This window comes from Lacerta agilis, chromosome 14, assembly GCF_009819535.1.
Source record: "Lacerta agilis isolate rLacAgi1 chromosome 14, rLacAgi1.pri, whole genome shotgun sequence".
In the NCBI taxonomy this organism is placed as follows: Eukaryota; Metazoa; Chordata; class Lepidosauria; order Squamata; family Lacertidae; genus Lacerta; species Lacerta agilis.
Genome location: NC_046325.1, coordinates 29,917,486 through 31,070,918, shown reverse-complemented (window position 1 = coordinate 31,070,918; position 1,153,433 = coordinate 29,917,486). Strand labels below are relative to the sequence as shown.

The 1,153,433-nt window shown below is 45.3% G+C and overlaps 16 protein-coding genes, 1 long non-coding RNA gene and 2 pseudogenes across 34 annotated transcripts; 10 read left to right on the top strand and 9 right to left on the bottom strand.

The window, feature by feature from the left end:
- The first annotated feature begins 42,568 nt into the window (after positions 1–42,568).
- On the top strand, positions 42,569–72,654 carry SP6 (Sp6 transcription factor). 2 transcript variants are annotated; one of them, XM_033170423.1, is made up of 3 exons: positions 42,569–42,714; positions 42,976–43,106; positions 70,146–72,654. In XM_033170423.1, exon 3 carries the CDS (start codon positions 70,182–70,184, stop codon positions 71,283–71,285), a length of 1,104 nt encoding a protein of 367 aa, XP_033026314.1. In that variant the 5' UTR covers positions 42,569–42,714; positions 42,976–43,106; positions 70,146–70,181; the 3' UTR covers positions 71,286–72,654. The 2 variants fall into 2 exon arrangements, with proteins under 2 accessions (XP_033026314.1, XP_033026312.1); XM_033170421.1 differs by lacking the exon at positions 42,569–42,714 and having other exon boundaries at positions 42,924–43,106.
- A 23,125-nt stretch (positions 72,655–95,779) lies between these two features.
- SCRN2 (secernin 2) lies at positions 95,780–105,997 on the top strand. Its single transcript, XM_033169605.1, has 8 exons — positions 95,780–95,901; positions 97,146–97,324; positions 98,583–98,764; positions 99,956–100,155; positions 100,775–100,990; positions 102,604–102,769; positions 103,930–104,110; positions 105,375–105,997. Exons 2-8 carry the CDS (start codon positions 97,151–97,153, stop codon positions 105,534–105,536), a joined length of 1,281 nt encoding a protein of 426 aa, XP_033025496.1. The 5' UTR covers positions 95,780–95,901; positions 97,146–97,150; the 3' UTR covers positions 105,537–105,997.
- A 788-nt stretch (positions 105,998–106,785) lies between these two features.
- LRRC46 (leucine rich repeat containing 46) lies at positions 106,786–112,929 on the bottom strand. The gene is made up of 8 exons (XM_033169606.1): positions 112,710–112,929; positions 111,645–111,723; positions 111,417–111,525; positions 110,850–110,896; positions 109,722–109,831; positions 108,922–108,991; positions 108,267–108,427; positions 106,786–107,250 (listed from the first exon to the last, which is right to left on the bottom strand). Exons 1-8 carry the CDS (start codon positions 112,720–112,722, stop codon positions 106,865–106,867), a joined length of 975 nt encoding a protein of 324 aa, XP_033025497.1. The 5' UTR covers positions 112,723–112,929; the 3' UTR covers positions 106,786–106,864.
- A 650-nt stretch (positions 112,930–113,579) lies between these two features.
- MRPL10 (mitochondrial ribosomal protein L10) lies at positions 113,580–123,396 on the top strand. The gene is made up of 5 exons (XM_033170286.1): positions 113,580–113,780; positions 115,956–116,125; positions 119,121–119,285; positions 120,059–120,203; positions 122,781–123,396. The coding sequence occupies exons 1-5, from the start codon at positions 113,738–113,740 to the stop codon at positions 123,026–123,028; spliced, it is 771 nt and encodes a 256-aa protein (XP_033026177.1). The 5' UTR covers positions 113,580–113,737; the 3' UTR covers positions 123,029–123,396.
- Positions 123,397–128,325: 4,929 nt separating this feature from the next.
- On the top strand, positions 128,326–160,838 carry OSBPL7 (oxysterol binding protein like 7). Of its 3 annotated transcripts, none has more exons than XM_033169437.1 (23): positions 128,326–128,591; positions 136,913–137,129; positions 137,469–137,591; positions 138,031–138,084; positions 138,233–138,346; positions 139,798–139,929; positions 141,000–141,126; positions 141,979–142,082; positions 142,809–142,901; positions 143,454–143,583; positions 144,103–144,251; positions 146,822–146,917; positions 147,870–148,001; positions 150,112–150,205; positions 152,102–152,415; positions 153,399–153,536; positions 154,970–155,033; positions 155,865–155,943; positions 156,042–156,186; positions 157,355–157,499; positions 158,713–158,839; positions 159,147–159,269; positions 159,776–160,838. In XM_033169437.1, the coding sequence occupies exons 2-23, from the start codon at positions 137,031–137,033 to the stop codon at positions 159,882–159,884; spliced, it is 2,691 nt and encodes an 896-aa protein (XP_033025328.1). In that variant the 5' UTR covers positions 128,326–128,591; positions 136,913–137,030; the 3' UTR covers positions 159,885–160,838. The 3 variants fall into 3 exon arrangements, with proteins under 3 accessions (XP_033025328.1, XP_033025326.1, XP_033025327.1); XM_033169435.1 differs by lacking the exon at positions 128,326–128,591 and adding an exon at positions 128,764–128,805; XM_033169436.1 differs by lacking the exon at positions 128,326–128,591 and adding an exon at positions 128,880–128,970.
- Positions 160,839–166,625: 5,787 nt separating this feature from the next.
- On the bottom strand, positions 166,626–214,358 carry TBX21 (T-box transcription factor 21). Its single transcript, XM_033170854.1, has 6 exons — positions 213,721–214,358; positions 174,237–174,391; positions 169,451–169,572; positions 169,161–169,319; positions 167,717–167,778; positions 166,626–167,311 (listed from the first exon to the last, which is right to left on the bottom strand). The coding sequence occupies exons 1-6, from the start codon at positions 214,347–214,349 to the stop codon at positions 166,645–166,647; spliced, it is 1,794 nt and encodes a 597-aa protein (XP_033026745.1). The 5' UTR covers positions 214,350–214,358; the 3' UTR covers positions 166,626–166,644.
- A 29,918-nt stretch (positions 214,359–244,276) lies between these two features.
- LOC117058093 lies at positions 244,277–244,596 on the bottom strand (annotated as a pseudogene).
- A 40,811-nt stretch (positions 244,597–285,407) lies between these two features.
- TBKBP1 (TBK1 binding protein 1) lies at positions 285,408–326,274 on the bottom strand. The gene is given in 15 exon segments (XM_033169443.1): positions 285,408–286,390; positions 288,625–288,905; positions 288,908–289,008; positions 289,010–289,067; positions 289,070–289,132; positions 289,135–289,161; positions 289,164–289,346; positions 290,149–290,267; positions 311,452–311,513; positions 314,423–314,586; positions 314,589–314,618; positions 318,933–319,074; positions 321,147–321,251; positions 324,332–324,454; positions 326,000–326,274. Coding segments are annotated over 15 exon segments (1,809 nt in total). The 5' UTR covers positions 326,222–326,274; the 3' UTR covers positions 285,408–286,261.
- Positions 326,275–352,262: 25,988 nt separating this feature from the next.
- Positions 352,263–384,334, bottom strand: KPNB1 (karyopherin subunit beta 1). The gene is given in 23 exon segments (XM_033169441.1): positions 352,263–353,089; positions 354,464–354,625; positions 355,423–355,537; positions 356,324–356,429; positions 356,519–356,662; positions 357,362–357,469; positions 359,447–359,529; positions 362,226–362,370; positions 363,465–363,536; positions 364,028–364,175; positions 366,189–366,319; positions 366,712–366,903; positions 367,754–367,978; positions 369,054–369,155; positions 370,307–370,417; positions 370,532–370,621; positions 373,170–373,229; positions 374,806–374,958; positions 375,621–375,821; positions 376,189–376,371; positions 382,341–382,355; positions 382,357–382,400; positions 383,982–384,334. Coding segments are annotated over 23 exon segments (2,631 nt in total). The 5' UTR covers positions 384,022–384,334; the 3' UTR covers positions 352,263–353,088.
- Positions 384,335–391,248: 6,914 nt separating this feature from the next.
- On the bottom strand, positions 391,249–466,591 carry NPEPPS (aminopeptidase puromycin sensitive). Its single transcript, XM_033169588.1, is given in 25 exon segments — positions 391,249–392,784; positions 394,408–394,455; positions 394,553–394,579; positions 394,581–394,673; positions 394,675–394,713; positions 396,478–396,585; positions 397,912–397,968; positions 398,349–398,491; positions 398,922–399,141; positions 402,468–402,602; positions 404,149–404,288; positions 406,884–406,947; positions 410,338–410,447; positions 413,801–413,861; positions 415,377–415,481; positions 415,738–415,902; positions 419,218–419,332; positions 423,151–423,184; positions 423,290–423,386; positions 424,762–424,962; positions 426,608–426,715; positions 428,055–428,176; positions 431,246–431,323; positions 453,663–453,747; positions 465,875–466,591. Coding segments are annotated over 25 exon segments (3,210 nt in total). The 5' UTR covers positions 466,577–466,591; the 3' UTR covers positions 391,249–392,631.
- A 5,071-nt stretch (positions 466,592–471,662) lies between these two features.
- Positions 471,663–479,206, top strand: LOC117057948 (annotated as a pseudogene).
- Positions 479,207–487,966: 8,760 nt separating this feature from the next.
- On the top strand, positions 487,967–497,919 carry MRPL45 (mitochondrial ribosomal protein L45). Its single transcript, XM_033170353.1, has 8 exons — positions 487,967–488,051; positions 491,018–491,219; positions 491,818–491,935; positions 494,001–494,099; positions 494,758–494,806; positions 495,415–495,564; positions 495,676–495,849; positions 497,509–497,919. Exons 1-8 carry the CDS (start codon positions 487,974–487,976, stop codon positions 497,608–497,610), a joined length of 972 nt encoding a protein of 323 aa, XP_033026244.1. The 5' UTR covers positions 487,967–487,973; the 3' UTR covers positions 497,611–497,919.
- A 2,966-nt stretch (positions 497,920–500,885) lies between these two features.
- GPR179 (G protein-coupled receptor 179) lies at positions 500,886–542,885 on the bottom strand. The gene is made up of 12 exons (XM_033170017.1): positions 541,859–542,885; positions 532,370–532,478; positions 522,427–522,529; positions 520,299–520,510; positions 519,308–519,376; positions 517,090–517,199; positions 515,268–515,506; positions 513,425–513,563; positions 511,085–511,190; positions 509,920–510,066; positions 506,777–508,437; positions 500,886–506,743 (listed from the first exon to the last, which is right to left on the bottom strand). Exons 1-12 carry the CDS (start codon positions 542,758–542,760, stop codon positions 502,783–502,785), a joined length of 7,758 nt encoding a protein of 2,585 aa, XP_033025908.1. The 5' UTR covers positions 542,761–542,885; the 3' UTR covers positions 500,886–502,782.
- Positions 542,886–554,685: 11,800 nt separating this feature from the next.
- Positions 554,686–580,961, top strand: SOCS7 (suppressor of cytokine signaling 7). Of its 2 annotated transcripts, XM_033169495.1 has the most exons (10): positions 554,686–555,987; positions 562,066–562,130; positions 564,349–564,453; positions 567,380–567,484; positions 572,355–572,485; positions 574,196–574,364; positions 574,649–574,777; positions 576,297–576,432; positions 579,107–579,266; positions 580,646–580,961. In XM_033169495.1, the coding sequence occupies exons 1-9, from the start codon at positions 554,918–554,920 to the stop codon at positions 579,225–579,227; spliced, it is 2,031 nt and encodes a 676-aa protein (XP_033025386.1). In that variant the 5' UTR covers positions 554,686–554,917; the 3' UTR covers positions 579,228–579,266; positions 580,646–580,961. The 2 variants fall into 2 exon arrangements, with proteins under 2 accessions (XP_033025386.1, XP_033025387.1); XM_033169496.1 differs by lacking the exon at positions 567,380–567,484 and having other exon boundaries at positions 554,688–555,987.
- Positions 580,962–609,001: 28,040 nt separating this feature from the next.
- ARHGAP23 (Rho GTPase activating protein 23) lies at positions 609,002–777,193 on the top strand. 3 transcript variants are annotated; one of them, XM_033170558.1, is made up of 25 exons: positions 684,351–685,008; positions 685,097–685,099; positions 710,943–711,122; positions 721,393–721,417; positions 724,224–724,316; positions 725,380–725,458; positions 729,565–729,619; positions 733,851–735,453; positions 738,788–738,943; positions 742,006–742,117; positions 743,196–743,253; positions 744,108–744,245; positions 746,341–746,643; positions 747,751–747,812; positions 749,458–749,585; positions 751,043–751,161; positions 752,974–753,129; positions 753,748–753,826; positions 755,793–755,866; positions 758,487–758,576; positions 759,869–759,994; positions 761,584–761,625; positions 762,925–763,018; positions 770,009–770,040; positions 770,955–777,193. In XM_033170558.1, exons 1-25 carry the CDS (start codon positions 684,688–684,690, stop codon positions 772,134–772,136), a joined length of 5,310 nt encoding a protein of 1,769 aa, XP_033026449.1. In that variant the 5' UTR covers positions 684,351–684,687; the 3' UTR covers positions 772,137–777,193. The 3 variants fall into 3 exon arrangements, with proteins under 3 accessions (XP_033026447.1, XP_033026449.1, XP_033026448.1); XM_033170556.1 differs by lacking the exons at positions 684,351–685,008; positions 685,097–685,099 and adding an exon at positions 609,002–609,025; XM_033170557.1 differs by lacking the exons at positions 684,351–685,008; positions 685,097–685,099; positions 710,943–711,122; ... (1 more) ...; positions 724,224–724,316; positions 725,380–725,458 and adding an exon at positions 727,392–727,474.
- LOC117059069 lies at positions 609,382–625,770 on the top strand. The gene is made up of 2 exons (XR_004427890.1): positions 609,382–609,646; positions 625,533–625,770. It is a non-coding gene; the product is annotated as an uncharacterized LOC117059069 (long non-coding RNA).
- A 6,927-nt stretch (positions 777,194–784,120) lies between the features above and the next one.
- On the bottom strand, positions 784,121–1,092,880 carry SRCIN1 (SRC kinase signaling inhibitor 1). Of its 12 annotated transcripts, none has more exons than XM_033169394.1 (22): positions 1,092,785–1,092,880; positions 1,041,990–1,042,200; positions 931,438–931,721; positions 844,785–844,976; positions 835,557–835,749; positions 832,627–832,825; positions 829,919–830,012; positions 828,096–828,925; positions 824,920–825,012; positions 823,728–823,771; positions 821,995–822,173; positions 819,562–819,737; positions 812,988–813,118; positions 808,972–809,119; positions 808,023–808,332; positions 805,685–805,943; positions 805,162–805,316; positions 804,063–804,215; positions 800,232–800,339; positions 796,944–798,188; positions 790,746–790,886; positions 784,121–785,230 (listed from the first exon to the last, which is right to left on the bottom strand). In XM_033169394.1, the coding sequence occupies exons 3-22, from the start codon at positions 931,696–931,698 to the stop codon at positions 785,096–785,098; spliced, it is 5,046 nt and encodes a 1,681-aa protein (XP_033025285.1). In that variant the 5' UTR covers positions 931,699–931,721; positions 1,041,990–1,042,200; positions 1,092,785–1,092,880; the 3' UTR covers positions 784,121–785,095. The 12 variants fall into 12 exon arrangements, with proteins under 12 accessions (XP_033025285.1, XP_033025284.1, XP_033025281.1 ...); XM_033169393.1 differs by lacking the exons at positions 1,041,990–1,042,200; positions 1,092,785–1,092,880 and adding exons at positions 993,999–994,061; positions 1,037,070–1,037,451; XM_033169390.1 differs by lacking the exons at positions 1,041,990–1,042,200; positions 1,092,785–1,092,880 and adding exons at positions 993,999–994,061; positions 1,037,103–1,037,451.
- LOC117058308 (cold-inducible RNA-binding protein-like) lies at positions 892,431–895,517 on the top strand. The gene is made up of 2 exons (XM_033169403.1): positions 892,431–893,033; positions 894,996–895,517. Exon 1 carries the CDS (start codon positions 892,524–892,526, stop codon positions 892,968–892,970), a length of 447 nt encoding a protein of 148 aa, XP_033025294.1. The 5' UTR covers positions 892,431–892,523; the 3' UTR covers positions 892,971–893,033; positions 894,996–895,517.
- Positions 1,092,881–1,131,337: 38,457 nt separating the features above from the next.
- Positions 1,131,338–1,133,821, bottom strand: EPOP (elongin BC and polycomb repressive complex 2 associated protein). Its single transcript, XM_033169440.1, has one exon. It carries the CDS (start codon positions 1,133,762–1,133,764, stop codon positions 1,131,875–1,131,877), a length of 1,890 nt encoding a protein of 629 aa, XP_033025331.1. The 5' UTR covers positions 1,133,765–1,133,821; the 3' UTR covers positions 1,131,338–1,131,874.
- Between the last annotated feature and the right edge of the window lie 19,612 nt (positions 1,133,822–1,153,433).

The window sequence follows — 1,153,433 nt, the reverse complement described above, 5'->3', positions numbered from 1 at the left end:
TAATCCACTTTAGTTGCAAAAACCTAAAGTGATGGTATGTGCTTGAATCCCTCCTGAAAAATAGTGACAGTCTGAAGGCATCCCTACTTTGTCTCAAGTTAATTGCATGAGCCCAGGTTTTAGCATTACAAGAGAGGGGATCTCATATTCCATAAAGTGCCTGCTATTTCTATATCCTTATACACTTTCCCCCCTTCTGTTTCTTCTTAAGCTTTAAAGGGGAGGTGCTGCGACCCCTTGATTATTCTGGTTGCTCTTTTCTGTGTCTTTCACACTAATTTGATTTGATTAATATTTATATTCCGCTTTTCCAACAACAAATGTTGAGCTCAAAGCGGCTCATAAAAATCACAATAGCATTAAAAACAACAAGAAACATTGCAATTTCTGCTGATTAAGTTTTGATTCCCACCATGTTCTGTTACATTGTGTTAGTGTGCATGTTGGGAACCTGTGTTATGTGTAGCCATTTGCACCATGTAGCAACTTATGTTCTAGCTTTGAGCTGTATCTTTGTGATTCGCATATTAGCTATATTTCGGCCCCAATGGGGGCGGCAACTTGCAAAACCATCAGTTTCATAAAGTACCAGGTTATCATAACTTCTGCATTAGAAGCACACTCAAGGATTTACAGGGGTACACATTATCACATTTATTGTGGCCCTTTGGGCCACTACCACAAGACCAAAGGGACATGGTTGTTATGACCTTTGCTTCCTGATTTAGGAGCTGAGACTAGGTGGAAAAAGAAATGCTGATTTATTTTAAATTTTATTTATTGCATTGTGGAGCGCTTCTGATCCTTTATATTCTGAATTTGCTAACACATTAAAGTCTAGTTAGATGGCTTTCCACAGGTTTAGGGTTGGGAAAAGTAAGTGCTCCACTGAACTGAAATTTCAGCCCTCACGACATAGGAAAACAGCCAAGTAAACAGCTATGTTGGTGGAGGAGGGTCAAGATATTAACCGATATGCATGAAATTTAATATATAGCTATATAATCCCTAGTATAGTAAGATAAGACCTTTGGAGCAGGCGTTTAAAAAAAGTTTTTTATGAACCGCCCTAGTAGGGCAGTGATTGTTCCTTGATAATTTGTCACCCCCTCCATTATGGAACCTGGGGCGGATCGCCCCCTATGCCCCCCTTGCTACCCCCTGTCCCTCGGCCAATAAAGCAAGATGAGCCCCGCAACCCTAGAGTCATCCGCGACTGGACCTAATGGTCAGGGGCCCCTTTACCTTTTTATGTGCACAAAAGGACTAGTTAAAGGGTGTTTATCAGCAGCTATCCTCTTTAAACAAATTAGGTTGTGGTTATATTTCCACTAGGATTGTCAGGGTCCAGAATGGCTGAGCCAGGGGAGATTGGCGCTTAAGTACTTGGCTGACAGACTTCGGTTCCCAGCCTCTGTTAGTGATTGCTGAGACAAATTTGCCAAATTCCTTTAATCCTTTTCTAGCTCAGATAATTCTTATTGCTTCTAAAACTTGCACTGAGTTTCATGAACGATTCCCAAATGCTCTTGCATTGTTTTGGCAAAATCCCATTTCCAGCTTCACCTAGCCTTTGACCAAGAGCTAAAAGATTATATCCTTCCATTGGAGAGATGGTAAACCCCTTATGAGATCTGTTATTAAAACCCACAAACAGGCACCGGAAATGCCAATAAAAATCTCAGAAGATGCATTAAGTTTGACTTCAAAAGTGTGAATAAAAAATCTAAAACCGCAGCTCCAAAGTTACTCATGGGATCTAAGCAGATACTTTCTTTAGGATAGAAAGAGCTAAGGACAGAACATATAATAACTGAGGATTTGAATGATTCACAAAATTTAAATTTGTTTGCTTGTTCAGTGATCTCTGATATTAGATCTAGTGTTGTTTTAAAGCACAGGTGAGGACTATCATATGATTTCCAGTGGTGGTTGCCAGTCCACACCAAGATTTTGTGGCACCCAAACCCTCTTTTCAATATAGGCAACACAAATGATTTAAGAATTCTGTCTTCTCCCTACACTCCCCACTGCAACTGACAGACTTCAAATATGCTTTGTGACAGTATCTTGCAGTTATCATTTAGCAGTGTAGGCTTGCCAGACAACAGAGGGTGATTATGGATGACCTGTTTACTGAGCATTCATCCTCATTTGTTTGCACACAATTTGGGCGCAGGTTATACCTGCCAGCTGACTCCATTGAAAAACTTTGTGTGCGGAGTGAGAAGATCACCATGTACTGAGCATTCATTCTGATTTATCTGCATAGAGGTTATTTAATGTTATCACTTGTAGCCATTCCATGGCTTTTTGGGGGGGGGGGAGGCAGGCAAGAGCACTAAATCCACTTTAATCATGCCGTCTAAATGTGCTGGTATAGTACTGAATCATATCCACAATATAGCAAAAGTCTGGAAGCAGTCATAGAAGCTCTCTGCACCAGTACTTGTGCTCAGTGGTGATTACTGGGCCACAGTGATGCTCTGATGTGCATGTTGTGCCATGTTTACTTGTGGTTGCAACAAAGGCAACACAGCATTGGAGTTCTCTCTCCTTTAGTACTTTTTCTGGTAAGTAATACAGACGCCATAGGCCTAGTTCTCACATGACATGCATGTTCAGCACTCGATAACTGCCACATTTGGTGATAACATTCATGTGCAAATGTGCTGTCAAGAACAACCTTTTCACCTGGTGCACGGTTTTTCAGTGGAGACAGCTAGCACATTCAGTCACCAGTTATCTAATGTAAAGAAATCATGCATGTGTACAGCAGATAAGTGGTACTCTGGTCCATCCCCATCCCCCAACACATTTTTGGTGCTTGTTAGGCAACTTTAAAAACACTCATCCCGTAATTGTGACCTCTGGGCAAAACGTAAGTTAGTGCTGCCTCTGTTCCCCATCTTCTTCCAAATAGTGCATGCTAGATAGCACAGAAGTCAAGTTGCTAAATCACATGGAGGATTTGTGGCTTTCATTCAGCATACTTTAGAGGGTTTTTTTTTAGGCATTAGCATACAGGTTGAGACATTTAGGCACCCTGCTGTCCCTGCTGCCCAGTGGTGACACTGGTCTGCACAGAGTACCATCTCAAGCCCTATGCTGGCAGCGTGCAATGTTTATCATTTGGCATGCTGCTGATTCCTCTGCCTTCCATAACATTCTGCACAACTAAGAGCTAACTATGAGATATAATGAAGGCAAATGTATCTTTATATGCACATGGAACAGGAAAGACGAGGGGCTTCTGCTTGCTCTGTGGTTATACTGAGAACTAAAGACGGTGCTTTCTATTAATGCTTTTTGTATAAATGCCACCTGGCATGGGAGGAGTTCAAAGGACTCTCAAGCTATTTTAATTTAGTACAATGGGCCTTTATAGATGAGGAAATTGCGTTATAGGGGGAGCAGTAAGTGAGTTGCCTAAAGAGCCATCTTAGTGTAAGGTTACCAGATGTCCTCACAAGACTATCTTAAGCATATGCGGTGCCGGGATGCAAAAATCCCCCCCCCCAGGTTGCCCAGTCCCAGGTGTGCAGGAGGGCAGAGCTGGCCAGCTGCCTCAGCGTCTTGCTAGCTCGGTCGCCCCCAAACTCGCAGCGCAGAGCCGCCCACAGCAGAAGTGCCTACTGCGGCGCTCCGACCGACGGGTGGGCTCTTCCCCGGATTCAACTGTCTGACCCCGGACTCTTAGCCTGGCGCCCCTGAGAGCCCAGCGTCTGGATGCCCCGCACCCCTAGCTCCTATGGGTAAGATGGTTCTGCATCCCTGTTTCCCAGGGACAGTCCCTGAATTTACAAATCTATCCCCTGACAAAATCCATCTATTTAGTAGGAAGTTGAAAAGTGTCCCCGGATTCATTGAAAAAAATCTGGTAACCTTATCTTAGTGTCTCAAGACTCCTCGTCTTTCCTGCTGCAACAATTAAACTGGAATTCTAAACATGGTTACCCATAGAGCTAACTTCTGAGTAGATACGCATGTAGATATGCATGCACTGTCAGACTTAATCTCCCAGATGTGGGAATGGAAACCTGGTGTCCCAGCCCAGTATTTCTGTTCCTGCCTACTTCTTGTGGGAGTGTATTTCATAGTTTAACAGCGTTCTGAGTGGCATATATTTGTATGTTGCCTTTCCACCAAATCTGTGTACATTTACCCACCTTCCCCCTTTTATATGTACAACAGTCCTGTGAGGTTGACTTGGCTAAGTTAATATATGTACTTAAGTTGCAGTTCTTGTCAACAGATTGCAGGGGTAGGTGGATGCAGGGGGTCAAATCCACAAACAGTGTCTCAGGCCCAATAAATCCCTACACTCCAGTCTTTTTCCTTTACTCCAATGATATTTTAAAGCCACTGCTGTTAAGGGTCCAGTGATGTCAATATGAAGCATTACCAGCTCTCTTGAACCGCTGAATCTTACTCTGCTGCGTTTCAACCATATACAGAAGCCATTTTCAGCCACCTGCTGCTGAGGCAATGTGATACACATGAGTTTCTTTCTTCTAATGCTTTATGAATAATATTTGTCTTCACTGCATTACCTACCATCTTTCATCCCTTCAGGCAGTAAACTACTGTAGATTAGAGCTGAGGTTGCTCCCTGTAGCTTTTGAATTCCATTCACCACCTCCTCCTCTGCCTGTAATTTACATTTCTTTTCACTGGTTTCATCTAATGGGCTACAAATTATTTATTCCCTTGCTAAGGTTTTCTAAAGGATGCTCCTAACAATTAAGATGCACAAGATATGCTTGCAAGAATTGTGCTAACAGTGACAATGGTATTGTAGGGTTCTATGTAAAAGAGCTTTACAGATGGAATAATGCAAAAACTGTAAGATGGTTTATGTTTTGTCTTTTAAAAATGGAAATGGCAGAGTCTCTGGACTCCTCTTAAACCCAGCATAGGTTTTGCAAAAGCTAAGTATCAAAGGTAACCAGCAGGTTTTCAAGAGCTGAGCTGCCAGATCAAACTCTTTACTAAATTAGGGCTGCCATACATCCGGATTTTCCCAGACATTGGGATTGCAAAGGCGGAATTGACGTTGGGGGGCAATTTCTGATAGGTGACACTTTGTCCTGGATCCTAGGCTAAGGTTACCAGACGTCCCCATTTCCCGGGGACAGTCCCCGGATTTACCAATCAGTCCCCTGACAAAATCCATTGAAGTTGAAAAGTGCCCCCGGATTCATTGAAAAAAATCTGGTAACCTTATCTAGGCAAATCAATTGAAAAATCACATTTTTTGGCATTTTTGTTTTTAAAAAAGCAGCTTAATAATTTCAGTGGTTTCCTTTAAAAAGCTCAAAATTGTTGAGAACTTATTGGGGAAAATTATCTGCTTTACTGCTGCTCAGCATTTAACAGCAGTTCATCCTGCTAGGTACTTTTATATTTCCTCCACTCGGGAAGTAAACAGCAAATGTTAGAACTGACAAATACATAAATACACCTCAAACTATTTTTCAGCCTTAAAATACGATAATGAAGGAGGTCTTTTTTTTACTTTGCCTTTACATGATTCAGGGATTAAATCTGAGTAAATGCAAAGTTTATAACATGATTCATAGGGTAGAATCTCCTGGTTAGCAAAAGTAGCTCCAGCCCTACCTCTCTTATAATTTTTAACAGGTATGGCATTGATTCTGCTGACTGGGGTCTCACTGCTGGGCACCTAAAACCCCATTTCCTTGGAGCTAAACAGAATACAAGTGAAGAAAGCTCTCTGCAGTATCAGCTGGTCCTACGAACACAGGCAGCTGCCAGAGAACCATTTCTCATGGTGTGGGCGTGTGTGAAAGTCAGTTCCTGTGTGTGTGTTGTACTATAGTACTAGACGTCTACCTGACAGTTGATCTCGGATGTGTATCCAAATTAGCAAGCTGGCATAGCATCCATCTGGAAGCATCTTAAAATTACGTAGACTCTGGATTGAGTGGTCTTACAGTATGTGCACGCAGAAGTGGTTTTAGGGTTGTGTGACTGGTTCCGTCACACTGGGTGCCACACTGCAGGGGGCACCACAACAGTGTTGTAGAACGGAGTAAAGGAGGCAAGGGGATTCTGAATTTAGCACTGCACCGCTGAATTTCATTGCGCCGCTGAAATTGAGAGCGTAAAGGTCTGCCACTGGTGCAAACAGGAGCCTCTTCAGATGGCAATGCTATTTACATCACCTACTTCAAAAAGTGGTAAAACCCCTGTTGCATTTGGGAGCCCTCCTGCTCATTCTGCTGAGCAGGGCCCTGAACATCTACCCCAAATTCCTGGCCTGGTGATGGCACCACTACCCGCATCTCTATCATTATTATTCTTACTTGTGATCCTCCATTTTTCAATGAGATATATAAATTTATTTTTGCATAAATGGATCCACAGCTTAATAGAAAACCTACCTTAGACTGTATACTCACCCTAAAATATAACTTTCTCCATACTCTTAACAAACAATACCCACATGTGGCACAAATGACTTGAGAGAAGCTCAGAAGGGCTTGAACAAGGGACTTGTCCACATTTGAGCATTATTTAGCAATTAATCCATATTTTCCCCATCCACAATTTGAATTAGATCGGAGGAGTTCACACCCTCACGAATCTGAATTTGTATCTGAGAAGCAACATTGGTCTTTCCGGTGTTCCCTTTTTGCATTATGCCTGCCTGCTATTTTGCAATAGCAGTACTGACAGGGCATGCATGCATATAGCTGCCCATGCACCCTTTAAAAAAACAACCCTCCCAAAAAGTGTGCAAAGCAGCTTCTGCAGTTTTTGCAAATCTAAGGGATCAAAAGAAAAATAAACAAAAGGCTGAACTCGCCTATCTTTACTAGCACGGTGGAAAAGATGAAATCTGTGCATGTGTAACAGTTACCTTGCATGTACACACCTCAGCTTTACTGTGGCTTAAATTTTCAAATCAGATGGAACAACAGTATTTCTCAATAAATGTTCCTCCCCTGCCATAAGAGTGACAAAAATTGTACCCCTCCTTGCTTCAATTACTGGCAAAAAGGAAAAAAAGCTCCCATTGGTGCCTAACCCCTACCACAGCACTGATGGAAATCTAAAAGGGACAAGTCTCATGTATCTAAGCTCACTGGAGGAGTGGTACGACACATCTAGTAGTTAGTGTAGGACTAGGACCCAGAACCAGGGTTCAGTCCCCATTCTATCATTAAGTTCACTGGGTGACCTAGGGATGCCTATTGCAAAAACTGAAAATCTTGACAAAATAGTTGTTGAACCAAAGTAAAATCGCCAAAATGGCACTGCCGACATGGGTTGCCATACATCTGGATTTGCTGGACACATTGCCAATTTCCACTGCTTCCGACAGCGGTATTCCATGTGTGTCTGGGAAATTCCGGACGTATGGCAATCCCAGCTTGGACCAGTCACTCAACCTAATCTACCAAACGGCTTGTTGTGAGGATAAGATGGGGAATGGGAGAACTACGTATGCTTTCCTTGGAGAAAAGGTGGGGTATAAATGTATAATAAATGAGTGTGATAAGTAGGATTCCTAAAGTATGAATGGACGTCATGTGGTTTCCATGCTTGTCTTTGGTCCTCTAACCCTTTTGTGAATTGGGATTCTCTTCATGTGCTTCTTTGCTTCCAGCATTCTTTTTCATCCTCCCATAACATTCCCTGGGTTACCTCTGTCACCAAGAGAGCTAGAAGCTTATGCTTAAAAAAAGAAAGAATTGAAATTCTTAAATTTTGACTAAAAGTTTGCATATTTTAATTTATTTTACTTTTTGTTCCATCATTTGTTCCAAGGAAGAAACCCTGGTACAGACAATAGATTTGGGGGTTCCACTCTGGCGCAAACGAAGGCTCCCACCTGGGACACAGTCCAATTCTTTTATATATATATATGACTTTGGTTTGTGGGATCACTCTCTTTGTCTCTGTTAAATATCAGTTGTATCTTCATTAGAAAGGAGGAATGTCTCCACTCCTGTGAAACGGAAGCCAGTGCAACAGCCATCTTGCTGGGGGGTTAGCTTTGGCTTTGAAAAAGAAGGGGATGGCTGGCTTTGAGTTTTATTTCATTTTCTTGCTTTCTTTTTTGGTGGGTGACACATACATTCAAGCACTGGAGAAGGTGAGTGCAAAATGGCAAAAGAACAAACAAAAATACGTATTGGGTGGGGGTTTTAGTGATATGCCTTTCAGTTAAGTTTGCCTTTGCTCATCTTATTTTACAGCCTATTTTACTGTCCAGTTCTTGACAAAGTACATATTGCACGTAATTACATGTGAGAAAAGATGAAAAGTCATTTATGGAGGGAATGATGTTCAACAGAAAAATGGCTACAGGCTGGTACTTAACCCTTTCCTTGCCCAATCACTTCTCTGCTTCAGTTCCCCCGCACATGCCTCCCCTTCATCGTTTATGGTGTCCAGATGCAAATCAATCCCTAGATTGGATTGAGTGAGCGAGTGTGCAAGTTTTTGTAGGAGAGAGCCAAGTTCCTGGCTGCCCTATGCAAGGGATAGCAGAGAATTCTGTCGAAATGGGAAACAGTCCCAGAAACTGCATCAGTTTGTGTGTTCATTCACAAGCACCATCGGAAATCAGGCAGACAAATACGATCAGTATTCACTGGTGCCATTCCCCCACATCCCAAGCCTCAATTCATTGTCATTATTTTTTCTAACTACATGATTGATGACAACCTCCCTCCATTGAAATGAATGGTGTGGAATCACCCAACAATAATGTAATTAATTATGTTATTACATTAGGCCACAGCAAACAGCAATCCAAATAACATTGCTTTTGGAGAACCTGAATTGTAGCAGAATGGAAATAGTGCTGCATGAGACAGGAAGCAAAATGGAAATTATGCCTTTTTAGATCCCGTGGAATAGCACGCTGGAGGTCTCCTACTATGTGTCTCCAAAAGCGTGGAACCAGCTCAGTGCTCTCTAATACTTTACATTGTCAGACGTGGCTGTGGATGTGCTAGATCGATGCCTTGCATCAATCAGGAAATGATGTTAGCTATGTAAAAACACGCTGATTCCCAGACCGCCCGTGGGCCGGATTGAGAAGGCGATTGGACCGCATCCGGCCCCCGGGCCTTAGGTTGCCTACCCCTGGTATAAATGCATTTTAAAGGTTTTTATGGGTTTGTTTGTTGGCTTTAGTGTTTCTACCATGTTGCAAGTCTCTTGTGTCACTTTTGTGAGTAAAGCAACTTAAAATCACAATCAGCATCATAGTAGCAAAGGGGACACCTTCCTGTCTCATTTATAGAGCTCTTCCTTCCACTCTGAGTAAATGATGACTTCAAGTGTTGCAGCTGTTAGGTGGCCTGGCAAGTTCTGGAGGAAGGACAGCAGGCCTGACAGGTTTGGGGAGAAAGGAGAGTTGGGAATAGAACAGACTATGTAGAGTGAATCTGATGTGAGTATGTATGTGTTTCTCACTGTCTGACTCCACTGGGAGGGGACAAGAGGAGGGGGGGGTAGAATACAACCACTGTATGTCATCAGAATGATTCATTGACCTAGCCCTGGCCAGAGAGTCCAAGGCAGGGCCCATACAGAGCTTGTCTGAGGCCCAGGGCGGGAGTCCTCAGTCAGCTGGCAGCCACAGAGTGTACTCGGCATGACAGCGTAAGTCCGGCAGGCCCCTGGCAGACCCTCCCCCCAGCCATCTTACACCTCCAGGGCCCACAATAGCAGCCCTTTGATCATGTGCAGTGTGTGTCTGCCTGGCTACCAAGAGGCCACAGCCAGATACCTGGAGTGGAATACTATTTTAGCATATAAAGGCTTAGCACTCGAAGCTAGGAACTGGCCATGGAATAGGTGTGATATCGATAAGAGAGAATGTCAGGGACTCTAGGACTTGAATTAAGAACCTTGTTGGAATTAGACTGGGACCTAGCCTAGTGAGGTGTCTGCGCTCAAGCCTTTAAGCCTCCTTAGGAATAGGTCTGTGCAATATTAGCCCTTGTGATTGGTGAGCTATTTCTGGTATAAACACTGGGAATCTGGATCTGGGTTTAGTGTGGCCACGTGAATATTCCCCCCCCCTCACAAAAGGACCATCTTCTGTAAAGTAGGATTGGTGGCTACGCTTTGTGTGTCACTTTAGCTCCCAGCAAGTGACCTTGAGCTGAACAAGTCATTCTCTCAGCTTAAATTCAGGCACAGCTACCCAGAGCCAAAACTTGGACCTAACATTAAGCATCAATGCAGCTGATGTAAAAAAAAGAAGAAGTAGTCCTGGCTAAATTTCTGCCTCTCATATGGCACAGGGGTGAGCTTCTAAGTGGAAATGAGCTAGCCATCCTTACATAACTCTGCCCAGTTGAAAAATATAACTGGGAGGAGCAAATAAATGTGCTCAAAGCCCACTTTTAATGGGTCTCATTACACTGCCATTCTAAGGGGAAAGCTGATCTCCTTATCTGAATTGTAAAAAAAAAAACCACATCAGGCACTGCTAATGGTTTCTTCGAAGAATTAGAAAGTGGCTTGCAAGCCTCATTTTAAAGGCCTTATAACCTACTGGAGGTGTAATTTTCGGAGAGCTAATCCTACTCTGGTGGTGTCATTCTCGCCCCAGGTGGTTGTGACGTTTGCTTCTGTTGGCTCATTCCAAATTCTGCTCCCTTTGATCCTGGCCCATGAAACAAACCTGTTTTGCCATTTATTTTTAGGAGGGCAAGGCCCCGTGTTTCCCTTTGCATCTTACATACATAAATATGTAAGAGGCCAATGCACCCAGGCAAACCAGGATGGATGTGCAGAAGATTTGTTTTAAATATCTCTGTATCATACCCTCCAAACTCTTAAGAGGGGAGGACACTGGTACATTTTTTTGTGTGTTCAGTGAACTACACATGTGTGTGTTTGTGTGTGTGTTGTGCATGTGTGTGGTGTGTGTGTGTGTGGTGTGTGTGTGTGTTTCAGACAGAAAAAAGCCAGCCACATCCCTGTGACCAGTGGCTAGCTCAGTTAAAGAGCTTTTGCTTTAATACAGGAAGGGGAACTTTTTCTGTCAAGGGGCATGGTCCTTAAGGAGTAATGGCGGTGGTGGTAGGGGGCTCAATGCCAACAGTGGTGGGAACATTCTCTATCTGTCTCCACCCCACTTATATATTCTCTCTCTCTCTCTCTCTCTCTCTCTCTCCCCCCACCCCCCTTCTCCTTGCTCTCTTTCTGCCATCCCCTTACTCTTTCCCTCTCTTTCTCACTTCCTGTGTCTGCGTTAGCGAGTTTAATGGAAGAGACCATGGGTCTGGTTGCGCACACACAGCTACTGGCACAACAGATGACAGTTATCAAATAGTAATGGAGGACAATGGGAGGTGTCACCTGGGGAAAAGGTATAAATTTACACTGGAGAGTCAGTCACCTGTGCCAAATCCTGCCAGCCTGGTCCAAGACATTTTGGAAAATACAAACGGCACCCTCTCCCACCAGTTAACCTGTGGGACAATCCACTGTGAAATTCTCCTGCACAAGCCTCATTAAAATAAAAGAGAGCTACACGAAGGTATGACTGTACAATTGTGTGGCATCTGTTGATTTCGGTGGGGCTTCTGTAGAAGTTGCAAGTGACTTGTGTCCCAAAGGTCAGATCTCTCATTCTGTTACCTTCAGTGGTTTCCAAATACAGTGGTACCTCGACTTACGAGCAACTTGACTTCCGTATTTTTCGACTTCCGAATTTTTTCCCCGTTCCGAGATGGCGCCTTCGACTTACGAAGATTTCGATTTACGAGCGCGCCTTCGGAATGGATTAATTTCGTAAGTCGAGGTACCACTGTATCTCTTACCTTTTCTGATGAAGTACAATCACATTTGCACCTTGAGCCATGTGTGCACAGAGCAATCCTTGTTGATCCCACTTTCTTTTCCATTTGCCAGCTGAATAAGTGACAGGACCAGAACAGACTGCAGGGCTTGGGCATACTAAACGTGCCCCTTTCAAAAGTCAAGTTCAGGAGTAGCCTTACATGACAAATTTTTGGACATGAAGGCTTTGTTTGCAAAATATTGTGTGACTGTTTCATGTTAGTGCACTGAAATGATGTCCCACAAAAGATGAAACTTAGGGCATGTGCTAGCTAGAAACTCACGTTTCTGTTAAACTATCACAATTTTTGTGTGTCTTCAAATCATGAAAATTTTCCCTCAATAGGTTCTAAATTTGGTCAAACAGGTTCTCCCCTCCCTAGATGACAATACATGTTTTCTGATTAAGATAGGGAGGGAAAGGAAGCGGGTATAATTAAAAATCAGACATGAATTATTCAGGGTCTGTCAACTACTTTAAAAAATGTTAGGAGAGGCCGGGTTTTTCTTAAAGGTCAGATCCCAGAGCCTTTTTGGAACCTCAGCGATTATAAATGCTATACAATTTTAGCAGAGATGAACTGGCAAAAGCCATAATAAAACAGGGCAAGATGGAAGGGGAAAGCACACAAACCAACTCTGAAGTTATTAAAGAATATGATACAAAATCATATGTAGGCTTCAGTTAAAGACCAGGGCAGCTTAACAACAAGGGCAAATGAGGAGGGATGTTTGCTACACTGACAACCCCCCGGTTTAAAACCTTTTTTTATTTTTAATGTCCTTGATGACTGAAATGCTACCTGTGCCACAAATTCACTGTGTGACCTTAGGCAAGACACCACCCTTCCCCAATTCATTTGCATCATAGGTCTAAAAATAATAATAATACCTTACAAAGTTGTAAGGATTACTGAGACAATAAGTGTGAAGTGATGTGAATGTTAGATAAATACTCAATGTTATTATTGAAGCTTAGCTTACATTTATCTGTTACCTCACTTTGTCTTCACAGCAGTCTGGATGGCTGGGTGTTGTGGCTTTTTTGAGAATGAAGATAATGCTGGCGGAGTTGAGCACAGACAAATGGGACGTAACTAAAGAGATGTTCACCTGCCCAATGGTTTGTCTTCCTATGGTGATGCTCTTGCACAGCTTCCATTTATTTAAAAGAAGCTTGTGCAGAAGAGAGAGAGAGAGAGAGAGAGAGAGAGAGAGAGAGAGAGAGAAACCACATGTTAATGTGCTTGAAATATATTTCCTCCTCAGGCACCAAAACTGCTTTGACTTAAGTCTTAGACTACCTTTAAAGCACATCTGTTCCTTCAAAGAATTCTGGGCACTGTAGTTTGTTAAGGATTGCTGAGAATTGTAACTCTGTAAGGGGTAAACCACAACACCCAGGATTATTTGAGGAAAAGAATGTGCTTCAAATGTACCTTAAATGTGTAGCGTATACAGGGCCTCAGCAGGGTTCTCTAGGCCCCCAAACCAACCTGGCTGTTGCAGCATGCCCATAAGTGCTCATATTGGACAACTAACCAAACGGCGAGAGTCAGACCCTTTTAGCTTCTGTTGAGCCTTTGCTGGTCAACCTCCATGTCTCCCTCCTGCATGGAGCCCCTTCACAATACATCCAGGCTGCAGGGCAAACACACACATGGCGCTCCATGGCTGACCTGCTTTCCTGACAAACAACAATTTGTTTTATGACAGAAGAGGAAATTGCCGTCAGTTTCACAAGAGCCAGCTCGAGTTTGTTTGATGTGCTCTGCCCTGCGGGAATAGGAGATCTCCCTCTCCCTCTCCCTCTCTCTTTCCCTCCCTTTCCTTCTTCTCTGCCCCCTTTTTTCTAATTACTGTTTGAGAAGCAGCTGCATGGAAGCAGTCCTGGGAGAGGAGGAGCTGAAGAGGGGGAAGAAAGCCAGACTGGCACCCAGGATCCCTGAGAAGTTTCACTTACAGACCTTAAACTATTTCCAAGCAGAGTTGTGGTGGCTCCGGCTGGTAGTGCGTGTTGAGGAAGAATTAGATTTCAAGAGCAAGCCTGACTCCATCAACTGCTTTTTGTGGCAGATCTGTTCTCTTTAGGGATGATCTGCTTCCTCATTGTTTCGGCTGCTACTGGTTTTTAAGCTTACCAGTTTTGCTGATGGCCTTTCTTGTCAGTGTTCGCAAGAAACACTGCCAGGGTATATCCTGCTGTCAGCATTGCCATCTGAACTCTTAAGTGGGGTAAATGCTGGAAATTTGGGAGTTAAAATGCTCAAGCTGAGCTGACAAGTTCAAATTATTATGTGCATTTGGGCATACATCTTTTATTCTGTTGTTTGTTGCTGTGCCTCATTGGTCTAAAGTCTCCAAGTCCTCCAAGTCGTAACATATGGCCCCTCCTGTTCCTGGGTCCTGTGGTGGGTTTTCCCCAAGCTTCTTCCCCTCAGATTCTTGATTCCTTTACCCTGTTTCTCATCCATTCCACTGCTCTTAGCTCAGTGACTCCTTACTGAAACTCGTTCGTAACCAGAGGTACCACTGTAGTCCTTGGCTGTATACATATTGTTGTTGTTCAGTCGTTCAGTCGTGTCCGACTCTTCGTGACCCCATGGACCAGAGTACGCCAGGCACGCCTATCCTTCACTGCCTCTCGCAGTTTGGCCAAACTCATGTTAGTAGCTTCAAGAACACTGTCCAACCATCTCATCCTCTGTCGTCCCCTTCTCCTTGTGCCCTCCATCTTTCCCAACATCAGGGTCTTTTCTAGGGAGTCTTCTCTTCTCATGAGGTGGCCAAAGTACTGGAGCCTCAACTTCAGGATCTGTCCTTCTAGTGAGCACTCAGGGCTGATTTCTTTGAGAATGGATAGGTTTGATCTTCTTGCAGTCCATGGGACTCTCAAGAGTCTCCTCCAGCACCATAATTCAAAAGCATCAATTCTACGGCGATCAGCCTTCTTTATGGTCCAGCTCTCACTTCCGTACATTACTACTGGGAAAACCATAGCTTTAACTATACGGACCTTTGTCGGCAAGGTGATGTCTTTGCTTTTTAAGATGCTGTCTAGGTTTGTCATTGCTTTTCTCCCAAGAAGCAGGCGTCTTCTGATTTCATGACTGCTGTCACCATCTGCAGTGATCATGGAACCCAAGACAGTGAAATCTCTCACTGCCTCCATTTCTTCCCCTTCTATTTGCCAGGAGGTGATGGGACCAGTGGCCATGATCTTAGTTTTTTTGATGTTGAGCTTCAGACCATATTTTGCGCTCTCTTCTTTCACCCTCATTAAAAGGTTCTTCAATTCTTCCTCACTTTCTGCCATCAAGGTAGTATCATCAGCATATCTGAGGTTGTTGATATTTTTTCCGGCAATCTTAATTCCGGTTGGGGATTCATCCAGTCCAGCCTTTCGCATGATGTATTCTGCATATAAGTTAAATAAGCAGGGAGACAATATACAGCCTTGTCGTACTCCTTTCCCAATTTTGAACCAATCAGTTGTTCCATATCCAGTTCTAACTGTAGCTTCTTGTCCCACATAGAGATTTCTCAGGAGGCAAATGAGGTGATCCGGCACTCCCATTTCTTTAAGAACTTGCCATAGTTTGCTGTGGTCGACACAGTCAAATGCTTTTGCATAATCAATGAAGCAGAAGTAGATGTTTTTCTGGAACTCTCTGGCTTTCTCCATAATCCAGCGCATGTTTGCAATTTGGTCTCTGGTTCCTCTGCCCCTTCGAAATCCAGCTTGCACTTCTGGGAGTTCTCGGTCCACATACTGCTTAAGCCTGCCTTGTAGAATTTTAAGCATAACCTTGCTAGCATGTGAAATGAGTGCAATTGTGCGGTAGTTGGAGCATTCTTTGGCACTGCCCTTCTTTGGGATTGGGATGTAGACTGATCTTCTCCAATCCTCTGGCCACTGCTGAGTTTTCCAAACTTGCTGGCATATTGAGTGCAGCACCTTAACAGCATCCTCTTTTAAAATTTTAAATAGTTCAGCTGGAATATCATCACTTCCACTGGCCTTGTTGTTAGCAAGGCTTTCTAAGGCCCATTTGACTTCACTCTCCAAGATGTCTGGCTCAAGGTCAGCAACCACATTTCCTGGGGTGTATGAGACCTCCATATCTTTCTGGTATAATTCCTCTGTGTATTCTTGCCTGTATACATACATATTACCAGCTTTAAAACACAGGCTATTATTTTTCTCAATTCAGCTCAAAGCTGGTTTGAGGAGAAATGCATCTAAACCCAGTATTTCATAAGAAACAACAGGATAGATTGTGTGACTAATATTGCTTCCCAAAACTAGCAGTGGGAGTGCATTGGATGCAGAGTGTAAACAGGAGTATATACACAGCCTCTATCCTCTGCTGGAGCAACTTACTGTGAAAGTATATTTCTGCAGTGTATTGAAATGAGCTGGATAGCAGAGGCTGAAATCTGTGTGTCTGTGTCTCGTGGTTGGGTAATCTTGCTTCTACAGTAGGTGGTATTAGGAACTAGATTGAATTTACATTTACTTGTGACCTATATCTCAGGAAGTACATGTTACACAAGAAACGTGGTGTTCCCAGCCATGTCTCCTTGTAACCAGAGGTGCTGCTGTCAGATTTGAAGTGCAGGAGATCGTAATGACAGTCGCAATAGCCATGCCCCCAAGGAGATTAAGATATACACATCTACAGTGCACGCAGAATACCTGTTTTATTAGGATCAGCTGACGGTCATAGAACAGCGAGCATGCTGGACTCTGGTTGGGGAAACCTGGGTTCAGATCTCCTGAACAGCCATGCAATTCACAGGGTGACTTCAGGCCATTCACTTCCCAAGCCTAACCTATCTGTCAAAGGGATCGTGAGCCAGACCAGACCTGCCCTCTACCCCCACCCCAAGCTTACAATGCCGCCATAAACTGGCTCCAGCAGATGTTGTAATCGCTCCTTGCTATGAAAAAAGCCCCAGAGCTTTGCTCTCCTGTCTTCCTGCCCCAGTATAGCACGGCTTCTAACATAAAGAAGATGTTTGCAGGGGAGCAGCCACAAGCCCATGAGATGGGATGCCTAATGGTTTGCCAGCTTCTGTCCTGCAGATTTTCTCCTGCTTGGTCAGTTTCTCTTCGATGCATCATCAATGGTAGTAGCAGGGAACGGGTGAGAACAGGGTGGTGCTGAAGAGGATATGTTTGCTGGTGTGGTGTGGGAGAGCTGTTTAAGTCAGAGGGAGGACTTGGAGACCATCCACAAAGTATTTTTTCTATATAAAAAAACCAAAAATGCATTACTGTACTCTTCTGCTGGCACATACTCATTTCCTTTTAGAGGAAAAGCTACCTCTCCTTCCTTTTGGAGAAGCAGTAGTGTTACTGTGGGTGCATGGTTTGGGGGGGGCAGATGTCCAGGGTGCCACTCATCAGAATGAGCTGGAGGGTCCTAAAAATGCAGCAGGGCTATCTAGCTGCATTTGGAAGTAAGTACATAGTCATTTAAAGAGGGGAGAGGTCTTCAGACCATTAAGTCCAGAATGTAAAATTATCTAACTGTACCACTGCACCACCACCAGTAGCAGCAAAAGTACAGATCATTTTCTGCTAAGAGTTGTATCCCTTTCAGGGTACATGTAAAAGGGGTGCGGGAGAGAAACAGAGATTTTTAACAAAGAAATACTGGAACGGGAAGCATTGAGAAGCCCTCCTCCATCCAGTTTTCCTATTTATATTAAAGTCTCCACAGCTACACTTTGGAAAAGATGTAAATGTCATGGTAAACTATATGTGAGCATTAGTAAGCATTTTTTTTTTGCTATAAAGTAGCTGAATCTATGGAATTCAAGCTTTCCAAAACAATATTGTAAACCAAGCACAGCTATCCTTTGAAATTCGCACTTATCAGAATATTGCAATGCAGTTCTTCAACCAGTGTTTACAAAAAGTGCATGTATTACGGGAGAGTATACTACCTAGATAAAAATCTAGATAGCCATTGATTGATTGATTGCATTTATATACCACCCTATACTTGAAGGTCTCAGGGCAGTTCATAGGGAAGTTAAAATAGCGTACAAAAATGCATTAAATTAGGAGAAATTGTTTGCAAAAATTCACACAGTCAGTCAAAACTTCATATAAAATGTGTTTCTTGGGATAAATTTGCAGTAAAATGCAGAATGGCTGCCACTTTGGATGCAAAGTAGTAGACACATAAGCCATTTCCCCATTTCTTCCCCGGAAAATGCAACACAGAGAGGAATGGATCTGTGTAACCTGCTTGGCGCATTGTACCGTTTATTATTATTATTCACATTTCTATACTGTACTTCATCTGAAATTCACAGGGCAGTTTATAATATAAATACACAAAAATATATAGCATGATAACAATAACAATAACAAAAACTCCACCACCACACACACAGTTTAAAAGGCTAGACTGTAGATTGCTTAATAAGCCAAAGGTCTGGGAGAAATGTTTTTGCCTGATGTCTCAAGATACGTAATGAAGGTGCCAGGTGAGCCTCCCTGGGGAGAACAAGTGGGGAGCCACTGCAGAAAAGTCCCGTTCTTGTGTTGCCACCCTTATAGTATTCTCCATCTCGTTTCAGGGATAGTCACGGCTGAGTTCTTTATACTTTTTTGGTCCTGGTGAGCAACCTGGCTACTGAATTCTCCACCAACTGAAGTTTCTGAACCATCTTCAGAGGCAGTTGTTTCTCTAAAGCACTGCAGGACCAGGCATTGGATTCCCCCACCCCACCCTATGCAAATAGGAGACCAAAGAGGCTGGTTTTGGGGTCAAAACAGGCCACAACGGTATTGAATACAGATGAAAGAGGTTGGGCTTGGGCTTGGGCTTGGGCATGGGGCAATCAAAATACTTCCAGCCCACCCATCGGAAGTGACGCATGGTCAATCCAGACGGGTTCCAACGCTTATATCCAATAGGGTGACCCCCGCAGGGACCGCCATCTGGGGGAGCGCCTTTGGCCCTGGCCCCCCTGGGTACATGGACATGGCCACTCCCCCCGGATCCCTTTAACGGGATACCCCAGCATTTGGAGGGGCAGGCGGAGACTACAACCTCCCCTCCATCCAAAGCAAAGGACTGCTCCAATGCCCAACCAGTTGCGACAATTGCTATGATGTAGGCAAAACCACTGGATCAGTGTCAATTAGCCCGGTGGGCAAATTCCTACCCAGCCCTGCTGTAGCCACTGCAAAGTCATTGACTATAAACTTAAACCAAGGGTGGGTGGGCAGGGGAAAAACCTGGTGAAAGAACAAACAGGTAGTAACCCTAGTGTGGGCTGCTTAAATGGGCAAGGGGTGGATCCAAGGGAAGCCTACCTGCTCTGTCAGCTCCGCCCCCTAGCACAGCCCAAGTCGCCAGCCTGCATCCCCATTAGCCAAAGCTGGGTGCAGGCCAGGATCCAGTTCCTATCAGGAAGGGCACCACTGCTCCAGTTCCCTCACCAGGGCCCCGGTGAAGCCTTTGCCATCCTGCAATGCCGCGGCACCAAAAGTGGTGAGCGGACTTGCAGTAATTTGACCTATAGGTTACCAGAGCAGAGACAACAGAAGTTAGGCTATCCCTGTCCAGATAGTGATAATTTAACCATCAATTAAAGCATTGGCTGATTTATGTGCTGATTAAATCAGCTGCTGCCAACCTAGCAGTTCGAACGCACATCAAAGTGCAAGTAGATAAATAGGTACTGCTCTGGCAGGAAGGTAAACAGCGTTTCCTTGCGCTGCTCTGGTTCGCCAGAAGCGGCTTAGTCATGCTGGCCACATGTCCTGGAAGCTGTACGCCGGCTCCCTCGGCCAGTAAAGCGAGATGAGCGCTGCAACCCCAGAGTCGTCCGTGACTGGGTCAGGGGTTCCTTTACCTTTGTTTATTAAAGCTTGTAGCCTTAATGCCTTTTGTCAAGGGTTAATGGCTCTGCTTCACCTTTGCACACTGTGTGGCAGTGCAGAAGGGCCAAATGGAAGCATCTCTCAGTTTCTACACTGTATTTTGTGACGTAGCCTTTCTGCCTTGCTGGGTGAAGCATACAGGGCTATGTAGGATCATTGAAACGGGTCCTTTGTTTGGAGACAGAAGTTGCTATGGCAGCAAAACCCTTTGCAGAACCATCTCATTCTGGAATCCCTCTGACCTTGACCTGAACTCATTGCCATTTTTGCTCTGTCACACAAGCGTGCCCTGCTCCAAAAGGAACAAGGCATGAGCAAACCAGCTCATCTCCGCAGCCATCTCTTTTACACTGCTCCACCCAGTTCTGTGGGTGAGGAACTCCATAAATGAGTGATTTATAGATGGGCTTGGCTTAACTAAAATATACACACATACAAGCAAAAAGCAATTAATTGAGGCTCTGCTTGGTATCTAACAGCTAGACACCCATATTTGAGCTAGTAGTGGTGGCCTCACAGTTGAATTTCAGTCAGCAAGCTGTGCATTTTCTACACTAAAATAATTAAAATTCTGAATCCAGGTGATCTAAGTCTAGTACTGTACCGAGGAACGCTAAGCTCGGCTATCTTTCTGAGATGGGCATAATTTCTCTTATTTTATTTACTAATTTATAGCAAATAGTTACAAACCGCCGACTCAAACAAAATATCAAGGCAGTGTGCAGCAATGTATACAAATAGAATAAGACATGAAAATGCCATCGAAATAATCATTAAATGGCCAGCTTTTCTTGCAGGGGCAGGGGGGAATTATACAACTGAATAGGCCTATGGCATGGCATAAAAAGCTCTTCAAGAGACAAATGAAATTTAGCTGTGACCAGTGCTTTTTCTGGGGGGACGCAGGGGGAACGCATACCCCTAAACATTTTGTGAATCTCAGTTTGGCCTCACTGAGGGGCAGTATTTCAATATGAGTAGGAAAATGAGAGTACCCCTAAATATTTTTTTATTAGGAAAAAAAAAAGCACTGGCAGCGAGGATATATGCCAAATCGCTGCTGGAAGAGAATTCCACAGGATCTGACCAGCAACATTAAGTCTACTTCTAGTTAAGGCCTGCCAGATCTCTTGTCACACAGGGGACAACTAACAGCACTCCTGGATAACCTACCTTTGCATATTAATACAAGAACTTTAAAACTGGCCAGGTAGCTTATAGGCAGCTGGTGCTGAAGTTTTGGCAGAACTTTCACATGCTGTCAGCTGTCTACATACGGTACTTTATTCAACAACTTAAACTATTTTGCATAAGTAATTCTTCATTTAATAGTCATGGCGGCAAGGATCAAAGAGCTATGTAGGACACTGAAGCTCCACCCCCAACCACACCTCTGAGTTCGCTTTCAATCATTTATTTGCAGCCATAAGGCCTAGAAACTTGCTTTTAATTGTTTTCAAATCAAAATGGAGATGGCTAGAAAGCAGAATTCTGCACTCAGTACCACAAGTTCATCTGTACACCTTCAGAATTTGACATACACAGAGCTCTGATTAATCCACCTATCACTACCACCAAAGGGAAAGCTATGATCCCATCAGCTCCTCACTGACCAGGGAAAGGTAATCTGTAGGCCTACAGACATAGCTGGATTCCCATCAGCTCCAGGCAGCAGAGATTAGGGATGATGGGAGATGTGGTCAACAACATCTGGAGGGTCACAGGTTACCCCACCCCTGCCACAGACCAACCACAACATATGCCACAAACGGAGCAGAAGATCTGACTCTTCCCTCCGTTCAGAAGGCTGCATTCCAGCCTACTGTGAAGTCTACCCTCCTTCCAGGCAAGTAAGAGGCATTATCACAGTTCAATAACACTTTCCAGTCTGGCACAAGCTCTTGAACAGGGTGTGCAGCAGGGCTAGTGAGGGGTGTGACCTAAAAAGAGGGAGTGTGGCCTGGGGAGGATGTGTGATCCCAGGAGAGTCCCAAGGACCAAATAGAGCCACATTCACCCCCTGGCCCAAAGTTCCACCCTCCTGATTTAAACCCTCCATGCCATCAGGAGCCAGCTCAGCTGCTGTTCACTTTTAAGAAATATTCAGGCGATTACAAATTGTGTGAATCACTTCATGTCTGATTTGTCAGCTCAGTTTTGGCCCTGGGTCCATTCACGATAAAGAGACCAGCCAAGTCTGCGAGGGGAAATAATGTGGAAAAGATTCTTGCACACACACCCATTCAACCTATAAAATGGAACCATCTGGGCTTTCCTGCCTCTGGCCAGACAGACACCTGTGTGAGAGTGTGGGCCTGGGCTTACTAGTTCCTAACTGGCCAGGTTTAATGGACTACTGTTCGCTGGGTTGGAAACTGAAGAGAGATGGAGGCAGAGGTTATTATTTTTTAATCAAAACCACATGCAGGTTTTAACACTTATAAAATCCAGATATTAATCTACAGTGATTGTTTCACAATTTCCCGTGATTCATGAAGCCCTGCTATTTCTCTCATCAGATGTGTGGAGTTGCGGGAAATGTTTTTGAAAGAGCACCTGCAATTCCTGACACCATCCTTCGGCTAATGTTAATTAGCATGGAGAAGAGTTGAAGTATTGCCAGAAGCTCTGGACCTTGCCTAGCTTGTATTAAGAAAGGCTCAGACAGCTGTGCACAGACCTAGCAGCTCAGTTCCCGCAATGCATATCTCAAGGAATTTGCAAGCAAGCTAAAGCAGTGGTGGGGAGCCTATGGCCCTCCATAGGACTCCAGCTCCCATCAACCCCATTTAGCATGATCAATGGTCAGGAATTGTGGGAGCTGTAGTTCAGCAACATTCAAAGGGCCACAGGTTCCCCGTTCCTGAGCTACAGCATTGCAAGAAGCTCTCTGCTTTGTAGCTCAGCTGTTGTTGCAAAGGCTATCTGAATGTCTGCCTCCAAGGTCAGAGGCGGTATTCTTCAGAATGCCAGTTGCTGGAAACTGCAGGAGGGAATAGGAGATCTCCCTCTCCCTCTCCCTCTCCCTCTCTCTTTCCCTCTCCTTTCTTCTCTGCCCCTTTTTTCTAATTACTGTTTGAGAAGCAGCTGCATGGAAGCAGTCCTGGGAGAGGAGGAGCTGAAGAGGGGAAGAAAGCAGGCTTTTGTGCTCAGATCCTGCTGCCCAGATTCATCTGGTTGGTCTCAGCGAGAACAGGATGCTTGACTAGGTGGGCCGTTGGCCTGATTCTTATGTTCTTATGAATCATCAGTAACAGTGTTTTGGCAGGGCTGGCCCAATACATTTTGCTGCCTGAGGCAAAGGACAAGATGGTGCATCTCCCATTCCACACCTAAAGCCGACCAGCCAGGCAGCTGAATAATAGTAATGAAACTATGTCCCCTGCAAGCTAGATTGGGGACACAGGGCAGGCTGCATGGTGCACCCTGCTTACTGGGCAGCTGCCTCACCTTCCTTAATGGCAGAGCCGGTCCTGTGTTTAGGAAATCTCAGTTAACACAGCAACCATTTCAGATTTTTTTAAAAAAGTAGAGTGGAGCAGAAGGAAGCTACATGATAGAAAGTAGGAACCAGGCGTGACAGAGAAGTAAATCTGGATTTTTAAACTGGTGATTTAACGATTTGGCAGATTTGCCTTTTGCAGCGCAGTTACCTAGTGAAGGAAAAAAGAGGGCAGGCGGGGGTGTGTGTGAGAGAACAAATTACAGATCCCTGGGAGGAAGGAAGCAAAGTCTTAAGGCAGCGGAGGAGGAGGAGGAAGAAGGGATTTGAGGTAGGGGTGGGAGATACAGACGCGAGTCTATGTGTCTGAGCCACAGAGATGCTTTTGAGCCACCTGGAAGGGCGGCTTCTGAACTGCAGACATCAAAACCCACCGACGGACGCACTGTCTCCGGGACCGAAAGCCTTAGCCGGGTGCTGAGTGTAGGTCTTTCCTGCCATCAGGCAAACAAGCTTGCAGGGGGAGGGAGTTTGGATTTAAAAAAAAAAAAAGGCCTGGGGAGATCAAGGAAAATAAGGAAGAGAGTAGACCAGAAAGTCCAGGCCTCACAGGGCATTTCTTTAAACATGCTATGAAAATTAGATGAAAAACTAACTCAAAGGAGATGGGGGAGGCAAGGTGGAGTCAGAATCAAAGTGGGGGAGTTGTTTCAAGCTGGTGATGGTGACTTTCCTAGCTGACGAACAATTTTTGATGTAAGAAAAGTGAACTGTCCCTGGTAGCAGATACCCTAAGCCCCCCCTCCCCCGCCCCAAAATAGAGAGAGTGGAAAGACCTCTGCACTTTTTCCTGGCCTGTTCTGACCCACAGACAAGTTATTTTTTGTTTCTTTATAGAAACATAACATGGATGCATTTATTTAAATGACTTCTGGGTGTGTACACAACACCAGTTTAAGGTGGATTTGATGCGTCCTCGTGTGAGCATATTTTTTCACTGTGTCCGCACAACATTGTCCCATCGTCCAAGTGGCAGCCCACACTTTATTCCCATTTAATTCTGATTTGCCCAATCCACAGATAACACAGTAAGGGGGGGATGTGACCTAAAATCGCACATTAACTAGGTGTGGATGCACTAGAGTGCATTGGGTAGGGGGGCTATTTCCCCCCAATGTACTTGGTGACGCTTTGCTGGGTGCTGTCCATCGCAACATATACCCTACTTCCATTTGCTCAACACCTGAATGCAAACTAACAATTTTGTTGCCCATAGGGAAAGATACAGATTGCCTATTTCCACCAGTGGTTGCTGAAGGCACATTTGTATGGTTTTTGTAATTTTTAAAACAGCTGTTTGGTGTGGAACTTCTGTTGCACACAATGGCTGTAATAAAAATAAATATTAAATAGCCCAAAGCATGTATGGGGGTAGTGGGGGAAACCAAAAGAAGACAAACTGTCTCCACACCCCTCTCCTCCAAATTGCTCTTCCCATCCTGCCTTGGCCATGTGAGCTTGTGTGTGCGCATTTGAAATGTACTGTTTAGGTCCTTCTTCAAAATCACTGTGGCTTTCTGTGTTGGGCGGATGCGTAGAGATCAGAGGAACCTGTGTCTCCACCTGTCCAGCTGTTCTTTGCTCTGGCAAGGCACTCCTTTGTGGGCTGCTAGCTGTTTAGCTGATGGGGCCAAGCACAACGCACAAATATGTTTTCAGTTTTGAAACTGCTGTTTTGCGCAAATTTGGTTAAAAAAAATCTATTGCAAAAAGTAAAAACTGGCCATTTTGCCCACTGTGAAACATGTTTGAAGCTTTGGCTTTGGTAAAGCTTCATTATTGCACTAATGCATTGATATTTTTTTAAGGCGTATGTGGATAGGTAGACACCTGGGCACAAGCCCACAGTGGATCTCAGGTGTCTGGAATGTCAGACAGATGGGGAAGTATTAATGGAGGAGACAACACCACACACTGCTTGCTGGCATAGACAGGAAACATTGAGATAGTTTTAAACGGAAAGCACTCACAGTTGGTTAAAGCATGAGGCTGATAATGCCAAGGTTGCAGGTTCAATCCCCGTATGGCTCAGCTGCATATTCCTTCATTGAAGGGGGTTGGACTAGATGATCCTCTGGGTCCCTTCCAACTCTACAATTTTATGATTCTGTGTGCGGACAAAAGGTGTACAGGAAAATTGGGCCTGTAAAACGCACTTGCACAAAGCCTCTATTACTCATACACACCCAGGTTAAAATACTGCAGAATGGCTAACAGGTAAAAATAAATAACTGGACATGAACCCCATAGAATAGAATAGAATTTTATTTACGGCCATAGGCCCATACAAATCAAAAAACACATAGAAAACAGTTTGTGCAAGTGGGAACAACAGCTGCTAAAACCCCACAGTAACAATAAAATACAAAAAATAGAATGGCAAACTAAGCCTTAGCTAGCTTGTAGTGCTCCTTGGCGTCGCTTTTGGGTAAGGACAGCGACCAGGAACCTTGCCACTTTCAGGGTCGTATGAGCGTCCTTATCCTGCAAGATTTGGGCAAGGTGGAATTCTGGTGGGGTGCCCTCTAATTTCTGTATGATTGATCCCAGCAAATTTGCCCGTGGCACGTTGAACAAGGGGCAAGCGAACATAATGTGCTGGAGAGACTCCAGTGTCTCCTTATGACATTCGCACATGGCGGAGGCTTGGCCCTTTGAGAATCTATGTCTCAGGACATTGGGGGGAAACATTGAACCTCGCTTTGGTGAAGGCCAGTCTATGGACAACAGTCGAAAGGGAGGAGAGGTATGATGGAACGCAGTAAGTTAAGGTGATACCAATGTTCTGGGGTGAACAAACACCTCCCCCAGCATATAATTTCGCTGTAGATCGATGACATGAACCCCACATAAAACAGAAGCAGAAGGAGGAAACAACGGCAGGTTTACAATTGTATAGAAAGTCAGCATTTAAAAAGCTTTGGCAAGTAAAAAGGCCCTACCTTGGTATGAAAGAGACTCCCGCACCCTTGGGTAGGACCCAGTGGTACTAACACCTGCCCTGGTATCTGTAGGCTGCCATTTTAATTCCCCACAATACTGCTGATAACAGGGCATTGTGGGAAACTCAAGTGGCCAATGGCTGCTCTCACCATCACTGCCAAGTAAACCCACCCACTTAAGAAGGCGACTGCTAAAGGGCATTTATGCCTAAGGTTCCCTCAGCCAGTGGAGCCCTCCATAATCCCCTGTCTCCATGGAAGACATTTCAGAATTGGGATACCACAACTGGAAAAGCCCTGTTTTAAAGGCGGTGCTGGTGGGGACCCAAAGAACGACTTGTAAGAATCATTTTAGTGTCCCAGCAGATTCATGTGAGAGAAGGTGGTCTTTAAGGTCCTATAATTAGAAGGGAATATACTGATGTTGTTGTTGTTTAATTTCAGTTTATTACCTGCCCTTCACCCCAAGATCCCATGGCAGCTTACAATTTGAAACCACCTGACCACCTGCACCCATCCACCAGCCACCAGCCAGCCAAATCACCTGGAGTCACCTGGGCTCACCTCCAAGCATGTGTTCCAGGGACAAATGAAATAATTAAATCTTTCATGTGTAGATTTCCCCCACCCCCTCACCCGTGAGTAACTACGGAGAGTCCTCACAGATGACGTATTAGGGGAAAGGGCTTCAAGGACAGTCAGTTGGCTTCCGAGGGGTTTCTCTGCAGATATGAGCCCTGGCATCACTCTTCCTTAATAAATTAAGAACTGCTCTGCCCAGATGTGCCCGTGCAATCCAGGCCACTCTGCGCCACAAGCAGAGAGAGCAGGTGCTCTGTAGGAAAAGTGCCTGCAGAACACAATAGCTCCAGGTGACTCGGGAAAGTGAGTGAACCAAATCACGCACTTCATGAGTCAGGTAGGAAACATTCGAGTGTTATGAAGTGATATTATACTGCATTGCACACTGGTTTTCCAAGTCCAAAACTGTCTGCTCTTGACGGGTAGCAGCTGAGTCTCTTCAAGATCTACGCCTTTAAACACTCAGCTGTGGTACCATTTGCCTGACTAAACAGAGGAGGAGGAAATTCCCTCCCTGGCCCCAAATTTAGGCATCATACAAACTCAGGTATAAATTGTACCAGGTTATCCTAAAAGAATATTTGCTATGGGCTGTTTCCAAGTGCATGCCACCCTGTATACTATCTCTAACTATGGCATTCCCTCCTATATCCTAGAGAGAGGGGAAACCCATAAAATCTTATGTGGGGTACGCTTTCTGTTCTCTGTTCAGCTGCAATAAGAGGGAAATGAAAGCAGTTGTGAGGATTTTCCACTTTGGGTGTCAAAATAACTTGGTCCAGCCTTGCTTAGGGGCCGAACGGTACATTACACACAGATTAATAACTATAGACCCAGTAGGTTTTTTTTACCAGATTGTAAATTTGCTTTTTAATAGACAACTGAGAATGCAGAATTGGGGTGGGGGGGTGCCCTTACTCCTTTTCCCACATGCCACTGTCCTGTTGCAAAAACCCCATGGCCGTTTTCCTCATCTAGTGTTTTTGAGACAAAGAATAATTGGGCCAACATTTACTTGCTTGCTTGTTTATTATTATAAAAACTTACATACTATGTAACAAAAAAATACATAATAAAACCAAATCCACTAAATACATTAAACAGCTATCAAAAATACCAGCCTCATAAATAATAATCCAGAATCAACAAAAATAGCAACTCATAAAACTCTCGAAGCCAGGTGAATTAAAAGGGAATCACCCGAACATATCTGCAATGATAACATTTCTTTAGCTGTAGTTAGAGGATATCCCCCTGGGGTGTTGTGAGGTGTGTCCCAGAGGCACGGGCCTATTCCCAGATCTGCTCTTTCCCCGCTTTTGAAACTAAACAACAACAACTTTGCCAATAGGGTGAATGGTCATACTACAAAGTGCAACCCCAGCTAGCCACCATTTTAATTATCCCAGAGGCACTTGTTTTAGTTTTATTATGTACAAAAGCAAATGTAAAGTGAGATCTCAGCTTGCTCAGAGGCTTAGTGAGGGCAGCAGGCCAGGCAGAGTGGCATCATTATTTCCTCGCCACAGCCTCACTCAGGAAAACACACACAATATCTGAATACTGTTGACAGAGAACAGAACCGGAGAAGGGAAGCTAGACTGCAGCAGGCAGAAGGATTGTTGCACAGTAGCTTCTGAGCAGGGGCAGTCTATTTGAGCAGTGAGAACATGGAATTACAGCCAATTCAAGAGCCACAACCAATTTTAACCTGCTCTTGGGCAGTGCAGGTCCCGTGGCAAAAAGGAGCATAAAAGAGGGAGCTGTCTCTGAGCATAAGAACTTCTAGTTGTTGCAACTGCTCACAGCCTCCTGTGTGATTCTCTTAGGAATGCTTACAACATTTCCGTAAGGTAGGCCACTGTCATTGAATATTCACAGGCAAAACTGAACACACAGCAACAGAAATCCCCCCCCCATGCTGCTCCCTGAAAAGCTGGCTCTTAATTTAAAACTCATATTTCAGATTATGAAAATCCAACTTTTGGATGCACAAAGTGGGGTTTCCCCAGCTAATTCTGCAAAATGTCAGGCCTCTTTCCAAAATCTATTTAGCCTCTAGTGCAAATCTAGTATCTTTCATCTCTCTAACATCTCCCCACCCCCACCCCACTCTACCCTCTTCCTCCTGAATCCACTCCTCATCAGGCTATCTTCCTTTCCACCCCACCACCCTTTCCCTCTTTGTCGCCATCCAACAAGCGGAACTCTCTTCCTAAGTGCATGGAAAGGATTGGCGGCAACTGCCTCTCTCCTTGTAATTTATGCAAATGGCCTCTATAATTAGCAGTAATTTCAAGGCACAGCTCGGTGCTTCAGACGCTCCTCAGCGAGGAAATGCCCCAACGGTAATTCTACGGCATTAATTATTTACTCCACCTGTGTGGTCTCGGCACTAGCTAGGCCTGTGAGCAAAGATACGAACGGCTCTCTTCCGGGAGATGATCCTGAGCTGGGGGCAAGCCCCTACCTGTCCCCAGGGAACCATGGCCTTGGGAAAGGGAAGGGGGGGGGTACTGCAGGCAGATGCTCCTGATAAAAAAGTTCCATGAGTTTCACAGTAGGGCCTCAGGGCAAAAAAATAATATTTGGGATGGGATTTGTAGATTTACGGGATAAAGCGTCATCCTCGCTCCCTGCTCCCCCCCCCGCCCCCGGAAGGATGCTTCCTGTGGAACCTACTTTTCAGTCTATAGCTATTTAATATTGATCATACTCTCAAGGATTGATCCTGTATACTCGCTATATTCCTGGCCATTGGACATGCTGGCTGGGGCTAATACAGGGTTGCCATACGTCTGGGAATTCCCAGTCAGATCTGGAATATAGCAGTTGGCAGCAGTGTCTGGGCGGAAATCGGTTTTAGAAATTGTCCAGGAAAATCCAGATGTATGGCAGCCTACTCATGTTGGCAGTGGCGTTTTTGCCGATTTCCCTTAAAAATAGCTCAAAACGTCATTTTTTGCAATTTTGCCAAAGAAGCTCAACAACTTTGGGCAGAACTAAAAAAAAAGAGCTAAACAACTTTGCCAAAAAAAAACTCAACAATTTTCACTGTTTGAAATCTGTCAACCCCAGCAGCTGATGACTGATCCATTGGATTTAGGAAGTGTAGAAGTTTTGAAGTGACTTTTATTGAATCAAGAAACATGGATAAGGATGACAGCTGTCTCGTGGATAATAATGGCATTGAAATTAATTGGGCGGGCAGGGGAAGTTTAATTACAAAAGTAAAAAAATGGTGCACAAGTTCATAATTCTAGCTTTGAATTCTGAAGTTTTGACCGATTTTGAATGGGTGCAATATTTTGTTTCAACTGCACATATGTAATTCAAACCTCAAATGAAAGCAAGAGCCATAAATATTTGCAACAACATGATAACAGCCGCCATCAGTGGAAGCACTAATGGCCCTCAATCAAATGGGGTGTATCTTCACATTCACTGTGCAAAGCAAGAGAGAGGCTGGGTACACACTCCTGTTTATTCTGTATCCTGTCGAAACAAAATAAAAATAAAAAAATTCCTTCCAGTAGCACCTTAGAGACCAACTAAGTTTGTTCTTGGTATGAGCTTTCGTGTGCATTTTTTATTTTTTTTTATTTGTTTCGACTATGGCAGACCAACACGGCTGCCTACCTGTAACAAGAACTACCTGCATCCAGTGTTCTCCCATGGGAAGTGGTGTACTCATGTTGTAAACCTCAGTCCAAATATGTCCTGTCACCTCTTATGAAATACTGTATTTTGATGTGTTTTTCCTCAAATGGGCTTTGAACTGAATTGAGAAATGAACAGCCTGTAATGCATACATATCCACAGACTCCCATCAAGCAGGTGGTTTTTCAGCACCAGTTCTTAAAATCTCTGGCTGTAAAGGTAAAGGTAAAAATACCCCTGACCGTTAGGTCCAGTCGCGGACGACTCTGGGGTTGTGGGGCTCATCTCACTTTATTGGACGAGGGAGCCGGCGTACAGCTTCTGGGTCATGTGGCCGGCATGACTAAGCCGCTTCTGGCAAACCAGAGCAACACACGAAAACGCCGTTTACCTTCCCACCGGAGCGGTACCTATTTATCTACTTGCACTTTGACGTGCTTTCGAACTGCTAGGTTGGCAGGAGCAGGGACCGAACAACGGGATCTCACGCCGTTGTGGGGATTTGAACAGCCGACCTTCCGATCGGCAAGCCCTAGGCTCTGTGGTTTAAACTTTAGACCACAGCACCACCTGCGTCCCGCCTAAAGAGTTCATCAGCATTCTTCAAAGCACTCTTATACCACTTCAACAGTTGTGGTGAATCCTGGGAACTGCTCCATCCTTTGGGGGATGTCATGATGGCTAAAGTGCTTCCATGTATGGTATGAACGTGACCTCAATCTCAGTGTGGTGCAGTTGTGCTTCAAGACCCAGGGAGACCCAGATGAGTTATGAAGTTTACTGTCTGACCATATTGAACACAAACCTACAGCACAAGATGATTGTGAGGATAAAATGTTGTCTGTATGTGTAAGAACCATGTATGCGACTCTGAAGTATTTGGACGAAAGGTGCGGTAAAAACGCATATTTTCTTGTGTGCATTTAAAGCACTGGAATGCTGCAGCCCGAAAGGACAGTGAAAGATACTCGGAGTCCAGTGTGACTTTCTTGCTCTTTATTCAGCTCATAGTAGTGAGGAATGCAGTTTCCCCAAAACGTTTGCTTATATACACTATTTACACAATGGGCCCCACGTGATTGGCTAATTCCGGGATACTCCTGTATGCCAATCAGAGTGCGGATTCACTTCCACCTGGAGCTGGATTGGGTGTGAAAGATACTCGGAGTCCAGTGTGATTTTCATGCTCTTTATTCAGCTCATAGTAGTGAGGAATGTATTTTCCCCAAAACGTTTGCTTTATATACACTATTTACACAATGGGCCCCACGTGATTGGCTAATTCCGGGATACTCCTGTATGCCAATCAGAGTGCGGATTCACTTCCACCTGGAGCTGGATTGGGTGGCTCCTGCAGACCAATCAGACTGCTGCAATCTCAATCCTATTGTTCTGGACCAGTCAGACTGCTGCAATCTCAATCCTATTGTTCTGAGACCAGTCAGACTGCTGCAATCTCAATCCTATTGTTCTAGGACCAATCAGACTGCTGCAGTTTGGATCCTATTCAACTCAGTACATAACACCCCTCCCCTCTAAGTTCCAGTCCTGCCTGGGAGGTTGCATCCATAGTCCTCAAGGTACGCTGGCCGCCTACGTGTGCGTTGCGGCCTGGGCTGTTCCCTGGTCAGGGGTTCTGGTTCAGGCTCGTGTTCCAAGGCTGCTGGTTGTGATGGGGCTGTTTGGTCTGGCGCAACCAGCTCGCTCTGTCGTGCCTCTGGTTCCGGTGCCCTTTTGGCCTCACGGGTCCTCTCAGTATTTACTGATTCTGCCCCCCTGCCGGCCCCTCCTGCTCTACGGGTCTCAATGCCCCACTGTTCCCTTGGGACTCCTCTGACCTGTCCTCCTCCTGGTTTTCTCCGGAATCGTCGCCGTAGCTGGTCGCAGTGGCGGCGCCAGCATTGCCCCCCTCTGTTAGCACCTCGTATGACACGGGGCCCGTCACCCTGGTGACTGTGGCGGGTACCCATGCTGGGCCTGCCCCAAAATTCTTTGCGTACACTGGATCCTGGGCCACAAAGGTCCGGGGGTTCCTGCCTTCCCCCACCACTACCTCATCCTGAGCTCTGTCAGGGTGGAGGCGGTCCAGTCTGATTGCGAGCGCCCCCATTAGTAGTTCAGCGGGGCTCCGGCCAGTCGTTGAGCTGGGGGTGCTGTGCTGTGCTAGAAGGAATGTGGCAAGGCGGTACCCAGTCCCCTTGCGTCATGCGGCGTAGGGTGTCCTTGGTGGTCCGCACCATGCGCTCTGCTTGGCCATTGGTGGCAGGTGGAATGGTGCTGAGCGGATGTGGCGGATGGCATTCTGCGCTGTGAAGGTCTGGAATTCTTCTGACGTAAATGCGGTTCCGTTGTCTGAGACAAGAGTGTCAGGGAGTCCATGGGTTGCAAACAGCCTGCGTAGTACCCGGATGGCTGCGGACGTAGAAGTGGATGGTACCAGTGCGACTTCCAGCCATTTGGTGTAGGAGTCCACCACTATGAAGAATGTTTTCCCCTGGAAGGGGCCCGCAAAGTCCATGTGCAGGCGTGACCATGGTGCTCGGCGGACTCCCAGGACTGCACTGGGGACCTTGGGGGATCTGGGCGGGATTCTTGGCAGGCCTGGCAGTGTTTGACCCAGGTCTCTATCTCTCCGTCAATCCCTGGCCACCATACATAACTCCTGGCGAGGGCCTTCATTCTCACTACCCCTGGGTGTGTCTCGTGTAGGGCTGCAAGGACCCTTTTGCGAAGGGGCTCAGGAACGACGACCCTGCTTCCCCATAACAGGCACCCCTTGTGGGCCGACAGTTCATGTTTACGGGTTGTGTAGCCAGCGAATTCTGGCCCGGGGCTGCTGCTGGGCCATCCCCTCCACACCCAGTCCAGGACCCGGGAGATGACCCTATCTTTCTTGGAATGGTGTGCAACTTCTTGTGCCTGAATAGGGCGGTCGGGAAGCAGCTCCAGGCTCATAACCTCTTGTGCGGGTGCTGGGTCGGGGCCTTTCTGGTAGTGGTAGCCTGCTGAGGGCGTCTGCGTGGCCCATCGCTTTCCCAGGGCGGTGAATCAGTGCATACTGGTAGCCAGCAAGGAAATTGACCACCTGAGGACGCGAGGAGACAGCACTTGGGGGGTCTGCTTTTCGGGGGCGAACAAACCAAGCAACGGCTTGTGATCAGTCACCACGGTAAAGGGCCGCCCGTACAAGAAATCGTGGAATTTTTTTACTCCCTTCACGATTGCCAGACCTTCCTTGTCGATTTGCGAGTAGTTCCGCTCAGCTGTGGTGAGTGTCTGGGAAAAGTATGCCACTGGCACCTCTCTTCCATCTGGGAGTTGGTGTCCAAGGGCAGCACCGATGCCGTAGGGTGAGGCGTCACATGCTAACACCACCGGCAGCCTCTCGTCGAAGTGTGCCAAGACCGAGTTTGAGACGAGCAAGTCCTTGACTGCCTGGAATGCGGCCTCCTGGCGCTGGCCCCACACCCAAGGGGCCCGCTTGTCCAGGAGTCTGTGTAGGGGCTCTGCTACTGCTGCCTTATGGGGAAGGAAGGCATGGTAAAGTTCAATAGCCCCAAGAAGGCCTGAAGTTCAGTCTTGCCCTTGGGCGCTGGGGCATCACAAATGGCCCGTACCTTGTCCCCAGTCGGGTGGACCCCTTCTGCATCCACCATAAATCCCAGAAAGTCCACTGAGGCACTCCCAGTAGACACTTTTCCCGCTTCACCTTGAGACCCGCTGTCTGGAAACGGTGCAGCAGAACGGTGCGAAGGCGATCCTCAAACTCCTCTGCCGTGGGCCCGGCAATCAACACATCATCGAAGAAGGGGGTGACGCCAGGAATCCCTTTAAGAGAGAGTCCATTAGATTCTGGAATATGCCTGGTGCCACGCTGACACCGAATTGCAGCCGCTTTACCTTGAACGCTCCCCTGTGTGTCACAATTGTCTGTGCCTCTGCTGTGGCTTCATCTACTGGCAGCTGTTGATAGGCTTGGGCCACAGCTTGCCAAAAAATTTTGACCCAGCCAGGGTGGCGAGGACATGGCTGACCACTGGCACTGGGTATGCGTGGGCCGTGAGGGCCTTGTTTATGGTACATTTGTAGTCTGCGCAGATGCGGACCGAACCATTAGGCTTGACGGGTGTGACGATCGGGGTTTCCCAGGTGGCATTAGGCACAGGCTCCAGCACTCCTTGCTCCACGAGCCGGTCCAATTCCTCGTCTATACGGGGTTTCAGGGCGAACGGGACCCGGCGGGCCTTGAGCCGGACAGGTCGTACTGCGGGGTCCAGCTGTAGGGCAATGGGGGGGCCCGTATACTGTCCCAATTTCCCATCGAAAACTGCCGGAAACTCCTTGCATATGGCGTCCACATCCACTGTAAGCTAGTGCGGTTCACCCCAGTGACGGCTAGCCCCAGTGGTCCAAACCATGCCAATCCCAGTAAGCTAACGTAGGAGCCCTTGACACGAGCAGTCCAGTTGCCGCGTCCGCCCTCGATATTGCACCCTGAAGGTCCCCACCCCCATTGTGGGGACCTTACGTTTCTGGAAGTCCGGAGGGTGAAGGGGCTGGATGAGTTTGGGACCCCACTAGGGCCACAGTTTCCTTAAAGTCCGTGCCGAGATTATGGATAGGGTTGAACCTGTGTCCAGCTCCATGCGGCACGGGGCCCCCTCTATCTGTACCTCTACATAAATTTTCTCTATGTTGGGGTGGGGCAACTGGTATACCTGGTAGTCCGTGGTCTCCGTCGAGTTGCCTTGGTGCGTTGGGCCCCGGGACCTGGGGCTTGGGGTGGTCATCTGATGCCTGGCGGCGGATGGGCCGAGCCCCGACACACCCGGGCGATGTGGCCTGATTTTCTGCACTGCCTGCACTCGGCATTGCGGAAACGGCAGGTTCCTCTCGTGATTCTCCCCGCAGCTTGCGCAGTTCCCTCCTTCTGGTCGAGGCAGCTGTGGTGTGTGCACGGCTTGAGTGCGCCGCTGTACTCTGTGCACCTCCTCCCTGTCTGATCCTGAATCGTCGATGAGGTCCTCGTGGTGGACCCTTGGTTGGGACGGCACGCTCGGCCGTGCCTCTTGCATCGACCTCTCGGCGGCTTCTGTTGCCAGGGCCTCCTCCAGAGCGACCTGGAATGTTAGGTCCTTCTTGGCATAGAGGCGTCGTTGCAGCTTCTCATCCCTCAGGCCACCGACGAGGCGGTCACGCAGCATGTTCTCCAACTCTGAGAAGTTGCAGAACCGAGCGGCTTGGCGGAGGGAGGTCACAAACCCCGTTATGGTTTCCCCAGGGGCTTGCCGCTTTGCATAGAAGGCATTTCGACGAGCCACCACCGAGGGCTGTGGCGAGAAGTGCCCCTTCAGCCGTTCCACTATTGTTTTGTAAGGAACGGTAGCGACATCATCAGGCGCAAGGAGAGCCCGGGCGATTTCAAATGTCTCCTCTCCGCAGACGCTGAAGAATATCGCCCTCTTCTTGGCATCGTTGGTGACCCCTTTAGCTTCTAGAAGAAAGGTGAAACGGGTGGCGTATCCTTCCCAGTCTCCTGATGCTGGGTTGAATGGCGAGAAGCTGCTGTCCGTTGCCATCTTGAGTTCCTTGGGACCCGGAGCTGAAGCCTGGATACACGGTGCGAGGCAGCTGTGCGGCAGGTGGCGTTGCTGCGGTGCTGTGTGTGGCAGTCAGCTCAGCGGGATCCCATCCTCGTCGCCAGTGAAAGATACTCGGAGTCCAGTGTGATTTTCATGCTCTTTATTCAGCTCATAGTAGTGAGGAATGTATTTTCCCCAAAACGTTTGCTTTATATACACTATTTACACAATGGGCCCCACGTGATTGGCTAATTCCGGGATACTCCTGTATGCCAATCAGAGTGCGGATTCACTTCCACCTGGAGCTGGATTGGGTGGCTCCTGCAGACCAATCAGACTGCTGCAATCTCAATCCTATTGTTCTGGGACCAGTCAGACTGCTGCAATCTCAATCCTATTGTTCTGAGACCAGTCAGACTGCTGCAATCTCAATCCTATTGTTCTAGGACCAATCAGACTGCTGCAGTTTGGATCCTATTCAACTCAGTACATAACAGGGTGGCTCCTGCAGACCAATCAGACTGCTGCAATCTCAATCCTATTGTTCTGGGACCAGTCAGACTGCTGCAATCTCAATCCTATTGAGGACCAATCAGACTGCTGCAGTTTGGATCCTATTCAGCTCAGTACATAACAGACAGAATGCACTCCTTGCTAGTGGTTCTCCAATGTGAAGGACAAACCTAGCCAAGGTTGGGTTTTGGTGCAGTCTTGTATCCAGCTGGGGTGCTTCTATGCAGAGGTTTATTAAGGAATCCATGTAGCTCATGCATATCTGCTTAAATTCCACTGCAGGGGGCACCAGGAACTCTGGAATTTTAGCATGCTGCATTCAGAATACTGTTTTGCCATCCTTGTATTACTATTTTCAACCTGATCTTCATAATCATCCTGTAGAATAGGTCACTGGGGATGCAGGTGGCGCTGTGGTCTAAACCACAGAGCCTAGGGCTTGCTGATCAGAAGGTCAGCGGTTCGAATCCCCACAACAGGGTGAGCTCCCATTGCTCGGCCCCTGCTCCTGCCAACCTAGCAGTTGAAAAGCATGAAGTGCAAGTAGATAAATAGGTACCACTCCAGCGGGAAGGTAAACAGCGTTTGCGTCCACTGCTCTGGTTCACCAGAAGCGGCTTAGTCATGCTGGCCACATGACCTGGAAGCTGTACGCCAGCTCCCTCGGCCAGTAAAGCGAGATGAGCACCGCAACCCCAGAGTTGTCTGTCATTGGACCTAACAGTCAGGGGTCCTTTACCTTTACCTAGTCCCATTTCATTGAAGGTCAGCTGAATCCTGGAGTGAGTAACTTGCTCAAGGTCACCCAGACAGGACCTCAGTCACATCCAACTCTACAATTCTGTGATTCCTAACCGAGGCATGACTTTTAAGTTAGAGTTTCTGATGTCTGAGTCCCAGTGCTTTGGATCTGGGGGGGGGGGTGGTTGAGGACAATCTCTGCTCAACACTGCATCTTTGAAGATGGGAGAGAAGCTGGTTTTGCATCGTGCTCTCTAGAGGGTAGATTGTGGAAAGCTGGATATTTGGCTGGTGGAATTCACTTTTCTGAAGGAGTCTGGAGACTATCGTTGCAACACCTTCAGCAAGCTTAATCTCAGCAGAGCGGGCTCAGATTATGTGTCTTTGCATGCAGAGGGTCCCAGTTTCACTCCCTGTTGTGTGCAGGGAAGGGTTGTTCTGCCTGAAAAACATCAGAATACTGCTGCCAGTCTGTACAGACCTGGAGTGGAGAACCAATGGCCCTCCAGAAATTGCTGGACTACAGTTTCCATCATCCTTGGCTACTGGACATACTGGCTGGAGCTGGGGGGAGTTGGATTTCAAAAAACATCTGGAGGATGCAAGTTCACTATCCCTGGTGTAGACAATACTGAGCTGGTTCGTCCAATGGTCTGGCTCAATATAAGGCAACTTTCTCTGTTCCTGTTTAATCCATTGAAAATTGGGCCCTTCAGGCAACCAAAGACCAGTTGGATGTGTGCATGTAGCTGTTGTGCTGACAGTCCAACTTCCCCAATTAAAGGAAAAACCGGTTGTACTCCGAGAAGACCTTTGGGTGTGCATCAAATGCCCATAGTTTTGGTGTGCGTGATGTTCCCTCTGACTACTTTTAAGAGGCACACTGCTGTAGAATGTGTTTCAAGAAACCAAAAGCGTTCTTTCTTGTATGGATGCCAAAGCCCGGAGATTTCAGCATGGAGAATGCACATTCAAAGCCAACCTGAAATCTCCTCAACCTCACTGTCTTTGCAGCAAGCGGTGTTGGTGGTCACCAGGTGGCGCTCTTGCCAATGCAACTAAGAACAGTTTCACAAGTTACGCAAAAGGCCAAAGCTGTGCACATTCAGGCAACTGTGCTACACAAGGGAGGCACATTTGGAATTAGATCGAATCCAATATTTTCAGCTTCCATTGTGAAAAAGTTTCTAGTCCTTATGGCCGTGAACGTAATCATGGGGGCAACGCCTTTGAAGTGGGAAAGGGCTGGCCACAAGTTGTATAACTTTAGCTGTAATAAACTGAACAAAAAACAGACACACAGTGGATGTGGATGCAAGTGTAGTTAATCTGTCTACAGGATTCTGTTAGGATTCTGTTTTCTTGGCGCAGCGTGTGTATGTGGAATCCACATCCCTGACTAAAGGCACCTTTTCCTCACTCTTCAGCTATTTGTGTGCATGGATGAATACTGTGCTGAAGGTGTAGAGATATTAAAAAAATAAAACACCACCTGAAGTTCATGAAGGAAGAGAGATTTACATCAATATCTGAAGCATCATTCACTTTTTATGTCACCTGTGAGCATTAAGTGCACGACTGGTCTTCCAGTTTCCACTGTTAACCACATGTCCCTATATATTCCAGACAAAGGGGTTTGTGGCTATCGTTTATTTGCTACAGGAAGCACCTTGCAAACAGAGATCATGTGACCCAGTTGGCGCGGCAGTGGCAGCATCAAAGCATCACAGGTGGTAATTAGAATGATTTTTCAACTCGCTGATGAAAAACACCCATCATTTAAATTAAATATAATATGGGATAATGTAAGCTTTAGGCGAGGGTCTGAAATGTGCAGCCCTATCCTTTGCATGCTTATTCAGGAGGAAATCTTGCTTGGTTCTGCGAGACTTACTTCCATACAAGTGTACATAGGATTGTAGCCTTGGTATATATTCTGCTAGGTGGTGGGTGTGTTTTTAAATCTAAGTTTATTGGTCTATAACAGGGTTGGGGTACTGTGATACAAATCAGCATGGCCAAAAGTCAAGGTGGTGAAAGTTATACATTCAGCAGTGCCTGTTGCTCCAATGATTTCCCTGGTGTATAATATGTTGTTGTTGTTGTTGTTGTTGTTGACATGTCATTTCAAAACAGTAATCTGTCCCAAATATTAGGAGACTGGGTATAAATTGGAATAAACAAGTGCATAAATATGCAACTGAAGGGACAGGAAGGCCATCAGAGCAAAACTAGGCCACCTACCACCAGATCCCCCGCACATTAAATCGCAAAATTCAGATTACAGCGTGACATTGGCAGAACAAAGGAGGGAATCAAATGCTTGACCTCAAAAATGCTCTCCTCACTCACCCCTCCTTGCTGCTCACGTTATTTAATTTTTAATTTGCTTGCCACCTTTCCACTTTACTGTTCTTAGGGCAGTTTACAACAAAATATGCAGCAAAGTAACATGGTCACCCTAGAACAACTTGAGCAATATTCAAATTCAAAATACAATTAAAATCCAGAATATAACTAATAATATGTGACACAATTAAAAATGAATTTCACATATAACATTATGAAATAATATAATATCAGCAAATGACAATAGAATAAAATCACCCCATCAGTTATGATAAACCTCAGCAATGCATTAGAAACAACCAAGAAAAATGGGTTATCCAGACTAGGGATGGGGGAAGAATTTCATTCAGTTTGCTTTTATAGGCAAATCTGTCAAATGAACACTTTCTAAAACAATCTGAGAACTGAAACACAGCCAGGCTTTGAAATTTGCAATTATCCAAATTTTGTGGTGTAGTTCTGCAACCAACAAAATGTTTACAAAAATGCATATATTATGAGAAAGTGTGCATAAAATAGTGCATTTATTAGTGAGAATAGCATACAAAATGCATTAGATTAAGTTGTACATCAGTCACAGCTGCGTACAAAAATACGTTTTATTAGGAGAAAATCACACTAACATGCTGGTGATTCTTTTTTTAATTGCAAATTGCTGTAAACTAAATTTAGATTGAAAAATGAGAAACAGAGAACCAACGTCGATAGATTGTTTGATCCCTAATCCAGACCAAATTAGCTACACTCGGGGTCCTTTTAAATCTATGCAAAAAGATTAGTCAAACTAACTCCCATCTGGATCCAACCCAGGAGTAGCAAAAAGATTTATTGAGCTAACTTCCAGCCGGGCGTGCAATACCATCCTTAAAAAATGAATAAAAACGAATGCCTACACCCGAAGATGAACTCTGTGTAACCTAAAAGCTTACACTCCCAGCATTCTCCATCGTAATCTATGGCCCAATAAAGTAGCATCCCATGTCTTGCTCAGCACAGCCGACAATGCCATTTAATGCACATGAATGAGCAAAGCCCTGGGTTGAGAGGACAGGGGGGAAAACATTCCTTCACCATGAATTGATTCCCATGTAACCTTTTTGTGACCTTCAGCAGAGGGTCAGTTGGTTGGGTGGCTTTTTGAATGTTTATTTTGCTTCAGGGTTTTTTTCTCTTTGGTCATTGCGGAATGATGATTGCCCTCTAATCCTTTTAATGTAACCAGCCAACCTGTCTTCAATAGAAACTGCCTGAATTAATGTCGTCATTTCTTTCTACTTCAGCTTCAGCCTCTCTAAGGCTTACCGGTATTTTCTTCAGTCCCCAATGCCTGAAATAAAGAACAAAAATCCGTATTAATTTGGTATTGTTTCTATTATTACTATTTATCATTTATCTAATTCCCATCAGTGCATGACATACAGGACCAGAAACGTTGCTGGGTTAAGTTTGTGTGTTGCAGGGAAAACAACAAAAGTCTTGCTGTACCTGGAAGACTAATGTGTTTATTACAGTGTAAGCTTTTGTGGAAACATGAAGTGTAATCCTCAGTTGCAGGTACATGCACATGGGAGGGGGGTGGATTTTTTAGCGCGGGCATCAGAGGGAAATGAAATGTAAGAAATAAGAGTCAGTTACAGTTCAGTTACAGCGAGATGTATGCAAAATAAGTACAGTGGCCCTTTGCAAGAGCAGTGATAGGTGATAAATCTATCAGCTTGGCAACATGAGTTAATGAAGGTCTGTAATGGTACAGGAAACAGTAGCAGCCCATATTGGGGGGGGAGCAGAAGTGGCATGAGGCTGGGTTAGGGCAGGATGATAAGTGAGTTGAGAGGCAGTGTCAGGAGGGGAGCTTAATAGCTCCCCCTCTCAATGGGCTGGAGCAGTCAGGAAACTGTTGTCTTTATCCAGCCCTAAATGATTAGAACTGAACTGTTTTGATGAATTGAAATTCTGGCGCTGTGGTCTAAACCACAGAGCCTAGGGCTTGCCGATCAGAAGGCCAGCGGTTCGAATCCCCGCGACAGGGTGAGCTCCCGTTGTTTGGTCCCAGCTCCTGCCAACCTAGCAGTTTGAAAACACGCCAAGTACAAGTAGATAAATAGGTACCACTCCGGCAGGAAGGTAAACGGCGTTTCTGGTTCGCCAGAAGCGGCTTAGTCATGCTGGCCACATGACCCAGAAGCTGTCTGCGGTCAAACGTCGGCTCCCTCGGCCAGTAAAGTGAGATGAGCACTGCAACCCCAGAGTCGTCCGCGACTGGACCTAATGGTCAGGGGTCCCTTTACCTTTACCTTACTTTCCTGTTAAGAGCCTCCCTTTGATGTTTGTTTGTGCATATATAGCCACAGTAATTCAGTAGCAGTGTGCTGCTGATACATTGAAATGGTCTCCTATTAGGAATCAGGGTTCAAAACTGGGTTTCTTTATATCCAGTCCTAATCTGTTAGCTATTGTGTTTCAGCACCTGCTTCGGAGGCGAGGACTCGAACCAAGTGATTCAAGCCACAAGAATAGAGTTTCGACTAAACATCAGGAAGAACTTTCTGATTGTAAGAGCTGTTCAACAGTGGAACACACTTCCACAGAAGCGGTGGACTCTCCTTCCTTGGGGATTTTTAATAAGAGGTTGGATGGCCATCTGTCATGTATTTTAGTTGAGATTCTGGTATTGCAAGGGATTAGACTAGATGACCCTCAGCGTCCTAACTTTACAATTCTTTGATTCTGTAAGAGAGAACCATTAATCACGTGCAGAGTGCAACCTCTAGGTAACTGGGTCTGCATCCAGTCCATACATATCTGAGGTTTGGGAGCAGAGATGCGGAAAGCGGTTGACTTCTAGGTACGCATTATTCTCAGTATCTCTGGTTTTTTAACCACTGTTTTAAATAAAATGAAGCAAATCCAAGCGCTCCAGTGTGAACTTCTCATTCTGTACTGCAGAACAAAAACAACAGCAACCAAACATGTCACCGCAGTTAATGAACTGAATTTTCGAAGGAAGCAGAGGAAAGAGACCACAGCTTTCTGCCTCTAATTATCCTGTTTGTGCACCAGAAAAAAGTGGGTTCTAGCCCACTCAAGTTGCAACAGGTAACATGTTGATGTGTATATTCCCATCTCACATATGTAATACATATCTCTTTATGTGCATACGTACTGTCTTTTACAAAGGAGACCCACTGCCAAGGCATGTCCATGACTGAAAGGGTTAAAGTCAGCAGGTAGTGGGTGGGGCTGAGAGGTGGGGTTTGGCTGTATCCTGACTCCTTCCCTGCTGTGCTTGAAGCAGTCACTCCTGGAGTCCCACTTGCATATACCTGCCTAACTTGCCTCTGACACATTCCCTCTCAGTGCTCTACCGGGACTGCCTCACTTCATTGGATTCTGGATTTTGCTTTGGAGACAGCAACACAATTTGCCTGACAAGCCAATGTGGAAAGACCTGCTGGAGGATCGCTGCTCCTACCAGTCACTCTAAACAAGTATGTAACTAAACTTTTTTTTTATTTTCTCTCTCTCTTTCTCTCTGTGCTTTTTGTTTCGGAAGACAGCTCTTCCCAAGCAGATGCTAAAGTCACAGGTGGGCCAAGGGTGCCATAAAGTGACCCAAACTTGGGTCATCTTGTACCGATAATGACAGGTGGATAAAATGGTAAATAAATGTTCTCTAACCACCGCCACCCACCCCATAAAAAGGTAAAGGTAAAGGACCCCTGGACGGTTAAGTCCAGTCAAAGGCTGGGAGACATAATTCATTGAAGCATTGTAATAAGATCTGCCACATACTTAAACGTCCAACTTGGTGGTCCATATCCTGTCATTTAATTCTGTACTAAGGAAGCCCTCCTGCTAGCGATGCTGTGAATTAGGCAAACCTTTTTAACCATTTTTTAAAAGCAGTTTATAATTTAGTTAGCTGTACTTTTGTTTAGTGGGGCATTCAAAGTAATGTAGCTGAGCTTGCGACCCTGTGCGCACTTAGGAAAAAGTCCAGTGGAACTCAGGGAGAATGTATTTCCAAGTAAGCATGCAAAATATCAAGTTGCAAAAATACCCTTTTAAAATAATGGACCGAAAGACTGTTGAAAAGCTGGTTTAGTGCAATTACACAACTTTAGGAAATGAATAAAATACAATCACATTTTTGACACATTTCAAAATGAGTTTTTTTAAAAAGCATGCTAGTTTAAAGAAATTATAAGGGTGTGTGTGTGTGTGTGTGTGTGTGTATGAATTACAACCAATGCAGATGAAAACAAGGATATATAACTTACTAAATGATATAGGAAGCTGGTTTTTATTTTTAAAAAATCACCATTTTATAAAAAAGTTAGATTTCTCACACTTCAAACCCAGAAAAGGTCTGGGTGGCATGTCTCATTTGTGTTGGTTTGATCTGGATATCAAAAGATGCAGCTCTCATATTTTGAAATTAATCCCATTTTAAAAAGTATCTTTAATGTGGAAAAACAGGATCAACCCAACTAGGTGTTTCCTGGAGAAACAAAACAAAAACCATAGCCTTGAAAAAGAATGATCACATTTCAAAATTAATTTTCTCATTATATTGTGGGGTAGAGGAATGTATATCTGCAAAGACATTAGGAAGTCAGTCCAAGATGAGCACAGCCTCTTCCCCCTCCCCCACAAGAAGTGCATTTTAAATACTTTACAAAAATATTATAAATGAAAGGACTGAATGCAGTCTTATGGAGAGTGGCTTGTTTCCTTGCAATCAGGAGTCAACATTTAAAATTAGATATGAATTTGGGGTTTTACTGAAGTCTTGATTTAAGTCCATGGCATGGTTCAATCGTTTCAAGATGTTTCATAGGAAGCAACTTATAAATGGAATTAAGTAAGAGATAGATAGATAGATAGATAGATAGAGATAGATAGATAGATAGATAGATAGATATGTCATGGTTTATTCCAGCCTTGCACCACCCATATATTGTCGCCTACAACTTGCATGGAGTTTTCTGCTGCTGCCTTGATCATAAACACATTTCTTTGGGAACAAGCACCAGTTCCTTGCACCAATGAGTTACCGTAATAAAATTTTAAAGTAAAAACAATAAAATGGGCATTGGTAACCATGCACATGCACAGCCACCTGTCCCCCGGCTATAATTTAAAAGGAAGAAGATGAAAGGGTGCTGACTCTGGAACAGTTTGCCACTATCGCCTTCATCTACCATTCTCTGAGTAGTCATGTGGGCTGTTTGTGTGCTGGGCTTCAGGGCCCCAGACATTGGCCTTGAGGTCCAGCAAATGTGCTGGCTGGTGCTGATGAGTGGTAATCCAAAACATCTGAAGGGCACCTGGTTAGTAGAGGCTGGTTTTCTTATAAGAATCTCAGGGCCTCTTTACACTAAGCTTACCAGATTTTTTCAATGAATCCGGGGACACTTTTCAACTTCAATTTATTTTGTGTGGGGACTGATTTGTAAATCCGGGGACTGTCCCCGGGAAACGAGGACGTCTGGTAACCTTACTTTACACACTACATTTTTGGGTATATGTATTAAAGAGTATACCAAAAAATGTGAACGTGACATATTTCTGAAAACACGTCTCATGCAGGTACATTCAGAGTGTGGGGATTTGCTGCAGTGCTCTGTTGAGTGTGCACACAGTGGCAAGCCTGGGTTGCCTATTGTGTCCTCTGTGAAATGCTCCTTAAGCGTGGGCACCACAAATGCCTTGTCTGAGAAAGGCAGTGTATGCATAGAGTTCTACTGATCCTGAACGTAACTTGTGGCAGCTCCATGCTTTTCTTGTGGGACCCCGTCACTGTAGAGAAGAAGACGTGCAGGTGAAAATTGGGGGAGAGATGAGAAACACAGAGGTGTATCCTACCATTGAGGGTTCGGTCTCAGGGGCCAGCCCAACTCAGTCGTATATCTTGTGTTCTCAGGAACAGCTGGATCAAGGTGGTGCCAGCAGTCTGTTGACTGAATGCCTTCGCGTTGCCCACGAACCAAATTAGGCACAGTTAACTTTTTCTCATTCTCACTACTGTGCTCGTGCGCAGCTCTCATTTATCTCAACGATGCTGGCACTGGAGAAAATTTTCCCAGTGAACTGTATCCCATAGCTCATATCAGATCTGTGTGTTCCACCCTGCTGCCCTTAATGGAGAACATCATCTGCCACCTGAAGCAACCACATCACTCTGCCTCGTGTTAGGGCCGCCTGTGTGAACAAGGGAACCAGGACTGCTGTGTTGTAACCAGAGAGTTGTTTCAATTTTTTAGGTTGCGAAAGAATGCCTGTAAAATAGTTTTGTGCTTCATGAACATGGCCAATGCGCACCTGCAATTCTCTAGTCAGGTATTTCTGGGGAGGTGAGACTGGCTATAGCTATCTAATTCCTGGATACCTGACTGGTAGCCACAAGCACAGAATTGCTCCCATGTGATAGGGGAAGACATAACTCCCGAGGTAGATTTAACGGATGTATATTGGATGGTGGCCTACCCCTTTTTTATTTTTCTCCTCTCCCTCTCCCTCTCCCTCTCCCTCCCTCTCTTTTAATTTACACCAGTTCTCACAAACAGAACCAGTACAGTACATGTGCTAGTTTTGCCCTACTTACACAGAGGTAAATTTCCATGCATAGGAAAGGCTACCATTTGTAATAAGCTTTAATAAGAATTAATAAATTACAGTAGGGTTCAAGGTGCATTGTTGACATCAACCCCAATAGACCGTATGACATAACCTGTAAAGGAGGCCAGAAGTGTTCTTCAGTATTGCAGTTGGGGTGTGTGTGTCTTCACAAATGTGATGCAGGAGAAATTCAGTTTGGTTTGCCTTTTAATGCGAACCTACCTAATTTGTGCTTTCTGAAATAATATGCAATCTAAAACACAGTTTTTCTTAGACATTTGCACTTCTCGGGATTTTGTGGTGCACCACATCAACCAAAAACATTTGTACAAATAGTGTGCATTAAGGGAAAGTATGCAAAAAAGCACATTTTTTTTGCATGCTTTCCCCTAATACAAACTTAATGAAAATAACATGAATGCACTTTATGTTATGGTAAATTGCTTGCAAGAATGTGTCTAGTTTGCAGAATGGCATACAAAAATAATTCATTAGGAGAAGTGGGCACTAAAATGATGACAAATTTTCGTGGGGACTTAAAACCCCCACCTCAAATTGATGCAGAAATGTGGTGACCTGAATTATGGACTGGAAAAATTAGAAACGGAGAGAAACAAAAATGGCCAGATTCCTCTATCCCTTGCAAGAGGCTGGGGGAAGAGTGACTCGTGAAAGGCCCCCTAAGTCCCATCTGAACTAGATTGTTGGACTACTACACCAACTCCGAAATGTATGAATGTGTTCTTGAAACATATACTTATAACAAGTTTAGAGGTGCTACTCAGACTGCCCACTGCACTGATGGCAAAAAGCACACCCATGTTGCCCTCCTGTGTAACAGAAAAGACCTACATTTTCCAGAAGTACTATAGGAAGCAATATAATACAGAGGGACCAAATATCTGTAGGTTTGTCATCTGCCAAGCTGCCATCTCGTTGAGCCATTTCCGCAAACGGGATACTTTCATTAAGTTTAGCCATTTTTACCCACCCCCCCCTAATATACCTTTTCCTCCCACAATGCCATGGCTCACAAAAAAGCAAAAAAAAAAAACAAAAAAAAAACACCCAAACAGCTGAACACACACAGGCTCTGTTTCAGTTGAAGATACTACAGTTTGAAACCAGACTACATTCCCATTGAACCCAATGGGAGCTAAGGACTCTTCCGGGTTGCTGCTAATTTTAGGTGGGATTCAACAAATTCAGGTTATGCAATTTCAGATGACTGCAAAATATTGCATGACAAACCCACTTCCACGAAAGATTGGCCTTTTTGAGATAAAAGGATAGGAAAATGCATCGGTGAGCTAACACTTGCCTTGACACAACATCATCTGTCCTCTCCACAAACTCATCAATAAATAGCCGATGTTGTCTAACCGCTCTGCAAACAAACAGGGATGAATGTTTAGTAAGCAGGTCATCTGGAAGTGACCTAAGTGAAGGCAGTGCCTACCTTGATTTCAACCTTCAAGAAGGTTTTTGTATATCCAATCCATTATTATGGTGGTGCTGGTTGTGGTGAGACATGGGGAATTAATTGGAAGACCATAACTATCCCTTCTGTGGGCACATGGTGAAGGGACTTGGTGTCTGCATTGTCCGGCAGAATAAAATGTGGCCATGCAATGAGCGGAAAGGAACTAGGTATATGCTGAAGCAATCACATATATCGTTTGCCACGTGGCCAGAGTGAGTGTGTGGGAAGGACATAAAACCATTATCGCTCAACCCATATTCCCCCAATTAAAAATGGTTGAGCAATCTAATGATCTGTGTTGGATGATCATAACAACAGGCTCTACAGAGCTCTACTTTCTCTACTAGAAACCTATTCTAGTTCCCAAGACTTATCTAAGACACTTTGGTGCAGGGCCGGATTTAGGTTTGATGAGGCCCTAAGCTACTGAAGGTAATGGGGCCCTTTCTTTATATGTCCAGCTGTCCTTTGTCAACAACAAATTGTTGCTGTTTTTTGTGTTGAATATATGCTATATGGTATTTATGGACCTAATAGGTCCATACACAACACAAAACACTGTTGCTGTATGTAGGTTTTATTTCTTGTTTTTTTTATCCTATATTTTGGAAATGTACATTAAATTTTGGGGGTTGAGGGCCCTAAGCTTATACATAAATCCGGCACTGCTTTGGTGCCAGAGCTACAAAATCCAAATGGCATCACCCTTTCTCTAACACAGGGCACAGATTCTATTCTATTCTATTCTATTCTATTCTATTCTATTCTTCTATTCTATTCTATTCTATTCCCAAACCCTGATTTGTTTTCTTTTGATGGTTGCCTGTTTTCTCTGGCTAGTCACTAATTTTGGGTGGGATGAAATCATATGCCAGCAATTCCATGTTGCACAATTATAGTTAATTGGGTTAATCTTGCAAATGTACTTCCTCAAAAGATCGGAATTTTTGTAGTTAGGAAAGTGACAGGAAAATGCACTAGAAAGTGTAGGACAACGCTTGCTTTGATGCAACATCATCAAACCGCCCAATGAATGCTTAGTAAACAAGTCATCTGGAAGCACCCTTGGTCACCATTGTCAAATGATAGGTGCATGTTAGATGTGCTTCTGCAAGTGTCTACGGACAATTTATCTTTCAGTTAGAGACTGTGGCTAAGTTTCTAATTCAAGCACATTTTCTCAATTAGTGTTATGAACAGATTTAGACTGAGGTTTATTTTAACAGACTAGAGCAAGACTTTAATGTGCTTAATTAATAGATGAAATATACATGAAAGTTGCAAAACCACAGGTGCAGTCTTAAAGGATCCTGATGATGGGACACTTTCTCTTTTAAATATGCTACTGTAACAACTTAATGAGCAAAACATACCACTATTTGCTTATTGTCATCCCTACTAATTAATTGAGAGTGCAAAATTGAACCTGCCATTAAGGCTTCAGACCACACTGATCAGTTTGATTCTAGCCCTGATTCAAAAAATAAAACAAAGCCTGTTTTTTTTACTAATATATGTTAGTCCCATAGAAGTTTGTCAGTGGCAAGGTATCAGAGAGGCTAGGTAACAAATAATGATGAATGAGAGCAAAATAAGTTACAAGAACTTAAATTTTGTTGTTGGGTATGAAGATGGGAGAGGAACAAAGCTTAAGTAAAGGTTTTGCTTAAGAGATTGACTTTGAGGGGATAATGTGAAAGGAGGAGAGAGGTATCACCATGCTAATCAGGGACAGGGGGTGCTCCAGAGGTCATTGGACTCTAACTCCCATCAGCCCCAGCCAGCATGGCCACTGTTCAGGGATGATGGGAGTTGTAGCTAGGCAAATACTTGAGGTCCACAGTTCCCAAGCCCTGATATAAGTGTTCTGGGAGAAAATTCTTGGACTGAAGGGCAGGAATAGTGAATGGGCAGAGCTAGTAAAGAGAGCACATGACAGCTGAGGGTGGTAGATCTGGAATAATGGAGGTCATGAGCAGGGATATATTGGGAATAAGGTTAGAAAAACAGGGCAGGCCATAAACACCTTTAGAGGAAAGGTATGGATTTGTGCTAAATGCAGGAGGGGATGGGAAGCCCATAGCAGGGATTTGAAGAGGCCATCATGCAGGTGAAGGAAGAGAGACCAGTGGCCCTTCAGATGTTGTTGGACCACCATCTCGCACTAGTCCCAGATAGCATGGGCAAAGACCCAGCTGATGGGAACTGTAGTCCAACAACACCTGTTAGGTCAGAGCTTCCCCATCACTGATATGACAGAGAGAGGGGTGAATTGTGGGCCAGTAGGATTCTAGGCTGAGGCAGAAACTGAAGGATTGCAAGGAGCAGCCAGGAAGAAGAAAACTGTAGTAACCAAGTTGGGTGTTAAGGAGGTGGCTATAAAAGGCCCTGTTCTTGCATTGATAAAGGAAGAGGTAGATAGTGACATTCTGTCAGTAGAAAAATAAAGAGAAGTGGAAGGCTTGGGAAGAAAGATGAGAACTTCATATTGGGTTGGACCCAGGCTAAGTTGGTTGTATTTAGTTTCCATCAAAATCCATGGGATTTGTAAAGTTTGTAAAGACAAATTGCTCCCATTGATTTTAGTGGAAATGAGTGCAGTTAGTGTAGGGTCCTTCCCAACGAGTGTTTCTTGTGGGGTTGGTGCTCCTAACACATGCGAGCTCCTCCTCCCCCAATATCCACATAATGTCATTGTCATAAAAATGCCAGCCCATATCCCTGCCCCCAATTTAATTCAGATTTATCTCTTCTGGGGGAAATCCAATACATTAAAACAAAACACCTATGGTCAGGTGCCCATTTCCACTGTCTCAGTAACCCAGTTATGATATGAAGCCTTAATCTGGAAGCACCTAAGTATGGATCATTGCAATTCATTAAGGACCATGCCTAAACCACTTACATATGAATGTGTTTCATGCCACTCCTTGTTTAAATGTGCTTTCATGCCTGCCATGTGCACAGTGTCAGCAAGCACCCGATGCACCTCCACCCAGGCCATGGATGTCTGGCCTGCTAACACTGAATGCATATGGACTAGCGCAAGTGAGACATGCATGCTAAGGAGATGGGAGTGGCATGAAATGCTTACACAGGTGAATGTTTTATCTGTAAACATGTTTAATTCGAGCCTGAGGTTGTGGGGAAGGTGCCGTAGCTCAGTGGTAGACTATCTGATTTACATGCAGAAGATCCCATGTTCAGTCCTTGGCATCTCCAGGTTGGGGCTGGGGGAGAACCGTGTCTGAAATCATTGTCAGTGAGAAAAGACCGTACTGAGTACTGACCTAGATGGGCCAACAGTGTGTCTTGGTCTAAGGCAGCTTCCTGTTTTCCTATGATAAGACATCAAGGATAAAATATCAGAAAGGAAGATGGAGGGGAGAGAGGGAGGAAGGTACACCTGGGCAGACAGGCATAGCAGAGGACCCACAGAAAGCAGCAGCTGCAAGGGGTGGGATCTGGGATCAGAACCATGGTGTACAAGGAGGGTGTTAACCCTTTCCTTCCATACTGTGTTCCCAATGAAACACACACACACGCCCAAAAGCTGTTATTTGCATTGAGAGGGAATATATTGGTACCAATGGAAGCTTCTATCCCAATGGAAATAGCAGCTTTGAGGGTCTGGGTGTGTCAGGACTGTGGTGAGGGAAAGATTCAATTCCCTCCATCCTCAGCCTGATCTGGCTACCCCTAATTACTATTTACCTTGTGTGTGTGTGTGTGTGTGTGTGTGTGCGCGCACACACACACACACACACACACATAAGTAAACCACATGTTAACCATTAAATATACTCTGGCTCTGTTAGAGTATAAATGGTATTGCAAACTTAGTGCAGCCTTCCCTTGGCTGATGCTCTCCAGATATGGTCAACTTCAACTCCTAGTAGCCCCAGCCAGATGACCAATGGTTAAGGATGCTGGGAGCTGTAGTCCATGTATGGCCTAGGACAGTGATGGCCAAACTTGGCCCTCCAGCAACTCCCATCATCCCAGACCACTGGTCCTGTTAGCTAGGGATGATAGGAGTTGTATCTCAAAACAGCTGGAGGGCCAAGTTTGACCATCACTGGACTAGGACATACGGTAAGTACCCAACTGTTGGCCCCTCAGATGTTGTTGGACTACATCTCCCATCAGCCCCAGGCAGCCCAGCCAAAGATCACGGATGATGGAAGTAGAAGTCCATTAACATCTAGATTCTAGAGGGCCACGGGTTCCGTATCACTGGCTTCCCTGTTATATTCAAGCATGTACCTATTTAATGAGAGTAAAAGAAGAATGCCAAGAAAGTGGAGTACAAATGTGACAGAAAATATGTAGACTGAAGCCATAAACTTTTACAATGGATTGCGCTTGTAAAACACAATGATCCAAATAACCAAAACAAAAACATAAAATCTGTTAGTCACATCAGCTACGTGGCTATTTGGAAGAAATAGTCTTTCTTTGCAAATATGTGTTCCTGTATGAACCTCACTTTATATTTCAGAGGTTAAACACTTGTGTCCTTCAGGTATACCCTGAGCAATTCGTTTTAAAATTTAATATAGCTGAGCCACAATAATAATTTAAAATTGTTATTACAGTTCAAGAACCCTTTTAAGATGCTAAGAAACCTCACCTGCACTCTTTTTTTGCACTCAAAAAAGCATAAACAACCAAAGATGCAAAATGATTCATGACATGTGTTGATCTTTAATTCTAGTTTAAATCCATACCATCACCACTGTCTATCAGATGCAACAAAATTTGTGCTTCTATACCAACTTAATTATCATGACTTCCATCCAAGAATTCTGGGAATTGTAGTTTGGTGAAGATGCTTAAAATTCTATGTTAAGTGACCCCTAGCTTCCATTGCAAAACAACAGTCTCCAGAGTTCACTGGGGAGAAGGATAATTGTTAATCCCGTTCCAGTCCATATGCCTTAATTAGAGACCTCAGTTTCTGCTACATCACACTTCTGGTAACGTAAACTGGCGATTTGAAAAGGAGTTTGTTTGTTTGTTTGTTTGTTTGTTTTTGCTGCCACGCATTTCGTTCTTTTAAAAATGCACAAACGTATTAATAAGTGTCATATGTTTTATTTGCTGCTTTGGGTGCATGTGGGTGCCTCTGAAGAAAGGTGGTGCTTCTGTTTTGAGAACATTGCTGGATTAGAGTGCTATGGGGTTGTTCAAGAGTTGTGGGCACCTATTGCCTTGTAACATGAAAGGAGACAAATGACCCTCCCCCTTCCTCTCCTTTTGGACTTTCAAAATGTGTAAATCTTCAAGTAGAATCCGCATGTACACTTTACCACAAAATAATTTAATCCAATTAAAGATACCATCAAGACTACACTTTAATCTCTGCTGTGGAGCTCAATTTGAACTGAGCATTTAGTGGCCTGCACATGAGGTTTAGCACATTTAGGATGAATGTGCTTTTTAGATTTTTATCGTCTCTTCATCCTGAATGCTCAGAGCAAGTAATCACACTGTTAAAGTGCAACCAATTACTATGCAAGGCAATTAAATAATACTTGCGTTTTTACCTTTCTAGTGTTTTAGGAACATAAGAAACTCCCTAGACCATTGGTCCATCTAACTCAATACTGTATTGTCTATACAGACAGGCACCTGCTTGGTAAGATTTCAGGCAGGGAATGTTCCCAGCTCTAGCTGTGAAAGCTGGGGATTGAACCTAGGTGACATCCACACCCATACATTTAAAGTGCACAGCTTCCACTAAAAAAATTCTGGGAGCTGTGCTACAATTCCCAGCACCCTTAACAAACTAGAGTTCCCAGGATTCTCTGGTGGAAGCCATGTGCTTCAAATGAATGGTGTGGATATGTCCCTGGAACTTCTTATGGAGTGTGTCAGAGACCTGGAGAAACTTGACTTCCCTTTGCTGGAGGAGGTCAGAAAGTCTGCTTTACAGAGGACAGCCATCACATTTCTGTGTGAAGGCATTTTAATAGATGTCCAGTCCAAATCCAGTTTAAGACAAAGAACCCTAAGTTCTGAGACCTGCAGGCTTTTGAAGTCACTTGCCAGCAGATAGAACTCAAATATGGCCCTATGAGCAAGGACAGCATTTGGTGCCCCCCTCAAATATTTCTTGCTTTCACAATAATTCCTTTTGGTACAGAAGATTTTTTAAATGGATTTTCTCAGTAGGCACCTTATAAACATAGGTGTTGTTGTTGTTGTTGTTGTTTGCTCCCCACCCCCAAGTTTGGCGTCCTGTGGGAGGGAATGGCCGAAACCTCTGAAATCTGGCGCCTGTATATGCTAAACTTTTGATGCAGCACATCTGAATAACATTATTTTCCTCAAATATTTCTAGGCACAATAGTTTGTTAACGGATACTGGGAATTGTAATTTTATTGAGGAGTAAACAATCTTTTGTTTTTTAATCAGAGACTGGGAAGCCTGTGGCCCTTCAGATGTTGTTGGACTCCAGTTTCCATCAGGAACCACCAGCATGGTCTATGGACAGGGATGATGGGAGTTGTAGTCTAATAAAATCTGGAGGGCCATGGATTCCCCATCCTTTTTAGAGGGTGTGTTCATATTTCAAATCAAGACAGTTTTTCTGGGTCATGTGGCCAGCATGACTAAGCTGCTTCTGGCGCAACGCTTTGTAGTTGTTGTTTAGTTGTTTAGTCATGTCCAACTCTTCGTGACCCCATGGACCAGAGCACGCCAGGCACTCCTGTCTTCCACTGCCTCTCGCAGTTTGGTCAGACTCATGCTGGTAGCTTCGAGAACACTGTCCAACCATCTCGTCTTCTGTCCCCTTCTCCTTGTGCCCTCCATCTTTCCCAACATCAGGGTCTTTTCCAGGGAGTCTTCTCTTCTCATGAGGTGGCCAAAGTACTGGAGCCTCAGCTTCAGGATCTGCCCTTCCAGTGAGCACTCAGGGCTGATTTCCTTCAGAATGGATAGGTTTTATCTTCTTGCAATCCATGGGAATTTTACGCTGATAGAGCAGCCACCAAGAAAGCCTCTCCAGAGGTCTTCATCATTTTAGACTCACCTTAAGGTCACAACAGGATATAGATGAGGATTTGGGGAATTTTATCGCACCCTGGCTTGGAGGCTCTGGGCAGGTTGCAACATAGATTCGAAACAAACATAAACTCCCAGAATAGAACACATGAAACACAGCAATAAAAGCCTACACAATGTAAGATTTAAATAGCCCAACAAGCCAACCCCAATCATGTCTTATGTAGAATCTCTTTGATCTTAAACGAAAAGGAAAGAAAAATAAAGTACCCATGCTAAACTTTAGGGTTTTGATGGGTAATATATTTTAACTATATGATGTGACTACAGCAATTTAAAATTTATTTAATGATCACAGCATGGTAAGAATCATATACATCTTGAGTGAAACTCGGTTATTACTGCATCGGTGTTTATACATCAGTGGATTGCATTTTCCCACCAGCCAGGCACAGCAGTTTTGCAAATTTCAAATCAGGCATGTGTATATTTATCTGCCGGTGATCAGTCTGCTTTGTATTTGTTTTAAAGCAATATTTTATACCGCACTTTTCTCCTTCAAATGAAGATGCCCAAAGTGCCTATCTGTGAATAAAAGAGTTTAGAAACAAAAATACGTGCGCAAAAAAAAACATTATAAGAAAAGCCCACATCAAACGGAATCAAGGCAGCTGTAAAACTGGAAAAATTAATAAAACCAACCAAGAGCCCGCCTAACATAAAAATCAAAGCACAGACTTTGGGAAGTTTGGAGCTGCAAATTCAGCTGTCGCAGGAGACAGTGGTGGAGGACTGGCAGACTGCAATGCTCCTGGACTAGAGCACTCATTCCTGTTGCATCTGTCATTATAATGGCTGTGATCACAACAGTCCCACGTCTGGGGTGTGTACCTGTGCACATTCGTAGCCTTTTCACACAAGACTTGAAGCCTAGCAATATTAAATATAAACATCTACAATGGAAATAATTCTCGTTTGCATATCAAATGCCTTCCTCATACTTTCTCTCCCGCTTCAACATTAATCAGACATTTGCAGAAACAGCATGAAAGGTGATCAGAGGCGGCGGTGTACACCTCATCCACGAAACACCCTTGCATATTACCTAATAGCAATTCCCAGTTGACTCACTTGTGCAAGCTCTTTATAGTGCTATTGGAAGATCAAAGATGAGTTATGCTATCCCTTCACTGGCTTGTGCATGTGAATCAAAGGGAATTGCCTACAAGATGAGAGATGAAGGCTCTTTGTGGTTGCACCTAACATTCTTCTGCACGGCAATTAAAAGAAAAGATCATAGTCTAAGTTGAGGGTGATCTCACAAATGACTAAAAACTATAAATCCTGGTAGTTAAAGATATTGGGGAGGGGGCGGCGAGAAATATATTAAAACAAAGGAGGTGTTTCTTTAAATATAAACCATCCTATATTTGATGAAGGAGGGTGTATGCTTATTTTGGAACAAGCCAAATGAGAAAGTCGCTTCTTAGAATCTGAGGCAAAGAATCCCCTAAGAATTATTGGCATATGTAGGGTTGCCACTTCTGGGAATTCCCTGACATGTCCTCTTTTGGCAGCCCTACATGCCCACCCAGGGGGAATTTTATATTTTAAAGCAAATGTCCTGGATTTGGGTTTTTTTTAATTGTGTGTGGGCAGGCGGTTTTGGTTCAGGTTTGGGCTCTGGCGTGGGCAGCTCAGGCTCGGCGGGGGCGGAAGCTCAACAATTTTTTGTGTCCAGACTTTTACCTCTTGAAATATGGCAGCCCTAATATGAGCCTCAAACTATTACTAAGATTATTTGAATCCTCTGCTCAGATTACAGCATAAACAGGTCTAGCCCTACAAAACACAGCTGTCAACTTTCCCTTTTTTTGTGGGAAATTCTCTTATTCCAGCGCCATTTCCCATTGCAAAAAAAAGGGAAAGTTGACAGCTATGGCCGTTTCCCAATGCAAAAAAAGGAAGGTTGACAGCTCTGCTACAAAAGCATCTTGCCATTATATGTGGTTGCACAACATTATGCATATATTCTAGCTGTCAGGGGTGTACCCAGGATCAAAACTAGGGGGGGGGGGCGCAAGCCATGGTCGTTCAGGTTGTGGCATTTCAGCACGGAAAGGCGAATGAAACCAAAATTTTAGGAAAATTATATATAATTATAGCAGTGCTTTATTACGGTAGTTGTTACAATTATTTGCTTGATTTTTTAAAAAAATTTTATTGTAGTTACATGTCTTATACCAGGGGTGGCCAACTCCCAAGAGACTGTGATCTACTTTCAGAATTAAAATCTGGCAGTGATCTACCTCCATTTTTTTGGGCTTCAGCTCAAAGTTGTTGACCTATTTTGGGGGTTGGGAATGCCCCGTTTTTTAGGGGTTCGGTTCGTTTTTAGTTGTTGAGCTTTTTTTTAGGGACTAGACCTTCTGAAATAATTGATTTAAAAAAACTCAGCAAGACAGAAGACTGCCTGCTTTGTAAAGTGTGACAACCTTTGAGGTACAAAACACCCAGACAAGGAAAACCAACTCAGCTAACTAGTTTATACAGATCTGAGGAGCCAGTTGATGCGTGCTAGGCCTTCGATTTCACATATGGCGCCCAAACAACTGTACCCACACCCACTACCTCCAAAGTAAACCAAAAAGCTAAAAGCAAATGCAGTAGCAAACCTCAGAACTGAACTTAAAACAAAAGCTGTATTCCAACTTAAAACAAAAGCTGTATGTTTAGCCTGGAGAAGAGAAGGTTAAGGGGTGATATGATAGCCATGTTCAAATATATAAAAGGATGTCATATAGAGGAGGGTGAAAGGTTGTTTTCTGCTGCTCCAGAGAAGCAGACACGGGGCAATGGATTCAAACTACAAGAAAGAAGATTCCACCTAAACATTATGAAGAACTTCCTGACAGTGAGAGCTGTTCAGCAGTGGAATTTGCTACCAAGGAGTGTGGTGGAGTCTCCTTCTTTGGAGGTCTTGAAGCAGAGGCTTGACAGCCATCTGTCAGGAATGCTTTGATGGTGTTTCCTGCTTGGCAGGGGGTTGGACTGGATGGCCCTTGTGGTCTCTTCCAACTCTATGATTCTATGATTCCCCTGCAACTGCACAAGCAAACCACCTAGAAATCAAACCTTGCTGCAAAACAATGCCACCCCCAATGGAGGCTGGAACCTGCCCCACAAAAGGAACCTGGGACAAGCTGAAGCACCAATGGCTCAATTACCTTCTTTGATAACATAAAATGCACAATGATTATTTTTAAAAAATATTTATTCCTTTTAATTAATTTTCTAAGCAGTAGCACTGGAAACTTTAGCAAGAGCAATGTCCCCCCAGAAGGCAGAGGAAAATGACAACCCAACCAGTGCCTGTCTCCTGACCCCTCTGGCTTCAGTTTTAAAATGCAAATGCAATAGCAAACCTCAGAACTGAACTTAAAACAAAAGCTGTATTCCCCTGCAACTGCACAACCAAAGCTGCACACAAGCTCAATTACCCTCTTTGATAACTTAAAATGCACAATGATTATTTTTTAAAAAAATATTATTCCTTTTAATTAATTTTCTTAGCAGTAGCACTGGAAACTTTAGCAAGAGCACACTAAATCCTGAATTATTTGATTACTGACCACGTTATGTAAACAGCAAACAAAAACAGCTTCAAAAAACGGAAACACTTCTCCCCCCCCCCAACAGAAAGCCCCAAATGGCTGAAAAACTCAGTTTCCCAGGATCCTCAGTCCCCACAAAGGAACTACTCGCCATGCAAGGGAACTCAGTTTCCCAAGCTCCCTTGCAACGATGAATCCCAGAAAATTCAGAAACTGTTCCTCTCTTTCCAGCACAATGTAGCGTGGATACAAAAAGCAGGCAGACGAGGAAGGATGAGAACCCAGGCTAAGACCATGGTCAGCCCTCGGATTCGCCCCCTGACATTGCCCAAGTCTCAGCCTGCATCCCCATTTGACCAAGCAGGATGCAGGCTAGGATCCGGTCTTTGATAGGCATGCCAGCTCTTTGTCGGCATGAGGGAGGGGGAAACAGCCGGCGCAAAACACACACACACAGTGGCCAGCTGTGTGTTGGCAATAGGCAAGAGCTCAATTGTTATTGAGATTTTGGGAGGGGGAGAAAGTCCTTGAGCTTTTTTTAGGAGGAGAGCTTTTTTTCCCTTTTAGGCTGCTGATAACCATTTATTTTTTTATTATTTTGCTTCTGGGGGGCAGCTGCCCCCGCCCCCCCCAGGTACGCCCATGTGTCCAACTGTTCCACTAGGAACAGTCTCTTACATCCCCTGAACAAATAAATGCTGATAGTAGATGTTACTGAACACGTTTCAACCACAGCTAGTAGAACCAGATCCATTATGGGATTAAGCATTTGCTTAAACATTCCTTATTTCTTATCACAGAGCACTGATACGATCTGCTTATGAATTCACATCTTCAAAAAGCAAGAATGGGAAGGCAAGTTGTTGCGCGACAGATGAAAAGGGCAGGCAGGAAGCAGTCTTTGTTGCTTCTAGATGGGAAACTTGTACTGCAAATGGCTCCATTTGCACTTCTAGCAAGTTAACTTCCACCCATTCTCATTTTTCGGTCATAATATTAATTGCTACTCTGTGATTTGTTGTCCACGCTAGGGATGTGCAAATTGGTCCATTTCAGTATTGCACAGTTTCTCACTTGCCCAATGAGTTTTTTATTTATCAGATTTTCCATGGTAAGGCTGGCATTTTGATGATGCCATGTGGTGTGGATGCAGCAAAACAAACAAACAAACAAAAAAACCCAACGAAACAAAACCCTATGGCTTTGAGCAGCAGAAATTCTAGTGTAAACTCTCATATGGGAGTACCCATAATGTGTAATATTTGTATGCACATGCGTATACATGTGGTGGAGAGAATGAGCCATGGTTTCAGGATAAACCATTGAATAAGTGGGGTTCAAAATGCCTACTGTGGCCCACTCATTTAGTTTATGCAGAAATACTAGCTGCTACTTCTCCTTTGTCAAAATGTTGGATGACCTGGTTATAAAAAGAAGCCCCTTTGGTTTTAAGAGGCCTTTTGCCCATGCCCCTAAAAGTACCGGTATTTCTGTCCAAGCACTTGGATGGTTCTACAGTTGGTCTGGCCCTGAACGTAAGGACAGGGAGCTTATTTTTACATATTTATTTTATGTTGTTTAATATCTTCTGTTAAAGCTAAAAACCGTTTGCAAAACAGGTATTACACACACACAGCATGATTAACTTAAGACACTAGCATTAAAATAACATTATAAATCAAAAGCAAGCAATCACTCCTGCAGTTTGCAACACTCCAGTGCCCCCTCCAAAGGCATGCTATTAGAATTGTGCAAATAATAGTGGCTGCAAGCGTTCCCCTACTGTGTAGGCACCAGTTCTCCATGGCTCATTTTTAAAGTATGTGTTGCCCTGGTGGCAGTCTTGCAGTGCCACCACATACTATAAGGTAAAAGGTAAAGGACTCCTGGACGGTTAAGTCCAGTCAAAGGCGACTATGGGGTTGCAGCGCTCATCTTGCTTTCAGGCCAAGGGAGCTGGCACTTGTCCATAGACAGCTTTCCGGGTCATGTGGCCAGCATGACTGAACCGCTTCTGGCGCAACAGAAACCAGAGCGCACGGAAACGCCGTTTACCTTCCCGCCACAGCAGTACCTATTTATCTACTTGCACTGGTGTGCTTTCGAACTGCTAGGTAGGCAGAAGCTGGGACAGAGCAGCAGGAGCTCACCCCATTGTGTGGATTCGAACCACCAACCTTCTGATCGGCAAGCCCAAGAGGCTCAGTGGTTTAGACCGCAGCTGTACTATAAATGAGAATGGACCCATAGAGTCACAAATGGGACTGAAAACTCCATTTAGTTAGAACAACCTAACCTCTCCTATTGATCCTGGCTTTCTGGCCCACATCCCCATCTTGGTATTAGTCCCTGTTCCGGTGCCTCAAGCCATATTCTACCATCACAGGTGCTGCCACCAGAATGCCACCACCACCATCTCAGGCTGTGTTTACATTACCATGTACTCAGGCTCCAGCATGTTCCCACTTTGAAGCCAAGTACGCATGACGTCAGCCACAATTCGTAGGTGTCCTGTAGGCTGTAGCTTATTGAGAAATATTCCTGTTTGATTCCTCAAGTCAGCTTGCATCCCATTAGAAAATGGGAGCTTAGGGTAAAGCTGAGGTGTGTACATTTCAGGTAGCCATTATGGATGCACCACTTCAGCGAAGCAGGGTTTGGAAACAAATCAGGTAATGGGTTTAACGCGACGTCCCCACTCCCTCTCTGTGTGCAGTGACATGAAATGCAGCAGAGGGGGGAAACAACCTTGCTGTATTTCAAGCCGCTAATGTGTACATAACCTTAGATACAGTGCAGCATATTTTCAGGAGATCTGAGTCCTGTGAAAACAGGGCAAGAGAGCCCTAGAGGAACAGGGGCCATCAGCCAAAGGGCGTGTGTATCTGAATCTAAAGGAGATGGCAATCACGGATGGTTCACATGATTTTAATACTCCGCAGCCATACCTGCTTAATAGGTTTAGCATTTGCCCATCATCTTTCTTCATTGCTGCGGTGTCCTAAGGTGATAGATAGCAGTTTAAAGCATGCCTTGTATGTGAGGAACGAGGAGGGAGGGAGAGGGAGGTGTCAAGGTGTTGATGGTTATGCTGTCAGAGGCAGTATGAAAAATTTGCACTAAAATGCTGATGAATTTACGAGGATTTTGTAGAGGTGTGTGTGTGTGTGTGTGTTTTGGCAAGTTGTTGTCAAAAAGGGAGAACTTAATTTTAGATTGGAAAAATGAAAGCCTGGGAGAAGCTAAATTGGTAGATCCTTCCATTCCTACCTACCGGGCTCCTGCCAACTCTATGGTACTACTGAATATCCCCCACCCCCACCCCCGATATCTCCCATTGGATCCTGATCTATCTTCTGTCAGCCTCTGTTGTGGTTATGCTTCTAGAGTAAGCTTTTGAATTTGGGTATTATGCATAGATCTTGTATGTCTCTTGCTAGCAAGAGGTACTGAGCCAGATAATTGGTACCGTGTTGCTTCCAAACTACTGTACCATAGTCATGTCTGCAGTATGAAGATTAAGCAGTGGCTATGCTTTCAAGTTTTTTTAAAAAAATAAAAACAAAAAATCCATTCTGTATATGTGAGAAACAGTGTGCACTCTTAGGGAAGTTGTGCCTCTGTAATATCAGTCACTACATAAGTTTTGATGCCAAGTGTACTTTCTTATGAATGGGAAGTACATTCCATAAATCCACTAATTGCCACCAGCCTGGGCTTAATCCTGTGATTTCCATGCACCTCAACACACCAATCCATAGCATGGATCCAAGCTGTTTAGCAGAGTCTGGCAGATCCTAGACCAAAGGAGCCTTTTAAAAGGATTGTGAGAACTTATAGGCAAAGTGTGATCTGCATGTGACCCATTAGGTTCCCCAGGTGAATGAAGGCAGATACCAGTGTTGCTTCCAGATGATCTCTTTGCAGATGTTGTGCAAGCAACTCATTTTTCCTGACAGATTTGCGCAAACCTTTTCAGGGAGATTAAGTGACTATATGTTCAATAGGTCTTACTCCTGTGTAAGTGTGTTTGGGATTGTGGCCTAAGGCTAACCAAACGGGTGCTTTCAGCAATCTTCCCTGTGCCTCCAATTCAGATGTTACACCGCTTGCAGAACTTGCACAAGCCGTTATTTACCGTAGTGGGAGGGAGGGTGTTAGCCGAGCCAACTGTGATAACATCTACAGTGCCTCATAGTGAAAGAGAGTGAAGAGGGACTTGAATGATTTTTCCTTTTGTTTGACTGGGAACTTGATGCATCCAATTGTATAGATTAATAATTGGCTGGGGCTTAAAGATCAAGGATGGATAATTATTTCTGTCTCACAGACTTGAGCCACACTCCACGTTTGCCACAATAGACTGAGCAGGGCACCATATGACCCTGGAAGGGTAGCTAAGGTCACCAATTGTGTACATTTGTGTACATGTGTATCTAGTGGGTATATGGCTCAGGGTTCACTGGGCCAGTCACAGCCTCTCAGCCTAACCTACTTCACAGGGTTTTTGAGAACACAAAATGAAGAGGGTAGAACTATGTATACCACCTTGAGCTCCTTGGAGGAAAGGTGGTATCTAAGTGTCATTGTCATCATCATCATATATTATTTATTATTTGTACCCCACCCACCTGACTGGGTTGCCTCAGCCACTCTGGGCGGCTTCCAACAGAATATAAAAACACAGAAAAACATCAAACGTTAAAAACTTCCCTATGCAGGCAGGGCTGCCTTCAGATATCTTCTAAATGTCATATAGCTGTTTATCTCCTTGACATCTGATGGGGGGGGCATTCCACAAGGCGGATGCCACTACCAAGAAGGCCCTCTGCCTGGTTCCCTGTAACTTCACGTCTTGCAGTGAGGAAACTGCCAGAACTGGACCTCGGAGCTGGACCTCAGTATCCAGGCTGAACGATGGGGGTAGAAATGCTCCTTCAGGTATACAGGGGGCTGAGACAGGTCAGTTTCACAGGCCAGGGCAGAAGCAGATTTAGGGCAGTGTAACCAGTTCCCCCGCACTAGGCACCAAGCTGTGGGGGTTGCCTCAGGGCCCCACAACTTTGATGTGGTGCGCATGCAGAACAGAAGCTTAGTGCCAGGGAGCGCCAAATTTTGGCCTTGCGCAGGGTGCTGTTCCAATTTGAGAGACCAAAGTCCGTCCCTGCCCAGGGTGGGGTTTTCCCTCCTCTCATTGCACCATTTCCATAGAACTGGGGAGTGAGTCACACTGCCACACAGCACAACATGGAATTCTGGGATACTCCATCAACTTTGATGCGATCTGTCTCTTCGGATCCGTGCAGCAGCAGGGGTGATTAGAATCTACAACTGTGAGCCCACTCCTTTTCCTCATCTGCTCCTTTTCTTTTTCTTTTTCCCGACTGCATCCTTGCCCTCTTTAAAATCATTCCTCTAGAGAAGCTGGGAAAGGGGAAATCCTAATTGATCTCATTTTTGGACTCTACCACGTTTCCCTTTCTGTATGCAGATACATTTAGCTGCACAGGATGCAAAATTACTGAACTTGGCAGGTTTGTGTGTAGTAGGATTCCCTCAAGATCTCGCACATTTCAGTGGGAATTTTGCACAATGGGACAACTTGGGGGGAAGGTGCCCCGTGAACCAGGCCCCCTTTCTACACATTCCCCCCCCCAAAAAATTAATGGCTCTTAAAATCTTCTGCCTAGGTTAGTTGTGATGTGCTGGTAAGCGATGCAAATGTGGTTAGCCTCTTAGACCTCTAAGCTAGCATGTGTTGTTGGTGCTCTAGGTTAAGCGCAATTGCAGATTTTGGCACAGGGAATTCCTCAAACATGACCCACTTAGGTGCATATGGTAGTCACCTTTACGATGGTGACGTTCATGTTATTTGACTGCCTACACGGCATAAAGCGTTATTTATTTGAGTTGTATTTCCGCGTCCTTCCTCCCAAAGCAGCCCAAGGCATCAGATACAACAATGATGAAACATTAAAAACACAGCAACTGAAAGCATTTTTAAAGGTTGATGTTTTAAAGGGGTTTGTTTTTTTTGTAAAACAATTAAAAACATTTTCAACCAGTGATTTCAGGGTTGCCAGGAGCAGTGTCTTTCAGCCATCAGATGGCTGGGGAAACAGGAATATTTTTTAACTTCTCCTGAAAATGAGCAATGAGGGAGACAGATGTGCCTCATTAGGGACAGCAGACCACGAATGGGGAGAAGCCACTGAAAATACAACCAGCAACCAGGCAGCCCCCAGTGGCTGACTACTAACAAGACTTCACTTGCCTATCATAGGGTCCAAGATGGTTGTTACTGGGGAAGGTGCTATTTTAGGTGCCATTTACGGTTAATATGCTAGTACTAACACCATGAGTTGAGCCTGATAGCTGCCAGTGGAGTGTTTTCAAGACCAGTGACACATGGTCCAATCTGACTGACCCCACCGGCAGCCCAGCAGCTACAAGGGCAGCCCCACATACAGTGCATTGCAGTAGTCCAGATGGGAGGTCACCAAAGCATGGACAGATGAAGCCAGGCTATCCCAATAGGGGAATGGCCATTGGTGGTGAACCAGCCTAAGCTGGGCATAAGCACTTATAGCACACAAAAGCCGCCAGAGTATACTCCCAGAACATGAAGCTGTCCTTCAAAAGGAGTATAAGCTCTCCCAGGGCAGGTAATACACCTAATTACCAGAAATGGAAACGACTTTGGCCTTCTTGTTCACAAGTAATGGCCTGAATGGATGTGTCTGCAAAGCAAAATGGCCCTCGTGTGAGAGACCCCAGGGAATCTCCTAGCTTTCCCCACTTTGAATTGTAGTTTTCCCCGTCACTCCTCTTCTTAATTTAGGTTTGTTACCATTCACATTACATTACAATTCACTCTGGCTCAAGTACACTCTCGCCGCTGCTATTTGAAATCACGTGCGGAGGACAACCTTGGCCACGATCCATATCTATCCTGCAGTTGCTTGAGAAATGCTGCTCTTTGATGCAGTTCCCCTCAAAGCAGCTTCCACCCGATTTGAAAACGTAAGCCACTTTGCGGTTAAGCCGAGGCATGTGCATTTGAGGCAGCCGTTGCACATGCGCAAATGGCAGCGCATGGGCAGAAGACAGCTTCATGAACAGGAGTTTGAGGATGGCTGCAGGCACAGGGAAACCAAATAGGCAATTGTTGTTGTTGTTCAGTTGTTCAGTCGTGTCCGACTCTTCGTGACCCCATGGACCAGAGCACGCCAGGCACGCCTATCCTTCACTGCCTCCCGCAGTTTGGCCAAACTCATGCTAGTCACTTCGAGAACACTGTCCAACCATCTCATCCTCTGTCGTCCCCTTCTCCTTGTGCCCTCCATCTTTCCCAACATCAGGGTCTTTTCTAGGGAGTCTTCTGTTCTCATGAGGTGGCCAAAGTACTGGAGCCTCAACTTCAGGATCTGTCTTCTTTATGGCCCAGCTCTCTTTACCAGGTACTAGTAGGCAATTAGTACCTGGTAAAGACATTTCCATCTCCTCTCTGATGTGTACATAGGGTTGTTGCAAATATGACTTGAAACACAGCATGCGGGTGGTGGAATGACCTCCTTGTGATTTATGCTGCTAATGCCTACATAGCCTCGAAGTGACTTTTAAGAAGTGATTTAAGAATGCACTTAGACTAGCAGCATTCCTTCTTTATAAAAAGCAGCCCTGAGCTCCTAGCCTGTATCAGGAAGGGCTTTAACCCTTTCCATTTTTTTCCACTAGAAAATCTCCCCAGAATTTGCTATTTGCCCCTATTCCCCCCCCCCCAGTTGAGCCCATTCAGAGGAGCAGTTGCAGTGAGAAATGGCAGGGGGGAATTATTAAAGCTCCCCCCCCCCCGGAGCATGCTGTGGTCCCAATCCATGCTAGAATCCACTACAGCTGCTTTTTGCAGATCAAGGTATATGGTCAGTCTAAATGTGCTTAATAGTCTTCTCCAATTTGACACGGCTGAGATAGTGATTTGAGCAAGCCTACATAGTGAAGGTGCTCTTCGTTCACATTTTACATTAAAACATTTTTTTTTTAAATGCCACACTAATGTGAATATGGTAAACATTGCTTGGGAAAACAGATATTCTTAGTAGAGATATGGAACTGACTGGGCTTCCCTGCTGAAAGTACACTTGGTGGCAAATATGGATTTGTCGCTGAATAATAAACAAGTGAGGCCTGCAACAAAATGTTGCAGCATGGAGCATTTCATCCAGGATTGTAGCCAGCCATGACCACTTCCAGGATGTTCTGTTCAATATCCCTTGTCCTGGGTTTTTGGGGTATTCCTTCCAACTGTTGGACAGCATTCTGTGGCTGCTGAGTCACTGGACTGTTTTGGAAGCTATTTTCCCTAAAGATTTGTTTGTTTTTCACAAACCTTGGGGTTTCCCTACACCAGCTGATACCTTTCTCTTGTGCATAGAAAGAAATTGGATGTTGAGCTATTTTTGAGTGGGGAAAATAGGCAAAAACAACACTGCTGACACGGGCTGCCATATGACTGGATTTCCCCAGATATTTTGCTGGTTCCTCACTCCTGGAATACAAAGCGGTCTAGCTATATGGGAAATTGAACTTGGATCGCCTCTACACCATTAAGATTGTCATTTTCCGGCAGGGCTGCTTTATGCCACACAGAAATTCAGCAATTGAAACTTTTCCCAGCATGACAATGCAGTGATGGCAAAACTTTCACTTGTGAAAACCTGAGGAACAGGCAATAATATGAAATAAAGTACTGTCTTATGGAGAGCTGCCGATCTTGAAATGGGTAGAGGGCCTCTGGAAGAAATTGGGGGGGGGTGTTAACAAATGTTCCATGTTTATTTATAGAACTAAGCATCTCTATTCTACGGAGAAATAAATTGTCAGGAAACCGCCCTCGCCAGAGCTGGAAGCGGTGCCGGGGCTTTTTCAGTATCGGGAACCCCCGCTGAGCAGCTCGTCATCTTCCCCCAGTGGAGGAAGCGATCACTCTTCCAGTGGGGAGGGGGGGATGGAGGCAGAAAGTGGGAGCAGGGGCTGTGGCAGGGATGGAGAGCCTCTGCGCCAAGAGGGGGAGAGGGACCCTTTCAGTCGCCCCGTTTTAGCAGGGAGGAAGGACGTAGAGGGGGGAGGCGGGGGTTCAGGATCCCGCGCCTTTTATGTTGGGCAAAAAACCGGAAAGGGACATGCCCGGACTCTGCAGAGGGATGAGCTGGACGTCTTTATTTTAGCTCCACTGTAAATATCTGCACAATAAAGAACTTAGTGTTTAGAAGTTCTGTGTTTGCCTGATTTCTCATGAGCAACCACTGAAACTCCTTACATAAATGTTCAGAAACAATATGTATTTCCTGACATCCATAAACACCCGTAAATAAAAATATAGCTTGGCACGTCTGTAGCTTTTTCACCCTTAGTGTGTTGGGTATCGCAATGGTTTGTGGACTCTTAAAGCACCTCTTCGTTTTTCTTAGCTTCGCTTGGCAGGCCTCAGATCCTTATTTTCTTCCCCATAAGAGTGGGAGGAAACAGACGGTGCATTTTTATGCTTTGTAAAGTACTCAGCAAACCCTCTTCCCTTCGATGGGACAAGGCAAGAGTTGTGCCATCACAGCTAAGTCGGCTGCAGATCAGATGGTATAATTACTGTTATCTGCCTTGCAGAAGCCGACGATTAGAGGGTCTGTCTCTAAGAAAGGCTTTTGAAGAAAAAGGAGAATAAGCTATATTTAAATCTCTTCCCCACCCCATACCCTCACCACAACAACCTCTACCACAGTGTTGTTGTTTTTTTAAAAAAGAAGAACCTAACGTGTCTATACTACACTCCAGACGTCCTTTTTATTGTGCATTCATGATGATTTGCACTCACGATGGTAGCAGTTACATACTATCCAGTTTCCAACAGTGTTTGTGCATGCAAACGTTTCAGGGAAGATATGACGCTTTGTTTCCGATTGATGCATGTCATGTAGCTTTCTGCTGAAATCCTGTAACTTTTCAAACCACAAATGTTCCCAGGTTGCATTGAGGGGTAGGTTGTCCCACTTTTGCAAGAGTGTCCCCTCCAGGCAGCAAGAACGTGGGGAAGCATCACATTACAACTAATAAAGCAGGACAGTGTGTGGAAGGTGCAGTATTAATGCACCACAAATCCACTATTATTGTGTCAATGACACGTTGCAAAACTAACTAACTAACTAACATAAACCAGTCAGGAAGGGCCTGTAAACAGCGGCTTTCAAACTAGGCTTCTGAGATCTCTGAGGTTTCTCAGAAAATCGTCAGGGGGTTCTCAGTGAAAGGATCATGTGATCCATTTGGGAACAATGTCCTAAAGCATTTTAGAGAAGTCATTTTTCACAAGAAATTCTACCATAGCTTTGTTGTCAAAAAAGTTGTTCCCTTGGGATTTGGGGGGAGGGGATTTCCCAATAAATGCTGGTTGGCATCCCGTCTCCTTGGTTTTACCCAGCACCAGCTAACCAGTATGAAATGGGGGGACTTGGGGCTTATCCACACTTAACTTTCCTACACTCTTTCCGGGCACAGTCTGTGATTCAATGCTCTGTGTCCGAGTACCTGCACAATTTTCTTTTGCTCCAGAGCTTTCCCTGTGAAAACTCACTCTTTGAATGCTTAGTCAGAAAAAATGTCAGTACACAAAAAACCTGAATTGATGTTTGCTCCGATTCAGCTTTAAAGAGTGTGTTTTTGCTGGGGGAACTTGTGGCTGGGGACACGCTTGGACACGATGCGTTAAAGCACAGACCTCTGCCTGGAAGGAGCAGAGCGAAGGGTAAGTGTGGATAAAGTCCTCAGAAGGCGTAGGCGTTTGCATGTAAATGTGAACCTTCCTAACTCAGACTTTTTAAAACAATATGCAAACCAAAACTTGGATAAAGTGTAAACAGAAACACCTATATTAGTGAAGGTAACCTACAAAAATGCACTGTATTGGGGAAACCCAGTTTGCAAAAAAAAAATGTGTATGTGCCAGCGATAAATCACATGGAGTAAGTGAAGTTAACTTTTTGTTAGACGAAAGAGGATCTGCTCAAGAGTGCCAGCTCTTCTTCAGTAGGTCTTGCCCCTGAGGCAGTTGCAGAGACTGAAGGTCCCTGCCTTCCCACAGCTGCCTAAGTCTCCTTCTCCCCATGGTCCGCCCTAAGCAATCTGAGACTATGCTGGTGCATCCATTTTCTTGCTCCTCTTGCTTCATACTTCTTCTGGTCCTGGGAGACGTGGGGGGAGGGGAGCATGCCGCAGTAGCTTCATCCCTTCCTCTTGCCCTCCCTCATCCCACTTTCCTGCTTCAGCTTCTGCCTCAAATTCTGGACTTCTCCCTGCCACAGACCCTCCCTGCTCACTAAAGCCTGTTGCCTCTTCAGCTTCTGACACCTCCTCCTCCCAGTCTTCTCCCTCTTACCATTTTTTGTCATCCCAGCACCACTCCCTGAGCTTTGAGCCTTCTTCCTTCCCTTGGCGGTTCTCCAGCTTGTGCTTCCCAGCATTCTTCTGCGTCCAGCCAGTCCACGACAGTACGTTAGGCAGAACTGCATAGAAAAATGAGTATATTAGGATAATTCCACACTAAAATGCTGGTGAATTCTCATAAGAACTTGAAAAAAAAGCAAACTGGTGTGGAAATGCGGAGAACTGAACTTAAGATGGGGAAAGTGATAAACCAAAATCGACAGATTGCCTGTCCCTTAGAGGGAGGGTTACGCTTTCTGTGCTGTTGTTTGCTGTTGTCTCATAACCATTTCTCTCTCTTTCTTCCTCCCTCTTTCCTGTCCAGGTGTGTCTGAGAACCTACCCACCGAGGAGTTCTGCAATGCTCACAGCCGTCTGTGGTTCTCTTGGCAACCAGTGTTCGGAGACACCCCGTTCCTCTCCAACCCACGTAGAGCTGCAGCCTCTGCAGACCTTCCAGCCCCACACCAGCCCAGATAGCGGGGGAGATTTCCCGTCCCCTCTGCAACCCACGGAGCTTCAGCACCTGCCTTTGGCTGGGCCCGACGCAGAGTATTCTAGCAATGCTGGTTACGAGCTGCATGGGGCTTCAAGGTTAGACCTGGACAGCGAAAGCCAGCTGGCCCCTGGCCCGTACTCTAAGCTCCTACAGGCAGCTCCAGATATGGCTCACCACTATGAACCTTGGTTCAGGCCTACCCATCCGAGCAGCGGCGCTGACGATGGCGGCATCAATCCATGGTGGGATCTCCATGCCGGATCCAGCTGGATGGAGCTTCAGAGTGGTCTCCAGCCGCCAGGCCACACAGGCGGACTTCAGCCAGGGCTGGGTGGCTATGGCACGGCAGAACATCAGCTCTGTGGCCCACCTCACCACCTGTTGCCTTCAGGGCCACACTTCATGGGCCAGGAAGTGATCAAGTCCCTGGATTCTACTCAGGAGCCCCACCCGATGGAGCAGGCTGGGGATGGTAGCGGTAGGCCAAAGAGCTCGAGGCGCTCAGTAACCCGGAGTTCTGGCCAAACCGCCTGCCGGTGCCCTAATTGCCAGGAGGCTGAAAGGGTGGGCCAGTGCCCTGACAACTCCAAGAAGAAGCACCTCCACAACTGCCACATCCCTGGCTGTGGCAAGGCCTATGCCAAGACATCCCACCTGAAGGCCCACCTGAGGTGGCACAGTGGCGACCGCCCCTTTGTCTGCAATTGGCTGTTTTGTGGGAAGCGCTTCACCCGCTCTGATGAGCTGCAGAGGCACCTTCAGACCCACACGGGAACCAAAAAATTCACCTGCCCTGTTTGCAACCGGGTCTTCATGAGAAGTGACCACTTGAGCAAGCACATGAAGACGCATGAAGGCGCTAAGGAGGAAGGAGAAGGAGAGGCCAAAGCTGGGACAGAGCCTGCCGCAAAAGTCAAACGGGAACCTGACGGAAGCTCTTCGAGTGCTGCTTCCCAACCCAACTGAGTCTTTCTTCCTCGCCGAGGATGTCCCCTCTCCATCTCTCCACAACGGTGCCTCCTGGCCTACTGACTTGTCCTCCTTGCTCAAGGCTCTGGGATCACACGACACCCTCTAAGCCTGAACTTTATTCTGTCCTTGGAAGGAGAAGTTATTTATTCCCTAGGAGGAAAGGACGATGTTGTTGGGACACACTGGGAAGGGCCACGCCCTTGAGCAGCTTTCGGCTGGGTGTGTTGAATATGTGTTTGGGGAGTATGGGAGGGATATTTTTGAAGGATGGTCTTTGAGGTGGGTTGGGCTAAGTGGAATCTTCGGGGCAGATATAAATGGAGGGATATGGGCCTTACCTGTCTCCATCTTGAATGATGGGTTTCTTGTCTCTATTATACACAGGGAACACACAAGTGTGTTAACAGTTATGGTGGAATGACATTCTTTAGTTTAAGCTTGTAGAGATTTAGGGGGTTGGATCCACTATTCAACTCCCACCCACCCCAGGTCTCTGATTTAGTAGGTAACAAGGCTACCCTAGTTTTGTAGGCAAAATAGCTACCACACCTCCATTTCTTTTTTTGGAAGGATAATGGGCAGAATTGTTGGCTTGTGTCTTAGATTGCTACCTTGCTCTGTTCCCAAAGCCTCTAAGGCCCTCAACCTTATCCTTAACTATGGGTGTTTTCACAAGTGGCTCTGAAAGTACATTTTAGTTCCCCTTGTGGTACTTTATAGCCCTTGTAACCTAATAAATCATGCACTACAGATTTATTTTAAATTTTTCTTAAGGACCAGGCTGAAATGTGAGTTTATACGCATATTCAGCACTTTCTTTAAATCACCTGTGAAAGGATATAGTCTCCAAAACTGTGTTTATACCCTTAACTAGCTTCCAGGCTCTCTCCCAATAGACATTCCTGATCTTAAAATGCTAGGAGCAGGAGACTGCTCCTGTAATGTGAATCTTCCTAAGGTGTTTGTAACATCACAGGAGTGTGATAAATATTTAAAAACAATCTCTTAAGGAGTTGCAAAATCCAAATTGAACGCAGACATATCAGCTGCTTCCATACTAGGTGTTTAGTGTGGAATAATGCCCTGTTCATTCACATTTGGGGTGTGTGTGTCCAATACAGCATTGTTATCCATTTATAATCTTCCCTGTGTTTCTTCTGTCTTTTCTTACCGTAGAAAATCTATCATTTTCTTAGAAGGACAGAAGACTGTAGATGCCCTTAGAATTACCCTTCCATCTTTTTTAGAAGTGTTGTGTCGACATGGACAGTGATGTATCCAGCAGGTGAACAAGTCTGGGTTTGATAACCCTTTTTAAGTGAGCTGTTAATTAGTGAAAATACACACACACACACACACACACACACACACACACACACATTTTAAAAAATGAGCCAAATGCTGCTTAAAGTGCCATAGCACTATAAGACTGTCATGCTAATAAAAAATACTAAGAAGAAAGCTGTTTCATTTTAGAAATGCACACCCTCCCTCCTAATTCAATGCTTCCAAACTACATTTCTGATCCAGTTTTTTTTTAAATATTAAAATATTAGTGACATACTGCTTAAATTAGTGTGTTGGAGTGCTATAACACTATAATGCTATTTAAAAAGGGGGGAACCTTTCTGGTCATTGCCATTTTAGCAAAGTGGCTTCCTTGATGAATATACAGATAAAGTTCAGTGTCCTCAGGAGCATGGAAAATCTATAGCAATTTTGCTTGAAGCTTACAGTGGAAGAGCAATGACTTATTAGTGCTAGGAACTTCCAGAAGCAGTCACACAGTTAATTATATGGAGCTACATTGCTGTCCTGTTCAACAATAAGGAAGTTTCTAGTCCTCATTGTTGTAAAGCAGAGCTTAAAAGCATCTCAGTGGCCCATACCAAGAGCACTATGGGAGTACTGAAAAGCTGAACTATACCCACATTGTTGTTTGTGCAGTGGAATAGTCCTTAGTGGTTGAGGTGTAGGGAGAACACACATAATGGCCTTGTTTACATGTAATGCTAAGCTAAACAGTGGCTAAGCACAGATGCGCAGTTGTGCTGGTGCACAGTTAGAAAATCAGAGTGTTGTGCTCCTCCCCTGCTCCTGCTGTGCCACTGGGAGCTAAGTCATGGTTTGGCTAGTTGTTACATGTGAACACAAGTACATGGTTTGTTTCCCTAAACAAACCATGCACAGTAAACATTGGTTACAGCTTGTGAGTTGTTTGGAGGGGAAGGGAGAAAAGCTCGTTCATGCTAAGCCTTAGTTTGTCGTATTGTATGTGAAAACCAGGCCAATGAGCATATTACTACACTGATATTGTGTACTTGCTGTACGTACATGGATTGCATTGGATGGATTAGTGGCATGGATCTTTCCCTTCACTCGGCTCAAAATTCTCAAGTGGTTTGAAAACAGAAATTTTGGGTAAGAAATTATGCCTCAATCACTGATGCACAGAACTTACCTGTGATTAAAAAACAACAACCCATGTCTTAAAATTATCCTTGTGCTGAAGCATATGGATCTGACTATAGGTGAGCTCTCTCTGTTGATGTTTCAGACACAACATTTTTAGCTGTGTTTCAGGAGTGCATCAGGTTATTGCATATGTAATCCCTGTTAAAAAAAATAATACCACACACCAGACCTAAAATGTTGCACAGTGAAGCAATTGTATGCATTTTCACTTTGTTTGTTAAAATAGCTGTATGTAGGGTTCCTGCTCACAAGGAACTAAATTTGAAGGAAAGGGTTCAAATTCAAAATACACAATTAATTGTATTCTATTTGTACCAAATGGGAGGTGTTCTGAGATTCTTTTTTCTGCAGCACAAAATGTATTGCATTCTTTGTCTACATCCTTAGCCCACTGAGGCACCTGCTACACTAATCTCTCAGTCACCACACAAATTTCAATGAAATGCAGTTTTGCAAAAATGTTAAATTTGATGGATGGGATTTTTAAAAGCCAGTTTCGGAAGGGTGGTCTTTAAAAACACACACACACACACACAAACCTCCGTATAGATTTTTCTTGATATATAGTATTTGGAGACAGTCATGTAAACTAGCACATTGCCAAAATTCAGTCTTTTGGTTGTATCTAATCTTTCTTTGGCCACCTCATGAGAAGAGAAGACTCCTTAGAAAAGACCCTGATGTTGGGAAAGATGGAGGGCACAAGGAGAAGGGGACGACAGAGGACAAGATGGTTGGACAGTGTTCTCGAAGCGACTAGCATGAGTTTGGCCAAACTACGGGAGGCAGTGAAAGATAGGCGTGCTCTGGTGTGCTCTGGTCCATGGGGTCACGAAGAGTCGGACACGACTGAACGACTGAACAACAACAACAACAATCTTAGTCATAGAGTAGACACATTGAAGTCAATCATTTTAATTTCAATGAGTCTACTTTGAGTACAACTTATCTGGCTACAACCCTTTGTATGCTCCTCCCAAAAGTCCAACTGCATCCCAATATAATAATACAGCATTCTGCTAACTATATTCCAAATAGCAGAATTCAGACTTGAGAAGTTTTGCAGGCCAATCAGATTTAGGAGAACTGACTAGAGACTCTTTCCCACCCAATCTCCAATTTGTTCTAGCTCTTCAAAGCATCTCCCCACACCCCACAATCTTAGCATTTTTCTTCCTCATTAATGACCCCACCTGGAAAGTTCAACCATGTTGCCTCCTGCCCAGTAGGGGTTTCTCCCTTGCTCTTTTTGTCTTGTGGCAATGTCCTTGGCTCCACCTGCCCTTTTCCCCAATATGCAGCATGAACATTGCTCTATAATGGCATAAGGGAGGATGTTTGGAGAGGGAGAAATTGTGTGGGATCTCGTGCAGCCTCACAGCAAGAAGGTGTCCAGACATGTCCAGGCCAGAAAAGGAGAGAGGAAAAGAATATATAACAACAATTGCTTGGGAAACGCTTGTTAAAAACATAACTCTGCCCCAAGGAAGAATCCTTTTTACACACACACACACACACACACACACACACAAACGGGGAAGGGAATAGCTAATGGCCCTGCTCTCTTAATGTGCTCTCCCTGCCCCCTAGCCTAGCAACAAAGGCCCTTCCAGTGATTACCTTATGTTTTTTTTTACAAGCTTGGATTGGCTTCAGCTTTAAACTAAATCTGGGCATGGTATGGACTAGGTATGGATCCTGAATTTTTTTATTTTTATTTTTTTTGCATTGGGTTCTTCTGAAAACCCTTATTCTTCTCATTAGTTAGGCCTGGGTTTCCCAAACTTGGGTCTTCAGCTGGTTTTGGACTGCAACTCCCGTCATTCCTAGCTAGCAGGACCAGTGGTCAGGGATGATGGGAAATGTACTAAAAAAAAACACTGCTGGCGTCTTAAGTTTGGGAAACTCAAGAGGTGGCAACAGATCCCCAAATTCAGGATGCTGGGCAGTAGTTAATGTGTTTGTGTACTTATTCAAAGCTTTATTTTCATTCGGAAAACAGAGTGAACAACTAGGGTTAAAATCTATCTGCAACCTATCATGCTTTCACCTGGAAATCCTTCCCTCGGATCATGTGTATTTGCGGAGGTTGTATAGTGAGGGAGAATCAGTAAGTTGGCTGAAAACAAGTTTGAGGACTTTACAGTCCCAGCTGATCCCTGTTCTAAATGCTGGTAACCAGACTGTGGTAACTCAGTGGTGATAAAAATGTTTGTAGGCAGGTTATGCTTAGTCATGGTGAGAGGGGGGGGGGACACTATGAGTATTGTTATCTTTCCTGTCACCTTTTACATTTCTGAGGCATTTGAAGAAAGCTAAGCCCTGGTGAGCTGAGCCATGACTTGAGTTTGCAGCATGATTTCCAGGACAATTTACCCAGATATTATTAAGTCCCAGTTGTTGGTGCTTCCTGCCCACGAGGGTGGCCAAATGTCCTGTTATATAGGGGAAACCCCTCTCTTTGAAGGGCTGTCCATTCCAAGTACAGTCTAAAGATTTAAAAAACCCCAAAAAAGGAGGAATAGTTCAGACAGTAGAGGACAAGACTCTTAATCTCAGGGTCGTGGGTTCGAGCCCCATGTTGGGCAAAATAGTCCAGTGCTGCAGGGTATGGGACTAGATTATTCCTTCCAGCTGTACAATTCTATAATTCTATGAAAGGAAACCTACAGGAGCCTGAAAGCTGCCCATCCACGGTTAACACCTGGGCAGCAGGCACACACACATGGCATGTAATCACAGGATCCCCCACTATGGTGAGAAGTATTGTATTTCTATTTAAATTATAGTTGTCATTTCTAAATGTGTGTGTGTGTGTGTGTGTAAAGGAGCATGAGTGATTTTTATGCAAATCTGCACCCTTTCTTCTCCTCTTTTTTGTTCTTTTGGCGATGCTCATGCAGTCACTCTCCTGCCCATGGGTATTCAGCATGCCTTCAAAACCGAACTAGTGCACTGGACACTCGCAATCCACATGGAAACAGCAGCATCCAGAGTGACCGCTGGCTAACAATGGTACCCAATCCCCATGTGCAGACTCTCTCTCCTTTTCCTATTTCTTGTGACCTTTGCTAAGGGAACTGCTTTTGGTGTAGGAGAACGGCACAAGGCCAAAAGTGCGGTGTCAAAATAGCCTTGGGCCCCAGAAAACAGCCATGACCCAAATTGTCCAAGACGAGGTACGTGTGTGTGTGTGTGTGTGCAACGTACCTGAAGATTTGCACGTAAATCTTGACAAACTTAGCGATGTGGATAAGCTCAGTAGCCCAAACCTTCCAGAGAGGCTGAGGATTAAATGCGAACGCGGGTGGCGTCGGCGTACCTGAGCAGGAGAAGACAACTTAGCCAGCCCCAAATTAGTAGGCCGACATTTCCCTTCTGGGCGCAAAGGAGGAGATCCCACAAAGCAGCTGGCTCGTGGCTGGATCTGCCGTGTGCGTTTCGTGCAACACGCTGTCCATTGAGCGATTGCCAAATGCCGAAGACACCTGCTGCTTTCCCACACCCACTTCTCTCTCTCTCGCCCGCCACTCTCTTCGCCTCGGGGGAAAGCTCAGGCAGGGGGAGGCGGGAGCAGTTCCCAGAAGCCAGAGAAGCAGGCCGAGCCAGGATTCCAAAGAGATGGCCCAATTGTGTGGGGCAGAGAAGAGGGTGTGTTGTACACCTGTCTCCTTTGCAACCTAGGCCTTATACATTTCGATTTGATTTGATTTGCACTTCTCTCGTGGGCCTGTGTTGTGCATTCTGGCTGCTGTTGCGTGTGATTTTAGCTGAAATCTTAACTTCTTCTTTTTTAAAAAATACAGAACTGTCATCGCTTGTCAGGAAAATCCCCTCTCAACTTCTCCCCACGGTATTTTTAGGGTGTTAATCAGAGTTGGAAGGTAACACAACCTAGTCCAATCCCCTGAAATGCAGGAATCTTTTGCCCAACATGGGGCTCAAACTCACGACCCTGAGATTAAACGTCTCATTCCCTACCTACTGAACTTTCCCAGCTGGCTCTCCTCTGATGGAGGAGGCAGATCTGAATGTATGGAGCCAAGTGAGGAAGCAGGTTGATCTCTTGCTTTCTTCACCCTCCCCACCCGAAAACCCTATTTTAAAAATGAAACGGCTTGTGTTTTGTATTGAGAATTATTGCAATTACTTTCCTACCCCACCCTAGCCCGAGATCGGTAAAGCCCTTGAGCAAATAATAACAAGAACTGGATTTCCCCGCTAGCTGAAGTGTAATGAAATTAAAAGGAAGGGATTTTTAGGGAGGGAAGTAAATACGAAACAAGCAGGGTGAAAGGGTTATATATCTCAGCCTGGAGTCTTGAACCTCAAAACTCAGGTTTCTGTTCATAGCTGGAGGTAAACTGGTGGTCATGTTTCCAACTTTGCTGACTTTTGCTGACTGCTCGAGACCCTCGGTCGGTTCTGGGGTCCCTCCAGGATTAGGGACCCTGAAGTGTAAGCTTCATTAGTTTCATAGCAGATCTGCCTCTGCTTCTAGCCCAGATTACTGAGCTGCTGCAATTGCCTTGGCATAGTATGTGGTTACAGGCAAAGACATTCAGGTGCCCTCCCTGGCTTTATTGGACAGAAACAGACAGCTGGGTTAAATTTCCTCACATCCTTCAGTTCCTTATGCTAGGACTTTATTTTTAAAAAAAGGAAAATCCATCCTGTCTGCCTCACAAATCCTGTTTCTTAATCCTAAATGTGTGAGATCAGTATGTGGTTACTTGGTGGTGAAAGAAAAGGCACTTTGCGCATGCTCAGAGGCGTTTTTCTTATAACTGGCATTCCTTATTTTGAGTATTCGTGCTAAAAGTAGATTCCAGGGCTCAGCCTTGGCACAAGTGAAGCCCTTTCTATTCCCCAAGAAGAACTCTACACCTGCCAACCTATCACACGTATTAGGGTTTTCTGCCTTCCACCTCCTCTTGCTTTTTCATTCTGGATTTGGCCAGTGAGACAAGGAGACAAAGAAGCCGTCAGCTACTTTTGCTTACTGGACTGAGAGACTCGAAGCCTGACACTTTAAAATTTACAAAGTTCTGTTTCCTTCGCTTTTTCCATTTGACAAACAAACAAAAATCAGCCAAGCCGTCTGAAAATCTTGTGACTCTGGGAAGCTTACCCTCTCACATCATTTCACACAGTTTGCGGGAAGAGCAGAGGTCTGGAAATTCTACAATAAAAGATATTTTGGGAGCTGGCCTAGTACCTTTTCCCTGAACCCCCTGCCAGCAGAGGTACTAAAGATTTGCAAAAGGAAGCAATAAATCTCACTCTGCTTTTTTGCTGGTCAATTTCCTTTAGTAGAAACATTCCCGTGCAATTTTCACATTTTTCTTCACAGCCATGAGGACTGGAAACTTGTTTCAATTTGAAAGGCGGGGGAAACAGAAAGATTAACAAATTCAGATGGCAATCCCTGCTAGGAAGTCATTCCCACTGAAATAAATAACAATTGTTCTGGAATTGTTGTGCTTACATAATTGAGCTATCCGTCTCAATTTTGCCATCAGTTAGAATTTTCCATGACAGCTTGAGACTCCTTAGTGGCTTCTTACCCTTATGATCCCAGAAGGAAACATATAGAATGGCTCATTTCCAAAGGCTATTGAGTAACTGGTTTTGTAGGTAGCCACAGAACCTTTCACTCTCCCCCTTCCACCATGACTCTGTGAGAAATTGTAGCTGAGGGGCAAAAGGAAGCTGCTGGGGGAGATCTGAAAAACCCCTTTATTGACTGAGGAGAATGAAGGGCTTTTTTAGAAAAATCCTGAAATCTCCCTTCACCTAGACTGTTAGTGTGGGGCTAAGTACGTATTATGGTTGATTGGTTTGAGATGTGTGTAGCAATTATTTTATCAACGGGGGGAAACGCAGGGACAAGAAACAAACAAACATGGCACAAAAGGAAGTCTGGATGATTGCCCTAGGTGCACCAGAATGCCCCAAATTTGGCCTAATACCTTTTGCCACACTCTGCGTCGAGTGGGCAAGTTACTAGAGAGCTGGGGAGCTTAGAAGCACCCATATGTCCTGCTACATTATGGGATCAGTAGTGGAGCAAACTGTTTTGCAGGACCTCGTTCTCTTCCCCCATCCCCAAGTGTGCTAAAGTAGAGCAGCTATGGCATTATTATGACAATACCAGAATATTCTGTTTTTACGTTTGGAATATCATTGAGGGTTAGTTGTTGTTCCAAATAAAAAATAAAGGCTGAGCACACACCAAACATTGAAATTGCATGGCTGCGCCCTGCCTCACCCTACAAAGAACATTGGGAAATGTAGTTTGTTAAGGGGGGGGGTTGCAGCTTTTTGAGGGATAAGCTACAGTTCCCAGGATTCTTTGGGGTGGAGAGTTGTGTGCTTTAATGAAATGGTGCGTACATGGCCTAAAAGTCTCCGGGTTAGCATAATAATAATAATAATAATAATAATAATAATAATAATAATAATAATTTATTATTTGTACCCTGCCCATCTGGCTGGGTCTCCCCAGAACTCCAGCCGTTGCTTTGGTAACAACGATCCCCTCCCTGACCTGTTCCAGCCCAGCTTTTGTTTCTTTCTTGACTTGGCCAGGAGGCAGAAGGCATGTGTTTGTGGGGAGGCAGAGGAGAGAGAGGTATGTAACATCAGGTAATCAAGCTGTGCCATTAAGTCATAATTAGAGGATGTCTTTTTAATGAGGGCTAGCGATTGCCTTTTAAAAAAAATATCAAAAGCTGTAAACTCTCAGGATGTACAGCTCTGGGACGGTTGCTATAGCAACCACCAAATCCTCCCTCACCTGTCCCAGGCATCCCAGGCCTCTTGTATGTCTTGACTTGACTGAACCTGGAAGAGGAGTGCAGTAGAAAAATGTAATATTAATAAATCTTCCTTGGCAAATGTGTGTGTGGATGCATGTTAGAACTGCATAGAACTGCTTCTTTTCTCGTTAATGGGATATTCCCAGTAAACCAGGAGCCTTTCGGCTGGTTCCTGTGAGTTTAATAATGGATTTGGAATTCATGGTGGGGGGTACTTTAAAAAAAATGGGACTTCTTACTTTCTAGGGGTTTGTAGCTGCTCCCCAGGGAGTGGGGTGGGATGTGCTGCTTAAAGAACAAGAGGAAAAGCTGGAAGTGTATTAGATTGGTTTTTTTAGGAATATGTTTGGAGTGCTAGAGACACTCCATGAAATATTCCATACTTTTAAAGGCCTTTTTAGACACCTAGTCCCTCCCAAACATCTCTGTAGCTTGTAACTCAGGTGAAGGGGGCAGTGGACATCTCCCCCCCCATTAATCCATCCTTAGCTTAACAACCTTAACTATTCTCACATTATGTAGGCTGATAGAGTATTAATTTTATTAAATAGTGGGTGCACATAGCAGACGACACAGTGATTCTTCAAGCAGCTCTGTTTATTCTCAGGATGGAACAGAACTGGACTGAAGGGCTCAGCAGCCTGCTTATATAGAACTCAGCTACAAGCAACAGTAACAACTTTCTGTAGTTACCCAATCCCTGAATGTCACTTTCAATCCCTCATTTGCATGTGCGGACCTGAGTGAAAACTGCAGCAGAATGAACTACATACACACACCCCTAGTGGCCTAGGTTGAGAACTTCAATACATAACAAATTTAAACAGGGCAAAAAAAAATTCTGATGCAGTCTGGGTGGGAGTGTCTTGTAGTTGTGCATTTTAGAGTAAGGGAGCTGAAAACCAGAGTGAGACGTGTTCCTGTCATGAAGCTAGCACAGTTGGTAGCTTCTGGATGCCATTAAGGCTAGCAGAGAGAAAATACAGACAGAACTGACCTTTGGCAGCATATCTCATTCATTTCAATTAGGTTTGTGCAGGATAACTTTATGGTAGATTATGCCTCCTATTCATTAATGGGTACAGAACGCTGGATTGCGGTGGTTTTGTCTCAGGCACCAATATGACTTGGGATAGTTGATCTTCCTCCTCTCAGTAGCAAATACATGTAGAATTTAAATGGAGTTTCACACCAGTTCAATACTTCGTAGATATTTCTAAATCCAGGTTCCTGTTTGGGTGATGGAAGTTTCTGTATACAGCAAGTTCAAAATCTGAGCATTGGAATGGAAATTGCGTGGACAGGCGGAGTCCCCCAAACCGCAGGCGACCCCTGAGCTGAATAATGACACTAGACAACATGCTATGGGATTAAAATTGGCCACAACTTTATTAAGATTCAGATGTAGGGAGACCTTGGCTCAGGCATTGGGCATTTATCCTTCCCAGTCCCCAGTGGGGGATCTGGGAGACTTCAGGGTTATCCAGAATGTGTGGGGATTGGGCTGGCTCTGGAGAACATATGTTCAAGCAGAGAGCCCCCACCCCCACCCTTGTTCACTGCCGCTGGAGAGGGAGAGCAATGACAACCTCTCGGCGTTTGGCCAATGCCTCCCCCCAAGACCCCTTTGACGGGGAACACTGGTATCGCCGCCGCAAAGGGGGCATGGGTCACCGCCTCACGCTGAGACTGAAAGATGTGAAATGTTGGCTTACTTTCACCTGGGTGTACTGTTGTTCCTGGTGATGGCAAAAAGCAACACATGATCTGCCACTCTGTTTGATTTCTCTCTTCTCCTTCAGCGCCCCCTCTCCCAATCCCTTCATTCTTCTTCCAATACGGTTTATTACACATTGGGGAATATGCTCTAGGATTTGTCTAGCTGTGAAGTAAATTGGGGTGAAGACTTGTGGGGTTCTGCATTTTGTACCCTAATAAAAGAGTGTGTTTTCTACCCTACTTCTGTCTGTCTGCTTCAGCAGAAGGGCAGCAAACTGGGAGTATGTGGGCAAAGGGGGAACAGGCAGCGGTGAGTTTAGCCTTTTCCATTGCAAATGCCTAAAAAGAGGTACTAGGAGGCAAGCAAGCTAAGCTCGATATCACGCCCTCTGAATTAGTAGTGCTACTTTCCTAATACCCAGTGTGGAGGGTCTGTCTAGGGCTGTTGTTGTTGTTTAGTTGTTTAGTCATGTCTGGCTCTTTGTGACCCCATGGACCAGAGCACGCCAGGCACTCCTGTCTTCCACTGCCTCCTGCAGTTTGGTCAAACTCATGTTAGTAGCTTCAAGAACACTGTCCAACCATCTCGTCCTCTGTCGTCCCCTTCTCCTTGTGCCCTCAAACTTTCCCAACATCAGGGTCTTTTTCCAGGGAGTCTTCTCTTCTCATGAGGTGGCAAAGGGTAACTAACACACTTGCCTTTTTATCAGTCCTTTGATGGAAGTCACAGGGCTCAAACAACGATGGATAACAGCTCACCAAGTCCCTAAAGCTTTGATACCTAAAACCATCACCACTTATTGGTACCCTGAAACCATCTCCAAAATAATATATCTCTAAAATATAATATATAAAACCAAAAAGAAGGTGTAGAAACCTTGAAACCCATTGCTGCTTGCTGACATTATTAACAAACATAAGTTAATTTACTTGCACAAGAGTAGGGTACATGCAAGGAGCTCTGCCTGGAAACTTCAGTTCTTACAAAACCTTGCTTGATTTTTATCCTAATTTGCTAATAACGTTGTTAAAGAAACCACAATGAAGACATACAGTGCTTTTACAACACGCTGCATTAAAAGGCAACCCACAAGGTATTAGGCACTTGAGAGAAGGGAAACAATGCTTGGTGGATTAAGAAGAGAAGCCAGGATTAGGGAGCGCGGGGGGGGGGGGTAAAATTCAGTTCAGATTTGGAGACAAATCTATAAAATTTTCAATTTACAAAACAAAACACAAACTGAAACACAGCCATCCTTTGTATTTGCACTACTACGAATTTTGCTGTGCTATTCTTCAGCTGAGCACTGTGTACAAAAATGTACACTGTAGGATAAAGTATGCAGGGAAATGCATATATTCATAAAAATAGCATACGAAATACATTATATTTGGGGAATGTGCATACAAAAATGTGTACCTTAGGAGAAATTTGCGCTAAAATGCTGGCAGTTTTTTTTATGTCTATAAAAAGAGAAGCAAATTGATGTGCAGAAAATATTGGAAAAATCAGAAACTCTGGGGGGGGGGGAGAGAGAGAGGTTCGCCCATCCCTAATAAGGATGCAGAAGACATATGTTAGGAACTGATTATCGCCCAGATATTGTTGGGTGACATCTCCCATCATCCCCCAGTCATCGGCCATGCTGGCTGGGGCTGTTGGGAGTTGGAGTTGAACCACATTGGAAGGACCACAGATTCCTTAGCCCTAACGCCTGTTCCATGACGCTAAGTCTCAGGTGTCTGGTGACCAGTAACTAATTTATGGAAGTGCTGCCACAAATGGTGATAGTGACCTCTAGTTTATACGGCTTTAAAGCAGGGATTGGTCAAATTTATAGCAGCCTTCTCTAACCTGGTGCCTTCCAGATGTTCTTTGACTCCAACTCCCATGAGCCCCAGCCATCCTGGCCAATGGTCAAAGGATGATGGGAGTTGTATTCAGGAAGGCATCAGGCTGGGGAAGGCTGTCATAGAGAATATTATAGCCATCTCCTGGTTTTAGAAGCACCATGCATTGGAATATCCGTTACTAGGAGACAATGGCGGTTGTCGTTTATTGCTGTCATTGTCTTGCTTGTGGGTTTCCCACGGCCATCTGGTTGACCACTGTGGGGATCACAGAATTGTAGAGTCGGAAGGGACCACGAGGGTCATCTAGTCCAACCCCCTGCAATTCAGGAATATTTTGCCCAACATGGGGCTCGAACCCACAACCCTGAGATTAAGAGTCTCGTGTTCTACCAAATGAGCTATCCTTTGGACAGAGGATGCTGGACTAGATGGGCCTTTGGACAGATCCAGCTGGGCTGTTATTCAGTGGGCAGGGTGAGGTAAATGGAGAGCATTCTGCACATGCTAAGAAGTGTTCTCATCTGGATTCAGTGGGGAAATGGAAGGGTTGTTTGTGTGTTACTCTGCTGCCTCCCTCAAAAGCTGCTTGTTTGCCTGCCTTCTTATTGCTTTGAGGATCTCGGGAGCTACGGGCCACTCCAAGCTCTGATGCCTCACATCCCTTTGCAAGAGTAGACATGGCAGAACAGCTCCCGGCCATTTTCCCGTGGCCACCTTTTACGTGATTTATCATCCATGTTGACAGGAGGGAGGGAATCGCTCAGCCATGTGGAACTGGTCTGGTTTCATACCACCGTGGCAGCACATGACAAGCCAGAGCTTCTGATGTATGGGATGCTCTGAATCAAAAACTTTTTTAAAAAAAAAAGTTAATTGATACAGAAGAAAACTCTTTCATAGCTGGAAGGAGAATCAGTGCTGGGAAAACTGAATCTAGCTCAGACCCCCACCCCTTGGCCCTGGAGACTGATGGTGGATGGTGCTAGGGGTCTAGCAAGAAAAGTTCTGGGATTGACCCTGACCCTCTATTAATCTTGAAATGGTCTGGGGGTGGCCCTAGGAATCCTGCTTCCTTCACAGAGGGTTTTTTTTTTAAAAAAAATGTTTGTGTTTGTGTGGGTGTCTTTTTTTAGGGGAAAGCGCTGGTAAAACAACAACAACAACAACTACTACTACTACTACTACTACTACTACTACTACTACTACTTGTATACCACCAGTGTGGTGTAGTGGTTAAGAGCGGTAGACTCGTAATCTGGTGAACCGGGTTCGCATCCCCGCTCCTCCACATGCAGCTGCTGGGTGACCTTGGGCTAGTCACACTTCTCTGAAGTCTCTCAGCCCCACTCACCCCACAGAGTGTTTGTTGTGGGGGAGGAAGGGAAAGGAGAATGTTAGCCGCTTTGAGACTCCTTCGGGTAGTGAAAAGCGGGATATCAAATCCAAACTCCTCCTCCTCCTCTTCTTCTTCTTCTTCTTCTTCTTCTTCTTCTTCTTCTTCTTCTTCTTCTTCTTCATGTGTAGATCCCAGGGCGGTTCACAGCATAAAAATACAAGATAAAAGCACAAGATACATAATAAAAACAAGAACAAAAATGAAAAGATAACCCCTCTCCCTGCATGGCGTTCCTGTCACTTGCAATGAGTTCTTGGCTATAGCTCACAACAGCCAGCCTTGTTGGGCTTCGCCAGTAGATCAGGGCGATGGATCGTCTCGTTTGGCATCCTGTTCTCACAAGGGCCAGCAAGACCTCTGTGAGAAGCCCGCAAGCAGGCCTCAAGCTCAACAGCCCTCTCCCCTCCTTCAGCCCATGATGCTCCTAGCTCTGATCCCAGACCCCAGTGACTGCTTTGAAGACCAAACTAAGGGGGATGTTCAGTCCTGCTCAGAATAGACCCACTGAAGTCAATGATAAGCGCCGCAACCCCATAGTCACCTTTGACTGGACTTAACCGTCCAGGGGTCCTTTACCTTTTTACCTACTTAGTTGAACACAACACTAAATTTGAAAACAGTGCGATTTGGTCCATGCTGTTTCAACTTCTAGTTCTCCTTCTCTCTCTCTCTCTCTCTCTCTCTCTCTCTCTCTCTCTCTCTCTCATTATATTTTGAATTGGTTATTTGACAGGCAGCAGCCTCTTACGGGTTAATTGGTAGTGGAATTAGGCTTCGAGAAGACTTTTGAGTTCACTCATTTTACTGGGTGATCTCAGGCCATTGTCTAATGTGCTTCTAAGTGCTGTGGTGAGGGTTAAGCAAGAGGTAGCTAAGCCTGACCTGAACTCCTTGGAAGAAGGATGGAATAAACATTGGGTAGATAGCAGGACATTCTGGGGCCAAATCTGAAACCAGGACGGACAGCTTCTGTAAATCCAGGACTGTCCCTGGAAAATAGCAGCACTTGGGGGGGGGGTCTGTTAAGGTGGCTGGAAACAGCAGCTCTGTGAGGGGAAAACTGCCCTTCCCAGAATCCTTTGGGGGAAGTCATGGGCTTTAAATGTGTCCTGAATACCCTTTAAATGTCTAGTGTGGATCTGCCCACAAAAAACCCCTTTGCAACACATTTCAGGGATAACATTACCATATGGAGTGTCTTGTGTCTAAGCTCCCTTGGGAATTATCTACTCCCCGTCCCTTTCCGAGCAATGTGTCACACACACTGTTTGAAGAGCACCTGGAGATAGAATCTCCATTACCCAATGTATTTGTGGAAGATATTCTCTTCTCCCTCCCTCCCCCCCACCTCACCTCAGCTTATTATTTCAAAATATAAGCGGGGAGGGATGGGAGTTACTCCCTTGAACAGCCGGTCGGACAGGACCAAAGTACTTCCGACCGATCCAGAACCTACGGTCGGCCTGCATTTTTCATCTCAGGTTTTCTGTCACCTCCACGGTGGGAAAAGGGGTACAGGGCGGGGGAGAGAGTGTGTAAAAAAAAAACGACTCTAAAATTGAAATGAAAAGGATCTCCCATCCCCACCCAAAAAATTTCTCAAACACCTGCTCCCAAATCAAATCGTTCTCCTCCAGAATAAATGAAGCAAACTTTGCAAACTTTAATGTGCGTAAAGCTTTAATGCATTAAAAATGTGCGTTTAAAAATAATAATAATTGATCCATACAGTGTTTAAATTATGGAGCGAAAGGAAGAGTGGCCCTTAATAAAATCTACAAGCTCGATTCCCCACAAATTTCAACTCAATGATGCCAAATGAAGGCTTAGCCACACTTCCGTTTGCAGTCAATCCCTCTTCCTATGCAGCTCTGAAAATTATAATAGGAGTCTCCTAACAACTCTCAGTACCATTTAACAAACTACAGCTCCCAGGGTCACGTGTCCAAGAGGTGTTTATTTTTTGTCCCACCGCTTTTCCCGGTAAAACCCTTCTTAATCTTAATACAAGATTTGGATAGAGAGATAAAAGCAGACCCTCCAATTGTCCCTATTTTCCAGGGACGTCCCTGATTTAGAGAAGCCGTCACGGTTTCTGATTTGATCCCAGAATGTCCCACTTTTCCTTAGTACGTCCCTATTTTCGTTGAAGAAATGTTGGAGGGTATGGAGTTATCTCCCCCCCCCCCCCGAGCTGTCTGAAGGCAATCCTATGTAGGGAAGGGTTGTTGTTGTTTTTTAAAGAAAGATTTATGTTTTATTATGTTTTTATCTATGTTGGAAGCTGCCCAGAGTGGCTGAGGCAACCCAGTCAGATGTGTAGTGTATAAATAGAAAATGATCGTTATGGAATATAGGACATCCCTATTTCCATCGGAGAAATGTCGGAGGGTATGTAAAAGGCCTTTTCCAAAGTATCACACACCACTTTGGAATTCAACATGAAGGGCAGAACTTTCTTAAAGGGTGAAGTTCCAACTCCTGGAGCAGGAGAAGGCGGAGTCTCCGGAGCATAGCTCAGAAAGCTCAAACTGGATTGAGATCCAGGCTGAACCAACCGGTTGCAGAGGAGGAAAACCTATGGGTGACGCAACAGGGTGTAACATCCATATAAATAATGCCTGGGGTACAAATCGGAGGAGGCCACCGGACCAGCAACTCCAACTCTGTAAGGGAGTGCATCTTGTTATCTGTATCGTACTTTCTCCACCCTTGTCCTCTTTTTTTTTTTTTTTAAATCAAGTAGACACTTTCACTTACCGGTACTCCAAAGAACTTGCTCAGGCTTGATTTAAGTGGGTGCAAAAATCGGAGCCAGATCTAAAGGAGGGTGTCACAGTCACAGGCCAATTGGGAAATGGGTGTGTACCCAAAAAGGGAGAATCACTTGCACCCACCTGGCAGCGCTCAGAGTGTGTGTGAAGCGTAAACATGGGACTTAAGATGCCTTGGAACCAAAGGCCTGGTTATCATCCCTGAGTAAGGTAAAGGTAAAGGTACCCCTGATCATTAGGTCCAGTCGCGGACGACTCTGGGGTTGCGCTGCTCATCTCGCTCTATAGGCCAAGGGATAATATAATAATAATAATAATTTATTATTTGTACCCCGCCCATCTGGCTGGGTCTCCCCAGCCACTCTGGGCGGCTTCCACCAAACATTAAAATACATTTAAAATATCACAGTTTAAAAACTTCCCTAAACAGGGAGCCAGCGTTCGTCCGCAGACAGCTTCCGGGTCATGTGACCAGCATGACTAAGCTGCTTCTGGCGATCCAGAGCAGCGCACGGAAATGCCGTTTACCTTCCCGCCGGAGTGGTACCCATTTATCTACTTGCACTTGATGTGCTTTTGAGCTGCTAGGTGGGCAGGAGCTGGGACTGCACAATGGAAGCTCACCCTGTCACGGGGATTTGAACCTCTGACCTTCTGATTGGCAAGCCCTAGGCTCTGTGGTTTACACCACAGCGCCACCCGCCTCCCTGAGTACTTGCACTCTTAATGGTTTTTGCAAGACATCTGTCAAATCATCTTCTTCCTGGGTTTTACCTGGGCTTCTTGCAACTTTTTTCTTTAAGGCCACAGTAAATCCATTTTCTTTTTAAAGAACAGAACAGTAGTTCAGTCTCCCCAATTGTAGATTGCTGTGGCGCTTCTCTTCCATCTTTGTTTTAAAAAAGGCATGGTTTTCAGGTGTGCAAAGATGTTTTGGTTCAGTTGGCCTATTGCCACGCATGTACAGTTTGGCACATCCTCACTACAGCCTTTCTTGACAATAACATTTTTAAAATCTGACTTTTAATTGCCCCTTTTGCCTATTTTTTTTTAAAAATAAGTATTTATGCAGTAGTACTTAAATGAAAAAGTGCTTCACACAAATTTTTTAATTGATTTTAAAATGCTCCATTTCCAGTCTTTCCAAACAGCTCCATTTTTCAAATAACCCCATCCCCAACATTCTGCTTTTTAATAAGTAATTGCAGAATGGTGCTGACGTTTTTTAGTCTTTTAGTGTGACTTTTATAAAAATGATTTTTAAATTATTTTAGCGGTAGTATTAATTTGAGAATTGCGTAGTAATTAATTTGAGAACTGTGTCCAGTTCTGGGCACCACTGTTCAAGAAGGATACTGACAAGCTGGAACGTGTCCAGAGGAGGGCAACCAAAATGGTCAAAGGCCTGGAAACGATGACTTATGAGGAACGGCTTAGGGAGCTGGGTATGTTTAGCCTGGAGAAGAGAAGGTTAAGGGGTTATATGATAGCCATGTTCAAATATATAAAAGGATGTCATATAGAAGAGGGAGAAAGGTTGTTTTCTGCTGCTCCAGAGAAGTGGACACGAAGCAATGGATTCAAACTACAAGAAAAAGGATTCCACCTAAACATTAGGAAGAACTTCCTGACAGTAAGAGCTGTTCGACAGTGGAATTTGCTTCCAAGGAGTGTGGTGGAGTCTCCTTCTTTGGAGGTCTTTAACCCGGAGGCTTGACAGGCATCTGTCAGGAATGCTTTGATGGTGTTTCCTGCTTGGCAGGGGGTTGGACTGGATGGCCCTTGTGGTCTCTTCCAACTCTATGATTCTATGATTCTATGTGTACTGAGTACCCCCCATTTGTGTGAAAGCTGGCAAGGCTGCTTGATAAGATTGCATAATCTGTGAGTTGCTGTTACTGACGGCATGTTTCTGTTGTTCTTTGTAATGTTTTGAAAAAACATAACAAAACATTAAATAACAGCCACAGACTTGTGTGTGTGTGGGGGGGGAGTGTTAGAAAAGTCACAAGGAAATCCACTGAATATTTTGGGATGAATTAAAGGTGAATGGGAAAATGCATAAACACCACACAGGCAAATCAGGATGAATGCACTTTGTTGTAGAACTGCCCTGTAAACAAACCAGAACAAATGCTGAATAAGGACTGGACCTAGTCTAACCACTGCATAAGCTCTGTGCAAGCAAATCAGGATAAACATGGAATAAACAGGTCATCTGCAGGCACCCTTGGATTTTGCACCTTGAGCATCAAAAGGTCTTGCTGCTGCCCTGTCAAAGAGTCCTAGGGATGGAGCAGAGGAGATTTGGGAGGGTCAAGGACAGATTAAAAAGGAGAAGCAAGCCTCAAGGGAGAGTTTAGAGAAGCATGTCATGAACTAAAATGACCTGTTTATTCAGCATTCATCCTGATTTTTTGCACAAAGTTTGTGGGGAGATTAGATGGTGCTGACTATTAACTGAGTGTCCAGTCTTATTTGTTTGTGTTGTGTATACGGTGTCAAGCAATTGTGATCCCACACGCTTTCCAGTTCATCACTCTCCTTATCACAAAAAGCCAGCAACTTTAATTCTGCGGTCGAAATGTGTTGGTATGTGATTGAATCCCACCCAAAAACAGCAAGAAACTGGAAGGGGCCTAAGGCAGAGCTTGGACTGAGACGTTTTCCTGTCTGATGCAGATAACAAGATGGCATCCCCCTTCCATTCCGGAAGCTGACCAAATTCCAACACTGGTGATGGGATAGGATAGCACACCTCACGGCAGACAGGTAGGTCATGTGGCAAACACAAAAACTCATGCCACCGTACCCCATCTTCTGCTGCCTGAGGCAGCCACCTCCCTCTGCCTAATGGTAGTGCCAACCCTCCATGAAGCGTGTGGGCTTGCCAGACATGGAGCACAATCTGCTGGGAAATTATGCCCCATTGAAATGAATGGGAAAGCACATGAGGGCAGACAGAGGCTAAAGACAGGAAAGCAGTAGCAGACAAGAAGGAACTGTAAACGTTTGACCAGCTGGGCTGAGTCCCTTCTTCCAACTCAAGCAGATAACAGATTTAGGGCAGCGCAACTGGTTCCCCTACACTGGGCGCTGTGCCGAGTCGGGGGCACAGCAGGGCATTGCACAGAACATTAGGTGAGAAGCTGGGAGAGCCAAATTTTGCCCTTCCCAAGGGTGCCAATTTGAAACAGCATGGAGATGAAGAGCCATCAAATACCATCTTATGTGGCCTTGATTTTATCTGAAGCTGGCAGACTCCTGTTTCCAGAAGGTTGAGGCCCCCGACCTCCAAGGTCAACAACTTCTGGCTGCATTATAGTCAGAGCTAAGAAAGCTGGATTGCCAGGTGTAAGGACGTTCAGTGGTTGTTCATGAAGAATCAGCCAAACGCAGAACTTCTAAACTAAGTTCTTTATTGTGCACCTTATTTACAGTGGAGCAAAAGATTCAACGTCCATCTCCTCACTCTGCAGTGTCCAGGAATGAGCTCTTCCTGTTCTTTGTCCAGCAAAAGAGGCGCGGGATTCTCAACCCCCGCCTTCCCCCTCTACGTCCTTCCTGTCTGCTCCCTCGGAGCATGGGAACCTGACCTCGTTCCCTGCTATTCCCACAGTGCTGAGGCTCTGCAATCCTCTCAGAGCCCCCGCACCGCCTTCCTGCCTCTAACTCCCCCTCCCCGCTGGAGGAATGGTCGCTTCCGGTGCTGTCGGGGGGGGGGGGGAGGACGAACTGGTGATCAGCTTAGGAGGTTCTCTATACTTTAAACGCTCCCACGACCCTACCAGCCGCGGGGAGGGGGGTTTCCTGACACCAGGCAATTTCTCGGGGGCTCGCCAAGGCCTGTTTCTCAACTGTGAGCAGCCTGTTTTCATCCAAGCTGGTCATATTATGTACCTTGTAACATTAAGGATGTGGTTCCTGTTTGCTTGTTTTCCTCTCCCCTCCCCATCCCTTTTTTCTTTTGTGCCCTAACCTTTTAGACTGTAAGCCTGAGGGAAGAGATGGTGTTGTTTTTATTTATTTCTGCAAGCGAAGAATTGGTGTGTGTGTGGAATATTTAATAAAAATAAAAATGATAGTAAAGCCTCCTGTATACAGTGGTACCTCAGGTTACATATGCTTCAGGTTACAGATGCTTCAGGTTACATACTCTGCTAACCCAGAAAGAATGCTTCAGGTTAAGAACTTTGCTTCAGGATCATAGCTGTCAAGTCTCCCTTTTTTTTCGTGAAACTCCCTTATTCCAAGCCTTTTCCCACTGCTATCCCTGATTTTTTATATCCCTTAAATTTCCCTTATTTCAAAGGGAATATTCCTCTCCCCAGGCACGTCTGTACCCTGTGGTGTCAGTGGCACAGGGAACCAGGACCGGGCGGCAAGCTGAGTGTCTGGGAAGGAGAGTTGGAGTCTGGGGTGAGCAGAGCTTCTCCTCCTCTGCAATCCTAGAGTGCCACCGAGGGAGGAGGAGGAGCCGGAGGAGGAGGAGGAGAGTCCACCACCCACCCACCTCCCTGCCCGCGCAGCTGGAGGACCATGCTAGGGAAAGAGGCCACGCTTCCCAAACTTCCTGCCCCACGTTCCTCAACATCTGGCTGCTGAGCGTGCGCCAAGTGTGAGGAGCAAGGAGAGAGCCGGGTCAGAGACCCTTAAAAGTTCTCCTGGATCTGAAAGCGAGCTATCGTGCAGCGCAGGAGAAAAACACCGAGAGGTGGGCTCCGTGGGTTGCCTGTGAAGCCGCCTGGAACTTTAACTCCCACCCCACCTGCACGCACCTCTTTCTCGCTCCATCGCCCCCCATCATCTTCGCAGGGCAGGGACAGCAAGAGCTGCGTGGCTCGTCTGGGGAAGGAGAGGGGGGGCAAAGCAGGCAGGGACAGGAGGAGACGGCGAGGGAGGCTTTTTTATGGGAGTGATGTAGAGAGCTTTTTCTCCTTCCTCCGGTGGATCTCTAACCCCCCCCCCCCCAGCACCTCTTTCTCTAGAAAAATAGCACTGGGAGGACATTAAGCATCATATTGTTTGGTCTACGTAGTAGGCAGAAGACCAGAGGCCTGTCTTAAAAGTAGTGGTGAGGGACTTTGTTGTCCCAGAGTGGTTGCAACTCAATGTTCTTCCCTGAGGGGTTGTCCACACTGGAGTTTAATGGGAATTTAAGGTTGCTTATGTCTCTGTTTATTTAGCAATGCCCTCAGGATGCCCTTCCCTACTCAGCCCCTATCTCACACATTCTCACTTGTAAATCGGGTTTTCCCAATCTGAGAATAAACCTAAAAGGGGGAACAGTGTGTGTGTTGCCAAACCAGTCAGGGCCGAAGGGATTGGGATGGTTCTAACAAGAGGAGAGAGGTGAGAAGCCGGTTGCAAATTATGGTCCGTCCATCCCCATCCTGCTTTATAGTGTAGAGGTCACTTATCCCATAAGAAAGAATCTTTTGGGAATGGCACATGCAGAGAGAGAGGAGCGAAATCCATCCATCCATTTGTCAAAAAATAGCAGATCAAGAATAAATATTTGCTTTCCTTTTTATTGTATTGCCATCTGCCAGCCATTCCTTGAAACTACAGGCTGGGATTTAATCAGTGCCAGATTTATGTATAGGCCAAGTAGGCTGAAGCCTAGGGCCTCTAAATCTAGGGGCCTCGCCAGCCTGCCCGCTCTCCAGTGCTGCAGTCTCCCCTCTCCCAAAATTGTAAACCCAAGACTTCATGCAAGGGCAGGGCAACTCAGGCCCAGCAACTATTAGACTCAGGGCTACCCAGTGGGGCCCAATTTGAAGCAGTGGGGCACAACTTGATTTTTTTTTTTGTAGGGCCCCAGTTCACACCCAAAGTCTGCAAAATCTTATAGATATAAATAAAATCCATCTAGATTGCTTGCTCCAATTGCCTTAAGGTCAGCCCTGATCAGACTGTGTAGGGGTTGGACTGACAAGCCCTACACCTTCTAGGTCCCTGATGTCATTCAGACTCAAGGACTTGTGGTGGAAATAAAGGGGGGCACTTATTGGAAATCATTTTTGTCACCTCTTCCCCCCAAACCCTGAGACAATGAGCCCAGTTACCTTTTATTCACTTTATTCAAAGTTGTTTTCCTTCATTTGCAAGGAACCATACAAAACAAAGTGGCACTAATAAAAAAACATTCCAGTGTGGCAACAGAAAGCCAACTCAAAATGCTTCTGCAGTTGATCAAAACCAGCAATATCAAGTTGTAGGAAAACTGGTGCTATTAACAGTAATCCTTCTGGTTGGTTAATTGGTTTGGCAACTTCCAGGCACATGATGTGTGATGCTAATTATTTCCCCCAGCTGATCAGAGGCAGCTACCGGAGAGCTATGAGATTCAGGTGAGGGTGTGGGTCAGATGACTTGTCAATCCCAGCAGGTATATAAAAGGACGAGCTATGAGATTCAGGTGAGGGTGTGGGTCAGATGACTTGTCAATCCCAGCAGGTATATAAGAGGACGACCCGGCCTGCCCAGGCCCATTAGCTAAAGTAGTGCTTCAGGTTAAGAACAGTTTCAGGTTAAGAATGGACCTCCGGAACAAATTAAGTACGTAACCAGAGGTACCACTGTATTTAATAGTTGTGGAAAAGAGGGCCTCCCAGCAGGTGAATTTCAGCAGATGTAGTTTGCATGAGAAGCTGTCAGATCCCTTCCTGGCCTGGCTCCAGGGATGGCAAACTACACCTGCTGAAACTCCCTCTTGTACACACCTATTAAAGGCCCAGGAGCCTAATAATAATAATAATAATAATAATAATAATAATAATAATAATAATAATAATAAATATCCTTCCTGAAGCTGGGCATCTTTAGTGTACAAGACCACAATGGGTTCAGCGCCAGATTACCAAATAGGCAGAGTAGGCTTTTATGGGCCCTGCAACAACGGATCAAAATAATATTGATTTGATCTTGAAATTACAATCAAGCTGTGTTTGTGGGAGGGCGTGTGTGCTATTGGTTTGTTTGTTTTTGTTTTACTATGTATTTTTTATTCTCATTCTGTATTTTCCTGTTGTGAAAAGCCATGGGCTCTTCAGATGAAGAGTGGTAGACACATTTAACAAAACAACAACAATGGGGGTTCATTGGGAGAATTTCCTGCCTCGTGAGAAGGAGCTATTTGGAATTTCCACCTCGGGGGGCCCCAAACACCTTAAGCCGGGCCAGGTTTGCGTCTGCGAACGCTTGGGAAACTTTTTTTTTGTGTTTTACTTCGCTTTGTCCACTCTTAAGAGAAACCTGCGTGTTCCATTGGGCTCGGTACGTGATCAAAGGGCGCCCTCTCGTGTCCCTCTGCGGCAACGACAGCATCACACACACACACAACCCCCCCCCCAAGCCCCACACACGTTTTCTTTAATAAATCATCCAGGCAGCTCCAAACTTAAGCCGGTCCTAGCGCCGCCGGTTCTCCAGTGCCGTCTTAAGCTTTGCAAAGTTTGACCCCGGTTTGGTGCAGACGGCGGACTCGTCTCCTCCCTAAACGCAACAGATCCGGAAGTCGCGGCGGGGGGAAGGTTAACCGGGGCTCCTGCCTCCTGCATCAGAAGCCCGTAAGAGCCGTGGGGGATTTGGGGCTGGGCTGGTGGGAGGGAGTGCAAGCACAAGAAAGATATTTTATCAAGGGCTATAGTATAACTCAGCAGGCCCTGGGCAAAGCAGAAGGGGGGAACAGCTGCAAGCGTAATAGCAAATAGTAAACGGACCAGCATGGTGAATCGGCTCGATTGCAGCAGCAGCAGGAGGAGGAGTGAGCGAGACGTTTCAAAAAGGGATAAATTGCGAAGGGCCTACGAGAGTTAAGGAAAAGTGCAATAGTCACCGCCAAGCCCTGGGCGCTGCAGGGATTGGGCTAGGTAGGGCGATCTTTGTAAAGTATCCTTGAGCAGGGACCCCACCCCGCAAGTCCTGCTAGGATAGACATGGGTGAGTCGGGGGGTGGATAATACAGTAGTAATAATAATAATAATTAATAATAATAATTAATAATAATAAATTTATTATTTGCACCCCACCCTATGTTGGGAGGCTTCCAACATAGACAGAAGCATTATAAAACATTAAAAACTGCACCGTGGCACATGCCCTCATATTGTGCTTGACATGAAAAAGTTACACGGTGCAAGGTTCTCTGCCATGCATAGCACACACTGGAGAGGGAGCTGGGCTTTAAATATTGCCCCCCCCAAAAGGCTTGTGAAAAGTTTGGGCCCTGCAAAGGGGAGGGAGAACATTAGGAAGCAGTGGGGGCCAGGGCTTTTTTCAGCCAGAACTCACTGGAACTGAGTTCTGGTGCTTCTCAGGTGGGCACCATTGCCATTAAGAGAGAACGAGGGAGGCATTCATAATGAGTTCCAGCACCTATTTTCATACAGGTGTTTGTAGGAGTAAAATATAAGCATTTCAGGGAGCCTGCTGTCCCTGTTTGTGAGGGCCATCTTTGCATACCTTTAGCTGATAAGGCTATGATCCTAACCCCACTTGCTAGCGAGTAGGTTGCACTGAATTCAACAGGGCTTTGTTTTGAGTACAGGTAGGTAACTGGAACTATGGAAGGCACCACATTGAGCCGCATGTTATCTGGAGAAGTGTGCATGCACACGAAAGCTCATACCGAGAACAAACTTAGTTGGTCTCTAAGGTGCTACTGGAAGGATTTTTTGTTGTTGTTGTTTTGAGTAGGTATGCTTAGCACTGCATTGCACAGTAGCTTCAAATAAAGTGGAAGTGAAGAGAATCTCATCCAAAGCTTGGCAGGAGTGGAAACTACAATCTTCAGCTGTTGTCTTGTTTGTAGATAGAATGGCTGATCCTTGTCCCCGTGGACCCTCCTCCTGCGACTGCTTCGTCTCTCTTCCCCCGGCCTCTGCAGCCAGAGAGGTCATATTTGGCAAGAATTCTGACCGGCCGAGGGATGAAGTCCAAGAGGTAGTCTATTTCCCAGCTGGAAGCCATGCCAAGGGGTCAAAGGTCCAGGTGAGCAGGCAGTACAGGAGCATGGAGGTGCATTTATGGGAGAGGGCCATGTTCTAGAAAGCAGTGGGGAGTTAGATCTCCAAAATATCTATTGCTGCAGTCTATCAGGGCACACAAACAACCCCCAATTACTGGCATATACAGTCTCTTAAGAACAGAGTACTTTCCAAACAGTGACCAGGTTTGCAGGTAAGTGGTAAGCCAAACAATGGTTTATCAAACACTGGTTTAGCATACTGGTCCTCAAACTTTTTTCTCTGGGCCACACTTTCAGAATAAAATTTTTGCTCATGCCACACCAAAATTTTGTGGATAATTGGAAAACAAAAAGATCACAGCTAGGATTGTCATCAGTATGACCTGATGCTTTTTGTTCTCATTTTGAAAATATATCCATATTCTGCAAATAAAAATAATTGCTTTACACTACACTGAAAGGTTTAAATGTTTGATTGTCCTTGAATCTTCCTGCCACACTTGTCGTTATCTCCTGGCACATCAGTGTGGCATGCCATACTTGTTTAGAACTGCCAGTTTAGCATGGAACATATGGAGTCCATGGTCACTTTGCTTCTACTGCTTTGCTGTGCCTATGGTTTGGCCTAACATGCCGTCTGAACCTGGGCTCATGGTTTGTCTTGCTCCAGACAAACCACGAACTGCAGCCAAGGTTTGTTCTTGTTTGCATCCCATGGTCTGCCTGCAGGAGACAAACCATGAGCCCAGGTTTGGGCAGCATGCTAAGCCAAACCATGGATTAGCTCTCTGCAAATCAGCTGGACCAGAGAAGGAGCAAAGCAGCCATGATCTTCCCTCGAGTAGCCTGCACACTCTGCATTATGTGAGAATTGAGCCACTTAATGCACTGCCAGCCCTGCCCTTCTGGAGTCCTGTGTTCCATTCTGGGTACTACATTTTAAGAAATACGTCGGGAAATTGGAGTACTGTATGTATAGAGGATGGCAAGTTACGTTCACATTAGCACCTTGGAGCTCAGTGAAGTTGTGCCGCCCACCCCCTCATTTAAAAGCTCTTTTCCCCATAGCTGTTCACATCAGCACAGCTTCATTAGTGTCAGATTCATTTCAGTAGGGTGCTGATGGAGAGGGGATATCTTCACCCTATGCAAAGATGAATTAGGAATGGCTTGAGAAGCAACGCATTGAACAGGGAAGCGTATCACTCTTGTGAGCAAAACCACAAAAATAATGAAAGCACCAGTGTGGACATTCGTTTCAAAGGCTGCCTTTCCCCCCAGTGCACATATATTGAAGTGGACCAGGTTGAGAAGACCCATGCGGTCATCCTCAGCCGACCAGCCTGGCTCTGGGGAGCTGAGATGGGGGCCAACGAGCATGGGGTCTGCATCGGCAATGAAGGGGTGTGGACCAAGGAGCCCGTGGCAGTGGAGGAAGCCTTGCTGGGCATGGATCTGGTCAGGTAAGAGGCGACATGTTGTGCGGCTGTGAATCACCATCAGCTTGTGACGAAGTTGTATTATCTGCTCCTCTGTAATTGCACAGCTGGCCATGAGCGTAGCCAGGATTTTTATTAGTGGGGCAAGCTTTCATTAGGAGGTCAGAACTTTTTATTGATTAAGGGGGACAGCTGCCCCCCCTTGGCTACGCCCATGCCGCTGGTCCACATGGAAGCGGAGATACTGTGCATATTTCTGGACAAAGATGTCTGGCCTCAGTTCTTGCATCTGTATAATGGGAATGACAGTGAACACCCTCTCGACAATTGTTCTGAGAACCAGTGAGCTAAGAAGAGTTACAGCACTATAGTTGTTCATAATAGTGCCTTGGGAACTCTATGGTTCACCTCCTTCAGCCCTTCGTTGATGCAGGAAAACAGCATCCTTGGTAGGTTTGAAAACCTCCAGCGAAGGAGAGTCCACATTCCAAGGCAGTCTGTTCCACGATTAAACAGCTGGAATCATCAGGAAGTTCTCCCTAATGTTTAATAAGAAAGCTTTTTCTTGTAATTTAAGCCATTGGTTCAGGTTCTGCCTTGTGGAACTGCAGAAAACAAATTGCTTCATCATCTACCGTATAGGACAGCCCATCAAATATTTGAAGGTGGCTATCATATGCCCCCCCTTTAATCTTTCCCCCCAGACTATATAAGAATCACAATAGCAAACGGTTGTAATTGGTGCCCTTTAAACCTGGTTCTCCCACAGTATTGGCAGATACTGGAAACTTGTTTATTTCTGAAGCCTTTTTAGTCCTGTTCAGTTACTTCAAAATTCCCGACAGGATGAACAAAAGAGAGTCAAACACTGTCTGACTTTTTAATAGTGATCAGTCACGGTTTGCAAATGATCTTACTTAAAAATCCCTGGTTCGCCTAAAACCCTCTTTAAAAACTATATTGAGAAAATATATTGCTTTTTAAAGAATACTGTAATAAGTTCAGTGCATCAATTAGGGCAGAGGTGGTAAACCTGAGGGCTTTGAGCTGTTGCTGGACTACAACTCCCATCATCCCTGACCAGTGACTATGTTGGCTGGGGCTCATGGGAAGTGGAGTCAACGACGACTACAGAGCCACTGGTCATCCATCCCTGAATAAGGTAGTTCACAGCCAGATTTGCAGAGGTAGTAATGACTAAATAATGTATTTCAGGCTCGGTTTGGAGCGGAGCAACAGTGCCCAGGAAGCAGTCCAGGTTATAACAGCCCTCCTGGAACGTTATGGCCAAGGGGGCAGTTGCAAGGAGGAGCCGACCCCTTTCATTTACCATAACACCTTCCTTCTTGCGGATCGCACTGAAGCCTGGATCGTAGAAACAGCCGGGCGGTTTTGGGCGGCTCAGAGGATTCGAGGTGGGTGCATTGCAGAAAGAGATGATAGGACACCTTAGATCTTAACGGATACACAGAAATATCTGGCGTTGCTCTTTAGCGAATGGTCCAGGCTTCTGTTTGCTTCCTTTGCCGAGATTCCTAGTTCAGATTCTGCGCTGAGAAATGTTCAGTTCTGAACCCTGCATGTGGTTAGAAGGGGTGTCTCCACCCCCATCGTCCAGCCTGGACATGGAGGTCCAGCTCCGAGGGCCTTCTGGCGGTTCCCTCACTGCGAGAAGTGAGGTTACAGGGAACCAGGCAGAGGGCCTTCTCCGTAGTGGCACCCGCCCTGTGAAACTCCCTCCCATCCAGTGTCAAGGAAATAAAAAACTGTCATGACTTTTAGAAGACATCTGAAGGCAGCTCTGTTTAGGGAAGTTTTTAATGTTTGATGTTTTATCGTGTTTTTAATATTCTGTTGGGAACGTTAAGCTAGGACATTGGATCTCCTCTGAGGAAAAAGGAGGTATATAAATAAACAAATAAAAACCTCGGGCTGTTGAGATGTATTATGGGATTGTATTCCAGATTGGCTGAGCCCTTTTCAAACTTCCCACTGGTTGAGCAGGATCTCTTTGTCTCTCCTTCCACCCTGCAGAAGGTGCCCGGAACATTTCCAACCAGCTGAGCATTGGTACCGACATTACCTCTGAGCATGCGGGCCTCAGGCAACATGCCCGGGAGCAGGGATGGTGGAGTGGCCAAGGGGCGTTCAGCTTCCTGGAGGTGTTCTCTCTCACCCACCAGCCTGTGCGCATGGAGGCGGCCAAAGCTCGCTATTGTGCTGGCCAGCAGCTGTTGCGGCAACATTCAGGTGTGTATCCAAAATACGTAGAGGTGTTGTAGGGTTTTGGGAGCTTGTCTTTTTGTTTTGTTTTGGTTTGAAAAGACTTTTATTTGATTTTACAAATGCAAAGTTATATAAAAGAATCCAAATATATATCCATATACAGAGATTCCTCCAAATCTTGGAACTCCCCCTCCCAATCCCCTCTATGGGGTCCCATTTTAACATTTAATACTACATATTCTTCAATACGCCAACTTTTATATCGGGCATCCCCAACCTGCAGCCCTCCAGATGTTTTGGCCTACAACTCCCATGATCCCTAGCTAACAGGGCCAGTGGTCAGGGATGATGGGAATTGTAGTCCAAAACATCTGGAGGGCCAAAGGTTGGGGGTGCCTGTTTTATATCAATCCGTATTATCCATGGTAATTGTTACGCTACAAGTGAAATCGAAATCCTGCTAGTGTTTCCATCTGCTTACAGTGGTCTCCTAAATAACTTATTTTTTTTCCTGTTCTTTTGTAAAGTTTTTGTACTCTTGGTTTCTGAGTTTTCCAGTCAGCTTTGCCATCTCGGCATAGCCCATCAGCTTGGTTTGCCACTCCTCTCTGGTAGGGACTTTGTCTTCTTTCCATTTCTGGGCTAGGAACATCCGGGCGGCTGTTGTTCCATACATGAAAGGTCTTTTCAGTTCCTTTGGAATGTCGGTACCTGTAATTCCTAATAGAAAAGCTTCTGGTTTCTAAACAAAGGTTATTTTTTTTTTCCATTTCATTTTATCTCATCTCCCAGAAAGCTTTTATTATTATTGGCTTTGTTTTGTGGAGGGAAGCGAGTTGCAAAGGCGTCCCTTGGAGCCCCTTAATGTTGGTTCAGACAGTCAGAAGCGCAGCCCAGCTGGTCACGTGACCCCACTGGGGTGGCAGCTGGAAATGCCAACATCCTCCTGGTTGCCTAGCAAGCATCACTCAAGGGGGACCCAGAGAACTTTAAATTATGGGGCTGCAAACCAAATGCTATGTAACAGATCTATTTAAAAGATGTGGTTTTGGATGTAGGCCGGAAGATCTATGCGGTAGTAATGGGTAGATCTCTCTCTAATGCTGACACCGGATTGCGAGATTGGTTACCTTGAGACTCCTGGCTCTTTTGTTTCTACCCATTTTGTTTGGTGCGGTGGTTAGGCGTTGCATTTGGGCGTAGGGGGACCCACCTATCAGCTGATGCAGAGAAAGTGCTTATGAGCACATGCATAATGGTTCCCTTTGCCCTTACCACTTGGCAACCTCACCTAGTCCTTCTGCATGTCGGTTTGGGTGGGGCAGAAATTAGTCAAGAGGAAGTGACTCTTGGATAAGTAATAAGGACATTTTGGTGCCCGATTCAGAAAGTCCAAATGGGTGACCGTTTTCCAACAGGGCTCGTGCGGGAGACTTCCCCGGTGGATTGTGCCCAGTTGGTCTGCCTGCCTCCCACTTTGCCTCTCTTGAGGCGGTTCCCCAAATCTGCCCCTTTGCCTGGGCTCCATAGTAGAGCAAAGCCTCCGTCGGGTATTTGTGAATTCTGACACCTTGACTGGTTTGCCCGCTCTTCTGGTATCGGTACAGTTTCCCCTCTTCCTCTTTACCGATGTGTAGGGCAGATCACCGCAGAGACCATTATGACCATCTTGAGTGACAAGGCCAGCGGGATCTGCGTTGATTCGGAAGGTTTCTGCACCACGGGAAGCATGGTGTCCGTCCTGCCGCAGGATCCCCATCTGCCTTGCATCCACTTCTTCACGGCCACGCCAGACCCTTCCAGGTAAGCCGAAAGCTCTTGCTTCGTTAAAATTGGCAAGTGCACATGCCAAGTTGAGAAGAGCCCTGCTGGCCAACCAGAATAGCTTGTGGAAGTGCATTTGTTATTTCAGGTGAATTCCTTATTCCCCAATAATTTGTGGGAATGGGAAAGCGTTTTATGTGAACAAAATAACTGCGCCTTTTACAGTTACTGAAGACCAGTCTCCAACCAATATATAATCTATGGAATGGGATAAGTACGACATACAGTAATCTGAAATTACCTTTCTTGTAAAACCTTGTTTTCTTCCACCAGCCTCCACCTTGAGATAATTATAATGGTAATGGTTGTGTGAAACTTCATCCTGTCAGTATTTTATGCTTCATTTAATAGGTTTCCTTTTCTGCAGGACTTTCCAAAATATGCTTTTTTTCAGAAATGCTGTTTTGTTTTTGTTTTTTTGCCCCCTAACAAAAGTCTAGGTGATACTGAAATTAAACGATGGATAAAAGGAGCACAGTTGTACCTCGGCTCCTGAATGCCTTGGGAGTTGAACGTTCCAGCTTCCAAACGATCGAAAACCAGAAGTGTTTTCCAGTTTTCGGACATTCTTTCGGAAGCCGAACATCCAGCGGGGCTTCCGATTGGCTGCAGGAGCTTCCTGCAGCCAATCGTAAGCCGCGCTTTGGAAGTCGAATGTTTCGGAACTCGGAACGGAATTCCGGAACATATTCTGTTCAACGTCTGAGGTACGACTGTATTAAAAAAATCTTTACATTTCAAATTAAGTAAAATGGCAGTAAATGTGTGGAGACTCTTCTCAGGGCATGAGTGCAATAACCCTCTCCATCAGGTGCTCCCCAGCAACTGTGAATCAACAACCATGCTTCCTCTAAAACCTGGAGGTTTGCATGCAGCCATCCTAGCTAGTAGCCACTGGCAGCCTAATCCTGCATGACATTGTCTAACCGTATTTTAAAATTTGTCCAAGTTGGTGGTCACCACTTTGAGCTTCAGAAAAGCAGCACATTGCATTTTTGTTTTAATTGTTTTTAGGTTGTTGTTTTTAAAATATAAATCATGTTGTCATGTTCATATCTTCCCTCTGTGTTTTAGAGGAACTGTTTGATTAAGAGTGGATGGTACATTGTCCAAATCCTCTCTTCTCTCCTGCTCGGCAGGTCGATCTTCAAACCCTTCATCTTCGTTCCCAACGTCACTTTCTTTCACCAAGTGCAATCGCCGACCTTTGGCGACAAAGACCCCGTCAGGGAGATGCCCAGGTTTCAGAGGCGAGTGGACCGACGGCACAATCTCTACAGGGAACACCAGTTAGTCCTGGACACCATGGACCGCAATGAGGTGAAGCCCTGAAGAACCACTTGCAGTTACTGTAGATCGGGGCTGGAGAACTTATACCGACTCCAGATGCTGTTGGACTACAACTCCACTAATCTCTGGCCCTTTCACCCATGTTCTCATTCTGAACTCTTTCCTCTAGCCCCAGCTCCTTGTCACCTGATATTTCCCAAACTGACTTGGTTCTACTTTCCATGTTCTCTGAATTCCGCTCGTTGGCTGCCTTTATTTCTAGCTCTCTCTTTCTGTCCTCCTTTCAGTCACTTCCTTTCGTTTTTATTAAAAGTTTTTTGGGTTACAAAAGTACATAACAGTCATACCTTGGATCCCGAACGCCTTGGTACTCAGACATTTTGGCTCCCGAACGCCACAAACCCGGAAGTGACTGTTCCGGTTTGCAAATGTTCTTTGGAACCTGAATGTCTGATGGGGCTTCCCTGGCTTCCGACTGGTTGCAGGAGCTTCCTGCAGGCCAATCGGAAGCCACGTTTTGGATTCTGGATGTTTTAGACTTCTGGAATGGATTCCTTTTGACTTCCGAGGTACGACTGTACATCATCTCTGTTTTCAGATCATAAAGTCCTTTCTACAGAACGCCTCTAATCACTTTCCACCTGCTTTTCCCCGTTTCTGTTGCTCTTTGTCTTCCCCTCTTTACCACCCAGCCAGGGTTTAAACAGCCCTGACTCAGGATGTGGCCCCAACCAGTTGTAGCCCCAATGCATTACCCCAGCTTTTCATGAAACCTTGTGGGTGAGCGAACTGGCTTCCAAGTCCGCCCTCCCACCCCTGGATGACATCAACCATGGGTATTGAGGGGCGGCATCTGCCATGCCAGGGATGGGTGACAAGTTATGGCAACACCCTAGGTAAAGGTAAAGGGACCCCTGACCGTTAGGTCCAGTCACGGACGACTCTGGGGTTGCGGCGCTCATCTCACTTTATTGGCCGAGGGAACCGGCTTACAGCTTCTGGGTCATGTGGCCAGCATGACTATGCCGCTTCTGGCAAACCAGAGCAGCGCACGGAAATGCCATTTACCTTCCCACCGGAGCGGTACCTATTTATCTACTTGCACTTTGACATGCTTTTGAACTGCTAGGTTGGCAGGAGCAGGGACCGAGCAACAGGAGCTCACCCCGTCGCGGGGATTCAAACTGCTGACTTTCTGATCGGCAAGCCCTAGGCTCTGTGGTTTAACCCACAGCGCCACCTGCTAAGGTCCCCATAATTAATGCCCCATTCTTTCTCTCCCCCCCCCCCCCAGCATGAGCGCCAGAGACTCCAAGAGATTATGCGAAAATTTCAGCGGCAAGCACTGGAAGCCATGAAGAACCTGCTGGCAGGCTCCTTCACTCTGAAACCCCAGGAGCTGGCTGACCTCTTCTATGACTGTGTGGTCACAGAACTCACGTTATATAAACAGTAAGATCCCTATCGGGGCAGAGAGATTGAGGTTCGTTCCCGAGACCACTGAGAGTTCCATGTGTGAAACAAACCCTACTTGGATTATATGATACGATGATAATGCACCTTTAAAACAAAAACAAAAAAACCTTAAAATTGTGGAGTTGGTCTATGAAGCCTTCAGAATTCATTGTTGCTGCAAGAGTGAAGACCACGGACATGGTTGTGGCTTTGAAAAGTTCGTGAAGGCTGGTGGTTCTGAAATGTGGAGCAGCCTCTGCATCTTAAGGGCTACAGACAAACAAGGGAAAGGGGTAGCACTTTAGTGCACTTCTGGAATCTCAAACTGGCTACTGTCAGAAGCAATGAAGTGGAGCGAGATAAGACATTTGGAATTGTTTGGCCTAAGCGGTTGGGGACGCGTTAGATAGATCTCAGTCTGCAAGATAGATGGGTCTCCATTTTAGTTTTATCACTGGTTTGGAGGGAGGGACCGAGAAAAATAATCTGGGAGAAGGGCTGTTCCCCCCCTAAAAACAGAGAAACGGTCCTCCGAATTTTAACATCTGCCTGAGATACCCCAAACATTTTTTCTTAAAACGACCCGAGATTCCAGCAAATGCTACCAGTGTATTATTGTAGACACAGCACTACAGAATAACCTGTGAGATGTATATTCCTCTCTTCTATTACGGATGCTGCAGTCCTGATTTTTTTTCAAGCTCTTTATCCTCAGCCTTACCACTGTTCTCAGTTGCTGAGATGATTTGGGATGGAGCCGCCTTCTAAAAAAAATAACCCGTCCCAAACCTCTCAGAGGTTTGATGGTGCAAATCTGTGATTAATCTGAACCTGCATATAGCACATATACACTGGGGAGATGACGCAAATTGCCTTTAAAAGGCATATGCAAGGTTTCAGGCCTGCATCGTTATTTTGTTCCCTTGCCGAGTTTTAGGCAGCTCCAAACTCCTAACAAGGAATTCTGAGCAGACTCATAACTCTGTGCTTCCCAGGAATAGTTTTCACAGGTAAGCCGGTTTTCATCAAGTAGGTCAGAATTTCAACAGGCACAAAAAAAGCCTTCCTGCATGTCCTTAGGAAGGAGCAAACCCCATTGGCCTGAGTAACCCTGCAACTGGCTTCGCCTCTTGCACCCTTCACTTAGGGGAAGTACTGCCTACAAGTTTTAGCAGAGGGCCTTTGTCAGTTTTCTGCCTCCTTGCCATGCCCCTCCACACTTGAAAGATGGGTAACGACCCATCTGCCGATTAGATTCAAGGAAGTATTGCATTTCTTTGACAGAATAAAGCAGATATTAAAAACGAAAAGCAAAAATGATGCACTAAATCATTTCTTTACTCCTTTGCTTGCGGTTTTCATTACACCAGACCCCTCTCCCTTTGAAGTTTTCAGCTGTGTTGGACTTGAGCCGCCGGCCTTCCCCTTTGAGGCTCTTGGCCCCTTTTTGGGTGTTGGATTTGCCGTTTTCGAAAGGTTGGGAGGAGGGTGGTGGTGGTGGGGATCGCTTTGGAGCACGCTCCCCTCTGGGGCTGCGGATATTGGTTCCGGTTCACCGAATGGCCAAGGCGTCCTCTCAGTTGTGTTGAACACCAGCTCTCTCAGGTTCTGCATCTGCCTCAGCTCCTCCAAGCGGTCTTCGTATTCCCCCGCTTCCTCCTCCCTCCGCTGGGCTGAGTGGGCTCTAAGCTCCTCACGGAGGTTGGCAAAGAAGTCTGCCAAACGAAGAGGATATACGTAAAAAAAAAAAAAAGCAGGCTTGCACTAGATAAACGCCTCCCCGCCAATTCCTTTTCCTACTGTCCATTCTCAGCAAATGCGCAACGGGAATCTATGACTTCCCAGGGGATTTTTCTTTTTTTAAGGGCAACAGTGTGTGCACCCTTGGCCAAAATAATGTGAATTATTTGCAATGACATGGAGTCTGCCTCATCTGGAAGGCACTTGCTCAAGAGGCGCGGGGAGCTCTGCGTCAGCAGCTGCCGCCTCTAGAATGGGCACAGAGTGTTCCTTTACGTGGGGATGACTAGTGGAATCCCACAAGTTTTTGACTAGTGTGCGTCACTCAAACGACTGCCCTTTTGGCCTCGGAACCAGCTCAGGCAGGAAGTTGGAGAGTCGCTCAAATTTCCTGTACTTAATTATCCCAGGAATATGAGGCAGCTGCTCTGCTGAAGCTATGGAGTGCTGGGTCTGGTCAGTCCATAAATGGGAAGACCCTCTGGGAATGCTATGTAGAGTTCCATAACAGAGACAAGTGACATACTGTGTATAAATGTAATGACTGTGATAAACTTTGCTGTGATAAACTTGCACATAGCATCTTATTTATTAGATTTATATACAGACCGCCAAAAATCTCAGGGCGGTTCACAAGATGAAAACATTTTATTTATTCACCAGATTAAAACATTTATTTTGTTGAAACCAGCGAAACAATAGCCCCCCCCCTTCCCCTCCCACAAACACATTTAAAAGGCTGTAGAATATTAAACAGCCAAAGGCCTGGGAGAAGAGGAACGTTTTCGCCTGGCGCCTGAAGTTCGGTAATGAATGTGCCAGGCCAGCCTCCCTGGGGAGAGCATTCCACAAACGGGGAGCCACTGCGGAAAAGGCCTGTTCTCGTGTTGCCACCCTCCAGGCCTCACGTGGAAGAGGCAGCACACAAAAGAAGGTCCTCGGTCCCCGATGTTCCTAACACCTAGAACCTGGCCTGGAATTTTGGGGGTACCTTTTTCTACGCTCAGAGGTATAGCAAGATCAGACCAATCCTCGTCGCTGTCTTCTGAACTGTCCTCCTCCTCTTCTTCACTTTGGACGGTGTCTTTCTGATTAGGAACACCCTGCGTATCCAGTTCTTTCAGACGGGGCAGAGCTGCCAACACGCGCTCCCTTGGGATGGCCAGAAGGAAGCAAGAGTTCTTAAGCTGGGGGGTCAAACAAAACAACTCCCATCTTCAAAGCCCATGGCAGCCCCCTAGTGAGGTGGGAACAGTTGCTAAAGGAGAGGCAAGCGTAATAGATGCACCCATTTCTTTGGCACTTGAATGAAGAACCGGACACAGGCCTCCCCCCCCCAAAGAACTGCTAGAGGCCATGCTGCTGTTGCTTAGAAAGCCCTGCCACCACTTCCCACATCTCCCATCAATTCTGATCCTTCCCTTGACTTTTTCCTATGGTATTGTGCATGCAAACCTCCATCCCTGCAGGACGCCCAATGTGAGGGCAACAGACAGGCAGGCCCCAGAGATGGGGCAGGTATGCCAACACGGGGAACCGGATTGGGGGGGGTTGCACTCTTCATCCCTCACCTGTAAATTCTACATGGGTATGCATAAAGCTATTGGGTGGGATATGCAGGAGCGTGGATCAATCCTTGGCTTTACCTGTAGCTCTTCTGCTTAGTGCATTCGTTTCCTGTCAGGTCAAGGATCACGAGGCTCTGGGGCAGCTCATCTGTACAGAAAGTTAGGCAGAATCAGGGAAGCTGATGGGAATAAATGCAAACTGGATACAGGATGCAGGGCTGGCTCATTCAAGTCTAGCACATGAAGCAAAAAAATGGGGGATGAGCTCCTTTTTTACATGGGGCAGCTGCCCTTCTGGTACAGTCAAACCTTGGTTCTCGAACGGCTTAGTTTGACGAACAAATTGGCTCCCGAACACCAAAAACCCAGAAGTAAGTATTCCGGGTTTTGAACATTTTTTGGAGGCCAAACATCCAACGCGGCTTCCGCTTGAGTGCAGGAAGCACCTGCAGCCAATTTGAAGCCACGCCTTGGTTTCTGAACGTTCAGAGAGATGAGTGGACTTCTGGAACGGATTAAATTTGAGAACCAAGGTACCACTGTACTACCTTCTGAGTCTAAAACAAGGGTGGCAAACAGATCTGATCTGTCAACCCAGTGGGAAATTCACCTGCACGAGAGAATTTGAGTTGGCAGGGGTACTGGATTTGATGAGGGGTTTTGTTTTGTTTTGTTTTGTTATTTATGCACAGAGTACTCCTAGCCCAGTGTTTTATTAGTCAAATTGGCTGGATAAGCAGCTGGCCAGTTTGATTTAGTCTTAATACCCATCAGAGTAGACGGATGGGTGAGTTGTTTTCCACAATGGAGCCCAGGAGACTTGATAGTCCACAAGAGAGTATGGCAGGTGGTGAAGCTGAGTGTAGGAAAAGTTGTACCTGTGTCCAGTGTTTCAATGCGGTTCTGTGAGAGATCCAGAAACTGCAGCTTCGGGAGAGTATTCAGGTTCTCCACTTGGCTAATGCGGTTCCCAGCTAATGTCAGAAAACTGCAGTTGCATGAGAACACAATAGGAGGAGCTGGTGAGATCCAGGAGACCAAAGATGACTGCACACTGAAACCATGATTTACTTCTCACTGGGCAGCAGGAAAGAGTTGTGACGCAACTCTCAAAGCCAGATGCTGTCAGCACTCTTTCCCCTTCACTCTCCTTTATTCCCTGCATTGGTTTAAAATTAGCAATGCACTTCTGCTCCTCACAATTAAAACTCCCTGTACCTTTGTTCCTGATGATGGAAGCATAAAAATATCCCCTCCACAACGAAAACCAGCACACCAGAGAGAAGGCCTTTAGCCTATATTCTCTACACGGTGGGAATAATGCCCCTTGCCTTTCTGGCCAGGTCCATGTCATACATTTAAAGAACATTTAATGCATATTTTCGAGAAGCTAAGTGCTTTAAATGTGCATTGAATGTTATTTAAATAGGAAGGAGAACTGTATTTCCCATGATTCTTTGGGGGAAGTCATGTGCTTTAAATGAGCTTTGGGTGTACTTCAAGAACAGTGTGGGTCCTCTAACTCATATTTTGGTTGGCCGCCTTGTTTCCTCCGAATCTGCTCCCAGTTGTCTTCTGCCATGATCCTCCCTATGCATCACAGCCTTCCCTGCTCTGTTCATTGAACTACTTCCTATTCCTCCTTCAGGACCCACTACTTGAACAAAATATTGACTCCCCAGTTGGCTTGATTAAGAAGCGGTTGAAATTCTCTAACTTCCACACAAAATGTCTTTTTAGAGGTAGGGAGGTAGATAGATAGATAGATAGATAGATAGATAGATAGATAGATAGATAGATGGATAGATACAGTAGATACAGACGTACCTTGGAAGTCAAACTTCCAAAATGTTCGACTTTCAAGGTGCGGCTTCTGATTGGCTGCAGGAGCGTTCTGCAGCCAATCGGAAGCCACAGAAGCCACACCGGATGTTCGGCTTCTGAAAATCATTCAAAAACCGGAACAATCACTGTATAATGTTGGGAAAACAAGTAATATCACTTACGTCAAGTTTGGAAAGCAGCTCAAGTTCTCAATTTTCTCTATTTGGTTCTAAAATGAAATTAACATTAATCAGCTTCAGGACCTCTGAATAATGGAGCCCATGAATGCACACACAAGCAATTTTTTCTGCCTGTGTTCTTGGTTCAGTACAGTGGTGCCTCGCTAGACGAAAATAATTCGTTCTGCGAGTGCTGTCGTATAGCGAATTTTTCGTCTTGCGAAGCACCAACGAGAGAATAGCGGTTTGACGAAAAAAAGAAAAAAAAATCGGAAATTTTTTCGTCTTGCGAGGCAAGCCCATTGAAAAATTCGTCTTGCGAGACAGCCTTCCGCTAGCGAATGCCTTTCGTCTAGCGAGTTTTTCGTCTAGCGAGGCATTCGTCTAGCGGGGTACCACTGTACTGCTTCAACACACAACCAAACTTTTTCACGATGTCCTTGAACTTGGGGCCGATACCTTTCTCTTGGGATGCTTCTACCCTAACTGACCAGGCTTTGACAGGGCCCCATCTTTTCCAGAGAATGTTGTTGTATCATGGCAGTGAACAGTGTGGTGACTTTTTTTTACCTGTTGCAGGTAAAGGCTGTGGACCTGCTCTAAACCTTGCAGATTTGCGATGCAGCTAATTCTCTCTCTGTCTAGCCGGAGGGTATGAAGAGAAGTCAAGGCTTGGGATCTAAAAGGAAGAGAAGTTTATCAGAAATCAGCACCACATCTCCTCTCCTTCCAAACCTGAATATTATCACCATCTGAATGAAAGCTCGATGCCAGCTTAAACATCCATAAGATACTCACATACTCTCCGGGGACTCTTTCTCCACTGGAATGTTGAGGTTCCTCTGAGCAATGAGGGATTTCGTCATACTCACTCCTCCTATGGGGTGATAACTCCTGTGAGTTATCTGAAAGCAAAACCACTGGAATCCCCTTTAGATCGCAAAGCCTGGTGATATTTAGCTAACAATTCACTTGAAGCGCCATATTAGACCAAGGGTAGTAATAAAAAAATAAGCATGTCTTCTAAAGGCTCGAATCGCTTCCTATTCATTGACTTCATGATGCTCTAGGGTTGCCCTATTTTGAAGAGCAAAAGAGAGGACACATCTGCCAACTTCTACATTTAACTATAGCTCGCTATGATGACTACCCATTAAAAAGAGGACGTGTCCTGAAAAAAGAGGACATATCACAACCCTATGCAGGGATGGGCAGAGCATAATTTGTAGTTCAGTGTTGGGACTAGTCCTTTTTTAATGGATCACATGGCACCTGCAGGTTGCTGGGATTCTGCTAAGGAAGCTTACGTAAGTGGACTTTGATGTGATCCATCAAGGCTCTGACTACATTCATATGGACTACATTAAGGAAGAGACTGAGTGCATATTTGCATATTCAGATGATTAACATTGATTAGTTATGCTTGCGTATTCTCATTTTAAAAAGAACCAGAAAAACTGACATCAGCAAACCCCTCCATTGGTTGGCAAGACTGAACAACCACCTTCTTTTCTCCTCTGAACAAAGGATCCTGAAGCTGAGGCTCCAGTACTTTGGCCACCTCATGAGAAGAGAAGACTCCCTGGAAAAGACCCTGATGTTGGGAAAGATGGAGGGCACAAGGAGAAGGGGACAACAGAGGACGAGATGGTTGGACAGTGTTCTCTAAGCTACCAACATGAGTTTGACCAAACTGCAGGAGACAGTGGAAGACAGGAGTGCCTGGCGTGCTCTGGTCCATGGGGTCACGAAGAGTCGGACACGACTAAACGACTAAACAACAACAAAATGTACCTGTACATATAACACAGAGAGAACCAGCCCCACTTAAGGGTTAAGGCACCTTCAGACACGATTGCTCACCTCCTGACATCATTGATGGAAAGGGTCACCAGTCGGGATACCTTGACCACACCACTCCCAGCAACGCAACAGCCCTATCTATGCTGAGTGTGAGGCACCCTGGGAATTTGTGGTGCTGTGCGGCGGGGAGGAGGAGGGGAAGGGAACCTGAAGCAGCTACAGTTTGGAAATCTCCACAGCAACTGTTCGGAACTAGTGTCAAGGTCGTCCCCTGGGAGCGGGGAGGGGAGAAATGGCCTTAGCAGCAGCAACAGCAGCTTGGAGGTTGCCTAGCAACGGGTGGGAAGTCGCGGGATCTCCTTAGCAACAGGCAGAGTGGGTGTTTGTGGGATTCCCCTTAGGAAGGCGTGGAAGGCTTCCGTGGTCTTCCCTTCAAAGTGGCCGTGCGGCAACTGCGGGATGGGAGAGAGGAGGGTGATTTGTGGGGATGGCGCAGTGGCCTTTAGGGCAAGAGCTTGCAGCAGGATTCTGCCTAGCCAGGAGAGTGCATGCACTGGGGTATCTTTCTCCTGAGGGATGTTAGGCGGCTTGCGGGGCATTATTTGCAAAACCTCAAAGGCTTGAGAAGGGGGTCTTCCGAGTTGCACCATGAGGAGAGGGGGAACCCCGATCCGAAGGAGGCCTTAAGCAACACCTGGAGTGGGGGCGTCTTGAGGAAGGGTCTCAGCTGCAGAGAGAGACGATGAGGGGGTCTCGATGAGATTTTTTTTTTTTAAAAAAAGAAGCAACAGCTTGGCGCGTTTAAGTGGGTTGATGGAGGAGGTCGTGAAGTCTTTCCTTAGCAACAACAAGGGAGGGCTGCTGGGAAACAAAAGCCTCCGCCTTTCCCTTCTATGAAACAATTGTGAAGCAGAAGGAGAGCGCGCTTAACCCGTTGCTAATACCCAGGAGGTTTCTTTTTATTTGTCAGGCTTCATAAGGGGAAAAAAGGGTTCCTTCTCCTTTAAACCTCCCCACCGCCCACCCAAGGAGGAGCCATGCTTCCCATCCCATAATGCTCGGCTTCTGTTCGCCGCACACCCCTCAAGATGGCTGCTGTTACTCGCTGGTGCAAAAGGTTTTGCAAAACCGGTAAGGGCAAGATCGATGTTAGGGAAGTTTTTGTCTCCTGTAGTTCCTGATTGCTAATAACTGCCCCTTTCACGCGTTTCATTTTCTTCCCTTCCACCAGCCTCGTGGGGATCCAGTGCCCTACATCTCGCCCTGTTGAAATCCAGAATCTTAATAATTTTCTTCCCACCCCACCATCCGAGATCCAGCATGTGGCATTTCTGGGGTTGTCTTTTTTTTTAATTGGACAGACTCTGTGAGCTGCATCCGTTCTTTAAACCCGTGCAGCGCTCGAAGGACTCTTGTGGGGAGAGCTAGGCTCAAAGTTCCCAGAAATTCGGGTCTCGACCCCAACCCAGCCTGGCCTTTCCACAAATGTGTGATCGAATTTGTTGTGGCAAGGGAAATTACCCAATCTGGCACTGAAGTGCAAGTGAAGTTGGTGGGCGTGCAGATTGCGCTATAATAGAATTATAGAACTGGAAGGGACCACCAGGGTCATCTAGTCCAACGATGCAGGAATCTTTGGCAGAAAATAAATTTATTTCGGTCTCTTAAAATGCATAATCTGTCATTTGTCATCCTTGTGAAATGTCATATTGGCCATTGGAATGTTTGTTGAATATGGTAACAATCTGGAGAAAATCTACCTGTACAGTGGTACCTCTGGTTACGTACTTAATTCGTTCCGGAGGTCCGTTCTTAACCTGAAACTGTTCTTAACCTGAAGCACCAACTTTAGCTAATGGGACCTCCCGCTGCGCCGCCAGAGCACGATTTCTGTTCTTATCCTGAAGCAAAGTTCTTAACCTGAAGCGTTATTTCTGGGTTAGTGGAGTCTGTAACCTGAAGTGTCCGTAACCTGAAGCATCTGTAACCCGAGGTACCACTGTAATGGGTTTCCTGCTGAGGCACCCAAAATGCAAACCGTCTATAAAAATATGAATGGGAAGCAGTCCTAAATTCTTTGTGCCTCTGATGCCATAACAGCAAAAATAATATTCCTTCCCACTTTGTTCCTTGCTATTAATTATATACTCAGAATTTACATTTACTGTATTTTTCTGAGTATAAGACGAGCTTTTTTGACCCAAAAATGAGGTTCAAAATTTAGGGTCGCCTTATACACGGGTAGTGCTGGGGTGACGGGCCAATCGCCACTTAAAATCTCGGGCTTGGGCTTCATTCCGGCTGGTGAGCGATTTTCGGCATTGGCCACTTGATTGTTGGGGGGGAATGCTGAAAATCGCTCACCTGCCGGAACGCAGCACACAACCACTTGCATCTCAGAAACAACCCATCAGTTGCCTGATCGCCGCCAGCAGCCGCCAATCACACTCCCGCTTGCTGCGACATGGGCAGCTTTCTATTGGCTGCCGCAGCGGCAATTGGGAGGGCTAATGGTGGCGATCGGGCAGCTGATAGGTGGTTTCTGAAACGCAAGTGGTTGTTTGCTGCGTTCTGGCGGGTGAGCGATTTTCGGCATTCCCCCCAAATAATCCCCCCCAAAGCTCAATCCCCCCTTTTTTCTAAATTTTGAGGCCCCCAAAATAGGCGTCGTCTTATACATGGGGCTTCTTATAGACGGAAAAGTACCGTACTTCCCTAGTACCATTAGGAATAGGCTGTACTGTTGTCCCTCCAGGCCATTAACATTTGGTAAAAAAAAAAACCCCACTCAAGTTGTGTTAAGAATTCCTGTGTGCATACACATTCAAAATTCTCCTTTTGAACCTGTTTCAGCTCATCTCTTGACGCTGAGTTAACAGAGCTGCATGCAATACTAACTGTAGGCACGCTATAAATATGTAGAACAGCATTAGGATGCTTCTTTGTGCCTTTAATTTTTCCCGCCTTCTGCTGTAATCTGTAATTTAGCTGGCTTGGGATGAGTCACAAAGCTTTCTACTCTGTCAGTATCTGTTAATGTTGCTGCCTGTTTCTGGAGCACCAGTTTGGGATGTGTAGATTAGTATGTGGAGTGGCAACACCTGAGGAAGTGAGAGTGGCTGTCTTTTTCATCCTTTGGAACACTAGGGTTGTATGCTTCCCCTTAGCTCAGTTTTTTATGGTTGGAAAGGATGGGATTACACAGCATGAATGCCCACAGGATGTCCTACATTTGGGGGTTGTGTCATTTGGGGGTTGGGGGGGGGGCCTAGCCATTCTGATTGTTCTGCTTTTCTATTGCTCCAGACTGGCTGCCCACCCTTCAGCTTATTCGCCATGGCTCCAAAGCCGTCACTCGCCATTGGAGACCTATGCATTTTGTTCGTCAGAAGCTGATGGAGGTGACAAAATACATCCCACCAAAGCCTTTGATCCCGGAGACTTGCATCAAACCCCAAGTGAAACAAGTTGAAGAGGTAACAACATAACACACCCTTCTGCGCTGATTGTTACTGTCTAAACCCTATGGTGTAGAGCAGTGTTTTTCAACCACTGTTCCGCGGCACACTAGTGTGCCGCGAGATGTTGCCTGGTGTGCCATGGGAAAAATTGAAAAATTACTTTATATATAGTCAATATAGGCACAGAGTTAAATTTTTTAACATTTTTTAACATTTTCTAATGGTGGTGTGCCTCGTGATTTTTTTCATGAAACAAGTGTGCCTTTGCCCAAAAAAGGTTGAAAAACACTGGTGTAGAGCCCTCAAAATCATAGGGTAGGCTCTCCGCCCTTCTTTATCCACGTTTTTTGCCAATTGCAGCAGGGCTGTTATGAACTCTGAATGCAAATGGTGTCTGGTGTTCTGCTCTTTTCCTGAACCTTCACTGTATTCCTTTCAGTTCCTGCTGCAAACATTATTATATAGGCAAGCCTATCCCACCTGTTGAACCACAGCGCCTAGGGCTTGCTGATCAGAAGGTCGGCGGTTTGAATCCCCACGACGGGGTGAGCTCCCGTTGCTCGGTCCCGGCTCCTGCCCACCTAGCAGTTCGAAAGCATGTCAAAGTGCAAGTAGATAAATAGGTACCGCTCCGGCGGGAAGGTAAACGGCGTTTCCGTGCACTGCTCTGGTTCGCCAGAAGCGGCTTAGTCATGCTGGCCACATGACACCGGAAGCTGTACGCCGGCTCCCTCGGCCAGTAAAGCGAGATGAGTGCCGTAATCCCAGAGTTGTCCGCGACTGGACCTAACGGTCAGGGGTCCCTTTACCCCTGGACCTTACCCCACCTACTCTGACGTTTAGAAAGTTTTAGGCAATTTTATTTGTTGTAGTGTACTTTGCCGTGGTTTTAACGTTCTGTATGTTTTAAATTACGGTTGTAAACTTTTGGTGATAATTTTATTGCTTTATCTGTAAACTGCTTTGAGGTTTTTCTACAATATAGCGCTCTCTCTCTCTCTCTCTCTCTCTCTCTCTCTCTCTGTGTGTGTGCGCGCGCACACACACACACACATACAGTGGTACCTTGGAAGTCCTGCAGCCAATCGGAAGCTGCAGAAGTCACGTCAAATGTTTGGGTTCCAAAGAATGTTCGCAAACTGAGCACTCACTTCTGGGTTTGTGGTGTTCGGGAGCCAGAACATTTGACTCGCAAGGAGTTTGGGATCCAAGGTACGAGTGTTTGTCTGTGTGTGTGTGTGTGTGTGTGTGTGTACACACACACACACACACACACACAGAGAGAGAGAGAGAGAGAGAGAGATTTTGAGTCCAATTCCAGTGTGCTTTTTAACCTAAAAGCCCCCAAAGAACTTGATTCAGGAACTGCATCTTCAGTCATGTTCCACCATGATATTTATGTCACCTGAGAAAACTCTGATTATTGTCATGTGTGGCTCGTAGACCCACAACCTTCTATGTAGTGAGAAGTTCTTGTCTGAGACAGCTTTTCTAGCTAGCACCCAGGTCTTAAGCATCCATCATTCTTCTACGCTGTTTAGTTTCGTTAGATTAGAATTTGGTGCTTAGTTTTTTTCTTTTAAAACTAGTTTTTTCATGTTTTGCATGTATACAAACTGTTTTTTCCCTTCATGGTTTTATACCTACCAGAGCCTTATGGAATAGAGGTGTAGTATAGAAATTTTAGATAAAAACATTGTCGCCATGTCAAGAAGCATTATTGGTATCTACTGCACTAACTAAAGAACTGTTTCCTGCAGGAGATTCACCAGAATCGGAGCCTGATAATTTTTCAGAAGTGTTGTAACAACTGCCTTGTTTCCATTGCCTTTGGTGCTTCACTACGGGGTGCAGACTTCAGAATCTCAGCTTTCATATATTTTAAAACAAATTTTCAGCTCTTGTGACAGTGAAGATAGGATTGACATTGTGTGGCCGATGCCTGGAAACGTAGAAGACAGAAATGCTCTGTTCTGCCAAGTCCTCCTCCTCAGTCCTTTCCTCCCTTGTGAAAGATGACTTGGTTTTGCAGAATCATTGGCAAGCCTTGTAACTTTGGCTCTTAACTGTTTGCCCCAAGTGAAGGATTGGAGGTACACAAAACAGGTCACTGAATTTTTGTTCTGGAAAACGAAGTCCTTGAAAAAGGACTCATTTGCAGAGAATCCTCTTAAGGGCTTGAATTGAAGGAGCTACTTAGAGTAATGCAAGGGTGTCTTATTACCTAATGGAATTCACTCTACTATGACAAACAACTTTTGAAACTTTCCTCATTGCTATGTGATACAGGGAAGGCTGCTAATCACTCTAAAGTTGGTTTCTGTAACACAAATATATATTTTATAAGAGTTTGCAATATAGAAGTAAATAAATAATAATGAGTGATAATCACTATAGCAGGTTTTGCACATGTTGCCTGTGTAGCCTGGATATAGCTCAGTTGGTTAAGAGTGTGGTGCTGATAACGCCAAGGTTGCAGGTTCGATCCCCATCTGGGGCAACTTCATATTCCTGCATTGCAAGGGGTTGGACTAGATGACCCTCAGGTTCCCTTCCAACTCTGTGATTCTTTGGAGTCACAGGGATAAACCTTCATAGCACGAAAACTTTCTAACGGAGTTCAGGCTTGAATGAAAACATTTTATTTGGTTTCAATGCTTCACTAGGTATGCATAGAGCATGGAAATACCCTGTTCCCTGGGCAGGGTAGGTAGATCTAAATCAGTTGCTTAAATCATCGGGAGCACAATGTCAATTTAAACCACTGATTTAAACCAAGTTTCATCTAATTCATTTGTTTTCTGAACAAGCATGCATACTGCTTGCCATTGCTTTTCAATCTGCAACTGAACAGAACCTTTATGTTACCTACAGAAATAACTCAAAACCTCTGCACTCTGCCTGCCTTTCGCAGCACAGAATTTACATCTGTGTAGTTTTCGACAGCTTTGTGGGGTTTCACTCTTTTCAAATCTAATGGCAGCAAACGAAATTTTCTCCCCTTCCCCAGGAAAATGGCTACGTGAAGCTGTTGCGTCGAGATATCAAACAAGCATTCCACGAGAGTAAAATGATTGCTATCTGCCAGTACAACCAAGTTCCTGCAAATGACATGGTACTCATGGGGCATCGACTGCGGAAGTACAACATCCATGTCAAATACTTCCCCAATGAGGTAACAGTTACATGCAAACAGTTCTTTTAGGAATAGAGAGAGCAACGTGCCTTAGAGCATGTTGCCTCATTTTCCCCCCAAGCAATTTTCCATATCCTGTGAAAACAAAACTTAATCAGAGCTAAGCTTTGACATGCAACTCTGCTGTATTGGATATATAAAATGCTGCACGAGGTGCCAGTATTCATCGATATCTTCATGGACTTTGTATCCGGGCAGAAGATAAACAGAACCTGATTTTGCTTAGGCATTTCATTAGAAAGCACCAATTTCCAGCAAGTTTGGCGTGTGAAATTTTGAGACCCTTTTGGAGACATCTGCTCAGAGACAACAACATCTAAGCAATTTTGAGTGAAGCAAAAAAATTTATTTGGCTGGCAAAATTTCCTAGAGGGCCTTCTCGTCCTTTGCCCAATGTATAGCAGCAATTTATCAAATGGCAATTAGAGTTTGACCAGTCCGCTGGCTCAGTCCAGTCCTACAGCATACTAGCCCAGCTACTTCTCCCAGTCCTCTGTAGTTTATGCCCCTTATCCCCCATCACTAGATCCAGCCTTTCCTTAAACTGAATGTTGCCTTATAGCTAGTGGTGCCAGACCGCAACCTGGAGACCCTTCATGGTCCTTTAAAAGTTCCAATGCGGTAAGAGAGGTTGTAGTTACAGCATCACTTACCTCTTATTTCCTGACTTGTAAATCAAAACTGGAGTCCTGCCCCGGTTTAGCAGGTATTTTTCTCCATGTTTAATTGGTTCTTTACTTCCACCTTTCCAGGTCATGATACCCTTTCTTTTGGAATCCAAATATAAGAATCTCCTCCCTCTCTTTGTGGGGCGCAACCTCCTACTGATGAGTCCGGAAACGAGGGCACAGGAAATGCTGCGAGTCCTGAGGGGTGTGCCACAGATCAATCTCCTAGGTAAATGTTGAAAGCTGGATAGCTAAATTCTGTGTATCAGTGGATTCAGAAATGAGGATCAGGTCGAGTTGAGGCATGCTGGAATGCAGATTTCCATCTAAATATTGAGGCAGTACTTGATTCACAACTCTTGTTGATTTAGCAAGCATGGAAGCATCCCTGTGGAATTTTATTATCAATTAAAACAGACTTCACAGGCTGGTAAATAGAGAGGCAAAGTGTTAGATACAGCCTAATGCTCATCTCTGTAGTACAGCTTCCTAAAAGATTACATCACATGGTGACTGTTGTAATATTATTAAATAGTTTTAAACATCAAAGTGAATACAAAAGGCAGTTGTGGTGCATTCCCTATTCAAAAGGCTTATCTTTGGCAATCGTAGCCGAGTAAGATTGTCTTCCATGAACACGGTTTTAACAGTGAGTCTGTAAGTGACCGTGGAGGCCAATTCTGGATCCACACATCCTTTCACAGTGGGGATATAGGTTTCCACGCAGGAGTTGATCACGGTGAGGATTTGCCAAGTGTGCCTTCCTCTTAGCACATTTCTCCCTTTCGTCCTGAGTTCGAGTGTCTTCATAGCCCATGACACCTTTGGTAAAGGCTGTTCTCCAATTGGAGCACTCGCAGGCCAGTGTTTCCCAGTTGTCGGGGTTTATACTACTTTTTTTTAAAAAAAGATTTGCCTTGAGAGAGTCTTTAAACCTCTTCTGTTGACCACCACCATTACACTTTCCATTTTTAAGTTCAGAATAGAGTATATCATCTATATTCAGCTAATAAGATAGGAGTTGGGGGAAGAAATCAAGTGAGGGATGCCAACAACAAGAAGCTTGGATGGCAGAGGGGTGAGTCAGGCAGCAATGAAGGAAAGGCTCTTGATAACAGAGAGGAAACCAGTGAACATAGAGCTACAGGGAGAGGCCATAGAATGGTCTGAAGACACACAATGCAGATTCCTTACCAAAGCTAAGGGAACCTGGCCCTGCAAATTGCATGGATGTGAGACCACTTGGGAAACATGCAAAGTTCTTTGGAAAGAAGAGGTGAGTAAAAACTGAGACTCGGGTGCATGAACTTGAATGCCCCGTGCTAACCCAGCTGTGTCTTCCTGGGTACCAAGACTCAGCACACCATTATTCCAGGTTAGTCCATGAATTTCAGTGCACCTCCTTTGAGTAGGACGTCATTGGATACAACCCTATGTCTCCTTTTAAAAATGATTGCCATTAAAAAAAAGCACCTTATTAGATCTACAACCAGTAGTATAAAGTTTCAATTTGGCAACCCTCTTCCAAATAACTTTTTTTTTAGTTTTTTATTTATACTTTTCAAATTTATACATTTCATTAGATTTACAATCAACTGAACATTTCAAAATTTGAGTTCCTTCCCCCACTTTCTGCGGTTCCTTAAATTTATTTTTTTAATACCTTCTGCATATCCAAGTTCATTTAACTTGCTCATTTAATTATCTACTGTAAATATATACTCTTACGAAACTGCAGGTTATTACAATAATCCTGCTAATGTTTTTATCTGTTTACAATTTTTCTGTAAATAGTCAATAAACCATTTCCATTCTTTTATAAAAAGTTTGTTATCTTGATTTCTTATTCTTCCGGTAAGTTTCGCCATTTCTGCATATTCCGTAAGTTTTTTTATCCATCCTTCCTTTACTGGGACTTCTGCTTCTTTCCACTTTTGGACATAAATTTCTATACAATTTAGGTAGTTCTGTCCCCATAATTCCCAAAAGAAAAGCTTCTGGGGTTTTTTTTAAATAAAAGTTATTTTGAACATCCTTTTCAATTCGTTATATATCATTTCCCAGTAAGCTTTAACCTTACTACAAGACCACCACATATGATAAAAAGAACCTCTTTCTCTTTACATTTCCAACATTTGTTTGATTTAGATTTATACATATTTGCCAGTTTACTTGGTGTTAGATACAAACGATATACTGTATCATTTTCATATACTGTACTTTTCCGTCTATAAGACTCCCCCATGTATTAGACGCCCCCTCTTTTGGGGGGCTCACATTTAAGAAAATGGGGGGAGTGGGACAGAGTTGTTGAGCTTTTTTGGGGGGTTACCCTGGGTTGTTGAGCTTTCTTTAGGGGGAGATTGCCGAAAATCGCTCACCCGTCTGCATTGCAAAATCCGACTCTCATCTGTTCCCTCGCCCGCAGAAGCTGACAATCGCCCGCCCTATTGCCGCAGCGTCAGCCAATCCACACCACCCATTGACGCAGCACCCAATAACACGCACAATAGCTGCTGATGGCCGCGGCAGCAACCAATCAAACATCCACCCTATGGCACTACCCATGTATAAGACAACCCCCTTTTTCTATCATGATTTTTACAGAAAAATACCGTAGTCTTATACACGGAAAAGTATGGTAATTTCCCCTTAAACTATAACATGCTGTAAATTTTATATCCATGTTCCAGAATCGTTCCCCAGCTTCCATATCTATATTATGACCAATATCTGTCATCACTGTTTTTTATTTTTAGTACTTCTGAATGTTACTGATGGTGCCTTTTTTTCCTCATCCTTCCAGGAGCTTGTGTTGACAACACCATCCTAAGCAAACAAGGTTTCACAAACTATGCCAAACTGCCGTCCATGGTGACTGCGCAAGGGGAGGTCGTTGGTGCGCTCTCTGTCATGACATCCCAGACTAGCACACTTCTACAACGCGGCCCTGTTCACTTGACTTCCTTGCTGGACCAGTATGTCAAACAGCAGAACTGTGAATCAGTTGAAGCAAAGGAGACAGGGACTCTGGACAAGTCAGAAGCCCTTTGATGAATGTTTTTCCCATTTCTGCTTCAGGCACAACTTGTCATCTGTTTGTTGCATGTTTGTATCCTGGGTGGGGCAAAGTTGGATGGCTGAATTCTGTACATCAAGTGGATTTGGACATGAGGACCAGATCATGAACGAGGACGAGGTATATGCTGGAATGCAGATTTCCTTCTGGATATTGAGGCAGTACTTGATTCACAACTCTTGTTGATTTAGCAAGCAAGAAAGCATCCCGATGGAAGTTTATTATCGATTGAAACAAGGCTTCACAGGCTGATAAATAGAGAGGCAAAGTGTTAAATGCAGCCTAATGTTCATCTCTGTGGTACAGCTTCCTAAAAAAATTATGTCACGTGCTCACTGCTGTAATATTAAATATTTTTAAGCATCCTGCTGTGTTGCTCTGTTGGGCTACAAATGGGATGAAGGTAGGCAGTGCACTGAATATAATCTGTGAAACCAAATAGGAGTTCTGTGAACTCAATGCATGCACATTTTATTAATAGGGTGTAATTCTAGTAAGTTGCTTTTGAGGCACTCCAAAGTGGGTGAAAATGTTCACTTGCTCTTCCAGCAAGGATACCCCTTAATGGTTAAAAGAAATGCTCGCTTACATGATGTAGTTGTTTTGTTTTGGGAGGGGGAATGGGTGATAATGAACTGATATTTATGTAATGTATTGTGTAATACTGGCCTTTCCGGGATAGAATCCAGGGCAGTTTACAAAAACTGAAACAGCAAAAACAAGATACAAAAACATGAAATATGACTAAATAGATAGCAGACACATGATATAACAATAAAGTGCTAGAAGGGGGGGGGGGAGGATTTTTGCCAGGCACCAGTATCCAGCAAGCCACCTTTGGGGTAGTATCCCACAACTGGATCCGATCTCTAGAACAGTGATGGCTAACCTGTGCCCTGCAGGCAGTATTTCACCTCCAATGGGTGTTTCGTGGACTCTCACGAGCCCCACAAAACTTGCCATTAAAAAAAAAACCTTAAAAAAAAATAACTGGTTTTTGTAGCCTCCAAACTTATTCCCTTAAAAAAAGATTTTTTGATTGTTTCTCCCACTGTGATGCCAAATGTCCCCAATGCCATTTTTTTTTTTTAATGTTAACTAACATCTGCTTTGGCACTTAGGCCATGCCCATTTGGTCACGTGGCTCCCAGAGGGTTGGTCATGGGTCATTGTGGCCCACAATCCCCAAAAGTTTATGCACCCCCATTCTTGAGAATGAGTCGTACTTCAGATGAAACATGGAATTGGAGATTGGGGTTGGCAGATGACCTTAGTCATCTAGTTAAGTCTATAGGCAGCATGTTGTGGAATGTGTTGCTCCGTCAGGTGCTTGAATCTCAAGTGGTTTGGGGCTTTGAAAGCAGGCAGCAACACTTTGGATTGGGCTCTTTGACTGCCAGACTGCTATATTATTATTATTATTATTATTATTATTATTATTATTATTATTATTATTAATTTCTACCCTACCCATCTGGCTGGGTTTTCCCAGCCACTCTGGGCAGCTTCCAACAAAAGATTAAAAATACATTAAAACATCAGTCATTAAAAACTTCCCAAAACAGGGCTGCCTTCAGATGTCTTCTAAATGTCAGATAGTTGTTTAGTTCTTTGACATCTGATGGGAGGGAGTTCCACAGGGTGGGCACCACTACCGAGAAGGCCCTCTGCCTGGTTCCCTGTAATTTCGCTTCTCGCAGTGAGGGAACCGCCAGAAGGCCCTCTGCGTTGGACCTCAGTGTCCGGGCAGAATGATGGGGGTAGAGATGCTCCTTCAGGTATACTGCTCAACAGCTCATGATTTCATAGAATCATAGAATTGTAGAGATTTAACAAAAGCATTGTCTGCACACTTTCAAGCCTATTGTCATAGCAGTAAAGGGTAGGAACTTGCTTTTAAAAAAATAATGTGCTGAGTGAAAACAGAATTGGAGGCTGTTGAATGGGATGTGGACCTTTTGCCATGATTTTGAGGTTTCTGGCCTTTGTGCATCTTTGCTGTGTTTCCATTTGAGCCTTTTGTGTCCTACCAGGAATGTATGGTTAAACAAGTCCAACCCTCTTTTTTCCTATTGCATTCCTCCAACTTACCACTGAATGACCTGACGTTTCTAGAATCTCTCTGGCCCCAGCATGAGTCAGAAATGCATTATGTGTGATAACAAACAGCTGTTCCTGAAAAGACAAAAATTGCTTTCCCCGCTGGTGGTCTGCCAAGTAACCAGTGAAAAGGCAATAGGCATGACAGAGCAAGTAGCAGTTCATTGCCCTAGGAACTCTTAATTTGTGGGGAAGGGTATGAGACTTCTGTAGTTGCCAGGCTTCTTTAATGGGGAGCCTTGACAGCTAGAGCAGGTTTGAAACAGGTTAAGATTTGTGGCATAATTAGACATTGGGGAGTGATTCATCTATGTTGTGGCTGGTTGTATCTGTTAAGCTTGTTTAGGAAAGGCATTTGGCGACATCCCCCCGCCCTCCAATTGAGCACCTGCATATGTAGAGAGAGATAAAGAGATTTGTAGGCATTTTGAACTGAATACCATTTCTCCAGAATCCAAAATACGCTTGGGCAGGTTGAGATTACTCAGTGGAGAATGTACCAACATCTTCCTGTTTTTCAAAGCCTCAAGCAGGATAACAATTGTAACTCTGTTGAACACTGTAAAAATGCTATTGAAATAGATTTAGAAATAGTGTTATTTCATCTCAGATTAAGCACTGACAATCCTTCAGAATTAGGCACTGGGAGGCAGATGTGCTTGTTGCACCAAATGAACAGTAAGTACTCACGAGAGTCGGCTACATCATCGGCTGTGGAGGTTTTCCAAATACTAACCTCCAAAACATAAGTTTCATTCCAAAGAATACACATCAGAGTGCACATAATTATGCTGCAATGGGATATCAAACTGCAAGAGTGTGTCCAGAATGTCAAACCTTGGTGTATGGTAGAAAAGTGGTGACATCTAATCTTGGGACAGAAACACTTAGCCTAGCCAAAATAGGTGAAGAGTCAATGATAGCTAATCTGGACCACAAAAGTCAGGAAATGTAAATAAAGGTAAAATGGAAAGATCCTGCAGACATAATTTATGTAGGCAAAAGCAGGCAGTTCCTGGGTGCTCTCACACTCAAGTACAGGGTGGGCCTCAAGGACCTAAAACACCTGGAGGACCACATAACTATTGGCCATACTGCCTGGGATTGAAGCAAGTTGAGTCCAGCATCAACTGGAGGCCCAATGGTTCCACATCCCTGTTCTATGTAACAAAGAAAAGGAATCCAGATGTAAGTTGTTCAGGCTGGCTTTGCTTTCAATGAGTACCTTTGAAGGAACACCCAAGGCTTCATAAACCATGGTTTATGGTGACATGGATAAGCAACTCCCAGCCCCCCCAATTGCATGCTGGAATGCACTAAGCCAGAGTTCCCCATAATGTCTGAACCTGCCAGCTATGGCTTATTGTTGATCAACAAATCAGGAAAATAAGCCAGGAGGACATCCTTAAACGGGACTGAATTTTGAGACACAGTTGTAGGGCTAGGGACAAAACCTGCCCCTGGTCTCAGACTAGCATGAACAAAGCCAAAGAGCAGGTTTAGCTTGCATCTTGGGAAATCCAGTTGATATGTATCCAGCTGATATGGTACATTGCTTTTAGGCACACAAACCATTATTGATGTTGCTAGGAGAGCCAAGAATGGTTTGGAAAGGCAGCTGATAAGCACTCAAAAAGTAAATAAAATATAAAACCAGTGGGCACGGTCTTGTAAACAATTGTCTTGCACAAACCTTACATGAGTAGGAGAAATGCACTGATACCCATCATGTTAACAGGGCCTGCTCAGGAGAACTTGCCGGATGATGTGAACAATTAGCACAGCCTAGGAAGCTGCATTATAGGAAGTCGGAGCATTGGTTCATCTAGTCCAGGATTCCTCAAACTTGGCCCTCCAGATGTTTTGAGGCTACAATCCCCATCATCCCTGATGACTGGTCCTGCTAGCTGGGGATCATGGGAGTTGTAGGCCAAAAACATCTGGAGGGCTGAGGTTGAGGAACCCTGATATATGTGATGGTTTCAATGGTGATGGATGTGGTTATTGTTTAGAGACGCTTCGTAGGAAGTGACTCATAGATGGAATAAAATAAACAAATGACTACTAGCCTCTTCTTTCTCTTTAACAGCTTGTTTTTGTTGTAACCGACAGTCCTTTTGTGGTACTTTAAAGGCGGACAGATACATTGCATGGCACAAGCTATTGTGACCCAACCTGTTTTGTCGCACACAAACACGACTAAATAAATAAAAAAAAAAAACTGTGAGTAAATGCAAGAGGCATAAGCCTTTTATATATTTCAGGGACATTTGGTCTCGCTGTTAATCCCTTGCACCCGAGAGATGTATATCCCTGTGAACTGAAGATCATCATTCCATGCACCTGATGACCGGGCCTCACAAAAGCATACATTACAACAAATCCATTCTTTAAGGTGCCGTTTGGCGCTTCTCTGTACTTGCACTGTTTGCTCCAGATAGGATCTGATCCCCCAAGCCTCTTTCAGAAGCATCGGTAATTATTTAAGTAGGGATTTTCGGATTATATATATGGCCAGGGTTGAAAATGAAAGCAGTTTGCAGAGTATTTAACAGGAATAATTGCACACATGCAATCCAGGAGAAACTTAGGACTTCTGGCGGGGGGGGGGGGAGAATTTTTCCATAAATACAAATATAGAGATTTTAAAAACCACTCAGGGGGGCACCCTACACTTGGCAGCTCCGTAGGTACTGAGCATGCTTAGTGAAAGAAGAACATTTAAGGAAGGGGGTGGAACAATCAACGGAGTATCGTGGAAAAAGGATCATTGGTTCTGACCAGTAAGCTGTTCCACAGTGGAAAGGACTCCCTCGGGAGGTTGTGGACTCTCCTTCATTGGAAGTTTTAAAACATGAGTTTGGATGGCCATCTGTCATGGATGCTTTGGTTGAGATGCCTGCACTGCAGAGGGTTGGACTGGATGTCCCCCAGGGTCCCTTCCAATTCTACCATTCTGATTCTGTGGTTGGGCCATGTGCACAAGAGCACTCCCATTAGGACCTGAGGATAGGCTACTGCAACATTTTGTTGCAGCGGACAGAACTTACTGCCGTCACATCCCTCACTCTCCGCTTGGCGCGGCTCCGCCCTGATGCTGCTGCAAACAGACCTCCATTCCCAGTCGGGCAGATTTCCAAAGGAGAACTTCTCCCGTCGAGGGGCAACCCTGCACGGAGACAGAAGACCAGCCGGCTTCCACCCGGTCCTCCAAGAGGCAGGGCGGCAGAGGCGAGCCAAGCGCAGCAAAGCTGCAAAAGGTGGATTAACTAAAGAGCACCACCAGCGAGAGGGCTGGCTGCTAGCGATTTAGCTTGGCAGCTGCTTCCTGATTCCGGTTTGCAGCAGCAGCAGCAGCAACAAACAGCCGTTGCTGCAGGAATTGGAAAACGGAGAGTCCAGAGAGACGGGAGGCGAAAGCAAGCAAGCATCGTGCAGGTAGGCGGGTGATCAATAAAACCATCACTCTCTCCCCACCCTCTGCATCCCACTCTTGCCGTGGGGAGGGGAAGGGGGCACCTCCTTTGCACCGTGTGTAGTTGGGAGGGCAGGTGCCTCATCCTAGGAAGGAGGGCGGGTTGTTTGGGACTTTGCCCTGTGGACTGGACAGATGGGGAGTGGAAGTAGAGCCAGCCTGCTCTTTCTATTTTTGGTAAGGCAAATGTTGCAGCCTGGCGAAGCGGGGCGAGGGATTTCCTGGGGCTGAGTGGGGCTGGAGGGTAACGCGGGGTGGAAGAGTCAGGGAAAGCGCGACGCCCAGGAATTTTGTTCCCCCATCTTCAGAGGGGAGGACTGTGGACCTACGGCCGAGAAAGAGGTCAGGAAATTCCCTAGTGGGGAGGGAAATAGGAGTGTTTTTTTTTTGTTCTGTTTTCATGGACAGAAAAAAAAGCCTGATGGGAATGTGGTCCAGGGAACGCATTGGGAAGGGGAGGGGGCTGCTGTTTTTGGTTCTTGTTTTTATTATGCATTTTGCGTGGTTTTATCTTGTATTTTTTTATGCTGTGAACTGCCCTGAGAGCTGCGGAGGAAGGGCTGTCTACAGATTTAATAAATAATATTAGTAATAGGTCTGGGAACTGTGGGATTTGGAAGGGATGTGATGGTTGCCCGGAAGGGGGGGGGAAGTAAAGGCATTTGGGGAAGTGGGGTTTAAGGGACGGGTGACAGATTGGCCCACAGGGAAAGTTTGTCCCCATTTCAAAGACATGTGGGGAGGAAAAAGGGGGATTTTGGTTTCTAGGAGGGATTATATGGATTTTGACATCTATTATGCCTCGATAAAGAATCCAAAGGCTGGGGAATGTTGGTCTCTGGCTGAGAGAGTCATGGGCATGATTTTTCTCCATGGCAAAGGTATAGGAATGCTTGAAGATTTGACTTGGGGAAGGGCCCCTGGGGGAACTGAGAGACTGTCAGGGGGAAGTTGGGAGGGTCAGGTGAACTGTGCTCCACAGCATCAATAGATAGTGGATTATTCCACAGCACAGAGAAAAATGTGAAGGGGAAGTGGGAGGGAAGAATTAATTGGAAAACTAACAGCTTGGTACAAAAGCAAGGGGGGGGGGCGCAAAAGAAAAAGAAAAAGCCTAGAAATGCAGTCCTGGAAATAAACGTACCCAGAGGTTACTGAAGGGCTGGTTTGCATGTGTGTGTGTGTGCACTGTATGTTGATTACTGTACACATTGATGTTCTCACTTGATGATTGCAACATCCAGCAATGGCTTGGGTCCACATTCATGCCATAGGTCTAGTGCAGGGGTCAGCAAACTTTTTCAGCAGGGGGCCGGTACACTGTCCTTCAGACCTTGTGGGGGGCCAGACTATATTTTTTGGGGGGGGGAAATGAACGAATTCCTATGCCCCACAAATAATCCAGAGATGCATTTTAAATAAAAGGACACATTCTACTCATGTAAAAACACGCTGATTCCCAGACCGTCCATGGGCCGGATTTAGAAGGCAATCCGGCCCCTGGGCCTTAGTTTGCCTACACATGGTCTAGTGCACTATGACACCACTTTAGGCAGCCATGGCCTTCCCACAAAGAATTATGGGAGCTGTAGTCCATTAAGGGTGCTGAGACTCACAGAGCTACAATTCTCAGAGTGGCTTAACAATCAAATCGCTTTCCCCAGGAAACTCTGAGAATTGTAGCTATGGGAGAATAGGGGTCTCCTGGCAACTTTCAGCACCCATAATTTTTTTGGGGAAAGCCATGGCTGTTTAAAGTAGCATCATAGTGCATCTGGTGTGCCTGCGCCACAGCATGGGCCTTCGCACGCCAAATTTTTGTATTGCCTCCGACACAACTGTTTGTGCTGGAGTAGCTCATTCAACATCAGCAATGAATTACAGAGCAATCAAACGTTGTGCGAGGCTGCTTTCAAGGACCCAAAAAAAAGCATTGCATTTGGGTGGTCGTTGGATAACCTGAAATTTCTGTCTGTGGGGTAAGATCTGTGGTGATGCATTCACACATCCACACACCAATCATCTCTTGATGTTGCTGTCATCAGGTGATGCACATGCACATGTGTAAACCAGCTTTTATTTCCTTGCTGCACTAGTTACAGTAGAGTGTTCAAATATTCCAAGATGCCTCTCCAACCTTTGGAAGGAAATTCCTCCTTCTATTGCTGGAGTTTACAGTTTGATAATTCTTCCAAACAGATGCGACTTACAACAAAATGTCACTGTGTAGTCCCCCCCCCCAGCTCTCCAGCCAACAATTCCTTCTAAACAAGACATTCCACTATATCTGCTCCCCTCCCTATTCTGCCCCCCCTCTTCTTTCTGCACATGTGTGTACACACACACAAACCATCCCTTCTGAATGAACTCTAAGCTTGGTAAACCCAGTTCCTTCAGCCTTTCTTCATACACTTTGCCATTTAGGCCCCTTCTCTTCTTCGTAGCTCTTTCTCTTTTCTTGACTCCTTTCCAACGTTGCCAATGTCACTCCTGAGCAGTGGTACTCAGAACTGAATGTGCTATTATTCCAAATGGAGCCTTGCCAGTTACCAAGTACAGCGATTCTATTAACTTCCCAAGAATTTAGAACTATGCTTTTGTTGCTACAGCCTAAAACGTCATTGGGCATTTTTTTACGGTGTACCATCAGAATCGGGGGCGGGTAACCACCAGACCTCCGGTTCCCGTTTACAGCTCCAATGTGGTGTTTTTAGGGTCAGCCTTTGTGTCTAGAGAAGGAAACTAAGGTGATGAACAGCTGAGGCCTTGAAAACAAAAAGTAACCCTGCTGTGTTTCCTCCATCTCCACTTCTGGCACTAATTGACAGCATAATCTTACTCAGAAATAAGTTCTATTGAATTCAGTGAGGCTTACTCACAGGTAAATGGGGTTAGACTATACCATTAAAGCACATTCAAAGCGTATTTCCCGCCCCTCAAGGAATTCTGGGCACTGTAGTTTGTAGGTTTGCTGGGACTTGTAACCCTGTGAGGGGTAAACTACAATGCCCAGAATTATTTGAGGAAAATAACATGCTTTAAAGGTGTAGTGTGTTTACACAGCCTTACTTTGGAACCTCGGGAAACCACTTATTTAGTTACGGGAAAAGTTCATGTTTGTTTTAGTTAAGTCATGTGCAAATCAGCATTTAAGAAATGTAAAATATTACCCGTGGAATTTTAATTGTAGCTGTTGTTGCAGCTGCTGCAAATGCCCTCAGTATAAGAGGTGCTGTCATCCCATTATCCTTTATTAATATCCTGGCTTTTTCAGTTCCTCCCTTGGTTTCACTTTGGTGTCACCTGCTTGCTAAAAGCTCTGTCATGTTGTCTAACTGGGCCATTTAAGTGCAGCTCGTGAGTGACACAGGTGCCCTTTCTCTGAAGAACCAGACCTATTGCTGGGAGTTAGATCTGTCAGTGGCTGTTGGCTGTACCTATTTATAATACTTTTATGCCTCCTTTCTGGAACCCACCAAGGCAATGTCCAGAAAATCAGAAGATGAGAACAACATAGTAAGAAACATGAGAATACAATACTATTTAAAGATGTGCAACGCAACCCTAACCATGGCTGCTCTACATCTATGTCCAATGGGGCTTACTCCCAGGAAAGTAGGGTTAGGATTACAGCCTTGAAAGGCCAAATTCATCACCCTAGAGCCTAAACAAACAAAATAAACGAAAGCCCCAGAGTCAGGAAGCAGGGTTCGTTGGATTATATGAGCAAACAGGGCATAGCTACCTTACCCTAACCCTACATCACAGGGAGGTTGTGGGGATAATATGTAGGGCGGTAATCCACCTTGAGCTTTCGGGAAGAAACAAATAAATAAATGGTCTTTGCGCGGGCCTTATAAGACCTTCCTTACGTTCTCTGTGTCAGCGGCATGTCACCCTGCTATATCCAGTTGCAACTCCACACACCTTTTTTTATATGCCTGCCTGTAACAAGAAGCTGTTGTTTATTAAGCCGAAACCTATTTTTAACACCCAAGGCAGGTGATGCGATGTGAGTGGTTGGAACTGACAGATGGCAGGCCGCTTGGAAGCCTTTAAAAAGCAGCTGTCCCCTGAATAGGGCTTCCCCAATGCAGGTCCTTGGCACTCTACATAGCTTTCTGGTTGTTATTTGTGCAGGTTCCAAAAACCTGAGTCCTGTCATATATATTTGTTGCACTCTTTCTGGCTGCTCCGTCATAGCTATGCTGTAGTAAAAGGGGCCGGGGGTCCTTTTTCCCCTCAGCGTCAGCTAGTGGCCCAACTGTGTCTCTTATCTTAACAGGGATAGCCTAACTTCTGTCGTCTATGTTCTGGTAACCTCTAGGTTAGATTACGGCAATGTTTTATACGTGGGTCTGCCTCTGAAGACTCTTTGGAAACTTTGGCTGGTGCAGAATTCAGCAGCCAAGTTTCTCACCCCCGGGGCCAGACAGTTTGATCATATAACACCAATCCTGGCCTGACTGCATGGGCTGCCAATTCATTTCTGCTGGTTTTGACCTATAAAAACCTTAAATAGCTCAGGATCGCAATGCCTCAAGGAGCGCCTCAGACTCTGTAATTATCATCTGAGGCCCTTCTTCATTCCCCCCATGCGAGATGTCCAGTGGGTGGCAACACAAGACTGGACCTTTTCTTTGGTGGCTCCCTGATTCTGGAATGCTCTTCCCGGGGAGACTTTCCTGGCACCATCGTTATATATCTTTAGGTGCCAGGCAAAAACTTGCCTTTCTAACCAGGCCTTTTGGCCTTCACTGTCTGTGGCCTTTCAGAAGTAGGTGGGATATTTTTAATGTATTTTCCTTTGCTGCTTGGTTTTCATGTATCTATGTGGGTTTTTCTGATTTTTGTTTGATTGGTTGTCATTCGCTTTGGGCTGCCTTGAACAAGATAAAGCGATTAACAAATATAATAAACAATAATAATAATTCAGAGGACTGTCAGGTATAAGAAGAGAGAATCTTAAGAATACAGAGCCGGGGTCCGTTCCATTAGGGATGAGAAACCCCAGGCTCTGTGCGTTTGTGTTTGTGTAATGTGGCCCTTCAGGCCTCTTCACCTGGCCCTTGGGATTCTGCCCAGGCCATGCCCCCTTTCCCCAGCCACGCCCCTCCCCACCCTTCCATTATCCTTTTGCCTGGCTGGAATAAATAATAATAATAATAATAATAATAATAATAATAATAATAATAATAATAATAATTTATTATTTATACCCCGCCCATCTGGCTGGGTTTCCCCAGCCACACTGGGCAGCTTCCAACAAAATATTAAAATACAACAGTCTGTTAAACATTAAAAGCTTCCTTAAACAGGGCTGCCTTCAGATGTCTTCTAAAAGTCTGGTAGTTGTTTCTCTCTTTGACATCTGGTGGGAGGGCGTTCCACAGGGCGGTGCCACTACCGAGAAGGCCCTCTGCCTGGTTCCCTGTAACTTGGCTTCTGCCAGAAGGCCCTTGGCGCTGGAACTCAGCATCCGGGCAGAACGATGGGGGGTGGAGACACTCCTTCAGGTATACTGGACCGAAGCCGTTTAGGGCTTTAAAGGTCAGCACCAACACTTTGAATTGTGCTCGTAAACGTGCTGGGAGGGAATGTGTTCATGAATTGTGAAGGTGCCTCTGGCTTGTTTGAATGGAGGTGCATTATAGCAACCTCTGACTTTTGCATGCCTGGAATGTAGCCAGTCCCCAGAAAGGTAGAAATTAAATCCCTTGTTCCATTTACATTTGCTCTCCTGTCCTCACCCAACCACAGACACGTGGCCTTTTGGAGATTGCCCATGAGGTGTGTGGCTCTCAGACCAAAGAACGTTTTCCATCCCTGGGTTAGAACTTGAACAGCACACAGAACACCTTGTCAGCTTTCTCCACTACAGTGGGACAGATTTATTTCTATACCTGTGCCTGTGCATGCATATTAGCATATGCAAATGTTATGTAAATCAGGGGCCCCCCTTTAGTCCTCTTCAGGTAGTGTTGTGAGGAGCCGCTCTCTTTCATACCGAGGAAACCTCAGATTTTTTGCTATGTGAGAGACTCATTTCTCCATGCAAACACAATTACGCAAATCAGTGCAGCATGTTTGCAAACGGGCTTCGTTTTGCATTGACTCTGCTCAGCGTGTTCAGCTCCAGATTGTTGCTGAGAGTGGGGCGTTTTTTTGGTTTTTTTCAGCAGCTGCTAAATTTGGAGGTTTGGGGCGAGGCACAGTATATAGGCTATAGTGACAGAAGGAGAAGGAAAAATGGGTGAGTGGCAGCTGTGTTTATGTGGCTGCAGACTGGGGGGACGGGGCACAGCAGAGGAATATGACCGGCTACAAGGGAGGATAACTTTTGGCGGGGAGTTGGAAGGGGAGGGAACTTCTTCCCTAACACCTCGTTTTATTTGGTTATTTATTTGGTTATTAAATTTCTATCCTGGCCTTCCTCCCCAAGGAGCCCAGTCTGGCAAACAATAAAACAGCAAAATGCAATGAATGTATGCGGGTCAGGATTGGTTTAACTAGGTGGGATGTGGAGGGGAGATTAATAATAATAATAATATCCCGCTCATCTGGCTGGGTTTCCCCAGCCACTCTGGGCAGCTCTCAACACAATATTAAAAACATGATAAAACATCCAACATTAAAAGCTTCCCTAAACAGGACTGCCTTCAGAAGTCTTCTAAAAGTCAGGTAGTTGTTTACGAAACCCATTTATTGAGTCAAGTTCACAGCAGTGGTTATGTTTTGAACTGTGAGTTTCCTGGTCCACAGCTCAGTCTCTTAAGCCATTATGCTAGCTCTCATGTATGGCACTTTCCCCTTGCAGCTCATCTCAGTCCAGCGAACACAATCGGTGTATTAAAAACTGTTTTTTGTAGGCATGGATTTGCTGCTCAAGAGTGTATCCAGCTACCCAGATATACACATTTAGGCTCCCCTTAGAGATCCCCATTGGCTGGCCCAGGTCACATCCACACCACATATGGCTTACCGCATACCGCAAATACTGTACTGTATATTCTGGCGTATAAGACTACTTTTTAATCCAGGAAAATCTTCTCAAAAGTCGGGGGTCGTCTTATACGCCGGGTGGAGAATCTGTGGTCGAGTATATCTCAAACTCTATATTTTAACTGGAAAAGTTGGGGGTCGTCTTATACGCCCAGTTGTCTTATACGCCAGAATATACGGTAATCCAGGGAGCTTTAGTTTTTTAAGGGTGCTCCCAGAATTCTTTGAGGGAAGCCTGTGCCTTAAGTATGCTCTAAACCAAGGAAGGTCCAACATCTCAGAACAAGTGGGCCGCAAGAGTACTTTGACACAGAACCCGGTCTGAGCGAGTGACGTAAGGCAGCCATCTTGCACACATTTCTTTTTCTTGCAAGTATTTCCCATTGAATTTGGTGGGGCTTGCATCTAGTTAGACTTGCCTAGGAGCAGGCTGTAAAGGGAGAACCTGTTTGCCAAGGGAGGAGAGATGGAAAATAGGTGTAGGTGAGCATTTTATCCAAAGCAGCAGCTGCAGCCACTAGAAGAGTCTTGTGGAACAAGCAGGTGAGATTGATAAAAGGGTTAGCTGCAGAGATGACGTTCTGGAAGCCAGGCTCATCATGGAAAGGAGGTGTCATCCAGGCAATGGGAGGACTGTGGAAATCAGTCACAGCAATGGATTATAACCTCTCTCCTTTAAAATATATTTCTCCCCTCCATCCTTCTCCTTTCCTGGGTGTGTCTTGGTCTAAAGGGTTTGTTTGCTAAATCCTGCAACTAGGGGAGGAGGAAGAGTGAATTTCTGCTTAATTATTGTTTGCTGATGTTTTGAGAGTTCATTTTATTGCGTCCTATTCCAAGAGATTATTGAATATTACTTTATTTGATAGAAGTCATTTCGTTTTAAAGCTATGCTTTATTGTGGCTTTTTGTATTATAAGGTTCTTTGTTGTGCATTTTGTTGCAGCAAACCACCTTGTGTATAGTAATAGAGAAAGGCAGTATACAAATTAAAAGTGAAATGAAATGAAGGGGAGAAAGTTCACATTTTGCAACCAATCAAACATAGAAATACAGAAATGAAAGAAAATCCAAACTCACGTTTTGTTTCCCAAAATGAAAGAACGACCAGTTGTTTGGAAATGTAATCGTTCGTTGTCTTCCTTTCATCCTAAAATGATGGTTGTTTTGTTGGTCTTGCTTTTTTAAAGCTTTCCTCTGTGGAAAGCCCCGATTCTCTCTGCTTCTCCTTGTGCTGAACTGTAATAAGGGTGTTGAGTCTTGTTCTTTGGTCTCTTCCCAGCTGCCCTTCTGAATGTGATGCTCAGTAAAGGAGGGCAAGGTTCTGACCGACAGCGGCATCTCTGACCCTTCCTTGGCATCCAGAGGGGGCATTGGCCAAGGAGACGGACTGCACAGGAATGGGTAGCCATGAGAAGGACCCATCTTCTCCCAAGAGGGCTCCGCCCCCCTCTCGCTCCAACAGCACTGTGTCTTCCAAGCACAGCATTGCACGGCAGGTGAGATGTCTCCCCTCTGATCAAGAGAGGGTAGCCTGTGGCCCTCCAGGTGGTGTTGGGTCTCCCAACACCCATTGTCCCTATCCATTGGTCATACTGGCTGGGCTGCCAGCCACTCCTGGAGGAACCGCATAAACAGTCTACACGCATTCCAGAGGTTGGTGGGAGGGGCTTTCAGGTCAGAGGGTGTGGCCTAAAGGTTAACCAATGGGTGTGTCCTTTAATCAAGCCTTTGGACTGCAGTGCAAAACTTCAACCAGTTTTCCCTCTGGGAGAACACCCCTACCCTTCTTTCTAACATTATTTTTTAAAAAAATAAAAATAAAAATAAAATTCTAGGGTTCTGAAAGCTGGGAGGTGGTGGATGAGCTGCGGATGCAGAGCGGGGCCATTCAGGAGCCAGAGAGGCAGGAGGGCTACCTGTTGAAGAAGCGAAAATGGCCCCTGAAGGGCTGGCACAAGGTGAGAGATTTGAGGGCCCCGTGTGTGTGTGTGTTGGGAATTGCTGGTCGTGGGTGCGGTTGGTACTCCTGTTCTAGTGTGTTTTCAGACTTCCTGTGGTTCTAAACTGTGATCCCTTCCAGGCCTTTGGAATGTAGGTTCAATCAACCCAGGACCAGAGTGGATCCCTCGCAGCTTCCAGTGCTGTAGGGAAACCATTGTGTCCAACTAACTCATCCCACATTCACAATAAATCACGCAAACCCCGTAAGATTCATTCCTGTGTAGGCCACTTCTTCTGCTCAATTTCCTGTTACTACCATGGTTCTCCGGACTGGGGCAAAGGGTATACAGTATATGTGAAAAGGGTGGATATTTTTGTTGTGCCTTGGATATTTTTTGACCACACGGTTATTTGTGACTTCTTCCTTTTCTTTCTCCCCTTCTCTCTTCCTCAAAGCGCTATTTTGTTTTGGAAGATGGGATTTTGAAATACGCCACCACACGCCAAGATGTGAGTACAGGGTAGGGAGCCTGGGGTGCCTGGGTTTCAGTTAACAGCAGAAGTGGCCAAAGGGGGACGTCAGAGATCAATGAGATTCGTAGGGCAGAGCACAAAGGGAGGGTCAGTATTCATTTCACCATTTCACCCTCCCTCCCAGGTCTTGAAGGGGAAGCTTCACGGCTCTGTTGACGTCCGCCTGTCTGTCATGTCGGTCAACAAGAAGGCGCAGCGCGTAGATCTGGACACAGAAGAGAACATATATCATCTCAAGGTAAGGCGTGCAAAAGAGGAACCTCATGCAGGTTGCGGGGTTGTGGTTGTGGTAGCAGGGCAGGATGGGACAGAAAAGCATAAGCAACTGAAATGGGGAAAAGGCGAAAGATGTATACAATCTGAAGAGAAACCAGATGGAAAACTGGAGAAGGAAGACTGGGTGAGTGAATGGGAAAGGTCAAATGCCAACCCATCATTTAGCCTTGAGGAGGTTGTTGGGCCTCGATTTCCCCAATCCAGGAAATGGGAGCATTAGCCTGAGGATGGGAAAGCTGAAAATCCTGATCTGGCAAATGACACCTGAAAGGAAGTTTCAGTTTGCTTGCCTCCTTTTCTGGATGAACAAAGGTTTACTGGGAAACAAGATAACAGTACGCAGCACACTAATGTGTACAGTGGTACCTTGGAAGTTGAATGGAATCTGTTCCAGAACGACTTCCAAAACATTTGGAAACCAAGGTGCAGCTTCTGATTGGCTTCAGGAAGCTCGTGCAGCCAATTGGAAGCCACATAATCCGCATAGGATGTTCAGATTCCAAAGAACGTTCGGAAACCAGAACACTTACTTCTGGGTTTGCGGCATTCAGGAGCCAAAACGTTTGACTTGGAAGGCGTTTGGGATCCAAATACGACTATACCTGGGAATTGTTTGATAGGCACCTTGGAGCAGCCAGGGTTGGAAAGCTCTGCATTTATGTAACTGCCTATGTAGTTTTCTGGGTCAGGGTATGGTGTAAAAAAGAGTTGGCTTGTCCTGTTTGTTTGGCTCGCACTGTTGATCTGGGTTCAAATCCAAGCTAATGCATGAACACCAGGGCCCATATCCAGGAGGATTCTGTGGGCATGTAGAGTGTGGGGAAAGGTTTGTCCCCAGCTATGGCAAACCAAGCTAGGTGGACATCCTTTGCATTCACTGCATTTAGCTTTCAGCTGCTTTCCTGGCAGTTCCTAAAACATGCAGGAAGCTGAACATGGTATATATATATCAGTGGTGTCATCAGATTGGTTTGCTACAAACTTGGAGTCCTCACTTGTGGACTTTAACGATGCTTTGACTGTGAAATTGTGGATTCTGTGGTCTGGGTGGGACAATGCCGACAAGGTCTTTTATCCATGTTTGCCTTTAAAAAGAAAAAGGGGGAATGCTTTAATTATTACACTACATAATTCTTTGTTATATTGAAAAAATGTTATGTATTTAAAAGCCTAATAAAAAGATCTGAAAAGAAAGCATAGCATCTTTAATGTGCAGGAGAACTACCATCTTGCTCTCTCTTCTCAATAATGAAAACAGAGAATCCAATGGCTGTAAAATAAATTAATCTCCACGGTTTAGGTTGAGGATCAGCTCTTGGGTTCAGATTTCAGACATCAGTGTAAATCTCTACTTGGACAGGTATCTTAATTCCCCCGCCCAGCTTTGTGCTCCTAACGGTTCATTCCTTCCAGATTAAATCCCAGGAACTCTTCAATAACTGGGTGGCCAAGCTCTGCTCACACCGCCAAGTGCAGAAGTTGGATGCCTCCCAAAGGCAGTACCTGACAAGTAGCCATGGTGGAAGAGCCTCGCATCCTACACAGGTGAGTTGGTGGGAGGGGTGGGGGTGGGGGGAAGAACTTTTTTGTGTTGCGCAAGATGGATGGGCAGGGACATGCACATGGAATGATAGTGGGGTGAATGGACAGAGGACTCCAGTGTCCCTCCTTAGTTCTTTCCCCCTAGTCATATGCAGGAAGAAGAGACTTGGGGCCTGGACTCCAGATGCCTTCTTTATTGCACATTCATGACGGTTTGTGCACACGATGGTATCAGCGGGGTTACATGTAGATCCTGCTTTCAATGCTGTTTGTACCTGCAACAGTTTTGGGGCAGACACACCACTTCATTTCCAATCGGTGTACGTCTCGTAACTTCCTGCTGAAATCCTGTCGTTTTTCATATGAAAGGAATGTTACAGGAGTCCTTTTTTGTGCTACTTTTGTTGTGCTACAGTTCAAGGGGTGCCCACTGGAGGGCAATAATGCTGTATCATTCTGGAAGGATGCACTATTTTTGCATCAGTGGCATGTTGCTGAATAGACCTGCAAAAAAACCAAAACCTAAACCAGTCTGGAGGAGCCCTTACATAGCTCTGGCAGGAAAGAGTTGCTTTAAAGGCCAAACTTAAGCTTTGGTGGTTCCCGTGGAAATGTTAAGTACATCCAGCAAATACATTTGTAACGTTCAGCTGCGCCGGCTGCATGTATAACTGAATTTGTACATCTCCAGATGTTGTTGTACATCTCCAGCTTCCAATCCTAGCTAGCCATACTGGTTGAGGCTTATGGGAGTTGAGAGTCCAATAAAAGGTTATAGGTTCCCTACGCCTAGGATGACTAGTATACTAAAGAGCTGCGAGTTCTCCAACACCAGTTTACGTGGCTTTGTAAAAGAGTTTAAAGTACTGGCACTTAGCTGGTTTCACCTAGTGGATTTATAGAGAAAAGGGGTGTTGAAATCCTAAAATGACTTTTCCTCTGCTGTTCAGAGAGCTTCCTGGTGAACAAGAGGCTAAAAGCTCACAGCTGTGACCTGCAAAATAGACACGCCTCCCACAATCCTTTGCTCTTAGCTTCTGTTCTGCCCACATCTTCTTGCCTCCTTCCTTCAGGCCTGCAGCTCACGGCACCGCATTCTGATGTCTGAGAGTGCCCCTGCCTTGTCTTCCCTGGCTGGCCCTCGAGACAAGCTGAATTCTTGGCTGAGCGACAGCAAAGGCCTGGACAGGTGCTCAGCAGGTGAGATGGGATCTTCTTACCGCTTGCCTAGAACAAATGCCCTTTCGCCTTCCACCATTCCCAGCTCCCTCTCCTCCGCTCTTCCAAGCCAGAACTCTTTCTGAAGCACTGTCACTTCTTGACGTCTGCATTTGCTGCTGCCGGTGAACCCTTTCCTATTCCATTGATCTCTTTCTCTCTCTCTCCTTCTAGCACCTTTCCAGTAAGAAGGCTTTTCCCTGGGGAGGGTCAGCAGATCAGAAGTGGGCTAAGTAGTTGGAGCGGGGGCGGGAATTAGTGGCTGTTATAAGCCAGCCTTTAGAACAGGCATAGGCAAACTCCAGCCCTCCAGATGTTTGGGACTACAGTTCCCATCATCCCTAGCTAACAGGACCAGTGGTCAGGGATGCATAGCTGTCAACTTTCCCCCTTTTTAAAGGGAAATTCCCTTATTCCGAATAGGATTCCTCGCAAGGAAAGGGAAAAGTTGACAGCTATGGGGATGATGGGAATTGTAGTCCCAAACATCTGGAGGGCCGGAGTTTGCCCATGCCTGCTTTAGAATGAAGGGGAATGAAGGGGCTGCCTGTGGGTCAGAGAGGCTGTGCATGCTATAGTTCTTTGTGGGAATTTAGCTTCCAAACTATGCTTGAAGTGCAAGCTGTCCACCCCATGCCCCGCTGCCATGATATAGTACACGCTCTCTTCCAAATGCTCACCGACCAAAGAACCGATGTACACGTCAGACAGGAAGTTCCGCCTCCTCACTTCCTAGTCTGTTTCTGCCATGTTAAATTTGCAGACATCGCCCATGCAAGCTCTTTCCGAGTGCAAAATTTCACACGCATGACGTTTGGTTTCTTTTTCCCTCAGAACTCTCTGAATGTCAGGGGAAACTACAAGAGCTCAACCGGATGCTGCAGAGTTTGGAGACCCTGCACCGCATTCCATCTGCTCCCCTCATCTCCAATAGTCAGGTATGTAGAGCGGCGATGGCAACAGTTCATCCTCACCCGAGGCCCTTCTTCGTGTGCCTCCTTCACGAGAGGTCCGGGGGGTGGCAGCATGAGAACGGGCCTTTTCTGCAGTGGCTCCCCACTTGTGGAATGCTCTCCCCAGGGAGGCTCGCCTGGCGCCTTCCTTACATATCTTTAGGCGCCAGGCAAAAACATTCCACTTCTCCCAGGCCTTCGGCTATTTAAACAATCTATGGCCTTTTAAACTGTGTGCGTTTTTTTAATTGCTTCTGTTTGTTACCATATTGTGCATTTTTGTGTTTTTATATTGTAAGCCGTACTGTGGAATAATAGAATTCTAGATTCTGTTATTTGTGTTGTTGTTTTTGTTTTGATTATATATTTTGTGGTTTTATATCTTGATTTTGTTCTGTGAACTGCCCTGAGTCCTCCAGGTATAGGGCAGAATAATAATAATAATAATAATAATAATAATAATAATAATAATAATAGAATCCCAAAGATTGTCTAGCCCAACCCCCTGCAATGCAGTTGCCACTGGCTCTGGAGTTGCTTCCTTGCCATTTTTGTAATGTACCAACCATGGGCTTACAACGGATTTGCATGCTTATGTACCCACATAAACATCTGCCAAATCGAGGAATTCCCACTTTGAGTTCTCTGACTCTGAATAAACTTTCGATGGTAGCTGTGGCAGAAGACTTTTTCTTGATTTTTTTTTAACAGACCTCAGCAGGCACGGAGAGACCCAGGAAAGGGAAGAGATCCACCCGCATCTGGTGCACTCAGAGTTTTGCAAAAGACGACACGATAGGCAGGGTGAGCTGGCTTGGGACTGGGGGTGTCTGCTCTGATACGGCAGTGATGGCCAAACTTGGCCCTCCAGCTGTTTTGGGACTACAATTCCCATCATCCCTGACCACTGGTCATGTTAGCTAGGGATGATGGGAGTTGTAGTCCCCAAACAGCGGGAGGGCCAAATTTGGCCATCACTGTGATATGGGGTGTGTGTGTCAAGCTTAGAAAGTGGAGGGTGGCATTTTGCATTGTCTTGCTGTTATTGAGAGAGCAATGCTTTTCTGGGACAGAGGAGAAAGGCCTTTGGAGCAGTACTTTTTTTCTTAAAAAAAATATGTTTAGGGGTACTCTCATTTTGACTCAAGAAAATCACCATTTTATAGTTCAAATCGGGGAAAATAAATACAGTAGATGGACAAAAGTACAAAGATTTACAAAATGTTTAGGGTTATGCGTAACCCTGCATTCCCCCAGAAAAAAAGCACTGCTTTTAAGTAATATGGAAGGGGAGAGGGTATGATTGGGGAAATGCTCTACTGGGTGTCTAAACCAGAAGTGTTTTGTCACCTGCAGGTGGGGCGTCTGCATGGCTCTGTGCCCAACCTTTCGAGATACTTGGAATCCTGTCAGAACCAAGCCATCTTTAGCCTCCCTCCGGAATACAGCCAGCTGCAGAGAAGTTTCTGGATTTTAGCTCAGAAAGGTCAGCCTGTGGCAGGTGTTGGCTATTGTTGTTCGCAGCGCTCAGGAATGACAGTCCTACTTTACCTGTATTGGTTATTTTTGTTGTGGGTGGAGAGGGATGTGCTGATTTCGAAGGTCGACAGAGAGCAGGAGCATAAGAGAGATTGGAAGGAAAGATTGTTTTATGGGCTTGTTCCTTTTTTGGGGGGGGAGTTAATTCCCCCCATTTCCACAGCCTATTCTTTGCCGTGATAAATGACAGTGCTGAGACTGGAGCAACCCAGATTCTGTACAGAGGAAAGCTGGATTTTGTGTCCTGCATAAAATCGCAGAAATTCGCTCCACTTCTTGAGTTTTCATTGGGTGTTACGTACATTTGTTTTCAAACTGGTCAAGGTGGCCTTAAGGGCTAGAAACTTGAGCTTCTTCCTTTAAAAACAAAAGTTGGTAATTCCAAGGATTCCGGAGTCCTTGCCGAATGCCCAGTTCCTTACGAATGATGGAGTCTGTTTTGGCATATACTTTCCTCCTTCACCAGTTCATGGCTCCCTCAGCAGCGTGCTGGCCGTGCTGACAACGGAGCGAGACCGTCTCCAAGAACTGCAGCGGACGCTTGATCTGCAACGCTCCACTATGTCTTCCGCGCAGGGTGGTCGTGGGGGTGGCATCGGCATGGCAGCAGCTGGGGTAAGGCTCCTCCACTGTACTCTGGCAGGCTTGCCAATTGCTGGTTTTAAAACTTTGCTGGTACAGTGGTACCTTGGTCCTCAAACTTAATCCATCCCAGAAGTCTGTTCCAAAACCAAAGCATTCCAAAATCAAGGCGCTCTTTCCCATAGAAACAGATTAATCCGTTCCAGACTTTTAAAAACAACCCCTAAAACAGCAATTTAACATGAATTTTACTATCTAACAAGACCATTGATCCATAAAAGGAAAACAATAAATAATGTACTGAAGTCACACGATCAATCAGTCAATCAATCAATCAGTAGCTGAACTGGATTCCACACAGTCACACACAAAAGAGCCACAAAAACGCAAAATAAATAGCAAAAACAGACAGACCTTAGCGTAACACTCAGATCGGCTCAAATCCGGAAAAAGTTCGCAATTAATTCCAGGTTTGCAGTTCACTTAATTCCAGGTTTGCAGTGTTTGGGTTCCAAGTTGTTTGAGTACCAAGGCGTTTGAGAACCAAGGTACCACTGTATAGAATTATTACTCTCTTTAAAAAACCCAGCAACAGCCAAGAAGGGACCATATGCAGAATGCTGTAGCATTGGCACAGTGTAGCTTAATCGGTGTATATATGTGACTGAGTGGCTGATTCAAGTCACATGAACTTGGGTGGGCAGGTAATTTCAGGCAGGTAAAGGCAGTCTGGAGGGAAAGGAGGGGGGAAGCTGAAGCTGACCAAGTAACAGAAGGGGGGGGGGGACTCACTGCAAGCAATCTTCCCCTTCTCTAGTAGCCAGTTGTGTGGGGACAGTGCCAGATTTACGTATAAGCTAAACAAGCTATCGGGACTATCAGGATGCAGGTGGCGCTGTGGTCTAAACCACAGAGTCTAGGGCTTGCCGATCAAAAGGTCGGTGGTTTGAATCCCCATGACGGGATGAGCTCCCGTTGCTTGGTCCCTGCTCCTGCCAACCTAGCGGTTCGAAAGCACGTCAAAGTTCAAGTAGATAAATAGGTACCGCTCCGGCGGGAAGGTAAACGGCGTTTCCGTGCGCTGCTCTGGTTCGCCAAAAGCGGCTTAGTCATGCTGGCCACATGACCCGGAAGCTGTCTGCGGACAAACGCCGGCTCCCCGGCCTATAGAGCGTGGAACCCCAGAGTTGTTCGCGACTGGACCTAATGGTCAGGGGTACCTTTACCTTTAAACGAGCTATAGCTTAGGGCCCCACTCTCTTGGGGGGGATTTAAAAGGGGGAAACTGGATGTACATTTCCAAAATAGAAGATAAAAAACAATTGAAACAAAACCTACATACAGCAACAGTGTTTTGTGTTGTGTGGGCTCCATGTTGTAAGTAATGGGCCTAGCCTGCTCCCTAAAATAGCACTGGTTTGCTCATTCCTATATATAGGGTGCCTACATTCTGCATGGAGTGGTTGCATGGCAACATGTGCAAATGGCTTTAGATACCTATTAGGTCAGGCATCGGCAAACTCGGCCCTCCAGATGTTTTGGGACTACAGTTCCCATCATCCCTGACCACTGGTTCTGTTAGCTAGGGATGATGGGAGTTGTAGTCCCAAAACACCTGGAGGGCCGAGTTTGCCTATGCCTGTATTAGGTCCATATAGCATATATTCAACACAAAGAACAGCGACAGTTTATAGCTGGACATATAGAGGGCCCCATTACCTTCAGTAGCTTAGGGCCTCATCAAACCGAAATCCAGCCCTGGGTTGGGAGGAAGAGATGGGGGAAGAAAGAGGGGGACCACACTGACTAGCTCTGCCCCCACTTCCTCAGGTGGCTTTGGGCACACACACACACACACCCAGCCCCTCTGGGGGAATGCAAACCTTGACCAAAAGAAGTTTTCCATCTTTGATTTAAGTACCGGTATATGCCCAAGTCATAGAGAATATGGGGCTCCACAGATGTCTGTTTTTGGTTGTGCATTCATGATAGATTTGGGCTCACGGTGGTATTGGGGCAGGTATAAACGGTCCCGTTTTCAATGCTCCTGCAAAAGTGTTGGGGCAGGCATACTGCTTTTGTTTCCAATCGGTGCCTGCCAAAGCCCTGTCAAATAGTGCACCACAAACACACCACTTTATTTATTTATTTTTTACCTCGCTTTTGTTGCGCTATATTGCAAGAGGGCCCTTCCAAATGACAATGATGCGGTAAAATCCGCGGCCCCCAAATGCATCAGTGGAGCCTCTATAAGCCCCACCCCTGTTCTACCTTCTTCCAGGTCCAAGAAGACCCACGCATCGGCGATTGCACGTCAGTTAGACGCACCTAAAATGGTCGCCACCTGTAGATAATAGATAATAATTTACTATTATTGCATCAGTGACGTGTTGCAGGATACACCTAAAAAACAAACAACAACAACAACAAAACCCAGTCCGGAAGCGTCCCGTATCTTTCTGGTGGTTTTGAGCGCCAGTACCTCATGTTTGAGAAATTTAAGCATTGCCTGGTCTGTGATGCTCTACATGGCAATTTCTTTATCTACATTCTGCGGCCCTCTCTAAATTCCTCCTTTCCCCCCCCTCCTGGCTTCTCTGCAGACACTGGACAATATGGAATGTATCCGCCGTTTCCATTCTCTCTCCATCTCCTCGGACACAACCCTGGACTCCTTTGCCTCATTCAACCCTGATGAGGTAAGCTGTCCTTTTTTTTACAGCAGAGAAAACATGTGCCGCTACATGCTAGCTGGGGCTGATAGGAGTCGTAGTCCAAAATGACTGGAGGGCACCAGGTTGGCAAGGGCTGCTGCAGGCTCTTAACCTGATCGGAGAATATTGCAGAGAGCTCCAGTTAAACCCAGAGATGGACCAAGCAGCCTGATTCCATCCTGTTTGAGTTTCACTGGTGCTCGGTCATAGATATGTTCCGTCCTGTTGTGTGCAACTTTTTGGAAAGAAAAAAAAGCCTGTGTTTAAATTGTATGCAATTCGTGTGCGGTTCAGCCCTTGGAGTCCAATTTGGAAGCAAGTTCAGGAGTGTTGGATTGGGCTGATCCACTGCAAAATAAACAGACCGAACAAACTCCTGAGTCCCTAAGGCAGGCTGATCCCTTCAAAACCACTAAAAGCCATTACGTACACAGGTTGTGACTCTGGCCATTAGGTTGGATGTTAGATTTTTTAAAAGGACTATAGAGAGATTCATGGAAGGTGAAGTTCATCCACAGCTAGGTAGCCAGAGGTGCTCTACTTTCAGGTTAAGGGATGTGGGTGGCGCTGTGGTCTAAACCACCGAGCCTCTTGGGCTTGCTGATCAGAAAGTTGGCAGTTCGAACCCCTGTGACAGGTTGCGCTCTCGTTGCTCTGTCCCAGCTCCTGCCAACCTAGCAGTTCAAAAGCACACCAGTGCAAGTAGGTAAATAGGTACTGCTGTGGTGGGAAGGTAAACGTTTCCATGCGCTCTGGTTTCCGTCATGGTGTCCCGTTGTGCCAGAAGGGGTTTAGTCATGCTGGCCACATGACCCGGAAAGCTGTCTGTGGACAAACGCCGGCTCCCTTGGCCTGAAAGCGAGATGAGTGCTGCAACCCCATAGTCGCCTTTGACTGGATCTCTTGGCAACGTTTGTTTTATTTCTCTGCCCTCTAGCCGGATGCCCTGTTGGTTAAAGGTCAGGAGCAGCAGCTCTCCAATCGCAGCATCGTGTCTCTCTCTGACTCGCACACGGAGTTCTTCGATGCCTGCGAGGTTTTCCTGTCGGCCAGCTCATCTGAGAACGAGGTTAGTGGATGTAGCCATGGGGGGGGGGGGGGAGTCTTTAAAACAGGAATGGAGAATCTGCTACAGCTTCCATCATCTGGAGGTACACGGGTTCCCCATGTAAATAAACAAAATGATTGTGGTAATTGAGAGCAAATGGTAAAAAACCAGCATTTATGGTGACACACATCAACAGGTGAAATTATAGCTGATCCCAGCATAATCTTCCCTGCTGCAGATTAATTGCAAGGTGTTCTTACAAGCCGTTAGGAGAGAGTGGTTGTTTCAGTAGAAAACCCACCCTTTAGCCCTCAATCAGAGCAAATGTCAGTTCGGGGTTTCCACAGATGGACGTTCGCTCTGGTTGAGCACCAAAGAGCGGGTTTTTGCAGGGAAAGCTCGTGAGCATAAATAATGCTAGGACACAGAGCTTTAAAGGGCAGGCTGCACCTGGAAAAAGTGACGGAAAGGTAAGTGTGATTAAGGCCAGCGTCTCTACCTGCTGATGCCTGAAAAAATAACCAGGACTTCCAGCTTCCTGCTGTGGGAAATGGCTGCCTCCCACAATAATTTGGATTTTAATTTGGTTTTTTTGTTTGTGGTTTTTTCTTGATTTGGATTATGGTTGGATTTGATTTGTTACTAATTAGATGTTTTTAATGGAAAACTAATAAAAAAAGAAAAAATAACCAGCAACCACAAGCAAATGCACAATAATGCTGCACAATTAACTTCCTGCACAACTGAGCTCACATTCTTATAAACAATTGTTGGTGAGTGGTTCATTTTTTTAAAGATAGGCCTTTGCAGAATTTATTTTTTAAAAAGCAGTGGGAATGGTAAATAAATCGGATTTAGATTTTAATCCAGCTTTTCAGGGTATGATCTTGTGTCACACGCTCCATATCCTATCCGTGTAAGCTTTATTTTTTTAAAAAAAAACAAATAGAATTACATTTTTGTTGCTGTTTCTTCACTGTCGTCTTTTTTTCTCTCTCTCTCATCCTTTTGTGAATTAGCCAGCAGCAAAGCCACTCCCCCCCGCCTAGCAGCTGCTGTCCCCCCCCATCCCACCCCCCAGTGGCCTATTCCTATCCCAGCTCCTCATATACATCTGCCCAGATCTTTTATGTCCAGTCTCTTTCTCTTCGCTTCCTCTTCGTAATAGAAGTTCCAGGCTTAGCCCAATTCTACAATGTGTTCTCTTAGGCCTCTCCTCCTCCTGCTTTTCTACCACCTTTTCTCTTTCGGACACAACTCTAGGTGCCTGCTTCAAATTGAGAGACTCAGAAGCACTATGGTATTGAATTTCACAATCCCCTACTTGCATGCCGCTCTTCCCACGAGTCTTGAAGGTATCTGAGGAGATGGCTGGGCTTTTCCAACTTGCTATTCCTTTGATGTCCAAGGCCTCAACTGGTGGCTTCTTCTTTTGATTGCTTCGAAGATTTCTGTGTCTCACAGTCCTTACCGCAGTCTCTGCAGTGTGGACCTGGAGAATCCTGTGAAACTTTTCTCTCTCCTTTGTCCTCTTTCTCTCCTCCTATCCTACACTTCATAGGAGAAGCAGCCTCTGCTTCCCATATATCCTCTCTGGCTTCCAGGTTCAGTCATTTTGCTGGGGATGAATTCCAGGGCCTAATTGCCTCTGCTCCATTTTCGCTATAGGGCCAAGAGTACATAAGGCTCAGGGACTTCCCAGCAGCCTCTTCCTTTAAAGTGAGGAACCTTTGTTCCTCCAGGTGTTGCTGAACTACAATTCCCATCAGAGATGATGGGAGTTGTAGTTCAGCAACATCTGGAGGGACAAAGGCTCACCACTCCTGCTTTGAAACTTGATTGGGAAGGAGAATGGAGATTGCGCTGACTAAATTTGTGCTGTCAGTCCACCCTGACGCCATTTTCCAGAAGCATCCCTGTTGGATTTTTGCTGGGCTTTTTTATCTAAGATCCGCATCTGTCCACCTTGCCCACACAGGAAAGTTGCATTGGATTCCATGCCCCTTGCCTAAACTGAGTACATGCCCCTTCCATTTAAACTCAACACAGCCACCTCCACCTCCCCGTCATTCCTCTTTCCTGGCAAACCCACCACTTCCCTTGGCCTGTGTAACCTCTGTTGCTCCTCCAGGCCACAGATGACGAGTCCTGCATCAGCGAGGTGACTAACAGCATCTTGGAGGAAGCCACAGACATAGCGGGAGGACCAGGGCGTTGTCACAAAGGTACTTGTTCCAGGGTGTGTGTGCTTGCAGAGGAGGAGCTGCAGAACAGAGCCGTGACTAGGGGAGGGGATAAATCAGAGGGCAGGGAACCTGTGGACTACAACTCCCATCATCCTTGACAAATGTCCTTGCTTGTTGGGGCTGATGGGAGTTGTAGGCAAACAGCATCTGGAGGGCATTAAAGAACAATGAGCTGGAGGTAATCCATCCTTTTTATAAATGTCGCCTGCCGTCCCCGAGTATATGCCAACCTCCAAGAATAAGTTATACAAAATAGTAATAGTACAAGAGTTGGAATAGGCACCGGGGGAGGGGGGAACCATTCACATAACAAGTGATTGACATTTTGGATTTTACTTCCCCAGGGGTATGGGGCTGTCAAGAGCAACATTCCTAGGGGATAACTGGGAGCAGGGGGGAGCTGATGCTAGAATTGGGTGGAGCCAGAGCTGAAAGTGGGTGGGACCCCTTTTATGCCCCAGCCCCAGCCGCAGCCCCAGCCGCAGCCCCATTTCTTGCTTTCTTTTTCTCAGCCACCGTTTTCTCTCTTCCTCCCTCTTCCTCCACACCCCGTGGGCTGCTAAGGGTGGGTGGGGAGAGCACACGGATCCCTCTTGCCTGAGGTCTGATCTGGTCACTAGCAGAGCGGCCTCCCCCCGCTTCTTTTCCCATCGCTCCACCCATTTTGGCTCTCCCTTCTCTTCCCAGCACCCTAATTTGTCCCCATCTTGCCTTCCTCCTTCCGTGGCAAGCTCCTTCCCACTGTCATGAAGCGAGTCAGGGGGCTGTAAGCGTCCCACTCCTGCACTGTCACAAGGTGTGGCGTTAAATGCTAGGTTAGATGGCTTTAAAAGTGAAAGAACAAACCCCTGGAGAGGGTGTGTGTCTGTCCAGATGTCAAAGAGAACAGCTCCCAGACTTTTAGAAGACATCTGAAGGCAGCCCTGTTTATGGAAGCTTTTAATGTTTGATGGATTACTGTATTTTAATATTTTGTTGGAAGCCTCCCAGAGTGGCTGGGGAAGCCCAGCCAGATGGGGAGGGCATAAATAAATTATTATTTATTTTATTTATTTATTAATCATCCCTAACTGTTATCCACTCAGTGGAGCTTCCATATTCAGAGCCACTATACTTCTGAATATCAGAAGCTGGCATTCAGCACAGCAAGGAAAAAGTATTGCACCCTTAGCCTTCCTGTGACCTTCATAGAAGCATCTGACTGACCACTGCTGGAAACAAAATGCTAGACATTTAACATTTTTTTAAAAAAATTATTTTATTTTAGCAGGAACATCTAGTTCAATAATATAACAGTAAAGAAAGACAATGCAATTGAATTAGAATTAAAATTAAACACACACAAATACAAATTTGGGTCATGTAGTTCACAAGGGTTCTTTGTGTGTCCTTATGGAAGTTGTATATAAATTGGGCTGTGTTCGGCTTCTTTGCGGGGCGTGGGGAAGGGGGCTCAGAGTTTAGGGCTGTGCAACTTGTAACACGGAAGCCTCATACCCCCACGTCATGGGCAAACTAGACAGAGAAGGAACATCTAAGGTCCCTGCCTGGAGGAGACTGATTTCTGGCTCCTAATCTCAAATGCGCAGGAAGGGGTGGAAGAAGTACCGCGATGAGTCAGACGAGGAGGAGGCAAGCTCTTTGTCACGAATCACTGCAGAGACAAAACGGGGTTTTTGAATTCAGGTTTACAATTCAGGGTGTTTCCTGGCTCTAAGGAGATGAAATGTCCTGAAGCAGGGGTTTCATACTCCGAAAAGCAACAAGAGTAAATACGTTTCTTCAGCCATCACCGGATCTTGCCTCTCAGTTTCACAGCCAAGCGTAGGGTCTCTTTTAAGACCTGACAGGAGCTGCTTCTGTCCCTCCCTACAGGCCCAGGCGCCATGCCCTGTGTTGGGGACACCTCTGAGATGAGCCTCAGCCTGCCAGTGCCTCTCCCTTTGTACCTCCCTGGGCCGGGCCCCGGGATCATCCGACGGAACTGCCTCCCGGCCTCCCACGTCCACGCCAGCGACGTCAGCGTCTGGAACATCCTCCGCAACAACATCGGCAAGGATCTCTCCAAGGTCTCCATGCCGGTTCAGCTGAACGAGCCCCTCAACACGCTGCAGCGCCTCTGCGAAGAGCTTGAGTACAGTGCCCTGCTGGATGCGGCCAGCCGCAACCTGGACCCCTGTGAAAGACTGGTATTTGCCTCGCCCTCTTTATTGCCTTACCCAGGACGCCATCTTGGAACAGGGGTTGCGTTGGTCAGGCGAGAAGGTCATCTGTGTATATCCCTTGGGTGACCAGCTCTTGGGGGGGGGGGAGAGAGTTGGAGGTCACATTCCAGGCAGGCCAAATATAAAACGCTTCAAGGCAGGTGCAAATCAGGGGCAGCGACAGGTGTGGCCCTGGGAGAGTCCTGAGGGCCAGATCGAAGGCCTGCATTTGGCCTCTGGGCCTGAGGTTCTTTCATCTCTTTGGCCTGAATCTTATTACTTGACCTGAGATTGAACCCACCCCCTTTGGAAAGATAAAGTCTGCAGTGAGATTGGCAGAACATCGTCGTCCTTTCCCTTTTTGTGTGTGTGGGGGGGGCAATGACTTGCTATTTTTATTATTTTAAAATAATTTATTTATTTATTTATTTAGACAAAGTAATAATCATAAATAAATAGAATAAAAAACGTGCACCCTACCACTGAGACCATTCCATTGTAACTATCCAACCTCCCAAAATCTCAACACCTCTTGCAATGGTTTGACCCCTTTCATATGTAACAGTACAAATCCTACAAACACCTTCCACATCTCGAAATAATGTCTCCTGCATATTCCCCGTCTTGAATTAATGGCACATGTTAATGTGTCATTAATAGCTATATCCCACACCACTTTATGCCATTCTTCCATTTTATATTCTGCTTGCCCCTTCCTAAGCTTTCATAATTCGTGCAGCTGCTGATAAATTTGTGAGCAAGTTCCTTCATAAGCCTGCGAACCTTCCATCCTAGCATAAATTGATAGTAATGCTACTACCTCTGGACTTTCGGTCACCTTTAACCCAGTGGTCGTCCTTTCCCTTGGCCTTTACAATCACAGTATTTTCTCAGCTGGTTATGTGTTGTTGTGTCTGCCTCCCCACCTTTCTCAGCCTCTAATGTTTATCTCCCTTCCCTTCACATAGGTCTGCATGGCTGCCTTCGCTGTATCGGCTTATGCCTCAACGTATTACCGTGCCGGCAGCAAGCCGTTCAACCCTGTGCTTGGAGAAACATATGAGTGCATCCGGCCAGACAAGGGCTTTCGTTTCGTAAGTGAACAGGTAAGGAGCTGGAGAGAGCAGAGGGAGGGGGGCAGGCAGTCAGGGCAGTCGAGAAAGAGGGGAGCACTCATCTGCCGAGCAATATGGCAGGTGCCTCAGGCTTACAGGTCCAGAGGGGTTGGGCGAGTGTTTCTCATGGAGTAGCGAAAGGGGTCAGGACTTTGCTTTTTTAGGAGAGGATGAATGGTGCTGAGGGGCATGGGTGGGACAAAATAAATTAAGGCTCATCCACAGGGAAAACCCGCCGAATCAGAGCAAATGTCAATCAGGTTTTCTCCAGGTTGACGCTTGCGCCAATTTAGCGCCGAAGAATGTGTTTTCCAAGGGAAAGCGGTGGGGGGAAAGGTGAAACCGCTCGGACCCATGTCTAGATTGAAGGAACAAGAAAGTGGGAAAATGGATCAGACCCGTGATTTCTAGACATGGGGCAAGCGGAAGCGTGGACCCGAGCCCTTTGTCTCCCGGCTCTGACTCAGAACGGAAGGCTTGGGGCTCCGTCTTGGGCTTGAGGGCATTCCCTTCCCTCAGAGGTCCTCAGTGGACAGTGCTGCCTAGTAGGCAGAGGCCAAGGAGAAAGAAGGATGAGGGCAGAAAATGCCACTTGGAATAATCATGGCACCATGTGGGGTGCCGTGTTATTTCTGTTCTCGACACCAAACTGGGATGTGATCTTTTATGTTGAGGATATTTTGTGAGCATCTTTGATAGCCACTTGGGGCTATCAAGAGTTGAAATAAAACCTGCAAAGAGATTGTGGTTTCCATCGTCAGCAGTTCACTGGGCCCAGGATTTTTCAATTGAACTTTTATTTGCCAGGCACTTCCTTCAAGGAACATACAAGTGCCCACCCTGTTTTTATCCTCAAAAGAATCCCGTGAGGTAACTTAGGCCAAGTGTTTAGGCCCACCTAAGACCTAAGGCTGCATACATATTACCAGCTTAAAACGCAGCTAGTTTTTTCTTTCTTCCTCAATTTGTATCTACGCTGGTTTGGGGACGGGGGGCGCGAACGCATCCTAGCACAGAATTTCCTCAGAAACTCCAGGATAGATATGGATTGTGGCTATCATCGTGTGTACAGTCCTTCTTAAGCCTGCGATGCGAGCACATTGGATGCAGAGTATGCAGGTGTGGGTGCACAAATTAAATCTGTTACTGTGCGCAGAATGCGGTCCCTGGATCTGGATGTTTAATGTGCAATCCAGAGAACATTTGCATTCTTTAAATCCTGTTAAACCACAACCCCCAATTTAAGAGTGCAGTCATGACCTGAATTTCTGCCGATTTCTCTGAAATTTAAGTGGGCAGAAAGAAAGAAAAAACAGCTCCTTTTTTTTAAAAAAATGGCACACTTTTTGAAGGTGTCCACCCCTGAAACGCTGATGGCTTATTGATCTTCCTTCTGCGCCCCTCCCCCCCGCCCTAAACTGCAGGTCTGCCACCATCCTCCTGTTTCGGCTTGCCACGCAGAGTCTGACAACTTCGTATTCTGGCAAGGTGAGGCTTCAAGGTAAAAGCAAATACATGCCTGGAAGGAGTGTGCAGGGGGAAAGAAAATAGCACCCAGGAGCTCTCTTTGGGGGCGAGGGGGGGAAAGTGTGTGCTTTGTTTCTTGGGTCAAAAAGACCGTTCCAGGTTGTCGACAAGAGTTCTGTCCCAAATCAGATTTTAAAACATTTTGGGGGTCAGCTCTTGAACATGAAAAGGAAATAAGAAGAAAGAGTGTTTTCTGAGCATGTGTCCCTCCCTCACCAATAAACAAAGGCAGGTGTGGGGAACCCGTGACCCTCCATAATTTGCTGAACTACATCTTGGCCCTGCTTACTAGCGGATTATGGCTGTTGTAGTTCAGGAAGATCTGGAGGGCTGAAGGTTCCCCACACATGGACTCAAGCAAAAACCTCTTTGCATTTGACAATAGGAGGCCAGGATGGGCTCTGTCTGTAGAGACAACTTGCAGGTACCATTGGCCATAGCATTGGATTTTTTTGTCTTTCTTTCTTTCTTTCTTTCTACATCTTCCTTAGAACAGTGTTTCCCAAACTTGGGTGTCCATCTGTTTTCGGACTACAACTCCCATCATCCATAGCTAGCAGGACCAGTGGTCAGGGATGATGGGAACTGTAGTTCAAAAAAAGCTGGAGACCCAAGTTTGGGAAACACTATCCTAGAAGAATGCCTTTAGAGTAGGCTCATAATCTGTGCTGCAGTCACCACCCCACTTCACAATTTGGTTTACCTCCAAAAGACATAGTTAGTGTGACCTCACTTTTCATATTTCACTCTCTCTCTCTCTACCCCCCCCCCCCAATATTTTGTTTTGCTTAGACATGAAGTGGAAAAATAAATTCTGGGGCAAATCCTTGGAGATAATCCCCGTGGGTACAGTGAACGTCCAGCTTCCCAGGTGAGTTGCCCGTCCTGTTTCCTGCCCCTTTGATCCTTGGTGGATTATCCAACCACCTCCAGACCCTGGATCGCCCTCTTTCTTTCTCCCAACAAAAGGTTTGGGGATCACTACGAATGGAACAAGGTGACTTCCTGCATCCACAATATCTTGAGTGGGCAGCGCTGGATCGAGCACTACGGCGAGGTGCTGATCCGGAACACAAGAGACAGCACTTACCACTGCAAGATCACCTTCTGTAAAGTAAGTTCTGACCCGGGGCTGTTTTGTCTGGGTTCTTCCATCACCCCCCCTGCTCCTTCTGATCTGTGCTTGCCCCTTCCTCTGGTGCCTTCAAATCCTGCTTCTCTTGGCTCTGAACCCAGCCTCTGGCATCTGAAATTGAACATTCAAAGCTGTGTTATACTGAGTCAGGCACACTTGCCCATCCTAGCTCAGTCTTGTCTACATTTGCACTGGCAATGACTTCATGGGGTTTGGGGCGGGGGTCTTTCTCAGCCGAACCAGGATTGAACATAGGACCCTCTGATTGCAATGTAGGTGCTCTGCCACGGAGCTACGGCCCTGCCCTCTGGTGCCTCTCCCTCTTTCCTGGCACATCTTGTGGTACCTGGGTTCTTCCCCTTGAACTGCCTCAACCCTGCCACAATGTCTTCATTCTGCCCTTTATCTTTTTTGAGCTTTCAGTCTCTTTCCCCCTTCTCTCCTCGCCCCCCCCCCCGGCTGTTACTGGAGATTCTTCACTCTGCAGCAGCATTCAGAGATCACTTTAAACCTTGGTTAACCTTAACCATGGTTTAAAGATGAACAGGCAGCATGATGGTGCATATGGCAAAGGTAACAGCTGCTTCACTCCTTCTGCTGCCGTGCTGCTGAGATTTAACCTATGGTTTGGCTTAGCATTAGGTTTGAACCGGGGCTTCTGGTTTGTTTCCTCCAAACAAACCGTGAGCAGTAAACTAAATAAGAAAACCTTGGTTGTTTGAAGAGAAACAAACCATAAGCCCAGGTTTGTAAGTGATGCTAATCCAAACCATAGCTTGGCTCTTGGCACTGCAGAAGCAAGGACGGAGCAAAGTGGGCGCAATTTGCATCTATGCATCAGCATGTTCCACCTTTAAACCATGGTTAAGCTTAACTATGGTTTAAAGTGACATGCAAACCCTGGCCTGTCTCACTCTAACCATCCTGAGATTCCCCTCCCCGCTCTGGAGCCCTTTTAATTCTTACGCTAACACCTGACCCCCCAAATTGATTCCCCCCCCTTTTTACTCCCAGGTTTCTCCCTGCCCTCCCACCCTTCAATCTCTCCTTCCATCCCTATTCATCCCACCCTGTTCCTGCCTGCATTGACACCTGATTGTATGGAGCCATCCTCCCTGCTCTAACCGCACCCTCCCCTCTCTGGCAGGCGCGGTACTGGGGTTCCGGGGTGAACGAGGTGCAGGGCGCCATTTTCAGCCATAGCGGCAAGGTTATCCACCGGCTCTTCGGGAAGTGGCACGACGGGTTGTATCGCGGCGTGGCCCCTGTCGGCAAGTGCATCTGGAGGCCCAGTAAGGAACTGCTTGCACCGGGGCAATGGGGGAATTGGCAGTTACTGGTGCTCCTGTAGGTCTTGCCCCACAATGGTTTATGAGTCCGTTCTGAAATGCTACAGTTCCATAGTTCTTTGTGGAAACTCGTGGAACCTGGATTTCTGATGCGGGTGGTGTTTGGTCTTAGCTCGAAACCAGAGATCAAATTATCAAATTTCTAGCTGTTATTGTTGAACCTCGGAAGTACATGTAAATTTGGCTTCTAAAGGTGTGGAAGCTGTGGGAGGGATTGTTGCTGGGCAGGGTCCAAGTAGTCAAAGGCTCCCCTACCATGAAGCAGACATCTTTGGCAACATAATTTGAGGGCCCTTAAGGGTAGCCAGCTGATCTGACCCATGGAGCACAAATCACTAAGGAAGCCCTATTGAAAGGAATGGAAACTGTGCAAGAGCCACCATCAAATGGATCCTTATCGTGTATAGCATTCTTCCATGCATCTGTGAATCTGTCCATCTTTTCCTGAACCACTTTTGCAGTCTGGTGATATCCTGGAATCTGAGGAGGCAAGGAAAGTAATAGACTTTGTTTGGGGACCTTTCCTTTGAGAGAGAGAGAGAGAGAGAGAGAGAGTTCTCAGTTCCTTAACACCCTCATCTCATAAGAACTGCATAGGAATAAATGAATAGCATTTATTGCATTGGTCCATAACAGAAAGGAACTGCAAGAAAGAAGTCTTCCTGTTCTTCTGGGAAGCATAGAATCCTTTGTGACATCAGCAGCCGTTGTCCTAATCTCCTCCCTCATCTCAGACCTATTTGCTTGTCTAGCAACCAGCATACCCCATTCTAAGGAAACGGGAAAGGTTGCTTTGCTTAATGTGCCTGGAAGGTTCAAGGATGAACGTGGGAACATAAGTATGCAACAGACCGGGGCAGCTATTGTCTGGAAACACAACTGTGTGATAGTGCATGACTTTGAGAACGTGGGATACAACCTCTGAGGCAGTCAGAAAATAAAAGCAGATTCTGTTCAACTAACTCTGGGCCACAAAGCAAACAATAGTGAAAACGGCACTTATTCTGGCAAGAAGCACCTTCTTTGTGGCAGGCCTATGTATATTCAGCAGTCTGAGAGATTTAGCTAGGATCAACCTGTCAGAGTAAGTGGGTGGTGGGCACCTGATCTTCTGAAATCTTTCTCTCTCTGCCTTTGTCTCCCCTGCCACTTCCAGACCCCATGCCTCGAGACTTCGAGAAGAACTATGGTTTCACTCAGTTTGCCTTGGAGCTCAACGAGTTAACGCCGGAGCTCAAGCGCCTCCTTCCCTCCACAGATACACGCCTGAGGCCTGACCAAAGGTGAGGGCAGGAAAGCCGTTGGGGACTGGCTTTTCCTCTTTTGTTTCGGATAGCCTACTTTTCGGCTGGTAAGGTGTTCAAGACCGCTTCCGTTCATAGAAATCCCAGTTTTTGCAGCATCCGTGCTAAAGCTGATATACACAAAAATTATGGAAATCAGCGAACATAAAAACGCAAGGCCACCGTAAGCTTTCCTGCATATCCTGGCTGCCGTTTACGCCCCATAGATGTGCACACACAAGTTTTTGATATGAAAAGAAAATGAATACGACTGGGTTTGGCGCCCTTCTCCTCCCCACTTCTCCAGGTACCTAGAAGAGGGAAATGTGCAGGCTGCAGAGTCACAGAAGCGGCGAATCGAACAGTTGCAGCGAGACCGGCGTCGGGTGATGGAAGATAACAACATTCTTCATCAGGCGCGCTTCTTCAGGTACTTACTTCCTCCCTTGCTTCCTGTTGTTTCTTCCTCCTTGGAGCCTATGGCCAAGTTTTTACATAAACGCTAACCCATGGTTCATGCAAGCTGTGGTTTATTGAGCAAACCAGGGAATTAACCATGGTTGCTTAAGCAAAGTGTGTCCTGTTGCGAGGAGGTGGAACTCAAGTCTCCTTGCCATTTATAGAAGCAGAGCAGAGGGTGCAAAATTAAAAAATAAACATGTAGTCTTCCTTGATTTGCATCTATATACAGGTTGCGGGATTCATCCTTTTTTGGTACATGATTATTACTTATTTTTGTAAGCATATAGAACTAAACACACACACACCATAGGTTGCATCCCATCAACATCCTAGTTCCCTGCTTCTGAGGGGTGAATCAAAACATGTCCTGCTTTTGAAACATGAATTGGTAGTGGCTCCAGATTCATCTCCCCTCGCCAAACCGTTAACCCTGACTGCTAATGGGCCCCTTTTCTTCTTCCTTCTTCCTGGCAGGCGGCAAGTGGATGCAAATGGCAAAGAATCCTGGTTAACCAACAGCAGCTACTGGAAGCTGAGGGCGGAGCCTGGCTTCAGCAATATGGACAGCGCCGTCTTGTGGTAGCAGTTAGCAACCGCGGGAGCCTGCCCGCCATCTCCCAAAGCAGGGGAGGGGGGGTAGGAGACCAGCCAGCAAGGACCCCCTGCTAGATAAGCACAAAGGTGATCAAGGCATGCAATCCTGGGATTACCAGCACCTCTTGAAGCGGAGGGACGCCTTTCGGTGTTGCGCCATGCACTTCCAAAGCAGCCCTACCCCCCTCGCACACTTGAGGGAGGCGACTGTGGTCCATCTCACCTCCTCAAAACTGCTGCCTGCTGGCTAGGCAGACCTTGGTGTGGAGCCTTGGGTTGCTGCGGATGCCGACAGGAAGCACTTTAACACCCGCCGAGCCGCAAATCGGCTCCGGGGCAGAAGCAGCGGGGCCAGCAAGACTGGCCCCCCCCCCAAGCAACTTGAAAATGGGAAACCGCTCTTTAAATTTTCGAAGGCTGCCTTTTGCTCAGATAACAGCGGCAAATATATGCTCCTGCGTGGAGTGGTTGTTTGCACAGTGAAGCCTGGATACTGGACGTTTTGGGTCCTTCTGACTACCTAGCAATTCCCTTCTGGGGGGTGGCTGGTCGTGCCCTCCCTCCCCTCCTGTTTTTTTGGTTGTTTTCAAGTCGCTCCTGGTGGTTGTTCTGAAGTAAATCCTGGCCTAGGTTAGGAATTCCTGCTCCGGGAGCAGATTATAATATGTGACGCTGTGGTAGCCCTCTGAGGCAACTCTTTCTCCCCGCAAGGCGGCTGTAGGACGGGAATTGGGTTAATGTTGTTCTGAGCCAGAGATGCCTGGTATGGCGGAGACTCCAGGACTTTTTCCCATGCCTTAAGGAAGTCCTCTGAGTTCTGGGCCGCTGTTGGGGCTTATAGCATTGAATCAGGACATTGTGTGTATGTGTGTTTTGTTTCCCTTCATCACCCCATCTCTGGTATCTCCTTCCCTATTTGCTAGGATTGTAAGCCGTTCTCCTCCCCCCCCCCCATCCTTCAGCATTTGAAGCAATAATTTAAAAAATAGGGAGTGGGGAAACACTGGCACCCGCACAATCCTTTGCAGAAATTTGTACCTCAGCATCGGGTCAGGGTCTATCAGAACTTGTGATATTCAAAGCTGCCTCGATTATGATTGAATGTAGAGGGGTGTGTGTATCATGGAAGCAAAACACATATTTTGATCTCTTTCTCAGCTGTGACAAGAGGAATATAGACTATCCTGAGGCTGGGGCCCTGTTTTGAAGGGAAGGAAGGAAGGAGGAAGTAATGGCTGAATCTAGAGCAGGCCCACACAAGTTGTGGCCCACCAAGCCAATGCAGACCAGCGAGTGCTTGACAGTCCCCGCTATTGTTGCATTTCTAGGTTTATTGAACCCCTGAGGGGTTGCAGTACACATGGTTAATTTGGCTTGGTAGGTTACAAGGTGTTGCAGGCTCGGTCCAATGGCTCCGTTCACACCTAGGTTTCCAATTTTATGGTTTTTGTTTCTGGTTTCATCCCCCACCCAGTTTTCAAACTGTTTGGGGAAGTACCCTAACTGGAAAATGCTGCATGTCTTTATAAAGTTCAGGCACAAGTATGAGACCATCATGCAGAACTCCTGGGACCATCTTCCATGCTCCTATATCCTGCAAACCTGTCTGAGCTTTCCCAGCGTTACAAAAACGAGCATCTACTGCCGAAGTGGAGAAATGCAACATGTGAAGCAGCCCTCAGTTCTCTGAATTCCAAATCTGGATGCAGGGCAGCCTAGGGACATCACAGCTTTATATATATTTTAGCGTCGACTCGAAAGTTCACCATTGTGCTGCCCAACTCACCCCTGAGGTGGTCAAGAACCTTTTCCAGCTCTTTTCTTGTTTACTGGTCCAGCCTAACCATTTACATGGGTCTGAAGTGGGTGGCATCATTAACTGAATGTCTACAAAGCACTTTGGTTCCCTTCCTTGCTGGGAGAGGGTGGGGTCTGCACACTGTTGGAAACTGAGCCTCACTTTTCAGTTTTGATCTTCTATTTTAATTTTAAGAGATACTTCCTGAAAGGGTTTTGATAATCGCTGCATAGGAGGGGGAGCTTTAATTTATTCTTTTATTTGCTCCTCCCCCTCTGCCCCTTCCTGAAGATTTCTTGCCCAACAGATCCAGATTCGTGTCCTGTCTTGTTGTCTGCCCCTTCTTTCTGTGTGCTGGTTGTCTTTAATGTCTCGTCTGGCCCACAAAGCAGGTCGGCCTGCTCTTCGTTCACCTCACCTGGCTGGTCCAGTGATGAGCCGCCGTTCCGTCTTCTGCGTCCATGTTGACTGGCCTCTGTTCTGTCTTTGTGTTGTGGCTTGAACACTCCATGGCGTGTCCAATAATAAAAACAAAGATTTCAGAAAAGTTCCAACGTGTGGCGACCATTTTGTTCATCCGCCTCAGCTGGCAAGCATGTGTTTTCTCCTCTTGGTGATCAACTGCTTGTCCCTCACCATCAATAACTGAATAGTAGTTTAAAAAAAACCAAAAACATACCACCATTTGTATGCCCTTTTTGACTCCTCAGTGTGTATAGTATGTATTATCCCCCTAAAAGCAACTCAGGAATAGGAGCCATTTTTTTTAATTGTGCCCATATTGCAGGTAGCAGGAAGATGTCACCTCATAAACCGATGGTTGTGGAAAGTTTCAAAAGGGTGAATCGCTGCCAAAGATACTGTGCTACAGTGGCAGTTTAAGATCATTTTGACAGATGTGTGTTACTGCAGCCACCAGCCCTGCCATGGTGCAGAAAAGCCAGAGGAAGTACTTAACTACATTGGCTCTCAGTACATTTCCCAGCACAATTTAACGTGTTGGTGCTGACCTTTAAAGCCCTAAACGACCTCAGCCCAATATACCTGAAGGAGCTTCTCCACCCCCATTGTTCTGCCCAGACACAGAGCTCCAGCTCTGAGGTCCTTCTGGTGGTTCCCTCGCTGCGAGAAGTGAAGCTACAGGGAACCAGGCAGAGGGCCTTCTTGGTAGTGGCACCTGCCCTGTGAAAAGCCCTCCCATCCGATGTCAAGGAAATAAAGAAAACTATCTGACATTTAGAAGACATCTGAAGGCAGCCCTGTTTAGGGAAGATGTTAATGTTTGATGTTTTATCATGTTTTTAATATTCTGTTGGGAGCCATCCAGAGTGGCTGGGGAGGCCTGGCCAGATGGGTGGGGTATAAATAATAAATAATGTTATACTAATAATAATAGTAAGGGCCATGCCTACACCATACCTTTATAGCAGTATGATACCATTTTAAACAGTCATAGTTTACCCCAAAGAATCCTGGGAAATTTAAGAGTTGTTAGAAGACCCCTATTCCCCTCAGAGAGCTGCAATTCCCAACAATTTTCAGCATCCTCTACAAACTACACTTCCCAAGATTATTTGGGGGGGGGCATTAGCTTCTGCTATGTTGCAAGGAATGCTGGAGCACACGACTTCGGCCCATGAGGTGAATCCACTTGGGGGGCAGAAGCAACAATGGCTTGGTCTGGACATGAGCCTGCCAGTGGGGACTGAGGCATAAGGACAACTCGGCACAGATAACTTAACGTTTCTTTTCCTGTAGACAAGTAAACAATAATGCTTGGCGTCCTAACCATGACCCACCGTGAGGTACATCAATACTATCTTCCAAACTACAGATGGGGCTACTGTCTTAAAGTAATAGGTACCTTACTTCCTGATCCAGGCGGAAGAAATTTGACAGGGCAGACTGCATTTGGCATGTGGAGAGACACCCAAAGAACTAACAGCTTTACAGTTTATTTAAAGAAATTCTGAAGCCAAAACGAAAACTCAACAGGCAGCCTGTACACTGCTTTCAATAAATATTTGCAAATGTCAAGAATTTTTGTTGTCTTGAAAAATAAAATAAAAAAGAGAGAACCTCAAAACACCACAAAGACCGTTGTGTCTTTTACATCTACATAATTTTTTTAAGAGTGTAAACAGTTAGGAGAGCTGAGCCTAACTCCCCCCCTCCGCCTCCAAGAAACTCAGCCGGATTTGCCGAGCCACGGGGAACGCTTAAAAGGGGAGAGTGTGTCCCATTTGATTGTCTAGCATAATTAAAATTCACTTCACCAAATGACCATCAAGTCTTTCCAGGATTATAAAATACCACCAAGATTTGAGGGAGGGAAGGGGGAGAGGAAATCTTTTTAGAGGAGGAGGTGGAAGTATAAAAATACAACCTATGTCTTTGCCTCCTGCTTTCCATAAAACTAATTACGGAGGGCTTTAAATACGATCACTTTGGGCACAATCCACTGTAGGCCTGCCCCACTGAAATGTATGGTATCTCTTGTTTATTTCTAGGGAGGCATGCATGTGAAGACGCCCCGATGACTTGCCCCTTTATTTGCAATTGCCTTCTGCTTTGGGGATCTTGCCAAATCAAAAGCGTGTGCTCTGCGGCACACACAGCTAAACAGTGAGGCACAGTGCTACAAAAATTAGCCAAGGGGCTTTCTGTAGGGATAACCCCCTATGGCTCTGCACAAGAGAGCTTGCTTCCCCCCCCCCCCACTTCACCTCTCCAATCTCTCAGCGTAGGCGTCTCCACATCTGGCACAAGAGGGCTACCTGAGAAATCTGTCCCTTTATACCCAGAGATGAGGAAGCCTCTGGCCCTTCAGGTGTTGCCGGACTCCCAGCAGCCCCAGCCCCAGCCCCAGCCCCAGCCCCAGCGGCCAGGGAGGGTGGGACTTGTAGTCAAGCAATATCTGGAGGTCCATAACTTTGCCATCCCTGCTGGTTCCATTTACTAATTTGGGGCACTGGCCTTCATTGAGGGCTCATGGCTGTTGTCTGGCATGTAGGAAGCGGGGGGGGGGGGGAAGAGAAAGGCAGGCAAATATTTGTGCTGCATAAATCTCACCTAAGGCCTGTTCTGTTGCTGCTTTTGATGGGTGGCAGCTGTTCACAGCACTGGCGCTTCCTGTATTGCCCAGGTATTTCAGGTCTGACACTATTTGAAGAGAGTCCATATTGCAGGGCTATCCCCACCCTCACCCTGATGGGTTTTTTTTTTGATCCCCAGGAATCTTTCCACATGTTCTTGGACCTTGAAATCCCAAGAGATGGAGGAGGGTGTTTCAGCCTAAAGGCAGTGCTGGGAGATGCCCATCTGAGAATATGCTGGTTAGTTAGCAGGGCTTTTTTCCAGAACTCAGGTGGGCACCATTTCCATTATTACAAGAGAATGAGGGAGGTGTTCATGGTGAGTTCTGGCAGCTCTTTTTCAAGAAAAATAACACTGGTTTGCAGAAATGGGTGGTTTGCATTATCACATGTTTTCAAACCACTGGCTAGGCTGGGATGAGGAACTCCAGAACTGGCATTAACCTCTGGCTTGTTTACATGTTCTAGGACAAAACTGAGAATGGGAAGACAGTCAGCACCCTCTTGTCAAACCCAGGGAGCTTAAAACAGGGTATTTATCTCAGATGTGTGAAATTCAGAGTTTACTTGAGAAATGGCGACCCACGAAGGGCCCAAGAGCATTTGTAAGGGAGCATGGCTGTGACATCCCACGATTTCTGGCTGAAGTGAACGCAGGCTGCTGCCTCAGGGGTAGCAGTTCTCTTGCCCCAAACTACATATCATCACCTATAATAATAATTGCACATGACTCCAGAGCGAGAATATGGGAATGCCTACTTAAATGCACATTCACATACTCATTACATTGAATACAATGTGGTGTGGTCAGACATAATTAGAACTCAAATGTGCATTCTGGCCTGTGTTGAATTGCATCTGACTCAAGCTCGAGGTTCCCAGTCCCTCTCTGGAGTGGGCCAAAAGATGCTGGTTTTGAAAATGAAGTCTCAGAACTGCAATGAGTTTCAAGGGCAGAATTTTTCTCAAGCGAATTTTCCCGATTGCTAGCTGCTCCCCACCCAGGAATCCCAAATAGGCATGCTGTTGGGTTTAGGGCTGGGCAAACCAGAGTATGAACGTAATCATCTCAATCTAGATCTCATTTCATGCGATGTCAATGCATGAATAGGTGTACAGGAGGAGATATGCCCTCAAAATGTACACTGGAACACCTACCCCATTTTAATCAATGCACTGCAGCGCGACGATCTCATACAGACACGCATCTGGCGTTTTTTTCCCCCCCAGTGGTTCCCAAATGAGCAAGTGAGGAGTACAATGAAGCCTGCTTCTGTACGCAGATCTCCTTGGCTGGATCAGGGTTGACTTTAACCCGACACGCACCTTGTGGCTTTAAAAGCCCCCCCCCCCCAAAGTTGGATTTTATTTCTGAATTTCTCCCTGTGCTTTGAATCTCTTAAGAAATTTTGCTTTCCGTTCTCCCCAGTGACACATCCCCAAAACTAAACGTGGGTGGGAGCGGAGACAGGAAGCTGCCCTGGCGAGCGCAGGCTGAGCTGCTGCACAAATGAGTGAAAGCTCTTTGTGTCTCAACGTAAGCCCAAGATCTGAACTCGCCGCCACCATGTGGACATCTGTCCGCAAAGGGGAGCGCATGTTTTAACACCAGCAGGCGAGCACCTGGAAGTGGCTGAAGAGGGGCGGAGGGGGGAGGTACAACTACATACAGCTTCATTTATGCCATCGTCATTATTTCCGGCAGTGCCCATAAAGGTGCGAAACTTTTCCCCAAACCAACAAGGGGGACTGTCCATTTTCCAGGTTACCCCTGATATGAATGGAGGAGAGAGCTGGATGGTGAGAAGGCTCCCACCCCATGTTTCCCTTACAGGTTTCTGTCCCGCCACCCCCCTTCAGTTGCCATAGAAGCCATAATAGCCCCCATCCCCTCCTTCTTTGTCATAGAGCTCCCCGTTGCGGATGGGCGGGGAGCTCTCGGCGCTGGAGACGTAGGGGGACACGCGGCGGCGCTTGCACTCGGCTTCGTACAGCCCGGAGTCCGAGGAATCGGCTGACTTCACAGAGCCGGGCTCGGCCCAGCCTTCGCTGTCCTTCCCTTTCTCGTCGGCGGAGGGCACCGCCTGCAAGTCCCTCATGGGCCGGAACCAGCTCAAGGCCCCTGGGGTGGGCTTGGGGTGGTGATACTGAGGTGGGGAGCTCCAGGTGGCAGGGGGCCCGAAGGGATGCTCCTGGTAATAGGGCAAGGAGGGGTGCGGAGCCGCCTGTAGGGCAAAGGGCTTCATCCCGTACGGCATGAATTTGTTCCCTCTGAAGTCGCCCTCGTAGGTGCCGTATTCCAGAGGGGCAGAAGGGGGCTGCTGGGAAGCGAAATACCAGTGGTGGGTCTCCTTGGGCGGCAGAGGCAAAGGGGCCCGCTCCCGGTTGTAGAAGCGGCTCTGAGGGAGCGTGTACTGATCGTGCAAGAAGGGCTGGAAGCGGCTGCTCGTGAGGAGCTGCTGGCAGCTGGCAGCACCGGGCGGAGATGGAGTTGTGCGGTCTCCCTCGCTCGTGGTGTACATCCTGGAGGACGGGAAATGGACAGGGCGAAACGGGAAGTTAATGTCTTAAACGGCACGGCACACCGCCTTCAAAACCACTTCAAACCACAGCTTCTGCTTCTTGGCTTTGCTTGTCTTCATTTGCAGGCCACGGTTTGTCGTTACGGAATCGCGCCAAACCATAGTTAAAGCTTCCTTTAGAGCCATGGTTTGGTGTGCTATCTGAACTGATCTATTGTATGAAATTCTTCCCCTCCCCCCAAGGTGCTAGAAGTAAAAAACCTAGAACGTAAGCATTTTTGCAGGATTCTGATGCAGAGTTTTCAATTGAAATTGGGACGTTGTCACAGTAGTCTCCCCCCTGGGGCCACTGTGTACTACAAAGGGCAAGCCAAATTGACATTGGGCAAGTAGAAGAGAGACTTACGAATCAAAGTTGTCCCGGAAGCCTTTAGCAAAAGGATTGTGGTCTATCTTCAGCTGGGTGATCTAAGCGAAAACAAAGAAGAAAGCTATTGTTCTGAAGTTCAGTACCAGAAAAACAGATGTACCTCATTGCACCCCATATACTTCCATATTCCTTCATAGCCTTTTATCTGCTTCCATTCCTCTACCTCCTTTATTCCTGCCACCAAATCCCATCATGATGGGATTCGGGTACCAATGTAGTGAATGAAAGCACATTTCTTCACATTTTGTAGCTGCTGCACAGAAATCCACTGTGTCGGGTGTGGGAGTGTGTAACGCATTTATAATCCCGCCTGTGCCTTCCATGTTCCCCAACCCATTTTGCTCACAAGCACAACTTTCTGCCATTGAAGATCTCTAAACAAGAGAGCGTCTGTAAACCAAGGAATCACTTTTGGATGTCATGCTAAATTAACCATGGTTTACAGTTGGCTTGTTTCCAACAAACCATGGTCAACATTAAGCATACCTTGCCAGCTTGGATTATTATTGTTATTTATGGTTATTCCCTATTAAATTTCTATCTCACTGTCCATCTCAAAGAAGCCCAGGATGGCAAATGTCAAAATGTTAAAACATAAAATAAAACATTCATTTATTTTGACTGCATCAGACCAACACAGCTACCTACCTGAACTTAAAACATGCTGTTTTAGATAACACTACAAAGCTGTGGTTAAGTAAAAGAGAAAGGCAGATTTGGGTGTGGTTGGTGGGCAGCACACAAGCGTGAGGCTTGCTGTGGCTTGTTATCATCACACTAAACTATGGTTTGAACTCTCCCACTTCTTGTTTATGAAGTTACAAGCACCATAGCTTTTAGTATCTTTATAAAGCTATGTTAAACATTTGGTGCCAGTCAACAGCATCACTGCCTACGGAGGTGGTAGAATCTGTCTTCTGTGAGCTTTTACGGACTATCAGATTATGTGTAATAAGCACACAAGTTGTTACTCTGTTGTTGAGGAGGACATCACCCCTCAATTAAGAAAAAATGTCTTTTTGCCAGGAACGTTTTGCCACAGGCAGCAAGTTATTTTCATCCTAGTTAGCAAGCCTACCATGATAAGTTTATATGGCTACACAAATATCATAGGTATCTATTAGCTAGTGCATTATATAAACTTGTGGCAAGCAACACAGCTCTTCTTCCTCCTCTACACTCTCACACTCTCGCTTACGCTCAGAAGCACTCGAGTTTCAAATACTTTCGACATGTTCTCAGGTTACACCAATGCTGAAAAATGAAAAACCTGCACTTGCAGATTCCAAGTGAATGCATAGCTCAGTTCACAACATTCTGCACAGACCAGTATGACCCTCTTTCCCAGACCCGACCCGACCCCTTCTATCCCATCTGTCATCCAAACGTTGAGCAGTTGCAACCGAGATTGCAAACTCACGTCAGCATTCTGGTACGCTGTAACGGCAATGAACTGAGTCTCGGGGAAGGTGAAGGTCTGGCTACAGATGGAAGGGTGTACTTTGTCCACCTCGCCGTCCTTGGCCTCGGTGACATGTAGGCGGGGCTGGTACTTGTGCAAGGACTGTAGCACGATCATCTGCCGGACAAACAGGACAAGGCACAAGATCCATGAATAACGTTTTGCCAGTATAGTCCATGACATTAACTCTCATGGTTTGTTTGTTTGTTTGTTTGTGGGAGAAAACTGATTTGGGAAGCCACCATTACCTGTGTGACATTATTGGATGCTCCTTTGTTATTGGTGAGCTTCAGCTTCCCAAAGGAGATCTCCTGCCGCATCCAGTGGGCTCCGGTGTTGGGAGAATCCGGGTGCATGTACGTCCGATTCCCTGCCGGAAAGACGTGGTTTCTAGTAAGCATCACTCAGCCTTATTGCCTAGGCCCAGAGTGCCCTAGTATTGGTCTACACAACAAACATTTAAACCGCTTCAAAATCACTCTAGCTGGATTGTCCTACAAAGAACCCTAAGGAATTGCTGGACAGTGGGACTGCGGAGAGCTCTTCCTTAGATCCAACAATAATGCCAAGGGTTTCTTGTTGGAAGTCGTGATAAATAAGCAGTGTTGAAAATTGTTTTAGAGCTTGTAGTGTAGCACAGAGAAGCCAGGCCTGGTGTTAAGCACACTGGGGTGCACACACCTGGCTGAACTGACACCTTGCCCACCTAGGGTAATAGGATGGGTGCCAGCTGGCGGCTCAGCTCCTGTCCAGTTATGGTACTGCAGGTGGGTAAGTCTATGATCGTGAAAGAGAGGCTGGCAGCTGTAGCAAGATAGGAGTGGGCATGTAGCAACAGCAGTAACTGAGGACAGTCATTGCTGCAGGTTTCATTTACCCCCCCCCCCCGGCATTATGGAGCCAGGCCCAATAGGAAGCAAATTGATGACCTTGTCCAACATAAGATCACAACTGCGACTATCATTTCAGATTCCCGTTGCAGGTGGAAGAGGCAAGAATCACAGCAACCTTTAAATGCCTGCTGTTGGACAAATGGAAGATTAAACATAAGTCGCTGCGTAGAATTTAGAGGAGGGTCAGTGGGTGAATCCCTCAAAATATAGAGCAAAATGCATGCATTGATCCCAGCAAACCAAGATGGTGTAAGGAATGTACAACATAAAAAGAAAAAAAAATTGTGTGTACTTTGAAAGGGTTTAATGATTCACATGGACTGATCTGTAAAATAAATTTACTGAAAGTGAATTATAATATTTCATTTGGTTATTTGTTCACTCTGTGTGTTTGTGTGTGTTTCTTCTTAAACTTACACATCCTGCCCCTTATGTGCAGATAACTTCAAGGACTGTTAACATTATAAAACATTCAAACAATAAATGCTCAAGAAACTGAATTAAAAATGGCAGAGTTAATACATTGCAGCAGGTTAAAACCCATGTTCAGCTAATATTTAAAAAGCCCAGGGGAAACAAAAGAAGGCCTTTGCTTGGCACGCAAATGACATGGGTGTACAACGTCAGGCAAGTTTCCCTGGAGAGAGCATGTAGTTACATTCTTGAGCTTTAAAAAGAAAGGTGCCAGCATTCAACAGAGTCATGTACTCTGCCCTGGATGCTCACCAGTTAATACTAAATGCATGGGGTGCAGACTAGTGGTTTAGGTAGTAGCAAAGGAAATGCACAACGTTATCAAAACGTTGGTTCTGTGCAGAGCACCGTGCTGTAACAATGAAGCGATGCAGTTTCTTCTCTGGACCACCAGATGGGGCTGCAGCTCCTGAGAATGGGGAGGTGGGGGGCGCTGCAGAGCAAACAGGGCAAAGGCAGCAACTACTCAACTTCAAAAAAAAATGTGCTGTGATTTCATTTCCAAAATTATTTTAGATTTAAATAAACTTCTTTTTTTAAGTTAAAACTGTTGTGATGCCTTTGTTCAAAAGTTCTCTGCGAATGTTCTAAACTGCCCTGGGTATGCAAGACTTGAGGACTATAAAAGTTCAAATAAATTTATATAAAAGGGAATCCACATTAGGGGAAAATAAAAGTCTCCCCACCCACCCACCGCCCAGCAAATTCATGCTTAGGAGAAAAGGGGTGGGGAGAAACTTCAGAACTTTCCCTTGCCAAATTCATTTAGGGTCTAATCGAAAACTGCCACCAAGAACGAAGGGCTGAATTTGGGCTCCCGCCGAGAAAGATCTTAAAATAACCCAGCTAGATTAGAGCAATTTCCCATATTCAAAATTCTTCAAATTTTCTCATGGTTAGAACTTTCATATACGACTTTTTGGAGGAGAGTCATTACGTTGAATTCGGCGCAAGATTCACACGTGAAGTAGAAGTAAATGCAAGAAAGCCCACAAGAATTTGCAGAGTGCTTTTCCTGCAAAACCTAGATGGATGTTGCTTCTCTGTCTGGCTCATTTCCGCACAGCCTAGCACAGGGGTCTGCAACCTTTAAGACCAAAAGAGCCACTTGGACCCGTTTCCAAAGGGGAAAAAAAAACTGGGAGCCGCAAAACCATTGCGACATTTAAAACAAATATAACACTGCATTTTATTTTTAAAAATCCGATTTAAATTTAAAAAATCCGATTTAAATTTAAAAAAAATCCATTAAAAAAAATCATTCATTTTTATCCACCCTGGGGACCACTACCAGGTCACAGCCTGATCCAAGGTGGGTTGCAACAGCTTACAAATATTTGATTTGTTGTTGTTGTTGTTGTTTTTTTTTTAAAAAAAGAGTCCTCAACTGCACACTTGTATTAAATGTTTGTCCCATGTCTTATTGAAGACTGCTGGCTTTTACAATAATCTTAGTGTCTTTTACCCTTAATATTCCAGACCAGAGGCTATGCTCACCTCTTCCAACCTCCTCTCTTGCTAAATAAAGCACAGAATTGCACCAGAGAAGCCTGTGATGTTTGTGCTGACTTGCATACAGGTGGCTGTAGTAGTTCGTAGTGTTCAAACCTTTCTAGGGGAGTTCCCTGCCCCCTTAATGACAATGGCAATAGATTTTGCACATGAACACAGATCCAAGTTAGGACTCCTCTCTTCCACGCCAACAGGTGCTTTGTCAAGGCTCCCCTAACACACACTCAGGACAGAGGAAAAACTGCAAAACGTCCTGGCCTTGCTCCGGGGCGGAGAGAGACGTCTGAGGCTGCGAGCGGAACCAGGAGTGAAGGAGGCAGCGGCAGGGAAACAGGCGCCGCTTCCTCAACCATTTTTAAAAAGAGGGCTTCCCCCCTCGCCCGCCACCCGCCGCCCCTGGCCCAGCCCGCAGCTGCCTACCTCGTCGTCGCTTCGACGCAGCAGCCAGCAGCCTTCCGAGAGGAACCGCGGCCAGCCCTCCCCCGCGGTCCCACGACCCAGCCGAGGAGTCCTGGCCTCCAGTGCCCATGCGGGGACGCGTCTGAAGGCCCCCTTCCTGCCCCCATCCCGTCCCGACTCCCAGCTGTCTCTGGATGCCGCGGGGTCCCACATACCCGCCGATCCTGGAGCTCCCCTGTCCGCCCCAAGGCCGCCTCCCATGCTAGGAAGACTCCCGGAGCTGGGCAGGGTTGGTCCCGCCAGGCAGGCTCGGGGGGCGGCCTCTCCCATGGGCACCTGCTTCGGAGGCGGAGGCGGGGTCTTCAAAGTTCCCCCTCCCGCTCGCCCAGCTCCATCTCTTCCCGAAGGAGTGTGCGCGCCTCAGGCGCACTCCCCGCCAGAGCCCTCGGCTGAGCTGCGCCACCTCTACTGCGTCCCCACCGCCTCCGAGCCCCGCTGCCCCGCTGTTCAAGGCCAGGTGATCCTGGGTACGCCCCTGAGCAGCGCCCTCAGCCTCCGGAGGGCGGGCCGCCGGCCAGCTGGAGGGCGGTCGCTGCCAGCTGGAGAAGTGGGCGGGCGTATCCGTGCCGGAGCCGCGGCAGCCGTGTAAAAGAGCCGCATGCGGCTCCGGAGCCGCAGGTTGCTGACCCCCGGCCTAGCAGGATAAGGCCCTGAAGAATTTAACCGTTGTTGTTGTTGGGGGCAACATTTAGCTGGTATTTGTGTCATCATAGAATCAGAGAATTGTAGAGTTGAAAGAGACCGTGACAGGTAATCTATTCCATTCTCCTGCAATGCAGGAATCTTTTGCCCAACATGGGGCTCGAACCCACGACTCTGAGATGAAGAGTCTCATGCTCTGCCAACTGAGCTACCGAGGCAGATTATTCTTGTATTTCTATTATTTAGGCTGGATTGTTAGTGAAGCGTTCCGCCTTAGTGTGTATTTGTTAATATGAGCTCTTCAACTGCCAATCTAATTTTTTAATGACTATGTAAATGCTGTTATGTTTTGCAACGGTTGGTTTTCTTGAAATGGCACTATGTTTTAGAGCCAGTGTGACATAATGGTTAGAGCACTGTACCAGGACCTGGGAGAGCACTGAGCCATGAAGCTCACTGGGTGACCTTGGGCCAGTCACTGCCTCTCAGCCTAACCTACCTCACAGGGTTGTTGTAAGGCTGAAATGGGGGGCGGGGAGAACCATATACACCACCTTGAGATCCTTGGAATATAAATGTGGTGTATAAGTGTAACAAACAAATGAATAAAAATATTTTTTATTATGCAAACTTTCCTGATGTGAGCTGCTTTTTGAGAATGGTTTGCCATGGGAAAACATAAAGAAACTAGCCATGATGAAGGAATGAAGGGGGAACAAAGGAAATGTGTTCTGTAGCAATGTTCTTCCTCAGATGACCTTGGACTACAATTCCCATCGCCCCTCTCCCCTGACTGACCTGGCTGGGCATGATGGGAACTGTAGTCCAACAACATAGGAAGACCTAAGTTGAAAGAACACTTGTCAATAGGAAGTGGTCACAAAAACTGCAGAAAAAGATTTCAAGCACTGGGGAATTCAAAAGTTTGCCGCTGTTCTGTGACATTTTGGTTAGGCCTATAATAAAGCCATGGCCCAACTGTGGATTTTGTAGATTCCCTACCCATGGGCTAATATGTCTAACACTGTACTGGAAGGTAATTCCTCGTTCATACCTGGCATGTTTCCTTCTGCTTTGCCGCACTGCACCCATTTCCCGCCTTGGTATCGCCAGTGGTGTTGATCCACTAACACAATGTCCACAAAGATGCTGTAATGGGCGACAGGGTCCAGTCCAGAGATGTTGAAGCTCAGAAATGGGAACATCCTCCTAAACGGTGTTGCGGAAGGAAGGGGAGAGAAAAAAACACAACCATTTGTAAAACAGAAATAAAATAGCCCCACGTTGCTGGGTTGGTTGTTTTGAGGTTAAGGCACAATAAAGTTTTCAAAATGAATGTACTAACACCAGTTGTTAAGAGCCGCTGCCCTGAATTCAAACTGCAGTCCCTACGAAATTATTCAAACTGGAATAACCACATAAACACTGCCTCAGAGCAAAAAAAAAGTCTGTGAAACCCCAGCCTTCTGCCTCCAGACTGTGACCAGCCAGAAGCTCAAAGAGCATGATGGAGATAATAAACCAAAGATTGTAATCTTCAGCATCTCAGTCATATTGTACTTCTGAACATCAAACTTTCATCTTTAGCTAGTTGGGTGAACGGGCGCTGCTAGAGCTATCTCTCCTGCATTCGCCTGAAAACCCTGTCCTAAAAAGCTTACACCATCACGTCTAACTTTGAGACAATGAACTCCAACCCATTAATTTACATGAAGTGGAAAGAAAAAGCTACAAGTGTTCGGCTCGATTCCATGAGCTCAGATATTCGGAACAAGAAGACTGGGCTTGCCCACACCTCCATGTGTCTCACGCCTAAAATCAAAGAATCGTACAGTTGGAAGGGACCCCAAGGGTCCTCTAGTCCAACCCCCTGCAGAGATTTCTGCTTCACCCACACTTTCTAGGCACAGGTACGAACAGTTTTCCCTGTGCCTCACTCGTTTCCCAGGGAAAACCAGCTCTTTAGTGCTAAATCGGAGCAAACGTCAATCCAGAGAAAACTTCAATTGTTTGTTTGCTCCAATTGAGCACTAAAGAGCAGGTTTTGTTTGGGGGGGGGGAAACATGGAAGCAGTGGGACAAGAGGAATTGTGGGAAAACCCTTACACCACTTAGGCTGCAATCCCATACCTACTTAACAAGAAGCCATCGGCATTCATCTCAGTGAGACTTACTCCTGAGTAGACATGCATGGGATTGCACTGTTATAACCTCTCCCATGATTTATCTAGGCTTGATAGTCTATGCAGGAGAAGGCAGAGGGCCTTACCTTCCAAACACAGAAAGGAAGAACTCCTTGGGAGGAAGAACGGTGGATGTGGAGGAGGTAACTAAGGTTTACATTCACTTTAGGTTCAAAGCATAGTTCCCCTCCCCAAAAGAATCCAGGAAGCTGCAGTTTGCTAAGAGTGCTGGGAACTGTTGCCCTGTAAACTATCGTTCTCAGGATCCTCTAAGGCGAAACCAGGACTGTTAAAATGTACAAATGTGGTTTAAATGTGTGGTGCGGACATAACCTACGTTGCCTTGTTTGGATTCCATTGTTCCACCGGATAATTTGAGGGTGGGTGTGGGACATCAAGATTATTTCTTTCCTCACAACAGCCCTGTGAGCAAGTGATCTCTGTGTGATAATTCAAGCAAATGGCAATACATTTTTTTATCAGCTGCTTCCTTGGAATCGTCTGGAGGAGGCCATAAAACCCCCCAGGAGCCTTTGTGGCTCAAAGCTTAAGCACAGAAGCGGAGCCTAAATGCTTATCCCACAGAGGACTGTTGTAGGAATGGGGGGGGGGGGCAGCCTGGGTTCCTATGCTGCATGGAAGAAGCCCTTTGACTCCTTATCTCTTCCCACAGGAGATAATCCAGTCTGTATTCCAGTTGGATTCATCAATTACTGCACCCAGCCCTAATAGTTCAGTGCTATGATCTACTTTCCAGCGGTCAATATATTTCCAGGACATTCCCCGCGCACACACACCCCCAGCAGAACAGCTCCATCCAAATGACACTCGCTCTCATCTTTTCGTTCTTCAAGCTAAGCGGCTGAAGTGACGGGGACAGATGCAAAAACAGCTCTGTTTCCTTCTTATCCCCCCCCCTCCTGACCTTTACCAAATTCTCTACCTTGCCACTTCCCTCTTGCCCCCGGCCCCCACCCAATCCCTCTACCTCACTCCCCCCCTCCCCTCCATGAGCTTCTCCTGCCACATTTCCGGTTCCGAAATAGACACAGCTTCTATTTTCAGAGAAAGCGAGAAGGGGACAGAAACAGAGAAAGACTTAGGACGGATGGCCAGAAAAGGGGGGGGGGACAGAGAGAGGGGGGGAGAGAGAAACACCAAGAACTCATGGGTGGCTGTGAGAAACTTATTCACATAGCATGTCTAAAACCCTTTGGATACATGAGGTGGAAAATTTGCATGACATTAGGGGTGGCCATATTTCAAAAAATGAAAACCGGGGCACCCCCGAAAGTTGCTGAGCTGCTTTTTTTCCTTTTAGGAAACCACCAAAAGCTCCGCCTTTGAAATCCAGGTAATGTTTGGGGAAATCCGGATATATGGCAGTCCTAAATGACATTCCACCCCACTCCCTGCCATGTAACATACAGAGATGCACACACAGTCCAAGCCACAAAGAGTTTGAAGGCAGCCCTGTATAGTTTTTAATGTTTGATGTCTCATTGTGTTTTTATATTCTGTTGGAAGTCGCCCAGAGTGGCTGGGGCGACCCAGTCAGATGGGCAGCATAATTAATTAATTAATTAATTAATTAAATAAGCAGGAAGAGCCCAAAACACAGCAATAGAAAGCACCTGGGCTTCCCCCAACTGGGAACTGTAGTTTGCTGAGGGTGCTGGGAACTGTAGCTCTGTGAGGGAGTAAACTACAGTTCCCACGATTCTTTTGAGGGGGAGCAATGTGCTTTAAGTGTGCTTTACATTTATGGCGTGTATCTAACTCCCGTCTAAACAGTCCGCCACTCCCTAGAAGTTTATTAGGCTGATAGTTCTAGACTCATGGGAGTCAATGGACATGACTAACGTAGGTCCATTGGTTTCAGTGGGTATACCCTTGAGTAGAACTTACTTATATACAACCCAGCTTTTCATTCCTAACACACTGACTGCAGACATTATGTAACAGCCCCACTGAACTGGAGCTTCATTGCAATGGTTTGTGCCAGTGAATTGGGTCAGGCTTATGCAAATCCCACCCTTTTGGGTGACTAAAATCTGCCCACGGGGGAAGGCGCCTCACTCTGTTCCAGCTTATTAAAAAAAATACCACGGCAGTGTACCATAAAATCATTAACGCATCATAAAGTTATAAAAGCGTAGAATACAGAACCAAGCCACCAACACTGTATCAAATTAATTATTTTAAAATGGGCAGTGAAACAAAAAAAAAAACATCTATGGGGGGGGGGAGAAAATGGGAAGTCAAACTTGGCCACAGCCTTCCCAAACTGTGGTGCATTTCTGTTTAAATGACACTCACCCTTTATAAATTTTCACCCACACCTATACATTAGCATATGCTAATATGATGCAAATCTTGGCCACTATTTAGTTATTAAATTTAATAAAATGCATGCGCCGCTTGATTGCGAGAAAACCTCCAAGCCGTTTACAAAAATATAAAACATTGAAATTGTCAGTTAAAAAAAAGAAACCAATTGAAAAAGCTGGTATTTACAAATATTCAAAAGATTATTGACATCAACAGCAGCTAAAAGGAAATAAAACACATGTAACTTCTACATGTCCGGCTGGGCTTCCTGAAACAAAAATGTTTTTAGCAGAATTTGCCAGATATCAGCATGTGCTTTCCCTCTTATTTGGCGGTTCAAATATTTCCCCCCTCCCCCGCCCCAATCTAACACTATCCATAAGTAAGGTTGGGATGGAAGGAGAATGTACAATGTATTTTGCTGCTGATAAATTGGGGGGTGGGGTGGGGGAGAGGAACTGGAGTAATGAAATATAAATGATGAGGATTTTCCCTCCTGCTACAGCAAGTTTTTTTTTAAAGTTTAGATATATACAGTATACTAAAAATATGAAGTTTCATATATGACTAAAACATAAATTATTAGGAAAGATTAGTCATAGATTTGCAGTCATCGTGCTTAGGCACAAGAGGCAGGTTTGGAATGTCCATGAATCATCTCTTAATGCCAAACCAAAACACCTTCCAGTCGCCTCTGTAAGCCCCCAAACCAGTCCGAAAAATGGCAGACCATTTCTGGTATGTGTATATTTAATGCGGATCACTGAGTATGAGCTAAGGAAAAAATGAACAGCCTGGTTAATAGCCCCTCCACATCCACCCCCCCCCCCAATTCACCCACACTCAAATACAAATAGATTTTGCCATTTTAATAAGGTGGTGGGTGGCATTTTCCGCTCTACCTTGCGGTCAACACTACTGCGTAGGACCATGCTAGGTGGGCTCCATCAAGAGAGGTGGGGGCAGTCTTGACTTGCCCCACATTCAGTACAGCACCCACAATCTTCCCCAAAATTAAAATGAGTAGCAGTTTCGCCGCGGTGCAAATTTCCTGATCCTGCTCAATGCTTTAGCACTGAATGCTCTCAGGAGAAATTCCCTGGAAGAGGTGCTGCAACGTGGTATTATCTAGCACCAATATAACTCACACTTGAGTGTAAGTGGACAGAGTAGCTTGCCCTGGTTCCTATGCAAACAAGCAGTGGCTCTTTTAGGCGATTTTAGATTGGAGGGCAGGGGAGGAGATGCAGGGCTTAGGTATGACCTGAGATCTGTGAAAACCAGGTGCCCCAGCATAGCTGAGTGGACATTTCCAGCACTAAGAAAAGCCACAACCCACAGGATCTTGTGGCACCTTAAAGACAAACCCCAATTTCTCTGAACATGTGGGGAAATAGTATCTTTGATATAGCAATGTCTGAGCATCTCACCACACACAAGAAGGCAATTAAAGGCACAACAAATAGAGATACCTTCCAAGAAAGGTGGGCCCCTTTCTTTAGCTATAAAAGGCAAAGGTACCGATGACTGTTAGGTCCAGTCGTGGGCGACTCTGGGGTTGTGGCGCTCATCTCGCTTTACTGGCCGAGGGAGCTGGCGTACAGCTTCCAGGTCATGTGGCCAGCATGACTAAGCTGCTTCTGGCAAACCAGAGCAGCGCACGGATATGCCATTTACCTTCCCGCCAGAGTGGTACCTATTTATCTACTTGCACTTTGACGTGCTTTCGAACTGCTAGGTGGGCAGGAGCTGGGACCGAGCAACAGCTCACCCCATCACGGGGATTCGAACCACCAACCTTCTGATCCCTTATCCCTTCTGATCGGCAATCCCTAGGCTCAGTGGTTTAGACCACAGCACCACCACCCCCATCCCTTCTTTAACTATGCTAATGAAATAGCTAATGGTCTTTAGCTACGCTAATGACCAAAATCAAGACTTTCTTATATCAGCTGCCCAATATTCTCAGTGGAGGGGTTCCATTAAGTAATCTGTTTGAATTTTGACTGTGTAAGTGCATGTCTAGAGACAATGGAAAAAACAAACACTGCTGGGTAAGGGTTTAATGGTTATTGTGTTTGTATTTGTTTAAAAACCCGTACAATTTTTTGACATGTGCTTGTGCGGACTAAAAGACCTAACAGACCGTTGCCATTTTGCGAGTGGGATTCATTCACATACCGGCCGATTCAGGTTCTGCAATGACAGTCAATTTGGTGCTCCTGCACAACAAATCAGTATCAAAACCTGGACTTTTTGCAACAAGGAAAGTGAGGGGAACATGCAGCAGAAAGCGTGGGACATTTGCTTGACTCAACATCACACAACGTCCCTGCAAACCAATCAGAATGAACACTCAATAAACTGGTCCTTTGGAAGCGCCCTGATATGCTGCAAGACTCTTTGTTGTTCAAAATATACTTTCACCTGATGGTTCAGACTTTGCTCGCTGCCTCAAGAAAATGCACTCACATGCTACACAACATTTATTACGTTTTATTTAACACTCACACCCACGAGAAACAGAAACACTTGAAAGAAAGAAAATTGACATTCCTCCAAGGCTACCTATTGTGCAGATTCAATGGGTGCCTAATTTCTAAAATCAAGTGGTTCGGCTCTCCCTAGGACACCATTCTCCCTAATCCCAGATATGCAGATGGGCTTGATTCAACAAGGGCTCTGGGACAACCCGGAAACTTGTTTTCAGAGTCAGGGCTTAGGCCTGGTGTACATGTAGCCGTAACAAAAATGCGTCCCTGAGCATGTGCAGAGAGTGCATGACTCAACCGTTTACTTAGTAAATTACCATAAAGGCAAATGGCTATTTAAAAAAAAAAAAACCACCAGGGCTGGAAGAATCACACTTAATTAAACAAATTAAAGTTTTAATTGCAGGCTGACATGCTTGCCCTGTTTTTTTGGGGGGGAGGGGGTGCCGTGATGATGGCAAACATGTCCCAAGGCATGTTATGAATGCACAGACACTTTGCTTTAAGTCAGGGGTGTCCAAACTTTTTTTCAAAGAGGGCCAGATTTGATGAAGTGAACATGCGTGAGGGCCTGACGTTTTGGGATTGACGTTGTTGACCTTCTTTTAGGATTTTACACCAGGAAATAAACTGCTACAGGGGCAGGATTAAACCTACCGGCGGGCTGGATTAGGCCCCCGGGCCGGACATTAAACATTAAAAGAAAATTCCTTTTAAAACACACACCACCCCCAAAACTGATCATAAGCATTCCCCCCTACAATTCTGAGTCTACATAGTTTCCAATCACCATATAACACGATGGGGAGATCTTATCCATTTTTGCATTCAGAATCAGACACAGGATCCACATCAGCTACTCCTGAAGGTTGCACGTTTTGAAATGGGAAAGGGGTAAAACTTCTAAAGAGCAAACTAATTTCATGGAAACAAGTGAAGCTTCCTTCTTCCCAGCTGATGCACAACCAATTCTCCTTTCCCTCTTCCCTTGCAGACAAACAAAAAAACACACACACACCTGCCCCCCAGCTGGGAGCATCTCTATGCAAAAAGAAGTAATCCACTCTTCAATGGTCTCCCCAGGGAAGGCTAGGTCAATATTTTAATACTATTAAACTGTACATTTAAATCCCAAGAGGAAACAGCCCATACCGGAGGCAGGATTGCAGGTCCTGCTGGGCTGCAGAAAGGAAGAGTAAGTCTTGCTGTTTCTGATTTACCATTTTCTGACCGGTTCCCTCAGCCTGACAAACAAACGCTGTGTGCCTGGCCCATTAAGCCCCATTCAAAAGTCACAGGAATGTACTAATACGCTACTGAGATAAAGAAAAACGCAAGAGACCACCTGAAGAAGAATATAAAATTATATCTGAGTATACGCAGCATTCATTTTCAGTGTTTAAACATATCACTAAGGTATCAGAAGGGACGTGGGTGGCACTGTGGGTTAAACCACAGAGCCTAGGGCTTGCCGATCAGAAGGTCGGCGGTTCGAATCCCTGCGATGGGGTGCCTGTTGTTTAGTCCCTGCTGCTGCCAACCTAGCAGTTCGAAAGCACATCAAAGTGCAAGTAGATAAATAGGTACCGCTCCGGTGGGAAGGTAAATGGCGTTTCCGTGTGCTGCTCTGGTTTGCCAGAAGCGGCTTAGTCATGCTGGCCACATGAGCCAGAAGCTGTACGCCTGCTCCCTCGGCCAACCCCAGAGTCGTCTGCGGCTGGACCTAATGGTCAGGGGTCCCTTTAAGGTATCAGAAGCTCAAAGGGAGGAGCTGCAAAGAAACACACTTCTCTGTCTCCCGTCATCCAGGAGCCCAAGGCTCCTGGGAGTTTCCTCCTGGTCTCAGGAGAAAATAGTGGATGGGGTTAAGCTGATCTCCCTCTTCCATCAACCAGAGAGAGCGTAGATGCAGGGAGTTTACTTTGCTATTAGGAAATAAAGCTTAAAGAAAATTTTGCTTTTCTTCCTCTTCCCTTCCAACCCGTGTTCCTTTTGTGACATGTCTCTTAGACTGCAAGCCCTGAGGGCAGGAACTGTCTTGATATCAGCTATCGTAAGTTGTTCTGAGAACCATTTTTCCAGCCAAAAAGCAGGGTAAATGACAAATACTTTAAATAAATAAATCCAGAGATTTTGGTTCAAGGTCAGATTTGAGTTCCAGCCCCTAAGAAAACAAAAATAAAACAAAAACCCACAGGTTTTTTCTCTTGTCTCCACCTACTCCAGTGATAGGATTACCCCCATCATGTATGAGTTCTGACTGAAGTTCTGCAATTAGAGATGCTGAGGTCCAACCCAGGTAGGTGAAATCACAGTCAGAGATTTTTTGCACATCTAAAAAATACATTGAGGGCGCACCCTCATCAGTCATGCAAGTCAGCAGAAAAGTTAAAAAATAGAAAAGTCTAAGAGGTTTCAATTACAAGTATTTAAGTGATTTGTTTTAATAAAAAGATTTTAAGGATCACAAATAAAGGTAAAAGGTAAAGGCCCCTGGATGGTTAAGACCAGTCAAAGGAGACTATGGGGTTGCGGTGCTCATCTTGCTTTCAGGCCGAGGGAGCTGGTGTTTGTCCACAGACAGCTTTCCGGGTCACGTGGCCAGCATGACTAAACCGCTACTGGCGCAACGGGACACCATGACGGAAACCAGAACGCACGGAAACACTGTTTACCTTCCTGCTGCAGCGGTACCTAGTTATCTACTTGCACTGGCGTGCTTTTGAACTGTTAGGTTGGCAGGAGCTGGGACAGAGCAATGGGAGCTCACCCCATTGCACGGATTCGAACCGCCAACCTTCTGATCGGCAAGCCCAAGAGGCTCAGTCATTTAGACCACAGCGCCACCCGCATCCCCAGATCGCAAATACCTTGTCAACAGCTAGGCTAGAAGGCAAGAACCAGAGCAACACATACCCTGTTTTCTGCCGATCTTGGAAGTCACATCCCAGATGCCTTTTTATCTGATTCCAGAGGTGTGTGGGTTGCTTGTGGTTCTGCAGCGGGGGGGGGGGGGGAGGAACCTGCACTTGCTCAGAGGCACCTCATATTTTCCTGATGGAACAAAGCCCTGACATGCAAAGCAAGTTCCAGGGTAGAACCATAGTCCAAATTATAGCTTTGTGGCAGGGACCATTTTGCCCTTGCAGATTAAAAAGGGACAAGGAGCATTGGGGACCACTCATGGGTGTATATCTAAATAGGGGGTTGATTCTGTTCAGAATGTCTGCCTCCATATTGCAAGCCCTTGAATTTATGGAAGAAGCCTATGTTGGCCCTGAAAATCTGGTGCGCTGTGCCATCAAATCGGCACCAGCAGGAATTTCAGTACATAATCGTCAACCCCTTAGCACCACGTACTGGTTTTATCCTTAGAGATTGACAGCTGGAAGGTGCGGGGGTGGAGAGGAAATTAATACATGGCCAAGAATCACATATTCTCTATCTGCCGAGTCATATTTTCCATGGACCTTGCACGGGTCAGAGGACAACTGCTCAGCCAGTCTCCCAAAAGCAGGGAAATTTTCTGTAAGGCTGCATTTTTCGCAAGTGGAGTCTCATTATCCATACATCCCCTCTTCCTATGGTCTCCGAAGAGTAAGGATGCTCAGTCAATGGCTTTTGGCTTTAGCCCAGAACTCTCAGCCTCTCCCTCCCATTGTACAGAAAAGTGGCTAGGGCAGAATTAACATGTTGAGATAGTGATGGTCATAGATGGACAACCAGCTGCAATAATAACAACAACAATGGTCTAGTTTACCAGGCTGCTGTGAGGTGAAAACTGCACAAATAAAGCCATGTTTTTTTTACCACTACTGCTAGTACTACTAAAGTTATTAATAATACTGTTTTAGCCGTATCAGATTCTTACAAGAAAAAAGGCCTTCAGGACACATCAAGGGTTATATAGAAAATAAACGGATTGTGCATTTACAGGTTGGAAAACGCCGTATTTTCAAAGAGGAGAATGGAAAGCAGAGGCTGCTGTGGTTTGTAACTTTGACAAGGTTTTTGTTTCGCAATTTGACAGGTCAAAACTACATGAAAGTTACACCTAACCCAACTTTAGTTCTTCTCTTTTGATTACTTGGTGATGAGGTGATTTGTTGACGAGACATGGTGATGGGAGCGAGGCTATTCATGTGATTACTCAGTGAGCAGAAAAAGCACTCTCCGCATGCTCAGGGGCACACTCCTATTCCTTCATATTGAGACTGATTAAGTCCTGTTTTGGGGGGGGTCAATATATCTCTGACATTTTGAGACCCTATTCCCCCCACCCCAGATCATACCAAACAGAATGGTAGAGGGGGAAATATCAGGATGGGGCGGTTGTCCTTTCCAAAACGGCAAATCATATCTATAAATGTGCTCTGTTCCACCTACTAAAAATAATGTTGCCTCTGAAAAACGTACTAAACAGTTAAGAGTGAAGAGAAATGTTAATTAGGAATATGACTTTGCAGCCTGCTGGTTTGGATTCATCGCCTAAGAGGAAGGACCTTACAGCCAGGAACTCGCAGCTCATTATGAATAGACCTCCTGGGTTTTAAGTTACACATTTAAAGTGGAACTGGTGTTAAAGGGACAAAACTCCCTTGGTCTTCTAGGAGACATCCAACTAGAATGAAGATTCATTTGCCAATCATTCCATAGTTATGAAGCAAAACTGACAATAACTGCAAGAATGCACCTCACGTTTATAGTTGGGTCCCCCCCCCAATGTAAACATTATAAAATAACAATAATAAAATGAAAAATAATGTTTTCTCCCACCCCACCTCTAGCAACCTGACAGAAGAATAGTACAGCTGTATCGCATAGTACTGGTCTCACTGGGGAAGATGACCCGCCCTCAGAGTGTTTTCCCTTGGTTCTCGAATTTAATCCGCTCCGGGAGCCCGTTCAACTCCCAAAACGGTTCGAGAACCAAGGTGCGACTTCTGATTGGCTGCAGGAAGCTCCTGCAGCCAATCAGAAGCCGCGCCAGACGTTCGGCTTCCGGAAGATGTTCAAAAACCAGAACAATCACTTCTTGTTTTCGATCGTTCAGGAGGCAAAACGTTCGAGTTTAAAGGCGTTTACATCAGCACTTGTCTAGAGACTGTTTCAAACCTGTAAGGTCGCTTCCAGATGACCTATTTATTGAGCATTCATCCTGATTCGTTTGCAGGGAGATTAGATGGTGTTGCCTATTTAATGAGCATTGATTCTGATTTGTTTGTGGAGAAGTTAGGTGATGTTGGGTCAAGGCAAGTGTTATTTCATGCTTTTCAGGAAATTTCCCACCTCACTTTACCGGTCACAAAAAAAAGCCCATTCACTTGGGGAAGCAGGTTAGTTGTGCAAGACCTCCCAATCAACTATAGTTGTGCAGCTTGAATTTGCCAGAAGGTGACTGAATCCCACCCAAAAATTGGAAGCAGAATGGGAAGTGCCCTAAATTTCCAGCTGTTTTTGCAAAATGGAAATAGCGAAAGGGAAGGGAAGGGAAACATAAATCATTAGTCTTGCAGCTGATGTGTCTGAAACCTTTATTTCCTCCTCCCTTTTGGACTTTGAGGGTTCTGCTGCTGCTGTTGTTGTTGTTGTTGTTGTTGTTGTTGTTGTTGTTGTTTTATGTAGGTACGTATTGGAATAGCTCTATCAATACTCCTGCTGCTAAACAAATGAATAAATGAGCACAAGAAAAGGACCAAGGATTGGCACAAAGCTTTCTAACTAACCAATTCAGTCTGGTCAGCTTGGAGGGACCTCAAAGGAGCTGCTTCAGACAGGAAGTATGCATATATATAAAAAGAACAGGAGGTTGCCAGCATACGAACGGAAATGTATGTTGTCTTCTCAAGTTTCCCAAACCATCACTGTGAGCTATCGGGGATGTTTTAAATGTAACCACAGCCCGGGTAAGAATGTGGGGGGGGAGGATTAGCGCAGGCTTCTGAGATTCACAAGCTTCTGTATCCACCAATAAAGGAATGTTTATCTTATCAATCACCTGCCTTTTTGAAAAGAATCTGGTTAAGTCTGCAAACTACAATTGCAGAATTGTGTTTAAATGTTTGTATAGTTTTTATACATTTAATTATTTTATATATCAGACTTTTTAACAGCTATTGTCCTTGGTTTATGGTTGTAACCATTTTATAACCGGATATTGGTTTAATGTGTGTTTTACTTTTGTAAACCGCTTTGTGATTTATTCGTTTTTTTTAAAAAAATGTAAGCAGTATAGAAATAGTATCAGAATAAAATAAAATCAACAGATATTTTATTATTGTAAACCTGCCCTTGGGTCTTGTGGTGAAGGGCAGATAAGCTATCTAATAAAAAAATGAATGAATGAATGCTACAGTCAAACTGATTTCCAATCCCAGATGGGAATCTTTGGTCATCTGCCAGGATCTCGGCACCTAGCAGGCCTCACTGCTGATGACTGTCCTGGCCCTCCAATTCCAGCTTGGCCCTCTGAATATCGTTCTGGCATCTTAATTTTCTAAGATGCCCCGGACATAGCATCCTTCTAGGGAGCTACAGGAAACGTCAGTTTGATGCAGCCACTCATCCGCCAGGTAAGTCGAAAGGGATCCTGGGACTGAGGGGGTGGCACACTTTGCTCAAGACCCCATCGAACCTGGCGACAGTCTTGGCTGGGGTGGGTGAGCAATGGGGGCCAAGACTTAGAAAAAGAGGAAACTGAGATCTTGCCATCTATGTTTTGTTTTGTTTTAAGACATAACCTGAACTGACCTCTCCTGGTTTGTTTACTAAATTATGTAAAAGAGCTGCTCTCAGAGAGGCAACAGGAAACAGGTTTGATACTATTAGTAGCAGCTAGAGTGGCATTTGTCAGGTGTTGGGACGCAGGTGTTGGACAACAGCCAGACAAGATGTGAAGTGGGAAATCTGCGATTGGTTCAAAGCATCTGCAATTGCTCTCAATTTTGCTTTGCGGGGGCGAGAGGCGGCTGCTTAACCTTTTCCCCATCCCATTTCCCTGACTTAAATTCCCCACCCCAACATAGCTGCTATTAGCCATGGAAGGTTCCCATGGGGGTGGGGGAATTTTAAGTCAGAAAAACAAAGGTTAAACTTGTGCCGTCACCCCCCCCCCATTGCAGCCCCACCTTACCCCGATCCAGTATAAAGTCTGATTTGACCCTCAGGGACTCACATGGAGCAAGAACTATTGGATAAGTTTTGGGAAGTTATCTCTACGGCTATATATAATAGTACAGTATATAAGGACGGATTTCCAAGGGAAAATAAGAGAATGTTCAATGGTTTTGAAGTATGGGTCCACATGTCAAAAATCCGTCCTTAAGGGACACTTTAAGAAGTCATTCACAAAACAGTTAAAGTAATAAAAGGAAATATTTAAACACATTTCTTTTAGAAAGGAAATACAAGTGGCAGGGGCCATAGCTCACTGGTAAAGCTCAAGCTTTGCCTTTGAAGGCCCCAAATTCCATCCCTGGCACATCCACTTTGAAAGATTAGCAAGTGCTGTGAAAAATTCAGCTTGAGATCCAAGAAAGCTCCAGTCAGTCACATAAACCATGGTTTGCATACAAACCGGCACATAGTTGACACGCACATTTCATCCCAGTTCAGTTTATTGGCGCAAACAAAGTGTGAAACGGAATATCAAACTTATAAAGCGAAAACAAACCAGGTAGTAAACAAATACAAACTAACGAGACCCACAAAAACAAAGAACACTCCCAACTAAATGACACTCAGCAACTAATATCCATTATTACGATCTACAGCACGGGTTCCCAAACTAAGGCCCGGGGGGCCGGATGCGGCCCAATCGCCTTCTAAATCCGGCCTGCGGAAGGTCTGGGAATCAGCATGTTTTTAAATGAGTAGAATGTGTCCTTTTATTTAAAATGCATTTCTGAGTTATTTGTGGGGGCTGCCTGGTGTTTTTACATGAGTAGAATGTGTGCTTTTATTTAAAATGCATCTCTGGGTTATTTGTGGGGCATAGGAATTTGTTCAGTTTTCCCCCCCCAAAATATAGTCCGGCCCCCCACAAGGTCTGAGGGATAGTGGACCGGCCCCCTGCTGAAAAAGTTTGCTGACCTCTGATCTACAGCATGTGGCTTTGCAGCCGCTAAGCAGTTCAAAACTGGTTTGCAATCCTGGTTTGGCGGGCAAGTGCCAACCTTAGTTAATTACCTGGATTCCTGAGCACTGTTATCTGCTGCTCAACCTGTACTGTTACTTACTTCCAAGTAAAAGCCTCTGTCTGCATGTGTTGGGTGGGAGCCAGGACACATGCAAGGATTGCGGTGGGGAGAATCAAGTTTTATAGACTGAACTTTTCAGAAGGGGAGCCAAAACCTATCCCCTCTCCTCATCGTCGCACCACAGCAAAACAACAAAAAGAACTAAACAGGGCGTGTGGTGGGCTGCTGACTTCCTGAGCCAACGTTGCCGGGGGAACGTGATACGGGCCACAATAACCACTCAGAGCCGACGAGCTTCTCAACCCCAGTACCTCCAATCCCACCTTCGCCCCTGTTGCAAACGCAGAACTCTGCAGGTGTTCTTACATCTAGTCACTTCTACTGTAGAGCATATTCTCTGTATTTTAACATTGCATCACAATGCCACTAAACTGGTTGCTGGCATGCTCATCTTGCAGACAGAGGAACTGAGGGTGACAGACTACCTTTTGCCCATGGCTACACACAAGCCCTAAGTCACAACTGTGGTCTCTAGACCAGTGGTTTTCTACCAGGGTGCCGTGGCACCCTGGGGTGCCTTGAATGATGGTCAGGGGTGCTACAGGCAACACTGGACTCTGTCCCTCTTTCCTTCCCTCCCTCTGATGCCCTCTCACGTCTCTGCCTCCCGAAGGCTTGCACAGCTGTTCACTGCAGCAGCCCTGGCTACAAGCTCCCCAGGCGAATGGTGCCTCTGGGGCTGGCCAGGGGGTGCTTCCCAGGCCCCTGTGGGGCATTGTGAGGAGGAACCCATCTTTGGGGCAGCAGAGCAGCTCAGAGACCAGCGGTGGAAGCAGCGGCTGCCCAGAGGACTCCCAGAGGGGAGGAGGTTGAGGGAACACTTCACAAGGGAAGGTGTTCAAAAAAGGGTGAGAGGCTGCCAGCTCTGCAGGCAAGGGGTGATGTATCTGGCCTCCTGAGCCCCACAGGGGTGCCGCAGAAAGAATGTAGTTGGTCAAGGGAGCCATGGACTCAAAAAGGTTGAAAACCTCCACTCTAGACCAAGCTCCTACCACAAATGAGGTGGATTTACCATCAAGCCAGGATCTTATAACAAGGTCCTTCGTCACATTCTCCTATCCCATCCGCACAGAACACCACTAGTAATCACATACAACTCCCAAGTTAAAACAGTACAACGCATCATCAGAGATCTACAACCTCTCCTAGACAATGACAGTTCTCTTTCTCAAGCTCTGGGAGGAATACCTTTCACCGCCTACAGACAGCCACCCAATCTTAAACAACTCCTCACCCACAATAATAAAACAACAGGACTCAACATGGACACTGGTACCAGAGCCTGCAATGAACCCAGATGCCAACTTTGCTGGTACATACACCCAGACAACACCATTACTGCCCCCAACAACATCAAATATACCATCAACAGGACTATTTAATTGCTCATCTTCTAACATTGTGTATGCAATCAAATGCCAACAGTGCCCTTCAGCTCTCTATATTGGACGAACAGGCCAAACCCTACGCCAAAGGATAAATGGACATGAATCTGATATCAGGAATCACAAGACAGAGAAACCAGTAGGAGAACACTTCAATCTCCCAGGACATTCTATACAAGATCTCAAAGTAGCTGTCTTACTACAAAGGAATTTCAAAAATAGACTGGAAAGAGAAGTTGCTGAATTGCAACTCATTACCAAACTCAAAACCACAGAGAGACCTGGTCTGAACAAAGACATTGGATTCTTATCTCATTATACATGACACCACTATCTTTAGCCATCTCACCCCTTGCCTTTTCTTGTAAGACCAATTGCAGTTGTTAACAGTCGTCAACAGGATTTCCACGCCTATCAGCCAATCACCCATTCCCACCACCCTTCTGAGTAATACCCCTCCCCACTCTCTCACTATATATAAGGGTCTGGTGACTTCTGTTTCAGTGTATCTGAAGAAGTGTGCATGCACACAAAAGCTCATACCAAGAACGAACTTAGTTGGTCTCTAAGGTGCTACTGGAAGGATTTTTTTTTGTTTTTTGTTTTGACTATGGCAGACCAAAACGGCTACCTACCTGTAACTGGCACAGATGCAGTGTTAATGTACACTGCCACGGCACACCAAAAGCAGGAAAGTTCACGTTTATTTTATCTGCATTAAAAGTATCCACTTCACAGGCCTTTCTGTGGAAGAAGCTCACTGCCCAATATATGCCCACTTGTTCCACATTTGATGCACGTTACTAGCTGTTCCATTGGTTAAATCTGAAAATATTTCATCGTTGGGGGAAAAAATCTTTTATTAAAATGCATCCACTGATTTAGACAGCCCCCCACCCACCCACAAATCCTAAACTAAGGCTTAGTTATTAATCTACAGGCGCAGAACATCAGGCCTGGGTGTCAACTGTGGCCTTCTGGGCCTCTCGGCCTGGCTCTCACAGACCTTTCATTGTCCCTGGTCTGTGACCTCCTCGAGTGCTTTTGCCTGGTTGGAACAACTTTGAACTGCAATCATGCCTCTTACTTTCCTGAATGAAGGATGGAGAGATGTGCTAATAGCCAACAGGAATGTGCAGAAAGGTGTGAGGAGGTCCTAGGCATATTCTCTGGTGGGCTCCTTCCAATGTTGGTGGGGCCTGTGTCATGTTACCTAGCAGCAACAGAAGGTGGTTGGTTGTGAGCCTGCAATTTAAATTCCCCACAATCTCCCTGACATAGCATCATTCTGGGGCATCATGGGAAATCTTAAACGAAGGCTCACTGACCCAGCTGTGCAGCACAGGGACCCCAGGGAGATGTGCGCAGAAACCTCTGACGTTTGACAGGGTGAATGTGGCCTAGAGTACAATGGGAAGGGTCAAATCCAATCTTCTGCCCGTGTCTGCTCTTGTCCCACCCATGTGGTCTGTCTGTGGTGCCACCCACTAGCAGCATGCGATCTCCCACTCCCCAGAATGCTGCTCATGGCGAGGAGAGATGTGGCACTTGTGCTGAGAGAAAGTTCAAAGGAGGCAAAATTTTGTCGGAATGAAACTGCCTTAGCACAACACACAGAGAGGCCTTTGGAGAGTCTCTCGATACGAGAAACTTCTGAAGTTGATTGGCAGCCACCTAGAAAACCTCTCTCTCTGGTCCCAATTTGGGACATAGTTTCCTTAACTGTATGTGCAAACACTCCCAGACTGCTTTTTACAAAATTGAAATAGTCAAAAAAACTATGGAACTATATCATCTTCATGTAGTTTGGCCCTATGTCCAAGAGTCTGGACACTGTTGGGTCTTCCCAAGCCCCCAAGAATGGACTTATCTGTCCGTTTCAGCGTTTCTCATCTTGGTAATCTTAAGTTCAATTATTCACATTTCCACAAGAGTATGCAGGGTGTTTTTTTTTAATAAAAAGAAAATCCTCACGAACATTTATCATTCTAGTTCAAATTTCTTCTAAGTGACATGTTTTTATATGCAGTTTAGACCAATATACACATTTTTGGCAAGCATTTCCCGCAATGTATTTATGCATGTGTTAGTTTCACTGACACACTGCGCCTAATACATGCATTTTTGTACACATTATTTGGTTGGAGAATTGTATCCCAGAATTCACAGTAGTGTGATTTTCAAAGGGGAGCCGTGTTCATGTGTTGGTTCGAGAAGTGCAAATTAGATAATTTCTCATTGCAATGCAAACAAAAATAATATACCGTACTTCTCCTAACCCTACACCCCCTAACCTGAAACCGTACCTCCTGCTCATATTTTCTACCTGTCTACGATAAAACAAAAAGAGTAGAGTGGGGTGTTTTAGAATTTAACTCTCAACGCTAACCTTCTGTTCTTGAGTTTTATGCCACAAAACCTCAAAAGTTTGGCAGAACTGAAGGCACAAACCTCACGGCAACAAATCAAACACTGTATTATCAACAAAGAGGTAAAACCATTTCTTCAAACACTTCGTTCAACTCCCTACCTGCACCTTCAGAGATTTTACATATACAAGTACACACACACATACCCCACAGCTACACACACACACACACACACACACACCCCACACCACACAGCTAGCAGCAGACTTGGGCAGAGTGCTGTCCTCTCGCAACACAGCCTCATATAAGTTTAACAACTATCTGATTCAATCTGCATACATTTCAATACAAGTAAAGACAATATTTCTGAAGAAAAACTAATACAAGTGGTACCTTGGTTCTCAAACCTAATCAATTCCAGAAGTCCGTTCCAAAACCAATGCATTCCAAAACCAAGGCGCGCTTTCCCATAGAAAGTAATGCAAAACAGATTAATCCGTTCCAGACTTTTAAAAACAGTCCCTAAATCAGCAATTTAACATGAATTTTACTATCTAACGAGGCCACTGATCCATAAAATGAAAGCAATAAACAATGTACTGCAGTCACACAATCAATCATTCAGTAGCTGAACTGGGTTCCACACACTCACAAAAACAAAACAAAAAAGAACAGCAAAAATAAAACAAAAAACGCAAAATAATCAGCAAAAACAGGCAGACCTCAGCGTAACACTCGAAAAGGAAGTGCGGCACTCAAATCGGAAGCGTAACACTCAAAATGGAGCACGTTCGGCTTCCAGAAAAAGTTGGCAAACCGGAACACTTACTTCTGGGTTTGCAGTGTTTGAGTTCCAAGTTGTTTGAGTACCAAGGCATTTTGTATTTTTTAACTGCCTTCCATGAGGCCAAGTAGGGATTTGAACCTGGGTCCAGAGTCCACTGCCCCCCCCCACATCCTGTCCTAGTCTGTCACACTAACCACTACACTGTGCTGGCTGGAGCTGATTTTAAAAAAAAAGTTAGGTATATTTGTTCGCTCCCTGAACAATGGGCAAGCATCCTGCCATTGCTACTGCAGATGTGCACAATGATATTGCCTCCAAATTGTCAAGTCAAGTCATGGTTCAGGAATGGGACCAGGCTTCCTGGGCAACAGAGATGCTTTTGGGATGCTCCTGCATCTTATCATTTGAAACATGGATTACATCTGGTGCCTTCTTGGACACATGCCCTAGTCTTTAACTACTATCAAACTCCCCAACTATCTCACATCCTCTAAGATACAAATGGAATTGAAAGGTGATTTCAACACTTTGGGGAATATGGTGGGTACATTTTGCTATGTTCTGTCCACACGAATGGACCCGAGATAGCCCGTGGGAAGAAGAAGAAGAGTTTGGATTTGATATCCCGCTTTATCACTACCTGAAGGAGTCTCAAAGCGGCTAACATTCTCCTTTCCCTCCCTCCCCCACAACAAACACTCTGAGGTGAGTGGGGCTGAGAGACTTCAGAGAAGTGTGACTAGCCCAAGGTCACCCAGCAGCTGCATGTGCAGGAGCGGAGATGCGAACCCGGTTCACCAGATTATGAGTCTACCGCTCTTAACCACTACACCACACTGGAAGGGACAAAATGTCTACATGTGCAATTTTTAAAAGTAACTTTTTTTGTTTCTCAGTTTTTTAAGATCAGTTTTTAAATCTGCATTATAGCACTTTTTTTTAATCTAGGTGCTACTGCACAATTTTGTTAATAATTTTTAAAGGCAATACAGTATAGAAAAATGTGTTTTAGCACTAATTAACAGATGGGGGAAATAAACACAATGCAAAAATGGTGCCAATGATAGGCTGGGTTAGTTCCCCGTCCCCCTAACTTAATGTTGAACTTTGTGCTAAAATGCTTTTGAAGTTTTAAGTGCTATTCTGCAAGCTTTTTAAGACAGTGTTGCATATATTGTGTATGAAGGTGTTTTACAGCAAAAAAAAATTAAAAAAAAGATCAATGGGGGACAAAATCATGCTAATAAATGGGTTTTGACAGGAAAGTCAATGGGGAAGTTTTGCCAAGGTATAGATGCATATGGACTCTCATCACTGCACATGTCAATATGTCTATATGTCTTAAAGGCAGAAGAACGGTTCTAAGGTGGTGGAGAATGCACTAGGTTTTGTTCTTTCTCATATAATTCTTTCTGGAACTTCTGCAAACAAAAATATTAAAGGAGCATGGGGAAACACAGGAGGATAACGATTTGTTGAGAGTAGTCTGTAGATGCCCCACTTGAAGGTTGTGGGTGAAGTGTGGCTCCTCTCCAGTGAAAAGGTAAAAAGGAAAGGACCCCTGGACAGTTAAGTCCAGTCAAAAGCGACTGTGGGGTTGCGGCGCTCATCTCGCTTTCAGGCCGAGGGAGCCAGCATTTGTCCACAGATAGCTTTCCGGGTCATGTGGCCAGCAGGACTAAACCGCTTCTGGCACAACGGAACATCTTGATGGAAACCAGAGCGCACGGAAACACTGTTTACCTTCCCACCGCAGCGGTACCTATTTATCTACTTGCACTGGCGTACTTTCGAACTGCTAGGTTGGCAGGAGCTGGGACAGAGCAACAGGAACTCACCCCGTCACGGGGATTCAAACCGCCGACTTTCCGATCAGCAAACCCAAGGGGCTCAGTGGTTTAGACCATAGCGCCACCCACGTCCCTCTCCAGTGAACACCCAGTGTGAAAACACCTTCTCCCTAATTGAGTTGAACACAAATTATTCTTCTCCCGTTTACCCCCACCTTCCCCTGCTGCCTCTCCAGTTTTGAAATGTGCTTTGTAAGCTCCTTGAGGCAGGGACCACAAGTTCCCCATCCCTGTGGTACAGCTTCCATGATGTCGGCTCCAGTATTCCCTTCCTTTACTTTTAAAAAGAATATAAAGTTCCTCCCTCCTCTGGCACAGCCCTGGTAGTGAAGGAGAGTCAAACCACACGGAGAAGCCCCGTTCCTCATCTTTCCCTCCAAAGGTTTGGAATTCCCCCCCCCCCCACATTCAAAGGAGGCCACTTAAAGAACATGCGTGTTGACAGCTTCCCCCCAGGGACTAAGCACTGGCACTGTGCACCAACAACAGGCCCTTGGAGAAAGGAAGGTTCAGTGGATAAAAAATTAACAGATATAAACACTCCCCGTGGGTGTGAGAAAGATGCAGCCGAGATTTGTGCGGAAGAGACATAATTTGAGTCTCGGGGAAGTGGCAGGCGGCAGGGCGGGGTGGAGAGGGAGACGCTTCAAGGAGGGCAACAGGGCAGCAAGCCCGCAACTGGCAACTTGCTCTGTGCTTATGGGGCAACTTGGAAATGTATCACGAGCCAGAAGCTTGCAGCTGATTCCCCCCCCAACAGGAATGAAGATTTATATCCCGCCTTTCTGGTACCATTGAGAGCACAGCTAAAATCTATCAAAGCCAACCATAAAATACAATTACCGGTAACAACAACAACAACAACAACAACAACAGATTATACAAACAGTGGAGGGATCTCAAATTTCAGTGGCACACCGTGTGAAGCTAAAATTCGGCACCACTTGGCCTCTCACGTTCTGTTCCACGGCCTTGTCATGGCGCCCACTGCAGCTACCGTAAAACCACCCCTGAGGGATACAGAGACGAGTACAATGGAAAAAAAAATAGAGGTATCAGATAAAAACTTAGCCGTTAAACCAAACGGTGCCATGTGGTGGTTAAGAATGTATGACATAAGACCAGGGAGACCAGGATTCAAATCTCCACTCGGCCATCGAGCGGCCAGTCACAGCCTCTCAGCTTAAATTTACCTCTAATGGTTGTTGTGGGGTTTACCGTATTTTTCCGTGTGTTAAGGTGACTTTTTTTGCTTATTTGTTTTTTTAGTCCAAAAGAGGGGGTCGCCTTATACACAGAAAAATATAGTAAATGGTGAATATGGTAAATACACAGGAGAAACAAGGAAGGGAAGAACCATGGAGAAAAAGGTGGGGACAGAAAGGCAATGAATGAATTAATACTAAACACCTGCCTAAAAAGAAAGGGTTTTGCAATGCAAAAAAACTACCGGTATACAAGGAGTGGTAAACTGAGCCTCTATTCAATAAAGAAAGCCTTTCTTTAGTCTCCATGAGTCCATAGTCAGGATGTAAGAATACTATCTCTGTAAGACCGTCGCCTGTATGCAGTATTATACACATACCATTTGCATGAACACAGAACATCCATTTGGATTTCTTTGAAATTGCATTAGTGTTGTGCTGTGTGCACAAGATATTGCCTGTATTGATGACAGTATCAACTGGTTTGCCTCGCCTGGCATCCCTCAGAGAACTCTGGGAACTGTTAAGTTTTGCTTCAGTATCACTGCAGCGGTTCTGCCCAGACTTTTCTGCAACCAGGAAATGAAATCAGAAAGAAAAAGAACCTTACCCTTAGACTCCAAGCGGATTAAGCTCATTGCATTTCATTGCCATAAGATGTGATGGCCACTAGCTTACGTGACTTTTAAAATGTCATTCAAAGACTGTATTCAATTTCCTGGGAAGGTACACCAAGTTTAGTGATGGGCTGATCATGATCCAGCTGCTCAGCCCTGATGATAGAGGACATCAGAGGGAGGTGCTACCAGGGGAGAAGGATGGGTGCAATACCCTGCCGGTTAATCAGTTCAGGTGTCTAGAAGTTTGTCCTACAGAGGAGCCCAAGTCGAAAATGAGGATGAAGGGTCAGTAAATGCACAAATGGTTTCCTCCACCTAAGGAATGCTTGCAGCATTGGAACAGAAAGCAGCCCTGAGTGTTTACTGAACTTACACCTTATATAACCAAAGAATGTCCATGTATATGCAAATATTCAGATATCTAATTCTTACAACAGTAAGTGAAGTGTCCCTCCTCAACAAGTTGGTTTTAATGGACTGGTTGTTTGGTACTGCCAACATCTCTACAAGCAAGGTTGATTAATGTAGCCTAATGAAGGTACCCAAGTATCAGATTCCCTAATAGATGAAACACACAAAGCTTTTGGTGGCTAGGAATGAGCAAACAAATTGAGGAAGTCATCAGGAACTGTATAGCTTATACTGTATGTGAAAAATCCCAGAAGACATTCGCCACAAGTCCAACAGCATATCCCAACAGTCCATGGGGAAAATTAACTCTAGACATAAGGAGACCTTAGATGTTGACCAGCCTGCAAAATAAGAGGTTTATCATCATGATGGGGGACTATTATTCCAAATGTCCAGATGTTTCATTTTCTGGCAAACCACTATAGACAACGTAATTCAATTGGTCTGCAGTCTTTACCAGAGAAGGCCTTCCCAAGAAATTAGTGACTGATAATGGGCGACAACTTACCTCATTTAAACTAGAACAATACTTCTACAGAAATTTTTAAAAATTACAAGACTGTTCCATCCAAGAGAGAATTGCTTAGTGGAAAGAATGAACAGATTACTAAATGAGAATTTGTAACTGACCATTTCACAACCCTCAAAAGAGGCAATCCTCAAAACTCTGTTTGCTTAGTAGTTACCAAAAGTTTAGTTTATCTAAGACAAGCCAAGGGAATGTGTGCATGATTTGGCTTTAATTCTGTCAGTGAAAGAAGCATTGTGGTCACCTGAGGAAGTCCCTATTGTGTGAGTCAGCATCCGTGTAAGCTTGAGGAACATCCCAGTTACAAGGAGGAGATAACACTCCAGCCTAATTAATTCCAGAACCAAGTACCACATCTGATGCAAGCAACACCATCAGCATGGTTTCTGATCTCCTATTGTGAGTCCCTGGTTCAGCCGGCAAGCCCATCCCACCTTAATTAAATTAAGTAGCCTTTTTGCATTTCCTGAGAAGCCCGAGCCTGCTGAATTCCCCTTACCTTGTTAAAAATACTTTTATGAACAGAGAAGTCTCTTTCGCTGGGCTTTCAACCTGTGGCATCATATCAAATTAAATCCATTCAGGATGTCTGAGGACCTCTCCACCTATGTATTTTGTTGTGCAATGTGTTACAATCTTATTTGCAAGCTTGGATCCTTTGTGGAAAAGCCTTTTCAGATTCAAGGTGAAGCTGTTTTGAGACATTTTTCTTATTACTGAATGTACCAGGCACCCCCAGTTGAGTTCATCTTTTCAACTAATTCCCCAAAATCAGGTTTTTTTTTGTGAGTACACTTCAAGTATTTTTCATAATGAAGCAACTCATCAATTCCTGCAAAGGTGTACGCTAGCAGATGTGATGTCATTACTTAACTATTCCCTATCCTGTTACATGAAAATGGCCTTTTGAATTGCTGAGAGGTTGGAAAGCAAACACCAAGCTTATCCAATGGCAACTCACAGGATTCATAAACTTTGTTGGACTGGTCATGTTGTGCGGATGTCTCGATTATCGTCTTGCAAAGCAACTACTCTATTCCAAATTTAAAAATTGAAAGTGTAATGCTAGTGGTCAACAAAAGAGGTTTAAAGCCTGTCTCAAGACAAATTCTAAAAAATGTAGTATAAACACCAACAATTGGGAAACACTTACCTGCGAGCACTCCAGTTGGACAACAGCCTTTACCAAAGGTGTCATAGGTTTTGAAGACACTCAGGACGAAAGGGAGAAATGTGCTAAAAGAAAGGCACACTTGGCAAATCCACGCCATGATCAACTCCCGCCCAGAAACCAATGTCCCCACTGTGGAAGGACATGTGGATCCAGAATTGGCCTCCACAGTCACTTATGGACTCATTGTTAAAACCGTGTTTATGGAAGACAATCTTACTTGGCTAGGAGTGATCGCCAAAGAAGAAGAAGGTATCCCTAATGATTCAGAGATAAGGTCAAGAAGAAACTACTCCAGCTTTCATCTCACAGATGAGGTTCAAGAAAGTGACGAGAAGCTCTCAATAAATACAAGAAGATAGATGACCAGTTGATTTTTGTCTCTGGCAACCCAAATACTAGGGGGGAAACTTCAGGATAAATCAACAAAAAGATTATAAGTCTTTTAACACCAATAAGACTTATGATCCCAATCCTGTTGCTATAAAAGGGAACAATGTGCTGTGTCCTGCAAGTTAATCACTTCTGTTGTCTGGAAGTTTGTCCTGAAGAGGAGCTGGTAGAAAAGGAGACTGCCTTAATGGAGAAAGGAAGGAAGGAATTTTCAATTAAAACTGCACATGATGTCTTGTATTTATGAGGAAGCTAAGATACAAAGGCAGGAAATGCTGCCTGAATAATCCTGGTCCTGTGTGGATATCGTGTAATTTCTGTTCCTGTACTAGTTTTTGAGACTGAGTGTGTATTTTGTTTTATTTCATATCAGTAACTGTTTGGGTTCATTGGAATGTAAGGCTGTTGCTGCTGTTTCATGTTTGTTTTACTGGACATCATTTAAGCTTATACGTTTCAATGACCGAATGTCACATCTACTATTTTTCATAGACTAGTGACTCATGAATAAATTTCCAGTTGTTGGTGTGAAACAAGAATGAAGTTATGAATCTCCATAGCTGTTTTGACCAAAACCTTATGTCCAATGCAACTATAAAAACACACAGGTGTAGGCTGTAGTCTATTGATAAATGCACTATTATTTGTTTGTTTGTTTATATCCTGCCTTTTCCCAACAGGGCTGAATGCTTTGTTTTTTGTTTTTTTGCCCTGGCCTTTGACATCTGAGATGTATATTTTTAGGACCAACACTACTTTTGCAAGTTGTTTAAAAGTAGTGATTTAAATTGTTGCAACCTGCCCTGAGACCTTAGGGTGAAGGGCAGGTACCATAATAAATTAAAAATTATTGTAGTTATCAACAGCAAGCTATTGCTTTTCTTTATTTATTCATTCAGAACATCAATCCTTCCTAGGCAGCTTCCAAGTAACATCAAAACGCATTAATTAAATCACGATATCAAAATATAACAAATAATTGGCATCCTTCCCACAGGGCAGCTGGTGGGAGATAACCTTGCAGAGGGGAAGAGAATAGTCTCCCTCTCTCTCCCTCCAGCTCTCCTGAAATCCTACCCAGAAGGCTGCTGGTGCAAGATGGCCTTGTCAGGGTGTGGGGAGGAGATAACCAGGCTGCAGCAGGGCCCTGAAATCAGTTTTCAAACTTCCCACAACAACTCATCCTGCCAAGGAAATTCTTACCCCACATGTGCCCATGTGGCAGAACTGGTGCTGCTACAGATGCTGTACGATACCTGCTTCGCCTTTGTAGAAAATTCAGCTGTTTGGTGTGGCAGTGCCTACACTGTGGGACTCCCTGTTTAGGGAAGTTTAGGGCAGCCCTGTTTAGGGAATTTTTAAGGTTTGATGTTTTAGCATGTTTTTAGTATTTTGTTGGGAGCTGCCCAGAGTGGCTGGAGAAACCAATCCAGATGGGTGGGGTATATTATTATTATTATTATTTCCTGCCTTCAACTGTGCTCTTTTTGGCACCTATTCATAATATTGTTTAGACAAGCCTAGCCGAACGCTTAAGCAATTTTAAAATCTGTGTTAGTATTTCAACTTTTGTGTGTTTTTAAGTGTGGCTGTGAGTCCCCGTCCCCCCCATTCTCCTGCTTTATCTGCTGTAAACCGATTAGAGGTTTCGCTTTGTTTTGTCAATCAAGCGGTGCATAAATTTAATGAACTAAACAAACAAACGTCTGCCGTGGACCTCCTGTGAAGAGGATTATGGAGCATACTTTCTTATTTCACATGTGCCAAGTCTCTTGGCCACCATTGCTGCCCTGTGTGAACTGAGGCCGGAGAAGGACCCACCCATCATATTCCCCTGTGCCTACACAACCTTGAAGAAGAGAAGTAGTGGTTAGACAAGCTATCTTTCAGGGAAGTGCAGCCCTTTGAGGAATCCCTAATAGGATTTGGAGGAGCACAGGCATTCAGCTGAACCATTGACAGCTCCTTGAGCAAGATATGCTGTTGTCATTGGGATGCCCATACAATTGCCCTTTCCATCAGACACACACACACACACACACACACACACACGGGGTGTGGGGAGGCCTGGGCATGCCTAGGCTGCTGTCTCATCTTTCTGTTGTCGCCTCTTGCCTGCTCAGAGAGGTGAACAGGCAATGGCAGCCAGGAGATGGCACACCAATGGTCAGGATACTCGACCCCCTACACACACACACACACACACACACACACACACACACACTGTGGCATGAGTCTCACAGAGCGCCCAGCAATGCTGACACCCCCCATGGCATCCCTGCCTAGAACACAATTTGACAACCTACAAACTAATAATGGCAAAGACTAAAATCAATGCAAAAATGTATCTGGTATGGAAGCAGTCACGCTTCTCCCCAATTTCTCTCCCCAGCAATTGCTCATAGCTGCTCAAGGAGGCCCTTTCCCACACCTTTAGGAACGGTGAAATCCCATTTTACAATTTGGTCGTTTTGTCCGTTTCCGCCTCCTTTATAGCAAAAGCCTATGTGAGCCACTGGACATGGTGAAGCTTAAAAATCTGAAATAAATTTGATCAATAAACAGACCGGTGCCGATCACAGGAATTCCAGTGGAAGGTATATTTTGCCTACCTGGTGAGTGACACTAAAAGCAGTTTTTTTCAAAAAGTGAACCATAGGTAAAGGTAAAGTGGTTTATGAATATTACGTGGCTCTTCCCAGATACAACATACCGTAGTTGTTCCTTCTTGGAACTGAAGGTTCCCTCCTCAACAGCCAACCCATTACTTTATTTTAATGCCTTTTTTAAACGTTTCTATCCCACCTTTTCTTCAAGGAACTCAGGCTGGCATGCATGGTTCTCCTCCCCCATTTTATCCTCACAGAAACCCTGTGAGGTGGGGCAGGCAGAGAGACTGTGACTGGGCCCAAGGCCACCTAGCGAACTTGATATCTGAGTGTGCATTCGAACCCTGATCTCCCACTGGGATCCCAAGAAAAAGAGGCAAAGTTTGGAGCGGCGCAAGCAGAAGTTTAGCTTCGGAACTGGCTGCGGACCATTTTATGTCAGCGCGGTTTCAGAATAGAATTATTCTCTCTCGTGTTGGTATCTCTTTCCTTCCCCCTTCCTATCCCTGATGGTGGTGGCGTGTCACTGAAGCGCCGGGAGCACAAGGAGGAGGGGACGGGGGTTTCTTTTTCTCCAGATTGCAAACCCTTGAAGGGTGTTCAGGAAATGAAGCGGCTTTAATGCATTTAGACTTTCAACACATTAGGAGCGGCTTGGTTACAGCATCAAAGTGACACTCTCTGTCTGGGGCTTGAGAGAAAGGAGAACAAGGAAGGATGAGAGAGAAAGAGAAAGAAGCAAGAAGCAAGGGGGAGAGATCAAGAGGCTGCCTTGTAAACAGTGTGAGAAAGAAACAAAGGTGTAGGGGTGTGTGTGTGTGTGTGTGTGTGAGAGAGAGAGAGAGAGAGAGAGAGAGAGAGAGAGAGAGATATAAAGTGAAAGGGTGGCATTTCACAGGCAAGAGCTGCCCCTTTTGCCCCATGTGCCATTCATAAATATTGCCTTTTTTGCACTTCAGAACAGGATTCCATGGAGATAAAGTCATTTATGTTGGACTAGATTATAATCGTTCCTCGGAAGTCAAACGGAATCCGTTCCAGAAGTCCGGTCAACTTCCAAAACATTCGGAAACCCAAGGCATCGCTTCCGATTGGCTGCAGGAAGCTCCTGCAGCCAATCGGAACTTGCAGAACCCACATCGGACGTTCGGGTTCCAAAGAACGTTCACAAACCGGAACACTCACTTCCGGGTCTGCGGCATTCGGGAGCCAAAACTTGTTCGACTTCCGAGGTACGACTGTACCTTCGAGGTCCCTCCCTCCTCCGTGGTTCTGTTATTCAAAGTGTTCCTGGTTAAAAGAGAGGGCGTGTGCACATGTAAGAAAGAAAGCCAAAGAAACAGAACGAAGAACCAGGTCCGAACTGCCTTGCTGGATCACACAAGAAACTCGTTTTGGCCCTGCATCCTGTTCCCCAATAGTAGACAGCCAAATGCCTCTGAAGGGAACAGCCCTCGCCTGGCAGCCGTGGACTCAGAGATATAGTGCTTGCCTGACATGGAGGTTCACTCCAGCTGTCACGCTAACAGATCTTGCAAGATCCATCCTCCATTGATTTCTCTACTCCTTTATTTTCTTTTTTTTTAAAGCTTCTGTGGATCTTGCAGCAGCAATGCATAGGGAGAAAGCACAAGAGGGAGAAAGAGAAGGTGAAAGAGCAGAAAAACAAGAACAGAGTTAGGAAGAGGGGGTGGGGAATAGCATGAGGACAAAGGAAGCAGACGGGGGGGGGGGGCAGAAAGGTGGGAGAGGATACATCGTCCAACCTGATTCTCTGTATCTTTATCCAGAAATACATGCCATTGAGTTCAAACGGGGGTTCACCCCACGTAAATGAGCACAGGAGTGGAACATAAGAAAATTGGTGTGGGGAACCTGTCGCCCTCCAACTGTTGCTCAACTACAACTCCCATCAGCCTCTGCAAACATGGCTAATGCCCAAAGGTGATGGGAGTTGTAGTTCAGCAACATCCAGGGAGGACACTCCCCACACCTGTTACAGAGGATGCTTTTTTAATGATGGATGAGATGCTCCTCTTCAGGGCCGGCCCAAGACTTTTTGGCAGCTGAGAAAGACCCCCAAATTGTGACCCCCCTCTCCACCAGGGAAGAAGGGGTGAGGGAAGATATACATCAGGAACGAGGGGTGGGGGAGAGAAAGCTACATTGGGAATCTTCTGCCCTAGTGGATCCTGTCACCTGAGGCCGTCACCTCACCTTGTTTCATGGGTGGGCCAGCCTTGCTTGCAAGCTTATTAATCTTATTTTGTTTCCAAGACATTAAAGGTCGGCTTATATGCACTCAAGCAGAAACAAGGGATGAAGGAATTCCTGGTTGCAGGGATTGCAAATTTGAATTCTTCCACATTGGGGGTGCTCCCTGCACACAGAAAAGTAGCATGTGAGGGAGAAGACCAGGATAAACCCTCCCATCCAGGTCATCTATACCTAGAGGTGATTTGTTTGCTTGCTCCCAATGACAGAACATTCAAACCACCACTGCAGCAAGAAGTGGTAACATCCAGGAAAAAGTATTACCACTTAATTCTGCTGAATGTTGACATTTTTATCTCTACCTCCGTCAAAGTCTACTACAGTGTTGGGGGCATACTGCCTCTATTCTCCCGCTTCCAAGGCTGTTGTACACACCATAACAGCTTTTTAAAAGTGCATAAAGGTAAAGGTAAAGGGCCCCCTGACCGTTAAGCCCAGTTGCGGACTACTCTGGAGTTGCGGCGCTCATCTCGCTTTACTGGCCGAGGGAGCCGGTGTACAGCTCCTCGGCCATGTGGTCAGCATGGCTAAGCTGCTTCTGGCAAACCAGAGCAGTGCACAGAAATGCCGTTTACCTTCCCGCCGGAGTGGTACCTATTTATCTACCTGCACTTTGACGTGCTTTCGAACTGCTAGGTTGGCCGGAGCAGGGACCAAACAACGGGAGCTCACCCCGTTGCGGGGATTCGAACCGCCGACCTTCTGATCAGCAAGTCCTAGGCTCTGTGGTTAAGACCACAGCACCACCCTTCCCCAAATAAATTTTGGAAATGTAGTTTCTTCCCCACACAGACCTACAATTCCCTTAATAAACTACAGCGTCTAAGATTCTTGGCGGGGGGGGGGGGAGGAGAGAGAGTCATGTGCTTTAAATGTATGGTGTGTATGTAGGTTCAACTCGGTCCGGTCCTACCATTTGGCAGGGGTTGCGGATGCCCAAGATGGCAGGTACCGGAGGCTAGGAAGCAGCAGAGAGCTGGTAGCTTGTCACCCTCAAATGCAAGGATGGTGCTGTCGGATTAACAGTGTTGAAGTAAAAGCCAGCTGCTTGCCCAGTCAATATCTGTATGGGGGTATCAAGAAAGGCAGCATCTTGTTCACCTTAGTCACAGTGATGGCCAAACTTGGCCATCCATCTGTTTTTGAACTACAACTCCCATCATCCCTAGCTAACAGGACCAGTGGTCAGGGATGATGGGAATTGTAGTCCCAAAACAGTTAGAGGGCTGGGTTTGGCCATCACTGTTAGCAGCAAAAGAGGCGTTGGCTTGGTTATTTGCTCCCACCTGGTCACCTCTTGCTTTCTGCCATGCTAGCAACGGGGAAAGATATATTTATTTCATAAAAATTTATATACTCTGCAACTGTAAGGGGGGGGGGGGAGAATCCCCAAGCCGGTGACAAAAACAACAAAGCAATGAAATTATAAGTAAAAACGATTATTTTAAACATTAAAAAAAAATTCAAAATCAATGGCAGGCTAAGAAGCGGGTAAAAACACAGGCCAACATACTACAGATCTGGATAGGATTGTCTATACAAAAATGTTTCTAGCAGGGGCTGAAAAGAGTTCTGTGAAGGTGTCTGCCTGATCTCAATCGGCAGGGAGTTCCAAAGTGCAGGTGCTGCCACAGTAAAAGATTTATTTCCTACAAATGCGGAACAAGTATTATGTGGCAATCGTTCTAACGGTGCGCCAGTTCTGATATGACAGAGGGAAACACTCAAGTCATTTGAGAAGGGATGTGGCGTGATGTCATGGAAGGGACTCGTGAATGGAAATAACTCAGCAATGTTTTAACAATGGAATTGGTGCCGTTTCACCAGCCCGTTTCATTTCTTAAAATTTCCTTTCCCTCCCCAAAAATATTAGCTTGAGGAAACCATAAAACAAGAAACCATAAAGTTTCAGAACGGTCATTACTGTACTGCACATGCGCACGACTCGAAAAATTAAGTATTTTTAAAAAACAGCTTAATCAATTTGAAAGGCTGCGTTTTGTATTTTCTGCAGAAACAGAGAAGCTGGCAGAGCTAATGGGCAACCAAGGTTAAGACTGCAATCCTATACATGCTTTCATGGGAGTAAGCTCAGTGAACGAAAAGGGACCTACATCTGAGTAGACATGAATCTATACCCTCCAACATTTCTCTGATAAAAAAGGGAAGTCCTATGCAATGATAGTATTTTTTATTTATTTATCCCCTGCCCATTTGTGCGGCTTCCAACATATATAAAAATATAATGAAACATTAAGCATTTTTAAACTTCCCTAAACGGGGTTGCCTCCAGATGCCTTCTAAAGGTTGCATAATTACTTATCCTCTTAGGTTGGGGGGGGGGGGTCGCATAACTCCATGCTCTCCAGCATTTCCCCATAGAAAACAGGGACATCCTACCATACCCTCCAACATTTCTCTAATGAAAATAGGGACGTGTTAAGGAAAAGCGGGATATTTTGGGATCAAACCAGAAACCGGGACAGCTTCTGTAAATCCGGGACTGTCCCTAGAAAATAGGGACACTTGGAGGGTCTGCCCTAAAAAAATACAGAAGATCAGCTTTCCTCTATATCAAAAACTTGTTAAAATGATGATGTGTAACCGGCCTCACGCCTATAGTTTTGAGAAAGGCAGATAAGAAATGTAAACAAGCAAACAGACAATAATATGATGGTGATTTAAATGTCACACACAGCCCACCACCTGAGTAACCAAATTATTAGGTGAAAGAGGGAGTGCTTAACTCTTTCTCTCTCTCTTTCTCTCTTTCTTTCTCTCTTTCTCTCTTTCTCTCTCTCCCCATCTTCACACTTCTCAAGCCCAGCCCCTACCATTAGACAGAATGGGACAGGCATCCGAAGCAACAGATGTTCTGTGTCATGAAAGGCCAGCAAACTGTTAGTTACTCAATTTTTTATTATTCTATTTTTACTGGCAGGGAAGCGGGGAGGTGCTTCTGTGATTTCCTGCCTCAGATGCCAAAATATATTGACTGGTCTTGGGGGTACTGCTCTGCACCTTGACTGGGCAAGGTGGTTTTCGGTGGTAGCCCCTTCTCCGGCAGCAAAATGTCTTATGGGCTGTACCTACCAAAACTTTCTGTCCATCGTGGAGAGGTTACTCTAAGAAGGTTTGTACATTTGATTAAAAAAACATTTCTAACCCCCTACTTCATGACAATGGGATACCAAGGCAGACTATAATCATAACTATTTAAAAATACATTTTATAAACCTAAAATACTATGCAATAAAGGAGCAGATAAAAATGGGGTTGCAGCAACTCTCGGGGGTAATTCTCACAAAACCTCAGGAGTGTAAGTGATTATTTATTATTATTAATTGTTGTTGTTGTTAAATCTGCCCTTCACTCTAAGTTCCTAGGATAGACTACAACAAATTAAAACACAAAGTGAGAAACAGTTTGAAACAAATTACCGTCCTAGAAATTAGGTGGGATTAAAATATGCATCTCAAGTATCAATGTGGTTTAACTATCAATATTGGTTTTATCATTCGGTCTTCCCAGGGAATTCTGGGAACTGGGAGTTCTGTGAGAGGAATAGGGGGGTCTCTCAGCACCATTGACAAACTACAGCTTCCATAATTATTTGGGGGAAGCCATGCCTCTTTAAAGTGGTACCACAGTGTTTAAAATGTATGGTGTGAATTTGGCCTCAGTCACAGGTGCCCCACATCATGTCTCTCTTTGTCCTCAATGAAGAAGTAAACCTGTGTCTGGACTATACCATTTCAGACTTCAAAGGTGGCGTCTCACCTCAAAATGTTCACTTCACACACAAATGTATTCTATGGGGAGAAGTGTTCTAGGGCCTTTTCGGTTGTGGCGCCTGCCCTGTGGAACCCCCTCCAATCAGATGTCAAAGAAATAAACAACTATCCTACGTTTAGAAGACATCTGAAGGCAGCCCCATTTAGGGAAGTTTTTAATGACTGATGTTTTAATGTATTTTTAATCTTTTGTTGGAAGCCACCCAAGAGTGGCTGGGGAAACCCAGCCAGATGGGCAGGGTATAAATAATAAAAATATTATTATTATTATTATTATTATTATTATTATTATTATTATTATTATTATTATTCTCCCAAACATGCTAGATTTCTACACGCAGGTACCGTAATTTTGGCTTTATATGTGCGTTTGTCATGTGAGCTCTCCACCTGGACCCTGAAAATGCGTCACTTAGAATTCTACCATTCTGTGATTCTATACCAGGGTTTCCCAAACTTTGGTCTGCAGTTGTTTTTGGACTACAGTTCCCATCATCCCTGACCACTGGTCCTGTCAGCTAGGGATGATGGGTGTTGTAGTTAAAAAAAAAAACAGCTGAAGACCCAAGTTTGGGAAACCTTGTTCTATACTGTCCTGATTTACCACCTCAGCGACAATAGGCCTAAGATTGCAAGTTCATTAGGACCAGGGACCTACCTATTTTTGCTGTATGTAAAGCACATATTTATCAAAACAACCACAATGAATAATTTAAAAAACCAGTTATTACATTTTGGATACAGAAGACGAGCATGCACCTTTCACCAAGGAAGCACACCTGTGAATTGGGGGGTGGGGGGATGTTATTTAAAAACCTTTGCAAGCAACAGATCAAAAAAGGATAGTGCCTGCATTTCTGATTATTTTTAAAGGGACACGTTTCGACTTTTCAGTCTTTGTCCGTTTGTGAATGCCTTTTGCACAAAATGTGAAGCGAGAGTCAGCCCCACAACTCAAAACTTGAATCTTTTTAGCCCTTTGCTCAACCGAAACTCAGGTTCCATGTGACCCTATTGCAGGGAGTGTGGCTTTAAAAGGCCTGACATTCAGTAGGCTGGAAGAGGAGGAGAGGATTTTGGTGTCTGCTGCAGCCTGTGTGGCTGTGACCCATATCATCTACTGCCTGGGGACCTTGCCTATCTATGAACCTTCACAGCCTTTCAATTCTTTTTTCCTAATCCTCTCTCTCTCTCTCTCTCTCTCTCTCTCTCTCTCTGACTGAAAGCAATCCCTTCCACAAACAAGGGTGTTAGTGGGTGTCTGTGGACAGCTCAGTGGAAGGGTGGAAAGAACAGCTCTTCTCTGCACCCGCATCCCGCCTGCAAATCGCCCCCCCCCCAGTTTGCAACAGGGGGAAACTCTGGCGATTTGTTTTTATGGCACTGCCCCCCTCCCTCCACTATAGAGCTGGTGCCTGGGGATTTCCAGCTTGGTTGAAAATGCCTAATCACCTTACCAGCATATCCACAGATATACTGAAAAGAGGAAAGTGTAAAATAAAAGGAGGTTGGGGGGGGGGAGGAAGTTGTGGAGCCACAATGGTGGTTAATAAAGAGGATTCACAGACCTGACAGTGAACAGCCTGGAGGAGAAATGAGGAAAGGTGAGAGATTCTAAGTGTGTGTGTGTGTGTGTGTGTGTGTGTGTGCTTTTCTGCTTAATTTGTAGAAAAAGGGCACTCTGTATCTAGATACATCAACACTCTCAACATCTGGGAGCCCTTCCCTACAAACCTTATACACCTGTACCTGCTCAGACGCACTTAATTCTTGCCTTTTTACGTCCATAGATTAAGACATTGAAAACCAAGGGCGAGGGGACAAATCAGTTTAGTTTCCAATTTCCATGTGAACCTGCCTAATTCGCCCTTTCTAAACCAGTTTGCAAACAGAAATGCAACCATCTTTCAAAGAGCTGGCTTCTCCAAATCTTTCTCCTGCTCAAAATGCTTTTTATTAAACGTGAAAATTAGGGGGAAAGAAGGCACAGAAATGTCCGTGAAAATGCACCTCGCTTTAAAAAGAAAAAAACAAGTTGCAAACTGTTGCAGAAACTAAACTGAAATAAGACTGGGGAAATGAGAAATGCAGAGAAACCAAAATTGACAGATTCAGCCATCCTTGTTGAAAACAGATGCAAAGTTTGAACTCTGGAACAAATCAAGTTAATTTCTCCCGCCGCCCCCCCCCCCCCGCCCTCTCTGTGTGTAACAGAGTGAGCACAGAGAAAATAGTCACAAACACACTAATTTCCTTTATTAACATGAGAGCTAAAAATTTTACCATGTTCTGTCTGCATCTTGCAAAGCCAGATGGTGTATTCACACATGACATTCAGTTTGCCCTTTGCATTTCCTAGTTCTGAAATGGGGATGGGGCTCTCTTAAGATCCATATTGGCTAGTAGCACACATCTATCCAGGTTTTAAAAAGGCTCTCTTGCATGGATAAATCACTGCCCACAAACACCCTAAGAGTTGTTACGATATTTTTTGTGCCAAGTGAGGAAAACAGAAGTCTGAAAAATGCAAAATAGGATTTGATGACTTATAGACCTGGGCCAACTCTGCCCACTCACATACCAACCCTCTCTGTCCTTTTCATGCTTGCTTGAAATATCTACATGCCACATAAGCTACACTGAGCTCTTTGGATGAAGGGCAGGTTATAAACCTCACAACAGAGGCAGATTTAGGGGAGCGCCACTGGTTCACCTGCACTGGGCACAGAGCCAAGGCGGCACCACAAACAGTGACTTAGAGGTGGCAGGTGGTGGTTGGTGCACAATTTTTGCACTGCATTTATTTTGAAAGCCCGAAGTCCCCCATTGCTCGCAAAGAACACCTTGGGATCAGTTTACCTGCAAGGTTGCTTTACCTCATATTTGCCCACTTAATCACTTCAATCTGTGGAACTGGCACTGTTACAGGTGCCAGATAATACTAGTTCTGCATTTGCAAGAAATTAATCTTTGGAACTCCCTGTGCATTGACATCAGGAAGGCACCTTCAATGTACTGTTTTTGGTGCCCGCTGAAAGCATTTTTGTTCAGGCTGGCAAGCCTATCCAGACATGCGTTTCAATCTGGTTTTTTAGTTTATTACCGATTTTACTTTTTAAAATATTAATTTAAATAGGTGTTTTTAATGGCTTTTGACTGATAATTTTAAGTGTTTTGTTCTTTTCTTAAACCATTTTGAGGTTTTATTACCATCAAATGGCACATAAATCATGAGAAATAAAAATAAATAACTTGAACAAATTGCACACAGCAATGAGCAACCTAGTCTCTTTCTTCCTTCTCTTCAGATTAGGCCGGGGATGGGTAACTGGCAGACTATAGTCCAGATGGGTCCATGTCATGCCTCTGTCAAATTATAGTCAAGTTTTCACTTTCAGAACAAAAGCTTTCCTTCCGAGCTGTAGAAAATAGAGACATTCAGTATTCTAACGTTACAATTCTTCTTCAGATTTTGTATGTAATATAGGCCTCTGTATTTACAATGCTGTGCGTGACCTCAGTGGCTGCGTAAAAGGGATACAATCCTGGCTTGACAACACTTTTAAAGGGGCTTGGTCATTCATAAGCGTAACAGTTTCAGGAGTAACATTTGTTAGTGTGCACACATGTGTCCAGTGCAGGTTGTATGGAAAGTTGCCTCTAAAAACACAGGCACTAACCATATCTGGCCTAGCATGTTTTCATAAGCGGCACTAAAAACATATTTTGAGAACCCTATCAAAATAGAGCCATCAACTCATTAAAGAATTTTCAATCACCTGCCTTATAGCAGTGAGTCTGTACATGTATACTGTGTACATGTATACTCAGACATAAGCCTCACAGAGTTACCGGTAAATGGAACTTACTCTCAGGTAAGTGTGTGTACAATCCTATGCACATCTAATTGAATCTCGTGAGGACTTACTTCTGAGTAGGCACAGGTTTGCATTGTTACAAACTGATTATATTTATGTCCATATTACCAGGCTCTTGTTTAAAAATAATAATAATATTGAAGGAAGCACAGGATACCTCAAAATTAAAAAAAAACAAGTTGCTATATTGTTAATATGTTAATTCCCCCTTATGGTAACATACCAGAGCCAAAACAGCCTTACAAATAAACACATAAACAAATGTACCTTTAAGACTTAACCACACCCTTGAAATTGGCCTCCACTTTTTGTTAAAAGGGAGAAATGACACCTGAAAGGCAGAGAAGTCCATAACTCAGACTTTTCTATCAGAATCAACTACTTAAAAACCTTGGTGAATTAATCTACCAGTTAATCTACCGGTAATCAAAAATTGCATCCTGATGTTGGGAGGACTAGAGAGCACAAGAAAGTCATTAAAAAACCAAGACACAAGCTCAACTTGTGTGTTGTTTTTTTAAAGGCCTAAAACATGAAAGGAGAACTAGATTCAGCAGAGAACTAAATTTTCACTGAACTAGAACCTACCGTACTCTTCTCTTTTCAGGTCCCTTTTACACCATTTTAAAATTATTTAAAAACACATTATGCCAACACTGCCGTGCCTCAACCATATTCTCCAAACATATTGCAAAGTTTAAGTAGCAGCGTTTTAAGTCAAAGCTGGCTCTACCATTAGGCAGAGGGAGGCGGATGCCTCAGTTCGTAAATGCTGAAGTGCAGGGGAAAGCCACAGTGAGTTGTCTGGAGATATGAAATGTGTAATATAGCACGTAGCCTGCTTTCTTCAGGCACAAGGAGAACACTGTCCCATCATCACCAGTGTTAAAAGATTCAGTTACCAGTCAGGTAGGTTTCGATGGGCGCTGCCATCTTGCAAAATACCTTAGGCCAGCCCTGTCACTAGTCACAGCACTGGAGTACAACTGGCCCGCATTTGCTTCTTCACAAATTTGGACTCAAATGCAATCCCAGTAGCCCAGCGACACTTTTGGCCTTCTGTTTGTTTTTTGCTCTTACCTCTTATGTGGGACAACCAGCTCCAAGTTATTAAGAGACGAAGCTCACTTTCACTTCACTGCCATCACACCCACGACTCGCATTCTCCATGCTGCCCCTCAGCCATGTGAACGTGAGCAGGAGAGAAGGCCGAGGGCCGGGTGCTTCCTGTCCCACCACTAAGAAACACGGATTTCCCATTCGCACGTTAGGAATGAGGCATTCCAGAGCGAGGCCTGTGACAGTCAGGGAGTGTTTATACAATTAAGGTTCCCCCCCACACACACACACAAAGAATCCTGGGAACTGTAGTTCATTAGGGGTGCTGGGGGTTGTAGCTCTGATGCTTGGTGAACCTGGCAAATTTAAGGAACGGGTGAATTGCGTTTTAATCGGCTTTTGGTTTTCGATTAATTTGTTCCTTTGCTGCTTTATACTGTAGTTTCGTGTGTGCGCGCGCTTTTGTGAACGCGGCTGCCGTATAAAGGTAAGAAAATAAAAGCAAAACAATGCGCGCTGCTAACAGTTCCTCGAGCGTACCTCCTCCAGCCGCGCGCCCTTAGGCGCTTCTCCCTCCCTCCCTGGCAAGACTTTGGGGTTGTTTATGTCCTCCGCGGCGCAGTCCAAAAGCCAACAACCGGTCTCCCAGCGGACATATTTGCCCCAATTACGCGCCTACCCCGAAAATATTCCCTTGCCAACCTCTCCAAGATCCTCTTCCCGGCGCGCTCCAGAAGTTCTTGGCGCGCAACGGGATCCCTCGGTGCTTCCCACCTCTCCTTATATTGGGATCCCGCTTCTCTTGCGCTCCGATCCGCACATTCCTTCTCTCTCTCTCTCTCTCTCCACTAAAATCCCTGCCTCCGTCCCGCTTCCCGCTGGCCAGCCCACCCCGCGCCACCTCGTGCGCCCTCCTGGCTGATCCCGCGTTGCTGCTCACCTGCCCTGTTTCGTGATGATCATTTCCGTCTGGTGCTTGTGGAACTTGGCCCAGAGAGGATAGTTGTTGAGCACTACCTGGATCTTCCCGGAGACTTGGTAGCCCGGCACTTGGTAGAGAGGCCCGCGCGGGAACATGTGCTGGACGGCGGCCGAGTAGCAGCCTTCTCCCCCGGGCGCGCTGGGATACAGGTCCCCGGCGCTTGAGTAGATCTCGGCCGCGGACACCGAGAAGCTGGGGTTCCCCGCAGGGGCAGCCGAAGAAGGAGCAGGAACCGGGGGAGGAGGAGGAGGAGGTCTGTAAGAGGAGCAGTTGTTCACGGCCGGCCCTAGAAACCTGCCCGATGAGGATGGGCTGCTCACCCCAAAGCCGCCGCCGCCTCCTCCCTGCACCATCTGTGCGCCGTAGGTCAGCCCTAAGTTGCAGCCACCTTCTTGCATGTGGGGCTCCGGGTAGTAGAAGCGCTCCTGGGGGACGCCGATCTTCAGCTCGGCGGGGTCTTTGGTCGCCGCTCCCTGGAGGTCTGGCGGCTCCTTGGCGAAACTTTGGCTCTCTGCCCCGTTCAGCATGGTGAGGGCAGCGGCGGTCGGATTGGCGGTTCCTCCGGCGAGGGAATCCAAAGCGCCCATTGAAGAAAGGCTGGCGGGGTGGGGTAGGGTGGGGGCAGCAGGAGGGAGTTGGCAGCAGGGGGGGTGGGAAAGAGGAGGAGGGCTGAGGAGGAGAAGGTAGGTAGGTAGGTAGGTAGGGAAGGGTGGGGGGAGTTCCGAGGGTTGGCTTGAAACCCTCAAAGGCTCATCGTGGCTGGGAAAGGGGACACCCAGTGGTGTCCCCTACCCGAGACCAGCCTAGTCCGTTTTATCAACAGCAATCTGGTCAGTTTCCTTACTTGGCAGGACGAGGCTGGTCAATTTCGCTCCTCATCCTTCTTTAGCAGCCGAGCTTTCTCCTGCATCAGAAAACATCGCCAGAAGTTTTGGTTGTTGTTTATATTCGCAAGATGCGGATGCGGCAGCTGATGGGTCAAGATCACAGCTGCTTAACTCCGGGTTTCTTCTCTACTTTTCTTTCCTGAGGATCTCAAGAGGGGGGGGGGTGTTATTTTTTTCCCTTCTACTTTATTCTCTTCTTTGCTACTCTGCCCAGCCCATCCTCGCCGCCACCGAAAACTGCTCTCTCGACCTGCCTCCTGTTAAAAGAACAGCGTTCGAGCTCTCGTGTCGGCTTCGCTTCCATTGGCTGAGCGGAGTTTCCAAGACACGCCCACCTCCGCTGCTCTTTCCCCTTCAACGCTGCAAGTGGCAGGTTCTCCCAAAGTGATATATTATTATTATTATTATTATTATTATTATTATTATTATTATTTCCAACATGCCAGTTGTATTCTTGTTTTTTTGCCTAATTTTATCCCAGAATAATAAATAAATTTATATATGGTTGTTACTATTTTGGACAGAATATTCCTCCATTCAAATATAAGGGGTGTTTTTTTGGTGTTTCTTCTGAAACTCTAAAAATTATATTTTAAAAATGAATTAAAACCAACTGCCTGAGTAAAACTCTGTGGTGTCAGGGTGATTGACATGCTTATACAGTATTCTTTTGTCAGGTTCAGATGTTATATGAACTCCTAGTTCCCACTTCAGAGGTTGAGCATGCACAATCAACCCTGCAAGTTGATTATAAGATTCCAAAAAAAACCAAAACAAAACAGGGAGCTGCTTCCACTTGAGTGGGAACCCTGAAAAGGCAGGGTTCCTGACCATGTGAAGAGAGCCGTCTTTGTGAACAGTTCTCGTTGGATACCCCCACCCCACCCTCATTGCTGCTCTAGGCTCCTTTGGGAAGAAAGGAGTGGTATAAATGTAATAAGATAAAACATGAAATATTAAGAGGGTTTTGTTTTTGGTACATCCCAGTCACTGCTTTAAAACACATGGGTGCAATCTTTGGCCCTCCTGATTTTGTTGGACTGCAGCTCTCATCATCTCTGACCATTGTCTGTGCTTGTAAAGCCTGGGAGCTGGAGTCCATCAACATCTGGAAGACCAAAGGTTTCCTTGCCTTCACAAAATAATAGAATCATAGAGTTGGAAGGGACTTTGTGGAATCGTTTAGTCCAAACCCTGCAATGCAGGAATGTGCACCCATATGAGGATCAAAACCTTGGCATTATCAGCACCACATTGCAACCAACTGAGCTAACCAGTAAGCCTTGATTTAAGACTTTCATAACCTCATTTCCTCCGAGGAAGTTCTTTCCCCCCAGCTTTATCCTCCAATCAACCATGCGAAGTAGGTTAGGTTGAGAGACAGGTGGCTTGCTTAAAGCCGTTGCTAGCAATTGTAAGGATCATGGGTGTTGTAGTCTACCAACATCAGCAGGGTCACAGGTTTCCCCACTTCTGCTTTAAATAATGGGCCTGGAAATTAAGATTTACAATCTTGATTACCGGTAATTAACAGGGGAGACAGAGGCCTCATACAACACTACCAGGAGTGATTTGAACATAAATGTGATTATATTGACACCTGGGTTTGAGATACTGATCTTAAAATTCATTGACAAGTGCCCTTTTAGAAAGAGTTCACTGCTTTAATATGAAGGAGATCTATTTAAATCAATCCATTTGGGGGATCTTTCTTTCTTTCTTTCTTTCTTTCTCTCTCAGCAGAACCGAAACAATTAAAGTGGCAGTAGGTACTTCTGAATTTGAATTAGCCTGTAAACATTCTCAGTTGCACCCAGTTAAGTTAACTCTTGAGTAGACCCAATGAAATCAATGAACCCAAGTTTGTCATGTCCATGAACTTCAATGAGTCTAATCTGAATACAACTCAATACTTCTTTGATGGTTTTTAGTACAGTGTATTGCCAATTATGGAACTGAATTTAAGAGACTGGGCCGGGGTGCATTGAGGAGTTGGGAGGAATGATCAGAGTTTAAACATTTTCCTGTACAAGCTGATGCTTAAACATCATTGCCCAGCATTTCACTTCAATATGCCTTAAAGCCAAATTGCAAAGAGAAAGTCACATCCCTGCTGCTCATATATTCTCCCACTCCATAACTGAACACTGGCATTTTTGCCAAGTATATGTGTATTTCTAACTCTAGCCGGGGAGTTGGAACAACTACATTGTCTCATTTTTATTCTTGTTCAGTCTAAAGCAAGCAGATCGTACTTAGGGCATATGATTTGAGATTTCTTACGACCAACTCTTGAAATCCGTTATCAATTCAATCTTATTGGGGTGGGTTGGGGGATATCCTCAGATGTCAACAGAATTAACCTCCAAGGAAATAAACTCAGAACTGAAGCCTTATACTGTATTTGCAAATGTCACAATATTAAAAAGCTCAGTTCCCTTCATTCTGGAGTGGCAGGCCACTTGCATTACTCAGAAGTAAGACAAAGCCACTTGGCACATGCTCGGAATTGTGCTGTTCTTTATTACTTCATATGTTCCAAGTTTTGGCCATGGCATTGAAATCGGGATCCCAATCTAAGCTTCTGTGAGCCAAGACTCGTATTCCCTTCATCCCTGCTTAAAATATTTGGGGATTACCCAGTGGCAAGAAAAAGGCGCCCTGCATACACTCAGAGGCACTGTCTGCTTCACTGTTACTTCACTTATTTTACAATACAGCTTCCCAGACAAAGCTAAATTTAAACCCAAACAGCCCAAAATTATTCCCCTTCACATCATATCAGTATCTGATAATGAAAAAGTGGTGACTAATTTACCGTATTTAGGGGACTTTTCCATTTGGAAACAAAAGCAGGTGGTGGACCAACATATACTTTTACATGGGTAGTTATTAACTAAGATCGCAAGGTTTAGATCACCCAGATTCCATTAGTTCCAGGTAAGACATATCATTATACAACTAACGGTTAAATAGTCTTGTTTACACGCAAAACCAAATTTCTGAAATATTAATTACAACTAATTATATATGTAACTTTATAAGCAATATTGCTGTTAATTTATGAAGATCCTCTTCTCATTCCTCTCTTAAAAATATATAGGACACAGATCTTAATTCACAAGAAAGGAGATTCCAGGTAAACATCAGGAAGAACTTTATTATTATTATTATTATTATTATTATTATTATTATTATTATTATTCTGAGGAAACTGATGGTGCTGGGGGAAGAGTGACAGACTGGGTTTTTGGGGCAGCAATCAAAGGTATTTTGGGAGGGTGTTATTCTGGCAGTTTTCACAAAGTCTTCCTAACAGTTTTGTGTTTAAGGTTAGATCAGGAAATTCCTGCAGACACCCAGAGCACCAGCAGGAAGGTCTGTCTGATGCTATGTAAACCAAGGGATGTGCTCCCCCTCTGTGAAGATGTGAGTAGGGCTGGTTTGATGGACCAGGTTGTCTCTCCAGGGGGGTTGTGTATTGTGCCATCAGACAGAGTTTAGCAGCCATCTCAGCCCATTCACAACTTTCATTGTTTGGAGGGGTTCCTTCTGTCTCTTCCTCCTGTATGCAAAAAAACCCTCTTCCGGCTTCCTGTAAGGTCCATTCTGCCACTGTAAGCTTCTAGGATTCCAGGAAAGGGGCAAAAATGACATAGGAAACAATAAAACAGAATAAAACAGCTGTCCATTCTAGGATTTTAGGGGAGCAAACACAACAGAAAGCAGAGATCTGTAAAATGCTTTCTAAGGGAGCCGATGGTGGTTTTATGAAACAGGTCCCTTTCTATATACAAACTCACTTTCTTCTGTCCTGCTACTCTCCCAAGCTCAGACAGGTTTGGAGAGCTTTGGAAAAACTGCAAGAACCTGCAACACCTTTTGACTGGAGGCAACAGTGGAATGAGTTTACATCTCGTGCACAAGGCGTATTTTACGGTTCTCGGAAGAAAGAAAAGAAAAAGCCAAACAAACCCTACTGTCAAATTCTGGCCTAAAATAATTGTATTCTATACTCTTTTCTAGCAGCATTCACTTCAGCGACAAGAGATGCACATCATATTGTCCAGACACAATGTTGCTGTTGTCTTTAAAATGCCAGGAATTCACCCTGAAGCCATTGTCTCCAACTAGTGACAGGCTAACTGCTAGCGGACAGGCATTTTAGAACTCAAAGCTTCCAATGTGGCTTAAACCCACGCAACATCTTTTTTTTTTTTTTATTGAGCTGGTCTTCGACCGTAATAAAATTTATTTCATTTCATTCATCTTTTTTAATTGAGCAATGTCTGGTCACCTCTAGGAACAGCAATATTTAAATTTTAGCATTGTAACATTTATGTGTACCCCTCTTGTTCGGTTCTGTATGACATGTTCTGCCTTCCATTGGAAAGTAATTTTGTGCTGCTCAAACGCTGGTCTTTGCTATTGAATTACTACATCATTATCCCTTCCTTTTATCTTCACAACAACCCTGTGAGGTGGGTTAAATGAAGAGCCAGCGACTGGCCCAAGGTCACCTCCTTCATGCTTCAGTTGGGGGGGTTGAACCAGGATTTCCCCTGTCCTCGCCTGACAATCTGCTAACCATTACGCCACAATAGCTCTGTGTTGGCAACTGGCAGAAGTTGACCCTCCATACAAACTCGTTTATACTTTCACTGGAGGGGTGGCTGTTTTAGTGCATTTCATCAAAAATAACAAAGGCTGCTTCCAATCCAGACCATCACTATCTTGTGAGTATGATTTAAAGTGTGCATAAACACGAAAGCTCATACCAAGAACAAACTTAGTTGGTCTGTAAGGTGCTACTGGAAGGAATTTGTTTTATTTTTTATTTTGTTTTGACTATGGCAGACCAACACGGCTACCTACCTGTAAATGGCTTAATTATGCAGTTTAGGTTGAGTGAATATAGTGGATTTGGCACACTAGCACAACAAACTCACAAAAGAAGAAGAAGAAGAAGAAGAAGAAGAAGAAGAAGAAGAAGAAGAAGAAGAAGAAGAAGAAGAAGAAATCCATGGACTTTTTGTGGTAAGAAAAATTATGGGAAAATGCACCGGAAAGTGGGTTAAAGGCAATGTTGGATATAATTTCATATAATTTCTGTGCAAACCAGAACGAATGCTCACTAAGCAGGTCTGCTGCAAGAGCCAGTGGAATCTTGAGGCACCTTAGAGCAGGGAATGGCAGATTTGTGAGTTCTGCTTTGTTTCTTTACTAGAACGCATAACTAACCCGAGTCTGGTGCAAAAGGCATGCAGCTTAAGAGTTAAAGCATTATTGTAGCCAATGAATTGTTTTGCATAGGACACAGCATCTAAATAAATAAATAAATAAAACCCCACATTTTTCCTTGATAGGACTCAAGTTAGCTTATGGATAAAACCAAGAATCACTAAAAACAGGGAAAAGATAATTTAAAAACAACTAAACATTAATAGAATTAAAACATCCGATGCAGTGCTTTCTACTCCACCAAAGCTTTCTGCAGGGGCAGCGAACCTGTGGCCCTCCAGATGTTAATTTATTTATTTCAGAACGTATAAACTGCTTCACCCTCTAGGAATACCCAAGCAGTGCATAGAGGGCGTATACAACTCTGATCATCCTTGACCGTTGGCTGAATCCGATGGGAGCTGGAATCCAACAAAATCCAGAAGGCCACACATTTTCCCCACCCCCACCCCTGGTTTATGCCATCATAAACATGCCAGTCTTTCAGGATTCCACATAAAGCCCTTGTTATTTCTGTAGAACTTGTGGCTGCTTTCTTTGCAGAATGTGGCCTCGCAGGCTCCTATTGGACGAGTGACTCTGACATCACTATGGATAAATGACATAGCTCCTCCTCCTTTCTTGTGCCTGTGCCACTTCTCACCAGCACCACACAACAATACTGCAGAATACTCTTAAAGTGTGCCACTGAAGTGCTCCACTTCCAGAACCAGCTGAAAATAGGGTGGCCACTGGGCGACACATGTAGTGTGACTTGGCAGCTATTTGTCTCAGGAGTTCAGCAGCAGGAAGTTACAGGACAGGCACTGGTTGGAAATGAAGCAGTGTGACTCCTCTGAAACACCTGCAGATGCAAACCAGTGCTGGATTTGGGGCGGGCGGGCAGTTCCCCTGCACCCCGAGGGGGCACCCCGAGACTCCAGTTGCTGCTTCCTCCTGTCTAGCACTATTGGGGGGCTCCTTCAGCCAGGACACTCTTCTGGACCAGGCGTAGGTGATGCTTGGGGGAACCGCAGGTGCTTCCATAGGCGAGGGAGGGACATTGGCATAGCCAAGGAGGGTGTAGTGTAGTAGGAGCGTGGGGTAGTGGTTAAGAGCAGTGGACTCGTAATCTGGTGAACCAGGTTCGATTCCCCGCTCCTCCTTATGCAGCTGCTGGGTGACCTTAGGCTAGTCACACTTCTCTGAAGTCTCTCAGCCTCACTCACCTCACAGAGTGTTTGTTGTGGGGGAGGAGGGGAAAGGAGATTGTTAGCCGCTTTGAGACTCCTTAGGGTAGTGATAAAGTGGGACATCCAAAGTCTTCTTCTTCTTCTTCTTCTTCTTCTTCTTCTTCTTCTTCTTCTTCTTCTTCTTCTTCTTCTTCTTCTTCTTCTTCTTCTTCCACCACCCCCTAGCAGAAGCCTGGCCTCCTAACAAAAGCCTGCCAACTGTAACGTCCTATTCTGGAGGGATTTTTACCTGTGATCTCCCAAAAAAACTCAACTAGTTTTTGGGTCTCCCCTAACAAAAATCCTGGCTACTCCCAAGCGTGAGGGGGAGCTAAGTGTCTGGCCCTCAGCAATGAGGAACTGTGGGGTTCGACCCACTCCCTGGGTGTGTTGGGCCTGGAGGGTCCCCTTGGCATCTCCTTGTCTGCCCTGGGTACACGGGGGTTGGAGAGGGCGGGTGGGTGGATCTCCTCCACCTCCTCTTCCCTGCCCCTCCAGCACTGCCTCCAAGTACATAGACCTCTTTGAACTTTTTCTACAGGGCCCAATGAGCCGTTGCAGCAGGGGGCGCCAAATCTGACCCTCCCTCAGGGCTCCTTATTACCAAAGTCTGCCCCTGGTGCAAATAACACTGGAGTACTTATACTTGACCCTGGTTTCAACACTGTTTGTATCTGCAGGTGTTTCAGGGTGGTCACACATCTTCAGTCGCAATCAGTGCCTGTCCTGTAACTTCCTTTCTGAGAATCCTGAAACTTTGTACGCTTCCAATGTTCCACCGCTGCTTTGCTCCCCACTTTTGTTGCGCCGCAGTGCAAGAGTTGCTCCCCCAGATGGCAATAATGTGGTAACATGAGTATCATAGAGCAGCTAATAAAACAGAAGGAAGTGTGTAGATGATCCAGTATAATTCGACCACCAGTGCATCATTATTGCTTCAATGCCATGCTGCAGAATAAACCTGCATCATAAAAATAAAATAAATAGAATGTGTACTGCGTTGTGCAGATAGATGCAAATCAAGAAATAATTTCTACAATTTCAACAGGACCATAGTGAAGGTGACTGTGGCCAGGTAATCTGCTGAGCCTGCTATCTGGCTTGCTAACTGTTGATGGGCAGCTTCCAGGATTAAGTCCAGCATCCTGTTCTCACATTGGCCCGTGGGAAGCCTGCAAAGAAGACCTGAGCACAACTGCGCTTTGCCTGCCTGCAGTTCCTTTTACTGTTCTGCATTGCTACAAAACACAGCCCTCATGTAGCCACTGATTGCCTAGTCTAGTTCTTCCTGAATTCGCCCGATCCTCTTTTAAAGCTCACCCAAGTCGATGGCCATCACTGCCTCCCCTCGGAGCGAGTTCCATAGTTTAGCTATGAGCCGAGTACTTCATTTTATCTCTCCTTAATCTTCTTCTCTCCCTTCTTAGGGTTCTGTATATTTAATCCCAGTTTGGGCAGTCCTTCGAATGGAGAACAGTCCTCTGTAAAGAAGGACACATGGCCACCCTTGCTGGGGGGAAAACAAAAAATAAATCACTGCCAAAGAGGCAAGTTTCCTCCCCTGCTTCTCTGCCATTTGAGGAACCTTTTGCAGAAAGTTTTTTTTTTCTACCTTAAAAAATATATTATTAGCAAATACAAATTTGTGGTTTTTTTTATTTAAATACAGTTGATCCTCAGCCCCCTCCATCTCCAGCATATACCTAAAACTGGCAGGTACTTTTCCATTTAAGATGAACCTGCAGTGGCCTCTCCTTCTAACAAGAGCCACAGGCAACTGAGGGTGACAGAGCTCAGCTGAAATCAGTGTCAAAGTGTACTTTAAAAAACCTGGATCTTTTGCAATCACTGACATTCCTGAAGTGTCCTTTTTTGTTTTAAGTCATTTTGGCGACTTGGACCTACTATGCAATACATGGGGAAAAGATGTGGCATTCTCAGCCTTCCCAAGTGAAGCTGGGGCTGTAACTCCCAAACTGTTTACTGCAAGAAATTATCTGAGGGAACTCTGAAAGGGCTCTCTCGCAAAAGGAGGCTGCCCATTGCATCTCTCCATGAGTCACTGCTGTGGCCTTGGTGCCATTCGATTAGCCTCCACTGGTTGGCCACGTCTCTCCATCAGGTGTTGCCTCCCATTCAGTTGCTCCCAGTGGCAAGAGAGGTATTGGAATAGCAGACCTTCAAGTGTGACCCCTTTGCCTCTCTGAATGAATCACTCTTTTCATTGGAGAGGCACTCTTAGGTTAGCAGCAGTTCATGCAGAAACACAGGGAACGAATTTCTTTGAAAGTGGGAATCCTTACTCTTCACAATTACACAGACCAAGGGCTCATCACACCTCAGTTCCCCATCCCTTCCCTCTACCACGCTGACTCTCTTGGAGAGTGTCTGGACACTTACTCTCAACAACAAAGTCTGCAAAAGGGTTCTGTGTAACACAGATGTTTGCTTCTCCAAAGGCAGGTTGGTTTCACAAAAAGATGTGTCTTGCTGACTTTCTGTTTATTGTCAGAAGATAATGTTCCCTCTATAATTCCCAGCCCAGCCCTTTGTGTTGGGAAGAATTTGTTCGTGAGAACTCATTAGGGAGAGAAGGGAAAGTGTTATAACGAGAAGCGGCCTCGATGTAAGAACCTGTTAATTCATTCTAGCTTTACTTTCTCCCCGGCAAAGGAAAATATAAATAAATGTAATGAATACCTTGTGTCATCAAGCCAGGAAGGGAAGAAAGTAAACCATAACATCCTTAGAGAAGAAATCCCCCTGCCTTCAGCCAACCTAAGTTAGCATGGTGACTGCACGTCTTGGATTTGTTCTCATAAGCAGAGCTAAAGAGTGCTCAGTTCGTCAAGGACATACAAATCTGCTTTTACTGAGTCAACCTTTCTCTCTTATTTTTATAATATTTTGATTAAATTTTCAACAAAAACAACAACAACAACAAATACAACAACAACCACAAACAAAGAAAAATATACACCAAAACAGTATCAAATCTATAAAATGGGATTCTCCGAATCCCGTGACTTCCCTCCCCTCCTCCCCTGGTTCCTTAAGTTTTTCCTTTTCAACTGCATATCATTTCTACTCCAAATTATTTTTTTTCTACCTCAAATTTCCTATACTATTTCTAAAATTACAAGTGTTCTTAAAATCCTGCCAGTGTATCAACCTGTTTACAATACTTTTGCAAGTACATAATAAACATTTCCCATTCTTTTTTTTAATTTCTTGTCATCTTGATTTCTGAGCTTTCCAGTTAAGTTTTGTCATTTCACCATAGTCCATTAACTTGGTTTGCCATCTTTGGGCTAACAGTATCCGGGCGGATACATAGCATACATAAACAATCTTTTCTGGTCTTTTGGAATCTCTGCTCCTACATTACCTAATAAAAAGGCTTCTGGTTTTTTGTTTTTTTTTAAACAAAGATTACTCTAAACCTTTTTTTCATTTCATTATAAATAAGCCTTTCTCAATATTGTCTACACTGACTGGCAGTAGCTCCCCAGGGTCTTGGCCACAGGTGTTTGCCGAGACTTAACTCGAGATGCTGAGGTTTGAACTTGGGACCTTTTTGCATGCATGTTGTACCACTGAGCTATGGAGTGATTGCCTTGCTTCTACTGTTTGCAGACCCTTTTGCACTGGTCTTTGGGAAGGAGGGACCCACAGCTAAATTGCAGCCTAATTCAAGATGGGGCATAATAGCAGAACTACCAGCAATTCAAATGTGTGTTTGTTTTTTTAAGGGGTCTCCCATTGCATGCTTGGTTTAAAGGTGAGTCCCATGTCTGAGAAGGTTGAACACTAGAGCAATATTCCTCCCCATCCACTCCTGATCAAACTGAACAATATGTTGTATGTCATATGTTGGTTGAAAAATCGTGCGTGATGGGCCAATGGCCGTAATAAATAATAAATATCTAAAAAAAACTGAACAATATGAAAGGGCAATATTTGGTGGTGGGCTTCCCAGAAGCATCTGGTTGGCCACTTAGAGGAATAAGCTGCTGGACTCAGTAAGTCTTTGGTCTCATCGACCAAGGTGCTCCTTGAGTCCTAATCCCATTTCCCCCGCAGTTGCTTGCAGTTCTTGGCTAACTTCACCAATATTTAATGGAAACACCTGCACCCTATTAAAAAATAATGAATCAACGTACTGGGAGAGTGGCCCACTCCAAGCCTTCTATGGTCTCATTGCGCTCTGGGAAGGAGACACATCCAAGTGAATTGTTTCTTCAAAGCCCTGTGGGCCCTGAAGCCACCTTCAGTATACAGAAAGTCTGTAGATATTGAAACAAGCAAGCACTCAACTCTACCCTGACTCATGTTGGCCATATAGCACTGGGACATACTGGGCCTCTGTGATGAAAGGGGACAAGTTTGGGGTCTTTTTTTTAGTTCAGGTGAGTGAGGGGGACATGAGGACAGGAGTGAGCCAGCAGTAAATTACACTGAGCGAGTTAATTCTTTATTAACTCTTTATTAACAAAATACCTGTCTGCTCCCGTCTCTTTGCTATCCCTCAAGCCCTCTGCTTCTAGCACAGGCACCCCCAAACTCTGGTCCTCCAGATGTTTGAGACTACAATTCCCATGATCCCTAGCTAACAGGAGCAGTGGTCAGGGATGATGGGAACTGTAGTCCAAAACATCTGGAGGGCCGAAGCTTGTCCCCTCCTCTGAGGTGTGGCCAGTGTCCCACCACCAGTTGCCGGGTTCAAAATCCTCTTCCTCTGCACCTTCCGGGGGGGGGGCTCTTGGTTGGGCGGATCCCACCACTCTTTCTCATCGAGCCAGTCCCTGACACAGAATTCCACCTCCCAGAAGGTTGACCAAGTCCCTTCCCTTCCAGTTTTTTGTTGGCATTTGAAAACAGTTTTACTCTGGGAGGTGTCCCATTGTATTTTCACTGTCATTTTTTAAAAATGTTCCTGGGGGAGAGAGGGAGAGAGAGATGAGAAATGAGAGATGATAAATGGATATTGCATTTCTCTGGTATACTGTTGCGTTTATTTTAATGGAAGCTGCTTTGGAGAATTAGTTTTTAATCCACAAATAAACTGAAACAAGTAAAACAAGAGATATAGGTCTGAGAGCTTCTTTGAACCACATTGTGTATCGACAGCAAGCGATACGAAGGCAAGGTTGAGCGAACTGGGGAAAGTGGGGGGAAGTTGTGGGCGTTTTCTTCTTATTCTCAATAAAGAACTTTGTTTCATTTTTGAAAACACCAAACAAACTATGACTAACCTGAGTCTCGGAGTGGAAATGGGCGGGGAGCCTACTACCCACATGGGAGCATTTGCATCAAACTTCACCTAATGCTTCTCATTTCTAAGCATACAGATGCATGAGAGCAGAAATCGTTCACTGGCGAAAGCTGCATCTGTAACAGCTGGCAACCCCCTTGGGAAATAACCAGTTCAATACCCACACTGAAATAGCTGCTGAGTCACTGCACATGTGTGCCTATGCGCACGCGCACACACACACACACAACTGGCCAGCCGGAAAGTTGCACATGCATGAAAGACAATTTGAGTTTGGTGAATTCGTTGTGGGTGCATTATTAGAGTCTAGCTACAAGGCTACAGAATGCCTTTCAGCTGAGATTTCACCAGAACTCAAGGGCACAATCCACTGGGAAGTTCTCTTGCACAAGCCCTACTGAGATGAATGGGGGCTGGGCAAGAGTGTGGCTGGAGCTCTGATAATCGGCTCTTTCTTGCTCCAATCTGCTCCCTGCAGCAGGGCTGGCTGGGTTTCCTATTCTTCTGGTCTGAGGCAGTAGATGCCTCTGAATACAAGCTGCCAGGGAAGAGTACTGTGGTACTCAGGTCCTGCTTGCAGCCTCCCTGCTGGCATCCAGTTGGCCAATCTTGGGAACAGGGTGCCAGATCCCAGCACACTTAACAAAGCACAGTTCCCAGGATTCTTTGAGATGAGGAAATGTGATTTAAATGCGCGGAGCATACACAGCTTAGATGGACTTTTGGAATCATAGAGTTGGAAGGGTGCCCCGAGGGTCATCTAGTCCAACCCCCTGCAATGCAGGAATCTCAACTAAAGCATCCATGGCAGATGGCCATCCGACCTCTGCTTAAAAACCGCCAAGGAAGGAGAGTCCACCACCTCTTGCAGGAGTCCATTCCATTGTCGAACAGCTCTTACTGTCAGAAAGTTCCTCCTGATGTTTAGTCGGAATCTCCTTTCTTGTAATTTGAAGCCATTGGTTCGTGCCCTACCCCCCCCCCCCCAGCAGGAGAAAACAAGCTGGCCCCACCCAGGAGGGCTTTTGTTTATGTTCTTATGTGGCTTGGTTCAATTACTTGATTCGATTGGAGCTATTTGCACTGCGCAGATTTTCCAGGAATCTGGTCCTGAAAAGAAGGACCCAAAATGCCTCATGGAAAAAAAATTAAAACGTGGAGCCAACAGAGAAAGCTGGCCAGCTTCCTTGTGTTTTCCTTGCATATGTGAGCATTGTGTGCAACATGTGATACAGCATGCGGGTAGACCTTCAGGAACTGCTTCCTCCCCCCTCTCCCCCCTCCCCAATCTACCCCCATCTGCTCAGCAGTATCGTGTTCAAGCTGCTTTCCACACTGCGGTGCCCCTCCCCGTGGACTTGCATTTCTGCCTGCAAAGAGTCATTGTGAATGCAGTGCAATCTATCCCTAAGCAAGGCAGCTGTTCTCCTGCAAGCAAATTTAACACAACACTGTCTCTCTGTACAAACACACACACACACACACACACACACACACACACCCTCTGCCTCAGCTCCACACATGCAAGTGAGTGCGCGCACACACACAAACAGAGGCGCGTGCAACGCCGCTTGGAAGAATCGTCCGTTAATTATAAGGTTAAGGAAATGACAAACTGTTACGTTTCAGGCCTGACATCTTGACTCAGCTTCAGTGTACGTCTGTTTGTCTGTGTGTGTGTGTGAATGCCACTTCCTGCAAGATGCTTGCCCCCAAGATATTGGCCGTTCTCCTGCCTTCGATGCAAGCTGTCACATCTCATCAGAAAGGACCACTCTTGGAGATGCAGGAGGTTTTCCGGGGCCTCCCTGCTTGCTAGTTGGAAGGTCTTGCCAAACAGAATTTCACCCAGACACTTCGAAAGGGGAGGCCAGGAAGGGCCCCGAAAGGCTATCAAATCCACCTGTGTACACTATCTCACACCAAGGATCTACCGCCCGTTAGTTATGTCTAAAAAAAACACTGCTCCCACTTGTGGCCCAGCACAGGTGGAACGAAGACAGAACCCAGGTGGTGAAAGGTTGGTGAAAGAGAAATCTGAGGGGATGGGGTGAAGCGAGGTAAAAGTTGTTTAAATTTGTATAAATTACAGGTGAAACTCGAAAAATTTGAATATCGTGGAAAAGTCCATTTACGTAAGCAATTGTTTTCATTAGCTACTAGAGTTTAATATATGAGATAGACTCATAACATGCAAAGCGAGATACCGTATGTCAAGCCTTTTTGCTTGTTATAATTGTGGTGATTATGGTGTACAGCTAATGAAAAACCCCAAGTTGAAATTGTTAATTTGGGGTTCTCATCAGCTGTACGGCATAATCATCACAATTATAACAAATAAAGGCTTGGCATATCTCGCTTTGCATGTCATGAGTCTATCTCATATATTAGTTTCACCTTTTAAGTTGAATTACTGAAAGAAATGAACCTTTCCACGATATTCTAATTTTTAAAAAGGCATCGGGTGTCAATCAGCCCAAGGCCTGGTTGAAGAGGAATGTTTTTGCCTGGCCCCTAAAGGTGTAGCATGAAGGCGCCAGGCGAACCTCTCTGGGGAAAGCATTTCACAAACGGAGAGCCACTGCAGAAGAGAAAGGTCAAGATCAGAACCTGTATTTTGTTGACTTGTCAGAACGCAAACCATGGCTTTCTGTCAAGTTTGGATAAACTTGTAAAATACTGGCAGGTGGATAACCCCACACTTCGGCCACAGCAGAACCTCAGAACCACCACATTCCCAGTGTGATTAAGCTGCTTGCTTAATCTTCTTTTGAAAACCATTTCTGTGCGGTATCAGTCTGGTTTATCAGATGCTTCTTTTCAAATGACCATTTTGCCCAACTGCCTTCAGCTTCAGCAGATGTACGGTGGTGGTGAAATGGCATCCCTTTTCGGCGAAGGTGACTCGTAGCTCTGTTCACTGAAAAGGCATACTTACCTGCTGTGGCCTGCATTGGAGCGGCAGTTCTCAATTCACCTGTCCACGCTTGTTATTTACGATACGATACAATAATCTTTATTGTCATTGTCCTATAAAGAACAACGAAATTGAAAAATCTACACCAGACATTTATAAGCCTACCTTGTGCCGAAATGTCTCTAGACATGCTCAGTTAGTACAGATCACACCCAATATTTTTGGAGTAAAAAAAAGGTAAAGGACCCCTAGACGGTTAAGTCCAATCAAAGGCAACTATGGGGTTGCGGCGCTCATCTCGCTTCAGGCTGAGGGAGTTGGTGTTTGTCCGCAGACAGCTTTCCGGATCATGTGGCCAGCACGACTAAACCGCTTCTGGTGCAACGTGACACTGTGACGGAAACCAGAGCACATGGAAATGCCGTTTACCTTCCTGCCACAGTGGTACCTATTTATCTACTTGCACTGACATGCTTTCAGAACTGCTAGGCTGGCAGGATCTGGGGCAGAGCAAGCGGAGCTCACTCCGTTGCAGGGATTCAAACCACCGACCTTCCAATCGGCAAGCCCAAGAGGCTCAGTGGTTTAGTGGTTTAGCGCCACCCACATCTATTATTTTTATTTTTGTTTTTGTTTTATTTTTGGAGTAAGTATAACTTGGGTGGTCATTTGTCCTTCCTTATGGTCCATTATATATCAGAGGACAGTCGTGTATTTGAAGGAGTCCTCTGTTGCAGGCATATCCAACTCCCAAGAGACTGCGACCTACTCCTAATATTTAAAAAACTGGCAGTGATCTACCCATTGACATTGGAGGGAGGAGGAGCGTGCGTGGGGTGGGTGGATTTCCCTGAGTTTTTGAGCTTTCTTGGGAAGGAGTTTTTTAGCCTTTCCCCCATAACTTTTTGTACACAATAAGGATCCCGTGATCTACCGGGATCAAATAGGGATCTACCGGTAGATCACGATCTACTGGTTGGACATCCCTGCTCTATTGGAAGGGCTGCCTGGTCTAAGGCCATTTTAAAGGTAGGGCACCTTCAGAAGGGAGAACACGCAGGGGGCTGGAAGTGGTCAATCCTCAGTGACCACCTGGACAGCAGATCGAGCAGGACTCCTGGTCACAGTCCTCTCCACTACGCTGAGATGTCTTGTTTTTTTTCTGTTGAAATTGTCACCATAATTTCTACATTTGCACATAGGCATATAAATTAAACCATGCTAATGATATGCAAATAGCCCCTGCCCTTTCATTTCTGTTGTCTCTGTTGGAAACCCAAATGGAACACTAATTTTAGCGTTGGAAGGGACCACAAGGATTCTAGTCCAACCCGCTGCAATGCAGGAATCTTTCACCCAACGCGGGGCTTGAACTCTGAGATTAAGAGTCTCATGCTCTACTAACTGAGCTTCTGGTAATAGAGGCAAAAGGCTGAGGGGGAGGCATGAGCTTCCCACATCAACTCTCTTTAGAAATTAAATGCTGCTGTCTTCCACCAGAGCCTTAAAAGTGGACTCTCTAGTATCCTAAACATCACTAAGTCAATATCCTTGCTCCGTGGAAGCCAGCGAGCATAAGGTGGTCATTATGCTGCCTTAAGATTGGAGAAATCTCTTGAGGTGAGGAGTATCTGAAAACATGCACTACTGCTGTGGTGCCACAAAGAAAATAAGTCATGGTTCTGTAATGAAAAAACCCAGCAGCTTGTGCATAGGTGTCCTTCCGATTTCTGCGTTTACTTAGGGGGCACCATGTTTCTAGTCCTCATTGCTTAAGACAAATCTGAAAGGGCTCCTGAGCCTTAAATTCTAGAGAGATACTGCTGTGAAACTGTACAGAAACACAAGGCTTTCTTCGGATAAATAAGAGTTCGTTCTGTGACAGGCAGGTCTCAAAACTTTCTCCAGACCTCCTTGCTTTGAAAGGAGAAGCTTCCTAAAGGAATTAACAGGCCCTGTTGAGCCAAGCGGGGAAGGTTTTGTTACACAGCACTGTGGTGGCTCAGAGAAGGGGGGCACAGCTGAATGAATATTGGCCCACATGCTGAGGGAGAAGTGAAGATCTAAGAACCTGTTCTGGGATATTAATCACTAGTTTTAGCTCCTTGTCAGCATCCTTTGGACGGAGAGGGCTACCAGGCAAGCACTCCTTAATCTTCTGGAAGGAAGTGAGCTCCAGTTACAGGAGCACAACCTGATCCTTGCCAGTGTAAACAGAGAGGAACAGGAAGGAAAGCCATTAGCATAGCTCAGTTAATGCCATCCAAAAACAGCTTGAAATTGGGGGGAGGAGAGAGAGAGAGAGGCAGGCAGACAGACAAACAGACAGAGAAGATTCCCAAGGGTTAATCCTTTTCCAGTCACATCTCTTCTCCAGTGTTGGACTTGAAGGGAGGACAGACAAGGTCAAATCCTACTTCAAGGGCAAGGAGGCCCCTCCATTTCTGGCTTGTCACCATCATACGCCACTAAGAGGTATACTGCCTTTGAATGTGGAGGCTCTATTGTGGCTCAGTTGTTGATGGACCTAACCTCCACTGATGATTTTGCCTAATCTCCCCACCCCACCCCCACACCTTTTTAAAGCTCTCTAAACTAGCAGCCCGTTGCCATTTTTTGGCCTGAATAAAACACACAATTTGATTGTGGGCATAATTGGCCTTTCCCAAATCAGCATATGGGTGATTTATTTACATGTATAGTAGAATTGTCCTGCAGACAATAATGACGGTAGGGTTGTGTGTGGCAGGGGGCCGGGGGACGGTGGCGGGATGGGCAGCAGAAGTGCTTCGAAAATCAAAATAATACCCAGCTTTACAATCCTGTCCAATCAGCCATATTAGTGTTTTCCCTCAGTTTCCCAGTCTCCCTTGAGACACTGACAAATGAAACCAGAAGCAGTAAGTACCTTTTACGGATTGTGTAAAGTTTGTGAAACAGCTGTAGAGTGATCTGCCTTCCTGACAGCTGCGCCGTAATCTAGCACTCTGGGCGGAAGGCACTCTGCAGATGCTCAGAGACATGCTGCCCCTGAGCAAAGCCCTGGTGGCTGAAACAGCCTTCAGGGCTGATATTTGAACCTTGAAGTAAATGCCACCCAAAGCTCCCAGCTCCTGGTTTTAAAATGCACAAGGTGCAATGATAAGCAAGAGATTGCAAGGGCGGGCAGCAGAGAGGTGGGGGAGGGGGAGGGAAGAAGAGCTGGAAACAAGATAGGAGAGCCCTGGGGCCAGAGTGGGGTGGGTGGGGGGCTGGCAAGGAAACATTGGAGAGGGATTTGAGGGAGGCACCCGTCTTGGAACGCTTCCAGTTCCAAGAGTTATAGTATGAAGAATATGTGTGACCAATTTGCCAAGTCCTTTCAGCTCAGGAGGGGAAGAACTGGAATGTCAGTTTCCTTGGAACTGCAGGAGAGGAATGCCGGCGGTGGGAGGCTGGGAAGCATGTACGGATTTCCAGGCTTCCAACGGACAGATGTGATTATTATTCCACATCTGGGGAAAGGACTATTTTACCCTCCAACACTAAGAACCCAGGGCCACCCAACCAAGTGGGAGATTCAGGACAGACAAGAGGAAGTATCCCTGCAGCGACATTGGCACACCAACTGAAGCAACTGTAGAAAAGAGACGGAGGCAAGTTCGCGGAGGATCAGGCGATCGGCGGCTACAAGCCCTGATGGTGGAACTGCGCTGCCAGGACCACAGAGCAACAGGCCTCTGAATATTAGGCCCTGAAGAATAACCACAAGTGGTGGGGCTATTGCCCCTCAGGCCCCACTGGTTAACTTCCTGTAGGCATCTGGTTGGCCACTGTGGGGAACAACAGGATGTTGGATGAGATGAGGCCATTGGTGTGATCTGAATGGGTTAACCCGTTGCAGTTAGGTCTGGGCAAGGTCCAGGTGACCATATTCATAAGTCGAAGGCGGCCTTTGACTCTTCTTGTTCGTGTTGCCTACCGTGATGGGCCTTGTGCTACGGACTCCTGCCATTTTGGACCACTCTGCTTTGTTTGGTTTTCCCTTTGCCTCACTATTGCAGGAAGGGAAGCAAAGGTCTTAACCTGAAGTGTTATTTCTGGGTTAGCGGAGTTTGTAACCTGAAGCATATGTAACCTGAAGCGTATGTAACCCGAGGTACCACTGTATTTTGAAGTATCACCTGAAGACCAGGGAAGGGATGCTTCAGACACCCAGAGTCTACATTTACCTCAGCACATCACCAATACTCTCTCTTCTTCTGTTGCCCATCTTCTTCATTCCTGGCCCAGTACTCCTCCTGCCCTCCCACCTTGCCTCTTCCCATCTCTTCCCCATCCTCTACCCTGTCCCTCCATCTCTGTGTCTTTTTTTGTGCACCAACCTCCTTCCCCTTCCTCACCCGCCCAAATTCCCTGATGCCCACATTCCAGAACGGAGGAAGAAGAAGGTGCAGGCAGATATCAGCATCTGACAAGACCATTAACCCCCCCCCCCTTTTTGGCTTTTTCTTTCTAAGAAGTTGTAACACATGTTATATTTACCAGTTCCCGCCCCTGCCCCCCCCACCTCTCCCTTAGCGGTCAGTACCCATCATTTCCTCGCCTTTTAATCCTTCTGATGAAAGGAGCAGCCCCTCTGGCCATCCGCCCCAAAGACTCTGCTTTCCAGAGTTACACTAAGTCGGGCCGACAGGGTTCGGAGTAACCCCACAAGCGGTTGGAAAGGGGGGAAAGCTTGTTTTCAGACACAATCTGGTTCCCTCTGAAACAAATCGTGGTGTACAGAATCCATGCAAGAGGTTAGAGGGAGAGGTGGAAAGGATGGCAGGCCGAAGAGGCCTCTCCACATGATGAAAACACAAGCCACCGTCTTCCCCTTTTAATTTGGATCCAAATGCAGGCCTGCAATTGTGGGAGGGGGCGGGGAGCAAGACAGCATCCTCAAGTGGCAGGTTGTGGGTGCTATTAAGAGCGGGGAGAGAGAAATATATATATATATATATATATATATATATATATATATATATATATATATATATATGGTTTTAGAGGGAGATTTGTGAGAATAGAGAATTGTGAGAAAATATTCTTGCAGCACCCCACACCAAATGAAGCCAAATCGCTACATCCTAGACAAACAAGTTCAATAGCAAAATGCGGGACGGTGTTCTCGACTTTATCATTCTCTTAATTCTAAAACTTGAATTTGTAGTTTTTGCCATTCTGCTCTCCGGGGTCTGCCTATTTCTGCTCATCTCTATTCTGCTCCAAGCCCCACCCCGCTTTCCTTACTTTAGTCTTGCAAATCAGATTTTAATCGGCAGGATTCTGCCACTTCTGTGGGCTTTATCCTAAGTGCATTGTTGCTCTTTCAAGGAGATTGTTTTCATGTGCTTTTGTCTGATTGACTGGGGCGCTTCCTGTGATGAGGTGAGGAGCGTCAGGTGTGAAATTGTGAAATTACGTTGCATTTCAAAGCTGCAGGTTGATCTTTATGTATATGATTTCCTTTTGTGCATTGTTTGGAGATGTTTAATGTTAAATTTCTGTTACTTAAAATGTGGAATTATTCTTATTTGGTTTTGGATGTGGGATTTGTCTTGCATTTTATTTTTTATTTTTTAATACTGACTCCCTTTTTCTTGGGATATGGAAACCCAATAAGATTTCCGTTGAGAAATGAAGCAGTACGTAAAACGTATAACTATCACCATGTATACACTTATTAACTGCAGAAAAATTTAAACAGTAGCAGTCTTCCCACAGACACACAGAAGCTTCTGACAAATAACCACCCTTCCTTGGTGGCCTGTTGGGGTTTCATGGGTGCCCTACATTTCCTGTGACGTGATCATAGTTTCTCTCAAGTGATACTCAATAGTTTCAGATGGAGGAGGAGAGGAGAGGAGAGGAGAGGAGGAGAGGAATATCAATTACCACACAAGCATAAAAACAAAAATGAGGTCCACCTGAATGGAAACCAAAACCCCAGCAGTAGCTATAATATTTAAGGATCCACTACCTTCCTGACCCCAACTTGCCCTGCATATAATCAAGGAAGGAAGGATGTTGGAAGGAGAAATTATAAATAGGAAGTTATCCCTTTCGAGGAAGGCAGACTAGTATCTGAAGAAGTGTGCATGCACACGAAATCTCATACCAAGAACAAACTTAGTTGGTCTCTAAGGTGCTACTGGAAGGATTTTTTTATTATTATTATTTTGTTTTGACTATGGCAGAGCAACACGGCTACCTACCTGTAACTAGTACTAAGTACTATTGCCCAGGTAGATGCAGTGCTCCGTTGGAGAAGCAAATAAAAATATTTCAATGTCAATTGATGAACACAGGGAGTAAATTTGAGGGGTGTGGCGTGAAATAAAGGATTGTTGTGATACCAAGGAAGTCTGTTTATTTCCTTTGCACCCCACCCCTTGGAGTGCAGATCTCTGGCCCCCTCTACTGGAAATGGTTGACCAGGTAAGGAAAGGTTCATTAGCAAAGATTCCTAAGCTATGGGGGCTCCAATAGGCCACTGCTGCTTCTCAACCTAAGAGAATCCACCAATAGGGCATTGACATTCTTCCTAGTTCCCTCTCAGTCCCATGGACAGGGTGGGTACAGTGTCGCAGTCTCCCATTTGCCTCCAAAGGCCCTCCTGCACATTGGACTTCTCAGCAGCTTCTAACTTGCCCCACCTACATTGTCTGCACTGTGCCTCTTGCTGTTTTTGCAGCCTTCAGATTACTGGAAGACTGGATTCTCAATCCAGGAAGTATAACCACGACACCCATTTTATTGTGGGTGGCGGTGGTATAGCTGGGACAGCTCATGACACTCTTAACCTCAGGGTTGTGGGTTTGAGCTCCATGTTGGGCAAAAGGTTCCTGCTAGATGGCCCTTGTGGTCCCTTCCAATTCTACCATTCTATGTTTCTATGACCCTATGGTAGTTGCAGTACTTTCAGGAGCATATTTTGGAAGTGCCCATGCCATCATGGATTCCAAGTCCCTTCCTTGAATATTCCTGATCCCTTTTTGCTTCTTCCATTTCAAAGATTCAAAAAGCCAGTGTGCTGGGCTAGTAGTGAGAGTAGTGGACTAGGATTTGGGGAGAGCCAGCCTAAGGTCCCCCTGCCCAGCCCCAAAGTTCATTGGGGATCTTGGACACGTCGCTATCTCCCAGCCTGGCCTACCTTGCAGGGGTTTTCTGGGGGAACGGGGGAGAAGAACCAGGAATATTGCCTTGAAATCAATGAAGGAAAGGCACAGCATAAAGTAAATCAACCATCCCTCTCTGTTAAAGCTGGCCATGGCCATAGGCTGCCATACCTTTATGTCATGGGCAAGCGGAGTGGTGGAGACACCAGCTAGGGAACCCCTAAGGGAGGACGGCTCAGAGCAAAGGAGCCAACTCCTAGGGGCTGTGGGGGCTTTGGGCCCCCCAATAAAATATTTGAAAGGGCTGGGCCCCCACAAAGTTGATGGCCATTGCCATTCAAATGGGAGTGTGTGTGTGTGTGTGTGTGTGTGTGTGTGTGTACCATGTCATGTGGTCAATTATGTGGGGTAGGGCTTACCTGGGCCCCCACAATATTTTATTCAAGTTGGGACCCCTGGATCAGAGCCTGGGGGTCAGTGGTAGTAGGATGGTGAGCAGTCAGAGAGAGAAGAGGGAGCAGGTGTTGGAAGCTGAAGAGGTAACAGGGTTTAGTCAGCAGGAAGAAGCTGTGGCAGAGAGTGGTTCAGAGGAGGAGGGGGGGGCAGGAGACAGTGATGAGGCGAAGAAGCTGGGGAGTCTCCACCTTCTGCTGCGACCAGCTCCCTCCACCCCATCCCAGAACACAGAGAGGAATGAAGAGGGCGAAGCAAAGAGAGACAAGAATCTAGAAAAGGAAATAAGAGAGATGACCAAGAAAGTGGAAGGAAATCAAGGCCGGGGTTAACAGGGGGAAGACAATGTGACTGCAGTCAGGCTTAGGTTCAGCAGGGCAGCCTTCACCAAATTGGTGCCCTCCAGCTGTTTGGGACGACAACCCCCCACCCCATCAGCCCAAGCCAACACAGCAAAGGCTGCAGTGTGTTTTAGGGACTAGGAAGTTGTGCCAAATACTTCACAGAAAAGAAGGGCTTTTGGGAGGTAGCCTCGTGGAAGTTTTCTGGAAAGCAGAGGGGAGGGGAGACCTGAAATCATTTGAAGAGTCCAGAGGCATTTGGGTGACTCACCCTCTTGAGCGTTACTTTAAGAGCATGGAATGGCTGTAGCTCAGTGGGTGAGAATCTGCCTTGCATCCAGAAGGTCCCAGGTTCAATCCCTGGCACCTTCAGGTAGGGCTGGGAGAGTAACTTGCCTGAAATGCTGGAGAGCTTCTGCCAGTCCATGTAGGCTAGGGGTAGGCAACCTATGGCCCGTGGGCCGGATGCGGCCCGATCGCCTTCTCAATCCGGCCCACAGACGGTCCAGGAATCAGTGTGTTTTTACATGAGTAGAATGTGTAATTTTATTTATAATGCAACTCTGGGTTATTTGTGGGGCCTGCCTGGTATTTCTACATGAGTAGAATGTGTGTTTTTATTTAAAATGCATCTCTGGGTTATTTGTGGGGCATAGGATTTCGTTCATTTCCCCCCCCACAAAAATATATGGCCCACCACATGGTCTGAGGGACGGTGGACTGGCCCACGGCTGAAAAAGGTTGCTGACCCCTGATGTAGACAATACTGAGCTAGATAGACCAATGGGTCTGACTCTGTATTAGACTCCTGTGTTCCTGAGTGCTTGGGCTGGGTGGCTTAGCTGAAGGCTAAGAAGCTACCAACATGAGTCTGACCAAACTGCGGGAGGCATTGGAAGACAGGAGTGCCTGGCGTGCTCTGGTCCATGGGGTCACGAAGAGTCGGACACAGCTAAATGACTAAACAACAACAACAAAGAAGGAATTTGGTTACATTGGTGAAGAAATCAGTACCTTGGAGAGCTCCTGTCAAGCACCAATGGAGAAATGTTAAGTTAATTTCATTGCTTCGCTCCACACATATTTCCTTCAGCTGTCACTTCTGTGTAGGAGACGACATGAGTGCTGTGGTCAGTTTTGCTCTGTGTGGAAGCAGCAAGGACACAGTGACACAGGAGCATATGTCGTGAGGCTCCTGCAAGGAAGACTGACACAGAAAGGAGAGGAAACTAGCAAGGCGACAGTCAGGAATGGTTTTGAACAGGCAAGCAGGTTTATGCAGGTCATTAAAGGTCATAGAAGCAAATTCTGTGGTGGCAGCGGGTGGGTGGGTGGGAATACACAGGAATCATTCTTCAAATTATGAATAGAAAACCTGAAGGAAAGCAGATATGGAGACCCAGCAAGGGAGGCAGGAAGGGAACCTTTTTAAACAGAGGGTTTCATTCCTATGGGAAGGAAATAGGCAGGGTTCACATGCCACTAGTCGTGGGTGGTGCCAGTGCAAAAAGTGGGTGGGGCTAAAGTAACAAAATGGGTGATGTACCTCTCTCTCCTTCATCCATCATTCTCTCTGCTTCTGTTGTTTCTGTTTCTGTATCTCTCTCTCTCTCTCTCTCTCTCACACACACACACACACACACAAAGATACATACATCTACCCACACAAACACACGCAAGCACCTCCTACTGTCTTCAGTCATGCCCCACCTCTCTCCCCAGGCCTGGGGAAGGATGCATGGAAGAAGGTGGAAGGCTTCATATGGCTCCCAGGTTGCAGGTAGTTTTATTTTTATCTATTTATTTTCTTATGTTTTTTTTAATCCTTCCCTTTTCCATTATGGAAGCCAAAGTGGTGGGCACATGGTGCCTGGGAAGTCACCCACCCAGGCACTGACGAGACCCAGGTGATCTTCAGAAAAGTGGTGGCCTCATATGTCTTCAGAACATATCCTGGGATTACTGAATAGAGTATCCAACTTGGGTCAGGGAGACCCAGATTTCAAATCCCTGCTTGGGTCATTCACTACCTCTAAGGCTGTGTAGACACTATACATTTGAAAGCACATTCAAAGCACATTCCTCCCTCCCCTCAAAGGATTCTGGCCACTGTAGTTTGTTAGCGGTTTTGCTGAGAAGTGTAACTCTGTAAGGGGTAAACTCCAGGGCCCATGATTCTTTGAGAAGGAAATTTTGCTTTGAATGTGCTTTAAAAGTACCGTTCAGTCTGTAAGGAGTGATAACCTTGTCTATTTCAGAAGAATCTGGTAGAGGTAAACTGAAATGAACCTAGTGTATTGCAGTACCTCCAGTTACATGGAGGAAGAGTAGACTAGAGATGTGATGAACAGAGGTGAATAGAAATGTCTACATCCTCTAAGGCCTACTATTCATGGAGATGATGATGATGATGAAGATGATGATGATGATGATAAATTTGATTCATTAACTACCCTTCACCCTAAGGTCCCAGGGTGTGTCACAATGATTTAAAATACAACATTAGAAAGAGACGAAAACAAAGTATACCCCCTCTGAGAAAATGTGGTCCTTAACAAAGTTCCCTTGCCCTGATCTGGCTGATGGTGCAAATCCTTCCCAAATCCCAAAGAGTATCAAAGTTCAGGAGCATAGCCTCTAGGAGTGATTATATATTGCCGGGCTAAGCACCCCAAAACAGAGATTTCCAGCATATGCCCTTTGTGGGTGTGATGGCATGCCAGACTTCATTGTAGAAATGCCACAATAACTTTAGGATTTGGGTTTGTTGTTGTTGTTTTTTTAAATATGTCTGGGTTTCTCTCCTCTCCTCTCCTCTCCTCTCCTCTCCTCTCCTCTCCTCTCCTCTCCTCTCCTCTCCTCTCCTCTCCTCTCCTCTTAAAAAAGAGAGTTATATAAGTCACTCTGTTCTCCCAGAGATGGGTTGGTTGGAAATGGAATAAATAGACTCCTCATTCGGTGAGTTGCCATCCAGAAACGGAAAGGATAAAAAGTGGTGGGGTGGGTGGGTGGCAGTTTGATAATTTCTGTCCCCTTGTCTTCATCAACACTGCAGCGAGATGCATCTGCAACGGTGCCGAGGAGTTTCCAGGTGACCTGGTGGACCACGTTCCCGAATCAGAACGCGACTTGGTGGCGCTGGGGAATTTCACGTCAGCGAGGAAGTTGGCGGATCAGTCCTGAGACAGCAAATTGCTCAACCAAGTCTGGGAGGGCTGTATTTTCCATATGAACGGATGTAGCAACACTGGATTAAAGAAGAAGAAGAATGATGATTAAAAATGAAAAGCACGCTTTGGCCTCGATTAATCAAACACGGCCTCTGCTTCTCTTGCACTTAGGCAGCGGTTCTCTTTGCCTTCAGTTGCTCTTCCATTTCCCATTCAATCAGAGAGCTACCTCTGGTCTCACAGGAGCCAGAATAATCTCTTGCCTTGTACTACCCAGTGACAAGTACCAGGGGATTTGGTTCAAAGGAAGTGAAACTGACCAACGAGAAACAGACTCATCTATTCAAATCTGATGCTACCCTCTGGTCCCTTTCAGTTTCCAAGACAAGCTCCCAAGTATACTTCTCTCCCAGGAGCTGGCACTTAAATAAAGAACAGGTGTAGGTACAGCTGCTGAAATTGCAAAGTTGCACTGGGCTGCTCCCAGGAGTGCCAACTTGAATAAAATTTTGTGGGGGCCCAGATAAGCCCCACCCAGCATAATCAATCACATGATGTGGTGCACACACACCATTTGAATGGCAGTGCCCATCAACTTTGGGGGGGCCAAATATTTAATGGGGGGTGAGGCCCCCTCAGCCCCTAGGAGTTGGCTTCTATAGCTGCTCCTGACCTAGAAGATGTTGTGCAGAAAGTCTGCTGGCTTAAGAACATGAGAAGATCTTCGCTGGATCTGACCAAAGGCCCATTTAGTCCAACAACCTTTTCTCAGAGTGGCTAAGCAGAGGCCCATAGGAAGCTTGCAAGCAGAAGGTGAGCACCCTCCGCACCTGTGACTCCTCGCTACTGCTATTCAGAGACATGCTGCCTCCCACAGCGGAGGGAGCACATAGCCATTGTGGATAGTAGCTACTGCCTAGTGTCACATGCTTTGCATTTTCTCCTGGGCCTATACGGTGGTCCAGGGAAAAATGAGAAGCTACATAGGTGCCTGGTGTCCTCACTAAGCCTCTGAGTATGTTGATGCACTAATTCCAGGAGCATCTATGGACAGGTACATGACCAGTCCAGCCCATTCCCTGACTGCTCGCGGCCTTCTATCGCCTCTTTCAGTTCAAACAATGGCAAGCCAGCGTTGTTTAGTGGTTAGAATGTTGGGCAATCAACTATATAGGTTGGAAATGTATTCAAGGTACGTACCAGTGCCTTGAAATAAAGGTGTAAACTGAAATAAATGCCTACCTGTGTCTCTCTGTGTGAGAGTCACAAAAGTGGGATCATAGTTGCCATCCAACACAAACTTACCTTGTTGTCGGTCCCACTGAAGTCAATGGGCTTTACTCCTGAGTAGATACACATCTGAGTAGATATGCGCTGCAAGGGGGCGGCCGAAGTGGCTCCAAAATACAGCTGCTAAGACTGAGCTATCTATGAACATCTACCTCAATTTAACAATACACTTTAAATGAATGAATGAATGAATGAATAACTTCAACTTTGACTTAACAATGCGCTATAAATAAAAGAAATATAAATAAAAGCTCTTCCTTCTTGCTGTTTTGTCGTGTGGGCAAGGCCGCACAATGGGCAGAGGGGAAATAACTCTGGCTCTTAATTAACAGCAAGAATTAATGGATGGGCACGCATTAATGCTATAAAAACTCAGTCCTATGCAGCTGGAGGAAGCAGGGTGGCAGGGATGGGAAGAGAAATGGATAAGCGTTTGGTGTTGTGTGAGAAAATTCAAAGTGACAAATGACGGCCCCTGTGCTTTAATTGATGTGACGCTGGGCTGACATGGAAACTTGGGGAGAAGGCGGAAGGGGGAGGGGGAGGGATGACTAATGTTCAAGTGGTGGTGGTGGGGAACCCAGTCCAATCCTATGTAAGAAATAGGTCAGGAGGAAGGAGATAAAAGCAGTTTTAATTTCAGCAGCTAGTTCAGTAACATTTCTCTCCCTCCCACTCGTAATGGCTTCCATCTCTCCCTTGCAAAATTCCATCACTTGCAAAAAAATTAAAACGCAAGTCCCACATGGCGGCAGCTGATCGGAAACACTGGCCAGTCCCTATGACAAGAGGTGAAATGGGGCAACCTAAGGGGGTTATCAGGACATGGGTGGCGCTGTGGTTTAAACCACAGCGCCGCTTGGACTTGCCGATCAGAAGGTCAGCGGTTTGAGGCCCCGCAACAGGGTGAGCTCCCATTGTTCAGTCCCAGCTCCTGCCAACCTAGCAGTTTGAAAGCACGCAGTGGTGCAAGTAGATAAATAGGTACCGCTCCAGCCAGAAGCAGCTTCGTCATGCTGGCCACATGACCCGGAAAAACTGTCTGCAGAAGCGGACAAATGCCGGCTCCCTCGGCCTGTAAAGCGAGATGAGCACCGCAACTCCAGAGTTGTTCACGACTGGACATTACTGTCAGGGGTCCCTTTACCTTTAAGGGGGTTATCAAATCTGGACACTCAGGTTTGTGAGATTCCCGGAGGGTGGTGAGGAGCTTCTTGGGTTAAAAATGCACCCATTAAATCAAAGTTTTTCAGCAGGGGGCCAGTCCATTGTCCCTCAGACCTTGTGGGGGGCAGGACTAAATTTGCAGGCGCTGGGCAGATCTTTGCACCCCGGCGGTGCATATGCTAAAAATAGCCCTGTGTCTCTTCAGAGATTCATTCTTTCTGCAAACCACTGCAACATATGTACCATACTCCAATACCATCTCCATCTGATGTCATGTGACATGTTCACACAGGCTTTGGGAAGAAATTGTTCAAGGTCCAAGGGCAATTTTTGACTGCCACTGTGCTTACAAACGTGTTGGTTTTTTTTTTTTTAAATTCCAGTTTGGTCGTCTTCTTGTTTTTTAATGTTTTGCTTAAATGGCATGTTAAATGAGGAACTTCTAACAAGTCTTTTGTAAACCATCCTGGAATCCTGATCAGATGATGAAAGGCGGTTCAAAAGTCAACGCATTTGGATCAGGATGTGCTTCTAGGGAAGTATGCATAGGATTGCAGGCAGCCTTACATGTGTGGCTGAATCTGGATGTTGTGTGTGTGTGTGTGTGTGTGTGTGTTTTAATTCATTTATTGAGCACAGAGATGTAACCCTCCTGATTGCGTTGCACTCATTTGATTGCCAGCAACCCTCCTAGCCTCAGAAGGGTCAGAAAAAGTTCAGACTAATCGAGATACCAACAGCTTATATTGACACATCTGGCTGCTGCAACCTGCCAGGCATGGACTATATTTAGAAAGAAAGTGGTGTGTGTGGGTGTGTGGGTGTGTGTACACACACACACACACACACACACACACACACAGAGTTATTTATTTAAAACCATGTTTTCCATTTTTCTTATCAGACTCAAAAGTAGCTGGCAAACATCTTTCAGAAAACAACTAAATAACTAACGAAGGGAAAGTTATGTTTAAATTAATGTAAATGGTCCCCTCCACCACTTTTATCCTTGCAACAACCCTGTGAGGTAGGTTCGGATGAAAGATGGCAGTTGGGCACAGGGTGGTAGCATTGGGTAAACTGAAGCAGAATAAATCCACTGCTAACGCGCTATTATTGTGACAAGAACATGTTGCGGAATGCACCCACAATAAAACACCAGTCTGGATGGTCCCTTTATATCTGATGAAGGTCACAACAAGGCCCTTATCACGATCTTAAATCTCCCTCCCTATTCTTGGGAACTTCCACATTCTTTTTTGTAACCAAAAAAAGGAGAGCACTATTTATTTTGTTTGAACAAAACGCACAAAGGTACTCGAATTAATGTTTTCCACAACATCAGCTTGGAAATCCACCCTACTGCCAAGCAACCAATGAGAACGAATGCTTTTCTTGGCCCGAAGTCTCATCAAATCTGCTACTTCTTACCAGATTTCCTAATCCCACCTCCACTAAGTGGACCTTTGCCAGCAGCTTTTGCATCCAGTTCGTTTTGGTCCTCCTCCTGTTTCTACTTGAAAGCTTTGTCTTCTTCATCTGTTTCCTTTGCTTTCTTCTTGGGATGTTTCAAAGGCTTCTTCTCACAACTGTCCCGTTCTGACATTTCTCCGCTGCCTGCTTGCTTCTCCCCTCGTCCCAACTTCCACATTCTTCATCAGGGCTTATTATGGCACGAGGTTCTATAATGACAGATATAATGAGGGCCACGCTAGGTGTGTCATGGTAGGATTACAAAATCAAGAACAGCTGCCGCTTCAAAACACGGTTCTGCGTTTAAAAATAGACAAATCCAGCTGCTGTGTTAATCCCACCGTGTTTGAGTGGGTTCACTTGTTTAAGGGTTATAGGGAAACACAATTTCGGAGGTTGCATCTCTTTGGAGAGCCAATCCTAACCTAAGCAGTGTTTTCAAACCTATTCTTTTCTCAGGAGCTCCAGGACCCCACAAGCTTGTTTCCTAAGGGCACGAGATTCTCACAGGTCAAGGAAGAGAAAATTCAGCCCAGGTGCCGATATAAGTGTATTAAATAGCTCTGAACACATACTGGGTTGTTGAAACATCAGGAAAGAATGTAGATCTACTCATGAATACACAGATATAACATACACTCGACTAGTAAATCATAATAATTTGGCATTTGTACAGAATTTCAAAGATTAGATTGATCTGAACGTGAATCTGCATTAAAATGCTGTATATATAGCTATCATCAGCTAAGAAAAATATTATGGCATAGGAATGATAACATAGATGAATAACAGTTTATGGGTGCAAGACTATAATGTTTAAGAGCATACACATTAGAAGGTTTACAGCACTTTCAAAGGAACTTAATTAGTTTGGCTAACCATTTTCATATACAGTTGTACCTTGTTTTTTGAACAGCTTAGTTCTCGAACATTTTGGCTCCCGAATGCCGCAAACCTGGAAGTGAGTGTTCCAGTTTGCAAACTATTTTTGGAAGCCGAATGTCCAACAGGGCTTCCGCGGCTTCCGATTGGCTGCAGGAACTCCGAAAAACAAAAACAAACAACAACTTCCGGCCTAACTTGAGAGCATAAAAATGAGGGTGGATTATATTGGAAGGTGAATGTCGGTGTGGATGAATGGCCTATGTTAGGGTTTGCTATCATCAGGCAGCTGCTAAGGCCGCTTAATATCTGGAGGGCCGAACAGCCTTAGTCACAGCTAGGGAGCCACAGCAGCAACTACCGCAGAGAAAACTAGCATCATCTACAGAGAACAGATGGATTCTATATGCACATTGAGCAAGTTTTGAGTAAAAAAAAAGTGACTATATACAAATATGTACACAGAGCCAAGGGTATGCTTTCCAATTCACAGAAGGCAAAAGGTGACGTAAAAAGGCAGCCATCCAACTAAGACGTTGGAGCAGGGGTCCAGGGACAGCTGCGAATATAACATTTTAAGTCCGTTTTAAGTGCATTATGCAAATGTGACACTAGATGGCGATGGTGAGCTTATGGCAAATTCAATACATTTTTCCAAACTTTTTTTTTTAAATAGCATTTTCACAGCGCTTTTTATACGGGTCTAGATTCCAGCCAGATTTTGAAATAAGTGAAGCAGAACACATCATCATTATCTAAAAAGCCTGGCTTTCCATTAAGTTCAGAGTCTAAACTTACTTGATTGTGACACTGGTTCCCATGAATTCTTTGGGGAAGGAATGTACTTTGGATGTGCATTTGATGTGCTTTAAATGCACGGCGTGGATCTGCCCTGTGTTCCACACATTGCTGTGGTTCTCATGGGCACATCTTGTTAGCCATGTGGAAGAAACCACCGCTGTCCTCCTCCCAGTGCCGCCCCCTCCCCATTCGCAAGCAACGTTTTACCACCCTCTTATAGAAATCAATCTCATTTCTGAACAGCTCTGCTGGCTCCCCAGTCGTGCTAATGCCCTGCCTGCCGATTGATATCCTCTCGACGAGCCCCACGTGTGATCTTGTCTCGGCATTTATGGCCAACAGAGACTGAGCAAAACAGACAGCAAGTGCCCGGCACTCAAACACATTTCACAACACTGGGATTTTGACACCTCTCCATTGACATGTTCTTTTTTGCCCAACTCCTCAGGTCCTTTGCCAGAGGTTTTGGATCCAGTATGTATTTCAGATTGGGAGGGTATGCTGTGAAATGTGCTCAGATGCACCAGGCTGGTTTCCGTGTGTTGGCTTTCAGAAAGCTGGGTAAACGATGCTGCTCTTTTCCCATTGAACTGCTTGGTTACAAGACAGGAAAGTTTCACTTGAGCCGGGGCTTAGTGTGTGTGTGGGGGTGTCAGCCAGATAGGAACCAGTTTTAATTTCCAAGGCTCAGCTATATGTGGGTTGAGGAAAGAGTGCCAATGGGCATGTGCAAAGCGCATTTGCTGCACCACTAAATAATCGCAACCAGCCCCTCCGTGTCTAGTCTAGGGTGAAGGGCTTCCAAGTTAGAGCTCATAGCTTTCTGAGCCCAGCACCTCTTTCTTTCTTTCTTTCTTTCTTTCTTTCTTTCTTTCTTTCTTTCTTTCTAAATCAGTCAATCAATTGGTAAGAAACAGCTTTTGATTTTAGCTGTTTCATTTCTTGGGAAGATGAGCAGTATCTGTTCGTGTTAATTCACTTCTTAAAGATGGCACTCCCATCCTCCTGCTGTAAAGTTTCATCTCTCAACTTTTGCCTTTTGTTTCTCTTTTGCTGATCAACCCCCATCCCACCCCCACCAAAGAGCTTAGCTTGCAAGAACAAAACAAACACTTTGCAAGATTGCCTTTCTCCAAGCCTGGTCTCACAGACAACAGACAAGGAGGCAAACACCCTATTTCTTAGCAATACCATTGCCCGGGGGGGGGGGGAATAAAATTTACATGTATGTACAGGGATTTTTGCATAGAAGCACCTGCCTCCAGACTGAAGTGATATACAGTGGAACCTCGGGTTACATACGCTTCAGGTCAGGTTACAGACACCGCTAACCCAGAAATAACGCTTCAGGTTAAGAACTTTGCTTCAGGATAAGAACAGAAATCGTGCTCTGGCGGCGCAACAGCAGAGGGAGGTCCCATTAGCTAAAGTGGTGCTTCAGGTTAAGAACAGTTTCAGGTTAAGAACGGACCTCCGGAACGAATTAAGTACGTAACCAGAGTTACCACTGTACTGTAATCCAGAAATTCTCCTCATAAGATAAAACTGAGTAGCAAGCACAACAGGTCATATGCTGTGACTTACGGGCTGACGCTACATTGCTTCCACTTGGAGTTAAAATAAAGACGCTGGACACCTCAATGTTGCATGCAGACCTGGGTTGTGTACTGTCTCTGAATGAGTTGCCCTCCCTCTGAAGGAGCAGATGCGTGGTCTGGGGGATGCTCTTAGATCCATCACTGTCACTAGAGGCCCAAGTGGCCTTAACCAAATCCAGATGTTTCTGGACAGTGCCTGATCCAAAATGCTCCTTGAGATGGATGACTTTTGCCCCGCTGGCCCATACGTTGGTCACCTTGCAATACGTCGTACGGGGTATTCCCTTGTGCCTGATGCAGAAGCTGCAGCTAGTGGAAAACGCAGCTGCTAGAGAAGGCTTAGTGGGGCTGAAAGATCTGTGCTGGCTGCCTATTAGCTGCTGAGCCAAGTTCAAGGTTTCGTTGTTGACATTTAAAGTCCTGAGCAATTTGGGATTGGGGTGCCTACCAGATACCTCCCTGGCTACAAAGCAAGCAGGCTGTTCCACACCAAGTGGATTGTCACTTGCTGGCAGTGCACAAGAGGGCCTTCATAGCGGTCACACAATAAAATGAAAGCACGATGACGGCGGTTTTAACACTCATGACTCCCCCCCCCCATAGAGTTCTGGGAGCGACAGTTTTTGTTAAAGATGCCGAGAATGCTGACAGTCCCTTCACAGAGCTACAATTCTCAGAGCTCCCTGTCAAGAGGGAGACCGGATCCTAGCCTGCACCCTGCTTGGTCAAATGGGGATGCAGGCTGAGACTTGGGCAGTGTCCGGGGGCGAATTCATCGTCGCAAGGGAGCTTGGCAAACTGAGTTCCCTTGCATGGTGAGTAGTTCCTTTAAACTGAGGATCCTGGGAAACTGAGTTTTTCAGCCATTTGGGGCTTTCTGTTTTGGGGGGTACGTTTTTCTGTTTTTTAAAGCTGTTTTTGTTTTTTGAAGCTGTTTTTGTTTTTGAACCTGAACAACCATGGCTTGCCCCCCCCCCAGTTTTGATCCTGGGTACGCCCCTGTATGAGTCCAATAGGTTTCTCTTTCGTTCCACCACTTTCCTGGAAAAACCCGTTGTTTACTGCATACCCTCTAACATTTCTCCAATGAAAATAGGGACATCCTAAGGAAAAGCAGGACATTCCAGGATCAAATCAGAAACTGGGACGGCTTCTGTAAATCCAGGACTGTCCCTGGAAAATAGGGACACTTGGAGGGTCTGTTACTGCTGAATTGGGGGGGGGGGGGAATCAATCAGCTTTTCTACAGATTGATGTCTGTTCCGGTTCAGTGGTAAGCAGTGGGTTTCGCCGGGAAAAGCAAAGCAAAACCTCTCAGACCCGCGCCTAGAAATTACGGGGCACTGGGGAGTGTGGATGAGCCCATAGTGTAGGCAAATTGAGGCTAGGCAACTGCTCAAAAGGCCATAGAGCAAACCCATGGCAAAGGTATCAGAACTTGGTTCAGTCAGTGTACCTCTCCGGCTCTTAGAGGGTGCTCTCTCTTCTCTTCTGAACTTTCGAGATTATATATAAAAAAAGTAAAAATCAAATTCTATATAGGCTAGGGTGAAGGAAAACAAGATCAGCAGCTGGTGTTTCTGGGTGCCAAAGGGCAGGAGCAGAGGGAGGGAGGGAAGGCTCCCTGCTGGAAAGGAGGCTGCCACAGATATTTCCATGCCACCCGCTGTTCCCGATTTCCATTTCCCATTGGCTTTGCTTCGTTTGCTTTCCTAGTCTTTCCCACCCTCCTCTCTCTCTCCCTCTGTCTGGTGCCAAAGGCCTTCAACCAGCAAAAGGAGATGCACATGCAAAAGAATCCCAAGGAGTCCGTCCAGACAAGCACCTCGGATTTGGCAGGCTGGGGGTGGGGGGGTGGGGTGGAAGGAGGCTGGCAGCAGCTGACATGGCGAGGGGGGCAGCTTGCGGGAGAGGCTGGATTGATAAACAAACACTCTTTGATGTTTGATACCGATGACCCTAAATTTAACCCCACTTACCGCTTTGGAAAATGTTACCCCCAACATAGATCAGCTCTGACAGCTGAGATCTACCCCCTTGGCTGGGTTTGATCAGGCATTGTCCATACCAGAGGAAGGGGGAGATAGATAGAGAGATGAGAGAGAGAGAGAAGGGGGAGTCTTGGGGGAAAGAGTCATGTATAGTAATGTCATGGGAAGTTCATTTCTGTCACCTCCTGACAGTGAGATCACTTGCCCTACGGCCCCTCCGTGCTCTCTGTGTCTTGGGTATTAACACACGCATACAAACAGACGATTTGAGGGGAGGGGGGGACCCAGCGCTCTATCCCCCCCCTCCGCTCCCCCAAAGCTGTGGCCTGTCATTTCCACCCCCCACCTTCCTCCTCAGCATCCCGAGATCCGCGAGAGACATGCCCACATGCCAGATCCATGCCTGTCTCCGCAGTTAATTTTAGGTCACCGGCCTTTGATCTCTGACGCACGTTGATATGTTTTCTGGGGAAGGAGCGAAATGTTGGCCACCGGGGGCCGAGGGAGCTTGGCACTGTGAAAGGGAACTCTTCTCACATTGGTGTCAGTGGCTGGGGGGCAGGGGAATGAAAAGACTGTTACAACTCCCCTGGCAATGGGGCACGGGGAAGAGAACTTGCTTCGCCTTTGCGACAAGTGCCTCCAAACTCTTCCCGCTGGTGGCTGCTCGGAAAATGAAAAGGCCAACACGACCATCTCCGCTTGACCGGGGGTCGGAAGGGAAAATCATAAAACCCTTAAAAGGGCTCCGGTTTGGCCTCTATAAAAGAACAGGTTTAGTGTGGCTAAGGAAATGTTCCTCAGGAACCTTGGTTTCCCTTCTCAGGTGTGCACCCTGAATTCAAAATGGCAGCAGGGAATCTGGTTGTAGGAAGAGGAGAGGGAAGAGGTTGTTTGTATATGGGCCCAGAAATCTAAGCAGGCTTATGTGGGAATCCATTATCAAGTCAGCATCACAGTCCAGCCGAGGCCCACACAACACATCTGACAGAGACCAGGAATGCTGCGAAACTCATTGCAGGGCTCCCTACGTCGTCTTCAGACCTGAAATTAACAGTCAACGTGTTTCCTCTTCCACAGTTATTTTTATTTTTTAAATGACACATGGTCCGGGATGGAGGCGGGAAACGCAGGAAAATAGCTCCCCCGTTGAAATCTGCCATCTGATCCACTGGCCTGTGCACAGGAGAGATGTGGATCCTGATGTTGGATGATGATGATGATGATGATGAGGATGATGATGATAATTTATTTATACCCTGCCCATCTGGCTGGTTTTCCCCAGCCACTCTGGGCGGCTCCCAATAGAATATTAAAAACACGATAAAACATCAAACATTAGAAACATCCCTAAACAGGGCTGCCTTCAGATGTCTTCTAAAAGTCAGATAATTGTTTATCTCCTTGACATCTGATGGGAGGGCGTTCCACAGGGTGGGCACCACTACCCAGAAGGCCTTTTGCCTGGTTCCCTGTAACCTTGCAGTGAGGGAACCGCCAGAAGGCCCTTGGTGCTGATGTCTTCTAAAAGTCAGATAATTGTTTATCTCCTTGACATCTGATGGGAGGGCGTTCCACAGGGTGGGCACCACTACCAAGAAGGCCTTTTGCCTGGTTCCCTGTAACCTTGCAGTGAGGGAACCGCCAGAAGGCCCTTGGTGCTGATGTCTTCTAAAAGTCAGATAATTGTTTATCTCCTTGACATCTGATGGGAGGGCGTTCCACAGGGTGGGCACCACTACCAAGAAGGCCTTTTGCCTGGTTCCCTGTAACCTTGCAGTGAGGGAACCGCCAGAAGGCCCTTGGTGCTGAACCTCAGTGTCCAGGCAGAACGATGGGGGTGGAGATGTTCTGTCAGGGGCTGAAGGGAGCTGAGCAACATCTGGAGGGCTACAGCTTCCTCATCCTAGTGGAAAGCTTTGACAGCAGGTGATTAACGGGTGGAAGAAGGGGCAATCATCTACTCCAGCCTTCGCCAACCTGCTCACCTTTGGTGCCCATCAGCCCCAACCAGTGCTGGCTGCATCTGATGGATAACACTCCAACATTACTCTGATGAATATTGCAACACATGTCTTTTGATGCGGCGGTCTCGCAGGAGCCAGCTGACACATGCAAGAGCATGGTACCACTGCAAGCCCCAGCATTGGGTCATCCACGGGACATTCCGGGATCCAATCAGAAGCCGGGATGGCTTCTGCAATTCTGGGAATGTCCCAGGGAAATAGGGATGGTTGGAGGTTTGGTGATGGGACTTGTAGCCCAACACATCCAAAGATCACTCAGGCATGTTGGGCTACCCAACCCACATACTGTACCATAGCCCATTCATTTCAAAGAGGCTTGCACAGAAGAACTTCCCAGTGGATTGTGCCTGAAGTTTGCATTTCGCTTTGTTTCCCCACTTCTCCTCGTTAGCTGGGTTTCTCCTCTTTTAAGTGGAGGGTTTTCTCTCCCCTCCCTGTCCCCCCCCCCCATCTCATTAGCCTATGCACTGTCTTCTCCCCTATCTCACATACAAAGCGAACCAATTTAGTGCTTTCTTGTGATAGATGAACCAGGGCTTTTCTCCTGGTCTCCCTCTAGCCTAGTGGCGCTCCAAGGATTTTTAGCGCTACCGTTGACTATGAACCATGTGATCCATTGTGACAGGGAGGGTGAGCTCCCACAGTGGATTTCGGCTGTGCCTCCCTCCTCCTCCTCCTCCTCTTCTGCCTCTACCCCCACCCCCCTGTCCCTGGAGGCTCATCGTCACCTAGAAGGTGATAATAGGAGAAACACGTTCCATTTTCTCACATTAAGAATGGGAAGGGTGACGAATAGGAACTGTGATCCTGTAAAAGAGAGAGAGAGAGAGATTCATATACGTAGCTCCTCCCCCACTTTGTGCTCCGAGGTTTATAATCCCAAGGGACGCCCAAATATAGAGCTGTGCCAGGGCTTTTTGTAGCGGAGCGTTTGAGATTGAAATCTGGGCACTGTTCAAACCAAAAAGGCAGAAAATAAAAACCAAGAGAAGGCAACTTTGCACAGAAGATACTGCAAAGAAGAAGAAGATAACATCTGAGGAACTCGTTCTTCTTACGCAGACTTGCTTGCAAAAATCCAAATTTATATTCCCCCATCAGAATTGTTTGTTACGGGTTTTCTTGTGGGTTGTGTTTTGTTTTGTTTTTTGCATTTCCATTTATGAATAGTGGTGGATTTAGGGCGTTTTGGTGTAGAAAGGTATATAAAAGAAATCAAAGCTACTTTTAACACAATTACCTTAAAAGTCATGCACAAAAGGTTGGTTTCAGTGCACCTCCACACCCTCCAACATTTCTCTGATGAAAATGGGGACATCTTATCCCATAGTAGTAATAATAATAATAATAATAATAATAATAATAATAATAATAATAATAATAATAATACTTTTGTTATTTAAACCCCATCCATCTCACCGGGTTGCCCCAACCATTCCGGGCAGTTTCCAACATATAAAAACAGTATTAAACATAAAAACTTCCCGCCAGGGCTGCCTTCAGATGTCTTCTAAAGGTTGTGTAGTTACTTATCTCCTTGGCTGGTATGTGTGTTTGTGTGTGTGTGTGTGTGTGTGTGTGTGTGTGTGTGTGAGTCGGTGGCATAACTCCACACCCTCCAACATTTCTCTGATGAAAATAGGAGACATTCCAATTGGAACTCCTAAGTTCCAAACAGTTCTAAGTTCAAAGAAGTTCAAAGTTTAAAAAGGTTCTAGAGACTCTGAAGCCGTGAGATAAAATCTCAGCAGTGAAGCTGGCCTTTATAGCAGAAGCTGGTGGCAGTAATGTGGAGGGAGCAACAGTCAAAGAGCATGAAGAATGATAGGAACATTAATTTTGCTGTGTTGAACGTAGGGTAGCCAGATGCAAAACTGGGTAGGGCTCCTGCACATTTAACAGCTGTGCAGAAGAGCATATTTCAGCAGAAACGACCTCTTTGACACAACAGGGGCAAGACAGCAAGATATTTTATTATTGTTCCATTTTGACTCCTCAGGGGAGATGTTTGTGGAATTGTTTCCTCGGGTGACAAAACTGCTCGGGTAGGCATTGTGCACCTGGACTTGGGGGTGCCATTTGCTGTTCTGCCTCAGCTATCACAATGTGTTGGGTGGGCCTCGTCTGCCCCATGCCACAGTGAAGCCGCAATTGTGAAGGTAAAAGTACGCTTCTGAGGGTCAGGGCATCACCTCCCCAGCTTCGTCAACTAATTAATCTTCTTCTTCTTCTTCTTCTTCTTCTTCTTCTTCTTCTTCTTCTTCTTTTTAAAAAGTATTTTAAAACTCTCAAACACAACCTGTTTCCATGCAGAATAAAAAAACCCCACACAAAATCTCCCACATGCAGACATTTGCATAATGCCTTCCAGTTTTTAAAAACGAACTAAATTCATGCCCCTCTGCAGGTCCCCCAAACTGGTTTCCCCCCCCCCTGCGCAACCTTTGAGACGAAAGAAAAGTTTATTCCTTTCTTCCAGTTCACATGACACAGCAGGTTAAGAGGTTGGTTTAAGCACTGCACATTTCAGGGTTGACTCATCCCTGCCTGCGTGCGGACAGGAAGCTGTGGGAGGGAGGGAAAGCGGTTTTGACTCCCTCAACAGGTGAGTGGAGCATTGTGAGAGAGCGAGAGCGATTTCTTTGCAGGGCTTTGAATCTGGTTTCCTATAAAAAGGGAAGCTTCCCTGAAGCGAAGGCAGCAAGGTGCGTTGGTCTGGGAGTCCCGTGACATAAGCCGCAGGCTCTCCCAAGGGTGCCTGTGGAGGTGGGTGGCGGGGGGGGGGGGAGAGATGCGGAGAGGAAGTCGACCGAAATGTGGTTCTGCGGATGTTTGCTCCTTTCAGCAAGGCAGGCAGAAAGACAAGTCACTGAAGGATTATGGGAGTACAGGGGGCCAAAGGAATCTTCCCGGGAACTTGGTTATTTTCCTTTCTGAGCTCTCTTACGTCTCCATTAATTACAGAAATTGTTTTCAGACTGAGGACCCTTCCTAAATTTATTATAAAAATGACTGCCTTAATAAATGTTGGAAGGTAACTTATACTGGTGTACCTTTAAAGCATTTAAAACATCCCCCCTCCAAATAACCCTGGGAACTGTAGTCTAGCCCTCACAGAACTACAATTCCCAACACACTTGGCAAACTACAGTTCCCATAATTATTTGGAGGGAGGTTTGAGATACATACTTTAAAAGTCTGCTACAGATGCGGCGTGAGTCAGAGCGCTGTCCCATCCATCTCAGTATTGTTTAATGCTTACACCAGGAGTAGCAACGTATAACTAAGCAAAGTTTTGCTGGAGGCTGCTTCAAACCTGAAGCAGGCCTGTTTTTCAGGGAAACTTATCTGCCATCGCTGCCACTTCTCACTGAGGAACTCACACCTCCTGCTCAGCTTCAGAGAAATACCATTGTTTCTCAGAACACTGCTTGAAAACCCTTATACTACATCATACTAATAATAGGCATGCATTTGGGTGGCCACATCTGTATTGGCAAATAAGAGGAAATGCACCAGAGGACACAGATTTGCATCTATGTGTACGAATTTAGAAACAATGACTACAATATAAATTGAATATAAGTGAAATACATCTTGCCATAGTGGGGAGGACTGTGCTTCTGCGATCCAATCTGCTCTGCACCTGCTCAGATTGCTGCCAAAGTGTGCACTGCAGATGGGCGACTTCAAGGCTCCTGAAGCAAGTCTCCCTACTTAGGGTTCTGGATCTTTAAACTGGACTTGGACTGAGCTGCCCTTTCAGTAAGTTACTTCCTCAAATACAGGATACCTTGCAGGCATGTGGTCCCTTTCCTGAAGCATTGCTATCCCTGGTTCTCCCCCCACCCATTCCTTGAAAGGCAGGGGAGGCAAAAGAAGGCCCAGTCCCCTTACCTGGTGACTTCCTTGGGCAGACCCTCCAAGTGTCCCTATTTTCCATGGACAGAAGCCATTCAAGTTTCTGATTTGATCCCTGAATGTTCTGCTTTTCCTTAACGGTAAAGGGACCCCTGATCATTAGGTCCAGTCGTGTCCGACTCTGGGGTTGCGGTGCTCATCTCGCGTTACTGGCCGAGGGAGCCGGCGTACAGCTTCCGGGTCATGTGGCCAGCATTACAAAGCCGCTTCTGGCGAACCAGAGCGGCACACGGAAACGCCGTTTACCTTCCCACCGGAGTGGTACCTATTTATCTACTTGCACTTTGACGTGCTTTTGAACTGCTAGGTGGGCAGGAGCTGGGACCGAGCAACAGGAGCTCATCCTGTCGTGGGGATTCGAACCGCCGACCTTCTGATCAGCAAGCCCTAGGCTCTGTGGTTTAACCCACAGCGCCACCCACGTCCCTTAGGATTTTCCAGTCCTTAGCTTTTCCTTAGGATGTTCATATTTTCAATGGAGAAATGTTGGAGGGTATGGAGTTATGCGACCCCCCTGAGCCAAAGAGATAAGTAACTATACAACCTTTAGAAGACATCTGGAGGCAGCCCTCTATAGGGAAGTTGTTTTAATGTTTTATTCGTGTGTGTGTGTGTGCGTGTGTGCGTGTGTGCTGGAAGCTTCCCAGAGTGGCTGGGGTAACCCAGTCAGGTGGGTGGGGTATAAATAATTGTTGAATTGGACATCTCTATTTTCATTGGAGAAATGTTGGAAGGCATGCTTAGGGATTGTTTTTAGAATATTGGGTAGGGGCATAAATTGGCTAAAATTTGGGTGAGCTAGGGGTTGTAGATTTCAGAAATGGGCCACCTATCTTCCCCCACTCCCACCCCACAATTACTTAGGCACTGAATGTGCCCCCAGTGTGGTCTCCTCTAGAAAAACTGCTTATTGAGCATTCCTCCTAGCTTTGCTTGCACAAACCTTTTGCAGAGAATATGCGCTCACCTGGGGCTCTGGGGGAGTGTTGTTTGCTGCACGGAGCGGCCCCCGATGGTCTTTGGGAGGCACCATCTTCTTAATGACAGATTCCGTTCATTTCAGTTTCTTATTTTTCTAGTCTTCAGTTTCCCACATTTCTGCATCTGCTAGAGATTATTATTTTGAAATTCCTCATTAAAACTCATCCAGTTTTAGTGGAAGTTCCTCTAAATGCACACATTTTTGTATGCAATACCGTCTGATTCACACATTTTTTGCAGGCAATTTCCCCCTGGCATAATGCATTTTCTTTTCACTGATATGCGTATTTAAATGCACACTTCCCCCCCCCCCAATTTTCACATTTTTGTTCACATTGTTTGGTTGGGGAGCTGCAACACAGATTTCAGAGAAGTGTGAATTTTGAATGACGGCTGTGCTCCCGGTTTGTGTATTGTTTCGGAAAGCGTGAGCTGGGTAAGTTTGCGTTAAAATCTCAACCATCTTGAATTTATCCCCCTTTCCAAATGCTAGGGTGTGTGTGTGGATGCCCAGTCCTTATTTAACTTTGTTCTGACTTGTTTGCTGGGAAGTCAATGACAATGAGGATTCATCCTGATTTGCTTGCAGGATGTTTGCAGGTCTTCCCACATTCATCTCACCCATGGTAGGGTATTTTCCCTTCACTATCCTAAGCACAAAAACTAAGGTTGGGGTGTTTTTTGTGTTTTTTTTTAAAGTGGATTTGTTGTGCTAGGATTAAATGCAAGGAAAGGAGGAGCAGGGAGAAAAGAAAAGCATGGATATTTCAGGAACAGAGAAAACACAGGCCAAGGGGTTATGATGGGCCTGTTACCTTTCTGGGAGGGGGCATAGGAGACCCTTATAAATGCACACAAAGCTTCCCATATTCTCTCTGTCCCCCCTTTCTTCCTTTTCTTTGCACTTCTCACCTCCACTGCTGCCACGTGGCAGGCGTTGGCCGGGCTCAATCGATACTGACGCCTCTGTGAACCTCGCCCACGATTGCCCACACTTGGGCTGGGCAGGCCAGAGTTCCCAGCGGTGCTCCACTAAGTGCTTCGCACTTCGCAGCCACAGATACTGAGGGTATTACTTCCAGGCCTGGGTTCAGCAGGAGGGCAAGTGGTGTTCTTGAGTCTCCCGTCAAACACCTCTGACATTTTGCTTGTTCATTTTCTGGCTCGCTCTCCCGCTTACCTTTCCACCGAGAAACTCTCTGGCTCCCACAGTTGCAATGCCGAAGCTGAGCATTGGAACATAACAAAGGAGGTCAGTGCTTCTTACGAAAGGACTTTTCGAGATGCGGTAGTGGTGGTGGTAATGCACACTAGCCACTAATTTGCCCAGAACCTAGGAGATACTCTGCCCTTTCTTTATAAGAGAATTGCTGTTTCTGAGTACTCCCCGCCCTGTATTTAAATTTTTTTTGGGGGGGGATTACCTGCAAAAACTGCGTGTGTCTCACCTGAAGAAGAAAAAAGCAAAAACAAAACAACCCACATTTATGCATAATTGCCTGATCAGGAATTATGCAGAGGAGGGAGAAAGGTTGTTTTCTGCTGCTCCAGAAAAGCGGACACGGGGCAATGGATTCAAACTACAAGAAAGAAGATTCCACCTAACAGTAAGAGCTGTTCGACAGTGGAATTTGCTGCCAAGGAGTGTGGTGGAGTCTCCTTCTTTGGAGGTCTTGAAACGGAGGCTTGACAGCCATCTGTCAGGAATGCTTTGATGGTGTTTCCTGCTTGGCAGGGGGTTGGACTGGATGGCCCTTGTGGTCTCTTCCAACTCTATGATTCTATGATACTATGGCAATATTTTGTAGGCATAATTTGGTTGGATAACTTAAAAGGTATAAAGTTTCTCATTTTTCAGGATAGAAGGAACTCTTCTTGGCTCCAGCCCTCTTGTGGTTAAGCATGGGATAAAGCTATGCCGGATCTCAGTCCTCCAACCTTTTGGAAGGAAATGAAGGCTAGATACCCATCAAACACAGCTGGGTCGTTCTTTTCCTCAATTTGGATTGAAGCAGATTGGTGGGGGGACACACACATCAAAGTGCAGTATGTCATAAGAACAGGTGTCCCTATTTTCCAGGGACAGTCCCAGATTTAAAGAAGCCGTCCTGGTTTCTGAATTGATCCTGGAATGTCCAGCTTTTCCTTAGGAGGACGTCCCTATTTTCATCGGAGAAATGTTGGAGAGTATGTAAGAAACAACAGGACAGATGTGGGTTGTGGCTAGTCTCATATGTACACCACTTCCCAAACCAAGAACACAGTATAATAATGAATGCTGAGAACTGACCCCAAACTGAAGTGCTTATACCTCCCAGCATAATTTAAATACTCCTTGCAAACCATTTCCAACCCTCCACACCTATCAAAGGTTAATTAGGTAACTTGACCATATAGCTATAATTTTCTTATGCACAGAGAGGAAGGGGAGGGGGAGAGAAGAGGCCAAATTATATTTGGGGTACAAAAGTGGTGGTTCCTGTGGAGACGTTTATTTTGTCCCTGCCTTGACATTATAAAATCATCTCACAAAAAAGGACAGGTGAAACCTCAGCGTTCAATTGTGGTTTGGGCTAAAGATCAGTCAAAAGATGGCGGCTTTCAGTTTTAACACACAGGAAGGTTGTAAACTAAAGGGAGGGTACATGAAACTCAGGCAGCGTACATCATTTACTCTGGCTCACAGCGATCCCACCAGTGGCTTTGGAAACCCTGTACACACAAGGTCACCCATGATGCAACAGAGCTGTCCTGTAACTCATTGAGAAATACTGCTGCTTGATGCGCTTTCTCTCAAACCATGTCTATGTACATCGCCTCATTCTCCTGATCTACTGATTTGGTTTTACCCTAGAGTTGCTGACTGCACCAGACATTTGGCCCGTCCGCCCCATACGCTTAAAGCACTCTTTTTTCTTGCCACTTTAACACTTGTAGCTTCCCATGTGAAGAATCATGGGAGTTGCAGTTTATCCCCTACAGAGCTGCAATTCTCCACATCCATAACAAACTACAGTTCCCAGGATTATTGCTGGGCAGGGAGAATGACTACTTAAAGTGGTATGATAACTGCTTTAAGTTTATCGTATGGGTGTAAACTGGGCTGGGGTGCTTCATACCTCTGTAGCTTGGACAAAGGAAAAGAGCCCTGGTGGGTCAGACCAAAAGTCTACCAGGTTTAGCAAGGTCGAGGTAAAAGTAAAGGTAAAGGACCCCTGAACGGTTAAGTCCAGTCAAAGGTGACTATGGGGTTGCGGTGCTCATCTCGCTTTCAGGCCGAGGGAGCCGGCGTTTGTCCACAGACAGCTTTCTGGGTCATGTGGCCAGCATGACTAAACGGCTTCTGGAGCAATGGGACACTGTGATGGAAACCACAGCACATGGAAGCGCCATTTACCTTCCCGCCACAGCGGGTACCTATTTATCTACTTGCACTGGCATGCTTTTGAACTGCTAGGTTGGCAGGAGCTGGGACAGAGCAACGGGAGCTCACCCCGTCGTGGGGATTTGAACCACTGATCTTCCAGTCAGCAACCCCAAGAGTCTCAGTGGTTTGCACCACAGCGCCACCCGCATCCCCACCAAATTTAGCATCTCCTTCCCAACAACTGCCAGCCAGATGCCTCTGGGAAGTCCACAAACGGTACAGCCCCATTGTGTGTCCTTCCTCTGAACATGGAAGTTCCCTATCAGCTTTTTAAGTTTTAAGTTTGAGCTGTTAAGACCTTTTTAACAAAATAAATAAATGCCAAGCTGTTAGTGTAGGATAAATTCATGCCTCCTGGGGTGTACACTGGGTGGTTTTATCCTCTTGGTTTTAATGTCCCAAACGGATATGAGTAATTGAGACTTTCAGAATTGCTTCCACTGCAATTTAAGTCACTTTTAGAGTCCTTTCACCTGTTATATTGTGTTTTCTAGTCATTTTTGGAAGCAGCTTTAAATGAATTTTACAGTATAAGGAAAAATGACGGGGGTATATATATATATGAAAAATAAAATAAAGGCATATTGTTGCACACCACACCAGTCACCGAGTGCTGTGAGATTCCAGGGGTCCCAGGGTCTGTATTTCCTTTTAGAAATGGGGCACAGCGGAGATTGTGATGCCTTTATGACAAATGGTTAATTTACACATACTGTATATATAACCTGAGCTTATGATGAAGGGGTTCACAGTATTACCGTAACACTCCAAAAGGGTCTAGTTTCTCCCATAGTCGCAGCCTTGGCTTCCAACAGAAATCAGCCATTGTGCTCTGACCCTCTCTCCAGCTTGCTGCCTTTACCAGCCTGCAGCCAATTTTCCTCTAGGCTAGTGGTTCCCAATTAGCTAAATACTGAGGACCCCTTATTTTTCAAAAGGCAAACCATGCGCACATGCGCAGAAGTGACGAATCGCGACCCACACGTGCGCAGACACGGCATTGCGGGTTGTGAACATGCCTCCTGCACGGATCACGTTTGCAACCTGAGCATCCACTGTACTAAAATTTTCACCATTGTCATATACAAGCAGCTAAACGTTGCAATATTCCGATATATTGGCTGAGATTATCGTGTGATATCGGCAGTGCCTTGAAATCAAATGCCCTGCTCTCCCTCACAATACATTGCTGCATATTGCTGGTGTCGTGGTGTGATTTCAAAACCGATTTTTGCCAACATAGTGAGAAACTGTACAGCGCTAAAACAGACTGTAACATTTGTGATTTTACCATGCAAAAATGACAAAAAATTAGTGGGGGGGGGAGGCAAGGGTTGAGGCCACGGACCCCCTGGGTATGTTCTGCGGACCCCTAATTGGGAACCTGCTTCTTGGGAGAAAAGCAATGACAAACCTAGACAGCATCTTAAAAAGCAAAGACATCACCTTGCCGACAAAGGTCCGTATAGTTAAAGCTATGGTTTTCCCAGTAGTAATGTACGGAAGTGAGAGCTGGAGCATCAAGAAGGCTGATCGCCAAAGAATTGATGCTTTTGAATTATGGTGCTGGAGGAGACTCTTGAGAGTCCCATGGACTGCAAGAAGATCAAACCTATCCATTCTCAAAGAAATCAGCCCTGAGTGCTCACTAGAAGGACAGATCCTGAAGTTAAGGCTCCAGTACTTTGGCCACCTCATGAGAAGAGAAGACTCCCTAGAAAAGACCCTGATGTTGGGAAAGATGGAGGGCACAAGGAGAAGGGGACGACAGAGGATGAGATGGTTGGACAGTGTTCTCGAAGCTACTAACATGAGTTTGGCCAAACTGCGAGAGGCAGTGAAGGATAGGCGTGCCTGGCGTGCTCTGGTCCATGGGCTCACGATGAGTCAGACACGACTGAACGACTGAACAACAACAACAACAATTGGGAACCACTGCTCTAGGTCACCTCACAGTCAACTCCCAGCTCTGCTTCAAACTCTAGCTTTGCCTTCTAACTAGCTATGAGTTGAGGGACAGGGCTCTGGCTTTGCTTTCTTAATGGCCCGTTACCTTTCCTTTGTTCTCTGAATGGCCCATCTCCCAGGAGTTCTCCTGAACGTGAGAAGCTGGGTCCAGAGATTAGGAGTCCTCCCTGCTGATGCACCTAGTGGCTCCATCCCCACTCATGCTCTTAGCATGCATGAGAAAGGACTGTTTTTATGTACAACACTTAGAAATTCAAATAATTAAGTGGCATATAAATGTCTTCAATAAACAACAACAAAAAGAGAGGGACTAACTTACACAGGTATGTGAAGCACATCGCTATGGGTTTTTTGAGGTCATGAAAGATGGTCAGTTAGATTCTGCAGGGTATACAGACCCCACCTTTTGGAAATGCTGGACCCTTTGGGTGGCATGCTGCTGAAGTGATGTCTTCAAAAGTATTTCCACACCACAAGGACTAGAAACTTGTTAAAAACAAGCCAAGTGCTGAAGCTTTGGGATTCCAACTTTGTAAGTACTCTGCATAATTCCCAAGGATTAATTTGTAAAGAGTTGTGTTGCGGCTCAAGCTTGCCTGGAAAACCATGGCCTTTAACCCAAGTTTGTGCATCAGGCAGCGACGTGAGAAATGCATTTTTATTTTATTTTTTTGGCAGCTTCTTCTTATATCTTCCTGAGGTTAAGCCCTGATGAGCATTTGGGTTAGAATCGGAGGAAAGAGTGCTTCTTGATGGTTTGGTTTGTTTATTAACTAATAGACTTGTGCACTTTAGGTTTGAAAGGGCTACTTTTTTTCACAGGATGAAGATGCACTTTTAAAGGTAGCCTAGAAGGAAGAAATCCAACCGGTATAGCATCCCTACTTTTCTATGCTGGGAAGAGCGGCACCTGTTGGATTTCCACGTAGCACAGATGACTGCTAAAGGCATAGAAAGCAGAGCACAGAAGGGAAGTGGCAACCTAAGCTCTGCATTTAAAGCCAGAGTGTACATCCATTGCTTGGGAAACTTGAGGTTTAACACCGGTTCTGAGTTTAAATGTTAGCAAATCATCAAAGGGAGGCAGGTTCCTTCCCCTCCCTGCACACTGCCTCCCTCATACTCCTCCTGGGTAAACGTCTTGACTCATACGCTTTGCCCTCGCTGGAAACCTTGCCCAGGCAAGTGAGTAATTGCAAGTCAAATCGCAACAACTGTGGTGGCTTTGAAGTATTATCATGTGATTTAGGAAAACAGAAGGGCCTTCTCATCATGAACCGGGGATGTGTTTACAAAAACCAGCTCCGCAGAGCAGGCTTGCTCAGCTCATGACCCAAATGCAGCTCGCACTCAGAGCCTTATATTGTGGCCTGACAGGTCCTTGAGAAGCTTAAGGTGTGACGGGGTCTCTCTGTCAAGCGCCTCTCATGGGCCTTCTCCAATGCTGGTGTGCTTACCTGATGGACCTACCTGGTGGCAGGAGCAGCCACTTCAATTCTCTGCAACACTGCTTTGTAGCAAAAGACCCACTGAACTTTGAATATCCATCAGATACAATAAAAAATAAAAAATGCTGCTCCTGCCATGGAGGAATCATATCCAGTTCAGTCACGCTTGCCTTAGTTTCAACCAGGCTGGACTGCTGAAATGATTTCTCTATTAGGCTGCCCTTGACGACAGTCTAGAAACTTCAGGTAGTGCAGAATGTGGATGCTAGGACATTACCGGTAGTTGATGCTTTACACACACACACACACACACACACACACACACACACACATCTCAGCAACTTTGTCCAGATTTTCAGTTTTGGGAATACTGCAACCCTATACCTGAGCCTTATGATCAGATCTGGAATCAGGTGGAACAACTTTTACATTTCTACAATAGGGTAGTTTCTTCACAAACTCTTTATCCTCCACCCAGGCAAGCAAGTGACATTAGCAGAGTTGAAGGACACAGTCCCAAAGCACTTGAGAAACAGGAGACAAGTCCTAGGGGCCAAGATCCCTTTGCCTCCCCTAAAATATTTTTTGGGGGCTGCCTACCCAAAGCTGATGGGCATTGCCATTCAAATGGAGTGTGTGGGGTGTGTGGTGCCATGTGATCTATTATGTAGTGTGGGGCTTACCTGCCCCCCATATTTTATTCAAGTTGGCACCCCTGACTTGAGGGGAGTGAGGAAGAGGTTTGGTGAGGGGTACGGCTTGGAGGGGGGGTGGCCTGGACAGAGTCTCCCACCCTGAGGTTTCTCACCTCTGGGTTATCAGATTGAGCTCTAAGTGTGTTTATTTTTAAAGGAAATTCTGTTGGAATCTAGACACATATAAAAAACGTTGTAGAAAGGCTTAAAAACATTTTTTTAAAAAAATATGTTGAATTTTCCATAGCTCAACATTGCCATCTAGTGTCACATTTGTATAATGCACTTTACAACACACTTAAAGTGTTTTATTTGCATCTGTATAGCTGAGTCCTCTGATACATTGTCATCATCCCATGGTGGACATCTTATTCACACACTTAATGCTGCTATGAGCCTAAACATTGCCTCTTGTACTTTCATGCACATTTCCTTTCAATGTGTTAAAACCTTCTGATCTGGAAGCCCTGTCTCCTACCCCAGTCCCCAGCCTCTGTTGACGCAGTGCCCTCCAGATTTTTTGGACTACAACTCCCATCACCCCTGGGCTGGCTGGGGCTAATGGGAGCTGTAGTCCAAAATGCCCAGAGAGCACCAGCTTGGTGAAGGCTGCCCTCTCCTTGCAGCCTCATGCAAATGAAGCTGAAAGTGCTTCTCGCTGTGGGTTCTTGTCTCTTTCTTAAAATGTAAAGATTGGGTTTTTCTGGCAAGGCTGAAAGGCTCGGTTATCTCCTTCACACCATCTGGCCAGGGCCTTGTGCTGGTTTGTTGCTCTGCAAGCCACAAAAGATCTTCAGAATCAAGATGAGCAAAGGTGGGGGAAATTAGAGGAGTGGGAAGTAGGACCACAAATAAGGCTGCATACACAATAGCAGCTTAAAATGCAGCAGGGTGAACTCGCATTTTTGCACTGCTGTACACAGTGTGGGCATGCCTTCACCCAATGTGGGTTATCAGTTTTGCTTCCCTGTGCCCGCAACACACCCCAAACTCCTATTCAGTGAAGCTGTCATCTGCACATGTGCAATGACTGTCTCAAATGTACACACCCCAGCTTAACCACTATTTATGTTTGGGAGCTTCAAGTGGAAGCTGGTTTGAGGCGAAAATGCATTCAAAGAGGAGTATTTCTCAATAAATGACAAGGTAGATATTATTGAGGCTACTGTTGGATGTCTGCAGCTTTAGAAACGGCAAACTCCAATGTGTACACAGCTTAAAAATTATGGGGAACCCTCATGAAGGTATCCCAAGGGGCAGACCGCATGTCAGACACAGATGCACATAATGAAGCTCCAGTGGTGCTAATGAAAAGCAGCCTTTAGAGGCTGAGAGTTTAAATGGAGCAATGGGATGGATTGGCTGAAGGACTCCTTAACCTTAAGCCGGGTTCTAAATACCTTACCCCAGTTTCGGTTGTTTCCCCTTTAACACATATTTGCATATGCATATTTGCATATGCTTTGGGTTGCCAACTTCTTTTCTGGGAGAAGCACCTGTGCCTTTAACGGGAAGGGGTACAACAGGTGCACTGGAGTCACTGAAACTGCAAATGTGGGCGACCGGGGGGGGGGGGGAGAAGAAACTGCAGCTGCTGAACTTCTGAATCATACAGCACAGGAGCCTCTGTCAGGGAAAGAAGTTGGCAACCCTCACTGTCATACTGATAAGGTGCCAGCGGCCCAAGCCTGTCTGAAAGCAGTGATCTCTGGCTTAGAAGCCTTCCCTCTTCTCCTGGGTCAGAGGAAGAGGAGCAGGGGGGTTGTGGAAGTTGTTCAGTGATCATGGAAAGTCACTCAGCTGCCCAAGCAACATGAAGATAGTTTGAAAGAAGGATTGAGGCATATACACCATTCCCATTTTTCCTGCCAGTTTTGCCAGGTTTTTTTGTATTTATTCAAAAAAACTGCCTAAGCTATTTAACCAGAGGGGTGTGTGTATATAGACTATAGGAAACAAAATCACTCCTAAACACTAGTAAAGGTAAAGGTAAAGGTACTCCTGACCATAAGGTCCAATCGCAGACGACTCTGGGGTTGTGGCGCTCATCTCGCTTTATTGGCCGAGGGAGCCAGCGTACAGCTTCCGGGTCATGTGGCCAGCATGACTAAGCCGCTTCTGGCGAACCAGAGCAGTGCGCGGAAACGCCGTTTACTTTCCCGCCGGAGTGGTACCTATTTATCTACTTGCACTTCGTGCAACACTATTAACTGCCTCCAATCTCAGATATCCCAGCTGAGACTAGAAATGCTGCTTCACAAATTATATGGCCACATCGCAACCCACTGACTTTGCCACCGAGACTCCGTTCAACAGGAAGCTGTGGCCTACCCCACTCTCAGTTATTATAGCACCTGCCTATGTGCTTCTAAATGCTTGTTGCATTCAGTGTTCGGTTATTGTTTTTTATATATGTAAGGGGCGGCTCAAGACATTTTGTTGTCTGAAGTGAAAGACAAAATGGCATCCTCGCCATCCCATGTACTGTACGAAAGCTGACTGGTTTGGCGGCTGGAACTTATTTCATCACTGGCAATGAGAGGGCATCCTTTGCCACACCTGAGGGCAGTAAGCTAGATACAGGTGTGCAGGGCAGGCTGTGCAACACACACACACACACACACACACACACACACACACACACACACGAGTTCTCCAACCAAGGGCAAGGCCCCTGCCAGCCTCTGCCACCTGAGGTCATTGTGTCACTCTGCCTAATAATAGGGCGGGCCCTGTGAGGTGTACACATTAAAAGTTCTTAGGTACAATAGAGCCACAATTAAGAGCTCTCAAGTTGGTTTTAATTGGAGGACTTAAAAAAAGTTATATATTTATTTATTATTACATTTATATTCCCCCCTTTTCTCCAAGGTGGCATACACGCTTCTTCCCCCTCTCCATTTGATCCTTACAGCAACCCTGTGAGGTAAATTAGTGCTGAAAGATAGTGACTGAACAGCTCAGATTTCAAGGGGATGTAAAAGTGCTTAACTTTTTCTGGATCAAGCACCTTGTGTGTACACCAGAAATTTAATGTGTGAAGTTTAGCTGCTTCCCCCATGAGTGAGCTACAAATGTTTCCGCAATCCCTTTTGTTAGCCACTGTTTCAGCCTCCATCATTGGGAATTGCCCTTTCTCTTTCTGAACCAATGCTATATGTCACATGTGTTGTAAGTTTTCTCAGAGTGAGACTTGTTCCCTGGCAAACAAGCAAGCAAGCAAGCAAACAAACATAGGTGCTTGAATTTTTCTTGCCATTAGCAAACCCAGGTGGTGTAAAGAATAGCACTGGTTTTGAACTGTGGGGACGAACTCAGAATTCTTATCTTAGTGAATACCAAAATGTCAGATGTATGTTGGAAATGTAAACATGCGAAAGGTACCTTTTTTCATATGTGGTGGTTGTGCCCAGCGGTAAGCGCTTTCTGGGATAAGATTTACAATGAGCTTAAGAAGGTAATGAAAGTTACCTTTTGTAAGAAACCAGAGGCATTTCTCCTGAGCATAACCAATGAAGAGATACCCAGTCAGGATAGAGTGTTTTTCATGTATGCCACAACAGCAGCTAGAATTTTATTGGCGAGAACATGGAAAGGTGAAGAGATACCAACGGTGGAGGAATGGCAGATGAAGATGATGGAATACATGGAACTCGCAGAACTGACCGTCAGAGTCCGGGACCAGAGGGAGGGGAAGGCGTCGCAGGAGTGGAAAAAATTTAAAGACTATTTAGTTAAATCAGTTAAACTGAATATTTGAGCAGAATTAGACAGAACATCGGCTTTGGTAGATATGTGTTAGATATGAATGGTAAGAGGAATTGTTGTTATGTGAAAGATGTATGTGTCAAAATATGTTAAGATAGGTTGTTAAGATAAGATACATAGTTATTGAGATATTTGACTAAGTAAAAGCTAAGTATATTAAAATTTGGGTAAAAGTGAATTGAACAATATATAAAGCTACCTTGAAGAAGTATATGTTTTTTGAAGACAGTGGAGGGAACGGGGGAAGTCCCCAAACAGAGAAGTTAGAAACAAGAAATATACAAAGAAAGATATTGGTTAAGGTTTGTATATGTTATTTTTAAGCTTTTATTGTTGTTATTGTTTTGAATGTTGATTATGTTTATTGTTGATTATGTTTAATGTTGATTGTGTTTTTATTGATGTCTATGTTATGTGTTGATGTTGTAATTTGTTTTCTTTTTCTTTTATTGGAAAATAATAAAATCTTATAAAAAAAAAAAAAAAGAATTCTTATCTTAGGCAAAATATCTCCGTCTCAACTCTCTCATAAGGTTTCTGTGAGGATAAAACAGGATATCACACCAGTTTTGTGTGAGCTTCGCTGGTTGTCAGTCTGCTTCTGGGCTCAGTTTAAGATTTAAAGCAGAGATACTGGGGTTACCATATTCCACAAACTGAAAATCTGGACAAATCCAGACATATATATTGAGCTTTTTCTTTTTTTCTTTTCTCAAACAAAGTTGTTGCCCTTTTTTGGGGAACATCCCCCCCCCAAATATTAAGTTTGGGGGCTTTTTTTTTTTAAAGATTTTAACCACCCTTGCCATACGTCCAGATTTTCCTGAACATTTTGCTGATTCTGCAAAAATCTCCCTGGACACCAAAATGCTGTCCAATTCCTGGAAAAATCCAGACATATGGCAGCCCTAGATACCCAACATGGTGCCCTTCACATCTCCCATCAGACCTAGCAGCATGGCTAGAAACCAGAAGTCACGTTTTTGTGGGCACCCTGTAACCCAGGGACCCCTAGACCTGGCGCCCATGTTGGGCATTGTAGTTCTGTGAAGTTAAACAAGGGATCTCAAACTGAGAATTCTTGATAGCGCAGAACTGGAAGGGAGAGAACGCGCCGGACATAAAAGAGTGGCAAATTAAATTACAGGAATACGCGGAGATGGCCCATCTGACCAACTCCTTAAGAGGAAACAACAGACAAGCCTTTGTGATAAAATGGGAGAAATATAGAAGGTATCTTCAAAGCATCAACAACGGTATAAAGTCTATGGCGGCCTTTGAGTGACTCTGGAGTTGTAATGGGAGTGTAATATATGATGTGGCTAAAAGTAGAAATTGAAATGTTCTAAAATGGAGGTAAAAGATAACATAGCAGTGTTGAGCACATTCATAATGAGGAAAAGACTGTTCATAGGGAAAGGATGGGAAGTTTAACTAAAGAGATTAATTTTTGTATGTTGCTGTTTTTTTCTTTCTTTCTTTTCTTTTTTTCCTTCTCTTTCCTCCCCCCCTTTTTTTTAGCTTTCATGTTATTTTATGTTGTTGTTTTCTTTCCTTCTTTCTTTTTTTCTTTTTTTCTTTCTTTCCTTCTTTCTCCTTTTTTCCCTTTTCTCATTTAGCATGTTTTTGTTAAAGGATAAAAAAAAGATAATACGTGTAGTTATATACTTCCATGGTATTACTATTGGTAGTATTTCTTTTCTATTATGGGGTGTAAGACGAAGTAAGGAAAAAGAGACAACCAAAAAGGGAATACTTTGATCCTACTATTTTATTAATTTATAGTGGAATCTAACCTGTAAAATATGTACAAATGGAAAGTACAAATGGAAAGTATGTACAGAATGTTTGAGATATTGGTGGATGTAAGAATTGAATTCAATAAAGTATTTATTTTTCAAAAAAAAAAAAAAGAGAGAGAGAGAATTCTCACATCACACAAACGACAGTTCCTATTAGTCTCTGGAGGAAACAGTGACAATAAAAATGATGATATAAGTTTGAAACTGGAAATGAAACATCACAACAACATGGTTGACGTTGATCCTCCTTGGAATGGAAAGCACGTTCAGGGGGACAAAGCTCCAACTGCAGTGGAGCCCTCTTGTAATAAATACGAATCTGCACCACCAACAGCAATTCTACCAGTTCTTCAGCAATACTCAATTCGTTTGCTTTGCTTCGGATAACCCTGAACCCCTTCAACTCCTCCTCGACAAGTAGTTTTCGTTTGAGTCAAATTGGGTCAGCGATGCTTAGCAACAATAAGAGAAGTCGAACAGCCGTGTCTTCGTGAAGAAGGTGTCACCGTCTTTACCCCAAAGAAGGAAGAGCTTATTAACACCTTCCCCACATTCTTAATAATGAAACAGGCCTCTGCACTGCCTGGGTTAGGGTGGTATGTTCCTCACCCACAGCGAGCATGAAGTATCAGCCACTAATTAAGTTCTAATTATCCCAGGCGAGTTGATTTCCATTAACACATCTGATTCACAAGCAGGTGTATGACGCCTTATTCTTAAAGAAGACTTCATTAGCGCTGCCCCGTACCTGTTTCCGGAAGCTTCCTGTGAGGTGGTAGGGGAAGCCATCTTGCTAATTTAACGACAGGCAGAGGCCTAAAACCAGCCAATTGTTTTTATACACTCCCTGCCCAACTTATTTCAGACATGTTCCTTCCAACTGTTATTCCCCCCCCCCCCATAAATATTTGGAGGCCTCCTTTTACTATACTGGAATTTTAGATAGTCAAATAACCTTGTGAATTCTGGCTCTTGGGGGGACTATCCAAATACCACAACCAGCATCAAGTGTTTATTAATAGCTAAGTGCCTGGTGCTATAAGCCTAGAAGGCAAAAATCCCCCTCTGCCCCCAGAAATGTGGCAGAAAGATATGCTTGACCTAGCACTGAGAAAGCGTGTGATGTTCTGCTGAAGTTTTTTAAACTTTCTGGAACCTGACAAAAGATACACCTTGGAAGAAACCGGCATTGGCATGCCGTTGAGGCACAAACGCCCCTTTAAAAACATTTGTTGTGTTTCTATATTGCAAACTGCTTCTCACGTTTACTTGGAAAGGCCATCACTAGTTGAGTCTGGGAAGGCATTATGGGCACTGTATAGCCTTTTTGTCTGCCTTGGGGAACATTACGCAGCCCTGTTGCAAAATGACCCAGTATCCTGACAGCAGCAATGGTTGAATCAGCTTGATCTCAGTTTTGTTTCAGATTTACTGTGGTAGTTTTCACACGCTGGTAATCTTAGAACAAAATGTTCAGTGTGTGTGTGTGTGTGCATTTGGGGTGGGGTAATAAGAAATAGGACAGTCTAAAAGGGGAAGCAAAGACTTTCAGCAGAACTAGGAATTCGGAGGGTAGATGAGATGATGTGATGCACCTCATTGGCTCCGATACGCTGCATTAGTTTTGTAATGTCTATGCGTGTTTTTATCATTATGAAAATAATAACAGATGCTATTTCTAAAACAGAAGAGATTGTGAGGAATTGTCCTGTTGTGTATAGCCAGTTATCAAGATTTGCGCAAATAGATACTGTCAGGGAAACCCCCTCCCCACGGCTGATAGCATCCCAGGATGGTTTGCAGTACAGAGAACCACCCCCTTTGTTCACCAGTTCGTCATCCCCCTCCTAAGGAGGAAGCGATCATTCCTCCAGTGGGGGAGGGGGAGTGGAGGCAGGAAGTCGGCGCAGGGGCTGTGAAGGGATCACAGAGCCTGAGCACCAAGGGGAAAGCGGGGAACAGGGACAGCTTCCGTGCCCAGAGTTCGCAGACAGGAAAGACGTGGAAGGGGGAGGCGGGGGTTTAGAATCCCGCGCCTTTTTTGCTGGACAAGAACTGGAAGGGTTCATTCCCGGACTCTGCAGAGGGATGAGATGGCCGTTTGAAACTTTTGCTCCACTGTAAATATCTGCACAATAAAGAACTTAGTTTTTAGAAGTTCCGCGTTCGGCTGATTTCTCATGAGCAACCACTGAACGTCATGACAGATACAAATGCAGACGTGTGACTTGAGCAACTTATTAACGTTGCTTGCAGTTTGGACTGTGATCAATTTATTATTGGAATTTACAATTAATTAATTAATTAATTAATTAATTATTGCTTTATTAATTGCCTTCTAAACCACCCGCCTGAAAGCAAAGTACATGTAAGATAATTTTAAAAAAAAGAAATACAACAAATACATTTGGCGCAATACTAAGACCCTAACAAGTGGGCACTTGTGGTGAGCAACCACGTTTATCCAGAACAAAATGCCTCCAATTGTTTCTGGAAAGTGCAGATAGTAGGCACCTCTATACCTTGTCAGAAATGCTATTCTACAGAACAGAGGCAGCCATGCTAAAAGCCCTGCTCCAAGCTGCTATAGAGTGGGCTTCTGAGATCTTTCAAACTTGCAAGAGAAACTCTCTTGCAGGCCACAACTACCTACTGGTCCTGAGCTGCAGAGAGATTTACATGTTAGTACTTATATCTTACAGTACCAACACCTTGAACATGGCCTGGAAAGCAGATTAGCAGTTGGTTCAAATCCGCAAGCAGGATGCTGGTGGTAGTTTGCCCCCACAAGCAACCTAGCTGCCACATTCTTCATCAGCTTTAGCTCCTGGACCAACCCCAAGTTAGCCCCATTTAGAGTACATTGCAGTATCTAATCATGAGGTCATTTAAGGAAATGCATACCCGCTCCCCACTCTTTCGCTGAGCTCAGTTGCTTTTTTCTCCCACGCTGCATATGGACCAGGGGAAAGTCGCTGCAAGAGTCCCTGCTTTGCATGCACAAAGTCCCAGTTCAATCCCAGCATCTCCAGGTAGGTGTGGGAATATCCCCTGCCTGAAACCCTGGAAAGCCGCAATCAGTGTTACCGGCATGGAACTAGATGGGACCAATGGTCTGACTTAATATAACTGGTGGATTCCTCAGGCCCAGTGAACCAAATCTGACCCTCCAAACAATATTTTGGCCTGAGAGTCCCCTCAGGTCGTATGCCATCTCCCAGCCACTCCCACCCTTCTCAAGACGGATGGATACCACCACCACCAACAGCAGCCCATTGTCCACAGCAGAACTTGCTTCTGAATAGAACCATGCGTGGGATTGTGCTGTTTCTTTCACTTTTCTTTTTGCAGTGTCTAAGCTGGTGACCCATCTGTGGAGAACTAGCCCAATGCCAGGTAGGGGTTAATTTTTTCTGACGTTAGAACCCTCAGGGGCGGGCTTAGCCTGGGTATAAAACACCCCTCCCAGTGGGCAGTGAGGCAGTTAAGTGCGGGGAGTTAGGGTTGGAGTTGAAGTGTGAGTCAAGAGATAGAGCTGGGAGTTTAGAGTCTTAGGTGGATGTTAGCAGAGAGGATAAAGAGATTGTGAAACGCGTTGTTATTGATATTTAGTTATTATTAGAGGTATTAGGCCGGTAATATTTAGAGGTATTAGGCCGGTATAGGACAAACTGTTTTAAGCTTATTGAACAACCTTTTATTTATCAGCAACCACAAGCTTTGTACGCAATAAACATCTTTTTAGTTCACAATATCCTCGTCTGTGGTGAATGAAGTAAGCAGGATCCAGCCAGTAGTCTGAAGGGCAGCTGGGGGACTGTTTGTCGTTGGTGCAGCACTCATAGACCGTAAAACGTCCGGTGGTGGGCTGTACAGGGCGAAGGGCCCGCGACATAAAGTGGTGGCAGCGTCGGGATAAAGATAGTCTTAAAGTGGTGGTCACATCAGGATCAAAGATAGATCTAAAGTGTTGGCAAAACGTGCCAAGGTACAAGAAATATGTAAGGGTGACGCATTGTGTGAAGTGTGAGGCTTAAAGAGGATTTAAGCAAACTTCAGTGAGACTCTACAATCTAGTCAGGAAGGGGGATCGCATACCCTGGAAAGGGCGTGGGGGGAGAAGGGGAATTCAGAGAGGAATTACCTGGCCCTAGGGTGGTAGGTGATAGCGCCTGAGACTGTGAGATTGTGAGAGAATTACAAAGATACTCTGCGTTTAAAACTATTTCAGGCAGGAAAGGTTTATAGTGAGAGGTCGGAAAGTACGCTGGACAAAGTGCACTGAGGTACCTTTGGGCGTGACTTTGGACCTAAACTGTGGAAACTAAGCTGAGAAATAGTTTAACTGAAACCTCCTTGATTTAAGTACATAAATTATACCACCAAATAAATAGAAATGCCACCTAGAAAGACTAAAACAGCTCTTAGGGACTCACAAGTAGAAAGCTCTGAAGAAGAAATGGGGTGTCCAGATGGAAGAAACCAGTACTGAAACGGTTAACAAAAATCCTGCTGGAGGGGAACGAGTTTTAAAGCTCAGAGGAATTTGAGAAATGGAAGCTAGAACAGATATAACTGAAGGAATAGAATGAGATTGCAAGCTGAGGAAAGAGAGAAAAAGTTCCAAGCTGAGGCAAAAGAGAGAGAACTGAAAGAGAAAGAAATGACCTTAGCTATTGAGAGAGAAAGAGAACGGGAGGAAAGAGAATATTTATTAGAAATGAAAAGACTTGAATTATCAGCTGTAGATAATAGAAACAACAACAATAGTTCCACACAAAATCCTAGCAGGGGGATTTAAAAAGATTCCCTGACTTCAGAGATAAAGACGATCCTGAAGCGTTCATCATTTCTTTGAGAGGGCTTGCGAAGATTTTGAAGTAAAAGATGAGGAGAAAATGCAAATACTGAGAGCGCGTATTAGTGGGACATTAACAGAGATTTATTCTCAAATGCCATCTGATCAATCTAAAGATTTTGAAGCATTTAAACAGTTGGTTTATGTTAGATTCGGAATTACTGCAGAACAACTGAGACAAAAGTTTAGAACAATAAAAAAGGTGCGTGAGGAAACATTCGCTCAATTAGGAGCTAAAACAACAAATTATTTAAACAAGTGGCTAGAACAGGAGGGTGCTGATTCTGTGGCGAAAATAAAGAGGTGATCGCATTGGAACAATTTTATGACACGATTAATAGTCATTTGAAGTATTTAATTAAAGAAAGACGCCCTAAAACCATCCTGGAAGCTGCTAATCTGGCAGATGAAATAAATGAAATCCGAGAACACGCTTATGATGCCCCAAAATATAAGGACAAACAGTGGGAAACAAATAAGTTTAAGAGAATGCAACAGCCCACAAAGTTTACCACAGAAACTGCCAAGAAAATTTTTCCCGCCAATGCAAATGTTCCCCATAACACGCCTATGACAACGGGGGGGACTGAGGGAAAAGTAAATAAATATAGTGAGGGTAAAAGGCCTGAATTAATCTGTTGGCAATGTGGAAAAAAAGGCCATAGACAACTGGACTGTAGAACTGAAATCAGAACTAGGAGTGCAAATACTATCCCTCAGAAGCAGACATATTGTGTCCAAACTGTGGAGACAGAGCCAACTGCCAACATGGTTGCCACGACAACCGAGGCCCAGTCAGAGGCTGATGAGTTACCAGTGGCCCAAGTTGTGAGGTGCTATATAATTCAACAAGATGACATGCTATTACACAAAACAGGAGAAGAAATTTGGGTGAATGGTAAACCATATAAAGGCTTAAAAGACACAGGGTCTCAGATTAGTATTGTACATCCTGATTTGTTAAAGCCAGAAGACTTTATTAAAGGCAAAACAATCAGTTTAAAGGAATATCAAAACAGCCAGAAATCTTGCCAGTCGCATTAGTTAATCTGACATATAAACAATGGTCTGGAAAATGGCAAGTAGCAGTTTCACCAGAAATCCCAGCTCCAATGTTAATCGGGTGGGATCTACTTGACCATGTACAGAGTGCATTTGTAATAACTAGGGCACAAAAACTGCGACAGTTACCTCAGGAGGAAAGGCCTGATACAATTGCTGAACTGACACAAGATACAAGTATAATGCCAGTTACAAATAGTCAAGCAGCTAGTTTTGCAGCCAAGCAGAAACTAGATACAGATTTACAGAAATATTTTCAAGCCACAGCCGTGAATACAGTATTAACCCCTGAAAGCCCGGAGCGGTTTATAGTCAACAATGGGTTGCTATACAGGGAGATTCTTTTAAAGCCTAATAGAGGGGGTAATGAGATCCACAGGCAACTGATAGTACCTACTGAATTCAGAACCAAGATAATACAACATGCACATGGCAGTATCTTTGGAGGTCACTTGGGAATCACCAGAACCAAACAAAGGGTGTCCCAAAATTTCTTTTGGCCTGGATGGGCAAGCAAATAAAGTTATTTTGTCGAACGTGCCATACTTGCCAATTACAAGGACATGGGCAAGATAAAACGAAAGCACAATTATGCCCCTTGCCTATAATTTCCCAACCCTTCCAACGCTTAGCAATAGATATTATTGGACGACTGCCAAAAGCCAGCGCAGGGGACATCATTATTTATTGACTATTGTGGATTTTGCGACTAGGTATCCGGAAGCGATTCCATTACGAAACATAGAGACTGAAACAGTGGCTTCAGCTCTAATAAGTTATATGTGTCGGCTAGGGTTTGCAGAACAGATCGTGACAGACCTTGGAGCCTCATTTACCTCTAAACTGATGCAGCGTTTGTGGGAGAGGTGTGGGATAAAATATCACCAGTACCGCTTATCACCCTCAGACGAACGGCTTGGCAGAACGTTTTAATGGAAGCCTGATAAGAATGCTGAGGGCATATGTAACGGAACATCCTCACGATTGGGATGACAATATACAAGCCTTATTATATGCTTATAGATCCATACCCCAGGAAAGCACGGGTTTTAGTCCCTTTGAATTATTGTTTGGGAGAAAAGTCAAGGGTCCCCTAGATTTATTAAGATTTAATTGGGAAGGACGGCCGGTTGGAGATTCGGAGAATGTAGTTGATTACCTATTTAAATTGCAAAACACTCTCAAACGATCACTAGAACTGGCAGGAGAACATTGCAAGGTTGCTCAGCACAAACAGAAAGTTTGGTATGACAAAAAGGCACGTGTGAGATCTTTTGAGCCAGGACAGGATATTTTATTAATCAGACCAGTAAAGGGAATAAGTTACAACTGACCTGGGAAGGTCCTTTTAAAATCATTTCAAAAATGAATGATGTAAACTATATAATTCAATACGGTGAAGGCAGGGGGTCGTGCATGTGAACATGATAAAGCCTTATTATAAAGCAGAAGGGTGGTCATTATTTGCTATTAAAGAAGATCCCCAAGACATGCCAATACCTTGTTGGGAAGGGAGAAGAAACCCTGTCCAATAACTGACATTAAGTTGGACCCCCAACTAACGCAGTCCCAACAAGAAGATGTAAAACAAATTTTGACACACTATGCACCCACGTTCAGCAATAAACCAGGTATTGCTAAAGGGGTAATGCATCAGATTGATACGGGCGATGCCAAACCCATTGCATTGGCTCCGTACAGGATTACAGGCCATTATATAAAGACTGTAACCGAGGAAGTTCAGGAGATGTTAAAGCAGGCATTATTGTTCCTTCGAGCAGTGCATGGGCAGCCCCTGTTCTTTTATTAGATAAGCCCGATGGAACTATAAGATTTTGTCTGGATTTTCGCCGTCTTAACCATGTGACAAAATCAGATGCCTATCCTATGCCTAGGCTCGACAATTTAATCGAGAAAATTGGAAGCTGTAAATACATATCTAGTTTGGACTTAACAAAAGGATACTATCAGATTCCAATGCACCCAAAGATAGGAAAAGACCGCTTTCAGAAGTCCTATCGGTTATATGAATTTACAGTCATGGCGTTCGGTCTAAAAAACGCACCAGCCACTTTCCAACGCCTCATGGATAAAGTTTTAAATGGGTTATATGACTTTACAATTGCGTATCTTGACGATATCGCCATATTTAGTAAAACTTGGGAGGATAAAGGGCACTTAAAAATAGTGCTACAAGAATCCAAGAGGCAGGCCTAACCATCAAGGCGGCAAAATGTCACATTGGGGGCAGTTCTATCAAATATTTGGGTCATATGATTGGGGATGGGCAGATTAAACCCTTATCTGCAAAAGTAGAAGCCATCGCGACCTGGCCGAAACCCACAACCAAGAAGAAAGTGAGGGCATTCTTGGGACTGGTGGGGTATTATCGTAAATTCATCCCCAAATTTAGTGAAATAGCTGCTCCTTTGTCTAGTCTGACAGGGAAAAAAATAACAGACCCATCACGTGGACAGCAGCCTGTCAAACTGCTTTTGACAAGCTGAAGAACGCACTGATATCCCAACCAATACTAGCTACACCTGATTTTGGCAAGCCATTTACGGTCTACACTGACGCGTCTAATGATGGACTTGGCGCTGTGTTATGCCAGCCGGGAGCTGAGGACGAACTACATCCGGTCGTCTACCTCAGCAAAAAGTTGTTGCCTCGGGAGAAACATCTGTCGACGATCGGAAAGAGTGTTGGCCATCATCTGGGCTCTGCAACGTTTAAAGCCGTATCTGTGGGGACGAACATTTGAACTTTGTACGGATCACTCACCGCTGATCTGGCTACGATCCATGAAGACCAACAGCAAGTTAATGAGGTGGGCATTAATCTTGCAAGACTTTGATTTCACCATCAAATCAGTAAAAGGAACCCTGAACATTGTGGCTGATGCGTTGTCTCGAAAACCAGGGAGCCACGGCTGATCCGAAGAAAAGACATCACCACAACGATATTGCATGTCACTGGTACTATGTAATATTGCATGTATATAATGTTCACAACCATATGTACTTTTACTGAAGATGTAACTGTTTATGTTATAGATAGGTAATATAGGTAAGAGTTATAAAATGTATTGTTTATGTTAATGTTAAAATGTTGTTTGTATCAGAGGGATACTTTGGCTAGTAACTCCTCTGATACAAACCTAAAAAGGAGGGAGGTATGTGGAGAACTAGCCCAATGCCAGGTAGGGTTAATTTTTTCTGACAGTTAGAACCCTCAGGGGCGGGCTTAGCCTGGGTATAAAACACCCCTCCCAGTGGGCAGTGAGGCAGTTAAGTGCGGGGAGTTAGGGTTGGAGTTGAAGTGTGAGTCAAGAGATAGAGCTGGGAGTTTAGAGTCTTAGGTGGATGTTAGCAGAGGGATAAAGAGATTGTGAAACGCGTTGTTATTGATATTTAGTTTATTATTAGAGGTATTAGGCCGGTAATATTTAGAGGTATTAGGCCGGTATAGGACAACTGTTTTAAGCTTATTGAACAACCTTATTTATCAGCAACCACAAGCTTTGTACGCAATAAACATCTTTTTAGTTCACAATATCCTCGTCTGTGGTGAATGAAGTAAGCAGGATCCAGCCAGTAGTCTGAAGGGCAGCTGGGGACTGTTTGTCGTGGTGCAGCACTCATAGACCGTAAAACGTCCGGGGGTGGGCTGTACAGGGCGAAGGGCTTTGTACAACAGCTTTGTACAATTGCTCTAGATCAGAGGTGGCCGCACTGTGATTAAAGACCAAACAGTCAAGACCAAAATAAGGGAGAGGCGGGGGAGAGAATTTCTTCCAAAGATGTGTCGTGAAGTTACGGCATTCATGAGCACATGATGTTCTAGTGAAGTCCCTAATTTAATTATCGTTGTGTGAAGATATTTTTTTTTTTTGCTGGCCTTGAATTGGCTGCAAGTTGGCTATAAATTTAAGTAAATAAAAGTAAATAAAAAATAAAATAAAAAATCACCCCCTCCCCATGCCATTTTCTGATTTTTATCAAAAAGTCTTCTTTTGAACTTTTAGAAAACAGTGCTTGAAACTAACAAGGAGGTTTTGTGGGTATAGTATTATTAACTTCCTAAACCTCAGAAGCGCTGCTTATTGTTGGGGCCCCATTTTGTTATCAGAGATGGTTACCTCAGAGATCAGAAGCCAAAGAAGACACTCCCCACATACGTGTTACAAACTCATGAGGAGAGAGGTGGTACTGTCACACGTCAAGAGGATATGGCTTCCTCAAGGAGTGGACCTGCTGAGCTATTAAGGACAGCAGACCGGGAGACAAATGGGCAAAACCACTGAGGTCACCTGTGAATATAGATGAGGGAAGAAATGTTAACACTTAAGATGAACCTGCCTGATTTGCACGTTCCAAAACAATACACTAGCCAAAACGCAACCATCCTTCAGAATTCACACTCTGAATTGTGCTTTCCAGCCAAATTGAGGTTTTTTTGCCCATCCCCACCTGTGCACAAGCCCCACTGAAAGAAAGAGGAAGCCAGAAGCTTTTTTCTTGCACAGATATTGTTCATTTCAATAAGACCTGTGCAGGAGAATTTCCCACAGGACTGTGACACTTATTAATGAGAGGGAGAGCGTGCTGCATGGATTTCCCATCACCAAAACGTCTTGGGCCAGTGGTGCTCTAGATTTGATATGTATTAGGTATCCCTGAGCATAACGGCAATACTCAGAGGACTGTCTTCTTCCACAGAAGACTGCATTCTTCACCTGAGCCACACCCCACCCGCTTCTGAAGTTAGGTGGGAGACAGGAACTTGTCAATGGTGGCACCCTGGGCGGGGAATGCTCTCCACAGTAGCACCCACAAATGACGGGGGTATCACCAAGCTTGCAGGAAGGTTGTACAAGTACAAAACGGTTGAGGGCAAAACAAGAAGTTGTTTGGGGAGAGATGGAAAAGGGGGAAAGGTGGTGGAATTGGGTGTGCTGCAAAAAGTGTGTATGGGGGGGGGGACACCTGAAACCTTGGAGACCTGCTGTTAGTGTTCTTCAGCCTTGCATCCTAGTATTGTCAGACTACAAGTCCCATCATCCCTGACTGGCTGTTGATGACGGAACTTGTAGTCCAACATCTGGGGACCCAAGGCTTAGGAACACTGGTGCAATAGACAAAACTGAGGTAGAATGACTAGTGGTGGTTTGACTTTATTGAAGCCAGCTTCCTATAGTCCACTGCCAACCCAAGAAACACACAGCCATGAATGAAAATGTTCACCAATTGGCAACTTTTATTGGAGTTATTCTGAATCACAGAGCACAGAGTCTCTTCAGAAGGAAAACACACACACACACACACACCAAAGAAAGGGATGGGAACAATACAGACAGCCAATCTCTCTCCCGAGGGTTTTCTAAGGGCCTTCCTTGCATCTTCACATTTGGGGCAATCAAGCTAGAGAGATGGGGGCTAGAGCAAAGATGTCTATTTTCTGACTAACAAGTGACATAACAAATAATGCATTTCTTCTAAGGAAAAAATTACTAAGGAGAAAGATGAGGGGGTCATAAGCTATAGCAATTGGGGAGCTTGTTCACAAGAGCATTTAACATGAATCAGTTACTCCTTAACACACTTACCCAACTTTATATTTGTTTTGTAAGCAGCATTATAAATAGTGGCAAGCAAAGGGCTACACTTTCAAAAGGCATTTGGAGTGGAGATTCTAATCTGTATTAGCAATTGGTATCTGTGTTAAATTGATATGGAACAAAAGACATAAAACAAACAAGTTGGCTGGAAGGACACTCGCATAAACATGCACTGTGAAGTGTGTGGAATGAGTCACCCATACTTTAACCATGCCCATTGTGAAAACAAGGAAGGTACTACAATGATATACGTTTAACAGGTCAACACATCATGCTAAGATGAAAACCTGCCCCAAAGATCAATCTAAGCACTGCTAAGACCTCCCTAGTCCAGGATCACTTCCACATGACCCGTTTCTTGAGCACTCTTCCTGATTTGTTTGCGCGAAGTTTGCAGGGAGGCTATAAGACGTAGCTGTTTATTGACCACTCATTTTGACCTGTTTGTAGGGCAGTTATATGACAGTGCATCAAGCAACTATTATCCCACACTTCTAACACATTTCCCCATCGCTTCACTTGAATTTGCAGGTCTGCAATTGAATCCCACTCAGAAAGTAGCAACCATCTGCAAGTATCCCTTACAGGAACACTTTTCTTTTTGGGGCGATGGGGACCAACAGTCCTCTCTCACTGTTTGTCCCCAAGGACGTGGTATTCGTGGTAAACCACTTCTGAAGTGATACTTCTGAACATGGAAGTATCGCTTACCTATCATGGCCAATAGTCACTGATAGATCTAACTTCCAGCTCATGCTACCAATTGTACAAACAGAACCAGGAGTTTATTTTGGTACCCTAGGGGGTATATGATGGTGGCCGTGTGACTACCACACCTCAACTGTGCATTTACAATGGTCTGTGGGAGATATTGTTAAACAGACTTGCAGAATGAACCATGGTGCATAACAATAGTGCCTAATAGAGAAACAGGAATACTCTGTCAGCCTCATGTTCATATTCTTTTAAAATCATCCCCGTGCATTTCTCAGAGGATCAGTAGGGTGGGGTGTTCATGGACACAATGAGAATGGATTTTCTTTGGCCTTACCTAAGGCTACTTAACGAGTCCATGGCAAATATGAGATTGAACTAAGGACCTTCTGGGTTGCAGTCCAGCAGCTTAGCCTCCACACTATGCTAACAGGCATGAAGGTTCTTGGTAGTGAATTACTTTTATATATTCATGGGCATTGCTGCACCCTTTTACCATTGCTGCTTGAGTTTTTTGCTTCCGTTTCGGGGTTTTTTTTTGTTTTTGTTTTTTAAAAAAAAACATTGTGAAGCTTTAGGGCAAAGGAAAATATCTGGGTAATATTTGAGCCCTTAGGATATGACAGGCTACAGAAAAGAAGAATTAAAAAATAACACCTTCCCATCACCCAACAGCTCCCTCTTTTTTTTTTTTTGCTTGATTATCATTCCTGCTTCTCATAAACTCTGAGGTAGATTTCACATACAGAAATGGAAGAAAAGTTACAAGTTGGAAGAGGTGCATTTTCAGCCTTGCTCCACAGAACGTAGCTCTCTTCCTACTCAGAAAATCCCCAATAATCAGTGATATAATGTGATTTGTGTGGATGAGTTGTTTCTTTCCGTGGCTAATTTTCAGGTTCTATGTTAAGGGAAGGTCCACACAACATGACTGTCAAGCAGAAGTCCCTTTAAAGACCCCCATTGGGTGAGTTGCACCTGTGAGAATACAATGGCCCACAACATTTCTCCATGCTGCCCAGAGCCTTTGTGAGTTGGGATCATTTGTAGAGGCATCAATAGTACTGCCTGAGCTTTGAACTGATCCGTTTTGTAGCAACAACTCAACCTCAAAAATTCCGTATGGAAGCTGTGATGGGTATAAGAGCCCTTCGTTGTGGGAGATGTATGACTAATAATAATAATAATAATAATAATAATAATAATAATATCCCACCCAACTAACTGGATTTCCCCAGCCACTCTGGGGGTTCCCAACAGAATATTAAAAACACAATAAAAACATGATTAAAAACTTCCCTAAATTGCAAACAGTATGGGCTTGCTCTGGCTGAAGCAGAGGCAGCCCACACCATGAGAACAGCGAGAGACTTGCCTCAGGTTGATTTGGGGCACCATTAAAGGGCAGTGGAGTGGGAGGCTGACAGACCTGGCTCACTGGAAGTTCTCCTGTGCAGGCATCATTGCAATGAATAGGAGGTACACCCCAAACGCCCCTCTGCACTGCTACTTACTAGAGGGAAGCATAAAAGGGTGCAGCCCCTGAGATTTTGAGGAGACTGAAGGGGGGGGGGAACAAAGGGTCTGAAGACTGTCCATGGGGTTCAGCTTCCAATTAAACACCTTTCGTAGAATTGCAGAATTGGGAGAGACCCGCGGATCATCAGGAATTTAGGAATACGCAGCTGTCCCGTACGGGGATCAAACCTACAACCTTGGCATCATCAGCACCAGACTCTAGCCAACTGAGCTTTCCCTTTATTTGGGACAGGCAGGAAATGATGGCCTGGGAATCAGACCAAGAACTTGGCTTGCAAGCGCAAAAGGATTGATATCCATGAATCCTAGTCAACAGTTGTTCTGTCTCCCCTCGCCCCTTTTACCGCATCTCAGGGGGGCAAGATTAGTTCTAGCTTCTGGGGGACCCTGTCCTGGGGTGGGAGGGGCAGAGGACAGTGCAGAGTGCAGGGTTGCACTGGTGTCCAAGAACACTGACTGCATTGACAAAGGAGGTGGGTATGTTCTCATTCAGCATGCGGCCTGACCATGTCGGAAGGCCATCTCCAAATGTTAACCAAAATGGTGTGGGTACATGCGGCAGGGAGAGGGGAACAGAAGGGAAGAAGAAGAAGAAGAAGAGTTTGGATTTGATATCCCGCTTTTCACTACCCGAAGGAGTCTCAAAGCGGCTAACATTCTCCTTTCCCTTCCTCCCCCACAACAAACACTCTGTGAGGTGAGTGGAGCTGAGAGACTTCAGAGAAGTATGACTAGCCCAAGGTCACCCAGCAGCTGCATGTGGAGGAGTGGAGACACGAACCCGGTTCCCCAGATAACGAGTCTACCGCTCTTAACCACTACACCACACTGGCTCTCAGGGAAGCACAGGGCAAAAAAATGGGCTTCCGTCTTCTCCTGCAGCCACCTACTTCCTCACTTGAAATCACCTGCCCACCCCTCTCTTGGCAGTGGCTTGGCAGCAACTCACCTTTGAATACATGGGTCTGTTGCCACCACATCTAGTTTACTGAAGAGGAGCTCAATAAAAGGATGGCTATAAGGCTGACACATGGGCTAGGGAGTCAATACTGGATGAAAGTGGTGGAGGAGGAATTGCCAATTGTGACAGATCATAGTGTGGACAGGGAAGAGGAAGAAGGGGGAAATGATATGTTTGTGATGGCCTGAAGTCTTTGAAAAAACAAGCTGGGGTGGATTGCTAATAGTTTTCTGGGAATAAGGAGAGAGAATAAAGGAGCTTTAAAAAACAACATGAACCTTTCTATTCTACAATTCATTTTAAAAAAATCTATTCTCCTCTTAGTTCCCACATGGATTGGACAGTGAGCCACAATGACCCATCCCTGTCTGCCACTGCGCATTCTGAGCCCTTGGGATAAGGCAGGCTATAAATCTCAGCACATACATTGGCTAGTAAAGAACGTGGTGATAGGAAGACAGTTGCCTCAAGAGAAGAAGTCCCATACAGATCTTTTTGTTTTGTTTTGTCTTACCAAAGCCTGATGCATGGACAGGCTGTTCAAGGAGACACTTCTTACAATACGGAGGCACCTTATGTCCAGAAGCGATAGAAGAACCGAAACATGCCAATTGTTTTAGATCAGTACAGAGAAAGATATGCTCAGTAAGGCGAGAGAGAGAGAGAGAGAGAGAGTGAGTGGATGTTAAAATATGAGAGGGTGTTTACATTTATGCAGTTGTCAAAAACAGTGTCAACATGCTGTCATTGCAGGAGAACAGTGACGCAGAATGTGGCAAGTACACTTCTTGTTATACTGGAACTAACTACCCAAAGCAAGGTGAGAAGTTGTTTCATGAGAAAGGTGGAAGAACAGTCGCCAAAAGAGAACACAGACAGTCACGTGGGGACGCTTTCTGGAGCTCGACTCAAGTCAGCAGTGCACATTTCCTCCAGTGCCAACTCACAAGAGACCAGCAAGGAGGAGGAGGAGGAGAGGAGCGGCTCCTTTTGTGGAAAAGACAAAGAAAGAAAAAAAACTTTCATGTGTTTTAATGTCCAGTGCAATAACATAAGAACATCCATGCTACACCTCTGGAAGTTGGCTCTATTTCTCAGCAGCATCGTTAAAGTGGGCTTTTAATGTAAAAGACCAAGACACTTGAACCAGCAGTTGGAGGCCAAGGCTTTCTGTGTCTGATAATTAATGGTCAACAAGGAGTGAGACCTGAACGTCCTCCTTAGTAGCAGAAAAGGCAGGGAGACTGGACCCACTTGGGACTTTCCTGCTCGCGGGAGGGGCACAAAAACGAAACCTTCCGATTTCTTTCACCTGAGTGCCAGGCTGTCACCTCAGCAAGTCAAAAGAGTTCCTCAGCCCATTTCCCCTGCCCACCCCAAAAACACACACACACACAACCCCGAGAGATTTCTCCTACCCTGAGATCTTCCAGAGACACCCAAACCAGAACCACGTAGATATAAAGAGTCATCCTCTGCCCTCGGTTCTGAGCGTTCAGATGGAGAGCGGCGGCGGCAGCATGCTCTGTCTGCTAAGCCTGGCCGAAGCGTATTTCTCGCCTCCTACCCCCACAACCTCCACGACTGGTTCAAGCATTGGAGAAATATTGCAGGCCCTACTCATCAAGAGCAGGAGGAAGAGGAAACCCACTTTAGAAACCAAGGCAGAGAAGAGGGAGAGGGAGAGGCAAAACTCTTCTTCCGGTTCAGTCTACTGGAGACTTGGAGGTATTTTAGAGCGAGCCCCTGTTGCACCACCAGTTTTCATGCAGCATCCAAGTCGGGTGGGTGGGAGGGGGGCCTGGGAGTGAGGTGGACGGGTCTCACTAAGGAAGCCGGAAGAGGAAGGGCGTGGCAGGTGTGCAGGCCTCAGATCTTACTGTTCTCCAGGTGTGAATCAATGTGTTTTATCAAAGCGTCATCTGGGTAACCGATGGGAAAGGCCACCTGGCAGAGAGGGCAGCTTCGGATGTCAGAGTCCACCGTCTCCATCAGCAACTAAAGGATACAGGTCAGGGAAGGAAGTAGATGAGAGAAGACATCATTTTTAAAACAAACAAATCTAGGAAAATTAATTGCTTGTTAAAAGTAGATCTCTAAAGTGTTCTGGAGGATAAAAAGCTGGATCCTTCTAAACATGTGCCTGATCAGCAGTGGCAGGGCTTGGCGATCACAAAGAGTGGAAGGGAAGCTGTTTCGTTGCAGAAACTGATTGGCTTCTGTCACAGAAAGGGGGGGGCAGCACGGCAGGGAAACTCTCTGGGAAACTCCCACAGGGGATGTACAGCTCAGTGAATGGTGATTTTTAGAATCCTCTGCACAGCCCAGTGGAAGTAAAAAACAACAACACAATAATATGGTAGCATCATATACTGCTTGCTATATTGACTGCAGGGATAAAACTGTAGACAACGTATTCATTTAAATGGTGTGTTTCTATATAGCAGCAACTACCTGTGAGTTTAGATCAAAAGTTTACATTTATGGATGACTGAGAACCAGAGCACCTGTACTCAAGACAAGTTGGGAATAAAAATACAGAATGAAAATACTTTTGGTAGGCAAACTGGCCTGGGGGCCGGATGGCCCAATCGCCTTCTAAATCCAGCCCATGGACGGTCCGGGAATCAGCATGTTTTTACATGAGTAGAATGTGTCCTTTTATTTAAAATGCATCTCTGGGTTATTTGTGGGGCATAGGAATTGTTCATCCCCCCCCAAATATAGTCCAGCCCCCGACAAGGTCTGAGGGATGGTGGACCTGACGGAAAAGTTTGCTTACCCCTGTCTTAACATTTCATTACTCCAGAAGACTTAGGATGCTCCAACACAAGGGCTTCTTTCACATTCCCCCTCTGGTATTTTCCAATTTGCTATTGGTTTTGCGTCTGTTAATTCTTAACGCAATTACAATGTAATATAATTTCCTTTAACGTGAAGCAACCACTTGTCCTCCACACCCACTGTTAAAATTAGGTGGTGCATGGCGGATGGGCCTCCAGTCAACCCCTTCCCTTCAATTAAAACAAAACAAAACAAAACAAAACAAAACAAAACTGGAAGACTTGCACACAACCTAGGCATCATATCATGCTCATTCCAACTGATGAAGAAAACGATTCATTGGCTCCTCTTCCAGGACCCAAAACCTCTTGATTCTTCCAGGCAACTGGATGACCTCTGCTGCCACTCCTCATAAGTGATGAAGTGCTGGAGAAACATCCCCAAAACTCCCCCCCCTACAGAATGGAATATTTAAACAAGGGGAGTGCTATAGTAGGGGTGGGGAACCTCTGTCCAGGAGCCAAATGTGGCCCTCCGGTTTTCTCCATATGGCCCTCAGAACTCTCCCTAATCATAAACCCCCACTCCACAGGCCACACGCCACACTAGCCCTGCACCCAATTGCAAAAGCTTTTGCTTGGCTGGAATGCTCTTGCGTCTCTGGATGGAGGATGAGAGGTATCTGGAATGTGCATGGAAACTACTCTCCTGTACAATGGCAGAATCTGCATCTGTTGCTCCGCCCACTTCTGCCTGTGCTCCGCCCACCCATCATGTGGTCTTCAGAAGGCTGTCCAGAATGGAATACTGAAAACGGCTCCCCACGCCTCTTGCTACAGAGCTGATGTGGATATACACTCAACCACACAAATAAACTAATGCCATTTATGATGTTGTTGTCATCAAAATACAATGCGTTGTATTTTCCCATTTAATCTGGATATATTCTTTCCGGGGAAATTCCAGTATGTTAAAGCACACACCCTGCTGCTATCACTCATTTGCGATATTTCATCAACCCATTTACAGTATTAAGCCCCCTTAATAGTACCATTTTAACCCCCAGAGCCATTTAAAAGCCAGTCCTCTTCCAGGGGACTCTGGGGACTGTAGTAGCTCTGTGAGGGGAATAGGGGGGGGTCCTAACAACTCTCAGCATCCTTAACAAACTATAGCTCCCGGGATTCTCTGTGGTGAGCTTTGACTGTTTAAAAAGTGATTCTGCTTTAAATGTATGGTGCAGGTGGGGACTCAAGTCTTTTGTCTGTGCCATTCAAATAGTCATTATAAAAACCCCTGAAAACCTTTTTTTCAAAACACAACAAAACAAAACTTAATTTATAAATAAAATAAGCAGTAAGAATATCTGTGTGGATGATCTTCCATGAGACCAGATAGTGCATTTGAACTGGAATGATGGAAGACAAACATCACTGGGTGCTGCTTACATTGATTGAAGGCCAGGACTGGGCATGCTCAGCCCTGGAGTACGAGGCATCAGTCCGGTGTGTGGAGGTGTCGGGGATAGGGAACCCTGCACAGAAGGAGGCGCAGCGGATGCCCCCCGCTTCAGGGCTGGGGGGACTTGGGAGGGCCCAGTCGTCTTCATCCGAGGACTGCTTCTCAAAGCGCAAGTGCTCCTCGAAGGCGTCTCTGGCGTAAACTTCGCCGTACGGACGGTGCTTTGGTAAGGTGGAAGCTTCCGGCTGCAGCCAGAGGGAGCGGTTTGCTGGTACATAGCCGCATCGCTCACCTCCGAGTAGCTCCGGCGACCCTGGAAGCTCGCCTTGATGTGGTGGCTCAAGGGTTTGGAGTAGCCCAGATCCATGATGCCTCTCGCCACCCGGCGACCTGTGCTGAGAGGTGATGGCGGGGGAGGAGCAATTTGGCCCGGCGAGCAGCGCTGCGGGGCAGGCGGCTGGGCGGGCAGCGGGGCAGGCGAACGGCGCTGCGAGGGGGGGACTGGCAAGGGGGCGGCGCGGGGAACGGCGCTGATGCGCAGGAGACTGGCAAGGGGGCGGCGCCGGCGACCGTCTCTGCAGGCCCGGAGACTGGCATTGAGGGACGGAAGATGATCTGCCTTGCTGCGCTGGAGACGAGCATTGAGGACCCGGAGATCGGCGCTGCTGAGCGGGGGAATGGCGCTGCGAATGGGGAGAGTGCCGCTGACCTGGAACAGAGCAGGAGCAAGTCAGAGAAGGATCCTGCTTTGACACGGAGAAGCAGTAGTTGCTCTGGGGCTGCACTTCCCCACTCCCCCAAATAGCTGTCTGCAAAACCAGCAACCAAACACCTCCAGCACCATTTCATGCCAGTAAGAGGTCACTTCAGAGCATAAGAAGAGTTGCTGGATCATGGCCAATGGTCCATCTGTTCTCACGGGGGCCAACCAGATGCCTGCGGGAAATCGGGAACCAGAACAGGAGCACAAGAGCATCCCTCCGTGGTTTCCAGTTCCAACTGCCTTCAACTATGGAGGTGGCGCACAGCCATCATTTGACTAGCGCTGCGCCAAGAAGTACTTATAATAATAATAATATATTATAATTTATTATTTAAACCCCACCCATCTGGTTGGGTTTCCCCAGCCACTCTGGGCGGCTCCCAACAGAATATTAAAAACACGATAATAACATGATTAAAACTCCCTAAATTGCAGACAGTATGGGCTTGCTCTGGCTGAAGCAGAGGCAGCCCACACCATGAGACAGCAGAGAGACTTGCCTCCGGTTGATTCGGGGCACCATTAAAGGGCAGCAGAGGGGGAGACTGACAGACCTGGCTCACTGGAAGTTCTCCTGTGCAGGGATCATTGCAATGAATAGGAGGTACACCCCAATGCCCCTCTGCACTGCTACTTACTAGAGGGAAGCAGAAGGGTCCAGCCCCTGAGACTTTGCGGAGACTGAAGGAGGGGGGGGACAAAGGGTCTGAAGACTGTCCATGGGGTTCAGCTCCCATGCCCCACTCACCACCATTGAGGGCCTGCTCTTGCACAAGCGTCCGGAGAATCTGGCTTTGGAGAGAACTCAGGTTCCTCAGGCGGCACAACTCCTCGGTCAGCTCCGTGTAGGCAAGGGCCAGGTTTACCCTGACAAAAGAAGGGAAAAGGGGGAAAGCCCTGAAGGCATATAAACGGCAGCCTCTGCAATAGGAGTCACTTTCTTTGGAGGGTGGGAGATGGGAGAGATTTACACAACCCCTTTGGAGGCAACCTTTGCCATCTGTTGTAATCTTCAGTGGGTCACCACCGGCAGAAAGTGAATGCAGAATAGCCACCCTTCCGAACCTTCCTCCTGCAAGCCAAGCTTCCGGATATGAACCACAGCAAAACAAATCTATCTAGCAGTGATCCGCTAAACTGGGAGCTGGGCCCATATTCAGGGCCAGCGCCAGTCTTCAGGGACCCCTCAGCATGCTGCTGTTGACCATCCTCTGCCAGTGCATGTATGCCCCCCCCACGACATAATGCTGCTGTTGCCATAGCAGTGGTAGCCACACCACTTACTGCACTCCTTGTCTGGCTCCTGAATGGCTGTTTCAGAGGCCAGGAAGGCAGGACAAGACATTCCAACTAACCTCCCCCCCCCCTCATTCAACCATGTAATTCTTTACCTACATTTTGCAGGGGCCATAGTGGTTTCCCACCTGCTTTGCATGCAAAAGGCACTGGATTTTAAGCTGCACCACCTTCAGGTAAATGGATCTCAGGCAACAGTATTGGGAAAGGCATCTGGCCTGCAGACCTTAGAAAGCAGCTGCCAGCCGGAAGGAGACAACATAGAGCTAAAAACTGGCTTGGGAAACCTATGGGCCTCCAGCTGTTGGGAGTCATCTCCTATCAGCTGGAGCCAGGAATGATGGAGTTGTAGTCAGCAACTTTTGAAAGGGCACAGTTTCCCCCCATGAAATAAATGGAGCAATAGCCGGTGACTCGGTAGAAATAATTTCACATGTTCAAAGGGGTATAGTCCACAAACAAGGTCATTATGTGGTTGCTTCCTACATCTGGGTTTCCCAAACTTGGGTCTCCAGCTGGTTTTGGACTACAATTCCTATCATCCCTGAACACTGGTCCTGCAAGCTAGGGATGATGGGAGCTGTAATCCAAAACCAGCCGGAGACCCAAATTTGGGAAACCCTGTTCTACATGAACATCAGCTTACAACCTTTATGTGGAAAGGAACCATGTTTTTGGCCCACCCACCTGGTTCCTTCCTCTATTAAACTACTGAATCAGTGTGGGAAGAAGCTGCAGGGAACATCATGCTCACTCCAAGGAGATGGAGGAGAGCTGCCACTGTATCTCTATTCAGGTGGTTTCCAACTCCCCACTCCCCGACCCGCTTGCCAGGCCATGATCTGATGGTAGGCTCACAGCACCAGTCATGGCCATAGGTACCAACTCCCGGGGCCCTGGGTGCTTGAGCACCCACAAAATTCCCCATGAAGGAGCCAGGCACCCACAAATTTCGGTGCCAGGGACATGCACACTGCATGGCACCCTCGGCCCCAGGCACCCACAGTTGCGGGCCAATTTAGCACTCCTAGTCATGGTCACAGCTTTATTCTCAATGCATGCTGTAAGGACGTTCAGTGGTTGCTCATGAGAACTCAGCCAAACGCAGAACTTCTAAAACTAAGTTCTTTATTGTGCAGATATTTACAGTGGAGCAAAAGTTCAAACGTCCATCTCATCCCTCTGCAGAGTCCAGGAATGAACCCTTCTGGTTCTTTGTCCAGCAAAAGAGGCGCGGGATCCTGAACCCCCGCCTCCCCCTTCCACGTCCTTCCTGTCTGCGAACTCGGAGCGGGGAAACTGTCCCTGTTCCCCGCTTCCCCCTTGGTGCTCAGGCTCTGCGATCTCTTCACAGCCCCTGCGCGACTTCCTGCCTCTAACTCCCCCTCCCCACTGGAGGAATGGTCGCTTGCTGAGGAGGGGGTCAAAAATCAAATCAAACTTTATTCACGTAGCCAACAGGCCATTGCGAGCCAAGTGTGCCAAGTACAGCTGAGGAGGGGGATGACGAACTAGTGAACAAAGGGGGTGGTTCCCTGTACTGCAGGCTCTCCCGGGATGCTACCTGTCGTGGGGAGGGGGGTTTCCTGACACATGCTTTGTAATCATTGGCAAGATATCCCAAATACACTTTTGATCCAAACTACAGGGTTGCATCCGAAGAATGGTGCACACAAGGAAAACAAACCAGAGGTCTGTGCAAATTTTGCACAGGTTCTCTAGTTGTTCATAAGCATTTGCTCCTGCGAAAGGTCACACAAGAAGAAGAAATTAATCTGACACTAATGAAGCCATACTGTTGTGAACAGCTAAAGGGGAAAGGACTGTGTAACACCATAGGAAAACCCAACTTTGCTGGGCTCCGAAACAGTAATGTGAAACACCCTGAGATCTTTTCGTTCAGCTTCTCTCCCCCAACCCTCACCCCTGGTTCTTTTTCACACATTTATTTAGAGCACATGTTGGCCCACCCACAGAGCCCTTGGACAATTCACACAGAATACAGTTAAACACACTAAAAACCAATCTAGTAATCTCCGGCTTATAAACCAGCACTAGCAGCATGGCAGCATTTAAACCCCTGCAGAAACACACAGTTCTAAAAGGCCAAGGACAATTAAACAGAAAGGTTTCCACCTGGCACAAAAAAAGAGAATCTTAACAAAGGCGCCTGGCATTTCATAATTAGGTTGCCACCACTGAAAACACCATATCCTTTGCGAGCGGTCAGTGTTATTCCCAGAGAATTCTCAGTCCCCAATTCTGAACTTCAGTCTAGCCAGAAATGAGGACCCTCAATCAGAGAATAGCTTCAGGTACGGCAGATAAAGAGAAGGCTGCAAAAGTCCAGCCCTACGATCACAATACTGTCTTGAACCATGAGATGTTGTGAAACACTTCCTCCCCTTAGGGGATGGCCCACTCACTGCCCATCAACGCCCTGACAAAACCATCAAGCCTTTAGAAAAGAATAAGAAGTCAAGTCTTGCCCTGAACTTCTATGTCACCTTGAAATAACATATTGAATACGCTTATGAGAATGGAGAACCTGTCTGATGAGGTTACCAAAAGCACGTCAGCACGTGGACATCTTGCGCAGAGAAAGCCATCGAGTTAAACTGAATGGCTCTGACAAGGGGGGGCGGGACATGGGAGATGGGGTGCACTTAACTGTACCAGACAGCTATCCCCTTTCCATGGATTTGTCGCCAATTGTCTCTTCAAGGCTCTTCAAAGGGGCAGGGGGAGGAATTATTCAATTCTGCCAAAAGAAAATTCAATTGTGTTCTCTTTTCTTTCTTCTCCCGAGTGAAGAGGGACAGTGAATTCCCCTTCGAGGGGTGCAGATGTTTCCCTTGACATTTGGAAGCTTGTGATAGGAGATGAAATGAAATGTCCCGAAAGATCTGGTTATGAATGACTGTCAGAGCCTGACAAGCAGCATGGAGCATGCGCACAGAGGATGTATCCTATTGCCAGAGAAGGTCTGTCTGTTCTAAGATGGTAAAGGGTCCCACCTAGAATCACCTCTGAGGCTACAATCCAAGATGCACTTTTAGAGCATCTAAAGATACCAAGACGGCCAGCTTTAAAGCTCACCACTCTTCCATCTCCTCGCAACCTGGATCTCCACGTTTTTATTTATATGCCACCTCCCACTCACACAATCGTGGGCTCATATGAGTCCAAAATAAATTACACATTTGTGGGGCAGCAGCATTGAAGCATTTGTTCAATGACGGTGGGAGTTTCCCTCCCTGAACTATTCTTTAACTGTTTTATTGGTGTGGGGTGTGTGTGTTTTTAAGAAAACATACTTTACTAGATCCCATATATACATATAAATAAAAAATCCACAATATAGCAAAATACATAAGAACAAGAAATACAGTGTAATTATATTTATACTTAGCTTTTCTGAATAGTAAAATGCTATTGTATTTGTCCCTACTTACACTATACCTCATAAACTCAATGAGTTTCCATTTATCTTTAGAATTTCATCTTTCTTGTCTGCCTTCTCTCTCTCTAATCAAGTCCGTAAGCTTATACCTTGAATGGCTGCCTTCCAAATTTTTGTTAAACATTCTTTCTTTTCTTTTTCTTTAAAAAAATTATTTTTATTCATTTTCCAAAAAAGAATACAAACAAAAACATTCTTTCACCGTGGGTGCTGACCTATTTTTCCCATTTTTGTTCAACGAGCATGCAAAAAGTTACTATTAATTCCCCATTAACTCTTTATGTTTTATTTCTGGGTCTAAATACAACAATAATCTATCAGGATATCCAACAGCAAAGTGCAAAATGTTATTAACAATATTATCTTTACTACCTTTCCCCGTAGGATTTTAATCAACGGACAGGCCCACCAAATATGTTCCAGATCTGCTAGTGAAAATCTGTTCAACATTGCCAACATGGACTGCCATTTTCCCAGATATTGCACCAATTTCTGCCCAGACAATGATGACGACTGTGGTATTCCTGATCATAGCTGTCAACTTTTCCCTTTTCTTGCAAGGAATCCTATTCGGAATAAGAGAATTTGCCTTTAAAAAAGGGAAAAGTTGACAGCTATGTTCCTGATATGTCAAGGAACGTCCAGACGTATGGCAACCCTAATATCTGCTTTCAAATGTCCACATCTCTTGACACTTTCTACCACAGATAATGTGAATTTTACTCAATCTTTGTAGAGTCATGTACCATTCATAGAGCAGTTCGTATTGATTTTTTTGTACGTTAACAAAAAGAGTTTGTGCTGATTCCCGAGTAAAATCAAATCCCCATTCTTGTTCAGAAATTGGTTTAAATTACATGCCTCTTAGACTATGACACGGTGACATAGTTTGAGGGTTTGAAGATGGTATCCTTTTCTTGTAACTGCAAAAACTTTCTTTTTATATATAAGGCATTAGTTAGCAACCAAACTGGGGCCTTGACTGGACTGAAAAGGGTTTGGGAAACAGATTTAGGGCAATAAATAGATGAGACAAAATGGAGGGGAAAATATGGCTCTTGGCCCTGGCAAAATCCATCTCTGCATATATTAGAGAAAATACCTTAAAAGTGGTTCACAGGTGGTACTGTATGCCAGTTCAGCTTGCCCATATATTGCCTATGGTCCAGTCATAAAACTGATGGAAACCAAGGGACTTGTTATCGCTTTTGATTGCATCATCGCAACAGGCATTTTCAGATTGATGGCATGGCTGTATCCAGAATGATTGAGAAGCCCATGGATTTATCACCCCAGTTGTGATTATTGTCCCTCTTTGAAGGTCTAAATGCAGACACAAAGACTAAGGAATTATTGTCTATTCTTTTAGTGTCCACTTTGTTATCTACAGCTCAAATCTGGAAGGTCTTACAAGGGCTTGTGGTACACAGATGTTTGGTGACTGGCCACCACTGAGAAAACAACTCATCACTTAAAAGTGATTTAAATAAATAAATAATAAATAAATAATACAGTATGGTGGCCATAAACAAATGAAACTCCCCAAAGCACCCTTGCAGCTATGGCGATCTAGAACAGTTTTCGCTTGAACTATATTCTTCCCTGGGAACGACTGTCTGTGATGGATAAAACAATTTCTGTGCTGTCCCCAGGACATTAAATGCTGGACGTTTGGATATTTTGTACGGATTGGCAAGAAGCAGTGCATTTTTCTGGGGGGATGCAGGGGTACACATACCTCTAAACATTTTATAGGCAGTATTTCAATATGAGTAGGAAAATGAGAGTACCCCTAAACATTTTTTAGGGGGGGAAACACTGGCAAGAAGCATTCGGATTTTGTGATTTGTAGATTCAACATTAATCCCAGTCACATGTTCTGCTGATCTGAACAGGGCCACTAAAGGTTCGATACATATTACAAAAAGTAAGGCTGATAAGGGGCAACACTGTCTTGTTCCTCTGCTTACCTGAAATTATTATTATTATTAGTAGTAGTAGTAGTCTACTTTTTAAGGGTTTAAAATAATTTAATTGTTTCTTCAATATTTTTAGATATTCTATGTTCTTTTTAAAATACATGCGGAATCAGGGCTTTTTTTCACTTGCTTTCCTGCTAGTGTACATGCTAACAGATTATCAGCTTTCCTTCCTTTCTCAACATTTTTTGAGTATAATTAAAGGCTTTTTTTCCTGCTTCATGAACATTTTGCAGTTCTAACATACCGGTATTTCTGTATTTCTCAAGTTCCGCATACTTACTATCTGACATCACAACCCCGTGTCGCTGTTGCAAATTTCTTATTTTCTCAAACAGCTATTTAATATAGTACGCTGTTTCTGCAAATAACCTGACATATTTATTAACAAACCTCGTACAAAAGCTTTTGCCACATTCCAAATTATATTCCAGTTTATTTCACTAGTGACATTATGGTGGGGGGGGGGGAAATCTTGCAGATTATTCTGTAGGCCCTATTGTCTGTACAATTCTCGAATCTTGGAATAAGAATATAGTTAATCTCCAACTCTGAGGGTTAAACACGCTGTTCTTTTCCCCCGTTAAACATCTTGGCACATCATCAGAAATGCCTTGAATTCCCATTTCTGATAGTAGCTCATCAGCTAATAAAGCAGATAAAGGAGAATTTCAAAAAGTAAATTTGTGTTTTTGCTTGGTTTGCTATTGAACATTGTGATTTTTTAAAAATTATATATGCATTTATAAAACGCCATGCATCGATCAGATGCAAAGTTTGGGATCTCCTTAAAGAAGCTTTGAGGTAGAGTACTTTCGGTGTTTCCAGTTTAACGTCTTATGTCCAATTTTGGGGTTATAATCCCATTAATGTCCCCTGCTCATAACACATTTCCTTCATAAAAGGCAATGGTTTCATCAAACAATTTATTATAGAGTCTTTGCTTCTCATTTAGGACTAGACTTTAATCGAAGTTGTTTTTTTTATAAAAAAAAAATCTAACATTAATCCTTTTAAAAGTAGCTACGGTATTATTATTAAATGATAGAAGCCTGTTTCTTTTTTATAGGTTTCTAGCCCTTATGGTCACAGAGGGGGGGGGGGGAGAAGCTTTCAACACTAGACTAGAGGCATATTTAGGGGTTGGAAGTGATGCAGCTGTGGTTTCATAGCTCCATCTGCAACCACCAGGAATCAGCCCTGAAGATTTATATATATATATATTGTGTGTGTGTGTGTGTGGTGTGTGTGTGGTCTTAGCTACAAGGTTGGTTAAACTAAAGTTCGCCTAGAAACTGACGAAACCACAGAGCCCCGATCCAGAGAGCCCATGGGCACAGAGAGGGCTGCTTGCCCAATGCTCAAGTACTCAGCCCACTTCACAGATGTTGCTCTCAGCAAACCTTACAAACAGCTCTGTTAAGAAGCCTGGTATTATTAATCCCCGTATTAAATGTTACAGGCGGGAGGAGGAGGCGGTGGAAAGATGTGAGATAACAGCTCACTTAAGGCCACTCAGCAAGTTCACGTGTGAAATGTGAGGTGAAGCTGGGGCTTCCTGCTTATATGGCTTGTGCCTTTAACCTCCCCACTAATACCAGCTCTTGATAAAAGCTCTGTGCAGCTCACAAAACAACGCACATGGAAACTGCATGGGGAAGGACATAGGGAATGTGTGGCTGCACGCAGTGCCAGATTTACGTATAAGCTAAACAAGCTATAGCTTAGGGCCCCAATCTCTTGGGGACCCCCAAAAAATGTAAAGGAAAAAAATGGATGTACATTTCCAAACATAGGAGAAAAAACAATTAAAACAAAACCTACATACAGCAAGTGTTTTGTGTTGTGTTGTGTAGACTCCTATGATGTAAGTAATGGGCCCGCCTGCTAGCCTGCTCCCTAAAATATCACTGTTTGCTCATTTCTATACATAGGGTGCCTACATTCTGCATGGACTGGTTGCATGTCAACGCGTACAAATGGCTTTAGATACCTACTAGGTCCATAAACTACCATATAGCATATGTTCAACACAAAAAAACAGCGACAATTTGTTGTTGACAAAGGACAGCTGGATATAAAGGGCCCCATTACCTTCAATAAGCAATCCTAAAGAGTTATAAATGAAGTGATTAAATCACACACACACAAACACAATGCAGGCAATGAATGGGATTGTTGCTTCAATAATTTTAAATACATGTGTTTGAAATAACATGAGGACGGGCCTTCTCTGCAGTGGCTCCCCGTCTGTGGAATGCTCTCCCCAGGGAAGTTCGCCTGGCACCTTCACTATGCACCTTTAGGTGTCAGGCAAAAACGTTCCTTTTCAACCAGGCCTTTGCCTGACTTGATCTACATCCTATACCCTTTTTAAAAAATGCTGGCTCTTTTGGGTTTTTTTTTTAATTGGGTTGTTGGTATAGGGCGGTATAGAAATTAAATAAATAAAATGCAACAAACAAACAAACATTTCCAGTTTATGCATTCCTCTTTCAGGGCTGCTATACAATAAATGGTGCCAAAGTGTGAGACATTCGCCAGTTTCAGCTTGATGGGACTTTTTTTTTTTTTTGGTAAATCAAAACCTTCTAAACTTTAAAAACATCAGTCTTTATTTTTTTAAATAATAATAATGTTCAAGCATTCTATTTTGAGGAATGTTTTTTCAGTGGTTTTTGCTTTTTTAAAAAAAAAGACTATTTTGTGCATTTTGCATTATTTCCATTAACCTGTTCTCAACAATTGCCCACACTCTCAAGAGGAGGTAGCACATATGTAAACAACAGGACCAGAAAAAGCCCCCAAAAGCAATGGTACTCATGGACCACGTAACCTCAGAATCTAGTAGCATGAGAGAATCTTACTTTTCAGGGTTTTTGTTTTCCAGAAACAGTTTCTAGACTATACGGCTCCACCGCGAGTCTAGGTAGGTTTATCCTAATCTGCAAAATGCCTTGCTGGCAGAAGTTGGATAACTGTGCCAAATTAAGCAAACATGGATAAAGTATATTTGCTGTGGGTTATTTATATACATGCAGGTCTCACAATGTGCAAACCACACACACACACACACACACACAAACACACAAAAACCATATACTTCACCCCAGTATATGCATTTTGCACCCATTAATTTGGCTGAAGAACTGCACTGCAAAATTCGGTGAATTCCCCATGGAAGGGGGGGGAAGCTCTGCACAGAAGTGAAAAATTTCAAAGGGTCGATGGCGGTGTTTCAGTGTGTTTGTGTATTGTATGGAAGAGTGCAAATTAAGCAAGCTTGCTTTTAGATACAAGCTGAACTGAATTTATCCCTACTGCTTGGTATTTTATACCGAGCATGTATATATTATATCTGTAAGATATAATATTTCAAGGCGTTCCCCCTTCTTTGCAAATGAAGGCTGAGCAAGATACTGTATTCCCCCCTCCCACCACCGCTTGGCACCTTCCTCAAGCCCCTCCACCCCACCCCACCAGCAGTGCAATGGAACACATGGTTCTCTGTGTGGTTTCTATGCGGCTGGGCGGGGGGGAGTCTAAATCTATAGCCATTGCGGGTGGAAGGAGCGAAGAGCGAGCCTCGTAAACAGGCCCGCGGCACAACCAAATGAGAAAAAGCACGAAACCACAGCATTATCTACCATCTCGGCGTGGCTCAGTGGGCAGGAGAGCAGAGCTGTGTGGGGAGAGGAAATGGCCAGGCAGAACTAACATACCACCCCTTAAAATAAATTTTAAAAAGTATACAAGAAAATGCACAGGGCAACCAGCCACAGATACTCCCACTGCTTCTTGTTTTATTTTAAAGATTGTCGGTGCTTGCTTACACGGGAGTGGGGATAGGGAAGGTGCTTTTTACCCGAAAAATAGACTAATGTACATTTAGAAGATGAGGAGCAGCAACACAAGAAAGTTTAGGACTGGTGATTTAGGGTAGCCAAAATGAGCACGTAATCTTGTCATCGGAGGTGGCACCTCAGAACTTCTTTCCAAAGCAAGACCTCAAGTCTGGGACATGTAGAGCAGAAATGAAACAATGCCTCTGAGCATGGGCAGAGGGCCTTTCCTTAGCCCCCTCACCCCACCCTAAGCAAGCACAGACTGCCTCAGTGCCAGTGGGGTGGGGTGCTTAGAATGCTGGGCTAAGACTGGGAAGACCAGAGTTCAAATCCCCACTCGGCCATGAGGCTAAAGGGATGGAGCAGTCTCCCTCGCAGGGTTGTTGTGAGGATAAAATGGAAGAGGGAGGAGATCTGTGTATAACACCTTGATCTCCTTGAAGGAACGGTGGGGTGTAAAGTGTGAAAAATTAAGAAACAAGCCATCTACCTTCTGTCTTGGGCACCTTGCCATCTGCCAAGCTGGCATTATGCGGAAGGCGGCTGTGAGCAGCTACGGGAAAGTCTCCCCACGCACTCTCAAGAGCAAACTCATATTTTTCGCATCTTCCAGGGCTAAGCTGCTGCTCTGGAAGGAAGTTCCGGTGAAGCCTCTATCGTAACAATAAGCTTGCAAGAACCTATTCTATCCTCCGACTTTCAGCAGCCAGGCTCCAGGAATCCAGTCAAAGCTTCACCACCCCTCCCCACCTCCCCAATTGCAACGGAAGGCAGATGAGATATTGCCCAGCAGCAGTTTATGTGGCCTTGTTGTATCTCACTTTCCACGAGAGGGCGAGGTCAGCAAAATGTGGTTGCAAAATTCAAACATGCTTCTATGGACGGAGCGGGGAGGAGGGAGGAGATGAAATCCAGAGGGGTAGACATTTTAGTCTGCTACAGCAAGAACACACAAAAATGTCCCCCGGCACCTTGAAGACTAACCCATTTGTTGCACTACAGGCTTCTGTGGAGTACAGTCCATGTTTGGCCCCAGAATTTCACCTCTCTGTAGTCTATATACATACTCAGGGTTTCCCAGCTGTTGTTTGGACTACAACCCATTATCCTGAGCTAGCAGGACCAGTGGTCAGGAATGATGGGGACTGTAGTCCGAAAGGAGCTGGAGACCCAAGTTTGGGAAACCCTGGAGTCACTGAAGGGCAATACTTCATGCATGTCGTGAATTTGCACCACAATAAATCTGCTAGTCTTTAAAGGTGCTGTAAGACTATTTTTTCTGTCCTCCTATGAAATAAAGGAGGCTCTTTTCAGCTTGAGTCAGACCAATCTATGCCAATAGGGAGGCTCCTTATGGCATCCCCAAAACAGAGGACAAAAGGGGCATACAGCTCTGCATAAAATTTGCACGTGCTGATCTCGCTATATGGTGTTTTTGTAAGGAGAAAAAATGTTGACGCGCTGAAGTTCGTGTCACAACCTCAAGCAGGGATGGAGAACCCGGGGCCCTTGAGATTATTGGAATCCATGTCTAGCCCAACAGTGTATGTTTGAGGGCCACAGGTTCCCCACCTTCAGTTTATTGTCCATGCATAGCCAGCATAGGAGGACTATGATGGGTTTGAGCGGTTGCCCTTCAACAGTGGACTCTAGTGCCCTTTGGACTATGAAACCCAAATGCCCATATGAGTCATGTTTCCTTTTCTGATAGTTCCGGGGGAATGTGTGAAGGGGGAATTTGCGTGCCCTTCAGAGAAAGCCATCGCAGGCGTCGGAAGGAGACAGATTTATCCCCATGGGGGGGGGGTCTCAAACCACCGCAAAATTCACCTGCGAAAGTCCCGCTGAAATTGACAGGTGGCTCTTGCACAGTCCCCACTCATTTCAGTGAGGCACCTGTGGGGGCTATTTACCAGCATATCATGCCCCACGGTGCTCAAGGGGCTGGTATAGAAGTTGTCTGGCCTTTCAGCCTCAGGAATGCACCATTTCACACTTCCAACATCATCACTATCGCTTCTGCTTTTGTTCTTTTTGCAATCGGCAGCGGTAGGGCTGTAGCTTTCGGTGGCAGAACATCGGCCTTGCATGCTGGAGAGCCCATGGTTCAGGCCCTGCCATGTCCAGGAAGGGTGGGGAAAGGACCCTGCCTGAACCCTGAGGAACTGCTGCCAGCCAGTGTAGATGTTAGCCGCTTTGAGACTCCTTAGGGTAGTGATAAAGCGGGATATCAAATCCAAATCTTCTTCTTCTACTACTAAGCTAAATGGGCCCATGGATCCGACTCAGCACAAGACAGCTTCCTCTGCTCCTAGTTCGGCTGCGCCTTTTAGAGTAAGTTGTCACAAGCTAGACGATAAAAATGTTAAAAACAAAGCAAGCAAGCGCATGATAAAAACGCAATCGGATTCACACACACACACACACACCGCCAAAGATGCAAAAGAGAGAAGAATTGTGACTCATTAGGCTTCCTGGAAAAGGGCAAAGCTGCTCAAAGAATCTTCTGGCATAAGATATATTGGGTTTTTTTCCCCCATTTTCTTTTCTGGATATGACAATCCAAGAGTTCTGGCTTTAATTTGTAAGCCCCTTCTCTTTTTAAACCTACTGCTACTCACCCTAAATCCTTGGGATGCTATAGGTTAAAAACTGAATAAACAAACTGCCACTCACTTTTCGACCATGCTTAGATGCCCATGCTGAGTTCCTGCTGCGAGCCTGAGCCGCCTTGTGCCAGGGTGGGAGGCCAGTTTGCCCCCCCCCCCTTACACTCTAGTGCATGAAAAAGCTAGTGGGCACTTTGCCAAAAGCTGGCACTGCTAGCATGACCCGAGATGAATTTCAGGTATTGGGATAAGCCTCTCCCTCTCCACCGTCCCCCTCCAGTTGGAGCTTTCGTTATCAAATAGAGGAGAAAGGAAAGGAAAGGGGGGGAGAGATAATGAACGAACGGAACGTGATTAAAAACTACAGTTCCCTCCGCCTTTCTGTGGCTAAGGTTTTGGGGAGAAGTGACTAGTTCAGGAAGTTTAAAAGGCCAAAGGAAAGGGAAAAAAACATTTTAGAATTTAATTGTGCGCTCCGTATTGCCAAGCAATGGAAAAGCAGAGTTTACAAAAAAACGGAACTGCATTTACAAGAAAGGCAATTACAAGAAAGCTGCAAGCGCTGGTCCCTCCTTCCTCTCAAGGACTGGCACTGCTGCCAATCTTACGATGCCTACATGGACTAAATAACGTGGGACATGCCATGTGCATTTGTCCACATCAAATTATGGGCAAATATCAGCTCATCTATGTGACCAAGAGTCCAGCGCTCCAGTCTCACATACCCCTTCCTTACTTTTTCTTTACTTGTGTGTGGTTAATGCCAGGGGGGGGGGAGGGAAACCCCTGAAATAACAATTCAATTGTCAGAAGTATAAATTGGGTGGAGGCATGGTTCTACGGATGGATGGAGATGAAAGACAAGTTTTGGAAGGAACGCAACTAAGTACTAAGCAGCTGCCCGACTTGCACGCTTGGAAATGAAAGGAAAGACCACAACTGCGCCCCGGAGGCCATTTGTAATAGGATGAACCGAAGAAAAGTTAACCGCAGCAGCTGCATGCTTGAGGAGCTGCAGTGCCTGAACCAGAGGCAGGCAGGTGGAAGAGACAGCAAAGTTTGCATGAAAATGGGCATTTGGAACACAGAGTTATAAATAGGAAGCCAGAATAAAGTACACAGAGGTCAAAACAGCATGTTCGGCTTGTTGATATTGGGACCTCCCTAGCAGCCTTCCTCCAGTACTGATGGCGTCATCAACTCCAGGGAGATTGATAGCAGACGTTGCCAGGCTTGGCCCTAACATTTGGCAAAGTGGGTAGGCCTCATCAGGCGGCAGATGCTCAGGGGCAGCACTGGAATTCCCTGGCTGTTCCCCGTGGCATGGAAAACAGATTCTGGGGCCATGTTCTGTTGATCCACTGTCTCAAAAGCAACCCTCTTCCTAGTGGACTTGCTAGGGTTGGACGACCAAACACAACTCTAGATAGACTACTGGGTTTTTTATACGTATACAACTGATGGATCTACTTCTTACAGCAATACAAAATTCAGCAAGTGACCTCATTTCCCCTAAGTTGCGCATGCATATATATATATATATATATATATAAACCCCGCAGCTGTCTTCTTTGTGCAAATCTCCATTAAGTCAATGGATCTCCAAACGGATTGCTCTTTCCTTTATTGTGAAAACAGAAACAAAGGGGAACAGAACCCTCTAGCTCCATCTGCACTCCAACACTTCCACATTAGCCCCTCCACACGGTGTCATTCTCTATCTGTCCGCAGCTCAGCTTTGCCTACTTGACTTCCGCCCTGCCCACCCCCCTTCCTGCTACACACAATGTGGCACATTTGATCTGGCTTTATGAAGAGCCATTGTCTTCTCTCCGTTTGCATGGCACACACAGTTGTCAAGGATCCTCTCGCACCTTGCGAGCGATCTGGACAAGGCCAAACCTGATGTGCCGGCAATCAATAAAAGCAAACAATAAAATGAAACCCCAGACACAAAACATGAAATGCAACTTGGCTCAAGCCAAGGCTGACAGGAGGATCCTTTTGGTTTTTTTTCCAGGTTCAAAGGGGGGAAGGAGGAAGAGACAATACCTATAACAATGTCAAATTCTCCCAGTATAAGTTAGGGAATCAGCTGCTGAGCTGAACTTAAAACTGGGCAAACTGAAAGCTGTCTTAAGACCGCTAAAAGTGATCCTGTGGCTCTCTTAGTGATCCACGGGATCAGAAGCTCTGAATTCTCCCGTCATGTGGCATGTGGCAGTTCCCAGGGAAAGGAATTTCATACTTATGATGCCCCCAATGTAGAAAGCCTTCCCCAGCAGGGAGGCTCATCCGGCACCTACACTGATGTCATTTCAGCACCAGGGAAAGACTGGTTATTTTATCAGGCCTTTCCATCTAAACTGCTTTTATCTTTATGGGTTTTTTCCCATTAATTTTCTTGGAAAACGACACTTTATGTTTGGTCAATGTTTTTACATTTTTCAATAAAGCTCGCCCCAAAAAACTTTTCAGATCCATGTTCTTACACTGCTCTTTTAAGACCCTGCTTTGATTTTGATGCTTTTTATTGAAAATTTTAATTTAATTTTGTAAACTGCCCTGGGGATTTCTCCACCAGTCAGTGGAGGAGCAGCTGCTCACTTGAGTGCTTACCCTCTTCCCTCCTCATTTTTTCCTTTTGTATCTTGCACAGGAGGCAACTCCTAGGGGCTGAGGGGTCTTTGGGGCCCCCAATAAAATATTTGAGGGGGCCGGACCCCACCAAAGTTGATGAGCATTGCCATTCGAACAGTGTGTGTGCAGCACATCATGCGATCGATTATATGGGTGGGACCTACCTAGCCCCCCCCTCCAATATTTTATTCAAGTTGGCACGTCTGGTATCTTGTATCCAGATTGCGAACTTGCAGGCAGAGACCAGCTCACCTTTTGCATTCATATACGATGCACAGAAATTTTGAGGTGCTTTATAAGTGTTAAGTGACAACAACAATAAATTCCTAAGATAAAATTAATTGCAACTGATCTGCGGTGCGGTTTCAGGTGCTCGCCAGTGGCACAAAAGAAAGAACAGGGGGAAATACTGAAGTCCTCGAACAAATGTTCTGCTCAGCTTCTTCTATATTTGGATGCAACTATAGTAAATGCACAGGGGAAAGGGGAAGTGGGCAAGCATTGTTTGGTCTGTGCACTTGCCATGTCTCTGAGATATCTGTCAGTCAAAGCACCTCTTCCCTGAAAAGTAGCATCTTTCACGGTGAAATGGGGCATATACAGATTTATCAGTATGCACTTGCCTGCTGATCTCTCTCTGTTTTCCTTCACAAGCTAAACCAAGAGTTTGGAAAGAACTGAGATTTCATTCAGGTGCCTTACAAAACAGCATCAGTAATGGAAGAAACGACATCTTGCAAAACCAGAACAGCAGTTTGCAGTGAGGCAAAGTTTTAAGACTTCTTAAGCCTCGGGTTTAATTAGAAGGGCCCATCGTTTTGAAGAAGGTTCTGGTAGTTGCCTCAAAATTATTCTAGCAAAGCACCAAACATCTGAGAATTCACTGCCTATTCTGGAACGGTTTAAACGAATTAAGATACTGCAGGGTGGGAGGAAACGGCAGATGAGCTTATATGATACCAAAAAGCGGTGAGAATTTCCCCAGCTTTACTGTTAGTCACTGGTGAATTCAACAATAAACTGGGGCTGGGGAGGGAGAAAGAGACCAATGCAACGATAGAGAGGTTTTATACAGGCACCAATGGTCGTATATAAAACCAAGGTGTTAACAGTGCGTGCCGTGTGTGGAAGTCCCCTGTTCAAATCTTTTTCAGCAGTGCACTGGGTGACAAATTGTTCTTCAGCTTCATTTGTGCCTTTTTCCTGGCACCCTCCCCCGCAAACAGAAAATCCTAATTAAGAACATAAGAATAGCTGCAGGATCAGGCCAAAGGCCCATCTGGTCCACCATCGTATTCCTACAGTGGCCAAACAGATGCCTATGGGAAGAATGCAAGCCAGGACTCGCACAACGGGACTCTCCTCACTGTAATCCCCGGCGACTGGCATTCACAGGCATCCCGCCTCTGAACACGGAGGCGGAGCGTGGCCATTGACAGAGTAGCCATTGACACAGCCTTATTCCCCAGGAATTTGTCTAATCCTCTTTTTAAAGCTGACGGGCATCACTACCTCTTGTGGGAGTGGATTCCAAAGATACAAAGGCAGCACTTACCCAAAACAACCAGCTAATTATATGCACTTTCTTACATTTATTAGACGTGGAATTTGACGCAGGCAAGGTAGGAGGGCCAGTATGAACAGAGGGCGCCAGTGTCTTCCCAACACCATCCCTTTCCCTTGCTCCCTCTTCTTCCTCCTTGCCCCTTCGGTCCTTTTTCACTATGTTCCTATTGCGGATTTACGTATAAGCTAAACAAGCTATATAGATTAGGGCCCCCCACTCTCTTGGGCACCCCCAAAAAATTAAAGGAAAAAAAAACTGGAAGTACATTTTCAAAAAAGATAAAAAATACAGCAACCAGTGGCAAATGGCTTTAGGTCCATAAATTACCATTAGCCATATTCAACACAAAAAAAACCAGTGGCAATTTGTTGTTGACAAAGGACAGCTGGACATATAAAGGGCCCCGTTACCTTCAGTAGGTGGGCCTCATCAAACCTACACCAGCCCTGGGCCTTCCCAATATCTCTCTCTCTCTCTCTCTCTCTCACACACACACACACCACACACACACACACAAGGTCCCCTGAGTCCTTGCCCTCTCACATCATTATAATAATGCCACCCTCATTACTACTCTGCAGCAAACAAAGCTGTCACTCTGGTTCTTGCCACATCTCTTTAGACTTGGTTCCTTTTCTGGGGAGAGGGAGAGAGAAGAAGTGCACTGACAAGGTGGACCCCCAACCTCCTCTCTCAAGGCACATCTTCTTAGCGATTTGCAGGGGGGGGTTGAGGTAAAAGCTACCTGGATATGCTCTTGAGCTGCTGCTATGTGAGGGGGACAGAGTCACGAATTTGAACCGGCAAGCTCAAAAACAGCGTTAGCAGCCCATTAATGCTCCTGGATGTCAAATGCTAACACACCAAGGGAACCTTAGGAGGGAGATGAACCACAACCTGCTGCTGCGAGACCCAGTAAAGGGAAATGACCGGAAGAGGGGAGAATAAAAAATGATTCTTAGCCACCAAACAATAGCCTTGGCTGAATTTCAGCTGAGTCAGGACGATGACTAAGCAGCTCTTGTTTTACAGAGAGGTGATCAGTGGAAGCATACACTTACTGTTCATTCAGAACCATCCGTCCCCTTTCTACTCTGTGCCTCCTTGCAGAGTTCAAACAGATCTATCGCTCAGAGGCCTCTTTTCTCACTCAGCACAAATAAAGAGCGGAGGTAGGTGAAACATCGGCTCCCTTTGACACATTTTTAATTCACACTTCACACCCCCTTTCTGCAACCCCTCTCCCCTCCTCCTTCCTCAAACCTCAATTAATTAAAAAGAACATGCAAATCGAAATGGCAGATATTTTTGTTTTTGTTTTTCAAGAAAGCAAAAGCCAAAACCCTCACATCTCCCAAACCTCTTCCACCACCAAAACGTTTGCCATGGGAGCTGCTAAAATTATACTGTACTTCATTAAAAAAACACAGGCTCTTCTGCCCTCTATGGGTTTCCATTTTGCATGGTTCTCTAGATCACAAAAGGGAGCATCTAATGCCAGGGGGTGCGGGGGGGGGCATTATTTCCAACAGTATTGCAACTTGTCCAGATTTATAGAGGGATTGCCCTGTGTTAGCCCATGCAACATTACCACGTGTTCTGTCTCCAGCACACTCTCACCACTGATGCCCAGTGCCCCATTCAACAGAGGAGAGGGATAATAAAAATTTATTATTTATATCCCGCCCATCTGGCTGGGTTTCCCAGCCACTCTGGACGGCTCCCAACAGAATATTAAAAACATGATAAAACATTGAACATTAAAAACTTCCCTATACAGGGCTGCTTTCAGATGTCTTCTAAAAAGCAGATAGTGGTTTATTTCCTTGATATCTGATGGGAGGGCTTCCACAGGCAGGCGCCACCACCGAGAAGGCCCTCTGCCTGGTTTCCTGTAACCTCACTTCTCACAGTGAGAAGGCCCTCGGAGCTGGACCCTCAGAAGGAAGGCCCTCAATACAGCAGGAAGGGTTTCCCATCTTTTGCACCAAGCATAGTAAGGCACATCACCATATAAAGAGAGCCTCCCCCTGTCAGACCATTAAATCCAGAGGCTATGGCCTGGAGAGCGGTCATTTTACATCCTCATTCCCTCCCCCCCCCCCATAACCAGCCCACCTGGGACCACTGCCATACACAAAAATCTTATTATGTATGAATTTATTCTCAGCCACCTTGGAGGCTTACTGTCAAGGCAGAAAGATAGGGGGGCGGATTCTAAATATATACATACTTGGGGTTGCGCCACTGCTTGCCAACACCCTTCCTCTCCCTTTATACGTTGCCAAAACAACAACAACCCTCAGACCTCACTATACCTCCCATTGGCCCACCTGGGCCACTCACCTGCCCACACCCCATCCTTTGGATCTCTCCCCCTCCTCTGGATGGCCCAGCAGCTTGTCAAACTATAGTTCACAGTGCCACCTGCCTGTGGCCAAGTGAACTGCAGCATGATGACATCCTTATGATTTTATATACAGTACTGTCTTGTTGTTGGCATCCATCTGGCTTGAGAGACAATGGAGTGCACCTCTGGGGGTGAAGTCGCGCCACTGCGTTAGCAGCACCAAAGTGACCGCCCTGGGCACAAGTGCATATGGAAGTCCTGGGCTGCCCAGACAAAAGACTCCCCTCTCGGCCTCACTGATCTGCCCAAAGGAAAGCAGAGCAATACGTTTGGCACCTGCTTGGCTGCAGGAGTTGCTGGAAGGAGGCGTACAAGATGCCATCCAACAGCTTAGGGACTCCAATCTGGATTTCTGTAGGCTTTACTTAGCCTTTTTGCTCCCAAAGATATCCTACAAGGCAGTGGAGGTTTAGAGGCTACCTTCCCAGTTTGATGAGCCCCATCTGCCCCTCACTTCCCTCTACAGCAAGTGCAGAAACCACCTTCCAGACCACTGGACCCACTATTGATCTCATCCGCTCAATGTATTTTCATGCAGGGGAAGCCACTAACTCACCAAGCAAGGGCTTGAAACCCATTGGCTACCCTCACCTGGTTTAGCCAGTCAGTCAAAGCTGTTTCCTGGGCTGGCTTCTGTGACATGCTGACAGCTTCTAGGAGCCACAAGGGAGAGCTGAGTGCAAGGTGAGGACCAATATACAATATTTCTAATATACAATATTAGAAACATATATTTGCACACATAAGCACACAGCTGGCTTCTTATTGAAAAGCTCTCTTGTGGCGAGGGGCAAGTAGGGCGGTCACTTACACATACTACCACTAAAACAAAACAGACTGCCAAAAAGACGACATAGTTTTGCGTTATAATTGCATGTGCTAATTTATAGCACAAACCACAACAAACGTAACCTGCTGAGTATCATAAATATAGTATCTTATTTGATGTCATTACCATCGAACAGGGTATGAAATTCAACTAAATGGGATGTAATAGTTCCATGAGATGATACAAGAAGCAATGGTATGTATGATACAAGAAGGAATGGTATGTATAATTTATTTGGGTATATTGCGTTTCTAAGATTGTTTCATGCAATATGTGTAAGATTACGGCTTTGCATTATTTTGTATTATTTAGATTCCATACTGCTGAAGAAGCCGAAGGGTGAAACAGGGAGAATATATTCCAGAAATCCTTGTTCCTTCTTGTATCATCTCATGGAACTATTATATCCCACGTATTTTGCTCATGTCTAGTATTCCTATGGATGGAACATTACTGAACTTTAGGAATATTATCACTCCTCCATGCATTGATTATTTTGGGCCTCTTTCTACACATGTGAAGCAGACCTGTATATATTTTATATTGTAATCCTGTTTAGCATTTAGTTGAATTTCATACCCCGTTCGATAATGACATAAAATAAGATACTATTTATGATACTCAGCAGGTTAGGTTTGTTTGTGGTTTGTGTTACCATTGTAACAATAGAGACAATTTATGGTACCCGAGTTAGGAGGAGAGCAGAGAATTGTAACAGATCCTTTACATCCCGGTCATCATCTGCTTGAATTACTTCCATCTGGACGTCGCTACAGGACTTCATATACAAAATCGGCCAGGCACAAGAATAGTTTTTTCCTTTGTGCCATTAAATTGTTAAATTCGTAGTTGTATAGCTGAAGGGGAGGTAAATTATGGGTGGGGTTCCTTTGCTTCTTTGTATTGTGAGAGAACAGTGTCTGTATGTTTACATTGCAATGTAGCCGAAACAAATTCCAAGTATGTTGGAAAATGTATTTGGCCAATAATAATTATTCCTATTCTTATTGTACGTAACCAAGGTTTTTTAGTGGTTGTGCTAATTTATACGCATAGAAGCGCATTTAGCAATCATTACTGCCATTTCAATTGAAATTCATACATCTCTCCATAGTGGGAAGGACTATGACCAGCTTTGTGGCTGCTCAGTTTGCTTTCCAGGTGCTAACTGTTGATGAGCAGGTTCAAGAAAGGTTAGCCGGGTCAGGTATTGGCTCCCAAGGTCCCAAGGCCTCACTGGGAAAGCGTCACAGAACAACTCACAAAGCAAAACAAATTCACCGCGAATGCACTATTATTGTGACCAGTGTGTTGCTGCAGCATACAGCTGCAACAGAATAGCTGTCTGGAGGGGGCCCAAGGAATTCAACCCCACCAAACTTAAAACACCCATTGATATGAATTGACACTTACTGGTCATCTCCAACTTTCTTCACCCATGCCATGTCCCTCTCCGACTGACTCGTTGCAAGGTCCTAGGAAACATTAAGACAAGCCCTGTTATAATAGGGCGGGAGAGTAGAAAGAAGCAAGCGCAACCTCACCGTAGCTGTCAACTTTTCCCTTTTTTTACAGAGAAATTCCCTTATTCCAAATAGGATTCCTCGCAAGAAAAGAGAAAAGCTGACAGCTATGAACCTCACACTTCCATAATACGAAAGCTCATACCAGGAACAAACTCAGTTGGTCTCTAAGGTGCTACTAGAAAGAACTTCCATAATAATAATCCGAACAGAGGAGCCCCTTGATTGGGAGATGCATTCTGCAACTGGAATATATTAGGCAAACTGTATTTATTTGTTAAAAGTCATCTTAATCTGGCCTGTTCTGTTCATCATAAGGCCCCAAAAAGCATCTCACAATAATAATGCAAAGACAAAACTGGCTTAGATGGCGATAAAAAAATTGCACTATAGGAAGTGTATAAAAGCAAGCAGAGCTAGACTGTGGGTTTTCAACCTACATGAGCCAGGATGCACTGAAAGGGTTTACTGACAGTTAAATCATGCAGTAGCCCAGGGTTTCACAAACTTGGGTCTATAGTTGTTTTGGACTACAACTCCCATCATCCTTCACTTGGTGGTCAGGGCTAATGGGAATTGTAGTCCGAAAATGGCTGGCTACCCCAGTTTGGGAAACCCTAGGTTACTGCATAATTTAACTGTCAGTAATCTTCTTCAGATTTTTCTAATCTAAATTTGTCCTTGGCCAGGGTGAAGCTATGGGCTTTCTGAATCCATACTCTCTGATCCCCTCATATTACATACAGTGTTGGTTTCATCTCGCTTTCTCAACAATCTGTCTTGTTCTTGTCACAGCAAACCACAGAAAGGTAGCTTGTGGCTCTCCAGATGTAGTTGAACTCCAAATCCCATCAGCCCCAACCAGCACAGCTATGGGTCAGGGACGCTGGGAGTTGTAGTCCAGCAACACTGCAGTGTATCATCTCCCACCATACATTCACTTGCAGATATCTCAAATAGACATACTATGCATCAGTTCTTGAGAAAATAGCAAAGCCTACTAAACGGAAGCAGCTGTACTTTTACCAGTCCACTTGTCTCGAATGAGAACTGTGCAGTCAATCCAGAAACCATATTATTTTAGCAACAGCAATAATTTTTATTAAATTTAACAACATCCTGCTTTCATGTTGGCACACGTATCTGCGTGAGTAGCAATATAAAACTGTCACTGATCTGTATTTCTGGACTCTGTAAAATGAAAGTCTATCTTATTACTATATAGCTCATTGTGTTTTGTAGTCAGGGCAACTGTTTTCATCTTGAAACCCAAACCCTGCATTCTCAGCAATATATTAAAATATACACCATATACTATGTTGCTGTGAACTGATCTTTATCACAAGATAGCTGCATATTAACTGAAAGGTAAGCTTCCGATGTCACAAGTCTCACAGCCCATGACAAAACCACACCTGTGCTAGGACTTAAACCAAGTCATCTGGTCTCAACGTTCCCACAGCACCTTGGAATCTGTGGTCCTACAAGGCCTTGAAAATTTCCCACAGAGATTTCACCCCTCACAATGCCACCGAGATTTTCCAGGAGCCCCAAACACCCAAGTTCAATCCAAAAGATGTTTAGAAACTGTACAGATCACACATTTAAAGCACATTTCTCCCTAAAGAACCCCAGGAACGTAGTTGATCCCTCAGAGCGACCATTGCTCAGAGCGACCATGCCTTAATATACTTCAGTTCCCAGGAGTCATTGAGGAGGGGAGGGAAACATGCTTTAAACATATGGTCTGTACACAAGCCTAGGCCTGTAGTATACATGCTCCCGTAGACTGTCCGTTTCTTAAAAGCTAGGTGCGCTATCAACCTCACCTCAGGAATTACAAGGTATGACCAGAAAGTTCGGTGAGTGGTCACAGAAATCAGACAGCGAGAAATATTCAAACATACATGCCTTACAGGCCTTCAAAGTAGCCCACCTCTGATACAATGCACCATTGACAATGTTCGTAGAACTGATGGAAACTTCTCAAGAAGTCCTCTTTTGTATGGTTTCAGTTCCTCGTCACAGCAGCTTGGACGTGTGAAATGTTGGAAAATCTGTGCCCTTTCGGTGCAGATTTCAGTTTTGGGAAAAAGAAAGAAATCGGTGGGGCCAGATCGGGAGAATATGGAGGGTGGGACAACTCAGTAACTCAGTAACCATTTAACGCGGAACATGCAATTCTTCTGCCATCATTCAGACGGACAAGAAGAAGAGTTTGGATTTGATATCCCGCTTTATCACTACCCGAAGGAGTCTCAAAGCGGCTAACATTCTCCTTTCCCCTCCTCCCCCACAACAAACACTCTGTGAGGTGAGTGAGGCTGAGAGACTTCAAAGAAGTGTGACTAGCTCAAAGTCACCCAGCAGCTGCATGTGGAGGAGCGGAGACGCGAACCCGGTTCACCAGATTACGAGTCTACCGTTCTTAACCACTACACCACACTGGCTCTCTGATCCCACATCAATAACTCACGAACTCTGTCAACATTTGCTGCCATTCTGCTCATTGGCGGTCTGCCAGACCAAGGTCATCTTCGATGGTTTGCTGCCCTTCACGGAAACGCTTAAACCACTCACACACTGTCTTTCGAGTTACAGCTTCATCTCCGCACACAACTGTGAGCATTTCGTGGGTATCCGATGCCGATTATATGTTCGAATATTTCTCGCTGTCCGATTTCTGGGACTGTTCACCGAACTTTACGGTCACACCTTGTATACTTCAAAATACGTTTCGTTCCTTAGTTTGCCACAGTCTCCCAGGTAGTAAGCAGCTCTGGAGCTGTGGAGACCATTCCAGAATTTGCAGCCTTTATATCCCCACCGCATTGCATTCTCCCAACCAGTTTTAAATTTACCTGAGCCCGCGTCTCTTGCAGCTGCTTCACCTCCGCCTGCAGCCTCTCGCACTCGGCCTTCAGCTGCTCTTCCCGGTGCTGCGAATTCTGGACTTCCTGCCTCGTCTCCTCCAGCTCCACTTCCAGCCTCTGCACCTCCAGCCCCTCCACCTGTTCGAGGCCCTGGGGCTCTGCCAGTTCATTGAGCAATCCAGTACTAGGAAACACGAGAGGCAGGCAAGGGTTGGGTGGGTGACATGGGAGGAAATAAGTTAACGGGGAAAGTGTAGCAGAGGGGTGGGCAGGCTTCTAGGGTGAAGCTACTGCCGTTTGGAAATTTCTCAATGCAAGTAGTAAGTAAATGCTATTATAGTGTGTGCACCCTGATACTCTCTCGTACCTGCCTCTTCAGAAGCCCAGCTGAGTGGCCACATCAAATGAACAGAAGTGGGCGACTGCTTTTTTAGGAGTGGTACCCCAGTTATGGAGCTGTGTTCATGAAAGGCCCTCTTAGTGCCATCTTTGTGCTTGTTAGGGTCAAGGGGAGACTTTTCTGTTCAGCTGGGGCTTTTAAAGAACTTAGATCACCTGTACACCGAGTATACCTGAAGGAGTGTCTCACCCTCATTGTTCAGCCCAGACAGGAGCTCCAGCTCTGAGGTCCTTCTGGCGGTTCCCTCACTGCGAGAAGAGAGGTTACAGGGAACCAGGCAGAGGGCCTTCTCGGTAGTGGCGCCTGCCTGTGCAACGCCCTCCCATCAGATGTCAAGGAAATAAACAACTTTCTGACTTTTAGAAGACATCTGAAGGCAGCCCTATTAGGGACATTTTAATGTTTGATGTTGTTGCATTATTTTATTATTATTATTATTATTATTATTATTATTATTATTCTGTTGGGAGCTGCCCAGAGTGGCTGGGGAAACCCAGCCAGATGCGCAAGGTATAAAATTATTATTATTATTATTATTATTATTATTATTATTATATCTGCATTTTAACTTTAGGGGTTGCAGTGAGGTTTGTCTTTGTTATATTTACGTAGCTTTTATTTTTATTTAATTTGTTTTTTCCCCTTTTTGACTTTATTTTAGGACACTCAGAGACGTTGGGCAGCAAACAAATGGCGCAAATGAATAAACAAACCTTAAATGAAAGCTGCAGCGTCGTAATTAATTTTAGTAGCAGGATATACAGGTAAAATCATCGTGTTATCCTTGCCCAATATTGTTACAATGAGGAAAAATGAGCTCATTTCCAGTTATGGACACTGGCCTGTTCATTCTTTTAAAGACATTGCTCCAAATGCATATTCTGGGATTGGGGTGGTCTTGCACAGACTATTTATTTGTATTTTTTTAAAAAATAAAGCTGTGCCATGCTGAGAAAAATGAGTCTGGCTTTGACCGTCCCTTGGAAAAAACGAATTTGGTGTTTAAACTGTTCGGCAATGGCTATAAAATCCCCACCACCACCACCTTAATGCCAAGAAGTCTAAGCTTACTGTAGGTGAGTGATATTTCCACATGGCTGTGAAGTGTCAAACTTAGCTGCCACAAGCAGCCATTTCGTTGACAATTCCTCACAGCTGGAGTTGCAAAAAGACTTGAGCAACATTAAAAAAAAAAAATTGACACGTGTTAAAATGTTCTGTGGCATCATATTCTTGAAAAACATCTCCCATAAAAAAACAGGCACTTGGCCATGAAGCTCACTGGGTAATGCTGGTAGCTAGTCCCTGCTATTCTATTCTGTCAGGAATGCTTTGATGGTGTTTCATGCTTGGGGGGGTTGGACTGGATGGCCCTTGTGGTCTCTTCCAACTCTATGATTCTATGCTTCTCAGCCTAACCTACCTCACAGGGTTGTTGTGAGGATTAACTGAGGAGGTGAAAAACCATGTATGTGACCTTGAACTCCTTGGAGAAAAAGGTGGAAAATAAATGTGATAAATAATACATCATAATAATAGATACATGCTAATATTCCAGGAGTTTGGATGGCTTATATCAACTTAAATGTTGATGTGCTGATGGTTATTGTATCTGCTGGTGGGTGTTTCTTCGTCTTACACTTCTTTCTCCTTCCTGCATTTTTCTTCTCTTTTTTGCTAAATTGTTGTTAATTTTTCACACACACCCAAAAAATAACTACCATACAACCTTGGCCCACCATGGGAAACTCATTTTAAAGCTCTGCTTAAGGAAAAAAAAGAAAAGAATAAAGTTTATCTTGAGAATACTTGGGGTCTAAAGTTTGCTCTGCAACCTTTTGAAAATGGACCCTATTGCATGTAGGGGGAAAGGGGGAAAACAAGAATCACAGTGCCATCTACTGGGTGGAAACAAAGCCCGTGCCTCAAAACAAATAAATCCACATTTACACACACACAGAGAGAGAGAGAGAGAAGATCGACAAACTAGATTATGCCGGCCTGATTAATTAGGTTCTTGCCTCTGGGTGTAAATGCATTGGCTTTTTTCCAGACCCCTGGAAATGTACCGCAGGACACTCTGGGACTAGCTAGTGCAGTCTGCAATTCATCCAGACAGTTTCCTTGATTAGAAATAGTTAATCAGTGGGGATCCAGTTTTATTGTGTGTTTACACCTACAAACGGACAATCCTAGCTCCTGATCCAGGAGGGGAACGTGTGCATAACAGTCACTGGCTCACACGATTCCCCATCCACCTTCATGGTAGCCCACCTTTCTTGAATATTTATTAATACTGACACTTAGCATTTATAAAGCACATTTTAAGTGTTCAAATACACTTGACGTATATTGTTTTGAAAGCAAAACCCTGTGTATGACTACTCAAAGCAAGTTCAATGGGATTTACTTCCAGGTAGGCATGTACATGACTATTCTTTACAGTATGAATCCTTGTATTCTTATTAAGACTCTTAGCTAAGCCAAGGAATATAAAATAATCAATTAAACCTGGGTCAATTTGCATAGGAGTAAAAACAGTCACCATGAGACAAAAAAAGTGCACTTATGCCGTTTTTAGACGATGCGATGTGTTAAGGGGCCAACGTCCCGATCATTTATTTGGACAATTTTATATCCTGCCTACTTACAAAGGAACCCAGGCAGCTAACAAACCAAAAAATAAAAAGGTCACCACACTGCCATAATAAATAATTCACAATACCTTGGGGCAGCAGTCTAAAAAATTAAAATACTTTAAAAATAAATTCAGCTAAAGGCCTTTTTTAAACAACCAGGATTTTACTAGCCTCCTAAAAATATCAAAGCAACAGGGCCTCGCAAGCCTCAATTAACAAGAGCATTTGGGCCTCTGTAGTTAAGGGCACCCTGTGATCAGCTGACTTCAGAGGTCAATGAAGACAAACCAGGCCACATCAAGCCCTCACATCCAAGCCTGCTCCTCGGTGTGAGCCAAAATAATAAAAAAAATTACTTCCAGTAACACCTTAGAGACCAACTAAGTTTGTTATTGGTATGAGCTTTCGTGTGCATTTTGCCACACTTCTTCAGATACCTGAAGAAGTATCTGAAGTATCTGAAGAAGTGTGCATGCACACGAAAGCTCATACCAATAACAAACTTAGTTGGTCTCTAAGGTGCTACTGGAAGGAATTTTTTTATTTGTTTCGACTATGGCAGACCAACATGGCTACCTACCTGTAACTAGAACCTCAGTTGTGAGCAACGCATTGGACCAGGTCTGCCCTCCATCCAGAACTTAACCACTAGCTTGGCTTCACCATGTTAACTGCCTCTGGTTCTCTTGAACTAGACTCCCCCCCCCCACAACTGCGGCCGGCCTCTTTTTGTCTAAGGCCTGATAGTCATAGACGAGCAAAATCGTAGCAAGAACATTTCCATCCACACCAAAGGGAGAAAAGGAACCCCTCTTTTAAGATGATGCTTCCTATCTGAAGGTTTGACAAATTGTTAACTGGCTGCCTCATTACTTGGGGGCACCCGTTTATTCAATTTAAACCGTTGCTGAACTGATGAATCAAACTGACTGTTCAATTAAACCAGGGGTAGCCAACATCACAATGTCCTTGGGACTACAACTCCATCATCTTTGACCACTGATTATGGTGGCTGGTGCCAATAGGAGTTGTACTTCTGGAAGACTCTCAGGCCTTAGTAACTCTGAGACAAGCTGCAGTTGAGTGGTTCAGTTCTGACAATGAAATTTATAAGCCTACCCTGAAAATAAAACCCTGTGACCTTAACTATGGCTTTTATTACCCATTTTGATATTAAAGCAGCTGCGGCCGAGAGAACAAAATTCAGCCTAAAGCAAGCTGGTCAATTCACGGCTGAGGTGAAATCGGAGTCCGAAACATCCCAAGTCCAAGATCTTATTAAGTATACACACCACATCATCAGCCTTCCTTCAGAGTTGAAGTTGCAACCCTCCCTCCCAATTCAGGCAATAAGTACACAAACGTCCTGTCAAATTTCAGAACTGGGAAGAGTACAGAGGTGACTACAAGGGATGGGGAATTGCCAGACTAGAATTACTATTAAAAAAAAAAAAATCACCATGGCTGCCATGAAGCGACAGATACTGGACTTCTTGATTTTGCAGCTGAGAGTTGAGATTCTGGAACGAGCTGCCATCTCTCTGCCTCAACTGCTGCTCTAAGCTTCGTATCCGATTCAGATGTGTCTCAACCAGAGCTCTCTGTAGAGGAACAAGGCCGGAACAGAGAAAGAGAAAAAGAAGAAGACAAAGACGACAAGAAGAAGAAGAAGGCGTCTTTAACTTTGGTGTGCGGAAGTCTTGACAATGAGCTGCCACTAAGCCAACTGATGAAAAAGATTAGACAGCTCCTGATTTTTAAGGCCAATTTCCCCATCCCCCTGGCTCTGAAATCTTCACACCCAATTCTGCTTTGATCGCCATCAGCTTCTCCTTCCTTTTGGCACCCTGAAACAACTAACTGGCTACTCCCACAGTGTTAGCTGATCAGATCAAAGCGGGAAAGAAACCCCCTATTCTACCTGCTTGCCTCTCTTTTCTTCTCCATTTATGCTGTTAAATGAGATTCACCTTTTTGTTTTACCATGACTCTAGTTCTCAAACCTCATTTTTCCTATTCTTCCTTCTCTTGCTCACTTTAAAAAGCCAAGATTCAATTTCCCCTCCCTATTCTGCTCTTTTGTCTTCTCACCTTTACCACTGTAGCAGAGCCTTTTAACGAGACACCTTCCTGGCTATTAGCCAAGAATGGCAAACATTGATTGGACTTCCTTATCCAGAGCAGTTTGCCTTGATCAATACACAATAGGACAAATAACACGGGATGGCTACCTCACCTACTAGTCAGCTTCCAGAAGTTAGATGATCGTGACCAGGAAGGGAAAATGTTATGTCCTTTGCAGGAGCACTTCAACAAATCACAAATTGCCGTGAGACTAAGGAAATTAGGTGTTTGGGGGTTTTGTGCTTGGAAGCAACAATAGCCAGAAGCTCGAGCACTGCATAAGGACTTACTTGCAGAAGCTGAAAATCTGATTTAGAAACTTACCGTATTTTTCTGTCTATAAGACGCCCCCATGTATAAGACGTCCCCTATTTGGGGGCAACAACCAATCACCAATCCACCCTCGGCACTATCCTTGTATAAGATGCCCCCTAATTTTGGACATTATTCTTTATGTCTTATACATGGAAAAATACGGTATATGCTTCTTTCAGGACAAATCTACTGCAAGGCCTGTAGCTCGGTGGCAGAGCATCTGCCTTGCAGGCAGAAGGTCGCAGGTTCAGCACCCAGCTTCTCCAAGTAGAGCTGAAAGAGACTCCTGATCTGGTACCCTGCAGCACCACTGCCAGTGTATGTAAAAGGTAAAGGACCCCTGGATGGTTAAGTCCAGTCAAAGGCGACTATGGGGTTGCGGTGCTCATCTCGCTTTCAGGTCGAAGGAGCTGGCATTTGTCCACAGACAGCTTTCCGGTCATGTAGCCAGCATAACTTAAGGTCGCTTCTGGTGTTAATGGGACACAGTGACAGAAGCCAGAGCACACGGAAACGCTGTTTACCTTCTCACCACAGCGGTACCTATTTATCTACTTGCACTGGCATGCTTTCGAACTGCTAGGTCGGCAGGAGCTGGGACAGAGCAACAGGAGCTCACTCCGTCGCAGGGATTTGAACCGCCGACCTTCCAATCGACAAGCCCAAGAGGCTCAGTGGTTTAGTGGTAGGCAACTTATCTTCCTAAATTCCCTGATCATTCCTGTCAAAAGACCATGCCTCTCCTAGAACTTCCCAGCAACCTCTGGCTGACTATAAGTGGAGCATCAGAGGCAAGCCCAAATGGGTGATTAATGTGACCCAAAGTCAACATTTTTATGATATTTTTCAGTCTTCTACACACTCCACTCCTAAGAATCATGGCAGATTGTTTTATGGGGGGGAGGGAAAACACAAATTAAAAAACTTATCATAAATCAGACAATGCAAAAGCCTTTCTTACTGCCCAAGAAACCTGCCACCTGATGCCGGAACAGGCGAAATGAGAAAAAGTTCCTTCTGGTCAGAAACTGAACTCGCTGTGTTGGACATTTTGCGGATTCTCCAAATCTTCGTTTCAAAACAGAAGTGTGCAGCAGCAAAGCTGTGCTGCAAGCCAGGACAGCTACAAAACAAGAGCCCCATCTCATTTTACAGACACGTCATGCAAACAGGTACATGCAAAGGAGGCTTACAGCATGCCTTGCATCTGGCCAGAATGCTAAATGAAACCCACCATCTGCCCCAGCTCCGACTCAAGGTCAGTCTTCTCCACACACAGCTTCTCATAGGCTTGGATCATCTCACCCAGCTGTTCTTCCCTCTCCTTGCTTTTCTGCAGCTGGTGGGCGGGGGGTGGAGGGGAAGAGAAAAGGCGGAAATCATGGCTCAGCAGCAGCAGCAAGCAACATCTGATCCTGGAACTGCCTGATCGCTAAGGGTGCAGACAAGACGACAGCACGCTCGTTGCCTTTTTAGATATTCATTACCATCTTCCGCCCAGATTAAGCTCACGGGGCAACCTGGCTCGGATCGGATCTGCACAGACCTGGCCTGCCAGCCCCAGGAATCAATCGTGAAACGAACTTTCCGAGAGCAAGGCTGCAATGCACAGAGCTGATAGGCTGGCCCTTGTGTCAATCATAAAGCCACATGCTCACACAGCCTTTCTCAGAGTAGATTGAAGTTTTTTTTTTAATGGCTATGGATGGGAGGCGGTGGGTGCCAAACCAACAGCTGTGCTGATAACTGTGTAGGTAGTTGAAAACAAAGCAAAGCAGGCAGCCCACCTGAAGCACGAGTCGGGGGGGGGCAATAAGCCACACTGAATTTAGAGCCAGGTACATGTGTCATTTGAGGAGCGTCCATCAAATATGAATGAGCTGTGTGCAGCTGCAAGCAATCCCTTTTCAGCCACTTTGCCCCGTCCTTCGTGTGAGTGGCTGAACAAGCCAGGATCCAAAAATTAACCCATTCTGTGAGCCTGTAAAATGGCAGGTAATTTGTAGTTTGCAAGCCATAGTTTCTGAGTTTGCACATAATGGGAAACTATGGCTAACAGCTGGGTCCTGGTTTGCTCGGTCTCTCATGCAAAGGGGGGGTGGGGGTGGAGGAAAGCTGCTGCAGAGAATCTCCATGCACGGAGCTCATGCATATTGTGGCTTATTAAGCAGGGACCTGATCGTGCAAACCAGGCCAGCCTCACCTAGTTTGAAGGTGTGCTTTGAGACATGTGAAACCCTATCTTCCTGCCTGTCCTTTGCTGCTAGGACCTGTTCTGTGCTATGGAATTTCTGGGAGTTGAAACAGTAAAGTGTGTTCTCTGCCTCCCCTTTGCGACAAAACTGCAGTGGAATTAAAGAGGTGCATTGGGCAAAGTGTGTCCACTCCCCCCATAAATAGGGAAATATGTAGTGTGAACTCCAGCAAACTCCTCCTCTGCGAAGCTTAGTGGAAACTCTTTATTCCAGAAACCAAAACAGTACAGGCCTAGTGATCCCAGAAGCTCTTCCCAGTACGTCTTGCTCCAAGAAGGCAGTTGTGAGGACTGAAAGGTCTCTGCCTTCCCACCACACTCTAAGGCTCGTCGCCTCTGGGGTCTTTCCCAAGTAGCACAACCCCCCACTGCTCTGCTCTGCTCCTTTCACTTCTCTGCATGTTCTGGAGAGGGGAGCTGGTCACAGCAGGAGAGGGAGACTCCCTCAATTCTTCAGCAGTCCGCTTCAGTTCTGTCTCCTGGCTCCCCTCCTCTCCTGCCTCTGAACCTGGTCTGCTCTCTGCCCCAGCTTCTTCCTGCTCACTAAACCCTGTTGCCCCTTCAGCTTCCAACACCACCTCCTCCTCCCAATATGCTCCCTCTGACCAATCACTGTCGTCCCACCACCAATCCCCTGGCTCTGAGTCTTCTTCCCCTGGGGGTTTTCCTAGCTGGTGTCTCCCACCACTCCTCTGCAGTGCAGGGAAGGGCAAGGGGGGGCGGGGTGCCACGGGCTGCAGGGCACCCTCCAGCGGGCCCAGCGCTGTCCCAAAAAAACAGCACTGGGTACACCACAGACATGGTGCATGCCAGCCTGCAGGGCACCCCGGCCACTGCATCCCTCCTGGCCACGATCAGGCCCAGCACTGCCGGAAAAATTAGTGTGGGGCACACCGCCAGTAGGGCACCTGGAAGGGACAACCAGGAGGGGAGTGGCTGGCGTGAGCTGGCCTGCAGGTTTCCGTCCCTAGTCCTGGGCACATTCCGGGCGGTGCATCCCACAATGCTTTTTCCAACAGCGTTGGGCTGGCGCATGCAAACTGCTTCCCTTCCGGGAGGTATGCATTTGCTCGGGTGGCATGCCCCGCCCACTTGGATGCCCCGCCTCCATGGTGTGGGGGGTGCGTGCCGTCAGGGGTTGCTATGTGGGCGCTCCTCTGCATCTAGCCAGTGACCAAAGCTGGCACACTTTGCACCACCATGTTTATGAAAGTAAGATTATTTGGGGAGGGGGGGTTCCCTGGCCACTACTGCTGCTGAATGGGCAGGGGTAGCAAACTGTCAAACACCAAAAAAGAAAAAAGAAAAAACCCTGCCCAAAATTTTGGATCCTTGCATTGGTATTATCCTCTTGGAATAAAGTAACTTCTTTGGAGAGACAGCCATTCCTGAAGTCTTCCCATTTGTGAGAACTTCAGGTGTTATCATCTGGAAAAGATTTTCTCAAACAGGATGCTATCTGGAAGCCTGTCATCAGCTGCATAGAGCGTTATCAATAATAATAATAATAATAATAATATAATAATAATAATAATAATAATAATAATATGGTTTTTGTAAGCCTTGGTGAGATGTACACTTTCCAAGTGTAATGATATTTGCCAGCTGCTTAGAGCATTCTTTAATAAGATTCATGTGCTATTATGGATCTCTGTAAACCCTGTTGAAATGTACACTTGAAATAAAACGTTGCCTCTTCTTATAAATACATTGTTGTCACTGCTGTATGCCTTTCAGTATTTTCTGCGGCTCTTAATATAGTACTGTGCCCTTGCCTGTGATTTTGTTGGGGTACCAAGCTGGCAAAAGCAATTTAATAACTAAATTTGCAGGCGCATGTTATTGAGCAATGTGCCGCGATCCACAAGGCAATTGTCCTGTAAAGGTAAAGGTAAAGGTAAAGGTACCCCTGACCGTTAGGTCCAGTCGCGGACAACTCTGGGGTTGCAGTGCTCATCTCACTTTACTGGCCGAGGGAGCCGGCGTACAGCTTCCGGGGCATGTGGCCAGCATGACTAAGCCACTTCTGGCAAACCAGAGCAGCACATGGAAACGCCTTACCTATTACAGACAATAGCACAAAAAGCCACGAGCCAAGATCGCGAAGTCGAGTACTTTCGCTCTTTAAAAGCTCCTTTCCAAGCATGTCGGGAAGCCCTGCTCACCTCACGCTGGAATTGATTCAGCTGCTGCTGGAGGTTGGCTTTCTCGCTTTTCAGAAGAGAGGCCTCCTTGGAGTCGTAGGCTGGGAAGATGCGCTCCTCTCCAAACTCGCTAATCAGGGGGAACTGCAGGCCAGGAGCACAAGGAGAAAAACACCAAGCATTTACTCTCTTAAAAAAAAAAAGAATATGCACATTGCAGAAATACTGGGGAAAGCAGGCAAAGTGAGGAACAATAATAAAGCAGTATGAAGCATTTAAAGTACAGCCGAACCTTGGAAGTCAAACAGAATCCGTTCCGGAAGTCCGTTCAACTTACCAAACATTGGAAAATCAAAGCGCAGCTTCTGATTGGCTGCAGGAAGCTCCTGCAGCCAATCGGAAGCCACGGAAGCCCTGTCAGACATTCGGCTTCCAAAAGAACGTTCGAAAACTTCCGATTTTTTTATCGTTCGGGAGCAAAAACGTTTGAGAACTAGGCTGTTTGAAAACCAAAGTATGACTGGATAGGTTTTATATAACACAGGTTAGTGTTAAAGACAAAGTGACGTGTAGTGGCACAACATTTCATGGGCCACAGCCCAAACCTCAGGCGCAATAGCAAAATTTAAAATATAAAACCAGCAATTGATTCAATATATATCTATATATAAACACACACAATATTATCCCATTCTCATACTCAGCTTCATGGCTGAGTGGGGATTTGAACCCTGGTCTCCCAGGTTCAAGCCTGACATACTAACCCCTACACCACACTGGTTCTCATAACAGGATGTGTTAATTTTATTTATTTATTCTATTCCTATCCCACCTTTCCTCCAATGAATTAGAAGCAGCATGCATGGCCTTCACCCCCTCCAATGTTAAATTTGTTTTAATATTTTTATGCTGCCTTTCTGCAATTACCTCCCCCCCCCAGCAATGTACAACAGTAAAAACATAAGGAACAACAGCACTACTAAAATAAATGAATCTAGATACCAAATTAAAAACAACACCTTTAAAAAAAGCATCTTCACAACTACCCTGTGAGATAAGATTTGGCTGTGGGCATGACTGATGCAAGGTCAACTCAAGAAGTTTCATGACCAAGGGAGGGATTTGAACTCAGATCTCTCTGGCTGTAATCCAACACTCTAACCACTGTGCCACACTGGTGCCTTGAAGAGAAGACTGATAAAAACAAGTAGGTGATGTACAATAACTATCAAAACCAGCCATAAAGGTGTTACTCATTTTTTTTTTAGCAGTGGGAAACCTTTACATGCCTACTCAGATGTAAGACTTCAGTGGGACTTGCTCCCGGGTACATGTTTACTGGATAGCAGTCTCGAAGTCCTTGATCATCAGTTTCAAACAAAATGCCCATCAAACATATTTAAACATGAAGTTGAGCAAAGACCAGACTTCCTTTGGCAGGGTATTCTGTAGTTTGGGGGCTGCTATTCAAAAGGCCCTGCTCCCCCTTAGTTCTCCCATTTTGAGCATCAAGAGCAGCAGTTCTCTGGAAAATTATAAAGGACTGGGAGCAGAGAAGGCTAATGTAATCTAATTTATTTATTTAAAATATCAGCCACTTGTGCTACCTACTGGGTTTGACCCATCAAACCATTAACAGATCACCAGGAAACCAAACAGGAGTAAAGGCATCTACAAACCACCACTCACCTTAATCTCATACATCTTCAGCTTCCGCTTGAGGCTGGCATTCTCCCGCTCCAGCCCTGTCAGGCGGTTCTTGATGTCATCGTAGGCCGTGATGAGAGCAAAATGAGAGGCAGAACACATCTCGCTGGAGAGGTCGGTATTGGGGCTGTCCAGCCAGTCATCATCCTGGACCAAAGCATCTTGGGTAAGGATGCTGATGTCATCTTCAAACATGGAGTCCATGGCACAATCTGGGACAGACGGGCGTTTAGCAGGAAACACCAGTGCCTGGCAAACTCCAGCTATGGGAGATGGCAAGAAACAGGAGTGAGACACAGCACAGCATGGCTCCTTTTTCCTCCCCTTTGTCTGGGAATTTTTTTTTTTATTTTTTTTTTAAATAGTTTGTAAGCCTGTGTCTTATTTTCATTTATGCACATTACATAGCATCTGCCAGTGGCATTGAGAGCTTGCTTTAATTGTTGTGAAGTGCTCTGGGGGGACAGTTTTCACCTGGAATACAGGAGGAAAAAGACAAATTATTATAATATACTATAATATAGATTTTGATCAGTTGTCTGCTATGCATTTGTACATCTCTCAAGATATCGCAACCAAATTGGTTCCTCAGAACAAGGAGCAGGCTTTTGGATACAATTGGAAGCCATTTTGAATCAATATGGCGGACTGAACCTTTCAAAAACGCACTGATTTCAACCACAGATTTCAAAACAGCACTGATTTGGTGGAAGAGGGCTTAGATTTCCCAAGCAACACCAGGTGAATGGCTGCTAGTAAATTAAATAAAACAAAACAAGAAAGAAAAAGAGTTTTCAGAATGGGTTTTAAGAATGGCGTTTGGTTTCCTGGATGGAGATGTGTGTGTGTGTGTGTGTAGCTTTGGCTTTTGCATGGCTGGAATGTAGCCTACTACACAAAGGTAAGTCACACCTATGGCTCCACCCCTTTTGCCTCTGGCCCCACCTACCTTAGGGATGTGGCCCCCAGAAGCTTGCTCCTGTGAAACTGTGGCCCTCAGGTTGAAAAGGATTCCCCACCCTTTCTTTAACAGCACCCCAACACCTAATACCCAAGGCAGCCATTTTGCCCCATTTCATGATGCAGCTGCCTCTGTACACTTCCTTATAGAAAGACACACACATATCCTTTCACCGTTTGTTTTGAGTGCCTTCCTGCTAAAGCGAAAAGGGAAATCTGTGACATAACCACTGAGTGAGACTTCTCAGCTATCAGACGTTGAGGGAGAAGGTGGATCAATCAACCCAACACACAGATGGCGAGCTCATACAACACAGAATTTAACAGTCATAGCCACAAACTGGGAAAACAAAACACCACGCAGACATGATTTAAAAAAAAAAGAGAGGAAAAAGCTCTCAACAGCAAAGAAAGGGAAATCTGGTATCAGATTTGGAAAAGGCACCAAATGCAGGAAAAAGGTGGGAGTCCAAATTGTGTTGCAGCAACTTGGACGGCATAACAGCGCATTTAAGGTGGATGGTGTGGGTGTATTTGTTAGAAAAATGAGGCTGCAGGCGCCATTCAGGGAAAAAACAGAAAAGGCTGGGGTATTTTTGCAACGAACAAATGAATGAATCTTCCGCCACATTTACAAGAACACCCCCTCGTCTGATAAGAAACAAAATCTGGAGTAGCTACCAGCTACTGGCTCTGTACTTACTACCAGTGCAGATAAGGAAGACAGAAAACTGCTGATACCAAATCAGGTCACCTAACCGTGCTGTTTATTTACAATGAATGACGTTGGCTCTCAAGGATTTCAAGCAGGGGTCTTTTGCTACCAAGAGATACTGGGGGCTGAACCTGGGATGACCTGCATCACTAAAGGCCAAAACAGAAGCATCTTTCTGTGCAGCTCTACATTCATAGAATCATAGAACTGTCGAATTGGAAGGGACCACGAGGATCATCCAGTCCAACCCCCTGCAATGCAGGAATCGTTTTTGCCCAACGTTGGGCTTGAACCCACAACCCTGAGATTATGAGTCTCATGCTCTACCAACTGAGCTATCCCGGTACATGCACATTTTGTGAGAGAGTATTTTTTTTAAAAAAAGTATTATTAAATTTTCTCCATAATGCAATACAAGACAAGCTAACCCACATGTAGAATAATAGAAAGGAAAAAAGAAGCCAAGAGATACGTAAAAGAATAAAATATTCTATCTCACAAGGGTACCTTAACTTTTGTCCCATACAGAAAAAGATGTACCCTCCCAGCTCTCACCTGGGAGCATCCCAGTCTCTTACCCTGGGAGATCTTCCCTTCTTTGTATCTCACACAAGGAAGATTATGATGATGATGATGATCATCATCATTTATTACTTATACCCTGCCCATCTGGCCAGGCCTCTCCAGCCACTCTGGGCGGCTCCCAACAGGATATTAAAAACCACAATAAAACATCAAACATTAAAAACATCCCTAAACAGGGTTGCCTTCAGATGTCTTCTAAAAAGCAGATAGTTGTTTATTTCCTTGACATCCTTGACCCAAACACAGTAAGAAAGAATACTAAGAGAAATAATAATGGAATACTGAGAGAGAAAGGCAATGATAACAAAGGAGAAAGTGAAAGACATAAAAGTGAAATTGTACTTCTTCACACCACTAAGCATAATTCACACCCGCAATAGGCAGTGTTGGCCATCAACTTAGAAGGCTTTAAAAAAGAGAAATGGATAAATTATTGGAAGATAGTGGTTGGGAAGCACAGGTGAAAAGAGTGCTGTTGCCCTCAGCTCCCTGGCTTGCAGGCTTCCCATCTGGTTGGCCACAGGGAGGAAAGGATGCTGAGCTACACGGGCCTTTGGCCTGGTCCCAGTAGGGCTCTTCTCACGCTCGCCAGTATTCCTGGCAATGGCTCTCTCCGGGTTCAGGCAGGGATCTTTGCCGTCTCTACCTGGAGGTATCAGGGATTGAACCCGGGGCCTTTCTCATGTGCTTGACTCTGGAGCTACAACCCATCCCCCCCCCAAAAAAGCTGAAAAAGACGTTCCCTTTCCAGAGACATTTTGACAAGGAAGCTTTTGCTACCTGGAAGCTTTGGGAGTGAGACGGACCATGTATGGTGTCGAAACAACTGAAAGCGGGGGCAGTTCAGGACTCCAGCATAGAGAGGGAGCGGTCAGAGCTGGCTAAATAGGGAGTTTACCGCAGATTTTTTGGGCAGGGCTCAGTCCGCAAATGTTGGCTGTAACAAGTGCCTCTGAGGACGTGCAGGGTTCTCATCCCTCGCCGGCCAATAAATGAAACCAACTCCCTTCTGAGCCAGAAGCCAGGCAGATGGGTGTCCCCTCTTGGTCTCCGACTGCTGAAGCAGTGGAACAAGCCAAGCACCTAGCTGGGTGGGTTGGCGGAAAGAGCTGTGGGCGCAAATAAGGGGCAGCAGCGAAGGCCTCAAATGCAGCACAGGGTCAAGGCCTAGCGGCTCCAGAATTACACAGCAGAGGAACCACGTATCCTGTCATGGCAACTGTGAACACCGGGCTGCCAACTTCCCATTTATTCCTGAGCGGCCACGCTCATTTCTCTCCTGTGCCTTTCACAAAAATTAAGGACAGTCGTACCTTGGAAGTTGAACGGAATCTGCTCCGGAAGTCTGTTTGACTTCCAAAACGTTCAGAAACCAAAATGTGGCGTTCAGATTCCAAAAATAGTTCGCAATCTGGAACACTCACTTCCAGGTTTGCGGCATTCGGGAGCCAAAACGTCTGAGTACCAAGGCATTTGACAACCAAGGTATGAGTGTACTTTAGAAGTTTAGCTTCTCCTGCTAAATTCCTCCATGTCAGGCTGGCAGTGAAGGCAGAAGAGCGGGACTGGTAAAAACTGGCAATCCGAAACAGACAGAGGAGGAGAATTTTATAAAAAGAGAGATATCCAAAGTCAATTCCAAAACCGACAGGATGGCTGTTTTTTGCTCTCATGTTGTTATCCTCAGACTAAGCCTTCCTAAATAGCCATGAAGCAGAGAGGGCAGTTGCCTTCTTTTACCCTCTCCCTTGAAAAGTACATAGAGCAGGAGGAGGAAGTTGGAAGAATGACTCTCTTTCCCACTTCCTCTTTCAGCTCTATGGGCTTTTGGAGGCTTGTACAGGTATTTCTCATGGGGATGGGAAGAAATGTCACCCGTGTGCCTTAAAAAGTGGGAAACCACTTGGAGTTCCGAATGAGCAAGATAAAAAAAATCAAGACGGCTAGGAGTGCTATGTTTGGTTAATTCAGTCTACCACTAACTTCCCTGTAGGAAGGATTCATCTCTCTCCCTCGTTTGCTGTGGGTTTTATGTATTTTTGCATTGCTTGAAAAGTGCCTTGGATGGGTTTGTATCGCGAAAGGGGGCGTTCAAATAACTTCTTGCACCTCTTTTCAGTATTTCTAAAAGCACCTATATATAGCTATCCCTAGTAACAAAGTTATTAATCCATTAAAAGGCTGATGGTTTATCAGCCCACTGCTCTCATTATGACTGCATACACACCATACAGTTAAAGAACAAAGCTCCCACCGAAGGTATCCTGGGAACACGAGTTTACCCCCCTGAACTACAATTCCCAGCACCCTTAACAAGCTACAGTACCCAGGATTATTTGGGGGAAGCCAAGCAATTTGAATGTATGGTGTTGTGCAGGCAGCTTATCACTTGTGATGATTTGCTATTATGATCATTTTACAAAGTGACGGTGGGGGGGGGGGAGGAGAGAGACAACCAAGTTCCACTTGATTTGCTCAAGGCTGTCAAACAACTTCCTAGCAAAGATGGGACTTAGATATACAGTATTGGCTTCCCAGAGTCCCCTGCATGTTTCATGGCCTCCTTGCTGGCATGGGCAAAATCCCATGGGCGGGTGAGGGAACTGTCAGAAGCGTTAAACGAAACGTATCTAAATTAAATCAACGGCCAGCCCAATTGCCTGCCTAACAAGCTGAGTTGATAATAAGGAGATATATTTCCCAGCTAATCCCAGACAAAGAAAACTGAAATTCAGATAAGCGAAGAGGAATGGGGTGTGGTTCTTTAAGGGTTTCCCCCTATACTGTATACCATTTCTTGTTGCAGATAATTTATTTCCCTTCTACATTCAATTTTTTTCTATTCTCTAATGTGCCTTTTTCTGTTGGGGGTGAGGATGGAATTGTGGTTACCAAAAGAATTAGTATTTAAATGCATTCAATTAAATAAAAGCCCACGCACATATATAGAATAGAAATGCATCATTAACAACATAAAAGAGGAACGCCACCCATGCCTGGAAGACCAAACATTAAAAGGGGGAGGGACAAGAACAAGGAACAAAGCAAGGCAAGATGCTGCTCCAAGTCTAAATTAGGAAGGAAGGAACCATGACTTAGGGGTGCTTGAGGAATCTAATGTTTGCAAATCCTGATACAGACTGACCAGATCCACAACTATTGGACTAATGAATAGTTCTATTCTGAGCTGCACTGTGCACTTTTTCAAATGCTATGATGCAGTTCTCAGCTAAAAAGAAAGTGTTTAAAAAATACTAATTTTGAGATAAAATCTGCATTTCTAAATATGTTTCAATGGGAAATGTGTCTTAAAAATGCATATTAAAATGTGATTTTTTTTGTGCGGATTATCCCCCCACCCACACAAATAAGGCATTAATGTAGAATCAGGAACAAAGCAAATTTATGGGTGAACACATGTAGCAGTAGCATGGGCCAGAAACAGACTAATCTGTCCATCCCCAAGGATAACAGCACCTGCTTACATGCAGAAGGACCCAGATTCAATCCCTAACACCTCCAGCAAAAACGATCAGGTAGCAGATGATGGGGAAGACTTTTGCTGGAAACCCTGGAGAGCCATTGCCAGAGTTTGTCAGAGTCGACAAATGCCAGGCTAAATAGATACGCAGTCTGACGTGGTATAAGGCAGTGTTCTATTTTCATAGGTATGTGTGGCAGTGCAACATTTTAATTTATTTCATTTTATCTTGGTCCCTTTCTCACTCTTTCTGTTTCCCCCCTGGGCCATCCAGTGTAGGCCAGCCTTCCATAATCTGGTGCTCCCCAAACAACTACAACTCCCATCCGTCCCAGCCATGGTAGCCATGCTAACTGGGACTGATGGGAGTTGTAGTGTAAAACATCTGGAGAGTGCCAGGTTGGGGGATCAGAGGCCTGAAACCTTGGAGAGCTGCTGCCAGTCAGTGTAGACAAAACTGAGCTAGATAGACAAATAATCTAACCTGCTATAAGACACCTTTCTTTGTGTGCTCTGTGTACTCTAGCGGACCTGGAAATGTGACATATCGGCACCTATAGGCTGTGAAACCTTTTGGCGTTGTTGTTCTCTCTCTCCCTCTCTTTCTCCCCTTAGAATCAGCTCCGCTCCTTCTGCCCAATGCTGTTTCAGCCGCGAAATGAAAAAAGAACGATGGCCAGGGATGGCCAGGGAATTGAAAGCAATTAGGCAAAAATCTTCCTCGTCACAGCCAAGTAACTGGCAGAAGGAAGGAAGAAGCTCTAGTCCCCTCAGAAAGGAACACAGCCAGAAGGGACACTGTTTTCTAAAGAGCAGCTGGTACACAGTGTTACCTAAAATCACTGAGCTGGGAAGGATTCCACGGGGCCACGTAGACCAGCCCCTAATCCTGGCCCAGACAGGATGTCCTGTACCCAAGAATCTGGCAGGGTAAAATTCTGGACCAAGGAAAGCTGGATTCTGAAGCCTTAAATAAAAGTTCACGAAATAGAATATCTGCATTACATTCGCACAGTTCGTCATAATTTATTCTGCTTCTACTTGCCAGGGTGGGCAGAGGAACCCAGGAAGTTGTATGATACAGAGTCAGACCAGCAGACTAGGTAAACTCAGTACTATTTACCCAGACTGGTCATGGCTTTCCAGGGTTCAAGAGCGGTTACTTTTCCCAGACTGAAAGAGCTGTACTGGTCACTGAACAACAACACCCCATTCATATGTATACGCACAGCATATCTATGTACATACTAAGTTCTCTAAGCTTTCTTCATAGTTCTTTCTATTGACAGTCACAAGGTCTAGAAACTTCACATTTTCACAATGAGAGAAGAAGAAGAAGAAGAAGAAGAAGAAGAAGAAGAAGAAGAAGAAGAAGAAGAAGAAGAATCAGCCAACCTTCTCAGAATGCTATATTTTGCAGTCAGTATCCTGCACAATGTGAAGGAAGAAACCACACAGACCTGTCTATGCTCAGTTTGTCTTGTGTTATGCACACAAAAGATGCTCTTGATGCTATATACAAAAGATATGCAAGAAATGTGCTTGTACTACACAAAAGTACACATGCCAAGGGAGTCTTGGATTGGCCAGAGCTGTCCACACACATACACAGCCCAAATATGCATTTGCTGCTGCATAACGTGTGAAGTTCCACAACGGTTGGGGTAGCTGCTGAGAATTCCTCTTCCGTATGCCATTGTAGATTTGATGAACAGATGGCACAGCCCAAAGGTCGGGTTTGAAGATCAGGCCAGGCCAGAGGAGACCGCCTGGAAGCACGCAAGGCAGCTGCCTCCTTTCATGAACCAGCTCAGAAACTTAAAACTTTCCTACACGGAAGACTGCTATTCTGCTTTGCTTCATCCTGTCGCTTTTTCTGATAGCAAATTCCTCTCCCCACCCCCCAATCTCACCCCCCACGCCAGCCAACTGCAAGGGATCCATAATGGGGCCACTGATAAACAATAGGAAGGTTATCAAGGCGTTTGGGGGAACCACAAGCGTAGCCCAAAGAAAAATGCCCCCAAGAAGGCTACACAACAAAGAGCCTAATGAGGACTGGGAATACTCTGTGTAACCAAGAAGAGCCATGGAATGATGAATGCCGGCTGGAAATGGAAAAAACAGAAAATTGAAAAGGGAAGGGAAAGAGGGAAACTGGCTTGCTTGAGTCTATTACAGCTTAGCATGCTGGAGCAGAGGAGGGCAGGGCAGGCCGGCTGGCTGGCTGGCTGGCGCCCAGGACACAACAAGCTTTTGTTGCAGATCCCACTAGTAGCCACTAAGTGGGAAGATGTTTGAGAGGATTTCATGTTAAAATCATAAATGGTCCATTTCCCCTATGTGGCCATGATCAACGAGGTGAACACAATGCGTGCAGGGGAAAGAACGCTGCACTTAAAAATAAATTTTTAAAAATCCAGCACAGCACTGTTGTAGAAGGTTGTCTCTTAAACATGGGACAGAGCCACCAAAGCAAACACTTCTTCACCCTTCAAAATGTGCCAGATGAACTCAGGCATATGACACCAATCCTGGTCCGACTGCACTGGCTACCAATTAGTCTCCGGGCCCAATTCAAAGTGCTGGTTTTGACTTATAAACCCTTAAATGGCTCAGGACCGCAGTACCTCAAGACCCAGTTCTTTCTATGTGAACCTACTCGGCTATGAGTGATTGCTGAAGAAGACGAAGAAGAAGAAGACCCAGACCCTGAAATCATCTTCTGTGGCCCTTCTTTGTGTGCCTCCTCCTCGAGAGGCCCGGAGGGTGGCAACATGAGAATGGGCCTTCTCTGCAGTGGCTCCCCGTCTATGGAATTCCCTCCCCAGGGAAGTTTGCCGGGCGCATTCATTATATACACCTTTAGGCACCAGGCAAAAGCGTTCCTTTTTAACCAGGCATTTGGGTTGATTTGATTGACATCCTATGCCCTTTTAAAATGTTGGGTTTGGGGGGGTGTTACTGGGTTGTTGTTGTTATTTTGATTATGCATTTTGAGGTAGGTTTTATATTTTGATTTTATTTTGTGAACTGCCCTGAGACCTCTGGGCATAGGGCGGTATATAAATTCAATTATTATTATTATTATTATTATTATTATTATTATTATTATTATTCAGGGACAAGGTAAAAATGCTCTACAGAACCACTGGTTGCCTCAGACCACAGCTGAGGCAGGCAATGAATGTGTAATAATTCGTTCAAATATAAAACAGAAAAAATGAAAATGTAGAAAGTTTAGGAGGGAGTTATGCCTCCAGTCTGGAACAGCAGCCCTCTGACTGCTCATGCATGGAGGGCCTACCATGAGCCCTCTGCACATGTGGAAAGGCATTCTCATCTATTACTTTACATGTTGCACAGACCCAGCACTGAAAAGATAATCCAGAGGACTGTCTTGCGCAGATCCCATTCATTTCAATGGGGGGCTGCACTGAAGAAATTCCCAGCAGATTGTGCCCCGTCAGATCACCACTTAAGAGCAACAGTGTAGGAAACATAATTTAGCACCACTATTTAGTAAATGCTACACCCTTTTATTTATTTGTTAAATTTGCATGCTGCCTTCCCACCCAGAGAAGGATGTAACTAAGGTCACCTCTTGAGATTGGGGCACTGGCATTAAACCCTGGCAAGGGACCATGGTGCGGGTGAAAGGGATCACAGAAGTATGATGTTTAGGGAGCTGGGTGGCGGGGAATGGGAGAAAACAGGGATGAAGGATTCCGAGACAAAACACTCAGTCCTCGAGCACACCAGCTCAGTCCTCCCACCTTTTCTGTTACAAGGCAGTATTACCAATGCTCAGCAATTCAGTACATATGATTAAGGAACAGATGCAAAACCACAGGAAAACAACAGAGGAGCCTGTTTATCGCAGACCCAGCAGGATGGTTGGCTGGGGCTAAGTTCCATCATCCTCAATACGTAGGGACAAGCACTCACTGGTGAGGCATATGTACTCTGCATGTACTCAGAGGCATTCTTCTCTGTTATTATGGCTTCATAAATCAAATTCCACAGGGTGAGCCCCAAACCCAGCTTTGCACAATTTGATTACAAAGAGGTAGAGAATATGCTTAGGGTCAATATTTTTTTAAAAAAAATGGAAGAACTGAAATAAGTTCCTAGGGGTGGGGTGAATCAGCAGGATAGGGGGAAATGGAAGCAACCAAACAGGAAATTCATCATGCAGTTGCATGGATATTTTTTATTGGGGGTGGGAGCATGCTCCTTGAAGTCCAATAGGACTGGAATAGTGCTTCAAATCTCTGGGACAAGGAGAATAGCAAGCAATCAGATGAGAAGGGAGCAAGTCTAGGATAAAGGAATCAGAATAGTTTATGGGACACAGCGGGATAGTAACCAGCATACAGCATGGCTGGGGGGAGTCACAGGGAATGCAATTCCATTTGAATGGTGGGGGGAGAGGAAGAAAAAACATACCCGGGGATGGAAAGTAGGGGCAGGTGAATGGAGGAGGCCCTGATCCAAGGCGGTATGCACAGTTGAGCAAGGAAGGAAATGAAAACAGCTGGTCAGCAAATACAATGTGAATGTGGGAGGCTAATTCCTAATTCTTGGTAGATTAGGGCAGCCAGGGGGGGCACAGAGGCCAGAATGCAGTTAAGTTGTGGAGGAGCACAGATCCCAAGGAGCAGGAAATGCAAATGAAGTCGGGGTGGAAGGTAAGGAAGCCAGAGAGAGAGTCAGGAAAAAGGGCTGTAGCTCAATGGCAGAGGATCTGCCTTGCATGCAGAAGGTCCCAGGTTCAATCCTGCCAGTCAGTGTAGACAATACTGACTTAGTATAAGGCAGCTTCCTATTAAAACAGTAAGTAAGGGAGCGGGTGGAGTTTATCAGGGGAACACTAAGCAACGGCAACAGGGCTTGGCCAGGTGGGGGTAAACCAGCTGGGAAGAAAACCCAGTGGGGACAATGTGGAATTGGGCCAGGGGGACAGCATGCAACCCTCCCCTGGGTCCCTTCCAACTTGCAATTCTATGATTCCCGGTGGAAAATGGGGGCTGAGGGAGAGCAGCACCTGGCCTACAGTTAGACGAGGAGAAGGGGGGAAAGGTGGGCTTCTTGGGGGGGGGAAGTAGAATGCTAAGTTAAGGGGACAGCAGGCACTTGGCGACGATGGGGCGGTTGGTCAGCAGATCTGAGGAATAGCTAGAGTGGGGGGAGCAGAGCTGCAATGGGTCAGCATGCAAGAGAAGCAGATAGGGAGGTGGGGGGAGATCAAAAGGTGCAGATCTAGGGCACGGAGTGCTGTGGGTTCGCCATACAGTTAGATGCTTGCGGGGGGGGGGGGCATCGCACAAATAACTGGGATGGAGCGAGCCTGGCTCCAGGAAGGCGATGTTGTCTGTTTAGGAAGGAAGCGCCTCCGCCGGCCAGGATCTGGGCCGAGGCCCCGAAGCCCCCAGCTGAGCGGGCTGTCCTGCGATGCCCCCCACCGAAGAGTGGGGGGGGAACCTTCTCCCCTCTCTCCCGGGAACAGCCTCGTCATCACCCTCTCCCCCAGGAGGACGCAGCGGTGGGAGAGCGCGTTCCTGGGGAGGCACCACCACCTGGCTGCCCCCACGGATGCTCTCCCCTCCGCCCCTTATGCAACCACTTCCCCCCGTCCTCCCCCCCTCTTCCTCCCTCCCTCCACCCGACAACCCCCCCCCCCGTTATTCTCGCAGGGAGACGGCGAGGTTAAGGGTGTGGGGAGGGTTGGACTTACATCACCTCCCCGCTTGGTGGGGAAGGATCCTCCATCCTCGGCAGCTGTAGAAGTGGGTGCTTGCTGTGGGGAGGGGGGAGGCTCTCTTCAGGGGCTCTCTCTTCCCCTCCTCGAGATCCAACCGATCTCTCTCTCTCTCTCCCCCTCCCCCAGGGCTCACGCCACGAAGTGTGCCATCATCAGGCTGGCAGAACCGCCACGCGTCCCACGTGGTGGCTTCACCTTCATGTGGCCTAAGGATGCTCCGCCACACCTCCCCGTCGCCCAAAGAAAACGGCGATCACATTTCGATCACAGGAGGTAATGTTTTTAAATCTCATTCCTGGCTGGCCTGGTATAGCCTCTTGCCTCGCACTCACTTCCCTTGGTTTTGCAGCTCCTGTTTCCTGCTCCCGAGAACACACACACACACCCCAGAAGCAGGAAACAGTCACAGTGCAAAAGAGGTACCCTTTTTTTTTATTTAAAGAGAACCTGCAATAACAATCTCCTCCTCCGCCTTCTCTCCCATCCTCAGAATCGAACTGCTCACACAGCACAAACGAAACAAACAAAGCCAAGTTTTTGTAGGGGGCCGGGGTCGTTTCTTTCTATGGTGACCATTTAATTTCTGGTTTCAAACCAGTGGTTACTTTTTGCAATGAGAGGCTAGGAAGCTCAGCCTTGCCGGACTTGGGGGCTTTGTTCCATCTCACTCTTTAACCCCCTCCCCACAAAAAAGCCCAGCCCTTTCCCAGTATCCCCAACTCTAGATGCCGGGGCAGAAAACAAAGGCAAAAGCAGGGGATTCACTTCCAATTCATCAGTTACAGAGGTAAAAGCATCCTTCAAAGTCACATTTGAAAAACAGCGTTTGAAGGTGTCGATTTTCTTTAAGATAAGGAAGAATGTCCCAATGCCAAAAAGCCATTTAAAATCCTGAAAAAATTGCCTCATTTTGGATGCATGAACAATTTACATTTGTCTTCAGTTCCCATTACAATTTTAAAACAAGCACACACAATGTCCCAATAAAAACGCACTGAAGGCAGAGAAAATATTAATGGATGCTGTTAAAAAATTATGGCCTATTATCAGATATGGTTCAGGGGTGAGGATCATCACTTTAAAGTTCCGTGACATAATATTATTAGGCATGTCGCATCCATTTCAGAGGTGGAAGGTTATTTTGGAAGCAATAGATATACTTCACATTGGAATCTGAAAGAAGACTTTCACAAAATCATCTGTATGCGGCATTTGATGCCACAAAGATTAAACAGAATTTCTAAAGTACTTGAGTAATTTATTGTAAAGCTAGAAGCCTTCATGACATACAACATATAAAATATACATTATTCTCAGTCATGATGAATTAACATCAAATGCCTGGAAAGGCGGGGCAGAGAAACAGCATTTGGATATGTTTATTACCCCTAACACCTGCTACATTCCTTGCCCACCAAAATCCTAACTTTAACTGCTAAAACACCAAACCTGTAACATATTGAAATGTGGGAAGCACTGTGTGCTTCAAAATTCATAGTTGGGAGCAAGCCAGATCTCACAAAATAGCGAGCAAGCTTCCAACTTCATGCTTCCTCAGGCTGGATGTTAGACAAAGCAGGTGGCAGGAGGAAGAGAAATAATAATAATAATAATAGTGTGAATGTTGCAGCCATGAGGTCTGCATTTATTTTAGTCATAGCGGCCTCAAAAAGGAGATTGCAGGCCAGGTCATTTCTGGGATTCGAGAATAAAAAAGCAATGGTTGGCCCCCATGTTTAAATAGGGTTGCCTTATTTCAAACAGTGAAAATCCAGACAGAAAATTTGTTGAGCTATTTTTATGGAAAATCGGCGAAAATGACACTGCCAACATGGGGTTGCCATACATCCAGATTTCCCCGAACATTTTGCCAATTTCCGCCCGGGCACTGCTACCAACTACAGTATTCTGGATATGTCCGGAAAATTCGGATGTATGGCAAACCTTGAAAAAGGACAAAGCACAGCTGTTACCCAGGCTTGTCTCATGCCTTAAAGCAGAATGTGTAGGTTCCTACTTAGGCAGACAACAGCAATAAAAAGAAGCAAGGCAGTCTACCTATTAGCAAAGTCGGAGGTCAATTTTGCAGGGATCCTTTGGCCCTGCATATGTTACTGAAGCACAACTCCCATCAGCCCCAGCCAGCATGGCTAATGGCCCCGGGTGATAGCAGTTGTAGTTCAGCAACATCTGCAGGGCCCAAGGTTCCTCATATGTGGTGTACCAGGTAAGAAGAAGCCAAATTGAAGCCAAATTGGATAGTATTGTTAACTACTGGTTCAGGTGGTAGAAAACAACTTCTCTCCGACTGTATATTCCATCCCAGCTCCAACATCCAACCTTTAATGCCCCCACTCCACTTTGTGTAGCATCTAGCCTGATGAAGAGAACTGAAGAACTCAAAAGCTTGCTCCCTATTTTGTGACATTTTGTTATTTTTTTGTGAATTGCATTTTATTAATTTTTAAAAGCTTACAAGACCAAGATTTGTTATTTAAATAAAAGTGTTCCCCAGCTGCAGAGTTTGGATTTTCCTTATGGGCCACAACATGGATGTTTTCCTTTTTAAATGAACTTCCAAGTGGGGTCTGGCTCACAGAAGACTCCTTCGTAGCTTTTGTTCCTGCCTTCCTTCTGAAATTTGTCAGTTTGTGCAGTTCAATTCAAGTCAATAACCTTTATTCGGCATAACAGAGCAGACAATTTCAGAGCAGATATTGTATATAAAATATTTAAGCTATAAACTTAACAAAGGCTTGTATTAATTAAATCTTTAGTACTAAAATTCACTACTAATCCATAAAAAATAACTTCAAATTTCTCATAAAAAACCTAAGTAAAAACATGTTGATAAAAAAATGATATAACAATATATCAATTCCGCTTTACTATTTAATTAAGATCCCTTAATCCTATTTGTAATGGCTTAATCTTTCTGCACGGACCAAGCTTAAAAATTCGGCAACTACTGAAGTGATTTTTTTTTAGTATTTGAGTGGTTAGAAACGTAGAGGTAGACCTGTCCATTTGTAAAGCATTTAATACAGTACTTGACTTCTAGCATTAGTGCCAAAATTACAAGAGAAGAAGATATGGTCCAATGTATCAAGTTCATTCTTACTGCATTTACAGAAACATTCAGATTTTGGGAGAGCTAAGTACCTTCCTCTTACCACCATGGAGGGAAACATGTTAAATCTAGCCAACATAAACAATCTACAGGATTCGTGGTTCTTAAGATTTGTAATAGATCCCTTTTGGAAATCTCTGTATAAAGGGAGATTTTAAAAAAAGAGGGGGAGGAGCAAGTGCTGTACTTAGCGACATCAAGAATGGAGAGAACACTGTTTTCTAAAAGCTTCTTCCTAATAATTGCCCAAATATATTTAGGGTCAGAATTTTCGAGGCCAATTCAGTTAAACCCTATGGAACTCAGTTTTCTTGTTTCTGCAGTTGTGAAACCCTTTAGGTAAGGGACATGGAGCTAGCCTGGTTCAAATCCATGCCTGGCTACAGGGGCCTTGCACAATTCACAACCTCTCACCTCTGCCCACTCCACTGCAAGCTCATGCTTACAAGCTTATATTGCCATCATGTTGTTGTTGTTCAGTCGTTCAGTCGTGTCCGACTCTTCGTGACCCCATGGACCAGAGCACGCCAGGCACGCCTATCCTTCACTGCCTCTCGCAGTTTGGCCAAACTCATGTTAGTAGCTTCGAGAACACTGTCCAACCATCTCATCCTCTGTCGTCCCCTTCTCCTTGTGCCCTCCATCTTTCCCAACATCAGGGTCTTTTCTAGGGAGTCTTCTCTTCTCATGAGGTGGCCAAAGTACTGGAGCCTCAGCTTCAGGATCTGTCCTTGCCATCATAAGGACTAGAAATTGTATTTAAAAGTTGGCGGGGGCGCAATGAGACTGGTAGGATGCAGAATTTACTTTCCATTTCTGTACTTTTATTATTAACAATAATAAAAAAGGGGAAATGAAATTGAAAGGTGGAAAGTTTGAATACCATCCAGGATATAACTCCGGTCAATGTGATCCTGGCTAAAATGCTCGTGAAATGGCTCAAGGCCTTTTGGGACATGAAACATGTATAATTACATTTTTAAAAGGCCAGAATCTTTCCTGCTGAGGATATTAGACAGCGAAATTCCAAATAAAGCCTCAACTGTGTTTACACATGTAACTACAGCGGCAAGGATTCTCTATGCACAGTAATGGAAGGATGAAAGAACACCCTCGAAGGATGGTTGATTAAAATTTTGGAATATGCAGAGATGGCAAAACCAATGTCACTGATTAGAGACACAAATTTAGAATCGTTTAACGAGGACTGGAAATATTTTATAGTCTTATTTTAAAAAGTTATTTTCCATATGCAAAGACCAAAGCAGGGTTTGAAATGTAAGAAACTAGCAGAACATAAATGCAACAGAAAAACAACAGAACTTTAAAACGCAATTGTATGTAATTTGGGTTATAAACATTGGTGTTGGGTGAGCAGGAAGTCACTAGTTTTGTTGAATTGGAACGGAATTGTTGAATAACAAAATGTGACTTTTAATCTGGAAAAAGAATAAAATATTTTCTATATATAGGAATGTTTAGACCCTTGATCTACCTCCCACACTACTTGGAAGGTGGAAAGCACACAAGACTCTTTTGTCATCTTATAACTTGGGCCCAGTGGCGGACATTAAAACTCTTCAATCTTTCATGCATCCAAAATCTCTCAGGGTGTAGGGTGTGTGTGTAACCAGTGTGCTTGTCATTTGCAGTCACCTTGAGGTGTCACTCATTTCACATTGGCATCTTGCCAAAACATTAAAAGTCTGTCACGGTTTCACCACCTGTGTGCTGTTGAACTTCTGCACCTCTTAATCAGGTTTATTTTTCTCCTCCGTATCATTCAGCCCAGCTGCCAAGGTCTTCACATTGACAATCACTTTGCTTCAAGAAAAGTTCCAAGCAAACTTCCACGTTGCTAGATTTTTCCTCTGCTGTTGGGGCTATTATGGTTTATTAAATTTCTATCCTGCCCTCCCTTCCCAGAGGAGCCCAGGGTAGCAAACACGAAAATGATGAAGCAATACAATTCGAAATAAAACAAAACATATTTGTAAAAACAACAACAACCCTGCTAAAAAAATAAAAATAAAAATCCTTCCAGTAGCACCTTAGAGACCAACCAAGTTTGTTCTTGGTATGAGCTTTCGTGTGCATGCACACTTCTTCTATTTTAGTTTGTCATAGGTGCTCTGGTGTTTACTGAATTGAATGGGTAGGAAATCAGACGATTAATAATAGTAGTAGTAATGCCATTTCATAACCTCCAACATTTGTCTGATGAAAATAAAGACGTCCCCTCCTCAACATTTATCTGATGAAAGTAGGGACGTCATGAGGAAAAGCAGAATCAAATCACAAAGTGGGATGATAGCTTCTGTAAATCCGGGACTATCCCTGGAAAACATGGACACTTGGAGGGTCTACCATTTAAACATCTGTCCCTCCGTTTGGCTCAAAATACAAGGAACAATAAACCTAAACATGTCCACAACTGAAACTGTTCAAGGCAGCCATAAATGTGTCTCAACATGGCGTTTATGATCAGAGGGATAAGCTCTTCCCAAAGTATCACTGCTGTGGACGGCAAGGAGGGTGTGAATATGAGACACGACAATATTTCACCTTTGGAACTCCTTCTCAGATGAGACCAGGCATTCCCCCGTCCTGGATATGGTCAGGAAGAATTTGAAAGTGGTGTTACTTGTCCAGGCCTCTGAATGGGGTTCAAAGGTTCATTTAGGCCAAGAAACGCCAACATGGCTTCGTGCCTAGGCCACCAACTCACCCATTACCTGCTTTCTGTGAGGGTGGTTACCTTTTTTCTCTTTCCCGCTTCCTCTTTCAGCTCTTATGTTCTTTCCAACGATGGGATTTGTGGTGGCGGATCTCATTCTTAGCCAGCTCCCTTGGAAAAGTGATGTGTGTCTGTGCAGGTATGGTTCTCTCTTGGTGTGTGTGTGTGTGTGACACACACAGCATTCTCAAAACCCAAATGTGTCTTTGAAACCACCACCAAGACGATTTACACATAAAGTAATTAAAAACAGCAAAAAACATGAAAAAACACACATGTAAAACAATACTAAAACTATTTAAATGGACACTCATGGAAAACACCCAGCTGTCCAGATGACAACTACTTGGGGGGCGTGTCTCATAAGGGACGTGGGTGGTGCTGTGGCCTAAACCACTTAGCCTCTTGGACTTGCCAATCAGAAGGTTGGGGGTTCGAATCCCAGTGACAGGGTGAGCTCCTGTTTCTCTGTCCCAGCTCTTGCCAAGCTAGCTGTTGGAAATAGATAAATAGGTACAGCTGCGGCAGGAAGGTAAATGGCGCTTCCATCACAGTGTCCCGTTGTGCCAGAAGCGGTTCAGTCATGCTGGCCACGTCTGTGGACAATTGCTGGCTCCCTCGGCCTGAAAGCGAGATGAGCGCCGCAACCCCATAGTTACGTTTGACTGGACTTAACTGTTCAGGGGTCCTTTACCTTTACCTTGTGCGTCTCGTAACTTGTTTATCTTACTTCAGTACTGCTGATGGGATAACATCTGAGGCAGATGACCAGATTAGGGAGCCCAGGACAGGGAGACCCAAAAGAGGGGAATGTCTGGGACAAGAGTGCTCAAGGGAAATAGTCAGAGGGGCTCATATCACCCCTTACCCCACGCATCTGCTGTCTAAAGCATGTACTATAGTCTGCCTGATAGAAGGGCCTGGCTGGCTAGCCTTGCCATGTCTTAGCACCAGATAACATGTCAGGCTTTAGCTCTGAAAGATAACACCACAAGAGGAAGCCTGCCAGATCAGACCACTGGCCCATCTAGTCTGCCATCTTGTTCCCACAATGGCCAACTAGATGCCTGTGGGACATCCACAAGCAGGACCAGAGCGCTCTCCCCTCTTGCGGTTTGCAGCCACTGCTCTTCAGAAGCATTGCTGCCTCTGACAATGTGGAGGCAGAGCATAGCCATTGTAGCTGGTCGAGTTCAAAGGGACCCTGAGAGTCATCTAGTTCCAATACCTGCAATGCAGGAAACATTTGTCCAATGTGGGACTTGAACCCACAACCCTGAGAGTAAGAGTCTTACGCTCTACCACCTATTTAAGGGTTTGGTATTGAAAGCTAGATATTTTTTAGACCCTGGACTTAATGGCCTTTGGACAGCCGTGTGTATTAATTCGGTTGCAAAGCACAAAAATGAATATTCCTCTTGTCCCTGCTCCACCCCACCAATTCATCATTTATACAACGGCTTTTACAGCCCATACGTTAAGAGCAAAGCCCCGCAATTTGCTGTCCTGATTAAAAAATAAAATAAGAGAGTAATACTCTTGAGCATGTACAGTTTTGCATTTAATTTCATTCAAAACCCGGCAGCATCAGCGTTATGACAATGAAATGGAATTTGCTACTGCTGCCCTGCTGAGAAATACACTTCGCTTGGGAATATGCACCATTGTGTTGCAGAGAAGGGAAATATATTTTCTAAGTAAAATAAATAAAATGAGCACCTGAGTGCATGCCCAGCTAGTCACTCCCAGAATGAATATATACCGGTATATATATGCCTATGCCAGCCTAGTCGCTGATTCAGGTATTGCCACCATAGTTAGCCAATCTCTTGGTAGTCCGGGGGGGGGGGTTGTGAGGCTCAAGACTCTTGAGTCTTCAAGCTATAGGGACTAGCAGAAACAGGAGTGGCAACCAACCTGAAACGTCCTAATGAAACCTTCAAATCCAGGGATGGGGAAACCTGTAGCCCTACCAGATGTTGATGGGCTCTGACTGCCCAACAGCCCCACCCAGCACGGCCAATCACCAGGGATGATGGTAGTTGTAGTGTAGCAACAGGTAAAGGGCAACAGGTTCACCATGCCTGCCCAGAATGGACAACGATTGGAACGAGAGGACAAGCAGAACAGTCCGCAACCTGGAATTCCATACAACTTAGGTTCCTGCCTTTGAAGTGTAGCCTCACATCCCACGTTCTATAATGATGCATCAAATAAAATAAAGAATATGAGGAGGAGGTGTAAAAAGAAACAGATATTTTAAGGATAGCTAGAGCAGACAACTTTTTGAATTAACAATTGCAAAAATAGTATACCCAGGATTAAATTTGGATTTGCAGAATTCAGTTTTCCAGATCGTTAAGTGTTTTGTTGCGTTGCGTTTTGGTAGGGAAAGTCAGGCACCTTGTTGTGACCTCTGCATCTGTTATATTTTCAAGGAAACTAGCAATTTTAACGCAAACAAGCAGGAGGAGGGGGTGGGAAAACCCCTTTGGCGGCCAGGGTTTAATTATTATTACTTTTTGCTGACAAATAGGTCTATAGACGTGAGAATGGAAAGGAAGAAGAGGCAGGCATTATTTTCACAATTTCTTTTCTAGCTTTTACCAATTTGCTGTGGAATACTTTGAAGTACAAATGAGGGCTCTTGATCCTCTCTGATGTTAAAGCTGATGGAAAGGAAGCAGAAAAATAGAAATGAAATGAAACGAACAAAGAAACCACACACACACAGAGCACATTTCTCCAGCCTGCCTGGCTTTATCGTGCGAGGCTAGACAAGTGACTCAGAAGCGAAAAAACACAACATCTGGAGCTATAAGGAGAACATCCCAGTTCTCACTGTGGTGGCAAAGCTGTATCTGGGTTGTACTACTTCAAACTGCAGGTAGGAGAAGCACATGTTTCAATATCTCTGCATATAGAGAACAGAAAAACTAGTGCATTAGGGAGACAGGTTATAACCTGCCCTTCTCCCTGACGTGGTAACCTTCTACATCCAATGAATATTTTGCATGGAGGTACATCCAAGCACGCAAGCCCTACCCTCTGCTCTCTGAAGTAGTACAGCTCAGACACAAGTTTACTGTTTCAGTGAGAGAGGTAAGCCTTGGCCAATCACAACTACTTGGGTGCCCAAAATAAGGAACTTAGCTCTGCAGGTTTTTTAGTAGTAATAATAAATACCAGCCACTCTGGGCGGCTCCCAACAGGACTAAAAACAGAATATAACTTCAAACATTAAAAAGTTCCCTAAACAGGGCTGCCTTCAGATGTCTTCTAAAAGTCAGATAGTGTTTATTTCCTTGACATCTGATGGGAGGGCATTTCACAGGGCGGGAGCCACTACCGAGAAGGCCCTCTGCCTGGTTTCCTGTAACTTTGCTTCTTGCAGTGAAGGAACCGCCAGAAGGCCCACAGCGCTGGACCTCAGTGTCCGGGCTGAACGATGAGGGTGGAGATGCTCCTTAAGACTTACTGTTATCCTCCAGCAGCAGGTGAGAAGCTTAACAGATAAGCTTATGAACTTCTGATTTTAGGAATACTGGCCCCCAAGAAAGAGTGGGGGCTAAGGGAGAGAGGGACCAGGATCAAAACTAGGGTACAACTGAGTGTGTACTAAAAACACGAACAAAGCAAACCAATAAACCCGCCTCCCTCAAACACATGTAAAAAGACACAACATGTTACTGTAATCAGCCCAAGGCCTGGTCGAAGAGGAACATTTTCGCTTGGCGCCTGAAGGTGTATAATGGAAAACGAATAGTCCTAAACAGAAAATCAGGTTTTTTTGGGGGGAGGGGGGCACACTTCAGGGTTATGTTGCTTTTAATTGCTGAGGTGAGAAACTTTTGGAGCCAGAAGGCAGGGTAGAAACGTCTTTTAGATATAAAAATACATTTGATGCTCATGGAGCCAGCCTGACAAGGTAAAAATTATTTCCCAACCACATGTCAAAATAATATTGTATTTTAAAATGTTCTCTTCTTCCTATCGTTTTACTATCTTGTGTTCTTAATGTGGTATTAGTGGGAAAGACTTTACCTCGTTCCTGAGGGAGGGGGGCTTATTTCCATAAAATAACCAAGTACGAAACAGGTAGTTTATTACCGGTACCTCTTTCCCTGATGCCCTGGACTTTTTGTTTACAGAGATTTTTTTTTTTTAATGCAAGCATTCAAAATGGGTATCCTCTCACTCCAGCTTAGATAATACACAACTCTGGCTACTGTCTCTTTCAGCTGCCTGAGTAGACTAGACCTCAGGAGCTCCTAACTGGGTTGACCATAGTGGCCATTTCCAGCATCAGCTCTCCAGACACAATACATGCAGCCCTTTCTGAAGGACCCCTGGTAACAAGCCAGGGAGTCATGGTGGCAACGGTATTGATCCTATTGCCAAACCCCCAACTCGGGCCTCATCTGTCTGCACTATACATTTAATGAAGCAGTACCATGACACTGGCTTCCCCCAAAGCATTCTGGGAACTGCAGTCGGCTAAAGGTGCCCCTGACCGTTAGGTCCAGTTGCGGACGACTCTGGGGTTGCGGTGCTCATCTCACTTTACTGGCCGAGGAGCCAGCGTTTGTCCGCAGACAGCTTCCAGGTCATGTGGCTAGCATGACTAAGCCGCTTCTGGCGAACCACAGCAGCGCACGGAAACGCCTATTCCTCTCATAGAGCATATTCACATTCAATTCCTCTTCCCAGGGAATGAGAATTGTACCTCTGAGGTAAATAGGAGCCTCCTAACAATTCCCAGCTCTTAAAACAACAATATCCAGGGTTGTAGATCATTCCGCCACTGGTCACTGCTGGGGATGTGTGGGCCTGTCTCCAGGTACTGCGGTCATCTGCAATTGATTCCCTCACAGCGGGGTTGATGCTGCCAGCCTTCGGGTCATGCTTGCAGATTTGTTGCGCTGAGTTGGTCTGCCAACAGGCCTGGTGCCTGAAGCTATGCTACTGGCCCACCTAGTTCCTTTGCAGTCTACTCTTACTGGCAGTAAGCCTCCATGGTTTCAGGATCTTTCACAATTCTACCCAAGACTGACCCTGGGATCTTTTGCACGCAGTCCAGCCAGTCACCCACCACCTTGCCCTATCCTAATGCAATGTTGGAAGGAAAAAATCTTTTGGAGGGGATAGTATAAAATGTCAAATATAACAAGCTCAGTGGGTGACCATGGGCCACTCTTTTCTATAGTGTAACTCAGGTGTGGCTCATATGATAACTACAGGGTTGCTTCTACTGAAATTAGGTTTGAATGTTGTAGCCGATAGAACAGGTCCTGGCGCACACTTGGTTACGCAGAGGGAGTGGTGCCAATGGTTCTGGTTTGCAATTGTGGAAGCAGCTCAAATCCAATTCCTAAAACCTAGAATATATATAAGCAACATGAAAGCACCCAAGCATATGCAGTGTCTTTCCCTCACTACAGTCGTACCTTGGAAGTCGAACAGAATCCGTTCCAGAAGTCTGTTCGACTTCCAAAATGTTTGGAAACCAAAGCGCAGCTTCTGATCAATCGGAAGCCTTGTTGGACGTTTGTGTTCCAAAGAACGTTTGCAAAACGGAACACTCACTTCTGGCTCTGCGGTGTTCAGGAGCCAAAATGTCGAGGTACCAAGGCACGACTGTACTGAGAGCAACCACACACATACTCCCACCACCTGAACATCAGTGCACACAAGACATTTAGCACAGGCATCTTGTTGAAAACAGGAGCATGGGGTAGCTTTGGTGCAACAAATCAAAGCAGCACATGCCCTGCTCTAGGGAACAAATTCATGCTTAGAAACAGACATCCAATATGCTAGAGGTGGGAGGAAGTTCTGCAACAGCCTACTCCATTTAGACAAGGGAGAGTTCCAACACTAGGAGCTTTATGAACATTCCCCCCCCCAATGGCCATTTCATGGCCTTCTGGCCAGTAAAAGTGTTCTTGGCAGGAGTGCTTCAGACACTGAGGCATCTCTGTATTTGCCAACTGGCGATACCCTTTCATGTATCTGATCAAGTTGGCTCTTATATAGGAAAGCTTAGGCCAGAAGAAACTTTTAAATGTGCCAAAAAATTGCTGCAAGATACTAAATGACCGTCCCTCTAGAAAATGAGATGTTAAAAAGATTTGTCCAATGCCCTCAGGCTTTCTCAGAATGAACACACATTCATGGAAATATGAAAGTGTGGCGTGATAAGCTTCCTGAATGTGCTTGTTGATCTCTAGGGGATCCTGCGCTACCGCAAAGACCTTAAGCAAAGGGGGATGCATTCTGTGAGACTTTGAAGAGTTGCTCAAACTTACACTGAAGGTTTTTCCAATATAATTTGCACAGGCCCTTTCCACACTAGAAATCCACAGAAATTTGTCAATAATTGGAAAGCACACTTGCAACAAACTTTTTATTTTCATGTAGGAAGATCCCTAGACCTCGTCCACAAAAAAGGTTGCAAACCTGCACCTAAATTTTGCTAAGTGAGCATGTCCGAAGCACTCACCCCAGGAACACTTGTTAGTTAATTTTCTCATGCTAATTTTAATGAGGAATTCAACAAGTTTTATTGCTCACCACTCTGGCAACTAGGACACAAACCCCTGGAATAAAAGAAGAGGCTGGATTTCATTTCCAGCTGCTACACTAAATATCAATGCAGCAGACATACTGTATACAAGGAAGTCTTCTGCAGCCACTCAGAAACAAGACTTGCCTTTAAGGCTCTTTAAAAAGTGTGTTATGTGTTGCAAACAACATACGCATGTCCCAGAAGCTCGAGACAGACTTGTACTACCTATGAATCAGACGCAGGCCACAAGCTCACCTCAACCGCAGAGCACCTGCCAGGCGACAATCCATGGTTGATGGGACTGTGTTCAGCTCAGAAAGGCCTGTTCCAATATGAACCAGAACCACACACACATTTCCCCTAAAATAGCTGCATCTATAGGAAGCGGTTGCCTCCAGGCTGGCTGTGCAGTCAGGAAACAACACTTTGATGAACATGCCAGTTTGTATCGCTGACTGAATTTCCAGCTATGCAGCATTTCCTCTTCTCCACACCCAAAGTCGCACAGTAATTTCTATTTTACTTAAGGCAGAGCTGGTGAGCAGCTGAAATCTGCAGCCTCTCAGATGCAGTCCATTTTATAAGGCACACATAAGCCTCCAAATATTTTATAGTCTCTCACCCAAAGCGAGGAGGAATCAAAGGGGCATGCATGCTTTAAGCAGCTTGCACAGAATATGTAGAAGAATAAAGAATAGAAATAGAAATTAACGTTATCGGTCTCTACCATGTATGGGAGTCTTCCTCCCCGCCCCCACCCACAGTCACTAGCCTACACAAACCTAGCTCAGAAGAAAGGTTTTCTTTAAAGCAGAGTCTGGTTTTAGCTCCAGCCTCTGCCATTTTAAACACTGAAGGGCAGGAAGAGAGAGAAAAAAAGTAAGACACGTTTTTTTGGTTTCCACTACTAACTCAGTGTACTTTATTTACCTGCAGCCTACAGCTGAACAGCCAACACTGGACAGAGTTCAGTAGCACTGAGGAATGATCAGATCTCCCCTTCACACACCCATCTCCCCCAATTCAGGAATGGCTTTCGTTTTGTGGGTGTCTTTCGAAGAAAACCCCACCCCAAAAGAAAAAAAGGCATTAAGATAAGGTGGACCCAGGTTTGTCAAAAGCCCATCTTTCAGACTCATGCTGGAGCTTCCTGCTTAGTCATCACCTGGTCTTTTTTCTTTTTGTGTACACTGGTTCGAGAAGTCAGCAGTGGGGGGCTGCAATTCTGAACCTGGCACTGGAAGGCACGCGTCAGATACCCTGTACAAGAAACTGGCATGCTTGCTTTCCATTGAGGATGGGCAACTGAAGAGGATCCCAGGACGAGCCTGGGGAAATGTGAAGCCGAAGAAGGGATGGGAGTGGATGAGGAAGGGTATTTTTTTTTGTTTTTTTTAAAAAGAAATGCCTCTTGCAAGGCATTAGATTTCCTACCTGACAAGGCAAGCTTAAAAAGCACCCATCTTTTAAAAGCCCCTAAGCATCAATAGCTGCATAGTTAGAAGCAGGTGCGTCTTATCCCCCTTCACCCTTTGTCTAGGAATCCTGAACAGCTATAGAACAGCTGCCTCTCCCCCTTCCTTTAAGAAATTGTTTTAAATGTTATGGAACTATAGAATTTAAACTGGTACACCTAGAACATAGCTGCCCATATCTGAACTGCTCTCTTTTGTAAAAATAATAATAATAAAGTAACATGGATCTCCTGTTTACTGGAAAGACCAATAGAAAAAAAGTAGTACTGGGGGAATGTTTGACACCATTTTATTAATCTTTAACTGCAGTGGAAAAATATAACCTTTTACAAGTGCCATCCTGTGTAAGCTCAAGTCAGTATATATATATTTATATAAATTTTTCCTTTTTGAAGTGCAGCAAGACTAATACCATATTCAGAATCAAATAAAGAGAACCAATAGGCCAAGAGGTTTCCAAATCGTACTTTTATCTTTTTGCTTTGTTTGAACATTTGAATTTCATCCTCATTTTTTGCAATCCAAAATATTTCCTGAAGGTTTCTTTTTCTCATTTGGACTTTTGTTTCCTTTTTTTTTTTAACTCTTTGGCACAGTTGTGTGTGGTTCGGGCTACTTTGTTCACGCCAAGAGAGGGGCTGTGTCCCTTTGGGTTTTTGTTGTTGCCAAATTTTTTTTTTTAAGCATAGTTGTTTTGTTTTAAAGCCTTGCATCCCATTTGGAGAATTGGATCCTAATCTCTCTAATACGTGAGAGGTTTTTTTTCTGGACACCCTCCCCGCCTCCCCCCACCCTGCCCCCTTGGTTTCTACATTCACAGTTGAACAAAATTAAGGAAGGAAAGGCGCTTTTTAATGAAACAAGATCGTGAAAAAGTGTCACGACGGGAGCTTTGAACATCCCACCAGCGTTTCCCTAAAGAAGCCCTATTACGGAGCAACTTCTCTTCCCCCCCTCCCCCCTTAAACTCTTACTCTTCTGCCGCTTCAAGTAGACTGAACTTTGTTAGTTTTATGAAATGCAACTGCTAACCTCTTCAGTATTTCTTCTTTTTTTTGGGAAAGATTAACTGCAATGACTTAAAAGTTGAGAATGTAGGTATCGCCTCATTCACACACACTCACTCTTGAAAGAAAATCCTTCACCCGTCCCGTTTCTCTCGTGCTCTCTCGTGCACTGACAAGTGGCCAAAAACTCCCCTCCCCTCCCGAAAGGTGAGCTGGGGTTCCCACCGCCTCCTCTTTCCAGCAACAAAAGCCAGACCGTATTATATGAGCACTCGAAATTGACCCTGAAGCTAGCTTTCCTCTCTCTCTCCCTCTTCACTGGCGACAAGACACAGAAGTTAGTCCTTTGTCTCTTGTCAGAAGAGACCGCACTGAAGTATGGAAACCAATCATTTTCCACTTCCTGGAGGCAAGCGATGACAAGGTTTCGTTGCTACGCAAGTCAGTGATTAGCTCCATTAACAGCGCTGCTGCCGTTTGCCGTGGCTGGATTTTCACCGTGGTGTGTTTTAAGCCTCTCACTCACTCATCCTCTCATTCCCAAACACTCAGCATCCGTGCACACTCCTCACTTCCGGGTTGGGTTTGTTTTCTCAATAGATTGGAGATATCCAGTGGGGGTCTCAGGTGTCATCCCAATGGTAACAGATCTGTAAGAGAAGGGATATTGTCAGTGTGGAAAGGCCACACACACACACACACACACACACACACACAAAAGTATGCAAGCCTGATAGCAACTCATGAACCCCCTAACAGTCATTTTCAAGACCTTTTGCCCACAAGGAAACCTATCTGCTTTGAATTCTGGAATGTTTTGTAAGCTTCACACTCAGCTTATACTGGTCTTCATCACTGCTTCATGTAAACTGGGAGTGGATGGGGAGGGAGTCAGTAGGAGAATCTTTTGGGAAGAAGGGCAGGACATAAATTTAATAAAAAATTAAGCAGTGGAAGAAAAGCTGTTTTTCAACTTTCTAGTTTCATTGATCTTCTCATTGAGGAACCCCTGATAGGTTTCTAATGACTTCTAGGGTTTTCAAAACACAGTTTGAAAGCTCCTGAGTTCACACATATCGAGGTTTAAACTAAGGATGTGCAGCATATGACATGCTGCACTATATCACACAACTTCCACTAAGCTATGCAATCTACAGCACTGTATGCCCAGGAACAAGAGACTCAATAAAAAGGTAAAGGTAAAGGACCCCTGACAGTTAAGTCCAGTCGCGAACGAGACTGGGGTTGTGGTGCTCATCTTGCTTTACTGGGAGCAGATGTTTGTCCGCAGACAGTTTTTCCGGGTCATGTGGCCTGCATGACTAAGCTGCTTCTGGCGAACCAGAGCAGCGTACGGAAACACTGCTTACATTCCCACTGGAGTGGTACCTATTTATCTACTTGCACTTTGACATGCTTTCGAACTGCTAGGTTGGCAGGAGCCGGGACTGCGCAATGGGAGCTCACCCTGTTGCAGGGATCCGAACCACTGACCTTCTGATTGGCAAGCCCAAGGCTCAGTGGTTTAGACCAGGGGTGGCCAACTCCCAAGAGACTGCGATCTACTTACCGAGTTAAAAACTGGCAGTGATCTACCCCCTTTTTTGGGTTTCAGGTCAAAGTTGGTGAGCAGCTTTTTTGGGGAGGAGCAAAGCCCCATTTTTGGGGGGTGCAGGGCAAAAAAAATTAGGGGAGTCAAAGTTGTTGAGCTTCTTTGGGGGGAGCCAGTGATCTACCAGTGATCTACCACAGATGTCCAGTGTCTACCTGTTGGATGTGCCTGGTTTAGACCACAGCGCCACCCGCGTCCCAGCTGAACTACTAAAGTTTGATTATTTTCCACAATTCATTCTGATGGGCTTCCAGGATGACGGAATTTTTCAGCAAGTGGTGGAAAAACACCAGATGAAAGAAACTGATCTTTACTGAAGGCTTAAAGTCCTGAGGCCGACATTAGTCCCCCGCATCTCTAACAAAAGCTATGTAGGTGAAGCTGCTTTGAGGCACAGAAATAGCTTCTTTACCAAGCTTGATTCTTCAGTTTTCTCAGCTCTTTAGTGGCCCAGGTAGCAAGCGTTTTTGTTTTGTTCGTCTTTGATCTCCTTCCTTCAGTTAGCAGTTCGTGTATCATGGGCCTAGCTTCTACCAACTTGAGGACATCTTTCCCAAATGCTGTGCACAAATCCCTACGGGAAACAAACAAGGGTACAAATAGAAATCTCTTTATTTATGTGTAAGCTGAATGAGGCCTCCTTCTAGCCTTTATCTCAAGTTAGCTGCCATTTTTGAATTTATACCTTTCTGTTCCAGAGAAAAGGGGGGAGAGCGCACACACAGACTGCTATGGACAGGCCCTTGCTACAGTTACCCAGAACTATGAAATATCCTCCCTGTAGAAGTATGACAATTTAAGCATGGCCAAGCTCAACAGAATATACTTTTGGAGACTTAAGATGTTGCTGTAGATATTGCTGCTTTTCTGCTGGGGTTTCAGTGGAGGGTTTTTTGTTTTGTTTTTTAGTAGTAGTCTTTGCTTATATGTTCTTATACTATTTTTAAGCCAACTCAAGTACAGCTATGAGTCAGAATATCATTGAAGCACAACATCACTCTAGCAAGGTACCACAACCACCAGTTTGGCTCAGATGGCTGATGCCCAAAGACTGTCTTTGCAAAATGAGTTCAGCAGAGCAGCTTGACCGTCACATTACAGTCAGTGAACTGGTCATCCTATTCCACATCAGTTCCAAATTTAAAGGTGCGCTTACCAACTACCCATACTTACTGTAAAGTCCCTTAACACTGCACCATGTAAAACATAAGCCAATGCTTATGAAAGCTTATTTTGGAGGTGGAGGCTCCATGCTTAAAATACCTCATTTTGCCTTTATGGTAAATGTGATTCACAGGGGGCGCCTGAGGTTCAGTGTGGTACTTCCAAGTTCCCCACTTCCCAAAGCACAAATAAGTTGTTGGCATTTACCCTACGAGCCCAGTTGCGCAGGCTACAACCCCATCAGTATGATCTTCATCTGTGGCAATATGGTCAATGAACGACAAGATGAATTCTACTCTGGGCTGCACCAGCATCACATCCGCTGAAAAGAAAGCACCATTTAGTTTTATTGGCTGGCTGCACAGCTATTTTCTGCTTGCCAATAATTAAACTTTTCTTTTAGCACCCAGATCCACCACAGACAACTTATGGTCCAAATGAAACCCACAATATTCTCCCCTCCCCAACACACACACACAAAACACCTCACTCGCGACTGCTGGCTCCAAGAACAATATTTCTTTTAAGTGACTATACACATACCATGCTGAGTGGCCAGCACAAACATGGTGAGCATCCAAGTTTGCTGCTATTTCCGTCAACATGGAGTAGCCTTTCTTCTTGAAAACCTACATGGGTTTAATTGTATTGCAGCCACAGAACGTAGCAGTCAACGGTCCCAGAGCATAGCAAGTAGGAGACACAGGTGAGTGACCCAAGGCAACAGATCTCAGGGTGGGAATGCCTCTTCTGCAGCTCTTCATTGTGTAATATTTAAGACTAACGGCTTCGTAAGAACAATGTAACATAGCCCTTTTAAGATACAAGGTGATGAGAAACTAGCCTAAAGGTCATCTGCTGACTCTGTCCAACTTTCAGGTCTCCTGGTGAGCTTTTCCATTCACAAAAACATATTCAACAGTCTACTCACAGGTGTGACAATTAACACAATATACTACAACTCCTCTGAGAGCCCTTGAGTTAAGAACAAGGCAATTTAGAGATTTGGACAGAGGGTCTTCTCGCCCACATTACACTTCACAAGAGCCACGTGCAAGTTGGTTAAATTAAAGATGTTGAAATTGTTCGCCAAACTTTAAATACTCACGATGCACATTCTCTTGATCTCCTTTCAGCCCTTGGATGATTCCTGTGTAGGCTTCAAGACAGCCCTCTCGCAGTTCGTTCAGGTAATCCACCATGTCATAGTCAGACTAAGGCAAAAAAGCACAGCAGCAATCAGTCTGGGGTGGTTATGACAGTGCAACACATCTGCAGAGCAGCCCAGGTTTCCAGGCCTTACCTTATCAACTTGGGCTTGAGAAGCCTGTTGTAGGGTATTCAGTACAACTTCTAAGTATTTCTTAAATTCCCCTCCAATTGCAAGAACAATGTCACCAAACACCGAGAGAATCTGGGGCTTCACAGATCGATGCACATTTTCATTCTGTAAGGACAAGCAGCTATTTTATTCATGGCATGGGTGAAAACCTTGAGCAATTATATTAAGTGTGAAAACATTTTGCATCTCTATTATCCTCAAAGTACTGAAAGCTTATTCCAGTTTTAACCAAGCAACCTTGTTAAGATTGTTTGTATGTTTACTCAGAAATAAGCTGGGGTTCAATGGGACTAAGACCCCCAAGAAGAGTACATAGGATTGTGATCCTGAGCTGCAGGAGAGGCAGATTTATTTATTTTTAATTTACCAAGCTGCATTAACTTTTGTGAAAAGATATAAAGACCCAGGTGTTGCACAAGCTTTATTCATGTATCTTGCCCTTTGCCTTTCCAGTTTTGGCAAAGTAGGTACAATATTCCCAGTCACTGTAGAAATATCCATCGCTGGATTAGAGTCTTATTTTGCAATTGTGACTTTTGACCCTCACAGTATGTAAGTATCGGGAAGGGAGAGGAAGAGTAAAACTCCATGAGCACACTGAGATCAACCAAGAAAACTCATGCAAAACAAAAGCTTCTTGCCTAGAAGTGTCTCTTCTGCCCAAAAACCTAGGCAACATAGCTACTTAACGTTTAAACCTCTTCCAGCACATTAGGGGTTTCTATTCAGAAGCTTCTTTTCTCATTTCTAGATCATTTCTGCCAGCCTCCTTGTTCAAACAGCTAACTAGGAGGAGGCACTCACCCCCAAGTTTTCTAAAAGCAGCTGCATAACCTCGTCACAAAAAGGCAGGATGTTGGACTGCAGAGCCCGGCACAAGTCACCCACAAGGCCCACTGCAGCCAAACAGACCTGTGGAGAGAAGAGAAAGGCATTACACCCACCCAATCCGTGAGTCACTTTCACCCCCCTCTAGTGCTGATCATTATACCCATGCCCTATTAAAAAGGCTAAATAAAGCCAGCAAGGCAGGCAACGGCTCAAGTGTGACTCGCCTGGAAGAGTCATAGCTTTTGCTAACTGTTTTATGCAGAGTTACAAGGAGCGGGAAGGAGGCAAGCTGTTTTGCTGGCTGGAAAGAAGCAATACTTGGGAATCAGCTTCCCATCGGTTTGTAGTGCCAAATACTTGCTAGGAGCAATGCCCTTCCCTGAAATCTCAACACCAAACTGAATTACTAGTGAGTTACATTCATCTACCAAATAAACCCTCTAATCAAATCAGTTTCCAAGTTGCCATATCCCACCCTTTCCCCCCAGCTTAGCAAATATTTCCAAGACTTTGGAACTCAAATGTCCCTACACACTGCTCTACGAATCCAGCAACTTCTAAGCAGGTATCTCCGTTTGCAGTACCTATATTGAATTTTAAACCATATTTGTATCAATTTATGCTTAAGCTTTCAATTGGGACATGCAGCATCATGGGAGCTCTCAGGAATGCACCTCCTATCTAGTAGCTGTGGATGGTGCAGGGGGATCTGCAATATCAGGTTCCCTTCCTGTGCTCATTCTCTAAACATGGTCCCTGAAAACTATCCAAAGTTTTCCTGGCATATTCCTATCTAGTTTTAATTTAGAATATTATCATGGAAATGTAGCATTCAGACAAGCTGATGATCTGTGTGTGGCTTTATATTATTGTTACAGATCTAAATAGGGGGGGTCTTTTCGTCTTCCCTAGTAACACAGAGGTTGTTGGACTACAACTACCATCAGCCCTCACCACTACCCATTCTGGTTGGGGGATGCAAGGCCTTGCCATCTAGCCCTGTCTGGAGGGCCACAGTATAGCCACCTGCTGTGGTACTATAATCAAGTGTCGTTTCCTGCCCACCACACTACCAATAATTCTACACCTTTGCAAATCCAGGGTTTGATTTCAAAGTAAGTGTGCTCCTATGGCATGCAATTTTTAATAAGCTAATATGCAGCAGGACTGTGCTCCTGATGAGCTGTTGCTTTCTATGGAGGTTGATTCCTCTTCTGAGCTTTAGCACTATTTAAAATGCACAGAAGCCTATAGAATCTTTTCACCAAATTATACCCTGGGGCCCTCTAGAGCATTGGTGAGGAGCTGCACATAATTCGCAGTAGGATTTCAAGGCAACTGGAACCGGCAAAGAAGAGCAATTGGGAAAGAGAAAAAGTACCTTTCAGGTTTCTATAGCCTCAGGATTTTATTGTTAAAACAAGCAACGTGTTCAGGTAACATCTGTTTATTGTTCTGATCAGTAACTGTTTGTTCACCTCTTCCATGCACCTGAAATTACTGCCTGAACTTCTTGCTGGTCTAGACAATGCTACCTAGATGTTACTGAGTAAAACATCTCAGCTCCACATATTTCATTGCCTCTTGCTCTCTAAAAGTAACTCCCCACTACACTCTTACTGGAGCAAGCAGGTTTTCTGAAGCCTAATTGTGGCATAGGGTACAGGGGGAGACTGAACGGTAAAGGAGTTTCCAAATGAGGCAACATCTGACCTTTGGGCTAGTAGCTCCCCACCCCTTTTCCTAGGGCAGTCTATGTGTTCCAAATCTCACACCACGCAGGCCAACTAAACTCAAGAAAACCATAGCTTTAGTTACAGGTAGGTCTGCCGTAGTCAAAACAAAATTTAAAAATCCCTTCCAGTAGCACCTTAGAGACTAACTTAGTTTGTTATTGGTATGAGCTTTCATGTGCATGCACACTTCTTCAGATACCCATGCACATGAAAGCTCACACCAATAACAAATTTAGTTGGTCTCTAAGGTGCTACTGGAAGGAATTTTTTTATTTTGTTTCAAGAAAACCAGAAAGTTTCGTGAGTGAAGAGAGAGCCTTACCTGGTATTCAGCATAGTTCTTCAACCCAATGCTCAGGAAAGGTTTGAAGGCATCCATGTACTTGAGAAATTCTCCTCCCAAAACTATGGAGAAGGTGGAGGAGACAAGAAAATTAGGGCATCTAAAATTAAGGCCCTGAAGACCACAATCTCCACGTTTGCCCTCTACATGTTGCTAGACTACAGCTCCCATCATCCCTGACCATTGGCCATGCTTGCTGGGAATGATGAGAACCAAATCCAACAGTATCTGTGAGCCACAGGCTCCCAACCTCTGATATACTGAATCCGCATGTCAATAAAGCACACAAATTGTTGTTAATCTTACATCTGGTATGACAGATATTGCATCTATACTTACCTGGATGGCATATCTACTTTTACAATAGCTAAAATCTGCTGGTCTAAAAAGAGCCCCATAAGACCTCCCCCTCCACCCAGTCCTCCTCCTCTCTGCTGACAAGAGAACCAAGGTTGAGAACTGATTTCAAGGTCACACTGAGGCTTGCTGATGGCAAACTGCCCAATCCTAAGATTGTGAGGAAACTGGGAGCCAGCGCGTCACAGGCTTGTGTGCTTCTCTGCCTGGGCACATGGTCATTCCACTATCCCTTTGCATCTCAGAAATAACTGTGCTGGGCATTGCATCCAAAACACAGTTGGAAACTGCTTTGGTGACAGCTGTGTGAACAGAAGTGGCAACTGGGACTTCAAGACATAACTAGTTTCCATACAAAAAGGAGGGCATGGAAAAAGAGGCCCCTGCTAGTCCACAGGTTGTGTTAGTGCCCCAAGCTGAGTGAGATTTGAACCCAGGTGTTTTATACCCAGAACCCACATCTAACCCACCTAGGTTTCTTATTTATATGTACACTATTTCTTGTTCTTTTTCAGCCATCTCCAAAAGACAAATGAACAGCCATAGCAACAATGCTCTTTAAAAAACAAAACCTTTCAAATGTGGTATGAAAGGCACACAAAAGACGACCAACTGTTGCAGTCTAAACTTTAGGATGAATCATTTCTCATCTACTATGTGGTTATTAGAAGCGTCAGAAAGAAGGAGGAGGAATGGTGGTGAGGGCTCACTGTGATCCACTCAATACTTTTATTTTCCTTGGAAATTTTTCTACCTAGTTAATGCAGGTGCTGGAGGATGTCAGGTTGTGGGGCTGGATGCAAAGATGCTGTGGGCCACATCCTGTCTACAGGTCAGAAGTTTCTCACTTTTGATATGAAGGCATGGGGGGGGGGAAGAATCCAGAAAACTAGCATGATTGGATCTGCTCTTCAGTATGCAACAAATCAAGCATCAGGAAGCCACTTAATGATAGAATAAAGGTTGGGCATTACAGACACCAACCTCTTCGAAAATGAATTCCTTATTCATCTCAAGCTAGTTTAAAGCCATTACTTCACTTTGACAGTGTGCATCAAAATGTTATCCTGCTCTTCAGGTTATCAGGGTGGCATAATCACTGGAAAAGCTTTCTGAACAGGTAACTGTCTAATAAAACTCTCCACACCTCAAACAGTGATAGGGCAATTGTATGCATGTCTGCTCAGAAGCCAATCTCACAGTATTCAATTGAACTTACTCCCAGGCAGCTGTGTACAACATTGCAGCTTTAGTTACATTTTCCATAGGAGCGTCCCTTATAAGCATTGTTAGTATGGGGCAAGGAGCTTTAAGAAATACACAGCATTATGTATTAAATTAAATGGCGGGTCTTGTTTTTTCTTGAGTCATAACTGCTGTGTGAAATTTTGTTGTTAGCCACGTGAATAGAAAAACAAAACAGAAGTCAAGATAGAGGTCTGCCTCTCTCCGTAAGGAATATGTGAAGCCATAAAAGGTAGCTCCCAACAGAGGATAAAAAAAGCTGCAGAGGAGAACTTAGCAGCATGTGGAAGGTGATAAACTTGTGTTTGACCTTGTTTCTAGAATTTGAAGGCACCTCCAAAGCTCAGAATGGCTGCAAATGAGCTACACAGGCTTCCTCAGAAACAGAAGAAAGGTGGAAGGCTCATACCTGCGATAGAAGTGGAGTTGAGGTCCTCCAAAGTAGTAAAAATTCACTTTGCTTCCAAACAGCTCTGAAGTCTAGCACAGTCAGAGATGAGACCCTGCAGCCCCCACCTCTGCAGAAGGGAAGCATTGGCAGCAGCCACAAACTCTGGCTGGCTGCCAAGTAGTGAGGCCCTAAAACTAAGTCCTATTATGCAATTACTATATACTAAAGCAGCAGGCAAACTTGACTACCCCACCCCAGGAGTCACTAAAAGGTGAATGTTTTGCTTAATCACTTCCCGAAAAGAACCATTTTATCCCCTCCCTACAAGTTCTGTTCTGCCTTAACAGAGATCCCACGCTCCACACCCATCCTTTCATATTGTCCTCCTTCTCACCAGAAGAGTTTACTTTTTCCAAGCAAGCACTTCCTTCTCTTGATAAAGATGGTATAGGCAGGAAAGAAGTTCCACAACACCATGCTATTGACTACTACAGCTTGATGGTCCAGGCAGCAATCCAACCAATTAAAGTACCACTGATTCCTGGTACAACCTCCAGCAGTTCTCTCCATGACCATGGCTTACCCATCCTCCACTTTCCTTACCCCAAATATAGCGAGAAATGCCAGACGTGAAATTGGTTTTTGGAGCATTCCATCAGCATTCTGAGAGCTTCAAGGCCATCGAACATGCACCTGCAGACCTTGGTTTATATACTGAAGAATCATTCTCTCCAAAGAACCCCCTGTACAGAATAAAGCACTGACCTTCTACCAAGGTGCTGACAGCCATGAGGGCATCTTCTTGGACACCTCCTGACCCTGCTGTGCTTTGGAACATCCTCAAGAGAGATGCCATCACCACATCTGAGATCTGCAAAGCATCTTGGTGCTGCACTTTACGAAGGACATTCTGGTATTTTGGTGAGAAAAGGAGAACTTAGACAGTGGCTCTCAGATCAGATTTTCTCCCCAGATGTCAGCCGCCCCCCTCCAACTCTATATACACACCCACACCCAGAGGTGAACAGCCATGAACTCTGCAGATTGAGTTTATATATGTGTGAAATTATAAATATTTTAAAAATTCAATTTATATACCTCTCTCTACCTGAAGATTCCAGGGCAGTGTTCAGCATTAAAAACATATTTTACATAGCATAACAATAAAATACAATAAAACAATCGCAGAAAAATTCATAAGAGCAGCCCCCCCATCCCATTTAAAAGGCAATAGATTGTTTAATGGATGAAGGCCTGGATTAAGTGGGATGGTTTGCTTGGCGCCTAAAGACATGCAATGATGGAACCAGGTGAGCCACTCTGGGGAGAGCATTCCACAAATGGGGAGCCACCACAGAACAGGCCTGTAATGATGAGGATCCAGTATCCAGAGTTTTCAAACTGATACTTTACTCTTCCTTCACTGCACACGCTTTCTCTGGGCAATTCATTTTAGACTGGGAGTAGGTCCTGGTTGGCTTATATCTGACCTTAAAATACAACTCTGCAGCAGGAAGAATGATGGGAAATGTGCTAGCTTTAGGCCGTCCCTATTGTGGTGCTCTCTAGATGTTGCTGGACTCCAACTCCCAGCAATCTGGCCAATGGTGAGGATGATGGAAGCTGTAGTCCAGAAACATCTGGAGAACACCATGTCAGCTACCTCAGTTCCCTCCTGTATTAATCTTCTACTGCCTCACCATCTTTCCTTAAGACACCCTTTCAATTAAGTGATGAGCTGATATTTGGGTAAGGGGCACCTCCCCCCACACAAAGAAACATACTGTGTTTCACACCCCCTGTTAAAATATTTCTAGGCAGCATTCTTATTCAAAACTTCAAAAGAAAAAAAATCCCACATTTGAGTTACAGAAGTATTCCTGGAGGCACTTGTGAAAAATTCCAACTCATATCTGTTTTCCCTTGATCTCTCCTCACTCGCCTTCACGCTAAGTACTTTTGTATGTCCTCACACTGCATATAAATTTAAGAACAATTTTTTACCTGTAAAGTGGCACATAGCAAAGACTGCAGATCATTGAACTGGATTCTATCAGACGTGCTCTGGATATGGGACTGAAAAGAAGATATATAGCCAGATGTCATAATTAGGAATAGCACAGTGCATCAATTACTCTATAACCAGAACAAACTCTGGCCTCTTATGATTATGTTAGGTGAAAGCCTATGTTTACATGGCCATACTGTGGTTAGAGGCAGATAAACACATTTAAATCAGGGCAAAATAACTTGAATCAACCAATCAATCATTTTATTTGTATGCTGCCTTTCCAAAGTTAAAAACATTCTCAAGGCAGCTTATGCACACTTATATGCACACTTGGAAATCCCACTACAGGTAGCAAGTGGTTCTTATATTCCAGTCTTTGTACATATTAAGCCCCCTCCCTCAAAACCTATAGGTGAACTTTGCAGGAAATGATAGAAAGCATGTAAGAAGATACAAAGAACTACCTCCACTATCACTGCAAAGTTATATTGCTACTCCATTCAGCACTACTCATTTGTTGGGGAACACATCAACACTTTTTTGCCATCCAGCTAACCTCCATTTGGAGCACTTGCTGTAGCCGTTCCATAATGACTAAAGTTGTCTTCTGAACAGCAGGGTAACAGTCCTTGGCACTGTTTTTCACTATTTCCATCAGAGCTTCATAAGCAGCACTCCTTAGGTTATTCTGGTGTCCATCAGGCCTAAAGTAGAAAGAAGATTGTTTTTAACCACCTAGAGAAGACAATTCAAGTTAAATGCTAACCATCAAGGCATGATTTAACTTTTGTCCACCTCTCTTCTGGCATAACTGAAATGTGGATAGCAACAACATTAAAGGCAGATCAAACCGAAAGCGATGGGAAGAGCCAAGCAGGCAACAGATGTGGTTAATTGGGCAGTATAAAAACTATGCTGGCAAATAAGAAATGAGCTCAGGTGTAAAATTCTCTTCTCCCAGAAAGGTATGGAAAGAAAACAGAATGCCCCACTCTGTGCTATTATCAATAATAATACAATTTATATACTGCCCTTCATCTGAGGATCATAGGGCAGTCTACAACACAAAAATACAAAATGAAAACACAAAATACATAACAAAACAAAACTCTTATCTCCCACAAATACATTGTTTAATCAGTGCTATGGCAGTCCAGGGGAACTGCTATTTGGAGCAGAGTTCTTTCAGCCAGGGTGAGAGAAAAAACAGGATCCCTACAGCTCTTCAACCTCTGGCCAAGGTCAATCTTTCCTTTGCCACGAGGGTCTTTTAGGAAAGAGGGGCTCTTCCTTTTGGCACAGGTACTACTGCCTGGCGCTGTGGGTTAAACCACTGAGCCTAGGGCTTGCTGATCAGAAGGTCGGCAGTTCGAATCCCTGCCACGGGGTGAGCTCCCATTGCTTGGTCCCAGCTCCTGCCCACCTAGCAGTTCGAAAGCACGTCAAAGTGCAAGTAGATAAATAGGGACCGCTCCAGCGGGAAGGTAAACGGCGTTTCCGTGCGCTGCCCTGGTTCGCCAGAAGCAGCTTTGTCATGCTGGCCACATGACCCGGAAGCTGTCTACGGACAAACGCCGGCTCCCTCGGCCTATAGAGCGAGATGAGCGCCGCAACCCCAGAGTCGGACACGACTGGACCTGATGGTCAGGGGTCCCTTTACCTTACTACTGCCTGGCAGGGGTGGTCAGAGTGCTCTTATCCTCACTTCTACAATCACACGACAACAAAGCTCTTTCAGAAAGCAGCCACAGTCAACTCAGCCAATTATTTTTTGAAGTATAAAGCATGATCATAGCTCAATCCAGAAACAGGCTGAAGGCCCATAAAGTACTTTCAGGTTGCAGGGTGTGATGAGTGTGGCAGTTCAAAAACATATGGAGGGCACAAAGTTGGCAAAAGCTGCTGTACGTTGCATAAATGGGCAAGACAAGGTATTTTATAAGACCATATTCAGGGGTAGATATGCACAAGCTCTCAAGCTGGCATACAATGAAAGGTTGCCAAGTCTGAGACAGTGCACAGCCAGCTAACCAAATGCTTTGACTTGCTTCAGTTTATATGATTTTGCAGTCCAATTTTGCTCTAGTACTTAAGAGAAGTTGGCTACCTTTCCTCTCTGCCTGAAGCAAAGTTCCCTTTTGAAACTTGTGACATTATTAAACTCAAGCTTCAAGGCGTCTATGCGTGGGGCTGGACATACCCTATGCTAAGAAAACCACAGCATTCTGTACCAGGGTATCCCATTTTCTATGATGAGAAAAATAGAATTTTGCAACCTGCACAATCAATGCAGGTCAAGCAAACATGCATGATTTCATATGATTCTGCACATTTTATTTTTTGCATAAAACCCTGCTGCTTCTGCTAGTCATATTAAGGGTAAAGAACTTGAGAGGGATGCCGCAGAAACTTACTCAGTCACTCTGACTTCTGAAATTTTGAATACACTGCGCGCATGGCTTTGTGCATATCTTTGCAACAATGTGCATTTTATGTATATGCACATGTGTGTGTATGAATGCCAACTTCTTTTTAGGAAGCTGCATTCTGTACTTTTCCTGCACTCATGCGGATGCATACGGTTCAACCTCTATTGAAGTTTACTGGTATTTTTCCTAAACCAGGTTTTACTAGGGCTACCTTCTCAACAGAAATATCTAAGGAGTTTGACACTAACTACCGCAGGGCAACCGCTCACAACCTACAGGCTTCGTTACCTGTCAGTGGTCTCTAATAGTTTCTGAACTATTAGTTCAAATGATGAGGATAAGCAGTACGTTGCAGGCTCCTCCTGATCATCAGCCACGTCAGCAGCTTCATAAGCAGCTTCTGCCAAACTAGAGAAAGCCTGAAAGACAGCAGATGTCAACAGCTTAGAAGGAGCACACTGTTTCAGGAAAGCATGTTCCGCTAGCAGACAATCATTTTCATTTGAATCCGACTCCATGCACCTCTCCTTTGCTTCCCTCATCCCCATTATATAAAATCAAATTAAAACAGCACTGTCACTACAACTTAGAATCAGCACAAGTTCTAAGTGGTTTCCTGCCCCACCAGCTGAACCAGGTGTGCATTGTACAAAACCTAAACACAAAGTCACTTCTCAATATTGCACCAATAAAAGAAACACAACCCCACCACTTTTGACTCCACACAGCTGCTGCTCCCCAAACACTAGTCGTTTTCTTCTGAAGAATCCAAACTGTCAAGCCTCACCACAGAAAAAGGATTCTGTCTTACCCAGCATACATTGGAGGCCACTCTAGGCTCTGCACCCAAGCCTTCAATTAGACACTGCAACAGTGGAGCGAGGTAAATATCGTTTATGGCTGCTTCCGGGAGCAGCTCGCAGATCCGACCCACAGTCCATGCAGTTGTATCTCTTACTACTACACTGGGGTCCTTCATTAATTCTATTAGGGTAGGCATAGCCTGGAAGAGAAATGGATAATTAAGAAGTCAATACTCTTTATTTTATATTTATATAATGCTTTTTAGATAGTTGGCGAAGGGACATTCTTTCTGATCTTGCAGGGGTAGGGGAGGAAGCTGTTCTTTCTGGCCAATAGCTCATCTTGCCATAGTATTCTTTCCGGAGAGGGAGATAAAACTTCCCCATGGCTCTTGTCCCTCTGGCCAGCGACACACCAGTGTACTATTCCCTCATTTCTACAGCCCCAGGGCAATAAACTTTACAACCTTTTATACCAAAAATAAAGGAAGTCCATACAGTATTTCCTACTGCTGTGCCTGCTCAGACATGACTCATGATCTACACAGAAATGCACACAATGTTTAGCTTATTCATGTTCCTCAGGGCCTTTGACTTTTGTAGAAAGGCGGCACATCTGGTTATTAAAGGGAATCTGAAGCAAATTGTCTTGCTGTTGTTTGCTGATGTCATGTTTGTTGTTTGTTGACGTCTATTATACAAGTGCCAAAGTCTATTGGAATTGTTATGCTCAGATTCTTTTTTTTATTATGCCACCTGTGACAAAATGTTTGGGGCTTATATGGCTACGGTTTGGTCTTTTCTGGGTTATTTCAGAATGCATTTGTCTGATTATTGTTGCATTGTGATAAAATGTTTTTTTTTTAAAACACACCACATTTTTACAGGTGACCAAGGACCACATATGGCCCCTATATATACACCCTACTTCACAGAGTGCAATGAGATGTTTTCTAGTCAAATCTAAACAAATGGACAAGCCAATACCAATACTATGTATGCCCTCGTGGCTCCAAAGTTCAAGTACATCCCACTACTACAAAATCTTACCTGAATAACAAGGGGTTTGAGCTGGTTGGGCTCTGGTCCTTCCAAAATGCATCCAAATGCCATGACAGCCGCATCTCTGTATCGCCAGTCTGGGTTTTTTATGTGTTCTTTGATGAAGGGCAGAACATGAGGGACAATGTCATCTTCACAACAAGTGGCCAGGAGCATGAGGCAGACCCCAGCAGCTTTGCAGGGGTTCCAGTCATCATCATCATCATTCTCATCCTAAAGTGAAAGAGACAACACCCAAATCAATCTCTTTTGGACTACATAAGCAAGGCATGACATTTTTAAAACTAGTAGGTAGAACTGAGAAGCCAGGCCAAAGCAAACTACAGCCATACCTTGGTACTCAGACATTTTGGCTCCTGAACGCCGCAAACCCGGAAGTGAGTGTTCTGGTTTGCAAATGTTCTTTGAAACCCGAATGTCCGACAGGGCTTCGCCGGCTCCTGATTGGCAGCAAGAGCTTCCTGCAGCCAATCAGAAGGCGTGCTTGGGTTTCTGAATGTTTTGGAAGTCAACGGACTTCTGGAATGGATTCTGTTTGACTTCCAAGGTACGGCAGTATACTGAGTCAATTTCACAAAGCAAAAAAAAAAAAAAGTTAGTTACCACACACATGGAGCAATGTTGACTACTTTCCAAGTAGAAACTGGAAAGCTACTTTATAAACAGAGCACTCTTGCAGTAACTGCTTGTGATAACTGCTCTATAGAATACAAGTAATATTTTTAATACTACGGAGAGGCTTACTTTGAACCAAAGAGACCCACTGCCTATACACAATCCTCCTGAATCTCCCATTTTGCAGTTTTTAATTAAAAACCCAGATGTAACAGCTTAATATAAGAGTAGCATATACTAAGGGACAGCTTCAGGTGGACAAAACCAAAGTATTGCTTATCTCTTTGCTAGAAATACAAGTTTCTAAGAAGTGGAAGACACCTCCTGGTCCAGCCCTGAGCAGAGTGTTCCTTCAAAGAGCCTGCCTCCTATTGGATGGAGTGGAGAGCACTCAATAGTTCTGAGCCTCTATATGGCAACAAGCAGAGGGGGTGAATGCAGTTTCACCACACACCAAAGGCTGCCATGGGTATTTCAGAGACCTTGTACAATAGCAAGTCATAGGAAAAGACAGTCCACTGTAGAATGGGGCACATTATATTGCTAAGGCCACACTATTCTTTTCAGTGGAGGATATATTCCAGCGCTGTTCCTTCAAACTCGCAAGAACTGCTGCAGCAGGCCCTTAACCACACTAACAGTGCACAGTGACACAGGCATACCCATCACTTACCTGTTTGGTCAGTGTCTGCGTGAGAATTGGGACAAGATACTGGAGTGCACCCTTGGCATAGAATTTGCTGGTATGCTCTGGTGGTCTTCCTTGCTCTGCTGCCTAAAAACAAAATCCACACACATTTCCATTAGTTTCAATCATCCATTTGAAATTGGCTTGCTTAATTGAAACTTTAAATACCACCTGGGCTCTCTGAAGATCACCTAAGCCCAGTTCACATATCATATTAAACCATTGTTTAAAACTAAGAAAACCTGCTACACATTCCCCTTGCTGACAAAACAAGCCTTGATTCTGGGTTGCCATGTTGTCTGAACATGGGCTTATTGTTTTCGCCAAACAACAAGTGGTAAGTCAAGACCAAATCTTGGTACTGCTTGTAGTTTGGAAGGAAACGTATGTCCTGGTCATGCCCTATATAGTGAGCCTATTCTGGCAAGAAGTCACTGTCCGTGTTAACGTGATCCTAGGAAAAATCACTAAAAATCTCAAGATGCTGACACTACATTCAATTCTATTCCAGGGCTACGAACCTTGATGGAGGGGCAATGTAATAGGACTTTGTGTATCCTCTTGGTGGCTAAAAGTGTGATCAACACTGGAAGGAGTAGGTGCCCCCCCACCTCCAAAATGCTCAGGGGTCAGAGGACTTATTTACTCTTGCAGCATATGAAAAAGCTGTCTTCAGCAGGTGACACAAAGATACCAAACACCCAGACATCTGGATCTGCACCTTGAAATATTTGCCCGCAGTATATTTCTAGGAGGCACTACCAGAGCATAACCCCTCCCTTTTTCTCCCTCCCTCTTCCCCCAACCTTCTTCCCACTGTAAGTTTTGTTCTGTTAGTATCTACAGGCAACAACCAATCTGCGATCCCTGGGCGCTTTGGCAGGGTGAACATAAGCCCACCTTGCCTCCTTCTCCGGCCACTTCCGGGTTGCTGCAATGCGCCATCACGTGTCAATTGGACGCTTGTAGATCAGTTATTGCCTGTACTTTAGCGTATAACACTGCACTACAAATGCTTATCTTTATTTTGTTTTTTAAAGTATTTTTGGGTCCAGCAATATCCTCTTAAGGAGATAAACCCTGTCTCCTTCAAAGCTAATAGCACCTCCTGCTCTTGGGAAAGTTCGGTCTCAGCATTATAAGTCTTCGCATCACTTTAGTCAGAGGTGGTGCATGGTGTCTCATCATGGACCGAAGGCTGCTACAGAAAGTTGGACTGTCACCCCCTGATCACTCACCTCTGATGCCTCAATAGCAAGGTCCATTTCTTCATCACAGACATTTGACCAGAACTCAATTCCTTGTAGAGCTACCTCATCAATGTCACTTTTCATAGCTTCAATTGTGATCTTTGGAGAGAGAGATAGAAGGCATTTAAGATCATTGTTGCTGCTTTACTAGGACAACGCACCTACATTAAGCACCTACACTTCCGTTCTTGATTCTCAGGCTTGAATACTCACAGCAAAAAGTGCAGGACCCATATACGTCTCCATGTACTGATAATAGAGGGACATAATCTTCACCAAGTTCTGTAAGGCAGCTACTCGCACCTAAAGGCAAATAAAAAGACAGGGCCCATTACCTCTATGGATGCTCTCTGGGAGCAAAACTAGCTTACTGTTGCACCAGTTAAAGCAGTGGAACATGGATCCCAAAAAAATCTGCAGTTCATACTGCATTGGTTGACCAAGCAGCAATTCATGGTCTGTTTCCTAATTCTAATGGGGGGGAAAAACTACTGGGAGACTGGAACAAAAGGAAGAATGTAAAGCATTTGCACACTGTGCCAGAGAAATAGCCTTCCTATGGTATTTTTTAATAAGTGTCATAGTAATGAAAGATGTGAGCCTTCCTAGCTATCAAAAATAAACCATTGAAGTAGACCATAGCATCACTGCAGTGCATTAAAAGCAGCAATGCCACAAGCTTTTCCATTTTGCCAGGGTTCTTCTCAGAGCATTCTGAAAAGGCGTGGGAGAAAGGCAACCTGCCTTACTCTAAAGCACCCACTCTTATGGAATGCCTACACAGCCAAGCTCTTTAAATGCTCGTTTTCTATCATTTTTCAAGACACGATTACTTTGTCACAACCCAGGACGATTTTCCCACAAGACCACTTTGTCACAACACCGGGGAAGAACGTTGCTGCAGGGCATCACTTCAAAATGCCTGCGTGAATCAAACTCGGTTATGGACAAATAAGTACAATCATTTGCCAAGTAACATTTAACACATTGAGGATTTGATGCACTGAATCTCTTGGTAAGCTAGTGATCCTGCCAAGTGGCAAGGAGAAATGGATGGCTCCCGATTCCTCCTCCAGACTTCCAACCAGCTGCAGAATTCACCGTTTGGCAGGAAGGATGCTACCATGTAACAACCACTTGATAACCTATGTGTGCAACCTGTTGGAAGCTGCCTTAAAGATGACTTGATCAAGTAAACAATTAACAATGCCAGCAGGATTGACTTAATAAGACTTGTAATGATGAAAATTCTACCTTTTACATTTTCTTTAAAAAAAAATTAATCGGAAATGATGAAACTTAATCAGGAAGAAGTACAAATGCGATGACAAAATAAAAATTAAAGTAACCAAGAGACGGGAGGGGCAGAAGTCGACTAGCTGATTTGAGCAAAAATAATGTGAAAATGAAGATATGGTTAAATATTGTAAAATAATCAAGTATAGCTTATTTTGTTCCCATGGTGAATTATCAGATGTATTCACCTCATACTTCATAATAATGCTGCAGACAAAGCACCAAAAAGCTTTCACCAAAGCCAAGGAGTCTTGTGCTAGTGCTCAATGCAGCACATCCCCTCCAGTGGCCTCTTGGAACCAGCAGGGTTGCAGCCTGCATAATTATGGGGCCACATGACCTTGGTATCCGCAGTCTGTTAGGACAATCAGCATAACTGAAGTTACAAGAGTAGACAAAGGTTCACAATCAGACCCATTCCCAGTAGACAGCCAATCGTGGTAATGAGGCAGCCACATATACTCAGGAGAGATCCAACTGCAAAACCCAATACCACAATTCACAAGAGGTAGGAACCAATGACTTATTAGCTGCCAGAGCTGAAAATGGAAGCATGATCTAGATTACCTGCCACTGCCAAAAAGCTACACTGCTATTCCACCTACTTACCAGCTTCTGAGCAGCATCTGACTGTCACAGCTGTAAACAATGCTGGGCTAGACAGACCTTTGATAGCACTGGCAAGCATCACCTCTGCAGGTGTAGATCATGTTTGCTTGCAACTGAAACAAGGCTCTGCAGCCCTAGTATTATACTTGACTCATTTGTGTTCCTCTCCCCAATGTTCAATTATGTTGCTAAATCGTATTGCTTCTTGCTGATGAATGGCAAAAATGTCACCTCTTGAAGTCCCCTCGGCTAAAAGTGTGGTCCATGCTCTGGCCATCTCCTTTTTCTTTAATCTGCCTGCATCAACCCTCCCACCTCTACCCAAAACGCCACTGCAACCCAAGCCTTTTAACCCACATCTCCAACTGCAACCTAGCTTAAGGATGCACAGCGGGATTTGCTCACATTAATACTTTGCCTACCCAGATGCCCTTTCCCCATTCTTCGGTTGTCTGCCCCACTGCCAATTTAGATTGCAAGTTCTTGGGGACAGATACATGCCTTTTGTTTTGTGTACACAACTTTAAAGCACCACATATATTGATTATCTTGAATAAAGGACCAATTAAAAACAGAATTATTTAAAGACATTTCTCCTGCTCGTTTTGGAGAAACAAGTATGCTCTGACTAGTTCCATATACCATGACCAGTGCTAGAAACTGAGGTATGAAAGCTAGGAGCTAAATGGCACCTTAAACCTAGGTTATGGGCGCAACAACGGAATGTCTGGACAAAAGCTGAAAATGAATGAACGGCAGCTAAAATATTATGTCCACATCTGCAGTTTTAATCTGAAATCTTAGGCGTGGTACTGTGCCCAGAGCTCAGAAACTGCTCGCGCTAATTAAATTCCCTGTCGCAAAATGCACCTAGAACAATGGGAGTTTCGAACACTGACCAGGACTACTATCAGTTACTATTGACACAGTTTAGGACTTAACTTACCCTTGTATCCGGACACTGTGTTGCTTCACAGACTACTTGCATAATAAAGTGCCTTTCAGACTGGAAATAGGGGGAGAATAGAAACACAGATTAGGACTGGAAGTGTCAAAGCTTCCTGGCAATAAAGTATTTTGTTTCCAAAATACAACAAAAAACACTGACAATTTCAGTTTTTCTTGCCAGCTGTGGTTCTCAATATACGGGCAACCTGCCAGTGAAGCATGGACAACAGTCAGAAAAGGCTCAAACTCTTGTGTGCTTGGGGCATAAATTAGTGCCTCCTCCTACCGACAGCTTTGACAAACAGGTCAGCCACTATTGTCACCTATAAGCAATCTGTTTATACAAAAAGAAAGCTGAGGTATCATGATCAATATATTTTGACTTGTGTTCATTTAAGTCAAGGACCAAATTAAAAAAAAAACCTGTAGGATATAAAGCAAATCAGGGTTTCATAACTCTGCTTTCCACGTGAAAAGGTAGGCTCCGACATTTGGCTGCTCTAGTTTCTTTCTCAGTGATTATTTGAGTTTTTAAATGTAATAGGCTGGAAATAAGTTTTTTAAACTAAGACTTGTTAAAAACAGGACTTCTCATTTTCACAAAATAGAAAAGGGTTAGACTACTAAGTACCAACTGACTCTGCAAGATTTAAAAAACCCCAATTATCTTTCTAGAACACTGCAGTTATTTCTATTTTTTAAGCAGCTAATTAAGTAGTATAATTCTTAATCTTTACATTTCTGGTAAAGTTAGATACCAAAAGGTAAGGAAGATTACTTCAGCAATTACTCCTCGGGTGTTGAAAACTGAAATAATGATTTGCACCCATTCAGAAAGGTTCTCTCATTCTTTCTGAAAGCCTCTACATTGAAGAGGCAAGGATTACAGATCTGCATTTAGGCTACCTGAGAGCTTCCTTCCATGCCTCAGTCAATTAAATGAAAAAAAAACAAAACCTACGACCTGGCCCCTGCAATCACCATTCCAGAGATGGCTTTAATGGTTTCCAAAGGCTGAGGGCAGGGGTGACATTGCCTGTACTGACTGATAAAGCTGGTCTGCACTACTTTTCCAAAAATGCTAAAACATAACTCTTGCCTGAAATACACCGGCAATGCTTGAGAAATAATTATGCAGCAAATTCAGACAAAGGAATTCATCCACAGGCAGTATCATACCCCAAGATGGAGAACACACAACTAGGCTTCAGAGCATAGACTGCTTAGGAAGCAAATTGCAGGCCCTGCATACCCAAGAGACTGCTTCACTCCCTATGTACTAAAGTGATCTCCATCAAGGACAGGGAAAGAGGTGCTAGCTTACAAGCTGCAATCCTTTTTTTTACAGAGTTCCTATAGTGCCTTCGGTAGCATATCAGTTAAAATTCACAGGATTATTTGAGAGCTACAATTTTAGTTGATTTAGTATTCACTCTTCACCATTGCAATAGGATTATGCTTCTCACAACAGGCTGCTAACACACAAATCCAAGTCTCAGCAGAAATGGGAATGCATCAAAACTCAGAGTGGTGCATGGTTTCTCATCACGGACCATGGATTTATTTCTCATGTCCCATTAGTTTCCCTCTTCAGCCACACTCACTCTCCACCACACTAACATCTGACCACTTACCTCTTTGTCAAAATTTGCTTTGGTGAATTCCAAAGAGTTAAGGAGTGCATTGGTAGCCGCTAGCTTCACATTATTACTTGGCTCTTCTTTCCTCATGCCCTGGATAATGGCTGTCAATATCTCATTAGACTTGTCCTGAAGCTGTTCTGGATCCTAAAAGCAGGAATCAAAACAAGCAAGAAATGTCAAGAGGAGATTCTTTGCCGGATCACAACCAGCATGGAGGTGTCTCACAGAACAGCTAAGCACCCAATTCACTTCAGAGTTCTAACCTACAGTGACAGATATTCCATGCAAGTACAGAATAAATGCATGCCTCGTTCTCCATAACAAATGTATCTAGTTACTCTGGGTCAGCAGCATGCCTGATCTTGTAGGGAACACAAGCGAAAGTCCTCAAACATTTAGGTTCCCAGACAGAGCATTTTTTCCTTTGAAGAACAGTGGTGCAGCAGAGGAAAAGGAACAAGAAGAAATTTGTGGCAAGAGGACCAGTGCAACAGTAGGCATGGTGGAGATGGAAGAGAAGCAGGAAATGAGACACACACACACCCAGCAGTCCTCCCTCTGTTGGCACACATTCACACTTTCTGAAAGAGCTATCTTTCATGAAATTGTAGTACAGATACCTTGTTCTACAGATTAGTTTATACCTTGGTGTGACGAAGTGGCAGACACACAACATAACTGACTTGGGGGATGAGCCCACTGAGTGGAAGTTCAGATTCAAATTAAGCCACTAAGAGCAGAGGAGCAGTGCAGGTGCAAGAAGAAAAGCAACAGATTTTAGCACAGCAGACTCAGTAGGCACTTACAATATCTTGACAAATGTAGCCAATGGCCTCCAATGTCGACTCTTTCATATGTTCTGTGCTGTGCTGATTTGTAACATTGGCTACCAGCTGCGGAATAAGTTCAGGCCACTGATTCATGGGGATCTCTGCACAGGCGATGCCAGCAACGCACTGTGATGCCGAGCTGGGCCTGTAGGTTTCTGTACCCAAGGTCTGCAAAACCTGTAAGGAGGTGAGAAAGGAACAATAGATGAGGCCACCACACTTGGAATACTGTTGGTATGAGGACAGAGGGACTTTCAATTATATTACAAGATCACACAGATCTTCTGGGCACAGGACTTTCAATTTTATTATAGGAATCCAGAGGTCACCTTAAGAAATCTCTTTAAGCTGAGAAAACAATCTCACACGCCAGAGACTGAACAGATTCTTTGACTTGGGAATAAACAGGAAGAGAAAAGTAAACTGAGAAGCAAGGTCTCAAAACACAGATGTAGATGCATGATCTGCATTCACTAAAGAATAACAGGGTGTTGGAACAAACACAACTAGGAAGAAAAGCAAAAATGCTGTATTTTTTACGTACATAATTCTTGACTTCTCGGCGAGCATTGGCATCGATTGCAAGCCATCTCTGCTGGTGCTGGGCCTTAACATCAGGGTCTTTAGATGTCAGAGAGTTCTTGATCTGCAAACCAGCTGCGACTCTGGCAACCTGGCTGTTCCCTGGGTTTGCCAGCACTCTGGACAGTTCCACAAGGAAAGTGGGCTGGCCAAAAAAAGAGAGGTAAATACAATTCAGTAACTGAAGCTAGCTTGCATCCTTCCCTGAGTGAAGAATGAGTTAACCTAAACTCTAACCTTTGCATGAATCTGACAGCATTTACAGTTGAATTTAAGAGTAAAAAACCAGAATGGAAGAATCTTACCTTTCCAAGCTGAAAGTACATACACACCTCAATACGTAATATCATACATGTGTATTCCTTCTTACTAGTGATTCATATAACTGTGAAACAAATAGTGCAAGCAACCTCTGGTTACTCCTACCTTACAGATTAAGAACTGACACACAGCAGCCTGCTGACAGTCAGTCAATGATTTCATGCTCAAGCCAATATTTGAATACATCTCTCAAGTGTCATACTCTATTGCATGGAAATGTATTTTCTGATTTCACCATTGTGGAGATAGTATGTCTATGACCATTGCAGCTCAAGATATTCTGCTGCCTAAAGCAAAGCCAATATGGAACAATCCTCATTTCACTCCACCCTAGTAGGGCCAACATTTCAAGAAGGCTTGTTGCAGCATTTGGACACTGCTGTCTATCCCACTTCATGATACTACCTGAAACAAGTTGCTACATTCTGCTATATGGCAGAACCATCCCAATTCCAGTCCTCTCCTTGAGTTGCTAAGCAGATTCTTTTAGGACTACTAAAACTCAACCCAAATATGCAGAATTTACTACAAGGTTGTACAACAGGATTGTAACAGGGTTGCAGGAGGAGGTGTGCATGAGCTGTTTACATCAGGGATGGGGAACTGGAGCTATCAAACACCTGAAGTCACAATGCAGTCAGGTGACCTCTTCATGCCCGTACAATTTGAATTGAAAACATGCAGGCAAAAAGCACTGTGCTTTCCAAGCTCTGATGAGCCTGCAAAGCTCTGTGCACAGGTATTGCAGGTGTCACCAATCAGCAGATGGGCAGTGTCTGCACTCCACCTTCCAGTCCAGCTACATCTTCACCAGCCCCTCCCCTATTAGAGGAAATGGTGTGGCTTGGCCATAACAGCCTTGCAAACCAAATGGGGGGGGGCCTGACAGACCTAGTTAGGGCTGCAGGCAGGAAGTTACCCACCCCTGGGTCTGCATAGTAGATAGCAACTAAACAAATCCCAATTACTTCTTAATACTCATGATACAGACTCTCAAAATTTATACTCTCAAGTCCGTATAATAAGGCATTAATAATATACCAACAAAAGAACAAGATTAGTACATCATATCTATCAACTGTTGTTTCGCACAGGTTCTTTATGGTAGGCAAATAAATGGGTTGTATCCAACCAAGTCCTATTCAAGATAGACCCACTGAAACTAATGTTAGTCATGCTAACTATCTTCAGTGCAGCAGCATTGAGTATCAGTAGCATTTCCAACCCTATGCAAGTACACACAGTTACTATCAATTGTGTCCTTTTTGACTCATGGGCTTTTCCAGACATCTCAGTGTTCACTGCCCTGCTGTAAAAGAAATGTGACTTCAAACTAAATCCTAGAAGTAGCTAGCAGTGCTTTTTAAAGCAGTCAATTTGACGAAGGACACAGGAGTTGTTCTGCATGTTCAAACATAATCTCCTAATAAGGAAACTGTCACCAAACAGTCTTCATGTGTTAATATGAACAAACTGGGAAATCCTTAGCCAATGTTCAACCAGGATGGCTCTACAGAATTCTAGCAACAAACCAGGATGGGTGTCAAACTGCAATTTGCTCAAAAGCACTTGACAGATTTAAATCCCCCTTTATTTTCAGCGACACTGGAGTGCACTGGATACTAGTAATGGATGGCTGCAGAGAAATCATGAAAAGAAAAACAGCAAATGGTAAAGGTAGGTTGTAGAGTTTGGATATTGGTCAAGTTTTTATTTACCCAGTCTGGATGTGCAGACGGTGGGACAGCACAGGGTGGGTGGTTGAACATCCAATGACACGAACTGCAATGCTTACTTAAGGCACATCCTCAGGCCAGTTTGATGGAGGAGCATAGCCAGGTCACAAAGATCCAGCAATCTTAGTATAGTGACACCTGAAAGCTTGGTACTGGTGTCTAGGAATCACAGACTTGTCAGTATTTCAGAGTGCTTGAGGGATTGGGGCTGCCTATTATAATTTTTTTTTTTACTTTCTTTGTATGGAAATTACATACAAACCCATGACATATTACTAGCTGCTTTTGGAAGTTTCCTCACTTTCAAAAAGTGACTTGTTATGCAGCTTGGAGGGTATCTGTTTAAAGGAAAAACAAATCCAAATCCCCATGGGTATTATTCATATCTCAACCTCCCCACCCCCATACTCTATCCACGGCTGGTCCCTAAACAGCAACGTTGGAATTTTTCTCAGCTTTCCTGTAGAATCCCAACCTGTTCTCCATCTTTCAACCAATTTTCCTCATCCTACCCCAGCTCAAGATGCTCTTATATGATCTCATGTATCAAGGGTCACTAATGTGGATGTGGTTCCTGCAGTTGCACATGTGCTGGCACCCACAGGGTAAACACACACACCTGAAATTAGGCATAAAGCAGCATTCTGTTGTAGCCATATAATAGATGATGTTGTGTGTTTTCGGCTGTGGCATGTGTGTGTTGCCTATGATAATTTCTCCTGTTTCCAAATATGCCCACGGGCCACAAAATATTGCCAAACTCTGCCTTATACCCTGCCCTTCAATCCACCCAGTATGAACTTCCTTAGCCTGAACATGGTGGTACAGGAAGCAGTCTAGACACGTGGTCCACATGTCACACATACACCTCCCATTTGGACTATGTAGGGTTAATATGAGAGAAAACTCTGAGCAGTTGACAAGTGAGTAGATAGAAAGCAACTTGGGAAAGTGTTTATATGGCTGAAAAGGACAACCTTAAGAGAGCTTAGGTGAAGAGAGATGGTTGCAATTTTGCAATGAAGCTGATCTATAGAGCAGTGTTTTTCAACCACTGTTCCGCGGCACACTAGTGTGCCGCGAGATGTTGCCTGGTGTGCCGTGGGAAAAATTGAAAAATTACTTTATATATAGTCAATATAGGCACAGAGTTAATTTTTTTAACATTTTCTAATGGTGGTGTGCCTCGTGATTTTTTTCATGAAACAAGTGTGCCTTTGCCCAAAAAAGGTTGAAAAACACTGCTATAGAGGGGTAAACTAAGGTTGGGATCCATGTACTGTAGAACCTGACTCAGTCCTGCTCTCTGCTGTGCAGCAATCTCCTGATCCTTCTCCATTTTATGCAGAGTGTGGAACTCCGAATTCAAGGGGCAGCGAATGTTTATACTGGTAAATGGCAGTCCAGGAAGAAAACTTAAAACAATCCTAAAGTGCTGTAACGCAGGACTTCACCTCAGGGAGTGCAATTAAGGGCAGAGCTACAAATTACCTGACAAAACAAGTTCTGAAAGCACTATTTGATTGGAAATCCTGTGTTTATCTCATAAGGTGTCCTTCCCATCCCTAACACACAAGTTTTAGTCTATGCTCAATTCACAAACCACTAGGGGAATGTCACTGATGTCTAAAAGTTGAGATAGCACTCAATATTAACTTATTTCTATTTGTGGCAAAGCTGGCTCCTAATCACCTAGGCCTGGGTCACTTAAAATCTGTGCACTTTGCACATATGACCTGCAAATATTTTTTCAGCTCATTGCAGTACTCACAGTAAGAACAAGTATGGTGCAGCAAATAGTACACTAGACAATGAATTGAGAAACCCAGTTTTAAATCCACACACAGCCATGAAGCTCACCAGTTTGGTCTTGGGCCAACCACTGTCCCTCAACACCAGGTATCTCAAATATTGTGAGAATAGAATGGGATACCTTGTATACACTTCAAATGAGGGTGGAATGCAACTCTGATAAATTTTTAATATATGATGCTTTGATTGGACGGGGGCTGCATCTTAATCAAAACATTGGGGAAGGCAGGGAGATAGCTAGGCAATGGGTCTTACATAGTTAATGTTACCTTTAACATTAATTTAAAACATGCAGATCTTCAGGACCAAGGGCATTCGTTACTCAGTACAAGTAGATTAGCATAGCACTAAAGGAACATTTTGGTGCAATTACCTTACACATGAGCATTCTTGCTTCTTTATAACTCATGAGCTTTAACCCCAAGAAGAACATTGTCTGTCTATCCACAGATGGTGTATGAAACCATACAGGAACATCTCAAAGTCCCTCTGTTGCTAACTTCCAAGAGAAGCAACAGTCAGGCTATTCACAGAACACTACTGGTCGTGGGTGGTGGGAAGACACTGCTCAGGTAACACACATACAAATGTTCCCTTTGTCTTTACTCCTTTTATTTCTATTTCACTGTTAACAGTGTAGAAAAAGTACAGCAAGACCTCTAAAAATAGCAAGTGTGTTAACATCAAATATTTCAGTGCAAAGCAACCTACGATGCCCTGCAAATTAATAGAACAGGGTGGATGGGGTGGGGGATCAGGTAAGCACCTATGGAAATTAGAATTCATGTCGCCTAAAGCCTAGTTAAGTTATTCACTCACCCAACAATGCCAATGCAACACTAGTAATGCAATTCCGAAACGATACTTCTCTAAAAGCCTCCAAGATTGCTGGAGTAAACCCAAAGCTTCAAGAGTATTCCCATAGATTTAAAGGCAGGAGCCCAAGACTCTGTTAGTTATGAAGAGGCCATTTAAGGTTCTCTCAAATAATGAATGTAAGTGCAACGCTACAACCTCAGTAATACCTGTCAATAACTAACAGGGACATGCTGCTAGTAATATCAATGTATGTTGAACAATCTTTCCTAATATGTATGCCTGTCTTAAAGTAGTCCACCATCTGAAACACAAGCTCATTTGCCTTTATTAAAACAAATTATCTAAGCAATGTCAATCACCTTTCCATTCAGCCTGCAGATCCAACTGCTAAACTCAATAATGCTCATCTTAAATTGATCCAATAAACAGGCTTCAGTTACCCATTTCTCCTCTCCTACTTTCTAGCATATACAGTGAACTGAATTTTCTTCACCTGCTTTATGTGCTGTCAGTTTCAAGTACATAACCTAAGCTGCCCCACACCTCTTCCACATTAGTTTAGTGGGTGACATACTCAGGACACCCATTTGGCTGTGTCCCCTTTTACAATGTTATCCCTACTTGCCTTCTAAAGCAAGGCTTTCGCAGAGAGAAATTAATTACTATTTCACAAAGTTTTAGAAACTGAAAATATGTGCTGAGGGCATTAAGAGACAGAACACAACAACAGATTTCAAAAAAGTCTCGAAGAAAACAAGGAAAATATTTATAAGCATGGAAATTCAAGGGAGACGTTTTAAGAATAGGGCTATAGGGGTGGAGTTGTAAAAGAATGGAAAATGAAAGGAAACGGCAATGAAAATGCAGGGAGGTTCAGAGGCCCAGCATGGCAAGCCCTAAAATTAGGGAGGGGAGCCAGTAGGGAAAAACGAAACCTAAGGTAGGCCCGCCTACGAGCACTTAGGCAGACGGGCCCGTTTCATGCAGCGGTGGCCTCCTCCTCCTCCGGCGGCATCTAGCTAGCTACTCATGCCGGCTTCCCCACATGGCCGGCCCCCGCAGGCCTCATCTATCCATCCTCCTCCCCCCGCCTTTCCCTCCATGCATGCAGCGCGGCAGAGCCAAATCGCCCTCCCCTTCCTTTTCCCTCCCGCGGGCCCGGCCGCCCTCATGATTGGGTGGCGCGACTCCCGGGAGTCTTGCCATTGGCTGCCTCCTTCATTTCCCCCTCCCTCCCCCCAAAAAGAGAGCGAGAGAGAAAAAGGAGGAAAAAAAACCCTTCAGTTAGGCTGCGCCCCTCTATGGCGGTTCGGCCTGCTATGGCTTTTTTAAAAAAAAATAATTATAATAATAAAACACACACAGGAAAGGGATTTCGCTTTTCCAAACCCACCCCAAGGGCAGCCCAAGCCCGGTTTTCTCTTACCAGGTTCTCGATGGCCCGCCTGTTCCAGGAACTTCTGAGCTGCCTCAAGCTCGGTGCAATCTGCAGGGGATTAGGAGGAGGGGAGGGGGGACACACACGAGGGGGTGTCAGTGGCGGCCCCCAATTCCGGCCCAGCAGTAACTCCTCCATCTGCTCGCCCCTCTTTCTACTGCTCAAATCAAGGCGCTGACACCCACACCCCGCAAATCTAGAAGCGCCCTCATGCTCACATTCCTACCAGGCGCCAGCAACAGACCCCTCCCGATACTGAGGGCCTCGGGAGCTCTTTCTCCGTCTAGTCTAACTTCGTTTCTATCAAGCAAGAAGCACCTCAAGATGACTGGGAATTCACTTTCCTACGGTTCCATTCACGGCGGGCCGGGGGGGGGGGGGGAGGAAAGGGAGAGGGAAATGATACATTCTTTCCCCAAAGGCGGGCTAGCGGGGAGATCGCCTCCCTGACACAGCGAGTGCGTCCAGTGTGCATCACACAAGAATCCTGCTTCAGGAGACCCGAGATCGCATCCCTCCAAATCTAAGCGTATTTTGGAAGTGGGGGAGAGGAGAGATGCATTCAACTTCTCCCACATGTGCTGGGCCGCGACTACTTCCCCAGTCTCCCAACTCTGAGCACCGGGGGGGCTAATTGCTGCCACCCCACCTCTCCGCTTTGGGCCTGCACCCCAGGCTAGATACAAGACCACCCTCGGCCAATGCCGGCCTGCACATGGACCGCCTTTCTTATGTAAGTGTGCAAGTTCCCCCGGCGCTACATCTCAGTCCGAGTGTCAAAGGCTGCGAGATCCTGATCTCACACCCAGACCTCTACTGACCCCGCCTGGGACCCGCTCCACGACCCACCCCGCAGTTCACACAATACTTATTCCCTCTCCCCCCCCTCTAAGAGAGCATATCCGGGGGAGCAGAAAAGAAGGCTTGCCCCCACAGCCATATGCCGAAGCGCCTTTCGCAGAGACAGCTTCCACCCCACCCTTCCCTTCCATTCTCCCTCCCTCGTGCCACGAGAGGCGCCTCCATGCTCGCTCGTACAGGACCCCCCGCCCCACATCGCTGCCCCCCTTTACGCAGAGGCCGTTCGCTCGTACCCCCCCGCCCTCCCCTCACCCACTCAGGCCACCCAACGGACCCCCTAACCAACATAGGGGCGGAGATGAAGCTTTCTGCCTGGGCACCCACCGACTCTCGGCCCACACGCATGGGGGCTGGACGAAATACCCATCCAACTAACTGACCCCCCATTCCCTTTCCCCGTCCTTCCTCCAACATTGACCCCCCCATCCGTACCTCTTTTCTGCCCACACTAGAAGGCAGGAGCCCCTTTTCCACCGCCCGGCATCCTCGGCTTCCCCCTCCCCCCCGTGGCCTTCCCTTTCCCTTCCGAGATCATTCATTCCTTTGACACCACCTCCTCCGAACCCTTTCTCCTCCTCGACCACCCACCTTTAAATAGCACCCACCCCCACATATTATTCTATATCGTGGTGTGTGTGTGTGTAGGGGGGGAGGCAGGCAGTTGGTTTTTCCTCCCCTGGCCCTCCCGCCCATCCCCATGGAGAGAGGGGCCTGTCGGGATGCCGCCTCCCATGCCGCCGCCCAGCCCTCCTTCTCCCCGTTTTTTACCTGGCGAGACCGTCTTCTCCAAGATCGTAATGAGCTCCATGTTGGCGGCGGCGTGAGGCGAGAGAGCCTGGTGGTAAGGAGAGGAGAGGCGAAGGGGGGGAGGGAGAGGGAAAGGGAGCACCGGAGTCGGTGATCGCCGCCGCCGCCGCCATGCTGTTGCCGCCGCTGTCCCCGCTCACTCGGCCGGCTGCTCTCCCTTCGCGCTCTTTACCTTCTCTTCCCTCAGCTGCGGCGGGGTGGCCCCACCCCCGGCGGAAACGACTTTCCTCTCCTCTACTACTTCCCCTCCCCCCCCTCCCACACACAACTCCTTGTGGCGGCGGAAGAGGACGAGGGGGAGGAGGCGGGGGACGGACAGGAAGAGGGGAGTTTCAAAAAATAAAAAAAACCGAAAAAAAAAGCGCGCGCGGCGATGGTGAAGCGAAGTGATTCACCCGAGGGAGGAAAACAAAAGAGCTCGAGGGCGTGCGTGGGTGGGTGCGTGCGTGCAAAAAATAAAAAAAAGCCCACCCCCCCACACACGCTCCTCTCTCACGCAGCCTCCCTAAAGGGAAGCTGTTTCGCTCCCTTATTCACTGACTTCACTCGACTGACTGACTTGGACTGGCCAGGCCTCTCCCAGGCCCCAGCCCGCCTTCAGGCACGCAACGTTCGTGCGTAACCAGCGTGCTCACGCAACAGCCAAGACGCAGGAACAAGAGCAAGCTCTCCCCTCCCCCTCGTTTCAACCGGCCGACGCCCGCCTTGCCCTTCCTCAAGCGTCGATTGGCCAGTTATGGCTCGTACGTCATGACGGCGTGCAGGGTCTAATGGAGCGCAGTAGTTTGCTTAAAAAAAGAGGAAAATTCCCTTAATAAAGATTATGGGAGAGATGTAGGCTTAATTAAGGCTGTGATCCTGTGCACACTTACCTTGCCGGGGTGGTGGTGAGAACTATCAAGACAGGTGAAATTTCCTTCTGAGTAAACATAAATAAGTGCAGGCTGCTGATGTTTCACATGCTTTATGTTTGTTTGCCTGAGTATTCTAATATATTTAATAAATTTATTGCTGTTTCTAACCTCTTTCCCTTGCTTATGTTACTCTGCCCAGGCGCTATGTGCAATGATCGTCAGATACATCATCTAATTATAAGTTTCTAACATGACAGATTTGACATTTCTCATGGGATCTATGTACAAGATCTGGAAAAAACAACTCTTTGATACTGCATTCATTTTAGCTCTGGGTCTTTAGCAGGTTATAGTCCATAGCACAACTTATAGGTAAAAACTGACTGATCAAAACATAATGTGTGCACATCCTAACAGATGGTTTCATGTGAAAGTTCATTTGCCACAAGCCCAGTTGAAATGAGCTGCATGATAGTAGTAGCGCATATACTGTATACATGAACTGCCTTACACTGAATCACAGCATTCTGGGGCAGTTGAAGCTTCTGAACATTTTTCAAAGGCAGCCCCATGTAGAGTGTATTACAGTAGTCCAGCAACGTCCAGCTGGTCAACTGTGATCACCAGGGTTCTCCAGGTCGATAGGAGGAGTTGAAGACATCGCCTGGTTGCTCCTGAGCGATCATGACGCACCCCACCCCCGGCACTATGTCCCATCGTTGCGCTTCCCCCAGAGTGGGGAAAGTTGCGGACTGTTGGTTGAGCAATTTAATGCAAAACCTCCCCCCCCAAGAAAAAGTTCAACAACTCTGGTCTGTCTCCCTAAAAAAAGCTCAACAATATGGGCAATGACAATGGGTAGATCACTGCCAGTTTTATTATACTGGGAGTAGATCACAGTCTCTATAGAGTTGGACGTGCCTGTACGTCCAACCGGCATGTAACCAAGGCATGCATCACCATGGCCAGACCTGACATCACAAGTAGTGCTTATGATTATTACACACTTTATACACACACGATACTTATTAGTTGCTGCTGCTGTGTCACTTTAATAAAATTTACTCCCCTATAACATGTATTTGCATGGCTCTGGGAGTTCCGTGTGGATTCCTTCTGTTACAGTAGTCATAGGCAAGGCGAGTTAGCGATGAAAGTTAAACTAGCAGGTGCATTGGAAATTCCAGAACAAGCCCACTTCTCATCCTCATCTCATCCTTCCAACAACATTAGCAACCCAACTGCCCTGGACTCATTTGGTGTTTCACTCAGTGGCCAGATCAGTGGATAAGGAAACTGCTACAATTTATTAATAACCATGGATAAATGAGTCACATGGCTCATGTTACTGAGACCTGAGTAGATGAATGGGGGCAGGGGAGTTGAGTTTTCTTCCTGTTATTTCACCTGGGATCTTGGGTAGTACCAAAATAAGCTTTAGGATCTAGAATGGGGGATCCAAGAATGGTAGTTTATAAGGTAGGGATGGGGTCCTCAGAATGTTATTGGGTACAGCTCTTTTCATCCTTGTCTATTGGCCACATGGAGTCCAATATTTCCTTCTCCCTCATCAGGATCAAGATCCAGTTAACCCTGAATTTCACATACTTCTTGGTGTTGGGCACCAATGTGGGTACAAACCCACCCCACTACCTACCATCTCCGTACCCAAGCTGACAAAATTAGTATCTCAATGTGGAGTGGGTTTCAGTAATGTTGGTGGGGTCAGACTACTTCCACAGAGATGGAGAGTTGGCTTGCAGCAGCTAATTTGCTTTGTAGGGGCAGGAGTCCAATTGGGATGGTCTTCTCTGAAGTCTTGTGGAAACCAATGATTTATGTCTGGCCTTGGAAAGTTATTGTTGAGTTTGACCCTCCTGTTGAATATCTGGTCACTCTCTGGGCAAACAGATAACCTGAGTGGTAGACCATGTTCTTTCCCTAAAACCTAATCTGCTCCTTAGTTTGACAGTGAGCTAGAGGCAGTTTAGCAGGATGGAGGGATTATCAGAAGTCAAGGGACATAAAGTTGAAGCAAATTTGGCAAGACACAAGAAACAACTACATATCAAGCCTGCTTTGTGGTAGCAATGGTAATCTAGTAACTATACTCCATCAAATTGTGTTTTTAGGGGAGCATTTCTGAGTTGTTTGGTGCTTACTGTATCTGGTGCACAGGGCAATATCAGAGAAGCCCAGTGTGACAGCAAAAAGTAGCCCATAATGATCTTGATTATGACACTCTTGCTTTTCAGTTGTGGATGTGTCTAGAATACTGTTTGTCCCGTCCCCCCCCCCCCCCGGTAATTAATAGTTTTTTGAAGTTTTCGGTCTTTTACATTAACACAGTCCACCTATCACTTTGCCTGCCTGCCATGCTGCCCCAACCACTTAACTTACTTCACAGCAGCATTTTCATTTTTTGCCTTTCATTCATTCATCAAGTCATGCAGTGGTTAGGTGTACATTAGGTAGTTAATCAGGTAAGGAGTAGAGAAGAAAAGTTCCAGCAGCTGTGTGCTGTGCCTCCCATTTCTCCAGAAGAGGTGTGTAAAGTCTGCTGTGGTTACACAAACACCTTCCGCATCCATCTGTTGACAAAAGTTTAGTCACATAAAACATGCTGGTGTCCCGATAGGCTTGGTGGAATATTTCTTTGTTGAATTAACTTCAGCCAAAGTCTTTTGTGTGCTACTTGCAACATCTCCTTGGATACAGTCTCCCTAACCATGATTATCCACACTCTGGCTGCTTCTAAGATAAGACCGTTGTTTATTAGGCTGCCATTTAAGGCTTGACAACTTCAGTTAATTAGGAAGATAGGAAGCTGCCTTTTGCCAAATCAAACCATGCTCCATGCAAGTCAGTATAATCTGTGCATACTGGCACACCTACCTACAAATGCCCGGGATCCAACTTGGATCTTCTGCATGTAAACATGCTTGCCGCTGAGCTACAGCCCTTCCACTTCAGAATATATGTGGAAGGCTCCTAACTAGGGCTGGTCACCAGGAGCTTAACCGTATTTCAATCAAATTCAAATTCAAAATCCATTTCCAATCAAAATTCAAAGTGTAGTGACTTTCTTTAAAGTCCAATGCTGCTTGGGACTAGATATATGAGGGACCATCTTTGCACCAGGCTGGGTGTTAAGATCACCATCTGAAGCAGAGATAACCTGGCCAGGTGAGTGGTGATTGGAAACCACTGTGCAAGCTATGTTACCCCACGTGTATTTTCCCCCAAAGGGAGAAATGGCTGTACAGTCATACCTTGGTTCTCAACTCCCAGAACTGTTCGAAAACCAAGGCACGGCTTCCGATTGGGCTGCAGCCAATCAGAAGCTGCACCCAACATTTGGCTTCCAAAACTCGTTCGAAAACCGGAACACTCACTTCTGGGTTTTGATCGTTTGGGAGCTGATTTGTTCAAGAGCCAAAGCGTTTTGAGATCCAAGCTACGACTACAATTTAGTCACAGGTTATTTCTCTCTCCCTTCCCTGCTCCCCACTAACTGCCACTCTTTATTTAAGCACAGTATTCCCAGTCTATCTGGAGATGCCAGGGATTGAACCTGGAACATTTTATGTGCAAACTACATGTGCTTTAAACTGCACCACTCTTCCTTACACTATTACCCAAATGGACCCTTGAGCAAGAATTTTTGCTCAAATGTAGACACATGCAAAATGGGTTCTGAGACAGCAAGTGATGTCTCATTGTTCCATGAACTCAGGGAAGCCATCTTGACAATTTTATAGAAAGCGAGTAGAAATTTTGGAAACAGGTGGGATGGCTGTGTAGTGCAAAGGTACATTTCAGAGTGCATCAATACGAGATTTCTGCATCCTTTAAATTTGAGGTACCATAACTAAAGACCCAAGCATTAGAAATAACTGAAATCCACATCCAGGGCTAAAGAAAAATCAATGAACTTAATTTCATCTAAGATAATTTAGCCAGCCCGGTGATCCATAAACAATTATCTTGATTAGAGGTGCAGCTCCTGACATGCTGGTATTTCATAGAATCATAGACTTGTAGAGTCAGAAGGAATCACGAGGGTCATCGTCCAACCTCATGCAATGCAGGAATCTCTACTAGATCATACATGACAGATGTTCCATAAAACTTAAAAACTAAATGCTAACCTAGTCTTTGTTTGCTCTAGGCACATGCTTGAGCTGAAGGCAATAGCTGAACACTAGTGAAGAAAGGAAGACAGTGGGAGTGTCATCACTAAGCCATAGGCAGCCACAGAATGTGAAGTTATAGAGAACACAGACTGGACAGAAGTAGGAATGCTTGTTTGAACTAGTACGCTGGAAGGTGCCACAGCCAGCCTGGTTATAAAGAAGACCTGCTACATTTTGTTTCAAGTATGTTCCTGGGCCCTAAACTTCAGCTCAGCCATCTGAAGGGCAGTGAAGGTTACATGCAAGGTTAAGAGTGTTTGATCCAGCACAATGTCATGTTTTTCAAAACAGCACTACGACTTCAGAGCGTGTGCTCAAGAAAGCTGGCACAGGATGTATATGGCTCAACACCATTACAGATTAGGAGGTAATCAACTGGCTCAGTGTCCAACGTCAAGACTTGAAAACGCATTATCAAGTTGCAGCATTAAGTGTGAGAGAATTAACTAAGGCAGCCCATCCAAAAACCTCTTCAAAAGGCCCATAAAAAGCAACACAGGCACAAATCCTCAGTGGTTAGCGGGTGGGTCAATAGCCAATGCCAATGGTTAATTCCTTGCTGCTTTGTTTTGCAAGGCCACAAGAGCCAGGTAGGTAGACATCAACTTTTATAACATAACATTGTGTTAATAAGGTTCCTTGAGAGTGTGTGCACAATAGGTATGTGGTTCTCGTCCCTCTCTCCACATCAAAGTGCAGATACCAATTTAAAGACATCTCCCCCTTAAAGTGGAATGTGCATGCTCAACTCCTAACAGGCTATGGCTTTTGAAACATGTCTAACCTCTAATTCAGGGGCGGGTGGTGTTTCTTGGTTCAAGGACCGCATTTCTCTTTAGCCAACCCTCTAAGGCAACATGCCAGTCACATTCTTTCTCTCTCTCTCTCTCTCTTACACACCCACACACCACATCCCTCCAAAGGCAATTCATGCAGATCAGTTGAGAAGGCTGAACGCCCCCTACCCACTCATCAAATAAATGAGTTGATGATGGGAGGAGGCAATTTATTAATTATTAGATTTATATACTGCCCTCCATCAAAAGATCTCAGGGCGGTAACAGGATAGAAACACGCTAGGCTGGTCAGATTTTCACCAAAATCAAGAAAGCGGGCAGTAGGTGTCAAAAGCATTTGCTTGAGGGCCAGATCAGGTCTCTGAACCACCATTTCTGTGAGACAGCTTTAATACAAACAACCACAGCGGCAGCCAGAACAGAATCGTCACATGGAATATAGGTAACCAGCTTCTTGTGCTTATTTTACTTATGCAATCACAGCTTTATGCAGTGTGTGTTAATAATAAATAAATAAATAAATGGAGATAGGAGGAAACCCTCTCTCAATTTAATTATATCCCCCCCACACAAACACACACCTGCGCAAAGCTGCAATAATGGGTTTACCTCGGTGTGAGGGCTCTGGAAGCAGTAAGCGAGGTGCAGGGCTTTTGGAAGGAGAGAGGATTCTGGCAGGGTCCTAGAGCCCACCCTCCTCCTTCCCAAAGGTGCAGAAGTACTTGGTAGCTTAGTGAAGGAGGCAGCAGGACTCTAGGACCCGGCCAGCACCCTCCCAATTCCTTCCCCAAGCCTAGATCCAATACATGTAGCTGGATCTAGACTTGCTGGCTGAATTTAGATTTTACTGAAATCCATGAGGTAAGTCATTAAGTTTCATATAAAAAAGTGCAAATAGCACAATCCACTAAGCAGTTCTCCTGTGCAAGCTCCATTAAAATGAAATGCAAAAAAAATCACATACTTGCTAATTAACATGAAGCACAAACCATTGGAAATTTCCCCTGCAGAAGCCCTACTGACATCAATATGAGCTGTCAAAGAGCTGAATTATTTCAGTGGGGTTTCTGCAAGAGAATGTCCCAGTACTTTGCGTCCCATAGGTTAAATGTACTTTATTCCACCTATGACACCCAAAATTTCTCACATGAAGCAGCCACCTGACTTTGTGGCATTGCAGAGTGACTTCTGGCTCTGAAGCATTCCAAGTGACAGCAGAATTTAAGATAAATAGGGAAGACCCTCATCCTTGCATATTACAGCCCATCAAAGTAGATTCAGTGTCGTGGCAAGACAGTCCAAGCTACGGTACATACAAAAAAAAAAAAAAGCTTTCCAGCTTTTCCACCAACACACACATACCAAAACCAAGACTTTTCAGTTTCACATTGACTTTCCTTTTATTAACGCCAACTTGTCTGAATTTTTTCCTTTTGTTTTTCTTTTAAAACAATAGCACAAAAAATGTGTTTCCAGGGAAGCAGTTTGACAGCTAGTATCTGATGACCTTCTGAAATAACAGTTAAAGCCACACCAAATATGAATTCCTTTTTAAAAAGGTGCTTTTAAAAAAGGGAACTGTAAACGTCTGTGGGAGGAGTGGTGTCGGTTTGAAATCTGGTTAGCAGGAACATGCTACTCTGGTAAGCAACTGATGGCACACAACTGAGAATTTCATCATCATGCCAGCTAGTACAAGTTTTAAGGCTTCTGAATCAAATTACCAAACGTCACCAAAGAAAGGGGGGGAAGGGGTTGGAAAGCTGCAGTCACAAGGAATTTAGGGGTGGTGTTTTGGTTTTCAAACAGGGTGAGTCTTTCAGACAAACTACAGTGTTATGCATAAAGGGGGCCAGCCGTAACAGCGGCCCAGAAGGATCCAGTCACAGTACTAAATCTTTATTTGCATGCAGTGGGAGGATATAATTAAATAATGAGAAAAAGGTGCCATGAATTGTTTATTTTTATTTTTTTCATGTGGCTGAAAAAGATGTTTTCATACAGGGTTGTGTTGTTTTTTTAAATCTCTAAGAAGGACATCAGCAAATGAAATTAAAAGAAGAGGGGGGCAGGCAGAGACAGAATATTTGATTTCTCCTTCCCTCAAAAGATAGTGACACAAGAGATTGGGAAGGGCAGGACTCTTACAAGCCTTCAAATATAATCTGAGATTACAGGACATCTCCAGAAACACACAACTCGGCACTACCCACTGGGTTGTGTGCCAAGCTGCCTTTCATTATTGAACCAATCCACAAAACACGTACATGTTTTTGCTGTCTTGTAGTGTGCTCTCTGGCGTGCTCAGAGGCATTAACCTATTCCTGCCCTCGACGTGCCACAGAATTCAACTTGCCTAGAAACCACTGGTTTCCCTGCTTCTGCTTCTTCTTTTTTTAGAAAATGGGAGAGGGGTGGTTAAAAAATCATCAGTAAGTGTAAAGAAAGGAGGGGTGTTAAATATTTTGACCACTGACAAGGCTTAAGGAAGTTTCACAGTTTTGTTATCCTCTATTTTATTACCATTATATTTACAGGGTGTTTCTGTTTTTGCTGAATTGTTGATAATTTTTTTTAATAGAATTTAGTTCTGGAGTGTGAGCAGGAACCAGTTAACTACATTCATTGTCCAATCCCCTTGGTTTGAGAAAAGACTCCAATTTCCTTGGCGTATGATTCAGCTGTCGGGTAGCAGCTCCTCCTCCTCGCACCGAGGCAGTTGGGCCACAGCAGTTGGGATGTCAGAGGTGGGGTGAGGGTGGGCTCACACAGCAGTCGGTGAGGCCTTGCGCTGCAGGAGGTACTGGTGGAGATTTTCGGCATCGCGCTTCAGCCATGCAGCGTTCAACAGAATGTTTTCACAGCACTGCTGGATGGTGCGCTCAGCTGACGGAGCTGGGTGACTCTCAAAGAAAGCCTATATAAAACGAAACAACATCCACTGGAAGTTCCACATATGTCATTATAATAAGTTTGAATCTTAGGATAGAGGTCTCAGTTCCACAGGAAATAAAAGCAGAACCTAACTACAAGAACAGGGACTGCTCAGTTGGGCATGTGTATCTGGATACAACCAACAGAGCATGTTTACCATTAAGGCAACTAAATGCTTTTGCAAGTTTCTGCTTAAAATTGTCTAGATTTTCTATGTTGCCACATGAGAAGATATCCTATACTCCCAGGGAGAAAGGTGGGTGTTAAGTTTGCAGCCATAGATCGTTTACCTTCCTACCACAGCTGTGCCTATTTATCTACTTGCATTGGTGTGCTTTTGAACTGCTAGGTTGGCAGAAGCTGGGGCAGAGCAACAGGAACTCACCCATCACGGGGATTCGAATCGCCAACCTTCTGATTGGCAAGCCAAAGGCGTCAGTGGTTTAGACCACAGTGCCACCTTCAAGGTACCCAAGGTGATGGATAGAGGAAAGCAAACAATAAACATATCCGGCATATATTATCCATCTCAGGGACATTTAAACTACATAGAAATGTGGGTATGGGGCTAGTTTTCACACAGAACTAATTAGCAAATCAATCCTTGCAAAGGTTAGAACAGTGTTCATCGGGGCCTTGCAGACTGCTGAAGAATATGTAGAGCACATTCAATATGCACTTCCACAGACCAAGTGAGGTTTACTAGGTCTTGAGCACTATAATAACCCCAAATGCCATTGCTTCCAAATCTCTCTCCGATTTGGACTCAATTAAGGCAGAGGGACTTCTTGGTAGTGGCAACCCACCCTGTGGAACGCCCTCCCATCAGATGTCAGGAAACAGACAACTATCTGAGTTTTCGAAGACATCTGAAGGCAGCCCTGTTTAGGGACGTTTTAATGTCTGATGGTTTATCGTGTTTTTAATATTCTATTGGGAGCTGCCCACAGTGGCTGGGGAAACCCAGCCAGATGGGCAGGGTATGTATGTATAAATAATAATAATAATGTATTTCTGTGTGTTATCTGAGACAGCTATAGTTAAATTCTACCTTTACCCAGGTATAATTCAGTGACTGCCACCATGGGCAGTAGAACAGTGCAACAGGCAACTTAAATGTCCCAACACTTTCAGTGACCTTGGTTTATGGCCCCAACTATCCTGTGCACCCCTCAATGTGATATGCTAGCTAATTAATCCCTCTGCAACACAACCCTGGAGAAAAGAATTCCTCCCTATAGTGTAACGTGCTTAAAACCGACAGTTTTTTTTAGAAAAAATCAAAGTCTGTAAGCATGGCAATTTCCTTCAACTAACTGCTTAGGGGTTTGGTCATTCAACCCTTACGTAAGACAAAATCAGTAAACATTGATTGGTTTCTTTGCACACTTGATTTTATTTATCTGGAGAATGCAGAGTCAGGAAAGAGAGTTCTAGAATACCTTGCTCTGACATATGTTTGTCCTGGCCCCTACTCCCTCCCACAACGAGGATGCCCAACAGTGTGCACAGAGGAATGAGGTCAGGGCATATCACCCCTTCATTGGCTCTAAATGCTAGGCCCTGGCAATGCCATCAGCCTAGAGTGCAGATCAGACTGTCTTACCTTAACCTCTGCAGGCCATTTTGTCATTGCAAATCCATCCACCGATAGCTGAAAAACAAGGAATGGCATAATAAATCGGAGGGGAGGGGACTTTTTAAACCTTGTATTTTCATGACTGCTGAGTCAAAACTTTTTGTGCACGCACCTTTATTAGCCGGGATATTAAGAACCCTACCTTGGTAGCGATATAGAGTTCCTTCCTCCCAGTTGTCTCTGACAAACTTCCAGGCAGCTTTCCTGCCCTGCTTGCTGCCTCCCGCACTCCCATCCAATGACAGATACTGTTTCCTGAGGACGTACCTCTTCCTGCAAACAGAATAAGAGATTGCAGGTAATTCATAGAAGCCTTGAATCCACATTTAGTTCCCCCACACAACCATCAAAGAGATGCCATCACATGTAGCTGCAGCACCAGCTTGCCTACTTAACTAGTCTGGGGAAGCAGTATACAGATATTCTTGCTTCATTTAACTCACTCCATAGCGACTTGCCTGCTTCTCTGTGTTACAAAGGATCCTGGGAAGTCTTCCAGGACATACCCTCCATTGATGGCAGTACTAGCCAGGCCTCTTGGGCCTCATTGTTGCACTGTGTTCACTGGTATAACTAGATGTTAGAAGCAGAAGGAAGGGGAATGGTGTGGGATGGTTGGTTTTAGTGGCAGCCCCATGTGTATTAATCAACCATGCTGTGGAGCAGGGGGGCATTCTAACAGTAACGGACTATTCCCACAGCCAGTTCTGCAGTAAATATTTCAATTCTGTAATGGTCACGTATGGCCATTCCAGAGGAGATGCAATTATTGCTATTCTCAGTCATTTAGGGCCTGTGCTGTGAAGCTGCAAGTATCCCACGCTTCTCTGCATTTACACTGAAGATTCTACTCCTAGGCATCCAGCCTCTTTCAAGTACCCAGAGGAAAACAGTAGCAACCACTAATTAATCTTCCAAGGTATCAGTGGCCACACGTGAACTGGCCTACAATGGAACACTCAGCAGTAAACAGAGTAAACTACTAGTGCAAGCCTACCAATACCACACATATTTTCTTTAGTTTAACAAGTCGCTAGTTCTCAGAGATCCAGAGGAAGATATTAACATATGCCTGATGTGTGATCCAATTCTGAAAAAATACATGGGCAGGGAAGCCAATCACTCTGAACCTGCTTTGAACTCTTTACAGCTCTCGCAGCTTTGTGTCATTGCTCCTCCCTCTGTCTCTTTTCAGCTTATTTTGCATTAATTTTATGGCTTCTCCTTGCTGTGGGAGAGATGCAGGACAAGTGATGTACCAATTGCTGCTCAATTTCCCTTTGGTTTCTTTGTCATCAAGCTGTGCATATATGTTCCAAGCCAACGTTAACTAACTTTTCTAAAAAATGAGGTCTTGTTCTGTGGCGTGAGGATTTTGAGTCTTGTGAGAATATCAGTAATTGTTTAGGAATGTATAATACGTATTTGTGGTACAGTGGTACTCAAACACCTTGGTACTCAAACAACTTGGAACCCAAACACTGTAAACCTGGAAGTAAGTGTTCCAGTTTGCGAACTTTTTTCGGAAGCCAAGCATGCACCATTTTGAGTGCCACACTTCCGTTTTGAGTGTCTGTCTGTTTTTGCTATTTATTTATTTTGTGTTTTTGTAGCTTTTTTGGGACTGTGTGGAACCCAGTTCAGCTATTGATTGATTGTGTGACTGCAGTACATTGTTTATTGCTTTCATTTTATGCATCAATGGTCTCGTTAGATAGTAAAATTCATGTTAAATTGCTATTTTAGGGGTTCTTTTTTAAAGTCTGGAACGGATTAATCGGTTTTGCTTTACTTTCTATGGGAAAGTGTGCCTTGGTTTTGGAATGCTTTGGTTTTGGAACTGACTTCCAAAACAGATTAAGTTTGAGAACCAAGGTACCACTGTACACTGATTTTGATGTGTATGATAGAAGCCATAAAAGTAAAAAATATAAACCAAGATTCTCAGGATCTTGAAACAGGCACCCAGTAATTCCATGTTTATGCAACTGCCGATGCATGGGACACACACAACCAAGCACTTTGTTGGTTACTCACTGAAAGTGCAAAAGTGAGAACTTTCTGTATTAACTCCGGCTGAGATATTGCGCCAAGTACACGTTCTATTCGGTTCTTCTCTTCCTGCATATCAGCTTGCTTATGGAGCTGAAAGAAATCAAACACAGAGCAAGTGACAAGGCTCTTTCTCTGCCACGAACAATCACCCTCTCTGCTTCAAGCTCAAGCCAGCGAAGCTAAATTAGAAACCTGACATGTGGTACGCTGGCAAACCTGCTCAGCCTCTGGGAGCATGGCCAATGGGTAATCCACACAGGAATATTTGCCACTTAGTTTAGTGGGGGTCAAACAGAGGCCGCACTTCCGAATAACTGCACATTTGATGTGGCAACAGAGCCACTAGGAGGCACCCTAGCTCCACGCGGTGGTGAAATGAGAGCCATTTCCAAATAACCTGCAGTGCTACCTATATTTAACTGAACTACCAGTACTTGTCTTTTTTGGAAGTGTGTTCATGGCTAGGCCCTTCATATAGGGGTAACATGTTACTTAGATCAGAGCTCTTCTGCAGGAGCAAATACAGCTGGCTGCAAGGTATAAGAAAAGCCACTCGGTATGAGCTGAGGGATGAATAATCTTCCTGTGAAAAAATGCTGAAGCAACTGGAGTTTAAGCTTGAAAAGATGGGGGAAACACAGAACATGGCAAACTTCAACAGCTGTGCCATACAGTGCAAGTGTATCAGGAAAAACCCATTCTTAAAAAAACTTTTGCATCCTCCTCTGAACACTGCAAAGCAATTTGCTCTCCCAGCACATGAACCACCTGTGGAAACAGTTGCTATGGAGTGTTTTGTGGCCACTGGAATTAATAGGTGATCAGAGGGCATTACTGTATAGCCCAAAGCACAGTTTCCATGGAATGGGATGGGCCAGAATCCAGGGTAGTCTAAGCTACATTGCTCTATGGTTTTTCAGAAAATCAAAGCCGCCAACAGAAAAATAACCATTTGGTTATGACTTGCAAGCTCTGTCTGTCAACTTCATAGACATGATTACAGCACTCCCAGGTCTTTGTGAATCTTCTAGGCTTTATATTTAATTGAATTTATGGTACTGATATCTTACCCATTTTGAAGGATGAATATTAATAGGACTAAATTCAAAAGAATTGTTTCAATTTGTGTGCGCACACCTGTGGAACGAATGGTGCTTTTTAATACCATTCATTTCAATGGGAGAAGTTCAAGAGCATTTAAAAATCTCTCTTGCTGAATTTAAGTGAGCATTATTAAGGGCAACTACTGTTCACATGGGACAGAACAAAAAAGCATACACTATCAAAATGCCAATTATTCAAACCACCTGTGCCCTTGATCATTAATGCATTACCGACCTGGGCTCATCACATTCATTTATAGATGGATTTGTCCCTGTATTTTTTCATGCACAGAAATGCAAAGAACACACTCACCTTTAGCATAGTGTCTAAGGTTGTACTGTCACCATGCTTCAAAACAGTTACATATACCTGGAAAGAATGATTTGAAAACGATTAAAAATTAATTTCTCAAGGAGCACATTTACTACCATTCAGTTTTAATGCATCCTCACTTTTAGATTTCATCCTGCTGCCCCTCCAAACTCTGCCAAGGAATTTCAGAAACCACTGGAAGCATGTGAACTTGCCCCATGCAATCAGTATATGTTCTGCTTGTACAAATAAAAACTTCTAAATCGATATATTTAGCAGCTGCTCAAGGGAACTTATTGGCCAACCATGCAGGAAACTTACATGGTTACTCAACACTGTATAAAAGACAGGATTTTTTATACAGGCAAGGGAGGATGTAGGGGAGGGGAGAGAATACAGATCCTTTAAGGAGAAAAGGGTGTCTTAATGCAACCTACAGGACTTCTCAGATCAGCGGAGAGGATGTGCTTCCCTTCCACGTGGTCCTTAAACCGGCGCCGAGCTTCTTCCACGGTTGCCTTATGGCCGGCTTTTCCTAGCTTGCCCAGAACTAAACCCCTCAGAAGTGCATCTAGATGGCCTGATGAAAAAACAAGAAAATGTGTTTATTTTTAAAGGATTAGCAACATTTATTACTGGAATTTGGGGGTGGTGGTGTAATAAAATCTGAATTGAAAAGGACATAATATTATCAGTTCATCAAAAGCCAGGGCTTGGAGTCAGGGCTTTGTTTGTGACCTTGCTTCTACAAAATGCTTGCTAGTCTTCCTCTTCCTAAACTCCAGCAATGGAGCTTTCATATACAACCTCAGGTGTGGTACAGGTGGGTGTGACTTTGGGAAAACAGCCTTGTGAGCCAAATCAGGACCCCTGCTGTGCATAAGTAAGCTGAAAGGCTGAAATGTTCCCCCACCACTGATGTAAGCCTCTGGAAGTCTATTCGGACACAGTGAAACTGGCAGGGCAAAGATTCATAGTGCTGAAATCTCACATCAGAAAAACTTCCATACCCTCGCCAGGTCTGGGGTCCCAGCCCAGCTTCTCTCCTATGGGTGAAAATATATCACGGACGAACGCCTGGATCTCCTCATAGAAGTCTGTGTGGGACAAGAGAGTCGAGAGAATCCCCAGGTTACAGCTCAGGTCGCTCCATACGGTATAGTTGGGCTCATTCACAAATGCTTCCATGACTTTTAGAACCTCTACAGTGCTAATAATTCCAGCTCGGGCCTGAGAGAGGAAAAGAAACAAGTTACACTAATCTCCCAAACCAGAATGAATTAAGGCTTACCGCAAAGAAAGCTCTTTTGTGTTTCTTCCTCGTATCTGGAGATTGCACCTTTTGCAGAAGGCAGGGGCAGAGAAAGGACAATGCTACTTCACATGGGACTGGAATCAGTGTGTTCTAGTCGGGATACAGAGTTGGTTTCCAGCCTAAATCCTGAGGATTTAGGTAGACCAATTTACAGAACACAATGGGATAAGTTATGGAAGGTTAGTATGAGGTTTACAGCATGTACAGGAATCAAGGAAAACATGATGAAATTAGTGTACAGATGGCATTTGACACCTGAGAAAATGGCAAGAATTTATAAAGTCAAAATGAACAAATGTTGGAAATGCCATGAAAAAGCGGGCAGTTATTTTCATTGCTGGTGGAAATGTAGAAAAAATTTATGGATTTTGGAATGAAATATATGAGAAATTAAAAAGGATGCTGAGAATTACGTATGAAACCCCCCTGAAGCCTTTTTATTAAGTAAGATAGGAAAAGTATATTTTTATATGCTTGTGCAGCAGTCAGATTACTCATAGCTCAAAATTGGAGAGGGGAGAATATACCAACAATCCAAGATTGGCAGATTAAATTAGTGGAGTTTATGAACTTGGCTAGGATGACGGTGGTAATTAGAAATATCCCAAAACAAAAGTGCAAAGCTGAGTGGAAATATATTGAAGATTATTTGAAAAAGGAAGGTATAAAAACAGATTTGGTGATTTGCTTAGATTGAGATACATACAGGGTTATATTATATTATAGAATTAATTAATTATTTACTCACTTCTTTCTTTTGCAGGATATTTCATTCTCTAATTATAAATAACTGGTTCCCAGCCCAATATAATTCCAGAGGGATAAAATCAAGCCCCTAAAAGGGGCTATGAAAAAGGTTTAATAAATTATGAAACAAATGTGAAAAGGGAAACAGAATTTTCTTCTTATCTCATAATTCTGCACTTTGGTGTCTCCTAATGAAATGGATCTGCAGTAGGTTCAGGACAGATCCAAGAATGTAGCACTCAGAATTAGTTTATGCAATTTACAACTCACAATTAGTTTATGGAATTTACCTCCAGCGGATGGTACTCTGGTCACTAGCTTAGAAGGCATTTAAAAAGAGATTAGACAGATTCATGAGGGATCTGGGAGACCAGGATTCATGAAGTTTGCTGGGTGACCTTGGGCCAGTCAGTCTCCCAGTCTAACCTACCTCACAGGGTTCCTAGGATACCATAGGGGGGCCTGCCAAGAAGCAGCATCTAGCTGGGCACTACTGAATATAAGATGCTGGACTAGGCAGAGCTATCTTCCTCAACCCTGGTTCCTGGCTTTACTTGCCCATTTTGTCTTCCTACCGGATGGTCTTTTGGACGGAAATCCCAGCTGCTCCCTGCCCACAATGTGATCTTGGTGACAGATAACCTGCTGCTGGGCAATCTGTTCTGTAACACACACTCACTCATTTGTCAGGAATTGGCTTGGCTTGTGTCAGAGGCACTGCTTAACTCTGTGAGGCAAGAGTGCCTAAGGTTCTAAAGCTTCTTAAGTATTTCTCAGTGAAATCAGTAACGGCAAACAACCATCCTTAAACTACAACTTGCCCACCATTGCCAATGTTCCTCTGCAACAATAGGAAAAGGTAGAGAGGTAAGCTTGGTGCACTGTGCCACTACGCCCCTAACACTAAAGTCTAGTGATGAAGTTGCACTTCTACTTATTTCATGATGCTTTCAAGTCTCTAGCGGCTGAAAAAGATGCATTTATTATCATGTACAAATATTGGCTTCTTAACTAAACCGCCTCTATTTGTGCTGTCCACAAACTCACTTTCTCAAGTCCTCTGACATGTAGAAAGCTTCTAAAAGAAGTAGGTATTTCTCTCATTTGGACTATTGTATGAAGGTGGTTCTTGTCATTTCTACTATCTCCAAACTTCAGTGTGAGTGAGCTTAGCTGGAGACCCTTCTTGCCAGAGGTCCTCACCCATAGCAATTTGTGAATGTCTGCAGCTAGTGAACTCAGCCCATAGACATGTGCTCACACTCACAAATCATTTAGGATTACTGCAAAGTTCAAAAGGCCTGAGCAGTGCTCTGTGTTAAGTGAACATCCTAGAATCCTCTGTAAAACTATTTGTCAGCAGATAAATTTATGTGCAGGAAAAGGCTTAATGACCATGTAAGTTTAAAAAGCGCTGGTTTAACTGGGAGACATTACACCCACCCAAGTAAATCACTCTTGCATTCTCTTTACCATTCTCAAATTTAAAATGCATGTTACTTAAGAACCTACATTCTCTATGCAGGACCCAATGGAACTTTTTTGTTAAAATTAACCAGAATCAATCTATCCTTGTTTCTTAAGGGAAAACATAGCAAGGAAAGTCACCCACAGATTTGTTATGCAAATCCTTCCATTTCGCATCCTCTCACATAAAAAACCCCCTCTGAAACCAGGAGGTCAGGGTGTGTGGGGAATCTATGGCACTGACATGGCTGTGCTTATTTCACATATCTGCAACTGCTTGTAAAAGGGCACAGTTTAGTACTAGGCACAACGTTCAGCACCAGCTCTTTCTACAAAGTAAATTTCTAGCACTTGTAGCTTCTAAATGCTAGGCACTGCTCAAGTGAGATCCTGAGAGACCCAAAGATCATGGAGTGGAGCTTCTGTGCTCTGTACAGCACCTCCCCACAAGCAAAAGCAGCAGAAAAAATAATGCAAAATTAGCCAAAACAAACAGTGGCCAAGATTCAAAGAAACATTTAACCAATCTCAGCACTTGGCTAACTGCTTTTGAAACTGAAGGGAATATCAAAAGCAGCTAAAGATACTACAAAGGAGTCACCTATTCAAAAAAGTAGAAAATAAAGTAAAATAAAATAAAACTTGGCTTGCAGAATACCACTAAACAGAAATCAGAACCTTCCACTTGATACACCATTTGCATAATTTATTCATGTTTCAGAATGCTGGTTATCTAAGTTTAAACACATTGCTCAGGCTATTAGCTTGAAGTAAAATATTCTCTTGCAGGAAAATAGCATTATAGCCAGCTGGAGCTACAGGGCCTTTGCTTGATCATGCTGAGGTGAAACTTACACACCTCACTAACAAGATGCCAAATTCATTAACTGAAAAGATGCCATACCTCCAGAAATAGCACCTAACTTTGGGGAGACATTTCTACAGCAACGGAAACAATCTGCTGCCACAGGAACGGGGGGGGGGGGGGAATCAGGTTAGTGAAGAGAGAAGACAGGCAATCACTTACCAAAGAAAAAAGATCATTCTGCAGCCCCAACCTGTCCACAGGGGGTAAGGAGAGGTCACGGATAGCTGGGAGCAAACTCTCCAGCATGTCAGAACTGTATTGTGTACGGTAAAACCCTACCGTTCCCAGGTTCAGCTGAAAATATAGAATGGGGAAATTCAGTCAGCAGCTTACAGAAGACAACCAAGAAACAAATCCACAGTCCCCAAATGACCCTTGACCGTATTTGAGTCAAACAGGGAGAACAGAACCAGGCAATTATTTTATATCACTGGTAGTACTTCATGCAGCAAGATAAATGAGAATTACCATCAACAGGTCAGCTTTAACAGAAAGGAGTTTCAAAAAGAGAAGAGATTAGAGTTCTTGTACGATCAAACTGACTATCAGCAAGATGACTAGTTTTCCTTACTGGAAAGGACCATGTTTAGTTTCATTAGATTTGTGCATCATTTCTCTCATCAAAGAAAGTCCTGAAGTTTTATAGCCAGAGTGAAGAACCTCCAACTCAAAGGATAATCCTGGCCCACCAGGCTTCCCCTTTGGGCTGTGAGGCCAAATTGGGCAAGCCACGTCCACTCACCCTAAACCTCCCGTCCTGCAGGTTAAGAGCAGGGGCTTGGCCAAAGCCTGCTTGAGCCACTTTCAAACTGTCCAAAAACCAGCTGGTTGTAAAGAGCCTTTCAAACACTGTGCAAAACAGGAACCCAGCACTAAGCAGGATTGCCCCAAAAAGGAGGGCGACCTTGCTTGGTCCAGGGAAAGGTTGTCACCTGCCACCAAAAAGGTTTTGAAGACATACTTGTTTCAACTTTTTTGGTAATCCTCTTTGTAAAAGAAAAAAAATTGACTGCAACCCCCCACCAAAATCAACATAATACATTTTATGAACTGTTTTCCACACCTATCAGCCAATCACCCATTCCCACCACCCTTCTGAGTAATACCCCTCCCCACTCCCTCACTATATATAAGGGTCTGGTGACTTCTGTTTCAGTGTATCTGAAGAAGTGTGCATGCACACAAAAGCTCATACCAAGAACAAACTTAGTTGGTCTCTAAGGTGCTACTGGAAGGAATTATTTATTTATTTTTTATTTTGTTTTGACATTTTATGAAGTAAGTACCGGTACCGGTAAAACTGGATTTTAAAATTATTTTGGTATGATCCCTGGTAGTTTTTTGGGAATATTGGTTTCACAGCTGATTATTAGATTTTTTTTACATAATTTTGCTTATGTTGGACTGAATGATGTTTTAACTGTTACTGCTAGCTGGAATCTTTGATATTCTAATATATTAACTTTGCACTTTATATTTTAATGGAATTGTGATATGTGTTATATGTTTGTAAGCGACCTAGACAGAATGGCCTTAAAATCATTCAAACAAACAAACAAACACCTCTTCTCTTCTGAAATCCACAATTAAAACTTAGTTCATATAGTATCTCTGGTTTATAGCTACTTTTTTCAGACAACAGCAGCCACTATAACTTTATCAGCCAGAAGGACTCAGGACACTTCCATATTCCTGGTGTTTGGGTTGTGAGGCAGTATAACTTGTAAGGTAACAAGACCATAACATGCTGCAAGAATACACATCTGGCCAATCAAGGTGCTGACTACGTTTGGACAATCTGCCAGGTTAATTCAGAAGACTGTCTCCCCTTTCTGCTCACCTTCACCCACTGCTCTGGCTTCACATCTTTCAAAACCAACGTCAATTCGGGCTTGTCCATCAACACTTGCATTTTGGCATGGGTTGGGTCTTCACTTGTACAGATGCTGATTGGTATCATCCACTGAGGGTTACCATCCCCTATATGAGAAAAGAGAAGAATGCCTGACAGAACAAGGCATGGTATGGCAAACTGCCCAGACCCACGGAAACACCCCTTTTATCGCATTAAACTCACAGCTGCTCCAAGTCAGCACATTTGTATAGTATCAATGCAATGATTCTGCAAAAGTAAAATATCTAAGTTCCTTTTTTAAAAATAAAAATCCAAAGAGCACTTTGGAGGTCTACGACTTATATTTTAGAACAATAGTTCTCATGTTCAGCATTCCAGTTCAACTGAAATGATTGATTGACTTCCTACAGACTGTAACCGAGGGAGAGATACGAAGCAGGACCATTCCATGGGCTCTACTGACATGCCAGCTCCCTTCCTCAACTGTCACTTGGTAGCAGCCATTTCATCAGGCTGCAGCAGAGAGAGATGGGAAATGGCCACTCTGTTAGCTCTGCTGGGACAGCAACTCCATTCGGCTCCTCCACTCCCTGAACTGTTCCCATTCCGGTGGGTCAATACAAGTACTACTATGAAACTAGGAACTGGTGTCAAAGTTTACTCATTTCCCTTTCCCCTCCTCAAGCCTGCTGGCAAGGACTGTCTTTTTCCAGTCACTTTGAAGGTGGAGGTGTCATTAAAAGCTAGGCACGAACTATTTATATGAAGAATTACTCCTTTAAATACACACATTTAGCCATAATGGGCTTGGGTTAGGCAGTGCAACACCTGCTAAAAGTCAGAACCATGTGGTACCAGTTCAAGTGAGGCATGCACCCTTTTAAGCAAGCCAACTTGGAAAGCATGGGTGCTCTGGTGCCAATGCATCAATGCTACAACTGAATGGTTATCCTTTCACACATCCCAGATGGTTCTAATGTTTAGCTATTAAAAGTAACTACCGTACACAGAAGGGAGACAAATGTGAGGAGGAAACACAGTATGGTTATATGTTTGTGTGAGAATGTGTGAAAATTTCTCAGGGCTGCTCTTGCCTCTGTCAACCTGAGCAAACAGCTGCTTAAACAGAACCACGGAAAGTTCAGTGCTATCCCACTGAGTTCATTTAGCAAGCTACTCCTGGGATTGGGAAAATAGTGAAACATTCCAATTCTTCATTACTTTCCTTTGAAAAATATTCATAAAGCTTTTCAACCACCATGATTTTCAAGCAATGAAAACTGCTCAAAGAGCTTAGAAAATATATGGTCCTGCATAAACTCTACAAAAATATTCAATTCTGCTCATTAACGCTTAGATGAACTCTTACGTTCAGTCTGGTAATGAATATGAAAGAAATCTTGTATTTTCAAGAGCAGCAAATAGAATGGTCACAGGAAGGAAGTACATCGCTAGGAACAAATATGAGAGCTTAATCTGCTCAGCTTAGAAAAAGAAAGGTTGAATAGGGACATAATTACACTCCACAATAAAAAGTTAAGTAGAAATGGAAGCAGTTATAGATAGCTGCAGATATAAGGCTACAAAAGCTGACTGTCAGCAAATATAATCTTGAAAGTCAATGAATGCTTTGAACTAGTGAGAGGTATGAAGTTCTGGAACAGTGAAGATAGCTTAGTTTAAGAATATATAGTCGTGCCTCCTTCACTGGATTTTCTATAAGATAAGGTGGGTTCTCTTACTTCTCTTCTAGAAAGGGACTACCACAATTAGTAACAGAATATCCTCAAAGTTCTTTCGGGAAGACAGGTTGAATGAGTCTCTTTCAAACCCAGCATCTGACTGTTATATTTGCCACCAGGAAAGTAATCCCTCCATCCTCACGTAGGAGGAGCCAGTGGCTTGTTTGCATTTTCGTTATGTGCTTTCTCCTGGAACACGTGGTTTTACTTGCTTGCATCAGTAATCCGCTGCTATTTGAAGCAGGGGTGGCTAACCCATGGCCCTCCAGATACTGGACTCCAGTTCCAATCAGTCCCAGCAGCATGGCCAATGGCCAGGGATAATGAGAGTTTTAGTCCAGCAAAATATGGAAGTCCTCTGGTTAGCTACACCTGCACTAAAGGCTCTTTCCTGAAGTGGAGCTGTAATCTTGATTACGTGCACTGATGGCTCTGCCGTCTGGCACAGATAATGCTAAAAGGTGGTGTGTGTTTTTTGGTCCTTTCTAACTCTGTGATAAATAAGCACTCATTCGATACCTACCAACTACATGCCTAACAAGGGCTAAATATGTGATTTGTCAAATATGTGTGGCAACGGAGCAGCTGGGTGCAGTATCTGCAATATTGAATCCATTCTACACTAGAGTTCCATGTGCAGGGGGGAACACTGTGTAAATCCATTTCTACTGCCTTCCAGAAATGCTCTGGATACACATAGGCACTGAGTACACATTGTAAAGAAAATTTAAAGGCAGATTACAATCTTCCTAGTTAAAACATGCAGACTGTAAGAAGGAAAATAATGAAAAACTAGAACTTCAGGCTTAGTAGTTCATTTTTTTATATATAAAAAAGATCAAGTTATTTCAAACATCTAAATCCTAAAAAGGACACCTGCCTGCAGAAACTGACAGTGCAAGTGCTGTTTCCCAGAATGGTTGGTGTCACGTACAATATGGTGCGCTGCTTGGCTCCTGCTATTAGCCATCGCCTTACCACTAAATGGTCCGCTGGCACAGAATTTCTTCTGGACTAGCTTCAACACTTTTTCATCTTCTCGCTGGAGTAGAGAACAAGAGGCAAGAATAGTATTCAAAGGTTTTAAGTAAAATCATATGCCCAGAACCCTTCCAGCTATGAGGGCCTCCTTCCTTGAATTCACAGGCCACATTAGGCTGGTCAAATGTCCAACATGCTGAGCTGCTACTTCTTTCCCAATTCTCACCCCCCTCTGTTGTTGCCCTCGCATTCCCACATACCTTTTTTCTGTTGGTCCCAATGATCTCTGGTGCCCCAGTCATAGCTGCCATGTTTTCTTATGACACTGTATTGTATATCGCATATATTATAGCATAACCAGGACTGGGTTATCAGTGGCTACAGGTTAAGTAGGACAAATGAGATTCTAGCAAGACAGATTAGGTGGTCTTGTTGCCTGGCAAAATGTGGCACTGGCTCAAGCTGATCCATAGTTCAGTTTAGCAAACTTAAATTCTACATCAGGCCTCAGGCCTCAGGCCTTGAACATAAGAGGACATCATCAAATGCGTTTGGACGAGGGTCCCCAGCTAAATAACTATTCAAAGCCTCTCATGCAATGCTGCTAATAAGACTTCAGGGATATAGAGGACCAAAATATAGACTTTTATGGCTTAATGCCTTTCACCAAAAAACCAGAAGTTTCTATGCTTAACCACAACCATCCCAATGTTTATTTGAGGAGTGAGCATTGTGGCTTATAAATGATGGCAACCACCTGAAAGATGGATATGGAAGAAAGCACATCTGAGCACCCTGTTGAGTAACCAAAACCATTTCTCATCTGGGATTAGGGGACGGTGCTCCCAAACCAATAACTTAAGTGCCTTATAGCACCTTTCTTTTCAAATGAAGCAAATTTGCCACAATTGATAATTTATCATATTGTTGTACTATTTGACTCTATGACTTTATGTTAAATTACAATTATTTTAGAGGAAAGTCATACCAAAACTTGGAACAGTGCTTAGGTCTCAGTCCTTAAGAGCATGAGTCATGACACAGGAAGTTCCTGCTGCAAATCTCAGCCCAGCAATGAAATCGCTGGAGAGCTTTATGAGGCACCTTTTCTGCCCCCAAAATAGCATTTGCAACATGGGACTTAAACTCGCTCCCTTTAGAGAGTTACGTCTAATGAATACATAAGTACTTGCACTTTGGAAAATGTTATATAATGTCACATTGATGAAAAACGAATATAGTCTTCTAGTGTTTAGAAAATTGAGGCTTGCTACACCACTTACATTTCCCCCACCTGAGTCCTGTTTTCTCAACCCTCTCCCATAAATCCTGCCCTCTACTGCTTCATCAATTTTGTTTTTAGTTGCAGCTCCAAGTAACAATTTAGGATAGTTTCCTTCCTGCATTTACAAGCTTGTTATTTTTGGTGGGGAAGTCCCCAAACACAGACAAAAAAACCCTTATCTAAGATTTTGAAAGTTATCACAGTAATGCACTGTTAAAAACAGCCTGCTGCCCAAAGCACTGGAGGAACAAGGGCATTCTAGGTAAGCAACTCATTCATCTCACACCTTTAGCACCTGCTATTCTTCCTCAGAGAAATCAGATGCAGGGGTGGGTTGGGGTACAGGAGAAACAGAATTAGGGACATGCTCACTACCTTTGTGTACAGCTTCCAAATGGGACTTCAATGGCAAGTCCAAACTAAGCAACAAACCATTTCAAAGCTGTACTGCCTGGGCTACCTTATTATAACTGCTTTCTAGAGAGCAGCAAAAATATTTGTCATCTGGCTCCCCCTCAACCTCATTCTAGATTTTGTTTTATAGTATTTTATTTATTTTCATGTTTTATTTATAGACATCCTAGGACTGAAAGGCAGGATAGAAATGTTTCAATGACTAAAATATTGAAAGCTATGCCGCTCCATCACAGAGATAATCTGTAGGAGCATCACTGGTTGTTTAGTAAGTTGGTGAGGCTCATGTGATATAAGGACAAAACTGAATTTTAGTGTCATTGGCCCAGCCCTGTGGAAAGCTCTCTCAATCAGCAGGTGTATTCTTTATTTGCTGAGAAGTTTGCTGAAAATGTTTCTTTGCCACCAGGCTTATGTGGACAATTAAAAAAAAACATTTTCTGTAATAATTAGCTGGTGATCTATTTTAATTATTTTTAAATTAGTATTTTATTGATTTTCAGTTACAAATGAATTAGATCTAAGAAAGAAGAAAACGGCTTAATTTTTATTGCAAATTGCTTTGCTATTTTTAAATGAAATTGCAGTATGCAAGCATTTTAATAAATAAAAAATAAAGAACATCTCAGAAGGAATTTGCCACCTTTGTAATCAGCAAGGGACTCTAGAGCTGAGGTTTTTTTGGTAATCCGTCAACCCATGTAAACAGATGCACCAAACTATCAGTAGTTTTGATGCACCATTCATTGTTAGGAATTTAAGACTTTCTGGCTATGAAGGTAAATACTGAAAGCTCATGTGAGCAATGCTTAAGCAAAAGAAGGAGTAGCTGAATCCAGGTATGAGGCTTCAGTACCCTGCATCTTCATTCCTCATTTGTTCCAGAAATAGAACTACATTTAGCTTGATTTGCACAATTTAACCATCAGTATTATCACCAATGTCTACACTAACTAATCAATTCAGTTGCTCCCACAAGTGACGCTAGCAAAATCTGCTTGCAAATTTGCTCCATTTGCATAATCTATCCAGTTTAGTCAACCATTTCGATTAGGAATACGGTCGTACCTCGGGTTACGTACGCTTCGGGTTGCATACTTTTTGGGTTACGAACTCTGCTAACCCGGAAGCACAACCCGAAGCACACGTAATTCGTGCATGCAGACGTGTTTTCACGGTCTGCACATGAGCAGAAGCAATTTTTCCAGGTTTTTCCGGTTTGCACATGCGCAATTAAGTACGTAACCCGAGCTACCACTGTACATTTTCTGCCTCTGCAATCTCTAAAATATCACAATTTTTTTTATCGCAATAAGAACATGTGGATTCAATGTTTTTGAAATTTTGACTCAGATGCTGGTGACATGTGCATGCATGTGTTGTGTTTGACAGAAAATGCATAATTCAGGCATCAAGCTCAACTATGCTTCAGGAAGCGTAAGTAAAGTTTGGCATGATGTCTGCAGTAACATACCATGGTTTGTGATCAAGTTAGAAAACTACAGTTTCTAGTGTGTACACAAAAGCTATTTCAGCTAACTAAGGTTTGGTATAATATTTGAACTGACAAGCCAGAAGTTACAGCTGCTGTTCCAGAGAGCCCTTTTCAATACAGAAATGGGAGTGCCGAGCAGATAGACACAAATCCCAGTTTATACCTAGTTTCTCTGCATTTGTTTTCTATGTTTCAAAGTGCAACCATTTTGCATGTTGTCTCAACTGAGCCACTATAAAAGAAAGTAATATACCTACCTGTTCCGCCTCCACATAAACAAGTGGAAACCCCATTTGCTTGGTCCATGTATTCATCACAGCAGCAATAGGTTTACCACTCGATTGTTCCAGGCTTTCCCAAAGATCCTCTGTGGAAGGGGGAAAAAACTCACATGAAAATGCTCCCCCAACTAGTAAGCAGCTGCAGTTTCATTAATACCAGCACACAATCCTCTACAATTCTACTGCTGTTAATCATTTTTAAATAATTTTAATGCACAGAGTAATTTCCAAACAATTTGTTCACAGCTCCAACAAATTCTTTTGATAAGGCAAGCAGCCGTTACTCCCATGAAACCAATGGGGGGAAAGGCAGTGAAACCCTACAGGGGGATTTGCTTCCCTTGTCCAACTCTTTCTAACTACCAATCTACACACAGCTGCAACATCAGGACCCTCTCAACCCAATACTTCTGCCACTTTCAAACCTCCTACTTGGAGCCAGTGAGAATACCCCAGAAATAAAAATTACAGCAATGCAAATGTCTTTGGTATCACAGTTTAAAGTTACAACAGCACCCCAAATTACTAGGCCCATGTTTTCTAGGGATGTGCACTTAGAAAAAATATTTTGCTTTCCACTCATTATTGTCTCAACACTTTGACTTTACTCCCATAGGCTTGCTCCTCCATTGTCTTCTGAGACAGACGGATGCTAACAATGATTGTCTCATTTCATTTGTTTCATTCCTTTCTCCTTTGTTATGGTTCTACACTGACTGCAGTGCTGATCCAGCCTGTTTTCTGGTGCCTCCATTTCTTACATGAAACCCAAATATCAGGAAAATAGCAGGAGCTTTACACAGATTGCAAAAAAGGTTCCCAAAAGCAATTATGGGATGCCATTCTCTGAGCTTCCCAATGCTTTATGTTTAAGACTGGACAGTTTTCATGTCTTGCCACTTTTAGAAGACTCCAAGATTACCTCACTCATGGCCTCCTACAGAAGATTCCCTTGATATATCCTTTGCTAAGCAATATAATGCCATGCTGATTTCAGGGTCTCCTCCTGCTCCTTAGCCAGGAAAAATAGGCTGGCTCAAATCCAGTGGCTCCCTCTTGTAGTCCTGATGAAGTCAGCACTTTGCACATGGTGAAAACAAAGGCTCTGGATTGGTCCTTTAAAAAGGTGCACAGTCTGTGCAGCATGCTGAGCAGCTACTGGGAGAATTCCGTGCAGTCTGGAGATTCACTGGCTTCCCAGTTCTCCCAGTTAGATGCTGCCCAAGGGGAATGGAATCCACGCCCTGTTTCCCTTCCTTTAAAGGGGGTGGGGTGGGCGAGAGGGAGGTGAAATCCAAGAAGGGGTAGAAAATAGGGAAGTAACAAACATACCCTGAAACATTCCAAGGAAGAAATAATCCAGGAAAAGAAACCCAGTTAAATCGCAGAAAAAAACCAAGAAAACTCAATCCAAGCATGGAAAAGGAAGTAGGTAAAAAAAAAAAATCCACATGTGTTCCACTCACTGAATTTGATCAATCAAAGGAAGAGCATCCCAGCATAAAGGCTGTCCTCCAGGATACTCTGGGGAATTAAAGGATTTTTGCTTCTCCCATTCAGTTTTGTACTTTTCATTCATTTCTCTCAAGAGATTAATTAGAAACTAATGGTTTTGTTTTTAATTTCTTTTAGAAATGAATACACACCTGTAATAGGATGGAGCTGGCTACTGCTTTGGTTTTTTATTTAAAATGTATCTATATAACTATGCAATGAAGTTACATAGAGGTTCACAACAATTAAAACAATATAAAATATAAATTAAAAAGCAAATGTAACATTGAAAATAAAACAGCAAAGCAGCAGTTAATTCCCATAGGCCAACTGAAACTGAAATGCATCTGCAGGCAGCAGAGTTATGACCAGTTAAGCCTGCACTGATCAATGCATTATGTTAACATGAGTCTTAAAAACTGCCAGCAGTCCCATAAAATCCAGAACATCTCGTATGGGTTCTGAATTGCATCAGAAATCTCTTCTCAGTCCTGTCTTTCTGACTGCCAGTGACATTCTGGAATTATTTGGCTGTTCAGTGTTCATTGATGCTGGTCTGTCAGCAAGAAAATAGGCTGCTGCCAGGCTGCTTTACAGCTTGTGCCAGGAATTCTTTGATTATGCTTCTTCCTGATCTCACTTGGGCTTCTCATTTGTTTCTCTTTGTCCCTTCTGTGAGCTTACATTCTGAGGCGGTTTGTGTGCCCAGACTTCATTTCTGTTTCCCTGCCTACTCCCATCGTTCCACTCTGGCTTCCCTAATCCCAATTCTGTCCAAGCAGCTAGGCTGCTTGTGTTCTAGCAAGTTCCTGAGAAATCGGAAACTGTCTGCAATGTATGAGTATGACTTGTCAATGCACAAAAGGAACAACCCAGATCTGTTAGGGAAAGCGTAAGTTCAAGCTGACAACATTTAAACTCTTAGTTAAGTACTTAAATTCCACTTATTTCAAGAGAATGTAGGCATGTGCCTCAGTTTTCTGTGCTGTAGCCAAAATATTTCCCAAGGAAGTGGGAAATTACTGAAATGTTGCAAAAAAAAAAAAAAAAGATAACATCTGAACTGGCTTTGAGTTGCCATACACCTGCCAGTTACATTTTGATGGAAAATAACTGCTGGCAGAACTTCCTCCTCTCCCCCCACAAATCCTTTTGCTTGATGAGAAGCTGGAATGCAAAGAGCCACACAACTAGTTTGCAACACCCAATTGAATTTTGGGTTTGCCTTGTTAGAAGGAGAAGCCTCCGTCCCCCAGGGGAATCTACTTTTGAAATGGGAGGGGACTTTGAAACAACAATTAGTGATATGGCTTGAGGTTCTGCTGTTCAGCCAAAGCTCCCTTTAAATAATGTCAAGTCCTTGAGCAAGTCAAAAGCAGCTCTTCAGATTTATGGCCAGAAACACTACTGAATACTTGGAACAGCAACCCAAAAAAGCATCAACAGGGTGCAATCCCTCCCATGGCAGAGAGGCATAGTTTCAGCTCTTTTCTGTACAGCACCAACCACATGACTGTATTAAATATATTAAGAGCAGTAAAAGCAAAATGAGCTTCTTCCCATTCCATCGACTATTATTTATTTTCAGACATTTAATTCATGTATGATCAATTGGGGGGGGGGGGAGTTAGCAGAGGAATTAATAGAAGATCAGCTTGCATCTGGGTCAGGAAATAAACAAGCCACGTTTCCAATTCAGAATCTGACCTGGGTTTCCCCCAAAGTAAATTTAGCCTATTACTACTACAAATTTCCAGATGGTCAGAGAAAAGTATTGTGAGAAGGATCACACACTCATACAGATATAGTTTGATAGGAAACACTTTGCTGGTGAATTTCAGGCAGAAACAAATTATCACTGTGGGGTGCAACTTCTCTGTGTAATGTAATGTTCTGGGGACAAGGGGACAACAAAAGAGAGAGTACAAACACAACAGCCAGTTACCTGTAGCTGCATTCTTATGTTGAAACTTGGTAAGGTAGAGGTGCATTCCTTTCCGGAAGTCCTGTGAATGTAATATTTTAATTTTTTTAATATAAACAACTTCTTCAAAATTAGCTTATCACTGGACCGGACTGGAATGTAATGTGTTCTTTTCCACAAAACTATTGATCTTTTTCATGAGCTAACAGGGTTTTTTGACAACCCCAGATTAAATTTGTGCACCATCCTTGCACTCTTCTAGTAGCATGCAGTCCTTTAAAACTGGCATATTGCTGAAGAACAGAGTCACAAGCTTCTGCAACAGGAATGCACTACTTAATTTAAGAGTGCTGGAACATGTAAAACTAAATAATGTGACTCTTAGATAGGTTTTGAGCCTCTATACTATTAAGCCCCAATACTAATTTTTAGATCCTTCCAATCCTGTGGCAACTCCTAACTACTTTAACTTAACCTCTCTGCTGCTCACAGATATTTTGTGCTATTTGCAACCATTTTGATGCATTAATGGTTGAAAGCCAGTTGAAAACCATTAAAAAACATTTCAAAATGTTTTAAACATTAGTTGAAAAATAAGAAACCTTGAAATTGCAAAGTCCACTAGGGCACTTAAGTGGATAGTCTGATTAAAATAAGTATTGAAAAACTTTATCTGCTTTCCATTTCATACTATAATAATTATTCTTTCACTATAAAATGCATTTACAAATATGTCTTTTAAAGTGGTTAATTTTAGAATAGCCATATTTGAGCAGCTTTTTGGAATACTGAATGAAGGAAGATTAAAACAGTGTTAACAAGGCAGTTTCAGTATCATTTTAATGATTAAAAATGACAAAATTGAAAAGCATGAAGTCTGGTTTTGACTTAGAATTCCAATTATACATACTACGCAGTACGCCATAAAAAACAAGAGGCGTGGACAGCAGGTGAATGCAGGGTGCCTAATTACATAACATGTAAAATTGTGACTTGCTCTTGTGCCCCACATGTCGATTCTACACACCAGAGAATTTTGGGAACCAACCCAAATCCAATTTTGGGAACCAACCAAATCTTCCCAAAAGTGATTGAATGTAAGAATTTCAGCTTAAGGCAAATAAAGATCCTGGGTTGCACCCAGGTGTATGGAGCATATTTAATATAAATAAGGATAATAATTGACCACTATAGAGTAATGGAACCAACATAGAATCATAGAATTGTAGAGTTGGAAGGGATGCCAAGGGTAATCTAGTCCAACCCCCTGCAATGCAGGAATCTCAGCTACAGCATCCATGACAGATGGCCATCCAAACTCTGCTTAAAAACATCCAAGGAAGGAGGGATATATACAGAGATAGGATCTGAATGTCAGATGCTAAAGACAAAGATAAGGAGGAGGCCACCACTTTCATGTTTTGCTGCTCAACTCCCAGAGGTATCTGGTTGTGCAGCTGCTGGAAACAGAACACTGGACTAAATGGACCTTTGCTTTATCCACCAAGCTCCCCACCACACAACCCTTTCTACATAAAAGAACACAGAACATCCACAGTTACCCTAGATGTCAGCAGGAGTAAAGTTATAGATTTACCTCATCCCCAACGTAGTCATGTAGCATTCGAATTACTGACGCACCCTTGCTGTAAGAGATTGCATCAAATATTTCATCTACTTCAGATGGATGGCCCACATTGACCTGGGGTGAGAAAATCAACAAGTCGTCAGAAGAGACTGCATTTGACTTGCAACTCCAGTTACAGATATACTAAGCAGTGTTAAGGTAACTAAATCATTTAGTCTCTAAGATATAGCATTCTTGGTTGCTTTCCTCCCAGCCCCCAGCCCCCCCCCCCCGACACCCCAGCCCGTTATCAGAGGAAGAATTTCTAACAATGAAAGAGCATGCAACAAAGCATATGCAAACTCCACTGATTGCAGCAGTTGGCACTCACTTCAATAGGGTGACTGTTGTCTAAGGCATCCAGCTCCTGAGCTCGTGTGTAATCGGCAGAAACAAATTGTGTCCAGATATCGTATTCTGGAAAACAATGGTCCACACAGAGGTACTCAATCCAGGATGCAAAGCCCTCATTGAGCCATAGATGGGTCCACCATTCCTACAAAGAATTGAGAAAATTGCTGATACTTAAAGCAGAGCATCAAGATAAAAGGACAAGGAGTTGCCATTGGTCTCTGAGGTCTCAGGTCTCCATCACTGAAACCTCAGATTCTCTTAGAGATGTAGAACTCCTTACTAACAGGTACAATTTCTTTAAAAAGCAAGGTAGTTCCCACACCTTAAAAACTAGGAAGACAACTCTTGATGAAATCTCAGAAGCAGCACTGGGTTTGGGGGGGGGGGGTTAGGTGGGAGGGGAAGAGAGATGGCTGCAGTATTGTGGCAGGAATAAATCAAATGGGAACATTCTCTATCAGCCACTGAAGGAATGCCTTTGTTTAGTAGACTAAGATTTTTAACAGAAACAGGACACACAATACAAGTGAAAGCTGCAACACAATAACTGTCCTCTGTGCAGAATGAAAAGTATCAAGTAAGAAGGAACCCCGCCACTGGATAAGAAATAACTAACTGAATTCTACATAAACTTAATCTGAATTTGATGTTGGGGGGTGGGGTGGGGACAGAAATTCCCAACTCTACCGCAGCTTCAAGTAGATCAGGTTTCAAGGTAAAGTTCTAGGGCTGCAATGCTCAGGAGCATTACCAGGATTAATGCAAGTGAGGACAATGATGAAATCCAGTCTAACCTCACTTTTCAATTCCCCCCCTCCCACCACCTAGAAAATATTCTCCTTTTACACATTTTTGTGATCTTTGAAAGTTTCGTCTAGGCAGTCAGTCAGCTGAATGCAGGCCTGCAAGGCAAACAGAACCACGTAGCAATAATAGCTGGTTGCGGCGTGATTTGCAATTGAAGGGAAGAGGGTTAAAAATCCTGCTTTACCACCCCTCTTAGCACCCTCCAACTTCAATGTTCAATGTGTTGTCTTTCAAACGTATGTTCACAGATACTAGAAATGGGCTTTTTATTTTTATTTTTAAAGAAACAGCTGAAAATTTTAGAATATTTGAACATATTCTGTTGTTCTTTCAAGGAAACTCAGATAAGCTTCTAAGTGACTTACAGGCAGCCTCCCATACAGGCCAGGGCAAGGCCTACTTATCTTGAACAAAACTGTCCCATCTTATGGTCATAAACCAGTCTGTAGATGAAATTTATGTATGTAGAATTCAGAATGCTGATTTATAGAACACAGACAAAATTCCGTGCTTTGCACAGTGGCAGTACTGTAGCCCATGAGGTTAATCTGATGCGTGATTATTGCTAATTGGGGATACAGAGTCAGTTAGGGGTGGAGAAAAATATATTTACTTATTTTTTAAGAGGCATAATTGAAAGAATGGAAAAGACGACAATACAAGACATTTGTCTGCAAAATCAAAAATAGACATTACAATAATACCTGCTTGATTAATGTGGTACGAACATTGAATTTCACAAGCTAAGAAGTGGTGCATACGCTATTCCAAATAGAGACAGGATAAAGTGTGAACTGCATGAGCCATGTGCACTATTGTTAGGCGCACAGTGCATGAAAATCTACCAGTGCAGCCACATTCTCATGTACAATTGAGAATCTTTGCAACCGTAATGGGGAAGAAGAATGCAGGAGTTTTATTTAGGGATTGAGAACCAATAGAATTATTTGGCCAACATCTCATGCCTTTTCATCCTTTTCTGTGAAAATAATCTCATTAACTCAGGACTGTGGTGCCTGCTGAAGTCTAACACTAGCACACCAACTGTGGTGGAACCATTTCTTTCTGTGGAAAGTGTCTGTGCTTATCACCAGCTGGCCATGCCAGACATGCAAGCAAAAACAGTGTATTGAACTCATGCAAAGAGAAAGAAAAGTTGGTACACAAGTTGCTGTGCTTTTGGGGGGGGGCTACTTTGATTTGATAAATGGATTTGAAAAGCCCAGAGAGCCAGGTGAATACTGCTGCATGCTTTGGTACGGCTGGGTTTATAGAAAAAAGGTCAGCTCTCTCCAGAGTCCCTCCTTCATTTCATAGAAGAGCTGGTTAGTCACACAAAGCTGCCTCTGCCATGTTTCCAACTGCCCTGGTGGCATGTCAACTGCTAAAAATATGCCACTGGTTTTGTGAATAATGTTTTTCCATTTCAACAAGTTCTACTGTAGCAACTGAGAGGTCATGTGACAAAGGAGGAAAGGTGGCCTTGCCAATAATGCAGGAGAGGGGAAAATGACGTACAAAAAATTAAACTGAAAAGAAAAGAGGTTAAACTTCCCTCTCATTTGCAAGTAAAGTTATCTTGTGGGCGCTGATTATGGAGACGTTAGGAGGAAAAGAAAGCTATTCCCCTAGCTCTTAAGACAAAGATGGAGAACCTTTATCCCTCCAAATATTGAACTACAAATCTCATCAACATGGCCATGGTGAATGGTGCTGATGGAGTTGGGAATCCAAACAATATACCAGTAAATAAATATTTGTAAACCACTTAGAGATTTAGTATTAAGTGGTATATAAACATATGAAATAAATAATAATCAAACTGGAAGGCCACAGGTTCACCATTCCTGCTGTAACATATGGAAATTCAACAAGCACTCTGAAACGTCACAGAGAGAAATCCTTTTCCACAAGTGGATAGTACTTATTGGATTCGAATGTTAAGTTTATAAACAGTGATTTTACACTAATACCACTGAGGTATAATTGCCGTCTAACTCAGCATCCTAAGAATTTCAGCTCCCCACACTTTTAAAAGACTTTATAGCTGCAAATATAAGCTTGTAAATGTGCGGCTCACCCCATATGCCAGAAGAAGCATCCGTAATTCTAAGAATACCCCCCTTAAAAAAAAAAACCCGCTACTAAAATTTGCAGATTTGCACAAATCAGAAGTTTCTGACCTGCCTAGACTTGCAAGGGGTGAGGGGGATCATAATGGTATTTGGGTTAAGCAGTTAACGCAGGTTTTAACCTTATTTATTCATTCATTCATTTATTTATTTATTTAAATGCTTTATTGTGTATTATGGCACATTCTTTTGCATTGCCGGGCACTGTGAATCCTAGAGGGGAGCAGACAAAATGTTCAATGGTAGTGCACAACGCTTCTCCCTACAGCATCTCATGAGGCAACCTGTGAGCGACATGTAACCCACTGAAAATCTCCAGGTGCTGTTGATGCCCCAATGCTGCCATTTTTCCTAATAATACTCTGCATAGGCAGACATGCACACTTGCAACACCATACGAAAACATGAGGAATCTGCTGTGACCATGAGCAGATACACTCAGGACAAGTAATAGGTGGGAAACTGAGTAACCTTGATCTAAGCCCAGAGCAAGGCAAAGTCAAATACAATTTTTGTACCATAGTCACAAGGTTCCCAAACCACTGGTGAGCAAGTTCATGGCCCACGACGAGAGCCACCCATTGGCGGGAGGAGGAACAGGAGTTTTTGGGATCTATCAGCAGTGCAGTTTCCCTGTGTATGAGAAAGAACAGAGACTGAAGCAAGGTGACTTAGAGAGAAAAGCACAATTTTTTAAATCAATCAAGCTATCAAACTCATCTAAACAAAACTTAAGAGTGCTTCATGCTTATAAGTGAAAACAGCAAGGTTAACATTTCATATCTGCTATGATGCATCAAAGAGTACTTTTCCTTGGAGGGCAAGGAGGGAAGACAGCACCATTACACCTACCCCTCAAAAATCCATCTCATTTAATAATAACTGGTCTGAAAAAAGGCAGCTCAGCAAATAACTTTCCTCAGTTACACGTCAGTTTGTTGTGTTCATTTCATAAATTATCACAAAGCTACCAACTATTTGTTCAACCCTGCAAGAGTTCACCAACAAAAACTCTCTACAAAAGGACCTATTATATAATGAATTTTTGGATTTGGGATGTTTTACTAATTGGCATAACCAAAGCATGGAAAGAGGCTTCCAGGTCATTACAACTCCTAAAATTCTGCAACACTCCCGACCTATTTATTAGGACCCCATTATCCACTCTTAGCTAAAGTGTTAACATGGCTGCTCCACAGTAACCTCCTGATGCCTAGCAATTTGCCCCACATTAAGGAGATTGCAGTTGCCATGTTGAATGCCAGAGATATAGGTGCCAGTATTCCGATACTCTGTATAACAGGGACCGAGCTAAAAGGGTGGGCTATTATTATTATTATTATTATTTATGTTATTGCTGTGTTCTTTAGCTCAGTGCACGCAGGGATGCAAAGAGGAAGCCACAGATCTACAAGGCATGGCTTCTTTAAAATGAGTCACACAGAGTGAATAGAAAAGCTTACTCTAGAACTGACACACAGAAAAAGGATACAAGGTGAGTTGTGCTCAGGGGCACTACCACTCCACACCAATATGTTTCAAAGTCTCCTAGTCACACTTCAATCTAGCTACCAGGGGGGGAAATTTAAAAGGGCTTTTTCTAGAAGAGACTGGCAGAGAAAGGAAATAAAACCCAATGATCACGTGATTGTGTATAAAAAAGTAAAAGCTCTCTTATGCTCCTTGCAAAATTCTGCAAAGTAGATTCTGGTCTACACCTCTTTTTTCCAGTGGGAGCAGTGACAGGCTGGGCAAATGGCCAAACTATGTTCTATCTGCTTCATTTGAACATTCATTTGATTAGCACAGAGCCATCGTAACTAGGGCTGCTACAATTAAATAATCAGTTAACACTGACTGATTAAACGGGGGTAGATTTTTAGTCACTCAGCAGATTTTTTTTAATAAATTTATTGTTTTTTACAAATACTTGGAAAAACGGCAGATGGGAAGTGCTTTTTATGAATGAAAGTTTGGGAAATGGTGGGAAAGGAACAAATGATTCTTTTTTCTTTTGTCCTGAAAGCCTTTTACAGGGATGGCTGGGCAAGAAAAAAATACAATATCTACATGGGGGGGGGGGGAACTGCTGTGATTCAGTGGGTCAAAGATATAGGAACAATGGCAACTGGAGAGGAAGTCAGAGACTTTGTGTTATTATAGCCTACCAAATGCCTTCTGATGACCAGGGCTAGAGTTATTTTAAATCAAAATATTTTAAAGGGCACACTTGCCATAGCTGTACCAGATCAGAAAGATGGCGGTACAGTGAGCTCAGTTACCACTAACTGTTTTGCCCAAACTTTCCAGCAATGGTGGAAAGATGTTGGAGACCACCAAAGGTCACAATAATTTGTGAGGGAGAGGAAATGAGATTAAAATTTCAAAAATAATTTGCAATCTGGAAGAATGGGGTTCAGTCCATAGAAAGATATGGCCCCAGAGTGTTCTGATATAAAGGAACCTCCCTCTGTTTTCACTGTAAGATAAGGCCCACTCACGAACCCGAGTTTGCCTGGCAGCTTGAAACAATTTGAAAACAGCAGGATGGGTTGAGAAAAAGAATGCATCTGCACAGGCCCAAAGACTGCCATAAATCTGGGGTGAAGGCGTTAGGAATGCAACAAAGATAGATCAGATGGAGAGTGTGTGTGTGTGTGTGTGTGTGTGTGTGTGTGTGTGTGCGTGTGTGTGTGTGCGTGCTAGGCAGCAAGGAAAACTTGGTATACTACTTTAGAACTACAAGTTGAACTAAAAGTTGCACAAAGATCTTTTCTAAGGGTATAATGCAGAGACTCATCCCCACATACAGTTTTTCTTCAACTGCAGCCCTCATTCCCCTACTCACTGCACCTACAAGCTAAGGATAACAGGGAGAGTTTCATTAGAGAATTCGTAACAAAGGAAATGCCCCCATGGCATGCATTATCTTTCATATGAATTTGTGTTAGCTGCCCTAGCACCAAATCCCTAATTGCTCTTTATATTTGTGGCAAGTTAGAAGCAGTTTTATATTAAGGGAAGGAAGCTATTCAAGGAATCTGCTCAAGAGACTGGTCTTCAATGCACTATATGTAATGCTAGAATATGCATGGGCTCATGTTGTTCTGGATATTTATTGCTGGAAAATTTGTTGAAGGCATATACAGCCCCTAAATTATTTGAGAATTACCGTATTTTTCCATCTATAAGATGCCCCCATGTATAAGACGCCCCCTGTTTTTGGGGACTCAGATTTAAGAAAATGGGGGGAGATGTATCTGTGTATTTTTGACCCTAATTTTTGACATTATTTTTAAGGGGAAAAACCTAGTCTTATACACAGAAAAATAGGGCATATCTTACAAAATGCACACTGAATGCCTGCTGTTTGACGTTTTTGCATAAGGAGCTTATAACTTTTTACTTTGCAGCTACAAAAGTTTACCTGCTCAACTTGAAATTAAAGTGAACTTCCCATTCTCTAAATGGGTGCAGGGCAAAATACTGGTGTGCTCTTGACCATAATTAAGTTAAATATGGAAGTTCTGATACTGACCGTGATTATGGTCAAGCAGCATTTGAAACCAACTTTGAACTATGAATTCAACTCCTAATCAGCTAACCCTGCTTAGCCTCAAATATAGTGAGCATCAATGTCAATGTAAGTTAACTGTGGTTGAGGAGAAGGGTAAGTTCATTTCCAAGAAGAGGTATAGGAGAAAACATGCAACTCGCAACTTGTTTATGTTATCTTAACCACGGCTATGAGAGTGGCTGTGCTCACACACAACACAAAACCACAGTTTGAGTATGCGTCTTGTGTGCTTCCTGTCTACTCTCTTCAATCACGGAAGACTGGAAGCCTTTGCTTCTGCTTTCAGATACAAGCATTTTCTTGTTGTGTCTAACCTGACAACTGTGGTTGATGCTAGCTATGGTTTACTGTGGCATACGCATATCACTAACAACAGCCTGAAGTTGGCTTGTTTCAATAAATTTTAGTTTGTTTGTGTTGAGACAGAAATAGAAACTGGCTACTTGAAAATGGAAGCAAAAGCCTACAATGTCACTGTGGCCATGATAGTGCAGAAGAGGAGAACATATGAGCCGTAAGTATAGAATACTAAACTTTGTGTTGGCATTATGTGTGATTGTAGCTTATGTCTGCATTGGGCTACAGAAGGGTGGGAGAAGATACAAACAAAGGATCTAAATTAAAGGTGCTGCATTTTTAAAATAATATAATATTCTTGAATATTGTGGCTTTATAAAGCTCTACTTTTCTGATGGATCTGCTCAAATACCTATTTTTGTGGAAACTTCAACTTGCGCAAAATGGAAAATAATTTTGAGAAAATTACCAAACAAGCCCAAATCATGACAGCTTTCTACACTTTATCTGATAAAACGTGGAAAAATTAGTCAACAAAGGACACGGAAGGGAGGAAAGACAGTATTTAACAGCATACCTATAAGTAACAAGGCCCCAGTTCTCCATGGCACCTTTATAAAATAAATACAAAGGTTTATTGATATTGATACACAGAACCATCTCCTAAAATGTTTTACAATTCAAATAAAACTCAGAGGTAACACAAAATACTTTACCAGCTGCAAAGTCTGCAATAGCTATGAGATCAATTTTAGGGAGAGGGTAAGGAACATTGAAGTAATCCTTATAAAAAGGCAGCGTTTTAGCAGCAACCTAAGGGGGGAAAGGAGAAAAATAATAGAGAGCATGGTGTGTTAAGTCAAAATAATGAAGACCTGTTAACTGACTTTAAGATATTGTGCTTTAACTTTTACTCCTAAACCAACTGCAGTTGTTGTTAAAACTATGTCAACTCTGGCCTTTGCCAAATCTACACACACAACATGTTTACATAATGGAACACACATGTTCTGATGAATATGTGCAAAAAAGAGAGGCCTGAACAAATTCCAAAACTATCTAAACCCTGCACCAAAGAGGGTTTAATGCTTGCCCAGGGGACAGGGATAAGGGTTTTAAAGCCATTTTATCTGCCCCCCCCCCGGGACATACCTAATCAAATTTGAAGAAGTATATGTACCCACAGTTTTACCCATAAGGAAAAAAACGTTTAACAGAAAGTTCACAATTTATCACTTCATCTCTTTCCCAGCTCCACCCAATCACATAAGCCATAAATCTCTGAAGCCTGAATAATTAGGCAACGCTAAAAGATTATGGAGCTAACCATTTATACTGTAAGTTGTTCAGCTTAGGTGACAATATATGCCCTACTTCCAACCAGTGCCTGGAAAACAAAGTTTCCCCTGTCACAGCATGAACATCAGAAGTTGCCCAAGTCAGGCCTTATGCAGAATTCATCTAGGCCAAGCATAGGCAAACTAGGCACTCCAGATGTTTTGGGACTACAATTCCCATCATCCCTGACCACTGGTCCTGTTAGGGATCATGGGAGTTGTAGTCCCAAAACATCTGGAGGACCAAGTTTGCCTATGTCTGATCTAGGGTAATACAGTGGAACCTCGGTTTTTGAATATAATCCATTCTGGAAGTCTGATCGACTTCCGAAATGTTCAGAAACTGAGGATCAAAGGGCTGTCATAAAGTTCAAGGAGGAAAATTGAGAAACACGCCTCGGAAGCCATTCGACTTCTGAGGCACGTTCGAAAACGGAAGCATTCATTTCCGGGTTTTTGGTGTTCAGCTTCCGAAACATTCGGCAGCTGAAAGTTTGAAAACCAAGGTTTGACTGTATATTGTCTACACTGACCAGCAGCAGCTGTCCAGTGTTTCAGACATGGGTCCTCTCCAGGCTTACCTAAAGATGCCAGGGATTAAACCTGGGACCTTTTACACTCAAACAACCATCTGCACTGTCAATAAGCTCCCTGCATTAAGCAAATGCATCTAAGTTTGTTTTTCTTTTTTGAGATTTTCTCCATTTTAACACAGGAATGGCAGCTAAGCAGTTGAAGCAAGAAGTTCAAATAATATTAAAATATTTCCAAAGTAAAAAACAGGGGCACTGGTGTATGTTTATTCTTAAGCAACTGTCAAAGTTACTGAAAGATATGGAAGCATGCTTTACCTCTAATGCAAACTTTCCTTGTTCTGCTTTGCCAACTGGAGTGTAAACACGGACTAATATGCCATCAGTGGACCTGGTCTCAACAAAGTCATATTCTCCAACCACAAAAGCAACAAGATATGTTGACATCACAGGAGTTCGGGCAAATTTCACTTCCACCAGGTTTTCATCATCAGGGTAGGGCCTCCGATCAGTGACATTCTTTCCAAGGAAAGATGTTTGGAAGAGACTAGTTAGATTGGCTTTGAAGTGACACCAGATTTCACGAGATTGCTGGAGAGATTGGGGCTGGTATTTCCTGTGCTATTTTGCAGTATCAAACAGATGTCTGAAACGAGGCTCATTAACCTGCTCTTTTTCTTTCTGTGCAGTTTCCCTAATCTTGTTCTATCATATCCATCTCCTTGCTTTCTGCCAAGTTGCTCTTCATTACAAAGGGGGGGGGGCAACAGGGTCCACATCTCCAGTTCTTGTTTTACCCATTACCAATGCAGCTGGGATGTAAGAAAGGTAATCAAAGACCATTTCCAACCTCCGTAACCACCAAAATCTTAATTTCTTGATCTTTGTAATATTTAGATTGCCAACTACTATCCTGCATGCTCTTGCCTCCCCACCCATTTCCCCCTAGTTTGCTGTTAACCATAGTTCAGTATTATTTCTCCATCAACCTTGGTTAGAGTGTTGCTGTAAACCAAGAATTCTAGGTTTGCTCAGAACCACACTAAACTGGATTTCAAACAATGATTTAAGGCATGTGAACTGAGCTAATGGTTTGAAATAGATAGTATTCCCTGCTCCTCTGCCTGCAAGACAACAAATGGACATACAAGCTCTTCAGGCTTAGCTTGGAAAAAGGAAATAACCTCTAGGTGCACAAGAAAATATTTAGCCCAAATAAGTTCTTCCTCAGGAGCACTCTTGAAGATTTGTTTCAAGACACATTCAAGTTTTTAACTAGGGTTAAGTCAACAAACCATGATATAATACCAGAAGTAACCATCATGCCTATTTATATACAATGACCAACCATGGTTTCGCTTTACATGAACAAGCCACAAAAGACCTCAGTCTCTCATGCAGTCTTTCTAGCCACCAGTCTTTCATGCACAGTCATTCCTATCTACTTCCTAATTCTCTGAAAATTATAGCTTGCCAGTTCACTCATATGAGCTAACTAGTAAGAAAATAAAACATTTTGGGGTGTTAAAAGTCTGAACATTTACATTAGAGTCCATAAACAGTATGGATGACATACATTTAGAAGTATTAGGTTTATTTATTTTGTTTGTTTTTAAATTATATACTGCTTGATTGTAAATAGAATCCCTAACTGATTGTAAAAAGCATTTATCATACTCAGATTAGACCCACTGAAATTAATGGATCTAAGTTAGCTATGTCCATTAATTTCAATTGGTCCACTCCAAGTACGAATGGTGTGCGATACAACTCATTGTCTTAGACCTTCTTGCTGGCATTGCCACAACTACAGTATCAATCTACATTTTATTCATTAAACACTTACCTTTTTAACAAAAAAATGTATTTTATTAAACACAAACTAAACAGAACAAAACCTGGAGTACAGGTTGATAATGACATTTGGTATAGTTGAAGTACACATAATGGTAATTCATTACTAAAGTAGGTCTCTCCATAGTGAAGCTTGCGTCACATGCAGTTGTTGCAACAGTGCTGATTTGTTTATATAATCAATAAATAGTGACCACATACTTAGAAATTTATCCTCCTTACAATGCACATTTATTACCCTGCTGGGTCAAACATTCAGATAATGCTATTTCCCATACACAGGTAAACCAAGATTATAAGTAATACTTACCATATTCGACAAAGCTACCCTTTCTTTAGGAACCACCAATGAGATATCAAAGGTTGCCTTGATGGCTGGCTCATCCCAGCAAGGAAAGGCCCTCCGAGCATCTGTAGCCTGAAAGACATAAGAACATTAACTAGCCAAAGCAAGTGAGGGTCAATTTCTGACAGTACCATGCAAGAACAGACCTTAAATCCAAAAAGCTACATTTTCCAAGTAGAATACAGTCTTTAGATAACTTGGACAGAAGAACACAGAAATGCACTGCAGACCAACAATGGGGAACGTGAAGGCAAATGAAAAGAAAGAACCAAGGAAATGAGGGGGGGGAATACAGGTATTCAAGAAGCATGCACAAAACTACACTGACAGCCATGAAATTTGAAGAAGACTGGAAGCATAAAATTTGGAGAGACATAATAATTCTACTTGGCGGCTACTGTATTTTGCTTCTATCCCTGACGGTTCCTATTAATAAGCTCTTTTCTATTATATATTTGGTGCAGTTGCAGTCAGTGAGGTGGTAAAAGCAAGGCAAGCACTAGTCACCAGCTTGTTGCAGTGTTGTTGCTGCTTCTTGAGAGGAGCATGGGTGAGGTGAGAAAGTGCACTGCAGGTGCAGAAGCAGGAGAGTCGGATTGGTGCTGCCGCCACACCCACACCCGTCCCCTCAGAGGAACTGGCAGCTATGCTCAGTATTTGGAAGCCAAGTGAGCAACATCGCCCCACAGACTGCTACTCCCTTGGTGTACAAAATTTGTTTCAATCCTTGTCCTTTCAATGTGAGGAAGGTTATTAGGAAGCCGTTTTACAGACACAAACAAACAGACACAGCTTGTAACTTATTCAGGGCCAATCAGACCTTGGTTCATCAGCCAATCAATGATTCACATAATTCTTCCAAGGTTTAAATCAAAAGCATTATCCACTTATTCCACATGGATAGTAGATGTGGATCAATTACAAAACAAACAAACAAACATGTACAGTTTCTGGTAAAGGGTCAGAAACCAGGCAAGGTTTCAGATGGGGCTTTTCCAGTGGACTTCCTACCTCACCCCTGCACATAACCAAATGTTAACTCTTGGACCACTGTTTCTATCTCCCAGACTTCTGTTTTTTAAAAAAATAAATATTGGGGAGTGAGGGGAGAGATATACAGTTTACAACAAGGACTATCAGCGAATTTTAGCCCTTTCCAAAGTACTGTTTATTACCTAAGGCTCTATCAGCTAATAGATCACAGCTTAAGTAATATTGATACTGAGTGCCTTCTGATTCACTGACAAGAAATGGAAACAGGTGGATTTCTAAAGAGGCCACAGCAAATTAGCTACAGCTAAGAAAGTACACAATTGTCTTGTTAGAGACTCTAAGGTACATGTACAAGGCATGCTACTTCCAATGAAAGTCGTAATGGAAATGGTAGGCCACACATCATAGGAGTCCATACCTCAAACTGGGTAACAGCAGCATAGCGAATATCTCCAGAAGGGGTGGTGTATTTACTTCGATAGAAGCCTTTCATTTTATCATTCAGCTCTCCAACAAAATCTATTTTTAACGTCCCCATTCCTGTGATTAAAAAGAGGAAGACAGTTTATGAAGACTTGCTATGTGAATGTGCTCCATCCAGAATGCTCAAATGGACAAAGGTGTTTGGATTATTTGTTGTCCCTTTGGAATAACCTGTTCCCTCTCCAAATGCCTTGAGATGCAATATTTTTCAAGCATATTCCAACTAGGATGCCATTTATCTTGTGTAAATGGCACCTCCTCTCTTGTTGCAGATCAGGATTATGTAGATTAATGCAAGGGTGCTGTGGTAAGGATGCTAGCGCAGGGAGGTTAGGGCTTGACAACCTTAACACCATTCATTACATATTAATACAGCAAAACCAAAATGTATGCGGAATCCAAGGCCTGAAGACTTCTAACCTAGATTAGATAAGCAAAGTAGGGATTTGAACTTCGAGATAGGAGGCAGGGATGGAACTAGAGCCAAGTAGCAGTAAAAAGAGCTTGTCATGGAAGTCCTGGACAACTCAAAAAACGTTTTGCTGAAGAAGCACACCTAGAGAAAGAACACAACATGGTGAATAAAGAGGAGAACTCTGTTGTTCCATATGAAGCTGTTCCATGCTGTAAGATGGCAGGGAAGAAGCTGAAGTCACACACAGAGGAGGTGAACTCAGAGGAAAGAGTATGATGTATCACTTAAAAGCAGAGATGGAAAACAGAGCACAGAACTCTCAGGTGCCCGTTTATCCTGGCATCTAAAATTTTTGATAACAGCACAAGAATTTGGGGTTGTTTTTCCAGGCCTGGGTGAAGCTTCAAGTTTTAGAAGCTATTCCAGACCAGCAAATTAGATATCTGCTGATTAAGTATCATGAGTAAAATTTGACCAGCATTCTGGATTTTTTTTTGGGGGGGGGGAGTAAAACTGACAATGCCATCTTTGTATGTTGCTGAATACAGCAAAATAATGTTTGGATCAACCTATAATCATTTGTTTATAGAGCAGAGCATTTAGGAGCTTTGTTTTTTAAACTAATTTTCAAAGCAGTGTGTAAAGTTTCAGTGCTGACTGTAGCCTAACTTGACCAGCAGTTGTGCATTAAATGCTTGAAGCAGCACTAACCAAAGTTCAGCTGAACACTTTATGGGTATCAACAAACAGATCTGTCTAGCATAAATAGCTCATCTGCCTCCAGCTCCAAGCAGAGAAGCACATGGCAAATGTTCCTACAGCACGTTTTGCTGATGATGAACACCAAATAATTCTGTCAGTCAAATTCATTCTGCCACTCATCACAATTCATACCAACACCTACTTTTGAAAGGTGAAGCTCATCAGCTACCTAATTAAAAGTACCCATCAAAGTGAAATTTAATTATTGTAGCATAATATCATGGATAAAGCTGAATAGTTCAAGAAGCATCAACTTCTCCCTCATCATGCCCAACCCCAAAGCACAGAACACAGAACAGTGTGCTGAAGCAGCTCACCAGAGTCCAGTGACTGCATCTGGTCTTTCTGCTAAACCAGCTTCCCCAGGGCTTCCATGCCCCGACCCTACATTCTATCAGTGCAACCATAAGGAAGATACTGTAAGCCTCTGCTTCCATTTTACATAAACTGCAGTTTGGCATATCACCCAAGCCCGAAACTGTGGTTAATAATAATTATGCTTTAGTGAAAGCAAGCCAGCTTCATAAACCAAGGTGATAACGACAGTTTTTTGGAGGCCAACTATATGTTAAGACTGGGGTGGGGTGGGGTGGGGTGGAGACTGCAATAAGGCTGCTGTTCAAGACAGTATCCTCATGTTGATTTATCCCCTCCAGAATGTGTACTATTGCTTAACCTGTGTCATATTCACCACAATGGACATTAACTTGCCCCAAAGAACAGACTGTCTTGGTGAGGCAAAGAAAACATTAGATTTTTTCCATGATCATCTAACATAAGCAAAATGCAATGGTATGAAGTAGGAGAGGGGGAAGGGAATGTATGAAATGATGACAAAACAGGGTAAGTAACAGTACATATTGAAGGGGAGTTTCAAGGGGGAATCTAGATCACCTGTAACCTGTTGCTACACAACACTGCAAGATCTCTAACCAGGCTTGCAGTCATTATAGTTTTGGGGGTTAGCAATATATACTATGCATAGCATTTCATTGGTTTTCATAAGCAAAGTTTATTTATGGGTAACTGAAAATGATGTTTTTTCTTTGTTTCAGGTGAGGGTTTTTATTTGCTCTCAGTTTCTTAACACTCCACTTCTGCCACCATGAGCAAATGTTTGCAGAAGTTGTGACAAGTTTAAGTACTTTCCTCTTCATTCGGCTCAGTATTGAATTTCGGTGCTTGTTGACATACTTTATTTCAATTTTGGATCCTTTCTTATTCTGTGTAGTAGCTTCTGTGTAGTAGCATCTATGGTGGCTGGACTAGGATTAGCATTTCCAGAGGGACTGGAGTGTCAGCAAACAGCAGGAAACATGCCAGAATCTGGTAGCACACACAGATTAAAATGTATTGTGACACAGCATCTGTGGACCAGAGCCCACTTTGCCAGTTCTACAAAGTGTTATCCTTCAGTTGACATACAGATGTATATATGTGGCTACAATCAAAAGTGTGGGTGGCGTGAAGCCAACATTATTACAAAGACAGGCATGAAGACTGGTGTATCACATTACTATACAAAGCCCAAACCTGGTCAGAAGAGCCACTCAACATGAATGTAATCTATTTCTACTTTGTAATAAATTGGCACAGCATGACGAATAGTGCACATAAACTCCTACAGAGGGACAGTTACTAAATTGGATCCAGACTAGATTAACTGTACTTCAATCCCATTCAAATTCGAATGAAAAATCAAGTCAACTAAATACGAGGCAGTTTCCAGTTACTAAGGCTTTAAAGGTTTTTGGAAAGTTTCTTGAACTTTAAGAAACTGGACTCTATTTGGTTCAGTTACCAACATATTGAGAAATACAGGGAAGGGTGAGTTTTCAAAAGCATATTCCAACAGAAGAAAATCCTACCCTGGGGATGAGGTGCAAAATGTTTTGGACCTCTGCTGAGCCATCTAGCTTCTAAACCAACATTTGTAGAGAAACCTTTACCTTTTTGAAGTGTGCTGGGAAAAGAGAGTGTCACTTTTTCATCTTCGTTCTGGTAGTTGAATCCTGTTGCATGGATTTCTGAAAAAAAAGGAAAGAAAATGCTTTAAAGTTCTGAATAGCAATTACTATTCATGTGGTGTGAGGACACTTGGATTTTGGAAGAAAGAGCTAAATTCCTGTCCTCTTTTTTCTTAATATTTTTTAAAACCCTTTTTGTGGTCTTCAATATTAATCTCACCACTACTTTTTCACAATCAATTATATTTCGGAGATTCGAGCCCCGGCTTTAATGCTGGAATAAAAAAACCCATTCCCTTTTAGGACCAGGGTGGAATCTACACACACATAAAAAAAACACTGTGAAAATGCTTTTTAAAAAAGGTTTTGAAAAATATATTGAATTTGCCATAGCTCGCTGCCATCATCTATTGTTAATTTGAATACTTTGCACTTTACAACACACATAACCATTTTATTTGCAGCTGCGTAGCTGAGTCCAGGATCAACATGTTTCTCTCTCCTTTCAATTTTTGTGTTGGTTCTGAATTGCATTCATTTCTTTCCATCAGTATAAAGCTCCTCATAAATGGCAACACTCCTTGGAAGCCTATTTCTGAATTTGGGAGGAACTATACTTTGGAAAGAAACATTCTATCACTTTCTGCTATTTCCTCCCCAGCCCCCATTTCTTCTTGCTGCCCCATCAGAGAAAAAGCCATTCTTAATAAGTTATTAAACTGTGTGTCCCAATTGCTTTTCCTTCGGGCTAACTCCACATTCAGGTGGCTGAGGGATCATATGTGTGTGCTATTCTCTGCTGATAACTTTCTGATATAGAATGCAGTCCCCTTTGTATGGCCCACATGCTTCACTAGGTTTGGGGCAGGGGAGGAGCCTTGTTTGGAACCTCCCAACATTTTGTAATTAACTATTTTATGGCAGGCATTTTATGACTCTCCATGCCTTCCTATGGCAGTCATTTTGTGGCAATGCCCACAAGTACCCTCTCAAAATTCTACAGGTTACAGACCCCTGCTCTAGCCCTTATAATCTGAGAAAAACCTGCAATATGGAGTTTTTGCACTGAAAGCTCAACAAGTCACACCGTATCTTGTAACTGGTCCGCATGGAGGACATTCACTCTGAAACTCCTCTCTTTCCCCTTTTTAATCACCTGCCACTATTGCTCCCCAATCCCCACCAGCACATTCTAACTCAGTGGTGGCGAACCTTTTAGAGACAGAGTGCCCAAACTGCAACCCAAAACCCAATGATTTCTCCAAAGTGCCAATCCGGGGGATAATGGGGGAGAGTTGTTGAGCTTTTTTTGGGAGGAGTACCCCAGAGTTGTTGAACTCCAAGCGGGAGGCCCCGGGAGGGAGGCCTCTCCAGCCGCCTCAAGGCAGGGGGAAGTCTGGCGGAGGGCGGGCGGGCGATGCTCGGGGCGCCCAAGGTCGCTGCCCAGGCGGGGGGAGGTTGGGCCTGAGGCCTGTGGCTCGAGGCGCCGCGACACCAGCCCTGCGAGGGAGGCCGCCCCCTTCTGCCCCCCACCCGTCTCACCAGGCGGCACGGGCGCTGCTCCTCCACATCCCGGCGTTTCTCTCTCGGCCCCGCCGCGGGGCTCCCTCGCGGAGTGCGGCGCCCAAAATAAGCCGCCGCCGCGCGCGCCACAAGGTTCCACCGCCCGGCAAGCGCTTTGAGACACCGCGCCACTCGGGAGACCTCGCCCTCGCGCCGCAGGGCCTAGACCAGTGGGGCGATGGCGCGCGTGCCCACAGAGAGGGCTCTGCGTGCCCACTTGGGCACGCGTGCCATAGGTTCGCCACCACTGTTCTAACTGCTCTGCAATGATTACAATGCAAAGATGCTTTGTTTAGTACATGGCTGCAACAACATGAACTATGAGACTTCTCTTGCATTCGTAATTCTAAGAATCCCCCCACCTAACAAAAAACCGCTACTAAAACTCATGGTTGTGAAAAACAGATTTTTAAAAATTATGGCAATAGCTGCTTAAAGCTTTGCAATGGAGTGCAGTAAAGTTCCAGTAGCCATGGAAGGCTGTTTCTTCAAAGAATTCTTACTTCACAGACCCTGTGGCTCTTCTGAGTCCCAACCCCCTCAGCCATCTGTGAAATGACCATCAACCAATTTAGCCATTTTCAAAACATACTTAATCCAATCTGAGTGGTATTGCTTCAAATAATTACTACTACCGAATAGGGTATGCATCCCAAAACCTAGGTGAATTTCAGGGCATCAAACATTTACATAGTTTAATTAGGTATTTCATAGAATTCTGGCTTTGCAGTCACAGTAAACTACTTTTGCTTCTCGTATATTTAATTATTAAATATGTATGTAATGTGCAGTAGGGCGCATATGTGCACACACAAAAACTATTCTATACAGGCAGAATAACTATGTTTAATATGTACCAACTTTATTTTGTTAAACACAGTGAGAGGAAACCTGAGGCATGTAGGGATCTCTTGCTGCTATTGCTACAGCAGCAGCAGCACAAAGCTACTAGCTACCCACAGTCCATAACTAACATGACATTCATCAGCTGACAATTTATACAAAGGCTTAAGATCCAAGCCTCAAGTGCTGGTTTTAGAATAGTAACACACACACACACACACACACACACACACACACACACACACACACTGCCCCACTAACACCCCTGTTGAAGATAAAAGTTCCATCTAAGTTCAGCATCCTGTTCTCACAGTAACAAACCAGATGCCTATAGGATGTCTAACAGTCTAAAAGCAGGAGCGTTACAGCACTCTCTCAACTTGCAATTTTCAGCAACTGGCAATCATAAGCATATTGTCTCCAGTAAACAAAATACTGCACCAGTGGTTAACCAACTTTTCCCCACTCAAAAGCCACTTGAAAATTGTTGAGAGTCTTGGCAGATCACTAACTTTTTCTGCCTGTTGTAGCAAATGTAACACACTGTGCCCATTTTTATTGTACCCTAAATGACAACCTAAATGAAGTTCACATACCAGTTTGGGACCTCTGTACTACACAGCAAGTGTGAACCCTATTTCCGAATGGCAAACACAAAATGTGAAAAATTTGCAAAGAGGCTTAGAAGTGGCTCAGGTAAAGGTAAAGGTAAAGGTAAAGGGACCCCTGACCATCAGGTCCAGTCGTGTCCGACTCTGGGGTTGCGGCGCTCATCTCGCTCTATAGGCCGAGGGAGCCGGCGTTTGTCCGCAGACAGCTTCCGGGTCATGTGGCCAGCATGACAAAGCCGCTTCTGGCTAACCAGAGCAGCGCACGGAAACGCCGTTTACCTTCCCGCTGGAGCGGTCCCTATTTATCTACTTGCACTTTGACGTACTTTCGAACTGCTAGGTGGGCAGGAGCTAGGACCGAATAACAGGAGCTCACCCCGTCGCAGGGATTCGAACCGCCGACCTTCTGATCGGCAAGCCAGTTCCATGGTATACATGTCTACTCAGTAGTCTCTGTTTAATAAGAATTATTCCCAGAACAGCAGCCTAAATTTTAGTTCAGGGTTGGCATTAGAGGAAATGGGGTTCTTGTGCATTCAACAGCTGTACAATCATGACCAATTGCAGACTTTTTTCTTTTCTGCAAAATGCATTCAGCTATTTATTAGCATGAACAAGTAACAAGGGTTCCACAAAGCTTAGCTGAAGGATCAGGCTGAGTTCTGGAACAAGTAAAGTAATATTGAAGAGGGTCCTTGAGGATGCGTGGATAGAGCCTTTTTCTCTTCGTTGAAAATCCCTACATGTATGGATTTATCTGTTTTATTATGAAGAATTCTACTCTGCCCCTTCAGCATTGAGGATCCATACAGAAATATTCCTTAAGATAGAGGTCATGATTTCTAGGTAGGTATGAGATGAAACATTTCTTGTTGCTTTCTTAACAGACCTAGAAATAATTTGGTTCCATATATATTACAGGCCATTTTGGAAACACTTAGCATCAAAATGTACTCATTCCACCTTCCCTTTTTCCATCTAATATCCAAATGGGAAAATGTGTACAGCATTTTTTTTAAAGAGTACAGTATGTGGGAATTACTTTATTAACAGAGTTGTAAAGGAGTTAAAACAAAAACAGATTAGCAGATGCAACCTGTGCGTAGAAACTTGCTTCTGAACATGTATCTCCTATACTGGGTGTGAAAAACCTGTTGCTTGCATCTGGCTATTGAGTAACACATGGGCAAACACTATTCATCAGCAGCATTGTATAGTCGTATCTTGCACCTATCCATCACATATAGCCCTGTAGCAATGGCAAAACAGATTTAATTAACCACTTGGACCACAGAAATGCATATGAAGGAATTAAAGTCTTTTACATACACATCCCCATTGTTGTGCAGAACCCAGGAAGATGCCATCTTGCTAAATATCTGCCTTTGTGCTATCTCGGTATGGATCTCTCCTCTTTGGTAACCTAGAAATGTAATCTGCGTGTCTCAAATGTTTTTGAGGTCAACTGAGTCATCAGAAATGGCTAACACTAGATTAGGAAAGGAAAGCAGCCCATGTCTGACATCGCTTACACCCCTAATGCAAAGCACCCACACACATTTTTAGGGAGCGGGTAGTGCTGTGGTCTAAACCACTGAGCCTTTTGGACGCGGATTGGAAGATTGGTGGTTCAAATCCACACAGTGGGGTGAGCGCCCATTGCTCTGTCCCAGCTTCTGCCAACTTCGCAGTTCGAAAGCATACCAGTGCAAGTAGATAAATAGGTAACGTTGTGTTGGGTAGCTAAACAGCACTTCACGGTGTCCCATTGCACCAGAAGTGGTTTAGTCAAGCTGGCCACGTATTGGATTTGATTGGATATTAACAGTTGCAATCAAGAAAACTGTGTTCCCATAGTGAAAAGTTAAAATATCCTGACTTGCAAGGTAATATATGGAACATGAATAATCCTAAAGCATTTTTTAAAAAAATTAACAATTGTCTGCAAACCCTGCTGATCAGTGTATTCTGTGCTAAAAGAAGAAACCTATTAGATATAATAGTGTTCTTTGCCAACAGTGTCTAGAAAAAAGTGTAATAGCACATTGGCTGAGCATCCAGGTGGTACCTGGTCAAAACCATAGCATCTTAAGTTAAAAGAATCAGGTGACGTGAAAGACCTCTGCCTGCGACCTGTGCCAATCACAAGCAAACAACATTGAGCTAAAAAGCCAAAATACTCCAAAACCTGGACTTTGTAGCTTCCTATGCTTGCCCAGTGCAGTCTGCTTTGTGTTTTTTGGTGTGTGTTTTTTTAAATAGAAGTAGCTCTCTTTCCATTCTGCCCAAAGAACTCTTGTAACATGAATGCATATTCAATACACAAAGAGCTCATCCTATCTCTTTTCCAGGTAAACCACCACTAGACAAGGGCCTACAGGTAGTGTTGAAGCTATACAGGTGCATTCACTCTGCCTGTAAGACTTCAAAAGTAAATATAATCTCTCAAAATAGACAAAGGAATAAGCTGCATAAAAGCATTTATCACAACTGTTGGCTTCTACAATGTACTACAATTCAATAAACAGAGATCGCCATGGCAAGGTGATAACAAAAGTTATCCTTGTCATTAAAAAGTCAAGTCTTAAAATGAGTGTGAAATTAATGTGCACACAGAAAGCCAATATGGAAATCAAGCCTTAATAGAAGTATGCATTTTGAGTTTTCATTTTGAAACATGGATGCTTTCTTCAACTTTCACAATTACTAAAATGAAGTAAAAATAAATACAATATAAAGCTCTACCTTCAGAGTACACTTCTTAAAGACTCATCTGATGAGCCATTTCTGCACATGACAATATTTTGGTGTGTGAACACTCAGTTCATGCGGCACCACCTAACATCTTTCTTCAATGTATTCAATTTCCTTGGGTGCATGTCATTCTCAATGGCTCCAACCCAACAATCTCAGATGCCATGCCTGTTTGTGATCTAGCAGAGAACATTTTCTAAAGGAAAGCAAAATAGCTGGGAATAGATGCCAAAAAGGAAAGTAGTGTTTACTGTGGATTAATTGGAACATCAGGCTTGGCTGTGGGAAACCTAGGTTCAAATGAAGTAGATCTGTGAAGATAGTCAGAAAGGCTGGATAGGCCTTATGCCTGTAATCTCTCCTCACTGAGGAGCATGTGCTTAACCCATGGCTGACAAGAGTTGCCTCAGAATAGGGTGAAGGCAAAGTAAACAAATGTCAATCCTTCCGTTGAAAAGAACATGCAAATCCAATCTCTCTCTTCCATTGCCTGAAACTAATTGTGAGCAGGAGGCAGCAAACCTCACCCCCCAAAAAAACAGACAGGGATTTAGCCCCTTTACACTCAATAGGATAAACTTTAAAAGCATAATGTTAAGCTATGGTTTGGCATTATGTCAGAAATGAGCCTGTTCGACTTTCAGGCTTATGCACATATGCGCGTGCACACATGCACTGGAGAGGGGGGGGGAAACTTCCATTTTAGCTTTATAACTAAGCAATTCTAAACACACATTAATGAACCTGGGGAACTATAGTTTGCTTTAACCTATGGTTACAGAACAAACCAGTATATCAGACCATGGTGTTTTGAGAGGTGGCATCATTTTATAGGAAGTGGAAGCAGCAGCAATTAAGTAAGAGCAATTAAGCAGCATTGGAGTGTGGCAGCAGTTAAGCATTTGGCATTCTGAAGGACGAAGCTACAGACTGGAAACGTGAAGTTTAAACAGTTTGTATCATCACTGGGCAAAAACGCAGTGGATTTTGATCCCTGCTATCTTTAGATTCCATATGGAAAGAAAGTCTGCTGCAACAGGGTGGTGCAACAGCGTTCTCAGCAAACTAAGGGGAGGGGCTGAACATCTGGCTTGAATTTTTCAGGGTCTGGAAAGTGCACTTATCCCAACCAGAAGTGCCATTAAATCCTCCTGACAGGCAGCCTTTGATCAGGATGGAGAAGAATGCAACCCAAAGGAATACTCGCTGAAAACTTATGTTGCTTCTGTAGTGGTTGTTTCACAATGCTGAACACTCTACATAGTGTTGACTTGGTATCGTACTATCCCTTAATTGTTTAGCAATTCAGTCATATAATCAGAACACTGAGAGGTATTCAACTAACAAAAAATATTTCAGTTTATCATACTGTAATAAGGGTTTTCCATGTTCATTGAAGCTGTAAAATACTGGGAAACTGTAACTGCTAAGGGCCACACCCATAACAGCCATGTTTAAGGGATATAGTACTCACACAAGCTGGAGGAACAGCAGGGCTTGGTTAACCAGGTCATCCCATTTATGAGTACCACTTCCAGGTACCCAGCACCGTGCATGTGCACAATTGCGCACAAATAGAACACACATAAATTGGGAGTTGCCTGTAATATGTTCACTTGCTTGCACTAGGGCTTTTATTCTGAGACATGTGGCACTTACATGTTATCCTCAACCTTTTCAGACCATGGAACCACTTTTAACCCAAACATGCATTTGGAGACCCATTTCTTAATTTTTTATTATCTTAATCTTTTGCATGGTGGTTGTGCTCCTGTTGCGACCCACCTTGGATCAGGCTATGGCCCACTAGTGGGTCCTGACTAAGCAACATCCTTCCTTCAACAGAAAGCAGTCTTTTTTTCTTTTTTTGCCTCTACTTTGATACTCTGAGCTGGGAAAATTTTAGGCAGCAGTTTGTATAAAAATTTATGCTGCTACTAAGAGTTTTCAAATATTTTCCCACTCTCTTGGTACTCTCATCTTACTGAGATTGCAGTATCAAACTTTCAAGAAGTGAAATCGAATGAGGAGGAGAAAAGGAGGGAACAGAAGCCACTGTGAATGAGGGCTGAAAGAATACAACAAAAAATCTAAACTCATCTTTATAAAGAGGAATTGCAAGCTATTACAGGCAATGAAGAAGGACACTGCATTTTATGAAACATTAACTGAACATTAACTGAATTACTGGCTCAGCACCTGGAAGTCAAAAGAAAAATATCTTGACTGTGAAGCACAGTAAGAACCTTTGCATTAGAACCAATTTGCCAGGCCAATACTAATTGTGCTTACCTGGAAGTAAATCCTTTCAACTTCAACAACAAAATATGCTTAAGATTGAAGACTAAATCAAGAGAGTATGAAGACTGGAACAATTCACTGATTGACACTGGTGTACATTTCCTACTGACTTCATTCAGATTACATATGGCTGTATCACTTTGAAATTACTTCTTTCAAGTGAACTGAAGACAACTGACTTACTATTTTGAAGCCACAAAAGCCTGACAACAAGCCTGAACATCCAAAGCAGCAGTGAAGATTACATGGGAAAGTATTCCTATCACATAGTCAAACTTATCACTTCAGCAAATGACTTCTAGAAATGTGCCAAATTATTTGCAGCCAGCATCAAGAGTTATCCCTGATTAGGACTGAAAACTATTCTGAATCCATAGATACCAGCACAAAATTTTTAGGAATCCAGGCAAATGGACACATGGGTTTTGTTTTGTGTTTCTATCCTTGCAGGGGAGCAGGGCACAAAAACTGAAGTAGAAATCAACAGCAGTTTTTCGTACTGAGAATTATTTAATATAAAAACACAATTCAAATGTGGTTTTCTGATGAAACATGGCAATTACTTGCATATTTAGTCTTAGTTGATTCTCAATACAGTGTCATTACATGAAATATACTGCACATGTCATTTTTGGGCTCCTTTCTTTCTATTTTAGAATACTGCTCTGAGATTTCACTTGTTATGATCTATGGCTATATAACCAAGTAAAAGTACTATGACGAACCATGAAAGACTATAAGCCTTCAACCAACAGAGCACTATGCATATTCACAATTTGTTTGCAAAGAGCTTGTAGTACAGATTAAAATAACTGCATCTACAAAGCCATTTCTGAAATTACAGAGTGGCCAGATGGATATGTCAATTAATTAATGATTCCAAATTATAGTCCAGCAATATAAAAAAGCTTGGACCCTGGCCAAAGGTTGTTCACAGTTATGTTCCAAAGGAAGGACAAAGGCAAGTAAGTGTTCAAGCCAGAATTGCACATACTGGGAAGGAAATAGATTATACTGGGATGCTTCCTTCCCTTTTATAGGACTGAAACATTCACTGTATTTGAGGATTTGGCTACGATTGTGCATTCCTCCCTTCACTGTGTGACTGCTTCTCTGCAAAAATCCTGGCCTGCATTAATCAGGAGTGTACTCCATTACATCCCAACTAGAGAACTCTAGCAATGTTGGTTAACAAACCAATAAGTCAAGATCTGATCAGGTAGGCCTGAGGGCCTGCAGCATATAAGCAGACCCTTAGTCATCTGATCCAACCTCCTTCAATGCAGCATTCTCAACTAAAACATCCATGACAGACGGCCATGCAACCTTGGCTTAAAAACCTCCACCGAAAAAGAACACACCAACTTCCGAGACACACAGTTCCACTGTCGATCAGCTCTTACTGTCAGAAAGTTCTTCCTGATGTGTAGTCAGAATCTCTTTTCTAGAAATCAAGCTAGCTCCATCTTAAAGCAAACCATGTGTCTGACTTGGTTTTGGGTTACTGTTTTGAAAAGTTGCCTCACAAACACATCACCACCTTTTCCTATCCATAGGATACAATTTCTCACTCCTGGCAACAAGAACACACATGCATCCAGATAAGGAACCCCATATGCGCAACTAATTAAAATCCAATGAACAACCACTAATAATAATAATAATAATAATTTATTATTTATACCCCGCCCATCTGGCCGGGTCTCCCCAGCCACTCTGGGCGGCCTCCAACAATCAAAATACAATACAGAGTCACAAATTAAAAACTTCCCTAAACAGGGCTGCCTTTAGGTGTTTTCTGAATGTCAGGTAGTCGTTTATTCCCTTGACTTCTGACGGGAGGGCGTTCCACAGGGCGGGCGCCACTACCGAGAAGGCCCTCTGCCTGGTTCCCTGTAGTTTTGCTTCTCGCAGTGAGGGAACCGCCAGAAGGCCCTCGGCGCTGGATCTCAGTGTCCGGGCTGAATGATGGGGGTGGAGACGCTCCTTCAGGTATACAGGACCGAGGCCGTTTAGGGCTTTAAAGGTCAACACCAACACTTTGAATTGTGCTCGGAAACGTACTGGGAGCCAATGCAGATCTCTCAGGACCGGTGTTATGTGGTCCCGGCGGCCACTCCCAGTCACCAGTCTAGCTGCCGCATTCTGGATTAATTGCAGTTTCCGGGTCACCTTCAAAGGTAGCCCCACGTAGAGCGCATTGCAGTAGTCCAAGCGGGAGATAACCAGAGCATGCACCACTCTGACAAGACAGTCTGCGGGCAGGTAGGGTCTCAGCCTGCGTACCAGATGGAGCTGGTAGACAGCCGCCCTGGACACAGAATTAACCTGCGCTTCCATGGACAGCTGTGAGTCCAAAATGACTCCCAGGCTGCGCACCTGGTCCTTCAGGGGCACAGTTACCCCATTCAGGACCAGGGAGTCCCCCACACCCGCCCGCCTCCTGTCCCCCAAAAACAGTACTTCTGTCTTGTCAGGATTCAACCTCAATCTGTTAGCCGCCATCCATCCTCCAACAGCCTCCAGGCACTCACACAGGACCTTCACCGCCTTCACTGGTTCTGATTTAAAAGAGAGGTAGAGCTGGGTGTCATCTGCATATTGATGAACACCCAACCCAAACCCCCTGATGATCTCTCCCAGCGGCTTCATATAGATATTAAAAAGCATGGGGGAGAGGACAGAACCCTGAGGCACCCCACAAGTGAGAGCCCAGGGGTCTGAACACTCATCCCCCACCACCACTTTCTGAACACGGCCCAGGAGGAAAGAGCGGAACCACTGTATAACAGTGCCCCCAGCTCCCAACCCCTCTAGCCACTGACCCATTAAAAGCAGCAATAGAAGAAAACAGACAAATGCAGGCCACAAATGTTCTTCCACTTGGCCCACTGCTCACTTGGTGCCCCCAGCTGGCTAAACAAGCCTTTTAGCCTTGGACAACTTTTTAATAGTAGTCTTAAAAAATGGAGAAAATGGCTATAAATGCAAAAAACTGTGCTCAGCCCCATATTTCCTCTTGTCTCCCTTCCTCCCCAATCTTCAGCAAAGACATCAACAATGATCTGAATCATTAAACCTTGGCCAGCTATTAAGAATGTGAGTAATAGCAACGAAATGCAATAGCAATGTAGTGAATGAGTGCACTGGCTTGGCCCTTTGCAACAAAGCTTTGACCCAAACTGACTGACCACTATCCTATCAGTAGCACTACAACTCTGCTTCAAACTCTCAAGGCACTAGCATCAAGATTTTATTTGCCAGTGATTTTTCCTGCCCTGGGGAGGGGAATGGTAATTTACACACAAGTTAATAATAGACCACAGTTCTGGGGAGAGAATAATAATAAGGGAAAGGGAGGATGAGTTGATCTTTTGCAGGACACCATTTGCTTTTACAATGTGTTCTAAGATATTACCCTGGGATTTGGCAAGTCCATAACTACTAAAAGCTTCTGCTAAGTGCTATGATTAATTCTCTCTGGGCGAGCGTGAATATTACACTTTTTATATGGGCTCCATTTAAGAATCATTGGAATGTCACCACAAATTTTCAAAAACTCTTAACCCTCCCCTTCCCCCAAGTTGGGAAGAACAGCTCAATCATCTAAATGCCTTCTATAACATCAGAAATCATGTTGGTGGTAGAAAGAAGTTTGTGAGGCTTCTTTACCCAGCAACATGGAAAGAAATCGTGAAATCCCCACCAGTTCAAATAGGAACTGTGCTTTTTTTAAAAAAGTAATGCCCAAGAGTAATAACATTATCCCAAACTAGCCCTCAACAAAAATTCCAGGTTATGAGGAAAAAACCAAAACTTCTCTCAAGTCGTTAATCAACTAATTTTGCTAGAGGGAAACTTAGCAAAAGTGATGAAGCTCCAATTCTCAATTCTTTAGATTCCCCTTACAGTGTCCCCCTTTCACAGACACTTTTATCTTCACACCCCTCTTTTGATCTATGGTTTGGCAACTATGGGGCAGGATCACAGAACAAACTCTCAGGAAGTTGGATATTATGTTGAATAAATAAAGCAAAATCATGCAAATCCAGACACTTTAAACATATTTATTTCTACATATTCCTGGAAAAGAGAGGGTCTGATGTAAGCTTAAGAACAGTGTTAGAAACTCAGATATATAAGCTATACATTACAGTTGGAATGTCTAGTTGCCATTTTGGAGCACAACAGCTCTAGAATGCATGCTTAGATGTATGAAGTCCCAGTATCTTAAAAGAGAATGTAGCAAAGGGTCCCAAGACTTCAGAAAACAAAGACGCCAAGTTAGCCACTAATAAGCAAACTGAACTATATAGATTGTTCCATTTTATTCTTTTTATTTATACCAACTGTCAGCCCTGTCCTAAAGGGCTGAAATGGCTTCCCCATCCTTAGATCTACGGTATTTTTGTAACTAATTCTCATCCTCAATATGTGAATGTTCTAGCATTTTTCAAAACTTTGCCCTGAAAAAGCAGTTTTCTTCATGTTTAATATTCTAGCAACTTAGTGCTGGATGGAATACCCCCTTCCACCCACCACCAGGCAGCATTAGTTTACCACAAGCTGAGAACTACTGCATATTGTGCAGAAGCAGCTTGTCTCAAGCCAGGAAAACATAGAAGCACTGTTTGAACACCCAACACCCACTGCAAACAAAATACTATTCTCTAATTACTAACAGTGTGTGCTGTCTGATCTCTGAAAAGAGCGATCTGCTCATTATTTCATTCACTTTCTTTGTATTCAGCATTAACAGAGCACTTTTTATTTACAAGGTGGTTCATCACCTTGAGAGGCAGAACTCTACTATCCTTATACCGTATTAAAATGTTAGCTTAGTGTACATGAGTATGAATGACTTGCCTAAGACATCATAACTAGGCCATGACAGACTTAAAAACACATTTTCCAAAACCAAGCCTAGCAAAACAAAATGTATCTCAAAAGTTACACTAACTTTTGCTTTTAAAGACATCCTTTGGCCCAACATTTGCATCAGGGCAAACATACACGACAGCATTTCATTTTGCAGAACAGCCAGGCATTTAAAAGCTAGTCATAGTAAAGTTAAATAAAGGCATTGGCTTCTGACTCATTCCAACAGGTGCCACAGAGCATTTATCCAGCAAGTCCTCTGCCAGATTCATTCTCTTCCACTTTCAAAGCCATTATGCTCTGGCAGTATCCCAAATGGAATCAAATTTCTTAATCCTATCAAAAAAAATAGTGAAGGTATGTGAATAAACATATTACAAATACATTTCCAGTGCAACCAAGCCATGCAGTTATTATTTTTATTATTCCATTTATTACCTGCCCTTCATACTTAAGGTCCGTAGGCAGGTTACAGCAATTTAAAAGTACAATATTAAAAACACTTTTAAAAACTTAGTTACAAAAAAAAACTGCAATCACAAAATATAGGGTGGGCTGAAAATATGCATCTCAGGTGTCAAATGCCAGAGTAAAGAAGTCTGTCTTCAGCATTCACCAAAAACTGTGTAATAAAGTTCCCAGACACACCTCTATGGGGTGGGAGTTCCACAACATAGGGGCTGCCACAAAGAATGCTCTCTCCCAGGGCACCAAGCTGCTGAAGGCAGCAGAGCTACCAAGAGGGCACCCTCTGCTGATCTTAACACCAGAGAGGGTTCTGGGGTGACTTTATTGATTACACAAATAATGAAGCATATGGTAGAAATAGTAGTCACATTTTCCAGTACAATCTGGCATATATGTTTTTTTTTTTAATAAGATTTTTATTATTTTCCATTAAAACAAAAGAAAAACATAACATAAACACCAACATTAACACTATAAAAACACAATACATAAACACAATCAAACAATAACAATAAAAAGAAACATATACAAACCTTAAACTAACACTTATCTTCTTACTTTTCTTGGTACTATCTTCTCTGTTTTGGGGACTTCCCCCATTCCCTCCACTGTCTTCAAAATCATATATATCTTCTAGGTAGCTTTGTATCTTATTCCATTAACATTTGCCCAATTTTAATATGCTTAGCTTTGCTTAATCAAATACCTAATCAAATGTAAATCTTAACTTAAACACCAAATCTTAACATATTTTCTAACAAATAAATCATTCGCACAAAAATTTCTTCCTAACAGTTTTATCTAACATAAACCTACTAAAGCCGATCTTCTATTTAATTCTGCTCAAATATTCAATTTAACTGATTTAACTAAATAGTCTTTAAATTTTTTCCAATCCTGTGACACCATCTCCTCCCTCTGGTCCCGGATTCTGGCGGTCAGTTCTGCGAGTTCCATATAATCCATCATCTTCATCTGCCATTCTTCCACTGTTGGTATCTCCTCACCTTTCCATGTTCTTGCCAATAGGTTTCTAGCTGCTGTCGTGGCATACATAAAGAACACTCTATCCTGACTGGGTATCTCTTCATTGGTTATGCTCAGGAGGAATGCCTCTGGTTTCTTACTAAAGGTAACTTTCATTACCTTTTTAAGCTCATTGTAAATCTTATCCCAGAAGGCATTTACCGCTGGGCACAACCACCACATATGAAAAAAGGTACCTTTCGCATGTTTACATTTCCAACATACATCTGACATTTTGGTATTCATCTTGGCTATCTTAACTGGTGTCAAATACCATCTATATACCATTTTCATTATGTTTTCTCTTAAACTATTACAAGCAGTAAATTTGATACCTTTCTGCCACAATCTCTCCCAGTCATCCATCATAATATTATGTCCTACATCTTTCGCCCAATCTATCATTGTCGATTTAACCAGTTCATCTTTCGTATGCCACTCTAGCAAAAGATTATACATTTTAGAAAGGTTCTTAAAGTTCGATTCTATCAGTTCTGTTTCCAGTTTTGATTTTTCTACTTGAAAACCAATTTTTTTGTCCATTTTCAATGTTTCATACACCTGATAATATTGCAGCCAGTCGGGGACCTGGCTTTTAACTTGGTCGTAACTTTTTAACTTAAATAAGTCCCCTTCCTGCTGCAATATATCCATATATCGTAACCAACTTGCAGACATATTCGGTCTCTTATAGGCCTTGGCCTCCACTGGTGAGATCCATCTAGGAGTCTTTCTCTCCAGTAGGTCTTTATATCTAGTCTAGACTAGACAATCTGGCATATATGGAGTACATATTTTATTTTATTTTATTTTATTTTATTTTATTTTATTTTATTCCCTTCCCCTCACTCCCCCTTCCTATAAACGCCTATAAATTCTAATTGTAGTTGATACAAAATACTGTTTACTTATGGTCACCAATCTAAGCAATACACATTACTATACATATTTTCATATCTGTAATAACTGCAGTAATTTGGGTATATACACTCTGACACAACTTTGTTAATCTATTCAGAAATGTTTATCTGAGTGTTTGTTGTTGTTTTATTCTTATTTTAAATTTTATGTAATTGTTGCAAGTCAAATACTCTAAGGTAAACAAAGATATATCTCAATGCAGCCATGTCAAGCAATTTAAATAAAGATGAAAATGAAAAAAACTTTGTCCCCCCTCCCCCCAAAAAAATCAGAGAGGGACTGTGAGGAAGGAGTCCATCTTGAGAACTGAGTTGTTTAGGGCTTTAAACCAGTAATGTGAGCACCATGAATTGGGCCCAGAAACGAACTGGCAACAAATGCAGACATTTTAAGGCAGGGGTTATATGTGATCTAAATGGAACCACAGTCAATAATCTGGCCACTGCATTTGGGACCAATTAAACTTTCTGAGTCATATTTAAGGGCAGCTTCACATAGAACCCACTGCAGTAATCCAATCTGAAAGTTATCGGAGCATGGAGTACAATGGCCAAGTCATTTCTGTCCAAAAGGGGCAATAAACTGGTGAACCAGCCTGTGATCTGCTCTTCACAGGGGAGTGCAACCCCGCCCAGCACAGAATGTCTCCTGTCCTCCCTGACACGAGAACTTGGAACATATAACAAGTTTGTCTTTACAGGACTGAGTATATTGGCTGGCCCACATTCAGCCCATACTGGATACATAGAATTTTGTAGAGCAGGTTTTTTTTTTTAATGGAATTTACTGGGTGTGCCAGAAAGTTATACAAGGCACATTCAGGCTTAGAAGAAGAAGAAGAAGAAGAGTTTGGATTTGATATCCCGCTTTTCACTACCCGAAGGAGTCTCAAAGCGGCTAACATTCTCCTTTCCCTTCCTCCCCCACAACAAACACTCTGTGAGGTGAGTGGGGCTGAGAGACTTCAGAGAAGTGTGACTAGCCCAAGGTCACCCAGCAGCTGCATGTGGAGGAGTGCAGACACGAACCCGGTTCCCCAGATTACGAGTCTGCTGCTCTTAACCACTACACCAAACTGGCAAAGGATTTATATAAAGGATGTTTAATATACCACAGAATCTTGGTTTTTGCTTTGTAACAAAAATATATTAATTCTCTTTATATTAAATTCCATAATTACCAGCTCCAAATCAGCATTAAGAACTACATTGTGTCAAACCAACGGTCTACCTCGTCACCTTATTTCTGACAGCCAGATACCCCCAGGATGTGCAGAAGCAGGATACAATAGCAATGCTTCCACATCCCTGGAACCCCAAATTACGTATATAAGAAAGTTGTAGTTCATGAAAACATCAACGCTGACGCCCAAACAGCAGGAACCAAAAACTGCATGCATGCTACCTGAAAACACTGGCAGAACAGAGGTGGGAACTCTCAACCAGTTGGGCCTCCTGGCTTAAGCAGAGGTGTAGGTTAGTATAGCAGATACTCCAGGCTAAGCAAAACAAAGAGCACTTCAGAGGGGCTGACCACAATGCACTTTTGAGCAAGGTGCCTCCATTGCCTTTAACTGTCCTGGACTTGACCCACTTCTCAAACTATGGTCCAGGGACCACTAAGTGGGTCATGGTTTGATACCTTATGGTTTGACGGATGCTAGCAGCTCACAACATACAAAAATACACAGGCAAATGTGGGGGCAGGAGTTGGCTAGAATGGAGGCTGACACCTGCAAAATTGGAGAAAAGGAAGGGAAGATGTGGCTGGCTGAATGTAAGGATAGGAAGAAAAACAAATGGGAAGGAGGAACTGAGTGAGAGGAAAAGGAGAAGCAGCACTGAACCTTCTTGTCCCTTTAAACACTACTTCCTTAGAATAAAGGTACATACTTGCTGGTGTGCTTCATAATGCTGCCCATGCAAGACTGAAAGGCTTCCATTCACCAGATAAAAATCAACCCATTTTTTAAGGCAATGTATTATGTTCCTTTAGGTCTTCCACAGATCTACCCAAACACAAAAACACATTTTTTATGGTAGTGCTGGTAAATCCCTCTTATGATTCCCACTAGATACAACCTAGATTAAACTGAAGTAATAAGTACCCAGAAAAGCTGAAGCTACAGATTTAATGATTCCTGTGTGTTAAAACTCAATTGCTTTATGCTTAGAGCCATTCTGAAGGGAGTTATTCTCACCGTTCTATAGACTGAAAACTAGCCCGATAGAGAACAAGGAGCATTAAATGATTCCGCAGCTTAGGAGCAACATTTTAGACATCTGATATTTTTCAAGTCCTGCCCAAGCTCACCCAGTAAGTCCATTACAGAGCAAGGGTTTGAAACCTCATCACTCAGGTCCAGTATTCTATTCACTGGCACATACCACCACAGAGCTGGAACAATAATCTAATTCAAGATCCCCAAAGAAGAATAATCCATTTCACCCTGCTTGCCCTTACCAATCAACTGTATTCTCCTCAAGGCACACAGAGAAGCAAATGCATTTTTTAAAAAAATGATACTCTCAGAGCTCCAAGTGAGCCCTCATTACAAAGACAAAAAAGTATTAATAGAAAACCAAAACATTTTGCGGCTTCCTTATGACAGATCAGTGTCTCACAAAAGCTCAAGTCAGAGGCTGAACAATTTTGATGATAGTGCAAGTATGCATACAACCTGCTCTTCATAAGGTTGCACTCCCTTCTGAAGCTGCAGGTTTGCATGCTGAGAATATTCCTAGGCCCAAATGCACTCTTGCATTTCCATGTGGAGGCAGGGAAGAGGAGCTTCATCCATTTCCTTGAGAAACCAAACCTTGCCTCTGTTATTCATACTCCAGTCACCTCCTTGTTAATTACTATAGCATGCTTTACATGGAAATACCCTTGAAGATAGACTAGTTTAGACTGAGACTTACAGGGTACTGACCAAATATGAAAGATCAGATCATATTAAACTAGTTCTTAGCCAGCTGCACTATTTACCAATTTGCTCAGCTCAAGTCCTGAACATCTTGAGTCCAAAATATTTTAAGAATTGGCTCTCCAAGAACTTCCGCCGATCCTCTCAGAGACCTCTCCACCTTCACGCGCAGCAGAAGTGTGATAGAGAGGAGGTGTTTTTTTGGTTGTGGCATCAGGTTTGGAATAACTCCCCAAGTTATACTTGGCCTAATCATTGCTCACTTTTAGGCAAGTAGCAAAGACTTCTACTACATATCAGCAGTTTTTTGAATATCTTTGTAAGGTTCGTGTGATTGTGCCTCACAAGTAATGGAGCAGGAGCCCAAACAGTCTTTTGCAGTTTTATTGTGCAAACTATTTACAGTGCAGAACTACAAAATGCATGTCTGTCTCAGTCACTGCCAGAATTCCGGGAGTGGCCCCTTCCAGCTTCTTCCCCAGCATAAGAACTTCGGCACCCCAAGTGTCCTCCTACCCTCCTTGCGTTTCACCCCTCTGCACAACTGGGGTGACGGAAATGGCGTGCCTCCCTCCTGACCAGCCGGACGAGGTGAGCACAGGGTCTCAGCAACATTCCCAAGCCCTCTCCCCGCCAGGCTCCCTGTTTGTGGCTCCTGGCCAGAAGAGGCGCTGGGGCTCTCAGTGGCATCCCTAAGCCCTCTCCCCGCCAGGCTGGTTCCTTCCCTCTCCTCCCCACTGGAGGTGTGGCGGCTTTCCGCACTGGAAGAGGTGGTGCTGCTCAAATTGGCTTCGGGGCTCTCTGTATGCTGACAGACACTCCGTTCCCTTCAGCGGGCCAGGTGGCAGTTCCCTGACAATCTTTCTTAGCAATCTTCATTTATAAATTGCCTTAATCCTTCAGAAATACATAAATATTAGAAATTAAACATTTCAATCACCATATATTTTACAAGACAACCACAGGAAAGATAAATTATGCTTTGAATTTTGCAAACGCTTTTAATACAGATATGGCTTGGCATGCCATTAAAAACTTTGCAAGGCAAGGCCTTCAGAACCGGAGCATGACAACACTGAGAAAGCCAGAACAGGAAGTTCTACAATGGCAAAGTTTCTGGTCAGCTAACTGTGGAAAGATAAGGCATATAATTCCAGAACAGATGTAACAATCCCAATATCTTAACCACCATTATGAGATTATGAGGGGAGACAAGAATTCCCCTGCATTACCAGTCTTAATTGTGGTTCCATGTTACATCAGCGCTAATAGTAATCACAGAAGATGCTAATGAGGTTCTCTCAACCATGGGAAAAACCTCAAATCCTGGTCTCAGCTCTTGGTTAAAAGGTAATCCTAATGTAAGGCTGGGAAGTGAAATCGTACTCGAGGAAGGAAGGAGCAAGCAATCCCATGGCTCCCACTATTTTAAAGTGTCATTACTGTTTTTAAAACTATGCTACTTTTGTGTAAGTCTTGCAAAAAAGTGTAGTATACATTCACAAGTAATAGTAGCAATAAATAATATATTAAAAATAATTCATCTGTCTGATGCATTCCATCCAACAGTCAACCCCTTCCCTCATGGTTAATATACCTGCTTCTGTGTAATAATAAATAATAATAAAAATTTTATTTATACCCCGCCCTTCCCAGCCAAAGAAAAAAACCGGGCTCAGGGCGGCTAACACCAATTAAAATCACAGCAAAAAACATAAACACAATCAATTTAAAATAACAGATTAAAATACAAATTTAAAAATTCAATATTAAAACTGCAGTCTCATTATCGAAAAACCCACCAATAAAAGAATGAAGCATAAATATTAAACAGAAACCAACCCAAAGGCCAGGTGGAACAGCTCCGTCTGTACAAGTGATGGAGAACTGAATTCAGTTGGTGGGCCAGATTATTAATTCTTAAAGGTAGTCAAAATCCCCACTCCCCATCAGCTGCATGAGTAACATACTTTTGGCACGTATGCAAAATCCCTGCTGAACTGAGCTTTCCGGTCCCCATCCATGTGCTCTCACCAGATATCATGCGCTTTGAGCTTTGCAGAGAATCCAGAAACACAGATGTGTTCCTGTCAGCTCAATTGTACTAACATAGATTTAAACAGGCAGGAATCTGCCCACCCACCCCTGTTCAATTTCGATAAAATTCTCAATGGGGAGAGAAAAGGAGGTCTTCAGCAGATGGAAAGGTCACCAGGAATCCTATTCCACCCCCATATCACCTTTTGTATGTTGAAGCTATAAATGACATAGGACTGGCTGACTGAGAGAGACTACTTGATTGTCTACTCCAATCCCTTATTGTGAGGCAGACCACAATTATGGAATCCACTGCAGTAAGATGTAGCAACCAACTTGAATGACTTAAAAGAGGACACAACCACACATGATAAGCTCATCACTTTGTCATGATGGCTATGTAGTACTTTCAGTGTTAAGAGGCAATGCTTCTCTGACCACCACTTTCTGGGCATTACAAACAGGATAGCTACTGTGCTTATGAGCTACCCATAGGCTCTGGTTAAAAAGGTAAAGTTAAAGGTACCCTTGACCATTAGGTCCAGTCACGGATGACTCTGGGGTTGCAGCGCTCATCTTGCTCTATAGGCCGAGGGAGCTGCCGTCTGTCCGCAGATAGCTTCCGGGTCATGTGGCCAGCATGACTAAGCCGCTTCTGGCAAACCAGAGCAGCACACGGAAATGCCGTTTACCTTCCCGCCAGAGTGGTACCTATTTATCTACTTGCACTTTGACATGCTTTTGAACTGCTAGGTGGGCAGGAAGGCTCTGGTTAGCCACTGTGAAAACAGTGCTGGACTAGATGGGCCTTTCATCTGATCCAGCAGGGCTCTTATATTCTTATGCTGTCACTATCACACACAACCACTGCAATTCAATCCAGTGTGTCACAAAGAGCAGTAGCACCACAAAAAGCTATCCACAAAACAAACCAGTTTCAGATTACTCATTCAAGTAATCCAAGTCACACATTCCAGAAGAGGGTGGATCATTGCCCAAGTTAAATCCTGATCAAAAAGTCATATCTTGGGCATGTTAAATAGGCATTTTATCGAAGGCTGGCCTACAAACTTATAACTGTCCAAAACAAATGTAGCCTACCAACCATCTGTGCTTGACAGCCAGATACTCAACAATTCCCCTGCAGCAACCAAAAAGTTTTGCATCACTAGTATAACACCATACATGGCTTGTAAACTATACCCAGTTTTCAAGATCATGTTTGTAGACTTGGTGCCAAGTATGCAGCAGCTGAAAATACTGAGGTGATGGTGCTGGCAGCCACAACAATGCCACCTTAATCAAACGTCTTCACTTTCTTGAAGAACTGGGACAAGCCATAATCTGACTAAACCCAAGATTTTTATCACAATGCCCCAGTTCTCACATAACACTAAGCCAAACCATGGCTAAGCATGAATTAACAAGCTGCATAATATGATAGATGAAGATGTTTTAAAGCAAACAAGTTATAATGGCCTGGTTAAACATAAGACCAAGCCAAATGATGGTTCCATATGCATGAGTACACAAAGTGAAAACTAAAGCCATTTTACTCCTCCCCAGGTCCAGCTGCTGCTGAACAAGCCTAGGTTTGCACATATCTCCCCAAAGAAACCATGAGCAGTAAGGCAAGAACAAACCTTGGCTACTACACAGCTTGCAGTTCGTTTAGAGTGAGATAAACTATGAGCCCATGTTCACATATAACACTAAGCCAAACCATGGCTTTGCTCTGGGTAATGTGACAGCAGCAAAACCATGGGAGGAGCAAAGCAGCTGTGAAATTTTCATTCTGTGTACCCACACACAGCTATTCATACTTAGCCATTTTTTTTAGCTTAGCATTATGCACAAACCAAGTCATTATCTCTTTTTTACTTGAATACATTTTCCTTTCTAATATGCTGCGGATTTTAGACATCATCCAAAATGTAGAAGGGACAGGTTACTTTAAAGTCACTATGTCAAAACAATCTGGAAACACTTGCTGTACAACTAAATTCATTATTTGATCAATATTGCATCTGGAGACTGAACATACAGAAGCCACATGCAAATTCCCTCTTACCTTCATCTCCCTCCGGTGCATAGGAAGCTGTAATGATGTCGATGTCAGCACAATTCATCACAATCTGATTAGTCGCCTGCTTCACCTGCAAAATACACATTCAACTTTATAACTTAATGTTTCATTTAACATTGAGTATGGTAACAATTTTTTTTTCTAAAAAAAGATAGTCTGGCAAGCTGTTGAAGTAAACTTTTAAAGCTGCTTCAATGCAAATAAAACCCAAGACCAATATTCTTCCATTCACACCTACAGCATTTTCACAGGAGTGATTGTTTACAACATAGTGAACAATCATTATATTTATAACTTTATATCGAGTATTACAATCTCACAGTGAGCAACTTGCTCAATACAGAATATTCCCTCTGGATAAGTAGTTTACCAAACCTAAAGGAGATCAAGGATTGCACAGAGTGGCTGGAAAGTCAACTGGAATCTGCAACCTAAGCTACCCACAATACTTTATCAGCTAGGGTTGGAAAAGTACAGAATTGTGGTCACACAAGTGCCTAGAAGTTTTAAACTGATACTCAGAAATCCAAAATAATTTTTCAGCTCTCTGCATGCTGGTACCTCTACCAAAAAAGCTGATTTTTAGGGAAATGGTTGTTTATTTTAACCCAAATTACTCTTGCTATTTGAAATTACTGTAGTTCCTTTTAAAAAATCTGATTTCAGTTCTTAGCTGGCTAAAATACTATTAAAGTTTTGCATGCACCACAGTTATTGTTATTATTTATTCAATTTCTATACCACCCTTCATCCAAGAATTATAGGGTGGTTTGCAATATAAAAATACATACCAAAGTAACAAACAAGAACAATACCACCACAGTATTATTATTAAAATACCAAAGTAACAAACAAGAACAATACCACCACAGTATTATTATTATAAAGCCACAAATCCTCAAATGATACAAATTTGTTCAAATCTCAATAGTGAATTCAGGAGACTATCATTCCCATCAACACCCATGCCCCCCCCCATACAGTTGCATTGTTGCTATGCATTGAGAACCAACTGGAATTAACTGATAGATCCAACATATGAAGGCCTCAACAACCAATGCTTGTCAGGCAAGTTAGATTTTCAGTCTATCCAACAAGACTCCTTTAGCAAACTAGGTCCACTCAAATATCAAGCCAAGGCAACTATGTAGCACGCCATTAAAGAGAAACAGCTAATCCACATTTGACACAAAGGGAATGGTGCCACATTTACCTTTAAAAATAAACCTTTAACACCCTACACCAGAAGTGGCTTCCCATCAGATCCAGCCAGCATGGGCAATGGTCAGAGCGATGAAGTTGGGAGTCCAACATCTCAAGTGCCAAATGTTAGCCACCACTGCCCTACACACTTCAGAACATATAATACATGAACAACCTGTATGTGGCCCAGAACAACATGAGAGGCTGTTTTTGAATGTACCTTCATTGTCATTTAAATGTGATAATATGTTAATATTCTTGCAAACACACAACAGTGCCTTTCAAGAGCATGTGAAGCACCAGAAAACATTTACAGGAACCAAGTTAATGGTTACATATTATTAAATGTTCAGCCCCACGAAGATCCAGAAACAAGGCATCAACAAATTATGCACACAGGCAGTAGTTCATACAAAATGTGAGTTTGTGAAAATGGACTCATGCTAGCAGGAGTCAAATTGATTTCAATAAGGCTTCACTGACATGATACACGCAGGATTAAATCTTGTTTGAGAGCAACAAAAGCAAGTATTCAAATGCAGTTCAACATACGACATTTTATATTGCAGGCAAATAGAAAATGCAGGCATTAAATGCTTTGCAGGGAAGCAGATACATTAAGGAAAGAACTATGCAATGGTGATTAATATTTGAAAGCCTCTTACAGAACTGGAAAATTTGTTTTCTGGAAAGAAGCTAGCTCAAACATGAATACTGACATGTGAACTATTTTTTTTTAATCAAGTAATTAGAACAGAAACTATGGATTGTATCCAACTAAGTTTTACTCAGACCAGACCAACTGAAATTTATGGATCTGGGTTAGCCATGCCCATTGATTTCAGTTATACTCAGAGTATAACTAATGTTGGGTACAACCCTGTATGTTCATCAAAAACATTCACTTCCAGTTTTCCTACAATAACACCTCAAAGAGTGAATAACTACTGGAAATACTAATGCAATTCTTGATTACATCTATTAACAGGGGCAGCCTGTCCCATTTCACCAGCTGAGGTGTAATAGGAAGGTGCTGCCTTGCCCATGCACTGCCTGCCTCTCCCCAAGCCTTGCTGACCAGGGTTGTGCAGCTGCAGCTTCCAAGGTTCTGGCAAGATTGCCCAATATATCCAGAGGCACCTGTGCAATATTGTGGGCTCTCATGAGATCTCATCAGAACCCACTGCAACCACTTCTTGCTTCTCCAGCAGGGAAGGTGCACCCATGGATGTGCCCTTTGGATTCTGCTGCCTGTAGTGGTTAAGAGTGGTAGACTCGTAATCTGGTGTACCAGGTTCGTGTCTCCGCTCCTCCACATGCAGCTGCTGGGTGACCTTGGGCTAGTCACACTTCTTTGAAGTCTCTCAGCCTCACTCACCTCACAGACTGTTTGTTGGGGAAGAGGGGAAAGGAGAATGTTAGCCACTTTGAGACTCCTTAGGGTAGTGATAAAGCGGGATATCAAATCCAAACTCCTCCTCTTCTTCTTCATAGACAGGCCAGCCCTGACTATTAAGAAAACACGTGATAGCTTGAACAAATGTAGGGAATATCAGTTTTCTACAAAAAGAAATGCAAGTTTTAGAAAAAATGCTGGAAAATGAGATCAAAACAAAGCTTTCCCATTAATACGGTGCATGCACAATATGTAGAATTCCCATGCACCAGTGAAAATATTTTTCATAAAATGAGAAGCCTGTGTTCCATGTTATAAGAACCTCATGATGATATTTTCAGCAGCAGTAGTCAGCTGTGGTCAACTGGACTGAATGTGGAGTCTGTATGTTATTCAATACAAAGTAGTCAATGTGGTGCCCTCCAGAGGTTCTTTACAACTCCTGTTTTCCTTGCAGTTGGCCATCCTGACTGGGGTTGATGAAAGCTGTAGTACACAGCATCCGGAGGGCACGACACGTAGCACAACTGCGACAGGGCTAAAAAAATACTCTCCCAGTGTCACTCTCTGAATTTAGTCATGTAGATAGGACTAGAGCAACTATAACAGAGCACCCCAAATTCCCATCCCATGGCACTAGTCCAAGAGGATACCATAGTTGATGGTATCAAAATTCACAGACGTTGTGAAGCAGAAGCAAGGTTGCACTTCCCATGTATTGCTGCTATAATCAGAATAACTTTAATACAGCAATGTGGAACCCTCCAGATATTGTTGGGGCCCCACCCAATTTGGCCATGGTCAAAGATGACGGCAGCTATAATCCAGCTATTTTTGGAAGGCCACAAGTTCTGTATCCCTGCTTTAATAATTAGCCTTTCATTATACATATTTTATATTACACCATCTTCTATTATAATATGTTCTACTAACCTTTTTAAGGGACGCGGGTGGCGCTGTGGGTTAAACCACAGAGCCTAGGGCTTGCCGATCAGAAGGTCGGCGGTTTGAATCCCCGCGATGGGGTGAGCTCCCATTGCTTGGTCCCTGCTCCTGCCAACCTAGCAGTTCGAAAGCACATCAAAGTGCAATTAGAAAATTACCGGTATGTACAGCTCAGTGCACTGCTCTGGTTTGCCAGAAGCAGCTTAGTCATGCTGGCAACATGACCCGGAAGTTGTACGCCGGCTCCCTTGGCCAATAAAGCAAGATGAGCGCCGCAACCCCAGAGTCGTCCACAACTGGACCTAATGGTCAGGGGTCCCTTTACCTTTACCTAACATTTTAGATATATTTTAGAGATAGACTTTTATATACCAGCAATCTATGTGTTGATAATTGGTGTGGTGAACTTTAAAGCACATTATAACTTTAGCCTAGGATATATCCTCCTTTATATTCTCTCTTATGCACTAGGCTCTTCAAAAGAGGACCTGTTTCCTTATTCATTAAAGTATGGATGAGGACAAAGTTCTAAGAGAAGTAGCAACATGTACCAGGAAAGTGAGCAGTGAGATGAGCAGCTAATCCCTCAATCAGAATTCACCACTGCTTACAATTTTAAGGTCCATGCCAGACAGCTAGCCCTCCCAATATATTGGACTGTGACCAAGTTATTTATTCTCCAAAATACATGAAATCAAACCAATTTCCACCCAAGAACAGAAAGAGCTTTGTAAGATCACATCTGTGAACCAATGAAAGCAGCTACAGTAATTATAAGGCCTTATCTAGGCAACCACATTTTCCCACTGATTTGCATCCAATGTGGATTATAGTATCCAAGCAGTAAATCTGCTAATAGAAAACAAAGCAACAGCTTCCTCTGCTCAAGACTCCTGTTCTATGCAGGAAAAGAATGCAATTCAGCATTCAGATGACAGTTTGACAATCTCTGTCAAAGCCAATTTCTATGCAAAAGTTGTTCTTAAACGTGTATAACCACTTGGCTGAGTTTAGCTAATTACAATGTTGCTGACATCAGGAATTTCAGAGGTTGGAGGGCCAAATCTGCCTAGATCTAGAAATAATGGACTAACAGGCTAGACATGAATGCCAGGAATTCCAAGGTATCCTGCCTGAAATATTGCTACCTACAAAAGGCAATTGGCGAGTATTCAAAGACCTACTTTAGGTATGCCCAAGTACCTTTGCATACCTAGTAATATTTTCCCCCTCTTTGAATAGCAAAGCACCCCATACCATACCATAACACAAACAGCTTCTATAAATCCCCAGAGTATCAAAAATAATTTGTTATGTGGCATAAGAAGCTACAGCTCAAGAAAACCATCAAACATCCTTTTTAAGTGTGTGGGACTAGTTGTGTGGATCTTTGGATCCCAGCCATTGACTGTAATTTTAAGAACCTCTGGTGGAAACGTATTGCCTATTACAATTTTTTACCTTCAACTATTGCCCAACCAGTTGGTGTGCACACACAGTCGAAGATATTCAGCATCTTAAACAGACTGAACTGAAACACAAAATTAACACCTAATCAGCATGATCTACAAACCTGGCAGATACTGAACAAGCAAGCTATAAAAAGCAGCAGGCAGGTTAAAGTTTACTAAGTACATCAGCATGTCCTTCAGCTAAATCAGAAGACCAATGAGACACTACAAATGAAGAGGTTTAAAAGGTCCCTTCCTTTGTCTGCCCTTTAAGGTAGAAGATGCCTTCTACAATCTGATATTTTCCCGACGGCTTATATGCATAGCAGAAACCTACCCTATTATAGTTTGGAGGGCATTATTTTACAGTTGCTCACAAAGTTAAAGTCAGCTTCCAACATAAGGGAAAGCATCCTTAATACCTGGTGCCCTTATTCTCACAGAATATGTCACACCATAAAAATGCTTTGGCTCTACAAGCTTGCAATACAGTTTCAGGGTCAAAGGTGAAATTAGTTTTCTTTGGCCCAGTATTGTTGGGAACAGCTCTCCAAAGACTCAGTAAGGCTGGGAAAGACCTCTGCCTATGTTTTTAACTGGACATTCAGGACTAGCCATGAAGTTACATATCTCCTCCTTCCCTCCCTGAATCACCCCCACATTTATTCACAACTACTAAATATTTATCCAGGCAAAAATATTTTACACTGTTTCAAATATCTGTTCAAGGCAAGGACCTCCACAAACTTCCTGTGGGAGGAATTCTGCAAATTACCGGTAATAAAAAAGTATCCATGATCCTTTGATGTCTAAACCTCATACAGAGCAGGTAGCACAGCAAGGTGCTCTCAACTGAGCACTGAGAAGGATATGAGGTTATAAACTATGGGTAGGCAAACTAAGGCCCGGGGGCCGGATCCGGCCCAATCGCCTTCTAAATCCAGCCCGCAGACGGTCCAGGAATCAGCATGTTTTTACATGAGTAGAATGTGTTGTTTTATTTTAAATGCATCTCTGGGTTATTTGTGGGGCCTGCCTGGTGTTTTTACATGAACAGAATGTGTGCTTTTATTTAAAATGCATCTCTGAGTTATTTATGGGGCATAGGAATTTGTTCCATTTTTTTCCACTTCAAAATACAGTCCGGCCCCCCACCAGGTCTGAGGGACAGTGGACCGGTCCCCTGCTGAAAAAGTTTGCTGACCCCTGTTATAAACACTTTGGGGTTTTAAGTTTATGGCTTAGCTTACCATCTGAATCATTACTTAACAGTGGTAAACCAGTGCTTACCATTGATGCATCATTCCCTCAAGTCCTCTGGCATGTCCAAAGGGACATTTTTTCTTCCCATCTGATGTTGCAGGAAAAGCCAGCAGCATCTCCTTTCTGCTGCATCTCCCAAATGCCCAGTGGGAAATAAATAATTTCTCCTTTCTGCCACCAAGGTTTTTTTTGTGCATGAAAGAAGAGGTGGTCTCTGGCAGAAACAGCACTTTCACAGAAAGTACAGGAATGGTCACAAATGGGAAAGCCACTATAAGAGTTTATGGAACCCTGCCTCTGTACTGTGCCTCAAGAGTTTTCTTTAATTTCAAGGATACGAGTATTTTAGTTTCCAGGATAAAAAGGAGACACCTTATGAAAAAATGGAGCCAGAGACTTTTTTTAACTTAGCATAAATACTGCTATTTGCATTACAATCCTATGTTTTTGCTGTTGTGATTCCGTTTATGTTGCTTATATTTTAGATAATTTTACAGTATGTAAATGTTGTTAAGCTGCAATGAGAAAATACTTATTTTTATGGACAAATTAAATGTACATATCTACTCAGAGCTTCCATTAATCTCACTGAACTTACCGGTACTTCCAGGAAAGTTGTTTGTTTGTTTGTTTGTTAGATAAAGGACCCCTGGACGGTTAAGTCCAGTCAAAGGCGACTATGGGGTTGCAGTGCTCAACTTGCTTTCAGGCTGAGGGAGCCAGTGTGTTTGTCCACTGACAGCTTTCCAAGTCATGTGGCCAGCATAACTAGACTGCTTCTGGTGCAACGGAACACTATGATGGAAGCCAGAGTGCACGGAAACACTGTTTACCTTCCCGTCACAGCAGTACCTATTTATCTACTTGCACTGGCATGCTTTCGGGGTTGGCAGGAGCTGGGACAGAGCAACAGGAGCTCACTACATCACGGGGATTTGAACCACCAACCTTCCGATTGGCAAGCCCAAGAGGCTCAGTGGTTTAGACAACAGCACCACCCGCGTCCCTCCAGGTAAGTGTATCCAGTACTGTAGCCATAATAAATTGCCTTATCAACAGAGAATTGTGTTTTCATGGTTCTTCAAAACAAAATGAAAATGTTGCACAACAATTGTAATGGGTCACTAGACACGGAAGTATTTTTGTGGCTACCAACAAACTTAGTGATTGTGTTAACATACTATTGGTGTATGTGCCAATTTATTACACTTAAATACATCATAGCATTGGGTTTTTCTTCCCAATATGCCATGTTTTTACCAAGTAGAAAAACAAAGCAGTGCCAAAATGAAAGGCTGAAAATAAAGTGTTAACTCATTTACCAGCCTTCAAAATAATGTGACTTGCTATAGCATCAATAACAATTAAATATCTTATCAGATGATCAAAGAAAGTTTCCTGTTCTCTAGAGTTGGTATGAACAAGAGGGCTGCCAAAGAAAAGGGTTCAATTAAAAAGCTTATATGCTTGGCCACTTAGTGTCCTAAAATGAGGTTACAAGCACCATTTAGCATATCTCATTGGAAACTGAAGTGCATAAATTGTCGCCAATGGAAACTTTCTGCAACAGCTGAACTCCTATTACAAGTCTCTTTCACTGATAAGTGTGTTGACCTGCTGCTAATCGGGTGCTTAAAAGTGGTGGGTTAACGTTATGGTTTTCAGTTGTTCTATGATTGTTCACTGACCATGTGAAATAGTAGAGGAAATTACACTTTCAAGACACAGCTGAAAATGTTTCTTTCAACATTTGGCTAACTTCAAGTTACTCAGGTGGCAACATTTTATTACTTTTTTATTATTAACCTTTGTATCCCATGCTCTATGCAAGGAGTTTAGGGCAACATGCACAGGGATTTATCCTAACAGCCTTGTGAGATAGTGACTGGCCTAAGGTCATGCAATGTGCTTCATGGCTCAGTAGGGATTTGAAGCCAGGTCTCTCTAGTCAAAGTCCACTACCCCCACTGTTCACTATACCTCACTGGCTCCCTTTAACCTTCAAGTGAGAAAATATTTTGTCCCAGAACTTAGCATGAACCTGTGCAGTCACAAAGCAATACTGGCTTTCTCCCAAATTACTGGTGGTTTCAGGTCCTGTACATTAGGACGTATCACAATCATCATTCACAAGATACTCAACATTATTAAGTTATGTTTGTTTTTCATTTCTACACACACTGAAAAATACAAAATCGAGAGATATTCTAAGTTATTTTCAGATCATTCTGACCTCCCTTCTAATAGGAGGTTCAATCAAATTAGACACACTGGCCACAACAGAAGTATATTACTCCCATTTTCTTCCTGGGGATTTGTTCAAAATCACCAAGCAAGTGCAGTGTCAATCTAACTTGAATCCAGGCCCCAAGACATACTGTAGGCACTGGGCCACCTTATAAGCTCCAAGCATATACCTAAGCACATATTCTGACCCTTCTTATACAACTGAAGGCTTTCAAGATAAATTTTAACCTAAGACAACTGTCAAGAATGCTTCAGAAAGTAACTTAAATAAGTTAAGCACACACATTCAGATTCCTGCAACATTATCTTAAGATACCAGTACTTTAAAACAGCAATTTCATAAATTCTCCAGAATTTCCCCAAACTGTGAAATTGAACCTGCTAAGTTAAAGGTAAATCATGTACTGGTACATTAGTTCTCCACAAACTGCCCATTTCAGAAATATTAGCTTTTATAACTACTGGAAACATGCTCAATTCTATGTTAGGGCTCAAACAGGGAAATGTTATTGTCTCTTATTTTAAGTGTGTTATCATCAGCCACAAACTACAGCACGTTTTGAAATGATTTTTACAAGTGTCAAAAGCCAGTCACAGGGTGCTAGCATAATTGGCCAAGGAACCTTTGCAGCAAGGTGGTGGGGAAATAATTAATATGCCTTGTTCAATCCTGGCTACTTTCCATCCTAATTTAACACCCAACATTTGCAAGTGTCACCACACTTATTGAACACATTTGCTTGAGAAATCATGTTTTTATTTAACTGCACTGGTGGCTCGTTTATAGCCTCATTCTCTTCCCTTCCTCCCACCCAACCCCCATCAACAGACATACCACAGTCCACAGTTAACTTGGAAACATGCACACCATTCTCTGCTGGAGTTGTTTTCAAAATCAGAATCATTTTAACAACTTGCATTCCATTTCCCTGCACGTTGTCTCCATGGTATTTACACAACTGGTCACCTTTCAGTGTTTCCTGCTCTGCTTATGTAGCCAAATACCCTCGCTCAACACTTCAAAGTGAAATTTGCTCCTGCTGAGACACAAAGCCAGTTACGGACAAAACAAATTTTCTCCATCCAAGTCAGTTTGGGCTCTTTCTGGACACTGCTGCCTTCTGAATAATGGAATTTAACTTGCCTTTTAATATCTATACTGTCTTGAAAATACTTCCCCTCATAAATAATTCAATTGGTTTGCATGTACCCTACAAGGCTGAAACAACATGTTTGTAAGACTTGAATGCTCTTGCAGATATGCTCTTGCTTAATGAAAGGAAACTATCAAACCTTTTTTTAAACACTAAGAACAACACCTATGATTTCTAGACATGGATTCAATGTCATGGCTGAACTATCTGGTCCAACTATCTGGTCCCTGCTGCCCAGTAGGGACTTAGAATTGAAGCACTCTGAACAAAACTAAATAATGTGGGGTATTTCAGTACTAGCATGAACCAGGAAAGGTCCCAGGCTCCTGGTGATCCATCTGCTTGAATTAATGCTGAAATCTAAGGAACTGCTGAGTCATATGAAATATACATTTTTCCAGTATTGATTATAGCATGTTTGGAACTTTCCAATTTTAAATGTCAGTCTAAAGGCCAGCTAGTAGAAACTAAGTGCAAATAAACTTACAGGACATAGGTTTGTATTTTAGCAAAGTTTTGGAGACTGCAGTATTTTAAAAATCTATATTTCCTTCCTATCTGTTGTGCAATCTTAATCATGTCTACTCAGAAGTCAGGCCTATTCAATTCAATTGGGCCTGGTCCCAGATAAGTAAGGATAGGATTGCAGTCTTAATAACTTTTATTCACCAACAGTATACTTCAAGGTTTTCACCAGTCCCAGAAATTCTCTCCAGTTTATATCATGCCATCCTCCCCAAATCTAAAATACGCCAGAAATAGAACTAGTTTAGCATACAGTACTCCTCTTGACCGAATTATGCCCCGGGAGACTTAACCAGCCTTACTCATGAAGGATTCATTATTAATGACAGTGTTTTAGAACTCTATGACAAAGAGCTATGTTACAAAGAACTGAGGCTCTTCCTGGTATCTTAAACTGTACCTTGTTCATTTGAATGATCCCAGATTAGGAAAGAACCCAGAGAAATCTAGTAAACTCTGCATTCCTCACACACCTGTTTTGAAGGAAAACTGTCTTCTATGTTAAAAGAAACCTGATGTCATGATTGTGTGTTGCACAGACATTTTCTCAGATAGGTAGCTGAAATCAGAAGCAGGTCTATCAACCTCCATCCCATCTGCATTTTAACGTTGTGCAGAAACTTTACCCAAGAATCATCCCACTGTTCTGCTGACTGAAATCAACAATCCCAAATCTAAGAAAAAACAGCAGTGTTACTATAATACTGAGGAAAAAGTCAAAAAATACTGACTACAAAAACAATATCAGCAACACAAAACACACATTTCTTTAGGCTTTGTTAGGAGTCTTGCCCTATGGGAATGTAAGGCAATGGATAAATATCACTAATAGGATTCCTTAGGAGATACACAGGGAAAGAAAGAGCATCACAAGAATGTGTACCAAGACATAATGAAACAATTCCACTTGCATCTTTCCTAAGTTCTACTCACTTCCACTCCTAATAAGCGAACTATCACATAACTTGAAACTGATTGCAGATACAAACAACCTACTGAAAGATACATACTCCATTCCACTACCTTTCACATCACACAAAAGCCCTACTGCTGAGCAAGGCACTCCTTCATCTGCTCATATTATTTCCTATTAAGGAAGCCATAAAAAGCATGAACCAACAGTCCCCCATCTCTTACCCCGAGTCCAAGAGGAATGTCCTGCACATATAATTCTCAACATGACACTAAGAAACCTTCTCCAAACCTACAGGACCAGAGATCAAAACTGCTAACATCAGGATCCCCCAGCCTATTCAATCCTACAAGAATGTATCCACTATGAATTAGACTTCCTCATTAAAACAAGAAAATCTTCTCAACTTCTTGAAAAAGAGGCCACCTCTCATCCTAGAGAACATGTCCTTCACTCCAGGAAACACACTTATCCTAGGCAAGTTTCACCCAATTTGTTAGTGTACTTCCCAGTAGCACACTCAAAGAACAGATCTCCCTCTTTTACCAAAGGTAGACATACCTTCCTACTCAGGTAAGTCTTAACTCCTCCCCCCCCAAAGAAAATCAAAACGTGCACACAATACAAAATCTCAGAAAACTAGTTACCACTACCCTTCTCGGGAGGCTGCCCGCCTGAAACATGATCCAGAATCAGCCAAACAAGCACCACAGTCCCCCAAGATACTCCATTCCACCCCTACACTTCATAGAAACCCTTCTCCCCTTTTTACTCGTGCATCTTCTTCCCATCCCTGCTTCCCAAGCCCCACACCCGACGCTTACCCCAATTCTATCCATCACGGAGCTATTCGCCCGCATTCCTGTCGTCCTCCTCCTCCTCTTGGGGCCAACTCCCCACCTTCTTCCCCGGGCGCACCTACCCTACCCTACCCCACACACTGGGGCCTTCCAAGCCACAGTCACCATCGCCCGCCCCGAACCCTACACGCACTCCTTCCCCACCCCAAGCCCACACGTTCACCCTCAGATCTTTACACACCACATACACACGCGCGCCCTCCCTCGCCTCGCCTCGCCCACTTACAGCCCCGCGTTTACCTCCACGGCGGCCTCGAGTTTCCCCTCGAAGGTGAAGTCGATAAGGTCAGGCTTGAGGCAGAGCCCGTAATTGATGGGGCGCACCTCGCCCGGGAGCCGCTCGAAGGGCCGCTTCTCCGGCATCGCAGCGGCGGCAGCGAGACGGCAAGAGAAGGTGGTTGAGGAGAACGACGAGGCGGCGGCGGCGGCAGCGGAGGTTGCTGCTGCTGCTGCTGCTGCTGCTGAGGCGAATGGGGAGGCCCAGCGCGCGCGCGCACTGAGGGGGAGGCGGCGACCCCCCAGTGACAGAAGGCGGAGACCGAAGCCAGGAGGCGGAGGAGGATGGGGAGGAGCAGGCCGCACCTGGCCCAACCGAGAGAGAGAAGGGGCGAGGGCCTCCCGCGAGCGAGCGCTGACCTGCTGTGGGTCGTGCTGCTGTCGCTGCTGCTGCTGCCTCCGCCGCCACCCTCCTCCCTCCTTAGACGGCCGTGGATAGGATTGCCTCCACTGCGCGTGCGCGCTCCAACTTTCTCTCCTCCCCTTGGCCTCGCGCGCCTGTGCCCCCTCCCGGCCGAAGAGAGGAGCGAAGAGGCGGAGGGCGCTCGCGACGTGACGCACGCGCGGGAGCGCCTGCGCGCTGGTGGCAGTGGTAGTGGAGGGCGGCGGTGGCAACCGCGAGGCGCCTGAAAGGAAGACAGCTAGGAGACGTCCACCACGGGCCATTGGGATACGCCCGCGCCTTTTCCTCCCTGTTGTTGCCCGAGCTTGGCTTCTCCCCCCACCCTTTCTTTCTACGGCGGATGAGGGGGAGGGGACTCGCTTGACGGACAAGTCTCGTGGCAGAGACGTCAACTAGTAACCGAAGCAAAGGTGGGGGGGCGGAAGGGAAGAGAGAGGGGAGGGCATGGCCGCTGCTCGCGCACGCGCATTGCGATAGAGAAGACGCTCCTTGTCTGACGGAGGGAGGGAGCGGCGGTTTGTCGCGAGCGCATCCTCGTCTTCCGCCGCCGAGACTAGAGGAAGAAATGCGGCACGCGCGGGTCACGTGGTGCCTCCGCTCTTCTCCCAGCTGTCTCCCGAGAGTTTAGCGCGGCGGCCGCCGCCCCTCCAACCGTCAATTCTCTGCAGAAATGAAGAACGGCAACGAAAAAAGATACGAAAAAAGGCACCCTGGACCGGAAAACAACGTTTTGCAAAAAGCGCCTACACGCCCCTATACAAATAAGCATCAGGAAAAAGCATAATTAAGGAAAACCTTTGGCTTGTTGAGTTTGTGTGTGTGTTAAGACAGCATAATTAGGTATTAAGACTTTGGTTTTTATCCCAGATCTCTCATACGTATTTTGAGTGGGCGCAGTTTTATGTTTGGAAGAGTCGGATCGGATGAGTATTTTATGCTGAGTTAGGTGAACTATTGAAACCTGTGTCTGCGTTGGATTGCAGCGTCAACACCTAACTGATTTCAATGGGAGACTCGCAGCCTAGTCCTATTTTATCTGGCGTGGCTAATCCTTGGCCTGGGAGCCTAATATAGCCCCCAAGCAAAAAATTCTGCCCCCCCCCCCAAAAAACCCAAATGGTTTTGTCAGCAGCAAAACAAGGGAGGATTAAAGTAGACAGTGCTGGGAATGGGATCTGGAAAGTTTGAACCTCTCAACCCAGCCCACCACCCAAATAAGCAGGGAGGGACAATTTGCATCCCCATCAGTCATTTGTACATCCTGTGTGTGTGTGTGCAAAAGAGTGTAAGAGCATAAGAAAAAACATGCTGGATCAGGCCCAAGGCCCATCTGAGCCAGCATCCTATTCTCACAGTGGCCAACCAGATGCCTGTGGTAAACCCTCCTGTGGTTTCTAGCAACTGATAACTCAAATGCATTACTGCCTTCAACTATGGAGGCAGAGCATAACCATCATGGCTAATAACTATGGAAAGCCTTATCCTCTATGAATTTTGTCAAATCCTTTTTTACAGCCACCCAAGTGGTGGTTATTGTCCTGTGTAGGAGCGAGTTCCATAGTTTTAACTACCCGGTATGTGCTGAATAATAATAATAATTTATTATTTATACCCCGCCCATCTGGCCGGGTCTCCCCAGCCACTCTGGGCGGCCTCCAACAAATATCAAAATACAATACAGAGTCACAAATTAAAAACTTCCCTAAACAGGGCTGCCTTTAGGTGTTTTCTGAATGTCAGGTAGTTGTTTATTCCCTTGACTTCTGACGGGAGGGCGTTCCACAGGGCGGGCGCCACTACCAAGAAGGCCCTCTGCCTGGTTCCCTGTAGTTTTGCTTCTCGCAGTGAGGGAACCGCCAGAAGGCCCTCGGCGCTGGATCTCAGTGTCCGGGCTGAATGATGGGGGTGGAGACGCTCCTTCAGGTATACAGGACCGAGGCCGTTTAGGGCTTTAAAGGTCAACACCAACACTTTGAATTGTGCTTGGAAACGTACTGGGAGCCAATGCAGATCTCTCAGGACCGGTGTTATGTGGTCCCGGCGGCCACTCCCAGTCACCAGTCTAGCTGCCGCATTCTGGATTAATTGCAGTTTCCGGGTCACCTTCAAAGGTAGCCCCACGTAGAGCGCATTGCAGTAGTCCAAGCGGGAGATAACCAGAGCATGCACCACTCTGACAAGACAGTCTGCGGGCAGGTAGGGTCTCAGCCTGCGTACCAGATGGAGCTGGTAGACAGCCGCCCTGGACACAGAATTAACCTGCGCTTCCATGGACAGCTGTGAGTCCAAAATGACTCCCAGGCTGCGCACCTGGTCCTTCAGGGGCACAGTTACCCCATTCAGGACCAGGGAGTCCCCCACACCCGCCCGCCTCCTGTCCCCCAAAAACAGTACTTCTGTCTTGTCAGGATTCAACCTCAATCTGTTAGCCGCCATCCATCCTCCAACAGCCTCCAGGCACTCACACAGGACCTTCACCGCCTTCACTGGTTCTGATTTAAAAGAGAGGTAGAGCTGGGTGTCATCTGCATATTGATGAACACCCAACCCAAACCCCCTGATGATCTCTCCCAGCGACTTCATATAGATATTAAAAAGCATGGGGGAGAGGACAGAACCCTGAGGCACCCCACAAGTGAGAGCCCAGGGGTCTGAACACTCATCCCCCACCACCACTTTCTGAACACGGCCCAGGAGGAAAGAGCGGAACCACTGTATAACAGTGCCCCCAGCTCCCAACCCCTCTAGCCGGTCCAGAAGGATGTTATGGTCGATGGTGTCAAAGGCCGCTGAGAGATCCAGCAGAACCAGGAAACAGCTCTCACCTTTGTCCCTAGCCCGCCGGAGATCATCAACCAGCGCGACCAAGGCAGTTTCAGTCCCATGATGAGGCCTGAATCCTGATTGGAAGGGATCCAAATGGTCCGCATCTTCCAGGCGTGCTTGGAGTTGTTCAGCAACCACCCGCTCAATCACCTTGCCCAAGAATGGTAAATTTGAGACTGGGCGATAGTTGGCCATATTGGCTGGGTCTAGAGATGTTTTTTTAAGAAGCGGTTTAATGACCGCCTCTTTCAGCGGGTCTGGAAAGATTCCCTCGCAGAGGGAAGCATTCACCACCGCACAGAGCCCATCGCCCAGCCCTTCCCGGCTAGCTTTTATAAGCCAGGATGGGCAAGGATCTAGGAGACAGGTGGTCGGTTTCACTCGTCCAAGCAGCCTGTCCATATCCTCGGAGGTAACAGATTGGAATTGATCCCATGAAACATGACTAGACAGGGCTCTAGCACTCTCCCGCCCCGGCCCTGCTCCCACGGTGGAGTCTACCTCCTTCTGAATCTGAGCGACTTTATCTGCAAAAAACTTTGCAAAAGCATTGCAGGAGATCTTGGGGTCCCTACCAGACCCCGGTGACAAAGGCGGTTCTGCTAGGTTGCGAACCACCTGGAAGAGTCTCCTGCTGCTGTTTTCTGCAGATGCAATAGAAACAGCGAAGAAGGTCCTCTTCGCTGTCGCCATTGCCACTTGGTAGGCTCGAAGTTGAGCTCTAGCCCGTGTCCGGTCTGATTCAGAATGAGTTTTCCGCCACCGGCGCTCTAGCCGTCTCAGCGACTGTTTCATCGCCCTCAGCTCCGGGGAAAACCACGGAGCTGTCCGGGCTCCATGCAATCGGAGAGGACGCTTCGGAGCCAGACAGTCAATAGCCCTGGTTAACTCCGCATTCCAGCGGGCCACCAGGGAATCAACTGAAAGGCCATCAACATGGGATAATGCATCCCCTACCACTCTCTGGAAGCCAATTGGATCCATTAAGTAGCGGGGGCGGACCATCTGAATCGGTCCCACCTCCCTGCAGAGGGGAAGGGTCGCAGAGAAGTCCAGTTGCACCAGGAAGTGATCTGACCATGGCACTTCTTTTGTTTCACTTTTACTTAGTGTCAGATCACCAACATCCATAGAGGTAAACACCAGGTCTAAGGCATGTCCGCGGCTATGAGTTGGACCAGACTTATTCAGGGACAGCCCCATGGAGGCCATGCTTTCCACGAAGTCCCGAGCGGCCCCTTGTAAGGTCGTGTCGGCATGGATGTTAAAATCCCCTAAGACAACCAAACTAGGTGTCTCCAGGAGCATATCCGCCACGACCTGAAGCAGCTCGGGCAGGGAATCCTTGGTGCAGCGGGGAGGTCGGTACACCAAAAGGAATCCTGTACTGCCCCTATTGCCCAACTTCCAGAACATGCACTCAGAAAACTGGGTCTTCCCAATAGGACGCCTGGTGCAAACTAATGACTTCCTAAAAATCACTGCAACCCCCCCTCCCCGCCCAGATGGCCTGGGTTGCTGTGCGTAAGAGAAACCTGGTGGACAAGCAGCGGCAAGGACAGGCCCATCTGCTTCATCCAACCAAGTCTCTGTTACACATGCCAGGTCAAATCCTCCATCCACAATGAAGAAGCACTTTCTGTTATCTGTCCTTAATCTTTCCACATTCAGCTTCAGAGGATGTTCATGAGTTCTAGAGTAATGAGAAAGGGATAAAAGCTCAGAAATTTTTTGTCATGTCACCTCTTACCTTTTCTCTAAATTAAAAGTCCCCAGTGATTCAACCTTTCCTCATAGGGGAATTGCTCCATCCTCTTTATCCTACCGGTATGTAGCCCATGCAGAACAGGCATCAGTTATTCTGTGACTGAAACCAAATACATGTGACTTTCTTCCTCAGGTATCTGAACCGGGACATGTGGAAGTAATCCAGAGTATGAAATTGGATTTTTCTCTCTGGCTTGCACTGAGATGGTTTGCACATGGGCTCTGTACAGAATTATACACACAATCATGCAGCCAGAATGTTGCTACTAAGGCTGCATACACACCATATATTTAAAGCGCATGAATTCCCCCAAAGAATTATTGGAAGTGTAGATGCTGGTTATTATAGCTCTGTGAGGTGTAAAATACAGTTCTCAAGATTCTTTAGGGAAAGCTATGGGATTTAAATGTATGGATTGTATGCAGCCAAAAAAAAGGAAATCCTGAACTCAGTGGGGCTTACTCTACTGAGTAAATTGAGATATATTGCAGCCTTAAGTATTAACTCGTTGAACATTAAACCTGGCTTAATATGAATCTAGATTACCCAAAGAACCTCTCCCCTGCCTTTTCTTGAAACCTGCAGTAGTCAATTCCATTTCCATTCCACTTTTAAATGCTTACCATTTCCCTCTGAATGAACAGAATAATCTGGAAACCTGTAATTGAACCAGGAACACTTGCATATCTCCCTTCTGGTTATAACCACTAATCTAATTAAAATCTCAAATGCCAGCAAAATAAAAAGTAGCGATCATGTCCTCTTTGGTATATCTCTTATCGGGGATTGGGGAAAGGCAAGGGGTTTTTATCTAGGGAACAGGAAGGGAATTGGGTGGTTTAAGTTCCTGTTATCTCTGAAAACTGTGTTTTTCAGAAGGTTTAATTTCAGTTCAAAGTGCTATCTCGCTGTTTTAAATATAAGTTAGCACAGAGCATGAAAGACAGTGAGAGAAAGAATGCTAATTTAGCACAAGTCCTGAGGCAACGCAACAAGAATTTGGGGCAGGCGGGTGAGAACAAAGATTTTGAAGCATAATTCAAAGCTGATAAAAATGGGTGTAGTAATATGAACCAGCTCCTCATGAGATAAACGGGCGTTTCTCTTTTCTAGGGAAATTGAGTAGATTATTTCCAGCTCATATATATGAATATTCAATAGGCCTCAGCCTTTCCACAGATTCAAACTACTGAATCCTGCTTGGCAGACCTGCAGCCCAACTCTGATTGGCTTGTAGTCTAGGGCTGCCAATTATTTCAAAAAGTAAAGACCAGGACATCCCGAGCTTTTTTTTTACAGAAACGTGATTTTTCGATTGACAGGTCCCATCCTATGGTCATCATGAGAAGTACTTAAACCAAGTGAAGAGAATCAAGTTTACCAGGGAGTCACGTGTTAGAAAACTGAACAAGATTCTCAGTTACAACTTGTCTCAAGGAATTAAAAATCTACATTCCTTGCTTGAAACTACTTCATTTCCAGTTGTGTTCTGTCGTAATGACTGCCAATAAGGAAATATTTTGCTTCTTGAAAGAGAGAATTATGAGAAGCAAATATTGATGCTTATTGGCTTGTAGTACAGCAGCTACAATTGTAGAGGGTTTGACATTGGAAATCACTTCTGTGAATGGTATGACTATGTGTTTGAAAAATTTCCAATCTTTAAAACAAATTTCCTGAAGCATCCCTCAAATAAGCAACAGCTCCACTTTGTCTCCAATTACCTAGCTGCATCTCAAAGCAGGTTTGGAAATCTGAGCAACGAAGATAAATCCAAAATATATTAAGAGATGTTGGTTGAAGTAATCAGGTTTGCCCTTGCGTTTCATTAATTCTGGGGTCTGGGGCCCATTATACAGGGACATGGGTGGCGCTATGGTCTAAACCAGTGTTTTTCAACCACTGTTCCGCAGCACACTAGTGTGCCGCGAGATGTTGCCTGGTGTGCCGTGGGAAAATTACTTTATATATAGTCAATATAGGCACAGAGTTAAATTTTTTAACATTTTCTAATGGTGGTGTGCCTCGTGATTTTTTTCATGAAACAAGTGTGCCTTTGCCCAAAAAAGGTTGAAAAACACTGGTCTAAACCACTAAGCCTCTTGGGCTTGCCAATCAGAAGGTCAGCAGTTCAAATCCCCACAACGGGATTAGCTCCTGTTGCTCTGCCCCAGCTTCTGCCAACGTAGCAGTTTGAAAGCATACCAGTGCAAGTAAATAAATAGGTACCGCGGCGGTGGGAAGGTAAACTGTTTCCATGCGCTCTGGCACCCATGGTCCTCCGTGCACCAGTAGCAGTTTACTCATGCTGGCCACATGACCTGGAAAGCTGCCTGTGGACAAACGCCAGCTCCCTTGGCCTGAAAAGCAAGATGAGCGCTGCACCCTATAGTCGCCTTTGACTGGACTTAACTGTCCAGGGGTCCTTTACCTTTTTTTTTACCTATATAGACAAATATATCATCTATTGGGTTTGGATACATGGACTATGCACTATATGTTGGAAGCCGCCCAGAATGGCTGGGGGAACCCAGTCAGATGGGCAGGGTACACATAAATTTATTATTATTATTATTATTATTATTATTATTATTATTATTATTATTACCATCATCTCAATAAATGGCATTAACTGCATATCCTCCAACATTTTGATGATGAAAATAGGGACGTCCTATTCCATAACGATAATTTTACTATTTATACCCCACACATCTTACTGGGTTTCCTCAGCCACTCTGGGCAGCTTCCAACACATATAAAAACATAATAAGATATTAAACATTTTAAAACTTCCCTATACAGGAATGACTTCAGTTTGCTCAGAGGTTGGATAACTCCATACCCTCCAACATTTCTCTAATGATAATAGAGACATCCTAAAGAAAAGTGGGACAATTCAGAAACCGAGATGGCTTCTCTAAAACAGGCACATCCCTGGAAAATAGGGGCAATTGGAGGACCTGTAACTGGTCTACTACTTTGGTAGACCCAGGAGCCCACCAGAAAAATCTTCAAGCACCTCAGGGGCTAGGTGTGAATAATCTGAAAGGGAAATGTGAACCTCCAGGGCAGTTCAGAAAAAGTTCTGTAACTTTTGAGGCCTATTCTAGGCTTCTGTTAAAAAACAGCAATAGTTCCCCAAGAAAATAGTTAATTTGTTCCTTGACTGAGTGTAACATCATCTTCTATTTTTTGTCAGTGTGAAATCGGGCCTGGAACCATTCTAGTCTCTTGACTGGATTCCCTTAACGTTACAATGATTACTATCTGTTTATGCTAGAGCCAGTTGCTTCTGGTAGGTTGTTTTTCCCCCCTTGCCATTTTGGTAGAATAGCCGTGATTCCATTTATCATGTGGCTGACTGGTGATGAAAAGCTTCTACTGTATTTTAGGTTGAGGTTACAGCTACTTGTTGTAGTTCAGTCGTGTCCGACTCTTCATGACCCCATGGACCAGAGCACGCCAGGCACGCCTATCCTTCACTGCCTCCCGCAGTTTGGCCAAACTCATGTTAGTAGCTTCGAGAACACTGTGCAACCATCTCATCCTCTGTTGGCCCCTTCTCCTTGTGCCCTCCATCTTTCCCAACATCAGGGTCTTTTCCAGGGAGTCTTCTCTTCTCATGAGGTGGCCAAAGTACTGGAGCCTCAACTTCAGGATCTGTCCTTCTAGTGAGCACTCAGGGCCGATTTCCTTGAGAATGGATAGGTTTGATCTTCTTGCAGTCCATGGGACTCTCAAGAGTCTCCTCCAGCACCATAATTCAAAAGCATCAGTTCTTCGGTGATCAGCCCTCTTGATGGTCCAGCTCTCACTTCCGTACATTACTACTGGGAAAACCATAGCTTTAAGTATACAGACCTTTGTCGGCAAGGTGATGTCTTTGCTTTTTAAGATGCTGTCTAGGTTTGTCATTGCTTTTCTCCCAAGAAGCAGGCGTCTTCTAATTTCGTGACTGCTGTCACCATGTGCAGTGATCATGGAACCCAAGAAAGTGAAATCTCTCACTGCCTCCATTTCTTCCCCTTCTATTTGCCAGGAGGTGATGGGACCAGTGGCCATGATCTTAGTTTTTTTGATGTTGAGCTTCAGACCATATTTTGCACTTTCCTCTTTCACCCTCATTAAAAGGTTCTTCAATTCCTCCTCACTTTCTGCCATCAAGGTTGTTACAGCTGCAGAGTCACCTTATTAAATACAAGCAGAGCTTCCACGCTGGCAGATGCCAACTAGCCATAGCTAAGGGTGCCGACTAGCCATGGCTTACAGCAGAAGCAAAACAATAATCTAGTAGCGTATGGTCTAGAATAGCAATGATCCAGTGACAGCAGTGACCCCTTCTAAACCAAGGCAAGACACTTCGGTACTAGGCGTTGATAAAACTGAAATGTTAAGGTGCCCACTTGTTTCTTTGCAAAGGAAGAAGATAGGGGGGAAACCAGAACAGATGGATGCCACACAACTTCTTCCAGTGGAGAAGCAACTGTGACAGCAAGGACCCCTTCCGAAATAAAGTATGGCACTTTTCAGTTTAGTAAGGTGCTGTTTGTAAAACTGCAATGCTTAAGTATCTGCAGTATCTTTGCAAAGGTGGATGGGCATAAAACCAGAACAATTTGGCCACACCCCTGTGACCTAGCAACCGCATCAGGTCCAGTGGAAATTAACCACAACTGCTTGCTTGGTTCCCTGAAAAAAAAGGGGGGGAGCTGAAAAGGGCTGATAGTTGAAGTTCCTGAAAAGAGTTGTTAGCACCTTTTGGGCGGCGGGGGGGGGGGGGAGCCAATTGCATGTTGCTGCATAGGTCAAATTTGCTTACAGAGGCATATTTTCACCTTCCATTGAAAAATAGCCTCCGCGCAGATTCTGGCCACAGTCTGGGAGCAAGTTATAGGCCTCCTGTGTTGGAAGGCGTAAGCTTTGGTTTGGCACAGTGCAAGCACATTTGGAATAGATAGATCTATTCCTGGAATAGGTTGGCTTCTTGTTCTGCCTCAATCAAGGGATGTTTGTTTGTTTCAAATGGCTTATTCAGATCTCGAGTGTCTGTCCGTTTAAAGACCGTAGCCTGAGAAGAGCAAGGGATCCGTCGTGCTGCCTGAGCTTTGCATTGCACTGCAGAAAACTGAGTTGTGAACGGCAAAAACTCTAAGAATGTATGAGGCTGTTCCTGCCATTCTCTGCCAAGTCACTTGCATCTGTCACATTGGGCATCTTAGCGGTGGAAAAATAAATTTCAGATTTATAAATATAAAATTCAGGACCAGAATAGAACTGGGAAGGAAGGGTGGTAGTAAATGAAGTTTTATTTACAGTAAACTCATTAAACATGGCTAAGGCAGGTCCATTAATTTCAATAGGTTACTCTAAATTGAATACCACCCAAAATTTTGCACAAAATGCAAAATCTGACAGCAATTCAGAATTCATATTTTGAATCTTTAAAAGTCACTTTCAGACATTTGGCAGCACTCATAAAGCACGTTCACATGGGAATTTGGCCCACTGAACGCAGAAGCACTTTTTCCCAATTAAACATAGATAGGATTGCATTGCCTGGCTGCTATCCTATATTGTACATTGTTACCTGAGAGTTTGTTCCATTGAACCAAATTGGAATTGCTTGTGAGAAGACATGTGTTGAATTGCACTGTGAGGCGAGTATGGTACTTCAAAATCAATCAGCTTAAAGAGATGTGGTTTGGCTTATGGTTTGACTTAGTGTGACATGTGAACTTGGTCAGTGTTTTTAATACCTTGGTTACATCATCCTTTATTGCATTCTCCAAATCTCATAGTATTCATAATTGCAAATTATGGGGAGAGCAGAGGGAGGTCTGCAGCAGGGGTAGAATTCAGGCTGGAAGGAAATAAATAAATTCTATAGCACTTTCAAGTATTCAAAGCACTTCGTGTGCGTTATCTAGTAGTAATCCTTCCAACAACCCTGTAAGGCATGTCATTATGATTATTCAACCACCTTGCAGATGAGGAGGGACAGAGTGGCAGAGGAGAGATTCATAAAGTCCAAGCACATTTAAAACAAACCACTCCTCCCCAATAATCTTGGGAACTGCAGTTTGTTAAGGGTGCTAGGATCTGCAGCTCTGTGTGGTAAACTACAGTTCCCAGGATTATTGAGGGGGGAGGAAGCTGTGTGGTTCAAATGTCTGGTGTTTACACAAACTTCCTGATTCTTAATTCAAGGTGCTGCCTCGCACCAGCTTGTTTTGATCTGTCTCCTAATTAATTTCAGCTTTGCAAGCCTTTGCCTTCATTCCCATCCCTGAGACCACAATGGAAGTGTTGTTGTTCTTCTGACGGTTTGCACCTTGGAATGACATCCATGTGGTGCAAAATTCATATGCCATGCATCCTGAGATATAGAATGTAATCGAGGTCAGGCCAAAGTTGCACAAAGGCTGTGCACTGAATCATCCCAAGGAAATGTTGTTTGGTGCGTGCAACTCCCCATGCTCAATATCCTGCCTGTAGTTGCATAAACTGAGGCCCCAGAGGAAGGTGTGGCTGAAATACGTTTGGGAGCAGGAAAAGGTCTTGTGAGCACTCGAGTTGGGGAGCAGCTCATTGAGCAGCCTGGGAAACATACATTTGCGAGTCAATGACCCATCACCCGCGTGGAGTAAATAAAACACACCGAAACATGATTTTAGGTTAATGGGTAAAATAAGGCCACAACTTTATTGGTTACAGCGTGTGAGTGGTATTGGCTTGGGCACTGGACAAGAGCGCAACACCAGACTCCACCCCACGGGAGGAGCTTGTTGATGCAAATTCAACTGGAAGCTTCCCCTGACGTCACCGGGGGGTCGTGCCACTAGCAGGGCATCGGATAGGATCCACGACCGCCGGATCCCTTTAAAGGGATACCCCTAGGAGGTAGGTGATGGCCACAACCTGACCTCCAACACACCACACATATTACATCACCTATTGAATATTCCAATGTCTAACCGCCAATACTATAAAGTTGCTGGGCAACCAAGGCGACCAACCGAAGTCCATAGCAAGGTCAAAAAGCCTAGCAAGACCTAAAGGGTCGGAGGGCGGGAGATCCGATGTGAGCGGGGAGCAGAATGAGTAAAATGGCGTTTGCCGGGCTGCTTGAATGCAGCCAGACACCGCCCCCCAGCCAGCCCTATTGGCTGGCTATGGGGCATGACGCGGCAGGAAGGAGGGGCTAAGGCAGGGAGTCGAACACACACACACCCCAGGTGGGAAATGGCTCCCGCTCGCAACCCCTCCCCTCCGGCAAGAGGAGAGGCTTTGCTGCAAACGGAAGCAAGTCCCTAAAGTAAGAACTGCAGAACATGCCCAGGCAAAAGGTCTCCACTCCAAAACACACACGAAGAGAGACGCACAAAACTTCAGAGCTGCATGCGGCCAGTGTTTGTTGAGACTTGAAGAAACAATGTTTGTTTTGTTTATTTGATTCTGAAGCTACACTTTGCTCTGCGCTGCAAAAGGACTGTTTTTTTGGCTTCATGCCTCTCTGCATATTTCCATCTTCCCTATCTTTCGCAAGCCACTATTGAAGAAACACAGGTTGAAGAGAGAGAGAGAGAGATGGTGAGCAGTCCTTAACTTCCCGATAGATGCCAAGGCAGGTTTCAAACAGCAGCAAACTCTTTCAGCTACCTGGCACAGAACTCTAATCTTCAAAACCTTGACTTTTATTTTATTTTTATTTTTATTAAAAAAGCAAGTTAATAAACCTTAACACTGTGAAGATACAATGGAGAAAAAAGAGAACAATGTATTGTTACACGTCATCCCAATCTCAGTGGGTGGTGCGAGATTCCAAGGGTTGCAGGTGTGTTTACTTGGTCCGTGTTCCCTTTTCGGGACGAGGAGACATAACAGAGACTGCGGTGTCTTTATGATATATGGTTTTATTTACACATATATACAACCTGCACCTAGATAGAGAGATTGCAGAGCATTCACTTCCTACAAGGGTTTGGCTTACCTCTTAAGGGCAGCGCTGGATTCTAAGGACAGCAAAAAGCCACCTTCTGCGTCTCTTACGTCCAGCCTGCCATCCCCCAGTTCTGCCCCTCCCTTTCCTTCTCACTACTAACAGGCTCCAAGGACCTCTCCCAGCCTGTCATTCAAACTTGAAACCCTCAACTTGGTCTTTGCCTCTGCCCACTAGTACCCAGCAAAGAAGGGGCCCCATCATGCCCTCTTGCCCAGCAGTCTTGCCTCTGATGGTGTCTTTGATGGTCCAACACTGACCTTTGTTGCTGCTAATGGCTCATCCAGCTGGCTCTGAAGAGCTGGCTTGGCTCTTTAGCATAACTAAATGCAAGGGACTTTGCCATGTTTGGCAAAGTTTAATCAAAACTTGATTAATTCAAACTTTTACTGAATTCAGGAATTATGGGTGGGGAGTCTGCCCCCGCCAATTCATAACAGTATTGTAAAAATACATTTTTAAAAATATAAGCAAGCTTTAAATTTATCTGCTGCATGATAAGATTTGTTTCAATATGGGCTCTTTTTCAGTGTTAGTTTCTCCTTCCCCTTCTTATCTCATATAGTCATTTTATTGATTTTTAACATGTTATAAAGTTTCACCTTATGTTTAATGGATTTGTTTGTACCTCTTGCATCATATTATTGTTTGTTTTGCTTGACATATTGCCATAGTGGAGAACCTGTGGCCTTCCAGATGTTGTAAGTCTCTATTCCCCCATCATCCCTGGCTAGCATGGCAATGATCAGGGAAAGATGGGAGTTGTAGTCTTGTTGGTTCCCAGCATCTTGCTCCAGGGTGAACTTACACAACTGGATATACACACTTCACTGGTTTCAGTGCCTAGTTCTTTGCCAGTTCAAGCAACCTGTACTCATTCTTGTCCATAGCTGTCAAGTTTCCCCTGTTTTTTTTAAAGGGAAATGCCTTTATTCCGAATAGGATTCCTCGCAAGAAAAGGGAAAACTTGTCAGCTGTGCTCTTGTCCTTGAAGGCCAGAAATATACATATTGTTGTCTGCAGCAAAAATGTGTTGCTCATGGTAACTGTGGTTTATTCAGTGGCAACGCTGAATTTTTTGCCAGATTATTCAGTGGCAACGCTGAAGTTTTTGCCAGATTGGCAGCCAGATATGGTACCCCTAGGTTCCAAGTTGGCACGCCTTACTTCAGGCAAAGGCAAACTCGGCCCACCAGAAGTTTTGAGACTACAGTTCCCATCACCCCTGACCACTGTTCCTGTTAGCTAGTGATGATGGGAGTTGTAGTCCCAAAACATCTGGAGGGCCGAGTTTGCCTATGCCTGCCTTACTTCCTTCATTTTAGGTGAACGTTTGCATGAATGAGTGATGCTGAGATGCTCTGTTGCCCGTGCCCTAAATAAAACTAGGAGCTGGGCCTGCCTCTTCAGAATGCTTGTACAGAAGTGTAGTTTGTCTTTGTTCCTGCCCAGCGATACCACAAATCTGGGGGGGGGGGTAGTATTGACTGAGGTTAGTCGCATCATATGTAGAATCCTGCTACAAGCTGCCTCTCTCATACTTCCTCCTCCCATTCCCCCCCCCCCAACTGTTCATCAGCTCAGCTGTGAAAAATGTCTCTGTCGCAAGACTTGTGAATGCCATAAATCCCCAGCTGGGATTTGAAGTCCAGCGGGCAAGTCAACCCTGCCCTCAGTAGCAGCAGAAAAGCAGTTCTGTTCCAACAGCTACAAAAACCTACTGGAAGGTCTCCAGCTCTGTCCTCGGCAATTGAGAGATTCAAAGTGTGAAACCGCTGGGTGCTCTGCAAGGAGCCAAAGAAACAGGATCTCTTTTTCTGGAGTCAGCAAAAGCAGGTTCCAGGTGGCATACCCACTAAACAAGAGGTGCCCAGGATGGTATGCTTTTGTAGGACATGATGCAAACAACACTTTTGTCACGCCACCCTGTCCTTGCCTCAGTCTCAGTCTTCTAGTCCCCAGTTATTTTTGGTTCTAGTTTCCAAACATTCTTAGCTGGGGAATAGGGTAGGGTAAATACAAGAGCAGAATCAATTTACAGTGGTACCTCAGGTTACATACGCTTCAGGTTACAGACTCCGCTAACCCAGAAATAACGCTTCAGGTTAAGAACTTTGCTTCAGGATAAGAACAGAAATTGTGCTCTGGCGGCGCAGCGGCAGCGGGAGGTCCCATTAGCTAAAGTGGTGCTTCAGGTTAAGAACTGTTTCAGGTTAAGAACAGACCTCCGGAACGAATTAAGTACTTAACCACTGTAATTTAATTGCTATACCTGGGCAATTACCTAATTCATCACCACAACCCCACAGTGAAATTAAATAATAGATCCACCTGTTGACTGTTCAGGGAATTGCCATAAAATGCATTTCAATATTCTTCAGTAGTGTCCAGTTAATCCCAGTACATTTTAAAGAAAGCCACACACGAGCCTGCTGATTAATATATTAATGATACTGAAGAAACGGTCTTCTAGAGATGATGTTATTATTATTATTATTATTATTATTATTATTATTATTATTATTATTATTATTATTATTTATTGCTGCTGCTGCTGCTTTTTGCTGTCTTCAGAACAGGTTCCTACTGCAAATACTCACCATGATAATAGCCAATTTTAAAAGTCATAAAACAATAATGGAATCACAAGGTTAATTTTTTTAAATTGCATGTAGCAAATTAATTCAGAATTATGGTTTCACAGAGCTTCCTTCTCAGTCCTTGATAAATGCTCAGAGCCTGCCCAAACAGCCTGGTCCTTACTTGCCAGTGAAAAGAGCAAACACACTGGGAGCCAGTGTGGTGTAGTGGTTAAGAGCGGTAGACTCATAATCTGGGGAACCGGGTTCGAGTCTCCACTCCTCCACATGCAGCTGCTGGGTGACCTTGGGCTAGTCACACTTCTCTGAAGTCTCTCAGCCCCACTCACCTCACAGTGTTTGTTGTGGGGGAGGAAGGGAAAGGAGAATGTTAGCCGCTTTGAGACTCCTTCGGGTAGTGAAAAGCAGGATATCAAATCCAAACTCTTCTTCTTCTTCTTCTTCTTGAATGGGGACTGCCGCAACAAAAGCATATAACCACATAGTTTGAGGGTGCTCCTGGCTCCAGCATTGTCATTTGAAGCCTAGGTGGCCTGGATTGCTAAAGCACCTAGTTCCAACTACATCAGTTGTGGCCCTTCCTGGAAAGAGAGGACTTGGAAACAGTGACCTATGTTTTGGTAACCTCCACACTGGACTATTGCAATAGGTGTGGGAGGCTTAAACAAAAATGACAGCATTGGGGCGAGGAGTTAATTGAAGGAGCATTCTATTGTGTCAGCTCACATTTGTAATCTGACGTGGCACAGCCCAGTCACAGATTTAATACCTGAGTAAGAAGTGGGCCTTAGAGAGGCATCTGAAGAATTCCTGTGTAACGTCCCCCATCCCTGTGCTGACCTCTGCTTCCAAAGAACATACTTCCTTGTTGAGTCAGATGAAACCGAAGGGGAAATTGCTTCTGGTTCTGAGCAGCTGCTGGATTGCTTTGAGAATGTACCGGTAAGAAGAGCCAGCCGGAGCAGGATGATGGCCCATCTAGTCCAGTAGCCTGTTCTCACAGCGGCCAACCTGTGAGGGGAACCCAAAAAGCAGGAGCACAAGAGCACTTTCCCCTCCTGCAAATCCCAGCAACTTGTATTCAGAAGGATACTGCCTCCAACCATGAAGGCAGAGCATAGTCATCAGGACTAGTAGTTATGCATAGTCTTATTCTCCATTAATCTACCCAGTCCTCTTTTAAAGGCATCCAACTGGTGGCCATCACTGTCTCTTGTGGGAGTGAGTTCCTTATTTCAACTAGGAAGTGCTTTCTGACAATGGATCTCACTCTCAGCAGATGGACCTCTCTCTCCACCCACGGAGAGGAAGGTCTACAACAGGGGTAGGCAACCTAAGGCCCGTGGGCCAGATGCGGCCTAATCGCCTTCTCAAACCGGCCCGCAGACAGTGTTTTTGCATGGGTAGAATGTGTCCTTTTATTTAAAATGCATCTCTGGGTTATTTGTGGGGCATAGGAATTCATTCTTCTTCTTTTTTTTCATTTTTCAAAACATAGTCTGGCCCCCCACAAGGTCTGAGGGACAGTGGACCGGCCCCCTGCTGAAAAAGTTTGTTGACCCCTGGTCTACAACATCCTATGACCCTCCAGGAGGCCCTTCCAAGGATCATAGGATTGCACCTAGTCTTAAAGACCAAAAGATTTATTATGGCATAAACTCTGTAGACTAAAGCCCACTTCCATACCCTCCGACATTTCTCCAATGAAGATAGGGACGTCCTATTCCATAACAATAATTTTACTATTTATACCCCACAGATCTTACTAGGTTGCCCCAGCCACTCTGGGCAGCTTCCAACAGATATAAAAACATAATAAAACATTTTTTTAAAAAATCCCTACAAAGGATTGACTTCAGATGGCTCGGGGGTCGGATAACTCCATACCTTCCAACATTTCTCCAATGAAAATAGGGACGTTCTAAGGAAAAGAGGGACATTCTGGGATCGAATCAGAAACTGGGACAGCTTCTCTAAATCAGGGACGTCCCTGGAAAATAGGGACACTTGGAGGTTCTGTACTTCATCAGATGCCTTAAAAACTCTACATCAATATCATAATTATATTCTTATTATTATTACACCCCAGTTGAAAAAGTGATGAACTACATCTCTAAGCACACCTCAGAAAATGCACCCATGGCAGGCCCAGCCCCAAAGTCCCAGGGCAGCAGGAGATGTTCACTTGTAAAGCTAGCACTTTCCTCCTTATTGGTGCGGCTACTATTGTCTCTTTTTCACTCCTAGTCCTTCCTTGCTAGATGAATTAATAATGATAAGAGGGAATGAATGAATGAATGAATGAACTGCAATTTGTCTGGTACCTTTGGGATGCATATAAATAAAATGTTGCTGCCAAGTTTAAGGCCAGCCTCGTAACTCGCACAGCCACATCATGCGAGGATCAAACACGTAGCCAGATTGCTAGAACAGAGAGCCTGCTTTGCAAAGGCAGAAGATCAGTTCTGCACGTCCCAGGATCCTGGGTTTGTGCTGCTATCGCTCTTCGCGCGCTATACCCCTGACTCCAGAAAGATGCCAGCAAACCTCGAACACAAAAACTTCAATTCAGGAGGACGCCAGGCTGAGCAGGGAACACTCAATGGTTTTATTAAGAGTTGGGAGGAGAGGCATGTGAAATGTGAGGCGCTCTCTGTTCACGTGCCTTGTCATTCCTCACTTAATAGAGGGGAGGGGCTGGGGCGTGATGCCTTAGGATGTGATGACAGGAGAATGTGGACTTTGGAACCCGACTGTGGCAAGACCTGTGGGCGTCCAAAGCCCTTTATTAACAGCAACAAGATTCAAGCTGGTCACACTAACATCCTCCTCCTCCTACCAGGGATGGGCAAATATGTCCATTTTGGTTCCTCTCGGTTTCATTTCCCCCCGCCCCAGCCGTAAATTCAGTCCCCCACATCAGTTTGTGATTTTTTTATTTTTAAACATCTTCATCGAATTTCACAAGCATGTTAGTGCAACATGCAGAGTTTTGCCTAACACACACATTATTCCCCGCCCCCCAGGAGGATGCATTTTGTATTATCACTCATTTACATGCACACCTTTGCTCTGGTATGTGCATTTTACATGTGTCACTTGGCTGGAGAATTGCATTGCAGAATTCGGAGGTGGTCAAATTTTGAAGCAAGCTTGCATTTTGACAAAGTGCAGATTCAGAAAGCTTGCCTTTAAATGCGAATGGAATCTGATTTCTCCCCCCATCCCTAACCCCTAATCCAATTGGGAAGTCCAACTGATTTCAGTAGGATTTATTTTCAAGCAAGCATGCTTAAGGACTTCAGCCTAATTTTCACAAGTGTATGAAGCAAGACTGTGGTTTTCAAAGTTATTTACTTTCAGGAAATCATTTTATAGGAAACTACCTTATTGGTCCATCTAGCTCAGTATTGTCTTCTGTGCTGGTGGGCAGTAGCTTTCTGGGGTTTCAAACAGGAATGTTGCCCAGTTCTAACAAAGCCAATGTATTCTGCCAATCTATTGTATCTTTCTACCTTGATTTGATGGCTGAGGAACCCCGTGCATTTCAGAAGAGACTGGGGAGTATATTAGGGCGCACACACCCTTGTCTCTTGGGTCTCATGGTTACCCAACATTAGAACAGAAAGTGCACTAAGACATACCCAGCATCACTCTGTGACTGTGCATTGGGAAAATCAGCAGCTTTTCTGTGACATTTCATTGAGAAATGTCAGTTTTCACCATAGCACAGTTTAAAGATGAATCAGCTAGGTCACAGCTTTCCAAACTTTTCATGTTGGTGACACACTTTTTTGGACATGCATCATTTTGTGACATAGTAACTCAGTTTTAGGGGACGCGGGTGGCACTGTAGGTTAAACCACAGAGCCTAGGGCTTGCTGATCAGAAGGTCGGCGGTTCGAATCCCTGCGACGGGGTGAGCTCCCGTTGCTTGGTCCCAGCTCCTGCCCACCTAGCAATTCGAAAGCACATCAAAGTGCAAGTAGATAAATGGGTACCGCTCCGGCGGGAAGGTAAACGGCGTTTCCGTGCGCTGCTCTGCTTTGCCAGAAGCGGCTTAGTCATGCTGGCCACATGACCCGGAAGCTGTACGCCGGCTCCCTTGGCCAGTAATGCAAGATGAGTGCCGCAACCCCAGAGTCGGACAGGACTGGACCTAATGGTCAGGGATCCCTTTACCTTTACCTTAACTCAGTTTTACTAGCAAACCGTAGGCTAAATTAACCCTTTCCAGCCCAGGGAGAAGCGCAGGGAGTGTTAGCGCAACACACCGACACAATGCAGCCGACACACTAACTTTTGAAAGCTCTGAGCTAGGCGAATACTGTTCCCATTTTGCAGATACAGAAACCGAGAGCTTTGGCCAAGACCATTCATAGAACCTATAGGTCATATAAGATTTGGATCCATGTCCGAACCTATATCCTGGCCTATCCTAGAAGTGCTGGGCAGGTAACTACATAAATATAGTTTAAAAATATTTAAATAATGTTCAGGGGTTAGCAACTAGATTTGCCAGAGGGCAGACTGAAGGCAGGGCCCAGGGGCAAGCAGCCGTGTCACTTCCACTTCTCCTATTTACACAATGTTGAAATCCACAGACATCCTAAGAAACGTGTGGTGCAAGCTATGTGTTGGTCTAGTGGTTTTCCTTTTCTAATGAAATTACTGGTAACTGAAGAAAGTGAAAGGACGGCGAATACACTGAGCGAGGAAAAGGAATCTGTATCAAGGCAATGTGGATTTTGCCAGTGTTCCAAGTAACTGCAACACTGACCTGTGTACTTACGCAAATGAAATGAATTTGCATTACTTGTTTTGTTTTGCAGTTTATTTCTGCTAATCCTGGGGTGGGGGACAACAATGAACTACAGAGGACACTGAAACCTGTCCTCCCCCAGTTTCTAGTATTGAAACAGGCAGAGAGGACACACACTTTCAAGTCAATTCAGCCTTAGAAGATAGACTTCTTTTCAAATGATAACTGAGAGGTTCACGGCACTAAATTCTTAAACTGCATAATGCACACTGTCCTGTTTTTACCATAGTTTCAAGGGGGTATTGACTAAAAGTTCAGATCAAGGGAATAGTGTGAAGTGTTGTTTTGCCTGATAATACTCCCCCTTCTGTCAATTTTATAAACTGCTCTTTGAACACCATAGGCTTCCCCATTATGAGTTCTTACACAGGAAGGTGGCCTACTGCTGCTCACATCCCGATATTCTTTACTTCTAATCCTCGCATGTAAAGAAGCAGATGCTTTGAGCGACTTCACATACCCACAGTTACTGTCTTGCAGCCCCTAAATGAAGAACTGAGGAAATAGCTTCCCAAAGTGCACAGACTGAGGCTGAGGAAGGTGATGGAAGTGTGCGTGTGTTCACAAGAGGTGCCTTTGGAGAACATGTCAATGCAACAGATGTGCTTGTTTGCTTTTCCTTGTTTGGTAAAGATCCACATTTCTAGGTTGAGCTCCGACCTAGCCACACTTAGGTGGAATCTAAGCACACATAAAACACATGTTGAAAATGCTTTAAAAAAATTTTTTTTTTTTGAAAAATACATTGAATTTGCTGTAGCTCACCATCGCCATCTAGTGTCACATTTGTAAAATGCACTTTACAACACACTTGAAACATTTTATTTTCAGCTGTATTTAGTCCCACTGAAATCAACGGAGCTATGATGATTATTTAAGTCGCATTGTTTTACATCAATGCCATTTAAATAATCCCGTTCAGTCCCGCTGATTGCAATGGGACTTCTGTAAATGTGACTTAACAGCCCTGTCTATGTGAATAAGACAGACTGACTTAACTGGGGCTTACTCCCAGGTAAGTGGGGCTGGTATAGGGTTGCCATATTTCAAACAAATGCGGACAGAAAAGTTGCTTTCTTTGGCAAAGTTGTTGACCTTTTTTGTTGTTGGTTTTTTTTTTTTTTGCCAAAGTTGTTGAGCTTTCCCCCCTCCCCAAGTTGTTTCCCCCTTTCAAATCACAAAAAATGCCGGTTTTAAGCTATTTTTATAGAAAACCGGCACTGCCGTCAAGGGCTGCCACACATCCGGATTCTCCGGGACACAAACACCAACCACCCCCGATCTCTGCACGGACACTGCTGCCGAATCCGGTATTCCTCTATGCCCGGGAAGCTCCGGACGCATGGCAACCCCAAGTAAGTCCGGATCTAGCCCTGCCTGACGATCGCTTCTTCATTCGTTGTTCCTCCCTGAGCTATGACGACGCCTGGTCTCCTCTCTCTGGAACTTTCATCATGCGCCCGCGTGCGAAATATCTTCCTTTGGCCGACTGACGCCGAATAGAAAAAAGAATACCAGACCCTTTGGCGGGGCGGAGCGAGACCGTGACGTCATCGCTGGAACTTCCCCGCGTTCCACTTCCTCCGCCCTTCGCCTCCTCGTCCTCGTTCTCCTCCCCGCCCTTTCCCGCCTTCCTCCCGGCATGCAACGGGCGAGCCTCAAGATGGCTGCCTCTGTGCCGGGAAGTATGGCGAGGCTCCCATTGCGCGTGGGATGGCAGGTATTTCCTCGGGGGAGACGTGTCGGTGGGGATGGACGGAGTGGGGGGGGGGGGTAGCGTGTTTATGAGAGCCTGCCTCCGTATCTCCTCGTGCATGCATGTGCCTTGCCTAGCCTAGCCGTAAGAGTAGTTACGGCTTGCCAACATATAAGAAGCAAGAGATCTCTCCTCCCTAAACCCCCACAATGTAAAACGGAGATGAAAATAAATAAACTGCAAAAAAGTTAAAGAAAGAACGTCAGAGACTGCATCAAAAGGCACCCCCCCCCTATTTTTTGGTAACAAAACATAAGAGAAAGGAGGGTTGTGAACTGTCATGAGATCTATGGGTATGGGGCACTAAGAGAAATTTTAATAACAGCAACAACAATTATTATTATTATTATTATTATTAACCCTAGCCAGTGTGGGCGGCTTACAACATATCTAAACAAAATCAACAAAATCACCTTAGAGACCAACTAAGTTTGTTATTGGTATGAGCTTTCGTGTGCATGGGTATCTGAAGAAGTTTCATGCACACGAAAGCTCATACCAATAACAAACTTAGTTGGTCTCTAAGGTGCTACTGGAAGGAATTTGTTAATTTTGTTTTGACTACGGCAGACCAATACGGCTACCTACCTGTAACTAGCAAATCTAAAGACATTAGTTGTCTCTGATTTACTTTGCGATGATGATGATGATGATGATGATAATGGAATTTATTTGTGTTCAACTCGGAATACATTTGGGTGCTTCTGTAATTTTTGTGTTTGTGTATATGTGCTTGTGGCTGGCTGGGGCAAACTTTTGAGGGAAGGAGTGTCACATATTCAGGGTGCCACAGATTTCATTACAGTGGTATCTCGGGTTACAGACGCTTCAGGTTACAGTCGCTTCAGATTACAGACTCCGCTAACCCAGAATACTGTAGTACCTCGCGTTAAGAACTTTGCTTCAGGATGAGAACAGAAATTGTGCCGCGGCGGCAGTGGGAGGCCCCATTAGTTAAAGTGGTACCTCAGGTTAAGAACGGACCTCCAGAACGAATTAAGTTCTTAACCCGAGGTACCACTGTATTGCAACCTTTCCAGGAGTACAGATGCGAAGGGAAGCTTCACCGGTTGAATTTGTGGGTTTTTAAATGAGAAGGGTACATTTGTCTAGCTGGAACAGAATGTATAGTGTTATTGGTGGCCTGGGTTGATGGGAGTCCAAAATATCTGGAAAGTGCCAGGTTGGTAAAGGCTGGGCTAGGGTTTTATGTGGTCTGTATGCTAGGATGTGCTTGACTGTGGGAAGGATGTTTTGCTTTTGTCCTTTTACTTAGGTGTGCATTTCCTGTATGTGTGTGCTGTATGTTGTGGGTAAGGCAAACTTGTTTATGTTTGAATGTGTGCATGTCTCTGAGGGGTTTTTTAGGGTGGGGGTGGGGGGAGTTTTTAATTTGCATCCCTCACAGACACCATTTCAGGAAACAAGGGGGAACTTGTGTGCATGCTTCTGATTTTGCTTTCAGTCTCTGCAGACAGCTTCCTTTTTTCTTTTCTTTCTTAAAATTTTATTTATTGATTCTTATTCAGTGATATACAGACTACTACTTTTTTGTGGGCAGTGGTGTAGGTTTGTATTTTCCTTTTTAAATTGTTTTGGAAAGTGAAGTATTTTTGCAAGAGAGAGAAGATCTTGTGAAGGCAGACAGACATATGTTGTTGACATCCTTCTGCCTCAAGAGGCAATGGAAGAGGATGCCATCAGGGGTAAAGTCAAACCATTGGAGAGTTACAGCACCTGCTGTGGCTGTAGAGAACAATGTGAGAGAGACATGTTTTATTGCAGCTGGGGCAGATGAAGGCATCCGGTTTTGCTGCACTCCTCCCAGTGGTAATTTCCTCTCTGGCTATTGCTATGGACGCACGACCTGACTGCCTGTCTGCAGGCACCATGGTCATCTGGAAGGGATTCCCACACAGTGGGGTTAATGTTCCCAGTCTTCATGCCACATTTGCAGACATCTTTATAACAGAGTTGGTCTGCCAACAGGCCTGGGGCCAGCTCTCTGTAAAGCACATCCTTGGGGATCCATCTTCCATTCTATGTACATGATCAAGCCAGCAAAAACATTGCTGAGACAGAAGTATAAACATTCTGGGAATATGGAATGTGCAGTCCCAGAAGGTGGACTACCTGTTTTTTTTGTTTTTGTAAGAAGAGAAATACAATTGGAATGTACCTTGGAGATTATCTAGTTCAACCTTCTGCTCAATGCTGGACATATACAGCACCTTAGAACATAGAAAATTGCATTATACCAAGTCAGACCATTGATTTTTCTAGCCCAGTATTATCTATACTTATTGGCGGTGGCTACAGGGTTTCAGACATGGGATGTTCCCAACCTTTCCTGGAAATGCCAGAGATTGAACCAGGAACCTTGTGTTTGTAGAGCAGATGTTCTACCACTGAGCTATGGCCTGTTCCTGTCCAGCCTTGGCTTAAATGCTTCCAGTGAAAAGAATCCCTGAGACAGTATGTTTCACTGTTCAACAACTCTTTAGCATTAGGAGTCTTCTAATATCTAGCTTAAACTTGCTTCCTTTCAACATCTACCCATTATTCTAATCTTCTGCCCACTTCCTTCCTGATAATCCTTTGGCTATTTGAGGACCACTATGTTGTCTTCCCTTTAATCTTCTCCAGGCTAAACATGCCCTGCTCTTTCAATCTTTCCCCATACAGCATCTCTTCCAGACCCCTCACCGTCCTGGTCACGCATCTCTTGGACATGCTGCTTGCTCCTTCTGTGCATTCATGTACCAGCTGATATGTGCCGAATGCTTATCTAATAGAGCGTACCGGCCAGCGGGCAGCCTACATATCTGGGATGAAATCAACTTGATTTGGGAAGCAGATAAATGGTGGGTTATCTGCAGTGCGGTTCAATGTTGTTGATTTGATTTGCTTGCTCTTCTTCCGTTCAACAGGGTGTGGAATGTTTACTGAATGCTGCCCGCTTGGCTCCATCCTCTCTTGTGGTCCCAGTGAGAACAAAGAGGCGGCATTTCATCCCCCCTGCTGTCAATGCAAAGTACACAACTCCAGAAGAGCAGATGAAGCATGCCAGGGCTGCAGGGTTTGTGGTACCTCATGAGCGGTTGATACGCCCCATGAATATTTCCTGCACAGGTAGGTGGTTGTGATTATTTGTTATGGGGAAGGTGGTAAAATAGCACTCAACCTGTGTACTGGACTTTTTGAAATCTTGAGCCCAAAAGCGAAACAGATGTCTCGCTCATTCTTTTCACATGTTCCTTCAATGCTGCCTGACTCTTTATCAGTGTAGAGGAGCCATTCACAAAAGTGGGGATGTGGCTTTTAAAAATGAGCAAGGTGCTTTAATTGTAGCTTTAGGGTCCAGGGTGTGACTTTTTCTTGAGTGGGAGTTGGTAGGCTGCCTAGAGACATACTTTTGTCTAGCAGCATTATGTGTTTGTTTAATTTATTTAACTTTTTTAAACAATCATTGTCTTTTCTTTTTTTTAAAGCACCCCATAGCATCGGGGGTGGGCATGCGTGGGCAACATTTGATGGTTGCTATGTCAAGCTTTGTGCATGCGTGGTTGAACAACAATATTTCAGTAGATAAATTAGCAATAATGTGTACCTTAATCACCTATCCCAAGAGATAATCTTACATTTTGTCAGGGGGTTAGCTGGTGGTGTTTTTTTTTTTTTTTTTAATAACCTGTTGCTATATTTGATTGTTTTCTGTTTGGTTACACAGCTGGGATCTTTGATCCGTATATTCCTCCAGAAGGAGATGCCCGCGTGTCGTCTTTGTCAAAGGAAGGGCTGAAGCAAAGGACAGAGCAGGTCAAGCAGACTGCAGTTTCACAGCTAGCGTACGTCCATTCTCATTCTCTCTCTCTCTCTCACTCTGGCAGCCAGTCAGTCTAAGACCTCTAGCCACCATTCTATGACTCTGTATTCCTTTTTCTTGCAGTACCTGTGGTTTATGTCACAGATCTCCATAAAGCAACCATTAATTTTTATCTTCTATGTATGTCTTAAGTGGACTCCACCCCTAAAGGCTCAAAGCAACAATAATTTATGTACACCCCCCCAAAAAAGCACTTTGTATAGCCCTCATGAGATAGTAGTACTTGAGAATGCAGAGGTAGTGATCTCATATTATGAATGTTAAGGCTTTTTAGAAAATGCTGATGTGAAGGCTAGGTTCAAACACTTCCCTTTAGTGTCCAGGCTGCCTGTAGGGAAGGGTTTTTATTTTTACAAGGGGCAGCAGTAACATAGGAAGCTACCTTATCATTGAGTCAGAACTTTGGTTCATCTAACTAAGTATTGCCCACACTGATTGGCAGTGACTCTCCAAAGTGTCAGATCGACATTTCCAGCCCTGTATAGAAATGCCAGGAACTGAACCTGATACCTTCTGCATGCAAAGCAGATGTTCTGCCAATGAGCTGCGGCCCTTCCTACAGCGGTGCAGTCTTAGGAAGTATGATGTGCTGCATATTTTTCCCAACGTGCTGATTGGCTCTTAGTAATGCATAGACACCTAAATAACCTTCAGAATGTATGATTAAGGTGTGTGAGAGCATACAAACATCCACTAAAGAACCTAAGTATTAGTGGAGTAGATGGAAAGTCTCATCTGCTCCAGTGGTGGCCACTTGGGCACCCTGAGTGAGTTAACAAACAGGGTATGGTAGAGAGGGTTGTCCTTTGTAGTTTTTTCTTTGTTCCTGGAAATCTGAGATATATTGCCTATGGAGGCTCAATTCCTAGTTGCAGTAGTTAGGTTTTCCCCCAAGCTTCTCCTCCTTGAATTGATCTAATCCTTTAAAGAGTATTTTAAGATAGTGGCAACCACTACCGTCTTGTGACAAGAAATTCCATGATACACCTGTGTACTACAATCTATGCAAAGTAACCTTTTTTTATTTAATAAACTAATATACCACCTCTTCAGAAATTTATCACGAGGTGGTGAACAGTGAATAAAGAGTTGAACAAACATGTATGAAACCAAATGGAATTATTGTTATTATTATTAAAATTTAAAATTTATATACTGCCCTTCATCGGTAGATCTCAGGGTGGTTCACAACATTAAAACACAAAATACATGATTAAACCAAGAACAAAAAACCACAAACTAACAACCCCCCTCCCACCCACAAATACATTTAAAAGGGGTATAAGATGTTAATCAGGCCCAAGGCCTGGTTGAAGAGGAACGTTTTTGCCCGGCGCCTAAAGCTGTATAATGTTGGCGCCAGTCGAACCTCCCTAGAGAGAGCATGCCACAAATGGGGAGCCACTGCAAAAAAGGCTCCGTTATCGTGTCGTCACCCTCCAGACCTCTCAAGGGGGAGGCATCTGAAGAAGGACCTCAGATGATGATCTCGGGATCAGGGTAGGCTCATTTTCCATTCGTTTATACAGAACTGGCTGTGAATCTATATCAGCTTCATGTGCAAGAGCCCCTCTGCATCTCTTCTCTGCATTTTGCCACGATTTGTAATGTGCCAATTTATAACATTTGCAAAGGCGGTTCTCCCTTAAGGTAGTAGCATGCCTTTGATTTGGATTGCTCCAGTCAGACTCCTTCCAGTAGGCAGGGCTGTGGTGGACAAAACCCTGCTTCCCAGCAGCATCAGTCCACGATTCTAGAACATTGCTGAAAATGCATAATTTAAGGGGGGAAATATAGAGTATCATGGCAGGTCATGAGGGGGGCTTCTCTGAGCACCTCTCTACCTTCCACAGTTGCTTCAGTTGTGTTAGATGTGGAAGCTATCTTGGGATTTAATTTCACTGCTGTGGTGTATACGTAGTTTCTATAGATGCGAAAAGGCACAGTGCTAACCTTTCTGAGGACTGTTTTCCTTGAACTATGGCTGCTTTCTCCCCATCAGACTTCTCTTGTCGTTTCCTTGGCAGGATCCGAAAGATCAAAAATCATGATCCTGACTTCAGCACAAAAACCTTTCCAGAAAAAGCCCAGAACATCTTTATTGAAGCTCACAATAACTTGACCAAGTAAGGTGCTTTAGGATATATCTGTGGGTTCTTGGTTCTGCCCCCTGCTACTCATGACTTGCAACAGTTTCACAATATCTAACTGCCTTTTTTTTGGATCCAGAGGACGGTTGATACAAAATAGGTTAAATATTGCTTATTGAATAAGTGTAGGCTTGTATAGGAGTTTTCTCCAAGCTATTAATTTAGCAAAATTGAGAGTCCAATGAACCTCAGAAACTTGCCACACACCCAATTTTTTAATACTAAAATTACCAGACACTGATGTGTCTGCAATTCATGGGGATTTTCTTATCTGCCCACCCTTGCTGTAACCTGCTAAATCCCAATGGAGAAGCCCCACATTGAACACAGTCTGGTTAAAGGAAAATAGTTGCCCCATCTTAACTAGTTGTGACGAAATAATAGGATATTGAGTGTGCATTGTTAATGATGCTTAAAGACGGGGCAAATCAGGAAGTTTAGTTTCTTGAGAGTCCCACTGTTTTGGGAGGTTCTCAAGAGTTTAGAATTCACCTCTGGTTATGCACAAATGTGCTTCAGGATTATTTTTTGTTGCTGACAGTAGAACACCAAACATTTTTAGGAAGAACAGTATCTCAATTAAGTTGGTCTGCATAAGCATTTTGGTAATCCTTTTTTTTTTAATCCATTACAGCTTTAACAAACAGAAGCTTCACTCCTTAGTGACTGAACGCTGTTACCCGGTAAATATCTGAGAAGATCAACAAAGGGTTAAAATTCCCTTAAAATGTTAGGAACAAATGTTGATATGTTAGTGCCTTTTTATGATTTTATTGCATTTGTTTAAAATGCTTTTGAAGCATCCGTGCTCATAGATCTTGTATGTTATCCTGTTGTCAAACAACAAAATAACACACACTGTAAATAAAACGATAGCACTGCAGAGGGAACTCTAGTCCATGGTCCTAATGTAGCCTGGGAGGCTGTTTCCTCCAAGCCACGTCCACCTGCCTTACAACTGACTTCATATAGGCACATGTGAAGACATGGCTGGAAAGGAGCAATCGGGAGCCTCACAATGTGCTCCCTCTTCATCCTTGGCAAGCAGGGTTTGCATTTGGCACCTGTTAAACTTGGTGTCCAATAAGCCCCACTGGGATTGGACCCACTTGAGAGCTCCCCATAGGAGCCGATCCCTTCCACTGGGCTGTACACCAGAGTTTCTTTCAGGAGACCCGGAATGTAGCTGATCCCTGCTGAAAGTGGGGTTGACTAGGATCACATAGTTTGAGAGACTAGAAACCCTACGCTCATCCTTGACACTAAAAAATGCAAAATGTTGAATTGCTAGGAAATGGTCCGAGGAAACAGATACAAGACCATCCGGTGGAGTTTTCTGGAGTCTCTGGAGCCTCCTAGGGTGGTTCAGGTGCGATGTCCCGATATGGTGAGCAAAACCAACCTGTATGGACAAGTGACGGTTCGAATGCACACACGGCAGGTGCGTATATCCAATCTCCCTTGCCCTGGATGCAGTGAAACATGTTCTGTCTGCCACTGCTTACTGATGAAACCTTGCTTTAAAAAACAACAACCACATTCTTCCTGGTAGAGTCTAGCTATCTATGACCGGTTTGGGAGGCTGATGCATGGAGGAGAGCAGATACCAAAGGACGTCCTGGAATATGTTGTGTTTGAGAGGCATCTGCCCAACCCCTACAGTCCATGGAGATTACACGGCAAGATTGTTCCTGCTTGGGCTCCTCCAAAGGACCCGATTCTTAAGGTACCGTGTTACTAGCGGGAAACCCCAGCGTTTTGCTAATCCCCTCATGCTATTTATAAAGGCGTCTCCAGGATATGGATGCAAACGTGATGGGAGCCATGCAGTGTTGCTTGCGTCCTTCGTGTTACCTTATGTGCAAGATACTTTTGGCTTTTATCTCTGGCTGAATGAGCCAGTGGCTTCCCCAAAGCCTCCTGCTGAGCTTCATGGCCATGCAGAGATTTGAAACGGGGCCTTTTAAATGCCTAAATACAAGACCATCAACGGCTCTCGCCCCATTTGAGCACCTTGCAGACGCTGAAATCCACAAGTGTAAAATGAAACCTCCATTTAGTTGTAGAGGTGTGCCCTCCCTTTTCTTAGCTAAGAGCGTGCAGAGGTATTGAGAATATACATTGGAGTGAGACACACAGTGTACAGAGGAAGTTGGTTGTGTGAGACTTGGTTTCACATCCTGTCTCTGGATGCCTTTGGGGATATTTCAACCTTGGTTTCCCCATTTAAATAATCGTGGTTAGGCATGGGATAAGAAGGCAAGCGCAATCATTGTATAAACCAGTGTTTCCCAACCTTGTGCCTCCAGATGTTTTTGGACTACAACTCCCATCATCCCTAGCTAGCAAGACCAGTGGTCAGGGATGATGGGAATTGTAGTCTGAAAACAGCTGGAGGCCCAAGGTTGGGAAACACTGGTTATAAACAACTCTGCAATGCCTACAGAAGCAAGCTCCCCATATTCTCTCTGCCATGCTGCTCTTAAAAGCCCAGATTCCCCATCTCAATGTAGCATCATGCAAAGAAGGAAAACTCAAGAGGTGTGTAGATGACTGGGTGGGCCTACACAAACAGAGGCTTGCACAGTCCTGAGCATCATTTTGGGACATGGCTGAGAAGGGGGCAAAACCTGTCTTTTCATTCCATTTACTATGTGGAAGTTTAGGCCCTAGTCATTGGGTGGTTCTGAGCACATGCTCCTTCTGCGGCTCAGTCCTAAGGGATAAAACAAAGTGCTGCATATAGGGGCACTTTGAAGTTTTGTTTTTCCTTACAATCAGGCGGTATATAAATTTTATGAAATAAACATGGGTGGTGGTGGTGGGGAAGGAAGGGGACCGGCGTCCTGCTCCTGCCACTGGCTGACCTGTGGACATCACTGTCAGAGACCCCGTGGAGAGAAACCAAGTCCCTTCCCCATTTAAATCAGCTTCTGCGATGTGGAATCAATCAGTATAGATAAGCACTCCCCATTTATTTCTCTCACACACACATGCCTGGAGAGGAGGCAGTTTTAAACATTGCTGCTTTTCTCACCCTCATCCTGAATGCAGCTTTGGGATTGGGAGGGAGAAGCATCTCTTATCTCCCTTTCAGCGTCTGAAGGCCACTTCTGGTGTAAAGAAAAGGAGCAGGACCAAACGAGGAAAACCAAGCTTGGCCTTAAGGCAACTTCCTCCATGATGTATAGAAGCGGGTTGGGGGGAAACCTGAACTCCCCCTCCCCACCCCCACCCCCAATCAAATTTGCTGGACATTTAGCTAGTATAGTAATTATTGGAGAGCGGCTTCCTCTGAAAATTGATGGGCTCCTTTGTGTCTTTCCTCCCTTCTCTCTCTCTCTCTCTCTCTCTCTCTCTCTCTCTCTCTCTCTCCCCTCTACAGACTGTTATGATTCCAGGACCAATGCTGGATCCCTCGCAAGAATACGAGGAAATGGATATTCCCCAACAGGCACCAGCCCCACAGACTCAGTGGTACAAATAATACCAAAAGGAAGATCCGCGGGGAGCAGAATTTGATATTGCCAGGCAAGGAGTTCATTGTTGAAACGAGCCCTGTCAGCCTTTAGAGGCCTCTTACATTTCATGTCTCTGTTGCAGTACTTTCCACATGCATAATATGGGCAGACGTTTGTTCTTGAGAACTTGCAACAAGCTGTTCAAAGGTGCACTTGGAGCATTCAGGAAACTGCTGTATATCTCTCCTGTTTTCCGCATCAGGCCGGCTGCTGTATGTCTTCAAAAACTGGCCTGCAATGGCCTGTTTACTTGTTGTTCAATTAAATTAATAGATTTGAAAGCAGTGTTTTAATTCTTAAAAAGAAAAAAACAACAACCCAATTACTGTTCCTCAAGGCTTTCAGGAACCAACAGTTACGTTATAGAAGGCTGTGCTCCCTAATGCCTGATGGGTTGAAGCTGGCTGAAGGCCTTCTGCACATGTTCAGAGGCATGCAGCTATTTCTTGGGTTGGAGAAGATAGAACTGACCTCTGGGCTTTCAGAATAAGACTAGAGTTAGCTGGTTTTAAACTGAGGGCCTCTCTATCCATTTACCAAACAGTGCAGTAGCTGCATGGAATGCAGCTTTGTTCCCAACAAAGAAACCCTGTTGTTTTGGAAACATTGCATTTTCCAAACACAGAGCGCTGCATTCTTATAATGGCTTAAATAGAATTCCCCTGTTCTCGCTATCTCTGAATATTCTACCTACAAGAAACATGCAGGGAGTTCCTCCTGATTGTTGCTTGGTCAGTTTCAGCTGGCATGAACATCGGTCCTTACCAAAGTGGAGGTGTCGGCAAGGCTAACCCCTTCCCTGACACATGCACAGAGAGAGTGGGCACACGGCATCATTCTGGATCCTCTTCTTATATGTGGGCTTGATATCAGACTTGTTTTCTTAAATTGGGGTTTATAAGCATGGCTGGGCACTGTGGTCTAAACCACTGAGCCTCTGGAGCTTGCCAATCAGAAGGTCGGCGGTTCGAATTCCCGTGACGGGGTGAGCTCCCGTTGTTCGGTTCCTGCCCACCTAGCAGTTTGAAAGCACGTCAAAGTGCAAGTAGATAAATAGGTACTGCTCTGGCGGGAAGATAAATGGTGTTTCTGTGTGCTGCTCTGGTTCGCCAGAAGCAGCTTAGTCATGCTGGCCACATGACTCAGAAGCTGTCTGCGGACAAACACCAGCTCCCTTGGCCTATGCAGTGAGATGAGCGCCGCAACCCCAGAGTCATCCACAACTGGACCTAATGGTCAGGGGTCCCTTTACCTTTGCCTTTATACATGTAGTCAGTGCTAAAATAAGTTGTTGGGTTTTTTATGTGCCTTAAAAATTACTGCAGCCACAATTGGCTGGGGTAACGATAAGCACCTGATTCCTTCTGCACAGAGCATTGTGAAAACAAGGTCGGTGTTACAAAAAAAGATCCACCCCGATATAAATCCAAAGAATCAGCCACACACATCCTATCAATATAGAGATAAGTTTTATTTATGTATTTACATTTATTACAGAATTAGATGACCTCGTTTGATATTCAGTGCTGAGACAGACAGGGGCGACCTCACACACTACATTAGCGGTACTTCCTAAAAGTGCAACGAGACACAGCTCACAGGGGGAAAGTGGGACCCATAAATATCGGACCCCTGCTTTATTGTAAAGCAGAAAATGTGTGTGTGTGCTGCTTGCAGTTTCTTTGCATGGGGAGGAGAGGGGAATAAGAGAAGTGACCCTTTCCCCCTGAATTCCTCTCCTGATTCTCAGTAAGTGAAGCCAGGAGTGGGGAACCTTTTTTTTTAGCTGGAGGGTCACAAACCCTTCATGGGCAGCTGGGGGTGGGGTGAATGGGGAGGCTGTTGCATGCATGCAAGTGGTGTGAAAGTAGGTGAGGCTGGATGCAAAAGGAGGTAGAGTGAGGGATGTGACTCTTACCATTGTATAGTAGGCTGCGTTCCAGCCACACACAAGTCAGGTTTCTGCACACTCAAGCGCATCTGTCTATCCTACATCCAAGCAAGCAAGAAGCATGGTCACAATTCAAGGTCACACTGCAGCCAGGCAAAAGCACTTGAGAGGGGCACAGAGGAGCATGGGTAATGGTATGGCCTGGGGGCAGCCTGGAGGACATCTGATCCCTGGGCCTGAGGTTCCCCATTCCTAATTTAAGCGGCGATGGCAAGGAGGAGATCTGAATGGAACATTAATGTTAAATGGGTTTGTCTTTAGATGTGTGCAGGAATCCATCTCTCAACCCCTTGATCCTCACTAGGTTGCTGATGGGTCAAGCCACTCCAGTTGAACCTATTCACTTCCTATACTTTTGTACACTATAAGGGGGCTTTTCTACCAGAAATCCAATCCTGGCAACATGTTTTCTTATGCACAATGGCAGCTAGGATGGAAGCTCCTGCAGGCAATGCTTCCTGGGATGCTGAGTTTGGATAGGCTACCCCCATATGGCTGCCATGTTGTGCTAAGATTCCTCCATTCCTGTTGCGCGCTCCCATGTACTGGGCCAGTAAACCCAGTTTTCTCTGGATCAGAAAGGAGGGACTTAGGCCCAGTGAAGTTTTGTAGAGTGGGGATAAGAGCAGCCATGCTTTGCAGGGCAAAGGAACTGGGAATAGAGAGGGGACCCCCCCCCAAAAAAAAATCGCACTGCAAGCTCTCCAGGTTGACAGTTCCAAAAAAGGATGACCCCAGGGCATCGCAGCAGTGTGCCATGAGAAATAAACAAAAGGCTCCTTTGAGCCCAAGGTGTCTGTCCTCAGAGGAGGCCATCTTCCCATTGTGTTTCAGTGATTCATTAGTCTGGCCATGCCTCTTTCCCACTTAGTCTCTTTGGTGTAATTCTGCTGCCTCTCGGGTGTGGTTGAGTGATCCCGTCACTCACAGTTGCAGAGACACAGCAGAGTTACCCAGCAGAGTTTTGGAGGGACGCTGCATGTTGCATGTTCCATCTCGGTGTCGGTCACTGTTTTGGGTTTGCTTGCCTCTAACTAAGGCAGTCAGACCAGAGACTCATTAAGGAACTTTGAGGCTGCACAATTACCGGTATTATTTTATTCTAAAATAATTGTCTCCAACAAAACTGGCCAGTGACTGGTTGTGTCTCTCTGTCTTTCAGGCAGGGGTCCTTCCCTGTCCAACCTAGAGATACTTTGTCCATAAATCGAGGGCTCAATTGCTGAGCCACAGCCACCATATGGATGCTGCTTTATGCGGCATGTGTTGCCACACCGAGATACATTTTTTCTCCTGCAATGACTCTTGGATTGGGTAATTTTTGTCCATGCCACCATGCATGCCCCAAAGGACAAGGTGAAAGCCTACTGACTGCCATAGTGCTGATTAGCTCATCCTAGTATTGAACCTAAAGCTACTTCCTGAGTTTCATGGGAGGGAAATAAATAGGTCAAAGTCTGGCACACAATTTAAGAAGAAGGGGCAAAAGATTTTTGTTATTCAAACACTAAGGGTCAGCAGAGGCAGGCAGAAAGGGTTAGCCCCCTCCCTTCGGTAGCCAAGTAATGATGAACGAACTTTGTAGGAGTTACAGCTTAGCTGCCACTCCTCTGCAATAGGCAGCTGCAGGGAAGTCTTGCATGTGCTTCACTGTCCACACTTGGTTCATGCTGGCAAACAGAAAGACTTGCCTGGCCCAGAGCAGGAAAAGGCAGCATGTTTCCAGGCTTCCAGTAGATAGGCACCTGGTTGGCCACTGACAATAGGTTGCTGCACTGGTAGATGGGCTTTTTGTCCAATCCAGCAGGGCTGGAAAGTCCCAGGCTTAATCCCTGGGAAAATTCTGAGATTCACCACTTCTGGCAAACATTAAGGCTTCCTTTGTGTCAGTCAATTATTAAAACTGCTCATGACACATCCTCCCAAAAGATATGTGAAAACATCTGGGCGTGGGACAAAGGACTTGTGGAGCAACTGGTAACCAAAAGTTAACATTCAGATACCTTTGGAGGCATTAAAAAACTAAACGTTAACCTTATGCAGGTCTGGGACCACATCCAAATTGAGAAGCTTTGCTGCCTGAGCTGGAGCAGCAAATGTTGGACCCCACCCCAAATCAAGGTGCATAGTATAGTACCCAAGATCAGCCAAGTTATTTTGGCACCTGAGACAGAAAACACCATGAGCGCCTCTTCTCTCTTTGTGGCAAATGCAATAATAGCAAAGAATGAACTTTTTGTTGCGCTTTCATGATGCCCAACGTGAGGCAGCTGCCTTATTTTACCCAATGATAGGGCTGGCCCCAATTCTGATAAATGAGCAGTCGGGAACCTGTGGCCCTCCAGGTGTCACTGGGCTACAACTCCCATCAGCCCCAACCAGCATGGCTAATGATCAGGGATGATGGGAGTTGTAGTCTAACAGCAACCTGAAGGGCCAAAGGTTCTCCACTACTGCGATAAATAGAGAAGAGCGGGTAAGAGGTTTGGAATAAAAACGGGAAGATTATCCTGAGCATAATTATCCCCTTTCCCTTGCAAAGGGAATACAGAAGGTATTACAATAAGTAACATTTTCGGGATTCATTACCCAGTCCTTCATCAACCACAATGAACTACATTTGTTCTTGCTCCCAACCCGTTAAACCACCTAGTTCAGATCAAAGTTGTAAAAGAAAACCCAGGGAAGAAAGCTGTGTAATTTATGCAAGTCTCTCTGTCGAATAGTTCCCAGTTCCCTTGTGATTTGATGTTGTTCAAGCTTGCTCAAAGCCCCTCTTATTAATTTACTTGTTTTAATGTGAGCATGTTATCCAGGTGTTATTGTTTGCAGACATCAGGAGTGGATGGTCTGGAAACACCCGGGGGGACATCAAGGCAAGGCCGGGTTCTACACGCTACACACACAGAACGGAACGTGCAGACTTTAGCAGCTAGCTTGGGTTTTCTGCAAATGAAGGCAGGAAGGTACAACTTTTCTCTAACGAACAGCAGTCCGCCAGCCTGGTAATGCCCAAGCATAGTGCATTTCCCTTATCAAATGTGGCCAGCAGCATCGCCACAGCTGGTAGAAGTCTTTTGTTTTTAAATCCAGGCAGCCGGCTGACTTGAGCCATTTTGCACGCTGCACGGGCAGTCCTTTCTCAAGAAGATTTTTCTCTCTAAGCAAGTCCTCGGCTGCGTCCAGTTCAGTCACAGTCCCAAGGACAGATGTCTGATTTGGCTTTGCTGGGGGGACCCTCCGCCTCGTCCGCCCGAGGCTTCTCCCCTGCTTTGCTTTTCACTGAAGTGGCAGCAGCAGCAGCAGGGCTGGGATCATCCCAGGGACACACCTCAGAGAAACTTTTGCTGATTTCAGCAGTGTCTCCCCCGGTCAATACGAAGTCCCTCTCCGCTTCCCAAGGGCAGACGTCAGCCACATGGCGGTCACCTTGGCTTCTCGCTGGTGTATCCACAAGTGGCCTGCTGCCTTTGCTTAGACCTTGGGGCGGAAGACTGCGACACAAAGGCTTGTGTCCAGCCAGGCCAGCCTCTTTGCTCTGGGAGCTCTTCACGCTGCCCGTTGCCTTCTCCGTCTCACCGGTGTGTGTCGTGTGTCTTTCATTCTTAGTAGGCAACAGCGTTCCTGCTTCCCACGGACAAACGTCTTCTTTAGCGGATGCTTCCGGCTGCTCTGTTTCCCAAGGGCAAAACTCTGTCTTCCTGCTTTCAGTGCTGCCGGGCTTCTTGGAGGCAGCGGTGGCAGGAGCACTTGCGATCGAGACTTCCGCAGCGTCCGTGCTCTCCCATGGACAGATGTTTTCTCGAAAGCTTGTCCCTTTCTGCAGAGGTTTTGGTGATTTTTCGGGTCCTTTTGAACCTGCTGCCAAACCCTCCTTTGAAACGGCACCCACATCCTTACTCAATGTCCCTTTCTCAAGCAGCGCCCCAGCCAGGTCCCATGGGCACACTTCAACGTGGGCAGGAGTTCCGAATTCCTGGGTCTCCCATGGGCAAACCTCAGCTTTTAGACTTTCCACACTCTCTGATTTCATGGAGCCAAGCTTGGACAGATCTAGGCTTTTACTCCCTTTTACTGAGAATTCGTCGCCAGTTTTCTGGGGGTAAGAAAACCCTTGATGGCTATGAGTCTTCTCTATCTTCTTAGAGGCAATTTCTCCCCCGGCTGTCTTCAAACCTGGAGCGGTTGGTGCTTTGGCCTTTGAGTCTCCCTTTGCATCTTGCATTGATGCCCCTCCGGCGATAGGCGCTGGCGGCGTTTTCACGGGGAACACCTCAGTCTTGCCACTAGATTCCTCGTCCTCAACTTCCCAAGGGCACACCTCTGCCCTCAAGCTTTCGGCGCTGCTTGATTTCTTTGAGCTAGCTCGGGACAGGTCTGGACTTCTGCTGCTGGACAGTTCCACGCTCTCCCAAGGACAGATGGATTCTCGAGGGCTGGTTACTTCTGTCCTGACCTGCAACAGATCTAGACTTCGGGTGCCTTTGGCAGGTGGTTTCTCGAAGTCCATACTCTCCCGGGTGGCACCATACTCCTGCTGGCTTATTGACTTCTCTATCTTCTTAAATGTTTCTCCTCCAGCTTTCTTTGAGTCTGGACTTCTTTGTGCCTTGCCTTTCTTCCCCTGGGAAGTCTCAAGTGGCCTCCCCCTTCCCTTCCCTTTTTCAAATGGGGCAGTGGCTACAGACCATGGGCAAATGTCCACCATACTGCTTGCTTCCTCTTCCTCCGTCTCCCATGGACAAACCTCCACCCGTAGACTTTCAGCGCTGTCTGATTTCCTTGATCCAGCTTTGGATAGGGCTGGGCTTTGGCCTCCGGACCTTCCTGAAGGTTCATCAAGCTCCATGCTCTCCCATGGACAGATGTCCTCTCGCGAGCTACTTAACTCCTCCATTGGCTTCCATAAAACCCGTGGGGAGGGGCTCCTGCTGCCGTCTTTCCCTATGGCGACCCCACCCTCCTCCTCCTTCCTCACCGCACTTCCTTCAGCTACTTCCCAAGGACAGATCTCTGCCTTTAAGCTCTCAACGCTGTCTGATTTCTTGGAAGGGATTTTGGACCCTTCAGGTTGAGCAGATTGTTCACCGGGTGCTTCTGCGCTGTCCCAGGGGCAGGCAGGCTCTCGAGCGCTGCTCACCTTCTCTGTTGTTTTAGAAGCACCTACTTGGTTCAGTGGGGCAGCCCTCTGGCTCTCACGAGCCCCGGCACCCTCTGGCGATGGCCTCTTGCCTACCGGACTTGAAGGCATCTCCCATGGGTACACATCTGCCTTAGGTCTGGGTTCTGCTTCCTGACTTTCCCAGGGACACACCTCCATCTTAAGGCTTTCAATGCTAATGGATTTTTTAGAGCCGGCTTTAGATGGGCCCAGACTCTTAGCACTGGGCCTGGTTGACTGGTCATCGGTGTCCACGGTCTCCCAAGGACAGACAGATTCTCGTGGACTGCTTGCCTTCTCCAGAGGTTTAGACGTGGCGTCCCCAACCTTCTTTGCTGCCCCATTGGCATCTTGCTTTGAGGACCTTCTTTCTGATTGAGCTGGAGGCACTTCCCAGGGGCAGATTTCTGCTTTAGCACCAATGTCAGCGCTTGCAGTTTCCCACGGACAAATGTCTGCCTTTTGGCTTTCCATGCGGTCCAATTTCGAGCTGCCTTTGGACAGATCCAGGCTCTTGAGCTTAGGTTGCATAAGTGAATCTTCCCTACCTGTGCTCTCCCACGGGCAGACTGGCTCTCTATTCCCGCTGCTTCCCTTCTCTGGTGCTGCATCTCTAGGTCCTGTTTTCTCCTCTTTGGAGACTGTGCTTGCTGTTCTCATACCTGCTTCTGCCTCTTGTGCTTCCCAGGGAGCAATCTCTGCCTTTTTGCTCCGGAAGCTGTCAGGCTTCTTTGAGCTGACGTTACTTGGGTCTAAAGCTTTTGCACAGGGCTTTAGCAAAGTATCCTCCAATTCCACGTCCTCCCAGGGACAGACAGAGCCGCGCTGTATGTTGTCCTCTGGTGTTTTAAAGGGATGTGGTGCTTGCAATATAATGCCCTTGGAAGGTTCTCCTTCAGCCCAGTTCAGTCCTTTTTCTAATGAAGGTGCAGCTGCTTCCCAGGGACACACTGCGGCAGCCTCAGTTTCCCAAGGGCAGACCTCCGGTTTTTTACCCTCCCCACTGCTTGATGTCTTCAAAGCTGCTTTGGGCGGTTCTTGTGTTTGGGTGGCAGGTTTTGTAGAAGAGCCTTCAGCACCTGCATCCTCCCAAGGGCGAACAGCGCCTTGAGGGCTGCTGTCTCTCACCAGTTTCCTGTTTTTGGACAACGGACTTTTGATTTTTTTGCCTTCAGCCCCTTTGGAGCCTTCTCCTGATGCTGCATCGCTCGTCTCCCAAGGGCATATTGCCGCTTTGATGCTTGATCCACTGTCAGATTTCCTCAGAGTTGCTCCGTGTTGAGCATCTTTCCCCCCTGGCAATTCCATGGACTCCCAGGGGCAAACAGAGTCTTCTTGGCAGCTGGCTTCTTTCCCTGCTGCTGGTCTTAGCAGGGTGGTGCTCTTTATCTCTTTGGAGGATCCTTCGTTGTCCTCCTGAGATGTCTTTATCTTTGATGGAAGTTCGTCAATTTCCCAAGGGCAGATCTGTGTTTTAACACTCATGCCGACCTCCTCAGATTCCCTCCTGCTCTCAGTGCTCCCAGGTTTCCTTCGGTCTCCCTTGGACAGGTCCGGACTCTTCTCAATCTCTGTTCCCGGAGAGGGCTCCTTGATATCTCTGGAATCAGCCTGGCCACTCGCTTTCTCTTGGGTTTCACTTGGAAGAGCCTCTCTTGAAGATACTCCTTTCTTGGGCCCATCAGAAGGCTTCCCTCTGCCCTCTATTACTGCCTTGTCCTCTGTCAAGGCACTGCTGGTTCCCCAGGACGGTTGGTCAGTTTTCGTGCTGGCTGGGAGCTCAGCCACTTCCCAAGGACATGCCTCTGCCTTTTTGCTGTCTGCCTTCGAAACCACTAGAGAGGGAGTGGTAGCAGTTTTGCCCTCTCGCTTTTGATCCTCCTCCACACTCTCCCAGGGGCACACAGATTCCCTTTGGCTCTTGCTTCTTTCCAGCCTGCTAGGGTGCGTCTCTCCAGCACCTTGGGAACCTATTGCTTCTGTGCTGCTCTCTTTGCCCTGCACAAGGCTACCTTGGCTGACCTCCCAAGGACAGACCTCCAGCGCTTTGCTTGGATTATTCTTAGTGCTCGGAAGGGCCTCTTCCTCCTCCTCTTTCTCGTCCCAAGGACAGATGGTTGCTTGCTTGCTGACTACCTTTGCCCTGGTCTCTGCAATCACCTGTTGCCTTGGTGATCCTCCTCCGGCAGACACTGAGGCTGTCTCTGCCAACTTGGGCTTCTCGCTCTTTCCGTTGGCATCCTTCTCGTTTTTCTTCTGGCTTTCTTCGGCATCCTTTCTTGCCCTTATGCTTGTCTTTATCCTCGACCGGTTGAACGCTTTGATGGCCATGCCTAAGCCTTTCATGGAGCTTTTGGAAATGGATGTTTGGGGCTGTTTCTCAGGAGAACTCTTCTGGCTGTCTGACTCGCTTGTATCAGGGTCCTTTTTGCTCGGGACGGGCACTTCCATGACTTCCCAAGGGCAGACTTCTGCAGCCATGGAGGCCAGCCTGTTTAGCGCCACCGGGGAAGAAAGTGGCACGGAACCTTCGGACTGCCTAGTCCTTTCTGTCTCAGCCTTTGCCAGAGGCTCCTCTGTTTCCCATGGACATATGTTTGCCAGCATGGGTCCATCTTTGAGATCACCTGGGCAGGGCTTGGAGGAAGGTTGCATTTGGTCCAGGCCATCCTGAGGAGCAGAATCTTTTCTTCTGAGGCTGTGGGCCAAACTTTGCTGCCTGACAGGTGGTTCGGGTGGTGTCTTCTTGCTAATCGGGTGCCTCTTCCCAAGCACATCGGAGGTGTTGACGCTGATGCTCCTGATGGATGCGTACGTGACATGCTTCTGGGATCTGCTTTCCACGGGCGTCGAGGGGGCCGTCGCAGCTTCTCTGCTGGAGCTGCCGTCTTCCAGGAGGGAGCTCACAGTTCCCTCTGAGGTATCGTCCCTCTGGAGCTGTTTCACTGCCACCTCTGAGGCCACGTCAGTAACCTCTGTGTGCCCGGAGACGTCACTTTCCATTGCAGAGTCACTTTCCACAGCTGTTCTGCTCCCTTTGTCTTGGGCTAGCTTACTGCTGTCTTCCAAGTAGGCCCTGCTGGTGAGGAGCAAGGCTTTCTCTTTGGTGCTGGTGACAACACTGAGGGATTTCTGCAAAGGGGAAGGCCTGGGATGCAGAGGCTTCTTATCTGCCGTCAGGTTGTGAGCGCTGGCCGACTTGTAGACCAGAGGGGCCGAGTCGTCGAGAGAGTCGCTGTTGGACCTCTCCGAGGCTTTCTTGGCTAGCTTTTTCCTCATCAGCGAGTCTAGCAAAGGAGCTTCTTTGCAACTGTCGTGCCTGGCTGGTACGCTGTTCTCCTTGGCATCCCTCACGTGCTCGTAAGTGCTGTGGGACTTCTTCAGCGAGGAGGCCGCCTTGTGTCTCGAAGAGGAGTCCTCTTTCAGTTTCATGCTCGAGCTGCCGGAATCCAAGGGCCTGCGCTTGTAGGACCCGGAGCGGCTCCCTCCCCCCACAGACCCGTCTTTCTCCTCTTTGCTGTGCTGCCGGGACATCGACTCGGGGATCTCGGTGATGCGCCTCATGAGGGAGCGGCCCAGGCCCCGCTTGGAGCTTCTCTTCTTCTGAAGATGAGGGTTGTTGGCCGTCATCTTCTTGGTCTTGTGAACCTCAAGTTGCGTGTAAAGCTTTTTCAGTTCATCCTACATGTTATGTGTAGCGGGGAGGGGGTGGCGGTTGCGGTGAAGCGGGGGGACACAGACACAAAAGGGGGGGGGGAAGAGGGAAGACAAAAAGAAAAACCCTTATTCAGTCAAAAGCCTAATGGCAACAGTTGTGTCGTCGTATGGGCTCAATGACAACACCGTGGGGTTTTATAAATGCAAGGCCTTCTGTTCCTTGATCAGAATCTGCGAGCCCTCCAGGTTTTGCTGGATTACAACTCCCTGGCTGCAGCTGATGGGCATTGGGAGTCCAATGGCATCTAGAGGGTCCCAGGCCCCCTATCCTTAGGATCATTGGAAGCAGTACTTTTTTTCTAGAAAAATAGGTGCCAGGACTCACCATGAAGTCACTACAGTAAGTGCCACACTTTTTAACAACAAAAAGAGGTGCTGGTACTGCATACCCTTGAGTACCCCCTTGAAACCAAAAGCACTGACCGGAAGTAGTTAGTATTAAGGGTCATTCCATGCTGGCGTTTCGTTCCACCGGCGGCCAGTTGTGGCATGGGAAAGGAGGCAAGGAAGCACTGTTGGCAGAAGCCTTTAGCTGGGTGGGGCAGACCACAGTGAGGTTTTCAGTTCTCACATGTGGCCTCGACACATACGGTTGACCCATAGCAAGGAATGGAAAGTAAGCATCTCAGGCTTGCCTGCCCCATTCCCAGGCACTGAATGTTTGTGTGAATGCACATCCATTCATACGTGAACATAAATGGAGTGGTAAGGGATGGATGGCTCGGATGGGACGTTATCAGTGTGCAAATAATAATAATATAATAATTTATTATTTATACCCCACCCATCTGGCTGGGTTTCCCCAGCCACTCTGGGCAGCTTCCAACAAAATATTAAAAATACATCAGTCATTAAAAACTTCCCTAAACAGGGCTGCCTTCAGATATTTTCTAAAAGTCAGAGAGTTGATTATTTCCTTGACATCTGATGGGAGGGTGTTCCACAGGGCGGGTGCCACTACCGAGAAGGCCCTACTCCTGGTCCCCTGTAACCTCACTTCTCGCAGTGAGGGAACCGCCAAAAGGCCCTCGGAGCTGGACCTCAGTGTCCGGGCTGAACGATGGGGGTGGAGATGCTCCTCCAGCTATACTGGGCCGGGGCCGTTTAGGGCTTTAAAGGTCAGCACCAACACTTTGAATTGTGCTCGGAAATGTGCACACGCACAAACGAGGTCTATCTGTCTGCCATACACGTGCACGAGTCAGTGCTTTATCACCACCCCCAGCGCTCCGGATTTGTTCCCCACAACCGAAACCCTAGGTTGAGAAGAAAGGCAGCTTGGATCACATGGAAATATTGACCTCCACCCCTTGACTTTCCTTGACTTTCGGGTTGTGTGGTATGGATTTGGTTTGCTTCAGGAGAAAGACTGCAAAAGGCAACTCTTACTCTGCACAGTTTCTGGCATAGCTAGCGTCAAAAGAAGGTCCTGAGTGTTCCACCCACCCGAATGTCATCGGGGTCGAGGCTGTGCTCGCTCCAGGCTGACGCGATGCTGCTGTTCAGGTAGGAGCCCGATCGCCTCAGGTCCAGCTCATCCTCGTACACCTCGGCAGCAATTTCCTCCCGCAAGGGCGATCCTGCATGCAGGAACTGGGGGGAGGGGGGGGGGGAAGAGACATGGGTTGCTGAATATCCTTCAGCAGTACACTGCCAATCTTCCTATTTCTAGTTTGCCGCTTCCCAAAAAGCTCAGAGACTGATTGCAGGAATAATGCCTCTCTTTCTGGACTTAAGGCCATCTTCATCTTAAGGCTGCGTCTGCACTATGCTCTCCCCTCGCCCCCCGGGTTCATTTACTATGTTTACAGAGCTGCCTCATAACACGAGTTCTCTAGATGCCTTGCAAAAACAAGTCAAAACAGCATGGTATTCTTGGGTAGCTCAGTCGTCTTAAGAGCCGATAATGCCAAGGTTGCAGGTTTGGTCCCTGTTTAGGACAACTGCATATTCCTGCATTTGGGCTAGATCAGGCATAGGCAAACTCGGCCCTCCAGATGTTTTGGGACTACAACTCCCATCATCCCTGACCATTGGTCCTGTTAGCTAGGGATGATGGGAGTTGTAGGCCAAAAAACATCTGGAGGGCCGAGTTTGCCTATGCCTGGGCTAGATGATCCTAAGGGTCCCTTCCGACGCTACAATTCTATGGTTTCTATGAAACAATAAAAAGGGCAACAAATTTATTTTCTAAAAACCCTGGAACGAAACGAAAGCACAGTTTAAAACTTAAGGCTGAGAGACCCAGGCAGTGGAAACACAAGTCCCCCACCCCCACCCCCACCCAAAGGCCTGGGTGAGTAGAAAGGTCCCTCTGCCTGGGACCATAGAGATCACCAGTTCAGAGTTTTATTTTGTAAAGCCAAGTGAAGTGTATGTTTTCAGCACAATAAACTTTTATCATGCCCCTTCTGTTTCCTTAATCAGCCAGCTCTATAGGTTCACATGCGGGGCAGGAAGTTCATGGCTGTTTGTGAGAAGCGGATGCTGGACTTAGATGGAGCATGGGCTCTTCTTATGGCCTTACTCCTCCTTGTCTGTCCCCAACAGCTAGTATTCAGAGGTCCCCTGCCTCTGCAAAGTTTTGTAACGAATTCTGGAATTTTCATACCTTTGGGATGAAAAGAAGTGCAAGCGTCATGGTGGTGGTGACATGTGTATGAATAAAAAACAGCAGAAGTGTCCAGTCGGGGTGCAAGGAAGGAACCATGAAAAACCTGAAGCCGGAAGTAAATGGGGTGGGCAGCGCATTAGAGGAAAAAGGTGGATAGGAAAATTAAACTGTGATACATTCTTTGTTAGAATGATGGCAGGCTCATTTATAACACGCATGCACACACACAGAGCAGTGCTCAGTTGAATTTTGGAATCCTCTCCTGCCGAAATTCGTGGCAGCCTTGACAATCTTTTAGCGCTTTCTACTTTCGCTCAGCACTTTGCATGCATTGCAGTCGTACCTTGGATTCCGAACGCCTTGCAAGTAGAACGTTTTGGCTCCCGAACACCGCAAACATGGAAGTGAATTCTTCCGGTTTGCAAACGTTTTTGGAACCCGAACATCCGACAGGACGTCTGCGGCTTCTGATTGGCAGCAGCAGCTTCCTGCAGCCAATTGGAAGCCGTGCTTTGGTTTCGGAATGTTTTGGAAGTTGAACGGACTTCCGGAACGGATTCCGTTCGACTTCCAAGGTGCAACTTTATCTTCCGTAGTACTTGCCACAATCTTGAAAGGTAGGCTGTCGTCGTTAAGCTGCTTTCATCACCAAAGTGATTCAAGCACAATATAGACACTTCAGTTACAACAAACACAACCGAGAGAAACGTTTTTTTTTAAAAAAAAAACACCAACCACATCTCTGCAAATCAAAGGCAGGTCTTCTAGATCCTGCCCCACTAAAAGAGGCCATGAGTACAGTACAGTGGTACCTCGCTAGACGAATGCCTCGCTAGACAAAAAACTCGCTAGACGAAAGGCATTCGCTAATGAAAGGGTGACTCACAAGACGAATTTCCCTATGGCCGCGACTCGCAAAACGAAAACGTTTTGCAGGTTTTTTTCGTAAAGCCACGCTTCCTCCGACCGTGCTTCACAAGACGAAATTTTCGCGATACGACAGCACTCACGGAACAAATTAATTTCGTCTTGTGAGGCACCACTGTACTCAAAACCTATCAAATTAAGGGCAAAAAGCCCAGATAAAAAGGAAAGCTTTTGCCTGGCACCAAAAGAATGATAAAGATGGTGCCATATAAAGTGCCCTAGGTAAAGGTAAAGGTAAAGGGACCCCTGACCATTAGGTCAGACAACTCTGGGGTTGCGGCGCTCATCTCGCTTTATTGGCCGAGGGAGCTGGCGTTTGTCCACAGACAGTTTTTCCGGGTCGTGGCCAGCATGACTTAAGCTGCTTCTGGCAAACCAGAGCAGCGCACGGAAACACCGTTTACCTTCCTGCCGGAGCGGTACCTGTTTATCTACTTGCACTTTGACATGGTTTCGAACTGCTAGGTTGATAGGAGCAGGGACTGAGCAACGGGAGCTCACCCCGTCGCAGGGATTCGAACCGCCAACCTTCTGATCGGCAAGCCCTGGGCTCTGTGGTTTAACCCACAGCGCCACCCGCGTCCCTAGGGGAAAGCATTCCACGAGAGGAGAGCCACCAAGGAAAAGGCCCTGTTCTTATGTCGCTACCCTCCTCCAGCACTGCCACGGAAGGTGCAAAGGGAGAAAGTCTCCTGATGACGACCGCAGGGTCTGGGTTGGTTCACATGGGGAGAAGCCATCCTTGAGGCAATGGGGTTACTATCAATCTAATTGCAGGTGTTGTGTGCTGGGGCTAAGAGAAGATTGCCTTGCCCAATGGCCACCTTCTGATCTGGCAGAGGCAAGCTTTGAACCGGGGACTTCCCGGCTCTCAGCTCATGCTCAAAACACTTACACTACGCCAAGCCCCTGCCTGTCTCTGCCTCTCAAAGCAGAACTTTTCTGGGTCCCACTTCTTTAGCAATTTGTACAACCAGTGGGGGCAGATACTGCAGGGAAGCAGATTTGGGGGAAACATGAGAAAGTTCCTAACAGTTTGACAGTAGAAATCAGGTGCTTCAGGAACTGGTAGGCTCTCCGCCACTGGAGGTGCTGCAGCAGGGTCTAAACAGCCCACTTTACCTGGGTTGCTGCATTTGCGCACACCATTGCAGATCCGGCCTGAGCAGGGCAGTGGAGGTTGTAGCAGATGATTTTCTAAACCGTGCATTTAAAGCATGTTCAGTGCCCATTCTGCAAAGAATCCTGGGAACTCTAGTTTGCTAAGGGAATTGTAGCTTTCTGGGGGGGAAGAACTACAGTTCTCACAATTACTTGGAGGGCAAGTCCATGTGCACTGAATGTGTTTTAAATTTATGATGTGGATCTGCTCAGCATCCCTTCTATGTTACTTCTATGATCTGTTCTCACCTGACGACATGAAAGGCAGCAGAAGTTATCAGCTCGTTGTGGAGGGCTATGCCCATGTAGCGAGGCTCGTGGAAAGCAGAAGGGACCGTCCGAGTGGCATAGCAGAGAAAACTCCCCCAGAACAGGAACAGCATCTCGGCTGGACAGCAAGAGATAGGGAAGAGGAGGCAAAATGAGCCATTCTCCATGCGGTACGGTTTTTGCCACTTGCCTCTTCTGTCCCTCCCCCCCCCTGCAGACAGCAGTGACTCACTGTTCTGCAGTGAGCACTTTGCGCATGCCCAGAGGTACCTGACTCCCAAGGTGCACCATGTGGCGTATAAACGATTCAGGCACCACGGCCTTTCACCAGCCTCTTAAAATGTAGCCTGGCCAACCCCCCACTCAAATTAAGGATGGGTCAGTTCTGCTGTTAGCTCACCGTCCGTGACCCCACACATGCCTGCGCATCGGAGGTGGGGAACCTGTGGCTCTCCAGTTGCTGTTGGACTACAACTCCCATCATCCCTGGGCACGGACCATGCTGACAGGGGCTGGTGGGAGTTGTGGTACAACCGTATCTGGAGCGCATTGCATTTCCTGCCCCTGCTGCTGCACATCCACTGAGCTGGACAACCGAACATGTTAAATTGCTCCCATCATCTATTGTAGTGTATATGTGATTTCTTGGGAGGTTGCGGGAGGGAAGCTGATGGCGTGGGGCTGTTAGTGAGAACTGGAGGGGGCAGGGACTGGGTTAGAATCAGAGGGAAATGGGATCTGGGGCAGGGGAAGAGTGGGGTTAGGGTCACGGAGAGGAGAAAATAAATATGGGGCAATAGAGACAGCGTTGAGGGTGGGGTGAGGAAGAGGGATATTTTTAAAGTGATGTCAGCTGATATAAATGGCCTGTCTTTCACAGCTGGTGGACAAAGAGCCATAACAAACATGTGCAATTGATCACTGATGTTAAAATCCATTGAGGAACAGATGCCAACCTAGCTAGAGAGACAGCAAAAAAATAAAGATAAAGGACCCCTGGACGGTTAAGTCCAGTCAAAGGCGACTATGGAGTTTCAGGCCAAGGGAGCCGGTGTTTGTCCACAGACAGCTTTCCAGGTCATGTGGCCAGCATGACTAAACCGCTTCTGGCATAATGGGACACCGTGACGGAAGCCAGAGCATACGGAAACACTGTTTACCTTCCTGCCGCAGCGGTACCTATTTATCTACTTGTACTGGTATGCTTTTGAACTGCTAGGTTGGCAGGAGCTGGGACAGAGCAACGGGAGCTCACCCCATTGTGGGGATTCGAACCGCCGACCTTCTGATCGGCAAGCCTAAGAGGCTCAGTGGTTTAGACCACAGCACCACCCGTGTCCCATTAGAGAGAGACAGCATGCCTCTACCAGGTGAAGAAAAGAAAGAGACTCCTAAGATGAAACCACCCCCACCCCTATAATGGCTGGAGCGCTGCTCAGTCTACAGCAGGCATAGGCAAACTCAGCCCTCCAGATGCTTTGGGACTACAATTCCTATCATCCCTGACCACTGGTCCTGTTAGTTAGGGATCATGGAAGTTGTAGTCCCAAAGCATATGGAGGGCCAGGTTTGCCTATGCCTAGTATACAGGTTATGTATGATTCCAGGCTGTTGATGCTGAAGGGGACTTGGCAGAAGCAAGCCAAACGTTCATGATCGCGGCAGCTTGCTTCCTGGTTTTGGTCTACTGTCACAGAAGGAGTGAACCCTGGCAGACCTTATGGGACATCCCAAAGAGAGCGGGACCGGACCAAGGGGAGCCTGCATGTGGCAGAGAAGCCAGCGGCTAATTAATTCAGGCCATCGGATTAGGGGTCCTCACCCACAACCATCATGTAGTCCCAGCGATCGTGGTCACAGATGTAAAACTGGAGCCCCCTGTTGGTCTGGGAGCGGACCACCAGCGGGATGTTCTTTTCTATGTTCTCCAGCATCCCGACAGTCCAGGCTGCTAAGAACCAAAGCACCAAGAGCAGAATCAAGGCCAGCATCTTCAGCACCCGGTTGCTGGACATGTAAGGAACTCGCTGGGCCGTACGGGAGAGAAAGACCTTCAAGACCCTGTTGGGTAGAAAGGGAGAGGTGGTCTGAGGAAGAGGAAGGTGATGGTGATAGATAGATATGTGTGTGTGTGTGTGTACACAAAGGGTGTTGCTCAAGGGAGAAGTGGTCGTAGCCGACCAATGTTGGAACCAAACCACCTTCGACACTGATCATTGGGTGCTTCCAGGCCAACCTGCTTACTGAGGGAATTATCCTGATTTACAGGAAAATCAGACAACTTTGGTTATTTGATGGGCATTTGTTCTGGTTTGTTTGCAGGGAGGTTAGACACTGCTGCATCAAAGCAGGTGTCATCCCACACTTTTCAGTGCATTTCCCCCCATCTATTGCTTTCAATAGGTCTACTCTGAGTATGGCTGCCACTGGATACAACCCATAGATTGCATCCAGATGTAATGGTGAGTTTGCTTTGGAAGCACACTTGCCGGCTTTTGGTCGGACATGCAATCTTCTTCTGGTTTGAGCTTACTGTTCCTGTTTGTTGCAAAAGCTAGTTAAATGCAGCACTGATAAGCTGGGAATTGATTGATTTCCTCTCTCCTTCCTGAGGCTGCTTTTTAAAAATGTTCCCTTAAAAAAAACACAAAAACCCACTTTTTTCTTAAGGAGCAGGTGGAGATGAGTACCTGTTTAAGTGAGTAAATGTACATTTTGGGCATAAAAATAAAGATGGGTAACCCATATGAGGAGAGAGGGCAAAGTAGACCACCAAATCTACAATCAGTTTGTTGGCCCATACATAGGTAAAGGTAAAGGTACCCCTGACCATTAGGTCCAGTCGCGGACGACTCTGGGGTTGCGGCGCTCATCTCATTCTATAGGGCGAGGGAGCCGGCGTTTGTCCACAGACAACTTCCGGGTCATGTGGCCAGCATGACTAAGCCGCTTCTGGCGAACCAGAGCAGCGCATGGAAATGCCATTTACCTTCCCACCAGAGCGGTACCTATTTATCTACTTGCACTTTGACGTTCTTTCGAACTGCTAGGTTGGCAGGAGCAGGGACCGAGCAACGGGAGCTCACCCCGTCGCGGGGATTCGAACCGCCAACCTTCTGATTGGCAAGCCCTAGACTCTGTGGCTTAGACCACAGCGCCACCTGCATCCCACTGGCCCATATATAATATCCATCAAATGGGTTGCAAAAGCAGGGAAAAGTCAGGCTCAAGCCATGAGGAGCAGGTAATGCAATTTGTCCTGATTCACTTTTATGCCTATAAGCACTCTTACCCTAGTTTAATAGTAATTCCCAGGGAGCTTTGGAAAGTGCAGTTCTATGTGGAGGCCAGGGCCATATTAGAATCTGCAGCACTCTTGCCAAATCACAATTCCCAGAATTCTTTTGGGGGAAGCTGAGGTGGTATAAAGGCCAAGAAAGACACACTGTGTAGCTATATGAATTACTCTGATCTCTCTGACTAGAGCCAATATGCTGGGCTAAAAGGGTCTGGGCTAATTTTTATGGTCCTTTGTTTTCTTAAGCCCCTGGGATCTGAGTGAATATTGCAAAGCAACCCCCTCTTTTGGAAAATAAGGGCACAACACCAGTCATGGCCAGCAGTGTCTTTCAAGCTAGTCCTACCTGTACAGTTTGAGGGTGATGGTTCCATAGACAATGGCAAAACCCAGCATGCGCACCCAGCGCAGAACAATGCAGCGGAAGATGCTCGGCTTGAAGTAGAGGATGAACACCTGTATGAAAGGAGAGGCCAGGGAAGGCGATTGGCATGTACATCAGGAGGACCCTTTTAACAAAACGACACTGGCCCACATGCATACGTTCAAAAGGACACTGGTTTTTTGCATAGGGCTCCTCTAGCCAGAAATCCATAGAAACATAGAATTGTAGAGTTGGAAGGGACCACAAGCGTCATCTAGACCAACCCCCCCCTGCAATGCAGGAATATTTTTGCCCCGTGTGGGAATCGAACCTGTGATCCTGAGATTAAGAGTTTCATGTTCTGTCTCTCTTGTGAGAGTTGCAAGAATTGGATCGGATCATTTGGTCCGCTCTCCAGGTGGGCCAAAATTTACATGGATGTTCTCTTGCAGCATGTATGTCTCTAGGAAAATCCGAAACCCAATATTAAGAACATGACAACTGGCCCCACTGCGTCAGGAAGAGGCCCTTTGGGCAGAGGGGGGCAACAGTGGAGGCAACTGTCCCCAGGCCTCACCTGTTAGGAGCACCAGATCAAGAGTGACAAAGGATGCACTCCCCAGCTGAGAAAATAAGGGTAGCATTAACATTCACCCACAGGCACGCTCAGACTCTCAGACTCAGCTTGCTCTCTTTGATATTGGGTAGTTCAAAGGTAGGCTAACTAAGGCCCAGGGGCTGGATGCGGCCTCCCAGGCTTGTAAATTTGGCCCACGGACCCTGCCGCCTGCTTGTTCAGTCCCTGCATGCTGCGGACACCTCACTGTGCAGGAACTGACTTCCATGATGCTGGCATGGCTTCTGGGCGGGCGGTGATGCTGGCACGGCTTCGGATTGGCTGCAGGAAGTTCCTGCGGGCAATCTAAAGCCTCGCCACCCGTGGCTGAGATAAACCCGGCGCGGCCATGGACGGAGAGGCTGGCGGGCGGGCGGTAGGTCTGGGCCGTACCTTGGGCATTGTGTCGGGCACATCGTGGGGCTTCAGCCAGAGCTTGGTGCACCTGCTGGCCCCGCACCCGGCGCCCGGTTCAGCGCTGCTGCTGGTGGTGGCATGCTTGGCAGCCGTGCTGGAGCAGCTGGAGGGCAAGATCTGCACTGCCTCCCCGGTGCTCCATGTGCGCAGCCTGCCTGCCGACCTGGCATTGGATTACGGGCCGCAGTGTGTGGTGCACGCCACCTGGGAGCTCCGCAGGGACAGGCCGATGAAGCGGCTGCTGTTCATCAACAACGGCAGTGAGTGGGCGCCGCCGAGGCACGCTCCTGAGCATGTGCAGAGTGCGTTCCTCCTCCAGGTCCAGAGGCAGCTGCGGGACCGGCTTGCAGGGTATTTATATTTTTCAAAATATAGTCCTGCCCCCCACAAGGTCTGGCTCCCTGATGAAAAAGTTTGCTGACCCCTGGGCTAGTTACATTCCCCGAGGGCTTTCACAATCTCCATCCTCTGCTGTTAGCTCCCAGAATCCATTTCTGTGGGTTAATGTAAAACGTCTCAACCTGCAGTCTGTGCTTTTCATGGCCAAATAGCCACCAAGGGACGAGGGCTGCATGTATTCCATGAAGTACAGAAATCAGCTTGGGGGACATAGAACTCATTAGCTTGAGAAACCCAGGTTTGTTGAGGAAACCCCAGCAAGTTTCTAGTCCTCAAGACTGAGAAAACCCAGTTTGAACACATGCAGGCGATACCCAGGGAAATCTCAAGAGGCGGGAGAATTTGATGGTCGGTGGGTAGGGTTCCAGGGCCCTGCAAAGCTCTTCACCTGCCTCATCAGATTCCCCTTCTTCAGCGGATGAGGTGGAGGACTCTGAAGTCAAACTGCAGGTAGGGCCGGTCCCAGAAGCATGTCCACAAGGTAGGACCATGCAACATACACAAGTATGTGCAAATGTTATGCAAAGATGTGTTCTCTGTTTCCAATGATGCATTTCCTTTTGTGGAGGGCAATTTATTTATTTATTTCATTTATATGAATATGAGGCTGGGACAGAGTGACCGGCCCAAGGTCTCCCTATCAGCTTTATGGGCGAGTTGGGATTTAAACCCTGGTTTCCCCTATCGCCTAGCCCAGCACTCTTAACAACTGCACCACCCTGGCCACCCTAAACTCAACCCATTAGGTATCCCAACCCAGACACTCACGGGAAAGTAGAGCAGGAGTGAGCCGAAGAGTATCATCTCCAGAAGAATGACTCCTGAAGCTCGAATCCTCTAGGGGAAGAGAGATGAACGTAAAAGGAGGAGCAACCCAAGGATGGTGGCTTTGGAGATGGCACAAATGTTCAAGTTAGAAAACGATGCCGAGCGGGATAACGATGGTGAGGAAAAGCAGAGGGGCTTTTCGGTGGTGGCGCCCACCCTGTGGAGCGCCCTCCCGTCAGATATCAAGGAAATAAGCAACTGACTTATGCGCAGCAACCTTATCAGCTCTCCTTGCCCTTGGAGAGAGAGGCTGGACACTTTCCAGCAAAGGTGAGTCAGTTATCTCTCTCTCTTCCTTGTTCTGCTTCTCCTAGCTGTTCCAAACTCAGCTCTGCCCAGCTGTTGCTTTCCGAACTATGTCCCTCTGCAAACCAAGTCTCTCAATCTATACCGCTCCATTGTTCCTAGGCAGCTTCAGGATCCTGGTCAGGAGCAGGAAGAGGGGGAGGTTCCCATCATTCCTCATCAGAGCTGTAATCCTCAGTCTGGTCTCTGACATGGGGGGCAACCCAGTCAGATGGGTGGCATATAAATTACCGGTATTATTATTATTATTATTACAGTGGTACCTCGGGTTACAAACACCTCGGGTTACAAATACTTCGGGTTACAGACTCCGCTAACCTGGAAGTAGTACCTCGGGTTGAGAGCTTTACCTCAGGGTGAGAACAGAAATCACGCGGCGGCAGTGGGAGGCCCCATTAGCTAAAGTGGTATCTCTGGTTAAGAATGGTTTCAGGTTCAGAACGGACCTCCGGAACGAATTAAGTTCGTAACCAGAGGCACCACTTTATTGTTGTTGTTGTTGTTGTTTTATTATGGCAAAGTAAACCAGGGACAGCTAATGTTTTGACCCCTCTCCTATTCCTGTCCGGGGCCTCTTTAAGTGCAAATCCAGCTCGTTCTTCCCACTGGCCATCCCTACCCTTACCTTGCTCTTCCGGAAGTGGTAGGAGACCAGCATGCTGAAGAAAACAGCCAGCATGCAGAAGGCCTGGAATGCCAAGACGGCAGCTCGCAAGGACCAGTCTTCCTGGATCAGGCAAGGCGTGCCATCTGTGCAGGTGGGGCATCCTTCGTGGCACGGGAGGCATTCCAGCAGGCTCTCGGAATCCGTCACTCCATACCGGGAAGCACTTTCTCCTGCGGGCAGGGAGAATGAATTGCGAAAGGAAGCGTGTTAAAAAATAGTGGTTTGGAAGGCTCCCAGGAGAAAAAGCGACCATGCCTCCTACAATACTTGGCGGCCGGGGGGGGGGGGGGAGAAGAGAGATTGGAAATATAGAAAATGAAAAAAAAAGTCTTTCTAAGAGATAAGGACAGAAAACAGTGGCGGAAAATCTCTCGTCCTTCTTGGACGGGAAGGAAAAGTAAGGAGTCTCTGATGCCTGGACTGAACATTTAGAAAACATCAGCAGGGCGAGGAATAAATGGATATCACACTGGACTATTATGAGGAATACTTGCTGGCACAACTGATGAATGGATAGTTGGCCTTCACCTGTATCTGCCTATCTTTCTCTTCCTACTCTGTTCTTATTCTTATCTCTCTCTCTCTCTCTCTCTCTCTCTCTCTGCATTCTGTTATCATGTCTATTATTATTTTATCTTACTGTATTTGGGTAAGAATTGCATTCAGATGAAGGGGATGTACAGTGTGAGAGATGGAAAGGGAGATCTCTCAGTGTAAGAGGCTTGGAGAAGAGAGGAATGCGGCACCCAGACTAGTGACTGGGAGCGGCCGCCAAGACCATATACCACCGGTCCTGAAAGACATACATTGGCTCCCAGTACGTTTCCAAACACAATTCAAAGTTTTGGTGCTGACTTTTAAAGCCCTAAACGGCCTTGGCCCAGTATACCTGAAGGAACGTCTCTACTTCTGTCGTTCAGCCCAGACACGGAGGTCCAGCGCCGAGGGTGTTATGGCGGTTCCCTCCCTGCGAGATGTGAGTTTACAGGGAACCAGGCAGAGGGCCTTCTCGGTAGTGGTGCCTGCCCTGTGGAACGCCCTCCCATCAGATGTCAAGAAAATAAACAACTATCTGACTTTTAGAAGACATCTGAAGGCAGCCCTGTTTAGGGAAGTTTTTAATGTTTGATGTTTTATTGTGTTTTTAATATTCTGTTGGGAGCCGCCCAGAGTGGCTGGGGAAACCCAGCCAGATGGGCGGGGTATAAATACTAGATGATGATGATGATGATGATGATGATGATGATGATTAGAGGACACACCTTCCTCTGTATGGGACAAAAGCTAAGATTTATCTGTTGGAGAGGATTCTGTTTTTTTCCGTCTTGTCTTTTTATTATTCTTTGTGTAGATTAGCACGTCTTTTATTCTGTTGTGAAAAGTGTTAATAAAACTTTGTCGTCGCCCCCCCAAAAAAGATTCCCAATCCCCTGTTTCATCAAGTTCAGCAGAGATTGCCTTGTACATTCTACTTTCAAGGTTGTGTGTGTGCGTAGCTGTTTGTTTGTTTGTGTATATTTTAATCTTTCACCTGCCCTTCACCCTCCATTCCCAAGGTGTAATCATTTCAGATACAACAACAGTTTTAAAAACAAAAAAAATTCCAAAAATTAAGTAACATAAAATAGGGCGGATTTTGAAAATATACATCTCAGGTGTCACAAGGCCAGGAAAAAGAGGTACCTCTTCAGCATTTACTGACAACTGTAACAGGAAGTTGCCAAATGCACCTCTGTCAGGAGGAAATTCCACAACTTTGGGGCTGCCACAGAGAGTGTCCTCTCCCCTAGGCCACCAACCCCCTAAGTTTCTGAATGATGCTCCAATGCAGTGGCAGAGCTTCAAGCTCTGGCCGGGGGCGGGGTGGAGAGCAGGCGGGGGCGTGGCTGGCGCACATCCCCGCGGCGTGGAATGCTGCATGGCGCCCGCTGGGATCTTGCCACCGGGGTTGATGTGCTCCCACCCATCCACCCCTGTTCCTCCACCAGTGCTCCAGTGCCCTGCCTGTATATCTCCTTTCCCCCGCCAGGATCTGTTTGTGCAAGAAGAAGCGTTCACAAAATGCCATATAAGTGTCGCTACCTACCGTTGTTAGATGACGAGAAAGTTCTGCTTGCCCTGTAGAAACCTGGTTTGCACAGACAAAGGTATTTTCCAAGAACAAAACCCTTGTTTTCCTGCGGGATGCACTGAAAGATGGAATGCAGAATTGTGAGTTAATCTCTCTCTCTCTCTCTCCACATTTCCACACCAGTTTTCCGGGGGGGGGGGGGAGTCATGAAAATTCTCCAGCCTTTTCAGGCAAATTTATCCCAATGTACACATATCTCTATGCATTTTTGCCTGATATAGACTCCTCCTTCTTCTTTTGCAAAGCAACGTCCCCTAACATAATGCACTTTTACATGTTACTTTCACTAACATATGCACACTTTACCATAGTATATGTATTTTTATACACATTACTTGGCTGGAGAACTGCATTTCATAAGAGTGAATTTGGAAGAAGGTTTTGGTAGGTTTGCTTCAAATATGAATGGAATTTAATTTCTCCCTCCCCTTTAGTGATCATTGCAATACCTCTATCCGAGAGTAGCCTTAAAATATTAAGACAGAGGAGCATAGGTAAGCTGCTTTAAACTGAGTCAAACCATTGCTCAATCTAGCTCAGTGTTTCCCCAACTTGGGTCTCCAGCTGTTTTCCGACTACATTTCCCATCATCCCTGACCTGCTAGCTAGGGATGATGGGAGTTGTAGTCCAAAAGCAGCTGGAGACCCAAGTTTGGGAAATACTGACTGGAGATGCTGGGGATTGAACCAGCTGGGGTAGAAGGTCTTGCAAAGCAGACCTCCTACTGCTGAACTACACCCCTTCCCCAAAAGCCCCAGATTTGTCCTCCTTTATAATCCAGGAGGCCTCCTCTTAACCTGTCGTCAGATTAAGTTGGAGATAAGTGAATTGAGCCTCATCCAAGGCACTCCTTTTTTCTGCCACCCACAACTCCTCCTTGCTACTCTGCTGGTGTTGACATGCCACTCCACCTCTTCTGGACACCGGTGGTTAAACATTTAAGCATAATAATAGCCAAATGCTGAATGGCCAAATCCCCTTTCCCTAAAACCTAAATGGATCACTAATGCCGCAAAGCACACACTAATCCCTTGGGAAGCAGAGCACTGCCAAAAGGACACGGGAGAATGTGACCAACAAACGAGCGCCCACAGGGGCAAGCCTCCTAGGGCTTTTGATGCCAAAAGGACCCAGAAACCCCTTAAACCTCACACAGCAGGAGAAGAGATGCCAATTCAGGAAGTGGGGCAGGGCGGTCGAAAGAGGGAAGGTGCAGAGAGAGGGAGAGAGACAGAACCATCTGTGCGTTGGTTGGGAACGGACTCTGTGAAAATTCCTGCATTTGCAAGCGGACCTTTTCCTGTCACTAGTTTCTAAATCAAGTTTCGGACATCGGAGCAAGTTAAAGCCATGGGAAAGAAGGAGACAGGCTGCTGTTGAAAAAGAGCTTCGCATGTGTTGGGAAGTTTTGCATTCTGGGATTTTGAGCATTTATCTTTTTTAAAAAACAACAACAACACACACACAAAAACCCTTATGCATCGCAGGTCATTTGTAAAAGCAAGAGTTGTGTGCAGTGTGAAAACGAATCGCTAGCCGCAAGCAATTCAGTGCCACCACAGAGAAAACACTAACCTGGAGGTGTGGCGGTACAATTTGTGGTTGGGGGCAGAGCTTAGTTTGGAGCACAGAGGCCCCGATTCCTTATTCAGCTTCACCTATTTGGGTGACTATTTACATGGGTGCAACAGCCTGACAGTGTCTTATGCGTCAAGTGTTAGGCAGGATGTGCTTCTATAGCATCTTAGAAGGGTCGCTCTTTTGGAGGAGTGCGTACATGTTTTGGGGTGTTCCAAAGCTTACTTTGATGCATGCAGGCCCCAGTTTTTTATTAGCGGTTATTATTTGCATGGAGGCATTGGACCTTGGCAGTGCCTTGTGCCCAAATGCAGCCCCATGCTCTCTAGGATACAACTAATGATACATCTCTCAGTTGTACCATTAAGGATGCCGAAGACATACTGTGTGAAGCATACCCCCAGTTCCCTACTTGTAATAATCACCTGGGGTCATAAAGCATTAAATTGTGAAAAATCATCAGTTTTGCCTGCAGAAAACCCTTGAGTATCTTCAACATTCCCCTAGTCCTGGAGCTATATGGGGTAGCCCAAATCTTATTTTGGGGTGTAGGGGCATATGAATCCTAATTAAATTTGCTGACTTTCCAACTTGTGCAGATAGAAACTGAGTATTAGCAACCATATCGCTTCTACACATCATGGCTTCCTCCAAAGAATCCCGGGAACTGTAGTTTGTTAAGGGTATTGAGTGTTGTTAGTTGTAGCTCCCTGAGCTACATTTCCTTGTGTGGCTTAACAGCCAAGGCCTCTTCCTAGGGATCTCTGATAACTGTTCCTTTCTGAGGTTATACAAGGTTGCATCAAGCAGTTGTTATTGCACACTTTCCGGAGCATTTTCCTGTCACTTTCCTTATTGCAAAAGTTCACACACGGCTTTTTAAAGGAGGTTTATTCAGCAAGAGTGCCAAGTTTTGCAACCTGAATTTGCCAGTGTGTGCGATTGAATCCCACTCAAAAATAGTGACAGCTTTGGGAGTGCCCCTAGAGTCTACAGTCTGATCTTTCTAACATTTATGTAGACAGGCCTAAGTGCTATAGAAGAGGAGTAAAGTGATCACAGTAAGAGGAGAGCAAGATGAATTTAGTAAAGGCATAGAACTATTGAGTGCCGATTTCCTTGTGTGGCAATGTACGGCGGGGTGGGTGTGTGATCAATTGCTTGGTCAATGCATACCTCTTGTCGAATTCACTGAGTGATGCAGAGAGACAGCATCGCTTGAGGCAGGCAGCAATGGCAAGGGAGTAGGAATGCTGCGAATATTCATGATTTTCTGCTCTGAAAACTACATATTTCCTGTTTCCAGCAAAGTTTCCTAAGCTGACAGTAGGTTCAAGAAACACAAATTTCTGTTCTGTATGGTGGAAATCACAAATCCACTTTTGCAAGACCCAAGCAACAATGGGAACATCTGAAGGACAGGTTTTGCATGTAGCTGGAGGGTGGAAGAGGCCCAGACCAAATAAACAAGCAAAGTTGTACTAGAAATATGGACACCATAAAGAAAAGCACATCGTATTGATTGCCTAAAACAAGATGCGTCATAATGGGACGCAAACCCAAGGGAAAGTCGCACCTCAGTGGCATGCAATCATGGGACTAAGGGGACTAGGCTGGTCCCCTAAATGTTTCCTTGGTGCCTCCTTCCCAAAGCCAGGGAAGCTTCTGCCCAGCTTAGAGAGGGAGGTGCAAGGCTCCGATGGGTCCAAGATCCATTCTGCCATCTTCCTAAGGCCCATCCGGCTTTTGGAAGTAGGCAGGAGGGCTCCAGCATCCTGTCAGAGCCCTAGCAACTCTTTCGCAAAGCCTGGGAAGCTTCTGACAGGCTTAGGGAGGGAGGCTCGATGCTCACATGTGCGGCATCAGGACGTCACAATGTCACATGCATGACACCACCCCCACTCGCAAGCCGGCACCTCTGGCCCTAACTGTTTCCCTATGGAAAATTTCCCTGTACGCCACCGTCACACCTCTTGACCCAGGAGCGGCTTCTCCTATCCCAGATTTGCAAGAAAGGGCCGCGGCTTCTCAGGGGTGAAGGCACCCTGCACATGCTCAGAGGGCTCATGTTGCCTCTTAAGCTGAAGTTCGGTAGCCTTTCAAGGCACAATTCGAGCAGAAATGCAAAGAGTTAGAACGGCTAATGCAAGGCTCTGATGAGGATCAGGGATGCCAGCTTGGATAAAATATTGGGTGGCAGGCAAGCCCCGCATAATTAATCACATGGCACGGTGCACACACACCATTTGAATGGCAATGCCCATTAGCTTTGGGGGGGTCCCGGCCCCCTCAAATATTTTACTGGGGGGTCCGAAGACCCGTTGACCCCTAGGAGCTGGCGCCTATATCGAGGATGGTATTGAGGTTTGATTTGAAGTAGGAGTGGGGAAGAAGAGTTCTACTCCAACTGCAATCCTGCTTGGACACCGGGATTCAGCTCAGGATGGAAATATTTCTGTTATTCTGACAGGTTGCAGGCCCATTTCAGGGTATAGAAACCACAAGCAAATAACAGTGTGTGTGTGTGTGTGTGTGTGTGTGTGTGTGTGTGTGTGTGTGTGTACATATATGTGCATATATACATATGTGTATGACTGTATGTCCCATCACCTCCTGGCAAATAGAAGGGGAAGAAATGGAGGCAGTGAGAGATTTCACTTTCTTGGGTTCCACGATCACTGCAGATGGTGACAGCAGTCACGAAATTAGAAGACGCCTGCTTCTTGGGAGAAAAGCAATGACAAACCTAGACAGCATCTTAAAAAGCAAAGACATCACCTTGCCGACAAAGGTCCGTATAGTTAAAGCTATGGTTTTCCCAGTAGTAATGTACGGAAGTGAGAGCTGGACCATCAAGAAGGCTGATCGCTGAAGAATTGATGCTTTTGAATTATGGTGCTGGAGGAGACTCTTGAGAGTCCCATGGACTGCAAGAAGATCAAACCTATCCATTCTCAAAGAAATCAGCCCTGAGTGCTCACTAGAAGGACAGATCCTGAAGTTGAGGCTCCAGTACTTTGGCCACCTCATGAGAAGAGAAGACTCCCTAGAAAAGACCCTGATGTTGGGAAAGATGGAGGGCACAAGGAGAAGGGGACGACAGAGGATGAGATGGTTGGACAGTGTTCTCGAAGCTACTAACATGAGTTTGGCCAAACTGCGAGAGGCAGTGAAGGATAGGCATGCCTGGCGTGCTCTGGTCCATGGGGTCACGAAGAGTCAGACACGACTGAACGACTGAACAACAACAACAACATGACTGTATGTATACTGTATATACACATATGGATACACATGCACACACACTGTTTACAGAGCCATTTGATGGTTCAAAGAAAATGTTCTTGCCAACGCAGAGATCCCTGGTCGACACGATGCTGTCAACTGTTTTATAATGTTTTTATAATGTTAACTGGCTTCGGAATATTATGATTAACATTTATGTCCATAGCACTATAAATATACATGGCTCTGTACGTTTTTTTAAAGAAAATCTACTCTGAAGGGCATACAGTCTAAAACGATGAATAAACAATACAATAAAATCAATGGTTTGAAATGCATAACTCACAAGCCAACATTTTAACTGTTTTTATTAGGCTTTCTTTTTAAAAAAAATCAAAAATTGTTTATTGACGTGTTTTTGCTGCCCTGGGCTCCTTCAGGAGGAAGGGCAGGATATAAATTTAATGAATAAATAAATAAATAAATAAATAAAGACGACATAATCGAACCTCTGGGCAAACTTTGTGCCAGCAAATCAGGATGAACGTTCAATAAACAGGTCAGGGCCCCTTAGGCTCCACAATCCATTTTGGAATCTGCGGTGAGGCGAAATTTCATCCACTCAGCTCCCTGAACAAAAATGTTGTCCTAATTTGTCTGAGGAACAGATTGTGGGAGTCTGTCCTTCTAGGAATTTGGGGGAAGTGCTAGCTAGCATAAGGCGTGAGGAAATGCGGGAAGGGGCAAAAGAGGCCAGGGAGCAGATGAAAAATGTGGGGTGGGGGGAGGAAATGAGAGGTGGGGAGCCTGCGTTTTGGGGCAGAGTGACTAGATGGGAGGAACGCCTGGGCTCTCGCAGATTGCGGAGTCAGAAGCGCCCGAGGAAGAATATATTTAAAGGGCTCCCATGGTTCAAAAAGAAATGATTTAATTACACACATATAATGATCAGCGTGTGTCGCTGGTATTTACCCAGCATGAGAAAAGGAGGATGGAACGGAAATCAGCCAAAGATAGATGCGAGCTGTTAATTAACAATGTTGGACCGTGTTTCCTCTCTCTCTCTCTCTCTCTCTCTCTCTCTCTCTCTCTCTCTCTCTCTCTCTCTTAGAAAGGAAGAATGAGAAGGCCTTGCTAAATAAGAAGTGGAAGGATGCAAAACAGAATGCTCTGGGTTTTGTACATTCCTGGTGCTGTGGGTGAAGCTGGCCCCACCGTTGGACAAGGCACAATGGCTGCCTTAAGTGGCGCTTTTGGGGTGCTGTCAGGGGCGTAGCAAGGTAAATTGGTATCCGGGGGCAAAAAATTTTTTGTTCCCCCCCCATTGAAATTATTAAAATAAGGGAAAAGGGCTTTTTTCAGCGCTCGGCTGGGCCCTGGACAGAGCCGCAGAGGCAAGGGGCAGGCCAGCGAGGAGGGCGTCACACCAGCCACAAGCATGACGCCTCACTGCCCCACCCCTCACCTCTGCGCCACGGCTCCGCCCAGGGCCCTGCCGAGTGCTGAAATAAGCCCTTTAAAAAAAGGAAAGGAAAGGAAAGCAGGCGCCGGCGGCTGGCCAAACGAGCAAGCAAGCCAGCTGCCACTGCGTGCCAAGCAATGTTTTCAGCTCGGCTTCCTGTAGCCAATCGGAAGCCACGCCTTGGTTTCTGAACGTTTTGGAAATCGAATGGACTTCCGGAATGGATTCCATTCGACTTCCAAGGTACCACTGTATATGCAAAGGCGGCATTTATCTTCAGGTGAAAAGATCAGTACACTGCTGTTCTGCACCATTGTAGCCCAAATTCTGCACCATAAAAAGCCGAAGGTATAGTGTACATCAGGTAGATCCCCAGCTGATCCTAGTAGATCGTGGGACCCTTATCGATCGTGGGATTAAATAAAGTTTACAAAAAGTTAACAAATAAAAGCTGAAGAACTCTGGGCAATCCTACCCTGAAAAAGCCTCAACGACTTTGGGCTCAACAACTCTGGGCAAACCACCTACTCCATGAACGCTCCTCCTCCCTCCAATGACAATGGGTAGATCACTGCCAGATTTTTTTAATACTGGTAGTAGATCACAGTCTCTTGGGAGTTGGACGTGGCTGGTGTACATCAAGGGTAGGCAACCTAAGGCCCGGGGGCCGGATGTGGCCCAATCGCCTTCTCAATCCGGCCCGTGGACGGTCTGGGAATCAGCGTGTTTTTACATGACTAGAATGTGTCCTTTTATTTAAAATGCATCTCTGGGTTATTTGTGGGGCATAGGAATTGGTTCATTCCCCCCCCCAAAAAAAAAATATAGTCCAGCCCACCACATGGTCTGAGGGACAGTGGACTGGTCCATGGCTGAAAAAGGTTGCTGACCCCTAGTGTACATTATGCTCAAAGGACCAAAGCCTCCTTTCCCATCATTTATTCTGCTGCTTCTTTTCATGGGGACAGAGGAATCCATGAAAGCTTCAGTACTGTATACTACACTGGTCTTCAACTGGTAAATGTCTTCGGCTGGTGGGTCACAGCCTGATCCAAGGTGGGCTGCAACAGGAGCACTAGATTACCGGTAAGCAGTAGGTCACCCAAATGTACGTTTGGGTTAACTGCGTTCCCCGGGCCTGAAAAGGTTGGCGATGTCTGGTCTATACTGACTAGCAACAGCAGGATTTCAGACTGGAGACATTCACAGCCAACTAGAGATGTGTGTGAGTGCTGCTCCACTGAGCCATGGTCTCTGAAGAGCTGTGCAACCCTGCCTCTTGACTACCGCTGGCCCTTTTTCTTTTCTATTTTGCCTCTGCCACAAATACGTCTGATTCCACTCTGGCCCCCCTCAAAGCTTTCCCGGCACCCCTGCCTCCTGCATCCCAAGCTGGTTCCTGTCACACGGCTCCCGGTTTGTAGCACACATAGACCACCACCACCTAGAGAACAACAAAACCATCTTGTCCCTGCTCATTGCAGGCTATGTGCCCAATGTTCATCGCAGCACGCAGGCACCAACACACACTCCTCTCGGGCAAAAGGTGCTTAAATGCAGATTTGCACATTAAACCCCTGCTGTGCAGTGAAGGTACAGAGCAGCTGAAGGAGGCAGATGGGTCGGCAGAGAGAAGGGGGGGATAATGCAGGGAGGCAGGAAGCAAAGGGGAAATGAGACACAGGAGGGATGCTGGAAAGAAGCACGAGGAAGGCAGTGGCACAGAGGAAGAAGAGTGATGTTGGCTGAGAACGGTACTAGGCAACATAGCAGATTGAAGGGGGCGGGGAGGGGTGGAGACTCAGCCAGGCTATCCCTGTGGCAGCAAGGAAGATCACAGGAGGAGGAGGAGGAGGAGGAGGAGGAGGAGGAGGAGGAGAAGAAGAAGAAGAAGAAGAAGAAGAAGAAGAAGAAGAAGAAGAAGAAGAAACGTGCAGCTTTCTTCAAAGAGAAAACACCCTATGTGCTTTGAGCAGAGCTTTGCAACAGCAGCGAAAATCTATGAAAGGATATACAGTAATAAATGGTCAATTGAATTGTGCCTAGAGCATCAGTAAGTTTTTAATTGTAAGGAACTTGTATGAACTTTTAATGGCAGGAGCTGCATTGAAAAGGAAGGAGGGTGCCGGAGGATCAAACGAGTGTGTGCGAGAGAAGATGTTTGAAATGCATTTTATAAATTGGCAAGAAACGTACTGTGATTAGATTAATCAAGGGTAAACAACAATAACCATTTGGCATATTACATCAACATCCCTTTATTCATTTGCACAAAAGTTTGCGAGCGTCGACAAGAAATTACGTTTCAGAAATTCACATATGGCTCCCAAGTAATCCAGGCTGCGTTCTTTCTTTTCAATGTTATTTCACATTTATTTGGCTTTCAAAGATTAATGTGTTGTTGATGTTTACACATTTTGTACGAAGTGATGTAACGTGAGGAGTGTTTGTCGCATATGGTGACTTAGCTGTCAATATATTGTCCTGTTACCTGTATTATAGATTTTTGTCCTGGTGAAAGAAGAAACCTTTGAGAATTCCTCCTTCGGCAAAACTTTGAGAGGTCCTCTAGCTTTCATTCTCCTTGCTAGTAAAGATTTGGTGCTCCAGCTCTGGCAGCGAAACACCAGGCAGCAGCTGATGTCCAATAACATTTGGAGGGACAAAGATACCTAATCTCTGGTCCATTTGTCTAAATGGGGCTGTGCCCCACCAACTTCAGCCAGCTGGTGGTTGGACTGGATGGACGCAGAGGAATGGTGAAAGGAACCAGCTGGGGAAGGTTCAGAGCCCAGGGAGTGGTGGTGGAACAATGATTAGTGGTCAGAGGGAGAAGAGGGAGCAGGCTGGGAAGAGGAGGTGTTTGAAGATGAAGAGGTAACAGGGCTTAGTAAGCAGGGAGGGTCTGTGGCAGAGAGAAGTCCCGAATCAGATGCAGAAGCTGAAGCACGAAAGTGGGACGAGGGAGGCCAAGAGGCAGAGAGGAGTCAGGCTGGTGCAGAGTCACGGGTGTCTTCCCCTCCTGCTGCAACAAGCTTTCCTCCCTGCTTGTCTCCCAAAACCAGAAGAGGCGCAACAAGGGAGGAGGAGAGTTTAGCTGCACATAGGCATAGTCTCTGATCGCTTGAAAAAAGTCCTGGTGTGGAGGCATCTCGGCAACTGATTTTCACTGAAGAAGACTGCTGGGAATGAGTTGCTCTACTCATTGGGCCTGACATTCAGCCAAGTCTGCAGAGGTCATGTTTTTGTTAATAAAGACTTAACTCTACCTTTGAACTGAGTGATTCCTGCCCTGCGGCAGGTATTAGCTGGCTCTTCCCGTCCTTGGCTCTGGTTCCGCCTACTGTGGGGCTCCCTGACACTTGCCCCACCAGTCACAATGGGCACCAGACCCCACTGATCCCCCAAAATCGTAAATCACAGTCTGAGTCACGACTGTGGCACTGCTATGTTATGTACAGCACCTAGCAACACCACAGGCACTTATGTGTTACGTAGAAGGTGGTTTCAGGAGTTATGGGTATTTCTAGGGAGGGAGTTCTAGAGGATGGGTGCTTCAGAGGAAAAGGCTGGTAGCTAATATTGTTATACATGAGATTAATTGGCAGTAGAGCTGTAAGGATCTTCCTTACCTGTGTGCTGTTGAGGTCACACTGGTGGGTGTTTGCAAACCATCCCTGTCCACTGGCACACTGGTTTATGTCAATCTTCTGGATTCTAACATCCATCCTCAGAACTCCCCTGGAACAGACAACACAAGAGGTTAGGCATGCAATGTAGGAGGCAGGAGGTAAAGGTAAGGTAAAGGACCCCTGGACAATTATATCCAGTCAAAGGTGGCTATGGGGTTGCGGCGCTCATCTCGCTTTCAGGCCGAGGGAGCCGGCGTTTGTCCACAGACAGCATTCCGGGTCATGTGGCCAGCATGACTAAACCGCTTCTGGAGCAACGGGACACTGTGACAGAAGCCAGAGCGCATGGAAACGCCATTTACCTTCCCACCCCAGTGGTACCAATTTATCTACTTGCACTGGCGTGCTTTTGAACTGCAAGGTTGGCAGGAGCTGGGACAGAGCAACAGAAGCTCACCCCATTGCGAAACCGCCGACCTTCTGATCAGCAAGCCCAAGCGGCTCAGTGGGTTAGACTACAGCGCCACCCAACACCTGTGTCTTCTGCAGAGTCACAGGTCTGAGGGTTCCTACAGACACTGCCACAGCTGGCTGATATGAGTAAATAACTGCTTCCATTGAGCAACCTGTGCTAATGAGCAGGGAAATAATGTTTGATGTTGGGTCACGCCATAAAACATGGGAGAGTAAAGAGATGATTAGGACTATTCTTTATTGGGGGGCAAGGATTTAATCCAAACTATGCAGAACATGATGATGATGATGATGATGATGATGAAGATGATTCAAATATACAGACCCCTTCACAGCCTGAAGCCAGCATGGCCTGCCGCCCCAAGTGCTGAGAAGTAGGGGTTGCAAACCATTTTAGGTCCATGGGAACATTTTTATTTTTAAGCAAGTGCCATGGGCACTACCTCATCTAATCACTTCTCAGGGCCCTTTTTCAGATCAGTGTGTGTGCGCGCGCATGTACACACACTCTATTTTTTCCATGTAATTGTTGGCTCTAGTAGAATTAATCTGAGCCTTGAAAAGCACATAAAGCTGAGAGAGAAAGTGGAAAGAGTGTCACTTTTCCAACTTCCTGCTTCCGCTCTATGTGGTAAGCCCACTCATAGCCAAGGGTCAGGGAATCGGGGCCTCAGAGGCTTCATGCACTACAGTGGTACCTTGGGTTACATACTCAATTCGTTCCGGGTCGCTGTACGTAACCCGAAACGTACGTAACCCGAAAAACGTGCTTCTGCGCATGCGCGGATGGGCATGTATGGCGGGAAACACTTCCAGGTTTCAGGAGTTCGTAACCCGAAAAGTACGCAACCTGAGGTACGACTGTACAGAGAAAGACCTCAGGGGCACAATACCATACTGTTATGTACTGAGTTGAATAGGATCCAAACTGCAGCAGGCTGATTGGTCCTAGAACAATAGGATTGAGATTGCAGCAGTCTGACTGGTCCCAGAACAATAGGATTGAGATTGCAGCAGTCTGACTGGTCCCAGAACAATAGGATTGAGATTGCAGCAGTCTGATTGGTCCCAGAACAATAGGATTGAGATTGCAGCAGTCTGATTGGTCCGCAGGAGCCACCCAATCCAGCTCCAGGTGGAAGTGAATCTGCACTCTGATTGGCATACAGGAGTATCCCGGAATTAGCCAATCACGTGGGGCCCATTGTGTAAATAGTGTATATAAAGCAAACGTTTTGGGGGAACTACAGTCCTCACTACTATGAGCTGAATAAAGAGCATGAAATTCACACTCGACTCCGAGTATCTTTCACATACCCTCCAACATTTCTCCAATGACAATAGGGACATCCCATTCCAAAATGATAATTTTACTATTTATACCCCACACATCCTACTGGGTTGCCTGTAATAGTTATGTTTTCCCTACTATAGGGTTGCCATATTTCAAAAAGTAAAAACCAGGACACCCCGAAAGTTGTTGAGCTTTTCTTTAGATCCAAAAGATACAAAATTGCCTAAGATCCAGGACAAAGTGCCAAATTTCAGAAATCCATCCCCCACCCCCAGACTTCAATTTTTAATGCACACTTTAGCCTAAAATAAACATTTTTGCACAGGTTACTTGGCTGGAGAACTGTATTTGCAGAAGAAGAAGAAGAAGAAGAAGAAGAAGAAGAAGAAGAAGAAGAAGAAGAAGAAGAAGAAGAATTTTATTATTTGTACCCTGCCATCTGACTGAGTTGCCCCAGCCACTCTGGGCAGCTTCCAGCATATACAAAAAGGTAGTAAAACATTAAACATTGAAAAACTCCCCTACATACAGCTGGCTTCAGGTTTTCTTCTAAAGGTTGTATAGTTACTTATCTCCTTGACATCAGAGAAGTGCAAATTTGGAAGGGTGACTCTGATTCAGTTCACATATCGTTTCAGGAAGCGGCAAATGAGGTTGGTTCGACTTTAAATGGAACTTTCAAGGAAATACCGGTACCTATCCCTATAGACTAGGTAAAGGACCCCTGGACAATTAAGTCCAGCTCTTAACTACATCTAAATTCTGAAAGTCAGAAACTCAAGAGTCACTGTCAGGGATGCAATTTCCTGGAAGCTGAAATGGATACATAACTACCGGTAAGAGGCATGAACAACATACATGCTCACAAACGGCCTGGAGAGTGTGCCCTTTTCCAGATGGACCCAGGCTTTTGCGCTTGCCTGAACTCTGGAACAGACAGATCTGAAGCAGCCAAACGGGGTCACTGCATGGGGAACGACCTGTTTGTTGACGGTTTATGTACTACTACACCGGCTAGCAGCTGTCGGTCAACGCACAGGGGGAGGATGGACTTATCAGATATAGGACACTATGAAACACACACACGCACACACAATTTCTCAACAGTGTGACTCGGGGGGGGGAGCCTAAAAGGACTTCTATATGGTGCAGAAAGAGCTTGCTCATTCAAAGGGCAAGAGTAGACAGATAGGCAGACACATAGGCAGACATGTGGTCGAGACTTAGAGGGACTGATGGTTCACCAGCATTCGGCCACGAACAAATTAAGATTGTAAATCAGGAAGAGGTTTATTTTAGGTTAGAACTTTTTTGGGGGGGGCAGTCCAAGGTGGGAAGGGGAAATAGTTTTTTTAAAAGTAAAGGTAAACATACTTATTTATTAAATTTGTATACCACCTTTATTAAATTTGTATATACACCTAGGCGTGCCTGGCGTGCTCTGGTCCATGGGGTCACGAAGAGTCGGACACGACTGAATGACTGAACAACAACAAAACCACCTTTCACCTGGAAACTATAACTAATCCAGAATGCAGCGGCTAGACTGGTGACTGGGAGTAGCTGCCAAGACCATATAACACCTATTAAGTAGTGGGTGGACATAGCAGGCGACACAGTGATTCTCCAAGCAGCTCTCTTTATTCTCAGGCTGGAACAGAACTGAACTAAAGGGCTGAGCCAGCCTGCTTATATAGTACTCAGTAACATGCAACAGTAACAACTCTCTCTAGCTACCCAATCCGTGAACGGCACTCTCAATCCTTCATTTGCATGTTGTGGACCTGAGTGAGAACTGCAGTCACGGGTGGGCAGAGTGAAACTATATTCACAACACCCCTAGTGGCCTAGGGTGAGAACTTCAATACATAACAACACCGGTCCTACACTGGCTCCCAGTACATTTCCGAGCACATTTCAAAGTGTTGGTGCTGACCTTTTAAGCCCTAAATGGCCTCAGCCCAGTATACCTGGAGGAGCGTCTCCACCCCCATCGTTCAGCCCGAGAAGTGATGGTTACAGGGAGCCAAGCAGAGGATCTTCTTGGTAGTGGCGGCTGCCCTGTGGAATACCCTTCCATCAGAAGTCAAGGAAATTAACAACTTTTAGAAGATATCTGAAGGCAGCCCTGTTTAGGGAAGTTTTTAATATTTGATGCTTTATTGTGTTTTTAATATTCTGTTGGGAGCCGCCCAGAACGGCTGGGGAAACCCAACCAGATTTGTGGGGTAGAAATAAAGTAGTAGTAGTAATAGTAGTAGTAGTAGTTGTTGTTGTTGTTGTTGTTACCACAGGATTATATTGGTCCAGACAATATTCAGGCAATACCTTTATTAGGCCAACTAAAATGACACAGAATCGCAGGCACATTATTTGAGTCCTCAAGAACTCTTCCATCGGACTAGATGGTACAATGAGCAAGGATGGAGACAGGGTGGAGTGGGGGAGGCTGTTGTCCAAACCATCCTTGTATGGACAAGCCATCCTTGTATGCATCTGGGAACAGTTTTAGGATGCAGATGATTGCTACTTTCAGGGGGGTTACAATCACATAGTGGCAGATTCAGTTTTGCCTGTATATGTGATTGTTGGTGAGGTGTCCATGAAAGAACCTCTGATTTATGTGTGGTTGGAATGTCGCCTACTGTACAAAGGGTTACATCCATTGATCCATCCATTTTTGCCTCTGACCACACCCACCACTGAGGTGCAGGCACCCCAACCCGCCCCAGCAAGGGAATGTGGCCCCATGGTTCTCCACCCATGCCCTATCAGGAGTATTCAAGCCTACAGCCAGGAATACATAGATCCAGGTAAAGAAAAGAACTCACTCTGAAACTCACTTACAGATGGTACCTAACACCATGGGAACTAGTGCTGATACACCCAGGAACCTCACCAAAATGCTGGAGAGGCTGCACCTCCACAGGCACATACATCCACATGTGGTGGGAATGCCCCAAAATCCAGCCCTTCTGGATAGCAGTCGTACAAGAAATATGCAAAATAACTAAACAGCTATTAGAAGTCACCGCAGAACTGGCCCTACTGAACATCCTCCAATATAATAATATTGCCATCAAAACACTAGCCAAGTTTTTCTACACATGAATCTGGATTTTCCCTTGCCGTGGAAAGTCCTAAAACTAGCCTGTTCTGTAGTCAGTGCTGCTGTGGAAGCTCATTATTATAATGTTGTTGCTATTTGTTGGAAGCCACCCAGAGCGGCTGGGGTAACCCAGTCAAATGGGAAACACACACACACACACATACACACACGTGTGTGTGTGTGTTTCCAGTGGCCCAAACAACAAGTACAGTGGTACCTTGGGTTACAAACGCTTTGGGTTACAAATGCTTCAGGTTACAGACTCCGCTAACCCGGAAGTAGCACCTTGGGTTAAGAACTTTACCTCAGGATGAGAACAGAAATTGTGCGGCAGCAGCGTGGCAGCAGCAGGAGGCCCCATTAGCTAAAGTGGTACCTCAGGTTAAGAACAGTTTCAGGTTAAGAACGGACCTCTGGAACAAATTAAATTCTTAACCAGAGGTACCACTGTATTTTCACCAATTGTTAATAATAATAATAATAATAATAATAATAATAATAATAATAATAATTTATGTATACCCTGCCCATCTGGCTGGGTTTCCCCAGCCACTCTGGGCGGCGTCCAACAAAATATAAAAAACACGATAAAAGATCAAACATTAAAAACTTCCCTAAAGAGAGTTGCTTTCAGATGTCTTCTTTAAGTCAGATAGTTGTTTATTTCCTTGACATCTGATGGGAGGGCGTTCCACAGGGCAGGCACCACTACTGACAAGGCCCTCTGCCTGGTTCTCTGTAACCTCACTTCTCAAAGTGAGGGAACCGCCAGAAGTCCCCCGGCACACCCCCAAACTAAGCAACCTGATTTGAAGAAACTGTCTCCATGTGTGAGGGCTGCGCTTGAGAAAACAACAATGAATGCCGTGTTTTTGCACATATTTTCTTGATAACACTTCTGCAAGCTTCACTCTAAACATCACGCTTGCGCAAGTGCGGTCAAGAAATTTGGGCTCGGCTCTAGAAGTTTCGCACACCTTCGAAATCCAGCAGCATGTCAAATTTGACTCAAGCGTTTCCAAATTTCACGTCTTCAATAGGATTGGAGCAGCGCCTTTTCCTGTTCACCCCTTTGCCCCATTTTTGTGTCAATATATTTTAGACAGTAAGCCAGCAGAGAGGGGACTGTGTCCTGTTTTTCAGAAGACTGTCTTCTTCTTTTTTGAAGGGCTGTCTGATCCAAGTCCAGTTTAAATATTAAGAAATCTAAGAAAGGAGAGCAGGAAGGGCTTCGACGTTGCCCATCAATTTTGAGCAAAGGTAAAAAGGTAAGGTCAAGGACTGTCTGCCAACCTAGCAATTTTGAGCAACACCTAGGCAGCGGACTGAGCAGACACTCAGGTCACTTGGCTACAATCTTCCCCACTACCATGAAATGAATTATATTTCTAATTCCATAAATTATAGTCGTATTTCGAAGTTTGCACCCATACATTTGAAGCAGCACGTGCAAATGTTATGCAGATAGATGCATTCTTTTTTTTTTTTGGAGATGCATTTCCTCGTGTTCTCTTTAGCTACCCTGCTTGGAGAAGGGACCACGTTGTGGGAGGGCAGCTCTCTTGCTCTTTTCGCCCCTCTGTTCCTTCTCCTGTACTCCAAGAGACAGAGTGGTACTTGCTGGGGGTGGTGGGAGAGTCGCCCGAATGTGTCATCTGCTAGAGGTTCGCTGAGTGTATGGAACTGAATTCTTCCTGAAAACCCGACTGTGCGGGGGCATCGGGGAAGGAAAGTGCAGGTTACACTTTCCCCTTCATCCCAAACTGATGAGAGAGGCTCTGATTATTGCTGTGGGACTGGAGAGCATAGGGCATGCTAGAATGTGGACACAGAATGGCCACTGGAACTCATCCCTGGCTACCAACTCCAATCTTTTAGCTGGAATGTGGGAGGGATGGAAGTGTTTGCTCTACCCACCACTTTGCCACATTTCGTCCTGAGGTTTAACCTAACCCTTTACTACTTGTTGTAGGATGCCATGGTTTTGCAAAACCCATTCTCATCAGATCGTTCTCCCTCTTAATTCTCAAATCCTTTAAAAATCAGGCACTAGACCACCCTGCCTTCTTTCTATAGGCACAATTTGCGTTCTCACCAAGCTGAGTAGAGCCCACTGACATGGGTTTTGGCCTACTGTATGCTTGGCCACTGCAGTTTTTTGCCGTCCCCAGCAGGCAGCAAAAGCAGGAAGTTTATTACGTCTTTCCGGGGCCGAAAAGGTGGCTAATCATAGAGCTTCCGTCAGTCCCACAGTGGGAAACGGACAGGTATCTAACCTCCCACATCTCTGCCAGAAACTCTTAATTGGCCCTTTTACATTGCAATAGCTTGGATTTCAGGATTTTATACCAGGCGGATGCTGAGATATTAGCCATTGTCATTGTGGACATGTAAGATTTAAGGTCTCCAGCCATCCCCATTAAAAGAGAAATACATTCCTATAACCCAGCAGTGGTGAAATTGTTGTCCTCCGTACATTGTTTTAACTCCCATCATCCCCTGCCCAGCATGGCCAATGGTGAGGGATGATGGGAGTTGTAGTCTAGCAACACCTGGAAGAACCACATTGATTCCTGATCTGTAGGAACACAGGTTCTTTGTCTTTGGTCATCTTTTTTTCCTGGGCTTGTTTGGGAGCTACGGAGTACTGGGCTCTCAGCCCCAGAACCTCTTTGAAATCTTAGTTCAACCCTATTACATGTGAGCTTATATTTTTTTAAAGGGTTATTTTGAACCCTTGTCAGAGTTCCTTTCCCTCAGCCTAAGCTCACTCTCCCCAACACACACACCACACAAACACTCTCTCTTCTCTCTCTCTCCTCTCTCTCTCTCTCTCTCTCTCTCTCTCGGGATTAGTGAGGACTGTCCAGGACAGAGTACATGGTTGGTGAACATGAATGAACCGGTCAGACGTTTAAAACAATATTGCAATAATACAATCATAAAACTTGCTCCTGGGCACCTGTTCTGAGCAAGAATCCCTTCTAGGCAACTGGATAAGGAAGCTTTAGAAGTACTGGAGTATCCCAATCTCCCAAACCAGAAATCATTGACAAGCCAGGCTAATGACAACTTTTGTGGACTATTACTTTAGGTGTTTCTCTGGTATGTGGGGAGAGAAGGTGGCAGCAGCCTCTGAGCAATGCATTTCGCTCCTTACTGAGTAACGGCATCCCTGTACCTCAGGGGATTTTCCATCCAGGCTGGAGGCCCCCAGCACTTTTACCATGTTAAGGACCCCGGTTTTTAACCACGGACAGCGCTGTGGTAAAGGACAGCACTGATGCAGCAGTGCCTCGGGAAAAGATGGGGATCGACTTGCCTCCTGGGTCATCGTTTCAAAGAACGCTTCCTTGTTCTATCTTTAAATTTTATTTGCTAAATAGGAACTGTTTCTCTCGATAGAAGGAATAGGCGGCAGGTCGGGCGGGAGGGAGGGGGGGAGAAAATTTGATTCCGTTCACATCTAGAGACTGAGCTGCTTAAGGTAATTTGTACTTTCCAAAACAATAAACAGCACAGAATTTGCAGTTCTCCTAATTTTGCAGTGCAGTTCTCCAGACAAGCAATGTCTAGCAAAATGCATATGCTAGGGTGGAGTGTGCAGATAAGTGCATATCCTAGTGAAAACAGCAAAAAAAAAGAAATAAAAGAAAAAAGAGTATTATATATTAGGGGAAATCGCTTTGCCGAAAATGGGCATAATTAGGAGCTTGCACTAAAAAAGCTGGTGAATTTTCACGAGACTTAAACAATAAATAAATAGCAAAACTGATGTGAAATGTGGAGAGGGAAGTTAGAAACAGAGAAAAACCGAAATGGGTAGATTTGCCCATCCCCGGTGGCAAGCATAGATGTGAGGGACTTTCTCTCCTCACTTCAGGCCCAGCTTCTGCTGTGTCAGAACAAATGGGCAGGTGGATGAAATAATGGCCTGGAGATCCCAGAGCTTAATTTGAGTCTGGCATCTCCAAGGCTTGGTCCTGGGACGTGGGAAATCATAGACGAAACGAGCATTGAAATGCTTTCTCTTTGTCCTTGAGAGCCACCCACCAAAGCCTGGGCCTCAGCGCCCCTGGATCAGAGGGCTCCTTTATTTCAGAACAACCCAACAATCCTTGGACTGTCCGATATTCCCAGTTATACAGAGGTGAGCACTGGTTACACACACAGTTGTGAAAAGAAGGCATGCCCCTTCTCTTTACACATGCTTTTGAGTACTCTTTATTCATTGTTGCTTTTGTTGTTTCCTTACACTTGAGATCAGCTTCTCGGGCAGACTTAAATCGTGTGTGTTTTCTTTTTAAAACCTTTGCAATATTATTGTAAGCCATTGATGGGTTATGATTTTTCTTAATAAATATCACGCTTGCTGGTAAAGGGAAGCCCCGAATCCAGCACACGGCCAAACAAGGATATCGAACAACTTCTCCCCAGGTTAACCCTTCCAAGGCTTGCTGTCTACCTAATTCCTGCTTCCCCCACCCAACAGCTGCACTGAAGTTCGGCTTTGTTTTTAAAGTTAGGAGATCAAATCAGGGATCCCCTGTGTCACACAAGTAGTTTGGTCCACAGCCTCACCCCTCATCACCACCACCCTTCCCCGACTCACTTGAATTCTGGATTTAGATCAGGCTTGAGGCCGTAGAAGGAAGAGGAGAGAGTGACCATCCAGTTGGGCAGGAATTTCCCATCTTCACATTCCAGGAAAGGTGGAGACCACTTGATATGGCCGATATCCATCACGTAACTATCTCCCTGGCTCCATTTGGGAGTGTCGAGGGTCTTGAGGTCGTTGGTGAGAATCCTCTTATAGAGCGACGGGGACCTCTGGAAACGGAAAAAGTTGTACCACTCGTTTTCCCAAGTCAAATCCCTCAAGCTTTCTGCAGAGGTTGAGAGGTCTTGGAGCAAGATCTCATTGTTTTCCTTGGTGGCCTGGAGCATCAGCTGGGGCTTGGAAGACACCGGGTGAGCATCAAAGGTCAGCACAGCTCTGTAAACTTGGGGGTCTCCATCCATAACACTTCGGACCAAGGCGTGGTACCACTCAATGTCTTCCTTCACGCTGGACTCCCGTATGTCGTTGGTCTGGAAGACCATGTTGAGGAAATTGGTGGCATGGGCCAGGGTCTCGGTAGCACCGCGCAAGTAGGAACGCAAAGCTGGGGGAGGGCCAGAGGCCTTCCCTGTATCCCTCACCTCAAACCTCCGGGTACAGTTGGCTTGCAAGAGGTGCAACGCCTTTCCAGAGTACAAGAAGGCCGCCGCCGCCTCTGACCCGTCAGGATCAGTTTTATCCAAGTTAGGGGTAGGCACCCAAGTGAAAGTCGAAGCCGAAGAAGAAGGTGAAAGCGGGGAAGGGGAGGGGGAAGGGGAGGAAGGCATCCATTCCTTTGCTTTTGGAGTCCTGGCCTTGGGTGGAGCTGACCGTTGATGCTGGAAGATCCCAGTGGCCTCTAGGAGCTCCAGGTGGAAACACCCAACCAGAAACCCCAACAAGCAGATCTCCATGGTTCGGCAAAAGGGCTCGGGAAACACCAGTCATCCGGCGGGGATCATTTCAGCCACGGGGAAGCCCTCTTGGGAGTCCTGATGCGTCCGCAGGGTTCTAGAGATCCTCAGGAAGTGGAGGGAGAAAAACCGAGAAGCAGCAAAGGAAGCCTGCCCATCTCCAAGAGATGACCATCCCTAATGGGCATTGGCACACCTGCCAGAGAGTTCTCTTCCTCCTGCTTAGAATTTGCAGGACTTTTATCGCTCTCTTTCCGCCTCTCTTGGCCACTCTCGGTTCCTCGCTCTCTCTTTTGCTTCTGTCCTCCCTGGCTGGTGATGGAGCAGACGTCACTACAATATGAGCAGCTGCTTGCACTGGCTCCCCCCCCCTTCTCCTTTCCCCTCCTCGGCTACTATTATATGCCTGGGCTTTTAAATCTCTGCAGATCTACACGCACACACGCACACATGCACGGTTCTATCAACAGCCTCACTTGCTAATGCTTGGAATGGAGAAATCCTGGGTAAGGCCAGAGAGAGAGACACAAGGGAGGGAGGGAGATGGAAAGGGAACAGTGTCTGTCTCTCTCTCTCTCTCTCTCTCTCTCTCTCTCTCTTCTCTTTCCCCCTCCTCTCGTCTCACTTTAGTTCCATTAGGGGATATAGGTCTGACAGTGATGCAAGCAACCAAATCCTGCATGGAGTGCCATGGCAACGGGAAATTTGTCTTCCCACCTCACCCCTCCCTTTCTCTCCCCTCCCCGCCTTATTCGTGCCCCCCCCCATTTCCATTCATCAGCTTGACTAACACCATGATAGTCATTTATAAGGTCACCTACTTGCCTACTGATGTTTGTATCATGCTGCTAAATATAATTAACTGTTCAAGCACAGTGAAGGGTGGTGGAAGCGAAAAGGGTGGAAAAACAAGGATGGAGAATTTTCAGACAGGATGTTCTGTACTGTTGCTTTCTACATGTTGAGATGGAACAGGAGATGTGAGATAGAGGGAGGAAAGCGAGAGCGGGGGGCGGAATATGAATTATGGAATGGAGAGGGTGAATTGAAGGAGAGAGAGAGAGACGAGAGAGAGAGAGAGAGAGAGAGAAAGAAAGAAAGAAAGAAAGAAAGGGAGGCATGGAAGACAATCATGACCTAATCTGAGTCACAGTTTACTGGGGCTCAGCCCCCAGAACCCCCTTTTTTAATCCAGGTCTTCGCTCAGCTCTGGACCACATGGCCTTATAATAAGAAAAGTACCCCTGAGCATACACAAGTGCATTGTCATTACCATTGCAACAGAGTGCATTTTACATTCTTGTGGGGTGCTTTTCCATCAGTTGGATGTATCATTTTAAATTGCTTGTACTATCACTTTGTCTTATTGTTTTGCATACAATCCCTTTCTTTTAATTGAGGGAAGGGTGCCTTTATGCTGAGTGTTCACCATGCCTGCTCATCTTTTAACACTGGTTGTCAATTAGTGCTGCTAATTAAATCTTGCTGAATCCTTCTGCTGTTCTCCATGGCCTTTTGCTTTGCAGTGAAACAAATTTTGTCTTGACTCACAAACGCCAAAGACAGTGTTAGAAAATGAGATATGAAAACTAGGAGCTACATGACACCTTAAGCCTAGGTTATGGGTGAAACAATTGAATGTCTAGACCAGGCATAGGCAAACTCGGCCCTCCAGATGTTTTGGGACTACAATTCCCATCATCCCTGACCACTAGGGATCATGGGAGTTGTAGTCCCAAAACATCTGGAGGGCTGAGTTTGCCTATGCCTGGTCTAGACACACTTTTTTTTAAATAACAAGAATACAAAACTGAAAATGAATGAACTGCAGCTAAATTATGTTCATTTTTCACATGGTCTAGTCCTTCCCCTGCCCACTCCCCTAATATTCTTCTCTTCTCCAGTGTTCAGAGAGTAGCTGGAAGTTGGGGAGGCAGAAAAAAGGTCCTCCTTTCCTTCCACTCTGCAGTTTTAATCTGAAATATTAGGCGCAGTACTGCGCCCAGAGCTCACAAACTGCTTGGGCTATAATGAAATTCCCTGTTGCAAAATGTGCCTAGAACAATGGGAGTTTTGAACACCGGCTGGAGAAGATGAAGAACATTTGCCAAGAGGAAGTCTGAGCCGGAAGGAGAAAGACCATGAGTGGAAGATAACAGGGCTGGACCTACCAGTACTTTTAGGTAAGGTGAGGTGCCCTGGGAAGTAGTAATGGCCATTGCCCTCAGTTGGAGGGCAGAGTTCTGCTTGCCACTTGGGCTGTCCTGTTGCCCTAAAGTAGTCTGCTGCCCTCTGGAGCACTGGAGGATTTTATGCTGTCACCCGTATTGGGGTAAGATTCAACTGCCGGGCCAGGCTGCTTCTATAGCTAGAACAGAGGTGGATGATAGGAATGTAAGAAAGTATTATTTTTCCATTCCACCTTTGTTGCATGCAGTGCTGTTTCTGTTCCACCACATTTGCCTTCTGCCAACAGCCTTATTACAGTCGTACCTCAGAAGTGGAACGGAATCCATTCCGGAAGTCCGTTCGACTTCCAAAATGTTTGGAAACCAAAGAACGGTTTCTGATTGGCTGCAGGAAGCTCCTTCAGCCAATCGGAAGCCGCGGAAGCCCCGTCGGACGTCCGGCTTCCAAAAATAGTTCGCAAACTGGAACACTCACTTCCAGGTTTGCGGTGTTCGGGAGCCAAAACGTTTGAGAACTAAGCTGTTTGAAAACCAAGTACGACTGTATTTGTCTCGCTGTCCACTGTGGCCAAGTTACGCAAGTTACTTCGTCTTCACATTGTTCCACCCCATTCATTTCAACGCAAAGGACACACGGCGTAAATTGGGCAGGGTCGGGGAGAGAAACATAACCAATTACACATCATTTGCAGACTGAAATTAGGCAACAACAGCAGTGAATACCATTTAAAGTCTTTGGACACAGGACGAAGAACACCCACAATTTCCACTCCCGTTTCTCAAAAGAGAGGAAGAGCTGGAAACGAAACTGTCATTCCCTATTTGTGAATCAGATTGCAAGCAAAGGATTCCCCCTGCCCCCGCTTCCCTTTAATTCATATTTCAGTTGTATAATTCCTCTAGGGGGCTTTGAAGCTATTTTTGGTTCTGATCATGTTCACTGAAATTAAAATATCTATGCTGAAAGTTTGGGGTTTCCCCTTCTCTAATGTCCATATTTAGTTCTAACCCTGACCTGCATAGACACATTATATTATTATTATATTATTATTATTATTATTATTATTATTAATCCAGTGCACTCCCCATCTATCCAGGATCTATCCTGTCATTTCTTACAAAGTACAGTGGTACCTTGGTTGTCGAACGGCTTGGCTCAGGAAGAAATCTGCTCCCGACCGCTGCAAACCAGGAAGTGAGTGTTCCAGTTTGTGAACGTTTTTCGGAAGCCGACATCCGTGCAGCTTCCGTGGCTTCTGGTTGAGTGCAGGAAGCTCCTGCAGCAAATTGGAGGCCGCGCCTTGGTTTTTGAATGGTTCCAGGAGTCAAACGGACTCCCGGAACGGATTAAGTTTGGCAACCAAAGTACCGCTGTACTGTATTTTGATGTGCTTTTCACCAAACGAATTGAGAAAAAGAATGACTTAGTGCACATGGCCCTTATGGACTGAACTGGTTTTGAAAACACCTCTTAGAAACTCAACACAGGGGGTTTCCCAGCTCTGAAACCAGGGCCACCCCCAAGACATCTTGCCACCAGAGAAGGACAAGTGGTACTTCCTCATTGTTCTACATACACAAGCTGACCGGAGCCTTACTGCAGCACTGGCGAGAGGGACAGTGCCCTCCATTACACCTGAGGAAGCAGGGTGTGTGATGCACACAGTTCTGACCATTCCTTGCCTCTCATCATCTGCCGCCTGAGACAGCCGTCCTACTTTACCAAATGGCAGGGCTGGTCCTGTCTGAAACTACGGATAGCAGCCTAACTCGGTTTTAGACAGCAGTCCTGCTTAGGAACTAATTCCGTGGGCATTCAGTAACACCACTGACTTCCAAGGATAACACCCCTAGGATTGGGTGCAGATTCTTATAAGGGCGGAAAAACCTACTGAAGTCTTCAATATTTGCCTGGGAATTGAAAATATTAACTGGGGAGCAATCTGTAGAAGCAAATATTTGATTCTTAATTAGAGTTTAGGCAGCCTTACCATGCTATCCATAACCATCGCCACCCCAGGTAAAAGATTCTGTTAACCTTTCAGTTTTGGAACAGGAAAGGGTAATTTAATAACCTTGTCAGGGACGAATCTATTGGGAACATCTCCCGAGAAAACCCCGTTGGGAAGAACAGACTCAAAGGTGCAGTGCAGAGATTGCACTGAACATAGTAGAAGGTGGTCCGTGAGGGCAAATGGGGCATTTGCCCACCAATCTCAGCCCTGCCCTCCCCCACCCCCCCAGCCTTCCTCATTTACCCTTGCTTTGGTCTGGGAATCTTAATGAACCGTCTGTGACATCACAGCAGCTCTGCCAACAGCAGAGGCTGCCAGGTGACCAGCTAAAACACATAGGTCGTAACAGGGTGAAAATATTCTAATGAAACATTATTTCATGATCCGAAGAGACTGTTAATGTAGACATATCGTTCTGAAGAATTTTTCCCTTGCACATCATTTAGGGGCACTTTGGTATAGAATGAATTGCGTTCTCAGTTTGGTTCAAAATGACAAACACAATGTTACAAAGTTACTAAAGAAGATTCGAAATGAACGCACAAGGGAGGGCGAGAGGATGTCCCAAGTAAGATTTGGAAGAAGTGAAGGGATGTGTAAGTAATTGTGTTGTTTTTGTGTGTTGGTGTATTGTGTGTTTTGTATGGATGTGGGTATTTGTAATTGGTTTAATTTGGAAATCCAATAAATTTTTATTTAAAAAAAACCCAAAAACAAATGACAAACACAAAATGCTTGGGGAGACAGGAACCTGCCATCCAGCATTGCAGAAGACAAGAAACATAGTTGGAGAAAAACATTAAACAAGGGAAACCATGCCAAATCTTCAAGAGATGTCTACATCTTTGAGGGTCCTTAAAAAAAAAAAACAACCCAATACCAGCTACCGGAAGACTGGGGAAGTCCAACTTAATGCACAGAGAAAATGCAGATGCCCTGTATAGAGAGCTTACTATCTATAAGGCAAGACTGGAGTGGAGAGGAAGGGGAAAAGCCAAGGGTTAAAGTAGAGTCGGATGGTAGGTAAAAGCTAAAATGTAAAGGACGCCTGGACAGCTAAGTCCAGTCAAAGGCAACTATGGGGTTGCGGCACTCATCTTGCTTTCAGGCCAAGGGAGCTGGTGTTTGTCCACAGACAGCTTTCCGGGTCATGTGGCCAGCATGACTAAACCGGTTCTGGTGCAACGGAACACCATTATGGAAACCGGAGCGCATGGAAACCCCGTTTACCTTCCTGTCACAGCGGCATCTATTTATCCACTAGCTTTCGAATTGCTAGGTTGGCAGGAGCTGGGACAGAGCAATGGGAGCTTACTCCGTTGCAGGGATTCGAACCGCCAACCTTCTGATCAGCAAGCCCAGGAGGCTCAGTGGTTTAGACCACAGCACCACCTGCGTCCCGAGAATTCGGATGGTAATAGTGGACAGGTCAAATAACCAGAAGGCTCTCCAGACTGGCGGTGGTGGTTTTTTTTGCACATGTAATTGATACGATAATAGTGCATTGGTGGGTGAATGTATCCGGGACTATCCGCACACAACATTATGTTTTGTTCTGTGATTGCTCCCCCAATGTTACTGCTGCATTCTTGCAGTCTGGAGGGGTCCTCTTGAGCTATGGTGCAACAAATGTAGGACCAAAATGGCCCCAGAACAAGAAAAGTCACCATATCTCAGCAGGAAGCTTTGAGACACGCACCGACTAGGAGTGAAATGTTTAAAATCCATGATAACAATGTTACCAATCCAAAAGCCTGCTAACCTATTTGTCAGAAACAAGGGGCGGGGGGGGGCAAATGTGTACACCTCTTTCAATTTGTCTTTAGTCTTCCGAAAATAACAAGCCTCTGTTTCCAGCCAGAGGGGGAACCTCCCCCTCCCCCTCCCATAAAGCTTAACTCTGAATTTAGCCAAACATTCTGGTCCCTGAATGCAAATTGCTTTTAATGATGTAAAGCCAGTCTCTATATCCAACCCATTACTCTGAGCCAGCTCCAGAACATTGCACAGTTATACATCTATTATATGGAGATTAATAATTATGTTGTGCATTACGCTGTTTACTGCATGGCTGTTGGATTGTATCCTCTTTTTTTCTTTTTTCTTTTTTTGCAAAACACACAAGCCCCAATTACCGGTACTCCTGTTTTCATTCAAGGCAAAACCTGAACCTTACTCCTTATCTCATCTAGATATTATGGGGTGTGTTTATAGGAGGTGAAGCTGTATTAGAGGAACCCAGTTTTGATCCAATTGAGTAGCAACTTTTTCAGCTGAAAGAGAAGATTTACTTGCATTTCTTCTTTTCAATGATAACAATGATAATTATATATTTAAAGGTTTTTGTGGATAGAGATAATAACAAACAACAATATACAGAATGTTAGCATCTAAAGACCCCTCTGGGGGTTTTCAAACAGCATAGTTCTGCTTTAGGTGGTTATGTTTTAAAGTTTTTTTAAGTAGATAAAGACATGAATACATTTTTTTCTGTCTGCTTAAGAAAGAAAAAGGGGGTTGGCTGTGATAGAGTTGCCATATTTTGAGGAGCAAAAAAGAGGATACTACGATGGCCATCAAAGCAAATAAATGGCAATTTGTCTCAAATTTTACCCCTGAAAAAGAGGTGTGTCCTGGAAAAAGAGGACACATGGCAACCCTAGATGATAAAAACATTTTGCTTGCTTATTAGAATGTTTTGGTTTGGGGAAATTGTTAAAAATATAAATAAGTCGCTTGGGAGGCGTTCTTGAAAAGTCAGACTAGGCAGAACAGCTGTTACATAGAGCTCCTCCCGATTATTGGGCATTCATCCTGATTTGCCTGCACAAAGCTCACGTGAAGGGTTGGACTATGTCCAGTCTTTACTGAGCATTCATTCTGATTTGTTTGCGGTTATATGACTAAACCATTCATCTTATTTGCTTCCATCTTCCTCGTAATCATGGTTCATCCCACACTTTTTGGTGCATTTCCCCGGTCACTTTCCTAACCTCAAAAAGACCGGCCGTCATTGTTTTAAGTGGATTGGTCGTGCTAGGGGGACAGAGTGCTTTAAAAACCACTTCAGCTGAGCAAACCTAAATCTCCTGGTATGCATCCAAATCCCTCCTGCAAAATGGTCTGGGGGCACCTAGAGTTTTTGCCCCTGCGTAGCTGTCTTTTCTTTAACAAATAGCCTGTGTGTGTGTGTGTGTGTGTGTGTGTGTGTGTATCTACTTTCATCCCATTGTGAGCAGCAGTTTGGGGTGGGCAATTCTTATAGGGATGATGGTGAGGGTAAGGGGGTTAAAGACCCCTTTCCTCCTCACCGCAATCTTGGGCCCCACAGTCATCATGTCTGCTATTTTGGTTTTGAAATGCTACTCAGGGGCTCTCTAGATGTCGTTTACATTGTGCACTCGTGATGATATACAGTGGTACCTAGGGTTACAGACGCTTCAGGTTACAGACGCTCCAGGTTACAGATGCTTCAGGTTACAGACTCTGCTAACCCAGAAATGGTACCTCAGGTTAAGAACTTTGCTTCAGGATGAGAACAGAAATCGTGCAGCAGCAGCAGGAGGCCCCATTAACTAAAGTGGTACCTCAGGTTAAGAACAGTTTCAGGTTAAGAACGGACCTCCAGAATGAATTAAGTTCTTAACCAGAGGTACCACTGTATGTGATCCCTCTTTCAGTACAGTTCTTGTTATTATTTATTAGTTTTCTATGCTGCCCTTCATCCGAGGATCATAGGGGTGGTTTACAATATAAAAGCACAATATACATAACAAAGTACAGTCGTACCTCGGCTGCCAAATGCCTTGGGAGTTGAACATTCCGGCTCCCAAACAATCGAAAACTGGAAGTGAGTATTGGTTGCGGTTTGCAAACGTTCTTTGGAACCCGTACGTCCGACGGGGCTTCCACGACTTCTGATTGGCTGCAGAAGCTTCCTGCAGCCAATCAGAAACTGTGCTTTGGAAGTCAAATGCTGCGGAAGTTGAACGGACTTCCGGAACAGATTCTGTTCGACTTCCAAGGTATGACTGTAACACACAAATCCAATACTGCCCCACCCCAGTTTGAAAGGCCACAGATTCTTGGCACATGCAAAGTTTAATGGTGGGACATACTGCTTTGTTTCTCATCTGTGCATGTCCTAGAACTTCCTGCCAAAAAACCTATAACCTTTTAAATCATATAAAAGGTAAAGGTAAAGGTACCCTGACCATTAGGTCCAGTCACGGACAACTCTGGGGTTGTGGCGCTCATCTCGCTCTATAGGCCAAGGGAGCCGGCGTTTGTCCACAGACAGCTTCCGGGTCATGTGGCCAGCATGACAAAGCCACTTCTGGCGAACCAGAGCAGCGCACAGAAATGCCGTTTACCTTCCCGCCAGAGCAGGACCTATTTATCTACTTGCACTTGACATGCTTTCAAACTGCTAGGTTGGCAGGAGCTGGGACTAAACAACGGGAGCTCACCCGTTGCGGGGATTCGAACTGCCGACCTTCTGATCGGCAAGCCCTAGGTTCTGTGGTTAGACCACAGCGCTACCTACGTCCCTTTTATATCACGTAGGTTCCTGTTTATTTATTTTTTGTCCTGCTTTCGTTACACTGTGGTGCAAGAGTGCCTGTTCCAGATGGCAGTAATGTGACAATATCATGGGAGAAGCATTGCAGGACAACTAATAAAGCGGATTGAGGTGTGGATGGTTCTGTATAAATTCACCACTGATGCTCTCTGATTGCATAAATGACATGTTGCAGAATACACCCACAAGAGGAAAAAGAAAAGAAAAAACACCAGTGTAGAGGGGCCTTTGGTTTTATAATATTTATGCATTTAATGCAACGTGCATATTGTCCCCGAATTAAAGGCACCGATTCCCACGTATTTCTAATAAGGAGGGGTTGTTTGATTGAAGCCGAATGGGAGTTTTGCTACATCACAAGAGATGAGTTCTAGAATGCAGAATGTAGTTGGGAAGAGTGGTTTTGACCTAATGTTGGGTATCTCTCCTGGAAGTGGTGTGCTGTTGGTGCGGCCTTAAAATGCAGGATCTTGGGAGAAGCAGAGCAGTCAAAATATGAGCCTGGGGTGACTTTTAAAGATTCTGGAACTAAGAAAAGACTGTAGCATGTGGATGGACATAATCTGACAGCTAGTTATTTCAGAGGGCTCTTGATTGGACTGAAGAAGCCTTGATAGAAGTTTCAGCCTTTTGCCAGGAGAGACAGTGTACAGAACAAGATATGTCTTCCCTCCCTTTGAAGACTAGGATGAAGAATCTATGGATCTGAAGGAGAAACCAGACAGGTGAGATTCTGTTTCAGGGGTGGTGGTACATATTGTGAAGACTACTGTACTATGATGCCCCTCTCCATCCCAAGAATATGGCCTTGGGTGCAAAAATGAGCATCGCCACCCTTCTCCAGCATTCTGCCCAATCAGATGCGTATGGGGGGACAGGACTTTTCTCTATCCACTTTCTGCATACTATGTGTAAGTTTATAAACTTCCATCCTGTCACCTCTTACAGGCCTTTTCTCAAAGTTTTCTCATAGTGGGGTTGTATCCATTACAGCTGCTTTAGAGAGAGAAATTAAACAAGTGTAAGATTCATGAGCATAGAGATGAAGTACTGAGGATGCACCCTTGAATTTGAGGATCTTGTGCGCTTTTAAGAGAGCACAGGAGAAAAGAGGGGCAAGCCAAGCTAGGGATTAATGGAGTGCATGGTCGCCAAGTTATGGAATAAGGGTAAAGGGCACTTCTGAACATGTGCCAAGTGCACTGCTCTTTTGCCACCAGGTAACCTACTAACTATACTCATACTGTATATCTGAAAATATGCCCTAAAACACATCTCCATCCCTAGGACTGAACGCTGGTTCAAATCAAGCCCTCCTTTGGCTAAGGAGTTGGAATTATATTTTGACAGAACTGGCTTCAGTTGGCATGGGAATAGCTTTAGAACCATTCTGTGAAACACAAGCTGGCATACTGTGGTGTAGTGGTTAAGAGTGGTGGACTCGTAATCTGGTGAACCGAGTTCGCATCCCCGCTCTTCCAAATGCAGCTGCCGGGTGACCTTGGGCTAGTCACACTTCTTTGAAGTCCCTCAGCCTCACTCACCTCACAGTCAAAACAAAATAAAATAAAAAATTCCTTCCAGTAGCACCTTAGAGACCAACTACCGGTAAGTTTGTTCTTGGTATGAGCTTTTGTGTGCATGCACACTTCTTCAGATACACTCAAACGGAAGTGTATCTGAAGAAGTGTGCATGCACACGAAAGCTCATACCAAGAACAACTTAGTTGGTCTCTAAGGTGCTACTGGAAGGAATTTTTTATTTTGTTTTGTTTTGACTATGGCAGACCAACACGGCTACCTACCTGTCACCTCACAGTGTTTGTTGTGGGGGAGGAAGGGAAAGGAGATTGTTAGCCACTTTGAGACTCCTTAGGGTAGTGATAAAGCGGGATATCAAATCCAAACTCTTCTTCTGCTTCTATTCCTTTATCAATCCCCATAGGTGGTCAAGTATCTATTTTATTTATTGCCTTTAGGCCTATATCTCACCTTTTTTCCAAGGAGCTCAGGGTGGTATACATAGCTTTCCCATCCTCATTTCTTCCCTGCAACCCTGTGAAGTAGGTTAGGCTGAGAGGCAGCGGATGACCCAAGGTCACCCAGTGAGCTTCATGGCTGAGTGCGGATTTGAACCTTGGTCTCCCCAGGTCCAAGTCTGACACTCAGTCTTAACCATTAAACCACACTGGCTCTTACGTAAAAATAAAGCTTGATCTGGGCAAAATTGCACACTCTGGTTTAACTCTGGAGCCTGCATTGAATACCAGGCTTTTGCCTTGAAATGTGGAATTGTAATGGGGGGTGCCCCTGAGCATGTGCAAAATGCCTTCCCTTGTTATGTAGCAGTCTGCATGGCGAGGATTTTAGGAATTCCCGGTCACAAGGCAGGACTCCCAGAGTCTTTAACCCCTGCTGCTCTCATGTTGAGATGTTGGTGTGGATAAAATATATATGTAATTTTGGCTATTTCATATCTTTTGTTGTGGCTACCAAAAGCAGGTGCCATTTTGCCTACTCTCACCTTCCAAGTCTCATTGCTGGCCTGGGCACACTGTGCTGAGGAAAAGCTGCATCCATGTGATTTCTGCCTGGTAGGCACCTGCGAATTAACAATGCATCAATCCCTAGATAGGGCTGCCATAGGTCTGGATTTTCCCAGGTGTGTGTGTGTGTGCAATTTCCGAAAAAGTGGAGCTTTATCCTGGGTGTTAGGCAACTTTTGGGTCTTCCTAATCGGGTTGAAATATGGCAACCCTATAGTAGGGAAAACACAACTATTACAGGTAATGTGCCTTGGAACAATGTGTATATTACTCATAATATAGGTGTATTTTTAAAAAAAGTCCGTCGAAAAATCGCGGTTTTTTGGCTCAAGAATTTTCGCGGAGGTCCTTTTTGAAGTATGGCAACCCTACTTTTGGGGGGTTAGTGTTAGGGAGGAGGGCGGGGCTTTCCACGAATGGGGCGGGGTTTAACCAAGAGGCTGGCAGCATCGGCCGGAGAGCGCGGCTTGGGAACATCTGTTTGCATTCGAGCTTGGAAGGAACAGCTGGGACTGGGAGAAAGTGCGCAGGAGGCGGAGGGAGGAGCGCCTGTGTGTGCGCGCGCGCGCGCGGCGTAGACAGGAGCCGCAGCCGCGGACGGGCTGGTCACATTGGAGAGCGCATCATCGGGCGCATCAGCGGAAAGGGAAGTCGGAGGGCGTGCACACCCACTGCTCGGGCGGGCCCCTAAGCGACCAGGCAAGCGAGCAAGCAAGCAAGCCAGCAAGCAAGCGAAAGCCTTGAGCTTTTTTGGACAGCCGATCTGGATCCGGGGCTGGCCTCCCCGTCCAGCTTGCTTGGCGAGGCCCGCTCGCCTTTTGCTCCATGCAATGCACCGCCTCTCTTAGCGCGATGCAGCGGGCCGGAGGAGGAGCGGCGGCGGCGGCGGAGCCCGGAGGCGGCGGAGGCGGCGAAGCGGTTGCAGCGGCGGCGGCCTCGTACCGGGTGCTGAGCCGCTTGCTGGGCTACGGCGGGGCCGAGTCAGCCGCAGCCGGGTTGGCGCTCGGCGGAGCCGTCGGGGAAAGCTCCGCTGCCGTCGCCGGGGATCGTGGAAGGGCGGGCGGGCTCCGAGGCTCGCAGCTCCTGGTCTTCCGCCCCGGCGAAGCGGGAGAGCCGTCGGGGGTTTCCCCGTCCGCCTGCCTGCCCACGCCTTCGACGCCTCGACCGCCCTCGGAGCTGCTGTGCGCCAGGCACCGGTGCGCTCTCCTGGACGCGCCGAAAGGCGAGCCTGGAGGAGGACGATGCTGGAGTGGAGCGGCTGGCGGCCTCCTCTTCCCTCCGGGGGCCGGCCTGGAGTTGCAGCTGGCCGCCTTGGGGCTACACCAGGCTCCCCCGACGGCCCCGGGAGGGCCGGGCAAGCCTCCCGGAGATTGCCCGTGCCTGAGCCTCTTGCCTTCGCCGCCTCTAGCCCCTCCGCCCACGATGCCCTTGTTGCCCCCGGGGGAAGAGACCAGCGACGCCTTGCTCGTGTTAGAAGCTCTCGGCCCCGACGAGGAGGACGAAGAGGAGGTGGAAGCGGCTGTCGGGCAGGCAGATTCCTCCAGCCCGGTCGTCGCGGCGAATAGCCGCTTTCAAGCACCCGCTGTTGCAACCACCGCTACCCCGGTTTCTCCTCCACCACCACCTCCGGCAGGCCCGGTGCCCGCCGCCGGAGCCAACCGTCCAAGCTGCTCCTCCGCCCCCTCGAGGAAAGGCTCCTTGAAGATTCGCCTAAGCCGCCTTTTCCGCACCAAAAGCTGCAGCGGAGCGTCGTGCAACCCAACAACCCCCGCTGGTGCACGTCGGGCCGGGGAGAGGGAGATGCTGCAAGCCGCTGCCTCCCGAGCCACCTCCGGCACGGCAGGGAGCCTTCCCGATGTGTCCCACCCTGGGTGTCGGGAGCAAGAGTCGGGCAGGTAAGAGGAAAGAATAGAAAGGGGGGGTGAGGATCTCGGGATCTGGTAAGGGACCCTCTGTTGGAGCAGCATCCTTGGTGTCAAAGGCTGAGCCTAGGACTATGGTTGTAACAGGATTCTCAGGTGCTTGTTTCCTGGCTATGGATTCAGGTAGGGAGTCTGTGAAGCAGGGGTGCCAACTTGAATAAATTATGGGAGGGCCCAGGTAAGCCCCACCCTGCATAATCGAACACATGGCATGCTGCACCCACACCATTTGAATGGCAATGTCCATCAACTTTGGAGGGCCCTGCTTCCTCCAATATTTCATGGGGGGGGGAGCGCAAAGGAACCTCAGCCTCCAGGAGTTGGTTCATGCTGTGAAGGATAGAGAATTTAGGTCTTGGCTTTTCTTGGGCAGGACCTCAAGCCTAAAAAGAGAAGAGAGAATCTGTTCGCCTCTCCCCCCGCCCCGTCAGTCTTCCTGGCTTCCACTTGGGACTAGGAGATTCCACTTCCCACCCTTCTATCTACAACCACAAATGGTTTGCATGCAGAAGGTCCCAAGTTCACCTGCTGCTCCATTCTTTTGACTGGAAATAATCTTCTCTTGAGAGCCCATTCAAGTGTGAACGCCTTCCCAGACGGTTCACAGCTTCTAGCCTTTCACCACTAGAGAACTCCAGCCTCCACAGTCACCAGTGAAGTCCTCCTTTGGTATTCAGGGCTTAGACAGGCTTCCTCAAACTCGGCCCTCCAGATGTTTTGAGACTACAATCCCTGACCACTGGTCCTGCCAGCTAGGGATCATGGGAGCTGTAGGCCAAAAACATCTGGAGGGCCAAGTTTGAGGAAGCCTGTCTAAGCCCTGAATACCAAAGGAGGACTTCACTGGTGACTGTGGAGGCTGGAGTTCTCTAGTGGCGAAAGGCTAGAAGCTGTGAACTGTCTGGGAAGGCGTTCACACTTGAATGGGCTTGTGGGAGCTGGAGGGTAGATTCCCTTTTCCTCGTGGAGCAGGAGAGGCATCTCACTGGATTCTTTCAAGATGAGGAAGACCTTTGACTGCAAAGGAACACCCTGGTGTTGGGCAGCTAGAGCAGGGGGAGCCAACATGATGCCCACTGGATGTTGTGGACTACAACTTCCATCAGCTCCAATAGCTAGGAATGATGGGAGTTGTAGTCCACCGCATCCGGAGGGGCACCACGTTGGTTACACACAATCCCTAGGTGAGGGGTAACACATAGTGGGGGAACCAGTAGATAAACAATGACTGGTGGGTTTTCTATTTTTAATTGTCGCTTGGCAATTTAACTAAAGGTGGCTTATCTGAGACCTAGAGTTGTGTTTTCCAGTTGTGGACAGAAGGGTTTAAGGTTGAGGGAACTAAACATGGATTTTCTCTGTGTGGCATAGAAATGCTTTTTTTTAAAGGCCTTTGCTAATTTCACTACCCTAAGGGGTTAAGAGTGAATACTCTTATGTTCAGGTGTTGGATTAGTGGTTCACAGTGGCGGTATGGTGGATTCTCCAGTTTTTGAGGCCTAGATGTTTCAGTTGTAGAAATCAGAGTTCAAGGAGCATTGCATAGTAGGATGAGACTGGCCTAGTTGTAATTTTTCAGTCACATTTAGCAATAGTTCTTTATACGTAATAAAATTACTAGTATTAGTATTATTGATGCTGTAGCACAGGTGAACCCTCCAGACATTAATGACCTACATCTCCCATCAGTCCTAGCAAGCATGGCCAATGGCCAGGGATGATGGGAGCTGTAGTTCAGTAGCATCTGGAGGGCCGTTGGTTCCCCACACCCTCTGTGCTGCAAAGCTTTCTAAGTATACCAGTAATTTATTATTTTTATCTTAAAACAATATAGAGTCTAATGGACTCTTGTCTCGCCCAAGGGCAGGTAGCAAGACATTTAAAATCTAATGTGGGCATACGGCAGAGCATATAACCCTGGGGTTCATGAACCAGTTCAAACTTTGTAGGTTACAGCTGGTGATTATTATAAATTCTCTTTGGTCTGTTCTTTCACAGCTCAGTGGTAGAAGATGCACTTTCCATTCAAAGTTCCCAGGCATCTCCAGTAAATGGTGCTGATGGAAAAGGGCATGAAAGGGCCTCTTTGCCTGACACTTGCCAGTCACAGTGGAAAAGTCTGGGATAAAAAGACCAGTGGTTTGGTTAGGGCAGCTTTATTCATATATGTTGCACCTAATGAAAAACCAAGGGTGTGTGTGTGTATGTGTTTGTTTATTTCTTACAATTATTTTACACCCTGCCTTTCAGAATACAAACCCTTCTGAGGCAGCTTACGAGAAGTATTAACTACCACTACTTTTTTTTAAAGGACCATGTGTGTGTAAATAGGTGTGTGTGTAAGACAGCATGCAGGGGTGGTAGAGTGGAAAGACCCATAATTGATTGTTTTACTTATAAAGCCATTCCTATTCCAATGGAAACTAGAGTTGGCTGGATTCCTGGGTTTGTATCTCTACTTAGACTTGAAGTTTGCCACTCACTCTTAGCTAGTTCTCGCTGAGGGGATGGGCTTGTGTCTGGTTCGTACCAATTCAGATTGCATAAGAGGTGTTGCATGATAGACTCCTCCTCCTCAGCGATGATGCCAAAATGCTGGTTTTCTTTGTGGAGGAATTGCACATGTTCATGGAGGAATATTCTACCATGTTGACCCCTCCTTCCATGCAGTGTGGTTCAGCCCAGGTACAGATTTGTCATCTCTGTGAGGACTGGGCCATTGCACCTCCTGCTTCACAGGGGTATTGTGGATATAAAATGGGGACAGGAGGGGGTGAGGTATCCCAAACCTTTTGGTAGAAGACTGAGAGAAAAACAAAATCAGTATAGCAATATGAAGAAGACACATTTTTGGACTAATGCTCCAGAGGGAATCGTGTGAAGAAAGAACATCTATATCTTCGAGACAGAGTTGAAGAGACTTGTGAGGGATATTTTGTTGAGTAAATTGGGTTTATGCCACCCTCCACGCTCTCTAGAGGGGTAGGGTCTCACTCTTTGGGGGTCTTCATGGACAGCCACCTCTTGTGTATGGTGTAGCTCTAGATTCCCTGCATCGAGGAGGGATTAGTGGGCCTACAAGGCTCATTCCAACTCTGGCCACATCTACATTTGAAGCACATGCCCTCCCGCAAAGAATCCTGGGAGCTGTAGTTTAAAGGTACCAGGAATTGTAGCTCTGTGGGGGGGGGGTAAGCCACAGTTCCCAGGATTCCTTGAGGGGGGATTCATACAGATGTGATCTCTAACTTTAGGCGTAGTTGGCATGGATGGGTTCCATTTTGTGTTCCGAGGGTTGACTGCCTTTCACCTCTGAAGTGAGAGATAATTCCCAACAAAAAATCCCAGACAGGATTCCCCCCCTCCCCCCGGCTGGACTTTGTTTCTGTCTAGTTATCTACTGCTCTCGCTTACAAAATGTGGCTTCAGTTATCTATGGAGGTTTCCCCCGCAAAGCATTTACTGTATGTCATTTTTCTCTGCTCTGCACTTACTTATGGGTTTCTGAACTGCAGAGGTTAATGGCAGAGGAAGGATCCGAGAGTCCGAAAGGAAAATGCTCCTATCCCATGTTAACAGCAGACTTTTTTTCTTTTTAGGGGTTGAGAATGGAGCTCAAAACCCAGAGATAACCCCAACCCAACACAAGCAGCCTTGAAAATAGCCACGTTCTATAGAATTGATTTCACTTGCCCACATATACTTTTGGAGGAGCTTATCCCATCTGCCTCCAGGCTGTTTATGAATCACAGTTGTGTCTCGGGGCACAAAAGTACCTTGTGATCTTTGTCCAGAGGTGAAACGAGGATGCTTTACTGACCAAAGAAGAGTTGGCTGACCATACTGATGCCAAAATGGCAAAACGTAACAGGTGTAATAAGAAGCCAAGAGGGGACAAAATTCATTAAAGAGTGGGGAACATTTGTGGTAATCCCTGAAAAATTATGGCATACAAGCAAGTGCCTTGGTAGGGTTAACTTAAATTGATCAATTTAAATTATCAAAGATAAACTGCAGAATAACTTTAAAATGGAGTAAAGGGGAAAATGCTGTGTTAAAAATTTAAATAAGACAAGAAACCACAAAAGGTGGGGAGGGAAGTCTATTATGTATTGGAACCGTGTGATTGTAAGGTGTGTATTTGTAAATTTTGGAAAACTGATATATATGAAACACACCTTTTCATCTTAAGGCATTTTAGTTACCTCATACACACCACAACTTTAAAGCACACCCCCCCCCCGCAGGAAAAATTCTGGGAATTGTAGCTCTGTGAGGGGTAAATGACACTTTCCAGGCTTCTTTGGGGCAGGGTGTGTGCTTTAAATTTATGGTGTGTACTGGAATAATTTGTGGTGTGCGTGCACTGGTCTACACTTCTGTTCCACGGTTTGATTTTCGCTGCTGGGAGAAGAAGGTGGACTAAATTACCACCGATTTGTCAGCATGGCCCCTTGGAAAATTGGGTACTTAAAAATGTGTGATAGAATACGGTTTCCTGTTAATGAACGCTGACATAATTTGTGGCGTCTAGCCAGATTTTCTGTTTGTGGTTTCTGGGCACAGATACCTATGTGGGATAGACTGTGTTGAAAAGGAGCTCCCTTCCAAAATGGCGGAGGAAAATGGATTACCATTGCAAATGTCCCTTGCTCCGCTGCCCCCCCCCATCCCCGGTTAAAAGTTAGATTTTGGGTGGAAGGGTGCACTTTCAAATTCAGCACACCTGCACAATGGCTGAACTGATAATATGGTCAGTGAGAGTAAAAAGAAGATAGAACCACTTCACTCACTTGTCTGTGGTTATAAAGATGGGGTGGGGAGGAAGGGGTGTGTGTATTAGGACTGGGTGATATATCTACCAAAACTGGTTTGGAGTCCGTATTGTGATAATTGGTTTCATAATTTTTGACTTGGCAATATATTGCAGATTATGGTTTGTGTGTGTGCGTGCTGTGCAAAAATTATGATTCAGGGGGAAAAAACCATGAAGCCAGCCAATGCCTCTACATAGCTCCATCCATATTTCCGACATCGTGATATATCAGTATATTGCGATGTCTAGCTGGTGATACATCAGAATGCTGAAAGCCAGATATGACCCAGCCCATATGTGTATATGTATGTAATAGAGTGGGAAAGGGTGCCAGATTAGTTAAACGCAGTCAAAGACAATAATAGCGATAATAGAATAGAAATTGACCTTGAAAAACAAATGTGTGTGTGTTTTTTAATGTCATAAAAGTAGTTTGAAAAATCCAAGCATATGCTTCGTGAACAAGCAAGCATTATTGATTTAATTTATTTCCTGCCCTTCTAACATCTTTAACACAGAAATCCGGTTGACTCTGTAAAGTGGCCACAACTACTAAGGGGAACTTTATTGGGGTGCTAATGCCCCTGAAGAATGCCAGTCTTGCACCTTGGATACTAGCGATTCCTCAAATCGCTTCTAGTTAGATTGAGTTTAATAACTGCCACCATGGGGTATAGAAGCTTTGTTGCATCTTAATTCTTAAGGATGGGGGCTTGGAAGCCAGATGACGATGCAGCCCTCTGATAGCTGAGGCATGCACCCCCCCCCCCGAATTAAAGCCAGAAGCCTGCTTCATCCTCCCAGGCGGAAAGTTATATTCAAGGTGTGTTTTAGAGTAAAACCTCAAACTCCCTAAATCAGCATCACAGGGTCTGAATGAACAGAATGATTGGGTTTGTCTTATTTACTTCAAATATTTTCACCCTGGCTCCCCTATGATACCATTCATGCCTTCTTGGAAGTAAGTCTCATTGAGCCAAATGACACTACCAGGTAGATGTGCATAGGAATGCAGCCCTGTGAGGTTGCAAACCAGCCTGTGTTGAAATAGTGTGCTTCCTTGTTGCAGCTACGCTCTCCCTATGCTCCTTATAATCAGAGAGTATAATTCAAAAACATAGTTTTTGGATATCTTGAGGCAGCATTCATGGGTAGAAGGATGGAGCCTCTGAGAGGTGAACAGACACCCAGCATTGTCTTATTTACAGGCTCATCTGTCCATCTTTTTTTTATAGAAAACAGAGATTGATGCGAACGCAAAGTGCCTTTTCTCCAGTTGCTTTCGGCCCCCTCTTCACGGGTGAGTGTCAAGCTTGATTTCTCTCTTCTTTTTCCCTTGAAGGAATTGCTTGTGGTTTTATTAATCTGTGCATGTATAATGTGTTGCCGTGGGTCTTTAAACTTAAGAATAGTACCACTTAAAAAAACAACAACCCATAACTGGCTTTGGAGTGATTCTGCCCTTTTTTCTGGAGGGGGGAGACTGGTGCTGTGCCTCTGCTCACTCTGTTTGCCACCCCGTTTCCATTCCACCCCCCTTTGCAATCCAGGTTTGTGTTGAGGCACTACAAATCCTCCGAAGGCGGTTGCATGATGACACTCTTATATTTTTATTATATTTCAGTGTAAGCATTTTAAAAATCCCGTATTTTTCTGTGTATAATTAAGAAAATGGGGGGAGATTGCCGAGAGTTGTTAAGCTTTTTTGGGGAGGATTGCCCAGACTTGTTGAGCTGTTTTTGGGGGGATTGATGCTCACCCACCTCACAAACACAGACAATCTCACGCGTTGCAGAAGACACCAATTGTCTGCCCAGTCAATGAAAATCTCTTGTTCGCGGCAGCAACCAATAAAAAATCTCCGTATTATACACGGAAAAATGCAGTACTTCGTGCATATATGTGTCTCTGTGTGATATGTAATAAAACATATCTTTGCAAACACATGGCAGGATGAGACTACTCCTGGAGCCCAGCCTCCCTCATCCCAGCTGGGATAACCAATGACCATGGATGGTGGGAGTTGCAATTTAGCAACATCCGGGGACCCAAGATGGGGAATAGGCTGCTTTAGAGAGTCCTTCCTCTTGCACTCTGGGGAGAGGGGTGGCAGCAGAAAACACTTAGTCAATCAGAGGATGTCCAGTTGCTCCAACTTTACCCAGGATACTCTAAAATTCACCACTATCAGTAACTATTCCTAATACCTGATTAGGGTAGATCAGTCCCTTGTGGATTAAGGGACTTTATCAGGGTGCAAACAACTCTTCCAGCAACTCACCTATATATAACAGCCCTAGGCTCCTTTAGGAGGAAGGGCTGAAAGGAAATTTAATAAATAAGTACACTAACCCTCTGGCCAAGTTGGGTTTAATCTCAGCAACTAGACTGAGAGGACAAAGGCATTAGTGTGGTGCTAGGAAAAATTGCATGGGCTCACCCAGATCAGAGATGATGATGATGATGATGATTTAAAAGTTAGTGGTTAAAAAATAAATCCACAAAATCAGAGACCACAAAGTTGCATCTAAGAAAACACAGAGGGCAAAATGCTGATTCTAACTTCTAGCAGTTCCCTACTTGATGTAACAACAAGTAGGTTGCAGTTCAGTTTGACTATGGAGGACCTTTGGAGTCAGATACCGAAAGTGCCTCTCCACCCTTGTGGCAGAGGGTGCATTTGAGAATATAGAGGGCGGAGGATCCGACTCCATTCCAAACACCTTCTAGCGAAAGGAGGGCAAGCCTACGCGATCTATGGCTTGTTGCGTTCAATGGAGCTTACTCCAGAGTTGTTGTAGGAGTGCAATAGGAAGCTTGGCTTTGACTTCAACACTAGAGAATAACTTGATTCATTTCCTGGTTTTAAATATAGGTCAGGGCAAGTTTATGCTCGCCTTATCCATTGCGTATTGTTTGGGGTGGGGAGATCATCACCAGGTGTATTACGTGCTGTTACTCAGCTGTTTAGAAAGGAAGGCAGGGTGGCCCATTCAGATACACACCATCACATGATGATCGTTAATTTCTATCATTAACATTCCAGGGATACAGGGTTGCTTTCCATGCAAGTCTTACTCAGAGCAGACCCGTTGAAATTAATAGGCATGACTAACTTGGGGACCATTAATTTCAGTGGGTCTGCTCTTGAGTAACACCTAGCTGAATGCAGCTTGTGGTTTCTACGTTCGCTCTATTTAGACAGTGCACAGATTAAGCTCTTCAATTTAAAGTGTGTGTGTTTTGGGGAGGCGTTTCAGTGTTGTTCAACGTCATCCCTCTTCGAGATGTCTAGAAATCTTCTAAATTTTACAGGTCATGAAGGAGAGCTGGGTGCAGTTGCTTAGTGGGCAAGGGAAAAGGCACTCTGCACATGTTTATAGGCAGCTGCACCAGATGATCGTAGGCCTGGCAGTGAGAAAATAACTCCTGGGGATTGGGTGCGGATTGAATGCAAGTCCCTGTGGTGTTCTGGGATGCTGCTGGTTCTAATGTCTACTTTTCCCACATCTTCCTAGGTGAGACAGTGTCCTTGGTTGATGTCGACATCTCCCAGCGCGGTCTGACGTCCCCACACCCTCCGACGCCGCCACCTCCCCCACGGCGAAGCCTCAGCCTTTTGGGTACTGCTTGTCTCCTGAACTACCTTTTGCGAAACCGTGCTCATTTCCCCCAGAGCCCTTCCTCCCCCACCCCCAAGAATAGGCCCTGCCCCATCTTTTCCATCTGCTGCTATGTAATGTTTTCAGTGAACGGAAGGAAGCCTCTCAAAACCCTATTTGGTGTGTAGCACTTCACAGCCTTCAGGTTTTTGTTCTCAGAGAAGCCGCCTTGTGTCATCTTCTGTGCTCTCTTCCTCCCCCTCATCCCCAAATCCTGCGCAGCACAACCAAAACTGGAGCCAAGAAGTTAAATTCAGCAGCCTTTATGTATTAAGCAAAGTTGCATGTTTGCTTGGCATAATTTCACTGCTTTTGTTACCCATACTAGAAGGGTAAAGAGTCAAATATGTCACACTGATCTCTTTCCCTTCACTCCTGGAATTCCTGTTCATACCCTTTTTGACTTTTGAGATACTGCTTAGTGTTGCCCCCCCCTGTGTGTGTATTTTTTTAAAAAACCAAACCCACGTATGTACATAGTTACAGCATCCAGAAGCTGCCTTGCTTTCTAAAAAGAAAAGGATAACTGAGGTTCTTGTAGATGGATCATTTGTGTGCATACTTGCAAACAAGTCCATATATAATTATAAAATGGTGCAGCAATAGAACTGCTGGCACATTTGCAAAGCTAAGCAGGGTCCGGTATGGTTTCGCATTGGATGGGGGACTGTGTGTTGAGATTCCTTCATTTCAGGAGGTTTGGACTAGATGACCCCCGGGGTCCCTTCCAACTCTTATGATTCTATGATCAGAGGTGGGGAACCTGTGGCCCTCCAAATGTTGCCGGACTCCAACTCCCATCAACCCCAGCCAGCGTGGTCAGGGATGATGGGAGCTACCTTAGCCTTGCTAGATTTAAGCATGCAAAGCTGCCTGCACCTGCCCATTATGTTCCATTTAGCTCAGGAATGTTGCAGCATTTATTATATGCGCAGCCTTAAATTCAATTTCCTTTCTAAAGCTCAGAAGCAGTTATGTCTCTTTGAATGGACTCTTATTCCCGCACTTGCACACCTCCCCTTTACGTTGGGCATCAGATCTTCCCCTTGAACAGCTGGAAATGCACTTGGGTTTTGCCACCCTTTAGGATGAATGAACATGCGCACCTTTTGTGCATGGGAGGCTGGCGACAAGAGAGGGCTGGCGCTTTAACAAAGGACGATGGTACGAAGTGCATAGAAAGCTAGATGCTACAGAAAGTTTTAGGCTAGATCAGGGTTTCCCAGACTTGGGTCTCCAGCTGTTCTTGGACTACAACTCCCATCATCCCTAGCTAGCAGGACAAGTGGTCAGGGATTGTGGGAATTGTAGTAAAAAAAATAAAAAACCAGCTGGAGACCCAAGTTTGGGAAACCCTGAAGTAGGTGTTACAAGAGAGATGGAGTCTCTCATCACTTGCTGCTATGGGTAGGACTATGGGCAGCATGGTATCATGTCAGTGTTGCAATAAAGCACGGACCTTCCTGTGCAAGGGTCACATTCCTTCCTGGTTGTGGGTGAGGCCAGAATGCACAGGGTGCAATGTTGTGTTCTAGCCACGCAAGCCAGAAGTTTCTGTGTGTGTGTGCAAATTCATATCTCGCCCATCTTCTATCCAAGTGAGCAGCAGTAGGTATTATCCCAGATCAAGGGCACTTTCCAGCCTGGCAAAAGCAGTCAAGGAAGGGTGAAAAGCAGGCCAGCGATGAAGGAAGTAGTTTGGAGAGAGCCCCGAGGGGCCAGACGGACAGCTGCGTTTGGCTCCTGTGCCTGAAGTTCCCTGCTATATAAAGGCAGGTGGAGTGGCAGCATTGCCAACGTCTAAAGCAGAGGTGGGGGGACTTGTGGCCCTCCAGATGCCAGGGATAATGCGAACTGAAATGAAGCTTCTACGCATTTCAAGCCAGGAAGCCCTTCTTCGGGGGAACAGTGAGTCGGGCCTGTTTGGCACGTCCTCCACCTTTGCAAATGGAACCAGCCAACTGTGGGTTATGGCTTGGCAGGTGCTTGTCGGCTCCTCCTTCCTATTTTGCAGTCACAGACAAAGCCAGGAAGTTTCGCCGAGTCCCTTGGTGGGCATGTCTGGTGGGCTGTGCTGGCGTGGCTGAACCTTCCAAGCTGTTACACCTGCTTTGTGTAAAATATAGCTATGCTATTAAAAACAAAAACAAAAAACACCCCACCAACCCACCTTCAGCACCTCTCAGATTTAAACTTGATTCCTTGGTGCAGCAATAAAATTGCCTGCACATTTGCAAAGCTAAGCAGGGTTTGGTATGGTTTCAAATTGGATGGGAGACTGCATGCTGAGATTCCTGCATTTCGGGGGTTTTGGCTAGATGACCCTCGGGGTCCCTTCTGCCTGTAATTCTATGATCATGTTGAGGTCTGGTCTTTTGAAGGATTTTGCACCCCGCAATTCAATATATGAACTCTTGCATCTTCAGCAACATCAGTGTGTGTGTATATGTGTGCATACATGTTCGGACACCTTTGTGCCTATGAGAAGTGATTGCTCACATTATTAAATGGTGATAAACAATCCCAGGAATAAACGGCTTACGGGCAACCATATTGACAGATGGCTAAGAGACCATCAAAAGATGAAGCATTGCAGCATCTGAAGTTGTTTCCCTCCCCACCCACCCAAGAAAACTTTTCCTGAAAGGGAAGCTTTTCATCTTAGCACCCAAGATATCCAATGCTTTACAATCTGTGCATGCCGCAAATAAGTATGGAAAAACCTTTGCTAAGCATGTGTCTTCACGTTTTTTAAATTGATATAGAAGACTCTCAAGGTGAATGTTTGGGTCTTGGAGAAGGTGAAGCTAATGCGAGCCTGTCTTGTCCCCATTTGAGTTTTCCTTAGTTCCTGGACATTTCAATTATTTTTATGTTCTTCTTCTAGACGATATCAGTGGGACACTGCCTACATCTGTCTTAGTGGGTCCGATGGGGTCTTCGTCCCTCCAGTCTTTTCCTCTGCCTCCGCCGCCTCCGCCGCACGCCCCGGGTCAGTTTAGCTTTGATCCTCGTGGTTTCCAAAAAAATCCGCTGTAAATTTCCGCCTCCCCTCCCTGGAGCTGGGCTTTCCATTTTAATTATTGGATTTTTGGACTCAAGGCGGTGTGCAAGAAACAGAATAGTACGCACCAAAAAATAAAATAAAATAAAAAAATCCATGGCACTGCATGCAAGGCACCAGCTCCTTCTGTTTCTCTTGGTCACGCTGGAGATGCCAAGCGATGTGCACAGAATTCAGCTGAAACCCTCTCCTCCTGGCCCCTTTTCAAGACTCCTGACAAATTTTGCCTTGCTCCTATTAGCTACTATGGGGTGGTCTGGGGCAGAATTTTGCAGATACTTTAACTTTCAAACAATTAGAGTAATTGTATATACGGTAGAGTCATGGGCGTTCTGGGTTGCTGTTTTTAACCAGAGCTGCTGTTGTCAGCATTGTTGCTCCTTGGTGCTATGGATTTGACTTGCTGGTAGTGAACTTGCCTGCACTGTCCTGACACTGGTGTAATGGGTGTCTGGAATTGGTGGGGGGGGGGGGGAGAGACCACCACCTTAGCTGTGCTCTGCCTTCTTGTTTGCTCTCCCCTAGAAGTGAGTGGTGGCTCCATAATGCTGCTGTTGCACAGTGAACCAGCAGTGATACTGGTAACCAGTTAAGGTAGGGCAGCTAAGGGAAGGCAGGGTCAACTGGTTTTCTTTCCATTTTCCTCCCTTGCATAATAAAAAATACAGCAGGTACTTAAGCATGCTTCTTGGATGAGAGCATCAGAGAGGAATACTTGGGCCCCTGGAAGTCTTGCATTTCTAGGAGTCTGCATCAAATATACCTGTAATTTTCCAGCTGGTTATGACAAAAGTGGTGGGCAGAAAAGCCTCTGGAACAGAGCTTTCTAAACTTCTCATGCTGGTCACACACTTTTTAGACGTGCATTATTTCGTGACACAGTAATTCCGTTTTGCATCATTTCACGACACAGTAATTCAGTTTTACTCGCAAACCAGAGGTTAAACTAACCCCTTTCCAGCCCTGGGAGGAGCACGGGGTGTGTTTGCCCGACACACTTACACACTGCACCTGACACACTCACACGTCACGACACACAGCTCTGCTCTAGAAAAGTTTCTGAATGAACATGACTCAGTGGGATGGTGGGGTATGGGAAGGCTGAGATATAGCTTTGGATTTTGGGGTGCAGAAAAAAATAACAGCGGGACTCTGCCCCACATTGCCCAATATACCCTGTTTCTCCTAAAATAAGACATAGCCATAAAATAAGCCATAGCAGGATTTCTATGCATTTGCGAAATATAAGCCGTTCCCCAAAAATAAGCCATACCCCGAAAATAAGCCATAGTGATGCGGCACCTCCCATTAAAACAGCCTGGAGAGGCGTGGCTATGCAGCGTACCGATGCGACACGGTTAAAATAAGACATCCCCTGAAAATAAGCCATACTGTGTTTTGTTGAGCGAAAAAAAATATAAGACGGTGTCTTATTTTAGGAGAAACACGGTAGACTGCCTTACCAAGTTGTACAACTCAAACAGTATCTCAACTGAAACCAGCAAGCGCATTTACTAAGCATAATCAGAACCTGCCATTCCCCTTGTCAGTGACCTCCTTAAACCAAGGAGTTTCTTGCTACCCATGTAATATAGAATTCTTTTGGAATCAAACGGGCTTCCAATGAGATTTCCCACTAAAGGTGGCCCCAAAAGTACTGTATATGTGACTTTGCTGCCCCTTGTGGCCAACCAGGGCTGTACAGTATTTAGAATTCCTCCCTCTGATAGTGACTTAAACCTCCCAAGATATATGCCCTTTATTACCCCCACAAGTTCCTTGAGGCAGACTGGGTTAAAATTTATTGAACTGAGCTATATTTGAAGGCACCCTTGGTGACAGCTCCCCATCTCTGGAGCTATTTTTTACTGGATGGAAATTGTTCATTTAAAATAAACAAATTATACCTTGCTTTTCACCATCCAAGTCTCAAAAACAGTTTACAAAATGAAAGCGTAAAATATACGACATTGGAGGAACATTTGCAGTGCAAGAGCCTCCTGGAATAAAACTGTTCTAACCAAGCAAGGATGGTGCCTGCCTGATTTATACTAGGAAGGGATTGCCAGTTTGTGTACCTGAACACCGGCCAGATGTGGTTTGAGGTGTTGATCTTTAGGTGAGTTGAGGCTATGGAACGGCTCATTTTAGCAAAGGCACGTTTTCCCGCCTCTTCATTTTTAAAAAAGACAAGGGTCATACAGCGGCTTGTTTAAAACTGCTCAGTTAAATTAATAGCCAGAAACAAAGTAGAAAGTCAGCAGAAGCACTATTAAGAGCTTTTCCATCTGTTGGGGCAATGGTGCAGTGTGTGTCTAGGGTAGGGTTGCCATATTTCAAGAAGTAAATATCCGGAAATTTGTTGATGTTTTTTGTGTGTGAAGTTGCCCCCCCCAATACAGAGCCTGTTCCCAAGCCACCCACTCCCCAGATTGCCAGGTTGCCCCTCCAAAAGAAAACATGTCAACCCTAGAGCAGTGTTTCCCAAACTTGGGTCTCCAGGTGTTTTTTAGGGACTACAGTTCCCATGATCCATGACCACTGGTCCTGCTAGCTAGGGATGATGGGAGTTGTAGTCCAACAACAGCTGGAGGCTCAAGTTTGGGAAACCCTGGTCTAGAGACTCGCTTTCTGCAACTGGGAGTGTCCAGTGTCTGCTTCACCCCGCCTTTCCCCAGCCCCACCACAGCTTCTGCTTCCTGTGTAGTTCAGTCCCACTCCAGCCTTCTGAGAACTGTGGCTGATGCCTCTTTCTTCTGTCCCCCTGCATGAAGTGAGATCTCAGCCAGGGAACTAATTAGGGATTTAGCCTGCAGTGGCACTTGCCTTATGGAATGCCCTGCCTGGGGGAGATCTGCCTCTAGAGACATCTAGGGTTCCCTTTCGTCAGCCAATGAGAAACTGAAGGTCTTCATATGCAGTGTTTCCTGGTTACTGATGGTTGGTGTGAATGTTCTAGCTAGCTAGCTAAAGAGAAGTGAGCGCTGCAACAAAACGTTGCATGGAGAAGTGCTTCTGATCCGGTCAGCCAGCCAAGCCTGCTCCAGAAGTACTCCATTGTATCCACCCTCCCACCTGGTTTTCTGTGTCCCCATACCCCCCCCAAAAAAATATAGTATTCTGTGGCCACTAAACTCGCTCAGTCCTCTTTGGGCTGTTTGGGATCCTCCCCAGCCCTGCTTAGCTTCCCCCCTGAATATTTTGTACCTCTGCCAACCTTGGGGTACCCCAAGGTCTGACGATACCTCCTCCTCGATTGTGGCTACATTTCCAATGGCCTGAACGCCAGAAATAGAGGAAAGTTCTTTTTAGCTGATTTTGGTACAGTATTGTGTTTAAGGTTTGAGGTTAAAGATATCTGAGCATAGCTATCTATAGAAAGGAGACCAATCCAGCTAATCATAATATGCATTTGCCAGGTTCTTTTCCAGTGTTCAAAGAGCTACATTCCTCCACCACTCTTCCCTTCCAGAAACATTTACCTCTCGCCAGTAGGAAAGCAGGGGAGGAGGTGGGCCAGAGTTGGCTCTTGATTTAGTGGTGGCTGTTTCCCGCAATGACTCACACTGATGCTAAGTTTGGGGGCATTATGGGAATTTTAAAGGTTGGCTAGATCCAGCTGCCCGATGCTGCTCGGAGTGCCGGCCCAGGGGTAAAAAAACAAAACCAAGGGTACTCAGGGCAGGTATCGCAAGTGGGTCCTGCTAATGCCCTAGTAGTTGCCCAAGGATGCCCAGTGCTGTCTTTGGCACCAAGGTGAGCACACAATGGTTATACCGTGGTACTTCGGTTTTTGAACGTTACCCGTTCCGGAAGACTGTTCAAGTTCTGAAACGTTTGAAAACAGAAAACTCAATATGTCAACAGCTAGGCCTCACTGATCTTGCACTCAGTGGATGCCGTGTGGCATGTTTGACTTCCGAGGCGTGTTTGAAAACCGAAGCATTCACTTCGGGGTTTATGGCGTTCGCAAACCGAAATGTTCATCAGCGGAGATGTTCGAAAGCCGAGGTACCACTGTAATAGTAAGAATTGGTATGTGGAAAATTGGTATATGGGGAGTGAAGCTTACTGTAGGAGGCTTGGAGTATATTAGGGTATTTTTTAATAAATAAATTTTTATTAGTTTTCCAATGTTTACCCAGGATTACTACAATTTTGCCAATTATGCAAATACCAGTTAATATCAAATTAATTCCAATTAATTCCAAATTTATATAATTTAATCCAAGCGGTTTTCTTGATTGATGTTTTCATCCAGTTCTTATATTGCTGTGGTTTATATGTATATATATTTATTAACTTCTAATTACATTTCAGAGAGTATATTAGAGTTTTGAACAGTCTCTAGGCAGCTGTAGGCCAGAGATGGGGAACCTGTGGCCCTCCAGATGTTGTCTGACTTCAACTCCCATCATCCCCAGCAAATGTTGTCAGTGGTCAGGGATGATGGGAGTAATAGTCCAACAACATTGGGAAGGCTGCCACTGCTTCTGGTGCAGGGTCTATACCAAGCATAGGCAAACTCGGCCCTCCAGATGTTTTGGGACTACAACTCCCATCATCCCTTGCTAACAGGACCAGTGGTCAGGGATGATGGGAATTGTAGTCCCAAAACATCTGGAGGGCCGAGTTTGCCTATGCAAATTTCTCTTCATTGCATGTTGGGAGGTGGGCGGTTATGTCCTGTTCAGGACCGGTGTAGAATTTTGCTGCCATAGGCAGCTGCCACCTGCCTTCTTGGCTTTTTAATTCCTTGGGTAGCGGCATGTCTTACCCCTTTCTTCTCCCCTTTCAGATGCGTTTCCCCGGATCATACCGATCAGAGCACCAGAAGCGGTACACAGCCAACCTGCACAGCACCTCCAGTGCCCTCTCTACCGGCCTGACTCGAGCAGTTTTGCAGCTAGTTTGCGGGAACTAGAAAAAGTAAGGCCGATCTAAACCAAATAAGTGTTGGAAATGTAAAGAGAAAGAAGGTTCTCTTTATCATATGTGGTGGTCTTGTTGTAAGGTTAAAGCTTACTGGAAGATGATACATAATGAATTGAACAGGATTTTGTTTGTAAAAAAACAACAGCCAGAAGCTTTTCTTTTGGGAATTATAGGGACAGAACTACCTAAACTGTATAGAAGCTTATTCATGTATGCTCCTACAGCGGCGAGAATGTTACTCGCCCCAAAATGGAAAGAAGCAGAAGTCCCAGCAAAGGAAGAATGGATACGAAAACTTACGGAATAAGCAGAAATGGCGAAACTTAGCAGAAGAATAACAAATCAAGATAACCAAACATTTTATAAAAGAATGGAATTGATTTATTGAATATTTACAGATGAATTGTAAACAGATAAGAATATTGGCAGGATTGTTTAAGTTAATTTGGATATGCAGAAGATAATACAATTAAATTTAAGGAACCGCAGGAAGAGGGGGAAGGAAGTCGAAGTTTTGAAATGTTAAAATGATTGTAAAATTAGCAAAATGTATAAATTTGGAACGCATAAATAATTTTTTTAGAAAAAGAAATAGAAAATAGAAAAAGGAAGGTTGAAAATATATTTTTTGAAAGTTCAGCAGAAGTTCATATGATGGTTCCGTTGTGATGATGCTCGGCTTCCATCATGAGCACAGGGGCTAAAAGTAAAATGCCTTTGTGTGTGGTAAAGTGTGGATCGCCAGAGCTTGCACAGAACCTGTGGTCTTGCTGATCCTTTCTTTTGCAGATGGTTAAAGCTGGTTTGGAACAGGTGTGTGCATGCAGGTCTGGCCCAATACATTTTGCCACCTGAGGCGGGACCCCCTAATGGCTCCCCCAGTCCCTGCCAAGGAAGAAAGGGGCAGGGAAGACCTACCGGTACATCAGGAACAAGTGGGGCAAGAAAGATTGAGAGTGGTATCTGCTGCTCCTGTGAATCCTGCCGCCTGAGGTGGTCACTCACCTTGCCTCATGGGTGGGCTGGCCCTGCATGCGTACACTGCTGTTTTGCAGTCCAGTGTGTCTTATTTTGTAATAACGTAAGGGAAAATAAGTGACTCATGCCTCTCTGGTTCTAGGCCAGTGAAATTCCTATAATGACTTTACAGGGAACTGCCTACTTGCGTTATGCGCCTGGATTATTTAAGTAATCTTTTGCTTAGAGTAAATTAGTGCAACTCTGCTTTCCTTATGCTAAGCCAGAGAATAGGTGCTGGAGCTGGAATGTACAGCCACATGCTTGTAAAAGTTCGCTGTTTAATCAGATCGATTCCCATTTATCCCACGATTCCAAAAAAACAAAACACATTGGGTTGTACATAAAACTGCTGTTCCACTCATGCTACAGACTTCTGTCTGTGCAACCGACTTTTGCTGCCATCTTTCTTCTCTCCTGCAGTTCCCTGATCACCATCAAAATCTGCTCCAGAGGGTTGAGGTGACCTCTGGAGTAGATTTTGGGGGCAGGGGGACAGCAAAGGGAAAGGATGAGGAAATCCCGTTGTGCAGAACATCACTTAGACCGCGTTGCAAACACAAATCATTATGCTGTGACAGTAAGCTACAAAAGGCTTGGGGAAAAAACCTAACTAGTTTCCAGTTATCTTTTAATAAAAATGTCCCTTCTTTTTTCTTCTTTTTTTTTTAAAAAAAAAACCAACAGTGCGGTTGGTACTGGGGACCAATGAACTGGGAAGATGCTGAAATGAAGTTGAAAGGGAAACCTGACGGGTCCTTCTTGGTTCGTGACAGCTCCGATCCTCGGTACATCCTGAGCCTCAGCTTTCGATCACAGGGTATAACCCACCACACCAGAATGGAGCATTACAGAGGTGAGCCTTGAGGGCAGGGCAAGGGCATTAACCTAGGGTGGCATCCTACTCATCTTGCAGAGAAGGTCAAGTTCACACAGAGAGGAATCTGCCCAAGGGAGCATCTATGATAGAGGTTGGACTCTTAAGCCTGATCTCTCAGGGCCAGCATTCTATCCACTCACCTGTGCAGATTGCCGTTATTTTGTAGAGGCTGGGAGGGGACACATGTACATACCAAATGAATGTTCTTCCACCCTCTGCTTTTCTGTCCAACATGCCCCTTAATGTTTCTTCATTGGCAGGGACCTTCAGCCTTTGGTGCCACCCCAAATTTGAAGACCGCTGCCAGTCCGTGGTGGAGTTCATCAAACGTGCCATCATGCACTCCAAAAATGGGAAGTTCCTTTATTTCTTGCGATCTAGGGTTCCAGGTATGTATTTAAATGTGCGTGTGAAACATTTAGATGCTTTTGATTGTGAGATCCACTACATTCCTAACACATAGCAGATGTGTAGGGCCAAGTCTTTTATTAGAAGGAGAGTGGGGGCTCAGGCAATGGCTGGAGAGGCTTCCAACAAGTGTCCAATACAGGCAGTGGCTAGACAGGCTTCCAGCAAGTGTCCAATACAGGCAGTGGCTGGACAGGCTTCCAGCAAGTGTCCAAAACAGGCAGTGGCTGGAGAGGCTTCCAGCAAGTGTCCAATACAGGCAGTGGCTGGAGAGGCTTCCAGCAAGTGTCCAAAACAGGCAGTGGCTGGAGAGGCTTCCAGCAAGTGTCCAAAACAGGCAGTGGCTGGAGAGGCTTCCAGCAAGTGTCCAATACAGGCAGTGGCTGGAGAGGCTTCCAGCAAGTGTCCAATACAGGCAGTGGCTGGAGAGGCTTCCAGCAAGTGTCCAAAACAGGCAGTGGCTGGACAGGCTTCCAGCAAGTGTCCAAAACAGGCAGTGGCTGGAGAGGCTTCCAGCAAGTGTCCAATACAGGCAGTGGCTGGAGAGGCTTCCAGCAAGTGTCCAATACAGGCAGTGGCTGGAGAGGCTTCCAGCAAGTGTCCAATACAGGCAGTGGCTGGAGAGGCTTCCAGCAAGTGTCCAATACAGGCAGTGGCTGGAGAGGCTTCCAGCAAGTGTCCAATACAGGCAGTGGCTGGAGAGGCTTCCAGCAAGTGTCCAAAACAGGCAGTGGCTGGAGAGGCTTCCAGCAAGTGTCCAAAACAGGCAGTGGCTGGAGAGGCTTCCAGCAAGTGTCCAATACAGGCAGTGGCTGGAGAGGCTTCCAGCAAGTGTCCAATACAGGCAGTGGCTGGAGAGGCTTCCAGCAAGTGTCCAATACAGGCAGTGGCTGGAGAGGCTTCCAGCAAGTGTCCAATACAGGCAGTGGCTGGAGAGGCTTCCAGCAAGTGTCCAATACAGGCAGTGGCTGGAGAGGCTTCCAGCAAGTGTCCAAAACAGGCAGTGGCTGGAGAGGCTTCCAGCAAGTGTCCAATACAGGCAGTGGCTGGAGAGGCTTCCAGCAAGTGTCCAAAACAGGCAGTGGCTGGAGAGGCTTCCAGCAAGTGTCCAAAACAGGCAGTGGCTGGAGAGGCTTCCAGCAAGTGTCCAATACAGGCAGTGGCTGGAGAGGCTTCCAGCAAGTGTCCAATACAGGCAGTGGCTGGAGAGGCTTCCAGCAAGTGTCCAAAACAGGCAGTGGCTGGAGAGGCTTCCAGCAAGTGTCCAAAACAGGCAGTGGCTGGAGAGGCTTCCAGCAAGTGTCCAATACAGGCAGTGGCTGGAGAGGCTTCCAGCAAGTGTCCAATACAGGCAGTGGCTGGAGAGGCTTCCATCACTCACTTGGCCTCATGCTCCTAACAAATATCTTTCTTGGATGTTTCTGAGATAGCTGCAGAGATATTTCCTGAGAAGTTCTCCCCCACTCCCAATGTATTTACTTACTTACTTTTAACTTGCAGGTCTCCCTCCAACCCCTGTCCAGCTCCTCTATCCCGTCTCTAGGTTCAGCAACGTTAAATCGCTACAGCACCTTTGCCGCTTCCGGATAAGGCAGCTGGTCCGCATCGATCACATTCCAGAACTACCGCTCCCCAAGTAAGGTTCCGTTCTGTTCTGTGCTTTGTTTTGTGTTTTTTCCCAACTCCCATTTTAAGGAATACCCTAGGTACAGAAATCTAGCTGCTGCATCTTCTTCTTCATTGTTCCGTCTTAATAGCAAAGCCAGGAGGTTGTGTGCATCTCAGTTTGGAAACTGAATGGGGTCATCCAAAGATAAGGCTTTTGAGTTTTTTTACTGCATGCTCAGGGGACTTCTAAGATATGAACAAGTATCTAGGTTTGTAAAATTAAGATGCTTTTGATTTGTTTTTTAAAAGGAAAAACTCTAAAAACAACAGACCTACAGAAAGTTGGACGGGAGGAGGGAGTTGACCTGTGTGAGCCTCTAATAACATAAAAGGGATTCCCAAACTCTGTTCTGTGGGGACCCCAATGACCCCTCACCTTCATTTAGGCAGCCCATGTGTATCTCTGGTTGGGCATGGCACATCCATTGCAATAAATAGTCCTAGTTCAGTTGCATTTTTATTGCTTCTATGGAATTGAAACTGGAACGCAATATGCAAGAAGCGATGAAAAATACACACCATGCAGCACCCAGCATGGCACAGTACATTGGCTGCAATTTTTGAGTGGCTGGGGGCAGGGGAGAAAAGATTTGGAAGCCACTGGCTTATACTCTCCTAGAGGTGGTGATGCAACAGCATGTGATTAAAATGCCCCTCCCTTGCTATATAGAAGAAACTTGAGAATGGGATAACTTTTGGACTCTCTTCAGCACGGCCAATGGTATCAGGGATACCATTAGCCTGACAGTATCTGGGGAGGGGCATAGGTGCCCCTTCCCTTCCTTGGGTGTTTGTGTCACTTAGGGTTAGGTTGACACGTAGCACATTGCTTACTCGGTGACTGCAGCATCAAGCAGGGAGTTTCCTGTGTGACTATAGAGGAGGATTTCCCCAAACTTTTTGGACTACAATTCCCATCATCCCTGACCACTGGTCCTGCTAGCTAGGGGTGATGGGAGTTGCAGTCCAACAACAGCTGGAGACCGAAATTTTCGGAAACCCTGTTCTGGAGCATGGGTAGGCAAACTAAGGCCCGGGGATCGGATCTGGCCCAATCGCCTTTTAAATCTGGCCTGCGGACGATTTGGGAATCAGCGTGTTTTTACATGAGTAGAAGGTGCCCTTTTATTTAAAATGCGTCTCTGGGTTAAATGTGGGGCCTGCCTGGTGTTTTTACAGAATGTGCCCTTTTATTTAAAATGCATCTCTCGGTTCTTTGTGGGGCATAGGAATTCATTCACCACCACCACCCCCAAAATATAGTCCAGCCCCCCACAAGGTCTGAGTGACAGTGGACCAGCCCCCTGCTGAAAAAGTTTGCTGACCCCTGCTCTTAGAGTATCACAGATCCGATGCTAGAGATTAAAAAATAATAATTGTATCATCCCATGTCACTCAACTGTGATTTTTTTTTGGGGGGGGGGGTGGAGCTGGTTCACATAAACACATGCGAACTGCATGCCGTCAGATGGAGTAGAGTAAACCAGTGGTGGCAACCAGACCTTGAGCAATGGCATTCCAGACAAGCACTCCACATCAAATGGTGGCAGGGAGAGGAGGGAGAGAGAAGGACCAGCCTTTTTCCAAGCACTTGCAATGTCTGCTGCTGTTGCACTCTGGGATAATGGGATGTTGCCTGGAGCAAACGGCTTGCTTGAGGGGAAACATCTGGGGATTCCACAAACGAGTAGTTGCTCTGCATTTTTTGTTGTGCTGTAAATTGCCTGGAAAGGCCCCAGGGTAGAGGGGGTTGTCTGTGATACTCTCCTTCCCGCACTTACAGGTTGAACTGCCGAGTGGTGTTAGCAAAATGTTTAAGAACTTTTTTGTGTTCATTACAGAGGGAAGCATGTTGGGCTGAGGTGGTGTGGGGAAGGAAGCTGGTTCTGGCTCTGGAGCTGTTAACTTTTTCCTGGGAGAGGCAGAGAGAGAGAAAGAGAGAGAGAGAGAGAGAGAGAGCAGGGAACCAAGAAGTTGGGAACAGGGTGCAGAGGCCTTAGGATGGCTGAATTCCAACAAGAGTTTGAACATAATTAGATCTGGGGCTCATCTGCAGTGGAACACAGTTTTTAAGTCTCTTCTTTCTCTTACTGCAGTGGTGGGGAACCTTGGGCACAGGAGCCTTCTGCCCTCTCTGGGGTTCTTCCCAGGTCACCCCAAACTTTCTCCATGGCCTTTTCCTAGCTGGAATGTGTCCCGAACGATATCCTCTGCTTACCTGGATGACGAAGAGGAGAGGGTGTTTGTGCTTGGAACCCTCTGACTCTCCTGCAGTTGAAACATTGCCTAGAAAGGGAAGAGTTGCACCCATCTCTCTGCTCACTTTTGCCCGTAGTCCTGCCCTCCCCCACTGAAATGTGGGCCCTGGCCTGACAAAGATTCCCCAACCTCTATCTTACTGTGCCTTCCCTCTTTTTCTGTCATCGTGATAACCCTCTTGGAGCGAGGGAGCATAGGGTAGCCCCAGTCAGTGGGTTCCAAAATCCTAACCATTGAAAATTGATGTTGTGTTTGCAGAGATAACCCCAATTTTGGGTTTCAAGTCTTTATTTTTAAGTAAGAGGGAGGTGATTCACTTCCACTCCACAAACCACCGTGCCCTCAAGATCTCCTGAGTGTCCCTCGGCTCTCTGTTCCCTTAGGCCTCTGATCTCGTATATCCGCAAGTTCTACTACTACGACCCCCAGGAGGAGGTGTATCTCTCCCTGAAGGAAGCTCAGCTTGTTTCCAAACAGAAGCAAGAGACAGAGTCTTCAACGTAGCGAGGGGCCCCCCCTCCCGCCTTGCTGCTGTCACCAATGGTAACGTAAAAAAATTATTGTATATACAAGGGTTGGAGCAGGGATTCTTCATCTGCGACTCCTTCCTAGATGACAGTTGGGGTCCCTTCCAATTTGACATTTCTACTCGTGGCCCTTCAGACGCTGCAGGCCTGCCAATTCCCAGCAGACCTGGCCTATTGGCTGTGCTGACTGAGGGTGAGGGGAGTTGGAGCCCCTGCAATATCTTGTTTCTCATCCATAGGCCACACCGTGCAGTATTTCTCAAACTTTGCTGTTGTTAGACTACTACAACAACAACAACTTCTTATTATTTGTACTCCGCCCATCTGGCTGGGTCACCCTAGCCACCCGGGGCGGTTTCCAACAAATATTAAAATACATTAAAATATCACAGATTAAAAACTTGCCTAAACAGGGCTGCCTTCAGGTATTTTCTAAATGTCAGGTAGTTATTTATCTCTTTGACCTCTGATGGGAGGGCGTTCCACAGGCTGGGCGCCACTACCGAGAAGGCCCTCTGCCTGGTTCCCTGTAGCTTTGCTTCTCGCAGTGAGGGAACGGCCAGAAGGCCCTCAGTGCTGAACCTCAGTGAACAACTCAGCTGAACGATGAACAACTCCCATCACCCCTAGCTAGCAGGACCAGTGGTCATGGATGATGGGAGTTGTGGTACAACAAGGGTCTTCCTTTTAAAAAAATAAAGGCTTGGAGTCTGGGACTTGGTGGGCCCCTGGTGGTTTGGGACTCTGGCTGTATCGGTTGTTTTTTTGTCAATGGAACGAAGGGGTCTTAAGAGGCACTTGGAGGACAGGGCACTCATACTGGGAAATATTGTCCTTGGAAACTTCTAGCATTATTGCCGGACATTAGAAAAACTTGTTTCATGGGGTATTTTTTACAGTTAGTTTTTCCTCTTAGTTTCTGTTGCCTCTTTATCATCTTTTCCTGGTGGTTATTTTGACACCACTGACACAGTCAGGTAATTTTAGGCTCTAGGCTTCACGGTCTTACGGGCACCTTTTGTCCAGGTTGGACTTCGCAGAGGACAGCCCTCTGTCTTTGAAGGGCTGTTCGGTCCAAGGCTACTTTTAAAAGCTGTAAGGAAGGAAAGCTACACAAGCCTGAAGCCTGAATCGGTGCTATGCAGGCATCATGCTTACAAGCTCTTCTTCACAACTATAAAAGCTGGAAACTTCATTTAAAAAAAAATTGAATCCACACTTGTACCAATGCGGAGTTCTGTCCTTTCACAGAAGCGCAAAGTATATGCAGCCCCCAGCCCTTTGGTCTTTTCGTTTTTTGGATCTGCTAAAGCAAGGATCTGGTGCCATTTGGCTCTGTCTAGTGGTCTGAACTTGGTTGTTCCCCTCTGTCTTTCTTCACCCATCCCAAATTAGGAATTCGGTCACCAGTATCCTGTCGCTGTGGAAGCTGCGTTGGAGAGGACTCTTGGCGTTTGCTTTCTGGCTGTTTCTTGGCCTCCAGAGAGGACCCAGGGCTTGAAAAGAAAGCACAGCTGTGTGCAGAGAAACAGGAGCCATGACCCCATCTGGTTCCATAATGAAATTTTGGAATCTGCCGAAAACTGGACTACAAGCTCCTGGAAACATGGAGAATGTCATGATATTTTTCTTCTTAAATTTATATTTTTTTGGTGCTTCCCTCCCCCTCCCTCCCCTTTCTTCCAGCATGGGAAATAGTGAGCCGATTTTTTACATTTTGTTGACCTGTCTGGCATTTTTGGGCTGGGGGTGAGCTTTGGGGGCTGGGGTTGAAGGTGCAGCAGACTCTTGAGACTTAGCGAGCAAGAAAACAAACCAACCCCTGTGTTTCCCTGTCAAATTGTCCTTGTGGGAGAACGCTGAGCCCAAGGTATACCCAGCTGTATCAAGCAGTTGTGTTGGGGATGTAAGGCCAAAGGCAGAGGGGAGCAGAGTGAGGGGGTAGGACTGGGGAGGGCAGCGAATGATGAGCTGTGCTGTGGCTTCCTGCTCCATAAGGAAGGCTGCGATGGGGGAGCAATCGGCCTGTTCAAACGATGGAAAACCGCCATGGCATTTTAAAGCGTGTTGGCTGCGCCTGGCCAGCTGGGCCAAAACGCTGTTGCCTTCTTTCAGATGAAAATGGGATCCGGATAGCATTGTGAAGCTTTTTCCCCCACTGCAAGTGCTGTTAGCCGTTTGTCTCTGCCTTTTCCCTCCCGCCGCCATTAACACGGGATCTCCAAGCTGCTGCGGTTTATTTCCTTATATCAGGTGGAAGTAAGATGCAAACTTGGGCACCTGAAGCCAGTCTTGGAGCTGCCCATCTCAACCTGTCGCTCCGAAGATGACCTGCTGGATAAGTCAGACTTGGCCAAAGGAAATGCCTCCTTGGATCTTCTTAACGTGCAGAAGGGAAATCTCCAAAGCACCTTAGCCCCAGGCCCCGCTGTGCGAGTGGGAAAGAGAGAACGAAAGTCTGGAGTGAGCTTTCCATGGTTTCCCATCCAAGGAAGACCCCCGTTTGTGTAGGATGGATATTCTCATCTTCTAGCCCTAGTGGAAAACTTGCTAAATACAGAGAAATATTGTGTGTTGTCTTAATGGTTCACCCCACAACAACAAGGAGCGGGGTTGTTTTTTTTATCATAGCAAACCAGCTCACAGCTGTTCAGAAGCGATTTTTACATCCGAAAGGTGCATTTTCTGTGTGGGTTTGATAAATCCTCTTTCCATGTCCAGCTAAAGGTACTTGACATAATTTCTTGGTGATTTTTTTTTTTAAGCTGTGATACCTTAATTTATTATTATTATTATTATGATGTTGTAAAGCTTGCTCCATATTCTGTGAAAACAGTTTTACCTAGGCTCCAACCTCCACTTCCGGAAGTCTACACGCTACACACTGGATATAGCAAACTGTGAGGTTTCATAGTCATTGAGACTTTGGAATATTCTTAAGAACCAGAGGATGGCTAGTAGATTGTCTTCTAAAAGCCGAACCATGAAAAGATTGCCTCTGTTTAAAAACAAATACCCAGGAGCTTCTAAGGAAAGCGGACCTCTCTTCTTTCCATTCATACATGGTGCATTTCAAGGTGGGCTCCAAAATTTAGTTCCTTGCAACTTCTTGTGCAGGAGCTTCCAAAACAAACAACAGGCCCTTGGATCTCGTTCTCCCACGTTGTTCTTCAACTGGCTCTTGGTTGACTGCCTGGGCATCCATGTTTGCTCTGCCCCCAAAGAAGGCTCTCTGTCGCCCATCTTTGCACGTTTGCGAACTAAGGGAACTGAAGATGCATTGAGTGGCAGAACTGGTGCCCTTCCCTGGAGGTCTGTCGTCTTGCAACACATGGTTCCTACGGCAGCCGAGACAACTTTGTGTAGACGTGAGCCAATGAAGGTGTTGGGTGTGCCCTGCAATGGGAGATGGGAAAGCTATAAGTTCCTGGAACTCTGCCCGTTAACTTGTTCCTGATAACACTGGGGAGAGGTGAGAAGGAGGACCTCGCCCTCTGCTGCAACACATGTGGCCATGTTGCTTTTGGAGCTGTGCCATTATTTGTGGCAGCAAATAATGCAATGCTGGGGTGGGGTGGGGTGGGAAGCCTTGCTGACGTACAACTACTGAACACTTTCCATGCCAGGAATGATCATAAATGAACCAGACGACCCTTCTGCGTGTGCATTTGGATATTTGCACTGGAAAGACAATCCATTTTGTTCTAATGTGCTTGGAGAGCGTGTGTGTGTGTGTGTGTGCGCGCGCGCATTGCTGCAAAGGAGGACTTAAGTTTCAACTACCAAAAGGAGATTGAAGATTCTGCTCCTATCTGCAAAAGAATGCCGTCGCTGCCTCTCTAGTGAATAGTGCAAAGGCCTGGGGCTGCATTGTAGGCTGTCTAAAGTTTTCGTGGTTTCCCAGCTCATCGTGTATGCTCTCCTCAATTGAAATGGCACACTTCCTGTTCCTTGGTGGACTTGGAGAGTTTTTTTCCTCTCTCTCTGTCTCTCTCTCTCTCTCCCCGCTCTCCCCTCCCCGCCTTGTTTCTCACCACCCCCTTGAAAAATATTTGGTTCAAGGAAGAAGAAGAGACCAAAAGGTCTCACAAACCTGCTGCCTCCAATGGTGCTGAGGGGAAACATTTCTTAAAATCCCGTTAAAACACGCACAAACCGTAACCCAGTGCCGGAAGCCTGGTATCTCCTTGGAGCCTCCTGCCATTTTGTGGAACTTGGAACACATCTAGAACTCTGTTGACTGACTGCTAAAAGTAGCAAAGGCCAATCACATGTAAATAACTTGCAGGGAGTCCTGTGGCTTCCCTTGGCTGCTGTTGCGTCCACCTTAGTCCACTGCTGTAATGGATTTCCTGTTAAAGGAACCTCTTTTTTAAATCTCTCTTCCCCTCCTCCACCCACTTGATTTAAATTCTTCCCTTGTTGGGGCTGCTTTTGATGAATTTTCTATTTTTGGGAAATGTGTGAGTCGTCGTGGATGAGTGTCAGGCAGTGAGAATTAAATTCTGCACTGTCGCTTTCTGTCGTCTGTGCTCCTGACTGAATGGTTGCTTTGGTGTGTTTCTCACGGAGCATCTTATTTTTCTGTTCCTTTGTAATAGCAGAAGTGGTATGCGTGGGATGAAAAAAACTGTTACACTCCAGAACAAACTGGAGTGTTTTTGGCTTTGCTCTCTGTCTTAGAATCATTTGCCCCTTTAAATATATATATATATTTATTTTTTATTTTTTATTTTGTTGTGTTCAGGTTGGATCTGGGAGTTTCTTGGTGCATCGCCTCTGTAATACATCACAGCCTCTGTGTGAGGCAGCCTTTGGATAACCTGGTGCCATCCACATGTTTTAGACCACAACTCCCATCAGCGACAGCTGGGGCTGATGGGACTTGTAGGGGGAGGGCATCAGGTTGGTGCAGGCTGCTATAAGGTCTACATTATATTTCTTAAGTACACTGTGGGTACTTTTCTCACCCTTCTGGTCAGTGATGCCTCTTGATAAAATTTAGAATTTGGAGTGTGTGTGGGGGGGGCAGGCTTATCAATCAGTGCTTACTTTGGCTGTGTGGAAGAACAATATGCCCATAGGTTTTTGATGTTAGTCATGGGTGGGGGAACCTTCTTAAACAGAGGACCACATTCCCTTCTGGGCAACCCTGTGAGGGCCATATCCCAGCAGTGTGTGGGGGACCAGAGACAAAAAAATGTAAATTTTAGCTTTGTGCACTAAGCTGGTTTTCTACACATACTCAAGCTCCCCCTCTCTACCCACCATTCAGACAAACAAGGTATCAAGAGCGCACAATCCAGTCCAATGCCAGTTCAGTGAGAAGCTGTGGACTTGGGAGTCTGGAGGGCCAGGTGGAGAGGGCAGGATTCATCCATCCCTTGTATGTCCTCAGTACATTTGTACCTTGGATCTCAAACGCCTTGGCTCCCAAACAAATCGGCTCCCAAACGCCACAAACCCAGAAGTGAGTGTTCCGGTTTTCGAAAGGTTTTCAGAAGCCAAACATCCGACATGGCTTCTGATTGGCTGTAGGAGCTTCCTGCAGCCAATCGGAAGCTGCGCCTTGGTTTCATAACGTTCTGGAAGTCAAATGGGACTGTACAGTGGTGCCCCGCTAGACGAATGCCTCGCAAGACGAAAAACTCGCTAGATGAAGGCATTCGTCTAGCGGAAGGCCACCCCGCAAAACGAATTTGTCTATGGGGCTGCCTCGCAAGACGAAAATTTTTCGTCTTTTTTTTTCTTTTTCGTCTAGCGAAAGTGCGGCTGTCATTGCCGCTTCGCTAGCCGAAAAATCCGCTAGACGAAAATTTTCGCAGAACGAATTATTTTCGTCTAGCGGGGCATCACTGTACATCCAAAATGCAATGGATTCAAATTGTTACCCACTCTTACGGTCTCCCCCTGCTTTTTATTTATTATTTTTTACTGTTGCATAAGTGCTGCTCTCGCCAACAAAGAAACCAAGTCTAGATGCCTTCAATAATAATAATAATAATAATAATAATAATAATAATAATAATAATAATAATAACAACAACAACAATAATAATGATAATGCTTTGGTTCTTCAAGTTTTAGAGTATCACAGATTTCTGCATTGTGGAAATATTTGCATGCGACCACCTTCGCCCTGGGTCAGTGCTGCAAGTTTTCCCCTCCGCATTCAGATAAAACATAGAAAGTGCAAGGATAGTTAGACACAAGTATTTTGGGCCTGCCTGTTTGGATAGAAGTGCAATTTGTTGTGTTCCTCCTACGACACGCTTGCAAGGTACACCACTGTTCCCATTTGTCAGATAGGAAGCTAAGGTGTGATTAAAGATTTGCCCAAGACTACACAAGTCTGTGGTGGGTTTCAAAACACTATTCGCAGTCCAGCTGTCAATAGGTCAGGGTTGAGCTTTTTTTTTTTTTTTTTTTTTTACAAAAACACACAAAAAAAAGCAGCTGTGTGTTAGCTGCCATCAACTACTATTTCTCCTTGGCCAGAGTGGAGATTTCCCCTCTTGCAAATGTGGCTTTAGTTTTGACCTTGATGATGTCACAAAAGCTGTGGATTCCCGCCCCCTCCCAAACTTTGAAGTCTCAGCTGCTTCACCTAGTTCCAGCCCATGCAACTTCTAACCTGCACTTCCTAGCACCTACAAGTTGAGTGCATCATACAAATCGTGTGTATAGGGGTAGCCTTCTGGCCCTTGGGCAATCCTCATATTCTTCTTGCGAGCCCAGGAAGAGACAGCATAACTCAAATCAGTTCTCTTGGCTGGCTGTAATTCTGGATTGATTGCCTGTGTTCAGCTTGCAGCATTGGAAGCTGTACAAAACTGGAAGCTCTTCACAAGTCTTAACAGAGGGGTGAAATGGATTCGCCCAGAAGTTGGCCGTGTCAATTTCACTTCTTGGCAACTGCCCCATGAGCTCGTTTGGATAGCCACCTATCCTTTCACGAACGAATGCTTTTGAAGGGACCACAAAATCACTCTAGGCTCGTAAAATTACTAGTGTTATCAGCTGCTGTGACAGTTCAAAAAGGCAGGGCGTAACGGGATATGCCTCTTGTATTTTTTCCATTGCATAGGGTAAAATGGTACTAAAAAGCCCTGCTAAAAACCCCATTTGATCAGAGAAGGTTCGTGAGAAACGCAGAAGTGAATGTGTATGCTTCAGTAGTAACACTGGAAAGGCAGCATTTGTGTACGACTTGAAACCTTGCGTATTCCTCCAGCAACGTTGATTCAGTAAGATCCCACCTGACTGCACTGAAAAGGTTTTTTGGTTAGCTATTTTGCTAAACTCCCAAGTTTGCTCTCTCTCTCTCTCTCTGTGTGTGTGTGTGTGTGTGTGTGTGTGTGTGTGTGTGTGTTTAATTTATTGAAATAGCTGCTGTAATTTATTTTTGAAACTATACAAAACGTTTTAAAAAAAACAAAAACCAACCAGACTTGTGGGCCAATCTTAAACGTGTGGGACAGGGAGGGGGAGATGCTTTTATATGAAGATAAATGCACTTTGGGTGTGTTTAAGACATCTTTTGGGAGGGGTTAGACTGTTCTCTGGACTGGGATTTGAATGGCCTTGTCTGTATATATTGTATCAATAGGCACGTTTTTGGTTTTTCATGTGGATACATTTGTAACTGCTGCAGGTGCTGTCTGGAAAACGGATGTACTGAATAATTTTGCCCCAAAGTTGGGGTGGGGAACCCCCTCCCTTTCCTTTATTGGGTAAATTTTGTCAACCATGGGAGAGAACTTTGCCTCTCCTGTTTGTATCTCATTTCTATTGTGGGGTTGGTTTTTTTGTTTTTGTTTTTTTGGGGTCCCCCCTTCTGCCTATGGGTGGTTGTTTGACAGGGGGTGGGGAGCGGGGTTTGAAATAAAATACTTAAATGGTCCCTTATGTGCTCTTGTCTTATTTTGCAGGGGTTGGAATACTTCACTTGGAATGTTCAAACTTGCCCTTTTAATTTTTCAAGTACAGTGGTACCTCGGGTTAAGAACTTAATTCGTTCTGGAGGTCCGTTCTTAACCTGAAATTATTCTTAACCTGAGGTACCACTTTAGCTAATGGGGCCTCCCGCTGCCACTGCACGATTTCTGTTCTCATCCTGAAGTAAAGTTCTTAACCCAAGGCGTCTGTAACCCGAGGTACCACTGTATTTGGAAGTTCTTCACTTTCCTCCATAATGCTTACAACAGTCTAGTAAGGTAGGCCACTAGAAATGGGAGCATTTTCAGCTCAGGGGCCACATTCCTTCATGAGGAGACTTCTGGGGGCCACATGCCAGAGAGTACCCCCCCCATTTATTTAAAAAGCATTTCTAAGCCACTTACCAAAATATTCTCTTAAGCAGTGTGCAACATACAAACATTAAAAAATCAATATTAAAAATCAGCACCATAAAAAACAACATAAAATCACAGGGTACAGCATTAATATTAATTTTTATTTAAAGGCATTTCTAAACTATATTCTAGCCATGGAAAGGGCAGAGGTTTCTCTTAACAGTGGTGATCTATTTCAAAAGCTGTCCAAGCTTGTTTTACACATAATCTTGTGTTGCTCTCATTGGGATTTTCTTGAATTATGAGTAGCATAAGAAAAAGGGAAATGGAAACATGAGAGGCTCGGTGAGGTTAGCTGAGGCATGGCCATTCGCGAACATTTTGCTACCTTGTTTGTTGGTTGAAAATGTGTTATTTTTAGAACCCAACATATTTTTGTGATTTCATGTTGTTTAAAACATTTTTTAATATAATAATTTATTATTTGTAGCCCGCCCATCTGACTGGGTTGCCCCAGCCACACTGGGCAGCTTCCAGCATATATAAAAACATAGTAAAACATTAAACCTTAAAAAGCTTCTCTATACAGGGCTGCCTTCTGATGTTTCCTAAACGTTATATCTCCTTAACATCTCATTGACATCTGATGGGAGGGCGTTCCATAGGGTGGGTGCCACTACCGAGAAGGCCCTTTGCCTGGTGTTGGGTTTTTGTGGTGTAACCCACCTTGGGACCTTAAGGTATAGGGCAGGTAATTATTTATTATTGTCGTTATTAATAATAATAATCTTTATTAAAGATAAAATGAATTATAAGGCGAAAGAAGAAAAAAGGGGGAAACTTGTTGAATAATTATTACTATTCAACAACTGTAGTTTATAATGAAATAACATAAATAAATAATAATAATTTAAATAGAAAGTAATATAATGAAAATAACTGAATGAAATATGCCCTTAGCCCATGTCCTGCCCTCTTCTGGCAGAAACTCAGCCCACTTCTAGTTTGGCTCTGCCCATTGCTGGCATCATATTCCCTACCTCCGCTCCAAAATCCCTGCTATAAATAAGGGATGTATTGAAGCTAATGCAACTTGGGAGCAAGCCTAGATTTGAAATGTAGATTGATTTAGCGGCAGAAGGCTCTACCATTCCACGCAAGGCAATGGATTAAATACGTGGAGCTAGCCTGCTTCTAAGCATATGCAGAGTACGTTTCCAGTGTAGTAACAGCAGCTGCCCTCACATAGCTAAAAGCAAACACTGGGAGTCAGGTCTCACAGGCCAAGCAGCTGTAGTTTCTCCCCAAGGAAACCCTAAAAATAAAAATCCAGGAACCTGGTGACTATTTTTAGAAAGTCCAGATCAGTGTGTAGGACTCATTTTCAAGCAACGTTTGTGTGTCAAAGCTCTGGATTGTCTGCATGGACTGGGCATCAGACAGGACATTTGCAGCCCTACCTGGAAAAAATAAAAAAGGTATTTTGAACTGCTGTTTCCACGATGCTGATTGCCCAACACTGCAGGCAGTAAGATAAATCAGAGTTAAAAATCTAAAAATTCCAATATAGATGTAGATGGGGTGGAATCTACTACACACATATAAAATGTGAAAATGCTTTAAAGTTTGAAGAATAAATTGAATTTTGCATGGCTCACTCTCTATAACAGATGAGGCAATCTTTCAGGTATCCTGTCCCGGGGCTGGATTGTGCTTTATACATGGGTCATTCCATATCAAGGGACGTGGGTGGTGCTGTGGTCTAAACCACTGAGCCTCTTGGGCTTTGCCGATCAGAAGGTTGGTGTTTCGAATCCCCACAACAGAGTGAGCTCCCATTGCTCTGTCCCAGCTCCTGCCAACCTAGCAGTTCAAAAGCACACCAGTGCAAGTAGATAAATAGGTACCGCTGTGACAGGAAGGTAAATAAGATAAGATGATTTCCGTCATGGTGTTCCATTGCGCCAGAAGCGGTTTAGTCATGCTGAACATATGACCCGGAAAGCTCCCCATAGTTTGCCTTTGACTGGACTTAACCATCCAGGGGTCCTCTGCCTTTACCTTTTTACCATTCCATATCAAGTGATCCAACTTTTTTACCTCATGTCATCCAATTTTCTTAATATTTTGTACACTTGTTGAATGAGCAAAACCAGGTTGAAATCTGAAATTTTAATTTTTCATCTCATCCCGTTTTTGAGTTATGAAGGTTTGAGAATTCAAAAAATTGACTATTTCGGCCTTGCTGAACTACACTTTTAATGCTCAGTCCAGGATTGAAATACGTCAAAACTAAAAAAAAACAATCTCTTCAGAACTTCATGGGCTTTAATATGATATGTCAAAAGATGGACTTAATTTTTTAAAATTTAAGTTACAAAATTTAATTTTTTAAAAGTGATTTAAAATAAATTAATATGATTTTAAAATTCCCAAAAAAATGTATTGCTTATTTAATTTTTCTAAGAGCTACCTGCAAAAATTTCATCTTGAAATCTCAGTGGGATCACATTAAAAAAAAAAATTGTACATGTTTGCTTTATTGGGTTCTATTTAGGATAAGTGGGTTTTAAAGTAAAATTTAAGAGAATAAACAAGACCAACTATAATATCAGTTGAAAGTTATTCAGTTAAAAGGTGTCTGAAAAGCTAGTTGGCCTTTTCTTTTAACAATGTGTTCCAAAGCAGATGGAAAGCTTTGCTGTTCCCTGATAGAATTAATGCTTTGAAATGATTCTTGTTTGATTACTTGATATGGAATGACCCACACCAAAACCTTGCCTTTTGCCCGGTAGCTAACTGGCAACCGGTGCAACTCTCTTCAGCAGTGCCACGACATGGTTTGCATTTTCCTGCTCCAGTTCTTGTGTGCATCTTAAAAGATGCCTTATAGTACACATTTTGACATGGTGGGTATATTTATTTATTGGTTTATTTTGGAGCCAAGAACTGTTTTTAAACGTTGAGAAGGGTGAATTTTCTGCACATTGGTTCAGGAAGTGCAAACCAGGTCGGCTCACTGGGAAAATAAGGACCAGACTAAATCATCCATGGAGATGGAAAGGAAACCTTGCTACTATGCCTTCAAGTCTGTTTTTTTCCCCCTCCCTCCACATTTTTCGGGGGCTTAATCCTGGCTTTGAGAACAGCTTCCAGAATTGTAGCCACCTGTTCACACTTTGCCCAGCACCTGTTAACTCTTTTGTCTGACTGTTTTCATATTTTTCTATCGCTGAGCAAAGTCGTCGGGGCACGTATCAAAACAAATGATGGCGGGGATATATTTTTTTAGCAGCACAAAACTGCTGGAGAGAGATGGCTTTGTTCATGTGCCATCTGTCCTTGTCGGCTGGCATTTTGCTCATCTAAAATCATGCCCTGAAAAGCTCCATTTGATGACTTCTGCAAATCAAACCTTTGCAAATGAGGCAAAGGTTTTTTGACAGCCCTCTCTGATTGGGGGTGGGGGGGGGGAAGGCGGAGGCGGAGGTGGAACTGACTCTGTGATCCATTTACAGTGAGTTGATCCTTCAGTGTGCAGAGGAACACAGTGGTGCTGCAAAGTCCAGAGTTCCTTACTTCCTGTTGACGGGCTTGCTAAGATCCTTGCAAGAATTTTGCTGGCTGCAGCTAATAAAGAGATGCCTCGATAGTTTCCGCAATCAGTTCTAAAAAAGGTATAAAGGCGCTCTCAAGGCAAATCTTTTATTAAAAATGTAGGTTAAACACCGACAATTGGGAAACACTGGCCTGCGAGCGCTCCAACTGGAGAACAGCCTTTACCAAAAGTGTCGTGGACTTTGAAGACAATTGAACTCATGATGAAAGGGAGAAATGTGCTAAGAGAAAGACACGCTTGGCAAACCCTCACCTTGATCAACTCCCACCCGGAAACCTATGTCCCCACTGTGGAAGGACGTGTGGATCTAGAATTGCACTCCACAGCCACTCACGGACTCACTGTTAAGACCGTGCTCATGGAAGACAATCTTACTCGGCTACAAGTGATTGCCAAAGAAATAAGACTTCCTGTTGAGTACCCAGAACCAGTTTCAAAGCTCCCCAATCTCTGTGTGTGTGGTTTTTAAAAGCCCACCCCCAAGCTGCAAATAAGCTTAAAGATGCAAGTTTTCTTACATGGCCCTGTCCAATCATAGTTTTCTCTGTACTAGGAAGGCATGTCAGCGGAGTTGCTTAGTTCAGTTGGTTAGAGCATGGTGTTGATAAAGCCAAGGTTGCAAGTTCAATCCCTGTATGGGACAGCTGCATATTCCTGCATTGCAGGGGGTTGGACTAGATGACGCTTGAGGTCCCTTCCAACTCTACAATTCTACCAGGTATGTGCAAAGCAATCCATGCAGTCACAAGAAGATTTCTGTTGTGCTGTTTTGCCACCTTGTGTCCAGCATATGACATTGCAAGGATGTGACTCCTGGTTATGCTAACAATAATGAAATGTATTAGGCACAATACCTATCATAGCATTGAGGGGTCTTCAAAGGTTGTCTGGTCCACCCCCCCCCCAACCCATGCATGAAATCTGCGGCTACAGCATCCCTCATGAGTGGCTATCCAGCCTCTGCTTAAAAATCTCATATGTTTCCACCACATTTCAAATAGGTTAGTTACACTGACAGACAGCTCGTACAATCTTGGGCTAGATGAAGCTTAAATCAGGATTATTTTTTATTTTTTAAAAAAACAGTAGCAGCCTCATCTCACTGCTCAGAAAATAAGGGAAATGGAGCTTGCCAAAGGAGTGTGTTTAAATGTTTTCTCCTGTGCCCATCTTTAAATCCTAAAAAAAAAAATTCAAAAATCCAAGTTGCAGTGATAGATTGTATAATGTTTGTGGAGGTGGTACAGTCTCTGTGACATTGGCAAAGCTGGTGTGATGGGCACGGAATGTTCATTAGTGTTGCCATATTTCAAAAAGTAAAAACCAGGACACCCTGAAAGTTGTTGGGCACCAAGGCAGTTTCCTGTGTTCCAGATTGACTGGTGGTCTTTTTTTTCTTCTTGTTACTCTCTATAACAGCCAAATTGCAGTTAGCCTCCTCCTTTTCTTCTGGTACTGAATCAACATCCTTTGAATCTATATGTGACTGACAGATTAAAGACTACCTGTTTGATCTCACATGACTCTGCCTATACATATGCAAGCATCTGTCAGACACCCAAAAACTGCAGTGAGCCCCTATTATGTGTGAGACTCTGAGACTGGGAAGGAAGAATTAAATTATTTAAGGCACTCCATTCTATTACCCATCCTTATTCTCCTTTTCTTCTTCTTCCTCTGAGCCTAGATACAGTGCTGTTGTGGATTTCTGAATTTTGTTTTATATTTCTGCAAAGTGGAGACCACTCCTCGGGCAGCTTTATGTCAGCTCTTCTTTCTCTCTCTGCCTTGGTCACTCCATCGGCAATATGAGAGATAATAACACAGACTTCTTTAATGCAGGAATGGGGAACCTTCCTTTTCAGACTGAAGGCTGCATTCTCTTCTGGACAATCTATCAAGGACCAAGCGCTCATGGCAAAAGATGGCGGAGCGATGAATTCAAGTTCTGCCCTTTGTACAGTAGGCTAGTTTCTACAAGCACCCCAGTGCGCCTACCCTCCATCCAGAGAAGCAAAAGGCATTTTCAGAGCTCAAGGGCACATTCCAGCCACACAAAACCATTTTATGGTATAAAGCAGGTATAGCGAGCCAGGTGTGAGACCTGGGGAGAGTTCCAAGGGCCACATAGAGAGGCATGGAGGGCCACATTTGACCCCTGGCTGTGAGGTTCACTATCCCAGCCTTACAGGGTTGGCTTAACTGTTACAGCTAAATAAAGTACTGTTGCATACCACCCTAATCTTTTCTTTCCCCAGTCATTTTTATTAATACTTTACTCCAAAATACTCCAAAATATTTATCGTCATATACCATTTTTCCCCCAACAAAAAATTCTTCTCTACTTCCTGCCCCTCTTTTCCTGATGTTTTTTACTTCTTTTTATTTACTGTTTTACAATATGTATGGTTTTTTTATTATCTAAACTCCACTATCATTAAATCTTTCAACAATCCTCTGCTTATTATTTCCAATCCTACCCACGACTTAATGCATGGCTGATACTTTGATAGATAATCCATCAATGGTTTCCATTCCTCCTTAAACACTTTGTCATCATAGGCTCTTAGTTAGGCAGTTCATTTCGCCACCCCAGTCTCAGAGCGGTGCGAGATTTCAGGGCTTCCGGGCACTTACCTTCAGCTTCCTTCAGAATCGGGCACAGCCGAGACTGTGGTGTCTTTATGATATATGGTTTATTTACACATATATGCAACCTGAGCTTACAATGATGAGAGTCTTGCCTCTCCCTTAGCCACAGCCTTGGATTCAAGCAGAAATCCAGCATGGCTTGCTCTGTTAGCTCTGCCTCAACTCTCCTTATGAATTTCTAACTACCAGACAGTTGAGGGAGTTGAGTCTCTGAGCCTCTTCCTTTGTTACTTTCAAGGACCCATACTTTGGGAGCCATTAGGATGAAACTGGCCGGGCTTTTCCAGCGATTTGAATCCCAGCTGGATCCAGGAATTGGAGGGGATTTGCACATACAGCCCTACCCCCTTTAAAAAAAACAAAGCCTCCTAACAGTAGTTTAAACTAGGGTTTCCATAGTTCAAAAAAGTCAAAACCAGGAAGACCCCAAAGTTGTTGACTCCGCCCCCCCCCCCCAAAAAACACAAAAGAAACAGCAATTTTCAGAAATTTCCCCTAGACATCAATTCCACCTTTGAAATTCTGGTAATGACCAGGAAAATCTTGACATATGGCAGCCCTGTTTAAACACTAGAAAGTGCTCTGCAACTACCAGGTTTTTGTGTTGGCATGGCAGACTCTCTTCCGCAGAATTGGCCAAAAGCTGTTCAGCAGTAAGGATGGGCATCCATGTTGGAAAAACCAGAATGGGCCATTATTTCAAGACTGGCAATGTGCTTGGCATGCTTGGCTGTTATAACATCATAGCCAGTGGGATGAGCATTATAAGCACCACTAAGGTGTGGGTTCTACACAGCTATGTCCAATGTGAATCAGACAAAAGTAGCATGCCAGTGATGAGTGAGGCCAGAGTAAAAAATAGGCTGCGGCACCCTCTGCGGTGGAATCTACACACACATAAAAAACACTGTGAAAAATGCTTTTAAAAAAAGTTTTGAAAAATACTTTGAATTTGGCATAGCTCACTTTCGCCATCCAGTGTCACATTTGTATATTGCACTTTACAACACATTTAAACCATTTTATTTGCAGCTGTATAGCTGAGTCCTGTATCTGTGCACGCACCACCCCCTTTCTCTTCCAAACTCCAGAAAGAAAAACATGTCAAAGACCATAATTAATATCTTTGAAACCTGAGAAGGCCCGGTGATTGAGACGGAAGGACCGATGATTTGACTCAATATGAAGCAACTTCCTTCCTATGTATGTTAGGCCTCTGAAGTTAACCTAAGCATCTCAGCGAATCTCCTGTCCAACTTTGCCTCTGCCTAAGTCCTTCTCAGCTTATATTTGCAGTAAGATCAAGTTACCTTGGCTTGTTAACTGTGCTTGCTCAGGGATGGTCACTGGTAGCCTAAAGCTGTGTGGAAACCCCCCCCCCCAAAAAGGACCTTTTGAAGCAGCAGTGGAAATGTTTTAGAAATTGAGAGGCGAGGAACAGGCAGCACCCTCCTTTCTGAAAGTCTAGTGCAATTTTCATCCTCTCCATTTTGTAGCTGGTTTGCTGAGGTAAAGGACAAGTATCCTTCCGCCCTCAATTTATTACTTTATTTTAAAACATACTCCACTTTTCACCCTATTTGGGTCTGAAACAACAACATGCAATGTACAAAATTTTATTTATTAGATTTATAAACTGCCCTTCATCATAAGATCTCAGGGCGGTTCACAGAATTAAATACAGGATAAAAACAATAATTATAAACAAAACAGCAAAAGCTTTTGGCTTGGCTGGTTAGTATATCTGGGCGTTCCTGTTGCTGTTAAGTCTGTGCTTTCTGTGCTTCCTATTATTTAATATTATTTAAGTTACAGGACTTCTGTTTCAGTGTATCTGAAGAAGTGTGCATGCACACGAAAGCTCATACCAAGAACAAACTTAGTTGGTCTCTAAGGGGCTACTGGAAGGAATTTTTTTTATTATTATTATTTAAGTTTTGTTTTAAACTATTCACTCAAGGCACCTTTAAAACTGAAAACAAAAGTGATGGGAGAACAGAACGTTTGAAGCCGCATTTCACATACAGATGCTGCCTGGATGTAGGGAGTTGAACCTAATTTTGACACTTGTTTATGGGGCGGAGTCCTGAGGGAGTAGCCCACCTTAGAGGGGACCTTGGCCTGTACCCCATAAGCTTAGCGACAGAGCCGGCACTGCCTCATTCCTGCTTCTTTCCATTCCTTTCCTGACTCAGCTCTGTCCGCTGGCTAACATACACTCGCAATGCTCAGCAGGCACCAAAAGGGTTATTTAAAAAATCTATTTCCATCCCTGCCCTGACTCTGGTCAAACAAAGGAGATCATGAGATTGGTGGCCAAGGCCACTCCAGGCCCGGGAAATGCAGTCTGGTGGGCAGAACATTCAAAGGAACTCTTTGTTCCCCCCACCACCATCATAAATATACATCCAGGGATATGGAGAAGTCAGCAACTGTGTTATCGACTGTGTTCTAAGGCAGTGAAGGAAGAACAAAAGAAAAGCTGCGCTGGCTTAGCTAGTGAGGGCCCATCGAGTCATGTATCCAGTAGCAACCACAATAAGCCTTCCTGAAGCTGGTGCTCTCCTAGTTCCTGCCTGCAACTTTGAGCAGGCCCAGTCAGCAGGCATGATGGGAGCTGTGGTCTAAAATGGCTTGAGGACATCTTAGATAGGGTTGCCATTGCAGCCCATGTCGGCATTATCAGTTTTGCCGATTTCTCTAAGGCAGTGTTTTTCAACCACTGTTCCGCGGCACACTAGTGTGCCGCGAGATGTTGCCTGGTGTGCCGTGACTTAAAAAGTGGGCAGCGAAGAGAGTGTGACAAAAACCCACCCCGGGATCTGCTCAAAGGACCAGCTGTGCCTCCCTCCACTGTGACGAGATTGAATGGAGTGGGAGAGGAGACGGCAAGCCGCTCGGAGCAGGGAGCCGCCGCTCAGCCAAGCCCGCGCGCCAAGGGCGCTATAAATAGGCGAAAAAACCCGCCCCCCCAGCCAGCCAGTGAGCGAGGCCTGCCTGCTCGGCGTGCCCGATTTGCAGCGGGCAGGCAGGGACCCCTGTTGCCTGCTGGCTGTGCGCAACAAGACGGGCTTTCGCCGAGCGAGGCGGCGCTGACTCAGCCTGGGCCGAAGGAAGCGCAGGGCAATGGCGCTCAGCACCCCCCGAGAGGCAGCTGGGCCTGCCCGAGCCCCCGAGCCCGGCGGCGCCGCCGCCACGGCAGCACCAGGCGGAGGACGAGGCCGACCTCGACCCCGACCCGCAGCAGCAGCTGAGCGGCCTGGAGCCCGACGCCGGCGAGGGGATCCCGCTGCACTCGCCGTGGACCTTCTGGCTCGACAAGTAAGTGCGGAGCTGCCGGCACACCAGGTGGGGAAGGCGAGCGGCAGCGGGAGGAGGAGGAGGAGCTTGCGGCCTGGAGCTCGCCTCTCCTGCGCCGGTAGGGTGGTAAAAGGCGCGCTTGAATGAGGCGGCAGCGACGGGGGTGGGCAGCGTAGGACTGGCCTTTGTTCGCCGCCGCCTCCTCTCCTGCTCTGCTCGCTCCTTCCCCGTCCCCACGGCGAATTAATTCCCTTCTCCGCCGAGGGCAACGAAAAGGGGGGGTCTGTTCTCCAGCCCCACAGATTGCTTCACTATGCTTAAGTATTTTATAATTTTTCATATTTCTGTTTACTTACTATTTCATAATAAAGTAATTATAAAATACTTTCTTTGTGTTTATTTGATTCCTATTCAAGAGAATTACTTTATATATAGTCAATATAGGCACAGAGTTAAATTTTTTAACATTTTCTAATGGTGGTGTGCCTCGAGATTTTTTTCATGTAACAAGTGTGCCTTTGCCCAAAAAAGGTTGAAAAACACTGCTCTAAGGAATAGCTCAAAAACGGCCCATTTGTTTGAGATTTTGCTAAAACAAACCAAAACACCTCAACAACTTTGGGCAAAACTTTTTTGAAATATGGCAACCCTTTCTTAGATGCGTCTCAGCCCTAGGGTGTGTGTGTGTCGAAATCCGATTTAGTTCTCATTTAAAGGCGAGCCGAGTTTCCAAAATGATAACGCAAAGCGAAATGCAGCCGTCCTTTGAAATGGATTTTGCAAAGCAGTTCTCCGGCCCAGTAATGTGTACAAAAAATGTATATAACAGGGTAAAGTGTGCATAACTATGATCTATATTAGGGGAAGCTGTTTTGTTTTAAAAGCGTATCAAATATGATATAAACATTAGGAGAAATTTGTGCTGAAATGCCGGTGGATTTTCATGAAGGCTTAAAGAAAAACCACACAAACTGATGTGAGAAACTAAGGAACTGGGAGAAACCAAATTGGACAGCTTTCCCCGTCCCTCCTCAGTGTTCACAAAAGGACCGGCCCAATGAATTTCCTGTTTGGTGTGCATAACATGAGGACTCCTTGCTCCAGTGTTTCACATATGGAAGCTGGCCAGGCTGGCAACAGGACCACATCCTCTGCCACACCTGAGCACAGCAGGCTAACTTAGGGGGCACAAGGCAGACCACATGGCATTCACAGATCTGTCCTAACATCTTGTCACCGTGAGTCCCCACTTTTGGGCCCACAATCAGGCCTAGCCAACAGGCTTCCCCTCTGCTTATCCCTCCCCAACTGCAACTGGAGGTTATACTGCCTCTGAAACGGATAAAATCTGAGGGCCAGATTTAATGTCCAAATTTAATCGAAATACATTGTGCCCTTTAGAGGAGAATTTCTTCAGTAACTGGAGTTTCAAGTCCTCTCTGTCCCTTTTTCTCTGCTACCTGCCCCGTCGACACCAGCACAAAACAGCCCCTTTTGTCAACAGCCAAACCTCCCAGCCTTGGTCTCTGTCCCCCCGCAATGTACAGAATCTCATCCTCGAAAAGCATGGCAGCCTGCCTTCAGATCTCTTACTTCTAGCTTCCTGTTCACATCTAAAAACGGAGCAAAGTTTCTACCAGCAGCCCCCTTCCCATTCCCTGCCTGCCCACCCACTCACCCCCTTCCACTCATTTCCTGGAGAGGCCGAAAGCTGCATGGGCTCGGGAGACAAAAAGCTGCATTCTTTTGGGCTCCGATCAAATAAAGAGGCTCCATCTGCTTCATGATGATCTACATGTCAACCTCATAATAGCTTCCCTGTTGCAGTTCTCCGGCAGGACACTGATCCTTACAAAGTCCCCATCAAGAAATGCTCTTCACTTAAAAGTCCTGCAGGGCTAGAGCTCGGGTGGCTTAGAACAAGGGCAATCTGAAATTCGGCTTTCTATCATTGCATGACTTCCTCTCCAGCCCCCCACGTCCTCCAAGGCTTCCTTGTCTAGCCACCCCACCCTGCCCCACTTCAGGAACGTTAAGAAGCAGCTTAACTCAGATCTTTGGGCCCATCTAACTCAGCACTGTCTACACTGACTGGCAACAGCTATCTAGAATTACAGACATTCAATATTCCCAGCGGTACCTGGAGATGCCGGGCACTGAACCTGGGACGTTCTGCATGCGAGCTTTTCTTTGCTTCTCTTTCCTTCTAGACTTCTAGAGGGTTTGTCCCATCATTTGGCAGGTGGAGGCAATTGCTCCAGGAAGCTGTTCTGAGCATGAAAGGACATCACATTGTTTATTGCATCGTCCCTCCATTGGTCTGTCCCCCCCCCCCCGCCAATGCATGATTCACTTGACACAAAAGGAAGACTCCAAACAACTTTACAAAATGAAAAACAAAACAAAAAGAAAAAAGAGCAAAGTTTGGCAAGCTGCTCTCTGAAGCACCTCCCCCTGCTATTAAAAATGGTTGGGGGTTGAGATGGGCTATGAAGGAAGAGTAGGTTGGGGCAAGTTGTGAGGGGGTAGCCAAGGAGATGGGTGAGGTGTGAAGGGAAGAGGAGTTGGTCCAGTGTGGGGAAAAGGGGGTTGATAGGTAGGTGGGGTAGATGAGCAGCGGCAGCAGCCTCTAGTGTGTGTGTTTATGAGAGACTGGGGACTCAGCTATATAGCTGCAAATAAAACGTTTTAAGTGTGTTGTAAAGTGCAATATACAAATGTGACACGAGATGGCGACAGTGAGCTATGCCAAATTCAATGTATTTTTCAAAACTTTTTTTTAAAGCATTTTCACATGTGTGTAGATTCCATCAGGGACGAATTAGCTCAAGTTGAGGGCTGAGCCTTCATCCGAGAGTCAAGCTAAGGATGTAAAAATATTCTACGCCAAACACTTCTGCATTAACCAATTTCTCTCTGTGTAAAAAAATAAATAAATCAACTTTGTATGTGTTGCAGAGGTACGTTAGCAATTACAGTGCCTTTCTGAAACCGAATCATCTTTATACAGAGGTGAAAGCTGCAGTCCTATGTGTTGCGTACTTACTTTTTTTGGGGGGGGGGGGAGCCGGTTTAACAAAGTGGGACTTAACTTCTGAATACAAAAGCCTAGGATCAAGTGGTCACTTTGTGTCGGGCCTACCCAGTATTTTTGAACCCTCCACTGGTAGAGCTACTTAGCTATAAAGGAAAGTGAATGAACATCTTCAACACCTGTGGCGTAGAAGGCAGGAGAATGTTGGCAAACAGTGGTAGCAGCTTAGGACCAGAAAGCAACAACAAATTGTTGTCTGAAACAGAGCAGCGAATACTCACCCAGTCAGTGCAGAGTAGCATCCAAGGCAGGTCGAGTTATTCTGGCTCCTGGAGCAGAAAATCCCCACAAGCGCCTTTTCCTCTCATTTTGGCAGTAAGATTATTGTTCAATGTCATCATCCTCCTTATTGGGATTCTTATTTTGCTGTCTATTGATAGTGCAGTTTGATGCTAAAGGTTTTGGTGCAATTTGTTTGAAAGCAGCCTCATGAAATCTAAGCAACCCAAATATCTGTGCAGTTTTAAATGGTTCAGCCCCACTCTTGATTCAAAATGTCATGCAAACATCGACGAAAACCTGCTGTCGGAGGACCATCGTGCAAAATGTGGACAACTTGCCAAAATATATCGTGGGTTGTGGCTGCGTATGCACCATATGTTTAAAGCACATGACTTCCCCCAAAGAATCCTGGGAACTATAGTTTACCTCTCCCAGAGCCACTTCCCAGCACCCTTTTAACATACTGTAGATCCCAGGATTTTCTTGGAGGAAGCCAAGGCCATTAAAGTGTTGTAGGTCTTACAGTAGTGCTTTAAATGTAAGGTGCAGGTGTAAGCATCATATAACCTCTTCACAAAGCAATCACAATTAAGTAGCCAACATCTAATCACCCTACAAACTCTGCACAAGCGAATTCAGGATGAATGCTCAATAAACAGGCCATCTGGAAGAGCCCTTTCTCATTTGAACATCTCATGTGTAACTCATGGGCTCGCTAATTATAACAAATTTGCGCCTTGAGCGTTGAATTCCACAGCCCAGCCTGCCGCCGCTGCTGCTGCCCCCACAGTTCTCTGGGATGGCGGCTCTTGTGCGATAGCTTTTTATCCCCACCTCCTGGGCAAGGGCAGAGAAATATTTCCATACCCAGGCAGCCGTGGTTCCCATGGCAGGGGGGCAGGTCTTCTCTAAACATCTCGCTCGTCTGGTTTGCCGCTGTTGCGTTTTTGTTTTGTTTTCTGTTTTATTTTACAGCCGGAATGCAGAGGGTTTTTTTGGGAGCTCGTCCACATTGCTCAACAAAGCATGATCCAGGGGAAATCAGCAGGCCTGGCGTTTGGAATGCCTGCTGTTGACGCAGCATTGTGTTTGATCATCAGCTGGGCTGAGTGAAAAGGAGAGGAGATTGTTTCACCGAGAAGCACGCGGTGGGGTTATTTAGCGCTGCCATACGTCCGGACTTTCGAAAGCTCAACAACTTTGGGGGTGGCAAATACTACCTCATGGAGACAGTGGAAATTTAATAATCTTGGCTGCTGCAAGGAAACCCCACACAGCCATTAAGGGTTGGAGGCCTAAAAGAGAGGACTGATGAGAACAGATGTCGTTGGACTCAAACTCCCATCAGCCTCAGCCAACATGGCCAATAGTCAGCGTTGATGGAAGTTGGAGTTCAGCAATAACAGGTTCCCCCACCTCTGGTTTATAACACAGTTTCCACTTTTGCTCAAAAACCAGTTGAGTATTTTGGGTGAGTGGGGGAGAAAAATATATATGCTACTTTGTGATTCGTGATGGTTGCCGGCTTTTCTCACCCCAACCTGCACATTGGTAAACAAACAGAATTGCAAATGTTCTCTTCTCCAAAATGTCCTCCACCTGTTGTGTGGTACTTGGTGAGTTGTTCCGATTGTTGATGTTCCTTCTGTAAACACTATTTGTGTGTGCGTTCTTTTGCTCTTCGGATATACAGTGGTACCTTGGTACTTGAACAGCTTGGCTCCCAAACAAATTGGCTCCCGAACACCGCAAACCCGGAAGTGAGTGTTCCGGTTTGCGAACATTTTTCGGAAGCTGAACATCCGATACCTTGGTTTTCAAATGGTTTCGGGAGCTGAACGGACTCCCGGAATGGATTAAGTTCAAGAACCAAGGTACCACTGTAAGTAGATCTATACTGATTGTTTTTCATTGCAATTAGACTCTATTAAATTATCTATTACATGTATTTATGTTTGGCATTTAACGATTTTTTTCATCCCGTTTTTTAAAATCACATCTGCAGTTTGATGGCGATTTATTTCCTTTTTTTGTACCACTTGCACTGAGCTTCTCACCATTTGGAAGAGAGGAATTGTGAATCTAATAGGAGCCTTGGTGGATAACATCAAAGGCATGTTTAGTTCAACATCCCTGATCTCGCAAGAGCCGACCATGTGCTTATGGGAACCCAGCAAGCAGAAATGAGCATTATAGCCATAGCCTGCTTGTGGTTCCCAATAATTCAGTATTCAGGGGATACTGCCACTGGACTAGCAGTCATTGATATACTTATCTCTCTGAAGCCCTTTTGAAGTTGCCCGACATGTATTAGTGCGAATAAGGGCTTCCTTTTGTCTGCCCTGAATCTCCCACAATCAGCTTTATTGGTTGACTCCAGCTTCTAGTATGAGATGGAGAAAAACTTCTGCCTATACAGTTTCTCAACACTATGCATAATTTTATTAATAATTTATATTAATTTTTCTGTTTTACAATTTAAAGTACTCATTTTTTACATCCTTAAAATAACGACTTCCCTTCTTCTCCTCTTTCCATGGTTCATTTTACATATCATAAATCCCTGCATATTTTACAGAAACTGTACCAATCAGTATTCCAGTATTACATCCATCATAACTTATTTACACTGTTGCATTTATCTTAATGCTGCCAGCGTTTTCAGCTGTGCACAGTTATTTCTCATGTATTCAATAAACATATTCCAAACGTATGTTCTTCTTGTTCTCTTATTCTATATGTTAAGTCTGCAAGCTGCGCATATTCTGTCAAATTAAGTTGCCACTCTTCTTTGGTTGGGACTTTGCTCATTTTCCATTTTTGGGCTAACAAAGCACAGGCCGCAGTAGTAGCGTACATAAACAACCTTTTTTGACACCTGGGAATTTCAGTCTGAATTATCCCCAACAGAAAGGACTCTGGGTTTTTTTTTGGGGGGGGGGAGTACTTTTAAACATTTTTTTCAGTTCATTATGAATCATTTCCCAATACTCTTTTTTTACCCTTTTGTAAGTCCACCACATATGAAAGGTTCCCTCAAGCTCTTTGCATCTCCAGTCACTATGCATCAGTTAAAACCCCTCTATGACATATTTTGTAAACTAAAAAGCCCCAAACGTTGTAACTTTTCTTCATAGGGGACATGCTCCATCCACTTTTCCAGATCTGCAATATCCTTTTTGAGGCGGGGCGGCTGGAATCGCAGCAAGAATGGATCGCAAATGGGTATATAACCATTCCCATGAAATCCACATGCTAGTTGTGGTTGTGGCCACCAGACTTGCTCTCACACATGCATATCACACTCAGCCCATGTGCTAATTGCGCGCACACGAAGGCACACAGCACACTTTATGACTCCCCCCCCACCACTCTGTCACATGTCAGTCATCCCCGTTAGTGATTGGCTAAGAGGAGAGGTTTAAACTTATCTATTGCTCCAAATGTGCATTGAAAGCAGCTAGAAAACAGCACAGAGGCTTTGTATATTCTGCATTTAAAAAGATATAAAGAAAAGTCAAATTTCATGACCTGTAGACATTATACCTATTTGCATGGCTTGCATAATTTAGTCCTGCCCCACCCCCACCCCCAGCAACAGATTTGTGGCAACAGAGCAGAGCAAAAGCAGCTGGTCTTCTGAGACCAAAGAGGACCATTATTGACTAGTCAGAATGCCTTAGAAGTGCCATTAGAGGGCAGACTTCAAATTTTTGGCTTTAATGGTTGCTCCAGCTTCTGAAATTGATCTAAAGAAAAATCCAATTAATTGTCCTGAAAAGAAAGGTTAGCTTTTCATCTTCATTACTGTCTTTCATTTCAACATTCTTGACATCCCATTTAGGGTGCTTTTGCAAGCATACAATGCTTATTAATGGTAATTAATTTGCAATGCAAGTACTTTGCGGCCCTTTTAGCTACAAAGACCCTGAAATGGCTCCCTCAGGGTGATTCAATATTATTTCATGTTTTACAGGTGGCCACTCTTGGTTCTCTTACAATGTAGGTTCTGGTGCCTGGCAAGCCCTGCTGGAGGCAGGCTCTGCTTATTTAGTCGAGTGGGAAATGCCGTTCTGTAGATGTTCGGAGGCATGATGTTAGGAACACAGGAAGCTTCTGTATACCGAGACAAACCATTGGTCTATCTAGCTCAATATTGCCGACACTGACTGGCAGCCACTCTCCAGGGTTTCAGGCTGGAGGCTATCCCAGCCCTACCTGTAGATGCTGGCTTTTGAACCTGGAACTCTACCACTGAGCTATGGCCACTCCTGTTTCTGTGTGTCCTTGAGGAGGGGGCTCTTGGGGGCTTCCCAGTCCCGCTTTGGTAGAGGGGCCTGAAAAGGATAAAGAATTGTACCAGTCTAAATTATACTCACCGTGTAATTTACAGAAATCAATGGTTAATCCTTTGTGGGAGATTAGCAGCTAAACCTAAGAAATGCATATTCTTGCTAGTTAGCATGAGAAGGGGTTAAGTCAACAGAGCTGTGTTGTTGATAGCCAGAAACTCAAGACCATAGAAATACAATTGGTAGAGAGGGCTCTGTGTGATGTCATTTCCTCTCCTCTAGGCGCATATAGAACCTGTTCCTTTCTCTCTCTCCCCCTTTGACCAGTACTAAATGCAGACATGCCTTTGCTTGCACCCACTTGAGGAAGTTGTACTGTAAATAGAAGTATCTTGCCTGCATAGTTTTTACTGCTGCCAATGTTGTGGACCAATGCCTGATTATAAGGCAAGTAAATCTTATTTTTAAGCTTGCTTTACAAGTTGTTGCCTGATTCTTTGTTAAGCTGGCTTTCCCCTTCTTGCCCCACTTACTTCGTAGCTGGACTTACCTGGAAGGATAAAATGTGATTAATATATTCTCTTGTTGTATTCATGAAAACCTATCCCACAAATTTAAGTCCATTCGTTTTGGTGAGTCTACTCTTGAATATGACTTTATCAGGAGTAACCCGATGCCTGGGATCATGCACAAAGTGTTTTTCCCTTTCTGCAGCATATCTGCAGCTAGCCTCAACACTGACATGAAACCATGTGTTACTATACATGGAAAGCACATGGCTTCCCACAAATAATAATGGGAACTGTAGTTCACCCATCACAGAGCCCCCAGCACCTTTTAGCAAACTACATTCCCATAATTATTTGAGGGAAGCCAACTGCTTTAAATGTATACAGTACTGTGTAGTACGCAGTCACTGAGGCGGCATTCAGTCACATATCAGAAAATTCTGGCTGTGCAATTATAGTTGATTTGATGCTCTAGTGCAACAAGCCCGCTCCCCCTGCCCCAAAAAACCTGGACTTTTTGTGATAAGGAGATTGGAAATGCAGTGCAAAATGTGGGATAATAAATTGCTTGATGCCATGTCAGCTAGTCTTCCTACAAACCAATCAGGACAAATGCTCAGTAAGCAGGTCATCAGGGAGTAACCAACATCTGACCTTCCCACTAACTTTGTGTGAACGAATCAGGATGAATGCCTAATCTATTCAAAGACCTGTGTGTGTGTGTTTTTAATTTTTAATTTTTAAAAAGGATGAATGCTTAATAAACAAGTCGACTGGAAGCAACCTGACTCTCTAGTTGGTAAGTGTGGTTTATGATTGCAACCTAAGGCTGCAGATGTAAGGCACATTGAATTCAATGGGGCTTCTGTCTTCGGAGGTCTGGGTTGCTACTTTAGTGGATCAAAGAATCGGCCAGGGATAGAGTGTCAGTTGATCAAACGGAGCATTTCTACCTGCAGTTTTCAGCAGCTATGTTGATAAGGAAAGATTAGTGAAATGCCCCAGGGTATATTTGCAAATGAACAAAGCGGCTTTAAATATTGCATTTGGACTATGAGTACACTGAATACATGCTGAAGCTAGCTCAAATTAGTGCAAGGAAAGCTGGTGCGGTTTAGCCTCTACTTAATGAAGCTGCAATCAGAGAGGATAATTTAATTCAAATCTTCCAGGGCCACAATTTGCTACATAGACTGTCCCTTCTTTAAAATGTCCACTGCCCTGTGAAGTTATAATGTAATTTCATGGGTAGCCAACCTGATGGCCTCTAGAAGTTGTTATTAGACCACATCTCCCCTCATCCCTGACCACAGCATCTAGAGGGCACCAGGTTGGCATCTCCTGGCTCATTTGAATCCCAACACACTGTTCTTCAACCTTGCAGTTGGGAGTCCAACTGTTGGACTACAACTTCCATCACCCTTGGCCATTGAGTATGCTGCCGGGGGTTGTAGTCCAACAACATGGTTGAAGAACACTGAGCTACAGGTGTATTGTAGGAACGCTGGGGGTATTCTGGGAGGAGTGCAGGTATTTCCTTTGTAAGTTGTTTGTTCTACGTGAGACATTGCAGGCTTTTCCAACTGCTGCTTCTACTGGAGAGGGAGATAAATGTGCAGATTGCTTTACTGCATGAGAGTGGAGGCTAGCTGTGGATTTTGTTTTTTGCCCCGGGGGGGGTGCCATTGTGGCTCCCAGCCTCTCTCTCTCTATCTCTCTGTGTGTGTGTGTACGCAAATGTGCGTGGGTGGGCTGTCAAACTGGGTCTTTGACCCAGGTGAAAGAAAGCCTACCGTAGTTTTGCCCCTGCCCAAACACTGGGTTGTATCTGATGTTAGTCAAACATAGAGTACACTCGTTGAAATGAATGAATCAAACTTGGTTGGAGGAAACCTTGCCCTTTATTTCAAATACCACCACCATTATAGAGCTGAATGGACGTGTCAGCAAAACCTGAACCTTACACACCTTTCATCTGAATCTGGCTTGAGGAAAAACAAAGGAAAAAGTGTTTTATTATCCATCCTGAAGGAGCAGTTGCCTTGTCTTACCCTCAGACAGATCTGCAAAAAAAAAAAAAAGGGAAGCACAGTCTCACTGAGAGTAGTCTCACTGCTGGAGTGTTGGCCTGGGCCCACAAAGACCTGGGTTCAAAGTCCAGCTGCGCCATGAAGCTTACAGGGTGGCCTTGGCTGAGTCCTACCTCACAGGATTGTTGTGAGGATAAAGGGGTGGGGAGGAACGACCTGAAGGAGCGTCTCCACCCCCATCGTCCAGCCCAGGCACCGAGGTTTTCCTCCAAGGGTCTTCTGCCGGTTCCCTCACTGCAAGAAGCGAAGTTAGAGGGAACCAGGCAGAGGGCTTTCTCAGTAGTGGATGTCAAGGAAATAAAAAAACTATCTGACTTCTTAGAAGACACCTGAAGGCAGTTCTGTTTAGGGAAGTTTTTAATGTTTGATGTTTTATCGTGTTTTTAATATTCTGTTGGGAGCAACCCAGATGGGCAGGGTGTAAATAAAATGAGGATGATAATATCAATGAAGAAGAAGAAGAGTTTGAATTTGATATCCCGCTTTATCACTACCTGAAGGAGTCTCAAAGCGGCTAACATTCTCCTTTCCCTTCCTCCCCCATAACAAACACTCTGTGAGGTGAGTGGGACTGAGAGACTTCAGAGAAGTGTGACTAGCCCAAGGTCACCCAGCAGCTGCATGTGGAGGAGCAGACAAGCAAACCCGGTTCCCCAGATTACGAGTCTACCGCTCTTAACCACTACACCACACTGGCTCTTATACACTACCTTGAGGTCCTGGAAAGAAAGATGGGGTACAACTTGTCTGGGGAAGGGGGTGGTGGAATTAGGTGGTGAGTGACCACGCCAGGGGCAGACTTTGGTAATTTTCATAATAGGTTGCCCTGTGTGAGGCTAGAATTGGGCACCCTCCAAATGACTCTTCTCAATTATGGATCGTCTCAATTTTGCGCCCCCTTGGCTCGGGGCCCTGTGAGGGCGAACTGTGTGGCAGCACCCTAAATCTGGTGCTGAGCACACTAAATTTGTGTGGAGACTACCAGAAGCGAGGACGTTGTATTGGGAAAGCACACTGTATGGAGGTGATTTTCTAACTCCCCCATTTCCAAGCTACCAAGAAAGCAGCATAGAAGACCATAATTGTGCCACCCCGATTTGTAAACACGCCTTCCATCAGGGAAAGCAGCTATCGCCTGTTTCTTAATTTGGACGTGTGTGGAGTGGTACATTACTGAGAAAGGGCTACAGCTCAGCGGCAGGGCACCTGCTTTGCATGCACGTTTAATCCGCCGCATCCCAAGCAGGGCAGGGAGACACCCCTACCTGAAGCCCTGGAGTGCTGCTGCCAGTCAGTGCAGAGACTACTGAGAAACCCAATGGTCTGACTCAGTATAAGGCAGTTTCCTATGTTCAAGGGTGGCTAAGAGGAGCCTCTTAGCATGCATTGGGTTCCCCCCCCCCCGAGATTTTCAAAAGGGGCATGTCTTGCTCTTTCTCTCGATTCATTTGGGGGTGGGGTGGGGAGGCGCGCGTGGATTGAATGCAATCTTTGTTCGGGGTTGCTAAAGACGAGGTCTCAGGAGAGCCTATGTAGGGGGTCGTGGTGGTGGTGGTGGTGGTGGGCGGTCGTTGTATTTGGCGAGCGGGCTCTCTGGAAGCACCGTTTGCTTGCATCTACTACGGGAGGGGCTGGGCGGCGTCTTGGAAGACCATGCGTTTTCTCTTCCGTTTTGCAAAAGATGTGGGGCCGCGATGACTGAGGTGGGGATGGGGCTTTATTGCACCAGTCTTTATTGCATGGGGGGGGGGATGTTGATTTTTTTGTACTACCCCCCCCCCCACTTTTGTAGGTTTTTAATGAATGGGTTAATGATGATAATAGCAGCTTTATGGGTTGCTAAGGGAGAGGCAGCAATCGAACAGACCTGGCCTTTCCCTCGGTAGATTTGCAAAAGGTGGGGTGGGGTGGGATAGAGGAAGAATTGCATCAGGCAAGCAGACGGCGGGGCTGGGGTGGGAGGGGGCGCTGCTTGTCTTTCCCCTCCCTCAGCCGGTCTCTCTCTCTCTCTCTCTCTCTCTCTCTCTCTCTCTCTCCCCCCCCCCCAACCCCATTCCCCAGCGTGCAAAAGAGACAGGAGCCTCCTCACATGACCCTCTCCCGGCTGCGTCTTTGGATGGCTGCAAGTGGGGAATGGGCAGGGAGGGGCCACGGCGTGGAGACAGACAGACCGAGAGACAGGCAGCCACAAGGGGGAGGACCGCGCGCGCTCTGCAGCTGCGCCCGCCGCTACCGGCGCCGTTTCCCGGGGCTTCTCCTCCTCTCCCCCATGGGTCGCCCCGGCGCCGCCCTTTGGAGACCGTGAGGGGTCCAGCATGGAAGAGGTAAGCGGGGCCGGGAGACAGGCAGGTCTGCCGGGGGTGGGGGGCGGAGGATTGAAGCTGGCGGCAGGGCGTGGTGCTCGCTTGGACCTTTCCGATGCTGGGGGGGGGCTGTATTTGCGTAGGACATGGAGTGGCGGGGGGTCAGTTGTAAAAAGGACCGCGGTGGGGTGCCTGACTTTTCCTGGGTGGGGGAGGTGAGGGTTTGAGAGAAGCTCTGCAACTCTGGGAGTAACGCGTGGGGCTGGCGGAGGGGTTGTAGGGCGTGGGGGGGTGGGCTGGCGCTTGGCGCGGCGGTGGGGTTTTAAACAGGGTGGGAGTCTTAACAGGGAGGGAGCCGCGCGTTAAGGTGCGAGGGAAAGCGCGTGCGCGGGGGGGGGAAGGAAGGATGCGCCCGCGTTTGGGGCTCCAGGCGAAGCTTTGGCTCGGGGTTATGGGGCATTCCGTAGGGCCGGGCTGAGGCTGGCGGTGTGGCGTCGTGGGTTTAAAAAAAAAAAGTGGATGCGAAGAGAGGCCGGTGTCTTTCAACGCTGGCAGAACCCGAGCTCTGGGTCTGGTTGGGATACAGGGCAAATAAGGGAGGGGGAGATTTTATTTTCTGGCGGGGTCTGTGTGGGGTGGGTAAAAGATTTTTCATTTTCTGGGGTTGGGCTGTTCTCAAGGGCAAAGTATCTTTCGCTATTATTATTTCTTGTTCGTTTGTTTCGGGGAGAGTGAGAGAAATATCGTAGCGCCTTCTAAGAGGGGTTGTCACACGTTTATTCTGGCGTCGCCTCGTGTGGGCTCGAATCCACTTTGCCGGGAGAGTACGAGGATCGTGTGGGGCTTGGGGGGGGGTTATTCAGGGGCATGGTTGTGTGGGGCAGGGTTGTCTGTGCAGTAGGTGGAAGGCAGAGGTCCGTGGGGACCTTTGTCGCCAAGGGAAGGAGCAAGGCGTTGGAGGAGGCAATGGATCTGTGTGAACCATTTGGGGTTTCGCAGCAACCCTGGGCGGGTCTGTGGGGTGCTGAGAGTCAGGCATTGCCAGCGGGTTAAGAGGTAGGATCCTTGGGGTGGGACGTGTGTGCGAATTGCACAATATGGGGTGCAGTAGAGGCAGTGGGCAGGTGACCAAGAGTCTGTGGTGTTGAGTGTGGGGCTGGTGCAGAAGGTTGGGGCACACAGAGCTTGTGTGCAAAATCACAGAAATTTGGCGAGTGGCAGAATTATTTGGGACGTAAGGTGCTTTATGTGGGGCTGGCGATCACCCTGAGGGTTACAGTGTAGGGTCCGGATATTGGGAGTCGAGCAGGTGCTTTGACAGGGGGAACTAGCAGGTATAATTGGGAAAGCTGCAGGTCAGTGCCCAGCTAGCTCAGTATTGTCTGCACTGACTGGCAGTGGCTCCCCAGAGAGTCAGACAGGGAATATTTCCCAGCCTTGTGTTAAGATGCCAGTGAGTGAACCTGTGACCTTCTGGATGCTCTGCCACTGATCTGTGGACCTCCCTTTTATTGTAATGGAATGACATTTTTTTAAATCCCCAGACCAGCATTATACAATCTGATTCTCTTTAGATGTTTTTGACTACAAGCCCCATCATCCCTGCTGCTGGAGCTGATGAGATTAGTAGTACAAAAACATCTGGAGGGTAGTAGGTTGGAGAAGACCGGTTTTTACAAAATATATGTACTGTAGTACAGTTGGGCGCCTGGGGCCACAGGATTCACCATACTGTAGATTGGTTGGCACCCAGAGCAAATGCTGATCTGTGTATCCATCTTTGGTGCGTGAAGAATCGGTCTGTTTGGTTTCCCTTTAAAATCTGGAAAATTCCTAGTCTGGACAATTCCTACTCTCTTTATCAGTTTTCATAATGCCCCTTCAAAGTGCTAAGTGTGATTAGTTCTCACTGGCCTGTTTTCCCCACCCTGTCTCCCCTAAATGTTTTTCTGTTCTTCTGTGAACCTTCAGGTCCCCCTAATGCCTCCCATTTGTGTGTGGGTGGCCCTTTTTTGGGTCACTTAAGGATATTCTTATTAGCATATGCTATACAGTACAGGATTAAGCCTTAGTATTCATTTACTTGAAATGTGTCCCTAAAGTGTGGCTGCTGGCTCCCATTTCAGTCTTTCAAATGGCCTGCTGCACATCCTTGTTAATTGTGCATTCGTGATGACTTGTGCTCATGATGGTACCCAGGGCATTTATTCGTGATCTCACTTTCAGTGGTGCCTGCAGAGGTTTCAGGTTGGGTGTTCTTTTCCAATTACTGTAGACGGGTAACTTCCTGCTGAAATCTCTACCCATCGCAAATGTTCCAGGGTTCTTTTGTGTCTGATTTTTGTCACACTGTAGTGCAAGAGTGCCTCTCCAGACAGCAAACACAGGGAAGCATTGCAGAACTACTAATAAAATGGAACAATGTGTGGATTGTCCAGTATTAATCCACCTTGAATGCACTGTTGTTGCATCAATGACATGCTGTGGAATTCATCTGCAAAAAGGCCAACCAGTCTGGAAGCACCCAAAGTTGCAGATTACTCACTTGCTGAAATTTGTTGATTGAGGTTCTTTAATTCTCACTTCTCCACTCTAGGATGGATCCTTGAACAGGCTCACACCTTGGTGGCAGTGCTGGAAAACCTAATTGCAAAACATAAAACAAAATAAAAAATTCTTTCCAGTAGCACCTTAGAGACCAACTAAGTTTGTTCTTGGTATGAGCTTTCGTGTGCATGCACACTTCTTCAGATATGCAAAACATAGGTTACACTTACCACAATGGAATGTCTTAAGTGCCTTTTTCCAGTGGGGTTTATTTCATATCCTTCTCTTAAGTGACATTATGCTTTCCCCAGTTGCCATCCTGGCATCCAGAGATCTCCACGTGGCCACAATTGGTCCTGCACCAGTTGCAAAATGCGCCTGGCACCTGGCTAATTTCTAACACTGCTCAGTGATGGATTCACCAGAACTCTTGACCTTCTTCCTCACTGTTGCCGTCCACCCATCATCCCTCTTCAAGCACATACAGAGGGAAGAGGCAGCGGCACTGTTGCTACTTGCTTCCCTTCTCCCTTTTGGATAGTGGTGGAGACTGGTTTCAGATTGGGGATGGGGGCAAGCGTGATGGTGACTTACTAAGGGCAGCTTAAATGACAGCCCCCCAAGACCTTAGGCCCATATTGCATCTCATCACCTGGGAGAGGAATAAGATGGTTGCTGTGCTGGTCCAAGGGTAATCCAAGAGGTGAGGTCTAGGTCTGGGTCTGAAGTCTAGGGAGTCAATGAGGGGGTCACTCCGATGAAGCTGAGGCAGGGTGCAGGGCAGGAAACTAGGCGAGATCAGGAACAGGAACACAGGCAGGATCTGGCAAGCAGCGATGTTGCTCCCGCAACCTGGGGCAGGATCTGACCGCCCTTTTATATCTGCTGAGGTACTGGCCAGTCCCCTGGTGGTGAGTCATCCCCTGATGACTCACCACCCTGCCTCGCCTGAAGGTGAGCACTCCTCCTGCGAGTACTCAGGTCCCTCCTTCTCTCAGCCCTGAGTCTCTGCAGCTCAGGAGACACCGGAGGGTTACTAGACCTCTGGGCCACCTCAGCCTCTGATGGCCCAGCTGACGGCAATGAGGTATCCTCAGCTCCTGGAGCCAGGACAGGCTCAGGCCCTTGACTCGGCCCAGCTGGTGTTTGTTGCAGAGGAACCAGAGCAGACTGAGGCTCTTCAGGATCAGGCCCCAGACTAGGTTCAGCTGATGCCTGCAGCAGAGGATCCGACGCGGACTGAGCCTCCTCCGGTTCTGAGCCCGATTCCGAGCCCGAGTCCCAGGCCCTCACAGTTGCAGATCAGCTGTGCTGACCCGTCCCCCTTCCCTGTTGAGGGCTACATTGACTCAGAGATAATATGTCAAAGGCGGGGTGCTTGCAGTAGGTGGGTTAGGGTTCCTTCTGCTCCACCCATCGGCCTGGTATGCCATTACATCCAGGAACGGAGCACCTCCTCTCCTGGGGAGAACATTGCCAGCCCAAAAAACAGATAAAAACAATTGTAAACTCTAATGAAGTTATTGCCACCAGGTGGCTTGGCTGCTCCCAGCAAATCCCAGTCTTGTTTTGGTTCATTCCCATTTTTGTTATGGGGTTGAATGAGGCTCCTGGACCTCTAAAAGAGGTCTGCAGGCAGGGCAGGCATCTTCCGGGTCTGGGAACACTGTTGGGGTAGAGAATGTATTCGTTTGCGGACCACTGGGTCGTACTAAGATGTGGCATTTTCCATTGTTCCGAGCATTTTGCATATACAGTATTGCCACGACGACCCTTGCAACAGTCCTGTAGGAGAGGCTGGTGTTCTGTTGGAGTGGAGGCTGACGGATAGGGACTCCCATAAGGCCAGCTGTGTAGTGTGTTTGAGGCTTGAGATGAGACTGGAACTGGCCCCTCTCCCAGATCATAGCTTGTTCTTGTAGCCACAAGATGACCCCAACTATTACCACAAATCACGTATAATGGTTTCTCTCCTGGTCTCTGGGAACTTGGCTTCCCTGCCTCCCCTCCTTCCAGGCTTAGTTTGTTTGTTTATTAAATGTATATCCTGCCTTTTCCAAGAAACTGTTCAAGGTGGCTAATGTTCTGGTAATGGTGCGATGCCCGGCGCAGTGATAGAAAGAAAACCCTTTTGTCCAAACATTAAAATTTCATAAAACCCTAGGAAGAATAATTAGACCAGCTCTAAAAATTACACCAACTGGCCACCCTTAAAAGCTTACCTGAATAAAAACACCCTGCAGCGGTAAGGAGGGGGTGTTTGTGGTTTGCCTGGTGCGCGGAGGGGGGTGCACTTTGCGCATGCTCAGTGGAAATGCATTCCCGCTGCCAATTCGGCAGAGAGCGGCGTGTTCTGTATCCCAGCTGCTAATGCATTATATGAGAGATAATATGTAATTATATATTGGCGAATGGCTGACTCTGTATCAGCTTCTGAAACAGATGCCAGTTCCCAGTGGCACTGAGCTCATTCTCTAGGGCGGCACCTGATGTCGAAATGCACACTTCCTTGCCGAAGCATCCTTGCAGATGTGTGCTGCTGTGTGTGCCACTACATCAAACCCTGTCTCTGTACTTTTTGTTGTAGTTGTAAAAAGATTCTGGGACTCTTCTCTCTGGGGAGTGCTTCCTCCCTAAAACTTGGTATGTGGGGACTCTCAGGCTGTCATGCATCTGAAGCCCCACTCAAAAGAATATTGGGAGCTTGAGTGTACTCTTCATAGAGCTACAATTTCTTATCCTCATCTTCTGTCCCATCTCCCTAGAAAAGATTATTCTGTCTCCTGTTTATATTTCATAGAGAATTTAGGGGTAGGGATCCTCGGACAATTACAGTGGGACCTCAGAAGTCGAACGGAATCCATTCCGGAAGTCGTTCGACTTTCAAAACAAAGGTGCGGCTTCTGAATCGGAAGCTGCGTAAGCCGTGTTGGACATTCAGGTTCCAAAGAACGTTCACAAACCAGAACACTCACTTCCAGGTTTGCCGCGTTCAGGAGCCAAAACGTTTGACTCGCAAAGGGTTCAGAATCCATATAGGTAAGTTTGTGTGTGTGTGTGTGTGTGTGTGAGAGAGAGAGAGAGAGAGAGAGATAGAGAGAGAACGAGAACTTCAATCCACAGACCGTATCAACAGTAAAATACAAAAGCAAAAAGGAATTGCAGATTTTGAAATAAAAAAATTAAATGCTATGCCATGTATAAAGTGTGAACAAAGTTGCATATATTTCCTTATTTCACAAACTTTACGCTGCTTCCGCTCATCCTGAGGAGGGAGCTACTCCCCCTGTGACCACTGGAAATCCTGCTCGGCCTGCCTGCTTCTCCACACATACACTGCTGAATGCTTCTGGAGGCATTTCTCAGCTACTTCCAACCCTTTCTAGCCATGAGGGCTAGACAAACTTAAAAACAAATAAAACAAAAACTGCTGAAATCTATGGGATGCAGATTTTTATTGTGCCTGATAATCTCTGGTGTTGGAGCTGTCGTAGAACATTCACAGCTCTACTTAAAACTACAATCTCAAGGTGATAGTTTGCATGTAACCATCGTTATCAAGGGAGTACGTTTGGAGGGGGAAATGTTTGATGGAACGTGGGTGGCCGAATTGTACACGCAGTGTGAGTGCATATCGCATTCTGCACATGGCTACAGGTGCTCCATTTCCTTTATTCTACAAAAGGGAGATATAAGGAACAGGAGTTGGTGGTGTGTCTCCCCCCCCCCCCGCCCCCCGTATTGCTCTTCTGGGCTTTTTCTGATGGACCGATAGTATGGTCAGTTCTTTTGTTAAGACCCTTCAGGTGTGCTTGTGCCCATGAGGTTATTGTGATTTTGGAAGAGGTTTTCTGCAGAAAGGAACTCCAGAGTTGCACAGGTGTGCCCGTTGACCTTCTCATATAACAAGTACTGCTGTTTTAAATTATTCTGAACAAAAAGAAGAGGACGTTGCTGCGTCTCCTGATTAAAGGAACAGCTCCTAATCAAGCGAGGTTTAATCTCTGAAATGAGGCATCACTTCTCCCACTTCACTATTACCTTGGCACCTAATCCCCGATTTGTTGAGAACCGATACACAGGTCTGAGCAAAAGATATTTTGCTCGTGTTCAAGGACACCATTATTATTATTTTCAGATTCTCCTAAGGCATTAAACATGGATTTGGAGACTTAGGCTGTGCGCACACTGCTCCATCAAAGTACATTTGAGGCATATTCTATCCCTCAAAGAAATCTGGACACTGTAGTTTGTCAAGGTGTTGCTGGGAATTTCAACTCTGTAAACTGGCAGTGGTTTTCTATCAGGGTGCCGTGAATGATGGTCAGGGGTGCAGCAGGCAACAATGGCCTCTGACCCTCTTTCCTTCCCTCCCTCTTGATTCCCTATCACGTCTCTGCCTCCCAAAGGCTTGCACACCTGTTTGTTGCAGCTGCTCCGGCTACATGTTCCCCAGGTGAATGGTGCCTCTGGGGCTGGTCAGGGGGTTCTGGTTTCCAGGAGCTGAGGCGGCCTTGGAGTGAGCGAGCAAGCAAGCAAGCAAGGGAGTCCTGCCAGCCAGTTTGCCAGCGCTTGCTGTTGGGAATAGACAGACAAGTCCCAGGCCCTTGTGGGGCAGTGTGAAGAGGAACCTCTCTTTGGGGAAGGAGGGGGGGCAGCTCAGAGACCAGCGGTGGCAACAGTAGCTGCCCAGAGGACTCCCAAGGAGAGGGGAGAGGAGAGGAGGCTGAGGGAACCCTCCACAAGGGAGGGTGTTCGAAAAGGGGTGAGAGGCTGCCAGCTCTGTAGGCAAGGGGTGACATAACTGGGCTCCTGAGCCTCACGGGGTGCCGCAGAAAGGATGTAGTTGGTCAAGGGAGCCATGGACTCAGAAAGGTTGAAAAGCTCTGCTGTAAGGGGTAAAGCACAGGGCCAAAAATTCTTTGAGGGAAAGAATATGCCTGAAAGGTATAGTGTAAACACAGCCTATGGCTGCAATTCTAACCTCACTTAAAGGTAAAGGGACCCCTGACCGTTAGGTCCAGTCGCAGACGACTCTGGGGTTGCGGCGCTCATTTCGCTTTACTGGCTGAGGGAGCCAGCGTACAACTTCCAGGTCATGTGGCCAGCATGACTAAGCCGCTTCTGGAGAACCAGAGCAGCGCACGGAAACGCCGTTTACCTTCCCGCCGGAGTGGTACCTATTTTATCTACTTGCACTTTTTCCGGTGCTTTCGAACCGCTAGGTTGGCAGGAGCAGGGACCGAGCAATGGGAGCTCACCACATCGCGGGGATTCAAACCGCCAACCTTCTGATCGACAAGCCCTGGGCTCTGTGGTTTAACCCACAGCACCACCCCTGTCCCTCACTTAGCATGGGGTTAATAGAACTTGCTCCTGAGTATGCCTACTGGATTCAATAGCATTTGCTCCTGAGTAGACGTGATTCGGCTTGCAGCCTGAGCTTGACTGGACTTGGAGCCTGGGCTCTGCTTTCATCTCAAGCATATGCTCTCACTCAATCCCCTGTGTTCTTCCCTTATTATTGAAGGCCTGATTAATCTTGATATCCCTGGAGATGCTGTGGGCGTGGTCTGCAGGATCTGCTGCTGTCTGCAGCTCCTCCTCCTCCTCTGGCTTTCAGGCAAACAATTCCTGCATTTTTCCTCCCTCCCACCCCAAACTCCCTGGATTGGATATTTATTGCCTTCATCGTCTCTCAGCTGCATGTAGGACAACCCCAATGTATACTTTAATCCCTGTGCTTCTTTTCCTCCTTTTCCTCACATCCTTCGCTGTAACTTGCCCTATTCTGAAGGCTATTTGCTGCGATTTTAGGCAGGGGTGGAAAGTGAGCCAGTGCATCAGTGACTGGGATCCATTTTCCAGATTTTCCCACGTATGGCCTTTGCTCGTTTGCTTCTGCTCTTATGCATATTATTCCTGCTGTTATTTAACCACAAGGTTTCAGAATTGGGGGCGTTGTACAAATGAACTGATACCTATTCTCCAGAGCGATGTTTTTATATTTCCTAGGTCTGAGAACCTAGGAGTGTTGGTCTTTGGCTGCGGAAGGGAGTAGGGGCATGTGGCACCAGCCTTTCCAATGAGCAGGCAGCACAGAGTCTGGATCGGAGAGGCCCAATATATTTTATCTCCCCCTGCCTATTTTATCCTCATAGCAACCCATGAGGTGGTTTAAGCTAAGAGACAGTGACTGACCCAAGGTCACCTGATGAGCGCCATGGCCTGTGTTGAGATTTGAACCCTCGTTTCCCAGTTCCCGGTCAAACATTCCAACCACTGCACCACCAGTGTGATGAGCCAGTGTGGTGTAGTGGTTAAGAGCAGTGGACTCATAATCTGGTGAACCGGGTTCAATTCCCCGCTCCTCCACATACAGCTGCTGGGTGACCTTGGGCTAGTCACACTTCTTTGAAGTCTCTCAGCCCCACTCACCTCACAGAGTGTTTGTTGTGGGGGAGGAAAGGAAAGGAGAATGTTAGCAGCTTTGAGACTCCATAGGGTAGTGATAAAGCGGGATATCAAATCCAAACACCACCTCCTTCTCCTCCACCACCACACTGACTCTCATAGAAGTACTAGGAGCCTGGCTTCCACTGGCTGCTCAGCAGAGCAATCTCTTCTGTGACATACCTGATGTGGACTTAGGAGCTGCCTTTCCCTGAGACTCTGCAGATGATGATGATAATGATGATGATGATGATAATTTTGGAATAGTGCAGGAGAAGGAGGAGGGGACAGAGGGTGAAGAAAGACGCTCTTCTCATCCTTTGGACCTCATGGGAAACGTAGCAAACCTGCTGCACCTGGAATGGGGTGTGGAGAAGGCAACTGAATGGGACACAGCTATGGGCAGCCTGAGGAAGGACCATTCACCTTTGGGCCTGCCCATAAAAAGCAAGTCTAGGGTGCCAGACGAGGGCAATGTCCTCTGTTTCCAGCAACTCTTATTGTTATGAGACTTTTGTGGGTGAGCTGAGAGTTTGTTTGGCTCCTGGGTGAAAACGCAGAGGCAGAGAGCGAGGGTGTGTCAGAAAGAAAATGAATGGATACTGATTTATATAAATCAGTAACTTAATGTTAATGTGCCATTATTATATGCAACTGTGTATTTTTGCAGTATTTTGTTTAAGTTGTCTGTTGTTGCTTCAGTTTTCTGTATGTTGCTTAGAGATATTTTAAATATATTAAGCAGTACGTATAGAAATTAAACAAAGGGCTTGTCCACACTTTGCATTTCCCGTGCCAAGAAAGCATAGGTCTGAGCAGTTTTCCATTTGCCCCGCCACTTTTCCTGAGAAAACCTGCTCTTTAACGTCAAATTGGCACAAACGTCAATCCAGGGAAAACCCAGTTGCTGTTTTCTCTGATTCAGCGCTAAAGAGCAGGTTTTTCCTCTTAACTTTAATGGAGAGCTCAGTTGGTAGACTCTTAATCTCAGGGTCGTGGGTTTGAGCCCCATGTTGGGTAAAAGATTCCTGCATTGCAAGGGGGCTGGGCTAGATGACTCTTGTCCAGGCATAGGCAAACTTGGCCCTCCAGATGTTTTGGGACTATAACTCCCATCATCCCTAGCTAACAGGACCAGTGGTCAGGGTTGATGGGAATTGTAGTCTCAAAACATCTGGAGGGCCAAGTTTGCCTATTCCTGCTCTTGTCTATTACAACTCTACAGTTTTATGATTCTATTATAAGTCTGGATGAGTTCTCACTCTCTAGATAGTTACATCAAGCAGTGCTGGTTGTACAACTCTTATGGGCTTCATTAGACACCTTGTTAGATTATATTTGTTTTGGAGGGATGGGGAATCTGTGGCCCTCCAGGTGCTGCTGGACTACAAGTCCCATAATCCGTGGCCATTGAGCATGCTGACTGGAACTGATGGGAGGTAAGAGTCCCAGCAGTATGTAGGTTCCCCATTCCTTCTGTATTGTATTGACTTAAACTAAGGAAGTTATCTCATCTTGGAACACCTGTTTTTAAAGCTTTTGCATGGCTGGAATGGAGCCAATGGTACAAAGGTAAGAGATGTATCCCTTGCCCCACCCACTCCCCCCCCCCCGTGGACCTGCCTATACCTGACATGTGTCACCAGGAAGGTTGTCCACAAGGGAAGAGCTGAAAAACATCTATCTCCTGGGCTGCTGTATGGCTCTACTGTGGGTCTGCAAGGGCAATTCCAGGAGTTTTAGAGCGCTGACTGGGTTGATTCTGTTCTGCTTATACCTGTGAGCTGTGGAGAGGCTATCAACTCCCCTCTCCCCATGCTTGCTGATTAGGTAAAAGGTAAAGGACCCCTGGACAGTTAAGTCCAGTCAAAGGCAACTATGGGGTTGCGGCACTCATCTCGCTTTCAGGTCAAGGGAGCCGGCGTTTATCCACAGTCAGCTTTCCGGGTCATGTAGCCAGCATGAGTCTAAACTGCTTCTGGCACAACGGGGACACCGTGATGTAAACCAGAGCGCACAGAAACGCCGTTTACCTTCTCGACACAGTGGTACCTATTTATCTGCTAGCACTGGCGTGCTTTCGAACTACTAGGCCGGCAGGAGCTGGGACAGAGGAATGGGAGCTCACCCCGTCGTGTGGATTCGAACCGCCGACCTTCCGATCGGCAAGCCTGAGAAACTCAGTGGTTTAGGCCACAGCGCCACCCGCTCCCCTGCATGCTGATTACTGACAGCTCAAAAGGTGGGCTGGGGTCAAGCAGGATCACGGTGCTTAACGTACCGTATATACCCGAATATAAGCCGACCCGAATATAAACCGAGGCACCTAATTTTCCCACAAAAACCTGGGAAAGCTTATTGACTCGAGTATAAGCCGGTTCACCTTTGCTGCTGTGGAGGAGGAGGAGGAACGAGCAGCCCGAAAGCAGCCCTTTGGGCTGCTCCTTCCTCTTCCTCCTTTGCCAAGTTTGCATTTATGCGAGCAGTTCAGGAATAGAACAAGCTGCCTGGGGAGAGTAAAGAACCGCCGTTCTTGTACGCTTCTTAAGGAATGGTTGACTGGGGAGAGCGGGTGGCGGCACAAGCAGAGAGAAAGGGCTTCTTTCTCGCCGCCCCCACCACCCGCCTCACTCAAGTATAAGCCGAGGGCAGCTTTTTCAGCACAAAAAATGTGCTGAAAAACTAGGCTTATACTCAAGTATATACAGTAGTCCCAAACAGGTGTGAAACCTCGGCACTCGCTGATCCTCTTCCTGCCTTCCCAGTTTCTGCTCCTAGCTTACCACTACAAGTTTAAATTGCCTGTGAGGAGGAAAACTCTCCCTGCTTCTCTTTTTAGTTGTGTAAGTTGGGGTGGGGGTAGAGCACCCCATGGTCATGTAGCCCTACTCCTCCTCCTTTAGCTAAATCTAGCGAACTTCCGATCAAGATGGTGTTGAGCCAGGTCCCGGAGCTCTCAGATAACTCAGTTTTAATTGGGCTTAGCTTGTTTTAAATCAACTATTTTTAATGTCTAAAAAAGTGGAGGGCAGATGACTATGGAGCTAAATCTAGCATCCCGCCCTCCCCTCTGTGATCATGTTACAGTAGCAGCCGTGGAGTAATATAATGGAATAATAAGCAAATGTGTCTCAGGGTGTGGCCTGGAAATGCAGGAGGCCACAATTGCCTTGCCAGAAGAAAAGCAAGGCCTGCGTCTCTGTCTGGTCAGTGCCTGGACGGGTGCCCACCTGGGACTCACACATACCACAGGTTTCCAGCATGTGGTCAGCGGCCTGCTGGTGGTCCACAAGCTTCATTCAGGTATTGCATGGCACGTCTGTAAAATTACAATTAAAAAAACATAACGTGCTATGCATTCCAATGACTAAAACAGCAGGGGGAAAATATCGTTAGATGGGTCCGCCAAGACCTTTATAACATTGTTAGAAACAGATGTGAAAGGTAGGAGCTAAATGACACCTTAAACCTAGGTTATGGGCGCTGCAATGGAGTGTCTAGGTGCGCTTTTTTTAATAAGAAGAATACCAAGCTGAAAATGAAGTGCAGCTAAAATATTATGTTCATTTTTCACGTGTTCTAGTCCTTCCCCTGCCCACCCCCCTAATATTCTTAAGAGGGTCTCTTCTCTAGTCTTCAGAGAGTAGCTGGAAGTGGGGAGGCAGAAAAAGGTCCTCCTTTCTTTCCACTCTGCAGTTTTCATCTGAAATCCTAGGCCCAGTACTGAAATCCCGTCGCAAAATGCGCCTAGAACAATGGGAGTTCCGAGCACTGCTTTATCAATGCTCAAGTGGTCTGTGAGGTGGGTGGTAGGGAATAAAAATTTGGGAACCATAGGCATAGATGCCTCGCTGGGTTCTGTGGTGGAAGAAAAGTGTAGTCGAAATGTCGTAAATAAAAATAAATGAGGCAAAGTGGCTTTCCCTTGTTGATACTCAGAAGCTGCTGCCTGAGCCCCGAATTAAGAAGTAAGAGCTCTGCTGCCTTCGAGGCCCGAGCAGCTCTCTTTTCTGAGACAACTTTGTGCGAGACAGGCCGAAACAGCAGGCTTACGAAGTTATCTAGGTACGATAAGAAAATGTCTTCTGCAATAATCCTGAGAGAAGTGTACAGCGCAAGGGGAGGGAAATTTGGGGCTGGCCTTCTCCCCATCGTGTCCTTGTAGGTTTTAAACCTGCTCCACCTATGCTGATGGAATACTGAGAGGACACGTTTTGCAGTTTATAATGGCGCTTTTGGATTGTTGCTGAAGCTTATTGTACTGCTCCATGTTGCAGACTTCTGTTGTTGTTATGAATTATTATCATTATTTATTTAATGTGCATTTTGCCCTTCATCCGAAGATCCCAGGGCGGTTCACAACAGAAAAATACATAATAAAACAAAAACAAACCAGTAACCCTGCTCCCACATGCACGTTTAAAAAGCCATAGAACGTTAAATCAGCCAAACGCCTGGTAGAAGAGAAACCTTTTTGCCCGCTGCCTAAAGATGTGTAGTGATAATGCCAAGTGAGCCTCCTTGGGAGAGTGTTCTACAAGTGGGGAGCTACCACTGAAAAGGCCCCGTTCTTGTGTTGCCACCTGGACCTTCCATGGAGCGGGCACACCGAAAATATGAAGATTGCAGGGTCTGGGTTACCAGTTCATACGGAATGAAGTGACTCTTCAGATATTAGGGTCCTGAGATGCATAAGGCTTTGTAGGTCAAAACCAGCATTTTGAATTGGGCCCAGAAACTAAATGGTAGTCAGTGCAGTCAGGCCAGGATTGGTATTATGCATTCAGACCATTGCTCTAGTTTAACCACCGCTCTTGTCTGGACATGCACAGAGTTGGTTGGCCATTCTGGGACAGACACTGTGATTTCTGCAGTTTCTACAACGGGTAGCCGATGTAGTGATCTCCAGGTTATGTCAGACTACATCTCCGATCATCCCTTACCATTGGGCATGCTGGCTGGAGCTGAGAGTCCCAGTGACATCTGGAGGGCACAATGTTGGCTGTCCCCCTGTATTTCATCTTGCAGACTCTTGGACCTAGCAGTTCCTCTTCATGGGAGCTTGTTAGCATCATCTGGGACCTCTCCAAACCTGGGTTGTTTGTTTTTTTTTTAATCTCTTTGGCAGGTGTGTTTTGCAACACGCCATTTATGCAATAATAGTGCATAAGTGGCTGCTTCTGTTTGTGCTGATGCAACAATGCCATGATTTCCAAAGGTCTTTAGACCTGATCCTGTCTTGGAGGTATTGGTGGTGGTTTGGCTGTAAATAGATGCTCAGTAGTTAATCATCAGGCGGCAGCAATTTTCGTTAGGTCAAGAAAGCCCTCCAAAATATGGGTCAGCATAAGGTATGCATAAGCCTTAATCCACCCTTGCCTTCTGTCTCCTGTAAGAGAGACCACCCTTAGCCTCCCATGCTCTTGTCAGCTGCTTTCCCTTGTTTATCCAAGATTGCCACTGATCCAAGCCCTGGTCCTTTGTAACCCTTTCGGAGCCATTCTGATGCAATGACACGAGAAGCAGAAAAAGGGGGGGGGAGTACAAGCTGCTCAGCTGTTTTCCCTCCTGAAGGAATAAATTTCCATTCTGAATTCTTCCCCGCCTGATATAAGGGCAGAGAAGATAGGACAGGCATGGTTGGGGCAAGGGGGAACCAGGGAGATATCAAAAAGTCAGGAAAAGGAATGTGTTTGCTTCACATGAACAACAGCCCCAAGATTGTAAGTGGGAGCAACTTAGGATAATGTGCTCTTCAGTTTTTTATTAATCTTTTATTTTATTAGCCGTTGGTTAAAGTAGTTTTATTCTGGTTTATGGAGAGCCTTTTTAGTTTCCCCACCTCTTATGTGACAACCAACGTAAGACTTTGTTATATGGCAAATGCAAAAGGCAGTAAGAGCTGTTGACTGGACTTGTGCCAGCAGTTGTGGAACATCTGTGGACATCCAGATGTTGCTGATTCCCAGCTCCAGTCACCCCTGACCATTGGCCATGCTAGCTGACGGAGGTTGGGAGTCCCACAACATCTGGATGGACCACAGATGTTCCCCACTGCCAGCATAGGCTACCGAGAACAAAAGTGTCTACCTGCAATCTTCCTACCTTGCTCTTCAGGACGCCAGTTATTTCAGTAAGAAGTAATACTCTTTGAGGAAAAATAAATTCAAAGAGGAGGGAGGGAAAAGAGAACAGAGAGAGAGGGAGAAGGAACGACACATAACCTAGCCCTGTATAGGGAAGTTTTTAACGTTTAACGTTTTGTTATGTTTTTGTATATGCTGGAAGCTGCCCAGAGTGGATGGGGCAACCCAGTCAGATGGGTGGGGTACAAAATAATAATAATAATAATAATAATAATAATCATTATTATTATAACCTGGTGATTGACCTTAGCTACTGTCTGAAGCTCTAGTGCAGGCATAGGCAAACTCAGCCCTCCAGATGTTTTGGTACTACAACTCCCATCATCCCTAGCTAACAGGACCAGTGGTCAGGGATGATGGGAGTTGTAGTCCCAAAACATCTGGAGGGCCCGAGTTTGCCTATGCCTGCTCTAGTGCATGCCAGAAGTTTAGCCTGTGCATCACAGATACACCTTTGATACGTCGATCTGAAATAGTCTTCCTGCTTGTCTTTCCCACCTCAGAGATGCACTCATGGGCCGTTGCGTTCCTTCCAGCGCCGTCTTATTTCCAGTCCCCGTTTTCTCACTCAGTACACACTGAGCTTGCAGCGAATGTCATCCCACTTACTCTTTTGGAGTTGATGACCTTCCTTTTTGTTACGTACCCGTTCTCCAAATCAGACTGCTATTAAAACAGCTTGGGAGAGAAAGAGAGCATTTAAAGCCGCGGAAGATAAGGAACCCACTGTTTCTGTTTATTTATGAGTTTGTTTCTTCCAGAACATTCTTCTGCTGCCCTTCAAAGCTCCCGGGGCGGCTTGCAAAAGCCGGGAAAACAATATCGAGTGAAACGATAACATAGAGCACAGCAGAAGAGTGAAACCCAAGTGGAGTGATTATAAACCACAAGGCAGCGAATAGCTGGCTTTTTGTTGGCCTGTTTCTCTGACTTTTAAACTTTCTATTGGCAGTGTTGTGTACATTTTAAAAAGGTTGTTTTATGAGGGGTGGTGGTGGTGGTGGTGGTTAAAGAAGGAAAGCGCTTTTGATATTTTAATAAACATTGTAATAAGCATTATCAACCAATAAGTGCTCTGACTGGCAGTCAAGGTACCGGGCAGAGCTGCTTCTAACAGCCCAGCAACCTGAGGTTGTTTCAATTGTTTGAGCAAATGGAGAAGCACTCCGTGAATTTTGCCTGGGACATTTACAAGGAACCCGGTGTTCTGCATCTGGATCTTTCCTGCCTGATTCACTCCAGCACAATGCTTGCCATGGGTATTCCATAGGAAGTTGCTTTATACTCAGTCAAGACCGTCGGACCATCTTCCTTGTTATTGTCTGGACCCACGGATGGGGAACCTGTGGTCCTCTGGATGTTGCTGGACTCCAGCTCCCATCACTCCTGACTATTGGCCATACTGGCTGGGGCTGATGGGAGTTGGAGTCCAACAACATCCAGAGGGGCCCACTGTCTTCCCAGTTCTGGTATACCCCAGCTTGGCAGCAGCTCCTCTTGGTTTTAGAGAGCAGCCTTACCCAGCCTGGAGATACCATAGATTGGTCTTGGGACCTTCTTTTTTATGAAATAATTTTTATTGGTTTTACAAATACAAAATATAAATGAACACAAACTGTAAAAAACAAATCTATATAAAGAGATTCTCTGAATCTCGAGACTTCCCCCCACCCCCTCCATGGGGTCTCATTTTAAGCATCTACAACTGCATATTCATCCGTACTCCAATTTTTATATCACACCATATTGTCCATAATATTTTTTTACACTACAAGTGAGTCAAAATCCTGTTCTTGTTTCCATCTGTTTACAGTGGTCTCCTAAATAACTTATAAATTTTCCCTATTCTTTTATAAAGCTTTTATCCTCTTGGTTTCTGAGTTTTCCAGTTAGTTTTGCCATCTTGGCATAGTCCATCAGCTTGGTTTGCCATTTTTCTCTGGTACGGACTTTGTCTTCTTTCCATTTCTGGGCTAGTAACATCCAAGCAGCTGTTGTTCCATACATAAAAAGGCTTTTCTGCTCCTTTGGGATATCGGTACCTGTAATTCCTAATAAAAAAGCTTCTGGTTTCTAAACAAAGGTTACGGTATTTTAAACATTTTTTTCTTTATATATCATCTCCCAGAAAGCTTTTTATTACAAGTCTGCCACATATGAAAAAGGTGCCTTCTTTTTCTTTACATTTCCAGCAGATATTTGAACTTGTTTTATACATTTTTTGCTATCTTATTAGCAGTCAAATACCACTGGTACATAATTTTCATATAATTTTCTTTAAATGTACAACATGCAGTAAATTTCAAATCTGACTTCCATAACCTTTCCCAATCTGCCATCTGAATATTATGTCCCAAATGTGGGACTTGGGACCTTCTGAATGCAAAGTACATCCTCTCCCACTGATCTACAGCTATGCTTGTTCCCTCATTTCATAGAACCAAAATATTTATCGGCTTAAAATTCAATAGAGTTCAGTATCTCAAAGCACTTGGGACTAATCGGTACTGGTCAGTTAAAACGTTATAAATGCGCTGCAAACATGCGACACCGGAAGGCGCTGTAGAGCAATGTAAAATCGTCAATGTAAAATTGCATTGAGAGCTAAATAACATTTTTAAAAGCGTTTTTACTATCAGTATAGATCCAGCCTTGGAGCTCAAGGGTCCTGCAGAACTGATTATCAGTAGCTGAGGCAGGGATGTACCTCAGAGGCAGGGTGCAAACTTTGCATGCAAAAGGTCCCAGGTTCAAACTCTGGCATCTCCAGGTAGGGATGGGAAAAGCCCAGTGTGAATAATATTGAACGGTGTGTCTCATTAGAAGGCACTTTCCTGGCTGATCAAAAGAAACATTTCTTCACACATGGAATGGGATGGATGGATTTTTACTTACCGGTAAGTGATTTAAAGTCTTCATTAAATGACCAAGAAGAGAAAAGACTTGAAAGATCAGTGGGGTGCCCAGGTGGTGTGTGATGCAGGAAGCTTCCTGAAGCTATGCAGACATGGATCTGGTCAGTTCCTGGTGCAAGACGACCAGTGTGCGCTGCCTTGAGTTCCACAGAAGAAAGGCTGGAGATGAATGTACTGGAGTTTAATTTTAAAAAGACTGATCTAAGATAGTTCCCTGTTTTATAAAATGTATATTTCCCAGAGCAGCATCCATATTAAGTGCTTACTAAATCTACCCCCACCCCATGCTGGTTTGCAACTAAACAGGAACCTTATACAACCAAGACTGTAATCCAAAACTTTTTGATCACTTAACTTTTTGTAGTACACAACTATATCTCCTAAGAGATAAGGGAAAGCACTGGGGAAGATAAACGGATTTCTGTTCTGCCTTTCATCTGCGCACACACAAATAAAATTCATTTTGCTTAGCATCCTTGAAGGCCTGTCAGGTTTTCTGGACATCTTAGAGTTAATAATGCAAGAGGCGTTCTGATCCTGGGAGTTTAGCCTTGCCCACTGTAATACGGGCACTTTTCCTTTGTCTAGAAAAGGGGAGGTTTGGTTTCACTTTCCCCTTCTCTGCATTCATTCTGCCTTATTGCTTTGTGTTACTGCTGTATGTTAGTTTGCTGCAAGCATGCAGCTCAAGTCTGGAGGACTTGTGTGTGTGTGCTACTAAATAAAGTCTAGTTTAGTTTAGTAGCACTGGCGTCTGTCAAGTTATTTCACGACGCCACGGAGAAGCAGACCTAAAAAGCCATCGTGACGCTGCGAGTTACTCTGCAACTGGAGAACGCTAAGGGCGAAGCAGAAGTGTGCCTGGGCGCCATTGATGTCGGAGACGATCGTAAAGGTGATTGATTGCAGTGCCGGCCAGCAGCACTACTTGGGTCAAAGTTTTTATGACCCAATATCAACACTATTCAAAACAGGTTATGGCTTAATGGCTTAATTGCTTTATTGCCAAGAAGCTACGCTTTGATGGCAAGGCGTCCTGAGGAGATTGATTGCCAGGACGGGAGGTCTGCATGTCTGCGGGGCCGGCAGCCGATAGCCCAGCTGGAGGACTGTTTTGTGCCATGCTTTTGAGGCACAAAGCAGGGAAACCTCGCTGGTGAAGAGAAGCCGTTTTCCGGAGCTGGGAGCTGAGAGGCGAGTGCTGAGTTTGCAGCCACGTGAGTTACCTCAAGCCCCAGGGGGGAGATGGCGCAGTCCCATGAGAGTTTCGTGCCACCCTTTCCAAGGTTGGATGGGAGAAATTGGCAAGATTGGGCCAAGAAAATGGAGATATTTCTGATTGCTAAAGATCTTTGGACTTGTACTCAGAGCCCACCAGTTCAAGCCCCTGCTGCTGAAGCTGCTGCAGCACTTAAGAAAGACCAGAGGGCTACTGCTCACATAGTCATGGGCATAGAGGAAGAGCTGATGGTGCACATAGACGCTGCCACTAATGCCCACCAAATTTGGGAGTGTCTTAAGCGTGTGTTTCAAAGAACGTCAGCTGGTGCCAAACTTCATACAACTAGACAGCTGTTTGAGTTACGTTTGCAAGAAGGAGGCTGTGTGCGTCAACATGTGGCCAAAATGCTGGCACTCTTCAACAAGTTGAGACAGCTGAATGTTCCTTTCTCAGAGGAACAAAAGGTCTATATCCTTTTGAGCTCACTAGACCCCAGTTATGAGACTCTTTCCCTAACGCTGGAGTCCATGCCTGCAAGCCAGTTGAATCTGGACTATGTTACTGGGAGGCTGCAGGATGAACAGGACCGGAGGCAGAGAGAGAAAGGGAAAGCTGTTAAGGGGGGTTGCTTTTTGCCTAAGCCCAGGAGTGGAGAAAACGCTGAGAGCTCTGTTAAAGCTTTTGCAGCTAAGCGCTGTTATCTATGCAATTCTGATAACCATCTTCAGGCAGACTGCGATCAGGCTGACTTCAAAGATGGTTTCCATGGCAACCGGGAGATGAAAGGAAGACCACGTCGTGGGAGAAGAGGACCTTCCAGAGCAAGCAGAGGAGGGGCTGGAGCCCACTGCAAAGCAGCTGCATATGCCTTGGTTGGAAAGACAGTTGCTACCCCCAAGCTGCGTTGGTTAATAGACAGTGGTGCGGGGAGACATCTAGCGCCACCTAGCAGCCAGTTGCGGAACTGCAGGCCGATCCAAGATGCAACTGCAGTCACTCTGGCTGATTCAACCACAAGACCTGTTACCAAAACTGGTGTTATGTTCATGCCTTGTCTTAATGATGATATTGATGTGTATGTTTTAGATGGTATGAAATTTGGTTTACTTTCTGTTTCAGCTTTAGACAATGCAGGTTATCTGGTCAGTTTTGGCAACCAGGTATGCACCATCTCCAAAGATGGGAAACAATTGGTCCAGGTGAAAGGCCATGATGGGGTGTATATGCTGGAAACTGACAACAGCGCCACAGAGAGGGCGCAGGGTGCTGAAACAAGTAATGGCATCTCTGAGGAGACTCAAGCTCAGTATGCCAACTTACCCACGCATGATCAGTGTTTGCATTTATGGCATCGCAGATTCTCGCACGTGAATTGGAAATACGTGCGCAAGCAGGTAGAGTGCACTGATGGTTGTAAAATGAAGGAGTGCTCCAAGTTTCTAGACTGTAGAGCTTGTAAAAGAGCCAAAGTGCATTCTTGCAGCTACCCATCATCTGATAGGGTGACCAAGCAAGCTTTCGAGCTTGTGCATGCGGATCTCTGTGGTCCGATGGGGGTGCCAAGCATGGGTAATTCTCGCTATGTTCTTTGTCTCACTGATGATTTTAGTCGAGCAGGTTGGATTTTCACGCTCAAAGACAAGGGGCAAACAGCGAAAGAGATTATAGAATGGGTGAAAGCAGTAGAGGTGGAATTTGGAACCCGCGTGAAAGCGTTTCAGACAGACCGAGGCACAGAATTTACTGCATCTAAGCTGCAGGATTTCTTTCGTGCCAAAGGTATCAAGCATAGAAAAACTGCTCCTTATTCTCCTCAAGAGAATGGTGTTTCTGAGAGGAGGAATAGAACAATGCAGGAGGCAGTAGATGCTCTCTTGTTTGATTCAGGCTTGCCAAGATGCTATTGGGCTGAAGCCTGGAGAACTGTCTGCCACACTCTTAACAGGACATACAGTTCCGTGATAGGGACCACGCCCTACTTTCTACTTTATGGAAAGAAGCCCAAGGTCCACTATTTTCGGACTTTCGGGGCAGAAGCTTGGGTTCTTATCCCCAAACATTTACGTAGAAAGGGCAGTCCAAGATCACAAAAGTTGATTTTCTGTGGCTACGAGACAGGTTCGAAAGCATGGAGATTTGCTTTCCCAGATGGCGATCGTTCACGAGTCATAATCAGCAGGAGCGCTGAGTTTTGTGAGCAGCAAGGCTGGAAAAGGATTCATGGAAATCCTGAGGTGCTCACAGATCCGTTCAGCGATCTTGATTATGAAGATCCGCCAGTTACACCTGCTAGTGGTGCAGAAGGTGGTCAACCTGCTGGTGTTTCGGGCCGCATTCCCGAACACGACCAGGGTGCAGTGTCAGAGGGGGCAATCCCAAAGAGACAGGTGAAGACAGAACCAAGGAGTGCACCCACATCTCCAGAAGTAGCTAGGAGAGGCAAGCGAGGTAGGTCTCCAAGGTCTCCAACAGGGAAACCCAGTCCAGGGGGACATAGCAAGCGCAGTAGGTCGCTTGGTGGTTCACCAGGCGCCAGGGACTCCCAGGCTGAGTCTAGCACGTCTGGGTCAGGGGGCGAGTCACCGGTGGTGCCACGGCGTTCCAAGCGCACTACAAAGGGGAAACCTCCTGACAGGTTCCAAGCCACTAATGTTTGGGCTGGTTTTGCTCACTGCGAACCGGAAAGTTTCGCTGAGGTGCAGAGATTACCTCAGGCAGAATCCAGCAAGTGGCAACAAGCAATGGAGAAAGAACTTAGTGCCTAGTACAGGAAGTGTGTGAGAAGTGTTACCTACCCATCACCATATGGGAGGATAACCAGCCATGCTTGAAGTTGGCTGAATCCGGTCAATTCAACGCACGAACCAAACACCTGGATATTCGGTTCAAAAATGTGCATGAGAGCGTTAGGACAAATGTGGTCAAGCTGAAATATTGTCCTAGCGAAATGAATCTTGCCGATGGATTCACAAAGCCCTTGAGTTTCCAGAAACACGAAGTTTTCTGTGATGGGTTAAATGTTGAATGAAATGTATATATGTCTACCCAGGATTGCGAACGAGAGGGGGTGTCAGGTTTTCTGGACATCTTAGAGTTAATAATGCAAGAGGCGTTCTGATCCTGGGAGTTTAGCCTTGCCCACTGTAATACGGGCACTTTTCCTTTGTCTAGAAAAGGGGAGGTTTGGTTTCACTTTCCCCTTCTCTGCATTCATTCTGCCTTATTGCTTTGTGTTACTGCTGTATGTTAGTTTGCTGCAAGCATGCAGCTCAAGTCTGGAGGACTTGTGTGTGTGTGCTACTAAATAAAGTCTAGTTTAGTTTAGTAGCACTGGCGTCTGTCAAGTTATTTCACGACGCCACGGAGAAGCAGACCTAAAAAGCCATCGTGACGCTGCGAGTTACTCTGCAACTGGAGAACGCTAAGGGCGAAGCAGAAGTGTGCCTGGGCGCCATTGATGTCGGAGACGATCGTAAAGGTGATTGATTGCAGTGCCGGCCAGCAGCACTACTTGGGTCAAAGTTTTTATGACCCAATATCAACACTATTCAAAACAAGGCCACAAGGATGCTTTCTAGAAGCTTGGTAGTTTATGGAGTGGAGCGGTGTTTTTCCAAGAGATGGAAAAATAATTTCTGTCATGCATGGCTGTTAGAACAGGTGTGTGGCACCTTTGGCCCTCCAGATGTTGGTGAACTTGGAGACTCTTGTTGAAGAGAAGGACACTAACACACACCTATTTTTGAGAAGATGTTGGGATGCCTACATCTTTGAGCAGAGGGTTGGATTTAATTCCAAAGTTACTGTTGTCTCTTTCCCCTTGAATCGGGTTTCTCAACCTTTTAATGTGAATGACAGGCTGAAAAGTGAAAAGAGATGCAGTGATGTGAAGCAGGACTTTATTTAGCAAGAGAACCTAATAACAAATGTCATAGTGAAGGTTCTCTGATAATTAAGTCTTTCAGGGTTTGGGGTTTGTTGTTCAGTGGTATTCGTGAACTGCTTGTGATCATTGCATGGACTCGCATTTTTAATTCCTGTGCTGACCCAAGTAAAAAGATTGCGTTTTCTTGGACTGTGGAAAAATACAGATTACACCCTGCTGACCTAGAGTCTTATGATATGTTCTTATGATGAATAAGCTGCATAGATGTACAGCATTGGAGAGGGAGCCCTTTTGACTCTTGTGTAGGATAGCAGTCTACCTCTGTACAATTATGTAATTGAGAATGTGTGAAAGCTGTGTCCTCATCTCTATGGCGTGTCCACTTTCCTGCTCAGTGGGTTTTCTGTGGAAACTCAGTGGCGTGTCTTGGATATCCGTTCTTTAGAAACTACAGTCATAAATTAGGTGCACTTTCAAATGTGAATGCTGCTTACCTCCCATGTTAGAGTGTGTAGATGCCACCCAAAACATTTTAAAAATACAATGCACAGTCTTCTTCCCATTCTCCCTGCCTCCCTTTTTCTATTTTAAGAATAAAACAGCATTTCTGCAGCATATTTCAATGTTGAAGAAGCATTTACATCTATAATTTCAGTTCTACAAGGCTGGGCTGGCAATTTTTATCCCCATTTTGCAGATGGGGATGATGCATCTGATTGGATAATGATTTGCTTAAGGTGTTGGTGGGAGACTTGAGGCTTTCCAGGTGTGGGATTCCAACTCCCATCAGCCCCTGCCAGAGTGGCCAATCGTCAGGGATGATGGGAAATGTAGTCCAGCAACTTTTGGAAGGCTACAGGTTCCCCATTCCATCAACTAAGGTGAGATTGAACTGGGGACTGCCAACTTAAATTCCTAGCTACTATGGCTAAGAAAATGTTGCCACAATCAAAGTTGAACACAGTATAGGCATAAATCTAGAGACCATGGTCTCCCAAACTTGGGTCTCCAACTGTTTTTGGACTACAATTCCTATCATCTCTGACCACTGGTCCTGCTAGCTAGTGATGATGGGGGGTTGTAGTCCAAAAACAGCTCGAGACCCGAGTTTGAAATACCCTGATCTGATTAATATTAGCCTCCTGTTTGTGAATAGGCCCTGTCTGTAAGAGATACTGTACTGTTGATTGGTTGTAAGGATTCCCTGTAGCTGAACCAATACAGGGCAGCCATCGAATACCAGGCCCTTTCTGTTATCTATAAACGATGGCTGGTACTGTATAATAAGTCACCTGCGAGCAGTTGCCTGTGGTAAGATATTTATACAGTAAAGTGCTTTGTAGTAGAAATCATGCTAGAATATTTTTTTAAAAAAAGTGTACAGTATAAAGAAAGCTATAGGAGCTTATATAGGAATGGCATGGGTGTCCAAAAATTGGGAGTGTCCAGTTCAAACACTTGGCTAGCTTGCTTCAGCCCTTGGCAGGAATTGTGCTTCATCCAGCCTCTGTAAATCTTGAAAGTGAATCAGTCTGAACATAGATTTCGGATAATTGCTCCCCCCTGCTGAACTGTAATATCCTTTTTGGGAATGAAAACTGCCATATTACCAAGGCATCTCTTATGTTTATCATATTTTTAATCTACGGCTTGCTGCTTATTGTATCGGGGCGCTGCTCTCTTCGTTGTGTGAAGGGAAAGTAGCTCTCCCTCCAGGAAGAAAACGACAAACGGGTGGCAGCCATACCTTTTGATAATCCAGCCTTGAATTTCTAGAGCTGGGAAAAGGTAGGATGGTGCCGCCACAATTCACCCCCAAAACGGAAGAATCTCCACTTTCCTCGCTAACTTGTGCTGCACTCCAGAGCCAGCAGAGGGCATAAATTCTCTTCATTCAATTTTGTTATTATTCCCCCCCCCCCTTTCTAGATAAAGGGAGCTATGATCAAATAATACAAAATAGGATACAGTCTTACAGCTGTGGAATCTGAGCTACGTGCCGGCCCTCAGTTTTGTGAGGCTTAACTCCAGATGCCCACAGAGTGCTGAACTGATAAATAATGGTTACACCTTTTGTTCCCCCCTTCTCAACCATAGCTTAAGTTTTTTCAGCACATGGGTCCATTTTGAAAATACCAGTGCTCATCAGCCCTGGAATGCATGGATTAGCAAAGAGTCACTCTGAGCATGTGCAGAGTGGTGGTGTTTGCCCGTCCCTCTGTAACAACAACCAGGTTCCTGGAATTGGAAGGCAGGAATTGCTAGTAAAAGGGTAGGGCTATTGCAGAAATGAGGGAACTTTTTCCGCCTGGGGGCCACATTCCATTCTGGGTAATCTTCTTGGGGCCACATGCCAGAGGTAATAGTGGGCAGAGCAGTAAATGTGAATGTTACTTTTCTGTGGAAGGCTAGTTCCCCCCCCCTCCATTTGGGCAAGCAAGAGGACTAATAGAGTTCTAGGACACATTTTTGGGGCAAAAAGCACCAAAGGAGGTTGTCACAAAAGCAGAGCTGGTGAAGGAAGCGACTTGCAGTGTGAGTGTGTCCTGAGGGGAGAGTCTTGAGGCCCATGTAGCGAGAGCCGTTGAGGGCCTCATTTGACCCTCAGGCCTAAGATCCCCCATTCCTAGAGTATTGGGAAGTCTTGAACCCAGAACCTGTTTCAGAAGAGAAATGCTGGCCTGAAGGAACTCTCTCTCTCTCTCTCTCTACATATTCTACCATTTTGCTTCTTGTAGTATTTTAAAATTGTAAACCACCTCAGGTGCCTTGCCAGAAAGCGTTATGTATATAAATGCAGCCAGTCATTAATTAAATAAAAATGAAGTAAGTTGCCTGCACCACCCCGTGGTACTGAATCATTCACTGCCAAGTTGATTGGCAGCACTCAAAATGAGAACAGAGAAAAGAGAAGACTACTTTGAACGGTGGATATAATTTGTCTTGGAATTAACTCTGTGGCGAGATGTGGTAGCTGCTTTTAAAAGTGGACCAGACCTGTTCATGGAGGGTGGGTTCTGTCACTGGCTATTGGCCGCGATGATTATATGGAACCTCCACGTTCAGAGACAGGACACCTCTAAATGTCTGTTGGTGGGGAAATGGCAAGGAAGGGCTGGATGAGTCTTTGGTGTGATCCAGCAAGGCTTGCCTTACATTAGGGTACTGGCTCACTCTCTGCCAGGACCCTGGTAAATGCCTGAACTGGCTGTGTCCCTCTTGACTTCTGAGGTTGCACCAGACCTTAATCTTAATGGTCTTGTGGTGGGGGATGCTCTTTAGATAGTAAACATGTATTGCTTCACTTCAAAATGTGTTAAGCCAGCCCTGCTGTGTTTTTTGGGGGGAGCGAAGGGCCTTCCTGCTCCTCTCCGGAGGTGAGGTGCTGTCTGTCTGCCCTAAGGCTTTGCCCCAATGGCACACTGCTGCTAGGAATGTACATCATACAGTGTCTACAAAGAAGGACCAGACTGCTCCTGTTTAAAATCTGGGGAGATGGGGGGGAAGACATGCCATACATCTGTATAGCTATGTAACTCTCCCCCCCCCCGGTCATGAGGAGTTGATTGATTAACTGACTAGCCAGGATATGATCTCACATCCCCTTATGGAAGGACAGGAAAATGACTTGGGCCAGTGAAGGTCCCTGACGCATCGGGAAAATTTGCCTGGCTGTAGAAAGGGGGCAACCTTGGTAGATCATTCCTGCCCCTCCAACACTACAATGGGGCAGGTGGGCTTGTGGTTGCTCAGTTCATGACATCTCTTGCTGCTTGTTGTGTTCAGGGGTGGGTCCTCCAGCCCCTACAAGCGGACTCCAATCAAGGACGTTGATGAGATCTGGTGTACGATGCTGCAGCTAAGATAGTGAGCTGGGAGATACCTGATTTCAAATCTTGCCGCCTCCACTATTTTCTGTGTCTCAGCTCTTCACCCACACAACCCATTTCAAAATCTGGAATGGTTCTGCTGTTCCGGGCTGAATGCAGTGTATGTAAAATGCTTTGATCACATGAAAACGTACCGTGGAAATGCAAAGAATTATTATTATCCGCCGCTGTGCATCTCTGCCTTCCTTTGAAGACTGGTGCTTTTATTTATTTTTTAAAAGACTCCCTGGGTCCAAGAATAAATCCCTCACACCACATCTCTGAGTTTGCGTGTAGCTCCTCCTCCTTGCTCCCACTGGGGATGTGCCAATCCTCGCTGCAACCTTACACACACACACCCACACACCACCCTGTGACCTATGCCTTGTGATGAACCTCCTTCAGCCTGTACCATCGCCTAGTTGGCGCATCCGACTGTCCGTACCAGGCTGCCCGCCCCTGGGTTCTCTCTGATGCCAGGCCTCAGATTGCCAGTTTTTTTCTGTGCCTGGCTGTGACAGCCTGTTGTCTTTCTCTTTCTCTTTCCCCCCTCCCTGCCCACCCCACACTGCCCCTTTAGCTGGTCCTGTATGCTATTCTATTGGACTATGCTGGTATCTCTTCTGTTCTCTGGCCTTTGAGCTTTCCCTTAAACAAGACTTACTCCTCCTGGCTTGGGCTGTGTTCTTCTGCAGACTTAAGGCATTGAACTGAACTTGAAACACAGGTTCAACATTGGGTGGGGGCTCCTCTTCTTGAGAGGGGAGTTGTGGCTGATCCCCCCCTTACTTTCCAGCCTTTGGGAACTGAAGTGGCCCGCCCCTTAATGCTGCTGTGTCTTCAGATGTTACCTGGAAGTGTCATTTCCTTTGCCCTGAAATGGAAGAAACTTTCCATTTTTGGAAGTGATAGACCCATTGAAGTGAATTCACGCGACTAACTTCGGCGCCTTTATTTCAGTGGGTCTACTCTGAGTAGGGCTAGCACAGCCTGGAGCAGCTGTGCCCTCTGTTCTAGGCCAGGGTTTCCCAAACTTGGGTGTCCAGCTGTTTCCCCCCCCACTACAGTTCCCACCATCCCTCACCACTGGTCCTGCTAGCTAGGGATGATGGGAGTTGTAGTCTAGAGCCCAAGTTTGGGAAACCCCTTTCTAGTCGTCCCCTCTTCGTCTTTCTGCCCTGTTCGTTTGTGTGTGTGTGAGAGAGAGACCACCGGCCCGATCTCCAAGGAGGACCCTCCCGCTCGTCCTCCTTTCCTCTTGCGTCTCCCAAGCTTGCCTTTCTGCCTCTGGGCGTAGCCAGGATTATTGTTGGGTGGGGGCAGAACCTCAGTTTGTTATACATTTTTTAATTGATGGGGGGCAGCTGCCCCCCCCGCCCCTCCTTGACTACGCCCATGTTTCTGCCCCAGCTTTGAGGGAGGGTCTCCTTCCCGGTTGGGCTGGCGGCCTCTTTCCCCCCAGCCCTCGACTTTTATCTCTCCCCCCCGTCCCTTTCACTCTCTGTGTGCGTTTCCGTCTCCCCTTTCCCGCCCTTCTCTCCCTCTCTGCCGCCTGCCCCCGAAAAAACACCCCTCCGGGACGGGGGTCTCTCCCGACTGCTCTGCCCGTCCACTCCAAGAGGGGCTGGCCCGCCTGCCCGCTACTGCTGCTGCTGCTCCTCCTCCGCCTCTTGGCCGGCTTATCGGGCGGGCGGCCTTCCCTTTCCCCTTCTCCCGCCTCCTCCTCCTGCCGTGGAAGAGGCGGAGCCGCCCGGGCAGCCTGGCCCAGCCGAGCGAAAGTCTCCCCAGCCTGGCTGCTGCTGCTGCTTGTTTCTGCTGCCGCCGCCGCCGGCTCTCGCTTCCCGTCCCGCTCGTCCGCCCCGTCGGGGCCAGCGCCGCGCCCGATGAATGGAGTCGCCTTTTGCCTGGTTGGGATCCCGCCGCCGCCGAGGAGTCCCGAGGTGAGCCCGCATCGGGGCAAGGAAAGTGGGTCTGGAGGGGTGTGTGGTGTGTGTGTGTGTTTGTGCATATGCGCTGAATAAGGTGGGCTGGCGGCCCTGGGTCGAACTGGGCAGGCTTGCAGAGAAGCCTGACCCAGAGCGGAGAGAAGGATTATGCTGGGTGGGTTTGGAGGATCAGGAGGGGCTGTTCGGGAGCCTCTTAATCCCAGGGCCGTGGCTTCGAGCCCCGCGTTGGGGAAAAAAAATTTCTGCGTTGCTGGGGGTTGGACTAGATGACCCTCGTGGTCCCTTCCAACTCCACAATTCTGTGATCCCAGGGAGAATTTACTGGGAGGAAAGAGAGAGAGGTTATACTGGTCAAGTGCTGGAAACTCGTCCTGGATGAAGGGGGGGGGGAGATGAAGAAGGGTGTGTGTTCGTGATGAAGAGTGGACCTGCTTTGAGTGCAGAAGGTTCTGGGTTCAGTCTCTTGGCATTTCCAGGTAGGGCTGGTGGAAATGTCCTGTCATCCTTGCCCCCACTCAAGGTGATTCAACTGTGGGAATGTAAACATACACAAAGTGGGGATTCTAATCTGTGGTAGTGCCTGTGAATTTAGAACCCAACGTGGTTTAGTGTTTTGTTTTTAAATTCTGGAGTAAAATACAGTGGCAGCACAGATATCTTGCACAAGGAAGGTGTGCCAGGTCCAATCCCTGGCATCTCTAGGCAAAGCTGTGAAGGTCCTCTGCCCAGAACATTGGCAAGCCCCTGCCGGTCTGTGTAGCCAATACCGAGTTAGCCTGTCTCAGTATAAGGCAGCTTCCTATGTCCCTGCATGTGATGTAAGCATGGTGTTGGCGTTGAAAATGGGAGGTGGGGCAGAATGGCTTGTTTCGGTATGTTCTGTGGTACCCCCGCCTTTGTCCTTTGGATGGAGTTAATAGCTGGGTAGGGGTGTGTGGCCTTGATGCTTGTGGTTATGGTTCAGGGATAGGCTTTTTTGTGGGGCGGGGAATCTGCTATCTGAAGTTTGCTGGTATGCTAGCATCAAAGGCTCTTGCTGATTCAGGAAAACCAGGAAGGAAAATAGCTACTTGGGAGATGAGTTTGGCTACTGGTTGAGCTCGGTGGGATCAAACAGGGTGTGGGTAATGTGGCTGCTCAGTGCCCTCAGCAGGAACCTGGGGTGCTTTCAGGTGGGTCCTTACTTGTGGAATAACAATGGTTCATTTGCTTGCATTCAAGAAGGGGATCCACGTGTCATTCTTTGGCAATGCTAATTGCTGCCAGGGCGGATGTTCCGTAGAGCTATTTCCCCATCTTTTGAGGCGAGTATGGTTTTGACGTGGGCACTTGTTGGGGATTGCCCCATGTTGCAGTGTAACACCGCCCCTCCTCAAATGCCTCTGAGCTTTCCTGATTCATTTTGTTTCAGGTGTCCATTCTTGCCAGGCATGCTTCCCCATCACATTTCTCCATGCTAGCTTTTTGAATGTATCCCACCCCCACACCCCGCATTTCACATTTAATAAGTGGCTGATCGTGGCAGTGTTGGGCACTGTACCACTTTAGACCGCAGGTGGGTGTTTTGTATTTTTTTTAACACTCCCCACTGTAAAATGCATATACGTACAACTTCCCTAGAAAACCTGCAAGGAGAGAGGCTTTAGGCTTCCTGAGATTCCTTCTTTCTTTAACTTGCATAGAAGTTGTTTTTTTTTTTATAAAAGCAAACAATTCAGGGGATCAAATGCATGATCCCTCACTTACTGCACAAAGAGCTAGAGTCCATGCTACAAGCCCATTCCCTCCTCAGTCTTCAGGCCCAAGGCAAAGCATTTTGAGTGCACATGCTGAAAGTTAACTGCATGTTCTGACCAGGAAGCTCTGTTTGCCTGTCTTGTGATATGAGGGGTCCGGTCCTGAGAAATCTTGTTGTTCGATTATTTCTGCACATCATCCATGGTTAAGTCCTGGCTTTTGGAAAGAGCTTCTGCTTTGAGGTCATCTTGGCCCTGGGAGCCATTGCAAAGGTGTTGCTTGCTTAACCATTTCCCCTTGCTCCCGGAAAATCCCAGTGGATGCTCTTTTAAAAAACAGGTGTTCCCCCTACCCCATCCCATACGTGCGATTTGCTTTTAAAACTTCCCGGGCTGTTGATGTAGCAATCTTTCCCATCATGTATTTGCACGAACAGCCACGAGTTTATCCTACCCTTCATGGGCTGTATATTTTAAGGCTTTATTTCAATTTTGTCACCACCCTGACATGTGTTCTTAGAGCCTAAGGACATGTAAGAGTCTTTTTTTAAAAAGTCAAAATAGTGTGCCTCTGAGCATGTGCAGACAGCATTTCTATGCTGGACTTCTATGCTGCCATCAAAGGGCTGCGGCCTGCCTCCTACACACCTGGGATTGGGGCGTTTGACTTCTGGGCAGTTCCTTTTCTTTTAAGACGGATTTATCACTGGATCTAGCTTTCTGCAGCCAAGTACTCTTACCTAGAATGGGCCTTGTCCACCCTCCGGTTCCGAACTAAAAAGTCACCTACGCCTTTTCTTGTTCTTTCCTTTCGTTTAAGTTTCCTTGTCAACTTGGTCTCCCCCACAGGCTCCACGCTTCCCTGCTTATCTGCTTCCCAGTGTACAGAAGTTCCTGCCTGCCTGTCTAATTTATCCGGTTGCGCTGGTGCTTTTTTAACCGGATGGGATGTCCTTTCTTTCCTCCCTTTTTTTCCTTTTTTTAAAAAATGTGGCGGAACCTTGCCTCTGGCTTTTGCTTTGCAATGCTCTTCAATTTCATTTCTCGACGCCACTCCCCCTCCTCACTCTAAATTTTAACAATTTGCCATTGTGGGTGTAATTCCAGATTACCGCCCCCCAGCCAGCACAGCTCTTCTGTATTCTGTATTCTGTTAGCTGCCCGGGTAATATAATTTGCTTTTGAAGGCAGAGGAGATGAATTATGTAAGTAAGTTACATTTTGGAACCCCCGTTCCCTAAAATCCCATCTGTGTCAGGGGCTGTCTGTGGCTATTCAGACAGCCCCTGAGAAAAGAACTCTTCGCACATGTTCAGAAAACCTGTGTCTCTATTATCACTTTAGCCGATCCAAAGGCCGGGCTCTAGTGTTGAAAATATGATTCTAGGAATGATTCTGATGAGCCAGAGCTTATGTGTCAACTATCTTAAGTGTTTCCCAGAAAGAAACGTAACGTAATAAAGCCCAAGAGGCAGCTTACAAACTATGGAAACAAGGAGTTTAGGATCGTAGTACAGGTGGTGATCATTTTGCATGGGGGCTCCGTTCCTGGCCCCCTGTGTGCGTCGGTGGAGCATGCATAAGCCCGCCTCTGTTCTGCCTTCTTCCGGGTTCAAAAGGACCCACACGTCAACTGGACATGCACAAAATGATCACACCACCTGTACACGGAACATTTGCTAGAGGTTTAGCTTGAGACACTCTCTCCTTGGGAACTGGTTATCAGTGGCAGGGCTAAGCCCTGCAACGTAACCGATAAGGATGCCTCTGAGCATATGTAGAATGCCTTTCCTTCACTACTGAATAAACACAGCCATCCCTGAGACACTTGAGATTCAAGGGAAAGGCTTTCAGACCACGCCCATTGCCTTTTATTTTCCAAATGGACATTGCTATGACAAAGTTGAGGCAGGAACTGTTTTTGCCTTTGTGCCACATGCTAAGATTTCACTACTGTTGACACTGCTGTTCCTGTTCTATACGGATTCTGAGCCCGTAGTTTGACACGGGGTCGCATCAGCATCACTTGGGTAGATTCTATGGCCAAGTTCCACCCCCCCTCCTCAATACTTGCCTTCTCAAACAGCAGTGGTTTGACTTCCATGTGATCTTTGGCAGGAAACAATGACTTCAGCAGGAATTAAGTTTGCTTTTGTTCCTGTTTGTGTTGTCCCATGGCTGAGAAGGAGAGAAACCTGCACTGAGTAAAGTGGGGAGGATTGGAGGATGTCTGTCTTAGAAGAAGAAAAAAAGCTCTCTTGTTCAACTTCTTGTTCAACTATTTCTTCTGCCCAGCCGAACTGGAGGCTTAATGAGAATCACCTGCAGTGGCTGTTTTACTGCTCTCCCTTCCCCGAAGGCTTGAAACTACTGCTAAATCTCCCAGCAGTAATTTAGCATCATATTATGGCTGATCAGGTGTAAAAGTATGGTAGCGGGGAACACGCCCGATGGTAGTTCAAGCAGTGAGTAAATTGCTAAGTGTGAACAGCCTATAAAGGGGAGCAGGGTGAGGAGCAGCAGGTTGTGTTTGAGGCGAAAAGCAAGATTTCCGGAGTGGATACTGGTCCTAGAAATTCACCTCTCATATTAATCATGGGCTCGGATGATTTCCTCTCTCTAAACATACAGATGTGCTGTTGGAGAGATCGATTCTGTACAGATGCAGAGTTCCATCAATCAAATATTTATTACGGCCGACCAACCATTAAAGAAAGTACAAACTGTAAAAATGCATAATCGCAACCTCAGAAGAACAAAAGGTGCCGAGTTAAGAGCGAACCATCGTGGCAGGTCTAAGAGCTATCACAACATTCGGATATAATGGCACCTCTTCAGTAATGGATTCGTTAGATCCCCCTCAGAGAAAATACTCAGAAGGGTCTTTATGGATCAGTCAGCAAACTACTACATAAGGGGGGTAAATTATGTGTTCTCTGAACCTCTTGGTAGAATCCGCAGTAAAAATACACACATACACAAAGAGACTTGATTTGAGCGCTAAATGATTATATGGAGAGCACCCATCACACCCAGTTTCTGTATACTGTACCTGGGGATGATACCTTCTTGAGTCCCTTCACCTTTTTCTCTCTCTTGTGTTCCTAATTAAAGTCTAGTTAGCTTTGGCCTCCACTTCATGCTGATGCCAATAAAACGTCTCCATTGTGCCACAAGAAAAGGATGCATTTTCAAGTGCGTGCATTGTTCAAATTGCTAGCTCTGGGTATGGCTAAGGTGTAGGCAGTGGGTGTGGAGGTTTTTACAAAGGGAACAGAATGTGAGGCGAAGGGAAGAGATGCTCGTGCGCGCACCAGTCAGTGGCTTGCAGTGGGAGGGAGAGAGCAACCCTTTTATTTCAACTACCTGGTTCGGCTCGAGTCTGGAAATAGCTGTGCCGAAACTGGATGTCGGCCCCTAAGAACTTGGACATTTCTCTCTCCCCACCATCTCTGAGGAAGGGGCTCGTTCCTAAACAGTTTAATGTTTGGCTTTCTAGCTTCTAGAAATGTGAAATATTTCCTTGAAGTAAGTTGCTAATGGTCATGTGAGGGGTTCTCAACATTGTGTGTGTGTGTGTTGTGTTTGGGGGGCGGCGGGGCGGCGGCAGGGTTTTTAGTAATCCTGAAATAGCATTTGTGAGGACTGAAAGCAAATAGGCCCCGGGCCTAAAGCGAGACGTAGCAGCGTCTTGTTAATTTTTGCATCACTCCCTCCTCCTTGCTGCAGGGTTTATATTAGTCTCGATCACGTCATTTGCTGCATGTTTGAGGAGAGTTTTTGTGTCTGCAAAAAGATAATAATAATAATGGGGGGAGCATGGAAGAGAATACTCCGGATACTATGCTGGCCTCTTGGGACGTGTTAAAACGGCTTGGAGACGGGTAGCAGGCTCTGCTGCGAAGAAATCCCCGGTGTTATTTGCAATTTTACTTTTCATCTCTGTTGGAAATTTTGCCTTTATGGGGTGTGGATACAGCGAGCCCGGGAGGGTACGCCTCTTAATTCCACGTGGTTCCTTGAGAAATCCTAGCTCATTATGCTGCATATGTGTGGTTCTTTAACTTTTTTTTTTAAGTGCTATTTGTGGTTTAAAAGGACACTCCATCCTTGCAGAAGTCGGCAGGCCGCCAAGCAGATTCAAGCCAAGAGGAAAGTTTGTTCTTCTCCCTCGCCACCACCGGCTGCTGTGCTAGGCCGCTGGAATTCTGCGTCCGAGTGTGGCATGCCCTTGGAATTTTTTGCCGGGAGATTTTAGAATATGGAGCCAGCGTCACAGGTAGAACGATCTCTGTGCTGTTTAGCACGGAACTGCGTTCACTGAGATTCACCACCCTCCTCGTTCACGCTGTTTAGCTGATTTAGAAATTACTACATTGCTTTGTAAATGAAGCCTACAACTGTTAGCAGCCTGCCAGCCCACACATTTGTCATTTAATAGTAGGAGGAAAAAGCCAGCTCTTGCAAATTTCCCCTGTCTTGTTGCCCAGAGGTAATTCTTGCACACTACAGACCACCAGATGTGAGATCGTTCACAAGACTGTGTGGATGTGACACCACCAAGTTTGAGCGTCCAGTCATCTCTTGGAACGTGGCTACCCATCTATCCTTGAAACCTCTTGCGATTTGCATGAGAGTGTGAACAGCTGCTGTACATCTTGCCGATAAATATATTTGTGTTTGCTGTTCATTGGCTCATATTTTTCCTGTCTTAGATTATGCAGCTGTGTGTGTGCAAGCCAGCCTAAAAAAATTAAATTGAACTTTTGGTAGGGCGGAATGAGGTACCACAGTATGGGACCTGTGGATTTTTCAGCCCACTTCAAACCTTAGTTTTCTTGATCTTTTTTTTATTATTATAAAGAAGTAAAACAAAGTTTCTAGACCTCAGTGTTGTGTGGGGTGGGTGGAATCTTGCAAACGCGCAAGCAGTATCTGATGAATGGGTTCAATGAGTTAAACCACGGAATGAGGATTCAAAGGGAGAAATGTTTAATGGGCTTCTGAATTCTTAACATTTTATTATCTTCCCCTCCATATTCTCCACATCTGTATTCTTTCTATAAATTGTACTCTCTGGTAGCTGGTGGCTTTTTTTATAGCTTGCTGCTTGGCAGATGCTTGAGTTTCCCAGCTAGGTTTCCTTCTCTCTCTCTCCCTCCCCTTGCAACTGTGAACTTGAAATACCAGAAAAGTGTGTAGCCACACACCTACCGCATACAAATGGTGAATTTGGGAACTGGCAAGGGATCCATGCGCTGAGCTGGCAGCACTGAATTTGAACCTACAATGCCAGCACCGAGCTGTGCATTCTGAAAGTTTTTTCTTTGTGACTTTTCAAAACGCCACAGGGTTCGACTTGTACTGAGCTCTTGTACCGGAGCTCAGTTCTGGGACCTGTTCTCAACGTAAGTTCCAACACTTGTTGTCCTCACCACACAGTTAGCATAATGATCTGCTACAAACAGATCATTCTGGGGTCCAAACTAGTAAGCACTGTTCCTTTTCTTAAAAAAAAAAAAGATTTCCAAACATTATTACAGTATATACTGTAGGATGAAGCAAACAACAATAGACTCGAAAGAAAAAGAACAAAGCAAGTTGTGCAGGTCATGCATTATACCATTGTTCCTTAACCCTACCTTGCAGGAGTTTCCTGCAGCAAAATTGGAAGCTGCGCCTTAGTTTCTGAACATTTTGGAAGTTGAACGGACTCCTGGAACGGATTCCGTTCGAGTTCCGAGGTATGACTTTATTGATAATGATATATCGTCCAAACTGGTTTGAAGTCCATATCGTGATACTGGTTTCATAATTTTTGACTTGGCAATATATTGTGAATCATTATGCAAAGAATCACAATGCGGGGAAAACCGTGAAGCCACTACATAGCTCCATCCTTATTTCAGACATCGTGATAGTTTAGCTGGTGGTTTATCACAATTTTGAAAACCAGGTATCTCCGAGCCCTATGATGGTGTAAAAGAAGAGGCTGCCTCCCCCCCCCCTTTTTTTGAAGAAAGGACTCTCTGGATGTCCTCAGAGAGTCCATATAGCCAGCCAGAACCCATCTGAGGTCCGGAGTGTGGGGCGGTCTTCCGTGGGGGCCTCAAACTCTGACGCTTCTCATATCAAGAAAGTAAGCCCTGGTAGACATCGGGCCCAGTAGGCCTCGCCCAGTCCTAACCTGCTGCCTGACAATGATCGGACACGCCTTGTCCCAGCATGGTGGAGGCAGAGGGAGACATCAACAGTGGTCCCCTTCATGAGCCTTCTCGTGAGGGAAAGGATTTGCAGAGGAGGCTGGGGGATGGGGAACTGCTACCATTGCTTCTAGCACAGTAGACCCATTGTGGTGCTTTTCGGTCACATTCTTGCCAACTTGGTAATGATTGACCACAGACCCTTTTCTCTCTCTTTTCCCCACTCCCTACCCCCATTCCGGGCCGGAACCCTATTTGGAGTAGACGGCCTTTTGTGGATCAATACATGTTGTTCTTCAGAATGGTGGGCCTTAGGTTCAATTAACCTTAAAGCTGAAAACAGCTGTTGGAGCAAGGGAACTGCCCAGTTTTAACAAGATGGGAGCAGGGCAAAACTTTTTGATGGGTGGTAGTGTGCTGGACTCCCAATTTCCTACCATCTCCAGCCGGCGTTGCCAGTGATCAGTGATGCTGGGAGTTGTAGTCCAATAAATTGAAGGGTTCTCCATCCCTTTAATAAGCCCCGAGTTCTCAGCTGTGGCCAGTTGTAGTCAGAAAAGAGGTGACTTAACCCCACAACCAGAAGGTTGTGTGTAGTTTTTTTTGTTTTTTGTTCGGAAGTGGCGTCATGAGAGGGGGAGAAAATCGGTACACAGGGCTTGGCAGTGGAACACGATACATGCTTTTGACTGGCATGGCGTGGACAAACAAGGGAGCTTTACATGCCGCAGGGTTGTGGGAAGGGGAGGCCAAAGAGTCATAGCTGCTGCTTCTCTCCCCACCCCAAAGCAGGGCTCCTGAATGGTGAACAGTTGTGGGATGTGAGCCATCAAACAGAAAGGCAGCCTGGCCATCTAGCTCTTCGCATGCAGAAGATTTCGGGTTCATTCCATAGCATCTCCAGGTAGATGGAGCGATCCAATTCTGCATAAGGCAGCTTCCTGTGCTTTCTGTGGCCAGATGTCCGTTAGCTTAGGGATGTGGTGAGAACAGGGCACTTAATGGCACTGTGACTCAGCAAAGCACAGTGACCCACACATTTTTGGCTGGCTGTGCTCCCCAAAGACCCTGCTGGGAGTGTGGAGTCTCATTTTAGGTGTTGTGCTGAGCTTTGGAGGGATAGCACTTTTGGAACGGAGAGAGTGGTCCTTGATGTACGGTATTTTTCCGTGTATAAGATGATGCTTTAAAAAAAAAAAATTAAATGTTGAAAATGGGGGTTGTCTTATACACAGATAGTGCATAGGGGAGGGTGGGTGATTGGTGGCAGCCATGAGCAGGAGATTGTCAAGGGTGATTGGGTGGGTGATTTTAGGCTGTGACCAGGCCTGCTGATGATTGGCTGCTGCTACAGCAATTGTGTGGGCTTTTGGCAGCCTTGTTGAGGCGTGCGATTGTCAGCAGCGGCATTATTTTTGCCTCCCCCCCCGAAAAAGCTCAACAACGGTGGGCAACCCCCCCAAAAAAGCTCAACAACTCTGGGCAACCTCCCCCATTTCCTTAAACTGGAGTCCCAAAAATAGGGGTCGTCTTATACACGGGGGTGCTATACACGGAAATGTATGTATGTATGTATGTATGTATACATGTAATATACCTCCCTTCACCATAAGATCTCAGGGCAGTTCACAAAATAAAATACAGGATAAAAACAAGTAAAAGATTAAAAACAAAATAACAAAACAATACCCCACCGTTCCCACAGACACATTTGAAAGGCTGTAGACTATTAATCAACCAGAGGCCTGGTTGAAGAGGAACGTCTCTGCCTGGCGCTTAAAAATATATAACGAAGGTGCCAGGCGAACCTCCCTGGGGAGGGCGTTCCATGAATGGGGAGCCACTACAGAGAAGGCTTGTTCTCGTGTTGCCACGCTCTGGACCTCACATGGAGGAGGCACATGAAGAAGGGTCTCAGATGATGAAGGCAGAGTCCGGGAGGGTGTATATTGGGAGAGGCGGTCCTTGAGGATTAACTTTGGAGACACCTTGTCGCACTCTATTTGTGATGCTAGGGAGAGCCTTCCTACTACTCTGGAGCCTGGAAGAAGGGTGTGGAGCTTCACCTTGACCTTACACTATCTTTGGAGACACTCGGCGAAACTGGAAGATGTATTGCTGCATTCCAAGTCTCCCTGACAGGCTTTGCACAAGGTCAGGGTGAAATCTTGCCTTTCTATAGGTTAGCCGCTTTGAGACTCCTTCGGGTAGTGAAAAGCGGGATATCAAATCCAAACTCCTCTTCTTCTTCTTCTTCTTCTTCTTCTTCTTCTTCTTCTTCTTTTGGGGAAGTATGATGGCTTTTATCTGATTAAATAAATTCACCTGCCGGTGGTGAGCTAGCCAGCAATCACAGGTGTGGACTCTTGGTAAGGCACATTACACCACAGAAGACTTCTTGTAGTGGACGGGGAAGTTAGCAATCTTTGACCCTGGCTAGCTGTTGCTAGTTTTCTTTTTCTCTCTTTAAATATACAACATCTTATGAGTCAATCGATTGTAGAACGACAGAAATCTTCTCTCCAAACAGCAGTGACTTGGAATTTAAACAGCCATGCTTTCAAGGTCTGTAACATTCTTAACTGCCTCCACATTTTATCCATTTCTCCCTACAGATAGGGATAATTCCTGTTTTTGTTTTATTTAATCATTATTTACTGTAGTCACGATCTATGCAACACAGCTCGAACCAGCGAGGGCAGGGACTAGGTACAAATTTTCCCATTGGTACGAAATGGAGAGACATAACAAAATATATATTAAAAAATCACAAATCCTTAGGAAAGCCATAGTTTGTACACTTATAAAGCCATGGAGTCCCAGAGGCTTTTTGCAGCAGTGTAAGAAATTAGGTCCCACCCATGTGGCAGGGAAACATTTTGGAATAACTCAGGTTTTATTTTTATTTTTTTTAACCTATTCCCTATAATCTCCCAGATATAAGGGTTCTCAATATCACACCCTCCAGGTGCTGATGAACTGCAACATGTGCCACCCCTGAGCATTGGCTGTGCTGGCAAGGGCTGATGGGAGATGTAGTCTGCGAACAGCTGGAGAGCAATGCATTGGCTACCCTTCTGGATGGGCCATGCCCAGAATTGACTGGGGGGGGGGGGGAATGTAGTGGGTGAGATGTGTGATCAAAAGGCAAGGCCTTCAGCATGTGTGGGCTGAAGTGGAGGGGGCGGAAGAGATGGAGAGAGACGAAAACAGTACTGCTAGCAATCTGTGGGAAAACATCTGGTAGTTTCTGAAGGTAGCTGGAGTACAATGAGCTCAGCCCGCTCTCCAGTCTTCCTCCTGCTCTTAAAGGAGAAGAGGGCCCCGTGATTGGTGGTCTAACCCTCTGCTAGAGGAAGAAAAGCCTTGTTGGGTTGGTTCTCCCGCAAGTAGGATTGGAATACAGATCTCTGATCCTCTCCAGAGGGGAACGGCACTTAGAAGAGGAAAGGTCCATCTTAACTAGGTTGGGGCTCAGGAGCCTCTGACCTTCTGAATGATGCTGAACTGCAACTCCCACCAGCCCCACCAATCGTAGCCATTGGCAAAGGATGATGGGAGTTGTAGTTCAGCAACACCTGAAGGGCCAGAGATTCCACCACACCCGTGCTAGGTTTTCACGGTTATTGCTAGGCATAGGGCTGCCATACCCCTGGATTTTCCCAGACATTGCTGGGATTTCAAAGGCGGAATTGATGTTTGGGGGGGAATTTCCGAAAGGCGGCACTTTTTCCTGGATTGTAGGCAAGTCAGTTGAAAAATTGTGTTTTCAGTGGTTTCCTAAAACAACAACAACCACTTTGGGGTCTTCCTAAAAAAACGCTCAACCACTTTCAGGGTGTCCTGGTTTTTACTTTTTGAAATATTGGCAACCCTAGCTACTCAACTCCACCTGTTGCACAGGCAAACGGGAATCAGAAAAGCATCAAAGTTAATTGCTGTATCCTTTTTTTCCCATTTGTGTGCTCTGTGTGGTCTCTTGGATGATTGGGGCATGCACAATAGCTAGAAAATCCCAACTGAGGCCTATTGTGGAGCTTTCTCCCCCGTACCATATGATTCCACCTGTTTAACCTCACCCAAGCAGATATTTCTGCAGTAATTTGAGACTTTTAGGATATTTTTAAAGGTGAGTGTTGTGAAGAGTAATGTGTGTTGGAAAAGGGGGGGGGGGACTCTATTTCCCCACTGACCTTGTAAGTTAGGATATCCCACCCACAGTCCTAGGACAAACCAGAACGTGAGTTATGAGGTATCCCTTCCAGGCTTGCCGCAGGAAATAGCTCATTGTGTTTTGCTCCGTATTTTATTTTATTTTTTTGTTTAAAAAAGGAAAATAATCACGAAGCCAGAATCTATTTCCAGGGTTCCATGCTTTAAAAGAAAACAGGAAGTCAGAAGACTTGCTTTTCTGGGGGAAATGCCTCTGATTTCAATGCTGTTTGTTTAGGGTTTTCTGAAGGAGGCTGAGGAAGGAGAATAGGATGTATGCTAGTGGGGGGGCCGTTTCCTCTGTTTCTAGAAGTCTCCGTAATGCTTCCTTTGCAGTTCCCACAACCACCACCCCAGGAGGGGTTAATTTGACTCAGCCCCTGAACCTATTTGGAGTGCCTGGCCTCATCCTTGGGATATGTGAAATCGTGACACAAAGAATACCCATGTTATGCTAGCTCCACACAATTTGCATGTAGAAAATCTCTTACCTCTCTCTCTTTAAGAAGGAAAGAAAGAAAAGAAATTAAACAATGCCCATTCTTTGTTCCCACTAGAAGATAAAGTTTTCCCTATATAATTTATTTCTGTGTTTTCCAGGTCTCCCTGGTGGTGGTGGTGGTGGTGGTAAGAAGTAGGAAGGAGAGAGGAAGTGTTTTGTGACTTGAGAAAGGATATCTTGTGCCTTTGGCTTTCAAAACAAGATAGCACACATTTATGAAGTTTTTCTTTTCTTTTCTGGGAGGTGGGAAGTGTTGTTGTTTAACAGGGGGAAGCAGGGTTTTTATTTTTCTCTTGAACTGTTTTCCATGTACTAAGGTCAGAAAAGTTTCCATTGTAAGCAGATTTTATGGTGGGATCTGGGGAATCGTAGGTCTCATTTATACATGCAGCAGAATGAATGAGGTTGGACTATAACACTTCATGGACTATACCACTTCAGGAACTCCCAGCAAATAGAAAATAGCACAGCAAGTGGTTGGCTGGGCTTTGAAACCTTCTCTATGCTGTGTTAACTTCTTAAATGCTTTAATCTTGCGGGACGGTGTTTAGCTTTTGCTTTTTGCTTTCTTTCTCTCTTTACACATGAGTATGCGTATGGCTTAAAGCAGTCTAGTCCACCCTCCCACTTCATATTGCAGCATGCATAGAAATAGATCCATTTGCTAGGTAGCAGTGACCATGTGTTCATGCACGGCATTGCCAGACTTCCCTGAAAAACAGGCAGGTGTCTTTACCCTTGTGGGAGAATTCCATTGGCAGTTTGGCTGGCCTTGCCTGCTGCAGCAAGGGGCTGTAAAATATTTGCATACAGGGACTCGGTTTCCTGCCTGGCCACTTCTAAATTAAGAAGAAGAAGTTTGCCCAGTTCTTGTAATGCCCTGGCACCATTGCACCCAGTCACCTGTTTTCTCTATTGATGCTTTCTGAACAAGCACAGGGTGGTACACTGAGGATGGACTGCGGAGTTCAGATGCTTCTCAGATTACGACCATTATCCAAAACAAGCAACGAGATAAATGGGTTCCTGGCACCCTCTTAGAACAGCTCCCAGAGTTTCTTGAAAGTTAAATCTGGAACAGATGTGGCTGGAGCTTACATGTAAAGGCTTATTTAGCATAATGATGATTTTTTTAAAAATTGTAAGTAGAGTCCTACTGGATAATCCCATCCTGCCTATGCGAAACGTGAAAACAGGACCCGAGTGCAACAGTCTTCTCCCCGTTTGTACTCTGGGGTGTGCTGGAAAGTCACGCTGTGTCTCTGTGTGAGTGCACCACCACTGAGGCTAGTTATTTTGGAAGCCACATGGCAGAGCATTCTGAATGTCGACTGCTGCTGCCATGTGGAGGTTCCTATCCTCCTAGGTGTATTTAGCAAATCCCACGCCCCTGGCCCATTCTCGTCCACGAGCTGCTTTCTGCCATTCCCCTTTCAGGAGTGCCTGGCAGGCGAGTAGCACTGTAAATTACCCGGTTTATTTACGGGTCAAGGGAGCTGGGCACTCGGGGACCAATGAGTGACATGTGCTAGTCCATTATTAGCTCTAAACGATGGGCCGACAGCTCCGTATTCCATTAATTAGCATGGGAGGCAGGGGCTTTTATAGCGCTCTCTCTCCCTCTCTCTCTCTCTCTCTCACTCACACACACACCCATTCGAGAAGCCTGGATTGTAAGTCATTTGGTCACTTTACATGGGTGGTAGGAAATAAGAGAGCCTGGTCTGTTCTGTGTGGCAGGAAGAGCAGAGCAAGAGGCAGCTGCGGAGGCCACCTTGAAGGACTCCGGCGCCCAACAGCGTTATTCCAAAGAGGTAACTGGGTTGGAAGCCCCTCACATTCCCATTTGCTGCTTTGGGCATGGCTGGTGTCAGTACTTGTGTGCCAAACACGTCACATTGGCAGCAGGACGAGCCAATGCAAAAGTATCCAGTGGGAATGTGAGTTCCTTCTTGATGCAAACCGTGCTCCTGCCATGCCATCTTCTGCAGTAGCGCAGAATACTCTGAGGTACTTTCTCCATTTGGCCCGCCCGCCCGCACACCCCACACCCTCTTGCCGCCTTCCACAGATCCACTGTGCCTGCTTTTACTCTCTGGAGGCCACTGGGAGCAGCGTTTGAAATTTGCCGGGCGCATTTTGCACCTCGCTATTTTGCGACCAAGTGAAGATGCCTGGACATACCAGGGTGGTGCCTGACATCTCCCCCATCTGGAGGTGTGCAATAAATGGGAGGTGTGCAATAAATCACAGCACACTGTGAGGATAGGATGCTGGACTTAGATGGGCCTTTGGTTCACTGGGGGCTCTTCTTAACATCGTTCTGTGGGAAAGTTACCATTGCCTCAGGTCGAGTGATCAGTTGTGTTCGCAGCACTGCAAGCACACTCTTCCTTTTGACGTGAGGTGTTCATAGAAGGCCAGGGGACCGTGCAGAATGTTGAACTGTAAACCTGGATCTGTGAAGGCCTGCGTAGTAGCACTCCTACCTGCTGGCCGTGAAAACTCACTGGGTGACTGTAGGCCAGTCATCGTTGCTTCGCCGTAGCTTACCTCACAGGATAAAATTGGGGGGGGGGACGAGTACAGACGGATCAGGCACACGCCTTGGAGGAAGGGTGGGGGCACAAATGTAAACAGATAAATAGAAGAACTATTTGGGAGCGGTGGAGGAGGAAGGAAACGGTAAAGCTGAATTTTTCAGGGTTGCCCCATTCTGCACGAAATAACGGCGGCTTATTTCCAGAGCTGATTCCTGGAGTTTTGTTTACAATGCTGTTATATACTATATACTACCAAGGACAGAGGTGGGGAACTGTTTTCAGCCTGTTCCCTTCTGGGGCAGGGCAAGGAGCAAAAGTCAACGGAACAATGGATGTAAATGTGGGGTTTTTTTGTATTATTATTATTTTTGTATAGAAAGTGAGTTCCTCCTTGAAATCGTACTCCCCTCCCCGCCCTCCATCCTGCATCTAGGGAAGTGATAGGCATTATCAGAACTCAAGGACACATTCCAGCCAGGCTAAAATGCTCAAGGACGGTGTGGCTTGGGAGAGTCCTGAAGATCAGATAGAGAAGCAAGCGGGGGGGGGGGGGTTGGTCGCATTTGACCCCACTGCTGACCCAGAATATGTGAAATATCAATGAAAGGAAGCCTCTCTCTCTCTGCAGGTGTGCTGTGCCTTTCCTTGCTTTTCATTGAGCCACTTTTTATGCACGATTAGAACTGGGCAGTTGAGCATCTGGACTAGAAACTGACTTCCATGTGGTTTGAGTCCCTCTTTCTTTCTTTCTTTCTTGCTTGCTTGCTTGCTTGCTTGCTTTCTTTCTTGTAATTCAGCCATGGTAAGCTCTTGTGCAAGACTCTAGTAAGACTATCCACAACATGTCTCATGGCTTTTTTGTGGGGGGGGGGGAGAAAGCTGGTTGCTTCTCCTTGAATCAGAATTCTTGGGGCGGTTCTGTACTAGACGCGGAATTGAGTGGTGGTGGTGGGCATCTTGGAATTTTAAAATCCAGACGCATTTCCGAAGGTCAGGAAACGGCCTGGATCCCGGGGATGTTGTCTTGCACTGTGTACACTTAACTGGGCCGAGAGCCCAGCAAAAGTGCCTCGCTTTCAAACTTGAAAGCAACGAAAACAAAACTGCGCTTAAAATTGGCAATTGGTGCGCCGAAGCTTGCCACGGAAGATAGAGGTTCAGTAATGATGCAGATGAGCAGGGATGGGAGCCAAATGGGAATCGAGTATTGACTGACTGGAGGAAAGGCGGCGTGAACTGGAGTGCTGCTGAGATAAAACATTTGCTGGCTCGGGATGACAAAAAGTTGGTTTCCTTCCCCACGCTTGACACCCTGAAAGGAATGTCAGCAATCTAGATTGGTTCCTCCCTATCTGGATGCCTTGCAGTTGGTTCATTCCGTTTCCACCTTCGTTTTCTTGATCCACCTTCCCAAAAGGTTCCTCGGCAACCCCAAGGGATGAAAAATTCACTCCCGCAATTCGATGGTGCCCTGCTCTTCCTCCTCCACCACCACAACCACCACCCCTCCCTTGTAAATTAAGGATGCAACAAATTTCTGTGGTTTTCAGTTCCAGCCGTGTATTTGCAACAGCAAATAAATCGGCAGGTTTTGAACAGGTGTCACTGATCCATGGAGGTGCGGCTGCAACGTGTTGCGTAATGAGACCAATTGGCCGGAATGGGGAAGGAGGTGGAGGAGTCTAGCCTTGGAGAAAGAGCCCAGCATCAAGTGCAATAACTAGTTGGTTCACACTTAGTGGCGAGAGTTGGAAGCCACAGCTCGGGGGCGGCATGAGTAGCTAACAAGCCAGTTAGCATTTTCAGCTTGCATGCTTAACTTTTTTTTTTTAAACTTGCATTTAAAAAAGGTACTTGCAATTGGCTGCTTTCCTTTTTCCAGAAATAGGAGCGCTCTCTCTCTCTCTCTCTCTGAACCATCTTCAAATTTCACCCTGTTTTATAAATTTGTGTGAATGCAGCATTATTATTATTATTATTATTATTATTTATTTTCTGTGAACAATTTTTCAAATTTGGAAGCAGGCTGGTCCGCCTTCTCCTCCAGCTCCTGTTTTTCTTCCCATTGGTGAAAAGACAGTGCAATTCTTAGGTTGCATCCCTGCTGCTCCATGGTTCTTTGGTCCCCCCCCCCCCATCTGTCGCAGCAGTGCCTCTAGCTGACTTGCAAGACCACGACCAGGATGTTGCTGTGTTTGCTTTGCAAGTCACCGAATCAATATTTGACGCAGTTTTAATGGGGTGTTTATGTCAAGCCTAGCAGAGTCCCTGTGTCATTTTCTTTATTGACATGGCAAACAATTGAGTGCAGGCAGGTGAGCTTGCGGTCCTGTTGCTTCTCCAGGCGCTTGGAAGCCAAGAGCCTCTCAGACGTAAAGCCTGGCTGTTCAGACACACCTTTGAAGCTTCATCCTTTTTTTACCACCATTTTTATTGATACACAATTGATGCCTATACTGATGTTATTTTTGTAGCATTATGTTTTCTATGGCCTGTTACAGCTGGGGGGTGGGAACTTGTTCTTATGATTATTTTATCATGCTATCTATTATTATTTGTTTTAAAAGGGATGCGGGTGGCGCTGTGGTCTAAACCACTGAGCCTCTTGGGCTTGCTGATCGGAAGGTCGGCAGTTCGAATCCCCGCGATGGAATGAGCTCCTGTTGCTCTGCCCCAGCTTCTGCCAACCTAGCAGTTTGAAAGCACGCCAGTGCAAGTAGATAAATAGGTACCACTGCGGCGGGAAGGGTAAATGGCATTTCCGTGCACTCTGGTTTCCATCACGGTGTCCCGTTGCACCAGAAGCGGTTTAGTCATGTTGGCCTCATGACCCGGAAAGCTGTCTGTGGACAAATGCCAGCTCCCTTAGCCTGAAAGCGAGATGAGTGCCGCAACCCCATAGTCTACTTTGATTTGACTTGACTGTCCAGGGGTCCTTTATCATTTACCTTATTGTGTGTTTTTTTAATTATACTCCGTAAAATGTGTTCTTAATGTTGTACACCACCCTGGGATCTTTTAATGAAGGGTGGTATATAAATTGAATGAATAATTGGAATAGAATAGAATAGAATTGTAGAGTTGGAAGGGAATAATAATGATAATATTCATTTTGTACCCTGCCTTGTTATTTTTCTATGAATGTGCGTCATATAAATATTTAAATAAATAAATAATCACCAAAAAAAGCAGCTTCACAGCCTGGTCCAGCTGTTGACCACATCAGCCTGTACTTAGGTGGTGGTAGAGTCCCAGAAGGATGGGGAAAAAACCTTTCTAAGTTGGGTTTTTCAGGGGAAGCAGGGTTGTTCCAGAAGCCGGCTGAAAAGGCATTTTACTCATGCGCTGAAATGGGAGAAGAAAGGAAGGCTTCCTCAGTTTTCTAGAGGAGGTCATTCCATAGCCTCGGGGGGCCGCAGTCTAGCATAAGATGTAGGGATTGCACACAAACACGGTGACTGAAGCCAACTATAAAGGTCTTTTTACATACAGTGATATTTAACGGAGTCTGCAATGGGAGGGAAGGAGAGAAGGAAAGGGGGCACGTTGCATAATCGCTGCAGCAGTCTTTAAAAAAAGAAAAATCAATTGCTTTCCCACAAAAGTAGCTTTCCTGAGTCTTACGACCTAGGGACACATGCCTAGCCCACCCTCTTTTGCGTTTCAGAGCTTTATGTCCCACCCCAGAGCATCTGTATCTCTGGCCAGTACTCTGGCTTTACAACCAGTAACTACTGCAACAAGTCTATTGCGCCTGGGTGTTAAGGGTGCATACCAAAGGCACATGTCCTTTTGCTTCAAGAAAAAGGCAAGTGGTTATCTTGTGCTATCTTGTCCTTGCAGCAGTTATTATGAGGTATGAAAAGGTAACCTCTGTCAGTGTTTTAATTCAGCCTGCCCCGACATGGTGCTCTCCAGATATTGTGCAACTCCCCGTCAGCCCCAGCTGGTATGGTCAACACTGCAAGGGATGATGGGATTTATAGTCTAGTAATGTCTGGGCGGCAGCAGGTTGGAGAAGGCTGTTTTTAGGATATATATTGGTTGTTGGGTTTGGGGTTTTCGCCCTGCAGTTGCGTTACAGGGGGACCACAGCTCAGCGGTGACACACATGCCTCACATGCAGAAAGTCCCAGGTTGAAAATTTGGGTCCTCCAGTTGAAAGAACGACACAGAAGAACTCTTGCCGGACAGACAGCCGCTGCAAGTCTGAGAAGAGTAGGAGCAGCCAACAAGACTTCTCAGATGTTTTTGGAATAGAACTCCCATCATCCCTCACCATTGGCCATGTAGACAGGGGCTGATGGGAGTTGTAGTCCAGCAGCACCTGCCCTAGTAGCTATCTATCCATGGAATAGGCAATAATGGTTCTCATGGGTCTAACAGCTTCTTATGGGCAGCTGCAGGAGAAGTTCTCTGAATTTTGCTACATGAATCGCAAAGCTTGTTTGAAACTGCTTTTAATATTGTGTAAATAATTGTGTTTTAGTTTTAATGTTGGGTTTTAAAAGTTGTGACCCCAACAGCTTGGGACCTTAGGTTGAAGAGTGGGTAATAAATTGCAGTAGCATTATTAGTTAACAATACTGAGAATAATGACAAAAACTGTGAATCTTTTTTAAACTGCTTTGACGCTTTTTCTTACAAGCGGCATGCAAATTTTACGTAATAAATAAATAAGTCATATCGTCCCCATTGACACCCTTTCCTCCCCCCCCCCTCCAAAATTTGAAAGTTGTGTGATTTGGCTGCTGCTGTGGAAAAAGAGATGGGAGAGATCATCAGCTACAACTGCTCTTGCTGGCATTTATGCTCATTGAGTCTGGTCCGCACTGAAGGTTAAATATTATTATTATTATTATTATTATTATTATTATTATTATTATTATTATTATTATTATTATACCCCACCCATCTGGCTGAGTTTCCCCAGCCACTCTGGGTGGCTCCCAATCGAGTATTTAAAAACAATACAGCATTAAATATTGAAAACTTTCTGAAACAGGGCTGTCTTCAGATGTCTTTTAAAAATAGGATAGTTGCTTATTTCCTTGACATCTGATGGGAGGGCGTTCCACAGGGCGGGCGCCACTACTGAGAAGGCCCTCTGTCTGGTTCCATGTAACCTCACTTCTCGCAATGAGGGAACCGCCAGAAGGCCCTCAGCGCTGGACCTCAGTGTTCGGGCTGAACGATGGGGGTGGAGACGCTCCTTCAGGTATACAGGGCCGAGGCCGTTTAGGGCCTTAAAGGTCAGCACCAAGACTTTGAATTGTGCTCGGAAACGTACTGCAAAACGTACTCTCAGGACCGGTGTTATATGGTCTCGGCGGCCACTCCCAGTCACCAGCCTGGCTGCCGCATTCTGGCAGGTGGGATGCACATGAACTCAAGGTTTGCTAGTTGCTGTGCTTCACACTGGGCCCTTGTGTGAAATAGTACTTTTGGGGGTAAAATAAAACCAAAGTGATCATTCACTCTTTGGAGATGACATCCGTCGTGACATTACAGTGGCAGGCAGTGCTGTGACTCTCTTTGGCTCATGAATCCAGCTGGTGATTCATGATGAGATGGAAAATCCGTGCGTTGTGGTCCTATTGTCCCCATAGCCTGTGTTCTTCAGTAATGTTTTTTAAACATGCCAGATTGTAAGGATCACTAGAGTCAAGAGGTTGTGCATCATTTTTCCACAATGATGACAGGGCCTTGGCAGAGCACGGATGTGGCTGAGACATGTAAGAGGTTTCTTTGTCTGAGGGCCGAATTCCATTTAGGGCACACACACACAAAAGCATCTTTTAAAAAGAAAGAAAGAAAGAAAGAAAAGAGCAATATTAGTACCTTCCCTGATAAAACCAGCAGGCTTAAACCACACCATTGGTGGAATTGCCATAATGTCATCATTTATTTATTTTTTAAAAAGGATATTCTAACTTCTCAGGGTTGTGAGCAATAGAATGTTCAAGCATCTGTGAGGGAACTGTTTCTGTCAGTTTGGCTGGGTGGGGGGCTTTGAGATAGAAGGGGATGCATACTGTTTGCATGGAGGCAGGCAAAGAGGCTGAGAAGCGGAGGTGAGCCATGGTCCAGGAGATAAGAGAATGAAGAGGAAGAGCGGCTCGAAGGAAGTAGCGTAAAATAGTCAGGAATTAGAAGCAGAGGCCTTTGGGAAAATGCAGCAAAAGAGACAGGGAGCTGAGGTGATGGGAGCTGGTGAAAACTTCACACCGAGGCTAAGGGGCAGTAGGTAAGGAAGCTTTTGGAGGTTGGAGGGCATTCCCAGTCAAGGGGAGGCTGACGGGGCAGAGAACAGTGGTGCTACATTTCACAAAATTGGTTTAAGCTCAAGTCAGAGACGAGTTGGTTTAAGAAAGCAAAATCACAACCCAAGCTGCAAGTCTCAGGAAGCTAGTTTTGGCACCATCTTGCGAGTTTTGCCTTGAGTGCAATTTATGCTCCAGTTGACCAGCAAGTGAGCAACTTTTAATTCTTCTGCTTGAGGCTGGTGGATATGAATGAGGGAACAAGGGGGTAACAATATTTTCTGGTGAGAGTTCCTGCCTCCGCCCCCCTCCCCCTTAGATTTTTGGTTTGCAGCAAGATCTTCTGCTGTCTAAACTTAGTTCAGGTGTATTTGCCGTGCTGGGCTTGCATGGTTGAGATTCCTTCCCTGTCGGCATTCCAGGGTCTCATTTTTCAGACAGCTGATTTCTGAGTAGGGCGGGCCCTCTTTCGATATCTCCCGCTTCTGTTTCTTTTTTGCCTTTTTGCCCCACCACCTCTGTTTATAGTGTTTTCATCCCGTGAAAACCAATGGGTTTCGTTTAGCTGATGTGTGCTGTTTTGAGGTTTAAACGAGAGAGGGGAATTGGCAGTACAGAGATAATCACTATTAAAATAACAGCGTGATGGAAGGAGCTTTAGAGCAGAGAGAGAGCTGAATGTTTGCAGTTCCGTCCAAATAGGTTTGGAGCAGTGGCCGGCATGTTGTAGTGGCTAGAGTGCTGAACTAGAACCTGAAGGACCAGGGTTCGAGTCTCCATTTGACCATGAAGCTTTCTGGCTCACTTTCAGCCAGCCTAAAAACTCTGGGTTATGAATGCAATAAACAATAAGGCATCTCCTGCAGAACACTAGAAGTGACTTGCCCAAGTCCCGTCCTCTTTTTTCATTGCAGGGAGAGCTTCCTCGCTTATTTATTTTCTCTCTGTTCTGTCCTTTATAAACACATTGTTTTATTTGCTTCCCACCCAGAAGCACTCGTGCCTAGTTTCATATGTGTTGGGAATCCCTGGAGCTGGTGTCAGAAGTTGGTGCCACAATATGAAAAGATTGTCACGAGGAACATCATATCGCACTGGATTTAAAGAAATACTTAAATGAGGTTGACTCCCAATCCTTGCTGAGCCTCAAAGCTCTTTAGCTCTCCCCCCCAACCCCCCTTTCAAAGAGATTTAAAATGCTTTTTCGCACTTGGCTATTCTAATCGGGGCTTAAATTCTGAGCCTGGGTGGGGCTTAGCCCTGGATATGTTTTCCAGGCCAAGATTCAGTCCTGGAATTATGCACATTGAGGTAGGAAGTCCTCCTAAGCATGTGCAGAGTGTCTTTCGTCTGTCACTAGATGCATCCCAACAAACCTGAGATCGTTAGATGGTCCCTCCCACCCCTGAAAATCAACCAATAAGGGTTTGTGTGCGTAACACAGATGGGCAGAGGAGAATGCAGCTAATTTGGCATTCTAGTTCCTGCCTGTCCTCAGCCTAGATAAATAGTGCAGTGGAGAGTCACATTCTCATTGCCACAGATGCCTATCTTGCACTAAGAAAGTCCCACTGTATAGCCGGAGAGCTGTTGTGTTTCAAAAAGTGGTTCTTTTCACACTTAACCAAAGTGACTTTGCAGTCTGTCAAATTTGGCTATCCTGCTTGAGTGTTGCTGCTTGGGCATAAGATGGTTCTGGGCGGTCAGTTTGCACCAGGGACGTTAATCCGGCAAGGAGTGTTTTAAGTCTCATTGAAATTAATGCAAGGCAGTTTAGTTGTAATTAAGAAAGGCTGATTTTATGCACACTGTTGCCCATAGATCCAAAGCCTTATCTTTTCCCCAAAACTACAGAAGAATAAACCAGATGCCACAAAGTCATGATGTCACAAAGTCCCTGTATTGGGAAGTTTTTAATTTTTGACATTTTATTATGTTTTTATATTTTGCTGGCAGCCACCAAGAGTGGATGCCAGCAAATATGGGAGGGGTATTAATAGTAGTAGTAGTAATAATAATAATAATAATAATAATAATAAAGTTTCCACATCCTGCCAAACTCTTCTCCAGACTGGATGGCTAATGAAATGGGTAGGGAGGGGGGAAGAGAGGAAAGCAGGGTGTGATGCTAAAGCACTAAAGCTTTCATATACAAAATCCCTATGGATCTGCTTTTTTGTCTATTGCATTATGTGAAGGGGCCTATTGCAGCATCATACTGGACCCAGGTGCCATACAGTTCTAATAGTGGCCGAAATTCCGTATACCTTAGCATGGAAATATGATTGAACCAGGTAAATTGGACCTGAGAAGAAAAATCTGGGAATGAATGAATAGTATGAGTTATGATGATGTTAAATAACAAGGAAAGCTTAGATTATTGAATAAGTAATTGGGATTTAGTAACTCAGTATGGAGTTGGTCCACACCCCTTACTGATATTTCTATGTGCTGATGTAGAGGAATAATAAAGGAATAGGAATAAATAGTATGCCAGCCTGCTGTTAGGACATGAATAAGGATTGTTGTTGTTCAGTCGTTCAGTCGTGTCCGACTCTTCGTGACCCCATGGACCAGAGCACGCCAGGCATGCCTATCTTTCACTGCCTCCCGCAGTTTGGCCAAACTCATGCCAGTCGCTTCGAGAACACTGTCCAGCCATCTCATCCTCTGTCGTCTCCTTCTCCTTGTGCCCTCCATCTTTCCCAACATCAGGGTCTTTTCTCATGAGGTGGCCAAAGTACTGGAGCCTCAACTTCAGGACCTGTCCTTCCAGTGAGCACTCAGGGCTGATTTCTTTAAGGATGGATAAGTTTGATCTTTTTGCAGTCCATGGGGTGTGGTATTTTTTCATGTTTCTGTATACTGTAGTATACATGCTGTCCGTATATAGTGAGGTTCTGCAAGAATTATATTTTTGCAAAGTAAATATATATATATATATATATATAAAAGGAAAACTGAGATTCGAAGGTTTCCACAAGGGGGCAATCTGATTTTTTGTAACCAGAGTTTCTTTGACTACTTCGCTGCAGCTTCTCAATGTGTCACTTGGTTTCGCCACCTATTGCGTTTATCAGGTTGGGAATCAATTTTAAATGAAAAGCACCTGCAGAAAAGAGCATAGGAACTCCAGAAAGGACTAGGCTACAGGGAAGGATAGATGTGGAGGAAAAAGGAAAAAAAAAGAAGAGAGACAGGGAGATTGCCAAACCTAATCCTTCCCAGAACGCTACGCAAGATTAAGGTCAGAAAAATGAGATTTTAATAGGATTTTCTGGCAAGATAAAGCTTCGGTTGTAACATCAGCTGAATCCCGGGCCTTATATGGGGAAAGCAGTTCTTCCTCCCACCCAAGATAGGAATTCCTGGATGTGAGGGGATGGGGAAGAACTCGCATCGGAGTATCCGGAGCTGGTGTTTCCCAGTTATTGGAAAATTTGTGTAAGCAATATTTTCTCCTGTGCTGGGGTATATGTGGACGTGTGTCCTGTGATGCATTTAAAATGTTTTAAGGCCTTGGTGAGCATTTGGTTTTTTTCTTAGCAGGTGTACCAACAGGACTCAGCTAGTAAGGCGGCATGATCCAGTGGGAAGTGCACCGAAAAAAACACACCTAATATGGCAGAATTAAGGCACAATTCAGGGGTGGCAGATTGGCAGCACACTCTTGTTTTAAAGAGGCCCCCAATTTGCACACCATGGGAGCTGTCTCCACTGGTGGGGATTACCGTATTTTTCCGTGTATAACATGCCCCTGTGTATAAGACGCCCCCTATTTTTGGGGACTCAAAATTAAGAAAATGGGGTGAGATTGCCCAGAGTTGTTGAACTGGGTTTTTTTTTTGGGGGGGGGGGGCAAATGCCCATAGTTGTGGAGCTTCTGGGGTTTTTTTTTTTTTTGCCAAAAACCGCTCACCCACCGGCACAACACAGCAAACAAGCGCAGAAGCCAACAATCGTATGCCCGCTCTCTGCCAGCAGCCCCCAAAGGTAAAAGGTAAAGGACCCCTGACAGTTAAGTCCAGTCGCAGACGACTCTGGGGTTGCGGCACTCATCTCGCTTTACAGGCTGAGGGAGCCGCCGTTTGTCCGCAGACAGTTTTTCCTGGTCATGTGGCCAGCATGACTAAGCCGCTTCTGGCGCAACGGAACACCGAAACCAGAGCAGCGCACAGAAACGCCTTTTACCTTCCCGCTGGAATGGTACCTATTTATCTACTTGCACTTTTGGGCGTGCTTTCGAACTGCTAGGTTGGCAGGAGCCGGGACTGAGCAACGGGAGCTCAGCCTGTCGCGGGGATTCGAACCGCCGACCTTCTGATCGGCAAGCCCAAGAGGCAACGACAGCCAATCCACAGCAGCCCTTGCCGCAGCCACCCATCAGCCGCACAGCCGCTGCTCACAATATCCTGCTGGCGGCAGCAACCCGTCTGCCGTCCTGACTCTGCACTTTCCATGTATAAGACGACCCCCGATTTTTAAAATTAACATATCATGAAAAAGCCTAGTCTTATACACGGAAAAGTGCGGTAATTTCTGGATCACCATTCCTCTTTTTATGTTCACATCTCTTCTCTGCCTCTCTCTCCACTGCCTTCGGAGCGTGACGCCACCTCTACCCAGCCCCTTCGGCTTTTGTGCCAGGAGGTCAGCGCATGCCCTTCTGCTGCCAAATGGGCCAGCTGCAGATGTCAGGACAGGATGTGTGCTTGGAGTGGCTTGCTGTGAGGTTTGTCCCTGAACCACTGGGGCAGGCGGCTGGGCTGCAGCAGTAGCAAACAGCGTATAACACAACAACAGCTGGTCCTTAGGGACAGGATTTATCTTTTGTTCTCTCAGTGGGGTGGGGAAATGCTAGCAATCTTGGTGCCTTCTACAGCAGATAATATTTTTATTTAAAGCATGTTGTTCTTTCTTAAAGGACCCCAAGGATTATTTTTTTTTTAAAAAAAATATCAATATTAATTTCATCAGTATTAATGGCTGAAATAAGAAATCAGCCCTGTTGTTGTTATGTTATCCTTTCCTCATTTCGCAATGGCTTGAAACGTATTAATTACGTTTAAAATAAAATACAGTAGGGCAAATGAAGCACCGTGGCAGACAAAGCAGCCGGTGGCAATTCTTAAAAGGTCTTTTCCTGGCATGCGAAGGATTATAGTGCAGGCACCAGGTGAGAGTCCCCTTTGGTAGCAGGGGCACCTTAGCCAAAAGCCCCTTGCTGGTGCCTGACTTGCCTCATATAGAGAAGGCGCATAGAGGAGAATTTCATCTGATGATGCTTTATTACGTCTTATAGTATATTCTGTAAGCTGCCAGGAGTGGCTGGGGAAACCCAGCCAGATGGGCGGGGTATAAATAATAAAATTATTATCATAAATTATGGCGGTGAAGGATTTAAAGTGTGGGTGGGGTTTGTTTGGGGTTAGGCATCCCTTCAGGTTGTGAAACCGGGTGAAAACCAGCAGTGTCCTACCATGTGGAGGAAGGAACTGATACGATTGCCTCCCACTCCGAAAGTCTTAGTGTTAGGGAATTTTCCCCATCTGTACATGCAAATGAACTGAAGAGTGATCCTTCACCTGTTCTGAGCTTGTTGGGAAATGGTGAGAATCAGTGGTTAACGTGCAGGAGTGCAGCCTCCATGCCTTTTTCCGGACCAGAAGCTGTGCGCTTGCCAAACGGGAATTCTGTTTTGGCATCTCCTTTTTGAGGGGTGTTTTGCCAGAAATATTTTATCCCCTACTTTTGCAATTTTGGTGTTACCTTCAGAAGGAAAAGGCGAAAAGGGTGTTACGTCCTTCTGCCTAGTGGGAAGTGTTTGTGACTGGGACATCCAGTGTCGGGGTGCTGAGTTTTGTTCTCACTGCAGTATTGTCCCTGCCCACTCTCCGCAGAGTGAATGGCAGCCATGCAGTTTTATAGGATAAAATATAGGATTGCACTTGGACCCCTTTAAAATGGTAGAGGGTCCTATCTCTACAGCCCCTATCTCCGCATCTCTGGACAGCCCCATTTTAGTGTAGGCAGCAGAATTTAATAATGCGATGCAATGCTGGCTTTTACAGATATATAAAATGTGATCTGTTGAGATTGTGCCCTGAGAACTTTCCAGAGCTCCAGCCGCATCAGTTTATATTTTGATGCCTCTGTGCTGAATATCTGCAGCCAGGGGAGAGTTTCCTCTGTTATGATCAGGGTTTTCCTCCCTCTTTCATCTGGAGGTGTTAGAAACTGCCCACAGATATAAACAGGAAGTGTGGAATTGCACCTCTGTACCAGGTTTTCCTTTGAGATGACTCAGTGGAAGGATACTCATGAGCAACTTCGGATTTATTTTTTTTAAAATGTTCGGGCCTGGAGATTAATTCTCTTGCGTATGATATACATGACTTGACTCACTGTTTTGTTTTTTTGTTTTTTAAATATATTTATTCATTTTATAAGAAAAATACAAACAAAACAAATATAAAACAAACGACACACAGAATTCTTATATATTCTTAACATTATTCCACTATCATCTTAAAGTGACTCCCCCTGATCCCATCCTTCTGAAATTCATTTTAAATGCTCATTGGCAATTGCATACTATTGACTCACTGTTTTGAGTCATCTGGGGCTACGTGTTTTGCAGGCAACTTTCTGGATAGCTCACTTGCTGTCTTGTTTGTCAGGGATATGGGCATCTGTACCTAAATCAAGACCAAAGATGAGTGTCTTCCAGCTCAGGATCCTGCTGTTTCTTGCTGGCCCTCCAGCCGGTGGAGGTTGGTCTATTAAAGCAAATGGGACGCTGCCCCACCAACCTCAGCTTACTCTCAGCCAGCTCTGGCGTCACCTCTTGTTGGGTGTCCCTGCCTTCTGCAAGTCCCAATTCGCATCAGCCACCGCTGCCTGGAACAATATACTTGGAGCTGGAGCCAGAAGTACAGCAGACAGCAGATATTTCTGTGTTGACCAAGGAAGGACAGAAGGCCAAGACCTGGACAATTTGAAGACTTCACACAGGGGATGATATTTCACAGCTCTATTCCCTTGAGTGTATGAAGACAGCCCTGATGCCTGAAAACACATAGTTGTGGACAGTGCTATTTTTCTAGAAAAAGAGGTGCTGGAACTCACCATGAACAGCTCCCTTGTTGTCTTAGACTAGCAATGGTGCCCACCTGAGGGGTTCCGGCTGGAAAAAAAAACAAAAAAACCATGGTCCTAGGTAGCTTACTAGGCTAGTCCTCACCTGGGAGTCCTCAGTAGGTCTCTCTTTGTAGGTTGGACATAGGCTTTGGGTCACAACAAGGAGTGGGCATAGGGCAAGGGCAGTTTTATTGCACATTATCAAGAGGGTGTTATCCAATGGTACAACATGACAGCCATGTTTATAGGCAGCGTTAGAGACTGAGATATGAAAGCTAGGAGCAAAATGCCACCTTGGGTTATGGGCGCAACAACGGAATGTCTAGGCGCGATTTTTTATAGCAAGAATACAAAGCTGAAAATGAATGAACTGCAGCTAAAATATTACGTTCATTTTTCACATGGTCTAGTCCTTCCCCTGCCCACCCCCCTAATATTCTTAAGAGGGTCTCTTCTCCAGTCTTCAGAGAGTAGCTGGAAGTGGGGAGGCAGAAAAAGGTCCTCCTTTCCTTCCACTCTGCAGTTTTGATCTGAAATCTTAGGCGCAGTACTGCGCCCAGAGCTCAGAAGCTGCTCATGCTATAATGAAATTCCCCGTTAACAGAATGCGCCTAGAACAATGGGAATTTCGAACACTGGTTAAAGGCAACGTTCCAGATCGCAGCTATCCTGTGCGACAGCAGCACTGTAGATTTGTAGGAAAGCGTTATATCCATAAAAGCGACAAACATCTTGTCGTTGAAGGGGAAACAAATGAGCAAACATGCAATTGTTGCACTGTAAACATGGAATCTGAATCAGTTTATAGGTTCCCTTGGTTTCGCTCTCCCCCCACCCCCTTCCCGGTTCCAGGAGTTTGCTGCTTTGAATCAGCAGAGGGCTCTGCAGTCCATGGGGAAGCTCCCGAGAGAACGGTGTCTGTTTCTGTGTGTTTGTCTAGAGGCAGAGCGGCCTGATGGTGGAAGTTGCATTCTGGGAAATTTCTGCTTTCTCTCGGCATGACTGTCTATTTAGGGCGCTCCTGTGCAAAACTCCCAAGTATGTTGGAAGGAGTCCAGCTGCTCCGGCGTTCTTGCGTGTAGAATTTGCCCTGATGAACACTGCCTGACCTTTTTCCGCGTTTCAAGCTGTTAAGAACTATTTTGTAGGTGAAAGACAACCCCACCTCTTCAATGTTTCACCTCCAGCTTTCTCTCTTAGTTAGGGGAAGATTGCAGGGTGCATTCCAGATTGGAGGAGGGGGTATTTTTTTTAATGGTCAGATATTTGGTTCCAGCTTCAGTGATACATCTGAGTGAAATCAAACGGCTTTAGAGCCTCTATAGTTAGACAGTGGCTGGGGCAACCCAGCCAGATGGGCGAGGTATTATTATTATTATTATTATTATTATTATTATTATTATTATTTCCACCATCTCCAGAGCTGTGGTTCCACTGCCCCCAATCCTGAAATTGACGGGCAACAGAATATTTGGCTTCAATTCCCTTTCTCCACTTCCCACGCTTCAACTTTTAAAAATTAAATATGAGAAATAAGGGAAATGGCCCTATGTGCACATCACAGTAAGCCAGGACTCTTGGCTTATTCTGGCTCAGCGTGAAAGAGCAGCATGTCAGTGTTTGCAGCCCATTTGTTCACCTTTTTGTGCAAGTGCATAAGACTAACCGCAAAGAACTAGCTTATTTATGTGACACGCAAAAGCAGCATCCTGATTAGTTGTTCCCAAACAAACGGAAATCGTAAACCAGGGCTTGAAATTGGCTTATGAATCATGGCTTGTTTGAGAGCAACAAACTAGGGATTCTGGGTTTGCATGTCACATAATAAGCCAGCTCTTCTTGGTTAGTTTCATCTGCTTGCGTGAAGGGAGTGTGTGTAGAGCAGGCTGTGGGTCCCGACATGATGCTCATTCACAGTAGCTAGGATAAGTTCAGTGACCTGCAAACACAGCTATTGATTAAGGAAGGAATGAATGAACATAGCAGGTTGCCTTACACCAAGTCAGGCAATTGCTCCATCTAGCTCAGTATTTTCTATATCAGTGCTTCCCTCCCAGGGATCACTTGGAAATTGATTTGGGTCTTGGCAGGCCACTTAATGTTTTTTTCTGCCTGTGGTTGCAATTGCAGTGCACTGTGCTAGATGCTGTATTATTTTAAATTATATTTTTTATTGCTTTTTATACATTGTGTTTTATTGCAATACACTTTGAATTCCTTGAAATTCAAAATGCAACACAATAAAATGCAATATAAGAAATAAAAGAAGCCATGAAAATGCAATTAATAGTCAATATGAATATTTTTGAATTATGGTGCTGGAAGAGACTCTTGAGAGTCCCATGGACTGCAAGAAGATCAAACCTATCCATTCTGAAGAAAATCAGCCCTGAGTGCTCACTGGAAGGACAGATCCTGAAGCTGAGGCTCCAATACTTTGGTCACCTCAAGAGAAGACTCGACTCCGTGGAAAAGACCCTGATGTTGGGAAAGATGGAGGGCACAAGGAGAAGGGGACGACAGAGGACGAGGTAGTTGGACAGTGCTCTCGAAGCTACTAACATGAGTTTGACCAAACTGTAGGAGGCAGTGGAAGACAGGAGTACCTGTCATGCTCTGGTCCATGAGGTCACGAAGAGTCGGACACAACAAAACGACTAAACAACAACAACATGAATATTTAATGCAGTGGATGTACCATCTCCCATCTTTAGCCAGAAATCCAGAGATGTGCCACAGATGGCCTGAATTAAACCTGCACACCGTTGGTGGGCCATGAACCACAGTGTGGGAATCTCTGGTCTTTACTGACCGACAGAGATTCTCTAAGGTTTCAGGAAACAGAGAATCACGAAGGACGTATTTCCTGGAAAGGCCAGGGAGTGACTCTGAGACTTTCTGCATGCTCAAAACATGTATTCTACCTCTGAGTTAAGCTCCTTCCCCACACTGATTTCTCAAATGCGGGGTACTGGTGCTCAGTTTTGCAGTTATGTTATTCCTCCTAACTTGGAAACCCCCTTTTCTTATGAATGATGTGCGGTACTAATTATGGTTATTTAGTGATGAAGGGAAGGCACTTTGCATGTATTTTGAATGCATTTTTTCCCCATAATTCTTGCTTCCTGTATCTGGAGCTGAGCCCTCTAGCACTGAAAACAAGTTTTCTGGCTCAGCCTTATGCCCTGTGTCAAAATTAAGTCCAATCACCACACCTTAAATCCTCCCTCAGATCACACCCTCCTGTCTCCTGTAGTTCCTCTGTCTCAGTAGAAAGCCAGAAGTGCACCTGCTAATTAATCTAAAATATTGGATGGAGTTTTGTGGAATTAGTATGCCTCTTCCACACAAAGTGGTTTTCAGAGTTGTTGGGAATCTCCCTTGGCAACTACTCCTTGTTACCTACTGCAAGAGTTGTCCCCATTCCCATGCAAAGTGAAGAGTCAGGGCTCTCTCTCTCTCTCTCTCTCTCTCTCTCTCCCTCCCTCTCCCTCTCTCCCTCTCCCTCTCCCCATATACACATTTTGGTCAAGAACCAGTTGTCAGGGCTAGTTTTGCTGCTGGAGGACAGCTGTGGTTTTGCTTCTTTTAACATTTCCAGTGTGTTTTGTATGGCTACAGAAGATGATGCACACAGCAACTGTGGGAAGTGGGGGGCCGCGACACAAAATTGGCCTTTTTTGGGGTAAACATCGTGTTTTGAAGTGGCACATCTGAATGTGGAAGAAATTTGTGACACATCTGGCAGTGATGCCAAAGCACAATACAGCAGTGTGCTTACGACATCGCCGCTGTTCCCATCCCCACAGCAAAGTGTGTGTGGTTGAGAATTCAGATTTGTGATGTAGGAAATGTGATTTCTCTGAGCAATCTGAATTCTGGGAAATGATGGCTTTCCAGGGGCAACTGCGGCTTGATTCTTACTGAGAGTAAAAAAACAAAACAAAAAAACAGCTCCTTGAATTATATTTGGCTATAGAGAGCCAGTATAGACTTTAGAGCAGTGTTTCCCAAACTTGGGTCTCTGGCTGTTTTTTGGACTACAACTCCCATCGTCCCTAGCTAGCAAGACCAGTGGTCAGGGATGATGGGAGTTGCAGTTCCCAAAACAGCCAGAGACCCAAGTTTGGGAAGCACTGCTCTAGAGTATGGCTATAGTGGACTTTTAGTGAATATCCTGCCAATAGTTGACTCCACACCATGTTGTGAATTGTCAGAATCTTCTAGATTGTTTGAAGTAAAATCCACCCTAAATACTTTCATTTGTTGTTGGCATCTGTCTATTTCGGGAGACAATGGAGGAGTGTGCTTCTCGGGGTGAAGACAAACCACTGAAGAATTACAGGCTGTAGAAACCGATACAGGAGAGATATGTTTTGTTGCAGCTGGGGCAGATGAAGGCCTACAATTGTGCTGCTGCAGATGCATCCTGGTGTTTCTCCTCTCTGTGCTCCTCCTGGCGGTCATTCCTCCTCTGGTCATTGCTGTGGATACACAACCTGACTGTCTCCAGGCACTTTGGTCATCCTGAAGGGATTCCTACCTGGAGTAGTTGATATAATCAGCCTTCAGCACATTCTATCATTCATGGTGGTTTTGCAGGATAAAAAATGAATTCTGGGAGATGTTGTGTAACGAACTTAAGAAAATGTTTTAAACAACGTTTACCAAAAAACCCAGAAGCTTTCCTTCTGGGAATAATAACAACAGAAATCCCCCCCCAAAAAACCAAATGCTAGTGACCACAGCTGCCAGAATTCTGGAGGCACAAAAGTGGAGAACTGATGCAGTACCATCAAGAGAAGAATGCCATGTTAAAATATTAGAATACAGTGGTACCTCAGTTTTTGAATGTCTTCGTTGACGAACATTTCGGGTTTTCGAACACCGTAAACCTGGAAGTAAATGCTTTGGTTTTCCAACATGCCTCGGAAGTTGAACATGCCACGCGGTTTCCGTATTGAGTTTTCTGTATTGAGACTTCCGTACTGAGTTTTCGGTTTTCAAACATTTCAGAACTCGGAACAGTCTTCCAGAACGGATTACGTTCGAAAACCGTGGTACCACTGAATATAGAATTAGCCAGTATGACAAATAGATTAAGAAATAGAGATGATAAGAGTTTAAAAGAAGACTGGACATTACATATAGATTATATGGAAAAATATTACAGTACAGCAAGAAAATAATCATAACAGACTGACAAAAAATACTCAGCAGTAGAAGGTGGAACGTGAGAGAATGTAAGGTAATGAAAATAATCTAGTAGAATAAGAAAACACAGTTAAAATGATAGCAAATAGGAAGCCATGGAAAGAGTGGAAGGGGAGTAAAAGTTAAGATATATGAGTTAAATAAATCAGAGGAATAAGTTATGTTACCATTATTAATCACATATATATGTCTTATATTTATGCTATTCCTTTCCTATTATCTAATGTAAGTCTGTAACACGGTATGTGTTCGTGATGTGATATAATGGGGTGTGTGTTTGTGTGTGTGAGAGAGAGATATAGCCAGCCTTCAAGTCTCATTTGCAGACATATTTGTAATGCATAGTTGCCCTGGGCCTGGTGCCTGAATCCACTTCCCTGTAGACCATGTCAATGGAGATCCTACCATCTTCCATGATGTGGATGTAACCAAGCCAGTGTAGGTGTCGCTGAGACAGGAGTGTGAACATGCTGGGAATGAGGGTTTGAGAGAGCACATCTTTACTTGAGACCCTGTCCTGCAATGTGACGTCCAAAATCTTCCTGACGCAGTGCATGTGGAAGGCGTTGAGGCTTCGCTCCTGGCAGTTGTAAGTTGCCCACGACTCACTTCCATAAAGCAGCGTGCACAACGCACAAGCCTTCATTTTGGTATTGGTCATTGGCATCACATTCTCCCATACCAGGTGGCGAGTATTCTATGAATACTTTCATACAGGGATGAAATCCAGGTGTTAATGCAGAAAGTTTCTGATGGGAATGATAAAAGGGTTTTCTCAAGTGAAGCTGACAATGCTTTTTGGTCTCTAATGTGTCTGTCGTGAAATTTATAACATATTTTGTGATATTCCTATCTTATTCTTCTTCCATGAAGCTCCCTCATTTTATCCTCACAACAATCCTTTGACCTAGATTAGGCTGAGAGAAATCGAGAGTGGTCCCAAGTCCCAGCCAAATGAGCTTCATGGCTGAGCAGGGACTGGGATGTGAGTCTCTTCAAGTTAATGTAATACAGTGTTTTTCAACCTTTTTTGGGCAAAGGCACACTTGTTTCATGAAAAAAATCACGAGGCACACCACCATTAGAAAATGTTAAAAAAATTAACTCTGTGCCTATATTGACTATATATAAAGTAATTCTCTTGAATAGGAATCAAATAAACACAATTTTTCCCACGGCACACCAGGCAACATCTCACGGCACACTAGTGTGCCACGGAACAGTGGTTGAAAAACACTGATGTAATATAAAAAGTGGGAGAGAGCTGTTTGAAAACCAAACATATATTTGATCAGTATTGTCCCTTCATTCAGTTTGTGAACATGGAGAAGAAATCTGTTTTTTTCTCCTTCTCCTTCATAGAGCCACCTGTGAAAACTCCTAGATTTTTTTTGGGTGAGAACAAATAATCTGAAACGGGTCAATGGGTCAGCCTCTTGTTGGAACTAGAATGGAATTCAGTTTTCTAGAATGCAAAACAGGTTGGGCTAGCAAATTCGTCACAGCTATCACAGGTGTATCTTGCATGCACTGTTGACTGTGCACACAAGGTTACTTTATCTAAACTCACTCCTCTTAAGTGCAAGCATTTTATTTTATTTTATTTACATTTGTGTGCTTGTTTATAGCTTTCACTGCTCTGGTTCACAGGACCTGCTAATCCAAGCTTTGGCTATAGCTTGTGGATAGCGAGGAGAGAGTTAACCATAAGTTCTGGTTTGGATATGTTAAGACAAACCATGGCGTAGTTTAGTGTAGCAGGGCAGCAGAAACAGCTGCAAATCATTTCCAGGAGCCCACATGTTTATGCAGTCACACTAAACTAAGGACTCGGCTATACAGCTACAAATAAAACATTTTCAATGTATTGTAAAGTGCAGTATACAAATGTGACACTAGGTGGCAAGAGTGAGCTATGCCAAATTCAACGTATATTTCAGAATATGTTTTTTTTTAAAGCATTTTCACAGTGGGGTTTTTTTTTAATATGTGTGTAGATTCCACCCAAGGTTCAGCTTAGCGTGTTGTGTGCTAACATTGTAAATTTTGCATTTGGTATATTTTATTTTATTATTTGCATGATGCAAGTATTTACTGTATATACTTGGTTTTAAAGTTGTGTTTGGTCACTTTCCTTGAAAAAAGTGACTAAAAAGTGCAATTAATATAGAAACTAACAACAACAATAACAACAATAATATAATCACTGTTCCTCTTGTTGTTTTTGCTTGTTGTGGAAGCTTTTCTATGGTAGTCTTCTGCGTCAAGTCCAGCTTTCTCTCTCATACTGAAATAATTGGTGTGTTTGAATGCGACGGCTGATGCTGAACTCTGGGCCTGAGCTACGGCTGTATAGACAGGGAAAAGTTCCTCGCATTTCAAGTGTGGCTGGACTGCTGCATTTTTAAAAATAGTTTTATTGGGCAGTTGCGGAAACAAAGGCTTTTTCCCCCTCATCCCCTCCCTGCTCAGCCCTCTTGTGTCACGGCTGACAGCTGTGCAGAGGCAAAGAGCCTTGTCTTGTTCCTCAGGCTTTGTAACTTGGGCTTGTTGAGACATGTGAGGAAAAGAGAATGCGTGTGAGTCTGAGCAGGGCACAAAAATGCCATCCAGGATCCTGCGGGGAAGGGCCTGACGGACATGGAAGTGGTGGTTTCGGAGGATTTTTGTGATTTTTGGGGGGTATCAGGGAAGGCAGTATGTGCGTGGCTGTGCTTTTGAGGCCTGCTTATGACAGCAGGGCAGCCATGTTTGGTTTTGTGAATGTCTCTCTCTGCTTGGCTCTGTGGAAACGTTGCTGCAGGTTCCTTGCGACTTGAAAGGCACAAATACAGGATGGGTGACACCTGGCTTGAGAGCAGTACAGTGTGATGCAGCAGCTAAAAAAGCCAATGCAATTCTGGGCTGCATCAATAGGAGTATAGCATCTAGATCAAGGGAAGTAATAGTACCACTGTATTCCACTCTGGTCAGACCTCACCTGGAATACTGTGTCCAGTTCTGGGCACCACAGTTCAAGAAGGATACTGACAAGCTGGAACGTGTCCAGAGGAGGGCAACCAAAATGGTCAAAGGCCTGGAAACGATGACTTATGAGGAACAGCTTAGGGAGCTGGGTATGTTTAGCCGGGAGAAGAGAAGGTTAAGGGGTGATATGATAGCCATGTTCAAATATATCAAAGGATGTCATATAGCGGAGGGAGAAAGGTTGTTTTCTGCTGCTCCAGAGAAGTGGACACGGAGCAATGGATTCAAACTAGAAGAAAGAAGATTCCACCTAAACATTAGGAAGAACTTACTGACAGTAAGAGCTGTTGGACAGTGGAATTTGCTGCCAAGGAGTGTGGTGGAGTCTCCTTCTTTGGAGGTCTTGAAGCGGAGGCTTGACAGCCATCTGTCAGGAATGCTTTGATGGTGTTTCCTGCTTGGCAGGGGGTTGGACTGGATGGCCCTTGTGGTCTCTTCCAACTCTATGATTCTATGAATAAAGCCCCACTGAGGTAATAAAACCTGTGTCTGGACTTCAGACTGTGGGGTGGTCGGATGACTGAAGACCCAAATTCCTTGCACATAGAAAACCGTATACCTGGCTTTCTCTTTCTCTCTCTCGTACTGTTTTGCTACATGGAGGGATTTGCCTATTTATATTTATTTAATGAAGAAACATTCAGTCATGTGAGCTTCCCACAAGCAGTCCAATGTGGTATGGCTCAGGTTATCATTTTATCACCTCAGTAGGGACCAAACCCAGACACTACAAAGTAGAAACATGTAGCATCTTCCTGTAGGGGTGCCATATTTCGAACAGTGAAAATCCGGAAGTTGTTTACCTTTTTGAACTATTTTTATGGAAAACCAGCAAAAATCGGCTGACATGGGCTGCCATACATCTGGATTTCCCCGACATTTTACAGATTTCCACCTGGGCACTGCTGCCGACTGCTGTGTTTCCCGGTTATGTCCAGGAAATACTGGGGATAGAGCAACCCTATATTCCTGACTTCTTAAAACAAAAGAAACTCTTGGGAGGCTGAAGTGAGAGTGAAGGAAAGGGTGGGGCAAAGGAACTGCTTAATCCTTTCCCCTCCATCTATTTTCCCCACTCAAAATTCCCCGCTCCACTGGGTTTCAACCCATTGGAGTGGGTAGGTGAGAGAGAGATATAATTTCCGTCTCAGGTGGAAAAAGCAGGGCAAGTTTCGAAACATTCAGAGGCAAAAGGATTAAGCAGCTCCCTGGAGAAAGGCAGAGAAAGCTGGAGGAGATCATAGAGTCACTTGCCCTCCTTTAATGGTGGGTTTTTTGGTCTCTGCTAAGCAGCTACCGGTAATTGTTCCTCCCCCCCCCAAAAAAAACCTGTAGGGGAAATCAACTCAAGCAAGCACTCTGCTAAAGGTGATATAAGGTAAGTGCAGGTAAACAAAGGAAGGAGAAATGTAACTGCCAGGGAGAGATGTCATTTTGAGTGCTCTTGTTTGTTTTTTCCTACCCCCTGCATGTAGAAAACAAGCACGTCAGGCAAAGGCTCTTTCCTTCTATGCTAATTTTCTACTTAGGGGATTATTATTTTTCACATAGTGATTCTTACACACACACACACACACACACACACACACACACACACAACTGTGATCTCCATCCCTGATCCTTAGCATTACATGATACAATCCAGCCTTTCACATCTGAACCCGTTCACTACATTTTGTTGTGCATGAAGAGTGAGCCTCAGAAGCCCCTATTCAGGCATTCTGCTTCATGCAGTGAACACACATTGACCAGTGGCCTGCTGCCCTCCTCTGCCTCCCCACTGTCTGTGCATTGGGGTCTGAAGATGGGAGCCTGCTCTATACACATAGGCTCCCCCATGATTGAAAACCTTGCCTTCCCCTCCATGCAACATGAATAATGTGGAACAGAATGCCTGAATAAAGCTGATGTCTTACTTAAATTTGTCACCAGAAAAGTAGCCACGTATAGCTAGTAACTTACGTACATTGAGGTGTTTTGAACACTTGAAATGTGGCATGTATATATTAAGTATTGTAATTCCAAAGTATGTAATCCTCAATCCCTAATCTGGTTGCAGTTTATAAAATGAGAAGTATTGGGACTCAAATCTGCCTGGAAGCACTGTCCTCTTACTCCTGTTATGCTCTACCAATTGAGCTATATATGATTCTTAATCTCAGGGTTGTGGGTTCGAGCCCCACGTTGGGCAAGAGATTCCTGCATTGCAGGAGGTTAGACTAGATGACCCTCTTGGTCCCTTCCAACTCTATAATTCTGTGATTGGCTGCTTTTTTCTGGCAGGACTGAACCCCGACACTGAAGACAGATTCTGCGAATAGCCCTATTGAGCCCTGACTGTCTACTTAAGATTCAGTCTTGCTTCTATGTATCATGAATGGATATCCAATATTGTCCCTGATATCTTGATACCCATTACGATGTGTTAATATCTCATAATGCAACTGTGTTCCACTTTAAAGTTACCCTCAAGTTAAGTAAAATTTTTAAATCCTGTTTTATTGATTTAACAAATCAAAAGGCCCACACATTTCTGTTTCCTCCCTTTTTTCTTTTCAAAAAGGGTTCTGTTATGATCAGAATGAAATATTGAGTGAGGCATTTTAGATGATTAGATGGTATTGGCTTGGGATTTGGAAATTCTGGTCAATTCCCGATCGTTAAAGGTAAAGGGACCCCTGACCATTAGGTCTAGTTGTGTCCAACTCTGGGGTTGCGGCGCTCATCTCGCGTTACTGGCCAAGGGAGCCGGTGTACAGCTTCCGGGTCATGTGGCCAGCATGACAAAGCCACTTCTGGCGAACCAGAGCAGCACACGGAAGTGCCGTTTAGCTTCCCGCCGGAGCGGTACCTATTTATCTACTTGCACTTTGACGTGCTTTCGAACTGCTAAGTGGGCAGGAGCTGGGACCAAGCAACGGGGGCTCACTCTGTCGCGGGGATTCGAACTGCCAACCTTCTGATCAGCAAGCCCTCGGCTCTGTGGTTTAACCCACAGCGCCACCGTTAGCTTTGGACAAAACCATATTATCTCAGAACCAGCCTCCGCACTCTCCTATATCAATGGCGACAGTCTTTGAGATGCTTTTGGACTTCCACAAATCATACACCAACCCAGCTTGGAAACTGACACCCTAGGGTATCGTGGGCACAGTGAGAGTTTCCAGTCTCTTGCGATTTTCAGGTGAGATTCAGTCACATACCAGAAAATTCAGGTTGCACAAGTATAGTTGATTGGGAAGTCTTGAGCATCAAACACACTTCTTCAAAAGATCATACTTTTTGTGATAAGGAAAGTGAAAGGAAAATGCACTGGAAAGTGTGGAATAACATTTGCTTTGACCCTAGGTGGTTTAACATCTCTGCAAACAAATCAGGATGAATGCTCGGTAAACAGGTCTTCTGGAAGCACACTGTGTCTGACCCAGCACTTAATTTTGACACAACTCAAGTGCATTGGGTCATGCCCATAATTGTCCATTGACTTCCAAATGAATGAGGGACTAGGGGTTTAAAGTCCAAAATACACCTTGGAGTGTGGCACAACTGCACCGCCAGGAAGGAAACTGTCTCCAACATTAGGCCTTAACATCATGTTTGGGCCAAGCATGTTGCTTCCATGCCAATCCTTGCCAGTTATTAGTATAAATGAATAAGGATTGGGAGGCATGCACCACAAAATAAGGTTTGGACCACCCCAAATTATCCTCCCAATATGTGAAATTAGCACACAGCTGCTGTTCAGAAATGCAAATTTCCATGCTTGATCTTCCCTCTCCTGCCCTGAGTTTGAATGTTTAGTTAGTTATATGCTGCCACAAAAGTTCTGAGTTTCTTGAATAAATTACGTGTATGTGTATAATAAAGCTCTAGGCATATCTACTCAGAAGTAGGTCCCATTGTCTTTAGTGGGGCTTACTCCTAGGTAAATTTGTAAGATTGTAGACTTCATTTGTGAAGTGGCCCTCAATGTGAACAGTACAGAAGCTAAATGTTAACCACTTACGGTCAATTAATATTTCCGCAGTCTTGGTCTATGTAAAAAGCAAAACTTAGGTTCTTTGGAGCTGGGTGGGATATCCTATTCCATAGTCAGTTCATTTTTAAATAAAAGGCTCCTCTGGTATTTGAAATGGATCGGGATGCGTGGAGAAAAATTGAAAGACGAAAAGACACCGCAGGAGCCGGGGAGAGAATGTGCGGTGGGTGATAAAAGTCCTTGGCTCTCCGAGGACAGGGGTTGCTATCCCAACAATTCTTGGTATTTCTCCTTGCATGTTCATATATTCCTTTCTTTCCTTCCTTTTTTTTCCTTTTTGCATGCTTCTCCCAGGGCCTTTGCATGGCTGGAATACTTATTAGCATCTCCCCCTAAGTAACAGCACCCTGTGGTTGGAGGAAGGGGGGGGGGGTCCTGTGTGACCGCACAGGACCAGACTGAATGTTTTAGTTACCCCTAGCTTCCAAAATAAATATTAAGCCATCTTGACTAGTTTGGGAGTTTCTCCCTCTCCTCCCTTGCTGGTCTGTTATGCTTTCACCAAATATACCTACGGTTCCCTTCTCCCAGTCCCTATGGATGGCTTTTTCAGCTTTTGTTTCTGAAAGTTAAGCCCCATTTCCAATGATGTGTACTACCAACCTTATTTTTCCGATGCAGCCTTGAGGGCTAGAAACTTTTCCTTGCGGGACAGATTCTGGGCAGGGTCTCAGTTGTTCCAGCCATGCTGCGGACATGTTAAATAAGAGTGACTTCCAGACTTCCAGAAGGAACCGGTGGGGATCTGCGCTCCTGCTATCTTTAGTTTAAAATGTGCCAGCTGTTCAATTTTGGCAGTTGCTGTAGCATAGGCCAGGTAGGAGTGTGAGCTATGAACCAGGAAGTTGCTAGTTCCGACCTCGCCTTTGCTGCATACTCACTCAGCTTCAGAATCCTAGATGCAATGTGGGGATAATGCACAACCATTGTAAGGATTACAGGAAAAAAAATGTATGTGAATCACTTTAAGAGTGGTAACTGCTAACAGAGGAAAAGGTACTGAGGTGTACGCATGCTGGAAGTAATACTTTTGGCCAGTTCTTCTGATAACAGAGTTACTCAGGATGAAGACCGATGTAATAAAAGAGAGCTTATGGTGCATCCCTTGGCTGTGGGGGTGAGTCCAGTGTTTTAACTGTAATTGCAGATTTGCATACAAGTGATACCAGCACCTCAAGTGCTACTTCAGCTTTCAGTCTGGTCTCTCCCAGTTCTTCAGCTTAATTTTTTAAAAAAATAATAATAATTAAAAGCACTGTACAAATGTCCATACTTTTATCTATTCATTTACATCTTGCTGGTTTTCTCAAGTTTTCAAACAACACCACAAACAACTCTGGAGTTTAGGGTGGAGGTATATTCTTAGTGAGACCAGCCAGTCCAGACCATGTACTGCATCAAAGTTTTAACAACAGTAGCAGAGCTTGATCCTGAAGGGGAAAGGTGCGTTTGGATGGCATGCAGGGTGGGCACTTCCAGATCAGATTGCTCCTCTTAAAAAGCTTGTGCCTTTATACACCCTCTGCATGTGCTTTTGGATAATTCTTTCCTTTATTGCTAGTTGTGGCCAAGCTCTTTCAGAAAGAGCAGGCTCTAGTGAACCCAAATTAAGCCCTCACAGTGAATAAAAAGCTTTTCATATACTGTGCCTTCCTTGCCAGCTTGTAAGTCTCCCCTCTCCAGGCTGGAGAAACACTATCCAAACTGGGGTTGGTGTCAGACGTGGATCCCATCCCATCTAGTTGCGCCTCTCTCCCCCCCTCCCCGCACCACCCCCAAATGCACAGCCGGCTAGTTCCAGCTCATTAAACAGGATTGCCTCCATAGAATTGCCCCCCCCCCCCGCCTGCAGCACCACGATTCCTTTGTTAGTCTCAGATTAGCATCCCCAAGGGTGCTGATTCTGCAGGAGGGCATTGGCGAATGGGTTAATTTATTCCTGTTTCGTCTTCCCCCCCCTGCAGCAGCAAGGCTATTCCCTATTCCCAATAACCACTTAAAAGTGACTCGCTAGTCTGGTACACTGGGATAAAGATTACAGACATAGGGGAAAAAACTGGGGGAGGCCACTGTGCTTTACATGCCCAGAGCTTCATCAAAAAGTGAAACATTCTTTATTCTTCTCTTTCCCCTCCCCACGCTGCATTTTGAGGGGGGGCTCTTTGCACCTGTCCAGCTTTGGTCTTGCCATATGTGTCTTGGGAGGGGCACAAGGGGACACAGGAAATCCCTTCTTTTGCTGATCCTCTTAAAACACTGAAGGAGGCATTTTATGTCCTCTCCTATCTCACCTCCTCCCCATCTTGCTTTAATTTTCCAGCTATTGTGAATTGTTCTGTTAAGTCACAGTCTGCGCCATCCTGAATCCTTAGGGGTGGGCGGGCGGGTAGCAGAATATTTGTTTGTTCAAAAATCAGTTACGTGTCAAAACTTTTTTTTTTTAAATTGGAGCTTTTTATTGCACGTTTTGAAAATGTTTATAAACTGTTCGACCCCGCCCTCCGGTGGTGTGTCCCATATTTTGGGGCGTTGTGTAGGTAACAACCATTCAGAAGCATAAATTTGTTGCCGGCTAAGACAGCTGACTAAAGAATCACATGGAAAATTATTACGAGCTTTAAATATCCTGCGAATATTCTCTAGCAAACGGCTCCAGCAGTCAGAATTCCTGGCTCTCTCCTGGCTTAATGATGGCCAAAATAGAAAGACCTTAGGAAAGTGTTTGGGACTTGAGATACGGGAAGACTCTGCACTTGCAGTGGAGGTGCTAGTGTGGACGTTACTCACAGACTTATTGTTGCTGCAAAAAACAAAAACAAAAAAAAACTCATCGGGGAGTAATGTTTAGACACATCTTTTGTGCACATGTGAATAAGCCCTGGTTTCTGCAATCCATCTGCTGCTTTCTCCTCCCCCCCCCCATACCCCACAAGCAGATAATGCCTGCTTGTGCCAGCATAAACTTTATGCATGTGTTATCAGGTCCTTATTTTTCCATGTGGTGAAGAAGCATGCATGAACCCAAAGCTTGCTACCACGCCTGCCACCAGTATAACCAATGCATTCCTGTCTCCAGCATTCTTCCCCTTTGAAGAAAGCTGAACACATAGAACAGTGCTAACTGCTTCTTCCGGTGGATCAGATAAAATGAGCCAAGCTGCAGACCTACTAAAATCCTCCCTACCAAAGACCTCATTTCATCAAAGTTCCCTGTGTGTTGGAACCAGTGGTCCTCTGGATGTTGCAGGATTACAGAAAACCAGTGGGGTGTAGTGGTTAAAGTCATGAACACCTTACTGGGTGACCTTGAGACAATCACAGCCACTCAGCCTAACCTACCTCACAGGGCTGTTGTGGGGATTAAATGAGGAGGGGGCGAACCATGCACACCACCTTGAGCTCTTTGGAGAAAAATGTGGGATATAAATGCATTAAGTAAGTAAGTAAATAACGTTCCCATGGCTCTTGACCCATTGGCTGTGCTAGCTGTGGCTGATGGGAGCTGGAATCCCAACAAAATTTTGGAAGGCTGTAGGTCCTCCACCCCTGCCCTAAATGTATATACTCCCTTCCCTGCCGTCATGACAATGCACAGTGTTCTTTTCGTTTGCCTTTTTGGAATCCCCTTGGACAGTTCAGTTGGAATGCCACTGTCTTCTTCTTTCCCCACCATGGCCTAGAAATCTAGCAAATGAAAAGCTTGTAGTCTGTCTTAATATATATATTTTTTGGTCGTGCGTAAGAAGAGGTTTCTGTGCGGTAGTTCTATGGGTCCACCTCCCTTGCCTAGCATGGCTTTCCCTTTGGCGGCTCCTGATTGAGAGGACTGCTGGAATGGAAATCCCACAGCACAGGGAGGACCAGGAACTATGGAGTGTTACGGTTGGATGTGGAGAGCTGGCCGGTTAAATTACCCTGCCGTGTGGCTAGAGGTAATGGAGGTAGACCCCTTCTGGTTTTTTAAAAAAAATTTCTGCAGAACACGCTTGATATGTTACTGTTCACTCCTTGGGGCAGAGCCTTGTCTTTATTGTTGTTGTTACCCTTGCTTATATTATTCTGCCAAATGCCACGCACACTGATGGGATTGTGTAAACAAACACAACAGCCACAATAATAGGCTGAGGTGTGTGTGTGTGTGTGTGTATATATATATATATATATATATATATATATATATCAAGCTTGAGCTTAAAGCTCCTCTGTTTCTTTGCTTCCTCCCCAATTAGAAAGAGTTCTGTTATTTCATGCATAATCTGGCTGTGACCCTGAGTTTCCCAGTGCTCAGGATGCAGGGAGCCAGGGGTGGGGGGCGCGGGGAGAAAGGAAAACCGTTCCCCGTCTCTCTCTTTCTGGCCAGCTCTGTCAAATAAGTTCAGGAAGGAAGGAAGGAAATTGTATGCTCATGCTGTGATTTAGAAGAAATGCAGAGGATTTAAAAGAACATAACACCAGTAAGAGGCAGCTACTACTATCCCCCCCACCCTGGCATGGACACTGAGATGGAGTCAGCTGGAGTGGGCTGGGTCACATAGGGGTGGGGTGGGGCAGAGATGGCCTGATACCTCAGAGCAGCTGCAGGGCTGTCTGTGTGGAATGAACACGGGGAAGCTCTATTCTCTTTCTGTCTGCCTAGCTGTCAAGTCACAACCTAGTCTCTCTGATTTGCATCCATCTCATTCCTACCAGGCAGAATTTGCTGCCACTGCTGCCTCCTCCTCCTCCACTTCTCCCTATGTAATTAGTTTTCTCTGTACAGGCTTTTCCCTTTCTGCTTCCGCCTGTTGTAGGGAGAGGAGTGTGGTATTCTAAGGCCAGTTGCTGTTTTCTCTCTTGAGTGTGTGTGTGTGTGTGTGTGTGCGGAGATATCTGGCGTGCCCGGACTTGGAAATCCTCAATGTTTTGCCCATGATACATGAGACGAGAGACTTGGGAGAGAGAGAGCAACATCTTGGATAAGGAGGAAAAAACAAAATACAAGCTAGCAGATTTCCTACTGAAGTTGTAAGAGAGCAGTCGAGAAGAACGTCCTCTGTCCAAAGAGTGTGGATGGAACCTAACCAGCCTGGCGCCAGGAGTTAAAAGATCCGGTTCGAAATCTCTTCTTTATTCACCTATCCCAAGTTTCTTCCGATCTGCCAGTTCTGTCACTTCAGCTTTGCTGCCTCTGTGCCAGGAATTTCCTCATCTGGGAGTGCAATGGTAGAAGAAGGCACGAGCCGGGGGGATCGGGCTCCCTGTGGTGGCGGGCCACGGGGACCCCCACGCCCTCCAGCCCCGCCGCACCATGGCATCTCAGTGGTGGGCAAAGCGGTGTGGAGCGTGGCACGAGCAGGGAAAGGCTGGCGCTTTGAGCGAGCTGTCGGCGTCGATTGCAGCTTGCCCGAACCCCGTTGCATCTGGTTGACGAGTTTGCGGAACGACAACACCGAATGGTGGGAGAAGCGGTGGCGCCGTGCCGGGGCAGGGATGGCTCGGCAGAAGTGCCGTGCACGGCCCAGGGTAGACAGGAATTTCACGGTGAGAGAGAGCTATATTGCCTTCGTGTGTCTTGTTTGTGTGCATGTATGTATTCCTTTTCAAGGCAGCTCTGAAGGCAAGCTCTGAGCAGGTCATTCCTTCTCAGCCTTGTTTTCCCCAGATCTGTAAAATAGGGAGGAATTGTGACCTGCCTTTTGGTGTAGTGGTTGGGAGAGTGACTTGAAAGGGAAGACTTCAGAATGTTTTACTGATGTTTATGGTCTGCATGTTTCTCTTGCCTACTGGGACATGATTTGAGCCAGAGCTTAATGCATTCTCTGTGCATTTAGGAAATGAGAAGAAGTAATAGAAAGGGGTAGCCTGAGCATGTGTGCGGAGTATTTTCCTTGCCGGTAACTGCAGCCAGCACTATCTGAAATTGGGGAGTGGGGCAGCTTCCAGGTCAAAACATGCACCTCCTGGGCAGGCTTGAGAACTGGCATCTCATTTTAGAAATCAAGGGCTGTTTATTTTACACATCCCATGAACAATGATCCTAAATTTTCCCAGGGCACGTATATAACAGTGGCTGTGGTCGTGCTGGTTTTCTTTGATTTGCGAATGGTTGTGTTGGCAAATGTGTTTGTGAACACCCATCCAAAGTGGATCCCTAAATGGCAGGATCCGGACACCGTCGTGGGTGAGCAGGCTGCTAGCCAGCACGGATTTCAAGAGGGCAGATACCATGAAAAGAATTAATCATAGTCTCACCGTCTTGCCTGCCCTTGGGGATAGCTTGCTCACAGCATCCGTTTCCATGCTATGTATTATGGGAATACTTTGACATAGCAACACCCTAATGACAAGTTACCTTCTTGGGTTGTTCCTCAATTAGATAAGGATTTCATTCTGCTTGTCAGTTACTAGATCTTTTAAGTAGCTTTGTGAGCCTGTAGGGTTAGAAAGTTGGACTTAAACCTGGGAAGTTTGTCATCAAATCTTTCCTCGAATACTGAGTTGCAACCTGCCCAGAATCTTTCATTTGTGTGTGTGCACGTTTGTATCCTATTACAGTATTCTTTCTATTATTCTTTGTATCCTATTATTCTTGTGGGGCGGCTTATATGGGGGTGCTTCGAAGGAATAGTCACAGTTTCTTTGCAAGATATGTTTGAGTGAAAGGTAGTGACTGGCTCACAGCAGCTTCTTGAGTTTCATAGCTGAATGGGGATTGGAGCCTATGTCCTAGCCTAGGTGTACACTGCATTTTAAAAGAACAATAGCATTAAAGTTACAGGTAGGTAGCCGTGTTGGTCTGCCGTAGTCAAAACAAAATAAAAAATAAAAAAATTCCTTCCAGTAGCACCTTAGAGACCAACTAAGTTTGTTCTTGGTATGAGCTTTCGTGTGTATCTGAAGAAGTGTGCATGCACACGAAAGCTCATACCAAGAACAAACTTAGTTGGTCTCTAAGGTGCTACTGGAAGGAATTTTTTTTATTTTTTATTTTGTTTTGATAGCATCAAAGTCCTGTGCTCAGGCAATCCTCTTTATGATGCAAGATAAAGCTGAGTTCTGCAACCTGTGAAAGTTGCATGCATTGAGAAAGTTTCCACAAGCGTGCATATAATTTGTTCAGCAGGGTGTTTGAAATATTTTGCATAAATTTATTCCAGTTATTGCTGGAAGGGGCAATGCATAGAAGTACGAGTCCCAACCACTGAGAATCATTCTTCAACTTCTCCTCAGGCTTCTAAGAATTCACTAGTCTTTGCCCAGCATATGTTCACAGCCAAGAGGGTCGCTTGATGTTTCTTTGTTTTTAATGAAAGCTGAGATTCTCAGGAAGCTGGAGTCTTTGTTTCCCCCCCTGCATATAATTGTGCGTCTTAACCTTCACAAGTTCCATACTCCACCTACTGCACATTAGAAAATATATGATTTTCCTCCCTCCCAATTAAGGGCTAGAGTTGTAAGTGTATCATTAAGTGGAGTCTTTTCGCTTAAAATAATGTCTTTAAAATAGTGCGTATTTCTACATACTGCATTTCTGCCAGCACACTCAGAAGTTCGCAGCTGTTGGAGACGTACGTCCAAAGCAGGGCCAGTGTCAGAAGTCAGCATCATTGGGCATCTGCCAAGGCCTGCCCCCTAGCGGAGAGCCCACTGCCAACCCCGAGCACTCCCTGCCAACCCCTACTGCTCCTCTTTGCCATCACTGCCTGTTCACCTGCTTTCTCCAACCAGGTCAACTGTGACAGCAGCAAGGAGAAGGTGGAGTAACCTCTGTTCGTTCACCTTTCCCTTTCCTTTTAGACACAAGCTGACAGGGCAAATGAATGGGCAGCGCCAGTGATATGAGGCTACTTGGGGGGCGAGGTGGGGCATCATAATAACATTGGAAGTGCACTGCTGGATCTAGTTCAGCATCCTGTTCTCACAGTGGTCAGCCAGGTGCCCATGGGAAGCCTGCGGGCAGGACCTGAGTGCAACAGCACTCTCCTCTCTTGGGTTCAGAGATTTGCTGCTGCCTCTGACAGTGGAGGTAGAACATAGCCCATCATGCTGATAGACTTGTCCTCCAAGAATGTGTCTGTTGTAATTCTGTTTTAAATTTGTCCCGACACAGTGACCATCAGGTCCATCACTACATTTAGCCTGGAGAAGAGAAGGTTAAGGGGTGATATGATAGCCATGTTCAAATATATAAAAGGATGTCATATAGAGGAGGGTGAAAGGTTGTTTTCTGATGCTCCAGAGAACCGGACACGGGGCAATGGATTCAAACTACAAGAAAGAAGATTCCACCTAAACATTAGGAAGAACTTCCTGACAGTGAGAGCTGTTCGGCAGTGGAATTTGCTACCAAGGAGTGTGGTGGAGTCTCCTTCTTTGGGGGTCTTTAAGCAGAGGCTTGACAGCCATCTGTCAGGAATGCTTTGATGGTGTTTCCTGCTTGGCAGGGGGTTGGACTGGATGGCCCTTGTGGTCTCTTCCAACTCTATGATTCTATGATCTTCTGGGAGCAAATTCCATTATTTTAACTATGTGCAGTGTGAACAACACCTGGAGCCAACACTTGATTCCAGGTGTTTAAGCCTCTCTCCTTTTCCTCAGGAGATACTGCAGTTTTAGAAATGTGCTTCTGGAACCTAATGATAAAAGCAGATAAAACACTGTTCCTAATTAAGAGCTTTTAACATTGGCCATCAAATGCCTGTCCAAAGGTTTCTGAAAATGACTCGGTCTAGAACCGTTGCAAGTCATTAGGGGAAAAGACTTTTGTTCTGATAGGGCATATTTACAACACACACACACACACACACACACACCTCACTGTGTTTAAAATATGGCAAATGGTAGAAGAATCAAAGGAGGAGCTCTTGGAAATTTATTAAACCCTACATGACTTGAGAGGGAAGGGTGGTCCTAAGGGTTGCGTTGTATAATGTATTCTGCTTCCATGATTTAAGTTTTCAGATAATACGGGGGATGATCATTGAATTAATTATTTCCCCTTCCCACCCCAAAAAACCTTATAAGATCTGCATATTTGCTTTTTCTGTTTATATGAAAACTGTGATTCTTAGAATACTGAATTCCACTAAGTGTTGTAAATAATCTCTCACCTGGTCACCTTTGTGCAGCAGAAGAGAAGTTCCAGCAGAAGTTTTACAGTGGTTGATTCTCTTCTTCCCAGTCTCCCCTTTGGCCACAAAGATACTTGCATACAGGGGCGTCGTAGGGTGGGGGCGGAGGGGGCGGGCCGCCCCTAGTGCCGCCCCTAGGCGGGTGTGTGCAGTGCTGCTGCTCCCGGGGTGACGGAGGGAGCGGCGGCGCGTCCCACCACTCCCATGCGCCGCCGCTCCCTCCGTCACCCCGGGAGCAGCAGCGCTGCACGGACGAGGCTCCCAAGCCCCCGCCCGGCATACCCCAGGGGCGGGGGCGTCGCTGCGCGCGCGTGCGTCATGACGCACACGCAGCGATGCCCCGCCCCCGGGGATGCCGGGCCGCCGCTTTCCGGAGCCTCGGTGGGCTGCAAAGAGCCCCGAAGCCGCAGCCTGGCAGCCCTTTGCGCTATGGCTGCGGCTTCGGGGCTCTTTGTAGCCCGCCGATGCCCCCAAGCCCCCGCCCGGCATACCCCAGGGGGCGGGGCGTCGCCGCGCGCGCGTGCGTCATGACGCACACGCAGCGATGCCCCGCCCCCGGGGATGCCGGGCCGCCGCCTTCCGGAGCCTCGGTGGGCTGCAAAGAGCCCCGAAGCCGCAGCCTGGCAGCCCTTTGCGCTATGGCTGCGGCTTCGGGGCTCTTTGTAGCCCGCCGATGCCCCCAAGCCCCCGCCCGGCATACCACAGGGGGCGGGACGTCGCCGCGCGCGCGTGCGTCATGACGCACACGCAGCGATGCCCCGCCCCCGGGGATGCCGGGCCGCCGCTTTCCGGAGCCTCGGTGGGCTGCAAAGAGCCCCGAAGCCGCAGCCTGGCAGCCCTTTGCGCTATGGCTGCGGCTTCGGGGCTCTTTGTAGCCCGCCGATGCTCCCAAGCCCCCGCCCGGCATACCCCAGGGGGCGGGGCGTCGCCGCGTGCGCGTGCGTCATGACGCACACGCAGCGATGCCCCGCCCCCGGGGATGCCGGGCCGCCGCTTTCCGGAGCCTCGGTGGGCGGCAAAGAGCCCCGAAGCCGCAGCCTGGCAGCCCTTTGCGCTATGGCTGCGGCTTCGGGGCTCTTTGTAGCCCGCCGATGCTCCCAAGCCCCCGCCCGGCATACCCCAGGGGGCGGGGCGTTGCCGCGCGCGCGTGCGTCATGACGCACACGCAGCGATGCCCCGCCCCCGGGGATGCCGGGCCGCCGCTTTCCGGAGCCTCGGTGGGCGGCAAAGAGCCCCGAAGCCGCAGCCTGGCAGCCCTTTGCGCTATGGCTGCGGCTTCGGGGCTCTTTGTAGCCCGCCGATGCTCCCAAGCCCCCGCCCGGCATACCCCAGGGGCGGGGGCGTCGCTGCGCGCGTGTGCATCATGACGCACACGCAGCGATGCCCCGCCCCCGGGGGTGCCGGGCCGCCGCGCGTGCGTGCGTCATGACGTCATGACGCACGCACGCGCCACGATGCCCCGCCCCCAGGGGTGCCCCTTGGCTTCCCGCCCCGGGCAGCCGAGGGGCTAGGAACGCCCCTGCTTGCATATGTTAAGCATACGGGCTAGTAAAACATTTTATAGGCTAGTGACTTTTCTGCATACACTGTTGTTTGCATGTGTGAGTTTGGTAGGGTTTTTTTTTTTTTTTTTTTAGAGGAAAGACATCATAAATCAGTTTACTAAATTGATGGTATCAGATGCTGTAGGGAGAGGGAGTTTAAAAAGGGGTAGGCCAGTCCTGCAAGGAAAGCTTGGGACATAACTAAGGAAGGCTAGAATGATTGATTTCTTTTAAACCATGCTTTTAAAGTGTGTGCATTGACCATTATAGAACACGTGAGCTCTCTATATATTAAGGGCAGTGGATGTTGATTGATTCTCTGTTATATAGCACCATCTATATACATGACCCTTTATAGAGGACAGGTCACTGCACCAGCAGACTTGACAGTCTAAATGCAAAGGATGCAACATAGGAAAGAGATGAAAAGAGAGAAGCAAAATGTAGGTGGATGGGTTAATATTTAAGTGTCTTATAAATCGGTTTGATTACATGTAATGCTAAGCCATGGTTTGTTTTGCTTAAGTGTGGTTTGTTTGTATGTCTGAATTGGTTCAAGCCAGCTAACTGGGTTGTGGCCAACAAACCAGATAGTGAAATCATGGTTTGAAATTGGCTTATGAATCTCAGCTTGCATTAACCATGGTCTCTTGGTACACCCAAGCTGCCATCCTGGTTGCTGATCAAATCCTGACCACCGGCCTTCTCCCTTAACTTCAGTTAGGGAACTTTTAAGCTTTTATCCTAAATTGGCTTGATCCTTGTCCTATCTCTGGAACCTAAGGGTGTCTGGACTACTGTAATTCCTGTTCTTCAGTGGTTGCTGAGTTTGCCTTGTCAGTCTTCTGGAATAAAGCTTGGCTTCTTTATGTACAAGGAACTTAACTTACCATTGTTCTTGGGCGGTGGCAGGAAACCTGAGAGTTTACCCATATGTAACTGACCTTTTATCAGGCTGGATTGGGTTTATATATTAAACAGTCCTGGATTGTAGTGGGTCTTGCTTTTTTCTGTTATGGAGAGGTAGAATAAAATTTTAGGGCAGCTATCACCAAACGTTCATTTAAACAAAGGCAAACAGTGTTAGGCATTTTTGAAGGTGCTGTTTGGGGGGACATACCGGTACTATAATCAGGGGTCGACAAGCATTTTAGATTTTGTTTTTCAAAGGGATCTGACCAAAAGCAGATAGAGGTGAAAGAGGAAGTGGGAAAGAGTGTCACTCTTCTAACTTCCTCCTTCAGTGCCATATACTGGGGTTTTTTTTGGGGGGGGGGGGGAGATAGCCACTCTCAACACCTCATGACAAAAGGAACACCAAGTGTGCAGGCAGGGGCCTCAGAGGCTTTGTGGGCACTAGGGGAAAACTTCAGGGGCACCATTGTGCCTCTGGGCACCACGTTGGTGACTCCTGTACTGTCCACACGTGGTTTATATACTAGGGTAGGAACACAGGAAACAGTAGTATACCATGCTAGATCATTGATCCATCTACTCAGACAGGCAGCTGCTCTCCAAGATTACAATCAATTGTCTGTACCATCACTTTATCCTCAAAACTGGTGGTGTATATGCTTTTGTATTATTTAACAATCCCTCCCCCAAAATACATTCTCCACTTTCCCCCAACCGGGAGGATCTGTATTTATTTAAAAGCATTTTAAACTGCTTATTTTTTTTTAAAAAAATGCCTTTAAGTGATTTATACTATGCACAATATATAAATAAGAACAGTCACATCCTCTCCTGATTCAGGTGAAACCAAGAAGTAAAACTGGGTGTCATCCGCATACTGATGACACCATGCCCCAGTTTTCGTAATGACTTCTCCCAGTGGCTTCATATAGATATCAAATGACATTGGGGGTTGAATAGTGCCCTGTGGTAACTCATACCATAGCACAGCTGCCAGGGGGCAGACATAAAGTCCCCCAAAGCTATCCTCTGAACCTGGTCTTGTAGGTAGGTAGGTAGGAGAACCACTGCAACACAGTGCCATGAGTTCACAGTTCATGGAGATGACCAGGAGCATACTGGGGTCAATGGTATTGAAAGCTGCTGAAAGATCAACCAGGAGCAACAGGGTCGCTCTCCCCCATCCTCTCTCAAAGGAGGTCATCCCTCAGGGCAACCAAGGCCAATTCTGTCTCATGTTGTGTGAGGTCATGGGAGGATTATCCCAGCATCCTCTCTGGTTCTGCTTTTTAGAGAGAAAGTGATCATTGATTCTTTGGTAGACAGGGGCATTCTGGGAAGGGTCCTCACTCTGCTATTTTTTTTTTTTAATGTGAGCTGAAATAGGAATGCATATAGTATTTTATTACGAGAATCCTGTGTTCTTCCTTTTTCAGATTGAAGCAGGTTAAAATGTACGTTGATGTTTGTTGGTTGTTCATGTGAAAATGGTTTGTATAGCTTTTGAATTTGTCTGTGGTGGCATTCATGCCAGGCAACATTACATACACATCCACTGTAAAACAAACAGATAAAAAACAACAACCCGCCCTTCCCATATTTTACCTCAGTAAAGATTTGTTAGCAAAAGTTCTCCCGAGTCACTGTGAGATGGATGTGGAAACCCGAGCCATGAATACACAGAACCTGGCCACACTCTGAAGCAGTGTGGCGTTTGATACCAGTACTGAAAGCACCCCTTCTCTGAAAAAACGTCCTCAAGCCACAGTTTTCTGAATTTACCCTCCAGTATCTGTACCACTGGCACAAACATTTTAGTCTTACTTAGGAATTGCTTGAGTGAGAAGATTGCCTCGAGTGGCAAGGTAGGTAGGTGCTAGTAGAAATTTTTGTTGTGCTGATCACTTTCCTATACAAGTGGTGTGGGGGTTTCCTTTCCTGACCCCCGTGTACATTGGCAGAGCACACATAAGCCCACCCTGTTCTGCCCCATTCTGCCTCACCCCCGCCAGCCCCATTCCACCCTGTTTTGGGGCCACTTCCGGGAGGCAGTGTGCATGAACGTGCATGAATTGGACGCACGTAAAATGGTTGGTGCTTGTACTTACTTGGGGCTGGGATACATCTTGTGGGGAGCTATAACAACTGTGGCCTATTTCATGTATCATACATGCTATGTGTGTAATGTTTAGTGCATTAGGAGCATGTATTTGTCGTGGGTGCATGCCTCAGTAACTTACTATTGGTTGAACCTGCTTGCTGGCCACTAAGGAAAGAGTATATGTTTACCCCTCCTAGCATGTGGTTGCACCCTTTCAGGTATGTGCCCACATTAGACAAACATTTTAAAAAACATTATTGCTGTTGCTTCTTCTTCGGCTCTCCTTTCCTCTTGTTTCTTCTCCATTGTCCTATATCAAAACAGAGCAGAGATATGCCCCTTTCACTTAGGATACTCTGGAAAGCAGTCAGATATACTGATGCTTCTGTATAAGTCAGTAACAACAACAGCTGCCACCATCGGCATGTGTGCTATAGATGAGCACTAAAAAACCTAACTACGAATTTAAGGGGTGGCGTGGAAGGATGGGACACAGAAATCCTCTGCACTTTGCACTGTGTCTCTACTTCCTCTGCAAATCTTTTGTTTCCTGTTGTCCGGAGCTTCTGCCTTTCAGTACGAATGAATGAACAAGAGGCTGCCCGTGCAAAAAAAAAAAGTTTTAATCTGCGTGCTTGGCTCGCAGCGCATCCGCCGTCCCTTTCCGAGGGCCGCCGGGTCGCTTGACAATAGGAAGCAAACTGCCGAGCAGACAAAATGCACACGGAGAATGACCTCGGGGCCAGGAAGAGAAAAGGGACATGGGGACCGAGGCAGGCATAGGGCGGGTTGGAAGTATTATTATTATTATTTGGTCTGCATTTTTTGAGCCTGGGGATCTACAAGAGGGTGAGTCAGTGCGGGCTGTGTTCCCAGGAGAGCCAAGTCAGGACAGCTCATTTGCAAAAATTGGGTGTTGTTTGGGGAAGGTGAGAGTGCATTCAAGTAAACCTGCAGGTCAGGCCACTTGGATCGCTCTCGCTTGGGCTGTTGAACCAAGTGACCCAGTTCAGAACAGTCTCTCGTCCTTAAAACTATTCTATTATTTATTTAGTTATACTTTTATTCTACTTAATAAGCAGGATCTCTAAGGCAGTTTACATCAATTTTAGAGGGACATCAGTTTCAGTTAAAGAAAGCTCTGCTGGATCACACCAGTATCTTATCCAGTATTAAGTTTTTTACAGTGCCCAACCAAATGCATATGGGAGACGGAGTAATAGTCATGTGCTTTTAGGGCAACTGTGGGCAAACTGTGGCCCTACAGGTGTTGCGGGCTCCCATCAGCCCCAGCCAACATGGGCCAGCAATGTCTGGAAGGCCACAGGTTCTGCCGTCCCTGTTTTAGGGTTTTAATTTTGATAATCTTCCTGACAGCTTTTGCAAGATGCAATGTCTTCCTTCCCCATGTACCTCTCTCCATACCCCTTTTCACTTGGCACAAGCTCAGTAAAATATATCAGATTCCTAAGTATTGGAAAACAAACTTCTAGTATCCAGGGGCCTGCCATGGATAGGGATGGAGAAGAGATCTGAATTCTGAGGTGCCAGTCTCAACATTTTCAGATGCTTGGAATTTTGCTCCTGTCCTGCTTTTTCACCCCCTTCCTCTCCTGTCTCCTTTCACCTGAAACAGCTTCCCCATTCGTACTCCTCAGCCCTCTTCCCTATCCTCCGGGGCCCTCCGCTTCACCAGCAAAGCCTGCCTACTAGAACCCTCAGAGCAGCACCTTTCCTGCTTTTTCACTACTGCTTTAACTTCTTCCCCCGCCACTCACCTTCCCTGCTTGCTTTCAGTCCCTATCCTTCAATGCCTCGTCTTCTCCATTCAGACTGTCAGCCCTACTGAGAAGGAACAGTGTTATCTAGAATGTTGGTGTCAGCACTGAGCTGTAGTCAGCTGCAGAAATGCAATCCCTGGCAAGATTTGGTTTGGAGTTGGATGGTGCCCTGGAGCCGATCTCTGGGTGGGTCAGTCTGAGGTCAGGGATCAGGTGGAAGCCTAGGATCTGAGCCAAAGGGGAGCTTGGCACCAAGATGCAGGAAGGGAGCACGCAGAAGGGCGAGCAGACTGGGAAAAGAGCAGTTAGGCGGCAAGACAGGTGTGTCTGCTGGATCCTCCTCTAGTAAGCTAGGAAGAGCCTTGCTGGTGTGTGCATTTTCCCTCATCTTTGAGAGTTGACCCTGGGTTTGCCATCAGGAAGCTGCTTACTGGAATGCCCCCTGATCCCGACAGAGAGTTGTGAGGCATCGGGTTCAGTTTTGTGCAACTCGGACCAGAGCATCGGCCTCAATTCTCCAGTTCTGAAAGTGGAGATAATTAATAATAATAATAAGTGGAGCCCTGAAGCTGACTTGAAGCTGACTTCCTGTTCCAAATTGCACAATCCCAGAAAGCAGGTCCCAGTGACTTTAGTGGAACTTCCTTTTTCTCCAACCACACCCCAAGTGTGTTCTTTCTGAAGTCTTGTGTGTCTTGCAGATGTGGTTGTGCCTTTTCATTTTTCTGTTGTTTTGACCAGCTGCCTCTCTCCACCCCCCTTTAGCACCTAAGGGGCAGCCATAAGGGAACTCCAGGAGCTGATGTCAGAATATCTATCTATCTATCTATCTATCTATCTATCTATCTATCTATCTATCTCCAAACAAAAAGATGCATGGGGAAAAGTTTATATTGGACTCTTCTCCCATCAGTCAGAAAGCTGCATTGTAACTTGATCAGGACTTAGATTTATTTGAATCCACATATAAACGTGGCTGGATGATTGTAGGCTTTCGTTTCTGGACTTAATGGACCCCCTTTCCAGATCTGGATCTAATCCTGCTTGTGTCTACTTCTTGTTTGAATAAACTTGGGCATGTGTTTCCCATACAAGATGCATGTAGCTTCCTAGTTATCTGATATGCAGGTGCCTGTTAACCATTCCAGCAGGGCCTGATTTTCATTCACCTTTTAAGAACGAGGTGTGAATATCCAGGGCTAGATTGAAACGCTTTGTTGTCCCAGGCAGCTGCAGTGTGTTGATGGGTGGCCCAGGACACACTGTTGTGCTGCAGGTGACAACTGGGGTGCAGGTCTTCAGTTAACGCATTGCAGCCTTGAGGCTGCGTGAAGTGGGGGGGGGGGAGGGAGGGGGAAGAGAGCAATGCTTGCACAAAATTATGGATTGCACATGACTTCCAGTGTTGTCTTAGATGTCACGGGGATCATATGCCTTTTAGATTGCACACTGCGAACTCTTCCCTTGCATCAGGTTCACACTTGAAATGCACACTTGTTTTTGAACTGTACCACTTCAGGGTTTGGGGGGGGGGGAATTATGCATGAACACAAAATGACCCGCGCATAGAGAAGCAGCGTGTTGGCTAAGAAGCTAGGCACGTACCCTTCTTTTATGACATGCTGATTAGGGATGCACAGCTATGTATGTATTTATATTTGAAGGAGGATTCTGTCATCCAAGCACCCATTTGCCAAATGAAACTTCCGAGGTCAGACCAAGATTAACCAAAAACCAGCTTTCAGTCACCTTGTTCTAGAGAACGGATATTGTCCCAAAGCATCTTTTGGAATCTCTGTGTGGTAAGACATTCCCTATGCATGCCAATGTCTGATTATATTACTGTGGAAGAAGTACCTTTTTCACCTGTGAACATTGTGCATAGTCTTGGTTTAAGTTGCTCTCTGTCTGATCCTCAGTGTTTCATATCTGTGCAATGGGAGCAGTTAGCAATTCTTGTTTTTGTTATTTAAAAATCATTACTGTTCTTCCAAGAGGACTTTATCAGAAGAAAAGAAAAGGGTGGGGGAATATTGCATTGCAGATACTTACCACTGTTCCAGAAACTACAAATTATTTCTTTTATTTGCTAAAACATTTCTGCCAAGCTTTCAGGGTATTTGGCAAGCTCACAAGGCTCTGGTATCAGGCTCTGGTATTAAATTCAAATGTCACCTGTGTTATCGGTGAGATAAGGGTTGAAAAGCACCTTGCAGAAATTATTGCTATTGTAAATAAAATAAGGAAATCATAATAAGAAAGATTTCTCGGAGTCTGCTTCTGCTTAAGGGCATAGAGGAGTGCGAGACAGAGGCATACTGGTACTTCCGGATTCTAATTCTGGCTTTGCCCATCATTCATTATGTGACGCATGGCAAATCATACACACCTGCTAAACCCTGCCTCAGTTTCACTATCAGGTTGTTTATTGGGCAACGTTGTATGAGCTGTGGGTAACTTAATTTGTTCTCTCTCTTTCTAAAACACTTGTTTATTGAGGTTTTCAACTGAGTATTGACAAAGCAGATAATGTAAGAAAAGGATAACATAAACTGAAACATAAATTAACACAGACATTCCTTTTGTGGGTGGCAGTATGGAAGTCAGTAGTTTATTTTGTTAAGCTTAAATTTCAACTCACTTTGTGTTCTTTTGAGAACTCTGGGTTGGAGGTTGGGGCCACCACTCTAAGTCCATGCATTAGTCTCACCAGGAGGAAATGACTGGGTGTGTGTGTGTGCATTTTCAGGTTGCTAGATAGTCAGCAAGTACATTGAAGTTCCTAAATGAAAAGGGCTTACAGGGAAAACCGCATACAAAATCTGTTTAAATGCATGATGTGTACATGTGCTAGGATAAGCTCCAATTTTTCCATGTGTTAGATAGTTCTCATGGAACAGCCTACACTGCACGCTACACAGATACTTGTTGCATGCCAACTTCAGTGTTTCATGGTGGCCCTGAAACTAGTGGCGCAGCAACAGGTTGACTGTTGTTAAAACCTTACGCTTTTGTACGCTGCTGCCTACTTTGTGACAGCCTAGTTCTGCTTCCTTTTCCTGGCTCCTTCCTGAAACTGGTAAAATGAGTGACCCGGTGGCCTGGTAAATGGCACAGCTGACCCCAAACCTAGGAGAGAGAACAGGGTGTTCTATCCACATGGCGGAATGAGATGGCAGAACAGACTGCGTCACTTTTTTTTGGTTTGTTTTAACTTGTAGGAAGTTTTCTACATAAGGGATCGTTTCAAAAAAAATGATACAGTCTGCTCTATGATCCCAGGATTCTGCCACTTCATTCTTAGGTGTCACCCTGTGTTAATATCTGAGTAACAAGAAGAGAACTCCCTGATAGCTGCCAGGAAAAAAGTTGATGGGGTAGAAAGCTCAGGTGTGAAAGAGTGGAGATGGGGGTCAACCTGGAATGACTGGCTGCATAACTGAAAGAGGTAAACAACTGGTGTGGAGGCCCAGAGATAACTTGTTTCTGGGCTCCTTCTAACATCCATGTAATTGTTCATAGCCTCCCTTCAGATGCTGCATAATTTTCCTCTTTCACTAGGTTTGAGTGCCTTTGCGTATGTTGTGGTTGTATTAGCAGCAGCATTGAATATAAAGACCTATATATTTATTTAAGTATATGCATTGGGGTACCTGTTCCAATTCAAGGCGCAGTGCAGTTTTTACAGTGGATGGTAGCCATCTTCCATAAAACTCAAGAGGGCTATCATAAGGAGAGTGAGAAGTTTAGAACAGCGAGATAGACGTGGAACGGATTAGAGAACAATTTGTATACACCTTGAGCCAGGAGGAACGAAAATTGAGGGGAGGACCCTAAGAGCAGCTTTCAAATATTTAAAAGCAATAAAGGAGACAGAGGACAATTACTCTCTCTTACCCCTGAGGGCAGGGGGGGGGGGGAAGAACAGGAATGTACAGGAAGAACAGGAAGTTGAATCTAGGTTAAACTGAACATACCCTTTTATGCAAGATGATGAGTTGGTATGGTTGCTTTTCATTCCGGGTCAGAGGTGGGGTGTGATTGCCTTGCCCCTTGCTATAATTGTGAACCAAATACTAAAAGCTTGCAGCTGCTAGTTGCCCACAAGCCTCCTATTGGCTGACCTGCTGTGATGTCGTGCTGAGGAAACAGTTAATCCTAGTGACTTGCGTTGATGGAGAGAAGGAAAGTCATTTTAGATCTAAGGACAGGAGAGAATTAGGATTTGGAACCCAGAGACGATTTTGGAAAACTCAGGCCTGAACTGTTGGTTTTTTAACTTGTGCAGAGGGAAGTTGTCGAAAGTGAAAAATGCAGTTTGTGAATTGTCTCCCTTGTGTTTACTGTGCATAAAATTAGCATGGATTCTGTGTCTGGAAGCTGAAATCTGTGACTTGACTAAAGTTGTCAAGCAAATTTGCATATATTTGCTTGTTTTGGCATAATTCTCCTTTTGTGGTTCATTGGGGGAGACTATGCAGAACACCCAAGCTCCATTTTCTGAACACTGCAAGTCTTGTGGAGCTTCCCCCTGGTTCCCAACACCAGGGGCTGCCTGTGTGTGAGCTGATCCTGAGAGCCAGAAATGTTAACAGCCTATTGCTCTGATGCTTCAGAAAAGTGACCTTGCTTCAAGTAGCAGTGCCTACATTTAATGCATCCCAGCATGTCAGCCAATTAAAAATGGCTAGCTGGCAAAATCTTTTACTAGCCCACCTGCCCACATATACTTGTGCTTGTCCCTGTTAATACGAACCAGATCCTATGATGTTCATCTTGTGGTGAAGTGGCACACATCATTTGTGCAATTGACACTCCACACGAACAATCTCATGAGGCGGCGCTCCTATAATCCACTGCATAAATGGGAAAATATTGTAGGGTGGGGAATAATTTTGAGCAGGCATATTGAAAGAAAGTGTTAAGCAGCTCTTCCTCCTCCACCTGGTCTTCTTATCTCTGTTTCAGCCTCCTAAGGCTGCATTTATTTACACACACACATGTACACGTTAGGAGGAAGAGTCACAAAAATTCCCACCATGCCCATCTTGACCCTAAATACAGGTGAAACTCGAAAAATTAGAATATCGTGGAAAGGTTCATTTCTTTCAGTAATTCAACTTAAAAGGTGAAACTAATATATGAGATAGACTCATGACATGCAAAGCGAGATATGTCAATCCTTTATCTGTTATAATTGTGATGATTATGACGTCCAGCTGATGAGAACCCCAAATTCATAATCTCGACTTTGGGGTTTTCATCAGCTGTGTGCCATAATCATCACAATTATAACAAGCAAAGGCTTGACATATCTCGCTTTTCATGTCATGAGTCTGTCTCATATATTAAACTCCAGTAGCTAATGAAAACAATTGCTTACATAAATGGACTTTTCCACGATATTCTAATTTTCTGAGTTTCACCTGTATGTAGCGGGCCAGATGTTGTGGCAGGATGATCCTGGGCCTTTAATAGGAGAATGTAGGAGTTCTTCCTGGGTTTGAGTTCCTGCCCAGTCTCATTTCTCATGTGATGTTGGGTGGCCCACGGAGGGTGGACCAGGCAGCTGAGTCCAGTTTCCCAACACTGATTTACACCTACTCAACAGCCTGTAAGATCCCACTGCTGTTTCCTCTCTCCTTAAAAAAAAATATATTTTCCTGTTTCCCCCTTCCAAAGCAACAATAGTACAGCACCTGAATTTTAACACCCCGGGCAGCTTGGGGAATTTCTTAGGCCCGTGAGTTGTTTTCTTAGATGCCAACTGTATTCGCCTGCCACTCAGCCTGTGTTGAAGACGAATGCCAACAAAGCTGCCAGTGGAGGTGAGAAAGGAAGTGGCGTGTTTAAACCCACCATCCCTCCTGTTTCCCTGCGCTCCCCGCCCAGCCCGAAATCCCAGCCTAGTCTTACTGGCACAGCTCCTGGCGTCCTTCAGGCTGGGGCAAACCAGCTGATGTGGCACAACTGGCGACCGCCTCAGGGGCTGCTTGCTGGCAGACGGAATTGTCTGTTGTGGTAAAATATAGCTTGTTGTAATTACCCAGGGTCCCCAAACCTGCCATTTTCTCTGTTTTTTTAATTGGGCTCCAGGAATGATAAACAGCAGGCCTTTTATGGTTTCTTCGGCTGCGAGGCAGCGGCTGTCGCCATTACTATCTTGTTGTTGTCCAAGGGAAAAGAGTTCCAGGTGCCTGACTTGCACTTCCTACTCGGAGGCTGTTAATGCAAGTGATGCTTAAATATATGCATATGCAATGGTTATATTTGCATCCCCTTAGTGCCTGTATTTCAAATGTAAAAGCTCCTTAGCTGGAGCTTTCATTTGCTCCAATAAATACCGGTATACTATACGCTCTCTCCCATTGTGCCAATTATCCATAAGTAGTAGTATAGCCAAATAGAAAGGTGGCCTTTGCACTCAAGTCAGTTGCTTGATACTGATGGGGTTGAATCTTGAAAACCGAATTCCCTTCCTCAACTGCTCCTGCCATAATATATTTGTAGGACCAGAAATACACAACCTGATGACATCACAACACTGGACAAGTGAGTGCACACATTACTCTGCTATAAAAGACACCTTGTGAAGAGGCACTGTTTTCTCCAATTCCAAGCCCAGTACAATGTTCTCTCCTCTCCCCCCTCTCTTTCTGCCCGCCCCTCTTTGTTTTAGGGTGCTGATCTCAGAGGACCCAGGAACAATAAAGGCTGTGTTCTGTTGGCAGAGAAAATAGTTTGCAGGGTCAGAGAGCCTGGGCAGGCAGGCAGGCAGGTTAGGGGCTGGGGAGATGGGCCCAAGAGGCAAGGGAGCGATGGATGAGGGCCCTGGAGGAAGTGCAGTTAAGGATAATAATAATAATAATAATAATAATAATATTTATACTCCACCCATCTGGCTGGGTTTCCCTAGCCACTCTGGGCGGATTCCAACAAAACATTGAAGTACAATAATTCATCAGATATTAAAAGCTTCCCTAAACAGGGCTGTCGGATAGTTGTTAATCTCTTTGAAATCTGTTGGGAGGATGTTCCACGGGGCGGGTGCCACTACTGAGAAGGCCCTCCGCCTGGTTCCCCGTAACTTTGCTTCTCGCAGTGAGGGAACCACCAGAAGGCCTTCAGAGCTGGACAGAGGCTGTTTAGGGCTTCAAAAGTCAACACCAACACTTTGAATTGTGCTCGGAAAAGCAGCGCAGCGCAAGAAGCTTAGGCCTAAGGAGAGGATGAGTTGGGGGGACAAGACATTCAGGAAGAGGACCAGAGAGGACAAGGAAATGAGGGAAGGAGGGTGAGAATGGGATAGGGCAGAGCTAAGGAATCGCGGGCCGGGTGCTATGGGTCAGCAAAGGAGCTTGCGAGAATTGGGAATAAGGGAAGGAGCCATGAAAGGAAGGCGATGTCAAAGAGGTGATGGGTGGCATCGTTTGTGGGGTCGAGGTGGGGGGGGGGGGTTACACAAAGATATGAAAAGACTGGCCAGATCTTTTTCCAGCTCCTTAGTGTGATTATGTAAAAAGGCAAGGGATGAACGATCAAACAGTGGGTACGTGCATGCGTGTGTACCCTGTGCCCCCCCCCCCCGGGGGGGTGGCAGTGCCCATGAATATGGCGGCACCATCTGCAGTTTACTATTGGAGCAGCACACTTTTTTCCACTCAGGTTATTACCGCTAGAGCAGCTGCTTGTGTTTGGGTGGGAGGCTTTCCCTGGGGTCGGGAGGGGGGTGGTGGTGGTAGTGGATTATAGAAGCAGAGTACAGTGTGTGTGTTGGGGGGGGGGAATAATCACACACGGTGTTCCTTTGTCTGCGGGTGTGTGTTGTCTGGTTCATTTGCCTTAATTTTCAGCTATTGGCAAAGAGCACACCCCCCCCCCCCGCAGACTTTGGTTGGGCAAATAGGGATACCGGTAATTCACAGATGATCACAATGCTCCCCCCCCCCCGCCAGCCTATTTCCATAGTTCATTTGACTAGGAGAGAAGAAAAAATGCCCCAAGGGGGGGGTTCCCCTATATCAGGTGTGTAGAAGGTACCGTAATTTAAATTATGTACCATTTTTTACCCCCTGAAGGCTTGTTGGATATGCCCCTTTGTGTGAATAAATGAACTGTCTCCCTCCCTAATCCCTGCCCTGTGTATGCTTCTCTCCTTATTTTGCTTTTCTTAGCCCCCACCCCCACCCCGATCAGTTGTTCTCTGCACATTTTCTTTGGCCAGCGGCAGCAGAGCAACTAAGCTTTCCCCACCCCCACCCCCCAGTTTACCATATCGCAGCTGACCTCCGATAACCCCTCACACATGCCGCTCGCCGCCTTTTGGCTATTGTGGCAAGGAATATCTTAATAATAATAATAATTTGCCTGTACAGCCGGATCTTTGCCCTCTCTCTCTCTCTCTCTCTCCCCCCCCCCGTCTGCCAGGAAGGTTGTGACTTTTGAATTCTATATTTGCTCTCCCTGAGCTTGTAACAGCCTCCACTTAAACTTGTTCCTTCGTTGCCGTCTGACTCTCTCAACCTTCGCTGTTTGATACTCGTATATCAGACCCCCAATCCTCAACACTTGTGTGTTTGGGTGTGTTGTCTTTAGGTTTCAAAAAGAAAAAGAAAAAAGGAAATCCTGCTGTTTTGTGTCTCTCTCCTCCTCCCGCAATATCTTAATAATTAAGAAATAACAATTAAGAAATGTGTGATTTGATATTGCTGATTATTATTACACTTAGAGAGCCAGTGTGGTGTAGTGGTTAAGAGCAGTAGACTCGTAATCTGGGGAACTGGGTTCGCGTCTCCGCTCCTCCACATGCAGCTGCTGGGTGACCTTGGGCTAGTCACACTTCTCTGAAGTCTCTCAGCGCCACTCACCTGACAGAGTGTTTGTTGTGGGGGAGGAAGGGAAAGGAGAATGTGAGCCGCTTTGAGACTCCTTCGGGTAGTGAAAAGCGGGATATCAAATCCAAACTCTTCTTCTTCTTCTTCTTCTTATACCCCACATTTCACGGTGGTGGATCTGGTTCTCCCCCTTTTTATTTTATCCACAGTACAACCCTGCGAGGTAGGTTAGGCTGAGAGACTGTGAGAGGCTCAAGGCCCACCCAGTGAGCTTCATGGCTGAGCAGGGATTTGAGCTCTTGTCTCACAGGTCCTGGTCCTGCACTCTGACCACTACCCAGCACTAATTTATTTATATTTTTATTTATACCCCCACCTTTCCCCCTGATTGGGCTCAAGGCAGCTTACAGATAAAGAATAAGAACCTCTAAAAACATAGAAAAAACAATCGAACGCTGATAGAATTAAAGCTATATACATACATAAAAATATATTAAACCCATACAAATAAATGCAATAGAAACCAGCACGGCACCAGCTCTTTTATTAAAAGAAGTCAGTTCCCAAAGGCCTGTTGGAACAAGGAAGTCTTCATCTGCCGGCGTAAAGACAGCAAGGAGGGAGCCAGTCTAGCTTCTCTAGAGAGGGAGTTCCAAAGTTTGGGAGCATCCACCAACGAGGCCCTCACTCAGGTCCTCACCAAGTGTGCCAGGAACTGAAGAGAAGGGCCTCCCCCAAAGATCTCAGAACCTGGGCAGGTTTGTATGAGGGAATATGGTCTTTCAGATAGCTTGGACGTAAGCCGCCATCATGCTGTGCGTTTCCCTTCCTTGTGTCGTTGGTGGCAAGGATGAGCAAATACACAGCAGGACAACAATGTGACATCATGGGTTGTGTTATAACAGACGTTAAGAGGAAGAAGGGGGGAAAGAGGCAATCATTCCATGCTCATTCTTTAGGGGAGGAGACATAACCTTAGGGCTGGCCACCTGGTGCCCTTAGGTAGCTGGTGTTGCCTCAGTGCCCTGTCAGGACTCACCGCTGACTCCTGCCCTGGGCCATCTCTTAGTTCTCATGCCCCAGCGCAGTACTCTTTGAGTAGCGCCTGGTAGCTGAATCTAGCTCCCATGTTGAAATCCACATGATGCCCTTGGTGTAGCGTTGCTCAGGGGGATTGTGGGGAATTAAAATGGCAGCCCTGAGCTACTTGGAACTGCTCACAGTTCTGCTGGCTGACACCACTTGCCAGCCGAGCCTGCCCGTCAACTGAGAAGGGGTCCCACCAGATTGCTCTTAGTCCAGGTGTCTCCCAAACCTAAAGCTGGCCTTGCATTTGTAGAGCACATGCTTCTCTTGCAGAAGCTCCCGATTCAATCCTCAATATCTCTGACTTGAAATGTAGAAGAGGTGCCACCAGTCAGAATAGACAGTTGGGCAAATAGATGGGCAAATAATCTGACATGATATAAAAGCATGTACCGTGTTTGTACGTTGGTATAGTTCAGCCTTCGCCAACCTGATGCCCACCATAAACCATATGTTTTGGGTGTCGATCCCGTTCAGCTTTCACCAACCTGGTGTCCATCAGATGCCTTGGCCTGTAACTTGCATCAACCTGACTATCCTGGTTGGGGCTGATGTGAATTGTCATCCAGAACATCTGGAGGCCACCAGGTTGGTGAATGCTGGTAGCTCCATCTTTACACTGTGCTTCATTGTAGGACTGAGCTATAACATTATGCTGCCATTATGCTACAATTACTTACTTACACACACACACACACACACACACACACACTCACACAAAGAGAGCATCAGTGCCCAGAGAGAAAAGAGGCGAGGGAAGGCTTGTCAATATCCCATCTCTTTGTCACATGGAAGTGTTGATCCCAGCTTTCAGAGGGGCCTGGGGCGCCTGGCGCTGGTATGATACCGAGGGAGATTAGTCTGTGAATAAGAGGCACCCTCATTAGCATCCTGATCCAAATGGGAGGGCAGCTTTGTGACAGAAAGATAAGAATTGTGCACCGGTGGACCGTGAAGGGCCCCCGAGGAGAGTCGGGAGCAGATAGGCTTTGTGTCCCTGGATAAAACGGCTGGTATCTTCATTAACTCTGAGGTGCCTGCGGAGGCTGTCTGGAGGCAAGGTGGCTGGAAGGGGCGGAGGGGATTACGATGTCTCCCCCACCTGATCTGCCTTTCCACACTTGTTCGGAATATTCATCTTGGAGAGACACCCTCAGGGTGGTTTGAAAGTGGCTTTCATTCGGGGTGCGGATGGAGGCCGGGCGGCAGGAAAGGGGGCACCACTTCAAAGCCTTCATTTGGTGTTGCGCACCTGCTTAAGCAGAAGTAGGTAGCGCTAACGTTGCATTGCAGACTTTCGGTTCGGAGCAGCTTTCCGCACCCCACGTCCCTGAAACTGGGATCACATCAACCCTTTCCTTTAGTCTCTCCGTGTTGCCTTCTTCTCATACATACCCTCCACGACCTAACAAGCTGCTAGTCCTCCGTTTTAAATCCCTCTCCGCCCTGATTGTATCTCCTCCCTTGTTTTTCCTTGCACTTTGCTTCCTATTTTGTTGCATGATCCAAATTCACAAATTTTAAATGCTTGGGGGGGGGGGAGGGAAGTGTGTTCTTTGTGACAGTTGTGAATACACCTTGCATGAGACCAGGCCCGTCCGGCTCCAATGAAAGGCTAATCCAAGTTGACGGATCCCCTACTTCTTCTGGTGCCCCCTTTTCTGGTGCCCACATCTTAGCTGCTGTTTTGAAGGCTGCAGGAGGACATGTGAGGCCTTTGCCTTTCTGTTCAAGGGCACCTCTAACCTGAATCTGCCCACTGTGTGTGTCTGTGCCTGGTTGAGGATGTCAGTCTCATCTCCAGCTCTGCATTGCCTTGTTTACTGAAGTTGTGTCCATCCAGATACACCTGCTTGAATTACCGGGGGCGGGGGGTTGCACAGAGGGAGCCTGACCCCTTAACTTTCGTTAATTGCTCCCTTAGCTACTATTTTTAGAAAGCGGTGGGGGAGGGGATAATGATTTGTTTGAAATGGAATGTAGTCAGGAAAACGGGGGTTTGCAGATTTAACTATTTATTCACTTTAATTTGTGTATGGGTGCATGTGTATTCTGCTGCTGGATAGTGCAAACACTTTACAACAGCAATATTAAACTTCGACTTGATTGTGCAAAAATTAAAAAAAAAGCCACTAGAAGCAAATGTCAGTGGTGGCGGCAGGAGGGAGGAGCCTCACAATGGGATCTGGGGACCACATGGATTGTGTGCTGTTGAATTGAGAGTGGGGGAGAGAGTCCATATTCCTCTTGGTGAAATGGGGGCTCCACCTGTTAGATATGGTGCATTTATTGCAGATGTTGCACTGTAACTACTGCTTGTGTTATTTGGAGGAATAGTAATGGGCTGGCATCTCCCGTTAAAACATATTCAGCATATAAGTTTAGAAAAACGCTTAGCAGAGCCACAGTGCCAATCGTATTACACCAGTAATGCAGATTCTGGGGCCTTCCAGATGTTGTTGGGTTCCCCTCAGCCACACCCAGCATGGCTAGTGGTCAGGGATGATGGGAGTCGTAGTCCAGCAGTAACTGGAGGGACCACAGCTTCCCCATCCCAGCGATAGACAACATGGCACACTGATTGGAACAAGGCGGTTTCGCACACCCTCCAACATTCCTCAGAAAATAGGGACATTCTACTGATGTAGAACAGAATGTCCCCTTGTTATTTTTTGAGGGAGCATGGAGTGTGTGTGTGTGTGTGATGGACCAGGCAGATGTTGTTTAGTACAGAGGGGGGGGATCTCTCTTTGCCTAGTTATACCTTCTGCTGAGTGGAGGAAAGGAGCTGGAGGGAAAGGAGAACTCTGGGATTGTTTTGCTCTGCAGAAGCAGCAGCAAGAAGCCCCTGTGGCTAAGTAATTGCTAAGTGAAATTACATAATAAGTTTGCTTGTCTGCTGCTCTGCCTTTTGGCAGCTCTTAGAAACATCCCATTAACTCGAGTTTTACCTCCTCCTGCATTCAAGAAGGTAAATTCATGACTTTCCCTTCAGGGACATAAACACTATGAAAGAGAGAGACAGAGAGAGGAAAGCCAGTGTCATTGGTAGGCTGACAAATAGCCTCTTTAGATGTTTGTGGGGGACCCTGGATTTGTCCTTCCTTCCATTTCAGCTGCACACAGTCCCTGCTCTGCTCATGCTCATTACAAGGTTCTCCCTTTTCCATCTTCTAGTTTTAAACTGACATTCAATTTCCACCACTGAAGCTGCACCATTGGTCAACATTCTGCTGCTGACACCTTCTCAATCCATAGCTAGAACATATGTTCACAGAGCAGTACAATCCTGCTAGAGCTATCAGTCAGCTAACTGATCTTGCTTTTAATCACTTTATAATAAGATATTTCATTAATTGTAAACACAACTCTGTAGATTGCACAATTCTATGAGCACAAGAGTAGAAACTAAGGGCAGATTGGTGGAAAGATGTGATACACTTTAAAAATGATAGTAATGGGCTTTACTGGGGAAACTCAGCCAGATGGGCAGGGTACAAAGAATAAATTATTATTATTACAACTCATCTTCCCAAGAATTTCAGCTTTCGCTTTAAAGAAGAAGAAAGAAGCGAGTTTGTCGTCTTTAGGATTGTGAAGACAGGCTTGAGAGTTGCGTGTGGCAATTCTGAAAGCCAAAATTTGCATTCAACAGGATTTTCTAGGAATCAGTGCCTATGTTGTGCAGAATAAATTATGTTAAATACAAAAATCCATGCAAATATGAATAATTTTAGGATTTGGTCATGGTGGAGGAACACCGAGATTTGGTCTGTTGTCTCATTGCTGAAGGCAAGACAGCTAGCATCTGAGTAGCCAGTTAGGCATAGGTTGAGAGAATCTGTTCATTAGCTCTTGTGTGGAAGCTCTCCATGTGGAGGCCCAAAACAGCTTCATTAATACATGCCTTTAAGCCTTCTTGTACTATGTAAACCACTTTGAGGATTTTTTTGCTTTCAAGTGGTGGTGTCTGTCTATCTATCTATCTATCTATCATCTATCATCTCTCCATCTATCTATCATATATATCTTTCTATCTATCATCTATCTATCCTGATGCCACTGTTGATTGTTTTAGCCCTGATGACCTTCCAGCCACAAATGCATCATATCATAAAGCCTTGTTGTTCGTTCCTGTGTAGTTATTGCAAGCCCCAAAGCAATTGAAAGCCATCTGGTTTTGAGCTGGCGAGACGGAGAGGTGCATAATTCCCTTCTAAAGTATAGAGTGTCATGTTGCAAACCTTGGGCATCCCACAGGGGTTGACAGGAGGGAGATGGAGAGCCTTTAAGATTACACGTCGGACTTGGATATTACATTCCTCTGGGTTACCAATGGAATGTAGTTATAGGGGGGAGCTCCCATGTGGACTTGCTGTGTCAACGTCTTATGCGCTGGTGGTAGGGAGGCTCTTACAGTAAGAATTGGAAGTGTGGTTAACTCAAGGAGCTATAGCTTGCAAACAGTGTGAAATCCTTCTCCTTTTGCTTCTTGTCTCATGCTGAAACCTGTCTAAATTCAACCATGATGGAGCTCTTTTTCAAAGCACTCCCGTTTTTTAAGGGTTGTGCTGAGGTGCAGGTGTTGGAAAAAGTTCAAAATGCATTCCTTTCCTCACACACATACTCAAAGGTATTTTCTCCCTCCTTTTCCCTCTCCCATTCCACTTCCCCTTGATCAGTTAGGGCTTTGTTCCAGGGAAAATGGGGGAAGGAAGACCTCAGTGCAACTTCTTCTCTTTCCTCCCAACCTTCAAGAACGAAAACTGAAATGAATTTTGGGGCCGGTGTGTGTGTGTGTGTGTGTGGTGGAATAATGTGAAATGGTTGCTTACACGCCACACCTTTAAAGTGCCTTTGAAACACATTCTTTCTGGGTGCTGTAGTTTACCCCTCGCAGAATTACAATTCCCATCAGCCCTTAACAAGCGATAGCACCCAGAATTATTTGAGGGAGTAAATGTGCCTTGAATGTGCTTTAAAGATGTAGTATGTACAAATCATCTGCTGAATACAGAGGAGAAACCAATGAATAAAAACCGATCCCATGTTTATTTTCTGCTTTCAAGAAACTTCGGTGACCCCTGACTGGTTTCACCCTGAAAGAAAACCCAAGTCTTCAAACCCAGTTTTCAAGCGGAGCGTATAATCAAACATGGCTTTTCTCCCTTTCCATACACTTGCAAATACTCTTCAATCTGTTCTAGCATACTGGGGAGTCTACAACATTTTTTATCTCTGGCTCTTGCTCAGCAGTCACAGTGCCAGATGCTGGCCCCAGATGCTGTGGATCAAGCAAAGACAAGATGCTTGGCTTCTAGTACTTATACCAGACCTGGCAAATCCAGAGACTTCATATAGCTCGCCAATCAGAGACTGATGTTGCACATCCCTTCGTGCCTGAAGAGAGTTCTGGAGACACAGTGCATATTGTACCCAGTAACTGATTGTTCCTCGGCCAAACAATCAGTTTTAAGAGAGTTGTAGCTGGTGTGGTAGAGGCACACTTGTTTCTGCTCTGCTACCTTCTCTAGTCAAATACTTTCCATTGTGATTTTTGTCAGCAGCAATGCAAAGAAACATGTATCTGCCAGATGCTATATGTTGTTACTTATTTCATTTATATCCTTCCTTTGTCCAACATGACACACTTCAAAGACGATCATTTTCATTGGGAAAAAAATCATAAAACAGTGGGGTGTACTGTATCTATGAGAAGCATAATTCCTCTTATCATTACATTCTCAACACTTGGGGGAAAGTTGTAGTCTGTCTCCAGCTGAGATTTCTCAGCTTGAGAGCGGTCCAAGTCTGTTGACAAAGGGTGAAGCTTGCCTTCCATCAGGAAAGAGACACTGAAGCCCTCTGGGAAACTAAATGGTCTCCAGGGAATATCTAGGGCTATAGGCTTTTAAAGACTTCGGCAGTCTCTTTATCCTCATCCTCTTTGGAAAGGTCCTTCCAAGCACCTGGTTGGTGTGTGTGAGAAAGATTGGGGAGGGAGGGGGCTATTCATCCTGCTCCAAATTCCAGCTGAAACGTAATATTTTTCTTACCTGCCTCTTTTTATTGTTCATTGACAGCCAAAGCTGGGCCAGAGAGATGGTACGGCCACAAATGCTAATGCCCCCCCTGTGGAGTCCTTCCCCTGGGTGGGGCCGAAGACAGTGGTGCTGCACAAGAATTTGCAGGGGGGTTACGGCTTCACCCTCCGGCACTTCATCGTCTACCCCCCAGAATCGGCAGTTCATTCCAACGTGAAGGTAATGTCCATTCTGAGTTTGAAGACTGGGCAGGGTTCATTCCAGAGGTTTGTCTCATAATGATCCTGGGCATAGTCTGGAGGCACAATGTTCAGTACCCTTGCTGAAGCTAAGCTAGTCCAGGTCTGGTCACTAGCTGGATGGGAGACCGCAGGGAACTTCCATGTATGGTGCTGCCTGTGTGTATATGTATTCCTTGGTGATCACTCTTAGCCAAGTAAGATTATCTTCCATGAATGTGGTCTTAACAGTGTGTCCATGAGTGATTGTAGAGGCCAATTCTGGATCCACACATCCCTCCACAGTGGGGACAAAGGTTTCCAGGTGGGAGTTGATCACGGTGAGGTTTGCCAAACGTGCCTTCCTCTTAGCTTGTTTCTCTTTTTTGTCCTGAGTTTGTGCATCTTCAAAGTCCATGAAGTCTTTGGTAGAGGCTATTCTCCAATTGGAGTGCTTGCAGGCCAGTGTTTCCCGGTTGTTGGTGTTTATACAACATTTTTGTAAAGATTTGCCCTGAGAGCATCTTTCGTTGTTCAACGTGTTCCAAAACATCTGGGCATCCCCAGGTAGGGCAAGGCTGTGCTAGCTGATGCATAGTAACATGAAGTGTAAATTTGTCTGACATTTCATTAAGAACATAGACCTTACACCAAGTGAAGACCATTGCTCCACCTAGCCCAATCTTGTCTACATTGACTGGCAGCAGTTCCCCAAGGTTTCATGGAATCATAAAATTGTAGAGTTGGAAGGGACCACAATGGTCATCCAACCACCTGCAACACAGAAATGTTTTGCCCAATGTGGGGCTCAAACCCACGACCCTGAGATTTAAGAGTCTCATGCTCTACTGACTGAGCTATCCCTTCACCACAAAGAAGTGTTTCCCAGCTCTAAGTGGACATGCTGAGGATTGAACCTGAGAACTTTTACATGCAAAAGCGCATGCTCAGCCACTGACCACTAGCCCTTCCCAGCATTACTGGGTCTGTTTTAATTTTTGATGAGCCGACTGGATGTGGTGGTTTCATCCTTTGTTTTTACACTTTGATCCTCTTTGACCCGCACAACTTTGCTGAGCTCTTTTTTGATTTATACTTTGGCTCCGTGGCTGCACATTCCACAAGTTTGCTACAAACTGCCCAAAGCAAATTCAGCCGCTAACAAATTTAACAGCTTTTAAAATTATTACCTATCAGCCTCTAGGGCATCTTCCTTTCCTGATCCTTCTTTTTTCAAAAATTTACTTTTGTTGAGTTCTCTGTTTTCCTTTAAAAGCTATTCCATCTCATATCTAATCTCTTGCAGGTGATCTCTTAAGAGTCTGATGTGCATAAGTAAAGCTCACTTCTACTCTCCCTGAGTGTCCAGAGGCTTTCCTTTTCTCAAACACAGAAAAGGTTGGGTTTGGAATCCTGCAGAATTTGCTGCCCTGAGATGGCATTCTTCATTGACCCAAATCCCCCGGTTGCCCTGCCCTAAGCAATAGATAATGCAGCTAGCTGTGTGGCCTTTCCCTTTTGAATCTGATGGGCCTGCCGCCCAGTTTTAAAGAGGCGCCAGTATTTAATGGGCCAGTAGGTGTCCCAACATGGGGTAAATACTTGATACCCATTACAATATCAAGGAAGCTGCTGGGCCGACCTCCATCTTTGGAGGTTGGAACTGACATCCCTTCCTCCCCATGCACATTCCCAACACACACCCCGAGTGCAGTTCCAAATTCCTGGGAGCTATTTGCTGACGTCCCATTCCATTCTGATGAAATGTCTGGCATGGAAGCACTGTCGCTGCAAGAGAAAGCCACCTTTCCGGCCCTCGCAGACCAGAGACCTCACCCTCCCTTTTTTTTCCTTTTGTCATTTCAGAAAGGGAAAATGGGTTCTTTGCCAGATAAGTTCAAAGGCACAGAAGGGTTGGCGGGAGGAGATGGGATGGGGGTATGTATTAAACTGCTCCCTGTCTGTCCCCACTTGTTTTTTTTTTTGGTGTTGTTTTTTGCAGTGTCAGCTTCATCTGTATAAAGGGTGACTGTTGTGTTTCATGGTTCGGACAAAAGGCTGCCCCCACTCCCTCCCCCTCCCAAAGTTGGCTCTGTTCATTTCCCTCTGCTGGTCCCTCCCTCTCTTTCTCTCCACCCCACAACCAAGATCATGCGTTAGGGATCATTGTTGCTACGACACTTATCCTGAAACTTTAAGATACTCAATAAGTGGCCCTTATTGGTCCTTGTTCGGGACTGTAGTAAGGTACTGCTCAAGATCAGAGCCACAAAGGGAGACAGTGTCTGGGATGCAGAGACAGATAGGCTTACCGTCCAAGCTCCAGGTAGTGGCCTAGTCTGAACAGGGACTCCATGAGGGCAGAACAGCAAAGCAGCTGAAGGTGTTGAAGGTATCTTGGATGGATCTGGTGTCAAGTCAGGAGGGTTAGCAAGGCTAGGCGGGTGTTGGAGCTGAAGTAAGGTGGTATAGGGAGGGTGGAGCAAAGCAAGCTATCTTAAACCATGTTGGACCATTGCTCCATTTTAGCTCAGTATTGTCTGCACTGACAGGCAGCAGCTCTCTAGGGTTCCAGGCAGGTGTCTATCCCAGCCCTATCTGGAGATGCCAGGGACTGAACTTGGGAGCTTTTAGTCGTAGAATTGTATAGTTGGAAGGGACCCAGAAGGCCTCTATTCCAACCCCATGAAGTGCAGTAATTGCAGCTGAAACTTGGGTGCCTTGGTAGAATGATGGTATGAAAAAGGAATTAAATAAATGTGCTTGATCACTGAGTTGTGGCAGCTTCAGGAGCAGCCTGGGATGGAGCTGGTAGAATGGCAGGAGCAGGCTGCTGTCAAAAGAGAAGGCAGAGTCCCTAGAAACATCTTTTTGGTTTGCTATCGCTCCTTGAGCGAATTATAGAAGCCACAGAGTGCATATGTGAACTGGGACCACAACTTCTGGTTGGCCTTGGTAGTCAGACAAAATTTGTGGTCAGTATCAGCCTCGCCTCTTCTCTGGTTTTGGAGAAGGGGTGGGGCCTTCTATTTGACTTCATGACAAGCTTTGGAGATACTGAGACACAGCAGTGCATTTCCAATGCAGAACGTGGCTGGAGGCTTGATTGACCCTGGACTTGCCCTGGACTTTTGAAGGCTCTTCCTGCTGTTTCCAAGTTCTTCCAAAACTTAAGTCTGAAATAATTGGTCTGCCACTGGCAATCTGGCAAGTATATTTGTGGGCTCCTGATAGGGATTTATGAGAAAATTTCCAGCTTTTGTTTTCATGTCAAAAATAGTTCAAGGAATTCAAAATATTTCTTCAGAAGCATTGTGTGCAGATACTCACTTTATAAAAAAAAGTCGGGTCTCATTTCATCATTTCCCGTGGCAGCCGCTTCTCTCACACATTTGTTTTTCTCTTGATGGCTGTTTCTTTCTTTCTTTCTTTCTTTCTTTCTTTCTTTCTTTCTTTCTTTCTTTCTTTCTTTCTTTCTTTACTTCCTAGCTGCATCATGCAGGTTATCCCAACCAATCAGGGATCCTGCAGTGAAATGTGTGACACCCCCATGTTACACAGCCAATCATATTTGGCCTAGGAATGAGGTTACCAAGCACAAGTGAAGTCAATTGGGAACTGAAGTCAAGAATGGGCAATGTAAACGAATTGGTGGAATTTTTGCAGAATGTTGAAAAATTGTCCAGAAAAGGAGACGGTGGAGGGTGGATTTCCCCCCCCAACTGCCGAAAATATTTGTGAAAAGCTGCGAATAGTTTCAGCATAGTGCTGATCTTTTCTTCTTCCCAAACCGAACTCTAACCCTTTAAATCTTTTGTTAGTGTTTTATAGAGTGTCATCAGTATATATGGTGCTTAGCAGAATAGCAGGCAAAGAAACATATTCCACGGAGATTATAATGCCATATAACTCCAGAATGAGAAGACAACGTAAGGAGGGAGGGAGGGACGCCAAAGATAATGTGAGATGAATGTAAGCAAATGCAGTTTACGTGTACTTTGGCTTTGTTCATTGTGTTAAAAATGCATATTTGGCACCACGATCCCACTTTTCTCTGTGTGGTAAAGTAAGCAAAGCAAAAGCTCAAAACCCCATAGGGGAATTTCAGCAACCTACTTGGGACATCCTCATCTCCAGGGCAAGGAGAAGAAGCTTTGGCAGGGTGGGGCGCCAGGTCCGGGGGCTGGGTTTCGATGGAGGTGACTCACTGGGGAGGGAGCAGGGAACCATGTATTCCATGCCAGGGATTCTTTGGCAACTGTTGGCAGATGACTTCATTGCCTCCTAGTGCCCCAAGGGGAGTTAGGCACTGCAGGTAACCTCCTGCGTGCAGAGGGAGGATGCAAATTAACCTATACAAATTTTTGGAAAGTGGAATATGGCACTCTCAGAAGGCACTTTGAGCCAGAAAGGGAGTCATTGCCAGAGTGCAAACGTATGGGCTGAAGATATGGAAGGAGGCCGAACAGGAGGAAGACAGATCAGCTGCAGTTCCTGGTGATTCAGAGCCGGGGCTGGGTGGAGACCAAGTGACAGCTGGTTTGGGTATCCGGGGGATCTGGGACAAAGACTTGAGGCAGGGCGGGAGGGAGGGAAGTTCAAGCACAAGGCCAGGTGGGTTATTCCTCAAATGGAGGCCTGACCCTGACCTGGAAGTTTTTAGCATCAGAAAGGTCATTTGTGTCCGTTCAGGGGAGTTTGGGGGTAAAGTCAGCCAGATAAGGAAGAACGAAGCTCTATGCTGGCAAAAGCCAGCCCTGGAAGCACCTAGCTGCTTGAGCAAAGTGTGATAGTTCAAAACATCTTCCATTCCAACTTTTGGATTGAAAGACGGCAAAAGGTGGAAGTCTGTGGTCTGAAATTTGGGGGCTCTTATTTATTTGGTTTTATCAGAGATGTCACTTTGACGTGCATATTTCACCCGCAGCAGCTCATGATTTTAAAGAGTTCAGTGGAAGTTCCCCCCCCCCATCTCTTTTTTATAAGGATATATTCTGGATACACCAGTGGAGGCTGGTGCCCATCAGGAATGGTAGGGTGGAAGATAGGAAGAGCAACAGTAGGTGCCCTCTCCTGGCTGGAGAGCAGCAAACAGAACATATTTGGAACTCTGTTACCCAGGCTCTTCAACAGCAGCCACTGCTCTGCACTAGGTTCCAGCCTTAAAGACACAACCACTGTCACTAGCCCTGTCTGCCGCTGCCCTTGTTTGGCGAGTGCAAGCTTTGAAAAAGGGAAGGGAGGATTGATGAGTAGGGCTGATGGGGGGGGGAGAGCTTCCTTAATATTATGCCCCTGGCAGAATTCTCAAAGTGGAAAACCCTCCAGACATTTCTTAAAAGTTACCCGAGAGCTTGTAAAAACTGGGCTCATTTCCTTAAGATCTGGATGGCACACACAATGTAATTCTGATGTCCTTATAACCATCTGTGCCATCTCAAGAAATCCTCACAACTCATGTGCCCTAAGTAGAAAGGAAGTTTGCAGGACAAACAGCCCCCAATAATTCTTGCGAGCGAGTCAAACCGCAGTCTGAAGGGGAAAGATAATATGCTCCTTGGAACCTCCGCCGAGCACCATCGGGGTGGGTTCTCTGCATGTTCCTACTGAGCCTAGAAGAGTTGTCCAACCCCCCACCCCCACCCCATGCTGCAAGCTAGCCTCTGTCTCACTGGGAACAGTCAGTAGCTTCATACGTAGCTATATTTAGTGCCTTAATTATTATCCAGGGCCTCTGTGTGCATGGGGTTGTGTGTGAGTGCATTCTGGCTGGAGGGACTGTCCTTGAGATTTTGCCTTCGCCATGGCGTGATGCGAGTTGACAAGACCTAATGCTCAGAGGAGGAGAGGAATGAGTTAGGATTGCAGGAGGGTGTTTTTGTTCCAGTCCTGTGTGACAGACAAGGGGACGCTGTGACATCAGGCCCTGGGGAGAGGCCCTTCCTTGTTCTTCTCTCTCGGAGGTGGTTCTGCTGCAGCTCCAGAGATGGACATTCACACCCATGAACAAGAACGAATATATAATTCAGAGTGCTGTGGGAGTCCCTGTTAGGATGAAGGTTAAACTGCATGTGTAAGGAAAGTTAGCAAGCTGCTACTTGGCCCCCCACTCAGTGGAAGCTGGTCCACCAGGTCAATTGGAGGCACTTCCCCACCAGCCCCAGTCTGTTCTCAGTGAGTCAGCAACCTGGCTACTTAAAACCACTCCAAGGTCTGGCCCTACCTTCCAGATTTTTCCTCCTTTGTCACAATGTTGCCCTTGTGCAACTCACAAGGAAGGAGGATGAAACTAGAACTGGTGCCTGCCATTGGCTCTGGCGCCACCTACTGTTAGGCTCCCACCCTATCAGTCCAATGAGATGGGAGGCTGAGTTCCATCCTGCCTGGGAATGCAGCAGTGTGGCTCCTTAACTTACGTCTTCACTATAATAGGCAGGGGAGAGCTTTCTCTTGTATTTCCTTTGCCAAAATATGTTATAGTGAATGATAATGATAATAATAATAATAATAATAATAATAATAATAATAATAATAATAATATATTATTTGTACCCTGCCCATCTGGCTGGGTCTCCCCAGCCACTCTGGGCAGCTTCCAACAAATATAAAACCCAAATTCTACATTGTACAGAACTGACCTGTTGAGATGATATCTGCAGAAGGGTCTGCAGTGATAGGTTGGATATGTAAAGAGTGAGAGATCATTCAGAAACCTGGGCTTTTGGAGTAGTGGGGTTGTCTTCAACATCTCTCTTTCTCAGATATAAGTCTATGTTTATGTTCATATTTAAACTCTGTTAATTTTTTTTTAAACCCAGTTCTAATACTGAGTGTGGAGTATACATTCTCCAAAAAAAAAAAAAGTAAAAAGGAGTGCTAGGAGCAACCCCTTTTTCTTTTAAAAAGTTCACAGCTGTGGGCATCTTGGGGGCAGCATCCCTCAGCAAGAAATGCAGGGCACTGGGTTGATCAGCACAGAAGGGGCACTGCAAGGATTGTCAGTGGGGTGGGGAGACTTGGCCAACCTGGCCTGTGTCCTTTTGTCCTGAATACGGAAGTAAAGGGAGGTGGATTGCTGCTTCCTCCTGTAAGAGCTGTGACACGTCACCAGTGGCACAGCCAAGCCAAATGGTTGGAAAGGGCAGGCCTGCTTTGGCTGTGTGCCCCTTTGCAGGTCAGCTGGAAAGGAATGGGTCTGCTTCTTCACCCATCTTGCACTCATTTTGGGAAAGGACCTTACAGCAAAGAACAGAGACCTGCTTTCTTGAGAGTTCAATACTTACCCAGCACCATGCGTGACCATAAGAATCCAAACCCTCTGTCCAGAAAGGACTAAGTCTGCCTTAAAAATTAAACTATGCAAATGGATAAGTTGCTTGTAGCCATGCTTCTTCTTATTCTACTTCCTATTGTTCTTGTTGTTATTTAAAAGCTGTATGTGCATTTGCAAAACTGGGTTCATACTGATGATTGGTGGTTCGGAGAGGAGGTCAAGCGAGTTGTGGGGAGGCAGATTTTCATCCCCACCCCTAGACAAGAGGTGTTTGTGGGGTCCCCACCCCCAGGACATAGCATGTGCTTGCAGTGGTTAGCTATTGTATTTCAGGGCTGCTTTGCATTATATGTAATTTTATGCTTAGCATAACTGATACTATCTTAAAAGCAAAGCTGGCCAATGTTTACATATGGGATAGAAAATTACAGGAGATATTTGGAGGTGGGATATGTATGGCATGGTGTTATAAAGCAACAGGACGAAGAAGACCTGCTAACATGAGAATCTTGCCAGGGTAGCTATGGTTCAACATTGTGGGGAAAGGGGCTAAACCTAAGGTGCAATCCATCGAAAGCAATTTTGTTTACAGGAGAGAAAGCCGCCTAACCAATGTGGCTTGGAAGTGCTTAACTGTGGCTAGATTGTGACCTTTGCTGTTTGAACTTTTAAAGTTGAGATAACAGAGTATTGCAGAATCTTCATGAGAGCCTAGTGGGCGTAGTGGTTAGAGGGTTGGACTTGGATTTGGGAGACCAGAATTCAGATCCCCACACAGCCATGAAGCTCACTGTTGGGCCAGTGACTGTCTCTCAACCGTCCTAACCTACCTCACAGGGTTGTTGTGAGGGCAAAATGGAAAGGGGGGCAAACAGTATACAACTCCTTGAGGTCCTTGGAGGAAAGGTGGGAGATCAGTGTGGTAGTAGTAGTAGTAGTAGTAGTAATATGCAGGAAGGCTTAAGGTTCAGCCCCCTGCAGCTCCAGTTAAAAGGCTCTCCAGTAGCAGAGCTTGAAATGATTCCTGCATGAGATCTATGAAAACTATTGCCTGTCAAGAATGGAGAGTGCTGGGGTAAGATAGATCAATGGCCTGACTCAGTATAAAGTATACCTTACTCATTTAGGCACTTATGAATAGAAGGAATATGTAAAGTAACAGTTCCAAAACTAGCCTTCAGTTGTAACTGCAGATGCAGTTATAGCCTAGTCATATAGAGCCACAGGTTGCACACCACTTGCGTGGACAACACTGAGCTAGATGAACCAACGGTCTAGCTATAAGGCAGCTTCCTTTCCCATCAGATAAACCATCAGAACAAAGCAATACTTCAGTAGCTACACTCAAGGCTGCTGGGTGCCTATATTTTGAAGAGAAGAAAAAACCCAGCCATGTCGCAGTCAATGAACTGAAGCATTTAGTGACTTGAAAAATCAGAAGAGACCTTTTCAGATAGGTGGGTTAATAACAAAGAAACAGTATAGTCAGAGACTGAGAGTATTGAAGCTTAAAGGTAAAGGGACCCCTGACCATTAGGTTCAGTCATGTCCGGCTCTGGGGTTGCGGCGCTCATCTCGCGTTACTGGCCGAGGGAGCCGGCGTAAAGCTTCCGGGCCATGTGGCCAGCATGACAATGCCGCTTCTGGCGAACCAGAGCAGCGCACGGAAACGGCGTTTACCTTCCCGCCGGAGCAGTACCTATTTATCTACTTGCACTTTGACGTGCTTTCGAACTGCTAGGTGGGCAGGAGCTGGGACCAAGCAATGGGAGCTCACCCTGTTGTGGGGATTCGAACCGCCGACCTTCTGATCAGCAAGCCCTAGGCTCTGTGGTTTAACCCACAGCACCACCCGTATCCCTGTATTGAAGCTTAGACCTACCGGTAGTTTATTTTTCACTTTACTATGGTGCTTATTTCCCCCCTCCCCCAAATCAGGAGGCATTTCAAAATGACAACGGCATGCAAGATGTATCACAATAAACAATCTATACTGTTTAATTGTTAACCAGTGAAAAAGCTTATACCTATTTTAAAAGGTCTATCTCCAGAGCGGGAACATATACAGTATGTCTATGACACGTGGAATTCATAGACATATATTGAAAAATCTGAAACTGCACTCCTATCATCCACCCTAATAATCTCACTACGTGCAAAGTCAGGAAAAGCTTGCTCTGTTGTGGTAGTGCATAAGTAGTTGGGTGTCCCCCCCCCAAAAAAAAACATTTATTTTCTGTTCTTCAGTGCATAAAACAATGACTTGAAAATATAGATCTGTTCTTGGGAATGACAATTCTAATCAGTTAACTGTTGATATAGAATAATGAAAATGAAACATTTTGCTGATCTTGGTCCCAATTTTTGTGAGGTTGTCATTAGCAGGATATATATACTTAAAAACCTTGGGCATTAATCTTGAAAAATTTGTAAGATAATGGTAGTCATATTTGGGCAATCAGTTCCCTCACATGACAGTTACATGAGGGCTCAGGGAGGCTCACTGCATCTCCCATTCCATGGATTCAGAAAAAGCCTTGAATGAAAGTTTCTCCTATTTTTGGAGGTGCATGAATTGGCGCTGCATATGATAAACTTGAAGCAAACTTATCAGCTAATGGATTATAGATCAGAACTCTTTAATGTGGGGGCAGGGGCTGTCAACAAGGGTGCCTGTTATCAACATTTTTGCTAGTAGCAATGGAATCATTTTGCAATTTGGAAAATTTGACCTAAGGGAGAAGCATTAGATAGACAAGCATATATGCATTTATATGAGGGGTACTGCTGTAAAATCTTAGTGAGAATGAATGGGCAAATTTATATGCCCTTTAATCAGTATCTTCTAAGTAAGGGCCAAACAGTTCATTATGTTCAAAGAAAAAATTCCAGCCACTAGTGGCTGTAACCAAGAGTGGATTTTTTTCTGGGAAGGGAGGAAGAGGAGGTGATTAAGGAATCCTGGGTGGTCAAATTTTCTCTGTTCTCTCTTTTGTAGGAGGAAGAAAATGGAAACAGAACAGGTATGTAGCTGTGTTTCTTTTACTCGAAGTTATGAGTGGGATCCAGTCTTTTGTGTGCGCAATCAGAATCAAGATTTTTTAAAACTTTACAAGTGCAAGAATTCACACCCACAATATTTTAACAGTTAAGACATAAGGGATTCTGTTAAGGGAACAGTTAAGGCAGGATCCTGTTAAGGGATCCTGAGTGTGCATTATTGTTTAAGAACATAAGGAAGTACCTTGCTAGAATAAACCACAGACCACCTAGTCCAGACTTCTTTGCAATGATTAGTTTGAGAACAGTAGATGAACAATGACATGCACTCTAAACAGGAGTGCGTAAAGAATGGCAATGCCAGCAAAATAGCTAGTGAGGAAGCAATCTGTGCTGTTCCATCTAAATTGTGACTTCCAAATGGAAACAGAAAGTTGTGGATTGTCTTACTCTAGACATTTTTTAAGATCTCTGGTTTGTAAGGAACCGTGGGATTTTAAGAAAACATGTATGAGACCTCTGGGGCATTCCCACAAGACTTTCATTGAACTCGTATCTTCCTGACATGCGGGGAAATGAATATATTCCTGTATGGCCATGCCGCGAATGGTGAAGAAGACAGGGATGGCCTCCAGAGTAATAACTGAAGGGAGTTCAAAATACTGGTGGCTTTTGTTCCATTGTGTACTGCACCTGTGGCCTTCTAGAGGTTTTTGAATTCCCATCGGCTTCAATGGAAGTTAATTACAGTGGGGCTTTTACAGGAGAGCATCCAGTGGATTGTGGGAGTTCTTTCTGACTCCTGCTCTGCTCTCCCTAATGACACCTAAAAACTGCTTCCTGAGTTGGGTGCCTTAACTTGCTCCATGCAGAGGGCTTCCTTTGCTTCTTAGTGCTAACAAATCTGTGGTGTCTCTGCAAAGTAGAACCTTGGCAGGGAAACTTTTGTGGTGCATCGCAAATGCTGCTTCTCAGATCATCTTTGCATTCCCCACCACCAGAGGAAGAGATGTATAGCACGACAGCGATGGATACGGATAGCTTAGTTACGATGATCAGTCATTGCTTGATGTCACGACTGCTTGGTTGGACTATTACAATGTGTTATACATGGGGCTTCCTTTGAAAATAACACAGATGTTTCACTTAGTTAAGAATTACCGTAGGCTCCAGAAATTTGGTCTGATGTGGGCAGGTGGAACCACATTACACCAGTTCTTAAAGAATTGCACTGGCTGCCTATTTGCTTCCTGGCACAATTTAAGGCAATGGTGCTTGCCTATAGAGCTCTAAACAGCTTTCTACCCAAATACCTGAAGGCATGCCTCCTCCATCACTGCTGGCTAGCGCCAAGGGGAGTTACGGTCCAAGATATCTGGAGGGAACCAGGTTGGCAGAGGCTGCCGTAGTCCGTTCTGGTTTGCAGTCGGTGGAGGCTGGTGCCCATTGAGACTGTTAGGTGTGAAGGACATAGATGTAAACAGTAGATGGAGCCATAGCCAATGATAGGCAAAGCCAACGAATTCTAGCCTTCTCTGTCTGTCCCCCTGCCGCCCAACCTGCCCTCCTTCCCTGCTGAGTTTGACAAGGAGAGTAGTACTGAGATTAAGGAGGAAGAAACCGATAACTAGTGCCATCCCTTGGATTGGATGCAAATCAGAAGGCAGGCAGAGGAGGGCAGGCTGAGGTTTTTGGGGCAGCGCCTCACTTGCTCTAATGAACCAGACTCCATTCTTGAGTGAATGACTGGGGGTTCTTGGCACTGGAGTTTGAAGGGCAGTCCCAGGATTTCTTCCACCGTAGCTCAAAGGGGGCATAGTCTGCAGATAGCTGAGCTCCAGTGAATAATGCCACTCTTTGCTTCCTTTCCTAGTTGAAGGACAGGTCTGCGACTCCGGTGCCTTGAGGCGGGATTTTGAGCTGAGCAGATCTGATGCCGTCGGAACGCATCACTGCTCTTTATCCTTGATAGAAAAATTTTGCTTTTCTGGGAGCTGCACTCAGTCTCATCCTTAAGGGGGCAGGCACTGGGGGTTGTGCTCTAGCCAGCTCCAAGGGCTGCTGGTAGTCATGGGTGATATGACCGTGCACCCTTTTTGACTGTGTCACGCCATGGCTGTTTTCATGGTAGGTCAGGCCTAAGCTTCCTGGTGAATCTGTCTCATGGGCAACTTCCCAAACCACCTGGGACTTGTGGGCATGATTCCACTCCTGCACGGAAGACCATGAAAATAAGTATGAGAGCCATCAGGATTTCTAGCATTCCTTACTTAAAGTGCTCGTTATAAGTCACTTAATGATGTTCTCCTTCTACATGGACGTACCCAAACCTGAAGATCCTCTTCAGAAGGGAGATGGGTGACTACAAAGGAAGAGGGCTTTCTCGGTGGTGGCACCGTAGTTATGGAATAGCCTCCTCAGGGAGGATTGCTTGGAGACATTCTACCAGTAGCAGATGATCTTCCAACAGCTGGCACACTGCTGAAGAAGAGGGGGAGGTGGGAGAGAGGTTGGCACAGCAGAAATACACTAGCAGGAGCACCAGATTGGCTATTGTTTTTATGGCCTTTTCAGCACAGAGCAAATACATTTCCATTCACCCAGGCCAAAGCATCCCTGGCTGGCTTTAAAGTGGCTTTAAATAAACCTTATGCTCTCACTGGTTCAGCGTGGTTTTACGCTGAGCTGCTTCTGTTGCTATAATAAGCAATTAATATGATTGGTTTTGTTTTATGAGCTGCCTAGAGAATTTTGTTGAATTGCTGGGCATCCAGATTTAATAAATAATAATATCAAAAGCACTATCTCGCTTTCTCTCCATCCCTTAAGGCCCCTCCCGGAATCGTCTGGAACCCATGGACACCATCTTTGTGAAAAGTGTGAAGGAAGATGGGCCAGCACACAAGGCTGGCCTCCGAACAGGTGAGAGAAGGGACTTCTTTTTGAATACAAAAGTACATTGTTTTATTTGGATGCCGCCTTTCCATAGTTCAAACCACTCCCAAGGAGACTTATGACATGAAAAAAATAATACCGAATTACAAATAACAAAAGTAGTCATAAACAATTAAAGAATAAAAAATACAGAACTGTTCCGAACAATTTCCACACAAATAAAAAAGGAGATCTAAAATAATAAAATTTAATATCAATAGTAGCAACCCCGCAATTTAGGTTACTCCCCTGATTATGTCTGTAGCAGTACCCAGAGATCCATTCTCATTGACTGGCTATTTTTTGACTGATTCTATCCATTTTCTTTTACCTGAGCCATTTCTTGGTCTTGTGCATGGCCCTGTTCAGCCTGAAAGCATGGGAGCACAAAGTTTGTCGGGCCTGGAGGGTATGCTGCCTCCACCCCAACCCTCGTGCATTGAGGGGCAAGGTCCTAAGTGGGTTTTGGCTAAACATCCCTGCAACAGAGAACCCCGTCTTAACAGGGTTCCTGATCACTAAGAGACTTCCAAGTGGCTGAATGTGCTTAGAACCCCCCTCAGACTTTACCGCTCAATGCAGCCCTGTTTAGGGAAGTTTTTAATGTTTGATGTTTTATTGTGTTTTTAATATTCTGCTGGGAGCTGCCCAGAGTGGCTGAGGAAACCCAGCCAGATGGGCAGGGTGTAGGGGTGTGTGTGTGTGTGTGTGTGTAATTTATATAATGGGAGCCCCCTCCCCCAAGGACACATTGGGTGTCCTCATTCTTTCAGACTGAATGGGTGGCTACAAATACATAGGTCACTTGCCTGCATATTTTTTTCATAATTGATCCTGGTTTCAAAACCCAGCTTTTCTTGGTGCTGGTCACCTTAGCAAAGACCCTCAGTATTTTAGACGTCTTTTGTTTTAAAAAACAAACCTTTCCCTGCTCCCTTGCCTTCCATACAGGGTGAGATTTATAAGCAAGCGAAACAAATCCTGAATTGCTTGCCTCCTGTCCAATTTTGTGTTGGTGGGCCTTTTTCTGTTAACCTGTCCTCTTCTGCAGGAGACCGTCTTGTCAAAGTGAATGGCGAAAGCATCATCGGGAAAACCTACTCACAGGTCATCGGCCTCATACAGAACTGGTGAGTTAATCTCCTCCATCTTTCCCCTTACAGACATTTCAAGGAACACGGGCTGCGCTTTGAAACTGCCACCTCCTCTCTCTCTCAAAACGTTTTATGTGGTGGTTTTTTTTGGGGGGGGGCGTCTTCTTTTGGCCAGAGACAGAGCTTAATTGAGATACTTCACCCATTTTATTTATTTTAACACATTTACAACCTGCTCTTCCATGCTAGCCACGATGGCTCTATTCTACCAACGTTGTCGAAGGCAGTATGCCTCTGAATACCAGTTTCTGGGAATCACAAATTGGGTTGGTCCTGCTGTGCTCGGTTCCTACTTTTCAGACTTCTCAGTGGAACCTGGTTGGCCACTGTGAGGAAAGAAGGCTGGAATAGAAGGCCCCCTGGTCTGATCCAGCTCAGGGCTCCTCTTATGATCTTACATATAATTCTTGGGTGGTATTTTGCCCTCTGGGTGAGCTTCTGTATAAACTCAGATGGTTGCTGAAATGATTTAATAGCGTACACACACACACAAAAGCATGAGTCTCTCCTTTATTTGATTTTAAAATGGGCCCAGTGTCTTTGCCTTGGGCGTCTTGCCCAAGTACCCCTCCCAAGCACGTGTCTTCATTGCTCCAACTTGTAGTGCTCTTTATAATCCGTTTGTCGTGTTTGCCACATTCTCTGCTTTCTCCACCTCAACTCCGCTCGTTCTGATCGTCAGGCGGGCAGCAGCTGTTTTAAACCCCCTGGCACCACAACTGGTTTTCTCACAGGGACGTTGTTTGTCTGGTGATAACCATATGAGCCCCCACTTCATTGGGCCTTCCGGGACAAACCTACCATTTGAGTCCTCCTCTCCCAGAACTCTTTCCCTCAGCAGCATTTCCACCAGGCTGCATCTGAGGGAAAGGGACAGACAGCAGAGCCCACATCATCTGGGACCAACAGCCATTTTGGCTCCCGGAACTGTCTCCTTGGTGGTAATTCCAGCTAAGAAACTAGGTTCCTGAATTTCTTTGCTTTCCTCCACATTCCCTTTTCTCATTTGTATTGTGTTTCTTGCAAGATTGTAAGCCTATGGTCAGATATACCTTAAATAATAAAAATAATCTGTGTACAGTGACAATAGGAACCCTGCTCTAGAACTTTTTGCCTGGCATACTCTTGGAGCAGAACTACACGGGGCTGCGACTGAAAATGACATTTTTGCCCTTGGTCTCCCTATCTCCCCTCTGTTCAGCACCTTCTGTTGATGGGCAGGGTAATTGGTGTGGTGACATCAGCACAAAGAGGGAGGAATCCAAATCCCATGTTTGTTATAATGTATAGTTTTGTTCAGTGCTTTTTTCTGGGGGTGGGGACGCAGGGGTACGTATACCCCTAAACATTTTGTGAATCTTTGTACTTTTTTCCATTTACTGTATTTATTTTTCCTGATTTGAACTATAAAATGGTGATTTTCTTGAGTCAAAATGAGACTGAAATTTTTTTTAAAAAAAACAAAAATAGCACTGGTTTTGTTCTTATAATCTATAGATTCCAGTTCCTCAGGTGACTTAAGTTAGCTGTGTCTGATGATGGTTACAGGCACTTCTCTTAAAAAGCTCTTGTGAAAATGTATCACTTCCCCTGACCAGGGGGAGGCGCTGCATTCAGCACTTAAAATTTGGCCTGTTCCTGAAGCAAAGAGAAAAAAAATGGCCTAATAAGAGGCACTGCCTCACCGTGTTTTGTAATGTGGCATTGAGCTTCATTAGCCTTCAGAATTGCGTATGGGACGTGGGGAGGCCAGACTAACCTGAGAAGGGGACCTAAATATAGCGAATGGGGAACGTGTAAAACGAAATCAATCCAGCCAGGAACTATATATATAAAATGCCTGGCCCAGAAGCATCAAAGGCTTTTTGGGGGGGGACCTAGCTAGGGGGAAACAGAGAGAGACAGAGAAAGGACAACTCTGCAGACAAGCTGCAAAAAGCAATCGTAAAGGTTGCCCGTCAGATGACTTGCAAGCCTTGCGAGAAAAGTTTGGTAAGGATCACTTCCCTGTCTTTCTGGCTTGAGGCCCTCTTCTCAGTTGTCTGGGCAGGGTGGGGTGGGGGGTGAGGAACTGGAAAACTTCTGAAAGCCTGGTTGCCATGAAATCCAGGGCTGACGCCTGAAATTTTGGAAATATTTCCCCCCCCCCCATCTCTGAGGGAAAGGAATGGCCATCTTTTTCCACCTGAGGTAAAGGAGAGGGGAAATAATTAACTGTGTATGTGTGTGCGCGCGCGCGAAGAACAAAGCTTAAAATGGGCAAAAATAGGATAAGCATGGCCAGGCCTCAGTGGTTCACGGAAAGAGGCAATCTTGCCAATGCATCAGATTGATTAAACAGCTATTAACTATTCTGGACTGCTCATTGAACAAATAGTTTGTAGTGTGGCCTTGCCCTCCAGGTGTTTTAGACTGCTGCTCTCCTCAGCCCCAGCCAGCAAAGCTGTGGGAGTTGTAGTTCAAAACATCTGCAAGACGCCAGACTGGGGGTGGGTGTTGTAGTATAGTGGGTTGCGGAAGGCTGTTGCAGTGTTGAGCTGTGAGATCCTTGTGTTTAATTTCACCTCAGCTTTGGAGTTACTAGGCCTGAGGACCTAACTAGATATTGTGGAGGGCATGCGACTGTTGCTGACTCATGTCTGCCCCCCGCACACCCCTCTGGTAACTTCTAGTAAAAGAAACATGAGATGTGATGTCAAAGAGTCATGAGGGCAGAGACTCAGCCCCTGGCATTTGCAATGAAAAGACGTCACTTGGCAGGGCTAAGAAACAACTCTTGTGACTTGAGGGGCTGCTGCTGAGTCGGCCATTGGGCTTGACGGGTTGCTCTCCTGACATGGTGTGAAGCAGCTTCTTTACAGCAGAGACGGGGAACATGCGCCCCCCCCCCCCCGGTTGTCGCTTGTCTACAGCTCCCACCAGCCTCAGCCACCATGGCCAATGGTGGGCGATTATGGGAGTTGCAGTCCAACACCACCAGGAGGCCACCAGGTTCCCTGTCCTTGCTTTACAGTTTAGGTTAGGACCACATCCCTCCTCATCTGTGCATTAAAAACATCATTGGAAGCCTTTCTCTGGGTGTTTCCCCTTTCTGAAATCAGGCTTTAAGCAACCACCAGGAAGGCCTTCTCGGTGGTGGCACTGCATTTATGGAAGGCTTGTTTGGTGCTCCTATTTTTGCACCAAGGACTTTTCTGTTTTCTCAGCTGCTTTTTAAAACATGAGCCAAAATTGGTTTCAATCTGCTGCCTTGGTTCTAATTCTGTGATGCTTCTGTTGATTTTTTTTTTTTAATGTCTGCTGTTTAAAATCAAATTTGTTTTGTTGATTATCTTGCTTTTACTTGTTAGGATTCCTGAGAGTATTTAATCTTGAGGATGGGACTTAAAAGTTTCAACAAACACACAGCAATAAATAAATAAAAACTGTTTAAATTAGCTTTCCAGTTTGATGAGGGGGTGGCTAGAGGTGCCCCCTGGTGTGGCTTCCTTTCCACCTCACCTTCAGCACTTTATATCTGAGGGAGCATCTCTATCCCCATCGTTCAGCCTGAACACTGAGGTCCAGCTCCAAGGGCTTTCTGGCGGTTCTTTCACTGTGAATAGTGAAATTAAAGGGAACCAGACATAATGTCACCTCTACCCTGTGGAGCACCCTCCTGGCAGATGTAAAAGAGTTAAACAACTATATGGTTTTTTCCGTAGACATCTGAAGGCAGCCCTGTTTCAGGAAGCTTTTAATGCTTGGTGGTTTTCTCCCCCCTACTTTAGGAGTTAGGTTGGGTGGTTTGAATACATTGAGTTCCTATTCACCACTAAATTGTTTTTTAAAAAAAGCACCTTAGAGACCAACTAAGTTTGTTCTTGGTTTGAGCTTTCGTGTGCATGCACACTTCTTCAGATACAAGAAAGCATGCACACGAAAGCTCATACCAAGAACAAACTTAGTTGGTCTCTAAGGTGCTACTGGAAAGAATTTTTTATTTTATTTTGTTTTGACTATGGCAGACCAACATGGCTACCCACCTGTTACTAAACTGTTTTTTATTTTTCCTTTTGCAACATTCTGTCTCCTCATTGCAGTGAAGATGCTTTGGAGCTCTCCATCATGCCCAAAGATGAGGATATTCTACAGCTGGTGAGTAACTTACTGGATGTTCTCCTGGTGGTGGTTTTTGCTGAGCTGCATGAAAAGCAGCTTGGACACGAAAACAAATCGGGGTAATAGAAGGCTGTGCGTGAAACGTAAATAACAATACAAGTACAATGAGAAGAATTGGAAGTCTTTTATTTAGAAATTCAATGAATGATGCAAATTCTTTTTTTCTATGTTTTCTTCCTTTTTCATTTTTTGTCTTAATCTTTTCTTTTTTTATCTCAATGTATGTATATATATTTGTATTTTAATTCAATAAAGGTGATTATTATTAAAAAAGAAGAAAAGAAAAGCAGCTTGGACTTGCTGAAATGTCCCCATGTTGATTAAGGAGCTCAGCACAGAAAACCAAAACGAGCCTGTGTTACCAAAGTGTGGATCATTTTATTTTCACAGTACAGTCGTACCTTGGAAGTAGAACGGAATCCCTTCTGGAAGTCTGTTCGACTTCCAAAATGTTTGAAAACCAAATTGTGGCTTCTGCAGTCAATCAGAAGTCGCAGAAGCCCCATTGGACGTTCAGTTTCCAAAAGAACGCTCGCAAACTGGAACAATCACTTCCAGGTTTGTAGTGTTCAGGAGCCAAAACGTCCGAGTTCCAGGGTGTTCAGGATCCAAGGTACAACTGTATTTAAAAACACCCCACCCTGCACTTTTCATTATACATATGAGCAAAATTTTCTTGATTAAAATTTTGAGTGTGTGTGTGTGTGTGTGTGTGTGAGAGAGAGAGAGAGAGAGAGAGAGAAAGAAAGAAAGAAAGAAAGAAAGATTGATAAAGCTTGCCAGCAGTAAATTGAACATCCTCAGTCTGAAGTGTGCAAGGCCCAAGCTTTTTAGCGCATTACAGGCTCAAAGCAGCACTTTGAATTATGCTGGAAAGACAACAATGCTGATGTAGGAACATGGATGCTGTTGGTTCTTGGTGACCTCCAAAGTTGGCCCAGGGCAACTTAGGAATTGTTCTGAGCAGCTCTCTTACGAAGTTCGGCGCAAAGGATCACAGCCACAAAGGCAGTTACTCTCAGTCGAGGTGTAAGGAGCTGGCCACCCGAAGTTGCTTTTTCCACATCTCGTACAGCAAAGGAACCTTTGTGTGGGTTTCCCTCTGCCCTGGTGCCTCACAGGGGTGTGTCAGCATTCCTGTGGTGCGAAAGCCGGCTGGGCCAGCCAATGGGAGAACCCTGAGTTACAGAGTGACTCTTGACAGGATGCACGGAAAGGAATTCTCTCGGCTTTCTATATCCCTCCCACATCAGGACGTCCCCCAGTTCTCTCTCTCTCTCTCTCTCTCTTTTAAAAAAGCAAAACTTAAAAGGAAAGATTGAGAAAGAGAGGAAATATTAGCTTGGACGTCAGAGATTCCCAGGGGAAGGGAGGACTGGTCTTTTTTGAAGAGATTTTGAGAGAGAAAAGAGAGAACAACAAAAGATACAGGACTATAAACACAGCGGCGAAGGAAGCAAAGGTAGTAATTTTATATTGTGTGCATTCTGTCACTATTAAAAATAAACATTGTGGGTATCTTTGGCCAGATCTATTGGCCTGAAAAATGGAGCAGAGTTTCTTTGGCAGGCAAAAATGTCCTGATTTTTAGCTAAGTGGCAAGAGGGTGGCATGCCATCCCTGCTCTACCTAGAATGGGTTTCCAAATGGACTTTGCCTTCTTTGCCACAGTGCCTGAAGTTTGGCAGGGGGGGGGCGGAGGGTTTTGTTAGCGCCAGGGGAACTCTTCTCTAGCAGCTGATGAAAAACATGTATGGCCTACAGGAACACTCTTTTTTTTTCTTCTATTATTTTCTTTTCGTTCACTCTTGTCATCGGCTGCCTTAACAAGGAGGCTCTCGCTACTCCTTTCAGCCGAGGCTTTGTTTCAGACATAGCTCCTTTTTTGGATCTTGGCAAGACCTTGGCCAGAAATGTGGTTTCTTCTAACAGAGGCAGGATTCCAGTGTGACAGGAGGGCTGGGCCAGGAGCAGCTATGAACCTTTGGGTCCTTAGCTTGGTGCCCAGGCATAGATTCTAGTGAAGGCACCCTAGCAAAGATTTAAGGTGGGAGGGTGAAGAAAAGGGGCATCCATATGTGCTTGAAATGGTGAAGGGGAAGAATGGGAGCTCTTTCGCTTTACCCTTCCCACCCATCTCTGTTTGACTCTGGCAAGGCCTCTCTCAGTGAGGAGCAGCTTGTTTTTCCTTCTGCACACAAATTGCATCCTGGGATTCTATCCTAGCTAGCAATGCTTCAGATGTGGGCATGAGTCAGAATAAGTATTTTTTTCCTTTCATGCTCGGACACACCAATATCTGCAGTCCTCCACCCCCAACCCAATTTAAGACATAGCAAATTCAGTCCCCATCCCTAGCTTCTCCACTTTCGTTTTGTTTCTGGAAAACCTTCCATTTTTATTTCCCAACTTTCCTTAAACTCAAACCACCAGGGAAGCCTGGTGATTCAAGAAAAGCGAGCCTGCTTTAACGTTAGAGGCGTGTTTGTGTCATTGCATGGTCGAAGGAATAAAAGAAATGTGCAGTCTCTTATATCTGAATCCTAAACATTCTTACCTGCAGCCTCTCTGGCGGCGTTAGAAGTTAACAAGGACACTTCTAGCAGGTTCACATCCAGCTTTTGGGTGGCCACCCTCCTGTCTGGTATTCCCCGCTCCATGTTTCCATTGACCAATTGCTTGCCCAGAGAACTAGCATGGAAGCAACCTTCAATGGTTTTTAGCTTGCTGACCACTGCCAGCTCACTGGCCCAACCAGTGGAACAAGTGGGCAGGTTGTGGGGGAGGGCCGTAGACCTGGGTCAGAGGTCAGCTTGTGTCTCCCCAAGCCAGGTGCCTACCCCTATCTTTGTGTTTCCTCAGCAAACAAAGCTTTGAGGACATGCGTTTGCTGAGGTAATGCCTAGATTTTAAAGAGCCAGGTTTGTTATGTGGGGAGGGGCAAAGAAAGGCTTGGCTGGGATACACACCTGCACAAATACATCCTATGTATAAATATTTATATGGGCTAAAAGCCCCCTTGCTACTACCATTGGCTGAAATGGCTGTGATTGCACAGAATCTTGTGGATTTGCAAAGATGGCTGTAAGTTAGGGGCGGGGAAGCTGTGGCCCTCCAGATGTTGTTGGGGGACAACTCTCATCAGCCCCTAGCCAGCTTAGACAACAGCCAGGGGTAAGGGGAGGTTTAGTCCAGCAATGTCTGGAGGGTCACAGCTCCTGTTTCGCTGCTATAATCAAAGTAGTCTTTTCTCTTTTTTCTCTTACTTTTGGCTGCTGCTGGTGGGGAATCTCTCAAAGCAACTGGAGAGGTTCTAGCTTGGCATGGAGGCTGCAGATATAGAGTACTGGTAGTTTAGGAAGCGGTGGAAGAGTTCAAGGGAACCGAAGCAATGATGCTTATGAAGGAGGGGAAGAAACTCAAAAAAGAGGGGCTATGGACTGTTGAAAGGGGCATATGTGTGTGTGTGTGTGTGTGAGAGAGAGAGAGAGAGAGAGCGCAGAGTGTTACAAAGGGGTGAATATCACGTTTTTTTCCTTTCTAAAAATATGCTTGATCATTTGCTACAGGGCTCTGGAATGTGTGTGACTAGGGTCAGCATCTGGTTTTGCTAGAGGGCCACTTTGAAAAGGGCCTGGGAGGCGATTAGCCAAACTTCGGACTCTGCCTGCAGTTTCTGTTTTTATAGCCCCAACATCCCTCCAGGTTCCTAGGTTTGCAGCTGGAGAACAAGGCAGCACACTTGGGGGGGGGGGCAGGGGGAAGACACCATCAGTTGCTAACCCCTACAATATAATAACGCAAGTGTACTCAGCCACATATATTAATTTCTCTGTTTTGTGGGGCACATTTAAGGACCAACTCCTTGCATGTTGCATCCTTTTTTGCCTTTTTAAAACAAACAAACAGACCATGTTTTTATTTGTTTTTCAAGGTACAGAAGACACATTTTGAGAAAACATTCGTTACAACAGTAAACAACAAACAACTTGTCCCAATAAAATCATACACTTTTGTCATGCTATGTGCTAGTGTTTTGTTTATTACCCTAAAATGCACATTTCCCATGAGTGTTGGGTGGATCCCTTCCACAGTCTGAACAATTTATGTGTTCAATAAACATTTGCCATAAAACAGTTTCCTCTTGATAGCTCAGCTACCTGTCCAGCCCTTACCATTTCCCCCCCTATTTCCCCTTCCTTTCCAGGCATATTCTCAAGATGCCTACTTAAAGGGCAATGAACCGTACTCTGGAGGGGCCCAGAGCATCCCTGAGCCACCACCCATCTGTTACCCTCGCAAAACATACCCGTTCCAGTCGAAGGCCTCTCCTCGCGATGTCCCAGCAGCTGAGACGTACCAGGGACAGCAGGTGGACAACAGACAACCCTACCATTCGGGTTCTTCAGGCCCATCTTCTCCTTTGAGCAGCACTGTGGTCCAGCGTATTCCCCCCACTGCTTGGGCTGAGCCCGCACAGAACTTCAGTAGCAACCATTCCAGCCCTGCCCACCGCACAGAGGAGGTCCAGTATGGAATGACCCAGAGGGTGCCTGTCACAAGGCCTCTCCCAGCTTCCGGCTCCTTTTCCCGCTACTCCAACAGCAGTTGCCCGGGTTCTATAGCCTCCCCCTTGCCCGAGAGGTACTGTGCCCCCCCTGCTCCCTCTATGCCCAACCACGCCTGCTACGGACCCCCCAAACAACTCCCTGACCACCGTGCTCATGGCGGGTTGAAGGACGCTCCCCGCGAGGGCCGGCCCTCCCGGGACTGTGCTGGAACTGGCCCCAAATCTGTCAGCCGCCTAGAATGCCAACAGGCCTTGTCCAACTGGATCTCGAGCCAAGTGCCGCGGCGAAGCTCTTCGGAGGAGCGCGGCTGCGCCATGCCACCTCGCTACCGGAGCATCTCGCAAGACCGCCTGGGGGATGCCCCGGCTTCCCGGGGCTGGCCTCACAGTGCTTCCCAAGACACTTTAATCCAGTCCCCTGCACACGACAGCTGGAGTTACCGAGCTCGGTCGGATAACTACCTGGTGAAATACGGGCAATCCTCGGAAGCTCTTGAACAAGGTGCTTTGATTTCTCCTAGATATGAGAGATGTATGTGGTCACCGGACAGGTTTTACCGGCACGGGCAAGTTAATCGAGCCCAGCCTAGCCACCCAGGTTCCTATATCCCTTCTGCCTCTTCCAGGGATCCGCCTCCTGCACATGTGCAGAAACACCCTTCCCAACCCAACCTCCAGAGCATCAATGACTCTGGGTATATTGGTTACCGGAGCTACAGCCCTTCGTTCCAGCGCAGGACTGGCTTGCTCCATGCCCTGTCGTTCCGGGATGCTACTTTTGGTGACCTTCCGACCATTAATATTTCCCAAAGGCAAGGAAACCACTCAACACCACCTTACGTTGAAAGGCCTTTGCCCACTGCCGTGCTCCCAAGTGCCTCTGCTCCTTGCCCGGACCCTCCCTTGGGCAGTAGCCCAGAAATCCCCATGGACCAAAGACCAGCCAAGCAAGAGAATGGCACGAGGCCTCTGGAGCGGGCTTCTCCACCTCAGCCCATGGAACGGTTGCAGCCTGAGGCCGAGGAAAGGAGGGACGAGGTGGTTCTCCGGCAAAAGCCCCCAACTGGACGCAAAATGCCTCCTCCTGCGAGACAGATGAACTTTGTCTTCCCGGATGACATGAAGGAAACAGACATTTGCGATCCCCCTCCGCCGGCGCTGGCAGCCGGTAAAGAGAACAAGCGGGGAGTGGCCCCATTGGCTACGCCAGAGGATTCCCTAGCGTCCATTCCATTTATTGGTAAGTAGAGAATGCAGGTTGCTGTACTTGGGGAAGAGGCTGTGGACCAGAGTAGAGTTACCGCAGAGTTTTCCCTAGTGCAAAAATGGCAGGGCAAGTTTGAAGTTTCGGATAAGTCAAATGAAGTCATCTAAGGAGTATTCATCATATTCTTGGACTGGTGTTTGCCCTCTCTCAGCAGATTATCCATTCTGTTTCCTCATTCTGAACGAAATTTCCATTAGTGGCAAAGAGGTGGTGAGCAGTTCACACTAGGCAGCAGAAAGCAGAATCTGAATCTCTGAATTCCTTTCCGTGATTCTGAAGTGTGAATCAATCCCACACCCACACCCACACACAAACCTGGGGACCCCACTTCCCAGAACTCAACCTGTTGGTTAGGTGCTGAGGAGCAGGTAGGCCGGAAGGAAAAAAGGAAGGGTTTGTCTATGCTGCAGTGTAACAGCACAGTCTCTGAGCAAGGTAGATTAATAGGGCTCACACCATCTTAGCATCAGACTGTCTGCTATTTGTGCTGTTGACAAAGCAGGAGCAAAACCTGTGTTAGTACAGCTGTGAGCTGTCCTTGGGCCAGAAGACGCTGTTCTCTTCCCCACCCACCACCCCCGTCTTCCTTGGTGCTGTTTTCTTCTACCTGGCAACCAATTACTGTCGTTTTTGCCTCCCCACCATTAAGATTCCTTTTCACAGCCAATTTATATTTACAAGCTGGAGGCCTGCGAAAATATGTGAATCTGTTAGGGAGCCACATGCATTGGAGTCTTGGAGACCACAGATTCTCTTTAATACTTCGGGGTTAGGGTGTGTGTGTTTAGGTGTCGTTTGTATTCTTGGGCACCACACAGCCGCAGACAGTTGGGTTGGGTTGTGCGAGTAATTCCCAGTAATGGATATTTTCCTGCAGGTCCCAGGCTTTTAATTGCAAAACTCCCAGTCCTAGCTATACTATGCTGTGAAGTGGCTATTGGCAGTGTGCAAAACAGGAACTTAATACAGAAAAAGGCTCACAATAACGCAACAGTCGTTGGAAGGGGCAAGGAACGGGGTGAAGGAGAGTCTGCTTCCTTCCCTTGTATTAACATTTCGTTCCCCCAGCTTGGGTCCCTCCCAGCTGGCTCTGTTCACCGTCAAGAGGCCGCACCCTGAAGGGATGCCAGGCTGCGAATGGTGTTGTGGCAGTAGGGGGCCCTTCTGAGCTGGTGTTCAGAAATAGCCTGGGCTTCCCACTGTGGAGCAGGCAACTGGTCCCAACAATATCCCCTTCTTAAAGAGCAGTGTCTGCTCATAGAGGCTCTTGCTTTTTACCTGTGTAAGCTCTCCTTCCCTCGGTATGTAGGGCTGCCTTCACAGTAGTAAAAGGCGCTTGGGCATTGTTGGTAGGACATAAATCATATCCGTATCATGTACCTTTTGCTGATGCTGCTGTGGGGGTGGAAAGCTGGTGTCTGGGAAGATAAGCATAACACACACACCCTAAATTTACTCCCAACTCAGCACTTCCCCTGTGGTTTATGCATATAATACTGACAAGAGCCTGAAATGTAAACAAAGGAGCAGAATGGAGATCTTCATCTGTTAGGCTCCTAGCTGCAGTCGGCATGAAGGGGAGACCGAACAGGGTTGTTTTTGGCTGAAGAGGCCTCTGGCTTCTGTCAGTGTAAAGACCCAGGAAGCAGGCAGTAGCAGGGAAGCAAGAGCAACAGCCAAAGCCACATTTCCTGCCCTGGAACAGTGCAGATTTACTTACAGTGCAGCTCCTTGCAGTTACTTGGTGCTGCATGAGTGAGGCTTCATCCAGCTCTTCTTTTCATGCTAGCACTGCTCACTTTCCAGTGCCACGTAACATTATACATTTGTGTCATACCACATGGCACATAGTAGTCTGGATTGCATGCCACAGTGAGCCAAACTGTGGCTTATCAGGACTGTGTGAATGTTCTGGCTTCCAGAAAGAAGCTCATGCCAACTTTGCTCCTCTCTGGTCCTTTTAGCTCAGTGCAGCATGGCAGCTAAGCCAAGGGTCTACCTTAGCTTGCCGTCTGAACCTGGAATTGCAAGCTAAATTTCTCCTTAACTATGATCTGTAGCCAAGAATAAATCATTAGTTCGGAGGACCAAGCCAGAGCTGAGTGACTGTCATCTCTGCCTGGGGAGCCAACGCCTTCCCATGTTTGCTCTAGGCCATAGTTTGGCATGTAGATGTGGCCAGTCTCTTGGAAGTAGCCAGAACCATCCACTTTCAGCAAAAATCCAATGTAGGGTGACAGCAGGCCATGATGTGAGCAGAGCTACAGGGTTGGCCCCCTTAGCTGTTGTTTTCACCACCTGCTTCCTGCCCACCCTGTGGAGTCCTTACCTGAGCTAGGTGGGAGCTGGGGTTGGGCATGAACCTCTTCTGACAGCTGTGATCACGTTCAAATGTTATAAGTGTGTAGGGGTCAGTTGCATGGGTACTTGGCAAAGAATTGCACCCTCCTCTCCTGGTGGGATGTTAAGTTCTTGGGGATCTCCCTAGATTGCATCCCTTCCTGAGCTGCACCCGTCTTCCCAGACTATACCCCTCACCAGCCTTCCTAGGATACTTTTGCCGGGCTGGAATATATCCTTGAACTCTGACAATGCTTCTTGCTTGCCAGGATGGAGGATTGTGAGGGTGGGGTGTGTAGAAATTAGCCTACTGCACAAAGGTAAAATTTGCATTTGTCGCTCTGCCCACTTTTGCCTCTGGCCTCTCCCACTGTTGGCATGTGGTTGCCCACAAGGAACTCAGCCTGACTCAGACTGGAAAATGCTCCCCACCCCTACTCTCTGTAAACCACTCTAGCCTCTCTTAAGGTGGCCTTCTGCTGCTACTGCTACTCAGCTCTCCCCTTGCTTGCCAGCCACTGGACTCTTTCCCACCTCCATCTCCCAGGGTCTATTTAATACAAAACCTCTCATTTAGAGACGACCCCCAAGTGTCTGAAGGGACCTGGGCAAGAGCCTTACAGGCTGGGGCAAGAGACTCATTCATCTCCCCATTCAGAGAGCTGCAGTCCTTAGTCTGAGTGCTGTCATGGAGGATAAGGTTGTCATTGGCTTCTAGCCACGATGGTTCAGTTCTGCCTGTGCCGTTGGAGGCAGCTTGTCTCTGAATGCCAGCTACTGGGAATCCCCAGTGGGGAGAGTGCTGTTGTGCTTGGGTTTCTGCTTCCCATAATAATCTGGTTGGCCCCTGTGAGAACAGAATGCTGCTTTTGGCCTGATCCAATTTTAATTTGTTAAGGTAAGGGGGGTTAGAGTTTGCCCCTCCTCTTCCTGTTCTGCCATCTTATGGTGTTCTCTGCTATTCCAGATGAGCCGACGAGCCCCAGCATCGACCTGAAGGCAAAGCACATCCCCGCCTCCTCTGTCGTCTCAAGCGCCATGAATTCCGCCCCTGTGCTCTCTGCCAGCCCTTCCTCGCCCACTTTCACCTTCGCCATCAACCGCCATTATTCCCAGGATTGCAGTAAGTACCTTTCCAACCCTGCTGCCTTCTGGCTCCGAACATCTTCCTATTTGGGCTAGAAATTGCAGGCAAAAGGAACATGCAGATTTCCCTTTTACAGAATCAGACCATCAGTCAGTCTCACACAGTACTTGCCTACGTTGACTCCTAGGATTTCGGATGAGCTTTTTCCCAGCCCTGCCTGGAGATGCCAGGGATTGAACATGGGAAACTTCCTGATGTTGTGCATGTGCTCTGCCACTGAGATATGCCCTTCTCAAAATGTTAGCAAGCCTGCCTGAAACTCTAGCCTAGAGAAGGGAGCCCCCACCTATTGTCAGATTCAATTGTTTGGGTTGTTTTAAAGACCAAACGTAACTTTGACATTTAGCAGAAATTCTATAAGGAGGATTTCTCAGTTTCAAACCTTTTGGAACTTTGCATTCAAAATTAGTAATGATGTTGTTGTTGTTTTGAAAGTTCATTCTGAATTCTGGTTCATGAATTTTAAGGCATGGACGATAAGTACCAGTTTGCTCAGTTTTAATACCGGAGGAAAGAATTCTGTTCCCAAACACGTCCACCAAGATTCTTAAACCACAAACCCCAACCTTCTCATTTATGGCTGCTGTCTTTTTTCCTCTTTTTTCAAATTTGGGGAAAAAAATATAGATCAGGTGGGTTTTTCTGAGGGGTGAGGAACTGAAATAAAATTTTGAGTTAGGAGAATTTGCTTGAGAATTGTTCTGCCCAACAGCTATGGTGCAAGAAAGATGGGGGTGGTGTGGTGGAGAGAGAAGCAATGGTATGTTTTATAACAAATTCCACTGAAGCTGAATCATGAGATGACTGGGAAAAGAGAGTTTGGAAGCCAAGTCTTTAAGCCTTAGACTTCTAAGGCAGTAGCTGTCAAACTGTGTGCTCTGAGGGAATTGCTAGTGTGATGCTGGACCTGTCAGTGGTGGTGAAATTAAATAATGAAGGGCTCCCACGAGCCTAAATTACTCATCCTGGGAAGAGGCTGTCTATCATGTCTGTGTGATCCACTGCTCTGGCCTTTCCTGCTTGTAGTCAGGAAGTACATTCAGGACAGGGACTCGTGCAGAGGCACAGAAGGCGAATTCCCCTAAGCACGACACAAGTCTCCTAATTCTTATTCAGGGGAGATGAAAACTTTGCCTCACAGCTACCAGATATCTGGGGGAGAAACTGCTTCTGGGGCACAGTGGTCTACAGTCTGTGTTTGCAACTAAGAAGATACATTTGTTGGCATGACTGTATTGACTGTATTGATACAAACACTTCAGAATCCCAATAAGCACATAATCTGTGTAGCTCAGCTTCTTGCCCCTTCCAGTCTGTCCACCTTCATGGGGGAAGATAGGATAAATGAGTGCCAAAATCCCAGGTGGAACTTTGCTTTGTGCCTCTCGTGCCTTTGCTCCAGACCCTGTTCAAATATGGGTGGGCTTTTGAGAAGATGAAATACAGGTGATAAATTGTAAGTGGGAGCCAAGGTAGAACATAGTTTAAATTTTTCTTGCGCACGCCATCTGTTTAACTTTACTGCTGTGAAGGCTACCTCTCTATATATCAGTATGAGATGTCTGCATATATTTAAATCCAGATCTCAGGGTTACAGCCCAGTCTAGCGTCACACAGAAATGGGTCAAAGGGTGTGGAATATGCATATGGAGGTGGTGGAGCTGTGCAAATTGGGACTGGCTCAGTGTGGATTCATTTAAACCCTGTCGGGCAAACTATGCAGACTTTATATTGTGAGATGCAATGGAGAGGAGGCAAAACATGTCTCCTTACCCTGGATAGCTGGAGTAGAGGGGCAGGTTTAGCCCTGACCCCAGCGTTGTCTGCAAGTGTACCCCTGCACCATATACCATTCCATATAGGTGAATGGCTGCCTATGTGGGAATAATGAAACATTGAACCTGGAGATAATATGGTGGGAACAAAAGCTGCCCACTGCTCCCAACCGTTGTTGGGCCAGGCATTGTGACCAGAAACCTCACGGCAGGGGGGGTGCGTTGGAGGGGATCCCAGCCATATGCAGGCTCCCAACTTACCAACAGTGACAAGCACCTCCCTAATTGTTAATATCCTCTCTAGCTCTTTAAAATGTGCATCATCTTGTTTATCTTCAGTCACGTTAGGGTGAGTCTGTGTTTGACCTAGTTTTTATAGGGAGATGTTGCTCCTTCCTACAAATCTACCCACACATGGTCAAATGAAGAGAGATCAGTTGCCAAACTACCCTTGATCAAAAGTTTGCTTTTGGCCAAGACACTGATTTCAGTTGCCCCCTCCCCATATACAGTCAAACCTTGTTCTGCGTCCACCTCCACTTGCGTCCGCTTTGGCGAACATCCGCGGCAAACCCGGAAGTACCAGAACGGGTTACTTCCAGGTTCGCTGCTCGCGCGTGCGCAAAAGCGCTAAATTGCGCTGCGCGTGTGCAGACGCGGCACTTTGATGTGCATTACTTTCGGGTTGCGGCAGGGCCTCCGGAACGGATCCCTGCTGTAACCTGAGATTCCTCTGTACTCACATACCCTTGGTGTCAGGGTGTTTCCCTCCGCCAGGCATTGGGGACTGTCACAGTTGGACACTGGGTGTTGGGTGGCTTGGAGATGCAACCTGCTGAACATCCCTAGAGATGACTCAGTGGGCTTTGCTCATGCTCAGAATCACTTGACTCATTGCCATGCTTGGAGTCAGGAGCTAATTGTCATTCCTGGGCAGTTTTCCCATGCACCTGAGTGCATTTTGCCATTCCCATACACGGCAGCACAATCTGCCTAGCCTTAACAACAACAACAACAGCACCCCTGCTGCCTTCTGCCAATGCACTTGCTCCTTGCAGGTTCCACACCCTGGTCCTCTCTGCAGGCTGGTCGCTGTGGGTAATAATAAAAGAATGAACAGGGTGGTGATACAACAGGGTGTCAATTGCAGTGGTCCCGGTGGGGTGGTTGGGCTAAATGGCCCCTTTCCAGCCCCTTCGACCTCCGCCATTTACTTTTGCTGACCTTTGCTTACCTTCCTCCTCCCCCCCCCCTTTGTCACAGGCAACATCAAAGCCAGTCGCCGGTCTTCCTACCTCTTAGCCATAACCACAGAACGCTCCAAGTCATGTGATGATGGTCTGAACACATTTCGGGATGAGGGGAAGCTTCTGAGGTGGGTTTGGTTCTTTGCCCCCCCTCCCCCCAGTTCCTTGTAATTAGCTGATTTTGGGAGGGGGGTTGTTGACTATTGTGCATTCTTTCTGAACTGTTTTGATTTGTTCGGTATTGGCAACACATTCCAGAGGAGCAGCTGCATTATGTGGGTGGAGCCAGGCAGTGCCTTCAGCCTTTCAAATGTTTTGGCAGCAAAACCAATCTAGAGGTCTCTAAAGACCTTATGCTGGTTCAGACCTTTTTGGTCCACCCAGCTCAGTCTTGTCTACTCCACAGTTAGCCAATGTGGTGCCCTCCAGATGTTGTTGGGCTTCAGCTGCCACCAGCATCAGCCACCATGGTTGGCCCTCTGGTCAGGGAAGGTGGGAGTCCGAGTCCAGCAGCATCTGCAGGAAGCCACCTTGGCTTACCCCCATTCTGCTCCAAAGGGGCAACAGTTCTTCCAAGATTTTCCAGGTCTGCAGCATGAGATCCTTCAGCTGGAGATGCCAGGGATTGACCCTGAGACATTCTGGATGTCAAGCGTGTGCTCTGCCACTGAGCCTTGGCCCCTCTCCCTATATGTTTGTATTTTGCGCAGTTATGTGCCTCTTGTCTATGTGGAATCACTGGTATTGGAACCCTTCTCCCGGGAGTTGTTATCTATGACTTAGTGGTTATGTTTGCAGGGCTCCCAACCTCTGGGTGATAGTGTTGGCCACAATTGTGTTGTGGTGTAAGCTTCTGTACACCAGAACCCATTAGATGCATTTGATAAAATGTGTTGCTGAGTCTTAATCTTCAAAATAGGTTAAGCTTTGTACCATAGAATTCTTCTTTAGTCCCCCCACCCTGCTGCTGCCTGCCCCGGTGGCATGATGTGTGCAACCTATGCAGCATGGAGTGTGGTTTCTTCCTCTTTTGTTCTGAAATGCAGGAGATGGATTAGAGTTAGTTGTACTCTGGAGTTTGGGGTGTGTGTGTGTGTGTGTGTGTGTGTGTGTGTTATGTGCAGTGACGTGCCTGAGTGTAAGCAGGGCTTGTTCCCTTTTTAATTTGCGTGGCTCATGTCAACCGTATTGATGGTTTCTCCTTAGGAGGCTGCCAAGCCGGGTGCCAAGCCTCCGCATGCTAAGAAGCTTCTTCACTGATGGGGTGAGTATTGTGGCTCTGTGATCCTCCTTTTCTTAAAAGCAGGGAGGGGAAGTGGATCACTAGATTCTGCTTGTCTCAATCCCACATCACAATTAAACAGAAAATAAAACTTTAAAGCACACCCACCGACTATTCCTTTCTAGTTTCCTTCTCTGGTTTTTCTTTTTAAGAAGTAAAAAAAAGCAACATTTTCTACATCTGTTGCTAGAACAGGTTCACTTCTCCTTCCCTCCCCATGCTTAAGCAATGTGCTCTCCTCCCCTGGTGCTCCAGAAAAATATTCTGAACCTCTGCCTGAGCAGCACTTGCTCATTTTTGTCTGCTCAAATGGCGTTTTGCCTGTACGCAGGCATTCAATCTGTTCCTCGGCCTAATTTGAGCAACTGTTTACCTATATTCAAGCAGCATTCTGGACTCCTCTAAGACTAGGGTTTTGTTTTGTTGGTGGGTGTATTCTGCAATGTGCCATTAGTGGTGGGTTTCTACTGGACCGTCCACACACCATTCTTCTTTATTAGTAGTTTTGTGATGCTTCCACAATGTTATATAGTGCAACAAAAGCAGCACAGCCTGGAACATTTGTATGGAAAGTTATAGGATTTCAGCAGGAAGTTGCAGGACGTGCACTGATTGGGAAACAAAGTAGTCTGTCTGCCCCAAGGGCAAACAGTATTGAAAGCAAGATCACGTATCACCATCCCAATACCACCATGAGCACAAATCATGTATGCACAATGGAAAGCGTGTCTGGAGGGGCCTCCCCTTTCTCTCTGCTTCCCCAGTGGTTGAGCAGTGGTCGCCTTCCCACCCATGGGTGCCCACCAACCTCTCTTTTGTTTCCCGTCCCCTTGCAGTCTTTGGATAGCCTGGGTACCTCCGAAGACACCCGATCGAAGCGGCATTCAACCTCGGACCTGTTGGATGTCACTTTCAGTGACGTGAGGAAAGAGGGCTGGCTCCATTACAAACAAATCCTCACAAAGAAAGGCAAGGTATGTTGTACCTTCTAGCAAGGATGGAGTAGTGTTGGTGTATGTCTTTGGTTGGAGTGGGGTGGTAGGAAATAATTCTGATATATACACTGGTAAGCACTGGCCATGACCAGTCAGGAATTGGGGGGGGGGGGGCTGATAGTAAACTGAATAGTCTGCTGTGTGTATAATATTAAAGGGGGGCAGTTGGGAATGGATGGCCCTCCAGTAGCTGGGACTCCCAACTCTTTAGTCCCAGCCAGCATGACCAATGGTCACAGATGCTGGGTGTTGTAGTCCAGCAGCAACATCTGGAGGGGCCACAGATTCCCCACCCTTGCACAAAAACATAGTTAAGCATTACAGCAGACCCATGGCTTATGCACAATTTACTTACGCAATTGCAGCTTTGCGCAGGTGGTAGGAAAATGAAAATAAATGGAGGCGGGGAGGGGGGAAGAGTCGAAAGGGGCCATCCAATATCTTGTGTAACCTTCCCATAGCATGGCAAGCAAGATGGAGGGCTTGAAAAGCTCTTTCTGCACCAGGTTTTCCTGTCACAGAAAGATTTGAAGCAAGCCCTCCACCTTGCTTGCTGGGCTCTGTGTAGGTTTTTATATCTGTTGGAAGCTGCTGCCCAAAGTGGCTGGGACAACCCAGTAGGATGGGCGGGGTATTACTACTACTACTACTGCTATTTCGGGTGGCCCCACAAAATCTCGTGAGAACCTCCCACAGCTTCCAGAGGCCTTGTGCAATGTTCCCAGGGGCAGTTCCTGCAGTCTTCCTGACTTCTTTGCCTTTGCATATGAGCCCCCTGAACATAACCCCCACCCCAGTTTTAAAATAATGAGTCTAATAGGAGTTGAACTTTAAAAATAGCAATACAGAAACAACCCAGCACTTTGGTTCTAGTGCATTACCTGTACTGTAGTGTGTGGAATGCTCAATGTTTTTTAGATTCCTATTCCCAAACAGATGAAAAATAAAATTTAAAAACAGCTTTCTCTGCTAATAATGAGTGGTGCTGTCCATCCTTTGTAACCCTCAGAAAGGGAGCTACGTTGAGATTTCTGTACTATTCTACTTAACTGTGGAAGCCAGGTGACTGATAAAAAAATCCATAATTGTTGGACAATCATATAAATAAGCAAACCTGCACATGTGTACTAAGTTTGGACCCTGTCCCCCCAGTTTGAAAGTTTGGTTTTCTTCTTGTAAGTAATTTCCAATAAAGGTGCAAATATAAATCTTTTAAGTACTGCAACATGTTCTTGAGTTCTTGAATGCTCTTCTTTTTTGGGGGAGGGGTTTGATGGGAGTTGTAGTCCAACATCATATGAAGAACATCAGGTTGGGGAAGGCTGGTGTAGGCGGTACTGCACTGCATATACCAGTGGCCTGACTTGGTATAAGGAACCTTCCTATATTTAGCAAATAGGTAACTTAGGGCAAGAGACCGCATCTTGCCCAAGATGATGTAGGGTATGTCCACATGAGCGCCTTAAAACACAGCAAGATCATCCCCACCCCTGCTGCGTTTCAAACTGTGTTTGCACAGTGGGGCTCACATCAGAAAAGTGGGGCGGGGAAATATCTTCACCAGACACACATGACCATTTGGGTTGCTCCGCCCACCCCCACTCCCTACAAACTCTTGCCCATTAAGCTTTCATGTGCGCATGCATGCTCATTTGTGCATGTGCGATGGCTACTAGGATACGTTCACATTTTCCTGGTTTCTAGTCTGATTGAAACTGGTTTGAGCAAAAAATAATAATGCATCAAATAGCAGTGTTTGCCAAGAAACTACAGGATCGATATGGATTGGGGCTGACATCGTGTGGATATGAAATCGAAAACTAGCAGTAGAAGTATGCTGGATGCAGAGCAAGCAGTAATGTGAACATACCCATAGTAAGCCTGAGACAGCAAAAGGGCTTGATCCCAGGCACTACTGAAGCTGAAGTGTTGCCTATCATAATTTGGTGCCCCAATACATCTTTGCAGGAAATCTCTCTCTCTCTCTCCCTCCCTCTTCTTCACCTCCCCTCTGTGTATTCCTCCTCCCTCAACGTGCGTCCAATTCCTACTCTCGCTCTTTCTCCCTCTACAGAAAGTTGGCGGAGGCATTCGGCAGTGGAAGCGGGTCTTTGCTGTCCTACGTGCACACTCGCTCTACTTATGCAAGGACCGGCGGGAGGCTGTGGCCATTGCCCCGCCCCCAGGTGAGGAGGAGCAGCCGCCAATCAGCGTCCGAGCGTGCCTGGTAGACATCTCCTACAGTGACACCAAGAGGAAGCACGTCTTCCGGCTGACGACCGCTGACTTCTGTGAATGTCTCTTTCAGGCCGAGGATCGGGATGACATGCTGGCCTGGATTAAAGTCATCAGGGAGAGTAGCAAAGCCGAGGGCGAGGTGAGAACTGCCCCTGGCTGGCTCCTGGGCCATTGGCTTTTCGGCAGTCTCCTCTTTGCTTTCTCTCAGGTGTTTGCCCTTTTCCCCAAGGAAGAGGCCACCTGCAAATTCTCAAGCGTGCCTGGTCTTAGCACACACATTGCTGTGAGCATCCATGGATCTCCCATGGCATGCTGGGATATGCACACATTTTGTGGCTCCCATCCAGTTGGATATAGGCTGTCTTCCAGAGGAGCAATATACACATAGAAGGGGGCGGGGACCTGTGTCCATTACCAGAGATTTCTTTGAAAATGCTGCTGTCTCAGCAGCTTCTACTGCTGAAGAGGCAAGCCACCATTCTATTTAAAAAGCAGCTTGCCTCTTTGTAAATCAAAAGTGCACTGAATAGAAGCCTCTGTCTGTGCATGCAGTTATTCTACATGAAGTTTCTCTGTATAGCGATCCCACAGCACGAACATGCACTAGTGTGAGCATGTATGCACAGCGAGGTTTCTCCCCCCCCCCAAAAAAAGTTTCAGCAGTCCCTGAGAATTCCATGCTAGTAAAAGCTTAAGGCTTGGGAGAGCTGAAAAGTCAGTTTGGTGGTTCAGCCACAAGAGCTGCTGGAAGGCGAAAAGCCTCAGCCCACGCTTGGATCTTGGCCTGTGCATAATTCTGAATTTAGGAGGCAAATCGTAATACTCCTACTTGTGCTCTCAACCCTCCAGCGTGTGCTCTCAATTTTATGACCGTGCAATTGTTCATCTCCATACTTGGGCTTCTTGACTTTGGGAGGCACAGAAGTTGCTTTGTCCAAAAATTGGGCCTGGCTGTCTTCTGCCCCCTTTGGCTGGAGGTGATAGGAAGGATAAACTATCCATATACGTAGGGAAAGAAAAGGTTCTGCCCTAATTATATATGATTCCTGTTTGAATGTATGAGCTGTGCAGGCAATTAATCGGTTCAAACTCTGATTTGACAACTTTTTAGCCTGTCCCAGAATTTTGATGGAACTGAAAGGGGGAACTTTATTCAGCGGAGTAATGAGATACTGTTGAAACCTGTATGGCTTTGAGCTGACAATTAACCTTCTTTCTGTATCTTTTCTCTCCCAATCATCTCCAGGACCCTGGGTTTGCAAGCCAAGCACTTATCAATAAGAAGCTAAATGATTACAGAAAAGTGAGGTAAATTTCTTACCATTCTTTCTTCTTTGCTCCCCACCCCACCCCATTTTGTCAGTTTATGTCTAGTTCTTTCTAAACTATCTGGGCTGCACCACTTTAGATTGCTGTTGGGGACTCATGTGATCAAGTCTCTATACAACACCCCCCCACACACACAGAAAGCAAGCTTGTGAACGAGAAGCTGGGCTTAAGACATACTAGTTTTCTAGATGGAGGGGTTGTGGGTTTTGTGGGGCAGGGGTGTACAAAGGAACATCCTATTAGACCCTATCTGCAATCTGCAATCAGACACAGGTTACCTCAGTCAGGCATGGCCAAACTTGGCCCTCCAGCTGTTTGGGACTGCAACTCCCATCATCCTTAGCTAACAGGACCAGTGGTCAGGGATGATGGGAACTGTAGTCCCAAAGCAGCTGGAGTGCCAAGTTTGGCCATGCCTGCCTCAGATAGTACTTTTGGGGCAGGTATCCCAGCCTGCTGGTTCACGCATCCTATTTCTTCCGTTGTTCCTTGTTAAGTGCAGGGTTAGGTTAAACTTAACAATTGCCAGGAAACTCTCTCACAATTATATAGCAAATTGAAGCACGTGTTACCTCACTCAAAATTGTGCCACTTTCACTGGTTGGTGTGCAATACCTCCCCTCCTCTCCTCTTGGTTAGTTGACTTGCTGATAACAGAGTTAACCCTTAAGCTGCAAACCGAATGATCCCTACTGTTGCACTTCCAACACCCTGCTCTCATGAGCATAGCCAAGGGGGGGGCAGGGGGGCAGCTGCCCCCCTAAATAAACAAAAATCAATACAAATACTTAAGTAACTGAGGTTCTGCCCCCCTAACATAAAGCCCACCCCCCAACATAAATCAGGCTACGCCCATGCCTGCTCCACTCCTTCAAGCCTGCCCGCCTAGCTGTGGGCATTGGGGTCCAGTGTGAATGTCAAGTGTGACACACTCTTAGCTTCCATTTACAATTTCCACACCCTGCTGGTTCAATAGTGGCGCCTCTTATCAGTAGCCTTTTGTCTCTCTGATTGACTTGGATCAGTCTCTTTAGTCACCCTGCAGTTTAGTGCCTTATTCTTCCCAGAAATGGATGTCCGTAGACAGGATGAAAACCAGCATCATGAATCATTCCTGCAGCTGTTAATATTTGCTTCCATAAAATTATAGTACAGCTACAGCTTCCAGTCTAGGGCAGCTCCATGCAGAGTGATAGTGGAGTAGTCTAGCATTAGGGTGAGATATAATATGAAAGGTGAATTATGTGTACAGTAGTACCTTGGTTGTCAAACTTAATCCATTCGGGAAGTCCGTTTGACTCCTGGAACCGATTGAAAACCAAGGCGTGGCTTCTGATTGGCTGCAGGAGCTTCCTGTACTCAATTGGAAGCCGCAGAAGCCGCGTTGGATGTTCAGCTTCCAAAAAAACATCCACAAAGCAGAACACTTCCTGGTTTGCAGTGTTCAGGAGCCGATTTTTTCGGGAGCCAAGCTGTTTGACAACCAAGGTGCCACTGTATAGGTTTGCCATCATAAAGAAAGTTTCGAAAATCCTATGGTTGAATTGATGGCAAAGACCCATGTTTTGTATGTGTGAAGTTGAGGCCTTGAGTTGGTACATTGCATGTTCCTTTTCCCTTACAGCTCCTCTGGGACCAAACCAGACTCCTCCCCAAAAGGTCCTCGTGTGCCGGGGGTGAAGTCAGAATTGCAGAAGCAACTAGGAGCAGGGCCACCCCGTTCCCCACGGCAGGATACCATCACGCTAAGAGGTATGAGAGCCTTGAGCGCATCTGTCTGCGTCTTTGTGAGCAACAGGGTGAGAAGACACTCCGTATGCTTTGCACCTTAATATCCAGAGGGAGCACACAAATCTCTGAATAGTGCCTAACTATTTTTTTTAATCAACAGCTTCTGGGGCTCAGATTTTCCTAGATGTTCTGCTCTCTGAGGTCCTACTGCCTCATTCCAGCTGCAGCAGCAACTGTTTAATTTATCCCTCTATCATTCTACATTAACATGTCCTCAAAGCTGCTTATATTTGTTTTTAAGGAACAGTATAGGATGACGGGGGTTGCTGGTCAGAAGCCAGAGTGACTTATTGGATATAATATAGGATCTCTGGGAGTCTTGGGTTCAAATCCTATCTTAGCCAATGACCTGCTGGCTTAGTTGGGTTATGTATGTATGTACAGTGGTACCTTGGTTTACAAACAGTCTGGTTTGCATACATTTTGGATTACAAACACGTTAAACCCAGAAGTGCGTGTCTCGGTTTGCAAACTTTTTTTGGATTACAACCCATTTGTTTGGATTATGAACAGGTTTTTTTTGGAGACCCCATTGGCGAAAGCGCGCCTTGGGTTACAACCTGTTTTGGTTTACAAACGGACCTCCGTAACAGATTACGGCTGTAAACTAAGGTACCACTGTATTTAAGTGTCATCAATATACAGTCGTACCTCAGAAGTCAAATGCCTTGCGAGTCGAATGTTTTGGCCCCCAAACACCACAAACTCGGAAGTGAGTGTTCTGGTTTGCAAATGTTCTTTGGTATCCAAACATCCGATGCGGGTTCCACAGCTTTCGATTGGCTGCAGGAGCTTCCTGCAGCCAATCGGAAGCTGTGCTTTGGTTTCCGAACGTTTTGGAAGTCAAATGGGAACGGATTCTGTTTGACTTCCAAGGTACGAGTGTAAATGGCTCTGTACAAAATTATTTAAATTTTCTAGTTGTCTTCTGCCTCAGTTCCCTACCTGGAAGTTATTTGTGTGTGTCTCCATTAGCCAGGCTTGTCATTGTCAGGCTAGCTTTTCACGTGCACAATTACCATTTTTTAATGTGAGAGGGAAGGAAGGAAGGAAGGGTCACCCACCTGTCGATGACATCACAACAACCCATTTTCACATGCTGGTGTTATTCGAAATCAAACCATGCTGACAAAGGTGCGGCTTTGCAGGCACCAGTTACCAGCTGATCAGTGGTGCTTGCAAACCCCCACTTTTGTCATCTTTACCTGCAGCACACCTGATGCTCAGGTGTATGGCAGGTGGATAAAATGGTATGTTGGGCCAAATGGGGAGGAGAACTGATGGGCCTGATTATACCTGCAGACCTGTGGTACCCCATCATTGCTTTAGGCAGGCCACTGTGTGATAATTTTTCCTCTGATTTTGGCCTGTTCTGTTTCTCAGGCAGTGAACTTTTGTTCTTCTTTCCCCCTGCCCAGATGACAGTACCCCCCAGAAAGCTCCTTGGGGTATCAACATAATGAAGAAAAACAAGAAGCCTGCTCCAAGGGCCTTTGGCGTGAGACTAGAAGACTGCCAACCTGCCCCTGACAACAAGGTAGACCCTTGCATTTCCCTGCATGTGCAAACCTAGTGCATTAAATTGTAAGAAACCCATCTTTTCATGCTGCAGCACCTACACTTTCCCTGCCTGTTGAAAGCAGGAAGGCGCTGGACTTGTCGCTGCACCCTTAAAACATTTTTGTTTAGGAAAGCCTGTCCAGACACAAAGATGTGCTGCTACAATCAACCGGAATATGCATTTTGTTAACTAAGTAAATATTAGAGAGGCAGCACCTTGAGCTTTCCTAAGGGCCAAAACCCAGTTAAAATCTCTGGTAGGCTACCTTCCCCAATAATAACCTGTCATTCCAAGGACCGTCACCTGCCTTTGTGCTCTTCCTGCTTGCAGCCTAGTCACAGACAAGTGTGTGTTTGCTTTAGATAGCGAGTACCTGCAAGCATGCAAGTGGAGTCACCACATCCAATGGAAAAAGGTGTGTTGTGGGGAGTTGGAAGTGAGGAGGAAGTTGAGACCTATTAGCCTGGTGGAAAGAGAATGATTTCCCAGACATGGTCTACAGCAGGGGTAGTTAACCTTTTTATACCTATCACCCACTAATGCATCTTTCTTGATGGTAAAATTTCCTTACCGCCCACCAGTGCTCGATGGAAGGAGGATTCAGCTTGTGCTGTAGAACCCCCTATCGCCCACCTAGAATCCTGAAACACCCACTAGTGGGTGGTAGGGACCAGGTTGACAACCCCTGATCTACAGAGTTCCAGTTGGAGGGGCTGGGTGCTAAATGCCAGTGCGGTGCAGTTGGTAGAGTGTCAGACTAAAGCCTGCAAGACTGGGGTGCTGTTCCCCACTCAGCCATGAGGCTCACTGGGTGACACCTTGGGCCAGTTACTGTCTCTCAGTCTAACCTACCTCACAGGTTGTTCTGAAGTTAACCTTGAGAAGAAGTGAGATATGTTGTTGGCATCTGTCTGTCTTGAGAGACAATGGAGTGCACCTCTGGGGGTGAAGTCAAACCTCTGCGTTAGCAGCACCAAAGTGACCTCCCTGGGATGCAAGCCTGGGCAATGTGTATGGAGGTCCTGGGCTGCCCAGACAACAAGACTCCCCTCTCAGCCTCACAGTTCTCTTCCAAAGGAAAGCACAGCAATACATTTGCCACCTGCTTGGCTTCAGGAGTTGCTGGAAGGAGACGTACAAGGCACCACCCAAGCACCTTAGGGACTCCACTCCAGATTTGTATAGGGTTTACTCCTTATCCTTTTCTTCTCCTGAAGATATCTCACAAGGCAGCAGAGGTTTTTCTTCTCCTAGATGAGCTACCTTCCCAGGTTGATGAGCTTCACCTGCCCCTAAATGTGGGATATAAATGTACTAAATAAGTAAAGCTATCCAACACATTCCTGTTTAGGGAATGTGCAACATGCAGCTTAGAGGAGCACCTCGGCTTAATTGTGATACATGGTGATCCTGTGTTTTCGGAAGTGTAGGGATTTACTCTCGCATCTCATGCCCAGTTAAAACGCAGTGCCCAGGTTATTGATGTTCATATTCCGACAGTCTCTAGAAATAAATTGAAGTTCAGACTATATGGATTTGGCTGCAGGCAAAATTTGATGTTCCAGAAATTTATATGACATCCTTGCAGGGGATATGTATTGGTCATGTGCATGTTTTAGGACTGGCCAGCTATTTAAGGCCCTTTAGACCGGGTGTGGCATGTTGTCTGGCACCAGCCCATTTGCTTCTGCAGCTTTAATTGCTGCCGCCACACAACACTCGTGCCTTTGACTTGTGAAGATTTCTGAGACTGCTGCCAGCCTCACCTCCGCACTTCACTTTCTGCAGAAAGTCCCCTTGATTGTGGAAGCCTGCTGCAAGGTGGTGGAAGACAAAGGCTTGGAATACATGGGCATCTACCGGGTCCCTGGGAACAACGCTGTGGTCTCCAGCCTCCAGGAGCAGCTCAACAAAGGGTCTGCAGAAATCAATCTGCAGGAAGAGGTGAGAGCAGAACCACTCTGCCCCTCCCTGGCTCCTGCCAGCCTCCTGTTTCCCATCTTCGCTACTGTTGAAAACTCAGCATATAGTATACTGCTGCCACCTAGCTGCCACTTAGCTGTACTATAGACAGTGCACACACATATTTGCAGAAGACTGTACCTGTTGCACACCAAATGCTGGGCCAGTTCACAAGCCTCGTTTGGGCATCTGACTCATAGAAGCAAAGAAGTGGCAGCAAAAAAACTAAGCTAAAAAATCAGGAACTCTCCGAGTCAAATCATGTCTCAGCCATGAAACCACTAACTGTACTTTGGCAAGCTTGCCTCTCCCCACCCACCCCCTCTGCCAACTCGTGTTGTAATATAATGAGTACAGCATCCTTTTCCTGCTAAATCACCTGTTTTCTGGAGACAATAAATGACTGATGGAACTAAAAGGTGGTCCCTTGGCCATTTCTTGCCAGCATGGCCTACACAATTTACGATAGTGTAGATGTTTCTCCTGTTCTTCTCGGATCTGGTCTCTTGCCTAGAGTAAAAATCTTGGTGAGATTAGAAGTGTGGTTTTGAAACATCCCAAACTTTAAAATTACTTCTTTCTCTCTCCCTGTTTGGCCAGAGGTGGCAAGACTTGAACGTCATCAGCAGTCTCTTGAAATCGTTCTTCCGGAAACTCCCGGAACCACTGTTTACAGATGGTGAGTGACCCTGGCATGACACCCTTAGCATTTAAGATAGCGTAAGTCTACATTTTCTCTCTCGAATGGATGGGCAAGTGGGAAGGCAAAATGCTCGGGTGCTTGGGATTGTGGGGTGGGCCACGTTTTTGGTGCATTGGATGTGGGTAGGAAGGTCTGACTATGTGTCTGCCTTCTGGGTCTAAGCCTAGGCACTCCCCTCTTTCAGCAAATGAAATTGGTCTTGGCAGTGCAGGGGCAGACATGGATTGCAGGTGAGGAAAGAGAGGAAAGGGGAGCTTAAGTACCCGGAGAAAGGACTGGGGCTTCTGGCTGGGCAAGTGACTATATAATAGCAAAGCTCCCAGGAAGGCCTTTTGAATTAATTTCAGGTTTCTGGAAGGGAGGTATTTTCCCGACAGTCCTCTTCCTTGTCTTCAGTGCCTTAACCTTGCCCCTATTTCTTTCCCACCATGAGCAAAACACTTGCCTTTAAATGAGCAGCGTGGTCCGTAACAGTGGAAGGAAAATAGCCATCAAGTCAGCCGTCCTGCAAAAACCCTATCATGCAGGAGCAGGATCACATTTGAGTGCTCACCTGCCAGGTTTAAGTGACAAGGGTTTCCAGGCAGGCCGAGTGAGCAGGAGCCAACAGAGGAAGAGATGGGGCAGAGAGCTGTTGGAGGAGGGATGGAGCTCTCCATCTTCCCACTGCTAGTTCAGTGGCAGGACACCTGTCTTGTGTGCAGAAGGCATCTCCTCAGCATCTCCAGGTAGGGCTGGGAGAGGCTCCTGTGCAAATTCCAGGAGATCTGCTGCCGGTCACTGCAGATCAGGGGTCCCCAAACTAAGGCCTGGGGGCCGGATGCGGCCCGATCGCCTTCTACATGCGGCCCACAGATGGTCTGGGAATCAGCGTGTTTTTACATGAGTAGAATGTGTCCTTTTATTTAAAATGCATCTCTGGGTTATTTGTGGGGCCTGCCTGGTGTTTTTACATGAGTAGAATGTGTGCTTTTATTTAAAATGCATCTCTGGGTTATTTGTGGGGCATAGGAATTCGTTCCTATTTTTTTTTCCAAAATATAGTCCGGCCTCCCACAAGGTCTGAGGGACAGTGGACCGGCCCCCCGCTGAAAAAGTTTGCTGACCCCTGCTGTAGATGATGCTGAGCGAGATGGACCGGTTGTTGTAGAACAGGGTTTCCCAAACTTGGGTCTCCAGCTGTTTCCCATCATGCCTGACCACTGTTCCTGCTAGCTAAGGATTATGGGAGTTGTAGTCCACCTGCTCAGATCAACCCATTGCAAGCCTTTAAATTAATTTTTCCTCTAAGCAAAGGGGGCAGCTGTATGTTCTTTGTTTTCCCTTCCAGCCAGACTAGATTATTGTAATGCACTATATGCCGGGTTGCTTTTGAAGACTGTCCAGAAGTTTCAGTTGTTCAGCAACCCATTGCAAGCCTTTAAATTAGATCAACCCATTGCTCAGATCAACCCATTGCAAGCCTTTAAATTAATTTTTCCTCTAAGCAAAGGGGGCAGCTGTATGTTCTTTGTTTTCCCTTCCAGCCAGACTAGATTATTGTAATGCACTATATGTGGGGTTGCTTTTGAAGACTGTCCAGAAGTTTCAGTTGTTCAGCAATGTAGCAGCCAGACTTTTGCCGGGCATTTGCAGATCAGAGCATTTAACTGCAGGCTTTGATCTCCTTTGGGAGACTTGAGACTCCTTTGGGCTTCCTGTTTGCTTTCAGACTCAATTCAGAACTCTTTAAAACCCTAAGCAGCTTCAGAGCAGGTTACTTTAAAGAGTGCTTGCTCCCATAGAGGCCTACCTGGGAATTGATATCAGGGTCAGAGGTCTTGCGCTCAGTGCCATTGGTCTGCCCAGGTAAACTGCCACCTTATCCCCTTGCGTGGGGCTCCCGTTTCCTCTGACCAGACAGTGCCTAACAATCACAGATGAACTTCTTCTTTCTTACAAGATAAGTACAATGACTTTATCGAAGCCAACCGGATTGAAGATGCCAGCGAAAGGATGAAGACCTTGCGCAAACTGGTATGCAATTTGGGGAGGGGAAGTTGTCCTCTGTGAGTAGATGCTTTTTTCTTTGCAGTGCAGTGGGGGGGGGGGGAATCAAACACATCTCCTCTCCACCTTGTTGTAACAAAGCTTTTGAGAGGACAGGTTGTAGCTCAGTGGTAGAGCATCTGTTTTCCATGCCGCAGGTCCCTGGCATCTCCAGGTAGACTTTGGGAAGGAACTCTAACTGAGTCCTTGGAGAGCACTGGCCAGTTGATGTAGATCTGGGATGACTCGAGGGCTGCATTGAAAGTCGGTCAGACCTCTGCCAGTGGCAGAGGTGACCAATGAACACTTATGCATACACACACACTTATCACACATAGGGCACATGCACACTTAGAACACATACTGCAAACTAACTTGCACGCAAACTAACCACATACCGTATTTTCCGGCATATAAGACAATTGGGCGTATAAGACGACCCCCAACTTTTCCAGTTAAAATATAGAGTTTGAGGTATACTCAACCGCAGATTCTCCACCCGGCGTATAAGACGACCCCTGACTTTTGAGAAGATTTTCCTGGATTAAAAAGTAGTCTTATACGCCAGAATATACAGTATATATAGACACGTGGCACTGCCCACCCTCCACCATGCAGTTATGCAGCCATACATAGGTCTTCTTTATCTCTCGCACACAAGCCCCTTTCACTCTATGATGGGGGATGGCAGGAGATTTCATGCCGCCTCGTGGTCTTCAAGGAATGATACCTGAAGTTCAAGGGGCAGCGTTTGCACACCCACTGCAGTGCTGGTGGGCGGGAGGAGACTGGCCACTCTGGGTTCACCAACCCTAATGTAGACTATACTGAGCTAGGCAGCTCAGTGGTCTGACTCAATATGAAACTACTTCCTGTGTTCCAGTTATGCTAATGTGGTGGCGGCATGAGCCAGTCTTTAGCTGAAATTAAAAACTTAATATTGGTGTGGCTAACAGATGGGTTAAAGCATGTTCTCTACAGCAGTTATGTGTTGGGTCTCTAGGTAAAAAGCTGGATGCGGGAGAGAGAGAGAGAAATTGCCAGCATGGGAATGGAGAGAAGAGGAAGCCTTAAGTGTAACATGTTAACACCCAGCAAGTTTCAAGTCAGAGGATACTCCAAGAGCATCTATAAAACAGACAATTTACTTAACTGCCAAGCCAGTTATAAAAACACTTACGCCTTTAACACATTGAATGGCATCCAAGTCAACAGTGAAGCACGAAATTATTCTTAATCCTGGAAAAACCAGTATACAGAAATGATTTCTCTCTTTAAGAACACCGGTTTTATAACATAAAGCAGAACAAATTATGTAGCACTCCTCTCCAAACACACTTCATCCCTTGGCATAGGAAGTTCATTATTTAAACATAGTTTTAAACAATTAAAAAAATGTTTAAACAATTTAAAAAATCCTCCCTTTATAATCTTAAGCATTCTCTTGCCCCATTTTACATTTCGTAAAACAAACCAACGGAATCGCTCTGAAGAGTCTGTTTAAAAAAAAAAGACTTTCTTAACCCTAAAGGCAATTCTTCATGATGTCTGCTAAAGTAACCTCTAAAACCAAGGCCACAGGGAGCTTATATAGTCCTGAGTACAAACCAAAAGCCTCTTAATGCCAATTATGGAGGACTAAAGTGGGGGGGGGGAGGCCTGGCTGAATGAACCTTTTACTTGAATGCTGACGGTGTACAATAATTAACCTTGAACCAGTGAAGAGGGAAAAACATGTAGGAAATAAGTACATAGGGAAAGAAACCCAGTGCTAGTCATATACCAGGGAGAACCAACATGTAGCACAACAATAATCTGGACTTCAACTCCCATCAGCCTCAGCCAGTGTAGTCCAATGGCCAGGGATTATGGGAGTTGTAGTTAAGCAATGTCTAAGAGTACCGCAGTGGCTACCCCTGCCATATTTCTAACACCCTTGACCTGTTATATGTAGCTAAAATGTGTAAGATGTAATTAACTCCATATTGACAAATCCTGTAATGAGCCCCGCTCATGCTTGTAACTTTCTCTTTTGCTGCACATAGAATCCGAGAACTGTAGAGCTGGAAGGGACCACAAGGGTCAATCTAGTCCAACCCCTTGCAGTGCAGGAATCTTTTGCCCAACATGGTGCTTAAACTTACAACCTAGAGATTAAGTGTCTCATGCTGAGGTATCTATATTCCCTAAATCTGGGTTCTTTTGCAGTCGTGAGCACTACAACACCACAGCCAAGCAGTTGCTGATTTCAGGGGCAATTGAGTCACATGCGGGCAAATTCAGAATGTGCAGTTATAGTTAACTGGAAGGTCTTGGGCACAGGATTACCTGTCCACTCACACACTTTAAGCCTCCACATAGGTGAATTCCTCAGCATGCCTTATAGAGCAGGTACAGCTGTATCTTTTGGGGTCCAGCTTTGGTTTTGAGTTTCACGGGTTTCTGTGTCTTCCTAAATTCAGAAGCTTCCATATCCCTGCAGTTTGAGTGCCAAATTCATTTCTCCAATTTTTTTTGAGAAATCTAGGAGAGAGGGATTGGAGGAGTCTTCCATCTTTCACGGATGACTCAAGCTCTAATTGGTGGCTGCTGTTTTTCTGTTCTTCAGATCCGGGACTTGCCAGGCCATTATTACGAGACCCTGAAGTTTCTGGTGGGGCACCTGAAGACAATTGCTGATCATTCCGAGAAGAACAAGGTAATGTTTGCTGAACCGAAAGAAATACGCAGTATAATATGGTAGCTTCTTCATGTGGAAGAAGATCCAGGTAGGTGCAACGAATAGCACAAGCCATGGGTAAGCAACACTCTTCCACAACAACTCTGCTCCCAGAAAACAAAACCCCAACATCCCCATGACAGAGACATTAACCTCTGTGCAAATTATGTGAAAACAAATCAGGAAAGTTTCTCAGTATATATGCTTCATCTGAAAGCAGCCTTAGGCTAAGCAGTGGTTTGATCTTAGTGCCTCGTAAGCAATGTAAGAGGTCAGACCAAAGTCCAGTGTCCTGTCCCCACACCAGCCAGCCAGATGACTGTGGGAAGCCTGCTTGGGGGGGGGGGGCAGGAGGGCAGTAGTCCCATTCTGCTCTCATTTCCCAGAAATGAGAGGTATGTTTAGAGGTAGGGTGACTGATCCTAGAGTTAGCACATAGCCGTTGTGACTGTAAGATGTTGGTAGTCTTCTGTGGATTTGTCTAAGCCCCTTTTATTTATTTATTTATTTATTTATTTATTTATTTATTTATTTATTTCTTCATTCATTCATCTTTTTGTAATTTTATCTATTTATAATTTTTAATTTTGCAAGGATTCCACGTTCACCCAAATGCCAACAATACATTTAACATCAACTTCCTTCCCCCCCATTCCTTTGCTGCTGCATATTCTAAGTATTCCATATTCTGTCTTTTTCATTTTTTTAATCTCTGTTTATTTTATACGGCTGAAATGCTAACGGTTTGATTTGTTTACAATGATCCCCCCCCCAATATCCTACAAACCATTTCCAGTCTTCCTTAAAGATTCTTCCTGGTCTCTTATTCTGCTAGTTAAACTCGCCATTTCTGCACACTCCATCAACTTCGTCTGCCGTTCCTCCTTTGTTGGAAATGGGCCTTCTGTCTAAGCCCCTTTTAAAGCCATCTAAGTTAAATGTCCCTCTCTACCGTCTTCATAACTTCCACTGTAATCCTAGTCACTTACCTAGAAGTAAGCCCCAAACTTCACAAAAGACAATTCTCGGATTGCAGTTAGCTTGCAAGCTCCTTGGAGCCAAAGACCTGTTTACAGAATTTCACAAGCAACAGCAAAGTGTCTTGTGTACAGTGCAGGTGTTATATAATTATAACAACTAATGAAGACTGAAAGCTGAGATGTTTGTGGGAAACAGTCTTGTAGCTTCCTTTGCTGCCTTGCAGTCAAATGCCAGAATAGTCTTTTTTTCTTTTTTTTTAAGCCTAAAAACAACAATGGCTTGCATTGCAGATGGAGCCCCGGAATCTTGCTCTGGTGTTTGGTCCCACCCTTGTTAGAACGTCGGAGGACAACATGACCGACATGGTGACACACATGCCTGACCGCTACAAAATCGTGGAGACCCTCATACAGCACGTAAGGGGCATGGAGGTGCCTGCAGGGGCATGGCGGGGGCTGGGGCACAGCCAGGAGAAGACTGGCCCTGCCTCCTGGATGTGGGATGACCTCCACTTAATTGATTTTTTAAAGTCATCTGGATATCTTCTTGCAGAGAAATGCATGCAATATTTTTTAAAAATCCATTATAAGTTTCCGAGGTGGTTGCTGTGTTTTGCATTTGCTCCCGCCACTGTAGATATATGTGAGCATTTCTCAATTTATTGAAGTACGTTAGCTTAACCATATAAGAAGAGCTTTAATGAGATATAAGGAATATCTCATACGTTAATGAAGAAATCAGCAGTAGACACTACTGGTCTCTTCTCATTCCAGTATTTTCTATAATCGCAGCTAAGTCTATTGGCTGTTACTCTGAACTGGCTCTTGACCAGTGGATCAGTTGTGAAGTACTTTCACTGTTCTTGCCACCTGCTGCTCAGACATAGGGTTGATGGGAGTTGTAGTCCCATCCGGAGGACTCCTCTTCCCTGCCATAGGTCACTGCAGCATTTGTAAAGCAGCGGGGTTGCTTCAGAAGCACCCCTCACTGAGTTCAAACCAGATGTGTCTTTTCCTGTTCTACAGGGATAGAGGGCTGGTAAGGGAGAGGAGAATGGTTCTGCAAGTTTGAAGCATGAGCTGGGTTGAGGGAAAGTAATAGCCAGTGGGATAATGGTTAGGCTGTCACAAATAAATCCCTTCTTTGAAGCCACATTCTGCAAGAACTGGAAAGGTGCAAACTCGAATGCTTGGTACATGGTGTATTGCCCTTATGGGGAAAAATTACTCACAAATTAAGACTGGCACAAAGCATAAAGAAACTGTTGTGGGAGAATGGTGGAGCTTTATTTCATTCAGAAATTCTCCAGAAAACCAAATACCAATTCTAAAGTTTTCCGCTAACTTGTGGATCAATTAATCATAATGTGCTTTTAAGGGCATACACTGTTGTAAGTTGTGGTGTATGTATGGGAAAATAACCTGTATTTTGGGGGGAATCAAATTAAAAACTCAAATATATCCCTTCCTGGTTCCTTGAAGCCAGTGGAAAGCCAATGCGCAGAAATGTTCCTGTGTTGTGTGTTTTTAAAATAATAACAACAACAGAGAGGACAAAGGAACATGCAACTGGCTAAATACAACAGTTAGAAATTATTATTTGCAATAGGTGGGAAGCCCTCCAAAAGCATAGTGAGGAAGGAGGAATTCTGATGACTAGCTAACCCAGTGCCCAGCTTCTCAGAACATACATCTGTCTTGTGAAGTGAAAAGCCAGGAAGAGTCCATGTTTGCATTTCATGGGTGAAGAACCTGCCACGACACCCCTTTAAATCCAGGGCAGGCAGCCTCTTGGATTCCAGCCTTCATCTGCCCAAACCAGTATGGCATAATGATCAGGAGAGATGGGACAGGTGTAGTCCCATAACACCTGAAGAGCAACAAGTTCCCCCAGCCCACCTTTAAACTTGCGAGTCTTAATATGATGTTGGCTTTGACTGATGGGGGGAATTAATGTTAGTAACTCGACTCTGCTTTGATTCCTCTCTGCCTTTTCCCTTTCACAGTCAGACTGGTTTTTCAGCGACAAGGAGGATAAAGGTGAGAAGGTGAGTAACTTGGAAAGGAGGAGGATCGGTACCTGGAATGCAGAGTGTCAGCACAGCCCTTTCCCAGCGATGCTCTGTAGACAGTGTTTCTGCTGTTGGTTGTCAGAAAGGGCAGCCCTGCAGCTAGGGTGTTGTTGCGGTAAAAGAGCCTAAGGTTTATTTAGGGGCAAACCAGATGCCTGTGAGGAAACCCACTAGCAGGGCAGGAAGGCAGTAGCCCTTTCCCAACAACTGGTACTCAGAGACACAGTGCCTGTGATACTGGACATAGTATGCAGCCATAGTGACTGGTAGCCATTGATGCCTTGCCCTCCTTGAACTTCTCCCCTCCCCTTCAAAGCTGTCCAAGCTGTTGGTCGTCGCTGCATCTTTTGCCCATGAAATTGATAGTTCTAATAATGAGTTGGGTGGAAAAAATACTTTTTTGTCTGTCTGGAATCTCCCACCATTTTCTTTCATTGAATGATTCCAGGATTCATGCTGGTCACAGATCTATTTACGCAGGAAATACAGGAGGCAGGCAGTCTTTTTAAGAACGCTGAAATTGGTATGAAAGAGGTTTTGCTTACCAAGTTGTACACATGGCACTTCTTTTGGCTCCCTGTTCCTTCTGCCAGACAGGTGTTTCTGGCTTTTGGAATTATATGTTTATATGCATGTGTGTGTATATCTTGATTTCTAGAGGTGATGAGCATACAAATACTAACTGCTCTCTCCCAGGCTGCCACCCCCTGCCCCAAATGTATGAGGGTAGTGGACATATAGGAGGGGCCCCTCTGCCACTCTTAGCACCGGAGGGAGTCTGTGGGAAAGGAAGTGCTCTTTCAGAGATTTAGGACCTAAGTCCTTTAGAACTGTAATCATGAATGTGAGTACTTTGAATTGTGTCCATTAACAAACTGGCAACCAAGGCAGCTGTTTTAAAACTGTGGTTTAGGTTTCGTAGGCTTGAACTGTGGTGGACTGTTGAGTGGCTGGTCTTCCCTGTTGGGCCCAAGGTCAGATGAGATAATCTTTTAGTTCTTTTCAGCTTTATGGAACATTATGGAACATTATGAGATGGGAGGAGTGGTATTTCCCTTCCCTTCTCCCCATTTCCCCCCAGGTATAGGAAGGAAGGAAGATAGATGAGTGGAGAGCTCCCAGTTTTCCTATACTGAAATACTGAGACCTCCACAGTGCAACCAAACACACCAGTAAAAGAGTTGGCTGAGCAGAAAGAGAAATCCATAGAACACTGTACACCTAGCAGCCAGCTTGAATCTTTTCCTCCTAACCACAAATGCATCCATTTTGCAGACCCCTGTAGATGAGCAGGAGGCCCAATCAGTGCCGAATATTGAGTACCTTCTGCCCAACATTGGTAGGACAGCAGCACCGGGGGACGCTTCAGGTGAGTGGACATTGCTTCATCCTAATGGCTGTGGAATTCCCACAGTGCAAAATTCTGGCTGGTGTTTTGCAGTGTTGCCTCTCTGTAAAAGTTTTCCCATTAGTTGCAGTATTTAAGCACAGCGGGGGGGGGGGGGGAGTCCACTTCCCTTTCACACTACACGTTTCATACATAAGCCTAGATCTCATTTCTCTTAGTTTCCCCATAGGCCTGTAAATTGTCTTTAGCTCCTTGTTGTTGACCTGTCCATCTAACCCCATCCCTTGAGTGCACGATGTTCAACATCCCTTGCCAAAGCCATCTGCCTGCTTCTGTAAAACATTTGCGTTTGGGCAATTCTCTGATGGCAGAGAAGTCCGTGTTTGGCAAAAGCCACTGGGATTAACTCCTTCCCTTTGAGGCTGCACTGTCAGCAACAATGTGCATCTCTTTCTCCCTGCCCCGCTTTCTCGCAATTTCATAAAATATAATGCACCACTTGATTGGAGGAAGCTTCCAAACAGTTTACAAAGAGATGAAACAATAAAACTGAGAAAAATCTACAACCCTATTTTAAAACACACCAAAGTTAAAATGCCAAAGCAGATTAAAACTGCCTCAACTTTCCAAGCATCCGGGTAGGCTTGTCTAAACAAGAATGTTTTTAGTAGACACCGAAAAGAGTACAATGACAGGCTTGGTTGATCTCAGTAGGCAGGGAGTCGCAGAGTGCAGGTGCTGCCACACTAATTGATCACATTCTTAAAAATGTGGAACAGATATTAATTGGCACCTGCAGTAGTTAGTGCCAATTCCACCGATCAAAGCGGTCGAGTGGGCACGTGTTGGGTAAGGTGATCTTGTAGGTAAACTGGCCCCAAGTTGTTAAGGGCTTTATATGCTAACAGTGGGTGGCGCTGTGGGTTAAATCACAGAGTCTAGGGCTTGCTGATCAGAAGGTCGGCGGTTCGAATCCCCGCGACAGGGTGAGCTCCTGTTGCTCGGTCCCTGCTCCTGCCAACCTAGCAGTTTGAAAGCACGTCAAAGTGCAATTAGATAAATAGGTACCACTCCAGCGGGAAGGTAAATGGTGTTTCTGTGCGCTGCTCTGGTTCGCCAGAAGCAGCTTAGTCATGCTGGCCACATAACCTGGAAGCTGTATGCTGGCTCCCTCGGCCAGTATGTACGCCAGCTCCCTCGGCCAGTAAAGCAAGATGAGCGTCGCAACCCCAGAGTCGTCCGCGACTGGACCTAAGGGTCAGGGGTCCCTTTACCTTTACGCTAACAGTGATGGCTTGAACTTGGCCCGGTAGGAAATCAGCAACTTGTGCAGATCTCTGAGCACAGGTGTTATATGCTGACAAGGCCTCACTCCTGTCGGTAGCTGTGCTGTACCATTCTGCACTTAACTGCAGCTTCTGAATTGAGTGCAAGGGAAGCCCAACATTCCTTGCATTGCTAGCCCCAGAATGGAAAATGAGCGAGGTCCCAGCTAAAGAAGAATGGCAGGTTAAGTTGACAGAATATGCACAATTTGCAGAATTAACATATAGAATAAGAAAACAAGAAGAAGAACATACATTTAAAGAAGATTGGAAAACATTTATTGAATATATAGGAAATAATTGTGTACAGCTGAAAACGCTGGAAGCATTAAGATAACAGTGTAAAAAGTTTTGATGGAAGCAATAACGGAATACTGAATTGTATAGTTTTTGTAAAATATGCAGGGATTTATGATATGTGAAATGAACTATGGAAAGGGAAGAAGGGAAGCCATTGATATCTTAAGGATGTAAAATGAGTATTTTAAATTCTAAAACAGAAAATGTAATTAAAACACCCACACCCACCCACACACCATTGCCCACATTACTGTAATCCCATCTTGAAGTAACCAATGCACAAATTACTATGGCAAGGCGTTCCCGGTCCAGGAATGGCCGTAGCTGTCAAACCAGCCGCGGTTGGTAAATGGCACTTGTGGCCACTGAGGCAGAGCTGGATCCAGAAGCACTTTCAAACTGCCAACCTGCTCCTTCGCAGGGAGTGCAGCCCCATCCCAGGATAGTCAGCTGACCAATTTCCCCAACATGGGAGCGACTCATCCACAGTTTCTGCGTCTTGCTGGGATTCAAGCTCAGCTTGTTTTTCCTCATCCATTTTCACCGCTGCACCCAGGCAGTGGCCCAGGGACTGCACAGCCTCTCCCATTTCAGATGTAATGGAGAAATAGAGCTGAGTGTCACCAGCATACTGATTGCACCTGGTCCAGAAACGTGAAATAACTGCTCCCAATGGCTTCATGTAGATATTAAATTGCACTAGAGAAGAGAGAGTCCCTTGTTGCACCCCATAGTGTAGCCACCAGGGGGCCAAAGGCACTCTTCCAACACTGTTCTCTAGACTGTCCTGAAGGTAGGATTGGAACCACTGTAATACGGTCCCACCAATTCACATTTCCCAGATCCGGTCCAGGAGGATGCTGTGGCCAATAACGCCGAAGCAGGAACAAGATTGCACTTCCCCTCTCTGCAAAGGGTTACCAAGGCCAGCTCAGTTCTGTGGCCAGGTCTGGACCCAGATAGGAATGGATCTAAATAATTGGTGTCCTCCAAGAATGCCAACACTGCCCACCACCTTCCCCCCAAAGAGGGTATTGGCAACTGGTAGATAGCTGTTCCAATCCAACAGGTCCAGAGCCAGTTTCTTTAGGAGCAGTCACACTGCTGCCTCTTTTCAGTGCAGCAGGGGCCACCCCCTCGTGCTGCAGTGAAGCATTAAACACACTCTGGACCCAGCCAGTCAGCCTCCCTCTGCTAGATTTGATAAGCCAGGTGGAACAGAGGTTGAGGGGGCATGTGGTTGGACGCCCTGCTGCTGGCACCATGTCTACATCAGCTGATTGCATAAGGTGAAACTGATAGCACAGTCCTTAGAAAAAAGGCATGCATAGCCATTGTCACCTACCCCACCCCTTGTCCAGTGGCAAACACAGCCTTTTAAGTTGGCAGAAGAGAAACCATATTTTTGGCACTGGAGGGGAATTGCTCTTGCGCCCCAGCTGGAGTTGCTAAAATTGATGGGAGGTATTGTTTAAGTGGGGTTTTGTTTTGTTCTCTCTCTCTCTCTCTCTTTCTACTGTTTACAAACTTCCTTAACCTTTTTTGCTGTCTTTCTCTGTTCCTTCTCTCTCTCTCTCTCTCAATCTCTTCCCTCTTCCTCCTCTTCCGTACTCCAGCGGAACTGCCGGAGCTCTAGAGCTGGTACGGTGTGGTTGTGCTCTGGTGTACATGCACTAATTCCATTGGGTGATTACGAGAGACTGGGGAAAACAGGAAAGCAGTTCTAGTTCCCATGCTGACGAGCTACAACTTTGGCGTGTACCATGATGAGACAGACACTGGAGGTTGAGCTCCTTACTGTTAAATAGTTGGGACTGAAAAATGAGGGCCGCTTCATGGGTCTGTGACTTCTTAAAGCCAATCATTGGGGGGGGGGGGAATCAATTTAAAATCAGTTGTGAAAATAGTTTAAAACAAAACAAATCAGTAGCTTTCTAAGCGAGTGCAGAACACACACACCCCCAGGCAGAATGGAAAGGTAGTTAATTTTTATCTTTAACAGCTCCAGCAATATGTAACTTTATTTTGTTTTATTTAGTTAGCATTTATCTAAAGCTTATTAGAACAAAAGATCTCGACTCAGTATAGACAAGTCTAAAATAAGATAGGAACAAAACTTGCTCATGCAAACAGTCTAAATCCCAAGATTTAAGTTGTCTTTCTTCTCTGCCTGATGAAGAGTTCTGTGTGATTTGAATGCCTGTGTATATGTTTGCACCAACTAATATTGGATCCCTGAAAATAATTGCTTCGGCTGTTTTGTATTCAGTTTTTCCACTGGGAAGGAAAAGGTGTCTGTCCTTAAAACTTGGGTGCCACAGCCTAGAGACAGGAAATGTTTCCTTCCCCACCTTCAGAGGTTTTGCTCTTTCAAGGACTTTGGGGTTGTGGGGCAGACTCAGAGCAACTTTCCTGCCTTTCCTCACTCTCGTTATTGCCAGCCACTAATTCCATGTTGTGGGTGGGGAGGAGGCCTTGGTTGTCAAGAGTGGGCCATTGTGACCATCCATTATCTTGTCTGTTGGTTTCATTGCCGCTGACGTTGCTGTGGCGGATTTTGTGTGTGACTGTGTGGAGGCGGGGAGCTATTGCGCAAACGGCTTGGCTGGTACTGTGCCCTTACGAATTTTCTGTGGTTTTCTAGCCATTATTTCTGCCTGTGCACTTGCCCCATGGGGTTTGCCAGCACCCACCTCTGCCCCCTGCTTCCTCTTTGCTGGATCTGCCTGGCCTGGCTTTTAATTTTGTTAAACTTCGAGGGGGGGGGGCTGCATTGCCGCAACTTTGCTTTAAGTACCCCTTAAAACATTGGGCAACACCTGCCAGCTGTTCTCTTAGGTGTGGCTCTCTGAACATGGCAATGGCTGAACTGAGGCAGAGGAGCAAATCTTTTTTTTTTTTTGAGCTGGTTGTGAAACTCAATCCCACCACCCTCTGTTCATGGCTCGCCTTCAGCTGTGTGGGGTGTAAAGTATGAGCCCCACTTTCAGCTAAGGCAGATCCCCTCTAGGACAAAGGACTAAGAATTCCCAAAGCACTGACTCTTAAAACTTTGGTTGTGTACACTCTATGCAGTAACAGCACATCTGTTCCCTCAAAAGAATTCTGGGCACTGTAGTTTGTTGAGGCTTGTGGGGAATTGTAACTCTGTGAGGGGAAAGCTACAGGGCCATTTAAAATGTGCTTTAAATGTACAGTGTGAACACAGCCTTCGTTGTACTGCCGGGCACTAATCTGGTTCATTTGTTGTTTGTGGGCCACTGTTTTGTTTCAGGGTTGCTGCTTGAGCAGCTTCTGGTTAAAAACGCCAGTTCCTTCTGCACTCCAGTGCACCTGTACTGTACATTCAGTACGATGGGGCAGGAGAAGCATTTTGAAGCATTCCGAACTCTGCCATGTTTGCCACATGCACAGCAGTCAAGATACCACTGATTTCAGAGCTGATTCCACCCTGGTGGCACCTGCTCTTCCGCATCCTCACAAGGGTTGAAAAAGAACAGGAGAATTCAGCACCCATCACAATTTTTCTTTGGGAGCGACTTGAGCATTTCCTTTTCTTTCTTTTGCCATTGCATCCTGTCGTGCTTTCAGAACCTATCCTCACATTGCTGACCATGAGTGGGAAACAGGACCCTGTTTCAGAATCACTGCTCAAGGAGATGGGAGACCAGCCCTGTCCCTAATCCTGTTAACACTGAGCTCCTGATAAACTCCTTATGATCCACAAGGCCAAATCCAGCCCCCAGTCATATATTGTGGCCTACTTTTTACAGTCCCAGGCAGGCCTGTGGGGGACTCCATATACCTGACCGATGAGCTCATTTTGCTCTTGGTGGGTCACATGCCTTACAAATCTGGCTTGGGTCTTGCCCCTCTGGGTGGGACTGTGGTGCTTTCCCTTCTGGGACTAACTGCGCACATATGTGCAAAGGCATTGAATGTTAGGACGCTGTGCTTTCCTGCCACAATGTTAGTGGGCCCATAGAGCAGGAGGCAGGCAGCTGTGTGTGGTGACAAGTCAGGTGTTGGTCAGATGTTCCACTGCCTTCCCCCTAACCGCTCTGTGCTCAATCTGCCTTTCTACTTCACTAATTCCACTGACTTTGCTCCACTAACCTTCCTGACAGCCTTGTCACCATCACTTGAACAAATGTGCCTGATGTGGTCCTCACCCTTACAAAGTCCCCATTCATTCATTCATGAAACTCTGCGTGTTCTGGGGTGCTTGATCTGTTCTTGATTTCCTCCCCTCCCCACCCCTTTTATTTTGCCACCAGTTCATTCAGTTTTATTTTCCTTAAGTAAACATGAGACAAAACGAAATGCTGGCTTGTGGTCCAAGGTGGCATGTTTGTAAACACCCAGGGTCAACTTCCCTTCCCTGGACTATTTAATAAGAGGGAGCCCCCTGTTCTCAAACCTTCTTCAATCTTGGCTTATTTTTTAGTAAGGACCCAAAATATTATTGGTGTTTTGCTCAGAGATGTGCTAGGATAAAGAAATTTGCATAGGGTCGCATGAGTCCCTCACTTTAAGACAATTTCCTCTGGCAAGAAGTGATGCGACAACATTAGTTAGAAAAAGGGTTTGCCTTCGTTAGACGTCGTATCGGAAGAGCCCCTGAATTTGGGGTACCTAATCTTTTAATTTGATTTTCATATTGGGAGTGTCCTTCCACAGGACACCACCAGGGGGCGCAAACGACCTTGTCATGCCTCACTGGTAATTGGGCCATTAACAGTCAATGCTCCAACCCACCAAAGTGCAGGCTGTGATCCTAATGAGATTGCTGAAGGGAGGAGTGAGATTCAGGAGTGCCCAAGTGTGTGTCTTAAGGAGCCAGTAGCCGACAAAGGAAGGGCAAGTGCAGCTCTGTGGCTGAGCTAATGAATACATTCATTGCAAAATACAGAGGTCCCCAGCTCTGCCAGCAGAAATGCATGGCTTGGTCAGGAAGATGAAGAAAATAAAAAAAGGCTTACTAGGTTTCCATTTGGAGAGCTTCATAGCTAGCCATTAGCTGAACTCACTATTCAGACTTTAGGGGAAGGTGAGCAAAGTCAGCCCTAGATGCCAAAATAGCACCTATTGTTGCCTTGCATTGGTTTTTTTACACCGTCCAGAGAGAGAGAGAAGCCTTTAGACTTCCATAGTCAGAACAGAAGAAACATCTGCTGAGTCATCCCTTCTTTTTTATGGGGTGCACCTTTTGGTTTAGCTCTAATGCGCTGCCTCGGGAGCATGACATACCTTTGGTGCAGGGAAGCCATGGGGACAAGTGTTCCCCCTGGAAGCCTCACAACCCACCCACCCTCCCACTTTCCCGACACTGCCCCATGCCCTACTGATCCTCTCCTCTCTCTCTTTCCTCTTCGTTTGATAACAGATTCGACCAACAGTGGCTCAGCTAAATCAAAGGTAAGGCTCCTTTCTGTTTCATACCTGCCCATTGGGGAGGAGAGATGGGAAAATATGGTTCAGCTCCTCTTAAGGGGTCCCTGCACTCACGATTTGTACTGGGGGGGGGAAGGGTTCCATTCTTTTCAACAGGACCCCCCTCCTTTTTTGCAATACCATACAAGTTGTGCTTTTGGGAGGCCTGATCTGGATGCAAAAGCCCCTACCCCCACCCCATGACTGATCCGGTCCCCCGCTCAACTAGTTTGTAAGGCAGGGGGAGAACCACACACACACACACACACACACACAAGGGTACATCTACAGGCAAGGTCATGCATTTCTTGGCCCATAGGTTGTGTGACTCACCCAGGTAGCATCCCCTGGTGATATCTGACTTTCCCGTTTTATACTTACCGCCAGGGCAAATGTAAAAGCACTTGTGAGAATTGCAAAACTGCATTCATGATACTGAATATGATGCTCTCTGTTAGGGCATGTAAACAGACCAGTGAGTTAAGGGGTTGACCAGTCTTGTAACCCAGGGGTTCCGTAACCATGCTCTGAGGGCCTGTAGTCTTCATTCAGGTGGTGCACGGCACGTCCCCATTCAAAATTCCTATTGGGGTTTTTTAATTACTTGCATTTTTCTCCCTTTTGTTTCTTTCATCGTATTACAGTTTAATTTCTGTGCAACGCAAATTAGAACAGAATAACATACAATGTAAGAAGTAAAAGAAGAAAGGCAGAAAAATCATTAAGTATCAGTATCAATATCATTAAGTGGTCCGCCAAGACCACCAGCAAATTTCAAGTGGTGGTGGTGGGGCGGAGTTTGGGGACCACAAGGCCTGAACATTTCTACCTTGTCTGCTTTGGACAGCTTTTCCCAGGCATAACTCTCTCCCTCCCAACCCCTTTTGCCCTTGCTGCAGGCTTCGTGGGGCTCCCGGAAGGAGCACTATCACAAGGAGATGCTTGCCATCTCCTTCATCTCAGCTGTCAACCGCAAGAGGAAGAAGCGGAGAGAGGCCAAGCGTTTCGGGAGCAGCACAGACGACGACTCTGAGCATGAGTTGGCCGCCAAGCCAGCCGCCAAGAGAGACGAGGAGGAGGTGGGGGCAGAGGAGGAACTGAACGAGGCAGAGGGGCTTGGGAGCAGCAGCGGCAGCAGAGGTCCAGAGCTTGATGGGCAGAGCGGCCCAGAGGGCTCTGTGAAGCTCGAAGTAGAGTTGAAGACAGCGGCACCTCGGGGAAGCCCAGAACCAGCCCACGATGCCCGCTCCATCGTGTCGGGTTACTCCACCCTATCCACCATCGACCGCAGCCTGTGCTCCGAGGTGCAGTCTGTAGCAGAGAGTCGTGGGGAGGAGGCAGATGATGAACGGAGCGAGTTTAGCCACGTGGAAACGGACACCGAGAATGGTTTTGTGCCAGGGCAGGCCGGGGTGGTCCCGAAAGGAGCCGGGTTGGAGGCGGTGGCAGGAGGCGGAGCTGCCGCTGCCGACAAAGCGTTCCACAGCCGAGCCTCCTTCAGCTCCCACCGCCTCATGCAGTGCGACACCCTGGCCCGGCGCAAGCTCTCGCGGCCCCGCTACAGCAGCGAGGCCTCCTCCAAAGACAGCACGGAAGCCCCAAGCTCTAGCTCGCCAGGGAGTCAGGAGTCACTGCAGCCCACGGGAGCCGCTGAGGCCCACAGCCGGCCTTCCCTCACGGAGCAGCTGCGCCTCCGCTTCCGCGGCTCGGCGGACGACATGCTGGCGGTGCGGCTGCGCAAGCCGCACTCGCCTGAGACACGGCGCAAGAGGAACAGCTGGCGGCGCCACACGGTGGTGGTGCCCGGCGGCCTCAAGGACCTCAACTACAACGAGTGGGAGGATCAGCATGTCTTGGGGGGCCCCGAGGCCCGTCCGCTGGATGCCACCAGCAGAGCTCCCCTCCGGGACAACAAAGACTCTGGGCTCTCCAGCCTGGAGTCGACAAAAGCTCGGCCTTCCTCGTCTGCGCTGGGGAGTGCAGTTGCTCCTGGCGGCGAGCAGCAGCACCACAAGGCCGGCTCTGAAGGGCGCTCCGCTCCCCGGCGCACAGCTTCCTTGCGCTTCCACCAGTGCCTCTAGGGGGCAGGCAGGGGAAGCCCCTGGTTGAAGCAGCAGGGGAGGAACCCTAGCTTGGCCATGCCAGCAGCCTCAAACTTCAGTGGAGCAAGAGTCTCTTCCCTGCCCCAGCCTCACTTTCTGACCCCCTTCCCCCTGGTCTTAATTTAATGACTCTCCCGTTTCGTGACTTGTGAATTTATTTATTCCCCTTCCCTCCCCAGGGAGGCAGTTGGAAGCAGAGGCGGGTGAAACGAGGGAAGGGGCTCTTTGGCCAGCTCATAGGAAGCTCTTGCCTTGGTTTTGCTGCTGGGAGGCTACCTGGGGCAATGGGGGTGGCCAGCCCCCATTCCTGCTTGGAAAAGCTTCTCTGGCTCTAGGGTGCTGGTCTGCAGGTTGGTTTTCAGGGCATGTGTGTGAAGGAGAAGGCAGACGGGAAGTTGTTCAGCAGGAGCCTCTCCCTGCCCATCTCTGCCTTGTTTGCCGCCCCACATTTTGCCTCTTTCCCGAGGAAGTTCTTGGGAAGCCCTTGACCACTGCCAAAGTTCTGCCGCTGATCAAGCCCCTGCTCCAATGCCATTCTGCCTCTGAGTCCTCCTTCCCAGGGCACAAGAATGTCTCGATCTTGGGGGGCCCTGAATAGGTCCCTTTAAAAGAAAGCAAGCAAGCAAGCAAGCCACCCCACTGCTCCCTCTGTGCCTTCTCCCAAGATGAGCAGGTGGGCAACCAGCTCCCCAGTTTCCCACCTCCCTTGGCTTGGCCTTTGCAACACCCCTGCAGAGTTGGCTAGACCCCCTTCAGTTGCAGCACTTGTGCCCTCTGGGCATGGGGTGGACTTGGCCCTGCACTTGGAAATTGCCCATGGAGAAACCAAAAACGACAGAGCCAGAAACGCCCTTTCTAGAGGCATGCAGCCTTTTCCACGCTGCTCTCCTCCTACTTTAAGTGGCACTGTCCCGTTTCCCCCCACACCAAGCAGTCCTGTGGTCTCTTGAAAGGCCAACCAACTCACTGCTAGTCTTCAAGGTGCCAGAAAACTCATGTTCTTTTTGGGGGGTTTACCACAACAGACTCCCATGGCAACCCCTCTTGGCAAAAAAGTAAGCATCAGAAGGAACCTGTGGAACATCCAGGTTCACCTTTGGGATTAGACCTGTCGTTTGCCCTTCCTGCCTGCGGTTTTCATGCTGCCTGAAGCCTTAAGAGGTGCTGCCTTGCGCTGTCGGTGTTTGTGGACCTTTATATAACTTAGCTCTCCCTCTGCCACTGAGAACGTGGGTGGGGGGAAAGCCTACCTGTGTCTCTGCCCGACTCCTTGCCGCTCTTCTCTTGTGACAGTTTGTACAAACCACGAGGAAAAATACAGTGGCTTTAGGAGTTGAACAGCCAAGTCCTACCTGTGTTGGGTACAGTTCAGGGATGCAGTTGTTTGGAGAGTAGAGGATAAAGACCGTTAGTACAAACGGGAAGTTGTCTGGCTGCTTTTATGCACTTGTAACATTTCCCAGTAACTCTTGGTGCTAAAGAGGATGTAGAGTACCCACTTGCTGCTTATGTGGAGGATTTCTAACATAAATCCTTTCTATGTAGATTGTCCCACTCACACTCAATCTAGCGTGACATTGCCCCCCCCCAAAAAAAAATCTGTGATAGGCTGAGTGTGAGCCTTGTGTGAGTTGTATTGTGGGTGAGAAGGATGGACATCAGGTACGGATGACAAGCACAGCTGGTTCCCTCCCTCCAATGCCCTGTGCAGGTATGCCAGTAAGAGAGTCTGAGAGATTGCTTAACTTTGCTGTTAAAGATTCCCATGATAACATATGTTGGGATTCCATTCCAGCCTTTGTTCCAGCAACAGCTGAAATGCCATAATCCTACCATCTTGTGCTATGCAGTTGCCCTCCAAAATCCACACGGACAAACTTTATTTGATACTTGCTGGTGCTACATTTCTTCTTAGCAATGTCTTCCCCTCCTTAGTTTTCTCAGTATGTTGGGACAGAAGTGAACCAAGGGCGCCACTCGTTTCTGTGTTGCAGATTAGGGCAGATACTCATACTTCTTGCCCATTTTTTGCATTTCCTTCACAATGAGAGGCCTCTTACTGATTTGCTTTCACCTTGTGGTGTAAAATGTTCCTTCTCGTCCCTGATCTTTGTAGAATCTCATTTGTCCATATGGCATGAGAGAGAAACTGGAGCGGCTCTATTAGCGAGTAAATAGGCATGGTGCTGTTTTAATATGTGAATGCTCTATGGTGAAGTGTAGGAGCTGCTTCTGCAGAAAAAAGCTGCACAGTCAGAAAATAGCCTCACTGAGATAGTGGCTTTTCCCTGTTGCACCCAAGCTGTAGCAAAAGTATCTGGTCACATCAGTAGTTAACCACATTCGAGCAAAGTGCTTTTGTTTCAGCAGTTTTCCTAGAAGCACCATTTCCAGTGCCCATGAAGTGCAGTGGGTGTGTTTTGAGCAAATTGCTGCTTGCCAACCTAACCTACTTGCCAGTGGTGTTAGCAGGCTTAACTGCGATTTTCAGCTCCTTTAGAGGGCAAGGCAGCATTCAAATGTGTTGGAAAGTGGAAAACGCTGGATTTCATAATTTGGGGGTGGCATTTAGAAAGCCATCCTCATCATTGCAGGACGAAAGGCAAACATTGCTGTCATGGAGATGTTTCTAGTCTCCATAGCAACTTCTTGCTGCTTGTATATGTCTGCAGGCAAAGTGACCTTGAAGTTTGCTACAAGAGCTTTATCTTGCCCTGCCTGTGATGAACTCAGGGCAGCGTGTGTCATTCCCATCCCTGCTTATTCACACAGCAGCCTTGTGAGGTAGGTTAGCCTGCTTCAGACGATCTTGCCAGGCTTCATAAACCATGGACAAAGCACTCCTTCCTCGACCGGCTCTTCCTCTTCCTCCTCATTCACACTGGCTTTAGTGCTTCATTCCTGACTTGCATTGAGCCAAGGTTCATTGTTAACACCAGAGCCAGGGATGTTTGGCTGCACATCAGTTAACAAATCATGATGAGAAACTGAAGCCTATGCAGAGGGGAGGGAAGACAGCTTGTCTGAACCAGGCCAGTAACTGGCCCAAGTTTACCCAGCAAGCTGTTTTGGCTGAGTGGGGATTTCATTTCTGCTCTCCCAAGTCTTCACTTTAGCTCTCAAGGGTAGGCTAGTTCATGCATATTCATGTTTTAATGAGTGCAACATTAAGGTAGTGATGTGTGTACCAATGAGCCATTGTGGAACAAGTTGCCAGGTGTCAATCAAAGCCTAGGGTGTTTGGGTGGAGCCGATTCACAGCTGCAGCTTTTGAGTTATCCAGTGTTTGGATCAGAAATTAAGTGCTGGCTATGCATGTGTGAGAGGGATCTGACCTGTAAGGGCTAGCAGTGTGCAAATTCTGTATGTGTCATAGGTGCAAATAGATGCCTTGGTAATCACCAACAATGATTATTTAAAAATCTAGTTTTTTAGTGTCCAAAGTGCTTTATGTTATGTACCTTCATAACCACCCTTATAATTACTTCTGAGAGTGTAGTGATTGTAGAGAAGCACAGGCAAAACCTGGTGGAATTCCACCATGATTTGTGCTGTTTACCTTGACACCAGGACTCAAAATATTTGGCCTGTAGGATCCCAGTTCACCATCCTTGTGCTTCCAGACCTGCTGGCATGTGCATTATTCAATTCCCACGTCATGTATGCAGCAGCTACATGTACTACATAGTCTATGATGCAGCACAACTCAGAGTAATATGCTCATTCACAAGGGCATCTGGGGGCTAGCTAATGTTAAAAATGTGCACCAGAGTATAGAGGGGACTAGCAGAAGCCATGCAGATTCCTGTACACTTTCTGCTCAAATTTAGCAAATTGATTCCACCAAAATCGCATACCAAACTTTGTCCCCTAGTTCCATTTTGGGTAGAATTAGGCTGCAACCCTGACCTTAATCCTAAATGAGATGTGGCATGCTGAGAGTGGCAGGCTTGAATCTGGAAATGGAACCCTGCTGGAATTTTTACATTTGTAGTTTCCCCCTCATTGGGAATGGACTCTGTTTTATGCTCTTGTTTTGAAAACCATAGAATTCTCTGTACTAGAGCAGAGAGATTGTCACAACTGGAGATTATCCACGTATTGTAGTGTCCTTTTGGTCTGGCAGTGGTTGCAGTGTTGGCCTCAAGTGTCTGGTAAATGCAGAGTATAAATTTTTTTATATATACCTGACTGCTTTAAAATGTCTATATGCGTTTTAGAACGTAAGAAACTCATTAGGCACATTGATGACCACTTTTGCCTGAAAGGTGAAGGTTTACATAAGCTCAAGCTCTGTCAAATTGCTGATTGGTTTCTGCAATTGGAAGCGAGTGGTGATTCTTAGCCCCTGCACCCTCCAGCGCTGACATGCTAATGGGTTCTGCAGGGTTTCAACAGAGGGTTTTTTTTTCATAAGACAAATTCCAAAAAAGACTTAAAAGGACAGAAATGTTGTTCATGCTGATAGGGACATAAAACAACTGTAACACAAAACACCAAAAAATGGAAATGCCTATAATTTGTGATACAATTGAATTAGCCACAAATGTTGCTGTGTGCTCCACACTCCGCATTTTCTAATGCACATCTTACAGCCATTCCATTGAGGCCTTGAAAAAGGGGTGTGTGGAGATGTGGAATTTAAAACTTAGCAAAGCTAAACTATTTGCTACACTGTTATGCATTGTTCTTTTATGCAAATACTTGCTGTAAAGTTTTATTTTTCACCTTATTTTGTAAATAACCTTTAAATGTGTAACATATGATAAAAGAGTTTATAAGGATTTTTTTTTAATGAAGGCTGTTTTGTTTTGCTCCTTTTAAAAACCCAGTTATATTGACAGTGTTGATTTTTTTTTTAAAGCACCTGCCTGCCTGCATGGTTTGTCCCTCTTCCCAACTTCACTGTGTTGTACAATGTCAGACATATATATATGGTCAAACGAAACAACTGAAGAAACCCAAACTCTGCTTTGAGGATCTCCTCAGAATTACAGTGATATACATATTGGAAATAAACTGGCTTATTCAGAGAATGTTTGCTCACTTTCTTTCTTTTTCCAAAGCAAAGAACCATAACCTGAAGGCCCTCTTTGGCCTGAGAGCCACATTCATTCATAAGCAACTTTATCAGGGCCACATGTCCCCAGTAGGTGGGGCTAGAGACAGAAAACAGATGAAGAGGCAGATGTGACTTTCCTTTGGACACTAGGCTGCATTCCAGCCGTGCAAAGAACAAGATGCATGTGTATCTACACAAACATGCCATCATCATCCAGGTATGCAAGAGATAGCAGCAAAAACACTCTAGGAAGGCTGCCTGATTTTGTCCACCCCTGCTCTAGAATACACTGTATACATCACTTGGCCTGCTACAATGCTACACAAGTACACAGAGACTGCACAGGGAGTGAGGAGAACAGCTCTTTCTCACAGTGTTAATTTCACTGCAGCTTATTCTGGATAAATTTATGTGCCACCCTCTCTGGTCACATCACTCCTTCCTTCAGCAGTTCAAGAGATAGAGAGGGCATATGCTGCCCATAAACAAACACTTTGCTTTTCTGAATATTCTTGTAAAAAAAATCAGATCCAGCAGAATTGATCCGGGCCTTGAAAAGTACATGGAACGGAAAAAGCATCACTTTCCCAATATTCTCCATCAGCTTTATGCTCTTTTTAAGGGAGAAAGGGGTAACCAACCTCATGACAGAGGGGGACAGTGGGGGCGGGGGGCTCAGAGGCTTTGAGGGCACCAGGAGAACATCTCAAGGGAGTCATTGTGCCAACAGGTGCCATGTTGGTGATCCCAGACCCCCCTCGAGTACACACATTGCCCCACAAATACCAAACAGCACAATGGAATATCTGCCGAGTTTTCTTTTTAAAGAATGGTTTTGAAACAAAGCTTTAAGAAAAGTGTCACGGGAAGGGGGGGAAGAGTATTTTATTAAAGTCAGACACTCTGATAGGAAACAAAACAAAAAAGGGGGAAATTAAAAAAAGCAACCTTCCTTCATTTGGAATTTTTGACTAACAATGATCACATTTGTCACAGAAGAAAACATGGCATCCATAGAATTTATACATAGAACTCTACCTACAGATAGCAGCAAAAAGATTTACAAAAGTTACAGATTATTTTTTTTAGAACTGTTGCTTTCTTTTATAACCAGTTTTGGTGTGGTGTCATTTATAGCGTTGGTTTTTGTTTTTTCTTTTAAAAAAATCAGTTCACAATAAAATCCATGCGAAGAGACACACAACATCATCATCAGTCCTCCCTACACAGTGCCTAAAGGTTTCGCTCTCTCTTTATTTTTATTATATATATATATAATATATATTTTAAAAAACCCTTTAGTATTATTTTTTTCTTTAAAAAAAAATCTGAAAACAACAACCAGACAAGTAAAGCGAGGCTCGTGGCATGCAGTGGTGATTGCTTCCCCCCCCCCCAAAACACACACATACAGACACACTCACTCAATAATACATGCATAGTTTGGTGCTTCATAATTGACGCCTTTGAAAAAAAAAAGTGCAGAACCTTTTTCAAAAAATAAAAGTATTGTGGCACAATTGTTGCTCACACAGCAGTTGGATGATGCCATGACAGTGACACACACACACACACACACTCCCAAGTGCAGCAACACACAATGAAAGGACAAATGTGCTTCAGACAAGGAAAATGGATGGAACTTAAAAGGGAATGGGTTCATGAAACCACTGTCTCCCTAACATCGTCCCTTTTTTGTCCTATGTTTCATTGGTCTTTGATTTGTGACAGTGTGTCCATGTTGCAAGCCTAGGGCGATGCGAAACACTTTTTGCTGATAAGGCAGAAAATCAAGATGATTTCCCGCCCCCCCAAAAAATATTCATCAAAGTGGGAAGGCATTCTCCTGCACAAGGCTTGCTTGAAATGAGCAGGATAGCACCTCTTCACTTTAATGGTGCTCTCTCTATCTCTCACTGCTATTCTTACTAGGGACAAAAGGCTATCACTGCATGCGATAAGGCTAACCCGTGTCCATGTATGCACCATTCCCTGCATATGGTAGTCTGTACATCACTATGCACGCAGGCATGGCAACATGCATCTTCCCTTGCTCAGAGTACAAAACAATGGGTTCTCCAAGGAGGTCTGCATGGATCCTATGGTTGTGTCCAACAAAGTCGTCCCGTTAGCGGAAGGACTCCCACCTGTCCAATGCGATTTCCTCTCCCTCTCTTCTCCCTGAATATCCCCTAAGCCCCTCCCCCAATCTGCTCCGGAGGGTCGGGAAAAACTCCGGAACAGATTTGTGGGGGGAGGCACTGGAAGAGGGGGACAGGAAGCCCAGTTGCACAAGCAGTTCTTGTGCTAGTGGATGTAATGGGAACATTTGGTTTCCCCACACATTGCTGAACTCCAACTCCCATAGCCTGGGTTGATAGGAGCTGGAGTTCAGCAACATGGGGGGGGGGCAAAGATTCCCCACACCTGCGTTAACATGATAACTTTGTTGGATACAACCCCTTTGTGATCAAGTGCAGCCCCAACTGAGCTTTGGCAAGGCTGCATCATCGGATGGCCTGGTAAGGCTAAAGAAGGTGAAAACAATGCATTCAGAATGACTGTAAAAGCTATTACCAGAAAAAGGCATTCTCTCTCCCTTTTCCACATCAACAGAGCAGGGATCTAGCAAATGCTAACACTTAACATCAACTGGGCAGTTACAGCCTCTGTGCACTGTGGGCAAAATGTGTGGGAACATTTTCCACTTCTCTGTTCTGTAAATTGGGTACTCATTAACAAAGTTTGTATTTTTTTTCTACCCTTTAGTACTCACTCTCACTCAGCACTTAAGTATGTGTTGGGTAGGGATTTTGATTCATGCTGGGACCATGTGTGTAGGCATAGCAGAGGAGGGCTGTATTGGCTTCCCATCATTTTCAATCTGAGTCTGATTTTCCCTGTGTCCTGGTGGTTATGTGCGAATATTCACTAAAAGCACAAAAAGGAATTCCCTGCAGCAAGCTGCGCATGCACCGCCCCAAATAAATTACAGAAATTCTCCAGATTAAATCTGAAGAGAGGTGGAGCAGAAGGCAGGAGTGCAGAGAGCCCGTGGAGCAATAACGGACTCAAATGGGGAAATCCACTCATCCCTTAGTCACAGCAGCTGTGGTTAAGTGAGCGGAGAAAATGCTGAATTTCCCTCTCCTTCCAATGCATGTTGATGGGTGAACTGGGGTTTCTACATCCACATTATTGAGTGTGAGTAAATAAACCAGAGCTGGCAGATGATGACTCTTAATCCAGATTAAATGTAGCAGAGTCTGAGTGAACCTATGCTGTAAGGGCTCTCAACCCTACAGTACCATCTGTGCTCTAAAACCCTGTGCTTTAGATTTTGGTTGTGAAGTGTATCTCCACTTTTGAACTAAAGTGATTGATCGTTTTTCTCCCAGTCCCTTGGATTCTTACCCTGTGTTCCTGTTCTGCAGATGAAATCGCTGTTTACTTATTGCAGCCTCCCCTTCATATGCCACTCTCCAGACATTTTGGACTGCAACTTCCACCAGCTCCAGCCAGCATGGTTGTGTTGGAAGGTGTAGTCTGAAATATCTGGAGAGCACCAGACTGGGGAAGGGATGTTTGGCCACCTCAAGCTACTCATTATTTGCAGTGAGTGCATAGCTATTTGGAAATTGGTCTTACTCCAGAATTGTGTGTGTGTGTGTTTGTAACTTAAACAAGCATCCTTTCTCTTCTGAAGCCTCACAGAACAGACATTCTAAGGGCAATTCTATACACTTTTTTCTACCTCTTTAACTGCCACGGAGTCCTCCCCAGAATGCTATAAAAGGTACCGGTAGTGGTTTGCTGAGCTGCTAAGAATTCTGCATGAAAGATCCCTAACCTGTCTCACAGAATAGGGTTCCCTGGGGAGGGGGGAAGGCCTTTAAACCCTCGAGGCAAACACCAACACAACAATTCCCAAGGCAACTCACACATTGCCAGAGAGGAGGAAATGCATTCAAGCAAAAGAGGAGGCGGATTTTCACAAAAATGTGAAACAGCTGTTACGATTTCAAACAGAAATGCAAAGCATCTCACCATGATGGGGAAGTCTGTGTCCAGGTGGCCCGCTCTGTCTCTGTCTCCGCTCTCCTCTCCAGGCAGCAACTGAGGATGGGCAATTTTCAGGCGCCTGCTTGTTCTCCCTTGCAAGGATTCTTTACCTTTAAACCCGACTGCCCTGTAAGTAGAGGACTCCTCCCAAAGCTGTGTAGAGTAGGCCACCCGGGAAGCCAGTTATTAAGCGGACATGCCTTTAAAGCCCCTGCTCAGTGACTCAAAGCCCTACCTCCCCTGCCCATCTCTGTCAGGCCTTGGTCCCTCTGGGCTGCAAAACAAGGGAATTCTCACGAAGAAAGATGCAATGGGATAATGGACACTGCTGGCTCCATTCGTGCCAGTGATGGACATAGAGAGGGAATATGAAAGTAACAGACAATCGGAAACAGACAATAGCAAGCCCCAGAGATGGAATGTTACCTTTGCGGAAGGGTTTCTAAACTCTGAAAGACTCTGGCGTGAGCCCCATAGACGCGATTGGAGCTGCCCAAGAGCAAAAACGCTTCCCCGTGGATCGTGGCCTCTAGATCTACTTTGCATCATCATCATCACCCCCACCACCTTTGATAGTTTCTAAAAGTACAAAGAGCTACGTACATAATTTAATCAGGGGAAAAAACACACACCATTCTTCCTCCCCCCCTAAATATACTAGACACAACAAGGATTTCTTTTTCTTTTTTCCTCAGTATTTATATATATATATTTATATTACGTATATTATATATATATAATATGTAAATATATTTCTTAAAACAAATATATAAAATGTTAAGACACTTCACTTAAATGTAAAGAGGTTGCTTTTTTTCTTCCATGTTTGTTTGCTGCAATCCTAAGAAATTGCATTTATGGACTGTTGTTTGTTGCTGTTTGTTGTTACATATTTGATTTTTTTGACTTTTTTAAACTTTGTTATTCAAAAAAAGGCTCTCTTAAAATCTTTATACAAAAATGATTGATTTACAAAAAAGAAAAAGAAGAAAAACCATAAAAAACCAATTCCCCGCAGCGTTTCCCCCCCACCAAAATATTCTGAGAATAATAGAATTAAAAAGGACGAGCTAGTCAACAAAACAAGGAGTGATTACATCTTGTATTATGTTGCATACAGACTCATTTCTTTTCTTTTCTTTTTTACAGTAGCACGCCATTTTGCTATACATGTAGAGGCACGTTTTCACATGTGCACCCATGCCACATTAATATATTTCTTCATTTTCTGCCTGTGCTTAACATTTTAGGCCAACCAACCTGCTCCAGCCTGGTGAGCTGCGGCTGTTTTGGACTACAACTCCCATCAGCACGCACTGGCTGGGGCTGATGGGAGTTGTAGTGCAATACATTGGAGGGGCACCAAGCTGGCGAAGGCTGTTTCCTGTTCATTCAATGACTCTTGTGCAGGATGACATTGCAAGGAACACCCCCCCCCCCACACACACCCTGGATTGCCATTCCGAACACACACCTGCGTACAGTGGTGCCCCGCTAGACGAAAATAATTCGTTCTGCGAAAATTTCCGTCTAGCGGGTTTTTCATCTAGCGAAGCGGCAATGACAGCCGCGCTTTCGCTAGACGAAGAAAAAAAAAGACGAAAACATTCGTCTTGTGAGGCAGCCTTCCGCTAGACGAATGCCTTCGTCTAGTGAGTTTTTCGTCTTGCGAGGCATTCGTCTAGCGGGGCACCACTGTATTGTACTTTTATCTGAAGAAAGCCTCCATGGCTACAAACTCTCCCTGTCTTTCTCGCTGGGCCTTTGCAACTCAGCTGTTGACATACGACATCCTTTCCTCCCCCCACCATCCCCATGCCTCACTTGTATCTCCCTCCTTGTGCTGTAATCATTATCCTTTTTCAACTCCCCTCTGTGCTTTCGCAGCCCAAATGCCACACGCAATCTTTCAGGAAAAACCCAAAAGCTTCCACCTCTCGCAGATCAAGAATAAACACAGCTCTAAAAACCCACCGAACCTTTTGCCCAAAGCTGATTTTTTACTATCCAAGCCCAAGAAAAAGGTCCCCAGAGGTATAAACTTGAGCTTTGTGGCCAATCACCCCATTGGCAGGACTAAGCCTATTTAAAAAACCCCGTCTGTGCCAGTCTTATTTGGGGGCACAATCCAATGGGGAATTCTCCTGTGCAAACCCCACTGAAACAAAGGACTTTCCCAACAGTCCTTTGTTTCGCTCTACAGCCCTGCCATCCTCCTCTCCTGGCCTGGAAGAGTCTCCACAGGCGGTTGGGTGGCAGGTAGATTTTCTGCCCATGCCAGCCATCCTGGCTACGCAGTGCTTTTCTTTTTCCAGCAAGGCTCCACAGTCTATCCTAGGAGGAACCTTTGCAGGAACTGAGCAAAGGAGAGTCGCCTGTTCACCTGCCTCCATTGTCTTTTGCCCACCAAAATCTTGTGCTTAGAAAAGGGCCTAATTCCACCTCCTTCAGCCTTCTCCAAATTCTCCCCAAACTCTCCTTCACCGCCCAGTTTCTTTGATACCCTGACACCGTGGTCTCCCTGAAACCTGCCTCCTCTATTTGGTATTCCACACGTTTTGAGGGCTCTTTCCCCCCCATCTCACATATATAGTAACTCAACGGACATTTAAAGTGCTACATTGTGTTGATTAATTCCACAGGAAGCTTGACTTTTCTGTTTCCGGACCCTGTTCTCAACATCGTTCTGCTGCCTGCTTTGGCTCTGACCCTTCTTATAACAGTCTCCTCTCCCCTTTCTTAACAGTACGTTGCTTCTGCATGGTTGAGAAGATTGTGAGGGGGCGGCGGGGGGGGGGAGCATTATTACAGGCTCAAAATTCAGTGCTCCCCTCCCCCCCCAGTCTTTGCTTTTCTTCCAAATTTAATCCAATGGCTTGGAAGAAAGAAAAAAATACACAACACCACACACAGATATTTCGGTTTGCGATGTGTACGCACACACACAAGTTCTGCCCCACTTTCCAGAACAGTCTTTGATACAGCAAGTAAACAACAGAATCCCACAAAATGGAAGCATACACATGCCCCAAGGTCAAAACACCGTTGATTCATGAATGACTCAGCACACACCTACAAGGATCCACGTTAATCAATTAATTACAACTTTTCTCTCTCTCTCTTCTTAAATGTAAGGAAAGTTGAATAGCAGCAAATGTCCATGGGGTTCTGAGGCATCTTCAGAAATTGGTTGCTCCCCTCCCCCCCTTTTATAAGCCTCTGTAGTGATTCTGCCCCCTTCCTCCCACCCCATCGTAAAGGAATAGCGAAGACTGGCACTGAGAAGTGTCGTCGTTGCTTGCAGGCTGTGGCAACTGGCAAAAATGTAAATAAAAATAATTCTTAATTGTTCATTATACATGAACAACATTAAGTTGTTGCCAGAGTAGAAAAGTTAAGGTTGGGATGGATGGGGAGTGGGGCAAAGGATGGGGTTGGGAGATCTGAGGGGAAACAGAAAACAGATGGGCAGCCATATTGTAGCAAGAGGGGAGGAAAAGAATAAATAGGTTGGCCAATTTGGGGGAAGAAGATAAGAGAGTAAACTAAATTGGCCATTCTGGATATTGGAAGGCAGCCCTGTGGGGAGCAGGAACCAAGTCCCAAGGCTGGCCATTTTGTAGGAGGAAATGAGAACCGCAGGGCGGCCATTTTTGAAGGAACATTTAAAAACGTCTGAGGGGAGGGACTTTTCTAGGTGCCTCAGTGAGACCTGGGGAGGAGGAAATCACAGAGAGAGACGGCAAGCACTCCCCAGTCCCCCAATAGCAGTAGCTTAGGAAAACAACCAAAGGAGAAGTTGGCAGAGGAGCTTTTAGAATGAAATGGAGGAGTTCCGTGACCCAAAGGAAGTCAGTACTGGGATGGAGGTCCTGCTCGAAGTAGGCTTTTCTGAGACTGGGCTTGAAGTCTCATTCATCGTGTTAGGGTCCTTGGTTGATCTAGCGGCCTAGAAAGAAAAGCAAGATTCAGGGAAAAGAAGAAGGAGGAAGGAGGAGGAGAAGGAAGGTGTGTTGGGGTTGGGGAGGGGGAGAACCAAACATTTTCTTCTCAAAGGATTGCAAGACAGAAAGAGAGAAAGTGCAAAAGAAAGTGAGTGAGAGAGAGAAAGAAAGAGACAAGAGTGGGAACTAAGTTAGGAAAAATTTCTATCAGAAACAAGCAGCATTGGCCAGGCCTGAGGCAAAAGGTCCGTTGGACAAAAACAGAGCACGAGATGAGCTGGTTTCTACAGGTTTACTGGACGAAGGGAAGGAGTGATTGTGAGAGGAAGCGGAGGAGACAAAAGAAGGCCAAAAAAGAGACAGAGCAGGGAGATGGGACGAATACGTAGGCAGGCAACGGAAGGGGGAGATGGGGAAGGGGATGGGGAAGGGACAAGAATTGAAATGTTAGTTTGTGGCCATGGACACCATGTTAGAATGACAACAATATTCATTTAGCTGGGGTGAGCAGGAAGAAATCTGAGGAAGGGGGGGGGTAGGGGTAGAGTGCAGTTTACCACAGAGGTGCTGTTTATCAGAGGTAGCCTCAAAATGTCTATTCATTTTATTGTTCACCTATGGGTACCATTTTGTTGTACACTGCATCCTTAGCTAGCAGGCCAGAATTTGGACTGGGATGGATAGAGGAAGGCGGCTTTCAATTTTAATGATAAATCTTGTTAAGTATGTATCCCTCATAGCTGACATGGGGGAGGGGTGGGGTGGCAGAAGGGAAGGAACAAATTGTGAAAGACATGTGAAAATAAAATACAGCCTAAAGCCAAACTGAACAAGCAGGCTTTCTTCTCCTCGTGGTTATTTTAAGAAAATGTTTTAGAAGTGGGCAATTCTTGAATCCCAGAATCCCTGCCTGAAGGAATGGCTCCATCATAACTGTTTTCCTCCACAAAGGAATACACACGAAAGTTGGAAAATCCTTGTGGGTTTTGCACAAAAGATTGGTGAGCAGGAACAGGCAGGAATCTAGTTGCCTGCCTGTTGCTCTTTGTGAAAGAACCAAAGAGCAACGAACTATAAGGTTAACTAAGGCTTAAAGTCCAATGCAGCAGGAGGAACCCAAACCTTAACACCCATCCATTCTAGGGATGGATATATGACTAGAAGTAACCCTAAGAAGTCCTCCATTCTCACAGATATAGGTAATCACAATTAATTGAAGCGGATATTATTCCAACCTGCTTGTAAAAGACCTCCAAGAATGAAGGTTCCACAATCCTTCATGCATGGTCCTCCAAGCACATTCCATGGTGGAGGAAATTTTTTTATATCTGAACTAACCTCCCTTGTTGGTTCTAAAACTGCCGCTCATCCCAATTGTGCGCTCACCTCCCACTGGCTGCCATTTTGATGCAAAGGGGATCCAGAAGAAGAATTGCAAAGTACTGCATACTTTGGAGACAGCAATGTGTCATGGGAAGTTCCCACAGCTCGCCCCTGCCATCTCAAACCCAACTTTAGCTCTAGTTGCATGGGGCATGCGTGGTCCTTCAGCACCCTTGCATGCAGATGCAAAGCAAATGCAAAACCGGCTCATGAAAATATTATCGGGGAAGGCGTACCCTGGGAAATGTTCCATGGCTTACCACTTAAGGAAACAGCACCTCTGCTTTGTGGCAAAGGGGGTACAGACTGCGGTTAGTATCAGGATGCAGGGACTTTGGGGGAAGGGAGTTGTGCAGGAAGTAGGGTTTGCATTTTATTCATTTATTCAGTAACAGTCCCATTTTGCTCACAAAGCGTGCTTCAAAATAGACCAGAAAGCCACGGCGGGTGGGGGGAGACATGCTCACAGCCAGACATCCACTCCTCCCACACTTGTGGGGAGGAGGGGGTGGTCCTCTGTGTGTGCATATGTACCACAGAGAGGAAAACCAAAGGGCCCTGCAGACAGGCAGACAGGACGTAGGAAAGGGTTCATGGTCTTTGCCATTCGTCATACAGATCTGGCATGACAAAAATAAAAAAATAAAAAAGCCAGGAGCAGCAGGGAATTCTAGGAGACGGGCTAGCATATCAGATGCGTTTGGGAAGTGAAAGGGGAAGGAAGAATAACGAGATTTGTGTGGAAGGGGGTCAAGTCAAGGCTTGAGAAATCAAGGGAAGGAGAGAGGAACAGGTAGAGATGTCGTTGTGGTTTAAGGGATGAAAAAGTGGCAGTTGTTACCTTGCTTTGTGGCCTCAGAAAGTTGGCCAGCCACTGGGCGCACTGTTATAGCGTCGACAAGAACACAGAAGTGTGTGAACCCAGCTGAACCGTACTGGCCTAACCATTAAGACCCCAACCAATGCAAATGCACATGGGGCATATCAGGGGGCAGGGGGTGGGGACAGGAAATGGTGAAAAGGGTTTCCACGCGGAACAGGGAACTGCCACTGCCCAATGCACACACCTGTATTTACTTATGTAAAGTACAGATATATTAAATGGCCAGTTACCTACTGTTGAGACACAGCAGGACACAATTTAAACATGTGCAGCGCCTGATAAAAACAACCTAGCCTCATGGCACTTTAGAGTAAGCGATTTATTGCAGGAAAAGTAGAAGCATCTAGTGCACCAAAGCTTATGTCACCAGAAATTGGCAAGGCTGCAGTCCTGTACCCGGTTACCTGGAAGAACGCCTTTTTGATGTCAATGAGACATGCTTCTAAGTAGACATCAACAGGACTGCCCTGCAAAGACTCTAAGGTGCCATAAGATTCTGTTGTTGTTGCAAAACAGAGAGCTGTTTCACTGGAATGTGCCTCTGATAGATTTGAACATAAAGGTGCTTAACAGTGTGAAGGACTCTGAATAATAATACTTTGAATACCAACAACAACAACATTAATACAAAGGAATTCTGATAATGACAGTTGCAAAAGCTTAGATATCAAACAAGCGGTTTGATGCTCTACAAACAGTACAAGCAGTTAGATATGAAACAGTTTTAAACAAACCAGTGTCTTTCAATGTTATTCTAACATTATTATTTTTTAATTATGCTTGTTGTAATAATCTTTTGAAAACTGATTTTGAAGTCTGGCTGAAAAGTGGTGCATGCAGAAAAATGGGGGGTTGGGAACCAACTTGCCCTTGTGCTTTACTTATGAGTTTCTTCTCTCCGGTGTGTTCACATTTCTAATGGTTTTAAAGCAGGGGTATGATCTAATCACAGAGTTAAAAACTGGCAGTGATCTACCCCCTTTTTGGGGGGTTCAGGTCAAAGTTGTTGGGGAGGTAAAATGGTGAGCTTTTTTTAGGGGAGCCACAGTTGTTCAGTTTCTTTGGGGGGAGCCAATGATCTACCGCAGACGCCCAGTGATCTACTGGTAGATCACGATCTACCTGTTGGACATGCCTGTTTTATAAACTTTTTTTTAAAATTGTTTCTTGTTTCCCAAGTGTGTATGGAGTATACTGTAAGCCTAGAATCACAGATTTTAGAGTTGGAAGGGACCACGATGTTCATCTTTGGCCCAATGTGGGGCTTGAACCCACAGCCCTCAGATTAAAAGTCCCAGGCAACTTCAGCGGCCAGAAGTGCCTGCTTCTGGTTTCAGCTGGTTTGCATGCTGTGGCCTTTCCTAAACAGCTTGGCTGCTGTGATCCATGCTCTGGCATGGGAGCCAACTCCGTTTGCCCCCCCCCCTATAAAATATTTGAGGGGCCAGCCCCTCAGAAAAAGTTGATAGGCATTGGCATTCAAATGGTGTGTGAGATATTGTTTTAATTATGCTCTACACTGATTTAGAATACTATGTAAAAAGTGGTATATAAATATTTTTAAATAAATTAATGGTTATTTTTATGTCTCTCCCCCCTCCCTTTAACTTCTTTGTCCATTTGGTTCACATAACGATTGCAAATGCATATGTGAGTTCTGGGCCAATGCATCGGTTTTGGCAAACAGTTACTCCGAAAAAATCCCAAATACTTCTGTCAATATATATCTTATTTATAAAATCCAGCAGTAATTTGTATAAACTATACTTACGTTTTAAAAATTAGCATACATTTATTTGGAAGTACGTGGTGTTCATTGGGAGGAATTTATTATTATTATTATTTGCCAATATAGCATCTTAATGCCACACTGAAAAACCTAATTTCTCAAAGTAATTGTTGTGCATCATCTTCCAGCCAATAAATCTTCCCCAGAGCTGTTGAGACCAACCTGACCCTTCTTGTAACCAACTGTGCCAACTGGGTGTGTGTGTATTATATATATATGAATGTCAAGATGGGTAAATAAAGCTAAATGGCATTTGGCTTTGGCTTGTGAGTGGCTGGAGGGGGCCGCTTCCACTTTTCAAGAGGACTCTGTTAATAATATAGAGGTGTGTCTTGTGTCCTATTCTCTCGAGAATCCATTATTCCTATCTGGAGCCTCTTATGAACTCCTACCAAGCATGCGGAGGTGAAAACAGCCCCATTCACTTCAATGGTGTGGGCAGCTTTGCACATGCACGTAGCTCTCCTTTCCCTCCCCACAGCTGAAGCCAATGAAGCAAGTGAGCCCTACATAAACATTAGAACTCTTATGTCTGCATAGCAGGATGCTTTGGGTTTCCATTCGAACATGGTCAAGCGATCCGATATAATCTTCTTCTTCTTTCCCCTCCCCACAATGCACCATCTCTTGTCTTTTCTCTGCTAAATATGCAACACTTCTCTGTGTGTGCCATGGGCAGGAAAGGAGTTGGGGCATACACACATGGACATGTTGTGAAATGCAGGGTGTGTGTGTTGGGGGTGTGTGTGAACATGGATTCGATCACATCTCACAACCGATACCACTGCCTTTCCTGGCAGGGAAGAGGGCCTCTGACAATTTGTTGGGTTGCGCCTTCACAAGTGGGCATTTTCCTTCTTCTTTTCAAAACACTGCCATATTGATAGCACGCTGCAGGAAACAAAAACTACTTGCCCCCCCCCCCCAAACAAAGCAAAGCAGGTGCTTAGCCTTACATAGACATAACTGGGCAGGGGAATTCTTAACCAAATCAAGAGGGTGGGTTCCAGTTGATGTTATCTGGAATTCAGGAGATTCTTGAGGAAGTAACAAGAACATGGAACTTTAGCGACAGAGGACTTAGGTTTAGGTTTGAGGGAGATGGGAGTCCTATCTGGACCTCACAACATACAATTTTTGCCGGGTTTGGCTCCAGCTTCTGACGTATGCCTGTGGAAAGCAGCTCCCCATCTCTCTCCTCTACATTCACTGTCGTGACACAAATAGGTGCATCTTCTGACAGAAATTCCCAGCCGTAATTTCTAAAATCGCTTCCAACGGGCATTAGGAATTTGTGTTCAAGTTTATGCAAATATACCTGCCCCTGACCCTGGATCAACAATCCTTCGCCAACTCACCACTCACCTCCGCTCAAAGGCAAAAATGAAGGGATCCTAACAACTCAACCTGCCTCCACCCCAGTGCTCCCATAACAGAGTGGTGTGGCTGCCTACAGATAGACTACCTGTTGTTGTCCCTGGATGCGCATGTACTCCATGCGTTGTTTTATGTGCTTGCTCTTGTCGGGGCTGCCTTGCTGGGTTTGCTTCAGCCGTGATGCAGGATTGACCATCTTCATGGCAGGGATCGAGACGCCACCACCGCTCTGGAGGGAGAACAGAGGAAAGGATGACTTTGGAGAGGTCCTAAGGAGCAAGGCTTAAGTTGGCAATAGGTTAAGGGCTTGCCACCGGCTCTGCTACTGCTGCCAAACACATCTCCCTTCACTCCCATTGGCTGAGCTGCCATGGTGTCATGGAATGTTCACAAACGTTCAACCACTTAGGAGAAACCTATCTGCAGGCGAATTTTGACACACAGTGCTGCTTCTATGGAGGAGATGAAAGGGCTGTTTACCTCTTGCCAGGGTTCTCTTGCTATCTTGCCTGCTCAATTTGTATTGTACACATGTCTCCAAGCTCTGCTACAAAGCACAAGAACTTTTGAAGGCAAGCAAAATATCCTCGAAATGAATATAAGGTAAAGGTAAAGGACCCCTGAATGGTTAAGTCCAGTCAAAGGCGACTATGGGGTTGCGGTGCCCATCTCGCTTTCAGGTCAAGGGAGCCAGCATTTGTCCACAGACAGTTTTCCGTGTTAGGTGGCCAGCATGACTAAACCACTATAGGTGCAAAAAGGACCGTGATGAGTGCCAGAGCGCATGGAAATGCCATTTACCTTCCCGCTGCAGCAGTACCTATTTATCTACTTGAACTGGCATGCTTTCGAACTGCTAGGTTGGCAGGAACTGGGACAGAGCAATGGGAGCTCACCCCGTCACGGGGATTCAAACCACTGACCTTCCGATCAGCAAGCTCAAAAGGCTCAGTGGTTTAGACCACAGTGCCACCCGCATCCCAATATATATATCATAGCTACGGAGCCCCTTTCCCCTGACAGAAAAAGAACTGTTTGTTGCTGCCATAGACCTACAAAATGACAGAACAGTCGTACACTATCACAATCAAAGCACAATAGAAATTGGGGGTTAATTACCCATTTGATCTTCTTCTTGCCCCCCCTTTCTTTGCTAGCCTGGAAATTCATTAGAGGTTCAGGGAGCAGAAAGCACTGGATGAAGGGTTAGAGAAGGGTCTAAACCAGAGAGCTGAATAGCCAAAAGTAAAGGAAGAATGGGAAAGGGTTTTATTTTTAGCATACTGATTTCTCCACACATTTGGCCTGACCCAGCACATGCAATCCATATAGAGAAGTTGGTCCCCACTCACAGACCAGCTGTGCTTAATAATAATATCAGTTAACCACACCTCACCCCCCACGTTAGAGGCCTGAACCAACTAGTTCTAAATATATACCAAAAACCACTTAAGCAGCAATAGAGTCCATGACAAACAATTTAAAGCAATAACAATATCAGCCAAAGCCTTAGTAAAGGATTCCAATAAGAGGCGTCAGAACATTATAATATGGCCGTTCAAGTCTGGAAGGAAGTGGAATGGCTTTTCCCCACCCCAAATCCTGAAGTTAGCTAACTTGGAAGCTCAATGCCAACTCAAGATATTACGCTGCTTGAAGGAGAGCCCAGATGAGCCCCTTTCAGTTATGTACAACACTTTGAAAAGTCTTGCTGCACCATTCAGACACAGGGATGCAAGAAGGCATTGTTTTTAATTCCACCTGCAAAAGTCACAAGCAGCAGTGTTTCTGTTCCACTGCCTTTCATCTTCCATAGCAAACTATGCTCTTCACCTCGCTGTCTGCTGCGGTGATATTATGTAGCTTACATACTTTAATTGTATAAATTACGTTGCTATTACGTTATTCTACCCCATGCATTTCAATGCAAAATAAACAAAATGTAAAGTGGGCGGAAAGGGATATGATTAATTACATATCATTTGCAGACTGAAAGCAACAACGACAACAGCAAATACTGATCATATTTGCCAGATTGATTTTCATTCTGGACAGGGGGTGAACAAGCGAACATTGACCATTTCTGCTCCTGTTTTGCTGGGATGCACTGACATCCCTAATGAGACACGGGTTCCTGCCTTCATCAGTACCACCATATGTCCTGGGAAGACAGGACTAGCCCTGCATAATGGGGAAGACAAACAAGGGCACCCCCCAACTGTTTCAAGATATTACGGAAGCTATTCAATCACACAGAGAGAGAGAGAAAGTATCCCAGGGTTGCTCCACCTCTTCCTCTTTTCGTGTTGCACCTCCTTTTGTCGAGTAGTTTCAGTTCCCAACTGGCACACCCAGAGCTTTAGGCTTGCAGATTTAAAGTGGATTAAAGCACTCTGTCGCCCTAGCACAACTAATCCACTTAAAAAAAGAAAAAGAAAACAGACTTCTTTGCAGGTTAGAAAGTGATGGAGAAACGCATTGAGAAGTGTGGGATGAACGAATGGTTAACAGGAAAATGTGTAAGCATCCCACTAAGTGAATCAGGATGAATGCAGGATGAATGCTGGTTGTCATATAACCACCCTACAAACAAAGCAGAATACTCAATAAAGACTGGATGTACGAGCCCCTCTTTATGTCCTTTTTATTGTGCATTCATGATGATTTGTACTCATTATGGCATCAGGATGGTTATACGTGGTCTCACCTTCAATACTGTTTGCACCTGCAAAAGTTTGGGGGCAGTTACCAGGCAGCAGACTTTTGTACATCCAGTAGTGCAAAGCCCTGTTAGCACATGCAAATTTTACATTTTCTGGATTTGGCCAATAGCTTCCGAAGCAGGGGTGGCTACCCTGTGTTCCTCCAGATGTTGCTGAACTACAACTCCCATCATTCCTGTCTGTTGGCCAGGTTGATTGGAGCCGTTCAGAAATATCTGGAGGGATGTGGGTTGACCACCCCTGTTCTAAAGGCAATGATTTGAAAGTATTCTGGACACAATATAGTCAACTTTAAGCTTTTTAAAAAATCACTAATACTGGAGGGAGAGACCTAAGCATGATGCAGGCTGCCTCTCCTGTTGCATTAACTGGATTAGAAGCGTTTAACTTCAGCTGGTTTGTGCTCTTGATTTGTGATTATTAGTCCCAAGGCTCTTGGTTATCTTGAATTTTAATTGTTCACAAGTACCAATCGATCTTCATTATTACAATCATGGACCTGCTACTGAATTACAATCAAAGAAACGCAAATTTACAGTTTCCGGGTCAGTGAAAGACTGGAATTAACAGCATGGCAAAGGGCTAGGATATGTGAGTGCATTGATGCACATTCACACTTAACACTAGAGTGAATTGTTGAAGGCTATTTGGTTAGTAAGGCACTTTAATCATCCTGTTCCTAGTAGTACATGCTGATGCACAGAATCTTGCCACTTTGATGGGAATCTCCATGATTCTTAACCCAACCCCTAATTAGATTTCAAACAAATACATTCTGCTGAAAGAAGAAGAGTTTGGATTTGATATCCCGCTTTATCACTACCCGAAGGAGTCTCAAAGCGGCTAACATTCTCCTTTCCCTTCCTCCCCCCACAACCACTCTGTGAGGTGAGTGGGGCTGAGAGACTTCAAAGAAGTGTGACTAGCCCAAGGTCACCCAACAGCTGCATGTGGAGGAGCGGGGAAGCGAACCTGGTTCACCAGATTACAAGTCCACCGCTCTAAACCAATACACCACACTGGCTATAGAGGATGTTCTATGCAGGCCTACTTCTCTTTTGTTATATTGAGAGATATATTCCGGTGTCTTACGTTTGTCCTCTTTGTGTCTGTTCTTCACTCACTCTTGCTGTGCAGATCATCTCATCAGGCCCTTGCTGCCACCATCTCTTTACCAATAATTGTCTGTCTCTTCCCTCTTGCATTCAAAGTACAAACTGCTTCTTCTCATATAGTTCCCCTCTGCTTTTCTTCTTCCGAACTGTCTATAATTTCTTGTTCTCTCACCTTTCTCCTTGTTTCACCACTCAAGCTCTTATCTCTGTCTCTGGCATTTAGGTCACCTTTTCCTTTTCCTTCCTCTTACTGCTGGAATTCTTCGCCTCTTTAATAGCATACATCGTGTTGCTAGGCTTTCATGAGGCCTTTCCCTCCTGAATTTTGGTAACAGTCTTCACATCTGGCAATTGATTAAAGGGCCTATCTACTTTACATGGCACTTGTCAAAGTATCTATACCTCTATCTTTTTTGATTAATTAATTTCTATTCCTTCTGTAACTTGTGTTAATAGATTGTGAATAATTGGCTGAGTATTTTCTTTTTAAGAATGTACATCACCTGGCACAACATTAGGCTATCATGATTATTTAGCCAGCTCAATCCCGGAGATCCTGAGCAGACATTTTGTACAATCAAATATTTCCTCTCTTTTTTTCAATTATCATCTCTCGGCCTTCTGCTACTCTAATCCCCATGCCTGGATCAATATCTTCTTCCTCTGATCATCTAGGCATACCCCTAGCCTCCTACAAAGTCCTTCTCAAGACTTGCACCTTTTCCAGATATATTTTTTTTCTGGATCCCTATAGTCTCACTTTGCCTGCACCTCCAGTGCTGCCAGACTTTACTCTGCTAATCATGGGTTGACGCCTATTAAAGTACATAGCCTCTCTCCTCTGCCACTCTGTGCATCACAGCCCTTCACACAGCTCAACCCCCCCCCCCTTTCCATCACAAGGGGAATGGGACTGCAAACATCTTATGACCAAACTTTCCCCCTCTAAGCAGTTCGGATGTTCATGAACCGTCCATGATGTCACAGCATGTCAACTAATAGCTGAAGAGAGGACAGTCACAGGGCCTATCAGCTGCCCAGCCGTTTTCAATACATTATTGCTGCTGTATAAAATCCTAAATAATTTGGGACTGGGATATCTAGCAGATTGCCTTCCCGTTATATCCCTGGTTGATCTTCCAAAGAAGCCTTGCTGATCATACCAGAACTGCCAAAATGTCATCTTATGCAGATTTTGCTTCTTTTTAAGCTTCATATGGGCATCTTTTACTCATTGCCTGGGCAACATCCTTCTCCTGGCAAAATCTGAAGCTAGCAGAGACTGAGGTTAAACTCTGGCTGCCAAGCATCTCTTGCAGGTTCTGCTTTTGAAACTGCTGCTAGGATTTTTGGGAGGGCGCTCGCCAAATTAACAACCTCAATTCTCATTTGCCCATTATGGCAGTGCGAAAGAAACTTAACAAGGGTGTGAATTATCACCACTAAAGTCCATTTTTAAAGGACGTTGCTCCAGGGCCTCATGGTTAAACATAAGTCACCAAAAAGAATCTAACCAGAGACAACATCTGTACTGTACCTTTAAAGCAGTACCATGCCTCTTTCAAAAGTAACCACTCCCCTCAAAGCATCCTGGGTACTGTAGTTTGTGAACAGAGAGAGAGAGAGTCAGTGTGGCATGATGGTTAGAGTGTTGAACCTGGAAGCACATGGTTCGAATCCCGACTCAGCCATGAAGCTCACTGGGTGACCTTGGCCCAGTCACCACTTCTCACAGGGTTGTTCTGAGGATGAAATGGGGAGGAGGAGAACCATGTACACCACCTTGAGATCCTTGGAAGATAAAAGTGGTATATAAGTGAAATAAATAAATAAAAAAGAGTGCTCAGAGTTGTTAGGAGACCCTTATTCCCCTCACAGAACTACGATTTCCTGAGTTGCATGGGGAGAGAGGTTGATTGTTGAACCACTGCTGGAAACCCCTTTACAAAAAAGGTCACTTCCCCCCCCCCCAAGGTTTCTTGGCTGGGAGGCAGCAATGTCAGTTCAACAACCAGGCCTTGTGCAGCTAGTTTGCATTTGTAGTTCATATTGCTCAAAGTGAAATGCAAAGAGGGTGCTGCACTTTCGTTCCTATTAAGAGACAGCCTTCCCTACATTTCAGAGACAGATTCGGTGCCAGTGGTGAGGAAGAAGAATAAACTAGCATAAACAGAACGAAGTGAATAATCAGACTAAGACATGCCATTACCATAGCCAGAAAGAAAGAGTAGCTCAAACAAGTGGAAGGCACCTCGTTTGGCTTCCTAGAGAGACTGGACTTGAAATTCCACTGAAATCTACAATTTTGCAGAGACCCAGCCTCTAAGATGGTTCACACCTTGTCTCTTAAGAGCAGGCCAAATCTTGAGAGGACAGACAGGAGAGAAGACTTTCAAGGAGGAATCTAGAGGTACAGCAGAACAAGAGGAATGTTTAAAACAAGTGAACCTGTGGGTCGTCGTTCAACAGGAACCGAGGTTTGGGCAGCAGAGGAGGTTTAGAGCTGGTTGGAGAAGTCTTGGGTGTGCTGTCACTTGCTTCATACTGTTTTAAATCATGGCAGTCAGGCTGCACAACCACCGAACCAGCATGGCTGCATTTGGGCACATGCGTGCCCACCTTCCATTCTCCGTTTCTGCAATTTTCTGAGCCCAGAGGCCCAGTGTGATTTTGAGCAAATATAAGCTCAGTAGATGCCTGGCAGCTAATTTCACTGATAGTCATTTCGAGTTCTCTGATGGTCTCTTCCAGGTTGTCCAGCCTTCGGTAAGTGTCTTTGCACATCTCTCGGCTTCTTATGGTCATGTCTTCAAGAGAAGTGCTTTCCTTTTGCTTGTCTTCTAAACCTGTGTCTATCTCGTCCTTGTCTGTGCTGGCACCAACAGGAGCCAGGGATGCTGCGTCATACCCAATGACTTCTCTATTCCCAGGGGATTCTGGATGCTGCAAGGGAAAATACATTTCTGAAGCATCTGTCAGATGACCTCTCTGCACTGGTACAATAGCAACATCAGGGCCTTTCAAAGCTATTGGAACATCTTCTGTGATCTGATTGGCTTCTTCGTTTTTTGATTCTGCAGTGTTGCTTCTCTTAGCCAACCCTATGAACCCATCACCTCCTTCTATTGGCGAAGAAAATGTCTTATATTCAAGTGTGACAACAGGTGCTTTGTTTTCTTTTGAATGGGTCCCAATACCTTGGACAGTTGCATGTAGACTACTTGCTTGCTTGCCCCAAACTTTCACAAATATAGCATCTTCTCCTCCAAGTTGAACAATTTCATCTTCCAGTGACGTTTTTGTTTCTTCAAATGCTACCAAGCCTCCTTCTCCCCCATGATCAGTGTCACAAATAAGACCAGTTCCAGGCAGATATCTATGAGATTTCACTTTAGCTGGCAGAGAATGAGTGCATATTGAGGCCTTATTGGACAGGCCTCCTTTCAGCTTCCTTTCAACCTTGCTCAGCTTTCCCAACAAGACCTCTGGGCTCTCCCTCCTTTCCACCATAGTCCGTCCAATGACTCCTGTCTGTCCTCTGGTGCATTGGTGATCATGGGTCCGAGGGTTGCATATCCCCTTATCAGCTTCTGGCTGAGATTCAGGAAATGTCAAGCTGGACACCCACTCAGAAATGGCAATATGAGGGAGGTGGGAATTGTAATCAGATGGAGGTTTTGAGAGTCCTGACTCCTAAGGGAAAATTCAGACAAGAATTACTGAGGCGGGAGAGTTTGCTGGATGAAAAAAAGCTAACAACGGTCTTCTCGGCTCAATATTCGAATGAGTTCTTAATAGTGGGCCTGGAGCGACCTGTTTGGCCATCTGGGCTACTCCCTTGTTTTGCAGTGCAATTCCCATCACCTCTGAACACTAGACATGCTGGCAAAGGCTGATGGGAGTTGCAGTCCAAGACATCTGGAGGGCAGCACATCGGAGAAAGCTGGTCCACTGCGAGAACTAGTCTGAACATCACAGACGTTTCAGGCACCAATGTGGAGGTATTTCTTCCACAAGACCTGTTGAGGTTGGACCCAAATGAAGGATATTTAGCAAAACACCATTCCAAAATTTGATACCTGTGGATGGCAGCCCAAATCTTGATGTCTATCAAACAAGAAAACCCTGTCAGTCATCTCAAGGTACAGTTTATAGGCAAAGCCAAATGGCTAATTTAGAATGCAATATCATTCCAGGTTATCCGTGATTGCTTCCCCCAAATATTCCTGGAAACTGTAGTAGATAGATAGATAGATAGATAGATAGATAGATAGATAGAGATAGAAATATCTGTTGTAGATCTCTATTTTCTTTTGCAAAACTATGATTCCTAGGAAGCTAGTAGTAGATGTGCCCACGGAAATGAAATAAAATCAGAAGTGATTAAGAAGCCAAGTATCCCGACTCCTTGCACATAAAGCAAATCCAACTCCCCACAAGTAGTTTTGCCCACAGAATCCAACCCACAGCTTGCCACAAGCAGAGAGCAGGCACACACCCCAGGAAAGTTATTTGTAGAGCAGAGGGCTCAAGCATGACAGTCAAGCTACAAACAGTGAGGGGGGAAGATAATTAAAAATCTCCTAGGACAACTGGCAACGTGAACTGCAGGTACATGTCCTCCCCCATCTTAAGCATGGGATCCCAGAGCATGAGCACACCCATCTGTCAGTCCATGCCAATGTAATTTTATTGGCTGCCACTTCAGCTCACCTAACATTTGGTCTCTACTTATTGCAGCTCCTGAAGGTGCCCGAGGTGGTGGGGAGGGAACCACAAGATTCTGTGCTAGAGGAGAGTGTGGCAGAAGAAGAGCCTGCTGAATTAGGCCAATGGGCCATCTAGTCCGGCATCCTGTTCTCACAGGGGCCAACCAGATGCCTGTGGGAAACGCAAAAGCAGGATACCTGCGCAGCAGCACTCTCCCCTCCTGTGGTCTCCAGCGACAGGCATTCAGAGGCATCGCTGCCTCCAGCTTCCTAACCCTGCTGGAGCACCACTGAGACAGTTTGAGAGAAATCAGCAAATTCTCAATGGTATGCCACTCTCTACACTGAACCAAATCTCCAGAACTCTTCCAGATATTGCATACTAACAGTAATAAAAAAAAAACTTTCCCGATTTCACAGAATTGTAAGGTAGGATATGACTCAAGCCACAGATAACAACAGAACGGAAGCATTGTAGTTGGATGTGGCATTCTCCGCCCCCCTCACCCCCCCCGCCCCCCAGATCCATGCACTTGGAAACGAGCAGTGAGAACAAGCACCCAGGCTCTGCCCAAAAGGCGTGGCATGCATTTGCAATCAGGAAATCCTTTTGGCTAGAATAATAGGCGGAATAATAACGCAAGAGTGAGTTACCCCCTGCTAAACAGTGATCAGCACTCTTGATTCCGCCCCAGTCCAAATTTCCCCAGCATTCTTTGGGGGGAGGCCCAGCAAATCATACGCCTATCCCTTCAAAAGAGTCACACAGGGTTAGTGCCAGTTGGATCCCGTGCTGTGTCAGGACAATGCACACTACTTGTGTCAGGTGGGTGACGTGGTGAAGAGCCGTTAGTTGGTTAATGTACGGAGAGGTAGAGAGAGAGAGAGAGAGAGAGAGAAAGAAGAGTTAACAAGGGGCTGCAGAAAAGGAAGAGGAATCCTGTTAGAGGTGCTATGGCAGGTACCCAGTCAGAGGGAAGGAAAAGAAGAAGGGAGTTGTGATCCGTCCAAGCAACGGCTGTGTTACCTTCCATCCTTCGGTTGCTATGGTGGCCCCATTGGGCCACATGTCTGCGGCAGGGGTGAGCTGGTCGCAATGGAACTTAGGAATAAATGAAGAGCTTCTCTGAAATACCTGAGGAAGTCAGAACATGGAAGGTGGTTGCTTGCTTTTTTTTTTTTTTTTTGAGGGGCTGTATACAGACAGAAAACAAAACAGTGTGGATTGCTAATTCTGGCTCAAGGAGGATAACCACGAGCTTATGGGGTGGCGTGGAACTGACAACCAGGAAACTGACCAAAGGGCTTGGCCGTACCCTCGGTTTCAGAAAGGATCTGCAGGCAGATTGTGAAAAACTGAAATCAGGAGATGTACCGTTATGAGAACACCCACTTTCAACCGTGTAACACACAGTATACTGTGCTACAGAATGACAATGACACCCAGAAATGGGAATACAGTAATAAATAACAACAACATATACCCCTTTTAGGTCCTCAAAGCTGCTGGACAGGAAACCTTGAAATTCACTTGTAGGTGAAAACCTTTCAGATCAAAACAGGCACACGCACACACACACACACACACACACGCTTGTTTGTTTGTTTGTTTGTTTGTTTGTTTAAAACATACCAACTATAAACCTTTCTTGATTTTAAGCCCACATTCACCCAATGATCTTGGCCCAATTGTACTGACTAGTGATAAAAATACATTGCAGTGATGTTTGGGGGCTGAGGACAAAGGAAGAAAGTTGATCTAGGGGTCCTTCTTGGCACCCACAAATCTACTGCCATTTTTGTTTCCAGATCTGCAGTAATTCCAAATTCTAACAAGCTTTGCTAAAGTGAAGGAGAATTGCATTTCTATATCACACCAAGCTCCATCACTTGATGCTACATATTACACTTAGCTCTGCTTTTAAAAAAATCAAAATGAAAGTATATAAGGGTTTCAGTCCCAAGTCTGTAAGTCCCCCTTTGGAGGTCTTGGCTGTTACCATAAATGATGGTTCAGAGAATATGTTAAAATCATAATATTCAGAATTAAGAGTTGGATAGTGTAGTTCTCAGCATGCCCACCAGGAGGCAGCATTTCCCCATAAACTGCTTCTAAACTCTAATTCAGGGACCATTCCAAGTTGCATTTCACAGTAGTAACAAACAACCCGGTGAATTTCTGAAATCTGCAGGCTCTGGGTTAAGTTTCATTTCCTTTGCAATCCAAGTGGCATTTTTTAGCAGCTGAAAAATTCATTTTACCCAAGTTTGGGACAATATGATATAACACTGCAATAACTTTAGACAGGACCTTAAAAAAAATTATACCAGTTTGGGAAATAAACTTTATCAAGGGGAAATCTGAATTTCTGGGGATACACAGTCAAAGGGCATAACCAAAGCAGAAAATGGGGAAAAAAACACAACTCTTAAATGGAAAAATAAGGGAATTAGATGCATTTGGGAAAGTCACTATCCAAAGTAAAAAACCAAACAAAAAAACCAGCTGGATCCTTGGGGAAACAAGATACAGGAGGGTTAAAAATGTGAGCACCAGAAAAACCTACATGTGGATGGATAGCATTGCTATGATAAAAATGAAACATCACAGAAATTGCTGTGGCGTTCCCTTAACTGTACCTCCAATAATTTCACAAGTGGTAGAGAAGAACTTAATTCAATTCAATGTCCTGTTTGAACAAATTTACCTGGCTCCAAGAACAAAATGTGGATTGTGGCTGTTCTTCCTGTAACCAAAAACTACAATACAGCTGTATAGCTGGCTTTGACATTTTCAGCTGATGCCCAGGTAACAGTGGGAAACACTGAACAATGAAAAATACAGTAAATATTCTGCCAGCAACATGGATTTGAGAAAATTAAACCAAATCAGTCCGAAATGTAATGGAATATATAAAGCCCTAATTAGAACTTGGGATAAACACAGAGAATAATTAACACCATTGCCACCACTTTAATACTGTAAAGATTTTTCAAATGGCAAGCGGATTAGATATCTATGGTATCTGAGAACAAGGTATTTTTTTCAAGTTTCTGTGGGGTGTGGGGCTGGGTGGGAGGGAGGGAGGTAGATGTCATTTATAAAGCCATGAAATGTAAAATGTAATCACTTCCTGATTCCCCCCCCCCCAGCATTTTACAAATTAGGAGTCAAATTCAGGCAATACAATGAGAGCTAAGTGACACGAAATCTGACAAAATTTGAACAGCTGCTAATACGTCATGTTACTTGTAAAAGCCTCTTCTCTGTGGAATTATGTTGGAGACTGAGCCTGAAGATTACAAAGATAAAGATAAATGGGAGAGGGATTTACAGGTGTCAATTTCAAACTCTCTTCGGATTTATATCTGTAAAGAAGGGCCATCATGTTAACTGTGTATAATTAACCTATATAGATAACTTTTTTATATAAATGGTTGTAATGGTACCATATTTCATCCAGTAAAAAGAAAATACATGGAAATACATCTTGTGCTTTTGGGAGGCATTGTTAAGTCAGTGCAGATTGCATGTATATATGGCCATCCCATAAGAAAGCGAGTTTTATATACTGGAGGACTGTTATTAGAAAGATCAAATACATTAACAGGTTACCCCCTCAAAAAAACAAAACCAAAAAAACCCACCCTCCCCCACTAAACTCCTTAGTAATTATCCTGAGTTATTTGAAACCTTACGTCTCAAAAATATGCAGTTCTGCTGTGGTCACAAATGATTTTAATAATGTATTAGAAAAAAGAATGGTGTCGCCCGCAACACAGGAATAGATACAGAGTCCAGCAAACAGTGTTAATTCACAAGCTGACCTTTTACAGACAAGACATTGATGGGAAGGGAAGAATCAGATGAGACAATCAGATGAGACAATCACAGTCAACAGGGACTGTTCGTTCCATAGCAGCCTCATAATGGACCTAATGAAAATGCCTGACAATGAGTGTTGTCAATAGTGCAATACTTTCATTAATGAGACTTCATTTTGAACAGGACTGGAGGGAGTTTGCGGCCTTCCAGCCACCACCTTCCCTGACTATTCACCACGCTGAGTGGAGCTGATGGGAGTTGAATCTAACAACATCTGAAGGGCCGCAGATTCCCTCATCCTTGGGGATAGTGTACAACAAGCAGTTAGTCCCTAGTTGTTCAAGTCTTACTGGAGGTGTTGAGAACCTGAGGCTCTCCAGAGAATGGACTCCAGCTCTCATCAGCCTCAGCCAGCATGACCAACAGTCAGGGATGGTGGGAGGTTCCTCACCTCTTAGTAACAGCAACCAGATGTTTTCTGAGTTGATGTTAGTGTGTCCCATATTTTAAATGTTTTTTTTGGGGGGGGGTCCAACATTTGGTTAATGCAGGATTCCAGACTGAGTGTAATGTCTAGAAGCACAAGTCATGCTTAGGGATGCAAACATTTGCTGACATTCAGCCTACAAAGTGAATCTCCACTTAAGGAGATCCTGCTCTGCAGGGTTTCTCATTGAATTTCTCATAATTCTAGAATCTACTCCAGGCATAGGCAAACTCCGGCCCTCCAGAGACTACAATTCCCATCATCCCTAGCTAACAGGACCAGTGGTCAGGGATGATGGGAATTGTAGTCCCAAACATCTGGAGGGCCGGAGTTTGCCTATGCCTGATCTACTCCCTACAAAAAATTAGGACGTCCATCTCTTGGCTTCACAGGCCACTAGAGCAGGGCTTTATCAGTCTGGCCACAGTGCAGCCACTGAGTCACCTCAATGACATGGATGGAAATGGCCACACTGGGGCCAAAACTGCTTCTGCAGTTCTGCGGACCATTTGCAAGTGGCTCCTTCTTACATATGCCCCGCCTACCTCGAGCTCTGCAATGATCCTGTCTTCCTCGTCATCATCTTTGATGGCAGAGGCAATGATGGGGGGCGTTGAGGCAGGCCTGGCGACCTCTGACACAGTCCTCCTCAGCTTCACCTGTGGCTTCTGGGTCTCCAGCTCTTCTGATTCCGCTTTCTGGAAGAACAAGCAAAGGGAGAGCTGATGAATGGGAAAGAGGAAGGGGGAAAGGGCACGGAACAAATCTAGTTCACTGGGAGTGCTCCCTGTTTTATGGGAGGGATTAACGTTCATACCAGAAATTTAGGTTTGCACAATCAAAGTGGATGAAAGTGCTATTTCAGCCTAAAATAGCATCTGCTTTTTGTTTGTTTGTTTAAAAAGAGAGGCTTTTGCAGTTTGGAAACAGGTGGAGAAATATATTGAGAAGTGTGGGGTGAATGAATGACTAATGGGAAAATAAAATCGAAAATTCTTTCTAGTAGCACCTTAGAGACCAACTGAGTTTGTTCCTGGTATGAGCTTTCGTGTGCATGCGTGTGGTCTCTAAGGTGCTACTAGAAAGAATTTTCGATTTTGTTTTGACTATGGCAGACCAACACGGCTACCCACCTGTAACTGGAACTAATGGGAAAATGTGGAAGTAAATCAGGATGAATATAGAATGAATGCTCACTATCGTATAACCACCCTGCAAACAAATCAGAACTAATGCTCAATAAAGACTGGATGTATCATAATCAAGATGTCCTTTTTATTGCGCATTCATGATGATCTGTGCTCACAATGACATCAGGATAATTAAATATACAATGCACTTTGAAAACTAACAAATGGACTTTCAGTTGTTTGGAAAGTGATGAGGAAATGCATTTAAAACTGTATGATGAAGGAACGATTCATAGGAAAAGACTTGTAAACATCTCACAAGCAAATCAGGATGGATGAAGGTTGAATGCTCGTTGTCATAAAACTGCCCCATAAACAAGTCAGGATGAAGACTGGACGTAAGTCTAACCGCTGTGTAAACTTTGTGCAAAGCAAGGCAGAATTAATGCTGAATGAACAGGTCGTCTGGAGGAGCCCCTGGATATCTCTGGCCTGACATATAAGGGATTCATACCTTCATGAAACTGGATTCCTTTTTGCTGGTGACGATCACCTCTCCTGTACGGGTGGTTGTGAGACCGTGGGAGGATGGGAAACTCCGCCGAGGTGGGGGTGGGGGAGGAGACTTGGAGGGCTTCTCAGTCCGATATCTGGGAACCGTCAACTCATCTAGGGAGGTTGACAAAGTTAGCGTTAGGAGCCATGCATTTAATTCACAGCATTCTCCAGCACACACAGTCTATCTGCCCAGATGGATCCGCACATTGGAAGCTGTGTGCAGCTGTCTGGAGGCAGCAATAAAGGACAAGGTCTCAGAGACTTGAGGAACATACATAAGCCTCATCCACAAATGATTAGAGACTGCAAGGTGACACCCACAACATACGCTGAAATCAGTTTTATACCACTGTTAATTAACAGCCACTTTAACTCCCAAAGGATCTTGGAAACTGTAGCTGCCCCCCTCATTGCCTTGGCTGCTCCCCATCACCGAGCATTGCACTGTCTGTCTCCCCACCGCTCTGCACCTGCCTTACCTGATCCACGGCGGCCGCTGGGGTCCATTTTGGTTGTGGCCTTCTGTGCATGTTGGGGTTTGGAGGGCTTGTGCTCTGGGGTGGAGGCAGCGCTCCCACTGCCACCGCTGCTGGAGGTCTGCTTGTGCTTGGCCGCAAACTCCAAGTCAGGGATGGCTTTCATAAGCTCAGCTTGGGTCTCTTCCAGGAGGCGGTTGATATCCTTAGCGCTGTACTGGGTTAAGGCTGCTCGCTTCTCCTCCCAGTCTCGCTCGGCAGCCTGTAAAGCAGGGCTGGGGTAACTGATACACTCATTACTCTAGGCCAGACTAGACTCTACATAGCAGCTGAGCATTTGATTTCTCAAGTAGGAAGTGCTGCGGCTCAAGCCTTGAACCTTGAGGATGGAAAAACAGGGAGGCTACCACTGAGTGAGGAGCGCTGGACCTTTTAGAGAGTCAGAAGGGGGGGGGATCCGCCTTCCCCTCTCCTTGCTGTTCAGAGGGTAAGAAGAGGAAGGCTGGACTCAGGCCAAGCTATGGTACAATCCCTGTCTGTGGAGGTGATTCTGTTCCTCTGAGCTTGTGGCAGTGAAGTTTCTAACTGATTGACTGAGCTGGCATGGAATGTTCACAGACATTGCACTATGGCAAGTGAAGTCAGTGAGAAACCATTCCAGCTTATCAGCGAACAATGCTGCCAGAACAGCCTGCAGGCCAGAAGGGAAAATTGTTTTAAGCTGGGCTGTGATTAAAGTCTCACATAGGTCCTAGGGACAGGGGTAGTTTTGTGAGGCAGGCTGTGGGCTCGGAAAATGTCTCAGGAGGTAAAGGAGTTATGGGTCAAACATGTATTAGAAAAAACACATGGGCAAATAGCGGCTAGGTAGAGAGGAAGGAGTGTTGATGAGAGAGGGACTCAGGAAAGGAGAGGATAGTGCATGGGTAGGCAAACTAAGGCCTGGGGGCCGGATGTGGCCCAATCGCCTTCTAAATCCGGCCCGCGGACGGTCTGGGAATCAGTGTGTTTTTACATGAGTGAATGTGTCCTTTTATCTAAAATGCATCTCTGGGTTATTTGTGGGGCCTGCCTGGTGTTTTTACATGAGTAGAATGTGTGCTTTTATTTAAAATGCATCTCTGAGTTATTTGTGGGGCATAAGAATTCGTTCATTTCCCCCCCAAAAAAATATAGTCCACCCCCCACAAGGTCTGAGGGACAGTGGACCGGCCCCCTGCTGAAAAAGTTTGCTGACCCCTGGGATAGTGAGTATGGAGGAGTGAAGGGAGATTTGGCTGGTGTGAAATAAAATGAACAATATGGCCGGAGCAGGGATGAGAAACCTGCCACCCTCCAGATGATCTTCGACTCCTGCTTCCATCGGCCTCTGCGGGGATGATGGGAGTTGTAGTCCAACAACATTTGGAGGGCCATGTATTCTCCATTCCTAGGTTGGAGTCTGGCCTTAAAGAACTTCTATACCTTAAAGAGTTACACAGAAAGGAAATTCTATCTGTGGTGGCCTCTACGATCACTGGAGCATTGTGTTTTTGTAACATTACATTATTTTTACTTTGTGAAAGCAGTTACAGGTTTTCTTTAAATTGCATACATAAATCACTAGGAAGGTAATTCCATCAAATGAGGGGCCACCACTGAGAAGATTCTGTCTCTCCACAGGCTGGAAAAAGAGGAGGATCGCCAAGGGAGGGAAGAGAGGTTAAGTGATTGCTGTCAACATTGGTGATAGACTGCACTTGCTTGGAGCAGAGAGACAGCAAATACCATGGGGCAAAGTTTTAGTATGGCTCTGGATCTTGCCTGAGGAGTAGCTGTTTCCACAGGCTTTGCATACAAATTCCCTCTCCTGGAGTACTTCCAGACTGTTACATTTTAGCACTCACTTCTCGCTCCCATTCCATTTTGTTTGTTTTTGTCAACAGCACAGTTAGGGTACACCTGTCCACATTGCCTTATCCATTTTACCTGCACTCCTCCCCTGGAACGTTCTGGAATGTTTCTATGTTATTACACCCACAATGGGTCTTGCCCCACCATTATGAGCCCTTACCAGGTTTGCCCCTCCCATTGTTCCACTAACTCCCGGATGCAGTGCCCCCTTTTAATCACCCCCTCCCTCCCCGAGCAGAAATGTGCAATATGGAAATGCTGCATTTCTGTGACCTGGTAAGAACCACCATGTGTTTGATGGGAATCCAGTATGTGAGCTGCATCCTATTCCTTAAGGACCTTGTTTCTCTTCCGCTTTATCATCAATCAATCACTTTATTTCAACTTTAAGCTCATATAAAACAATACTAAGACAAATACACAATTTATCATCATAAACTGCTCTCACCTCCATAGACACTGATCTGTCCACGCTCCTCTTGCTGGGGGTCTCGGAGCCTGTCTGGGTCTTGGCAGCAACCATCTCTGAACCCCGGGATGGGTTGCTACCCTTGGACATGTGGCTCTGCATTTGGCTCTGCCCGTAGCTGCTCGTGCCCAGGCTGTCCGTGGAAGCAGTCAGGTCGTGGAGGTTCATTGGGGGACTGGTGGGTACCTCGAAATCCAAGCCCCTGCTGAAGTCACTTTCCGGCTCCACTTTCTTTGGAGACTGGCTAAGGAGGTTACTAGACGAGTCCCAGACCCCTTCGTCTACTTGCCTGCCGAGAGAAAGGTCAAAGGTCGAAGTGTGTGGGCGACAGACTCAAAAACGGCTGCAACCTGCAAATAGCAGCAAAGGCTGCTGCATCTGTTTGCCTACAAGGGCCGTTCTCTGAAACTGCACATTAAGGGTGCATGAACAGCAGCACTGATAAAACGATGGCTGAGGAGCCCACAGGTCAGTGAGGACGAGAGAAGCTGCGGCCGTTTGGAAGAAGCAAATGCGGGTGCAATGGCAATCGGAGCGATGATGGCAGCGGATCCCTGGCCAGTGGGAGGGGCGTTGGGGATCAGGAGGCGGGGCTTTAAAGAGACACCACACTTACATCACCCGGAGAATGGGCTGGTGACACCTGAGGTCATTTTCGCTTGTGAAGCTTAAGCAAGCCCGATCCTGGCCAGTACCTGGAAATCCCATTTAGGAATCCCATGTGTTCTGCTCTGAGCTCCTTGGAGGAAGCGGAGGGACGCAGGCACGGCAAATAAAAATGCCAGGCGTTTCCAGGTACACCTGAAGGGAACTCTAGCAGGATGCCATGAGCATCATTGTGGGAGGGGACAGAAGGTTACGTCTCGGCCTATCGGGTCCCAAGAGAAACAAGCAGGGCTTCCGCTCGCTCAGGAAGGGGCTCACTCACTTGCGGACTTGCGTCAGGGTGTCGGTCACCGCCTTGCACCGCTTGAATAGGCCGTCCAGCCGGTGCGGCTCTTCCTTGAGGAACTTCACGGCCTCCACCTCCACGCGGAGGACCACGCGCATTTTGCTCTGCAGGCTGGGGAAATTAGCTGCAATGCCAGGGGCGGGCAGAGAGGGAAGGGAGAGGCACGGGGGTCAGAGCAGGCCCAAGGAAGGCAATCACCTGAGGGTGGGCGGGAGAGGGAGGCACAGAGCCGAGAAGGGAAGCAGGCAGGCAGGTGGGATGGCAAGGCTCAGGTGAGTGAGAAGTGAGGCCTCCTCTGGCCGGTACTGTTCCTTTTGGCCAAAGAGGAAGGGATGGCGTTTGCACCCCACCCACCCACTGTGTCAACACCCACCACCATGTCTCCCCCCCCACACACACTCCCAACAGCAGAGCCAGTCAAAAGCAAGGTAAGCAGTTGTGTGTTCTGCATTAATGGGGGGAGTGTGAAGAAGGGCTGCAAAGCCACAGCTGCTCTGCGCCCTCTGTGGAGATTTGTTTTTTTTTTCCATGAGAGCTAGCAACTTAAAACATAAATGAAATCTGAAATGTCCTCGATATTCCTCTCCTGCCAGGCATGGCAGAGGGACTGGGGAGTGGGTCAGGAGATGGCGTTGATAGCAAAACCAGCACGGCCTAATGCCTGTCAACAACCGCAGGAAACTCATACAAAATGTGTCACGTCGCAAGGGGGGGGGGGCGTCAAGACTGGTCCTCATCAATTGATCTCTGATTCAAACATGAAAGTTATCAGGATATCCCTTCTTTGTTGCTTTTACGTAGGTCCCCCCCCCCCCGGCTTCTGTTGGTTCTGAATGTCAGAAATTTAGTGAATATTGGCCGGCACTAGTAAAAAGAAACACCCAAAATCTCTGTATTGTGGATCTGCTTTTGGACACTTACACTCAAAAGACCCAAGAGGTTCTTTTTCCTGGAAACGGTGCAAATGAAACTAACATTATGACACTTAATAAAGGAATTCCATTAGCACTGACGTTTCTTAGTAAATGCCTGTATTTTCTAAAACGTCCTTCTTGGATCTATTGAAATATTAAGACTTGCTGGAAAACGCTAAGATCTGGCAAGTTTTTTTGACATTTTTTGATATCTGCCATTTTATACTAGCTTTTCACATTTGCCATAATATGATATAGCGTCCTTCCTCTCAGAATGTTTGGGAATGCAATTTTATATCCACTTACCTTGAAGTAACCCCCACTGAACTCCATTAATCTTACTTCTGAATAGACATGAATAGGATTGCACTGTAAAGCTCGGTTTTGACCATAGTGAGGATGAGGGTCTATCAATTTAGGTTTTTCCCCAATCTTAAGTTCAAATCTCTACATTTTCACACATTTGCAATTTTATTTTATTTTATTTTATTAAAAAATCCTCACGAAATTTCAGATATATGCAGTTATATGCACACTACAGTGGTACCTCGGGTTACATAAGCTTCAGGTTACAGACTCCACTAACACAGAAATAACGCTTCAGGTTAAGAATTTTGCTTCAGGATAAGAACAGAAATTGTGTTCTGGCAGCACAGCGGCAGCGGGAGGCCCCATTAGCTAAAGTGGTGCTTCAGGTTAAGAACAGTTTCAGATTAAGAACGGACCTCCGGAACGAATGAAGTACGTACCCAGAGGTACCACTGTACTTGGATGGCCACCTGTCATGGATGCTTAAATTGAGATTTTCATTTTAGGGGGTTGGACTAGATGACCCTTGGGGTCCCTTCCACCTCTACATTTCTATGATTCTATATATATTTTTGCACACACTACCTGGCCGGAGAACTGCGCTGGCAAAATTTGGAGGAGCGCACATTACAAAGGATGGCTGTATTTCGGGTTGGCATATCGTTTTGGAAAGCAGATTTGGTGGGTTCACCTTTAAATGTGGACTGAATTGAATTGCTCCTCCATCCATAGGTTAAAGCGAAGGAAAAGGAAAGGCCAAGAGCCTATCTACGTATGAAGGGAAGGGGCACAGGAAAATGCAGGAACTGCCACATTTGATCAGCCCGAGTCCCCGGAATGTGCCCAGGCAGCAAGCAGCAGTGCAAACGAGGACACCAGCAGGCAGGCATCACGCAGGGGATCTGCACACACTTCTATGCATGTTCAATTGCCTGTGAGTGTGTGTGTGTGTGTAAATGCTAAGGGTGCTCACTTTGCTAACAAATGAATAAATAATGGGGAGTGCGCACACGTTCTGCGGAGTTAACTGTAAGACTCTTCTTTGGGGGGGGGAGCAGCTCTATGCCACTCTTAAGCTTGCTACCCTAGCCTGGGCCAACACAAATTATTTTAGCTATATTTTTTTCTATCATACTTGATTGTATTTTCCTTGAGGTTTTTACATTTCCAGGTTGCTTTTTGAATGTATCATTATGAAAAAGCGATCAATACATGTATCATTATTATCATCATCATTATTAATAAATAACATCGGCATCAACACAGCTGAGTGGTATGGGAAGACTGAAAAAAGAAGGAATTGTTTTTATAAGATTTTTACATCTGAATGCCACTTTTTGAATATATGTCATTATGAAAATGTGGTCAACACATTATTATTATTATTATTATTATTATTATTATTATTATTATCAGCAGCAGCATCAACACAATGCAGTGCTATGGAAATAATAATAGAAATGGGGGGGTGAGCTTTGTAATCATGGACACTGTGCATACAGACCAATTTATCATGTGGCAACTCTCCACGTAATTCCCTTTTCACACTGATCATCTCTAACCTCCTGCCAAATGGCGAAGAGGAGAATTTTAACACTCCCTTGCGCGTATGGATTTCCAATCGAGCACAGAAGCACAGCCAAATTCTCTCCAACAGGGGTGGCACATCCCACTTTGCCCCCTGAGGTATAGCGCAGATGGGACCTCACGGTCTACCAACAGCTATTGGCTACAGCGGCCTTCCTCTGCTTGGTATCCTCCAGAGGTTTTGGACTACAGCTCCCATCAGCCTCAGCCAGCACTGGCAGAGGCTGATGGGAGTTGTGGTCCAGAATATCAGCGTGGCACCAGATTGGGGAAGGCTGGGCTATGCAATAAATTAAAATGAAGCCTCCATGTTCAGGGGCAGAGCATTGAGTTCAGGGGCTGGCACTGAGCCACAGGGGATGTCTGCCTCCCTCATGCCCCGCTTGTGAGCTTCATGGGGCATCTGTCTGGCCACTGTGGGGATTGCTGAGCTCAGAAGACCTTTGGTCTCAGCCAGCATCGTGATTCATGGGTTCTCAGGACTAATATCTTGGAAAGGCCACTGTTTCCTGGCGCTTTTACAGATAGGCTGTTCGTAATCCGTGTGACAAATAACACTAAGCTTGACCTGGGAAAATGAAAAATCAACTCTCTGCACTCAAGGGAAATCTAGACTGTTTTAAGGCACAGCTTTCTTATTTCTCAACAACCACAACAAAAATAAACCCGCCTGAAATCCATTTAATTCTGAACGTGAGATTTGGGTTTTGATAGAATTTATACATCGTTTTGGCACAATGGTGGCAGAAGCGAAGATGGAGGAAAAGAGCAGTGTGGAGACGTGTGAAACAGGGGGAAGATAGCTGGAGGAAAAGCCAGTGAGATGCAGAATATAGATGCCCAACATCTTTGTGGGAAATGACCAGAAGGCCAAACAAGAAAGGACCATTTGTTCACCATCACTCCACACACAGATCAACACAAATGATGGAAACCCTGTTCCTAGAACATAAAATCTAGATTTCTGCAGACACACCACCTATCCTTTCCTTAAATTCACCTCTCAGGCAATCATCAGGGCTGGAAACCTCTCTTTTTAAAAAAGATGAAAGCATAAATTCTCACATACTTATGTTCTGTGCTAGATACTACTATACACATTTCCCAGCCCATGGAACAGTACAGAAAAAACTTTATCCCAACTCAATCACAGTGATTTGAGCTCCCCCAGTCCCCTCTCACCTTTCAGCTCAGTCAAGGTATCTCCCAGCTGTTTAAGCACCAGGGATTTCTCCTCCAGCTCTTGCGAGGAGATAATTCGGTGATTGTGCATCAAATCTTTCTGGATCCTCTCCACCGATTTCTCCAGGTCGCTGCAGACACACAAAGACACCAACACAGAAGTCAGAGAGTGAGAAAAGGATGCAGGTAGGGAGAGACAGATCTTTCTCCCAGATTCTCATTTTTCCATTCTGAAATCCAGTTCTCCACATTTAATGCAGCAATTAGCATTTTTAAAAAAAAACCATTAAAATTGTCAGCATTTTAGCATTTAGAATTTCTCCTAATAAAAACAATTCTGTACGTCATTTTCAATGAAGTGCATATTTTTGCAAGCGATTTCCCCAAACATTTCCACCAACACATTACTCCTAAAGCATGCATTTTTGTAAATGCTGTTTGGTTGGAGAACTGCACTGCAAAATCCAGAGAAGTACAAATTTTGAAGGATATCTATGTTTCCAATCCTCATACCATTCTGGAAAGCAGAAATTAAGTTGTTTTGCCTTTAAATGCAAACTAAATCGACTCTCTCCTCCGTCCCCAGAGGTAGGGCTGGTCTTATTCTTCCTTCTTTCAAAGAACATGGAAGGGGAAGGCAACATGGCACCAGTGAACTGGTTTTAATAAGCTTCAAACTGGAGTAGGAAATGTTGTTTTTTTCCCCCAGCCCAAGAGCTGCATTCCTCCAGGGTCAACCTTCCATGGGCTGCATGCAGGGCCAGAGGCAAAGCATGAGTGGATCAATGGATTTGTACAGTGGGCTACATTTCGGATACATGAAAATTTGAGGCTTCTAGACACACCATACAGATCTCTCCAGTGTTTTCTTTTCTGGGGGGATGCAGGGGTACACATTCTCCTAAACATTTTGTGAATCTAAGTTTTGCCTCACTGAGGGGCATTATTTCAATATGAGTAGGAAAATGAGACTACCCCTAAACATTATTATTATTATTATTATTATTATTATTATTATTATTATTATTATTATTTTAGGGGGGGAAGCACTGGATCTCTCCATCCAGGTATGCAGGAGGCATCAAGAACGCGTTCCAACCAATCAGAAGCACTAGAGGAAGAGGAGGAGCAGGGCTGGTGAGGGGCGTGACCTGGGAAGAGGGGTGTGGCCTGGGAAGGGTTTCAAGCGCCAGGTAGAGAGGCTTAGAGGGCTGTTTCTGTGTTGTTTATGGGCCACTGTTTAGCTTGTGCGCTATTTTAGCCACTTTGTGGGGATACTCTCCCAAAAAGCTGGGATATGCACCTATGAAATAAAGAGAACAAATCAACCTGACCACCTGACATCTAGGCAACAGTACTTTACTCATTACTGGCCTTCGCCTCCTGTTGTCTCTCCTCCCTCCAGCCAGTTCATATAACCTTTGTTAAGCTAATTCTACAATCACATCATGCAGGCTTGTAAACAGCAATTTAACCGATCCACTGGCGGCAAGTGAGACTGATTGATGTGTGAGTAGGAACGTTGGGGAATTCCAACGAACATGGAAATGGGAGTGAAATTTGCCGACACTCGCTTATTCGTTCCATGTCAGTGTCAGGAGTGCGTGCAGGAACCAGGCCCTGTGGCTGATAGGGCCTCGCAGGACTGGGGCCTTCCTGAGTTTGGCCTGGAAGGGCAAGGCGCAGCTGCACAGGTGAGGCTTGACAAAAGACTCGTAGCACCTGGCGGCAAGGGCTGGGAGGGGTATATAAGACCAGCATTTCCCCTGGGCTCTTTGCCACAGCAACACGCTACCCACCTAGCTGTGCTTCGGCTTCCTGACTCCTGGTATCCTGACTCTTGGACCCTTGGCTTCCTGACTCCTGATTTGTGGACTCTTGGCTTCCTGACCCCTGGGCTGCTGACCCTGGACTGCTGATTCCTGCTTCCCGACCTCTACCCCGGTCCCGATATACCAAACCAGGACTCCGACTGTCTGTAACCCGGACTGTGACAGTCAGGAATGAAAATCGATCTAGGGAATACAACCAGCATTGGCTACTGCTGTTGCTTTCAGCCCACAAACAACATGCGATTGATTATGTTTCCTCCTGCTGCTCGTTTGCATTTTGTTTCCTCTGCAGTGAAATGAATGGGATGGAATACACTGTAACAACAATGCAATATTTTTAAGTTACAATAATTTCGCTAGAGTGGGCAGGGTGAGAAATAATGTTGGTTTTGGTGGAAGATGAACTGCAGAAAAATGAAAGCAGTGCTGTGTGAGACACATACGGGGCAGAATGGGGGGGGGGCAGGGGATGCATTCTTACATCCTTATGTGTCGGATGGGATGTATGTGAGAGTACGGCCGTAACAGAGTCAGGCATGGGTTTAAGCATGCTCAACAGTATTGTGTGTGCATGAATGGTCCTTGAGTTACTGGTATGTGTGTGAACATGGATCCTGCTGCAAAAGAATCACTATGGGGTAGAAAAAGAATTCAGGATAAAAAAATAAAAAAATAAATCGGGAAGGTTACTGAAATAGAAATGGTGAAGTAACAAGCAGTTTCCCCTGCCTTAAAACTGACTGGATTAATGTAAATTTGAGTCATGACAAGGAAGGAACATTTTTAGATGCAATAAATGATTATGCTTTTGGAATAGTTAGCCATTGAACTGACTCTTGATTTATCTTAAACCGTGCCCGGAATCTGGTGTGTGAGAAAATTGCCCAGAAAGACTGACCCAGCCATACTTTAAACTTCAAAAGTCAGGATTTCTCCACAAATGAGGGGATTAGTTATAAAGGAGCCGAAAGGTGTAGCTAGGAAGGTCAAATCCCCTCAGCAAGCCTGGAGGTAATTTAAAACCATTACAATACAGGCTCAGATAACATGTACACTGTAGATTAGAAAGAGACAGCAGCACACTGAAGACCAAAAGGTTACCAGTGTGGTTAAACAGCAAAGTCCAGGAAGCGAGAAAAGGGAAGGCGGCTTCTTGTGCTGTGAAATTCTCAGGTATGCATGTGCAGTAATTCTCAGAGAGTTCAACAGGTCTTATTAGATTCTAGTAAAGATGTTGGAGACTGCAGGCAGCTATATGACGCCTCTGTAGCGACCTGAACTGCAGAAGACATCAGAGGAGATATGTACAGTGAAACCTTGTTTGGGGGAAGGGCGGCTAGCTTTTAAATTTTGTTACATCATCTTCAAAAGAAACCTGAGTATCTTAAAAGAACAAAAGCAAGTTGTATTAAAAAACCAAAATCATAAATATATCAAAACGATAGTATGAAGCTGTGAACAAAAACAGAAGCATACAAAACAAGACACATACCAGTATATAAAACTAAATAAAGTGCTAAATAAAGAAGAAAGTTCTGCAATCCAATTAAAGAAAAAGTCACTCAATTGATTATTTAATTTTGGTCAATTAATCTAGCTGTTACATTTGCACAAATGTAATTGAGAAACCAGGGTGAATTGCAGCAAGGTAATCAAATATGGCCTGCTTCTTGGGAGGAAAGCAATGACAAACCTAGACAGCATCTTAAAAAGCAGAGACATCACCTTGCCGACAAAGGTCCGTATAGTTAAAGCTATGGTTTTCCCAGTAGTAATGTACGGAAGTGAGAGCTGGACCATAAAGAAGGCTGATCGCCGAAGAATTGATGCTTTTGAATTATGGTGCTGGAGGAGACTCTTGAGAGTCCCGTGGACTGCAAAAAGATCAAACTTATCCATCCTTAAAGAAATCAGCCCTGAGTGCTCACTGGAAGGACAGATCCTGAAGTTGAGGCTCCAGTACTTTGGCCACCTCATGAGAAGAAAAGACTCCCTGGAAAAGACCCTGATGTTGGGGAAGATGGGGGGCACAAGGAGAAGGGGACGACAGAGGATGAGATGGTTGGACAGTGTTCTCGAAGCTACTAACATGAGTTTGGCCAAACTGCGAGAGGCAGTGAAGGATAGGCGTGCCTGGCGTGCTCTGGTCCATGGGATCACGAAGAGTCGGACACGACTGAACAACAACAAATCAAATACGATAAAATCCAGAAAGCATTCATGCAGTCTGATCCTATTCATGAATGCAAATGCATCTCCATCTCTTTAAAACCTTTGCAAATAGCACCTGGGGTGCAGGAGGAACTGGGCTGAGTCTGCAGCATGAGGAATTTATTCCTGCATTTGTATGTCTTGACTTTCCCCACTCAGAGCAAACAGCAGACTGCAGCAGAAGGGATGGGGTGGGAGGAGAAAGTGCAGGGGAAGGATTAAACCCTTACTGGTCCTGATCTAGATAGATTGGGTGCACATCTGCTACTGTAAAAGTAATAGACAACTCACTGAGTTCCAGGGGACTTAATCCCTAGTAAGTGAGTAAGACTGCAGCTTTAGATGGCTGCACTGAATAATTTGATTGGCTACCCACTTTCCTTTCTCCTTATTTTTCTTACCTTTCCCCCCCCCCCAAGTACCCCTGCCTTTAAACCATGTTCAGTTTTAATAACTAAAGGAAGCCCAAGTTGTTTCGTAGTGACTGTTCCTGCAGTAACTCTGTGTATGTTCAAGATACAGATACATAAATAGATAACATACCGTATATACTCGAGTATAAGTCGACCCAAATATAAGCCGAGGCACCTAATTTCCCTACAAAAATGTGGGAAAGCTTATTGACTCAAGTATAAGCCGGTTCACCTTTGCCACTGTGGTAGAGGAGGAACGAGCAGCCCAAAGCAGCCCTTTGGGCTGCTCCTTCCTCTTCCTCCTTTGCTGCTGTGGAGCTCACCCCGTCGCAGGGTTTCGAACCGCCATTCTTCTGATCAGCAAGCCCTAGGGCTCTGTGGTTTAACTCACAGCACAATGTTCCCTTGTGTTATACAGAGAAGGCTGGGATCCTGTCCTGTTTAAGCAGGAGCCAGGGAAAGTGAGCACCTGTGGGGTTTTAATACTTCCTTAACTGAAGGCTTTCTGCCTTCTGGGGTCTAAAGTTTGCATTTATGTGAGCAGTTCAGGAATGGAACAAGCTGCCTGGGGAGAGTAAAGAACCGCCATTCTTGTACACTTCTTAAGGAATGGTTGACTTGAGTATAAGCCGAGGGCAGCTTTTAAAGCACAAAAAGTGTGCTGAAAAACTAGGCTTATACTCAAGTATATACGGTAGATAGGCAGATCCCTTCTCGTTCTCCTTTCCACCCAGGCTTATAAGACTATGGCCATGTACACACATCTGGAGCACATTTTGCTCCTTCAAATAATTATGGGCACTGTAGTTTATTCAGGGTTGCTGGGAATTGCAACTCTGCGAGGGGTAAACTGTTGTGCCCAGAATTCTTTGAGAAGACTGTACTCCAAATGTGTTTTCAACGTATAGTGTGTTGCACAGCCTAAGCCTTTCAAATCTCTATTCTAATGATTTCATGGGGGCAAACCTAGTTGTATTTCAATTGGGAATTTGGGACTAGTGAGTCTATAGGGAGTGAGATTACATGTTATCCAGGGAAGGTTGCTGAGCAGAATGAGCAATTTGTCACAGACAGTGGACACACACACAGGGACACTTTTGTCTCTGGATGCCCTTCTGCAGGTATGCACAAAATTTTATTTATTTACCTAAAAGTGTTTCGAAACCACTTTTGTGTTTTAAAACTCTAAAAGTGGTGTACTGTATGCTATTAAAATACATGAATGCCACAGTTAGGTGTGTGGAATTGTTTCCTCTGACATAGGGAGCTTCCAGACAATGGCTTAACACTCTGAGCAGGTTGTTTAGAGTCACTGGCAATAATTTTCTTTAAAATTCCTAGATTTTCTCTGAAAAGGGCAAATTTGGATTAAACTGTGGTGGCAGGGGGATATAGGCCGGGATGATGTCATGTGCACGCTGCAAAAAATGGTGCTTGTGTGAGAGGCACCAATCCTACGATAAACACCCGAGTAGAAGCACCCACACCTACACATGCAAATACACAATATATTGTGGGATGTGATAAATAAGTAGCAGTCAAGTACAACATTCCTTGTTGGACATGCGGGGGAATGTTTGGTCCAGCCAGTCGAAAACTTCCTGTTTCCTCCTGGCTGGGGCATACTTCCTTTTGCATGTGACTAGAGGTGGGTGTGACCTTACCTGTCCAGGTAACAAAAGGGCAAGTCACCCAGCACAATCTCTCTTTGACTTCCTCCATCGTTGGAGCAGCTTTTTAGCTAGAAATGCTCTGCCAACAGAGGACACTGGGATCATCCCCATATGGGATAGATCCACGTGTTTATACTTTGTAACTAAGTCTGCCTTCAGAAATCCAAATGTGAACTTATGATGTGAGTATACTTATATACTTTAAACAAGATTGGGGCATGTTTATTCTTTTAAGAGGGATATAAGGGAACTTACCAGGAACCTAATCGTGAGAGGCTTACACAAGCCTGCAACCAACTATGTGCTGTGCGTTTAAAAGGGGAATGTAAAACTCTGCTATGTAAAAGAACTTGCTAGCGCAAGTTAGGAAGGATATTGATAAACAATATTATCATCTCCTGCCTCCCTGAACATTCCCACATATATCCCCTTGCAAAACCCTCACTTTAGCTGTTGGGTGATGAGCTCTTCCTCGTTGAGGTAGCGGAGGCGCTCCTCTTCCACCAGGGTGCGCTGGCGCTGCAGGGGATCCTCCTGCTTGCGCATGGTGTCTGTCACTCTCACGCTGATCTCCGTCTCTGTCCGCCTCAGCATTGTCTTCACCGTCTCTTGGTTTTGAAGCTGCAAAGGACAAGCGGGGGTGGGGGTGGAAGGGAGAGAGAGAGAGAAAATCAAGGTGTTGCAGGAAGACAAGCAGTTGCAGCTTAGAGGAACCATCGAGGCCACGGTGCATCAGAGGCTGGGAAAGAAGAGGATGAAAAGAAAGCACCTCCAGCCCTTTTGGGAGCACACTTGAAGAGCATCCTGAATAATCAGGTGATTCAGAGCGCAACTAATCTGCCGCTGAAGATAACGGGGCTGCCGGCTGCTCTCTGCAACGTGCATCTATTTCCTTTTAAGTTTGTGGCTTCACGTCAAGGGCACTTGCTCTGATCCAAGGAAATGAACCTGAGCATGCAAACAGCAGGTCCTTGTGAGGAGATCTGATGCTCAGCGCCGGCAGAAGCCTGGTGTGTAGAAGGGAAAGGGCTTAACACACGCCTAAAGCCATCAGCGTTCCCATAGGACCCCCCCCTCCCCAAAAAACTGGCATACTTTTCTCTGTGGGAGCTCTACAATTCTATGAATCTTAGTTACAGGATACCTGCAGGAAGTTACAGGACATGCACAGATTGGAAATGAAGCAGTGTGCCCTGCCCCAAAACTTTCGTAGGCACAAACAGTAACTGCCCTGATACTGTCATGAGCGCAAATAATCATGAAAGCACATTAACAAGGACGCCAGGGGAATCCCATAGATTCTCCCTCCATTGCGCTCACAGGATTGCTCTGCCTACTGTCATATAATACTTCAAAAAAGGAAATATATGCTAGAGCTAAGCCCTGACAATAATTACACAGAATCATGAAAACTAATATCTCTGAACATGGGATTTCTGTCTGTCCCAAAGAGCTTGGATTTCTTGCACTTGGATGGATTAACTTTTATTTCACATTCAACAAAAGAACAGGCCAGAAAGATGAAATTATTCTCTCCACAAGTTACGGCTCTCGTATACTCAAGTTAACCTCTTAATGTGCTGGGCCTAAGGCAAGGCTGCCTTTTGGGTGCAGCACCTAGAAGAGAAGATTTCAGGATGCTCTCCCAGAGCCCAGTGGAGTGATGCACTCCGCACGTGATTGACAATGACGGAAGAAGGCAAGGCTCAGAGACCGGACGTGGAATGCTTTCCAAAGTTCTGAAGCGTCTGGGGGAAATGAGGCAGTGTGAGCCATTTGCCTTTCCACCCCTCTGCACCATTCGCCACTTTCCTGCTTCCAACAAGCTGTCACTGTTAATTAGCTCTGGAGCTAAGCAACTCCGAGGAAAAACACTGGCGCCTCCCACGCTCGGGGACGACAAGATCGGATCGCTGGCTCTGGATGCGCAGCTGCCATCTGGACTTTCGCTTGGTGCCAGATATTCCAAAATAACCCGTCACCGAGAAGGGTTTGTTTTGGTGAGCGCTGCTAATGAGAATAAAAGCCAAATGAAAAGGGAAAAGAGATGGAGGGCGAAAACAGAGCAAAATGGATTGGGCTTGGGTTTGTTTTTCCCCTTTTTGTTTTCAAGGCAAGCAGCTTGCTTTTCCCCGGACGTCAGAACAAAGATCGCTGCAAAAGGAAGGCTTGGAAGCGGCCGCCGGGACCATATAAAGAATCTACGCTGGCTCCCAGTAGGTTTCCAAGCACAATTCAAAGTGTTGGTGCCAACTTTCAAAAAGCCCTAAACAGCCTCGGCCATGCATGCCTGAAGGAGCATCTTCACCCCCATTGTTCAGCGCGGACACTAAGGTCCTCCTCCAAGGGCCTTCTGGCAGTTTCCTCACTATAAGAAGTGAAGTTACAGGGAATCAGGCAAAGGGCCTACTTGGTAATGGCGCCCACCCTGTGGAATGCCGTCCTATCAGATGTCAAACAGATAAATAAATATACAACTTTTAGAAGACATCTGAACGTTAGAAGTTTTATTATGCTTGTATATTTGTTGGAAGCTGCCCAGAGTGGCTGGGGCAACCCAGTCAGATGGGCGGGGTACAAATAATGAAATTATTATTATTATAAGTGTGATACATGAGACTTTGCTCTTTATCCCCAACTGAAATGAAGCTTCAGTACCAATGAGAACATAGAAAGCTGCCTTCTCCAGAATCAAACCAATGATACATCTAGCACAGCATTGGCTACCCTACCGTACGGACTAGAAACTTGCCCTTTTTAAAACGAAACCTGCAATTTCTCCCTGATGTGCCCAATAAAATATATTCCTAACTTTCTTTTATTTTTCACTCCCATAGAAAGGCAGTGTAGACACAGCCCTTTTCCAAACCTAGCTCACCTGCAGTTTCTTCAGCTGCTGCAGCTGGTTGCGGAGGTCACTGGCATTCTGCTGCAGGTCGTGAAGATGCAGCTGCATGTGTAGACGGGTGATGGCAGTGGGCTGCCCGCCCGGTGTCCCAGAAGTGGATGGGGGTGGAGGACCAGGTACAGGTGTCCCAACGTTGCTTCTGCTGGGGGCTGAAAGAAGGACAGCAGGAGAGATTCATAACTTGTACAATCCAGAGTAACAGAGACTTGCAGTTGCTTTCAGTCCAATATTGAACAGGCATTATACTCTAATGTCCAGTGCAAAGCATATGTGGCTTTCACTGTAGAGATGCCAAGACCTGGACCAACATCACTCAACGACCATAGAGAATAATGGGACAAGAGCAACTCTCAATTCTTACCACAAGTTTGGACTGGTGGGGTTATTCTCTATGGTACAATTGTGTTGATCTCACAACTCACCCCATCCCAACTTTTCCTGTTCCTGTCCCTCATTTCTCCTTCCACCCCTATCTTGTGCATGACAATAGCAAGTCTCTCTGGATATGAGATCACATTCTAGTGGTCTGTATAAAAATGTTTTAAATGAATAAATAAAAGATTGAATGCCTGCGTCAATTCAGCGTAGTTTTCTAGCTTGGCTCCTGAAGCAGGCAGGAGAGGGCGGGTGAAAAGGGGCAGGTGCAACAGGGACACAAAGGTCTTAGCAGCTACGTCCTTCCTCAGTACAGCAGAGCTTTATTTTTAAAAAAACATTTTTTATTAAAGATTTTCTTGATTTACAAAGGTATGTGTAATGTCTCCCTCGTATTTTTTCCATGTAACATTTTTACAAATCAGTTACGTTTGTTGAGACATTAGGAAGAAAAGGGGGAAAGAGGTGGGCGGGGTGGGGAGATGGGTGGGGTGGGGTGACAATGTTTCTATTTTACTTAGTATATGTAGGGCTTGGTGTCAGCATTGTTTGTGCAGGTTCTTTGTTGTTCGCTTGTGCTCCTTTGGTGGTGAGAGAGGTTGGGGTTGGCGTAGGGTGTGATTGTTCATTTGTGGTTGGCTGTGGTGGTCTTTGGTTTCCTGTGTGAGTGGGGTGGATGAGTGTTTTTGATCAGGTTAGCCATATTGAAGCAGAGCTTTCTTAATGGACCTATATCCATGTTGCTTCCAGGAGGCATGTCTATTGAGCATTCATCCCGATCTGTTTGCACCAAGTTTGCGGGAAGACTATTTGATGTCTGCTGAATACAGGTCATTGACTGATGGATGTTTATTGAGCATCCATTTGTTTGGGCAGAAACCCTATGTCATCAGGTCAAATACCGTATATTCTGGCGTATAAGACGACTGGGCGTATAAGACGACCCCCAACTTTTCCAGTTAAAATATAGAGTTTGAGATATACTCGACCACAGATTTTTCCCACCCGGCGTATAAGACGACCCCCGACTTTTGAGAAGATTTTCCTGGGTTAAAAAGTAGTCTTATACGCCATAATATACTGTAAGTATTATCCCACACTTTCCAGTGAATTTTCCATGATTTTCCTTATTGTAAAAAGTCTGCAGTTTGCTTTCTGTTAGGGGTGAACAGGTTTGTTATGCAGAGGTACCAATTTGACCAAGTTCAGAGATAACAAAAGGGGTGGGTATCCCAGCATCACCTCTATCCAGCAGTGGAGCCAATATCAACCGCCTCTATCTTGTGATAAGGCAGCCTTGGGGACACCAAAGCAAGATGCTCACTTACGTGCTGAAGGAGGCGTCCCTCCGTTAGTCCCTTCTGTCCTCTCACTGCAAGAAAAACAAGGATTAGACACAGAAAAGGAAGACCCACTCTTACTATGATGGGGAGGATGTGAAAAATAACAGAACAACATTGTGCATCTGTTGCAGGGATAAAAAAGTCTACCAGCTTTGGTTTTCCAAGTTTCTAATGTTTCCAGGCTTAAATACTGTTCTCTACATTTCCTCACTAATTCAAATTATTATTATTTAATTTTTTTAAAGAAAAAACAGCCTCACAACTATTTGCCACTTTAGTGTGAGCTTCTAATAAATAATTTTTTGTATGCAGTTTTGACTAATACAAACATTTTTGTAAGCAGTTTCCCTTAATATCATGCCTGCTTGCATGTTATTTTCCATAATGCATGCATTATTGTTCATATTGCTAGGTTGGCACACAGTGTCACAAAATTCGGAGAAGTGCGAATTTCAAAGGATAGCTGTGTTTCAGTTCGCGTATTGATTTGAGAAGTGCAAGTTAGTTAGTTTCTCATTAAAATGCAAACAAAGTTGAATTTCTCCTCCTTCCCCAGGTGTTGTTTTGGGTGGCGCCTGGAAAAAGTAACTGATAAAAGGGTCCTGATCAGCAGAAAGGGCTGTCGACAATAAAATGTTTTTTTTGCATTCAGTCTAATCTTATTGACACAGGAAGATATAATTCAAGTCAATGAATATTTCCAATAAAAGCATCTCATGTGAGAGGCAGAGCATTTATACCACAAGAACCATGAGACTGAGGAAAGGAGCAGTATTTTAGTACTGTACATACCTAAGAGAAGGCAATGTAAGGGTCTGTTTTGTGATGCAAATTGATATACAGACGTACCTTGGAATTCAAACAGAATCTGTTCCAGAAATCCGTTTGACTTCCAAAACGTTTGACTTCCAAGGTGCGGGTTCCGACTGGCTGCAGGAGCATCCGGCAGCCAATTGGAAGCTGCGGAAGCCGTGCTAGAACATTTGGCTTCCGAAAATCATTCAAAAACTGGAACACTTTAACCATTATACTACAATGGCTCCCATCTCTGTGGATCTGTATATTTATACCAACCCTCAGCAGGGAAATGCCTGATCCACAGACTACCCTGCCTCCTCTGTCAATGAAGAAAAAAAGAAAGCATCAAGAACATGCAATACTTGCCACAGCCTCTTACCTAGGATTTTCTGTGTCAGAGCTTCGCATCAGGGCACTCTGCACCAGTCCTGTGAGGCTGGCAATCTGCTTCTCCATGGCTTCCATGCGGTCCCTTGGGGGGGTGTGTGTGAAAAAGGAACTGGTGAGGCATGAGTTTCTTGCCCTCTCTCCTCTCTGCCTAGTTATGGAGTGGAGAACCTTTTTCATCCTCTGGGGCACATGCCAACCATGGGGTAAAGGTAAAGGTACCCCTGACCATTAGGTCCAGTCGTGTCCGACTCTGGGGTTGTGGTGCTCATCTCGCGTTACTGGCCAAGGGAGCCGGCGTACAGCTTCTGGGTCATGTGGCCAGCATGACAAAGCCGCTTCTGGTGAACCAGAGCAGCGCACGGAAACGCCGCTTACCTTCCCGCCGGAGCGGTACCTATTTATCTACTTGCACTTTGACGTGCTTTCGAACTGCTAGGTTGGCAGGAGCTGGGACCAAGCAACAGGAGCTCACCCCGTCGCAGGAATTCAAACCGCCGACCTTCTAATCAGCAAGCCAGAGGCAAAAGTGGACGCAGCAACTCATGTGAATTTTACCTTTGTATGGTAGGCTAATTTTTTCACACTTGCACATCCATCTCTATTCTCCATCCAGGCAAGAAAGACACATTATCAGAGTTCAAGGACACATTCCAGCCAGGCAAAAACACTCAAGGAAGGTGTAATGCAAGGTTGGTAGGTAGCATCGCCGGGAAAGGTATGAGGCCTGGAGAGAGTCTCAAGGGCGATAGCAAGAGGCTTGGAATCCAAATTCTGCTCCCAAACTTCAGGTTTCCCATCCCTAGCCTAGTGCTGTGGCAGTGTGAACAAACATGCTAGTTTATAATTATTATCTGTTTTTATAAACTCTTCTATCCTGCCTGTCTCTCAGCTTACAATATAAAGAAGTCAAAAACATTAAATTCACTGCAGCGGAATATATATTAGTAAAGTAACAACAAAATGCCAGGAAAACCATCGGAAAGTCTGCATTAAAAAGAAAGCAGCACCTGAGCAAACTCAATTTATCATCCTCCATAATGCCCCCTGGAAGAGAGGCGTCTTCACAATTCAGTGAAAACCGAGGAGCAACGGAGCAAAACAATGGAGCTTCCCGAGGACATATGAGAAATGTAAGAACATTAAGAGCAGCCCTGCTGAAATCCATCCAGTTCAGCATCCTGTTTTTGACAGCAACCCAGCCAGGTGCTTTTGGGAAGCCCATACCCAGGGTAAATAGGACATAGCATCAAGGGTGTTCTGTAAATCTGTTTTCCTTGTATGGAAGCCTGGCCTCCAGCAAGTCTCCATTGAAATGGCTACTGTGGAGAACAGGAAAGAAGCCATTTCTGAGGTGGGGGATGGTCCTCAATTCTGGAAGAGAATCAAACGCCAACCCCCAACCTGTTGATGTGAGTGGTTGTTATGCCAGTAAAAACTGCCTATCCTATTGAGGTCAGCGCAACTTGGGCAAGCTAAGGCAGCCAGCCCTTTTCTTTTCGGGGGCCATAGCTCTTGAAAAAGAGGTAGGAGAGGTGTGGGGAATCTTTGCCCTCCAGATGTTGCTGAACTAAAGCTCCCATAATCCTCAGGCGCTGAGTGAGCTGTATTTCAGAAATATCTGCAAGGACAAATGTTCCTCATACCTAAGGTAAGGCTTAACTCATAAAGGGGAAAGGCAAAACCCCCATAAAACAGGTCTATTTGCACCAAATCTGGTGGAAAATGCAGTTTGTTTGGATTTCTTTTGGCTACTCTCTCCCTCAAAATGTGTATCCCAGAGGCATTCCTCCGTCAGCATTCCTTGAAGGTTCTGTACTGAGGAGAAATGTCTCTCTCTCACACTTTATGGTACATTAATTTCTGACAGGTCTGTGCTTGCCATTCCTTTGACCTCTCTCCTGCTTGGCTTTCACTCTCCCCCGCCATCCATCTCCCCCCAACCCGCCCTCTCTTGCTGATTCTAATCATTTCTTCCTTCCTATCTTTTGGTTATCCTAATGAGCTCTGTTCCTACCATTCCCCCTGACAACTCTACTGACAACTCAGGAACCATCCTTGCTATAGAGATTTGGACATGGGGAGATTGAACATCAGATAAGGTACGATTTTCTTTTGCTAATCTAATTTTCCTGAAGACAACTTCTGCCTGCACCCAAAAAAGAGAACGGAAGGAGGAAGACACCGTCAAGTTCCAAAGGATGGGAGAGAAAGGGGATGGACAGAGAGCTAGGGTGGCAGGGAATACACACAACCATTCCAACTATTTGGGATGAAAGCAGCTGGTTCCCCTGCCCTGCTGGTTCCCCAGCCCTACTGAGATATTGCTTTGCTGCAATCAGGTGGAAGTAGGATTAAAATGGCAGCTACAAAGCACGTAATACAATGCTATTTTATCCAGCAATGCCTTTCTCCATGGCTAGCTAAGATTCTTTTATAGCATTTATCCAGAAGACAGTCTCATTCAACAAAGGCCCTTTCTAAAGTTTCCTGTTTGCAGGTTCTGCTCATTATACTTATTGTGATTGGGAGATCAGTGATTGATTGATTGATTGATTGATTGCCCCTTAATTGCCCCATGAGCAGCAGTGGTACCTTCAGGGCGTAACTCTGGGGCAGATGTCCAGGGCCCCCACTCAACAGAATGAACAAGAGGGTCCGCAAATGCAGCAGGGCTGCCTTGCAACCACTGTCCCTGCTACACCATTAAAACCACTAACCCAGTTACCTGAATGTACCACTGGCAGGCAATGAACTAAAAAGCAGACATTTAGGGGAGGGGTTGCTAGAGGAGGTGAACACTTGAGGGTAGAAAGGAGAAGGGGGCAAACTGAAGATAGGAAGGATCGATGAGAAAGAAAGACTGGAAAAAGCAGTCAGGATTTTGTGCGATTGTCAGGAAGGAAGAAGAAAGACAATTTTTGGAATCTGGGTAGACAAAACAAGGCAGGCAATCATGGGGGTCAAATAAGTAGGTGTACCACTGTTCATGCAGTAAATCCAACGCAACTCATCAAAATCTCTCAGGGCAATAGCAATTTTGCACAGTGCCAAATTCTGCTCCAAAGCAGCAGGCTCTGCATTTGAATGTTGAAACTCAGAAAATACTTATCAAGCTGCCAGTCACCTTACGAATGGCAATGGTGGTCCGACAGCCTCCCATCTTACCTTGTTTCCGTATCCTTGGCAGGCACAGGTGAGCTGAACCCAGAAAGGGGGCGTTCCCCAGGTCCAGGGAAGAGCTCTGGGGGCCCTGAGGAGCTGGGATTCCTTGGCTTGTTGACAGGGCTTTCCATGAAGACCGAGGAGCATGAGTCTTTGCGGAAGGTCTGGCGGACTGGAGAGGAACGGCTTGGGGGCCCTGAGTAAGGGCTGTGGGGGCTTTGGCTCTGCTGAACATCTACCAGCCGGCCGTCTGCAATTTTCTGCGGCGACGAAGGGGGCAAGCGGAAGCCCATCCCCGGACCGTAGGTGTCGCTGTAGATCTGTGCGTTGGGCTTATACAAGCTGTCTTCCAGTTCGGACTGCAGGGCAGCAGCTGAGTAGGTGCTGAGGGAACGGACAGAGCCCCGCTTGTAGAGACCCCCTGGGTAGGCAAAGGGGTCCCCCATCCCAGCCAGGGACTGCGTGGACGTGATGCTCAGGCGCCCTTCGTGCACCATGCTGTAGGGGTCGGCATACAGGCCCTCGTTCTTCACAAGCACCATGTTCTTCCCAGCCATGTCTTCGTCTGGCTTGACGTCCCGGCGTTCCAAGATAGCGCTTGGGCTTGGCGAGACCCCCTGGGCTGGAGGAAGGTTGGAGAGCCGCTCGCCGTGGTGCACGGGGCTGCCGGCGTAGGAAGGCGGGCGCCCGCCGCTGTAGGACATGCGGGAGCGGGACGGCGAAGACGACTGGAGCACTGGTGGAGGCGATCCAGAGGTGAGGTGAGAAGCAGGTGACATGCTGTTTAGGCGCCGGGTGGGAGAGGACTCCCTGGAAGTGTAGACCATCTCTCTCTGGGAGAAAAAGTGATCAGAGAATGTTATAAACTCTGCCCTCCTCTACACATGGGGCCCAGGTCAAAAGTTGCAAGGAAAAGGTGGGAAGAATAAAACTGAATGAAAAACAGACTCACCTCTCATCCCTATCGTCTAGCTCACACAAACAGAAGATGGAAGTGGTAAAACCCGACCCTACCACTTCAGACTGCAGCAGGGCAGGAGGTGTACAGGATGCCTCCCCGTGAGAAAAACCCAGTATGTACAAATTTGGCTTACCAGAGAAAAGGCTACACTAAAACCATTCTCCCTGGCTTAACTGATTTCTATCTGGAATGAATTTCATACATCAGAGAACATTAAATAATGTAATCTCCCATTTGTAGTCCAAAGTGGTAAAATCCTAGAACCAGTTCACTTTGATTGCAGTGTGAACTAGGCCTATCGGTGGCGCTAATCTTCTCTGATACCTCAAATTCTGCATCGAGAGCTGAATTCTGCAATGTGAATGCATTATGCAGAACAAATATATTGCTTTAACTTTTTATTCACTACTCCCATAAATCTCCTGCTGTGATAGTGATGCTAAAAAGGTTTTTCCTGGCCCCACAATTTCCCCAACCCAATTTGTCAATCTTAAAACAAAAATATTGTTTATTCTTTTATCGACTGCTTCTATAGGCCTCTCAATGTGATATTGTGATGCCAAATGTTTTTTTGTGAAACCCACCCCCCTTTCAAAATCCCCCAAATGTGTTATACATTTATATATGCAATGCTTGGCCTGAAAAACGATAGACAACCCTGACACAGACAGCGTAAAAGAACATATCCTAGGCATCTGCAGAACGGCTTTGCTTGCAAGATGACCATCATCTGGATTGTGTTCAATGGGCAGGCGTTGCTGAAATCTTCCTTAGTAATCTGCCCCGCCCCCACACCTACCACTGCACTAACATCCACTGAAGACAAAAACAGCTCAGTGGCCTTACTGCAGCCCACCGCTCTTACCCTCAGGTCTCCGTTGGTGATGTGGGATCCGGGGAAGGAAGCATAAAGGGGCTCTTTCCGGTAGATTTTGATAATGCTCCTATCCTGGATATCCCTGCAAGAACAAAGGCATTAATGGAACAAATGAATGGCAGCCTTGGTTATTATTCTAAGGGCCAGACTATGCATGACTATGATGGCAGCAGTGACAGCTGCACAGAGGCAGCCTGATGACGTCATTGGCCCATGCCACAGCTGCTGGAGACTATTGGGCAGGAGTCCTCCTCTTCCTTGATATTGAGGATTTTATTTATTTATTTATTTATTTGGAGTAACCTGCTGTTGGGTTTAGATGTGTGAGTTTGTCTGCATAATTCCACTTCTGGCTTTCGCACACGGATTCTGTGCTCTTGCTAGTTAAGTTATGGGGCTGAAACCGCAACACTCTCATCAAGAGAATGCTTGGATAAGTGGTATGAAGTGATCTGGCAGACAGCTTTGTTGGAAAAGCTAACATGGAAACTGTGGGTAGCAAGAGGCCAAAAGAAAAACGGTAACTTCTACACAGCATGGGGCAAATTTATTGGAACACACAGGTGGTGAGGCACATGGGGGAGAAGTGTTTGGGGTGGGTAACATACCAGTAGTTTGGAATACTTAAAGTATACATTTTAACCTTTCAAATTGTTGCAGATACAATGTATTCCTTCCTTTTAATGAGATTTAAGCACATGGTGTGTTATTTTACGGTTTTAGAAATTATGAAAATGTTTGAAATACATGCTGTGGCACATAAACCGTATGTATGTATGTATGTATGTATGTATGTATGTGAGAATGCTGCCAGACTCCAAACAGGAGGTGAGGGTTGTGGCTCCAAAGCATACCTTTAAACCACATACACCCCTAAATCCTGGAAATGGCAGTTTGTTAGGGATTCTGGGAACTGCAGCTCTGTGAGGGGTCAACTAAAGTTCCCAGGATTCTTGGGGTGGGGTGGGGAATGTGCTTTAAACATGTTTTAAAGGTATGGTGTGTGTACACAGTCAGAGAGTCTACCCAAGGGCAGAAATGTGACTGCTCTCTGACCTATTAAAATGGCTTAGATGGGATATGTTAGACCAGGGTGGGGAAACCCTTGCAGGTCTAAGGGCTGTGTTCCCTCATGTACAATCTTCTGAGAGGGCTGCATGCCTGTGGTGGGCAGGGGCAGATGAAAGTTGAATTCCATCTGCACAAAAGCCTGATGTTTTTATATGCCTCCCAACACACACATACCCATCTTTTCACCCTCTGCCCTGGCAAGTAAGAGGCATTATCACAGTTCAATGACTTCATCCGGCCAGGCAAAGGACCTGAGGAGGGTGTGGAGTGTGGTCTGAGAGCAGCCCTGAGAGCTTGACCGAGAGGCCTGGAGGGTGGCATTCAACCCATGAGCCAGAGGTTCTGCACCCCTGTGCTAAGAGGTTTCTGGAGAGGGTAATAAAGCAGCAATAACTAGGGAAGCACTGTGGTATAGGTGTCTCAACAATTATGCACAATGCAAAGATAATTGTTTTTTCCCCCTCTCCCTTTCTCAGAATAGCAAGACTCTGGGTCACCCAATTAAATTGACTGGCAGTCGATTATGGACGGACAAAAGAAGCACTTCTCCACATAGCACACCATTAATTAACAGGCTGGATTGGCTGCCACAAGGCGTGGTGATGGCCACTGGCTTAGATGGCTTTATAAAAAGATTCACAGTGGACAGTTTTATGAGCATCTATTAGCCCTAACAACTAAATAAATAGAGCCTCCAAGTTCAGAGGCAGTAGACATCTGAATAGCAGGCGCTGGGGGCAAGCAATTAGGGAGGTCTATTCCTTTCATGCCCTGTTTGTGAGCTAGCTGTCCCAGAGGCGTCTAGCTGTCCACTGTTGGAGACCGGATGCTGGGCTAGGTAGTTTGAGGTAGTTTGAGCTTGAGTGCAGGAAGCTCCTGCAGTCAATCGGAAGCTGTGCCTTAGTTTTCAAATGGTTCCGGGAGTTGAATGGACTCCCGGAACAGATGAAGTTCGAGAACCAAGGCACCACTGTACCACTTCCAAGTGGTTTACAAAACATAAATACCAATTGCACAATGCATAACAATTCAAAATACGTTTAAAAGATGACCACATAGATTCATGGGGATAAGGCTATCCAATGGCTACTAGCTATGATGGTTATGGCCTACTTCCACTGTCTGATACAGGATGCTAGGAAGGCCAGCTGTTTGGAGTCACAGGTGGAGAGAATGATGTTGTGATTGTGCTCTGCTTCTGGGTTTCCCATAGGAGCATCTGGTTAGCCACTGTGAGAACAGGATGCTGGTTTTGTTGAACCTTTGGTCCAGCTGGGCTCTTCTTATGTTCCTATGGTTGTAGAGGACTTCTTCCCTACTCCTCCCGCTCCTCCTTCCATCACTGCATTCACCCACCTCTTCCCACCCTCCTCCTCCTTCCTAGGCTTTCCATGCCCAAATTAAATTAGGCCAGTGGCCTCATTTGGCCCTTAAGGCCGCAAGTTGCCCACTCTTGATTTAAAGTTTCATACAAGCACAGTGAATGGAGCTCCGGGAATGAAAAGAAAAGCACAGTATCAGGAGGGAGGGAAATAGCAGACTGGTCATATAGTCCTCTACTTAGTAGTCAATGTCACACTTCCTCCAAGCATTTAGTAGTGCCTCCAGCAAGCCACTGCTCTCACCTGACATCCTCCAGCTCATAGAAGACATTACGGGATTCGTCCTTGATCAGGATGGCAGTGTTGGGGGACTTGAGCATGCCCATTGTCAGCTTCTGAGGAAACATGTGGACAATAAGGGCATGCAGAGTGTCCATGCTGCTGATTTCGTGGGTGATGTGAACCCGTCTTGTTTCATCCCCAAACTGCAGGAAAAGGACACCTAGGAAAATCAGAAAGGGTGTGTGAGAGATACAGAGGAGACTGGAAGGAAACAGGTCAAGAAATGCAGATTATCAGTCAAAGCAACTAACGCTAGCAGAATGGAAAGCTTCTGGGTTGCACAATACTCTTCTTCAGGTGGTAAAGTGTTAGCAGAAATAAGAGTCACAGAGTCAGAATGAGAGATGGAATCATCTACTCACAAATGTGAACCCTACACCTACTGAAATCTCTTGGGGGTGGGAGGGGGCTACTGAATGTTTCATTCATCTCGAAAGTGCATTCAGTGGCTACCTGTAGAAGACATCAGACAGTACTTGTGCCAAAACTCTGATATTTCTACTAAAGAACAGGGCCTTTCCCCATCTCTCCTTCAGACATCTGGATAGCTCAGCTGGTTAAAATGTGGTGCTCATAATGCCATGGTTGTAAGTTTGACCCCTGTGTGGGACAGCTGCATACTCCTGCATTGCAGGGAGTTGGACTAGATGATCCCCGGGGTCCCTTCCATCTATTCTATTCTATTCTATTCTATTCTATTCTATTCTATTCTATTCTATTCTATTGTTCTGCTTCAGAAACAACAACAAAATTCCCAAAGGAGTGAGTAGTAACTGTGTTACTTTGTTGCCACAAAACCTAACCAAGGTCTACTCAGAGTAAACCAATTACAATTAATAGCTCTAAGTTATTCATGTCCATTAATTTCAATGGGTCCACTCTGAGTATGACTAACATTGGATACAACCCAAAGAGTCTTGTAGCACCTCAAAGACTAACACATTTATTATGATGTAATAATAGGCTTTTGGGGACCAGAGCCCACTTCCTCAGATGCATGGGATGATATATATTGGTAGTCATATATATACATGGGAACAGAGCAGGTATGAAGAACTTGGTGTTGGACTACAGCTCCCATCATCCCTGTCCACTAGCCATGCTAGGTGGGGCTGATGGGAATAGGAGTCTAACAATATATCTGAAAGGCCACAGGTTCCCCATCCCTGGTGAAGAGAGAGAGAGAGAGAGAGAGAACAACAACAACAACAACAACAAAGTATGGCCAGAGGAAAACGAAAATGCAAGAACACAGACCATGATAATTAAGTTACAGCTCAAACGTAAAAAAATTATTACAGTGATCACTCACAAAGCAGTGCTGATGATAATAAACATCTTGGCACTGGGTTTTTATTTGGTTGGGCGTATGTAAGGGAGTAGTTAGAGGCATGATTCCCTGCTGCTATCATTCAAAAAAGAGCCCTGAATGGGCATTTCCAAATATTTTTGTAATTTTTATTTATTTCTTTATTTAGAAATGTTTTCCCTCAACCACCTTGAGTTAATTTGTTGAGCGAGCGATAATTTGTAATATAAACTAAAACAAGCAAGCAAATTACTATAAGAGTAGTACTAATAGTAGTAGTAGTAACAGTGGTATTTCCGTGCCACCCCATAGCCAGCTATCTGGGTGGTATATATAAAAATGGTTAAGATAAAATTATGCACCAGGAGTTGCCTTCCAGATGTGGCTGGCCTCCGGCGTCCCTGACGGGATTTGCAACTTCTGCATGGCAACATAATGGGAACCCCAGGTATGAACAGTAAAAAGACTAGCTTCAGTTATGCATAGCAGCAGAGACTATGCGATTAAACTGTACACAGACACAGGTCTTTAAAAAGAAGCCAAAACCTCAAAATCTGTTGTTGCTGTTTTCAAATATATGCAGTCTGCTAAACTTCACCAATCTGGTAGCCTCCAAATGTTTGGGAGCTACAACTCCTATCAGCCCCAACCAGCATGGGATTTGTAGTTCAAAACAGATGGAAGGCACCAAGTTAGCAAAGGCCATGTGCCAGTGCCACTAATCTGGGGAATTGCAGTTGTCCTATCAGCCAGCCCTTGGGACTGTGGCTTCTGTTACTGAATTTCAGGTCAGCTCTGAGTAAGAGCTCCCTCATTCCTGATTTGATTATGGAGGAGGAGGACCATTGGGTCTGTGTCACTGAGACCTGAGTGGGTGAGTAGGGCAGAGTTGGTCTCATCCAGTTGCGCTCACCTGGGTTTTTGGCGCAGCATCAGGGCAGGACTTGAGGGTCGGGGAGGGAGAGTTGCTGTAATTTATAGAGATTCCATTTCTCTCTCCAGGCCCTCTGTCCAGTTGCAGGGGAAGTATCTAGTGCTCCTGGCACTGGGCAATCGGGACATATTAGGGATTCTGTTGGTTTACCACCCATCTGCCTGCCCATAAGTCTGAGCTGACTGAGCTAGTTTTGGAGGCAGTGTTGAGGATTCCTAGACTGATGGTTCTGGGGGACTTCAACATCCAGGCCAAGGTGACTGGCTCTGGGGTGGCTCAGGACTTCATGACTGCCATGAAAACCATGGAGCTGTTCCAACATGTCACCAGACTAAAACATGTGGCAGGCCACACTCTGGGCCTTGTTTTCTCAACTGGGCAGGAAGAGGGGGATCTGAAAGTGGGGGGTATTGACACCAGTCCCTTGTCATGGTCACATCACTTCCTGTTGAGATTTAGGCTTTCGGTACCTTTTACCCTCTGCAACCACAAAAAGTACTTGGAGCAAAATAGCTCCAACTGCAGGTACCCCTGAGCCCCACAACAGACGCAACAAGGGTGACAAAAGTCGGCTTTCTCAACAATGAGATCTGTCTAAAATCAGGATACATCTCTGCTAACTGGGGATGCTTGAGAAACAGTTCTTACCTGGAGACCGGAGTTTTGTTTGGCTGGTGGAACGGGACAAAGGCAAGCTTTGCCGGAACCGGTTCATTCTGTTAAACCCAATGGGCAGCTCAGCTTCAGACATGGTTTCCAGAGACTCGGCAGAAGCAAAGGAGAGTTTGGCTTGATCGGCCAGGCCAGGCTGGGAGCCCTGTGAGTGCCGGGAGCTTCGGGTCTGAAAGGTAAAAGAAGAGAGACAGAGCAACACGGTTATGGGGAGCAAAGTGTTCTTTTTCTAGAAATGTGGCATTGAACAGATTTCACATGTGTCACCTCTTCCCAATCACCTTTTTTAGAAAGGCATTTTTTATCATGAAGATATTCCATGTGCCATGAAAGGCAGCAGTGGAAAACATCCCTAAATATTTTTTCCTGCTCTACACATATCAACCCCCAAACATATCTATCCTAATCTCTGGCAATTGATATAGGGACTCAAAGTGTAGCTACACGCTTCAACTGGTTTAGTGTAGGTAGATTATTAGTCAACCATCAATCCAGTTACTTCACTGATAGGGGCTGATTTTAACTCAGGAACATTTCATTTCATGTAGCACTGCATTAGCAGCATGCCTGTTTAATTTTTTAGGCTATTTTTGGTTCTGGTGCACTGCTGCAATTATTACAGTGGAACAGGAACTGAAAAAGAATATATTGATGGTGGCGTTTCCTTCTTACAACGAGAGCTGCGGTGTTAGAAATAAATAAATTATTGTGCGGACTTCGGTATCTTTTTTAAAAACAAAAAACAAAAACCCAAACATAAAGCCAAACCCTATACTGAGGTTTTGCATGGTGTGAAATTTATATAAATTTAATCAATTATATGACCGGTCTATTAAAAAAAACAGATGATTAATCAAATAGAGATTCATTAATTGGTAAACAGCCCTTGCTGGAATGAACTCCTGCCTCATGGAGGGAGTCCATCTCAATTAATCTAGTCAAGTGTTCATCCAATTTGCTCTTAACGATACAAGGTGATGAAAATTACACAGACACTCTCCCTCCCTCCCTCCCTTTCTCTCTTTTCTTGGCAACCTGTTCCAGTGCTTCATCAACCATACAGTTAGCTTGAGCCTACATTCAGTACACTCTCATTTCTTGCCTTTCTTTGCCCTTCTCGTCCCAATAACTTCCTTCCTCCCATTTATGTTGCCTTTCTAATCTGTTCAAGGTGGTTTGTGCCCCCAGGCATCCGGACGCGAGCTTATGGGAGCAAAAGATGACACACAGAGACCAGGGCTAGGCGAAAACATGGCCACAACTTTTTATTTACTAGAATAATAGTGGAGGTTTGGGTGAGGCATTGGGACAAGGATCCTAATATCAGACAGCTCACTTGCTGACCAATGTCTGTCTCACACACCCAGCCCACTGGCTGGGAGCTGACAGGGAGTTTTGGGGGTGTTAGGTGTGGCTTACCTCATTGTGGGCCATTCCAGTGGGCCACTGTCTGCAGTATGGGCGAAAGCCAGCTAGCCTCGGGCCCCTGAAGTGGAGCTGAAGATTAGGGCAGCTCCACCCAGGACTCCTTATAGAGATCCCCTTACTTTTTTGTGGATCCTGACCCATCGCCCTGCCATGCCAGCACCAAAAGTTATGATACTCCAGTCCTGAATAACTGTGATTGGCTCCTGTCCAGTTGGCCCATCCATGGTGCTGCACCATCAGAACCAAGGGGACCTGCCACAGATGACAACAAAGAGGCAGGCTGGAGCATTTACTTGAGTGCAGACCTACTCTGCTTGTAGAGAGGTCTCCAGCCCATTACAACATGGCACACAGGACCCTTTCCTTGCAAGCATTTAAGAACAGACCAATGGCCCACCTGGGCCAGCATCCTGTCTCGTACAGTGACCAAACAGATGCCTCTGGGCAGCCCCAAAGCAGGGCACAAAGGCAAGAGCCCTTTCCCCCTTGTTGCTCCTCAGCAGAATGTATTCAGTCCCTGCATCTGAGCCTGGAGATTGCATATATCCATCATGACTAGTATCTATTCATACTAGGCCTCTCCTCCACTGATTTGTTTGAAACTAAGCTGGAGGCCATGGCTACACCTAGTAGCAGCGAATTCCACAAATTAATGGCATGCAGCAGGCAAGCCATGTTTCATTTCTAAGGCAATAGTAGATAGAGGAGGGCAGTTCCATCCCTCATCAGTCTCTTGTGGTTTCAAGGCAGCTTGTGCCTTAAAACATCAGACTGGCAGGGGAGGAGCTGCTGCTGAGCGGATATATTTGCAAGCAAGTGAACCATCACGTCATCTCTAGCTGCATGTGCTTAGGACACTGAAATCCTACCAAAGCGTCTGAAGTTGTGACAAACATTGCAGAGGAACTGAGCCCCCCAATTCAGAAAAGGGGGAGGCTCAGAGTACCACAACTACATTTTCCACCTGTATCTGTATGTAGCACCATAGCAGCACTTTGAAGCTATTATGCTACAGCAGAAATGGGGAGCCTGCAGAAATTGAGTAATTCCCACCATCCCTGGCCATTAGCCATGTTGGCTTGGATTGATAGAGCCCTTTGACATCTGGAGAGTCATTGGTTCCTCATCCCTATACTTCAGGCACCAGCTGGACACTTTGTTGAGTTGCTACCTCCTCCTCCTTTTAGGGAACAAAGCAACTTGCAGATATTTGTCTAAAGTGCAAGGAGAGTGCCCCACTGCCACGCAGGGCACTTTCTCACCCAGCAGCAGGAGGTGGTGACAGAGGCACCAAGGGTCAGGACAGGTGGACTTCCATACCCCGGGACCAGAGCAATTGCTTGCAAAAGCCTTGTTGGTCCTGGGACTCATTTCTTTCCTGCCCACACTATCGATAACACCAGGAAAGGCAGAATTAGCAGACAGACAAGTCAGATAACCTTTGAAGTTGCAGGAGGCTGGCTATCCATTATGCCCGGGGAAACAGCTCCGGGGAGACATAAAGGGGCCCATTGTGATGCTGGAAGGGAAGCGCGATAGAGGTTTATGGCTGCACGGAACAGGCAAAAGTAATGGGCATGGAGTCCCAGCAGTAAAGAACAGTAATATGCCAAGAGTCCCATTTCGCGTGAATGACCGTATATCTTCCCGGTACGAAGATGCCATTTCCACAGGGGGGTCGCAAGGGGGAAGAGCAACGCTGCGTGCAACACACGCTAAAACAGCATGCTGGTTTAGTAAAAGATATCATGTTCTTTGCTGACTCTAGGCCAGTTGATTCAATCAGTAAAATCGAGATGCAAAACTATTTTCTGGACTGAACCACTCCAGCCTGTAAGTGTGGGTGTTGCTTGTATAAAAGTGCTCCAGTTACAGGTGAAGAGGCAGGGGAGCCCTCAATTAAATCCACAAGTTGCAGCCCTTAATCCCTAGTTAATATCCAACTCATACTCACCCCCACATATATGAAGGCCACTTGCCAGAAACTGCAGGAGGGTGCTTTTGTCATGCTCAGATCCTGCTTGTGGGCCTCCCAGAAGCATCTGGTTGGCCACTGTGAGAACAGGGTGCTGGACTAGATGGGCCACTGGCCTCATCCAGCAGGACTCTTCTTGTGCTCATCTGTAGCCTTATAAATATCAGAGGCGGATTTAGGGGAGCATGACCGGTTTGGTAGCACAGAGCGTGGAGCCTTACGGGCGCCCCAACTATTATTTAAAGTGGAGCATGAGAAGCGAGGGCACCGAATTTTGGCATTGCCCAGGGTGCTGCTGAAATTTGAGACCCCACTGTAAATATGGTACCTAAAGGATACACCACAAAAAATAAGGGGGGGTGCGCCTCCTCTGCCCCCCCATGTAATTTGAGTTCTACTGTTAATTCATAAAAGGACCGAAATTTATGAGCCAATATCTTTATTTATTTATTTATTTTAAAGGGAACATTCAAACATTTGGTTGCCCACTGTAGCCCACTGCAGCCTGAAGGTAAATGCATTGTGTTGTTCACAGTATAAACTGCACTGGCAGGTTCAGGTTTTTGTTCTTCAGAAGGACACCCACAAGAGAAAGCAAATGGGAAAAGCTAGCAGGTTTAAAGCAAAGAAGTCTAAGTTTCTCCAAAGGTAAATTTGAACACCATCTTAGCCCTACAGTCCTTCTGGCTTTTAAAGCCAAGCCATGCCATGCCTGGGCTTATTCTGCCCGTTATAGAAACAGGGCACTGATTATCAGGACTGTATTTCACAATTCCTTGGGCTGCTTAAGTGCAGAAAGTGACTATGAGCACATAATTCAGCATCTTGAGAATCTCATTTCCCCTTAAAAAAAACAAGTTTCTAGTCCTTATTTATTTATTTGAAAACTTTACGGCTACAAAGAGAAACAGTGGATGGAAAATGCCTGGTGGGATCTCAGTAGGGGGGACTTGGGGCAATCAGGGTAATGGGGCTTTTCTCCACAGCTTGTTCCTTTAAAGTTCTTCTCGAGTAGTAAAAAAAAGATTACTGGTCAAATTTATACAGGGCACAGAATTCATGTGTGTGCGCATGCGTGTACATACGTGCACACAGGTTTTTTTTTTTTTTTTACTTTTCCTTTCTTATTTACAGCTTTGGATAAAACATGCACTCCTGGGTCTCCTGCACCACTTTAAACAGAAAAAGAGCATTAAAGGACAGCTTTGAAATCACTTCAAAGTGAACCACCACAAAAGTCTACGTGGTACGGCAGCTAAACAGATGATGTGTGTCTCTCTCTCTCTGTGTGTGTGTGTGTGTGTGTGTGTGTGTGTGTGTGTGTGTTCCAAGAGAGCTGTATTATGGCTCTGACTTGCCATTTTCCAGCTGCTTGTTCATATATCCCTGATGAGTCTGCTAGAGAGCATGCATAGAGAATGCTCTGTGGCTCCACCCTAAGGCAGCTTGCACCAACAGTACCATACACTTCAAAGCTGTTCGCATTAAGTAATTGTATCCTACTAGATTGGTGCAGTCTCTAATTAAACTCAGATTCGAGAAATAGGACTCTTCTCTCCTCCCTGAGACCATCTGGGCCTATTTCCTTTAATATGGCCTCGGCATTTGTATTATTTAGTATACTTATATGCTGCTTCTGAGAACAGCTTATCGGGGGGCTTTCATGCCATCTCCCACCCAGGCACCAACCAGGCTGGAATCTGCACCACTTTTTCACAGCAACAGCAAACAAAGGCTGTCAGATCATTCTCTGGCCCCTCAGGTGCTTTTTAAAACTGTAAATTATTTAAATACCGAGTGAACAAGAGCCGCACCGAAAAGCATTTTAGAACACTGACTCCCTGGAAATTGCAAGATTATACACAAGGCCTTTTACCATCTGTTGAATTTTTTTTTGTCCCCCCCTTCCCATTGCAGATGTAGAACTTTAAGGTAGAAAAGGAGAAGGGAAAGGGGAAAGGAGTCAGAGTTGTATTGTGGAGACTTGGATTATTTGTTTTATTTGTTAATAATAATAATAATAATAAACACTCCAAAATAGTGAGCAACATTACCTATTTTTAAAGCATAACCTTGGCTAGGGTACTGTATTGCAAAATTCAGAGAAGCACTTATTTAAAAAGATGGCCGTGTTTCAGATTTTGATTGTTTTGCAAAGTGTGAATTAAGACATTTAGGCAAACCTACCTAAGTTGGACTACAACTCCCATCAGCTACAGTCAGAAAGATCAAGGATGGTGGAAGTTGTAGACCAACATCTGGAGCGCCAGAGGTTCCTTGCTCCCTGCTTTGAAGGGTTGAACAGCTGCTCACACTAGGTGAAGAACTGGCATTCTGTTCATGCACTCCCTATTTTCCATTGCAATTCTTTATGTTCCAAAGCTTTCTAGCAACAAAAACAGGCTTGGCAGGGATTTGTTTATTAATGTCCATATTTATAAATGCTTCATTCTCTGCTGGGCACATAGCATAACCTGATCTAGCTTATAAAACCAGATTTAGAACAACTGTGAGAGGTCGGGTGGGCGGGAACCCACACAAGTCAATCTATTTAAACTCACATTGTGATAAAACAGCAATGAGCTCCTGCTGAACTAAAGCTCAGTTCTCCAAGCATGAGGCTACTTGACGGTTGGTTTAAAATAGCTTCCTGTTTAAAGAGGAAGTTATGGCTCAAGAGATGGTGCCACCTTCCATATTATATGCAGAATTTCTGTGTGCCAGGAGGCAGGGTCAGCATTAATATCCTGCTCTCAATCTTTAGCCCACTAATGGCCATTATACCACTGTCCACATTTCTCAGAGAGTAACTACTCCTCGAGGGTCTCCCTGGACATCTTCCAGGGGTTAATCCTCCTCATGGTACCTTTTCAGACCCTTTGAATAATGCCATTTCTCATGTCTGAATGTAGCCCAGTTTCAGACAGCCACACAAGCATTTCAAACACAAGATTTACATCGGCAGGGAAGCTATTCAGCACCCAGAAGATGCGGCGTTTGTGTGGCTCCATTTTATCTTTTAAAACACACACAAGCACACAGAAAGAGAAGCTTTTTCCTGTCAGCAAATGCTAGCTGAGAACAAACAACCACTGGAATAAGCAAGCTGGGGAGATGTGTGGCTGGCAGGGAGGAGGGACACTAATATTTTGAAACCAGATTTTAAAAGGAAAAGGAAAAGAAGAAGGGAAAAGAAATCAATATTGAAATGATAACAGCCATAATCATCGTTTAAATGAGGCATTAATTGGAGAGTTTAATTATTCCTGTGGGGTGGCACAGAAAATGTTCTCTCCGTAAATAATTTACCGTAAAATTGGCTGCAATTTTTCTGTCTCTCTCAACGTTGTTGCCAACATGGAGCTTTCAAATTTCCCAGCCTTCAAGGAACAGCTTGCAGTAGGGGGCTTAAAGGCACAAAACTCCTTCACTGGTTTGGTTTGGTACAGTTTGGTGTGGCATGGGATAGGCTCTGAACCTTGTTGGTTTGGGTGTGGGAGGATAGATTATGGAAAGATGTATTATGGCTATATTTAGGAGGAGCCATAGCTCAGCAGTAGAGGACATGGTATGCATGGAGAAAGGCCCCGGGTTCAATCCTGTGCAGCAGTGACTGGCACCCGCTGGAAGTGGTGGGCCAGAAGGCAGGGGTGCCAACAGTTGGTGGAGCCAAAGCCATCAACAGACAGAGCCAACCAATTCTAGTTTTGCCCCCATGATCCTCGCCGTTGAGTTGAATAAAGGCAACACTGAGAGTAAGGAGGTGGAAGTTGATAGCCGATGCCACCCCTGGACAGGCTGTAAATAAGAAGATGGGCAAGCGAGGGCTGGCTGACGGCAGACTGAAGTTACGGGGATACTACTCCATTTGTCCTAATGGACAGGTCTCCACTGATCCCCCGGATGTCTCAGTAGGACTGGGAGACACCCTGTCACGAGTAGACAATACTGAGCTAGTTGGAACAATGGTCTGATTTGGTATAAGGCAGGTTGCCTAGCTTAGCTAGCTTCACATGTTACAACTGAGGCCTAGTTCAGACATTATCAAGCCAGTGCTCCAACCTGCAATTGTATAAAGCAATTTTCTATGCTACATGTTGCCCAATTTGAGTAATTATTCCCCTTGGAAAAAGTGGGAATATTTATTTATTTATTTATTTATTTATTTATTTATTTATTTATTTATTTATTTATTTATATGCATATACCACCTGACTCATACCCTCAAACATTGCTCCAATAAAAATAGGGACATTCTATTACATAGTAATAATAATAATTTTATTATTTATACCCCACCCATCTGACTGGGCTGCCCGAGCCACTCTGGAAGGCTTCCAACATACTGTATATGAAAACACAATTAAATATTTAAAAAACTTAGCTATACATGGCTTCCTTCAGACATCTTCTAAAGGTTGTATAGTTACTTATCTCTTTGGCTCGGGGGTTGTATAACTCGCAAACCCTCCAACGTTTCTCTGATTAAAATAGGGACAGCCTATCATACCCCCCCAACATTTGTCTGATGAAAATAGGGACGTCCTAAGGAAAAGCAGGACATTCTAGGATCAAATCAGAAACCAGGATGGCTTCTGTAAATCCAGGACTGTCCCTGGAAAACAGGGACACTTGGAGGGTCTGCTGACTGTAATAAAACCTGCATGTGGGGAGACGTGTGTGTGTGTGTCTCAGTTTAAAAAGCAGTATTTAAAACTATCGAAAGATAATTAAAATAAACAGTAAACTAAAGAGAGATTAAAACACAGGTCAACACTCTACACATCTGGACAGGCCTGCCTAACCAAAAACACATTAAGTAGGCACTGAAATTAAGTATCTCAGGTTTGAAAGGCCTGTCAGAATAATATTGTTTTTAGGAGATGACTGAAGACGAACAAGATTAGTTCCTACTGGCAAGGAGTCCCACAGGGCAGGGTCTGCTTCAGTAAAGGCCTGGATCCTTTTAAAGGCCAGCTGAATCTCAGGGACATGTGGGACTCCAAATGGTGCCCAAAATCTACCACTTGGAAGCAGCTGCCTCATTTTACCTCATGTCCTTTGCAAACACAGGATAAAAATGGTCACCATGCAGATTGCAACTGTCAGCTCTGACTTTTAACCTGAGGCTTTCTGTCTTTGTGTCTTTATAAATACTTGATTCTGCTTTGATCCCTTGGTTAAGCTGAAACCTTGCATACATCCTTATCTTTGAAATAAATAAAAAAACCCAGATATTTAAATTCAGACATTTCCCAAAGGTATCTCCCATCATCAAACCATCTTCAAGATTATCTCTGAGCAGCTGTTTTTGAATCTGAGACAAAGCTCAGGCAAGCAATCTGTTTTTCCCCCCTCCCCATCTCCCTGATAGCTTACTTCATTGAGAAAAGAAAAAAGAAGCATAAAACTGACTGGATAAAGAAGGGGAAGAAGGGGGGGAGCTGATACAGCTGTATTTTGACAATGGTGGGGGGGGGGTTCAGCCAAAGAGCTGCCGTTGCTATGCTCTCAACTTGGTTGCTAAGGGGCTTGGCACACGTGCATGGCGAAATGTCAGGGTAGATGACTTGATGGTACTTTCTCAAATCAGTGGAGGTTAATCTTTCACAGAATTGACATTGTTTCGGTTTTATCAGGTGGAACACTCAGGAAAAAAGTAAGGCTTAATTTATGCCAGAATTCAAAATAAATCAAGGCTTTTAGGCCCAGAGCTCTCCCCACCCCCCACTCCAACCTCCAAATGCCGGCCACAAAATACACCTCTTTCTGGATACTGATGGGGTTCCTTCTCATGTTACCTCAGCGGTGTGGGAACTGCTTCTTCGTGGCGATCCCACACTGCTGCAGTAAGCATCTGTATATTGAACCATGTGGGCAGGACCAATCGTGTGGGTCTCTCTCGCCTGATCCTCCTCCTCCTTCTTGGCTGGTCGATCAGGGCTATAGCCAGCCTTCCTTGCTAGATGGGGCTGCCACATTTCCAGGAGGGGCTTCAAAGAAATGAATGGAAAATCAGTTATATCCTCACAACCAACATAAAACATCTACAACTCTTGTCACCTGAGCTCAGTAAGAGCAATCGGCTTGAAAGTCTGGAGGCTTTTTGCTCACTTCAATGAATTTACTCAACCCCCTAAAATGAAAAACAAAACACAGCTGCTTCAAGCACCCTGCGATGCTCAGTCAGTATCCAAAAGGGGACTCCCAGATCACATTGATAGGAGGGTGGTGATCTTGAAAAATCCACCCAGAGCTAAGTTTGAGAGGGCAGAGTAGGCTCAGGTGAATTGAGTTTGAAGCCATGACCATTTCTGGGGGACAATCTTGGGGTGGGAAAAACAGTGGTAGTTAAACACTTAAATTTGCCCATTCTGAAAACAAGATCACATTGCCCCCCACCCCCCGGAGCTGCTGCGTGCATCCCTGATTGATGCGTAACTTGACATCAGTGTGAAGGGGGTTCATTATGGAGCAGCTTCAAGGTACAGGGATAGCTGGGCCTGTTCTTCACAGCCCTTCTCGTGCTGACAGCAAACAAAACTACATCTCTCCTGTGATATCACGCTTCTCTGAATTTTGTGATGAAGACCTTCCAACTCTACAGTGCAAATATACAAAAAAGCATATTGCTACACATCACCCCAATCTCTGAGCGGTGTGAGATTCCAGGGGTCTCAGGCACTTAGCCAGTGGTTATGTTTCCTTTTGGAAATGAGGCATGGCGGAGACTGTGGTGTCTTTATGGTAAATGGTTTATTTACACATACCGGTACGTATAACCTGAGCCTACAATGGAGGGGTTCATGGCATTAACACTCCAATAGGGTCACGCTACTGGCATAGGCACAGCCTTGGATCAAAATAGACATCAACCATTGTCCTCTGACCCTTTCTTTCCAGCTTGCCGCCTTTACCAGCCTGCAAACTTTTTCCTCAAGGTCAAGTTACCACCAGCTCCCAATCTCCACTTCAAATTCTGCCTTTGGCTTCTAACGAACTCTGAGTTGAGGGAGGTGCCCCTCCCATTTGCTATCTGGCAGAGTCCCCTCTCTTTGGCTTTCCTTATGGCTCACCATCTTCCTTTTGCTCTTCTAATGAACGGCCTCATCAATTTCCTCATCAGGAAACTGGCCTGGCTTATAGGCCTATTCTAACATTTGCTGAATCCAGGGGTTCAGTGTCTGGCACCCAGAAACTCATAACACAGACGAATCTGGCACCCACATGTTGGGAGGAAACGTGTCAAAATGCATACATCAAAGAAAATAACATACAAAATTACATTAGAGGAAATTGCTTTCAAAAACATGTATATTAGGCAAGTCACATAAAATATGCTTTATTGGGAGAGATTTCCACTAAAATGCTGACAAATTTTTAGGATTATTTTTTTTAACGCAAATTGCTGCAGAAACATGGTAGGTGAATTTAAGAACAGTACATTTGAGAAAGGAAAAAGATAATTTTTTGCCCATCCCTGCTCTGTGCCAAACAACTGCACAGGGCTTATCTATCCTGATACAGACATATTTTTCTTTGCAGTTTTGTAATCTTGCCTCAGAGATGCAGCTCCTACAAGAAAAAGAGCCCAAGATACATCCCAGGATTAAGTATTGTTTGGTTCACATTTTAATGCAAGCCTACCTAACTTGCACTTCCTGAAACAAAAACCACAATGAAGTGCAGCCATCCTTTGAAATTCAAACTTCTTTGGATTCTGCCATGCAGTTCTCCAACCCAAAGAATATGTACGCAAATGCATATATATAGGATGGTTTAAATCAATGGATTCATTCATCCCTAATACAAAGGTGCTATTGTGTGCCACGGATTTCGTGACTTCATCACACAAGAGGATACATTACAATACTGGGAGCATGTCAGTGACTTCTTGAAAAACACAGGGCTTAACTATACTACAAGCCTAATCCGGTTTAACAGCCATTCCATCGCTACAGGGAATAACAGCAACTGTAGAACAGTGAGCCAGGGGGCTTGGAATCTTTAGCAGACATGGTGTCACTTCCCTTACTAAATTCCCAGGATTCTTTTCGGGAAGCCATGACAGTCAAACGTAAAGGAAAGCAGTTTCCCCCCTAGATATTGTTTCCAGCACTTACATCTGAAGAGGTAAGTGGGAGATTGCAGCTGACGAGTTAAGTTTCCAATTCTACAGCTGTGTTGTGTCTCTCCCATAGCTTCTGCTAGCAGAATAAATAAATGAAACTATGATGAAGGAACCAGTGCTCCCTCCTTCCTTGTTGGACAGGCATGGCCTTTTAAGTAACGAAGCACTGTCAATACACCCCGCCCCCAATTATTTAGATATGCTAAATCTAGGCACATGGGAACCTGCAGAGAAGTTCAGACTTGTACATGTAGAGAAGGGAAAATTTTAGTAGTCATTTAGACAAGAGCAAGCACATGGATGACACCAGTCCTGACAGCAAGCAGAGCTTTCCAGTTAACTCCAGAATTCTAATTTTAGTTTTTAATTAAAGCAGGGGTTCCCGACCAACTCTTTGCAGACCAAGCTTCATTCAGGTGGATTTTGGGTTGACAATAAGGAGCAGCACATTCATCACACTAAATATTCATATTGCTTTTTAACTGTATTTTTATTGCTTCTTTTACTTCTTGTACTGTGTTTCACTGTGTTACCATCTGAGTTTGATGGATTCTATGGAATTAAAATTGTCATTCAATAAATACAACACATAAGAAATAAAAGAAGCAACAAAATACATTTAAAAATCACACAGAAGCTAGCAAAGGGGGGAGACATTAAGCAGTGTACTAAGACCCTCAGCAATTTTCAGGCAACTCATGGGGGAAAAGTTTGGGAACTATTGTCCTAATACATGCAATTCTGTATGCAATTTTCCTGTATGCATGTTACTGCAAGCCATTTCCCATGACAGAATGCATTTTTATATGTTATTTTCATGAATATATGCATTTCCAGGCGCATGTTTCCCTGATTTACACATTTTGGTACCCATGTTTTTGGTTCCTGCAAAATTCAGAGAAGTACAGATTTCAAAGGGTAGCACCTGTTTTGGCTCACTATTGATTTGGAAGTGAGAATTAGGAAGGATCACCTTTAAATGAAAACTGAACTGAATTTCTCAACCTTACTGACAGATGGGGAGCAGAGCTCTAGTCAAAAGGTGGGAATGGCTGTGGGTTGCCAGGGCACAGATCTACATTAGTGGCATGGAGATGGGGTGCTTAGCACTTGTCATTCACAGGAACCTGGGCAAGAGAGGTTTTCCTTCGGAAGAATGTCTCATTGAGTTCCTGTCAGAGGGGATTAATAAAGGAGAAAACATTCTCCTGAGTCTTCAGGCAATGTTCAATATTCACATGTTGGCCTTTCTTTGCACGAGGAGAATAGTGTTTGGAAAGAACTGATAATTCTCAAAGGAACAGAAATATTTTCCCGTTGCTTCTGCCAGGGATTACAGCCAGCTACAAAGTATGTTCTCTGTATTGGCAAACAGGTATGTTTGCTTGCTACAGAACCCCCAAATGTATGCAGTTAGTCCATACTAAGAGGGTAAGCAGACCTCCATTCTCTGCATGCTCCATTCTGCCGCTGGATCTGACAACTTTTGAAAATCCAAAAAGAGGGAGATTTAGGTTTGCTTCATGGCCATTTATTCTCACCCTCTCAATCAGGGGCGTAGCAAGGTAAATTGGTACCCGGGGGCAATTTTTTTTGGCACACCCCCCCCCCCAGGCATGGGAAGGTCAGGTGGGACCCGGTGCGGAAAATTTCTTGTCAACCCCCCCATTGATTCCCCCCCCTGCAAAAATTGTTTTACGTTATTTCATATTTTCTTACAAAGGAATAACAAGTAATAATAAAAAACCTTTTATTTATATCCTGCCCTCCCCGGCCGAAGTCGGGCTCAGGGTGGCTAATATCAGATACATAACATTGGTATAAAATCAAACAATAATTAAATTACCTCCCAAAAACATCTCAAAATCAAATTAAAGTCTAATTAGATGGCTTTCCACAGGGTTAGGGTTGGGAACAGTAAGTGTTCTCTGAACTGAAATTTCAGCCTTCATGACATAGGAAAACAGCCAAGTGGAGGAGGGTCAAGATATTAACCAATATGCATGAAATTTCATATATAGCTATATAATCCCTAGTATAGTAAGATAAGACCTTTGGAGCAGGCATTAAAAAAAATTTCAAAAAATATTTCCTTGATAATTTGTCACCCCCCATTAGGGAACACAGGGCGGCCCGCCCCCCTCTCGCCACGCCCCTGCTCTCAATCTATGAGGAAAGGGAGGCTAAACAACCCTCCTGTGCCTGCACATATTTACATATCTTATTCCCATTCTTTTATGGCTGAACAGTGGATGTATGTCTTCTCCGTCCTTTGCACATTATATGCTAGGGTGTCCCCCCCCCTTGCATGGTTTGTACGCTGAGCATTTGATCAGAGAATTTTAACTTAATTAATTTGCTCTCCCCTCCAAAAACGAGGCTACTGCCTTGTAAAAAGTTCAACTCTGATCTATCAGCTTGGCTTCAGCAAAGGCTTATTAAGAGCAGAGCTTGGCAGATCAAAGCACTTGCCAACAAACCTGAGCTGGACTGCAAAGCATACTTCACATGGCGCATTGCATGGCACTTTGCAGCATAGCTGGGGTCCTTTGTAAAGCTCTTTCCTAATTCCCTGCAAAGTGTTAGTTAGCTTGCAATGGACCTGAGCTGTGGAGCAGTTTGCTTTGATCTACCAGGCTCAAATTTCAATTTCAAATAACACTGAATAGGAAACTTCAGTAAGTTTCCGAAAAATAAGGAGAACATGTCCAAATTAATGGAGTAGTCAGAAAACCAGAGTTTACGGGGGCTGAGAGTATTTGCAAAGGGGTGCCTTATGAGCAAGGAAAGAGGGTTCTTCCCTCACCACTAAGCAACCAGAACCACACACACTCTTTACCTGTGATTTAGGATTGTCATGTAGACAAGAAAGAGTACTTTTAAGGCTGCATTGAATACTTCCAACTCTTATTTTAGGAATTAATAACATTTCAAACATGCAAACATTCTTATGCATTGCAAATGACTGGTGTCAAACATACAGGGCGTGTTAGTTTTGCAAATAACCCCTTTATTTGCCACGCACATGTTTTCTGTGACTTGTCACCTGCTCTATGTATAATGTATTGATTTATTTCAACGGTTTGTCTACTGTGCTGCCTTAATCACAATCATCTCTAAGCATGCTATCGGAGACCCAGTACGAGTTAAGACTAAACACCAGTTTGTATAAAATTTCGTCTGCTGGGTTTACTCCCTCCCTCTTCTGCCTGTTGAAGAGCCCCATGAATCTCAAAAAACCTGCCTGTGTTAAGTTGGCTAATAAGTATTCTAGTCTATATACCATGTATCTTCTTACATTTCATGAATTATTTTATGGCACAGTGTGTCAAGGGATGAGAGCTGTGAGATTCAAATGGGCATCAGTGGTGATGATATGCTCTTATATTTATGGAACACCTTTCACCCAAGAGACCCTCTTGACTTCATCTGTGTACCTGCCACTCTACTAAGATGCCTGGGCCTTTGAAAGCAAAGCCTGTGGCTGTTTATACCTGGCACATGATCCGCACAGGAATAGAAGCTCACATCCCCATCACTACATATAAAGGGTTTAAAAGCTACCGTGCGGCTGATGAAGGAAGAAAAGAGAACACTGGGGAGCTAAACACAACACAATCGATGAAATTCAATGGTTAGATGTGGGGGAGCTCACCTAACCAAGAGCATCTCCAACTGAAGATGCCCAAATTCACTTCCAAATAAAAAAGATTACACTAAATTGTTTCATTATGCAAATGAAGGTGACATTATGCAAATCAGATGCTTTGTTTTCCTGACTGTGACACTCTGAGTGTTGTTTAGCTCTTCAAAAACAGAGTTGATTTATTGTTGCTTTAAAAAAAAGAAGAAATTAAAGGGATAAACATGGATGGGAACAAGCCAGCCAAAGGTAAATGCTTCAAGACCCACAGATTTCAATGGGAGATTGAAGCATGTTTTTACATATTACCGAAATCAAAAGCGGTGGAGCTTGTTTGCTGAAGTTGTTTGACACCAGCAGCAACACGGCAGATTACACCCGAACTGACTGACAAATGTATTTAATTGCATGCTTTAATTGCCACCACATATCAGATTTTTGAGAATTTATTTTGCTGGATCAGATTCAGCATCCACATTAGCCCTCTTCAGGTGTTGCAAAAGTCAGTTAATTCAACATGCAAAGGGAAGAGTCCCTTGTATTGTTCTCAATAAGTTGGAGGACTAATGAATGAAGCAGGAAACTCTATGTGCTTGTGGAGGATCCCCACATGTTTTAAAATCCCTGGGGGAAAAACATGTAGGGAGCCTCCACACATCCAGGAGGCTCCCTGCTTGATATGTTTGCCTTCCATTTTTTGCAGAGTGATATGAAAAGTGAGGAGGGGCAGAGCTTGCAAACTTCTCCTTGTCAACAGCCCCCCTCCTGGTGTGTTGAACAAACTGTAAAGAAAGCATGGCTTGGTATCATGCGCTGGCTGTGGAATTTGCATCAAGACCAAATCCAGCCTTCTGTAGTGAACAGGCAAGAACGACCCAACAGCTAAGCCTGGAAGATGGAGTAGCAGGCAGCACTTTTGAGTAGGGAGCTACAGTGGTACCTTGGGTTAAGAACTTAATTCGTTCCACAGGTCTGTTCTTAAACTGAAACTGTTCTTAACCTGAAGCACCACTTTGGCTAATGGGACCTCCCACTGCCGCTGTGCTGCCAGAGCACGATTTCTGTTCTTACCCTGAAGCAAAGTTCTTAACCTGAAGCGTTATTTCTGGGTTAGCGGAGTCTGTAACCTGAAGCATATGTAACCTGAGGTACCACTGTATTCGTGTCCTAAACAAATGAACATTAAGTGGTCTTGAGATAACTACTCTTTTGCACCAAACCTGCTCTATTATCCTAATATTATAAACATTTGATACATAACTGTCTGCATTGTTGCAAATGAAAGCATCCATGTGCAAGAGCCACACCTTGTTAATGCTTTCACAAGACCACTGAGGCTGACAGACAGGAGCCTACAGAAAACCCCGCCCCCGGAGCCTGTACAGTCAGAGTCAGGACCCTCGTGGGCACCTTCCCCTGATCCTGAGCAACCAAATGCCACCCACCATAGTGCCACAGTACCTCATTGGTCCAATAGTGCAGGCAGTGCACCAGGCAGGTGGTCAAGGAATGTAGGAAGCATGGCTGATAACACCAAGGTTGCAGGTTTGATCCCTGTAAGGGACAGCTGCATATTCCTGCATTGCTGGGGGTTGAACTAGATCAGGGTTTCCCCACTGTTGTTGGACTACAACACCCATCATCCCTAGCTAGCAGGACCAGTGGTCAGGGGTGATGGGAATTGTAGTCCAAAAACAGCTGGAGACCCAAGTTTGGGAAACCCTGGACTAGATGGTCATCAGGGTCCCATCCAGCTTTATAATTCTATGATTTCCACGCCCATCTTCAGGCCAGAGAGTTGGCCCTTTAAGAATTTGAGTTTTCCTCAAGGGGTGGAGCTTAGGAGAAGTAGTCTGGCAGCAGACAGTTTAAAAACGCTCAGGTTGTCTTCAATCTTTTGTCAGATTTGCTCACTTGGAGCTCTCCTTCGGCCTGCCTTGCTCAGGGACCAGACACTACCTGACACCAACTCCAACACGTGTATGCCCCCCCCCTGAACACTATGATGCCTTAAGACTACAAAACCCATGATGCAGTACAACTTCAGACAAAAGGCAGGTGGACAACAGCTGCTGTTCCTGAAAGGAAGTTATAATAAAGTTGAATTACATGGTGCAGATGGCACCAGAATTCAAATAGGCATCTGGGTTTGCTATGGAAATCTGCTGCTCAAATTAAGGAGACAGGACTCAAAATGAATTTTCTCTGATGGGCTTTTGCTGTGCTGTCTAGACTTGGCAGCAGCGGCTTAGTGTGCTTTGAGTTTGCTGAACTTTGGTACCCTCACTGATTTGGTGGCTTTCACTAGCTGTGCTGGCTGCTGTGCCCTTTCAATTCTTTGCCAAACTGATAATCTGTAAATTGACAGGGGTTCACAAAAGCAGAAGAACTTCCAGTTCCCTTTCTCGCCAACACGACCAACAAAGGAAATGAGTACTGCAGAGGTTACCTTGAACATTTCAAAGACTGGAAAAGGGGAGATAAAACATCATGATAATTTTCAGACCCAGCCTAGATCGCAGGAACACAGCAAGGTGCCTCATACTCATTTGACACCATTACAGCGTAGCTATATTAATACCTGTAAAACTATCTCACCATTGTGCTGGAGAGGCTGCAGTAGGTACAACATTTCACATGTGGTGGACGTTTGAACATAAAAAGCTCTTCTGGCAAAGGGTGTTTACAGAAATAAGCTATATTACAGGCCAACATATGGAATGCACCCCAAGTTTGGGATTGTTAACTATTTTTAAAGAAGGGCAACCTGACCTTTGTTACAAAGAACTAATTACTTTTCTTTTAGTAGCACAGAACTGGAAAGGATTGGAAACAGAATATATGGCCTATTGGTGTATCAGAAAAATTAACAAAGAGATTACAGTACATGCATTGAATAATACGAATGATATAGATGATTTTGTTGAAATGTAGCATCTCTATATAAAACACTTTACTGATAACCCTGAAGAACGGCAACTACCAAAATCACAGGTTGGACTTCGGCAAGCTTAACTAGATTGATCCGTCCTGGACAGGGACTAGTTGGGATTTTTAGTTTAGGGCTGCCATACATCTGGAATTTTCAGAAATTGGTTAAAATGTCTGGAAAAATCCAGGCACATGGCAGCCCATATTGGAAGTGTTGCTTTTTTGGTGACACCCCCAACCTACCTACCTGGAGATGCCCTGGTTTGAACCTGGGGCCTTCTGCATGCGAGGCAGATCCTTGGCAAACCCTGCTAAAGGATTTCAGGCAAGGGACATTCCCAGCTGTAGCTGGAGGCACTTGGGACCTTCTGCATACAAAGAATGTGCTTTTTCACTAACCTATATAGCCTTGGTTATGAGGACAATTATTTGTAAAGCTACATACACGCAGAGAGAGAGAGAGAGAGAGAGAGAGAGAGAGAGAGAGAGAGAGAGAGAGAGAGAGAGCAAATAAGGGAGACCACCTTCTCTCTCCACAACCCACTCTTTTTCAACATCAGGACTTAATCTAAAGGTTGTCATATATGCCAAGAACTGACCTGGACCAATGTGGATGGTCACTGCGTTTATCCTATTATGGATGCTCAATATGCAGGATTCTGTATACCACTTAGCTTGGAGAGGTATTGTCACCTTTTAATATAAAACTGAATCCTGACAGGGTGGTCTTGAGTATGCTCAGCCAGTGCTGTACTTTAAAAGGAGGGAGAGAGAAGGGGAAGAGAGGGGGAAGAGAGGGAAACCTTTTGAAATCTGAGAGGTTAGGGGAGTGTTGTGTTCCTGCACAATGGATGCAAGAGGCCTGGTCTATCTACCCCATCAGAGGGTGCAAAACTCAACTCAGCAGTCGTTCATCCGAATGTTCAAAATATCTGCCCTTCTCTCTGCTGATTATTTATATATTATTTAGCCAATATGCAGACCGCTTACTAGAGAGCTAGCCAGCGTGGTGCCCTCCAGATATTTTGGATGACAACTTTCATCATTCTTGACCATCAGCCACGCCATGTAGGGTTTTGTTACCTTCCTCCTCTGATGATTTTTATGAGGGCAACACTGAGACTAAGGGTGTGTGGGTGTCTTCAATCATTCCCCATTTTTCCCAAGTTAACTTTGCTAACAAGCAAAATAGCGGTAGCTGGCAGTGTTCTGTTAGGCCTTGAACAATGTAAAACAGTGGCTTAAAAATGTTACAAGACTGCTCAGCATGAGTAAAGACTTGAAAACGCAAATACAAGAATTGTCATAATCACACAGAGATGGAATAGCGCAGCAAACAAATCCCTAGTGGTTTTAATTTACTTTCGCCCAGGGATTTTATTTATTTATTTATTTATTACAGAACTGGCTGCCATAAAGATAAAGCTCAATATGGCTCACAAAATGTGCAGCCCTACATTTCTCAGAGCCGTTCAACATGCCACTTAGACTGAGGAGGCAAACTGAGGGCCCCGATTCATGATGTATTTGTGGTTTCTATTCAGTTTCTTCCCATGCTGCAAAGTTAACTCAAGGAGTCCTAGGCTGTGTGGGAGGTTGCCATTCTTAGAGCTCCTCCCCTCCCACATATTACCCTTCCCGTAAACTGGTACCAACCTTAGAGACCAACTAAGTTTGTTCTTGGAAGTGTGCATGCACACAAAAGCTTATATGAAGTACAAACTTAGTTGGTCTCTAAGGTGCTACTGGACAATTTTCTTATTTTTATATATATTTCGACTGCGTCAGACCAACACGGCTACCTACCTGAATCTGGTACCAACCTGGCATGGCTTAAAGCCATAGTGTGAGCTGCTTCCATGAGCCTTGGAGCTACTCGTGTTACCTTTGCTCCGTGAAAAGCAGCCACACTGCAGCAGGTTCCACACAGTAAAGTTAAAAATCAAAATGGGAAGGGCTATAGCTCTGGGGTAGAACGTCTGCTCTGCATGTAGAAGGTCCAAGGTTCAGCCCTGGCATGTCCAGGTAGGGATGGGAATGTCCCCTTTCGGAAACCCTGGGGAGCCGCTGCCAGTCACAGCAAAAAATGCTGAGCTAGATGGACCAATGGTCTGACTCAGTATAAAACAGCATCCTATGTTCCTAAGGGGACTTGAAGTGGCAGAACTCTGGACTGTATCACTTCAGGACACCAGTGGTGGATGTCATTTATTGGAAGGCTCTGTGCTCATGTAATAAATCTCCCTGCACATAGTACATTAGCACACTAAGGTTTTGGCATAGCTCTCTCCCTGTGTGTACTGCATGCTGGAAACTTTTATGTGGGGGAGCAAACAAAATAATAAGCCCTGGGTGCTTCCACACTGCAAAATAGCCAAATTTTATTTACTTGCTTTTTACAGGGCGTCTGCATGACGGTGCAATCAAAACACATTCCTCTCCAGGAATGTGTAGTGGTTAAGAGCGGTAGACTCGTAATCTGGTGAACCGGGTTCACGTCTCCGCTCCTCCACATGCAGCTGCTGGGTGACCTTGGGCTAGTCACACTTCTTTGAAGTCTCTCAGCCCCACTCACCTCACAGAGTGTTTGTTGTGGGGGAGGAAGGGAAAGGAGAATGTTAGCCGCTTTGAGACTCCTTCGGGTAGTGATAAAGCGGGATATCAAATCCAAACTCCTCTTCTTCTTCTCTCATGCTTTCCATGTTCAGTTTCCATTTTCCCATCCACCCAAAGCTCAGACTATATTGCAGTTTACCCAGGTGCAGGTGGTCTGTTCAATAGTGTTCCTGGCTGGTCACGGCTTGTATAGAGCTATTTCCTTCTCTATTGTCCATCTCTCCCGTCTAGAAAGCAGCTCCATCATTTTCCCTTTCCCAGTAGTCTGGCTTTGCAATGGGGATCATAATCAGGAGTGCAGTGGATGGCCGAGGGAGTGGGTTTAACCTCCACCCACCCACCATGATTCCAAATGAAAATTTCCCAGCACAACATTTGGTGCTGTGGAAATAAGAACTAAACTACAAAGTGGCAATGATGATACAACAACAACAACAACAACAACAACAACAACAACAACAACAACAACAACAACAGAATTGCTATTTGCTATTTTAGTTTAAAAGCAGTACATGCATTATGGGGTGCTGCTAAATTGTCCATGTCTGGAAGCACCCGCTGACGTGCACACATGCACTTTGAAGTGGTACAGTCCAGAATAACTGAAGCCAGCCCACATGATCACATCAGAGAGAGTAGAGTCTCAAAGTCAGAGGACACAACGCCAAGGGAGGCTCGAGGCTCTGCAGCTTCTTTCTTCTCAGAAACAAACCATCTCCATTCCCCTGCACTGGGCTATTTTTCATGTAAACATGAAAAGGAGAAGGAGGAGAAGAAGAAGAAGCTTCTCGGGAGGACACAGAAAGGGAGGAGGAAGACACCCTGACACAATTAAGCAATTCTCAAATCCCATGCAACAATCCCTTTATTGTGCCTGCTGAGAAACAACTTCATTATATCTGCCTGGTTAGATAAGGCAGCTTTTCTGATGCTGCTTCCCAATGTGCCTGTCTCCCCTTTCCCTACCCCCACATTGCTGCACCACTGTGTCAGCCGATATTACGCTTGCCAACTCTGCCGTCTTGAATATTTTGTTGCTGGAGGCTTCAAAATTGGCTTGGGAACAGAAGTGGAAGGGAGGTGTGAGGCAGACGAAGGGACGAGGACACTCCAAATTATTTTGTACTGCACAGAAGCTCTGCCCAACCTAAGTCCCTCCTTAGTATACACGCAGCCCTTTTCCCCTACTTGAACCCATAAATCCAACTCTTCCACACATTCCGCCCCCAAGAGGTGCCTGTCCTCAAGTCAAGCCATCCTGTCTGGATTCTTGTCTCTATGTTTCACACTCCAATGTTTAGAGCAGTGTTTTTCAACCACTGTTCCGCGGCACACTAGTGTGCCGCGAGATGTTGCCTGGTGTGCCGTGGGAAAAATTGAAAAATTACTTTATATATAGTCAATATAGGCACAGAGTTAAATTTTTTAACATTTTCTAATGGTGGTGTGCCTCGTGATTTTTTTCATGAAACAAGTGTGCCTTTGCCCAAAAAAGGTTGAAAAACACTGGTTTAGAGGCGGGGTTTCAGGCACAGACATTCTCAGCCATGCCTGGGGAAAGCTTTCTGGTTTACCATGGGGAGGGGCAGAAACACAGAACCATTTCAAGGGGAGGGGGTCTTAGGGTTGTCACCTTTTATCTAGCAAGGCTCCTGTACCTTTAGCAGCTGTGTGACATACAGAAGTTTAGTGGTCAAAGCTTTTCCAGGCCTGGAGATATCAGTGGCAGGAGCTGCTAAATGTCTGTCTACTGTGTAGCTACGCAGCCACACCATGGAGTGGAGAAGTGGTGGTGAAGTTCAACTTTGGCTCAAACTGAGTTATGCTCATAGTCTCTCCCCCCTCCCTTTATTTAAAGCTTTGCCCAATTTCTGCCTCCCAGTCCTCTGGGCTTTTCCAGATGACCTACTCGTTGAGCTTTAGTCCAGATTTCATTTCATAAAGTTTGCATGGCAGTTATATAACAATGCCTGCTCTTCATTGAGCATTAATTCAGATTTGTCTGCACAGAGGTTATACAACAGTGCATCAAGCAACTGGTACCCCACGTTTCCCTGTATATTTTCACATCACTTTCCTTACTTTTTTTTAAAGTACGTTTTGAAGGGGAAGGAGTGGTTTCGCTGTGCAACAGAGGCAAATCCACTTTGACTATGTTACCTAAAGTTGTCGTTTTATGATTGAATCCCACCTGCAAAGCAGCCAGTCTGGAAGCAGCCATGACCACTTGCTAAAAGCCAGAGATACCACACAGTCAATGAAATCAAGCAGCTGTCAAATCAACTGATGCTTTTGGATTGCACTCAGTAGTGATCTAAGAATTCCACCCGTTGTCATAAATGCACATTCAAATCAGTCCATGTCCCTAGAGGTATGTAAACTGATGCAGCAGCTACTGACAAATCAAGGCAACTTGCAGGGAGAGGGAAAGGGGGAGGGGGAGAGAGAGAGAGAGAGAGAGAGAGAGAGAGAGAGAGAGAGAGAGAGAAATGGTTTGATGCCTTTTTTTCTGGTGGAGGTAGCTATTCCAAGCCAAGTGTTAATGTGCTCTTGTCTCCTGATCTGCAGAACAGCCACAGGCTCTAGCTTGGAAGAAATACTGTCCCCCTGGAAGGGAAGACTACGCTTCCCTGAGCAAAAGCCCAGAGTTATTGAATGGCTTCGAGCACTTTACCACCAAAATCACCCACCCACTACAACCCCTTCCCCTCATCTCTGCCCAGTTTCCCCTCTCATTTTCAACCCCCGCCCCAACTCCACACACATAAAACAGAAGTTCTATAGCAGTGTTTTTCAACCTTTTTTGGGCAAAGGCACACTTGTTTCATGAAAAAAATCACGAGGCACACCACCATTAGAAAATGTTTAAAATTTTTTAACTCTGTGCCTATTTTGACTATATATAAAGTAATTTTTCAATTTTTCCCACGGCACACCAGGCAACATCTCGCGGCACACTAGTGTGCCGCGGAACAGTGGTTGAAAAACACTGTTCTATAGTCATGGCAACATACCAAAGACAAGTCTTCCGCTATTTGTTTAACATATCCCTATCCAATTTTCTTTTAATGCTATAGTGCTTTCAATCCACTCAAACACACAGCACTCTGCTATATAGAAAAGTATCAAGCACCTCCTCAGCAAAGCCAAAACATGGGTCAGACAATCAACCTACACCCCCCAAAATACCCCATGCCCCCCATTGCAAACACAAACAAACAAACAAACAAACAAACAAAACCAATGAGTGGCAACTTTGGAAATGCCAAAGCAATGCATCTGGACCAACCAATAAATAAAACACTGGATACAAACTTTCAATTTGCACTGAACAGAGATACCAATTATGCAGCTCAGATTCGTGTTCTTCCCTGCATCCCCGCCCCAAACTGCAGAAGTCAAAATTTTGTGTCCACAGCTCTGAACATTGAGCCACCCAAATAAAGACAAATAAATTGTCTTTCCACTTGCACTGAATCTGGTCACTAAGGTTTTGCCAAGAGCCCTGGTTTTGCCATCCCATCCCGACCATTATAAAACACAATCTGAAAGTAAAACAAAACTGAAATGTTATGTCGGATACTTGCAAATCTTTTAAGCGTCCCAAGCAAAGGCATGCTAGTAGCAGTAATAATAGCCCCAATGAATCACCATTGAAAGCTCAAGAGCCAAACCAAGAACCCCAAAAACAAAACAAGACTTCAGTAGCAAAGCCCCAATCTCACCCACCCCATGATGGCAACACTTCTCTGACCCTGCATCTGAAGGGTGCACAGCTTCTCTTCTCCTGTCCCAAAGGGTGACTTTCATAAGCTGGGGTTCCTTGGCATCTCTCCGCAGACACAGTTCTTCAGCAAAGCCACCACCAAGTGGCACCCGGTCACTGAACAATGTCTAGCAGCTGCCGTGGGATCCCCGGTCATTCCTCCTTCACAGCCAGTTCCGTCACATTTTGCTAAGATAACAGCCTGGAATGCGTTCAAGGCAGCCAGAGGGCTGGCAGGGAAACCACCTCCTGTGTGGATGGAGAGCATCCCTTTGAAGAGGATGCCAAGAAGTCAATTTGTGCAGTTCCCACCGGATGCCTACCAGGGAATTTTGCTGGTGGGATAACTACATGTATCGCCCCCGGGGCCACAAAGTTCTGTGGGCAGAGATGAGGGAAGGCATACAGGCTTTGAGGGAAGCTAGTGGCAGAGCCAGGCATAGCTAAATTGAGCGGTCATTTGGCAAATGAATTAAAACCTCGATGCTGGAGCACTGATCTGGATTAATCCAGCATAATCCTCCTTTAAAGGCAGCCTCTAAGTGGTCACCAAATGGCAGCACCCCCATCCCATTGGGCAAAGTTTGCTCCCAACTTTCCAGTTGCTAATGGGGAGGGTATAGGGGGCTGCAGGGGGTCGTGGCCGTGGGAGTTTTCCAGAGAGCCAGAAGAATCTTCTGATGAATAAGGAAACTTATCAGATTTGGTTTGATCATTAAATAAAACTTGAGGTATCCTTACAAATACAGTGGTACCTCGGGTTAAGAACTTAATTCGTTCCGGAGGTCCGTTCTTAACCTGAAACTGTTCTTAACCTGAAGCACCACTTTAGCTAATGGGGCCTCCCGCTGTCGCTGCACCACCAGAGCACGATTTCTGTTCTTATCCTGAAGCAAAGTTCTTAACCTGAAGCGTTATTTCTGGGTTAGCGGAGTCTGTAACCTGAAGCGTCTGTAACCTGAGGTACCACTGTACAGAGGGTGTGGTCATACACAGCTAGGGATGGGGGGGAGGAGTTGTAGAAATTCAATTCAGCTTGCATTTAAGGGCAAATATACCTAATGTCAGATGGTGACAGCAGTCACAAAATTAAAAGACACATGCTTCTTGGGAGGAAAGCAATGACAAACCTAGACAGCATCTTAAAAAGCAGAGATATCATCTTGCTGACAAAGGTCCGTATAGTTAAAGCTATGGTTTTCCCGGTAGTAATGTATGGAAGTGAGAGCTGGACCATAAAGAAGACTGATCGCCTTAGAATTGATGCTTTTTAATTATGGTGCTGGAGGAGACTTGAGTGTCCCATGGACTGCAAGAAGATCAAATTTATCCATTCTTAAAGAAATCAGCCCTGAGTGCTCACTGGAAGGACAGATCCTGAAGTTGAGGCTCCAGTACTTTGGCCACCTCATGAGAAGAGAAAACTCCCTAGAAAAGACCCTGAATCACAGCCACACCCCTCACTGGGATCCTCCTCCCCTTCCTCAGTGTCCTTATGAGTGAAAGACACCCAAATGGGGATCTTTCCAACAGAAGGGCAACATTCTAACAACAAACCATCAGAATGTGTTTGATATATCATAACTGGGAAGGTACATCAAAACTTCATATACAATCACTAATGCAGGTCTAGGCAAAAGCAGAAGATAATATCCATTATTACACACACACACACACACAGAGAGAGAGAGAGAGAGAGAGAGAGAGAGAGAGAGAGAGAGAGAGAGAGACCTGTTCTAAATGATGGCAAGACAAAAGGAAATAGTTGCAAACCTCCAAGATAACACAAAGTGATTTGGGGGGGGGATCAAACCCAGTAGTTTCAGACACAACAATGTTTACTAATCCAAGCTTAATGCCTGAAGCACATATTGAGGAAACAGTTCTGTGCAATATCCTTCCCAGAGCCGATGTGGGGCTGTTTCATCGACCTGTTTCAAACTGGATTCATACTCATAGAGATTATGCTTCATATACAGGAGGCTGAACATCCAACCTTGTGGCCCCAAGTAAAATCCCTTGTTGGTTCAGATTAGCACAACTCAGGGCTGACTGCTGTAGTTCTTTAATTCCAGATTCCCCTTGAGCATTTGTAAACAAACATAGCTCCCTCCATCCCTCCCTGTCTTGGAAGGAAGATGTGACATTAGGGCTGCAAAAAGGGATACTGAGTCGTGGTCAGCAAAGGTTTTAAACTTTAACCCTCACTCCAAATCATAGTTCCATGTAGAACTGATGTTTTCATACTGACACCTTAACTGCGCAGTCTCGTGCTATTTTACAACACAGCTCCATCCATCAGAAGCCAGACTGGGCAGCCCCAGAAGCCTATCAGATTTCATCATGTTAGGGAGGGTGTGTGGGAAGAGGCATCATGATCTACACAGTGTGAAATCTATAAAAGCAGAATCCTTTCCCTGGTGAATCATTGGGCAACTGCTTTCTTTGAAGGCATCTGATGCGGCAAATGCAAAGAAAACCACAGCATTAAAAAGAAGCAGCAGAAGCAAAAAAATAAAATAAAAGAAAAAAGTTTAGCAGCTGGAAAGCAGCTGGGAAATGCCAAAAGCCTTCTGATCATTCCATACTTCTCCAAGTGGAATGGGTTGCCCCAGTAATCCAGAATGTACCTTCAGCTTCTAGGCTGTCGCGAGGTTTCCATGGCAGATGAAGTATGCCTCTGTCCACACAGCTTTCTGAAGCATAACTGCCAGCTCTGGGGAAATTCTGTTATGTACCCCGCAATTCCCCAAATAGTGGGAAGTCTGAGGTGGAGGAAAGCTACAGGATTTAGTGTCCTGTGGGATGGGGATAGTTATGATGCCGTTTATTTACATGTTGAGTATGAAGGAGCACATCACCAGAGAACGCGAGTCCACAAAGGAGAATCAGTTCTCCAGAGCAAACAGTGCACCTCTGGGGACACACACACACACACACACACACAACCTGACTCCTTCTTACAAGCCATGTAACAAACAGTCCTATCTTCCTTGCCAGCTACATCCCAACTCTGTTCCAGACATACAGATATATGCACACACAAGCAGCACAATGATCCGCAAACCCACATTAAGCTATTAGGCATGCAGGAAGAAAACCTTCCTGCAAACACGTAAGAATATATCAGGCCTACTTGATCAGACCAATGGCCCACCTAGGTCCCTTCCACGTATTGATCATTCCTCCTGATTTGTCTGCGGGGAACTTAAGACAACCTTGCCTTAAGCAATGGTTGACCCACACTTTTCACTGTGCATTTATTTCCCTGACACTCTCCTTACCACAAGAAGTCTGATTTTGGGGGAGAAGCAGGTTCGTTGCGCAAGAGCACAAATGCTCCTAAGCATTTAAGATGCTGGAAAAGCCAGTCTCTTTTTGCAAATGCATCACAGGCTGTGTACACATCTGAAGAAGTGCGCATGCACACGAAAGCTTATACCCAGAACAAATTTAGTTGGTCTCTAAGGTGCTACTGGACAATTTTTCTATTTAGGTGTACACACCGCTAGCTTAAAACGCAGATAGGTTGCTCGTTTTCTCAATTTGGGCCGAAGCTGGTTGGGGTATGTGTGGTATGTACCAAAACACAGTATTTCACAATAAATGAAAGGCTAGATACTGGATAGATATGGATTATGGCTAATGTTCCTAAACTGACGGTGGAAGCACAATGCACGCAGAGCAAACAGGGTTGTACATGCAACTACAGCCACAAGTGAGTTCTTGCACGCAGCCTATCCTCACTCGACAGAGTGAGGTGTCACATGGAATGCTCCGGTCTGGGATTTGCCCTGTTGCCTTGGAAACCCCATCACCAGGCAGCGAGCGTAGAGCACCAGATGTGCGGTGCCTTCGCCGAGCTCCCTTGCGTTATTCAAATGGTGACATCAGGACACACCTGGAAATGAGCCACTCAAGCTCGCTCTCTGCTTGCTGCAGGTGACACTCTCCTCGGTGCCACAATATCCTGCAGCTGCCAGGCCTGCGCAGCCGCTTTGTGCCAAAGACACAGCTTGCTCTCTGGCAGCCAACCCTGCCTCTAGAGGTGACGCGCTCCTCTCCTCTTCCAGAGCTGCGGAAACATTAGTCGCAACAAGCTGTCAGATTCCAGCAGGGGGGCACTATTAGTCTGCTTCTAGCCCTTCCCTCTCTACCTACATTAAAGATATAAACATGCTCAAGACCACAGTGGGGTGGGGGGTGGGGTTGACACCTTGCTTCAGGTGTGTGAATGTGTCTAGCACTGGCGCGGAAAAGATCTGAAAGTTCTGCTCTGCATGCTCTCATCAGAAGGTAAAGGTTCTAGTGCATCCAATGGTGGAGCCTTATTTAATTAATTTAATTTATAATTTTTCATAATCACATATACAAAGCAAAACATTAAACTAAATATCGACTTCCCTTCCTCCTGCTTCAATGGTTCCTGCCGATTACCCCTCGCTGCTGCATAGTCTAATTACTCTGCGTTTTTCCTTTCTCATTTTATCCCAACGCAATTTTTACTGCTGAATTTACTCTAATCCTGCTAACGTTTTTTTTTTTAAAAAAATAATTTTTATTGATTTACTTTTCTCTTTTTTTTAATATTTATTTATTTATTATTATTATTAAACCGCAAAAACACAAGACGTACACAAATACACAGATACATAGTAAAAAATAAGGAAATAACTTAATAAACACATCAAACCAAAAACACCAAAAGAAAAATTCCTATTAGCAAACAACGAAAGAATACCTTGTTCCCCCCTAAATTCCCAAATGACAGAGTAGCCAATCCATATCACCTATACATTTAGATCTTATTCATTGATTTACCAAACCAGCTCCATCAAACACAAGATTTTAATAAAATCTGGAACCTTACTTAGTGATTATTTATGTCTCTTTTTCATCCTTCTGTACCTTTTGCCTTTTGCCACCTCCTTTTATATTAGAAGGGGAGAAAGGAGATAAAAAAGAAAGAAAAGGAAAAAGCAAAAAAAAGAAAAAAAAAAGGGGGGGAAAGGAGGAGGAGAAAATAAACCAAAGGAAAACAACAACAACAAAAAAAAAGGAAAAGGAAAAGAAAAAAAAAAACAGCAAATATACCCACCTACATATATATATATATGTATACATACATACCTACATACATACACATATACATACATATACATACACATACATATGAACCCTTGTGTCCAACTTCCTGGTAAATCCCCTTGCTTTAACTAAGATTCGATTTGAGTGCTTACGACATCGCACTTTATCTTATATTTACTATCCCATGCATTCTCTAAAGTCTATTTACTCCACCATCTCCCTTTATCCTACCTCTCTTCCCTTATTCCTCGAAAGCTGGCATACTGACAAAACTTTTGTTATGTTTCAACACATAATTTTTGTAACATTCCCATTTTTCAATGAATCTCTGCTTAGACTTTCCTCTAATATTTCTCGTAAGTAGAGCCATCTCGGCCAGTTCTTGTAGCTTAACTTGCCAGTCAACGACACTTGGTACATCCTGCTGTTTCCAAACCTTTGCCACTACTAAACGGGCCGCTGCAGTTGCATACAAGAAGACTTCCTTAAATTTGTTCGGTATCTCTTTATCTATTATGCTCAATAGAAACATCTCCGGTTTTTTAGGGAAAACAATTTGCATCATTTTTTTCAATTCATCATATATCTCCCCCCAAAATGCTTTAATTTTTCGGCACCTCCACCACATATGTATAAAATCTCCGTTTTCCACTCCACATCTCCAACAAACATTTGCAACACATTTATGCATTTTTGAGAGTCTAGCCGGTGTGAGGTACCACCTATGGGCCATTTTCAACATATTTTCCCTTATAATCTGGTTTGCAGTAAATTTTAGATTGACCTGCCAAAATTTCTCCCAGTCTTCAAACATAATTGGGTGGCCCAGATCCTGCGCCCACTTTGTCATTGAGGCAGTTACCGTCTCCTCCATTACCTCATATTCCACCAACATCTTATACATATGGGATATTATTATTGATTTACTTTTCTCAAAACAAATGTGGGAATATGTTTTGGGATTTCCCGCGCTTTTGCCGCTTCACAAAACCTTCCGTACTACTGCACGGAAGAAAAGAGATCCGGCTGGTGACTGCTGCCTGGATCCCTCCCCGCCTGCTAGAAAGTGCACCAGGAAGCCTCCCAGTAACGGTCGGAGACTTGTTTCCCGCCCGGAAACACTCGCTATTTCTGTGTTATGATTGGTTACTGCTTATGCTATGACGCTGTTCAGTTTGTCAATAAATGGCCCCTGTTCTCTGTTAGCGGTGAGTAGAAGCGTGAAGAAACGAGAGAGAACACGCACAGAGAGTAGTTGGGAGAGCGCACCCCAACAATAGACTGCAGTCTCTTATTTTTTATTTGGCCTCTTTCCTGCCTTCGGCCGCACCTTTTGCTATTCTTCTTGCTGCCTATCCTATCCTCTTCAGAAACCTTTGCAACTCCAGACAACTTCTCACGACCTTCAGGAAAACCTCATAACCAGCGGACCCATCATAACCAGTGGGAGCAGGCTCTCCAGGATTACTGGTTATTCCAGAAGCTGGTTATCCCGACAAACAAATATCCAATATCATAGTTAAACATACATTTTCCAATCCCCCCCCCCCCGTTGACTTCCCTCAACTACCATTTCTGGTTTATTACATCAGATGATACATTCTGCTGTTTATATACAATATTATGTCGTCACATTGTTATGCTTCTTGTTCTCTGTAAATAAAATTGTAAATGTTTATTTACATCCTGCCAGTGCGACCATTTCTTTCTGTTGTTTCTGCAAATATATTGCAAAGAGTTCCCATTCTTTTTCAAAGTCACTATTGTCTTTTTCATGCAGTTTGTCCATTAACTTTGCTAACTCTGCATAGTTCATCAACTTTTCTTGCCATTTTGCTTTTGATGGTACTTCTCCGGTCTTCCAATTCTGAGCTATTAAGATTCTTGCCGCTGTTGTAGCATACATGAATAATGTCTTTTTTTTTCTTTCGACAACTCTTGTCCTAAAATACCTAATTAAAAGGCTTCTGGAATTTTTAAACAAATGTTTTTTAAAACATTTTTTTTTAGTTCATTGTATATCATTTCCCCCAAAATTTTAATAATCTTACAATCCCACCACAGTAATCCTGCTAACGTTTTAACCTGTTGGCAGTGATTCTTCCAATATTCTACAAACGTCTTCCAATCTTCCTTAAATACCCTTTCCTCTGGATCTCTTATTCTGTTGGTTAGGCTCGCCAATTCGGCATATTCCATCATTTTCATCTGCCACTGCTCCCTCCCTCCATTTCTGGCCATATTCCATTCAGGCTGCCCCGTAGTTGCGTAGAGAAACAGATTACAGTTATGTAGTTTTAAGCTCAGGACTTAATGAATTTATGGGGGAGCCCTTTTTAGACGGTAATATGCATTGCTTCTCTTACTTCCAAATGTGGTTGGCTGGCCACGCTGCATTTGGGATCCCTCCTGCTCTTCCTGCTGAACGGGACCCTGGACCTCTGCCTCAAAGCCCTGCCCCGACAGCTGAAGTTGGATGCATCTCCTCTCCCCCCTTCTAAATAAGCTTATTGAAAGAAGCAGCGTGGAAAAAGTGAAAGATGTAATCCTTTCAAAACAAAAACATGTTTCTAGTTCTTAAGGTATAGGGCAGTGGTTTTCAAATGTTGTTCTGGGGAACATTGGGGGGGGGGGGTTTAGAAGCCTATCAAAGCTTTCTCAGTAAGAAGGATCACTGACGGTAGAAATGTTGTGAGGATCTGAAAGGGTTACACACAGATCTAGCTACGCCGTCACACAGGAACTGACATGTGATGTTATGCTTTGTAATATGAGACTGCTATAATTCTCAGACCGAGTCTGAAGTCTGTGTGAGAAGGTTGCTTTCGTTTTTGCCTGTACCGGAGAGGAGCCATGAACGCCTCATCTCCGGGCTTTTGAGTTATGCTACGCTGCAATAAATCTGCTTTGCTGACAGTGGAGGAGTCAGTGTACGTTTGTTAAAGACTGCTGATTAACAAAGACGATATTGCAGGGGGTTTCGCTTCAAGAACGCTGTGCATTTGAACTCTGCTATGAAGGTGAATGTGTTTTGGAACTGCGCGATCGGGAAGCCTGCCGGACCCATTTTGGTGATTTGTGGCTTCTGAACGCAGGGGTTTTATTGCTCCTGACCCCTCGCAACACAAAAGGTTATGGGCAAAAGGTTATGGCTTTGCTAATTGCCTGCCTGCTATCGTCTTCAAAGGGAGGAATGGACAGCGTGCCACGGCAGTGAAACCCAGCTGGAGTGCAGCCAGGGCTGGCAAGCATTCGCTGGTGGGACGACGCCATTAATCCGGAGCCGGGAGTTTGAGTTCTACAGCAGTAAGTAGAAAAGCCCCGGGGGGAGAGAATGGCTGCCGCTGCTGAAGGAAATGAATCCTTTTCCTGCCCCTTTCCTCCACTGAATGGAGAAAATTATTTGGAATGGAGAGTGAAAGCCCAAGCTTGGATTCTTGCCAGAGGGCTTAGTGAATGCCTGAGAAACCCCCCTGTCCAAGCTGCTGCTGGCGCTGGAGCTGCAGCGGTCGCAGCTGCACAAGCTGAGCAACGCAGGGATGAGAGAGCCAGGGGAATGCTCATAATGGCCCTGGAAGGTTCCCAATTGCCCCTGATAGCTGGACTTGAGAGTGCCCACGCTATCTGGGCCGGGCTGGAAGGAATTTACATGAGACCTACAGCTGGTGCAAAAATCAATTTGACCAGGCAGCTGTATGGCTTAAAACTGGCTCATGGACAGAGCGTCCAAGAACATGTGCAAAAAGTGATAGCCACGTTGGAAAAGCTGAGGCTTTTGGGCATCACGTATACGGAGGAGCAGAAGTCGTATATCTTGCTCACTTCTGTTTTTGATGAGTATGAGAGCCTTTGTCTCACTCTGGAAGCCATGCCTGCTGCAGATCTTAATCTCCGGTTGATTGCGGGACGCTTACAGGAGGAGGAGAGTAGGAGGCACAGTGACTCCGGCAATGGATATGCTGGAGGCTGCCCTGTTCCCAGCAGGAGAGGGGGGGCAGCTAGAAACAAAAGCCATGATTTTACTGTGCAGGCCTATGCTGCTACACGTCGCTGTTATCTCTGTAATTCGAGTAGCCACCTGCAACGAGACTGCAAGGCCAGAGGCGCTGCTAATGTAAACACACAGATAAGAGGTTTCGGCAAGCCTGGAAACGCACGTAGGAGAGGCACAGGTGGGGGCTCATCGTCTGGAGGAAACCCACGTCATCTTGCTGCTGCTATGGCTACCGTCAAGGACGTTCCTGTTGCTAAGTTACAGTTCATGATTGACACAGCAGCATCTCACCATTTTGTGCCATCTGGTGACCATGCTCGGGACTGCAAGGACATTGTTGGAGGCAAACAAGTTTCCCTTGCTGATGGTTCAAAGAAAAAGCTACAGACTGAAGCTACTGTCTTTGTTGATTTTTTACAGGCTGATCTTCAATGCTTTGTTCTTCCAGGCATGAAGCGCTGTTTATTGTCTGTGTCTTCTCTTTTAAGGGATGGGTATGTGGTTCATTTGGAGAATGATGTCTGTACCATCTCTAAAGGGGGTAAACTGTTGGTCAGTGTTCCTTGTAATGATGATGGAGTTTTTGTTTTGGAAACAGGTAACAGTACCTCTGACACAGCACAGGCGCTGTGCGCGAATACGCCGATGCATCGTGATTGTTTACACTTATGGCATCGACGCTTTTCTCATAGGAATTGGCAGTACGTAAAGAAGGCCCCAGGTAGCACGCAAGGGTGCGAGTTTTCACCATGCTCACGGTTTCTTGACTGTGCTGCATGCAAACAGGCCAAGGTAAAAACGTGCCATTTTCCTAGATCAGATAGAGTCACCACGGAGTGTTTTGCCCTAGTTCATGCAGATCTCTGTGGTCCGTTCCCGACGCCCAGCATGGGCGGAGCCAAATTCATTCTAACTCTCACGGACGACCACTCGAGAGCAGGATGGTCGATTCCGCTCAAACACAAGGGGGAGGCGGCCAGCATGATCAAGGAGTGGGTCGTTGCGGTTGAACTTGAGTTTTCCTGCAAAGTTCGCAGTTTTCAGTCGGACCGAGGAATGGAATTCTTAGGGTCCACACTGCAAGGGTTTTTCCGCCAGAAAGGTATCAAGCACAGGTTGTCAGCTCCATATGCTCCTCCCCAGAACGGAGTTGCCGAGAGGAGGAACAGGACGCTGCAAGAGGCGGTGTCAGCCATGCTTTTCGATGCTAAGTTGCCTCAGAAGTTCTGGGCTGAAGCATGGAAGTGTGCTTCTTTCTGTTTGAACCGCACCTACAATTCGGTGGTAGGTGACACGCCCTATGCTCTGTTGTATGGCAAGAAGCCAAAGGTTCACTTCATGAGAGTGTTCGGCTGCCAGGCTTATGTGCTGCTGCCTAAAGCCAAGCGCCGCAAAGGTGGACCTAGATCCCAAAAGATGATCTTCGTCGGGTATGAGCCAGCCTCCAAGGCCTGGAGGTTCGTCTACCCTGAGGGGAAGGATCAGTCTCGGGTAGTGCTCAGCTGCAGTGCTGAGTTCTGCGAGCAGGAGGGGTGGAAGCGTGTTCACGGCAATCCAGAAGTTCTCACTGACATTCTGGAAGGTCCTGAAGATGTGGGACAAGCAGGTGCACCACCGGCTGGTGGTGGTGGTCTGGGTGGTGGTCCGGCTGGTGGACCAGGTCCAGCTGGCGGACCAGCCCCGGCCGTTGGTCCAGCTCCGAGAGGTGGTGGTGCTGCCACTCCTGGCACTTCTGGTGGTTCGGGCCGAGCACCCAACCAAGGCCAGGTTGCACCACGTCCAGTAGCTACTCTGAAGCAAGAGCCGCGGAGTGCACCAGTTTCTCCAAAGGCTAGATCTGGAAGACAGTTCAAGCGCAGTAGAACGTCTCCAGAGGCTGGTTCAGGGGAACAGTCCAAGAGGAGCAGGTCAGTAGGAGAGTCACCAGACGCCAGGGACTCACAGGCAGAGTCCAGCTCGTCTGGGTCAGAGGGGGACTCCAATGACACACTGAGGAGGTCCCAGAGGACCACGAAAGGAATTCCTCCTGACAGATACACAGCCACTAGCGTGTGGGCTTGTATGGCTCTGTGTGAGCCAGAGAGCTTTGAGGAAGTGCAGAAATTGCCTGAGCCGGAAGCCAAGAAGTGGCACCAGGCAATGCAGAAGGAGATGGACTCCATGAAGGCACTGAAGGTGTTCTCCACAGTGATGCTGCCCAAGGGCGAGCGTGCTGTGAGCAGTCGCTGGGTGTTTAGGCTTAAACCCACAGCAACTGGAGAACCTCAGTATAAAGCTAGGCTAGTAGCCAGAGGCTTCACACAGAAGAAGGGCTTGCATTACACGGAGGTGTATGCGCCGACTTCTAGAAGTGAAACTCTCCGGTTTTTGTTAGCTGTAGCTGCTCAGAGAGGCTTTGTAGTGCACCACTTTGATGTGGACGTCGCTTATCTGAACTCGTCTTTGGAGGAGGTTCTGTACATGCTACCTCTACCAGGGTTCGAGGGCAATAATCCAAATGTCGTGTGGAAGCTACACAAATCCATTTATGGCTTACGGCAGTCCGCCAGGAACTGGAATTTGTGTCTCCATCAAGCGCTGGAAAGCATGGGTTTCCAGCGGAGTCTTGCTGACAGTTGTCTTTACCTGGCAGGTTCTGGCCAGGAGCAAACTCTGGTGCTCTGTTATGTCGATGACATCATTTGCCTTGCCAAGTCAGAGAGTCAGGTGCAGGAGTTTGCACAGGAGCTTAGTAAGCACTTCAAGCTCAAAGAACTAGGTCCAGTGAGTGTTTACCTAGGAGTCAAAATTGAAAGGACTGAGGATGGCAGTTTCTTGCTAAGTCAGGAGAGCAAGATCGAACAGCTATTGGAGAAGTTCAGGATGTCTGACTGTGCCAGTGTCAGAACACCAATGGAGACTTGTTACGTAAAGGACAGTCAGTCCGGGGAACACTCTGCGTTCCAGAGCCCCGAGGTGTTCCAGTCAGCACTTGGAAGTCTGTTGTATCTCTCCCAGTGGAGCAGACCGGATATAGCCTTTGCTATAAATCTGCTCAGCCGGGAGGCAGCACAACCCAGTGTGCATGCCTGGAATGGCATCAAGAGGGTACTGAGATACCTACAAGGTTCCAGAGATTGGCGCCTCAAGCTGTCAGCAGAAGGTGGAGCACAGCTCTCTTGCTGGTCTGACAGCAGCTGGGCCAATCTGGATGACAGGAAATCAGTGTCTGGACTCGTTGTCAAGTACGGGGAGGCTCTGGTCGGGTGGAGATCCAGAAAGCAGAGTCTTCTAGCTCTCTCCTCTACAGAGGCTGAATTCAGTGCGTTATCTGAAGCCTGTAGGGAGATGGAGTTCTACAAGTGCTTGGTCCAGGAAGTCAACGGGGAGTGTTGTTTACCCATCACAGTTTGGGAGGACAACCAGCCCTGTATGAAGCTGGCAGAGACTGGACAGTTCAAGTCCAGAACCAAACATTTGGACATCCGGTTTAGAAATGTTTGTCAGAGTATTCAGACAGGCTTGGTAAAGCTGAAGTATTGTCCAAGCCAAGAGAACCTAGCGGATGGGTTCACCAAACCTTTGGGGTTCCAACTGCATTGGGAATTCTGTAATGGTTTGTATCTGGTGTAGGCCACAACCTGCACCATGCCCTGTGTGTCCGGCGAGAGGGGGTGTGAGGATCTGAAAGGGTTACACACAGATCTAGCTACGCCGTCACACAGGAACTGACATGTGATGTTATGCTTTGTAATATGAGACTGCTATAATTCTCAGACCGAGTCTGAAGTCTGTGTGAGAAGGTTGCTTTCGTTTTTGCCTGTACCGGAGAGGAGCCATGAACGCCTCATCTCCGGGCTTTTGAGTTATGCTACGCTGCAATAAATCTGCTTTGCTGACAGTGGAGGAGTCAGTGTACGTTTGTTAAAGACTGCTGATTAACAAAGACGATATTGCAGGGGGTTTCGCTTCAAGAACGCTGTGCATTTGAACTCTGCTATGAAGGTGAATGTGTTTTGGAACTGCGCGATCGGGAAGCCTGCCGGACCCATTTTGGTGATTTGTGGCTTCTGAACGCAGGGGTTTTATTGCTCCTGACCCCTCGCAACACAAAAAATGTCTCCAAGAAAGATTGCCGAATCACTACCCACAAGGAGCACTTGTTCCCGTGGGAACTGAATTCCAGTGGGAACTGGCTTAATCCACATCTCCCGGACTTAAGTGAGGATCAGAACATAACTATCCTTCAAATTTCGCACTTCTCCCAAGTCTCCAGTGCAGTTCTTGGCTCAAAGTAACATACCAATATGTGATAACAATCCATACGTTAGGATACATTTACAAATGCATACATTTGATGCATACAAATGATGCATTTAAATGTGAATTTTGTGCAGATTTTTCAAAGCCAATGGCAGATTAATAAGGCAGGGTGGACTTATGAATGAACACATGCAAAACTGGGTGTTAATGTCAGGGTTAGCTACCATGGTGCCATGGGGCTGATGGGAGATGTAGCCCATAATATGTGATATTATTTAGTTAGTTACAAGCATTTATGTATTGCTTAGTTATTGTTTTTTTAAAAAAATCTCTGCAGTCTACAAAACAACCAATGCATCATGAAAGCACTAAAAGAGAAACAACCTCAAGCCAGCAAAACAGAAAAAACCATACCCTCCAACATCCCACAGAGGAAAATTCTTTTGGCACTGCGCTCTAGTGGGAACCAAAACAGGATATCCTGGGGTTCAACCAGAAACCGGGGTGGCTTCTGTAATTCCGGGATGTCCCGCTCAAATCAGGACAGTTGGAGAGTAAGGGGGAAATGCGAACACATGAAAGCATATAAAACAGAAACTCAGAAGATTCAAATACTGTATTTAAAACAGGTTCCAGTCTTATGGGTCAGGGAAAGCCTGCATGAAAAGCTAAGTCTCTACAAGACACCTGAAGCAACTTATGGATGCTGCTTCACATATGACATCTGGAGGGCATCCTATCGGTCTGTGCTATACGTTCCGAATGCTGACCAGATGGATTGTGTACCCGTTGAAGTTTCAGAACCATCTTCAGTCCCACGCAGAGCAGAATGCAATAACAGCCTCGTCTAGATGTAAGCAAGGCATGTGGGTGTAAACTGAGGCAAGCTCTGCTTTCTCTAGACAGGGTCACAGCTGGTGAAGCAGCCTAAGCTGGTAAAAAGCATTCCCAGCCACCAATGGCACCTGCTCCTTCTCCATAGACATGTGCTGAGCCCAGGGAAATCCCAAAGCTGCAGCCTTGAGGGGGAGTGCAGCCCCATCCAAAACTGGTTGCAAACCTCCATCCAGATCAGTCGCCTTCCTAACCCAGAGTACCTACATCTTTTCCAGATTAAACTGCCATTTGTTTGCCCTCATCAGGTCCAAAACCGCCTCCAGACACCTGCTCAAGGTTTCCAGCGCCTCGCTAGGATTAGTAAATGGGAAAGAGAGGGAGAGCTGTGTGTCATGCATGCACACGCTAAGATGGCAATCTAGCCCAAGCCTGAAGATCACATCTCCCAGCAGTTCCACGCAAAAGTCAAAAACCACAAGGGACAAAATGGAACCCTGATGTACCCCATTCCACAATAAATGGCTACTGTAGAAGAGTCCACCTATTTTGCAGTTAACTATGGGAAATATGAACATTGCCATCTCTTTTTCCAGATTAAATCCAAATGTTTATGTTTCCTACCATAGGGCACGTGTAGCGGGTCTTTGGGGGGGGGGGTGAATGCAAAGGGAACATTGGCATAAGGGTACAATGTCACTATTTTCAGGTATTTCCACAGTCAGGATGCACAATTGAAGTTGACTCCCTTCTGCATCAAACCCATTTCCCCACCCAAACTGGATTGGTTTGTTTGTTGTTTATTTATTGTTTGTGATAAGAGCAGTGAGACATGGGGTAACATCTCCTAGGGGTAACGTTGTATAAATCAAAGCAAAACAAATCAGAATGAAGGCTCAATAAATAGCCAAGGTCATCTAACCTCCGTGCAGACTTTGTGCAAACAAATCAGGACGGAAGCTCAATAATAGCAGGTCACCTGGAAATGACCTAAGTCTGGAACTGGGAGCAGGGGCAGAGATGGCCAGTGTGGGGCTGATTGTCTGACAAAGGCAGAGGCTGGGAATGCTGCAAGAGACACACTGCTGGATGCGGCTTAGGAGCTCAAGGGAGATCAATCTGATTCCAAACGAGAGCCTAATGTGCAGCTATCATATCGGCTTCATCTTGGTGACTAAGTGTGTGATGATGGGAAAGCCAATGCATTTCCAAGTGGACGTTCTAAACATCCCAGGTTATAATTCCAGCACACGCACACACTCCAACAGATCTGAAGATAAGTATTTACATTTTACAGGACCCATAATCATAGATCTAGGCACACAAGAATAATGCTGTGTGACTATCTTCTCCTGCACTACTCTCAGCTGATAATGTGCTCTGCAACATAAGTAAATAAAAATGAAATTTGAAGATCTAATTTCTGGTTTTGCTAACAAAAACAGCTGCAATGTGAAAGTTTGATTTGCATATACTTAAGGCATATTATACCTGCATGTTGGTGAGTAAAGACTTGAGTAAGCCGCTAAATCAAACAATAATTTGGTTTGATTTTATTAGTAGTAGGCCCTTGGGAGTTTTGTAGACACGGAGCCTACAGTGCATAGATCAGATGATACAAACCCAGACCATTAGAATTTCAGGTGTATCGAGTAAATAAGTCAATCCACATGCTGCAAAGAAAGGCAAATTTTAATCCTGCCTACTACTACAAACAGTCATGCTTAGAGAAGCAGATGGGTGCTAGTTTTAATTCAGAAAGACTTCTACCCTTGACAGGCTTTGGTATATGGTATGACTCTGGTCCAGCAGAAATAAAATCCCTGTTTCCCTATCCTTGACGTCTAACTCCTGGCCTTATTCCCTTTCTCACCCAGCTTAGGCCTCCCTGATGAATTTCAGTGTTCAGTATTCTTTTAAGGGTAACAATTAATCCGTCGTATGCTTACAACGCTCACCATTTTGTCAGGATTATCCCGATTAACCTAGAATTAATCCCGATCTCAGCATTAACAAGATTACTGTTAAAAATCGGATTAGTCGGGAAGATGTACCCCCTTGGCTAATGCATGTGGGGTGAAAAGCAGGGTGGGCGGGTTTAAGAGAAGGGTGTGTGTCTGGATGCAACCCACCCACGGAATGCAAGAGAAGGAGATCAGCAAAAGGCCGCCTTAAGTTTTTCACCCAAAGCAAGGGCCTCAGCTATTTCTGCTGATTAACACCTGCCAAGTGCTAGGAGCTGCACAGATGTATTTTGATTCAGGTTTTATTTCTTAGCTATTGCCAGCATTTCCCCCACTGCCTTTCAGATCCAAAGCTCTCTTACCAAAGGCGGCCTGTGCACAATGTGAAAATGTGAAAATACAGGTGTCGCCAACTTTTCAAGGATGATTAAAAAAAACAAAGCCTAAAGCAACAGTCTAGAAAGGCTTGATCAGTCCATCATTGCAATCCCAGTACAACAATGTAAAACCTGGTGTCCTCTGGATGATGTTGAACTCTAGTCCCCATCAGCCCCCACCAGCATAGCCAATGGTCAGAAATAATGGGAGTTGGAGTCCAGCAAAAGCACCTGATTGCACCATTTTAAGCACGCCATATACTAAGAGATCCAACACAGCACCTTTAGCTAGGGACGGGATAAATTCGATTCAGTTTGCATTTCAGGGCAGTGTAGTTCTAATTAATTCACAGCAGGGTGGATTTGATTTAAATCACAATTTAAATCACTAGGCAGTAAGACTAGAATTAAATCACTAGTCAGTGAGACTTGATTTAAATCATTTTTTACAGAAAGACTCATTCTTGCTGGTATAATCATAATATTTACAACCAGATGAAGGTTTCATTTTTGGAATAATAAATTTTTAGAGTAGTTTTTACAGTTATATCAAAAATTACTGATTTGGTTATACTATTAGAAATGCAAAGACAGGTAATTATGAAACTATTGTTTATATTTGGACAACTTTTCTGCTGTACTTTATTGGAAGGAGAAAAATAATCATTTCCTTAATAACAATTTAAACAATTTATTTAACTGAAACAATAACATTATAGTATATGTATCCATGTTTATTAACTGATGTGGTTAAGCAATTAAAAAACCCCACAAAAAACTTAGACTATGCTTTAGCACACATGAAAAACTTAAAACAAATCCTTATTTCCTGATGCACACCCTTTGGACTATAATGTAACTTAAGTAGAAAACTATCTTTAGGAAGATTTTTCCTGCAAAAGCATTTTATTTTAAAAATCAGATTTTTTTAAAAAAAATCAGATTTAAATTTTAAAAAGTCAGACTTAAATTAAAAATCCATTTCTCTAATCATTGATTTTTATCCACCTTGATGCACACTTTCCAAAGCAATGTGTAAATACATCCTTTGAAATTTGCACTTTTCCCAATTTTGAAATGCAGTTCTCCAGTCAAGAATTGTGTACAAAAATGCATGAAAAGGTAAAGGACCCCTGACAGTCATGAACGACTCAGGGGTTGTGGCGCTCATCTCGCTTTGCTGGCTGAGGGAGCTGACGTTTGTCTGCAGACAGTTTTTCCGGGTCATGTGGCCGCTTCTGGCAAAACCAGAGCAGCACACGGAAACGCCGTTTGCCTTGCCGCCGGAGTGGTAGCTACTTATCTACTTGCACTTTGACGTGCTTTTGAACTGCTAGGTTGGCAGGAGCTGGGACCAAACAACGGGAGCTCACCCCGTCACGGGGATTTGAATCGCTGACCTTCCGATCTGCAAGCCCAAGGCTCAGTGGTTTACACCACAGTGCCACCCGCGTCCCTACAAGAATGCATATTCTAGGGTTAAGTGTGTAGCTCAGCACAGTTAAGAATCCTCCCTATGACCAGGAACCTTGTGCAATCTGGCCTCCTGATGGATGGAGATTACAGACTCCTTCTGGAGGTTAGGACTTCTCCTTTATTGGAGGTTTCTAAGCAGAGGTTGGATGGCCATCTGTCATGCATGCTTTAGCTGAGATCCTTGCATTGCAAGGGGGTTGGACTCGATGACCCTCGGGGGTCACTTCCGACTCGACGTTTCTATGGTTTTATGAATCAAGTTCAGCTGAAAAGAAGACGAGATCCCCCTGCACACCTTTTTGGCTAAATGCATGGATATCAGGAGAGGAAGTGGGCAAATCGGCATGTGTGTGGATCAGGGCCGGATTTAGGTTTGATGAGGCCCTAAGCTATTGAAGGCAATGGTGCCCTTTATATGTCTAGCTTTCCTTTGTCAACAATAAATTGTCGCTGTTTTTTGTGTTGAATTTATGCTATATGGTAATTTATGGACCTAATACCGTGTTTCCCTGAAAATAAGACACTGTCTTATATTTATTTTTCCTCAAGAAGACATACTATGGCTTATTTTCAGGGGATGTCTTATTTTTTTATTACGTCAGTTGCTGCCCGTCTTCTTAACCGCTCCGCGTCGGTACACTGCATAGCCACGGCTATCGCTATGTCTTATTTTCGGGGTATGGCTTATATCACGCAAATGCTTAGAAATCCTGCTACGGCTTATTTTACGGGTATGTCTTATTTTTAGGGAAACACAGTAGGTGTCTAAAGCCATTTGCACACGTTGACACGCAACCACCCCCATCATTCAGCCCGGACACTGAGATCCAGCGCCGAGGGCCTTCTGGCGGTTCCCTCACTGCGAGAAGCAAAGCTACAGGAAACCAGGCAGAGGGCCTTCTCGGTAGTGGCGCCCACCCTGTGGAACGCCCTCCCATCACAGGTCAAGGAGATAAACAACTACCTGACATTCAGAAAATACCTGAAGGCAGCCCTTTTTAGGGAAGTTTTTAATGTGTGATATTTTTGTATTTGATTTTTGTTGGAAGCCGCCCAGAGTGGCTGGGGAAATCCAGCCAGATGGGCGGGATACAAATAATAATAATAATAATAATAATAATAATAATAATAATAATAATAATAATTATTATTATTATTATTATTATTATTATTATTATTATTATTAACCAGCCCATGCAGAATGTAGGCACCCTATATATAGAACCAGTGATATTTTAGGGAGCAGGCTAACAGGCGGGGCCCATTACTTACATCATAGGAGCCTACACAACACAACACAACACAACACAACACAACACAACACACTGTTGCTGTATGTAGGTTTTATTTTATTTGTCTTTTATCTTGTATTTTGGAAATGTACATCCAGGTTTTTTCCCCTTTAATTTTTATGGGGGCCGCCAAGAGAGTGGGGCCCTAAGCTATTGCTTGTTTAGCTTATACGTAAATCCGGCACTGGTGGGGATGTTATAGAAGCAGGGTCTGTGTGCCCACACCCTTTACCCAATTTTGGGGCCTGTCCCTCACACATCCTTTTGAAGGCCTGAAGCAGCTTTTACCTGTGGGAAGCACTGCCCTGCCCCAGAACACATGTTTTTACACATCAAAGGGTAATGAATAAAGGCAGGATGCTGAGTGAATAAAGACGGATGTTTCCCTCTCTCACAATACTAAGAGTCAGGGTGACCCAATAAAAAAAAAAGGACAAAAGATTCAGGGCTAACAAAAGGAAGTGCTCCTCCACACACTGCGTTACTGAGGATTTGTTGCCATAAGAGGTAGTGGTAGCCTCTGGTAGCTTAGATGACTTCAAAAATAAAGAAAAGACCTGTTCACAGAGAAGTGGGTCTACTAATGGCTTTGAAGCAAGGCAGCTAAATGACACCCTCCATGCTCAGAATCAGAATACACTGAGCTGAAGAGAGAGACAGCCATTGCTGAAGGTTGATAATGGGTTTAGTGTATTATTCACACATTTCCTTTGTCCCACTGTCACCAGTGCTAAACAGGTTTTCGGGTTTTAAACAGCAGAACAAAAACAGTTTACCGGAGGTGAGGGCCTCAGCACAGCGACAAACGTTATTTGTCCCCAGCATCTCCCATAAAAACTGGGAAAGCCTCCAGGTCTGAATCTCTATCAGTGTAGGGCAGATTCCTGCACTCTTGCTGATCTCACTTTCAAACTACCTGCAACTCTCGGGTGGGGTGGCAGAAGGGAACGAAACCTCTGCCAGCTATCATGTGTCTCCCAGCTTGGAATAACTGATGCTAGAGGCAAGCAGCAAGGCATGGCTGTCTCTGTGAGGCTCTGCTTGTGAGAATCCCAGGCCCATGTGGCTGACCACTATTGGAAGCAGTATGCTGCGCTAGGTAGACATTCAGTGCCTATTGGTTGTTATTATGTTCTGTCTACATAGGTGTACATAGCTTGGGGGAGGGGACACACACACACACACACACACACACACACACACAGCCCTGCATAGTCCATCATGTGTGAAGAAGGCCTTCTGGCACTTCCCTCACTGCAAAACATGAAGCTGCAGGGAACCAGGCCACAGGGCCTTCTCAGCAGTGGCATCCACCCTCTGGAACGCCCTCCCATCAGATGTCAAACAGATAAACAATTATTTGACTTTTTGAAGGCAGCCCTGTTCAGGGAATTTTTTTAAAAAATAGTTGATGTTGTGTTGTGTTTTTAATAATTTTGTTGGTGGCCACCCAGAGTGGCTGGGGCAACCCAGTCAGATGGGCTGCATATGAATAATAAAATTATTAGCATTAGTATTAGTATTATTACATGTATGTCTTTTGCACATCTTGAAAAACCCCTTCCTGATAAGATATGAGTGAGGACTCTTCATGGACCTATTTTATATGTAGTCTTTGCATGTGATGGTATCAGTTCTGTGAGCTATGCACACATACACACTTGTGGAGAAAGTATCACATGTGAAGCAGCCTTTAGAGTTTGAAGTGAAATGAGACAGACTCTTCCAAACTTGCCTTTTGCCCTGTGCTTTCTAGACTTTAAAGCTCAGCATTTTATTTTTTTGCCTTGCCACTTTCCCCAGGAAAACCCACTCTTTAAGGTTGTATCAGAACAAACGGCAATTTGGGTTTATCACAGATTGCCTTTTGCTCCGATTCAGTGGTAAAGAGCCAGGGTTTTCACAGGGAAGGGCAAAAAAGCCTGCTTGGACACAAGAGTTTTAAGGTGCAGGCCTGTGTTTAGAAACATGGCACTAAAGGAAATCTGAATGAGTCCACAGAGTCAGCACCCCAGACAAGATTAGGGTTCAGGTGGCTTGGTTAACCATTTCCCCTTCTCCAAGAAGGTATTTTACAAAACCACACACACACACACACACACACCTCTGAAAGCTCTTGCTCACAATCTCAGGCGTACTGTAGCTGTTCAGAAGAGCAGAGAACAAACACAGCCTGTACATGCTCAGATGCACTGTTTTGATTGGCTGTTTTAAAGTTTAGTCAAGGCGTCAAAAAGTTCTGGTGATGAAGCTTGGCTTGAATTACGCCCTGGTTGCCAGGCTTAGCAAAACGCAACCTTTCATTCAACTACTCAGAGGGCAAATTCCGCAACAGCAGCAACCGCAGAAGCAACAGCAGCACAGAAGGCACAGATGTTTCTCAAAGCTGCTGGCAGGCCTGGCCTTCAGGGCGCTGGCTACGTTTTGGCAGAGGATTACAGCACTAAGCCTGCCTGACATTTGCTTGACTTGGTAGAGCAAATATCTCTGATGCTTGGGTTCCGCAAACTCCCTGGCCTGCTGGAGGAACGCAAACAAAAAGAGACCCACATAAGGTAAGAAGAAGCTCCTGTCTCCTCTGAGGCCTTGGCCTGCTAAGGCTTCAGAGCTGAAGGCAGTTTGGTGCTTAAGGTGGAAAACCCAAAAGAAATCTTCTTTCCTAGTACTCACTATGGAATGAAATCCATTGGGAAAATCTCCTACGAAGCCCTAATTGAAATGAGCAGCAGCCACATTTCAATAAAGAAGTGTTCTTCTGGCCATGGACAGAATGCATTCCCTGAATCAAGGAGTAACAAGGTCTGGCTTTACTCAGATCTGAGATTTGAGGTTCCACTAAATCAGAAGTAGGGAGCCTGCAGCCTTCCAGATGTTGTTGGATCCCGGCTCCGATCAGCCACAGGCAGCATGATCCAGTGATCATGGCAATTGTAGTCCACCAACACCTTGAGGGGGCATAGGTTCCCCATCCCTGCACTAGGGCTTAGCCTTCAACTCTGTTGTTAATATCAGGGCTAAGATGTGTATTAGGGACAAGGGTGACGCTGTGAGTTAAACCACAGAGCCTAGGGCTTGCTGATCAGAAGGTCGTCAGTTCGAATCCCCGCGACGGGGTGAGCTCCCATTGCTTGGTCCCAGCTCCTGCCCACCTAGCAGTTTGAAAGCACGCCAAAGTGCAGGTAGATAAATAGGTACCGCTCCGGCGGGAAGGTAAACGGTGTTTCTGTGTGCTGCTCTGGTTCACCAGAAGCGGCTTAGTCATGCTGGCCACATGACCTGGAAGCTGTATGCCGGCTCCCTCGGCCAGTAACGCAAGATGAGCACCGCAACGCAACGCCAGAGTCGTCCGTGACTGGACCTAATGGTCAGTGGTCTCTTTACCTTTAAGATGTGTAGTATAACAACAAAAAATACAGTGCCTCTGAGAAATACACAGAGCACTTTTCACAAGCTATAGCTCACAAATAAACTTTTTAAGATTCTGAAAATAAGTCTGAAAGCATAATGTGAGGTTTGCAGGCAGAGATGTCACTGATTTCCAAAGTAAAGGTAAAGGTAAAGGGACCCCTGACCATTAGGTCCAGTCATGTCCGACTCTGGAGTTGCGGCGCTCATCTCGCGTTACTGGCCAAGGGAGCCGGTGTACAGCTTCCGGGTCATGTGGCCAGCATGACTAAGCAGCTTCTGGCGAAGCGAAGCAGAGCAGCACACGGAAACGCCGTTTACCTTCCCGCCAGAGCGGTACCTATTTATCTACTTGCACTTTGACGTGCTTTCGAACTGCTAGGTTGACAGGAGCTGGGACCGAGCAACGGGAGCTCACCCCGTCGCAGGGATTCGAACCTCCAATCTTCTGATCAGCAAGCCCTAGGCTCTGTGCTTTAACCCACAGCGCCACCTGGGTCCCTCGGATTTCCAAAGTATTTCAGTTTGTTTTTGATTTCCAAAGTACTGTAGCTGTTGGTAATTCAGAAACCAACTGAAATGTGTGTGTGTGTGTTTGTGCGTGCGTGCGTGCGTGCACACACAAAAGCAAATGAAGCAAGAATAATGCTCTCAACTATTTTAGCATGCAAAGGAAATGGTAAGTTGTTTTCTTAAAACAAGAATCGACAATTACTAGTTCTAGTGTCCCACATCATCTTCCCTTCTTCTGTTGCTGGGGATGCAGTTGCTAGGTTACTGAAGGACTACTGAGTACCAAGCAGGAGTGGGTGATCAATGATAGAATTTGCAACGGGACAAAGAGACCAGAAATTCCTCTGACAATTGTTGGTGAGGGAGTGGTGCTGATGGGAGGGTGGACAGCTAAGCTGTGTGATCTGTGGCAGAGCCTCAGTCAGGCAATAAGCTGGGAAAGAGAAGCACATATTTGTGGCACAGCAGGGTGGGATGGGATATATGAAACTACATATGCTATGGCATGACAACCCAAATCAGGTCATGCAAGATCTCTACAATGTGGAACTAGGTGGTTATTTAAAGCATAGTATGGGCAGAATGAGCAACTTTATTTTTTAAACAAAAAACCCTACACTAAAATTTGCATTTAAACACATACGTATTTCAAATGTGTTTTCTCTATTTAAAAATGCACATTACTAAGCATATTAGGCTGTTTCTAGATGGATTTTCTCTCAAAATGCACATTTTAAAATGCATTTTATTTTTTATTCGAGAACTCTCAAATCTGCCACAAGTAAGAATTCTGCGGAACCTGAAAGGTTGCACAGTCATCAAATTATACAGGTATTTTATAAAAGGTATTTGGCTTACATGGTATTTCCTATGCTATGGGATCAGCACAGCAACTAACATAATTTCCTGAACTGCAGTCTTCTAAACTCAAAGTCTGGAAGCCACACTTGCACACAGGCAATGTCAGAATCACAGAGTAAATCAGCTTAGGTGTCGTGAACTTCCCTCAAAGAAATCCTGGGGAGTTGAGATATATATCTCTCATATCGACAACTCGCTCATCACCCTCTACCAAACCAAAGCAGTTTTATTTTGCTAAATGTCATGGAGAATTCAGAGGAGCAAGTGGCAGAAGAAGCGGAGCAGTGGCTCAGGGATGCTGAGGCTCAGTGGTTTCAGGGATGCTGAGGCAGTGGCTCAGGGATCCAGAGGTTGGGGGGGAAAGGGAGCTCAGACTCTGGAAGGGGAGGGATTTCACATCAGCACAGACAAGGAGGGAAATGAAACGTAAGGATCAAAGACGTCTCGCGAGATTACCACATCTACTCTGTTGGCGCGGGAATTGAAGGAAGCCACTCCCCGAATCTGACCCAACGGGTTCGGACGCTTAATCCTGAACTGTAGCTGTTTCTTGTACATATGTAATAAAGACTGTAAATACCAAGCTGACTGAGCCAGGCTGTTAATGCGAAGGGGAGACGACACCTTTACACTAAAGCAAAAAAAAAAGGGAAAAAAAGGAGCATGCCGAGCGAGCACGACACAGTTCACCCCAATACTCACTCCTCTATTATCACACTGAGATCATGCAAAATTGATTTGTGTTATACTTTGGCTATGTTTTTACTGAAGCAGTAATGTACTGGTCCTCAAAAAACAAAACAAAAAACAAAAAACCCACCCTGTTAAGGAAGAAACTAGGCTGGAACCCTTTTCCTGAACGTACTAATAATCTCTTGTCTGGAGATGGAACATTTTGAAATTTGATTCCCCCACCTGACCTGGTATAAAGCAGCTTATGGAGTTCAGATTTTGTTTTTCTACCTGGAAGTACACAACCTGGCTTTTCTGCACACAAATTCTGGAAGTACAGGTGGCAAATACTTTGTGATAATTCCCCACCACCATGCACACACAAACAAACACAAACTATGGTCTACGGGGCCATCCCATGCTGGAATGTGTATATATGTGTTTTCCAGGCCTTTACTGGAGATTACCTGAAGGAGCCCTGTATACCCGAAGGGGCATCTCCACCCCTATTATTGAGCCCACAGACTGAGTAGGGTCCACTGCCCTGGCTATACTCTCTGCATCGCCCTAAAAAAGAAGAACAGTTTTAAAATAACTCCTGCTACTCTGAGCTGATGGTTCTCCTCTTCGAGTCTAAGGAGATATTGGCCACGATTCCTACCCCTTCTTGCCAAACCACCAAAAAGGAAAGATTAATTTCTGGTGTACAAAACAGGGTTGGCCTTACCATGCATCAACAGGACGCGGTTGCTTCAGGCAACGTATTTCAGAAGAGCTGCCATTTTTATTTATTTATTTATTTATTTTGCCTTTACATGGGGATTTTTTCTTTTTTAAGCTGAAAGGAAATCCAAACCACAGCATCATTTTGACTTTTTTTTTTTTTTGCCTCAGGTAGGAAACCGTCTAAGGCTGACACCAGCGTTGCAGGATCCCTTCTTTTCCCCTTCCGCGGCTGGGGAATCTGGGAGAAAAGCTCGCTTGGAGGCAAACCACATTTTGCATCTTAAAGTGATTTCCTGCAAGACAACTACTAAAGGAGTGAAGGCTTGAGAGCATTTTGAATCATCCCTAAACTCTTTTGATCATTCTTCCCCACCCTACTGGGTCTTGAAACCTCTCCTGGGAGATGCTGGCCATTCCCCACTTTATTGTTACCTGGACCCCCTTACATCAACCCTCCCTGCCCAATCTCCTAAACTGATCATGCTAAACCAATCTTGCTAAAGCGCCACATAACTGTTTTTTTTTTTTAACCTAACACATAGATAGTTCCTGAAAATGTTTTGTGGATGTATTGACTGGGACTAATTAGCTGTACGAAAGACAGAAAGTGCTGAGCTGACGTGGCCGTCTGTATGACTTTGTCAGAGCCGGTTAAAACTTAGGCGTAAATTAAGGACGCGGCTGTGCCGCACATTGCAACAGCGCATTTAATCTTCATCCTCTGCTGAAATGAAGTTTAAGTGGTCATGTCTGCATTTCCTCACACTGCATTCCCTTATTGCCCAGCTTTTCACCTCCGCTGCCAATATTTAAACTGCAAAATTGAAGGCGTCAAGGGATCAGGCATTTTGCTTTGAAAACCTTGTAGAACACCGTGTATATTGATGGTGGCCGTATGAAGAATTATGATTTTTTACACTGGTTTGAAATGTGATTGGGTGTTGATGAGAGAGGGACTCAGGAAAGGAGAGGATAAAGCATGGGTCCCCAAACTAAGGCCTGGGGGCCGGATGCGACCCAATCACCTTCTAAATCCGGCCCGCGGACGGTCTGGGAATCAGCGTGTATTTACATGAGTAGAATGTGTCTTTTTATTTAAAATACATCTCTGGGTTATTTGTGGGGCATAGGAATTTGTTCCTATTTTTTTTTCAAAATACAGTCCGGTCCCTCACAAGGTCTGAGGGACAGTGGACCAGCCCCCTGCTGAAAAAGCTTGCTGACCCCCTGCCTTAGAAGATTGAGAATTACGGTTTTGTGAGAATGCTGAATGCTTTTTTGGGGAGGTGTATGGGGTGTGTGGAGAGGAGTAGTACCTCTGGCTGGGTACATGTCATGCTCCTTCTGGGCAGTTTGTTCACCATTGGTCCTGCCCCCCTGTATTCAGCTATCACCTGCAGCTCCTAGGAGAGCTCAGTGCATAACAGCAGCCATACCCTGGGAACAGCCTCAACTGGCCGGCTAAACCAGGTGAGGATAGCCGATGGGTCTCAAACCCTAGCTGAGTTAGGGACTTCCCCTGCATGCAAAGACAGGCTCTGGCGTATTAGACCAATAGTGGGTTCAATGGTCAAGAAGGCAGCTTCTGCACATGCTGTAGAAGTGAGAAGTAGATGGGGCTTGTCCACCTGGAAAGGGAGCCCATCTAGAAGAAGGAAAACTCCAGGCCTAAACCTCTGATGCCTTGTGAGATATCTTACAAAGAAGGAGTGGAGTCCCTAAGACAGTTGGACGGCGCCTTGTACGCCTCCTTCTGGCAACTCCTGCAACCAAGCTGTTGCCAAACATATTGCTCTGCTTTCCTTTGGACCACATCAGCAAGGCTGAGAGGAGGGTCTTGTCGTCTGAGCAGCGCAGGATGTGAAAAGCTGTTTCAGGATGTTGTGAGGTACACAGAAGGATGGGTAGAGGTGCTTAACTCATTTCTTACGAAACATTCTTTAGAGGTGTGTGTGTACGGGTGGCGCTGTGGTCTAAACCACTGAGCCTAGGGCTTGACAATCAGAAGGTTGGCGGTTCAAATCCCTGTGACGGGGTGAGTTCCCCTTGTTCAGTCCCAGCTCCTGCCCACCTAGCAGTTTGAAAGCACGTCAAAGTGCAAGTAGATAAATAGGTACCGCTCTGGCAGGAAGGTAAACGGCATTTCCGTGTGCTGCTCTGGTTTGCCAGAAATGGTTCAGTTGAACAAGGTTAAGCTTCCCCTTCTCATCTGGCAGCCTCCCCAGGCTATTTTCATTTTTTTAAAAAATCTAGAGCAGTGATGCAGTAAGGTAGTTTTAGATTCTGCACTTAATAGTCTTATTAGTGCAGCCTCGCACCCCCATCCCTGGATGGAAATGTGCATTGCTTCAAAAATATAATAAGCCAGCCCTGCTGCTCATTCTGCAGAGTGGGGGCATGGACCTCTGTCCTAAAGTCCTGCCCTGATGGCAGCATGAAGACAAATATGCAAATACGCCATCTCCATGGGACCTCTCTTCAACCCTTCCACTTAAGCCTGGCCACTTACAAATTGCAAAAAAAGGGAAAAAAATAGACACAGATTTGCAAAGAATTCACATGTGCTAATTTCTAGTTATAGATGCAAATGTGGAAGTAATTGATATAATTTAAATGGGGATACAATACCTCTCTCCCCAATCTTCCTCACAGAGGTATGTCTGGCACTTTCACTAGCCAGTTTTTGGTGAATGTGGAAAAACCCCCAGTCTTTGCTCTGGCCTTTGACACCTGAGATATGTGTGTGTTTGGGGTCCACCCAGTTCCTGTGGCTGCAATTGATTTGAATTGTTTTTAATACTGAATTTTAAACTGCTGTAACCTGCTCAGGGAAAATTGTAAGGTTCAGAGGTTAGGCAGGAAGAATCAGATGCACAAATATGAGATGGGGTAAACCTGGCTTACTGGCAATACATGTGAAAAGAACAGTTGAAGGAGGTGGATATGTTTAGCCTGGAAAAGAGGAGACTGAGAGGAGATATGATAGCCATCTTCAAATTATCTTAAGAGCTGTCACATGGAAGATGGAGCAAACTTGTTTTCTCCTGCTCTGGTTGGCTTCAAGTTACAAAAAAGGAGATTCTGACTAAACATCAGGAAGAACTTTATGACAGTAAAGGCTGTTTGACAGTGGGTCGGACTTGGAAGCTGGAGGTTTTTAAGCAGGGGTTGCACGGCCATCTGTCTTTGATACTGTAGCTGCACTGCAGGGGGTTGGACTAGATGACCCTTGTGGTCCCTTCCAACTCTACAATTCTACGATTCCATGACTCTAGGCTCAGGTGGTGATTATTGAGGAGCTACTCCAAAGCACCAGCTGGTCTCCCTTCTTATGGTTCTTCAACTTTAAACTGGACTTGGACTGGATAATTCTTCAAATAGAGGACTCCTTCCAACAAAATTGGGGCCTCTGTAATGTAGGACCCATGGGCACCCTACTCTGGGTACCTGCAGGCTTTTTCCCAGGGTGGCAGGAGGCAAAGGAAAACACTGAAATGGAGAACAGGCTACATTTTCACACCAAGAGAGAAAGAAACAAGGAGAGAGAGCAGCCCCTGTATATTTTGCCTCTTAGCTTAGGTGCTAGGAACCTACTCTTTTAAAAAAGAGTCTGAAGATTATGTCTAATCTGGAAGGGCAACGTCCCCCCCTTTTCTCACTTGTGGACACCCATGCACACTGTTTAAAATTCCAGTTCACACTTCCAGGTGCTGCAGCAATTTCCTGGAGCCCCCCCCCCTCCTCCATGCTTGAGGAGGCTAATGTGAGAAACAACTCATAGAAACAGGAGATCTGGTGCAAGGAAGAGAGGGCAAAAGCCGCAGATACCTCCCCAATCCCCTCCCCAAACCTGTGCACACCGTACAGAAAAAAATACAGAGAAAAGGGTGGGAAAGCGCATGCAATTTTCCTTTATACGAAAGCGTTGGGTGTGGGTAAAAATTGGAAGTACTGACCTTAAAGCTCCAGTAGTTGGGTTGCTAACAAACAAAAAAGGAAAAGAAAAGAAAAAAGAACAAAAAAAAACAGAACAAAAAAAATACCATTAAGATTTCTGTTTTGAGAAAACAGTTGACTTTAAACTGCGTGAGGAGTTGCTGTTTTTAAGTTGGTTTGTTTAAAGTCCCCTCCCAATGGTGTTTTTTTATATAAAGAAAAGAAAAAGAAAAAGAAACAAAACAAAAAAGCAATGAATTTGCTAAAATGGATAGGTAAATTAGGTGGGTGTTCTCGAGGAAGGCTTTCAAACAGGTAGAGATGCAGCTGTACCTGCATCTTCGCTGCAGACTTCGCTGCAAGTGGATTCCTCTGCCCTTTTAACACACAAACACAAACACACACACACACACACACACACACACACACACACGTGTCAAGGATCTTTTAAAGGAAGGTTGGGGGCAATATTCATACCAATAAAAAAGTGCTTCATTTTTTTTTAAAGAATGAAGCAAATATTATGCAAATTAGTAAACATGATACAGAAGCAGTTGCTAGTTCTGCACAATTTGATTCCACTGCCTAAAAAGTTAAGACTCTTCAAAGAAGGTCTGCACCAGGTGCACACAGACTATTCCAAAGGTTGGGCTGTGTCCATCACGGTCATAAAGTCATCTCCCTGTAGCAAGACAGGGTCAGCTCCTGCCAAGTAAGAACACAGTCTAAGCAGATTTAAGAGTGAAATCAACAAAATGTATGCTAAGTACGTGTCACTTTTGGTTATGTTCACCCCAGCTAATAGCGTAAGATCCTGTCCCACCACCTAACGCAAGGTTGGGAACCTCAGACCCAGGTGGGCAAGACCTCTCTCTCTGGCCCCTGGGACTCTCCCATGCCATGCTTGCTTTGCACTCTCTGTGCTGGCTCAGTTCACACCAACAGCTGTCACACGAGCTCTCACGCACGCAATCAATCAAGGAGGAAGGTATTATAAAGCTATGGCGGCGACAACAAATCCAACCAACATCAAGCAACTTGGACATCCCATAGTTCAGTTGGTTGCTGGTAACGCCAAGGTTGCAAGTTTGACACCCCCCCCCCCAATGTGATAGCTGCATATTCCTGTGTGGCTTGACTACACAATCCTCAGCATCCCTCCCAACTCTACAATTCTATAATTACAGTGGGAGAAATCCCCCACGTGCTCAGTACACTCCCCATGGAAAACAATGGGGTTTCAAAGTGCTTCGCTTTGCCCGGATGGTGCCCAAGCTCACCGAATCTTATGGGTCTGGGTGGGGAAGGAGCTCTCCTGCTGATCGTCAGTGGCATCACAGACACAACAGGCGCCTGTGACATTTGTGCAACCTCATTCAACACAGCAATCACAGCGGACGAAAACCTCTGGGTAAAGAACAGCTTTTTCCCAATACAGCACACACAGAGAGAGCACTGTGAAAATGCCACATTGGTCTATGAGAAAAACAACCAGAGAGAGGGGGAGAGAAAGATATCAGAGAACTATGCTTAACAACAGTAGACTGGGGCAACTCTGGAAGTGGAGGAACTTAACGATTTCATTCTCTTTACAAGTAAAACTGTGGGCAAGCACTCTAACATGCCTTGGCTAAAATTTGGTAGGGTCTTCAGAAGCCCAATAGAATTGCTTTGCGAGCTGGATCATACCCAGGTGCCACTAACAGCTCTCCCCTAGCTTAGTGCATGAACTGAAGCAAACCTTTTCCTTCCAGTGTGGTGTAGTGGTTAAGAGTGGTAGACTCGTAATCTGGGGAACTGGGTTCGCGTCTCCGCTCCTCCACATGCAGCTGCTGGGTGACCTTGGGCTAGTCACACTTCTCTGAAGTCTCTCAGCCCCACTCACCTCACAGAGTGTTTGTTGTGGGGGAGGAAGGGAAAGGAGAATGTTAGCCGCTTTGAGACTCCTTCGGGTAGTGAAAAGCGGGATATCAAATCCAAACTCCTCCTCTTCTTCTTCTTCTTCTTCTTCTTCTTCTTCTTCTTCTTCTTCCTACCTGGTCGCCAACCATGCACGTACGTGGCACTTGCAGAGTTCCACAAGTTCTCTGCCCCAAATGAGCTTACAGTCCAAAATTTGATAGAAGGGGAAACAAAAAGGGTGCCAAGGAATGTGAGAATCAAGTGAGCAAATGAGAACATGCTGTTGTCTGCACAGCGCACCGTATGTCTGAGAATGCGCCTCTACAGTATAGCTGCAAGGTGAGATCTGGGGTTGCTTCCTGTTTAATGTACCACTTGTCCTGATTTGCTTACAGGGCGCAAAGAGAGATTCCACCTTTCCCATCATTAGTTAACACAATAAGTCTGGTCTTCTGGGGGAAGCGGGCTTCTTGTCCAAGACTTCCCAATCAAGTGCCATTAGTGAATGTGTGTATCTGAAGAAGTGTGCGTGCACACGAAAGCTCATACCAAGAACAAACTTAGCTGGTCTCTAAGGTGCTACTGGAAGGATTTTTTATTTTTTCATTTTGTTTTGAATGTGAATTTGTTAGTTATGAGATTGGATCCCACTTCAAAAAAGCAATAGCCTGGAATTGCCCTAGAACAAAAGTGATAGTTTTGCCTTATTGTGGCTTTGTGCTAGAAGCCAAGAACCAGGGCAGAAATGTCCCCAAGTGCTCTGAGTTTGTAGGACTTGGAAGCCTGCACAGATTTCTGCCTTAGACCGAGCTTTGCAAATGATGGTTTCTGATTAACTGATTGTCACATATGTTTTTTTAAAAAAATGAGAGAGGAAGTGGTGGTGGTAGGTAGGTAGGTAGAGCCTCTGGTGGCTTCTCCTGCAAAACAGGTTGATTCAACAAAGACTCAAAACCTTTCAGGTTGATAAATGCCAACTGGCCCAAATAAAAGAGTTCATCCCACATGTTGTATGTGGCTCTAGGACCGTAACAGCAGACTTTGACGTCTCCTATAGAATAGCAGTTTTATGCTCTCTCTCTCTCTCGGCGCCATCGTGATACCCTCTTGCCTCAGTGGCTAACGGCTCCCTTCGCATCCTGCTCAGAGACCGGCTTCAATCACTTGAACAATGGCATCGGATGAAGGAAAACTCTTCATTGGAGGGCTCAGTTTTGACACCAATGAGCAGAATCTGGAGCAGTTGTTCTCCCCCTATGGAGACATTGCAGAAGTGGTTGTGGTGAAAGACAGGGAGACTCAGCGGTCCAGGGGTTTTGGTTTTATTACCTATTGCCGTCCTGAAGATGCCAAGGATGCCATGAGGGCCATGAATGGAGAGTCTGTGGATGGGCGTCAGATCAGAGTGGACCAGGCTGAAAAATCCTCCCGTGGCTCTTCTGGAGGCAGAGGGCGTGGACGTGGATTCTCCAGAGGCGGTGGAGGATATGGAGGTGGCCGTTACGATAACAGAAGCGGCGGCTATGGTAGATCTAGAGACTATTATGGCAGCAGGAATCAAGGAGGCTATGGAGACCGTTACTCTGGGAGCTCCTACAGAGACAACTACGATAACTAGCTTGCACCGAGCATAAATCCTTCCTGAATCAAGATCGTCCTTCCAATGGCCGTATTTATAAAGATTTTTTTTTTATAAGATTTTTATTATTTTCCATTAAAACAAAAGAAAACATAACATAACATAAACACCAACATTAACACTATAAAAACACAATACAAAACACAATCAAACAATAACAATAAAAAGAAACATATACAAACCTTAAACTAACACTTATCTTCTTACTTTTCTTGGTACTATCTTCTCTGTTTTGGGGGCTTCCCCCATTCCCTCCACTGTCTTCAAAATCGTATCTATCTTCTAGGTAGCTTTGTATCTTATTCCATTAACATTTGCCCAATTTTTGATATGCTTAACTTTACTTAATCAAATACCTAATCAAATATAAATCTTAACTTAAACACCAAATCTTAACATATTTTCTAACAAATAAATCGTCACACAAAAATTTCTTCCTAACAGTTTTATCTAACATAAACCTACTAAAGCCGATCTTCTATTTAATTCTGCTCAAATGTTCAATTTCACTGATTTAACTAAATAGTCTTTGAATTTTTTCCAATCCTGTGACACCTTCTCCTCCCTCTGGTCCCGGATTCTGGCGGTCAGTTCTGCGAGTTCCATATAGTCCATCATCTTCATTTGCCATTCTTCCACTGTTGGTACCTCCTCACCTTTCCATGTTCTTGCCAATAGGATTCTGGCTGCTGTTGTGGCATACATAAAAAACACTCTATCCTGGCTGGGTATCTCTTCATTGGTTATGCTCAGGAGGAATGCCTCTGGTTTCTTGCTAAAGGTAACTTTCATTACCTTTTTAAGCTCATTATAAATCTTATCCCAGAAGGCATTTACCGCTGGGCACAACCACCACATATGAAAAAAGGTACCTTTCGCATGTTTACATTTCCAGCATACATCTGACATTTTGGTATTCATCTTGGCTATCTTAACTGGTGTCAAATACCATCTATATACCATTTTCATTATGTTTTCTCTTAAACTATTACAAGCAGTGAATTTGATACCTTTCTGCCACAGTCTCTCCCAGTCATCCATCATAATATTATGTCCTACATCTTTCGCCCAATCTATCATTGTCGATTTAACCAGTTCATCTTTCGTATGCCACTCTAGCAAAAGATTATACATTTTAGAAAGGTTCTTAAAGTTGGATTCTATCAGTTCTGTTTCCAGTTTTGATTTTTCTACTTGAAAACCAATTTTTTTGTCCATTTTAAATGTTTCATACACCTGGTAATATTGCAGCCAGTCGGGGACCTGATTTTTAACTTGGTCGTAACTTTTTAACTTAAATGAGTCCCCTTCCTGCTGCAATATATCCATATATCGTAACCAACTTGCAGACATATTCGGTCTCTTATAGGCCTTGGCCTCCACTGGTGAAATCCATCTAGGAGTCTTTCTCTCCAATAAGTCTTTATATCTAGTCCAGACCTGATACAGGGATTTTCTGACTATATGAGTCTTAAAGGTTCTGTGAATTTTAACCTTGTCATACCAAAGGTATGCATGCCAACCGAACATGTTATCGTGTCCTTCCAAGTCCAGCACATCAACGTTCTCTAATTTAAACCAATCCTTCAACCAGCAAAAGGCCGCTGCTTCAAAATAAAGTCTTAAATCCGGCAGGGCAAAGCCTCCTCTCTCTTTAGAGTCTGTTAGGATCTTAAACTTAATTCTAGGCTTTTTGCCCTGCCATATAAACTTCGATAGGTCCTTTTGCCATTTCTTAAAACAGTCCAATTTGTCCAATATTGGTATGGCTTGGAATAAAAACAGCATCCTTGGTAGGACATTCATTTTAACCACTGCTATTCTTCCCATTATCGACAGTTTTAATCTTGTCCATATTTCCATATCTTTCTTTATCTCTATCCACAGTTTTTCGTAATTGTCCTTGTACAGGTTCAGATTCTTAGCTGTGAGATTGATACCTAGATATTTTACAGTTTTAACAAAATTGAGGCCAGTGCCTTCTTGTATTCCGTATTTATAAAGATTTTTGGAGCTTCGCTGAATCTTGTTTAGTTCTCTACCTGTATCTTCCCTTTTTGTAGTCTTACCACAAGCAGCCCAACAGCTTCTGCTACAGGATGGCCTGTTAGAGCTTTCTGAAGGAAAACATTTTAATTTGCCTTTTTTTTACAGGTGTGTTTAAGCATTTTTGAATACATACTTTTATTGCTTTCCCCCACCTCCACCCCCTGGATTTCTTTTAACACACCAAGATGGGGGTTCTGACCTATTCTTCACCTATAATTCCCCAGAGTCTGAGCAAGGTGTAAGGATCCTCCTTGTTTTTATAAATGCATTAATACCTTGTAGTTTTGTAAAAGTCCTATGGTGTAGCAAGCAAGGGGTATGGTGGAAGGCAAAACCCCCTTGATTATAAAGGGAGACGTGTGTTTGATCTTCAGAAATCAGAATTTATACTGTATGATGTACCTAGAACTGAAGCTTGCAGAACTTGCAAGTTGTTCTTGAAAAACCGTTTGTTTATATATATTTTTTAAACTGGAAGACACACATGTAACTCGATATTGTACTAAAAGTGGTTAAGGAATTCCTGTATTCAGTTCTTTGGCTTCACAAAGCCTATTAAATGCCCTTCTGAAAATGAAAAAAAAAAAGAATAGCAGATTTACTGTGCGATCCTATGGTTATCCACTCAGAAGTAAGTCATCCTGGTAGGTATGGGTAAGGCAGGGGAATTCTACAGCAGGCAAAGGAAAAGGCCAGCTCTGCACATTACCAAACCCCTCCTAAACTATGGAGTGATCTATTGGGGGGGGGAATCATGTTGTACAACAATGACTGAAGACGGCACACCTTTAAAACACAGGTTGATAGCTGCTTGTTTGTATGTCCACGAAAAAAGACTCTCTTGCATGTAGAACTGACCAAGGTTCAACAAAGCGAGTTACTGGGGCACTAGAGGGGCATATGCTTCTAGGCTATTTTAAGACACGTATTGTCAAATGGCGGTTTGCTTACATTTCTTGTGTTCGTATTCTTTGGCTTATGCTGTATGGAGCTGTCAATGGAGCGTATTTCCTTGCAGGCGGGTGAGTCATTGGGAAAGATAGTGATTTGTTTGCACCCTGGACAAGACAGCACTTTATTTGCACTCTATGCACTGAATTACTGAAGGTGGTAGCATTCTTGCAAGTGTGGGGGAAATCATGGACTCGCCCACATTGACAACAGCCAAACTAAGGGTAAGTCCATACAGCATTCCTGACTTGAAGCAAAAAGATGGGCTGAGGTGAGGCAGTTCTGCTTCAGCAATGGTGATGATTCAGCCATGGTGTGGACTGGGTGACTGAACCCTGGTTTAAGGATAAGCTAGGCTTAACATGCTTGTTATTTGCCTCTTGGCAAAAATGTTGATCTCTGCAGCGGAACTCAGCTATCCCCCCACAGCAATCTAGTGCATAGCCTTCAGTGCAGCTATTGGCATGGGAAATCAATTGCATTGCAGCAGGAGAGGGTGGTGATGACATCAGCAGAATATTTTTCTTTTTTCAAAGGGAAAGCAGGAAGGAGAGGCACAATTAATATCACTCTGTTTGGATGGGAGAATCAAAGGGAGATAAGGGCAATATGAGTGGATTCGAAATGACAGCCTTATTAGCACCGATAAAAGCAAGGCAAACGGTGCGGAAAGGACGATATGAAGAATGACAAAGGCTGAGGAGTGGATTGCAACATGGAATAAAGTACAGCAACATGATTAAAGAACCACAGGCCAGCTGAAGGTTGGCTTTTGGGCAGACTGAGCCAGAGCTACAGCCCAAAATCTGTCTCCAGTGCAACGATTTAAGTTCATGTATCACTGAAAGATAAAAGAGGGGGGGGGAGCTTTTGAGTGCGTGCTAAATGCTTTTCTTAAAAAGTGGGAATCTGCAACAAAATGTTGCTCCTGATCAAGGTTCCAGAACTCCATCTTCCTCTCCAGCTTTCTATTCCAGCCCTAGTCAGTCAGAATTCATGGCCACTGTGAATGCTCAGTCCTCATTGGACAAGTTATTTCCCCACCCCATCCCTTCCCTCATTGGAGGGTTTTTGTTGTTGATGATCTAAATGTTCTTTTGCACACCTGCAGATTTTGGGGCTCTACCAAGTCTGCTGAAACTTACCTCTTATGCATGAATGGTTCAGTTCTGGCTATCTTAAGGACCCACACTCTGCTAATAAGTTTGCTTAAATGAGCGCATGTAAAATAGAAGCTGTCATGCTGGGAAAGAGGAAAGGCACATTCAGGGTAAGAGCATCTTGTTGTCTCCAATGGTGACCAGCCAGTCACTCCACAGAAACCCATTAGTGAGCAAGATGGTGCTGGGCATCCCTGTGTCGTTTTGGCCTCAAAGGTCTGCGAAGTAAGTAGCCCCCCCCACCTCAGAATAAAGGAGAAGCCATTCCCTCTGCGGGGGCTCCAAATCACCTGCCAAAACAGCTATTGGCCAAAATTTTGGCTTACCTTTTGGTAAGCATGGGAACGCTGTCCAGAAAAGCACTTGCAAAGGCCATGTTAAGGCTCCGGCAGATTTCCTGCACATGTCCATACACTTTGCTCTGACAGTTCTCCATTTAGAAAACCAGATATGCAAAGCCTGGTGTGGATCAGCTTGGGAATTAACCACCTGGCCCTACACCAGCCTGCTCTAGAAAGGAGAGTTTGAGAACCCTTCACGTTTCAAAAAGGCGTTTTCTTCTTTGCAGAGAGCCTGGAGATCACTCCCCACCCTGCCACAGAATCTGACAGCATGCGTGCAGATGGTTTTGAATCCTTGCTTTGCTCATCATTGCTGCGCTGTAAGTTTCTCAGGTATCCACAATCCACTCTCAAATTCTGGAGGGGAATCTGCATCTCAGCAAATGGCATCCCGGTTCAGTGGGAACCTGATGTGACAGCAGGTGCAGTTCCCTGATAAGGCAGATCAGCCAGGTTTCTCGCTCCCCCTGGCTTCCCACCCTAGCATTTCCCTGCTCCGTTCTCCCTGCTTTCCATTCAGCAACAGAGAGAGCCATGGGAACTGTGACCAGGAAGTGGCAAAGCTGATCAAATTTCAAGCACAGCCATGACAACAAAGACCCAACAGAAAGAGGCTGAATGCAAAATTTCAAGGAGGCCGGCCATTCCTAGCTGTGCCTTTTAAGGGCGCACATTTCAGTAAATTAAATGCTGATCAGTTACCCATTAAAATGCAGTGCTCCCTACTTGAACTAATAATAACAGGGTTTGTTTGTTTGTTTTTAAGTACTTCCCACCCATTATTTCAACAATCCCCATAACAACCCTATGATATGGGTCAGATAATTATCAGCAGCTGCAGCGTAACCCCGTATCAAAATTGGGAGACTGAGAACAGATGCCCATGGCTACTTAGTGAGGTCACAGCTGAGAGGTGAGATCTGAACCATAGACAAGGAAGGAAACAGGGATTGTGTTTAGCTCCCATTAAGAATTGTTTCCACATCCATTCACCCCCCAAAACAGACTCTTAGTCACTATGAGACACCAGCTCTTAACATCAATTGTATGTAAAAATTGGACACTATCAGCACATTCCAGCTACTGGTAATTCCTCGCTCTTACAATCAGCTTAAACCCAACTATCATGAATTAGACTCAAAACAGAACATTATCCTGTCTATTTTTTTTTAATTGGTTAGGTGTTGTTTTTTCAAAAAATATCCTGCACTTTAGGAAAAGGGGGGGGGACTCCCAGTGTGGCTTACAAATCACTGCAACCCAGGCAATCCCTGCCTTCAAGCTTACAAGATGTCACACAACTCAAAAGGAAAATGAAGTGGTAGGGAGGAGGAAATAAGTAAACTCAGGTAAAAGTTCTTAATCCATTGGTGCTCAGGTCAGAATTTGGCACATCATGTCCCTTTTGCTTTAAAAATCATACTCCCACCCTTGCTTTTATATGTGACTGAGACAGACCCGGGTTTAAACAAAGCAGGTCAGCTGCTGTAATGCCTCATAGGCAACTCTAAAATCACGGCATGGGGAAAAAATATATTCTGTGGAAGTACTGTACAGTATTACCATTGTCTGGTCAGCACAGCACAAACAGAGCCTTCTGTAAATGAGCAGATGGGCTCTGACCATAAAGGCTGCCCTCTGGCCTCCCCCTTGTCACCCCAATGAAGTCAACTTAGAATCCCAGAAGAGCTTATTTCCCTCTCATTGGTCTCCTCCAGCAGCTCATTTGCTTACATCCTCCTTGAGGCAGGGGTGATGAACCAGTGACCCCCCTGCACATTGTTAAACTACAGAACCTGCTTCCACAAGACGTGGCAATGACGAAACAGCTTGGATGCCTTTGAAAGAGGATTAGACAAATTGGTGGAGGATGAGGCTCTATCAAGGGCTACTAGCCAAGTTGGAGATGTTCTCGGAATAGCAGTTGCTGTGAGTCTGCCTTGAGTATCCTATCATTCAACTTCATCAGGTGAACTTTGGGCTTTCAATTTTCGGCGGCGCCCTGTGCGATGCCAAAATTTGATGCCCCCTCACCTCTCGCCTTCCGTTGTACACTGTTGTTGCGGTGCCCCCTGCGGCGCCCTCTCGGCTTGGTGCCCAGAACCGGTGAACCAGTAGTAGTTGTTGTTATTCAGTCGTTCAGTCGTGTCCGACTCTTCGTGACCTATCCTATCCATTGGGAACCTATCCATTCTCAAGGAAATCGGCCCTGAGTGCTCACTAGAAGGACAGATCCTGAAGTTGAGGCTCCAGTACTTTGGCCACCTCATGAGAAGAGAAGACTCCCTGGAAAAGACCCTGATGTTGGGAAAGATGGAGGGCACAAGGAGAAGGGGACGACAGAGGATGAGATGGTTGGACAGTGTTCTCGAAGCTACTAACATGAGTTTGGCCAAACTGCGGGAGGCAGTGAAGGATAGGCGTGCCTGGCGTGCTCTGGTCCATGGGGTCACGAAGAGTCGGTGAACCAGTTGCACTCCCCTAAATCTGCTTCTGACCCAGAGGTGCCAACTTGAATAAAATTTTGGGGAGGCCCACATAAAATCACATGACATGGCACACACACACACCACTTGAATGGCAATGCCCAGCAACGTTGGAGGCCCCCTCAGATATTTTTTGGGGGGTGGGGAACAAAGAGACCTTGGCCCCTAGGAGTTGGCTCCTATGCTCTGACCACTGGTTCTAGATATTGTGAGAGGGAGAAACCTCAGTCATTCTCCCCTTAGGTTAAACGCGGTAGTTTTTCCTCATAGGAGAAATGCTCCAGGTGGCACTTTGGCTGCGCTTTTCTGTATGCCCTTTTCAACTCTAGAAACTGTTGCATCTCAAAAAGGCTACTGTAAACTAAAACTGTACAGTATAAGGCATTCCAAGTGTAGCTGCCACACAGGTTTGAAGAATCAAAATTGATACATGAAAATGGGAAGCACAACAGTTAACATCCCAATCTCATGCCCAGGACTGGGACCAGTTAAAAGCTCTATGTCATTTTATGCTGTATTTGCTCACTTCGCCTGTCCTCTTCAGATTTAAAAGCCAAGACTGTGTTTGTCTCTTTTTGGTTAATAGGATGGCATCATGGAACTATTTAGCCAATCAGGTTTTAACTATATGCAGACATCACTGAGGGCAAGTGAAGCCTATTCAGAGTGGAAGCAATTCTTCCTGAGTCAGTCACATGGGCAGCCCCAGCCAACCAAGAGTCACCAAAGGAACAGGATGATGTCATGATGCTGCAAAATGATCACGGGGAGGGAGGTGGAGGGGGGAGATCACTCAAAGGTGGGTGCTTTTAACTTTAATGTCGCCCAAAATTGTTGATGAGAACAATACCGTTCAAATTGTTCATAAGAATAATACTGAAATCTACCTTACAGGGATCTTTTAAGGATTCACTGAGGTGACATATTTCGTCACTTTGTAAACTAAAGCACTATATAAATGCATTATTACTACTGCTGCTGCTGCTGCTACTACTACTACTACTACTACCACTACTAGAGGAAACAAAGAAAACAGAAGGATCCAGCCACAAACACATTATCTAGAAAGCCCAAACCCAGGAATTAATTATATCTGCCTTTACAGTTCTGGGGAGATGAAGCTTTGATGGAATCAGATGCTATGATGCAGGTACCGTTCCATCGCATAGCCAGCTTGTGTTTACGGGGTGCCACAAGGGGACAAGGCATCCGCCAACCTGCAGCCATCAACACAGATGTCCCCCCTTTTCTCCCCACCCCCTTCCCTCCAGCCACACACAGATCTACATCAATTGTTTTCAGGGAGCTGGGAAGTAGGAGTGCTGGAGTATTTGTTGAAGGCGAAAACATCCTTGTGCTGCCTTTTTGTACACAGCAGCCGTGATCAAGTGCCCACGGGGCCACTAAAGAGCCTCTAAGCTGCTTGCTTCTCTCCCTCCCTCCTTCTTTTGAAGGAGCCCCTTCCAAAGCTTGCTTCCTCATTTCTTTCAGCAAATATTCCCAGCCTCGTCTGGTTTGCTCATCCGCTACTACCACCTGCCTCTTCCCCACTACACATTTCATAGAATCACAGAATTGTAGAGTTGGAAAGGACCACGACGGTCATCTAGTCCAACCCCCAGCAATGCAGGAATCTTTCACCCAACATGGGGCTCGAACCCTGTGATTAAGAGTCTCATGCTCTATTAGCTGAGCTGGTATGTCTATCCTATTAAAACCTAATTCCTTTTTTGCAGGACTCCAGCCTTCTCTCCGCCTAGAATGTACTGCAATCCCTCTGGGGCAGAGAATGGGATCATGCTAATTTGATGCTCTACATGGGGGGGTGCTATATGGGTGCTGTTTATTTGTTTGTTTTTTTGCATTATGCGCATATGCAATTTATTTATTTTTATTTTTCCTCAAGGTGGCATACATGATTCCCCCCCTCCCCATTTTATCCTCACAACAACCCTGTGAAGTAGGTTAGGCTGACAGTGAGCAAACGGCTCTAGGTCACACCAGGGAGCTTCATGACTGAGTGGGGATTTGAACCCTGGCCTGCCAGGTCCTAACCAAGAACACTAACCATTACACCACACTGGCTCTCCCCATCTCTTACGCATCATACTAGCATAAGTATGCTCTAGGACTCAGGGTGAGTTACAGCCTAAAAACGACACATATTGAGAGTCATTGATGTCATAATAAAAATCAAATGAAGGTCAACTTCTCACTGAGGAATCACAGCTCCAATATTACTTATCCAACTTAAACACTTTCATCCCACTCTTATCAATAATAAGCCCTCAAGATCACAATCTAAAGGACCTGGCATAAAAGGAAAGAGGATTGGGGAGGAGGAAGAAAATCCCCAGACACTACTTCTTAATTACAAGACCAGGCAGAATAGAAACACTAAAGGACACAAGGAGCCAAACGTCATCGCTGTTCTTTCAGTGGAGTGGCTTAAGCCAGCAGAGGGAGGCATATATAATTGAATGCCCGTCCACACATGCACACACACAAATGCTCTTCCTGTAGAAAGCTGGCATGTCAGGGAGATGTGTCCTAGCCTGCTCCCATCCCTGACCGGCTAGTTTTCCATCTGCACAAATCTGCTGGAACATTAAATTAGATCCGTCTACACATGCAACAGAGTGAAGTAACAGAATCCTGAGATGGTACACTGGATTGTACCACTTCAAGATGGCGGTAGAGGAAGAAGAAGAATATTTATTAAATTTCGGTGCTATCCTTCCTCTCTAAAGAGTCCAGAGATGCCATTTTTGAATGCCACTTTAAGTAAAACAGAACAAAACAAAACCCCAAACCTTCATGCTAGCAACATCAGGGGGAATGTTCCTTCCTAGTTCACTCCTTACAGTGCTACTTTTCTACTTGCAGGGAGCACTAAAAATTGGAATAAAGAACAGATAAAAATGGCATTCAAAAGAAGAATCTCCCATGTGCATTCTGCAGTGGACAGTCTGTTGCATGTAGACTAGGCATCATGTGAGCCCCAAGATACAGTCTGAAGTGATATTTTTCAATCTCTGTGAGAACTAGGCCTAAGGCAGCCTGCTGACCCTGATTCGCTGGATGACTGCAGCCACTATGCTGCCCAACTGTTTGCGTTGCCCAACTGTTGCACAAATGAAAAATGCGGTGCAAAGAGCATTAAAAATGTTATCACCTTACAGTAACATTCTCGGTAGATCACAGCATAACGTGCAAAATTGGAAATTGCATTAATGGAGGGTGAGTGAGGCAAAGTTTTTATTGCTGATGCGTGTGGTGGTGGTAGGCATGGAAATGGGAGAAGCAAAAATAGATTTTCTGAGGTTTTAGGGAGTCATGCAAAAAATATTTCCTTTCTCTCAAAGATATTTAAGAATGGGTTGCAGAAGATGACTAAGGCAGGCACATATCATGGCTCTCTGGTTTGACCCATGGGATCCTGTGAAGCAGCCCAGAGAAAGGAATAAGCAGGGAAATCTTAACCTAAGAAAGGGCTTGGCAAGGAGGTGTTCACATTACAACCTTAGAGCACAGTGAAGTTGGTCCCCACCCCTTTGCATTTCACACAGCTCTTTCTCCATTAGCGATTCTCATCAGCACAGCTTCATTAGAGTCAGATTCGCTTCTGCTTGTGTCACACCAGAGGAGGAGTGGACAAGGCAGGGATGTCAAATTAGGAATAGCTTAAGGACTAACTAGAAGCTAGTTTGAGAAACAACACATCAATCAAAGTGCAGGGTACATACGCATTTTGGACAACGTCTTGCAAACGCTGATTAAAAACCCAGCACTGCAAATGCAGTGAGTGCACAGCAAACAGGAGTGTGGACACAGCCCAAGACTCTGCCCCATTCTCAGTGCTATGGCTCCATCTTGCACTGTGTGAAATAAAATGAGGAGTACTTTTGAGCATGTGCAAGTACACTTCTTCCACTGAAAATGTAGAGAAATCACACATCTGGGGGAAGGGTTTCCAGTTTAGTAGATCCACAAAGGAGGTCCTTTTATCATTATCCCTAGTATAGTTGTCAGAATGCCAGCCTAAAACTAAGGAGAAGTGGGTTCCAATCTTCCCTCAGCTTTGAAAATCACTGGGTGACCTTGGGCCAGTTAATGAGTCCCATCCTGTCCTGACCTACCTCACAGGGTTGTTATGAGGATGAAATGATGTAGCATCCATGTGCATCACCACTGAGGATGGGGAAGGGGTACAAACAGTGCTTTTTTCCTAAAAAACAAAAACAAAAAACGTTTAGGGGTACTCTTGTTTTCCTACTCATATTGAAATGCTGCCCCTCAATGAGGCCAAACCTAGATTCACAAAATGTTTAGGGGTATGGGTACCCCTACGTTCCCCCAGGGGAAAAAAGCACTGGGTACAAATGTAACCAACCAATCATTATCCTTGCCCCCAAACGACGCTGCCCTTTTCTCCAAAGCTTATGCCGTAATACAGTAACAGGCTTCAAGGTGCTGCAAGCCTCTGTCAGTTTTCCCCGGCTGGGGGGGGGGGCACGCATACGAAACACACCCACCTCACTCACACTAACTCCCCACCAAAATTCAAGCTTACCCTCGGAGTCTTGCAACTGATGTGGCTTAGCAACAACACAGGAACACACAAGCCTATCTCCCCTCCCCCCCCCCGCAAAAAAACATACAAATAAAATAAGCCCAACAATGCTAAGTATGTAATGGTCACATCCAAGCAGCCACTGGGAGAACAAGGTGTGTGTGTGTGTGTGTGTGTGTGTGTGTGTGTGTGTACCCTATAGGGTAACCATCTGTTCCTTACATTAGTGTTCCTTATTGCTCCTCACTGCCCCCCAAAGCCATCTGCAGCCCCACAGGACACACGGTGACGTCCTTCTAATTTAGACTCTGCTTTTCCCTCCCTCCCTTTCAGATTTGGGATGGCGGCGTGTCACTGACCAGTTCTTCTGTTGCACAGTTTGGTGCAGTGATCGAATTACAGGGAAAATTGGGGAGGAGAAGGCGTGGAAAGAACAAATCTCTTTTTCTCGGTTTTATTTTTAAAAGGTTCCGACACACACACACACACACCCCTCAAAAGCATCCGCGGAAGTCAGAGGGGTTGGGGAAGGGGGCAGCAGCAGCTCAGGTTGTGCACTTTCTCTTCCCTCCATAATTTGAGCACCGGTGGAAAGATGCAATAGCTGAGCTGCCGATTCCTACCGCCGTTCCATCCCTCCCCGAGCACCACTGCCATTTCTTCCCATCGCCTTCCTTCACCTGTCCTCCTCCTCCTCCCTGCTTCGACTTTGCTTCCGCCCGTCTCCTTACCTGCCACAGGTTAGATCCCGCTGGGCCACCTTAAACAGCCTCCTGCTCCTGCCATACCTAGCAGCAGCCCGTTGCACACAATGGGAGGCTGCAGTGTCTATAAATTCATCCGTCAGCGGCTCGCTTTTTTGTCTTCTTTCCCCGCGCTCCCTTTACCGCTGCTGGTGGAGACGGTTCTCTCTCTGTCGTTCTTGGGTTATGCTGAGGTGGAGATGGAGAGGGGGAGATGCCAGGTTTCTTTTTCGTGGGGAGGGAGGGGGGAATCACCCGTCCTCGGAGGGGAGAGTAATGCAGGTGCAGCTCTCCCCCCCCCTCGGGCTCCATCACACGCCTGCCATCCTAGCCCCCCAAGCCTGACCTTAGCAATGCAACGGGAGCTTCCTCTAGCTTCCCTTAAAAGGACACGGTCGCCGTGGCAACCAGGACTCCACCTGTCTTTTGGAGGCTGTGGATGATGCCCGGCTGGAGCGATAGGGGAAGGAGGAGGAGGACAACGGCTCGGTCTGGTCTCAGGCTTTGGGGGTTGGCACCACCAGATTCTAAGCTCTGACTCCCCCCCCTCCCCACCCCACAGCCCTCCACACGTCCTGATCTGGACTATACAGGGGTCATATGAGCATCTGAAGCAAGTTTATAGCAAGCCCATTTGCCAACCCATCTACTCTTTGATTGGCAGCAGCTCGGGATCTTTTTAAACTAGACTGAATGCAGGGGTGAGGAACCTCGGGCCTTGCAGGTGCTGTCGGACTCCAGATCCCATCCACTGTGGTCAATGATCTGGGATGATGGGAGTTGCGGTCTAGCAGCGGCTCAAGGGCCACACGGATCCCTGACATATGCTCCGTCGCTGTGGTCCCTTTGCATGCTCAAACACCTGTCTGCACAAGGAGAGCATCCAGCCCTAAGGCAAGGGATGGCGAGGGATTTCACTCCTGCCTTCGGATGAAGCAAGCTTTAGGACAGGTGGGTGGCCCTCTATATGATGCTGAGCCACAACTCCCATCATCCCTAGCAAGCACAGCCAATGGCCAGGGGTGATGGGAGTTTGCTTGTTGTCTGAAAGGTTTTGTTGTTACTTATTATTTATATAGCACTAACAGGGCAGATGGAGCTCATCAACCTCTGATCCTAAACCTCTGCTGCTTTGTGAGATATCTTCGGGAGAAGAAAAGGCTATGGCGTAAATCCTACACAAATCTGGAGTGGGGTCCCTAAGGTGCTTGGGCGGTGCCTTGTATGCCTCCTTCTAGCAACTGCTGGAGCCAAGCTGGTGCCAAGCCAAAGTATTGCTCTGCTTTCTTTGGGACCACATCAGTAAGGCTGGGGGGGGGGGTTGTCATCTGGGCAACCTAGAACCTCCATACACACTGCCCAGGCTTGCACACCACGGAGGTCACTTCAGTGTTGCTAACACAGCAGTCTGACTACACCCCCCCCCCGGAGGTGCACTCCATTGTCTCTCAAGACAGACAACTCTCAGTTTTCATGGCAACATAACAAACAAAAGGACACAGCCTTGCCCCAAGAAGCTAAATTTGGGAAGTGAGCAGTGGAAGACAGAGTAGCAAGGGATGGATCAGAATAAATGAGCAATGTGCACGAGGGCTTCCTTGCCACTGAGTAACTGGGAAAAACTCTGGAAAACAACCATGAAGTTCACTGCATGTTATAACATTAAAGAAAATATACTTAAGATGCAGTATAGATGGTACCTGACACCATCAAAGCTTTCCAAAATGTATAAGAATATCGCCAATAATTGCTGGCGATGTGGAGTAAGCAATGGAGACATGTAGTACCACATGTGGTGGACTTGTAGAAAGATTAGAGAATTCTGGAATCTGGTATATGAGGAACTTAAAAAAAATGGGTTAACTTTCCTTAAAAAGTTTTTTTTTTTGTCTTTCTTTTCTTTCCCCCCTTTTCGTTTCTTTCTTTTTCTTTTTTGTATATAATTTTTGTATAAAAGGTATAAAGCTGAATGTATATTAATTTATTATTATGTTTAGTCAAAAAGTATAATAAGCACTGTATGTTAGTTGTTAAGTTTTGCAATTAAGTATAAAATTTTAAAAAAAGAAAAAAGAGGATGAATATTAAAAGGTTAGGTAGGCCAGGGGGAGGCAAGATCTGGTGGTAACATCCTGGGTGATTTACAGTAAATCAGCCTGGTATTCTGATGATCAATTGCTTAACAACAGAATCTATTAAAGAGGCTTCCTAAATTAGGCAGCTGAAATGAATGAAGCTTAGAAGGAAAACTAGGAGTGGATTTTTGTCCAATAAGATTGTTGGCTTCTGGTACTGGAAGCATATTCCTTGGCTAAGCTGGCCCATGTTTCAAGGTTCCCCATTTCTTAATTGTAAACTTTCAGGAGTAAGCATGATGCTGAGAGGAGGAAAATGAAATCAGGTAAGCAGCATTAAGCCATGGTTTGCTCGCTGCAGGTTTAAAAGTTGAAACCACAGTTTGCGTTCTAATCTGCAGCTAGTGCAAACCACAGTTTAGCATGAGAAGTGCAACGAGCCACTGTGTTCAGTCTTTTACCCTATGCACATTTTTAGAGTCCAGGGATAACACCCACACACAACATAAACCACCCTAAGGCAAGATTCACTAATAACTAAGCAACATCCACAGGCCCCAGGCTTTATGAGATCAACCTCACAAACAAGACTGGAACCTGGCACACAATACTGGTACCACAAACTGTATTACTAACAAAGCAGCTGCATCTTTGGTTTGCATGTGGTCAAAAACGCCTACTGGCGTTTGGAGAAGGGCCAGACCCCAGTGACAGAACATCTGTTTTGCCTACAGAAGATGCCATATTCAACCCCTGGAATCTCCAGGGCAAAAATTCCCTTCTGAAACCCTAGAGAGCCATTGCCAGTCAGTGTAGAGTCTGAGCATTGATCTATCTAGCTTAGCATTTTGATGCATGTAGCTCAGTACTTTCTACACACTGTAGGCATTGCCAAGCTAGATGGGTCAATGGTCTTGCAGTATAAAGCAGCTCAGTGCCAGGAGACTGAGATTCTTTCCATGAGCTCTTATTCCAGTTGTTGGAGATGGGGATTCTGCTACAAATTATTAAATTGAGTACTAATTGAATCTTAAAATTAAGTAAGCACTTATAGCTCAGGGCCAGGGTTCGAGCCCCATGTTGGGCAATAGATTCCTGCATTGCAAGGGGTTGGAACAGATAATCCTTGTGGTCCGTTCCAACTCTATGATTCTGACCTTAAAGACAGCAGCTGTAGAAGAAAACATCTGCTGACAGACTGCACCATAAAATTATCCAAACGCAGGGGGGGGAGTGTTCGCAGATCTCCTAAAGACCAGCAAAACAGGAACCAAATGTATTTCCTTGCAGAAGACACTCCAAAGAAACAGGGCCACCACAGACAAGTCTCTGACCTTGGTACTCACTAACCCAGCCTTCCCCAACCTGGTGCCCACCAGAAGTTTTGCATCACACCTCCTATCAGCCCCAGTCAGCATGGCCAATGATTGTGACGATGAGAACTGCAGTCCAAAATTTGTGCATCTTATATAGGTCTCAAACCGTTTAAGGCTTTAGAGGTTAATACCAGCACACACATCTTCCTGCGGCTTGGGATGAGCTTGAGCACTGGCAAGGGGCCTCCAATTCAGCAAGAGGCACCATATGCACTCAGTGCTGGCTGTAAGGGGTTCTTCAGTACTGTGAAGCACCACTTTTGCATGCATGGGGAGCTGACCCAGAAGAAAAGATCACACAGGGGTTAGTTTCTACAAGGATTGCCCTTGGTGAATGAGGTGATAGATTAAAAAATGCAGTACACATTTAAAAAAGCCACACACCTCTGTGAATGTATAGTGATCACAATTGCTGTGAATAATTGGGATATAATATAATATAATATAATATAATATAATATAATATAATATAATATTGAAAATAATATTTGTGCATGTTCTTTTTGCTAGGGGGGAATCGTAGGGAGCAAGGAGGGCTGGCTGAGAGATCCCTGGGCTCTCACTTAAGAGGAAATTGGAAGGTATTGCTTAAAGTTTGATTAGAGTTGGTTCTCCAATTTATGTTTTTTCCCCCTTCTTAAATCATATTTATTCTTCGCAGCTGTAAAAGATGCAGTTGGCAAAAGCTCGTTGGCTTTTTTGAGTATCCCACACACACCCCAGCAGCTGCAAATCCCTCCAACATTTTATGCATTTTCATGTGGTTTTTACAGGGTTTTTTATTTTAAAAAATGTTGTTGGTTGTTTTTTTGTTTTGTTTTGTTTTGTTTTTTTGCTGCAATGCCGAAATAAACAAGTAATTCCCCCATTCAACGCTCCTTACCCCCTTCTGCCACTCACAACCTCCAGGGGTGTTGGGACGGGGAGCAATTTGGGTCTTCATGCTGTCACATCTTCTCTTTAGAAGTTAAGGTCAGGCAAGGCTTTGCTATCTCCCATTTCCCAGCGTTTATAATTGCATATATGTGGTGTTGTGTGTGTGTGTGTGTGTGTGTGTTTTACGGTGCATCCCAGACTGGCACATGCCACCCAGGTCTCAGCTGACACAAGAACATTTTCAAAGCAATTTAGCTGCTCAGAAGGCAACAAGGACAACGGAGGGTAACAGGAGGCCAACCATTAGGAAAAAAAATTACTGTATTTTTCTCCCCTTTTCAGCTGCCGTTTCAAAATCACCGAGGAACAGTTTGGATTGCACCAAGGACATTTGAAGGATGGCTAGTCCTTTTGCACTGTCAGAGGACTGCTCTTCTCTTTTTGAGGAAACTAGGAAAAGTTAATAGTGTTGGTCGCTTTTTTTTTATCTGGTTTCAGTGTTTACAGGCAAATTGCCCTGTTTGCTTTGCCTGAGGTTGGCTTCCCTTTGTCTTCAAGACTCCAAAAGACGGTTAGACAAATTCCTGGAGAATAAGGCTGCCAGTGGCTACTAGTCCAGATAGCAATGTTCTACCTTGGAGAGCACCAGTGGTTGGGAACCACAGGACGGGTGTCACAGACTGGTTTGATGCAGAGGAATGCTGGGAGGAAGCAGCTGGGAGCTTTCCTTTGTGTTTATCACCTGGTAGATTCTGACTTACTGTACTGAGCAGCACTGCTGGGTGGAAGGTAGCAACTTAGAGAACAGATATACGGAAATTCATGCCTGGAGAATTCTGACTTTTGCTTAAACAACCTCTCTCCACCCGCAAGTTTCCAGCCAAGATGGTGGCAGAGGGAAACTTAGGAACACCAGCTTGCTCTATGCCAGGAATAGGGAAAACTGCGGCCCTACAGATGACGTTGGACTCTCAACTCCCATCAACCCCAGACAGCATGTTCCAATGGCCAGGGATGATGGGAGTTGTAGTCCAGCAGGTTCCCACTCCATGCAGAACTCCCAAGTCTTCCGCCTGATGAAGAATTTGATGAAATGCAAAAGGCTGCTGCCTACACTTTCAATCTAAATTTGTTCAGTAAAAGATACCCTTTTATACATGGTGGTGATCTTCAGCTACCACTGAGCACTGGGAGAGCAATGATAGATGAACAATCAGACCTCCAAAGGGTGAGCAAAACCCAATTGGATTCCTTCGTCAATGTCAGCTTCCCATTTCCATTTAACTGGAGTACCAAAAAAAGAAGAAAGAAAGAAAGAAAGAAAGAAAGAAAGAAAGAAAGAAAGAAAGAAAGAAAGACTTTGCGCCATGAGTGTTAAACAAGAAAATACAGTGGTACCTCGGCTTAATAACTTAATTCGTTCTGGAGGTCCGTTCTTAACCTGAAACTGTTCTTAACCTGAAGCACCACTTTAGCTAATGGGGCGTCCCGCTGCCACTGTGCTGCCAGAGCACAATTTCTGTTCTTATCCTGAAGCAAAGTTGTTAACCTGAAGCATTATTTCTGGGTTAGCGGAGTCTGTAACCTGAAGCGTATGTAACCTGAGGTACCACTGTACGCGTTTGCCATTCATCAACCCTTCTTCTTGCATTCCAAGGCCTCCCTGTACAACCTGCCAGGACACAGGATTTTGGTACCATCCTATCTCTCCCCACAGGCAGAGACAGGAGGTATTTTGTTTTTTTAACTGCCGAACATTCCCTTTTCAAATTATCTCCCTCCCATCTGGATCTTAAATTAGCTGAGCCTTTCCTTTCCTTTCCTCATTGTTGTTGATCTTCCTGATGGATGTCTATGCTATTATACATATGCCTTCCCCTTGCTTTCACCCTCCCCATCAGTTACATAGACGCACGATTAAAATTAACTCCGCACTCGCTTTCTGATTGCGCTGCATATTATAATAACGGCAGCGGCAGCGGCATTGAGCAAAGCTGTGACATTTGCAAAGCGTTTCTATTCATGTCAGGGGGGCTTTTTTGCACACACACCCCAGAGACCACCTCTGAAACAAGAAGCCAAATTTCCCAGCATGCCTCCAAATAATGAGGCATTAAATATATTTAAAAATCTTACACAAACCTCAAACATTGGGGAAAGGTTTCAACTGCCTTTCTGACTCATTCTCCAATGTCATTTAAAGGTTGTTGTTCATTCAGCTTCCACTCTACATGTATACGATGGCTAACATTTTAGGGCAGGAGTAGGCATGTGGTGCCCTTCTAATGTTTTTTGTACTACAACTCCCATCAGCCCCAGCCAGCATGGCAATGGTTGGGGCCTATGGGAGTTGGAGGCCAACAAAAACCGAATGGCGCCACATTGGCTATTCCTGTTTTAAAGCCATGACTCTGATGCAGCAGCTAGCAAAAAAAGGAAGACTTCATAGAGTCCTTGAGGGGGTAAACCATCTGTTGGACTGTTGGGCTGCAGTCAGCTTTGATGGGTCAAAAGTTGTGCTGGCCCATTTTAGGGCAATTAGTAGTATTCTTAATTAAATTTGTATACTGGTCGTTATCCAAAGATCCCAGGGTGGTTCACAACAGGAAAAAAAATCCAAAATACATTAATAAAATGCAGGTTTGATCCCCGTATATGGGATAGCTGCATATTCCTTCATTGCAGGGGGTTGAACAAGATGATCTTCATGGATCCTTCCAACTCTACAAGCCTATGATTCTATGAAAAGCAAAAGCAAACCAATAACCCCCCTCCCACAAACACATTTTAAAAGCCATAGGATGTTAATCAGCTGAACACCTGGTTGAAGAGAAACATTTTCGCCTAGTGCTTAAAAGTATGTAATGAAGGCGCCAGGCGAGTCTCCCTGAGAAGAGCATGGGGGCCACTGCAGAAAAGCCCTGTTTTCATGTTGCCACCTCTGGACCTCTTGTGGAGAAGGCAAACAAAAAAGGGCCTCAGATGATGATCATGGGGTCTGGGTCAGTTCATATGGGGAGAGGCGGTCCTTGAGGCACTGGCTGAATAATTGGCAAGGGACAAGTAATTAGGACTAGAAGTTTTATTCAGCCAATTGGCTCACTCAAGTCCACTAAACCAGCATCCCCCAAGCTCCAGATGTTGCTGGACTTCAACTTCCATCATCCTTGGCCATGCTGGCTGGGGTTGATGGGAACTGGAGTCCGGCAACCCATCTAGGATAATACCAGGTTGTGAAAGACTGAATGAAAACGTGAAACTTTGGGCTGAGACTTCAACCTGAGAGATAGGACGATGTTTCAAGGGCATGTCTTTGCTAGGCTATTGCCCTTCTTTGCCAGAACCACTCCCAACAGTCCCCACCCGAAATATGAATCTTGTTTCCCGCCCACTTCTAATAATCAGTAGGTGAGCTGCATTCCCCACCCCCGCAAGCAGGATGGTATCACGCTTCAGTTAGCTTAGTTTCTTTATGTAAAAAAGCATGCCAATCAGCAGCTAAGAGAGAGAGAATAATAGAATCGTAGATTTGGAAGAGACCCCAAGGGTCATCCAGTTCAAGCTGCTGCAATGCAGGAATCTCAGCTAAAGCATCCATGACAGATGGCCATCCAACCTCCAAGGAAGGAGAGTCCACCACTTTCAGAGGAGACTAAAAGGTGATATAATAGCTATCTTCAAATATCTAAAGGGCTGTCGCATGGAAGATGGAGCAAGCTTGCTTTCTCCTGCTCCAGAGACTAGGAACCAAGCCAATGGATTCAAGTAAGGAGTTTCTGACTAAATAATAGGAAGAACATTTCGACAGTAAGGAGCTGTTAGTGGAACGGACTCCCTTGGAAGCTGGAGGTTTTGAAGCAGAGGTTGGATGGCCATCTGCCAGGGATGCTTGAGTTGTGATTCTCGCATTGCAGGGGCTTGGACTAGATGACCCTTGGGGTCCTTTCCAACCTCTTCTTACAACTTGCTGTTTGAGGGAACAGCCTGCTCCTTGTACAATCCTTGGCACCTTCCTATTTGCAGTCCTGCCAAACAACATCTGCAGGGTCTTTTCAGCTGTGGCTGTACTGTTGTGGAACCTACTTCCAAGTCTCAACACCATTTGCCTTCTGGAGACAAGCAGTCAAAATACTTTATTTAGACATGTCTTCCACATGACAAATTAAAAAGTTAATTATCAACTGTATTAGATTTAAAACAAGGATGGCTTTTAATTTCACCAATGTATTCTGTACACATTTTAAAAAATAAGTATATTGGAAGCAACCTTGATATTAACTCAAAGGGAGACGGGATAAATATCTATGAAAGGGTGGATAGATCTTTGTCTCTTGAGTGTGATAACAACAGCTATCAAAAGACAACAACAAAACCAGTCTACCACTGTGCCTAACTAGGTAGGGAACCTCAGCCAACCATAGTTCCCTGAGACACTCATCTCTTTGTCACATGCCCACATTTCATGGTCAGGTATGCTCTAAGCGTGCACCTTAAAAAAAAAAACCTGTTTTGTAAAGCAGCTCAAAGATGTTGGAAAAAGGGAACCTTTTGTAGAGGTTTGCCATTTGGAAATTTATTTTAAAGGAACTGACAGCTTGGTCAGCTGAAACAATCTTGTCACAAAGATTTGAGTTACACTTTAATGTTCCGATTCTCAGAAATAGCTGTACCTGTTGTTTCTGAAGGCAGGAAAGACTAGGTCCCTCTCCTCACCCTCCTACTCTAACTTGGATTGTGTCCCAGATGACTAAATCAGGGTAATCTTGGGACATGTTTCTGAGGCAGAGGAAGAGAAGTGGCAACTGCTCTGCTTGGATTTCACAGCCTTTTCCCTCAGTGGTCACCTCTGCTCCTGGAAACCAAACTCTGCCCTACAAGGACCTTCCCACCTGTTGCAGCAAGGTGTCCCCGCATGGAGTTGTATTCAACTAAGTTCTACTCAAGAGTAGACCCGTCAAAATTAATGAACCTAAATTAAACTCAGTGGATCTGCTCCAAGTAGGACTAGCATTGGACAGAATCCTTGGTCAGGACACTCAAGATGGAGAACAAGATAGAGATTAGCCAAAGAGGTAAACAAAAGAAGGAACCCTTTTAGTCATGAGGAGTGTGGAGCATATAACTCTTCGGAGGGGGGGGTATGCAATATATTACTGTGTCACTCATACTAAGAATGGACACATATCTATGGCAGCAGCAGCAGCAGTTGTGCTTCTGCAGGTTTTTCAAGGGTACAGCTCCAAGAGCTGAAAAGCTCTGCAAATTTTAGTTTAGCCAGTGGTTGTGATGTACGAGCAAAAGTGAACAGGCCTAGTGTACCATGGGCAGCTTCCGAGTCTCTGTAAACAGCCCCATATGGCAGGGTGAAGATGGTGATTGGCAGACCGGGAACACAAATTGCTAAGGTGGCATTGCTGGAGGTCAGATGTGGGGACCTCCTGCCATACCTTAATGTCGGTCATGCTGGTTACAGATGGCGTCCAACAATATCTTGAGGACCACAGGCTCCCCACCCATGGTGAAAGCATTTCTGCACCTGAAATAAGAAGTCAAAAAGGCACCCCTTCCTTCCATTTGTCTTAAACGACCCAGAGAGGCTCTGTGGCTCAGTTTGCACTTAACACTCAGCCAAAACACAGATAAGGGCAAACAAGCAACAGTGCATGTTCCTGGAGTGAAGATCACAGCTGTTGTGCTCCTCCCCTGGTCCTGCTGCCCAGGGCTAAGCCATAGTTTGAATTCGTGTTATATCTGATCCTGGGTTTATGTTTCGTTCTTGGTTTGGTGCTCATGGTTTGTCTGGAGGAGATGGTTAGGATCTCCACTCTGGGAACCTGCCCATTAGCTCCTTTGTTCTAAGCCAGTTTGGCTTCTTGTTACATGCAAACCAAGCCCATGTCCGCTACACACAGTGACTGCTTCATGTCAATTCAGGCCAGCCGAGATAACATGCATCTGCCAGACAGTTTTTCTGGAATATCAGCTACATTAAAAATGACTCTTACATACCACAACATCCATATTTTATAAATTCCTCCACCCAACAACATCACTGCAAAAGCCTGCTTCTTCTCAGTTAATACAGTGGTACCTCTGGTTACGTACTTAATTCGTTCCGGAGGTCCGTTCTTAACCTGAAACTGTTCTTAACCTGAAGCACCACTTTAGCTAATGGGGCCTCCCGCTGCCGCTGCGCCGCCAGAGCACAATTTCTGTTCTTATCCTGAAGCAAAGTTCTTAACCTGAAGTGTTATTTCTGGGTTAGCGGAGTATGTAACCTGAAGCATATGTAACCCGAGGTACCACTGTATTTGGGAGCCTCAGACCAGGCAGTAGAGCCAATATGGGTTCTCCTCCTGCTCAGCCATTGCCTGGCTAGGAGCGCAAGGCTTGGAAGGGAATGTGAGTTGAACTGAATTCATGTGATCCTGAGCTTTTCACTATCATGATGGAAGTACAGAGAGCGATACAGAGTAAGGACTTCTGAGCCACTGCAGCAATCTGTGAAGGAGTCCAGAGTGCTAACAAATGCTCTTTCCTACCTGTGCCTTAAGAAATAATGTAAGATGTATGTAAAAAGAGGAGCCTTTACTTCCGAATTAAAGACGTCCTCCTTGGGACAGGTGAGGTGTACAAATCAGAAACCACAAATCCATGGAAAGGCTGATTTGTAAAACAGGAATCGAAAGACCCTGACAGCCACGGTGGGTGATGTGATACAAATTCAGAATTGCACACTGCAACTTTTGTGAAATCTGATGAACTGCTAACCAGGAATTAATTAATCACAGTCACTTGAAGCCGGCTGGTGCCTTCAAAGGGAGAGAGCTCAGGTTTCAAGTGCTAATCAAAAGGAAACCAATTCATGAACTGGATTTGAGAATTTGAAAGGCATTTCTTTTTCTTCTCTATTTTTTGGCTCTAAGATGAGTCCCTGAGTTTCTTGCCTCCAGCTCCCCTGCCTGTTCAGTTCAGATAATAAATTCCCTGTGCATGTAACAGATATGTAGCCAGGAGGTCTAGACATCTGCATGGCAATGATCATGCCATGCCATGTGGAATCCCAGAGGAAACGTAGAAGATTTGCTTAAAAATATTAAGCATTATCAGCATTTCATACTTTTTTTAAAAAAGGATTTGGATTCTGAAAATGGATAGGTGGTAAAAAGAATAGAGAACCTGAAATTGATAAGATTTGACTACCCTAAACTACAATTCCCATAATATCTGACCACTGGCCATGTTGGCTGGGGGTGATGAGAATTGGAGTCCAACAACATCTAGAAGGCCGGAGGTTGCTCACTCTTAGTGAATGGTCTCCTGCTCCTTCCATAGTTTTCTGGACAAGGATGGAAGGATGGGAAAAATAAACAAATCTAGATTTTGACAGCTACAAAACCCTACTTCTGCTTCTAAAGTAAATGAGGCAAATCTGCTACATATCTGCATAAACAAGCTTCATTTGCAGGCTCGTACCATTTCACAACTGTGCAGTTTTAAAGAATCTCAATAATCACATCTCAATAAAGAAAATAAAGCCAAAAAAAAGGATAATACCATCCTATGTAAAGCCAGGGATGATGCAGGATTTAAACAGAATAATCCTCCTTTCATGACACCTTCAGAGGTGCTGATTTCTCATTTATTTGTACAAAATTTGCACACTCAATTATTTGTTTTGAAAGAGCCCTTTGACTTCCAGACAATATTCCCAGCCGATCAAAATAAAAAAACCATGTCAGTCAGTAGGTGCTGTCATAGTATTATTCTTCGCCGGTTGCTGTTATTTTTCACCCACCCACACCAACAGTTTCCCTGCACCAGGAACATCTAAAACAATTCACTGAAAATAAATGAAAACAAACCCAGTAAGAGAAAATGTGGGTTGCTTTTGCCTTCTAGAGGCAGCAGCCAAGTGAGCAGGGAAGGAGGGCCAGTCCAGCGGGACATTCTACTGCACAAGCCCCGCTGAAATGAAGAAGAGCTGTGCAGGAGCCCTGCTTGGTTTCGACAGGGCTTGCTTTGGAGAGCTTCCTGCTGGACCAGGTCCAAACGGTTTGTTAAAATGCCGCACAAGTGCTGGTGACTCATCCAGAGCACTGTCTCTCGTAAATGTGGCCTAGCGCAACCCTGGCCACCGTCTGTTGAGGAGGAAGCAGTCATTAAAAATTAATGGAGCCTGCAGAGCAAGAATGAGAGCAAAGCTGATTCGGCAGCCGCTCTGTGGGGCCTCTGGGCTGGCCTGGTCCTTACCCAGCACTTTGGCTTTTAGCCGTAATTCTGGCGTGCCCAAGCCAGGACAATGGGTCAGTGGCAGAGACAGGACTTGAAACAAAATCCAGGACCAGCTGACTGTCAACTATAGAAGATCCACAGAGGCAGGGTCTGGTATCTTGCCAAGAATCTACCTGCATGCTCTCAAACAGATTCTGCTTTCAACACTAAGTGCTAGAAACATGCGGTCTGTTATTGTTATTGTTGTTGTTGTAGTAGTAGTAGTAGTAGTAGTAATAATAATAATAATAATAATAATAATAATAATAATAATAATAATAATAATATATTTATTATTTATACCCTGCCCATCTGGCTGGGTTTCGCTAGCCACTCTGGGCGGCTCCCAACAGAATATTAAAAACATGATAAAAGATCAAACATTAAAAACTTCCCTAACCAGGGCTGCCTTCAGATGTCTTCTAAAAGTCAGATAGTTGTTTATTTCCTTGACATCTGGTGAGAGGGCGTTCCACAGGGCGGGCGCCACTACCGAGAAGGCCCTCCGCCAGTCACACACACACACACACACACACACACACACACACACAATGACCCTGTGCATTTGTTCGCCAACTTTACCTACCCAACAGCCCCTTTGCCAACCCCCCTTCCCCCCACCTGTCCAATTCTTCCTCTCTTTACACCTCGCCCACTCCCTCTCCTATCTCTTTCCAGTTCACCCCCACAGCTTCCTTTTATAGCTCGCCACAACCCCATTCCCCTCTTTAAGCAAACACGATTAGGACTGGGTTGCAAGACAGGCAGTCTCTTACCCAAGTCTGACTTTTGGGGGGGGCGAGGAATACTGTACTCTCCAAATGCTCAGAGGCACTTTGTTCAGCATGTGCCACAGGGATCACTGCCATCTCCCAGGTTAAGTCAGAATCTGGAAGGAGAGCAGGGAAACAGTAACCCATTGGCATTCTTTCCCCAGTATGCCCACCAGTGAGATAATGGTCTGGGCAAGGTACATATCCTGCCCCGAATGGGCCACAGAGGACGGGTCTTGGTTCTCCTTCCCCTGATCAGTTCTTGCCAATGCAATCTTAGTGCATTTTCTCTTCATTCCCACTTGGCTCCCTTGCCTGTCCCATGCTGCCTCTTAGCAGCAGCCATCTCAGATGCTCAAAGCACCGTCACTCTCACCATATGCAAGTCACTTTCCCAGCCTCTTTAGGGTCTCTTTCGGCCGAAACAGAAGAACCATAGTTAAGCACCTCTTCCCAATCTATTAAACAGCTCGCCTAGACTGCCTGCCCCCTGTAGCCACACGAACAGCAGCATGACAACAGCTTTACATTTTTATGTATATACGAAAATATTACAATTTTTGGTTGCTGCTATAAAAACAGAAATCCACATTTCGTGGAACCCCAAATCTATTCCAAATACCACGTTCTATTAGTGTGTATTCAAATGAATTTCATCACATCTAAAACAAGGGTCTTAAAATAGATAAATAAATACTGTTATATGTTTTAGGGCTAGAGTCTGTGGGTGTAAATCAACCATAAATCATGGAATTTGTAAAAATTAGAATTAATCAAAGTTGGATTAAAGGTAAAGGTAAAGGGACCCCTGGCCATTAGTCCAGTTGCAAACGACTCTGGGGTTGCGGTGCTCATCTTGCTTTATTGGCCGAGGGAGCCAGCTTACAGCTTCCGGGTCATGTGGCCAGCATGACTAAGCCACTTCTGGCAAACCAGAGCAGCGCACGGAAACGCTGTTGACCTTCCCTCCAGAGCAGTACCTATTTATCTACTTGTACTTGACGTGCTTTCGAACTGCTAGGTTGGCAGGAGCAGGGACCGAGCAAATGTACCAAACACAGAAATCCCTGGATTTCGTTTATGCTACCGGTAATCGAGCCGGGCCAGCTCAGCAGATGACCAAGGCTGATGATGGCCAGTCATTAACCTATTAACAATGCCATTAACAGAGTCTCCAGGCTGGACACAAAATGGGGAAAGCCCCTCCCTGAGGTGAGAGATAGTTAGCAGAGGCAAAAGGCCACAGTTTCAGAAGGGAGGGGCAGAAAAGCAGTGGGCAATGAAGTAAGTGAATGGGGGGGGGGGTCACCTGCAAGCTGGAGGGGGCCAGAGCATGAGGCGGGCAGTCTGTTTTATGCTGCAGAGAGGGTCAGATAATCTTAAAATCTGAGGCTACAGCAATGTAAGGAACAGGACCCTCTTGGGATGTGAATATTCAGCACCCCTCCCTCTAGGTTCAGGCTGTATATATGTGTGCAAATAAACCATATATTATGAAGACACCACAGTCTCTGCTGTGCCTCATTTCCAAAAGGAAACACAAACCCTGGGGAAGCTCCTGGAACCCCTGGACTTTCACACTGCTGTGGAGAAAGGGGTGGTGTGTATCATTACTATCAATCCCACAAATATTCCAGACATCGTCTTCAACAAAATGGCACTCAGCTTCTCTCTCTCAGAATAATGACCCCCCCTTTGCAGAGGGTCTGGGAAAATTTCAGGGTAGAAGAAAACAAAACGAATTATAGGGGGTAAAAAGGGCATCTTACCTTACAGTCCACGCAAGGTATAAAAAGGAAGGCTGCTGAATATGGAGAGGCTGTGTGTGAAGGACTCCGTATCTGAAGATGATTGCATGTCAACCTTATAAATGGAGAAGAAAGAGGCCTGCAGGGGCTCTCTGCGAAATGTGCTCTCTCTTTCCACTCAAGTCATTTTTATAGATCTGAGTCACCTTTATGCCTTCGAGAGAAGCCTTGTTAGTGTTCATACAGGATTCCTTTCATGCAAGCCTTGGGAATTAGGCCTCAAATCTACCAGTAAGTGCTCAAAAGCTATATCCTGTAGAGATGGCAGATGAAGTGGAGAGGGTATACTGGTTCTCCCCCCGCCCCCATCATTCCTGTTTCCTCTCTTAAGAGCATGCCATTCTGCTTCTGACATTATATATTCCTTACACCTAAAACAACAACATGAAAAGCATGTCTGTGTAAAAGAAAAGAATAAAAACTACTTGTATATTCTCTCATCTGACAATCAAATGCAAAACATTCCTCTGCAGTATAATGCAGACGTAACATTAAAATGTGGTTGGCATTAACCATGGTTCACTTTCTTAACTCTAGTTACAACCCTGAACTTTCTATGAAACCAGCTGGCAACCTAAGCCCTACACCTGGAGCAAGTGCACAGGGAGACCACAGCAAAACCTGTATATCATCTTGCAAACAGAGACAGCAAGTTGCCTTAATCATGGTATTCTTGGTGCAGACACTGACCTTTGACATTTGGACAATCAGATATGAACAAGGTTTGTGCCTACACACACAGCCCCTTCTCTCCTTGCAACAACTATGCCCATAAGTCTTCAATCAACCATAGTTTCCAGTTATGTCTGACCTGGGAAACTATGGTTACTGGGTTTGGAACAAGTCAGAATCTTAAACCAACTTCAGATTGGCTTGCTCTGAACCCGATAACTGGTGTGTCCTGTTTCAGAAAACATGAGAAGCTATGGTTAACGGGAAGCTTTCGGGTTTATTGCAGTGTGCTGAGAAGGGGTTGTGTATATCTTAGTTATTAAGATGAGATATGACCATCTGAACTGGGCCATTCATGCTTATCAATGGCTAATTCAAACCTCTTCAAGCCATGGTTTCACATCCTGGTTTCTTCCCCATCTTTAACCATGATTTAACTATTCAGATACTATAGGACCTACACATTTTTCAGTTCTTTATACAATCTCATCAGTTTACATGGTGCTTTGCAGAACGACACAAAAACCTTCTCTGCAAAGGTTGCAATCTGAAATTTGACAGGGCAGACACATCAGAAGGAGAGGAGGAAAAGCAGGGGCAGGTATGTTCAGTTGGACATACTTAGGCTTAGATCTTGAACGGACTGAACACTAAGGGGTTCAGACATAGCTAATAGTTTGAGAGAGGCCCTGACTAAGCTGTCCTCAGTGCCTTCTGCTATTGTGAGGCCCCTCGACAGGCACCCATCTTACACTGTTTACTAGTGAGGAGGGCAGGTTGCACCACCAAGCAGAGCTCCTGAGCCATGCAAAAATATGTGTGCCAGCTGACACTGCCATGTTTGCAATGCAAGTCCCACATCCTAACATGTGTCCTGGGGTAGGGCCAACATTATTAACATGAGGACCCCAGAGTGTTCACACATGCAGTGCTGGCCTGGAGCTCCGCTCTGCACTGGCATCACCCACCTGAGCCACATCAGCTGCGGTGGTGGTGCCTTCAGCTCATTGGCAGCTGGACCTGTCGATGCACAGGATTTGCCCCCCCTCCCATTCTAGGTGCATTTTGAGGGAAGGGCCATGGCTCAATGGTAGAGTACATGCTTTGCATGCAGAGATTCCCAGGTTCCATCCCCAATATCACCACGTAGGGCTGGGGGAGAACCATGCATGAAACTCCAGGGAGCCACTTCTAGTCGGTGTAGACAATACTGAGCTAGAAGGACCAGTGGCCTGATTCAGTATAAGGCAACTTCTTATGCTTCTGCGCTGGCACCATGCCTGAAAAGGTTTTGCAGACAAAGATGGATTTTGAAGACAGATTTGAAGGAAGAGAGAGCACATCACACAGAAGTTCCAGACATCGAGAGGAAGCAAAAACAATGGCCAGAGTCTGTTAAGAGAGGTACGATTGGAGCTGTCAGGCTTTGAGCTTCCTCTCCCTCTGTGCCATTAGCAGCAGGACTGGCATGGAGAAACAGAGCGGCAGAAGCTTTTCATGGCATGGAGATTAAAGGCACTGCCAGACAATCATTTTCGGGTACAATTCAAATCCAGGTTGCACAATTACATTTGAGTGGGAGGTCTTGCACAACAAACTTGCTTTCCCAAAAGACCAGAATTTTTGCAGGAAGGAAAGTGATGGGGAAATACACCTTAAATTGCGAGGCAACACTTGCTTTGATGCAACGTTGTCTAACCCCCTGAAAACAAACCACAATGAAGCCAACATCATCTAAAGTCCCTCCAAACAAATTAGGAGGAATGATCAATATCGTGACTGGTAAAGTTACAGGTGGGTAGCCGTGTTGGTCTGCCATAGTCGAAACAAAATAGGAAATTCTTTCCAGTAGCACCTTAGAGACCAACTGAGTTTGTTCTTGGTATGAGCTTTCGTGTGCATGCACACTTCTTCAGATACACTGAAACACTGACTGGTAAAGTTTCAATCAGCTAATGAGTTTCTGCATCTCCTGTAAAGCTGACAACCCTCTGAGGTCCACAAATTCAGGCAGCATCGTATTTAAATGTGTGGCCTAACCTATCCCAAAGGCTCGAGTCAGAGCAGGAAACAAAGCAGCAAGGCAAGGCAAACAAACTGAAAAGCAACTCTCCCCACCACCCACCAAAAAAGAAGAAGAAGGGGGGGAAAGAACTGCAAGCACAATAAAACTAGGAGCAACCACACTGGTGAAACAACTGTGTTACTGCAGCATTTAGGGCTTTACAAGTTATAACCACCAGCTTGATTTTTGCCTGGCATAATATGCATCTCATACATACTGTTGACATGTTTGCAAATGGGATGTGCTAAATTGAGACCATTCATTTGCATTAATCCAGACAGGTGTTTTTCCCCCGTCCCCCTCCCTTCAACAGGAAATGCAAGGCAAGGACAGGTTTTCCTCTGTCTCTGTTTCTCCCTTTCGCACCCCACCTCAGGTTGTATCCAACTAAGTTATACTCAGAGTAGACCCATTAAAATTAATGGATCATGTACATTAATTTCAATGGGTCTACTATGATGAGGACCAACGTTGGACAAAAGGACTCTCATACTCCTACTTGACTTGTTGACAACGCACTGGGAAGTGTCGGGTAACAACTGCTTGACACGGTGTCATCTGACATGGTGTCATCTAACCTCTGCACAAACAAACCAGGAAGGATGGGCAATAAACAGGTCATTTGGAAGGGTCTTTGCTTAGAAGTGATAGGTGGACATGCGGCAAGGATAATAATAATAATAATAATAATAATAATAATAATAATAATAATAATAATAATAATAATAATTTATACCCTGCCCATCTGGGGCGCCTTCCAACAAAAGCCACTCTGGGCGCATTTCAACAAAAGATTAAAAATACATTAAAACATCAGTCATTAAAACGTTCCCTAAACAGGGCTGCCTTCAGATATCTTCTAAACGTCAGATAGATGTTAATTTCTTTGACATCTGATGGGAGGGCATTCCACAGGGCGGGCACCACAACCGAGAAGGCCCTCTGCCTGGTTCCCTGTAACTTTGCTTCTTGCAGGGAGGGAACTGCCAGAAGGCCCTTGGCGCTGGACCTCAGTGTCCGGGTTGAATGATGGGGGTGGAGTCGCTCCTTGAGGAGGAGGAGGAGGAGGAGAAGGCCAGTGGATTCCAGGGTTCTCAGAAGGCCACCCCTTCTGGGTGTGGGACTTGACAGATACCCAACTACCTTGACCCATGCTACTAGCCCTGGCAATGAATTCTGGCAATAGGTCTATCTCCTGTAAGAACATAAGAGCCCTGTTGGATCAGGCCACAGGCCCATCTAGTCCAGAACCGTGTTCTCATAGTGGCCAACCAGATGCCCATGGGAAGCCCACAAGCAGGACATGAGCGCAACAAGCTCTTTCCCCACTAGTGTTCCCCAGCAAAATAGCCATTGTATCTAGCAGTCATTCATAGCCTGGTCCCCCCACGAATCTATCTAACTCTCTTGTAAAAGCGTTCAAATTGTTGGCCCCCACACACCTTGTACTAACAAGTTTTGTAGTTTATCTCTGTGCTGCGTGAAGATGTACTTCTTGACTATTCCAACAATCAGCTTCATTGGTTGTCCCTTAGTTCTAGGGTTACGGGGGGAAAGTACGCACCCCAATGCCACTATTATTCAAGGCTGCCGGTCCTAGCCCCCACCTTGAGATATGTGGGTGGGGAGCCTCAAGCCACAGGTTCAAATGTGGCCCTCTGAGCCTTTATACCTGGCCCTTAGGAACCTCCCAGGCCCTGCCCCCTCATAAGCAGCCACATTCCTCATCAGCCCTGCTCTGTGGCCTGCCTAACATTTAGCCTGGATGGATTGCGTCCTTGAATGGTGTCCTTGAACTTGCTTGCCAGGATACAGAGGCAAATGTGGGCGAAAGAACCTCTGCTACAATATAGGTAAGGGCCACTTTTTCTCCGGCCACTTTTGCCCCTTGCCCACAGAACTGAAGAAAGTTCCCCATTCCTATTGTAGGAAGAAAAGTAGAATGGGATATGAAGATCTAGATACCCTGATCTAGAGAGTGTTGCGCATATAGCTTTGCCACTTATAAGTGCCTGTAGACACGCAATGGTGCAAGTGAGGGACCCCAAGCAATCACAAGTGCACTAAGAGGTTTCCTGACATTTCTCCTTTGCAGGTGGCTTTTGCATAACCCAGCTGAGTGCACTGAAGCAGGATTGCTTTGAATGGTGTAGAAAAGCAAAGGCTTGTGTTAAGGCCACCCTAGGCCAAGCCCATGGGCAGCTGAACTTGAATGCAAGCTGGGAGAATACTTTCTCCAGCCCAGACTAGAGCTGGGAAAAGGAGGATCCTGAAGTAGAGATACTGCTCTAGTGCCCAAGGAAAAGCTAACAGCCAGGACCCAACGCAGAATGCCAATTACGCAGGCTGGTGTTGCACACTTGTATTCTCTTATGTGCACAAAGAAGGCTCTGAGGTTTGAACAAACACAATTCCAAGAAATTTGTGTACTAGGCCACGCCAATCCTAGTAAAAGGGCCAAAGCAGGGATTGGCAAATCTGTAAATTTTGGTTTTCTTTGTTCCTCGTTTTTCCCAGTTTCAAGTTCAGTTCTCCTCATTTCCACATCAGTTTGTGTGCCTTTAAAATAAAATAAAATAAAAACCCCATGAAGATTTAGTAGCATTTTTATATGCATTCCCCCAAAGTACAGGTTTTTGCAAAGCAATTTCCCTGTTTTTGTATGCTACTTTCACCAGTACATACATTTTTATGCATGGTTTATGCTAGCAAATGCACTTCTGTATGCATCACGTGGATGAAGAGCTGCATTGCAAGATTTAGAGAAATTGTGCCTCAGTTTGTGCGTTGTTTCAAAATGTGTAAATTAGGAAGGTTTGCCTTTAAACATGGAATGAAACAGATTTCTCTGCCCAACCTCCCAACTCCCAGCCATAGCTGTCAAACCCCCCCCCCCCGTTTTAAGGGAAATTCCCTTATTCCGAATAGGATTCCTCGCAAGAAAAGGGAAAAGTTGACAGTTATGCTCCCAGCCCCAATCTCTAGCCCAGAATACCTTGCTCACAAGGGCACAAAAGGGCAATAAGAACCGGGAGGCAGAAACCCCTTTCTGGCATAGCACACGCTCAAGGGCACTCTCATCTTTGATACTGCTTCACCTTTTCCAGCACAGCTGAACTCTGGAGTCAAGAGCAAGTCCTTCTGCAAGTTCTTATGACCTTTCGTTGAAAATAAACTCAGAGCCTTGCTTTCCTCTGTCCAGTTAAGCACATACCCTGTCACACTGAGGGATAATGTAGCACATACTGTCAGCCTCCAAGGCAAAACTGGGGCAAAGGGAGAGCTTGAAAGACATTTCGCCCCCTTGCCAGAACGATTACGTTCCCCATGCATTTGAGAGGAAGCAAATTGCTTCTGTCTGCTAGCAGCATGGATTCGGCCAACCTATCTTTTAATTTGGATACAAGTTTCTAACCTCCAAGGCATGAGGAGAAAAAACTTAGGCAGAGCTCTGATTCTAAGAGAAGGTTTGCACAGGTCAGAAAAAAACAGGCTACTTTTAAGAGCAGACCGCAGATCTGGAACCTTGTTAGCCTGACACATACATGGCACAGTTAAGGGTTAACATTTCTAACCTAGTCTGCAACTTTCACTGATCTAGCCTTGAGCATCCCATGTGCCCTGCCAAAGCCCCATAGGACTGACTAATCTCTGGGCATCTATCTTGCTTTCTGTTCTGGAACCACCACGGAAGCCGTTCTTCTTGACCTGCAGCTCCATCTGCTGTTTTAACACTGCCTCTTTCGCCGCCACCAATGCTCAGGGAGAAATTCTCTCTCTCTTGCTCTCGCTCCCAGGCACCTACGACGGACGCGATAGAACCAGGCTACCAGTACCAAAACTAAAGCAAGTGGGGGGAGGAAAAGAATCCTTACTATCTAGCAAACCATTTCAAAATAAAGAGAGACACTGTTAATTCCATAGCAGCTGTAAAGACCCCAGGGGGCAGAAGTGCACCCTAGGTGGTCCTAGGGTTTCATGTACACCCCCTGGCATGATTTTATTGGGAGCCAAAGGGGAAATAGGGGGACAGCAGAAAGAGAGAAAGGGTATGAGGGGGGCAAGGGATGTGTTGTAAGCTGCCCAGACACAAGACATAATAAAATAAAAAAAAGTATAAATAATAAAATTGTTGTTATTGTTGTTGTTACAGGGGTTTCACTGCCCGCGTTTGACTCTAGCCCCATTCACTTTTGGCACCAGCCACGGCCACCATCAATATGTGGCCTCCAACTGCTTACCCCAGGGGGAATGTGGCCCTTCTCTGCCCCTGCAGAAACACAAAGCTGCCTGAAATGAGCTGAACTGATATGGTCAACCTATGTTTTCATCATATAGAACTGGGCTTCAACCACTTAAGATTTCCAGGTGGGGCTTTCTGGAATTGGGTTCTGGGTTCAAGTTAAACCCTGATGCCGGTTCATTTATTACTTCTCTAACCACGATTCTGCCTGCCCGCCCCCAATCCATATAAATGAACCTGGGCTACAAATTGGTCTCATCCATACATCCTTTTAAACCATAGCTATGCTTAACTGTGGTTTAAAGGTGGGCTGAAAATCGTGGGCATGTCATGGTCCTTCCACACTCCTGCTGTGCCGTGCTGCCAGGAGTGAAGCCACGGTTTGTGACTGTAGTTTCTTTCAATGTGGCAAACCCTACCTGCTGAAATATTAAAGGTGCAGGAGTACCCTTTCCCTTTTTCACTAGGTCACTCTAATCCCTGCCCACTCACTCCCTGGGAAATAAATGCTAACCTGACCTTTGAAACTAGTAGCAGATGAGAGATTTGGCCTTAATTTATCAGGCAATAAATAGCTGTGCAACTACATTAAGACTTCACTATCCAGGTCATAGGACTGAACCTTAGATCTGAAAAGAGGTTCCTAAGTTGAGCCCCAGATCAAATAAAAGCCCAAATGTGGAAATATCAGTGCTACTGGGGAAAGGAGACTAAAGCCCAGCAGAGCTTGAGAATCTGGCTTTCGGCAAGGCTGCTCTGTGCTGAGTTTCAAGTCATTAGGCAACAGGAGGGAGTCGAAAGTGATCCGCAGGTGATCACAGGCACATTACTCACAGCGCTGAGCCTGCATGCAGAACAGGTGCCTCTAAAGAAGTGCCATTCTCTCGCACACCTGGCACAAAACGAGACATGTATTTTTCAGCTCTCACACGACTAATTCTTAACAGTTTGTGTTACAAGCACTTAAGCATCTGTTCCAGAAATGGAAGGCACTACAGGACTTGAATCTCTTGTCGCGGGACAAGAATGTGTGAGCTCTGGCCATCACAGAGAAAATGGTTCACAAATTACACATTTCTAAGCGTAAAGAATGCATTTCTAAGGCTGTTGGGCGGGATTTCATTTCTTACACATCAAATTCAGCTATACAAAACTTTCTTCCACCCACCAAATCACAAAATTTGGCTGAACTCCACAAGTTCTTGCATGATTTCAGCTGACAGCAGCTTCTGCGCCTGCAGCGGAGTGTCTATAGGGCTACTGCCTTGGGGACTTCAGCCACCTCAGTCTGCCTAATGGCTGGGACTGATAGGAAATGGAGCCCCAACAACATATGAACAGTAAAGATAAAGGACCCCTGGACGGTTAAGTCCAGTCAAAGGTGACTATGGGGTTGCGGCGCTCATCTCGCTTTTAGGCCGAGGGAGCCAGTGTTTGTCCACTGACAGCTTTCTGGGTCATGTGGCCAGCATGACTAAACCACTTCTGGCACAATAGGACACTGTGATTGAAACCAGAGTGCATGGAAACACTGTTTACCTTCCCGCCGCAGTAGTACCTATTTATCTACTTGCACTGGCATGCTTTCGAACTGCTAGGTTGGCAGGAGTTGGGACAGAGAAAGGGAAGCTCACCCTGTTGTGGGGATTCAAACTGCCGACCTTCTGATCAGCAAGCCCAAGAGGCTCAGTGGTTTAGACCACAGCGCCACCCGCATCCCATACGAACAGTAGGGGGAGCCCGAGCCAATGACAGGCAGAGTGGCTGGAGCCGGCCAGAGTGGCTGGGGCAACCCAGCCAGATGGGCAGGATATAAATAATAAATAAATTAGGGTGGTGGTGATTATGATGAAAGGCCACAGGTTAGCCTCCCCAGGTTTTGAATATAGGTATACTTTTCAGAGTACTAAATCTGGATGCATAGTCACTGTACATCTGTTGTTTGACACCATGTACTAAGCCTTAGGGTAATATCTGCAGCTCTTGCTGCAAAGACTGGCACTGCCTGGAACAGTGGTTTTCAACCGGGGTACCGTAGCACCTTGGGGTGCCACAGGCAACTCTGGCTTCTGTCCCTCTATCCTTCCCTCCCTCCTTCTGATGCCCTCTTGAGTCTCTGCCTCCCAAAGGCTTGCACAGCTGTTCGTTGCAGCAGCCCTGGCTACAAGCTCCCCGGGCGAATGGTGCCACTGGGGCTGGCCAGGGGGTGCTTCCCAGGCCTCTGTGGGGCAGTGTGAGGAGGCACCTCTCTTTGGGGCAGGGAAGCAGCTCACAGACCAGGGGTGGCAGCAGCAGCTGCCCAGAGGACTCCCAAGGAGAGCAGAGAGGGGAGGAGCCTGAGGGAACGCTTCACAAGGGAAGGTGTTTGGAATAGGATGAGAGGCTGCCAGCTCTGCAGGCAAGGGGTGACATAACTGGGCTCCTGAGCCCCACAGGGGTGCCGCAGAAAGAATGTAGTTGGTCAAGGGAACCGTGGACTCAAAAAGGCTGAATACCTCTGGCCTAGAATGTTATGTTTGCAGTGTTCACTGACACCTATACATGCTCAGCACCACACTGCTATGCTTGGCACAGCAACACTGTGCAGGCACTGCACGGTCAACTCCAGAGGTTGGCAAGATGAGGCATATGCTAGAGCCCTTAGGTCAGAGGTTTTCAACCTTGGCACCCTTGGATGATTTAACGATTGGCCAGGGGTGCCGCAGGAGGCCGCCCCCTCTTCATGTGAGCAGTCCTTCCTTCATATTTGCAAATCTCTCTTGATCTATCTCTCTCCCAGCCCAGCCTGAGTCCTGCTGCTCCTCCTGCTTTCTGTCTTCCAATCATTTCCAGATTCCTTTTCTCTCTCCTCCCCCTCCACTCTCAACAGGGCAGGGTGGGCACAGAACGGGGGAAATCCCCACTTAAGCACTTCCTGTAATGGAACCCCAGTATAAATGGCTTCCAAAGGGGAGCCACAGAAAGAATGTGGTTGGTCAAGGGCACCGTGGACTCAAAAAGATTGAAAACCTCTGCCTTAGGTTGTCATGAGACTCATTGCGGAGGACTGCAGAAGTTGGATAAAACCAATAAAGGGTCTTTGCTTTTCTTTACTCTTAACTAGCCATCAATTTTCTGATGGCAATGATCCAAAAAGCTGCAACCTAAAGCGGCATTAGCAAATGGGCATGGAGGTTGGGTAGCTAGTATCTACGTAATAATGGCATTGTGTAAGAAACATACAAACCAGCTTATATAATTGTGCAGAGTAAGAATTACCAAAAATAAAAGGCTGTCTTACAGAAATGAAATGGTCTTGCGCAACATCCCAGAACATACTACCAATTTAAATGTGTTTGAAACCGAACCAGCTTCCACTGTGGACTCCACAAAAGGACCTGGGAAACGGGCGTTTCATGATGATGCTTGAGAATTCCTTACCAGGTATCCCCAGTGCCTTATTGTGATCTGTAATCCCTCAAGACGGCTTAGTATACAATTTTGAACAGACCTGAAATATGTACTTAAATTTATAGTACAGCTAGACATTTCTCCTTGAGAAGCAGGACCAAGGTCTTGGCTATTCCATAAAAGCTCCAAAGTCCCGCTTCACACCACTTGTTGCCAGAACGGTATCACCTGAATAAGTCCCATGGCTTTAAGGCAAAGACTGGGAAGTTGTGGTCTTCCCGATGTTGCTAGACTACAGTTCCCGTCATCCCTGACTATCCGCCATGCTGGCTGGGGCTGATGGGAGTTGTAGTCAAACAACCTCTGGAAGGCCCTAGGTTCCCCATCCCAGATTTAAGGAATCGGGAGGAGAATGCTGCACATACCAAATTAATTTCCTCGTTTGCTCCTGATCGAGGTGGGTAAGGAGGACTGATAGAGTCCTAATTGAGAAAGTTGCATCTTGCCTATGTTAAGCCATGAACCCAGAGAAAGAAAACATTGTGAGTGTTGAGAGAGGAACTTGATTGAAGAAAGAAAGGCAGCTCTTACCTGGTCCCGGATCCTCTCCTGCTGTCCTCGGATGGCCAAAGCATGCTGGGGGTATTTGCTCTTCAAGTGGTCCATGAAGGCATCTCGCTTCCGTTCCATCTCAGACTTCTGGAGCCCTGTCAGGGCCTCCAGGCTCTGGGCAGCGATGACCGTGTGCCGGCGCTCCGAGGTGTGCACCAGGCCTACGTTGGAGAATCGGCGTGTGCCATTGCCCAGGGTCCGGTATTCCCGTGGATATTCTGCATCGTCTGCCGAGATCATGTGGGCGCTGGTCCTCTCGGGATCTACACGGATTGGGAGAGAAGGGAAGGAAGAAACAAGAGAGGGAGTCAGGGTACCTTTCTACTTACCTTACAGTGCAGAAAGGGGACCAGGGATGTCGGCTCCATAGGAAGGAGTGGGAGAGCTTTCTCAAAAAGGGGTGGGCAGGGTAAGGAGAAAGATGGCAATCAGAGGCTATGTTAGAATGAAGTGTTGATCATTCTTCAGCATTGCATGACTCTCCTTTTCGGATAGGGAAAGAACAGTCTCATCCAGGCACTGGCAGGATTTTCCCTTTGGCAGTGGTGCCCGTTGGAACTGGTAAGTTGGAAGGCAGGGAGGCCAAGAGTAGGGGGGGCTAGAACTAATGACAGGTGCAGCCAACACATTCTAGCTTTGTGTACAGCCTCCTTCCTACTGAGTTTGACAAGGGCAATGTGGAGACTAAGGATGCTGACAGCCAGGGCCACTGCACCTGGAATGGATATAATTAGGTAGGCAGGCAAGTAGGGGCAGGCTGAGGTTGGTGGGGAAGTGCCCCATTTGCCCTATGTCAGGCTTCCTCAACCTCTGCCCTCCAGATGTTTTTGGCCTACAACTCCCATGATCCCTAGCTAGCAGGACCAGTGGTCAGGGATGATGGGAATTGTAGTCTCAAAACATATGGAGGGCTAAGGCTGAGGAAGCCTGTCCTATGTGGACCAGCCTCCATTACTCATTGGTTGCAACAGTCTCCAAGAGAATTAAGACTTTGCTACAGCTTTCTCTTCCCACGGATCAGCCTCAGAACAAGGCCACAAAAATTTTCAGACTCTTGAAGGAAGGGGCAGGTAGCTCTCGGTCTTTACAGGGGCATGACAGAGGTAGGTAAGAGATGGGGAGATGGGAGGAAAGTCCATTCCAATCACTTTTATTCCAAAGTGATTTCAAGGGGGTTTCTCAGTGCAAAGGGGACAAAGGGCGTGCTTGGGGGTAGGGTGGGGTGAGGGGCAGAAAAGAGGCCATCACCCGGAAGACAGACAAGACAAACATATCAGGACGACAACTGGGGGCGGGAGGTACCACGGAGACATCAAAACTGCCCCCCCGGGGGGGGGGGGCTAAAATCAAACATAAGACAGTCATGAGACCTCAATGGGGATGATGGCCTAGGTGCCCCTGCTCTCAAGCAGAGGCAGACAGAGGGACAAAAGACAGACAAACATCCTGCAACAGTAAATACGGACATAAAGGAACTGAAAGAAAACGGAAATGAGGTGCAGGTTGGTTCATGGGGGAGGAGGGAGGAATTTTTGTGGAAATCGCTCTGAAGCTCAGAAATAGCTAGAACATCTGAAAACTGGAGAAGGGGGCTTCCGCTTCTGACGCCTGCCCCAAGAAAGGAAAGAACAGCAGCACAGCCTGGTTCCCAAAAGGTTCGTGTCCCTTCAGACATCGTGATTCATTACCATCAGTAAAAGAGGCCAACAATGCTCACATCCAAAGAAGCAAACTCCACCTCCCCACCACACACCAGCTAACTGCACTGTAAACATTCCTAGATAGTCCTATGATGCTGTTTCCATAACCACTCACACCAGTTTCAATGCTCCATATGAAGTATGGGACAGCTATATTCTGCCCCATGTATTTTACACAGAAAAATAATCTTCCCTTTGTCAACTTTCCCTCCTGCAACTGTTAAAATATTTATGAATACTCTATGACATCACAGCAATTCAGCCAATGGTTTGGAGGGGATGACCTCAGCTCTGCAAGGAGCCCTCCAGACCGGTGTTTTCTCGTAGGTATATTCAGCAGTATGTTCTTCACACAGGAGTGGTGGGCTTGTACTGCTTTATTAGTTCTTCTGCAACGCGTCCCCCAATGCTACCACATTTTCGCTGTCCAGAGGGGCTATAGCACAACAGTAAGTGGTACCCAAAAATGCATTTGTGGTGTGAAAAGTTACAGGATTTCAACGGGAAATTGCAAGATATGTACAGGTTGGAAACAAAGTCATATGGCCGACTCAAAACATTTGCGCAAGCAAATAATATTGAAATCGGGGTCGCATATGGCCTGTCTAATATCATGAGTACATAACATCATGAATGCACAATGAAGAGGATGTCTGGAGAGGCCTTACATCTTTAATCAGGTTTTAAAAGCATACTAACTTAGGTTTCTTATGAGCTTAAGTCAGAGAGTTGTTTTAGAATGCTTACCTAGCTAATCTACTGTAACTCATGTTGCTGTTTTATTTTAAAGTGGCATACGCTTTTAAAGTTGCTTCTGAACTATATTTTACATGTCTTTAGAAGAGCTATTCAAAAAACAAACAAACCCCAGCCTATAAATGAATTTATAAATAAAAGAACTGTGAATCCCTTACTGCTATAAGACCATAGAGTCTGACCCTTCATGAGGGGATCAGCTAGTATGGTAAAATACATTTCTGGGCCCAAAGATGGTATCTGGGGAATAGAGGGGATTCCAATAATGCAGAAGAAGGTAGACATTCCTGATCAACAGCACCCATAAATTAGTAGTCTCCATAAAGGATAACACCTGCTGAGCTGAAGATAAGAGGCAAAGACTAACTCCTGAAGTTCCAACACTACAACAGACTTCTCCTCTATAGTCACTGGCATGGAAATTGTACTTTCTCTAGCAGAGGCAAGCTTTGATAGGACCAGGGTGACCCAAGGAAAACAGGCTTGCAACACTGGCAAATGCCTGGATAGCGTCGTATAGACATGGCTGCATCTGGGTAGAATCAGGACTTTCTAGTAGCAGTTCTGTTCTGATTTAAAAGAAACAGTTAACGGTATTGTCTAGCTTTCTGACTGCGGCGTCTTCTAAATTCATGTTCTTCCAACATGGGTCCCCAGATGTTGCTTGTTTACAACTCCCATGAGTTGTAGTCTCACAACATCTGGGGACCACCAACAGGAAGAACATTGCTCTGAGCCTCCCATGACAAAAAAAGGATAGTACCGGGTAGTTGTATCATTAGCCACATACTTCCTTTGAAACCCCTCCAAAACTCGGAATGCCAATTTTTATTGGTGCTCTTCTTGGGGTGGGGGTGGGGGTGGGGGTGGGGGTGGGGGGAAGAGTTTTTTTCTCTCTGGTTTTTGTATTGAGCAATTCAGTTCTCCTCTTCATTTTCTACTTCCTTTGATAACCAGAAGTAAAACTTCTGTTTGCAGCATCAGTAGCTTCCTAACCACCACCAAGAGATAAGAGTCTAAGCTAGGTGTAACTTAAAACAGGCTTAAAACAGCGTAAATCAACAGAATACTGAACAGCTAATGCAGTATTCCTGTGAGCCAGCAGAAGCAACCCTTATGTTCTTAAATCTATCGGACACTTTGATTTCCCTGATAACTCCACATTCTTTGCAAATGCTCAATAATCACAGAACCCACAAGGTCCTGCTCTTGAGGTTGCTGACTCTGCCTTCTGAAAATGGCACAGTCCCAGTTATGGGCTGAGCCACGTCAAGATGGCCATTTTGCAATAATATATGGCTTCAGTTAGAGCTGTAATAAGCAGTGGAGTGTACGGATGGCTCTAGAGATTGGCAAAGTAAAGACAAGCTTTCTCCTCCATAAAAATACTTTATGGGTTCTTGTTATCTGGAAAGAATGGGTGGGGTGGTGGAAGAAAACTAGTGTTGAAAAAAAATTAAAAAGAGATTTAACAAGGCAGTAAAAATGAAGATCAGCTCAGCTGAGCTCTCAGCTGCAGATTTCATTTCATTTTATTGCCATTTTAGGGAAAGCATCTTCTTGCCACCTTTGAAGTGCTACCCTGAGGAAGATCAAGGGAGGAAGGAAATGGCTATGGATGTGGCTTGGCATCACACTTTGTGCCCCCTGCCCACCAGCAAAGTTAAACATGTCCAAACTGGGTCCAATATTCTGAATCTAGAATGAAGGACAGGTTGTGGTCTGGCAGGTTGTGTTTGCTGATGGGATGTGCTGGCAACCTTGGCTCCTGAAAAGTTCCTCTCCTGAAGGCCCACATCTTTAACATGGCTGTCCTCAAACCACCTCTCCTAGCTCTACCTTTCTGGCTCCCTGGTTGTCACTCTCCTAGTCCCAGCACACATGTTGGACCTCTAGTCCGCAGCTGAATGTGGCCCTCCAAGGCTTTCAGTCTGGCCCTCGGGGCTCTTTCCAGGCCGCACCCCTCAGTTGCTCTGCTTTGGTCCTTCCTCAAGAGCTTTTTTTCATGATGGAATGTGTCCTTGGGCACCGGAAATGCCCCTTGCTTGCCTAGAAGGAGAGGTGTGTGGGCATAGAAATGCCTGGCTTTTACACATTCTACTGTATGCAGCACCTATTACCTAAACTTCCTGTATAGAAAGGGAAGCCACAATTTGAAGCCCTTCAGACTGATGTAAGATACAGCTCCAAGCCATCATCACTCCTGCTTGTCACAATTTGTCACTCTGCTGCAAACTCCCACTCCGAAGTATGTCACATCTGACACCCCCAGCACACATTTTTAATGCCTACACAGTAAACGATCCCATTTATTCCTTGGAAGGAGTGTCTTTTTATTGGCAAATACAAATACCTCATGGAAAGCAGGCACAAAGAACATCATTTTGCACCATTCAAAATAATCCTTCAGGAGCAATGACGACTGGTGTCCATTGGGAACAGTGGCAGGGAAGCAAAACGAGAACCCAAAAGTAGGTGGAACCAGCTCCAATGACAGGCATGAGTCAATGACAGGTGGCGTCAACTCAGTCTAGGAGAAGATGGAGAGGTGATATGATAGCCATTTTCAAGTATCTGAAGGGCTGCCACATGGAAGATGGAGCAAGCTTGTTTTCTACTCCAGAGGGTGGGACCCAAACCAATGGAGTCAATTTACAAGAAATGAGATTCTGACTAAAAGTCAGGCAAAACTTTCTGGCAGCAAAATCTGGACTCTTCTTCACTGGAGGCTCTTGAGCAGTGTTTGGATGACCACCTGTCAGGGATTCTTTGCATTGCAAGGGATTGGAAAAGATGACTCTCGGGGTCCCTTCGCACTCTACATCTTCTCCCTGCTGAGTTGTACAAGCGCAACACTGATGCTAAGGAGGAGGAGGAGGAAGCTGACAGCCAGGGCCAATTCATGGACTGGTTGCAAGAAGGCAGGCAGGTGGAGGCTGGCTGAGGGCAAAGTGAGGTTGGTGGGGCAGTACCCTTTTTGCCCTAATGCAGAACTTTTCAACCTTTTTGAGTCCATGGCTACATTAACCAACTCCATTTTTCTGCAGCACCCCTGTGGGGCTCAGGCGCCCAGTTATGTCACCCCTTGCCTACAGAGCTGCCAGTCTCTCGCCCCTTTTCAAACACCCTCCCTTGTGGAGTGTTCCCTCGCCCTCCTCTCCTTGGGAGCCCTCCGGGAAGCTGCTGCTGCCATCCCTGAGATGCTCCCCCCTGCCCCAAAGAGAGGTGCCATCCAGAGGCACCATTTACCTGTGGAGCCTATAGCCAGGGCTGCTGCAATAAACAGCTGTGCAAGCCTTTTAGGAGGTAGAGATGTGAGAGGGCATCCGAGGAGGGAGGGAAGGGAAAAGGGACAGAGGGCAGTGTTGCCTGAGGCACCCCTAACCATCCTTCAAGGCACCCAAGGGTGCCATGGCACACTGGTTGAAAACCACTGCTCTAATTGATTGACCTCCCTTTTGGGGAAATTGTGTGTGTTTGCACATGTGCACTTATATTTTTATCCCACTCTTCCTCTATGGAGTTTCAGGGTGGCTTACATAATTTTTCTCCTCCCCATTTTAGCTTCAGAGCAACCTTGCGAGGTAGGTTAGGTTGAGAGATAGTAGTTGGCACAAACCCAATCACTGCAGCCCGAAGTAGTACAAACCAGGCACAGGATGACTACCTCAGTGGAACATAGGAAGCTGCCTTCATACAGAGTCAGGCCATGGGTCCACCAGTCAATGCCATGGGTCAGGCCAGTATTGCCTACACAGACTGGCAGAGGCTCTCTGGGGTTCCAGGCAGGGGTCTCTCCTCCCAGCCCTACCTGGAGATGCCAGGGAATTGAACCCGGACCTTCTGCATGCAAGGCAGATGCTCTTTCGCTGAGCTACAGACCTTTCTCAAAGTGAGAAGGAACTACTAAGTTGTTGTTACTACTTTCCCCCCACTCTTGATGCATGCCTTGCTTTTATGAATGGCTCTAAATCCCTGCCACTTTTATCACCCTACTCCCATGTCTCTGTTACACCCTGGGAGAGGAGTGCCTTAGAAACTAAATCACTCGCACTCTATGAAATGGCCCTCGTCAATTAACACAGGAGACAGATGATAGCTCTTTAAGAGAGTTGAAAATAGGGTTGCCACCTTTTAACCTGACAAATTATGGACAGTCCAGCTATTTACCACATCAGTGGGGCAAAACAAATCAGACATCAAAAGGGTTTATTGAGATCACAGTGATCCTGTGTATCTTGTCCCCTTGCAGTAATTATTCAACAGGTCACTGAGGTAAGAAGGGAGATTGTTATTAGCTTTCAGAATGATTTCAGTCTCTTAAAAACTACTTTTGAAACATATTTACTGGGGTTCTCTTAGGGACAAACTAGATTACATGGCAGCAGACTCAAGGCAAACCATTATAAAGCAGAAGTGGAGTGGAGTAGGGCAACTGGAAGTGCAGCATGGGCTGAGGGTGGGAGTCGAACCCTCCCATGCCCATGTTTTCACTCCTGTCTCAGCGATGTCTACTCTGGCTTGGTCATGTGCACAGTATGGAAGACGGCAGGATGCCCAAGGACATGCTCTACAGGAAGCTGGGTTCAGGCACAAGACCCATTGGCAAACCAACTCTGTGTTACAAAGATGCCTGCAAACATGGCATGAAGGCTGACATCAACCCCACCGTGTGGGAATCCCTCACAGACAATCACAATACCTGGTGACAGACAGTCAGGTGGTGCATCCATAGCAGTGAACAGAGGAGGAATGACTGCTGTGAGGAGCACAGAGAGAAGAAACGCCATGGTGCATCTGCAGCAACACAATCAGATGCCTTCATCTGCCCCAGCGGGAACAAAACATGTCTCTCCCCTATCGGTCTCTACAGCCTCAGCAGGTGCTGAGCTAGAGCTATTCCTACAATTTCACTCCCAAAAGTGCACTCCTCTGTTGACTCCCAAGACAGATGGATACCAACAACAACAGTATGGCTGGAAGGGACCTCAAAGGGCATCTAGTCCAACCAGCTGCCAACGAAGGAAATCCACTGACAGAAGAATCTGCCTTATACTGAGTTGGACCACTATTGTCCATATCAGGGGTAGGCAACCTAAGGTCCAGGGGCCGGATGCGGCCCAATCACCTTCTCAATCCGGCCCGCAGATGGTCCAGGAATCAGCGTGTTTTTACATGAGTATAATGTGTCCTTTTATTTAAAATGCATCTCTTGGTTATTTGTGGGACATAGGAATTCATTCATTCCCCCCAAAAAATATAGTCTGGCCCACCACATGGTCTGAGGGACAGTGGACAGGCCCACGGCTGAAAAAGGTTGCTGACCCCTGGTCCACACAGACGGACAGTGGCTCTTCAGGATTTCAGACATGCCGCCACTCCCAGCACTCTCTGGTATTTACCTCTCACAGAGTTAGAATTCCTAGCAAACCTTAACAAACAACAGTGCCCACAGTTCTTTAAGGAGGGAAATGTTTCAGGTGTGCTTTAAAGGTATAGTGTACACACAGCCTTAAAAACACAGGTCTGAAGCAATCACACTTAGTTTGGTTCTTAGCTCTCCTCCACAGTATACCTCCTTTTTTGAGACAAGACCAAGGACGCTCCACTATGCCTTCACCAACATTGGATTACTGCTGATTATGTTCCCCAAACATGAACAATCTGTAAAAATTATGGGCAGTTGCCAATACCCACCTTTGTTCCAAAAGGTTTCTAAAACAATACACAAACCCAGCTGTGTCTGGAGCTGAAAATCAGCAGAATGAACAGGAGGATCCCCAAATGCAGAAGGGCTGGTTTATCACATCTTGAAGTAATAAAGACATACACATGCTCATAAAAAAGAGAGGCTCCCTGTAAAACCATTTGAAGCAATGAAGTAACATCCAAAGAGCAGGTTCCTGTGAGACCATTAAGTCCAGAATCTAAAAGCAGGTAACTGCACAACCAGATGGCCACATTTCCTACTTTACACAAGGGGCAATACTCTACTTGAAGGACGGACCAGACCAAGCCCAGTTTAAAGATACAGAACCCTAAGATGGTTCTTTAAGGAGGGGCCTTGAAGTTGCCCATCAACAGCGAACTGCACCTGGGCAGGTGCACAGGCCATCTGATCTCAGTACTGCTTGCCCACTATGGTGAAATTCTTTTTAATTCTATTTAAATGAAAACAACTTGATCCAAATTTGCATCTATGTTGTTGTTTAGTGGTTTAGTCCTGTCCAACTCTTTGTGACCCCATTGACCAGAGCACGCATCTATACATGTATATTAAAATGCCCTGGGTCCCAGTTGCCAAAGATCAAGAACTCAAATCAGGATTCTTTCCCAAGAATGCCATGTTTTGATTGGTGCAGTACATTATGAAAATCACTGGTCTAAGGCACAGGCAAGCAATACTCATAGCTAATCCCAGGCACGGATGCACAAAGGCGGGAAACCTAACTACCCAAAGTGAAGGCATTGATTCAACAACAACAAACCCCTTGCTATCCTATATAAAGGAATGGGGCAGGCTCAGCTTAGTGCAGCAAGAGTTTCCGCTTGTTAGCAAGCAATCACACACGCTGCCTAGGAGGAGGCACCTGCAGCATCTGTTTGCTGTCTTTCTCCTGGACATAGCTGGTAGGGGAGGTGTCTCTGCCCCCTGGCAGATGGATGGGGCAGGAGGAACATCTCCCCGGAGAGGCATGGCTATTGCCAGTATCTGACAGCACAAAACGCACCACAGAAGCGTCAAAAATAGGCTCCAATAGCTATGGAGAGGGAGGCGGGGCTTGTGGCTCATGCCGTGGGGATGGGGGGGTTGAGAGAACAGGTTGAGAACCCTACACACCCACTTGGTTCCTCTCCAGAATCCTCTGCATCAGGCAGAAACCTCTCCCTCCCACTGGAACCTCCCCTGGGTCCCTGACAAACTATCCCTGTGCATCAACAAGCCTGTGATGTAATGTATGCAGATTTTATGCTAATATGTCCTTGTCTGTCTTCCGTTTTTTGGTGATGCATTTCTTCTTTCTTGGCGTTGGGTCAGTGGCCACCCTACAGCACAAACTTGCCAAGCTTGCTTACCACAAGTGGAAGTGGGATGAGTGTACACATTAGAAGCAGCAATTCACTTTGTTTTAAAAAAAAAACCCAGCTTGAGCTCCATGGGGTAAAGCCAAACAAAAGCCCTGCTATCTTAACTCTATGCTATGTCACTCATCAGCATTCATGCTTCCTTGAGTTTTTGCACCTTCCACAAATGCAGCTTCTGTGATTTTCACCGAAATTACTTTGAGGCCCTTTCAGACTAGCTTTCCCTTCATCTCTTTTTGAAAACGTTAAAAGCACAGCAAGTTGCCTTGCACTTTGCTTTTCATAGCTATAGTTGGCTGCATTTGGGGGTTTTGTAGATGATGGGGGGGGGAAACTGCATTAGAAAAATAAACATACACACACACATAAGGAGCTGCAAATCTGACACAAAGCCCACAGCCAGATGTTTGGGATGGAGTCAGGAATTGGGGGAGGCAGGGGGTGGGGAGAAATGGAAGAAGAACCACTCTTGACTCTGCTTATTCCCTGTGGCTGGAATGAGTTGTGCTTCTGACACTAGTTTAAAAAAAAAACCAAACTCACAAGGTAAGCAGTTTTCTCAAGAGCTATCTGCAGTGATGCCTATTGGCCCAGCTCAGCTGGCTCAGAAATTGGCGCCCAGCTGCTCACGAGATAAAGAATCAGAAATAGCAGCAAAGCTGGCATCCTGGGGTGGGTGGGAGGTAAATAAATAGCCTCACAAAGCAAAGTGTCGCCAACAGCACCTAAGCAAGAGAAGCAGGAAGGAATTTGAATGCAGCTCCTAGATCCTTTCTGTCCCATTCAGCACATCGTACCATAGCCCCTTCCAGAGTAGTGTGTGTGTTTTATTTATCTGGCAAGTTCCTTCTGCAACATGTCACTGGCACACTATTAGTGCATTAGTGATGCAGTAGCGGTTTAGTCATGCTGGTCACATGACCCAGAAAGCTGTCTGTGGACAAACGCCGGCTCCCTCAGCTGAAAGTGAGATGAGTGGCGCAACCCCATAGTCATCGTTAATTGGACATAACTGTCCGGGGTCCTTTACCTTTCACATAGGATTTATATTGGACCGTCCACACACCACTCCATTTTATTAGTTGTTGGGCTTCCCCAGTGCTATCACATTGCTGCTGTTTGGTGGGGCTATAGCACAATAAAAGCACGATGTCCACTGCCCCCTGACCCCAAACGTTTGTGGTCCAAAAAGTTACAGTATTTCAGCAGGAAGTTGCAGAATATGCATTGGATGGAAGGGAAGCAGTGTGACCATTCAAAAACTTTTGCAGGCACAATCAATCTTGAGAACAGGATTGCATAGAACTGCCCCAATAGCATCAGGAGCACAAGTCATCATGAATGCGCAGCGAGCAGGACATCTGGAGGGATTGCAGACCTCCCATTGTCCGGACTCTCCCTATCAGACTTGGATCTCAAACTGTCACCATGTTTGGAAGTTTTATGGTTTTAATTAACAAGTCGGGACAGTATCCCGACATGGGTTACAAATTCATAAGGCATGGCGGAAATCTACAGTATCGTACCATACATGGCTAGGCCAGTGACCAATCAGACTCTCAGTAGGCAAGCTCCCTTGTGCCTGCAGAGCAACTGAGTCACTGGCAGTCAGAATTTCCAGAGGGGTAGTCAGAGTTCCCATGCACACAACAATTTATTCTAGAACCAATGGAGACTGGATATTGTTTATTCCACGTAGTCCACACACAGTTTAGTTCTATTGCATATTATTTTGGCCCTTGGAACGTGCTTCTTGAGAAACCTATTTCGTTCCAAAAATAAAAGCTCATCGCAGATTGATTCCCCACTACTCCCAGCGTGTCCATCTGAACACAGATGAAAACAATTGCAGTACACCATTTCCCAAACCAGTGGATGCAGAACAAATGGAAGCGTGGACAGGGGCTGAGTAGTTTTGATTGTGACAATGTCGCTCAAAAGTCTCTTTCATTTCCTGTCCCAGTGGCATGCTTCACCATCTCATCTGTCAAGAAGGTTTGGAAACTGCTTCATACTCATGTATGAAGCTGCTCCCCTCAGCCCACTAAAGCATCAGAATAGATCAAGGGAGAGGTATCAAGAGAGCCATAGTGATCAGAGGTTGCAAGGGAGTAAAGGAGTGTCAGAAGGGACATTCACCACCATCCTTCCCATCACACTGATGGGACATTAAGTAGTTTCCTATCCATCAATGCTTAATCCTCGTTGACTCACTCCATCTCCTCAATGAGGATGTATCAATGTCATTCAGGTACTTCTGCAAATAATACAGAAAGCTGATATTTTGTAGACAGGAAATCTGGGGTACTCAGACTGCTAGAAAAAGCCTATTTTACTAGAAAAGCATATTGGCTGGTTTACATAATTAATTATGAGAGCATTAATCAAGATCAGGCTTGAATAAACTCACTTGGGGTTTAAAATCAGAGGTTCCTTGGTGCACACACTGGGTGGGATCTTTCTGCTACAACCTGCAATTATACACCACTTATTTAATGTATTTATACCCAACTTTTTAAAGTTAAGTTTGGCTCCTAAAGTGGCTTTACAATTAGATAAGGGTTGCTGTGTTTGATCAATTAAAGACCCTACAGGAATCAACAGATAATACAGATGTCCAGTTGGAAGCCTTTAGAATGCATGGAGGCCAAATGACCCAAATGACCTTGTGAAATCATTCTGCCCTATAATAAAAAATACCCTTCATTTAGCTGAAGATGTGACTCAGACGTACAGCACATGCATTGCTTATAAAGGGTCCTATGATCGATCCCCAACATCTGCAGGGAGGGCTGAGAGAGGCCTCTACCTGAAACCCTGGAAAGCCACTGCCATTCAATGTGGGCGATACTGAGCTAGATGGACCAATGGTCTGAGGTAGCTGTCAAAGAGCAAGCTGGCAGTAAATCACACCATTCAAAGTTGGAGTTGTCTCTTTATTAGCAAAAGTACAATCTTCACTTGGCTGAGTGTCAAGCCTAATGAGCACAGCAGCTAATTTCTGGTGGTCTTACTCCAAGACTGAAAGTCTCCACCTCCTCACAGCCATCTAAGTCCCCTCCTCCCCAGGGCTTTTTCCAAGCAACTGGAGACTGTGCCTGCAGGCAATCAACCTCTCCTCCACCCTTTTCATGCCTCTTCTGGATCTGGAAAACAAGTGGGGAGGGGGGCTCGTCGCAGCAGGAGGAGAAGACACCCGCGCTTCTTCACCAGCCTGACTCATCTCTGCCTCTTGGCTTCCCTCCTCCCATTTGCCACCTTCAGCTTCTGCCTCTGACCCTGGACTTCTCTCTGCTACTGACTTTCACTGCTCACTAAGTCCAGTTACCTTTTCAGCTTCCAACACCTCCTCTTCCCAGTCTCCTTTCTCTTCTACCTCTGACCACTCATCACATTGTCCCACCACAACTCCCTGGGCTCTGAGCCTTCTTCCTTTGGTGGGTCCTCAGCTGGTTCTTCCACCATTTTTCTGCATCCAACCAGTCCATAACAACACCTTCCTATATTCCTATGCAAGACAAGAGTGCTCAAGATGCTGTACGCTTGAGATACAGGAACGATACATTTCTGCCTAGACCAGGGATGGAGGCTCCTATCACCACCAAACACATTGGCTAATGGTCAGGAATCATGGGAGCCATGAGTTCCCAGCTCCTAGAGTATGATATAATTTTGGACACTGGCTTAAAAGAAAAACAAAAGGCAAGAGAGCTATATAACGCCATCACTGCACCATGGCATTTTACAGAGTAATGTAAGTAGGAAAGACAGGTCCGTGCCCCAAGGAGTTTACAGTCTAAATTTAGACAGCAGGGGAGGCAGCAAAGAGAGGGAGGGAAGATGCCCAAGGATGACAACACAGAGGGGAAGGTCCTTTGGAAGCAGGTCTTGGCCTAACGGACAAAAGAGATTTGACAGTAGATGATCTTGGGCAATGCAGCGGAGCAAGAAGGCATGTAAAGAGAGACAAGGGAGTTGATTAAGGGGCAGCGAGACGGAAAGCTTTAGAAGTACCAGAGCTAGCGCTGGTATCAGTATCTCCGGTAAACCATCACTGCTTCTGCTGATGCTGAAGAGTAATTCTGTCCACAATCAGATGTCATTTGCATAATGGAAAACATCTGCACCATTTTATCCTGCTCACTTGCCAAAACTGGTTTTTCTAACTATAGAATTTGCATTGCATTCCACCCCCACCCCCCTATTTCGGTGAAACAGTGATCCTTTCTGTGAAAAAAGTACAACATGGCTTTGATCTAGCTCTGTTGGGTGGGCAGGAGGGACTCACAAGGCATCACAGTTTTATTTATTTTATTTATTTACAATATTTGTGCACCGCCCAAGAATGAAGGTCCGCCCTCTGTCCATTTTACAAGGGCTTAGCCCCAGAAATTTCCCTCCAATGTAAAATCTCAACCCCGAAAGATATGCTGTGATGTCCTAAACAGAAAAGGGTGCTTTTATACACATGCAGAGTGCCTCTTTTGCCACAGAGGGCTCGACCTCACTCCCAGCTGCTACAGCATCTTTAGATCAGAGTGAACAGAAGCAAGAATCTCAAAGTTTGACCATCGTTTAGCATCCTTAGATTGCTCCCCACCTCAAATTCACCTCCAGAGGTCAGAGGCTTCAGCCTCATTCTACAACAGAGCATGGAAACACAAAGTCCATTGCTGAAGCGGGATTAGATCTCAGGACTCCCAGTCACAACTCCAGCCTTTTATCCGCTGGGCTACATCAGAACTCTGCATATATGGTAACTCAGAGCACATGGCCAGGACAGGCAATGACCCTGACGCAGCGTTTCAGGATGTGGGGCTGATCCATCTAACAATATTGCCAATTAAAAGCGCACAACATAGGGACACAAGAAGCTGCCTTACACAGAGTCTGACCCTTAATAAAGCCTGCACTGACTGGCAGTCACTCATCAGGGCTGGCAGGCAGGGGGTGGGGCTCTCTCACAAGCCCTACATGGAGACACTGAGGACTGAAACTTGGTCCTTAGCCTGCCTACTCAGAAGTAAGTTCTGCAGAGTTCAAATGGTCCAACTCCCAGGTGAGTGCACGGAAGATGGTTGCTGTGGCCCTTCTGGAAATCAGCAGCAGGGGATGAGAGACAGAGTCATAGAATCATAGAGTTGGAAGAGACCACAAGGGCCATCCAGTCCAACCCCCTGCCAAGCAAGAGTGTGTAGTTGAAACATTTCTCCCTGAGGAATCTGCTTAGGAATCTGTGCTGCAATGCTCCTGGAGAAGGCTACACTATGAGCTCTCTCTCTCTCTCTCTCTCTCTCTCTCTCTCTCACACACACACACACACACACACACACACACTCTTTCCTTCCCTCTTAACCCCAACAGCTAAAGCATCAGCATGCAGTTCCCTTCTCTCTAATTACACGCTCGGATGGTGGAACATGCCAGCTCTCCTGACTGCTAAAGAGAACAATTTTCTCTCTCTCTCTATCTCTTAAAGGCCTTTTGTGCTAACTGCAAAACGGGACAGCCATGGTGCTTGTTTGTGGTCTTTAAAAAAATTAAAAAATAACCATTCCTTCCCACAAGCTCCCCTTGTCTACAGCCAGCATTGTTTCCCCCCCAAAAACAACCAGGACAGGTGGAGCAGTTAGCACCCAGCTCTGCCCCGAAACTCAGCAGGTGGCAATTTGAAAGCAGGTTTGGGGGGTGGGGGCAAACCTTGCAAAGGAGCAAGAGGAACGTTGGGTTAAGCATAAGATACAGGTGAGAGCTCGAGATGCAAGGCTAACCTGAGAGTGTCGTCCCCCCCCCCTCTTTTGCAGCATCCCTCCCTTGCAGCTTCAGCATCTGCTGCAGAAAGATAAAGTGCAGTCGAAGATGTATAGAACCAAATGGATAAATCCTCCAGTGGAAGAGCGGGGGGGGGGGGGGAGAGACAGCACTCTGCAACCGCTGAGTGACTGTCTGCAATCATTGCTGTACAGCACAAAAATGCAGAGATTTAGCAAAGAACGGGTGGCAATGTGTCAACCCTGTGTACGCAGCCTGTGTTGCCAACTTATTTTTGGCAGGAGCATGGCACCTGTTCATTTAAAAGCTGCCACAACAAACAGAAAGCTGCCAGGGGAACCTTTTCCTGGCATGGAGATGGAGCAGTGGGAAAAGGCTCCCCCTGCTAAGTCTCCTCCTGTCAATCACACAGCTGCAAAGGGCACAGGAGCATGGGCGTAGCCAGGATTTTTGTTGGGGGGTGCAGGCCTTTTGTTGGGGGGCAGAACCTGCATTAGCTATGTATTTTATTGATTTTTACTGATTAGGGGAGCAGCTCCCCCCCCCCAGCTATGCCCATGCACAGGAGCCCAGGAATGGGTGGATGGGAGTTCGAAAGCAAAAGGACTCTGCAATCTACATGAAATGATCAAAACAGCAATGAAGGAAAGGAGTCAGGAACTGAACAAATGGCTAATGGGAGATGGAAGAGGAGGACAGGTAGCCATGGAGAGGGACCTAAGGTGATTTGAAGAAGTGGGTCTTCAGGAGACAAGAGACAGAAAAACTGAGAGGGGAGGGTGTTCCAGAAGCCTAACAGGAGGTGGAAGGAGGCAAAGCATCTGAGCAGGGAGAAAGATAGGGATATAATTCAATTAATCCATTTACAGATAGGTGGAGCGTTTAAGGATGAGGAGTGGAAGCTTGAAGTCTATGCAGAACTTGAGAAAGAGCCCAGTGCAGAAAATTAGAGATTGGGGTATCATGATCAGAGAGCAGTGGGAGAAATTTGGCCACATTCACCCTAATGAAAAAATAGTTGCATTTCTGAGTCTATGAACCCTTCAGGGGTGCAACCAAACTGTGAAGCATAGAGAAACCAGCATATGCTTTGCATGGAGACTCACTCCAAGTACAGGGTGCCCACCCTTTCCATCTGCTACGCCATAGCTCATTCAATCATGCATTCCCATTATGCCTCAAATGGTATTTCATGATGCTCCTGGGGAAAACCTGACCAGACAGGGTAACTTGGGCAAGGATGAACTCTTCACTAGGCTATTGAGGATAACCTAAAAGTGCAGAGTCTGGCCCATCTTTCTCTACCAAACTGCAGGACCTCTCATTGCCCTGATTGGTTAATGGTCTACCCCACTTACGGCTTTCTAAGTCACGTGTTTGGCCAATCATCATCATCATCATCATTTATCATTTATACCCTGCCAGTCTGGTTGGGTTTCCCTAGCCACTCTGGGTGGCTTCCAACAAAATATTAAAAATACATTAAAACATCAGTCATTAAAAACTTCCCTAAACAGGGCTGCCTTCAGATGTCTTCTAAAAGTCAGATAGTTGATTATTTCCTTGACATATGATGGGAGGGCATTCCACAGGGTGGGTGCCACTACCAAGAAGGCCCTCTGCCTGGTTCCCTGTAACCTCACTTGTCACAGGGAGGGAACCGCCAGAAGGCCCTCAGCGCTGGACCTCAGTGTCTGGGCTGAACGATGGGGGTGGAGATGCTCCTTCAGGTATACTGGGCCTAGGCTATTTAGGGCTTTAAAGGTCAGCACCAACACTTTGAACTGTGCTCGGAAACGTAACAATGCCAAGGTGGTTCTACCTCTCTAGAGCAGTGGGACTGCTCCTTGCTCAGGATTCCAGCTCTGTGTCAGTCTTCTAGTCCTCAAGGTGCAGCAACCAAAAAAAGGCACCCATATTTGGGCTAAGGAAGAAACAAATTCTGCAAATCATGTAAATCATGAAAAGCTTCTTTTGTGGGTTTACGTCCCATTTTACTCCCTCTACTACTTATAGAGAAGGGCCAAAAAGGTGTGCAATACACTCAGGCCTTGATGACAGCAAGTGTTAAGTCTCCTTGAATGGTTTTAATGACCACTGCCCAGATTTCTTATTGCCCAGATTCTTCTGAGGTTATTTTCTGTGCAGCCATAAGGGCTAGAAACTTGCATATTTTGCATATGTTGAAGCGAATTGTGTGCCACAGCCCCGATTTGATGCTGGTTCTAACTCTAGGGGAAACAGCAACTAGATTTAAACACATTTAACTATGTGTTGGACTGCAGCCCCAAACAATATGAAAAATGCACTCGGTAACCCCCGATTATACAATGCTATCCTTCTGAACCTGGTGTTTATGCCATCTGTTCACCAAAGCCCTTTCCCAACCCCCATTCTTTATTTCCTTAAAACGTGAAAGGAAAACAGATAAAGCCTTCTTGTACAGTAGAGGAACATATGACGCTGCTTTAACATTGAGTTAGAACGGCAATCCATTTAGCTCAGTGTTGCCTCCACTGACTGGCAGCAGCTCTCCAGGATTTCCAACAGGGGGTTTCACCCAGCCCAGCCTGCCTGGAGATGTCAGGGATTGAACTTGGGACCTTATGCATGCAAGGCAAATGTTTTTCTTCTGAGCCATGGCCCTTCCCCAGTGGACTGCATCCCACGTTCAAGGAAAGGCGGGAGGGGGAGACATTTGGATTTTCCAACTCATGCACCAAAGTGCACTGGGCCGGCCTGCACTGGAACAAAACAGGCTCTCATTTCATGTCATGCAAATTAAACGATTATGATAGGAATGAACTGGGCCTTTGGGCAGAATCCGGATTTTTGGCAGGTGTCCTGCATCTGCTGCTGTGGCTAAATCCTGAAAGCGATTCCGGTGGCGCAACATTAAGGTCATAAATAATCCAGAGGCCTTGAAACCCACCCGCCCCCCTCAATTTGTTCTCCCCCGATACTGCACTAGACCTCCATATCTTGCCTTTATTTCGCTCCCACTACCCACCCTCTCATGTGGAACTGTCCACCCCTGCCAACTTCTCCCCCCCCCCCGTCTCCTCCAGCTGCCAAAAGCTCTCAGGTTCCCATCATGCTCCATGAAAAATGGCATGCTGCCCGAGGCTCTGCCCAGCTTACAGACCACCCTCACCGGGCTCAGCATCTCTCATGGCAGCTAATGGCCAGGGTTCTGTGCGGAATGCCAGAAGCGATTTGAGCAAGGAAGAGATGGTGGGCTTTTTCTCGCTCCACAATGCAGCAGAAGCAAAGAGACAGAGAGGAAGTGAGAGAGATGGAGAAGCAGATTAATCCAGCCCCCACCCCCCACTGCCTCCCTTCCCTCCTCACTACAGTGGGCTTTAACCACTTTCATGCCAGGGCAGTGCTATGGTCTGCAACAAGAACATCAAGCCTCAAGTTCAAGAGCTTTCAAAGCTTAGGAACATAGGAAGCTTCCTTATACTGAGTCAGACCATTGGTCCAACTAGCTCAGCACTGTCTGCACTGACTGGCAGCAGCTCTCCAGGGTTTCATGCAAGAAACTCAGCCCTACCTGAAGAGTCCAAGGATTGACATCCACATGCAATGCAGATGTTCCCACTGACCTACGGTCCTTCAAACCTTATGCTTTTAAAGTGAACCTGTACCGTGCATTTTACAGACACAGATGCCTAGCCCTATTAACGGCATGCTTGCTATGCACAGAACTCCTAGACTCCCTGCATAGGAAAACCAGTGACACCCCCTTGTCACGTGTGAGGCAGCACCTATACGAGACCAAGCGAAAAGGGCAAAGGCCTACCTGTAAGATTCAGGCCTGCAGGGGTATCCTTTTGCCAGCTGCTGCAGCTGGCTAGCTATGCCCCACTGCTGGTTTAGAGAAGGCAAACTCGGTGGCAGTGAGAAGGAGCCAGGCGGTGCCTCTCATTTTGTACCACCAGGTTCTGGTCCCAAACGGCCATTTTGTTCCAGGGGAGGGGTGTTGCCTAGCAACCGACTACCCCAAGGAAAGCCAGGTGGCTCCTCACAACCTGCCTAGAACCAAACAGCCAACCAGGCTCAAAATTTGTGGCAGCGATGGCTGGATGAGTGGTTCAGATTCAGAAGTTTTGTCTGGGGTGTGGCGTAGAGGGAGGCAGGGGAACCCCGAGATTACAGGCACCAGGGCCTCCGTTTGTTCAGAGGGACAAACTGGGCTAATGAAAAACATTTCCCTTACCCTTTGGATAACTCAGGAGGAGCTCCAAGCAAGCTGGAACGATGCCACTCCAACCAGGTAGTTTCCAAGCTGCAGACCAAGAAGAAAAAGGAAGGGCTTCCCTCACAGGCACATGAGCTCCTCAAGCCAGAATCAGAAGAGAAAGCAAAGCAATGGCAAGATAAAATCCTTCTAGGAGGGGAGCTGCATTGGAGGGCTTCACTGGAGCAAGTGGAGGATTAAAGCTCTTCTGTACTGACCCATCCATTCGATCTCTTTTTACCTGCAGCTGAAGGCTTCTTGCCTGTTCTCTGGAAGACACACCTGAGGATGCTAACCAGGTACGGAAAGGGGACAAGGCCGTAGCCCCTTTTCCTCAGAAAAACATGAGGCAGGAAAAGTGTGGCCTTTGCAAGAGGTTTTTTTAAAAAAAAAAGAAAAGAAAAGAAAAGAAAACAGTGGCAAATCCTCTCCGAAAAGCAATCCTGGAAAACCTTGCTAGGTACGTAGCACGGCTGCTGGTGCCTCGCTGGACGACGGCAAGATGGGGAGGGGTCCCAGGCTGGACATGGCTGCAGGCTCGCTCAGATCACACCCACCCTGTTGGGCGCTCGCCCGAGGATTATCGGAAAAGAGAATCGCTCAAACACAGTTTATTACTGCAGTTCCATAAATCTTCATGAAGGCAAAGTGAGACAGGCAGCTGGGCCGTGAAAGGAAGCAACAGCACTCAGCAGAGCATGAAAAAATAGGGAGTGAGTGAGAGAGCGATCATCTAGAAATGAACCAGGGGAGGTGGGGAGAGAGAGAGACCTGCTATAGGTGAAGAAATTGCATTTAGGTGGACAAGGGATGACAGAAAGGAAGAAAAATAAGTGCAAAAGCTCTCAGGGTGATGAGAATCTTCCACATCCAGGCATGGATGAGAGGAGGGAGAGAGGCATGCTCCTGTTTCCCAGGAACTGCTGCAGCTGTCAAGACGTGAGTCTTTCCACTCTGCATACGCAGTGCCTGAGGAAGAGGCAAGCCATTCGTTGGCTCGCTGGAGTTTCCCCAATACGGAGATAACCCCTTCCGCTCCACGCTGCTAGTGAATCCAGAGCCTCCCCCTCTGCTCCCCCCTCCACACACTCCAGGACTAAAGGCAGCTGTGCTCCATAGACCAGGGCTGAGTTTAAACCAGGGCTCAGTCCTCACACTTGCTTACAAGCAACTGGGGAGGCAGGGGCAGGGGCAGTTTCACTTTAAGAGGAGGCAATGACAAGTTGAGTGGCAACTGATGAAGGAAAGTCGAAGGAATCGGGCACGTTTAGCACAAAGAAACTGCATCACCACCACATTAGATCACTGCATTATATAATATAAGAAGGGAAAACACGCATGCCACACAGAAGGGCTGTTTACCCTTCTGGCTGAAGACAGGTGTCAGCACAGGCAGCTGAGCACACCAGAGCTGAAACATAAGCCATCTCAGGATAGGGAACAAAAGCTATCTGGAACTTTGGGACAGGCCCACAAGTGGGCCAATGAGGAGTCGGGGGGAGTTCCGGTCCAAAGCGTGGTTCCAATCAGGGTGACAATGAGGAGGGACAACAGGAGCTAAGGTCAGAGGTAACTGAGAGTAGTGCTCTTCAACATAGGTTTCCCGGATGTTGTGAAGACTACAACTCTTATCCACTGGCGATAGGCTAAGCTGACTAATGGGAACTGTAGTCCAATGATAGCTGGAGACCCCAAGTTGAAGAGCACTGGTCTAGAGTCAACTGCAGGCTGGTAAAAAGTATCTAAGCACAGCTTCCAGCACCACGGCCAGCAGCAAACACACAGAGTAGGTGGTTCTGAATTTCAGCCCACTTGAAGCAGGGAAAGAGCCAGAGCAAAACGGTTTTGTTAGGGGTGGGTGGGGAGAAGAATTAATAGACTGTGTGGAGCCATCCTAGAGCCAGGATAGCTCAATATTGTTGTTTCCCCCCTCCCCTTTATGGCTATAAGTGGTTCAACCAGCAAGGGGCACCACCATAGAAACCAGAAGGCCACCAGTTCAACTCCCCATCAAAAGGAGATAGAGGAAGGGCTTTAAAAACTACAGGTTTAGTTGAACCACTTTCACACGAAAACATAGCACAATCTGCAATTTGTTAGAATCATCATAACTGCAATCCAACAGGAGGCCACCTGGGGGGGAAAAACCCTCAATCCTGTTCTAGAGTACATGCTTTCTACTTGTGCAGCGCTGACAGCTAAGACCAACAGGCCTTACACTTCATGTAAATAGAGTGCGCCCTAATTCCGCCCCCTCCCCTTAAAAAAAAAAAAAGACTCTGCAATGTTTCATGTTTGATCTGGAGAGATTTCTCAGCATAAAAATGGATGCAGAAAAGGTTACCCGAGGGCGGAAAGTTTGAGAACCACTTAATTGAGACATAAAGAAAGCCCGTAATAACAAACAACAGAAGTTACACTAAAGGCAGAATTATATTCATACAGAATTGCCCACCACCACCACACTAAATTAAATCGCTTTGAACAAAATCATGGCAGATCTTGGCAGCTGTCACAGCAGAACAAGCTGCCCTGTTAGTCACAGCCAAGTCCAGATTATCTGACAATTAACAAAACGTCTATCATTATTATACAGGCATTATATGTGCAGAAGAGCGTTCTTCAGTGTTGGGTTCCCCAGACGTTGGGCTGCAACTCCCATAATCTGACCACTGGCTCAGCTGGCTGGAGATGATGGAAACTGTAGAGCAACAGCACCAGGGAGTCCAAGATGGAAAAACACTGGCACGGAGGAAGGTCTTTTTTACTGCAAGAAATACAGGTGCGTGCAGTCCATCTCTGTGTGCACAGAAACCCCATGTGCGAACAAGGTTCTTGGGAGTCAAGCCACCCACGGTCTGTGGTGGAGGGAAGTTTTGCCATCATCTCAACCATCTCCCCTGGCACATTTTATCTTGTAAGAATTGATAGTAGCCATTTATTTGTATGACAGAAAGCAAGATAATATGCTTGGGGACACCATTCAGGATATACCTGTGTCAGTGGCTTCCGGTTATTGAGAATCAAGCCTGCAAGTTTACCTGTGAGATCTCTTTATTCTGTATCGGCCCACTGTTCGGATCTGCAAAACTGGCCCTGTTACAGGTGCCACATAATACCCATTCTGTGTTTGTAAGAATCTGATATTCTAGTGCCCGGGTATGTAGAATGTTTACATGTGTTTTAATCTATTTTTAGTTTGTTGTTAGTTTTAATTATTATTTGAATGTTTTAAATAGCTGTTTTAACTCTTGTTGCTAGGGCTGGGCAAGATCTGGTTTTCAACGTCACAATGCATCACCAACAAAACATTGCGATATTTCGATCTATCACAATATCTGAAATAAGGATGGAGCTATGTAGAGGCTTTGGTGGGCTTCACAGTTTTCCCCGCATGGTGATTTTTGCCGGTGTCTGCTCTTGTGATTCACTGCCCCCTGTATGAGGCAGAGGAAAGCTGAGCCAACAGAGTTAACAGGAACTGAGAGAAAGACTGGCCTGCTTCACTATTTTTCCTGCATTGTGATTTTTGCATAGCACACACACATCACAATTCACAATATATTGCAAAGTCAAAAGTTATGAAACCGATATTGCAATATGGGCTTCAAACCAGTTTTGGATGATTTATCGATATATCGCCCAGCCCTAGTTGTTACCAATAATTTAATTGTTTTATTATTTTTGTAACCTGCTTTGAAGTTTTGATTTGCTTTTACAATCAAATGGTGTATATATATATATATATATATATTATAAAATAAATAAAGGCCTGCTCCATTCCACCAAATTTCCACCCACTCACTGCTGAGCTTCTTCCTAGACTGTTTCTTGATCACACAACAGGGTGACAGGATGTTTGGAATTGTTATACCTGTAGGTAGCTCAATTTTGCTGTTGGGACAAGTTCTAATACAGTCGTACCTCGGCTCCCGAACACCTTGGGAGTCAAACGTTCTGGCTCCCGAACTCTGCAAACCCGGAAGTGATTGTTCTGGTTTGCGAACATTCTTTTGGAACCCAAATGCCCAACGGGGCTTTCGCAGCTTCCAATTGGCTGCAGGAGCTTCCTGCAGCCAATCAGAAGCCGAGCTGTGGAAATAGAACATTTTGGAAGTCGAACGGACTTCCAGAACAGATAAGACTTAGCTGAATACCACCAAATGATCTATGTGAAACCCTGCCCCTTGACCACAGGAAATCCTGATTCCTATGGTCAAGTGCCTGGCACCACAACAAATAATCCCCACACTTTTCCCAGCCTAAATTCATAACCACAGGGGCTAGAAACTTGCAGGTTAAAAAAGAAAATGAACTCTGCTCCAATACCAAACTCTGTGCTTAAGTAGTACAGATGCAGAACCAGCCAGTACTAAACCCTGCACATCACTTGTGCAGGATAAGCATTAGCCTCCTTGGAAGCCCTACCCACAGCAAAGTCGAGCTTGCTTCTCTGTCTGCTGAGAGGAAAAGGTCAGGGCCCTGAAGGCAGCAATGGGGTTTCAATTTGCTTGGAGGGAAACCTGTCAGCTCTGCATGCCTTCCTCTGCGTGACAAAGGCAAGCAGGGAGAGAGGGAAGGGGACGCAGGGTGGGGATGGCAAACAAACCCAACCACCCAAAAACAATAAACAGCCAAGCAAGCAGCCCTGAAGGCATCGCTCTAAGTCACTTTGTCTCACTCGCTCAGGGGTCTGCAGGTGGGAAGAGCTGGTTACAGCCCAGCCTGGGGTAGGAAGCACAGTTCACTGTGAAGCTATGGTTGGAATGGGCAAAGGGTTAGCCTTCACGCAATTCTAGGTTCACACTTGTGTTTTACAAATTCTTATTGGGCTCTGACTGTGATATTATTACGAGGTATGTGGACAGTGTTAGAAACTGAGATATGAAAGCTTGGAGCTAAATGGCACCTTAAACCTATGTTATGGGCGCAACAACGGAATGTCTAGGTGCGTTTTTTTATATGACAAGAATACAAAGCTGAAAATGAATGAACTGCAGCTATTATGTTCATTTTTCACATGGTCCAGTCCTTCCCCTCCCCACCCCCACAATACTCTTAAGAGGGTCTCTTCGCCAGTCTTCAGAGAGTTGCTGGAAGTGGGGAAGCAGAAAAAGGCCCTCCTTTCCTTCCACCCTGAGGTTTTAATCTGAAATCTTAGGCACGGTACCTGCACCCTGGGCTCAGAAACTACTTAACTAAAAGTAGAAATTGTAGAAAATTTTTGACAGATTTTTTTGAGCATTTGGGGTCAAAAGAAAATAATTCAAAACAACTGTTGTTCAGACATTTCATTCCAAATCTGCTAGAAAGAGCCAGACAGAGGATGACATGTGAGTATCCTGGCCTCCCCCCCCCATATAAAACGGGGCAAGGCCATATGTAGAATATAGCTTCAATGTGTTGCACACCTATTTCTTTCCAAGAACCCCCTCCCCCCAAAAAAATTAGTGAAACTGGGGGTGGCAGAGGGAGAGAGATATTAAGCATATAATTTATTCCAGCAGAGACCAAGGCAAGCCAAATACGCGAGGGAAAACAAGGGTGTGTAAATTCTCCCTTCACACACTTGCACTGGCTACAGCTTGGAAGGAGGATTTGAAATAGTGGTCAGAAAAATGTGGCTATGCTTGCAAAACGTATGTGAGTGTGTGCATGTTTGTACATATACAGACACACATTGATTTATCTGTTTACCTGGATAACAAATAGCAGCAACACCACCACCACCCCAGCCATTTTGCTTTACGTTGGAAACGGATCGGGCGGCTTTTTCTCTTGGTTAATAACTTTAAAAGTTGGAGTTCTTGATAGAAGCAATGCAGAAAATAGTAGAAAAACAAGAACTCAGGCCACAATGATGATTCAATTGATTCAAGTTTTTCAAGTCTCTTATGAATAGATTTATTTCTTGAAGTTTATATACCAGGTGAAATGAATGTGCCATTAGAAGGCCCTGTTTGGGTGATTCAAACATACTTTGAGTCACCTAACTCTAAGCAACCAGTACACGAAGACTTTAAGACTCTATTAGCTGAAGAAGAATCACCGAAACAGGGCCTTGTCCTGGCACATTAATTTCACCTGGTATATAAACTTCAAGAAATAAATCTATTCATAAGAGACTTGAAAAACTTGAATCAATTGAATCATCATTATGGCCTGAGTTCTGGCTTTTTCTCTTGGCCTGGGAAAGAGGCCCCTTGCGAAAAACTCACATGTACGTGGTCTATGCCAAGCAGCAGAGCAAAAGACAGGGAGACAGGTACAGCAACAACAACAGGGGTGAAACAAGGATCGTAGGAAATAGAAGCCTGCACAGAGCAGGCTGTCAGATGTTGGAGCAAAGACACTGAGCTGATGAGACAAGAAGACCGCAGCTGGGCACGGTCAGAGGTGTGCTGCTGTTTTTCTTCACCACAGATCAAAACTGTGCCAGAAAGCTGTTCGCATGAATGGGAAATGGGGAGGATCTTACCTTGCCACATGAGCTTACCAAAACGTACAAAGAATTGGGTTGAAGGAATCAAGGAGGAACTCACGCCATCTTGCAGTCACTGGGATGCAGGGCCAGCCCTACCATTTGGCAGAGTGAGGCAGCTGCCCCTGCCAACGGCCAGGGAGCGGACAGAGTGGTGTGTGTTGTGCAGTCTGCTTTACCATGTACCCCTGAAGCTGGACTGTTGTGCTCAGCTGCAGTGGAGAACTCCCTTTTTCTGTCCACATGGTAGCTTTCGGCTGAGTCTCCTCCCTCATCATCAGCAAAGCTCTGCTTCCCAAGGCACAGTAAGCAATATGGTCATTTGGTTGCTGGGTCCTAGAAAACGGGCTGTACCTCTTTTGACTTCATCAGTTCAATTAGTTTGGAGTACTTCTACAACAGACCATTTTTGCCAGGGGGCTCTTGGGATTTTGTTTTAGCAATACGGCACACAGGTGCCCCTTCAGCTGGCACGAATGAAGCAACATTGAGGAAGCCTCTCAAAACAACTAATAAAGTGGAACAATGTGTGGACAGTCCAGTATAAATCTGCCACTAAGGCACTATTATTGCATCAATGACATGTTGCAGAGCGCACGCAAAAATTCCACCAATCTGGAGAGCCCTTTACTTAAGGCTGCTGGATCTTTATTTACAGAGGTGTCTCCAGCAGTGCCTTCACCAGCTGCTCTGCCTAAGGTTCTCTCTGCCTTGGCCCACTCTTTAATTAAAGAATTAATTGTCACATTTTCAACTTCCCTTCCTCTAAGATGCTCAGAGCAGCAGCATTGCTTCATACCAAGCCCATTACACCGAAGGGTAGTAAGTAGCCTGGTCACTAAGTGTCAGAGGTGACACTTATGTGCTACACCACACTGGTTCTTGGTTACTTTTAAATGGGGACCATGAAGGCAGCTGCAAGTGAAGGCATTGAGCGATGCACATGTATTTGTGAATCAGCCCTCACCTTGATTGAATGAATGAATTTTGCAATGGCAGCCATCAGTTTAAAAGTGTGTGTGTGTGTGTGTGTGTGTGTGTTGTAGATCCGCTCCCTTGCTATTGCCTTCCTTTCTGATTAACTGCAGCTGTGCAATCCAAACACGACGTCAGCGCACTGCCCAGCGCATGTCACCCACTGAGCCATTTGCCTGACTATGTGCTGATGGCTGTGTATTTTCAAGGAAGCAATTGACTTGTCTTTAGCATTTGCTTCAGTGTTTTGTTTTGTTTTTGAAAATCCAACCTCTAAACTGGTGTGGAAAGCCGATGTTCCCTAGCCAAGCAAGGATGCATGCGTGAGTCTAAAGTGCAACAATGCCCAGGGGGAGATTTCTTCAGCAATGTGCTCAGAGAGAGCTCCGCATTTCTCTGAGCTGCATTTCCCCCCAATTTTTCCTTCTTCAAAGCCTTTTTGCTGTGTGACAATGCAAGGCCAATCACAGTAGGCAGGCCCTTTGTTAGCCACCCAAAGGTGCCTACCTCCACTGTCCACTTAAAACAGCAGTGGGGAACCATTCTCAGATAGAGGGCTGCATTTGCCTGCAAGCAACCTGTGTGCCAGTAGCGGGCAGAGGGAAAGGCTAAAGTGGGCGGAGCAATGGGTGGGACTTTTACCATTGTACAGTACTGTAGTCTACAGCCACACAAAATTTAGAGGTTTCGATAGACTTACACACACACCATCTTTCCCTTCTGCATCCAATCAAGCCAGAGGCATAATCACATTTCAAGGGTACATTCCAGTCAAGCAAAAACACAAAAGGAGGGTGTGAAGAATGTTCAGTGGGAGGGGGGGTTGGTTTGGGGAATGGGTGTGACCTGGCGAGAATCCTGAGGGCTAAACAGAGAGGCCCACAGCCTTGAGGTACCCTACCTACATAGAATCATACAAGAGTTGGAAGGGCCATTTAGTCCAACCCCTGCAAAGCAGGAATCTTTCGTCCAACGTGGGACTCGAACCCACAACCCTGGGATTAACAGTCTCATAATCTACCGACTATCTCCAGAACTAATTCCTAACCTAGCTCCCCTCCAGATTGGAGTTGTGGGGTGTTTTGCAGGCATATTCTGCAGCAAGTCCTTAATGTAACAATAGTGCACTCGAGCCAACAGAGCCAATGGTCAGGAAATATGGGAGTTGGCATCCAACAGCACTCGAAGGACACCACATTGACTATCCCTGTTTTAGATCGCAGCTCTGGTCATTCCTGACCATTGGTCATTCCAGTTGGGGCTGGTGGAAACTGTGGTCCAAAACACCAGGTTGGGAAAGACTGTGGGCTAGATGGACAAATGGTCTGTCCTGGTACAAGGCAGCACCATGTGCTCAGCGATTTCCGTGTTTCAGACTTCCCATCTAATATTCTACTCCAAGGTGCTGGCTGGGCAGCAGATCTAGTTTGAATGTATTCCTTTGCTTTACTCTTACCACAAACTACATCACATGAGTCCTTCAACCTCAAAGCTTCCCTCGAAGCTTCACAGTGTTAAAAGTAGTGATGCTTGCAGGCTTTATTTCATCCAAACTGATTCCCAGACGGATACACAGACAAGCACACACAATTTTCCCAAGCTAATATGCAGATTGGAAAACAAAGTGATTGCCCAGCTTTTGCACTTCACCAAAGTTTGTGGTACAGTTCTCAACTCCTAAACCCAAAATGAGTATTAAACTGTGTGCTATAGGATAGTATACACATTGTAGAGTAATGTGTACAAAAAAGATGTGTACAAAAATAATGAGAAGGGTTTTTGTTTTATTTTTGATCATGCAAAAAACTATTTGCTAGGACAGACGTATGAACGAACACATGCAAAACTGCCCCAGACTGTAAATCAAGGATAGGCAAACTAAGGCCCGGGTCCAGCCGAAACGCCTTCTCAATCTGGCCCGCAGACGGTCTTTACATGTTTTTACATGAGTAGAATGTGTCCTTTTCTTTAAAATGCATGTCTGGGTTATTTGTGGGGCCTACCTTGGTGTTTTTACATGAGCAGAATGTGTACTTTTATTTAAAATGCATCTCTTGGTTATTTGTGGGGCATAGGAATTTGTTCATTCCCCCCCCCAAAAAAAATATAGTCCAGCCCCCCACAAGGTCTGAGGGAGAGTGGACCGGCCCCCTGCTGAAAAAGTTTGCTGACCCCTGCTGTAAATAGACCATCTGTCAATCCCTCGATACCTGATAGATCACAGCTATTCCCAATGCACAGATGAGAAACTGAGGGCACAGGAAAGACTTCCTACATCGTGGCAGTCAGTACGTCTTGAACTCAGATCCCTTGGATTCAAGTCTAGGTCCCTATCCACCAGACAATGCTTGCTACAATATCCACAGCTGTTAGGTATGCCGGAGGGGCAGAAGTAGTACTAGACACCCATATTTAGTGTTCATGTCTGCTGAACCTTCCCATCTTCCACAAGCTGCAGTTTACCATCCAGACAGATGTATTTATTCATGCATGCATGTTTGCAAATAAAAAAACCCCAACAAATAATGGTGGCACAGTGGCAGAGAACATTTGTTGCATATGGAAAGCCCAAGCTTCAGCCCCCAGGCATCTTTATTTATTTGTTCAATTAATTAATCAAGACATTTCTATACTGCTTAATTATTCTCGTTTCTAAGCAGTACACATATAAACAATCCACAGAAAATGGGACAATGGAACCATAAAAATGCACCATAAAACCAAACACCACCTTAAAATGCCTGCTGGAGCAGGGAAGCCTAACGTAAGAGCCGCCTGATGCATCAAGCAAATGGCCCATCTAGCCCAGCTCTCACAACAGCCAACCAGGTATCTGTGGGATGCCCACAAGCATTGCTTATGCTTTCTGGATGCCCCATGATCATATTATAAAGTAGTTGTGTTCTACATTATAAATTTAGCAGTGCTAGAACACAGGAGTTGCTTCATTTTGTTTTGCAATGTATTTCTTATCAATAAAACATTTGCTGTGGAGCAAGCAAATGTTTATTCTGAAAATGTGACGCAGAGAAAAAACGTTAGAGAACCACTGAGCTAGAGAGAGCTGGTGTTCTGGCTCAGCATCAGGTAGGCATCTATGTCCACATGTATCCACAGGCCAAATCCCAGCCTCCCATAACCCCCTATTTTTACCCAACCTTTGGGAAGCTTGCCCCTGGGGTCACAACTGCAATTATTCTTCCACCAGCCCCCTTCTTCTCGCACACCTCGGCTGGCTCAGTTTCCCCCCATGGCTGATCCTTGTAGAAAGATCCCCCAGTACGCATAAAGAAACAGCCTCTACATCTCCCAAAACCAATATGAACTGGACTAACCACACGCCGGCGGTGGTTAGAGACAACGCCCCCACCACCCAAAAAAAGAAATGCCACGTGACAAACACACAGAGGCGCTCGCACTCATCTCTCCCCATATGCTGAAACCAAATTAAATGCGGTTTAACTAATCACTTGGCATTTAAAGCAACATGCTGTCTCTGTCAAGTTAAATCCAAGGAGACAGATCGCGTTTGCTTTTAGCTGTTTATGTTAATTAAATACGGAACCCAGCTTCATTATTAAAACATGTTATTTCCCACGCCTTGCCACCGCTCCCCACCGCCCTGCAAACACAGCAAACTTGGTGGATGCGGCAAGCCTTGTTTTGTTGGGCCCCTGAATCTGCCCTTTCGGGGAATCTGTCAACACTTTAACAAAGCTGCCACATGAATCCAGTGGAGGAGGGAGCTGGATCTTCTGGCATAGAATCACAGAATTGCAGAGTTGGACTGAACAGAGGAGGAGGAATGGTGGAGACCGCCTCCCCAGCCTAACCCTTCCAGAGAAGAGGAAGACAGTATAGATTTGCAACAGTGGTTTGTGGGAGGTCACAGCTCAGAGGCTGATGAGGGGGAAAGCTGGGAAATCATGGGAGAGGAGCAGGAAGAAGAAGCAGCACCAGGGGAGAGACAGCTGACAGACTCAGTGTCTTTAGAAAGCATTCCAGTCTCCTCCCAGAAGGCATTGAAAGTAGGAGAGCAGAAAGCTCAGAGGCAGAAGGCACAGGTCAGCCACTGTAGGAATGATGTATAATAGGAGAGACAGAGGGGGTAGGATTTTACTTGGAGCAACGCCATTACTCCAAGAGGCAGCATTTCTAAGCCTCTCTCTGTGAATATTGAATAAAAGACATTGGTAAGAGCTTTCCTTGTCTATCTATTCCTGGCAGCCTACCGTGGGGGAATCAGATTCCCTGACACCTGAAATTAACAAAAGATGCTATCCCACTATAAGAAGATAAGATAAGCCTGTTGGATCAAGCCAGTGGCCCATCTAGTTCAACCTCCTGTTCTCATGGTGGCCTATGGGAAGCCTGCAAGCTGGGTAGGGAGCACAGCAGCACTCTGCTCAGCTTTGATTCCAGAAACTAATATGCAAAGTGGAGGTAGAACACAGCCATTGTGGCTAGTAGCCATTGGTATCCTTGTCCTCCATAAAGGAGAACAGGAAGCTTCCATCAACCCCATTGAAATGAATAGGAGCTCTGCAAGTGCACTGCCGTTCATTTCAATGGAGGACGCACAAGACAATTGCCCAGAGGACTGTGACCCAGGGGCCAGACCTTCCGTTTCGCCTTCTGCTGCCCTTAGCAGTGCCCAAAATCTGCCACTTGAGGTGGCTGTGTGTTTGCAGAAATGAATCACGCACATGCAATCTCACAAATGCACATTAATGACACACCATTGTGCTCGCTCACACATGTGTTATCTTCTTCCAAGGTGACTCACCATGAAGTGGCAAATGACAACATTTGTCATACCAGAGCAACTTCTGAGTCTCTCTGTGGCAACAGATGTAAAGTTCTGAGAAGAAAGTGGGCTGCTGATTAAGCCAGCAGCCGATTTTACCCAATATTGTGAATAGAATAAATTATAAAACCTGTACCCTCCCTAACAGGACACATCCCTCCCTTTTCACTCACACCATAGGGAATGCTTCTCCTATGAGGGTGCCTGTTAAGAGTCCCACTGGTGTATTGAGCTTCATTTGGCGGAAAGGTGGGACATAAATCTGGCAAAGTATTTTAAACTAAATTAATACATGCATCATTTAAAAAGAAAAACTATGCTCCTTGCTGCAGAACTGTTACTTTGACCCATATGCTCATTCATGCAAATCTGATCATTGGGTTAATCAATTAATGGATGGGTAAAATTCATATGATTATTCAAATACGATAGCTTTCGCCAACCTGCATACCCTCCGACATTTTCGTCCCCAAAATCAAGACATCAGCAGGGTCACACCAAAGTGCCTTCCAGTCTGGAACTCTGGTGTTGAGTCAGAAGGGCCTGAAAGATGCTCTGCAGCAACCCTGTTGTCTCATGTGAGAGTGAGCGTCTTTTGGTTTCGCACTCTAATGTGAGTGCCGGACCAAAACACGGGATATTCTGGGATGTGAACAGAAGTTTTGATAGCCCCCCCCATTTATCCACAGCCCTAGGTATTGATACAAACCCTTTTCTTTCTCATATACAGTATAAGTGAATGGTTGCATATGGGTGGTTATTCCTATGGCTGAAAGAAAAACAGTGCCCTTGGGGACGCCGGTGGAATGAGGACAAAACCTGTCCTCTGTGCTAACATGGGTGATCTCAGCACTCACTGGCAGAGTTCTTAGGGTGTCTGTGCATGAAATGTGCCTCTAATGCATGGGTAGGCAAACTAAGGCCTGGGGGCCGGATTCAGCCCAACCACCTTCTAAATCCGGCCCACGGATGGTCCGGGAATCAGTATGTATTAACATGAGTAGAATGTGACCTTTTATTTAAAATGTATCTCTGGGTTATTTGTGGGGCATAGGAATTTGTTCATTTTTTTGTCCAAAATATAGTCCGGCCCCCCACAAGGTCTGAAGAACAATGGACCGGCCCCCGGCTGAAAAAGTTTGCTGATCCCTGCTCTAATGCATAGAGATTGTTGGGAACTGCTAGCCACTTCCCTATGTGGGAAACCATGTCACTACAGCTTCTTAGTGAAGAAACTTGTGAACCGACTCCACCCTGGCTGCTCAATTGGCTCCTCCTAGGTTGGAAGCAGTATAGCCGGGCTTCCTGTCTCAGTGGAGCTTTGCTTGACCAACACAGTCTGCCTTAGCTCTGATGTGTCTAGCCAAAGGGTAACTTTGGCTCAGACTCTTGTCCTGTTCTCCGGCCCTGCCATTTGGTTCACCTTCTAATCCATCCTGATTGCTCCTGGCTGCTGCCCATCACACAACATCCCCCAATAAGATATCCCTGAATAACACAATCTGTCCCTACACTCATAGGGCTCCTCCATAAATAGCGCATCAGTGGTGAATTTATACCAGACCATCCGCACACTGCTCTGCTTTATCAGTTGTTCAGTGACGCTTCCCAGATGTTACTGCATTATTGCTGTCTTCCATGATTGCACGTGTATGGCAGTGCAACAGAAACCACACCAAACCCCAGAACACTTGTGGTATAAAATGCTACAGGATTTCATCATGAATGCACAATATAAAAGGACGTCTGGAGGGGCCCATACTTCCACGCATACACAACCTAACATATGACAATAAATTGTGCTAGTACATAAAACAACTGGTGCTGGGAGAAGGGGTGTGTGTGGCATTCTCATTGAGTCATTCCCCGAGGTTCAGTGACGTCTCTCACACCTAGAAGTGCAACTCCCTCTCCCTGCCAGAAGCAGTTTACAAACCAGGCACACGCAGAAGCATCATTTACACCTGCCGTCAAAGTGCCAGGCACGGGGCAGCACAACAGCAGATGTTTGACAAGGGCCAGACAACACTTTAGGGCAAGCGAGAGCAAGATGCTGCATCAAGATTGATACTGCTAGTGAATCCTAAACAGATGGGCCCCGCCGGAGTCTCCACAGCATGGCAGGGTTAACGGGTGTGTGTCAGACGCTATCTGCTGTTTGGAGTTTTTTTAATCAGGAGTAACAAGTCCTCAGGACGTGCAACCTAACCCCTCATTGGGAAAGTGTGAATAAAACAAAGACTTCGCTATCACATAAATTATGATGTACTAGTAACAATTACTGAGAAAAGGAGAGACCTTTCTTTGCTATCAACTTTTACCTCACGATCAGATCTGGAAAGTGAATGTTATTGACTATACAACTATATTATATAAATACGCTGTCATAAAATTACCACGTTGTGTTAACAGACATCAGAGATTAATATTGAGGGATGTTTTGTTTTTAGAGAACATTTTAAATTTTGTATTAGTATTTATTAAATGCATACCCCGCCCACCCTCCCTCAGCCATAATTGTAGGCTGAGCCGATCTGTGGGCAAAAGGCACATTCTCTGAATTGGTCCATCGCAAGACTTAAGCACCCTCATTTCAGAATAACAATTCTCTCTGCCCACAGAGTATTCTCATCCTCTTTACATTTTCCTTTTGTTTCTCATTATCCGCTGTTCTCACAACTCTCCAGAATTCTGTCTCTCTGTCTTGCTTCCTGGTTAATTTTCAATTAGGCCTTCCCAGCTGGGCTACCTCTTTTCAATCTTTTTGGTGGCTGCTCCTAGGCTCTCAAGTGTTCCCACCAGACATGGCGGTGAAGGTAGTGAGACTGAGAGAAGGGTGTCCCCCCCAAATATCTCAGAACCTGGGCAGGTACATATGGGAGAATATGGCCCTTCAGATAGCCTGGCTTAAGATGCAGACGGCTTTATAACCAGCACTTTGAACTGTGCCAAGAAGCACTTGGGTAACAAGGGAATCGTGTTATCCCTAAAACCATCCCTAGTCTGCAATATGACTGCAGCTCTTTGGGACAACTGCAGTTTCTGGGCATTTCAAAGGCAGTCCCATGTAGAGCACGTGACAGTAATTTTAATTAGAATGTAACTAAGATGCTGTGGTCTAAACCACTGAGCCTAGGGCTTGCCGATCAGAAGGTCGGCGGTTCGAATCCCCACGACGGGGTGAGCTCCCATTGCTTGGTCCCTGCTCCTGCCAACCTAGCAGTTCGAAAGCACGTCAAAATGCAAGTAGATAAATAGGTACCGCTCCGGCGGGAAGGTAAACGGCGTTTCCGCGTGCTGCTCTGGTTCGTCAGAAGCAGCTTAGTCATGCTGGCCACATGACTTGGAAGCTGTCTGCAGACAAACGCCAGCTCCTTTGGCCAGTAAAGCAAGAGGAGCGCCGCAACCCCAGAGTCATCCGCAACTGGACCTAGAGGTCAGGGGTACCTTTACCTTTACCTTTAAGGCATGGGTGGCAAACTAAGGCCCAGGGGCCGGATCCAGCCCAATTGCCTTCTAAATCCAGCCCACCGACGGTCTGGGAATCAGCGTGTTTTTACATGAGTAGAATGTGTCCTTTTATTTAATATGCATCTCTGGGTTATTTGTGGGGCATAGGAATTCATTCATTCCCCCCCAAAAAATATAGTTTGGCCTCCCACAAGGTCGGTGCGACAGTGGACCAGCCCCCTGCTGAAAAAGTTTGCTGGTCATCACTGTGGCCAGCTCAGATACCCCCAGGAATGTGTGTGGCTGGTGCACTAGCTTTCTCCATGCAAATGCACTCCTGGCCACTGCAGAAACCTGAGCATCCATGCTCATGGCAGAATCCAGCAGCATACCCAACCTGCGTCTTCAAGGGAAGTGTAACCCCCTCCAGCATAGGCTGAATCCCTATTCCCTGTTCTGCCTTCTGACTGACCAGGAGTACCTCTGTCTTGTCTGGCATAAGCTTCAACGTGCTCATTGTCATATCCAGTTCATCATGGGTGACAAGACACTGGTTTGGAACCAAGACAGCTTCCATGAAATTAGGTAGAAAGGAGAAATAGAGCTGGGTGTCATCAGCAGGCAGGGCACACCAAACCCCAATACTTTGGGCAACGCCTTCCAGCGGTTTCATGTAAATGTTAACACTGATGGAAATTATCTATCAACAAGTGGACAATGCCAGTCCTGAGGGGAGAACCTCTGGAGAGAAGCAGAAGTCACTTCACTTAGCAAACAAGTAACCAGAGAAGGGATTGTCACTGGTTACCAGATGTGTGTCAGTGGGGACCCTACAAGGCAACAAATCTACAGACACATCTTGTTGTTGATGCTTTGCAAAAACACACACAGAGAGAGAGAGAGGAATCAGAACTGGTTTTTCATCTTTCAGTAATTAAATTGAGGCTCAAATTTCATGCGATGCTGAGTCATGCAGAACCCCCCCCCCCAAAAAAAAGCTTTTCTCTTTTTCAGTAATTACAAACAACAAGGGAGAGGGTCTGCTTAACCCTTGCCCTTCCTGCCATTTACCTCCTCCAAGCGGATTTCCCATCGCTGGTGGAAAAAGATATGAGGATTGGCTTCAGTACTCATAAACGTACAGATGAGTGAATCAGCCCAGGAAAGGACAGTGCTGCTGTTCTGATCAAATTCCGTGTCCTCTGTGCCTGCTTCAAAGTAAAAAAAAATGCAACAGCAAGTGATCCAATCACAGAACTCTTGCATAGGTTTGGTCTACAGCTATAAAAGAACTCAGCACATGCTCAAATACACTCTTTCCCCTAATTCAGTACAAGAAGTTCCAAAGGACGAGCCTTTAATTAAACTCTGCATTTAGGGCTGCAATCTTAAGAATACTTAGAATCACAGAATCACAGAATTGTAGAGTTGGAAGGGACCTCAAGGGTCATCTAGTCCAACCCCTCATAATGCAGAAACCTCAACTAAAGCATCTATGACAGATGGTCATCCAACCTCTGCTTAGAAATCTTCACTGAAGGAGAGTCCGTTCCACTGTGAAACAGTTCTTCCAAATGTTTAGCCAGAATCTCCTTTCTTGTAACTTGAAGATGTTGGTTCGAGTCCTACCCTCCAGAGCAGGAGAAGTTAAGTCTTACTGCAATCGGTGGAGTCTGCTTCCAAGGAAACATTAAGACTGGCCCCTGAACTCTGCCCTATGTTAAGCTCAGATTAAAAGCAAAATAAAACGCACAGACACCTGAGCATGCCAGTTGAGACCGTGCTACATAAAGCAAAGCTCAACAGAGAGGGAGAAGGGGAGTAACATACACATTGCATTGGATATCTAAAGCCTCCGCTCGGGCCTTTTGAATGGTCTCCCTGCCAATTTATCTGTGCAGATTTAAAACCCACCGAAGGGCATTTGGCTGACGAGCTGCTACACGGAAGCCAATTAAATGGCCTTGTTTGAAGCAAACTCATTCAGTCACCTTCTGGGGAAGAAGAGGGTTCAGCAACTGAGTATCAGGAGTTATGGGATCCAGATTTAATTGAATGTGCCTTGCACACACATAATCAGGAACAGTGGAAGTTATAGTGGTACAACCTTCTGATTATGAAAAAATAATGAGGGTGGGGTGATTAAAACCACCTCATGGACAGACAGGATCGAGACTCGAGTCCACCCACAACCATGTTCCATCACCCCAAAACAACCACAGCAGTTCTTCCCATCACCAGCAGAGGATACGTTTTGCCTTGAAACTCCATTAGGAGAAAAAATGTTTATCTAAAGCACCTCCAGAGGATGGGGGAGGGGGGAGTTCAGCTCTCCCTTTCTTGCAAGACCCCAGTCCTTGTTTTATATGAATTCTGTGGCTGGGTCTGCTAGTATAGTCTAATTTGGTCATGGCTCCTCAGATTTACTTCTTTTTTCCATCCCACTCCACCCTTTCTCTTCTATTGCTGTTTTAGCACAGGAACACCTGTCAGACCATTGGCCTGTTTAGCTCGACTTCAGCCACACCAATCGGCAGTGGCTGTCCAGGATTTTAGGCAGGGGTCTCTCCTGGCTCTGCTTGGAGATGCTGAGGTTTAAACTTAAGGACCTTCTGCATGCAGAGCGGATGATCTACCGCTGAACTATGGCAACATCCGCAACGGTGTCCATGCAGACTTGCTGCTGTTGCGGTGCATATATCAAAAGGGGATTTCTCTAGAAATATGTGGCCAAAAAGAAAGAGAGCCCTAACCGCCACCGATAACAGGCTTAACCGCATGCAGCCTCTTCCTCTCTGTAGCCTGCAGCGTTTCATTCTGCCCTCTCTCTAAATGTCTGCCACTTTCATCTCACCCACTTTGAAGATGGCAAGCCACACCAGCTCTTCCACATAATGAAAGGGCAGTAGCCCTTTTTGCAGTGAGGTCATGCTACATGCAGCCCAGATTTAACCACTCTTGATTCTATTTTTCCAGGGTTTGGGGTGGGGACCAATAAGGCCAACCCCCTGTGAGATGATGGGTGTTGGACAGAGCAGCACCCACATCTCTGCTGAGGGATAGTATTGCAAGCTTTGGAGGGGGTGGTGGACAAGACAGAATTAACAGCCCATCTCTGGCTGGCCACAATCCAAACTAGGGAAGATCTAAACTTAAAATGCTTGTTGGTAAAGGAAGGTGTGGGCACCAAAAAAAAAGGACACAGACAGAGCCTGCCTACTATTCAAGGGGAGGGAATTCTAAAGAGCAGTTGCCACAACAATAAAGGTCCCATCCCTACACTGTGTGAAAAGGACGTCCTGATAAGATGGTGTTTGTAGAGCACAGTGATCCACTGGGCATATAAGGGGTAAGATGACCTTCCAGGTATTACCCCAAGAAACTCTATTTCCAATGTCAATACTTTGGGTAAACTCTTATCTGCAAGTGTGTGAAAACATGCTAATATTCAGGAATGTGACACCCCAATCTGCCTGACTCCACCTTGTCTGTGATGTAACCATGACACTTAACACAGGTGATCTGGCAGAAGGGGATCTCCTCCTCCATGCTGAAATGCAAAGGAGTTGTGTTCCTTTGTTCTGGGTCCTTTACCTCCTGACAAGGGGGGTGGGCACTCTGTTGCAACAGATAATAAAAATCAGCCTTGCTTTCACTGGATTTCTGCCTCTCAGCTCATTAATCTCTGGCCGGTAACAAATTTAGGGAGTTGGGCCATCAAAAGGCACGTCCACCCCCCATTTTTGGGTAACAGTATCCCGGTCACAAGTTGTAGACATCCAAACCAGAACCTTGAACTGAGCTCAGTAGCTAATTGGCATCCAGAATTGAAAACTGAATGGGATGGGATATCGCAAAGAATAGCATGATTAGCTGAGTGGATCACTGAACAGAAGCAACATTTTTTGCAGATCCTACCTGTAGGGTCCTATAATGTATAAGACCAACTGGAACCTCACAAAATATACTATCAAAAAGGTTTGTTGGACAGGGGCGTGGGAGGAGTCTTCACCTTCCTCCTGCAGGTCAAGATATACGGTAGTCTTCTTTGGTGATCGCTCGTAGCCGAGTAAGATTGTCTTCCATAAACATGGTTTTAACAGTGAGTCCAAATGAATGATTGTGGAGGCCAATTCTGGATCCACACGTCCTTCCACAGTTGGGACATAGGTTTCCAGACGGGAGTTGATCACAGTGAGGGTTTGCCAAGCGTGCCTTTCTCTTAGCACATTTCTTCCTTTCGTCCTGAGTTCAAGTGTCTTCAAAGCCCATGACACCTTTGGTAAAGGCTGTTCTCCAACTGGAGTGCTCAAAGGTCAGGGTATCCCAGTTGTCGGTGTTTATACTACTTTTTTTTAGATTTGCCTTGAGAGAGTCTTTAAACCTATTTTGTTGACCACCAGCATTACGCTTTCCATTCATAGGAAACTGTCTTATTGGTCAGGCCACTGATCCATCTAGTTATGTACTATCTGTCAGGAAACGCCTCTACGCACAAGTAGGACCCTGGCAGAGACACATGCCCGACTAGCATGTTCCCTTCTTCCTGGACGATTGTTCGGGAGCTTCTCATAGCCTTCCTCAGCCCCTGGACATCGCAGTGATTGATTTGGGAGGACATCAATACACATACTGGATCCGCAGAGTTTTGCCCAGCTTGTGTGACAGACCACAGCAACTCAGCATGTTGGCTAACCTACTTTATTACATATATACACAGTCGGAGCACTTCAACATGGCTCCCTCTCTCTCTAGCATCAGAAAGCAAAGAGAAAGAACAAAGGACAATAGTCCTACTTCAGGGAAACAGTAAGACAAACATCCTATCTACGTAACTTCCCACTTCCCTCTCTGTGGAATGAAAACACATATCCAGTCATGTGATAAACAACAAACCCATGACTGCACACAGGGGAATGAATCTCCCAACAACCTCCCCGATTCATGCACTGTGCTGCAGTCAACAGTCATCAGTGTAACTGCAACAACCATACAGACATCATACACACAGTATACCTCTCTATCACCCGTATCACCCTTGGAACTACCTGCAACTGGATTGGTCTTGGGCCTTACCATCTTGCACTTCTGACTAGTCTTGGTGTCATAACCTTTCTGACTATCAGGAAAACACACATCTGGCTTTGTTGGGACTCGAACCCTAGCCTTGTTCCTCTCTGAGGAATCAGTGTTGGCATACACAGCCTCTGGACGTGGTCCAGCTTCCTTCTCCAAGGATACAGTGTCTACCCTTACAGCCTTTGGGCGTGGTTTCCCATCCCTCGTGGACAAACCCTGTACCCCTTTCAAGACTCCGGGATTCAAGACCTGTGTCAAGCCACTAACCACAGCGAAATCTGCAACAGCTGTGTTAGCAAACTCCTGAGCACACCTTTCACCCTTTGTAGCTCCACCCAAGTTGCACACCTGACGCATCTCTTCCACTGTATCGGCGGAACTAACCTCAGTGCACCTTCTGTTTATAACAGCAACAGACTTACTATCCAAGTCTCCAACAATGGGGTTGCCTAGGAAAACACACATAATTCCTACTCACTCTGCACTGCACTCAACATCCCTAGTGAGTAAAATCAGCTTGGCATGAGGTCTTAGTACTCTGTACATGCCACCATACCACAGGAAGAATTTACGCTTCCTACCTCATGACGTCTCAACCCACATGTCAGACCCAACCATTGGCATCCTGGCCAGGATTTCAGCTAACCAACATTCCAAGCCTTACCTGAAGTTGCCATGGATTAAGAAAGGATTTCTTTGCAAAATGAATAATTGAATAAATGGATAATAAAAGGTAAGGAGTTAAATAAGAAAATGATCCTGCTTAAAATAGGAGAAAAATAGAATCCAGGTAGGGAAGATCGGAGGAGGTCCCATAAAGATGTTAAGAAAATTAGATAAAAATAGCATACTGTTATTGTTTTAATTGTTTATGTCATGTTGTTGTTGTTGTTGTTGTTGTGTGTTTGTTATACATTATAAAATGAATAAAAATTATTATAATTGGATTAAGAATGGATTTCCAGAGCTGGAGAGCCATGGCCCTGCTCCTGATTTCTTGCAGATTTCACCCATGCTAGACAGAATATGGAGCAGGGCCTTGCCTGATGACCTCAAAGTGCGGGAAGGCCTCGTGGCATTTGTACAGCAAAGTCCAAAAGACACCGTAGGTGTGTGTGTGGGGAGGGAATGCTTTAGACAGCAGCAGCGTTTCCTACCAAGGGCGTTTTATATCAACATTGCACATCCCTTCTGTATATGGAGACCAAAAAAAGAGAGGCAAGTGTGAAAAGGGACCTTGCAGCTGCTAAAATGTAAGAAATAAAATCACACATGGATGAAAGCCTTTGGTGTGGCGTCTGTGCACTCCTCGTAAAGGCACTAGGGAAATAAGAGTGGGTGGGTTGGGGTGGGAGTGGGAGGCTGCACTGCAGGCCAGAGGTTGTATTCCAGGCACAGTACAGACTTCTGGCTAAGAAGGTGGGAGTTCTAGAACACAGAGGGAGAGCACAGGCTTAGGGGTGAATATTTTAATGCTGACTTAGTAACCCAATTAATTAATTAATTTCTTCTCTCTCTCTCTCTCTCTTTCTCTCTCTCTCTCTCTCTTCCTCCCAAAAGGAGCTCATCACGGCAAATGAATTAGCAACACAATGCAATAAGAACACATTTAAAAATGTTTTAAGAACAGCCACAAGATCTACAGGTATAGGGCGGTATGCAAATTTAATAAATAATCATAATAACCTAAAAAAAAATCAAACATTCAGGGAATCTGAAAATAGTCACTCTCGTAGCAAATAATTTCAAGGTGGCTGGGAACAGTGCATTTCATTCATCAAGACACATGGGTGAACAGCAATGTTCTCTAAACTCCTCCGGGATGTTAATAATGAGGGAGACAGATGCACCACACCAGGGACGGCATTCTATATATATGGAGAGCCACCACAAAGAAGGTCCCGTCACGGGTCACAGCACTAACCAAGCAGCACCCATTAATTTTATTTACAGAGCAGTAGTAAAGGGCAGCCGTTTACCTTTCGGCAGTTAGCTAGCAGGATTGGACAGGTCTTTTGCTGTTTCAAGTGCTACAATTCTGTGAGTGTAGAAGCAGGTGGCAGTAGTTAGCTGAGGGAAAGGACCAAGCCTGGTTATATTTCTGCAGTCTGGCATTGTCCGTGTGTGTGTTTAAAGGGAGTTGGAATTGTGGCAAGAATACCAGCTTTTCTTGCTTCTGTCACAGCCAGTGAGGAGGGAGCTGTCAGATTAAGCAAAAGAGAGAGAGAGAGAGAGAGAGAGAGAACCCTAACAAATAATACCTTAAAGCACCTTTCAATGCTGTACATCCAAAAAAGTTCTCCATATTAAAAGGACTTGCTTCCATGCCTGCGTATAAAACCAAGACAGGCTCTTGAATAATAAATACTATGGTAAAACCAGCAATGAGGTGGAAGATCATTTCTTTTCTGTGAATTGGTGGATGCAACTGATCCAAGAGAGAAGTGGGAGGCAGAGAGGCTGAATTTCCATGCCAAATGATGGTGATGCCTGCCAAGGCCTGGTTTGCCAGGTTGTGCTGGCAAGGCCAACCATGGCAGCTGAGTTTGACAAGCATGACTCAGAAAGTTTGCACTTGCCAAACAGGCAGTGGATGGGGCAGAGAAGGGCAGAGCTTGCTGTTGGCAAAGCAATCCAGAGCAGCTGCCCTCCCTCTGACAGACTGAGAGCAAAGAGGCTTATGGAGCTCCTTAGAAGGAAGGGAAACATTCCAAATATCTCAAGAAGTGGCCCCGGGTGGTCAATTTATCATTTTTTTTTAACACCAGGAACACAGAAGTGGTGAACAAATACACATAGTCACACATACCCATATTCGCTTTGCAGTGTCATGGGAAAAAGTAATCCCATCCAACTGAATGGACTGAAGTCTTCACCACTTGCAGAACTGGTTCTGCATTCCATGATAATTATTAACAAGCAATCTCCACCCCACTGCCCTTGTAAATTGCAAAATAAAAGTGGACTTCAAATGTTCAGGTCTGGTTAAAATAAGTTCTTTTTCGTATCCACAAAGCTTTGAGTTGATTCTAAAGACCTGACCTGACCTTTAGTGTGTCGATGTGGCTTGACATTGGAGGTGGTTTTTGGAAGGTTCTGTGATGGCTCCAAGTAGCATGCATCTGACAACAGAGTTCAAAGAAGAGGTCCAAGTAACAAGATTTCTTGTGCCCTCCAACAAGAGGCCTTGCAGTGTGCAGCAGAAGTCCCTGATGGATGAGACTCAGGTTGCTTCCTCAGAACAAGAGGCTGTCCATACCATATTTGGCACCTTTCCAGCAAGAGAACATAGCCTGCCAACATTCCTGGACTCAGAGGGTGAATCCCCTGCGGTACATCAATCTCTCTAGCCTTGCAGAAGTCAGAGACTGCAAGATCAGTTGAGGGTCCTTCAACTAGCCAGCTAGCTTCTCCAGCAGAGGTGGAACAGGTCTTATCAGCCTACTACATAAGGCAGTGATGGCCAAACTTGGCCCTCCAGCTGTTTTGGGACTACAATTCGCATCATCCCTGACCACTGGTCCTGTTAGCTAGGGATGATGGGAGCTGTAGTCCCAAAACATCTGGAGGGCCAATTTGGCAATCACTGACATAAGGCTTCAGTTGGACGAAGATCTCCTTGGGGAGGCATAGGCAAACTCAGCCCTCCAGATGTTTTGGGACTACAACTCCTATCATCCCAAGCTAACAGGACCAGTGGTCCGGGATGATGGGAGCTGTAGTCCCAAAACATCTGGAGGGCTGAGTTTGCCTATACCTGTCCTTGGGACATATTCCCACAATTATCTTGGTAGGTAAGAGCATCAACATGCAAGGCTCACTTGGAGCTATCCAAGGTCCTGTTTTCCCTCTCGCCCTCAGCTTCGGACTTGACTTCCTTGCCTTGATCAGACTTTGACAATTGCGGCTTGACGTCACTGGAACATGCTTAACAGCACATCTCTGTGTGGGGAAAGATCATTACCACAATTTAACGACCTAAGTAGTCCAATCCTCTGGGCTCAGCAAGACAGCTACCACCACACACCTGCTCACAACAGTGCAAGGTAGCTAACTACCCTAACCTGGCTCACAGCAATCTTAGGGTTCCCACTCCCGCTGTAAGATTCTGAAACCCAAAATGTGCATTGGATTCTACCACTAAGTACAGTGGTACCTTGCAAGACAAATGCCCCGCTAGACGAAAAACTCGCTAGACGAAAGGAATTCGCTAACGAAAGGGTGACTCGCAAGACGAATTTTCCTATGGCCGTGACTCGCAAAACGAAAACGTTTTGTGGGTTTTTTTTCGTAAAACCGCGCTTCCTCCGACCGTGCTTTGCAAGACGAAATTTTCGCTATTCGACAACACTCACGGAACGAATTAATTTCGACTTGCGAGGCACCACTGTATTCGTGTGCAGATGGAGACTATATCCTCCATGCCATGCCTGAGGTCTTCCCAAACATATCTGATTGACAATAGTAGGAAGCAGAGTGCCGGACAAGGTGACCCTATGGTCAGACCCACAAAGTTACACTACACAGTCCACCCTTTCACACAACTGGTTGTGGCTATATCAAGTCACAATCAACCCTAGTGGCTCTGTTTAGCTATTGTTGCTTCTAGCTTGGTACCCTACAGATTCCAAGGGTGCCCCTCCAGGGTACCTCCATGCCTGATAATAACTGAAGAGGTGTAAGATTAATTACAGGAAGCAGATGCTCTGAGCTGCATAGGATTTTTGGCACTAATCTGCTAAGGATATAATTAAGCTATGTATATAAATCACCAACACTCCTCCGAGCTCGGTTTTGCCCTGGCCATCTGATGTGGAAATAAATTTCCAAGCACATCGTCTATTTAATTTAGATTGTGTAGGACACCAGAGATGGTGACGAAGCCTCTCCCTGGGATTTGCACAAGGAGGAGGCATAGGAAACAGCCGCAGCATAAGGAATAAGGGTGGAAGCAGAGTTCTAAAATGTATGGAGAGATTTTCAAGAGCTGGTTTCATGTCACACTTTTTGCCAGGTGTTCTGGCTACAAAGCAGGCAAGTATCACAGGCGGAGAGGAAGGCAGGAGAGGAGGAACAAGGCTGAAGGTAGGCCAACCAAAAACCAGTACTCTGGCAATGACAGAGGAGCACCTAACACTCTCAGTTGCAAGTTCCCCAGACTAAAGGAAAGCAAGAGATCTGGGAGTTTTACATCAGGCAGTGGCTCTGGATTGGTCCTCTGGGGTCACCTGACTCCCTCTGCCATGATGATTCTCAACTGGGCTGGGAGTTCACTTCTCCTGGTGGCAGAAGAGGCAGGAGCTAGCATCCGATTGACATGGCCTCAAAGCGCATGAGCAGTTTGTATATACTGGAAATAACCAGGTTTGTGGCTCATCCCATCCCAAGGGCCAGTGGGGGTTAACAAGATGCAGTTTATTCCATCCCAACCACCTCTATTTACCCATCCATCCCTGCTCCATCAACAAATGTCTAATCCAGAATGCGGCAGCTAAACTGGTGACTGGGAGCGGCCGCCGAGACCACATAAAACCGATCCTGAAAGACCTACATTGGCTCCCAGTACGTTTCCAAGCACAATTCAAAGTGTTGGTGCTGACCTTTAAAGCCCTAAATGGCCTCGGCCCAGTATATCTGAAGGAACGTCTCCACCTCCATCGTTCAACCTGGACACTGAGGTTCAGCACCAAGGCCTTCTGGCGGTTCCCTCACTGCAAGAAGCGAAGTTACAGGGAACCAGGCAGAGGGCCTTCTCGGTAGTGGCACCCGCCCTGTGGAACACCCTCCCATCAGATGTCAAAGAAGTAAACAACTATCTGACGTTCAGAAGACACCTGAAGGCAGCTCTGTTTAGGGAAGTTTTTAATGACTGATATTTTAATGTATTTTTAATCTTTTGTTGGAAGCCGCCCAGAGTGGCTGGGGAAACCCAGCCAGATGGGAGGGGTATAAATAAAGTATTATTATTATTATTATTATTATTATTATTATTATTATTAGCATATGGAAAGGCAACTTCACCACCCAGTGACGACGAGGCAGAGAGTCTGCCCGTCACCGGCTCTGCTTCCACTTACTGTTAGTCTCCCTGGGAGCACTACCCCCAACTGCTCTGTACAGCACCTAGTTGTCACTATCAAAAAAACAGTAGTACAAGCAATAACTAGTTCTGACAATCACACACACACACACTGCCTCAAAAAGTTGGCTGCTTCATGCTATCACCCAGTGGGGTGATATTCCGGGGCAACCCTGCAGCTCACCAGTAAAGCCAGTGAATGTTTTGTTCTATGCTTTCAAGAGAGGTATTTGTAAGTCTCTGCAGAAATTAGAATCCTGATGGCATTCCGTGCAGCCTTAATGGGGTCAATTTCCCCTGGAGAAGGGAGAGCACTAGAACTTATGGTGCCTTTGCGATTGTTTGCTTACAAATGTACGCACTGAATAAGCATTATACTGGCGCAGAAGGAAGTATGCAGGCAAACAGTACTACCTTAGAATTAAATGTATACACTAGGGCAGTGTTTTTCAACCACTGTTCCGCGGCACACTAGTGTGCCGCGAGATGTTGCCTGGTGTGCCATGGGAAAAATTGAAAAATTACTTTATATATAGTCAATATAGGCACAGAGTTATTTTTTTTAATCATTTTCTAATGGTGGTGTGCCTCGTGATTTTTTTCATGAAACAAGTGTGCCTTTGCCCAAAAAAGGTTGAAAAACACTGCACTAGGGACATATAGCTCAGCCTATTTACTGTCTGTGTCCGTTTTACATGTGATTCTTCAAAAATCATTTTCTTCCTGTTTCTGTCCATGGCTTATTTGTTTCTTAATTATTAAAAATGCATGTAAAAATGCATGTAAAAATGCATATTTAAATATATATTTTACCTCAGTGTGTGCATTTCTAAACATGTTTTGTACTAAATGTACTTTTTACACATTTTGGTAGGCTTTTGAATTGCATCACAAAACTGGGAGTAGAGTGAAATGTGCAAGAAAAATTACATTCTGAGCCATGCATTAATTAGTCCAGGAGGTCTAATAATCAGGTAGGTTTGCTTAAAGACACAGACCAAACAAACCTCTCCTCCATCCCTAAAAACACACACACAGAATGCCAACCTGCTTAGGACCTCCCCCAGATAAAAGACAAAACATGATTTCAGATCCTACCTTGGACAGGTGACCACGATTTTTGGCTTTAAGCATGGGTTTCAGGGATTATTAATGGTTTTAAGGTGAAATAATGGTTTGCACAAACACAGACACCCCAGCAACACTCAGCCAGGGATGAAATCTGGTGCCTGGGCATTCTACAGGGGAGGCTTACCGCTGGATTTGTCTTCCACTGCCTGCCACTTTTCGTTTCAGTCTATGCAGGTTGGAGAAGAGATAACCAATGCCGTGAGAGGGAGAAGCAAGGCCATATCGGCCAAGGATGAGTGCAGATTTCTGCTGCCCTTTGAAATGAGAAAAGCACTGAGGTGTGTAAGAGAGAGATGCTAAAAGGAATAGAACGCGGCAAGGAAATTGCTTTCTGACAGCCTGCCACACCCCCTCTTCCCCAGGCAACCGCGCCGGCAGCTTAAAATACAAAATGAAACCCACTCAAACGACAACCCCCCCCCCCCAGAAAGGATGACCTCTACCCAAGAGGCTTAAAGCAGCTTAAACAAGATAAAAGGTCACGGAATTACCACAATCCAATTGATAAGTATGTATCGCTGGCAGTAATTAAAAATATACAGAAGTCAATGATGAAAGTACTGCCTGTTTTAGAAAACACGCAATGTAACATTGGAAGGATTTCTACATTGCTTCTGGGGACACTGGAGGCTTGGACACAAGCGAACTATTTAAAGCCGAGAAATCTGCAGCGTTGAGACCACAAGGATGAGGAAGTCCTTCTGCAGCCTGCAAACACGCTTACCTTCCCAACAGTGGTGATTTTCCTTCCTATTGGTTAAGGCATCTTGAACCCTGGAGTCTGGCAGCCAGTCCCAAGCCTCTAACACACTGCACTATCATGGTAGCTTGCCAAGAGGGGGAGCTGTTGCCATGCCACCAATACAGGTGAGCTGGAGGGGCAGCACTGAAGCTTCTATTTCAGGTGCTCTCAGGTGACAGATAAGCGGTTCCAGCTCAGAGTCTGAGCAACTCATTGCTTCAAGGTAGGCTAAACAGGCCTCAGACCGTCCACATTGGCCTGCCTGCCCCCTGCTTGCTTTGTTCCAAGGCATCAGCCCCAACATTTATCTTTAAAGAGAGGAGGCTTCACATTGACACCATCGGCCCCTCCCACCTTCTTCTAGGCTGCTTCTTTCTCACATCATGATGCTAGCCAATCAGCAACCACATGATGATAGTGATGATGTCAGAACGCCAAACAACCAATCAAGTTAGATGTTGTGACAATGCCTTTTTTATTATAATTCAAACAAACCTCCACTTCTTCCTTCCCTAGCCCTACTTCCTCTATCAACCACACCCAACACGCTCAATGTATTAATCTCAAAGAAGACTTCTGGCCCAGAACCCATTCTAAATTTGATCCTAGAGTACGTGAAAAAAACAGTGCGCCTCTGAGCATTTGCAAAGTGTGTTTCCATAAATGCAGCTCCATTTCCTACATATGAGATTAAGTGAGGCATCTTTCTAAGCAAGCTCTCAGCCCAGTGCCGGCCCAAGACATTTTGCTGCCTGAAGAAAAGGCGTTGATGGCAGCCTCCTCACTCCCCAAGTAACAGCTGATTTTTTTAAAAAAAAATTAAATAAAAGTCTTGCTGCACCATCCAGCTCCTGCCTCCATCTATTTCCACCCACCCACCTTTCCTGGTGCCACCTGAAACAGGTCACTTTTACCCTGTCTCATAGAAGGGCAGGCCTTATATGAGCCATTTAACATCACAGAAATTAGCTGCCACATACCAGGACTCCGAATACAGAGAACCAAGGAAGAAGACACCCCACAAAGAAGACACAAACGCATGAACAAACCTTCTGCTGCCTCCTCTGTTCGCCTCACCTGGGGGCCTCTCCTCCTCTCCGCACACTGATCTTTTTTTAAAGAGTTTCCTGATTTATTCCTGATTTAAATCAGGACTCTGTTAGCAACACGCTATTACCACTGCCAAAAAAACAGTAAGCAAACCGCATTCTCTCTCCCCGCCTCCTCCGGTGCTCCATTTGTATTTCACTGCTCTTTCCCCATTTGTAAGCCGCGGGAGAGAGCAATTTAAGGCATCTGAGCGAGATGCTTAAATTAACGATTTACAAATAGTTTAATTGAGGTCCTGCTCTCTCTCTTTTTCTGAGCAGAAGCTGCTAAATGGGTTCCGAATCTCTTCCCCAGACCCCTTTTAGTAGTCCTTACTGTGATGTGAATGACAAACCACGGGCTTAGGATACAGGCTCCGAGGCCATGTTCCAGAGCTGGAGACAGTTGGGGGTGTGCTGTTGAAGTCAGGAGAGGGAAAACTTGCTGAGTTTGGGAAAGGGGGGCAACAGCTCTCTCTCTCCCTCTTTCTCTCTCCAGCAGCCTGGGCTCTAAACATGAAGGACAGACGCTGTCAAAGCAAAGGACAGGTGGGGACAAAGGACCTTGAAATAGGGGGACAGAATCAAAGGCTGCGGTCACATTATCATTTACTCCGGCTCCAGTGCGCTATCGCTGCGGATGTTTGAAGCCACGTACACGTGGCATTAGCCACAATCCACATTGATCCTGTAACTTATTGAGAGAGGCTCCTGTCTGATGTGCTTTCCTTCTAACCAGCTTCCACCTGATTTGAAAACGCAGGCCTTGGTTAAGCTGACGTGTGTTCTGCTCAGACAGCCATTGCGCATGTGCAGATGACAGCGCATGGACAACTGACACCGTTAATAATTTCATGTGCTTCTAACATGCCCTCCCCCTGGCTTCAGGCTGAAATCCCTTACCCATTGATCTGGGATTAAGCCCTAGTGGACTTAATGGGATTTAACTCTGCGTAAACATGCACAGGTTCACACTTATCACCTCCACCTTCTCCCAAACACTGCATGGGTGCTACTCTAGCGCCCTAGTCGTTTTGCTTGCCCTTCTCTGCACCTTCCAAATATGGATGAAGTGCAAGGTGCACAAATGGAAGCTTGAGCAATGTAAGGGGCAGCCTCACTGCTGGGGTGGGGAACCTGGTGCCCTCCAAATGTTGCTGGGCTACAATTCCCATCATTCTCAACCACTGGCTATGCTGGCTGGGGCTGATGGGAGCTGGGGTCCAATAATGTCTGGAGGTCCACTGATCCCTCATCCCTGCCTTAATCAGACTCACACTTTCCCCATGCCCTCTGTTTAATCTTCATGGATTCAAATATTTCCATCTGAAGCCGGGTGTGTGTGTAATCCATTTGTGCCTCTCTTTATATCAGCCTTCTGGCTTTCAAATTTCTTTCTGAAGAGGTCATGCTTGGCCATGGTGCAGGCCCCGGATAGGCACTCAGAATCCCACACTTCAGCAACGCACCAAGGCAGTCCTGAAAACGGGCTCCCAAGTCACTACACAGCACCCCCTGGGGCAGCGGGGCAGCTCACACGGGCTAAGCGTCGACAGATTCACCCTGCACCTTTCCTTAATGGCAGTAAAAGGTCGGCAGCATCCACAGAGGCCACCATTTCCACGCAAGGCCCCAACGCTCTTCTGTCCCCTCTGCAAGACAGCCAAGGACACCCCTGTTGGCACCAGACAACTCTGTTCTCATTCTAATTCCGGCACATCAGACAGTAATTATAGGTATATCAACGGCACTGACAGATTGGAAGCTCATCATCCCTGCACCTGTCAGTGTTCAAATTGCAGACACCTCGGGAGATGGAACGGAAAGGGAGGGGGGCTGCCTCGCTTCACCTTCCTATCCAACATCACATCTCCCTTTTTGGGGGGGACGATGACACTTCACCAGCACCGTTTTGTTTGCAACTCTCAAGAGAATTGCAGAAGTGTTTGGAAGGAACAAAATGGTCCCTCCCACCCCCACAAATACCTTGTAAGTCGCACTGTTCACCCTACAGGTGTCTCCTCATATACCCTGGCAGTTCAGCCAACCCTCAAGCCCTTCTTGGGTTTAGAACCAAGCATGCAAGCCAAGCACAGCCAGGCAAAATAAGCAAATATGCATTCTGAATTAGGAGTCTTTTAGACGTGAAATTTAAACTCTGAGGAGCTCAGTTGGTTAGAGCGTGGTGCTGACAATGCCAAAGTTGCAGGTTTGATCCCCATCCCCATATGGGAGAGCTGCATATTCCTGCATTGCAGGAGGTTGGACTAGATCATGGGTAGGCAAACTAAGGCCCCGGGGCCGGATTCGGCCCAATCACCACCTAAATCCGGCCCGCGGACAGTCTGAAAATCAGCATGTTTTTACATGAGTAGAATGTGTCCTTTTATTTAAAATGCATCTCTGGGTTATTTGTGGGGTACAGGAATCCGTTCATTTCCCCAAAAAAAATATAGTCCAGGCCCCCCACAAGGTCTGAGGGACAGTGGACTGGCCCCCTGCTGAAAAAGTTTGCTGACCCCTGGACTAGATGAACCTCAGGGTCCCTTCCAACTCTGCAATTATATGGCCATGCAAATTACTGTAAGCGAGGTGGTGTTTTTCATGAGTTTTTTTTGTCTAGCTTGACAACTTACAAGATGCTTCAATAATGGACACAATAAGATATTTAGCTAGATGGCTGCTGGTCTTTATCATATGTGGTGGTCTTGTAGTAAGGTTAAAGCTTACTGCGAGATGATACATAATGAATTGAAAAGGATTTTGTTTGTAAAAAAACAACAGCCAGAAGCTTTTCTTTTGGGAATTATAGGGATAGAACTACCTAAACTGTATAGAAACTTATTCATGTATGCTTCTACAGCGGCGAGAATGTTACTCGCCCCAAAATGGAAAGAAGCAGAAGTCCCAGCAAAGGAAGAATGGATACAAAAACTTATGGAATATGCAGAAACGGCGAAACTTTCTGGAAGAATAAGAAATCAAGATAACCAAACTTTTTTTTTTATAAAAGAATGGAATTGGTTTATTGAATATTTACAGATGAATTGTAAACAGATAAGAATATTGGCAGGATTGTTGTAATAACCTACAGTTTTATAAGAGCTATTACACCACCTACCCACCTAAATAAGGACTGATAAGAAATAGTATGACAGGTTGGAACGCAAGCAGTGAAGGAGCCAATAAACCAGAAGAAGCCTGTTGGAAGAAAGGTCCAGTGGCTTTTTTAGGGGAAATGATGCTGCTCCATCAGAGTATCCATCAAATCTCTCATTCTGGTACCCCACCATGAGCTAATGCCGGGGTTGCTAACATGGCACCTGCAGTGGTCTTCCCTGGTCTGTATATACAGTCCCCTGCTTCCCTGAATTTAGGATTGAAAGAAGCATTCTTTAGCACCCAGCAGTACTGGGTGGGATGTGCGTGTATGTATGTGTTTGGTTCCCATGACATTTCCTGCTCTTTGCAAATGTCCCCCACAGGTCCCAAAAGGTTGGCGCCCCCTGAGCTAATGAATATCCGTACATAAATACATACAACCGCTCCAAGCCATCATAATGCAGAATGGGTTTGCCGATCTCGAAGGCGCATAGAGTATGCTGCGAAAGAGAGAGCCTCCTTTTCCCTCTTGAAGTCTTGTTCCCATTTTAAAAAGACAACACATCCCCAGCACAGATCAAGCAGATCTGCTCCTTTTCGGTTTGACAAACCCCCAAACTCATGCACAAACCAGCAATTCGAATGCCCCGGGTTAGGAGCTGGGACGATGTCAGAAAGCATAAGAGTGAGCTCCCCCACTCCAGAACTGACGGGGGGACCACTGTCAGAACCTCAGAAAGCATTTATTCTTTCCCTGGCTGCAGCAACACTCAGCCGCACTGTCACTTGGGAGGCAGTGCAGCTGCCACTGGAAACAAATGTCTTTGTTTTCCGTGGGCTGGGAAGGAAAAATGCAGCGTGGATCTCCGCCCAGAGGTATGAAAGCCCTGGCCTCAAGCCCTCTGCCCTCTGCCCTCTGCCAAGGATCTCTTGCAGAATGGGTTGCCATAACTCTGCTTTGCCTTGATGACAGCCTCCTCAAAGGCACAGAAGAAGGTGAGAGGGCGATGCCTTTCCTATGGAACACCAACATTCCAGTTTAAAAGTTTTGAGGCAGCTTAATGGAGGTGTGTGTGTTCCACTAGAGAAGCTGCAGCCAGATCAAGGTGAGGTTCCTGTGGCCCTTCAGGGGTTCCTGGACTACAACTCCCACCATTCCCAGCCATTGGACATGCTGGGCTGCAGCTGATGGGAGCTGGAGTCCAACCTACGGACTCATCCCCGCAGTTAGACGTACCAAGCAGAATACTGGCATTTACAGGTTGTATCCAACTGAGTTCTACTTTGAGTAGAACTAGCAATGGATACAACCCAATGGGAGAAATGAAACTCCAGATGTTTTGAGAATACAATTCTCATCATCCCTGACCAATGGTCCTGCTAGCTAGGGATCATGGGAGTTGTAGGCCAAAAACATCTGGAGGGCCAAGTTTGAGGAAGCCTGCCCTAAGAAGATTGAGCCATTAATGAAACCATTTCTGCTCTCCTGGTGGAAGAATCTTTCCTCTCCTTTTTGCATTTGTTGGAATTTTTTGATGTTTATTCCCCTGGGTTGTTTTGTTTCTTTGCTTCTTGTTGTTAGGGAAAATGGTAATTTTAATTAAAAGGCAAAATGGAAATTGACTTGAAGCACAGAGTTATTAAAAAGCCATTGAGGCTGTGAATTATTCCTCTCTGTGCTTCCTGCTGTGGGAGGGCAATTACGCTGCAAGTGGGAGCCCTGATGGCCTGGCCTCTCTAAGGAGGTGCTAAGTGGGGAAGGTTGAAAAAGAATCCCTAAGCAGCCTGGAAGGCCAAACCTCATTCCCCCAACCTCTATCTGCACAGATCTCAGCTAACTTGCCCCCCCCCTTCAGCTTCTCATTGAAGCAGGACTTCTGTGGACATTTGCAAAGGTACTTTCCAGTCTTCCACTGCATTCAGCCTCACAGCAATCCAGTGAAATAGGCTGCTATTGTTCCCATTTTACAGCTGGGGAATGCAGACCGAGGCCTGGCCTGCAAAAAACTGCAGGTCATGTGTTAAAATTGTTCCTGGGTTCAAAGGCGGATTTAGGAGAGTGCAACCGGTTTGCCCACACTGGGCAGTGAGCCAAAAGGGTGCTGGCAGGGGGCGACATAACAATGATTTAGAACAGAGGTCGGCAAACTTTTTCAGCAGGGGGCCGGTCCACTGTCCCTCAGACCTGGGGGGGGGGCAAGACTATATTTTGAAAGAAAAAAAATGAACGAATTCCGATGCCCCACAAATAACCCAGAGATGCATTTTAAATAAAAGCACACATTCTACTCATGTAAAAACATGCTGATTCCCAGACCATGGGCCAGATTTAGAAGGCGGCTGGGCCAGATCCCCCCCCCCCCCGGCCTTTGTTTGCCTACCCATGACTTAGAACAAAAGGTGAGAAATGGGGAGGCGTCAAATTTTGGTGTCACACAGGGTGCCACTGAAATTTGAAAGCCCAAAGTTTGCCACTGCTGGGCTACACCATTTCACACTAGTAGTTGGAGCGGGTCAAATGTTTGACTGTTCCCCTATGGGGGGGATCTGGAAACATAGCAATCTAGTATGTCAGGGGGAAGGCTCAGCCTTGTCTAGGAGAATTCACACATGTGACCCCCTTGACCTGGATCTTAGGAGGAGGTCCACTCACATAATCTGCTGTTTGATTAACCTATGACTGAAAAAGCAAGGCTTGCTCTTCAAGTCCCGCTGCTTCCCCGCTCTCCAAACACTACTCCTGTGTGCAATGTTTGTGCTAAGTGGTGAGGGCAGACTTGAACCTGCAACAGCCACAGCTTGCTAGCTGGGAACTCATTGATGGATACAGCTGTAGAGGCCGGCCAGGACAGAAGAGCCATTCCTGCAAGGACGCAGAGCAAAGTGGTGCCAGTGCATAAGCAAAACCCCTGCTGCATTGGACCCAAGACAGTGAGGTGTCTCCTCTGCCACTCGAAGCCCAGATCTGAGCGTAGGGAGAGTCTAATACGTGGGTTGGGGGCTAGTCATTTCTCCATAGCCTTGAATGTGCAGAGGCCTGTTTCTGGGAGCCACAGGGTTCAAACTTTTAGTGGTGAATGAGCCCAGCTTATAAGAGGGATACAGGGCTTGGTGGGTTGGCAAGAGGCTGGGCAGGGCTCCTTGGCTCCAGAAGTGGAGGTGGAGAACACAAACCTGCGGGAGAGTGGAGTGCCAGTGCAGGCTTTAGCCCCCATGGAAAAATCTGTAGATCTGGCACTGATTTACAGTCAAATATTGAAAAATATAGAGAATCTTCACAACACTGGTGGACTGAACCCTCATAATGAAACAAAACAAGCCTGAAAAACAAATAGAGGGAGATCTTGCAGTAGGAAGCTTGTGCCTACATCTGTGCCTCTGCCAGTCTCCAATATCTGCCAATGCAGCTTTCCTCCTTGGAATTTTACAGCGCTGTTAATAAGGGGCAATCAGCTGTTGGCGGCTTTCATTCATTTCCAGCCAATTACTCAACTCATTCCTCAAAAAGGGTACACCGAGCAAAACGTGAGCAACATCCTCAAGAGCGGAGCGAGGGGGTGTGCGGATGAGGAAAGTTCCCACGTCAAGTAGGATGGGAGGTTCACAGCCGTCTATGCCTCTGGCCATCATTACATCTTGTAGCAATTAATTCTGTGGGTTAATCATGCATCACTTGAAGGAGTACTTCCCTTGGTCCACAATGAACTTGTCTCAAACCAGCATCACCGGATGACCAGAAGTTCTAGGGCGATCATTGAAAAGGGTGTCCCTTCTGCACTGCAGCCTCTGTAAAACCTACAGATCATTCCCAATGCTCAGCTGGTAGGGGCACAGCAAGGCAACAGGAACCAGAGGCAGGTTTTGTTCTTGGCCATTGGTGGAGCTGTTGCATGCGTTTTTCAGCACATGCTGCACCCACTTCTCAGACAGCACTCCAAGTCACTGAAGCCTCAACTGGCTGGGGAGAGATTTGCAGTTTCTAAGCACCAATATACATATTGCAGGATTGAAGGACGGGGAACCTATGACATTCCCACAACAGACATGCTTCCACAGGCCCTGGGCAACGTATGAATACAGAAGCATGCTTTTATCATACAAACAGGGTAGGGTCATAGGATCTTGGAAAGGCTAGAGAGGGTTTTTCTCTTTTCGCCCTTTCCAGGATTATGCAATCTTTCCACAATTCGATAAGCATTTTTGCACAGGCAGATTTGCCACTAAATGGCTGCAAACCTTAAGTGACTTATATGTATGAAAACAGCCAACAGTTCCTTGCAACCCTTTTCAGTGCGGGCATTTGATACGTTCCACTTCAAGGCCTTGTGTGATTTGTCACCGAGTCATGCACATGGGTGTGTGAAGCAGCTCTTCCCTGACTAAATCAATAAATCATTTGGAAAACTAACAAAACTCAGAAATCGTGAAATGGTGTTGAAACACTGGCTTTTATGAGTCAGATACAGCCATAATTCGGCTCCAAATTGTCTAAAAAGGTTCTGCTTGATCCAAAATGGGCCTAAATTATAGAGTGGTGTTGTTGTTGTTAAATAATGAAAATGATGAGGATGTTGAAGATAATTTAATCCTGCCCCTCACCATCAGGTCCAGGGCAGGGTTACATCAATTTAAAATTCAATGTTGAAAAACGATTTAAACAAATCACATTCACAGGAATGGGAAGGTGTTCCCCCCACCCTGAAAACATATATCTCAAGTGTCAAAGGCCAGGGTAAAGAGGTGAGTCTTTATCGTATGACGGATGCTTTGATACTTGGACGTTTTGGCTCCCAAGTGCCACAAACCCGGAAGTGAGTGTTCCAGTTTGCGAACGTTCTTTGGAACCTGAATGTCCAACACGGCTTACACGGCTTCTGATTGGCTGCAGGAGCTTCCTGCAACCAATCAGAAGATGCACCTTGGTTTCTGAACATTTTGGAAGTCGAATGGACTTCTGGAACAGATTCCATTTGACTTCCAAGGTACGACTGTATAATGAAGGCACCAGATGGAACTCTGTGGGGAGGGAATTCCACAACCTAAGAGGTGCCTGAGAGAATGTCCCTTCCTGGGCCACTGCTACCACTCCTGAGCTTCTGAGGGTGACAGAACCACCAACAAAACCCTCTCTGCTGATCTTAACATCTGTGAGGGTCTGTAAGGAAGGAGGGGTTATTTCGGCCTGTAGCTGTAAAAACAAAAGTCTTGTGACACCTTAATAACTAATTGTTTGATTATGGCATAAGCTTTTGTGGACTATGGTAGATGTCATCTGACGCATAAGGTGTTATCCTCGGTTGGAAGAGGTGTGCATGTCACACAGACACACAGACACACACACACACGGAGGTTCAAGTAGTCATGAAATATATTAAGGGCAACTTGTGACAAATCAATACAAGCTTAAATGTATGCAAAATAGTATGCAACTGCCTCTGTTGTGGTGTTCCCTGAAGCCCTCCCAAGCACCACAACCTCTCACGCAGCTGTTGTTGTGTGTTAATCTTTCTTATTGCTTTTGTTTACTGGTTTTATAGTTATGGGTGAGAATGGTTGCAATTAGCTGTGAGCCACTTTATAAACTTCAACAATAATCTTATCCAGACTGGGGTAGGTAGAGCTGAGTGAAGGACTTAATAAAATGCTGAAACAGGAACTGAGGCCCTGGACCCTGGTGCAACAAAGCTAAGGGGTCACTTGAGACAAAATCCAGATCTTTGGCCAATATAAAGTCCATGAGCTAGTGGTCAGTTCTGAGTGTGGTCCTTTGCGAAATTCCCAGTTCTGCCATGGGCTCACTGATCACAATCTAGCAAATGCAATCCCTCATCAGAAGTGTGGAACTCGTGACCAGCCAGGTGTTGTTGGGTGCCAACTCCCATCACCTGCAAGGATATTGGGAGTCGCAATCCAACAATGTCCAACTGGTCACAGGTTCCCCTCCCCTGCACTACGCAGGAAGAGGCTGCTGCAAAGTGGGGCTGCATTCAGAAGTGGGATTCAGTTTCGGTTTCCCATATGGAGAATGGGAATAAGACTCACCTACCTTATGGGGTTGTTGGCATTACACAAAAGTGCAAAAACATTCCGAAGCACTTTGCCAATTGAGAGTGTTCTATTGTAACCCATGTTTTCCCCCTGTTTATAATTCACTGGATTATCTTCCAGATACCGAAATCAAACCAACAAGAAATGTAAAGTTTCATCATATATTAACTATCCCCATTTAACATAAATAATTCACCCTTCCCTCCTCCCAGCAGAACCAAAATAAAAATGTATTATAAATAATAGCATGTTACATATGAAGGTCAAGACCGCACAACCAGACCTTTCTGAATTCCTCAACCTTGTTTCACCTTTTATATTAGCAAACCTCATGCTGTCAAGTCCAAAATTAATTGGTCTATATATAAACAATACTTATCATTTATACAGCAATTTAAAAACGTTCCATATCCTTCCTATCAATTACCTTGTTATAATTCTTGCATTAACCCTGTAAGATAAGACAAGTGACGTGATTCCTCATATTTGGAGATAGGGCTGAGAGAGAGAGAGAGAGAGAGAGAGAGAGAGAGAGAGAGAGAGAGAGAGGTTTGCTTTAAGGTTACTAGTAAGTTCATGGCAGAGGCAAGATTCAAAACTGAGGCTTCCCGATTCACAGCTCAGTCTCTTAACATCTATGCTAATCCACAGCACACATTTAAAGCATTCTTATACCACTTTAATAACCATAAAGGTAAAGGTAAAGGTACCACTGACCATTAGGTCCAGTCATGAACGTCTCTGGGGTTGCTACGCTCATTTCGCTCTATAGGCCGAGGGAACCGGCGTTTGTCCACAGACAGCTTTCGGGTCATGTGGCCAGCATGACTAAGCCACTTCTGGCGAACCAGAGCAGCGCACGGAAACGCTGTTTACCTTCCCGCCAGAGCCGGACCTATTTATCTACAGTGCTTTCGAACTGCTAGGTGGGCAGGAGCTGGGACCGAACAATGGGAGCTCACCCTGTCATGGGGAGTCGAACCGCCGACCTTCTGATCGGCAAGTCCTAGGCTCTGTGTTTTAGACCACAGCGCCACCCGCGTCCCCCATCATGGCTTCCCACAAAGGATTCAGGGAACTGTCAGTTGTTAATGGCGCTGGGAAATGAAGCTGTGGGGCGGTCTCCTAACAACTCTCAGCATTCATATCGAACTACAGCTCCCAGGATTCTTTGGAGGACACAGTGACATAAGAGTGCTTAAAATGTATGCTGGGAGACCACCGTCTCATTTTTACAGTGTTGGAGGATCGACCCTGTTGCCACACAGGCTGCTCTCCCCTAACAAAATAATATCCCTGCTTCCCCCCATGGCTCAAATTCCAGACGACTTATAACCAATGACTCCTCTGGCCACCACAGTGCGGAAAAATGAGAGGAGGAAGGAGGAGCTTGGTTAACTAGGAAAGAGCTAGCCCCTATGGCACATCCTATGCATGCTTTCTCAGATGTAAGTGCCATTTATTTCAGTGTAAAGCCAGGTAGGATTACAGTCTAAAGCTGCACGAATATACAGTGAATACAGTATGATCCAAAATGGCCGCCCACAGCCTGCAACAACTATTTGCTCCCAGATACTTCAGGGGCATCTAGCAACAAGGAAGGTTTTTGTCTGGGAAAGGGCAGCTGCATACCCCATGGGGTTGCTTCTCCTTCGCCATTAAAGCAGCAGCTTTCAGCAGGCTCTTGTGCTTAATATAAGATAGCTTTGGAGAACCTGTGGCCCTTCAGATATTGCTGGACTACAACTCCCATTAGCCATCTGGACCACCTGAATCCCGTTTTTTGCGTCGCCTCAACCGCTGAGGTCTCCTGACAGGGGCACTTTTGGTGTCCCGCATGCCCCTCAGGTTCAGCCCGAGCCTTAGTGTGGCAGGCCCTGCCCTGTGGAACTCCTTGCCAGTAGAAATTTGGCAGGATCCATATCCCCGCTCATCTGTAGACATCTTCTAAAAATGGTATTCAGAGACGCCTTTCAAACCTAATATCCTTTACTGATCAACTCTTACTAACCTGTTCGGTGTTTTCATTGCCATACTTTGCTACAGGTCCCCATAAAAGTATGGTTTATAAATAAACAAATAAATCCATTTTAAAACAATGCTACCTAAGGCTGATAGGAGTTGGAGTCCAAACCATATATGGCAAGCCATAGATTCTCTACCCCTGATACAAGATGCCATTAGGCCCTTAGTTCCAAGGCACAGCATTGCGCTGAACGTAATAGGTATGTGTGAGGCAGCAGGATTAGTAAACAAATTTTTGCAGCTAGTAACTTTCCAGGGCCTATTAGCAAGACTGACATAAATGATAAATAAATAATGGCAGTACAAGTTTCTACTCTCTCTTTATATGTTTCCTTTTTTACACTCTTTTCTCTCCGCACACACATACCCCGCTGCTCTCTGCTAATTTAAATAGGCTTAAGCATTTCTTGGCAGCTGTCTCACTTCAAAATGCAGCTCGCCCGGAACATTCAAAGCCAGCGCTTGCCATGGAAATAAAATCTATTATTGTGACAGACGCAGCAGGGTTTGCTGCTGCGAAGGCTAGAGTGCATTTTGCATTCCTATTATTATATTTTTATTAGTGTTGGGCTTGTTTGGTTTTTAAAGCCATCGCTTACAATAAAGCCACAGTCATTGGGCTAAAAATGGAACCCCTTCAGCATAAAGGCAGTTAGATTCCACAGTAGGGGTATAGGGGTCGCTTCAGCCAGGCCACCACACAAGCCTGTTCACTTGCTCTCTCCAAAATGAAGAATGCCTGGATATAGCTCCATTGGTTAGAGCATGGTGCTGTTAATACCAAGGTCACAGGTTCGATCCCTGGGATGGCTGGATATTCCTGCATTACAGGAGGTTGGACTAGATGATCCACATGGTCCCTTCCAACTCTACAATTCTGGGATTACGGGATCCACCACTGGAGTTTGGCATAGCAATAAGAAAACGGTGAGCAGTGACGGTAGCAAGGAAAAAAGGAGTTGTGGAGTGGGCCCAAGCGCAGGGCCAGTGAAAGGGCTATACTATAGCAATGAGATGATGGCGCCTTGCCCAAGCCCCAAGCCGCCCCACAAGGCTAGAGAAAAGACTGCCAGCAAAATGCTAGTTGTCTAGTCACTGTAAGGACTGCTGTAAGCAGGGAAAAACAAAGCCAAGGAGGTCAACAGAGCATAGACGAGGTGGGCAAACAAATTTGCTTCATTTGCCATTTAATGCAAACTTCCTGAATTGGCACTTCCCAAACCAATACACAAATCTAAACACAACTCTCCGTCTCACTTCTCTGTATTTTGCAATGAAAGTTGTCCAGCCAAAGAACATACTACAAAAAAATGTGTACGCTTATGAAAGCAAACATACAAAAACTGCATTCTGCTTGGGGGAAACTGCTTGCAAAAAATGCTCACACTAGGCAAAATCATATGACGAAATACATGTATTATGAAAATGCATACAGCTTTTCATCCATACATTTCCCCCACTTTACTTTTTTTTACAATCACAAAGGGGAAAACTGAATTTAAGACTGGCAAAAGGGCACACAAGACTGGCAGAAACCGAAATTGACAGGTTTGTCTATCCCTGAGTAGCATAGGAAGCAGGAGCAGAGCCCAAACCAGCTTGCTCATCATCGGGTGACAACAGTCCTGATCCCTCACTGGGCAGGAACAGCATGGAAGTGAGGCTTTAGTGACCCTTTCTAAATCAGCAGGCACTGACAAATGATTCACTGTTCGCCTTAGCAAAAATCCACAAAACAAGCAACACTTTATCCCAAGCCTGAAAGGCATCATGATGACTAAGATTCCAATCACACTTTAAAAAGCATATATATGCGCGCAAAATAAGGAAAGGGGTCCAAGCGCTACATGAGGTGGTTGCAATGGAAGAATGGTGACTGGGTGGGTTGGTGGTGTGGTTTCGGGGGAACAGTTAAAACGGTGATGGATGGAAGGGAGAGGATCCCACCAGTTAATACAACCACCCCGGATACTAACCTGGTGACTTTAAACAAAGGGAACAGAGTCCAGGTTTCTTCCCTCCTGCAATTCGCCCGACGCCTGGTTAAGGACAGGAAAGGAGGAAATTCAGGAACAAACAAATTCAGAAAGGGATTGGGGGCAATGGGTGGGAGAGGATGAACGGTGGGTGCAGGAGGCAAATATATTGGGGAAAACAGTGGTGTGGGGTTTGTTCGTTTTTTAAACAAAACAACATCAGCAAAGATTTTTTTGTTTAAAAACTTAAAACACAAACACAATGAAAGATGGGAAACGAGAGAGGAGGCTGTCATTTTGTTTGTTTGTTTGTTTGTTTGTTTGTTTGTTGCATCGCCCCAAGTTGCAGTCTTGGGACTTCATTCGCCAGGCTAGAGATCGATTGCCTGCCACCTGCAACAACCACAAAAGCAAAAACCCACGCAGGCTTGGTTCGTACACTTACCAGGTTCACACACTTACCAGACTGGAGCAGGTGCCATGCACCCCACCCTCTCTTCCAAACACGTGAGTGGCAGGTTGAGGCACCTTGTGGAAACCAAGACGTTTCCCCTCCCCCAGCCACACAATCCTTCATCCTCAGAAAGGCGGTGCCTGGGAAATCGGGAATTCATGGAGAGTGTCAACACCAGATGTCACGTGGCGAGGGGGAAGATGGGAGGAAGCATATGGCATTGGCTCAGGAAGCATCTGAATCTGACTCAGCTTGCACTAGGGCACCTCCCCACTCTAAAGCATCATCCACTCACACAATGTGTGAACTGGCAGCTTCCTGGACCCCCCCACTGTTCCAACATTCATTTCAGAAATTGTCAAAGATGCAGCTGAAGTTGGCATGTTAGGTGGATCATCACACCAATGGATGGATGCCTGATTCTTGCCACCCTGGGCTCAGTTGCTACCCCCACCTTTAAGTGGTGCGTGTGAAATTATAGCTGCTGTATCCCTTGCCTCTTTCTTTCAGCAGCTCATTCTCCTGCCCCCCAGGCTACTGTAGTGGTATGGGTGTTGAATTAGGACCAAGAAGACCTGAGTTCAAATCCCCACTCAGACATGACGCTCACCAAATGACCTTGGGTTTATAACTGCCTCTCTGTCCAACCCACCTCACAGGGTTCTTGTTAAGATTAAATGCAGAGAGGAATAACAATGCACACCACCTTGAGCTCCTTGGAGAAAAGATGGGAACTAGATAGATAGATAGATAGCAGGGGAGCTGGCAAAATTGGAATCCTTTCGGCCACAGTAAGGGAAGGTATAAGTGAGCAAGAGAGCCTTGGATTAAAGGTTGAATTAAGTAAATTCACAACTCATCATCCTGCAGTTAAGCATCCTGAGAATATTTCATTTAAATACCCACAAACAAGTGTCTAGTCCTGATGACTCCACAATACATTTGAGAACAAATGGGCAATGCAATTCTGCAAGACAGTATAGAAGACATAGAACGTGAGCTTAGATGCAGAATTTAGCTTTCCAAGCATCCTAGCCTAGCTTTATTTTATTTCTAGCCCTCGTGATGATAAAACTTTTGAAAATACATGGGGAGCAGCTGTAGAAATCTTAGGTGTCAGAATGGTATCTGCAGAAGATCTCATACTCTCTGCCTTTTCCCATGACCAGCAACAGCAGTGGAATAAATAGGAGGAAAGGGGGGGACTGCAGAAGGACAAATTGTACAGTAGGGAAATGGGTGCTATACAGCAGGAAGGCAAGGTGTAAAGAGTCTCACTAAATTAATAAAATCAGTCATTAAAATAAACAATGAGAACAGGTTGCAGAATCCTGCTTTTCTTGTCACAAAATATGGGGCATGAGGATATATCAGAACACATAATGCTTTGAACAGAATTAACCGTATGTAGTTAGAACAGAAAACACACCTGCTACCTTCTCCAACTCCCCATGTCATTTCTCATACAACTCCCCATGTCATTTCTCATACAAACAGGACACACAGAAACCCCCAACACCCATGGCCCTTGAGAACAGCATGCACACACTTAATTCCACTGACCCCCGAAGCCATTTCCACCAACAGTATTGTGCGCAGATGAGCCACAGGAAACTTAACCTAGCACACACAAAACACCACACGCACAGAGTTGCCCTCATCCATGAAGAGGCACATACTCACCTGCACACACAGCCTTACCCAAAGTATAGTCAGGCTGCATTAGAGCCTGCAGACCACCAGAGAGCAGTTGGCATCTTCACCATCAGCAAGCCACTGGTTAATCCTACAGCTCCTGCAGTCCTTTCCCTCTGGAAGGAAAAGCCTGGAATCTTATCCAACTTCCAAGCACCGGAAGACTCCACAAACCACCAGAAGGGCTGCCTCAGTGGGCTGTATCTTTGCAAGGAGGAACCAGCCCGTCCATTTTGACCGGCTGAGATGCTAGGGGTGCCGTCCGAATATGACACAGGTCTTTGGCTGAACCAGTCTAGAACATGCTATGGAAGGTAAATGGTTCCCTTAAGCCTGATCTTCCTACCACCTAGGAAGGTCATCCTTTCATGGGAATATATGAAGTTAAGAGAGAGTGAAAGGCAACAGAGTCCCACCAAGCCTCCCACAAGTGAGTCCAGCAACCTGGAATGTTAAATGGGTTTGAGCGTATGCCACAATTCCTAGGGAGAGCAGGAAAAGGGAAGAATGTGGTATTGGTTGCAGAATTACGCTTTCTGAAATCTCACCCCTTGCCTTTCCCTGCAAGACTAATTGCAGCCGTTTAGAATCGTCAACAGGTTTTCCACACTTATCAGCTGATCACCCATTCCCACCACCCTTCTGAGTAATACCCCTCCCCACTCCCTCACTATATTTAAGGATCTGGTGACTTCGATTTCAGTGTATCTGAAGAAGTGTGCATGCACACGAAAGCTCATACCAAGAACAAACTCAGTTGGTCTCTAAGGTGCTACTGGAAAGAATTTCCTATTTTGTTTTGAAATAGCTCAGTTTCCCTTAAATAAAAAAAGGGCACGTTTCTAGCACTGCTGGTTGCAAAGTCATGTCTACTGTAATCTTAGGCTAGAGATGTGACTGCGGTACATAAAATTTTCAATTTCAGGGGTGGGGTCAGCGTTTAGCAAAACCAGAATCAATTCTGTAAAAGAGTAAACATTCAAGAATCAATTGTGCAAAACAAGACAAAATATGTAAATATGTAGTGTGTGTGTGTGTGTGTGTGTGTGTGTGTGAAATTGCTGGATAACATGCCGCAGAATTCACATGAAGGGAGCATTGTGAGCAGGTTGTCACAGGGCAAGCCTGTCTAAACAACTATCTGACTTTTAGATGACATCTGAAGGCAGCCCTGTTTAGGGAAGTTTTAATGTTTGATGCTTTATTGTGTTTTTAATATCCTGTTGGAAGCCGCCCAGAGTGGTTGGGGAGGCCCGGCCAGATGGGCGGGGGTAAAAGTAATAAATTTATTTATTTATTTATTTATTTATTTATTTATTTATTATTATTATTATTATTATTATTATTATTATTATTACTACTACTACTACTACTACTACTACTGAATGCTCCACAGGAAGAGAACACTCACACCCTCAACGGGGTCATCAACCTTTATGATCAGGAAGACCATTCCTTTCCAACTTCAGTTACTGAAGATGCTACTGAACAATACCTACTAGTAGTCATAAACTCATCCTGGGGCTTATTATCTTAGGGGGTGCTACAGACCCCACAAAATAAATAAATAAATAATTCGGGGGAGGGGATCTGTAATTTTTTTAAAAAAATCCAAACAGCAAAATTTTACATGCTAGGTTATAAATGATGCATTTTATGGTGTAAAAGTAGTAAAATAAGATTAGTTTTAACTAGAAAGTTAAATACTGAGCACATTTCCTCCAAAAGGTCTGTGTCTAGCCCTCTCACCAACAAACTCCACGCAAACCCATACCGCAAGTTTTCAAAATTCACAGAAATTTTACATTTCTAGTTACATGCATCTCCTAAGTGGCATTTCAATCCAGGATGTATCCAATCTCATCTGTTATGTATTAAAGATTCTTGAGCTGCAGCTGTGCAAATGTCAGAACCGCTGACATATCCGGAAACCTACTGCAATAAAAAAGGCAGCTTTATGCTGATCCCCTTGACCTTGAAAGCCTCACCCTCCACACTTGAGCCATAATGAAAATACAGACAAGAGAGCCAGTGCTGATGTGTCAAATCCAGACTAAGTTAGTTGTGCTTTGATTCTGCTTAAATCAATGCAACAAGTAAGGCACCACTAAGCACATTTCCCACCTGCCCCCCCCCAAAGATCCACAGTAAGTGTTGGGAACCTTTGGCCCTCCAAATGTTGCTGAAGTCAAGCACAATTCCCATCCTCCCTGGCTACTGTCCATGCTTGCTGGGCCTGATGGGAGAGCCCCACACTTGATCTACAGTGTGGGACATTATGGAGAGGCTGCCCTCCTCCAGGCAATGGTGCAGTCAGGGAATTACGGTCTCACGCGGGAGAGAAGCATCTAACTAGAAAGCATTATATATATATATATATATATATATATATATCCTTCACTTACTTTAAATGTGGTAAGCCAACTTTGCTGCATTTGGGTTTCCTCCTGTTCATTCTGCTGAACTCTGAACCTTCTGCACCAAAGTTCTGCCCTGATGGCAACACTACCTCCAGGGATGTCTCGTGGCATTTCACAGGAGTGGTAACCTATGATCTTTCACATGTACAGCCAAGAAGGCTCCCGTTGCTCTGCCCCAGCTCCTGCCAACCTAGCAGTTTGAAAGCATGCCAGTGCAAGTAGATAAATAGGTACTGCTGTGGTGGGAAGGTAAACGGTGTTTCCGTGCACTCTGGTTTCCGTCACGATGTCCCGTTGTGCCAGAAGCGGTTTAGTCATGCCGGCCACATGACCTGGAAATCTGTCTGTGGACAAAGGCCGGCTCCCTCGGCCTGAAAGCGAGATGAGCGCTGCAACCCCATAGTCACCTTTGACTGGACTTAACCGTCCAGGGGTCCTTTACCTTTACCTTTAGGCCCACGAAAACCATGGGATGTTGGCAAAGTGTGACATGCAAAGAGAGAGAAGGGAAAAGCCTTATCCAAACTGCTTGGCGTGTTTTTTTGTGGGTGTATCCTGCAACACGCCACTGACACAATAACAGTGCATTAGCGGCGGATTTCTATTGATGTATCCACACATCACCATTCTGCTTTATTAGTTGTTCTGCCACACTTCCCCAGTGTTACTGCATTATGCTTGTCTGGAAGGGGCACTCTCATACTGCAGCGCAACGAAAGCGGGGCAACGCAGACACGGGAACATTTGCAGTATAAAAAGGCACATGATTTCAGCAGGAAGCTATGGGACAAGCGCCAATTCAAAATGAAGCAGGATGTCCGCCGCCAAACTTTTGCAGGCACAACGAGTACTGAAAGCGGGATCATGTGTAACCAGCCTGATATCATCATGAGCAAAGGACATCTAGAGGAGCCCAGAGAGAGAGGGGTAGCTATTCCTTCTGCGGCCTCCCTTTGCTTTACCGCCACCTTCTCAATGGATTCCCAAAGCTTTAAAAGAGCCTTTTGGTTTGGGAGGCAGCTGACGGCAACTGGTGCCAAACGCCTGGAGAAAGCAACCCTAAGATGCCTCTTTGATCTTTTGTCTTGCCAGGGAATGAGGTCATTTTCTCTTCTCCTTCCTCTCTCATTGTGCTTTTCAATTCAAGGTCTCCAAGGCCTGGGGTGAGAGAGACAGAGTGGGAAGAGGAGGAGGAGGGAGAGATGACACAAACGTTTAAGCTTTCACAAGAGTCTCATTCCACAAGGGTTGGCAAGAGAGGGAGCAATGCCCAATTCCAGGAAAGCAACAGGCGCCTCTACTGTCCTCCATCCATCAAGGGCTGTCATTGTTTTGACCCTTTTTGTCCAGTTTCTTGTCACCTGGCTTCCACTCAAGTGCCATTCTTTGGCTTCTGATGCACGAGCTTGCAAGTTTTGCAAAGGTGGCAAGTGAGGGTGGAGGTCTTCTTTACTGGGCTTCTGTACAGCACCAGCACCACTGTGATCTACATAATGAAATAACCCAAACAACAAAAGAACCAAGGCAGGAACTCTTGCGGGGCTGGCGGCGGGCATTGTAGAACTAAAGCCTGGAGTCCTTCAGCTTCATCTCACAGCCAAAAACCTCAACCAAACACCCAACCTGAAAGGCCTGACCAACGTTGAGCTTCTCTGTTGGCTTCAGAATCTCTTAGGTCTAAACTCTTGATTGGCTGCTCGCCCTCTGTAAAGCCTTCCATGCCAGATCAGACCTAGCCCTGACGATTCAGTTGCTCTCCACATCCATCAAACCAGGGTCTCCTTATTTCAGTATGTTTTGAGGCATTGTGGTAGGGATATGGCTTCCTAATCCTTATGGGAACCTCAGGTGTAGCAGGCTGGGCAAATGCAATTAGGACTCCACATTGCAGCTTGAGTAAACCATACAGCAAACCAAGATTTTTTTTAAAAAATAACAACACATATTTTCCACTCTTACACAGACTTACACACATCTGCCGTTAGCCAAGCCTGCTCAGCTTCAGCAGCATCACAGCACCCTATTTCCCCATACCATTCAATGGGTCATAGGAGACTTAAGAGAAAAAAAATCAGGGCCAACAATCTACCTGATATGGAACTATGGTTGGTTGAGAGTTTTTTTGGGGGGGGGGTCACTATTGATGGCATCTGGGACTACCAGAATGCACTGCCACACAGGATTCACTTATTTATTTTAACACACAGGATTCACTTATTAATTTTAAGAGGGTTATTTCAGGGAATAAATGGTGGTAGCACCACCAGGCCGACACAGGTCACTTCAGGCCGTGGCTGTGTTGAGGATCATGGAAGAACGTGTTTAGAAGATAAAAGTAAAACCCACAAGAAACTATATTCTACCTCCAGAAACAGAGGCCACAACATGCTTGGGAATACCACTCAACGGAGAACTACAGCAGGAGGGGGCTTTTGCCTTCATGTCCTGCTTGAGAGCATCCTGTTGGCATCTGCTTGGCTATTATGGGCAGCAGGATACTAAACTAGATAGGCTGTTGGTCTGAACCAGCAGGGCTCTTCGTATGCACACTTAGGACCTGCTGAACACCACACCCCCCGAAGAAGCTATTTTTAAGTAACACCATCCAGCTCACTAGGTTTCTCCAACTAATGCTGAATGCTGAATCTTCCCTTGCTATGACATTCTCCGAGAGAGAGAGAGAGAGAGAGAGAGAAGAAATGGATTGAAAAACAATAAGAGCGACTATGTTGAGTCTGGAGAAGGATGAGAGAAAATTGTTCCAAGCAAGGTGAACTGCAAAGAAATAAACTGCAGCAGCGATGTAACGAAAACAGCACCCACGAGAAAACAAAAATTAGCCAGGATAATCTTTCACAAAACATGCCTTTGTTCATTTGTTTTAACGATTGTCACTTACGTTGAATTATTTACATGGCATTTATCTATGCATCCACTTTCTGGTCCCTGTTAAACATAAGAGTATTGTGCATTCAGCAGTAGCATCACAAAAACTCAAGCGTTTGGGAACAGAGGCAAATAGGTCTGGGATGCCACTCGCCTTGGACCCAAGACACTGGGTCAGCAACACCTGCTACTCAAAGCATGAACACCCTGAAGACAAACAGATAAGGCAAGTGAGAGGGGAAGACTAGAGTGCTACACAGCTTCCCTGCTCCCATTTGAAAGTCACCACTTGAATGGGAGAAGACTAAAGCTGTGTACACACTATTCTTTTAATGCACATTCAAAGCACATTTATTCCTCCGTCAATGAATTCAGGGCACTAGGGTAAACTACAGTGCTCCAAATTATTTGAGAGGAAAAACGTGCTTCAAAGATATAGTATGTACATAGCCATGGAATTAAGGAATACAATGCCTCCTGGGACAAACTGAGTGCTGTTATTAGCCATGTTGAAGCCCGAGGTGCATCACTCAACCATTTCCTCCCTATGGTGCAAATCCTACCTGTATGCCTGCGCAAGTTGCATTACTAGAAGTGTCAGATCAGGACTGCATTGGAACTAGGCCCATTTGGATGAGGACAGTGAAGACATGCTGCCCCTGTATGTCTTTGGGACAATACAGGCAGCAAGTGAGCATGTTTAGTAGGAAACAGGAAGTATTGAAGTCTCTGTCTTTTCAAGGATCTGACTAGCTAGGCCAGCTAGCATGCTTCCTATTGGTTGTTGGGACTACTGTATACAAAGGCAGCTGCAGGAAAGTGGAAATTATCAATGCAAAGTGATGGCTGTTTTGTAGTGTATAATAGGATTGGAAACCAAGCAAATAAACACCATGTAATCTAGATTTCTAAATCTGAAAATCCAGGACTGTTTGAGCCACAAAATATGCCAAGGCTGAGCCATAAAACATGTAAGAACCAAAATACATGGTACATTAAATACGTAGCATGAAGCTGCATCTCTGTTGATCTAATCCTGCAGTGCACAGGGAGGGTAAGTTTAACCACCACCACCACCCCAACTGTAATCCCTACAATAGCACCCAGCTCACTGGGAGCTTCCTACTTCCCGGCTAATTGCAGCATAGGGTGAGGGGAGGACTGGCTATCTTCATTGAGGTTGGGGTCCGGGAAGGAAGGGTTAAACTTCCCCTTCCTGCGTGCCATGGTTCTGATGAAAATCACATACACACAGTTTAGGATTAATGTTGTTTGGCGCTTCCTTTCCTTTCCTTTTTTAAAAAAAATACAGATATAATTACATAGCACACATTTAATAAAAAGTCTCATTTATCCCAAGCAACTGCAATAATCACCACGCATCTAAGCACAGAAAGGCAGGCCGACGTTGGCTTCAGCCCTGTTAAATCTCTTTTTTAAAAAAAGAAGTATGCAGGTTAAAACCACTTGGAACATGAGCCCATTGCTCAGCTCAACAACAACAAAACACCAGAAAGTGTGCCTCTGAACATACAGAGTGTGTGTCACTCACTACTGGTAAACCACAAGCCCCAGCATACATCCTGGAACTGAGGGGCAGTGTTTTTAGGTCTGAGATTGCCAATGGTGTAAGCAGTGTGGGGTGGGAGGGATTCTTTTGCAGGTGTCTTGCAGCCCCACTCATCGTCCTTTAACTCATATCGCACCACCTACCTCTTTAAAATTAACTGATGCAATGTTATGTTATATGCCAGCGGTTGCAAAACTCACTTTTCCCATAGACCACTTGAAAACTGGTGAACCGCTTCATCATGTTTTCTGCCTGTTGAAGCAAGTGCGGTGCTAGATGCTGTGTGACTGTGTTTTTATTGCTTCTTTTGTTTCTTATATTATATTTTATTTTATTTTATTGTGTTGTGATTTGAATGCCATATAATTCAAACGGTAACACAAGGTAAGAAATAAAAGAAACTACGAAAACTCAATTAAAAATCTATGTGGATATTTAATGCAGACATTCCATGGACCACCTGTATGAAGCTTGTGGACCACCTGTGGTCCACAGGCCACAGTCTGGGGACACGTTTTATATATAGAAAATAACAGTATGTGTGATCACATATAGCATGCCTCTACTCAGCACTGAGTAACTGCAGTCTGTGATTTCTTCCCAACACCCCTCAAGTGATGAACTAGGGCTTCCTTCTACATCAGGTGGCCAGATTCACATATTGACCACAGCCTGAGAACTTCCTGGTGGCACTCTGAGGGTACAATCCCAAAATGTTTTGAAATGTGTATTACTAATTATATTTGCATCCTGCCTTTCTTCCAAAGAATTTAGGGCTGCATAATGATGTCCCCTCTTTCACTTCATTCGTACACCTCTGTCAAGGTTGAGTGGGGATTTGAACCTGGGTCTCCCCAGTCTTAGTCCGACACTCTAACCACTATACCACAATGGCTCTAAGTTCCCCATCCAGCACCATTGCTACTAACCTTGCCTCATTATACCTGCGCACTTGCTTCACTTGGGGTTGAATCTTGCAAGGAGTCTTGAGTTCAGACACCACCTCCTGCCTTAAAAATCTAAAACATTTTAAGATATTGAAGAAGTGTCCCAAAAGATCTGTGGAATCTGGAGATTTTCCAAGGGCACAGAGAACAGCGATACTGTACAGGCAGAGGATCGTGCATATAGGAAAGGGGAGCTGAAAGAAATAGATGGTGCATCATATTCTCTTCTAAAACTATGGTCTGATGGTTCAGTAAGGAAAATTGGTAGGAGACCTGCAAGGCAGTATCAAGAATCAACCAGGAGGTTGTCAAGATTTTTTTCCTCCTTTGCAAAGAGGGAAGAAGGGAGAGATTCTCAATAGCGTCGTCCTTGAGTGTCCTTTACCAGCTTTTTACACGCAGTGCAGTGGATGAGAAAGGATTGAAAAATCCCCAAATGCTCTTTTTGTTGATTCCCCTTCTTCATCCCTCCCCACACCCTCTCTCATTCCTGTGTGCTAACTAAAGCAAGAAAGGGAGGAGGAAACATTCAGAAAAGGGAATGGAAAAGTAGGAAAGCGGGGGTGGCTAATTTCATTCACTTTATCAAAGACTTTTAAAGCAAGCTAGTTAAAAATAGAAGGTAAGGAAGGAACTGCGGTGTTGTTAGAGGGTAAAGCATGAAGCCCAAACTCAGGGTCTTTTGCCCAGGATCTCCAGCCCCAAATCACCCCTTTAAACATATTTTTTTTCTTTAGCTTTACTTACAGGGTGTCTGAATGTGTTGCAAAATGCTGTGCAGCTCAGACCTCAGCTACCTGTCACTTGAAGAGAAAGCATGCATAACATCCTATATAATGTATGAATAGGATTGTAGCTTAAATTGTATTTTGTATTAATGATGATCATGTTGTGTGAGCTGCCTTGGGCACCTCAGGTTGAGGCAAAAACGCAAGATAGAGAAATGTTTTAAATAAATAAATCAGTCACTCGCCTACCCAGCATGGATAAGTTGCATCCAATTTGCTCCAAACGCACAAGGACTGGGGCTTTTGCATTTCAGAAACTTCGTCTGAGATTTCAGCCTGTGTTTCTTGGTTGGGAGGGTTTTTGCTTTGCCTTTTTCTTTCTCTCCTTTTCTTTCTATACAGAAAATGCCTCTCTGCTCAGCCATAGATTTCAATTTCTTAAGCAACGAGAGCAAAATCCTTCTCAGCACCTTGCTCATGCTTGCCCTGGTTTTGCAGGAGCGGCACCAGCAGGAAGTATGTATGAGTCCAGTGTGATGTTGCAGGGGGAGAGCCTGTCTTGCAGACCTTCATGGGGGAGGCACACACATCCGTTGAAAAACAAAATCTGGAGAAAGAAATGGCAGGACGTAGCTGAAGAAGAAGAGTTGGTAACCTTGCTCCTATTCATCATTATATTATCTGATATTTATTGTGGTGGAGAGACTTATCCTGGGAGTAACATGCAAAAACAAAAAGCAATGCCAAAAACTGATTAGACATTGAGGAGGGGTGGGATTGTGTCCCTTGGCATCTATGATGCTCTGCGCATTATTATAACAACTGCACTGCAATGGCACCCACAGCAAGAGCAATGGCAATGGAGAAGCATTGAACCAGGAAAATCAAACTGCAGGAGGATATATGTTCACAAACAGGGTAGGCCCAATACGTTTCAGTCCCTGAGGCAGAAACCTGAAATGGTTCTCGGCATTTTAACTGGCATGGGCTGCAGTCAACAGAAAGTTGTCCTGTGGAAGTCCTATTGCATGGAGTTTGTGCAGCTCCCATGTAGCTGAATGGAGCTTGTAATGGAGAATGCCACACAGATCTGAATCCTTCTCCATCTCCAGGGCTGGCCATACCACCAGGCACAGCAAACAAGCTGCCCGAGGCAGCCAATTTTAGAGGTGTCATGAAACGACAGAAAGTTTCTAGTTACTACATTTATTTTTATTGTATTTTTAACACCAGGATGGATATTCAAATAATTTGCCCAGCTTTGTTGGGTAGTAGACACCGTGACTTGGGGGCAGGTGTGGCTGTCATTTGCTATTCTGCCTTAGGTATAATAATAATAATAATAATAATAATAATAATAATAATAATAATAATAATAATTTATTCTTCATACCCCACCCATCTGGCTGAGTTTCCCCAGCCACTCTGGGCAGCTCCCAATCAAATATTAAAAACAATACAGCATGAAATATTAAAAACTTCCCTAACCAGGGCTGCCTTCAGATGTCTTTTAAAAGTAGGATAGTTGCTTATTTCCTTGACATCTGATGGGAGGGCATTCCACAGGGCAGGCGCCACTACCGAGAAGGCCCTCTGCCTGGTTCCCTGTAACCTCACTTCTCGCAATGAGGAAACCGCCAAAAGGCCCTCAGTGCTGGATCTCAGTGTCCGGGCTGAACGATGGGGGTGGAGATGCTCCTTCAGGTATACAGGACCGAGGGCGTTTAGAGCAGTGGTTCTCAACCTTAGGTCCCCAGATGTTTTTGGCCTACAACTCTCATCAACCCTAGCTAGCAAGACTAGTAGTCAGGGATGATGGGAGTTGTAGTCCAACAACATCTGGGGACCCAAGGTTGAGAAAGGCTAGTTTAGAGCTTTAAAGGTCAGCACCAACACTTTAAATTGTGCTCGGAAACATACTGGGAGCAATATTAAGCTGTCATCCCTTTGCCTTTCATCTGACTGCTGCTCTTCTCTTTGCCCCTTATCTGCAGCCTGAACTGGTACCACCCGGTGGGGGGGGGGAACCTTTATCATCTCATTCTGCTGAGCATCAGGGCTAAGTGGCCCCTAGTGGGCCCCGGGAAAGGGCACAACTTGTCCACAAATTCCACAACCGTTTCTACCCCTCTGCCACGCTTCCTAGTACAGACCTCGGGAAAGGCCCTCAACGACGCCTTTGAGCCGGCAGACACCAGTCCACTTGGCCTGCGCAATGTCTTTTTAATGAGCCATATAATGCTCTTCAATTATGTTGGAATCATTAATTTTTCCAAAATGAGACAGATTCCCCCTCAAATCCTGAGGCGATGCCAAGGCGACTTGTTGTGCTCCTAAGCACGCTCTCTCTCTCTCTCTCCCTCTCCCTCTCTCGCCTGCTCTCCGTTTTTATGACTGTGTCGGGGCTCTTTGGTATAGCCCAGTGCTGCCGTTGGCCTTTGCACACTCACAGAAATGAGCCGGCATGAACTCATCCCTCTCTTTCGTCTCTTCTTCTTTCCACTTCTTTCCTCCATCTTTTTTTTTTAAAAAGGGGGTGGGGGTGGGAGTCAGGAAAGGAAAGCCTGGAAGCATGAAAGGAAAGGATTCTTAACCAAACAGGTCAGCAGCAATGACAGGCCTCAAATGGATGAGTGCAGGTGGAGGATGGAGGCGCATACAGATATCCGGAGGCGCCAGAAGCCAGGAGGAGTAAACAGTGGGAGAGATGCAAGTGCCAAAGACAGAGCCAAGGAAGAAAACAGCCCCAGCACTCTCCCCAACTTGATTATGATGGCTTCTGGGGCATGCCAAGCACTGGGTAGCCCATGCTAGCAGGGACCACCATCTTATTCCATTATTTAGTAAGCCCAGCTCTCTTTAATGGGAAAAAAAATCACAGCGGCAAGTGGTTCAGCATGGACTCATTAGCGCAGCACAAAGTCAAAACAATACAGGTGAACAAAGTAAAGCAAGAGCACGTTGTCAGGTCAGGGCTGCAACGGCAAGCCTTTACGGGGGAAGAAGTCCCATTAAACTCAGCGGGACTTCGCTCTCAAGTAAACATGTGCCGGGTGAGGCTGCTGCACAGCACTAGAAGCTTGCTGAAGTAGACGAGCTGTTCCTCCTATCTCTGAAATGTGGCTTGTGCTGGACTTTCTCTGGGAAAGAAATCAGGTCACTTCCAGACATCCTCTTTATTGAACGTTCCTTCTAAATTCTTTTCAGGGAGTGGGACAATTAGCTAATTTTATACTCTGTACTTAATGGGTCCCCCCCCCAAAAAAATCTTTAGATGGCAAGCCTGTCACTCGGCTGAATTGGGTCTGAGACTTCTGCCCCCAAGTCCTGCCCTGATGGTGCCATTGCCTTCCAAACTCTCCTCACCTTCCCGTGCTCACACTGCTACCTGTTTCTATTTCCTGAGTTCTGACCTTGGTCTGCCCCGACTACCTGCTATTCTTGATTCAGTCCATGTGTGTCCACAGGGCAGGGCTACTGTCCCACCTCTGAGGAGTCGCAATCCCTACCTTTTTAAATTTTTAGTAAGTTTCTAGCATTTGTGGTGTATGAGATATAAGGCAAAATGTATGGGCACTATCCTTCTCATTTTTTGTGAGATGTTAGCCGGCTCCCCTCCTCTTTTCAACGTTTTACTCCCCGCCCACCCTGGGGGGAAATCCTGCAGATGACCATGGACAACCTGTGGGACAATCTGCAGCCATCCTTTTCATACCCCTCAATATCTCCTGGAAGATAGCCGGTATGCACGCAGAGTTGAGATGGGCAGGCCGTGGTTGATCAAAGGAAGCAGTGGGGAGAAGCCAGGACCGGGAACTGCTTGCCTCCCATATGGCAGGTGGCAGGTAGTGGAGAGCAGCAGAGGCAGTTGGCCAGCTCGTGTCAGCGCATGTCTTGCAGCCGTGTCTGGTTCAAGTAACACCAAAAGCTGTTGCACAAGCCCACACACTAGCCACAAGGCTCACCCTGCCCCCCCTTGCTTCCTACCTAGCAAGTAATGTGTGCAAGTCCATGGCTGCACCACGGCAGCCTTCACGACAGGATGTCACCGGAGATGGGTTGGACATTTGTTTTTGGAAGATGAACAACAACAGCCCATTCGCCAGGTACAGGATTTGTGAGGCACAGGCATTGGAAATCATTCATTTGGAAGGTATACAAATTTTGAGTTTTGAGGTTTGAGGGGGTAGCGAGAGCAGCAAAGTCCATCATGTGTTGACCTTGGGGAAGGACATTTTTACCTGGCCCAGCAGACACCACTAGATGGTAGCAGAGTGCTTCTTTGCACAACATATCGATGGAATTCACTACCACAAGATGTAGTGACAGCCACCAGCTTAGACTTTATCTTTTAAAAAAGGGGGATTAGATGAATTCACAGATGTTAGTCATCCATGGCTGCCTGTCAGGATATCGATATATTGCCTCCAGTATCAGATGCAGTATGTCTCCAAGTACCAGATGTTGGGGGAAAGAAGCAATGCCTTGGCCCATATTGTGATTATTTATGTGGTACTATGGCTGCAAAAGGACAATAGCATTGTTCTGGAGCTGGAAACCATAATGTCAAACCAGAAGAAGCTCTTAAAAGGAGAGGGGCAGACAATCATCTAAAAGAACCGGAAGTTGAGGCCCACGTCGTCAGGCTGCAATGTTTATGAACAATACAAGATAGTGCTTATAGAAAAAGGAATATGCTTTTAAAATGTCTAGGACTGATAAAATGAGCATCCTGGAGCTTTGGAGCAGAGGACAAAGACAAGCAAGTGATCACTTTCTTGAATCCTTTATCTTGGTGGGACCAAATGGTGCTGGAAAAACGACTATCATAGAATGTCTCAAGTATATTTTGCACTAGGGGAAACTCATTTCTTCATGACCCAAATGTCACCAATGAAACAAATGTCAGAGCTCAGATTCGACTTCATTTTCGTGATGTTAATGGAGAGCTTGTCCAAAGATCCATGGCATGCACACAAAAGGGAAAGAAAATGGAATTTAAAGCTCTTCCTACGCAGGCTTGAGACACAGGTTTTGCCTTGAACCAAATAGGTTTGGTTGTTCTTATTTCAACAGCAAGTAAGAGTGGGGGGGGGGTGTTGCTGAGCTCTCGTCCTGCTTGCATGCTTCCCCTAGCCATCTTGCTGGCTACTGTCAGAACAAGATGCTGGATTACATCAACCTTTTAGCTTGATTCAGCAGGGCTCTTCCTATGTCCTTACCCCCAGAGAGGCATACAACCTTGGATAGCTGAGTTGGTTGGAGTGTGGTGCTGATAACACCAAGGTTGCAGCTTCAATCCCCGTGTGGGACAGCTGCATATTCCTGCATTGCAGGGAGTTGGACTAGATGGCCCTCATGGTCCCTTCCAACTCTATGATTCTGAGTAAATTTCTAAGGTAGCAGGAGGAAACCCGCACTTTCCAAAAGGGGTTCCATGGCTTCCTGGTAGAGCATCTGCATTGCATGCGCAAGGTTCCAGGTTCAATTCCTGGCATGGAAATGACACCTGCCGGAAGTGCCTCTGTGAGTCAATGTAGAGCTAGACAGACTTGTTGGTATAAGATGGCCTCCTGTATTTTAAATGTTCCAAGAACTATGGTAGCTACATTTGAAGAGGAGCAGATTTGGGGCACAAGCGCACACCCACATCAAACAAGGCCTAGCGGGGCACAATTGGGAGTCCTGACTGGCCTGAGCAGAGGATGGCATCAGCTGTGCTGTCAGAGGCATGGCACGGGAGCAGTTGCTACCATGGAGTGAACTGTATCCCAGCCCAGCCCACACCCAGCTGCTCATCCATGCTCTGACTCTACCACACACAGAACCTTTGGGTCAGATGCTGGACCACGACAACAGCCCAGGCCAATGTGGAGAGCTTCTACAACTCCGCATAGTGCACACCTTTTCGCCCCAGTTGGAAAGGTAACAGAAGAGTGGCACAGTAGGAAAAGGCAATGCTGTAGCATGGAATGCAGCCAACCCACCTTGACGGAGCTCGGGCTGCTATGCTTGTTCCTGGCTGGTTTCCCAAGCCCTGTACAGAAACATTAATGGACTCGTGCTGGGGAGAGTCGGGGGGGGGGGGTAGAGATGCAGCATCATTACTTTCAGATGCCAACAAGAAACTTCATTTTTGTTTTTTTTATAAAACATGACTTAGAAATAATTCTGAATCTTAAGCAGTACCCAAATATCTGAAATACATAAATTAAGTTGCCAGGGAAGAGTACTAGTAGAATTAGTAGCAATAGTCATGGAATCACTCGTTTTGTTGAACGGGATTATTCAAGCAGAGCTTGAAACAGAAATGGGACCCTTTTGTTGAATGCCCTATGTATGATGTGAAATATACCTTGGTATTCTGCTCCTGTAATCACTGGTTTTAGTGTTTAAATAAAGTTTATTTTAAAAAATTGCTGTGTGAAGTGTCAGCCAGCCAGTCAGCCAAGTCTGTTTTCAGGATGTTCTGTCCATCAGTTACATCCACAGCGCCCAAAGGCATTTATCAGTCTGCGGCCTCTAAGCATGTTCAGTCATCACTGGGGCAGGAAGGAACTGCCTCCTTAAGGTTTTTTCCCCTAAAGCATTTTTATCACAAATAGAGCCAACTTGTACATTCAGCAGAATCAGGTGGTACAGCTTTTCCTGGATTGTGTATCACTTCAGGCATGGTATTTAGTTTTGCATGTTTGAATGTTCTCCCACGGTGCTTGTGTGTGTGGATAACTCTGCACATAGTAAACTAGCACATCAAGAAGAGGGTGGAGCCTAACTTTCTCCCTGATACGGAAGTTTTCTGAGTGAAGGGAATCTCGATGCTCCCTTAGGAAAATCAAAACTCTCTGCCTGCAGCCTGATAACGTATTAACTGATTCATAGTCTGTTTAAACCACCCAACTCTCCTTGTGTCCTAGAGAAAACTCTGCTTTGTTCGTTCTTAGGCGACAATATCCCAGAGATGAATGCCATTTTTAAACAAATGCTTTTGGGGTTTTGCTTTGAATTCCTGCGCCTGGAGAATTCTGTGTCGCTCCAAAGCTTGCACACAAAAAAGATTTGAACACTTGAATTCGACCAAGAGAAGTTGTCTCTTTCTCCTCCTCTGGAAAGCGCATAGCTGCTGGGGACTCTGATCCTGTAGCGTTGCACATTCAAGTTTCACACCCCCTTCTCCTCTCTGGAGATCACTTGATTCCAATAATAGAAGGCAAACCGCACAGTACTTTTCCATGCTCTGCGATCTATAAAACGGCTCGCCTCTTCCCTCTTCCACAGCCCTCTGACTGAAAGAGGCAGAGGGAACAGAGTCTGGTTCATTAACATAAAGCCAATCAGCTAAACAAACATGTGCATTGTGACAGCATTCGCCCAAAATAACGAGGGAAAGGGATCGTTTTATTCATCTCCGATTCTGCCCTTGCCAATGGTAATGGCAGCCACGCGGGGCGGGGGGGGGGGTAGCGCCAACTGACAGGTAGTTGTTTAAGTCCCCATTATCAAGTCATTTAGTGCAGCAGGGACTAGCTGCCTCCCTCTTTTCTTGACAAGACTGATCGTATTTCCAGCATTGGGGACAGCAGGGTGTATGGAGGTGGGGGAAGATGGTTAGGACAGGAAAGTGTTGTTGCATTGTTTACACCCCTTGTACGCAGTCAGGGGACAGGGGCCTGGGTGACCTTGGATCCTTCATTCTGCCTCAACTTCGTGGCACGAAGCAGTCCCCTTGTGTGGTGAACAATGCAGCGCAGAACCGTAATTCTGTTTTCACATAAATAAAGGAACAAAATTCAATAGCTAAAAAACACCCCTGTGGGAACAGCAAACGGTTGGTGAACAAACTGGCGTGCATGCTGGAAAGGCCTAGCTGGGACTATGGGCAGGTGTCCCTGGCTCCTGAGCCTGGGTTGAATTTACTTATTTATTTATCGCAGTGATATCGTTTATTTATTTATTTTACAGTATGGATTTATAGCATGCATTTATAGCCTGTCTGTCCTCAAGCTGTCGCATGGAGGGTCACATACAGCTTTAAAATGTACAGTCTGGATGTGACCAGTGTGGGGAGATGCCATGGGAGAAACATTTTCTTCCTTTTCCTAAAGTGCTGCACTTGGGGCTACTACATCATCAAACACATGCCAGGGGAGGGAACTGCCGCATGCTTGCACCCAGCTTGTTAAAAGAAAGAAGAAACAAAAAAGCATGAATGAAAGGAGGGAGGAAACTGTGAGGAAGGCGGGGTGGGGTGGGGGAGTCAGAAAAGGAGAAGACTTCATCTCCCTGCATGCCCTTATCTTCCCTCGATGAATAGGCAGTTAGATGAGTGAACATTGTCAAGAACACCAGAAAGGAGAAGCTGATGCTTTTAATCAGGGAGTATTCATGAGGAAAATGCTACATGCAAAGGGGAAAACGGCAAGAGCAACATTAAGAGAGGGTTGGAAGCTAAATGCTGCAAGCCACAGAATCATCGCACCATATTTCCCCACCCCCCCTTGTTGGAAGGAATGGGGACAAAAGTAGGGTGGAAGAAGTGACAGGAGGTGGTGAAAGTGACGGGTGGGGAACAGGAGAGAAAATGTTCTTCTGGTTTCCAAGGAGAATCTGCTACTATTGTTTTGTTTTGTTTTGTTTTGTTTTGTTTTTAAGGCCGACCAGCCCTCCTAAACATAAACAGATAAGACCTTGTGTGCCCCTTTTACCTCTGGGGCACAAAACAATGCTGTAAGCCAGGGATCGGGAGCATTCCTTTGCTCCACAGACCAGATCCTTGACCTCCTGGGTGAAATCTGACAGGGACTGCCTACCTGTCAATCACCTGACTTCACAATGATGTCAGGTGTTTTGCTGCTTTGAAATCCCAGAGAAAAACAGCTCTCTAAAATGGAGGGGAAAGCCCTGTTGATTCAGGAAGGGTTTGCATTGGGAATCTTGCAGAACTGGGCAGGATTTAATGCCCCAGGGCTGCAGGATTTAACAAACACACACCCCTCAGTGGGTGACTGCGTAAATCCTTCTGCCTTGGCTTCACATGCCAGGAACTGGCTCTTGCAGCTGACAAAGAAATGAACTTCACTCCCCTGCCCATTAGTTGACATCATCTGCAGAATGATGTCAGATGATTGACAGGTGGGGGAAATGAAATGGTGTCTCAGGGCAAACTGGAGCCCCTGGATTGGACCTGTAGGCCAGACGTCCCCCACCCCTGGTGTAAAGGAACAGGATGCTGGGGAGCAAGTTGCTGCATCAAATACCATTTCCTTGGGATGGAGGTAGTGAGGTTTTGCTCAAAATGAAGATCTAAGCTAGGGGTCACCGACATGGTGCCTTTGGGTACACGGCTGCCCAGGGAGACCTTCCCTGGTGCCCACGGGGTCCCTCCCTCCTCTGCCCATGCTGAAATTAGGGTGCAGAGCTCCCACGTCTGCCACAGCAATGACAGGGGACCCAGGTTTCGCAGCCTCACTTATCTATATCACAAGTGCCCATAGAACTGTAGAGTTGGAAGGGACCCAAGGACCATCTAGTCCAAGTCCTGCAATGCAGGAATATTTTTGTCCAATGGGGGCTTAAACACACAACCCTGAGATTAATGTTTGTGTGTTTTAAATATCTTCACTGCTGTCAGTTCCCACAGGCTTCATGGCTGCCTAGTATTGTTGTTAAGTTTGGACGTGTGATGGAGGCAGGGCTATCTTTAAAATGGTTTATTAAGAGGACTTTATATACAAAAGGGAGATGTGACACCTATTACTGGGGACCTGAGGTGCTAGCAGGCAGTTGTCACAAACTCAAGAGCCACTGCTGTTGCCTTGTCCCTCAAGCAAATTACTTCCACACCTCCTTTCACCAACCAACTCCTTACTGACTGACTGACTGACCGACTGAATCTCTCACTGACACACTCTCTCTCTCGGACTGTTGATCTCCAACTGACCATGAACTGTCTGACTGAATTTTCTAGCCAATCAGAGTGAAATTTGCCTGACCCAAGCCCTGCCTCTTTCCCTCTCTGCCAGGAGCTTTCACCTAGCAACCCCTGCTAAACAGGCTCATAATATTTTAACATTATAAGGCCCTTATGGCACTCACAACAAGGTCACAGCATATATCCTCCTTTTGAGTATAAACAGATACAGTATACAACTTTTGCCAGGGGGTGAAACAAGCATTACGTTGCAGCCCATGGGACAGGTTGCAGTTTGTACTTACTGGTACTTTGTTGCCATGTGCGTGTGGAGCAGCAACAGATTCTCCAGTTTGCAAACATGTCCACCTGTCCCAAAAGGATACCAATCCCTGATCTAAGTCATTGTTATACTTGTGGTCAGGAAAGATATTTGTTCCATAACAGATTGATTAGTGGTTCTAGATTCAGGTAGGTAGCCATGTTGGTCTGACGCAGTCGAGATATATATTTTATTTTGTGTGTGTGTGTATATAACAAAATTGTCCAGTAGCACCTTAGAGACCAACTAAGGTTGTTCTTGGTATAAGCTTTTGTGTGCATGCACACTTCTTCAGATACACTGAAACAGAAGTCACCAGACCCTTATATATAGTGGGAGGGTGGGGTGGGGTATGTTTACCATACCCATTGAGTCAATCACCCATCTCCTACTACCCTGAGGAAAAACTCCACCCCACCCTCCCATTATATATAAGGGTCTGGTGACTTCTGTTTCAGTGTATCTGAAGAAATGTGCATGCACACAAAAGCTTATACCAAGAACAAACTTAGTTGGTCTCTAAGGTGCTAGTGGACTTGTGTGTGTGTGTGTGTGTGTGTGTGTGTGTGTGTGACAGTGAGGTATATATGTGTTTGAGTGTTTTAACTTTACATGGTAGCTGTGCAGCTTGGCTCACCTGCCCAAGTCATCTGAAGCTATTGTTCCATAAGTATTTTGTATTATGTACTGTGCACACAGAAGCCTAAGGTTGCATAGTCAGTTTTATGTCTGATTGTATGGACAACTTTGATGACAAGGGGCTGGACTTCTTAGAAAGCATCATTTTTATAGTTCTACGAACATGGATTTCCAGCAGCTATGAATAGCAGCAGACACCAGGGCATATGAACATTCAAAAGTACAGCTTCTAATTTATTTGTGCTGAAAAGTATCCACACACAAAATGCTCACTTTTCAGTGGCTTATAATATCCTCAGATAGAACAAAATGACACAAAATAGGGGGGGGGATAAATGTACAGCAATAAAAACAGCAGAAAACAGAAGAGAAGGAAAAATAGCAGAAAAATGGCAAACAAACCCCAAAAAGTCTGCTTAAATGTTTTCCATGCCCACTAAAGGTGAGCATTGAGGAAATCTACTAAACCTCCCCAAGGAGAGTGCCAGGATAGAGGCCGTCCATTTCTTTGCTTGTTACATTAAAGCCTTATTATGCAATTCCAGTGGCACAATCTCAAAGTACATGAACAGGAATATATATATATATATAATATTTTATTGAAGTTCCTCTTTTATAACAAATTACAAATAGCAATTATCCAATTTTACATTTTTCACACACACACACCGTGACTTTCCTCATCTTCCCTTTCTGGTTTGTTACAAAAATTGTTATCTTCTTCATGAACAGGAAAATATTAGAGATGAATTAGGAGACACCGCTGGGAACTCTGCTGTTCTTTTATACAGCCAACAGGCACCCAGAAAATACTATGGGTTGGATCCATACCAAGGCTGCAGTCCTAACCCCAGTTACATAGGAGTAAGCCCCTCTGAATTCAAAAGTTCACTGAATTCATGGTTAGGATTGCGCAGTTAGGTGCAGTTCATTCTTACTGAAATCAATGGGACAGGCTCATAAAACTGGAAAAGATAACATAGGTCAGCGACTACATAGCCCTGTTGATGAGGGACTCTACTGCTATAGCAACCTTGATGTGTGGTCATCTAGCCTCTGCTTAAAAGACTCCAACAAAGAAAAGTTCCCCACCTTCCAAGAGAGGCAGTCCTGAAGTTCTTCCTAATGTTTAGCCTTAATCCTTTTGTTTTGTAATTTCAACCCACTGACTCAGGTCCTGCCCTAAGGAGCAAAAGAAAACAGATTTGCTCCATCACCTATGTGAAAAGCCTTTCAGATATTTGAAGATGGCTTATCACATTGTCTCATAATCTTAGCTTTCCCCAGGCTAAGCGTATCCAGCTCTTCCAACCTCCCCTCACAGAAGATGGTGCTTCACCATCCTTGCCTGCCCTCCACTGGACATGTCCCAGTTTGTCAATATCATTCCTAAACTGCTGTGCCCAGGAATGAACACAGAGATCTGACCCAAGCTGAACAGAGTGGTAGCATTATAACTGGATACTATGCTTCTGTTGATGCAATCTAGGATTACATTAGCACTTTTAGCCACCAGACCGCACTGCTCAGTCACATTTAGCTTGCAATCTACAAAAGCCTGTAGATCCTATTCACCCATCCTGTATTTGGGCACAAGTTATTAGAATCGGAGAATGCAAAACCGGGGGTGGGGGTGGGGAATCTAGGCAGGCCATTTTATCTTCAAGCATGACTCGCCACAGCACATGCATGCAACTCAAGAGTGGGGTGGGTGAGAGAGAGAGATTTCAGTCCAAGGGCCACATTCCCTGTTAGGCCACATGCCAGTAGTGGGAGGATCCAGAAGCAAAAGTAGGTGGAGCATCAAGTGTTAATTTACTCAAACCTCACATCTAGACAAGCAAGCAAGCATTATCAGAGTTCAAGGGCACATTCCAGCCAGGCAAAAACATTCACGGAAGGTGCAAAGCAGGGCTGGTGAAGGGAATGGCCTGGAAAGAAGCCATGCAGTCCCGAGAGCTAGATAGAAAGGTCTTGAGGACCACATTTGGCTCCCAGCCCAGTTTTTAGATCCTGTGTTACACTAACCCCTAAAGAGGGGCAGTATTTGTAGTGTAACACAAACAAAGATGCACGCATGCGAAGTATGCCACACAGTGGTGGCGGCGGTGGTGGCTACAGCTGGCAGATAATAGCTTCGTGAGCCTGCATGCATGGATGCATGTTGGTTTTCCAGCTATTACATAGGGCTGCCAGCCCATATGGAGACAACCACAAGCCTCTCTTCCTCAGCCAAGTGACTACCTGCCTGCCACATCATCCTAAGTCAGCTTTCAGATCAGGTCAGTGCTCAAGGTGTAACTGTCAGCCTAGGCAAGGAAGCAGAAAGGGTGAGATGCAGTGTACCAGATTACACAGCACACTTGAACTGCCTCTGGACAAAAAGGGAAAAGAGTCCTTTTATAGAGGAAATATTTTTCAAAGGGCTTTCGGAGGAGGAAGGAAACCCTATAGTTAACTGCTTCTATTGGGCAATTGTTCTTCTGTGATGTTTTTGTTGTTGTTGTTTTAATATTGTGTTGTTTTTATGGATTTTTACCTGTTTGCCTTGTTGCAAACTGCCCTGTGGGTTGCACAAAGGGCGAGGTCATAGATAGATATAAAAATCCCTGCATATTCCTAGAGCCAGCCAGCGTGAAGTGCCATAATTTTTATTCAGCAGCCACTGAAGACTCAGGTGCTCACTCTGCACATTTGCCCCTTGTCATAAGAAGTCCTGGGTTGATGCTTGACCCTCGCCTCACCTGCATGTGATCAGCATATTGTTTGCTGTAGCTCAGGTGGACTCTGCACTCCCTACTGCTCTCCACAAACCTAGCTTGTGTTCGGTCTTATTGGATCACCCTTTCCAGGTGGCCCTGGCTGTTCCAGCTTTGACCCCACACGTTCAAGATCCTGTTACTGGTAATAATAATAATAATAATAATAATAATAATAATAATAATAATAATTTATACCCTGCCCATCTGGCTGGGTTTCCCCAGCCACTCTGGGCGGCTTCCAACAGAACATTAAAATGCAATAATCTATTCAACATTAAAAGCCTCCCTAAACAGGGCTGCCTTCAGATGTCTTCTAAAGGTCTGGTAGTTGTTTTTTTCTTTGACATCTGGTGGGAGGGTGTTCCACAGGGCTGGTGCCACTACCGAGAAGGCCCTCTGCCTGGTTCCCTGTAACTTGGCTTCTCGTAGTGAGGGAACCGCCAGAAGGCCCTCGGCACTGGACCTCAGTGTCCGGGCAGAATGATGGGGGTGCAGACGCTCCTTCAGTACATCCTGTGTACCATCCTGTCCCAATCCAGTTATGATTCTCAACCAAAGGAGAGGGATTTCTCAGCTGTGGAACTCCAGGTACAGTACCCCATTCCCAAGGAGACACGCCTTTTGGCATCAGGTTATTTTAGGCTATTTTTTATTCTCATTGTCATTGGTTTGTAGTTTAAAACAGTATTGTCAGGATGTTATATTTTAAAACAGTATAACTGGATGTTTTGCATTGCTCTGCAAAAAAAATGAAGGCTTTTGGCCAGTCACTGTCTCTCAATCTAACCTACCTCACAGGGGAGGTGTGTATGCCACCTTGAGCTCTTCAGGAAAAAAGTGGAATGGAAATATATTTATTGTAAATATAACAGGAAGAAAAAAGAAACATCAGCTCACAAAAAAATAAGAATAATCCATCAATTCCAATTTAAGCATATATAAAGCTGCTTTACTTAATTAATATGCTTTGCTTATTTAATTCCTGTACTGCACTTATTATGTTATTGATCACTTTAAATTGGTTTATTGTATATATTGTTGTTGTTGTGCTTGTAATTACATGGTAAACTACCCTGGAATAAACACTGTGAAGGGTGGTTTACAAATATCTTAAAACAAATAAAGAAAACTTCAGTAGACAATTCCTGACTTGCCTGTATATCTATGCTATAAATCTAAACCTGCTGGAAAGTGATAAACTGCCATGGCTTTCCTCCAAAAAATAATGGAAATTGTAATTTTTGTCAGGGTGCTGTGATGTGTTTTATTAATATTAATGTTAATAACAGCTCAAGAGTCAAATTGCATGTTATTCCAGAGATCTGTGAGTGGACCTGTCAACATTTCGATTATTATTTTTTACTTCAAATAAGCCACTGAGGGAGAGAGCTCCAAATTCTTCCCAATCTTTGTGTGCAGGTATTTTCTTCGTGGGGCTAACTCCAGGCTCTGGGGAGCAAATAGATCAGGAAAATGACGCGGGCAATGGTTTAGTGTTAACTGTTGAACTGCAGGACCTTATAATGACATCTCCCCATAGCCACAGTCCCCAAGGGAATCCTATGCTTAGTTACCTCTGCATAGTTACCAGTACCTGAAAGTGAACTCTGTTGCATGGAGTGGTGCTTACTTCTGACTGCACATTCAACACTGGACAGAATCCCAACACAGAAATGGACCTCATAAGGGGTGTTGGGTGTGGCACACAATGGCACCAGCTCTAGCTTAATGGGCTGCTGCCTACATGGCCAGGTTGATGGCAGGGACCATTGGAATGGTCAACACTGAGGTTGCCCCAATTATTAGCCAACGCCCTGGTGGAGGCAGCTCAGCAAATGGCTGGGAGAGGATTAGGTTAGCAGGTGAGCCCCAATGTTATGGTCAACCAACACTTTGCGTGTGTGTCATTTAAATGGGCATGCGATGGCCCCCATAAGCATGCACGCAACAATAGGAGGGGTCTTTGCTGCCTGCCTGACCAGCATCTGGCTCTGGTGAGGCAGACACAACTTGCCACAATGCCTGTGGGACAACCATGTGCTGTTTTGGTCCCTGGAGTGGGGTAGGTCTGAGCCAGGTGTGGAGGAACCTCCCATCCCATTTGGCCCTCCCACAGCTCCACAGCGAAGGAGTAGGGAGCAGTCTCTCCACCTTGCCAGTCAATGGACATAGTAACACACCCATCTTCCCTCCCTCCAATTTCAGCCTCTGCTTTGAAGAAAACACGCACGCCCACTGAGCTCTAACCACACACAAAACCAAACAAAACCTTAACCGCCAAAAGGTAACATTTAACTTTTAATTAGAAATCTGAGCAATATTGCAAAAGAAGTGTTACTCATTGAACTGCTAGAAGCCTCATCAAAGGGGGGGGGGGGTAAAAGTATTCCAATCTCTGCTCCATTATTTCTCTCATTCTCCTATTTTTCTACGCAATTGTGCCACAAACAATACTAAAACTTGGGAGCCTCGTTATCTCCTTGTTCACTCCAATTATCCTGGTGCTATGACAGATGACATCATTCCTCCTGCTCTGAAAACAGTGCTTTCCTGCTCCCTGCCTGCGCTATTACATACCGTGTTAATGTGCCAAATCAAGCACTACTGCTCCAAACAATTTCAGATCCTTCCAAAGGTGCTTCAACATAAAAACAAAAATGTTGGGAGAGCCAGTCACCGATCTCCCATGGAAAATGTAGTTTGGCTTAAAATCCCCTTATGAAACTACAGTTCCAGGAGATGCTCCTAAATTGTGAGAAAAATCCTCAGCCTGACGAAGAGAAAGGGACAGCAGGGCCTGCTGGCCCCTAAAGAAAACCTGGGCTGTTTGCAAAACCACCACCATTTTCTGCTGGATTTCTGCCAAGTTCTGTGAAATTTTCTGAGGCTGCAGAATCTACACAGCCCTGGCATAAACCATAGACATGCTTCCTTGCTTGTTTGTTTTTCCCCCCTTTGAGGCACAACAGCAAGGAGCTTAAACAGTGTCAGGCATCAGAAGTCGTTTTGGAGCAAGCGCTTAATTATGAGGCCTCTTGAGAACATGATGCTGCAGAGGGCAGAAAGGCAGAAATGCAATAAGGCGCATTATTTCTCATCTGAGAGGTGCTGGAGTGGCTAGGACTAGAAAGATGAGAAGAGTGGGGCGGAAATTTAGCCCATTGACAAAGGGCCCCTGCAGACATTATTTTTTACTGTACGTTCAAGAAGATCTGTGCTCATGATGCTATTGGGGCGGTTATCCTGCTTTCAGCACCATTAGCGCCTGCAAAGGTTTGGGTCAGGGCACACTGCTTCACTGACAATCAGTGCATGCCCCCATAACATCCTTCTGAAATCTTTTAGACTGCAAATGCTGCAAGTTTGTTTTTAAGCTACATCACAAGGGTGCCCTCACAGATGGGTGTCCATGCAATAACACAGGGGAAGCATCAGAGAACTCTGTGTGGACAGTCCAGAATAAATCCATCACTAATGCACTACTATTATGTCAATGACATGTTGCAGAAAACACCCACTAAAAAAACCCCAAAGGCACTAGGGCTATCCGGGGAGGTCCTTAGACAGTCAACCTTCGGAAGGACCTGTTAGTCTACCCATTACACATAAACATATGTAGGCAAACCCAAAAAACCCTTTTATTTGAGGAAAAGCAGCTTCAGGAGGAGGGAGCTCTGGAACAAAGGGATGCCAAAAATGTAATGATTGAACTGGCTATCTGAACTGTGCCCTTTGTAAGCTGATCATAAACCTGGGAGAGGGAATCTAAAGTGCATGTGGTTAAAAAGGCAATCTGAAGTTTTAAGTACTCCCCAGATTTCATGCAAGCAGATAAAATTTCAAATGGTTTGTAATTTATCACAACTGCAAGGGTCAACAAGGGCAGAAAGGTCCTGCAATAGCTTCTGCGGCAAAGTGCCTCTTAAGTGATGTGAGTTGTTCAAGGCTGCAGAACGTGAGGAAAGGGGGAAACTGTTTTCTCCCAAATCCATGCATGGTCCCCCTCTCATTTCTTCAAGGTGGCCCATTGGATCCTCCCTGATCTTGCTTACCTATACTTCCAGAAAGCGTTTGCACCAGGGCTGGCTCACCCATGAGGCAAAAGTGAATGGGCAGCAGGATCCACAGGGGGAGCAGATTCCACCTCCAAGTAATGCATCACCTGCTGCTGCTGCTGCTGCTGCTGCTGCTGCTGCTGCTGCTGCTGCTGCTGCTGCAATGGTGGCAGCCACGGCTGTGACTCACTCCTTGGAGGCCAGATTTGCCACCTCCTCGGCAGCTCCACCCTATGCTGCTTCTACGGTGGTCTCTTGGCAAACAGGAGGTGCTGCTGGTCTCCTTACACCCTTGTTCCCAATGCAGATCTTTATTTTCCCCTTCTTCCTGATGTAGATCCTCAGCCATCCATTATTCCCTGGCGGGAGGTAGAGGGGACCATTTTCTGGTTCGCCTCAAGTGCCAAAACGTCTTGGCACAATGGTTTGCACAATGGTCAACTGACTGCCTATTACTTGGTGGTTGTGTACACATTATAGCTTTGAAGTTTATTGGGAGCACATTCTTTCCCTCAAAGAATTCTGGACCCTGTAGTTTATATACTGCATATTCATCAAAAACCCCAAGCAGTTTACATAAGACAAAATAAAGTATATACTGAAAAATACAGATAAAATCAATTGTTTAAGATAAATTGGCCTATAAAACAGTATTTTTTATTAAAAAAATACACATAAAAAATAAAAAGACATGTCTGGGCAGGCTTGGTTAAATAGAAAAAAACGTTTTAGCAGGCACCAAAAACCATACAGTTAAAACACCTGCCTAATATTAATGGGTAGAGACTGCAGGCAGTGCAACCCAGAATAACAGATTCCTTGCACATTCACAATAAACATTATGTGGCATTTGTAAAAGCGTCAGTTTCAAAGACTGAAGCAGCTGAGTAGACATACATGGCGCAAGGGAATCCTTCAAGTAAACTGGTCCCACGTTGTTGAACACTTTAAACACTAGTAGTAGTATCACAGATAGCAACTTATACTTTTTCAAAACATTTCATTATGGTGCAACACTTGCTAGCAAGGGCACCAATAAGGGCTACTTGTGCCCTGCAGCAGACAGGACCTAGTAGCACACTGAAACTTATACCACCAATTACCAGCTATAACTGCAAATCTTTCCAGACAGGAGTACCAGTACAACTGATTTCACTTTCAATTTATTAAACTCACGTATTGCTTCCCACTAATTTTCTTTTTAATCCCAAAGAAATGTACAACCAAATTAAAAAAAATGTGATTATGAAATCACATAAACATATCAAAAACAGATTTCTTAATGCAATATCTTATCATCGGTGCTGCCTGAGAAAACAAAAGTATATTTGCATGGGGCCAAAACAATGGCAAGGTTGGCACCAAGTGAGCCTCCCTGGAGAGATAATTCCATAAACAGGGGGCCATGACAAAGGAGGCCCATTCTTTCATCACCACCCTCTGGACTTCCCGCAGAGGCAGCACACAGGCAAGGGCCTTGGATAATGATCGCAGGATCTGAGGAAATGCAAGAACCCCCATTAGTCCCAAGGTCGGCCTCACCTTGGCCCCCTGATAACCCCTCTGACCATTTCCTAAACCCTGCCTTGATCCGGTTCTCTTCTTTCACTGCTGCCTCCACCACAATGTCTCAAGTGCAAAGGTGGCAACAGAGCTGGTAAGAAGCCCAGTGTTGCTATCAGGGGTTCCTGTTTAGCTGCCAGGAAGGTTCTATTGCCAGTGGTCTTCTCTGGAGCAAGGCTCTACCCAGGAGGAAGAAGAAGATACAGTAAATAATGATCCAGCAGATGACCAGGAAGAGGAGGAGCTAATGGAAGCTCTGGGCCTTGCTGGGTTAGCAGCTACAGAGCATTCTTGTTCACTGGCAACTCTCATGCCAAGTGCTGGTCACGATCAGCAAAGAAAACAAAAATCAAGCCCTGGCTTCTGGGTGCAGCAGAGTTATATAAGACTCTATGAAGTGATCCTGCATTAAATATATACTGATGGAGTCCATTTTAAAAGAGGATGTGTGCATGGCCCTTAAAATGGCTATTGAGAATATTTTATTATGTTCATTAGCATGGATGGTGGTGCTAATCTACAAGAGAAAGAAAGCGCAAACAAAATACTGCTCCACTGAGTGCCTCAAACTAGCTGTTTTGCCTAGAGAGGCCCATGCTGGGGGGAGGGGAACGGAGTATGTTTTAAAACTTCAAAGGAAACTTAATTTACACATGCAAAGGTTTCTTTCGGAGCTTTGTCTGTTTCAAGTAATAACTCATTAAGGTGCAAAGATCTGCCCTGGTACAATGAGCCCTTGGATCATTCCAGGTCCATTAACCCGTCCTTTCCTGTTTGTGCCTTACTAGCATGGACTTGGTCTTTAAAATTTGGCCACTACAGGCAAGTGTCTCCTGACTTATACATGAGCTGTGGAAAGCAAAACCCTACAGATCAATTTGTTGAGAATGAACTGGGCATTACTTCCCTCTAGTCACACTGGTGAGGCTTCTCCCATGTACCTGGGGTCAGCCTAAGACATTTTGGTGTCCAAATGGCACATGCCACCCCATCAACAATAATTAACATGCACCAAAGCACTGGTTCACTACCAGGAACTTGTCCTGCAGGAGCTTAACTGAAACAAACCAGAGTCACCTCCTAAGTTCAGGATACTTTGCTCCCCAAAACAAAAAATATAGGCAAAACGTACTATATAAAGAGAAGATGTATCATGCCATATATATAAAGGTACAGCCTTATACTTTAATTAATTCCTACTTCATATCTCATGGTCATCATGTTAATGCAGTCCATTGCCCCACTGAGATTTCTGCGGTTGCATGTTAAGTCTCCACCTCTCTCAGGAACTTTCCCGCATTTGGTTCGCCTCCCCATTACCAGTCCTACCCCCCATCTTAGCCTCACAACAGCTCTGTGCGGCAGGTTAGGCCAAGAGATAGTGGTGGGCTCAGAATCACCCAGCCAGCTTCATGGCAGAGTAGGCATTTGAACCCACATTTCCTCATTCCCAGTCTGACATGGCGCCTAAACATTTGGAAGAATTTCCTGAGTCTGCAAGGTGTTCAGCAGTGGAACAGGTTGCCTCAGACACTGGCAATATCTCCATCATTAGTGGGTTTTTCAGCAGAGGTCTGATATCCATCTAGCAGGGATACTGTAGCTGTGAATTCACTGCATTGGTAGGGGTTGGCCTAGCCCTAGATGATCTCTGAGGTTCCTTCCAACTCTATGATTTTATGACTAAGGCACCACAGCATGCTGGCTCACTACCTTGAGGGGCTGTTCTAGGGATTACTAAGGGAATATGTGTGTGAAGCAAGTGAAACACTCAGAAAGTACTATATAAGCTATTATTATTATTATTACAACATATGGAGCATGACCTCCACCGCACACTTTATTACCCACTGAAACATTGTGAAAAGTCCATTCTGCTTCTGTGTACAGCTGGATGGTTAAGAAACATCAAGGGGAAACATACATTACATCAGTATTATGCACCTTCAATCTATATCAGGGAAACGCAATGGGAGCAACCTCTCCAAACTTCATTTTCCGTTTTGCAAGAATGTTCTCGATCCCAAAATAGCCTCTCCCTGGGTGAATCAGTAATAGCTTGGGGTTCTCTAAATTCTGCACCACACAGCTCTGCAGCAAGTTGGGGAGACTGTAGGAAACTGCAGCCTGCAACATCCCTAGACAAGCTTTCTCTTACTCATTTGCCCATTCATATCAGTGAATGTGGCACTTTACAGAATGACACATAAGAGGTCTCTGCCCCATGACACTTACAGTCTAAATTTTTGATAGAAAAAGAGGGGGGCGGGGGGAAAGGAAAGACACATTAGTTCCATTGCCTCAAAGAAAACAGTATTTGCTGTCTCTGGATAGAAACTTGAAGGAGTTCCTTTTCCATCAGCTTTGGCTCAGGGAAGGCCAAGCCTACACACCCGGGGCCAACATAGTGGCATGTCCCTTAAAAGAGGTTCCCCTTGCCCCAATGAAGCTGAACGTTGGAAAATTCAGGACAGACAAGAGAAAGGACTTCTTCACATTTCACATACTGAAATTTTGGAATTGAAAGAGAATTGGATAAATTCATGGTGGATAAGTGCTATCAATGGCTACGTTCCACCTCCACTCTTGGGGGCCGTATGTCTCTGAATAGCAGCTGCTGGGGGGATCCCAAGTGAGGAGAGTGTTGCTGCACTCAGGTCCTGCTTTGGGCAAGCTTCCCATGGGCCCTGTGAGCACAGGATGCTGGACTAGACACACCGCCCTTGTTGTTAGAACCCTGCACTCAGATGGAATAATCAGGAGGGAGATCTCAGAAATAAACAGGGTTCGTGTACACTGCACCAAGCTGGCGCCAAAACAGAATTCTGCATCCTGTATAAATGATACCAAACAAACCAGATGCACATTCTTTCTTCAGTCGTTCAGTCGTTTCCGACTCTTCGTGACCCCATGGACCAGAGCACGCCAGGCACCCCTATCCTCCACTGCCTCCCGCAGTTTGGCCAAACTCATGCCAGTCGCTTCGAGAACACTGTCCAACCATCTCATCCTCTGTTGTCCCCTTCTCCTTGTGCCCTCCATCTTTCCCAACATCAGGGTCTTTTCCAGGGAGTCTTCTCTTCTCATGAGGTGGCCAAGCTTATTTTACACAATTTATGCTGCATTCATCAGAAGAGCAATGCAGGGCACTAAAACCCTCTCCAATCCAGCCACTTAGTTTTCACCGGATGCTGTTTGCATCTTTTCCACTATCCTCACAACCTTAAGGGGTACAAACTCCACATGTGCCATTCAACATTAGAGATGTGATGGCCTTAAAAAAAAGAAGAGAAGAATAGGGGGCAACATATTCACCACCATTAAGCACTTTAGATCTGTTTACTTCAATAGGGAAATAAAAGATTTCCCACTGAAAATGGCAGGATGGTGCCACTGGAAAAGATTTTGGGACAGAAGCTAAGGGACTCAGTCAGAAGAATAAGCAGGAGGGGCCTCATCAGCTTACCATATTTGAAGTGAGTGAAGTAATACAGAATGTGGTTCCCGTGGGTGCACCTGCACCCGCAGATGTCTTCCTGGGTGTCCACAGGGTCCCCTCCCCCACCTGCTGACCATTCAGTCAAGGAATGAAAAGGGAGATTCCCAGGATGTTGAATTATCTCAACTGAATTACAGGTACATATTCTGTGCTTTTTTCCTGCACTTGCAGAGAATCTTGGCTTGCAACTTTCCACCCCACGCCAGAAATAACAAGTCTGAGTTCAATGGAGAATAGTAGTTACAATATAGAGATGGGAAGACTAAGCAAATGAATCAGTCTTGCCCAGGTAAGCAGAGCAAAGCAGAAAGAGTGCAGAGCTGACAAGTGTTAGGTATGGGTGGCCCATTTCCAGTTTCTGAACAGAAGAGAAGGTAAGGTGTTTCTTTAAAAAAGGTCACAAAAACATCTGAATCCCTAATCTAAAACAAACCCTACCTACCCAGTCCCAGCCTGTATCCTTACCAAGATAATAAATATGTCCACCTTTCATTGTTTCAACACCTTTTTGTGTTATTTTCGGTCATGCTCTGCCTCCTACTCTCTTCTATTCTGTGAAATAGCATCGTTTGTTTGTTTCTATGACTTATTGATATATTACAAAGCATCTTAATGGCAAGAAATAGAACAAAGCCCATCTCTGTCTTCTGGAGGCCTGAGGAACAATGCTGAATATTAAGCGTTCAAAGCGGTTCCCAGGCGCAATTGTAGAATTTATCATAACTATTAAGCTTGGTCAGTTTCATTATCCCTATATCAGAGATGATTGGCTGAAGCTGAGGAAGGTAGCTTGCCTGAGACTACCTGCTGAGTTTGTGGTGGGATTTTAGCCGAAGACCTGAATCCAGGGGATGGAATATATGGCTGGTGTTATATTGCGGGGGAAGAGGCATAGCGCAGTGAAAAAGCTTTAGTTTTGTATTCAGAAGGCCACAGGTTCATTCCCTGGCAGCCCATATCTGCTCCCCTAAAGTCTAATGGGAAACCTCTGCCACCAGGCTCTGAAGATTGGCCCACAGACTCCTCAGAGAACCCCAAGAAGATATCCTTGAAACTCCAGGGCCTAAAACATGGGTGGCTGACCTGCGGCCCTCCAGATCAAGACCGGCCCACCCATGAAGCCAGGTGAAGCTGCCACCTCAGGCGGCAGAAACCTCTGAGGCAACATCCCCACAAATGTCCCACTTGCCCTGTAGGGCTCCACCGCTGGTGGGGAAGAGGCACCAGCACCAATGCTAATTTCTGGCGAGATCTCATGAAATATCACGGAAATTGGCACCGACACCGGTGGCAAAGGCAGATGGTGCAGCAGCAGTGCTGGAGGCAGCACAGCAGGCAGGGAGGCACTTCCTGTTTTGCCAAAAATGGCAACACAGGACGAGATGCGCCTGCTCCAGATATTGTGACTACAATAACTCAGCTGGTTAGAGCACGGTGCTGATAATGCCAAGGTTGCATGCTTGATCTCCATATGGGACAGCTACGTTTTCCGGCAATGTAGGGGGTTGGACTGGATAATCCTCAGGGTCCCATGCCACTCTACAATTCTATGATTCTAACTCTCTTCTTCCCTAAACATTGGTCGTGCTGGCTGGGGCTGCTGGGAGCAACAGTCCAACAACATCTGGAGGGTCACATGTTGGCAAACCCCTGACTTAAGAGAAGCCAACAGCTGTAGAGGAAGGCAGTAGCCCTTTTAACTAGCCCTGTGCAGCATTCAGAGGGTGAAGCCCCTCGTCAAGCAGTACCTAGCCCAGGCTATGAAGATCTCCTAGTTGCTCCAGGGCAACTTGTATGCTGTGCCGCAGCTGCAGGACTGTGAACTGCAGTCACGGGACACACACCTAGGTCCCTCTCCAAGGTGCTGATCCAACTCCTCTGCCTTCCTGTGTGCCTGGAACCCTGGAGCTTCTCATCTGCCCTTTCCTTGGGCCATCATCACATATACATGGCCACTGAAGGACCCCGTCCCTGGTACCTCAGATGGTGGTGGAATCTGGAGAAGTGCCATAGCTCAGAATGTAAAAATAGCCACTATGCTGCTTCATTCCCTAAAGGAAACAAATTCTTTCCCTCCACACCAACATGAGATAGGCAGCCTGATTCCCTCCTCATGCCAAGAATATTCAAATGCAGCCACCCTCCCCTCCCCTCCCCCAATGGCACGCTGGCAGAATGAGAGGAGTGTGTGTCTGCTGTGTGCGTACATTGGGAGGCCAGCTTACCACAGAGGGCAGAAGGCAGCTGTGCTGTCTCTAGCAATGACTGCCCAGTACAAATCAATGTACAGCAAAGAGAAGAATCAATTCCTATAATTAAATCCTAGCTTGTTTCATTTTTATTTAGTTAGAGGACTTCTCTTTTTTTCAGCCCCTTTTGGCAGCCCTCCTCCTTGCATGGTTACAACGGGCCTCTTTGCTACAGCAAAGGTTTGGTCCGATGCCTGGTACCGCTGTTAGCTCTGCACAGTCTACGCTTGGCTACAGGGCAGCTGGCTGGAGCTGGATGCCTTCTCAGTGAGAAGCTGTGGCCGCTGGAACACTGAGCAACACTCCCTCTTTAGAGCATTGAAGAAGATGCAGCCATAAAGAGGACATTGATGGAAAATAAGCACAAAGATCAGTTCCCCTGCATCTCGCACATTTGGCTTTTCACACAGACACAGGCAAGCAAAACAAGTGGATTTTTCCAGTGGGGCTGCAGACGTTCAAGCTGTTTTTTGTGAATACTCAGTATCACAACTGGGAGGGAGGGGAGCCCCTTCAGAAAAGCAGTATGAACCAGGACATGATGAGATGCCAAGTGGACTAGTTCGAAACACGAGAAATTGCAAAAGGAAAAGAGGAATACCATGAGGGTGGGGGCACGGAAGGCATTTGCCAAAGAACCCTGAAGTTTAGGGCATGTGTGACAGGGAATCCATCCTCAGCATCCCCATGAGCCTGGATGAGTATCAGTGGGCACTTCCAGACTACTGCTATTTTTGGGTAGGACAATTATAGTGGGTTGGGAGCTCTTGCAAAAAAAAAAAAAACTTGCTTCCCAAGGCCCCCCCCAAATAGTTGACTTTTTGCAGTGAGGGGAAATTGCACAGGAAGGTGTGGGTTAACATCTGCTTTGACACAAGGTCATCTAGCCTCCCTGAAAACAAACCAGAGCAAATGCTCATTATAAATAGCCATCACTGCCTTATCTCCCTTCAAATAAAACAGGACGAATGCTCATCTGGAAATGTCCAGTATTGCGTGACCAAGTGGCCAGACCTATGGACTGAAGCAACGGTGGACAGACTTCAGTCCTGCAGGATCTTATTCGTTGTTGTTCTTTTACTTGAACCCCAAGGGTCACCAACCTGAGCCAAGTGATACAGCTAGAATTAAAATATTCAGAGCCTAGGAACCTGTCTTGAGTATCAGAACTCATAGTCCTTCCACTCAGAGTTAGCCCAAGCTTTCTACATTTCAGCAATGTAATTCAGAGTGGAAAGGGAGTCATTTTGTTACTGCTACTGTTTAGCAATTTGGAGTCAGATACCCTTGCTGAGTTACTGCAAATCAACCAGAGATCTGTCAGAAGATCCAGCTCTACCATCTGCCCAAGCCCTGGGCTAAATGACCACAGAGGAAAGGCTAGTCTGGTCATTATGACATACTGGATATCCTAGAAGAATGCCAATCTGGGAACCAGGAGGATAACAAACAACAGTGATCTGAATGGCAAAGTAGCAGGGTCACTGCTGAGAACCCCTGAAAGGACTGCTATTATTTTACCCAGTGTATACCTTGTGACTTAAGTAAAGTTAATGGGCTGAAAAGTTCAATATGCTGAATAGCTACACAGGGCACATCTGTGTGCTGTCCAATTCATCTTAATCCACTCTGAATGGAAGCCAAGCAGATTCGAGAGGTGATGAACTAGTGAGCTGTTAATAGCTCTAGAGCAGCTTCTGAAGAGTCCTTAATACATAGGAAGCTACCTTATACTTGAGTCAGACCAGTGGTCCATCTACAGACTAGTGGTTTTTCCCAGCCCTACCTGGAGACAGGCCCGTCTCATCCATTGGGGCTGGTGCCGCGGCACACCAGGGCGCAATGGCCTGGAGGGCGCCTCCGCCCTCCAGCCCCGCTGGCAATGCCTGCCGGCAGCGCCCTCCGACTCTGGCTGCCCGGCAGAACACAGGAGAGAGGCCGCCCTCTCCTCCCGTCCCGGAAGCGCTGGAAGGGCGCGCAGAGCCCCGCGCCGCTCCAGCGTCACGCCCCTCATCCCCCGCTCGCCCACCCCCCCTCCCAAGGGGCGGCAAGCATGGGAGGGAGGCGGTGGAGAGGCGGCATGGCGGGGGCGCCGGAGGGATAGCCGCACCAGGGCGGCCGATCTCCTTAAGACGGCCCTGCCTGGAGATGCCAGGGCTTGAACCTGTGACCTTCTGCCAAAGAGATATGAACCTTCCCCAAAGGCAGAACAATGTAGTGTGGAAAGGAAGCAGAAGTGAGTGTTGCAATATGAGTCTCTCTGTGTCGGAGAGTAAGAAAGGGACCCCAAAGTTTAGTTGCTGGTGGATGGGCCACACATTAGGACTTGGCTCTGCAGCCCACCCCAGTTTTGATTCCTTAGACCTGTGTCAGCAATGCCGACTCTTTTCTCTGTACCCTTTTCAACACCTCCACTGCTTCCCCCCTATTTCTAGCAGTTGCTAGGCAACTGCAGGCTGTCCTCCCTGACCATCTCCAAGTCAATCTCCAGCCCTCAGGCCCCAGCACACAGGACAAAAATAATCCATCAATTCAAAGGCATGGGCCAGCAGTCCTCTGCTACTACTCCATCTCCCTAGTCCTCCATCCCCTGCTTCCTACATGCCCCTATTTCCCATGAAAATAAAGACTTCAGACTTTGGGGTGGGGGGTTATGTATTTAAGAGTCAAACTGATCTAATTCGGCATTCAGCTAGGTGCCATAACAAACGTCACAAGCAATCCAGAAATTGATGGCAGCAGAGCTGGTGTTTCAGAGTGGCTATGAACTGAGTGCTCCTAGTTCAAATCTCACTTCAAGACCGAACTCAACAGTTCAGGTGTGAGAAACCTTTAGCCCTCAGGTTGTTGCCATTACAGTATTGGCCATGCTTGCTGGGGTTGATGGGAGTTGTAGTTTGACAGCATCGGAAGGGCCAAACTTTCCCCACGGCTGCAATATGCGGTCTTCGGCAAGCCACTCACGCTGAGCCCCAGTCCCTTCCCCTTCTGTAACATGGGTTGCCTACACAGGGTTATTGTTAAGGAATACTGAGATAAAGCTTTGAGTGCTAAGGAAATAAGAAATATAAATATACCTCTCCAGCGGGGTGGGGGGAGACAGAAGCAAGTGCAAGTGGGACTTGCAACAAAATGTAGTGGTATGGATTGCTGCTCTACAGGGCTCCAGCCACTCAAATGCATTCCCTGCTCCCATTTTCCCATCTCCTCCTCATCCGCAGTCTTTGATGCCCACTGAGCATGCTCAGTCATCATTGAGCTGTTTTGCAGGGGGCGTCCCCCTAAAGTTTCTTTTCCCGCTAAATATATTTTGTACTTTTGCAAGCCTTTGGGAATCTCCCGAGTATGCTAATACCCCCCACCCCCTCCTGTGTGGTGCTGTTTCGGCTACATAAGCAAGGGCACTCGTGGTTTGAGAACATCGGAAATCGAAAGAATCATAAATACCAAGCATTATTATTTTCCCAGTAACTGTGCATGAAATTCAACAGCGGTGGTGGGGCATTTGGGAAGGAATAGGGAGTGCCTTCCCTCTTGCCTTCCCCTCAACCCACCCACTTGCTTCTTTCGCCCTTCCCCACTTAACCCCACACACTCCTGCCATCACAGCTCCTCGACCTGTTTCAGCTCCTCCCTCCTTGCTGGGCCCCACTACCAACTTTTACTGCTAATTTACCTCACTCCCCCTCCAGTGCTGCTGGCTCCAGTCTTTTTTTGAGGTGGTATGACAATCTTCCATCCCAACACTGTGAGTGCTTGACCAGGAAGGCTGTGCCTTGCTGTGTTGCTGGGCAGCCTAACAGGGCATGATTTTCTGAGGGTGAAGTCATCCAGAGCACTACATGCTCCATTCAGACCCATCCTAAAGTGAGTTCCTGAGATGGACATGGGCAACACATATCATACCACTCTTTCAACCCAAGAACTGGCCTTGTTTCCCCTAGTTCTGTTTCCCTATACAGTACCTTTCAGTACTCCCGTTTTCCTCTCCCTAAAACATGACAAAGAGATGGGATTTTGGGCACTGTCTATTATTGACCCCAGTCCCTAGATTCTGGCTGAACGAAGTAACTTGGCCCTGAAGCAGAATGCTCCACTGCTGTCTATCATGGTTTGTAAATACTAGGGAGACTATTCCTCCTGTTCCTTGATTTGAGAAGTGGCTTATTCTATTATTACTCTATGATGGCCATCAAAACACACCATAGCAAAGAGTTTCACAGATTATATACATGTGGAGTTAAGAAGTTTTTCCTTTTTGTTCCAATGATGAAGGAAGGAGCATATCTTGTTTTCTCCTGCTCTGGAGGATAGGACCTGAACCCATGCCTTCGTTACAAGAAAGGAGATTCCTAGTAAACATCAGGAAGACCTTTCTGATGAGAGGAGCCGTTCCATGGTGGAACGGGCTCCCTTGGAAGGTGGTGGTTTTAAAGCAGAGGTTGGGTGGCCATCTGCCAAGGATGCTTGGATTGAGATTCCTGCCTTGCAGGGGGTGAGACTAGATGACCCTTGGGGTTACCTTCCAACTCTTACCATTCCATGGTTCTATATTTTTAAAATGCTGTGTCTTTCTCTGGTGAGCCTAGTCTCTGCCCTGCTGACTCCTTTAAGCTCCCCAACTCACACACCCTTTGAAACTCTTCCTTCCTTGCCCTGTGTCACTCTGTCCTCCTCAGCAATCTGATTCTAAACAAAGGGGAAAGTTCCAAACCTCTCTATTGTATTGTACGAGCCAAGCAGTTGCTTGTGTACCTAAGCACGGCATCTATTTTATTTTTTGATTAAACAATGTTGCAGCACTTCTATGAATGTAAAATGCCAGTTTTTTGCTTAGAAATATCTTTCTTTGCCCACCACCAAACACTGAGAATCCCACAAACCTCAGATTTACTCATCTTTTTCAGTAGCTTTATTATCAGCACATACATTTTGATTTTCAAATCTCCTACTGCCAGCAGATCAAGGCCAGGCACTGGGGCCTGGAGTAGAGGGGCAGGTGAGGACGGGGGGGGGGGGGACACAGAGAACTTTTCAGAACTGGGCAACTCCTGCCTTACAGGCTAGATCACACATACCTGTTGGGGGGGAAATCCATCTGTTGCTCTTTCAAGGATAACATACAAAAGAAACACAAAGGGCTGCTGCTTCTCCAAACCCTTAAGCAAATCTCTCTTGCCTTTTAGAATTTCCACTTCCCCCAAGGTTTCTTTTTGCTGCTGCAAATGAATTAAAATGCATGCACCTATGCATGTCTTATCTGTACTCTCTTATCAGTACCTGTATTGGATTTGAAAACACTTTTATATATTATTTTTTTTAAAAAAATTGTAAATGCAATCGTCTTTATGTTTTGTTCTATTGTGAAATTGCCTAGAGACGCTTCAAACAAAGTAACTAATGAATTAAATTATTGTTGTTATTAATGATAATGTCTTATCATATGGCAAGTGGAATAGCAATAGCACATTAAATGATCTAAAACTTGAGTGTTATCCTATTCATGTTTAATTTCACTCCCTTCTTTTTAAAACTGTATCGGTGCCAGGAGGGAGGCAGGTGAAGATAAGAAGATTCCTGCCCTGTGTGTCCCCATGAAATGCAGGAGGGGTGGGGGTTTCACCCCTCGAGGGAGCTTTTTTTAAAAAAAAAATATTTTTATTAAAGATTTTCTCGATTTACAAAGGTAATGCAATGCCTCTCTCGTATTTTTCCATATAACATTTTTACAAATCGGTTGTTATTGTTGAGACATTAGGAAGAGAAGGGGGAGAGAGGTGGGTGGGGTGGGGAGATGGGGAGGGAGCTTTTAAGCTGCTTTTGTGCACTTCTTGCACTTCTTGCAAAAGTCAAGGCAGAGGCTCCCTCTTCAAGACATCTGCATAGCTAAGGTAAGATGCCCCTGGAATTCTGGCAACCTCAGGCCATTATGTAGTTGCCTCCGTGGCTAAGCCAGCTGTAACCACAACATGAACCATCTCTCCGTTTCCTTACTCTTCCCATCAGAGACCGGTCTCCCACCATAAGACTCTTCTCTTCCAGACCCCCTTGTGAACCTCAAGTGGACACCAAACTCGATCACAAGCTCTTCCCTTGAAAGAGGCTGGCATACGGTAGCTGGCCAAGTGGGGTGAGGGTGAAGAGAGAGAAAGAACTTTGCTAGGTGATTTAAAAAAAAAAAAAAGAATTGCACATATCTAAGATGCCTCCAACACGTACATGTGCGTGCACAACATCTCCCGGGAAACGTGCTTCTTAACCATCCGTCATGCATGTCCCCACACAAGCATCCTATGTTCTGCATCACAAAGGTGAGAGAGAGAGAGAGAGAGAGAGAGAGAGAGAGAGAGAAATCAATGCATTCTTTTCCATTCTCCCATCTCATATCCCTGATGTGGCTTTCTTTTATTTATTTTGGTCCAGCACGGATGCTAAGAGAAGGAAGCAAAGAATCCCCAAGTTGGAGATGCAACCTGAAATCCAAAGTGTCTTCCACTCTGCAATCACACTCAAGCTACTGAGAAGAAGATGAAGAAGAAGAAGAAGAAGAAGAAGAAGAAGAAGAAGAAGAAGAAGAAAACCCCCATCAATTGTCTCTCTTCTTCACATCTTTTCTCTTTCTTTCTCTCAGTTACTTTCTCTCCCCCAGTCCCTACTGCCTTCCTGAGTTAACAAAGCAGCCAGCAACAACCTTAATCTCCAGCAGGGGAGAAATAATAATAATAATAATAATAATAATAATAATAATAAGGTGGTTTGTGTGCGGGGAGGGGGAGAAACAGCAGTGCAACAAACTGAAAGCAGGCACATCTTTATGTACCTTTTCATGCCAGGTGGCGGGGGGGGGGGAGGTAACAAAGGGGCTCTTCTACCTATCAATATGTGCTGCCTGTCCACCCTCCCCCCTCCATTTTCAGCAATATTTCTAGGGCAGCAGATTCGGTAGCTAGTTAATCTCCCCGGAGCTCAGCAGCCTTGACAACAATGGGGTGGGGAAATATACAGACCCAAAGAAAGCACTGGCCGCACAACTGCTCCGTGTTTATACATTAAGATCTCTCCCCCAGCACACACACCCTACCACCCACTTAAGTGGCAGATTTGATAGAATCCTACCTTGCCTCCCCAACCACAAGGGGCAGGGGGGAGCTTCTGTCACCCCGCCACACACCCCTTTTTCCCCTTTACAAAAAATGATAACACCACCACAACCATGTCCATTCCCTGCGTTTCGATTCCAAGCAAAATGCCGACACCTCCGGCTATAACGGCACGACCAGAGCGGCAGGAGCATCGTTATGGTACCAGCGGGGTTTGGGAAAGAGAAAGGGAGGGTTGAGGAAAAAAAAAAAAACACCAATAAAAAAAATACCTGCTACTTAAGAATGGATGAACATTGACATGCCTTGAGACGGTGTATTTCCCATTGTTGTCTCGGCTTTGTTCCTCTGCCTCCGTCTGCCTTGCCTGTCAGTCACTCTGCCTCTCTCTCTCTCTCTCTTTCTTTCTCTCTGTCTCTCGCGGACTCGCTCAGGCCCAGCCAACCATCAGAGCTCGGTGGCAGAAGTGCAACAAGAGAGCGCGGGTGAGTGTGTGTGTGTGTGTGTGTGTGTGTGAGTGTGTGCGCGCACGCCTTGGCGATAGTACAAAGGAACAGAATGGGCAAAACACATTAGCTCATGATAGATTAATGTGCTGGGGGGAGACACATACTCTCTCTCTCCCCCCTTCTCCCCCTCTTAAAGGCCCCTACCTTTTATTCAGAGATGGGTGTCTAGCACAAACGCCAGGAGGATATCACGGTGGTAATAAGAATACAAGGGTGGTGCATAATTACTGGCATATGCTGCCAGGTCCGGTGGAGGCAGCTGAACCTGTGTGGCCACAATGCAAAGCCAAATCCATGGCCTCTCTCTCTCTGTCTCTCTCTCTGTCTCTCTCTCTCTGCATAAGCTGGGTTCCACAGATAAACATATAGACAGGGTAACCCTAGAACTGCTTCAACCATGAACCTTCATGTAGTAAAGTTGTTCACAGGCATGTTCTGTGAAAACACATTTGACAGAAAAAGAGTACTGGGGCTGGGAGGGCAGCAACTTGCCAAAGGATATGACACAATTCGAGTCCAGTGGCCTCCCAATCCCCGGCCACTTTATCCTCTGGCCACGAATGTATGCCACTGGTCAGTAGGTAAAGATATGGGACTCAGAAGGGCAATGGACTCTAGTTTGTCTGTATACAGAGTGCTTTGAAATGCATATGTTTGTTTGTTTGCTTGCTTGCTTGCTTGCTTACTCCTCATGGACAACCCTTATGTTGGCCGCAGTGGAAATAGAGCAGTCTGCGCAAACCATATCTATGGCTGCCTGGAGATAGGAGCCTGGGCATTGTCATGTTCCAAGCCCTACCCTGCAGGGTTGTTGAGAAGGCAGAATGATGTAAATAGTGCAAAATGTTACTTGAAAGATCCATTTGAAACAGAGAGGGTGGAAGAGAAATCAGTGGACGCTCTACGATCTGCGGCCGTCACTCACAGTGCCCCCATCCCCACCCCCATCTCCAGATGGAAATTGATATTGATTTCACTGGAAGGGACAATTTCATCAGAAAAGAAAATTGGAAGGGGTGATGGGGGTAGGAGGAGGAGATGGAAGAATAAGCTCAATGCAGTTTCTTTGTTGCAATCATTTCCCCCAGACAACGTGGCAGCTGTCAATCATGCCTTAGCCACTCTCAGTCCATTGTTTGGCAATTCAGCGTTCTTTTCACAGAACTATCAGCAAGGCAGCAGCAAGTTTGGATCTAGTTTTCTAGCCTGGGATCTGGTCACTCTCCACCCCACCCCCAACCCGGCTTGCAAGAGTATCTCTGAATTTTTATTTTTAGAAACGCTTCTAGTCCTCATGCTTGCCCGAAATCTGCAAACGCAAACATTTGTAGTGAGTTAAGGAGGGTTCGAAAGCACGTCAAGTGCAAGTAGATAAATAGGTACCGCTCCAGCGGGAAGGTAAACGCCATTTCCGTGCACTGCTCGGGTTTCACCAGAAGCAGCTTAGTCATGCTGGCCACATGACCCGGAAGCTGTACGCCAGCTCCCTCAGCCAATAAAGCGAGATGAGCGCCGCAACCCGAGAGTCGTCCGTGACTGGACCTAACGGTCAGGGGTCCCTTTACCTTTAAGGAGGGTGAAGAGCACCAAAGAATTATAAGAGCTAGCTGAAGATTTTCTAAAACAAGAGAGTCCATCACAAACAGCAAACAGACAGTTCACATAGGTTATCTGCAACAAGGCATTTATTTTAGAAGTACTCTTTTATGTGCAATTCCTTGGTCGCTTCATGCCTATGAATATGGGTGCCTATTGGATTGCATCATGTGAGGCAATTGGTAGGGAGCATGCTGAAGTGCTGCGGAAGACAGCACTTTGTTTGCACCCTACCGACTGGAGGAGATTGTTAAATGAACAGAAGGCGCTATCATACTGTGTTCCCGGCTGGAGGGAAGCTCGTTTTCTTTTGGCAACATTATGTGGGATAATTAATCCCGGGCTTAAAGTGAATATAAGCAGGCTTTCTGTGTCTGCAACTTGCCACTGTAGTAACCTGGTACTACAAAGCACACGAACAGGTTCACCCCATACAGAGGTTTGTTTATAAAATGCAATACCATCATTCCTTCATAGCAACCCTGAAAGGTAGGGCACCATTCTGATAATTTTAGAAGGGGGAGAATGAAGGCTGAGAGAGGAAGAGGATGGCCTGCTAGACACCATTGGACTTAACTGGTCATACTTCCAGGTAAACTTACATAAGATTGCACTGTTAGAAGGCATTTACTGGGCTGATGGATAAGCAGGGAACTAAACCCAAGTCAGAAACCAATCATTTTGTCTGTTATTCCATGTCAATCTCAAAATAAATGAAGAAGGAAAGGTTTATCAAAGTCTTGACAAATCCTTACCAGAAATGCCATCTTTTTCAGGCTGTGTACACACCACAGACATGACTTCCCCAAAAGAAACCTGGGAACTCTAGTATGCCCCTCATGTAACTGCAATTCCCAGCACCCTTAAACGACAGTTCCCAGTTTAACCCAGAAAACATTAAGCAAGGCCTACAAGCTTAGAGCCTACTGCTGTCAAAGCTATGGCCTGCCATTTGTATGCAGCATGCCAGTCAGGTGTTTGTTATTTATTTTGAATAACAAGTGTTTATACTCCACCTTTCCCTTTATAAACTAATTTTCAAGGCAGCTTAGAAGAAAATTCATAAAACAATGAAACCACGAACAGTAATAAAACAGCAGCGCAAGACTAAAAGCAGCCGCCATAAAGAGACATAAAAGGTGCACTATTGTTAATTAAAAGCTGGGGAGAAGCAAGGTAGTCTTGGCATGGCATCGGAATACAAGGCTGATTTAACAACTTGTCTAATAGCCGGAGGCTGTGATCATGAACTCTGGCAGAAAAGGGACAGAGCATTGCCCATCTCCTCTGCCTTTCCACTCGGTTCCATGCTAGCCACAACAGAAGGGAATGGCAAAGAGTAGGTGGAGCAATCTGTCCTTCCTTAACCAACCCACTGCGTAGGAGTCCTTTTTCTTTATTTCATTTTCTTACTAGTCTAAGAAGCCAGCAGCTTGAGTTTCATTGCCGGCCAAGGAAGATGGGGCTTCCCCCTCTGCGGCCAGCATGGAATCACAGGTTATTAGCCCCTCAGCAGGCAAGCAAACATTTTTGCATGTTATTAACTTCAGTGGGCTTGTTACAAGGCTGATCTAAAGGGCAAAAAGGCTGGCCTACCAGGAGCTCAGTGGACCCCTTAATTTTGCAGCACCAGCTTTGTAGAGTGCCATAGGCAGCCAGGAGGCCTTGAGTTTAACAGGCCTGCCCCCAAATGCGTGTGCGATGCAACATGAGACGCTGTTGACTCTTCCATATCCCATCACCTTGCACAAGATCAAATGCTCTTGTAGGAATGCCCTTGTTTATTCAACAAGGGTGCACAGAGAGACATTCATAGTGAATGTTCCATTGGGGACTCGCCAAGGCCAGAGCCTGAGCATCTTCTAAGTAGGGCTGCATGCATTTAGGATCCTTAACAAGGCTCTGGGGCCTTTAAGCCACATTGGTTGGTTGGGAAGCATGGAGAGGACAGTATAGAAGCCAAAGGCAAGTGAAGCTGAACAGGATTCTCGATTGAAAAGGGACCGGGGGTTCTGTGCTCAGTATAGCTCCTTCTCCTGATTAGCAGCAGAATAAGAAAATGCATGATACACAGAATTCAGCTTTTCTTACGGGAGAATGTTCTTGCTGATTCCCCCCTCCCCTTTTCTCTCTGTCCTTTAGCACAAAATACAGCCTTGCTTATGTCCCATCCCACTAAGATCAAACATCCTCTTAGCAACAGCAGCTATGCGCTACTTTCAGGACTGCCAAGGACACATGGAGGGGCTTTCTGCCTGACTGTCATGAAGTAATAAAACTCTCCCCCACCCCCCAGAAACTGTTACTGAACATTCTTTTTTTCTTTTTGAAGCTCACCCCATAGGCTGATGTTTGGGGTCTGGGTATAACTCCAATGAAGTAATAATAGGCTTCCCCCCCCCCCAATCTGCTATTATTTTTAAGGTTTATGTGGGATTGGCTTTTAACGGGATAGTTTACATTTGCTTTTTAAATCCATTATTGCCTGCCTTTAACCTTTTGGAGGGGAACAAGCGTAATAATAAGAACAACCACCCTAAATGATTATGAAACACACACTTCTATTGTGCTCTTGAGTGTTCAGAGATTGTTCATGCATTACCTTTGTTGCAATCCTTAAAACAACCCAATAAGACAGGTGAGTATTATTATCCCCATACTGCAGATGGGGTGTGTGGAGGCTGAAAAAATATCGGGCATCCCGAGTCTGCCTAGGCAACATACGAACCAGGGGCTGCCTGATTCATATCTCAGTCTCTTAGCGACTACAAAGCACCAGAAAGAAATTCAAAGAGAAAGTTCTCAAATGCCTATTTGAAAGAACAGCGACAACACATTAGCTCCACCTATCCACCAAGCCCTTTATTTTAAAAGGGCAGGTCGTTGTTTCTGAACTGCAAAGTTCAAACAGATCTGGGAGAAGTGACAGCCCGGCTCCACAGCATTTTTCTCAAGGTAAGATATGGAAATACAGCACAGGTGCCTCTTGCCACCGCCACTCATTTTCACATGAATTATACCTCTTCCATCCTTTGCACCTCTTCGCCGCTCCAAGCCATGCACTACTAAGCAAAACTGGTTACTCACCTCACGAAAGGGACAGCCAAGGTAACGCAGGCTGGCGCTGGGCTCCGCTTTGAAGTCCTGGTGAGCAGAAAGGAGGCCTGGAAAACCGGGGTGCCTTTGTCTTCTTTTTCCCCTCCCGGCATTTGGTACCTGTAATTTTAGGAGCACGTTGAGACAGGTACATACGGCGTTTGCTCTTCTTGGGGCTTCCAAGGAGATCAGGTATCCACCTCTGGGAAAAGCACACCGCGAGAATGAATTAGAGAGAGGGGGGTGGGGAGGAGGCTGATTGGTGTGGGGAGGTCTTCCCTAGAGGAAGCTTCTCCATCACTAGAAATCAGGTGTGTCTCTGGGTGGAGGTGCTTGGAACTCCCACTGCTACTCTCCCCACTCCCCGCCCACCCTCCCTCACACAAACACACTTGTTTTAAGAACAAGCAAAGTGAAAAGGAAATAAATCAATGAATAATTGAAAAGATGACCATTGATCTTTTTACATCCTGGCTGTCTAGACCTGGCTGGCACACACAGAAAGAGAGAGGGGGTTGGCAGAGAAAGGGATTACTTCTAAAAGGTTTGTTCCAGGTCCTCAGCAAGGAAACGTTCGCAAAAAGGGGGCATATTTTAGACACCAGAAGAATCGGCCAATTGAATCAGCCTCCTCCATTCCACCAAGATCACATCCCTCTTATTGCCAAGACTTCCCTGTTGGCACCAAGAAGGCTATTTTCCCTTCTGCCTACAGGGGTGGGGAGTCCTAGGCCCAGGGGCCAAATATGGCCCTCTAGGCTTCAGTTTGGGGCCTTTGGAACCCTAACCTACCAGACCACACCCCTTACTAGCCCTGCTTCACAGCCCAAGTGTTTATGCACAGCTGGAATTTGTCCCTGAACTCTGATCATACTCCTTGGCTGCCTGGATGGTGGATAAAGAGGGGTGTGTGAATATGTGGCCGTCTCCCCTGGTCTCGCTGCCCCCTCATTCTGTGCCACCCCAGCATGCAACAGTGCTGTCACTGCTGCTCCACACATTCCCTCACTGCTCCCCATGTCGTCACACTACCTCTGAGGAGCAGAGCGCTTAGATCCATAAGGCCAGGGGTTGCTGATGGTTTCTGAACTGAGGGATACATTCGGAAAGCAAAGAGAGAAACTCTTGTGGTCTGTACCAAATACTCATTTCACAGAGAAGTGGAGTCCTTTAAAAAAAAAAAAAACAGGATCACCCTTAACCACATGACAATAAAAGCAAACAAAACAAAACAAAAAACACCAACCCCTTTTAATTTTGTTTTGTTTTTATATTTCCAGTAGGGTCCTGCACATCCCTTTGCTCTTCTGAAGGCTTAACAGAAATTAGGAAAAGAAAAGTATGCAAAACAAGCAAATACATGCAGATTTGCTCAATTTGCATAGTACATACAAGCTGCGGAACTTGATAGGAGGCTTCAGATTTGATATTTAGTTCAAAGTATACCCAGATCTGACTGTAATGCAGAAAGAAAGGTGGGAAGGAAGATTCTGAAAACCTTCTGAGGTTTCTTCTGCATGAGTCAAGGCCCTTTGAAAAATCTGCAAAAGCTTCCAAAGAGTACAGGAGCTTTTGTTGCTTTTTGGTAGATCCTTAGGATAGAGTTAAGGAAAGAGATGAGAAGAGAGTTATTAAGTGGCTGTTTTTAATGGCTAGCCCTGCATAACCTGTAAGGGCTAGTTGCATGTTTGCACAGAAGACAAGGCAGATTAACATGCCTGTGTCCACAACACTGTTGTCAGGGTGCGATTACAGGGATGACAGTATAACCAAGGGACAGATGCGTGTGGGAAGCTTGTGTGGGAAGACTATAAATATATAGCCTCTTTTAAAAAAAATGAGTCACTCCGAACTTGCTTTTACCCGCTCCCAACACATACAATTTCTTCTTCTGCTGCTTCAGATAAGACCTTTCATGCACCTTAACCCACCCATCCCCTGACTTGCATATATGTGGTTGGGCAAAGGAAGGTGAGCCTTATTCACAGACAGATCAAAACCTTTTGCTGACCAATGTGGCTGATCCATACAATCGTAGGGTGCTTCCAGCCAACCTCTTTATGGAACATCCATCTGGATTTGTTTGCAAGGAGATTAGACAACGGCATCTGTTTAAGAAGCCACTGCTCTCTCACTTGTTTGCAGGGAGCTCAGACGACGCTGTGTCATTCTGCACTTTCTAGCACATTTCCCCATCATTTTACTTTGTAGCAAAAAGTCCATTTTGGGGCGGGGGCAGGGGGAGAAGGCTTGTTGAGAAAGAGCTCCCAATCTACTGTAACTGTGATACTTGAATCTGCCAGCATGCAACTGAATCCTACCCCAAAATAGTGACAATCTGGAAGTGACCCCTGAAAACGGGGAGCACCTCATGCTGCAGCATGGTGAAAGCTAAGCAGGGATTTGATTGGTGTAGCCATTGTATTTGTGGTGGTGTGACTACAACATCAGGAAAACGTGTAGCACATTATTCATTTGAAATGGGACAATTTCACTCACATACACATCATGGTCATGCGTCTTCCAACTGTCCAGTCAATGAAACCATCGCACAAGGAAACAACACTCCAAATCTCATTAATGCATCTATCCTCATCGCCCTGAAGACTCTGATTTCAGATACAGTACTTTTTTCTGACATAGCTCCCTTAACTGCTGCATGATAGGGAGGAATGCAAAAGGAAAATTGCTCTATTTCCTCTATGCTGGGGAACAGCTATTTATGCTCAGTTCCTGCTTGTCACAGAGATAACTCAGTCTCCTAGGAAAAGGACAGCAAGCCTAATAGTGGGGGTTTTCTGTTTTGCTACTCCAAAACAAAGGTCCCTATTTGCATTGGATGTGGTTGCTCTGCACATCTAAACTGGATTTTGAAGTGTCATAGGCTGCACACACACACACACACACACACAGAGAGAGAGAGGGGGGGAGGTGCAGTGGTTGGACAAAGACCTGGGAGTAAAGGTAAAGGGACCCCTGACCATTAGGTCCAGTCGTGTCCGACGCTCATCTCGCGTTACTGGCCAAGGGAGCTGACGTACAGCTTCCGGGTCATGTGGCCAGCATGACAAAGCTGCTTCTGGTGAACCAGAGCAGCGCACGGAAACGCCGTGAGTGGTACCGCCAGAGTGGTACCTATTTATCTACTTGCACTTTGACGTGCTTTCGAACTGCTAGGTTGGCAGGAGCAGGGACCGGCAAACGGGAGCTCACCCCGTTGTGGGGATTCGAACCGCCGACCTTCTGATTGGCAAGCCCTAGGCTCTGTGGTTTAACCCACAGCGCCACCCACTGAGTGACCTCAGTCACTCAAATCCCCATGAAGCTCACTGAGTGACCTTGGGCCAGCACTGCCTCTCAGCCTACCCTACCTCCCAGGGTTGTTGTGGGGATTAAAGGGAGAAAGGGAGAACCATATATGCCAACTTGAGCTCCTTGGAGAAAAAGGGGAGACATAAACTAAATAAATAAATAAAAATAAAGCACATTATTTCCCCCAAAGAATCCTGGGCACTGTAATTTACCACTCACAAAGCTACAATTCCCAGTAACCGCAGTGCCCAGAATTCTTTGAAGGGAAGAATGCCCTTTTAATATGTTTTAAAGTTATAGTGTGCACACAGCCATACCTCTGCATTGCCACCCCCATATAGTTTTGTGAGGATGCTACAAATTGCTTCAAGCGGTAAAGAGATCCCAGCCCCTTACAGGGCTCCAATTCCCAAGTTTACATACTCTGGAGCCATTACAGCTAAGCAGGTCTGGACGCCTGTTTACATTTGCAGTGTACACAAGCCCCGGGAACAAATTGCCTTGAGCTCCTAACGAGCCCTTTTGTTTTTGATACAGGCTTGAAATATCACTGTGGTGAACAGTGCTGGCTTTCACACATAGTTCCACAGGCTGAGCAAGGCGTTCTGAGAAACATGGTGTCGCTGCCAATACCAGGATCCCTGGGTCAGGTAAGGTTCTCCACCTCCACAAGGTGTGATTAAATTGTCATCTGAGACCATCACGCTATGCTTTTTCCCTACTAGCAGCAGCCAATGATGCATGGTGTTGGGAAAGACGCAGAGTGGTGATGTCACAAGGGTACACTACATGCTACAGAAGCTGAAAACTCAATAGGCCCTTTCAGATGCAGCAATCTTAGCTTGCTAAACTATCATTTTAACAAGCCAGAAATGACTGTAGGGTCCACACGCTCTCCCCTGCCATCATCTCTTCCTTTCATGTTCCAGCTTCAGCATCTGATTCTGGTCAGAGTTGCATAAACTGCAGTTTCCCGTTAATGTCCGAAATTGTGGCTTAATGTTGGTTTATCAAGCAGGATATTAAAGCAAAGCTATTTCCAAGCAGTTTTGTAACAAGCTGCATGATTGGAAGAACTGGCTTCGGCTCCAATTCAGCTTCCTTGCTGGCTATCTCCCCCTGCCTCCTCACCTCTTTGCAGTGATATTTGTCCTTGACTTCCTCCAATATACAGATAGATAGATAGATAGATAGATAGATAGATAGATAGATAGATGTGCCATCATTTGATCAAGGCAATGGCAGTCTATGTTTGTGAACAAAGGAGAGATTAGGGAGAGATTCAATTCAGTTTGCACCGGGAGGTGAACCTAACCTAAACAATATGTGAACCAAACTCAGCCTTCTTCAAATTTTGGAATGCAGTTCTCCATCCAAGTGAATATGTACAAGATGTATTTACTAGGTTAAAGTGCGCACAAAAATGCTTATACAGTATTAATGAAAACAATGCACAAATATACAGTACATAGAATTCATAGGGGGGAAATGCATAGGAAAAAATGTGTGTATTAGAAACAATTGCATGCCAAGGTTTGTACATTAGGAGAAATTGGCACTAAAATGCTGGTGAATATTCATTTGGACTTCTTTTAAAAAAATCACAAACTTATATGGAAATACAAGAAAACTCAACTCAAGAATGGATAAATGAGAAACCGAGGGAAATCAAAGTTGACAAAGATTCACATATCCCTTGAGAAAAGGTGTATGTATCAACAAAAGCGAACAGCATCAGCTGCTGCTAAGCCTACCACAGGGGCTATTATTCAGGAGGGTATTCAGGAGGGTGCACCTGATGTTTGGAACAGTTGACACAATCTTTATATGCAGGGGTGCACATTTCCCAACCTTTTCTCCCCATAAGAGAAGATCGGGTGAGGCTGCCCCAGTTTGTTCTGTTTGCTCGTGAGGGGGGCTTATCCACACTTAACTTTCCTCTGTGCTTTCAGGCACGGTCCAAACATTAAAGCTTCTTGTCTGAGCGCTCTTCTTTTGCTCCAGAGCTTTCCCCATGAAAATCTGTACTTAACCGCTGAATCGGAGCAAACGGCAATCCGAAGAACACCCAAATTGCTATTCGTTATGCTTCAGCTTTAAAGAGCGGATTTTCGCAGGGAGAGCTCAGGGACAGGAAAAAAGAGTGCTTGGACATCAAGCTTTCAAGCACAGACCTGTGCCTGGAAAGAACAGGGCAAAAGGTTACTGTGGATAAGGCCTGAGAACATCTGCAGAGAAATGGAGCAGGCTGCTCTGTTGTAAAACCCACGAGTAGGGAGGGCAACACTTTGGTGACAGAGGGCACAGTTTGGACACAGTAGATCCCAGGCTCAAACTCTGGTATCTCCAGTTAGAACGGGCCCTGGGTGGTGATGGGGAAGGTCTCTTTCTCACCCATAGTCTGGAGAGCTGCTGCCGATCCAAGTAGACAATACGGGTCTATATGGACATATAATTTGACCTGCCGTAAGGCCGCTTCCTATGCTCCTAAACAGTTCAAGAGCAAGTGGTGTGGAAGAAGCCATACTCTTGAGCTTTCCTTCACTTTAACCTCTCTCAGAGGGTGGAATCACACACTAAAGAGGAGGGAAAGGCTGCCTCCAAAAACAGCTTGTCTGTATCAAGCTCACTCTCCATATATAACACCTACTTCTCTATCTCAACCAACAACAACAAATGCTGCGGTAGGGAAACCAGCAGGTAAATAAGCTGGACATTATGGAGGAGGGAATGAAAGATGCTACTGCCATTTCCTGCAGCAATGTGCAAGTCCTCTGTAATGAGCACTGCTTCCTGTTTTCAACAAACATGGGGCATGATGTGGTAACCAAAAGAAAAGAACTATTATTTATTATTATTATTATTATTATTATTATTAGTTTATACCTCACCTTTCAAAGACTTACAAAGCCCCTCCTCTTGGAAAGTGCCTCACAAGACGAAACATAAATTACACAATTATCGGTCCCGGGTTTCAGCACCATTTTTAAAATAAATAAATAAATTACAATATTAATTAAAGCCCACGTTTAAAATAGCCATACAACAAGAGAGTTAATGGCTGTGGTGTAAAGAACATAACTGGACTCCCCTAATATTGAGAAACACACTTGAACAACAACGACAACAAAAACGTCTTTTACCAGCTCGCGCCCTAGCCTCACTGAGCCATGCACAATTACTTTACTCATCGCGACAGCATATCTATTCTGGGATGGCAAGTGGCAGCGTCTGGCATTTGCAACTGCGGGGAAATGTTTCAGAGGATTGCTAACGCAGCCAAGATTTTGCCTGAGAAAGCCTGCAAAATGTGCCATTACAGAGTCTGAGAAGTCTGGACATGTTGGCAATTGACCTGTGGCAAGCCAGTCATATAGACACCTGCTAAACACTCATTTTCGGCATGCCACCATCAGCAGTACTCTTTGAGCATTTGCTGACTATTGAGGGAAGGGCAAAGTTCAGCGGTCAAGTACAATACTGTTACACAGCACCCAAATCTCTGAGCACGCTTACCCAGGGTTTGTATTTCCTTTTGGAAAATGAGGCACAATGGAGACTGTGGTGTCTTTATAACAGATGGTTTGCTTACACATATATACAACATGAACCTACCACGGAAGGGGCTCACAGCATTAACACGCCAAGAGGTTCTGGCTTCTCCCATAGCCACAGCAGCCGTGAACTTAAGCAAACCCAGACCATTACTCTCAAACGTTACTCTCTGATTCTCTCTCCAGCCCGCTGTTTGCTAACTCCATTGCATAACTCCTAACTGCAATCCCTGAACTCTAACCTATAACACTGGCAGCAAGACCACTCATCTGCAAAATAGATTTGCCCTTGATCCTTTGTGTTGTCTTTATGGCTCACCTAGGCTATCACCTCAAAAGGAAATTAGCCTGACTTAATTAGCTTTTAGTACTTGTCAAGACCCCTAGGATTAAAGAGGTGTCTGACACACAGTTTAATACACATGGGTCCTGATTAGGTTCTGACATGTGTGAATCTGACACAAAGTTTTAACACACAAATTAAATTCTAACACCACCTCGATCTGGAATTTAGTGTGTCTTACACCCACCGACTTATAAAAAATACTTTGCTGCATTCACACTCCTGTTTACTGTGCACTCACTTCTGGGTTCTTAATCTGCGTTCACATGACATTAGCCAAAATGCATACATATTCTGTACTTCATTACAGGATGCTATGATTTGATGTGTTGTTTCTCAAAGAAGCTTCACACCAATTGGAATTATTCTTTTTCTTGGAGCAGTAGCAAGTCTTTTTCCTTAAGAAGAAGAAAGGAGGGAGGCCTTGACCACTTCAGCCATTTCACATTTATTAAAAGTAAGACCTGCCATTGAAAAGTCTACAATTTCTCTTCCCAATATTCATTTGATTTTGGGGGGTTGCATTTTCACCCCACTTCCACAAAATGTAAAATAAAAAGATTGGCAAAATGATTCCACCCTGCTTTAACACTGACATGCAGTGGTTCTCCAGGGTCCCAGGCAGAAGAGTTTTCCCAGCCTTACCTGGGGACATCAGGAATCAAACCTGCAACCTTCTGCATTCAAAACATGTGCTCTATTGCCAAGCTATGATCCCACCACCTTTACTGGTTTTTTTAAAATGCCTGCAACCATAACCAGGCAGCAGATTTTCAGAAAATTAATTATTTTAAATCAAAGCAGGCTCCATCTTGGAAGAGTGCTTTCCTCCTCTTAACACAGGAGGGATGGCATTTGCTGTGAAAGGTCTGGTTCAGTACCAAAAACAAAAGGAATAAAGCATGTGGGTTTTTCCTATGGAACTACTGCTCAGCCGTAACAAAATTCATTCTAATTCAACTGATGAACTGACTGGGTTACAGCTCATGCTGCTAACCGGCTAAAGCTGCAATCCTGTGCACATGTACCTGGGTATAGGTCAAAGGGGCTTGTTTTTGAGTAAATGTCTATAAGACGGCACTGCACAATTCCTTGCACAGTTCTGTTTTCCTCTGGTGACTTATCTTACAGCAAGCTGTTTTGTGAACAGGTTCTTGCCGAGAACAGAGTAAAACAATCATTAGGGGTTTTTTAATCTCATGTGTCTGTTTGGGCACATGTGGCTCGGGCAACCAGTCCACCATCGCCCATGGCCTCATTTCGAGCCTGGATTTGTTGGCCCACAGACATGAAACCTCGGCCCTCCGGGATATGATCAATTGACCCAACCGCTTGGCCCCTGGACCTCAGCAGAAGCTGCAATGACTGCTAAATAATGCATTTGTTGGCAGATGTTGGGAATCAGGACTATCGGGGAAGCCTGAAAGAGCTGCTTTGTTATGTTTGTTGTTGTGCACTCTTCTCCAAAGGTGGGAGTGGGTTGCTTTGTTGCTCATCCCTTTCCATCTGGAACGTGCAGAGAAACCAACAGTCCATCTTTCAGCTTGTCCATAGCTAATTTCCACTGGGAACAAGTGAACTGGAAAACTCACGTAGATGGAGCTGCACTGAAAGGATGCTGCTGCGTCTTTTCTCTCTCTCACTCTCTCTCCCTCCCTCCCTCCCTGGCTTTTTTGCCTCCTTTACCAACCACTCCATTATTAGCCCTGTAGGCAAAAGAAAATGAATTGAAGTGTGCTACCTCCTTACTCCATAGTCCCAGATACTGAGAAGGGAGGGAATAAGTGAAGCTCTGGGCCATTACAGGCAGCACGGTTCTTATGGAGGTCTCCATGACCTCAGCCGTAGCACGCAAGCCTCTGTCCCTATTGAGGGCAGGCTGTTCCACAGTGAACACGGCATATTCAGAGGCATCTAAAGCTCCAAACAGATCTGGTGGCCAATCACAGAAACAGAGAGAAGCTATGAGCTATGGTGAAGGTGTTTCGTGTGTGTGTGTGTGTGTGTGTGTGTGTGTGGAAGTGAGGACATTTCCCATTTTAAACATTCCTTTGAAGGGAGACGTTAAGAACTCTGCCTCGTGATGATCCTTGTAATCTCAGCCCCAGGTAGACATTATAATGATTATATTATAATTTAGCATATTTAGCAGCTTACAAATAAAATAGAATAAAATACAACTGTAGCTGTTAATAAAAAAAACCCAGTAGGCAAAAAATAATAATACTAAAATACATTACCTAATGATGACCATCAGAAGAAAATAATGTAAGAGTTTAGCTTTAAAAAACAGAATTGTATCAGGGGACACACACACACACATACACACACACACACACGGAGAGAGGGAGAGAGAGATCGATCATACATCAAAATAGCATTCTTGCCATGTTGAGTATGGGTCTCTAAAACTTTGGCCTGTGCTGAAATGAAACTGCACACTACCTAGGTGTGAGTAAATGTGAGAAAACCTATGCCTCCAATCAATAGAAAGAACAGGAAATTCAGAGGAAATATTTGTTCATTTGGCCTATTTTTATCCCACCCTTCAGCACAAGTGCTCTCAGAGCGGCTAAGAAAGTGGCTAGATTAAAATAACAATCATGAAATGAAAGATGAATAATAATAAATAGACCAGTCACATTTAAAAAACAAAAACAAAAACAAAACAAAAACACCAATGATGAACTAAAAGTTTTTAATCGTTGAGGGAAATGAAAATCCCTCCACTTGGCATTGAAAAGAGGCCAGAGATGATGGTAGGCAATCATCCATGAGGAGGGCAGTCCCAAAAGCTCTCTACCCAGTGGCCACCTGCCTGGATTCAGCTGAAGTCTTTAAGTCTTCAAACCATTAAGGGTAAGCACCAGCACTTTGAACTGTGCTGAGAATAAAGCTGTTGGTAAATCAGAAAGATATGTACACAACAGCAGGCGCCAGTTACCAGCTGCGGCAGTTTAGACTAAACCAGTGTTTCCCAGTCTTAGATCTCCAGCTGTTTATGGACTACAGTTCCCATCATCCGTGACCACTGGTCTTCCTAGCTAGGGATGATGGGAGTTGTAGTCCCAAAACAGTTTGGGAAACCCTGGACTAAGCTTTGCAGGCAGTCTCCAAAGGCAGCCCCACATACAGCAAGTAGCAGACTAGTCTAGTCTGGAGTTCACCAAAGAATGGATAAATGCATAGGAGCGGCTAGAGTTTGGGCACCCAATAGCAAAGCTAGATCAATGAAGGTTCCGCCCCCAGATGGCGAATATAATCCTGTAGGAGGGCAACCCTGTCCACGACAAATTGAGCATCACCTCTCCAGTCAGGCCAACCAACAAAAAGAGCATCTCTGTCTTCTCAGGATTGTGCTCCAGTTTATTGGCCCTCAACCAGTTCATTACTGACCCCAAGCAGGAATATTTATAACTGGCTTCAGATTTTTGAAATGGGCACATACAAATTCTAAGCATGTGCAGCTCCGAGGTGCAGGAGGGAGTTAGGGCGTGTTCTTGTGGAAATACTGTACACTGTGGAACTTGGTTATGGAAGAGGGCACAGCATGACAGCATGCTGGACTAGATGAGCTTCAGCTACATCTTCCAACAGTCTATAATTCCGAGGTTTGTTTTGTTTTCTTTCCCAGCCCCCTCCGCAATTAGTACCACTGAAATCCTCCGTTCTGCTCCTTGTTTTGTTGGCATTTCCCTGATGCTTCTCTCAGGGCTATTATCAAAAGCTCTCTTTTCCTTTTGGTGGATTTTGATGGACAGGCCCCAGGGAGCAGGTCGGAATGTGCCACGAATTTATCAGCTTCCCACCGATGGCCCGGCATGCTAGTGTTAAAGAGCTGGCATTATCTTTTATCATACAGTGGCCAAGTTCCCTTCCCGCCCCCTGCTTCTGCTTAGCATTGCGTGGGCAAAATGATGGCTAATGTATAATGTATGGCAAGAGCTTAAAAGAGGGACAGAGGAGGAGGGTGGGAAATATAAAGGATGGATGCTTAATATACCCCCCCCAAAAAAAGAGAAGTGTTGTGCCCTTAAGTCAGCCCAGAAGACTTCCTCCTTGATCCCAATTATGTGGGGGCTGATTGCAAGGTTGCTCCAGCTTTTTGAGAAGCCCATGAACTATCTGGTGTAGGATGACTTATGCACTGTCTTGGGGGGGGGGGGTGTTGAGAAATAGAAATATGGCCACTGAGAGTCATAGAATCACAGAATTGTAGAGTTGGAAGGGTTCCCAAGGATCATCTAGTCCAACCCAACTATGGGGGTTATTGGGTTGTTGTTTTTATTTTTATTATGTATTTTGTGGATTTTATATCTTGATTCTATTCTGTGAACTGCCCTGAGCCCCCTGGGTATAGGGCGGTATATAAATTCAATCAATCAAAGCAGCCATCCCATACGGGGATTGAACCTGAAGCCTTGGTGTTACCAACAACACACTCTAACCGACTAAGCTATCCAGGCTGACCAGGTGAGTATTGCTATTATTACTATTCCTTTGAAAGGTACCGGTAGGTTAGGGTGAGCAACTGGCCCAAGATCATTCAGTTACTTCTTTTAGGGCTCTCCCTCCCTCCCTCCCTCTCTCTCTCTCTCTCTCTCTCTCTCTCTCTCACACACACACACACACACACACACAGTCTAACACACTAACCACTGCACCAGGAGTGTGGAACTGTTTCCAGTCTGAGGGCTACTACATTCCCTTCCTGGCAATTTCCTGAGGGCCGTAGATCAGAGCTAAAGCATCTGCTTTGCCTGCAGGAGATCCAGGTTCCATCCCCAACACCCCCAGGTTCAGCTGGGAATGTCCCCAGAAAACTGCTGTGAGTCAGCGTAGGAAATACTGAGCAAGATGGACCAATGTTGTGACTCAGTAAAAGGCAACTTCCCATGTCCCTATGACCTCTGGCAATAATAAGCTGTTATACAAGGAGCCTAGTCTGACCAGACAGACTAGAGGGCCTCTCTCCTCTGCTTAGGAAGCCCAGCAGCCTGTGATAGCTGGCCACTGACAACATCAGGCTGAAGGACCCACATATGTTTAGCCTAAAGAGAAGAAGATTATTGTGAAGGGAAATATGTTGACAGCACCTTCATTTATTTCAAAGGGTACTGAGAATAAGACAGAAATCACTGGGCTTAAAAATCACAGGAGGCTAGATCTATGCCAACGCTTTAGAAATTAACCCTTTCCAACCTAAAAAGCAGCTCCCAGCAATGCAAATAGCCTGTTTAGACCATCCCCCTCCCCCGAGATTTTCAGGAAAAGGCCTATCAGTAGTTGTCAGGCATACTTGAATTGTACGATTTCCATTTTTAAGGGAAAAGGACAAAAGCTGGTGTGACCGGATATCTACAAGCACCTAGAACAGAATAATTCAGGACACATCTGCCTTATACATTTAAATCATACCACTTTGAACAGCCATGGCTTCCTTCAAATAATCCAGGGAACTAAACTATGTCAAGAGCTACAGTTTCCAGAGAGGTTTAACAATCAATACTTCTTTCCCAGGAAACTCTGGGAATTGTAGTTCTGCGAGGAGAATAAGGGTCTTCTCTCGGCACCCTTGACAAACTACACTTCCCAGGCAAACTTCCCATTCGGGGAAGCCATTGCTGCCTGAAGTGGGATATTGCTTTAAACGTAGAGTCGTACCTTGGATCCCGAACACCCTGGAATTCAGATGTCTTGGCTCCCGAACACCGCCAACCCGTTCTGGTTTGCGAACGTTCTTTTGGAACCCGAACATCCGACAGGGCTTCCTACAGCCAATCAGAAGCCGCGATTTGGTTTTCGACTGTTTTGGAAGTCGAACGAACTTCCGGAACAGATTCCATTTGACTTCCAAGGTACGACTGTATTGTGCAGATAGGGCCTAAATCTGCAATCTCCCTTCTTCAGACTAACAAACACATGGAGGATAAGGCTATTGTCAGCAGTTACCAGTCACAATGACTATGTAATATCTCTATTATATACTATTTGGTGGGGGTCGCAGGTGGGCTGTTGCACCTATGTCCTGCTTGTGGGCTTTCTAGATGCAACAGGTTGGCCACACAGAGAACAGAATGCTAGACTAGAAGATGGGCTTTTGGTCTGATTCAGCAGGTCTCTCAATGCAGCCCTCAAGCCTTCAACATATAACATCATCATCATCATTGAAATGTATACTGTATATTGTCCTTCATCCAAAGATCTCAGGGCAGTTCACAACATAAAAATACAGGATAAAAGCATAACAAATAGTTAAACAAAAGCAAAACAAAACAATACCCCCCTCCCACGAACATATTTAAAAGGTCATATTACATTAAGCCCAAGGCCTGGTTGAAGAGGAACATTTTTTCCTGGCACCTAAAGATGTATAATGAAGGGACCAGATGAACCTCCCTGAAAAGAGCATTCCACAAACAGGGAATTGCTGCAAAAAAAGGCCCCGCCACCCTCTGAACCTCTCATGGAGGAGGCACATGAAGAAGGGCCTCAGATGATGATTAAAGTCTGGGTTGGTTTATTTGGAGAGAGGAGGTCCTTGAGGTATGGTGGTCCTGAGCCGTTCAAGACTTTATAGGTCAAAACCAGCACTTTGAATTGGGCACAGAAACTAACCAGCAGCCAGTGCAGTTGGGTCAGGATTGGTGTAATATTCCCAAACTGTCTTGCCCCAATGAGCAACCTGGCTGCCTAATTCTGCACCAGCTGAAGTTTCCAAACCATCTTCAGAAGCAGCTCTGCGTATAATGTACTGCAGTAATCTAACCTAGAGGTTACCAGAGCATAGACTTGTGATTCCCCCACCCCTTCACTCTTGATCCATGAACTGTTTTAGAATTTAGCATGCTAAAGAGCTCTGTAGAACTCAAAAGCTTACTATTTTCTTTTTTCTTTTTTACATTCTGGTCGGTTCCTAATAATGGTACTGTCCGATTATGTATTGTGGATGCCTTTTTTCTTAATGGATAAACATGGCTGCCTTTGTTTTCTTCTAACTTCCATTGAAGATGGTAAATTCTCCCTCCTTTCAGTCCTTTAAAGAATGAAAATCGGAATAATGGGAACTATTAGGAGAGCGGAGGCTGCAAGAGAAATTCTGGACTTCTGGGTTCACATTCATATCCCCTGCCCTTTATGGAAATCACGTTTCCCCCCTTCTTTCGCCTCTAGCCTGCAAGATGGAGAATAATTATCCCTCTCACAAGGGAGTCGGGCAGCCTCATTAATGGTTTGCAAAGTGCTTTGCCAATCATCAGACAAGGAAGGGCAGAACGCAGGTAATTATTTTTAGCCACTGAAGGAGAGTTCAGTTTCAAGAGGTGCCACATGCTGGAAGGGTGTCCCCCCCCCTTTCCTCTTTTTCTCCTCTCAGTTAGGCGCCTAGAGCAGCTGAGGACTCCTGTGTGTCTGCGTATCCCTTCAAACAGAAATACTGTTTCTTGAACTTCTGGCAAAGATCATGTGCAAACCAGCAGGTTTTATATCTATATCTATTTCTCGCCTTGGTGACTCTACACAGAGGGCAGGCTGTGTCGGTGTGTTCTGGAATGGTTTGAAATTTTATTTTTCGTAGAGGTCCCTCAACGTTGTTGAAAAAAATATCAGGGATAATAATAAGAACAACAATAATAATAATAATAATAATAATAATAATAATAATAATAATAATAATTTTATTTATACCCCGCCCTTCCCAGCCAGAAAACCGGGCTCAGGGCGGCTAACATCAATTAAAATCACAGCAAGAAACATAAAAACGATCAATTTAAAATAACAGATTAAAATACAAATTTAAAAATTCAATTAAAACTGCAATAAGAACAATAATAATAATTTATTATTTCTACCCCGCCCATCTGGCTGAGTTTCCCTAGCCCCTCTCGGTGGCTCCCAACAGAATATTAAAAATGCGATAAAACATCAAACATTAAAAACTTCCCTAAACAGGGCTACCTTCAGATGTCTTATAAAAGTCAGATACAGTGGTACCTCAGTTTTCGAACGCCTCCGTAGTCGAATGTTTCGGAACTCAAATGCCGAAAATTCGGAAGTAAATGCCTCAGTTTTCAAATGCGCCTCGGAAGTCGAACAGGAAATGTGGCTTTTGTTTTGAGTTTTTGGTACTGAGGCTTCCGTTTTGAGGCTTCTGCTTTCAGTTTTCGAACGTTTTGGAACTTGAACCGACTTCTGGAACGGATTACATTCGAGAACCGAGATACCACTGTAGTTCCACAGGGCGGGCGCCATTACCGAGAAGGCCCTCTGCCTGGTTCCCTGAAACCTCACTTCTCACAGTGAGGGAACTGCCAGAAGGACCTCAGAGCTGGACCTCATAATAGGCAGGCAAGGGATAGTCGCAGACCCATGTCTTTGCCCTTTCCTGACTACCACAGATAGTGTGATAATTTCCTTGTCTTCAGACTTGAGGTGTTTCAAACAGACTTTTGTTATTTTCAGAAGGGAATCAATCAATCATTTATTGTATTTTACTAAAAGCCATTACAAATCCAGTTACAGAACCAGCAAGTCCAATAAAACCTATTAAGAAAGGGACTCAAATTCATGAATTCTGCAATTACAGCTAATTTGGAGTTCTCAAAAAGCAGGCTTTCTGCAATAAGACAAGTCATGTGGAAATTTTATATTTTTTTATTATTACAAGTATATCCCACCTTTCACTCAAGATGGTGTACAGAGTTCCCTCCCCGCCCCATTCCTTTTTATCCTCATAACAACCCTGTGATGTAGGTTAGGCCGAGAGGCAGTGACTGGCCCAAGGTCACCTGAGTGAGCTTCATGGCTGAGTGGGGATTGCAACCCCACCAAGTCCTAGTTCACTGAAGAGTGTGGAGTAACATTTGCTTGATGCTAAGCTCCGCCATTCCTCTTCATGAATTAGAAAGTGAGATTCTGATGAAAACCAACTTCCAAAATGCAGTAACACCACTAGCAGGCAAAAAGGTGTGGAAAAACCCCAGGTGCCACAAATAAGAGATCGTTGTGAGCCCACATTGGGTGGGGGGGTCATTTCTCAAGGGCAGGGAATCTCCTGTATTCATGGGGGTTTCGTGCACAATTTAAGGCTTGTCCACACTTCTGCTTGTCCCAAGCAGTTTCCCCCTTGCCCTGCTCCTTTCCTAGGAAGAACCCACTCTTTAGTGCTAAATTGGAGCAAATGTGAATCTAGAGAAATTGCCCTTTGCTCCGATTGAGAGCTAAAGAGTGGTTTTCCATGGGGGAAAGCAGTGAGGCAAGAGCAAGTTATGGATATGCCCTTACAGTACAGGAAGCTATCTGCTTTAGACGCTCACCCTGCAAGACAGAGTAGCAGCAAAGCTTAGGCTGCATACACACGATAAGTTAAAAGCTGGGGAATTGTCACTTCGTGAGGGATCAACTACAGTTCCCGGGTTTCCTTGGGCAAGCCACGTGCTTCAAACATGCTTTAAATGTATGGCATGCACGCACAATGAGTGTGCATGTCCCCAGTGCAGCGTTGCTTTTACACACAAGTAGAATGCCTGAAGATGGCTTATGCTATGCAGTAGATCAAAGTGCTGAATTCTGATGGGGAAAACCAACATTTGAATTCCTGCTTAGCCATAAAGTTTACAGGGTGGCCTTGGGCAATTTTTTCACCCATGCACGTGTTCATTCGTTCTCTCTCTCTCTCAGTGTAACCTACTTCACAAGGTTGATATGGGAATAAATTACATGCTGCAATTTGTGCACATTATTATAGGGGGTGGGGAGTTTATGCCAGTACTTGTATCCACACGCTGCACATTTATTCGCATAGAACATCCTCTCACAACACTTTCAGCACTAACCTATTCCAAGTTAACTCTCCGTTGTCCTTCCCTATTTGTCAGCAAAGTGACCTCAGGAAAGCTCCCTAGATATTCTCTGGACAAGCGCTGCACAACACTTCTCCTCCTTATCGGAATCATAGTAGAGAACTATCCTGTTTTGGTATGAGTTGGCACCCACTGCTCAGCAACTACTTTTGAACAAACATTCGTGTTTTGAAATCATCCGAGGGAACGAAAGCTCCTTCCACACTGTCTCTGCCCCCTGAGGCACAAAAGGACTTTTTCCCTGAGGAAAGTTGGTCCAAGTTGTCTCTTTTTGCCTGGGCTGCCTGCTTCCATATGCCTATTCTGAACTCAAGCGCACCTGAGGTACATAATGGAGGAATTCCAACAGAACTTCTCTTTGTTGTTCTCTCAGTAGAGGAGTTTAAAGCGCCGGGTCTCAGCAACAGAGAAAGTGGCTGCGACATGTATCATATGGAGAGGATTGGAGTCAGCGGCAATGGTGGAGCCTGACTGAGCCGGTTATATGAATGGGAGACTATTACACTCCAAATCACTCCTATGTTAAAGGTGAAGATACACTTCCCAGGCAAATTTCAGACACAGTTGAGGTGGCTCTCTTGCAACCATGACAACTCAACACATTTGGCAACCCCACAGCGGATGCATGCAGGCCTTGGTTGTCTCTTGTTGGGACAGAAGCAACCTGTGCTTGCTTGCTCTGTTCTTGCTTCTGAGATAAATGTGCAAAAGAGGAACTTGCACATCTCTCTCCCAAATTGATCCCTGTGAATTCCATATGCATTTGGATCTTGCACAGGTCTCCACAGGGGAGATCTGTGTGCGCCTCCCTTCGCCTGTTACATCAGTAGCAAGAAAACAACTAGTCCAAGTCATCCATCATTCCGTATAACAACTGTCAATGCTTCTTTGAACATCTGTGCCTGCCCTCAGCTGCTCCTCTTCACAGCTCCAGTTCTCACCAGATTTTCCCAACAGTTTGTGCCTGAGAACAACTCAACGCTCTTGGTCAATTCCCATCCATTGGATAAAAAAAGTGATTCCTTTTTTCCTGGCCCTTTTCTGAAGAAAATGTAGAACTATCATGGGGAGGTGGAGGAAAGAAAGGGAAGGGAAGGGATGAGCTTCAATTAGCCCTGCGCCAAGTTTCTACATCTTGAGTACTGTTTGTTTTTTAAAAGATCCCTACTTTATTTAAAGTCTTTCTTAATGCATCCAATAGCAGACGATTTCAGGTCTGAAACAGAGAGCCTTTACAGAGCAAGAGGGTTATAACCTGGATGGTTGGCAACCCACCCACCCCTTTTATTATTTGAAGGCTAATAACTTCATACTGTTTAAGAAAGGATGGTAGGCTTGATTTGGGATCAATGTCAGAATCCCACAGTGAACTGAGAAGTGTGTAAGAAGAAACTTCAAAATAGCAAGAGGGGAACCAGTCCTAAATGGGTGTGCTTAAAAGCTCAAGACCCAAGAGTAAGCAGTATTTCTTATTTAATGTCACTGGCTGTATCTGAGCTCAGAGAAGCTGCTTGACCTTAAGAGCCTGAAGGTTGCAGAAGTGCAATTTCACAAAACATTTGGGGGAAGTACATGAAGTCGCTTTGATCTGGGGCTGTACAAAGGGGTCGGCAACTTTGAATTGATTTAGAAAACTGTGTCTTATATTTAAATTCTCTCATGTGGACCGGAACTGAACGGGTTCATTATGTGTGCCAATCTAGTTGCTGACTTTTTATAGGATGGGACTGGAAGAAAACCGGAACATCTTCGGTTGAAGCTGAACTAGAACAGGAACTGAACAAAACCGTTTAAGTAGTTTGACTCCTTTGAAGCAGAGAGGAAGGCTTCCTGGGGGAGAATGTAAACACTGGGATCACAAAGGCTATTATTTGGGGTTGCTTACACATTGATGGGGGACAGCAGTTCTTAAATTCCCATTCCTGGTCCCAAAATAAACCTAATTGCCTCCTTTATGAACTCTGGAGAGGATACAGTAAACTGGAAACCATGCTGTGAAAGCTCAAACACCCATCAAGTGAGAAGGGAAAGGAAGCTGGAGGCTGAGGGGCACTGGTTCCTTTCATAATGTAGTTTAATTACTTTTTAACTATTATCTTTTATATGTGCTTAGCTTTCTATGTTTTGTGCACGCTGTTTTAATTTTTGTAAGCAGACTAGAATCCTAGTCTGAGGGTAAGGCAGTATGTAAATAAACATATAATAATAACAACTCCTTTTTAAGGCTTGAAACAAATACAGCCAAGTAATGCAACCGTAAAGAAAGAATACAGAACAGCTTCAGGTTAAGAAGGGACCTCCGGAACGAATTAAGTACTTAACCAGAGGTACCACTGTATGCCTCTAGTAAGCATATGCCAGGTACCGGTACCTCCCTGTTTGCTTGCTTGCCTGCCTCTGTCTGTTTCTCTCTCTCTCTCTCACACACACACACACACACACACAGTATCACAAGATAGCATGGTTGCCAGGCAGAATTGAGTTCCACCATTTTCAAATGGTAGAAATTACCGTAAGTGCTAGAAGGAGATGAAAACAGGGAAAGGGAGGAAAGAAACCATGTACAGTGAAAGGAAACAAAAGGAAGAAATAGTGTGTAAGGGAATGTGGGGAAATGAAAGAGGAAAAATCATGGGAAGACCACCAAGAACTGTATGTTGTGACAAATTTCTAATCCTTTGCCCAAACCTCCGTTGGCACACAGCCACACACCCCTTATTCACATCTCATTTACCTTGTGCAAATCTTGGGACTCAACATCAGAGGGTTAGGGACGGGGCAATACACACACACACACACACACACACACACACATATCATGGCCTCTGAAGAATCAGGGAAACGAATCAAGTGAGAGGTGGGCCTGTGGTGGGGGATGAAGGAAGACATACACATACAGGTATGCGGTTGCTGTGGAAACCAGCTATAAGAAGATCAAGATGAAAGATGGAGGCAAGGACTCTGGCATTTTTCTCCTACCCTTCTTGCCTTTTCCCTCCAACTACATATCATCCCACAGCTCAGGCAAAATGATGGGCACAACAGAAGGTAGAAGGCAGAGAGAGGAAGCGACTTCTTCACACCAATAAGCGTGTGGGGAGGGCTGAGCTTTTACCACCTCGGCGTGCCGATTAGCGGGACAGATTGCCCGCCTTGGCGCATAGGCTCGGAGCCGGGGCCTTACCGCCGAGGTAGCCACTGAGGATGAAGGCGGGAGGCGGGCACGGGAGAGCGATGCTTCGTCCAGCCAATGAGCCGCCGGGATGCCTGTTCCTGTTTGAGGGGTGGCGTTAGGGCGGGGAGAAGAAGGAGCTGGGCTTTGCGAGAGAGAGAGAGAGAGAGAGAGAGAGAGAGAGAGAGAGAGAGGGAAGAGTCGGGATAATAAAGGCGGTGGGAGGTGGCGGCGGCGATTGGAGCGGCCCCTGTTCTGAGCGGCCCCTGTCGGGCGGAATCCTTTTCAAAGCAGACGCGCGGAGGGCGGAGCAGGCGGGCCAAGCGTCGCCGTGACGGGAGGGCGGTGACGGTCGCCGACAGGATGAAGTAGAGCTGCTTTGGGGTGGCGGCGGCGAAAACGTCCGGGCTGCTTCTGTAACCTCCGCCAACCAGTGCTTCGCCAGCGCTCGCTGCGGGCGGTGTACATGGTCAACGACGGCCCCAAGGGCGGCTCGGGGGCCCGGAGCCCCGAGGCCGGCGCGCTGCAGTGCCTGGCGCGATTCCCCCCCAAAACCTGTTTTTTGCTTTTTGGCTTTTTGCCTTGCTCTCCCACCCACCCCTCTTTTTCTCCCTCCCCTCCTTTTTTAATCCAAGGGGAGAAATCCCATTTTTAAAACAAACAAACAAACGAAAAGCAAACAAACACCCCCCACAGCTGCTGCAGCCACTCTATTTGAATTTTTATTATTACCCTTTTCTCCCTCTATCCCCCCATCCCCCCCTTTTCTTTTCTCTTCCCCTTATGTTTTTGTTTTCAAAAAAAGGAAAAAGAAGAAAAAGATTTCCCCCCTTTATTTTTATTTTTTAAACTACTACATATTTTTAATAGATATCCTCCTCACCCCACCCCACCCCCAATTTATATTTTTCCACCCCACTTTTCCATTCCCACCCCCCCTTTTTCTTTCTTTATTAGTTCGCTTGCCAACCTATCTTAGAGGGGGAAGCCCTCTCTCCCACCCACCACACCCCCCCCCAAACAAACTGAACCCCCAAAAACGGGGGTAGATCACTGCTGAAAGTAGATCACAGTTTCTTGGGAGTTGGCCACCCCTGGTATAAGACATGTAACTAGAATAAAAAATTTAAAAAACCAAGCAAATAATTGTAATAACTACTGTAATAAAGCACTGCTATAATTATATATAATTTCCCTAAAATTTTGGTTTCATTCGCCTTTCCGTGCTGAAATGTCACAACCTGAATGACCATGGCTTGCCCCCGCCCCCCAGTTTTGATCCTGGGTACGCCCCTGAGTCAATGCAAAAAAGTAAGAACTTATTCTTGTTGTTTTTACTAATTATACTTTGCATTGGCTCCTATACATTATTTATTATTATTGCATTAAGGTAAGAAACAATATATGCAGCGTTATATTTGTTTTAAATGTCGCAATGGTTTTGCGGCTCCCAGTTGTTGTTTTTCCCTTTGGAAACGGGTCCAAGTGGCTCTTTGTGTCTTAAAGGTTGCAGACCCCTGGTTTAGGCCTACCTGCCCTGTTGGGACACTTTTCCTCCTCATTTCCAGGTGCCCTTCCATTTCCGCCCTGCCTTCCAGCCAGGTAAGGGAGCAATGTCCCCCAAACTCAAATTCCAGAAGGGAAGCAAACCCCTCCCACCTCCTGTCCTCTAAACCAAAGAACACGTACTGTGAAAATGCATCCACATAGAATTCTCTTGGCTTGTTCTTTTTTTTTGTTTTTACAACCTGACTGCAAAAGTGGTGCAATGAGGGATCTAATTTGAACAAGGAGCTACCAGAGTTTAAAACCACCTGAATTCCCACCCCATCCTCACATGTAAATAGATTACAAGGACAGCCCCAAATGTTTTGCTGCCTGGGGTGCCCTCACCCGCAAGTCAAGTCATTTGGAGCCTGAGGCATAAATAAATAAATTGCAAGCATCTCTCTCCTTCCCTGGCAATAAAAAAACACAATAAATATAAATTAAATAACTAACAAGTTGCTGCTCTGTCTTGACACCCAAAATTAGCTCCTGAGGCAGTTGCCTAATGGCCAGCCTGGTAGTTCAGTAAGATTTGGTGCTACAAACTTAGAACCCTTGTTTTTTATCTGTACTTCAGTTCAGTAACAAAATGGCAGCCAAATTGGGTGAAAGACAAACAGGTCCAAGTTCCCCTCCTTTCTTCCTCATCATACCTAATTTCCAAGTAGCAGCATAACCTAGCCTTCCACAGGTTAGTATGTCAGTCCGTCAGTTAGTTAGTTAGTTAGTATATCAGTAAGTTACTTACAATGCGGGTGGCGCTGTGGGTTAAACCACAGAGCCTAGGGCTTGCTGATCAGAAGGTTGGCGGTTCGAATCCCCGCAATGGGGTGAGCTCCTGTTGCTCGGTCCCTGCTCCTGCCCACCTAGCAGTTCGAAAGCACATCAAAGTGCAAGTAGATCAATAGGTACAGCTCCAGCGGGAAGCTAAATGGCGTTTCTGGTTTGCCAGAAGCAGCTTAGTCATGCTGGCCACATGACCTGGAAGCTTGCCGGGGTACGGTGCTGGAGCTCCACGTGCGTAGGCCTAAGCTGCCCATGCACGAGGTACCAGTTGCGGGGAAAAGCGGCCAGCGTTCCGCGTGCTTATGAGCACGGACGCCGGCCAAGTCTCACAATCTGAAGGAAGCTGAGTAAGACGGAAAATGACTCCGAAGGTGCGTGAGTGGATGAATGCCTCAGAACTAAAAGAATGCCTCGAAAATTAGTGGATGCCTCGAAAACTAATGGATGCCTCGAAAATTAATGGATGCCCTGAATTTGAACTGGAAAAACCAAACCAAGGACGTTATCTAAGCTTTGGTTAAAATTAAAAAATCCTTAAAACCTTTACCCTTTTCCCCAAAGGACGACAGACACCGAGTATATCTTTAGTGGCTTCGGCAAAACCCGCGTAGGCTCGTTTTCTTTCCCTAAGCTAAGTTTCCCTAAGCTCTCAGTCCCTGCGCGCCCAATCTTCCGCGATACTAAACTAAATAAAACTAAACCGAATATCTTCCGCAAATCTAGCCCTAGGCTAAACCTAAAAGCCTAACTAAAACCTCACCGAAATATCTTCCGCAAACTAAACCTTACTAAAAGAAAAACCCATCCAGCCCTTCCAGCCCGCTCCCAAAACCCTTAAACTAAAACTAACTGAACTAAGGTTATCACTTACTTAACAGAACTTAACTGCCTAAAGCGGGGAGCCTCAGCCTTTTATTAAGAACAAGTATGACATCACGATCAATACTTTAACCAATAAAACCTCTGTTGCTGACCTCCAAAAAGGCGGGAAGCAGGATAAACGTTCATTGATAACTTTAAACATTACTGGAACTACAAGTTAAGGCGGAGCGATCTTAGAGGCAAAGTGCCTTTTCAATATTACTTCCACTTTCACTTTTAGTCGTAAGAATATGAAAAGTAGTTCTAAATAACCATTAAAATAAACAAATAACCGCGGATCTTTAACGGATCCACGCAGTGTATTTCGACAGAAGCTGTACGCTGGCTCCCTCGACCAGTAATGCAAGATGAGTGCCGCAACCCCAGAGTCGGACACGACTGGACCTAATGGTCAGGGGTCCCCTTTACCTTTAAGTTGCTTTACCACTCAAGTCTTGCACAATGTAGCTTAAATCCTCTCTCCCCCCCCCCGTATATTTGTTCCACATCTCCTTATCTTAATTTTATCTTCACTTCAATGAACCGCTTTCATTCACTAATATCAGACTGAAGTTGTGCAAGTCAAGGGGTGAGATACAATAATCAGCTTTGAGGAATTGCTCTCTACATCAGATGATTTAATTCCTTTCCAATTTTTCCTCATGCCCCCTGAAGGACTGACTGGGGTATCTGGGCCACATGATACACCTCCTCATGAACTCTGTTCATGTCGACAGTAACAAGATTGCATTCCCCACAGTGCCTTTCCATGGAGGTTCTGTCCCATACAAAAAGGAGAGAGAGAAACACTACTTCCTATTTAAAACATAGAGCAGGGGTGGAGAACCTGTAGCCCTACAAATGTTGCTGGACTAAAATTCCCATCACCCCTGACCACTGGCCATGCTGGCTGGGGCTGATGCGAGTTGGACTCCAACATTAGGAGAACCACAGCTTTTCCATCCCTGAGTAGAACAATGAAGAACCCTGGAATGTCCTTCCATGACTGCACAGAACACACATGCTCTTTCTGGTGTGGAATTCATATTTTTGTATGTAGCATGAGAACTTTATGGAAGCAAAGCTGTTACTCCTGAAATACAGCAGTGGATAGCATGGCGCAGCAGCAGCGGTCACCTGATCCCCCAACTGCTAAGTCTCTGGTGCTTCCCAGGAGGGAGGGATGAGGTGACAGGGAAGTTAGCATGGTGCAAACGCACCAGCAAAGCCAACCTAGGGCTCCTGCTGGTGTATTTGCACCACAGTGGCTTCCCCACCACCACCACTCTCCCTCTCCTTCCTGAAAAGTAAGAGCAACTCAGGTGTCGAGAGAGGCAGCACCCTACCGTGCCATCTACTACTGCTGAAATATGCCCTAGAGAAGGGACAAACATTTTATGTCACAGAATGATTTGCCCCACTACATTAATGCTGAACTGGAACAAACAACAATCGGGTTTTCAGCAAATTACCATTTGTCCTGATTGAGCACTAAAGAGTGGGAAAATTGTGGAGCAAAGGCAAAACCACTCGGGCTCATGCCTAGAAAGCATGGGGCAAGCAAAAACTGCTTATTAGGCATGGGACAAGCGGAAGTGCATTCAGACACAGCCCAGGTCAGTTACCAGCCAATGTCTGGAAATCCAAGGGAGGTTAGTTTGGCTATGCTCACATGAATGCTCATTTCTGTTTAATAAAGTGTCACTATGTCTTAGCACTGCAGCCCCAAAACACATGCTAAAGCACATGAGCATCTATTAAGCAGAAATGAGCACTGGCATGAGCATGGACTAAAATGACCTCCTTTAGATTTTCAAATGCTAGCAGGTACCAGACCTGTGCTGCGTTTGAGTGTCATGCTGCCTGCACAACTCATATATCCTTCTCCGTGAATATTCTATTCTCTCTCTCTCTCCCTCCACTGACCTAGTTTTTCAGCAACTCTGGAAGGTAAAGGATATGCACACAGCGTAGTAAAGCAAGAAGGCCTCAGGGGAATCGCCCCCAAACAACTGCACTGAATTAGCAATTCTCTTTCATAGCTGCCTCCTGCCAAGCAGTACAAGTCTCAGAAATTTAGACAGAGAGATGTAGCCTGGCAGCAGTGTCCTCTGGTGCGGCATGGGAGCTGCAACTTTGATGTTGCCCAAACAACTTTTGCCCACCCAGCCCTATCTCCAGCGTATCCAGCAAAAACTCAAAATAATGAATGCTTGAGTTCCTTTACAAACTGCAGCCCACAACCAAACTGAGGTGCAGTGTGCACTGGGTGGATCTGTGGAGTATGGGTGCAAAATTCTCTGTGATACCCATTTACCAAAAGCACAGCTCAGCCTGTCTTTGGAAGCATGCATTGCCACTCTCAAGACAGGTGAAGGCAGTTGAGCTGAAGTTCTGGTGGGTGGCCAAGCATTTGCATAAAGCTCTACACTACACGCTGCCAAAATTCTTCACATTTCCATTCAAGCCCTATTCTCAGTGCTCCCTGATCATTCATTCATTGCAACAGCTGATTCACAAATGCATCGCTCAGCATCTGGCATGCAGATACTCCTTGTGAGCAGGTGACTATGTGAACAGTTTTCACAGAACATTATTGCATTTGAGGTATGTGGCCTGCTGGGTGCTTGGCAATTCTCATATTTCTGCAATCCCAGACATACAGACAAATCTGAGGTTCATCAAGCACGGTACGTAGCTTATAATCTGCATTTATTCATTGATAGGCCAATTTTGGCAACAGGAAAGCTTTGTCTGTGCTAGGATGTTTGCTATTTGGTTTCTTCTTGCATCCGTTGCTGTTGCAGTTACTGAATGATGAATTCACACAGACACAGGAGTTCACTCTGTTTACTAGATAAGAGTCTGAAATAAAGCCTTGCCGAAGGCCACTGAGTAAAAACTGAAAGCTGAGGACTTGTGGATACAGGGCAGTATATGGGTTTTAAAAGGCATCTGTGGTTGCCAGAGGTGCTTGATGCTTTCCATACCTATGGTTAGTGTCACAGGGAATGCAGGATGCTGGGAATATTATCCCCAGAATCAGAGGCGGCACCCAGAACGGCGCATATGCTATGCACCCAGGGTTGGGGCTAGCTGCCCGCAGAGGCGGGGCTAGCATCCCAGGGGGGCACTGCCCACAGCGAGCATCCCAGGGGGCAAGGCAGTGATGTCACGCCCCCTCAGGGATGACACCTGGGGTGGACCAACCCACCACACACCCCTTCCTTCACCAGTGCCCAGAATCCCCCTATCCTGCAGGAACTGGTTTCAGTTCAGTAAGCTCTGTTATAAGTGGCAGAGAATGGTGAACACTGAACGTAAAAATTGCTTTGCTGGTAGTCATCACTACATCTTGTAGCAATGAGTCCCACAAGTCAATAAGGTGCACTGCCTTCAGTTTACCTCCTACTAGTGTTTCATTGGATAACCCCAAATGTTATTTCTCACGTGCTAAAAAAAAGAGAGAAAATAATTCCTCCCTATCCACTCTCTCCTAGCAACATGCTTCGATCACATACCTTCCTTATTTTCTCCCTAACCGAAAAATCACCAGTTTTTAAAAGGATTTTCTTTCTCCATTCTCCCCGATGACTTTAGAAGCCTTTCTTCTGTCCCTTCTCTAGTTCTGCAATATTTTTTTAGAAAGACAAGAACAGCATGCGACATTCTAAATATGGACACACCACAGATACACACACACACACCAGCCATAAGGGCAACAACACAGGTCAGAGTTCTCCAACTCTCCAGCACAATTACAGTTTAGTCAGAAGGGGGCTGTGAATTTCCTTGTTTTTTTATTATTATTTAAATCTTCCAATTGTGGAACTGTTTACATGAAGGCTCTTCGCACAGAATATATTAAAACACCAGCCCAGCATTTAAAACAAAGGTTCAGATCTAAAGGCCAGATGAGCAGCATGAGATGCATATAGTTGTCCTTGTGAAAGAAAAAGAAAAATCCAGTGCTGCTTGCACAAGTGTGATCTCTGCACACTAACCAAATTGTTGACCCCTGCCTTTTGTCTGCTTCCCATCCACATTAGTCTCAAATATGTTCATTCATAAGTTCATCACATCCCAGTTTTATCATTATAAACCAATAAAATTTGCATTATTTTTAGCATAATTTCACAAAATATGCATTTGTACATGCATGTTACCACAACTCCCCACCCCCCTTTTTTGTATGCTCATTAACCTTATATGCACTTTGGAGGAGTCATCGTTCCCCAGCCATAAACTAAAATTACAAAATTTGGAGAAGCTGTGAAAAATAACACCTGCATTCCAATTCACATATTAGTCCAGGAAATGCAAATCTGGTCAGTTTGCTTTAAAATGTGGGCAGAAATTCTCAGGCATAATCCTCTCCCCACCATCGCCTCACTGCAGGCTTTTTCACATTCATTACAGCCAGAGTCTCTCTAAACACCTGTATCCACACATGAACCATATTACCATTTTTGGAGGTTTTTTTACGCCTTCCTGTGGGCCCTCTCCTATGCCAGTAGATGACGACACCGCCACTCTCTGGCCTTCTGCAGTGATGCTCACCGACAATGGTGATCCAGGCAGGAGGCATTTTAAATTTCCCACATGCCCTGGAGGTTCCAATTTAGTGTTGCCCCAAGGCATTGTGGGAAATTAAAATGAAGGTGCCTGCAATAATAATACCCCAATCCTTTGAATAGCCACGTATCCTGCATTATAGAGGAAGATAATCCCTTATTTAAAAGTCTGTTAGAGGAAAGGTAAAGGTAAAGGACCCCTGGACAGTTAAGTTTAGTCAAAGGCGACTATGTGGTTGTGGTGCTCATCTCGCTTTCAGGCCGAGGGAGCCGGCGTTTGTCCACAGACAGCTTTCCGGGTCATGTGGCCAACATGACAAAACCGCTTCTGGCGCAACGGGACACTGTGACGGAAACCAGAGTGCATAGAAACACTGTTTACATTCCTGCCGGAGCGGTACCTATTTATCTACTTGCACTGGCGTGCTTTCGAACTGCTAGGTTGGCAGGAGCTGGGGCAGAGAAACGGGAGCTTACTCCATTGCAGGGATCTGAACCTCCGACCTTCTGATCAGCAAGCCTAAGAGGCTCAGTTGTTTAGACCACAGCGCCACCCACATCCCATGTTCAGTCTAAGCCCAGTTTGAAGAGAAAGGACTCTAAAATGGATAGCAGCAGGAACCTTGAAGCTGCCCATCAACATTACCACCTCGACAGCAGTCTGAGAAGGCCATGCAGGTCTCCTGGTCCCAAGCCTTCCTCTCTATGGTGTAACTACAACAATGGTGAGATGCATTGTTATTTCTATCTAAAATTATAGCAATTTGTCACCGCACTACTGAAAATAGCTTTGTCTTATGTCTTTGTAAGTTATACTGCAAGCCTATACAGGTCGACTCAGAAGTAAGTTGTGCTGAATTCAATGGGTCCTATTCTCAGGTAAATTACTGCAAGGACTGCAGCCTTAATAGGTTTAAGGTCCAATCCTATGAACTCACTTATTGCTAAGACATGTGTAAGTTTCTGCTACAAGAGACTTCAAAAAAGCAAGAAATACATGCAATTTGAGGAAGGGACTTGGAATACTTAAGGAGCCACTCTCTTGACAAATAGCTACTGTGTGGTTACAACCTTGGATGAGCCACACAGCCTATCACTAGCACCTGTCCTCCACCACAATCCTCCTTCCAAGAGTTGTCCCTTCTCTGAACCCCGAGGAAGGTCTCTTCAATGCTCTGGGTTCCGTCACCCCCCCTTCCCACCCCCAATTTTGCAGCTGCAGCCGGGGGAATCTGTTCACCTCCAGCCTAAAAGAGCAGCTGCTCACAGCTGCACAGCCCTGGATAAAAGGTCACCTCCGTGCCAGGCATGCATATATACCCCGTACCAGCCTGCCCTAAATGGGAATAAAGAAATGTGCAGAAAATAAAAAGAAGTGGTCTTTGCTCTCCACTTGAGAACAAGAGCCGTTGTGTTCAACAAGACACGAATACAAGTATACAAGAGACCTGCAGTCAAAAAGAACGGACGAAAAAGAGGCCAATTTACATCGACTAACTGTACTGCGAAATTTAAATTCCCACCCCAGCCCTCTTAGGATTCTTCAACCCTACAGCATTTCAATTTGTGTAAGGAATACTGGGTAGGAATACTATGGAGCTCACATACAGATTGTCATATAGATTGATTATTGCATATATTCCCCCCCCACACACACACACCCTCTGTTTGTGTGTGTTTTGCTGCATGCATTCATACTTGGAAGCTATTTATTTATCTTTGTAGAAATGTTTATACCTCACTGGCTTCAAACTAAATTATTCGTAACATGATACAAAAATAAATTAAAGTGCAAATAAAATAAGTGCAAATAAAATAAACCAGAACGATCTCAAAATACAAAGACTTTAAAAAGGCAGCAATGCCTTTAAAAACAAAACAGTGGGGTTAAAATTAAGTCTAAGATGGATGGCTGAGGTGATAAGCAGGTCCTAAGACAACAAAGTGGACATTTCTGGGCTGAGCATTCCTCACCCTGCCCTGCTCCTGCACCATTCAGGTCCACAGTGGTGAAGCTGCTGCTGGGGTACCACCTCCATAGCAACACCCTACCCCAGCAGATGCCCCTGGAAAAGCAGGTAACTCCAGACCCCCTTGCCATTGGCATGCAGCCCCTGATAAATTGCCACCTTAACAGAAAAAAAGGATTCCTGCATCTGATTTAAGCATACGTTTATGATTTGCATTTTGCTCTATCTGTTTGGAATGTGTACAAATAAGCAATCCGTACATTAATAAAAACTGGAAAAATGTTTGGTGAGGGAGTCTGTGGGGAAAAAATGCAGGTCAGGGAGGTAGATGAACAATTTTGTTATTGTGCCAAGATCTATACCTGAATTCCCATATCAAATAGAGAAGGAAATTGCCTTATTCTGCTCTTGATGGGTTGTGCAATTTCTCTCCCCCTGCCCTGCAGCACTCACTTCTGTTGCTCCGTTGGCAAGAACAGTGTCACTGTCAATGTGTGTACATGGATAGAGAGGAGGACACAGCGGAGGAGAAGAGTGGGAACAGTCATCTTTTCCCCGTTTTCCTCCCATCTACCCACATAGGTGGACTTTGTATGGTCAAGGAGGAAAAATGAAGGGGGACAAAAAGTGGGGCCTCCTAAAGACACACAGAGGTGTGTGCGAGGATCAGAGGGAGAAGAGATAGAAGCAGAGTGATGCTTGCTTTTATTTTAAGATGTCATGCTGGGCAGAATTGCTAGCAATTTTGTGTTGCCAAGAAATAGAAGGGGGGACGGATATTTTTTTGCGAAACTAGCCGAGTGCTCTAATGGAAGAACATCAAAAGGTGAGAGGGAAAGTGAGAATGCAGTATAAACACACACACACAAACACACAAGCTAATTTTCTGGTGCAAATGCATAAATCTGTCAGGTGTTTTGTTTTATTTATTTATTTATTTATTTATTTGGCCTGTATTCTGTTCAGGGGAGTAGAAATGTGCTTAGTTCATGCCTTTCATTTGAGTGAGCTTCACTTCTCTTAGGACTGCATCGTTTTAAAGTAATGTGGTCTTAATAAAATAATGAGCAATTTCTCTGGCTGTAAAGAGGAAATTGATAATTACCAACCATAACCACCCTGCTCCAAAACACAAACAATGAACAGGAACTGACTAATTAAGGACCAGTTCTGGAATGCTGTTGCCAGGCAAGTGAACAGGAAGAAGCTACTTAAAGGGGTAGAAACCTAAGAAGTAAAAGCCATTTTGAAAGAAACAAGGAGGAAACTATTACTTATAGGAGCAATAGCCCAGGGAATTTTCAGTGGCATTTTGCCAGTCCACACTAGGCATGTCAGCAATACAACTGTGTTTTACGTTTTGAAAATTACTGCAGATCAGGTACAAAAGATGACAGGAAGATAATATGGAGGAAATGGGAATCCAGTGGGCTGGCTATAGTGTTGTTGTGTGAATTCTCTCCAAAAACTATATGAACAAATCATTCCATTCTTGGGGCAGCGGGAAATCAGCTACTGTGGAATCAGCCTAAGATCACTTCCAGAGTACCTACTTTTGAGCAATCATAATGATTTGCTTGCACAAGGTTTATGGGGAGGTTATATGATGCCCACTACTTATTGAGCATTCCGATTTGTTAGTGGGGAGGTTTCTTATTACAAGAAGTGTTCCCCCATTGTTTTTTTGGTGTGTGGAAGCAAGCTGGTTGTGCAAGAGCAGCAGGTTAATAATATAATATAATAATATAATATTTATTATTTGTAACCCGCCCATCTGGCTGGATTTCCCCAGCCACTCTGGGCGGCTTCCAACAGAAACCAAATACAACAATATCAAACATTAAAAACTTCCCTAAAAAGGGCTGCCTTCAGGTTTTTTCTGAATGTCAGGTAGTTGTTTATTTCCCTGACCTGTGATGGGAGGGCGTTCCACAGGGCGGGCGCCACTACCGAGAAGGCCCTCTGCCTGGTTCCCTGTAGTTTTGCTTCTCGCAGTGAGGGAACAGACAGAAGGCCCTCGGCGCTGGATCTCAGTGTCCGGGCTGAATGATGGGGGTGGAGACGCTCCTTCAGGTATACAGGACCGAGGCCGTTTAGGGCTTTAAAGGTCAGCACCAACACTTTGAATTGTGCTCGGAAACGTACTGGGAGCCAATGCAGATCTCTCAGGACCGGTGTTATGTGGTCTCGGCGGCCACTCCCAGTCACCAGTCTAGCTGCCGCATTTTGGATTAATTGCAGTTTCCGGGTCACCTTCAAAGGCAGCCCCACATAGAGCACATTGCAGTAGTCCAAGCGGGAGATAACCAGAGCATGCACCACTTTGGTGAGACAGTCCGCGGGCAGGTAGGGTCTCAGCCTGCGTACCAGGTGGAGCTGGTAGACAGCTGCCCTGGATACAGAATTAACCTGCGCTTCCATGGACAGCTGTGAGTCCAAAATGACTCCCAGGCTGCGCACCTGGTCCTTCAGGGGCACAGTTACCCCATTCAGGACCAGGGAATCCTCCACACCTGCCCTCCTCCTGTCCCCCAAGAACAGTACTTCTGTCTTGTCAGGATTCAACCTCAATCTGTTAGCCGCCATCCATCCTCCAACCGCCTCCAGGCACTCACACAGGACCTTCACGGCCTTCACTGGTTCTGATTTGAAAGAGAGGTAGAGCTGGGTATCATCCGCATACTGATGAACACCCAGCCCAAACCCCCTGATGATCTCTCCCAGCGGCTTCATATAGATATTAAAAAGCATGGGGGAGAGGACAGAACCCTGAGGCACCCCACAAGTGAGAGCCCAGGGGTCTGAACACTCATCCCCCACCACCACTTTCTGAACACGGCCCAGGAGGAAGGAGCGGAACCACTGTATAACAGTGCCTCCAGCTCCCAACCCCTCTAGCCGGTCTAGAAGGATGTTATGGTCGATGGTGTCAAAGGCCGCTGAGAGATCCAGCAGAACTAGGAAACAGCTCTCACCTTTGTCCCTAGCCCGCCGGAGATCATCGACCAGCGCGACCAAGGCGGTTTCAGTCCCATGGTGAGGCCTGAATCCCGATTGGAAGGGATCCAAATGGTCCGCTTCTTCCAGGCGTGCCTGGAGTTGTTCAGCAACCACCCTCTCAATCACCTTGCCCAAGAATGGTAGATTTGAGACTGGGCGATAGTTGGCCATATTGGCCGGGTCTAAAGATGTTTTTTTAAGAAGCGGTTTAATGACCGCCTCTTTCAGCGGGGCTGGGAAGGCTCCCTCACAGAGGGAAGCATTCACCACCCCGCGCAGCCCATCGCCCAGCCCCTCCCGGCTAGCTTTTATAAGCCAGGATGGGCAAGGATCAAGGAGACAGGTGGTTGGTTTCACTCGTCCAAGCAGCCTGTCCACATCCTCGGAGGTAACAGACTGAAATTGATCCCACGCAACTGGACTAGACAGGACTCTGGCACTCTCCCGCCCTGGCCCTGCTCCCACGGTGGAGTCTATCTCTTTCCGAATCTGAGCGATTTTATCTGCAAAAAACTTTGCAAACGCATTGCAGGAGATCTTGGGGTCCCTACCAGGCCCCGATGACGAAGGTGGCTCCGATAGATTCCGAACCACCTGAAAGAGTCTCCTGCTGCTATTTTCCGCAGATGCAATAGAGGCGGTGAAGAAAGTCTTCTTCGCCGTCGCTATCGCCACTTGGTAGGCTCGACGTTGAGCTCTAACCTGTGTTCGGTCGGATTCAGAATGGGTTTTCTGCCACCGGCGCTCTAGCCGTCTCAACGATTGTTTCATCGCCCTCAGCTCCGGGGAAAACCACGGGGCTGTCCGGGCTCCATGCAACCGGAGAGGGCGCTTCGGAGCCAAACAGTCAATAGCCCTGGTTAGCTCCACATTCCAGCGGGCCACCAGGGAATCGGCTGAAAGGCCATCAACATGGGATAAAGTATCCCCTACCACTCTCTGGAAACCATTTGGATCCATTAAGTGGCAGGGGCGGACCATCCGAATTGGTCCCACCTCCCTGCAGAGGGGAAGGGTTGCGGAGAAGTCCAGTTGTACCAGGAAGTGATCTGACCATGGCACTTCTTTAGTTTCACTTTTTTTTAATGTCAGATCACCAACATCCATAGAGGTGAATACCAGGTCTAAGGCATGTCCTCGGCTATGAGTTGGACCAGACTTATTCAGGGACAGCCCCATGGAGGCCATGCTTTCCACGAAGTCCCGAGCGGCCCCTTGTAAGGTCGTGTCGGCATGGATGTTAAAATCCCCTAGGACGACCAAACTAGGTGACTCCAGGAGAACATCCGCCACGACCTGAAGCAGCTCGGGCAGGGAATCCTTGGTGCAGCGGGGAGGTCGGTACACCAAAAGGAATCCTGTACTGCCCCTATTGCCCAACTTCCAGAACATGCACTCAGAGAACTTGGTCTTCCCAATAGGACGCCTGGTGCAAACTAATGACTTCCTAAAAATCACTGCAACCCCCCCTCCCCGCCCAGATGGCCTGGGTTGCTGTGCGTAAGAGAAACCTGGTGGACAAGCAGCGGCAAGGACAGGCCCATCCGCTTCATCCAACCAAGTCTCTGTTACACATGCCAGGTCAAGTCCACCATCCACAATCAAGTCGTGGATGGCAGTGGTTTTATTCAACATTGACCTGGCATTGCACAGCAGCATCTTCAGGTCATGTGGGTATCCCTTGCTGAATCCAGTATCCGTCCGGTCAGGACCAGACCCGGAGGCAGGAATAGTCCTCAGACAACGACTAAACCTGCCTCCTCGGCAATGACATGGTCTGGTCTTAGCGTAACTCCTCCTCCTGCCCGTGATCACTGAGATCGGTTGTCCCAGTGCATCCCACCCTGTGGAACCTGCCCCAGCCATTTTGTTGGCCGGGACCCCCTCCCAGGCAGCCCTGACCCCACCCCTTAAGAACAAAATTAAACCTATATAAAAACAGAAAACAAAACACAACAATACAAACCAAAAACTATAAAAATTACAAGTAACCAAAATTATACAAAACTCAAAACCCCACTAAACATCTATCCCACCCCCACAACAAGAAAACTTAAAAAGATGAAAAGAAATAATAATAATAATAGAAACATTTTAAAACATTTAAGAAAAAAAAGAAAAAAAATATTTAAAAAAGAGCTGGACAGCAGCAGCACTCAGGCACTCAGGCAGGGGGGTCCTCCTGGGCAGCAGCAACCAGCAGCAAAGCAGAGGCAGCAGCAGTCCTTTTGAGGCCTTACCAGGCCCCGCCCTGGGCCAGGTGGTGAGTGGCAGGAACGGGGCCCTCAGGCACTCAGGCAGGGGAGTCCTCCTGGGCAGCAGCAACCAGCAGCAAAGCAGAGGCAGCAGCAGTCCTTTTATGGCCTTACCAGGCCCCGCCCTGGGCCAGGTGGTGAGTGGCAGGAACGGGGCCCTCCGGCACTCAGGCAGGGGAGTCCTCCTGGGCAGCAGCAACCAGCAGCAAAGCAGAGGCAGCAGCAGTCCTTTTATGGCCTTACCAGGCCCCGCCCTGGGCCAGATGGTGAGTGGCAGGAACGGGGCCCTCAGGCACTCAGGCAGGGGAGTCCTCCTGGGCAGCAGCAACCAGGTTCGCATTGTGCAACCTGAATTTGCCAATATGCGACTGAATTTCAGCCACAAAACTCTCTCTGGTCTGGAAGCAGCCTAAGTCAGAACAAAGGACCCCCACTGAGTGTCGAGGAATTGGAACTATTCCCACCCAAGTTGTAACTCCAACAGATACCACTGCAAAGCTACTGAAAGTGCAACAGAGAAGGGTGCTGGGTGTGCTGTGAGCTGCATGAGATTGGTAATGCAATCATATGCAAAGGAGCCTGTGTAACATAGTAAGTGGGCTGCGAGAACCTTGACATCTCCAGTTCAAATGTTGCCTTGGCTGTGAACTTACTCTGTGACAAACCATAGTTTCCCTTCCCTCCATCTGCAGCATGGGGACAATAACACTGACCTACCTGCGAGTGTTGCTAAGGCAGTGGATTTTTTCCAGTGCTAGTCCTACTCAAAGTAGATCTACTGAAGTTAATGGACACAACTAACTTAGGTTTATTTATTTCAGCTGGTGTGCTCTAAGTAGGACTAGCATTGGATACAAGCCAATGTATGTGAAGCACTTTGAAAAGTCATAAAGCGCTAGATAAAGGCCAAGTATTACACCAAAGATCCCATGGATCACATCTGCATCAATATTTTTAGTCATTAAAAAGTTTGTGGTGTGGAGTTAATCCTGATAACTATGGCAACAAGCAAAAATGATGGTCTGCATATACCATATTACTGCTTTTTCAGCTAGCTTTCAGAGTCTTAATTCTCACATCTAAGTATCTTTTATAACATACTTTTTGATTATAATAATAATAATAAAGGAATGACTGCTGGACTGTAAGATTATTTATTTACAGGGTGACCCAAAATGTGCTCTCTGATATCTTGCTGCTGCAGAGAGCTCATTGTTAAGATGGCATTTATAGGAGAAATACTGATCACATTATTTCTTTCCTTCACTCGTAATCTTATCAGGATCTCTTCCCCTGCAAGACCACAGATTAAATTAATTAAATGGCGGAGGCAATGGCTATTTTAACTCAATCTCTTTCTGCCCCAGAAAAAAAAGAATATTGTTCTGCAGAAAGAAATGCTTCATTGGAATGGCCTCTAAGGTACAAGACAAGGCGGAAGGAGAAAGAACCTGCAGATTCTACACTCCTAGATACTGCAAAAAGGGACAACATAATGACAGCAAATATAGAATGAAGACGGTGCCATGCAGATCAAGGTTTGCTAAATAAATATATTAAAATCCCCTAGAGATGCCATAGATAACTTAAAAATAACAAATTTCATGATGGACGAATCTATCTGCAGTTAAATGAAACCTTCATAATGAGAGGCAGTATACCTGTGAGTGTCAGGTGGTGGGAACAGAGAAGGTCTGTGGTCCTCATGTCCTGTTTTGAGCTTCCAAAGGCACCTGGGTAGCCACTGTTGGAAAAATGAAGATGGACTAGATAGACCGTTTATGCTACTGTTAGGGCAAGACTTTGGGGCAGATGTCCCGAACCCACTCTGTGCAGTAAGGATACCCCACCAAATGCATCAGGGCTGGCTTACCACATTTTGAAGCAAACTACCATCTGAAAAGGATGGTACCACTGATATGGACCTAGATCAGAGCCAGCCAAGGATTGTTTGTGTGGGAGTTCCCACCACACTACACCAGCTCCCAAATTTGGCTAGGTTCAACAAGACCCCATTCCAGAAGTAGGCAAAGGTGGCTGCATGCCAGGACCCTAAAATGGGGGGAAGGGTCCACCATCCCAGAAGCATCACAGTCTTTGCTTTTGCACCGAACACCCAGGATGGTCAAATGCAGTGTCGGCAGATTTTGAGTTTGTGCACTCCAAGTCTTCCAGACACAAACCTCAAATAAAAACCTCTGGACTCAAAAAGGGAGCTCAACCGTTGTGCTGAAGATGTGACAAAATGTCGTGATGGGGAGATGGTGGAGCGTTGGTGGTCAGAATTCAAATGCTTCAGCCTTGTGGGATATTCACATCTCAGCAGCTACTGTGTTCATGAGTTGAAATTCAATTTGCCTGTTAAATTAATTTGAGCTTTTTCTTAACCGCTAACTTGTACAACGTGACAACAGCAAACGGTTAGATGACACGTTCTCAGCACCTTAACAGGTTTTTCTTTCTGTTTGCGGCTTGGGAGTTTGCAAGAAAAAGGAAACACATCTTTGTGCAAGCCTTGAGTGGAAAGGGTAGATTTCAATAGCAGGGGTGTGTGTTAAGCAGCATGGTAAAAAAAGGTCATTCTAGGAGCACCTAAATCCACTCATGGAGAATTCGTAACATGCTTCGGTCCCAGACGGACAGACCTGGGGTCTGGATGGTCAGCCAAGGATTTAAGTCTTCAACTGCCTCTCCATAATCAGCAAAGCTGCACGTTCTAATGAGAAAATCCTCTTAAAACTCCAGGAAGAAAGTGAATCTTGTTCAAAGCAGCTGGATTTTCTTGCTGCATGCGTAGGATGACTGCTGGGATGAGCTTGTTGGTAGAAAAAGGACAGAACAAGGAAGAAATGGAACAGGAGCTCCGCCTTCCCTTCTGGAGAAAAGTGGATAGAATAATAATGCAGAGATGGAAGGGAATGACTTGGTGAGGGCAGGGATCCCAAGCACCTGGGAATCTCACGTTGGCAAAAAGGAATTAAGGGTCCGCACTGACCATAAGATTCAATTCAGACCTCCACTGGGTGCTTTGGAAAATAGCCACACACACCCCAATCCAAATCACTTTGTAGACCGCCAAATTTAACTCAGGGGTCCATTCAAAGCTGCTTTACCTCTTCCCTGCCCCAATTCATTTTCTGGGAAATGTGGAGGGGGGATAAAATTTGCAAACACACTAGCCCCTCCAAAGTGGGTGAAGCTTGCCCTAGTACAGAGAAATAGATCCTGCAGTTTTTGTATTGAGCACCTCTAAAGTCTGATATTTTAGGGTAGAACAGGATTAAATTTGTAGGAGAGATTGCACCTTCTGAAAACCTGAATCCTGCCAAATCTCATAACGGTTGCTGATCTGAAAATTGCAAACATGAGAGAAGGGCTGCTGGGTAAGAAACCTGACAAATTGAAGGCATTTGGGTACAGGGGCTTTTGTGCTAGGCACCTTTTAAATTTTATTTTCACGTCAAGAGAAGAAAGCTAAGGGGAATCTTCACAGTCAGAGGCTGTACGCCTCTGAATACCAGCTGCTGGGTGTGAAGCGCAAACTTTGCCTTCAGGTCATGTTTCCTGACTTCCTGGAGCATATACATAGCCACAGTTGGAAACCTTTTGCTGGATTAGATGTGATACAGGGGCTTAATCTGCAAACAGGTTGCTGAGATATCACAATATAGGATATGCAATACAGTGTGCAATTGTGAACTAGGTGTGGTGTAGTTAGAGTATTAGGCTAGGATCTAGGAGACTAGGGTTCAATTCCCACTCAGCCATGAAACTCATTGGGTGACTGTGCCTCTAGGGAATTTTTCAATGTTTGAGGTTTTATCGTGTTTTTAATATTCTGTTGGGAGCCACCCATAATGGCTGGGGAGGCCCAACCAGATGGGCAGGATATAAGTATCATCATCATCATCATCATCATCTCAACCTAACCTACACCACAGGGTTGTTGTGGGGATTAAATGAGAGAGAGGGAGAATCAGACTTCCGGCGAGGCCGCCATTATCGGCGGCTGGGGGTCGTCTCGGCTGCGAGATGGCCCTGGTTTCCCTGGGGGCTGGGAGCTCCGCTACCGTGCAGCGGGCTCCAGCAAGCCGCGGGAAGAGCGTCCCGCGGTTTGGGCTCTCCAGCAGGCCCCTTTGCGCTGCCCCATTCTCAATCCTCCCTTGTAAAAGGGGGGATCGAGTGAATGGGCAACGGCGCGGGGCTGTGGAGGTTGTCCCCATCCAGGGAAACTAAGCGGCGGCCAGCGCCTCGTTCTTGCCTATTTGGACCTAAAATAAGAAGAAACCCGTAAACTGTAAGTACGGTGTTTAATTGACTGTAAAAAATTGACCTAATTGGCTTTTGGGGAGAAATGTCAAAAGGAATCCCATTTCTCTCCCTTGCAACAAGAGGAAAGTAACATTGTATCTGGCTGTTGCTACTTTTGGCTGTTACTAATGTTACTAATGTTTTGGCTAAATTTGTGATGGATTTGTGAAGAAACCCCTGTTAGGGGAGGACTGAGAATATTGAGGTATTTCCTCTCAGAGACTGTGGATTATAAAGTTAAGAATTTTTACACTCTGATCAGGGGGAAATGGCGACTGTAATTTGAGATCTGAAGATGGAAAAGTACTGAACTTTGTTATTCCCTGCCTACTTCTGCCCTTTTTTGGTTTCGCTTTGATAATGTCTCCAGACTCAGCATTGACTCTTGGACAAAGGACAATTCTTTTGAAACTAGAACTCCTGAAACAGAATGTCACCGAAAGATTTTCTGAGATTGGGGCTGCTTTGGGAAATATTACCAAGGAACTCAAAGAATTTAAAGGAATAACTACAGAGCGATCCTCAGGGATTTTATTTGAAGAAGAAAAGATGCAACTCCAAAAAGAAGGAAAACCCTGTCGACGTGAGAGGTCCAGGGTTGGATTTTGTGACGTTATATCGGCTTTCTGGGGTGGGAGCCCAGGAAAGCAAGAACAACAATCTTGGGAATTACAATTGCAACCCGATTTGAAGACTGAAGTGGAGATGCTCGATGGTGATGTATTATTTCTTCTGAAGAGTTCAGTAAAGATACTTTGGGACAATGTTTCGGCTTTTGGATATCAAGGAAAAGATGACATTCTGGACTATGATTTGGAAAAAGACTGGGGGAAAGTCTGGTGGCGGATTGTGGAGGGAGAAGAGAAAATGGCAAGAAAGGGGGTAGGGGTGAAAGAATGTATATGATCAATTAGGAAGGCTTACCACGGTACCCCGATGTCAGAGAGTAAAAATCGATTTGAAAGAGAAGAAATACTTGGACTGTTTTTATGATATTGTGTTGGTTTATTATTTTGAAGTTAGAAAGTTAAGAGCAGCAGTTTTATGGAAATAAGAGTTAGATAAGGTTATAAGAAGTTTAGATTTGTAATGTGATGTTGTATTGTTATATTTAGAAGTTAAAAGACATAAGATGTTGAGATGAAGAGTATGAATATTGGTGAAAGAATTGTTAAAATAGTTAGAAAAGTTACTAAAGAGAGAACGGGGGAAGTCCCCCAAATTAGATTAGAAACAAGATTATAATTAATAATTGGAGTGTTGCTGTTCCTGTGTGTGAGGTATGTATTTGTTTCCTTTTTATTTTGTTGTTGTAGTTTCTAATATTTGTTGTTGTTTTTTTCTTAGATTGATTGTTAGTATTTGCTGTTGTTGTATTTGTTGTTTTTTTGATGTGGAAAACCAATAAATTTTTGTTAAAAAAGAGGGGGGGGAGAATCATGCACACCAACTTGAGCTCCTTGAAGAAAAAGATGGGTTATAAATGCAATAGACGATAGACAGACAGCTTAATTAAATAAGGGCATGTAGATTTTTTTCAATGATCAAAGAGGCAATGTTCTTGTGCAGATGTGGCAAAAAAACTTGCATGCATGAGGAGCACCAATCCTACAGAAAACACTTGTCTGGAAGCAGCCTAGATCAGCCTCTGGTTCTGACCCAGCAGGGCTCTTATGTAGTGCTGGGAAAGAAAGTTACAAGTAGAAAGAAGGATGGCATCCGCAAACCTCACTTATAGAGAAAGGAAGGGCTGTATGCTAAGAGAAATTGAGAGGAGAGAAAAGGGAGCTCTGGAGACCAAGACTTCTGGACCAGGGAGTCCAACAAGCAGGGAAGCCAAAGGAGTAGGGAGCCTGCATTTCGTACGGATTGGAACAAATCAGCTAAATCGTTGGCTGCAGGTCTTTTCATTTCAAATATTTATTCACTGCTGTGGAGAGCAAGTGCTTGAAATATTGATGTTGGAGGGCTATGGTTTTGAAATATACATCTTTTCTCCCCAAGCCCTGCCAGTGGGTTACCTGTGTTGCGGCATTATTTCTTAAACCAGGTATGGGGGACCAGAGGCCCTATAGGTGTTGAAGTACAGCTCCCCTCATCCATAGCCATTGGCCATGCTTACTGTGGCTGATGGAGTTCAGCAATATCTGGTGAGCCAAAGGTTCCCTACACCTGGTGGAGAACTCCTAAACTTTCGGGTTGGCCAAACACATTTTACAGCCTGAGGCAAAGAACAAGATGGTTCTCTCCCATTCTATGTACAAAAGTCAACCAGACTGGTAGCAGAATCGTCCTGCACCAGACTGGTGATAGGACAGCCTGTTTTACTATAGCTGAGGGCTGTAGGCCAGCTTAGGAGGCACAGGGTAGGGCAGCTGCCTCATTTTGCCCAATGGTAGCACTGGCCTTATATATGTGTTATGGGAGAATTTAGCCCTGAAAGCAAGTGCTCTGGATATGAATCTTCTTTCCTCTGGAGTTGCAGCTAAGCCAACACCCACTGGAGAAGCATTGCAAGGTCTTTCCTATTTGATCTGGTGTCAGGGTGGCTGGAATTGGACCTTTGAATCAGGCCTGAGGTTTTTATTCTCCTCGTGTATTTTCCTTTTGTATTCTCCCATCAGAACTTGAATATGTCATCTAGAAGCCCACAGTTGTCTGACAAAAGTAAAGGTGGCACTGTGAAATGGAACGCTGCCTCCTGATCTATAGCCATATGTTGCATTGCTCAGGTGTTGCCAGGTCTTCTCCATCTGCATCTCGATAACGAAATAGGCATGACCAAGGATTTGCAGGTGTTGCAATTACGTGACCACATCAAATCAGTGCAGCAGTGCCCTTAATGGAAGCATTTAAAAAAACACACACCAATATTCTAGTCCTTAAAGTCTGCAAACGCAGGAATGTAAGTCTGTAGGCAATGCATAGTTTATTATTTTTCAAAGCAAAATAAATACAGTGGTATCTTGGTTTTCAAACGTCTCCGTTGATGAACATTTCGGTTTTCGAACGCTGTAAACCTGGAAGTAAATGGTTTGGTTTTCAAACATGCCTCAGAAGTTGAACATGCCACGTGGCTTCTGCTGAGTACAAGATCCTGAGGCCTAGCTGTCGACTATTGAATTTTCGGTTTTCAAACGTTTCAGAACTCGAACGGTCTTCCGGAATGGATGTAGGTAAGGGGTGCCACGTAAAATTTTCAACATTCCAATGTGAACTTGAGTGCCCTTTACATCTCTGTGTTCTTCCAATTGAGTAGTAAAAGCAAAATACATTACACACAACACACACATAGATACACATTGTGTACCGCTGGGTGGAGGTGGCAAAGCTCAAACATGGCCAGTGAGTTAGGGGGTCCAGTTAACAGTCTGGGGTCCTGGAGAGAAGTGGGATCAATGAAAGGGTAGTGAGCTTGGCCGGGGGCGGGGGGGTCACAGAGGCTTCAGACACAGTAACTTCTAGAGAAGGGATCCTGGTAGGGTGTCTAATGAAGGCCAGCCAGCCACAAGACTTACAGGACCATGGACAGATCACTGGAAAGGAACAACGAAGTCTTAACTCCAGCCTCTCTCTACAGGTTCTGAATATCTCACCCAGCTCCCAACCGCTCTCTGCTCAGCATCTCCAAGTTGTGTTGGGAAAGGCACCCATATTGTGTCAAACAGTGGAGGCTGATCCATTTGGGCAAATAGGGCACTGCCAGCCCTCAGCCAAAAACCATCCCTCAACCACCTACCCTCTCACATACAGGCATCTCCCCACTTACACACACTATAGGCATAAGTGTGTGTGCAAAAAGGGCAAGAATGGCCCCCAAAGAGCAGGAAAGCTGCAAAAATGGTGCAAAAAGAAAAGACAGCTAGTTGACCTTAGAAACCTGTGGAGAGTTGGTGCTTGAGAAAGCACTTCGGGGTACCTGTCTGAAGCACAGCCAGGGGGTACTGACCTACCCCCCCCCTTGTTGTTGTTTGTACATTGTCTTCCAGTGTTGAGGAAGATTAAGAACCACCATTGCCACCATTCATGCCATGGGAAACCCAGCCAGATGGACAGGGTACAAATAATAAATTATTTATTTGTTTGTTTGTTTGTTTGTTTGTTTGTTTATTATTATTATTATCTGGTAAGTGCTACTGGGTTTTTTTAAGGGGTTTTCAAGGGTTGCCAGAGGTTTAAAGTGTGTTGGCTGAACAGCACCGCCAATCACAAAACATTATTAGGGAGAGCAGTTCCAAGAAGAAGAAGAAGAAGAAGAAGAAGAAGAAGAAGAAGAAGAAGAAGTTACTCTCACTTATAGGTAGGAAAGGGTTAAGCAGGGTTAGAGGACTCCCTGCTCTTCCATTTATCCTTTTGTGCCCTTCAGTTCCCTGATCAGTAGCACTAGCCAATCAGAGGAGTCCCTCAGGGCCCATTAAGTAACTAAGGGGATGTGCTGCGGTTCTGAAGATCTGCCTACCAATCATGTGCACTGTGCCTTCCATTTCAATCATCTTGACCTATCAGGTACATTTTCATTCTGTGGATGTTGTGGTAGGGTGTTTCTTCTGGGTCTGCAGAAGTTTTTCCTCTCTCTCCCAGTACTGAGACCAAGCAGTAGCCAGAAAGGTAAATGGATTTTTTTTTTTTTTTTGTTATTCTGATATAAGGGCAGAAGGCAGGGAAATACTCTGAGTTAAGTCCTGATAGTGGACACCGTCCCAAAGGCAACGTTAGAGAGCAGTCAGACAGCCCAGTGGTGCAGGTCCAATTGAATGAGAAAGGTTCAAAGTCAAATCATAAGGCCAAGTTCCCACCTCAGAAGATGATCCAGGGCTGGAATCCTAAGTTCAGTTTCAAAATCGCAGTCCATTGGAGTTCCTGAAGCAGCCAAGCTGTGGTCCACCTACAGTGAAAGTTGATCAGAAACAGTGTGCCTGCCTTACTTCTCTTTTATTCCTCCCAGTATTATTGATGGGGTCATGAAGAGTCAGACACGACTAAACAACAACATCATTGATGCACCTGAGCTTGCTCCAGCTGTGTAGCTGTGTCTTCTCTCCACTTAACAAAGCACGTGATCTTCATCTGCCCTGAGCTTAATCAAGCTAGGTGGCCACAAACCTCCTACAGGACGAGTCCCAGGATCTTCACTTGAGCAACTAGTAAGCTGGGCTGTGGTCTCTTGCCTGTCTCAGGCTCTTCCCATTATTCCTGACGCCTCAGAGCCCATGCTGTTTGTGGAGACGGGGGAACCTCTGGTTTTGGTGATGTGTCCGCCTTCCCAGGCTTCTGTGAACTGTCAAGAGCCCCTTCAACATCCACTGGTGTCCCTTGAGTACCTTCTAAATCCCCAACCTCCTGTTCCCCATCTTCAGCTTGTCCTGGTGGGTCCCAATCGTGGCATTGCCAGGGTCCTCTTCCCCTTCCTTGGTGTCCTGCCAGTTCATGACAGTGTGTGTGTGTGGGGGGGGGTATTCTAGACTCACTTATTTCACCATTAATTCTTGTTTATTTACTTCAATGAATAAAGCTATCAATGGCTACTACCCCTGATGCTATGTTCTGCCTCCACCGCTGGGGGCAGTATACTTCTGAATACCAGTTGCTGGAAACCATAGATGGGGAGAGTGCTGTGACTCTGTCAGGTCCTGTCTGTATGCTTCCCACAGCCATTTGTTGGCTACAACAGAATGCTTGTTTCAAGCCTAATTCCAGTGGGGTGGGGCCCTGTGGGCACATGTGTGTCTGTGGGTGGCACAGTGGTACCTCCTAATCTAACTGCTGAACTACACTGACACTACAAGGCTTTCACTTTAAAAGCAGTGGGCAAGTTGGTGGTGGTACCTTTCCTCCAGGTTTCAAGGTTCCGGAAAACTTTTAATTGGTAGTTTTTTCTTTGGTTTCCTTCACTAGCAAAATAATAGATGAACCGAGCAACCCTGTTGGGAAAGGTCAGTAGTAAAGCGAAATAATTATCATTTCTGTTCTTCAACAGGGATGTCTCCAAGGCCTTCTCAAATCAGGGATGTGCCTCCTACTTACCCAATTAGTCAGATTCTCAGTGGCCTCACAATCATTCCCTTGCCTTCACATAGGATGTTTCCTCACCTAAATTATTAGAACCGGTCGTGTTCATCAGGCCTTGCAAAAATGACTCTGGTTTCTGGTTTCTTCTCACATACCAGAGGATGAACTTTGCACTTCTTGAAGAGGTTGCATAGCCTTTTCAACCAAGGACAGAATGGGGTTGTAGTGCCTTTATGCTGCTGTTAACTTGGGACGTCCAACACCACCAGACTTGACATTAATTTGCTATCATGCGCATCTCGTGGAGAGCTGGACTCAGAGCACATATTGTCAAAACACCCTCCAAAACTTGCCTACAGACAGCCACCCAATCTTAAACAACTTCTCACCCACAATAATACAACAACCAGACTTAACATGGACACTGGTACCAGAGCCTGCAATAAACCCATATGCCAACTTTGCTGCCACATACACCCAGACAACACCATCACTGCCCCCAACAACATCAAACATACCATCTCAGGACTATTTAATTGCTCATCTTCTAACATTGTGTATGCCATCAAATGCCAACAGTGCCCTTCAGCTCTCTATTTTGGACAAATAGGCCAATCCCTACGCCAAAGGATAAATGGACATGAATCAGGAATCACAAGACAGAGAAACCAGTAGGAGGATAATAATAATAATAATTATTTATTATTTATACCCCGCTCATCTGGCTGGGTCTCCCCGGCCACTCTGGGCGGCTTCCAACAAATATTAAAATACAATACAACGTCACAGATTAAAAACTTCCCTAAACAGGGCTGCCTTCAGGTATTTTCTAAATGACAGGCAGTTGTTTATCTCTCTGACCCCTGATGGGAGGGCGTTCCACAGGGCGGGCGCCACTACTGAGAAGGCCCTCTGCCTGGTTCCCTGTAGCTTTGCTTCTTGCAGTGAGGGAACTGCCAGAAGGCCCTCGGTGCTGGATCTCAGAGTCCAGGCTGAACGGTGGGGGTGGAGACGCTCCTTCAGGTATACAGGACCGAGGCTGTTTAGGGCTTTAAAGGTCAACACCAACACTTTGAATTGTGCTCGGAAACGTACTGGGAGCCAATGCAGATCTCTCAGGACCGGTGTTATGTGGTCCCGGCGGCCACTCCCAGAACACTTCAATCTCCCAGGACATTCTATACAAGATGTCAAAGTAGCTGTCTTATTACAAAAGAATTTCAGAAATAGACTGGAAAGAGAAGTTGCTGAATTGCAACTTATTACCAAACTTAAAACCATGGAGAGACCTGGTCTGAATAGAGATATTGGATTCTTATCTCATTATACATGATATAGCTATTTTTAGCCATCTCACCCCTTGCTTTTTCCTGTAAGACCAATTGCAGTCATTAACAGTTGTCAACAGGTTTACCACACCTATCAGCCAATCACCCATTCCCACCACCCTTCTGAGTAATATCCATCCCCACCCTCTCACTATATATAAGGGTCTGGTGACTTCTGTTTCGGTGTATCTGAAGAAGTGTGCATGCACACGAAAGCTCATACCAATAACAAACTTAGTTGGTCTCTAAGGTGCTACTGGAAGGATTTTTATTTATTTATTTTTTACTACGGCAGACCAACACGGCTACACACCTGTAACTGGGTACTGTAGTTTGCTAAGCATGCTGGGAATTGTAGCTCTGTGAGGGGTAAACCATGATTCCCAGCATTCTTTGGTGGAGGGAGCAATGTTCTTTAAGTGTATGGTGTGCGTACAACTCTGAAGATGCTACTAAAAAGGGATGGACTAGGAGAAAGAATAGGTTTGACAGAAGCAGATGTGTTCATTAAATTCTGAATCCGAGTATGAATAAAGCAGGGAGATGGACTTTGATCTTAGAGCAAAAGGGGCATGCAGATGGGGGTGGGGGTGGGAGTGAACTTTCCCCATTCCTGTGGCTTGTTCCCTTGTATAACCTCCCACCCTGAAGTGCTTTTCTCCCAGCTGAGCCTGTGTCCTGTGTCAAAGCTTAGCTAAGGAAGAAACCACTTGAAGGAGAAGGTAAAAACTGTGGGCCTAAAAATGAAACATCTCTCGATTTCCTTGCTTTCCATGTGACCTGTGACTGACCTGGGTTTAAATATAAAACTGTTAATGTTCAGCTTGGTCCTGAATCAGTGGAATGAATTGCTTTCATTCAGGCAAGCGCTAAAAAAAAAAAAAACCTCACCATAGCTGTTTGCAGTAGCAAACAAGTGTGTGTGTGTGTGTGTGTGTGTGTATCCATGCGCGCACACACACACCTCCAGCAAGGCAAGGCATTGCTCTACTGGTGCTGTATCAGCCCTTAGGGGACATGCTGCATTAAATATAAATTATGGCTGGTGCACTTTGGAGTGGGGGGAGGATGGGGACAAGGCTGTTATTTTGTATTATACAAAAAGACCATTAATGCTCTTTCTTTCTCTGCAGCGAGAGGAGAAAGGCTAGAGAGCAGCATTTCTTCAACCCCACGTGTGTTTGCTAGAAAAAGATCATGGCTGATTAACCATTCTAGCGGGTACCATCTGGGGCTACGGTTTTGCCGCGTGTCTCAATTCCTTCTGCCTGTGCTGCTGGGAGCGCTGTTGAATAATCAGCCAGCCACCTGCCCCTCTGTGGTTTCATTTCCTTTAAGTGCATATTTCATCTCTGCCACTGGCTTCATCAGTACAACAAACTTAAAAGAATTATTATTATTATTATTATTATTATTATTATTATTATTATTATATTGTGAAGTTTGGGCTTTTGTTTTAGGAAGGCATTCATGTGCTTGGTTTCCCCCTCCTTTACACTTTTGCATTTGGGGGTATGTTTTATTTGGAATTTGGCAAAAATGTGTGTGCTTGTACATAAAGTTGATAACTGCCTATTCTTCAGGCAGAGGGCAGTGGCTGTCTCAGCTGGTAGACTTTAGCCATTCAAAAACAGAAAATTGTCACAGGACTTTCCAAGTGCCACTACAAGGCTGCTTCTGATCCATCCGCTTTTCAACTTTTAGATCTGTCTAAGGAAGTCAGGTGACACATGGAATGGCTATCTGTTGGAATGTCTCAACAAGTTAAACTGTTTTAATTGTAAGATCATCTCCCTAACGAGCTCTACAAGTGGGACTAGGCATTTCCAAGAGAAAATTGTCAACACCCTCACCAAACTAACCAGAATTCTTTGCAAAAGCCATGAAGGTTAAACCCTCTCTTGCTTTCACTTGAGGTCTGATCACCAAGCCAGAGGCAGGAATTCCCCTCTTCCAAATCAATTTGCTAGGGACCCTGACAGTGTGAATGTGTTTGCCTTCATATGTAGCTCTACTGGCCATTGACCGTAATAGAACGACTTGACTAATATGTAGCTTGACTTACTTGCAAGAGTCAACCAAAGCTGTTAATTCTGAATGCAAGTTCTGCAGCACATGTGATCTCTACCCATGGGCACCCTGTGTTACAGATTGTATTGGTCAGCCAAGTAGGGTGTTGGTCAGGCTGGGGATAATGGGAACTCTGGTCCAGAACATCTGGAGGGCACCAGGTTAAGGGAGGCTGGTGCTGGTCGACAGAGGAACGGTCTCTTGTTAGGACAATGTTCTTGGCTTTTGGATGGGGAAACGATTGAGATTCTATGTTCTTGTATCTCTAGCAATACAGAATCAGTGTTTCTGAAAAAGACATGGGTAGGGGAGGCCTAGCTGTGCAATGATGGTTGGCTGTTTCTGACTCAAACAACTGCTCCGAAAAAAGCATCTTCTCTAGACTTTGCAGCAAGTGCCTTGTTAGCCATTTCATTTAGCAATGACCCATGTGCACCGCCTTGCACTCCTCAGAAGAAAGGTGGCTAAATAAGCTTGAGGCCCAGCTCAGCCAATGTTTAGCCCCAGAATCTGCACCAGCATGTTCCTCTCTTGTGGACCACGCTGTCTGACACTGAGTCTCATACAAGAGCACCATGGTGTCCTTTCTTGTCCGACAACATCCATTTCAGTTTGAGGACTTTGCTCTCCCCCCGCCCCAAAAAAATATTCCGCACAAATGTCAGAAATTTAAGCAGCATGTAGAGTAAGGGGACCTTTCAGGCCAAACACTGCAGGCAGCGATTTCATGTTGCCTGACTTAACTAGCAACAGTTCACACACTCAGCAGTGGGTCACTGAGTGATGACATTTCAAACGCTATATACATGCACGTGCGAATCAACTCCAAATCTCATGTGGAAAGAGGTCAAGTCATCTTTCTATTAATGAATCAGCCAAAGACAGCAGGGAGGTCCCTCTCTGAGAAGTGTTTATTCTCTCCCTCCGAAGGCAGAAAAGTACGGTCTCTAAAGGGACGGAGGCATGGGTTCATTACCAGGAACCAGGTCGCCTTGGGCATTGAAGAGCGGGCAAAGGCCCGCCCCCATCTCTCCCAGAACTCGTGTTTTCAGTAAGGAAACAGGAGGAAAGGAAAGCCAAAGACCTAGCTGTCACTGTGTACACCACAATGCAGTCAAAGCACATGGCTTATCCTCCCCCTTTCCAAAAATCCCAGGAACTGTAGTTTGCCCCTCACCAAGCTGAAATTCTCAGCACCCTTAACAAACTACAGTTCCCAGCATAGGTTAAAACTAAAACCATTATACAAATTTTTAAGATGTCAGTAAGTACAATAAAGCAGCCATAGAACAGCAAACAGAAAAAGATGAGAAATACTATAACCATTTAAAAATCATTTAACTGCAGCAATTAAAATTATTCCAGTTATTCCCCTTTTGATGGCCACAGGCTCCTCTTTCATATAGAGTGGGATGAGCTGCTGTGCAGGCTGGGATTGTTTAAGATCAAACGTTTTTTATTCCAGCTTAATCAATCTTAAATGAGCACCTCTACAAGGGCTGTTTGCATTCCATTCATCTACCATCTCACACACACAGCTTCCACTCGCTGACACAGAATTCAGCCTTCTGAGAATTTCAGCTTTTTTATTTCAAAAAAGGTGATTCTAGCCCTCATGACTGAAAAGCTACATAGGTAGTATGTGCTGAATTTTCAGAAGCCAGACAAAGCAGGACTTGAAATAAGCAGAGGGTGGGGCTTGAGTGCTCTGCATAGCTTTTATCCCACCCAACTCTATAGCTAACAGAACCACAACAAAATATGAAATTAGCATATATGCAATTATTCTCAATATGCTTGTTGATGCATAAATTCATTTTCCAAAGTTCCTACCTGTTTCAGATATTCAGGTAGGCTTTCTTCTTAGCAGATTATGCACAGAGTTCGATCAAGATGCCAAAGTTTGTTGTTATTGTCATTCAGTTAAAATTCTAACCCGTCTGACTACCTGGGAATATGCAAAAAAAAAAAAGTGGGATAAGAATATTTCATCTCCAACATGAAATTATCAGCAGGTTTTTGTTCATCAACAGTTTTTCTCCACAGGCACATACAGTACCTCCACATGTGGTGGGAATGCCCCAAAATCCAACTATTCTGGACAACCATCATACAAGAAATATGCAAAATAACTAAGCAAGTATTAGAAGACACCCCAGAACTGGCCCTACTAAACATATCCCAAGATAATAATGCCCACTCACATCATAAAGAGCTCATAACCCACCTACTCTCAGCAGCCAGAAACATCATAGCCAGACACTGGAGAGACCTGTCAGGAGTAAGCATGGACCAATGGTATCAAACAGTATGGGAAACAGCCTTATTAGAAAAACTAACCAACAAACAAACTGACACGGGGACAAATAGAAGAAGGCGCCTTCACCCCAGTATGGCTCCCCTTTATCACATACACAGCCCAACAAGAAATGACAATAATCCACCAACAGCATACAAATCAATATGGCTAACCTGATTCAAAAACGCCTACCCACCCCACTCACACATGAAAACAAAGTTCACCACAGCCAATCACAAACAAACAACCACACCCTAGCCTAGGCCAACCCAACCTCTCTCACCAAAGGAATACAAGCGAATAGTAAAGAGAACCCGCACAAGTGACGCCAACACAAAACCTCACACATACATTAAGTAGAATAGAAGCATTGCCACCCGACTCCACCCCACTCACCATGGCCCCCTCCACCTCTTTCCCCCTTTTCATCCTAATGTCTCAACAAATGAAACTGATCTGTAGATTATAGTAACCTGAAAAAAGACATTGCACATACTTTTGTAAACCAAGAAATCTTTAATAAAAAAAAGTTTTAAAAAAAGTTTTTCTCCAGTGCACAAATACTGACTTCTTGTCTTTGTAATAAACTGCTGTTTCTTAGAAACAAATGAGATGATTGTAGGGGTGTTGAAAGATTTCAACTTTTGACCAAAGGATAAGGAAAAAGTCAAACCTGAACATGGTGTATTCAGAACCACCTCGATTATTACTTCAATTGCTCGCTCAATTTCAAATTTTTTACACTTTCAGTCATATATTGCCGCTTAGTGGCCAGCACTGGTACTGCCGACTTGTCGTATGGACATTTTGAAAAGGGGAAATTACAAATAAAACTAATTTAAATCATGGCTGTGAAAGGTGTGCAGGGGTGTGTAGCTATTCCATTGGTATTAGTGTGTGAAATTCTCCATCAGAACTGACTAAATGTATCAGTATATAAACATCCTCCCTTGTGTGCAATGAAAAACCATCTGGGTTTCCGTTCTGTCCGATAAAGTCTCCTGTGTTCGCTGAAAGCTAGCTATGCTAATAGCAGAACTAGGATGGCTACCAAGGCACTGTCAAAAAAAAGAACAGAGATTTGCAGAATATTTGCATATACTGATTTATATGTCCATGTGCAAACACAGAAATGATTGATGTAATTTAAATATAAATTCATCTTACCATAGTGGGAAAGATTAATTAGGTGGGCTGTGTTGTGCGCTCAGTCTGCTGTGTTGCCAAAAAATCATAGAACTGTAGGGTTGGAAGGGATCGCAAGGGTCATCTAGTCCAACCCCCTGCAACTGGGGGAGGGGCGATGTCTGTAAAACAAGACACACAGCCACCATATCAACAGAAGTCACTTCAAACAACAACAAAACATTTGTTTATGTTGCACAAGTGAAAGTATACCCTTATTTGGACTTACAGGTGTTGAAAAGCTGCCAGCATAATTCCTCTCCAAAAATGGGGGAAATTACTTTGCATTGTGAGGCTGATGCTTATCACTCTGCCCATGAAATTAATTAACACCAATGTATTAGATTCAGGTGATAGGTTAAAAAAAGGTAAAGGACCCCTGGAAGGTTACGTCCAGTCAAATGTGACTATGGAGTTGTGGCGCTCATCTCGTTTTCAGGCCGAGGGAGCCAGCGCTTGTCCACAGACAGCTTTCTGGGTCATGCGGCCAGCATGACAAAACCAGTTCTGGCACAACCGAACACCATGATGGAAACCAGAGCACACAGAAACGCCGTTTACCTTCCTGCCAGAGCGATACCTATTTATCTACTTGCACTGGCATGCTTTCAAACTGCTAGGTTGGCAGGAGCTGGGACAGAGCAACGGGAGCTCACCCTGTTGCGGGGATTCAAACCACCGACCTTCCAATTGGCAAGCCTGAGAGTCTCAGGGGTTTAGACCACAGCGCCACCCACGTCAGGTGACAGGACTCCCCTATCAGCTCTCCTATCCATGTTGGGAGAGCAATCCTCCCTGCCCCTACCCCACAGTATATCTGCCTCCACTAGATATCCATGCAGTAGCAAAATATTTAATTCAGGTATACATACAAACTGGCCTACACCCACGGGTAAGTGGTTAATGCCTGGACTTCATTAAGGATGTTGATCACACTGTTCAGGCCTATTGTCATAGTTAAGAGTTTGGTGCAGGGTTGAGATGGTCGTGGGGCAGCGCCAAGTCCCAGGAAATTTCAACTCTCCCCCCACTGCCCCAGTACTTGTCCTGGATCTGGCTGCTCTTAGTGGTACTTTGTCCCCCTTGGCCCTTGCTTCTTCTTAGTGTGTGATGGTCCCTCGGTGCACCTCGCTTCAGTCACCTCTGCTGCACCTTAAGCCAGCACAGGTTGTTCCATCCTCCTCTGTGCTTCGATGTCCTACGTCACCACCTTGGTTTTCACAATACGCCTCCTCATGCCTCTCCTGGAGAGTTGTGCCAAAGCTTGGGGCTTGCCTCTCTTCTCCTTAAATAGGTCATTACTATTATTAAGGCAGGTTCCAATCTGAGTCAGCTTCAGGTGCAGGGGTCACATGCTCTGTGCTTCCAGCCCTATCTTAGCCTGACCGGGCACAGCTGTGTTTCCTCAGGCATTCCCCACCTGGGTTTAGCTGTGATTGTCTCCAGGGTTGCTGATGTCATGGGCTGGTTGGACGCAGAGGAATGGTGGGAGGAACCAGCTGGGGAACCACCAGATGAAGAAAGTTCAGAGCCCCAAGGGCGATGGTAGGACAATGATGAGTGGTCAAAGGGAGAAGACTGGGAGGAGGTGGTGTCGGAAGCTGAAAAGGTAACAGGGCTCAGAGAGTGGGAGTCTGTGGCAGAGAGAAGTTCAGAATCAGAGGCAGAAGCTGGCGAGTGGGAAGGGAGATGCCAAGAGGCAGAGATGGGATCAGGCTGGTGAAGAGTTGCGTGCGTCTCCCCCTCCTGCCACAACAAGCTCGTCTCCCAGAATCAGAAGAGGGCTGAAGCGGGCAGAGGAGAGATTGGTGACATGCAGGTGCAGTCTCTGATTTGCTTTGAAAAAACTCTGGAGAGCAGGGGACAGCTGTGGGGAGGTGAGGGCTCAGCAACTGTTTCAAAGGCGCAAGACCTACTGGAGATGAGTAGCCATGCTCATTAGGCCTGACACTCCTGTGCAGATCGTGTTCTTGCTAGTAAAGAGTTAACTTCAACTTGCACACTGTGATTCATTGCTGGCTCACTCCTGAACCCATTTTCATGTAGACCAGAAGGGGTCTTGATTCCTAGCACTCAAAACTCCCTCTGAACATATGCAAACTGCTTTCTACTTACCACTCTGGTAACAGTACAGTAAGCACCTCTGTTCCCACCACCAACTCTGGGGGTCCTGGGGCCAAACTTCAACATTAGAAAACATGGTTTCCAGTCAGTCTTAAGCTATGGCATGACCTTTTTAAACAACAACAACAATGTACTGTGGTGGTTCAGCTATTTTGCTTGATATATGTCCCTCGAAAATCCCTACTTGCAAAATTTGCCAGAAGAGATCAGTTGAGGTGGAGGGGAATCTCTCTCTGCATCCAAAACCATTTGAACCAGCAAAAACCTGCTAACGTTGAAGTGCAGTGCTTAATCTTACGCTTTCCTTGGTCATGAAATGCCCCGGACTAAATGAGTACATTAAGTTTCCATGTATAAAATCTTTATAAAGGCTTCAGTAAAGAGAGATGGGTGTTTTATCAGACAGTTAATCAATTGTTATAGGTCGTTGCAGAGTCCAATGGGTAAATTGGTTGTCTTAACTAATGTTTGTAAGCCTTTATCACGCTGGTGCAAGGAAAGAGAGGGAGAAAGAGAGATCAGGTGTGCAGCATTCTTAGGAGGTCTATAAAATCTCTTTCCTGCCAATGTACATTGTGTGGTTCATTTTGGGTCTAGAATAACAGCATTTAAGTTAGCCCTTTAGGGTTCTCACACCTTATTTATCTAAGCTCATTCAGAAAATTTAAAATTTCATCTTACCTTTCCCCCCACCCCCAAATAAATGTTGGTACCCAATTGCCAGACTGGGCTTGTTTGAGTTGGCCCCATACATCAATAGCATTCCCCACTTTAATTCCCAGCACTGCTGGCCTTAACTGGGTGAAGATAGGGGGCAATAGCAGCAAGGACCCAAAGAACATGCAAACCAGGGGACGGCTCCTGGCTCATTAGCAAAACACATGCTTTGCATGTAGAATGTCCCAGGTTCATTCCCTTGACCTCCCTAATTAAAAGTGGTAACAGGTGATGAGAAAAGCCACCAGCTGAGATCCTGGAAAGCTGTTGCCAGCCTGTGTTACTTTTGGCAGCAGGAACTGCATTGCTGGGGGTTGGACTAGATGACCCTTGAGGTTCCTACTAGCTCTGCAGTTCTCCAATTCCTTGATCCTGGGGTGTGAGGTTGAGCCTTGCCAAGCATCTCTCCCTTCTCATCACAGCCCACCAAGACGGGCATCTAGTGTTCTCTGCTCTAAAGCAGTGTTTTTCAACCTTTTTTGGGCAAAGGCACACTTGTTTCATGAAAAAAATCACGAGGCACACCACCATTAGAAAATGTTAAAAAATTTAACTCTGTGCCTATATTGACTATATATAAAGTAATTCTCTTGAATTTTTCAATTTTTCCCACGGCACACCAGGCAACATCTCGCGGCACACTAGTGTGCCACGGAACAGTGGTTGAAAAACACTGCTCTAAAGGCAGCTTGCTCTCTGACCTATGTCCTGGGTTCCCCTCCTGTGGTAGTAGTGCTACATGTTGGAAGTCTGGGAGTTCATCATGAAAGCCCCCTGTCCCTCCCAAGCCACATCCCTAAAGAGTCCATAGCCAGACCCCAAAAGGAAAATCGAAACATAGATGAGTTGGCAGAGGGTAGTGTAGTGATATGGCATGTTAGACTTGGCTGGGGAAACATGAGTTCACATCCCTGATCAGACAGGAAGCTATCTGGGTGACCCAGGGCCATTCATTTTGTGAGCCCAGCCTACCTAGTAAAGGGAACATATGCAAGTTACCTGCCCTGCCCCTCAAGCTTACATCACAGGTAAAAAAAAAACACTCCAGCCTTGCTCCTGCTAGAGCTGTGCTCCTCCACACTGCTGCTTTATCTTGCCCTCCTCAGAGAGTTGAACACATCAGCCTTTTCATATTTTCCATGTCTGCACCAGCCACACTGGTCTTGTGTGGCCAGACAGGGTCAATTCCATATAGAAGTTCTCAGCATGTCGAAACTATGTGGCTGGAGGCATTTCTGGATTCACAAGTTACACAACCAGCCTACCGTGATGTGGATGCAACACTGTTAGTTTAGTTCCGGGGTCCCCAACAAAGCATTCATTGGCATCAGGAAACCTCAGACACCTCCTGGCACACTCCAAGGCCCCTTGCCCACCGCTATTTTTTAATTTTATATGAGCTTTTTTAGGAGCATAAGGAGTTTATTTATACTAAGTTAGCTTGTTGATCCCTCTAGCTTAGTATTAGTCTCAGTGTTTCCCAAACTTGGGTCTGCAGCTGTTTCTGGACTACAATTCCCATCATCCCTGACCACCGTTCCTGCTAGCTAGGGATGATGGGAGTTGTCATCCAAAAACAGCTGCAGACAGACCCGAGTTTGGGGAACACAGGACACTGACCAGCAGCTGCTCCCCAGGGTTTCAGGAAGGGAGTCTTTCCCAGTCCTTCTGGAGATGCTGGGGATTGAAGCAGGGGTCTTCTGCATGCTAAGCCAATACTGTACCACTGAGCTGCAGCCATTCTTGTGGCTTGTTTTTTCTGTGGTAGGGAGGGTGCCTGTTTTTTTGAGAGGTGTTGTCTGCTGAATCCCTCTGTCCTTTATTTGCTTCAGGTCTTGGTGTTTTGACTGTTTCGGAGGAAGGTTCTGAGCATCGTCAGAATTTCTTCCGTGAAAATGGTATTTTGTAGTGCCTGTGACAGTTCTTTAGATTTCCAAGTGTGCTCCCAGGTACCAAACAGGTTGGGGACCCCTGATGTAATTACTTACCGGTAGTCTGATAGCCCACTCCATCTAAAAGCTCAGGTTGAGTTACCAGCACATAACATCCCATACACACAGCAAAAAATTAAAATTTAAAATCCCACTGCATGTGGCCTAAGCACCTCAATGCTTAGTCAGGTGGGGAGTACATTTTGGTTTAAGAAGGTTTTCCCTGAATTGTTACGCAGCCAATTTATGGAATAATAATTGTACAATGTACCGGTAGTAATCCTTTTAGAGTCTGTTAACTTTTGCAGTTTATCATATTTTACTTTACTGCACAACCCTTTCATAGATTCTGGCTTTGATGCACTTTATAAATCTGTAAAATAACAAATAAATACTGAATTTTTAATACTCTTATGAGAGTTGTGCCATTTTGAAATGCCTTTCCAATAAACAGTGTAATGCTATGCCTACTTAATCAGAAGTAAATACCATTGAGCTCAGTGAGACTTACTCTCAGACAAGTGTGGCTAGGAACCTAGCCATCATCTTATATAGAACATAATGTGCAACAAATGCAGACATACCAGTATAGCAGAACAGGCTGGTTTTATAGAGCACTTATACCTTTAAGTCCATAAGTGATTAAATTATAAAGAACATATAATACCACCAACTCTATAAAATTAGGATATAGACTTCTAATAAATAAAATATTTACAGACCCCCATGGCTTTCCATCCAACCCTCATAGTCTCTAAACCCAGAAAGAGGAGAAACTCAAAGGCTCCCTCCGCAAAAGCTCAGGATAAAATATCACCTTTTTTCTTTTCCTGGTTGCAATTGAGGCTAGTGATCACAAGATGGCACTAAACTGCCCAAATACAAAGTTCCGGGTTGGGTTTTGTAGGGTTTTTAAGAGACAAGCTTTTTTTTTGTCTCTTCTGAAATCTTAATTTGAACCAGAACTTACTAGGGCTCAAGCTTTAAACCTGCTTTCATTGTCCCGGATTTTCTCTTAGATGCATGGGTTTTTCCTTGAATGCAAGTGTGCCTCTGAGCGCTGGCAGAGTACCTTCGGAGATATTGCCATGCGTCAAATTAGGGCACAAGATCAGACAGTATGGTTTCCAGGCAGCTTTGAGCCCCTTGTCTTTTTAAAAAATGTAAATGAATCCTGTGCCAGTTATATATATATGAATTACTGCTGCCAAATAGGTAAAGAAAAAATATTTTCTGGCAGAATCTCACTCAGGGCTTATCCACAAATTTTCCTCCACTCTTTCCAGGCACAGCCACTCTTTAAAGCTCTGTGTCTGGGCGCCCCCCTTTTTAAATTATAAGCCTTCTGCTGGTGTAAGAGTCTGCCAAAGATGATTTTCCAGCCTTAATGTTGTGGACACAGAGCAATGGATGGCTCTCTCTGTCATGTCCTGCTAATGCACTTTCCAGGTGCATCTGGTTAGCCTGTGTCACAGATAACACAGGATTTGAACTTTGTGCCAATTTCTTTTGTTGGGAGATGTGGAAGAAAAGGCAGGGAAAAGGCTGGTTACAAGAGATGTTCCCTACAGGATTTGTTCCCGCTCTGTGATTCAGATAACTAAGGCTGCAATTCCACGCATGCTTACATAGCCCAATGAACTCAGTGGAACATGCTTCTGAGTAGACCCACGTACAATTTGGGTTGCAATAACCTTTTTTCAAAAAAAAAAAAAAAAACAGGCGGGGAAGAAGACCCCCTCTTGGAACATATCCATAGAGATAAATGAAGTAATTTGTTTAACTGAAAACAGATTTCTAAGGTTGCAGTCCTAACCCCATTTACTTGGAAGTAGGTGGCCCCAAATACTTCAATACTGTAGGACTTACTTCTGAGCAGACGTGATTAGGATTTCTTTGTAAGCGTGGGTTTTTTTCCTGTTCCTTTTTCCTTTTCCTTGGACCCAGGTCGAGTCACACAAAAATCTAAAAATTAATATACGTGTAAGGTAGAAATTAAAATCACAAAAACTTACGAGAAACAGCCAATACCAGAGTAACAAAACAGCAGAACAACAGAATCTAAGTGCACAGCAACATAAGCGAAGGGAAGATAACCCCTCAATCAAAGGCCTTTGTGAAGTATATTGATCAATTGTGCAAAAGCACACAGTAAAGCTATAAGGAGGGTCTCCCCTGCTGATTTTAACACCCAAAGCACGATCATTGTGCGCAGAGGCCTTCCTTCAGATTCTGTGTTTGTAAAAGCCTGCAGGCTGGGCCTGTCTTCATTTTGATTTCATGTAAGCTACTCTGGGACCCTTTTCGGCTGGAAAAGTAGCATACAAATCCTCAAAATACTGTAAGAAATTAGCATATACAGCCATCAAGAGGTGAAATGCTGGACACAGAAGCCCCTTTCCTGGGACTCCAAGATCTCTTCAGAAAATGGGAGTTTCATTTACTCTCAATAAAAGGCCCCTTTACTCTCTTTCCAGTTTCTGTTGGTTACAGTCAGTAGGCCACAACCAGTTTGGCTTAAGAACTAGGTCTGTCTGTATGGTACCTGATGAAACAAAGGAGAACATTGAAGACTTTAAAACCCAAATTTGATTCTGGTTTCCTCTCCTGTTGTCAACTTACCCACAGAGGGAGCCAAGCTTCTCAGGAAATGGACAGAGGAGCTGTGTGACATGGGGAATTTGTCCCTCACTGAGAATCCCCTGATGGGTTTTGAGACGAAAGAACCTTTTTTTTAATTACACTCTAATTTGCACTCTGTGGATATTCAGAAGTTAACTTGAAACAGCTGCAGGCTTACTGCTGTGAAACCAATCAGCTACTAAGATCTACCTGTTGGTATGCAGATCCATCCTGCTTTCTGTTATGCATAAGAGCCTTCCTGGAAGATTGAGTGTGATTTAGGGAATGGGGGAGACAGCTTTTTCCACTGAAAAGGATTTGTAAGAAAAGAAGGAGGTGTCTGCATAAATTGTTAGGGAGATTTGGGAAGGTGGGGTCAAGGAGATGTAGATTTGGAGGAAGATCTTAGTTCAGTGGCAGGCCCATCAGCAAGACTACAGTATATTTTAAAGAAGCAGTGGCAGGTCTTTGGGCATCTCCCAGTAAGACTAGGAAAGTGGCCTATCTGAAGCCCAATACAGTTGCTGCCAGTCAGTGTCATATATATAGAGAGGGGCCAATTATCTGACATGGTATATGGCAAAATCCAGTGTCCGAAGAGTCAGACACGACTAAACGACTAAACAACAACACCTGTGCTACCATGCTTGCTTATGAAGGGGAAACCAGAACATCTACACTTTTCTCCCAGCAGACTGCTTGCAACTTCAGGGGACAGTGGTCAAGGGAAGGGCTGAACAACCAGCCCCTCAGTAGCTCTGCATCCCAGTTAAAAGTTTCACCCAGTGAGAGCCAGCATGGTGTAGTGTTTGGGTTAGGACCTGGGAGGCTGGAGTTCAAATCCCCTCTCAGCCAGAAAGCTCACTGGGTGATTTTGTGCCAGCCACTATCTCTCAGCCTAACCTATCTCACAGGGGTGTTGTGAGGGTAAAACGGAGAACCTTGTATACTACCACAAGCTCCTTGGGGGAAATGGGAATAGAAATGTAATTGTGAAATATGATAAAATAAAGATAGTGGGAGATCAGATCACATCTGTTTACACACTAGGTCAAGGATGGGGAACCTGTCACCCTCTAGGTGTCATTGGATCTAGTCCTCACCAGCTCCAGCCGGTATAGATTAATGGGAGCCACCAGCTCCGCATCCTTGCCCTGGATTCATAGTCAGAACGAACTAGTGTGATCCGTATGTGCCATTGAACCAGGGACACCGCCAGCTCCTGGCTTCCTGAGGCAGCCACCAGAGCACAGCTCCCAGGAAGACCCCTCTGCTGGTACTTGGCCTTGAAAAAAAAAAAGATAAAAATAATTTAAAAAGAAAAACCACCTCAGCACTCCAAACAGTACTGGATGGCTGGGTCTAACAAGTATAATTTCCCTCAGTGCCCCAAGGCAGCCTCACTGCAGGGCATTGTGGCAAATCTAAATGATGGCTAGCTGTCAAGCTGCCCATTACTGCTCAGAGCACTGCTGCCCACCAGTGCTGCCAGAGGAGGGTGCCTTCTGCCCAATGCCCCTCAAACCCAGAGCCAACCCTGCACTGGACATTTAAGCAGCACACATAATATTGTGTAGGTGAACTGTGGGAGGCTCCTTGGTCCCCCCTGAAATGAGAAAGGGTCCCTAAAGGTTTAATATAAGACATTTTGGGGGTGGTATCTGAATAAGCACCAGTTGGCATATTTATGTACCTACTCATCCTTTCCTAGTGGAAAATCTACAAGTAAACAGGCATAAACCAGTCAGAGTTAATCACTTTTTTTCTTTTTTTACCTTTCATTTAATTTCAGAGGGAGAAATCTATCTGAGCATGTGGTTGACTGAAACATAATTTTAGTTTATTCAGTGCACTTGTTTTATTTCTGGATTGCGGCCTACCAAGATTCATGGATTATCAAGAGGCACTTCACCAGAGTTCCCTATGAAGAGGGCTAATGGTCAGGAATGATGGGAATAGTAGTCCAACAACATCCCACAAACCACCAATTCCCAATCCCTCTATTCAGGTACTTCACTATTTCACTAGCTATGGACAGAAGTCTTCATCTGACAAGAAATTACTATTTTTCTATTAGATGTGCAGCTGTCATTCACTGCAAGCACAAATGTACTGCATGTAGAGAAGTTGTGTTGCTTCCTCTCTTAGAGCTGTGAATTAGCTATCATTTATTCACAAAGAGCTCTGTGTTACTTGGACACTCGCATGCACCCAGGGCAGGACAGAAACCCATTATAGGTACCTGTGTGAACCATCTAGCTAGCTAGGCAAACTATACATCTATGCAAACTATACATCTATGCTAGGGGAAACCGCACTGCTTGGTAAATCAGCCCCTCCCATGCTTTCCGAAGAAAAACTACCACTCGGTGGAATCCGACTCTTTTATATGTTTCAATAATACAAATGAAATTTAAGACTCCTACAGGGCTGTAAAGCTGTAAAATATTTGCCTTTCAAACTCTCCCCAGCCTAATAAATGTCTCACGCTTGATTTTCTTTTTATTCTGTTGCATTCATAGCTTCTTTAAAATATACTGTAGTCTCGCCGATGGGCCTGAGCCACAGAACCTGATTTCAGTATCAGAGTCCATCCCTGGAACATTCCACGCAGAAAACAGGTAGTAAGGCATGTTGAATTTTCAACTTTGCTAAAAAGTTTTAACATGACTTGGGAATTCAAAAGATAATTTAGTTAATTAATATACTTTAGTTTTGCTCAGTAAGTAAAATGTGTGTAAAATTACATAGAAATTGTTAAAAATGATTGCCAAGTACTATTCTTTATTCTTATTATTTAGCATTACCTGGCATCTTCAGAAGGTAAAATTAAAATTATTTGGTTTTCTAAAAGCAGTTTTTGTGCTTCTTCATCAAACATATGCAAAGCTAAATGTTGTCCAGTCACAAAATAATAACAGATTTGAATTCCTCACAGCTCAAAACTATATTTTTAAGACCCCTTGCTGGAGAAATTTGGCAAAATTATGATTCACCTCCTAAAATAGCATGCCCTAGGAGTGTTTTCCTTTGCCATTGAGGAGCTATGCTTCTCTCCCACACCTTTAGGAAGAGAGAAAAAGGCTTCCATGATAGGGAGGGCATCTTCTCACTTGAGAAATAAGCTGCTGTCTATCCTTAAATAGGTATTTTAGGCTGTGAGTTAGCCTCATTCAAGGTTTTGCTAGGGGAGGCAGAAGAGCCTGAGCCCCAGGTCTTCTGCAATAGGCCCTGGATCTTCTGCCCTTCCCCCCTCCTTTGATTAAACAGCCTAAATTGTATCTATATATAAAAATTAGCATGTGCATATTTTGTGCAATTTTGCAGCATAGGTTTGTGCCCCAAATCTCTCAAGTGTAGGAGAATTTGCAGTCAAACCTAACAATGCATGTCTGTGCTAGTTAGTAAATGAAGGGGTTAAGGACCACAGAGCTGTAAATTTTCTAGAGAAAATAAAGGGTTGCATGGGTTGCAATTTGCAAGTAGCCGTGTGGGCAGTGCACAAATTCCAAACATTAATATTTCTGAGGCGAAGATTCAGTCTTTGTAGGGCGTTGCTGAGATGTCAGAAGCTTATTCAAATAAGGACCAGTTCCTAAAGTCTGCCTTAAAAACCATCTGCTTGGTGTGCCTGCCTGTACTACTTCTCTGTGCAGACAGGAGAAAATTCTCTGGCATTTAACACCCTGCAAGATGCTTGCACATTACCTTGTGAAAATTGTGGGTTTGGCTCAAGTCTAGGCTACCTTTTACAAGGATCTGCTACAGAAAAGAACAGGAACTGGTAAATACATATTTTTTTAATGGTTTGAAAACCTGAGTAGAAGTTATTTCTTCAAATTTAGCTGAATTACTAAGTTTGAATTCAGCTGGCTATATAAAGTCCATGCTGCAGTGTAAGCTGCAAGATGTTAAAAAGATTTGGCGTGAAGGGAAAGGAGATCTGAGAGTAGGTGGTGCATATAGCAGGACTCCACACCCTCCAACATTTCTCTGGTGAAAATAGGGACATCCCAAGGAAAAGCGGGACATTCCTGGATCAAATTAAAAACCAGGACAGCTTCTGTAAATCTGGAACTGTCCATGGAAAATAGGGACATTTGGAGGGTCTGATTCCAAGGTCATTCCTGGACCTGATACCTAAGATCCTTCTACTTGGAGACGCTAGGACCCAAACCTGGGGCTTCCGGCATATGACTGGCATGATTGTTGTCCCGAAGAGTGATCCGAAGAGTACAGAAGAAGCTAGCCTGACCACACAACTAGTTCTCTAACCCACCATAGTGATTCCTTTGACCACAGAAATTCACCTGTTGCCAGATTTGCTATCATTTTAGGTCAGCCTTGTGTTTCAGCACTCACATGGTAGCCAGAGGCGAGCAGGAATTCCATGCAGGTGAGTGGTGAGAGGGCTCATGGAGAAGAGATGGGTCACACCAACCCTTCTGTTTAGCAGCCCATTGGGTTTCTGTGCTGGCCATGAAGGGACAAAAACACCTTTTGTCACCAGCATGGAAATGCAGAGGGCTAGTGAAGGAGGAATGGAGTGGTCCATTTGATAGAAGACTTTTAAAAAAGAAAAAGAAAAACTAGTCTTCCAGGAGACTGAAAGTCTGCATTTCTGTGGGGCTTCTCTTCTTCTGTGGTCAGCCAAAAAATGCGCCCCACTAGCCTCATAGTGGTTTAGTAAACTTTTGCAGGCAAGGAACTTCTGTAGGCTTATTAAGCATCACACAAACATGACCCTGCTGCTTTCTTCCAGGACTTTTAGCCTGTAGGTGTTGGTATTTTTAGTCTTTTGGTCACTCCCTGCCTATTGTTTTTAGTCTTTGTCCTTCTTTAGGCTGCAGTCCTCTACCTATGGGTGCTTCACTGGGAATAAGCCCCACTAAATTCAGGGGGATTTTGTTCGGAATAAACATGCCAAGGATTGCGGTTGTTATATTCTTCTTTTGAGTAATATGACTGTTCTAATTATTGCAAACAGCCCTGAGATCTCTGGATGAAGGGCATTATTATTATTATTAAAATTCAAAATAAAACTTTCTTCTTAGAAAATTGCTTTTTTTAACTCTCCCTCCCCCTCCATTTTTTTAAGGGAACGGGAGTTCAAAATGTGGGGGTCACTGGAAAATAGGCACACTTAGAAAAGAAAGGAAAGGAAATCTGATAAAGGAGAAAAGGAGGGAAGTAGTGACCACATCAAATTAGATATTTCTGCTTCCTGAATCTTCTGCTTCTTGAGTATCCCTGATTAGAATCTAATATTTTAAACTGCCTCCTGTAATCTATGCAATGACTCTGATTGTTTTCGCCATGTGTTCATTCCTGTCTGGCCCCTAAACTGGTTCTTAACATCTGCTGCAGACCATTGTCTACACCAGACATCTCCAAACTAAGGCCCGCGGGCAGGATGCAGCCCGAGCGAGCCAACTGTGCGGCCCCCGACGACCCCCGCCACCACCCGCTCTTACTGGCGTGGCGCAGTGCGGTTGCCCATATCCGGGTGGGCGTGGCGCCAGAAATAGCTTGTGCACACGCGCAAGCGCCATTTCTGGCGCACTTTTGGGTTTGCGGAGGCCTGTGCGCACACACACAAGCTATTTCCAGTGCCGCGCCGACCAAGAAGTGTGCTGGAAATGACGCTTGCGCGTGTGCACAAGCTATTTCTGGCGCCGTGCTGTGTCAGAAGTGCACCAAAAAAAGCAAGTGCATGCGCGTATGGGCGCGAGCACCCCCCCCCGCCCTCCGGCCCGCTGCGCAATCGGCACCAGAGGAACCCACCCAAGGCTGGGTCAGTTTGGGGACCCCTGGTCTACACCTTCAGCCTGCTGCAATCCAATGAACCAGAGATAGTCAATGTGGGCCACACGTTCAGTCATCTCTGTTCCACAGAACATTTTTCACCCTTCCACCACGGACTATATCCCTTCCTGGTGGGGGTGGGGAACCTTGCCCTGTTTTAGGCTGTGGATAGTAAATTTGAAGCGTGTCCCCGAAGAACCCTGGGAACTGTGGATTGCCCCTCACAGAGCTACAATTCCCAGCACCCTTAACAAACTAATATTCCAAAGATTTGGGGGTGCTGGTAGAGTTATGTGCTTTAAATGTATGGTGTGTGCACAGCCTAGTTTTTGCCTTCCCTCAGGGCAAGATGATCTTTGAGGTGATATTGTTGCCATACACCCCAAATTTCCCGGACATACATGGAATACTGCTGTCAGAAGCTGTGTCCGGGATAAAATCGGCAAAAAAAATAAAAAATGTCCGGGAAAATCTGGATGTATGACAACCCATATCAGCAGTGCTGTTGGGGGCTATTTTACTTTTAAAAACATAAAAAATAATAAATATCCTTTTTTGTAAAAGAAAGCTCAACAGCTATGCCAAAATATGGCAACCCTAGGGAGAGGCCACCTAAGCTGGAATATTAGGAGCTGGATAGCTTGTAGCTCTCCCAGAGGTTCGTCTTCTGTCTTCTGTATAATATTACAATAATGGACAAGCTTTTTGAAGAGGTTTGCAGAGGCTAAAATGCAGGCCAACACTTCTGTTTCTTGATATATAGATGTAGATATATAAAAAAACAATTGGCCCCTTCTTAGGAGGAAGGATGCCGTAGACCAGGGGCCAGCAACCTTTTTCAGCCGTGGGCTGGTCCACCATCCCTCAGACCATGTTGTGGGCCAGACTATATTTGGGGTTTGTGTGAACGAATTCCTATGCCACACAAATAACCCAGAGATGCATTTTAAATAAATAAATGTTGTTCAGTCGTGTCCGACTCTTCGTGACCCCATGGACCAGAGCACGCCAGGCACGCCTATCTTTCACTGCCTCCCGCAGTTTGGCCAAACTCATGCTAGTCGCTTCGAGAACACTGCCCAACCATCCCATCCTCTGTCGTCCCCTTCTCCTTGTGCCCTCCATCTTTCCCAACATCAGGGTCTTTTCTAGGGAGTCTTCTCTTCTCATGAGGTAGCCAAAGTACTGGAGCCTCAACTTCAGGATCTGTCCTTCCAGCACACATTGCCATAGACGAAGGTATCTAATGGTGCAATCCTAGGCATGTCTATGCAAAAGTAAGTCCAAATCTTCTGCAAACAAACTGATTTTTATGTTGCACGTTCCCTGTTTCATAACCTTTAATATCCAAGTCCTCTTTCACCGCTGCTGCCAGTGGTTGTGTGGTGAGTACAAAAAGTAGTGGTGAAAGAGGACATCATTGTTTAGCTCCTTTTGATAGTGCCATTTCCAAAGGCATTTAATCTTATGCTGGCTATGCTTCCTGCATTTAGAAAAGACTAGTTTTTAAAAAATCAAACGTTTTCAATGCATCTAGTTTAAAAATGGCTACAGGCTTACTATGGCGTTTGCTATCCCTGCGAAATAGGTCTGATGCAGTGGTACCTTGGTTCTCGAACGCCTTAGTACTCAAACAACTTGGAACCCAAACACTGCAAACCCAGAAGTAAATGTTCTGGTTTGCGAACTTTTTTTGGAAGTTGAACATGCTGTTTTGAGTGCCACACTTCCATTTTCAGTGTTACACTGAGGTCTGTCTGTTTTTGCTATTATTTTGCATTTTTGTTTTTGCGACTCTTGTTTTTGTGAATGAGTGGAACCCAGTTCAGCTACTGATTGATTGTGTGACTGCAGTACATTTGTTTATTGCTTTCATTTTATAGATCAGTGTTCTCGTTAGATAGTAAAATTCATGTTAAATTGCTGTTTTAGGGGTTGTTTTTAAAAGTCTGGAACCGATTAATCCATTTTGCATTACTTTCTATAGGAAAGCACGTCTTGGTTTTGGAACGCTTTGGTTTTGGAACAGACTTCCGGAACGGATTAAGTTTGAGAACCAAGGTACCACTGTATTTGTCCACCTTCAATGTCTGATCTTCAGGGACAAGTGATGGAAGGATATTTCTCTGAGACAACTTTCCTGTCTGACAGTGAACCAAGAGTGGCATAATCAGAGGTGGGTTGTACCTGGTTTTAGATCGATTTGAACAATCAGCAGGAAGAGCCATAAATTAATGAGCTAATTGATCTGTAGGAATTTGCATCAGTAATATATTTGCCTGGTTTAATAAATTAAATTATTCAATATGATTGCCAAGTGTCTGCTATTTTATTCACTGAGCCAAATTTTATTGAACAGAATGGTAAGAAGTAGGTCTTTACATTTCTTGTAGAAATTTGAAGGAAACCTGTCTGGGCCTGGCATTTTGTTAGCTTTCATGTTTTTTATTATGTTTTTGATTTCATCTTCAGTAAATTTCAAATGAAGGGTGCTGTTTTGTTCTTTATACAATACTGGCAAATGTTAACTTGTAAAAAAAAGTATGAGTGATTTTTACTAACTGGCGTATATACAGATTAGTGGTAGTGGTTTGAATTTCCTTAGTATCAAAAGTATCCATATCCCCCCCCCCAAATGTTCCAGATTCAATCATTAGTAGTTTTCCTTTTTAATATGTTGCCACTTTAGAGTGGCAATTTCCTTTAGCGTTAAAAATTTGATTTCTATTATATGTTTCTATTATATACATCTTCAGTTTGTTTCCTAATTTTTATTGAACCAGTTTGCTTGTGTTGGATGTTTTACCTAATTTCATACTGATTACATGCATACTGGGACTTAAAACTTTACTGACCAATTGTCATTTACTCCAAATCTAAACCCCTCTTTATACAGTTCTATCCTAAAACGCAAAAACTAATTCATTAAATGTTCAGAATTTCAATTTGTGCCAAATTGATAAATTATGTAGGGGTTGACATATAAAAACCCCCTAAATAAACCTTTTCATATTAATTATAAGCAGATTATATGGAGACTGCACACATGCTTAAAATGTGGAAGTCGAAAAACCTTCAATTTTATTAACAACAGCCACAATCCAAATGAAGTTTTATCATGCTTTTTATTTTTATTTCAATTTCCACCTATTTATATTTCTGACAAATTACTGGAAAAAATTCAAACGGTGATAATGAATTTTGACTTTCAAAGGGAGGAAACTAGATTAAATAAATATTTTTTTGTTCCACAGGACAACATCATGTGATGGGGTATACCCAAATTATATTATTATTTGTTTGTTTTCCAGGTGAGACAAGTCTATAGAATAAGAGGAGAATCCAGTAAACATTGGGTAGATACTGAATCTAAGCTTTCTACAAACCTCCCATTGCAAGCTCTCTTAAAAGTATTGAAATAAATACAGTGAATTCTGTTGCAAATCCATTTATTAACTGTATAGTTCTAACCTAGAAACTTTGGCAACATAAACAAACACTTGTTACTTCCCCACTTTCCGAGTATTAAATCATCCAAATTTTTGCCAAGGTGGCTCTGATGTCTGCTTTGAAATTGGGAATCTAAAGGTCTCTATACTCCCACAAGCCTCTGGTGCTAATAATTACCCTACATTTAATTCTCAAATGAAAATGACAGACACCAACACAAATTTGATTTCTTTTAACCAAATTCACAGCTTTATTACAAAAGGACAAGTGAAAATACAAGCCCTTAGATCTCTGACAAAATTTAAAAGTTTACTGTACGCAATGAAAAAGAGGAGGAAACGACTATTTTCCTAATTATATTCTAAATTACTTAATGTAGTCTTTGGTTCTGTGGAACCCCACAAAAGAAATATGGGAACAGGATGCTGGCATATCAATCCAAACTAATGATTTGAAAAAGATTAGGGAATCCAGACCTTTAAAAAAACTTTCGTAGGGAAAGCTCATTAAAATTACAGCGTAGGTAGTACACACTCCATTACAAATATCTAAAGAGTTCTCCTCCATGTCAACTATTTGTTTGAAAGATTGCAATGAAACTGATACATACTGTATTATTGTTTATGGTAGGACTGTACATAGTTTCAAGATTTCTGGAATTTCATTTTGGCAGAAATGATCCTCTTTGCTACTGAATCTGAACAGTTGTACCTTGGGTTACGTACTTAATTGGTTCCGGGTCGCTGTACGTAACCCGAAACGTACATAACCCGAAACGTATGTGACCCAAAAACGTGCTTTGCGCATGCGTGAAGCGCGCAGAACATTTATGCGTATGCTCAGACTGCGCAGAATGGATTACACTTCCAGGTTATGGGAGTTCGTAACCTGAAAAGTACACAACCCGAAGCGTACGTAACCCGAGGTACGACTGTATTTGTTGCCCCAAACTAATGTTGCTGAGTACTTTTGATAGTACAAATACAGACAAACTACCCAAAGAATTAGTTTTATAATAAAGGATTCTGGCAGTTCAGTTTGGCACTAAATGGGAAAATAGCTCATTGGATAGATAGTACTACTCCTTTTGGAATATAGCTGCTTTTGTGCGTGTGTTTCGATTAAATGAATATTTAGTTATTTATTTAACAGCATTCAAACACTGCTTGAAATCTAAATCAAAAATAAAATAAAACTGTCTAAGTGATTTATAAAGAATAAAACAAAAATTAAAAAAAATCAATAAACAGTTAAAAACAGGCATATTTTTTAAAAATAATAATTAAAAAAATAATTAAAAATCGCCCATAAGCAAAGAGTTTAAAACACACGTCAGCATTCTGCATTTCTAGAAAGGTTTTCTAAATTTCATTATTTATTTATTATTTTATTTATTGCACTTATATTGCGGCAGCATCATCCCCCATTGCCCCTGGAGCTCAAACTGATGTACAGGTCTCTCCCCCTCCTCATTGAATCCCCACAACAACCCTGTGAGGTAGGTTAGGCTAAGAGGCAGTGCCTGGCCCAAGGTCACCCAGGAAGGCTTTTCATTTTAATTTGCCTGATGCAGCCGTTGCAGTTGCTAGGAACTAAGGGAGCAGAGCAAGCATACCCACATCATGTTCCTTGCAGTCATACCATAGTTTGGCTGTGTGATACCTGACCTGGACTTCCGTGCAATTCCAAAGAAAGCTGCTGTTGAGAAAAGTATATTTAGCTTTAAATTCAGGCAAGTGCTAGAACCTACAGACACGTTCTATATGATATTACTTAGGACATCCCTCTTTTCACCAGGGAAATCATAGAATCATAGAGTTGGAAGAGACCACAAGGGCCATCTAGTCCAACCCTCCTGCCAATGTCGGAGGGGATGTATTGTCAGTAAAACCGACATTCTCAAGACAACCTTCTCCACAAGCCTGGCAAATCCGGAACTATACTTAATGGCTCATGATGTGAATCCGCCTTATTTACATCAGAACAACCTTCATTTTCACTACTATCCTCTGAAACTCAACCCATAAACAATTGTACTTATTTTACATGTCTCTTGATTCCACCAAACCCCCCCCCCCCCGGTTTATTGTCATGCTTTCTAGGCATAGAAAACTGAAATAAAATTTTTTTTTTCAAAAACTAGCTCAAACTCTGTTAGTGCTGTTGTTTTTTCAATGGGAAATTTATTGCAATTTTCTATGCATGGAAAGGGTGACAACTTATGCACTACCCAAAAAATAGAGACGAGGCTTTTGCAGAAAGTTTGCATATACTAATTTACGCATATAGATACAAATTTAGATATGGGTAGTATAATTTGTAAATAGAAACACAACATAGCTCACCATACTGGGGAACAGTGCTACCGGCCAGCTGCTGCTAGCTGTGGATAGGCAGCTTCAAGGCCCCTGATGCTTTCCCTTCTTAAGAGTTATTTATCTTTCAGCCGGACATGCTCTGAACAATCCTTCAAATAGAGGGGTACCTTAAAATAGAGAACTGTCTTCTGATAGCCCTTCATGTCATCTACAAAACAGGACACATGGCTAACCCTAACTCGCAAGTAAGTGTGGATAGCATGGACAGGAATCCTGCAGCCCCTCCAGAGGTTGGTGGACTACAACTCCCATCATCCCTGACCGCTGGGACTGATGGGAGTTGGAGTGCAACAGCACCTGGAAAACCACAGGCATCCTCATCCTTAGCGCCGATAATACTGAGGTAGTTGGACCCATAGTTTGCATAAGGCAGCCTCCTGTGTTCCTTCCTGAGACAGAAGCTGCTGAAAGCAAAGCATCTTCTTTAGGGTGCTTCTGGATGACTGCAAAACAAACAAACAAACAAATATGATGATGGTGGTGGTGGTGGTGGTGGTGGTGGTGATAATAGTTGTTGTTCAGTTGTGTCTGACTCTTCGTGACCCCATGGACCAGAGCACGCCAGGCACGCCTGTCTTCCACTGCCTCTCGCAGTTTGGTCAGACTCATGTTGGTAGCTTCGAGAACACTGCCCAACCATCCCATCCTTTGTCGTCCCCTTCTCCTTGTGCCCTCCATCTTTCCCAACATCAGGGTCTTTTCCAGGGAGTCTTCTCTTATCATGAGGTGGTCAAAGTATTGGAGCCTCAGCTTCAGGATCTGTCCTTCCAGTGAGCACTCAGGGCTGATTTCCTTCAGAATGCATAGGTTTGATCTTCTTGCAGTCCATGGGATAATATTAATAAAATAATAATAATAATAATAATTTTTATTTATTTATTTATGCCCCAGCCACTCTGGTCGGCTTCCAACAAAATATTAAAAATACAATAAAGCATCAGACATTAAAAACTTCCCTAAATACCCACAAAGACATTTTGAGTGTGTGTTAGTCTTTATTGGCACCATCTTCTTGTTCTGTGGCAATTGCACAATATCTAGTCCCCTTGTGCTAACCAACACCCATCCATGCCGCCGATTATTCCTCTACACAACAGGCCAGGCAATTGTGCTAGTTACCTCATGCCTGAAAGGCTTGCATTGCAATTACAGCGGAAGATTTAAACATTTGCAGTAACCCAGCGCTGAAAAAGAAAAAGGAAAGGCAGAGGATAACAGGAGGGGTGAGCACAAATGGGAATCACAGAGTGGGAAAGGACCAAAAGTGTCATCTAGTAGTGTAACACCCTGCAATGCAGGAATCTTTTTGCCCAACATTAGGGTTGCCATATTTCAAAAAGCGAAAATCCAGACACAAAAGTTGTTGAGATTCTTTTGGCCAAAGTTGTTCAGCTTTTTTTTTTTCAAGCAAAAAAAAAGTTTTTTGAGCTATTTTTAAGGAAATTCGCCAAAAACTACACTTCAGACATGGATTGTCGTACGTCGTCCTGATTTTCCCGGACATTCAACCGCTTGCCACCTGGGCACTGTTTCCGACAGCCGAGTCCCAGCTATGTCCAGGAAATTCCAGACATGTTGCAACCCTACCCAACGTGGGGCTTGAAACCACGACCCTGAGATTAAGAATCTTATGCTCTTATTCAGTGTTTTTCAACCTTTTTTGGGCAAAGGCACACTTGTTTCATGAAAAAAATCATGAGGCACACCACCATTAGAAAATGTTAAAAAAATTAACTCTGTGCCTATATTGACTATATATAAAGTAATTCTCTTGAATAGGAATCAAATAAACAAATTTTTCCCACGGCACACCAGGCAACATCACGCGGCACACTAGTGTGCCGCAGAACAGTGGTTGAAAAACACTGCTCTTATTGACCAAGCTATTCCAGGAGTCAGAAGGACGCCTTTCAGATTCTTCATAAGAACCGAGTGCGCAAATAGTGTTGATGACATCAAGAAAGGGTGGTGTGGAAATAACCCTTAAGCACAGTGTCTTAGAATTAAGTTTATTGAAAGCAAGGGGACTAGCTCCTGAGTTAACATGGTTAGGATTGAGCTATGAATGTGATCGCGGGAGTTAGGACGGGGGAATAGGGCTGAATTGCAACAAGAGAGAAAAAGAAAGAAGGCAAGGCGAAGGCTTGAGAAGGGGGGGGGGAGCACCAGCATTTCCTTTCAAAAGGGGTGTTTTCTATAAAAGGCAGACAGTATCTTTTTGTTCTCTAGAAGAGGGTAAGATATTTATGAGATTATGAAACCTGGGAGATGATGATCAGGTTGCTGTGGCCAGAGTTAGTTTTAGTGCCTGGGGTATGTAAATAAATATTTTACGCTATGTTTATTGGTTGTGGCTGCAATCCTGTGAACGCTTACTTGTGAGAAAGCGCTGCTGAGATCTGTGGGACCTACTTTTGAGTAAGCAGGCAAGGCATAGTGGACTGTTAATTGTGTACTTAATGTGTATGGATCTGTGTTGCAGGTTTCATATGGCTGCCTCATCAACTGTTGTATATTAGAGACTGTGATTTACTTCTTGTTTCTATCTAGATAATAATAGGCTTTCCCAAACCCCAATTTGGGAATTGAAGACTGTGGTTGCTGGTAAGATTTTTTAAAAAATGATTTTAGTTGTGGTGGTTGATTTGAGTGTTTCCTTGAATATTTTACTTTCAGTTAGGCCTTTGATGTGAGGACGTGTATACTCGCTTTTGTAACTCAAACTGAAATTGGTTCTGAGTTAGGGCAATGATTAATGTTTTTATACTGTAGTGGGTAACCTGTTTTTTTAAATAAATAAAAATTAAAAAGAAATGTAAAAGAGAAAAAAGGGAACAATGGAAATGATACAAAGAAAAAGGAAAGACAAAGTGGGGTGGGAGTAAATGAAAGGAAAACGCACACTCTCATTTTCAAAGTGACGCATTCTATTTTCTTGCTCCCTGTAACTTGATAAAATGCACCCCAAATTTCTCTAGAGTCCTTCTTCAAAGGATTCCAACCTGCTTTTCTCCTTGCTGTTAGGCAGATTTGCTGGAGGGCCATTAAAAAAAAGCGTTTAAGTTAACCAAGTTTTCCCCTTTATTTCCATATGGCCTCATTTAAGGTAAATTCCCCAAGATTGGCCTGAACTGCATCCACTGAGCCATTAACATGCAGATGTTAATAGCACAGTGAGATTCATAGTGTCACCTTGGCAGGCCGGAGTTAACATTCCAGGCCGATTGTTGTGGTTAGAGGGGTGGGGGTGGGGGTTAAGGTTTGGTGGGTGTCCTCTCCCTTATCTCCCAGAAAAGAAAAGAAATTTTCCAGGGAAAAGAACCTTCCTTTCAGGCTCTTCAGAGACTGATAAACCAGAGTTTAAAAAAACATACCCCAAGCCCTCCTCTCCCCCCCCCGCCCCCGCCAGAAACCCTGGTCCATTCTTCTCGGCTGACTATATGTAAACATAATACATGAAGACTTTTAAGGAGGGCTAATCCTTCAACCCCTTTCCAAGCTTCAACTCCCCCCACCGACCCCACCAGATCCCAGATTAAGGAGCTGTAGCCTCGCCTCCCCCCTCCAAGGCTTGCTGTTTTAACTTGCTTTTATCTAATTTATCATTGACACTCTGACACCACATTAAAATCAAGGAATCCGCAGCCACACGCGCGCGCACACCCTCGCCTCATCTTTCCTTTTCCCAGACTTCTCTTCCGTACTTCATCCCGCAGCATATATATCCCCAACCCAGTTATTCCCCTGACGTTTATTAAACGAAATAACACAAGCACACACACACACGAAGAGAGAGAGAGAGATTTCAGGGATATGACGCTTCAGCTCTGGAAAGTTATTAAACAGGGGAGCTGCTGCCCATACAAAATTAAATTCCTTATTGATCTTCTTCCTATACATCTAGCCAATTTATTATTAGTAATCAAATCTTTAAAATACAGAAAAGGAACGGAACTGATCTCGCCAGAATTTTACTCCGCAGAGAGCAACAATTTCCAGCACCTTTAACAGTTCCTGGGATTATTTTAATGGGGGTGTGAGAGTGGGAAAATGTGCTTTAGATATATAGTGTATACTTATTTAAATACCACTACCCCAAGTTTTTCATTCGTGTTTGATTGAGGAGGAGAGGGAAACTTGCATTTCAAGAAAGAATCCTCTCGTCAGGTTTTTTTTGGGGGGGGGGGTGTGTGCATGAAATTGGAAACATCTCTTTTGTATAATATTTAACATAGTTTATGGTTAGGTTGGAAGGTTTGGTGCAGAGGGGGGTTAACATTTGATCATATCTCACTCTTCTGTTCTTATTTTTCAAGATTTTTCAAAGCAGAACGTAACTGACGGCATAAGAGACGCCGATTTGGAGTGCTTTTTTAAAAGCCCAAATTCAGTTGGTTGGTTTGAACAATACAAATTCCCCTCGAAGGCTTGGTTGCAAAGGGAAGTTTCAAAACCGAGCAAAATACTCCAATGTATATTTTTTCATTGAACTGTGGTTTCTTGCAAAGGACTGTTTAATATCTGCATACTTGGACTATTATGGTAAATAGTGTTGCTTCTTTGAAAAGAACAGATTTCTCTTTAAAGTTAAATTAAGCTTAATACTTCTATAGTATAGTTCAAGCATTCAAAGTGTTTCCTATAAGCATCTCAGTTGCCCTTACAACAGTCCTGTAAAGTAGATCAGTCTTAATCTCTATATCGCAGTATTGGAAGAGGCTGGTTTTGTTTTGTTTTTTTAATGTCACCATCAAGAGGAAAAGTCGTCCTGAGGCAAAATGTGATTAAAATATACAACACTACAAGTATAAACCACAAATATTCAGCCTCACAAATACCAAAATATAGTTTATCGCTACCACCACCCTGCAAAAATAAATAGAAGAACACAATTTTTTTTTTTTAAATCAGACGGAAAAAACCAGGGGGTCTTCAGGGCTTTCCTAACACCTGGAATGATGAGGCCTCTTAGGAAGATACGAAGCTGCCTTATGCTGAGTCAGAGCATTGGTCCATCTAGCTCAGTACTATACTGTCCACACAGACTGGCAGCAGATCTCCTGCACTTCTGACAAAGGACATGCCCAGCCCAACCTGGAATTGCCAGGAAATTGGACCTGGGACCTTCTGCAGATGCTCTACCACTGAGCTACTTGTTCTGTTGGAGCAGAGCTGGTAAATTGTCCCAGAGATGCGGGGCGACTGCAGACAATGCCCTTTCCCCTCATGATCACCAACCAAATTACTCTCTGAGGCAAATAGGTTAGTAGGGCTCCTCCTGCCGATATCACACTAGTTCAGAGGCCAGCAAACTTTTTCAGCCCACTGTCCCTCAGACCTTGTGGGGGGCCGGACTATATTTTGAGGAGGGAAATGAACTAATTCCTATGCCCCACAAATAACCCAGAGATGCATTTTAAATAAGAGCACACATTCTACTCATGTAAAAACACCAGGCAGGCCCCACAAATAACCCAGAGATGTGTTTTAAATAAAAAACACACTGATTCCCAGACCGTCCGCAGGCCGGATTTAGAAGGCGATTGGGCCAGATCAGGCCCCCGGGCCTTAGTTTGCCCACCCATGCACTAGTTCTACGCAGGCTGATATGGATGGAGGTAGTCTTTCAAATAACTGGGGGCCCAAACAATGGGCGTACCCAGGATTTATGTTGGGGGGGACACACCCACCTGTCATCCTCTGGCTCTGTCTAGCAGATTCAGAATGAAAAGTCTCAACAAGTATTGTTGTTGTTTTAAATTGCTGTTTTAAATTACTTTCTTTTGACCCCAAGCGCTCAGAAAAATCTGTCGAACCATTCCAAATAGTCTGATTATTCCTACTTTTAGTTAAGTATTTTTATTTATTTATTTACTTTATTGGGGGGGGGCAGCTGCCCCTCTACTCCCTGGCTACGCCCATAGCCCAAACCCTTTAAGACTTAAAGCAGCTGTGGGGAACCCTTGGCCCTCCAGATGTTGCTGAACTACAACTCCCACCACCCCTAGTGACATGCTTGGTGGGAGCTGTAGTTCAGCAACACCTGGAGGGCCATGGGTTCACCATGGAAGGAAAAGTGAGGACAAGGCTTCTATATCTTTGGTAGCTACAGAGAAGAGGTAATTTCATAAGGGGGATGATGCCAGATGCACTTCTTGAATTTCCTATGCAACTTTTAACACCCCTTCAGTGCGTGGCTTTTAAAAATTGGATTTGGAAATTGTAAAAACTCCCCTACTTTTAGCTGTTTTTGTATATGCAATTATTCTATGTCGGTTTGTGTGTCATTGTGAAATTGCTGCAAGATGCTTTGTGGGAGGAGATTCGTAAATGAAAGTCACAGGACCTTTTAATCCACTTTCCCACCTTTGACAGCATTTGGAAAGGAGGGGTGGGGGATCCACAGGCCCTCCTCTCTTCTTGCTTCTCTGTCCCCTCCCCAAATTGCTATTGTGAAAAGCAAGCACCAGCTTCTGCTGGGTTTCAGTGCATGCTGCAGAACCTGCCCCTAAGGCCGACCAGGGAGCTGGAGCTCATGACCAGATCCGGACTACAGACTTTGCAACTGGCAGCCTATTAATCCTTATTTTATACTGCACCAACCTTTAACAACACAATATATTGCAGGATGCATGTTGATTTATTATGGCTAGCCACAGTGACTGCGATCAAACCTCTATCGTCCTCGGAGGGAGTATGCCTCTGAATGCCAGCTGCTAGGAATCACAAGTGGGGAGAGCGCTGTGGTGCTCAGCTCCTGCCTTTGGGCTTCCCATAGTTTGCAGGTTCGATCCCCGAATGGGACAGCTGCATATTCCTGCATTGCAGGGGGTTGGACTAGATCAGGCTTCCTTAAACTTGGCCCTGACCACTGGTCCTGCTAGCTAAGGATCATGGGAGTTGTAGGCCAAAAACATCTGGAGGGCCGAGTTTGAGGAAGCCTGAACTAGATGACCCTGGGTCCCTTCCAACTCTTTACGTATGATACCCAGTTGGCTGCTGTGAGAACAGGATGCTGGACTAAAAGGGCTTTGGCATCATCCAGCAGGGCTTTTCTTATGAAGCCATCAATGATAAGTCGCCTCCCAGAAGTACAGCATGCCATTGTGCCCTTCGGACTTGTGCAGAACTTACCTGCCATGTAAAGGCGGTCATCTCACCCCTTGCTTTGTAGGAGATGCCAATGTTTTCTAGATCCTGCTTGTCCACTGATCCCAGCATTGCCGATGAAACCCTTTCTGACTCCAGCAGTTTCAAATGTGCCTTCCTGATGTTCATTGCGTTACTAAACACACTTTTGGGGGCAGAGGCAGCATTAATCTCAAAACATCCTACTCTTGACTCAGGGTTGACACAGAACTTTAGTTCCCTTTTCCTAGCAATAATGGTGAAGATCCCAACTGCTGTCCCCACGTGAAATATACAGTGTGCTGTTTTTTTTTTTTTTTTTAAAAAATAGATATAGCAACAACAACAACACCCCACACAACACTTTAATTTTCTTCAGATCTAAGATTTGGGTTTGATATTTGCCACCACTGGACCGTGATAATACCAGATCTTGCCTGTCTCTGATCCTCTTCCTCTTCCTCCAGTGGATCTGAATGTGAAACATGTCTGGAAGGTGGTCATATGAGGTTTTGGCATGAAAAACTTGGGTACGGTGCAAAAGATCTCGAGACTTGGGTTGAAAATTAGGCGGAAATGTCTATTGATTTCCGTTTAAATGTTTCATTTGTCCACTGCAACTCTGTGTCATAAAAAGGGCAGGCACAATCAATCAGGGAATGCACGGCTAGATCACTCCCACAATAATTGACTTTAGCCTAAGTCCCTCACACCCACCTATAGCTGTATGCTCTCCATCTGTGGCTCTCAACCCCTGGGTAAAAACTGCCCCATCGTTTTGACAGTCAGGGTCAAAGGACCATGAATTGAAGGAATCCAACATCAATCTCCACCAAAGATGCTTAAATCAGTACTTTTCACGGCATTCTCCAGCTCTCCAAAGCGAATCAAAAACCTGCATTTGTTAGAATGCACATTCGATTAAAAAGCGGTTCTCCTTTCTTTATTTATTTACCATATTAAGTTTCCAATCCTGAGCACACTTGCCTGGGAGTAAATAGAACTGAACTTAGCGCGATTAACTTCTGAGTAAATATGCAGTTTATAATTTGTTTTGTCCCATCCTTTCTCCGAGGAGCTCGGTGGGGTGGGGAGGGTGCATATTTTACCCTAACAACCCACCCCAGTAGGTGGATTAGAATGACCAGAGAGAGTGATTGGCCACTTAACATGCTTTTCGGATGTGTGCCCACAATACCTTCAACACACATGCAAAGAACACAGTTTGATGCAAAGAATTCTGGGAACTGTAGTTTTCTCCTCACAGGGATATAATTCTCAACAACCCTTAACAGACCAGTGCCCAGAATTGTTTGAAAGATGTAAAGTACACAGCTTTAGTTGTTAGCGCCACATTTAGCTATTGGCACCAATAGCATTCCCCCATGCTGGTTTTTTTGGGGCTGTATTATTTTGATTCTAGTGTTTTATGCTGGTTTTTAATGTGGTCTTAGCCAATCTTTATGCCACCTTGGCTACATTGTGCTATGTGTCTTGGTGTCCTTTTACACTGTTTAGCGAACCTACCCTGTGGTTTTTCCTGAATGTGTGGTAGGGGAATTTAATAAGTGGCCAGGTAAATTCCAGTGGGGCTTGGTGTAAGATTGCAGTTTTAGCTCACTTGTGACAAGACTTCAATGGCAGAGCTGTAGTGTCGGTGAAAGAGACAATGTTTGGTTCTTCACAATGGCATGGTGTTAAAGCGATGTCCTTTTACCACCTGTACCAATCTCAGGCAGCCATTGGCTTTGATTGCTGGCGTTATATTTCCTCGCAGGAATAACCCTGAGCCCTCTTAGTTGTCACGGGTTGGAAGAATCCAGCTTTCTCTGGCTCAGAATTTGGGTTACTTCATTGCAGGAAGGTAAGATATGCACATTTTACTGTGTGGAATTTTGCTACTCACAGCTCTTGAGGTCTGTACGGAAGGAAAAGGGTGCCAAAAGTTGGTCCAAAACATGAATCTTTGTAGCATTTGAACTGTTCAACTACTACTAAGATTGTGGAGCTAGAATGGAGGGAGAATGATATCTTGTGCAAGCTTTCAAAGAATTAAATTTTTGCCTGCCTACTAAAGAGCTAGAAGCCTGCGGTCGTGGAACACACACAAAATCAGAAAGCTTGCATTAGCTTAAACCCATCAAACTATTCCCAGCCAATAAAACATATATAGCTTTTGCTACTTCATTATCTTCTGCAGAAAGCAGAAGAACAAGACAGCCAAACAGCCATAAACAGGATGACTCCTCTGATAAAAAAAACAGCAACATACACACACACGCTTGTTTTATTTAAAATGTATTTTTATTCCTCAGTCAAGGATCCATATTGCACACTGGGGATTACAGTTTTTTCCCTTATATACAGTACATACAACAACTTAAAATAAATAAAGGTACATATCGCTGCCTCCCCCTTTCTCTCCTGCCCTCTTCTCAAGTCAAGTATATTTTGGGAAGGGTGTTAGGAGAAGGAGATGGAAAACTGAACTCTCTCTCCCCTTCCCTCCACGTGTTTCATTTTCCAAGGTGTGTTCCAAAAATGGAAAGGATGCTTTAAAAAAAGAAGAAGAAAAATTGTGATAGGAAATGCAGAATCTTAAGGAAATTCATCTGAGGAGAGAGGATATCATTGTAGCTACATGTAACCAAGGCCACAATCCTATACATGTTTACCTGACTTCCGCATTGGATTGCACTGCAAATCATATACATTATTCACTGGGGAAAGCTGATTTTTCATTTTCTCTCCATCTCCCATTTCCAATTCCTTTGGAGGAAAAAAAGTAATAAATACGTTTGGGGTCTTTTCCTAAGGAAATTCCTCTTCTCTGGTTCAGAGCTAAGAAACTTTAATTAATAAAGACATTCCCAGATTTATTAGCACCTTACTTGTATGTTTTTCCTTCTTGAAAAATGGAGAAGCACTTCTTTAAAACCTGAAAGTGATGGTCAATGTGGTGACTTGCATGTTTCCTCTTCCCTTTCTTCCAACCATCTCTCTCTTTCTCCCCCCTCCCTCCCCCCCTTCAGCCTTCCTTCAAGTCTGCCCAAATATATCTTTTTCTCTTGCACAGTTCAACCGATTTACCTGAAAACAGAGGCTCATTCTGCTTTACATTTCAAAGCTAATTATGCAAGGCAAGGGGGGGGAAAGGGGGGGATAAAACTGGGGAAGGGAACCTGAGAAACTCACCTCTACTTTCGTATTCCCCCTCTCCATACAACTCCACTAAAAATAGTAATAACTGTCTATATAACTCTCTGAACTGAGAGCACCTGAGTCTGGCAGGTAGGGGAACACACTAGAGATAGTTCTGTTTGTGTGAGGCTTTTAATTTTTTTTAATGCCTTTTCAAAAAGCAGTTGCACTGTACAAAAGCTTGTTGCTGATTTTTTTTTTTTTAAAGTATTTTACTTATTTGTGTCCATTTCTCCGCCCCCCCATACCAAATAATCTAAGGAGGCCTGCTCGCTCTCTCCCTTGTAAAAAGTGGGTCTTCCAATCACCCTTTTTGAACTAATTTGAAAGCCGCCACCACTCTGTTGGGAACAATTATTGTATTACGTTGCTAAAATAAAGAGTTTCCTTTGGGAGCTGTAGAAAAAACTAAGACAATTCTCAGGCATGTTTGCTTGGTTTCTTTCTGAGTTCAAGAGGGTTTACTCCCCTGTGCATGGAAAAAAACAACAACCCACCCATAGCCAAAGTGTTGCATCCAACTAAAATTTTACTTAGGTTAGACCCATTCAAGGACCCAAGTTAGTCATACCCATTCATTTCAACGGGTCTCCTCTATGACTAACATTGGATACAGTGTTGCAACACTATAATTAAAGGGCCAAAGTTATTGGTACTGATTCATTTCAGTGGGTCTACTCTACAGTGGGACTATGAATACCATGGGATGCAATATTGCAATACTACAGTAAGATGGACTAAGCCCTATTGAATACACTGGAACTTGCTAGTAGGCAAACATACACCCATAGTTTGCTTTTCCTCCTATATGTTCATGGGGCTTTAAGGACACAATCTAGGGGGAATCTTATGGAACTCACACAGGAGGATATTAGCTTTAAAGCTGGGGGGGGGGGAGGGAACCAATGACTGCTTCTCTGTATTTCCCACACTGGTAAATTTTGATGTGTTCAATTTGCCCATCTTCAGCTTCTATCAAATATCTTCTTAAGATCTTAAGTTATTTGTATCTATTTATAGCATTGCAAAACACTACCAAAAATCTTTCAGAAAGATACAGCAAGTTGCCAAGGAATTTTAGGAGGATGTAAAAAAGAGCATTTACAGATGGGGAGGAAGAGGGGTTGTTATATTTTGCACACAGAATAATTCCATGTTGCTGAGAACTTGTTTAAGGGATACGAGAGAGAATATTTAGGCATTTCATGCAATGCAATTCCAGAATGTATGTCTATTTTACACACTCATCCATATGCTTTCTCCCCATCTGTTAATAGGCTGCAGACACCACTTTCTTGGAAGTAAGCCCAGCTGCACTCAATGGGGCTTCCTTCTGAGCAGAGACATGCACAGGATTGCACTGTGTGATCTCATCCATTTCAGTGTAACCAACTTACAAGGGCGTGATTTAACGTCAAAGTCAGAAGCAAATCTCAGTAGGATTTACTCCCGGTTAAATGCGCTGAGGACAACAGCTTCAGGACTGCAGCCTCAATTGGCTAACTTTAATCTAGACTCAGTTTAAGCAAAAATAAGCAGGCGGAATTTCTTCCAACTACTGTTGTTTTCTACAAGTATCTGTCTTAGCAAAAAAAAAAAACACATAAGGCATAAATAGAACCCTGTGATGAAAGTGCAACAGTGCTGCAGAGATGATACTGGCTTCTACAAGTAAGGCTTAAATCGTTTTTTGTTTTAAATTTCTTGCGCAAGAATAAAGTGTTTGTACATGGCATGAAGTATTTCATGCATTTTTAGTTCTGCAATGCAATTGTGAAACCTATCATTGGTTAGAACAGTGGATCCCAAACCTTTCCCCCTCCATGGGCCACTTGAAAGCTGCTGAGGGTCTTGGCAGACCACTTAGTGGTTTTTCTGCCTGTTGTAGCAATTGGGAATTCACTGTGCCAGATGCAGTATGGTTTTTAATTGTATTTCGATTGCTTTTCTTATTCCATAAGATTAAAATTGTAATGCAATAAAATGCAATAGAAGAAACGAAAGAAAGACAAATACAATTTTAAATATCAGACCAACTGAATGGAGTTTATGGACCGAATTCTGGGAACTCCTGGGCTAGAAAGTGCAACTGATTTGAAAATGCCCCTCTTTCACATCCTATCTTGCGCTGATAACATTGACATATGCCAGGGGTCAGCAACCTTTTTCAACCCTGGGCTGGTCCATGTGGGGGGCCGGACTATATTTTTTTGGGGGGGGGATGAACGAATTCCTATGCCCCACAAATAACCCTGAGATGCATTTTAAATAAAAGCACACATTCTGCTCATGTAAAAACACCAGGCAGGCCTCACAAATAACCCAGAGATGCATTTTAAATGAAAGGACACATTCTACTCATGTAAAAACACGCTGATTCCTGGACCGTCCACAGGCCAGATTTAGAAGGCGATTGGGCTGCATCTGGCCCCCGGGCCTTAGGTTGCCTACCCCTGACATATGCCAACAGGGGCAGGGGGAGTAAAGAGATGCTCCAAGGACCTTTGCGGACAGTGTTGACTGTCCAAAATGTCATCAGCTACCACTACACAAACTGTAAATAACTTTGCATTTCTAGGAAAAAGCTCAGAGGTCATCCCTGCCGGTAGGCAGACTGAGCTGGCTGGTGTTGGTGAAAGATGGCACTGCTAGCAAAGGTGAGCAAATTGTCAAGTTATTTAAGCTGTTATTATTATGATGATTATTACTACTACTGGAGTGGGTGCCGCTACTGTCTGGATTTCATAACTTCTGACACTTCAAAACCATGCCAAACATTTGGGGGCGGTGTTGGTCTCGCTTGCAAAGGTGGCAATTGGTAGATCAATTAGGTAACGTCTTTAAAAACCTCATATTTTCACAGGGATCAGACAATACACATTTGCCAAATAACCTGACTGTAATTGCCACCTTTGAAAAAAAGGCCATCACTGGGGTGAAAACTGAAAAGTTCCCATGTTTACATGCGCTCAAAATACCCAGGGCTGTTTGTTGCTTAGCAGAAGATAACTTTGAAATAAGAATAAAAATAAAATAAAAGAATAATACATGCAACTTTAAAAGCACACTTGGATCTTTCTTACACTCTTTTGACATATGACATATGTGTGAATGTTCTCCATGCTGCATTTTTTTTAAAGTCACTTTTTAAATTTACATACAGGCTAGCAAATATGGAATGTATATTTGCATCACAGCTGCAGGAATGACGTGCACGTTTAGTGTCATGTGTGAAAACATTATCTGTGAATGCACCTGAAACTGGTACATTGCAGCTTACAAAAATCCAGCAACTTCCCATCTGTGAAACACACTCAAAGAGACAAAACCTGGCAAGGTGTGTTCTCATCAATTTCAATGGAGGAAGCAGACCAGAGCACAATTTACTTTGTACAAATGCTTCCTCCACAGAAATGAATGGGTCTATATACATGTATACGCATGTTCCATCTGATCATCAGAGGAAACGTGAGGTTCTGTATTTAGAGAAAGGAGATTGCAACCCTGCTCTACAGAATACTACTCCTGGTAACCCTCAGATCACTGGATGAAATAACCTTTTCAGCTGAAGCTGTTTTAAAAAACAAACAAACAAACAAACATTTTTAGTGGCAACTGTTTTTAGATGTTTTAAACTGTTTTTTAGAACCTTTTTTCGGGGTGGGGGAAAAGGATGTTGTTTGCTACCCTGAGCTCTTGGGAGCAACGGTGGGATAATGAAGTTAATATATAATTCATCACCACCATCCTACAATCCATGGGATTTTTGCCACTAAAGAAGCAGGACCTGCACCCCTGTAACATGCTTCCAGAGAAGTAAATTCAATAGGACTTGTTTCACAAGTAAAGATGCTTAGTACTGCAGCGCTAGTCTCTGAGGTGCTTCCAAACCTGGCAGCTGCTAATACTTTCTTGAACAATATACTTCAGGATAGGTATATGCACACATTGTGTACTCATAATTTCTTCCTGTACGTTAGCATACACATACACAAACCACATGTGTTTTGTACGCACAAGCTGACAACATAGGCATTCGTGTGATAAGTACGTGCTCTTTCCAACATGTAAAAGAAAAGGTGGGGCTGGTGAGTTGAATACCACTATACCAAGCCTTGAAAAAGGAACACATATCTATGCATAGCTGCATGTACATTTTAAAAAAAAACAATGAAACTGAAATTATATGCAAATTATACACACACATAAACACACAAATGAAATGGGGCACAATCCGCCTGGAAGTTCTCCTGCGTGATCCCTCCAGAGATGAATGGGTGACGCACAAGATGGGCTCTCATGCACCTCCCATTCATTTCAAAGGGGCTTGTGAAAGAGGAGCTCCTGGTGGATGGTGCCTGCGATTCTCGTGTGCTAGCAAGTGGGGCAGATGAACCAGAGAAGAGGTTATTCTTTCCTTATATAATGAGATACGTAGAATGTCCCTGCTAACTGCAATTTCCTGTTTGTGCCAGACCCCCCCCCCAAAAAAGCAAATCTTCTATTTGCTGCTTTCTTGTGTTTGTTAACAGTTAAGAGTATTTCTTATACTGTATTTATATAAAGCAAAGGGAGAGAAAGGCTGTATATGCATGCACACCATAGTGCCTGCAGATAAATTACACAATTTATGTCTGTGTGCATAGGGATCTCCTGTGGGGTAAGACATGCATTTTCCCTCTCGGAACTTAACACTCCCAAATTCAGCAGGCTTCTGAATACTTGTCAATAAGCTCTGGAAACCTCATTCCAAACTGCTTTCACCGATTGTTGTGTCTTTCGAAGTTGCCCCCCGCCCCCCCCCAATTTTAACAAATCCCTTCCATGTCATGCTTCATACTGAATTTCTTGCCTGCCTGCCTTCCTTCCTTCCTTCCTTCCTTCCTTCCTTCCTTCCTTCCTTCCTATCACTCTTTCTTTCTGTTTCTCTCTTGTCCGGTTCATTATTACAAAACTCCCAATGAAGTTAAAGGTAGAAATTGATGAGGGGGGGGGAGCAGGGAGAGGACATGTCAACATTTGGCCTCCACTGAATCCCACATTCCTTCAAAAATAAGGTGTGCAGTTAAATGAACAGGGCTGTCTGCCTGGCAAACACCAGGACCCCTCCCTTCTTTTATGCAAAGTTGGGCTCAAATTTTGAACACAATAAGACAGGGCTGAGAAGGGTTGTGAGGTGGTTTTTGAAGAAAATTAAGACAGCAGCAAGAAGAAAAATCCCCCCCACCCCATCCCGTCATATTCCTCCAGTTTTCCCAAGTCACCAGAACAGCTAAAAAAAGATCAGGCTATACAATTTGACAGCAAAAGAAAAAATAAATAAATAAAAAGCCCACAATCCTCTTTTCTTCCTTCTGATATTAGCAAAAACAACATACGATCTAGGCAACAAATATTCAAGGCTGGTTACAGAAAAGGGGGAGTTTTCAGTCAGAACAATGTTAATTTAGTCCTCCACATACAAAGCACCCAAGTTATGCCGTGTTCCCAGTAATAATCTGGTTTCATTCTTTTTGTTGTTGGGGGAAAAAACGGGACAATTAAGGTGGAAATCCTCCTTCATCAAGGTAGCCCAAATGAATGTATTCTACCCAAGAGAATTCATACAAACTAATTTAAACCCATTTTTCCCCCTTTAGGGGCATGGGAAAGCTACTCCTCATTTCCTTTCAAAATTTATTTGAACAATACAAATTCCCCTTTCTCCCCAACAAAAATGCAGGTTGGCAAAGGGGGGGGGCAACAGAACTACACTAAGCATATTTACTGAGTTCCACTGGAATTCCACCCTTATTCCTCTCAAAAAGAGTGTAAAGACTGCTGCCTACAGAAGGCAGAATATTTTGGCCAGTGGGGGGGGGGGAAAGGTTTCACTATTTTAAACGTGTTTAGTCAGAAGTGAGTACCAGAAATTGCAACATGGGGTTATTCCCTTGTAACTGTGTCCAGGATTGCAACCTTTTAAAAGCATCTTATTTTTTTCTATTCCAAGTTCACTTTGATTCACTGCCACTTCCAAAAATCTGTGGAAACTCAAGAAGCTAGAATTCCCCCTTAGTTCAAACCTGCAATTTTAATCCATTATTTATTTTCCCCAGGTAAGATTCTTGGGGTGGTGGGGAGGAGAAAATGTTGTTTCAATAGAAGGAAGGTGGGAACAAAGACTGCCCAAAATATGACAATTACCCGGAGCCCAGTCACTAGGCAGTAAAATCAAGTCTATATTAGACCTTTGGGTTAAATTCCCAATAATTCCAGAAATATTCACCTTATAGAGAACGACCATTTTCTTTGCACTGATTAAAAAACTGTTTTGTGACCTCCACTGATTGTACAGCAACTCCAGAGTAACAGTTCTGGCTTGTGCCTGGAGATCCAATTTTGAAACGGGAAAATATATAGGTTGAGGTTTGGTTTGGTTTTGATTTCAGGCAGGCAGGCAGGCAAACCTCTGAAGACAAAGACGAATAATAAAAGGAAAGAACATTTGTTTGTATCAGGGAGGGAGGGGTGTAGTTTCCTTTGACAGTGTGGTTGTGTGGGGGGGGGGGAGGGAAGAATCTTTTTTCTGCATTCCACTTTGGAGATCAAATTGTCCATCTGCATTTCATTGCAAATTTGCCGCTGGATCCAATTTCTTTTTCCAGTAAATTTTTAAATAAACAGAATGTTACCGAAGGCTACTTAAAAGTCAGGGTTCTATTAGGCAACAAACAACAGCCTCCTTTTTAAAAAACACAACTGTTTCAAGTAACCCTTTTCTCTCTCTTTCTTTCTTTCTTTTGGTTCAAGCAAGATCAGGGATTTCGTTTTTTTTCCTTCTTCCCAAATTTAGTTGCGTCACCCACTTCTGCACCTTTTCAGTAGACAGTAGAATATACTTAATTTTGCTTAAAATCACTTTTTGCACCATTCCACACACACACACACAATCCCAAATTCAGGCAAAAAGAAGAAAAATAAATTCCATTCTACTTTAAAAAAAAAACCTTGCAAAATTCTGCTGTTGGGGATAAAACAGTCACTTTTGTCTTGCTTTAGTTTTAATCAGGAAACGGATGGAGGCTGGGAGGGGGGGAGTGATGCTTTGATGAGTTTAATGTGCGGTGGTTGAAAGGCCATGCCATTTCTCTTCCAAATTAAGGAAGAAAGGTGGGGGAGGGGAGGGGAGTATACTTTTAACTTGGCAAATGAGGGAGGGGGAGAAGAGAAGGGTCTTTCACTGGGGAGGGGGAGGGGAGGCTGCCTTGAAACTTTCTCATTCCTCACAACACACCCACAACTCTTTTAAATTTCTCTGCATGGAGCAAACCACTCCACATTAAAAGGAAGGGGGAGGTCAGCTATGCCCCAAACTTCCTTTGTGTCTTCCCCCCCCAACAGACCTTTTTTCTGCCCTCCCCATATTAAAATGTTGTGCATATTAAGCCATAGTATTGCTACCATAAATATCTTTTTTTTAAAAATTACACAACACCAAATTTCGTTCTCCAGTCTCTTTTACATTCTTTCAGTACTGCTGTGTTTTTGTGTGTGTGGTTTTTTTTTTTTAAATCATCAGTTGCTTTGCCTTCCTCCACACTTGAGGCCTACTTCCAACCAAGGTTCAAATTTCAACATTTCAGAAGTTGTGGGATCTTTTGAAGAAAGTGAGGAATGAGAAAGCTCTTTAAAACAAAGCTTTTGTTCTTTTTAAAGCAAAGGAATGCCAGAAATTCCATTTGTGAAGGCATCCTTGAGGGTTAGAAAGAAAGAAAAAGTAATCATAATTGGAAAGTCGGATCTCTTCCTACCCTATTTAAAACACATTTACTTGAAAATAAGTTCCACTGATTTCAGTGGAACCTACTTCTAAGCAACTGTGTTTTAAGATCACAAGCTGCTGTCACCAACACACTTACTTGGAATTAAAGGCCACTGAAACAAAAAATGTTACAGCCAAGTAAAAAAAAAAATTTTCAGATTGCAATATCAGATTCTCCATCTCTCTTTCTTTTTTGGCTACATATTCTATTAGCTTCGTCCCCCATCCAAAAAGAAAAAAAGTCAACCTGTTGCACGTAAACCAGCTTATATCCTCCATCTAGAAGTCCTCTAAACGGTATCCCCGGAATTTCAGGCTGGGGGGCACGGGGATGGCATTGCCCCCCAGCTGCCAGGTCCAAAGCGGGTGCGTTTTGGAGGGGGCGCACGAGTCTTTTACGCACAGAGAGGACGCAGGACACAGATCCCCATCAGAACCGACGACCAAAGCGGGCGTACAGGGAAAGGTACCCATCAAAGAAAACGGATTCCTGGCAGGAGGTGGGCTGGTGTGCAGCAAGCGCTTGCAAGGCGGCGTGGCCCCCTTTTTGGTCGTCTTCCTCGAAATCTTTGTGGGCCTTCCTTTGGCCTGCCTTTCCTGCTCGGCACGCCTGCGTTTAGCGTTCCTTTCTAAGTCGCTGCCGCCTTTCAAAGGTTTGTTGGCCAGGCTGAGGAGGCCGGCTCTGGAGGCGGAGGAACTCCCTTTGGCCTGCTCGGCCCTGCGCAAGCCTTTCCCGTCCACATTGAAGCCTTTGGCGTAGCACCACAGCTTGGACTGCCTGATAAGCCTGTCGAATTGAGCCTCCCTCCCCGACCCTTCCTTGGAGTCCTGGTGCAGAGCTGATTCCTCAGCCTTGTCCGGCTCGCCAACGTGGAGGTCCTCTCTGGAGCAAAGGAAGTCGGCGTCCTTGGAGAAGTCTTCGCCCTCCTGGGCGCACAACTCCGAAGCTTCCCTAAAGACTCCCTTCTTTGGCTGCGGGCCCTCGCTGGGGCTGCTGGGACGGGCAGGAAAGACAGGAGAGCTCCGCGCCTCCTGCTTTACTCGGGGCTCCGGGTCCTCACGCGGGAGTAGCTTTGGCGCGGTGGTAGGAGCCGGCTTGAAACTTTCCAAAGTGGACGCGCGCAGCGTCCTGGCCCAGAAGAGTAAGTTCGGGTCAGGGCGCAAGGCTTTGGCTACGCCGGGGAGGGCTTGAGGAGAGGCAGCTTGGGGTGGGATACGAGGAAGCGCCGCCTGCCTGTAGCGGGTACTCTGCACCGAGTCCCCGCTACACAGGGAGCTGCTTTCCGACCCGGAGGAGCTGCCTTCTTCGCTGCTGCAAGATGACTCTTCGTCGTCGTCGTCATCATCGTCCTCTTCCGAGGAGTCGCTGGAGCTTGCCGGGCTGGACGCGCCGCTGGAGTCCGAGTCGCTGGAATAGCCGGCCGACGTGCCTTGCCTCTTGGGGCTCGCGAAAGATGCCGAGCGACCTTTCTCCTTGCCGAGGCACCCGCAAGCCGAGCGCTTGGTGCGTCCGGCATCCGCCTCGCTGGTCTCTTGGCTGACGGCCGAGTGGAGGAGCTGCAAGTCGCCGGGGTAAGCGCTCAGCACGCCGGCCAGGAGCTGCTCTCGGCCGCTGCGGCTGTAGCTCTTCGGCAGCGGCGCGGCTTTCTCGTACCCTCTGGCGAACGGGGACCTTAAGAGCGCGTCCCGTTTGGCGCAGCCGGCACCCACGTTGGCGCGAAAGGCGCCGTCGGCAGCGTTGTACGCGGGCAGTAACCGGGGCCGATTGAACAGGTCCCCGGCTTCCCTCCTCTTGGTTTTCCTCTTCCTCTTCCTCTTCCTTGGGGCCAGGGCCTTGCAAGAGATGCAGAGGGCCTCCAAGTCCGCCTTGGAGATGAGCGAACACTTGACGGCGCGCGTTGGCACGGACTGGATGGCTTTGAGGGTGCGCAGCTCCTTCAGGTCGCAGCGGCGGCTCTGGATCTTGAGGCTTTCCATTTTTTTGCTCACGGTGGCCCTCGGGATGTCCTTAAACAGGTCGCTGAAGACCTGGGTCAGGGCGAACATCCGCGTGCCGTTGATCTGCAAGTAGCCCAAAGTGATGCCGTCGATTTCCTGGTAGCCAGCTTGGAAATCTCCATTGTAATCCACGGTGGCGGCGGCAGGAGCCACCCCGCAGGTCAGGAACATGTTTGTTTATCTGCTTATTCGTAAAAAAAAGGGAGGGGGGCTTCGCAGCCACCAGCGGAGGGGGGGGAGGCTAGAAAGAGGGGTTCCTCTCCCAACCCCTCCTCATGCTCCCTCCTACCCCCCAAAATCAACCCGCCGTCGTTGAGTGATGAATTTTTCTTTCGAAGGCATCCCTTGAGGCTCCAGAGCCGCCTTTTCTCTCTGCCTCTCTTTCTTGCTCCACTCTAGAAATCCAGAGAGGGTTGCAAAGGAGAAGACTGTGGTCTTGCCATGGTCATTTCCCTCCTCCTCCTCCTCCTCCTGGTACCTTTCCTATCTTAGTCCGGGGGTGTGTGTTTGGCGGGGAGGGTAGGGAGGGAGGGAGGGAAGAAACAAGGAATCTCTCCCCACCCCCTCTCAGCGTGCCTCTTTTTTCAAAAAAGCTCTCCTTTGAATTTGCAGATAGATCTTTAAAACCAAAGTCCACAGCCGAAGAAAAAGAGAGACAGCGCTCACATTAAAAACCCCCATAAAAGAGGTTTTTAAAAGCACCCAGGTTGCACACCAAAATCCTTGTCATGTCCACCTTTCTCCCACCCCCCTTTGGCTTCTTTCTTCAAGACAGACTTGGAAGTACAGTATATTATAGGAAACACCCCACGAAATAATTTTCTCCAGAGCGCGAGCTGATTGGGTACTTTAACCTGGTGATGTCATAAAACCCCCAACATCGAACACCCCCCCACCCCCACGTAAAACCCTCATATAAAAAAACCCCTTTCATTTAAGAGTCGATCTGACACTGTCCAAAGAAGTAAGAGGAGCTTCGTATATACATGTGAATTGAACAGCGAGAGGCGGAGGTGGTGAAAAGATTTTTATGTATGTGCCTACGTATGTAGCCCATACAGCCATTTCCCTGCCGCTGCTCTCTACACAATCTATGCAATCTTTTCAAAGTACTGCTTTTACATTAAAAAAATAAAATCTGCAGTATCAGATATTTCCATCGAACGTTTTTAACGTTTTAATACTTGCCAACTGCATTACATTTGAAGGCCCCCCCCACTTACCAAATCTCTAACTAGGATTATATAATGTCATAGGCTTTTTATTTTTAAAAAATCGGCTTTATTGGGAGGCAAATATAATTTTCTTTGATATCTTTCTGTCTTTGGGAATGCTTTTTGAAGTGGGGAGAGGGCGATAGCCTTTAGGATTTTATTTTAAAACCCCCCCCCCCAAGCTTAAGAATGACAGGCACCCATCAGTTCTCACAAGAATGGCTTGCTCTTTTAAAAACCAGGTCAATTTTTCTTTTGCTCTGCAATAATTACACCCTATATAACATAATTATTATTATTTAAGCATCTTTTATTACTGTTTTCCTCCCATGAATCTTTTGTCTCTTTGTACCTTTCCCAGATATGTTTTCTTCCTTTTGCCAACCTTCTGAATGAATTGTGTTTTAAAATTATCTCTTCTTGAGTCCTCACCTTTATTGGGGAGGCAACCGTTTTTTGTTACTTACTTATAACAATATATGTGTCTCAATACAGCAGGAAGTTGTCCAGTTCCAATGTCATTTGAAATGAATGGGAGCTGCGCAAGAACTAAGGGCGCCGATTCTGTGGGTTTTATGTAAAAATCTGTGGGTTGCATTTTCTAGCTCAAAACAGTATGTAAAAAGAATTGACAAAAAATAACCAGAGTGAAAAACCAGCTTATATTCTTTGGAGTAAGAAAGGTTTCTGTTCTTACGGGGAATTGTATCTTTTCTTTTCACAACTGCAATTTCTGGCCCCCACCCCACCCCACCTCCCAAATTAAAATTAAAATTGGTGGTGAGGTACAAAAGATACCTCCACACTTTTCATCCCTACACTGCTACATAAAGACTGACCAAATGTTTTCAAATTCAGCTCTCTGTGGTATGTTCTGGACTTCTCAATTGATTCAATGGCCCATTGCATTTGCAACCATTCAGCTGGATTAAGCATCTTGGGTGATTTCCTGTATTTTGCCAGTAAACAAGTTGCTGTAAAAAAGATTCACAAACAAAGCCTTGGTCTTAACTATTAAAATATCCAAGCCACAATGCGTTGGACTTGAAGGGATGGTTTGATTCTATTTGTCTTCTAAATATTCCATAAAATCTCTTTCCGGCCCATTAAAAAAGAAAAAGGAAAAAACATAGGGAGTTTCCCACCAGACGTGTAAAAAGTTCAGCATTGTCTATGAATGCTCTCCACTTTGATGTGTATATATCTTATAAATCCCGTTCAGACTGTAAGGTGTCAAGTACCAATGATATACAGTTTTTGCATATGATTCGCATTTGCCTCTGTTAAGCCTACAGGTTGTCGGAATTATCCGAGATCAAAGAATCATAGTTCATTCCATTCTGTGGGGTCAGAAATGATTATTGATCCTGTTTTTTTATATAAAATAACCAGCTATATTTGCTTCTGTATAAAATTGTGCCTAAAGAAAGCTAGTTTGCAGTCCATCAATCTAGTCTTTTGAAGTTGAATCTCTTCCTTTGTCAATTCTTGGAGGTGGACTTTTATTGATTTCCACAGAATTTGCTTTCAAGTAAATTTTTTTTTAAATGCTCAGGGTATCATAATCGTCAGGATGCTTAAGCAACAGTTTTGTCCAATGCAGGGCGGGATGCGTAGATGTGTAGGTACCATTAATTCATTAATTTTATTACATTTGTATGCCACCCTTCACCCGTAGATCTCGGGGCGGCCAACGTAATTGGTGTGCCAGGATAGGTTTCCAAGTGTGTATTTCCCATACCAAGTGTGAAGAAGGCTGTTGAGCAAAGAACAAGGAACTGCTTCCCAACCCTTTTGTAGCACATGGGTAACTCCGTGCTTGCCTCTATGAGGAAATGGGTGTTGCAGCTGCTCTTGTGTTCTGCGGTGGGCATGATGTAACCCTCTGCTTCTCCTTGACTTCTCTGGAAAGGAGCCAGAGGCCACAATCCAGTACACAGCTAAACACCTTTCAGCCCGTTGTTTACCTGCACTATTTCTCTTCAAGTTAGCCTGACGATTTCGGGTGGGTAGGGGGCATCCTTTTGTTGTTGTTGCTGCTAAATTTATATGCATGTTTTCCCTTTCCACCAATCTATGTTCTTTCATTTAATTCCACCATTCTTTAAAACATCCTCTGAGGGAAATGATTTCTTTGCATGTATTGCAAAAAAAGAAGTTTTTGTTTCAGAAGTTGATCTTAAGTCATTGATTTCTACCTCTGTGAAGGCACAATCCAATGGGAAGGTCTCCTGCACAAGCTCCATTTATTAAAATTGGGGGCGGTGGTGTTTGCACAGGAGAACTTATCCTGGACTGTGCACTTCCCTTTTTTACTCCTGATTTGGTAAAACGGACTCAGAGGGAAACTCACCTTTTGGGGGGGTTGGGCTTGCTGGTCGGCAGTTCGAATCCCCACAACGGGGCGAGCTTCCGTTGTTTGGTCCCTGCTCCTGTCAACCTAGCACTTCGAAAGCACGTCAAAGTGCAAGCAGATAAATAGGTACCGCTCCAGCGGGAAGGTAAACGGCGTTCGCCAGAAGCGGCTTAGTCATGCTGGCCACATGACCCGGAAGCTGTACACCGGCTTCCTCGGCCAGTAAAGCGAGATGTGCGCCGCAACCCCAGAGTTGTCCACAACTGGACCTAATGGTCAGGGGTCCCTTTACCTTTACCTGTTTGTAAAGTTGTCTTTAGGTGCAGAAATCCCCAGATTTTGTCCCTTCACCGTACCTCATCGGTTTTGTCTTTGCTGTCTCTCCTTGTCTCTCATATCTATTCCACGCTGCCTATCTCTGTACATCATGATTATCCAACCACTCCTTTCTCCATATCTTTTATTCACTTCAGTATCTGACCCCTTTTCTCTGCTGTTGTTACCCATGTTGCTGTTTCCCTTTGTAATGGGATCTGCCCCCCACCCACCCAGCCCAGCAATGCAGATTTGATATGGGGACTTAACATCCCCAGATTGTATCTGAATTCAGCAGCGCTTTGTTGTAGAAAAAAAATCAACAATAAACCAAACGGAATTCACCAACCTTCAGGATAAAGCGAGCTATGTGATAAAAAGCATGTTGCTATTTTGAATTCGGCTATTATAACCTTGCTATAGGTTTTGCAAAAATGAAAATCTGAATCTCTCTTTCTCTCTCAAGAATTCACAAACCGAATCACCGCAAACTGAAACTTATTAAAAATTTGTCATCCTGTAGCTTGACGTTCCCTTGGAAATATTTTCTGCTTAAGGATACAATATGTACTATGTATGTTTACTTGCAGGAATTTCATTTCAGTCAACAAGGCCTGGGCTATCTCCACTTACCTGAGAGTGGGGCTCACTGGAGTCAGTGAGATTTGTTTCTTAGTAGATATTTATTGGTTTGCACTATTAGCTCCCAAGCAAATTGTGTGCTTAGGGCAGGGATGGCAGTGGCTAGGAACACAATCTTTAAAATTTGAAACACTGGATTAGGATTATACCAAACCATTGGAGGAGTCCCTGATAGCTGACAACTTTATGAGTTGCGCAGAAGAAGAAGGGAGTAATTTGAAGTAAGGGGCATGTGACCTTATTTGCATGTATTTCTCATCAATTATGTCAGTGACCCCAAACCTCCGACTGTTGTTTCTATTGCTTTAAAAAAAAAAAAAACCCAACGGAAATAAATGGGAAATGCCTTTATGCCATTAACAAAGATGAAGATATCAGAAATCTTTAATTGGTTAAGAAAACGACCATGTTCCCATAAATAAAAATCCACCTCTAATTCTCCCAGAAGAGAAAATTCTCTCTGTGTGTGTGTTTGCGTGTGTGTGTGTGTTCATGTTTGACTGTTTCATCCATTTGGGTTCTACTTGTTGCACGACGGAGAGGTTTGGATGGGCATTTTAAAATAGGTAAGACTCCCCACCCCTTTTTGCAGATGTGAAGAGGAGGATCCCTGATCGGGGTTTTTTGTTCGTTTGTTTATTCCCACTGAATGCTCAAATTGCAGGCAGCCTAATCGGCAGTGAAGTAAAACAAGGGTGGAGGGAAGCTGGTTTGCTCACTGTGGGCAGAATCCTCTGGGAAGGTCTCCTGCACAAGCCTAAGGCATGAAATGTGCATGCCTTTGCAGTACCATCTTATTTCAGCGCATTTTGTGCAGGAGAGCTTCCTCTGTGGCTGTGCCATACACTGGACTGCCTTACACTCCAAGGGATTGTTTTCCTTTAAAAAAAAAAAAGAGAGAGAGAGGACCCTGGAAATTTGTACTTTTGGAGACGGGCAGGTAGATAAATGCGCCCTTCCCCCTGGCTCTCTTCATTGTGCACACTTTCAAATGCACCTTTCAGCTTGAAGCCGTCCTTGATTTCAACCTGCATGCTTGGTATGTGTTTAATAGAGCCGCTCTTGCCCTGGGGAGCTTCTGCCAACACACAATTCAGGACAGCCTACTTTTCTGTGCACGGAGTGCAGTGACTGCTACCTACAAAGGAATCAAACTGGACATGATGGGAGTAGGTCTGTGTGTCAAAACCCAACTATGCCCCATGCATAGAGAAAGCAGGTGGATATTAAACAGAATGAAACAGCGGGGGATGCACAAGCAGGAGACCGATGCTCAGATTCCCTTTTTCTGCATGCAGCTGGGCTCCAATACAAGAGGTGATCCTGCCTGGCGGGGTGGGGTGGGGGTGGTAGCAGCAGCTTGGAGCAATGCACACAAGAAGGTAACGTTCAGCTCCTCTCCTCTGGGCAGACATTTACTCATAAAACTTTGTGTTCGGAACAGATCTGGGCTGGAACGCACAGATCTGTCACATCCAGTTTGGCCATAGCAATAAGCCAGTCAGGACCAATTCGGGACCCAAGAATTACTGCTGCTGCTGCTGCTGCTGCTTTTGTGTGGTGGGAGTTGACGGATTCCCTGTAAGTTTGCTTCAAGTGTGTACTTTAAAACATGTAAGTGTGAGAATACGGTGAAGGCTGCATGATACAGGTCTCCTCTGCAGGGAGCTGTGATTGTCTGCATCTGAGTGCAGTCCCCTTGTGTGAAGCCTGTCTTTGCCCCCTGTGCAGTGTTTATGAAAATGGCCCTCGGGTGCCACAGGAAACCTTTTGTGTGAGTTTATTACTTCGCTGTCAAACTCTTCAGTGCTAATCCAGATCTACCCCATGAGAGTGTCATTCCCTTATAGACCTGTCACATTTGGCCGTTGATAAAGGAAACCTTTTTTTTTTTTAAACCATTCCCAAGGCTGTTAACTGAGGATTCCACAGGATTCTTCGCCGGCCGTCAAAAGTTTTCTGCAATCGACCTTGGGGTCGAATTTTAGCCCCCTCCTTCTGCGAGCACTTGGGAACAGCCGAAGCATCGATGCCAGAGGCTCGTGTTCACCTTAGAGGAGAGCTCACCTGGAAGGTGGGGTTTTTTACAGTGTCCTTTAAACCTTGATTCAGTCCTAAAGCTGCTCACATGGGAGAGTGAGGCTCATCGATTTTGACTGGACATAGGATTGTGTGGCTGCTGACCTGGTTTTGGGATGGGAGCTGCAAATGAAGCCAAACTCATTGCGATTAATTCATTAAGTTCCTTAATAAAGAAAGTCGAACAATGCACCTGTATTTCAGTTTTGGTGTGTTTCGTACGGAAACGGCTGACTCGCGTATGTTTGCAACAATGTAAAAAGAGTTCCTTATGCTGTTGTGTTTGTTCTTTGTGCATTCCAAAAAATATATGGAGAGTGACAACTTGTTCTTTTAAAATGCACTCATTTCTTGCAAAAGTCTTGGTGGGTGGGCAAGGGCAGGAGCAAATTTGCATGTAGAATTTGGGATTAAAAATCCCACCCAAAACAGCACAAGTGCTGTGTCCCTTTAAATTGTCCATTAACCACAGCAGCTCAAGAGATTAGTCCAAATTCTGAATGGTGGTGGTTTTCAGGCCATGGTGTGACTTGAATGAGTTATACAACAGAGAAACCTGCAAAGTTTAGATGGGTTATTCACCCTGTTGATTCCAATGACACTTATAGAACCACAGTAGTACTGTATTTAGTATTTATATACCTGTAAAGTTTAGATGGGTTATTCACCCTGTTGATTCCAATGACACTTATACAACCACAGTAGTACTGTATTTAGTATTTACATAGCGGTTTATGTGTTCACTATAACATTATCTTGATCATCCTTGAAAGCCCCCCATAACGTAAGTCAGTGTTATTATAACCTTATTACAGATGGAACATGCTGAGGTTAATCACTGACTTGTCAAAACCATCTAGTGTCTTTGCAGAGGTATGATTTGAACCCAGCGGCAGCATAGTTCATAGGTCCTGTCTCTCAGTTCCCAGTTGTACTAGATCCTGAAGGAGTGGTGGAAATCAAAACAGGAAAAGCAAAATATGTGCATGAATCGAGGTGGGGAAACACTCCTGGGAGCAGTCGCAGAATCATTCCTGCCCCACCCTGCTCCTCGCCCAGTGGAGGATGCAGCTACCAAATCTCTTGTCAGATGCCCAACTGACCTGCCCTTTCCAATGAATGAAAAGTCCACCACTTCCTGAGGCAGGCAGTTCCACTGTTGAACATCTCTTGCCATTAGAAAACTTCTCTTGATGCTTAAACCTTCTACTCATTGCCCCCTGGAGCAACAGAAAGCAAGTCTGCTCAGTTGGTGAGAGTGTGGTGCTGATAACACCAAAGTCGCAGGTTCGATCCCCATTAGGGACAGTTGCATGTTCCTGCATTACAATGGGTAAGACTAGATCAGAGGTTTTCAACTTTTGGGAGTCCACGGCTCCCTTAACCAACTACATTCTTTCTGCGACACCCCTGTGGGGCCCAGGAGCCCAGTTATGTCAGCCCTTGCCTGCAGAGCTGGCAGCCTCTCACCCGTTTTTGAACACCCTCCCTTGTGAAGTGCTCCCTCAGCCTCCTCCCGTCTCCCCTCTCCTTGGGAGTCCTCTGGGCAGCCGCTGCCATCCCTGGTCTTTGAGCTGCCCCCACCCCAAAGAGAGAGATGCCTCCCAGAGGCACCATTCACCTGGGGAGCTTGTAGCCAGGGCTGCTGCCATAAACAGCTGTGCAAACCTTTGGGAAATGTTAGAGGGAATCAGAGCAGGGAGCGAAGGAAAGAGTGACAGAGGCCAGTGTTGCCTGCAGCCCCCCTGGCCACCATTCAAGGCACCCCAGGGTGCCACAGCACACTGGTTGAAAACCACTGGACTAGATGATCCTCAGGGTCCCTTCCAACTCTTATGATCTTATTATTCTACTTTCTCTGTGGCAACACTAAAGATGTGTGAAGGGCCATGACCATGTCTCCCTTTAACTTTCTCTTCGCCAGACTCAACATTTCCAGCTCTTTCAGCCATGCCCCAGAGGACTTGTTTTCCAGGCCGCCACCCACCCTCAGTACCTGGTTTGTCTATGTGCTTCTTAAAATGTGGCACTGATATCTAGACTTGGCACTCCAGAGGCAGCCTGACCAGCACAGAACAAAATGGAGCTAGATTACGTCTTGTAATCTAGATACTGCACTTCGCTTTATGCAACCTAAGATTGTTTTAGCTTTTTTAAGCAATTGTGCCTCACTTCTGGCTCACCAGCTGATTTTCTTGTGCTCAGCTAAGGCACCTTTTCACATTGTTGTTGTTCAGTCGTTCAGTCGTGTCCGACTCTTCGTGACCCCATGGACCAGAGCACGCCAGTGACGCCTATCTTCCACTGCCTCCCGCAGTTTGGCCAAACTCATGCTAGTTGCTTCGAGAACACTGTCCAACCATCTCATCCTCTGTCGTCCCCTTCTCCTTGTGCCCTCCATCTTTCCCAACATCAGGGCCTTTTCTAGGGAGTCTTCTCTTTTCATGAGGTGGCCAAAGTACCTTTTCACATAGACTGCTCCAATAACTTTGGATTTGAGAAATGTGGTTGAAAACACTGCTTGAGCTGTGGATTTGTTGGGTGTGTATTTGAATTAGGAATGCTTATATTTTAACTTCTGTGTGACTGGTTTTTTATACTTTGTAAATGGCTTAGAAGCCTAAGCTGGTATTAAAAGCAGTATATAAACGGAACAATAATAAATAAGTAAATGATGGTGTTTGAGTCTCCTGGCGTCAGTCTTCTGATCTGTTAAATGGGTGTAACAGGGGCGCTTCTTTTTGCAGGGTTTGTGTCAGGATGAACAAAATGTGGAACATGAAGAATGCTACATGTTGAAAATCAGTGGGATTTTAAGATTTGTGGTAAACTTGGGTCGTCAAGTAGATTTCTGCCTTTGCGGGAGTGGGGAGACGGACGGACGGACGAGTATTGTAAGCCTCATTGCCTCCATCTGTAAAATAAGAACAATAGCTGCCAACTTCACAGGATTGTTGTGATAGGGAGGCAATCAATACACTCCTGCTCTGCAAGTTAATTGATGGGCGTGAAAGGGTCTTGGTGCAACTTGTATGGTGGGACTGAGGCATATACGCACACGACAGCTGCCTCCCCTGGCTTCCCCACCCCCACCCCCCCCCACCCCGAGCAGATTGTCCCCAGTTTCCAGGCCAATTGGTACTGTGCTCCCATTTGCACGCATCTCCCCAATTGCCTGCCTCTGTCCCTGAGCTTCTGGGTTCCCGACATATGGAGTTGATTTGAGATAGGCAGGGCTGACTCAAGACATTGTGGCACCTGAGGTGAACCACAAAACACTGCCTCACCCGCCCGCCACGGAAGAAGGGGCGAGAGAAGTCCTACATCAAGAATGGGGGGGGAGAGAATGAAGATCTACATCAGGAACAAAGGGGGAGTGACTGGCTACTTTGGGAGCAAGGTGGAAGTGCTGTGACAGCGGCACAAGAGGGCAACACATTCCTTGGATTTGCTGCCAGCAGACTGATTATGTGAAGCGGTGCTTACCTGCCCCCAACCCCAATATCTTATTCAAGTTGGCACCCCTGCGCTCAGCTATATATCTCACTGGGTGACCGTGAGCCTATCACTGCCTCTCAGCCTAGCCTACCTCACAGGGTTGTTGTGGGGATCAAATGAGAAGGGAGAGAACCATATATGCCAACTTGAGCTCCTGCGAGAAAAAGGTGGGATGGCTGTATGCCAGGGGTAGGCAACCTATTGCCCGGGGGCCGGATGCGGCCCAATACCTTCTCAATCTGGCCCGTGGATGGTCTGGGAATCGGTGTGTTTTTACATGAGTAGAATGTGTCCTTTTATTTAAAATGCATCTCTGGGTTATTTTTGGGGCGTAGGAATTCGTTCATTCCCCCCCTCAAAAAAAAAATAGTCCGGCCCACCACATGGTCTGAGGGGCGGTGGACGGCTGAAAAAGGTTGCTGGCCCCTGCTGTACGCCATCCAGCCAGCCATTAGTAATATCTCCAATCTACTTCAAATCTCCCAGAGATCTCATTCTCATTCTTCATCACTTGAATGGGTATGCAAAAAGTTTCATATCCTGGACCTGGGGGGGGTGTCTTTATATAAACGATTCCCAATTGGAGGATATTATAAAAGCATGCCTCCTGTCAAAGGGATAAAGGATGAGGTAGAGAGAAAGTCCCAGAAGTTTTGAACTAAAAATTAAAAAAAGAAGTTGCTGGACAGTTTTATCCATGATGATGTGGGTGGATGTCAGACTCAGCTTCAAAATGCTGTCAGGGCTGGATTTGGGAAGTTTCAACCTGAGGGAAGTTTCAGACGCACGTGAAATGTATCTCCCTTTTTTGAAAGAGTTCACCTTGAGGCAAGCAGCTGCATCTTGCCAAAGACGGCTGTGCTATTTTTAATACCCTCCAGTTCTGAGTTCTGCACAAAGTACACATGTGGTCAATTTCAGTATCATAAAAAATAACATTGCACCCTCCATGTTCTCTCCCCCCCTCCTGTTTCATCCCTTCAGACTGTGCCTACATTCCCTTGTGTTAATTAAAATGGCCAAATGCAGGGCATTTTTCTTAACTATTCTCTGCTAAGATATTCCAAAGGAACAGCTGCTTCGTGTCTGGAACTTGCCCAGGGCAGATAGGTTATACCAGTGTGATTTGCGGTGACAATGCTTTCCAGAGAAGTAGTAAAGTCTTATCCCTCATCGACAGGTTCATCAAAAACACCCAGATAAAACATTAGACCTTTCTGGGAATTCCCAATGACTCGGACTTGGTTTCTGCAGGAAGCAAGGGCACTCTGGAAATAAAAATACAGTAATTATGGGAATCACAGGAAGATGGAAAAACCTGTATCTGGACTATTTTCAGAGGGTGAGGGTGGGTGGCTCATAACACCCAAATGCTCTTCCGTACCAAACCTCCCCAAAAAACAAATGAAACCCCTATCCCATGGGAAAACTTCATGCCAGGGCGAAATACAATATAGCCTTATCTCTGACATGATCGTTGTCTGAAGAGGTACGGCTCAGTCACAGGTAGACAACCTCAGATCAGAAGTAAGCCAAGAAACAATCCCTGGTTAGTTAGCTCTGCTTTTAGAATAGGGTCGGGATTTATTTATTTATTTTTCAGCTCGAGGGTCACTTTCCTCCATTGGAAACCTGTTGAGTTTTGTATGTTTAAAACTGAAGGCAGGTAAAAAGGAAAATAACTTTTTTTGGAAAACGCATTCTTGTTTCCTATGTGTCAAAATGCAACATCCCCATATAAGGCAAATCTGTATGTCCTTGTTTACTTTCTTATGATTTTATAGTTTGTTTTTTAATGTATTTTTTATTTAAAAAGGAAGGCAGTCATGCTTGGCAACTTTTTAGAGGCTACATGCCCATGGTGGGCAGGGCTATAAGGAAAAGTGGGTGGAGCAGTGGGTGGGAGGCTACATTGCACCCATGCAAAAGCGAGAAAGTTTCTACACTTCCGTCAAGGCAAGCAAGAGGCATTCTAGCTAGGCAAATGCAGACAGAGAAGCCTGGGGGGCTGCATTCAGCCTGTTCCCCACCCCAAGCCTGAGGTTTCCCTCTCCTAGGAGGTCACTTTCTTCCTATGAAACCTTGAAGATAGGCTGTGGCTCTGTACACACTTAACATGGGATTTGGTTCCATTAGATCTAATGGAACCTATGCATGGATATCAAAGTCTGGTGTTAGGAAGTCAAGCATTTTGCTTGAAGAGAAGGAAAAGGGAATTGCTGGGAGGAAAATATGCATCCAGCTCTTCAGCCCATACATGGAAGCGCCATCATTGATTTCAGTTCAAAGGAGACTGTGCCAAAGCAGTGAGACTTAAAGTGCATGGGGTAGGGGGAAAGGACCCCTGGACGGTTCAGTCAAAGGCGACTATGGGGTTGCGGTGCTCATCTCACTTTCAGGCCGAGGGAGCCGGCGTTTGTCCACAGACAGCTTTCTGGATTATGTGGCCAGCGTGAACAAACCGCTTCTGGCGCAATGGAACACCGCGACAGAAACCAGAGTGCACGGAAACGTTGTTTACTTTCCTGCTGCACCGGTGCCTATTTATCTACTTGCACTGGCTGGGGCAGAGCAAGGGGAGCTCATCCCATCACGGGGATTCAAACCACCAACCTTCTGATCGGCAAGCCCAAGAACCACTGAGCCACCCGCGCCCCGCATACAGGGGGGGAAAGGTGCCTGTAACTTCAGCTGAAATGGAAACACTTGCCCAAGCTTTAAAAATTAACATAAAAACCCTGTTTAGAGAAAGCTTTCAAATGCACGCCCTCCTTCTCTCTATGGTAGTTTGAATGCTTTGCCAGGTGTCCCTTTTTAGTATCAAATTCAGTTCTGCAGGCACTTTCAGAATGAATTGCAGTCCCTTTCAGGATCCACAATGCAATCCTGTACTATTGAGTTCAAGGATATTCATTCCCAGGTGAGTAAAGGATTGTGGCCTTGAGATTTTTGCATTTGTTACAATGTTACGTATGTGTGTTTTTATGTTGTAAACCGCCCTGCTATCCTCCTGTGAAGGGTGGCAGGAAAAATTAACAACAACAACAACAACAACAACAATATTAATCATAAGTGAGTTTGGCAATCAAGACCTGGCACTCTATTCTCTGAATGCTTAATATAGGAGCAAGATTTTCAGATATAATTGCTTCATGTGTGTGAATGAGATTCGCTCCTCAGAGAATATGTGTGTAAGGTTGCTCTGTAAACCTTTTTATTTTTTATCTTAGCTCAACCAAATGAGAGCTCTCTTCTCTGGGCTGTTGCACCCCACAACACAATTCATTACTAGAATTGTAATGTGTTTGCTACAGTGAGTATCCAAACATGTAATGAGTCTGAATGATATTAATATGCCAAGACAATATGGGTGAATTGTCCAAAGACTCGAGACGACCAGCGACTGGTGAATTGCTGTTAATATAGAGCCATCAAATTACATTGCACCTTGTAAAGTAACATAAAGCACCCCACCCCTCAAAAAAGCTGGAGATTTAGGCGAGAGCCCTGCCCCAAGGAGCTTACAATCTGGAGTTTGATAGTAGGGAAGGGAGGAAGACAGAGGCAGGAGTTATGGGGGGAATAGCGGTTCACACATATACAGGCTTCGTCTGAGGTGGAGGTGATGATTAAGTGGTGAAGCCAAAGGTTTCACACACAACTGTGGACATTGACAGTCTCAGAGAGGACCCACAGAGAGAGGAAGCTACATTGCAAAATCCACAATCACAAAATTCGGTCAGTATTCAAACGTGAATATCAGCATTCAGCCCTCCTTAACAGTTAAATGGATGTCTTGCAGTGTCTATCTAAAACGGGTTGAATGCTGACATCAACTTGAAATATATAAAATCAGGTTTAATGGCTTCATTATTTGTCCAGATGTTGCTAAATGCAGTCCGCACCTGGAAAAGGGATTCCAGAAGGTAGATCTGTTAGATTTGTTGTGCAAAAACGTTTGGCAGGAAGAGGAAAAGCTTCCAGTAGCAACTGTGTGATGCATGGAGATGGCTACCCCATACGAAACCTCAGGCACCCCAAGAGTATGTGCTGGGGACAAAACAGCATATGGGTGAACTACCACTTCCACCTTTCTTCCATTTCATAAACAATTGGCTGTATACTCGAGAAACTTTTCTGTATAGATCCCCTGAAGGGAATAAAAGGAGGGGGGGGACTTAATTGTGTCTATGTAGCTCAGCTTCTTTCCATAACCAAATCGAATTCCATAACTAACATAAATACTTCATATATATATATATATATATATATATATATATATATATATATTCCATACATGTTCATTAAATTCTGTGGGGTTCTTCCGCCCCCCCCCCATTTTTCCCAATAGGATTTTATTTTTATCTTCATTCATTTCTGTATTTTCCTCTAGTTCCCAACAGAAATAGCTTTATTCTGCCTTCCCCTCCCCAAATGATAGCAACCCGCCTTTAAAAAGAATGAGTTTGTACATTCCCAAGGAAAAACATTCATGCATCAGTCTTCAAGACAGGGGGAAAAATTGTACCATTTTTCTGCCTCCCTTTGACATTTTCCATATTACACAGTGATTTGTTTCTCTGCTTTTAAAAAAAAAGCTCTGCCTCAGCTTCTTATAGAAAGAAACATTTATTTTTGCAAGAGAGGGCTTGCAGATTATGAAGAATGATAAAAACAGACCTTTTTCTTTGCAACTCCTTTTTTTCAGGTGAAAATTGTATTTTGAGGTTTCTGTGTACAGTATAAACTCAGACAGATGAGAACGCAAAGGTTCGGTTGGAACGTCCAAGGCATTTTATTCCTTTGAGATCATCAATTTGATTTTAACAAGTTATCTTTGTTCCATAACTTGAATTACAACAGAATCCTAAAAGTGTCCTGATCGCTCTCTGCTACTTGGGTTGCATTCACAAGAGACACGTTAGATCGCCTTGGGGCTCTTTGTTTTCATATTTCCCATGTCTGTACGTAAAATGAAAAACTTATATAGACTAGAAAATATATTCACTTCAGAGGTAGTGTTCCTCAACTTTGTATACTGAGACAGTCCAGATGAAAATGTATCTCCCCCCCCCCCCGACACACACACCCTGTTAATTTTCTTATTGAACCTTGGGCCCAGTCTGCTAGAGAGAGCTCCTGAGCAGGCATATTCCTGTACACAACTCCCATTCATTTCAGTTCAGCTTTTGCAGGAGAACTTCCAGATGGATGGTGCCTTTTTATTATTTCCATCATGAAAATTTAGATCCGTACACAGATGTGTCTCTGCAAGTACTTTCACACAGACCTTGCTTCTTAATTTGATGAATGAATGGAACTTGCTGACCCAGATGTTTGCATCTGGAAAGCCAGTGTGGTGTAGTGGTTAAGAGTGGTAGACTCGTAATCTGGTGAACCGGGTTTGTGTCTCCATTCCTCCACATGCAGCTGCTGGGTGACCTTGGGCTAGTCACACTTCTTTGAAGTCTCTCAGCCCCACTCACCTCACGGAGTGTTTGTTGTGGGGGAGGAAGGGAAAGGAGAATGTTAGCCGCTTTGAGACTTCTTCGGATAGTGATAAAGCGGGATATCCAATCCAAACTCTTCTTCTTCTACTTGTGAAAATACCCTTCCATCTTAGTCCAGGACTTGACTGCCTGCATCTGGTTGGGTGGAAAGACAGTTCAGAAATATTCTGTAACAATTGCCATAAGGGAATATCGTACAATATTCTCTCCCATCCACCACTCCCAATTTCTTATATTCAGAATGCACTTTGTTGCTGTACCCCCTCCAGTTAACTGAGGTTTTGTGCCTTGGTTTCTTTTTAGGTGCTTCTGTGCATCTGAAAAGGTAACAAATGTTTTATTGAAACATGTTCTAAATGGAGAAATCAACATGCCTTAATAGAAGTAAGTTCCGCTGGATTTAACAGGACTTTTCTTAATAAGTGCTCTGAGAATGGCAATCTAAATGCATCAAGCATTTTAGAATGCAAACAAATTGTGCTACATTTAGTAAATTGGTTTTCCAGAATTCAGGACATTGCTATCATTGTTGAACTGATGAGTTTTGTATGTTTTAACAGAAGTCAGCCAAAGGGAGAATGTGTTTTTTTGGGGGGGGTGATTCTTGGTTCCTATGCAGCATTCCCATATAAGGCAGATCTGTACATCCTTGTTTACTTTTTTTATTTTATAGTTGTTGTTGTTGTTGGGGTTTTTTGTTTTTTAAAAAAATCAGAAACAAAAAGAAAGTGTACTTGCTTGGCATCTGCAGAATTGAAACTATGTCCTCAAAGTGCCAACACATTTTTAAAGACTAATGTTGTAAAATGCAAAGCCTTTGTTTTCGGCTCCCTTATCTCTTTGAGGGCGGATATATTTTAAATTAGCCCCTGAAGTAAATTTTTGCAGAAGAATTATAATCGGTACAGTTGAAGTCCAGTTTTGATTTAGAGATTTAATTGTTTCTAAGCACTGCATCTCCTTCCCATTTCGAATGTACCTTTTAAAATAAAATGGCGGGGAGAGAATATTGAAAGATATTGTTGAGAATTCTCTTTAAAGTTTTGAAATGGTGGTGGGAAGGGAATGGGTGTATTTTCTGGGCAGAATTTCATCTTGTCCCACTCTGCTTACGGTATGGCTTCCTTCTCTTTCTTTCTTTCTTTCTTTCTTTCTTTCTTTCTTTCTTTCTTTCTTTCTTTCTTTCCTCCCTCAGTATTTCTCATGCCTGTTTTGATTGACAAGGTTGTTATTAGCTTGAATGGATCCCCCCATTTCTCTGTCTTCTTTAAGTCCCGATTTGGAATCGGAGTGTGATCTGTTGCCTATTGACCCGGGGATGGCTATACACTGACCCCCACTGCCTCCACAGCGACCCTTTGACCCCTAGAGCACTTGAGGCCAGCTTAGCCGAGCTCAGATGTGCAATGGGAGACTTTATGGAGTTTTGGGGAAGTGAAGGGAGGGAGGAGAGACTACGCGGAGCAGGAGGTGGGGTTCGGGGAAGGCAGGATAAGGAAGCGAGATTTTCACCAATATATAGACGTGTCCATTGGAAATGTTTCAGATCGACTGCACAACACAGTACCCCCGTTATCAGCTGCTGTGGGACAAGCTGGGAAGGATTCATCAGCGGAGAGCTACTAGGTGACTCAAGGATCCAGAAGTCAAAACTGCGAAGAGGACGGGCTTCCCAATGTAGATCTTTATTTTCTCTGGTACAGCTGACTGTACAGCTGATTTAATTGCCTGAAAAGACTGTCCTCCATGCCATGCGAGTGCTTGCCAGCCCGGTGCTATGCGGAATTGGAGAACAACCGATGGTGTGAATCTAACATCCAACGTAACTTGAACTCCTCTTATTTCCAACGTAACTTGAACTCTTCTTATTTCCACGAGCTAGAGGAGATTATATACACAGACAAATTATCATAAAGGGATTGGTGTCACTGGACAGAATCACTACGTGATCTGAAAGCAACCAAATCATCTAAATGCTCTCCCCTGTTCCCCCTACTAAAAACAGTCCATTTTAGAACCAGTTACCTGCCGAATCTCTGGCCAGCCTCACTAAGATTTGCTTTTACTGAGCAGCGTTTTCAACCTATGCTCTTCGCCATCCTAGACAGACAATACAACAGGGTACCATACAAACACAGATTCTGTATATGTGGGCAATGCAGGTGGAAGACATCTTGCACTGTTTACTATACTGCCTGCTATACATTGGACCCAGGCAATTTCTCACCCTACCATCCATCTGTACAGGAAAGAAGTCTCTCCCTGGCAGAGAAGGTCCTATGGCTTCTTAGCAATGTAAACATTTCAGTGACTCACAAAGTCACCTTTTTGCTTTGGCAGCCAAAAAGATCAGAAAGAAGACCCTGGACAATCTAGCACTGAACTGTAAGGGAAACGCAGAGGTCTTAATAGCATCCCTTTTGCTTGTATTTATTTTTGATTGGCCAATGGCTAGTACAAGAAAGTTATTTGGATTGGATTGTTCCTGATATAGATCTTCTTCCCTGGCGTGTGTGTGTGTGCTATTAATACCGGTAAAATAAAAAATTCCTTCCAGTAGCACCTTAGAGACCAACTAAGTTTGTTCTTGGTATGAGCTTTCGTGTGCATGCACACTTCTTCAGATACCTATTTTGTGGTTCAACTCAGGTGCCAAAATGTCTTGGTCTGACCCTGAAACCATGAATTGTGGTCCATCTCTGAAGATGAGCAGGTTTGGACCTGGATAGGAAGTGGACTGAGAACCCACATATAAATGACTCTCAACTCCACAAAGGAAAAGCAGGATATAAATGTGATTGTGATTGTGATGATGATGATGATGATGATGATGATATTAAAAAGAGAGATTAAAGAGGAAGGGTGGGGAGAGGAAACATGGTGGTTGTTTTCCAACATTTCAAGGGATCTCTAGGTGGAGAGCGATGGAGATGCATGTCCAGGTAGAGCCAGAAACAAAGCCCTTGTCTGAGCTAGATGAACTTAGGCTGCATCTCGACACATCAAAGAAGCATTTGAGTTTAAAGTGTACATTTAAACAGGGAAAACGGGTAGAGAAAAACAGGACTCCACATCGCCATCTGGTGGCACAATGTTATATCGCATATACAACACACATAAATCACTTTTACGTTACCAGTCTAGCTGAGTCCCCAGAGAAGTAGCTTGGGGGGGGCGGGGGGGGGATACTGGGCTCCACACTGCAGGGGCAGAACTTCAGGGGCGTAGCTAGCTGCTCCGGCACCCAGAGTGGCGGGAGCAGAGCGAGCTGCCCATGGGGGTGATCCGTCCAGGGGCGTGCCGTGGGAAGCTGCCCACGGAGTCCACCTGGCAGACGCAAGCCCCACGCTGCCGTTTCGGGAATTAATTAAATGATGATAAAAACCATGTATGAAAGGACTCTTTAAAAACACACCAATGTTAGACTGGGATTCCAGCATAATCTTAACAAGTTCTCCTCAGATGTAAATCCTTTGGAGCCCAGCAGTGTTTATTTACCAGGAAAGTACATATAAGACTGCAGTGTTAGAAACACAGAATATGCCATGGGTCCAACTCAGTAAGTTTTTGCTTCACATCAGTGTGTGTGTGTGTGTGTAGGCATACAGTGGTACCTCTGGTTATGAGGTTATGAACGGAATCTGTTCCGGAGCCACGTTCGTAACCCGTGACATGCGTAACCTGAAGCGCCACATCTGCGCAAGTGCATGACGCGTTCCGACACTTCTGCGCATGCGCGTGACGTCATTTGATGCGTCTGCGCATGTGCGAACCGCCAAACCCGGAAGTAACGTGTTCCATTATTTTCGGGTTCAGCGTGTTCGTAACCCGTGTTGTACGCATCCTGAAGATTTCGTAAGAAGAGGTACGACGGTATATGCAAGTATGCATGGAAACTAGCCCACTGTGGAAAGGTGAAAGTAATATTAGTTGTTCCACCTACTTTTGCCCCTGGCTCCGCCCACCAGTGGCCTGTGGCCCCTCAGGAGCTTGCCCAGAAGGGAATGTGGCGCTCAGAATTAAAAAAACATGGTACCCCACCCTACCATAAATACACTAAGAAACAAGAGACCTTGCTTTCAGAGTTACAAGTAAAAGACACATAAGAGAGAGAGAAAAGACGCCTGCTTGTTAGAGAGAGAGAAAAAAAACGAGAGTGTAGAGTTTTTAATTAGGCGTTTAAATACACCAGCAGAAGGTGCCAAGCGGATGACAGAGGAGGTGAA

Excerpts from the sequence above, each read along its gene's own strand:
- SP6 (XM_033170423.1), top strand. The coding sequence starts at position 70,182 with ATGCTCACAGCCGTCTGTGGTTCTCTTGGCAACCAGTGTTCGGAGACA.
- SCRN2 (XM_033169605.1), top strand. The coding sequence starts at position 97,151 with ATGGCTGATCCTTGTCCCCGTGGACCCTCCTCCTGCGACTGCTTCGTC. Across the intron at positions 100,156-100,774 it reads GGCGGCTCAGAGGATTCGAG|AAGGTGCCCGGAACATTTCC; the intron begins GTGGGTGCATTG and ends TCCACCCTGCAG. Across the intron at positions 100,991-102,603 it reads GCTGTTGCGGCAACATTCAG|GGCAGATCACCGCAGAGACC; the intron begins GTGTGTATCCAA and ends ACCGATGTGTAG.
- LRRC46 (XM_033169606.1), bottom strand. Across the intron at positions 108,992-109,721 it reads CATTGAAACACTGGACACAG|ATGAGCTGCCCCAGAGCCTC; the intron begins GTACAACTTTTC and ends CTTTCTGTACAG. Across the intron at positions 107,251-108,266 it reads ACCTCTGAGCGTAGAAAAAG|ACTTCTTTGCCAACCTCCGT; the intron begins GTACCCCCAAAA and ends TTCGTTTGGCAG.
- MRPL10 (XM_033170286.1), top strand. The coding sequence starts at position 113,738 with ATGGCTGCTGTTACTCGCTGGTGCAAAAGGTTTTGCAAAACCG. Across the intron at positions 116,126-119,120 it reads AAGTGAAACAAGTTGAAGAG|GAAAATGGCTACGTGAAGCT; the intron begins GTAACAACATAA and ends CCCCTTCCCCAG. Across the intron at positions 120,204-122,780 it reads GCCACAGATCAATCTCCTAG|GAGCTTGTGTTGACAACACC; the intron begins GTAAATGTTGAA and ends TCATCCTTCCAG.
- OSBPL7 (XM_033169437.1), top strand. The coding sequence starts at position 137,031 with ATGGGTAGCCATGAGAAGGACCCATCTTCTCCCAAGAGGGCTCCGCCC. Across the intron at positions 139,930-140,999 it reads GAGCCTCGCATCCTACACAG|GCCTGCAGCTCACGGCACCG; the intron begins GTGAGTTGGTGG and ends TCCTTCCTTCAG. Across the intron at positions 159,270-159,775 it reads CATCAGGCGCGCTTCTTCAG|GCGGCAAGTGGATGCAAATG; the intron begins GTACTTACTTCC and ends TCTTCCTGGCAG.
- TBX21 (XM_033170854.1), bottom strand. The coding sequence starts at position 214,349 with ATGGGCGCTTTGGATTCCCTCGCCGGAGGAACCGCCAATCCGACCGCC. Across the intron at positions 169,573-174,236 it reads AGCAGAAGGAAACATGCCAG|GGAATCGGACGTACATGCAC; the intron begins GTATGAACGAGG and ends TCTTTCCGGCAG. Across the intron at positions 167,779-169,160 it reads CAGCGTACCAGAATGCTGAC|ATCACCCAGCTGAAGATAGA; the intron begins GTGAGTTTGCAA and ends GTTTTCGCTTAG.
- MRPL45 (XM_033170353.1), top strand. The coding sequence starts at position 487,974 with ATGCAACGGGCGAGCCTCAAGATGGCTGCCTCTGTGCCGGGAAGTATG. Across the intron at positions 491,936-494,000 it reads ACTGCAGTTTCACAGCTAGC|GATCCGAAAGATCAAAAATC; the intron begins GTACGTCCATTC and ends TTTCCTTGGCAG. Across the intron at positions 495,850-497,508 it reads CAAAGGACCCGATTCTTAAG|ACTGTTATGATTCCAGGACC; the intron begins GTACCGTGTTAC and ends TCCCCTCTACAG.
- GPR179 (XM_033170017.1), bottom strand. The coding sequence starts at position 542,760 with ATGGAGATCTGCTTGTTGGGGTTTCTGGTTGGGTGTTTCCACCTGGAG. Across the intron at positions 520,511-522,426 it reads TTTCTCGTCATCTAACAACG|GAGAAAGTGCTTCCCGGTAT; the intron begins GTAGGTAGCGAC and ends CCCTGCCCGCAG. Across the intron at positions 519,377-520,298 it reads ACCACTTCCGGAAGAGCAAG|AGGATTCGAGCTTCAGGAGT; the intron begins GTAAGGGTAGGG and ends CTCTTCCCCTAG.
- SOCS7 (XM_033169495.1), top strand. The coding sequence starts at position 554,918 with ATGCAATGCACCGCCTCTCTTAGCGCGATGCAGCGGGCCGGAGGAGGA. Across the intron at positions 555,988-562,065 it reads CGGGAGCAAGAGTCGGGCAG|AAAACAGAGATTGATGCGAA; the intron begins GTAAGAGGAAAG and ends TTTTTTTTATAG. Across the intron at positions 572,486-574,195 it reads GTTTGCGGGAACTAGAAAAA|TGCGGTTGGTACTGGGGACC; the intron begins GTAAGGCCGATC and ends AAAAACCAACAG.
- ARHGAP23 (XM_033170558.1), top strand. The coding sequence starts at position 684,688 with ATGGTAGAAGAAGGCACGAGCCGGGGGGATCGGGCTCCCTGTGGTGGC. Across the intron at positions 753,130-753,747 it reads AAATCAATCTGCAGGAAGAG|AGGTGGCAAGACTTGAACGT; the intron begins GTGAGAGCAGAA and ends CTGTTTGGCCAG. Across the intron at positions 761,626-762,924 it reads AGGAGGATAAAGGTGAGAAG|ACCCCTGTAGATGAGCAGGA; the intron begins GTGAGTAACTTG and ends TCCATTTTGCAG.
- LOC117058308 (XM_033169403.1), top strand. The coding sequence starts at position 892,524 with ATGGCATCGGATGAAGGAAAACTCTTCATTGGAGGGCTCAGTTTTGAC.
- SRCIN1 (XM_033169390.1), bottom strand. The coding sequence starts at position 1,037,124 with ATGGGAAATACACCGTCTCAAG. Across the intron at positions 994,062-1,037,102 it reads GGGAAATACACCGTCTCAAG|GCGTCGGGCGAATTGCAGGA; the intron begins GCATGTCAATGT and ends GTCCTTAACCAG. Across the intron at positions 931,722-993,998 it reads CCTTTGTTTAAAGTCACCAG|ATCCCGAGAGGACCAGCGCC; the intron begins GTTAGTATCCGG and ends CAATCCGTGTAG.
- EPOP (XM_033169440.1), bottom strand. The coding sequence starts at position 1,133,764 with ATGTTCCTGACCTGCGGGGTGGCTCCTGCCGCCGCCACCGTGGATTAC.